Below are 1,153,433 nucleotides of genomic sequence, written 5' to 3' on the forward strand. Positions count from 1 at the left end.
TGGGAAAGGCAAGGGGCTTGCAAAGTGTAGATAATATAAGATAAATTGAGTGAAATTCAGATTTTTGGTGCTTACTCATTGATTAGCATCACTTTTTGTTACTTTACTGCCCTCTGTAAATTGCTGCAGTGTTTAATAAACAATAAAATAAATTCACTGGATACAGTTTTGCTTTTTACAGTTTCTAAACCAATCTGCACCATGTCATGATTTGTGTTCTACGTTCTACAGACACGAGTTCCAATGAAAGGATAGAGGGATGGCTGCTGACAACAGAGATGCAATATCTTGGTATCAGAAGAAAGTGAGTATATTTCCCGTATTTATGAGTGTGTATACACCATACTACCTCCTAATTATTATTTTTATTATTATTGTCAGCTGTTTGCTGACACCACATGTTCCCACACTAATAATGCATGAAGTTTGAAGATAAGTGCTGTGCAAGAAAGCAATCTCCAAGGCCCTGTTTCAGGCCCGCAGAGTCATCTTGCTTCACTGGAAAGGTGCTTCCCTTCCCACCCATACAGAATTGGTAACTCATATGGGCACCACCAGCGGCGGCCGGTCCATAAGAGGCCCAGGGGCATCACTTCCCTAATCTCCATGTGCCGCCCCCTAATCTACATGTGGGGTGCCGGACTCATAGGTTTCTATGAGTTTTTTTTTTTTTTTTAAGCACATGATTAGAGCCTGAGGCTCTACTTGGCTTCAATAAGCACTGCGCCCTGAACCCACCCACTTGTGACGTTAGCGAATCAACATTCGCTATTGTCTTTCGGCTTCTCCTCCTGGCCAATCAGGACAGGGGGCGGATCTTAAGACTGGGTTACCCGGGAGGAAATGCCGGGGGAAACTGCGACCTGGATGGGGGGTTTGTTTGCCACCCGCCCTAAAAATGGAACACCAGCCGCCACTGGGCACCACTCTCAGCTATGAACGTCTTATCTACCAACATAGAGGAGGCCCATTGAAATTTTAAAAAGTATGGGGTGGATGGTTAGATATTCCTGGATTGGTCCCCGTGGAACTGGTCATGGAGAAATTGCTGGGCTAATGTGTTGCTGGTCTTTGCACTTTGTTTGTCGAAATGCTTGTGTGATCCACATGAATGGAATTTTGTATGCTAATTTTTGCAGTTGGTTGATTTACACTTTGGGAGAGAAGTGGGACTTGGAATGGCGGGTATCAACTTTATTAATCTTGGACTGGAATGTAATATTGGTAGAGTGTTTGTAATGTTTTAATCCTTTGTAAGGGAGGTATCTGGATATCTGTTTAGTTCTGGAACTTGTATGTTTGCACAAACCTAATAAAGTTTTTCTGACAAAAAAAGTTTGGTGTCGTGCTGCTCAATATCTATATTAAATACGTTAACTATATAGTGTCCAACAATGCAAAAAACTGTTCAAAAAATATAAATCAAACACAGCATATATCATATATGCTACTACTACTAATAATAATAAATCACTAAGTGAAAAGTTTTGAGTAGTGTCCAAAGTTCTTTTGTTTTTTTTGTTTCTTTTCGACAAATCTGTTCATGAGTGAGCAGGGAGTCATCTCGGGAGTGCTGCGAGTGGCAAATGAGGGTTGGGCAGGTTTTTTTAAGCCGGCCTAAGGGTCGAGCTGCTGGAGCTGAGGAGAAAGCAGCTACTCCATGCGGCGCTGGAACCGTAAGACCCCATTCACAGGGGCAACTTTGGATCCGACTTCAAGTCGCCCCTAGTCGCCTCAAGTCGCGCTACATGAAAAAATCAATGTAAGTGAATGGATCCATCTTAATGCACACTACTGCAGTCGCTCCGACTTCAGAAAAGGTTCCTGTACTACTTCAATCCGACTAGAAGGCGACTTGTACCCATTGATTTCAATGGAAGTTGCCTCCAAGTCTGATCACTGTTCATACTGAGGCAACTTTACAGGAAGCAGAAAGGAAACAGTAATTTACTCCACTAAACAGCCAGCCCCCTCCTTCTCACACACAGCTGATAAGCTCTGATTGGCCACTCGTAAAGTTCCCTGTCCTGGAGGCGACTTCAGGTTGTGTTGTAAGTTGCCCCAAGTTGTGCTGTGATTCATTCTCAAGTCGTGTCCAAGTTGCCTCCCAAAGTCGCGCTGGAAGTCGTGTTGCCCCTGTGTGAATGGGCGCTTAGTGTTTAAACTTATTATATACTCCTGGAGTAAAAATCGAAAACATGTAGTGGGGATGAGGAAGTAAATGGAAGTGAGGGAGTGCACAGAGCAGAGAACTGGTCTGGGGAGGCTAAGCGCTCCTACCTTGCTGGGAAGGAAAGCACTCACCATGTGGTTTGCAGGGCATTTTTCCAGAAGTCCAAGGCAGCAAGCAGACAGAGGGAGCCTGCGTCTCTCAGCCAATACAGCTTGTCAGGGGGCTGGGGCTTTAACAGGCAGGCAGAGCTCAGAGGAAAGCGGAAGTTCAGGTGGATAAATGTCTCTCCCTCGCATTTTCGTTCGTTGACAAAATTTGGAATTGATTTTCGGCATAGTTTTTGTCAGTTGACTTAACTAATAAATATTTTAGTTGACGAAATTAACACTGGTGCCCTCTTCACAAATCGCCAAAGCAGTAGTGATCCTTTTCTGGTTTTCCTCAATCCACTATTTTTCAGATTCTGACCCATTACTAGAGGTCACATAAGGCACAAAGCTCCCACTCCTCTCCTCTCCTCCTTTTTTCTCCAGTGGAGGCAATGTAACTCAAAAGGAAAGAATAATCACTCCATAGCGCAAGATGTATAATCAACCATTTATTGAAACCAATTAGGATACCCTTAAATAACCTTGTGCATTCAGTGGAGCACCCAGGGCAATTTGCATAAACACTAATTCCCTTTTCTCTTTTCCAGTGATCGGCACCATTACGGTAATGTGTCTGATCACATCCTTTCTATGACACCCAGCTTTGCTTTGTGTTGCGTCACGTGTCATGAGACTTCCTCAGGAGATCGGGCTTTCCCGAATGAATGCAGGTTAGAAGGATCAATAGGCACCCCATATAAATATTTGTATAAGTAATACATACTGTAGTATATTTTTGTCTATGATTTTCGCTTTGAGGTCCTCTAAACTTGAGAGGAGGAATGACTGGATTATCTCCAAGTTTTGCCTGCTTATATTTAAGAGATCATTGGAGTCAGCGAGTTCATTTTTCACAAGGGGATTTCTATGCATGGTACTGTAGATGTGTGATATATTCCTTTCACATACCATACTGGAATTGACCATGTGATTTAAAATGATATTAAACTTAGAAATAGTAAAAAAATGCTGACAGACAGGGTTTTAATGGCAGAAGAGAACCTCTCCTGTCTCTCAGCGGTAAACTACACTGAGTTTAGAGTACATTACAGCACCTGCAGGAGTGGCATCAACGTGACCCAGCCAATCAAAAACCTGAACAGAGCGAACCTGGAAAGGAAGACCAGGTGAACATGGACGCGCCCCCGCACTCACTGTGAAGTGCTGGAGGGCTTCTTCTTACTGTTGAGTCTGTCATAATGTGCTAGTATGCAGTGCATACTAGCACATTATGGCATAAAGCTAAAGGGGACCCAGATTTAAAAAAAAATAACAATAATAGTTTACTACCACTTTAAAGGGTAATGCAAGAACTTCTGTCTGGTCACAGACAACATAGATGAAGTATGTTGCCAACACACCTACAAATTGGTTTCAAAGTGCACAGCTCTTTATTCTTGCATGATCACATAGGAAAACAATGTTGTGGGGCCACACAGGGACTCTTCCTCAAGCATTGACATCACATACCTGGCAAAGGGTTCCTGAATGGTCTCGAAACGTTGCTTTTCTATTCGATCATATGAGAAAAAAAAGCTGTGCACTTTGAAACAAACTTGTAGGTGTGCTGGCAACATATATCATCTATGGTTGGTAGACGCAAAAACAAGCATCTTACAGCAAGTGCACCTTTACATTGAGGGTTGATGGCTGTTTTGTACCTTTTTCACAAATAATTATTTCAGGGTTCGATGGATTTTGTAATGTGATTGAACACTGAGCTCATCTAATTTGTTCCACACTATTTGGCAAATGGCATAGGAGTTTGAATGGACACTGATTTATATTTTGGCTAGCGTATTCATACTCTGTGGGCACTGTATTTATTTGTACTTTGTAAGAGATAAGATTTCGAGGGTTTATGTATATCATTTAGGTGAACGCTGTATGTATGTGTATATGCTGTATGTGTGTGTTTGATAACTGTAGTAGCTTGGTGGCTTGTATGATTTTCCAGCAATATGTCTGTGTGTGCTACACCTCAGGGAATAAAACTCACTAATTATGTAAATGTAATTTACTTTTATGGCTCTGATAACAGGAGCATAGATGGTTGGTTAGCACAGAACCTCTCAGTTTGGGACTTTGCTCTCATGAGAAGTAGAAAAACAAACAGACAAAGACCTCCTAACCCATAGTGTGACAGCATGTTGACTGTTAACGTTGTAAAACAATCTCAATAAAAAGAAAAAACTTGGGTAATAATAATGCACACAATGTCCCTAACCCAGCAACTATGATAGATTTTATGGTGTGCTTATAACTAAAGGCTTTTTCTATTTCTTTCGTTTTGGATAGAGAGGAGATGGATTAGAACACCTGTCAGTTTTTATTGCTGTCTGTGCCCCCTTTAGAGAGATTCACCCCCTCTGTTTATCGTTATTGTTAAAAGTGAAAGTAAAAGAAAAAATCCCAAATTTTGGGTTGTCCCAGAAAAGTAATAGAGGGGAAATCTTCTAATGGGGACACTAGTTCTGGTGACCTGGGGGTCTACAAGAGATTCCCTTAATTTAAAGGTGAAGATAAAGGGATTTCGCGCATCAAATCTATCACCTAATAAAAAAAAGTGACTAACACATGGTGTAAGACTAATGCATACGTGTGCAAAGAAATATTAAAGATACTAATAACTAAATTCCAATAAATAAAGTGAAAAAGTTCATGTATGGTGAATTGCATCAGCTGGGATCATATGCATGGGAAAATGTGTAGATAATGATGGTAATCTTCATAAGGAGAGTGCCTGTCTTGATAGGCTCTCAGAACTCTCACCTTAAGAGAAGTATATACAGGCATCGATGGGTTTCTTTTGGTTGATGCTGTGCGTGGTAGCGTAATGGTTATCCAAGTTTAGCATCTAATGATGGCTGAATGTCTTCTCAATTTAAGGATAACCTATTGACAAAAGGAGGTTTCCCACCCAGGCTCCACCAGCCCGGTGGGATAAAGGAAAAGGGAAGAGAGAGAAAAAGCCTCCAAGGTGTAGTATATTAGGTAAAATATTTATTAAAGTCTACAAAGTGGTCTCTTACATTTTAAAATAGTAAAAATAGCATATAACAGAAGGAGCGGCGTCTGAGGCGCCTCCTTACGTGAATTCCGGTTATGTTCCCCAGATGAAGTCACGAGCGGTGACGTAACGCGTAGGGCGTGGCAAAGAGCAGACGTAACCGGAAGTCACGTAAGGAGGCGCCTCAGACGCCGCTCCTTCTGTTATATGCTATTTTTACTATTTTAAAATGTAAGAGACCACTTTTTAGACTTTAATAAATATTTTACCTAATATACTACACCATTTGGAGGCTTTTTCTCTCTCTTCCCTTTTCCTTTATCCCACCGGGCTGGTGGAGCCTGGGTGGGAAACCTCCTTTTGTCAATAGGTTATCCTTAAATTGAGAAGACATTCAGCCATCATTAGATGCTAAACTTGGATAACCATTACACTACCTCGCACAGCATCAACCAAAAGAAACCCATCGATGCCTGTATATACTTCTCTTAAGGTGAGATTTCTGAGAGCCTATCAAGACAGGCACTCTCCTTATGAAGATTACCATCATTATCTACACATTTTCCCATGCATATGATCCCAGCTGATGCAATTCACCATATATGAACTTTTTCACTTTATTTATTGGAATTTAGTTATTAGTATTTTTAATATTTCTTTGCACACGTATGCATTAGTCTTACACCATGTGTTAATCACTTTTTTTTTATTAGGTGATAGATTTGATGCGCGAAATCCCTTTATCTTCACGGTTATTAGAGTGTAATGTGAACACTTTTTGATTTTGCTGCAGTCTATATTAGACATCATCACAGTTAGTCCACGTTTAATTATTGCTGTTGTTTGGTTGTCACCACGCTTCTTTTTCTCACAGTAGCGCGAAGGATACTATCATATATACCTTAATTTAAAGGGATTTCCTCTCACTTCCTGTTTTGGCTATGAGACAGGAAGTGAAGACAAATCTCCCTAATGGGACACAGATGGCAAAAAAAACATACAGGGGTTATACCCTGCCTTACTCTATCCAAAAGGAAAAAAAACGTTTTGCCTATAGTTCTACTTTAAGGTTTGGTTCACACACCACAGGCTACTTTCTGCAGGCAGGGCAGTCCATTTATTTCAGTAGGCTGCCCTACCCACAGAAACGTGGGGTCAAAAAAGACCCTGATCCGTTTTCAAAATCGCCCTACTTGGAACTACATGGTGCAGAGGCACCATACAATTTCACGTGCGTGACAGTTGTTTTGCTGATGCATGGGGGTGCCATTAGGAATTAATGACAACCCCGTGCGTCTGCTGACAAGCAGCGCCTTTCTCTTGCATGTTGGAAAGAGCACAGTTGTGCACGTTTTCCTGACACGCTACAATGTGAACCTAGCCTAAGGACTCATGCACTCTTGAGCTCAAAAATGCTGCTTTTACAGCCATTTAAGGTTTTTTTTCTGTCTCAAACACCCCTCAATGTTAGCCAATGTCTCCATGCACACCGTGGGCGTGTACAGACAGGGGCATTTAGTGGCAGAACCCCCCCCCCCCCCCCCCCCCCCCACCACCACCAAAGTCGCATTCAGGAGTGGAGCTTTTGAGCATAAAAAAATGCTCAAAAGCGCATGAACGTGCGTTAATGTTTTGTGTGCATTAATACATTTTACGGGCCAGAATAGATTAAAATTATGTCCAATAGAATGCATTACCGTCAGATGCCTGTACACACATGCAAAAACATGGCTTTTTACTGTGTTTTTCTGCTGCTAAACTCCTCTAGGAGAAAAGGCATCATAAAGAATACAGTGTGCATATGGCCTTAATGGCAACTCCACTCGTCTGCTAAACAGCAGCACGTTTCCCTTGTGTGTCGGGAACACATGCGATTCTGCACTCATTCCCTACACGCTATAATATGAACCTAGCCTAAGGGGCCTTCCAAGGGATTTTATCATGTCTATATTGCTAGAGAAAGCACTTTAGCAAGCCTTCGGTGGTATCACTGCTTGCTAAATCAGGTCATTTATAATATCTATACATCTTATATTTCTATAAATGCTGTTGAAAGTGATTTAATTTTTTGGCTGTAAAAAGTATAAAACTGCATTAACTGTAATACTTCTTGTGTCTAAACTTGCTAATGCTCCAGTAATCCTATTTATTCCAGATTGGAGCGTATGACCAACAAATATCGGAAAAATTAGTAGAACAGAAGGAGATAAGAGTTAAGGTAAGGCATTATGTCATCTTGTATTAAAGCAAATGTGTAGGCAGATATAAAGCACTCCTTTATATAACCAACAAAAACACCCTAAATATATTTCGGTGTGCCGTTCTTTTAGCCTGTTGTAGTTCCTTGTACAATCAAGCTTTGTTCATTCACCAATACATAAAGAGCTGGTTAAAGCAGTAGTAAACCGCAGTTGTTGAGAAAAAATAAGTTATTTCCCTGCAAGGCAATGTCATAATGTGCTTGTATGTATTGCAAACTAGCACATTATGAGAAACTTACCTTAGAACGAAACCCTCCAGTGCCACGCTGTCACCACTGAGGGGGCTGACATCTTCCCCCGATCTTCCTTCCGGGTTCTCGGCCTTCAGCTACATGAGTGGTCAGGGGCATGATGACGTCACTCTCGTGCATGCATGTGGGAGCCTCTGTTTACGGCACAGGCTCTGAAGGTCTGGCACTGTATGCTGGGCCTTCAGAGCGCATGCACTGTTGATATCATCGGCTGCATTCACTCTGAATATCTCCTAAACAGTGCAAGTTTAGGAAATATTCACAGTACCTAGACGTAAGCTTTAGTATAGGCTTACCTGTAGGTATAAGTGGTGTAACAGAGTTTACTACCTCTTTAACAGGTTAATCTCATTTAGTGTGTTGCTGCTCCTTCATTATCCAATCACAGACTGGGATGATCGTTGTATTCCTTTAACTGCAGTAAAAAAAAGTTAGATTAAAAGTTAACAGTACTGTTTGACAGGGTTTTCTGCCTTTGAAAACTAGCTGAACGTGTAAGATAGTTCACACCAATTCCAGTTATGAATCTAGCTGTTTTCTGCTCTCTTTCTATTTTATTTATTTATTATAACATAAATTAAAACTTGCAATGGGCCAAAGGCAGAGATGCATTGTTTCTTCCAAGTGTTTATTAAAAATGTTATTACTCTGGATATGACAAGTGCATAGTGCAGTCCAGTGGCAGCTGGTGGTTTTTTGTTTGGGGGGGCAGCAAACAACCACCCCCTTCCTGGAGAAAAACTGTACATAGATTGCATTGTGCTGAATATTGGTCTTGACTTAAAATGACCCCCCCTACATTGATGTCAGTGACCGCAATAATGACTTCTTCGTTAATGTCAATGACCACAATAATAACCACCAGTATTGATGTCAATGACCACAATAATAACCACCAGTATTGATGTTAGTGACCACAATAATAACCACCAGTACTGATGTTAGTGACCACAATAATAACCACCAGTACTGATGTTAGTGACCACAATAATAACCACCAGTATTGATGTTAGTGACCACAATAATAACCACCAGTATTGATGTTAGTGACCACAATAATAACCACCAGTACTGATGTTAGTGACCACAATAATAACCACCAGTATTGATGTTAGTGACCACAATAATAACCACCAGTATTGATGTTAGTGACCACAATAATAACCACCAGTATTGATGTTAGTGACCACAATAATAACCACCAGTACTGATGTTAGTGACCACAATAATAACCACCAGTACTGATGTTAGTGACCACAATAATATCCACCAGTATTGATGTTAGTGACCACAATAATAACCACCAGTATTGATGTTAGTGACCCCAATAATATCCACCAGTATTGATGTTAGTGACCACAATAATAACCACCAGTACTGATGTTAGTGACCACAATAATATCCACCAGTATTGATATTAGTGACCACAATAATAACCACCAGTATTGATGTTAGTGACCACAATAATAACCACCAGTATTGATGTTAGTGACTGCAAAAATAACCTCCATCATTAATGTCAGTGACCTCAGTAATAAACCCCAGCATGTGTCACTCTCCACAATAATAACCCTATCATTGGTGCCAGTGAACACGATAATAACAATGTGGTCAATGTTATGCTATTAAATTCCTTCTTCATTGATAATCAGAAGCAATGCTGTTAACCCCTCTTAGACCCTTCTTGCATTAATGGTCAATGGTCCTCTCCTCACATTGCTGGTCAATGTTAAAATACCCCTTCAGTCAGTTCTGCTAACCTGACCAGAGTCCATAGCCCCACCCCTCCACCCTCAAATCGCCTCCCTCCCTTACTGAATCTGGAAGTTCTTCTCCACACAGGCTGTTGTTAGTTTTTTAATTTGACGCAGCTATGCGTGGCTCTACCCCCATACAGCCACTTAATCCATTCACAGAGAACTTTGAATAGAAAGATTACAAATACCATCTGCCACTGCGGCAGAGGGACTTGTAATTGTCAATGGAGCACAATTGCGGTGACATCACCAAACTTGTAGTCCATTGATACTCCTACAAGCTCCATAACCAAAGGTCTATACCTCAGTGCGGACATGTAGCTGGAGGAATAATCTGCATGAGCCTGTGCATTGTACCCAACATGCACTGATCACGGTTGCAATGCTTTGTTGGCTCAAAAATAAATAATGCAGATTTTTTAATCCATGTGGGAGCATTTATTTATTTTTGCAAAAAGTGGAATGTGCCTACTACTTAATGGTCTTGTAAACTTCTTTTAACTAAATGTTTCTTTCTGTGTTTTTCTGCCTCCTTCTAACATCCCTTTTGAGCTCCTGAACCTCTCCTTTTGGAACGAGCAGAGTGGTTGCGGTCGTATGCACTGCTCTACGCACACTACAAATTCTGTAGTTCATAGTACACAGTCCCTAGTCCAACCCAGGAGGAAGCAAGAGAGGGTGACTACGTTCTTACATACATTGGAAGAGGGAAGAACAAATGTAACCACCCTCTAACAGAAAGGCAGATCACAGCAGCAAAAGAGAAAAAAATTTGGAGGAGGCTGAGAGCAATAGAATGTAAAATTTTTGAGTCAAGAATACATACTAGATTCTAATTTTGTTTTGTTTAAACCAGTATAGTATTACTTTAACCACTTCCACCTGGGTGGAGGGCATATGACGTCCTTCAGCTACAATCATTATCCCGGTATCATACGTTACAGCCAGCGATGCAGTGTTCTGTAGAAGTGATTAGAGTGGCTATGCATCCACTCGATCACTTCTATAGGCATGGGAAGGAGTGCACCTCCCGCCGCCTTTCCAGGGCGCTCCCTCCCCATCCCAATAGAGAGAAAGGAAGTGACATTGTACCTTTCTCACTGTGACCCCAGAAACCGGAAGCAACAAGGTTTTTGTCACTTCTGTTTTAGGAGGTTTGTTTACCTGGCCATTAGCGGGCAGGAGAGCAGCCTTTCAGACTGATCTGTGTCTCATCGGCTTCATTGGAGGCCAGAAGAATTATACTATTACCTTTAGACCCCAGAACTCTCCAAAAAGCCAAAAATTTACCCCAAGTAAGCTAAGTAATTTTCTAGCAAAAAATGCTGCTTTTTACATGTAGGAGAGAAGTGTCAGAATTGTCCTAGTAGGGAAGTAGTTAAAGTAGCCCTAAACCCTCATCTTGACCTCCTTTTATGTGCATCGCCCACCAACAGTAGTAAAATGTAAAGGCTGTTCATAAAGATGTACTTTTCTCAAATAATCTTTGTAATATTTTCTCTTCTGGTGTCGGCTACATGGTCAATGGAAAAAATTATCTGGTATGTGATAGTATGATTGTGAGTTTGGTATTTGTAATTGGTCTATAAGCAAACAGTGCAGACCATTGGCGGCCAGTACATAGTGGGTGCACAGGGACGCCACCCCCCCAAAGCTAGTCACAATAAAAAAAAAGGCTCTTTAACCACCTCAATACTGGGCACTTTCACCCCTTCCTCTCCAGGCCATTTTTCAGCTTTCAACGCTGTCACACTTTGAATGAGAATTGCGCGGTCATGCTACACTGTATACATATGACATTTTTATAATTTTATTCACACAAATAGAGCTTTCTTTTGGTGGTATTTAATCACTGATGGGTTTTTATATTTTTTACAAAAAAAAAAAAGACCGGAAATTTTGAAAAAAAAAAAGTTTTTCTTAGTTTCTGTCAGTAAATTTTGTAAAAAAGTAATTTTTCTACATCACTGATGTGTGCTGATGAGGCTGCACTGATGGGCACTGATGGCTGCACTGATTAGGTGACACTGAGGAGGCACTGATAGGTGGCACTGATGAGCACTGAAAGATGGCACTGGTGGGCACTGAAAGATGGCACTGGTGGGCACTGAAAGGTGGCACTGGTGGGCACGGATAGGTGGCACTGATGGGCAGCACTAATGGGCATTGATAGGCAGCACTGAAAGCACTGGTGGGCACTGAATCCTGGCACTGCTGGCGCTTTACTGTAATCAGGGCACTGATCATCAGTGCCCTGATTACCTATCTGGCTGTCCCCTACGAGGAGATGCCGCTGATCGCCTTACCTCGCCACACACTCTGTCAGTGTGAGCGATGAGAGACAACTACTGGCACTTCGGTATTTACATGTGACCGGCTGTGATTGGATACAGCTGATCACATGGTTAAAGAGCCACGTGATCTGCGTTAAAATAGCTGTTGAGCATGATTGTAAGCCCTGAAACAGTGGTGAACATGGTCATTAAAAAGCTAGAAACCCAATAATGATATTACTGGGTGACTGGGGCTGTATACTCTGTCCTGTGGAGCTGGGGCTGCATACTCTGTCCTGTGGAGCTGGGGCTGCATACTCTGTCCTGTGGAGCTGGGGCTGCATACTCTGTCCTGTGGAGCTGGGGCTGCATACTCTGTCCTGTGGAGCTGGGGCTGCATACTCTGTCCTGTGGAGCTGGGGCTGCATACTCTGTCCTGTGGAGCTGGGGCTGTATACTCTGTCCTGTGGAGCTGGGGCTGTATACTCTGTCCTGTGGAGCTGGGGCTGTATACTCTGTCCTGTGGAGCTGGGGCTGTATACTCTGTCCTGTGGAGCTGGGGCTGTATACTCTGTCCTGTGGAGCTGGGGCTGTATACTCTGTCCTGTGGAGCTGGGGCTGTATACTCTGTCCTGTGGAGCTGGGGCTGTATACTCTGTCCTGTGGAGCTGGGGCTGTATACTCTGTCCTGTGGAGCTGGGGCTGTATACTCTGTCCTGTGGAGCTGGGGCTGTATACTCTGTCCTGTGGAGCTGGGGCTGTATACTCTGTCCTGTGGAGCTGGGGCTGTATACTCTGTCCTGTGGAGCTGGGGCTGTATACTCTGTCCTGTGGAGCTGGGGCTGTATACTCTGTCCTGTGGAGCTGGGGCTGTATACTCTGTCCTGTGGAGCTGGGGCTGTATACTCTGTCCTGTGGAGCTGGGGCTGTATACTCTGTCCTGTGGAGCTGGGGCTGTATACTCTGTCCTGTGGAGCTGGGGCTGTATACTCCTGTTTTGGGATTCTGGGGCTGTATACTCTGTCCTGTGATGCTGAGCTAAATACTCTTGACACTATGGGTGGAAGCTAGTGGAATACAGGGGACGGAGTGGGTGGATTCTATAAGGGGTGGCGTTTTTTAAAAATCGGAATGGGTCAAAAAGGTGGGGCGGGGTCTGGCGCCCCCCCATCCTAAAACTTCACCAGCCGCCACTGGTGCAGACACATCTCACATCTTTTTTGCATTGAAATGCATGTTGGCGTGAAGCACTGTATTTTAACAATTATTTTTAATGAATTAGAAGGCTGTCTGAAAGAAAGAAGTGGAAAATCTGGAAATATTTCCTCTGGTCCCTTTTCCTTTTTATTATGGGCTGCAATTCACAAGCAGCACAGGGATCTAGTGGTTAGCACTTTTGCCGAGCAGCACTGGGGTCATCAGTTCAAATCCCAACCACGACTAATTGCATTTCCTCCCACACTCCAAAGACATTTTAGTAGGCAAATTGGCTCCGGCCTAAATTGACCCCGTACATGTGTGTGAGATAACGGTCCTAGATTATAAGCTCTTTGAGATCAGCAACTGATGTGAATGTACATTATATTTAAGGTACTATATAAATACCTACACATATATCAATTCCCTGTTTTTTTTAGGACATTTAGCTGTGGATTGCATGTCATTACATTACAATATGTGTGTATTTGCCTGACTCTTTGTGCTCAGTATATGTTCATGTTTACTAAAACAAAAATCAGCTATTGGATAGAGGAACTTCAGTCAGTCAACAAGTCAGTCAACTATACCATAAAAAGAAATGCTTATGTATTGCATGATCTGTAGACAGTTTTGCAACTTTTCAACAGCCTTTGTGCTTTCTTCCTCCTACAGTTAGTTTGTTTTTATTTTCAAACATCCTGAGGTTGTTAGACAAGAAACCACACTAGATATGTAACCGTGGTTTGTGAGTTGTCCCCATCTCATCCTGCACTGAACTCAGTACCTTATGGTAAACACAGCACTGCGTATGCCATCTCTAGGAAGCATATGCTTTGTGATCACATTCAGATCTCTTTGGGTATTAGAGACACCTGCTGGAAGGAATTAGTAATACACTTCAGCACATTACATAAAGCTGCAGCTGTGCTCATGCAGATTAATTGATTCTTGCTGTAAAAGCATTACATACAGGAGACTACAGATCTCTGCCTTGAAGGTTGTTTTTTTGTTTTTTTTTTAACAATGGAATGGATGCTGTACCCACTACTAATGAACTGCTACAAAATCCCTTAAGTGACATAGCCCTTAAAAATGAATGCAAACAGCTGTTTATTATAAGTAGACTTTCCAACAGCTCTGAATCGCACCAGCTGCTGACCTAAACTAGATGTGTCCAGGAACATCTTACTTACAACAATACACCTCTTCACAATTTGCCAATGCCATCTTCTTTTCAGGCTTCTGGAACACAATGGGCTGTCTACACTACATTATGTTAACGTGTGTAATATATACAGTGTGTGTGTGTATATGTGTGTGTGTGTGTGTGTGTGTGTGTATATATATATATATATATATATATATATATATATATATATATATATATATATATATATATATATATATATATATATATATATATATATATATATATATATATAAATATTATATTAATCCACAGAAAACTTCATTAATTTATCTAAAAAGAAATAGGTAACAGTGACAGATTCTAGCAGCCGTGTTGTTTGTCAAGCTAATTACATCTCATTCACACAGTGTATATATAGGAACAGACAGGAAACGTCATCAGGAACATATGTGAAAATCAATTCCTCCAACTTAAAGGGAATGGAGACTGATCTCAAACACACTAATTAGCAACAATATTCAGTACAAAATAAATGAGATAGCTGAAAAAGAGTAAAACGATTATAAATATCATCATAAATAACTGTACCAAACACCCTATTCACTTTGCATTACATTACATTATACTCAAATAAATTAAAATAAGTCATAATCATGATAAAGTCCTCTTGGTTACACATGCCCAAAGTATTTATACAGAAGTCTTCCAGTGTTCTCAGGAGAAGGACCCTGTCACCTGGAATTTTAAGTGTCCAAGCCCAGTTCCCTGCCTATACTATAGTGAACTTGTAAAGTATTCAGACCCCCTTCACATTTTTCAATGTTGGTATGTTGCAGCCTGATACTACAGTTTTTTTAATTCATTTTTTTCTCCTTAATCTACACTTAGTACCCTATAATGACAAAGTGAAAACAGTAATTTAGAAATGTCTGTGAATTTATTTAAAAAACAAAACAAACAACCCTGAAATATCACATGTACTTAAAGTGGTTGTAAACCCTTACACAGCACTTTTACCTACAGGTATAAACCTGCAGGGTTTAGGAGATATTTACCATATACGCTTGCGCCAATGTCATCGGCGCATGGGCACTTAAGAAAGGGCATGATCGTGCTGTTTCTATAGGGCCCGTGCAGTGACATCATGTGACTCTGGCCAGTCACAGAGCCGGAATCCACAGCCCCGGAAGGAAGAGGGGTGAAGATGGACGCGGCCACCAGCGGGGAGATCGCTGGCTTAGTTTGCAGGTAAGTGCAACATAATTGGCTAGTATGTGATGCATACTAGCCCATTATGCTTTTTGCAGGGGAGTAAAGAGGAAGTAAAACCCACCAGGGTTTACTTCCTCTTTAAAGTAGAACTATAGGCAGAACTTTTTTTTTTTATCTTGGATAGAGCAAGGAAGGGTTATAACCCCTGTCAGATGTTTGCCATTGTGGAGATTTCCCTTCACTTCCTGTCCCATAGCCAAAAAGCTGAGAGGAAATCCCTGCAAATTAAGGGAATTTATTGGGGACCTCCAGATCACCAGAACTAGTGTTCCCATTTGGAATATTTACCCTCCATTACTTTTCTAGGGACAACCCAAAATTTGGGATTTTCTTTTACTTTCACTTTCAATGTTAATGGTAAACAGAGACAACAAGAGAGGGTGAATCTCCTTAAAAGGGAAACAGACCGCAATAAAAACGGACAAACTCTCTACTCTATCAAAAACTAAAAAAATTGTTTTGCTTTTAGCTATACTTTAAGTATTCAGACCCAGTACTTTGTTTGAAGCACTTTTGGCAGCAATTACAGCCGCAAGTCTTTTTGGGTATGACGCGACAAGCTTTGCACACCTGGATTGGGGGATTTTCTGGCATTCCTCTTTGCAAATCCTCTCAAACTCAGTCAGGTTGGATGTGGGCCGTCGGTGGACAGACATTTTCAGGTCTCTCCAGAGATGTTTAATAGGGTTTAACCCATGGTTCTGGCTTGGCCACTTTAGGACATTCACAGAGCTGTTCCTAAACCACTCCTGTGTTGTCTTGGCTGTGTGGTTAGGATCGTTGTTGGAAGGTGAGCCTTTGGCTGAGTCTGAGGTCCTGAGCCCTATGGAACAGGTTTTCTCTAAGGATATCTCTGTACTTTGCTCCATTTAGCTTTCCCTCAACCCTGACCAGTCTTCCAGTCCCTGTTGCTGAAAACACCCCCACAGCATGATGCTGCCATCACCATGCTTCACTATTGGGATGGTATTGGGCAGGTGATGAGCGGTGCCTGGTTTCCTCCAGACATAATGTTTAGAATTGAGGCCAAACAGTTGAATCTTGGTTTAATTAGACCAAAAAATCTTGTTCCTCCAGTCTTCAGGTGCTTTTTTTGCTAACTCCAAGTGGGCTTTCATGTGTTTTTCACTGAGGAGAGGCTTCTACCTAGCCACTCTGCCATAAGCCCAGTTCAGTGGAGGACTGCAGTGATGCTTATCCTTCTGGCACTTTTGTCCCATCCCCACACAGGATCTCTGGAGCTTGGGTTCTTGGTCATCTCTTACTAAGGTCCTTCTCCCCCGATTGCTCAGTTTGGCCGGATGACCAGTCCTGGTTGTGCCTAACATCTTCCATTTGAGATTTATGGAGGGCACTGTGCTCTTGGGAACCTTCAGTGCAGCAGACATTTTTTGTAGCCTTCATCAGATCCGTGCTTTGCAATAATCTTGTCTCTGAGCTGTGCAGGCAGTTCCTTTGATGTCATGGATTTTGATCTGATACAGTATGCATTGTCAGCTGTGAGGCCTTTTATAGAGAGGTGTGTGCCTTTCCAAATCATGTTCAGTAAATTTAATTTACCACAGGTGGACTCCAATCAAGGTGAAGAACATATCAGCAAAAATATCAGATGAAGAGAAATGGGGGGCACCTTAGCTAAATCTCAAATGTAGTTGCAAAAGGCCTGGATACTTATGGCAATGTGATAGTTAATTTTTTTATTTTTCATACATTTGCAAACATTTCTAAAATGTTGTCCTTCAGGGGTACTTAGTGCAGTTTAATGAGAAAAAAAGGACTTTACAAATGTAGTATCAGGCTGCAACATAACAAAATTGAAAAAAGTGAAGGGGGTCTGAATACTTTATGAATGCACTGTATATTATTTATTTATTATAGGTATTTAATTACTGTAGCGTTGTCAATTTATGCAGCACTTTACATACTGGTGCATCATAAAATTAGAATACCATTGAAAAGTTATTTTATTTCAGTAATTCAATTCAAAAAGTGAAACCCATATATTTTATATACTGTAGATGCGTTGCATACAGAGTGATATATTTCAAGCATTTATTTCTTTTAATTTTGATTATTATGGCTCACAGCTAGTGAAAACCCAAAATTCAGTATCTCAGAAAATTTAAATATTACATAAGACCAATAAAAAAAAGGATTTTTAATACAGAGATGTTGGCTTACTGAAAAGGATGTCCATGTGCAGTATAGTATGCACTCAATACTTGGTTGGGGATCCTTTTGCATGAATTACTGCATCAATGTGGCGTGGCATGGGGGCGATCAGGCTATGGCACTGCTGAGATGTTATGGCATCCCAGGTTTCTTTGATAGTGGCCTCCAGCTCATCTGCATTGTTGGGTCTGGTGTCTCTCATCTTCCTCTTGACAATACCCCACAGATTCTCTAATATATATATTAGTTTAAGTATATCATTATGATGTTACATGAAATCAAATATGCTTTAAAGTCATAAAGTCTTTCCTTGTATATCTCTTAGGGTTTTAAGAACAAACCAAAGAAGATGTCTTATATGAAATCTGACTTGATTGATGTGGATCTGGTCAGAGGTAAGTAACATTATAGCACAGCTTATTGACCTAAAAATTTTCAAACATTTGTATACTTTTGGGCAGTTTTAACTACTCCAGCCCCAGAAGGATTTACCCCCTTAATGACCAGAGCACTTTTTACAATTTGGCACTGCGCTGCTTTAACTGGTAATTGCGTGGTCATGCAATGCTGTACCCAAACAAAATTTGCGTCCCTTTTTTCCCACAAATAGAGCTTTCTTTTGGTGGTATTTGATCACCTCTGGGATTTTTATTTTTTGCGATAATATAAACAAATAAGACCGAAAATTTCGAAAAAAAATGATATTTTCTACTTTTTGTTATAAAAAAATGTTGTCGTACATTTAGCACAATATGTATTTAACCACATGTCCACATGTCTTGGGTAAAAAAAAATTAAATACAGTAGGTGACCGCGATATTGTGTCAATCTCGCCGCACTTCTCGGCGAGATTTGACACCTACGAGCCCCGTCGCAGGGGCCAGCGCCGAGATGGCTCACTCATCGGGAAAGGAAAACTTTGTTTTCCTTCCGCGATGAGTGACAGGCAGCGCTGACAGCTGTCTGGTATGAATCCTGAGGCGGGAACACCGCGCCAAATTTTCAATGAAAAAACCGGCGTGGGTTCCCCCCTCGGAGGCATACCAGGCCCTTAGGTCTGGCATGGATTGTAAGGGGAACCCCCTATGCCGAAAAATCGGCGTGGGGGTCCCCCCCAAATCCATACCAGACCCTTATCCGAGCATGCAGCCCGGCCGGCCAGGAAAGGGGGTGGGGACGAGCGAGCGGCCCCCCCCCTCCTGAGCCGTACCAGGCCGCATGCCCTCAACATGGGGGGGTGGGTGCCTTGGGGGAGGGGGGCGCCCTGCGGCCCCCCCACCCCAAAGCACCTTGTCCCCATGTTGATGAGGACAAGGGCCTCTTCCCGACAACCCTGGCCGTTGGTTGTCGGGGTCTGCGGGCGGGGGGCTTATCGGAATCCGGGAGCCCCCCTTAATAAGGGGGCCCCCAGATCCCGGCCCCCCACCCTGTGTGAATGAGTTTGGGGTACATGGTATCCCTACCCATTCACCTAGGGAAAAGTGTCAATGTAAAAAAAAACACACTACACAGGTTTTAAGAATAATTTATTAGTCAGCTCCGGGGGTCTTCTTCCGACTTCGGGGGGTCCCCTTCCGACTTCTCCCGGTGTTCGGCCTCTTCTCCCGGTGTTCGGCCTCTTCTCCCGGGCCCCACCGCTATCTTCTTCCAGCTCTATTGCCAGCGAGGGGCCCGGTCTGCTGCCGCTGTCTTGTCGCCGCTGTCTCGCCGCCGCTGTCTCGCCGCCGCTGTCTTGCCGCTTCTTCTCTTCTTTTCTTCTTCCCCGATGTTGACACGACGCTCTCTCCGACTCGAATGCTGTGTGCGAGCTGCGGAGCCATTTATATAGGCGGTAACCCCGCCCCCTTACGACGTCATGGTCCCAGCATGCGCAGGGACTCTGGGGTCACGCCCCCTTATGACGCCAGAGTCCCTGCGCATGCTGGGACCATGACGTCGTAAGGGGGCGGGGTTACCGCCTATATAAATGGCTCCGCAGCTCGCACACAGCATTCGAGTCGGAGAGAGCGTCGTGTCAACATCGGGGAAGAAGAAAAGAAGAGAAGAAGCGGCAAGACAGCGGCGGCGAGACAGCGGCGGCGAGACAGCGGCGACAAGACAGCGGCAGCAGACCGGGCCCCTCGCTGGCAATAGAGCTGGAAGAAGATAGCGGTGGGGCCCGGGAGAAGAGGCCGAACACCGGGAGAAGAGGCCGAACACCGGGAGAAGTCGGAAGGGGACCCCCCGAAGTCGGAAGAAGACCCCCGGAGCTGACTAATAAATTATTCTTAAAACCTGTGTAGTGTGTTTTTTTTTACATTGACACTTTTCCCTAGGTGAATGGGTAGGGGTACCATGTACCCCAAACTCATTCACACAGGGTGGGGGGCCGGGATCTGGGGGCCCCCTTATTAAGGGGGGCTCCCGGATTCCGATAAGCCCCCCGCCCGCAGACCCCGACAACCAACGGCCAGGGTTGTCGGGAAGAGGCCCTTGTCCTCATCAACATGGGGACAAGGTGCTTTGGGGTGGGGGGGCCGCAGGGCGCCCCCCTCCCCCAAGGCACCCACCCCCCCATGTTGAGGGCATGCGGCCTGGTACGGCTCAGGAGGGGGGGGGCCGCTCGCTCGTCCCCACCCCCTTTCCTGGCCGGCCGGGCTGCATGCTCGGATAAGGGTCTGGTATGGATTTGGGGGGGACCCCCACGCCGATTTTTCGGCATAGGGGGTTCCCCTTACAATCCATGCCAGACCTAAGGGCCTGGTATGCCTCCGAGGGGGGAACCCACGCCGGTTTTTTCATTGAAAATTTGGCGCGGTGTTCCCGCCTCAGGATTCATACCAGACAGCTGTCAGCGCTGCCTGTCACTCATCGCGGAAGGAAAACAAAGTTTTCCTTTCCCGATGAGCGAGCCAGCGCGACATTCACAGTACCCTGTCGCCGAGAACCAGCGCGATGGTATCGCGCTGGAAACACAATCTCGCGGTCAGGTACTGTAAGTGTATATTTATTGGTTTGCGCAAAAGTTATAGCGTCTACAAACCATGGTACATTTACTGGAATTTACGCAGCTTTTAGTTTATGACTGCCTATCTCATTTCTTTCTTTAAATTCATTTCATATTACCCCCTTTTGGAAAGTAGACACCCCAAGGAATTTGCTGGGGAAAGTGATTGAAAAATGACAAAAAAAAATGTATATATTGCTCACACATGTCATCGGTATATGTGTAATTACACCCCAAAATACATTCTGCTGCTTTTCCTGAGTAAAGGGATACCACACGTGTGAGACTTTTTGGGAGCCTAGCAGCGTACAGGGCCCTGAAAACCAATCACCGCCTTCAAGGGTGTAAATCACTACCTATCATAGTTTCGGAGGCTATGAAATGCCAAGATAGCACAAACCCCTCCCAAATGACCCCATTTTGGAAAGTAGATACCCCAAGCTATTTGCTGAGAGGCACGTTGAGTCCATGGAATATTTCATATTTTGCCACAAGTTTCAAAAACAATTTTTTTTTTTTTTTTACACACAAGGTTATCACTAAATGATATATTGCTAAAACATGCCATGGGTATATGTGGAATTACTCCCCAAAATACATTCTGCTGCTTCTCCTGAGTATGGGGATACCACATGTGTGGGACTTTTTGGCAGTCTAACCGCATACAGGACTCTGAAAACATTTGTGTACTTTTGGGCAGTTTTAACCCAGAAAGATTTACCCCCTTAATGACCAGAGCACTTTTTACAGTTTGGCACTGCGCTGCTTTAACTGTAAGGGCGTACTTTTTTGACTTCACTCCTCACTACCTATCACAGTTTCGGAGACCATGAAATGCCAAGATAGCACAACACCCCCCCCTCTCCAAATGACCCAATTTTGGAAAGTAGACACCCCAAGCTATTTGCTGAGAGACATGTTGAGTATTTTGCAGATCTCGCTTTTTGTTACAAAGTTATTTAATTTGAAAAAAATATGTTCTTTCCTTTCTTAATTTTCAAAAACAAATGAGAGCTGCAAAATACTCACAATGCCCCTTAGCAAATACCTTGGGGTGTCTACTTTCCCAAATGGGGTCATTTGGGGGGGGGGGGGTGCTAGTTTGACAATTCAGGGCCTCCGAAACTGTGATAGGTAGTGAGGAGTAAAATCATTTTACGCCCTTAGAGAGCCTGAATGCGGTGATTGGTTTTCGGGGTTCTGTCCACGGCTAGACTCCCAAACAGTCTCACACGTGTGGTATCCCTGTACTCAGGAGAAGCAGCAGAATGTATTTTGGGGTGTAATACCACATACACCTATGCCATGTGTGAGCAATATATCATTTAGTGACAACTTTGTGTGTAAAAAAAAAAAAAAATTAATTTTCCCAAAACGTGTGGCAAAATATAAAATATTCCATGGACTCAACATGCCTCTCAGCTAATAGCTTGGGGTGTCTACTTTCCAAAATGAGGTCATGGATGGGTGCTAGCTTGACATTTCAGGGCCTCCAAAACTGTGATAAGTAATGAGGAGTGAAATCACCATTTTATGCCCTTAGAAAGCCTGAAGGCGGTGATTGGTTTTCGGGGTCCTGTATGCAGCTAGGATCCCAAAAAGTCTCATACATGTGGTATCCCCAAACTCAGGAGAAGCAGCAGAATGTATTTTGGGGTGTAATTTCACATATACCCATGCCATGTTAGAGCAATATATAATTAAGTGACAACTTTGTGTAAAAAAAAAAAAAAAAATTAATATTCCGAAACTTGAGGCAAAATATAAAATATTTCATGGACTCAACATGTGTAATTTCTTCAGTGTTGTCACATGAAAATATGTAATAAAATATTTACAAAAATGTGAGTGGTGTACTCACTTTTGTGAGATACTGTATATGCTCTTTAACTGTGGTGGGGAAATCACCTCCTATAGTGCTGGAGTTGCTGATTTACTTCTTGTGAGGGCAAACCCTGTTGCTGTCAAAATTAAAAAAAATCAGTGCTGGAGCAGAATGGCATACCTGCAAAGCAAACAATGGTTACAATAAATCAGAGTATCAATAAAATATTAACGCTATAAAACAACTTTATTTTATTGCAATCTGTGCCAAAAAAAAAGAGTAAAAAATATATCCTAAGCATAGGGGCAGTTGGCCCCTAAAGTCGACCCCTGCCCCCATGCTTCGGCATATATGCTTTTTTTTTTAACTGTGGTGGAGTCACAGATTTACGTATCGTGAGAGCAAACCCTGTTGCTGTCAAAATAAATAAAACTGTGCTGCAGCTGAATGGCGTACCTGCAAAGCAAATAATGGTTAATTAAAAAAAACCACAGTAACATTACAGTATAACAGTAGGATATACCTGAAAAGCAAACGTGATAAAACACAGTAACAATAAAACATTATAGTTAAACATAAAATACATTAAATAGAGAGAGAATAATAGAAATGTTTTTATGTATTTATTTTTTATGTTTTTTTTACACTTTTATTGTAAATGTTCCAGCTTAGGGTCTCTCAAAATGCAATTGCCATTTTTTTTATGGTTGAACTGGATGGACTTGTGTCTTTTTCAACCTAACTATGAACATCTTTCGAGACCCTGTGTGAAAGTGTGCCCTAGGACTGTGCCATGCTGTACCCTATTGTAATACTCCACTAGTGTGTGGTAGCGACGGAAAGAGTCACCGATGCAGAGACCAGGTTGGTCAGGACAGGAGGGACAATAAAAGCGGGTGTCACGCCTATATCCGCGTTTTCTACAGACCCGACATCTTCTTTGGGGTGTTTATTTAGCAGGGGTACCAGGGAGAACATCCGGAAAATGTCTCTCATGCAGCCGGCTCACTGCATTTGGTTTGGGAAGTTGGGCCGGAGCACCGTCTGGAAAAAGATAGGCTGTGATGATCTCTTCCTGGAATTTTAGGAAGTATCCAGTTCTTCCTGACGATTTGTATAGCGCATAAGCGTTTAGCAGAGCCAATTGGAATAAGTATACAGACACTTTTTTATACCAGCATCTAGCTTTATGGGCAATTAAGTATGGTGCCATCATCTAGTCGTTGAAGTCCACCCCTCCCATGTTAAGGTTGTTTTCGTGGACAGAGAGTGGCTTCTCAACAACACCAGTCACAGTTGTAATTTGGACTGTCATATCTGCGTGAAGGGAGGACTGAACTAAAATATTCTGTGTGTCCCTCCACTTCACTGCAAGCAATTTATTACACTTCAAGCAGGCTCTCTAACCCCGTCTAAGTCAGGAATCTACAAGCCGTTGGGAGAAACCCGTAATCCGTCGTCAGCGCTATCTGTCAGGGTGCCGCTGCTCTCTAATGGTTCGTATACTGAGCCTGAATCTGACAGTTAGGCTTCCCCTTCGTTCTCATCTGTCATGCCACTATATTTATAGATACAGCTTGTGCGACTCAGAGGTAAAAGAGCTCCTGGTTGTCAGCGACTGCTTGAATCGCTAAAAAAAATGAACTGTTAGTGCTAGCAGGGATCAGGCGTGACTCTGCTAACACAGCAGTTTTGTGTACTGTGTTTTGTAAGTGACAGTGATCTATTGATACTGCACTTGTGTGGGCTGGGCTGGGCTGGGCGGAGGGGCTAAACGCAGGTGCTGGCAGGTGTCTGGGCTGAACCTGCTAATGCCACTTTTTTGGAAACACTATATTATTGGGGGCGCTAGTATAGATCTGACCAGATCAAAGATATTGATCCGTTCAAACACTGTTCTAATAAAGTCATATGGTGTGTGCATGTGTGTTAGTGCTACTGGCAATCAAAGGGATACAATCTGATACTGTCAGGGACTGAAGCTAACTGACGCTAACCCATGACACTAATACAGTGATCAGAAAAGAGATCTTTACACTATACTAATGCCACTGTGACAGGGAGTGAAAGGGTTAACTGGGGGTGATCAAGGGGTTAGACCTTTATTAGGGACTATATGGGGGGTACCCTAAACCTATCTGGGTCTACCACTAACTGCCCTAATGCTGCTTAGTGTCACAAGTGACAACAGTACAGTGATCAGTGAAAAATCTAAAAAATGCCCTTGGTGACACTGTGACAGGGAGTGAAAGGATTAACTGGGGTGGGGGGGGGGCGATCAGGGGGCGATTGGGGGGTTAAAGGTGTGCCTATGTGTCCTGGTGTTAGTTTAGTGCTTGGTATACTTACAGAGATGTGTTCTCCTCACTCGCTGGAACCGAAAAGGCTCCACGATGGGAGATGACATAATTTTCTCTGCCTGTGTTTACATTACACAGGCAGAGGAGGCTTTTCATTTGCCAGAACCGATCAGCAGGTCTAGGCCAGAAATTATTGGCCTGGGCCTGTAGATCGATTGGTTCTGTAACGAATCCGATCGCTGTGGGGGCTCGTACACACCCCTTACCTGCGGGCTCAAGGGGCATACAGCTACGGTGATTCGCGTAGCTGAGCCAACCTGCCACAGTATAACTCCGGCAGTCAGTCGGCAACGGGTTAATTAATAGACGAATAAGAGAATCTTTAGCTTTGTTGATTGTTTTAGCAGGACTAAGGCTGGCCATAGACTGTTTAAATTTCGGGCATATTTCTAATGAAATGAACAAAATTTACTTACTGAGTGGCCCTGTCAGCATTCAACATCCTTTTATTGAAAAATCAAGGGAGTCGAGCAGACAATTTATGGCTGAACAGCAGCTTCATCCAGTAAGATGCAATCACTGTGCTGGCTGTCAGAATCCAGTTGCCGCAGTTGAAAATTCACTCATCTGTACTGTATAGTGTGGATAGAGGAATCTGTTATATTTTTACATTCTGTTTTAGATATAGGGCAGTATCTGATGTACCATAAACTCTTTATTGCTAACTAGGACCCTAATAGCAGAGCATTTCTATGCAATTTTCTGCAGTTTACACAGTTAGAAGATAGTTAAAACTGCCTGTTTCTATTTCTTTGGATCCCTGGAAGAAGAGTACCATGGTATTAAAGCATGTAGCATCATCATTTACATATGGCAGGAGCTACCTTTTGCAAAGTGAAAAAAAATTTAAAATAGCCTTACATTTAATACTTGTGCCAACCTACACCTTCACAAATTGAGTATTTTTTTCAACTTTATAAATGGTATGTAGCTATATGTAAAAAAAAATGGCTCAATCATAAGACCAGAAAAGCATTTTCCTACAGATTGATGCTTGTAACAAAAACAGAAAATTCTGCCTTCACTTTCAAGCTTCAGTTCCACCAGTGAAATAATGTGGTGAGGGGTGACTGGCAGATAGAGATGGAAAAACTTTAAAGAACTTTCTTCCAGTGATCTACTTGATTTGAGCATTGTGTCAACTCTCCAGCAGGTTTTTTTGCTGAAAAATAATAATTTACCACTATGGGCTTTTAAATAGCTTACTTTATAGTAGAGAAAATCAAGCCTTTTTTGTGTGCTTGGGCAGATTTTATAGGTGCTCCAGCTTCCTTTCACAGTTACAGTAGATACATTGGCTTCTAATTACTGATGAGAAAACTTGCAAAATACACATTGCCTTTAATCCAGTTGATTTCAATTCAATATCTGTCTGGTTCATTGTTTTTTACTGCAGTAATGGGCCCTAACGTGTTCAAATATAGGGGGTAGGTACAATCCCAGTTAGGTATATACAATACATATATTCCATGGGCTTTCAGATTTATACATTCCTGCTGTTTGGGTAACCAGCCTCAATCAATCCAGCAGTACTCCATGAAGCCCCGACGTTGCCCGGCTGCCAACACACTGTCCAAGAAGAATGGTCAACAAGACAGCATGACAAAACTTGGGGGGTGTTTATTGTAGATTTGAAAACAATCATCAGCATTAATCACATAGAACCATGACATGTTTCGTATAAGCTGTGCTTAGTCATAATTAAGACTAATTTCCACTTTTACAAAATGCGTCAAGGTTCTGTAACACTTTGCATATGATTGTTTTGATTGTTTTAATTTAAATTGTAGAGCACAAATCTATAAATTTATTAAGAAACAAATTATTAATAGGGGAAAGTGTGTTTTCCTGAGTTTTTTTTTTCAGTTTCAATTGTGTTTATTAATTTTTTTACAGTAAAAAAAAAAGCATAATAGCAAAACAATCCCATAACATGCAGTGTAATAGGTGCACATATGAACCATAATGTTGTAACTGGACTGTGCAGTGAAGCCAGTCCAAGTTCAGAAGAGAGTAAAGTACATAAAAATGTAGGAATTGATGAATGTGAGCCCAGTAGCATGGTAGAAAATAGTCCAATCCTTGTGGAGGAGCATCAGCCTATTAATAACCATAACACGATAACATATAGGAAATCGGACAGTGGGGCGGGCTGGCTTCCACCAGCCCATTTATGCAATAGGCCTGCATAGGAGGACCATAGACTATATTCCAGATCTGGCTGCAAGAATATTTAGGGCCCGAAGGGCCGTAGCACCAATAATACACAACATCATCAAAATCGTCTTCAAAATATTAAAGCGCATAACCTGTGTTGTACAGTACCAGAACATATTCCCAACAAAAACCTTAATCATCTATTGGGGTAGATAACCCCTCAACTAGATCAAGGCCACCAAATGAAAAAAGAAGAACTAAAAAGGACAGTGAGAAGTTGAGAAGCAAAGAAAGAAAGAAGATTAAGGTAGAGAGAGTATGTCCAACCAGGAATCCACCACCCACGAACCCAGGAGTCACCTCTGCGCATCCAGAACCTGTAAGTAAGCCAGGGAGTCTAAATCTTTTCAAAGAGATTTTGTTTGTCCCGCAAGACACTCACAATCTTTTCATTGAGCATAATCCAGTTTAACTTGCATTATATCAGGGCTAAATTGATAACCATACTTTTCCAAGCAGTAGCGATAGCGATTTTAGCCTCTAAAAACATAAAGTAAATTAAAGTTTGCGTGTGTGTCAGTATATTTTCAACTGGTTTGTCTAACAAAGCAGTCCAGGCGTCCTTAGTAATATTGACCATGATGACCAAATATATAAGGGAATTATTCCTCATCCAGAAATGTCAAACTTTAGGACAGGTCCACCATATGTGTAGAGCTGTGCCTACATGACCACAACCATGCTGAGGGTTTGTTTTTGCCTAGAAAGAGATAATGATAATAAAAATGTTTCAGGGACGTGTTGGGGCAGCAGCAGTATCAAGTTTACAAAAAGGAAAGATGAAAACATGGATGTCCAGTGATTTATTTTCTTTATTTTTATACAGCTGAAGCATAAGACTTCAGGCACACTGGACATTTTTGCTGCTGCTTTTAGGATGGTGTTTTTTTTTTCTGGCCTCAAATTGCCCCTGCATGTTAGTCTACGTGTCCATGCACATACAGATGCTTAGAGGCATACAACCTCAAAATTTTTTGGTCTGGGGGGCGCAAACAAACTGAAAAATTCTGAAAAAAAAAATCAATTGATCCCTCACTGTGCCCCATCAAATGCAGCCACTGTGCCCCATCAAATGCAGCCATTGTGCCCATCAAATGCAGCCACTGTTCCCATCATATGCAGCTACTGTGCCCATCATTTGCAGCCTCTGTGCCCATCATACAGCATCTGTGCCAATTATATGCAGCCTGTGCCCCATCATACAGCCTCTGTGCCCATCATACAGCCACTGTGCCCATTATATGCAGCCTCTTTGCCCATCATACAGCCACTATGCCCATTATATGCAGCCTGCCCATCATACCGCCACTGTGCCTATTATATGCAGCCACTGTGCCAATCATACAGCCACTGTGCCCATCATATGCAGACTCTGTGCCCATCACATGCAGCCTGTGCCCATATGTGCTGGGGGAACTTGGGGAGGGGGGGGCAGATATGTGCTGAGGGGGTGCTTTGTGAGAGAAGAGGGCCAGTGCAAGGGGGAGGGGGGGTGTAGGATATGTGCTGGAGGGGTGATTTGGGAAGGAAGAGAGAGAGTGCAAGGAGGGGTTGTCAGATTTCAAATCCAATCCACACTTCTAGCATATCTTTCCCCTGCCAAAGCCCCCCAGCACATATCCTCATAACCCCTCCATCACTCCACATATTTTCTACCTTGTCCTCCTTTCCCACTGCTCTCTCCCCCTTCCTCCTCCATCTACGGAGCATAATAAAAACTTTCCACAGACCTGAGATCAGCACATCCCTGCTCCCCCCTCCTCCTCGTGTGTGTACAGAATGGAGCAGGAGGAGGAGGGGAGGAGCTTTGATACACTGACACTATGCTCTGCTGAACCAAGCTGCTGTCAGGAAGAGGGGAGACATGTCACTCTCAGTGTAGTCCGTGTAAATTATGTGTCCAGGTTTGGGGCAGAAGTAAACCCAAACACATCATTCAAAAACCGGACTGTCCGGGAGAGAACCGTACAGGTTGCAACCCTAGAGGAAAGGCATTTGGGAGAGTTAGCAAAAACATCCAGTGTGCATGAGGCCTAAGTATCAGCTTCATCTAACGGTGATATATATATATATATATATATATATATATATATTTTTTTTTTTTTTTTTTTCTTTTTTTCTTTATTGAATTTTATGAGTGGAGAATTTAGAGCACCATACCTAGCAAGTGTAATGCGGTGTTGTTACTGTCTACATAAATTAGCCCTTGAGTTGTTTTAACAGCAGAAAGCAGGCATGGTGGTGGTTCCCTAATTGAATGCATGTAGGACTAAGTCTGTAATCAGTTTTCCTCTGTAATGTGCAGCTCCTTGACAACTACACAGCCTGTGATCTCCAAAATTCAAACTGGGAAATGTTATTCTGATTTGGGTTGCTCAGTTTGAAACCTTGACTCCTTTGCAACCTCATCCTTAAAAGCCAGCAAAGGATGGAATTACAGTGAGATGAAAAGCGCTGACTGAAGCGTTTGCACTATCCTGCTGCTATGTTCATTACTGTGAACCAGGAGAGTAAAGATAGCACTTTGGTAAAATTATGTTTTAAAATAGCTGGATAATAGCTAAAGTAAACTCAGTGAAACATTTTTTTCTAAAAGAAAAAAAATTCTTGGGCAGGTGACCGTTCTTTAATATATTTTACAAATATAAAATATATTTAAAGTAAAAAAGTTTTTTTGTTTTTGATAGAGTGGTGGGGGGGGGGGGGAGGCATTGGAACCACTTTCAGTTTTTTTTTTGCTGTCTTTGCCTCTAGCAGATTCACTCTTTGATAAGGAGAATCTAACATTTGGGTAGTCACCAGAACAGGAATGCATCTTTTACTGGGGACACTTGCTGCGACTGTCTAAGAGGGCATTTACTCTCACTTTCTATTGTGCTTATTTACTTTGAAATTTAGATTTGTATGGAGCTTTAAAACACTTTAGTGTTTTGAGAACGGTATCATTAGCAGTAATCAACATGGATTCATGAAGAATCATTCTTGCCAAACCAATCTATTAACCTTCTATGAGGAGGCGAGCTGCCATCTAGATAAAGGAAGGCCCGTAGACATGGTGTATATGTATTTTGCAAAAGCATTTGACACAGTTCCCCATAAACGTTTACTGTACAAAGTAAGGTCTGTTGGCATGGACCATAGGGTGAGTACATGGATTGAAAACTGGCTACAAGAGGGAGTTCAGAGGGTGGTGATCAATGGGGAGTACTCGGAATGGTTAGGCCACGTAGTGGGGTCCCCCAGGGTTCTGTGCTGGGGCCAACCCTGTTTTAATTTGTTCATAAACGACCTGGACGATTGGATAAACAGTTCAATCTCTGTATTTGCGGACGATACTTAGCTAAGCAGGGCAATAACTTCTCCGCAGGATGTAGAAACCTTGCAAAAAGATCTGAACAAATTAAGGGGGTGGGCAACTACATGGCAAATGAGGTTTAATGTAGAAAAATTTAAAATAATGCATTTGGGTGGCAAAAATATGAATGCAATCTATACACTGGGGGGAGAACCTTTGGGGAATCTAAGATGTAAAAGGACCTGGGGGTCCTAGTAGATGACAGGCTCAGCAATGGCATGCAATGCAAAGCTGTTGCTAACAGAGAAAACAGAATATTGGCATGCATTAAAAAGGGGATCAACTCCAGAGATAAAACGATAATTCTCCTGCTCTACAAGACTCTGGTCCGGCCGCACCTAGAGTATGCTGTCCAGTTCTGGGCACCAGTCCTCAGGAAAGATGTTCTGGAAATGGAGCGAGTACAAAGAAGGGCAACAAAGCTAATAAGCGGTCTGGAGGATATTAGTTATGAGGAAAGGTTGCAAGCACTGAACTTATTCTCTCTGGAGAAGAGACGCTCGAGAGGGGAAATTATTTCAATTTATAAATACTGTACTGGTGACCCCACAATAAGGATAAAACTTTTTTGCTCAAGGGAGTTTAACAAGACATCTGGCCACTCATTAAAGTTAGCAGAAAAGAGGTTTAACTTTACTGTAAGAGCTGCAAGGATGTGAAATTCCCTTCCACAGGCAGTGGTATCAGCGGGGAGCATCGATAGTTTCAAAAAACTATTAGATAAGCACCTGAACGACCACATCATACAGGGATATACAATGTAATACTGACATATAATCACACACATAGGTTGAACTTGATGGACTTGTGTCTTTTTTTCAACCTCACCTACTATGTAACTATGTAACCTTTGTTGCTATTAATTATTTATTTTAATTCACTATTCTGAAAGCTTTTTATGTCATGTGACCGGAACAGCAACAATCAGCTATGTGCAGACACAGATTCATATATCAGCAGATTACTAGAAACTCCTCCCTTAGAACAGGAAAGACCTTGCAAATGTCATGTGACCTCTGAACAGCAATCATTAAATAATGTACTCAGATGATTTTTTTAAATACAGTGGCATGATCTTTATAAATAAATAGAAGGGATGATGGCAATTAAACATTGTATGTTTTAGTATAACTTTAATATCAGCTATTTTTCCCGTCCCTCTCTGTTCAAAGGATTTTTGACAGGGATATATGAATGTGTGGTAAATGGAAATCACCTTGAAGCTAATGATAGTTATCTTTGTTATAACTGCACATTGTCTGCTAACACGTCTATGTGAGCACTTTCAGATATACTGTACGCTCCCCTTTTGGGGTCCTGGTATTCCTTTGCTATTGTTCTGTATTACTGTTATATCTCCTTTTCCTTGAAACTAATAAAAACTATTGAAATAGAAAAAAAGTAGTAATATAAAAAACAGTAATTTGCCTATGGCATGCATGTATTAAAAAAATTTAAAGTCAGCAGCTACAAATACTGTAGCTGCTAACTTTTAATATAAGGACACTTACCTGTCCAGGGAGCCCGCAGTGTCGGGACCCGAAGCCGACCCGCCCATTGGCTTTGGGTGCAGGCGCCGGCATCCTTACTAAGGGAGACACGAAGTGATGCCTTGCTTTCCTACTGTACAGGGAGAAAGAGGAGGGGCCTAAATGATGTAGGTCGCTACCGTGCCCTTACGCGGAAGTGGGAATGAGTACCTGTTTTTGACGGGTATCTGCTCCACCCCGAAAGGTGTCAAATGTGGCACCGGAGTGGGGGAGGAAGATAAGTGGAGATAAGTGGAGCTTCCACTTTTGGGTGGAACGCCGCTTTAAGGAACTTAATTTTACTTGAATCCTTAGTTTGAGTTGTAAAGGTTTTTATGCACTTCTTCAGCTTACGGAATACCTTTTGCTTTTCTTTGTTTTGCAGCACAGTCTATATCCGTATCTTAATTATAAATGCTACATAGTTTTATTTTGGTTCAGGGGAATTCCATACTTTAAAATTCATTTGTATGATAGCAGGTGTTATACAGGTATACCTTGACAAATATGTGTAGTATTATCATAGGAAGTAGAAAACTGTGGATGCTGTCTACTGTACAGAATCCCCTCTGTTTGAAAATATATAGGTTTAAGGGATTTTAATTTATTTTTGTAGTCTGTAGTATGAATTTTATTGGTATGTAAGAAAACAACACCAGCTTGGCTGCCTGGGGCTGAATACGTGAAAATATAAATGTAGCTGTCAAAAATTTAAATCAGCGGGGCTTAGGAACATGGGCTTTGATGTTACATTGTAGTTCTGTACTTCTAATTTATTATGCTTTTATCTATTTCTTATTTTCTTAACACAGTTGCTTCTTTTACTTACTAGGAATTTAAGCAAGTAATGATGCCACAATACCTGGTCTTTAGTCCTTATGTGTAAAAGAATGAAAGGTTTAGCGTGAATTTGAGAGTAAAATAAATGTTTTACCTATTTTAGGATCAACATTTGCCAAAGCTAAACCTGAAAGCCCATGGACATCTCTAACTCGGAAAGGTCTTGTTAGAGTTGTATTATTTCCATTGTTCAGCCGATGGTGGATGGGAGTTACCAGCCCTGGAGTTTTCACTTGGCTGTTGGCGCTTTACATCATGCAAGGTAATGACATCAGAACAGCTGCCTAGTTTAGCTAGCAGCATCAAAGTTTATATATAATTTATTATACATTTTCAATAATATCTCTGTTCACACCTGTTCATGTTTTTTTTTTTTTTTGTCTGTTGTTCACATTTGTGTACATTGATGAAAAGTAACAGTTTTAATAGATTTTAGGGCTCAAGAGTGAAGCTGGCCCTAGATCGATTGTAATTTGTCCAGTTCCGAATTTCGATCTATGTGTGTTCATCCCTGTTCGACAGAAGTTAGCACTACTTCTGTAGAATGGGAATGTTGGAAAATGTTTCTTGATCAGTGGCTGCAGTTGCTAACCAGTGTATGCTAAGTCTCACTGTCAGAATACAATGTCCCAGCAGGTAGGATTCCTCCATCCACCTCACTTGCATGGATGGAGGAATCAATTCGATATTTTCCTGAATGAATGAAAATAAAATGAGTCATCTATGGCCAGCTTAAGGATGTAAATGATAAAATGGCAAATGTATGACAATGATGTTTAGGGTCCATTTACACCACAATGCAGGGTATTTCATCTGTGCATTTAGATGTCTGCCTGAAGGGTGGGGGACCAAATCAGTATTAATGAGGATGCTACTGGTTCCCCTAAGAGACATAAGAAATCAGTGCGCTACAGAGCCCCCCAACACGTATGCGTAAATAAAATAATAGTGGTGGGTGGATTGGACCACCACCAAAAAGGCATGTCAGGGATGAATATATGCATTTTGTACTAAAGCAGTATATGGATATCATGCATGCGAACGTCTTACTGGGTGAATAGTGGTCACGACTAGGGATGGGTCGAACGGACCCCTGTTCGGTTTGCACCAGAACTTTCGAACACCGCAAAAGTTCAGACCTGAATAACGAACCCCATTAAAGTCAGTGGGACCCGAACGTTAAAAATCAAAAGTGCCCATTTTGAAGGCTTATATGCAAGTAATTGGGCATACAATGGCTATAGGGGTCCGGGTCCTGCCCAAAAAAGTTTGTGAAAAACGTCATTTTTAAATGAGCAGTTATTTTTTGATTTTTAAAGTGAAAGCATAAAAATAAAAATTCCTACCAATGTAGTGCCTGGGGGTCCCTTTAGTCTACCTGTAAAGTGGCAGATCTGTACCATGTCTAGAATCTGCTGCAGCAATAATTGCATTTATAAAGCCAAAAAAAAAATGACATTTTCCCTGCAAGCTGCCTTTATTTTGGGTGTCGGTGGTGCCTTCCCACCGTAACCCTATAGAGGTACTCTTGATGAAAGCAAGAATTGGCCTTGCTGTACAAAAATTGCGATGATATGCACCTGTCAAACAGGTGCAAAAAAATTTACTCTTTGGGTGTCGGGGTGCCTTCCCACCGTAAACCAAACAGGTGCTGAAAAATTGGTCTTTGGGTGTTGATTGTGCCCATGAAACCTATACCAAAAACATTCTTCCAGTTGAAATGATTGAACACCCTCAAAGCTAGGCAGCCTCGAAGTCCTGCAGAGATTCCACATCCCAAAGAGACTTAATCAGTGATAATGGCATCAGGGGCTTCATAGCTGGTAATCCAGGATTGATTCATTTATATAAAAGTGAAACGGTCCATGGAGTCTGTGGACAGACGTGTTCTATGATCAGTACGAAACCTCCTGTAGCACCGAATGCCCATTCTGAAAGCACGCTGGATGCAGGGCAGCTCAACAACTCAATAGCATACTGGACAAGTTCTGGCCAGTGGTCTATTCTCATGACCCAGTAAATCAGTGGATCGTCAGCTGGAAAGCTCGCCATCTCTGTTTTGGCCCCAAGGTAATCATCCACCATGTGATGCAGATGCTGCCGATGGGATGTGGAAGCTGACAGCCCTGGGCGGCGAGGACTAAAAAAATTCTGAAATGCCTCACTTAGGCGGACGCCTTCTCCAGCGCTCCTTTCTTGACCAACAGAAGACTCAAAACGATGTTTTCCACCACACTGTAACCTACTGGAGTCAGGAAAAACGTTCAATAAAATCCCCTTTAACATGTCCTCAAGAGATTTTATCTTCTGCACTCTCTGTGGGGAATAGATGAGTTCTGAGACCTTCCCCTTATAATGGTGGTCAAGGAGGTTGCCAACCAGTAATCATCCTTCTCCTTTATGCCACATATGCTTGGGTCCATTTGCAGGCTTTGAAGCATGAAGTTGCCCATGCGCCTCAAATTTGCCAAAGCTTGAGAAGCAGACTCCTCAGGGTCACTCAGGATGACAGCATCTGGAACTTCCTCCTCCCAGCCACGTACTACTCCCAAGGGTCCTGGGGTTGGAAAGCCATCGCTTACAGATTGAAGCATGTCTTTCTCTTCTTCGAAGCCTATGAAAGTGCCAGGATCCTCCTCCTCATCCTTCTCCCTCCTCCTGTGTGTTCTGTGACATAGGAATGAAGGTGTCTGAATAAAGTGGGCCTTGAGAGGAAAGGAAGTCCTCCTCTTCCTCCTGCTGCTCTGCCTCCAGTGCCCTGTTCATAATGCCACACAGAGTCTGCTCCAGCAGGAACACAACAGGGATTGTGTCACTGATGCATGCACTGTCACTGCTCACCATCCTTGTGGCCTCCTCAGATGGTGACAATACAGTGCATGCATCCTTAATGATCAGCCATTGGCGTGGGGAAAAAAAGCAGAGGTGGCCTGAGCTTGTCGTCGTGCCATGCTGGCACAGATACTTGTTGACGGCCCTCTGCTGCATGTATAGCCGTTGCTGCATTCCCAAAGTTGAGTTCCACCTGGTGGGCATGTCACAAATCAGGCAGTTTACAGGCAGGTGGAATTCCCGCTGAATATCAACCAACCGAGCACTGGCAGTGTATGACCACCTGAAATGGCTACAGACTCTTCCGACCTGTTTTAGTTCATCTTGCAACCCTGGGTATGTACTTAGGAAACGCTGCACCACCAAATTGAGGACATGCCATGGCACATGTGTCAACTTTCCCTGTCTAAGGGCGGACAGGTTTGAGCTATTATCGGACACCACCATTCCTGGCTCCAGCTGGCGTGGTGTGAACCACATCTGGGCCTGCCCCTGCAGAGCTGCAAGAATGAAGCACTGCATGGCACCTTTTAGCCTGGCTCTGGGAATAGCCCTTTGAAAGCTTAGGGGGTACCTGATGTTCATAGGATAATTCTGCAGAGGAGGGCATGAAGGTGGCGGAGGAGGAGGAGGTGGGTAGAGCTCACAGGTCTTGCATCATCACCACCAGCTGTATGGAGACGTGGGGGTACAACAAGCTGCAGCACTGAGCCTTGTCCTGCATCCTTTCGAATTGCAAGCAGCATTAGCCAGTGTGCTGTGAACGAAATATATTGTCCCTGCCCATGCTTGCTGGACAACGTGTCAGCAGTAAGGTGGATTTTACGGCTGACTGCCTTGCCCAATGATGCTAGGACATTTCCTTCAACGTGATGGTAGAGGGATGGAACGGCCTTACGTGAAAAGTAGTAGTGACTGGAACCTGCCATTATGCTACAGCACATTGTGCAAATTCACAGAAGGGGGCAGAATCCACCAGACTGAAAGGCAGAAGTTGGAGAGCCAACAGCTTTGACAAGCTTGCATTCAGACGCTGGGCATGTGGGTGGCAGATGGGGCAGAGAAATTTGCCAGCTACAGTCTACAGCTGGTGGTGTGCTGCTGGCAGATGTGCTGCTAGTAACTGGGACACCCTGTGCTATACCATCATGCCTGTCAGTGGAGGCTGCTGAAAGGTAATGTCCGTTTTATTAGTAGTCCAACTTCTGGTCGTATGGCCTCCTTTGCTGACACCAACGTGCCTATATTAGTTTGCTGGGTGACCCCCAGCTCCACCCCTTGCTGACGAAGTCCAATAGGATGCAACGCAGTGTACGGGGGGTGGAGCTTACAACACAGACGTCACCTGCTGCCACCTCTATGCTCTTGATCTGTGGATCATAGCATTGTATTTTTTAACATTGCGCTTGTCAGAGCTGTATGTTGTATCTTTACCTTAATAAACGGAGTACACTTAGATTATACCCTCTGTTTTCTTGGACTATCTTTATCATCATTTATACCCCGTTTGAAAGTCTTCCTCCTTGCCATTGGTTTACACTGCTTGGGATTGAAGATCGCTCTTATGGGAGTCTCATTACATCCCTGTGGGGATATATGCGCTTCTGACCTCCTGTGATGGCGGTCCATCCACTCTGGTAAGCGTATTTGACCTTAATTGGTGAACAACATTGGGGCGACTCTCCTATTTTCCCCACGAGGGATCCTGTCATTCCTTCTGTCCGGTAATTGCTGTTTTTCCATCTGGATTGGACTCTTTTTTTTCTTTTTCTTTTTTATGCGCTGCACTTATCTTTGTTTTATGATTAGAAGTGTGGTGTTGCGCTAATCCTTAAAGCATAAAAATATGTGGAAAAGTATATAAATCAATAAATAAATAGTGTAAGTGTGTCACACTTATGATAATGGTTCTGGTATATTAATAAACAAATCCGTGATTCACCAACATAGGCAACCTGGTGCAAAAATAATCGTAAATAAATAACACATAACGGATGTATCAAAATCAAATGGCAATACCTGGCTAGAAAATTAATAAAAAATAGATGTATATAGTGCAGCCGGATATATTACAAACAAACAAAGATAAAACGTGACTTGTGCTCATAAACACAATACAAGTGACAGTTTAACTGGAGCCTTGTGATATTCAAAAAATAAAGTCAACAAATCCACGTGCATAAAAAGTGATCCACTGAGGGTTAATAAAGTCCAAATAGTGTATATAAACAGTGATCCCTTGGGAATAAATTAAAGTGACTGGTAACAGTTGTGATGTGTATCCTTTCTTCATGCAACACAGCACGCAGTGGTGGGCAGTAGCCCCTTACCTGAAGGTAATGGGGTACTCGCTTTAGCCAATATTGGGCATGGCGACCCTTAGCTAGCAAAACCACAGCATCAACCAATTGTGGGAACGATACTAATTAGATCCTATCCTGGCTTATCTCCTCTGGATGGCATCCGTCTCTCAAGTAGTATCCCAGGGTCACCAAGATAAAGACATCAAGAAGAGAATCCCACAATTGTGTAGTAACGTTTGGCAAACAGTAGATTTTATTAAAACTAAGCAGAGTACTCACATAAAAACAATAGCAATGTGTGGAGATCCGACGAGCGGCAAGCTCGTACCGCTAATCACCATAGATTGCCTGTCCCGTCCCTACGCGTGACGTCACGACCCACGTGACTTCATCAGTATTGTTCCCACGATTGGTTGATGCTGTGGTTTTGCTAGCTAAGGGTCGCCATGCCCAATATTGGCTAAAGCGAGTACCCCATTACCTTCAGGTAAGGGGCTACTGCCCACCACTGCGTGCTGTGTTGCATGCAGAAAGGATACACATCACAACTTTTACCAGTCACTTTAATTTATTCCCAACGGATCACTGTTTATATACACTATTTGGACTTTATTAACCCTCAGTGGATCACTTTTTATGCACGTGGATTTGTGGACTTTATTTTTTGAATATCACAAGGCTCCAGTTAAACTGTCACTTGTATTGTGTTTATGAGCACAAGTCACGTTTTATCTTCGTTTGTTTGTAATATATCCGGCTGCACTATATACATCTATTTTTTATTAATTTTCTAGCCAGGTATTGCCATTTGATTTTGATACATCCGTTATGTGTTATTTATTTACGATTATTTTTGCACCAGGTTGCCTATGTTGGTGAATCACGGATTTGTTTATTAATATACCAGAACCATTATCATAAGTGTGACACACTTACACTATTTATTTATTGATTTATATACTTTTCCACATATTTTTATGCTTTAAGGATTAGCGCAACACCACACTTCTAATCATTCCTTCTATATATAGGGTCAGGTTGCACCCCACCTGGTGTAGGCGACTTTTCCTAGTGGTTCCTTTCCCCGTATATGGTAGCGCAGGAATACTTTATCTATCTTTGTTTTATGCTGAAAGGTAATGACTTGGTATCGCAGGGGCAGACTGAAGTGAGTAAGGAGGAGGGACAGATTTGTGCCCCTTTTGTGTGGCTTTTAGGTGCTCTTGCCAATGGGCTGAGTGGTTGGTTTTTAAATGCCTTGTTAGACATGTGGTACCCAAATGGTTGGTGTTTTTGCCACGTTTGATGTGCCTGAGTCACAGTTTGCAGATAGCAACAGTGCGATCTGCAGCAGATGTGTTGAAAAAGGCAGAGACAGCTGAGCCTTGGTGAGTGGGCCGGGAGATAACAGCTGCAGAATGTGATAGGGTAATAGGGTGGCTGCTCTCTACTCTTGATGTCATCCTCCTTGGGGTTGTGTCGCCTCAACTTCAGTTTCATCCTCTGCTCTATCAGGTACCCAAGTCGCATCAGTGACCTCATCATCATCATCATCATCATCATCATCATCCATCATGTTCATCATTACCACTGGAGACAACATGGCAATACGCTGCAGCTTGGGGAACATGAATGCCAATTTTTCTACCAGTGTTCCTCCCTCTCTCTGGGCTCATGTTCCTGTCATCCTCAACCTCAGAAACAACATCTGAATCCAGTAATGGCTTGGCATCATCAAGGAACAAGTGGACAAGGAGGCAGGTTTATCTACTCTGGCAACTGCAGGGGACTGCACACTTGTCTCTTGCGTGACAGAGGATGAGGAAGGTTTAGTAAGCCAGTCCACCACCTCCTCTGCATACTGTGGCTTGATAACATGGGCAAACTCACTAAACAGAGGAAATGATGCCCTGCCCTGAGGACTGACCACCACGTCCACCTTTGCCTGTGGACACATTTGTTGCTGGCCCCCTTACAGTGCCAAGGGAACATCTTCCTCTCCTTGTTGTCCTCCCAGACATTATTGGGAGGCAGGGGGCAGTGCTTATAAGCAAATGTAAAGAAGAAGTTGAAATCTGTACGTAGATGCAGTTTAATCAATGTAAAGAGGTGTTTGGTGCACTAATTTGAGTACTCACACTACACAGACACACTCCATGTATACACTATAATATACTGCAATATAATGCGCCAAATGTACAGAGACGCACAGAACTATATGGCGTTAAACTGGCAGTAACGCACACTGAACTATATGGCGTTAAACTGGCAGTAACGCACGCAAAACTATATGGTGTTAAACTGGCAGTAGCACACGCAGAACTATATGGCGTTAAACTGGCAGTAGCACACACAGAAATATATGGCGTTAAACTGGCAGTAACGCACAAAACTATATGGCATTAAACTGGCAGTAACACATACAAAACGATATAGCGTTAAACTGGCAGTAACGCACGCAAAACCATATGGCGTTAAACTGGCAGTAACGCACGTAAATGGCGTTAAACTGTCAGTAACGCAATCAAATAGATGGTGTTCAACCGCCGCTATCTGAACTGTCTCTACTCTAGCTGTACACTAATGTCAAGATTACTGACACAGTCTCACTACACTACAGTGAAACTATCTGAGCTGTCCCTACTCTAGCTGTACACTATGCAAAGCTGAATGATGGTCCTCCTCACCACATTCACACTATGCCTAGACTGACACTAAACTAATCTACACTGACAATTAAAGCAAAATAGCACAGTATAGCACACTAACTGAACAGAGCCCTGTTCTGTCTCTTCACGCCAAAATCACACTGAAAATGGCTGCCATTGAAAGCATACTTTTGTACAGTGGAGAGGGAATGAGCCATGATTGGATAAAGTCATGATGACAGTGTCCAATCATGACTCTGACAGTGCTCTGTGCCCTGATTGGCTGAAGCTTTCACTGCTTGAGCCAATCAGGGCTTGCAATGCACTGTTCAGCGCTACAATGCATTGTGGTCGGTTCGGAGGGCCGGACAACCGAACAAAGAAAGTTCGGGCCCAACCGTTCACCCATCCCTAGTCACGGCAATGCAATCATACCAGTTGCAAGCAATTGCAAAAATATGGATACCAATGACAGCTCTGGAGTTTCTACCTTCAAAAATAAGTAAACAATAGCAGTTCCCATATTTCTAAACCGATGAATTTCTTTTAGGTTTCTTTCCCTTTCTGTTTCTCTTTATACTTCTGTAGCGTTTATTTTTATTCCCTCTTATGTGTGAAATCTTTCTTCCATGAAATGACAGAACAAGATGCAGAGAGCGCACAAGAATTCAGCCTGTGTGCAATTACCCTTGTTGACAAGTAGAGGTTTATGTATTTTGTTTCTCGTTCTGAATACGCTCTTAAGTATGCCACTATTATGATTTTTACTGTATTAATAGATTCTTGTCAGAGGAACTAGAAATCTGCTTCTTATTCATTGTAATGGCCTTTTCTATTTTCAGAATAAATCCTGAAGATTTCAATTCGGAAAATTAGCTAATGTGGTTGCTAATTTGATGTCACAAAAACATTAATGGCAAAGATTAAAAATACGCCTTTTTTTTTCCTTTAATATGTTCTCTTTGTAGTCTAAGAGAGGAAAAAAGTTGTGAATCCCAACAGGCCCCCCTATTGTGCAAATTAAAATAAAAAGCAGTAAGGGAAATAATGCTACATATGTCTTGTGACCGAATTAGGTCATGTTCAAGGAATCAGATTTTATCTAATAATATTCACTTGTCTTTGATAAAATGATTGGTATGCATGTGCCTAGGTTTGTAAACCACAGCCTTAAACAAAAAAAACAAATTGGTTTAATAGGTATTTTATAAAAAAGCACACTGGATGATAATACAGTACAAGCTGAAATGCCAAGGGGAAAATAAAATAAAACACCCACAAAGTAGAGGAAGGCAGACAGAGTAAGGCCTCATGTACACTGCTGCTGGTAAACAGACGTTTAGGAGCAGTTGGGCATTTTTCTTAACTGCTCCTGAACTCTGCTCTATGTTATCTTATCTGTCCATGTACACAGGTTCGTTTATAGTCATTTCTAGGCAGTTGCGTTTAGAGGCTTTTTTTGGAACCCAAAAAGATGCATTCAGAAGCTGTGTTTAGAGGCATTTCAAACGCCAAATGCGGTTAAACGTGGTAATTCGCGTTTAGCCGCGTTTCATTTACAGGCGTTTTTCATTTTTGGCTATTTTGAAAAAAAAAATGAAAATTTTTTTCAAACGCTTCTGGACGTAAACGCAGCTAAATGCTACTAAACGTGGCATGTAAACGTGGCTAAACAGCCGTTTTTAGATGCCGGTATCTAGCTGTCAAGTTAAATCGTTCAGGAGAGGTTGAACAACGTCCCGTGTACATCAAGCCTTAAGGACACAAAAGGAACAGGAGAACCAAAATGTGCCGAAAGTGTCAGGGGTACCACAGTATGGACTCTCTTCTATCCCTTTCTATTGGTTAAGCCATGTTTTAGAGGAAAACAGGACATAAAACATAACTAAAACCAACTATTTTTTTTTTTTTTTTTTGCTGTCTGTGTCATATTAAGCAGATTTTTCATTACTTTTTGTCCTGAGACATTAAATTAAGTAAAGGAAATCTCTCCAAAGTAATGAAAATCCTCTCTTATGCAATTTTCTTCACAATACGTGTCCCCATTGGAAGACTTCAAAGTTCACGTCCATTCTCAGTGGGACCCTCTATGATATAACTAATACAAGAAAATAATTTAGATATGTAGGCAGTGTGCTACTAAATTAAGCTTTATCATGTATTTTTTCTGTCTTGTATTACATTGAAATTTCCAAGAGAGGGTTTATTAATATAACCTCAATTCCAAAAAAAATTTGGGTGCTATGTAAAATCTATATAAAAACAGAATGCAATAATTGGAAAATCTCATAAACCCATATTTTATTCACAATAGAAAATATATCAAAGGTTTAAAGTTGAGAAAATGTACCATTTTTAAGGGAAAAAAAGGGTCATTTTGAAATTGATGATAGCAGCACATTTCAACAAAGTTTGGACAGGGCAAAAAAAAAGCTAGCAGAGGAAGTATCTAACTAACAAGGTAGAGCTGAAAGACCATTTTGCAGCTAGGTTAATTGGCAACAGATCAGTGACATTATTGTGTATAAAAAGAGCATCTAAGAGCGTCAAGGTGTCTCAGAAGTAAAAATGGGCTACCAATCTGTGAAAAGCTGCATCTAAAAATTGTTGAGCAATTTCAGAATAACATTCCTCAACCTAAAATTGCAAAGACTTTAAATATGTCATCTACAGTACATACTATCATCAAAAGAATCAGAGAATCTGGAGAAATCTCTGTGCACAAGGCCAAACGCAATATTAGATGCCCGTGAACAGGCATGATCTTGTGATGGACATCGCTGCATGGGCTCAGGAATACTTCCAAAAACCGCCATCTGTAAACACAGTTCTCTCCCTGCTATTCAAAAATGCAAGGTAAAGAAAGCTCTATCATGCAAAGAAGAAGCCATATCTGAATATGATCCAGAAATGACGCTATCTTCTCTGGGCTAAAGCTCATTTAAAATGGTCTGTTCCAAAGTGGAAAACTGTTTTGTGTTCTTTTTGGCAACCATGGGCATTGTATCCTCCAGAATGAAAGGGAGAGGGACCTTCCTGGCTTGTGCTCAGTTCAAAAGCCTGCATCTCTGATGGTATGGGGGTGCATTACTTCCTGGAATGGCAGCTTGTACATCTGGTAAGGCACCATCAATACTGAAAGTCTTTTCCAGGCAAGGCCTTGCATATTTTAGCAGGACAATGCTAAACCACATACTGCTTCTATGAGAACAGCATGGCTTTGTTGCAGAAGTGTTAGCTGGCACATGGGTTAGGAGGATAGGCTGTCCCGGCAAAGGGGTTGGTTTCTCCTTGCAGTATATAATTTATTCCCCATGGCTGATGGAACTGAACATTTAAATCAGAAAAACATGTGGAATAATATAACGTTCAATTTTTTTTCCAAAGAGGTATACTTGTAGATTTAATCAGCAGCCTTGAGCCTGTAAGGTGAAAGTGATCTGAACAGCGGTATAGCTGCCAGATCACATTTACAGGAGTAAACACTTGCCCTTCCCCTCCCACTGTAAACCTCTCCTTCTTGTTTTCTGGGCTTTCCAACTACCTCTGGGAGCCTTGGACCACCATATTTACAGTCAGGATGGCGATCCGATATCCTCTGCAAATTCTGAACCTTGAAGCACTCATGTCAAGACCTGGTTCACCTGCTGGTGGCACTGTGGTTCTCTGGGTGGAAAACTGTAGTTCAAGTGTCCACCAGCAGGTGTTTCCCAGGAGTCAGTAGGTACTTAAGCCTATCTCTACTAACACATCTTGCGTCAGTGTTTTGATTGCCTTTCTTGCTGCTAGATTCTGAATGCCAGTTGCTCCTGCTCTAGCTTGCATGCTGCCTTACTCTAGCTCCCTTTGTACCTGTACCTAGTCCTGATTCCCCCTCTTCTTGCATCCCTGGTACTCCCTGTTGCCTGTGTCCCTCATTTATATATATTTTGTAAATAATATATAGCTAGTTTTTTAGGTTTCTGTTACGTAGACTTTTTGGGTATGGGTCACGTGTTGTTTATGTTCACTATTTGCTGGTGTGTGCATTTCTTATTGCATGCCTTTAATAAATTTACTTCATTATACAGTATCTCATAATAGTGAGTACACCCCTCGCATTTTTGTAAATATTTTATTATATCTTTTCATGTGACAACACTGAAGAAATGACACTTTGCTATAACGTAAAGTAGTGAGTGTACAACTTGTATAACAATGTAAATTTGCTGTCCCCTCAAAATAACTCAACACACAGCCATTAATGTCTACACCCATGGCAATAAAAGCGAGTACACCCCTAAGTGAAAATGTCCAAATTGAGCCCAATTAGCCGTTTTCATTCCACGGTGTCATGTGACTCAGTGTTACAAGGTCTCAGATGTGAATGGGGAGCAGGTGTGTTAAATTTGGTGTTTTCGCTCTCAATCTCTCATACTGGTCACTGGAAGTTCAATGTGGCACCTCATAGCAAAGAACTCTCTGAGGATCTGAAAAAAAGAATCGTTGCTCTACATATAGATGGCCTAGGCTATAAGATTGCCAACACCCTGAAACAGAGCTGCAGCGCGGGGGCCAAGTCCATACAGCGGTTTAACAGGACAGGTTCCACTCGGAACAGGCCTTGCCATGGTCGACCAAAGTAGTTGAGTGCACGTGTTCAGCCTCATATTCAGAGGTTGTCTTTGGGAAATAGACGTTTGAGTGCTGCCAGCATTGCTGCAGAGGTTGAAGGGGTTGGGGGTCAGCCTGTCAGTGCTCAGACTGTATGCTGCACACTGCATCAAATTGGTCTGCATGGCTGTTGTCCCAGAAGGAAGCCTCTTCTAAAGATGATGTACAAGAAAGCCCGCAAACAGTTTGCTGAAGTCAAGCAGACTAAGGACATGGATTACTGGCACCATGTCCTGTGGTCTAATGAGACCAAGATAAACTTACTTGCTTCCGATGGTGTCAAGTGTGTGTGGTGGCAACCAGGTGAGGAGTACAAAGACAAGTGTGTCTTGCCTACAGTCAAGCATGGTGGTGGGAGTGTCATGGTCTGGGGCTGCATGAGTGCTGCCGGAAATGGGGAGCTACAGTTCATTAAGGGAACCATGAAAGCCAACATGTAGTGTGACATACTGAAGCAGAGCATGATCCTCTCCCTACGGAGACTGGGCCACAGGGCAATATTCCAACATGATAAGGACCCCAAACACACCTCCAAGACGACCGCTGCCTAAAGGGTAAAGGTGATGGACTGGCCAAGCATGTCTCCAGACCTAAACCCTATTGAGCATCTGTGGGGCATCCTCAAATGGAAGGTGGAGGAGCGCAAGGTCTCTAAAATCCACCAGCTCCGTGATGTCGTCTCGGAGGAGTGGAAGAGGACTCCAGTGGCAAACTGTGATGCTCTGATGAACCCCATGCCCAAGAGGGTTAATGCAGTGCTGGAAAATAATGTGGCCACACAAAATATTGACACTTTGGGCCCAATTTGGACATTTTCACTTAGGGGTGTACTCACTTTTGTTGCCAGCGGTTTAGACATTAATGGCTGTGTGTTTGAGTTATTTTAAGGGGACAGCAAATTTACACTGTTATACAAGCTGTACACTCACTACTTTACATTGTAGCAAAGTGTCATTTCTTCAGTGTTGTCAATGAAAAGATATAATAAAATATTTACAAAAATGTGAGGGGTGTACTCACTTTTGTGAGATACTGTACATTGCTTGTGTAGCTACATACTGTGTATCCAGTCATCTCCTGTGCAGACTCCTGATATAACACTGACGCCCACTAATGACCAGATCAGCTACACCTGCGAACTGGGAGCCATTTGCTTTGAGTATTTGCTTTCCTTTTTGGCAAAATGCTTTGAGTGCAGGCTATTAGTCATGTGCAACGTGCATTAGGAAATTAAGAATTTTTTTGTCACTCTTTGGCAGGATCTCACTGGTGAGGAACTGTTGGGAAGCATTTTGACAGGATATGCTTTGGTTGATGAGGGCAAGTTTCCACTTAGTGAAATAAAAACTTTGGTTCAGGTCTGTTCTGAATTGTTATTTCCACTTACCTTTCATGGCCATGTTTTCATTCCTCCCTTAAAGACAAGCTTCAGGCTCCCCCCCCCCCCCAAAAAAAAAATAAAAGTCAGCAGCTATAAATACTGTAGCTGCTGACTTTTTAATATTAGGGCACTTACCTGTCTAGGCATCCAGTGGTGTCCTCACCTGAGCCGATTCTTTACTGGGCTTTTGGGTGCTGGTGTCGCCATTTTGACCAAGGGAAACCAGCAGTGAAGCCTTGCGGATTTACACCTGATTTCCTACTGTGCATGTGTGAAACACGCTCCACTTTGTGAATGGGCCGCAGTCTTCTGGGAAGTGTCCCAGAAGGCTGCTGGGGAAGAAAGGAGTGTGAACAAAACCAGGTACCCCCCCTCAAAAGGTGGCAAATGTGGCAGCAGAGGGTGGAGGAGGCAGACAAGCAGAGCTTCCCTTTTAGGTGGAGCTCCGCTTTAAATATGCTTCAGGTTGAATTTCGGGGATGGCTGCTGGAAAATAGTACAGGTTTCTTTCTCCAGCAGTATTCAGCTTTTTCACAACGGGTGCTGTTAGATTGTATTTCTGCTCTGCACTCTTTGGTTGAGCAAGGGAAATGCAAATTGACCTTAGTTTAGCCTCTGCTACAAGCCTGGTCAGAAATACTATCCCCAGGTTCATATGATTCACACCAATGTTCTGCCTCTAAGCATCAAGAATCTTTTCCTTTGTTACCCGTAGCAACCACAGCTGCTACTGGGTGTCCCCTGCCTCCTGTAGATCAGTACCCTGCTATCAGTAACCACAACATTTCCTACATGTAATCCATTAAAGTCTCCCTCTGCTCTAACGTTACCAATAGCAACCTCTGACTTCTTCCTCTACTTCTGTTACTCCTCCCTCTATGCTCTCCAGTACTATTACTATTTTCCCATCAGCAGTGTGCACTCTGGTCAGTACCATGCAACTGCTTGCAGGACTTCAGTTCCTAAACCAAAAAGAAACAGAAGTTTTCTCCTGCTTATTCAATCCTGGCACTGTCCACTGCTGCCTCGACCGTTACCAGTCAGTTCCAGATTCCATGCTACCTGCTGATGGGGTCCAATCCTCCTCCATGCTGCCTGCTGATGGGGTCCAGTCCTTCTCCATGCTTCCTGCTAATGGGGTCCATTCTTCCTCTATGCTACCCGCCGATGTGGTCCATTCTTCCCCCATACTACCTGCCGATGGGGTCCATTCTTCCCCCATACTGCCTGCCGATGGGGTTCAGCCTGCCTCTATGCTACCTGCCGATGGGGTTCAGCCTGCCTCTATGCTGCCTGCCAATGGAGTACAGTCTGCAGCTGGTGCCTTTCTGTCCTCTGCCAAGCCTGCCACTGGTGCCCTGCTATTCTCTGCCAATCTCAGGCTTCTGGATTTCCTTTGTCATGTGACTTGCATGGGTTATCTGTCTGGTTCTGAGTTCCAATTGCTCCCACTCTAGCTTCCATCATGTACCTTGCTGCCTTATTATGCTCCCCTTGTTCCTGTACCCAGTCCTGATTCCCCCCCCTCTTCTTTGCATCCCTGGTATTCCCTGTTCCCTGTGTCCCTTGTTTGTATGTATTATGTAGTTAGTTTGTAAGGTTTCTGTTACTTAGGCTTTTTGGGTGTGGGCCACTTGTTATTCATGTTCACCATTTGCTTGCCATTAATAAATTTACTTCATTATACATTGCTTGGTTCCAGTTTGCTTGTGTAGCTACTAGGGGCATGGAATTTAATTGCAGCATCGATGCATCGCGATTCAGCAGTCCACTATGCGGCATCGATGCTGTGACTGGCATAATCGTTTGTTGGGTAATGACATCATCCGCGCGCTGTGCTGTGCCCTGCCTCTCTCCGAACGGAGCCGTGCCTCTCCTCTTTTCCCACCTCCCAAAGACGTCATCCCCAGCCGCCCGGCGTCACCGTGTGTCCAATCAGTGTTCCGTCTATCATAGGACCCGGTCTAGGAGGCAGGACTCTGTTACAGCGCAACCACTGGAGAAGGAGGAGGTAGAGGAGGACTGGCGCGCTGGGGTATTCAAATCAAAGCTCTGTGACACAGCGGGAGATGCCCACTGTGTCTGATCCATCCATTCACTGGTGAGTCTGCATTGATTGGGCACAGTGAGGCTGATTTATGGGCACAGTGAGGCTGATTGATGATGGGCATAGTAAGGCTGATGATGGGCACAGTGACTCTGCAGTGATGGAGGGCACAGTGAGGCTGATTGATAGGCACAGTGGCTCTGCATTGATGGGCACAGTGAGGCTGATTTATGGGCACAGTGAGGTTGAATTATGGGCACAGTGACTCTGCATTGATAGGCACAGTGAGGCTGATTGTTGGGCACAGTGACTCTGCATCGATGGGCACAGTGACTCTGCATCGATGGGCACAGTGAGGCTGATTGATGGGCACAGTGAGGCAGATTAATGGGCACAGTGAGGCAGATTAATGGGCACAGTGACTCTGCATTGATGGGACAGTGAGGCTGATTGATGGGCTTAGTGAGGCTGATTGATGGGCACAGTGAGTCTGCATTGATGGGCACAGTGACTCTGCATTGATGCGCACAGTGAGGCTGATTGATGGGCACAGTGAGTCTGCATTGATGGGCACAGTGACAATGCATTAATGGGCACAGTGACTCTGCATTGATGGGCACAGTGAGTCTGCAATGATGATGGGCACAGTGAGTCTGCATTCCTGGGCACAGTGAGTCTATGTTCCTGGGCACAGTGAGTTTGCATTGATGGGCACAGTGAGTTTGCATTGATGGGCACAGTGACTCTGCATTGATGGGCACAGTGAGGCTGCATTTATTCACAGGCACAGTGAGGCTGCATTTATTCACAGGCACAGTGAGGCTGCATTTATTCACAGGCACAGTGAGACTGCGTTTGGGCACTGCTGAGGCTGCATTTGATGGGCACAGCCTCATTTGATGTGCACAGTGAGGCTGCGTTTGATAGGCACTGGTGAGGCTGCACTTATGGGTTTTTGATGAAAACCATGGGCAGTAATCATGATGCATTGTGAATCTAATTTGAATCAAATCATTGACATGGCAATCGTAATCAAATCGAAACGGGAGACCAATGAAGATGCGCAGCTCTGAGCTTTCAGGTCCTGAACAGAATATCTAGATAAACAGCTGGTCAAGGGCAGTCTATGTCTCCCACAATCATAAAGAGGACCTATTCCCACCCAATTCAATTCCATAGAGGGCATTTGTGAAATAAAACTTTTTTTAAAAAGAGCAAAAAAGTGTTTTGAAAACTCAAAATGTAATTTAAAAAAAAAGTAAAAAAATTAAAATATGTAAAAGATCCCCGAATGTCAGTGTGAGTGGAATAGTTCTAGTTCATTCATTTACAATTAATTCAAAACTGATGTGTTCTAAAGGTTTTTATTTTTATTTCTTTATAAAATTTGGGTGCCTTATTTTTTTGAAATTTTGTGGCTTCACGTGGCATGACACATGGCTGGAAGGTTCAGATCGAAACTCTCTGCTCCCTCTTCCCTTTTCCTATTCTTGTGGGTCAATTTGCTTTCTTTTGAGCCTGGGACCTCCAGGAGCACACCTTTTAGGAGGGAGAGCAGAAGTCTGCTATCCCTTCTGTATTGAAATACCAAGAAGCTCTATGACCGGAGCCATTCTATGTTTAGGGCCTCTGTTGATAGGCAAATGGGGATTACTTTCAGGTGCATTCAGCCTGCATTTGAGACCAGTCTGAGACGCTGCCGGGATAATTTATAGTTCATTCATAGGTGCATTTGACCTGCAGTTAGCCCCCTTATGACCTGCATTTGACCTTCATTTAAGCTGTAGCAAAATGCTTTTGTATTCTCTTTGACTTGTATGGGGAGAGAAGTAGTTTTGATGCAAACAAAATTTAATCAACATAGGCACTTAGAGTTTCAGTGTGCCAGTGCTCACCACCAACCAACTGCTGATTGACAACTGTTAGAACTTGTATGAGCTGTGACATAAAAAAAATAAAAAAATGAAAGCACACGTAACACACACATCATTTTTACATTTTAGACACATATATAAATACCTACTGCACTGCACATGTTAAGTATCAAATTTTAAGGTAGAGTACTAATTTTAGTTATTTTGTTAGTTATTTTAACTTAGGTGTGGTGCATTGTCTGCATTTTTATGTAAAATACTGCAACCTGCTGCTGATCCAATTATTCTTTCCTCATCCACAAGCACTACAATCTCTTTCCTTCCTCTGTTGTAAGAAGATATGAAAATGGGGGTTTGCCTCATTTAAATGACTAAACTGCATGTCCGTCCCATCCCGAAACAGATTATAGAACAAGATTCCTCAAAAAATGGGACTTTAAATGGACGCCAGGCAGTAATAAGTATAAAAAATACAACATTTATTGTGCAATACATAAATTACAACATGAAACACATGTAACCAATGATAAAAACATATGTAAGGGAAATAGGTAGGGAAACCAGCTGAAGGGAGGGGGCTCGCAAATTAATGTCTGACGCGTTTCAATTGCATATATAGTGCAGTTCTTCCTCAGGGACCATGCCGCCTTCACCACTCCAAATGCTGTGATTCTATAAGGATAACAAAATATGTACCATCAACATCCTGCACAGAGTATAATTGTACATTCAATGGATACAATGTGTATATATACAGCAATTTATAAAAACTTCCTTTGTATGACTGGAAATACTGACTCCAAACATAAAATGATTTCACCAGCAGCTGAAAACGATACTCAAATACTGGGATTGAGGTATCTGTCTGGGCCAGATCAGGAGCGCCACCCCCAATATCCTAGATCAATCTGTGCTCCCAGAATTGCTTGTGGTCATTAGGGGGGATTTAACTAAAAGAGGTAGTGTCCAACACATATGGAGATTGACATTCAAAAACCATGTATTAAAAAAGAAAAGAAATAGAAAGATGTATAAGAGAATATAGTAGTGTTTAGTTTATAGGGGGTATAGTCATACCTTATTCTTGAAAAAATGTATATACATATATCTCATGGAGGGTGTACCCAACCAGAGCAGGGTTCCCGTATTGTATGATGGAACTGTGTCCAAATGAGATCATATAGGGAAAAACCCTGTGATTTTTCATCCTCATGGCCAATTACCTGAAAAAATAGCAATTGTCACCATCCAGAGAGAGAGACTAGAAAAATCCATGAATAGGTAAGTGAATCCCTGCAGACCAGCAACAAAGTGGTCCTGAGTTCATAGCCATATGTATACAAGTATAGTGGTGAAAATAGTGGGTAACTTGCCTTTGTAGAAGAAACAAAAGTGTACGATCTGTCAGCTGCAAAGCCAGAGAGACTGAACAATGGCAAAAATCTACCTTATAACAGTACTGCCATTAGTAATCAGTTGGAATCAGCTGGTCTGTTCCCAATGATCTCATCATGATGGCGCCAAGAGTGGACCTATCAAAAGAAAGCATGTGTCAATGGCGTGGACCATACCCATGGCAATAGTCAAGTCATGTGACATAGTTTAGTCCCGTGATCTATCAGTGTCATCACGTAGGTGTCGTGCTGCGCATAGCCTGTACAGCTAATGCACGGTGCCGGCGCCGCAAGGAACCATGGCAACAGAGTGATGCTCCCTGCGGATCATCTCTGTCATCAAACGGCATAACATCACGCGGCGCGATTGTGTCATCACGCGGCGGCATGCCATAACATATATTGCATACTGGAACGATACTCTATTAGAATGCATGGCCCATGCAAAGATAGAAACTATATCACAAAAATGACAAAAAACAAGGTCAATACCATAAACCTATAGACCTATAAAGAAGTCTAGAGAAATGACCAGACTTATACAGGGGCATATAAAACTATCATCCATGACTGAAGATAAATTAAATCGAGCGTGAGAGCACAGTAGATCCAGAGCCCGAAGTGGAAGCCCCAAAAGTAACCCAGAAGGATACATCTAAAAATACCGAAATTACAAATCCAAACCCCCAAAAAGAGTGGAATAGAGATCAGGTGCTAATCATGGATGTTGACTCTTGTTTCAAACTCGTACGTCATGACGTATTTGATGCCAAATATACCACGAAAAAATATATACCAATGTTATTTAAATCGTAATCAAAAGGCTAAGAGACCCCTGACCATGATGTAAATTTTATTATAACAAAAATACATGGAGATCAACTTATATTTCGGGGGATCATGGTAATTCAGGACCAGCTGAGACAAAACCCTCCAAGAAGGGTTTAATCTGCAATAGAATTTTATTCCAATCCCCCCCCCCCCCTTATTCCTGGGTGCACCCTATCGAGTACAAGAATTTTTATATGGGGGAAGATGCCACCATGAAAGCATGAAGTATGGTGGCCCAGCGGTAAGTCTGGGTTGCATGTCTTCATGCTGGCGATATGCTCTACGCCATAGCTCGTTTTTTGTTTTACTGACGTAGCAGAATTGGCATTCGCATTGTAGTAAGTAAACAACACCCGAAGTTTTGCAATTTGCAAAGTGCTTCGGGGTAAATACTACTTTATTGGGAAGCACATTGCATTTGGTGATGTCCATATACTGACAGTATGGACAACCACCACATTTGAAAGTACCCAGTCTCTTAGATGGGCCCTTTTGATCCACCCTTAAATTCACTAGAGACAAGTTTGTCTCTTAGTGAACTTGCTCTGCGGAAGGTGAAGTTTGGACGTTCTGTTGTGAGAAGAGGGGGAGGGTTCAACACTGTAAGCAGTAGCATGTGATCGCTGTGAGGACCAACCACAGAGATCACATGGTAACCAGCAGCTCAGATCGGCTTGGTACAGTGTCTCTGTGTACATGTCATGCCATGTAATAAAGCTTTGGAGAATGCGACACAACGATTAGCAGGCAGAATAGCCATTATTTTCTACCCGACAGCTGCTGTATTTATCCAGTGCTGTTTTTAAATGGCAATGGATACATAGGGGTCTGCCTTTTAAAAAGGGAAAAGTGGTTAAAGTGTTACTAAACCCACAACAGTAAAATCAGTCTGTATATGCAGCATAGCATGCTTGTTATACTTACTGTGGAACTTAAGGTGTTAATCCTCTGCATTGTGTAAAAAGACTGTTTTATCCTATATGCACAGATCATCCTCCCCCTCCTGCACTGTCTATCTGGGGAAAGCCAGCTAACAAAGGCAGGGTAGCCAACCTGCACATGCTCAGTTATGTCTTTTATTCTGAAGAGAACATTTACTTATTCTCAGATAGCCAGGTCACATGATTTTGGCATCACACATGTGGTCGTATATACAGGCTGCAGTGGAAATCCCCTCCTACTTGAACTCTCAGCACTGGGGAAACTCTGTAGTTTATCACTGACCGTGGTATACAGATCAGCCAAAAAGGTATATAGTGACAATATTTTATGTAAAAAGAAGATTTATTAGCTGTTGGCACTGTGGGGGGGCAGATGAACTATTTTCCTATTACTAGGTTTAGTAACTCTTTAAGTGTACACACCTCAGGGTCTATTTAAAAAAAAAAAGTGCTGTGCAGCTTTCACAAATCACCATAATGTGTCTAATACGTTTATTTGCTATAATCGTCCGCTCCATCTAGTGGTCTTAATGCAGCATTGAACCAATTGAGGCATTTCAGGAAAAACAGTGCATTATGGCCACTAGGCAGAGCTGACAATCATCTTATTTTGTATGTGTACTTACTGACCCAGCAATTTTCAAGTTTTATTGTTGCTCATTGATGTATAACATTTGTAATAAATCTTTGTATATTTACGTTCATCTGTGTTGTGTACATTGGCTATTATGCCTGGTAACTCACAATCATTGTTGTTACCGCTCAGTTACATAACATTTTGAAATGAATAAATTGATTTTGTCTCAGTGTTCATTGTGGACATTGGCTAAACCTCTCTCACCTCATCTAAAGTCCCAGGGCTATTTTTCTTGTTTTTTTGTGCACTATTAGGGATGGAGGTGTCAGAGGGGTCACACCAGACCTTAATCTTCCTTTTTTTAAATGTATGATGAGACAAGGGAATATTTGTAATGGCTGTCCAAACAATTAAGACATTCCTACAGCCAATTTATAACTAGACACCCACATGTTTCGCCTTTCACAGAATAGGCATGCAGTCAGTGCGCATCGACTGCAAGAAAAGGGTACAACAACCAAAACAGATGTGCACAGCAACTGATCTGAAATATTTACAAGCTTTATTGAGATGTCGCATAGACATCTAAAAAAGTTCAATTGCAGGACACGCTGTGCGAGGCAGTGGATTGCCTCACACTGCGTGGGCAAAAAGTACAGCATGCAGTATTATTTCTTCAGTGCATCATGCCCGCACACCACTGCAACGCAGTGTGGAAAGGTATTTTGCCTTGCCAATGTAGTGGGATTTGACTGCAATAGCCACCCAACCCAGACCCTCCTCATGTGGTGTGAACCTAGCCTCAATGCTAAGATATCACAATTTACAAAACAAGAAGGTAGTTTTGTATTTCAAATCATGGATCTACAACACAAAGGTAAAAAGGCTTTGTAGTTTACATATTTATTACACATTTTGTGTTGCCTGTGGTCCCCTTTTAGTATTATATTACACATAAACATAATATTTTTAATACTTGCCTTTTGTGGGTGGTTGACATCTTTTTTTCCAGTTTTCAGCATTACAGTACATCCCACACTCTTGGCTGTCGCTGTCTCCTGTGGGCTGAGATATAATTGCTTCTTTTTTTCAGACTTTATATGCTGCCAAAATTTAAAAAAAGATAACCGATGTACTGTTTTCAAGTGTGTGTGTTTTTTTTTTTTTAAATATATTTCCAGCATCTCTGATTTTACCCTTTATTATTTTATAGTGATCTCAATAGTGCTGTATTGCTTTGTGCCTGTGGCAAGTGTGAGTGAGCAAGCTGGACCAATGTGCCTTATGCTGCTTCTAGGAACGGTTCATTGTCAGATTGTATCTACAAAGAGCAGTAGAGTATCTGGATCAAGCAGAGGAAAAAGACAGAGGTAACAACTTATTCCCATTGGTGACTGATCGGTTTGTTTTTTTGTGCATCATAGAATGATTAAATAATTAACATACCTCTATCCTGTGTGCCATGTAACCAATGGGTGTAGGCGAGCTTAAAGGAGAAGTTTGGAGGTGCAAAAAAATAAACTATTCACCTCTATGCTTCAGCATCAGTGGGATTCTGCAGCTGTCTCATGTTAGCTCTATGACTGACAACTGAGTGCTCACATAACTGCTGATTACTCAGCTCTCTGTCTGCCCAGAGCAGAGAGCTGTCAGTCCCGCCTCTCCGCTCTGCTCCTTCAGTGCTCACTGGAGTGCCAGGCAAAAGAGGATGGGCGCAGCTTGCGAGCCAGCTTTTAATCATGTAGCTGGGGGGGATCCTGACAATATGTTCGGGATCCAACCAGAGCCTGGGGCAGCTCTGTGACATCAGCGTGCTATACCCTGTTGTATAATTCTGAATAATTCTGGGTCAAAGAAGAGAAAAGAAGAGAAAAAGTAAATGCAGTCTTTTGACCCACAAGAAAAGAATGACCAAAAAACCTTTGGCCATACTTCTCTTTTAAACAGGCTCAACTTCCAGGTACCATAATTATGGACATTGCTACCAACAGTCCTGCATTGTAAGTGAGGACACCAAGGGGCTACCTAAATCCTGGTGCATTTAATAGTGGAGAAGAGCGCAGGCTGCCACAGAAACAAGATATACGATCTTTATCCTTATTCTTCAAAATATTCTCCAAATATCCTTGTTCTCCAATGGTCCATACACATCCACTAGTTAATGGCAATCCAATCCAATGGTTCATGTAATCCACTTTTCATCATTTCATACTGTGTTTTTCTGCTTCCCTGTAACATCCTTCAAGCGTTCTTAAACCTCTTCTTTTCCGCCTCACTTCCCTTTGTTTGGAATGAGCTGTGCAAGTTAGTTGTGGTCATGCGTACTGCTCTATTCACACTACAAATCTCGCCCATAGCCTCTAGTCCATCTTAGGAAGGAGCAAGAGAGGGTGGCTACAGTGGTAGCATGGAGAGCGAATGTAGTCACCCTCTACCAGGAAGTTGTATCACAGCAGAAAAAAACAGGAATTTGAAAGAGGCTAAGAGGAATAGAAGGTACTTTTTAGAATTGAGAATACATACTTGAATTATAAAAAAAAATTGTCACATTAAGTATACCTGCTTTTTATGTTTCCGCCATACAAAAAAAGCATTTAACCCTTGCAGTGAGGGGGGACACTTTGAAAATAGAGTAAAATGTTTAAGCTGACTATGAACAGTTGATATGCCATAGTAAGATACACCAAATGGTGTGCTTCTGCTGCATACACCCTAAGTTTTTGGTTACGTCTTAGTGAATATGCATCCTGACAGCCTCCCTAGTGAGTCAGAATTCTGGAGGAGTCACTATGGGATTTATTTACTAAAGTTAGAGAGGGAAAAATTAGTCACAATTCTGCAGAGAAACCAATCAGCTTCTCACCTCAGCTTGTTTGATTAAGTTTTAGAACTAAACGTTTCACCTGGAAGCTGATTGGTTTCTCTGCAAAATTGTGACTAATTTTGCATGGTCTAGCTTTAGTAAATAAACCCCTATGCTACACTAGGGTCAAGAGTGTATTGCATGACTTTTACTTCCCATAATGACTACGTAAATGCTAAAATTCTAAAGTACACAAGAAGGGACGCAGACAGAATCTGGACAAGCTGTTCATGGCAACCAATTACCTTTTAACTTGAGCTTGTCCAGGTAAACTTTGAAAAAGAAAGATGGAAGCTGATTGGTTGCTATGCACATCTGTTTCAGTCTTCGGCTGCTCCAGTTTTGATAATTTTGTTCATCTGATCTTAGATCTAGCTGTGATTATTGAATATACCTTTCTGCAGACGATTTCAGAAATGTCCAAACACGGATGACAAAAAAGAATTCACTAGGCCATTTAAGACACCATCTTCCAGTAATCCACTGAAGTCCCTACTGTCTGATAGGTGAGTGTGCTATGGTTTGCATGTTATTTGCATAGACATTTGTAGATTTACTTGCAGAAAATGACTATTATAACTAGCTTTGTAAAGTTTCATGTTTGTAGCATGGAAGAATTCTTTTTTTTTTTTTTGTTTGTTTTGTTTCATAAACTTTTTATTGAATAAACAAGATAATACAAACAAAAAATTCTATGTACAGCACATACTTTGCAAGGTAGGTATAGAACAGGGATATGCAATTAGCGTAATTCCAGCTGTTGCAAAACTACAAGTCCCATCATGCCTCTGCCTCTGCCTCTGGGTGTCTTGCTTGTGGGTGTCAGAGTCTTGCTATGCCTCATGGGACTTGTAGTTCTGCCACAGCTGGAGGTCCGCTAATTGCATATCCATGATATAAAATGATGGGTCATCACTTAGGGAAGAATTCTTACTAATAGCAACTATGATTTTAAAACAGTAATATGGTTGATATATAAAACTGTCTTGTACACATAAACAATTTACATAGATGTTTGTTATCATTTTTTTGTGTGTTACCTGTAGAATAACAGCTTATTTCTGATTAGTCACTATGGGAAAAACAGTTTTCATATGTTCATAGATGATTCCCTTTATCTAATCTGTAGTTTATCTCTCTCACCTCAAGTACTTCTACTATGTAGTAGTATGGTAACCTACCTTCACTTTACAGTGTGTTGTCTTTTAATCACACTCTGTAAGGGGTCTGGATGAGTATGTTTTGCAAGACCATGGTCATTACCTTGTACACAGTTATTATTCAGGATTATATTTCCCAGCTGACTTAGAAAATATAACAAATATAAAGTAACTTACAATTAGTGAACTGATCTTATTACAATATTGTGTTTATTTGCTTAGAAACTATGTGAAAAAGTGGAAGTTTCATAGTAAGGAAGCCATTTTAAAATATGTGGTCATTAAAAAATCAGATTACCCATCACTGATTTCAGTTTTACGTAGTTTCCTGCAAGTTGCATCATCTTGAGCTACCATCTCTGCAACCCTTTAACTTCATCACTGAACAATCATTGAAGTGGCAGTCAGCAATTTATTCTGGTTTATGCATTTCAAGAAAGTAATGCATGGTTGACAGAAGAGTCATCTCAGGGTTACAGTTGGATCTATACAGGAACCCAATTTGTTTTTCTGCTAAATTTACAGTACATCTGTTTTTTTTCATGGACAACTTCATTTGCCAGTCTCCTATATTGTTTATATGTTAAAATGTTTTAATTTGAGAAGTGGAATTTCGTATGAACGTTCATACAAAAATTCTTGTTAGAAAATCATTTAGACAACTTTATTTAGTTTGAAAGCTCTTACAATCCCATCCATCTTATGCATATTAAACAATTTTTGTTATATTTTGCATGATTTTTCCTAAGTGAAAACCCACATTCAAAGTTAGAATTATGTTATTTCGAGAAAAAATTCACCTCCTCCCATCAACTACAGTAGAAAACTAACATTGATTTGACTAAACTAAGTATTAGAAAGAAAAAAACAAACATTCTAAAAACATAACTTTTTGTATAAAACTCATACTAAAACTTGTATAAAACTAAGTATATGGCCAGCTTTTAGTCCAAGTAACTTTAGAGGAGAGATGTAATATGGTTACAATGGTGCTTTGAGTGGTTTATCTGAATGGTGGAAAGGTAAACAAACATTAGATCAGCAAGCATTTCTTAAAGTGTATGCTCCCCCCCTCCCTAACATCTATACTAACTATTCTGTGTAACATCTTTCTAACCTAATTGCATGCTGCTCCAGTCCGGTGATTGGCTCCCCTGTGTCAGCAAGCAGCAGCTTCAGCGGAGAGAAGGAAACACTTACAGGGGTTGATTTACTAAAGGCAACTAGACTGTGCACTTTGCAAAGTGCAGTTGCACTCTGCAGGTGCAATTGCTCCAGAGCTTAGTAAATCAGGTAAAGTTTCACTTTGCAAAGAACACCCAATCACATGCAAAGGAAAATAAAAAAACAGCATGTTTGCTTGCACGTGATTGGATGATGGAAGTCAGCAGAGCTTCTGCTCATTTACTAAGCTCTGGAGCAACTGCTCTTGTAGAGTACAACTGCACTTTGCAAAGTGCACAGTCAATTTGCCTTTAGTAAATCAACCCCACAATGTCTGGGCCACAGTACACCTATGGGTGAGGTCACTGCTCAAACATTACCAGCCATTGTCGAGCACTCTCACATGCAGCTTGCGCCGCCTGACATAAGGGATTGATCAAGCGTCCACATCAGAGCAGCCAGAAAATAATTAAGTATACAGATCTTTCTTACACAGGTTAGCTAGAATAGGTGTTAGAAGAGAGAAGGGAGCATTTTTAAAGCTGAACTATAGGCAAAACTTTTTTTTTCATTTGGGTAGAGTAAGGATTCACGATACCTCTGAATCCATAACAAGCACAAGCCAGCACCTCGACAGCTTCTCCATAGAAAACTTTATTATAGCAGTAACATCATCCAAAATACTGACGCGTTTCATTATACCGCTGTCCGTTTTTTTTTTTTTGCCATTTGTTTCCCATTGGGGAGATTTACCTTCACTTCCCGTCCCATAACCAAAACAGGAAGTGAGAGGAAACCTTTGCAAATTAAGGGAATCCCTTGAGAACAGCCAGGTCACCCAAACTAGAACCCCCATTGGAAGATATTCTCTCTAATACTTTTCTGTGGACAACCCAGAATTTAGGATTTTCTTTTACTTTCACTTCCAATGGTAATGGTAAACAAGACAAATAGGGTGAATCTCCCTAACAGGGGCACAGACCGCAAAAAAAACTGACAAGGGTTCTAATCCATCTCTACTCTATCCAAAACTAAAGAAAAGTTTTGGCCTTTAGTTATACTTTAAGATTAGTAAGCTGTATCCCAGAATTTTAGTCTAAGTTTGGGGGAAAAAAATGGGTCTAAATAGATTTTCCTGCTTCTAAATGCTCTGAGATAAGAGTATTACCAGGGGTGTTACACATAAGCATACTGGTTAATAAGACACAAAGGTCCATTAGTTGCTAGATAAAAGATTGTTTGGAAGCCAGATTTTATACACCTGACCGGACTGCCAACTACCATCTGTAACCAAGGTATTGTGTAGTGAGGAACATGCATCACTTGAAGGTTTTTATAAGTATGGGTTTTTTGTTTAGTTTATAGTGCAATTTTCTTGTATGGTTTACTGTTTCACATTTTTGTGTGTTCTTTGAAACAAACTTTAACAAACACAATGAAAGGTATGGCATTAATGCAATTAATTTTTCATTGGTAACAGCATATTTCGCATTCTTGGAATTACAAAAATATAAATAATTGTCTGCATCTAAGAGTTGTTTATTCACAAACCCTTGATAAGGGCCTCTGTACTTTCAGAATTCCATGCTTATATAAATAGATTTTATTGCTGCTAGGACATTTTTACAGGCAATTTTTCATGGAAATTTTGCATAATCGTATTTACTGGTTAACTGTGCCTTAGGTAGCATAGATACATGTTCTGATTTGCATGAAGAATCATTTGCTTAAATAGTAAATTTGACTAAGCTTTATTTTCCACATAGAATGCTCCATAAAACCTGTCAATTTACTTCAGTGAAGGTTCTCTGTAATTAATCAAAGATGTTTACAGTAAAACTCCCACGAATAGTATAATTTCTGCATTTTTGGAAATGATATCAGCAGATTAAGTAATGGATTCTAGCTGGCCTGGTATACCACTTGCTTTTCTTTGTCTTCCTTTTACCCAGATTGAGGCACCTCTGTGACTCAACCACAATCTGACCTTCTGTAAAAATGTACTCTTCTCCCCCTAATGATGAGGTTCATTTGATTGTTTGATATCTGTCAGATAAACTTGCTAAGTGAATGAGGAAAAAAATGTTTACACTCTAATTTAAAGCCTGTTACCTTTGTTTTAAAGAACATTTAAACGCATTTGAAGAAATGCAATCTTCTCTGTTCTGTGGGCATGTATGTGGTTGTTCAAAGATAATTGTAACAAGATTGCATTTAAAGGTTTAAAGAAAGCCAGTCACAACTGGAATTTGAGAATTCCCAGATATGCAGGTATGTCTATGAAATATTATCACACTCTTGCTTATTTCTTATTGGGGACCCCATCTCATATCAAAACGCACCATTCCTAAAGGAAAGTTGGTATAAGAAAATGTGCAGGGACTGCCACTGCTGGCCTCTCTTTAGATGCTAGTTTTTTGGCTACTGTGCTGTTCTATTAGTTTTAATACAGTCACCGGCCACTTTATTAGGTACACCTTGCTAGTTCTGGGTTGGACCCCTTTTGCCTTTAGAACCGCCTTAATTCTTCGTAGGATAGATTCAACAAGGTGTTGGAAACATTCCTCAGATATTTTGGTCTATATTGACATGATAGCATCACGCAGTTGCTGCAGATTTGTCGGCTGCACATCCATGATGCAAATCTTCTGTTCCACAACATCCCAAAGGTGCTCTATTGGATTTAAATCTGGTGACTGTGGAGGCCATTGGAGTACAGTGAACTCATTGTCATGTCCAAGAAACCAGTGGTGAGATGATTTGAGCTTTGTGACATGGTGCATTATCCTGCTGGAAGTAGCCATCAGAAGATAAGTACATTGTAGTCATAAAGGGATGGACATGGTCAGCAACAATACTCAGGTAGGCCGTGGTGTTTAAATGATGCTCAGTTGGTACTAAGGGGCCCAAAGTGTGTCAAGAAATAATCCCCCACACCATTACACCACCAGCACCAGCCTGAACCGTTGATACAAGGCAGGATGGATCCATGCTTTCAAGTTGTTTTACGCCAAATTCTATTCCTACAATATAATTGTCACAGCTGAAATCGAGACTCATCAGACCTGGCAACGTTTTTCCAATCTTCTATTGTCCTAATTTGGTGAGCCTGTGCGAATTGTCCTAGCTGATAGGTGTGGCACTGCTGTAGCCCATCTGTTTCAAGGTTTGATATGTTGTGCATTCAGAGATGGTATCCTGCATACCCTGCTTGTAACAAGTGGTTATTTGAATTACTGTTGCCTATCATCTCGAACCAGAGACGCCCATTCTCCTCTGACATCAACAAGGCATTTCCGTCCACACAACTGCCACTCACTGTAAATTTTCCCCCTTTTTCTCTGTAAACCCTAGAAACAGTTGTGCATGAAAATCCCAGTAGATCAGCAGTTTTTGAATTACTCAGACCAGCCCGTCTGACACCAACAACCATGCCATGGTCAAAGTCACTTAAATCCCCTTTCTTCCCCATTCTGATGCTCGGTTTGAACTTCAGCAAGTCTAGATGCCTAAATGCATTGAGTTGCTGCCATGTGATTGGCTGATTAGCAATTTGTGTTAACAAGCAATTAAACAGGTTTATCTAATAAAGTGCCCGGTGAGTGTACTTTTAGGTTATTTCAGGCCATTGTCACCAGGACAGAGAGTGCTGAGAAATTTAAAATGTTATAAATGTCACTGAACAAGAGTTGAGAGGATGTCTTACAACGGGCACTTGTGTATCCATTACAGCTGTTAGTAGATTTTTGATAATTGTAGATTTCTCCTCACTTTTAAGATATTCACTTTTACTTTCTGGCTTTCTTTTGTGTCTCCAGGATAGGAAGTGAAGGGAAATCACACCAATGGGACATAGACGGCAAAAAAAAAGGAAAAAAGGGTTTACCCATGGACTACCCAGGAATGTCAGCTAAGCTCATAAGGCTAGTCTAAGTACCTTAGTCTGAATGAACAGTGGTTTGTAAACTATGGGTAGGGACTAAAAATGGGTCTTGTAACCCTTTAGCATGGGTCACCACTGCCGCTCGCAATACGGGTACAGTATCTCCCAGCACCTTTGCTGCCCCAGCATTAAGTTCCACCACACTCTCAGCATGCAATGACTGAATCTATTGTATATCGTGTGCGATGGGGGGAGTGTGCAGCAGTAATTCATTTTGCAAGAGTCTGCATGCTGTAGAGCCTCAGATGATCCATAGTCAGGGATGGAAGGTTCCACAGCCCCAGCAGCATCCTATGTGAGGTACAAATGAAGTGATTTGCACATTCTCCACTGACAACCCTTGACATGGGTGACTTTTGCAGTGCACATTGGTGGTCAGTGAGTATCCCTTTCTCCACTGACACCGGTGTCGGGGGCACTTGTCCACCTACACCAGTGTAAAGGCTTTTTCTACTGATCCCTGATGGGGATCAATAGGATGCATTAAGGTGAAAAAACACGAAGGTTTACAACTCCTTTAATCCAGGCTCTGACACACTTGCAGAAGCATTATTTTCTCTAACGAGTGAACTGCTGTGTGTACAAGCCCTCATTTTACTAGAGACAGATCTTTTTGTGGTGACTTGGTAAGTTTGTGACTTAATTAATATTAATTACATTTTTATAGTAAAGAAATATCAGATTCTCATAGTAGGCCATGAAGAATTTATTGTAATTAAATGTATTATTTTTCTTTCAGGGTCAACAGAAAAATTCTGCCTAGGAAAACGTACAAGATAAACCAGGATCCGCTATGTGAAAATTTTGGAAGAAGGGGAGCTGATGCTTGTATGTGTGAATCATACTGCTTACTGTGCAGGCCTGTAGTAACAACTGGAAGAAAGATTCAGGTAACAACTGATACAAACTTTCTGATTTCCGCAAATCATGTTGAGAAGCACTTCAGGAACTGCGGAGTCTCCGCATTCCTTTTGTCCCAACACCAGGATAGGTTACTATACTGGCCAATAGGGGTGTGTGCGAGGGGTCTTCTAGTTGAGTAGGTTGTAACTATTGTCAGTTTTGTTTTAATGACAGCAGTCCAATAAAGCCCACCTTTACAACTTTTGTTTTAAATTTTTATGGTCCTAAACCCTACATGTTATGATTTGGGACTTGTCTGTTGCTTCTCTCTCAGTGTGTTTCCTGTTCCACTCTAAAGTGGTCTCTGCTGACAGAGTTGAGTAATAGCCACACCCCTTAGTATAATATTACTCATGTAGGGGTTGATTTACTAAGGGCAAACAGACTGCTCACTTTCCAAAGAAAGTTACATTTTGCCAGGAAATTTGCCCCAGAGCTTAGTGAATGTGGTGAAGTTTCACTTTACAAAGAATACCCAATCACATGCTTAAAAAAAAAAGTATTTTTGCTTGCACATGATTGGATGGCAGAATTCAGCAGAGATTCACTTCATTTACTAAGCTCTTGGTAAAATTCACTAACAAAGTGCAACTTCCCTGCAAAATATACAGCCTGTTTGCCTTAAGTAAATAAACCCCATAGACTTGCATTGTAGAGATGTGGCACCTGACTAGGACCGTGTGGGTCTTTTAGGGTGCTTATTACACTGCACGGTCATATTTAGACCCCTACCACAATCACTGTAACAAGAATATAGAGGTTATGGGAGGTCTGTGAAAATAGAGGTTGTTGGTACAATTTCCCTGCTTATCTATTTCGATGACTTAAAATTTGCTTCAATTACATACCAGTGCTTGCCTTTAAAATGAAAAAGACCTTTACATGCCTGGCCTGCTGAGCACAAGGCATCATCTCAATAAATAGTGTTCTGTATATTGAGATGCTGCCTACACAGCTGTGGCCAAAAGTTTTGCGAATTACACAAATATAAATCTTACAAAGTCTGCTGCCTCAGTTTTTATGATGGCAATATGCATATACTCCAGAATGTTATGAAGAGTGATCAGATGAATTGCAAAGTCCCTCTTTGCCATGAAAATGAACTTAATCCCATAAAAAACATTTCCACTGCATTTGTAATGAAGGCTTCAGGGCGCCCAAGAAAGTTCAACAAGCGCCAGGACCGTCTCCTACATTTGATTCAGCTGCGGGATCAGGGCACCACCAGCGCAGAGCTTGCTCGGGAATGGCAGCAGGTGCGAGTGCATCTGCATGCACAGTGATGCGAAGACTTTTGGAGGATGTCCTGGAGTCAAGAAGGACAGCAAAGAAGCAACTTCTCTCCAGGAAAATCATCAGGGACAGACTGATGTTCTGCAAAAGGTACAGGGATTGGACTGCTGAGGAATGGCGTAAAGTCATTCTCTCTGATAAACCTCCTTTCCGACTGTTTGGGGCATCCAGAAAAAAACCTTGTCCAGAGAAGAAAAGGTGAGCTCTACCATCAGTCTCATGCCAACAGTAAAGCATCCCGAGTCGATTCATGTGTGGGGTTGCTTCCCAGCCAAGGCAGGGGGCTTACTCAACCTTTTCTCATCTTTCGTGAGCAACTTTTTCCAATCATCCAAGAACAGTTTGGGGATGAACAAAGTATTTTCCAGCATGATGGAGCACCTTGCCATAAGGCAAAAGTGGTGATAACTAAGTGACTTGGGAAACAAAACATCAACACTTTGGATCCATGGGCAGGAAACTCCCCAGACCTTAATCCCATTGAGAACTTGTGGTTAATCCTCAAGAGGCGGGTGAACAAAAAAAACCCCACAAATTCTGACAAACTCCAAGCATTTATTATGCAAGAATGGGCTGCCATCAGTCAGGATGTGGCCCAAAAGTTGATTGACAGCATTCCAGGGAGAATTGCAGAGGTCTTAAAAAAGAAGGGTCAACACTACAAATATTGACTCTCTGCATAAACTTCATGTAATTGTCAAGGAGAAAAGATTTTTAGCTGGACACCTGAAGAGCAATTTTGCGCCACATCCCTATTAGGTACTATAACATATGAAAAGGAGTATTTGGGATTTTAAAGGCACAGTAACACAAAAAAGGGTTAAAACCGCCATGCAAAGCGCGGCTGCAGCAGCCCTTTGCTGGCGGGTTTGCAGCGCTGCCCCATTGTTTTCAATGGGAAGGGGCGCTTTAGGAGCGGTGAATATACCGCTCCTATAGCACTGCAAAGATACGGCTTGCAGGACTTTTTTGACCATCCTGCAAGCGCACCGCTCCATTGTGAAAGCCCTCGGGCTTTCACACTTGAGACACAGGAGAGGTGCTTTACAGGCGCTATACAGGCGCTATTTTTAGAGCTGTAGCACCTGTAAAGCGCCTTACTGTGAAAGTAGCCTAATTGTCAATACATGCCTTTGACACTTTTCAGTATACCATAGTAACATCTGACAAAAAGATATAAAAACACTGAAGCAGCAGACTTTGTGAAAATGAATATTTGTGTCATTCTCAAAACTTTTGGCCACGGCTGTATATTCAATCCATATTACAGCTTGCATAGCTATTGAAAATGATGAGCATGACATGCATCCTACACTTTTTTATTTTTAACCTGTGGCCTGGCTTATGCATGCTAACTGGCATATGGATGCAGGAGGGTAAAAACTGAAAAGCTGTTTATGAAAATAACTTTTTATCTGCATTCGACAAGTATCATTTACAATTTTTATTAGGGGGCAATAAGAAATGATAGGGAATTTTATGTAGAATTCAAGGTCTGCTTAACAATTCCGTATAAAATAAGCTTTACTGACAAAGTACAGTACCTTGCAAATGTATTCACCCCCCTTGGCTTTTTACCTATTTTGTTACATTACAGCCTTTACTTCAATGTTTTTTTAATCTGAATAATATGTGATGGATCAGAACACAATAGTCCAAGTTGGTGAAGTAAAATTAGAAAAATATATACATAAAAATTAGAAAAATATATACATAAAACAATTTTTCAGAAATAAAAAACTATTAATTGGCATGTGCATATGTATTCACCCCCTTTGTTATTAAGCCCATAAAAAGCTCTGGTGCTTATCCAAAGCGACTTGGAGCTGTGATAGCCGCAAAAGGTGGCTCCACAAAGTATTGACTTTAGGGGGGTGAATAGTTATGCACATTTACTTTTTCTGTTATTTTGTCCTATTTGTAAGTTTCTTCACAATAAAAAAAAACTTCAAAGTTGTGGGCATGTTCTGTAAATGAAATGATTGAAATCCTCAAACAATCCATGTTAATTCCAGGTTGTGAGGCAACAAAACACTAAAAATGCCAAGGGGGTGAATACTTTTGCAAGGCACTGTAGGTTAAATCCCAAGGCCATTTTCTGTCTTTAATGAAGCAGCTGAACTGTTTATAGTTTTTACTCTCATATAAATACAATTGTATGATTGGATTTTCATAATACGTCAGGGACAGTATATTGATAATGTAAGAAATATACAGTCAGGTTCATAAATATTGGGACATCGACACACTTCTAATCTTTTTGGCTCTATACACCACCACAATGGATCTGAAATGAAACAAACAAGGTTTCCTTTAACTGCAGACTTTCAGCTTTAATTTGAGGGTATTTACATCCAAATCAGGTGAACGGTGTAGGAATTACAACAGCTTGTATATGTGCCTCTCACTTTTTAAGGGACCAAAAGTAACGGGACAGATTAACAATCATCCATCAAACTTTCACTTTTTAATACTTGGTTGCAAATCCTTTGCAGTCAATTACAGCCTGAAGTCTGGAACACATAGACATCACCAGACGCTGGGTTTCATACCTGGTGATGCTCTGCCAGGCCTCTACTGCAATTGTCTTCAGTTCCTGCTTGTTCTTGGGGCATTTTCCCTTCAGTTTTGTCTTCAGCAAGTGAAATGCATGCTCAATCAGATTCAGGTCAGGTGATTGACTTGGCCATTGCATAACATTCCACTTCTTTCCCTTAAAAAAGTTTTTGATTGCTTTCACAGTATGCTTTGGGTCATTGTCCATTTGCACTGTGAAGCGCCGTCCAATGAGTTCTGAAGCATTTTGCTGAATATGAGCAGATAATATTGCCCGAAACACTTCAGAATTCATCCTGCTGCTTTTGTCAGCAGTCACATCATCAATAAATACAAGAGAACCAGTTCCATTGGCAGCCATACATGCCCACGCCATGACACTACCACCACCATGCTTCACTGATGAGGTGGTATGCTTTGGATCATGAGCAGTTCCTTTCCTTCTCCATACTCTTCTCTTCCCATCACTCTGGTACAAGTTGATCTTGGTCTCATCTGTCCATAGGATGTTGTTCCAAAAGGCTGTGAAGGCTTTTTTAGATGTTGTTTGGCAAACTCTAATCTGGCCTTCCTGTTTTTGAGGCTCGCCAATGGTTTACATCTTGTGGTGAACCCTCTGTATTCACTCTTGTGAAGTCTTCTCTTGATTGTTGACTTTGACACACGTACACCTACCTCCTGCAGAGTGTTCTTTATCTGGCCAACTGTTGTGAAACAGTGTTTTCTTCACCAGGGAAAGAATTCTTCGGTCATCCACCACAGTTGTTTTCCGTGGTCTTCCGGGTCTTTTGGTGTTACTGCGCTCACCGGTGCATTCTTTCTTTTTAAGGATGTTCCAAACTGTTGATTTGGCCACCCCTAATGTTTTTGCTATCTCTCTGATGGGTTTGCTTTGTTTTTTCAGCCTAATGATTGCTTGCTTCACTGATAGTGACAGCTCTTTGGATCTCATATTGAGAGTTGACGGCAACAGATTCCAAATGCAAAAAGCACACTTGAAATAAACTCTGGACCTTTTATCTGCTCCTTGTAAATGGGGTAATGAGGGAATAACACACACCTGGCCATGGAACAGCTGAGCAGCCAATTGTCCCATTACTTTTGGTACCTTAAAAAGTGGGAGGCACATGTACAAACTGTTGTAATTCCTACACCGTTCACCTGATTTGGATGTAAATACCCTCAAATTAAAGCTGAAAGTCTGCAGTTAAAGCACATCTTGTTCGTTTCATTTCAAATCCATTGTGGTAGTGTATAGAGCCAAAAAGATTAGAATTGTGTAGATGTCCCGATATTTATGGACCGGACTGTATTTTATTATACAGTTAATGATAGCCTAATATGTCTGTTTTGCTACAAGTATCTTATGCAGATGCAAACTAATGCATGTTAAATAAACAAATGTACTTCTTGCTATTTCTCGTGAAGTATGTATTTCTTTCTCATCCATTGAGGGACATAAGAATTCAGATAATGTTGGCTTATACTGCTGCCTACAGGAGGATTAGACACTGGGAAACATAAAAAATTATGGGACAGCCCAGGATAACCCCTTCTGTATCGAGCATGCCTCTGCTCTGCTGAGAAAAATCTAACAATTTTTTGCTAGCCTTTTCTGCAATTTTTCTTCTATTGACTTTAAATCAAGATGCTTGAGTTGGTCTCTACATGGAAGCTGGATTGGCCTTTCCTCAGCCTGACTGGGGTGCTGTAGCCAGACTCCGCTGGAGTGGCCGTTGCATGGCTAACCTGGAATGTGACCTTCAAGCACTGAGTTTTGCTCATGGCTGTTTTCAGACATCAAGTACTGGTAAAAGGTAGCCTTGGAGCCCTTTTAAGGTCTAGAGCCATGGCATTGCCTCAGCACTTGCCCTGTATCTGGGAGACTCACTCTGTTGAGTAGACCAGTCAAGCTGACCATTGGCAGCTACCTTGTATTTGCACCACTGGGTACTTTTTCAAAATTCCTGTAACCACCCAGTTTACTGTGGAAAGGATTAATGCTGAGCGCTGATATCATCTGCTGAGTGAATTGTTGACAACACGCTCTGCACTCTTTCCTGCCATTCAGCATAGAGAAAGCATTGCCCTGCTTATAATCCTGGATTCCAAAATAGCCATGTGGAACTCTGATCCATTCATACTGTCACTGCCTGGGTTTTTGAATACACAAGGCCTTTCCTTGCACCTTGAGCCTAGTTACGTCACCACCATGCAACATGTCTGTATATAGACATGGTGAGGATGGTCCTCTTGCTGTAGGTGACTCCAGCTCACACTAATGGTTTTTGAGGACATTTACTCTATACCCTCTGAGGCCCACTGTCTGTAACCTGGAATTTAGTACACCTATGGTTTTAAGATCTACCTCTTCAGAGTCTCCTATAGCTGTGTCTGACGAAGCCAAGTCCCATACTTTGATGTCAGGGGCCTTTACTGTAGTTAAACTTTGTGTCCAATTCAACCATTTCCTTGCAGATACTGATTACTAGTCAATTACTGATCTCCCTACAGCCTTGGAGCAGACCAGGCCATCGGTCACAGTGACTTTCTAAGTCATTTTAGACTTAGAGTTCCCACAGTCTCTTTCTGAGGAGAGTGTTTTTGAGAAGTACAGGAGACTGTTTTAGCTCTGATTGATGCAGTACATAATAGTCTACGTCTGGAGGATCAGCTTGATATCTCCAGCCCTGGGTCTTTTGGAGTCTATACAGCTGCAAAGATCTTTTCACTACACCTGCTATTTGAGGTATTCCTGTGTGTGAACTGGAAGCAACCTTGGGTCCTGGTGTGCCCTTTTAGCACCCCTTGCCTCTGGAACTCTTCTAACTGCTCCCACCCTTTCTTCTCTGTGCTACAGAACAGATTAATACACCTTCTTCACTCTCCCTGGGTATCTCTCACCCCAGGGCCCATTGCTCTGATGCCTGTGTCAACTTGACCTCTGGTGCTGTCCTATCAAGTCCAAGTGGTAACTGGTACCCCTCAGTGTTGGGCCTCTCCAGAGGGACTCTACTAGGTAATTGGGACCAGCCTTGTCTGACCTTCACCCCGCTAGGGATCTTGATTCACAGTGTCTCCCATGCACATCTGATGCTTCTCAGAACATTGACTCCTGTGCTTGGCCTAGTATTTTTCCTGACATCCCCATTGGTGGACAAACAACCTCCTGTAAAGAGAGTTTGCATTGTGGATCCTAGTATACAACAACTACCTGAAGGGCTTGCAAGATTTAGCCGGATCTGGCAATGTCAGGTTTTGGAAAGTTGGAAACTGTCATGTATAGGTGAAGGTAACTAACATAGTTTCTCTCTAGAAAGGTCCACAGTATGTTTACTTTCAGGCTTCTCCATCAGACAAGGAGTTAAACCACTGCCCTCCTTTGCAGGAGCATTGGGTGTGTTGAGGGACCTTCCTCCCCAGAGACATCTCCCATTCTGCTATCTCTTCTCGGTCTAGTTTACCCTCTTTCTCCACTGGTGGTGATCTGGTTTCTGAGCTGTCTCTATGAACTAGGTCAGTGTTTCTCAACCTTTTTTCAGTCAAGGCACCCTTTAAAATTATGCACACTCTCAGGGTCGGGAGACCCCATTCTAAAATGCAAGAAACTAACAACTAACAACATCCACACACAGGGCGCCTAACATTAGAGGTGATTTATTCTTCCAAAACAAATACACTTTGCACACTAGTACTTACTAGTATTCCAGCGTTTGTCTTCTACCTCATTTCTTTCCCTTGCTCAGCTAATGTGCCCCCAGTGCTGATGGAGAGAGACAGAGAAGGGGCAAACAAGAATACTATGTAATGGTGCACAATGAAAACTTGTGGCTTTGTGTAACTAAAAGGCAGGCTTGATCCACCCACTGGCTTGTATACAGTTTTGGGGCAACTGTTAGGCATTTTTACAAGGCACCCCTGAAGAAACTTGAAGTCACCCTGGTTGAAAAAGGCTGGATTACTGAAAAAGGCTGGTCCTTACTGTGATCATGAAGTCTGTCAAACAGCTTTTAGGCACCTCAGACCCTGAATTGCAGATAAAGTTGTCGAGGAGGGCTCCATGTCTCTCTGGACTGTTGGAAGTCTGAATACCGCAGGTATACTATGACGGTAACAAGGAATGCCTTAGTGACTGTTGGAGGGCTGTCCATCTGGGGTTAGGTTCTCCTTTCCTGGCTAATTTGAAGCTTTTTGAGGAAGGTACTTCAGGTATTTCCCTTGTTTGACCTTCAATGAGGTAAATATTTTTTTCTGAAATGATTTCTGTTCCTTGCTCCATGGATGTTGATGCTTGACTGAACCTGAGGGATCACAAGCATTCTTAAGAAGTCAGGTAAAGGCAGGATTGTTATTTGGCAGGATCCTTCTGGGGTTCCCCCAGAGGTGCCTTCTGTGTAACAGAGATGATATATTGGCTTTATTTCCCACTGTGTTCCCATTTTAAGACTAGACTAACTTCTATCTCCACCCTTATGAGAGTGCCTTCTATGCACCTTACCCTCGCAGTCATGCTGAGTTCAGGAGACTGAATTCCTGAGTACTCTGGTGAACTTGGGAGGCACTTTGCACTCTTTGTAGATTGTTGCGTAAGTCTCGCATAGCAAGGTAGTTGTCTGGCCAGACAACCTCTATAGGCACAGAGTTTTTGTCCCTTGCTCCTAGGAGGTTGGATGTGTTGGAGCTTAAAGTGTTTGTATAGGTAGACTATTTTTTTAACTGTATGCATTCTGTACCTTAAGGTAAAAAACCTTCTGTGTTCAGCTCCCCCCAAAGCCACCCCTTATACTTACTGTAACTGAGCCCAATCTTGATCCAGCCCTGTGCCTGGAAGCAGCTTCTCTGTTCTCTCTCTCTCTCTCTCTCTCTCTCTCCACAGTGGATATGGAGGCAGCAGCAGGAGCCATTGTCTCCTGCTGCGGTCGATCACAGCCTATGAGGAGAGAACAGGGGTTGGGGCTGAGCCACGCTCTGTCTGTCTATGGACAGACAGAGCACGGCTCAGGATCGAGCCCACACGAGTGCCTTCATAGCAAGTGGAGGAAGGTCGGAGCCAGGAGTCCCAGCGGGGGACCGCAGAAGAGGAGGTTCAGGGCTGCTCTGCGCAAAATCATTGCACAGAGCAAGTATGTTTGACGTGTTTGTTGATTTTATTTTTTTTTTCTTTTTAATTGTTTACAATCACTTTAGCGCCCTTCTATCTAGAACAGCGGGTCTTCCTCGCCAGGACCTGTATTTTTTTTTTCCAGGTTCCTACCAGGACCTCTTCCCTCCAGGGGCTTAGACCCATATTTTGTTGACCACATCAGGTTGTCGGTCTTTTCCTCCCTACATAGGAATTTGTTGTTGTTTACACCTAAAAAATGTCCCAAGATTTGAACATCTCACGGAGCACTGTTCAATCCATCATCTGAAAATGGAAAGAGTATGGCACAACTGCAAACCTACCAAGACATGGCCGCCCACCTAAACTGACAGGTCGGACAAAGAGAGTATTAATCAAAGAAGCAGTCAAGAGGCCCATGGTAACTCTGGAGGAGTTACAGAGATCCACAGCTCAGGTGGGAGAATCTGTCCACAGGACCACTATTAGTCGTGCACTCCACAAATCTGGCCTTTATGGAAGAGTGGCAAGAAGAAAGCCAATGTTGAAAGAAAGCCATAAGAAGTCCCGTTTGCAGTTTGCGAGAAGCCATGTGGGGGGGGGGGACAACATGTGGAAGAAGGTGCTCTGGTCAGATGAGACCAAAATGGAACTTTTGGGCCTAATAGCAAAACGCTATGCGTGGCAGAAAACTAACACTGCACATCATCCCCACCGTGAAACATGGTGGTGGGAGCATCATGTTGTAGGGATGCTTTTCTTCAGCAGGGACAGGGAAGCTGGTCAGAGTTGATGGGAAGATGGATGGAGCCAAATACAGGGCAATTTTAGAAGAAAACCTGTTAGGAGTCTGCAAAAGACTTGAGACTGGGGTGGAGGTTCACCTTCCAGCCAGAGCTACAATGTAATGGTTTAGATCAAAGCATATTAATGTGTTAGAATGGACCAGACAAAGTACAGACCTAAATCCAATTGAGAATTTGTGGCAAGACTTGAAAATTGGAGAAAAGTAAGACCTAAGGCCTGAGTGGGACTTTAAATGAGGCAATACTAACATTTACCTCCATCCCCAGTACGTTTGAGCAAAAAAAAGGAAAAATAATTGGTGGGACTTTGAATGAAGCACATAACTAAGTCAGACGAGCCAATCCATGTAGAACATAATAATTTATTACAAAGGGCATACATACACATATAGGGTAATAAAAGTAATACAATCATAAATAATATTGAATCTCATTGGATAAATAGCATTCCTAGATAGTTCATTATAAAACAAATGTCTCAACATAATGTGCATGGTAATATGGTATTAGGTCTCAGTATGAAAAAACCTGAACAATACATAATATAAAGCACTTGTCTCGACATCTTGTTACATGATAGTAGACTTATGGTATGTAAACTCCAATTGTAATGGTAGCATGTAGGTATAGTAACAATGAAGAATTGGTTCGTTCTTATAGACTTCAATAAGGTAAAAATTTGGCCTAGAAACTGTGACATAGCATCGTAAAAAGCTCTATGCGTTTCGTGGCTACATTACCACTCGTCAGGAGCAGATGCATGATTTTAGAGGTATCTATAATAAAAAATGCCCAAGAAAAAATATAAGAGATAATAATAACAAATAGGGCAAAAAAGAAAGAAAGAGGGAGAGCATAAATGTCCCAAACACTCTCACCTATCTATAACATATGGGTACGACTGGTGATGATATTAATGGTAGAAGGCACTGCAGAAAACGCCGTCCCCGGGAGCTGAGACGGTACCACTGGACGCACGGCTTTGAAACTAACCACCAAGATAGAAAAGGTAGCAGATTCCAACTGTGGTATAGATGATTGATAGTGTGACCGGTTCACAATATAAGTGCTTGCCAGAGCTTATCTGTAAAAAATTATTAGGGTAAGGTGAACTGAGACCACAACTGATGTGTTAGATAGAATGCAACCTAGTGTGTGTATGTAGGGGAAATGTCCATGGGTGTGAGAAAGAGAAAGAATAAATGAAAAAAAAAAAAAGGAAATAGTTTAAAATGACCAAAAGTATGACGTGAGGATGAGGTCTGACTTAGTTATGTGCTTCATTCAAAGTCCCACCAATTATTTTTCCTTTTTTTTACTCGACTTGAAAATTGCTGTTCACAGACTCTCTCAATTCAATCTGACAGAACTTGAGCTATTTAGCAAACAAGAATGGGCAAAAATGTCACTCTCTAGATGTGCAAAGTTGGTAGAGACATCACCAAAAAGATTTGCAGCTGTAATTGCAGCAAAAGGTGGTTCTACAAAGTATTGACTTGGGGGGGCTGAATACAAATGCATACCACCATTTTCAGATATTTATTTGTAAAAAAAAAAAATAGAAAACCATTTATCATTTTCTTTCCACTTCAAAATTATCTGCCACTTTGTGTTGGCATATCACATAAAAAAAAAACATTTACATTTTTGGTTGTAACATGACAAAATGTGGAAAATTTCAAGGGGCATACTTTTTCAAGGCACTGTATTTATTTTTGTGCTCTTGGTAGATGGAGGAGGGGGTTATGCGGGACTGGTCTACATTTTTTTGGTTTGCCTGTGTCCAACCCTGCTGTAGGCTACAGTATAACCCAACAGAATTTGACTCCAAGAAAAGGGTTTCACAGTGACTACAAAAATCACATTTTTTGGCTTAGCAATAACATTTGTTGTCATTCTTAGTTCTTAAAGTGGTTGTAAACCCTACTCATGAAATTTGACCTATCTGTAGTGTTCACTTATCTCTCTCCAAAGTTCTAAGTGGCCTTATCTTTTTGCTGATCTGTTCCTCTGTTATCAGCCACAAGTTCCCTGACACAAGAGTTAACAGCAGCTGAAAATTTGTGACGGGGAGGGAGCTTGGAAGTAGATAAGCAGAGAGCTTGTCTATTCAGAGTACTGAACTGCATGTCCCTTCCTTCCTCAGCCTATGTGGAGTGGGGGTGTGTCTCTTTCCTCTAATCAGCATAAGCCCAGACTCCACTCCCACTGCTGAAAGAGGAAACAAGATTTCGAACACAATCTGCACTTTCCAAAGAATGTAGAAAGGGAAAAACAGCAGATATACAAGTAAAATTTATGTAGGGAGATTGGTTTAATCTCTGTGTATCATCTGGGGCTGTTAATTTCACTGGGTATAGGAGAGGGTTTACCCCTTTAATGAAGAAGATGATTTAACTTTTAGTATTTTTATAGTATATTTATATTATAATTTTACCTGAAGAATCCTCTTTGTAAATAATTTTCACAGGAAACAAATATTTTATGGATGTGATTATACCCTATGTGACAGTTTGAAGGGGAAGGGCAAGAAGACTCAATTTTAGGTTTGGGAATATGTAAACTGCTCTTTAGGCATGCCATAATTCAGTAGGGAAAGCAATATATGTTTTCAGTGCCCTTCTAATATTTACAGTGTAATTATATGTTCACTTTGAGAATAACCATGTTTAAAATATAGGCAAATAGCTCAATACACAGAAAATGCAGATCTGTGAACTGTCTTACCTGCCCCATGATATGTAATTTTGATGAGTGCAGTAGTCTAATACAGAAACCCCTTTCCAAACACTGTGAAAGATTCTTACAGGGCCTCATCATTTACTTTTCACCATTATAGTCAACCTAATGCAGCTTAGTCTAGACTGATTGTATAGTGAAAGAACAATTATTCAATGATGAGGTTATGTCTGTGGTCTCCCATCCAATCAGCAAGCTCCATTTGTCAGTGCAATGCAGCGTAGCCTAATTGACTTCTAGAGCTGACCTTCCTCTGCATTCTAAACACTGATATGCAGAGAATTACAGGAGAGCAGAAAAGCAGTCTTGGATACTATTTGCAATACATTTAAGTATTTTTAAATAAATACATAACTATAATAATAATAAGAATAATTCTAAGTTGCCTACACTTGATTTTTAAAGGTTGAACTTAAGGGAGTTAAAAAAAATATATTTAATGTAGTTATGTGTTCATTAAAAAAAAACTAAATTTTATGTATAATTTGCATAAGTATCTATATTCTGTCTTTGTTTTAACATCATATAATTGTCTCTATCAGAATTAAGAATAGGAGGGGGGAGATTAGCCAATCACGGCTCTGTTGCTTTGATAGGGCTGTCGGGGTACTTTTGATATAATGCTTGCAGGGGAGGAGAGTACAGGGATGATCTTATCCATGTATGTCTGTGCTCCTTCATGATCTATTCAGCAAGCTTGGGGTGAGCCCAGAAACAAGCTTTACTGCTTAACTCTGCTAAAAGTTGAAGACCTGGCTCAGCTCCCTGGAAGGGTACCTGTAACCCAACACAGTTCAGTTCACTTATATAGCATTACATATTGGAGTTCGGTTTTAATAGTCCTTTCAAACATACAGGCACAGAGCAGTGTAGGACATTCAGTTTCATGCACCTTCTTGTCTAATACCTTCTGTAAAATTGTTGAATGTGGACATCAAAGGTGACCAAACCGTTGACAGCATGTGACCACAGCATACATTTAAAGAGAGCCTGTAGTCCTTCCATCTTTAGGAAGCTAGTATTTCAGTATAATGGCAGGCACCCCCAGAAACCTGCTGGTAACTAAACTTTATTTTTGCATAGGTAGGATAGTACATTGCATTAGAAAAAATGATGATGTGCGATTTTAAACATCTTGGGGTGCTTTTACAGCCAATTCCTTTTCAATAGGCTGCCTTAACACAACAAACATTAACCCATGGCATAAGGCATTTTTAACGTGTGTGTCATTGCACCACAGACATGTAAATGGACCATTAATCTCCTTCTAGTCTCCTGCTCGCGAGACCCTGCAGCCATGAGTTTCTCCGTGTATATCACATGATCTGTCATTTAGGTCAGCTCACTGATTTACACACTGTGTTATTTTTCAGGTAACATTTGTTTTATAGAGACTTTTGCTCTTACCTAAAAATCTAATAATACTAATCTATGTCACAACTCTCCCCCCCCCAACATGTACCAACAAGGGTAATCAAGGGTAATTTAAACACTTTACCATGCAGACAATTAGGGTTTGGGGCTATGTACCCGCACCCACACAGATGTCAAATTGGGAGCAGTAGCTTGTCTGACGCAGCAACTGCTTTTAAATTGATATAATTAGGACTGCCTGCATGGAACACCTGTGCATCCCATGCGGGCAAACCACAGCCCTCAAATGGGAGAATGCTTAAGTAAACCCATGTGAATGAGGCCTTATATTCTTGTTTCTAAGTCTAAGTCTATAGGTATCTTATCCATGTGAAAACGAACCTAAAAGATTCAAGTTCACCACACATTTTTCAGCTGGTAGATATGCCAAGGGTTGATTTACACAAGCCAGTGAACTGCATCTCCAGACACAGGTTACTGCCCTGCCCTTATGCTGCAGATAAATGGCCTTTGATGTGACGTTTCTATTCATCTCTGTGGCTGAGTAGACCTGCCATGTACACATCTGGTGTTAATACAGTTGCAAACATCAGTGGATCAATGAAACAGAACTTCAGCCAAAATACCATGAGAAAAAATGAATAGCCCATTAAAAAGATAAAATGCCAAAACCAACTTTTGCGGCACAATTCTTTCTTAATCTAAATATTTCCCTTACAGTATTCTTTTCTGCTACTAGATGTCTTTAGTCTGATGACCACTGTCATTTAAACCCACTTCTCCTTAACTCAGGTTGCCCCGAACCCACCCCAGGCTGTGAAAGCTCTATTTGTGGGAAAAAAACCATATCAATTTTATTTGGGTACAGCGTCACACGACCGCGCAATTTTCAATTAAAGTAACGCAGTGCCATATCGCAAAAAATGGCCTGGTCATGAAGGGGGGTAAACCTTCCAGAGTTGAAGTGGTTAAATTCAGCTACCTTCGCTGCTTGCGTGCATTTAAAATATGTATTAATGATTACAGAGCTGTATTAAAGTGGAGTTCCACCCAAAAGTGGAACTTCCGCTCATCCGATTCCTCCCCCCCTCCGGTGCCACAATTGGCATCTTTCAGGGAGGAGGGGATGCGGTGCAGATACCGGTCTAATACAGGTATTTTCACCCACTTTCGGGAATAGACTCCCGTGGGAGTCACGCCCTTCCCGCACTCCCCCTGCTGTCTCCTGGGAAACACACAGGTCCCAGGAGATAGCGGGGACCAGTTAGAACGCACTCGCGCAATGCTTCACTTCCTGACTCCCTCACCGAGGATGGCGGCGGCAGCGGCCGAGACCCGAGCAAAGGAAAAAGCAGCACAGCGATGAGCTCATCTCACCTTGCTTTCTCCTCCTCTAATCAGCACATAAACTGATTGGCTCCTTGTTCTGCTTTTTCCTCTCACACTCCTGCCCTGCAATAAAAGAGACTGGAAAAATCTGATTTCAGTTGGACACAGCGGGAGCCAATCAGCAAGTTCGGCAGAGAGGCAGAACAGTGGTCTGCCTATGTAAACAAGGCAGATCGCCATTCTATGACAAGGGAAGACAGAGATCCTGTGTTTCTGCTAAGCAGGAACACATATCTCTGTCTTCGTCACAGTACAAGCACCCCCCACACAGTTAAAAAGCACACATTTAACCCTTTGATCGCCCCTGATGTTAACTCCTTCCCTGCCGGTGTCATTAGTATAGTGACAGTGCATATTTTTTAGCACTGATCACTGTATTGGTGTCTCTGGTCCCCAAAAGTTAGTGTCCGATTTGTGCACCGCAATGTCCTAGTCCCACTATAAGTCGCTGATCGCCGCCATTACTAGTAAAAACTACAAAAATGAAAAATCCATAAATATATCCCATTGTTTGTAGACGCTATGACTTTTGCGCAAACCAATCAATATATGCTTACTGGGATTTTTTTTTGCCAAAATAAGTAGAATACATATTGGCCTAAACTGATGAAGAAATTCTGTTTTTTTAAATGTTTTTATTGGGTGTGTGTGTTATAGCAGAAAGTAAAAAATATTGTTTTTTTTTTTCAAAATTGTCGATCAAATCAAATTGGTGATCAAATACAAGCCAAAAGAAAGCTCTATTTGTGGGAAAAAACCATATCAATTTTATTTGGGTACAGCGTCACACGACCGCGCAATTTTCAATTAAAGTAACGCAGTGCCATATCGCAAAAAATGGCCTGGTCATGAAGGGGGGTAAACCTTCCAGAGTTGAAGTGGTTAAATTCAGCTACCTTCGCTGCTTGCGTGCATTTAAAATATGTATTAATGATTACAGAGCTGTATTAAAGTGGAGTTCCACCCAAAAGTGGAACTTCCGCTCATCCGATTCCTCCCCCCCTCCGGTGCCACAATTGGCATCTTTCAGGGAGGAGGGGATGCGGTGCAGATACCGGTCTAATACAGGTATTTTCACCCACTTCCGGGAATAGACTCCCGTGGGAGTCACGCCCTTCCCGCACTCCCCCTGCTGTCTCCTGGGAAACACACAGGTCCCAGGAGATAGCGGGGACCAGTTAGAACGCACTCGCGCAATGCTTCACTTCCTGACTCCCTCACCGAGGATGGCGGCGGCAGCTGCCGAGACCCGAGCAATTGATCGGCTTCGACTGCCGACATCGCTGGTCCCTGGGAAAGGTCTATTTATTAAAAGTCAGCAGCTGCAGTATTTGTAGCTGCTGGCTTTTAATTTTTTTTTTTAGGTGGACTCCCTCTTTGATGTGTTTTTTGTTGCTCTTTCTTTTTTATGCACTTGTGTTTCTTTTGTAGCTGTACCTGAACCATATTTGCCAAAGATAATCTAAATTTCCAAATTACACTTTAGTATTTGTATACCTGTTAAGTTTAGTGTGTACGTTTATGAAATTGTCTGATCTTTTTACATGTAATGTCTTGCTAGGGTGAAATGAGACAAGATGCTAATGGAATTTCAGAAGATTTGTCAAGCGAGGAAGATACAGACACAAGGCATGAATTCTTGTCTCCGCGGAGTGTAGAGGGGGCATCAAGTGATAATGGATGCACTTTAACAAGGAGGAACGTGAATTCATCTGTCAGCAAGAGATCCCAGGTTACTGTTATAACATTGCTTTGCCTAAATACTTCCTAATACCTATTATGTTCTCATGTGTCTATTTCTCTATTTAAAATGTTATTTTCAGATTCCTTTCTCTTTCTCTCTCTCTCTCTCTCTCTCTCTCCCTCTCTCTCTCTCTCTCTCTCTCTCTCTCTCTCACGTTCTTTTTGTTCTCTGTTGCCATATCTCTCTCGTGTCCTTATTTTTAACATTCACACTTGCATACACCTGCTGTCTTTTTTTCATCCTTTTTCATGCCCTCACTCCCCCTCCTGCTTCCATGATATGCTTCTAAACTAAGGCTGGCCACACACTTTTTAGGTGGATGGTGAAATTTCCTCCCACTGGGACATTGTATTCTGACAGTGGCGGGGGGCCACAGCACAGTCAACATTGTATTTTGAATGTGGCCCCCCGCCACTGTCAGAATACACTGATCAATGGCCACAGCTTCTGATTGTCAGAAAACTTTTTAGCAGGGGTGGACTAACAACACTCAGGGCCCCCGAACCAAACAAAGCAAGGGCCCCCTGTCAGGCCCGCCCCTACACTTTGCACAAATGAGAGTCTCTGTTAGAGAGAGACCCCCCTCCAGGTCCCATTAGAGACAACATTCTCTAATGGGACTGCTGTGGGTGGCTGGGTGGCACCCTGGCCCTCCTATGGGTGGCACCCGGTCCCTGGCTCTGCTGTGGGTCACTGTGGGTGGCTGGAATAGCACCCTGCCCTGGCCCTGCTGTGGGTAGCTGGCTGAATGTAAAAAAAAAAATTGCCGGCAAAAAAAAAAAGAAAAAACGGCGTGGGGTCGCCCCCACCCAGGTCCATACCAGGCCCTTCGGGTCTAGTATGGATTTGGAGGGGAACCCCCACACCAATTTTTTTTTTTTAAATGGCGTGGGGTCCCCCTTAAAATCCATACCAGACCCTTAGCTAAGCATGCAGCCCGGCAGATCAGGAAAGGGAGGGCACGAGCGAGCATCTTGCCCCATGTTGATGGGGACAAGGGCCTCTTCCCAACAACCCTGGCTGGTGGTTTCGGGGTCTACGGGCAGGGCGGCTTATCGGAATCTGGAAGCCCCCTTTAACAAGGGGCTTCCCAGATCCCAGCCCCCCTATGTGAATGGGTAGGGGGACACCGTACCCCCTACCCATTCACCCCAAAAAGCAGTGAAATGTTAAAAAAAGAGCTGGTTTTTGACAAGTCCTTTATTAAAAAAATGTCTTTGAGCCATCTTCTCCCACTACCATCTTCTCCTGCTGCTGTTGGTTTCCTCACCGCCGGTTACCCGTTAAAAATTTTTTAAAAAGCCACTCTTCTTCTGGGGCGGTCTTCCTCAGTTGTGTTGTCTCCCACTGTCTGGCATCTCTTATATAGTCATGGGGGGTGGCCATTCGGGGGATGTTATGGGGTGGCCACGCCCCATGGCTATATAAGAGATGCCAGACAGCGGGCGACAACACAATGGAGAAAGACAGGCACAGAAGAAGAGTGGGGTTTTTTTTTGTGGGTAACTGGCAGCGAGGAAGAAGACAGCAGCGTGAGAAGACAGCAGCGGGAGAAGACAGCTCGGATCTATTTTTTTAATAAAGGACTTGTCAAAAAACGGCTCTTGGGTTTTTTTACATTTCACTGCTTTTTGGGGTGAATAGGTAGGGGTACAATGTACCCGATACCAATGCGCACAGGGGGGGCAGGATCTAGGGGACCCCTTGTTAAAGGGGGCTTCCAGATTCCGATGAGCCCCCCGCCCACAGTGTTGTCGGGAAGAGGCCCCATCAAAATGTTGAGGGCATGTGGCCTGGTACGGTTCATGAGGGGGGAGCTCGCTTGTCCCTTTCCTGACCTGCTAGGCTGCATGCTCGGATAAGGGTCTGGTATGGATTTTTGGGGGGGGACCCCCACCATGGCATTTTTTTTTTTTAAATTGGCATGGGGGGGGTGTCCCCTCCGAATACAGTTTTTTGCGATTTATTTTTTTTGTCAGCAATTTTTTTTTTTACTTTCAGCTGTCAGCGGGGAATCCCGCTGATAGCTGATGACTCATCGGCTCATAAATATCCCACATTTTTTATCCCACATTTTTTATAAAAAACAAAAAACAAATTTTTTCCTCAGTTTAGGCCGATATGTATTATTCTACATATTTTTGGTAAAGTAAATCACAATAAGCGTATAATGATTGGTTTGTGCAAAAGCTATAGCGTCTATAAATGAGGGGATAGATTTATGGCATTTTTATTATTATTTTTTTTTTACTAGTAATGGCGGTGATCTGCGATTTTTATTGGGACTGCAACATTATGGCGGACACATCAGACACTTTTGACACATTTTTGAAACCATTGACAATTATACAGCGATCAGTGCTATAAAAATGCACTGATTACTGTGTAAATGTCACTGGCAGGGAAGAGGTTAACACTAGGGGCCATCAAGGGGTTAACTGTGTTCCCTATGTGTGTTTCTAACTGTGGGGGGATGGGACTGTCTAGGAGGAGAGAGAGATCGGTATCCATACTTGGTATGAACACACGATCTGTGTCCTCCCCCCTGAAAGAACCGGGATATGATCTGTGTGTTTACACACACACAGATCTTGGTTCTCGCTCTGTCACGAGCGATCGCGGGAGCCCGGCGGTCATCACTAGTGGCCAAAAGGCGAAGCGACATAACGTCGTTTCGCCCAGCCCTGCCATTCTGCTGCAGTAAAACTGCGATGGCTGGTGGGCAAGCGGATATACAGTGTTTGAATTTCATTTTTTTTTGTAAAAAACGGACGAAAAACTGATGAATACTTCATCCGCTTTGACGTGACTGAACTAATAAAATGAATGGTCCGTATGTGTGCAAGGGGCCTTAGAAGCAGAACTATTTAGAGTTTCAATGCAAATGATGTGGCTTATTAGATATTCAGTCAAATGTAGTGTGTATGCAGAAACTTTCTTTCCTGTATAATCTTCTTTGCGAGAGAGGTTCAATCACCCTTTAAGTAACTGATGAACCAAATGGGAATGTCATGAAAAATTAATGAATTTGTACCCTTAGGAAATTAAAATCTGCAAGTAATGTATTCTTCTGTTTAAATAATGATGGTAGGATAATTACTTTGCAAACAAATATTATGAGTAGGATATCTGCTGGGCCAGTTGCATTTTGGTACATTTTTTTCAGGTTACATTCAGATACATTAACATAAACCGGCCATGTAAAAACAATTACATATTCTTTCCTAGCCATTTCCCAGTTTAAGTCAGAAAAATATCCCAAACCTGACATCACGGTTTGAAAATGTTAAAACCACAAGGCCCAGATCATATTGATGTAATTCAGAGGAGCCAAAATATAAAGATAGAAGGCATTAAAAACTGTTTACGCTTCACTTATCTAATGAGGGCAAGTGCTGACAGTTCTGTCTATGAATTCATTGTTTTACTTTTTAGTCCTCATTGACATTATAATGCCCTGTACACATGGTCGGATTTTCCGATGGAAAATGTGTGATAGGACCTTGTTGTCGGAAATTCTGACCGTGTGTAGGCTCCATCACACATTTTCCATCGGATTTTCCGACACACAAAGTTTGAGAGCAGGATATAAAATTTTCCGACAACAAGATCCGTTGTCGGAAATTCTGATCGTGTGTACGCAAATCCAACGGACAAAATGCCACGCATGCTTAAAATAAAGAGATGAAAGCTATTGGCCACTGCCCCGTTTATAGTCCCGACATACGTGTTTTACGTCACCGCGTTTAGAACGATCAGATTTTCCAACAACTTTGTGTGACCGTGTGTATGCAAGACAAGTTTGAGCCAACATCCGTCAGAAAAAATCCTAGGATTTCGTTGTCGGAATGTCCGAACAAAGTCCGACCGTGTGTACGGGGCATTACAATTAACATCTTTTTCCTGGAAGCAGATTGTGTTTTTTTTTTCATATACATTCATTTTTCAGCTGATCTCCATGCAGATTTAAAAATACTGTTTATTGTAGTTCTGTATTCATTATGCATTAATAAATGCATTTTTTTAAATAAATGCAATCAGTGCATGTACCTGACCTTGACTTGGTAGCATCCTCTTGCAATCTATAAACAGCAGAGCTCAGAGTGGGAGAGGGAGAAACAGCACATTTATCCAGACATTTGTGATGCAGTGCTGATAGGTGGACGGAGTAGAGATGAGCTCATCAGTCTGCTGCTTCTCTAATCACTATCAACTCACAGCCTAGAGGGAGGGACAAGGCCAGTAAATGTTACTTAGCAGCAAATGAGAAAATTCAGGTCTCCAGCCAGACCAGCAGGGGCTGTGTTGTGTGGCAGAGCTGTGTAGATCATAGGACTGGATAGAGAAAAATATACATTCTTCCTGAGACCCCTTTCACACTGAGGCTGTTTTCATGTGTTTTAGCTCTAGAAATGGCCTCTAAATAACGCCTGAAAACCACCTCTCATTCATTTCAGTGTGGCTTTTCACACTGAACATTAGGAAAAGTCCTGCAAGCAGCATCCTTGGGGCAGTTTGGGAGCGCTGTATACAGTGCTCCCAAAATGCCCTGCCCATTGAAATAAAAGCGCTTTAAACCCCTTCTTCGGCCACTAGCAGGGGTTAAAAGCGCCCCGCTAGCGCCGCCAAAGCGATGCAAAAACTGTTTTGTTGTGGTAATTCAGTTTGCGCTGTCATAGCTGCGCTGATATGGATATATATGTGAAGTTTTAAGAATTATTTATTTAAAAAGTTATGAAATAAAATTATATTTATTATTGATGTGTAACCCAAAAATAAAGATCATGGCCAAAGTTTAATCCAAATATATGGTGTTGTTTATTTGCATGTCAAAATAAATAGCTGCTTGCAATCCCATAAAGGTATTACAAAGACAACTAAAAAAGAAATTGTTGAAGACAAATGAAATCAGAGATCTAATCCCAGACTCTTCGCAGGAATAAGTGCAAAATAATATAGCAAAGCCGATATAATTACAGTATAATCGGTTAAGAAACTGAAAACCTAAACCAAAAGAGTTGTGTGCCATTTTAAATACAGGGATGTTTGAAACTTAGTACTAAGGCATAAGAGATCATAGGTGAGTATATGGCACTGCAGCCAGAGTACATTTGACCTAAACACATAAGAGCCATAGTTTACAGTACATTGTATAATGTTTAACAGCTATTATTATATTTTAAATAATTTTTGTATCAAGAAATAGCATAACCATGCATGAAACACTAATGTAACTCAAAATATAGACTTAATTTATCAATAAAACATCATGCATTTTTACTAATTTGCTAAGCTTTTTCCTTTATAATTTTCTTAGGAAATCAACAGAGGAAGGCAGACATCCCAACACACTCAAGAATCAGACAGCTCAGAGGATTCAGAGGAAGAATCTATCTGTAGCCAGGTACATATATGCATATTTAAAAGGTAAATGATCAGTTGTGTGTTTTGATCAATGTAACACACTCTAAAAGAAAATTAGAATAGCGTTTGGTCATTTTATAAATGGATGTTAAGAGCCCGTTTTCTTTCTTTAAAACCTTTATTATACCAATATTTATTTAATATAGGGTGCTTTCATATTATTCTGTTTGCAGTGCATGCTGGGCTTTCAAGTAAGAAAGTCCAGCATTAGCTCTGTTCCTGTTTTCTATTGTCTGAGTTTCTTTCATAAGGGCAACGATGACTCATTTAGTTGTCTCCCGCCCCATCCACAGCCCAGCGCTCGCTAGGAGAGCAGAGAGCCTCCGACTGACAGTTACGGCTCTCTGCGCAGAGCGAAGGGGCAGAATTGAGAGATTAGTGGTGTTTAATCACTCAGTTCTCCAGGTAGAGCAGATGGAGGACAGCTGCAGCTCGGATCCAAGCTGCAGCCATCTAGGTGTAATTTTTTTATTTTATTTTGTTGATTACAATACTTCTCTTTTAAGTTGCTGGAAATAGGCAGTGCACGTTTGCTTGAAAAATTAGACCTCCCTAATATAATATTAATATACTGGTTAGTCAGTCAGTCACTCACTATACATTTTACTTATTAATTGAGTGCAGAGGGCATAGATACTCAGTAATAAATTACCAGTCATGAGCTGGAAATAAATAAATTGCTAACTGACAATTTATGACTAGATGTCTAACCACTCCTAATTACTACATTCTGATATCATGATGTACAGAATACACATATTTGTCATATGAAATAAAATCTATTTTTGCAGCTATATACATATTAATCCATTATATGTTTCCACTTATGGTAGTCTTTTTTGCTCTTGTGACACGTCTATTCATTCAAAACAGTGGTCCATTTTTATCAATGTTGACCTTCCTTAACTTTTTACCTTGGAAGGGCTCTAGGTCTGGTGTAAGCTGCAGTTCCCGCAGTTACATAGTCTCTCATCAGGACTCTGAAAGCACTCGGCAAGGCTCAGAGACAGACGATATGCTTTTGGATGACTTGCTGCATGGCCCCCAGTGTGGATCGTCCTGTGAGAGTGACACTGATGAGGACCTCTCCCAATCCTATGCAGGAGATAATAGGAGCTCTCCATCAAAGGATGTCTTTCAACTGGTGAGCAAAATATCTCATGATTTGCTATATTGCTTTAGAAATGTCAGGATTGTAAAAATTACTGTAGACGATGACTCCCGAGCTGTAAAATTCATGAATATATTTTAAATAAATCTGCTTAGTATATTGTATTGTGTACTCACCATACATTAATTATACATTGTCCATATGCATTGACATGGGTACGTGGTTTTTAGACATGATAGGCTTCATTGTATTTTTGATATTTACTTAAATGGTGAAACACAGGTGAGCTCTCCAAGTGGAGCATGCATAAAGCTGTACCAACATACTCTAATGGGTTGATTTACGGAAGACAAATAGACTGTGCAGTTGTTCCAGAGCTTAGTAAATGAGGGGAAGTTCTGCTGACTTCCATCATCCAGTCATCTGAAAGCAAAAATGCATTTTTTAAATTCTCCTTGCATGTGAATGGGTATTCTTTGTAAAGTAACCTCATTTACTAATCTCTCTCCCCTTGTCCATACATTATCCCTATGACAAAACACCCGGTGTGAGAGAACCCAAGGTAGAATAGAATTTTAACTCATTGTCCATCATTTCCAGGGATACACCTTGGGGAAGATTTACTAAAACTGGTGCACACAGAATTTAGTGCAGCAGTGCATAGTAACCAATTAGCTTCTAACCTCAACTTGTTCAATTAAGTTTTGATAATAAAACATAGAAGCTGACTGGTTACTATGCAGAGCTGCACCAGATTCTGTATGCACCAGTTTTAGTAAATCCCCCCCTATGGGTCTGGTGCAATTTTTCCCACTTTGAGTCTGTATGCATATCCCTGGTTTTCAGGAACTAACCTAACTTAACCTGAAAGCCTTCCTTTTCTGTGTGATAAATTGTATTTGATTCATAGGCTAATTTTCTTAGACATTTGAATCTATTATTCATTGAAAACTAGCAGTTAAAATCCAAAAAGTATTCCAATTATATTTGAACAAACTTGATATAAAGTATATTGTCCCAACATCCCTAAAGGCTATATTTTACAAAACCTGTTTACTTATGTTGACTCATCAGTAATAGATCTTTGGAAAGACTTCTAAAGTTACACTCCCTTCCAAATGAAAGAAAAATAAAATGCAAAGTAAAGATAAAACATTCATCTAACTTGTCTATAACCATCTGCTATAGCGTGTTGCAAGTGTATTTTGTTCTTTTCTTCTTTATTGTCTATAAAGTAGAACTGAACACAAAAAGTGGAGATTTGCTATGTTGTAGGAATCTTCTGGAAATATTAATTATGCCTAAGCAGTACCGTGAGAATTTAACTTTTGTCTGTAATTTTTCCTGAAAACTAGCAGTACATTTTCTGGTATGTGCATGTGCTTCTCTACTTATACAGTATCTCACAAAAGTGAGTACACCCCTCACATTTTTGTAAATATTTTATATCTTTCCATGTGACAATACTGAAGAAATAACACTTTGCTACAATGTAAAGTAGTGAGTGTACAGCTTGTATAACAGTGTAAATTTTCTGTCCCTCAAAATAACTCAACACATGGCTATTAATGTCTAAACCACTGGTAACAGAAGTGAGTACACCCCTAAGTTAAATATGTGCAAATTGGGCCCAAAGTGTCGATTTTGTGTGGCCACCATTATTTCCAGCACTGCCTTAACCCTCTTGGGCAAGAAGTTCGCCAGAGCTTCACAGGTTGCCACTGAAGTCGTCTTCCACTCCTCTATGACAACATCACAGAGCTGGTGGATGTTAGAGACCTTGCGCTCCACCTTCCATTTGAGGATGCCCCACAGACGCTCAATAGGGTTTAGGTCTGGAGACATGCTTGGCCAGTCACCTTTACCCTCAGCTTCTTTAGCAAGGCAGTGGTCGTCTTGGAGGTGTGTTTGGGGTCATTATCATGTTGGAATACTGCCCTGCGGCCCAGTCTCTGAAGGGAGGGGATCATAGTCTGCTTCAGTATGTCACAGTACATGTTGGCATTCATGGTTCACTCAATGAGTTGTAGCTCCCCATTTCCGGCAGCACTCATGAAGCCCCAGAACATGACACCCCCACCACCATGCTTGACATTAGGCGAGACACACTTGTCTTTGTAAGCCTCAGTATGTGGTTGCCGCCACAGACATTTGACACCATTTGAACCAAATAAGTTTATCTTGGTTTCATCGGACCACAGGACATGGTTCCAGTAATCCATGTTTTTAGTCTGCTTGTCTTCAGAAAACTGTTTGCGGGCTTTCTTGTGCATCATCTTTAGAAGAGGCTTCCTTCTGGGACAACAGCCATGCAGACCAATTAGATGCAGTGTGCAACATATGGTCTGAGCACTGACAGGCTGATCCCCCACCCCTTCAACCTCTGCAGCAATGCTGGCAGCACTCCTACGTCTATTAAGTGGAACCTGTCCTGTTAAACCACTGTATGGTCTTAGCCACCATGCTGCAGCTCAGTTTCAGGGTCTTGGCAATCTTCTTATAGCCTAGGCCATCTTTATGTAGAGCAACAATTCTTTTTTTCAGATCCTCAGAGAGTTCTTTGCCATGAGGTGCCATGTTGAACTTCCAGTGACCATTATGAGAGAGTGAGAGTAATAACACCAAATTTGACACCTGCTCCCCATTCACACCGGAGACCTTGTAACACTAATGAGTCACATGACACTGGGGAGGGAAAACGGCTAATTGGGCCCAATTTGGACATTTTCACTTAGAGGTGTACTAACTTTTGTTGCCAACAGTTTAGACATTAATGGCTGTGTGTTGAATTTTTTTGAAGGGACAGCAAATTTACACTGTTATACGCTGTACATTCACTACTTTACATTGTAGCAAAGTGTGATTTCTTCAGTGTTGTCACATGAAAAGATATAATAAAATATTTACATAAGTGTGAGGGGTGCACTCACTTTTGTGAGATACTGTATCTGCAATGTGAAATCCAAGGTACTGCTGGTTTTAGAAGAATTGGAGTAAGATTTAGTGATGTCACTTATCTGCTGAGCACCATTCTTCTTCCTGGAGGCTCTGATGTGAGGAAGCAAAGCTCTTCCTCTACCAAGATGTCTGCCTACACAGAGATACAGTGCAGAACAAGGCATCATAATTAATAGTGGTCCTTTGCCTGTCTTGTTTTCAGCACAGCTTCAAGAGTTCAGTTCTTCTTTAACATACCTCTTCTAAAACAGTACTACCAAGAGAGAGCTTTATTTGTGCCCCCAAAAACAGAATTCATATTACAGTATCATGATTATTGACTGTTGTATGTACATTTGTGGGCACATAGCTGAATATAAAAATTGGTCTGGTCCATAGGAGAACAACTCCTAGTCCTGAAGTGCTTAGAAAACATGAATGTTACCATTATCATTTCAAGTCACTGTTTTTTCTCATTGGAAACTTGCAGTTTGTGATGTCTTCTTTTCTATCTATAGAACCATCTGTTTTGGCTACAAGGTACAAGTCCCAATTCTGAGAGAGTAAGTGCAATCATATGGGAAAAGAATGAGTGTAAGAAAGCTGACATGTCTGTACTGGATATCAGCGGGATCATCATGAAACAAGTGAGTATTTGAAACAATCCCTTTATATTTATTTATGTGGCTTTTTTATGTAGGTTTGAGTGGTCCTAGATAATACTTGTGTCCTTGTATCCGTTAAAGAAAATATTGTATAACAGGCAGAACGGAGAACTTGTATATCAATAACAAACAATGATTTAAAGTAAACCTGTCAAAAAAATTTGCCTGTTTATCTGCCTGCAAAAAATACTTTATTTACAGACCCTGAACAAATATGAAGAATTAGATTAATTAGTGTAAGAAAATTAGAGCTTCTGATTTGAGCACTTACTCTAGGTTCATGATGCAGAATGTAAGGGTCAGAATAACATCCAGGTTTGTTAGCATTTTCCGAAGGAGGTCAGCAATGGCAGCTTCCATGTTCATCTTCTTAGGTTTTCTATTAACGAGATCCTGCCACCACCTTAAAGCAGTTCTTCAGCCTTTTGAGAAAAAAATAAATAATAGTCAGCAGCTACAAATACTGTAGCTGCTGACTCTTAATAAAAGAACACTTACCTGTCCAGGGATCCAGCGTCGTTTTCACCCTAATTTTCACCCTAATTGGGACCCCCAAACATTATATAAAATGGTGGATGTTGTATATTGTTATGTCACACAATATATGCGCAGCGTTTTTTTAAACGCCAATTTTTGGGAAAAGATACACTTTCATTTTTAGGCCTTATGCACACTAGACGTTTTTACAGCTGTTTCTAGGGGCATCTGACGTTTTTTTTTTTTCCTGCCTCTAAACGCCCCTCAATGTTAGCCTATGCGCCCATGCACACACAGGCTTTTAGCAGTGTTTAGTGGCAGGAGCTTTTAGAGGCTGTTAGAAGCAGGTAAAAAAAATGACTGCCAGTGAATTCAGGAGCAGCAGAGTTTGGACAGAAAAAAATGTTTGAAGCAACTAAGAGCTGCTACAAGCTGCTAGCAGCCTCTAAAAGCTTCTGAAAGCTGTTAAACATTGGTGCTTGAGCATTAATTCATTTCAATAGCCAAAATGAATTATTTATTCAGGTCAACGAAACAAATTAGCGCCCAAAAGCTTGATTCCTATAAAAGCTCCTAAAAACTTGTAAAAACTTAAGACACTTTTACAAGCGTCAGGCATTTTTTCTGCTGGCTTCTAGGAGAGTCAAATAAATGTCCTGTGTGCATGATGCCCAATGCACAAAAACACAATATAATACCCATTTTTTCTTTTGTAAAAATAGGATTTTTTAAAACAGCTTACCTGTAAAATCCTTTTCTTTCGAAGGACATCACGGGACACAGAGCCACAGTAATTACTGATGGGTTATATAGGTATCACTGGTGATTGGACACTGGCACACCCTATCAGGAAGTTCAACCCCCTATATAATCCCTCCCCCTTGCAGGGATACCTCAGTTTTGTAGCCAAGCAATATAGTGTATTAGAAGAGGGGCGGGACCTCTGTGTCCCGTGATGTCCTTCGAAAGAAAAGGATTTTACAGGTAAGCTGTTTTAAAAAATCCTATTTTCTTTCTCGAACATCACGGGACACAGAGCCACAGTAATTACTGATGGTATGTCCCAGAGCAATGCTACCTGAGGGGGGGGAACCACGACCAAGTAGGGTGCAATCAGACCTGAGGACCCTGTACCGCTGCCTGCAGCACACTACGCCCAAAGGCGATATCCTCATGCCTTCCCACATCCACCTGATAGAATCTGGTGAATGTATGAACTGAAGACCAGGTTGCGGCCTTGCAGATTTGAGCCATAGAGGCCCGGTGATGCACTGCCCAAGAAGCACCAATAGCCCTTGTGGAATGTGCCCTGATCTGAAATGGAGGAATCTTCTGTTTCAAACCGTAAGCTTGAATGATCAACTGTCGAATCCATTTAGAAATGGTAGCTTTTGACGCTGCCTGTCCTCTATTGGGACCCTCTGGCAGCACAAACAAAACATCCGTCTTGCGGATCTGAGTAGTTGCCCCTAGATAGGCCTTAACTGCTCTTACTACATCCAACGAATGTCTTGGTTTAAATGAAAATCAGAAACCACCTTCGGTAAAAAACTAGGATGAGGGCGTAGTACCACTCTATCCTTGTGTATAATCAAATAAGGCTCCTTACAGGAAAGAGCTGCTAATTCTGATACTCTTCTAGCAGAAGAGATGGCCACCAGAAAAATTAATTTCCTTGTCAACAAGACCAAAGGAATCTGACTTATTGGTTCAAAAGGCTGTTTCTGTAACACAGCCAGGACCAAATTCAAGTCCCAGGGGTTTAGGGGCGCTTTAACCGGAGGATTAAGACGCATCACCCCCTGCATAAAGTTTCGGACCAAAGAATGCGAAGCAAGTGGCCGCTGAAATAATACTGATAAAGCAGAAACCTGGCCCTTGATGGTACTCAAGGCCAGCTTCATCTCTAATCCCATCTGTAGAAAATCAAGGATTCTACCTATGACATATTTCCTGGGATGCCAACCTCTGGATTCACACCAGGTTATATAAGCCTTCCAGACTCTATGATAAATCATCCTGGAAGCTGGCTTCCTTGCATTAATCAAGGTAGATATGACAGGACCTGAGAGCCCACGACTCTTCAGAACGTGGGTCTCAATAGCCAAACCGTCAAATTTAGCGTTTGTAAGGCAGCATGGAACACTGGACCTTGAGATAACAGGTCTGGGCGTACCGGTAGGGTCCACGGGGAACCCACCGTCATCCTTACTATTTCTGCATACCAAGTCCTTCTGGGCCAAGCGGGGGCCACCAGAAGTACCGACTTCCTTTCCTGCCTGATCCTGGGAAGGAGTCGTGGTAGTAGCAGAATAGGCGGGAATGCGTAAATCAGTGAGAACCGATGCCACGGAATCACCAACGCATCCGTCCCGCATGCAAGAGGATCTTTTGTCCTTGCCACAAATCTGTCTATCTTTTTGTTGAATCGGGATGCAAAGAGATCTACATCTGGAACTCCCCATCTTTGGCATATGGCCCAAAAGACGTCGGGATGCAGAGACCATTCCCCTGGAAGTAACTGCTGGCGACTTAGATAGTCCGCCTGCCAATTTTCTATTCCCGGGATGAAAACTGACGATATGCATGGCACATGCATCTCTGCCCAGACTAAGATCTGGTTCACCTCTTTTTGAGCAGCTCGGCTCCGGGTGCCTCCCTGATGATTGACATAAGCCACTGCTGTGGCATTGTCAGACTGGATCCTGACCGGACAACCCTGTAGCCTGATAGTCCAGGCTTTTAGAGCTAGATGTATCGCCCGGATCTCCAGAATGTTGATGGGTAAGGTCCTCTCTGTCTTGGACCATACCCCTTGGACCGCAGCCTGTTCCAGAACTGCTCCCCAACCTGACAGACTGGCATCTGTTGTTACCACCGTCCAGGTAACCGGTAGAAAGGATTTCCCCTTCTGCAGGTTTTCGGGTATGAGCCACCAATTGAGGCTCTGACGCACCGCATGCGACAGGTGCATTGGAAAGTCTAATGCCTGAACCTTCTTGTTCCAGGTCGACAGAATACTGTGTTGCAGCATTCTTGAGTGAAACTGAGCATAGGGAACTGCTTCGAATGAAGACACCATCTTCCCTAGTAGCCTCATACAAAGGCGGACTGAGGGACCCTTCTTGGTCCTTACTGCCAGAATCAGCTCTCTCAAAGCAGTGATCTTTGCCTGGGGTAGAAATATTTTCTCCTGGCTTGTATCTATAATCAGACCTAAATACTCCAGTCTTCTTACTGGTTTTAGGAAAGACTTTTCTAAGTTGAGGATCCAACCCAGGTGTTCTAGATACCTGACCGTGGTCCTCAAGTTTCCATTCAAAGAGGCTACCGACCGGTCTATCAAGAGCAGGTCGTCTAGGTATGCTATGACAGCTATACCCTGAGCCCTTAATCTGGCCAGAGGAGGAGCCAAGATCTTTGTGAACACTCGAGGTGCAGTGGCTATCCTGAAAGGCAGAGCCACAAACTTGAAATGGCGCCCTCCTACCTCGAAGCGCAGAAACTTCTGATGAGCAGGAAAAATGGGCACATGCAGATATGCATCTCTGATGTCTATTGATGCCAGAAATTCTCCTCCCTGCAGGGTGGGAACTACTGTTCGAATTGATTCCATGCGGAAGGATTGAATCCTTAGGAATCGGTTCAGATCCCTTAAGTCCAAAATGGGCCTGACAACCCCATTTGGCTTTTGGACCGTAAAAAGGTTGGAATAGAAGCCTAATCCCTGGTCCTTTGCGGGAACTATCATAATGACCTCCTGCGACAAAAGTCGCTCTAACGCTAGAAGGAGCGACTGCTTCTTCTCTGGGTCTCTGGGAACATTTGATCTGAGGAACCGAGGAGAAGGGAATTCTTGAAACTCTAGCTTGTACCCTAAGGTTACCGTGGAGACTACCCATCTGTCCTGGAAGTCCTCGTGCCAGAGCTCTGAGAACTGTCGCAGTCTTCCCCCCACTCGAGTGAGCGAGGGCGCCCCCTCATGCAGAGGTCTTAGTGTTTTGTCTAGTAGGCTTCTTTCCCCAGGACTTCTTTTGTCCCTGGGGTTGACTCTTGTCTCTGGACCCCGATGGAGGCGGCCGTCGAGACTGCCTGGAGGCTGAAGCCCCCGGCGCTGGGGAAAGAGTCCGTTTGAAAGAGGGACGCTTACTCTTCTTCTTGACAGGTAAGAGAGTGCTTTTCCAACAAGAGATTCTCTTGATATAGTTATCCAAGTCCTCTCCAAACAACCTTGCACCACGAAATGGAAACCCAGCCAGTAGCTTCTTACATGGTGCTTCGGCTGACCAATTTTTCAACCATAGGATTCTACGTATATGAACCAACCCCAGTGAAAGACGGGAGGTTTGCACGATAGAATCTCTAATGGCGTCAACCACAAAGCATAAGGCCGCTGGAAGGTTAGCAAACCCCTGGGCCTGCTGTTCAGGTAATACTTTGATGACCTGCTTAACATGGTCTCTTAAGTATTGACAGACTCCAATCGCTGCTACTGCAGGTTGGGCCACTGATCCTGCTAAGGAGAAAACATCCTTCAATAGGGATTCCATCCTTTTATCTACAAGATCCCTGAGCATCTGAGCATTGTCTACAGGACAAGTCAGGCTATTATTTACGGAGGAAATGGCGGCATCAATAGCCGGTATTCCCCACATTTTAATAAACTTTTCTTCCATCGGATAAAGTGTTGAAAACTTTCTCGGCGGAAAAAAACGTTTGTCTGGGTGATCCCACTCAGAATAAATAAGCTTTTCAAGTAAAGTATGAACAGGAAAAGCATGTGCTGCTTGGAAAGGTTTCAGTGACCCCAAAGCAGAAGAGGATTCTTTAGCAGTTTCAGGTATGGGCAACTTAAATGTGGAGCGGACCAATCCAGTGAGGATCTGCACTAAGACTTTCTCCTCTTGGGAAGTCGCAGAGGGTCCCTCTCCACCTGAATCCTCCGAAGAGGAATCATCCATCCCATCCCGATCCTCTGAAAGGGATTCATCTCCTTTATCCCAGAGCTCCTCTGTCTGAGGGTCTTGGGGAACAGAGGAAAGCCTAGTGCGTTTTCTTCCACTGAGTGAAGACGTAATCACGGCCATTAATCTTTCCTCTAGACCATTAATGGTTGAGGAAAAAACCTCTTGTGTAATATATACAGGGGCTGAAGTGCCAGAAGCAGGTGTAGCCCCTGACCCCGATGGCTCTCCCTGGCTAGCCGTCCCTGGCCCATCTTTAGGGGGGGAGGATGCAGCCGACAGGGGGCCCTCAGAACCTGAACGAGATCCCCTAGTGTCTCTGGTTCCTGGGGTGCTTGAACCTCTTCTACCCATAGTGCAAAGCAACAAGGTGTGAGGTATACAAATGAACACTGCCCGCTGAGCGATGTAGTCTGGCTAAAAGCCTTGCTACCCAATGCTCAGTCTGGTGTTACTTCAGTAAATGCTGCCTAGGAGAATGCCTGTGTCCCACCTTACATGCGACCGTCAGCTCTGTGTCTCTCAGAAGGCTGTGTGCACCTGTACAGAGTGCCTCTAATAGCCTGCAGCTGGCCTGAGTAGGAGTCTAAGCACCTGTGCTGACGTCCCGCCCCCTCCTCTACCGCCCCCCCCCCTCGAGTTTTGAAAAAAACGAGCGCTTCCCGCGCTGCCGACTCTCCTGTCATGCTTCCGGAGAAAGGCTGGGGATGGGGGGGGGGAGGGAGGGAGGCTGGTAACAAGATCTGCCTGAACGGCTATCTTGAGAGATGGTGGCCATTAGGCCGCAGAGCCCGGGTGGTATAACCACTTTCTAGACCCCTGTGGCCCCTCTCTAGCCTGGGGGGGAACATTCAAACATGAGAAATCCCCCTTTCCACCTTACTTGTTTGCAGCCTGCTTGAGACACTGGGACATAAACAGCGATTACAACACCTGAGACAGAGTCAGCATGTGTAGATTTGTGCTCTTGGCAGCCCCCGGTGGTCACAATAGGCATAGCATGCATTTACCTTAAAGGAGAAAAGCCACTAGAACTCAAAAATTCTGTGGAATCTCCTCTTACCTTATCCAGCCGCAGGGTGCTGTTTACACAGACCCAATCTTCACCTCTCACGGTGGGCTCCGTTTGAAAAAACCGTCAGAGACTGGGGCCCCCATCAGTAGGGGGATCCAACAGTTCTGGGACCGTAAAGCACCTCGCCAGAAATTAGGAAGTTTAAAGCCATTTTCTGATCTGCGGGGTCCAGCTCTCTAAAAAGAGAAGCATTACGGGTAAAACCTCGTTTCTTCGGACACGAGGCCCGGGTACCATTCAATTCGGCCATGAAAAGACACTTTGAATGGATCCGGTTCGCCTGGCTTGCCCCAGTATAGGATCTTAGGATATTCCCTTTGGAGCTCAGCACAGGACATCTTTACACGTCCATCACCTAAGACACTGGCGTAAAAACTGAGGTATCCCTGCAAGGGGGAGGGATTATATAGGGGGTTGAACTTCCTGATAGGGTGTGCCAGTGTCCAATCACCAGTGATACCTATATAACCCATCAGTAATTACTGTGGCTCTGTGTCCCGTGATGTTCGAGAAAGAAATAGAAATATATAAGATGATGTTACACCGAGTAAATTGATACCAAACCCGTGGAAGGGCACCAAATGACGGAATCTCTATAGGTGACACTTTAAAAGGCAACCCATAAAAGGTAACCAGTAAAGAGTTATACAGAAGGTCTGAAGCTAGAATTATTGCTCTCACTCTGACATTTGCGGACAAACCTCACATGTGTGGTGTGATTGTCATTTACATATGCGTGCAGGACTGGCGTGTGTTCGCATTTATGCGCAAGCACAGGGGGAGGGGGGGGGCTGGGGCACTTTGAAATAAAAAAAAATATATATTATTTGTTTAATTAAAAAAAAAATTACAACTTTATTGCTATCACAAATGATGACCAACATACTTTGTGATGGCATGGGCTGTGATAGGTCCCTCTCTGTGGAGAGATCTGGGGTCATTTAGGCCCCAGAGCTCTCGTCTGGCCTCCAGTGCAGCCGATCACATACAGATCAATCTGATCGGCTGTTTCACTTGCTGGTAACAGCCAGATAAAAGAACCAAAACTGGAAGCGACAAAATCCTCATCACTTCTGTTTCTGATGTTACACATTGGGAGGAATAACATCAGTCCCTCTCACTGTGTCCCAGGAATCGGATGCCGTCTGTCGCTAGCTGAAAAAAATGATATCTTGGTAATTTCTGCTGCGATGACTGAGATATCGCCCTTCCTATGCAGTGACACACCGGTATGTCACTGGACAGGAAGCGGTTAATCATTGCAGTTATCAACACAAAAAAAGACACTGTGCCTTTGAACTTGATAGTCAATTCTCCTCCCTTCCTGCACACCATAGTCCTCTACTTTTCTGAGAGTGTCTTATTACTTTCTGTGGTGACACTGCTCATCTGCCCCTCCATTTACCTCTCAACATAACCTTTTAGGTATCAATTGGAATAAGAGAGCAGGGGAATGCAATGGAGGTTCTTTTGAGTGACAACTATGAGTCTGCTAGGGCTGCTGACATCTCATCCAAGATGGCGGCTACCATCAGCAATCTTAGGGGTTTTGAAGGTCTGCACAGGGGAGGCTTTTACAGGTAAATAACAACATGCATAAAAATATTTTAAATGAACGTGTAATCCTATGGGAAGATTTTTGCTGAAATAAATGGTCTGGTGGTACAGTTATGTAATGCTTGCATCTATCTATTAAAGGTACTTGCAGTAAAGGCATGGCGCAGTTGCACAGGTATAGAAACCATGGAAAACAGGAGTTTCATTCCTTACAGCAGTACAGGAATGGTAGTAACTGTGTTGCCAACTCATCCATCTTATGAACAAGAAGCATTGTATAATACCCTGAGTTTGAAGCTCTCTTGAGAAGGAGAGTGCAAGCAATCAAACACAGCAATAATCAGGAAAAAAGAAAAAAAATTTAACTAAAAGGAAAGGGTCAGTCCAACTGGTAGTGTACATTCAAGACGTTGTGTTCTAAAGAAAGGGCAATTTACTTCTGACAGGTCATCCATATTTCCATATGAGCATATGAAGTTAGTACAGATAACCGTCTATCCCATCAGTAACCTGTCTAGGGTCAATTGCGGGGGGTGTCAACCAACCAACTCTGCCAGATACTTATACATTTTTTTGGCGATTTCCTATGATGATAGGTATTTTTTTCTAGGATGAGGATGGTATTAACCATTTGGATCCAATGTGCCTCCTTCGGGGCCTCTGCCGAAAGCGAAAGTCGGGCAATCAGCTTCCTAGCTAGGTATAAGAGCCTTGTGAGGGCAATGTACAGCGACGAGGGGTACAATTCCCCATCAAGATTCCCCAACAGGCACATCAACGGGTCCACCGCTAGCTGAACCTTGTATACATCTTTAATTTTGGCGACAATTCTGTTCCAATACCTTATCAGCTTGGGGCATCACCAGAGCATATGGATGAGGTCACCCGGATGTGCCTGACATTTTGGACATATTGAAGTCTCTTGTCTACCCCATTTATGAAGCTGTACTTGTGTATGGTATACTCTGTGCAATATAAACAGGTGTGACAGCCTCTGCGCCATAGACACTGACACTAGCGGTCCCACTCCCAGAATCTGATCCCATTGTTCACCGTCAATGGGGCCAACATCTCGCTCCCATTCCTCCCTGCAGGGTAAAGGGTCAGGGGCTTGTACATGTGATAGTAGGTGAGTATACAGTGCCTTGCAAATGTATTCAGGCTTTTTACCTATTTTGTTACATTACAGCATTTAGTTCAATGTTTTTTTAATCTGAATTATATGTGATGGATCAGAACACAATAGTCTAAGCTGGTGAAGTAAAATTAGAAAAATTTATACATAAAACTATTTTTCAGAAATAAAAAACTGATAATTGGCATGTGCGTATGTATTGACCCCCTTTGTTATGAAGCCCATAAAAAGCTCTGGTGCAACCAATTACCTTCAGAAGTCACATAATTAGTGAAATGATGTCCACCTGTGAGCTATCTAAGTGCCACATGATCTGTCATATTATAAACAAAGAAACATGGCACAATGACAAACCTGCCAAGAGGCGGCCACACACCAAAACTCACGGCCTGAGCAAGGAGGGCATTAATCAGAGAGGCAGCACAGAGACCTAAGGTGACCCTGGAGGAGCTGTAGAGTTTCACAGCAGAGACTGGAGTATCTGCACAAAGTACGACAATAAGCCGTACGCTCCATAGAGTTGGGCTTTATGGCAGAGTGGCTATAAGAAAGCCATTACTTTCAGCAAAAAAAAATGTCATGTTTTAAGTTTGCGAAAAGGCATGTGGGAGACTCCCAAAATGTATGGAGGAAGGTGCTCTGGTCTGATGAGACTAAAATTGAACTTTTTGGGCATCAAAGAAAACGATATGTCTGGCGCAAACCCAACACATTACATCACCCAAAGAACACCATCCCCACAGTGAAACATGGAGGTGGCAGTATCATGCTGTGGGGATGTTTTTCAGCAGTCAGGACTGGGAAACTGGTCAGAGTTGAGGGAAAGATGGATGATGCTAAATACAGGGATATTCTTGCGCAAAACCTGTGTGATTTGAGGCTAGGACGGAGGTTCACCTTCCATCAGGACAATGACCCCAAACACACAGCTAAAGTAACACTTGAGTGGTTTAAGGGGAAACATGTAAATGTGTTAGAATGGCCTAGTCAAAGCCCAGACCTCAATTCAATAGAAAATCTGTGGTCAGACTTAAAGATTGCTGTACACAAGTGCAAACTATGCAACTTGAAGGAGCTGGAGCAGTTTTGCAAGGAGGAATGGGCAAAAATCCCAGTGGTAAGATGTGGCAAGCTCAAAGAGACTTATCCAAAGCGACTTGGAGCTGTGATAGCCACAAAAGGTGGCTTTACAAAGTATTGACTTTAAGGGGGTGAATAGTTCTGCACATAGACTATTTCTGTTATTTTGTCCTATTTGCCCCTTTGCTGCACAATAAAAAAAAAAAAATCTTCAAAATTGTGGGCATGTTCTGCAAATTAAATGATGCAAATCCTCAAACAATCTATGTTAATTTCAGGTTGTAAGACAACAAAACACGAAAAATGCCCTGTAAAAAAGGCACTGTAAATTCTGGAAATTATACCTTTCTTCTCAGGGTCAGTATATATGGATTCCAGGAACACTGAGTTCTCTACCTTCAGTTTAGATTGTCTACACTGGCAACGCATGGCATGCTGTAGCTGTATATTTTGTTAATGGTGACCTTTCAGCCCAGGGAATTCCCGCAAAAGTTGGAGATATGGCTTTAGGACAGAAAACAAATATAGTATAATATAGGAAATAGGCTTACATGAAAGGTTACTATTAGATGAACAAACTGGGAGCCTAGGTGTCCAACCAAACAAAGCTGCAACTGTATGACTATATCCAGGGTTAAGAATCCACACCATGTGTCCTGCAAAAATATGAAGAATATTCCACATATATAGTCTGTAAAACTTAGGGGGGACCAGTTTGGGCTGTCCTAGCCTAAACAAGAGAGAAATTGCTTGCCTGTATATGTTGTCAGATCCCTGTGATGAAAACGGACAACTGGACGGGACCAGTAGGATGACCAAGATGATCTAGTCTGCAAATGGATACAGATAAAATGGAGAAAAAAAAGTTACCCCCCCCGAAGAAAGAACTGGGGAATAGCGCCTCTCTTGGCTAAGCCAAGACATAACATCGGTGTTCTCCCTGGATAGATAAAGTTGTACCTGTATGCAGCTGTGTGGACATCATGGCTCCCAGAGGCTCCAGACGCTTTACCAGTGCCGCATGGAGCTATTTGTACTCCTCCCAAATGCGTCGGGTAGGCGCGACGTGTGATGTCGTGCCGCCCAGATGCAGAACGGATGCTGTCGGATGACGCCGCAGTATTGGGAGGCGGCCACTGCTCCGCCACACTGGAAGCCCGCAGCGCGCACAGGGAACCAGGGAGATGAAAACCCTGCAAAACGACACGCCCACAAGGAGGTGCCAGATGCCACGGCTCTGATCCCCACGTACCCATGCAATGACACCAAGGCTTGACAGAGCAGGGCTGAAACCCAGACGGTGGCGCCACCCAAAAACCGGACCCACAGAGGGTGCCCCCATCTCCACGGGAGCTCAGCATGGCCCCCATTGAAAACGGAACCATGGTGCTGCTGGCCCCTAGACATCCGTGTGGGGATGTGATGGCAGAAAACAGTTAAACGTCCTGGGCAATAAAGGTGGAAAAAACAATATACATGCAATGCAAGTACATGTATAGTAAAAAATCAATGATATACTGAAATGAAAAATAATAAATACAAAAAATGACTAATGTAATGAAATGAAAAAATAAATGAAATAAAAAATAGGGAATAATAAAATGGGGATGAAAATATAATTGATGAAGCAAACTAAAATAAAATGAAAAATGGAAAGCATTCTCATAAAGTACAACGAGAATCCTGCCCTCTGCATGGATGCACCTTTACAATATTACAGTTACTATACATTATATAAAGATATTTATCATTGCAACCAGTTATTTATACGTCTCATAATCCTGCAAACAAATTTCAAAAAGGAGGAAAAAGGGGCTTCATATAAAGAGAAGCCCCAATAGTGGCTAAGTATCAGCCCCATGATAGAAATACAGCGTCAAAGGAAACTGGTGTGGCGAGAGGGGCCACGGAGCAAAGTCCAAACCCAAACCCAACGTTTTGGGATGTGGTCAAGTGGGGTCTACGTGAATGGACCTGATGGTACTATAGAAAGGGCTTGTAGCTAATACCCTCATTCAAGCCTGGGTTTCTAGTTGCCTGTAGAAGGTAAATCAATTTCGCTTCAAGCTGTAGAAGTTGTTTGCCTATATCCCCACCCCTATCATGTTGGTGAACGTGTTCTAAAGCAAAGAAACCAATCGTTAAATTGTGATTATGATATACACCCATATGTCCACTAATGGGAGTTTCCATTTTCTGTTTCGAAATTGCTGAGATATGATCTCTAATCCTACAGAACAGAGGACGTTTTATCTTACCGACATAAAAGGCTCCGCAACGGCACTTCATTATATATACCACCCCCACAGACTGCCAAGTAACTCTGTGTCTGGGTGTCCAAGAAGTGCCGTTGGGGAGACCCACACTGTTGCCTTTCAAAATGAAGCGACAATAGTTGCAATTGCTGCATGGATAGGCACCTGATTTGTCCTTTTGGCTTGGCTTATTCCCAGCATAGTGACTTGCTACCATAGTATCTTCAATGGATTTACATCATTTGAAAGTAATTTCTGGAAATGGCTTTATATACTTATTGATTTTATCACCGGCAGTGAGAAGATACCAGAATTTCTTGTAGAGCTTCTGGACCTTGTCATGTTGTCTATTGTATGTGGTCACTATCCAAGTTGACAATGCTTTTGTTTCTTTTCTTGGTTTATAGATCAATGCATTTCTGTCTTGCGATTTTACCTTATTGTAGGCTCTCCTTAAGCATGTGTTACTATAACCTCTTACAATTAAACGTTCAAAAAAAAAAAAAAGGAGCCGTCTCTCTTTTAAAGTCTTCCTCTAAAGTATAATTGCGTTTCAGTCTAAGATATTGACTATATGGGATACTCCTGATTAACTGCTTCGGATGCGAGCTAGTTGCATGCAATAATGTATTGCCAGACGTTGGCTTTCTATACAATGTTGAACGTAAATTTCTTATTTCATTGATGAAAATTTCTACGTCCAGGAAGGTGATTTTTTTTTTTCCTGGCTGAAGTTATATGTAAATTTTAAATTATAATTATTGACTTGCAATCTCTCGAGAAATGTGTTCAGTTCATCTTTTGATCCTGCCCACACCATAAGGACATCTATGTAACGATGCTAGGTAAGAACATTTGCCGAGGCCTATGGCACTCTCTTCTTGAGAAAATAGATCACACTCACATGGGATAGTCACAAGTGTGTATGTGTGTATGTGTATATATATATATATATATGTATATGTGTGTGTGTGTGTGTGTGTGTGTGTGTGTGTGTATATATATATATATATATATATATATATATATATATATATATATATATATATATATTATTTAGTCTTTAGCAAAAGTTCATTAGAAGCAAGTCCAGGCTTGTAACATATCCAACATCAAAGGCCTTGCTCTCCACAGCTCTTGTAAGCATCTGTCATTCTTGCCATCATCACTTTTCTCTGGTCTTCCTATGGATCAAATTGGAGACAGCCTGTGAAGTGGAAAACAAAGCGGATTATCTGTGCCTTCCAATAATACATAAACAGTAGACCCTGGCCCTTCTGCTACAATTTCTCCTCTAACTGGCTTCTTGCCTGCATCTCTGACCAACACTTTGTCACCTGCCTGTATCCACTTCTGATCCTCCCAAAGAACATAAATAGGGAGGAGAGGCTCCCGAAACTCATCTGCCAATGCAATTATAACTTCAAACCTTCCTGCCAGATTCCCCCTCATTCCTAGATAGGCTTCAGCTTCAGATAGATCAGTCCTGGTTTCTATGTCATAGGAAGCAGTAACATTGTACCTAATAAGCCCTGTTCTTTCAGGATTCTTATGTAAATACTGAACTCTGCACTCCAGCTGTGGAATCTGCACCTCAGCCCCAACCATCCTGTCATATGGTGTGCTCTTGGCTATTGGCCTAGAATTTAACAACACGACTGCCTGTGTGAAGACCCGATCCCACCCCCTTAGGGTATGTGTGGGTGTAAGTTTGCATATCTGGTCCTTCAATAGCCCGTTGTATCTTTCAATCAAACCAGCTGCCTGTGGATGGTATGGGATGTGGCACAACCAGTACACTCCAGAATCTTAGCAAAGCAGTATAGATGATGACTGTCCTTTCCTGTAATGGTCTCTACATGTTGAAGTGCTGTGTAGGCTGCAAACAGGTACTTCTCTAGGGGCGTGTATCTCTTCTGTGACCCTGTCAGTTGCTTGTACCAAAATCCAATGGGTATTGCTCTCTGTCCTTTCTTTTCATTTGGCTGCCACAGACTCCAAGATATGGTACCATCCTGCTCCACTACATCCAGCTGAAATGGTACTCCTTGTCTCACGGGTCCCAATCCCAGGTGCTGCAAAATGGCTCCTTTAGCAGCAAGGAATGCGGTCTTCTACTCTGAACCCCATGAAAACTCAGTCTTTTTTCTGGTGACATTCTATATAGACCTCAGGATTAGTCCAAGATGTGGGATGAACGATCTCCAGAATCCCACAACTCCAAATAACTTCTGTGCCTCCTTTTTTGGTAGTAGGGGGCGACAGTGACTTGATAGTTTGCACAACTGTCTCTGGAATTTTCCTCTGCGGCCCAGTCCACATCATTCCCAGGAATTTCACCTCTGTGGCGGGTCCTTGGCTTTGTCTCTGTTGATGGCCCACCCTCTGTTCTCCAAGTGCTCTATCAGCAGGTGCAGTGCTTCAGTTACATCTTCTTTTGTCCCAGAGATCATGATGTCATCAATGTAGTGAAACACAGTGACTTTAAAATTCAGGGTACTTAAATCTTGGACAATCAGTCCATGACAAATCGTTGGAGAATGAAGATAGCCTTGCGGAAGGACAGTGAAAGTGTACTGACAGCCGTCCCATACCATAGCAAACTGGTCTTGACACTCTGGGTCTATCAAAATTGAAAAAGCATTAGCCAGGTCTATCACAGCATGGTATTTCTCCTGCCTCTTTAGCAATTTTTTCAACAATTGACATCTCATCCGGTACAGCTGACTTCAATGGAGTTGCCACTTTGCTTAGACCTCTGTAATCCCCAGTCATTCTGTATGTCTCATCAGGTTTCTTTACTGGCAACACCGGAGATGAGAACAGACATCCCAAGTCTCCCGGAAGCTGCAGGAGACTCCCGCATTTCACACCCGCAAGCACCTCCTGATCTCCGGGGGAATGATTGGTGCGGAGGGGATCAGTTGTGATCACCGATCTTCTTTGTATAGATTTTTAGCTGACAGCCACTTCTTCTCTCCCTCCCGCGCCTGTCAGCTAAAAAGCTATACAGGGAGATCGGTGATCACAGCTGTCCCTCCAGCCACACCGATCATCCCCAGCTGCTCTGTGTGCTCCTCCCTGGCCCCTCCATGTCCTTATCTGTCCCGTTCTCCTCCAGCCCAATCCATGTCCTATTTTATTTTTTTACACTTCCCCGTTCTCCTCCGGCCCCCTCCATGTACTTCTCTACCCCTGTTCTCCTCCGGCCCCCTCCATGTTCTTCTCCACCTTCATTCTCCTCTGGCCTCCTCCATGTCCTTCTCTGCACCCCCCTTGTTCTCCGGGCCCCCTCGTCCCCTGCAGCTGGCTCCCCTCCTCTCCCGCTGGCTGCGGGGGGAAGTAGTTAATGGACACAGCGAGTGAGATCACTTCTGTGTCCTGTGATAAATGAGCAGAGTACTATGTTTACTCTGCTCAGTTTATGAATGGACAGGAGCCTCTGTCTCCTGTTTATTCATCTTTAGTGCTGAGAAAGGGACTAGGCAATCTGTGTCCTCAGTCCCTTTGTCTAAAAGGGGAGATGTCAGGGGTCTGTTTAGACCCCTGACATCTCACCAAAGCCCCCCAAAAAATATTTTTAAAAATTGCAAAAAAAAAATAAATGAAAAAGTGTAAAAAAATAAAATAAAAAACTACTGACACCACTCTCCCCTGCTCTAACAAAAAAAATCAGTTATTAAAAAAAAAAAAAACTACTGACACCTTCCATATACCACCCACCCCACCCCCTTCCCTAGAAGCACTGCGAAAAAATATTGAAAAAGTGATTTCAATAATATTTTGCTTGGGGGGGTGGCGTTTGCGGGCGCAAAGCACCACCTCCTTGAAATGAGTTTGCCACCTCCCTGAAATTAGATTCTGCAGGTTGGGATGTCTGCGAGAAAGGACTTGCAACAGGTCTAAGGATCCCTACTCTCAGCAGTTCTTGAATACTCTCCCCAATTTCATTATGGCTTCCAGGAAGTCTGTACTGCTTGAGTCAGACTGGCTTCTCTGGTGGAGGAATGTAGACAGGGGTCCATTTTGCATGACCTCTGACCACAGCTTTTCACATTGCCTGACGCAATTGTGGATCATGGGTTAACACTCCCATAGCCACTGCTTCCTTACCTGACAAAAACAACATTGTCCACCCCTCCATCCCACAAGCGTAGGAGCCAACTCAATAGGGGCTCCCCGGACCTTTGTTTGTATTGTTTTGCCAGCTCGTGGAGTTAAGTTTGTGTAAACTCCCGTACTTCTTCAAATTCCACATCTCTGGGGTTGCGATAATGCATCTGCCATATCCTCTCTATCATGTTGCCTTTTCCTATGCTTAATTAATGAGAGGTCTGGCACACTTTTTCTTTCCCATTGGGTGATCATCATCTGAAATATCAAACACTATCTCCTCATCCTCACTATTATTTGAGGAGAGCACATCCTCGCAATCCCAGTTTTGGGATGTGACAATGGCACGTACCCTGGCTTTACTAACAGGTTTACGGACCTTCTTTTTCCTTTAGGCATTAATTGATTTGGTCAAGAGGGCTGCACACCGCTCTTGCAAATCATCAGCCCGACTAGCAGTTGAACAAACACACTCCAAAGCAACTGCTAGCTGGTCATTTAATATCTTAACTTCTGCCTCTGCCTTATCCCTCCTTTGTGATTCGGTATAGAGAGCATGGAGGAAGTACCAACCCACTGTGGACACTGTCCTCTTCTCTGATTTATTCTAATCCAACCCCTCATGGCTAAAACATACAAAATGATCTGAGACCTTATCACCCCAAGTCTTATTCAAGGGAGAAGCATACTTTGCAAATTCTTTAGCAAGAGGCTCCCACTCATTGTCTTTGGCCCAGATAGGTAAGCTGCACACTTCCTTCTGGCCACCAGAAACCTCTGCAGCCTTGCTTTTCCTAAACAGTTAATGCAGCATTTTACCTAGTACAACACACCACAGAAAAACAGGTCTGCTTCAGTTGAATTTTTAACACAAATCCAGGCTACGAGCCCCCAAATGTAATGCTTGCGTCTATCTATTAAAGATTCTTGCAGTAAAACCAAGGAAACTTAGACCTCTGTGGTATATCAATGTGCTTTTACTAAACAAAATATGCTTTACATACAAAACTATTACAATATTAGCAATATAATACAAAGCTGACAGATATACCTATAACAAGAAAAAAAACTACCAACTTCCTAGCAAAACTATGGTCTGTATACAATAAGAATACACGAAAAGGTTACTCATCTCCGCTTATAGAAACGTCACAATCTCCTTGGCAATGAGGACTCTTTGACGATTGCAGAAGATAGGGCAAAAAGCGTCTTCAGATTCTGGCAGAGACTTTCCTTGGTGTCACGTCATTACAAAGTCCTAATCTCAGTTTGTGTTCTTGTCTTTTATTTGGAAAGTTTTAAGAAGACAATCCCATTTGGACATAGCCTCAACACACAGCCATTCATGTCTAAACCTCTGGCAACAAAAGTGAGTACACCCCTAGGTGAAAATGTCCAAGATGGGCCCAAAGTGTCAATATTTTGTGTGGCCACCATTATTTTCCAGCACTGCCTTAACCCTCTTGGGCATGGAGTTCACCAGAGCTTCAGAGGTTGCCACTAGAGTCCTCTTCCACTCCTCCATGATGATATCATGGAGCTGGTGGATGTTAGAGACCTTGCGCTCCTCCACCTTCCATTTGAGGATGCCCCACCGATGTGCAATAGGGTTTAGGTCTGAAGACATGCTTAGCCAGTCTATCACCTTGTGGTTGTGGTCTGACGAGGGGTTCCAGTGGGCTGGATTTGCTGGATGCTTTTGAGTATTTCTCATCTATGCCTAATCCTTAATACCTTCTGGTAAGCAGACTACATTACCACGTGGTGACGAGTGACTCTTTCTACATCTGCACAATATATTTGGTGATTGGATTCCTCCCACTCTTCAATTTCATTTTTGAACTTTTCAGCGCCGCAATAATTTATATGCATGTGACTTTTTGTTTGTTATCTATGAACTTTGCTGGCCGCTTGCTTTTTTCAGTTCAGCGCAAATTTTTACTTGTTTTTTGCCATTATTGTTTTGATATATTTATTTGCTGCTGTTCCTCTATTGCATTACATATTTAATGTAATTAAGGTGATTATTATGGATATCTTTGAGTTTCGTAGCTCTAGATGCATTGATCTTAAAGGTGTTTTTAATGATGCTGCTGATCAACAGAATAATGATTTGGGAGGTCTTTTTATGCGTTTAAAGAACCTCATGGTTGCTGAAATACATGGTAACTGGGATGTTGCCTTTCTAGAAAAATATTTGGTTGATCAAATGGTTCCTAGAAGCCTCAGGTTTGAGGTTTCACCCCATGAAGATGACACTGATATCCCTGGGTGGTATAAATATTTCAACGATGTTGGATTGGATCTCTTACGTTTTTTAATAGGGAGAAAAAGGAGAAAACTTAATAAATTAGACGAAGAGATCAGTGAGGTTAAAACCAAATTAATACCCTATAAGGAACTAGATGAATATAGAAATAAGTCTGACAGTCTTAAAAAAACTTTGGAAAAAGAGGATATTGATCAGAAATTTAAGAAAAAGAAAAAGTATTCCAGAGATCAGGAGGATTACAGAACCAATCAGGTTTTTAAATGGCAAATTAGAAGAGCCGCTATGGCTAATGGAAATAATGAGTCTCTGAATAGACCACACGTTGAATCCACTTCTATGCCTGTGATTCCTTCCCATCATGCTGGCAATTCTCGGGGGAGTAAGCCCGGGAATGGCTGGAAGAAGGTGGGTCCTAGAAAAGGACCTAAACCAAGGCAGCCACGGACTAGGACCCACGATGGAAGGGAAGGTCATACTCAGTATAACCATCCACCTAGGAATAATTCTGCTCATTTTCCTACTAACAATTACTATGAACCCCTTAATAGGGAATACACTGACCACTATGATGGATATGACAATCGAATTATTGTGAATCATCCATCACAACACACTCCCAGGGCTGGTTATTACACCAGGGAACGCTCCAATTGGGATTCTCCTGGTTATTATCCACCTAGAAGTTCTCAATATCCACCTAGAGGTCCTTCACCCCCCCTGGGTCCACCTTCCACCCCTTTTTTTCCGAAGGGTTCCCAAAAGAACAAGAGGGACGGCGAACCAAAAGAGGGTCCAGAGGGGGGAGGAGGCACAGAACGAAAAAGGAGACTGTAAACGATATCGGGATTTTTAATCTCAGCAAGGCCACTTTAAGTGAAAATGAAAAAATTGTACTAAATCATGGGCTTAAATATGCACCTGATAAACCATTGAGTAAATTCAATGCTTTTATTGAGGTACAGAAATATATCAGGAAGATGTGCATAAAAAGACACTTCCTGTCTCCACCCATTGCTAGATCTGAACATACTACTAATGGAATTAGATATTCTGCCCTTGCGAATGCCTCATTATTCAACCCGCCGGGTTTTGTGCCACCATCTATTTCAGTTTTTAAAGATCTAATCTTGAATGATCTGGAAAAATTGAAAATTCGGAGGGATCCAAACAATCAGAAATTTCAGGATGGGATGAAAACCCTTACAGATAGGGATGATATAATCGTTCGCCCTGCTGATAAGGGGGGAGGGATTGTTGTCTTGGACAAGGTTGCCTACATCTCAGAGATGAGGAGAATTCTTTCGGATACTGACACATACCTTCCCCTTCCTCATGATCCTACTGTCAGGTATAAGAGGGAATTGCAGAAACTTATTGAAAAGGGGTTTAACGAACAACTGATTAACAAAAAAGAAAAAGCCTTTTTGGTCCCTATGGCTCCCAGGATTCCGGTAATTTACTTTTTACCAAAAATTCACAAAAGTTTAGTTAACCCACCTGGGAGGCCCATTATCAGCGGGCTAGATTCTGTCACTTCCCGTATTGGGAAATACATAGATGGATTTTTACAACCCCTGGTATCCCAGACCCCTTCTTTTTTGAGGGACTCTTCCCAGGTCTTACAGATACTGGATACCTTGGTGTGGAAGGAGGGTTACATCATGGCTACCGCCGATGTGTCCTCTTTGTATACCATCATATCCCACTCAGATGGTATGCACGCAGTTGAGACCTTCCTTGGTAGAGATGACCAACTGGCCCCCCCACAGAGGGATTTCATCTTACTCCTGCTAAGGTTTGCCATGATGCATAATTACTTCTGGTTTGGGGGTTCCTGCTACCTCCAAACCAGGGGTGTAGCCATGGGCGCAAAATTTGCGCCCAGTATGGCTAATTTGTTCATGGCCAAGTGGGAGGAGGATGTCGTCTATGCTGACAGACGGCCAGAATTGGTGTACTGGGGCAGGTATATAGACGACATCCTCCTCCTATGGGATGGTGATGAAACATCATTGACCAATTACATGCAGGAGCTGAATCAGAACACCCTTGGTATCTCTCTGCAATTCGAAATGAGCAAGGTTGCTATCCATTTTTTGGATTTGAATATACGGATCTGTGACAATAAATTTACAACCACCACTTTTTTCAAGGAGACAGATCGAAATGGCTATATTAGTCAGGGGAGTTGTCACCATCCCTCCTGGTTAAAAGCGGTTCCTAAAAGCCAGTTTATTCGCCTAAGGCGTAATTGTACCTTTAAACACGATTTTTTGATGCAGGCCTCTGACTTAAAAAACAAATTTGTGGAGAAGGGGTACTCTGGTGCAGACTTGGACAAAACCATAAATGAGGTTGCGTGCCTGGATAGGGCCAATATGATAAAGGGCACAGATAGAATCACTAAGAATAATAACATTCATGAGTTCTCTCTAGTGACCACCTATTCTCGACAACATTATGATATAAAGAAAATTCTCAGAAAACATTGGGCCGTGTTAAAAAATGATAAAGTGTTGGGCCCATCCTTACCTGAACGCCCAAAAGTTATCTATAGGGGAGTACCCCCCCTAAAGCTGCAGGTTGCCCCTAATGTTCTTGATGCCCCCAATAGGGTCCCCTTCTTTCAGAACTCAAAAGGTTTTTTCCCATGTCGCAAATGTAAAGTGTGTCGCATAAATGGCGATAAAAATAGGAAAATTTGTCAATTTAAATCTAACTCCACCACAAAGGTCTATGATATAGATACTTTCATCACCTGCACCTCAAAAAATGTTGTGTACTTATTGACTTGTCCATGCGGTTTACAGTATGTAGGCCGCACTATGAGAGCCATGAACGTGCGAATAAAGGAACATATAAAAAACATAAAGAAAGGTTTTCCTAAGCACACGGTCTCACGTCACTATTTAGAATGTCATAACAAAAATCCAGTAGGGACTCTGATTACCGCCATCGATCGCTTCACACCCCATTGGAGAGGTAGTTACACCAAGAGAGAAATCTCGAGGTTAGAAACTCGATGGATACACACCCTCAAATGCTATACGCCATATGGGTTAAACGTAGAGTGGGATGTTAATAGCTTCATTAATAACAGTTAGCATCAATACACTCCTTTACTCGTTTTATTTATTTTTTTTGTTTTCTCTCCTTTATCTATTTGCAAATCTTGTGTCTAGGTCAGTTTTTTTAAAAAATAATATTTTTTTTAAATGATGTTTACAATCATCTGTATTGATTTTAACACATGTATTGATGTATATTACATGCATGTATTTTTATTGAATTGTGTGCGATTAATCGCATTTACAATTTTTATTGAAATATGTGCGATTAATCGCATTTACAATGTTTATTGCTTAGTTGCATGTGAGGCGCTGGTTTGTTAGTGTTTTTCTTCCATGCAGGCACTGTTTTGTTATACAAAGTCTAGCGTTGTTTTCTATGCCTTTGATCTATACTGCATGACAGGCGTTAATTCCATAGCCTATCTGTGCGGGTGTTAATTCCTTTCCATTTTTTAATTTATATATTGAGTTATATGATAGCAGGTTTTTGTCTGATCAATTAAAAATACATTTTTAGTCTTTTTCGTGTCCCTGAGCCGGGCCGCACAGCCGGCGTTTTTTTCTCGTCGCCTGTTCATGCTTATCTGGCTTTTTTTCAATTTTTCTGCTCACTGAGAGATAGGTTAACCAATGAGGTGGCACTGTGTCATCTGTTGCTATCCTCTTTTTGTTCCTATCCTCTCTTTTTTCTGATTGGCCGCTACACGAGACACACATCTTACCCAGCTGTTAGTGATGAGTTTGATCATATCCCCTCTGATCCACCCACTAACCATACCATATATATAGCGTGCGGTTGTAGCTGTAGCCATGCCTCTGAAGACATCTGTTATGATGAAACATGTCAGGCAGGCTGACATCCGTACGCTGATTGCTGCAGCTGTTTGTGCCTATCCTTGATGCATGCTGTTTTAAGCTGCAACTGTAAGTTACTACAATAAACGTTTTTTATTTATCATTACGGGCTTTACTATGGGTCCTTCATTTTCTTTTCTCGGATATATGATGACTACATGCCTGAATGCCTAATTCTGAAGTGACCATTGGGAGAAGTTTATATGTGAAGGAAATCCCACAGATGTTGTGGTCTGACGAGGGGTTCCAGTGGGCTGGATTTGCTGGATGCTTTTGAGTATTTATCATCTATGCCTAATCCTTAATACCTTCTGGTAAGCAGACTACATTACCACGTGGTGACGAGTGACTCTTTCTACATCTGCACAATATATTTGGTGATTGGATTCCTCCCACTCTTCAATTTCATTTTTGAACTTTTCAGCGCCGCAATAATTTATATGCATGAGTCTATCACCTTTACCCTCAGCTTCTTTAGTAAGGCAGTGGTCGTCTTAGAGGTGTGTTTGGGGTCGTTATCATGTTGGAATACTGCTCTGCAGCCCAGTCTTCGAAGGGAGGGGATCATGCTCTGCTTCAGTATGTCACAGTACATGTTGCCATTCATGGTTTCCTCAATGAACTGTAGCTCCCCAGTGCCGGCAGCATTCATGTAGCCCCAGACCATGACACTCCCACCACCATGCTTGACTGTAGGCATGACACACTTGTCTTTGTTTTTTTTTTGTTTTTGTTGTTTTTGCCACTCAGTTTGTTGTGTTGAGAGACCAAAATCAACTTAACCATTCATATATGTCTCTTTTTCATTTTTCACATCACTGTGGCTATTTTTCACAACGGTATAGAAAAAAAGAAGCAGGAAATCACAAGAAAATCCCATGATCAACTTATCAATATCTGACCTTCTCTTTCCTTCTCCCTTATAGAACTAATAAAAATTTCTTCCTTTATTATATTATCTCTCTCAATCGTACCCCGTATAATTTAATCTATTCCCTTTCCCCCTCCACCCCCCCATCCCTTGTGCATTACCCCTTCCTTCAATAACTCAGCTAGATCCTAATTTTCTCTGCATAACTCCAAGATTTTTTTAAACTCTCTCCAACACTTCCATTTGTCTTTTCCCACCTCCCTCTCTTCATCCTTGTTACTGTACGTCCTGTCCATGATATAAGTTTCTTCCACGGCATTTATCCACTCCCATATCTGTGGGCTTTCTTTTGCCAGCCTATTTTTAGGAATTAACTTTTTTGCTGCATTTATTAAGTGTGGTACCAGAGAGGCCTTATATTGTCTCTCATTCCCATCAATGCCGTGGAAGAGCACCGTCCATGGATCTTCTTTTACCTCCGTTTCAGTAATCTCTTTAATAATTGCTAGGATCTTTTCCCAATACTTTTGAATAGTCGGGCACTTCCACCACAGATGTGCCATTGTGCCTACCTCCTTACATCCCCGCCAACAATCTGCTGACTTCCCTTTTTGATATTTGCTGGTCCTGTCTGGTGTTACATACCACCTTACTAGGCATTTATAATTCATCTCAGCTGTCTTTATATCTACTGCCGAGCTATGGGCAAGGTTCAAAATCTTTTTAATCGTGCTTAAATCTTTCTGTGTCCCCAATTCCCTTTCCCATTGTTTAATAAATGTAGGTACCTCTGTTTCTTCCTCTATCAATTATAATTTATATAATTTTGAAATCATATTTTTTGTGTTTTCTGAGGTGCATAATTTTTCTAGCCCCGTCAGTTCCTCTCCTGATCTTATTGGCTGTGGTAGTTTCTTCACAAACCGTTCTAATTGCGTATACCTCCATGCATTAATCACCCAAGTTTCTGTGTTCTGTTTCAGCTCATGTAGTGCCCTAATTTTCCCTTTATTTATAATCTCTCTAAGTTCCACCTTATCTTTTTTTATCCAATTCCCTCCTATACTTGTTTTCCCTGGTGCAAAATACTCATTATCTTTTAATCTTAATAAAGGTGAATTATATGGTTTATTTAGTTGCTTATATGTTATATCCCACATCTTTAGTGCCACCCGTATTAACAAATGTGTTTTTCATCTATCATTCTATGGTGAGGAGGGTTCCAAATGATAACTCCTAGCTGTGCCTTACTGTAAATTTTTTCTATCTTTAGCCATCTTTTTTCTTGATTATCCCTTGCCCATTCTATCGCTCTTGATAGGATTATTGCTTTGTAGTATGTTTGAATATCCGGTATCGCCAGACCCCCTCTATTTTTGTCTTGTTTTAACGTCTTTAAGGGGAAACTCAGCTTTTTATTTCTCCATATGATGTTTGTTAGTATTGTTTTAAGCTTTCTGAGATAGTACTGTGGTAATCTGATGGTAACATTTGGAGTTTGTATGTAATCTTTGGGAGGAGAGTCATTTTTATGGCGTTTATACGCCCCATCCAGGTTATTGGTCTAGTCTGAAGTTTTTTTCCTTCCTTCTTAATTTCATCTAGTAAAGGGATGTAGTTTCTTTTGTATATCTTCTCCAGGGAGTTAGCTAATTTTATTCCCAGATATTTTATCTCTTTTTTCCAAGTAAATTGAAACTCCCTCTTCAACTTTTCCTCTTCTACTTTACTCATGTTTATATTCAGGATTTCAGATTTCCCCATGTTAATTTTAAAGTTTGCTATCTCCCCATATTGCTTAAGCATTCTGATCAGGTTTGGCAATGTGCTCCCGGGGTTATTTATATAAAAGAGCACGTCGTCGGCAAATGCTGACAATTTGTGTTCTTCATCTCCCATCCTGAATCCTTTAATGTCTGGATTGTTACGAATTGTTGCGAGGAGTGGCTCTAGGGTTAAGACGAAGAGCAGAGGGGACAGGGGACACCCTTGTCGCGTCCCCCTCTTCATCTCAAAGGGCTCTGAGAGGGATCCGTTGATCTTAATAACTGCCCTTGGTTGTCTATACAGTTTTTTTATCCGTCTCATCATCTTTGGGCCTATTCCCATTTTATCTAGTGTTTGAAACATGAACCCCCAGTCTACTCTGTCGAATGCCTTTTCAGCATCACTCAACAGAAGTAGACCCGGGGGTCCATCCTCCTTTATCTTCTGGAGCAGAAGTAGGGTTCTCACTCCATGATCTCTCCCTTCCCTTCTTGCTATAAAGCCCACTTGATCCGGATGGACCAGTGTATTTATTAATCCTTTCATCCTCGTCGCTAATATTTTTGCAAAGATCTTTGTATCTGCAATTAGTAGCGATATTGGTCTATAGCTAGAGCATAAGGTCATGTCCTTTCCTTCCTTTGAGATTACCGTAATCATAGCAGATAGCGCCTCCCTGCTCAGATCGAAATCCTCTCCCAGCCCGTTCATATACTGACACATCTTAGGTATCAATATATCCATAAATTTTTTGTAATAATATGAGGTGAACCCGTCTGGCCCTGGGCTTTTCCCTTGTACTGTATCTGATAGTGCTTCCTTTACCTCTTCTTCCGTGATTGATTTCTCTAAGGACTCTCTGGCATTCTCTAGGATCTTAGGTATCCCAGCATTCTTTAAAAATTCACTTATCTTTTTGCTTTTTTCCTTTATCTGACACCCTTTCTGCTCCCCCGCATACAGATCTTTATAGTAGTTTTTAAAAATTTCACCTATTTCTTTTGTCTCATAGACCATCGATCCCTGTTTGGATTGTATCTTACCTATAAAATTAAGTTTTTTTTTCTTTCTAAGCATTCTAGCCAGATGTTTGCCCGCCTTATCCCCCCACTGATATCTTTCTTTTGCTATTTGGAAGAATTTTTCCTTTGTTTCTTGGTCCATAAGCCTTTTTAACTCTTCTCGTTTATTTATCAGCATTTGGTATGTTTCCTTATGGAGGCCTCTCTGTTTTTTATGTTCTTGTTCTATTTTAGATATTTCTTTCATAAGGTTTCCCAGTCTATTTTTCCTTTCTTTTTTTTTCTAGCTCCTTCTTTTATTAATATTCCCCTTATATACGCCTTATGGGCCGCCCATACCACAGACCCCGAGATATCTCCTGTTTCGTTTGTTAAAAAGTAGTGTTTAAGTTCCTCTTTAACTCTTTGAGCCACATCCTCATTTTGTAATAGGTCCTCATTTAATCTCCATAAGGAGGGTTGTCTCTGAGTTTTAGCTAATCGCATTTCCATCTCTATGGGGGAGTGGTCTGACAGTGTGGTGATTCCTATTTTTGAGTCCACTATCCTATCCAGGAGTCCATGTTCTAACAGTATGTAGTCTATCCTAGAGTACGTCCGGTGCACAGGGGAGTAAAACGTATAGTCTTTTGTTTTACCATTCATAATCCTCCAGATATCTACCAATTGATTCTTATAGATCTTCTGTCTTACCCTTCTTAGCTGTCCGTTATTCGTCCCCTGTGCCCCGGACGTACTATCCACCTCTGGCTCTAGACATACGTTAAAATCTCCCATTACAATCAATCCCCCACTCCTAAAGTTTATTAATTTCTCCAATATGCCTATCAGGAATTTTGTTGGATTTTTATTAGGAGCGTATATGTTTGCTATGGTGCATTCTATTTCCCCCAGTAATCCCTTTAGAAAGAGAAATCTCCCCTCTGGGTCCTGCATCCTATCTACTAATTTAAATTGTACGTCTTTCGCCAGTCCTATTGCCACTCCCCTTGATCTCTTGGAGATTGTATCTCCATAATACCAAGTCGGAAAATCCTTCGACCATAATCTGATGTTTGAATCATGTGTCAAGTGCGTCTCTTGCAGGGACACCACTCCTGCACCATATCCCTTCAGTTCTTTTAGTATTTTATGTCTTTTAGAAGGTGAGTTTAGACCCTTCACGTTATATGTCAGAAATTTAAGTGTTGTCATTTTCTTCCGATTCCTGTCTAGTATGCACCTCTAGCTCATAACGAGTTATTCCTGTTTTTTTATTGCACTTGCACCTTATGTCCCCCCCTCCCCTTCTCTCTTCACCCCCCCCCATTTTGGCCCCAAAAGGGCCCCTAGGTCATCAAGGGCCTCCATTTTTCAAAGCCCTTTCTGAATCTCTTTGTCCTAAGGTGGAGTTCCGAGTGTGCCTCTCCACCCCACTCCTCAAGTTGGATGTTGGGGTGGGGTGGCCCAGCCAGCCTCTATATGCGCCTTCTACAACCTCTTATTTATTTTTCTACGTTCTCCTTCCCCCCCCAGCCGAAGGCTATTTTGTTTCACAGTCTTATTGGGGCTACCCCCTTTCTATGGGCCCCTTAATCTTCTGTTGTCCAGCCTGAAATATCAGGAACCTGTAAGTCAAGTCTTTTGCAGAAATCTTCTAGATCTTCCGGGAATCGCAGTCTAGCAGACCTCCCTCCCTTATAACCATTCAAGCATGCCGGGAAACCCCAGTTATATTTAACATTTTGTAATCTCATTATTTCTAATAGAGGTTTAAGTAATCGCCTTTTTGCTAGAGTTTCTTGAGCCAAGTCCGCAAATATCTGGATTTCCACTCCCTCGAACAGCAAAGGTGGTCTTCCTCTCAAGTTCTTCCATATTTCCAATTTATCTTCATAGAATCTAAATCTAACTACTATATCCCTTGGTCGCTCTGTCTTTGAGTCACGGATATGTCCTACTCGATGTACTCTCTCTATCTTTAGGGAGTCCTCCCCTCCTCTATCTATCAGGGGGCTTAGTAGTGTTATGATCATTTTCCTCAGGTCTTCTCCCTCTTTTTCTGGAGCTGAGCGAATCCTGATGTTCTGTCGTCTACTCCTGTTCTCCTGATCTTCCAATCTGTATAGGATTGTTTTCTGGTTTTTTGTGCAATTTTGATTTGCTGTCTAAGGGTTTCTAGCTCTTGTCTTTGTTCTTCTGTTGTTTTTTCAGTATTTTCTACTCTTTCCAATATATTCCCCAGATCTCCTCTCAGGTTTTTGATGTCTGTCTTTATCGAGTTCTCCATTCTCAAGAGCATTTCACTCATCTCTCCTTTTGTTAGTGGGAGGGCCCCTGTTGATCCACCTTCTGCACCACTGAGATCATGTTCCCCCTCTGTTGACAAATCTTCTCTGGAATGTTCTGGGGTCTCTCCTGTTTTTTTGTCTGCCCCCTTTTTTTTTCTACTTTAGTTTGACCTTGTCTCTCAGAGTCCATATTCCTTGGGCTGGCTCCTTGTGTCATATATTGTTTTAACGTACTAACAGCTGGTTTATCTTAGGGGCATTCCCCCTTGTTACTTTAGCTGTACTTTTACTCATTTTGTGACCTGGGGGTCCCCAAGGAATTCTCTTAATTTGCAGGGATTTCTTCTGACTTACTGTTTGGCTATGGGACAGTAAGTGAAGGGAAATCTCTGCAATGGGACACAGATGGTGCAAAAAGAAAAAAAAATCTGACGGGTTATAACCCTCCCTTACTCTATCCAAAATTAGAAAAAAAAATCACCTATAGTTCTACTTTAATGCCGCGTACACACGAGCGGACTTTCCGGCATACTTGGTCCAGCAGACCAGAGTCCGCCAGACAATCCGACCGTGTGTAGGCTCCGGCGGACTTTTTCCCAAAAGTCCGCCGGACCTAGATTTGAAACATGTTTTAAATCTTTCCGTCGGACTCAGTTTCTGGTGGAAAGTCCGCTCGTCTGTGTGCTGGTCTGACGGAAAGCCCCCTCTTCTGTATGCTAGTCCAACGGACCAGATACGACGCAAGGGCAGGGTATTGCATTTCGCGCTCGCTGCAATAGGAAAAACAAATTTTCCTATTGCGGCGAGCGCGGGGCATACCAGTCCTTAGGTCTGGTATGGATTTTAAAGGAAACCCCCTATGCCGAAAAAACGGCGTGGGGTCCCCCCTAGAATCCATACCAGACCCCGATCCGTTGATGAGGACAAGGGCCTCTTCCCGACAACCCTGGACGTTGGTTGTCGAGGTCTGCGGGCGAGGGGGTTATCAGAATCCGGGAGCCCCCTATAATAAGAGGGCCCCCAGATCCCGGGCCCCCCTTCCTATGTGAATGAGTATGGGGTACATGGTACCCCTACCCTTTCACCTAGGGAAAAAGTGTCAATAATAAAACACACTACACAGGTTTTTAAAATAATTTATTAAACAGCTCCGGGGGGGTCTTCCTCCGGCTGCGGGGGTCTTCTTCCGGCTTCGGGGGTCCCTCCGGTTTCTCTTCTCCCGGCGTCCGGTTGGTTCTTCTCCGCTCTCTCTGGCCTCTTCTCCCGGTGTTCCAGTTCTTCTGCTGGCTCCTCCACTGTCTTCATGCCGCTCTTTTGCCACCGGAGGTCCGGACTTCTGGGCTTCTTGTCTTCTTCCCTCTTCTCTTCTCCAGATGTTGACACGACGCTCTCTCCGGCTGGACTGCTCTCTGAGCGCTCCGTTGTGACTTATATAGGTGGAGACCCCGCCCCCTTATGCCGTCACAGTCCCTGGACATACTGGGACTGTGACGTTTTAGGGGGCGTGGTCAACATCACCCGGTGACCACGCCCCCTAAAACAACACAGTCCCAGCATGCCCAGGGACTGTGACGTCATAAGGGGGTGGGGTCTCCGCCTATATAAGTTACAACGGAGCGCTCAGAGAGCAGTCCAGCGGGAGAGAGCGTTGTGTCAACATCTGGAGAAGAGAAGAGGAAAGAAGACAAAAAGCCCAGAAGTCCGGACCTCCGTTGGCAAAAGAGCGGCATGAAGACAGCGGAGGAGCCGGCAGAAGAACTGGAACACCGGGAGAAGAGGCCAGAGAGAGCGGAGAAGAACCAACCGGATGCCTGGAGAAGAGGAACCGGAGGGACCCCCAAAGCTGGAGGAAGACCCCCCCGGAGCTGTTTAATAAATTATTTTAAAAACCTGTGTAGTGTGTTTTATTATTGACACTTTTTCCCTAGGTGAATGGGTAAGGGTACCATGTACCCCATACTCATTCACATAGGGTGGAGGGGCCGGGATCTGGGGGCCCTCTTATTATAGGGGGCTCCCGGATTCCGATAAGCCCCCCGCCCACAGACCCCGACAACCAACGGCCAGGGTTGTCGGGAAGAGGCCCTTGTCCTCATCAACATGGGGACAAGGTGCTTTGGGGTGGGGGGGCCCCGCAGGGCGCCCCCTCCCCCAAAGCACCCACCCCCCCATGTTGAGGGCATGAGGCCTGGTACGGTTCAGGAGGGGGGGGGGGCGCTCGCTCGTTCCCACCCCCTTTCCTGACCGGCCAGGCTGCGTGCTCGGATCGTGGTCTCTATGGATTCTAGGGGGGACCCCACGCCGTTTTTTTCGGTGTAGGGGGTTCCCTTTAAAATCCATATCAGACCTAAGGGCCTGGTATGACCCGCGACGGGGCTCGCAAGGTGTCAATCTCGCCGATAAAAGCGGCAAGATTGACTTCCTTTTCTAGTCCCGTCATACCTGAGTCACGTTCAAAATGAACGGACTTGTCCGTGTGTGGGCAAGTCCGTTCATTCTGAAAGTCCGCTGTAACTCCGGCGAAAGTCCGTCGGAAAGACGGGCGGACCTAGCCCACCGGAAAGTGCGGTCGTGTGTGGGCATGTCCGTCCGTTTTTAAGTCCGGCGCACCTGGTGGACAAAGTCCGTCGGAAAGTCTGCCGGATCAAGTATGCCAGAAAGTCCGATCGTGTGTAATAGTGTAATAGTTGTGGGAATCCAGCTGGAGCAGAGATATAAGAAGGTTAAGTTCAGGCATCTGGTTATATTGGTTATAAAATGTGATAATACATCAGGGCTCTAAGGGCACTGAGGAATTTATACAAATTTCCTAGGAACTACATAATGAAGTGGTAAGCAATATCTAGCTCACAAAATTGCATCAATAAATAGAGTGACTCAAACAAGTTATAGGTGATAAGTTGCTAAACCATCTGCTTTTGTTATATATTTGTCATTTTCATTGTGAAAGTGACCTTCAAATACTCATCGCTGACATTCTACCTGGATGTTTGAAGCACCGATCAGTGTGTAGGCAAAAAAGGTTAAAACAGTAATTATCACATTATTAAAAGGCATGGCATCCCAAATCCCAGGACTTAGCTTCCTTTGTCATGTTGATACCATTACGATTTGTTTTAATTAATCTACACTTCATGTTTAGCAGCTGCTCTTTATAACATTTGTATTTATATTGCAGCTTTAGAAATTACAAAATCATACAGTTATTACGTTGTTTTGAATCTGCAATATACAGAATACAATTACAGCATTATTAAAATAAAAAAATCAATGACTACTTTACTTGCATTTTTAAATGTGTATATTTTTCCTGAAATATGATTGGTGATGTTTTATGTGTACTCATTTTGAACAGTTGATAGTGATCAGGTTTATTACATGGTGAACTGATATATATGCATTAGGTAAGAAAACGCATTCCATATTTCTGAAAGTGCTGTTGGATTGCAGTAGTAATAATCATCATCATCGTTCATCATTGTTATTTGTTTCTCAGATCATGCTGACATAATTATTTCTTATTAAAGCCAAAGTCCAGACAGAACTGTTTTCTTTGTTTTGGATAGATTGGGAAAGGCTTAGAACTTATGAAGGCAACTTTAGATCAAAGTAGTAAATAAAATGTTTTAATCTTCTACTTTGAACTAAAGTTGCCTTTAAAATCCTAACGAGTAGTTTTGGTTGTTTAGATTTAGGTTACAGGGATGGTGCCACATGATGTCACAAATCTATTTTGTAGAACTTTTGGCAGTTTGTTGTCATGATTGGGAAGAATTCCCCTTACTCAATGGCCTAGTGACTTTGGTAGAAGAAATTAGAGACTGGGGGTCACTGTGATGGGGAGTCACAGACATCAATAAAAACATTAGTTAGCTCTTTTATGCTTGTGAAATGTAGCTGGTGGTTTCCCCAGTATACAGAAGGTTGACCTGAAATGTAATGAAAAAAAATGCCATAACCAGCTCCTTCCCCTTCTGCCTTCAATTGTAAATAACTGCTCATGCCATGTTTCAAGTGATGACATTTTTTGACAAAAGTCACTTTACTGTATATTAGTCAAAATAGATGTAACTGTATTATTTTAATTAAATAAATAAGCCAAAAACAAAATGTAGAGTTATTCTGACCAGTTTTATAAATAGACTCTATGTAAAAATTATTTCCCATGAAAAAAAAACTATATCAGTTTTGAATCTTTGTCAATTCCAAAGATTTAGTTTGTTTTGCTTGGTGTGATCTGGTCAGCCAGTGCCAGTGACAAATGCCAATTGATCACATGGTGGATTCAGAAAAAGCAGAACTATTTTATTAATGTACAAAAATTGAAGGACAGAGCAAATGGAAGTGTTCCTTTTATTCCTAAAATGATAGCTGGAATCTGATTGGCTGGACAGCATTCAGACTTTTCCTTTCCTTTGTTTTTAATAAGCAAGAATTTGTAGACAGTTATTTAGTATGTTAATATAAATATATATACATACATACATACATACATACATACATACATACAAAGTGTTGTCGGTAATATGTGTATTAGTAATGATTTATGAAAAAAGTATTTTAGAAGAGCCAGCCATTATGACACTTGCAACATTTAAGCCAACAAAGAAACGTGTACGCTTTATTTGTCCAGAACTATTATAATCTGTTTTGTATAACATCTAGGTGAGATCCTATGAACATGGCGTAGGCTACCAGATGCTGGGAAATGCAGTAACTGTAGCTGTGGCAGTCTTCCCCTTCCTCTTCCACTTATGTCATCAGCGGGACATGGAACAGATCTTTTCAATGACTGGAAAGGAGCTTTTAGCGGTTTTCTGTGGCGCCTCTCCAACCCCACTGCTATTGATTTTATCAACTATTAACCTGGTGCTGCGAATCTGCCTCTCATGGATGTTTTTCTTCTTGATGTGTGTAGCAGAAAGAACGTATAAACAGGTTGGTGTAGATCAATAAGTTTGCATTTGATTAGATTGTTATCTGTATTAGCCATGTGACATTGATACATAATTTTCAGAGAATTACACATCAATATACTTGTTCTGCTCCACTGTAGATCTCTGAAGAATATTTTGCAATCTTTCTTAGATTTTGGTGGTTAATATTAAAGAGGAGCACCAGGCTCCTGCAATTTTTTTTTTAAGCCAGCAGCTACAAATACTGTAGCTGCTGACTTTTAAAATTAGGACACTTACCTGTCCAGAAATCCAGCAGTGTTTTCACCCGAGCCGATTTTTCAATCGTCTATCACGTGCTGCCGCCAACATCTCCACTAAGGGAAACCGGCTGTGAAGCCGTTCCCTGCTGTGCATGCACAAAGCACGCTGCGCTTTCTAATTGGGCCGGCTGCGGAGGAAGGATGGGGGAAGGGCTGAAAACAGGTACCCGCTCCCCCCTACCCCCCAAAAGGTGCCAAATGTGGCAGCGGAGGGGGAAGGAGGCAGATAAGTAGAGTTTTCCCTTTTGGGTGGAGCTTCATTTTAAGGACAGGGCTGTGTGTTCTACTCAGAGGTGTTTCTTAACAAACTATTTTTAAAAAAATTTGCTGCAGCACTTTATTATGAGTGCATCTGCAGTATTCTCTTAGCACCCCTAAAAATCCCACAAATGCATCTTCCTGAGATGGTGTGGCAATAAACTTGCCCTGCTCCTAAATTCAGAACTTTGTTGCCATGCTTATGTAGGCTGCATCTGTTTGCACTACAGTGGGATGAAAATATTGCAGATGGGTGAGGCTATCGGCATTGTCGCTGCTGGTTCATAGGGCTGTAGCTTATCAGGCAGCTGTTGGCCACCTAGTCCTGCCCATTGCTTTCTTGATTGACAACACTGACTCTCTTGCCGAAACACACCTACTGTGAGCTGCAGTGTCTAAGAGGGGAGCATGTGAGACACAAATGACGGAGAATTTGGCTCAGTCAGGGAAGGTAATAGAAGTTTTTATTTACATTAAGAAGCTTGCACATCACTTGTACCTGGGGAGGTCAATTCACTAAGAGTTAAATACTGCATGAATTTAAAATCATTAACATGCAATTCACACAAATATGAATCTTAAATACCGCATGAGTTAAATTTTTTGTTTTGCTGTATTTAACGTGCAAAAACATGTTATTTTAACATAGTCCAGACGTCCAGCTGTAGCGTGAATTAAACATTTGGCATTGGTATTCCTACCAATGCTGTATCTTGGCCTAGGCCAAGAAGGCCCAGGCCTAGGACGGCACTTTGCAGGGGGCAGCAAAAAAGCCGCCCCCCCTCCCCCCGCACAAAAAAACAGCCTCCTCCCGACTCCTGCATGAAAAGAATCCCGCCTGCTTACGTCTTATGGGCCGGGGGGGGGGGGGGGGGCTGATTATTGCACTTATTTGTATAATGACCAGGGACTTCCTAGTCATTATACAAATAACTGAAATAATTATATGATTACAATCAGTGGCAGCAAACACAAGTCCAAATATCTTACAAGATAGGAGTAAACTACTAATCCAGTGACATATTGTGATAGCACATATAGGCAAGCAGGTCCTAGTTTACCTAAAATAAAGTCCCAGCTAATATCTTACATATTAGCTAAGATCAGTAGTATAAATATTTCTTCTCTACAACATACTGTACAATGTATATTATATTATCCATGTCAAAACTCTGTATTATCTCATTGTTAAAGTGATTGTAAAGGATTGTTTTTTTTTTTTTGTAAAATAACAAACATGTCATACTTACCTGCTCTGTGCAAGGGTTTTGCATAGAGCAGCCCCGATCCTCCTCTTCTGGGGTGTCCGGCAGTGCTCCTCCTCTTTATGGGGTGCCTCCACTGAGAGAGACGCTTTCCATGGGAGAACCCGTGCGGGCGCGCTCCCAAGTCTTGCTGCTGCGTTCATTGACACAGACACCAGGACTCGGCCCCATCCTCGGCTCCTGTGTCACTGGATTTGATTGACAGCAGCGGAAGCCAATGGCTCCTCCTGCTATCAATCTATCCAATAAGGACCTGAGACAGCGGCTTGAGCTGTCGGGCTCGTGCTCAGCGCTGGAACGACCTGGTTCAGCTAAGAAAAAGGGGGGCTCTGGGGGGGGGTTTCTGCAGTACATAAGGTTTTTTATCGTAATGCATGGAATGCATTAAGGTATGTAAACACCCGGGAATGTAAACAAACTGGAGCATGTCCAGTTCGGCTCCTGTCACGCCGATCGGTACAGCGTGTGAGAAGAGGAGAGAGCAGGTGCAGCAGCACTGTGGGCTGGATCTGAAGTGCGCACAGTGGTGATCTGTGCTCATCCCTGGCTCCTCCATCCATCCCTGGTTCATCCATGCTCCATCCATCCCTGGCTCATCCATGCTTCATCCATCCCTGGCTCATCCATGCTCCATCCATCCCTGGCTCATCCATGCTCCATCCATCCCTGGCTCATCCATGCTCCATCCATCCCTGGCTCATCCATGCTCCATCCATCCCTGGCTCATCCATGCTCCATCCATCCCTGGCTCATCTATTCCCATCCCTGGCTCATCTATTCCCATCCATGGCTCATCTATCCCCATCCATGGCTCATCTATCCCCACCCATGGCTCATCTATCCCCACCCATGGCTCATCCATCCCCACCCATGGCTCATCCATCCCCACCCTTGGCTCATCCATCCCCACCCATGGCTCCTTCATTCTCATCTAACCCCATCCATGGCTCATTTATGCTCATCCATGCCTCATTCATGCTCACCCATCCATGGCTCATCCGTGCCACATCATTGATCATCTATGCCACATCAGTGATCATCCGTGCCACATTCATGCCACATTCATGCCACATCCCATGATCATCCGTGCCACATCCGTGCTCATCCGTGCCACATCAGTGCTCATCTGTGCCACAAGCATGCCACATCATTGCTCATCCGTGCCACATCAGTTCTCATCCGTGCCACATCAGTTCTCATCCGTGCCACATCAGTGATCATCCATGCCACATCAGTAATCATCCGTGCCACATCAGTGCTCATCCGTGCCACATCAGTGCTCATCCGTGCCACATCAGTGCTCATCCGTGCCAAATCAGTGCTCATCCGTGCCACATCAGTGCTCATCCGTGCCACATCCATGATCATCCATGCTCATCCGTGCCACATCATTGCTCATCCGTGCCACATCAGTTCTCATCCGTGCCACATCAGTGATCATCCATGCCACATCCATGCAACATCCGTGCCACATCAGTAATCTTCCGTGCCACATCAGTTCTCATCCGTGCCACATTAGTGCTCATCTGTGCCACATCAGTGCTCATCCGTGCCACATCAGTGCTCATCCGTGCCACATCAGTGCTCATCCGTGCCACATCAGTGCTCATCCGTCTCACATCAGTGCTCATCCGTCTCACATCAGTGCTCATCCGTGTCACATCAGTGCTCATCCGTGCCACATCCGTGCCACATCAGTGCTCATCCGTGCCTCATCCGTGCCACATCAGTGCTCATCCGTGCCACATCAGTGCTCATCCGTGCCACATCAGTGCTCATCCGTGCCACATCAGTGCTCATCCGTGCCACATCAGTGCTCATCCGTGCCACATCCATGATCATCCATGCTCATCCATGCCACATCATTGCTCATCCGTGCCACATCAGTTCTCATCCGTGCCACATCAGTGATCATCCATGCCACATCCATGCAACATCCGTGCCACATCAGTAATCTTCCGTGCCACATCAGTTCTCATCCGTGCCACATTAGTGCTCATCTGTGCCACATCAGTGCTCATCCGTGCCACATCAGTGCTCATCCGTGCCACATCAGTGCTCATCCGTGCCACATCAGTGCTCATCCGTCTCACATCAGTGCTCATCCGTCTCACATCAGTGCTCATCCGTGTCACATCAGTGCTCATCCGTGCCACATCCGTGCCACATCAGTGCTCATCCGTGCCTCATCCGTGCCACATCAGTGCTCATCCGTGCCACATCAGTGATCATCCGTGCCACATCAGTGCTCACCTGTGCCACATCAGTGCTCATCTGTGCCACATCAGTGCTCATCCGTGCCACATCAGTGCTCATCCGTGCCACATCCATGATCATCCTTGCCACATGCATGCCACATCATTGCTCATCCATGCCACATCATTGCTCATCAGTGCCACATCATTGCTCATCAGTGCCACATCAGTTCTCATCCGTGCCACATCAGTTCTCATCCGTGCCACATCAGTGCCACATCAGTGCTCATCTGTGCCACATCAGTGCTCATCCGTGCCACATCAGTGCTCATCCGTGCCACATCCATGCCACATCAGTGCTCATCCGTGCCACATCAGTGCTCATCCGTGCCACATCAGTGCTCATCCATGCCACATCAGTGATCATCCGTGCTACATACATGCCACAGCAGTGCTCATCCATGCCATATCCATGCCACATAAGTGATCATCCGTGCCACACCAGCACTCATCCGTGCCACATCCATGCCACATCAGTGCTCATCCGTGCCACATGCATGCCACATCATTGCTCATCCGTGCCACATCAGTTCTCATCCGTGCCACATCAGTTCTCATCCGTGCTACATCAGTTCTCATCCGGTAGGTAGACAAGTTAGATTAGAAAAGTATGTCCCTAGAACACCTGCATGTTGGGCCTCTGTATGTGGCCAGGCTGTGTAAAAGCCTCACACATGTAGCCATACTCAGGAGGAGTAGCAGAATATCTTTTGGGGTGTCATTTTTGCTATATACATGATGTGTGTTAGAAATATCTTACAAATAGTCAGCTTTGTGTAAAAAAATAAAAAAAAATGCATTCATTCATTTTCTTTTCACAGTTTCCAAAAACTTATGGGAAAAAAATGACATGTTCAAAAGACTCCTTATGCCTCATAGAATGGGGTGGGGTGATTACTTTCCAAAATAGGGTCATATTTTGGCGTTTCCATTGTCCTGTGCTCCAGGACCTTCAAAAGTGTAAAGCCTCATAAACACGATCGGACTTTGTACAAACTTTCCCGTGGATTTTTTACAAAGGGCGTTGGCCGTAAACTAATTAAGCATACACACAGCAGGAATTTTTCAGCAACAAACACGAACGTAGTGACGTTTCAACGTACTGACGAAACTTCTTCAAAAAGAGGACATTGAATTCTCCGGCGCCACCCTTTGGTCAACTTCTGTATTGTTGTCTGATCTTTTGCATTGGTTCTGAGCATGCGTGTTTGTAGTTTTTACAAAAGTCCGATGGTTTTGTGTACACACAATCGGACTTTGCTCCATCTGACTTTTGTTGGCGGAAAGTTTGTCCGTTCGCACAGCCAAAAGTCCGATGAAAACCGAAAAAGTTTGTCCGATGGATCGTACACACGGTCGGATGTTGCCTTAGAACAGCTAATTTGCATGTTTGTTGTCAAAAAGTCAGATCGTGTGTATGGGCCTTAAGAGGTATGCCCTGTACACATGATAGGATTTTCCGATGGAAAATGTGTGATAGGACCTTGTTGCTGGAAATTTCGACCGTGTGTAGGCTTCATCACACGTTTTCCATAGGAATTTCCGACAAACAAAGTTTGAGAGCTTGCTATAAAATTTTCCGACAACAAAATCCGTTGTCGGAAATTCCGACCGTGTGTACACAAATCCGACAGACAAAGTGCCACGCATGCTCAGAATAAATTAAGAGATGAAGGCTATTGGCTACGGCCCCGTTTATAGTCCTGACGTAGGTGTTTTACGTCACCGCGTTCAGAACGATTGGATTTTCCAACAACTTTGTGTGACCGTGTGTATGCAAGACAAGTTTGAGCCAACATCCATTGGAAAAATCCTAGGATTTTGTTGTCGGAATGTCTGATCAATGTCCGACCGTGTGTACAGGGCATTAGTCTAGAAATGATATGTGTAATTTATGCTCCTAAAACGCCTGATGGTGCTCCCTACATATTGGGCCCCCGTATGTGGCCAGGCTGTGTAAAAGTCTTACACATGTGGTATCGCCATACTCAGGAGGAGTAGCAGAATGTGTTTTGGGGTGTAATTTGTTGTATGCATATGCTGTGTGAGAGAAATAACCTGTTAATATGACAATTTTGTGAAAAAAAGAAAAAAAAAAATCTTCATTTTGCAAAAGAATTGTGGGAAAAGTATACAACTGCAAAAATACCTTGGAGTGTCTACTTTCCAAAAAGGTGTCATTTGGGGATTATTTGTACTTTCCCGGCTTGTTAGTGTCTCAAGAAATGAGTCAGGTATGATCAATTTTCAATGATTGGCACCATAGCTTGTAAGCTCTATAACGTTCACAAAGACCAAATAATTTACACTGATTTTGGTTATTTTTACCAAAGCTATGTAGCGGTATAAATGTTGGCCAACATTTATGAAGAAAACCGTACATTGTTGCATGACTGAGTAATTGTCATTCAAAATGTGAGAGCACCGAAAGCTGAAAATTGGTGTGGTGAGGAAGGGGGTTTAAGTGCCCAGTGGGCAAGTGGTTAAACTTGTTAGATCTTTTTTTAAATTTAAATGGTTGGGTTTACTTATACCTTAGGCCCCATGTACACGGGATGCTGCTAAACGTACGTTCAGAAGCAGTTGGACGCTTTTTTCAACTGCCTCTGAACTCATTTAATGTTATCCTATGTGACCATGTACATAGTCTCGTTTATTGATGTTTTTAGGCAGTTGCATTTAACAGCGTTTCTTCGAAAGCAAAAAAATAGGTTCAGACGCTGAAGATTTCCACGTTTCAGACGCCTTTTTTTTTTTTTTTTTAGAAACGCTTCTAAACGCAAACGCGGTAAAGCGCCGCTAAACGCGGCATTTAAACAAGGCATGTAAACGTGGCAAAACAGACGTTTTAAACGTGGGTTACTATCTGTCAAATTAAATCGTTCAGGAAAGGTTGTAAAAACAAACGTCCCGTGTACATGAAGCCTTAAAGAGATTCTGGCTGAGAACTTTTACATTTGGATATATGAAAGTTTTATTTCCATATTCTTATTAGAGATTTTATTTAGCATTCATTTTAAGAGTTAACATAGGGAAATAGAAGAAGCCTACATCCCCTGACTGCTCAGCTGTAGTATATGATTCAGAAGCAGTGTGAAAGTAGGTCACTTGCTGGATTTCCAGTAGTCATATGTGGCCCTGTATTTTCCTTTACTACATTATACATTTTATTCTATGCATGTTATCCTGAACTCATGTATTTTTGAAATACATAAAATCTAAAGTTCTACTATTTTATAACTGTAGCAGCGTGCTCATCCACATATTATGCTCAGATTCAGCCACATGCCCCCTTATCTCCATTTTCCACAACTCTCTAGTTCCTGAACACATCCAGGATGTATACTTTCCTCTGCGTCCCTCGCTCAACAGCCCAAAGAGGCCACACCTGATGAGACAGATAGCTGGGAAAGTAGTCTGTAGCAAGATAATCAGTCCTCCACTGTCAGAACCTTCTTGCAGGCAGTACTCCAGTTCCAGTGAGGTGTTCAGTTGTCCTTGGGCCTTGTACCCTTCCAGCCATTCATATGCATTAACTACCCTGGACTTCACTGAAAGGGATGCTGTTTATGAGGATGATTGCAAGTGGCTGTGTTCTGTACTGTTTTCTACTGCAGTGACAGTGCGACGATGGAGGGCTTTATTCTAAGGTAAGTATTTCATAATGTGCTAGTATACGATGCATTTTGCATATTATGCCACCATTGTCTTACAGGGTTTTCTTTTTATTATATTTTATATATATATATATATATATATATATATATATATATATATATATATATATATATTTGTGTTCTTAAGTATACATACCCTGGCAGAAGTTATGATTTCTTGGCCATTTTTCAGAGAATATGAATGATAACACAAAAAAAAATATTTCACTCATGGTTAGTGTTTGGCTGAAGCCATTTATTAACAATCAACTGTGTTTACTCTTTTTAAATAATAATGGCAACAGAAACTACCCAAATGACCCTGATCAAAAGTTTACATACCCTGGTGATTTTGGCCTGATAACATGCACACAAGTTGACACAAAGGGGTTTGATTGGCTATTAAAGGTAACCATCCTCACCTGTGATTTGTTTGCTTGTAATTAGTGTGTGTATAAAAGGGTCAATGAGTTTCTGGACTCCTGACAGACCCTTGCATCTTTCATCCAGTGCTGCACTGACGTTTCTGGATTTTGAGTCATGGGGAAAGCAAAAGAATTGTCAAAGGATCTGCAGGAAAAGGTGCTTGAACTGTATAAAACAGGAAAGGGATATGAAATGATGTCCAAGGAATTAAGAATGCCAATCAGCAGTGTTCAAACTCTAATCAAGAAGTGGAAAATGAGGGGTTCTGTTGAAACCAAACCACGGTCCGGTAGACCAACTAAAATTTCAGCCTCAACTGCCAGGAAAATTGTTCGGGATGCAAAGAAAAACCCACAAATAACTTCAGGTGAAATACAGGACTCTTCAAAAACGTGGTGTGGCTGTTTCAAAATGCACAATAAGGAGGCACTTGAAGAAAGATGAGCTGCATGGTTGAGTCGCCAGAAGAAAGCCATTGCTACGCAAATGCCACAAAGTATCGTGCTTATAATACGCCAAACAGCACAGAGACAAGCCTCAAACTTTCTGGCACAAAGTTGGAGTAATGAGTGATGAGACCAAAATTGAGCTTTTTGGCCACAACCATAAACTCTACATTTGAAGAGGAGTCAACAAGGCCTATGATGAAAGGTACATCATTCCTACTGTGAAACACGGAGGTGGATCGCTGATGTTTTGGGGATGTGTGAGCTACAAAGGCACAGGAGATTTGGTCAAAATTGATGGCAAGATGAATGCAGTATGTTGTCAAAAAATACTGGAGGAACATTTGCATTCATCAGCCAGGAAGCTACGCATGGGACTTACTTGGACATTCCAACATGACCATGATCCAAAACACAAGGTCAAGTTGATCTATTATTGGCTACAGCAGGATAAAATGAAGGTTCTGGAGTGGCCATCTCAGTCTCCTGATCTCAGTATCATTGAGCCACTCTGGGGAGATCTCAAACGTGCAGTTCATGCAAGACAGCCCAAGAGTTTACAGGAACTGGAGGCTTTTTGCCAAGAGGAAAGGGCAGCTTTACCATCTGAGAAGATAAAGAGCCTCATCCACAAGTACCACAAAAAACTTCAAGTTGTCATTGATGCTAAAGGGGGCCATGCATAGTATTAAGAACTGGGGTGTGTAAACTTTTGATCAGGGTCATTTGGGTAGTTTCTGTTGCCATTATGATTTAAAAAGGGTAAACACAGTTGATTGATAATAAATGGCTTCAGCCAAACACTAACCATGAGTGAAAGAAAAGTTTTTGTGTTATCACTCATATTCTGTGAAAAATGGCCAAGAAATCATAAATTCTGCCAGGGTATGTAAACTTATGAGCACAACTGTATGTGTATGTACAGTTGCAATGAAAAGTATGTGAACCCCTTTGGAATGATATGGATTTCTGCACAAATTGGTCATAAAATCTGATCTGATCTTCATCTAAGTCACAACAATAGACAATCACATTCTGCTTAAACTAATAACACACACAGAATTAAATGTTACCATGTTTTTATTGAACACACCATGTAAACATTCACAGTACAGGTGGAAAAAGTATGTGAACCCTTGGATTTAATAACTTGTTGAACCTCCTTTGGCAGCAATAACTTCAACCAAACGTTTCCTGTAGTTGCAGATCAGACGTGCACAACGGTCAGGAGTAATTCTTGATCATTCCTCTTTACAGAACTGTTTCAGTTCAGCAGTATTCTTGGGATGTCTGGTGTGAATCGCTTTCTTGAGGTCATGCCACAGCATCTCAATCGGGTTGAGGTCAGGACTCTGACTGGGCCACTCCAGAAGGTGTATTTTCTTCTGTTTAAGTCATTCTGTTGATTTACTTCTATGCTTTGGGTCGTTGTCTTGTTGCAACACTCATCTTCTGTTGAGCTTCAGCTGGTGGACCGATGGCCTTAAGTTCTCCTGCAAAATGTCTTGATAAACTTGGGAATTCATTTTTCTTTTGATAGCAATCCATCCAGGCCCTGAAAGCAGCAAAGCAGCCCCAAACCATGATGCCCCCACCACCATACTTCACAGTTGGGATGAGGTTTTGATGTTGGTGTGCTGTGCCTCTTTTTCTCCACACATAGTGTTGCCTGTTTCTTCCAAACAACTCAACTTTGGTTTCATCTGTCCACAGAATATTTTGCCAGTACTGCTGTGGAACATCCAGGTGCTCTTGTGCAACTGTAAACGTGCAGCAATGTTTTATTTGGACAGCAGTGGCTTCCTCTGTGGTATCCTCCCATGAAATCAATTCTTGTTTAGTGTTTTACGTATCGTAGATTCGCTAACAGGGATGTTAGCATATGCCTCATTGAGCAATCTGCGCTGTGCTCTTGCAGTCATCTTTACAGGACGCCCACTCCTAGGGAGAGTAGCAGCAGTGCTGAACTTTCTCTATTTATAGGCAATTTGTCTTACCATGGACTGATGAACAGCAAGGCTTTTGGAGATACTTTTATAACCCTTTCCAGCTTTTTGCAAGTCAGCAATTCTTAATCGTAGGTCTTCTGAGAGCTCTTTTGTGCAAGGCATCATTCACATCAGGCAATGCTTCTTGTGAAAAGCAAATCCAGAACTGGTGTGTGTTTTTTATAGGGCAGGGCAGCTGTAACCAACACCTGCAATCTCATCTCATTGATTGGTCTCCAGTTGGCTGACACCTCACTCCAATTAGCTCTTGGAGATCTCATTAGTCTGGGGGTTCACATACTTTTTCCACCTGCACTGTGAATGTTTACATGATGTGTTCAATAAAAACATGGTAACATTTAATTCTTCGTGTGTTATTAGTTTAGGCAGACTGTGATTGTCTATTGTTGTGACTTAGATGAAGATCAGATCAGATTTTATGACCAATTTGTGCAGAAATCCATATCATTCCAAAAGGGTTCACATACTTTTTATTGCAACTGTGTGTGTATATATATATATATATATATATATATATATATATATATATATATATATATATATATATATATATATTATATATTAATATCCCTGGAATACTTGCATATTTCTCTCTATTTTATCCCCTTAGTAATGCCACAAGTACCAAAAAATAGCTGTTGATGTACTAGAAATATAGTGCCTCTTTTTCTTTGACATGAGCTCTGAATCCTATGCACGTGGTGTCAGCAGCATCTACTTCATTTCTTATAACTAGCAAAGAACACAGACCTCTCCTCATCTCCTCCCCTGTCATCATCCATCATCTCCACAACCCCTCTACAGCTATTATCTAAATCTACAGCTATTTTTGCACTTATTGAACAGATATGACGAACACAATCAATAGCATACAGTATCTATCAGACCAAAATGGAACGGTAGCATTAACCCCCAAAGGAGCCACTGAACTGTTTTGTGACTTTTCTGCACAGCTGAAGTTGACACACTTCGCTTAACCAGCACTTACTGGCACACCTTGAGGTATTTTAAAGAATATATGAGGCTAAGCATGCCTAAAAGAATGATTAGCAAGTGTACGTATACAGACAATCAATAAGACAATAACGTTACTCTGAGAGATATTGTCAAACACCAGCATTATTCTGATGTAATTAACAGAACTGAACTTACCTAACAACAGTAAAAAAAAAAAAAAAAGTTTGTTATAACAATCTCAGTTTTATCTTCACGGGCCAGTGATTGATGGAAAAAAAAAACATTGGCCAGCAAAGTTGGGGTCCTTGAATAAAGCAAAACAGTTCCCTGCAAACAACAGATTAACTTGTATGATGTTAATCTCTTACCAGTTCCAGGGCACCCTCTTCTGGGACTCCAGACACATGCTCTGATTCAGTAACAGTCAAGTTCAGTGGTTCTCAACTCCTGTCCTCAGGACCTACCAACAGGCCAGATTTTAAGTATAGTAGCAGCGCTACTATCTATTCCACTTATCTTAGGGATTTAAATTCAGATACACATTTGTTATTTATTAAAAAATGGCAGCTATAGTTCATGTCAGACACGTATTTTTTATTTTTTACTTATCCAGAAGCGCAGTGGAGGTATCATGAGGTGTAGGGTGCGATATTTGTGAATCATCAGGTGTAGATTTTAAGTATTACCTTGGGGAAATGCAGACTAGAATACTGCAATCACTGAGCAGCAAATGATATCACCTGTGATGTATTTCAGTTATCTTGCAAATCTGGCCTGTTAGTGGATCCCGAGGACAGGAGTTGAGAACCACTGGTCAAGTTCAAATCAAACAGGGATGGAAGTTGTTGTAATCTCTCTCTTTCAATCCTTCTGAGGCAGTCACATTTTTCCTTCTTTAAAAGTGATAGGAGTGCACTCCAGTACAGTCTTTGTAATCCAAAGGTGCACTGGCTTGTTCCCAAAGAAAGGGGGAGTTAAGGCAACCCTATTGGGGTAAAACTGTTTCAGGGAAGCAGGAAATAAGAAAAGTCAGTGGCCAAGAGGCCTTTCACCGCAGTAGGCACTCTCTGAACTCCAGGCATTTGCATTAAGGTTTGCGAAAGGGTCCTCCCTTGCAAACTAGTGCCCAGCAGTAGTAGCCAGTGGTTCTCTCCTGATCAGGGGTCTACTGATGATCACAGTCACTTGCTGTGTCCAACAAGTGAAACACTGATCCCCAGTGTGGACTATCGGGATCCAGATCCCCTTACTTGTAGCATTGCACAGAGTATGATGGTAGCAGCAGTCTCTAATTAGCACTGTTCTGGGCAGCACAACATCAGATAGCTCCAGCAAACTCTTTACACACCACACCGTTCCCCCATTATACCAACCTTGTGGTGCTCTCTCTCAGCTGCAGACCCCCTCCCCTTGCAATGTTGCATCAGCCAATCATCTGCCTGATCAAATCAGACCTAGTTAAGAAGGCTATTGTAAGCTTTATTACCTTGCATGTGGGCGATTTGAGTGGAGACCAATGGTAAATTAATAAGGATGGAGTATACCCTGTGATATGAGATGCCTAAATAAGTGGATAAGCCATAAGAAGGAGGAAAATCTAAGAGGCCAACCAGAAAATTGATTGTACTCTAAAGGCATAGCTATTAAGTCTATAAGGTGAGGACAAACTTGATTATATGATTTTACATTTTGACCATAGATATGGATTTACTAGCACTATACATCTGCTTTTCCTTTCATGGTCCTGTGGCAGAGTGTAGGTAGGAACCTGTAATAAATGTTAAAGCCCAACTCTGGCCAAAAAAAGGTTTTCCCTTTAGGGCTGTGCCTAGGGGATTGGATAAGGGAGACATACTTACCTAATCCTCCAATCCCCTCTGCAGAAGACCAGTCCCTATGGCTCCTGCCCCCCCCCTTCCCCTGTGGTCTAGCAGTCTTGTGTGGTGGACTGTTTCTGGCTTCATCAAGCCCATAGACCTGCCCTGGATGTGAGAACAGGCCACTGCTGAATCATGGAGGAGCGCCGTTTGCCTGTGGATCGGAGGATCGGTGAGTATAATCTTTCTGGTTGCCCCTGGACAAAACTATCAGTTAACCCATGCAGTGCGGGCACAGCACAAGCAAAGTTGTGCTGTAAACGGCAGAGAAAAAAAGATTATGGCCCCTCCCCTGCTGGACAGGGCTGTGTGCTGTGTACATTTCAGGGCTGGATGGACAGAAAAACAGCTCTTTTGTACTTCTTTTTTTTTTTACTGTATATTTGTACCTTTTTTGGATTCCTATAAATACTGTTTGCAGGGCTGTCATGTTGACAGCCTGTACTGAAAGTACAGTTACAGTTCAAGCAAAAATGTAATGTCTCGTTAATAGTTTTATCAAACCACTCACAGATTTTTATTCTTGCCTGGAGCTTGCACAATGGCAATATTTCCTTCATTGATTTAGTAGTGCTCTGATTTATTTAAGTTGCTGCCTCTTGCACAGTTGCAATTTCCTAGATTGGATTTGCAGTTCACTGATTGATTTTTCAGACTGCCTGAAGTTTCTAATTAGCCCAGTTAGCCTTTGTTCATGCAACTCTCTGAATCCCTGCCGCTCACCTGTCATGCCTTTGTTTTTTTCTGAAGAAAAAGAGAAATAGGAGAGAGGTGAAGGGCAGACAGGGTTTTCTGTTGTCTTTAAGAAATACATTAGTTATACACAAATGTGCTCCATGCCAAAGTGTATGTTTAAGCTGTGAGAACAAACGTTATCCATGTTCCTACTTTGACATCCACTTTTATGGGGCTAGAGGAAAACATGTCTCAAGACACTGTGCAGTTTTGTGGTGTTATAAGTTTCTTGATTGATTTAAAATGTATTTAGCTTTTAAAGTGTATCAGCTCCCAAAAAACAAAACTTTTAGATGGTTTTTAGGGGCTGCATTTGTTTTCTTTTTCTGTTTTTTTTTTTTTTTTTTTTTCCCTTTATTTTCACCTGGTAATCCAGTGAATACTACACTTGCGGTCTTAAGGCAGCTACACTGACTCCTCCTCTCTATGCATTATAATCCGGGCTGTCCTTCATTCTAGGCTACGTGCCCTCCCCCAGCCCCTGAGATCCAACCTCTTGATTAGAGACACTGTGATTGCCTGGAGAGAAATACGGAGACTCCTGGGCCTACCCTTCACAATCTCAAATAACCTTCCCACACTTGGCAACCCAATGTTCCCTTCTTCTATGGATCACAAGCCTTTTACTCAATGGTCATCCTCAGGCATAACAACCATCTCTAAAGTCATTGATCCTGCCCAAGGTACTTTTAGACCCTTTTCGGAACTAACTAAACAGTATTCCCTCACGCCATCGCAGGTGTTTCACTATCATCAGCTAACCAGCTACCTCAGATCCTGCTTCAGGACACGCCAAAACCCTTGTCAATGCACTTTCATTGATGCCCTAATAGATTGGGACCAATACTCCATATCAGATATATACTCCAACCTCATTACTCATCAGGCTACAAAATACCACATTGTTCCCTTCAAACCCTGGATCTCTATTCTGGATGATCAAGATGCACCAGAGAAGATTCTTGCAGGATATCAAAAGATCCGCTCTCTAGTAACATGTGAAACGTGGCTAGAAACCCAGTTTAAAATCGCCCATCGGGTGTATCTTCCGTTTCGCAACAGCAAAAATGACTCCAAGACCATCCCTGTTTCACAGATTATGGACCTGTCAAGCAGTCTCCACCTTTTGGGACCAGGTGTTGGACTATATTGATAGATCCCAGCATTTACGTCTGCCTAAGGACCCACGGATATGCCTCTTCAGCTGCGACATCCCGCAAGCTTCCTTACCAACGCCTACCTGTGCCTCTCTTCCTCAATGGATCCATATCTGCCTTCTGGCAGCCCGCAGGGCAATAATGCAAGCTTGGATCAACCCTTCCCCGCCTCAAATTGCCTTGGTTAAACAAGCACTTTTAACACTATTTCACATTGAAAAATTGGACACCATTACCCAACATTCTACATCTCTGCAATGCTGCAAGATGGTGTCGCTTCATGGAACACTTTTTCTCTCCAGAAGAAATTTCCTCCCATATGACTCCCTTCCGCTACATGGACTGGTACCTGCGGGCAGATCTTGCTAATACACTGAGCAAACTTAGGATCCGGTCACCTCCAAATGCCTTAACTCCACATATCCCCCCCCCCCCAGGCATTCCACCTAATCTACCTGTTTAGGTTGTACATTATTTGATGTGAAATATCTGATATTTCTTCATAATGGTAGTGATCTCTCTACCCCCCATTTTCAGAGTGAATGTTCACACGCTTCCACTCCTTTGGCAGAACCTCCAGTTAGTTTCTCTTGTTAGACCAGATACTGTATTATTCGTTTTCTCGTCAATGTTTAAAGGCTCCAAACCACGCAGTGTTATCCTGCTCACTATGTCATATTATGTTTATTACTTTATTACCTTTTCCTTGTCAAAAGAAGTTTATTGAGTATACAATGTTATAAAGATACATAAAGTAAGTTTACAAGGATCTATAAAGTAAGCTCATTGTTTTACAGTAGGGTTTATATAGGTAAATATCATGAAATTTCAAATATTAAACATTGGGTTCACGTAAACCTAAATTAAAGATATATATCATTTCCTTAGTTACTTTTGTAGGTATTTAAATGATTTATACCTACTATACATATTGTTTACAAGTAGAGTGTATATAGGTCAAATAAATTCTGATAATGAGCTTTAATCGTAAGGTGGAGAAAAGGAAAGAGAAAGAAGAAAAAGGGTTGAAAGGTAGAGGTATGGTCCACAAGGTTGTCCCGCTCGTCAGTTTATTATTCTTTTTAGTTCTCTTTGAAGCCTTAGAATGGGTGTCTCTGTAAGTCATTTAATCTGTTTCCATGGCAACAGGACAGAGTCATTGAAGTTTGACAGGAAAAAGTTTTTCAAATTTTGGAATTTGATTTTGATCGATGGCTACCATCTTAGCATGGGACATTGTATTATTCATTCTGTGAATTGTTTCTGCTAGTACCAATGTAGGAGATTTCCATGCCTTAGCCACTGTTTGTTTTGCAGCCGTTATTAGTTGGATCATAAGTTTGAATTGAGAGAGTGTTAACCATTCCGGTTTTAGATTAAGTAAAGTTAAATATGGATCTGGTTGTATTATTTTTTTAGATATTTTAGATGCAATCACGAAGACTTCCTTCCAGAAGGTTTGGATTACTGGGCACGTCCACCATATGTGTAAATATGTGCCTATTTCTGGGCATCCTCGAAAACAAAGAGCTGAGGTATTAGGTGAATATTTTGCCACTCTAGCGGGTACAAGGTACCAGCGAGTTAGGACTTTATAATTTGTCTCCAGTGCTAAGATGTTGGGTGAAGATGACTTAGATGTGAGCCATATGTTAGACCAGTCCGTGTCTTCTAAAGTTCGTCCCAGGTCCTCCTCCCACCTCTGAACGTAAGAGGGTCTATTAAGATTTGCTACTCCATATAATTGATTATAAAGTGATGAAATTGTACCTTTAGCAAATGGATCTTTTGTACAGATTGATTCAAAAATGGATAATTGGGATAATGGTGTATCCCCCTTTAGGAATGGTGTATAGAAATTTTTGATTTGGAGATATCTAAATATCTCAGAGTTTGGTAGATCATATTTTTCTTTAAGCGATGGGAATGAAAGGAATGATTTAGATGCTATGAAGTCATTTAGTGTCTGAATGCCTGATGTTGTCCAAGCTTTAAAAGAATTTGGGTAGATCCATGCCGGATAAAAGGCCGGATTTCTGATAAAAGAAAGGAGAGGATTGTGTGGAGATTGTAACTGATATTTGGTTTTTAGTTTATCCCAGAGAGATAAGAAGTGTTTAGTTATGGGATTATGAATTTTAAAGCGGTCTTTAGGATCAAGCCATAATAAATTTGATATTAACCACTTGCCGACCGCCGCACGACTATATACGTCGGCAGAATGGCACGGGCAGGCAAAAGGACTTACAGGTACGTCCTTGCCTGCCCGCAGGTGGGGGGTCCGATCGGACCCCCCCCCCGGTGCCTGCGGCGGTCGGCAAATCTCCCCCGGCGATCGGTGGTGAGGGGGAGGCCATCCATTCGTGGCCCCCCCTCGCGATCGCTCCCAGCCAATGGGATTTCCCTGCCTCTGTATTGTACACAGAGGCAGAGGAAATTATGTCATCTCTCCTCGGCTCGGTATTTTCCGTTCCGGGCCGAGGAGAGAAGACTGCAATGTGAGTGCACCAACACACACACACAGTAGAACATGCCAGGCACACAAAACACCCCGATCCCCCCCCCGATCGCCCCCCGATCCCCCCCCAATCACCCCCCCCCTGTCACAAACTGACACCAAGCAGGTTTTTTTTTTTTTTTCTGATTACTGTATTGGTGTCAGTTTGTGACAGTTACAGTGTTAGGGCAGTGAGTGTTAGGCCCCCTTTAGGTCTAGGATACCCCCCTAACCCCCCCTAATAAAGTTTTAACCCCTTGATCACCCCCCGTCACCAGTGTCGCTAAGCGATCATTTTTCTGATCGCTGTATTAGTGTCGCTGGTGACGCTAGTTAGTGAGGTAAATATTTAGGTTCGCCGTCAGCATTTTATAGCGACAGGGACACCCATATACTACCGAATAAATGTTTTAACCCCTTGATTGCCCCCTAGTTAACCCTTTCACCACTGATCACTGTATAACCGTTACGGGTGACGCTGGTTAGTTTGTTTATTTTTTATAGTGTCAGGGCACCCGCCGTTTATTACCGAATAAAGGTTTAGCCCCCTGATCGCCCGGCGGTGATATGCGTCGCCCCAGGCAGCGTCAGATTAGCGCCAGTACCGCTAACACCCACGCACGCAGCATACGCCTCCCTTAGTGGTATAGTATCTGTACAGATCAATATCTGATCAGATCTATACTAGCGTCCCCAGCAGTTTAGGGTTCCCAAAAACACAGTGTTAGCGGGATCAGCCCAGATACCTGCTAGCACCTGCATTTTGCCCCTCCGCCCGGCTCAGCCCAGCCCACCCAAGTGCAGTATCGATCGATCACTGTCACTTACAAAACACTAAACGCATAACTGCAGCGTTCGCAGAGTCAGGCCTGATCCCTGCGATCGCTAACAGTTTTTTTGGTAGCGTTTTGGTGAAATGGCAAGCACCAGCCCCAGGCAGCGTCAGGTTAGTGCCAGTAGCGCTAACACCCACGCACCGTACACCTCCCTTAGTGGTATAGTATCTGAACGCATCAATATCTGATCCGATCAGATCTATACTAGCGTCCCCAGCAGTTTAGGATTCCCAAAAACGCAGTGTTAGCGGGATCAGCCCAGATACCTGCTAGCACCTGCCTTTTGCCCCTCCGCCCGGCCCAGCCCAGCCCACCCAAGTGCAGTAGCGATCGATCACTGTCACTTACAAAACACTAAACGCATAACTTCAGCGTTCGCAGAGTCAGGCCTGATCCCTGCAATCGCTAACAGTTTTTTTGGTAGCGTTTTGGTGAACTGGCAAGCACCAGCCCCAGGCAGCGTCAGGTTAGTGCCAGTAGCGCTAACACCCACGCACGCACCGTACACCTCCCTTAGTGGTATAGTATCTGAACTGATCAATATCTGATCTGATCCGATCAGATCTATACTGGCGTCCCCAGCAGTTTAGGGTTCCCAAAAACGCAGTGTTAGTGGGATCAGCCCAGATACCTGCTAGCACCTGCGTTTTGCCCCTCCGCCCGGCCCAGCCCAGCCCACCCAAGTGCAGTATCGATCGATCACTGTCACTTACAAAACACTAAACGCATAAGTGCAGCGTTCGCAGAGTCAGGCCTGATCCCTGCGATCGTTAACAGTTTTTTTGGTAGCGTTTTGGTGAACTGGCAAGCGCCAGCGGCCTAGTACACCCCGGTCGTAGTCAAACCAGCACTGCAGTAACACTTGGTGACGTGGCGAGTCCCATAAGTGCAGTTCAAGCTGGTGAGGTGGCAAGCACAAATAGTGTCCCGCTGCCACCAAGAAGACAAACACAGGCCCGTCGTGCCCATAATGCCCTTCCTGCTGCATTCGCCAATCCTAATTGGGAACCCACCACTTCTGCAGCGCCCGTACTTCCCCCATTCACATCCCCAACCAAATGCAGTCGGCTGCATGAGAGGCATTTTTATGTCCTCCTGAGTACCCCTACCCAACGAACCCCCCCAAAAAAGATGTTGTGGCGTGACACCCGCTATTATTGTCCCTCCTGTCCTGACAATCCTGGTCTTTGCATTGGTGAATGTTTTGAACGCTACCATTCACTAGTTGAGTATTAGCGTAGGGTACAGCATTGCACAGACTAGGACACACTTTCACAGGGTCTCCCAAGATGCCATCGCATTTTGAGAGACCCGAACCTGGAACCGGTTACAGTTATAAAAGTTACAGTTACAAAAAAAGTGTAAAAAAAAAAAAAAAACACAAACAAAAATATAAAATAAAAAATAATAGTTGTCGTTTTATTGTTCTCTCTCTATTCTCTCTCTCTCTATTCTCTCTATTGTTCTGCTCTTTTTTACTGTATTCTATTCTGCAATGTTTTATTGTTATTATGTTTTATCATGTTTGCTTTTCAGGTTTGCAATTTTTTATACTTTACCGTTTACTGTGCTTTATTGTTAACCATTTTTTTGTCTTCAGGTACAGCATTCACGACTTTGAGTGGTTATACCAGAATGATGCTTGCAGGTTTAGGTATCATCTTGGTATCATTCTTTTCAGCCAGCGGTCGGCTTTCATGTAAAAGCAATCTTAGCGGCTAATTAGCCTCTAGACTGCTTTTACAAGCAGTGGGAGAGAATGCCCCCCCCCACCGTCTTCCGTGTTTTTCTCTGGCTCTCCTGTCTCAACAGGGAACCTGAGAATGCAGCCGGTGATTCAGCCAGCTGACCATAGAGCTGATCAGAGACCAGAGTGGCTCCAAACATCTCTATGGCCTAAGAAACCGGAAGCTACGAGCATTTTATGACTTAGATTTCGCCGGATGTAAATAGCGCCATTGGGAAATTGGGGAAGCATTTTATCACACCGATCTTGGTGTGGTCAGATGCTTTGAGGGCAGAGGAGAAATCTAGGGTCTAATAGACCCCAATTTTTTCAAAAAAGAGTACCTGTCACTACCTATTGCTATCATAGGGGATATTTACATTCCCTGAGATAACAATAAAAATGATTAAAAAAAAAAAAAAATGAAAGGAACAGTTTTAAAATAAGATAAAAAAGCAAAAAAATAATAAAGAGAAAAAAAAAAAAAAAAAAAAAGCACCCCTGCCCCCCCTGCTCTCGCGCTAAGGCGAACGCAAGCGTCGGTCTGGCGTCAAATGTAAACAGCAATTGCACCATGCATGTGAGGTATCACCACGACGGTCAGATCGAGGGCAGTAATTTTAGCAGTAGACCTCCTCTGTAAATCTAAAGTGGTAACCTGTAAAGGCTTTTAAAGGCTTTTAAAAATGTGTTTATTTTGTTGCCACTGCACGTTTGTGCGCAATTGTAAACCATGTCATGTTTGGTATCCATGTACTCGGCCTAAGATCATCTTTTTTATTTCATCAAACATTTGGGCAATATAGTGTGTTTTAGTGCATTAAAATGTAAAAAAGTGTGTTTTTTCCCCAAAAAATGCGTTTGAAAAATCGCTGCGCAAATACTGTGTGAAAAAAAAAAAATTAAACACCCACCATTTTAATCTGTAGGGCATTTGCTTTAAAAAAATATATAATGTGTGGGGGTTCAAAGTAATTTTCTTGCAAAAAAAAAATAATTTTTTCATGTAATCAAAAAGTGTCAGAAAGGGCTTTGTCTTCAAGTGGTTAGAAGAGTGGGTGATGTGTGACATAAGCTTCTAAATGTTGTGCATAAAATGCCAGGACAGTTCAAACCCCCCCCAAATGACCCCATTTTGGAAAGTAGACACCCCAAGCTATTTGCTGAGAGGCATGTCGAGTCCATGGAATATTTTATATTGTGACACAAGTTGTGGGAAAGAGACAAATTTTTTTTTTTTTTTTTTTTGCACAAAGTTGTCACTAAATTATATATTGCTCAAACATGCCATGGGAATATGTGAAATTACACCCCAAAATACATTCTGTTGCTTCTCCTGAGTACGGGGATACCACATGTGTGAGACTTTTTGGGAGCCTAGCCGCGTATGGGACCCCGAAAACCAAGCACCGCCTTCAGGCTTTCTACGGGCGTAAATTTTTGATTTCACTCTTCACTGCCTATCACAGTCTCGGAGGCCATGGAATGCCCAGGTGGCACAAAACCCCCCCAAATGACCCCATTTTGGAAAGTAGACACCCAAAGCTATTTGCTGAGCGGTATAGTGAGTATTTTGCAGACCTCACTTTTTGTCACAAAGTTTTGAAAATTAAAAAAAGAAAAAAAAACATTTTTTTTTTGTCTTTCTTCATTTTCAAAAACAAATGAGAGCTGCAAAATACTCACCATGCCTCTCAGCAAATAGCTTGGGGTGTCTACTTTCCAAAATGGGGTCATTTGGGGGGGGTTTGTGCCACCTGGGCATTCCATGACCTCCGAAACTGTGATAGGCAGTGAAGAGTGAAATCAAAAATGTACACCCTTAGAAATCCTGAAGGCGGTGATTGGTTTTCGGGGTCCTGTACGCGGCTAGGCTCCTAAAAAGTCCCACACATGTGGTATCCCCGTACTCAAGAGAAGCAGCAGAATGTATTTTGGGGTGCAATTCCACATATGCCCATGACCTGTGTGAGCAATATATCATTTAGTGACAACTTTGTGCAAAAAAAAAAAAAATAAATAAATTGTCACTTTCCCGCAACTTGTGTCAAAATATAAAATATTTCATGGACTCAACATGCCTCTCAGCAAATAGCTTGGGGTGTCTACTTTCCAAAATGGGGTCATTTGGGGGGGGGGTTTGTGCCATCTGGGCATTTTATGGCCTTCAAAACTGTGATAGGTAGTGAGGCGTAAAATCAAAAATGTACGCCCTTAGAAATCCTGAAGGCAGTGATTGGTTTTCCGCGCCTCGTATGCGGCTAGGCTCCCAAAAAGTCCCACACATGTGGTATCCCCATACTCAGGAGAAGCAGCTAAATGTATTTTGGGGTGCAATTCCACATATGCCCATGGCCTGTGTGAGCAATATATCATTTAGTGACAACTTTTTGTAATTTTTTTTTTGTCATTATTCAATCACTTGGGACAAAAAAAATGAATATTCAATGGGCTCAACATGCCTCTCAGCAATTTCCTTGGGGTGTCTACTTTCCAAAATGGGGTCATTTGTGGGGGTTTTGTACTGCCCTGCCATTTTAGCACCTCAAGAAACGACATAGGCAGTCATAAATTAAAGGCTGTGTAAATTCCAGAAAATGTACCCTAGTTTGTAGGCGCTATAACTTTTGCGCAAACCAATAAATATACACTTATTGACATTTTTTTTACCAAAGACATGTGGCCAAATACATTTTGGCCTAAATGTATGACTAAAATTGAGTTTATTGGATTTTTTTTAGAACAAAAAGTAGAAAATATCATTTTTTTTCAAAATTTTCGGTCTTTTTCCGTGTATAGCGCAAAAAATAAAAACGGCAGAGGTGATCAAATACCATCAAAAGAAAGCTCTATTTGTGGGAAGAAAAGGACGCAAATTTTGTTTGGTTACAGCATTGCATGCCCGCGCAATTAGCAGTTAAAGCGACGCAGTGCCAAATTGTAAAAAGTGCTCTGGTCAGGAAGGGGGTAAATCCTTCCGGGGCTGAAGTGGTTAATAGAGGGTCATTTTCTGAAGCCTCTATAAATACCCATAATGGGATTTCCTATTTTGCATGGTATTTGGACAGACTGGCCAAATGTGCTGCTCTGTAGTAGTTAGTAAAATTAGGGTATCCCAGGCCTCCTTTATTTTTGGGAAGATGTAGTGTGTGTATAGGTATACGTGGTTTAGAAGAGCCCCATATAAACGAAGTTGCTCTTTTTTGTACTATTCTCAAAAAATAGGAAGGAATTGGAATAGGGAGGACTCTGAATAGATAAAGCAATTTGGGTAGAATAGTCATTTTGATTGCATTAATCTTCCCTATCCAGGATAAAGGAAGTTGCGACCATTGTTTTATTAGATTTGTGATCTGTCTTAATACAGGAGGATAATTGGTTGAGAATAAGTCAGAATGAGATGCTGTTAAATGAATTCCAAGATATGGGATTGATTTTTCTGCCCATGTGAATGGGAGTGCAGCCCTAGCCGGGATCAATTCCATGTTTGTGAGTGAAATATTAAGCACTAGGCATTTCTTAGGATTAATCATAAGGCCGGATAGGGCTGCAAATCCATCAAGAGCTGGTATTAAGTTAGGACCAGAGACCTGTGGTGATGATAGAAAAAGTAATATATCGTCTGCAAATATACATAATTTGTGTGTAATACCTCCTACTTCAATGCCAGTTATAGTTTGGTTTGTTCTGATGTATTGGGCCATGGGTTCGAGTATAAGGGCAAATAATAAGGGAGATAATGGGCAACCCTGTCGGGTACCTCTTTCGATATTAAAGGCTTCAGATTTGTATCCAGCATATTTTATATAGGCTTTGGGTTTATTATATAATGCTTTGATCCATGTTAAAAAGTGGGGTCCAAAACCCCATTTTTGTAATGAATATTGCATATATTGCCAGGATACTGTGTCAAATGCCCTCTTAATATCGAGAGATAGAAAACATAAAGGGATTTTCCGTTTTTTAGCAATATGTGCCAATAACACTGCCCTGCGTATATTATCGCCTGCCTGTCTATTTGGCATGAAGCCTACTTGATCTCTATGTATTAATTTTCCTATAATGCTATTGAGGCGTTTTGCTATTATTTTTGCTAATAATTTAATATCGAGGTTTAACAGAGAGATAGGCCGATAATTCACACAGGAAGTATCATCAGAAAGGGGTTTTGGGATCATAGAAACAATTGCCATTAGTGTTTCTTGCCGAAAAGAATGTCCATCTAGAAGTTTGTTAAAAGTTTCAGTGAGAATGGGAGAGAGTATTTCTGAGAATGTTTTATAGTATAAAGCCGAGTAGCCGTCTGGGCCTGGTCTTTTGTTAAGTTTTAGGTCTTTTATGGCGTTAGCAACTTCATCTATAGTTATAGGCTCATCCAAACTGCTTTTTTGATTCTGAGACAACTCAGGTAAGGTTATTTTTGAGAAGAAGGATTCAGCCTCTGTAGGATTAAATTCATTGTTTGTCTTGTATAAAGTTGCGAGATGTGAGTGAAATTTATGGACTATTTTAACTGGATTACAAGTGTAAACATTTTTTGATAATTTCAAACGTATTGGTTTGAAAGATTTGTTAGTTGAATTTAATGCCCGAGCCAAATATGTACCTGGTTTGTTTGTATTCATGTAGAAATTGTGTTTGGAGCGTTTGAGGGATTTATCAACTGACTCAGTGAGAAATAGATCGTATTCCAATCTAGATTTTTCCAGATGAGATTTTGTACTCTGAGATGGATTATCTTGAAATGATATGTAGGCTGCATTAAAATTGAGTTCTAGTTTTTTTGCTAGATTTTTGCGTTCCCGTCTTTGTATTGTACCACGCAAGACAGGCTTATGAGCTTCCCACAGTGTTATTGGGGAGATGTCTGTTGTATTATTAATTGATATGTATTCCTTTAAAGCTTGTTCAATGGCCATCTGATGTAGTGGGTGTTTGAGCATTATGTCCGGTAAGTACCACGTTGGGTCATGCGCTTTTGGTATACCTGAGGCTATAGTAGTGTATACTGCATTATGGTCAGACCACGGAATCGGAATTATATCTGATGCAATAATTTCTGGTATCATTCCTATTGTTAGAAAAATATGATCTATTCTGGTGAAGGTTTGATGAGGGTGCAAGAAATAAGTGAATTTCTTTTTCATTGGGTTACTTTCTCTCCACGACTCTACCAGATTGTATTTGGAAAGAAGTTGAGAAAAAGGTAATCTAGAGGTTATTTTGGATGGTGTAAAAGGTGATTTATCTAGAAATGGGAGGAGGACCTGGTTCGAATCCCCACACATTATCACTGTTCCTATTTTGTGTGTATTAATAACTTGTAATATATGTGAGAGGAATGGTGTAGGTTGTTTGTTAGGAGCGTAGTAGGAAATCACCGTGATTGCTGTATCCATTATATAACCCATGAGTATCAGGTATCTACCTTCTGGGTCTTTAATTTCTGATGATAAGGTGAATGGTGTGGATCGGTGAAATGCAATTAGAGTTCCCCTTTGCTTGGTACAGGCAGAAGCCGTGTAAATTTGTTGATAAAAAGGAGAAATATATTTTGGAGTAGAATCTTTGGTGAAGTGTGTTTCTTGGAGGCATACTATGTGAGCCTTCTTGTTATGGAAAGTACGGAAGGCTTTGGTCCTTTTTTGAGGGACATTTATTCCCTGAACATTCAGGGAAAGTATATTCAGTGGTGCCATGGCAATAGATAAAATAGTTTTGACTTACTTTTTGTTATGTAGAGCTGACTGCGCAGATCAACCTGTGTGGACTGAAGAGATGAATAGATAGAAAAGAAACCAGTGAATTCTGGAGTAAAGAGTAAACAAAAAACATATGAGATTAGATGATACATTGTATAAATGATTTTTTGCAAGTAATCACAATTTACCCGTGAAAGAGAATAAATATCTCTCTCAGGGAAATAAGTGCCTTCGTCACACTCCCACATAATATGGTTGGGAGAATGAGGAGGGCTAATGGGGGTACACGGATCTTCCGCTTACAGGAGAGAAGTGCTATGTCAAAAGACATCAAAATGATGTTTCATTAATTGGAGTGCAGAATATAGTTTTTGTTGAAATTATTTATTCCAGGGTGGTTGTATATGGTTAGTCTTGCCCTAGGCTAAATAATTCAGTTAGAAAGGTACTGTTAATAACTTTGGTATTGATGAAGATAGTTTGAATTATTTTGGGATTTTAACCATTTTAGAGTAAACAATTACATATTTTATTCATATGTAACTGTTTAGATATGTTAACTCATAAAATTGAGGTTGTATTGCTTCAGATTAGAATAAACAAAAACATAATTCTAGGAACTAGTTAGGTAATAATATATTTGTTTTAAGAAAAGAAAGAAAAAGCTTCCATTACTTCTGGGTTATTGAACATATTTGTCCTAAAAAGTAATAAATCTATTGTTATTACCTGATAATATATAACTGAACAAGAATTTCCTTATTTCACTTATATATTCTAAGGCTATATGAATCAGAAGTAATAAGAAATATAACTGGAATGTAACATGATCCCACACAGTGTGTGACTATCAGAATGCAGTTACATTCAGTTATAAATATAGGTTTTTTATAGAGAACCATCTCTTAGTATAATAAATGAAGAGATATCAGGAATTAGGATGTCAGTCCATTGAATCTTCTTGGTCCATGGATGATGTGGCATAACGGCCTCTTTTGTGAGAATGATGATTCCCATTTTGTTCTGAAATTTTCTGGGTGCTGCCTGAAGGTGAAGATGATGCCATTCTTCTGCGTGTGGGAGTGTTGCTGCTTGTGGGCTCTGTCAGATTTAATTTTAAAAGGGTTTGTTGTAGTTCATCTACTGATCTGCTTCTGTAAATTGTACCTTGGTAGTTAAATCTGACTGAAAAGGGGAAGCCCCATTGATACATAATGTTGTGGCGTTGCAGTTCCATTAGTTGGGGTTTCATGGATCGTCTTTTAGTAATAGTAAGTTGGGATAGGTCAGCAAAAATTTGATAATTGTGTCCTTGAAAATTAAGTTCCTTTTTTTCTCTTGCAGCAATTAGTATTTGTTCTTTCGTTCTGTAATAATGAAATTTTGTGATTATATCACGTGGGGGTCCATCTTTCTTTTTGGCTGTGAGGGCTCTGTGTACTCTGTCCAGTTCTAAACGTTCAATAGGGATATCTGGCTTTAGTTCTTGTAATAGAGCAGTAATAGTAGATTGCAGGTCTGTCACAGTTTCAGGTATTCCCCTTATGCGCAAGTTTGAACGTCTGGCTCTATTTTCGTAATCTTCGAGCTTAGTTTGAAGTATTAAATTCTCTTTTTTTAATTGTTCCAATTCTGTTATATTTTCTTGGGTTGTAATTTCAATTTCATCCATTTTTATTTCTAAGGCTGCGGTGCGGTTTCCCAGCTCTCTTATTTCTTTGGTTAGGCTTTTTGTTATTTGTTCAGAGGTTTGTTTTAAAGCCTTATGAAGCATCTTTTCAAATTGTAATAATATTACTGGGGATGCTGAGGAGTCTTGTGGAGAAGTTTGTGAGAGGATTTGTTCTGTATCTGACTCAAATGGAGAGTCTTGCTGTGACATTTTCTGTCTGTGAGAGCGCCCTGATGCTGTATGTTGTGAGGTGACTGGAGCTGCTTTAGTTGCAGTGAGTGCCTGTGAGCTCTTTGTGAGGTGATTATTATTTCTGCCACGGTTTCCTCCCAGTACCATATTTCCTGCCCAAACTTTCACAGTTTGTTCCCAGGGGCAAAAAGGTTCAAATGGATACCTTTTGAGCCTGCAGGCTCTACTTTGTCCTTCTCTTCTCTCCTCAGCGGTGTGGAGCTCTAACAATGCATGTCTGCTCCGCTAGGCTCCACCTCCTGCCCCCCACTTTATTACCTTTTCTAGCAGGCTACTCCTGCATCAACAAATCTTGTACTTTTATATAAAAACTGAATAAATATATTTAAAAAAAAAAATAATCCAGGCTGGGCTACAAGCATATCTTCCTCTACTTAACTTATCTCTGTTTTATAGGGAGTTCATTTACAGAAGGAAGCTAACATGGTTTGTTCACTCGGTTCAGCTCACAGGAAAGGACACTGCAAATCTGAATTTTTTTAAAAAATCATCACTTTCTTTGCAGATGCCTTCTGCACTGCAAGGGTTAAATACTCTTTTAGGTCTAGGAGAACAAGAAAACAATTTTATTCACCTTATCATCCACCCTTGCAGGCTTACTCCAGGCTGCAAGACCGGTCCCTGCAGTCTCTCATTCCCTCTGTTTGAAGCTGCATAAGAGCTGGGGGAAACAGCAGCACACTAATCTTCCTAGTGAATGGCTGTGCAGGGGGTTGGCGTGGGGGGGTGTGTGTGACAGAACAAGTCTGATCATTGGAGGAGAGCAGGCTGAGTTCCCAGCATAGCTAAAGAACTGATCATGGTGTGTTTTCCTGCTTAGAGTTGCCATTTTTTTTAATGCAAAGCAGAGGGACTGGCAGGAATACCAGGGATTTCACACAAAGGAAGCAATAAAGAGAACAGGATAATTTCTCATACAAGTACATGACACAGCAGGCACATATCGGTAATATGAAGTGTTGGATTTACATACTCACATACATAGAAAGTATAGATAACTGTCCATGTAGATACAGTGCATTGAAAAGGTATTCATACCCCTTGAAATTCTCTGCATTTTGTCATGTTACAACCAAAAACGTAAATGTCTTTTATTGGGATTTTATGTGATAGACAAGCACAAAAGTGCCACATAATTGTGAAGTGGAAGGAAAATGACAAATGGTTTTCATTTTTTTTTTACAAATAAACATGTCAAAAGCATTTGTATTCAGCCCCCTTTACTTTGATACCCCTAACTAAAATCTAGTGGAATCAATTGCCTAATTAGTAAATAGAGTCCACCTGTGTGCAATTTAATCTCAGTATAAATATAGCCATTCTGTGAAGCCCTCAAAGGTTTTTTAGAGAACCTTAGTGAGCAAACAGCATCATGAAGGCCAAGGAACACACCAGACAGGTCAGGGATAAAGTTGTGGAGAAGTTTAACGCAAGGTTAGGTTCATAAAATAATATCCCAAGCTTTGAACAGCTCATGGGGCACTATTTAATTCCATCATCCAAAAATATAAAGAGTATGGCACAATTGCAAACCTACCAAGACATGGCTGTCCATTTAAACTGACAGGCTGGGCAAGAAGAGCATTAATCAGAGAAGCAGCCAAGAGGCCCATGGTAACTCTGGAGGAGCTGCAGAGATCCACAGCTCAGGTGGGAGAATCTGTCCACAGGACAACTATTTGTTGTGCACTCCACAAATCTGGCTTTTATGGAAGAATAGCAAGAAAACCATTGTTGAAAGAAAGCCATAATAAGTCTCATTTGCGAGAAGCCATGTGGGGGACACAGCAAACATTTGGAAGAAGGTGCTCTGGTCAGATGAGACCAAAATGTAACTTTTGGGCCTAAAAGCAAAACTCTTTGTGGCAGAAAACTAACACTGCACATCACCCTGAACACACCATCCACACCCAGAAAAATGGTGGTGGCAGCATCATGTTGTGTGGATACTTTTCTTCAGCAGGGACAGGGAAGCTGGTCAGAGTTGATGGGAAGATGGATGGAGCCAAATACAGGGCAATCTTAGAAGAAAACCTGTTAGAGTCTGCAAAATACTTGAGAATTGGCGGAGGTTCACCTTCCAGCAGGACAACCACCCTAAACATATAGCCAGAGCTACAATGGAATGGTTTAGGTCAAAGCACATTCATGTGTTAGAATGGCCCAGTCAAAGTCCAGACCTAAATCCAATTGAGAATCTGTGGCAAGACTTGAAAATTGCTGTTCAGAGATGCTCTCCATCCAATCTGACAGAGCTTGAGCTATTTTGCAAAGAAGAATGGGCAAACATATCACTCTCTAGATGTGCAAAGCTGGTAGAGACATCCCCAAAAAGACTTGCAGCTGTAATTGCAGTGAAAGGAGGTTCTACAAAATATTGACTCAAGGGGGCTGAATATAAATGCATGCCACACTTTTCACATATTTTTTTGTAAAAAAATTTGAAAACCATTTATCAATTTCCTTCCACTTCACAATTTTGTGCCACTTTGTGTTAGTCTATCACATAAAATTCTAATAAAATAAATTTGTTTTGGGTTGTAAAATGACAAAATGTGGAAAATTTCAAGGGGTATGAATCATTTTTCAAGGCACTGTATAAGGGCTGTTTTACTGTATGTGAAAAACTGAGCAATCTCACAGCGTGAGGAGAGAAGGCCTTGCCTATGTTTCTACATGCAGTGTTCCACTTTAGACAAAGCAAAGTATTCATTTAGGGCCAATTCACACTGTAGCAATGTGGGAACCCTGCAAATCCAGTGCGGGTTCCTGCATAGCATACAACTAACAGGCAATTCACACTGCCATATGCGAACTGCTGGGAGTGTCAAGCTAATGACACCTCCAAATCAGTTTGCATATCGCAGAGGGAACTGCAAATTCGGACAGGAATCGGATCGCATGGGTGTGAATATGTTTACTATAACATAACAAATAATGTGTATATTTTGAAGTACTATAATAATAATAAACAATGCTAGTGGTGAAATCTATACAGCAGTGAACTTTACATTCACCAAACATCCAGTGCAGGTGAATCTTCCTGGTGTACATGTTTTAAATTGCAGTGATTCATTCCTCTGCAGTGAATGTCAAATTTGTATCTTTATAAATCTGACCCTTAAAGCGTTTGTTAACCTAAAAAAAACAGATCCTGTTCCCTTAAAGCAGGGGTCTCAAACTGGCGGCCCTCCAGCTGTTGCAAAACTACAAGTCCCATGAGGCATTGCAAGGCTGACCGTTACAAGCCATCAGTTTGAGACCCCTGCCTTAAATCATGTTATACAGCACAGTGCTTGTGCTGTAAAATTTGGCCCTCTGTAACACCTAAAAAACCTGTCTGATCCTGCCAGTTTCTACCGTCCCCTTTGTAAAAAGACCACGGTTCATAATGGCTGCTGAGCCCTGACACCGTGGTCAGTTTACTTGCCTCCGTCATCTGTTCTTTCCTCTGTCCTCCTCTTTGCTCCTGTGTCCTCATCCCCCTTCCCCTCCCTGCCTGTCTGCCCCTGTGTCAGTGCCCGCCCCCACCCTTCCTGCTGCTCTCATAACAATAATGATCTTCTAGAATGTTGCTTGATTCTTATGCTGGCCATACACTATACAGAAAATCGGCCGAACCCATTTTCGAAAAACGAACGTTCGACCGTGACCGCAAACGATCGTGCCATCATATAATGTCCGATAATCTGTTCAGTGGACATGAATAAATAATTTTGTGTTCGTTTTTTTACATATACCTAGTGCAGGCAGTTCGGACGGGAAACACATTAATCTTGCAATTTATCGTACGTTCGGCAGAAATTTTCCAAACATGCCGTTCGTTTTTTTTCCACAAAAACGTCATAAACGATTATCGATTTGTACCCACTAACTTGCCGAAAAACGAACGAAGTGTCCATACGAACGATTTTTCGGCCGATTTTTCGTATAGTGTATGGCCAGCATTAATGACCGGATGGCTCTCTCCTCCTGGCTGACATCAGCAGGGGAATCTCAGCCCCACCCGCTGCATCTGTCAGCTGGGCAAAGGAGCGAGCCGGTGGGTCACGTGATCATGGGGAACGGCTGTGAAATATGGTAAATAAGGCATTTATTTTTTAAAAGACACAGACAGGAGCTCCTGCCATTAAGAATCAAGCAGCATTATAGAAGAATATATGAGTGGATTAACTACCACTTTAATAAGCAGCCTCTGAATTGAATGATTTCTCTGCTGAGAATATTTGTCCTTTGAAATATTGCATGGTTTTTCATCCTGACTAACCATACCCTAATTTTTTTTTTCCTTCTCACATCTCCTGTATTCATTACAATTGTTGACAATGATTTGAAGAAAAGCAGCATTATAGATGGAGCTTCTCCGGGCATTCCCATTTTCTTTTTACATTTTTCTACTCTTTACCAGATCGATGCAATGATGCCTCAGTGATGCCTCAGTGATGGAGAGGCACCATTTTCCCCTGCTGGAAAATCACAGAAAACAGTGTTCATGGCTTTAGAAATTCCATTTATCCCTTAAAAGTAGGCATGAAAATCTCCATGGAAATTTTAGCTTGGCTACCGTTCTGCTTAAAGGCTATTTAAACTCAAAAGCAAACATGTTATATATTGCAGCCTACCAATTCTTAGATTCTGTCATGTTCTTTTTTTCCCAGCTTTTTTCCCCTTTATTTTTACCTGTTGACTGGCTAGTAAGTCTGTTATTTATCAACTTAATTTAACAGACTAAGCTATTTATCAAAGTGGCAGTTAGAGGGTTGAGAAAAACCATTTAACACTGACAGGGGTGATTACAATGGTCAGCTTTTATTTATTAATGTAAAACCTATATCCCAAATGAAAAAAGAACTGTTGCTGTAGGGGCTCTTTTACACTTGCTTCGAATTCAACGCACATTGAAGCGCCTACCGCTCCAACATGCTTTTTTGATGTGTTTTTGATGCTTCTGTAATGCTTCAATGATGCTTCGGTGGTACTTCGAGGATGCTTTTTTGAAGCATTAATGAAGCTTGGCAGATGCCCTGTGTGTATTGATATCCCATACCTGCATACCTAAAAGCCTCTCAAAAGCTTCAGGTGCTTCAAGCGAGCTTTGCCATACACTTCTATGGAGGCTTTGAAGCACCACTAAACATACATTGGGTATAGATTTTGAAGCAAAGCAAACGCAAGGTGTAAACAGGACTGTAAGCTAACTATTTTGTTTAATGACAGAGAGCTTTCGAAAAGCTTGTCCGAAGCCATGTTTTGAAGCAAGTGTAAACGAGCACTAAATGCTCAAAAGTTCAGCTTTAATTTCAAGTCCATATAAATCTGCTAGTCTAAGATTGAACATGCTTCTGTCCAAAGGTGTTTTCGCCTCTCCTCCATCCAGAGTGGAGACACCCTAAGACAGTAGGCATGTTACTGGCTGGATCACCGGGTGAAAATAAAAGTGAAAAAGCAAGCAAAATAATACAGCTACAACATTTAATAAATTATAAACTTTAGTTACCTGCCCTCTCCCCAAGAGGTCCCCCATGCAACCAGAAGTCAGATACAGTGAAGGCTATGCATCTAGACATAGCTGTAGTATATCAGTCCCTTTTGCCGGTGATCTAAGAATTCCTTTTGCTTTGCAGGAAAAGTATTCCCAAACACACCCACTGTAGGCTCCATTCTGTTTCTCTTATATAGAATACCTAATATTTCAGAGTGTCAATACAAAGTTGTTCCTCAAAGCTACCAATTGGATTCAAACCTGTTTAAAGCAGGCAATAGTTTGTACATTTGGATGAAAATTCTCAGTACATTGGATGACTTAACAATCGTACTGTAGTTCGAAAAAACTAAAAATTTAATTTTAAATTTTCAAGTGAATGTAATTTCCTGAACAGATCACGTTCACTGTTAAAATTTCTTTTGTTTGAGAAAAGTTTTCCATCCTGCTCCTTTGAATTTTCTCATCAATGTGGTCAAAAACAAACATCAATTTGACCCCACTAACGATTAGGAAATCAAATGAGGGCTCTTATGCCCCGTACACATGAGCGAAAATTCCGCCAGCAAAAGTCCGATGAGAGCTTTTGGTCCGAAAATGCGACCGTGTGTATGCTCCATCGGACTTTTGCTGGCAGAATTCCAGCCAGCAAAAGATTGAAAGCATGTTCTCAATTTTTCGGTCGGAAAAAGTTCCGATCTGAAATTCCGATTGTACCAATTCTGACGCGCAAAATTCCTACGCATGCTCGGAAACAATTCGACGTATGCTCGGAAGCATTGAACTTAATTTTCTCGGCTCGTCGTAGTGTTGTACGTCACCGCGTTTTTGACGGTTGAAAGTTCAGTGAACTTTTGTGTGACCGTGTGTATGCAAGCCAAGCTTGAGCGGAATTCCGTCGGAAAAACCATCCAAGAACTTTCTGACGGAAATTCCGCTCCTGTGTAGGCGGCATTACAGTGCCTTGAAAAGTATTTTGTCATGTTACTACCAAAGATGTAAATGTATATTATTGGGATTTTATTTGACAAAGTGGCACATAATTGTGAAATGGAAGGAAAATGATAAATGTTTTTAAAAATGTTTTACAAAATATGTGAAAAGTGTGGCATGCATTTGTATTCAGCCCCTCCTGAGTCAATAGTTTGTAGAACCACCTTTTGCTGCAATTACAGCTCCGAGTCTTTTTGGGGATGTCTCTACCAGCTTGGCACATCTACAGAGTGACATTTTTTGCCAATTCTTCTTTGCAAACTATCTCAAGCTCTGTCAGATTGGATGGAGAGCATCTGTGAACAGCAATTTTCAAGTCTTTCCACAGATTCTCAGTTGGATTTAGGTCTGGACTTTGACTGGGCCATTCTAACACATGAATATGCTTTGATCTAAACCAGGGATATGTAATTAGCGGACCTCCAGCTGTTGCAAAACTACAAGTCCCATCGTGCCTCTGGGTGTCATGCTTGTGGCTGTCAGAGTCTTGCTATGCCTCATGGGACTTGTAGTTCTGCAACAGCTGGAGGTCCGCTAATTGCATATCCCTGATCTAAACCATTCTATTGTACCTCTGGCTATATTTTTGGGGTCATTGTCCTGCTGGAAGGTGAACCTCCATGCCAGTCTCAAGCCTTTTGCAAACTCTAGCAGGTTTTCTTCTGAGTGCCCTGTATTTGGCTCCATCCATCTTCCCATCAACTCTGACCAGCTTTCCTGTCCCTACTGAAGAAAAGCATCCCCACAACATGATGCTGCCACCACCGTGTTTCACAGTGGGGATGGTCCGTTCAGGGTGATGTGCAGTGTTAGTTTTCTGCCACACATAGCGTTTTGCTTTTAGGCCAAAAAGTAAAATGTTGGTCTCATCTCACCAGAGCACCTTCTACCACATGTTTGCTGTGTCCCTCACATGGCTTTTTGCAAACTACAAAAGGGACTTCTGGCTTTCTTTCAACAATGGCTTTCTTTCTGCCACTCTTCCATTAAGGCCAGATTTCTGGAGAGCATGACTAATCCTTGTCCTGTGGACAGATTCTCCCACCTGAGCTGTGGATCTCTGCAGCTCCTCCAGAGTTACCATGGGCCACTTGGCTGCTTCTCTGATTAATGCTCTCCTTGCCCGGCCTGTCAGTTTAGGTGGACGGCCATATCTTGGTAGGTTTGCAGTTGTGCCATACGCTTTCCATTTTCAGGTGATGGATTGAACAGTGCTCTGTGAGATGTTCAAAGCTTGCGATATTTTTTATAACCTAACCCTGCTTTAAACTTCTCCACAACGTTCTCCCTTACCTGTCTGTTGTGTTCTTGTGTTCCTTGGCCTTAATGATGCTGTTTGTTCACTAAGGTTTTTTAACAAACCTCTGAGGGCGTCACAGAACAGCTATATTTATACTGAGATTAAATTACACACAGGTGGACTCTATTTACTAATTGGGTGACCTCTGAAGACAATTGGTTCCACTAGATTTTAGTTAGGGGTATCAGAGTAAAGGGGGTGAATACAAATGCAGGCCACACTTTTCACATATTTATTTGTAAAAAATTTGGAAAACCATTTATAATTTTCCTTCCACTTCACAATTATGTGCCACTTTGTGTTGGTCTATCACATAAAATCCCAATAAAATACATTTACATTTTTGGTAGTAACATGACAAAATGTGGAAAATTTCAAGGCACTGTAAATGAAAAAATTCAAACAAAATTCCGCTAGTGGATGGCCAGCTTAACGAAGTTAACGCTGAACGAGTTAGAGAAGAAGTAGCAGGTATAGTCAGAAAGCAGACTCACGTTTACTACCAACATATACCTCTCCCCCTCCCAAAAAAAGGATAACCTTTATTGTATAGGCATTTGTTCCTACTTTCTCTATTTTGGCCCACAACACTGTTAACTGAATAGCTATCCTATTTGGGTTACCTTTTAAAGCTCTTTACCATTAAGTCATGTGCTCTATACCTTACACTGATGAGAACGAGAAGGAACAAAACAGTTATATTCAGTGGGAATAAATGACTACATACTTAGGGTATTTAAAGAAAATAAATGGTGTGCTTATTCAGTAATCAACCTTCAAATTGATTGATTAAATGATACAAAGCAAATACAACAATTAATATTATGGTGCAAATACTAAATAATTATGGATGTGAATCCATAAAAAGTTCATGACTATGCAAAAAATCCAGAAAAAAAAATCCAAAAATAAATAGTTCAAAGGAAGTGAGCAAAAAGTCCCTCTCACTGAAAAGTGAATTTCAATACATGCTTGAATATAAATTGTAGTCACCACTACCTTTAAGTGAATTGGCCGCTCACCTCAGAATAAGACCCACCCGGGTCTAATCAAGCCTTGTTTTAAACATAGGAAGATCCTCTGCAATCAGGAACGCCAGCTCCAATATCACCCACGCTCTCTTAAGACAGAACGAGTTCTCCAATAGTACTCAAAATATATAAGGACAGATAATTGTGCAATATCATTTAAAACGATTTATTGTATAAAAACATATGGATGTTGTACTCACACTTTCCACATCTTGTAAAATAGCCAAATAGTAACCCAGATTGTGAGCTCCTCGCCTCCTCACCACAATCCAAAATGCACAAGACACAGGAAATGACTTCACCAGCTCCACCTGACACATTGCGTCACTTGTCACGTGACTTCTTAAAGGGAAAGCTAGCCCCTTGAAGATGTCATGTGACAAGTGACGCAACACAATTTATATTCAAGCGCATATTGGAATGTCACTTTTCAGTGAGGGACTTTTTGCTCACTTCTTTTGAACTATTTATTTTTGGATTTTCTTTCTTGATTTTTTGCATATTCATGGATTTATAAAATGCACTTTTTATGGATTCACGTGTTAATTATTTAGTATTTGCACCATAATATTAATTGATGTATTTTCTTTGTATAATTTAATCAATTGTTGATTACTGAATAAGAGCACCATTATTTGCTTTATATATTCTTATGAGTGTAAGGTCACTTTTAGAATGCTAGCAGAATGTTCACAGTAATAGGTTCATTCACATAGCAGCACACAAGTTATTCTATATTATACATAATTAGGGTGCATCTGTACGCACCAGGAGCAGTTACGAGTGTAGAGACCACGCTGTGTCTGTGTCCTCTCTGCATAAGCAGATTGGACACGGACCAGCCATCCGCCTGTTCGGGGGGATCAGCAAACATATTCCTGGCAGAGTCCACCTCGTATGAAAGAGGCCTTAGCTACGTGAAATGGTTTGCATGGCATCACCTACTATCCTGAGGCCTCTTGCACATGGATATAGTAATTCATTGATGTTTATACTCACACAGCCTTAAAAAATGCATTTACAACAGTTTTTCATTTACAGTTCTGAATTCAGTGCTTATAAGTGCGTTTTTTTTATGGCAGTGTGAATATAGCCTTATGCCATAGACCAGTCTTTTTCAACCAGGGGGCCGTCTGGGTTCTTCGGGGGTGCCTTGGCAAAATGCCAAAAAAATTGCCCTAAAATTGTGTACAAGCTAGTGGGTGGATCAAGTCTACTTTGTTACTCAGAGCCACAGGTTTCATTGTGCAGCGTCACAACCTTGGGCGCTGTGTAGGCCAGCTGCCAGTGTCCTAACAACCACTGACATCATTGGTTGATGAGAAGGACATCAGGCACCTAAACAGCATCTTTGTTTGGCCCCCGCCCCCCTCTGTCAGCATTAGGGTCACAGCTGTGAGGGGGAGAAAAAATGAGGAAGAAGGAATGCTGGAATACCAGTCGGACACCCAACCAGTGGTGGCCGAACCATTAGGGCGCCCGCCCCCCCATCCATGCGTCGTCCCCCTAATCTACATGCAGGGCGCCGGACCATAGATTCCAATGTGTGGGGGGGTTTGAAGCAAATTAGAACCAGAGGCTCTAATAGGTTTCAAAAGAGGATGAGCTCGGGGTGCAGAAAAAAATTAATTCGCTATTGCCACACTGATCCTCCTTCTGGCCAATCAGTCTTGAGACTTGTCACCCGATTGGATGAAAGGGCAGTCGATCCTATTGGACACCTAGGAGGGAGGAGGCGTACAGCGAAAGCCATCGTGATGCAGAAGAGCAGGGAAGGACACAGGAGCCGCTGCCCGCCACCTGCCGCTGCTCACACGCAACCTAGATGGGGTAAGTCCTGGGCTGGATGGCCAATCGACCCAAGGAGGGGACCGGCCAACCTACCTAGAGCGGACGGCTGCCACTCCGCCCCTGCACCCAACATAAATCGCCTCTAATGCTGGGTGTCCTACACAAGTGTGGAGATTTCACTATGTACAATTATTAGTTTACATTTTTTACATTTTAGAATGGGGTGCCTCGAGATTGTGTATAATTTTAAAGGGTTCCTTGACTGGAAAAAGGTTGAGAAACATTGCCATAAACAATGCATCTGTGTTCAAATCAGTAAGAAAATGTACTTTTTTTTTTTACTGCCATGTGCAAGAGGCCTAAACTGTATTTCGGATTTGTGAAGAAGGTGAGGATATGTATTAGAAGGTCTACTGTAGTTTGTAATTTCAAAATAATAGGCATTTCATAATTGTGTTTACAGTTCTCAGCAGCCCTCTGGGACAGAATTGAGCTTAACAAGCTTAGTTACACAGTGACACATCTCTGGAAATGAGGTGATATACCCACTTCACCAGGCTCACCCAGAAAATAGTGCAGTGCAGAGTTTACAATGTAAATGTAGGACACTACAGAAATGTCATGTTAGCCTTTTAATAAGGCAAGTGAACGGTGACTTTTAAAAGCCAGGAAAAAATATTCAAATACACTATGGAAAAAGGATTACTGTAGTACGGATGACAAATCACTTGAGCATACCACAAGTGTATAAGGCAGCCAAGCTGAAAAGAACTACAAAACTATACACTCTGATAATAATTCCCTAGTTGGCACCGAAATGAGGCCTGCAATTTCTGAAAACTGAACAAATAATCAGATTGGGATTTTCCATGGATGAAAAATTGGAATGGCTGTAGAGAAGCGACGTCTGTCAGTGACAATCAAATAATCCCATGTGACCTAGCTGAGGAACAATTCCATGGCAGTTCTTGCTTAAGCTCTTAACTAATCCCCAAGAAGCGTTGTGTGCATAAACGTAAAACCCCAGTCAGCACAAAAATGCATTTTAGGTTACTTTTCCCTATTCCCTTACCACAGATTTTTTTTTTTTTTTTTTAGCTGACTTCTATGCCGGTATAATAAATAACCAATGTACTTCCTTTAAAGCTGAAATCCAGGCAAACAGCTGAATAAACCAGTAAAATTATGTGAGAGCTGTTTTACCTGCCAAAGGATATTTCTGTCCTCCAGCTCCAGAGAGTTACACAACCCTGACAATGTAGAGATTCTTCCTAGTGACATAACTTTTCTTTGCTGCACATAAGCATCAAAGCTAGGTCACCTCACTGGCCCCAGCCTGTAATTGGAAAGTGAAGGATCAGTAACAGAATTCTCGGATCATCTCTTCACTCTTCTTCTGTCAGCATGATCCTAGTCATCACATGAGCACTGCAGGGCACCGAGTGGTGCTCTAAAGGAAGAGAGGCTGATGCCAAATTTAAGAGGTCTGTCTATCAAATATTAGCGCATACCGAACACATTTTGGCTATAATTTCTCTAATAAATTAATTCCTCTATGGTCAACTCTTTCTTGTGACGTATAATTTTCTAAAATATCTCAATGAGAAAATATGCTGCATTTTGATGGTGGAGCTGATGATCATAGGAATTACTCTATTAGCGAAATTATGTAAATTAAAATGCAAATGTGTGTGACATTCACCAACAAATGTTTTATAAACCGACCCGCAAGCATTTACACTAGCTTCATTTAAAATTATATTCAATTTTTTAAATGCATAAATGCATTTTTTTTTTCTTTTTTCTTTCTGCCCTTAAAGAGGACGTAAACTCAGAAGAAATATTCCCAGTAATCATATGGCCATTATGTATAGCATTTATAAACTCACCAGGATAAGAATTAGTGTTCTAGGCCAGTGATGGCAAACTTTGGCACCCTAGATGTTTTGGAACTACATTTCCTATGATGCTCGTGCACTTTGCAGTGTAGTTGAGCATCATGGGAAATGTAGTTCCAAAACATCTGGGGTGCCAAGGTTCGCCATCACTGTTCTAGGCTCTTTCTTACTGTTTCTGCAGCTTGGTTTCTTTTTTATCTGTTCCTGCCTAAGCCGGCCCCATGTTTGTGGTTGCCTCCCAATTCCAGCCTCATCTGTACTTCCGCCCTTTCCTCTCTTTTAAAGGCAGAATCTCGGGCATGCCTCGTTTTAGTATACCGAAAAAACGGTTGTGTAGTCAGGAGAACGCAATCTATTAAAATTGTCACAATGGAGGGGAGTGTATCAATATTTAGCAATAATAAATTATTAACACTACACCCATCCAGAGACAGTATACCTAATGCCTATTGATATAAAAATGGATATAGCAATTAAGGCAGGTTCCTCTGAATCCATGCTAATATTTGAAAAAAACAGGGAAAGGGGGAAGAAAGGCTGGAGAGGAAACCCAAAGGGTCGGAAAGGGTTTTTCAGAGAGGAACGCCCATGTAATGGAAAAGTTAAATAGAATTCTTTATTGAAAAACAAAAATAAATACCACAATACCTCCACCACAAAGTCTAAAATTATGATAACATTATCATTAAACAATTGATAACTACGAACAAAACCCCTCATTCATTCATTCATTCATTCTCCTACTAGTAGCCAACTAATAAAACCTGAAGAAAAATAATAAACAATTATCTACTATAAAAATAAGCATGCTAAAGAGTTAATCTTCAGTTGTTGAAAGCAGCCTCAGTTTTTGAACCAGTTTGATTCAGTCCTGCCTTGATACAATGAACAAGGGGGGAACAGACGAAAAATCAATAGACTTCCAGAGCAGTCCTAGATAGTAAAGGATATCCCCTGGTAGTAACACGCATGTGAAGACAAAAATAGCACGCTGCAGCAATACTGTTTAAAGAGTCAGCTTTAAAGAGGCAAAAAAATGAAGGAGTACGTTCCCTTCTCTTACCCGAGACCGTGTGAGTAGGCACCGGTGGAAGCTGACTTCATTTGCTGGCTTCTACATGCACTTGGTTGTAAATATATAAGCAGTGTGACTAATGTCCATAAATTAACATAGAGTAGAAAGTAATTCCGTGGCTGTATCGAGACAGCATCAGTATTAGAAGCTATTAATCCATCCAGTGGTGGTCACAGCCTTCACAGAGATCAGCTCAGAGGACACTTGCAGACCCGCCAGCCGTTCAGCGCTGGAATCAAAGTCCGTGTGATTGGGCTCCAGGTGAAAGCTTAACTCACATCAGTGGTATGCTGCTCAACAGGTGTGTGAGGGCTTAGTAGTCCCTTTCAAGTCTCTATGAGAATAGCTGAGTAGGCGGCAAGTTCATTACCAAGGGCTGAGAATCAGCTCATCCGTAGGGAGTGCTGGCAGGGCAGTTTAGCTGCAGTTGTTTAGGTCCATACAGACATCCGTGTTCTCATTAAATCGCCTGTTCCCCGGGCAGGTATAGGAGGAGAGGGGGAGACAGGTCTGTGGTGGCAACTGTAAATGCAGGGGCTTCTAGCTAACGCGTTTCATTCGGCAAGCAAATTTCATCAGAGCGGTTCATTTTAGTATACCTTTACCATGGCAATGGCGCAGCAAACCAATAAGAGCACACATGCACATATCCTCCCGGTGTTAAACATGAATGTCCTTGTTCACACCCCCTGTGACGTAGCTTGTCACATGGGGTGTTTCAAGAACACCAGGATCTCGTGGGATTGTGATGCCGTGGAGCTATGCTGTCAGAGGCACGGAACATAAATGCATAGACTGACGTCTTGCTGAGTGTGCCATAAATGAGGAACAAAATGTGGCGCGCGAGTAACGTCACTGAAGCAGATATCGGCGATATCTCCTAAACAGCGCAGTTTTTAAAATTTTTAAAGCCACCTACAAGTAAACGATTGCAAATTGGTTTGGATGCGGTAAAGTTGGGAAGGGGAATTTACAACCACGTTAAGTTTATGGCGTTGTCACCTTTTTTCCTGCTGTATTTTTCAGTGGCCATTTTAACCACTTGCATCAATGCCTGTTCCCTGTTTAATTGCAAGTATGTAAACTATTACTTGCCAAAATGGCTTGAGTTGAAGATCCCAGTGCAATAAAATATTCTAACGAATCATGTGTCCTTAAAAGGTTTAGTCACTTTTCACAATAAAGGAAAAGGTAAACTAACACTGTACACCGTCCTCACCCCTCCCCCCCCCCCTCACTGTACTTACCTCTGTGGGTGCCAGGATGGATCAGAGTGATTCTCTGCGCAGGCGCTGTCCAATCAGAATCACTCCGATACATCCTGGAAGTCCTGCAGAAAAAAAGGGGATTTCAAATCACTAGACTGCTACACTGGCTATGTGGACACTGACAGCTCATCACCCATGAAGGTATGTAGAACATGGACTCATTTTTTTCTGTAAAAATTAACTAAATTCGGGCACACATACTGAAAATTAACTGGTTCAGCAGGAATCGGATGACTTTTGGTATGTATGTACCACTCTCTGATCTAACAGCTCCTGTTGAATGGTCTTTCTGGAAAAACAGCATTCAGTCAGCTCATGCTACCAATGGCTGCAAGCACTGATCTGTGTATTCTGGTGGGGTGGGGGTGGGGGGGGTCCCTCTATCAGAATACGATAGAACAGCAGGAGAAATCCCTGCATCACACATTGTTGGATTTGTGAGGTTTTTCTTTTTCATTCAATCTGCTGGTTGAACAACAAAAACTACTCGTATAACACTTTAAGGTAACCCTGTTCTACTTTAGGAGTCTTGAGTCTGTGCGAAAAGTGTTTTGCTCTGGGTGTTTTATTTCTAATGAGATACTTCTCCCATGTGCAACATGCAAAAGAATTCCAGAGGTGCAATATTTAGTACAGCATTGGGACAAAGTGTTGTAGTCTAATTCACTAAAGGATTGAGAATGTTTACTGAATCTGTGTGAATATTCACTTGAATTATCCAATCACAAGAAAAACAAATTATTGTTTATTTCATCTGCACATGATTGGGTATTCAGAGTAAACAGGAATTTGCTCTTCAAATAACTGGGTGATTGAAGAGAATTTTCATACCATTTATTAAGTGAAAATTCTCAACTGCTTTAGTAAAATCAGCCTTCATTGTTCTAAATAATTACAGAGCTCCACATTTAGAAAAATAACATGGGTACAAATTTCAGCAGCTGCAGTACCATGGCATATGATCAGTATCTTAAAAAAAAAGTACAGGTAAATATATTATTTGGCAGCAAAACTCCAGGCTCTCTCACCTGCTCTCCCATTGCAAACAAACATAGAGCCACACATTGCATCATCCCCCACATATAAAGCTTTATTGCACAAGCTGTAATAAAGACTGTCCATCAATTGTTGACACGTTTTGTGCCATAAAGATTCCAATAAGCCCCAGTAAGGTGCAAAATGCAGGAACAGGTAGGGTGTCTTTAGTTTTCTATATCAAGGAAGAAATTGTGTGCAGCTCTATTTTTGTTGCACTAAAGGTAAGAATTTGTATTTAAAATTTGTTAAAATCTTTCTTTTTAATGAGGAATGTCAGAATCTGTTCGGGAGTGCTTATCTGCATACTTGTTCAGAGTTGGTGACCTAAAGCACTGACATCATAGTATCAGCGTGAAAGCCATGCAACTACTGTTTGGAGAATGATAAGTTAACAATGGCAGCCTCTGTTTCATTCAGCAATAGCTTCCATGAAACCGTGGTATGCGAAAAGCACTGAAATGTACCTATGTGTGAAAGTATTTTGGATGGTGAGCTTAGATGATGTTACTGGTCACATGCTCATCTCACATGTACCCATATTCTCACTGTTGGAAAAAATGATGAAACAGATGCTGTATATCATTCTTAAACAACCACAATGATAATGGCAACATCTTCAATGTATGGTGGGCATGCTTAATGTTGAGCCGCTTCTGATCCAAAGTATTTTCCCACTTGCACGCATTATTCAGAATTCACTTCACTAGAGACCCCTAGCTAGCACTCCTACACTTCAACCCTGCAGGTGTCACCAAGAAATAGTTTAAACTCATCCCTTTCCTCCTATTAGCCTTAAAATTAACGATCTCCAGGGTGTTGAAAAAACAATACCCACTTCTGTGAAGTCAAATCCCGAATCAATGAACAGCATCCTCACAATCACAGCAAGTTCCACAATATCTGGAACCCGTGGATCACATATCATCATCCAAATAATCACCATCTAAAGTGGGCTTCTAGTATATCAAGTACTGATGGTTTGTGGAACCCCTGGCATCACGCCTCTCCCTCACCCGCCTCTCTCTCACACTTTTCTCTACTTCCTGCTTTCCCTTTCTTCCCCTTTTCTTCTGTGGTACACTCCATAAGCCACTTTCTACACAATCTCGTCGCTGTATATGTCTCCCCAACCTCTGAACGACCCTCAATATGGAGTACATTGTAGCCAGCTTTTCATGCTCTTTTGTTTGAGCATTTTCATATAACACCACAACTCCATTTGCAGTAGATGTACCATTTATTACACTTTTTGTTTCATCTGCTGACACATATTTGTACAACCTGTCACTATTTATTAACTTTAAATTACCAATAAATACATTGTAATGAAAAAAACACAATGCTAAAAATAACATCTCTTGTCAAACTGTGGTAAAATTACAACCAACATCTAAAAGAGAGCAGTGACCCTGAAAAAATATGGTACATGCAAGGAATTACCAAGGCACTTGTACACCTACTGTATGTATATTTACCATGCTAAGAATTGATATGATGAATGCAAACAACCCAAAAGGATTATATTATATATTAGCAAAGAATTTCATTTAGCTGTACTGAATTCGGTTTTGTCAGTATAGAGAATACCTGGCTGTATTGGATATCTTGTTTTGTTCCATTCCACTGAGAGTTTACTTTTTGTATAACCTATATTCCTTTCTGTCCATCTATATAACTGCAGCCTTTCGCAGGTGTACATTTCTCCATTCACCATTATTGTGTCTTTGTATGCAGAGGTTTCTGATAGCCAAGCTTTTCAGTCACCTGACCTCTGCTAGAAAAGCACTGAAGTCTGAGATCCCTCACTTCCGGCTGAAGAAGGTGCAGAACATTAGGATTTGGCTATCTTTACGGTCCTATCTGAAGGTAAACTTACAGGTTGCTTTAGTCATGTCCCTTCCTATTCTCTCTTCTCTCTGCTTTTTTTTGGTATATACTTATATTTCCCTTTTCTTCTCAATAGAGAAGAGGACCTCAGAGATCTGTAGATGTCATTGTGTCATCAATCTATTTATTAACACTGTCTATTGCCTTTATTTGTTGTGCGCAGGTAAGTACAGATCTCTTCATTTTATCCTTTTGGAATACAGTGTCTCAATAATATACCAACTATGAAGGCTTGATTAGGTTTTTAATTATGTTCAGCTTTCATCCTTTATGATTCAGATAATTGGGCCTAAAAATTTTGCTAAATCACCACTATACACTTCACATTAATAATTGTATGTATTTACAGAATTGTATAATGGATTTATCTGCTACTTTAGATAATGGATGGAATTACACTAGATTTCATCAAGCTTAACCAGTTCAGATCCGCGCTATAGCCAAATGACGGCTACAGCGCGGACCTGCTTTGCCGGTACTACGTCCATTGACAGCGCGCTCTGTGATCAGCCAGTCTATGAGACTCGCTGGATCACAATTTGGAAAAAAGGGTCAATCCCGACCCCTTACCACATGATCAGCTGTCAGCCAATGACAGCTGATCATGTGATGTCAATAGAGCCGGTAATCAGCTATTTTTTCTCCTCGCGCTAGCGGCGTGAGGGGGAAAAAAAAAAAACGATCACCGGCGGCTGTGAGAGGGCAATCAGTCCCGATCACGGCAAGCTGCCGCCAGATTATCAGTGCCCACCTGTGCTCCCTGCCAGTGCCACTTAGCAATAGGCAACAGTGCTGCCTACCAGTGCTCACCAGCGCCCACAGTGCAACCCATCAGTGCCCGCAATCGGTGCCTCAACAACAGTGCTGCACATCAGTGCCCATCAGTGTCATCTACCAGTGCCCATCAGTGCCACCCATCCGGGCCCATCAGTGCCATCTTATCAGTGGTCATCAGTGCCGCCTTATCTGTGCCCATCAGTATCGCCTTATCTGTCCCCATTAGTGCCGCCTTAACTGTGCCCACCAGTGCAGCCTATCAGTGCCCACCAGTCCCGCCTCATCAGCGCATATCAATGAAGGAGAAAAATTACCTGTTTGCAAAATTTTATAACAAACTATTAAACATGTTTTTTTTTTTTTTTCAAAATTTGTCAGCGCTGAAAGCTGAAAATTTGTCTGGGCAGGAAGGGGGTTTAAGTGCCCAGTAAGCAAGTGGTTAAAGCAGCATTTAAAGTATGCTCAAGGCGAGCTAAAGTGACTTCTCAGTCAATATTATCTTGTGTAATCGTAGCATGCTTGTGTAAAAAAAACTTGTTTTTTACCTGCCTAAGCTGTGCAGTGATCATAGTTTCATGGTGTAATTTGTTGTTCTGAATGAACAGCCTAAAGTACAGTAAATCTTCACATTCCTCTGTCAGAAGATTATGTTTGTGTTCAAACATGAGGTGCATGACACTGCACATTTTAATTAATGACTCCGTAGTTTAAGAACTGACACTTCCTGTGGAGAAACTACATGTCCCACAATTCTTGGGTCTCTCAGTCTAGTGCTCCTTATGTGAAAGCTATACAGTAAGGAGCAATCTGACAGATAAAAGCAGGCAGAGAAATTAACAGAGAGACCATCATGCAATCTTTCATCACATTAGCACTCACACATTTGTTATGCAACACAAAAAAGGTGAGGCATTAGTTGTGACCGGACACAAGACATTACCTGTCCCTTTACCGAATAAGCTAGGTGAATAAATACATGGACATAGGAGAATCAAGTGTCCAAAACACTACAAACTGCAGCCACAACACATGAGCCCATCATCACGAGGTAAGGCAAACAAACACAGGGAATATAACTAGCCTAATACCTAGGTAAAATGAGAGGAAGCTCTGCTAACTTCCTTCATCCTATCATGTGGAAGCAAAAATGCTGTTTTATTTTCATTGCATGTGATTGGGTAAAGCTTTTCCTCATTTTCAGAGTGCAACTGCACTTGCAAAAGTACACACCTTCATAACTCTATAGGATTGAGCAATTACCTGCTTTATCCACCTGGCTATGGTGGACTTGGAAGCTGCTTTACCTTTATGGACCCCAGAAAAAAGTACAAATAAAGAATCTGATTTCCTAAAGCTTTTGGTAACCTTTAGGTAGAAGAGAAGAATTCTTCTGACATCTAGGAAAACAAATTATTTTCTTTCTCACCCTTAGGCGAATTGCCAAAGGTTGGTAGCACAATATCCTGGGATCTATGAAAAGAAGTGGCTACCTTTGGTAAAAATCCCGGGTCTCTGTTTAACACCACTCTATCGTCAAAGATCGTGAGGAAAGGTTCCCTAACCTTTCCCTAACCATTCCCTAAGCCTGTAATTCACTGACCCTGTGAGCTGACATAATTACAACCAGGAATAATGTTTTTATCATGAGTAATTTCACTGATACATCCTTCACAGGCTCAAAGGGAAAAACCACTGGAGCTTGTAGAACCAGAGACCGGTCCCATCTGACAACCCATGGTTTGGACCTAGCGATTGACTTAAACAATCTCGCTAGAACAGGTTTTTCCAAAAAAGAACACAGGAGAAAAACACTAATAGCTACAGCCTAAACCTTTAAAGTACTAAGGGACAGACCCTTGTTGGTACCCTCCTGGAAAAATTCCAGAATAGACGGAACATCATGAGAAAATCTTAGATTTTCGGACAACCAAGAGTTACATTTTTTCCAAACCTTGGAGTATATAGCTCTTGTAACAGGCTTCCTGAGATTAACCAGGGTTCTGACAACTTTGTCTGAGAATCCCTGGGAGAATATCTTCTCTTCAGATACCAAGCCGTTAAGTTCAATGATGCCACCTGAGGGTGCGACACCAGAACCTGAGACAACAAGTCCTGTCTCATTGGGTGAATAACTGGAGGCTCTGAAGCTACAGCCTGCAGGATAGAAAACCACGGCCTCTTGGGCCAAAAGGGGTCTATTAAGATGAGATTGGTTCTTTCTAGAGCAAACTTCTGGAGGACTTCTGGGATTAGCCTGATAGGAAGGAAAGCGTAGCAGAGGCTGAATGACCATTCGCAAGAGTGTCAATCCCCAGAGACTGATCCCCTGAATTCAGGAAAAATAATCTGTCTTGCTGTATAATTGGGTTGCAAAAAAATCTACCTCTGGTGATCCCCACTTCCTTACAATTTCTGAAAAAATCTGAGGGACCAATTGTCCCGACACACCTGGTAGCGGCTGAAGTAATCTGCCAAACAGTTTTGAGTACCTTTTAGGAGAATTGCTGAAATGGAGGCCAGATTCACCTCGGCCCATGATAACATTTTCTGGGATATGAGCTATGAGTTGAAGAGTCCAACTTTTCGTACCCCCCCCGCTTGTTGAGGTACGCTACAGTTGTAATCTTGTTGGATCAAATATGCAGATGGTGACTGCTGACCTCTGCATGAAAAGCTTCTAAAGCCCTATGTACTGCCAGAAGCTCCCTCTGATTTGATGAAGCTCTTGCTTCCACATCTTCCCTGCGCCATCCCGTTGTGTGGATGGGCTCCCCATCCATAGGAGCTTGCATCCTAATTCTCTGAGATACTGGAATGAACTGTTCCAGCCCTCTGGTCAGGTAAAGTGGCAACCTCCACCACCACAGGGTTCTCTTTACCTTGGAGAGTATCCATACCCTTAGATCCAAAGAACTTGTGGATGCGTCCCAGTTTCTTAACAGGAACAAATGAAGTGGCCGTTGGTGAAACCTCGCCCATGGTACGGCCGGAAAGCAAGAGGTTATAAGACCTACTGCCCTGGAGACATCTCTGAGCGAAACCCACTGGTTGGTTTGCAAGGAGAAGGAAAAGAGATACGGCTGCACACCACTCTCGATCCAACAACGATTTATTATGTCAACATGGATTGCCACCAGGACCTCTTTTCTGTGTCCTATGTCCTGGTTGCAAACCATGTGGACATAATAGATCGTTGTTGGATCGATGGTGGTGTGCAGCCATATCTCTTTTCCTTCTCCTCATACCACGGTGGTGAGCCAGGGCTAGCACCCAGCCCATTTAATCCAATTGGATCACTATCACCTGGAGCAGCATTTTCTTTCTTTAAATGTTTTGCAAGGCTTCAATCATTAGTCACTTTTGGGTTTTTTTCCTCTGGAAAGAAAACCTTTTGATCCACTGAGGAAATCTCGTACCGAAGATATGTCGCTCTCTGGGCAGGATTCAGAGAAGACTTCTCCTTGCTGACTAGCCAGCCGAGCAACTGAAGAAACTCCTGAACAGTCTGGAGATCCTTCTCTAGTTTCTGACATGACTCCGCCACTATTAGGAGGTCATCCAGGTAGGGGGTAATCGTAATTAATTTTAGTCTTAACGGGGGCCAACGCTTCCCCCAGGACCTTTGTAAAGATGCGTGGGACCAATGACAATCCGAAGGGCAGTGCCGGGAACTGAAAATGACAGATTTCCCATTCCAATTTCACTGCTAGTCTTAAAAATTTTCGGTATGCTGGATGAATAGGAATGTGCAAGTAGGCAGCCCTTAAATCCAGCATTGCCATAAAGCACTTTGGGTAAAGCAGATTTTTTAGCAAAAAAACTGACTCCATGCGTAAGTGTTTGTATCTGATTGAACGATTTAGAAAGCGAAGGTTCAAAATTAGGTGATACTTCCCCGAGTTCTTCTTTATCACAGACATATGGGAGTAAAAGCCCCTGCCCCGATCTGTCCAAGGAACCGAGATAAGGACTTCCTGATCTACCAAGTCTAGAATCTGGAGGCACAAGGCCTTTACACGATCAAGGGGAATTTGGGTGATTAAAAATCTCTCTGGTGGCTGGGAATTAAACTCCAGCCTGTGCCCATTGGTCACTGTGACGGGAGTTGCTTTTGGCGGGGGGCTTTTGAAACCCAGCTTACCTTAGAGAGCTCTGGAAACCCATTTTCCAGCTCCCCGGGCCCTGTTATGTGTAAGTTACCCTGTGTCTACTAGGGGGAACTGGGTGACCAAGAACCCCAGTCAGGTCTGTCCCAACTAGACTCCCAGTACAACCACACCGGACTCAGCATGTCGTTTTATCCCTGTTATTCTGGGTTCTTTCTATGTGTGTGGTTTGTGTTGAAAGTTGAAGGGGCTCTTTTACTTGGGACAGTAATATTTGTGAACAATTCCCCTCAAGAAATATATGAAGATAAATAACTCCACCTTTCAGACTGCTAGAATATTGTAGGAGAGTCTCATAGATCATTGCTAGATAGTTTGAGTTGGAGTGTGATTTGTTATGTGTTTATTGTTAAGTGGCTGTATCCTATTGTTCTATTGTTTCTGTCTGCCTTGGGAGCAAACGATTATGGGATGTATATGCTTATGTGGATTGGCTTGGGGTTTTATGAGATCACTGTGAACTATTGGTTGCTAGAGGGGAGGGGGAATTTCTCCAACAGTCCTGCCTGCTGACAAGACTGTCTACTTATGAAAAGGCTGAACACCTGTATGTCATGTTAATGAATGTAATTTACCCTGCCCTGTGTCAATATGCAAAGAAGGGGGATTGTCCCCAGAGTGTAAATCTCTTTTTGTACCTGTGTTTGAATAACCCTTTCATGACTAAGCCTATTTTTGAAATTTGAAAGTCCGTATTTTTTGCTAGAAAATTACTTAGAGTTCCCAAACATTATATATATATATTTTTTAGCAGAGAATCTAGAGAATAAAATGGCGATTGTTGCAATATTTTTTATCACACGGTATTTGTGCAGCCGTGTTTTAAACGCAAATTTTTGGAAAAGTGACACTTTCATGAATTTTAAAAAATCCAAACAGTAAAGTTACCCCAATTTTTTTGTATAATGTGAAAGATGATGTTACACCGAGTAAATAGATACCAAACATGTCACCGTTTATAATTGCACGCACTCGTGGAATGGCGACAAACTACGGTACCTATGAATTTCCATAGGCGACGCTTTAAAATTTTTTTACGGTTACCAGGTTTGAGTTACAGAGGAGATCTAGGGCTAGAATTATTGCTCTCGCTCTGACGATCGCGGGGATACCTCATATGTGTGATTTGAACACCGTTTACATATGCCGCCACGACTTCCGTATGCGTTTTCTTCGCTGCGCGAGCTCGCGGGGACAGGGGCACTTTAAAAGAACATTTTTTTTTTAATTTATTTATTTTATTACTTTATAAATTGTGTTTAAAAAAAAATTTTTTTTTTTACTTTTATTGCTGTCACAAGGAATGTAAACATCCCTTGTGACAGTAATAGGTGGTGACAGGTACTCTTTATGGAGGGATCCCTCCTCTGCACTTCAAAGTATTCAGATCGCCGAAAACGGCGATTCTGAGTACTGTGTATTTTTTTAAATTCGGCGCCATTGGCAGCCGAGTAAACGGGAAGTGACATCATGACGTCGCTTCCGCGTTTACAATGAGAAGGCCGCCCACAGCTTCGTTCCAGCCCGCCCCCAGCCACCGAAGGCAGACGATTAGACACCGGGCCTCCCGTGCGAACGGGAGGCCCGGTAAGAGCGGCGGGAGGCGGCGGGAGGGGGGGGATGTCCCCTCCCGCTCCTCCGGTATAACAACCGAGCGGCTTTTAGCCGCATCGGTTGTTATACTCGGGTAGCCGATCGCTCGCTGTAAACAACGGTACCGGGATGATGCCTGCAGCCGGAAAGTCGAGTACGCATATCTGCGTACGGTCGGCGGGAAGGGGATAAACAGTTTTATGTTTCTTACCACCCTACACCGATGTCTCGACAAGTGACTGGGTGGGCTAAGGGATCTTGGATCGTGCTGGTACAAGGGAAGCTTATATGGCGGACATACTCCTATTAAGCACAGGTCTGTCACAGTCACCAGATCCAAAATGAATGGGCTTGAGGTGACTACTGCCCACTGTGGGAGGAAGACCCTCAATCTTCCTCCCACTGGGTGGCAGAAGTCATTGTGGTTTGGCGGGTTGTTGAGGGTTAAACAAGGACCCCCCCCCACCTTTGCATTTGTGCCCTGTCCAATGTTTTTTGGGCCTGCCCTCCTTTTCACGCAGACCCTGCTGTCTGCCCCCCTTTTCTGCCAATCTTTTTTTTTTTTTTCTAGAAACCACTTCTTCCTGTCCGCCGTGCGCTTCAGTGCTTCTTGTAATATAGGGATAAACAGATGGTCACCTGACAGGGAAGACCACACAGGCACAGCTTAGAAGAGGCGTCACCTGACTGTGTCTTGAGCCAGAATCTTCTTCTGGCCGAATTGATTAAGGCAGAGGTCCTAGCTGCCATCCTGCCCAACTCAGCAGAGGAATCGGCTAGAAAACCTACTGCAAAAAACAGGAGTGGGAAAGATTTAAGTGTCTGATCTCTCTCAGTTTCTGCAGAGAGGTGAGTTTGTATTTGTGATGACCATAACTCAAGGTTTCTGGCTACACATGTGGATGCTAATCCCAGTTTAAGATTGAAACTCGATGAATCCTAGGCCCTGCATAAAAGGATATCACCTCTCTTATCCATGGGATACCTAAGTGTGCTCATGTCGTCAAACGCCAGGTCCGTATTCTTGTAAATTTTTGAAAGAGGCATGTCCAACTTGGGGTACTTGTTCCAAGGCTACGCCATGTCTTCATCAAAAGGAAACCTCCTGTTCAGGCTGCTTGAAAAAAAATGGTTTCCTCTCTGGATTCTACCATTCTAATTTAATTGTATCTAGAAGGGAGTTGTGCACAGGAAAAACCCTGGCCTTCTTATGTATTCCTTCATACATAAAATCATGCTTTGAGGTTCGCACCTTCTACTCTTTAATTTTGAGTGTCACATAGATGGCTTTTAACAAATCATGGACATCTTCCAGTAATAAACAAAGCAGAGAAGAAGGCGCTTCTAAGTGCAGTAATGAAACACTTTGATGACAAGGAAGGGTAAAAAACACTTACAGTTGCTCCTTCTTTAAACCAAAGACCAGATTGGTTTGAAGAAGGAGTGACTGGGCATGCTCAGAAACATGTCCACTCTGACATCACTACCGGTTGCCTGGATTCCATGCTGGTCCTGACAGCACAGCTCTCCATCTTGGATCAGAGACACAGTGTCGGCTGGAACTTCCACCTGCAGCTGTCTTTACTCCCAGGAGGCATCCCGCTGGACATTATGAATTCATTGATATGCCTGTTTTTCACTTCTATCGTGTGTTTTAACCCTTCCTTGTCATCAAAGTGTTTTATTACTGCACTTAGAAGCACCTTCTTCTCTGCTTTGTATTTCCTATAGAGCAGTAGTTCTCAACTCCTGTCCTCAGGACCCACTAACAGGCCAGATTTTAAGTATTACCTTAGGGAAATGCAGACTAGAATACTGCAATCACTGAGCAGCAAATTATATCACCTGTTATGTATTTCAGTTATCTTGCAAACCTGGCCTGTTAGTGAGTCCTGAGGACAGGAGTTGAGAACCAATGCGAGTGTGCTTCCCTCTTCTGAAGTGTTGCTGTGGTGCATTAATCACATTTCAAGAGCTAGTCATGTACTGTTTGTTAAAGTCTCCTTGTTATTCAGAGTGCCCTATCTTCCACACTCCTTGATCTTCCAGTGATAGTTTGTACCTAGAGCCCCTGACGGATTCCCTATCCTTAGGCTCTTCCTCTGATCCTGATTCTTCCTGGGAAGAATGGGGAGACCTAGTCTCCTCCTCTGGACCTCACTTTCCGCACCCTGTGGCGGAGCGTCAGAAAAAACTGCAGCCCTATCAGAAGACAGACCCTGAGAGGGGTGTCTTGCCATTCATGAATTTGAAAGAGCTAAAAGTAGGGGACAGCTCATCCCTTACAGAAGAAAGCATTTTTCTGGCAAGATACTACTGAGTCATCTTTAACTAAGCTATCTATGCATGTGCGGCAGACCGCTTTACTTCATGAGGAGCTCAATTTGGCTGTGCAGACCGCACATTAACTCTTGGGTGGTTAGGCTTGGGCCTTGTCCTGAGCCTTGGCCTGCAATCAGAAAACAAAAGATCACCAGGTTGAAAATCGGGCCACCCTGGTTTTCCAAAACACAACCCCCAGTGCAGGAGAGAGGAAATGTGCCCCCCTCACCAAGCCTCACTAAGTCTATGGTGGAGGGGAAAAGCCCCACAGGATATGCAAGAGGGGAATAAGATCCCCAGGATTACCTGTAAGGTGCTGGTGTCAGAACCTGCGTCCACTGCCTGAGCAGGAGCTGGAGAGGAATCCATACTGCTCTCCTTGTGCTTCCACAGCCTCTGCTGGGTCTCACATTCCACACCAGCCACCCAGTATTCCCCTGTTCATGCCTTTAAGGAGACTAGAACCAGCCTCTACGGGACTAATGATGTAATTCCGGGTGGAAATTATGGTTCACCACTTCCTCTAGACCAGCGTGGAATGCAGGAGCTCCGGCCCTTCAACCTCCGTGCCCTTCTACCCGGACACGGCCAGCCACGCTGCCAGGAAGGACGCTTTGAACCCGGGCTGCGGGATACCATCCAGCTGAGCCGATCTGGGGTTACTCCCTCCTGCTCCCCCGACATCTCCAGTGGTCGTTGCCCTCCCCAAGCTCTGAAGACAGGGCATTAGCAGCCAGCCCCCCTACCCTCCAGGATGAGGTATCGCTCTGGGCAGGAGAAGGTCTGTAGAGCTTTCCCTACGGAGTACCTATAGGACAGCCCATGAGACCCAGGTTCCAGGACCCCCGTCTGGAGGAAACACGAATACTGAAGGGAAGGCCCAGAGGACCATCTTTTATCTGTTAACGTCCTGTCCTGGTAGGAGGAGCCCTAGGTCTCATGGGCTGTCTTGGAAGATGACTTGAGAAAGGTCTGTTTTAATGCACAACCATCAATAAGATTTTGATGATTCATTTGGATGCTGTGAGGCAAGTCAGTTACTTCTGAAAATGAGGTTGGCTGAGTGCACTGTATTATAGAAAGGAACCTTATCGAGAATACTCGGTTTCATAAAAATTGTGTAAAAGTGATGTATACTACAGAATTTAATTTGATTACAAAATGTACAAAGGTTAGCAAGTTTGTGAACCCTTAGGAGCTTTCTGAGGCTGGGTTCACACTGCTGCAATGTCAGACATTGCATGTGATTCGCACCGCACTGCTGTGCAAATCACATGCGATGTCTGTGCGATACGAATTCAGCCGTACAGATTGTATGGCTGAATTTGCATCGCATTCGGACCAAAGTCGCGCAGGACCCTTTTCACCAGAATCGGATCGCATGGGTGTTCACAACCATGCGATCCAATTACTGTCTGAATTGACAGTTTGCACTGCGATATGCAAACCGATCTGGGGGTGTCATTAACTTTGAATTGACACCCACAACTGTTCGCATAGGGTAGTGTGAACTGCCTGTGAGTTGTATGCGATGCGGGAACCCGTACTGGATTTATACGGGTTCTCGCATCGCAGCAGCGTGAACCGAGCCTGAACGTCAGCAGAAATTAATCCCAAAATGAGCATGCTTAAAGGTTATCTTGTCTTTATCTAAGCTATAGTGATATAGTCAGTTTCATTTAGCAAAGAAAGCATTTCACTTTGCTACATCTTTACTAAACAAATGATTTACGTGATGAAGGTAGCTGATGGAAATGTACTGTAACTAATGGTTCTTGACAGCCTTCTGCTGAACTACAGTATAGCCCGCTCAAGAAAGAAATGTTCTCATCTAAGATTTTACAATACATGGCCCCATCCATTGGCCCTTCAATGCGGCAAAGTCAGTCTGTACCTTTAGCAGAGATACAGCCCCAAAGCATAAGGTTTCCACCTCAATGTTTGACTGTAGGGATGGTGTTCTTAGGGTCATAGTCATCATTTTTCTTCCTCCAAACATGACAAGTCCCCCATATCAAGAAGGCACGTGTACAGATATGCCAATTGACATCTAAATGATTCAGAGAAGGATTGGGAGAAAGTGCTGTGGTCAGATGAGTCTAAAATTGAGCTCTTTGGCATTAACTTGACTTGCTGTGTTTGGAGGAAGAAAAATACTGACTATGACCCTAAGAACACCATCCCTACAATAAAGCACGAAGATGGAATAATGATGCTTTGGGGCTTTTTCTCTGCTAACAGGTACAGGCTGACTTTGCTACATTGAGGGGCCAGTGGACGGGGCTATGTGTTGTAAAATCTTGGATGAGAACTATTTTCCTTCAGCCTGAACACTAAAGGTGGTTGGTGGATGGGTCTTCCAGTATGACACTGTCCCAAAATATATTGCCAAGGCAAAAAAGGAGTGTTTAAAGAAGAAGCACATTAAGGTCATGGAGTGGCCTAGTGAATCTCCAGACCTTAATCCTATAGAAAAAATATGGAGGGAGCTGAAACTTCGAGTTACCAATTGACAGCTAACAAACCTTAAGGATTTAGAGAAGATCTGTAAAGAAGAGTGGACCAAAATCCCTCCTGAGATGTGTGCAAACCTGGCCACCAACCACAAGAAACGTCTTACCTCTGCTTACCAACAAGGGTTTCTCTAATTACTAAGTCATGTTTTGCTTGGGGATCAAATACTTATTTTGCTCACTGAACTGCAACTTAAAGCGAAAGTGGAACTTCCGCTCGTTGTACTCCTCCTCCCCTCCGGTGCCACATTTGGCACCTTTTGGGGGGAGGGGGGACAATACAGGTATCCTATTCCCACTTCTGGGAGCCTCAGCCGCAGGTATTGACATCACCGCCCAGCCTCCCTCCTCCTCCCTCCTCCTTCCCCGGTCCAGTAGGAGAGAGGAACAGAGCCTTGCGCATGCGTGGTAGGGTTCCCAGCATGAAGCCGTAAGGCTTCACTGCCAGGTTCCCTTACTCGCAATGGAGGCGGCATGCACCCGACAGCTGATGGAAACATCAGCTGCGGTGCCGACATCGCTGGACTCCAGGACAGGTAAGTGTTCGATTATTAAAAGTCAGCAGCTACTGGCTTTTAATTTTTGCAGTGGTGGGCGGACCTCTGCTTTAATTTATAGCATTTGTTTTATGTTTTTTTCTGGATTTTTGGTTGATATTCTGTCTCTATCGTTTAAAATACACCTAGGAGAAAAATTATAGACCCTTAATTTCTTTGTAAGTGGGCAAACGTACAAAATCTGCAGGGGATCAAATAATAATTTTCCCCACTGTATATGTAAATGGTCACATAAGGATTTTAAAAGACATGGGCCTTTATCAACCGAAAGGTAGATTGTTTGAAAGAAATTATCTACTGTTGCTGCTTCATCTCTTGCAGTCATTCAGCTACCAATGAATCCCAAGATGTAAGAAATTGTTCAGCACTTTGTCAGGAAGTCCTTTGCCAAGACTCAAAAAAATGTTAATTCATGTTGGTGATGTGAAACACAGGGGCAAATAAAAAAACAAACATGAGGGTTTCTTGTATTGTAGAATCCGGTCTTAAATCCTATTGAAAAGCTGTGTCTTAATTTAGGCAGGCCAATCAAGCAAGACAAAACAAAAATGTGCATGATAGTAAAAATATGAAGCCCTAAGGCTAACGCTGCGCTATAAATAATACTAATACATAAGCTGCTGGCATCAAAAAGTCCAGTGCAGAAACTCCAAATAAAGTGCAGTATCAAAAAGATGCGTAAAATGTGTAAATATAAGTATATGTGAAAAAAAAGAAAAGAAAACTAAAACAAAGTCCCATCACAAGAAAAGTCCATAAATTCTTATATAACAGTGCCCATCCAGATAAACAAAAATAAATTGCAAGAAGAAATTTGTGACAAAGTCTTCAAAGCAAACAAAGTGCATCCAGATCATCACCCAAAGTGTATGAATAACCTGCTTACCAGAAAGCGATGACCGCCACAGCAGTCTCGCCCAGCCTAGGGAAGTAAGGTCTCCCTCAGCCCTTAAGAAATATCCAGAGCTCCCGCTGTTGCTAATGGTACTCAAAAACATAAAGCGAAAGCCCATCCACCATCTCGGAACAAACGGGATGACATCACCGTTAGAGGCTCCACCCTACGTGTTTCGTCAGCAATAGGACATCATCTGGGGATTGGCCAATCCCCAGACGACGTCCTATTGCTGACGAAACGCGTATAGCGAGACTACTGATGATACCGCAACTCTGGCAAATCAAATCTATACCGTTTCTTTGCTGATAGATGACCTATTTCTTGTAAGTGCAAACTTATCTTTTTATTAAACCTTATTTTATCAACTTACTGCACCATAGAAGTCTTTTTCGATTTATGCTTTTGAATACCATTAGCAACAGCGGAGCTCTGGATATTGCTTAAGGGCTGAGGGAGACCTTACTTCCCTAGGCTGGGCGAGACTGCTGCGGCAGTCATCGCTTTCTGGTAAGCAGGTTATTCATACACTTTGGGTGACGATCTGGGTGCACTTCGTTTGCTTTGAAGACTTTGTCACGAATTTCTTCTTGCAATTTATTTCTGTTTATCTGGATGGACAATGTTATATAAGAATTTATGGACTTTTCCTGTGATGGGACTTTGTTTTAGTCCTCTTTTTTTTTTACTTTTCTCACCTTGGTATTTTTTCACATATACTTATATTTACACATTTATCTAAATATGATTTATGAGTTCATATAGCGCTGCATCTTTTTTGATATTTCAAAAAATGTGCATGAACTGAAAGACTTTTGTACATATGAAGGAGCTGAAATATATCTTTATTGTTGCAACTACAGAAGTGTTGAGGCTAGTAGTGACCATTAACTAGGCTTTGCTACTTTTAATAATTTGCTACTAATAATGAGGGTTCTTCTATGACTGTGATCATATTATATGAGCTTTTTGCATAGAAATCCACATGATTCCTAAAGGACAGAAGAATATACAAACTGGAAGATAGTCTAAGGTCATGTTTTTTCAATATGGTCCCTTATGTGTCTGTTCTCACTCCCAATATTGACAGCTGTGATGTGCTGTGAAGAAATGGCCACACACAGCTACAGTAGATATAAAAAGTCTACACACCCCTGTAAAAATGTCAGGTTTCTGCAATGTAAAAAAATGAGACAAAGATAAATAATTTCAGAACTTTGTCCACCTTTAATGTGACCTATAAACCGTACAACTCATTTGAACAACAAACTGAAATCTTATAGGTGGAGGGAAGTAAAAATAAAAAAACAAAATAATATGGTTGCATAAGTGTGCACACCCTTAAACTACTACTTTGTTGAAGCAACTTTTGATAATATTACTGCACTCAGTCTTTTTGGGTATGATTCTATCAGCATGGCACATCTTGACTTGGCAAGATTTGCCCATTCTTCTTTGCAAAAACACTCCAAATCTGTCAGATTGCAAGGGCATCTCCTGTGCACAGCCCTCTTCAGATCTCCTCACAGATTTTCAATCGGATTCGGGTCTGGGCTCTGGCCGGGCCATTCCAAAATGTTTATCTTCTTCTGGTGAAGCCATTCTTTTGTTGATTTGGATGTATGCTTTGGGTTGTTGTCATGCTGAAATATGAAGTTCCTCTTCATGTTCAGCTTTCTAGCAGAAGCCTGAAGGTTTTGTGCCAATATTAACTGGTATTTGGAACTGTTCATAATTTCCTCTACCTTGACTAAGGCCCCTGTTCCAGCTGAAGACAAACAGTCCCAAAGCATGATGCTGCCACCACCATGCTTCACTGTGGGTATGGTGTTTTTTTTCCTGATGTGCAGTGTTGTTTTTTGTGCCAAACATATCTTTTGGAATTATGGCCAAAAAGTTCAAACTTGGTTTCATCAGACCATAACACATTTTCCCACGTGCTTTTGGGAGACTTCAGATGTGTTTTTTGCCACCCAGTCTACCCCATAGCCCAGACATATGAAGAATACAGGAGATTGTTGTCAGATGTACCACACAGCCAGTACTTGCCAGATATTCTTGCAGCTCATTTCATGTTGCTGTAGGCCTCTTGGCAGCCTTCCTGACCAGTTTTCTTTTCGTCTTTTCATCAATTTTGGAGGGTCAAGTTCTTGGTAATGTCACTGTTGTGCCATATTTTCTCCATTTGATGATGTCTGTCTTCACTGTGTTCCATGGTATATCTAATGCCTTGGAAATTCTTTTGTACCTTTCTCCTGACTGATATCTTTTAACAATGAGATCCCTCTGATGCTTTGGAAGCTCTCTGCAGACCATGGCTTTTGCTGTAGGATGCGACTATGAAAATGTCAGGAAAGACCTACTAGAACAGCTGAAATTTATTTGGGGTTAATCTGAGGCATTTTAAATGATGGCAGGTGTGTACTGACTCCTATTTAACATGGTTTTGAATGCAATTGCTTAATTATGAACACAGCTACATCCCCAGCTATAGGAGGGTGTGCACACTTATGCAACCACATTATTTTATTTTTTTATTTTTACTCCCCCCCCCCCCTTAAAAGATTTCAGTTTGTTTCTCAATTGAGTTGTACAGTTTATAGGTCAAAATAAAGGTGAAAAAAGTTCTGATATTATTTATCTTTCTCATTTTTTTTTTTACATCATAGAAACCTGACATTTTACCAGGGGTGTGTATACTTTTTATATCCATTGTACGTACATTTTTTATCTTTGAACGCTAGTATGACTAAGGTCATGCAAAATAAGTGGTTTTTTTTCACAGAAAGGATTCAATGCAGTTCTGAAATCACGCTGATTTTTGTTAAACACACTAATAGAGAATTGAGCAGCATTATTCCCCCCAGCACTTCAAGTGACATTGATTGGAACTACAATTGGCACAGAGAAGCCACGCCATTTGCATTGTCTTGCCTTTGACCAATTGCGCTTGGTTTCTGTAGGTTAATGAAAGCTGTAATTGGGACTCTTGGACAATTACCAGACCACAGGCTACTTCCTAGGGTGTCTAATGGGATAATCTGGCTATAAATAGTGTTTATTGAGTTTCTTTAAATTAATCTCATTGGTTATTGAGCAGTTTGAATTTGGGACAACAATGTGTTTTATCTGAACATGGACAGTTTATTGCAACAATTTATTGCTCAGTCTATGGTAGAGTTATTTTTGACTGTTGTAGGCAATAAGCAGATTTGATAGTTTGAATAAAACAATTATTTATTTGCCCTGTCAAAATAGGTTCTGAATGGACATAAAACCTTTCTAAGCTATCTCTATAACTGGGAGTTCCTGATTTGGGAAGCAGCTTTGCTCATCTTTCTCCTACGTCTAACTTCCCTGGGATCAGAGACCAACAAGAAGTATAGCAATGTCTCTATACTACTGACTGAAGAGGTATGCAGTAATGGTCAAATGTGGAGTCAGAATTTTCCTGTACCAGAATAGGGTCATGGGATTTATGCTAACTCTGAAAAGATGCATACCACAAAACGATATAAGCTGATTAGAAAGCTGATACAATAAGTACACTTTTGTGTTTGAAATGCCCTGGACACAATGCTCCAATCAACAGCTCTGCTCAGGATGCATGTGCAATGTTGATTGGACCAATGTGCAGGGGCATGTCAGACCGATAGATACCCAACTGCTGCACTCTGTATTAAGTAGCTTTGCATATTTCCAGCGAACTAGAAACACAAGACATTTTAACTTTAGCTGCAAAAAATACCCCCACGTCTGTTACTGTTTATGCAGCCTGACTGCATTACAGTAATAAAAACAAAAGCTTCAGTTGGGCTTTAAAATCCTTTTATAATATGTTTCCATCCTGCTCACTTTCAGTAATCCTAAATAATATGTGATCAGTAAAAGGAAACATTACTATTCCATCTGTCAGGTCATTCATAAAGTGACTGAGAAAACTTTGGTTCAGCCCCAATCCCCCCGTGGTACACCACTGCTACCTATACCCCATTTTAATATGCTCCATTTATTAGCCATCTATGCAGTATTTTTTAATAGCCCCTGATTCCTTAGATTCTGTACATGGATGTTATGATGAACAGTATGAAATGATTTTACAAAATCAAAATTTACAGTATCAGCTCATTGGATTTTTTACACCCCAATTTGTACTTGCCTCCTCATAAACATTGATGTTGGACAAAACCTGCCTTTCAGGAATTCACGTAGTTTCCCTATAACGCTGTTATTTTCTATGCATTTTTATATAAAATCTTATATATATTTATTATATACACACACATACATATACAAAGTATTAACATATAAGGCAGGTTACAAGTTTTCAGTCTCCCATTTCTGCATTTTACCCTTTTCTGTTTGTACTAACCCCCACCCCATTTTAGCCTCATTAACTCGCGTAATACCCCATTTGCCACTTATTTTGCCACAACCCCACTCCACCCCCCCCCCCCCCCCCTTTTGAATTTTATATGTTAAGTGGGAAGTGTCCATTAGTTGTAGGTGTGGAGTTGCATAATGTATTTTTTACACTATGGGGGGGGGGGTCTATGTATAAAAAAATGCACTTTGTGAAGGTCTCAGCATTTCAACAAAAGTCGCATAATGTTTGTGTAATGTCAGTTTTTATTTGTTGCTTTTCACTGGGTAAATGTAACAATCCCTAACATTCAAGCGGTTGTAAAGTCTCTCTCTCTTTGCGTTAATTGCTGTCTAGGCACTTGTGCGGAGAGTGCCCGCGCTGCACTAAACGAAAGCTCCCGATCGCTCGTTGCGATGTGGATTTTTCGGACATAATCTTAAACCTCTTAAAGGGCCAGGAGGCGCCAATGCCAAGAGGTTAACATAACAAACTTGATATACTTGCCTATTCTGTTTAGCAGTATTGCACAGAGCAATACTCTACACAGTACTTTTACAGCGGGCCGGCGGCACAGACAGGCTGGACCGCGTAGATGTATGTCATCCAGCCTGCTCCGGGTTAGGGGCGTGCAGTGTGCTGCTTCCATGACCGCTGTATCTACCATAGCCCTTAGATGAGGGAGGAGAGCGGCTGGAGGTTACATGACCGTCCAGAAAAGATTTGAGATAAGGTATGTAGAGGCAGTGTTTTAGAGAAACATTTACACAGTGCAGGATGGCTTGATAGAACAGAGGGGCTGGCAGTAATCTCTATTTTACTTTACTGCCAGCTACTAAAAGTGGCTATAGAGGGGAGGGAGAGCTCTCACACACACAGGAGCTGACATGCAGGGGGGGGGGGTGGGTGAGGGGGAGAGAGAGAGAGCAGTGGGATGACATGATTACCGTGGTCAGCACACTTAGGGGGACATATGAACAGGCATGATCAACCAGGTTTTTTTATAGCATAGAGAGGGGAAGATTAAACAGCACAAGCACTGAGCTGTTTAACTTGCTATATGGGAACCGGCGCTATCACATAGAAAGTGACATATATAAGGTACATTACAAATATCATTTGTCACTTTGTGGGAATGCTGAGACATTCATAGATATGTGGTGTATTCATACTCTGTGTAAATGTTAACATCACTAATCTAATTGTCATTCACTTTTCCATTTGCATGTCGCTGTACTATTGTGTGGGATTTCTGACTTGTGAACATTTACCATTTACACCTTACAGATCAATCTTTATTTGAAAATGGAAAAGAAGCCAAACAAGAAGGAACAGCTCACGATTGTGAATAACGTCCTGAAATTGTCTTCCAAACTCATTAAAGTATGTACAGTATATGAAAACAAAAGTGACAGGATATAGCAGCAGATATTTAGCAAATATTGCATTATATTCTCACCATAGCTGATCCAGTGTCAGTGTGCCATTGCTCTTTGCACATACCTAACAGGAAATAAAGAACACTGGTCTGTATTTCTTGTTTATGTCCCTATAGATGATGATACTGGAGAACTTCATTAATGTGCTAAAATCCTTACAGCCTTACCTGTTGGATATTAGCAATTTAGCAGTTAGTGTGTTTAGTCTAATAGCCGATGTACAATTAGATGGTAAAATGGTATAGGTTATTCTTTGGCATTGCTCTTTGTACTGTGTTAAAAACTAGTTGAAAAATGGGTATATGTACAAAGGATGAAACAAATGCTAGCTGTTCATAAACCACCATTGGACCAGTGGTGGGATTTCGCTGGAGTCTCCAGATTAACCCCTTCATTACCCTCTTTGCATCTGTACACCTAGAAACAGTTGCTGCAAAAGCAGGGAAAATGGTCACCCTATTCTGCTAGCAGGTCAATTCTAGGTGTATGAGCCCAGAATGGGTAATTGTTAAAGCAGAACTATAGGCAACATTTTTTTTTTCATTTTGGATAGAGTAAGGGAGGGTCATAACCCTTGTCAGTTTATTTTTCGACATCTGTGCCCCTTTGGGGAGATTCTCCTTCACTTCCTGTCCCATAGCCAAAACAAGAAGTTAGAGTAAATCCCTGCAAATTAAGGGAATCCCTTGGGGGCCCCCAGGTCACCAGAACTAGCGTCCCTGTTGGAAGATTTCCCCTCTATTACAACCCAAAGTTTGTGATTTTTTTTACTTTCACCTTCAGTGATAACAGTAAACAGGTCAAATAGAGAGGTTTAGAGGCCCTAATGGGGGCACAGACAGACAGGTTTTCTAATCCATCTCCACTTTATCCAAAACAAAATCACAGATCAGCAGGATCTGTAAACACAGGCACAGGAAATGATGTGATCTTCTCCTGGAGCCCTTTTCGGTTCCAGTGTGAGAAGAGAGAGCATCACACAGTGAGTAAAAGCAGCACACAGTCATACAAACACCTAGATAGGCACATTTAACCACCTGATCGCCCCCAGTTAACCCTTCCACTGCCCTGTCCCGGTATCATTAGTATGGTGTACAAATTTTTTTTCTGATCACTGTATTAGTGTCTCGGGTGACGATAGATAGCGTTAGCATCAATCCCAGATAGCGTCAGATTGCCCGCCAAATATTCATGATCACATTTAACACTTCAATTGCCAGTAACACATGCACGATAAACCTCTATTACTCGGATAGTGTTTGAATGGATCAATATCTTTGATTAGATCAGAACTATACTAGCGTCCCCGATAGTATAGTGTCCCCAAAAACACAGTGTTAGCATCAGCCAAGACACCTGCCAGCACCTGCGTTCAGTCCCTTTGCCCCCACAAGTGCAGTGTCAGTAGAACGCTGGCACTTCTGATACACAGTACAAAAAAAAATGCAGCGTTGGCAAGATCAGACATTTTATTTGTAGCAGTTCAAACAGTCCCTGACAGCCAAGTGCTCTTTTGCCTGTGAGTCGCACTAGGTAACTGTAAATTTGGCGTTGGAGGACGCCAACGCCGCGCTAAGCCCCGTCCCCACCTCGCATCGCACCCCCCTCCTTTCTCTTTCAAAAAAAGTGTTTTCCCACGCAAGCACGGGCCTCTGATCCGACGAGACCGGCTTGTGAGTGAGGGAGGGATGGAGTGGAGGAGACCTGGAAGCCGCCACCGAGTAGGGGCGGTGAAAGAAAACATTGCAGATCATTTTTAGTTCTCCCTTATACTCAGCCCCATCAAGAGGGGAAGAGTTCAGCCCAGGTGGGGGTGTCTGGAGGAAGCAAAACCCCCCAAATTTACCGGAGGTCTGCCTGCTAGCCGGAGGAAAAAAAGTTTGCTGCTTCTGTGACACAGCGTGATCTATGAGCAAAGCATGAGAAGGTACGTGCTCCATACAACCCCCAGTGGTGTAGAAGAATACATATCGGCCTAAACTGAGGAAAAAAATTGTTTTTTTATATATTTTTGGGGGATATTTATTATAGTAAAAAGTAAAAAATATTGTTTTTTTTTTAAATTGTCGCTCTTTTTTTGTTTATAGCGCAAAAAATAAAAACCAAAGAGGTGATCAAATACCACCAAAAGCTCTATTTGTGGGCAAAAAAGGACATCAATTTTGTTTGGTTGCAATGTCACACGACCGCGCAATTAGTTAAAGCGATGCAGTGCCGAATCGCAAAAAGTGCTCTGGTCAGGAAGGGGGTAAAATCTTCCAGGGCTGAAGTGATTAATGACCAGGCTTTTTTTTGTGCGATACAGCATTGTGTTACTTTAACTGACAATTGCGTGGTCGTGCAACGCTATACCCAAACAAATTGATGTCCCTTTTTTCCCCCACAAACAGAGCTTTCTTTTGGAGGTATTTACCTCTGCGGTTTTTATTTTTTGCACTATAAACAAAAAAGAGTGACAATTTTGAAAAAAACTATTTTTTACTTTCTACTATAAAACGTATCCAATAATAATATGTAAAAAAATTAGATTTCTTCATCAATTTAGGCCAATATGTATTCTGCTACATATTTTTGGTAAATAAAAATTCCAATTAGCGCATATTGATTGGTTTGCGCAAAAGTTATCACGTCTATGGGATATTTTTATTTTTACTAGTAATGGCGGTGATCAGCGATTTTTAGCGGGACAAGGACATTGCGTCAGACAAATTGGACACTAAGTGAGACTTTTTGGGGACCAGTAACACAAATACAGTTATCAGTGCTAAAACTGCATTGCACTGTTACTGCTCAAATGACACTGGCAGGGAAGAGGTTAACATCAGGGGCGATCAAAGGGTTAAATGTGTCCCTAGTGAGTGGGCTCCTAGGGAATGATTTATAACTGTGGGGGGGATGGACTGACTGGAGGAAGAGAGACATCTGTGTTCTTGATTAGCAGGAATCACAGATGTCTCTCTTCCTCTGTGACAGAATGAAGGTCTGCCTTGTTTACACAGGCAGACCGCCGTTCTGCCTCTCTTATGAACAATCGTGGATGGCCAGCGGCGCACCCCAGACCTAGGAAGAGGAAACAACGTACAGGTACGTTGTTTTGTGCAGCCGGGCCGACCTGCCGCAGTATATGTACAGTGGGCATTTGAAAGCAGTTAAAAAAATAAACACATGTAAAAATAAAATAAATAAATAAGACGAAAATAGTTTTTGTTTTATTAAGTTAATGTTCTGTTTTTACTGTTTTTTTCTTGTTACCGTTTGCTTTGCAGGAACACCATTCAACTGCAGCACTGATCTGTTTATTCTGACAGCAGCAGGGTATGCTTTCAGAATACATACAGCAGTGATTTTAGCGCTGTAGGAGGTTTCTCATCCGCAGTTAAAAAGAAGAACGTATATGCCGAAGCATGGGGCCTGGGGTGGTCAGTGGGCGGATCGCCCCATGCGTCTGCATATATATTTTTTTCACTGTTTTTGCCAGAGATTTCTTCATCCACATTGATCGATGTGAATGGAGGAATCTGTTAGGTTCTCTTTTTTTCGTTCAGCCCACAGGCTGCATGAAAAAAATATACACTGTTTTACCAAAAGTATTGGGACACCTGCCTTTACACGCACATGAACTTTAATGGCATCCCAGTCTTAATCCGTAGGGTTCAATATTTTCGATCATCCATGTCTTGATGAACCTTGCTTTGTGCACTGGTCCAAATCATTTGGTGGAGGGATTATGGTGTAGGGTTGTTTTTCAGGGGTTGGACTTGGCACCTTAGTTCCAGTGAAGGGAACTCTTAGGGCATCAGCATACCAAGACATTTTGGACAATTTCAAGCTCCCAACGTTGTGGGAACAGTTTGTGGATGGCCCTTCCTGTTCCAACATGACTGCGCAACAGTGCAGAAAGCAAGGTGCATAAAGACATGGATGAGTGAGTTTGGGGTGGAGGAGCTTGACTGGCCTGCAGTCCTGACCTCAACCCGATAGAACACCTTTGGGATGAATTAGAGCGGAGACTGCAAGCCAGGCCTTCTTGTCCACATCAGTGCCTGACCTCACAAGTGCGCTTCTGGAAGAATGGTCAAACATTCCCATATACACACTCCTAAACCTAGTGGATAGCCTTCCCAGGAGAATTTAAGCCATTATAGCTGCAAAGGGTGGGCCAACTCGATATTGAACCCTACGGATTAAGACTGGGATGCCATTAAAGTTTGTGTGTAAAGGCAGGCGTCCCAATACTTTTGTTATTATAGTGTATATGCCCAACAAGGACCAGCAATGTACTGGTATGCTGCTGGACTTTGAGTGGTTATACTGGGATGATGCCTGCAGGTGTAGGCATCATCTTGCTATAGTTTTTTTAGCCAGCGGTCGCCTTTTATATAAAAGCAATCCTAGCCGCTAATTAGCTCCTAGATTGCTTTTACAAGCAGTGGGAGGGGACATCCCCCCCTTTTACAAGCAGTGGGAGGGGACATCCCCCCTTTTACAAGCAGAGGGAAGCCCCCCCACATCCTTCTACCCACGCAGCCTTCTATGGTTTTCTCACGCTCTCCTGTTCCACCGGGGAACCAAAGAAGGCAGCTCGTGGTTTGGCCAGCTGACCATAGAGCTGATAGGAGACCGGAATGGCTCCAATCATCTCTGAGAAACCTGAAGCTAGAACCATTTTATCACTTCGGTTTCCATGGACATAAACAGCTCCATTTTTAAATTGGGAAAGCATCTGATCACACTAATCTTGGTGTGGAGAGATGCTTTAAGGGCAGAGGAGAGATCTAGAGTCTAATAGACCTCTGATTTTTCAGAAAAAAGTACCTGTCACTGTCTATTGTTATCACAGGGGATATTTACATTCCCTGTGATAACAATAAAAGTGATAAAATAATTAAATAAAACTAAAGGTACAGTGTAAAAATATAGTAAAAAAATTAAGTAAAAAAACAAGATAAGTAATAAAAAAAAAATTAAATCACCCTGTCCCCTTGTGCTATCGCGCAAAGGTGAAGCATCGGTCTTGTGTCGTATGTAAACAGCAATTACACCATGCACGTGAGGTATCACTGCAAACCTCAGATCAAGGACAGTAATTCTAGCACTAGAACTACTGTGTAAATCTAAAGTGGCAACCTGTAAAGGCTTTCAAATGCTTTTAAAAATGTACGTAGTTTGTCGCCACTACATGGGCATGCGCAATTTTAAAGGATGTCATGTTTGGTATCTATTTACTCGGCATAAGAACATCTTTTATATTTTACCAACCAATTGGGCAAAATGTTGTGTTTTTGTGCATTAAAATTAAAAAAATGTATTTTTTTCAAAAAATTACGCTTGAAAAACCGCTGCGCAAATACTGAGTGACCAAAAAAACACCATTTTATTCTGTAGGGCCTCTGCTTTAAAACATATATATAAGGTTTGGGGGTTCAAGGTAATTTTGGTCACACATGCCATAAAATTGGTCACACATGTGGAATTACACTGCAAAATACATTTTGCTACTTCTCTTGAGTATGGGCATATCACATGTGACAGAATGTTTTGGCAGTCTAGCCACGTACAGAACACCAAAATCAAATAAGCACCTTCAGGCTTTTAAAGGGCGTCATTTCCTCATTTCACTTCCTTACTACCTATCACAGTTTCAGAGACCCTGAAATGCCAAAATAGCACAAAACCCTCCGAAATGACCTCTTTTTGGAAAGTAGACACCCCAAGCCATTTGCTGAGAGGCATGTTGAGCCCATGGAATATTTTATTTTTGGCCACAAGTTCTGGAAAATTACAGATTTTTTTTTTTTTTACAAAGTTGTCACTTAAATGATATATTGCTCACACATGCCATGGGTATATGTAGAATCACACCCCAAAGTACATTCTGATGCTTCTCCTGAGTTTGGAGATACCATATGTGAGAGACTTTTTGGCAGTCTAACAAGATATTTGGGGGGCACACCCTAAAAGATGCATTAAAGATGGTGCGACCATAAAACAGAACAAAATATTACAGCGCACACATGCAAAAAAGACATTTACCTCCTGCAAGGCTATTTAAAACACCTAAATATTTTCAAAAAATATGGGGATTTGGTCACACCATATTGCTATATGGTGCTTAAGCCCACTTACTGCGACAAAGTACCCCATAGTTAGTGGGTAATACACTATCCATAGAATGGGAGATCCTGTTTCCCTGAACCATGGGAGAACTAAAGGACTCCACCTATGACACAGTTGGACACTAATAAGATGGCTGCACCATCTTTAATGCATCTTTTAGGGTGTGCCCCCCAAATATCTTGTTTGTTTATTGTATGGATTCTGACTAAACCCTTTTGGGCAGGAGCACCCCACTCCCTCATCATTGCCTCTCGTTTGTGTCCACCTGTGTCATAGGTGGAGTCCTTTAGTTCTCCCATATAGAGGAGTGTATTTCTCCCATGGTTCAGAGAAGCAGGATCTCCCAGTCTATGGATAGTGTAGGACCCACTAATTATGGGGTACTTTTTCGCAGTAAGTGGGCTTAAGCACCATATAGCAATATGGTGTGACCAAATCCCCATATTTTTTGAAAATGTTTAGGTGTTTTAAATAGCCTTGCAGGAGGTAAATGTCTTTCTTTGCATGTGTGCGCTGTAATATTTTGTTCTTTTGGCTTTCAGGCTTTTAACCACTTGCCGACCGCCTAACGTATATATACGTCGGCAGAATGGCACGGGCAGGCAGAATCACGTACCTGTACGTGATCTGCCTCCCGCGGGCGGGGGGTCCGATCGGACCCCCCCCCGGTGCCAGCGGCGGTCGGCATTTGACTGGGAGCGTCGGGAGGCGAGGGGGAGACCATCCGATCGTGGCCCCCCCCTCGCGATCGCTCCCAGCCAATCGGAATCCTCCCCTGCCTGTGTGTAGTTTCACACAGGCAGAGGATGTGATGTCATCTCTCCTCGGCTTGGCAGTTTCCGTCCCAGCGCCGAGGAGAGAAGACATGTAAGTGCACAACACACACACACACACAGTAGAACATGCCAGGCATACTTTACACCCCCGATCGCCCCCCGACCCCCCCCCAATCACCCCCCCCCCCCGTCACAAACTGACAGCAAGCAGTATTTTTTTTTTTTTTTTTTCTGATTACTGCATGGTGTCAGTTTGTGACAGTTACAGTGTTAGGGCAGTGAGTATTACCCCCCTGTAGGTCTAGGATACCCCCCTAACCCCCCTAATAAAGTTTTAACCCCTTGATCACCCCCTGTCACCAGTGTCACTAAGCGATCATTTTTCTGATCGCTGTATTAGTGTCGCTGGTGACGCTAGTTAGGAACGTAAATATTTAGGTTCGCCGTCAGCGTTTTATAGTGACAGGGACCCCCATATACTATCTAATAAATGTTTTAACCCCTTGATTGCCCCCTAGTTAACCCTTTCACCACTGATCACCGTATAACCGTTACGGGTGACGCTGGTTAGTTCGTTTATTTTTTATAGTGTCAGGGGACCCGCCGTTTATTACCTAATAAAGGTTTAGCCCCTGATCGCCCGGCGGTGATATGCGTCGCCCCAGGCAGCGTCAGATTAGCGCCAGTACCGCTAACACCCACGCACGCAGCATACGCCTCCCTTAGTGGTATAGTATCTGTACGGATCAATATCTGATCCGATCAGATCTATACTAGCGTCCCCAGCAGTTTAGGGTTCCCAAAAACGCAGTGTTAGCGGGATCAGCCCAGATACCCGCTAGCACCTGCGTTCTTCCCCTCCGCCCGGCCCAGCCCAAGTGCAGTATCGATCGATCACTGTCACTTACAAAACACTAAACGCATAACTGCAGCGTTCACAGAGTCAGGCCTGATCCCTGCGATCGCTAACAGTTTTCTTGGTAGCGTTTTGGTGAACTGGCAAGCACCAGCCCCAGGCAGCGTCAGGTTAGCGCCAGTACCGCTAACACCCACGCACGCACCATACACCTCCCTTAGTGGTATAGTATCTGAACGCATCAATATCTGATCTGATCAGATCTATACTAGCGTCCCCAGCAGTTTAGGGTTCCCACAAACGCAGTGTTAGCGGGATCAGCCCAGATACCTGCTAGCACCTACGTTTTGCCCCTCCGCCCGGCCCAGCCCAGCCCACCCAAGTGCAGTATCGATCGATCACTGACACTTACAAAACACTAAACGCATAACTGCAGCGTTCGCAGAGTCAGGCCTGATCCCTGCGATCGCTAACAGTTTTTTTGGTAGCGTTTTGGTGAACTGGCAAGCACCAGCCCCAGGCAGCGTCAGGTTAGCGCCAGTACCGCTAACACCCACGCACGCACCGTACACCTCCCTTAGTGGTATAGTATCTGATCAGATCAATATCTGATCTGATCAGATCTATACTAGCGTCCCCAGCAGTTTAGGGTTCCCACAAACGCAGTGTTAGCGGGATCAGCCCAGATACCTGCTAGCACCTGCGTTTTGCCCCTCTGCCCGGCCCAGCCCAGCCCACCCAAGAGCAGTATCGATCGATCACTGTCACTTACAAAACACTAAATGCATAACTGCAGCGTTCACAGAGTCAGGCCTGATCCCTGCGATCGCTAACAGTTTTCTTGGTAGCGTTTTGGTGAACTGGCAAGCACCAGCCCCAGGCAGCGTCAGGTTAGCGCCAGTACCGCTAACACCCACGCACGCACCATACACCTCCCTTAGTGGTATAGTATCTGATCAGATCAATATCTGATCTGATCAGATCTATACTAGCGTCCCCAGCAGTTTAGGGTTCCCACAAACGCAGTGTTAGCGGGATCAGCCCAGATACCTGCTAGCACCTGCGTTTTGCCCCTCTGCCCGGCCCAGCCCAGCCCACCCAAGAGCAGTATCGATCGATCACTGTCACTTACAAAACACTAAATGCATAACTGCAGCGTTCACAGAGTCAGGCCTGATCCCTGCGATCGCTAACAGTTTTCTTGGTAGCGTTTTGGTGAACTGGCAAGCACCAGCCCCAGGCAGCGTCAGGTTAGCGCCAGTACCGCTAACACCCACGCACGCACCATACACCTCCCTTAGTGGTATAGTATCTGATCAGATCAATATCTGATCTGATCAGATCTATACTAGCGTCCCCAGCAGTTTAGGGTTCCCACAAACGCAGTGTTAGCGGGATCAGCCCAGATACCTGCTAGCACCTGCGTTTTGCCCCTCTGCCCGGCCCAGCCCAGCCCACCCAAGAGCAGTATCGATCGATCACTGTCACTTACAAAACACTAAATGCATAACTGCAGCGTTCTCAGAGTCAGGCCTGATCCCTGCGATCGCTAACAGTTTTTTTGGTAGCGTTTTGGTGAACTGGCAAGCACCAGCAGCCTAGTACACCCCGGTCGTAGTCAAACCAGCACTGCAGTAACACTTGGTGACGTGGCGAGTCCCATAAGTGCAGTTCAAGCTGGTGAGGTGGCAAGCACAAGTAGTGTCCCGCTGCCACCAAGAAGACAAACACAGGCCCGTCGTGTCCATAGTGCCCTTCCTGCTGCATTCGCCAATCCTAATTGGGAACCCACCGCTTCTGCAGCGCCCCTACTTCCCCCATTCACATCCCCAACCAAATGCAGTCGGCTGCATGAGAGGCATTTTCTTTATGTCCTCCCGAGTACCCCTGCCCAGCGAACCCCCCCAAAAAAGATGTTGTGTCTGCAGCAAGCGCGGATATAGGCGTGACACCCGCTATTATTGTCCCTCCTGTCCTGACAATCCTGGTCTTTGCATTGGTGAATGTTTTGAACGCTACCATTCACTAGTTGAGTATTAGCGTAGGGTACAGCATTGCACAGACTAGGCACACTTTCACAGGGTCTCCCAAGATGCCATCGCATTTTGAGAGACCCGAACCTGGAACCGGTTACAGTTATAAAAGTTAGTTACAAAAAAAAGTGTAAAAAAAAAAAAAACACAAACAAAAATATAAAATAAAAAAAAATAGTTGTCGTTTTATTGTTCTCTCTCTCTCTATTCTCTCTCTATTGTTCTGCTCTTTTTTACTGTATTCTATTCTGCAATGTTTTATTGTTGTTATGTTTTACCATGCTTGCTTTTCAGATATGCAATTTTTTATACCTTACCGTTTACTGTGCTTTATTGTTAACCATTTTTTTGTCTTCAGGTACGCCATTCACGACTTTGAGTGGTTATACCAGAATGATGCCTGCAGGTTTAGGTATCATCTTGGTATCATTCTTTTCAGCCAGCGATTGGCTTTCATGTAAAAGCAATCCTAGCAGCTAATTGGCCTCTAGACTGCTTTTACAAGCAGTGGGAGGGAATGCCCCCCCCCCCATGTCTTCCGTGTTTTTCTCTGGCTCTCCTGTCTCAACAGGGAACCTGAGAATGCAGCCGGTGATTCAGCCAGCTGACCATAGAGCTGATCAGAGACCAGAGTGGCTCCAAACATCTCTATGGCCTAAGAAACCGGAAGCTACGAGCATTTTATGACTTAGATTTAGCCGGATGTAAACAGCGCCATTGGGAAATTGGGAAAGCATTTTATCACACCGATCTTGGTGTGGTCAGATGCTTTGAGGGCAGAGGAGAAATCTAGGGTCTAATAGACCCCAATTTTTGCAAAAAAGAGTACCTGTCACTACCTATTGCTATGATAGGGGATATTTACATTCCCTGAGATAACAATAAAAATGATTTAAAAAAAAAAAAAATGAAAGGAACAGTTTAAAAATAAGATAAAAAAATAATAATAATAAAGAAAAAAAAAAAAAAAAAAAAAAAAAAGCACCCCTGTCCCCCCTGCTCTCGCGCTAAGGCGAACGCAAGCGTCGGTCTGGCGTCAAATGTAAACAGCAATTGCACCATGCATGTGAGGTATCACCGCGAATGTCAGATCGAGGGCAGTAATTTTAGCAGTAGACCTCCTCTGTAAATCTAAAGTGGTAACCTGTAAAGGCTTTTAAAGGCTTTTAAAAATGTATTTAGTTTGTCGCCACTGCACGTTTGTGCGCAATTTTAAAGCATGTCATGTTTGGTATCCATGTACTCGGCCTAAGATCATCTTTTTTATTTCATCAAACATTTGGGCAATATAGTGTGTTTTAGTGCATTAAAATTTAAAAAAGTGTGTTTTTTCCCCAAAAAATGCGTTTGAAAAATCGCTGCGCAAATACTGTGTGAAAAAAAAAAATGAAACACCCACCATTTTAATCTGTAGGGCATTTGCTTTAAAAAAATATATAATGTTTGGGGGTTCAAAGTAATTTTCTTGCAAAAAAAAATTATTTTTTTATGTAATCAAAAAGTGTCAGAAAGGGCTTTGTCTTCAAGTGGTTAGAAGAGTGGGTGATGTGTGACATAAGCTTCTAGATGTTGTGCATAAAATGCCAGGACAGTTCAAAACCCCCCCAAATGACCCCATTTTGGAAAGTAGACACCCCAAGCTATTTGCTGAGAGGCATGTCGAGTCCATGGAATATTTTATATTGTGACACAAGTTGCGGGAAAGAGACAATTTTTTATTTTTTTTATTTTTTTTTGCGCAAAGTTGTCACTAAATGATATATTGCTCAAACATGCCATGGGAATATGTGAAATTACACCCCAAAATACATTCTGTTGCTTCTCCTGAGTACGGGGATACCACATGTGTGAGACTTTTTGGGAGCCTAGCCGCGTACGGGACCCCGAAAACCAAGCACCGCCTTCAGGCTTTCTAAGGCCGTAAATTTTTGATTTCACTCTTCACTGCCTATCACAGTCTCGGAGGCCATGGAATGCCCAGGTGGCAAAAAACCCCCCCAAATGACCCCATTTTGGAAAGTAGACACCCCAAGCTATTTGATGAGAGGTATAGTGAGTATTTTGCAGACCTCACTTTTTGTCACAAAGTTTTGAAAATTGAAAAAAGAAAAAAAAAAATTTTTTTTTCTCGTCTTTCTTTATTTTCAAAAACAAATGAGAGCTGCAAAATACTCACCATGCCTCTCAGCAAATAGCTTGGGGTGTCTACTTTCCAAAATGGGGTCATTTGGGGGGGGTTTGTGCCACCTGGGCATTCCATGGCCTCCGAAACTGTGATAGGTAGTGAGGAGTAAAATCAAAAATGTACGCCCTTAGAAATCCTGAAGGCAGTGATTGGTTTTTGGGGCCCCGTACGCGGCTAGGCTCCCAAAAAGTCCCACACATGTGGTATCCCCGTACTCAGGAGAAGCAGCTAAATGTATTTTGGGGTGCAATTCCACATATGCCCATGGCCTGTGTGAGCAATATATCATTTAGTGACAACTTTTTGTAATTTTTTTTTTTTTTTTTTGTAATTATTCAATCACTTGGGACAAAAAAAATGAATATTCAATGGGCTCAACATGCCTCTCAGCAAATTCCTTGGGGTGTCTACTTTCCAAAATGGGGTCATTTGTGGGGGTTTTGTACTGCCCTGCCATTTTAGCACCTCAAGAAACGACATAGGCAGTCATAAATTAAAGGCTGTGTAAATTCCAGAAAATGTACCCTAGTTTGTAGGCGCTATAACTTTTGCGCAAACCAATAAATATACACTTATTGACATTTTTTCTACCAAAGACATGTGGCCGAATACATTTTGGCCTAAATGTATGACTAAAATTGAGTTTATTGGATTTTTTTTAGAACAAAAAGTAGAAAATTTTTGGTCTTTTTCCGTTTATAGCGCAAAAAATAAAAACGGCAGAGGTGATCAAATACCATCAAAAGAAAGCTCTATTTGTGGGAAGAAAAGGACGCAAATTTCGTTTGGGTACAGCATTGCATGACCGCGCAATTAGCAGTTAAAGCGACGCAGTGCCGAATTGTAAAAAGTGCTCTGGTCAGGAAGGGGGTAAAACCTTCCGGGGCTGAAGTGGTTAAAAGGCATTATTTCCTCATTACACTTCCTGACTATCTATTACAGGTTCGGCTGCCCTGAAATACCAGGATAGTACAACCCCCCCCCCCCCCCCAAATAACCTATTTTTGGATAGTAGACACGCCAAGGTATTTGCTAAGAGGCATGGTGAGTATTTTGCAGATCTCATTTGTTGCCACAATTTTTTGGAAATTGAAGAAAGAAAATAAACATTTTCTTTTTCTTTTTTTGATTTTCAAACCTTGGGACAAAAATGAGATCTGCAAAATACCATGCCTCTTATCAAATTCCTTGGGGTGTCTACTTTCAGAAAAGGGGTCATCGAGGAAGGGGGGGGGGGGTTGTGCTATGTTGGCATATCCCCATACTCAGGAGAAGCAGCAGAATGCATTTTGGGGGTGTAATTCCACATATACCCATGGCATGTATAAGCAATATATCATTTCATTGACAAAAATTGTGTAAAAATATTTTTTTTCCAGAAACTTGTGACAAAAAAGAAAATAGCTTGGGTGTCTACTTTCCAAAAAGGTGTCCTAACGGTGTCATTTGGGGAGGGGGGGGGGGTTGTGCTATCTTGGCATTTCAGGGCCTCCAAAACTGTGATAGGTAATGAGGAAGTGAAATGAGAAATTTACGCCCTTTGCAATCCAGAAGGTGGTTATTGGTATTCAGTACCCGTGCGTGGCTAGGCTCCCAAAAAGTCTCACACATGTGGTATCCCCGTACTCAGGAGAAGCAGCAGAATGCATTTGGGGTGTAATTCCACATATACCCATGGCATGTGTGAGCAATTAAATGACAACTTTGTGTAAAAAAAAAAAAAAAAAAAAATGTAATTTTCTAAGAAAACCAAAAAAGAAAAATCATCCATGGGCTCAACATGCCTCGCAGCAAATTTCTTGGGGTGTTTACTTTTTGAAAAAGGGGTAATTATGGAGGGGGGGGGGGGGTGTAAAATGCCCTGGCATTTAGGTAGTCAGAAAGTAAAAGCTGCGTAAATTCCATTATACAGGATCTCATAAAAGTGAGTACACCCCTCACATTTTTGTAAATATTTTATTATATCTTTTCATGTGACAATGCTAAAGAAATGGCACTTTGTTACAATGTAAAGTAGTGAGTGTACAGCTTGTATAACATTGAAAATTTGCTCTCTCCTCAAAATAACTCAACACACAGCCATTAATGGCTAAACCACTGGCAATAAAAGTGAGTACACCCCTAAGTGAAAATGTTCAAATTGGGCCCATTTAGCCATTTTCCCTCCCCGATGTCATGTGATTTGTTAGTGTTACAAGGTCTCAGGTGTGAATGGGGAGCAGATGTGTTGAATTTGGTGTTATCGCTTTCAGTCTCTCATACTGGTCACCGGAAGTTCAACATGGCACCTCATGGCAAAGAACTCTCTGAGGATCTGAAAAAGAGAATTGTTGCTCTACATGAAGATGGCCTAGGCTGTAAGAAGATTGCCAAGACCCTGAAACTGAACTGCAGCACGGTGGCCAAGACCAAACAGCGGTTTAACAGGACAGGTTCCACTCAGAACAGGCCTCGCCATGGTGGACCAAAGAAGTTGAGTGCATGTGCTTAGCATCATATCCAGAGGTTGTCTTTGGGAAATAGGCTTATGAGTGCTGCCAGCATTGCTGCAGAGGTTGAAGGGGTGTGGGGTGGGGGTGGGGGGAGTCAGCCTGTTAGTGCTCAGATCATAGGCCACACACTGCATCAAATAGGTCTGCATGGCTGTCGTCCCAGAAGGAAGCCTCTTCTAAAGATGATGCACAAGAAAGCCTGCAAACAGTTTGCTGAAGACAAGCAGACTAAGGACATGTATTACTGAAGCCATGTCCTGTGGTCTGATGAGACCAAGATAAAACTTATTTGGTTCAGATGGTGTCAATCCTGTGTGGCGGGAACCAGGTGAGGATTACAAAGACAATTGTGTCTTGCCTACAGTCAAACATGGTGGTGGGAGTGTCATGGTCTGGGGCTGCATGAGTGCTGCCGGCACTGGGGAGCTACAGTTTATTGAGGGAACCATGAATGCCAACATGTACTGTGACATACTGAAGCAGAGCATGATCCCCTCTCTTTGGAGACTGGGCTGCAGGGTAGTATTCCAACATGATAATGACCCTATACCTATTGAGCATCTGTGGGGCATTCTCAAACAGAAGGTGGAGGAGTGCAAGGTCTCTAACATCCACCAGCTCCGTGATGTCATCATGGAGGAGTGTAAGAGGACTCCAGTGGCAGCCTGTGAAGCTCTGGTGAACTCCATGCCCAAGAGGGTTAAGGCAATGCTGGAAAATAATGGTGGCCACACAAAATATTGACACTTTGGGCCCAATTTGGACAATTTCACTTAGGGGTGTACTCACTTTTGTTGCCAGCGGTTTAGACATTAATGGCTGTGTGTTGAGTTATTTTGAGGGGCAGCAAATTTACATTGTTATACAAGCTGTACACTCACTACTTTATTGTAGCAAAGTGTAATTTCTTCAGTGTTGTCACATGAAAAGATATAATAAAATATTTACAAAAATGTGAGGGGTGTACTCACTTTTGTGAGATACTGTATATACCATAGTTTGTAGACACTATAAATTTTGCGCAAACCAATCAGTATACCCATATTGGGATTTTTTTAACCAGACACGTAGCTGAATACATTTTGGCCTAAATGTATGACAAAATTTGAGTTTACTGGATATTTTTTTTAGATAAAAGTAGAAAATATATATTTTTTTCAAAATTTTCTCTCTTATTTTGTTTGCTTATATCTCAAAAAATAAAAATCACAGTGGTGATCAAATACCACCAAAAGAAAGCTCTATTTATGATGCATGAATGTGCAATTACCGATTAAAGTAGTGCACTTGCAAATGGTGCACAGTACACTCTTCCACCAACAAAAATGAACACAATGAGCAGGGACACAAACAATGACTGGATTAAATTGGCAGCTAGAACATTCGTGCAGATCCTTTTATTGCACACAGGAATGTATCACTGACAATTGGCAAAGAGATATGTGAATGGTTTTGTGATGCCCCTGGCAGAGCTGACCCCTTAGGCCACAGCCTATGTTGAAAATCAGACATGCAGCCTTGGACAGCAGAATATGGGTTAGAGAATGGGAATGCAGAGGGCTGAATCACTGATGAATCATAAGCATTGATAGCATATTTATGATTGATGTTCAGAGCAGATAGCAGAGTGTTATGCTGCTCAAAAATGCTTTCTGGAACGAAATGTGTAGTCTGTACAGAAAATGCTTTCTGTAAAAATAGGACAAGACAGAATATGAGTCACAGAGCTCAGCTCAAAGGCTACAGGAAAGTAACATTATGTAGTATAATATACACACTGCATTAAATATAAAAATTAGACATCTAAAAATATATATTTTTTACTTGTTGATTTCATCACCTCGTTGCTATAACATAATCAAATGTATATTTAAAGGTGAATTCAAGACAGGTATGAAAATGAGCAGTTAATGCAGTTAGATATTTATAAAACTGCAATTATATTTTCAATTGCAACAGTCTAAAGTAAGTGAATTCATCTTTTTTTCTCCTAAACATCAGCTGAATGAGAAGCTGATGATATACAATTATGAGCCATAACCAAATGTATGCCGATTTATAGAAATAAAAGTTAGGCAGAGGAGAATACAGCTTGCATAGAAAGCTTGCTGGCTAGTGAATAAAGAATATAATAAATTGAAAAGCCATTGTATAAAATTGGAGCAAAACAAGTTACCCACAGATTCAGCTATTATTCTTCATTGCAGGTTACAAAATCCGAATTTGTGGTTTGCAGGAAACACAAACACCTTGCTTTTTTTCCACTCCACATTGAAAATGTGTCTGACCTTTTCTTTATTCAATTGTGTTGTGTTGATCCAAGCAATGCCTTACTAGTACTCATTTTACCTAAACCTTTTGGCACTATGTTAATGATATTTACTTTTTTTGTATTGTGCCCACTGATTGCAGCAGATATTTTTTCTGTTTACAAATCTGGACCAACTTGTTAAGAAGCAGAGAGAATACGAATAAAGTATATTCAGTTACCCATAGAGGGTGATAGTGCACCTATTCATCTAGCACTGTAACTATAGTAGCTGCAATATACATCAACACAAAAGTGCTATCCAAACCTTGAATTTAATTTGCCATATATAGGAGGAGATTATTAAGACATGTTTAGACATAGTTGCCTTACGTTGGCAGAAATGAGATTTTTCTTAAATTTACAGTCGCTGCATAATTCAATGCAGATGAATGTTGCCTAAAATTTCCTTAACAAAAAACAAAATAAACGTCATTCTATTTCCACAACATTCTATTTCATTTATAGTATGTTGTTATTTATGAATGTGGGATTGTTGCATTGGACTACCCCATACAAAATAACCCCCTCTCCCCCCTTCTCTGCTTACAGCTTAACAATTTTCCCTTAGTAACAATAAATGTGCCTGGTTCTGTTTAGGGAAACTGTGCTTTTCTTTAAGATATTGGTATACTGTATTTTTAACTTTTGTTTTTGCAGATGTACAGTGTAAATTCTGCTATGTAACTACCTGCGTTGTGTACTTTTATACCTTTGCCATGCAGATATATTACAAACATAATATTCCCTATACAAGATTTTGCCAAAACAGTGACTTATATGGTTGTAAAACTATAAATAGGCTCTCATGCATATGTGTTCTATTTTCCATGTCCGGATTTATCAACTTTTACACCAGCTGCCCGACAATGAGTGCTGAAACTACTAAATAATAACAATAATGATATTTTATTTTTATTATGGGCAATATTATTTGGATCCAAAGCACACACATCCAGTAAAATGATAATAACAAAGACATATTCCAGTAAGCAATAAATGCTTCTCAGCAGTTATAAGTCCCCTGTCTATCTGAATAATCATTTACGTTTGTGTGTAGTAAGACCTTGGTTCTGTCAGCATCCCCCTTGCAATGTAGCCACTTAACAGTAGACTTTCAGCAAATAATTATTTATTAACCAGTACCTACCTTGTTGTGCTGTTTCACCACTCATCACTAATGTTTGTAATATGACAATATCAAAGCACATGGCAGCTATCCATAGTCTGCCCTTTTTTTCAAATTTCAGTATTCAGGGCAGGCAAACATAAAACATTACTAAAACATATGAACTAACCACTTAAATAAAATTGGTCCCCGTATCTATTTAAAATGAATAATAATTATAAGTAACTACTCATACCAGTTTAAAAATACTTTGACCAGTTGAGCAGTATATAAATGTATACACTTAATGGAAGTTTTCATATTTTTTGTAAAACGTACCTTTCGGAAACCTAGGTCATTTAGCATCCAGCCTGCAGTGATGGTCTTCATTTCATGGGCAGTGTGACTAAGGTGTGTGTCACACCATCGCTGTTGCTCATGTGAATTTGGGATTCCAAACTTTATGCGTGACAAGGTTTCCAGGGTAAATTAAGCTTTTCTATATACGGGAGTAATATGCTAGTATCATACAGTATCTCACAAAAGTGAGTACACCCCCTCACATTTTTGTAAGTATTTTATTATATCTTTTCATGTGACAACACTGAAGAAATGACACTTTGCTACAATATAAAGTAGTGAGTGTACAGCTTGTATAACAGTGTAAATTTGCTGTCCCCTCAAAATAACTCAACACACAGCCATTAATGTCTAAACCGCTGGCAACAAAAGTGAGTACACCCCTAAATGAAAATGTCCAAATTGGGCCCAATTAGCCATTTTCCCTCCCCAGTGTCAGGTGACTTGTTAGTGTTACAAGGTCTCAGGTGTAAATAGGGAACAGGTGTTTTAAATTTGGTGTTATCGCTCTCTCTCTCTCTCTCTCTCTCATACTGTTCACTGGAAGTTCAGCATGGCACCTCATGGCAAAGAACTCTCTGAGGATCTGAAAAAAAGAATTGTTTCTCTAAATAAAGATGGCCTGGGCTATAAGAAGATTGCCAAGACCCTGAAACTGAGCTGCAGCATGGTGGCCAAGACCATACAGCGGTTTAACATGACGGGTTCCACTCAGAACAGGCCTCGCTATGGTTGACCAAAGGAGTTGAGTGCACATGCTCAGCGTCATATCCAGAGGTTGTCTTTTGGAAATAGATGTATGAGTGCTGCCAGCATTGCTGCCTGTCAGTGCTCAGACCATATGCCACACACTGCATTAAATTGGTCTGCATGGCTGTCATCCCAGAAGGAAGCCTCTTCTAAATTCTAAAATGATGCACAAGAAAGCCCGCAGTTTGCTGAAGACAAGAAGACTAAGGACATGGATTACTGGTACCATGTCCTGTGGTCTGATGAGACCAAGATAAACTTATTTGGTTCAGATGGTGTCAATAATGTGTGGCGGCAACCAGGTGAGGATTACAAAGACAAGTGTGCCTTGCCTACAGTCAAGTATGGTGGTGGGAGTGTCATGGTCTGGGGCTGCATGAGTGCTGCCGGCACTGGGAAGCTACAGTTCATTGAGGGAACCATGAATGCCAACATGTACTGTGACATACTGAAGCAGAGCATGATCCCCTCCCTTCAGAGACTGGGCCACAGGGTAGTATTCCAACATGGTAACAACCCCAAACACACCTCCAAGACAACCACTGCCTTGCTAAAGAAGCTAAGGGTAAAGGTGATGGACTGGCCAAGCATGTCTCCAGACCTAAACCCTATTGAGCATTTGTGGGACATCCTCAAACGTAAGGTAGAGGAGCGCAAGGTCTCTAATATCCATCAGTTCCGTGATGTCGTCATGGTGGAGTGGAAGAGGACTCCAATGGCAACCTGTGAAGCTCTGGTGAACTCCATGCCCAAGAGGGTTAAGGCAATGCTGGAAAATAATGGTGGCCACACAAAATATTGACACTTTGGGCCCAATTTGGACAATTTCACTTAGGGGTGTACTCACTTTTGTTGCCAGCGGTTTAGACATTAATGGCTGTGTGTTGATTTATTTTGAGGGGCAGCAAATTTACACTGTTATACAAGCTGTACACTCACTGCTTTACATTGTAGCAAAGTGTCATGTCTTCAGTGTTGTCACATGAAAAGATATAATAAAATATTTACAAAAATGTGAAGGGTGTAGTCACTTTTGTGGGATACTGTATGTAAAAGCCCTAACTTTATATCCTAGGTCTGCTAGTAAGAGAAGCATTAGTAAACGTACAGACTTGGGATTCATGGCAGGGGCCAGTAGTAACATTTAAGCCAGGCTCAGCGGGTCCTTCTACGCCATTAAACATTATGTTTCTATTCATTTCTAATGGGATCCAAAACACATTCATTAATTCAATTATGCACCCTACCCTTTAATGCACCAGAAAACATTGGGGTTGATTTACTAAAGGCAAATCCACTCTGCACTACAAGTGCACTGCAAGTGCACTTGTAAGGGCAGTCGCTGTAGATCCGAGGGGAAGCTCTGAAATTAGGGGATGCTCTGCTGATTTTATCATCCAATCATGTGCAAGAAAAAATGCTGTTTTTTTTTTTTCCCTTGCATGTCCCCCTCAGATCTACAGCGACCGCACTTACAAGTGCACTTGGAGTGCCAAGTGGATTTGCCTTTAGTAAATAAACCCCATTATGTTGCAATGTGCTGGGTAGAAAAAAAAAGAAAAGGGTTGGGTAGCTTTTCTGGTGCATGGATGGACCCATACAAAAAAAAAAAATGGCCTATAGGTGTAACTGGTCACTTTAATTAGTTGTAAACCCTTACATTTACCCAGTGAAGTTACTATCCTCAGGTGATACACAGAGATGAAACATTCTCCTACATAAGTTGTACCCGTTTATCTGCAGCCTTCTTTTCTCTACAGTGGGGACGGAAAGTATTCAGACCCCCTTAAATTTTTCACTCTTTGTTATATTGCAGCCATTTGCTAAAATCATTTAAGTTCATTTTTTTCCTCATTAATGTACACACAGCACCCCATATTGACAGAAAAACACAGAATTGTTGACATTTTTGCAGATTTATTTAAAAAGAAAAACTGAAATATCACATGTTCCTAAGTATTCAGACCCTTTGCTAAGTATTTAGTAGAAGCACCCTTTTGATCTAATACAGCCATGAGTCTTTTTGGAAAAGATGCAACAAGTTTTTCACACCTGGATTTGGGGATCCTCTGCCATTCCTCCTTGCAGATCCTCTCCAGTTTGGTCAGGTTGGATGGTAAACGTTGGTGGACAGCCATTTTTAGGTCTCTCCAGAGATGCTCAATTGAGTTAGGGCTCTGACTGGGCCATTCAAGAACAGTCACGGAGTTGTTGTGAAGCCACTCCTTCGTTATTTTAGCTGTGTGCTTAGGGTCATTGTCTTGTTGGAAGGTAAACCTTCAGCCCAGTCTGAGGTCCTGAGCACTCTGGAGAAGGTTTCCGTCCAGGATATCCCTGTACTTGGCTGCATTCATCTTTCCCTCAATTGCAACCAGTCGTCCTGTCCCTGCAGCTGAAAAACACCCCCACAGCATGATGCTGCCACCACCATGCTTCACTGTTGGGACTGTATTGGACAGGTGATGAGCAGTGCCTGGTTTTCTCCACACATACCGCTTAGAATTAAGGCCAAAAAGTTCTATCTTGGTCTCATCAGACCAAAGAATCTTATTTCTCACCATCTTGGAGTCCTTCAGGTGTTTTTAGCAAACTCCATGCGGGCTTTCATGTGTCTTGCACTAAGGAGAGGCTTCCGTCGGGCCACTCTGCCTTAAAGCGCTGACTGGTGGAGGGCTGCAGTGATGGTTGACTTTCTACAACTTTCTCCCATCTCTGGAGCTCAGCCACAGTGATCTTTGGGTTCTTCTTTACCTCTCTCGCCAAGGCTCTTCTCCCCCGATAGCTCAGTTTGGCCGGACGGCCAGCTCTAGGCAGGATTCTGGTCGTCCCAAACGTCTTCCATTTAAGGATTATGGAGGCCACTTAGGAACCTTAAGTGCAGCAGAATTTTTTTGTAACCTTGGCCAGATCTGTACCTTGCCACAATTCTGTCTCTGAGCTCTTTAGGCAGTTCCTTTGACCTCATGATTCTCATTTGCTCTGACATGCACTGTGAGCTGTAAGGTCTTATATAGACAGGTGTGTGGCTTTCCTAATCAAGTCCAATCAGTATAATCAAACACAGCTGGACTCAAATGAAGGTGTAGAACCATCTCAAGGATGATCAGAAGAAATGGACAGCACCTGAGTTAAATATATGAGTGTCACAGCAAAGGGTCTGAATACTTAGGACCATGTGATATTTCAGTTTTTCTTTTTTAACAAATCTGCAAAAATGTCAACAATTCTGTCTTTTTCTGTCAATATGGGGTGCTGTGTGTACATTAATGAGGAAAAAAATGAACCTAAATGATTTTAGCAAATGGCTGCAATATAACAATGAGTGAAAAATGTAAGGGGGTCTGAATACTTTCTGTCCCCACTGTACATCCATCCAAAGTGCTGAATTTACAAAGTTTGTCTGTGAGGTCAGAAAAAAAGGTGAGGGGAGTCTTTGAGAGTCTGAGAGTCTTCTTCCTGGGAGGTCCGGCAGCGTCCGCTGGACCTTCATCCAGGCATTCAGAGCTCATGTGCCGCTGACATTAGTGGCTGCATGCAAAGGGAATATCTCCTAAACCCTACAGGTTTAGGAGATATTAATTTTACCTACAGGTAAGCCTTATTATAGGCTTACCTGTAGGTAAAAATTACAAATTAAGGTATACAACCATTTTAATTGAGACATGTACACACTATAGAAGGATATGCTTTGTTCATATTCCATGTCAGAGGTTTACAATCACTTTAAGGTGGATTCAAATTAATGTTTTATACTGCAGTGAACCGGGGACCAAACCAAATATATTTGTGACAAATGTGTTTACCATGTAAAGGAGCTTCATTTGCACCAACTCAATGCAGTCCTGTAGGATATACTGTAGGAGCTGATTATACAAATGCTCAGAGAAAATTAAGTAATTTCTGGATACTGACATTTATAGGTAAAAACACCAAAGAATGTTGATCCAGGGAAATCAAATTGCCTTCTGCGGGATCATAAACTAATTTATTTTCCCCTGCTGGAGAAAACTGGATCATGCTTTAAAGGAGTTATTTGCCTTTCTCCGGATTAACTGTGGGTATAGGGCAGTGATGGCAAACCTTGGCACTCCAGGTGTTTTGGAACTACATTTCCCATGATGCTCATGCACTCTGCAGTGTAGTTGAACATCATGGGAAATGTAGTTCCAAAACATCTGGGGTGCCAAGGTTCGCCATCACTGGTAAAGGGTGATGTATATGGAGGTTTTCTATGTGTGTGTTTTTTTTGGTTGATTGAACTGAATGGACAATTTTTTATTTTTTTCCTAATAAACTCGATGGACTATTTTCAACCTGAATGACCATGTAGCTAAGTAATTTGCTAAGAAATCTACTTGCTATGGGTTGTAAAAATATAATTTGCAAGTTGTTGAAAAAAATAATATAGATATTTTTGTTTTTGTTGCAGGAAATTGACACCCCTTTCAGGCTATATGGGCTTGCAATGAATCCTTTAATTTATACTATAACCCGTGTCGTGATTCTTTCTGTGGTATCTGGTGTTATAAGTGACCTTTTAGGATTCAATATCAGAGTGAGTAATTTATAGTACTTATGTTTTGTTCTTTTTTTTTTTACCTTTTCGCTTTGGGTTTTCCTTTAAAATATTTGTGCAAGTATATACTTAAAAAATGTCTAAACCATGAATAAAGCCCAACTAAACTTCCAGTTCAAATCAAAAAATACATTACAGGTGCTCTAAAACAAAAGGTGTACAAAGTCTTACTGTTCATTTTATTTAGAAGGTGGACACAGCCTAAGTAGACAGCATGTCTCCTGACAGCAGGCTGCAGAAAAGCTCCCTTGTTCTCTGTGTGGAAGCAGCGGTCTCTTTGCAGAGGTCTGGCATTCCCTCTGGTAAATCAGTGCTAGAGCTCTGTAATCAGCAAGGAGCATAAGCTTTGCTTGTTGTAAAGCCATAAGTCTAACTTCTCAGAAGAGGGCATGTCAGGCCACTGCTTCTACACAGAAAGCAGGGCTTTTTCACTCAGGCTTTGGCTGCTTTCTAAAGAAAATGTACCGTAAGGGTCGGTTCACACCATGAATCACACATAAACATGCTGTGCGTTTCACATGATCTAGGTGCAATGCGATTTCAGCCCTTTCATTTGAATGAGCTGAAACTGCTCCAGACTGCAGCAAAAGTAGCGCATGCACTACTTTATAAAACACACAGCAACTGGATTGCATGGTACCACCGACACTGCGGTTGCAACATGCATTTGGGGTGTCATTGAGCTAACATTGACAACAGTCAACTGCAGTGTGTTTTGAATGCGTTGAGGGAAACGCATGCAAAACACGGGTTTCCCGCACAACGTTCTGGTGTGCACTAGCCCTATAACTTTGCCTTCACCTTTTGTTTCAATGCACCTGGAATGTTTTAGCTGATTCAAACTGAAAATTCAGTTAGATTTTAAAAACTAAAATAATATTCCCAAATGCACACAAAAAAAACTATGTTAAAAGTTCATTCTGCTCCAAACAAATACTTTTGTTTTAGATGTTAGTAGGAAATATCACTTGCCAGCTTATATATTTTAGCAGCCTCCAAATATAAGATCTTTTTACCCTAGTCCTGTTGCAGCCTTGGCAAAGGAATCTCAAGCTCACAGTTTAGTTTGTCACATTGTGGTGAGGGTAGCAGAGAAAATGATACTCTCTGTCGGAGCAAAACAGAATCCCCTTGCCACACTGTAGGTTGAAAAGTACAGCTGTACCATATCTCATTGCAACCAGGGGACCATTATTACTAAAGTAGTCCTGTGGTGTTTACCTTTTTTTTTCTCAGATACCAAGTTTTAGTTTGCTATTGCTCTGAGATACGATATAGGATAGAATTAATTTCTTAAGAAATAATTTAGGGACCTAAGTAAAACTATTGTGTGACCCCATGGGTCATGACATATAGTCCATACACCTCTGATCTAAAAGGCATGAAGTATACAGTGTTCTGTTTGCTTGTTCTTCAATACAGACTGAATATATTATCATAATGTAGATAAAGATCCCATCATATTTTAGTTATTTGTACAGCAATCCAACATTTCCTAAGGGCTTATAAAATGTTTTTTCACAGCCGAGTTCTCACATAACCTTTTGTTTCAGAATTTCCATTTTTAATCGTTTTGCGTGATTAAACTTAAAGTGTAGGTCGGGGCAAAATTACATCTCTGTAATGCATACACATTTCCCTGTGTGTTATTCCTTTACAAACCCTGCAAGAAAAGAAAAATACTTGTTGATCTGCTAGACATGCACTCAGCTTCTAAATCCTGCTGTGGGCTGACAAAACACAGCATTTTGTGGACTAGTGTTTATGGTGTCAGCCCTGCCTAGTTGTCTTTAGCTAAACCACTCAAACCTTCATACCCTCAGTTCTCTACATCATAGACACTAAATATTCTTTAGACCAAGATAAGAATGTTTTCAATGGTATGTTTAACACAACAAAAGGTAGCAAAAGAGACGTTCAATTTTTAGGGAAATCCAACCAAAAATGCAAACTCACCCATTAAAAATGCCATGTAATTATGTACTATGTGGTTCACCTTATAAGCTGCCATACTTGCTTTTATAGTGAACCTGTTACAAAAGCGAACATATTTTTTTTTATAAAATGGTAGTACTGCATATCTTGTTGCCCCTCTGGGCAAATAATTAATGTATTGCAAATTTGAAGGGAAGAGTTTAATACTCCTCAGTGTGTTAGATTCCTCTCTTTCATGGTACCCTCAGCTACTCCCCCCACAGCTAATAATTCCCTTGTAATTGGCAGCTAAGGCTGAGGCTGTGTGCAGAATAACTGCCCCTAACCACAGCTTTAACAACTGTAAGCAATGGGAGCTGGGACTGTGATCAGACGATGCTCAAACACAAAGTGAGCTGTCATTTTACTTTGTCCTGGCCACACATTAATCTATTTTTCCTTCAACCAGCGGGTTGAAAAAAAAAAAAAAAAGATCCGTTTTCCCAATCCACACATTCGAGGTAGATGGGGGAATCTCTCCCACTGTGGCGTTTTATTCTGACAGAAGGAAGCCTTCCCTGCCGTCAGAAGACTGTGATCAGTGTTGCCGGCTATAACCCGACAGGCTGATTGTACAGAAGTCGATCTGTAGATTGACTTCTGCACAAACAGCCTGTTCATAGATGAATGGACATTCAGCCGGTCCGTGCTCAACGGCCCGAATTTCAGTCTATGTATGGTTGCCTTAAGACTGTCTGCAGAACAACTACTTCCAATCACAGTCTCAGCTCCCTTTGTTCAAGCATAAACTAAAGGCAAATTTTTTTTTTTTTAGTTTTGGATAAAGTGAAGAGGGATTAAAACACCTGATGTGCCCTGTTTACCGTTATCATTGAGAGTGAAAGTAAAACTGTGCTGCCCACTGTGTGGACACCACTGCCCACTGTGGACACCACAGTGGTGTAGTGGTTAGCATTTTCACCTAGCAGCAAAAAGGGTCGCTGATTTGAACCCAACCATGACACTACCTGCCTGGAGTTTGCATGTTTACTCTGTGTCTGTGTGGGTTTCCTCCGGGTACTCCAGTTTCCTCCCACACTCCAAAGACATGCTGGTAAGCTAATTGGATCCTGTCTAAATTGGCCCTGGTATGTGTATGTATGAATGTGAGTTAGGTACCTTAGATTGTAAGCTCTTTGAGGGCAGGGACTGATGTGAATGTACAATGTATATGTAAAGCGCTGCATAAAATTGACGGCGCTATAGAAGTACCTGAAATAATTAAAAAAAAAAGAAAACAAATTTATGGGTTGTTCCAAGAAGAGTAATAGAGGGGAAATCTTCAAAAGGAGACATAAGGGGCCCAAGGGATTCCCTTAATTTGCAGGACTTCCTTTGACTTCCTGGTTTGGCTATGGCACTTAAAGTGAAGGTAAATCTTCCCAATGGGATGCAGATGGCAAATATATAACCCTCCTTTATCTAAAACCAAAAACAGGTTTTGCCTATACTTCTAATTTAACATTTGCTAAGGCTGTGATTAGCAGTAGTTCTCCTGTACACTGCCTCAGGCAAAGTAAAATAATGGCTCACAGCTCCAGATCACAGTCTCAGCTCTCATTGTTTACGTATGGCAAGACTTTTGGTGTTTCTGTGTAGCTCTACTACTCCTCAGCTACAAATTATAGGTGACATAGTACTGGGGAGGAGCTGCAGAAGACAGAAGAAAATAATCTGAAACATCAGACATTGGAAGTGTCTAATTCTTCAAAATGTTCTCCTATTTCTGACTCTGCAATAGGTTAATAAAATAATTGCCCAGAGGTGGCAGTAGGATGTACAAACTAAACACTATTATATTTATAAATTCAGACATTAAGTTTGATTGGGTTTGATTAGGTGACAGGGTCTCCGTAAATAAGACAAAAACATAGTGCTGGAACTGCCTTAATGGTTTTCTCCTATCAGCTGGCGAAGCAGATTGTGCCAGCCTCTAAGCCATTTTTAAACGAGTCCATGATCCTTCTGGCTGCTTATAAATAAATTCTGTGTTACTGGTAACTAGAGCCAAACACTGTTATTGTAGGTGAAAGGCAGAAGCTGTCTGTCTGCTGGTGGTACACTTCTACCGACTGGCATTATCTTCTGCACTCCACCATGTGACCCAAATTCAAGTTATTAAACCACTAAATTACGCTGTAAATAATTGATTATGACATGTTTTTCTATTACTGCCGAATACCTATAACCTGTGCTGTTTAAGGACCCTGGACCCAGCTTTAATTCAACATAGATGTCATTGCAGGAAAAACAACAACAATGATTTTTAACATTTACACATTATTTTTCTTTATTACCACTTCCTCCAATGACTTTTTACTCTTCAATGTGCTGTAGAACAGTGGGCGGCTCTATTATTACTAATTAGCTGGTAATATTGTCTGTGGTGCAGAGAGTTTGTGGTGGTCCCCTTGAGTGAACAGATAGAGATCATGAGATAAAAGAGTCGGCTGTCTTCTTGGCTATTAGTTGATATACTTTTTTTCTTTTCTTTTCATCAAAAAAGCTAGAGAAAAAAAGTCAACAAAACAAATAAAGAAAACAATATAGCATTAAAAGCTTAATACAGTAGTTTAAAGGGTACCTTTCTAAAAATACATAATTTTCAAAGCTGAACGTCAGAATAAGTACGTATTATCTAAACCAGGGGGCTCCAAACTTTCTAAACAAACTGACAGTTTACTGCCCTTTAGACTTTAGGGGGGCCGGACTGTGGCCAGTGGGAGTAGAAAATTATAGTGAAAAGAATAGTTACTCATTACAGTTGTCAGTAGGATGAATAGTTCCTCAGCGCTGGTGTCAGTGGAAGGAACTGTACTATATCTTTAGTGTCAGTGGGAGGAATAGTGCCTCATATCTGTGGGAGAAATGGTGTCCCAAGGGCCAGATAAAGACAAAGAGTCGGATCCAGACAGTGGGACGCAGTTTGGAGACCACTTGTCTAAATGAAAGTGGCATGTGTATTCTTACTTGGTGTACTTTGTGTATTTCCTAAAGATTTGTTCAGGAATCCAATGTGAAATTTTGCCTCTGTACAGGAGATTCCTATACTAAAGACTGGTCGCTGCTGCTCTCTTATTTTCTTGTTCATGGTGACTGGTCTTGTATCCGCCCCCTTCTTTAGTTTTCTGCAGGCAGCCTATAGTGTGAGGGGCCTGCTGGGCCCCTGCCAGAGCTTTGTGATAATATCACTGGTACTTTTTCAAGGTAATAACTGGGTTTACAAAGGCATTGGATGTACACAAACTGCCATAAGTTCAGCTTTAAACATTTTTAAAAACAAAACTCTGTATGGCACAAGCTAATGTAGTATTTAAATCTTCCAAGGGCCCTTTGCCCGTGGAGTGGGAGGCATATTGCAGATGAAGATGGAGGATCGATCTGTTCCAGGTTAAGCTTTATTTGCTAAACATATATGACAGATCGTTCAATCTCATCCACACAGACACTGTAAACTGCATAGAAAGTTATAAATACTGCTCAGCCACCATGCAGCCTGGTCAGTCTGGAACAGGCTTTGCTGGGTTAAAGTGCCTTTATGTAATTTTAGCTTGTCAGTGTACATACTGTATTATGCATGCTTATTCCTTATGTTACAAAGTATTTTATTGGGTTTTTAGTTTTGTAAGATAGGTAGTACAAAACTGACAAATACACATGAAGTTAGCATACAAAGAGTATCAGAGGCAGGAAAAGTAATTGTACTCTATCAAACATATGCTGGCAACACATGGAAGTCACAGTTTTAGACAAGGATACTGACTACATTTTTGAGATATCACCTTGCCCCTACATGGGCAAGGGAAAAAGGGGGAACAGGGAAAAAGAAGGAGGGGAGGGGAAAGGGAGGGTATTCCTGGGGCCTGCAAAGTAGCACCACAGGAGAGGAAAAGTAGGAGGGAACAGAAAGAGCCACCCAGACTCAATGGGAAGCAGAGGAGGAGAAAAGAAAAAGATAATAAAAAAGTTGCCTGGGAGCAGGAGAGAGAACAGGGAGGGTTCCTGTGCGGTCCAGCCCATTATGCAGTGCAGGAATCAAAAGACAAAAAAGCAGCGCTCTATGAGTAGGAGCCAAAATTTTATATATATATATATATATATATATATATATATATATATATATATATATATGTGTGTATATATATATATATGTGTATATATATATATATATATATGTATATGTATATATATATATATATATATGTACCGTATATACTCGAGTATAAGTCGATCCGAGTATAAGTTGAGGCCCTAATTTACCACCAAAAAATGGGAAAACATTATTGACCCAAGTATAAGACGAGGGTGAGAAATGCAGCAGCTACTGTAAGTGGAAAAAGAGGGTCAACAATGCCCATCTGCAGCTGTATACTTCCCTGTGTCCTGTGCATGTGTCATGTGTCCTGTGTATATGTACATGTGTCATGTACCTGTGTCCTGTGTATATGCGCATGTGTCCCGTACCTGTGTCCTGTGTATATGTGCATGTGTCATGTACCTGTGTCCTGTGTATATGTGCATGTGTCCTGTACCTGTGTATATGTGCATGTACCTGTGTCCTGTGTATATGCGCATGTGTCCCGTACCTGTGTCCTGTGTATATGTGCATGTGTCATGTACCTGTGTATATGTGCATGTGTCATGTGTCCTGTACCTGTGTATATGTGCATGTACCTGTGTCCTGTGTATATGCGCATGTGTCCCGTACCTGTGTCCTGTGTATATGTGCATGTGTCATGTACCTGTGTCCTGTGTATATGTGCATGTGTCATGTGTCCTGTACCTGTGTATATGTGCATGTACCTGTGTCCTGTGTATATGTGCATGTACCTGTGTCCTGTGTATATGTGCATGTGTCCTGTACCTGTGTCATGTGTATCTGTACCTGTGTATATGTGCATGTGTCATGTACCTGTGTCCTGTGTATATGTGCCTGTGTCATGTGTCCTGTACCTGTGTCCTGTGTATATGTGCATGTGTCATGTACCTGTGTATATGTGCATGTGTCATGTACCTGTGTCCTGTGTATATGTGCATGTGTCCTGTACCTGTGTCCTGTGTATATGTGCATGTGTCATGTACCTGTGTATATGTGCATGTGTCATGTACCTGTGTCTATGCGCATGTGTCCTGTACCAGTGTCATGTGTATATGTGCATGTGTCATGTGTATATGTACCTGTGTATGTGTCATGTGTATATGGTCCTGTGTATGTGTCTGTGTGCATCCTACCTGTGTCCTGTGCATGCCTCCGTGTGCCACTCTGCACCGATCAGCGTGTGCTATTCCTATTCGGCGGCCATTCACTATTCAAAAGCCACGCCTCCTCGTCGTCCATGATAGGCAGAAAACTCAATTTCCCACCAGTCAGCGGTCAGCCTATCACGGGCATTCTCTCATCCTCATACCACGGACGAGGATGAGAGAATGTCCGTGATAGGCTGTACACTGACTGCCTATCACAGACGAGGAGGCGCGGCTTTTGAATTGTGAGAGCCAAGTGGTATGCAGCACACGCTGGCCGCCGTCTGCCTGTATGACACGCTGATCATGTAGGCAGACGGCAGTGACTCGTGAATAAGTCGAGGGGGGCACTTTCAGCCCCAAAAAAGGAGCTGAAAAATTTGACTTATACACGAGTATATACGGTATGTATTGTGGCAGAGCGAGGCTCTGTCCCTATGAAAATGGGGTTAAAGTGGACACAGAGTCTGCATATCAGCGGATTGCAGAGCTAAAGAGCGTAGATTTGAAATAGAGAAAACTGCTCTTGCAGTTTTCTCCGGATCTTGCTATTTCTGGAAGGGGCTCTGTAGTTTGGAGATCCTTCAGAGTCTTGGGTGGGACGGGATCCCCAACCCTGTGTCCAGGTCTTGTGGATAGTCAGCAGGGTGTGTGCCCAGGTGCATACAGCCCATATAACGAGGGGCTGGTGAGAGCAGAAGAAGAAGGAAGCTGAAGGTGGAGTTGGAGCAGTGGCTGCTAGTGAGTGTCTCTATGTGAGGATAGATGCTGTGTGCACTGAAGGGCTTCAAAGCTGTGTGCGTTGAAGGGCTTCAAAGCTGTGTGTGTCCAAGGAGCCAGAAGCTGTGTGCATTGAGGTGTTTGAAGCTTTAAGAAGCCCAAAGTTGTGTGCACCCAAGACCGTGGGCCTGGAAGATCTGTTGGTTTAAGTTACCAGTACCTATAACAGCAGTGCTGTTAAAGAGTAGCCAGGTGGGCTTGCATTTTCAGTTTTGTTTAAATGACATGTAAACCCCTGCGTGGGATTCCTTAGTGGATTTATGGACTGTTTTGTTTTTTTGTTCATTTAATAAACGTAGGCTACCAGGCCCTTAACTATAAATGCCTGTCTGATGTGGACTCACTACAGAAAAATGCATCTATCACTGAGCTGAACAATCCCCAATGTCACAGTATATATATATTATGTATATGAACCATGGACTGGATTCAAACTTAGTTTATTGCACTGTAGACAGTTACCCAGCAAAATACAAAGGCTGTTGGTGCTGGTACAAAACTGCAGCAGATAACAAAAAGCATATAGTTATGTAACTGTATTATATTGAAATTAAAAATGGTACCACCATGATGTCTGGATGAGAAGGGGTTAAATGCTTTCAGGAGGCTCGCGTTTGTCAAAAAATGCATGCGCGCGAAACATGTAAGCTACAGCAACCTTTTCAGCTTGTGGTCCACCACTACACCCAGGGTTCCTGCTTCCGGAATAGCGCTGATGTCATCTCGCGTGTCCGGCTCCAGTGGCTACGCTCGGGTTCCCCGGCTCCATCTTCCAGCGTTGGCAGGCACACTACATCCTAAACAGTTTGGCACAATGCTGTTGGATTACAGAGTTCAATTTCAGCAATCATCTCAGCCAGCCAGTGTCTCCCTGCTCACACGGTATTCCTCTAGATTCTGACAGTACCTGACCTCACCTCAGAAACAAGAGGCAGTCCATCAACACACTTTCTTCCATCAAGACAAAACTGTTCCCCCCACATGCTTTGGAATGATCTCTCTCCACGTGTGACCAGCGAGCCTCCTGAAAGCATTTAAGCCCCCCTTTTCATCCAGACATCATGGTGGTACCGTTTTTAATTTTAATATAATACAGTTACACACCTATGTGCTCTTTATTATCTGCTGCAGTTTTGTACCAGCACCAACAGTCGTAATTTGCTGGGTAATGGTCTACATTGCACTTAGGTTTGAATCCATTCCATGGTTCATACATATATATATATATATATATATATATATATATATATATATATATATATATATATATATATATATATATATATAATTTTGGCTCCTGCCCATAGAGCGCTGCTTTTTTGTCTTTTGATTCCTGTGCCCCATTTCTCCATTGGTTGGCAGCTGCACTGGGTATTAGTTTTATCCACATATGACTGACAGTTTTTAGCGCTTCAGGAACTTGTTCATTATGCAGTGCAGGAATGGGCCATACCTATGTTCATAAAGAAAGCAAGGAATGATCAGAATTAAAGCGGTCATTGTAAGTTTTGCAAGGGTTCCAAGTCTTCAGGAATTTAGCAAGGGTATCTCGGAGATAAGTCACTGCTTAACTTCTTCAAAATTAAGAAATGGTTCACCAAATATGCATACTATCCCGGACCCCAGTGTGTGGGCCTTCTGAGGTGTGGTAGGCCTCATACATGTGGTTGTGGAAGGACATCTACGGACATTCCATGAACTTAAGGCGGCTTTCCATTAACTTAATTGGATGTTTTTTTAGGTACTTACAGTTTAGACACGCCTATAGTAAGCAGTTCTCCCCTAAGATCACATTGAAATCTGACCCTATTGAGAGACAGCTGACTTCTGGAGTGTTGGATAAGCCCCTGTCATCCTTTTACCTGCGTCTGTACATGGCACATGTTGCTAAGGTGGATAGACTGTATTCTAGATGGCAGGCTGATATACCTGACCTGGCAGAGGATGAATGGGAGGATTGCCTGGATTCCTATACTACACCTTCCGACGCTTAGCAACTATTAGCCCGTCTGTCTCCTCGGAATGCCCAAGATGCCAAACCCTAGGGGCCTTCTTCCTTCATGTGGTGTGGTCTTGTGCATCCCTGCAGGGGTTTTGGTTGCAGGTAGTGTCTGATGTCAACTTGGTGTATGACTTGGCACTCGGACTGGACCCCAAACTCCTTTTATTGAATATTTTTGTTGACTCCCATATGAATAGGTATGTTAAGCTTTTTATTTGTTACGCCTCATTTTATGCACATAGAGAAATACTCCTATGCTGGAAATCCTCACAGCCCCCATCAGTCACCACCTGGCAGGCGGCTGTGAACAAGGTGTTAACTCTGCACAAGCTTACCTACCTAAATCAGCGGTGCCCCTAGAAGTTTGATAAAGTTTGGTCTGCATGGATTGATTCTTGGGGCACAAGGGCAGTTTAATGATGGTGGTCTATTAATACTGTCAATATTGTGTATTACACATATATTCCTAACTAATTACCTCTACCTGTGGAATACTATGCTGGTGCTTCTGTGCACTTACCCTCTGCTCCCTTTGCCTCCTGCCCCCCCCTCCCCCTTTTCTTAATTTATCCTCCATATCCCTTCCCTGTATCTTTTATTTTTCGTGTAAACGTATCCCTCCCCCCTCCCCATGTTCTTCCTCCACTGCTATAAGATGTATTAACCTACAGCCGGATATGGACTCCCTATTGCTCTAATGATTCAAGGCTTGTGTTCATATTTACCGATGTACCCATTTACCCTTTCTGTACTCATGAATTTGATACTTGTACTGCTATGTTTGTGTTTATGTACCTACTATTTATAATAAACATTGTTCTGTTAAAAAAAAAAAAAAAAAAAAGGGGTTGCACCAGGCCTTGGCTTAAGTCTGCCGGGCTGCCAGAAACACAGATCTCACCAGCCTCTTCTGGACCTTGGTTAAAGACAGGATCAGTTTATGTAGCAAGGTCTCCCAAGGGGTCCAAGGGGTTATGTACAAACTAGACCTGCAAGACTGATCCTATCAGTGAGTAGACCTCAGTCCAGAAACATATGGATTTTGGCTTTTTGGCATGGCCACTGGCTATGGAATAGGTTTCCTGACTTTCCGCATCCCTGGAAGCGTGAAAGGCACGTACAAATTTTGCGACCTGCACTGGAGTCATGTACCATTACGCTAATTTTTAGCCATTCTTTTGGGCGAAAATGTTAGCACTTAGATGTAGCTAGTCAGATTTGGTCCAGAGTTCAGCCTAAATCGATTTCCCACTTTGATGCGTAGGCCCATGGCATCTATGAGCAAGGCATTTAGGTCAGATACTAAATGTTTTAGAAGGGGATCTTTACGGCAGCGGTTCTCAATTCGCTTAGGGGAATCGGACTTCCATTTAAAAGCATGAATATAGTGGTGTATTTGTGTATATCGGAAGATCTCATTTGCCAAAAGTTGCCAATGTTCTTATAAGTAATCGAAGGATTTGAAAACCTCAAGTGCCAAATATTCATAAACGTACCTAGTTCCCTTGTCTCGCCACCAGCGCAACGCTATCAGGTTGTCACATGCAGGAAGAAATTGGGAGGTTGGCGAGTCCCAGACACGCTGCGAAGGTTGCAGCATTCGATCCAAAATGATAGGTCTATAATGTGGCAGGGTCCAGATAAGGTTATAGATGGGGAGGGGGCGAACATTCCAAGATCTCCGAATGTACACAGGCATGTCGAGAGTAGCGTGAAGAGAGACAAGGGAGGCGATTTGTGCCATGATGTAATAAGATTTAAGCTTGAGTACCGCCACTCTCTGCCAATATAACACGGAACCAGGTCATTTTAGCCTGTGTCGAAAACAAATCAGGCTAAGTAGCTCACGTTGCTAAGTGTGAAGTATATGATTCGGTATAGGGATTGGCAAGACCCTGAAATAATAAAGGAGTTTTGGGGGATTTATCATGCGAAGAATATGAATCCTGAGATCCCTAAACAAGGAGGGGGTAGTTTGTTTGACATGATTGTCCCTTAAACTTAAACACCAGGCAGGAATAACATGACATCAATTGGTATATTTATGTATTAATTAAAACATGAGGATATGTATTTTTGGCAGCTACAGTGCCTTTCAAAAGTATTCACCCCCTTGGCTTTTTACACATTCTGTTACATTACAGCATTTAGTTCAATGTTTTTTTAATCTGAATTATATGTGATGGATCAGAACACAATAGTCTAAATTGGTGAAAGAAAAATATATACATAAAACTATTTTTCAGAAATAACTGATAATTGGCATGTGCATATGTATTCACTCACCCTTTTGTCATGAAGTCCATAAAAAGCTCTGGTGCAACCAACTACCTTCAGAAGTCACAATTAGTGAAATTATGTCCACCTGTGTGCAATCTAAGTGTCACGTGATCTGTCATTACATATACACACCTTTTTGAAAGGCCCCAGACACTGCAACACCTAAGCAAGAGACAACACTAACCAAATGCTGCCATGAAGACAAAGGAACTCTCCAAACAAGTAAGGGACAATGTTGTTGAGAAGTAGAAGTCAGGGTTAGGTTATAAAAAAAAAAATCCAAATCTTTGATGATCCGTAGGAGCACCATCAAATCCATCATAACCAAATGGAAAAAACATGGCACAGCAGCAAGCCTGCCAAGAGACGGCTGCACACCAAAACTCACGGACCGGGCAAGGAGTTCCACAGCAGAGACTGGAGTATCTGTACATAGGATGACAATAAGCCATATGCTCCATAGATTTGGGCTCTGTGGCAGAGTGGCCAGAAGAAAGCCATTACTTTCAGCAAAACACAAAATGGCGTGTTTTGAGTTTGCGAAAAGGCATGTGGGAGACTCCCAAAATGTATGGAGGAAGGTGCTCTGGTGTGATAAAACTAAAATTTAACTTTTTGGGCATCAAAGACAACGCTAGGTCTGGCGCAAACCCAACACATCAACCAAAGAACACCATCCCCACAGTGAAACATGTTGGTGGCAGCATCATGCTGCGGGGATGTTTTTCAGCAGTCGGACTGGGAAACTGGTCAGAGTTGAGGGAAAGATGGATGGCGCTAAATACAGGGATATTCTTGAGCAAAACCTGTACCACTCTGTGTGATTTGAGGCTAGGACGGAGGTTCACCTTCCAGCAGGACAATGACCCCAAACACACTGCTAAACCAACACTTGAGTGGTTTAAGGGGAAACATGTAAATGTGTTAGAATGACCTTGTCAAAGCCCAGACCTCAATCCAACAGAAAATCTGTGGTAAGACTTAAAGATTGCTGTTCACAAGTGCAAACTATCCAACTTGAAGTAGCTGGAGCAGTTTTGCAAGGAGGAATAGGCAAAAACCCCAGTGGTAAGATGTGGCAAGCTCATAGAGACTTATCCAAAGTGACTTGGAGCTGTGATAGCCGCAAAAGGTGGCTCTACAAAGTATTGACTTTAGGGGGGTGAATAGTTATACACATTCACTTTTTCTGTTATTTTGTCCTATTTGTTGTTTGCTTCACAATAATTAAAAAAAAAAAAATCTTCAAAGTTTTGGGCATGTTCTGTAAATTAAATTATGCAAATCCTCAAAAATCCATGTTAATTCCAGGTTGTGAAGCAACAAAAAACGTAAAAAAGGCCAAGGGGGTGAATACTTTTGCAAGGCATTGTTGTATAAGTTTCTAAATTTAATTTGGCATCAGCCCCCTGTATATCAGTACTTAAGTCGAGATGGGATGGGGCAGCACTAGGAGCCAATCAGATATGCTGCATGCACATGTGCTGACAAAAATGTACTGACAGGAGGAGATAAAAGTGAACTTTCCTGCTCCTTCACTGTTCAGTCACAATTTGGGGACAGAGAGGTCACCTATCTTTATTGCCTCACTGCAGTAGAATGGGTATACTGTTTGGCAGGTAAATCTTACGACTGGATGGACAGGTATACAAACTCTTTGACAAATAAAACTGCTCCTTTACATGTTTTTCATCTGTGTATTTAGAAGTTTGCTGAAAGTTCAGCGTTAATGATTCTCAGAGATCTGTGCTACAATTTGTCTTGCACATACAGCTAGGTCCATATATATTTGGACACAGGCACAATTTTCATACTTTTGGCTCTGTATGACACCAGAATAAAATTAAAACGAAACAATCCAAATAAATTTGAAGTGCAGACTTTTAGCTTTAATTCAAGGGGTTGAACATGAATAACAAGTACAAATTTTAGGAACTGCAACAATTTTTATACACAGTCCCCCCATTTTCAGGGGCTCAAATGTAATTGGACAAATAAATATAATCATAAATAAAAAATAAAATAAAAGTCTGGTTAATGGTTAAGAAATTAATGGTTAATAAATAATAAAGTAGTAGCCCACACCTGGCCATAACCAAAACAGCTTTTGATTCAATTGTCCAATCACTTTTGGCTCCTTGAAAAAGGGGGGGTAGCTATTCTTAAGAGCTGTAATTCCTAAACCCTTCCTTTTATTTGGATGTACATACCTTCAAATAACATCTGAGAGTGTGCATTTTCAGCCCATATCCATTATATAACTATAGCTTGAATATGTTTGGTACATACCTGAAAAAAACTAAAATTGTGCCTGTGTCCAAATATGTATGTACCTAACTGTATCTCATTGACATTAGATTAATATACTATAGTGGCATTGATCAGGTGGGCTGGAAAATTGTTGTGCGACTCCCTCGCTCTTTACTGTCCCAGTAAAATTAAAGCGGAACTAAACTCTCTCAATGATCAATACTTATTTTTAATCCTTATACAGTACTGCTAGTATTGGTTAAGAGATAGGAAGGCATATTATGTTTAATCACTTAAGCCCCGGAAGGATTTGCCCCCTTTAATGACCAGGCCATTTGTTGCATATACGGCACTGTGTCGCGTTAACTGACAATTGCGCGGTCGTGCGACATTGTACCCAAACAAAATTTTTTTCCTTTTTTCCCTACATATAGAGCTTCCTTTTGCCCTGTGGGGGCTAGGGGGACTGGGAAAGGTGCTGGAGCATGTTACACCCTAAATATGGGTGTAACATGCTCTAAAAGATTACATTTTAGCCTTTAGCCTTTTTTTTCATTTTAACATTTCTTCAGTTGCTTCCTGGTTTCTGGTTTAGGCCAAAATTATGTCATACATCCCAGGAGTCTTAAAGGGGTTGTAAACCCTCATGGTTTTTCACCTTAATGCATTCTATGTGTCTCGTGTACTGATTGGATAAATTGATAGCAGCGCACCCATTGGCTCCAGCTGCTGTCAAATCCAATGACCGGGGGGCAGGGCCGAGTCCTGCTTTCTGTGTCAATGGACGCAGAAGCAGGACTCAGGAGCGCGCCCGCACGGGTGTCCGAAGGAGAGCGCTTCTCCGACGTGGGCACTCGATGTGGAGAGGAGCTACTAGCACCACTGAGGGACCCCAGAAGAGGAGGATTGGGGCCACTCTGTGCAAAACGAACTGCACAGTGGAGGTAAGTGTGAAGTGTTTGTTATTTAAAAAAAAAGAAAAAAAACGTGCAGGGTTTAATAACCCTTTAATGGGCTTTTTTTTTTTCATCTGGAGGTGGCAAGGAAGGGCTTTCCCAGCTAAGCACACCCTCCTGCCTGCATGTCTGAGCGAAGGGCAGATGGTTTGCAAGAAGTAAATGCTACAAGAATCACCTGCTCTTACTTAAGATGTCCACGGCTAGAAATGCTAGTGGGGTGTTTTTCAAAGTGATTTCTCAACAAAATAAAGCACGGAGGCATGGATGGATGAGGGAGTTTGCTTTGAATATTTATAATGAATTAAATAGCATTTTTAATTTGTGGGGCTCAGATACAGTTTAGTTCCACTTTGGGCTGATACTGTCCTTTGGGTGGATTGTTTCCTAATGATTGAGTAAATAATGTCGACTAGCCCCATGCTGTTATGAATGCTTGCAAAGATAAAAATCAATTTGCTGTTCAATTCTTTGCATTTTCTCCACTTATTTGATGTATTATGCATTAGAATTTTATTACTGTGTTTATATATATTTTTTTTAATGAAATATATTTGTATCAGTAATATTTTCTGCTATGTTGTGTAGAATACTTTGCAATAACAGTAAACAGTAATTTCTCTCACTTTTGCCCTCTTTTCACAGTTATGGAAAATTAAATCATGACCTTCCACAGTAGAAGAAAATATCTATGCAGGCACACTGAATTTGGTGCTGGAACCCTGGCATTCACAGGCAAGCTTGGGCATCTGTGCTGCATGCTGCAAGCTTTGCATGAACAGGAACCACAGGAATATGTATTCCAGTCTAGAAATTATTTCAAATATGCCAAATTAATTTTTATAGCAGAAATTTAATCTATTTTATGTAAAAAAAAGAAAATTATAAATGTATTTATTGATTTATAAAAAGATGAGTTTTTGAATATTAAGTACTGTATTGCAAAAAGTATCAGGTGCACCTTGGATTAAAATGTACATAATGTCTATTCATTTGTTCAACTGAATGGGATAGAATGAACAGGCAAAACTGCACATATGCCAAAGTGTATTTCTTTCCTTGTCAGATGTAGGCCTTGTGCACACTGGACATTTTTTTACAGCTGCTCCTAGGGGTGTCTGGCAATTTTGTTTTTCCTACCTCTAAACACCCCTGCATGTTAGCCTATATGTCCATGCACACATAGGCTTTTAGCAGCATTTAGTGCCAGGAGAGTTTAGAGACGGGAAAGAAAATCCACTGCCTGTGCATCCAGGAGAAGCAGAGTTCTTGCAGAAAAAACGCTTGATTCTGCTAAATGCACCTAAACACTAGGCACGTTTAGCACTTCAGCATTTATTAATTTCAGTAGCCAGAATAAATAAAAATGTTCCCAAATACAGACCACTGTTAAACTCTGTTTACAATAAACTAGTGTGCATGAGGCCTTAATGTGCTACTTTGATTCACCAGAGAAAATACATTTGGCACGAGAAAGGTATGGGAAAGTAGATGCTTGGTTCTTCTATTGAAGAAGATTTTAGTGTATTTTTGAAAGAAACTGTGAGCAAAGCCAAAAATAAAAAATCCTTATGGTTTTGCTATGTAATTATCCTAAATTGGTATATTTTCCTGTTTGTATTTTCTTTTTATTTTGGTCCCAGATTTTATTTCAAACATGAGTACTGTATGGATTCATTCAACTTCCTGTTGCTTAGGACTGCTGGGAATACTTTGGTTCTTTTTCTGCTTTGCACACAGCTCTCTGCCAGAACTACTGCGGTCGAACTACAGCCAAGGCTTACTTCCAGCATTATGGTTGGATATACACTTTTGAAGGGCATGCTGGACTTTTAGCTTTACAACAGCAGGACATTTACGGATTGTCCATTTTCTGGCTTAGACAAAATGTTAATCAGTCTGTCAGAGAATTTCTGTCAGAAATGGCTGTGAAAACTGCAGTAATAGCCTGTCTACTTAAAAGCACGATGTATTTGTGGTTAGAATCATGTGCCACAGTAAACAGGAGCTTATCAGATCTGTATTCAACTGGAATGTTGAAATTTGCAAGGTACCTTGATTGTATGCCATGTTGAGATGACATGATGCTGGGTGGTGGGCTCTTTGCGTTAATCTTTGAGAGTTGATCATCTCCCCTACCTGATACACCTCTATATCTGTACATCTTTAGTAGGGAGATGGAATTATATACTTTAGTCTCAATGCAAGTGGCAGATGTTATATTAAACTCTAAATTGATCATCTGTTTTCAAGCCCTTTATTTGGTGTGTGACAACTAGAAGTTTGGGTTAAAAGGGTGACTTAAAGAAGAATTCCTTCCTAAGACTATTTTTAAACATTTTCCCATCCTAGTTCTGTTACCCATGTTGTCTAACCTCTATAGAAAAAGATATGTATACTTACCTATTTTTAGTCCACTTCAGTCCCGTCACATGATCCTCTGTGTCAGTCAGCGGCAGCCACAGGGATCGATGACAATGGCTGAAAATTCCAGGAGCCGTGGCTTCACTCATAGGCTTCCATGTCCCAGTTGTTGTTCATGTGCCATCTTCCCCCCTGCAGCTGCTGCCTGACACAGGGGAGCCAGAGCGGTGGATCACACGACCGGTCTAAAATTAGGTAAGTAAACACAACTTTTTTTTTACACAAGATAGGTAGCAGGATGGGAGAAGGAATATTTTTAAACATAATGTTAGACAGGAATTCTGCTTAGGTGTCACTACTGTTGATTTAGAAATAGCGATAGTAGGATAGTACTGGCAACTAGTGTTATACAGGGATTCAGATATATACACAGTGGGGAAAATAATTATTTGATCCCCTGTAGATTTTGTAAGTTTTCCCACTTACAAAGAAATGAAGGGTATATTATTTTTGTCATATTTTGGCATATTTTAAATGATAGAGACAGAGTATCAACCAAAAAAGAAAAGAAAAATGTTATAAATTGAGTTGCAGATCAGTGAGTAAAATAAGTATTTGATCCCCAAGAAAAACATGACTTAGTACTTGGTGGAGAAACCCTTGTTGGCAAGCACAGAGGTGAGACGATCCTTGTAGTTGGTGACCAGGTTTGCATACATCTCAGGAGGGATTTTGGTCCACTCTTCTTTACAGATCTTCTCCAAATCCTTAGAGTTTCTTGGCTGTCGCTTTGCAACTCGAAGTTTCAGCTCCCTCCATTCATTTGCTATAGGATTAAGGTCTGAAAACTCACTAGGCCACTCCATGACCTTAATGTTCTTCTTCTTCAAAAACTCCTTTGTTGCCTTGGCTGTATGTTTCAGGTCAGTGTCATGCTGGAAGCTCTATCCACGACCCATCTTCTGTGTTCTGGCTGAGAGAAGTTTCTCATCCAAGATTTTACAATACATGGCCCCGTCCATTGGAACCTCAATGTGGCAACGTCGGCCTATACCTTTAGCAGAGAAATAGCCTTAAGGCATTATGTTACCACCTCTGTGCTTGACTGTAGGGATGGTGTTCTTAAGGTCATAGTCAGCATTTTTCTCCCTCCAAACACGGTGAATCGAGTTAATGCCAAAGAGCTCAATTTTGGTCTCATCTGACCACAACACTTTCTCCCAATCCTTCTTGGAATCATTTAGATTTTCATTGGCAAACTCCATGTGGGCTTGTACACGTGTGTTCTTGAGGAGGGCTGCAGGATTTAAATTCATGGTGGCATATTGTTTTACCAATGGTCTGTTTGGTGACTGTGGTCCCAACTGTCTTGAGATCATTCACAAGCTCCTACTATGTAGTTTTGGGCTGATCCCTCACTTTTCTCATGATCATCCTTACCCCATGAGGCAAAATCTTGCATGGAGCTCCAGACCGAGGGAAATTAATGGTTATTTTGTATTTCTTCCATTTGCGAATAATCGCTCCAATGGTTGTCCCCATCTAACCAAGGTTCTTGCTGATAGTCTTGTAGCTCATTCCAACCTTGTGCAGGTCTACAATATTGTCCCTGACATCTTTTGACAGCTCTTTTTTCTTGCCCATGGTGGGTTTGAATGGAAGAAAGATTCTGTGGAGAGGTGTATTTTATACATGGAGTTGTCTTTAATAGCACCTTCTTAAATTGACAGGCCTAATCTGTGTACCACATGAGCACATACTGTAGCCAGTCTGTGGGAGCCAGAATAATTGTTGGTTGGTAGAGGATCAAATACTTATTTTACTCACTGAACTGAAATTCAATTTAGAACATTTGTATCATGTGTTTTTTTTCTGGATTTTTGGTTGATAATCTGTATCTATGATTTAAAAAACACATATGATAAAAATTATAGACCCTTCATTTCTTTGTAAGTGGGTAAGCTTACAAAATCTGCAGGGGATCAAATAATTATTTTCCCACTGTATATTCTCAGGTTTTAATCTCTGTCTGTGACAGAAATAAACCAATCTATTGAAAACGAATTAGAAGTAGAAGATACAAAAAGAAACTGTCCAAAATATGCTAAAACCACAATTGAGCAAACAAGGGTAATCTTTTCTGCCTTCCTCCTTTGTAGCATATTGTTTGCCGTGTTTTGTCTTGAAACTTCTTCATTGTGATGGTTATCAATGCTATTATTGTTACTTACCGTTGTAAGGAAAATTCAGTAAAAAAGAAAAAATTGACATAAGAAAAATCCCTCACCAGGGCCATGGAAAAGGCCATCAAAGGTCAGTTGCTTTTTAACAGGCCCTACATGTAGCAAGCGGATTATTTTAGCAATGATTCCATAAGTGTATTTGAAAGATACTCTTTGTTAGTCTCTCCCACACAGGCAAAGGGATTACAGTTGTCATTTGCATTTATTGTAGTAATTCATACATTTTCACAATGCACATTAACACACATTGCGGTGCCATTCATTTTTAAAGGCAAGCCAATGCATTAAGGTGCTATGTATTAGAAAAAAAAAAAAGGGGGGGGGGTCAAGTTTCTTTTTTTTTTTTTTTGTCAGTCCATTCATTTTAATGCGCCACCCTAATCTCAGGCCCAAGAGCCAATGGACCTTGAGGCTCGGTTCACAAATCACAGCAGGGGTCTGGTGCATGCTGGTTCACCGTTTCAGGTCTGATTTCAGCCCGAATTTTGGGCTAAATTTGGACCTGAGACGGACCAAAAGACGCACAGAGTTTTTCTGCAAAACACACCAGACCTGCTGCGGAGATATGTGAACTGACTCCATAGAGAGCCGGTCAAAATCTCCTGCTATTGCGAACTGGATGCGGCAGTCCAATTCGCAATGGTGTGAACCCAGCCTCAGTCTTGCCAGACACAAACAACTGGGGCCAATCAGTATTTGGAAGTAATACATACACTGTGCATGCTGATATGCAGTGTTTGCACAAAGGTATGTCTCTGTGGTTAGTAAAATGTACTGCGGCACTGATGCATTACAGAATACATTTATCATAGAAACAAATTGGCATTAATAAATCTGAAGTTTAATCTGCTTATATTTTGTCTTCCCTGGTTCACCATTTCTACCTCTCATCAATATGCTAGTAACATGTCTAAATAAAACCTTTCCATCTGCATTACATACTTTATTATAGACCCAGTTGCTGGGTCCCTGTGCCTCTCTATGCATTGCAGACAGATCATAGCTAGTGGGAGGGGCCAGCAGGGTACTGTACATCCTGAAAATATCACAGCACCCTACCCCAGTATGCCCCTCAGGAGTTACGAGTCTTGATGCAAGTAAGGGGCTGGCTCTTGGGAGAAGTTATACGAATATCAAAAGGCCTTGATGGGCAGATATCAGTCTGGAGGGTGTTCCTAATCAGACTGTAAATACATGCACGTCACCTAAGGTAATGTCCATATATAATGCCAAGCCTCCATGATTGAAAAAACGAAAATACAAATATAGGGGGTGGGCCAGGGACAGTAAGAAAATGAGGTGGGCTCTGTCTTACTTGCTGCAGCTTCTAATGCACACTGTAAGAAGTCCACTGTATGCATTGAAAGCAGAGTAAGCCATTTCAGTACACGTAAGGAGCCTGTAAAACTGAAAGACTGAACAGAAGGCTTGAGTTCAGCTTTAAGAGAGAGGAGATTTCTTCAGTGTTTCATGTTCCTTAGAAATGCTTAAAGACAGGGTTAAGAACCACTTTTTTAAATAGAATCCTATATTTCCTTTGGCCTCACTATCAAGGTCAAGTCAAGATCACTGCCTGCTGGGGGGCGTGGTTACCGCATGGCGCTGGTCAGACGTGTTTGAGCAGAGCTCCATCCCAGCACAGTCCTGATCACCTCTGGAAATGCCTGCCAAAGCCACCAGATCCTGCACTAACCTTGGCAAAGGATCGGGGAAAGGCACCATGAACTCGATCTCCTCTTCGGGCTCCATAAAGCAGTTCCCAGCCGCGGAGACACACAGCCCCAGCGCGCAGCCTTCACAGGCCAGAGCCTTGAGGTCCTGTGGATCCCACTCCGAGCACGCAGCGTTGCCTCGTGAGAGTTCTCCTGCCTCATTATACGCTTCAGAGCTCATGGAAGATCCCGACCTCCCCCCCGCTGGCTCAGAGATGTCATCACTGGTAAGCGAGATGAAAAGGGAAATGGCGGGGATGTTCCACAGTCTTGAAAAATCTATAAAAAAAGAACTCCCAAGCAGCAGCCATTAAAGAGCTGCAGATTAATGTTAAGAGGCTTGTACTTGCCCACCGCTCCTCTCAATACAAATTGGAAGATTTAGAGAACAGAAATCGCAGGAACAATTTGCGTATCTGCAGGTTGCCAGAAGCAACAAAAGATGGCGACCTTGAACCCACGATTCGCTGAATCTTAAACACTATTCTAGGGAAAATGGTCACTGACCCCTTACGTTTTGACCGGGTCCACAGAGCCCTTCGTCCACGTAATTTACCCACAGATTTGCCCAGGGATGTAGTCTGTCGTTTACACTACTTTGAGGATAAAAACGCCATCATGATCAATCTACAAGGCACCCCAAATATTGACTTTGATGGCACTACACTCAATATATTCCCTGACCTCTCCAAAGAGACACTAGAACGTCGTAGAGCACTCAAGCCGCTCCTTGATCAACTGAGAGGGATTGGAGCCACATACAGATGGGGATTTCCTGCCTGCCTCATCGCTACCAAAGATGGTCGCTCCTCCACCCTGAGATTTCCGGAGGATCTCCCTGCATTCTCCCGCGAGATTGGAATACCTCTGGTAGACCTTACTGGATGGCATGATTTGATACCGGATTTCTCTACCCCTCTCGATCCCATGTGGAGAGACACCCCTCTCAAGAAGAAGCGTAACACCACTCCTGGATCCTCTCAGAAAAATGGGTGAGATACCCCCACTTTCATGACCCATTTAACCCACTAGTTGTGCATTCAGTAATGGCAGTCACTTTCCCCCGTTATTATGTGAATGCCATCACAACTCAACTAAGGGCTGAAAGTAGTTACCTTGTTCTTTTTGGATACCTGACATCCACTGTTGTTCTAATTTTACAATGTTAAGGAACTCTATTTTCCTTTTTATGTAATACTCTGTATTACCCAATGCCAGAGGTTTATACTTTCTTTTATACTGTTCACTTATATGGCCAGGCCTGGACCCAAGGCTCCCAAACCATGTGTGGTTTTGGTTCCCGCCGTATAACCTACGCTCCCCCCCTCTCCTTTTGGGGCTGGTGAGTGGGAGTGGACCCCACGATTTGCTAGATTAATGGGGTCACATGGGTCGCTCGCTCCCCCCGATCCCTACGGGAACACCGCGGTAAGTCGCATGATTCTAAAATGTTCCCACTAGATTTCTAGGAATGCTAAATGTGTTGTATTTACATGCGTACCCTTCTCCTACTACACTTCTCTCTTTCTCTTCTCCCCCCTCTCTGCTTTCCTCTGACTTTCGCTGGTATAGATGGCATCTCGGGCTGGAGGTGCGCATCCCACGCTCACAATGGCTACTCTGAATATCTTCTCATACAACGTTAGGGGCCTGAACCACGCTACCAAACAGCGCCAAGTGCTAAGAGAATTGAAACAAGTCTCTTGCTCCATTGCCTTTCTTCAAGAAACGCACCTTACACATACTACTCCAGTTAGGCTCTTCTCACCTCAATTTCCGAAATGGTATTACAGCCTTTCGGATACGAATAAAGCCAAAGGAGTGGCCATTGGGTTTTTAGTGGTGATGTGTCCTTTCAGCTTGAGGAAATGTTGGCGGATACCCATGGCAGGTTTTTGTCTCTAAGAGGCTCCATAGGCAACACCCAATGCACATTAGCTAATATTTATTGTCCGAGCCATAACCAACCCTTTTTCATGTCTCAAGTTCTAAACAAACTAGCAACTTTCACAAAGGGAATCACTATATTGGCAGGTGACATCAATATGCCACTTGACCCCATCATGGATACTTCCCAAGGTCGATGCAACATATCATTCAAACATTTATCCTTTATTAGGAAAAGACTACACGATCTCCAGTTAATTGATGCATGGCGAACACTGCACCCTAAAGACAAGGACTATTCCCTATACTCCAAAACACACCACTCTTATTTCAGAATAGACAACATTTTCATAGACCATTTTCACCTTCCACTTTTGAGATCGGCCTCAATAGGTACAGCTTCCCTGTCCGACCATGCCCCGGTTTCTATTAGTCTAGCTATCCCCTCGTTGCCCAAATGCACCACAAATTGGAAGCTCAACGACTCTCTCCTCTCCAATCCTGTTGACATTACCCTTCTAGCCACCGCCATAAAACAGTATTTCTTAGAAAACGGGTCAACAGATACGGCCCCCTCCTTACTTTGGGAGGCTCATAAGGCCACGATGAGGGGTAAACTAATGGAGTTGGGTGCTAGAAGACGGAGAGAGCAGGGTCAACAGCTTAATGAATTATTATTACAAGTAGCAGATCTAGAGAAACAACACAAATTGTCCCTGCATAAATCCCACTTAGAAGCACTGTTACAGAAGAGAGGGGAATTGAAAGCTCTTCTCGACTCTAAAACGAAAAGAAAATTTCTAATTTTTTCCCAAAAATTCTATGAATGGGGTGACAAACCCAGTAGACAACTTGCTCGCTCCATCCGAGCAAAGAAATACACCTCCTTCATCTCCAAAGTCAAATCCTCCTGGGGAGAAATGGCATATTCTTCCCCCCAAATCGTCAAAGCGTTTAAAGAATTTTACACTGATCTATATAGCGTCAAAGGGGCCCTAGATAACCGCAAGTGCATTTTATCTTACCTGAAACAGGCGAATTTACCTAGACTCTGCGCAAAACTCTCAAGCAGCTGGAGTCTGACTCCAGAGTTTCAGACAGCGTTGAAATGCACCACATCAGGTAAAGCCCCTGGCCCAGATGGATACACCGCATTATATTACAAGACATTTAGCGACATTCTCTTACCCCAATTAACGTCTTATGCCAATTCCATCTCCAAAACCTAAGGATACCGTCCAGAATCCTTGGTTGCCCATATCACCGTCATCCGCAAACCGGGTAAAGACCCCACCTTCTGTCGCAGCTATCGCCCCATATCCCTTTTAAATATTGACACCAAACTGATTACCAAAGTAATGGCCACTAGCTTGTTACTTCTTTTACCCAAATGGATTTCTGCAGACCAAACAGGTTTCATCCCAGCCAGAGAGGCCAGGGATAATTCTCTATGCACCCGCTCATTGATTCATCGCGTCCGTAGGTGCTCCCAGCCCACCCTCCTCCTATCCACAGATGCTGAAAAAGCTTTTGATAGGGTGGACTGGGACTACCTTAGGATGACTCTCAAATACTTCGGTCTGGGCCCCAAAATGTTTTACCGCATTTCTTCCCTGTATTCTTTCCCAACGGCCTAGATCAGAATTAATGGAACTTTAAGCGATCCACTACATACCTCTACATAAGGGAACTAGACAAGGATGTCCCCTATCCCCCCTATTGTTCGCCATCTCCCTTGAACCCTTTCTAGCACATATTAGACACAATAGCATCAAAGGAATTACAGTGGGCCCCAGAATACACAAATACGCAGCATATGCAGACGATATTCTGTTCTTTACCCAACAACCGCAAATCTCCCTACCAAACCTCATGTCCGCCTTTCAAACTTTCCAAACCTTGTCTAATTTCAAAATAAATTAAACACACCAGTTGAAGCACCACATGGCACCTTTTAGTCTGACTCTGGGAATAGCTCTTTGAACGCTTAGGAGGGACCTGATGTTCATAGGACAATTCTGCAGTGGAGGGCATGGAGGTGGCGAAGGAGAAGGGGGTAGAGCTCACGGGTCTGGCCTCATCACCAACCAGCTGTATGGAGACGTGGGGGCACAACAAGCTGCAGCACTGAGCCCTGTCCTGCATCCTTTCGAGTTGGAAGCAGCGTTACCCATTGTGCTGTGAATGAAATATATCGCCCCTGCCCATGCTTGCTGGACCATGTGTCAGCAGTAAGGTGGATTTTACAGCTGACTGCCTTGCCCAATGATGCCAGAACATTGCCTTCCACGTGATGGTAGAGAGATGGAATGGCCTTACGTGAAAAGTAGTAGCGACTGGGAACCTGCCATTGTGGTACAGTACATTGTGCGAATTCACGGAAGGGGGCAGAATCCACCAGGCTGAAAGGCAAAAGCTGGAGAGCTAACAGCTTTGACAAGCTTGCATTCAGACGCTGGGCATATGGATGGCAGGGACCATATTTTTTTTTTTTCGCTGCAGTAGATGGGGCAGAGAAATTTGCCGGCTACAGTCTACAGCTGGTGATGTGCTGCTGGCAGATGTGCTGCTAGGACCTGGGACACCCTGTGCTATACCATCATCCCTATCAGTGGAGGCTGCTGAGAAGTAATGACTCGGTATCACACGGGCAGACTGAAGTGGGTAAGGAGAAGGAGGAGGGATACATTTGTGACCCTTTTGTGTGGCTTTTAGGTGCGCTTGCCAATGGGTTGAGTGGTTGGATGGTAAATGCCTTGTTAAGCATGTGGTACCCAAATGGTTGATGTTTTTGCCACGTTTGATGTGCCTGTGACACAGTTTGCAGATAGCAACAGTGCAATCTGCTGCAGATGTGCTGAAAAAGGCCCAGACAGCTGAGCTTTGCGGATTGGGCCGGGAAATAACAGCTGCAGAATGTGATGGAATAGGGTGGCTGCTCTCTACTCTTTCTTGATGTTGGCCTCCTTAGGGTTGTGCCGTCTCACCTTCAGTTTCCTCCTCTGCTCTATCTGGCACCCAAGTCACATCAGTGACCTCATCATCATCTCCATCTCCTCCATCTTCATCATTACCACTGGAGACAACTTGGCAATACGCTGCGGCTTCCTCCTTCTCTCTAGGCTCATGTTCCTGTCATCCTCAACCTCAGAACCAACATCTGAATCCAGTAATGGCTGGGAATCATCAAGGAGCAAGCGGCTGATGCTGTGGTCAAATAACTCAGCTGACTCCTCAATGGCTGATGCTGGGGCTATGGCAGGAATAGATGTGGACAAGAAGGCAGGTTTATCCACTCTGGCAACTACACACTTGTCTCTACTTGCGTGACAGAGGAGGAGGATAAGGAAGGTTTAGTAAGCCAGTCCACCACCTCCTCTGCATGCTGTGGCTGGATAGCATGGGCAAACTCACTAAACAGAGGAAATGATGCCTTGCCTGAGGACTGGCCACCACGTCCACCTTTGCCTGTGGACACATTTGTTGCTGGCCCCCTTACAGTGCCAAGGGAATGTCTGCCTCTCCTTGTTGTCCTCCCAGACATTACTGGGAGGGAGCGGCGGTGCTTATAAGCAAATGTAAAGAAGAAGTTGAAATATGTACGTAGATGCACTTTAATCAATTTAAAGAGGTGTTTGGTGCACTTTAATTTGAGTACTCACACTACACAGATACACTATAATGTACTGCAATATAATGCGACAAACGTACAGTGACACACAGAACTATATGGCGTTAAACTGGCAGTAACGCACACAGAACTATATGGCGTTAAACTGGCAGTAACGCACACAGAAGTAAATGGCATTAAACTGGCAGTAACACACACAGAAGTAAATGGTGTTAAACTGGCAGTAACGCACAAAACTATATGGCTTTACACTGACAGTGACGCACACAGAAATAAATGGCATTAAAATGGCAGTAACGCAATCAAATAGATGGTGATCAACCGTCACTACACTGACACTATCTGAACTGTCCCTACTCTAGCTATACACTAATGTAAAGATTACTGACACAGTCTCACTACACTACACTGAATCTATCTGAGCTGTCCCTACTCTAGTTGCACATTATGCAAAGCTGAATGATGGTCCTCCTCACTACACTCACACTATCCCTAGACTGACACTAAACTAATATTCTACACTGACAATTGAAGCAAAATAGCATAGTATAGCACACTTACTAATAGCACTTAACAGAGCCCTGTTCTATCTCTCTCCACGCCAAAATCACACTGAAAATGGCTGGCATTGAAAGAATACTTTTATACTGTGGGGCGGGAATGAGCTATGATTAGATAAAGTCATGATGACAATGTCCAATCATGATTCTGACAGTGCTCTGTGCCCTGATTGGCTGAAGATTTCACTGTTTCAGCCAATCAGGGCTTGCAATGCACTGTTCAGCGCCACAATGCATTGTGGTTGGTTCTGGGGGCGAAACAAACGCTTGAGGGACCAGTTTGTTCAGCTGTTCCCCGAACAACGAAAGTTCGGTCCAAACTTATGCTCGGGCCGAACCGTTCACCCAACGCTAGTTATTACACAGCTTCTGCACAGCTGGTGTGAAAAAAGTGTTTAGCTATGGCTCTAACCCTTGCTTAAACAAAAAAACAAAAAAAGGTGAAAGAAATAGCCCAAGCGAAGTGCTAAATTACTGTTGGTCTCCGAAAGCACAGCTCACTATCAAGATAGGTATTATATAAGATGTAGCCAGATCTACAGGGGTATCATATGGAGTTTGCTTAAAAAGATACATCCACATGCTCTCAAGAAGTAGACTCTGAATCTAAATCAGAGATGGTGATAGGGGCTTAAGGCTTTAAATGTGCCATAGTATATGAATGAACAACTATTTTGTACGCAAATCCAGTGGCTCATTCCCAGGAAGGGACAACTGAACAAATAGCGGGAATGTTTTGGCAAATCTAGGACAATTGGTTAGTAGGTGAATTACGCCTGGGGCACCTGCCTGTCCCAGCATAGTGAGCAGGCTCTAGATTTTCTATCAGTACAGATTTACTTATTACAGGAGTTCTTTATTCAGTTTTATCCTCATTCCAGTAGTTCCCTACTTGCAGCTTTAACCTCCTTCTAGGAGATAGCAGGAGTGCAGAACAGCACACTTCTGCTGGGTCATGGTTTCTTATCTGCTCTGACAGCTGCAATCTAGCAATCTGCTTATACACAGGGTGGAGTTGGGTAGAGTTGGATTCTAGGTTTCCATGTATGACAGGTCACATGACTTCATATTGTGTCTCACTAATGAATTCTAGGCCTCCAAATCATGGTCAAGGAGCCATATAAGGTCATATGTATTGTTTTACCTTACTGATGTAAAGCTTTAGGAAAAGATTGAGGAATGCAGGATGACTGAGCCCACTATCCCCCTTAAAAAGGTGATATCACCATACAAACAACTTTGATTGGTCGTTTACTCACATACTAGCCTGTATCTACCACAACCCAAACTGGAATAGGCTAGTCTCACCCATGAGCTTCATCATGTAACATGCAAGTGCCTGGCCATGCCTTTATAGAGGGACCCGTGGTGGAAACAGCATCTTTAGTTAAGTATTCTTGTCATATTTCCTAATATTATCTGTCATTATCTTTAATAAATGTTATACTTTTAAGTATTTGTGTGATCTCTCTTTGCACATATTGAAAACAACCCCAAAAACGTGACAAAACAAATGTGAAAGTGATTCAGCGCCAAGGATATCAACTAATTAGTGTTGGTGGTGTGACTAACAAATTAGATTGTGAGAGATGACTGCTGCAGTTGTAACATGTAACAGTAAAAATACAACTCAATAAATAATAATAGTCAACCGCTAGTCTAAATACACAAAAATCCACCTGGATTAACTTGGAAAAATTAGCATATAAAGTGCTTAGCAGTTCTACAATAGCATATTACAAAGTACAAAAAGTGATAAAATATTTACCTCACCCTATATTATCAAAAAACAATTAATATCCAATAAAAAATTCCCAAATGGGTGGAAATCCCACTGTGCAGGTGCTCTTCAACATAAATGACTTTAGTGCTTGGTCCACTTTGTGCATATAGTGCCCCACATGGAATTGCACTCACCAGAATCTGTTCACCATCTAATGTAGAGCTTCCTGAAGATGACCAATCAAGTGGAAATGCGTAGGAGCTTGCCTGAGTCATCGTGACGTAACTTTCGCCAGGTGCCAACTTTGAACAGGGACCAGAGCTGCTCGTCCAAGCACAGGAGCACTACGGCAGGTGTCAGGGACATGCTGGCCATAGCACTAATGCTTAAGGGCGGACGCAAATGCGCAGGCACGTTCCCGCAAGTGCCCATCGTGCCAGGCACATGAATGTTTGCATGCTCACACATATTTGCGTACACCAATAAACATTGGCGCCAAGTGCTATATATAAGTGCAGCAGTTGCACTATTGATTTGCTGTCTGATCTGCAGTTGTACCTGTGTTCCTGAAATCTGTTATTCCTGTGTTTGACCCAGCTTGCCTCTGACTCCATTGAATCTCTCCTACCTTGACCCTGGCCTGTATCTGGACTTTGCATCTTGTCTCTTGCTCATCTGCCGTTGCTGATCTCTGCCTGTACCCTGGCTATTCTTTGCTTGCCGTCTATGCCTGCATCTGACCATCTGCTACCAACCAGGGTTGGAAAAAAAGAAAAAGAGCGCGCATACATAGAAAAAAAAATATATATATATGATTAAATCAGTGCTTACAAAATAAAACGAATTCCGTAGTGTAGATAATAGAAATATCACTCAAATGAAAATCCTTCAATATGTGAATAAAAGTATGTAAAAAATTATATTAAACCACAGCCAAATAAAAGTCCATATGTTAATCTCTGAGTAACCAAATTCCAAAGAAACACAAGATCTTCAATTGGTAGGATGTTCCAATATTCTGATATGAGGTATGGTATCACAAACTACTTACCAGATTGGTAGGATCTCACATGATAGAGATCAAGAGCGCTTGTGCATCAGCCTGCCAGTAAAAAAGCAATGCATCTTTCGTCTTCTCACAAGAAGGGATATTTCACCAACTGCAGCCGGACTGCCAAAGGGAAAGCACTGACAACAATATCTATAACAAACTAATTTGCCTGATTAAACTAAAAAGCCAACACCGCATTAAATTATCAGCCCCTGATATTTAATGACAGTTGTAAAAAAAAAAAATCACAAATTTTGACCAAACTGTCAGTAAATTTACTGGCAGTTGGCAACCCTGTTACCAACCTGGCTTGTCTGACCACGCATCCTGCATCTCTACTGCTGCGCATGCACCTGCCTGGTCCCTGCTGCCTGCTACCACCAGCCTTGAATTTGCTGGCCTGCTAATGCCTGCCATTTAACCCTTTGGTCCACCCTGGTGACACATCCACCACACGAAAGACAATCCAGGCACCCATACCTGGGAGTAACTTAATACCTGGGAGTACCTTAACACTTGGGAGTACCTTAACACTTGGGAGTAACTTAACTTAATACCTGGGAGTACCTTAATACCTAGGAGTAAATTAGTACTTGGGAGTACCCTTAACACTGGTAAGTACCTTAACACCTACGAGCAAATTAATACTTGGGAGTAACTTAGTACCCAGGAGTAACTTAATACTTGGGAGTAATTTAACACCTGGGAGTACCTTAATACCTGGTAGTGTAGGATACCAATAGTAAGTCTTTCTTAGTATCCCCACTAGAATAAAGGTTAAAATGTCCAACAGGATTGGTGATGCCACCCAGTGTACATCCTTTTCCATGTATGCGTTCCTTGATGAGCCAGTCGAGGGAGAATACTGCTATGTGAGATGTGAGCGAGTTGGAAGGCCAGATCCTGGTTCTGGAGAATCAGGTGGCAACACTGAGAAGCACTGGCAACCTTGAAAGGAGCTTGGACATTAACCAGCAGGTGCTGGCAGGGGCAAGTGAAGAGGAGGTTGGAGACATGGAGGCACAGGAGCTAGAGGCAGGCTAGACAAGTGCTGGTAGTAGGGGGCTCAATTATTAGGAGAGGGCAATCTGTCAGAAAGACCGTGGTCGCCGAACAGTATGTGGTTTACCGGGCGCTCAGGTTTGGCACATTGCAGATCGGGTGTACAGATTACTGGCTGGGGCTGGGGAGGTCCCAGCGGTCAGGGTACACATTGGCACCAATGACAAAAAGAGAGGTAGGTGGCAAGTCCTAAAAAATGATTTCAGGGACTTAGAGAATAGGTTGAGGAAAAGGACTTCCAAGGTAGTTTTCTCTGAAATACTACTTGTGCCTCAAGCCACACCAAAGAGGCAGCAGAAGCTTAGGGAACTGAACAAGTGGCAGAGGAATTGGTGTAGAAAAGAGGGGTTTCGGGTTCCTGGAAAATTGGGCTGACTTCTCAGTCGGTTACGGGCACTTTAGTAAGAATGGGCTGCACCTTAATGGGGATGGTACAGCCCTATTGGAAAGTAAGATGGCCACAAAGTTGGAGGGGCTTATAAACCAGGTATTGGGGGCGGGGGATCAGAGGAAGCAATAGCAGGCAGTGAGCAAAGGACAGAGGGAAGAAAAATGGGAATGCTTTAGGAGCATATTAAACAAAAGTATTACACAGTGCATTCCAATGGGCAATAAATATAGAAGAGCGAAGGTGAAACCCTAATGTAAAAAGCCTCATTAAAGAGGAAAAAAATGGCCTTTAACCACTTCCATGCCGGGCCTATTCTGGCACTCCTCTCCTACATGTAAAAATCATAATTTTTTTGCTAGAAAATTACTCAGAACCTCAAAACATTGTGTTTTTTTTTAGCAGACACCCTAGGGAATAAAATGGTGGTTGTTGCAACTTTATGTCACGCGGTATTTGCGCAACAATTTTTCAAAAGCCTTTTTTCGTTTCGTGAATAAAAAAAAAATAACGAAACAGTCAAGTTAGCCCAATTTTTTTGTATAATGTGAAAGATGATGTTACAACGAGTAAATAGATACCGAACATGTCACGCTTTAAAATTGCACACACTTGTGGAATGGCGCCAAACTTTGGTACTTAAAAATCTCCATAGGTGATGCTCTAATTTTTTTTACAGGTTACAAGTTTAGAGTTACAGAGGAGGACTAGTACTAGAGTTGGTGCTCTTGTTGTAACACACACACACAGTGATATCCAACATGTGTGGTTTGAAGGGCGTGACTTACGTGTGTGTTCGCTTCTGTGCGTGAGCACACGGGGACGCTTTTTTTTTTATTGCTTATTTTACTTAAATTTTCTTATTTTTATACTTTCTCTTTAAAAAAAAAAAATTGATCACTTTTACTCCTATTACAAGGAATGTAAATACCCCTTGTAATAGGAATGGTGCGTGAACCCACGTCTCTCCTCCAGGCTGGAAAGCATCAGATTAAAAAAAAATATGACCAAACTGATGCTTTCCAGCCGAGATCTCGGCTTTGTCTACATCCGGGGCCTGGATGTGACTTCAAAACACCACGCCCGGGCCTCCGACGGTCATAGAGATGACTGGTGACCATCTGGTCACTGGAAATCTCTATGCTGTTCATGCAGCAACGGCAGATTCTTTCTCTGGGTCCTCGATCGCACGGGAGAGCCGGAAAAAGCACCGGAGGGCAGGGGGAGAGAGGATGTCCCCTCACGCCGCCTATAAGACCGATCAAGCGGCTGAACTGCTGCTATGATTGTTCTTATGGGCTGAAAAAAAAAGATATCTGAATGATGCCTGCAGCTGCAGTACTGTTCGTGACACATCACAGGGCATACCCTTGTGGCTAACAGAGGCCATAGTGAAGGAAAGACTAGATAAACTTACAAATACATCACCAGGATCAGATGACTTACATCCGAGAATCCTCAGAGAACTCAGTCAGGTTATAGCCAGACCACTGTTCTTGATCTTTGTGGACAGCCTACTGACAGGATTTGTACTTGCCAATTGGCTTTTCTCCAATGTGGTACCAATATTCAAAAAAGGACAGACAAATCCCTGGAAACTACAGGCCAGTCAGCCTAACATCAATCGTTGGTAAATTATTGGAGGGATGATATGAGACTATATCCAAAAATTTACTAAAGAAAAAAATATTAGTATTTATCAGCATTACGAAAGGTTGTTCTTGCCAGACCAATCTGTTAACATTCTACGAGGAAGTGAGCTTCCTTCTAGACAGGGGAAGGCCTGTGGATTTAGCGTACCTGGATTTTGCAAAGGCATTTAATACAGTCCCCCATAAACTCTTAATTTACAAGCTGAAGTCCGCAGGCGTGAACCATAAAGTTTGTTCTTGGGTAAAAAAACTAGTAACAGGGGCGTGTCCAAAGTGTAGTGATAAATAACGTGTACTCAGACTGGTCTGGAGCGTTAAGTGGGGTACCCCAAGGTTCTGTCTTGGGACCAATTCTATTCAATTTATTCATACATGATATAGAGGATGGGATAAATAGCTCAATCTCAGTTTTTGCAGAAGACACAAAAATAAGCAGGGCAATAACTTCACATCAGGATATAGAAATTTTACAGAAAGACCTGAACAAAATAATGGAGTGGGCAAATACGTGGCAAATGAGGTTTAATGTGGAAAAATGTAAAGTAATGCACTTGGGGGCAAAAATATACATGCAAACTACTCACTTGGGGGAGAACCACTAGGAAAATCAAGGATGGAGAAAGATCTGGGGGTCCTAGTAGATGGCAGACTGAGCTATAGCATTCAATGTTAAGCTTCATCTACCAAAGCCGGCAGAATATTAGCATGCATAAAAAAGGGGATATACTCCAGAGATAGAATGATAATCCTGCCACGTTATAAAACCCTGGTTAGACCACATCTGGACTATTCTGTCCAGTTCTGGTTGGTCACCAGTCCTCAGAAGGGATGTGCTGGAACTGGAGAGAAACTAATAAGGGGACTGAAGGACCTTGATTACAAGGAACAACTGCAAACGCCAAATCTATTATTGCTGGAGAAACAACGCTTGAGAGGAGATATAATAGCGATTTACAAAAACCTCAATGGCGATCTCAGCATAAGAAAAAAACTATTCAGTCTTAGGGGAGTGTAAGAGGACACAGGGCCATACTATGAGATTGGAGAAGTGGTTTAACCCTACGCTGCGCAGGGGGGGGGGGTTTCACTGTCAGGGCAATAAGGATGTGGAACTCTCTTCCACAATTGGTGGTGGCTGCAGGGAGTATGGCAATTTTTAAGAGACTAGTGGATGTGCATCCTAAAGAACACAACATACGGGGATATGGGAAATAATTATAGACACTAACACATGTGCACCTACACATATATTTATGTGAATATATAGATATATATATATATATATATACACACACACAAAGTGGACCATATTATCATTTTTTTGCAATATGGTATTGTAGAGCTGCTAAGCACTTTGTATGCAAATTTTTTCTAATTAATCCAGGTGGATGTTTGTGTATTTAGACTAGCGTGGTTGACTTTTATTATTCAAAATAGAAGCAAACAAGACAACCCAAGCAATTTTACGCCATTGACCAGTGATCAGATTTTCTCGTAAAGGGATGTATTTGCAGAGAAGCTTCCTAGAATTAATTTTGATGCATATTTATGATCACAATAGCATTAACTGTATGCATACAAGCAGCTAAAAATGTGCAGTGGTAAGCTATGTTGTTTTTTATTACTGTACTCCAAGTTTGCTTGATATGACAGCTGAAAGGTCTGCCCTGAACCACTAATCAGAATTTCGATCGCAGTTGCAAGCTCATTTACACACGTTCGCCCTAAGTGCGTGTTTAACATTGTTAAACAGGGAAATGAGATGCCACTTGATATGGCTTTTTTTAATTTGTGCAGTTTGATACATAGATATGGTGCATCATTATGTGACTCATTAATTTAATTAAGTCATAAAAAGCCAAGTAAATGGCTCTTCAGCTGTAAAAAAAATAAAAAAAAACCTGCAGGGGTTTTTATGCTTCCAGTACAGCAAGCACTGCGGCGCATTTTACGAATACAGAAAAGTCTTAACTCTTCCATCACCTTAAAACATAGTAATACATTGAATGGGTTTATTATAGTAATTTTTAGGTTTTCGGACAAAAAAAATAAATAGAAAAGTTGTATATTTAGCACATATCAAACTCAGTATGCATAGCTGTGGGTGAAGTCAAAAATTGATCTTAGGCATGAGCAAGTCAAAACAAGGTAGCTCAACTGACACTGATATACACAAGAGAAAGAAAATTTTGGCAATGATGTGACCGTATAAGCAGAAAATAATGGGCTACTAAATTAACAAAAGGGTAAAGTGGCTACGTCCTAATGAATCAAGCAAGTAAATAGGCACATTGTTATGTTGTGCTATATGAAAAATTCTTATTTTTATGTATATTTTTCTCATAGAATAAATCCCCCTCTGATTAATACTCCCGAAGAAGCGGTCCCCCGTGAAACATGCTGAGAATATGACTAGAATGACGTAAATTAAATCCCCTTGTCCTCAGCATTAAGGTAAAAACCCTTGTACCTTCAAAACCACTTAAAAATAAAGTTTATGAGCACTTTCTCTTAACTTAGTTAACTGTTCTGCGATTCTCTACCTAGCATTAGCTTGGGGCTCAATAAAGCTTAGGGTAGAGCCAGGTTAGGCATCTGACAGCCCATAGGTAGATAAAGGTCCAGTTTCTTGCCAGATAGGGTCTGAGAAGCAGAGTAGATATGTGACTATTGAGTTCCAGTGTCACACCACTAATGTGGTCGGTAAGAAGCTGCTTCTTAGGCTGATTGAGTGCAGTTTGGAGGATCTCAACACTACCACTGATCCAGTGTTCAGCTCTTTTAAACCACATACCTGCAATCATCTCCCAGGGGCCCCTGCAACTGGACCTTGTTACCACTATCATCTGGAAGGATCTTTGCTATAAATCCAGGCATATGTACAGTATACAACTCCTGTTGAGTTAATTTGCTTATGTTATGTGTTTGCATATTGGATGTATGTACTATTACGAATATTTTATCATATACATTTTCTATACTAGTGTGCATCTGTCTATAAACGTATGGTTATTGTTCTATGTTGGGTGCAGGAGTTCCTCTGCTCCCAATTACTTTGCTTATATTACTTGTTAATTTCCCAGAAAGGGAATCCTATCTACTCACAGATAGAGCTGCACGATTCTGGCCAAATAGAGAATCATGATTTTTTTGCTTAGAATAAAAAGATCACGATTCTCTTACGATTCCCGCAACGTAAAATCTTTCACATTATACAAAAAAAAGGGCTAACTTTACTGGTTAGTTTTTTTTTTTTTTTTTTTTTTTAATTCATTAGTCATTTTTTCCAAAAAAATTGCATTTGAAAGACCACTGCGCAAATACAGTGTGACATAAAATAGGATTTTTAAATACAGCTTACCTGTAAAATCCTTTTCTTGAGAGTACATCACGGGACACAGAGTATTCATTACATAGTGGGTTAGATAGTCACCATTGGGGATTGGACACTGGTTAACCCCAATTAAGGAGAATTCCTCCCCTATATAACCCCTCCCATACGGGGAGGACCTCAGTTTTGTAGCAAAGCAATAGGTAACCACATAAAACCCATAGATGGGCGGGAGCTCTGTGTCCCGTGATGTACTCTCAAGAAAAGGATTTTACAGGTAAGCTGTATTTAAAAATCCTATTTCCTTGATCATACATCACAGGACACAGAGTATTCATTACATAGTGGGATGTCCCAAAGCAATGCTCATTTGAGGGGAGGGAGACACAGATCAGAAAATAGACCGCAAACGGGCCAGAGGAACAAAACTGCAGCCTGCAGTACACTGCGTCCGAAGGCGGTATCCTTTTGCCCTCTTACATCCACCTGATAGAATCTGGTGAATGTATGGACTGAAGACCAAGTTGCAGCCTTACAGATCTGAGCCATGGAGGCCTGGTGATGCACTGCCCAAGAAGCACTAACAGCCTTAGTTGAGTGCGCTTTCACATGAAAAGGAGGAGTCTTCCTCTTTATATCATAAGCCTGAAAAATAACCTGTCTAATCCATCTAGAAAGAGTGGATTTCGACGCTGCTTGGCCTTTCTTATGGCCATCCAGCAGAATAAACAAACAATCAGTTTTCCGTATCTGAGCGGTTGCCTGCAGATAGACACTGACTGCTCTAACCACATCAAGAGTGTGCAAAGATTCTTCCTCCACGGACTGCGGATCTGGAAAAAAGGATGGTAGGATTACATCTTGATTCAAATGGAATCCTGAAACCACCTTAGGTAAGAAGGAACGATTAGGACGCATAACAATCCTGTCCTTGTGAATAATTAAATATGGCTCTTTACAAGAAAAAGCTGTCAATTCTGATACTCTCCTAGCAGAGGATATGGCTATCAAGAAGACTAATTTTTTAGTCAAAAGTGCTAAAGGAGCCAGGTGCAGTGGCTCAAAGGGTTGTCCCTGTAAAGCCAACAACACCAAATTCAAATCCCATGGGCATACTGGAGGTTTGACTGGCGGATTCAACCACAGTGCCCCCTGGATAAAGGCCCGGACAAGGGAATGTGAAGCAATTGGCTTCTGAAAAAATACAGACAAAGCCAAAATTTGGACTTTGATAGTGCTCAAAGCCAATCTCATTTCTAGGCCTGACTGAAGAAAGGTCAAGATTCTGCTAATCATATACCTTTTAGGATGCCATCCCCTGGGTTCACACCAGGAAACATATGCCTTTCAGATTTGTAGTAAATAAGCCTGGAGGCTGGCTTTCTGGCATTGACCAGAGTGGAAAGGACTGACTCCGAGAGCCCACGGTCTTTTAAAATGTGGGTCTCAGCAGCCAAGCCGTCAAATTTAGACTTCGTAAAGCAGGGTGGCAAATCGGACCCTGTGTGAGCAGATCTGGCTGGAATGGGAGGACCCAAGGCCTGCCCACTGCCATCTTTACGATCTCTGTATATCAAGGTCGTCTGGGCCAAGCCGGGGCTACTAAAAGGACCGACTTTGCTTCCCTTTTGACCCTTCCCAGGAACCGCGGAAGAAGTGGGTTCGGAGGGAAGGCATACATAAGACTGTACTGATCCCATGGGATTGTCAGAGCATCTGACCCCTGAGCAAGTACATCCCCTTGTTCTGGACACAAATTTTTCCAGCTTCCTGTTGAATCTGGACACGAATAGATCCACATCTGGTTTTCCCCACCTTTGACATATGGTCTGGAATATGTCGGGGTGTAGGGACCATTCTCCTGGGCATAATTGCCGGCGGCTTAAGAAATCCGCTTGCCAATTTTCCACTCCTGGGATGAATACCGCAGACAGGCAGGGAACATGGCTTTCTGCCCATGCAAGAATGCGATTCACCTCCCTTTGGGCATCCAGACTTCTGGTGCCTCCTTGGTGATTGATGTAAGCCACAGCCGTGGCATTGTTGGATTGTATCCGAATAGGATGACCCTGTAGCCTGTAAGACCAGTCTATGAGGGCCAAGTAAATTGCCCAAATTTTTAGAATATTGATGGGCAAGCGTCTCTCGGTTGCAGACCATCTTCCCTGCGTGCATGTTTCTTCCAGAACTGCTCCCCAGCCTGTCAGACTGGCATCTGAGGTTACGATCTTCCATTGTAGTGGAAGAAAGGCTTTGCCTTTCAAAAGAGTTTTGGTTCGTAACCACCAATTGAGGCTTTTGCATATCCTTGGGGATAGGCACATCGGAAGATCCAAGGCATGAGTCTTTTTGTTCCAAGCTGCGAGAATGTTTCTCTGCAGGGGCCTTGAGTGAAACTGGGCAAATGGAACAGCCTCGAAAGTGGCAACCATCTTTCCTAACAGTCTCATACATAGCCGAATGGATGGACTCTTTTTGCTTAATATTAAGCGGACTAGAGCTCTTACGGCCTTGACCTTTGGCTCTGGTAGAAACACCCTGCCTTGAGCGGTGTCTATGATCATGCTTAGTTACTCCAACCTTGTTGAAGGTTGCAAAGAAGACTTTTCTAGGTTAATTATCCAGCCTAGTCTTTCCAAATGTCTGTCTTGAAGACAGCGCGGTTCAGGTGTGCCACCGATTGCTCTATGAGTAGCAAATCGTCTAGATAAGCTACCACAGTTATGCCCTGAGCTCTTAGATTTGCTAAGAGAGGGTCTAGAATTTTTGTAAAAATTCAAGGAGCTGTAGCGAGACCGAAAGGAAGGGCCACAAACTGGAAATGGCGCTGGTCTACTGCAAACCTTATATCTTTGGTGAGCGGGAAAAATCGGCACATGAAGATATGCATCCTTGCTTGGCAGGCTTTCGTCCCCAAGCCTTTTTCTGCCCTTGGGTGTGACCCTGGGCCTTTCCTCTGAAAGTAGATTGGGAAGGCCGTCGCCACTGCTTAGAGCCTGGTGTTCCAGGGGAAGGGGAAAACGACCGTTTGAATGGTGGACCTTTACTCCTCTTAACTGGTAGGAGTGTAGATTTACCACCTGTAATTTTTTGGATAAAATTGTCTAGGTCATCCCCCAAATAGGCGTTCCCCTTTGAATGGTAAGCCAGCTAAATATCTTTTGCATGAAAGCTCTGCTGCCAAACTTTTAAGCCAAAGGGACCTGCGCATGTGTACCAACAGGAGAGACAAACGAGATGCTTGCTGGGCAGAATCCAGAATGGCATCAATCATAAAACACAGCACCTGTGGAAGGTCTGCATAGTTCTCCACTTCCTCACTGGGAAGGAGGCCAAGCATCTGCTTAACCTGTTCCTTGAGGAATTGACACAAACCCACAGTTGCGACTGTAAGTTGGACTACAGCGCCAGCCATGGAGAAGGAGGCTTTTAATAAAGTTTCCAGCTTTTTATCAGTTGGATCTTTAAACACCTGAGCATTGTCCAAGGGACAGGTCAGGTTTTTATTCACACAAGAGACAGCCGCATCCACAGATGGGACCTCCCACTTCTTGGTGAAGCTTTCCCCCAGAGGATAAAGCATAGAAAACCTTTTAGGAGGAGTAAACAGTTTATCGGGATGTCCCCAGTCCTCATACAACAATTTATCCATTAAAGGATGAATTGGAAAGGAAAATGCAGTCTGTGGGATCCTTCTGACCCCCAGGGAAGAAACAGAGGATGTAACGGCCTCAGCAGAGGGCATTTTAAATGTGGAACACACTAGTTCAGTATAATACTGGACCTGCTTCTTGAGTGCCTGAGAGGAAGAAGCTCTCTCCTCTACCTCTGAATCCTCAGACTGCTCTTGATCCCTATCTCTGGATAGGGATCTCTCCTCATTGTCAGAAGAATCATCTGAAAGAGAAAGTGCAGCAGAGGGAGGGGATCTACCCCTTTTTCTGCTATCTTTTAAGGAAGCTGAAATAAAATTCATAATTCTTCCCTCAAAACCCTCCAATGTAGCCCTAAGGGAATCCTCTGTGACATACGCTGGGGCTGTAACATTAGGAGAGGCTGCAAAACCTGACAGGGGCACTGACTCATCCTGTGAGGCTGGCTCCAGTCTTGCAGGGGGGATGGTAATCTGCAGGCATCTTTAGGACCCCTAGACACAGCCAGTGACTTTCTTGTGCCTTTATTACCTCCCCCCGAGACCCTCTTACGAGGAGACATAGTCCTAAGCTACAAAGCAGAGGTACTAGTACATATGCAATCACTGTTGTGCTAAAAGTCTCACAATATACATATATGCTTAATACTGCACAAACCTGATGCTGAGTAGGTGTCTTAGGTTAGCCTGGATCCGACCACTTTAAGATGCTCACTACGCAGACTCTGTGTTCATCTGTTTACAGAGCTCTGAACGCTCTGGGCTTTTAAATTAGCCACCTGGCGTGCACACCTGCAGTGGAGGAAGGGAATGATTGGACACCAGCTTCACTGAGTGTGTCTGAAAAGCACGCAAGTTTGCTCTTTACTCCCTCTAGTGGTGGAAATCAGGTAAGACATGAACCTATTGAAGAAATTCCACTTGTAATATAAATATATATATAGGATTAACTTCTCTTACCTGTCCCCACCACAGGAACTGCTGATAACAGGCAGTTTACAGCCTTCACCCATCACGGCGGGTAGCGTTGTGCCAACCTTCAGGGTTTTTTGGGTTCCTACTCAGAGAAACCTCTTTACCTGGACCTGTAAAAGACTCTGCCAGAAACTTTCGTGCCACTGTTTTAATAGTACACCAAGCCTGGTTTTCTCAGAGCCCAGTCCTCCAAAGAGAGACTTACAGGCAAAACCTTGTTTCTTCGGATGACGAGGCCCGGGTACCATACCATCTTGGGAGTCAAAATATCGGCCCGAGATAAGGATCCGGTCAGCGTAGCCCTTTAAGCCCCCGCAGGGACCAAACTGGAGCTTTCTTCACAGCACATGTTTTACGTGACCAACCACCTTAGACACTGGTGAAAAAACTGAGGTCCTCCCTGTATGGGAGGGGTTATATAGGGGAGGAATTCTCCTTAATTGGGGTTAACCAGTGTCCAATCACCGATGGTGCCTATCTAACTCACTATGTAATGAATACTCTGTGTCCCGTGATGTATGATCAAGAAAATATTGCAACAACCACCATTTTATTCTCTAGGGTGTCTACTAAAAAAATATATATATATATATATATATATATATATATATATATATATATATATATATTCTAAGTAATTTTCTAGCAAAAAAATAAAAGATTTTAACTTGAAACCAACAACTGTCATAAAAAGGTTTAGTGTTTAAACTTTTTTCACTTACACACAAAGTCTATTCCATTGACAAATTATTACAATGTTTATACTTAAGTTCAACTGATAAAGAATATTTTGATTCTTGGCAGACTGCCCAGTTTTTCTCTTTCTTTCTTTCTTTCTTTTGAGGGCTGTGGCTTCAGAAGGGCAGAGAGAATTCTTTGCATAGAAAGAATTGTGAAACACTTTAGTCAAGATCGCGATAACGATTCTTGATGATTAATTGTGCAGCTCTACTCACAGAGGTCTTGTCCTAGTTGAAGGCAATAACAAATTTACTATCAAACCCACTTTTCCAGGCAAATTGCAGTGAAAGCATTTCTGCTCTCCGTTTACTGTGCACCAGATAGTATACTCCTACTAATGCATTGACTTGCAAGCAGAGGTATTAAGAGCAAGTAAAAGTGAAGATCAGTGGCCTCCAAATTGCGGCCCGTGGAATAGATGTGGCCCTTTGCTTGACTTTACCTGGTGCTTGCGGAACTATTTCTCCCACTGACACCAACAAAGAGGCACCATTCTTTCTGTGGACAGAAATGCTGAGGTATAATTTCTCCCATTGACACCAGCAATGGGGCACTATTCCTCTCACTGACACCAATGACAGGCCATTACTCCTTCTAACAATACCAATAAATTTGGCAGTATTCCTAGTCCTACTGATCACAGATGTAATGTTTTTTCCTACACTAACCACCAAGCGTAAGGCATTTTCTTATCCCACTGTTCAGAGTCTGGTTTACTAAAGTCTGCAAAACTGGCCCTTTGGAAAGTCTGGAGACCCCTGCCTTAAATCAAAATTTCACTATACCGCCCCCACCAACACCCTTCTCCTCACACACACTTAAAATCATTAGCTTAAAAAACAACAACTGTAGAATGTATAAAGTTCTTACTGCAAAAACCAGCTTCTGGCCCATTTGCTTAGGCCCTGGTTCTGTCACTAAACCTTCCCGTAGCCTCCTGGAGATCCCAAATCCCATGATAATATTCTTATCCTTATTCTTACCCTTACATAAAAGGAAAATAACAGAGTTGGGATAAAAGAATATTCAAATGAACGTGAAGCCTGCTCTGTATTATGATCCCCCTTAACAATGTAGGCAAAACGTTTTATTCTAATGGAATGAGGAAGCTTAGCTAACCTCTATTCAGTTTTTACTGCTATCTCTGTCCCCTTTGGGAAGATTATCCTCACTTGCTGTCCAGATGAGAAAACATAAAATAAAGGGAAATCCCTCCAGTGGGGCACTGTCGCAGTTAATATACTGACATACTTTTCCCACTCAAACATTAACTGAAAAGCAAAAGGAAAGTTTGTGTTCCTTGCTGAAAGTGTATTTAAACTGAACAACAATCAATCAGTTACCAGTTCTTACATGTGGTGGCTGCAATTGTTTTTGTCGTCCCCCCCCCCCCCCCCCCCCCATTTATTTTCACCTGGTAATCCTACCAGTAGCACTCACCAAGGAATGCATACTGAGCAAAGAGCCTGCAGTTTTCATGCTTGGGTTTCCTTCCTGCCTGTACTACTCTTTCAAAAAACAAACACACCTATGAACACATAATGTACCCTTAAATGTGTGTCAATACCATTTATACATATTTAGATAAAATGCATTTATTCAAAATGTTGTCCTTTTAAAAGTGGACTTGGGGTTATATATCAAGACTTAAACCCCTATAAGAAAGTTAGGTTGTGATAGAGTTTGATATAACTGACAGTAATGTAGGAACCATGACACAAAATATACTAAAACCCTCATCCTTGGAAGGTCCAAGTACAGAAAAAATATTAAAACACCATTATCTAAAACTATTTGGGTAACAAGTACACTTGCATATGTTCATGCATCTTATCCTACATTTTTAGCCACATTCATACTGCATCTGTTCGACCTGTGCCCCCGAGCTGCCATTTTTAAAATGAACTTCATCATTGGGTGGCTTCCAATATGTTTTTCTGGCCTAATTCCGTATATGCCTCAGCTTGCTCATTTGTACATTCATCTGTTGGAGAAAAAGCCTCCCTTCCAGAGATCTTGCAGTCTAGGTATGAGAGATTAATTCCAAATAGGCATCTGTATAAAGCCTGCCATTCTCTGACAGTTGCAAGATGTTTCCTTGCATGAATTGCTTTTTCAAAATCCCCCTACAAAATTAAAAGTAAGTCAAATAAGGACTTTGACTAGGGCAGACTAAAGCCCTCTAGTTATTATTTTTGAGCCATTTCTTGGTGAATTTGCTGGTGTGTTTCAGATTATCAAGTCACCTGGACCCCAATCACCTCAACGTATGGACAGATGGCCTCACATCCTCATCAAGCACACTTTGATATGATGCTGAAAGTGATTGTAAACCTCAGACATGAAATACGAACAAAGCATAGCCTTCTATACGGTGTACTTGCCTCTATCCAAAGCACTAAATGTGATTTCTCTATTCTGCCTCTTTCCCCTTTATCTGCATGAGTCACGTCTGACAGGTTTTCCCAACACCAAGAGATAAAGAGGTGACTGGGAATGTAAGCTCCAGTACACAGCCCGTGACTGATATCCTCAGCTATGCATGTTCTTCATGTACTGTGTGAAGGAGAGTGTGTCCCTTCCCTCCAATCAGGACTCAGAGTCCCCCTCACTGAGATCTGCACTGCGAGACTTCAGATACACACCCACTGCTGCTGGAGCTGAGAAAAAAATCATTTGATCTGTGTTTTTAGAAAACTCTACAGAAGAAATGGCTGCAAATAGTCAGGTACAACCTATGTAGGAGGATTTGTTTAATCCCTGTGTATCACCTGATGTTTGTCACTTTGTTAGGTGTATGTGAGGTATTTCAACCCCTTGAATGTATAATTGACTCAATGACTGCGAGCTGTGCAAGCCCTGAAGCAGCAAACCTTAAAACATTTCCACCATCATGCTTCACAGTTCATATGTTTTCCTAAAACCCTGTCTTCACCTTGCGGCAAACATTTCTACTGTTACTGTGACCAAATAACTCTCTTCGATTGATCAGTCTTCAGCACATTGTTCCATAAGGCCTGATCCATTTCTATATGTTCAATTGTAAACTGTAATTTTGCTCAAATGTTCTTTTTGAACAGTAAAAGCCTTTTTTAAACACTCCTTTAATGGGGCAAATTGGTGCAATCAGATTATAGATGCATGAACTTTGACCCCAACTGTTGCAAGTTATCTGAACAGAAAGACTGCTTTTAGCATTGAACATGCTCGGGGGCAGAATTTACTGGATTAGCCTAAGGAGGTTCTAATCATTAATACCAATTCTAATGCCATGGATTTGAAGTGGTGGTAAATGTAAGGGTGAACTTAGTTTTTCCAGATGACAAATCTGCATTTGTGTTAATGTATTTCATTAAAATGAATACATCATGTCACTTCTATATGTCAAGCATATCACCTTTATGTGTAGGTACTGTTTGAATTTAGTCAATAATTTCCAAGGGGGGTGTACTTACATTTTCACATGACTGTAAATATCTTGCCTTCAAAGCCAGATGGTCAGTTAAATGTCAAATTTGTGCCCACTAAGATAGCTAATGGATCAAATGAAAAACAGGAATTTTTTGTACTCACCTTAAAATTCTGTTTTTCGAGTGAACTGATGGACGTAACTCTTTCTCATTCTTCACAGTTGGTGTTGCATTCCTGCAGGTGGCAGTATAACCATAATTATGAAGAATAGAGAGAGCGATGTTCATCAACGTAAGAAAGAAAAAGAAAATTAAAATAATAAAAACTTGAAATACAAAAAGAAATTACAATCCTCATATAATCCTTGTCAGTAGGTGTCAAACTCCAATTGATATTTCTCCAAAAAATATATTGTATAGTGTTTTAACCTTATTTAATTAGTGTGCCATTGGGGGAGAATCAATGCATGGAATGTTGCTCCACTGTTTTGTATTCCTGCCATGCACAGAATGGTATGGCCTAATGCATTTCAAAAGATAAATAACACTAGCCAACATAGAACTGAGGAAAGAATACATTTGTACTTAAGGATTTTATTGGGGAGTACAAAAAATGCTATTGTTTTTCTCAATTTTTTATGGACCAGCCTTGACTGATTAAATAAGTCAAATACTCCGTGCAACCTTCAATGGTGAAAGTTACTCAAAATAAACCAAAAAAGTAGTGAAAATATATCTCCAAATAATCAAAATGTTGCTGCAAAATACTACAATGCGTACAAAAATACTACAATGTGTACAAAAAATATCTAGAAAAAGTGCAGCGCAAAATTCATATAGTGAAACATCAATACCTTAAACCAAATAGTTGCTAAACACTTATGAATAACCTAAAACCATAATACGAATATCAGTCATATACCATTAATATGCATATATACTTATATCCAATGCTTGCATTGATCCAATATAGAAAATTATATACCGTATTTATCGGTGTATAACACACACTTTTCCCCCCTTAAAATCAGGGGGAAATCGTGGGTGCGTGTTATACGCTGATCCCCACTGTCTGTGAGCCGAAAAAAAGCGAGCGCCGCCAAAAAAAACGTGCGCCGCCGAAAAAGACCGAGCCGAGTGCTCTGCTCCGCTTGCAGTCACGCTGTCCCGCCTCCCTGCTGTCTCTGAGAGGATGAGGAGCGAGCGTTGCCGAAAAAGATCGAGCCGATTGTACTGTGTACTCTGCTCATAGTCCCACCATTGGACCTGTGCTATGTCCATCATAGGAGCTGGGCGGGACTGCGAGACGAGCCGAGAGGAGCCGAGTACACAGGCTCTGTCTATCTCAGCAGCGGCAAATTTAAACTTTTACATGCTGCAAACTGCACTGGGCAAGGCTGCAAACGGCACTGGGCAAGGCTGCAAACGGCACTGGGCAAGGCTGCAAAGGACACCGGGCAAGGCTGCAAATGACACCATGCAAGGCTGCAAATGACACTGGGCAAAGCTGCAAATGGACACTGATCATTCTGCAATGATGGACAAGGCTGCAGATGGACACTGATAAGGCTGCATTGATGGGCATTTAAATCTAAGTTTTTTTTCCTTAAAGTTCCCTCCTAAAAGTTTTTTTCCTTAAAATGCCCTCCTAAATTCGGGGTTTGTGTTATACGCCGATAAATATGGTGTGTATATATATATATATATATTTTCCATGTGCTAGTGAGAGGGTGTCACCACCACTGTAACATAATTGAGATTGATTGATATATATATATATATATATCAAACAGTAGTATAAAAATAAACAGTTCGAACACTGCATTAAAATACTAAAACAGTGCTAAAATTAAACATGATGAAGTGCAATATCACAGCATGTGGTCTTCCCCACAAATAAATGTCTATAAGCAGTGGAAGGTAAAAAAGACAGTTCAAAAAGCTTTTGAATGTTGAATCAAAGTGGTCCAAACATGCACCTTTCACCAGAGATAGTGAACAAATTCTACCTTGTGCAGCACACTCCCCCAGGGGGTCAAACTCACCAGAAACCTCTTAATGAGTCAGCGTTATGGTAGAATAAACAACAGCCACTCAGATCCTAAGTCCTCATCACCATCAAGATCCACTAGTACAGGGGCTCCAGAGTTATGTCATAAAACACAAGAAAATGGGCACTTGGTGTAATCTCGTTTATTTATAGACAAAACCTCCATATACAAGAGGACCCCTTAATAAAAACTGTGTACATCAAGTTAAAAACCACAAGCGAAAAAGATATGTGACCCAGAGGGCGCGATCACCATGATCAGCCGTCCTGGATGGAGCGAGCGTTTCCTTGCAGATAACCGCAATCACTTCCCCCTAGTGTATATATAATTACACAAACCTAGGGGCAAAGAGTAAACAAAGGAGCAGACCATATAAAGGGATGTACACAAAAGTGCACTCAAGAAGCCTTATAAATCTTAGTCAACTTGAAACAGCTATATCTTCTAACAACACAGAAGCACTAATATAGGTGGTAAAACTCACATAGAGAGAATATATGAGTAGGGACCGCAGGAGAGTACGGGGCATATTAATAGTCGCTAATAAAGCAGTTTATGTCTAGATCAATGTTTAACCCATTGGGTGATAAAAGTGTCAACCAAGAAAATCCAGTGGGTTTCTCGTTTAGAGAGTTCCCTCACTAGATTAGCACCACTCCAAAAGGGTTTCAAATGGTCAATACCCCAAAATTTCAGCCCAGAGGGATCCTGATTATGGCGTATCTTAAAATGTAATTATACATTGTGGTCCTTGAAGCCTATTTTAATATTAGCTATATGTTTTGCAATCTGTGTTATGAGTAATCTTTTTGTGCGACCTATGTAGATTACCACAAGAGCACTGGAGGGCATAGACCACATATGCCGTATTGCAGGTAATAAACTCCTTAATCCTAAACTCCTTATTATTAAAGGTAGAAGTAAACTTATCCAGGGCTCTTATCGGTGTTCTAACATCTTTACATGGAATAAAGACGGGTTTAATGCTTGCAGAAGATGTTACATGCACGACAATTACAGTGGCGAGTTTTGTCATCTGTTGCTGTGAGCACTTGATTGGTTGGCTGGTGGGGTCGAGGATATTTAAGTTTGTTGCTATGTCGTGTGGCCACGCCCTCTGTGGAAGTCCGTAACGACGAAACCGGTCAGGGCGTGACCAACACGACATCCTGGAAGTGATGCTTTGCGCTCCACCGCCTACCCGGAAGTGATTGCGGTTATCTTCAAGGAAACGCTCGCTCCATCCAGGACGGCTGATCATGGTGATAGCGCCCTCTGGGTCACATATCTTTTTCGCTTGTGGTTTTTAACTTGATGTACGCAGTTTTTATTAAGGGGTCCTCTTGTACATGGGGGTTTTGGCTATAAATAAATGAGATTAGCCATGTGTCGATTTTCTTGTGTTTTATGACATAACTCTGGAGCCCCTGTACTAGTGGATCTTGATGGTGATGTGGACTTAGCGTTATGGTAGAATAAACAACAGCCACTCAGATCCTGACTCATTAAGAGGTTTCTGGTGAGTTTGACCCCCTGGGGGAGTGTGCTGCACAAGGTGGAATTTATTCACCATCTCTGGTGAAAGGTGCACGTTTAGACCACTTTGATTCAACATTCAAAACGCTTTTTGAACTGTCCTTTTTACCATCCACTGCCTATAGACTTTTATTTTGTGGGGAAGACCACATGCTGTGATATTGCACTTTATATCATGTTTAATTTTAGCGCTGTTTTAGTATTTTAATAATCCAGTGTTCGAACTGTTTATTTTTATACTACTGTTTGGTATTTTTCCTGTTCTTTTTAACAGCTTCTTAGTACCTTTTAAATATTGTGACAATTATATTTTTTAGATTTTTTTTAGATTTTACTTATTTCAGCTTATAGATTTGTGGGATTGATCTGGTGCTGAGCAGGTGCTCTTTAGGCCTTTTTTGTACACCTCTCCTTTAGAGATTTTATATATATATATATATATATATATATATATATATATATAGATGGAGGGAGAGAGAGACACACACACACACACACACACACACACACACACACACTGCTCAAAATAAAAGGAACACTTTTAATCAGAGTATAGCATCAAGTCAATTAAGCTCCTGGATATTGATTTGGCCAGTTAAGTAGCAGAGGAGGTTGTTAATTAGTTTCAGCTGCTTTGGTGTTAATGAAAATAACAACAGGTGCACTAGATGGGCAACAATGAGACAACCTTCAAACGGGAATGGTTTTACGGGTGGAGGCCACATTCTTTTTCCCTACTCATCTTTTCTGACTGTTTTTCACTAGTTTTGCATTTGGCTAGGGCCAGTGTCACTACTGGTAGCATGAGGCGATACCTGGACCCTATAGAGGTTGCTCAGGCAGTCCAAATCCTCCAGGATTGCACATTAATACGTGCCATTGCCAGAAAGTTTGCTGTGCACAGTCTCAAGAGCATGGAGGAGATTCGAGGAGACTGGCAGTAACTCTAGGAGAGCTGGACAGGGCCATAGAGAGTGCTTAATCCACCAGCAGGACTGGTATCTGCTCCCTTGTGCAAGGAGGAACAGGATGAGCACTGCCAGAGCCCTACAAAATGACCTCCATTAGGCCACTGGTGTGAATGTCTATGACCACTCAGAAACAGACTTCATGAGGTTGGCCTGAGGACCCGATGTCCTCTAGTGAGCCCTGTGCTCACTCTGGCACCGTGGAGCTCAATTGGCATTTGCCATTGAACACTAGCATTGGCAGGTCTACCACTGGGGCCCTGTGCTTTTCACAGATGAGAGGAGGTTCACCCTGTGCACATGTGACAGACGTGAAAGGGCCTGGAGAAGCCATAGAGAATGTTATGCTGCCTGTAACATTGTTTTTTTTTTTTTTTTTTGAAAATCTTTTTATTGAGTATAAGACATACAAACAATTAACAACAATTAAACCTGCCACAGCATTGGGACTAGACCCACGCAGGAGTCAGTGCCAGCCGGCCATTGGGCTGCATCCAGCATTAATATCATACATCTGTAGCATGTCCGAAAGAAAAAAATAATAACAAACAAACCTAGTGCGGTATTGGCTCCTGCTCAATTAAGTATTTCAGGATCAGATTTATCAGCTGAGACCCATGGGACAATATTAGATGTCAATTAAACCCATTTCCGAGATTACATTACCATAAAATCAACCAATGTATCAGTATCACTTTCTCCCGTAGAGTGGTATTATGTACCCGTTCAATCAGTCTGCGGTTGCCGTGGAGGCCTCAGCTAGCCATTTGGCCCACACTCTATCATATTTTTTGGGGCATCCCCTATTTTGATAGGTTTCCTTATAGAGTGGTAGTACTTTATTGACATGTGTTTTCCATAACAATATGGATGGCGGGGCACGTTTTTTCCAGCAGAGAGTAATCATTTTCCTTGCATAAAAGAGCAAGAGCCCTATGAGGGTTCTCTCTGCTATCTTGGGGGCTAATTCTTCCACTAAACCTAGAAGGCAGATCTGCGGGGTTGGGGCTATATCTGTTCTCACCACTTCTTGGATTACAGATATTAGTTCTGACCAGTAGTTTTTAATTGCTGGACAGGACCAGAAAATATGTATAAAATCACCTGGATCCCTAGTACATCTCCAACACTCCGAGGACAGGGAGGTTCTCATCTTATGCAATCTATATGGGGTGAGATATGCCCGATGTAGTATTTTGTATTGTATGAGACGGTCTCGAAGCGAGACCAGGATTTTGAAGGGGAATTCCCACATGTCCTCCCAATCCTCGGAGTCCAGTGTCGGGATATCCTGTGTCCATTGCTGCCGGAGCTTTGACAGATCTGGAGAGGAAACTCTTAGGAGATGTGCATAAAGGACTGAGGTCGGTTTCTTGGTACATTCATATCTTGTGACCCTCTCCAGATCGGATTGCACTATTTGCGTGTCGTTGGCTATTATTTGGGCTTTGAACGCATGAGACAGTTGCATATAGCGAAATAGATGCGAGGGAGGCACATTGTATTGGGATACCAGGTGATTGAAGGGGTGTATGGCGGTGCCGGTGGTGAGGTCAGATATCAGTTTAAGACCGCATTTGGCCCATATTTTAGGGTCTGGTAATGAGTAGAGATGGGGTAGGGTAGGGTTGTTCCAAAGGGGGGTGTGCGGGGAGACTGCATTTCGTGGGAACTTCTCAAGTTCCAGTCCTGCCCTCCAGGCCCTTAGAGTCATGTGCATGGAGGTGGTCAAATCATATGGAGCCTTGGGACCTCGAAGCGGTAAATATGTAAGGGCTTCCACAGAGCGAACCACCGCAGCCTCCAGAACCGCAGCGGGGTTGGACACATCCGGTACTAGCCACCAAACTGCCGTGACCAGCTGGGCTGCCAGAAAATATTTCTGGCAGTCTGGGAATGCCAGCCCCCCCTGCGACACCGGACGCATTAGTGTGGAGAGTTTAAATCTAGGGGGATTTGGACCCCAGAGGAAGGAGGAGAAAATTTGGTTCAATTTCTTGAAAAATGAGCAAGGTATCCATTGTGGGGAATTACGAAATAGGTATGTAAATTTAGGTATGATTTTCATTTTAATTAAGTTAATGCGGCCCAATAGGGATAGAGGAAGGTTCTCCCAAGCTTTGAGTTTGGCCTTGACTACTTGGACCACCGGGTCTAGGTTAAGGGATAAAGCTGGATGCGTCTCTCGAGACGCGTACCCGTAAGTACACCGTTTCGTCCACCCACTGCATCTGCAGATCCTGCGGGGCCAGTCTTTTTGCCTCAGTGTCAATAGCCAGCAACTGGGATTTTGTCCAGTTCACCCTTAATCCTGTTACTTTGGAGAATTCAGTCAATACTTGCAGCGCTCCTCTAAGAGAGGAGTCCGCGTCATTCAGAAAGAGCAGGAGGTCGTCCGCATACAGAGCTAACCTCTCCTCCAGCCAGGCTATTTTTAATCCTTTTATATGGGGTGAGACCCGCAGTGCCTCCGCCACCGGTTCCATAGCTATTGCGAATAATGCCGGAGAGAGGGGGCAGCCCTGCCTGGTACCCCTGGACAGCGGGAAGGGGGGAGAAACATTTCCTCCCAATCTGATTGCTGCCTTCGGGGATTTGTATAAAGTTTGCAGCCAGGCAATAAAAACCAACGGAAATCCCATCCTCCGCAGAGTTTCCCAGAGAAATGGCCATTCGATTGAATCGAATGCCTTTTCGATATCGAAGGAGGCAACCGTTCTAGTGCCCACATTGTCATGTATGGCATGTAAATTGGTGAATAATCTGCGGAGGTTAATATCCGTTGACCTGTGTGCCATGAACCCAGTCTGATCTGTGTCTACAATAGAGGGCAGAAGTGGGTTGAGTCTAACAGTAATTAGTTTAGATAAGATTTTGAAATCAGTGTTAAGAAGTGCAATGGGCCTGTATGAGGCGCACTGTTTGGGATCTTTATTGGGCTTAAGGATTAGAATAATGTGTGCATCTGCCATAGAGGGTGGGAGCGCTCCCTCCCCCAGACATCGGGTATACAGGTCCGCCAACAGGGGGGCCAGTAGATCCGCATGAGACCGATAAAATTCGACGGGTAGACCATCAGGACCCGGTGCCTTCCCAACTGCCAGTGCATTAATGATAGCATGTACCTCCTCCGCAGTGATAGGCCTAACCAGATGGGACCTCTCCTCATCCGAGAGCCACCCCAGAGCCAGGGGGTCCAGGAGAGGCGCCATCTCGCCAGGGGTCACATCCCGAGGGAGTGTGGTACTGTATAGTGCCTGATAAAAGGCCTGAAACTCCTTTAGGATACCTTCTTGGGACGTAATAGATTCACCCGTGGGAGAGATCAGTTCGGGGATCAGAGTTATGGGGGTGTCATGATGGGACATCATTGCCAGTAGTCTGCCATTTCTATCCCCCTGCTCAAAGAATCTTTGTTTGGTGTGGAATACCTCTAAGCGTGTAACCTCAGTGAGATGGAGGTGGAGATCTCTCTTTGCGGGCTGCAGCTGTTCAAAGTTGGAAACCGAGGGGTCAGACCCGTAAGTGGCTGACGCCTCTTCAATCTCCCCCTCCAACCGCCTTGTGTTGGCTTGTTGATTTACTTTCACCGCCTTAATTGCTGACATATAGTGTCCTCTAGTGAACGCCTTGAAGGCGTCCCAAACTATGGGTGGAGAGGATGACCCCGCGTTATGTTCCCAGAATTCGCGCAGTGTTTGTGGAGTCTGCCCTGAAATCTCGTCATGGGAGATCCAGTGGGCCCCAAGGCGCCACATGGAGCCACTGCGTTTGTTTCTGGTCCGCATAGTGATCTTGAGAGGGGAATGATCAGATAGCCCGCTAGGTAGGTATGTTGCCTCCACTATATCATTTAGCATAAGTTGATTTGCAAACGCATAATCAATTCTAGAGGAGGTTTTATATGAGGTAGAAAAACATGAATAAGCTTTAGTCTGGGGGTGTAACCACCTCCATACCTCAGTAACCCCTGCTGAAAGTGTCCACCCCAGCAGCTCCCCAGTAGAGGACTGCGAAGGCGTGGGCCTATCCAGATCAGGGGAGAGGGTATTATTGAAGTCCCCTAGGATTAACAATTTAGCTGGACAGTACGGGGTAATCCTCTCCAAAATAGTGTATAGCACTTCCGGTTTGAAAGGTGGTGGGATATAAACTCCTACTATGATATACCTTTGTTGCCAGGCCGTCGCCTGTAACATTGTTTAGCATGACCAGTTTGGTGGTGGGTCAGTGATGGTCTGGGGAGGCATATCCATGGAGGGACGCACAGACCTCTACAGGCGAGACAATGGCACCCTCACTGCCATTAGGTGTCGGGATGAAATCCTTGAACCCATTGTCAGACTCTATGCTGGTGCAATGGGTCCTGGGTTCCTCCTGGTGCAGGGCAATGCTCAGCCTCATGTGGCAAGAGTATGCAGCCAGATCATAGAGGCTGAAGGAATTGATAACATTGCCCCCCAAGCTCGCCTGACTTAAATCCAATAGAAGACCCCTGGGACATTATGTGTCGGTCCATTCGACGCCGCCAGGTTGCTCCTCAGTCTGTTCAGGAGCTCAGTGATGTCCTGGTCCAGATCTAGGAGGAGATACCCCAAACACCATCCGTCGTCTTATTAGGAGCATGCCCCAAAGTTGTCAGGCATGTATACAAGTATGTGGGGGGGCCATACAAATTACTAAGTACTATGTTGACTTGCTGCAATGAAATTTCAGCAAAAGGGACTAGCCTGCTGCATTATTTTTTCACTTTGATCTTCGGGGTGTCTAAGAATTCAGCCCTCTGTAGGTTGATCATTTAAATTTCCATCAAACGTTGTGGCATCTTTTAGTTCCTAACATATTACCCAGTCCATACCCAGCATATTTTTCCTCATTGAGATCTGATGTGTTTTCAAAGTGTTCCTTAAATTTTTTTTGAGCAGTATATATACAGTATATCTATATACAGTATCTCTCTCTCTCTCTATATATATATATATATATATATATATAGATCTATATACAGTTGTGTGAAAAAGTATTTGCCCCCTTTCTGATTTTTCTTTTTTTTGCATATTTGTCGCACGTAAATGACTCAAATCATCAAACTAATTTTATTATTACACAAAGATAACCCGAGTAAAAACAAAATGCAGTTTTTAAATGACGGTTTCATTTATTAAGGCAAAAAGCTGTCCAAACCTGCCTGGCTTTATGTGAAAAAGTAATTGCCCCTAAACCTAATAACTGGTTGTGCCACCCTTGGCGCAAAACAACTGCAATCAAGCGTTTGCAATAACTGGCAATAAGTCTTTCACATTGCTGTGGAGCAATTTTGGCCCACTTTTCTTTGCAGAATTGTTTTAATTCAGCCACATTGGAGAGTTTTCCAGCATGACCGGCCTGTGTAAGGTCATGATACAGCATCTCAATTGGATTTAAGCCTGGGCTTTGACTAGGCCACTCCAAAACCTAAATTTTGCTTTGTTTGAACCATTTGCAGGTGGACTTGCTGTTGTGTTTCGGATCATCGTCCTGCTGAATAATGCACTTGAGCCTGAGGTCACGAACTGATGGCTGGACATTCTCCTTTAGGATTTTCTGGTAGAGATCAGAATTCATGGTTCCATCAAATATGGTTTATCATCCAGGTCCTGAAGCTGCAAAGCAGCCCCAGACCATCACGCTACCACCATGTCTGACTGCTGGTATGATGTTCTTGTTATGAAATGTTGTATTTGTTTTATGCCAGATGTAACGGGACGCACACCTTCCAAAAAGTCTCATCAGTCCACAGAATATTTGCCTAAAAGTCTTGGGGATAATCTTCTTCTTCTTGGTCAGCAGTGACTTTGGCCTTGGAACTCTCCCATGGATGCCATTTTTTTCCCAGTCTCTTTCTTATTGTTGAATCATGAACACTGATCTTACCCTTGGGGCAAGTGAAGCCTGCAGTTCTTTAGATGTTGTTCTGGGTTCTTTTATGACCTCTTGGATGAGTCATCATGCTCTTGGAGTAATTTTTGTAGGCCAGCCACTCCTGGGAGGTTCACCACTGTTCCAAGTTATCTCCATTTGTTGATAATGGCTCTCCCCATAGTTCACTGGAGTTCCAAAGCCTTAGAAATTACTTTGAAACCCTTCCTAGAACGATACATGTCCATTACTTTATTTCTAATCTGTTCTGGAATTTTTTAAGATTGTGGCATGATGTGTGGCTTTTTTTTTTACCGTGCTTCACTTTGTCAGACAGCTTCTATTTGTGTGATTTCTTGATTCAACAGATCTGGCAGTAATCAGGTGAAATTTAACTCAGCTTTCCAAAAAATTGTGATTAATCACAGTTCATTCATGATTCAGCATGGGAGGGGGCAATTACTTTTTCACATGGGGCCAGGCAGGTTTGAACAGCTGTTATCCCTTAATAAATGAAATAATAATTTAAAAATGGCATCTTGGATTCACTTTGTGTAATATTAAAATTTGTTTGATGATCTGAATCATTTATGTATAAGAAATATGCAAAAAAATAAATAAATCAGGAAGGGGCAAATATTTTTTCACACAACTGTAATATATACAGTACCCTGCAAAAGTATTCACCCCCTTGGCTTTTTACCCATTTTGTTACATTACAGCCTTTAGTTCAATGTTTTTTTTTAATCTGAATATGTGATGGATCAGAACACAATAGTCTAAGTTGGTGAAGTAAAATTAGAAAAATATATACATAAAACTATTTTTCAGAAATAAAAAAATGATAATTGGCATGTGCGTATGTATTCACCCCCTTTGTTATGAAGCGCATAAAAAACCCTGGTGCAACCAGTTACCTTCAGAAGTCACATAATTAGTGAAATGATGTCCACCTGTGTGCAAATTAAGTGTCACATGATCTCTCATTACATTTACACACCTTTTTGAAAGGCCCCAGAGGTTGCAACACCTAAGCAAGAGGCACCATTAACCAAACACTGCCATGAAGACTAAGGAACTCTCCAAACAAGTAAGGGACAATGTTAGGTTATAAAAAAATCAAAATCTTTGATGATCCCTAGGAGCACCATCAAATCTAGCATAACCAAATTGAAAGAACATGGCACAACAGAAAATCTGCCAAGAGACGGTCGCACACCAAAACTAAAACGGACTGGGCAAGGACGGTATTAATCAGAGAAGCAGCACAGAGACCTAAGGTAATCCTGGAGGAGCTGCAGAGTTCCACAGCAGAGACTTAAGTATCTGTACATAGGACGACAATAAGCCGCACGCTCCATAGAGTTGTGCTTTATAGCAGAGTGGCCAGAAGAAAGCCATTATTTTCAGCAAAAAACAAAATGGCACGTTTTGAGTTTGCGAAAAGGCATGTGGGAGACTCCCAAAATGTATGCAGGAAGGTGCTCTGGTCTGATGAGACTAAAATTGAACTTTTTGGCCATCAAAGAAAAGGCTATGTCTGGCACCAAATAACCAAAGAACACCATCCCCACAATGAAACATGGTTGTGGCAGAATCACGCTGTGGGGATGTTTTTCAGCAGTCGGGACTGGGAAACTGGTCTGAGTTAAGGGAAAGATGGACGGTGCTAAATACAGGGATATTCTTGAGCAAAACCTGTACCACTCTGTGTGTGATTTGAGGCTAGGACGGTAGTTGACCTTCCACAGGACAATGACCCCAAACACACTGCTAAAGCAACACTTGAGTGGTTTAAGGGGAAACATGTAAATGTGTTGGAATGGCCTAGTCAAAGCCCAGACCTCAATCCAGTAGAAAATCTGTGGTCAAAGATTGCTGTTCACAAGCGCAAACTATCCAACTTGAAGGAGCTGGAGCAGTTTTGCAAGGAGGAATGGTCAAAAATCCCAGTCGTAAGATGCGGCAAGCTTATAGAGACTTATCCAAAGCGACTTGGAGTTGTGATAGCCGCAAAAGGTGGCTCTACAAAGTACTGACTTTAGGGGGTTGAATAGTTATGCACATTTACTTTTTCTGTTATTTTGTCCTATTTGTTGTTTGCTTCACAATAAAACATCTTCCAAGTTGTGGGCATGTTCTGTAAATTAAATGATGCAAATCCTCAAACAATCTATGTTAATTTCCAGGTTGTGAGGCAACAAAACAAGAAAAATGCCAAGGGGGGTGAATACTTTTGCAAGGCACTGTGTATATATATATATATATATATATATATACACATATACATATACATATACACACACACAGTGGGGACGGAAAGTATTCAGACCCCCTTAAATTTTTCACTTTGTTATATTGCAGCCATTTGCTACAATCATTTAAGTTCATTTTTTCCTCATTAATGTACACACAGCACCCCATATTGACAGAAAAACACAGAATTGTTGACATTTTTGCACATTTAGTAAAAAAGAAAAACTGAAATATCACATGGTCCTAAGTATTCAGACCCTTTGCTCAGTATTTAGTAGACGCACCCTTTTGATCTAATACAGCCATGGGTCTTTTTGGGAAAGGTGCAACAAGTTTTTCACACCTTGATTTGGGGATCCTCTGCCATTCCTCCTTGCATATCCTCTCCCGTTAAGTCAGGTTGGATGGTAAACGTTGGTGGACAGCCATTTTTAGGTCTCTCCAGAGATGCTCAATTGGGTTTAAGTCAGGGCTCTGGCTGGGCCATTCAAGAACAGTCACGGAGTTGTTGTGAAGCCACTCCTTTGTTATTTTAGCTGTGTGCTTAGGGTCATTGTCTTGTTAGAAGGTAAACCTTCGGCCCAGTCTGAGGTCCTGAGCACTCTGGAGAAGGTTTTCATCCAGGATATCCCTGTACTTGGCCGTATTCATCTTTCCCTCGATTGCAACCAGTCGTCCTGTCCTTGCAGCTGAAAAACACCCCCACAGCATATGCTGCCACCACCATGCTTCACAGTTGTGACTGTATTGGACATTTGATGAGCAGTACCTGGTTTTCTTCACACATACCGCTTAGAATTAAGGCCAAAAAGTTCTATCTTGGTCTCATCAGACCAGAGAATCTTATTTCTCACCATCTTGGAGTCCTTCAGGTGTTTTTTAGCAAACTCCATGTGGGCTTTCATGTGTCTTGCACTGAGGAGAGGCTTCTGTCGGGTCACTCTGCCATAAAGCCCTGACTGGTGGAGGGCTGCAGTGATGGTTGACTTTCTACAACTTTCTCACATCTCCTGACTGCATCTCTGGAGCTCAGCCACAGTGATCTTTGGGTTCTTCTTTATCTCTCTCACCAAGGCTCTTCTCCCTCGATAGCTCAGTTTGGCCAGACGGCCAGTACTAGGAAGGGTTCTGGTCGTCCCAAACGTCTTACATTTAAGGATTATGGAGGCCACTGTGCTCTTAGGAACATTAAGTGCAGCAGAAATTTTTTTGTAACCTTGGCCAGATCTGTGCCTTGCCACAATTCTGTCTCTGAGCTCTTCAGGCAGTTCCTTTGACCTCATGATTCTCATTTGCTCTGACATGCACTGTGAGCTGTAAGGTCTTATATAGACAGGTGTGTGGCTTTCCTAATCAAGTCCAATCAGTATAATCAAACACAGCTAGACTCAAATGAAGGTGCAGAACCATCTCAAGGATGATCAGAAGAAATGGACAGCACCTGAGTTAAATATATGAGTGTTACAGCAAAGGATCTGAATACTTAGGACCATGTGATATTTCAGTTTTTCTTTTTTAATAAATCTGCAAAAATGTCAACAATTCTGTGTTTTTCTGTCAATATGGGGTGCTGTGTGTACATTAATGAGGAAAAAAATGAACTTAAATGATTTTAGCAAATGGCTGCAATATAACAAAGAGTGAAAAATTTAAGGGGGTCTGAATACTTTCCGTCCCCACTGTATATACACACACAGTATCTCACAAAAGTGAGTACACCCCTCACATTTTTGTAAATATTTTATTATACCTTTTCATGTGACAACACTGAAAAAATTACACTTTGATACAATGTAAAGTAGTGAGTGTACAGCTTGTATAACAGTGTAAATATGCTGTCCCCTCAAAATAACTCCACACACAGCCATTAATGTCTAGATCGCTGGCAACAAAAGGGGAGTACACCCTTAAGTGAAAATGTCCAAATTGGGCCCAAAGTGTCAATATTTTGTATGGCCACCATTATTTTCTAGCACTGCCTTAACCCTCTTGGGCACGGATTTCACCCGAGCTTCATAGGTTGCCACCGGAGTCCTCTTCCACTCCTCCATGATGGCATCACGGAGCTAGTGGATGTTAGAAACCTTGCACTCCTCCACCTTCCGTTTGAGGATGCCCCACAGATGCTCAATAGGGTTTAGGTCTGGAGACATGCTTGGCCAGTTCATCACCTTTAACCTCAGCTTCTTTAGCAAGGCAGTGGTCATCTTGGAGGAGTGTTTGGTGTCGTTATGTTGGAATACTGCCCTGCTGCCCAGTCTTCTAAGGGAGGGGTTCATGCTCGGCTTCAGTATGTCACAGTAATGTTGGCATTCATGGTTCCCTCAATGAACTGTAGCTCCCCAGTGCCAGCAGCACTCATGCAGCCCCAGACCATGACACTCCCACCACCATGCTCGACTGTAGGCAAGACACACTTGTCTTTGTAATCCTCACCTGGTTGCCGCCACACACTCTTGACATCATTTGAACCAAATACTTTTATCTTGGTCTCATCAGACCACAGGACATGGTTCCTGTAATCCATGTCCTTAATCTGCTTGTCTTCAGCAAACTGTTTGCGGGCTTTCTTGTGCATCATCTTTAGAAGAGGCTTCCTTCTGGGATGACAGCCATGCAGACCAATTTGATGTACTGTGTGGAATATAGTCTGAGCACTGACAGGCTGACCCCCCCCCCTCAACCTCTGCAGCAATGTGCTGGCAGCACTCATACGTCTATTTCCCAAAGACAACCTCTGGAAATGACGCTGAGCACGTGCACTCAACTTCTTTGGTCTACCATGGCGAGGTTTGTTCTGAGTGGAACCTGTCCTGTTAAACCGCTGTATGGTCCTCGCCACCATGCTGCAGCTCAGTTTTAGGGCCTTGCCAATCTTCTTATAGCCTAGGCCATCTTTGTGTAGAGCAACAATTCTTTTTTTCAGACCCTCAGAGAGTTCTTTGTCATGAGGTGCCATGTTGAACTTCCAGTGACCAGTATCAGAGAATGAGAGCTATAACACCAAATTTAACACACCTGCTCCCCATTCACACCTGAGACCTTGTAACACTAACGAGTGGCATGACACCGGGGAGGGAAAATGACTAATTGGGCCCAATTTGGACATTTTCACTTAGGGGTGTACTCACTTTTGTTGCCAACTGTTTAGACATTAATGGCTGTGTGTAGAGTTATTTTGAGGGGACAGCAAATTTACACTGTTATACAAGCTGTACACTCACTACTTTACAGTGTAGCAAAGTGTAATTTCTTCAGTTTTGTCACATGAAAAGATATAATAAAATATTTACAAAAATGTGAAGGGTGTACTCACTTTTGTAAGATACTGTGTATCTAACTGCCCTTTGGGAAACTTGCACTGATATTGTTTCCGGTAGCCATGTGCATTGGTTCTTTTGATCTGTGGTTAGCTCAGGTCGAGTATTATTCATGACTAGTAATGCTTGTTATGATTAAAGCACACTAGTTTAGCCATGTCATAACCCCCCATCCTGTCCATTTCTCCATGGACCAAAGACTTGTAACCTTAGGGATGCAAAGGACAGTAGTTTTCACTTCTAACTCTTTGCAGGCACTCTCTCTCTCAATTTGTCATCTTCACCTTGGGTGCTAGAAAAAAAATGGTCAGTATTGAGGGCAAGGCGAATGGTACCAAATATGGGCAAAAAAAAAGGAAGAGGTCACCATACATGTTTAGGATAGCGGTCTTAAAAGAAGCTTCAGGCTTTATATGGCCTAGTCATAGTCAAGTTGCAAAAAAGATATCTGCCCATTAAGTGCAACCTCCATATTGCTAAAATTCTGTAGCAAGAGAGTTACCTCTATAGCCTTGCAGTTGTACTTGCAGCTAAAGGCAGTCAATGTACAGGCAGTCCCCGGGTTACAAACAAGATGATTTTGTACATAAGTTGGAACGGGTACATTTTTTAAGTGTAACTTCAGACCAAAAAAATATTTTTACTTTTTTTGGATAGCATTGGGAAGGGTTAACACCCCTGAAGAGTTTGTTTTGCCATCTGTGCTCCTGTTCAGAAGATTTCACCTCACTTTCTGTCCCAGTGACAATTGGATTTTGAAAATTTTGGGTTGTCGTGGAAACAAGGATTGGCAATAAAGCTTCAATAGAAACACCTTTTTCCCATGATTACTCTTAGAGGCATGAATTTCCCTTCCTAGAGGTAAAATTTCCTCCCACTTCCTGTTGTCTCCCTCCGTTTGAAAGTATGAGTCGTATGTAACTAGGATGTTTGTAACTTGGGGGCTGTCTGTAGAGAATCCAGGCCAGATCTGATTTATAAAACAATTAGCATTTAAAAAAAATATCAGTTCTAGTAGTTGTTGCTTTTGAATCATCACAGAAAATATATTCTTATGCCCTGTACACACGATAGGATTTTCCGATGGAAAATGTTTGATAGGAGCTTGTTGTCGGAAATTCCGACCGTGTGTAGGCTCCATCGGACATTTTCAATCGGAATTTCCATCACAAAATTTGAGATCTGGATCTCAAATTTTCCGACAACAAAATCTGTTGTCGTAAATTCTGATTGTGTGTACACAATTCCGATGCACAAAGTTTCACACACGCATCAAGCAGAAGTGCCGTACTGGCTATTGAACATTTTTTTCGGCTCGTCGTACGTGTTGTACTGCACCGCGTTCTTGACGTTCGGAATTTCCAATTTGTGTGACCGTGTGTATGCAATACAAGTTTGAGCCAACATCCGTCGGAAAAAAAACATGGATTTTGTCGGAAAATCCTATCGTGTGTACAGGGCATTAGAGTGGATATAAAAAGTCTACACACCCCTGTTAAAATGTCAGGTTTCAGACATGTAAAAAAAAGAGACAAAGATAAATAATTTCAGAACTTTTTCCACCTTTAATGTGATCTATAAACTGTACAACTCAATTGAAAAACAAACTGAAATCTTTTAGGGGATGGAGGGGCGGAGTTAAGAATAAAAACTAAAATAATGTGGTTGCATAAGTGTGCACACCCTCTTATAACTGGTGATGTAGCTGTGTTCAGAATTAACCACTTATACAATACAATACCAGGCACTTTCCCCCCTTCCTGCCCAGGACAATTTTCAGCTTTCGGCGCTGTCGCACTTTGAATGACAATTGCGCGGTCATGCAACACTGTACCCAAATGAAATTTTTATCATTTTTTTCCCACAAATAGAGCTTTCTTTTGGTGGTATTTTATCACATCTGCGGTTATTATTTTTTGCGCTATAAACAAACAAAAAAAGACCGACAATTTTGAAAAAAAAAAAGCTGATGGGCACTGATAGGCGGCACTGGAGAGGAGCTACTGACAGGCATTACTGATGGGGCACTGATTGCCACTTTTATGGGCACTGGCAGGCGTTCTTTCTGGGGCACAGGCTGACAGGTGATGGGCACTTATTGGTAGCTGATGGGCACATCTGATGGGGGCTGCACTAGTAATCAATGTGCTGATTATTAGCGCAGACCCCCCCCTCTGACAGGGAGAGCCGCCGATCGGCTCTCCCTGTACGCGTGAACCGAGGAAAGACGTTTACCGGCACTTCCTGGTTCACGTGATGATCAGCTGTGATTGGTCACAGCTGATCACGTGGTAAGAAGCCTCTGTCAGAGGCTCCATACCACGATCGGAGTTGCAGTTTGTCAGCCTGACACACAGCACCTCCGATCACCACTCTGCGTGCCCCTACAGGCGCACGCCGGCTTGTTGTCCTGATTACGTCATATGACGTCCGACCAGGATAACTAAACCACTTTGCCGCCATCATATTGCTATACGGTGGGCGGCAAGTGGTTAAGCAATCACATTTAAACTCATTTTAAGTAGGAGTCAGTACACACCTGCCATCATCAATTAAAGTGCCTCTGATTAACCCCAAATATAGTTCAGCTTTTCTAGTAGGTCTTACCTGACATTTTCGCATCCTACAGCCATGGTTCACAGAGAGCTTCCAAAGCATTAGAGAGATATCATTGTTAAAAAGTATAAGTCAGGAGAAGAGTACAAAATAATTTCCAAGGCATTAGATATACCATGGAACACAGTGAAAACAGTCATCATCAAGTAGAGAAAATATGGCACAAAAGTGACATTACCAAGAACTAGACGTCCCTCCAAAAGTGATGAAAAGGAAAGAACAAAACTGGTCAGGGAGGCTGACAGCAGGCCTACAGCAACATTAAAAGGAGCTGCAGGAATATCTGGCAAGTGCTGACTGTGTGGTACATGTGACAACAATCTCCCGTATTCTTCATATGTCTGGGCTATGGAGTAGATTGGCAAGATGGAAGCCTTTTCTTACGAAGAAAAACATCCAAGCCCAGGTAAAATTTGCAAAAAACCACATCTGAAGTCTCCTAAAAGCATGTGGGAAATTGTGTTATGCATAGTCTGATGAAACCAAGGTTGAACTTTTTGGCCCTAATTCCAAAAGATATGTTTGGTGCAAAAACAACACTGTACATCACCAAAAGAACACCATACCCAACAGTGAAGCATGGTGGTGGCAGCATCATGCTTTGGGGCTGTTTTTATTCAGCTGGAACAGGGGCCTTAGTCAAGGTAGTGGGAATTATGAACAGTTCCAAATACCAGTCAATATTGTTATTATTATTATATAGGATTTATATAGCGACGACAGTTTACGCAGCGCTTTACAATATTAGGGCAGACAGTACAATTACAATACAATTCAATACAGGGAGGAATCAGAGCCCTGCTCGTTAGAGCTTACAATCTAGGAGGGAGGGTCAAGTTATACAAAAGGGTTATAGCTGTGGGGGATGAGCTAATGGAGAAAATAGTGCAGTTGTTAGATGGAGGCAGGATAGGCTTCTCTGAAGAGGAAGGTTTTCTGGGATCGTCTAAATTTGGAGACCTTCTGACAGATTGGGGTAGCGAATTCCAGAGGATGGACGAGGCTCGGGAGAAGTCCTGGAGGTGGATATGGGAGGAGGTGATGAGGGAGCTAGAGTGCAGGAGGTCTTGGGAGGAACGAAGAGGGCGATTGGGTTGGTATTTTGAGACTAGGCTAGTGATGTAGCTGTGGGCAGAGTTGTGGATGGCTTTGTAACTTATTGTTAGTATTTTGAATTTAATTTGTTGGGCGAGTGGCAGCCAATGGAGGGATTGGCAGAGAGGGGTAGCAGACACTGAGCAGTTTGTAAGGTGGATGAGTCTGACAGCAGCAGTCATGATGGACTGAAAGGGGATAGTCTATTTAAAGGTAAGCCAATGAGGAGGGAGTTGCAGTAGTCAAGGCGAGAGATAACCAGGGAGTGAATCGGGAGCTTTGTGGTTTCATTGGTTAGAAAGGGACATAGTTTAGAGATGTTGCAGAGGTTGACGCGGCATGCTTTGGAAAGTGATTGGATGTGGGGCCGAAAGGAGAGTTCAGAGATAACACTTAGTACGCTGACATGTGGGGATGGGTGTGCCATTACTCTTGACAGAGAAGTCAGGGGAATAGGCACGTGGGGGAGGAAATATTATAAGCTTGGTTTTGGAAAAGTTGGGTTTGAGGAAGTGGTGCGACATCCATACAGATATGTCTGTTAGTAAGTTAGAGATGCGTGAGGAGACTGATGGAGTGAGTTGAAGGGTGGAGAGATAGATTTGTGTGTCGTCCGTGTAGAAATTAGATTGTAAGCTGTGAGAGATCAGCTGACCCAGGGAAGAGGTGTATATTGAAAATAAAAGAGGTCCAAGAACAGAACCTTGGGGGACCCCGACGGAGAAGGGAAGAGGAGTGGAGGAAGTAGAATTGTAAGTGACACTGAAGGTTTGTTGGGATAGGTAGGATGAGAGCCACTGAAGAGCACAGTCACAGAGACAGAGGGAGTAAAATTTTTTGAGGAAGAGGGGGTGGTCAACCGTGTCAAAGGCAGCTGAAAGGTCCAGGAGTAAAAGAGCAGTTTCTGTGGAGTGTTGAAGGCGAAATCCAGATTGAAGGGGATCAAGAAAGTTATTCTTAATAAGGTGGTCACTCGGTTGTAAACTAGGCGTTCAAGGAGTTTAGAGGAAAAGGGAAGCAAGGAGATAGGGCATAGGTTGTTAAGATTGGTAGGGTCCAAGGACGGCTTTTTAAGTATGGGGGTGACCAGTGCATGTTTGAGAGCATTGGGGAAAATGACAGAGGTGAGGGAGAGATTGAAGATGTGGGTTAGAGAGTGTAGGATAGATTCAGAGGGCGACCATAGTATTTGAGAGGGAATAGGGTCCAGGGGACAGGTGGTTAGATGGGCGTTAGAAAGGAGTTTAGCAACTTCACTTGTAGTAGCAGATTTGAATAAGGGGAGTGTCAGTTGTACCTGTTGACATGGGGTCTTAACTGGGGGAGATACCTGTAGAGTGGAGATTTCATCACGGATTGTATCAATCTTGTTTTTGAAGTAATTAGCAATCTCCTGGGCAGTGAGTGAGTCAGTGGGTGGAGGTGGTGGAGGACGAAGTAGAGAGTTGAAGGTAGAGAAGAGTTTACGGGGACTGCATGAGAAGGTGTTAATAAGAGTTGTAAAATAGGTCTGCTTGGCAGTGTGGAGGAAAGAATAGTATTTTTGGAGGGGAGATTTGTATTGGTTGAAGTCTCTGAGAGTACAAGAAAAACAGAAATGGATGGCACGCATGCCTAGTGCATTACTAAAGATAATTTAATAATAAAAATGTTTTATATAAAAGTGGGTACTCACAAAATGCAACTGACAAAAGGCCATAAAAACAATGCATGGATATGCACAGAACATGGGATATAGCTGACACGTTTCGAGGGCGCACCCCCTTCCTCAGAGCTAGGCTGGTCTCATACACCATGGGCAAGCACTTTTATAGGGAATGGTGAAATTGAAAATTGTGTGTCAAAAAGAGCCACGCCCTCAAGGGGGTGGGAAAAGGAGAAAAAAAATTAAATACATATATACATGCATATATATATATATATATATATATATATATATATATATATACACACACACACATACAAATAATTGCACCAATGAAAAAACAGAATCCATATCAAAAACCTATAACCAAAAATCTAAACAAACAAACTCTATCATAAATACACAAATGAATAAATAAATAATGATAATTCGTTTGAATCCATGATATTTTGCACATTCATTTATATTTAGTTAGATGAATACAAGTGTAGGAACACATAAGCAAAAGTGGATGCAGGATTGATAATTGGGTCAATCCATGTCTCACTTCTACATATCTGAAGTGGCTGCGGGGAGAGGGGGGGGGGGATTGGGCACTCAGAGGTGTCCAAAAAAAAAACACACACTAGGATCACCCGATGGGAGGTTTCAGAATTGCCAGGAACGGGGGAAAAAACCCCGACAGACGCTAGCAGGATCATCCCCGCTGTAATGTGCCTATCAGTGTCACACAAGAACCTTACCAGACTCCAGGGAACCAGCTCAATACCAAGGGGAATCCACTTCCTGGAAACTCAGGAAGACTTCTGATGACACGTGACATCACTTCCGGGGCAGGAGCAGTACAACGGTGTCCCCATAGAGATGGATGGGGAAGGATAGATTGAAGAAAAAAAAATAAATAAATGAAATAAATTTTTCAAAAATTTAATAAAAAAAAACAAAAAACAACAAAACATTCTCTAACAAAACTTGACCACTAAGCAATAGTAAATTAATAAAAACAAATAAATAAAAAAACATGATTTATAAAAAAATGTTTTATTGTGTTGAATTTTGCACAGAAAATATTGATTCCCCAATGTATAACAATTAATAAAAAGTGCTGAGCCCTGGAGTATGTGAAAGCCAACCCTACAAAAAAATTCTATAAAAGTTTGTTGCTATAGTAATTGGTAATCAATAGCAGCTAGTCGTTAAGAACAATGGTAAATTCAAGTAAAACTTTTGAATAATAATAATATATAAATATAAAAATAAAGAAAAATTAAAATACAGATAAAAATTTGCACAAATACTTGGATGAAAAAGAAGAAAAGAAACCAAAGAAACAATACATGTTGGTATAATGAGCTGCTGGAAGGACACCCACATGAAGGCAAAAACAGAATAAAAACAAAAGGGGGAAGAGGACAGAGGGGTCACATAAGAGTCTAAACATCCAACCCCACATTCAGGCCCCTAGACGATAAGGCTCCGAAGCAATGTATACAAAAAGTTTCTCTTCTATAAAGTCTCCGAAAGCGCCTGCCAGTATCGGCATCCTCACCCATAACTTCCAAGCCAAGTAGCCTAAGACCAGATGGATTATGATCATGTTTATGCAAAAAATGTAATGGTAGTGAATGGTTGTCGACACTTTTGAGTATATTCCTTTTATGCTCCCCAAACCGTGTGCATAAAGCCCGGATGGTGCGGCCCATGTAAAGAAGGCCAAAGGGGCATATCAGACAATATACTACAAATTGTGAACCACAATTGATGAATTGCAGAATGGCATGAGTTTGGCCATTACTACCTGTAACCTCCTTCTTCCTATGCCACATGTACTGGCATGCCCCACTGCTTGGAGCAATGCGTCCCCTTAAGTTCTTGGGTCTACGGAAAATTACATTCGGCCGTTTTGGAATAACATTGGTCAAACAAGGATCTTGGTGGAGAATACCCCAATATTTTTCTATGATCCACTTAATAGGGAAGGCCTTGTTTGTGTACCGAGTGTTAAAAGTCATATCAGAATGGCTGCAAGTACGAATATTTTCCTTGACTGAGCCATTCCCATCATATTTGGTATGCCCCACTTCATGCTGGGAATTCACCTTCCCAGTGTGCTCAGGGTATTTCAGCCTATATTTGATGTGTGCATCCTCAATGGTGGCAGGATCATAGACCTTTTCCAAAAATCTTTTACTCAGTACACTGCTCTAATCTTTTAGACGAGAGCAAGTCCTTTGGAGCCAGTAAAACTGACCAAGAGGTACGTTTTTGATGCATTGGGGGTGATGATTGCTGCGGGCATGAAGGTATGAATTACCTGCTGATGGTTTGAAATGGGTATGAGAAAAAATAGTTCAAGGTCTAAAAATACCAACTTCTGTCTATCCAGCACATGGGTGAATTCAATCCCAAAGGGATTATTCTGACAATGGGCCAAAGATGCCTCCAACTTGCTATCATCACCATCCCAGATGATCACGATATCATCAATATAGTGAGCATAAAAGGACCAGGTTCGCCCCAAAGGAATTATTGGACCAGATGTGAAACTGCTCCCAATACCCCATAAAGAGATTGGCATAACTTGGGGCGAACCTGGCCCCCATGACTTTGCCCTTGATTTGTCTGTAATACACATCCTAAAACACAAAGTAATTGTGTGTGAGGGTGTATTTGATGGAATGCACGATAAAGGTAGCTTGCCTGGGATGTAAATGATTTTCACGAGCCAAAAAATATTGTACAGCTTGCAGCCCAAATTGGTGCTGTATAGATGTGTACAAGGAGGCCACGTTCAGTGACAGCCAACGATAACCTGTTTGCCAAGGATAGTAGGCCAAAATATCCAACATATGCCCTGAATCACGAACATACGATGGAAGCTGGACCACCAAATCTTGGAGAAAATGATCAATATAGCTTCCCATAGGGCTAGTGAGGCTGTCTATGCCTGAAATGATGGGCCGAGCAGGGGGGTTGGTATTGTCCTTATGGATTTTCGGGATGTGATGCAGAAATGGTGTAAGTGGGTATAGATGAAATAAGAAATGCCTTTCGGACTTTGAAATGACCCCATCATTGTATGCTTCATCCACTAATAATTTTTAGGGCTTCTTTATATGGACCCACCGGATCACCATCCAACTTCTCGTAGGTGCTGCTGGTGTCCCCAAGGTGTCTGGATGCTTCAGCTAAGTAATCAAATCTATCCTGTTTGAAAGACTACCCCCCTTATCTGCTTGTCTAATAATCACTTCATTGTTGTTCTTTAAAGAGTCCAAAGCTCTTTTGTCAGACAAAGACATGGAGGAAGAATAATCCTTTTTGGCCCCATGACAAAGTTGTACTAATTCAGAATAAACCACGTCATAAAAGGTATAAATATGCTTGCTCTTGGCCCAGTGGGGATGGAAAACAGATCTTGGCTTGAAATGAGTATGAGCCATGGGAGCCAAACTGGCATAACTGGATGGAATTTCAGCTACCGACAAGTCAGTACACTGTGCTCCTTCAGACCACAACTCCTCTAGCATTTGCCATGCCTCATAGTCATGGTCAGTGCTGACATACTCTGGAGTGGCAGAAGGATAAGTGGTATTCCCAGGCTCCTTCTTATCCTTTTTGAGAGAAAAAAAAGGTATGAGGGTAAGGTTGCATGTAAATCAATTTAAATCTATAAATAACTCAAACAGGTCCGGGGGATTGGGCGGGGTAAAGTTAAGGCCTTTACGTAGTAACCCAAGTTCTGATTCACTAAAATTTACAGAGGACAAATTAAAGATTTTTATGGTATAAGTTGGATTTTATTTTGTATCTCTATTGAAGTCTTTTAGAGACTTAGTCTTGTGCCACAGACGCTCAAGAGCGCGACTACGTTTTTAGAGGATTTTAGTGTCATCTGTTTGCCAAGGTTGTAGGGGTCAAGGCCTTCTGCGTGTAGTGAGGGGAGCGAGCTTGTCCAGGGTGGAGGACAGGGATTTATTGTAGATGGAAGTGGCTTGGTTGGGGCAGGACAGGGGAGAGATTTTGTCATAGAGGTGGTCAGTAGCAGAATAGAGGAGAGAAGAGTTGAAGTTGCGAAAGTTTCTGTGGGTGATGGTTAGGCGATTGGAAGGAAAGGTGGTGAAGACAGAGGGAGAGAGAAACTAATAAGGTGGTGGTCGGAGAGAGGATAAGGATTGTTTGAGAAGTTGCATGGAGTGCATAGGTAGGAGAATACAAGGTCAAGGGTGTTGCCATCAGAGCAGAAGCCTGTACACATTGCTTCAGGTCAAATGAAGAGGTTAGATTAAGAAGTTTAGAAGTAGCAGGAGTGTTTGTATTAGCAGGGATGTTGAAATCACCCAGAAGGATTGTGAGAATTTCCGAAGAGAGAAAGTAGGGTAGCCAGTCAGAAAACTCATCAAGAAAAGTCGATAATGGTCCAGGGGGCCAGTAGATCACAGCAATTCTTAGGGAAGTTGGAGAGAATAGACGTATACAGTGAGCTTCAAACGATGAGGGGGAAAGAGGGAGGAGAGTGAGTAACCTGGAAGGTTCTCTGGGGGATAGGAGGAATCCCACTCCACCTCCCTTGCGTCCATTAGGCCTAGGGGAGCGAGTCCAGTGAAGGCCACCCTGGGAGAGGGAAGCAAGAGAAGGGGTGTCAGATTCGTGGAGCCAGGTTTCAGTGACAGCAAGTAGATTAAAGGAATTAAAAACAAAGAGGTCATAAACAGCAGTGAGTTTGTTGCAGACAGAGCGGGCGTTCCAGAGGGCACAGGAGAGGGGGAAGCTGGCGTTGGGAAGAAGAGAAATGGAGACTAAATTGCGTAGATTGCGACTACTACCAGAGTGTGTAGAGTGATGGTGATGGGTGTGTTGGGTACAGTTAAATAAGGGAGGTCCAGGGTTTGGGGAAATATCTCCAGCGGTTAGGAGAAGCAGAAGAGTAAGGGAGGTAATATGAGAATACGATTTGTATGAGGAGACATGCTTCAGTATCCTGGGGGTTTGTTAGCAAGTGGGCTTAAAGTTAGAAAGAGGTGATTAGTGCAGTAATAGGGAGAGGGGAGAAGTGAGGGTGATATGTACAGATTGTGGGGTGGAGCAGAGGGGTGAATAAAAGTGAGTTTGAGGAGAGAGGCTGCAATTGTGAAAAGGAGGAGAGAGTCCTGGTTGTTGACACCAGGGATTTCATCAAACTGCTAGGCTAATTAAGGAGAGCATGTAAGTCTATGATTTGGTTAATCGAAAATGCAATTCTTGTTGCACAAGGGGTTATTCAATTTTCAACAATTGCGTTGGCCTCTGTCTGCCAATGTGAAAGAGCACGTCAAGAGCACGTCAAACACATATTGTTATATACTCTGAAGAGGATTGTCTTTTGAAGGACATGGATGGTGCTCTGGTCTTGTTCACTGGTCATCAGTCTTCACTGGGCCTGTTATTTTTCCCACAGAATTTTCCCAGGTCTTAACTAGTTAACTTTCCCTAAATCAGGTGTTTTATATGTTCACCCCTCATGCTGCAAGCAGTCCTTTTTTTATGATTATTGGTCCCACACATATTGCATCTTAAACCAAACATGGAGCATTAAGCCACCACATCAAAACAGCAAGTTTTGCTTTCACCAGTTCACTGATGTCCCAACCTGGGCAAGAGATTGCTGATTCACTATACTAGAAGTAGCGCCTAAGGTACCCATTGACCTGTGGTATCTTTCCCAATTTTGGGTATAGAGCCCCTCACTCCTCCACCACTGCTACCAGCAGTCTGTAAACGTAAATTTCACTACACAGCCTAATGTTGTTTGCCATCACAACTGATGAAATGGCAAGCTGCTGCTTTTCCCAGGGCAGACTATAAACAGATGTCCTGCTCAACTGGACCAAAATAGCACATCCGTAACATTTAAGTTTTCTGCATTTTGCATCTGGACCTTTGCAGACCTGAGTTGGATTTACGGACAGTCAAATGAAAACAGCATGGCATCTGTTTACATCAGGCTGCCTCTGACGCATCACTTTTAAGTCCAGAATTAAAAAAAAAAAAAAAATTTTGCGTAACTGGACGGATTTAGAGGTAAGTGGATGTAAACAGACATACAATCTCAGCTATCAGGAATAATTACCTGAAATTACTTTGTTCTCTTGAAAAGTAGCATTTGGGGGACACTCTTTACAACTGGGTAAGAAGAGATTTAACGTCCACGTGCAGAAAGCCTTTTTCACAGGAAGAGCTTTGAAAATGTGGAATAGACTCCCTCAAGAACTGGTGCTGTCCAGCTCAGTAGATCAGTTAAAAAAAAAAAAAAGAGAGCTAGATGCTTCCCTAAATGCACCAAATGTGACTGGGCATTAAAATGTATAGATAACAAGACCAGAGGCTGGTGGATCACAAAAAAGTTGTTACCCCCACTGAAGCAAATTGCAAGGTTTTCTATGCATTTATTTTACTTTTTGAACCTGACTAACTAGTGGACCTGATCAGAGAGCTCATGTGAAAGGGCCCAAGGAATGTTGCATGATGGCATAAAGGCAAGCAATCTCCAAGATGGAGATTGTAGTATATAACTGATATATATATATATATATATATATATATATATATATATATATATATCTCTCTCTATATATATATATATATATATATATATATATATATATATATATATATATATATAGAGAGAGAGAGAGAGAGAGAGAGAGAGAGAGAGATATATATATATATATATATATAGATATATAATAGATATATCTAATATATATATATATCTCTATATATATATATATATATAGATATATATATATAGATATATAATAGATATATCTAATATATATATATATATATATCTCTATCTATCTATCTATCTATCTATCTATCTATCTATCTATCGATATATATCTATCTATCTATAGATAGATATATATATCTATAAAATCCATATTACATGATATGCCCGTTCAGACATAGGTTTAAAATGTTGCTTCATATTAATAGGTCTAGTTTATTGTGCCATACTATCCAATTAAAATTACTACAACAACAATCAGCTCAAAATCCTGCAAAAGCAGATTTTCATTTCACTGAGTAAAATTTAATGTTGAATTGACATTGTTTACTAAATGTCCTAATTAATGTAATTTACAACCTTATACAATCAAATTCTGCTTCACTGTGAATGGAATATCATGCAGTAATAAATATTTCAATCTTGTTTAATAATGTGTATTGTGCGATTACGGCATGAAAAAAAGACAAAGCACACCATTAATTTATACTTTAGTAAACCTGCTTAGAGTCTTAATAACAAAAGACAAAGTAACTCTGTGTATTCATTTTAATGCAAAATAGTTCTTAATTTTGAAGGATGCTTCAGCTGAACACATACAATATATATAATGCATTATCGGAAAATAAAACAAAATTGTACAGCAATTTGTCTTATAATATTTTACAGTGCAAGAACTGAAGGCCATTGTTCTTATATATCTATACATGTATATCTATATATAAAAAATAATAACTGCTTTACAGATCTATTCTATACTTTGGAAAGATATATGTATATATTTATAGGTGCTGTACATTATTTAGACATTTACAACCAGTAAATCTATTCTTGATTCCCTTAATATTTCAAGGCAACTTTTCATACAGAATCGGAAAAACGTTTCCTTTTTGAAAGATTTACTTCTGGAAAAGTATCACAGTATATGAAGAGAATAGATCTAAATCACAGTAATGAGCTGGGTGCATTGAATATCGCTTAACCCCTTGGTTGCTAGAGAATCTGATCTATTATTACTCCACTCCTTAGCAATGAAAGGGTTAAGCGCAGCAGAACAACATTCACCATAACAAAACTGAAGAACAGAGGTATATAGCAATAAATTGGTACAGAATAACATTCCCAAGGCTTCAGCTGTTTGAGATTTCATAACTCTAATGTGCAGGGCTACAACTAAATAAACAGCTACGCACCAACTGACCCCGTTTCAAACATAAAAGCATTTTGTGTTGTGGGAGGGACAGTGTTCTAGCAAATTCATTGTGGTGTTAAAGTGTATAATTACCTGTTAAACATTATGGTAGTTTCCCACAGCGTGCGGGAACACGAATGCAAACAAAGAAAAGTTTACTTCATAGCAATTTGTATCTGAGAGAAGTCTCCACCAAATGTCCAAAATGTTTTTTTGTTTTTTTTTTAACCAATTAACAGAATTGTGGCCCATTCTGCTTATATTCAGCAACCAATCATAGATCAAACACACATCTAAAAAGGGATTTAAATATCATGTATATCAATATCAATATGATGGTTTCCATACATTATAGGTTAGATATATTTAAGTCTCAACGATTTTTTTTTTAAAATCCTTTGGTGAATCTCACACACGCACAAACCTAAAATCAATTCACATGACATGCAGTTCAAGCAATGAGTTGAACTAAAGCAATTATTTTACTAGTGTTGTGTGGCTTAAATGTGAGACCTGTCTGTTGCCCGAACAAAAACTCTCCATGTTGCTGTCAGTGCAAGTCAGAAAAGGAAAGGCAGACACCAATGGGCTATTTTGGGCAACAAGAATAGCTCACACATAGGCCCTCTGTTATGGATATGCAGCCTGTTCGATCATAAGGAACTAATGCTCTTACTAGACCAATACACAGTGGGCATTTTTCATAACCGTGACCGATTCAAGCATTGCTAAAGGCAATCAAACCATCAGAATGATGAGTCTGACTCTGATCTCAGATTTTGGTAAATAATTTCTAGAAACCTTTGCCTTTACTGCAAAGAACACCACGAAGGGTTGTATTGGAACAATTCTTGTGGTTCGTACTGGGCCACTGCGATCATAGTAAAAATGGGCATACAGGATACTTGACTATCTACAGCCAATCTAGCTGGTTTTAAACTGAATTATGTATGAATTATGCTACCTTGAGTGATGACAACAATGCCCTTTTGTAGGACATGAGGTCCTGGCAAGAGGAGCTAGTGATTATGGGATCACAATGATGTAAACATCTTGTTGAATATTGATGTGAATATTGATGTGCAATGTCAGCTTTTTCAGTAAATTAGCTGCAATGATGATACAGAATGGAATGTTGGATATGTTTTTTGGTTGCAAGTGTATTTTTCTAGATATGCTAGCTAACAAGGTTACAGTTGTGAAAAGAAGTGGTAAAATTCACAGCCATCAACATTCTTCTATCATTTATTGTCAACCTGTAATATTTTATTGTATTGTACCTTCATAAAAGCATCCATTAATAGTCTAATGATGTCAAATGGTGTTTTCATTGTGTACTGAACAGAATGCTACTTTTGCAAATTATAGAAGATGTTTCAAATAGTTACGATCTTTCCTTCACCCAAGCTTTGCTTTCCATTGACCTGAAAAAGCTTTTTCCTCCCATGCAACTATAATTAAGCGATTTAAAATTATCATTTAAAAAGCCCATGAAATACATGCTGTTCAGTTTACTGCATATAACATTTCTTTTGTTCTTTTGTATTCAGTCATGTGTATCATAATAAAACTCATTTTGCAAAGGAACAGACTGGAGCAAAAGTTATTCTTCTGCCCCTTTCTGCAGAAGTACATATATAGGTATTACGATAAGCTCTTATTAAAAGTAGAAAACTAGATGGTAACTTGACCCCAATTTGTTCTTTGTAAAAAAGCTTCCTGTTCTGTATATATGTGTATTGGGAGGCTATTTTTACACAGGAGTAAAATGTCAGTGATTTGTTTATGTCACCATGCCACAGAGTCCTATCTTTGACCATCAATAACTTGTATGTTCTGTTACAGTTTTTACACATGCAACATGCTAGTCAAATATTTCAACCAGGCCTTTTTTCGCTTATGTAAAAGACAAGTTTACACTTTACACGGACATTGGAAATAAACTGAACAGGAAGATAAAATTGGCACAAGTAGTGGAGTCATGATCACATTGGCAAAGGTAAATATGCATGGTTAGGATCTGTACAACACCGTCCCAACGTAATTTGTAGCAGCACAAAGTCCAAAAGTGCGACAGTACACCTTCATAGAGTAACATGGAGCTCAAGCTTGTGGAAGACCATTCATTGCAAGCGAAATCCAAAATATCCTTCATGCAAGTTAAAGTTTTTAAGTCTAAAATACATAAGCTGAACTCAGCTGGCAGCATGTGGAGTAGTTGTCTATATATTCAATTCGTCAGCTTCAACAACTTTATTTGGACTGGGAACTTTCCATGGGCCTGGAGTTATCAGTGATCTCTTTCCTGCTGTCTTTGATGCTCCTTCATCTTTGGTTTTCTCTGTAGCGTCAGCTGTAGGATTCTTGATTTGCGGCTCATGATGAAAAGCAGATTGTTCACTATGAGGGTTTTTTTCTGCTTGCTTAGCTTTTATTACTAGGTTTTGAGTTGATTGTTTAATGTTGGAAGAACCTACTTTTTTCATTGGTTCATTCTCATGTTTCTTCTGCTCAGAATCAGTGATATTTCTTTGCACTTTTTCCTCTGCATTTTTACTTTTCTGGTCTGTGGTTTTCTTGTCATTAACACCATGCAGAATGTCTTCTCGTTTTGACTTCTCATGTCTTTCATCCGGTTTTTTATAATTTTTTGACTCTCGAACATCTGCTTTGGATTTTTCATCCCGATCTTCTCTTTTGGATCCAATGTGTTTTCTGATTTTATCTTCCCTCTCTTCTCGCTTTAGTTTCTCCTCCTGTCCCTCCCCACTAGGTTTCTCTTGCCTTCCTTCTCTTCTGGGTTTCTCTTCTCTATCCTGCCTCCTGTGTTTGTTCTCCCTCCAGTACTTTTCCTCCCTTTCTTCTCTACTGATTTTCTCTTCCCTCTCTTCTTTTCTGTGTCTGTCTTCTCGTCTCTGCTTGTCTTCCCTGTCTACTTTTCGGTGTTTGTCATCTTTCTCCTCTCTTCTAAGTTTTTCTTCCCTGTCCTCTTTCCTGTGTCTTTCCTCTCTCTCTTGCCTTCGGGATTTATCCTCGCTCCTAACTTTATCTTCCCTCTCCTCCCTCTTAAGTTTGTCTTCCCTTGTGTCCTTCTTCGATTCCTCATGTTTTTCAGTTTTTCTACCCTTCTCAATTCCATCTTCTCTAATGGACCTTTTATCCTTAAGTTGATCTGCATTAAGTGCATTTTGCGTTTTTTTTGATGCATCTTCAACTTCGACACTTAGTTTCTCTTTCTCCTCTTTTCTATAAGATTTTTTAGGACTGGCAGATCTTCCCCTGTGTCTGTGTCCCCTGTTCTTGTCTTTATCATTGCCAACATCATATTCAGTGTCTGTTTTATGATGTGATTTTCTGGGGCTCAAAGATCTTTCTCGGACATCTTTGTGTGTGCGTTTCGAATCAGTATGTCGGGAACTCTGCTGTCTTTCAGATATATTACCGTCACTCTTTTTGGGACTTGCTGAACGTCCTATCCTTGTGCTGCTTTCTTTCCCAGATTCAAGTTGTTTATTTTTGGAAGAGTTTTTGGGGCTCACAGACCTTTCCCTTTGCTTGTCCTTGTTGTTAACTAAAGCTGCCAGCAGTTCTGACTTGTTCTCATTGCTGTTAACACTGGGCAAATCTGCAATATCTTTATGTTGCTGAATAAAATTTGCAACATCCATTTTTTCAGTCTCGTGAGCATTGAAAATTTCTTCATCAGGCGCCATTGAATGAAAAACTCCAGGATTTGGATCCACGTATGAGGTTGACAAAAATGCTGAATCGTCATCATATATTACATTTGCAGATGTTGTAGAAGTACTGTCCAGATCATCTAAATAAATAATTAGGACAAATTAGAATCAATAAGCACTTTAACCAAATAAAATTATTTTGAGGAGAAACTTTTGACTTGTAATTAGCCAAATGATTTATCATGCAGGGGAACACAGATAATCTTGTGATACAATATAAATCCTAACAGTCAATGAGACATGCACTTTAAAAAACAACAAACCCCAATATGAGGTAATACAAAGTGATATCTTAAAATGTGGACAGTGAACTGCATTTTTGCATAATCTTTTACATAAACAGTGTATTCTACAGCATGTACAAATATCTACGCCAAATATTGAAATGGTGGACAAATGATAATGGAATGAATGATACAGTGCATGCAACATTCAAGAGGCATTCCAGGATAAATCACAGATTTACCCCAATGTGTAATAACAGAGTAGCACTTCTGGTTGTTAGGACATCAGACTATATTATATTGGCCAGACAATTTTATAGGTGCATGACTATCAGTCCACTCAACAATTGTATCTTAAGGGGGAGGGGGCAGGAGGGTTAGCTGTCAGCAGCTGCCGGGATGCAATTTTAATTCATGTTGGATAACCCCAAAGTGATTTTTTTTTTTCAATACATACATGCGTGCAAGGTTTTGTAATGTCTTTCGTGGAGGCTATTTAACAGTTCGATACAGGTTGAGTGAATTTAAAGTGTCTTTAATTCTATAACCAGTAAAGTCTATGCAAAAGTTGAATGCATGGAATGTCAGCATTTATACAATATAGTTTGCCAGAAGGACAATATATATGTTTATAATTACACACACTCATGCAGTAGGGTGTATTCATGCACATAACCATAACCACAATTAAAGACCTCATAGATTTTGACAAGTATTTGGCATGAAGATAATTCTTATTCTAAAGTCATATGAGGAAGACATTGTACTCCATTTTTTAATTAAAGCGATTTGTAACCTGGTGTATTGCTCCAAGGCTAGCAGCACCTGTACTGCCACTTAAATGTGATTGGTTTAGCCATGCGTGCACATACATATTAATGAGCATAGGCAGTTATAGCAGACAAGACACAGTGAAGACAGAGGAATATGTGAAAAAGCTGAATCAAGAGGCATGCACATTTACCAAATCTTTAAGGAAAAGACCAAGAAAAGCACGAGAAAGCCTTATTGCTGATCAGATTTCACGTAGGAGCAGAGGCTGGAAGGAGCCAAACCTGAGGAGAAGGAAAACAAGCCTGGAACAGAATTCCAACATCACCAAGGCATAGCTAGCAACAGTTCACACTGGGTGTTCATTAGCAATGTGTGGCAGGAATGCTTGCACACAGGTTAGATCACTGTATATGCAAAATCTGCCAAGACATTCACACACAATCATCTTGGCTGCTGCTGTGATATTTAGAAGCTGCCAATAACAGCCAAACAGGAGACAAGATACATAGTATGTTAGCAAAATGAATAAGAACATACTGTGCCTTAATTCTCTTGGTATAGAAAAAAACAAAGCAATTTTCAAAGGTTCAAATCCGAAAAAATAAAAAAAGAAGTGCATTATAATTAAAACTCAGGACTTTCTGTTACAGACATGCATAAATGAATTTACAGCTTTTCAGAACCTGACACTCTACAGGCAGTGAGCAGGCAACATATTGGCTCCTAGCTGCCTGCCAACAGTATACTCTGAAAAGTGATCTACCATGAACCACTTTTCAGAGGGATGGCAAGGACTGCTGCATATCTGAATGAGCCGTTGGAGTTAAGGTAGACAAAGATAAAGACTTTTGCAAAAAGTGGAGTGCGAGAGGTAAACCTGCCTTGATCAAGGCTATGATAAAGGCATTCTAGCCAAAATGAGTTAGCAGTCTTAAATGCCACTGTCGGATGTTTGCTGACATCTATAAATAAAGGCAAAGGCCTCATGCACACTGCTGCTGTTAAACTCACGTTTTTGTGAGTTTAGGCATTTTTTTCTGCCCTTAAACTCCCCTAATGTTATCCTATGTGTCCATGCACACATGAATGTTTTTAGCAGTTTAGTAGCAGGGGAGTTTAGAGGATGTTTTCTAAACACCCTAAAATCATGTTCAGGAGAGGCAATTTTGACCACAAAAACCACTGAACATTGTTAAACGCGCATTGCACTTCAACGTTTATTTATTTAAGAATAAATTTAAAAAACTGTTTTGAAAAAATGCAGTTTAGGCGAGTTTATAACTGATTTTCTCCTGTCAGGATAAACAGCGTTTACAAGAAACCAGTATGCATGAGGCCTAATAAAGACTAACTGGTTCCAGCAGTTTTTGGGACTAGGGCAGACAGAAGTCCAGCTGTTTGAGCCAGCACTCCATGGGCCATATTGAAGGAGGGGGTTGACTTATTTTTCATGTGTTTGTAGAAGGTCTGACAAAAGCTAGAGTTAGAATTTACAGGGAAGGAAGTTATGGAGATAAAAATGTTCATTCACAGATAGCAGTTTCCCTAATATAATAGTTTTGGATTAATATTATTATGATACAAGTGAAATGTCAAATATGTTGACATAATTAAACATGTATTTGTTTTTATGCTTTTGCTCTCGAATGTACCTTTGTGTGATTCTGACAGAATTACAGTTGCAATAAAAAGTATGTTAACCCTTTTGGAATGATATGGATTTCTGCACAAATTGGTCATAAAATCTGATCTGATCTTCATCACAACAATAGACAATCACAGTTTGCTTAAACTAATAACACACAAAGAATTAAATGTTACCATGTTTTTATTGAACACACCATGTAAACATTCACAGTGCAGGTGGAAAAAGTATGTGAACCCTTGGATTTAATAACTGGTTGAACCTCCTTTGGCAGCAATAACTTCAACCAAACATTTCCTGTTTTCTAGATCAGACGTGCACAACGGTCAGGAGTAATTCTTGACCATTCCTCTTTACAGAACTGTTTCAGTTCAGCAATATTCTTGGGATGTCTGGTGTGAATCGCTTTCTTGAGGTCATGCCACAGCATCTCAATCGAGTAGAGGTCAGGACTCTGACTGGGCCACTCCAGAAGGCATATTTTCTTCTGTTTAAGCCGTTCTGTTGTTGATTTACTTCTATGCTTTGGGTCGTTGTCCTGTTGCAACACCCATCTTCTGTTGAGCTTCAGCTTGTGGACAGATGGCCTTAAGTTCTCCTGCAAAATGTCTTGATAAACTTGGGAATTAATTTTTGCTTTGATGATAGCAATCTGTCCAGGCACTGACGCAGCAAAGCAGCCCCAAACCATGATGCCCCCACCACCATACTTCACAGTTGGGATGAGGTTTTGATGTTGGTGTTCTGTGTCTCTTTTTCTCCACACATAGTGTTGTGTGTTTTCTTCCAAACAACGCAACTTTGGTTTCACCTGTCCACAGAATATTTTGCCAGTACTGCTGTGGAACATCCAGATGCTCTTGTGCAAACTGTAAACATGCAGCAATGTTTTTTTTTTTGGACAGCAGTGGCTTCCTCTGTGGTATCCTCCCATGAAATACGTTCTTGTTTAGTGTTTTACATATCGTAGATTCGCTAACAGTGATGTTAGCATTTGCCAGAGACTTTTGTAAGTCTTTAGCTGACACTCTAGGATTCTTCTTCACCTCATTGAGCAGTCTGCGCTGTGCTCTTGCAGTCATCTTTACAGGACGCCCACTCCAAGGGAGAGTAGCAGCAGTGCTGAACTTTCTCCATTTATAGACAATTTGTCTTACCATGAACTGATGAACAGCAAGGCTTTTGGAGATACTTTTATAACCCTTTCCAGCTTATGCAAGTCAACAATTCTTAATCGTAGGTTTTCTGAGAGCTCTTTTGTGCGAGGCATCATTCACATCAGGAAATGCTTCTTGTGAAAAGCAAACCCAGAACTGGTGTGTGTGTTTTTTTATAGGGCAGGGCAGCTGTAACCAACACCTCCAATCTCATCTCATTAACTGGACTCCAGTTGGCTGACACCTCACTCCAATTAGCTCTTGGAGATCTCATTAGTCTAGAGGTTCACATACTTTTTCCACCTGCACTGTGAATGTTTATATGGTGTGTTCAATAAAAACATGGTAACATTTAATTCTTTGTGTGTTATTAGTTTAAGCAGACTGTGATTGTCTATTGTGACTAATGCCGCGTACACACGGTCTGACTTTTCGACCGGACGGGTCAGACAGACTTTCCAGCGTACTTTCGACAGACTTTTAACGGACTTCCGGCGGACTTTCTAACGAACGGACTTGCCTACACACAATCACACCAAAGTCCGACGGATTCGTACGTGATGACGTACACCGGACTAAAATAAGGTTGATAAGTTGATAGCCAGTAGCCAATGGCTGCCCTAGCTTCGGTTTTTGTCCGTCGGACTAGCATACAGACGAGTGGATTTCTGGGTCCGGCGGAGTTACGAAGTAAAGATTTGAAGCAAGTTCCAAATCTAAAGTCCGTCAGATTTACGATGGGAAAAGCCCGCTGAAGGTCCGGTGAAGCCCACACACGATCAGATTGTCCGCTGGATTTGGTCCGTCAAACCAGTCCGGTCGAAAAGTCCGACCGTGTGTACGCGGCATTAGATGAAGATCAGATCACATTTTATGACCAATTTGTGCAGAAATCCATATCATTCCAAAAGGGTTCACATACTTTTTAATGCAACTGTATATCTATGTTTTTTCAATAATTCCCCATGTGTATTAGAAAAAGAGACATTTTAACTTTCCCTTTAACCACTGAAGGTTTCAGCCACTAAGAACAAATGCTGCAGAAAAACTCAAGTGTTTCCTTTATGGGCTAAAGCATTCCAGATTTCTGTACTGTAATGCTGACAGGTCCCTAGCACAAATAGAATGACTACACCCTTAAAAAGACATTCATTTATCATCAGTGTCCACAACCCCACTATACATTGTTCCCTCAGCAATGTACACATCACAACAGACTCTCCATTGCTCGTGGTACACCTTTTACCCCAGTGGCTGCACTAGCCTCTGTCACACAACGCAGGGGAATGCCTACAGGGGTCGCAATTGCAAGCCGCCTTATGCTACATTTGGCGGCCGCAGGAGGAAAATGGAGAGATTTGTTCCTCTATATGGAGCCTTCCTCACGACTCCTCCTATCCAGCATATTTCTGCTGCCCCCCCTGTGCTCTCCAGCCCCCCTGTGATCTCTTCCAGCCCCATGCCCTATCCTGGATCCCCCTCATCCCCCGCAGCGATGCCGCATTTCCCCCTCCCCTCTCCTGTCGACTGCTGCAGGGGATCTGTCAGGATGGAGAGCGGGGAAGAGGCCGGTAAATGTGTAATTTACCAGCACCTTCCTTGTCTGTCAATTCATAACTGAAATATCATAAACTGTGTTTTCTATGCTTCAGTATGTAAATGAATGGGAAGCTCTGTACAGAGCTATTCCTGTCTATTTATTCAGTGTAGCTGAGGCTGCAGAGAAAAAGATTGAAGTGTCCTCAATCTCTTTTTCTGTCTCAAAGGTAAAAGTTTAGACCCCCCTGATAGCTCAACAAAGGCATCTGGGCTCCTACAAAAATTAGTAAAATATGGCAGTGCAGTTGTTATTAGTTGCCTCGAGTGCTGTATTTACAGCCTACGTCAAACCAATTCATGGTGAAATATTTTGCTTTACACACACTCATCATGCAAAGTTAACATACAAATATGTAGTTAAATATACTTGTCACCTACACACAGTGAAGGCAGCTATTTTGTCAGTTAATGTTTTTTGGCTTAGCACAAAAGCTAAAGCAATGTCACAAATTCCTGTGTATTCTTGTTAGCAATAGTTAAACCCACACAGTGGCTGTTACCACTGCATGTTTCTTCATTCTTATAATCCAACAACCTGCTAGAAGAAAAATCAACAAGTGCTGCATTTAAAAATACAATACTCACCATGGTCTGGAATAAGCCCTGTCCCTGGCCTCAGTAACAAAAGAACTTTTGTCCCACCAGCCTGAATCAGCTCGATGGCCCGTGTGTGAGTGATGCCTTGTGTGGGCTCTCCATTAATTTCCACTATCTGGTCACCAACCTGGAACATACATCAGAAACCAAACAAAGGTCAGGGAGAACGTAAGTAGACAAGCAATTTGAAAACTAAAAGCAGACTAAGCTTAGAGTCAGTCACAGCCTATGGGTAAGATTCTCAGTGGGGTCCCATAGGGATATCCTAGTATTTGCAAGGGTTGAATAGGAATACATTTCAATAGACCCTATAACCAAAAAATTACAGGCAAAAGGACAGAAACATCAATTATTTGACATGCTAACTTGCAGTTTTTATTCACCTGCCATATACCTTGAAACTTGCTAGCGAATTTTACTTTTTCAGGAAAAGCAAATTCCCTAGCACAGACCCCCACCCCTCTCCTTGCACATTATAGCCCTCTTCTATTCTGGGAATTTGTTACTACTTGTGTGCTGGTCTAACGTATCAGCCCCCCTATTTACCTCCCTTCATAATCCTTATGTAGCTGCCAGGGAAGGAGCAAAGTGATGTCTGCATAGGGCAGACATCACTAAATGGCGGACCCGCCATTTAGGAGCTGGCTTTAATGCTTAGCCGCCATCACTCCCGTCATCCTCACTGACCCAAAATCGATGGCAGGACAATTCTAGATGGACGGCGGCAGGCACATCAGTCTAGAGCTGACATCAGAAGCAGGACAGTTATCGATAAGGTCAGGAGCTACCAAGTTACCTTTTCAAGTTAACCAGCAGGTGATTGGTTGCTAGTAACTAATCAAAAGCTGGTTACCCGAAAAAGTTGTGCAGCTCCTTCCACAACTGTCCAGCCTCTGATGTCAGCACTAGACTGATGTGCTTCCTGCCTTTCGCCCTGTGTGGGTAGGACATTGAAATGAGCTATGTCACTGCTGTGAAGGATGTGGGGGAAGCTAAGGATGATGTGAAGGGGAGCCGAGGACAGGAATCTGGAGGAGGGGGTGATATGGGGGGGGGGCTGAGGACAGGAATGTAAAGGGGGGCTGAGGACAAGAATGTGAAGGGGGGCTGAGGACAGGAATGTGAAGGGGGGCTGAGGACAGGAATGTGAAGGGGGGCCGAGGACAGGAATCTGAAGGAGCGGGGGGGTGATGTAAGGGCAGGGGGGGTGATGTAAGGACAGGGGTGGCTGAGGACATGCATGACTGCAAAGGAGGGGGCTTAAGCTCAATTCAGGAGTGTGAAGGGGGGTGATGATAGGAATGTGAAGGAGGAGGAGGTGATATAAAGGGGGGCTGAGGAAAGGAATCTGAAGGAGGAGGTGGTGATATAAAATATGGGGGGGATGAGGATAGGAATGTGAAGGAGGAAGGGGGCTTATACAAAGACTGGGGGGGTGTCAACAGGGACATTAGGGGGGCTGAGGACAGTAATGTGAAGGAGGAGGGGGCTGATATAAAGTGGGCAATGTAAGTTAAGGGGAGGTGATTTTAATAGGGGGGAGTGATGTGAAGGGGGCTGAAAACACTGCTGTGAAGGGGGGGGCTGTGATGCAAAGGGGTAATCTTGATGTAAAGGGGAAAGAACTGTGATGTGAAAGGGGGCTGTGATGTAACGGTGGGGTTGTGATGTGCAGGGGGGACTGAGAACACTGTTGTAATGAAGGGATTGTGTTGTGAAGTATCTGAGGCTAGGTTTACATCATTACTACCTCTGTTTTGCATGTAGGCAGCCCATTCATTTCAATGGGCTGTCTTATGTGCAGAAAAAAAGGCCTTGCCCCTTTTTTGTAAATTACGTTGCACGTTTTTGCGCTCACAAAAACGTGCAGCGTTTACCGATGCCTTTATTAATCAAACATGCGATTCGGACCTCTGCTGGAAGAAAATTTTAGTGACTGGACCTCTGAATTTTAATTCAATATCCCTGCTATAGGATGTGTCACTTCAGTATTCTGGGGCTGCTAATATCACATCCAAGATGGTGGTGTGCAGACCTTTAGGAACCCCCTACAGGTAAATTACATTCATAAAATAAGTTAAATGCACGTATAATCATCTGAAGTTTTGAAAATAGGAAGCTCGTTGTTGAAATGAATGGTCTGACAACAGGTTTTCTTTAAGACACAAAACAGTGGCATAAAAACTGTATGCCAATGACTGGGACTTTTTCGTGTCCATCATAGAAATGGTGGGCATAGGTTTCTGTACATTTACATGTTTCTAAATCATGTCCTTTAAATCAGGAATTCACGTTTTAACTAAAAGCCAATGCATGAGTTTATGTTTTTTGATCCTTTCAAGACCTGATCATGCTGCCAATGACACACTAAAGGCTCTGTCCACCCAACGTTGACTTTCAAGTTTTGGTGGATACTACAGAGGTTCATTACCTAACAATTTTTTATATCTCTCTGTAACTTGGTGATCTTAGTGCTTGAGCTCCTAGGTCTGCACCCCACTTGTGGCCAATAGAAGCAGCTCCCTTTCTCCCTGTTAAATCCTTTACATTTTTATTACCAAAAATACAGCAGGAGATCCTGGAACACAAATGAACACACCAAAGTTTACAGGTGGACAGTGAGTAGCTATGGCAAGTCGATCTTACTGTGTCCTAGATACATAGGTGGAGAGTAGGGGACTATGGAAAGGAGATCTCAATACTGAAATATCCTAGATACATAGGAATCCAGGGGATACGAACGTTTACAGGTGGCCAGTTGGGGTCTATGGGAAGGAGATATCACTGTTGCGTATCCTAGATACATAAGAACTCGGGATTACAAAGTTTACAGGTGGACAGTCAGGAACTACAGTAAGAAGATCTCACTGTTAGAGTACCCTAGACATATAAGAATCCAGTGGATACCATTGTGTACAGGCGGACAGCAGAAGATTATGGCAAGAAAATCTCAGCATTGGGATTATTCCAGAATTATAGGATTCCAAGGGATAACAAAGTTTACAGGTAGACCGTTAAGAAACACGGCACGGTGATCTCACTTTTAGAGTATCCTAGATACATAAAAATTCAGAGAATAACAAAGTATATACAATTTTGGACTATGGTAAGAAGATCTCACTGTATATTAGATACATAAGAATCTAGTGGATACCAAAGTTTACAGGTGGACAGCCAGAGATTATGGCAAGGAGAGCTTACTGTTGTGAGCATCCTAGATTCATAGGATAACAAAGTTTATAGGCAGACAGTTGGGTAATATGGCAAAGAGATCTCTAACTCCTGGATACAGAAGAATCCAGGGGATTCAGTTTACAGGTTCATAGTTGTGAATTATGGCAAGGAGATCTCACTGTTTAAATTTGCCAGATACAATAGAATCCAGGGGACAACTCAGCCCACCCTGGTGGATGAGTTAGGCATAACAAAGCTAAAGAACAATGAACTATCTGACTTCATAAGTTTTTCAACAGTTATGGGAAGAATATAACTGTGTTGCCGATACTGGTGCAGTTTAGAAAAATGGACAGCCCGTCTATTTTTCCTTACCATTAGCTTTTATAAATGACACTATGAATCTAATGGGGAATATTATTTTGGTCATTATAACAAGGCAACGTGAATGGCACCAACCAACAGTGTAGTGTGAGTCCAATGCTATTCAGAGCAAGTAAATAAAACTTCATATACTACTATTAAAATCACTGGTATTTCTAGACTGGAAATTGTATTGAGGGAAACAATGGCTGAGTGCATTTCCATTACACATAAACACATTTGTTTCACTGGCTGAGTCTGAAACTACAACCTTTCAGCTCTGCTTAGTCATAATTGCTGTTTCGGCCTTGACAAGCTGCACAATGATGGCAATGGTCGTTTTAGTGATCCTGCTGCAGAAGGATTCATAAGACCTGACTGTATATAAGAAGTCGTACTCTGCAAACAGTACACATCTGTTATCAAACATTTCTGCCTGCAGATTGCTGACCTATGAGATTTTCCAGAGTCCGTTCCTGTCATTTTTCTCTTATTGCTCACACTGACAGTTAAAGCCTGGAGCGTCAATAAAAAAATATTTGAAGGGGGGGGGAAAAAAAAAGCTGTAGGTTTGGCTGGCATTTATTTACTGAACTGTAAGTAGAAAGGCAATGACTCAGCTCACAGTAGTAGGCAATGTGATTGACAAGCAATGTCCTTTATGTTAAATCAATCACTGCTTGTACACCTGTATATAGATACAATGCCTTCTAGATATAGCAACGCAGTACATTATATATACAGGGAAAATACTTAGCTAGATATGTGATGTTTTTAAGAAAAAATAAACATTTACAGAAATAGTGCAGCTCTGGCAAAATATAAAGTTATGTTAAGGGACCAGTCGACATAAAATTAATAAACCAATTTTTTAGATTCAGCGTCATACCATGGCTTGGATTGGCTAATGGCTCAATTTATCTCTCAAATGTTAATAAAGGAATGTTAATGCCCAACCACATGATGTGGACGTTATGTTTTACATTGTAAATGTAAATGTTTTGTAAAAGGAAAAGTGCAACTTCTCATACTGCAGGGAGGGATGGCAGGGAGAGAACTCTGGCAAAGGGGAGTGGTTAAGGGAAAGTATAAACAAGGCTCAACCAAGTGGTTTTACTGCCCCTCCAACTGCTAGTGTAAACGAACCTAGCATCAGATATATATTTTTCATGTGAAGTACAAGCATGCTAAGTAATTTACAGGCGACAATTACAGTTATTTATTACCTTTCTCACAGAGATCACAGCACTGCCTTTAGCAATGCAGTTTTTTTCTCCAAAAGGACTACACTATCTTTGTTTAGGCAATCTACAGGACCAGCATCTACTTTCTGGATTAAGATGCTGACCCAGAGGTGATACAGCATTGTAAACCCTGGGGTCTGTGCAGTCCTTGGCTGTGTTAAAAAAATCTGTAACATTTACCAGTCCCCTTTTGCAGCCTCTCTCCTTCTGACTTGCTACAAACTTACAATGTTGCAATCTGATTACCAGGGAGGGGAGACTGAGGAAATGCGCTAGTATAGGGTTTAAGCAGGCGATGAGGAGGCGATGTGTTTTTTTTTTTACAGGACCTAGGTTCATCGGCCCCTATCTCTAAAGCCTCAACTATGCAGATGAATGAATAGGAAGTGCTCAGAGGTTTGCGGTTTATTCACAAGCTGAAGTATGCTTCAGTGATAAATGAACACAGGAGTGATCGGTACTGATCGCTCACTGTGTTCATTCATGAAAGGAAAGGTCCAGGAAATAATAGGATTTTTATAACAGCTTACCTGTAAAATCCTTTTCTTGGAGTACATCACGGGACACAGAGCCATAGTTATTAACTATATGGGTATATAGGCACCTTCAGGTGATGGACACTGTTACACCCAATATAGGAACTTCACCCCCTATATAACCCCTCCTCCTACCAGGAGTACCTAAGTTTTGTAGCAAAGCAATATACACAAATCCCAAAAGAGGGGAGGGACCTCTGTGTCCCGTGATGTACGCCAAGAAAAGGATTTTAGAGGTAAGCTGTTATAAAAATTCTCTTTTCTTTATCGTACATCACAAGACACAGAGCCATAGTTATTAACTATATGGGACATCCCATAGCAATGCTATTTGAGGGGAGGGAGACACAATCCAGAGGGTACCCCAGACTTGAGGACCTATACTGCTGCCTGCAGCACACTGCGCCCAAAGGAGATAGCCTCATGCCTTTTTACATCCACCTGATAAAACCTGGTGAATGTATGCACTGAAGACCAAGTTGCAGCCTTACAGATCTGAGCCATGGAGGCCTGGTGATGCACTGCCCAAGAAGCACTAATTGCTCTGGTAGAGTGCACCTTGACTTGAAAATGCAGAATTTTACCTTTTAAACCAGAAGCCTAAATTATAACTTGCCAAATCTACTTAGAAATAGTGGATCTCGACGCTGCCTGACCTTTCCTAGGACCCTCTGGCAGCACAAATAGGACATCAGTCTTCCAGATCTGAGCGGTCGTCTCTAAATAGACCTTGACCACTCTCACCACATCAAGACAATGTAGTGACTTCTCTTCACTAGAACATGGTTTTGGGAAAAACGATGATAGGACAATATCTTGGTTCAGGTGAAAACCTGAGACCACTTTAGGCAGAAGACGTGGACGAGGACGCAACACAACCCTGTCCTCAAGAATAATCAAATATGGCTTTTTATAAGAAAGAGCAGCCAATTCCGAAACCCTCCTTGCTGAGGATATAGCCAAGAATGCTAACTTCCTTGTCAGAAGGACTAAGGAAGTATGCTGTATCGGTTCAAAGGGCTGTTTTTGTAACACTGACAAAACTAAGTTCAAGTCCCAAGGATTCAAAGGTGATCTAACTGGCGGATCACCTCCTGCATAAAAACCCAGACCAAAGAATGCGAAGCAAGCGATCTTTGAAATAAGACAGATAAGGCCGAGACTTGGCCCTTAATAGTACACAAGGCCAACTTCATCTCTTTCCCTAATTGTAGAAAGGCAAGAATTCTGCCTATGCTTTATTTCCGAGGGTGCCAACCTTTGGATTCACACCAGGAAACATAAAAAACAACTCTATGATATATGACTCTGGAAGCTGGCTTCCTTACACTAATCAAGGTAGAGATAACTGACCCTAATAGCCCACGTCTCCTCAGAATGTGGGTTTCAATAGCCAAGCCAGTAAATTTAGAGTGTGTAAGGTAGGATGGAATATCTGCCCCTGTGAGAGTAGGCCTGGACGTAGTGGAAGGGACCATGGATCCCCCACCATCATTTTTACGATTTCTGCATACCAGGACCTTCTGGGCCATGCTGGGGCTACAAGAATTACCGGCTTTCTTTCCAGCTTGATCCTGCAAAGAAGTCCTGGCAGCAACTGAATAGGGAGGAATGCATAAATCAGTGAGAACTGATCCCACGGGGTAACTAACACATCTGTTCCGCATGCGAGTGGATCCCTTGTCCTGGACACAAAGTTGACCAATTTCATGTTAAACCTGGACGCCAGAAGATCTATGTCCGGAGTCCCCCATTTTTGGCAAACAGCCAGAAAAATGTAGGGGTGAAACAACCATTCCCCCCGGGAGCAACTGCTGGCGGCTCAAGTAGTCCGTCTGTCAATTCTTTATTCCCGGAATGAACACTGCCGATAGGCATGGAACATTTCCTTCTGCCCAAGTTAGAATATGGTTCACCTCCCTCTGTGCAGTGAGACTCTTGGTGCCTTCTTGGTGATTGATATAAGCCACAGCTGTGGCATGTGGCATTGTCGGATTGGATTCTGACAGGACAACCCCGTAACCTGAATGTCCAGGCCTTCAGAGCCAGACGCGCTGCCCGAATTTTTTGAGATATTGATGGGCAAAGTTCTTTTGGTTCTTGATCACTGTCCCTGGACAGTCTTTTTTTTTTTTAGTACTGCTCCCCAACCTGAAAGGCTGGCATCTGTCATTACCACCTTCCAGATAACTGGTCTGAAGGACTTTCCTTTCAGCAGATTCCGGGTTACCAACCACCAACTGAGGCTCTGGGACACCCTTGGGGACAGCCGTATTGGCAAGTCTAGAGCTTGAATCATTTTGCTCCACGCAGACAGGATACTATTTTGCAACAGTCTCGAATGGAACTGAGCATAGGGAACTGCTTCGAATGAAGCCATTATCTTTCCTAACAACCTCATGCAAAGGCGAATGGAGGGATCTCTTTTTGACCTGACCATCTGCACCAGCTCTCTTATGGCATTGATCTTAGTCTGAGGCAAGAACACCTTTTTCTGGGCTGTGTCTATGATCAGACCCAAGTACTCCAGCCTTTTTGGCGGTTTTATGGAAGACTTCTCTAGGTTGAGAATCCTACCCAGATTTTCCAGGTATTTGGTTGTAATGTGCACGCTTTGCTTCAAACGGACCCCTGACTGGTCTATTAGCAATAGATCATCCAGATACGCCAAGACTGTTATGCCCTGCGCTCTTAACCTGGCTAGAGGTGGAGCCAGAACTTTTGTAAACACCTGGGGTGCTGTAGCCAGCCTGAAGGGCAAGGTTACAAACTGAAAATGACGCTGTTCTACCTCGAACCACAGAAACCTTTGGTGAGCGGGAAATATAGGAACATGCAGATATGCATCCCTGATGTCGATAGATGCCAGAAGTTCTCCTCCTTGTAGGATAGAAACCACCGACCTGATCGACTCCATGCATAAAGAGCGGACCTTCAGGAACTGATTTAGATTCTTTAGATCTAGAATGGGTCTGACATCTCCATTCGGTTTTGGTACTGTAAAGAGGTTTGAATAAAACCCCAACCTTGCTCTTCTGTGGGGATTTGCATGATCACCCACAGCCAGTAATCGGTCCAATGCCCGAAACAGAGATTGCCTTTTCCCTGGATCTTCGGGAATGTTTGACCTCAGAAAACGAGACGGTGGAAATTCCTAAAATTCCAGTTTGTACCCTAGAGTTACCATGGAGATGACCCATCTCTCCTGAATTTCCTCTTGCCAGACTTCTGAGAACTGCAGAAGGCTTCCCCCCACCCTGGCGAGCGGGGGCGCCCCTCCATAAAGAGGCTTTAGAATTCTGTTTTGCAGGTTTCGGCCCCCAGGATTTCTTTTGTGCATGGGCTCGACCCTGAGGCTTTCCTCTAGACTCTGACGGCGGAGGCCATCGTGACTGCCTTTTCCCACTTGAAAACTTTTGGATTTATTTGTCCAAATCATCCCCAAATAGTTGATCCCCATGAAAAGGAAAACCAGTCAGGAGCCTTTTACATGGTGCTTCGGTTGACCAATTTTTTTAACCACAGGATCCTACGCATGTGCACTAGCACAAGACGGGACGCCTAATGAATAGAATCTTTATTGGTGTCTATAGCAAAACATAATGATCTTGGTAGTTCAGCCAAATCCCGGGCTTGTTGTACAGGAACCTCCTTAAGGGCCTGTCTAAACTGGTCCTTTAGTGATTGACAGATTCCTATTGCAGCAACTGCAGGCTGAGTAACTGCACTTGCCAAAGAAAAAGAGGATTTTAACAGGAATTCCAACCTTTTATCCGTTGGATCCTTAAGCATTTGTGCATTGTCTACTGAACAAGTTAGACTTTTATTCACACTGGATATAGCAGCGTCAACTGCTGGTACATTGCATCTTTTGGTGAATTTCTCCTCCTTGGGATAGAGTACTGCACATCTCTTTGGAGGGAGAAAATGCTTATCCGGGTGATCCCATTCAGCATAAATAAGCTGTTCTAGTAATGCATGGACAGGAAACGCATGCACAGCCTGTTGAGGTTTTAAGGAACCCAAAGAAGAAACTGAACTTTCAGCTGACTCCATTAGGGGTAGCGTGAAAGCAGAACAAACCATTTCTGTAAGAGACTGTACCAGCAATTTCTCAGATTGCGAGGCTGAAAAGGGTTCATCCACCGTTGTTTCCTCCACAGAGGAGTCATTGGTTTGTCTTTCCTCCTGGTTGCCTGAGGGTAACACCTCATCTTCTACTCACTGTTCCCTTGGTAAAGAGTCTGAGGTGGGGGAGGGGGATCTACCACGCTTCTTATCCTTTTATATGGAGGATGAGATTAAAGCTGCTAATCTTTCCTCTAGCCTTAACAGGGCGGAGGAAAAGGCATCTTCAGTCACGTATACAGGGGCTGAGATGTGAGAAGCAGCTGCAACACCATTTGGTTCCAATGACTCACCCTGGCTTGCCACTTCTGGTATTTCAAGAGAAGATGACAGTGTGGAGGCATGACTGGAGTTTCCAGTGCCTAGGGGTGATGTTTTTGGTACCTTTTTTGAGGTGCTTGTACCGGCCTTTTTGGGAGGCATAGTTCTAAGCAGAAAGCAGAGGTACTATTTAAATGCACTAATTGCTGAACCATAGTCTGACAATAGAATGCCGCTAATAAAAGTTCAGCCTAGAGCTGGGAAAATACAGTAGGTGACCGCGATATTGTGTCAATCTCGCCTTTGTTATCGGCGAGATTTGACACCTGTGAGCCCCGTTGCGGGACCCAGCGCCGAGCTGGCTCGCTCATCGGGAAAGGAAAAATGTGTTTTTTCCTTTCCCGATGAGCGACACGCATTGCTGACAGGTGTCTGGTATGAATCATGAAGGGGAACGCCGCGCCAAATTTGAAATAAGAAACCGCCATGGGTTCCCCTCCAGGAGCATACCAGGCCCTTCAGTCTGGTATGGATTTTAAAGGAAACCTCCTACACCGAAAAATCGGCGTGGGGGTCCCCCCAAAATCCATACCAGACCCTTATCCGAGCACACAGCCTGGCCGGTCAGGAAAGGGGGTGGGGACGAGCGAGGCCGCATGCCCTCAACATGGGGGGGTGGGTGCTTTGGGGGAGGGCCAACAAAGCACCTTGTCCCCATGTTGATGAGGACAAGGGCCTCTTCCCGACAACCCTGGCCGTTGGTTGTCGGGGTCTGCGGGCGTGGTGCTTATCGGAATCCGGAAGCCCCCTTTAATAAGGGGGCCCCCAGATCCCGGCCCCCCCACCCTATGTAAATGAGTATGGGGTACATCGTACCCCTACCCATTCACCTAGGGAAAAAAAGTGTCAATAAATAAAACACACTACACAGGTTTTTAAAGTAATTTATTAAGCAGCTCTGGGGGTCTTCTTCCGACTTCTCCGCTCTCTCCAGCCTCTTCTTCCGGTGTTCGGCCTCTTCTCCCGGTGTCCGGCCTCTTCTCCCGATGTTCGGCCTCTTCTGCCGGGCTCCTCCGCTATCTTCTGCCGCTCTTTTGCTAGTGGTGGCACGGTCTTCTGCACCGTCTTCTCCCCACTTCTCTTCTTCCGATGTTGACACGACGCTCTCTCCCAATGTAATGCTGTGTGCGAGCTGCGCAATGACTTATATAGGCGGTGACCCCGCCCCTTTATGACGCCACAGTCCCTGCGCACGCCGGGCAGGGATTTGGGGGCCCCCGGATTCCGATAAGCTCTGCGCCCGCAGACCCCGACAACCAACGGCCAGGGTTGTCGGGAAGAGGCCCTTGTCCTCATCAACATGGGGACAAGGTGCTTTGGGGGGGCCGCAGGGCGCCCCCCTCCCCCAAAGCACCCACTTCCCATGTTGAGGGCATGCAGCCTGGTACGGTTCAGGAGGGGGGGTGCTCGCTTGTCCCCACCGCCTTTTCTGACCGGACAGGCTGCGTGCTCGGATAAGGGTCTGGTATGGATTTTGGGAGGACCCCCATGCTGATTTTTCAGCGTAGGGGGTTCCCCTTAAAATCGATACCAGACCGAAGGGCCTGGTATGCTCCTGGAGGGGAACCCATGCCGTTTTTTTTTTTATTTAAAATTTGGTGCGGTGTTCCCCTTCATGATTCATACCAGGCACCTGTCAGCAATGCTTGTCGCTTATCGGGAAAGGAAAAAACACATTTTTACTTTCCCGATGAGCGAGCCAGTGCAAGATACACAGTACCATATCGCCGAGAACCAGTGCGATGGGATCGCGCTGGAAACACAATCTTGCGGTCAGGTACTGTATGTCCTTTCCTCTATTGGGAATGCCCATATGCAGACCTATACGTGCCCCACTGCTCCTGTGTCCCAGGTGATCAGTCAGCTTGCTCTCTTCGCTGCTCTTATGAGGAGAGACTGCTCTTGTAGAAAGTCTTTACCCTGTGCTTGCGCCATGTGTCCTCGTGGATGCTACGTCCCACACACGGCACTGCACCTAGGCCCCCCCCTCCGTACGACACCCACGCCCCCCCCTCCTTTGAATTTGAAAGCGTTCGGGTGGCATTCGGGTCCTGCAGAGCCATCAGGAGGGGAGGGGAGGAGAGGCAGAGCCCAAAATGACTAGCAGAGCGGGGGGAACTTTCAGAGCAAAAAACGGGACCTGCGCACCCCCTGGTGGGGGGGGTATACAAGGGGAGCAGCAACTCCCTAATCCATTTAGTCCCTCCAGAAGGGAGAAATGCGGATGGCAGATCTCTTTACCTCCATGAGGAATCCCCACTGACAAGCTGCTGCTGAATCCACACAGACTGACACTGAGCTGAAGTGAAGACAACACATTAAGGTATGTGCATTTACTCCCTCTAGTGGAGATATAAGGCATGACAACATCTTTTGCCCAAGGAAGAAAAACCATAGGTGGACTTTTCACAGTTCCTAAGCTTCTTCCCTTACCTTATCCTCGCCGCAGGATACTGCTGATGACAGACAGATCCAACTTTCACCCATCACGGTGGGCTGTGTTTAACAAACCTTCAAGGTCCGGGTCCCTTTTTATCGGGGTTCCACTCCCTTGGACATGTATAGCACTCCACCAGGAAAAACTTTAGGTAATGTGAGCATGACCAAAGCACTGGGTCCAGCCCTGCAAGGAGAGGCATTACAGGCAAAACCTTGTTCTTCTTATACGAGGCCCGGGTACCATCCACCTTGGCCTCAGTGGCACTTTGGATGGATCCGGTCAGTAGAGGCTGTTGAAATCCAATAGGGATCCCTTCAGCAGAGCTATACAGAGTACATATTTACCCGTAACCAACACCTTAGACACTGGGGAAAAAACTGAGGCACTCCTGTAGGAGGAGGGGTTATATAGGGAGTAAACTTCCTGTCTTGGGTGTGCCAGTATCCATCACCTGAAGGTGCCTATATACCCATATAGTTAAAACTATTGCTCTGTGTCCCGTGATGTACGATAAAGAAATAAGATTTTTAGGCCCCTTCCACCGCTCTCCATCCTGAACCACTTGTGTGCCCTTGTGTGCTTCCCTGCTCTCCTCACACAGTGGGAGCCCAAACAGGTGGAAAGGGGGCACATAAGGGTCCTGGACAGCAGGGGAGTGGGGGTGTTTAGATGCAAGAAACTCCCACAGCCGGAGGGAGAAAGAGAAGTAGAAGCCAGCAGCACTGCAAGAGGATTGGTTTCAGCAATAAGGCAGTATAGCTGCCCCTTCTGCTCAGCAGGTGCCAAGGCCCAGTACAGGAGGGCCAGCTGTACTGTCTTATGAGCAGCCCTGTGCACACTCACACACGTTTACTAGTTCCATGTGGTCTAGCATTGTGCGCCATCTTGACACGAGATTTTGCACATGCACAGATTCATCTTGAGCTATTGCCAGGTCTATGCAAACTAGCAGAGACCTGTAGCATGCAAAAATACACCATGCGCATACACCACGCGTCTCTGCCAGGTCCCATAGACTAGCAGAGACCTGCTGCGCTCTGTGCATGTGTGGGTCACCTTGTGCATGCGAAGAAACATTGTGGGTCTCTAACAGGGTTTTTAGACCTGTGGCGTGTACAGGATGTATGCAGATACCGTGCTGGATACATCTTCTTCACCTAGGTGAGGATTAAAGTGGAGTTCCACCCACTTTTACAACTCTTCAGCATCTCTCACTAAACTGTGCACTGTAAACGAATTGGATATTTAAAAAAAAAAATTTCTCAGCACCTACTGTATATCTGCTGTATTCATTTTTCACTTCCTCCTCCCTGGCCGTGGCTCATCACATCATTTCCTGTTTGCAATGCCTTCTGGGAAGGGGCGGCAACTTCCTCTGAAACTGCCGTTGCTATGGAAACCCTGACCTGAAACCTATTACACTGCTTGTGCTGCACTGAGCATGTGCGAGATCTGCAAGGATGAGATCCAGGAAGAAATACAGTCTGGCTTCAGATGCCCACACTTAAGCTGGCCACGGCCTGCTGTAAGTTTATAAAATAACAAACTACTGCTATAAACGAACAAAACAGACCTTAGTTTACAGACCAACTTTACTAGAATACATTAAGCTTGAGTATTATATGGGTATTTTTATTTAAAAAGTATAATTTTGTCCGGAACACCATATTAAGGAAGTGAAATATGAAAAACGAAAAAAAAGAAAAGGTATTTATTTGTTGAAAAAAAATCTAGAAGAGTAAGAGGAATTGGGAAGGAGGCAGAAGAGAGCGAGTTAAATTCATGGCTGAAGGTTCACTTTAACACAAGCAAACCTAGACAATAGGATACAGCACAACATAAACAGAACTTTTCCTCATGAAAAATTGTTTAGTTGCAAGAAAATGAATCACTGTAGCACAATATTATACCTCAATACAGCTCAATACCTCAATACAGCTAGCACACCTCCAGGGTGGAGAGTTGGGCAGGCATGGTCTCTACATAACAGCTGCACATGAAGCTTTGGCCTGATTGTTGCTGCTAGTGTGAATGTAGTACATTCTTTTGTGCCAGCTAACTAAATGTAATTTCAATTCACTTTGGCTAATAGCCCATGTTCAAGGAAGACGGCAGTCACACTTGAAAATGTTGAATTTAAACTGACTCGAGGGACACAGCCTAGCGCAAATTTACATACTGGTGCTTGTTTTCTGCAGCTGGATGCACCGGTAGATTCAGTACCTATAACTGTCCGTATCCTCACCCTGAAAGTACCTGAATCTCAGCCTGCCACGATGCAGGAATCTCTATTCTCGGTTTAACCATTGCATTCTCTCCAAGCACAATGCAATCTTGCCCACACAAAGAGGAGGTTGCACAGCAATGAATCACATGATCAAAGTCCCACTCAAAATGCATGTAAGAAGCCTTACGCATATAAATACATGTATACATGTTTAATACTTACACAGAGGTATATGGAGAGGGCTTTCTAGCATGTTTCTAGAAAAGACACAAAGGGGTTAATTTACTTAAGGCAAATAGACTGTGCACTCGGAAGTGCAGTTGCTCCAGAGCTTAGTAAAAGAGGTAAAGCTTCACTTTGTAAAGAATACCCAATCACGTGCAAGGAGCATAAAAAAAAAAAATGCATTTTGCTTGCACATGATTGGATGATGGAAGTCAGCAGAGCTTCTGCTCATTTACTAAGCTCTGGAGCAGCTGCTCTTGCAGAGTGCACAGTCTATTTGCCTTTCTTTCAGTAAATCAACCTGCCTTGGCTAGCTACTTGAAGTTGCCCTTTATAGTGTGTACCCCAAAATCTAAAGTGCCCACACACCTTACAATTTGCACAATTGCATTGTAAGTGTATGGCCAGCTTTAGATCTACCAACAACTATGTAGGGCAAGAAACTGTTGGATTGGTTATAGATTGATTGGCTAGTTTAGCCACTTTAAGACCAGGCCTTTTTCTGACATTTGTTGTGTGCAAGTAAAAATCAGTATTTTTTGCTAGAAAATTACTTAGAATCCCCAAACATTCAATAATTTTTGTTAGCAGAGACCCCAGAGAGTAAAATTACGGTCGTTGCAATATTTTATGTCACCCTGTATTTGCGCAGCAGTCTTTCAAATGTATTTTTTTTGGAAAAAAATACACTTTAAAGCGGAGTTCCAACCAAAAGTGGAACTTCCACTTTAAGTACTTCTTATCCCCTGACAAGCCATATTTAACATGTCATTTTTTTTGGGGGGGGGACCTGGTTTTGACAGGTACATAGCTTCCACTTCCGCTCTAGGCCGCCTAGATAACCCCTCCTCTCCCCTTAGGCAGCCCCTCCCTCCCTGCAATCTTTAGGGACACGTCACATGTCCCAGAAGATTGCACGGCCATTCACAATGCGCAGCACGACTCGCGCATGCACAGTGTGCACCCGGCTGTGAAGCCGCAAGCTGTCACAGTCAGGTTCCCACAGTAATGCCGGCGCCGCAGACAGGTGGGGGGGAGAGGAGCGAGGCTTCTGGTGCCCGCACTGCTGGAACGTGGGACAGGCGAGTGTGTTTATTAACCACTTAAAGACCTGCCACCATCATTTGATGGCGGCACAATGGCTCTCCTGCGTGAATCGCTGTAGGTGTACAGCGACTCGTGCAAGCTCAGTTGCGGGCGGCGCACGCAGGTTGGGAGGACTTGATGTCCTCCGGCGGCCCGCGATTGCATTGTACACAGGCAGAACGGGGAAATACCTATGTAAACAAGGCATTTCCTCGTTCTAACAGGAGACATGACAGGATCTAGTGTTCCCAGTGGTCGGGAACAGTGATCTCTGTCATGTCCCAGTAAGTCCATCTCCCTCACAGTTAGAAGCAGTCATAGGGAACATAGTTAACCCCTTCATCGCCCCCTAGTGTTAACCCCTTCCCTGCCAGTGTCATTTACACAGTAATCAGTTGCTATTTATAGCTCTGTCTGCCGCAATGTCACAGTCACGATAAAAATCGCAGATCACCGCCGTTACTAGTAAAAAAATAAATAATCAAAATGCCATAAATCTATTCCCTATTTTGTAGATGCTATAATTTTTGCGCAAAGCAATCAATATACACTTATTGCGTTTTTTTTTACCAAAAATATGTAAAAGAATATATCAGCCTAAACTGACAAAGAAATTTGTTTTTAAAAAATTAAAACGTGGGATATTTATTATAGCAAAAAGTAAAAAATATTGTTCTTTTTTTTCAAAATTGTTGCTCTTTTTTTGTTTATAGCGCAAAAAACAAAACAAAAAAAAAAACGCAGAGGTGATCAAATGCCACCAAAAGTAAGCTCTATTTGTGGGAAAAAAAGAACATGAATTTTGTTTGGGTACAGCAGTACATGACTGCGCAATTGTCAGTCAAAGCGTCGCAGTGCCGAATCGCAAAAAATGCTCTGGTCATTAAGGGGGTAAAACCTTCCGGGGCTGAAGTGGTTAAAAGTCAGCAGCTACACTTTTGTAGCTGCTGACTTTTAATTAACACAGAACCAGGTGAAACTCCACTATAATTAATTAAAAAATAAATAGGTAAAAACTGTAAAATTAGCCCAATTTTTTTGTATAATGTGAAAGATGATGTTACGCCAAGTAAATACATACCTAACATGTAATGTTGTAAAATTGTGCACGCGCGTGGAATCGCAATACAGTACTTAAAAATCTTCATAGGAGACGCTTTAAAAATGTTTACAAGTTACATGTTTAGAGATACAGAGGAGGTCAGGGTGATAGCTCACATGTGTGGTTTGAACACTGTTTACATATGCAGGTGAAACTTACGTATGCGTTTGCATCTGCGCGCAAACACGGAGGGATGGAGTGCAGTACATCTATTTTTCTTTTCATTTTTTCATTTTTACACTGTCCTTTTAACTTTTTTAATTTGATCACTTTTATTCCTATTACAAGGAATATAAACTTCCATTGTAATAGAAAAAAGCATGACAGGACCTCTTTATTGAGATCTGGGGTCAAAAAGACATTTTGACTTTAAGAAAAAAAAATCCTGTCAATTTGGCCGAGGAGCAGACATGACGTCGGAGGTCGCTCAGTCCTCCAAGGGCATAGAGCTGAGTGGGAGCTATCTTGCCCTCACTCGGCTTCCTGCCTAGCCATAGGTCGCATCAGATAGGCTCCGAACTTACCGACGGCTCAAGTAAACTTTGGATTTGACCCCCCCCCCATAAAAGTAATCACGCTGCAAATCCGCCGCTGGGACCACTTTTCCCCGAAAGTTGGCTGCCTGGCTGAAAAAAAGATATGGTGTTTAACGTTAAAAGTAATGATGTACAATTTTACAGTTAGGCAGTCAGCAAGTGGTTAGAAAGGTATTCAAGTTACATAGCTTTGGTAAATCTGAGGCAAACCATACATGACTAGATTTCCCTTACTCGGCTTTGCAGGCTGAAAAGGAGAAATCACTTGATCCCAACTAGGATGCCCTGAGAATCTATAGCATTTCGTTTTTGGCACATTAATGTAAATTCTTTGTTGCCTAGAATCCATGCATAACTGAGCTCCCGTTCACATCGGAGCGATTTGACATGTCACATTGCATGCCAAATCGCAGCCTATTGCTGGCAATGGCACTGTCCCAATCTTGTTTGCAAAAGTAGTTCCTGCACTAGTTTTGGCGACTTCAGGGGCGATTTCAATAGACATCTGTGCATGAACCCGCACAGATGTCTTTCAAATCGCCCCCGAACTCGCACTGAAATGCGGGTTTGAAATCCTGCGAGTTCAGCTGAACTTGCAGGATTTCAAACCCGCCTTCAGTGTGAATGAGGGATTAGATGTAACAATTAATTTATATGTTATAGGGGCTGCATCCCCATTGCTTGTGAATGCTCCCAGGCACCTACTATGTTATTATCTGTACTGTTTTCTAGTCAGCTCCTTTGTAACTTACTTTAACTTACTATATTTTGCAATAAAATATTTGATTTCCCCAAGCAAGTTAAACAGTGTGGATGGAGGAATATATCTCTATTGTATTAAAACAGTTGCAGAAACCTATGGCTGCCTGATAGGATATAGTTATTGTTTGGCCATTAATTTTCCACCTGGATTCTTCAAGTTTTCAATTAAAGGGTATGTCAAGTCAAAAAGATCCGCACAGAGTGGGGAAGGATGAGAATTCTTATAGGGTTTTTACTGCTATCCGGGGTTAGAGAGATTTATCCTCACTTCCGGTCCTTCCTTTTATCAGACAGGAACTGAGGAAAAATTGCAATGGGGCACACACAGAAACATAATTCTAAAAAGGGGCTCTAGCCTTTTTCAATTCTACAAAATAAAAGCATTTTTATGTGTATTGCTGTTGGAAAGTTGCTCTCATTAACTGTCTGGTAAAATGTGGTCAGCTTGACAGGAAGGGAGGATACATTTTTCCAATTGAGTCCTGGATAGCAGTAAAAAACCAACAGGAGTTCTAATCCATCCCCACACTATGGAAAAGTCGATTTTTTTTTTTTTTTTTACTTGACATACCCATTAACTTTTGGCTAGCTTAAAGCCGATTTTACAGAGATTGAACAGTTAAATTGTGACATGTATGGTGAGCTTAAAGTAAAACTCCAGGTTAAAAAAGTTTCATATAAATAAATAACTCAATAGCCACAAAGAATTTAAGTCTGCTTGCGGGTACTAAATGCCTTTGCAAAGACACTGACCTTGTTAAAGTAGCAGTGACTTAATCATTGTGCTGTACATAACCTGTACAGAGAGCAGAGCTGTAGGAGGGGCCCTGGAGGCCCTTCCACCACAGCCTGCCTTCAAAAACTACAGGAAGGGGCGGAGACAAGACCAGTCACCCTACACAAGGAGAGAGAGCAGCAGTCTTTATTACAGGAAACATTTGAACAGAAGCAAAGTGCAAAGGTTGGGTTTCCTGCACAGATCTGGAAGAGCAACATAAAAAGACATTATGATTCAAGTAAGAATACACATCCCTTTAGAATATGGACAATATTTGATTTCAGTTTTAAAGTGTTACTACATCCACAACAGTAAAATCAGTCTGTATATGCAGTAAAGCATGCTTGTTATACTCACAGTGGAACTTAAGGAGTTAATCCTCTGCATTGTGTAAAAAGGCAGTTTGATCCTGTCTTATCTGTTCCTCCCCTTTTTCCATAGTCTCCAATCTATCTGTTGATAGAGCAGAGGCTAGGGGACAAGCTGCACATGCTCAGTTTGGTGTGTATTGCTAGAGAGTTTTTATTTCTTGGGAAGGTGCATGTGATCAGCACAGGGCCAATCAGCACTGTCCAAATAGAGGGTCAGGGTTCCTGCAGCCTGATAGGACAGTCAGAGCAGAATGAAAATGTCTCCTACAAGCTTTAACCAGACACTGATAGAAGACACAAGACTGCTCTAACTGCTGATGAAAAAAGGTCTTTAGCAGTTTATATTTACTCAAACTATTGCATTTCCATGTTCTGTGTACTGTGGGAGACCAGATATAGTGACTGCAAGGTCCTGGGTTTAGTAACACTTTAAGTCTGTTAACCACTTCCTGCCGGCAGGGCGTACATGGAGGTCCTCTGGTTTCAGTGGCTATACCGGGATTATGCCTGCACCTACAGGCATCATCCCGGTATTGAACTCTACAGATGGCGATTCCCTATCTGGCAGAAGTGATCTGAGTGGCTAATTAGCCGCTCAAACACTTCTACGCGTAGCAGAATTGAGTCCCACCCCACTCCCGCCTCTCCCGGGCTCTCAAACACTTCTACACGTAGCCTCTCCTGGGCTCTCCGGTTCCATCGCGGAGACCTGGAGCAATGCGGCCGCCAGCGATGGCTGCTCTGTACAGAGAGAGAGAGAGAGAGAGAGAGAGAGAGGAACCGATGTCATTCCCCTCACTCTGTAACCCCAGAAACCAGGAGCAGTTTGTCACTTCCGATTTGGGGTCTAGTAGACCCCAAATCTCTACATAAAGAGGACCTATCACAGCTCATGCTATCACAAGGGATACTGTTCATCCCTTGTGCTAGCAATAAAGTTAGTACAAAAGAAAAAAAAAAAGTGTACAAAAAAAAAAAAATTGTGTAAAATAAATAAATAACAATACATTTTTTCTTAAAGCGCCCTCATCTCTACCGTGCTTACGCGCAAATGCATACGCATACATGAATCCCTCACGCATCTGTAAACGGCGATCGAACCACACATGTGAGGTATTGTCGCGAACGTCAGAGCGAGAGCAATAATTCTAGCACCAGACCTCCTGTGCAACTCTAAAGTGGTAACCTGTAAAGGCGTTTAAAGCGTCGCCTATGGAGAATTTTAACCACCGTAGTTTGCTGCCACTCCATGAGCAGACACAATTTTAAAGCGTGACATGTTAGGTATCTAGCTACTTGGCGTATCGTCATCTTTCACATTATACAAGAAAATTGGACTAACTTTAGTATTTTGTTTTCTTTTAATTCATGAAAGTTTGAAAAACCGCTACACAAATACCATGTGACATAAAAAATTTCAACACCCACCATTTTATTCTATAGGATCTCTGCTAAAAAAAAATGTATATAATGTTTGGGGGTTCTAAGTAATTTTTTAGCAAAATAAGTGATAACAGATGGGTTCAATTTCTTGCTAGCTTCCTATAACATATAAGAGCCAGACAGTTTTAGGCACTAGATGCAGTATATAAATTGTGGGCTGGCAGTTTTCAGTAGCACTGGTAAAATCAAAACTATTAACTAGCCACAGCAAAGCTAAAGCTGCCAGGACACAATTTTCAGTCAATATTCTTAGGTCAAAATTAATTTAAAATCATAACAAAAATGTTAAAAAAACAAACATGACGTTTCTTGCACAAACCAACAGCTTACAATCCTTCAAGAATATAGCCATAATGCTTCCACTGGAAATGCAGGCTTACAGGGGCAACAGTTGCCCTGGAGGTTTCTTTGGTGGGCTCCTACGAAACTTTGCAGAATGCACTTTTTTGGGGCATTAAAGATCCACATCCTCTAACTATTTCCATGAAGACGGTGATCAGAGCATGGGTGTCAGTGATCCCTTATGCTAGAAAAGGCTCTCCAAATAATCTTTTATGGTTAAACCCCTCTTTACTGGAGTTCTACTCTATTCCGGACCCCTACATATGTGTCCGTTATTTGTCTCATATTTGCGAGGGTGGTGCATTGCAAAACATTTGACCAACTTAAACATAAGTTTGAACTACCCAACTCCTATTTTTCCAGTTCCTCTAGCTCCATCATGCCTTCACTGCACAATTAGGAACATCTCCACTGCTTCTATATCAAGCTGATATGTAGTTGCTCCTAAAATAAGAGCCCCGCACAAAACCTTTATCCGCAATTTATAAAGCATTACAACCAACTGTGCACCATGGGGTGGACACCCTTCGTTCTTTTTGGGTGGTGGAGCTGGACACAGAGGATTGGGAGGAGCTGTGAGAACTACTCTTCTCTCACCTCATATCCTCCAGAGATCGTTTGATCCAATTTAAAATTCTTCATAAGTATCACTTTATGCCACATAGATTGCAAAAAATATTTTCAAACTGTCCATCGTGTTGGTGATGCCAATCTGTATCGGCCAATTATATACACATTTTTTGGTCCTGCCCTCTCCTGCAGGTATTTTGGTCTGATGTACTCACATTCATTACTGGCCTAACTACTATCCCTATACCTCAGAAGGTTGATGTTTGTATTCTGGGACTGGTAAATGCTCTGGCCCCCTCCAGAGCTGTCTGTACATTACTAGGCCTACTCCTGTTTTATGCTTGGAAGAGCATTATACTCAGGTGGAAACTTTCTTCTGCACATACTCTGAATATGTGGAAGTCACTAGTTAATTTGGCCATTCCCCTATACAAGGAAACCTATTTGCATAGGGGCTGTCCGAAGACATTTAACAAAGTATGGGACATTTGGCTGGAGTCTGATACTACTACTAATGAAGTTAGTATTTAGAATAGAGTAATTATGGCTAACACACTGTACGACCTGTCATATTAGATGAGCTCCTCCCATGTTAATGGCACTGTTGGGACAGTACAGACAGATGGTGTCACTGGTCTGGTCATGTTACCCCAGTGCTTACTTCCTTAGTGTACTTGAGCACTCATTAATCCTCGTCTTTAGCAGCAAGTTTCTTGGGATGTTTAGTTTAAGGTAGTTGTTACTATGTTGTTTTTTTGTTTCTTTCTTTGTACCTCTGTATCTTATTCAAAAATTGAAATAAATAGAATTTATAAAAAAAAAAACAAAAAAAAAAAAACGGGCAACAGTCGACTTTGTTAAGATGTAACAGAACCACAAAGGCCGTGTTGGTTGAAAAGCTATTATCATTTCACTTTTTACTACAATTCAAAGTAAGGCTGCTATGAGCAAGGACAAAAGGATATCCTTGTGCATAGAACCTTTGCTGCAAGTACAAGTAACCATAGCAACACAAAAGAATTTCTGAATAGCACAACAAACATATTTGGATTTAAAGATAATTTACAGGCCTGTCCTGCCCTCATTAGATAAACGAACTTTCTCAAAAGTACAGCGATACCATGCGTTTTGGTGCAGGTGCAAATGCAGGCACATTTGTCAGATGCATGAGGGTACCATTAAAAAATAATGTCATCCACACGCTTCTGCACAAGGCCTACTGTGTGGGAAAATGTACTATTATGCACACAGTCTTGTAATGCACCTGGTGTGAACAAGCCCTTAAAGAATAATTCCAGGCATATCTATATTATACATAGTTTCATTGATCCAGCACTGTACTATGTAACTACCATACCTAGTCAATGCCCCTGGAATCTGGAAATAACTAAAGTAGACACTGCTACTCCAGTGACCTCTGTATGCTTCTGTGTCCCGCACCGAGCTTCTGCTTATGGAGTACAGGAGGTCGGCCACTCAGGAGGAATGCCAGTCTGGACCAATGTAACTATGTATAATATAGACATCCTGGGAAATATTCCTAAAAGATGAAATATAATTTACTTATCTTTTGCTTTCCCTGGTTGCTCCACACAGTCTAATGAAACTATTACAAAAAAAACCTTTCCATTTTCATTACTTATTTATTATTTTATTCCCTGTGACATCATCTCTGTGCTTCTCTTTGCAATGCAGGATGATCATGGATGGTGGGTGATGGCTGGCAAGGTGCTGCTCCCTGCCTCAATAACCCTCAGTCCTGATGCAAGCAGTGCGCTAAATCTTGGGAGGGGTTATACACATATCATAATCGTGAATCTTCCCAGGTAGACTAAATTTGCATGCAGACCGCCATAAGTAATGGCCTCATATGACACTGAGCCTCCATGGTTAAAATAACTGAAATCTAAGGAAGGAAGGGAGCAACTCTAGCACAGTAAGACAGGTGAGGAAAATGCTAGAAGGAGAGGAGCCTGCACAACTGTGCAAGTCTAAAAGTAACACCAGAGTTCAGGTTTAATATAGAAGGGCCGACTTTAGGCTTCCGTTCTTCATAAAATGAATACTGTCTGATTGGTTACTATGAATAACTATATTTCACGTTCTTCATTATACAAAGTCAGCCAAGCGAGGGAATAAATGTAAAATGCTAGTGTTAAATGACACTATAGAGCATTACTTTACTGCTGTGCTGCGCAGTCTGGATGCTGTCAAACCTGCCAACAATGCAGGTATAAAATAGATCCAAACTTGGCTCTGATCCATCTGATTATATTATATAAAGGCCAATGTTACAAATACAATTCAAACTTTATAGTATACCGAGTCACATTTCAATAAGAGTTTCCCTAATGACACTTTTAATTTTGCCTCTGATACATACCAAATAGCAAAAACAGGTATAGTAATGGAATGTTGACATATCAGTAGTTTATTTTTCTTACAGGCTTACATAAAGGGCCATGTGGAAAAATGATAAAACATCGATGAAACAAGGAGCAGTTTGGCTAGATCTTTGCCCCCTGCAGTTATTACTGTTTGAGATTATAGTGGCCTTCTTTTGCATCTATAACCTGGGTCCTTTTTTAGACTCATATTTGAAGTTCATATATATTGCTTTTTGTATGTTTATTTCACTTGTTATTTTTTGATCCTAAACAAATGGGTTTTGTTGGGTCTTTGCTTGTAAATGGCACTTTAGGCAGCACCAGCTTTCGTAAGCATTTACAAAGCATATGGAAAGCTTCAAGCAACTTTCCTGAAGTAGATAAAGTACCCTTCAGCACTTATACAAAGTAAAAACATCTTGCGAGCCAGTATGTGTATTCACAAAGAAAAACCGAGAAAAAGCTGCTAGCACTGTTCACAATCCCATTAAGATGTGCAAAGTGTATCAAACAGTTTTATAATTGAGCCGCACTGTATTTTCCTGTGTAATATATAATAAATAAACCTAAATAAATGATGTATGAAAAATAATGTGTCACCACAAAGTGAAACAGTTCACAAAAGTGACAAAACAATAAATACATGCAATTCCAGTGCATATATAATATGATCATATGTGCAGTCCATATAAATCTTGTGTGATATAGCCCCACTAGCCAGTATTAAAACATAGAACATATAGTGCTTTTTAGCCTCTCCAGGGCTACAATCAGTGCAGTCTGGGTTTCCTCGATCCTCTCCCTTAGTGACGTTGCCTTACAGTATGCCAGTAACATCAGAGTGCATATAAGCAAAGAGAACTCCAATAGTGTGTGCTTATACCATAAAAAAACACTGGCTTCTATTAAAACATAGAAGTAGTAGGTACTCACATTTCCCTGGTGCTTCCAGCGCTCCAGACTATACACACTATGTGCTCTATTTGGTATCTTCGTTCAGTCGCACAAGTCACATAAACCCTGTGGGCAGCTAACTCCATGTTGGGTCCGGGTGCCGTCCCCTTCCTTGTGGACAGGGGAGGGGCAAGGACGGTGATGACACCCAGACCCAACGTGGAGTTAGCTGTCCGCAGGGTTTATGTGACTTGTGCGACTGAACGGAGATACCAAATAGAGCACATAGTGTGTATAGTCTGGTGCGCTGGAAGCACCAGGGAAATGTGAGTACCTACTTCTTCTATGTTTTAATAGAAGCCAGTGTTTTTTTATGGTATAAGCACACACTATTGGAGTTCTCTTTGCTTATATGCACTCTGATGTTACTGGCATACTGTAAGGCAACGTCACTAAGGGAGAGGATCGAGGAAACCCAGGCTGCACTGATTGTAGCTCTAAAGAGGCTAAAAAGCACTATATGACCAAACTTTATTGTGAGGTCACACTGCATAAGGTGAGAATGCACCTAAAGGGGTGAGCACGTTATGGTGGCACATTGTTTGGTTTTGAGCACCATAAGGAGCAGATGGAGAAACATGGACTGCACTGCTTTGATTTAGGTAGTGCTCAGGGTAACTTTATTTAGCAGTAATGTATGTATGGTTAATTACACTTTCATTTTCTGAATGTTTACTTATACCTTTGTAATGCAGCATATTTGAAATCTGAAAAGGTATCTGCTTTTTTCCATCTCTTATCTATGTTATTCTCGTTCTTTGAAATTCACTTGCAGAACCTGAAGATAAACATTGCCAAGCACTACAGGAAGAAATACTGTTGTGAGGGATATACTGCTGATGTAGATATACTGCTGATAGTTCCGTAACTACCTGACACTGATCTGAGCATAGTTTATCCTCTGATAAATGACAGGTATTGACAGAGCTGCCTGAGCAGTCAGTACACGGACACTGCTGGGTGCCGCAGAGAGAACACATGGAGGGCCGTGATTTGTAAGTAATTCCCTTGGAAATGATATAATGTTTCTTTACTTTGGTGATCGGGAACAGCATCTTCTTGGTTAGTGATCTATACATACGTGAATACGTCCATCCTTGATGGCTGGCCCATCTTCTGCAAGGCGGAGAATAAATAGTCCCATATTATACTCTTTTCCTCCACGGAGGCTAAACCCAAAGCCCCTAGGTCCTCGCTCCAGCTCCACAGGATAGCAACCCACATGCTGAAAATATACAATTACACATTTAGAACACAGTTGAATCCCTGCTGATTTAAAAAATGTCTTAACCACCTCAATACTGGGCACTTTCACCCCCTTCCAACCCAGGACACTTTTCAGCTTTCAGCGCTCTCACACTTTGATTGAGAATTACTCAGTCATGCAACACTGCACCCAAATTAATTTTTTATCATCGTTTTCACACAAATAGACCTTTCTTTTAGTGTTTTTTTTGCGCTACAAATAAAAAAAAACGATTTTGTTTCTGTTATAAAATTTTGCAAATAAGTGATTTTCTTCATAAATTTTGACCAAAATGTATACTGCCAAATTTCTTTGGGAAAAATAACCCAAATCAGTTTATATTATTTGGTCTGTGTGTACGCTAGAGTCTACAAACTATGGTACCAATCATTGAAAATTGATAACACCTGACATGTCAAGACAGTACAAATATCCCCAAATTACCCTTTTGAAAAGTAGACAGTCCAAGGTATTTAGTAAGTGGCATGACAAGTTTTTTGAAGTTGTAATTTTTCCCACAATTCTTTGGATAATGAAGAAAATTATTATTATTTTTTTTTTTTGTGTTATTTCTTACACACGGCATAGGCATACTTGCAACTACACCCCAAAACACATTCTGCTACTTGTCCTTTATGGCAATATCATGTGTGAGACTTTTTCACAGCCTGGCCACATAGAGAAGTGCAACATCCAAGGAGCACCATCAGACATTATCCACTTTAAGACCAGAACTTATTCCGACACTTTTTGTAAAGATCTGTATTTTTGCTAGAAAATAGACTTAGAACCCTCAAACATTATATATTTTTGTAGCAGAGGACCTAAAGGATAAAATGGTGGTTTTTGCAAATGTTTAGGTCACACGGTATTTACGCAGCAGTTTTTCGAACACAATTTTACACATTAACGCATAAATACAATTTACTGAATTTCAGAGCACACAGAGACAATATAATACTCAAATATTATGTTGCGCCGGGTCAATAGAAAACAAACATATTACGCTTTAAAATTGCGCACGCTTGTGAAATGGCGACAAACTTCCGAATTTAAAATTCTCCATAGGTGACGCTTTATAAACCTTTATTGGTTACCAGTTTGGAGTTACACAGGAGGTCTGGTGCTAGAATTATTACTCTCCCTCTGACGTCTGTGGCGATACCTCACGTGTGGTGCGATCGCTGTTTACGTATGCGTATGGGACCAACGTGTGTTCGCTTTTGTACGTGAGCTCAGGAGGACGCGGACGCTTTAAATGTTTTATTTATTGGTGGGACACTGGTACACTAACAGATGTTTTTGTGCCTTTGTACACTATAACAGATGTTGATCGTCCACCGGCGGACACTGACAGATGTTGATGTCACAATGAAACACTGTTGCAATATTGCAGATGTTTTTTGCACTGGTAAAGATGTTCATGGGGACACTGACAAATGTTTTGTGCACTGGTACAGATGCTCATGGGGACACTGTGACAGATGTTTTGTGCACTGGTACAGATGTGATGGGACACTGACATGTTTTGTGCACTTGTACATATGCGCTGGGGCACGGTGATAGAGGTATTGTGCACTGGTACAGTTGTTTATGGGGACAGGGACAGTAATGCTTTGTGTACGTGTGTGGGGATCTGTGACAGCTGTGTGTAAAATCATTTCTTACACACAGAGCTGTCACAGAGGTTGCAGATTCCCCTGCCCCCTCCCCCCTGCACTGAGCTCAGTATGGAGAATTGACACAGGGACATGCATCTCTGTTTACACTGTGAAGGCTGTGATTGGACACAGCCAATCACAGTGCCCATAACCCGATCCTGTCTTGGCTGTGTCCTTTGATCACAGCCATCACAGGACCGTGCGGCCACCCATTCTGAAGGACGTACGGGTATGTCCAAGAGCAGGTAATCAGGTGTGTGTGTGTGTGTGTGTGTGTACAGTTGTGCTCATAAGTTTACATAACCTGGAAGAATTTATGATTTATTGGCCATTTTTCAGAGAATATGAATAATAACAAACTTTTTTCACTCATGGTTAGTGTTTGGCTGAAGGCATTTATTATCAATCAACTATGTTTACTCTTTTTAAATCATAATGGCAAAAAAAACTACCCAAATGACCCGGAGCAAAAGTTTACATACCCCAGTTCTTAATACCGCGTATTGCCACCTTTAACATCAATGACAACTTGAAGTCTTTTGTGGTACTTCACTCCACTCCAAATTACTTTGTGCCTGAAGGTTTGAGGCTTGTCTCTGCTGTTTGCGTATTGTAAGCAGGATACTTTGTCGCATTTGCATAGTAATGTGTTTCTTCTGCGACTCAACCATGCAGCCCATCTTTCTTCAAGTCCCTCCTTATTGTGCATCTTGAAACAGCCACACCACATGTTCTCAGAGTCCTGTATTTCACCTGAAGATATTTGTGGGTTTTTCTTTGCATCCCAAACAATTTTCCTGGCAGTTGTGGTTGAAATTTTAGTTGGTCTAAATGACCGTAAATTGGTTTCAACAGAACCCCTCATTTTCCACTTCCTGATTAGAGTTTGAACAACTGCTGATTAGCATTCTCAATTCCTTGGATATCTTTTTATATCCCTTTCCTGTTTTATACAGTTCAACTATCGTTTCCCGCAGATCCTTTGACAATTCTTTTTCTTTCCCCATGAGTCAAATCCAGAAACGTCAGTGCAGCACTGGATGAAAGATTCAAGGGTCTGTCAGGAATCCAGAAACGCATTGACCTTTTATACACACACACTAATTACAAACAGATCACAGGTGAGGATGGTTACCTTTAATAGCCATTCAAACCCCTTTGTGTCAACTTGTGTGCATGTTATCAGGCCAAAATCACCAGGGTATGTAAACTTTTGATCAGGGTCATTTGGGTAGTTTCTGTTGCCATTATGAGTAAACACAGTTGATTGATAATAAATGGCTTCAGCCAAACACTAACCATGATTGAAAGAAATGCTTTTGTGTTATCATTCATAGTCTCTGAAAAATGGCCAAGAAATCAAATTCTGCCAGGGTATGTAAACTTATGAGCACAACTGTGTGTGTGTGTATATATATATATATATATATATATATATATATATATATATATATATAAATAAAAAAAACACACACGAGAACAATGTATGAACACTTGATTTTTTTCAGAAAAATGTAAATGTAATCTCCATTGCTCAACATTTGATGGATTTTTTTGTTGTGGCTATACCACGCTAATAGAACAGTGTTTTTCAAAATAACCAAGGCACTTTAACAAAACTGTATTTTGTAGAAAACACAATGATCAAAATTAGAGAACAGCAATGACTGTAGCACGGAGAAAGATTACAACTAACATTTCTGAAGGTTACAACAATCAACAGTTAGTAGGAAGTGTACAGGCCCTTGCTTTGAATGACTTCAGCACATCTGTGGCCACATTAGTCTCTCACACTGCTCTGGTGTGATTTTGTTCCACTCTCCTTCCAGTTGTTTCCACAGTTTATTGACTGTAGTGGGTTTCTTGGCCATAACTTTGTCGCCAAGGATTTTCCAGAGGTTTTCTGTTGGGTTTAGATCAGGACTCTGGGCTGGCCATTTCATTATTTCAATGTTTTCAGCTTCAAGGAACTGCTTTACCCATTTTACTGTGTGACGGGGGCATTGTCATGCATGAAAATTCATGTAGCTGTATAAGAGGCCCAACTCCTGCTGCAGAAAACCTCCCCGAAACCATGATGGTTCCCCCTCCACCTTTCATTGACTTCTTTACACACTTTGGGTTCAGTCTTTCCCCAGTTGGATGACGAACATAATGTTTCCTATCGGGCACAAATAAATTAAACTTGCTTTCATCACTAAAGTGAACTTTAGACCAGTTCTTCTCTGTCCACACAGCATGCTCCTCAGCAAAAATTAGTCTAGCATTTTGATTCTTTCTGCTAATAGGAGGTTTGGTCACTGCAGAGTGGACTTTCAGTCCAAATTCTCTTTAACGGGGAGACACTGTATGACGAGACAGATCCTTATTCTGTTCAACGCTGAACTGGCAAGCAATCGCAGCTGCAGCGTTGAACTGATTGCCCATTGAGACTCCCTGCACTATCCTGTCCTCTCTTGCATTTGTCTTTCGTGGACGACCAGCCTTCTTGGGGGACTTGAATGAGTTTGTGATGTTGTAAATATGCAATATTCTAGAAATCACAGATTTGGAACGACAAAATACTCTTGCTATGGCTGAAAGGGTCATCCTTTTAGCCTTTATCTGGACAACCTGCTGCCAGAGGATTTCAGTCACTTTAGAATGGATCACCATCTTGCAAAGTCAGTAAAAACTGGAAAGTTAGACTGCCAGTTAACTAGCTATGGACCAGTCGCTGCAGTTGTACTGTGGCAGGTTGGCGCCCCTCCACGAATTGCTGTCGTATGATGGGCGTGTACACGGCGATCGGTGGGTGGGCGCCCATTCGCTAGCGGGGGCGCCAACCAGCGGGTCTGGCGGACTCGATGTCTGTCGGCCACCAGCGATCGCTCCAGAGACAGGAAGAATGAGGATCTGTCAGTGTAAACAAACAGATCCCCATTCTGTCAGGGAAGTAGAGTGAGATCTGCTTTTCCTAGTGATTAGGAACAGTGATCTCTCTCCTCCTCCAGTCAGCCCAGCCCCCATACAGTTAGAAACACCTCCCTAGGGAACACTTAACCCCTTGATCGCCCCCTAGTGTTAACCCCTTCCCTGCCAGTGACATGTATACAGTAATCAGTGGCTATTTTTAGCTCTGATCGCTGTAAAAATGTTAATGGTCCCAAAAAGGTGTCAAATCTGTCCGCCGCAATGACGCAGTGCCACTAAAAATCGCAGATCATCACCATTACTAGTAAAAAAAAAAAAAAAATAGAAATAATGAAAATGCCATAAATCTATTACCTATTTTGTAGACGCAATAACTTTTGTGCAAACCAATCAATATACGCTAATTGTGTTTTTTTTTTACAAAAAATATGTAGCAGAATATATATTGGCCTTAACTGAGGAAGAAATTTGTTTAACATTTTTTTGGGGATATTTTTCATAGCAAAAAAGTAAAAAAATATTGTTTTTTTTTTCAAAATTGCACACCCATAAAAACTTCCCAATTGTTAGTTAAAAAATAGGTAAGATTAGTGTTTCTGGAGATTGAAAGAACTTACTATTCAAGAAAAGCCCACTCCTCTGACCATTTAAGGTAAATCTGATGCATAGGCTACAGAAAATAGAGTAGTCATACAGGTATGTACAATCTACAGATTTTCTACTGATATTTTTTTTGAACAGAGAATGTCATTTTCCAGGTGGTAAAGGTTTGCACAATCACAGAATGAAACAACAAGCATAGGACCCAACAACCTAATATGGAAAAATCTTTCCTATATATGAACTGGTTCTACAGTAAATAAAGTTTTCTATCTAAACCTACCTGTGAGTGCCTGCCTCCTGAAGGCAAGGTATGTACAGCATCAGGTTTGTGATCTGTCCATAAGAACCTATAAGTGGCAGAAGGGTCTCCTTTACTGCTGTCTGCATCCAGGGTGTTTCTGTAAAAAAAAAAAAAACATATATATACTAGTGCTGGGGTATTATTGTTGTTTTTCTATCCCTAACAACAAACACAAGTGGAATTACAGCAGGGGAAAAAAGTATTTGATTCCCTGCTGATTTTGTACGTTTGCCCACTGACAAAGGAATGATCAGTCTATAATTTTAATAGTAGGTTTATTTTAATAGTGAGAGACAGAATAACAAAAATATCCAGAAAAACGCATTTCAAAAAATGTTTTAAAGTGATTTGCATTTTAATGAGTGAAATAGGTATTTGATCCCTTATCAATCAGCAAGATTTCTGGCTCCCAGGTGTCTTCTACACAGGTAACGAGCTGAGATTAGGAGCACTCTCTTAAAGGGAGTGCTCCTAATCTCAGCTTGTTACCTGTATAAAATACACCTGTCCAAAGAAGGAATCAATCAGATTCCAATCTCTCCAACATGGCCAAGACCAAAGAGCTGTCCACGGATGTCAGGGACAAGATTGTAGACCTACACAAGGCTGGAATGGGCTACAAAACCATCGCCAAGTAGCTTGGTTAGAGGGTGACAACAGCTGGTGTGATTATTCGCAAATAGAAGAAACACAAAATAACTGGTAATCTCCCTCAGTCTGGGGCTCCATGCAAGATCTCACCTCGTGGAGTTTCAATGAGAACGGTGAGGAATCAGCCCAGAACTACACGGGAGAATCTTGTCAATGATTTCAAAGCAGCTGGGACCATAGTCACCAAGAAAACAATTGGTAACACACTACACCGTAAAGGACTGAAATCCTGCAGCACTTGCCAGTTTTGTGGTTAGATGAGACCAAAATTGAGCTCTTTGGAATCAACTCAACTCGCCATGTTTGGAGGAGGAGGAATGCTGCCTATGACCCCAAGAACACCATCCCCACCGTCAGACATGGAGGTGGAAACATTATGCTTTGGGGGTGTTTTTCTGTTAAGGGTACAGGACAGCTTTACCACATCAAAGGGACAATGGACCATCAAATCTTGGGTGAGAACCTCCTTACCTCAGCCAGTGCATTGAAAATGGGTCCTGGATGGGTATTCCAGCATGACAATGACCCAAAACACACAGCCAAGGCAACAAAGGAGTGGTTTAAGAAGAAGAAGCCAGTCTCCAGACTTTAATCATATAGAAAATAAGTGGAGGGAGCTAAAGGTTCGAGTTACTAAACATCAGCCTTCGAAAACCCAAAAGACTTGGAGATTATCTGCAAAGAGGAGTGGGACAAAATCCCTCCTGAGATGTGTGAAAACCTGGTGGCCAACTACAAGAAACGTCTGACCTCTGTGATTGCCAACAAGGGTTTTGCCACCAAGTACAAAGTCATGTTTAGTTACGGGGTCAAATACTTATTTCACTCATTAAAATGCAAATCAATTTATAACTTTTTAGAAGTACGTTGGATTTTTTTTTTTGCTGTTATTCTGTCTCTCACTGCTAAAATAAACCTAACATTAAAATTATAGACTGATCATTTCTTTGTCAGTGGGCAAACGTACAAAATCAGCAGGGGATCAAATACTTTTTTCCCTCACTGTACTTAAGATAATAAAAATATCACTGATTTTGCCCAAAGTGTAAGCAATCAGATGTTGGGTTCTGATTACTGAAAGAACTAGTCTATTAAAGTCAACCTTGCACTAAAAAGAGAGATCTGCTTATTTCTTCACTGACCCACTCCATGACAAAAAGCTGCATAAAAAAGTAAAAAAACAAAACAAAACAAACCTTTGGAAAAAGCTGGTACATCTGCTTACCTTATTGTTAGATTAACCACTTTAAGACCAGGCCTTTTTCTGACACTTTTTGTTTTCATGTAAAAATCTGTGTTTTTTGCTAGAAAATTACTTAGAACTCCAAACATTATATATTTTTTAAAGCAATTTCACACGGTATTTTTAAAGCAATTTCACACGGTATTTGAGCAGTGGATTTTCAAATGCAATTTTTCAGAAAAAATACACTTTTTAAAAAAAAATTTAATGCACAAAAACACAAAACAATACTCAATTGTTTGGTAAAATTTAAAAGATGATGTTATGCAGAATACATAGATACCAAACATGTAATGCTTTAAAATTGCACATGCCCGTGCAATGGTGACAAACTATGAAAATTTTACTATCCATAGGTGAGGCTTTTAAAATCCTTCACAGGTTACGACTACAGATGCTAGAATTACTGCCCATGATCTGGCATTCGCGGAAATACCTCACATGTGTAGGACAATCGTGGTTTGCATGCATGAGCCTTTGCGGGGAGCTTTAAATTTTTTTTATTATTTATTTTTACATTGTCGCTTTTAAAACCATTTTTTTTGTGATCACTTTTATTGTTCTTTCGGGGAATATAAATATCTCTTGTGATAGCAATAGTTAGCGGCAGGTACACTTTATGGAGAGATGTGGAGTCTGTTAGACCCCAAGGTCTCTTCTCTGCCCTTAAAAGCATTTGATCACACTAGATTGGTGTGATCAAATGCTTTTCATTTTAAAAAATGGCACCGCTTACATCCGGGGAAACCGGACGTTATGTATGCTCATCACGTCCGATTTCCTATATCATAGATGCGAAGGGAGCCGATCCGCTCTCTGTTTGCCTCTATGATCAACCGGCGGAAGCACTGGCTGGTCGATCAGGAATCAGGGTGGGACGGGAGATCCTAAGAAAGTTGCAGAAGTCGCTGAGGATGTAGAAGCCATCCAGAGGCTTGTTAGCCACTAGGATGGCTTTTATAAGAGAGCCGGTTGTCGGCCCTAAAAAACAATACTGCAGGAGTAATCCCGGTAAAACCACTTGAAGTCCAGAGATGTACCGGTACATCGCTGGTCATCGAATGGTTTAAATATAGTGATTTGAAAATCAGCCACTAGCCCATTTTGCAATCACTCTGCCTTCCTGCGTAAAGTAGAAGGAAATTCTACACAATAACCCACATGTTAAATGTTGCTTCGCCATTGCTGATACTTCCTACATACATGTTCTACTAAATAACCATCTAAATAGCATTTTAAGCGTTTTTCTATGCGGTCTTGTGACCACAAAGCTTCAGCTCAAACCCTTTTCTTTGCGGCAGGTGGGCATGAACTCTTTCCCAGTGGACAATGCTGGCAGGATACATCACTACTCTATGAGACTCAGAACACACAAACTAGCTGCAGAAAATGTACACGGGGAGTTTAACATGCGTGTTATCATGTAGCCTTTCATCTACTTTCATAATTATGAAAATGAGATATCAGCCACACAGGGAGTGCATCATTTTCATGAGTCATCCAACTCAGACTGTGTCATGTAAAGAATCAGATCAAAAAGGCCCAAAAACGGTTTAGTACTCCATAGAAGAAATCAGAGCATGTAAAAGAAATAAGCAAATACATCTGTCCCAAAATACATTGATACTTTACAGGATATAAAGTACATATAAGAATCAACATCAACACACATTGGGTAGATTATTTACAAATTATATATCTATACACACACACACACACACAGTATCTCTCACGAAAATGAGTATACTCCTCACATTTTTGTAAATATTGTATTATATCTTTTTTCATGTGACAACACTGAATAAATGACACTTTGCTACAATGTAAAGTAGTGAGTGTACAGCTTGTATAACAATGTAAATATGTTGTCCCCTCAAAATAACTCAACACACAGCCATTAATGTCCAAACGGCTGGCAACAAAAGTGAGTACACCCCTAAGTGAAAATGTCCAAATTGGGCCCAAAGTGTCAATATTTTGTGTGGCCACCATTATTTTTCAGCACTGCCTTAACCCTCCTGGGCATGGAGTTCACCAGAGCTTCACAGGTTGCCACTGGAGTCCTATTCCACTCCTCCATTACGACATCACGAAGCTGGTGGATGTTAGAGACCTCGTGTTCCTCCACCTTCCATTTGAGGATGCCCCACAGATGCTCAATAGGGTTTAGGTCTGGAGACATGCTTGGCCAGTCCATCACCTTTACCCTCTGCTTCTTTAGCAAGGCAGTGGTTGTCTTGGAAGTGTGTTTGGGGTCGTTATGTTGGAATACTGCTCTGCGGCCCAGTCTCCGAAGGAAGCGGATCATGCTCTACTTCAGTATGTCACCATACATGTTGGCATTCATGGTTCCCTCAATGAACTGTAACTCCCCAGTGCCGGCAGCACTCATGCAGCCACCATGCTTGACTGTAGGCAAGATACACTTGTCTTTGTACTCCTCACCTGGTTGCCGCCACACACACTTGACACCACCTGAACCAAACAAGTTTATCTTGGTCTCATCAGACCACAGGACATGGTTCCAGTAATTCATGTCCTTAGTCTGCTTATCTTCAGCAAACTGTTTGCTGGCTTTCTTGTGCATCATCTTTAGAAGAGGCTTCCTTCAGGGACGACAGCCATGCAGACCAATTTGATGCAGTGTATGGTCTGAGCACTGACAGGCTGACTCCCCACCCCTTCAACCTCTGCAGCAATGCTGGCAGCACTCATATGTCTATTTCCCAAAGACAAACCTCTGGATATGACGCTGAGCACATGCACTCAACTTCTTTGGTCGACTATGGCGAGGCCTGTTCTGAGTGGAACCTGTCCTGTTAAACCACTGTATGGTCTTGGCCACCATGCTGCAACTCAGTTTCAGGGTTTTGGCAAACTTCTTATAACCTAGGCCATCTTTATGTAGAGCAACAATTCTTTTTTTCAGATCCTCAGAGTTCTTTGCCATGAGGTGCCATGTTGAACTTCCAGTGACCAGTATGAGAGAGTGTAAGAGAGATGACACCAAATTTAACACACCTGCTCCCCATTCACACCTGAGACCTTGTAACACTAACGGGTCACATGACACCGAGGAGGGAAAATGGCTAATTGGGCCCAATTTGGACATTTTCACTTAGGGTGTACTCACTTTTGTCGCCAGCGATTTAGACATTAATGGCTGTGTTATTTTGAGGGGACAGCAAATTTACACAGTTATACAAGCTGTACACTCACTACTTTAAATTGTAGCAAAGTGCAATTTCTTCAGTGTTGTCACATGAAAAGATATATAAAATAAATAAATTATATATTTATATACATACACACACACATATACATATGTATATATACACACACATATATATATATATATATATACACACACATACACACACACTATATTGCCAAAAGTATTGGGACACCTGCCTTTACGCACACATGAACTTTAATGGCATCCCAGTCTTAGTTTGTAGGGTTCAATATTGGGTTGGCCCAACCTTTGCAGCTATGACACCTTCAACTCTTCTTGGAAGGCTATCCACAAGGTTTAGAAGTGTGTCTATAGCAGGGATATGCAGCTGTTGCCGAACTACAAGTCTCACGAGGCATAGCAAAACTCTGACAGCCACAAGCATGACACCCAGAGGCAGAGGCATGATAGGACTTGTAGTTTTGCAACAGCTGGAGGTCCGCTAACTGCATATCCCTGGTCTATAGGAATGTATAAAGAATAAAAGTCTGCACTCGGTGATTAAATGAATATACATAAATGACCCAACAACTGCATTCATATGTATGTACACACCATAAAACAGATAAAATAAACGAAAATGTTGCGCTGTCATTATTGTGATAATAAAATCAATTTGCAAATAAATATTTATGTGATCCACAAAACTTAGTAATAATTGAAGTGAAAAAGAAGATCCAAAACACCAAAAAGTCCTGGTTGTGAAAAAAAAAATGGTGATATCCTTCCAAATCAACTGCTGGTGTTGAACCTCGTGCTCCCCAGGAGATAATTAAAGATATCCTCTTACCAAATATCATGACCTTTCAAGGCCAATTTGTGCATCAGTGAGTTGTTACCCCTCATATATCCAGCTCAGGTTTTCCACCTGTTGAAGGGTACGCCAATATTGTGTCTATCGATCTCCCACAGGCCTCAGATCCAATTGAGCCATATGTCAGGAAGAAGAGGAAACTCACCCCATTGCGCAAGAGTTTTATTAAAGTTCTACTTGCAACAAGGATTAGTATACAGGCATATCAGAATATACATCAGTCCTACGCTCTGCTCGTGTACTAGGACCGTCACAGATATTCCTTGCTTCGCCTTCGCAAACTTTTTGGTGTTTTGGATCTACTTTTTCACTTCAATATTACAAAGTTTTGTGGATCACATGAATGGACTTTCATTGTTTATAAATATTTGTTTATTTGCAAATTGATTTTATTATTACAATAATGACAGTGTAACATTGTGTCTATAGGAATGTTTGACTGTTCTTCCAGAAGCGCAGTTGTGAGGTCAGGCACGCATGTTGAACGAGAAGGCCTGGCCCGCAGTCTCCGCTTTAATTCATCCCAAAGGTGTTCTATCGGGTTGAGGTCAGGAATTTGCAGGCCAGTCAAGTGTCTCCACCCCAAACTCGCTCACCCATGTCTTTATGGACCTTGCATTGTGCAATGGTGCGCAGTAATGTTGGAACAGGAATGGGCCATTCTCAAACTGTTCTCACAAAGTTGGGAGCATGAAATTGTCCAAAGTGTCTTGGTATGCTGACATCTTAAGAGTTCCCTTCACTGGAACTAAGGGGCCCAAGCTCAACCCCTGAAAAACAACCCCACACCATATTCCCCCCTTCACCAAACTTTACACTTGGCACAACGCAGTCAGGCAAGTTCCTTTCCCCTGGCAACTGCCAAACCCAGACACATCCATCAGAGAAGCGGGATTCGTCACTCCATAGAACACATCTCCACTGCCCTAGAGTCGAGTGACGGCATGCTTTACACCACTGCATCTGATGCTTTGCATTGCAGTTGGTGATGTAAGGCTTGGGTGCAGCTGCTCAGCAATTAGAAGAGGGAAGATCTGGACAGCCGCACTCCAATAAAAACTTAATTATTGTGCAAAATAACAAAAGTACAAACCACAGCAGGGTACAGGATAAAAAAGCAGACACGTTTCACTCTCAACAGTGCTTAGTCATAGCTATGAGAGTGTGAAACGTGTCATTTTTTTATCCTGTACCCTGCTGTGGTTTGTACATTTGTTATTTTGCACAATAAAGGCGTTTTTATTGGAGTGTGGCTGTCCAGACCTTCCCTCTTCTAATTGCTATATGCTTAGCCTGCACCTGATGCTTCCACCTTGAGGAGAGTGCCATTTCCACACATCCACCTGGAGCGGTGATCCCTTCCACAAATGCAACTGCTCAGCCCTGGAAATCCATTCTATGAAGCTCTCTACGCACTGGTGTGCTATTCTTAAGGCCACACAAATTTTTGGAGGTCTGTAGCTATTGACTCTGCAGACAGTTGGCAACTTCTGCGCACTGTGCACTTCAGCATGCGCTGACCCCACTCTATCATTCACATGGCCTACCACTTTGTGGCTGAGTTGCTGCTGTTCATGGTCATGGTACCATGCTTGAATTCACTGAGAATGACCCATTCTTTCACAAATGTTTGTAGAAGCAGTCTGGAGATGCCTAGGTGCTTGATTTTATATACCTGTGGCCATTAAGGGGATTGGAACACCTGGATCCAATGAGGAGTGTCCTAATACTTTTGGCAATATAGTATATATATATATATATATATATATATATATATATATATATATATACATACATACATACATACATACACACACCCACACATATTATATATATATATATATACACATAAAAAAAAAAAAAAAAAAAAAAAAAAAGAAAGAAAGAGAAACCCCTATTCTTTTAATCTTTTAATATTATAGGGGAGAAATGACTGGTTTTACAATGTTTCATGAGTCACAAAGGAAATGAAATTGACAGAGCATTGAAATCACTAGTCTCCTATATGACAGTAACTCAATCTGAGATACAGACTACGTTTTTCAGAAGGCCATCAGGATTTGAGCTTTGTGAAGTGAGAAAGCTGTGACATTACATATGCATCAGGTCATGTACATTCAACAAGTAGTTGCATTTCTAACATATCTCTTACATTTTTTGATGTAGCGGTTTGCTGCTCTTCAAAAGCAGAACCACAGTCAAGACAAATAGTAAACTTATATATCGGATTATATCGACCTGTTTTTTGTTAAATATATGAGCTCCAAAAGACTGTGTATTGACCTTAATAACTTCAAGACCCAACATCTTGGCTGCTCTACTGAATGCTGAATTTGAAAGAATCTGCTTTTCTACTCAAGGAGTATTATGGTCCTGAAGATACACAGAAATCCCTGATCTTTGGAAATATAGTAACCCAAGAGCTGGTTAGGATCATTAGCTTTTCACCGCATCCAAACAGGAGTTGGGTAAGCAGCATTACTTCTGTATAAAATGCTGAATTCTGTGTTGCCAGTGTATTCTAGCAATACTGTGTCAGCATGGCATTTCCTTACCTGTCTAGAGTGCCATAATTCGGTTGCGCTTGTCCCATGGCACGATGCTGAGGAGCAGGGCTCTGTCTTGCAGAATTTGAGCCAGATGGAGGACCTCTGTGTTCTAATAAAAGAAGACAATATTTGCATTAGTATATACTTTTGCACTGACAATTTTAAAGGAGATAAGTTACTAAGATAAGGAGTACGCAAACATGTAATCAGTCACACTGATTGTAACATGTTTCTCTTGTTCATGAGTCCTCCAAAAGTTGGATTCATTTTATAGCATATTGCTAATATCACTTGGGGTGCAGCACTCTGCTGACAACTGTGAAGTAACAGAAGAGAGCCATACTGCTAGTTGGTCAATGCTGAAAATTATTCAACATCCTTGTGCCCAGAGTTAAAAGTACAAGTCACTAGAACTATCTATCCACTACTGAGAGCCTGGCAATTGCATCATTAAAATAAAGTGGTGTCTCCTCGATGATACAATGATTCTGACCGATACGTTAGACTTGCTGTAATGTAAAATCAAACACATATTGGGCAATATAGAAGAGACACCTGGTACCAAAGGTACAGTGAGGGACCCCTTAGGGACGTTAATAGACAGATCAAACCAAGAGTAAAAAGGTATACATTTTATTACAAATGTCAATAATATACATATAAGAACAAAGCATATGAAGCATAAAAACCATATCTAATACCCTGAATAATACAATTGTATAGACTAATCACCATCCTGATGCTGAGGATTGGCGGTGATCGACAGTGTAAATAACACCTTACATGTTACGAACTAGAGGTCCTTCTTCAGAGGTTTATGTTATTAATTCAGATGGGTATAGATTTTCTACAAAAGAGTATACAAATAAATTCCACATTAATGAAAAATAGTAATAATCCATAAAGATACAGCTAAACAACAAAGCATGCAGTACATTAACATGACATGTAATGATGAACATGAACTGATTTACTCACATGGCAAACAATTCACATTGAACATGTGTCTGAAGGGAGTGACTTGGTCAAAAGTATGCACTGATCATGAAGGCATGCGTCTGCTAAGTCCATCAAGCAGCCAAACCACATGAAGGAAGCGGGGGTTGCTTCGATACGAGGACTCAATTTGGTGGGGCAAAACACAGTCACCACCAATACTGGACCAATACCGCTGTAAATAGTATAAATGGTTTGTATCAGAATCAAATGTTGTAAAAGAATGCCCAAAGAAAGTTAGAAATTGGAGCATTGCTATGCCCTTGCATCACAGAAGAGTATGGATGCAGGGCAATTAGTACTAATGAGGTAAATTTAGATAAACCAACCTGGAGGATGAAATGTGCTGCCTCATAACTGAACACTCCTTCAGCGTCTAAACAGAAGCCTAGAAGACGCTATTAGAGCACCTGTGGGATGGTCGGCATCCAATCGCGATGTTAATCGTGATTGTCGACAGCTGGTGCAGTGGGTGGGAAGGACCGCGCAAAACCATTGCACGATCCTCCTCCCTAGAGTCCCCCCCAGCATAACGGCGCAGGCCCGCCCCCGCGCTGAGACGCGGGATTGCGTCATCTCGCCACTGACACGCAAATGGCAAGTACTGCGCCCTAAGCTGAAACGCAGCACGATGGAGGCCCGGAGGATCCAATATGCCAAAAAAAGTGGGCGTCCAAAGCCGCCCCACCCCAAGGGGTGGAGGGAGCAGTCCGGGACTCCTGCACGCCCGGAGCAAAGCAATTCCGTCCGGGTTCGGCATGAGATGGGTGGCAGAATGCCATGCCAAAACGATCAAACGGATAAAAAACATAATTAGGAGGCACAAATCTTTCTGTTGATGGTATAATAGCCTATACAGATATTCAAAAACATGTAAAGGCATACAGGATGAATAAATCACAGGATAATACAGAAAACAATACATATTCAATATTATGAAATAGATTACAGATGATAGCATTGACGAACGATACAAATAATAGATATGTTCCTCAGACACAGTTTATATGCAGATAAATAAAGAAGCATAATAATAACTAACTGATGTGCAGCAATGGTATCTATGATCAACATTCATAGATAAAAAGGGCCCTATATGGCACATATCTATGTCACAGAAAGAATGTAAATGATACTCATTAATAGACATTTGTAAAAGTGGATAATTCCCGAAAGTATGGGTTAGAGATGTTTTCCTACATATCCAATTCACAGACACCAGACTCAAATCCTGGAAGATAGGGCCTAAAATGAAAGGCCTCAATGAGTCCTGGGGCTATAGTGGCCTTCAGATCAAAAATCCATCTAAGCTCAGTCTGCAGCAATAGTTTGTTGTAATCGCCACCCCGTGATGTGGGCCCAATGTGGTCAAGTGCAAGAAATTACATTTTTGGGCATTTGTCACCATGTATAAGGGTGCTATGCCTGCCTAGAGGTAGGGCTAGATCTTGTTTTTTTTATACTCACTATATGTCGGTAAATATGGTGCTAAAACTCTAATTTGGTCTTGCTGACATAGAAACTGCCGCATTCACAGGTGAGTAGCTATACCACACCTGTGGTGTGGCAGTTAGTGTAGTGTTTAGGTTTAAAATGTTCCCCATTCGGTAAGGTAATATTTTTCCATGTGTCCATATATATGCAGTATCCACAATGACCACATTGAAATGAACCACAGTATTTTCTGATGTTTTGTTTAATACTGAGTTCACTATGTACTAATTTTTCACGAAGTTAGGAAGCCCGTCTAAATGTAATTAAAGGCTGTTCACCCAATAATGGTGCCAAAGTGGCATTAGTATTAAGCAGATGCCAATGTTTTTGTAATATTTTCCTAACTTTTTGATGTTCGGAGGTATATTGAGTGGCTATGCGGATTGAGTTGTCAGTCTCAGCTTTTTTTCTGTGGAAATAGTAGTTCTGATCGTATTTTGTTTTTTACCTTATGATAGGCCTTTAAGACCGAATTTGAATAGCCCCGGGCTGGTAGTCTCGTTCTTAAATAAGCTGCTTCCTGTTCAAAAAGCGCATCAGTGGAACAATTCCGTTTGGCACGTATATATTGGCCATATGGGATGGAATTAAGCAAAGGTGTATGATGGAAGCTGGAGATCATATTTCCTGCGGTGGGTTTACAATATAAACTACTACTTAAAAGTCCATCTGGGTGTTTAATTACATAAAGATCCAAAAATGTTATTGCTTCCATGCCGTGACTCATGGTGAATTTTAAGTTGAATTCGTTCTTACAATTAATATAACATAGAAATTGGTTGAGGAGTGTTACTAAGCTGTCTCAGGTGATAAAAATGTTGTCCATGAATAAATGACGTTCCCACTCCCCCGGGTACAGATTTGCATAGGACGGGGCACACGAGGTGCCCATAGCCATGCCCTGTACCTGGAGGAAGTGGGAATCAAGAAAGGAGAAAAAATTGTGTTTTAATACAAAGGGGGTTATTTACGAAAGGCAAATCCACTTTGCACTGAAAGTGCACTGAAAGTGCATTTGGAAGTGCAGTCGCTCTAAAATGAGTGGAAGCTCTGCTGATTTTATCATCCAATCATGTGCAAGCTAAAATGCTGTTTTTTACTTTCCTTGCATGTCCCCCTCGGATCTACAGCGACTTTACTTCCAAGTGCACTTGCAGTGCAAAGTGGATTTTCCTTTAGTAAATAACCCCCAAAGTCCAAAGCTGACAATACATACTGAATCCTGGCAGGTTCAAATTGGCTTTGACGCCTGAGTATATCATTCAAGGCGGCAAGGCCTCGCTCCTGAGGTATCGAGCTATAAAGGGCCTCAACGTCAATGGCCACCAGAATGTTCTGGCCAGTGACATGGAGGCCGTCGAGTATCTGTAAAAAGTGAATTGTATCCTTAATATAAGAAGGTAACTCATCAACCAATGTTCTTAACTGGTTGTCAATAAATTTACTGAGGTTGTCAGTGAGACTGCCTCTTCCTGAGACAAACGGTCTGCCTGGGGGTTTGCTTGGGTTCTTATGCACCTTCGGAAGGGCATAGAAGGTGGCCACTCTCAGGTGTTTAATTCTAACAAATTCCCAGGTGTTTTTGTCCAATATTCCACAATAAAAGGCCTCATCTACAAGATTGTAAAGTTGGTCAACAAAACTACTAATTGAGGCCTTGAATACTGGACAATACAAGTCACGATTATCCAAGATATCTGTTCACATTTGTATGTAATCACTATTATCCTGGATAATGATGTTTCTGCCTTTATCGGCTGGTTGGATAGTGATGGTAGAATTGCCATCAATGTTTTTAGAGCTTGTGATTCGATCTGGATCAAATTACCTGCTAAATGGGATGCACACCTAATCTCTTGAATATCCTTAGCGACGGCTTTTAAGAAAGTCTGGTTTTTTCCCCACCAAATTGAGTCTTCGTAGCGAAGCAACCCCCGCTTCCTTCATGTGGTTTGGCTGCTTGATGGACTTTGCAGACCCATGCCTTCATGATCAATGAATACTTTTGACCAAGTCACTCCCTTCAGACACATGTTCGATGTGAATTGTTTGCCATGTGAGTAAATCAGTTCATGTTCATCATTACATGTCATGTTGGTTTACTGTATGATTTGTTGTTTAGCTGAATCATTATGGATTATTACTATTTTTCATTAATGTAGAATTTATTTGTATACTCTTTTGTAGAAATGCTATACCCATCTGAATTAATAACATAAACCTCTGAAGAAGGACCTTTAGTCCGTAACATGTAAGGTGTTATATACACTGTGTGTCGATCACTGCCAATCTTCCAGAATCAGGATGGTGATTAGTCTATACAATTGTATTATTCAGGGTATTAGATATGGTTAGGCTTCAAATGCTTTGTTCTTATATGTATATTATTGACATTTTGTAATAAAATGTATACCTTTTTACTCTTGGTTTGATCTGTCTATTAACCACCCTAAGGGGTCCCTCACCGTACCTTTGGTAGCAGGTGTCTCTTCTACTTTCTCAATTATTGGGTCAGACAGACCAAACTTTTTCACACACAGTCCCATCACTCCCACTATATATTGAACAATATGGTTTAAAAGGTCAACTCACCTGAACTTGATATTTTAGTTTTTGGTGGTCATTTTAAAGTTACACTATCTTGCAATTTATTTTATCCTTCAGGACCTTTATTGAGCAGATATCTGCACCTAAATTATTTGGTCTGCACACCTGCTGTGTATATTATGGATAATGCAAGGGTGGTGCTGGAGTACACAAAAGTGTGTGGGAACACCAAAAACTCAGACAGAGGAACAGAATCTGAATTATAGAACACACTGTTGGAGTATCTAAGAAATATAGGAAGCCAGGGGCTGGTTCAGCCTATTAGGCTCCATCTATAGCAAAAAGACCACTTTTGGGTGGACTTAGTCTTCGGACCCTTTAGGGGTTGGGCTAAGGAAATCAATTAACTTAGAATGCCAACTCAAATTAATTGCCAAAAAATATCATGACTTTTTTTTTTTTTTTTTGCAACACCGCCTGGTAATACAGTTATGCGATGAGGGTCCTAGTCTAAATGAATGACACTGCCATGTGTAAACACCCACTTGAGTAAAATGCGATAAAATGCATGTTACTACAATTTATAGGTCAGAAGGGGGCCATTAACAATGTTTTTAATGCATGTACTAGTTCTGCAAGCTTTTGCACTGCCTGAACGTATTTTAAAAGAGATGTTCTGATATATATACACATATACATACATACATACATATATATACACACACATACATATATATATAAAATTTTCACTCTGTTATATTGCAGCCATTTGCTAAAATCATTTACGTTCATTTTTTTCCTCATTAATGTACACACAGCACCCCATATTGACAGAAAAACACCAAATTGTTGACGTTTTTGCAGATTTATTAAAAAAGAAAAACTGAAATATCACATGGTCCCAAGTATTCAGACCCTTTGCTGTGACACTCATATATTTAACTCAGGTGCTGTCCATTTCTTCAGATCATCCTTGAGATGAGTTCTACACCTTCATTTGAATCCAGCTGTGTTTGATTATAGTGATTGGACTTGATTAGGAAAGCCACATACCTGTCTAAGACCTTACAGCTCACAGTGCATGTCAGAGCAAATGAGAATCATGAGGTCAAAGGAACTGCCTGAAGAGCTCAGAGACAGAGTTGTGGCAAGGCACAGATCTGGCCAAGGTTACAAAAAAAATTCTGCTGCACTTAAGGTTCCTAAGAGCACAGTGGCCTCCATAGAGACGTTTGAGATGACCAGAACCCTTCCTAGAGCTGGTCGTCCGGTCAAACTGAGCTATCGGGGGAGAAGAGCCTTGGTGAGAGAGGTAAAGAAGAACCCAAAGATCACTGTGGCTGAGCTCCAGAGATGCAGTCGGGAGATAGGAGAAAGTCAACCATCACTGCAGCCCTCCACCAGTCGGGGCCTTATGGCAGAGTGGCCCAACGGAAGCCTCTCCTCAGTGCAAGACATGAAAGCCAGCATGGAGTTTGCTAAAAAAACACCTGAAGGACTCCAGGAGAAATAAGATTCTTTGGTCTGATGAGACCAAGATAGAACTTTTTGGCCTTAATTCTAAGCGGTATGTTTGGATACAACCAGGCACTGCTCATCACCTATTCAATACAGTTCCAACAGTGAAGCATGGTGGTGGCAGCATTATGCTGTGGGGGTGTTTTTCAGCTGCAGGGACAGGACAGGTTGCAATCGAGGGAAAGATGAATGCAGCCAAATACAGGGATATCCTGGACGAAAACCTTCTCCAGAGTGCTCAGGACCTCAGACTGGGACGAAGGTTTACCTTCCAACAAGACAATGACCGTAAGCACACAGCTAAAATAACAAAGGAGTGGCTTCACAACAACTCCGTGACTGTTCTTGAATGGCCCAGCCAGAGCCCTGACTTAAACCCAATTGAGCATCTCTGGAGAGACCTAAAAATGGCTGTCCACCAACATTTACCATCCAACCTGATAGAACTGGAGAGGATCTGCAAGGAGGAATGGCAGAGGATCCCCAAATCCAGGTGTGAAAAACTTGTTGCATCTTTCCCAAAAAGACTCATGGCTGTATTAAATCAAAAGGGTGATTCTACTAAATACTGAGCAAAGAGTCTGAATACTTAGGACCTTGTGATATTTCAGTTTTGCTTTTTTAATAAATCTGCAAAAATGTCAACAATTCTGTGTTTTTCTGTCAATATGGGGTGCTGTGTGTACATTAATGAGGAAAAAAAATGAACTCAAATGATTTTAGCAAATGGCTGCAATATAACAAAGTGAAAAATTTAAGGGGGTCTGAATACTTTCCGTCCCCACACTGTGTATATATATATATATATATATATATATATATATACACACACACACACACACACACACCTAGGTGGATGAAGGATGCATCTGTGCCCCGCTGCTTCTAAGACTGATAACCAAGCGATCAAAGACCATTGATCACTTGGTTGTAAGTCACCATCTCTCTGCTCTGCCCTTCCAGTTCTCACTGGAGTGCTGGGCTGTGGAATGGGCAGGAGTGGCTGGCTCAGACTCTCAGCGGCTCGCAGGCATCTGAGTGGATCCTGACTGTAAAGTATGGCCAAAATAGCTTTGGGCAGACTTCTTTTTTAAATTTAAAAGAGGAGTAAATACTAGTCCCCTCTTCAGTCTATCTCTCCCATCCTCTGGAACTCACTACCTCTACTGGTCCGGCTATCCCCTACTCTTGCTATCTTCAGGCGATCCCTGAAAACTCATCTCTTCAGGAAAGCCTATTGCCGTGTACACATGAGCAGAATTTCCGTCAGAAAAAAACTTGGATGGTTTTTCCGACGGAATTCCGCTCAAGCTTGCCTTGCATACACACTGTCACACAAAAATTCTCGGAACTTTCGACCGTCAAGAACGCGGTGACGTACAACACTACGACGAGCCGAGAAAATGAAGTTCAATGCTGCCGAGCATGCGTCAAATTGTTTCCGAGCATGCATGATTTTTTTGCGCGTCCGAAATGCATACAGACGAACGCATTTTCGGATAGGAACCGAAAAATAGAGAACCTGGTCTCAATCTTTTGGTGGCTGGAATTCCGTCAGCAAAAGTCCGATAGAGCATACACACGGTCACGTTTTTCGACCAAAACCTCTCATAGGAGTTTTGCTGGCGGCATTTCCGATCGTGTGTACGGGGCATATCACATCTCCAACTAATCTTCTACCACTTCCATCAGCTCATTCCCCACAGTTACAACCTTTTGTACCACCTGCTCCACCCTATTAGATTTTAAGCTCTTCTGAGCAGGGCCCACTTAATCCTCTTGTATTTTATTGTATTGTAACTGTATTGTCTCCTTTTTATATTGTAAAGCACTGCATAAACTGTTGGCGCTATATAAAATCCTGTATAATAATAATAATAATAATAATAATAATAGTAATAATAGTACCAGGGAAAAACTGATGTTTACAGTGGAAAGTCTACAAACACTTGCACTGCATTTGATGCAAATTGTTAGCTCACCAAGTACATTGCAAGAAGAGCTAAAGAAATGTCTCAATAAAGACCAACTATAGCCAAAATTTTAGTGTTGGATAAAATGGGGATGGGTTAAAAGTCTTTTTTTAGGTTTTTAAAGCAGAGCTCCACCCGTTTGCCTGTCTCTCACCCCTAAGTGCCCTAATATTAAAAGTCAGCAGCTGCAGTATTTGTAAACAATTTTTTTTTTTTTTTTTGGGGGGGGGGGGGGTCTTTAATGTGGTATGCAATCCTTACAGTGACAATTTTTTCTTACTTAGGAGAGGGATGGGTGAGGTAGATATGGGACAGCATTAAACACCTGCAGGAGGTTCTAATCCCTTTCCCAGGCTAATAAACAAAAGTGGTTTGGTGCAGTTTCCGGTTTCATCTCTCATGTTGGAGAGATAGCTAAACATGTTGGAAAGAAACTGAGGGGAAAGCTCCTCAATGGGTACAAACATGGCAGTAAAACACCCAAGAAGGGGTCTAAGTGCTCTTTTACACATATTAAAATTGTGGCATTGGAAAAACTTTTTTTAAGCACGCCTGTTCACGCTGTTCATACCCAATGTCACTTTCATGGTGCTTCAATGTGATTCCAAATCCTCCATATAAGTCTATGACAAGGCTCGCTTACAGCACCTGAAGCTTTTGAGGGGCTTTTAATTAGCATTAGCTTTGCTTTGTTTTGGAGGTATTGCAGGTATTAGATACACTAAATTACCAAAAGTATTGTGACACCTGCCTTTACACACACACATGAACTTTATTGGCCTCCCAGTCTTAGTTCGTAGGGTTCATTATTGAGTTGGCCCAACCTTTGCAGCTATAACAGCTTCAACTGTTCTGGGAAGGCTGTCCACAATGTTAAGGAGTGTGTCTATCGGAATGTTTGACCATTCTTCCAGAAGAGCATTTGTGAGGTCAGGCAGTGATGTGAACAAGAAGGCCTGGCTCGCAGTCTCTGCTCCAATTCATCTCAATACTTTTGGTAATATAGTGTATCCCAGGATGCACTGGGGAAACCAGCAAGCGAACCTGAAAGGTGATGTCAGCAGTCATTTGTGGTTCATGTGTATATATTCTGGAAGTGTCTAGTGCAGACCTAACATCTGGTGTGCAGTGGTGTAGCAGCAGGAAGGTGAGCAGGGTCTGGACTGGAGCGGAGCAACTAGCAGACAGCACACATGTTGTGCAACATGGGAATGCTATAGCGAAACGGGAACAGGACTGCAGAGTGAGTACTGGGTGACAGAGAACCAGAAGAGCTGGGGGTTACTACTAAGTGGGGGTTACTACTGAGCAAGGGGATCTGCTATACGAGAGTACTAATAAGCTGGGGATCTGCTGAACAAGGGTACTAATGAACTGGGTTTCTACTGGGTTCCTTAAAAACAAATAGAAAATCAACACACATACCCAGCATTTGCCAAGCTTCATTAAAGCTTCAAAAAAAGCATCACCAAAGCATCACTGAAGTATTACTGAAGCATCAAAAACACATAAAAAAAGCATGTTGGAGCAGTAGTTGTAAGTATAAATGAGCCAATCTTTCCCACTCTCTCCAAAACTAAAGAAATAGTTTTGCCTGGCGTTGGACTTTAGGGCTCATATAGTACTTTTTTTAGCCTCTTCACATCTCTCAAGCTCCTCTAAAGGAAACCAGATCTAGAAGCCACAGTAATACTAGAATTAAAACTATATATACATTTTACAGCACAGATACCCCAAACATAGACTCCAATAGAACATTTTTTTTAATATTGTTATATGTTAATATTCTAGAATCTTGTGTCTTTTAAAAAGAGATTTGTCTAAAAAGCAATGGGTTGCCTTGGAAATCAAAACAATCCACACCACAGTCTCACTTTTATTTCAGTCTGGTGTTGCTGATATCTGATTACTTAAAAACACATTTAGAGTGGGTAGAGGAGGGTTAATCAGTAGGCATCCACAGTACTGATCCACCTAACAACCATACCAAGTCTTGGCCTCCTTCCTCACATCTTTGTGCTGTTCAGTCTGTAGACCAGCTGTGTGCAGAGATAACAACTGAGGAATTGAGGGGCTCAGATATGCAGCCAAGAAGCTAGGAAACCAATGAAACATTTAGCCGCAGTCTGATGCTGCTCTCCCATTCAGTATAGACTCCACTAAGCCCCTCATTTGGAACTGTAGCTGGATGGGCTCAGAGCCAACGGCAGACTGTTCAGCATGCCAATATGATTTAAGCTCTTCTGACTTAGCTTATATAATTATAAGCATCTATGTGTGCAAAATACAAGAGGTCAAAAAAGGAGTTGTGGGACCCTATCGGAACATGCTTTAATTAAAAAAAGTGGTTCTTTTATAAATTGATCCAATTAACAGTCTACTAAACCTAAAACCCAAGTGACTATATATAAGAGTCACTGGCAACAACAAATATGTATGTATTCCACAGGCTAAACATGATTTGAGGTAACTGCTTTTTTTCTGACAATCTAAGCATAACTTCTCAAACACACAACAAAGCCATCGGATGGTAGCAGTAATCCAGAATGAGATTATACTTCTTCCACATAGTTTTTCTCAAGACACAACTATGAGTGAATGAGACTGGCAAATGTTCTTTAATGCGTTTTCAATCTCCAAAATAAAATGGATGTTAAAACTGAGCTCTGGGCACAAAAACATTGACCAGTTCACTACTGCCATAGGTTTTGAAATGTCAGGTGGTGGCCATGTAAATCTGGAGTGCAATTTATTAACGCACTGTAGAGAAAACACACAGGCAGCCAGTGCACCAGTGAATAGCTATGAACTGAGCTGTAAATTAGTTGAGGAAAGTGGGCAAGTGGAGAAATAGCTGGGCATATAAGGTCAGAGGCGTATGGGGGGGCAAAAAAGCTGCCCCCGCACAAAAAAAAGTCCCACCCGTCCTCTCGCGGCCGCCTCCTGCACAATCTAGACCCCAGCGCCACAACACTTCATTAGCAAGTGAGGAGGGAAGCGACAGGCGCCCCAATGGCGGCCAATGAGTTGGCTTTGGCCAGAGTGACCGCCCGTAGCCATAGGGTAACTGGTGGAAGGGGAGCCTAAAGCTCCGCCTACCCTCCTCTGCGCAACTGCTGTCTGCTTCATCTTCTCTTCTCGGGGGTCTCCAGGGTCTGTGTGACGCGCCGTGACGTGGTCGGTGACAGCAGGTACTAGTATAGACAGAACTTGTCACCCATGATCTTGATCATCATGTGCATGCAGCATGTGTACAGTGTACCAGTAACCTGTAACCAGTGGCAACTGCAAAGCAAGCAATCCAATATAGTGCTGAAACTATTTGGATTAAATAAATATGCTTAGCCATAGATATCATAAATAAAGTGTAATAAAGTGATTTGTGCAAGTAGTACCTGCTGTTGCACAAATCACTTTATTACACTTTATTTATTATATCAATGGCTAAGCATATTTATTTAATCCATATTGAGCACTAGATTGATGGCTGCTTGCTTCTGCTTGGGCCTGGCACACACAATCACACATGGTGATGACTTGGACCCCTTTCACACTGAGCCGCCCGGGCTTCAGCGGTAAAGTGGCGCTATTTTTGCGACGCTTTAGCGGCGCTATTCGGCCGCTACCGGGGCGGTTTTAACCCTCTGCTAGGGGCCGAAAAGAGGTTAAATCAGCCCGCAAAACGCTGCTGCAGCGGCGCTTTGCCGGCACTGCCCCATTGATTTCAATGGGCAGAAGCTGTGGAGGAGTGGTGTATTCACTGCTCCTACAGCGCTGCAAAGAAGCTGCTGGCAGGACTTTTTCTAACGCCCTGCCAGCGCAACGCCCCAGCGTGAAAGCACTCAGGCTTTCACACTGGGTTTGCAGCTGAGGCTTTTTTCAAGCGCTATGCAGGCGCTATTTTTAGCGCTGTAGCGCCTGAAAAACGCCTCCAGTGTGAAAGGGGTCTTAAAGTCATCATGTGCGATTCTGCGTGTGTGCCAAGCAGACAGGGCTCGGTGCTACCACTAGGAAGCCTAGAGCACCCGGCCACTGGTGATCCTAATCCCTCTCTACCTTTGTACAGTGTCAAAGGCGCTGGTGCAGCATTTTTGGGTGCTGGTGTTACTGTATTTATGGGTGCTGATGTTACTGCATTTTTGGGTGCTGGTAAGGCTGCATTTATGGGTGCTGATGTTGCTGCATTTATGGGTGCTGATTTACTGCATTTATGGGTGCTGATGTTACTGCATTTATGGGTGCTGATGTTACTGCATTTATGGGTGCTGGTGAGGCCGCATTTATGGGTGCTGATGTTACTGCATTTATGGGTGCTGGTAAGGCCGCATTTATGGGTGCTGATGTTACTGCATTTTTGGGTGCTGGTGTTACTGCATTTTTGGGTGCTGGTGTTACTGCATTTTTGGGTGCTGGTGTTACTGCATTTTTGGGTGCTGGTGTTACTGCATTTATCGGTGCTGATGTTACTGGATTTATGGGTTCTGATGTTACTGCATTTATGGGTGCTGATGTTACTGCATTTATGGGTGCTGATGTTACTGCATTTATGGGTGCTGGTGTTACTGCATTTATGACTGCTGATGTTACTGCATTTTTGGTTTCTGATGTTACTGCATTTTTGGGTGCTGGTGAGGCCACATTTATGGGTGCTGATGTTACTGCATTTTTGGGTGCTGGTGAGGACGTATTTATGGGTGCTGATGTTACTGCATTTATGGGTGCTGGTGAGGACGTATTTATGGGTGCTGATGTTACTGCATTTATGGGTGCTGATGTTACTGCATTTATGGGTGCTGATGTTACTGCATTTTTGGGTGCTGATGTTACTGCATTTATGGGTGCTGATGTTACTGCATTTATGGGTGCTGATGTTACTGCATTTTTGGGTGCTGGTGAGGCCGCATTTATGGGCGCTGATGTTACTGCATTTTTGGGTGCTGATGTTACTACATTTATGGGTGCTGGTAAGGCTGCATTTATGGGTGCTGGTAAGGCTGCATTTATGGGTGCTGATGTTACTGCATTTTTGGGTGCTGATGTTACTGCATTTTTGGGTGCTGATGTTACTGCATTTATGGGTGCTGGTAAGGCCGTATTTATGGGTGTTGATGTTACTAAATTTTTGGGTGCTGGTAAGGCTGCATTTATGGGTGCTGATGTTACTTCATTTATGGGTGCTGGTAAGGCCGCATTTATGGGTGCTGATGTTACTGCATTTATGGGTGCTCATGATACTGCATTTATGGGTGCTCATGTTACTGCATTTATGGGTACTCAAGAGGCCGCATTTATGGGTGCTGACGTTACTGCATTTATGGGTGCTGACGTTACTGCATTTATGGGTGCTCATGTTACTGCATTTATGAGTGCTCACGTTACTGCATTCATGGGTGCTGATGTTACTGCATTCATGGGTGCTCATGTTACTGCATTTATGGGTGCTCATGTTACTGCATTTATGGGTGCTGACGTTACTGCATTTTTGGGTGCTGATGTTACTGCATTCATGGGTGCTGATGTTACTGCATTCATGGGTGCTGATGTTACTGCATTCATGGGTGCTGGTGAGGCCGCATTTATGGGTGCTGATGTTACTGCATTTTTGGGTGCTGGTAAGGCCGCATTTATAGGTGCTGATGTTACTGCATTTTTGGGTGCTGGTGAGGCCGCATTTATGGGTGCTGATGTTAATGCATTTATGGGTGCTGGTGAGGACGCATTTATGGTTGCTGATGTTACTGCATTTTTGGGTGCTGGTAAGGCGGCATTCATGGGTGCTGATGTTACTGCATTTTTGGGTGCTGGTGAAGCTGCATTCATGGGTGATGTTACTGCATTTATGGGTGCTGGTAAGGCCGCATTTATGGGTGCTGATGTTACTGCATTTTTGGGTGCTGGTAACGCCGCATTTATGGGTGCTGATGTTGTAGTTTTGTTAGCTGTTTAGCTGCACAGTTTCAGTGTTTGCCATAGGCGCCATTTTCACTAGATACGCCTCTGTATAAGATTATCCCACTGTTTTTGCTATCTTAAAGTATTTAAGTATTAATGTTACTGTAAATGATCTGGTTCCTGGGCAGGCAGTTTCCACACCACAGAGGATCCTCATCAGTCTCCTTGGCTTGTGGTGTAACACAACAAAAATTGAAACTGAAGCACCACACCATTGCTAAGAGGTCCAGACACAACTTTATTCCAATAAAATTAAAGGGTCAATCCAAAAAGTACCCAATGCTTTTTGGCGCTTTAAGAGTGCCCCCTTTACCAGGGCTTGATTGACAACAATGTGAATAAACTAGAAGTAAACTGGACCTTTAATGTTATGTTTTGTGATGCAAAGGCCTTGTCAGCAGCTGGTTTGGCAGCCAAACCAGCTGTTGAAAAGGCCTGTGTGTATAATTACGAAATGCTTTGGCTACTTTTATCCGAATAAAGTTGTATCTGCACCTCTTAGGAGTGATGCGGCGCTTCAATTTCATCTTTGTTACTGAGCTGTAATTATAAATGGAAAATCAAAAATACCACGCTAACGCTCAGAATTAGTATATAGAGCAGCCAACCCAACAAAAGACAATGGATCATAGAATAATATGCAGCGCTCAAATATACAACCAAATAATAATACAAAACTGTGTGACCAGATGTAAAAAAAAAATAAAATACTATTTAGCCCTATGAAGTGAAAAACTAAAATTAAAAATATTAACCAACAACGTGAAAGTACAAAGTGTTGTAAGTGAATACAAATCAATTGGAAAGAGTCATGTGATATAAAAGTAAACAAAGTCCATATAGGATTCTTGATATAAATGTGCAAAAATCAGCCGATTGACATCACTGGAACCACACTGGAAACATGGTAAGAAAAAGTATTTGTAGATAACCACCACCACCGACTGTGCAAAGGCTTACCAGAATGTATGGACTCAAAGGGGTATACACCTCTTAAGTCATGTAGGCTTGTGGTGTTAATCAGCATATGTATGGAGATGTGACATCTATGATTGCTATCCCAGATCAAGACCGAACACTCCTCATCAACATATTCCCAGTATGATGTGCAGATATATTTTTCATGGATGGAAAGAGAACCACGACGAGTCTCCGTATTCACACGGTGTAACCAAAAAATGAAAAAAGGTTCCACATAGTGTGATATCGTAGATAGAATAATTTATTTTAAAAAAACACTCACATTTCACATGTAGATGAATGCATTTGCAAGGACAATATTGAATGCCGCAATGATGTTGACAGGACTCGACCAGACGTTTCGTCTACAGACGTCATCTGTGTAGACGAAACGTGTTCGGTCGAGTCCTGCCAACATCATTGTGCCATTCCATGTTATCCTTGCAAATGAATTCATCTACATGTGAAATGTGAGTGTTTTTTCTGATTGTATTCCTTTTAAATAAATTCTTTTATCTACGATATCACACTATGTGAAACCTTTTTTAACTTTTTGGTTACACCGTGTGAATACCGAGACTTGTTGTGGTCTTCTTTCCATCCATGAAAAATATATCTGCACATCATACTGGGAATCTTTCGATGAGGAGTGTTCGGGTCTTGATCTGGGATAGCGATCGTAGATGTCACATCTTCAAACATACAGTGATTAACACCACGAGTCTACATGACTTAAGAGGTGTATACCCCTTTAAGTCCATACATTCCGGTAAGCCTTTGCACAGTCCGTAGTGGTGGTGGTCTACAAATACTTGTTCTTACCATGTTTCCAGTGTAGTTCCAGTGATTTCAATCAGCTGATTTTTGCACATTTATATTAAGTATCCTATATGGACTTTGTTTCCTTTTATATCACATGACTCTTTCCAATTGATTTGTATTCACTTACAACACTTTGTACTTTCACGTTGGTGGTTAATATTTTTTAATTTTAATTTTCCCCCTTCATAGGGCTTAATAATCTTTATTTTGTTTTTTTACCTCTGGTCACACAGTTTTGTATTATTATTTGGATGTATATTTGAGCGCTGCATATTATTCTATGATACTGAGCTGTAATTAGACAGCCCAGATCACATGCACTATTGTACAAAACCCAAAACCCTGTTTACATTTGAAAGCCGTCCCCTTTCTCTCACAATGGAGTAAGGAATAATTATCAGTGTATCAGTCAGAAGTCAATGAGTTAAGGGATCATAGGCAGCAGAAGACTCATTGTTGAAGAACCCTTTTACCCCCCCGCTTCATCATTTCAAAAAATTGGGGCAAAAAAGGAGATCGCTTTGTCTACAATTTTAAAAAGGGTCAGTTTGGTGGTGCTCACACTGTCCTGGCATTTTCTGTCTTTTGTCTTTACCCGATTAAAAAAATGATATAAAATATATTTGGGTATAATTTTCAGTTAAACTATCACAGCCCTGAAAACTGAAAAACGGCCTAGTAACGAAAGGGAATGTACAGGCTAGTACCCAACTGGTTAATTTAAATGTACTCCTTAATGATCTGAAGCAAGGGTCTCCAAATATTCGAAAAAAAAGGGCAGTTTATGGTCCTTCAGACTTTAGGGGGCCAGACTGTGCCCAGTGGGAGTAAGCAATTCCTGATCTTTGGTATTAGGGGGAGAAATAGTTGATGTCAGTGGAAGGAATAGTGCCCCATTGTTGGTGTCGGTGGCAGGAATTATACACCATAGTTGACTTCAGTCGCAGAAACAATGCCTCAAGGGCCGGATAAAGGCAAGCAAAGGGCTGCATCTGACCCCAGGGCTGCAGTTTGCAGTCCACTGATCTAAAGGACCAATTGCTCATTTGAGTACAGCGGGGAAGGGATTTGTACAAATTCTTACTTATTCCTTGCTCTTCCAGCAGCAGGCGCTCTCATACATTGTGATTGTCCAATGCTTGGGAATGTGGGTGGGCCCTCACAGTCATACAACGCAGGACTGCTGGTCCAGCCAGCGACCCTACAGAACTGTACACAAAAAAGTAATGATAGTTTATGAATGACATACTCAAGATTGAGCAGTCAGCTATATGTGCAATCAGCTCTGCATCAGACTGATCACAGGATGTAACCACATACATCACACAAACCATTCCACAAATGTCTTCATGTTAGTTGTAAGCAATGGAACCAATATTTAAAATCCATGGATCCAATTTTCATCACTGCAGCTTTATTTGTTTCTCTAATTAAGATGACAGAATCCGCAGAAAAAAAAAATGAAATCAGTCAGTTAAAAATAAGTAATATCTGTACAGAAATACCACTTGAGTTTTCATATACAAACGCGTATCTACCACTGTTCTGTCTAGGTTAATTGTAAAATGAAGGGATCTCTGAAAAGGTCACAATTTTCTAAAATCCGAAGAGTGACATTATAAATTGAAACAAATCATTACTCTCCGAACCAAAAGCCTTTAATGAAAACACTCTGTTTTCATAAATATAAAAAAAGCATATCTTTCTCATTAAATGTTTAAGAACAGGTAAACTGAGCCTTTCATATTTCCCTGCATAAAAGATGACTGAAAAGTCTAATATTTGCACTGAAATGAGAATGTACCCATGTGCTAATCCATCTGCTTTCTGGATTAAGGTACTTATTATTTGGAAACAGGCAAAGCCATCTATCTGGCAAAGAAATTATAACGCTTCTAATTAAACTGCGGACTCATTTTCTTGAATAAATTGCAGGAGTAGGCACAATCAGATGTATGTTTTATTTCTCTGACTTGAGAATAACTCCTTGGAAAAGCAGAAGCATGTGATGGACTTGGAGAAAAAAAATCCATCTAAGAACCGGATTTTAACCTACTGTAGATGAATTTTCTACACTGTCCAGAAACAAAAGCTGCTGATGACCTACTTTACAACTCTGCTCTGGCCAGGATTATACGCTGCTTGTAGAAGCTGCACTTAATTGTAAAAAGCCTAAAGGCAGCAACAAACTAAAGTTAGAAGTAATTGTTGGAAAAAAAAACTGTGACTAAAAGTTAAATAACTAAAAAGTTAAGAATTGCTGCAGGATAAGCAGGGCCTATTAGCCAGGATAGTCTTTGGGGCCCCTGCATTGATTGGGCAAGTTGATACAATCTACAAATACCTTATGAATATGCATGTTCCTAATATGCCAAGGTTGATTACTAGCTGTGGTATGACTGGACTTTGAGTACTGAGGCTGAGTGCATGGTTCCCTGGCTAGATTACCAGGAAAGTAGCTCTGCTACTGGGAATACAAATGTTTTCATTTTGGGCACACTGTACAGCTGTGTGTCGCTATGGATATTTAGATGATTTTATAGCATATGTATTTGTTAGTTAGTATAGCATAGTTATATTTTTGAGACCATGTGTTTTACAAAATCTAAGGCTCCCCCTATTGATATGAAAATGTACCATTTGGACTGGTCTCAGAAGAAGCTCTTTAGAGGAAATGTGATATACAGGAAGTGGGGGGAGGAGCTTCTGATTTTGAAAGAAGCATGTGGTCAGATGTAGAGTGTTTTGGAGGACAAAGAGGCAAGACATGGCAACTTCAAGCTGGAGGACTTTGGAGAAGCTTTGAGTTGGACTTTGACCAAGGAACTATGAGATAACTCCATCAATGGAAGTTGAGTAACTGTTTAGTTTACTTAATGCGTACCTATTGTACATGCTTATATTTTGCCAAAGGATAATTGGCTTGTACATGTTGTAGGCATATTTTGAAAGCATTTATTTGTTTTTTGTGCAGCTTTTCTGTTTGGTAAAGCATTAATACACTACAGAGGTCTAAGTTTCCTTGGCTTCTACCGCAAGAACCTTTAAAAAAGACACAAGCAAAACAGTTAGAATAAGATTTACTGAAGGAGCAGCTTGCAGTGGCAACCAAGTGGAAGACACTGCAAGCAAGGCAAAATATTTAGAATGTAGGGAACTCAAAGTCAAACCTGCAGTGGCTTCGAAGTGTGTGCAAACCACAGCAGGCAGAGCTGAAAATTTGAATGTGTGGTGTGCAGCCCTCATAAGCAAGTCTAACGAGGCCCTAACAAAGGACAAAGGCCCTAAGACTATAAGCAAATGTAAGGAGTGTGCCACTGTTACTTCCCATAAATGGGGAACTGGAAATTCGATCAGCTCAAATAAAGATGGCTGAGTTGAGTCAAATAACAAGAAGGCAAGGCCTATGGTCTCCAGGAGACACATGTAGAGTTACTTAAGGTGGGGATCCCTAGAGAGGAAATCGATGAGATTCCTACACCAGCATTTCTTAAGAAGTGGAAGCAAGTGGTTGGGAATGGTAGATTCAGTCACATTAAGTGTTTTTGTTGTCATAGAAGAGGGGATTTTGCTAGGTAGTGCCATGCTGTGAAGACTGGACAACAGCAGGACAGTGTTCCCAGGACAGCACAGAAAGACTTTCAGGTTTATTCTTTTTTTTTTTTAAATCAAAAAGGTGTTTATTGAACAAATTCACATAGTTTCCAATGTACAAGCATCATACATTAATACATTCTTATGCAAACAATACAGTCTAGTCATCATCTAATACCAAAGTCTTGTCTGCATGCCAAAAGATGTTTACAGTGACCCAATGCTTATCCAACCTCTGATCGTTAATCTTTAAGAAACCTCATAAACCTTCCCCGTGACACTGTAGCAATCTAGACATTACCAATTCCCTGGGACTTAGTCCAGGGGTGTCCAACCATGGTGCCAAATTCTCTCAAATCTATTACAGCTACCCCTATGTTGGTAAATACATTTTTCCATAGTTAAGGTGTTACCCATATGTGTTATCCAGGAAGTCACAGAGGGTGGTGAGACCGACTTCCAGACAATTAGTATAAGTTTACGCGCCTGGAACAGTGCCCTAGTGATTGCTATTCTAGTCATCTCTTCCGGGACAATGTCCTCTAAGACTCCTAATAGACAATGAATTGGATCTAAGGGAATGTTAGTCTGGAACACTTGATTAAGTGTCCCCAGTACCTCGCTCCAGTACCTATGGAGTTTTGGGCATCTCCAGAGTAAGTGAATGAGATCACCTGGATGTCGTTTACATCTATTACACAAAGGGTCTGGCCTTCTACCCATGTTATATAGTTTAAGTGGGGTGTAGTGCACTCTAAGTACTATATATAATTGGGAGACCTTTTGGGCCACATTGAGGGAGCATATATTAATAGATTGCAGAGCTTCCTCCCATTGGTCTCCCGTGAGTGGACCTACATCCTTCTCCCATAGGGACGATGCCTTATTTGGGCAAGCTTTTAAAAGTTGCATCAGTAACATTTGATAACATTGTGAAATAAACCCTTTAGTTTCTGTGCTGGACTGCATTAAATGAAAAATGGGGGTAGTCCCTGCGCGCCCAACGCATGTTTAAGCTGGAGATATGGGTAGTACATGGTAGTTGGTAAATTATACTTGGCTTGTAGTTCTGAAAACGACATCAGCTTGCCATTCCAAAATATATGGGCTAATAAAATAACGCCAAAGGATCGCCATCTGGGTCCCTGTTGCAACTTTGCTAGCTCGACATAGGAGAGATTCCCCCATATCGGGCTATATTCCGTAAAACCTGTCACCTCTTGTAGCTGCCTTCTCTTGTTCCAAATTTTCTGGATCAGGGTGAGAGTGGGCGTCTGTTTGTTGGATCTATGGAACAACTGGGCCTCCAGACCCAACGGAACAGTCTCCGCCCCTGCCCCAATCAGCATCAACCGTGCCGATGAGCTGGTCGGATCCCGGGCCATAGAGCCAATCAAATGCTGCAGTTGAGCTGCTATATAGTACAGCCAAGGGTTGGGTAGTGCCAGCCCTCCTCTGTCCTTAGGGTTCTGTAATTGTTCCTATTTAATTCTAGGGGTGCCCACGTTCCACAGTAGTCTTCTAAAAAGGGTGTTAACCACCCTAAAGATCTTTAAGTGTATCACAACCGGGGAGTTGTGTAGGAAATAAAGTAGTTGCGGCATTAATATCATTTTTATTAAGTTTGCCTTACCTGCCAGTGAAAGTTTAACCACTTCCCGCCCGCCCTATAGCGGATTGACGTCCGGGAAATGGTTCTGTTATCCTGATTGGACGTCATCGCGGCGATCGGTGGAGTGGTGTGTCAGCCTGACACACCGCTCCACCAATCTTGGTAAAGAGCCTCCGGCGGAGGCTCTTTACCACGTGATCAGCCGTGTCCAATCACGGCTGATCACGCTGTCAATGGGAAGAGCCGTTGATCGGCTTTTCCTCACTCGCGTCTGACAGACGCGAGTAGAAGAGAGCCGATCGGCGGTTCTTCTGGCAGGGGGGTCTGCACTGATTGTTTATCAGCGCAGCCCCCCCTCAGATCACCACACTGGACCACCAGGGATTGCCACTAGGACCACCAGGGAAGGGGCAACATGTGGATGGCCAGGTATGTACCCCATGGCCATCCACATGTGCCCAATGTGCCCGATCTGTGCCAATCAGTGCCCACAAATGGGCACTGATTGGCACCATTATGTTCCAGATCTGCCAGCAATGCCCCCAATATATTTTATCAGTGCCACCACCTGTCAGTGCCCATCTGTGCCACCTGTCAGTGCCCATCTGTGCCACACATCAGTGCCACCTACGAGTGCCCATGAGTGCCACCTACGAGTGCCCATCAGTGCCACGAGTGCCCATCAGTGCCACCTATCAGTGCCCATCAGTGCCGCCTATCAGTGCCCATCATCAGTGCCCATCAGTGCCACCTCATTGGTGCCACCTCATCGGTGCCCATCAGTGCCGCTATATCAGTGCCCATCAGTGCAGCCATATCAGTGCCCATCATTGAAGAAAACATACTTATTTACAAAAAATTTTAACAGAAACAAAGAAAAACTTGTTTTTTTTTCGAAATGTTCGGTCTTTTTTTATTTGTTGCGCAAAAAATAAAAACCGCAGAGGTGATCAAATACCACCAAAAGAAAGCTCTATTTGTGGGAACAAAATGATAAAAAATTTGTTTGGCTACAGTGTAGCATGACTGCGCAATTGTCATTCAAATTGCGACAGCGCTGAATGCTGAAAATTGGCCTGGGCGGGAAGGTGTCTAAGTGCCTGGTATTGAAGTGTTTAAGTCTGTTCCATGTATTAATTTTGTCTCTAAATCTGGATAGTAAGGGGTGTATATTTAAATGACAGTATTCCGCAATTTTAGGTGAGATTTGAATGCCCAAGTATGTGAATGAGGACGTCACCGGGACCGGGCAGGGATCCGGCAGATTCGCCACTCCCTCCTCGTCCAACAGCATCAAAGCCGACTTAGACCAGTTAATTGTCAGGCCAGAAAAGAGACCGAAACCTGAGATAATGGTTATCACCTCAGCCAAAGATGTTGTGGTATCTCCCAGGAAAAGCATCATGTCGTCAGCGTACAACATAATCTTTTCGTGGAGGCTCCCGTACTTGAACCCCGTGATCCCCTGACTTGCCCTTACTACAGCTGCCAGTGGCTCAATAGCGATGGCAAAGAGCAGGGGGGACAGGGGACATCCCTGCCTTGTACCCCTGCCCAAAGCAAATGCATGAGACATCCTGTCAGACATCCTGATAGTCGCCTGTGGGGAGGCATACAACAATTTAACCCAAGCTATGAAGCGGTCTCCAAACCCTAACCGGGACAACACCGCCCATAAATATCTCCAGCCCACGCTGTCAAACGCCTTGTTGGTGTCTAGGGACAGCAGAGCCCTATTGCCCTTGTTGTCAGACTGTAGCTGCATATTTAAAAATAGGCACCTGAGGTTGGTGGCCGTGGATTTTTGCGGCATAAAACCTGCCTGATCAGGGTGTATTATGGAAGTAATGATCCGGTTGACCCGTAGCGCCAGGACCTTAGCCAGGATTTTAACATCACTTTGAAGAAGAGATATAGGCCTGTATGAACCTGGGTCAATCGGATCCTTTCCAGGCTTCAGTAATAAAATTATATTAGCTCTAGTCATTGAGGGTGGTAGACTGCCCTCCTCGAGAGAAGCATTAAACACTTCTAGCAAGTGCGGCATTATCCACTCGCCATACTGGGCAAAAATTTCATGGGGATGCCATCCTCTCCCGGCGCTTTGCATGTGGGAAAGGAACATGCCGCAATTTGTAGCTCTTCTGATGTCAGAGGAGACTCCAGCAATTGTCTGGCCTCCTCCAACAGGGAAGGTAGCTCAATCCCCCGACAGATAGGCCTCAAGCTCATTATCTGAGTAGTCATCCCTCGCACCATAGAGATCCTTGTAGAAGGATGCCAGCTCAGACAAAACATGTTCAGGGTCATTGACCACCCTACCACTAGTTGTACAAATCGCTCCAACTGCCGGGGACTGTTGCTGTGACCTGGCTATCTTTGCCAACAGTCGTCCCGTTTTTTCCCCTTCCTCATAAAATGCCAGCTTGTTAAAAAACCTCTTGCGTTCTGCAGCGGAGCATCTCAGACGGTCTAGGGAGTCCTGAGCCAAGATCCATGCCTCCCTTGCAGAATCTGTAGGATCAGTAACATAGGTTTAGTTCCAGCTGACGCACCTGATCCCCAACCTGCTCCAGTAGGGCCGAGGAGTTCCTTTTAACTGCAGCTATCTCAGCAATAAACACCCCCCTAAGGCAGGCCTTAAAGGCTTCCCATTTTTGAATTTTATCTGTAAAATGTTTATGAGATTGAAAGAATCGTTCTATTTGGGATGTTATTCGCTCTGGGGAATTAAACAATTTTAACCAGAAAGCATTAAGCTTCCACGGCGCCTTAGGCAGCAAGGTTAGGGGTTGGGCAATCAACCATAGGGCCATTGGTGAGTGATCAGACACTCCACGCGGGAAGTATTCTATCCTAGATGTGTGATCAAGTATATTAGTTGTACCAATACTAAGGTCAATGCAGGACAAAGAACCGTGGGTCTTGGAGAAGCAGGAAAACTGCTTCACATCTGGATTACGTATGCGCCATATGTCCGTCCAACCCAGCTCCGCAATTAGGCAGCTGAGCGCTATACCCCTGCCACACCCTTGGGGGAAGGGACTGGGGGATGCCTGTCCAATTTGGGATCTAGATAGCAGTTGAAATCTCCCATAATGAGCAGTGGAACGTCAGATTTGCCTGCCAGGTACGTCAGCAACAACTGTAACACTTCCCGTGAAAACGGGGGTGGGATATATATATAAAAGCTATAAGCAATGTCAAGGTATACAGTTTACAATAAATGAATACAAATCTGCCAGAGGCATCCACCAGTGTGTCTAGTTCCTGGTATACTAATGCTTTGTGTATCAGTACACTCACCCCGCGTGAATAAGCAGAATGAGTGGAATGATACGACTTGCCCACCCAGGCATATTGCAAACAGCCCACATTGTCTCCCAGGAAATGAGTCTCCTGAAGGCCAATAATAGCTGGATGGAATTTGCGCAAACCAGAGGAGATCATGGTCCTTTTTAAAGGGTCCTTCACTCCGCGCACATTCCATGATACTATAGGAGTGGAAACCATTGCAAACAGTTAAAAATACATTGAAGGGGGGGTGTTCTTCTAGAGGTCAGACTGTTTCGGATTGTATGATGGCCTAGGTGTATTGGATCATGTAACATCAAAAAACATTCTCTCTGCAAAGAGATTGCACAATGGAAACTTAGCTTTCGAAAAGGATGGACAGTCTCGCGCAACTGCGCGGCAAAACAGTAAAAAACATAGCAAAAATAAAAAATGTTGAAGGCCCTGGATCCGGCCATGATGAAACGCACACAGCCAGTACTGTCCAGGGGCTGTAGGATATGAGGTCTGTTCTGATTATTAACGCCAACGGGGCTTTGAAACAGTAGCCATGTAACCCATGACTTCAAATAGCTTACAAACACCCAACACGGTAACATCACCCGTGAGGGCCGGTGCTTTTAACGAAAGCAACTGGTGTTGAAGAAATAACAAATTTTCTGCGGTAATCACTCGCCGTGTGAATAATAAGTAAGTTCCTCTTCAGAGTGATGAACATAAACGGGGGATTAACGCCCTGCAATTCCCTGCATTACTTCTGCCAGGTCTGGTTTATCCGGCTCCATCATCTCGGCCTTGGCGGCGCAGAGCTTGCTCATTATGATCCAGCCAGGTCACAGCGTCTTGTGCATTTAAAAAAAATTGATTCTGTCCATTTGCCGTCACTCTCAGTTTGGCTGGGAACATCATTGCATAGGATAACTGCAGCCTCTGTAGCCTTTTCTTGATATCTGCAAATTTCGATCGCCTACGTTGTACTTCGGCTGAGAAGTCTGGATAAAATGAGATTTTGGTGCCATTATGCTTGACAGTGCCCTTTTCTCTTGCCAGTCTCAGTATCACCTCTCTGTCCTTATAGTTCAAAAGCCTGGCCAACATCGTTCGTGGGGGGTTCCCAGGCGGAAGGGGTCGCGGGGGCACCCTGTGAGCTCTTTCTACAGTATAAATGGGAGAGAAAGCGTCTTTGCCAAAGACTTCTTGTAGCCATCCTTCAATAAATGTTGTGGGGTCTCGGCCTACCACTTTTTCAGGGAGCCCCACTATGCGTACATTATTGCGTCTTAGACAGTTCTCAATTTCATCAGTTTTACTAAGGGCTTGAAAGGCGTTTTGGGCAGCCGTCCTGACATCTCTATGAAGGGGGGGCAACTGGTCCTCCACGTCGCTCACCCGACCCTCCACTGCTGTGGTTCTCTCTGATCTTTTGGAGATCCTGACGCATAAGGGACACTGTTTCCTTCAGCCCTCCAAATTTCTCCTTCAGATCTTCTATAGAGGCAGTACATTTGTGCACAGCATGCAGGATTTCACTCAGAGAGGGCTGAGCACTGTCTTCTGAGGGGGAGTCAGATGGATCAGACATGAGATCCTGCTGCATGTCTAATGGCACTGTGTCATCTAGCATGTTTGTGTCTTCCCTGTTGTCCAGCTCAGAGGTGTATAAGGGCTGACAGAGACCATGCAGGGGGGATTAGAACGCCCAGCCAGCTTTTGAGTATAATAAAGCATGTCTCTGGATTGCTCTTTGAGTTTAGGATGTTTGCTGGACTTACCCCCCTGCTCGGATTTCTTCTCCAGGCCGCACTGTGCTTTGGGAGGCTGATACTGGCCGGCGCCATCTTGGTCAGCCTGGGATTCCCAGGCCTCGGTCTCCATTCGGTTTCCCCAGGTCATTATCAGCTCAGGACGGATGGCCACCGGCACCGGACGACTCCAGAAGGTATCAGGCAGCTTTTTGAGGCAAAAACGGGCTAAATCAGTTGTGAGGAAAGGATGTTAGACAGGATCATCAGCGGGAGCTCTGTGCAGCAGGTCCGCTCACATGCCTTGTCAGGCCACGCCCCCCAGGTTTATTCTTTCCATTGGAAATGAATGCCTTTCCGTGAAAGTGTTACAAGGCAACAGTGGGCACCCTACAATAGTTTTGCACTGGGGAGATAGAGAAATGTGAGCAGTGAGCTATGTTTTTGACACAGTTGGAAAGAACATTTAATCTGCTTTGTCTCTTACTCTTTTCAGTTACTGAGTATCAAGTGGTGGAGCAGGCAGAGCAGATGACCAGGCCAGATGGGAAAGAATCTTTGGAAGATGCGGATGATTTCCTGATGGTGGTTTAATTGGAGTGGACTTTCATCTGAGCATTTCCTTATGACCAGGAGGAGGACAAGAGACTTTCATCATCTGGATCTTTCTTTCCACAGACTGTCAAGGACATTGTTAACCCAACTCAAAGGAATGTTGCAACCTTCCAGTGACAAAAGTCTGACGGCCCAGAAGATACAGGGGTCGAAAGGGAATTTTTTCCTCCCGTTTACAATAACGAGGGGTTTATTTTGCCCTTTCCTGGACAAAAGCTTTAAGAGCTGTTGAAGCATTATATTTTTTAAATATCATGCTATTGAAATCAAAAAGTGGAATGTCTTGCTATGGATATTTATGTGATTTTATAGCATATGTATTTGCTAGTTAGTATAGCATAGTTAGATTTTTGAGACCATGTGTTTTAAAAACCTAATATTCCCCCTATTAATATGCAAATGTACCAGTTGGACTGGTCTCAGAGAAAGCTCTTTACAGGATGTGATATATAGGAAGTGGGGGGGAGCTTATGCTTTTGCAAGAAGCATGTGGTCAGACGGAGAGTTGGTTTTGAAAGACAAAGAGGCAAGACATGGCTGCTTCTAGCTGGAGGACTTTGGAGAAGTTTTGAGTTGGACTGAGCAAGGAACCGTGAGATGACTCCATCAATGGAAGTTGAGTAACAATTTCATTTACTTAATGGATACATATTGTACATGCTTATTTTGCGAGAAAGGATAATTGGCTTGTGCATGTTGTAGGCATATTTTGTAAGCTATGAATTGTGTTTTGTGCAGTTTCTGTATAGTAAGGGATTGATACACTACAGACATCTAAGCTTCCTTGACTTTTACCGCAAGAACCTTTTTTAAGCACAAAGCAAAAAAAGCTGACCGTAGCCATGTTCCAGGAATCATTGTACAACCCCCGGGTAAAGTCCAGTTGGAGGGAGTTAGTTTTGTGATGTCAGCATGTAGTCTTTGCAGTGGTATGGAGATTAGGGTTGCACTCATACCTGCAGATTCTACTCATTTTAGGATTGTTATTTTTAGTAAAGGTTGGAAATGATTTTACACTATTAATGGCCTATTAATGGCCTTTTAGAGTAAAGTTTTAAATCCAGTTTTCAGAGAAGTACTCTACATTTCTCTGTGCACTGGTGAAGGTTCTTTGGAAAATCTACAGTCGAAGGCTTTTTTTTAATTTTTTATTGTCATTAGTGGAAATGTATACCATCTTTATCAGCTACCTGCTGATCGTGGTAAATAGAGCGTGAAGAGTTCTTTGAATTTTACCAGGAGCAGGCATAGTCAGATATTTAACCAGGCTATCAAAAAGACCACTCAGCAATGCTCCAGAGCCAGGGCAGCCATTAGAAATGTTGGGCCCCCTTACATAGCTTTAGGCCTGTCCCCCCCCCGGCCTGACCACCAACATTCCCCAGGGCTCGGCCAATGGCCATTTCAACGAATCAGACAGCCCCATATATTCAGCAAAGAGACATCCCAATCCAGCAAAGAGACATTCCTATATAGCAAAGAAACATTCCCATATAGCAAAGAGACAGCCCAATCCAGCAGAAAGACATCCCCATCCAGCAAAGAGACAGCCCAACCCAACAAAGACACAGCACAGGCCCACATCCAGCAACGTTATTAATTTACCAAAAATGTAATGTTAACAACTTGTCTTCAGTCCACAGTGAACAGTCAGGCAGGCTACATGCAGCACAGCACTTCCACATGGCTGAGCTGTGACTGGCGCCAAACCAGCATCCAGTCTGCAGGGGGGAGTGGAGTGCAGATGTTATCAGTCCACCTTCCCCTCTCTCAGGCTGCAGTTGCAACTGCACTTACTCTGCAACCGCCCTGCTAAAGCAATAGTATACAGAGAATGTTTCTCCTTCACTGTCTGACAGAGGTGCCGGAACACCGTTCCATTGCGTTCCACCAGAAAAAAAAGCCCTGGCTGGTACTGTACAGAAAGTTAACAACTCGTTGGTCTGGGGGTCTGGGTCCCTACCAACCAGTTGTACTTGTTACTAAACAGCAGCAACAACTCCTTGGTTGGGGCCTGAGCCCCTCGGAACACCTGGGCCCCCTAGATATGTATGGTCTGTCCCCCCCAATGACGGCCCTGTCTAGAGCTGGTGTTACAGCATCAGGTCTTGTTCATTGTTTCAAACCTTTATATCTATATTATGGATAGGATGATCCATTTAGCTTTCAGACTGCCTATACTCATCCCCAGATTTGTTGCTTTGCTCATCTATAAAGGCCAGACATGCCTCCTAATATTGAAAACTTCCCCCTCCATTTCTCTCTGGCTATCTGGGTGCAAAATCATGCATTCTAATAAAATAAAATTACCATCTAAAGAATCTGGTGACAATTTACTTTAAAGAAGAGGCCATCTTGAACTTATAAGGACGGGCTTGTTCAGATCCTAATCCAAACCTGCCAAGAAGCTGTCACTGTACTGGGCCAATCATCTGTTACCTGGGAAATCCCCGCCCTGCAGCCGCAAGTATACAAGAGGCATGTATACGTGAGCTGTAGGGCAAGGAATGCTCAGGCCGCAGATAATTGGCACAGTACAGTGACAGCTTCCTAGCAGGCTTGCTCACGCAGGTTTCCAAATCAGATCAAAACAAGTCCGAGCTACCTACTTATAAGTAAGCTATACTAAGTCAATGAGAAGGAAAACCTACTACAACACTGTTTTATAAATGAAAGAATTGTGAGTCTTACCTTCTTCTGCAATCACTGTTAGGGTGACAGTATTTCCAGCATCCTTTATGAGCTGTACAATGTTATCATGTGAAAGCTCCACAATTGACTGGCCATTAACAGCTGAGATCCTGTCTCCCACTTTCAGCTTCCTGCATCGGTCAGCAGGACTACCTTCTATTACACGTCCAATCTTATGAGGAATAACTGCAAAAACAAAAAAAGACTCACATAGTATTGACCACATCAACTTTCTACATCTAGATCATCAATTTCCAACTGAACACAGCACTCAGTCCGGGATGTTTCTGGAGCAAAGAGCTGGTAAAATTAAAAAAACTGCAGCTTGCACACGGACCACCTAAACCCATTCAACGACCAGGCAGCCAAATTGCAGCTAACACAGTCTGTCTACAGCACAAATGGTTGTTTGCCGCTGTACTCAGAGCCCTTCAGTTGTTACTCCCTCAAAACTCATTATGCAATGAACATCTTTTATTTCTGTGTGTCCAAAAAAACATACAGGTACAGGTAACAAATTCTATTACTCATGTTAGCATAAAATTTAGACCTCAGTCATTGTTGTAGCGCTTGATTATAGTAGAAAACACCTGTAGTAATTCCCGGAGGTGGTGAGTGGTTAATGCACAGGCTTGTAGTGTCCTCCTAGCTCTCGAACAAACATGTAAATAAAGGAAATCCGGCAGCTTGATCTTCGGCAATGAATAAATTTACTAATCCAGGTGTGGTACAAAATTAATACAGGGCTTACGCGTTTTGGCGTGTAGCCTAATGGCCGTACACACGTTCCGAATGTCGTACTACAGATCGTACGACTTTGTTTATCCAGTTCCCGACCGGCACACGCCGATGTACGTCGGCAGAATGGCAGGGCTGGGCAAATGGGCGTACCTGTACGTTCCTTTAAATTTGCCACCGTGCCATTGCGTGTGCGCGCCGGCTGGGAGCTCCGTGAGTCGGGTCGTGTGTCCCGCAGGGATACCCGCGATTGCCTCACAGAGAGGAAGAACAGGGAGATGCTAATGTAAACAAGCATCTCCCTGTTCTGCCTAGTGACAGTGTCACTGATCTCCGCTCCCTGTGATCGGGAGCAGAGATCAGTGACGTGTCACACGTAGCCACGCCCCCCCACAGTTAGAATCACTCCCCAGGACATACTTAACCCCTTCACTGCCAGTGTCATTTACACAGGAATCAGTGCATTTGTATAGCACCGATTGCTGTATAAATAACAACGGTCCCAAAAATGTGTAAAAAATGTCCAACGTGTCCGCCATAATGTCGCAGTCATGATAAAAAAAAAATGCTGATTGCCGCCATTACTAGTAAAAAAAAAAAAAAATAATAAAAATGCCATAAAACTATCCCCTATTTTGTAAACGCTATAACTTTTGCACAAACCAATCAATAAACGCTTATTGCGATTTTTTTTTTTACCAAAAATATGTAGAAGTATAAGTATCGGCCTAAACTGAGGAAAAAAAATGTTTTTTTATATATTTTTGGGGGATATTTATTATAGCAAAATGTAAAAAATAATGCGTTTTTTTCAAAATTGTCGCTCTTTTTTTGTTTATAGCGCAAAAATAAAAACTGCAGGGGTGATCAAATACCACCAAATGAAAGCTCTATTTGTGGGAAAAAAAGGACATCAATTTTGTTTGGGAACCATGTCGCACGACTGCGCAATTGTCAGTTAAAGCGACGCAGTGCCGAATCGCAAAAAGTGCTCTGGTCTTTGGCTAGCAAAATGGTCCGGGGCTTAAATGGTTAATAGTCGCAAGTAGAAATTGAATAGATAACTAAAGTCACGAAAATTCTCGCACGACAGAAAAAAAAAAAATTGAAAGTGATGTCATGTGTTGTAATGTATTTGTATTGTATTGTATTCTCGGACGACAACTATACTGACTAAACGAAAATCGTGCGAGGAAAATTTTCATGCATGTCCGATTGAATAATATCGAATTAAAATTAACTGTCGTGATCGGCCCTCGCAAGTAGTGTACACACGATCCAAAAATCATACGATTCTTCCTCGGACGACAGTTTTCGTACAATATTCAGATGGTGTGTACGGCCATTAGTCATAGCTGTTGTAGTGCATTGTGAGTTCTGAGCATGGTGCACTAGGACAATGAAAAATTTGTCACTGGTAACATTTGAACAAAACACTGACGTGACCCAATCAACTGGGACATTTGTACTATTTCCCTATGCAGCTCTCAAGTGATAATTAGAACATTTCATGTTTGCATCAACTAGATGCAAAGTATTCAATATACAGAGGCAGAGGTATCATGGTTGCACGTTATTCATAGCAAATAGAAACAACCCTTTGGTTGAATGATAAAATGACTCATGCTTGGCCAGTCTTAGACAGGAAGACTCCACTGCAAGAGTGTTTTTTCTGTAATTTCTGGAGTTCATCTTTAAAGGAATAAAGCACAAATGTATTGCAGAGATGTACTGCATATTTTATTTTTCTATTTTTTCCTGACATACGCTTCAACTGACTGATATTCACTTGCAGTAAACAAGCATATTCAGGAAACAAGACATGTCCTACGGTTTTTTGCATAATATTCACATTAAACCTTTGAATACACTACCCTCCCTCCCTCAATAGGGTTCACTGAACTCTGCATGCAGCGCTGTCCGATTATTATCTTGCAAGTCATCACAACATAGCTGCAAACGGAATGCCTGTATCCACAAATTTCTCTGATGTACAAGTTCAATGTAAAGATATGGAATATAATTAGAGCACAAAAAAAAAAAAAAAAAATATCCAGGCTGTGTATGTAGGGGAGGGATATTGCTAAAATCATCAGCTCATAAATGCCCCAGAATAGCTGAACCTGAAAAATCTGCCAGGCATTTCAAAATTGAACAAAGTACTATACACCAGAACTAGATACTTCCTACAGTTTTACATTAAATAATGCTGACGTTGCTTTCTCCTTGCCCTAATTGATACAAATGCTAATTTAAACAGTTGCTGAGCAGATATTTTACCTTTAGCACTGTCGAAGAAGGAAACACCATGTTATATATAGAAAGAAAACTCGTTGAAATACATGACTGGGCAATCAACAGATCCTCCTGTAAAAATAGGCTATGCTAATAGTGCTGCACCTTTACACAACATTAATATTCAGGCAGATTTCTGGATTGTGAACTAATTGACTCGTGTTCCTGTATGCCTGTACGTCTCTCAGCACTGCAAGGTATTGTTAATGCACGCAACATCTGTTTGAACACATTAAGTATGGACCACTGTGAAGGATAAAGCATAGCAGCACTGGATTTTTTTTTAAGCCAGCCAGGTGGATTTGCATCAGAAAAACAACCTATATGCTAATAATGTTTACATAGATTTTTCAACGATGTGCTGGCATCACTCTGACGCCAACTCTTGCAATGCATAACTATAGAATGTGTCATTTATGTACGATCATAATTAACAGCTAAGGAAATGTCTCAGAATTGGCATCTGGGCCCAAAGGAGTTTAGCTACAGTCATGAATCTGCTTCAACAGCCTTTACAAATTTCAAACCCCAGCAGAAGCCGTTATTATGAAACTGGTGGTCATGGCTTTTAAAAGGATAAATATACTTTTAAAACATTCACATTTTATTTTTCCAGGAAAAAAAGCCCCTCTGCAAATATGAACTCTTGCCTCTGTGTTTTCTTTCTTTTTTTTTTTTTTTTTTTTGCTTAAAAAGCTGTAATCATGGCTCCAGGTCAGTGTAAGCAGTGCTTTGTTGTCAACTTGTCTACAGGCTATCCTGTACAGTGCAAAAACAACATGGCTGCAAGTCTGGCATGATACCATAGAGCAATGGTCATCAACCCTGTCCTCAGGGCCCACTAACAGGCCAGGTTTTATGTATTACCTTGGGGAGATGCAGACTAGAATACTGCAATCACTGCACAGCAAATGATATCACCTGTGATGTATTTCAGTTATCTTGCAAACCTGGCCTGTTAGTGGGCCCTGAGGACAGGGTTGATGACCACTGCCATAGAGGACTTCAGAGATCCTCACAAACATACATTCTTCTTTCTACAGTTGGCTGTCACATGAGATGGAGGAATGGGCAGGCTTACCTATGGATTGCCTTCTTTCTGCAGTTTTGTTTCTCCGGTGATTTCATAAGTGCAGTGCAAAACAGAGGACACCACTTATTACTGCCCATACTGAAGACACTGAACCAAATGGCTTGCCTCTTGTTTTCACTGCTGGTTTGAAGTCAGGTTGTTTTCTACATAGTACACTGCAGACTTAATAGAAGCTGAATCTAAACAAATATGTATTTACCCTGGCCTGAATTCTTATGCCGCGTACACATGATCGCACATTCCGACAACAAAATCCATGTTTTTTTTCTGACGGATGTTGGCTCAAACTTGTCTTGCATACACACGGTCACAAAATCTTGTTGGAAATTCCGAATGTCAAGAACGCGGTGACGTACAACACGTGCGACGAGCCAAGAAAAATGAAGTTCAATAGCCAGCGCGGCTCTTCTGCTTGATTCTGAGCATGCGTGGAACTTTGTGCGTACGATCAGAATTTACAACAATTGATTTTTTTTGTCGGAAAATTTGAGATCCAGATTTCAAATTTTGTTTGTTGGAAATTCCGACGGAAAATGTCCGATGTAGTCTACACACGGTCGGAATTTCCTATCGAACATTTCCCGTCTGAAAATCCAACCGTGTGTATGCGGAATTAGGCTACTTTCACACTGAGTTGCTTTACAGGTGTTTTACAGGTGTTTAGTGCTAAAAATAGCACCTGCAAAGCGCCTCTCCAGTGTGAGAGCCCGAGTGCTTTCACACTGGAGTGGTGTAAAAAGTCCTGCAAGCAGCATCTTTGGGGGGGGTTTAGGAGCCAAATGCTCCTGCCTATTGAAATGAATGGGCACCGCTTCTGAAGCGCCTGCAAAGCGTTTCGGCAGCTGCACTTTGCGGGCGCTATTAACCCCTTCTTCGGCCACAAAAGTGCCTCGCTAGCGGCCTAAAAGTGCCGCTAAAACCAGCGGCTGACGCTCTCACTGCCCCAGTGTGAAAGTGCCCTTAAAGCCTACACTTCTCTAAAAAAAAAAAAAAAAAAAAAAAAAACACCAGCACAAGGAACATGACTTACCTCCAGTGAGATGTGTCTCTTGTGCTGCCATGTCCTCCTTTCACCGAAACCTTCCTCCGATTCCCCTCCTATCCGCCGCTGTAATCTTCTGAGGGGAATTGGAGAAGGAGGATTTCAGTGAAAGGAGGACATGGCAGCACAAGGGATACATCTCACTGAAGGCAAGTCTTATCCCTTGTGCTGATTTTATTTTTTGTTTTGGGTGAACTTAGGCTTTAAAATACAGGGAAAAAGAAAGAGGTAGGAAGTTGTCCGTAGAAAGTTTTATCTAAAGAATATTGTTAAAAAAGTAGAGTTATCCTTTAGATATAGTTTAGTTTTTTTTTTTTTTTTTGTCCATGGCATGCTGTAAGACTGGATAATATAGAGATTACTGCAAACCCACTTGCCATTAGATCAGGTTACCACTTCATTCATCTTCAGTTTCTGCAAATCACACCTTATCGTTGCTCTTTCCCTTTATTTAATGAATAAGACCAAAAGTCACATGCCAGACTTTCTTACCTCCTGGAGGGGGCTTGTTTTTGGAAGTCAGGATGACAAACCCAAAGCCTTCATTTTCTTTGCGCTGTAAGACAATGTCATAAGCCTCTGCTGGTGTCTTTGGAGTTGCAGATACCTCAATGCGATTGAGCCTGGGAGAGCCATTAAGTGCAGGAGCTGTATGCTGTGGCTCCTCCTCCTCTTGCGCTTTATCTGAAATTTGCATAGAGAGTGTAATAAGTGCTTTCACCTAGATATCAGATCACTTGAATTAGATAAACGCATTACCAAAATATTACTTATAATTATATATTAACCTATAGTAGTTTCTAAAGTGGAATTGAACTTCAAAAAAATGCTGACGGGTTTTTATGACAGAAAAGACCCTTTTTGGTCTCATCTGTCACAATTATTCTACCTGCCCGTTAAAGGTAATATACACTGAGCCCCACATGCAGCATACATTAATGACACTCTTCTGTGCCTTAATTAAGCGACTCCTGTGCGCAAGCACAGGAGTGACATCTTTGAAGCTTGGCCGTTCAAGAGGTCGAACAGAGGAAGGAAGGAATATCGTGAGAAGATGGAAGCATGTGTGACCAGCAGAAGCGCTGACAGTACAGCGCTGAAGGCGATTGTTTGACAGGTATGTCAGCCATAATGTGCTAATATACTGTGCACACTAGTAGATTATGACATAAAGCTCCTATGGACCTATTTAATAATAAAGAAAATGATAAAATAGGATCCTGCTTTAAATTATATATTATCACCATCCTAAAAGAGATCAGTGGACAGATTATCTACACCTCATTTTTCATCCACCACACCCACCAGGAGCATACAAAGTGGACAAATGGGCATGGCATGTGGACAAACATGGCACTCACTACAGGTAATGACAGGTAATTGACAGGTCTTCAATGGTCCAACATGCATGCAGATGACGAAAAAACATACTGCCATGGTCCATCTCTTTCATGGGGAAGATTACTGCTCTTGTTGCATCCTACCATACAGCACACAAATTCACATTACAAGTGATGATACTACCACACAACATCTTAATCCATTTGTGTTGCTGGTTCAGAGTTCTCACATCCTGTCCGATAAAACATAAATGTCTCTAACAGAACACTGGATAGCAGTAAAAATCAGGCAGGGGATTTATTCCTTCTCCGCGCTATTCAAAACTAAGATTTTGGCTGGACATACACTTTGAGCAATTTAAAATGAAATTTTTTATTATTATTTATTAAGTTGACCAAGTTTGATTTTCAGTATGTCATATTAATGATGGTCATTAATAACCTGAATGTGCCCCCAGAAACAGCTAACTGATGCCTTTACTGCCTCTTGTCAATGGCCGGATGGGAGAATGACCAATGTGGGAGGACCTACGCATATGTCCTCCCACATCGGCTGCTGCTGAACACTCTCTGGAGCGTGCAATCTCTGACCACTGTGTCCACTGAACACAGCAGATCATAAATCAGGGTACAGGGCCGCTGTGATTGATCCCAGTACCAGTGTACCTAACCACCAACCACACCAGTCATAGTGTCCCTTTCTTACTGTCACATCAATCACAGTGACCCTGATCACTGCCACACAGTTACAGTGGCCCCGATCACTGCCACATCAGTTACAGTGGCTCTGATCATTACCACACCAGTCCCAGTGTTCCTGATCACCGCCACACCAGTCCCAGTGTCCCCGTTTACCTTTACACCAGTCAGTGTGTCACCAAAAGGCCTTTGGTGACACACTGACTTCACATCTCTTTAGAGAGCATTTGACAGTGACGTGGTGCTGTATTCCCTCCTTACCACCTGCTTTAAATCCTTGGGCCCTGCACAAGCACCCCCATTCACTTGAATGGGTCACAATTGACTGGAGTTCATGGGGTATAACTCCTTCCACAGCTGCAAAGCGTAAGCCCTCAGCTGCCATCTCTGCAGCTAAAAGGGGTAGTGGTTGAGAGGCAGTAAAACTGTGGCTCAACAATTGGGTTTTACGCATTTCACCATTTATAATCTGATGATCACATCATTCTGGTTGAAGTTGGACGTTATTTTCACTAGGAGCAGAAAATTCTTGGTTGGGAGTGCTTGTCCTCGGAAAGGCCGGTGCTTGGTAGGGAAGGTTGGGGACCGCTGTGGTACATAATCAGTCCAAACTGTGAATAAGCCTCACATGTGGTATTGCCATACTGAGGTGGAGGGGTAGAATGTGTATTGGGTTGTAATTCTAAGTAAGCCCAAGTTGCGTGTGAGAAAAATCTTATTAAATGTATAACTTTGTAAAAAAAAAAAAAAAAAGGCACATTTCATTTTCTTTTCGCATTTTCCAAAAACTTTTCCAAAAAAATTAAGTCTTTAAAAGAATCACCATGCCTCTTGAAAAAACACCTTGAGGTATTTCTTCTCCAAAATGTGGTCATTTCGTGGGTGTTTCTACTGTCCTGGTGCTCCAAGGCATTCAAAAATATGATAGCCAATCAGGAAATTAGATGAGTAATTTATGCCCCTAAAAAGTCTGAAGGTGCTCCTTTGATTTTGGGCCTCTCAGTGTGGTTAGGCTGTAAAAAAAAAGTCTCACATGTGGTATTGTCACACTCAGGAGTAGCAGAATGTGTTTTGGGGTGTAGTTCTAAATATGTCTGTGCTGTGTGTTCAATATATCTAATTGACAACTTTGTACAAAGAAACACATTTTAATTCTGCATATTCCAAAAACTAGGTAAAAAAGTAAGTCTTCAAAAGACTCACTATGTCTTTCAGAAACTACCTTGCAGTGTTTGCTTTGCAAAAAGGGCTATTTTGTGGGTGTTTCTCTTGTCCTGGCACTTTAGGGACTAAAGAAATATGATGGGTAGTCAGAAAATTAGATGAATCATTTATGCTCCTTAAAAGCCCAAAGGTGCCCCTTATATTTTGGGCTCCTCTATGCATCCAGGCTGTGAAAAAGTCCCACACATGTGGTATCCCCACATTCGGAGTATAACAGAATGTGTTTTGAGGTGTAATTCTAAGTTTGCCAATGCTGCGAGAAATAACATGTTCAATGAAAAAAAAAAAACACCCATTTTGATTAAATTTTCCAAAAAATGTGACAAAAAAAAATTACAAAAAAAATTACAACTTCAAAAAACTCACTATGCCACTTAATACCTTGGACCGTCCATTTTCCAAAAAAGGGTCATTTGGTCAAATGTACTGTCCTGGCATTTTAGGGCCTCAAGAAATGCGATAGGAAGTCAGTACATCAGGATTGATCAATTTTCAAATATATGCATACAATAGTTGGTAAACTCTATAACTTTCACACAGAGTAAAAAAATATACACTCATTTGGGTTATTTTGACCAAAGAAATGCAACAGAATACATGTCAGCGTAACTTTATGAAGAAATATTACCGTATTTGCAAAATTTTATAACAAAAACTAAGAAAAAAAAAAACATACGTTTGTTTTTTTTCAAAATGTTTGGTGTTTTTTCCTTTATATAGCCAAAAAATAAAAAACCCAGTAGTGATTAAACACCATCAAAAGAAATCTCTGTCTGAAAACATGATATAAAAATAATTTGGGTACAGTGTTGCGTGACTGAGAAATTGTCATTTAATGTGCGATAGCACTGAAAACTGAAAAATGGCCTGGACTGGAAGGGGGTGAAACAGTGTGGACTTGAAGTGGTTAATATAGTCTGTATCAAGCTTACTAATGTGCTGCTGCTTCTTTTCCAAAATGTCCACTATCCAGATATTCCTTTTGTTTATGTTATGATAGTAACCAACTTTCCGTCAGTCCATTGATCTGCATTGCACACAACCTTTCATGTTTGCCGTTAGGTCAGCAACATGAGTTTTCATTCTCACCTCCCTGCCTGCCAGCTTTGGTCAAATGAAGGAGATCAGCAGAAAAAACCTCTATCATAGAAGGTTCCGATTTATCTCATCTGTGGCATCTCAGTAGCCTGCTCTTTCCCTCTTTGCCTGTCCCAATAGTTTTACAGAGCTGCACTGAATGTGTGCATTTTTGTTTGTGTCTTTAAAGTGAAGCTTCGGAAAATTATTGTGAGCAACAAACTGACAGAGAGCTTGCTTAATCTGGGACCCTGAATCAAGCAGAGTACCACTGATTCCATACCTCCCAACAGTCCTGGATTCTGTGGGACTGTCCCGAAATTCGAATACAGTCCCAGTGTCCCACAGATCCAGGCGGTGTCCCGCTGCCACATAAGGTAGCACGTGTACCTTTAAAGCACTGTCAGCATGGTGCCACGATTGGAAGCCACACTCTCTGCCTTGCCCATGGCTTTGCTGCAAAGTCCCACCCACTCCCTCACTATTGGAAGCCTGTAAGTACGTTCAGTGCAGTGCCCACAGCTTTGTGGCTAAGCCCCGCCCACTCCTGAATTCCAGTGTAAGCAGTGAACTCAGTGCAGCAGGGGAAAGGGGAGGTAATCGCTCTCCAGGAAGAGACTGGCTATAAAGGTAATGGCTGCTGCACATGACAAACAGGTGCTGGTCCTGATGTCAGTCCTGTGCAATCTGGCCAGAGTTTTCTTTTTTTAATGTATACTGCTTTCTGCTTCTAAATTCTTTATTGCTCAGCAGCATAGTGTCTTCTCTAAAGCTTTCGATAACAAATTTTACTACATGGAGATGTTTTCTCATAGCATAATTTTTTTTTTGGCTTGTTTAGATCACAATCCCCAGTTCAGTGTGCAGTTCCATTTGTAATGAGTTTGCAATGTGCTTTTGTCATGTTGGCATTGCATTTTTCCTGTATTTGCAGCCCATTGGTCTGATAGAAAAGTGGATTTTTGCTTCTGTTAGTTACTTCTTTATGTAAATTAAATGGATCGTGTCTAGAACATCAGTTGATGTGTTTTCTGCCAGGAAAATGGGTTTTGATGGAACTTGATCATTTAGTTCTTCATTCACAGGGCACCAAGCCCATACAGCATGACAGAGCCATTTACATGTTTGGAGGTGCCTGGAAATGCGTGCAGGTAGTCTATGTTAGTAAATAGACATGCAGCGGCTGTACGGACACACCTGTACATCTGAGTTTAATAGGCGTACAGGGGTGGGTGCATGGTCCCAAACACAAAGTGTGTTCAGAGCCGTGCACCCCCTCTTGGACTTTTAGTTTTCACGGAGTTCAGCTTTAACCTCCTCAGGAGACAACTTGGTCATAAGACAAGAGAGCTCCACTTTCAGTTACAGCAGCTTTGCACTTTTTAAGTGGACATGGAAGTGTTGCTTCAATCTGTGCTTTTTGTAATCCATGTTGTAAATGGCATCCCACTGACTGCTGTACTGTATTTTATGTTATATAGTCTCAATGGCTTCCCTCTCTAAGCTGTGCTGTACAGTACATACTTCTGGCCCATTTGTTTATTGTCCTATTTGCTACGTAGTCCCTATTTTAATGAAGCTCTTTTTCAAGGTAGAATCAGGCAAAATGTTCGCTGCCTGCCTTTATTTTGTGCAAAGAAAGGCATGTGTAATCATTTTAGTTAAAAAAGGACTATCCTCTGAGGAGGATGAGAGATATACATGTCTGTACAACTCTCATTTGTGCCACTGTAAGAAGAAGGTAAGAAGTTCTTTGTGAATACAGGAAATGGAACATATGCATATGTGGTAAATACTGCTTGCAGGTTCAGATTCTATTAAGTCACACGCCATACTTAAGTGTACCTTAGGTTGCTTTGACATGTGTTTTTCCTGCATTTTTACTTTGCTAAAAACACAAGAAAAATGTTTCCCTTTAAATCCTATAGGACTCTTCACATCACTGCACTGCAGGCTTGGTAAGTTTTGAATAGTCCTGCATGCTGCATCTTTTGTGCAGTTTTTAAAACCGCACCTCCCCATTGAACTGAATTAAAAATGCAGCAAAAACACACCAAGTTTGTGTTTTTAATGCCCTTTTTTTTTTTTAAAATCACAGGTGCAGGCAACCAGAAAATGCAGGAAATGCATCCAGAATGCAGCAAAAACACATATGTGTTTATACTGCGTTTTGGCTACGAAGCAGTGTGAAAGCAGCCTTAATCACGCCCACTTATCGCCACAGCGCGCGTAGCATGCTGTATGTTTTTTTTTCCCCCTCATGTGTTACTCATTTTCAAGTCTGAAAGTAGGGAGGCATGTGATTCTATAAAATTAATGAATAAAAGGCTGGGAGTAGGTTGTCAACCTTTGGAGTAGTTGTCAACCTTGTGAGATTGGGCCTAATAATTTTCTTCCAAAACTTTCTATACTCAAACAGTAAGGGGATATTTTCTACTCTGGAGTGTGTTAATGCTCAATTTGTTGCAATGTGTTGGGTTGGGTTAAGGCAGCCCACCTATAACGCAAAAAAAGTATGGGAGTGTATATTTTGCATTACCATACTTTATATTCATACATAAAACCAATAAAGGAATGCAAAACATATTCCTATACTTTTTTTTTTGCATAAGTATCACATTTTTTTCACCTGGCTAGTGCTTGCTAGGTTTGCCTGTTTATCTGCCTTCATGGCTGCTCATACATATACTGTTTCATTTTCCCAAGCCTTGATGAAGAAGGTGGGAAAGTGACATCCCCTGAGACATGTTAAAGTAGTTGTATACCCTTTTTTATATTTTTATCTACAGATAAGCCTATAATAAGGCTTACCTGTAGGTAAAATGAATATCTCCTAAACCGTACATATTCACTTTGCATGCAGCCGCTGACATCAGCGGCGCATGCGCTATGAAGGTCTGGCAGACGCTGCCGGACCTTGCTGGAAAGAAGTCTCCCGCGCACATGCGCGGGAGTGACGACATCACGGCTCTGGCCACTCACAGCACCGGAGTTGCGAACCCGGAAGACACGCCGAGGGGAAATGTCAACGCCCTTGGTGGTGACCGGGATCAGCTGCCGACACCTCATTCTAAGGTAAGTATTTCATAATGAGCTAGTATGTGGTGCATACTAGCTCATTATGCCTTTGCCTTACAGGTTTTTTTCTTTTTTTGTGTGTGGGTATACAACCGTTTTAACTTTGTGAACATTTTACCAATGGAATAAACGTGTTAGAATTTGAATATTATGGTGTGGCTCTTCAAACCCGGATTACTCATCCCTACCACAACCCTAGGTGACAGTGAAGGTGTGTACAAGCAGCCAGCCTAAAATTTTCATACTCTACATTTACACCATTACCGCAATATTTGATAATAACAAGGATATAAGTAATCATACAAAGAATCCTAAAGATCCCAGCACCTCTGATCCACTTTTCTAAGGGACATACACAGCAGGCTCTAACAGTATGTAATTCCGTGTAGGTCGCCCCCCCTCATTCATGCACCTGTCGACTTCCCAGGTCTCTGTGCTTGTCCCTTAAACCATGAGATTGCTCCATTGCCGCAGGTGGAAAGTGGCCACTGGTTCCTCCTGACAGTCCACAACCCAGCTTCCGAGACACTGCGAGTGTGTGCCCTCAACTTAAGAGTTCACTCCTGCACCCCTTTTTCAAACACTGTTCTCATCTGCAAACCTTTTCCAACACTGCTCACTTGTGCATCCACTGCCACCATCTTTAAACACTACTTACCTCTGCATCACCTGCCACTATCTTCCAACTGTGCTCAGCTTTGCATCCCTAGCTACTGTTTTTCAACACTGCTCACCTCTGCATCCCCTGCCACCCTCTTACAGCATTGCTCATCATTACATCCCCTGCCACCCTCTTACAGCATTGCTCATCATTACATCCCCTGCCACCCTCTTACAGCATTGCTCATCATTACATCCCCTGCCACCCTCTTCCAACATAGCTCACCTCTGCATCTGCTGCCATCCTCTGAAAACACTGCTCACCTACACATCCTCTGCCACTCCTTTCACCTCTACATCCCCTTCCACGCTCTTCCAACACTGATCACCTCTCCATCCCCTTCCACTCTGTTCCAACATTACTTACCTCAGCTGGGTAAGCACTCAAACCTACACAAAAGGTAATTTTGATGGCCCGGCATTAGAGAAGAAAAAAGTTTAAACAAGAACAACATGTCTGAAAGAGCAAACGCACAACAAAAATGAGCTGGCAAAAAAATATTGTTATTAGAAAAATTCATAAGTAAACCTTGACTTTCCAAAAGTAACACCTGAGGTCTGCTAACCTTAAGAGAAATTGAACTCTAGAAGCTGCCTCTATAAAAAAAAAAAAAAAAAAACACAGGCAGAGGGCACTAGTCACCAGTACGGTCTCCCTGCAGCTGATCTTACCCCATTATTGACTTACCATGCCTTGTTCTGCACTTTTGCTCTTTGTTTTGAGGCAGCCATTTTGGTAGAAGCAAGGCTTTGCTTCTTCATGACAGAGCCTCCAGCAAAGAGAATAACAAGCAGCATAGTAGTGACATTACTAAAACTCACTCCAATTTGTCTGAGACTAGCAGCCTAAAATTGCACGCTGCAGATACATAGCTATGAGGCTATAGGCATAGGACTGACTAAGCACCCTCACAAGTACACTGACATTTTTCAGGAGGAATTTCGGGCAAAAAGTATTTCTAAATGTTCTTTATAACATAGCAAATCTTCACTTTTTGAGTTCAGGCCTGCTTTACTATTTTAAGAAAAAATGTTCAGTGTAAGAATTACATCTCTGAAGGGGTCATGCACATAGAGCATTTGCAGGCGTTGACTATAAAGCATAAAATCTGCCTGTATTTCCACATATAAACACCGGCACTTGCGTTTACATGTGCAAGCATATGGGCATATATTACCAAATGCACAAGGCCTGCATTTGGGAGAATACGTGCAAATGCGTGAATGCAAGTACTGGCCTTACACAACTATATCCATGTACAGAGTAGTAATTCATTTCTATTGGCAGGAATAAGCTGCAGCTGTGGCTCCCAGAATTCACAAATGTAGGCAAATGTTACGCAGTACGCCTACAACGCCTGTCAAAGCGCAAATTACACAGAACATGTTATATAAAAAATAACGTTACTGTCATGTAATGTCACCGGCTACCATGAGGGGACATGGTGTAAGGAGGATGCTTGCCATGTGGGGCAGCCATGTAGCAGGCACAGCAGCAGCTGCAAAACACATTTCATGAGGGAAACAGCACTCACCGCTGTGTGGAGAGGCCGCAACCTTATCCGGTTCCCGAGCTCCGCCCAAGCTGACATCACTTCCAGTATCGGTGCATTTTCACGAGTACCGGTACCCCCGAAAATGCCAAGTATCGGCACCGATACCGATATCGGTGCATCCCTACCTGCAAATATATCCCTATACATGAGCCATAAACAATCTAACAGACCTAAGGCTACTTGTATTGCTTTTATTTTGTAAAATATGTAGATCACATCTATAAAGACAAAAAAAAAGATACAATCTACAGTTTACAGTGTGGCCTTTGAGCTTGGATTTTTAGATTACATTGGGGCAATTTTTCAGCACAAACTTACTTACTGAATGTAATCGGGCAGAAAAATGTAAAAAATTTGCTTACAACCACAAGATGTATGTTTCCTAATAAACAGAAGACAATTTCTTTGGTAATGCATCCCATTTGTTTATGGGAGATAATTACTTTGATGTTTTGTAAAATGTTCCATCTTCTGAAAAGTAGCGTAGACGACACCTTAAGGGTCCCACTGGGCAAAATCATTTCTCATCAGCAGACATACTTCTCAGAATATGAGGTTTGGAAAATTCGCTACATTGATTTAATCTGCGAGGCACTAAAACATCTACCAGCCAAGAACAATGCATCACAATTCCTTTTATTGAGCAGATCACCGAAGGTCTCTAAGCAGCTTGCTGCAGTGAGCAATGCAGAAAGGTCACAAGGAGAGCTTTTCCACAGAACAGAGAAAAAAAGGCAGCCTTGGATGAAAAGATGTTGTGAGCCATAAAAGGAAACAATAAAACAGTATAAAATATAGGACCAGTCAAGGTTCAAAGCATACCTATCCTGGATATGCAGAAAAGCAAAGTGCATTTAAAAAATGAATTTGATAAGTTTTTAATCAATTGCCAAAAGTAATTCTTTATCATCCACTCTGGAGTCACAAAAGGGATCTGAAATACCCCTATTTCAAGTTAACTGCTGCAGCTGATAAGTTACCAATATACCAGCTTCCACTTGAAGCAATTCACCCAAAATGGACAGCAACAGTGTTTTCTTTCAATGGGAGATTTCAGTTATGTGAAAACAAGGTGACCATTATAAGCATCCCTGGCAGAGTTCTAGTTTGGCCCAGTCCCTGCCACTTTTGTTGGCCAGCTTTGTCTACATGTAAATATGAACAAATATAAAAAAAAGGGAGGTTAAATGAAATACTGTATAATATCATGACACATATTAACCATGTAACGGCATCAGAATAGAATATTTTATATTAGAACTTGATTTGCATGATATGTTCTCATAGACCACTATAACGTCGCTTCCTTATGAGAACATTTTTTAGTGAACTAACCCATCTCAAATCAAGTAAACTGCAGTTGAACTACTTTCCACTTATTGTTTAGTCTATGACAGTTTGCATGAGACAGAAAGAAAAAAGGGAGGGCACACTACATGGGGGAACATTACATTGGGCACACAGCAGGGCATATTACACTGGGTTTCCTTCATATGCATAGCACTGCAAGGAAGCGGCTGTGATGGGTCGCCTTCTGGCATGCTGTTCCCTGCTGACCCTTCGCCACCTCCTGTCTATCTCAGGTGATGTCACACACAAGCACCTGAGATGGACAGAAGGGACCGGCGGGAATATGGTGACACATCTAGTACTATTACAGCCGATTACCTGCCTAGCTCTGCATGTGTTGGCAGAGGGGATGCTATCTTCCTGTCAGCTGCCTGTGACTGACAGGTAGATTGCTGCAGAACCCATGAGGACTTCTTGCAGAACCCTAGGGTTAGGTCGAACCCCGGTTGAGAAACCCTGGACTAGAGTTGAGACTGCACTATGCAGAGGGGCTTTAATGAGGTAGTGTTGCTTCTACATATATTTGCAAACGCTGTGCAACTAAAACTTCTGTTTTTAGTAGAAATTGTTAGCTAGCGTAATCCTTTTTTTTGCTGGCTAGCTGAAAAATACATTATGTTTTGTTTTATCGAACACAAAACACCCCTGAGAACTCTCATTATTGGCCATTTCTCACCACTTTGAACAATATTCCTTATTTAGTGTACTCTTAAAAACGTCAACACTGTTTGGATGACATTTATCCTGTGAAAGCGCCATGTATCATATGCAGTGCTATGGTTTTTATTTTAGTTTTCAACTTTTTTTTAATTCATCATATTGCAACTGATTTCTATTCAGCCTCTTTCAGCCACTTCCTGTCTACAAGCACTCGCTTCAATGAAGCAGCATGGCATGTTTCAGGGTGGGTTTCCAGATAGTAACAATGGACCATTCCTGCACAAAAGAAATTATCATGGCTGCCTTTAGTCTCCCTGGAAGACATGTGACAGGGCAAAGCATTGTCACCCTATAAAAGGAGGATCTTCATGGTAGGATCACCAAGAATTATTTTAATAAAAACTGCAAATGTAAAGATAATATAAAGTAAGTTTTGCAATTACATTTACATGCTAAAGTATAACTAAAGGAGACATTTTTTTACATTTTGGACAGAGTTGAGGGGGATTAGAACACCAGTCAGATTTTTTTGCTGTCTGTGCCCCCGCTAGAAAGATTCACCCTCTATTTGTCCTGTTTACCATTATCATTGAAAGTAAAAGTAAGGGTACTTTCATACTGAGGCAGTTTTCAGGTGTTTTAGTGCTAAAAATAGGGTCTATGGGCACAAAAAAAAAAAAAAAATCACACTGCATCGCACCAAAGTAGCACAAGACCCCTCCCCAAACTCACATCGCAGTTGTGCTGCACCGATATGAATGGCCACCATTGGCTGGAGCCCCTGCGGGGATATCAATGGGGAGGCACACAAGGCTGGCATTTTTTATTTAATTTTTAATTATATTTTTTACTGTTTTACTTCACATAGGACAGCTCATTTTGCTGCTACAGGCTACTGATCCCGCCCAGGTACCTTTCAAACCAAGCACTCCAATGTGCCTGGATATGTTTCTAATATTCACACTTTTTCATATTTTCACTTTTCCATTAGGGATTGCTTTTTTAGACATCTCATATCTGCAGTCTTGTACACACTCTTCCCTGGCCTCATTATCTGCCTTATTGCAACAGGTTGGTTTATACACGCATTCCATGATCATTTTGCTAATTTAGCAATGTTTGTTCATACACCTATTATACTTTAGTTGACACCTGAACGGATTATCTAGGGACGGAGTCCACTGGAGACCTTGTGGGGTTATAAATGGGAGAGGACACATGACTGGGATTTTTCATTTCACTCTTTCACCTCGCATGGGACAGCTCATTTTGCTGCAGCAAGCCATTGATCCTACACAGGTACACATCTTTATCCTCCACATTGAGCACTTCTCTGTGCTTGTTCATGTTTTTTTAATGTTTCTTATATTCACACTCTTTCACGTTTTCTCCTTTTCCTTTTAGGGATTGCCTTTTCCATCATCCCTTTTCACATATCTGCAGTATTGCACACATTTCTCCTTGGCCTTATCCGTCTTACCATTGCAACAGGTTAGTTTATACATGCATTCTATTATATACTCTGTTACTATTTTGCTAATTTAGCAATGTTTAATTATATACATATCACATTTTATTTTAGCCGACACCTGAACGGATTTATTTAGGATCTCCAAGGTCACTCATTTCTACCCATGCCATGTCCGCCTTCCCATTGTTCCTTGGCTGGGTTTTTTGGTTGGCACCGCTTCCTCAGCTCCCTTCCCAAGCATTGCTGCCATCCTCGGTGAACATAGCCACAGGCACCTAGGCTTTGCCGATTGGTGAGTATGGGGAGTTTTTTTCTGTGAGGCCCCTCTTACAATTTGTCCATCATTTATTCATGTGTTACATTACTTTTTGATCATTCATTTTCAAATATATCCCATATGCATCCACCCCTGAAGAGCGAGCCACATCTTGCGAAACGCATCGGTGTTATAGATGTCATGTATACTCATGTAATTTAAATGCAATGCAATCTTTAACTATGTGCAATATTGTATCGGCTTTGCCTTTGTTTATGTTACTTTTTAATGTGTGACTTTCGGTAATAAATATTTTACTGTATTTACATTTGTCAATTTTATCGGCCAATTGTGCACACCTCATTTAAAGTCCCAAGGGCGCATCCATGTTTCTATACCATTGAAAACAATGCTATTTCCATTCACGTTGCATCATAAATCACACTAGCGTGAACCAGGCCATAATGCATGGAGCCTCTGATGGTGAGTGCAACGCACCTGGTCCAATACTCACCTTCATCCTCGATCCAGTAATCTTCACTGTGTGGCACCCACCTTGCTTCTGAGAACATCTTTCCCGGGTCCTCTTCAGCTTGTGCATGCATGGGGTGGCCCCATTCATTCCCAAGACAAAAGTCATACTCTGTAGGATCACTGAAAGCTGCTATGAGTACAGCTCTCACAGGAAAGAAGAGGAGGACCTGTCAAGGACATTTTCAGAAGATTTTGAAATGATGGGGCAGCACAGTGAAGATTGCTGGATCTGACCAGGTGGCCTGCACTAACTGGGAAGCTGGGGGCTGCATTCATTAAAGTTAATGATAATTTAGTTATTGAGTTTAGATCTACTTTAATCTTGATGGAGAAAATGTCTTTACCCATCTATAATCTCTTTATTGCTTTTTAAAACATATAACCCCTGGCAAAAATTATGGAATCACCAGTCCCTGAGGATGTTCCTTCAGTTCTTTATTGTTGTAGAAAAAAAGCAGATCACAGACATGGCCAAAAACTAAAGGCATTTCAAATGGCAACTTTCTGGCTTTAAGAAACACTAAAAGAAATCAAGAAAAATTATTGTGGTGGCCAGTAACAGTTAGATTTATAGAACAAGCACAGGGAATAAATTATGGAATCACTCAATTCTGAGGAAAAAATTATGGAATCGCCCTGTAAATTTTCATTACAAACACTAACACCTGCATCAGATTAAATCTGCTTGTTAGTATGTAGGTAAAGAGGGTAAATCATCACGCAGTGTTGCACAAGATGTTGGTTGTTCACAGTCGGCTGTGTCTAAAACATGGACCAAATACAAACAACATGGGAAGGTGGTTAAGTGCAAGCATACTGGTAGACCAAGGAAGACATCAAAGCCTCAAGACAGAAAACTTAAAGCAATATGCCTTGAAAACAGAAAATGTACAACAAAACAAATGAGGAACAAATGGGAGGAAACTGGAGTCAACATCTGTGAGCGAACTGTAAGAAACCGCCTAAAGGAAATGGGATTTACATACAGAAAAGCTAAAAGAAAGCCATCTCTAACACCTAAACACAAAAAAACAAGGTTACAATGGGCTAAGGAAAGGCAATCGTGGACTGTGGATGATTGGATGAAAGTCATATTCAGTGATGAATCTCGAATCTGCATTGGGCAAGGTGATTATGCTGGAACTTTTGTTTGGTGCCGTTCCAATGAGATTTATGCAGACCACTGTCTGAAGAAAACATGCAAATTTCCACAGTCAATTATGATATGGGGCTGCATGTCAGGTAAAGGCACTGGGGAGATGGCTGTCATTAAATCTTCAATAAATGCACAGGTTTACATAGAAATTTTGGACACTTTTCTTATCCCATCTATTGAAAGGATGTTTGGGGATGATGAAATCATTTATCAAGATGATAATGCATCTTGCCATAGAGCAAAAACTGTGAAAAAATTCCTTGAAGAAAGACACATAAGGTCAATGTCATGGCCTGCAAACAGTCCGGATCTCAATCCAATTGAAAATCTGTGGTGGAAGTTAAAGAAAATGGGCCATGACAAGGCTCCAACCTGCAAAGATGATTTGGCAACAGCAATCAGAGAAGGCTGGAGCCAGATTAATGAAGAGTACTGTTTATCACTCATTAAGTCAATGCCTCAGAGACTGCAAGCAGTTATAAAAGCCAGAGGTGGTGCAACAAAGTACTAGTGATGTGTTGGAGTGTTATTTTGTTTGGTTGTTTTTCATGATTCCATAATTTTTTCCTCAGAATTGAGTGATTCCATAATTTATTCCCTGTGCTTGTTCTATAAATCTGTTACTAGCCACCACAATTATTTTTCTTGATTTCTTTTAGTGTTTCTTAAAGCCAGAAAGTTGCCATTTGAAATGCCTTTAGTTTTTGGCCATGTCTGTGATCTGTTTTTTTTCTACAACAATAAACAACTGAAGCAACATCCTCAGGGCCTGGTGATTCCATAATTTTTGCCAGCGGTTGTAGAAGACACCAAGTATCCTGTGGATGTCTTACAAAACCACACTGAAATGCATGACTTTTGTTTTGGTGACTTCTTTGCTCAGTAATTTGTGATACCTATATAAACTACATAAAAGTGGGGCTAATCATTTCGTAAGCTTCACCACTACTGATGAGATAACATTCAGAAAGCGCACACAACAGAAATTAAATAAGCCATAATGTTTGCAAATAGTCTTCACACTGAACAGTATACCAAGAGTCTAACCTGAGTAGAAGATCTGTCTTCTCACGGTAAGCAACACGTGACCATTACGAGCAGCATTTGTCATTAAATCCAGGACCTGCTTGTGGGACTTTCCCTTCACAGGCACACCATCAATACAGATTAGCTCGTCTGCAGCACGAAGTCGTCCATCTTTTTCTGCCGCTCCTAAAGGAATAATGGCTCCGATATAAATCTGCAAACAGAGAAGGAGGAGACCAATGGTCACAACCTTAACTGAAATACCACATGGGTTAGTATCAAAGGGGTAGGTAACTTTGCACTCCAGCTGTGGTGAACCCACAAATCCCATCATGTATCTGAGAGTCATGTCTGTGGCTATCAGAGTATTGCAATGTCTTATGGGATTTGTAGCTTCACATAAGCTGGAGTGTCGAAGTTGCCAACCCCTGGTATACATAATAGTATGAGAAACATTGAAATACACAAAAGAAAAACAAAAGAAAGTGACCAGTCGCATAACTAAATATCAATGGCATGCTTCCATCCCGTGTTCATATATAAAAGAAAAAAAGAGGGGAAGTGGGACTTTAAATGAAGCATGTCAATTGAAAGTATAATAATGAATACATGTGAGTAGGTAAAATGATTGGATTTAATTTATAGTCAAGTCCATGATTTTGATGCATACAGTACCAATAAAGTAGTATAGATACAGACATAGTCGCATGAATTGATATATAAGCATATTTAGCAGTAACAAACATTGAAGACTCAGTAGTGTAAACAAATCAATGGACATACATATATGCAATTCATAACAGAAATACATGAATTAAAATCGCCAATCAAAATCACAAAATCGCATGAAATGAGAAAACTCGATAAAAAATTGATAAATGTCAGGGATATGATTTAGGCTTGATAGGGCATCCTTAGTTTGCGAACCCGACGCGTTTCTTGGCTTCTTGCCAGTCATCAGGGGTGGGATGCATAATTTAACTGAGAAAAACAAAGGAATATCATAAATATTGATACATGTGGAACCTCCGGCTAATAGAGAAAATCGTATCAGAAATACACCCTTTTCTAACAAAAAGTTAAAGCCGAAGAAAGTGTGGACCATGTCTGTTTCACAGTAAAGACCAATATAATAAACTTCCTTTAAAGAAAAAAACTAAATAGATGCAAACTCTTATAAAGCTGAACTTTACACAAAGTATTGAATGTAGATTGCAATATAAAGCTGAAAATTATTTTGCTTATATTCTGCTTTTGCTACCCCACCCCCACTTTTGTCATCATAAAGAAATTGTTATATAGAATCTGTTTTCATTACACACCTTATCTTACATCACTGGGTCTCTGTGCTTCCCTATGCAATGCAGATGGTGGTTATTGGGAGGGCCTAGAACAGTGCTGTACAGAACTTCCTGAAAACATCACAGCACCCTGACTCTGCATACCTTTCAAGAGCCCTCGGCCTTGATGCAAGCAAACAGGCTGTCTCTTGGGAGGAGTAATGCAAATATCATAATACCTTAATGAGCGGATGTCAGTCTGTTCCCACATGTGCTGCTGAGCCTATGACTGAACAAACTGAAAGCTAGTGAATGAAAGGGCTGGGGCAAGTCAGGCTGAGGAAATGGGTAAATGAACCCGGATGTCTTCAAGCCAGGAAATGAGGCAGGTTTTATGAGAAGCTCAGAGAGTGCAATAAAATCAGAGTAAGAAATCTTCAGTAAAGTAAAGAAGCCTATATAATTGTGCAAGACTGAAGTTAAGGCCAGAGTTCAGCTTTAAAGCTTAACTCCAGACAGATTAAAATAACACATATGAACGTATTTAAATCTATATACTATATATAAATCTATATACTAACAAGGAACAAGCTGACAGGTGGAGAGAGCTAAATTCATCAGTCTGTTGCTCCTTCACTGTCCAATCACAGGCTGGGATAGGAAGATGACCTAGCTGTATTGCATGATTGTGATGACAGCAACTGCAGCCTGGCATATTTTATATACATATATATATATATATATATATATATATATATATATATATATATATATATAAAATATAATTTTCATGTGACAACACTGAAGAAATTACACTTTGCTACAATGTAAAGTAGTGAGTGTACAGCTTGTATAACAGTGTAAATTTGCTGTCCCCTCAATGTCTAACCCGCTGCCAACAAAAGCGTGTACACTCCTAAGTGAAAATGTCCAAATTTGGCCCAATTAGCCATTTTCTCTCCCTGGTACCATGTGACTTGTTAGTGTTACAAGGTCTCAGGTGTGAATTGGGAGCAGGTGTGTTAAATTTGGTGTTATTGTTCTCACTCTCTAATACTGGTCACTGGAAATTCAACATGGCACCTCATGGCAAAGAACTCTCTGAGGATCTGAAAAAAAGAATTGTTGCTCTACATAAAGATGGCCAAGGCTATATGATTGCCAAGACCCTGAAACTGATCTGTAGCACAAGACCATACAGCGGTTTAACAGGACAGTTTCTACTCAGAACAGGCCTCGCCATGGTCAACCAAAGGAACTGAGTGCACATGCTCAGCGTCATATCCAGAGGTTGTCTTTGGGAAATAGATGCATGAGTGCTGCCAGCATTGCTGCAGAGGTTGGGGAGTCAGCCTGTCAATGCTCAGACCATACACCGCACACTGCATCAATCAAATTGGTCTGGATGGCTGTCATCCCAGAAGGACGCCTCTTCTAAAGATGATGCACAAGAAAGCCTGCAAACAGTTTACTTAATGATAAGCTGACTAAGGACATGAATTACTGGAACCATGTCCTGTGGTCTGATGAGACCAAGATAAACTTATTTGGTTCAGATGGTGTCAAGCGTGTGTGGTGGCAACCAGGTGAGGAGTGCAAAGACAAGTGTCTTTTGAGTAAAAAAGACAAGTGTGTCTTGCCTACAGTCAAGCATGGTGGTGGGAGTGTCATGGTCTGGGGTTGCATGAGTGCTGCCGCCACTGGGGAGCTACAGTTCATTGAGGGCATCATGAATGCCAACATGTACTATAACATACGGAAGCAGAGCATGACACCCCCCTTCAGAGACTGGGCAGCAGGGCAGTATTCCAACATGATAATGACCCCAAATACAACTCCAAGGTAACCACTGCCTTGCTAAAGAAGCTGAGGGTAAAGGTGATGGACTGGCCAAGCATGTCTCCAGACCCCTATTGTGCACCTGCGGGGCGTCCTCAAATAGAAGGTGGAGGAGCCCAAGGTCTCCAACATCCATCAGCTCCATGATGTCGTCATGGAGGAGTGGAAGAGTACTCCAGTGGCAACCTGAGAAGCTCTGGTGAACTTCATGCCCAAGAGGGTTAAAGTGATTGTAAGGGTTAGTTTTTTTGTTTTTTTAAAATAACAAACACATCATACTTACCTCCACTGTGCAGCTTGTTTTGCACAGAGTGGCCCCGAACCTCGTCTTCTGGGGTCCCCCCGGCGGCTCTCGCAGCTCCTCCCCACATCAGATAACTCCCTAGGAGAAGAACCCCCCCTCTACCGGGGGGTTACCTTGCGGGCACGCTCCCAAGTCCTTCATTCGGCTTCTTTGGCCACCGAATGTATGACTTGGCCCCGCCCCCGCGTCATAGGATTTGATTGACAGCATCGAGAGCCAATGGCTGCGCTGCTATCAATCTATCCAATCAGGACACGAGACACCGGCCGGAGCTGTTGCGCAAATTTTGAGGCTCAGGTAAGTATAAGGGGGGCTCGGGGGCGCTGCTGCATTAAAAAATGTTTTTCACCTTAATGCATAGAATTCATTAAGGTGAAAAACGGCAAGGGTTTACTTTTTTTTTTTTTAATCTTTATTTAGATTTTTCACAAGGCCATACAAAGCGTGAGAGAGTAGCCAAAAAAAAATAGACAAAAACATTCAATTATCCCAACATCATCTCTCAGAAACCTCCCCACTACCCACCCTCCCCTCCCCGTACCCCTCCCCCCTTCTCCCCCGCAGACATCTGTTGCTGTTTCCTTTACTAGGGTGAAACTACTGGATTACCCCTTGGGGTCAGATTACTTCATCGTCAGTTCGGCATAAGAGAGCGAATTCCTAAAGGTCGTCCAAATTGCCCATCTTCCTCCCCTCGACGCATCATCATTAAATAACCCGTCTTTCTCCCCTTTCTCTAGAATATGTATTTCCTGTATTTTGAGCAACCAGTCCCTGACCTTGGGGCCTTCAGTATTCTGCCAATTCTTGGGAATTTCACTTTTTGCTATATTTAATAGTACTGGGATTATAGACATATTGTACTCCCGATTGCCTCCTTCCGAGCTGTGGAACAAACATATCCATGGGTCATATGGTATTGATTTACCCGTTATCATCTTAATTATTTGAATTACTTTCTCCCAAAACTTTTTGACCACTGGGCAGCTCCACCAAATATGAGCCATGGATCCCGGCATCTCACATCCCCTCCAACAATTAGGCGACCTCTCTGGTTGGTATTTATTGATCTTTACGGGCGTGGCGTACCATCTGGATAGGCATTTATAGTTTGACTCTATCGTTTTTATGTCAGTTGCCGTGCTGTGTGTAGCTGTTAATATGTTGCCCTTTGCATTTTCTTCTAATGGTACCCCTAAGTCCTTCTCCCATTTCTTAATGAATGGCGGCGTTTCCAACTCCTCCCTTATCGATAATATTTTATATATGGCCGACATATATCCTTTCAGCTTATTGCTGTTAAATATCTTCTCTATTGGTAATAGATTGTTTTCTTCCCTTATCGGAGCCGGGAGACTTTTAACAAAGTGCGAGAGTTGGGCGTATCGCCATCCATTGAGTCTCATTAGCTCTCTACGTGAGTCGAAGTGCTCGTAAGTGCCTATTTTCCCTTTCTTCATAATATCTTTAACTTGTGTTTTGTTGTTTAAAATCCAGTTACCCCCCACTTCCTCCATCCCCGGGGGGAACAGCTCGTTGTTTTTAAAAAAATCAATGGTGAATTGTACTCCCACCCATTTAATGTGTGCATCCAATCCCAAATTTTAAAAGTGTGTTGTGTAATAGTGTGTGTGTTTGGACCTAGTGTTCTACAACGAGGGGGATTCCAAAGTACATTGTTCAAACGTGCTCCACTTAAACCTATCTCCAGGTTGACCTACCTTTTGGTGGTCTCTCCCTTGACCCAATCAACTGCCCGTGCGATTACTATTGCGTTATGATATTTTTTGAAGTCGGGGAGGGCCAGCCCCCCTTGTGCTTTCCCTCTACATAATTCTTTGTGTGCAACTCTAGATTTCTTATTCTTCCAGATAAATCCCTTTATTATTTGTGTTAACTTTTTAAAGTAAATTTGAGGCAATGGGATAGGCAACATTTGCATCTTATAAAATACTTTTGGGGCCAGCACCATTTTCACTGAATTGATTCGCCCTATCCATGAGATCGGGCAGTGACCCATCCTCTTAGCTTCTGTTCGGACTTCGTCCAGCAGAGGCACAAAGTTCAGGGCGTATGTCCTCTGCACAGAGTTCGACAACTTAACCCCCAAGTATTGGATATTGTCCCTTACTGGAAAGTGTCCCTAATCCAGATCTCGTCCTTCTTTTCCATGTTGACATTCAAAGCTTCAGATTTTCCCAGGTTGATCTTATAATTTGATAACTCACTATATTTCTTAACAACCGATAATACATTAGGGATCAAAATCCTCGGGTTTGTGATGTATAAGAAGACATCGTCGGCATATGCAGCCAGTTTGTGTTCCTCTTTCCCTACTGTACACCCCTTAATGTCCGGATTTTTTCGGAGGGTAGCTAGCAAAGGCTCTAATGTCAACACAAATAAGAGGGGGGACAACGGACAGCCCTGTCTAGTGCCGTTTTTCATTTAAAACTGAGCTGAGGGGGTGTTGTTAACTTTAACAAAAGCGGAGGGGTGGTCGTATAGAGCTTTAATCCATTTTAACATTTTTTCTCCCACCCCCATCGCTTCCAACGTTTTGAACATGAAACCCCAGTCTACCCTGTCAAAGGCCTTTTCGGCATCAATTGACAGGAATAGACCTGGGGTTCAGTTGCTCTTAAAGGCCTCTACCAGGAGCAAGGACCGCACCCCATTATCTCTGCTCTCTCTCCCGGGGACAAAGCCCACCTGGTCCGGGTTGACCAGATGCGCCATTCTCCCCTTAAATCTGGATGCGAGCACTTTTGCGTACAGTTTAATGTCTGCATTTATAAGCGCTATAGGTCTATAACTGGAGCAGAAGGTGCGGTCCTTGCCCTCCTTAGGGATCGGGGTCACTGCCGCCAGCAGGGCACCTTCACTCATCTCGCCCTGGGATCCAAGCTCATTCCAAAGCCTACACATCCTCGGGATCAGCGTTTCTCCAAATGTTTTGAAGAAGGCAGCTGTAAAGCCGTCTGGGCCTGGGCTTCTCCCAGAGGGAGTAGATCTCAGGGCGAGACGAATTTCTTCCTCTGTTATGGGTCTGTCCAGGTCTTTTGAGTCCATTTCGGACAGTTTATTAAGCCCTGCCTCTGTAAGGAAGGCCTCTGCTCTTTTATTACTCCCTCTGCTGCAACCTGTTTTACTCACTGAGTATAGGGATGTGAAGTAATGCCTAAATTCTTCTCCAATTTCTCCCGAGGCGTATTTCAATACTCCATTTTTATTTTGAATCTTATCTATAAAATTTATGTCCCGTTTTTTCCTCAAAATTTTGGCCAGGTGTTTTCCTACTTTATTACCCCACTTGAATTTTTCTCTTGTATATCTGTTCGTTATGTGTTGCGTCTCCTGTTCCATTAAGTCCCTTAATTCGTCTCTCTTGGTGGTTAGTTGCATCAGTAGTGTCTTATCTAGGCCTCTATAGGCTTTGTGTAACTGCTCTATCCTAAAAATTTCTGCAATGAGAGCTTTTTTTCTTTTTATTCTTTCTTTTTTCTGCCCTGCGCCTATCGAGATCAGTATCCCTCTTATGTACGCCTTAAAGGTTTCCCATACCATCGTCCCCCGTGTTTCACCCGTATCATTGGTTAGGAAAAAATCATCTATATCCTGCTGGATTCTTTCTACGTTTTTGGGGTCTTTAATTAGGTTCTCATTTAGGCGCCAAGTAAACGGAGGTTTATGCACTTCTTTTAGTTTTAATTTCATCGTAACGGGGGCGTGGTCTGACAGTGATCGGATCCCGATCTTGGTCTCTACTACTGAATCCACCAATCGATGATCCACCAGGAGATAGTCCAATCTGGAATGTGTGTTATGCACGGGGGAGAAAAAGGAATAATCCCTGACCCCCGCATGCTGAATCCTCCACATGTCTAATAACTGACATTCATGCAGTTTTTTCCCAACTCTTCGCAGGGTGTCTTTACTCATCCCCCGTGCATTTGATGAGCTATCTAGTGGTGGGTCAAAACAGAAATTGAAGTCCCCTGCTGCGATCACCTCCCCTTCTCTAAATTCCAGTAACTCATTCAGGACCCTCATCAAAAATTTTGATGGGTCTCTGTTCGGGCAGTAGATGTTGGCAAGGGTGAGGATTCTCACTCCTATCCTGATTTTCAAAAACAGGAATCGCCCCTCAGGGTCACTCTTCCTATCTATCAAGCGGAAATTAACATTTTTCCCGAAACCAATTGCCACCCCCTTTGCTCGCTTTGTTGGAGAATCACTGTAGAACCAAGATGGGAGGTATTTAGAATAGAGTTTTATATTTGCATCCCACGAAAAATGGGTTTCCTGTAAAAAAACTACCTCTGCTCTGTGATGGTACAGCTCTCTTAGTAGTTTATGTCTCTTGTTAGGGGAGTTTAGGCCCCTAACATTGTATGTTAAACATAAAAAGTCCATTTGACCAAAACCTTGTGCCTTATTTGCAACTTTGTGGAAAAAAAGCGAGCTCTATGAGTATTCTGTCTGCACAGGGCGACACCCCCCCTAGCCCCCCCTCCTCCCCCCAACCCCCCCTCCTGTCCCCACCTCCCCATCCCCCCTCCACATCTCCCTCCCTCCCCCCCACCCCCCCTCCCGCCCCCCGCCATTACTAGGCAAATGGATCGCAGGGCGGCCATCTCTGAGCGCCCACTCTGCGACCGATGTGCCCTGGGGTGGGTCCCGGTGAAAGGCGGCTGCAGTGACTACTCAAACCTTTATAACTTGCGCCTGTTTCCTCCCTCTTTTTCCCTCCCCCGCCCCCCCAGCCAAACCCCCCACACTCACCACCTCCCCCTCCCCCCCCAAGTACACTACGGGAAGACACTTTCAGGAATGATAGGGACCCCAATTTCTAGTTTCTCACAGAAGTCCTGTAAGTCCTCCATTTGTCTCAAATTACAAGTCCTGCCCTCTTTTGCTACGTTCAGGGACAACGGGAACCCCCATCTATACTTTAGGTTTGCATCTCTTAGTAAGTCCAGCAGTGGCTTCAGCTGTCTCCTTCTTGCCAATGTACCGGCGGATAAATCAGAAAAAATCTGTATCTCTTGATTGTTGAATTTGACCGGCCGGGCCCCTCTTCGTTTACTCCAGATATTGGCTTTGTCCTCAAATTGATGAAATTTCACAATGATATCTCTGGGTGCATCTCCTCTTAGGTTATGAGGTTTCCTGATCCTGTGGACACGGTCGATTTTCAGTTCACTATCCGGGTTTCTTCCCAAGAGGGGATTGAAAAGCTCTTTACAGACTAAAAACAGGTCCTCATCTCTGTGCTCAGGCAGTGATCTAATTCTTAAATTTTGTCGTCTGTTTTGGTTTTCTTGTTCTTCCATCTTATAAAGCAGCTCTCTGTGTCCCCTCTGTAGTGTTTTTACTTGTTTTTTTAACATGGCTATTTCTCCACCTTGCTGTTCCACCCCCCTCTCCATCTCCTCCACTCTTGCTAGGAGGTGTCCCATGTCAGTTCTTACATTCAAGATTTCTGCTTTAATTACTTTTTCTAGCTTTTCAAACATATCTTGAATCTCCATTTTTGTGGGGAGCGCCTCTCTTGTCGGATCTACCTCCATATTTAAAGCTGGAAATCCTTCCGCAAATGTCCCAGTGGTAGCTGCACCCCCCTGGGCTCCTTTGCTTTTGGTAACAGCCTTTTTTCTATCTTTAGCTTCCTTTGGCTCTTGTTGTTTATTATCCGTGCTTGGGCTTTTCAGAAACATTTGAATAGTACTCGAGTTCAGACTGTCTCTTGATTTATTGGGGTCCGTCGATCTTTGGGGGCGCCCTCTCATGTTCAACCCCGCTCCCCCCTGGCCGCCTGAGCCTTGATTGACCTAGTTAGGTCCCACCACCTGTTGTTACAGTCTGGCTCAAGGCTCCGCTTCTACCCGTGCAGGGACTTTAACACAGGGGTGGATACCCAACCCGGAGGCCCTCACTTTAGAGAGGGCACGATAGTGCACCCAACGTGTTGTTCAGATTAAATTAACTGATCTAACCCGGCTTTTAACAATGCTCTATCGTTGGGGCGGGAGCCCAAACGTCTCCGACCGCGGTCTCCCTTAGACCCAACTTAGGTCCACCTTTGAGAGAAATGCAAAAATATTATGTCCTTGGGGGGTGCTTATGATTTAGAGTCGCTCGGGCTAACCGAGCACCTTCTTAGCGATATCAGGTAAGTAGCATACCCCCACTTTAATTACAGAATGTCCACTCTAATCACAGCAATGGTATAATGTTTACACCTCTTCTTGTACCCTTTGCAATGTTTTAGTTGGCTTTTCTTCCACACATAATTTTAATATAGCCGTTAGACCAGTTCATGTGGCATTGATGTCAGCCAGGCTGATCCTACCTGACTCCAGGTGGGCTCCAGAGGACCTCTTGCAGGGACGATATCCACGTGCCGGGGAGGGACCTTTACCAACGCCAATGCCGTGTTCAGCGTAGAGGAGTAGAAAAGGGGGGGGGGGAGGCGGGGGTGAATCCTCTCCCCGCACTGTCAGATTGCCAGGCAGTCCTGTCTGCGCTGTCGTAGTCCCTCAGATTATCACAGCGCGAGTAATGCAGAGGAGGAGCGGATTCCGAGGAGTCCTGTGGTGACAACCTCGGGGGGGGGGGGGGGAGACCAGAGGCGCTGGAGGTTGGTGAGGTATGTCTCCCTTCCGTCTGCTGAGCCAGCCGCACAAAGGACGGCACCGATCCCCGGTGTTCGTCGGGCGGCTTCCCCCGCTCACTCTGGTCAGCCGGCCGACGAGCCCGCCTATGGCTGGGGGGGAGGAGGAGGGGGAAAAGCGATTGACGGCCACAGTCTCTCACCCCGGGCTTTTAGGACGCTGACCTCCAGAGCGTGCAGCTCTCACGGCTCTCATCGCCCCTGACACCGAGCCCCGCCCCCAGATCACAGCACGTTATGTCATGTCTCCCTGCACATGCTCAGTTCCTGCAAGGGTTTACAACCCCTTTAAGGCAGTGCTGGAAAATAATGGTGGCCACACAAAATATTGAAACTTTGAGCCCAATTTGGACATTTTCACTCAGGGGTGTACACACTTTTCTTGCCAGCGGTTTAGACATTAATGGCTGTGTGTAGTTATTTTAAGGGGACAGCAAATTTACATTTTATACAAGCTGTACACTTACTACTTTACATTATATCAAAGTGTCATTTCTTCAGTGTTGTCACATGAAAAGATATAATATGTGAGGGTAAAAAAAAAAAAAAATTAGTGTACTAGTTTAGTTACACATACATACACACACTTTAACCACTTGCCGACCGAGCCATAGCCAAAAGATGGCTACAGCGCGGTCGGCTTATTCTGGGTGGACGTCATTCCAGAATGTTGCACCCGCGCGCCCCCTGGGCTGCGCACCTGGAAACATCCGTGTCCGGAGGACCGGCGCATCACGGATCACGGTAAATAGCCGCTGATCGTGGCCGCTTACCACGTGATCGTTCCGTCAAATGACGGAGCGATCACTTGTAAACAAACTGGCGCCACGTCATGATGCCGGTTCCTCCCTCCCCTCAGTGTTCCAATCGGTACAGTGCGAGGGGAGAGGGGGAGAGATTGCAGCAGCGCTGTGGGCTGGATGTTTAGTGCCCACAGTGCTTCTCACTGCCAATAATCTGCACAATAACTGCACAAATAATATTTGTGCAATATTCTGCCAAAACACTGCAAAACTCTGCCAATACTCGCATTTATTTCCAAGTAACATGCTGTAAGGGGTCAGGGTGTGACAAGCCGGATCAGACAATTCAGTCAACTTAAAAGGCTTTAGTCAGTAAAAAGCAACAGAAATTTGACAAGCTTTGTCTTTATAGGCAGTTCAAACAACACAAAACTCTTGTTAGCAGTATAAGAAAGTCTGTTTAACCACTTCCCTACCCAGCCATAGTAATATGACGTCCACAGATGGGATCTCCCATCCTGGGTGGACGTCATATGACGGCCTGGGATTTCCGGCCGTCTAGGGGGCGGGGGCGCGCGCCCTCCGCGTTGCTCGGGACCCGGTGCGTGTGCCCGGCGGCCGCGATGTCCGCCGGGCACCCGCGATTGCCCGTTAACCGGGCCGGACCGTGGATCTGTGTGTGTAAACACACAGATCCACGTCCTGTCAGTTGTGAGGAGAGAGATCTGTGTTCCTAGTACAGCGGAACACTGATCGGTCTCCTCCCCTTGTACATCCCCGCCCCCTACAGTTAGAAACACTCCCTTAGGAAACATATTTAACCCCTTGTGTCCCCCTAGTGGTTAACCCCTTCACTGCCTGTCACATTTACACAGTAATCAATGCAATTTTATAGCATTGATCGCTGTATAAATGTGAATGGTCCCAAAAATGTGTCAAAAGTGTCCGATGTGTCCGCCATAATGTGGCAGTCATGAAAAAAAATCGCGATCGCCGCTATTACTAGTAAAAAAAATAAATAAATAATTTTTTTTTAAAAATGCCAAAAAATCTATCTCGTATTTTGTAGACGCTATAACTTTTGTGCAAACCAATCAATATACGCTTATTGCGATTTTTTTGACCAAAAATATGTAGAAGAATACGTATCAGCCGAAACTGAGGAAAAAATTTGTTTTTTTTTTTAAAAATTGGGATATTTATTATAGCAAAAAGTAAAAAATATTGTGTTTTTTTCAAAATTGTCGCTCTTCTTTTGTTTATAGCACAAAAAATGAAAACCGCAGAGGTGATCAAATACCACCAAAAGAAAGCTCTATTTGTGGGGAAAAAAGGACGTCAATTTTTTTTGGGTACAACGTCGCATGACCGCGCAATTGTCGTTTAAAGTGCAACAGCGCTGAAAACTAAAAATTGGCCTGGGAAGGAAGGGGGTGAAAATGCCCTGTATTGAACCGGATAAATAATGCTCAGCCTCCCAGCCACAGCATATAACATAGCAAAGTCCCAGTTCAGGCAAGCTGATCCAGCAGGATCCAGTCATAGGTAACAGGGGTCCTTCCAGCTTCAAGCTCCTCTCAGCTTTGATAGCTCAACAGCCATCTCTCTTGTTCAATATGTTTATTGAATTTACAATAAAAGGAAGAATATAACATTATATTGACATGTACATAAGATTCGGAAATTAAGAAACATTGTCATACAATTGATGATACCATCTCATTTAGATAATACAAGAAAGGGCTTAAATATATGTAAAAGAAGTTGAAAAAGAATCAAGAACAAACGCGATCCTAATATTAGAATTAGTATAAGACTCTAAGACAGGGGTCTCAAACTGGCGGCCCTCCAGCTGTTGCTAAACTACAAGTCCCATTATGCCTCTGCCTGTGGGAGTCATGCTTGTAACTTTCAGCCTTGCAATGCCTCATGGGACTTGTGGTTTTGCAACAGCTGGAGGGCCACTAGTTTGAGACCCCTGCTCTAAGAAGTATAAAAATAAAAATGAAGAAAAAAAAATGAATAAAATTCCTTCAGTTATCTGCACATCAGTTGAGTCATGCCTCCAGACCACCCCAAATGGGATCAAACTGTGGACGAATGGGGGCATGATCTTAAGATAATGAATTATCAATTTACAGAATAGAGGGAATGTTTGACGAATCTTAGAGTGATCAAGGTAAATAAACAATAACTCGTGTTTTCTTCACGTATAGAGTAAATATAGTCTATACACAAAAAAAAGGTGATATTATAAGAAAAATGAACAATGTATGACTGAAGTATCAATACTGGTAAATGATCTCATGTATGAGGATAATAGGATGGAAAGAAAAAAGAAGAAAAAAAAGGAAAGGAGAAACAAGGGAAAGATACTATTAATAGAACCAAAATTGAGCAACACAAGCTTTAATCTACATATGAGAAAAAAATGTAAAGTAAGTATCATTCACCTCTAATTTAATGTCAGTAAGTCAATATGGGGAGGGAGGGAGAGGGAGAGGGAGAGGGAGAGGGAGAGGGAGAGGGAGAGGGAGAGGGAGAGAGAGAGAGAGAGAGAGAGAGAGAGAGAGAGAGAGAGAGAGGGAGGGAGGGAGAGGGAGAGGGAGAGAGAGAGAGAGAGAGAGAGAGAAATTCTCTCGTGGTGGTGGTGTGGCCCCCACCCGGGCAGTGCATATGTCTAATGACATGGAATGGAAGGAAGAAGAGTAAACTTAGCAAGGTAATAGTAAGGATTGGTCAAAGTCAGTTGGTAAGTAATATTTGACCCAAGGTTGCCAAATCTTGCAAAATGTATTTATATTATTATTTTCTATAGCCGTCATTTTGGCAAAGATAAGGGCTCTGTTCATTCTATGTTTAGCCTTAGCCACTACCAAAGTTTGGGATTTCCATGCTTTGGCTATAGTTTGTTTAACTGCAATGGCAAGGTGAATGAATAATTTGAATTGAGTTTGCGTTAGGTCCGATGGTTTGAGATTCAAAAGAGCCATTGCAGGGTCTGGAAGAATAGGAGGTGCCCAGAGCTTTGGAGGCCATCTCAAATATTTTCTTCCAAAATTCTTGGGCTATCGGCTAGCCACCAGATATGAAAGTGTGTACCAGGCGTTGGACATCCCCGGAAACATGAATCTGAATAGGATGGAACAAATTTTGCTATTCTAGCCGGTACTAAATACCAACATGCCAAAACTTTAAAGTTGGTTTCTAATGCAAAGCAATTCGGGGAAGAAGTTGTAGTAGCTAACCAGATATTAGACCACTCTTCTATGTCAAAAGTGTGATCCATATCTTGCGACCATTTGACAGTATTTGAGGGTAGTGTTTCATTAGAGGCAATATTAATGTGTCGATATAGGAGTGAAATCAGGCGCTCTTACAAATGCGCTCAAACGGCGACATCTGGTTGAGTGGAGAACCTATCCTAATGAAGGGTGTATAAAAATTTTTAATTTGTAGGTATCAAAATAGTTCAGTTCTGGGAAGTCCAAAGGTTTCACATAATTCGGAAAATGTGTATAATGATTTGTTAGAAACTAAATTATGCAATCTGATTAAGTTAGTAGAGGACCAAGCTGTGAGTGACATCGGGAATTTCCAAGCTGGGTAGAAAGCTGGGTTTTTAATGAAGGAAAGGAGGGGGTAATGTGAGGACTAAAGATTGTGCAAACTTTTAAATTTGTCCCAGATAGCCAAACAATGCTTGGTAATAGGATTAGATATATGTACTCTATTCTTAGGCTGGAGCCATAACATGTTAGCCACACAGATGGGGTAAATATCAACAGATTCGACAGCAACCCATAGAGGAGTTTCCATATTGGTATTTAGGCAATTGGGATAGTTGTGCTGCGTAATAGTAGGAAGAAAAATTTGGTAACCCTAATCCGCCCTTCAATTTAGTTAGGAACAATGTAGATTTAGGGATACGGGGTTTATTGGTGCCCCAAATAAATGACATAATTCTGCACTGTGTAAGACATAAGAAGTATGAAGATATTGGAATGGGGAGTACCCTAAATGGGTAAAAGAATTTCGGTAGAATTGACATCCTAATGGCATTAATCCGCCCAAACCAAGACAAGGAAAGAGAAGACCATTGCTTCAATAAACCGGTAATTGATTTTAGAAGCGGTAAGTAGTTGGTTGAAAAAAGATCTGTAAATGAGTTTGTGATTTGTATTCCCAAATATGGAAGATGGTGCGATACTCAGTTGAATGGTAATGAGGACTTAGCTTGGAGAAATTCCGCTTGTGTTAAAGAAACGTTTAGCGCGTTAGATTTGTTATGATTAACAAAAAGTCCAGAGACTACTGCAAATTTATCTAATAGGTCTATTAAGTTAGGGGCTGACACATGTGGAGACAGCCATCTCTCTAAACACACTTCTCCTCCCTGACATTTTCAACTCAGCTGGCAGTAAGCAGGTCTGAATGGGAAGTACCTGCCCTCTTCAATGAACCCCTTCTTAACCCTGCCCCAGGCTGACTCTCCACAATGCCTATAGTAGTAGTTAAAAGTACGCTAAACTAATTTGTTTTCAATTAAAAGAATTAGGTAGGAGAAATAAGCAGAACCATGCTTGGATGGAAATATTTCGGGCCTGAGGCCAAATACAATATTGAATCTCTGCTCTAGAACTATATGTAGATGTAAAGATTTAATTTCCCAGAAAGGGAGAAGAATGTTTTTTACATTTCAACTCTAGCAAGAGCTTTTGCTTAAAAAATGTTTAAACCCAACATTTCGTATTCCTGATATGTGCCTGCTGTACCATGTACTTGTATGAAATTGTATCTTGTTCTCTTTGTATTGCTTCCCTCATGTGAAATCCCTGGTTTTCCTGCCAGTGACCACACTTAAGCGTGAAAGCACAGTTGCCTAGCTGTGCTGGGAACTCAGCCTGCTCTACTCCAATGATCAGACTTGCCCTGACACCGCACAGCCAATCACTTGAAGGACCAGTGTGTTGCTGTTTCTCCTTACCTAGCTCATATGCATCTGAGAGAAGAGAGGGATATGATCGTGTATATAAAAAAAAAAGGAAGGTATTTATAATGTTTTTATATTATATATATATATATATATATATATATATATATATATATATATATATATATATATATATATATATATATATATATATATATATATATACACACATATACACACAGTCCCTGACAAAAGTCTTGTCGCTTCTCTATTTTGTAGAAACTCCTGCTATTAACCTGACTTTTAATTAATCAATTTGTGTTAGAAATAGCTCATATGAAAAGCTAAAGCCCTCCCAAATGATGTTTAATGCACTGAAATAAATTAGTTTCACTAAAAAAAGATTTATCATTTAATCAAGACAGACAGGTCAAATTTTGGCAAGACAAAAGTTTTGTCGCCTATACAGAAATTGAACAACTTTACTGAAAAACCAAAAATATGTCAGCAAATTAAGTAGCGGTGCTGTGAGATCCAAATTTAATATCTTGTATGACTTCCATGAGCTTGAAGGACAGCATCCATGCGGTTTGGCAAGGATTAATACAATTTATTGATGAAGTCATCAGGAATAGCAAAGAAAACAGTCTTGCATGCCTCCCAGAGTTCATCAATATTCTTTGGTTTCGTCTTCCATGCTTCATCTTTCATCCTACACCACATATGCTCAATGATGTTCATGTCTGGTGACTGGGCTGGCCAATCCGGGAGCATCTTGATCTTCTTTGCCTTAAGGAACTTTGATGTGGAGATGGAAGTATGCGATGGAGCACCATCCTGCTGCAAAATTTGGCCTTTTTTATTGGGAATATAAGAGGTAGCTAAGATTTCTTGGTATTTTAAACTATTGATGTTGCCTTCCACCCTGCAGATCCCTCGCACACCCCCATACTGGATGTAACCCCAGACCATGATTTTGCCTCCACCAAACTTCACTGTTTTCTGGGTAAATCTCGGCTCCATGCGAGTTCCAGTAGGTCTCCTGCAATATTTGCGGCGACTGTGGTGTAATTCAACAGAAGATTCATCTGAAAAATGCACCTTCTGCCACTTTTCCAGAGTCCATCCTTTTAGCAGGCTGTGGCCCTTGCCAAATGCCACACGGTTTTTCAATTGTCTTTTGTTTAGTGCTGGCTTATGGGCACTGATTTGACCATGGAGGCCATTTCGAGACAGAATCCGACAGACTGTTCTGGTTGACACAGGGACCTCAGGTGACCAGGTCTCGTGGAGCTCTGCTGCAGCGGAAAATGGGCTGGCCTTGGATTTTCAAGCCAACAAACGGTCCTCTCGAGCAGTTGTCTTGCGGGGTCGGCCTGACCTGGCCTTGTCCAAAACGTCTCCAGTCTCTTCAAATCTTTTTTTTATCCTCTGAACTTGACGCATTGAAGGTGTCTGCCACATCAGCAGTGGATCTGGTCTTCAGCCTCTTGATAATCAACACTTTAGTCTCCGGGTGAATCTTAGGCATGTTTGCAGAGGTCTAGTTGCAGTTGAGAAGGTCTAGTGTACTGGTGTTCTTTTTATACACACCTGAGACCTAATTGATCCATTATTAGTCACAGGTGAAGCTCATATAACAAGGCGACAACACTTATGTCTTGGTAAAAATTGACTCAATGGGCTTTACCAAGCTGTGAATATTAGAATACTTTTTGTCAGTTTCGTTTTGCACTGAAACATTATTACAAAAGCTGTTGGGATTAAAATGACCCATTTCTTGTAACAAAATCTTGATTAGAAATATATTTTAGCGGCACTTCAGGTCAATTTGTACACAAGCGACAAGACTTTTGTCAGGGACTGTATATATATATATATATATATATATATATATATATATATATATATATATACATACACACACACACAAATGCTTTGCCTTTCATTTCTATTTTAAACTGAATGGGTTGTATTACAAGGTGATCATTTACACATACTTTAAGATTAAAGTGATTGTAAAGTCTAGTTTTTTTCCACTATAAAAATAACAAACATGTTATACTTACCTGCTCTGTGCAGTGGATTTGCACAGAGCAGCCCGGATCCTCCTCTTCTCGGGTCCCTCTTTGGCTCTCCTGGCTCCTCCCTCCTGTTGAGTACCCCCACAGCAAGCAGCTTGCTATGGGGGCACCTGAGCCGAGCCACAGCACCCTGTGTCCATTCAGACACAGAGTCGTGGCCCGGCCCCATCCCCATCCCCTCTCTCTCCTGATTGGCTAGCTGACTTTGATTGTCAGTAGTGGGAGCCAATGGTGCTGCCGCTGTGTCTCAGCCTATCAGGAGAGAGAGTCTTGGACAGTCGAGACACTCATGGACATCGCTGGACAGAGATGGGGCTCAGGTAAGTATTAGGGGGGTTGAGAGGGGCTGTTGCACACAGAAGGTTTTTTATCTTAATGAATTTAAATTCATTAAGATAAAAAACCTGACTCTACAAGCCCTTTAAAGGGGTTGCAAAGGTTTGTTTTTTTTAACAACTTCACGCAAAACGACGTACCCGTACGTCAGTACTTTGATGCTAAATACCGGGGTTATGGCAGCAGTCGGCTGCCATAACCCCGGTATTTTCGGGAACGCTGTGTGTTCCTCTTTAAGATAAAAAAGGTCTCCGCGGCAGATTCGCCACAAGATCACTTTTATCGACGTCGGGAGAGGTGCCCATCCCCCTCTCGCTGCGCTCTGGTCGTCCCCGCTGGTAGCAGCAGAGATAATCGCGTCCTCCCCCATGGATGAAGATGGCCCCCCACTCGGCTCCATAGCATGGGAGGGCGGAAGCGACGTCAAACGTCACTTCCGCCCATAGCTCTTAAAGGAGAATTTTTTTTTTTTTTCAAGTGACTTTCTTTTTTTTTTTTTTTTATTGCATTTTAGTATAAATATGAGATCTGATGTCTTTTTGACCTTGTCTTTTTGAGGTCCTGTCATGTTTTTTTTTCCATTACAAGGGACGTTTACATCCCTTGTAATAGGAATAAAAGTGACCTAAATTATTATTATTTTTTTTTAAAGACAGTGTCAAAATAAAAAATTAACAGTGAAATAAATGAGAAAAAAAAAATAAAATTTTTAAAGCGCCCTGTCCCAGCGAGCTTGCACGCATTAGCGAACGCATACGTGAGTAGTGCCTGTATATGAAAACGATGTTCAAACCACACGATCATTAGAGCAAGAGCAATAATTCTAGCCCTAGACCTCTTCTGTAACTCAAAACCGGTAACCCGTAGAAATTTTTAAACATCGCCTATGGTGATCTTTAAGGGTAAAAGGTTGTCACCATTCCACGAGCGGGTGCAATTTTGAAGCGTGACATGTTGGGTATCAATTTACTCGGCGTAAAATAATTTCATTTGGAAACAATGCAAAAAAATATTTTTTTTTAAATCATCCACGAGGATTGGCAACCCGTTGATCACAATCTACCCGTCGACCACAGATGGGTGGCGGATAGATCACGAACACGTCCCTGCATTGCTGACTCTGGGCTTTCCCCCCACAGTTGCAGAGTGGTGCAAGCGCACACTCAGCCAATCCTACGCTGTAGAGGCAGCTCCTGCCCCTTGCATACATGCGGCTGCAGGGCAGGAAAGCTTCCAAAATAGCTTGGGCAGGTTTGGGCTCTTGTTCAAGCACCACAAGCTCTTCCACTGAGTGCAGTGCGTGCTTTCCCACCAACCCTCCTCTCTGATCCAAGGCAATTGCAAGTGATATCATGTGAGAAGAGGACTGGCAGGGATCAGCGCCAGAACTTGCAGCTCTACTATGGCAGCTTCCCTGCACCAGTCTGCATAAGGAAAGCCTTCCTGACCCCCCAGCCCCCCCTGTTCCGTGTCCTCCTGACCACCCAACACCATACCCTCCTAAACCCCCAGTACAATACCCTTCTGACCCCTGCACCATACCATCCTGACTGCCTCAGCAATGTGCCCTCCTAACTCCCATAGTACCGTGCCCTCCTGACCCCCCTATACACCATACCCCTCTTGACCCCCCTGAACCGTACCTTCCTGATCCCTCAGTACTGTTACTGTGCCCTCCTGATCCCCTGTTCTTTGCCCTGTTAACTGCTGACCTGCTCACCCCTGTCCTCTGCTCTTCTGATCCCTATACACTGCTCTTCATACTACTGACCTTTGTACGCTACCCTACCTACTACTGACCTCTGTACATTGCCCTAAATCCCACTGACCTCTGTACATTGCCCTACATACTACCGACCTCTGTACTCTACCCTAAACACTACTGACCTCTGTACACTGCTCTACATACTACTTACACTGGCCAGAATTCACAGCAGATAGCCAGGCCTGAAACTAATCAAACAAATCAGCCTGCAGTACCAGATGTTCTGCTTTCATGATGAACTCCAGCATCAGCCTTGTGGGGATGACGAAGTACTCCCCAGAAATGAAAGAAATTGTGAATGAAAGTGAATGCTGAGTTTCTCACCAAAGCTAAATTTTAAGGTAGGCTAAGTTTATATTTCCACAGTGACATTACGTTTTTTAAGATTTTTATTAGTTTTCTTCATGCAGTCTTTACTTTTTATTGGGGGCTTACTAAGTGAATTCTTTGAAAAAAAAAAAAAAAAAAGGTCGCCACACCCTGGTGATCTTTGATCTCTTCCATGTTGTCCAGGTAGATCTCCACCACTCAAAGGTTGCCTACCCCTGATCCACAGGATCTTAATCTGCCCCCAAAGGTATAAACACACCACAGTAATGAGCCAATAGAGCACTGGAGCAGGAAGTGAGGCTGGTATATACCCTGGAAGTTTATTAGTTAAGCTAAGCTGGCATGCAGGTGCCTAGAGCTGTCTGCTGTGTAGTAATGGTGGCACGTAAAGTCTCCATGTCATGAGAGATGTATGGGGCTGCCACCGATGGTCTACGTGTGGAAACGCTAGTTGATCAACTGAGGCTGGCTTTAAACCTTTTGGGGCAGATACACAGAACATTCACATGAGTGCCAGAATTCCTCTTCCTTATACCTGTCTGTGGATAGTGAAACTGAAAGCACTGAAGCCAAAGCAGCAACATGACAGCCAGCTGTGAAGAATGGTGGTGGAAATGTTATGGGTTTGGAGCTGTTTGCTGCTTCAAGGCCTGGGCAGCTTGCAGTTGCTGAGTCAACTCTGGTTTAAAAGAAACAAATGATATTCAAGGTTGTAGTCTTTACTCCAAAGTACCTTCTATTGCTATCAGTCTCCCCCATATAACTCTTTTTGCAGCTGTGATCTGACTTCCAGTTATAGGATGGCTACATTCATTTTCCATGGTTCCACTGTATGTAGGAACGTAGCCACTCTCTCTTGCTCACTGCCAAGACGGATTATGATATTTGTAGTGTGCACAGAGGCAAGTAACCTGCACTGCTCATTCCAAACAAATGGAATCATCATTAATGTGCAATTTTCTCAAGAGGATGGTGATGCAAAAAAGAAAAGAAAAAAACAAACAAACAAACCTTTACATTTAAGTTTTGGACCGACTATCAGGGGGCAATATATGCAGGGGAGGGGGCCAGAACAGTTAATGGGGACCTTGGATTGCATTGCAAGGTCTGCTTTAAATGTATGCTTTTTTTTTTTAATGCAGGCAGTGCAAGTACCCAAATTTGCCTTGATATCATACTGTTGTAGTTTCCGTACAGCAGTGCTCAGATGTGGGAGACGCAGCACAAGGTTGTGCCACAATGTCCATGTGCTAGCAAGAAGCATGCTGATAGGAAGAAAAACAGAGATATGACATTGTCAGGCTGTCACTTTTCCTTTCACAGGCTGGGAAAGGTACAAGACCTGTAAGTGTTACTTAACTGTTACTTATCTTCCCTGCCAAACAGCTCCATTGTGTGGCAGAGCTGTGAACCTGAAGAGGAACTTCACCCCCCCCCCCCGACACCTCTCTATTTGCCTTTCCCTATACCTCTTTTGATTGGTAGTCCACAAAACATGCATGTTCAGTGATCTAGTGGTGTTCTGATGGGATCTGCTGCGCCGCTGCTGTGTACCAGGTCCCATGTCGCCATCTTCATCTGTGATGTCATTAGGAGGCCAGCTGTCCTCCTTCTGGGTTCATGTAACTGGGCCCCCAATGATGCCCATGCACTGCATCATTAGGCTGCTGGAGGCAGATATTAAGATGATGTGCCACAGCTTTTGCATAATAGGATATTTTGGGTCTTCCTGGGATGCGTTGTTAATTAGGTATCCTAGATGATAACGCCCTTCACACAGAGAACACCTCCACCGCGCCACTGACACCCCAATAGAACCTCAAAATTGCTGATTAATGCAACCACTACAAAAAAATATATATATGTGAATAATAAATAGTGTCGAGCTGCCCCTTTAAAATAAATGTGCATCAACTAATAATTTAATCCTAAATGTCGGTACGTAACCAAAAAACGGTAGACAGACACGTAGGATAAATAAGAGGCGCTCAAAGGCAACTGAAATACAACCTAATAGTATACAATAGCGGTGGTACCCTCCATTAGTAATCTTAACACCTTAGTGCAATACCCTCATTAAAGTGACAGTGGATTAATATATATATATATATATATATATATATATATATATATATATATATATATGACAAAAATAGTGAAAATAGATGTGTATAAATATTTCACTCCATGCTGTAAAAATCAACACTTCACATAAAAGTCCATAAACTTGAAGACAGCCTCCAAACGAGCTGTGTGTGATAACATAAAATTGGTGACGAACCATAAATCAAGTGTCCCAAACAAAAATCTTCTCAGTGATTGATGGCCACTAATGAGTGTCCCCGTGTGTCTTCCACCTCACCACCGTGTTGGTGAATCACACCCTCCAGACATACACTCACCGATTTATATTGCCAGCATTCTCATGCAAGGCAAAAAACGCTTTCTTTACCACACTCCAGGGTAAATAAAACATACGATATCCACGGTGATAGTATTCAATGGATCCGCATAAAAGAAAATAAATGCTCCAATAGTGTGAACCAGCAAACACAATTTATTAAAATCACTGCAATTCACGGCGGACCCGAGGTGCAGTTGCTGGGCTATATTCTCACCCCTCCTTCGGTAAACCTCCGCTCCTCCGTGTGCTCGTATTCCTATCTTCCTGTGTGGCTGACAGCATTCACGTCACGTCTCACAGCCACGCCCCCGACATGTTTCGTCATAGGTAGACTTATTCATGGAATATAGCCCAGCAACTGCACACCTCGGGTCCGCCGTGACCACTGGTTATATGGTTTCATCTACAGAGTTGAAGTTTGCTGTGAATTGCACGATTTCTGCTGGTTTATTTTTTAAAGAATGTGAGTGCATTATGTGAGAATTGCAGTGATTTTAATAAATTGTGTTTGCATTATGTGTGGCTTCTTAATGCGTTTCGGAGCATGCAAGGCTCCTTCGTAGGTCTGACGAAGGAGCCACACATGCTCCAAAATGCGTTACCACCCCCTTCTCTACACTGACACCATCAGCCTTGTGTGTCCCGCAGTGAATACAGGCTTTCCTGCTGCCTCCTCTTTCCAACACGCATGAGAAAGCTTTACAGCTGCTGGACGGCTCTACACTGCTCTCTACCACCATGCTGAGGATGGACACATGCCACAGATGAGGACTCCTGATTTTATCATGTCTTTTAACACTCAACAATCTCGTAAGTGCTTTCAACCCCCTTTGTGCACTTTATTAAATTTTGCATACTGCACTTAGAGGCGCCTTTCTTTTCTTTTTTTATATCTTCGAAGGAGAAAAGGGTGAATATCCTTGCATGGCCTAGTTAGAGCCCATTGAAAATCTGTGGAATGACTTGAAGATTGTAGTCCACAAACGGTCACCATCAAATTTAACTGAACTTGAGCAGTTCTGCAAAGAAAAGTGGGCAAATATTGAAAAGTCTAGATGTGTAAAGTTAGTAGAAACATATCCCAACAGACTAAAGGCTGTAATTAAAGCAAAAGGTGCTTCAACAAAATACTGCACAAGGGGGTGATCCTTTTTCAAACTCAGTAATTTGGTGTTTGAATTTTTTCTGACATGATGTTGGTGTTAAATCTTTCACTTGGGTGTTATAAGTTGTACTGAGTAAATACAGATGGATAAAACATAAGCTGTGTCTGTCTTCACTGCAGGCTGCAAAGCAACAAAATGTGATTTTAAAGAGGGGTGATTATTTTCTATATCCACTGTATATGTTTTGCTTGGAATAAAGAGTGATCAAGTTAAACTTTCAGGTCATTTTTTTTCTCTGCAAGAACCACAGGTGGCAACAGTACATTTGGCACACACTAGACCTCTACATGACATTAGATAAGAAAGGACAAAAGACTTCTTATATTTTCAGCAGGAGATTTAAATCAGGCCATGTCCTTTGCACTAAGATGAGACACAATGATTCTTAAACTATTCTGTCTGGCCAGAGATGACAGTGAATAAACTGTATGTGCTTTGTTTCTGTAGTTTCCTGTCTTTTTCAATTATATGAAATTATTGGACATGCACAGTGGAAAAGCAATCCATAACACAGTGTGCAGACTCTGCAGGTACCTGGAATCACTTACTGCCAGAACACAAGGCCTGTTAATTATTTATCCCTGCTATTTGATTACAGTCTTCTCAGAAATCGTTTTTAATGCTTTGCTCTTCCTCAAATACAGTAAAGCACAACATTAATTACCGTATATAGTGTTGCATTTATCAGAGTGATAAATCAAATACATTCTATACAGCTTTCTTTCCTGATCACCAGCTCAAAGCCCAAATAGTCACCTTCTTCCACACACACAGTCATACTGGCTTACCTAAAATATATTTAAAGCCAAAACTTTTTTTTCAGCTGTGGATATTTAAAGCCCATTTTTATGCCATATGTGTCCCACTGGGAAGATTTCCTTCATTTCTGTCTGAATAAGAAATCTCTGTAAAGTAAAGGAAATCCTCTACTAGACAGCTGTCTCTGGAATAAGCTTCTTCACTGGAAGAATACCCCTCTATTCATGCTTTGGTGACAACACAAAATTTTAGATTTCCCATCACTTCTATACTCAGAGGCAATGGTCACCAGAAAATACAAGGTAAACCCCCTCAACAGGGACAAAGGCAGCAATAAAAACCTGACAGTGGTTTCAATGTTTCCCTTTTCTATCCAAATGGGAGATGTGAAAATGGGTTTGTATACACCCGTAAGTTCACCTTTTGGAACATGCTACATGTTCCACCAATATTTAGGTTGGAACCTGTCACATGTTCCATCAGCTGCAGCCTCTCCCCCTCAGTGACAGCAGGCGGGCATCTTCTCTAGGCGCCTGCTGTCACGGCTTGAAAAAATACGCCCGCCTCCACCCGCCCGGCCACGTCATTCATGCAGTGTGAATGGGAAACTACAAGTCAGCTTGTAGCTTCAATTAACTACCATGTCGCTGTTGAATGCTCTGGTAGTTCATTCATTCTTCCTGTCAGTGTGCATCTGTCTGCCTGTACCAGATACGAGCAGACAGATGCACTGAGAATTCTGCAGGAGTCCTGCATGGCACCATGCATTTTTTTTTACCTGCAAATAGATGTGCATTTATAATTTTAAAAAAAAAAAAAAAAAGTGAAATTAACTTTTAAAGAGGACGTAAACCCTGATGGGTCTCACTTCGTCTTTATGCATCGCATACTAGCACCTTATGTGGCACTTACCTGCAAATGAAGCCCGCGATGCCCCCGCAGGTGGCCACGTCCATCTTTACCCCTCTTCCTTCCAGGGCGTGTGGACTTCAGCTCTGTTACTCAGTCACGTGCATGCACACAGGAGCCGACAGTCACGGCAGGGGCCCTATAGAAACAGCCCGATCATGCCCTTCTTTTTAGTGCCCATGCGTCAATGACGTTGGCGCAAACGTATATGGTAAATATCTCCTAAACCGTGCAGGTTTAGGAGATATTTCCAGTACCTACAAGTAAACCTTATTATAGGCTTTTCTGTAGGTAAAATTGGTGTGTAAGGGTTTACAACCACTTTAAGGCAAAGACTTAAGCTGGCCATAGACTTTTTTTTTTTTATTCAGCCAGAGGGCAAACAAGCAAACTTAATCTGAATAGATGTATGAGTTAGTGTACTTTGTTCAACAGGCTGCTCTTTGCATGAATTTGCTTAATTAAAATCTAAATCTAGCCATAAACATTATTTTCCAACAGATTCCTCCATCCATGCTAACCAGTGTGGATAGAGGAATCTGCACAGCCAACTATTGCATTCAGGCAGCTGGCACCTACGGCTGTCAGGCTACTTGAACAGTGACTAAAAATGATTGAATGCAGTCACTGATCGTCCAGCCAATTTTTCAATCAAAGTTTGTCGAGCCCCGTGGTATAGATAAGGCCAACCACAACTCGAATTTCAACAGGAATCAGCCAAAATTGAAAATGTATATGGCTAGGTTAATAGAACTTTTCATTGCTTATAGAAAAATGAACAGAGGAAAATGATATACTGTAACAGTTATTATATGCTGAAAATGTATAAGTTACACAACGATTTACATAAAAACATCACATTTGTCTATTTCATTCACAATCATTAGCGAAGCACTACATGATAACTTTACTGGAATCGCTAAGTAACAGTACTCACTGCCTGGTCTGGCCCATCTCCCCCGAGAACCCGAAATCCAAAGCCAGATTCTTGCTTACGTAAGAAAACATCCAAGTCCTTTGTATTTGGAGCTATAAATGAAAAAACGAGAAACACATTACCATTAAAAAAGATAGGTCAGATTACTAAAATGCTGTCACTACAAACCATTAGCAATGCATTGAATCTGCCATTATGTTTAGCCAGTTAATACTGCCACAACTGCCAAACAGCAGGCGACATAAATACCTATAAATGATGCTGGAGGGGGAAATGTCATTGCTCTGATATTGAACCCAGTCACTCTTTGCATTTAGCGTGTGACTGCTCTTCCCTGTCCTGGGTTTAAATATCACATTTTCAGGGATCAGAGATATGTGAAATCACCTTATGGCTCCTGCTATTTGCCGGTTGCCTCCAAATAGCCATACTTAACAGAATGACCAATATGCTATAAGATTTATATGCACTGTAAAATAAACTGCAATGTCAGCCAGTTTCATAGTGTTATAACCTAAGCGATCAACTGAAAAGAAATTCTGTTGCTTAGTGTTCTAAGGTGTTCAATTTTAGGCCTCCTCTGCGATAGGAACTTGTTGAGATACTCCCAAAGAGTTATATACTTCTAAAGGGATGCAGACCCTGCAGCTTTTCTCATTGGAACACTGACAGGGCACCAGCTAATTATAATGAACCAGTCCCTCTCAATTAGAATTAGTCTGCAAAAGGACATGGTGAAACAAACAGCTATTTCTTCTTCAGCTATTTCTTCAGATAGTGCCTCACCCCCAGCACTAAAGCCAAAAGCCTCGGAGTTGTCTTTGACTCAAATATGACGATGGATGCACAAATAGGATCAGTAGTCAGTGGATCCCACTACCTTCTTCGCCTATTTTAGACTTATCCTATTCATCCCGGAAGGAGATACAGCAGCAGTAGTTGGAACAATCATCAATTCCCGACCGACTATGCAAATTCCCTCTACCTAGGACTTCCAAGATACCAAATTTCATATCTACAAATCATTCAGAACACAGCAGCCAGACTGGTAACTGGAAAAAAAACCCTGGGAATCAATCACCTCGTCCCTGAGGACCCTCCATTGGCTAGCCATGAAGGACCGGGTTACATTTAAGACCCTCTGCCTCACTCACAAATGTGCACAAGGAAAAGCCCTCTGCGACAAAATAAAGCACTACACCCCAGGTCGCCCTCTCTGGTCAATTAACCAGAACCTCCTCTACATCCCCAAGACCCGTTATAAATTAAAAGGCTAACGAAGGTTCGCAGTCCAAGGACCACGGCTATGAAACGCTCTACCCGCGGACATCTGCTCAGAAGAAAACCATCTGGCCTTCCGGAAGAAGCTCAAGACCCATCTCTTCTGAAGACCCAGATGGACACTGGCGGCAAAAGCGCCTTGAGGCGGTTTAGCTCACATATATTGAGCTATACAAGTGATTCATTCATTCAGATCAGCAAAAGGTAGGAATCGGACACTAAGTTTGGTAAAATCCATTTAATGTGCATTGATTAGCCAGAAGGGGTTGTTTTTTACTTAACAAAAGTGGCGTTAGTCTTTAATTGATAGGTTTGACAGGCACTGGGTGCCCTGGGTGCTGGATGACCTTGTCCTGGCACTGGCTACACTTTTTTTTTTAACTCCTTAATGTCTACAATGTCAGAGTCATGAAATAATACAATAGAGAAGTGGCCCCATGGGATCGTGACCCCTAACACCCATTTGTTTTATAAATACATTTTAATATTTATAGAGGGCTATGATAATTGTTAAGTACATGGCTCTCTATGGCTGCTTTGCTGGTTCTTTCTGTTTTGTGTTTCAGATGACAAGCTGCCAGCTACAGTTGTGTGAAAAATTATTTGCCCCTTCCTGATTTTTTTATTTTTTATTTTTTTGCATATTTCTCACACTTAAATGATTCAGATCATCAAACAAATTATAATATTACACAAAGATAACCCGAGTAAATCCAAGATGCAGTTTAATTATTATTTCATTTTTTAAGGGAAAAAAATCTGTTTAAACCTGCCTGGTCCCATGTGACAAAGTAATTGCCCCCTCCCATGCTGAATCATGAAAGAACGGTGATTAACCACCATTTTTTTGAAAGCTTAAGTTTCACTTGCCACACCCAGGCCTGATTACTGCCAGACTTGTTGAATCAAGAAATCACAAAAATAGAAGCTGTTTGACAAAGTGAAACAAGCTAACAGATCACAAAAAGCCTCACATCATGCCACAATCTAAAACAAATTCAAGAACAGATTAGAAACAAAGTAATGTACATGTATCGGTCTAGGAAGGGTTTCAAAGCCATTTGTAAGGCTTTGGAACTCCAGTGAACCACGGGGAGAGCCATTATCCACAAATGGAGATAACTTGGAACAGTGGTTAACCTTCCCAGGAGTGGCTGGCCTACAAAAACGACTCCAAGAGCATGACGACGACTCATCCAGGAGGTCTTAAAGGAACCCAGAACATCTAAAAAAATTCAGGCCTCACTTGCCTCAAGTTAGATCGGTGTTCATGATTCAACAATAAGAAAGAGACTGGGCAAAAATGGCATTCATGGGAGAGTTCTAAGGCAAAGCCACTGCTGACCAAAAAAAACACAAAGGCTCATCTCACATTTACCAAAAAACATCTTGGTTATCCCCAAGACTTTTAGGCAAATATTCTGTGGACCGATAAGAAAAAAATTTACTTTCTGGAAGGTGTGCGTCCCGTTACATCTGGCATAAAGTGAATACAGCATTCCATAACAAGAACATCATACCAACAGTCAGACATGGTGGTGGTAGCGTCATGGTCTGGGGCTGCTCTGCAGCTTCAGGATCTGGACGACTTACCATAATTGATGGAATCATGAATTCTGAGCTCTACCAGAAAATCCTAAAGGAAAATGTCCGGCGTTCAGTTTGTGACCTCAAGCTCAAGTGCACTTGGGTTATGCAGCAGGACAATGATCCGAAACACAACAGCAAGTCCACCTCCAAATGGTTCAAACAAAGCAAAATTTAGGTTTTGGAGTGGCCTAGTCTAAGCCCGGACTTAAATCCAACTGAGATGCTGTATCATGACCTTACACTGGCCGGTCATGCTGGAAAACCCTCCAATGTGGCTGAATTAAAACAATTCTGCAAAGAAGAGTGGGCCAAAATTGCTCCACAGCAATGTGAAAGACTCATTGCCAGTTATCGCAAATGCTTGATTGCAATTGTTGCCGCCAAGGGTGGCACAACCAGTTATTAGGTTTAGGAGGCAATTACTTTTTCACTTTTGCCTTAATAAATGAAACCATAATTTAAAACTGCATTTTGTATTTACTCGGGTTATCTTTGTGTAATAATAACATTTGTTTGATGATCTGAGTCATTTAAGCGTGACAAATATGCCAAAAAAAAAAATCAGAAAGGGGGCAAATACTTTTTCACACAACTGTATTGTATGATCCAATATAAATTGGTACATAGAGCATATATCACGCCACATAGACTTAAGAAGATAAATTATGCATGCTCTTCAGAGTGTTGGCGATGTGGAGCAATTCAGGGGGATTTTACACACATTTTCTGGACTTGCCCATATATAGTTATTTTTTGGGTGGAAGTGGTGGATTTATGGAACTCTATCACTTTTGCTCCTTTACCGGTTTCAATGTCTGTCTGTTTACTGGGTTTGGTAGAGACTATTCTTCCTACAGTACCTGAGCGAGTGTTTGCTAATATAACATTATTCTACGCAAGAAAAGCTATTGCGTTGCATTGGAAGAAACCTCGGTCCCCTACGCTCTCATATTGGAAACAATTGGTAAATAATAATCTTCCATTGTATAGAGATACTTACATAAATAGGGGTTGCCCTAGTAAGTTATAAGTTGATAAAGAGTGGGCAAAGTGGCTGGACAAACCTTATACAGCATTGAATGCCCATGGGGGCCATTATTTATAACATGTGCGTTCCCATATGAGAAATGTTTGGGGTCATTGGGGAAAGAAGGAATTAATGTTTACTTTATTTTTCCCCTCTCTTTTTTTTTTTCTTTTTCCCTTCCCCTTGTGATTAATAATTGTTATATTGGATTTTTAAACCATATTATTATATTTTTGGTGTATCTGTCTTGCTGTGTTTTGTTTTGTTTAGAAATGTAATAAAAAGATTTGTAAAAAACAAAAAAAAGAAAGAAAGATGACAGTACACAGTTTAAAAAAATAAAAATAAACAAACGTGTATATGCTATAATAAGAAACCTGAGCAGGGAATTTATTAAAACATTCTACCAAATCAAACCCTTTGTAAAAAAAAAAAACGTAATGTAATGTAAAAATATTTAGGAGGAAAGTTGGTCATAGAGTTATTGTCAAGTCAACTCATTTATATTGATGCCACTAAATTTGGTCTGGAGATCTAGGCATTGCTGACCTCTGGTCACTGAAGAGCTTAAACAATTACATTAAATCTGTAAGATTGAAGTGAAACCTGTCATAGAATTACTTTATTAAACCAAAAACAAAAGCTTAAAAGCAGGAAGCAAAAAAATGTCTCCTTCACATGACTGTCTAACTGTTAAAATGATGACAGTAAGCAATTTGTTTTATAGCAGCAAATTGCTGTACCAGCTGACTAGCTGGAATAAAGTAATATTTGAATGCATTTTCTTCTCCATCTGTAGTTGTTTCGATAATTGTAGTGCAAATCTTGAGAACAGCCGCTTTTTTTTATCATTTTCTTGGCGCAGTGCCTGACAATAACATGGATAGGTCAACGTTTTGTCTCATGGAGTTCCCGTATCATACTCTTTATTAAAAAGGTAGACTGTGACTGTTAAGTTATAGTAAAGTATCAGGAAAGCCTAATTTCTAACTACCACCCAATTTACAGTAGCAGCAGGGACCAGCTATAAAGCAGTTTTGTCCTTGGAATCATTTCTAGAGCAGCTATGTCGTCATAAATTAAGTAATAATTTAATGGTGCTAGGATACTTTGAAGAATGCCTGGAGATTAAATGATAAGTTAAAATTTTTGAAAAAAAAAAAAAAAATGCATATTTTTTTGCAGGTACAAAGCCTGTAAAGCACTGCACCTGTGATCAGCAGATAGCTGAGGGGGGGGGGGTGGGGGTGGGGGGTGAGAGGATCCCCACTAGCTGTCAGATCGGGGAGGTACGGGGGTCGTCCGTTCGCAACATGCTACACCCTGAATATGGGTGTAACATGTTACGAAAGGTGAACTTATCCTTTAAATTAAATGTATAGGCAAAACTATCCACTTTTGAATAGAGTAGGAAAGAACTGACCGTTGTTACCAAAACAGAAAGGGAACCCAAAATTTTAGAGTTGTCACCAAAATAGGAGTTGGGGGTAACTCTTTCAAAGACGGCGACAACAAAGAGGAATATTCCCCTCATTGTGTAGAGATTTCTCCTCACTTCGTGTTGATTCACCAGAACAGAAAGTGATAGGAAATCTCCCCCAAAGAACATAGAACATACAAACTAAAATTGTATCTTTTCCTTTCTCTAAAACTAAAGTTCTGGCTATACATAAACATATTCCAAGTTATGAATAAAAAGTGGAATTGTTAAAAGCCCTGTCAACTTTTTTTTTTTGTTTCTGTGTCCCAGTTGGGATATTTCCCTTCATTTGTGGAGTCATGGAGCTCATTGTTGGGGAGTCATGACAATAAATCTTTTTATCATTAGGAAACATCTCCCCTAGGACAGAAATCACTGGAACAGGTGTCCCCATTGGAAGATTTTCCTTTAATTCTGCAATTGTAAAAGGTTTGATTTCAAATTATTATCTGTCTTGGTGACCATGGCCATTTGCAAAAAGAAAATTTGGCCTTTAAGGGTACCCATAAATTATCTTTTTTTCCCCCCAAATATTACAATGTATTTTATGAAGTAATTTAAATCTTTCAGAATATCTTTCATAAATGATAATTTTTATAAAACCAGCCCTTTATTAAATATCATAAATTGTTAAAATGATATAAGAATATAAAAATATTTGGCTCAATAGCATATTGCTTTCTTTTCTCCACCCACTTAACCCTCGAACCACCACATACCACAGGGTGCATATTACTTTCTCTTCTACACCTCCACCTACTTAACCCTCGAAGCACCACATACCACAGGGTGCATATTACTTTCTCTTCTACACCTCCACCTACTTAACCCTCAAACCACCACATACCACAGGGTGCATATTACTTTCTGTTCTACACCTCCACCTACTTATCCCTCGAACCACCACATACCACAGGGTGCATATTACTTTCTTTTCTACACCTCCACCTACTTAACCCTTGAGCAAGTACACACCACATGGTATGCTACTGTTAAAGCCTGCATGTTCTTTTTGCTAATAATTCATGTTCATTTTAGAATGAGATACCATTAATAGCCACAAACCCTTTAGGAATTTAGTCAGTAACAGTAGTCACCAGAACAAATAGTGAGGGTGACTTTACCCAGAAGGGACACATTAATAAAACCCCTTGTTCCTGTAATATAAAAAGCGAGACAGTGAGGCTTGATTCAAATTTGTGCAACTTTGGACATCAAAGTTGCAAGACAAGTCAGTCCCCATGTTTTCTAATGATAACCATTCATATCATTCGTAAAGTTGTAGCAACTTCAGAGTAGTTCTTGCACTACTTCGGTCCGACTTTCATGCAACTTGAGGGCCATAGATTTCAATGTTAACCCTCAGAAGTTGCATGAAAGTCATACCTGAATGTTATACAATGCAACTTGTGTGCAACAGTTGTCCATTATCACTGGTCAAAGTCAAATCCAAGTTGCACCAAAGTTGCACTCCAAAGTCGGCGCAACTTTGGAGTCATAGAAGTGTAAATGGAGCCTTTAAAATTTTGGTTTTAGATATACGTTATGCTGCAAGCACTGATCCAGTGCACCTTTATGCCTACTGCCTGTGTCTAAAATCCAACAATGTAACAACTTGAATTAAGGTTTCAAATGGCTTTTTGTATTGTAAAAGCAAATATTTCTAAAGAGGAATAAAATAAAAGAATTTAAATGTGAAATCAATACAAATGGATCTGCTAAGAAAACAAACATTTTTTCATTATGTTCTGGGGTTTTATCTTAATATTTATTTTACTTTTATGAAACCAATGCCAAACATCTGCAGAGAAGTCTAATATGTGTAGAAGACGACTTGGAGGACGGGCAGCCAAAATGTCACAACAGCAAGATTACACAGCGAAGCAGAACACACATGAGATTTCCTCTCAGGCTGATGTATCAAAGGAATGTACCTCCCTTTCTTGTTTTAAGAAATGCACCTACCCAAGTGCAACCAGATTATTAAACACTAACACAGAAAATTTGCAGTTCTTTAAAGAATATATGATGCGCTTAGGCTATAAATAAAGAATAATGGTTATTTTTAGAGCTCTATGCTGGACATTCACATTTCCTGACAGCTTGCCTTAAGAATGAGCAACTCACATGATAAAGAAAAGCAACAAGAGTTCTTAACAGCAGCCGTTCAGAAAGAGTATCGGTTAATCCCAATTATTTGCACTGCTGTACCATCAACTACAGCTAAAAAGGTACAGTAAATCTTTTACTAAGACTGCTGCAAAAATTCCAGGTACCACTGTGGTAACCAAAGGTTCCAGATGTTTTCTTGCTTTTTTGAAACTGTGCCTAAAATCTGGTATACGACCATTAGTTATGGGTTAATTATTTTCGTATTCTCATCTGTTGTCAAGGACGCTGTGGTCGGCTTCCCAGCCCGCTCCTTAGCGGCTAACCCAATGCGATAAATTACTGCATTAAAAAATGCAGTAATTACCGCTCAAACTAACACCACTGATAGGCTGGGCAAGGAGAGCATTAATCAGAGAAGCAGCCAAGAGGCCCATGGTAACTCTGGAGGAGCTGCAGAGATCCACAGCTCAGGTGGGAGAATCTGTCCACAGGACAACTATTAGTCATGCACTCTACAAATCTGGCCTTTATAGAAGAGTGGTAAGAAGAAAGACATTGTTGAAAGAAAGCCATAAGAAATCCTCTTTGCAGTTTTGCGAGAAGCCATGTGGGGGACACGGAAAACATGTGGAAAAAGGTGCTCTGCTCAGATGAGACAAAATTGAACTTTTTGGCCTAAAAGCGAAATGCTTTGTGTCGTGGAAAACTAACACTGCACATCACCCTGAACACATCATCCCCACCGTGAAACATGGTGGTGGCAGCATCATGTTTAGGAATGCTTTTCTTCAGCGGGGACAGGGAAGCTGGTCAGAGTTGATGGGAAGATGGTTGGAGCCAAATACAGGGCAAACTTAGAAGAAAACCTGTTAGAGTTTGCTAAAGATTTGAGACTGGGGTGAAGATTCACAATCCAGCAGGACAACAACCTTAAACATACAGCCAGAGCTACAATGAAATGGTTTAGATCAAAGCACATTCATGTGTTAGCATGACAGAGTCAAAGTCCAGACCTAGATCCAATTAAGAATCTGTGGCAAGACTTGAAAAATTGCTGTTCACAGATGCTCTCCATCCAATCTGACAGAGCTTGTGCTATTTTGCAAAGAAGAATGGGCAAAAATGTCACTCTTTAGATGTGCAAAGCTGGTAGAGACATCACCAAAAAGACTTGCAGCTGTAATTGCAGCGAAAGGTGGTTCTACAAAGTATTGAATTGGGGGGATGAATACAAATGCTTGCCACATTTTATTTATGAAAAAATTGCAAAACCATTTATCATTTTCCTTCCACTTGACAATTATGTGCCACTTTATGTTGGTCTATCACATAAAATTCCAATAAAACACATTTACATTTCTGGTTGTAACATGTCAAAATGTGGAACATTTCAAGTTGTATGAATACTTTTTCAAGGCACTGTAGATGTCCTTGACTGAAAAATTAAAGTCAACAACAACAGTTGTTGAATGAATAAAAGCTGACCATTGTCAGCACCCCTGTAGGTGTTGAATGGTTTGTCCTAATCCTTTTTGCCACTTTTGCTGGACAGCTAGGTCTAGAAAAGGAGTTTGAAAAATAACAACAGGTGAAAAGAATGAAAAAAAGCCTAAAAATGAAATTGAATTCAGCCACCACATATAATAGTTGGTAAGCTGCAATATATTACATTTTTGTTTTGGGGTTTAATACTGCTTTAAACCCCTGACTAACCCCAATACAGAGCCTCTAATGTAATGGAAAAAGTAAACAAAGTTACAGTATGAATAAAAAATATCACATAAAGCACTTCAAAACGTTCTGCTAGAGATGTACCGGGCTAGGGTAATGTATCCTGAGGTGCTATTACCATTTTAAAAGGGAACCCAAAGTACAGATTAGCATAAAAATACTGGGAATGTAACAGATTCATCTCTGTGCCCAAGTCTCTGCAGTCTATGCATCTAGAAAATATGGCACCAAACTGGTCTTCCTCTAGGTTTCCCAACCAATATTAGCCTGAATTTATGTGCATCAAGCAGGCTGTCCTCGCTAGGCTTTGGTGCTGGTTCACACAACAAAAACGCAGATCCGTTTTGGATGTGTTTTTGTATGCATGTTTTTGGTGCATTGCCAGATAAATTCCAGATTTTTTTTTTCTCCACTGTACTGGGGTCTGGTGCATTTTGGATGCATTTTATTGCATTCCAGTACAGTCCAGTGCAGGAAAAATGCAGCATGTTCTACTTTTTTTCTAGAACTGGAAAGCCATGGAAGTGACTGCATTGGTGTGAACTGGTCCTTGTACTTGATGACGTCCTGGAGGAGTGGCGAAATGCGTTGACACATTTCCAGTTTCACGAACCAGTGACGGAACTTCTGCCTTTGGTGGAACACATGCCGTCCAGTGGCGAACCTGGAACATACACTGATGCCTGTTTTACAGAGTTGTCTCATGAGTGGCGTTGTTTGATTGCACAGCACATTTAGTACCAGAAGTACTTCACCATGGGATTTTTTCTGTTTTCCCACTATGATTGATCAACCTCGGTCCATCCACGTGAATACCTGTATGGAAGTTTCTCTGAGAGTCCATTTCACATACACCAGATCTTTTAGATCACAGCTTTATTGACCCCAGACTGCAAAGTTAAGGGTCCATTAACTCTGGTGTGTGGGGTCACAAGAGGGGAGTGTGGCACTTGAAACACTTTCAACCTGAACCACGAAGCACTTTAGCCGCTTTCCGCCCGCTGGCTGTCATTTGATGGCCAGGCGGCGCAGCTCTCGTTCTGGGAGGGTGTCATATTACGCCCTCAGCTTCCCGGCCCACCGGGGGGGGGCGCACGCCGTGTCACTCAGGACCCGATGCATGTGCCCGGCGGTGGCAATGTCCGCCGGCACCTGCGATTACCTAGTAACACAGCAGGACCGTGGATCTGTGTGTAAACACACAGATCCACGTCCTGTCAGAGGAGAGGAGAGGAGACCGATGGTGTGTTTCCAGTACAGAGGAACACCGACCGGTCACCTCCCCTTGTGAGTCCCCTCCCCCTACAGTTATAAACACTCCCTAGGAAACATAATTAACCCCTCAATCACCCCCTAGTGTTAACCCCTTCCCTGCCAGTCACATTTATACAGTAATCAGTGCATTTTTATAGCACGGATCACTGTATAAATGTGAATGGTCCCAAAAATGTGTTAAAAGTGTCTGATATGTCCGTCGCAATATCGCAGTCACGATAAAAATCGCAGATCGCCGCCATTACTAGTAAAAAAAAAAAAAAATGCTATAAATCTATCCCCTATTTTGTAGACGCTATCACTTTTGCGAAAACCAACTAATATACGCTTATTGCGATTTTTTTACCAAAAATATGTAGAAGAATGCATATCGGCCTAAACTGAGGAAAAAATTTGTTTAAAAAAAAAAAATGGATATTATAGCAAAAAGTAAAAAATAATATGTTTTTTTCAAACTTGTCACTCTTCTTTTGTTTATAGCGCAAAAAACTGCAGAGGTGATCAAATACCACCAAAAGAAAGCTCTATTTGTGGGGAAAAAAATGATAACAATTTCATTTGGGGACAGTGTTGCATGACCGCGCAATTGTCATTCAAACTGTGACAGCGCTGAAAGCTGAAAAATGGCTTGGGCAGGAAGGGGGTGAAAGTGCACTGTATTGAGGTGGTTAATTCGGAGCACTTTATCTATTATATATGTATATATTTTAATAATATTGTCACGGTCAATATTTTCTGAGCACATCATCAAGTTGTTGAATATTCTGCTAGCGCTGTTAATTTGTGTATTCATTTTTTGAGGTTTTAGCAACTTTTGTAATAGCTACTGCCGTTTATTTATTTATTGTTTATTCACTTATTATTCCATTTAGCATGAGTTTTATTTAGTATATACACCTTTTACTGAGAATCTGGTGACACACTGTGTAGAAAGCAAACCAAAGGTAGACTTAGGACAGGGGTTCTTAAATGGGGGTTGTCAATACCTCTTGTGGATATTGGATCCAAATGATGGGGGTATAGGATGAATCTCTGAACAATTAAATAAAAATTGAAACAGGATTCTCTGTATTTTTAAACAAGGAATCTAAGTGAGAATTCTTGTTAATATCAGATGATATGATATTTGGGTAACATTGTTAGTAACTGCATCTTGATTTCTTGCTTTGCACAAAAACAACAAAAATCTTACTACTTGTAAGAAGCTTCTGTGTTTTTAATTTGAAATAAAGTCCAATTTTATTTCAGCTGTTTTGTCTCTAATTGTCCATATGTACAGTAAAACCACTCTATTGACATCTTGTGAAGTCCTACCTTTGATGACTGGTGATGATAGTAAAACATGGAGGGTTAAGAACCCTTAGGCCCCATTCATATACCGCATAGTGGGAACGAGCGTTCTAAATACACAATTTCCAAAACGCGATTGTAACACGATAGAGCCAGCCCATTCAAGTGCTCTGTAAGCATTTGTTGCCCGAAAAGACACTCCTGCTCCTTTTTGGGTGTTACACTTCATGCGGTTTTTAAAGAGCCATTTGCATGATCATGTTGTGCAACAAGTGCGCCAGAATCACATGGAATTTGGGGTGCCATTGAAGGATAATAGCACCCAAATGTGTTTTGTTTGTTTTGCAGCGATTGCCATGCAGAAATCGCAAAGTGTGAATAGAGCCTAAATGTAGAAAGGCTAAAAGTAGGACCTAAAAGTGAACCTGTGCACATGCTATGAACACTAAAGTATTTACATATCCCAAAACAAGCAGTAAAAGCATTTTCATGTATTTTATGTATTTCACCATACCTCTACTTCAGGATCATCTTTGGTCTACTAACTATGTTTTTCTGAAATCACATTGGTCAGTTTTTTTTTTTTACTAGTCTAAATGCTTTATATCTAAAACCAATAAAACTTTTCTTTAGAGTCTTTGCTGTGTTCTTAGAAAAAAAATAACTTTACATGCACTTAGAAAGGTCAGTGAGGGTTTAATTAAAGGTTTTTTTTTTATTGCTTGCTAACAGTACAGAAATACTTTAATGTCCATAGTCTGGGCACAGGTGAACTTTTCCATCAATATATAGTGGGAATAGCGCAGTATTAATTAAGATGTATTTCTCTACTGCTATACTACCCTTTTATTTTTTCTTCTAAACCTGATTTCTCTCCTAGGATTTCTTTAATGCTATTATACAAAATTTTATCCTGCTACCTCCCATCTCCTGCTACAACCTGCAAGGCATTATGTAAACATGATGTTAATGTTAATTACAATGTATTAATTACTTTTGTTTACAAAAAAAGCATTATAAATGCTGCCACTATACACGAGCGCCCAAGAAATTGCAAGTTTTATTAACCTTGGTGTGATATCTGCTAATTAAAAGGAATTACTTACGCTTATCCTCAAAGATGTTCTTTGATTTCTTGTACACTTCTGAAGGGTCAAGCTTTGGAGAATTAGATCGTGCAAGGTTTGGTGGGAAGGGTAAAGGCTGTGGTAAAGGTTCAGTTGTGCCAATTGTTTCAACACTACCAGTCAGCTCTGGTTTGTCAGTCTTCTGGGAAAAAAGACAGGTATTGCATTTACAAATGAGTACACGATATTAAATTTGAGGCTAATAACTAACATACAAGAAGAGCATGTATCCTGGCAAATGATTGTGCCACATGACCCCTTGTTAAATTCTTAAAAAAACTGCCTCCCTCCTTTTTTTTTTTTTTTAAATCCTGCTTGGTCCAATCATGTCATCCAGCAGTTCTGGATCCCCTAGGTCAGAGAGTGGCTGCTGCCGGGGAGAGAAGGGAGAAGCGATAATGAATGGGCAAGTTGGTGGGCGATGTCATGGCTCCGGGAATGCACAGCCATCGTCGAGCACTCACTTACTCAGGGGAAATAAACCTGCTGAATCATATGACTGCACTGGACAGGATTTAAAAAAATAAATAATTAAAAAAAAAAAAAAAATTTTTTACGAATAAGTGTTATTAGCATTTACTGACACTTTAAATACAAAGTTTATATATCCAAAAAGTTTTTTTTTCAAAAACGTGATAAACATTCATATATTTTATACCCTAGGTCAATTCACAAAGTGCTGAGAGTTTCAGAATGCTATTTAATCCCTGTATGGTTTTCGTTAACCAATTTTATATATATTCAATTTGTAGTACTTTTCTTTTCTTGGCAATCAAGGTGTGCACTGTGTGTAACCAATTTTTTTTATATATTCAATTTGTAGTACTTTACTTTTCTTAGCAATCAACGTGTGCACTGTGTGTAAGAAATGTTCTTTGATCTTCTAGTAATTTAGCTCCTCTTGGGATAAAACTTACACATAGTTAGAGGAAGCTCACCCTGCTGCTTCGGGTATCCCAGCACATTGAGGCGTATTGAATACAGTGTTAATTTTGAATTTTGTCAAATTTCAATTTAGTTTTAGGCTCCTTTCACACATGTTGTCCGTTTGTCCGTTTTTCATCCATCCGTTGACGAATGAAAAACGGACATCAATGCATCTCTATGGAAAATTGGATGTAAATGGACGATGACCATGACCGACTTGATGGAAACTCACCACTTTTGTTACTTTGGTTGGTGATGGAGGACCTGCAAGAAAAGAAAACAGTTATCACAGAGCAAAGAATGGAGTGAAACATCTTTCTGAGACACAAGATGGTATGCTGAAACATTGATTCAGCAGAGAGCTATAGGTTTATGTACATAAACTATCTGAATGTAACAACATACCCACCCACACAGTGCCACATACATTTCAGACCAATAACCTCAAATGGGCGATTGGTAACGAAGATAATCAATACAGCCATCACAACATGCACTTAAATAAACTTACATGCACGTCACTCTCTGCCGGCTACACAACAAGCTAGACGGGAGGTATACCTCCCTCCCCCGTCAACTTTTCTATCGTTTCTCAATTATTACCAGGTTCCTTCACCTGACACACACTTCAGGACCCAGCTTGCTTCGGAGGAATATTGTGTTTTTTTCTCTCCCTTGCAAGCCTTATATACGCCTAGCACTCTGTGATTTTTCCACTCTATACATCCCGTTTTTGAGTGAATCTTTCCAATTATCACCGTGGATGTGATCACTGAATAATATTGATTCTACTGATTAATGTCTTTAGAAAAGACTCCTCTCACTCATCATTTTTGTATATCTCTGCAAACAATTTTTGAGGCCCATCCCTGAAGGGAAGCAACCCATAGGATATACATTTAATTGATTTCAATCCTAAGTGACACATGCTTTGATTACCAGTTGGTTTAATATGATGCCACATGAAAAGTCTCCTGAAGAAGCTCCAATGAGCGAAACATGTTGAGAAAAGTGGTATTTCTTGTGATAGCTCACTGAATTTTATGAATTGTTGTACCAAATCATGTCTTGTGATTTTTTAACATTGTTTAAATAAATAAATTTTGTTTTACCTAGATTTTTGATGATTTGATATTTAAGATACAAACATCATTAAAGTCCAGAGGTTGGTTACCTCAAAGCCCATTTTCTTAATTTGTCCAAATATTTGGGATGTGGTGTTTTTATATCTGGTCCCTCCTTTCCTAATCTTCATTTTGTAATGCACTTAAAAGTATATACCTACATTATCATAATTTACAACCAACATTTCAGGGCTTTACAAGACTCCTTTTTTATATATACTACCTTAAAAAGGGGGTTCTTTGTGATGAATGGGCATGCCCATCTGAGCATATAAACCTTTAAATTTGATAAGGGAGTGCTTGCTTTAATGATCATAAAACTATCTGAAAATGCATTTATAAGTTTCCAGGATCTAGACAGAACACCTTCCCTTTTTTGGAGGGATAATATGTTTTACTTAAATTAGAGGGTCATTTCCAAATTCAAGCTATAGTTATATAATGGATATGGGCTGAAAGTGCACACTGTCAGGTTTAATTTGAGGGTATGTACATCCAAATCGGAGGAAGGGTTTAGTGATTACAGCTCTTAAGAATAGCCATCCCCCTTTTTCAAGAGGCCAAAAGTAATTGTAATTGAATCAAAAGCAGTTTCATGGCCAGGTGTGGGCTACACCTTCCTTATTTCTCCATCAATTAAGCAGGTAAAAGGTCTGGAGTTGATTCTAAGTGTGTTATTTGCATTTGGAATCTATTGCTGTGAACCTACATTGTACGTTCAAAGGAGCTGTCCATGCAAATGAAACAGGCCAATGTAAGGCTTCAAAAACAAAACAAATCCATCAGAGCGAAAGCAGCAACATTAAGAATGGCCAAATCAACAGCTTGGTACATTCTGAGGACAGAAGAACGCACTGGTAAACTCTCTAGGGATCCTCTCTATGGTAAAGAAAAACCCATTCACAACATCCAGACAAGTGAAGGACACTCTCCAGGAAGTGGGCGTATCATTGTCAAAGGCTACAATCAACAGAAGACTTCACGAGAGCAAATACATAGGGGTTCATCACAAGGTGCATACCATTCATAAACCTGAAGAATAGAAAAGCTAGATTCGACTTTGCCAAAAAAACATCTAAAAAAGCCAGACCAGTTCTGGAAAAGCATTCTTTGAAAAGCATTCTTTGAAAAGCATTCTTTGAAACCAAGATTAATCTGTACCAGAATGACGGGAAAAAAAAGTGTGGAGATGGCTTGGAACAGATCATGATCCAAAGTATACAACATCATCTGTAAAACATGGTGGAGGCAGTGTGATGACATGGGCACGCATGTCTTTCAGTGGCACTTGGTCACTGGTGTTTATTGATGACATGACAGAAGCAGCCGGATGAATTCTGGAGTGTTTGGAGATATACTGTCAGCCCAGATTCAGCCACATGCAGCAAAGTTGATTGGACTGCGCTTCACGGTACAGATGGACAGTGATCCAAAAACACACTGCAAAAGCAACCCAGAAGCTTTTGAAGGACGAGAAGTGGAATATTCTGCAGTTGCTGAGTCAATCACCTGATCTCAACCCAATTGAGCATGCATTTCACTTGCTGAAGGCAAAACTAAAGACAGAAAGACCCACAAAGAACAACTGACTACACAGTCATGATGGGCGAAATTGTTGGCACCCCAGAATTTTTTCCATAAAATCAAATATTTCTCATAGAAAAGTACTGCAGTAACACATTTTGCTATGCACATGTTTATTCCCTTTGAGTGTATTGGAACACAACAAAAAAAGGGAGGAAAAAAGCAAATTGGACATAACTCTAAAAATGGGCTGGTCAAAATTCTTGGCACCCTTAACTTAATATTTGGCTGCAAACCCTTTGGAAAAAATAACTGAAACCAGTCGCTTCCTATAACCATCAATAAGCTTCTTACACTTCTCACCCGGAATTTTGGACCACTCTTCCTTTGCAAACTGCTCCAGGTCTCTCTTATTGGAAGGGCGCCTTTTCCCAACAGCAGTTTTAAGATCTCTCCACAGGTGTTCAATGGGATTTAGATCTGGACTCATTGCTGCCCACTTTAGAACTCTCCAGCACTTTGTTGCCATCCGTTTCTGGGTGTTTTTTGACGTATGTTTGGGGTCATTGTTCTGCTGGAAGACCCAAGATCTCGGACACAAACCCAGCTTTCTGACACTGGGCTCTACCATGCGACGCAAAATCCTTTGGTGATCCTCAGATTTCATGATGCCTTGCATACATTCAAGGCACCCAGTGCCAGAGGCAGCAAAACAACCCCAAAACATCTTTGAACCTCCACCATATTTCACTGTAGGTACTGTGTTCTTTTCTTTGTAGGGCTCATTCCGTTTTCGGTAAACAGTAGAATGATGTGCTTTACCAAAAAGCTCTATCTTGGTCTCATCTGTCCACAAGACGTTTTACCAGAAGGATTTTGGCTTACTCAAGTGCATTTTGGTAAACTGTAGTCTTGCTTTTTTATGTCTCTGTGTCAGCAGTGGGGTCCTCCTGGGTCTCCTGCCATAGTGTTTCATTTCATTTAAATGTCGACGGATAGTTCGCGCTGACACTGATGCTGCCTGAGCCTGCAGGACAGCTTGAACTTGTTTGGGACTGCTTATCCACCATCCGGACTATCCTGCGTTGTAACCTTTCATCAATTTTTCTCTTCCGTCCACACCCAGAGAGATTAGCTACAGTGCCATGGGTTGCAAACGTCTTGATAATGTTGCGCACTGTGGACAAAGGCAAATCTAGATCTCTGAAGATGGACTTGTAACCTTGAGATTGTTGATATTTTTCCACAATTTTGGTTCTCAAGTCCTCAGACAGTTCTCTTCTCCTCTTTCTGTTGTCCATGCTTAGCGTGGCACACACAGACATACAATGCAAAGACTAAGTGAACTTCTCTTCCTTTTATCTGCTTTCAGGTGTGATTTTTATATTGCCCACACCTGTTACTTGCCCCAGGTGAGTTTAAAGGAGCATCACATGCTTGAAACAATCTTATTTATCCACAATTTTGAAAGGGTGCCAAGAATTTTGACCAGATCATTTTTGGAATTTTATGTGACATTATGTCCAATTTGCTTTTTTTCCTCCATTTTTTTGTTTTGTTCCAATACACACAAAGGGAATAAACATGTGTATAGCAAAACATGTGTTACTGCAATACTTTTTTGTGAGAAATACTTGATTTTCTGGAAAAATTTCTGGGGTGCCAACAATTTCGGCCATGACTGTATATATTACACATACATACACATACAATGTAATTTATGGAAAGGTATTATCTTAAAGGTTTACTAGAAATGGCCATAAGGCAGGTTGTCAGCACAGCACCTTGTAGTAAATTGGCATTGCTCTGGCATGGCACCATTCAGCTTGCATGGCATTATCTGGTAATGTAGCATTAGGGATATAATAGTAGCATGATATCACTCTTGCAACAAGGCTCTACCTTGGCTTTAGTAATATTATTCTGCCCTCTTGTAGTCCTGGTATTAATACGGTCTTTGAGAACGTGCCAGTGATTTTAGTTTTGCTAGGGTTTTTCCCCTGAAACACACCCTGGGGATTATTATACACAAATATTCTTAGAATATCATATCTTAGAATTAAGCCACATCAATAAAATGGGAATGTTGTAAGCATCCTGGGCAGTGTGGGCATAGGCTGTCACAACCCCTGCCATTGTCACTTTTGCTTTACCTCTTCCTCTACATGTAATTTTGTAGGAAAATATAATTCATTAAATACATGGTAAAGGAGGTATTAACATATTGCCATCACTACATATATTTTCCTAATATATTACTATTATTACAGTTGACATCAGCAGTGGTCCTTTAAGGGAGAATCAGGTGTGATTTCCCTTCTTTAATTGAAATAATGGCTATAATTCACTTCAACGGGGAAACAGTTTGGTAGCTCTCCGCTTTCACGTGATCTATAGGTTCTGTGACATTTCTGTATATTTGAAATGTTATCACTGTGACTACAGCCCTTAAAGGGGTGAACAATTTAAGGCTGGTCATCGTTACATTTTAAGCAAGAACAACATTACTTCTGACCACTAAAGGATGGATTGCATAACAGAAAATTCAATCAATTAGAAGCTGCAATTTTGCAACCCACCTTAATGCAGTGGACCACAAGATCACACTTGTATTGGTAAAAATACCTAAAATGATTTGAGGAACCAACAAAGCAGCCTAGCTGCAATATCTGGAGGACAGAGCTAGGATCCCTAGAGTAAGACCTTTATACCGAGTCTCAAGCCAGCAGACACTCATTTGTGCCAGCATCCACTCAAAATAAAAATGGAACATTGTATTGTCATTCCTCAAAAGCAGTCCATATACATTTCTGAAACAATATTACAATGGCTGCCCCTTTTATTATTAATTAAACTCTACCCCAGATTAAAATTAATTACCATTAATGATCTTACTCTGTACAGCAACAAGGGATTAAAAAATTAAAAAAAAAAAAAAACTGAAGTTGGAAGCAGTACATAACAGGCTCTCCTAATCCTGGCTTCCATTTTATATAACATTTTATTTTTTCGTTTTACAGACGCGAAGTCAATTAAGTCAATGAATGTAACACATGAATGAGCCTTGATAAGGCCACTCGGATTCAATCACTGGAAATAAAACAGCTCTTAAAAGGGCAGCGTCTGAGCCATTACAGTAGACATAGAGACGCATCTTTAACTGGCAGCTATCAGGAACCGTATTATGTGCAAGTATAAGCTAATTAGTATGGAATGGAAATGGAGTCAGTGTAATTGCTATTAACCATATCCATTCTGCAGCAGGAATGTATCTGCATATTCCATCTAATGCACATCTATATGGATTTGTGCTGCTTATGAATACAAACTTGCAAAGCTGCTCATTTGGATTCTGAGTACTGTTTGTTAATAGCAGTCTTTCCATGTGCCTTTCGGGCTACTCCATCATTTTAAATTAAAGCCACTGGTCATTTAGCTAATGATGGAAGCATCGCTTTAATGATGAGCTCCAATCAACCAGGTACAATTCACTGCACAGCGATATAGGCCGGAATAAAGTAAGCACTTTAATCAGCACATTATGCCCTCTAAAATCAATTGTGTGCATACTTTTAGCATTAACTTGAAATAAATACACAATTTTATAATGGTAAAGAACATTGGTCAGTATTAAACTGCAAATACAATCAATGCATATATAAACCCTAACAATGAACTTCTTTTACTTTTTACATTTTGATCTGTTAAATACTGTATACTATTATTATTCAGGATTTATAAAGTGCCAACTGTTTGCACAGCTCTTTACAACATGAGGGCAGACAGTACAGTTAACCAGCTCAGCCCCGGAGGTTTTTACACCTTCCTGACCAGATCACTTTTTGCGATTCGGCACTGCGTCGCTTTAACTGACAATTGCGCAGTCATGCGACGTTGTATCCAAACAAAATTGACGTCCTTTTTTTCCAACAGATAGAACTTTCTTTTGGTGGTATTTAATTGCCTCTGTGGTTTTTATTTTTTGCGCTATAAACAAAAAAAGAGCGTCCATTTTGAAAAAAAAAAAAAAAAAAAAACACAATATTTTTTACTTTTTGCTATAATAAATATCCCCCAAAAATATATAAAATATATATATATTGATTGGTTTGCGCAAAATGTATAGCATCTACAAGATAGGGGATAGTTTTATGGCATTTTTAATTTTTATTTTAGTAGTAATGGCGGCGATCTGCGATTTTTATCAGGACTGCGACATTATCGGACATTTTTTACAATATTTTGGGACCATTTTCATTTATAAAGTGATCAATGCTATAAAAATGCATTGATTACTGTGTAAATGACACTGGCAGTGAAGGGGTTAACCACTAGGGGGCAGTGAATGGGTTACGTGTGTCCTAGGGAGTGATTCTAACTGTTAGGGGGCTGGTCTTCAACACAAAGGACAGTGATCACTACTCTCGATGACAAAGAGCAGTTATCTCTGTCCTGTCACTAGGCAGAACGGGGAAATGCTTTGTTTACAAAAGCATCTCCCCGAGACACGATCGTGGGGCACCTGGTGGACATTGAGCCTGCGGGACCCGTGGTCATGGAGACCGCAGCGGGCACGTGCGCGCCGCCGGCACACCCGCGACACCACTTCTTAAAGGGGACGTCCCTGTACACCCTTTTGCCTACCAACGCCATTCTGCCGACGTACATCGGTGTGCGCTGGTTGGCAAGCAGTTAAAATACAATTCAATACAGGAGATCAGAGAGCCCTGCTCATTAGAACTTACAATCTAAAAGGGAGGGTCAGGCAATACAAAAGGTTATAACTGGGGAATGATAAAATATCAGTACAGCTGTTAGGTGGAGACAAGATAGTCTTCTCTGAAGTGAAGGATTTTCAGAGATCACCTAAAAGTGGACAGAGTAGGAGATAGTCGAACAGATTGGAATAGGGAGTTTCGGAGGACAGGAGAGACTTGGAAGAAGTCCTGGCGACAAGCATAGGAGGAGGTGACAAGGGAGCTAGAGAGCAGGAGGTCTTAGGAGGAATGAAAAGAACAATTTGTTTGGTATTTTGAGACAAGGTTAGTGATATAGCTGTGGGCAGAGTTGTGGATGGCTTTGTAAGTTGTTAGTATTTTGTTTTTTATTTGTTGGGTGAGTGGAAGCCATTGGAGGGGCATTGGATGGACTGGCAGTGAGGGGGCAGACACTGAATGGTTGGTAAGGTATATGAGTTTGTGGGAATCCACTACAGTTTCCACTACAGTTACCAACTCATATGCAGGGTATACACAATATATGCCTATTTGGAAACACCCACAATTACCAGAACTGGCAAAACTTGAAGGGCTTGACTTTTAGAAAAGAGCTGGAATTATAAGAGCTCCACCAGTTGCATTGTATGTTGTTTTACTTCCTTTTAAAGCAATGGCAGAGAGCTACCAGATAACCAACAGGCTATTCTTTCAGTATCTTCAGCTGCGTCATGCTCTACAGAGCTATGCAGCAGCATTCCTGCGAACTGCAATCAATGTTAATCTTCAAGCCCATTATATCTCTGTGAATTACAGAAAACCTTCCTCTATGCCAGGGGTCTCCAAACTTTTCAAACAAAGGGCCAGTTTATTTTCCTTCAGACTTGAGGAGGGCCAGATTGTGGCCAGCAGGGGTAGAAAATGTCACAGGCCAGGCATGAATGAGAATAAATATGGCCTTAGGGTTGATGGTCAATAGGAGTAGTGTCCCTATTAGTAAGAGGAATAGAGTATCCCATCACTGGTATTGGTGATAGAAATAGTGCCCCATTGTTGGTGTCACTGGCAGGAATAGTGCCCCAAGGGCCGCATAAAGGCTAGCAAAGGGTCACGTCTGGCCCTCGGGCCACAGTTTGGAGACCCCTGCTCTATGCCAATGAGATGAGGAAAGAGGGGGGTGTCCTAACAATTTTACTGTCCTACTATGACAGCAATTTTCCCATAGATACAGTACGGAGGATGAATGTTGTCACCCTTAGACAGGAAGAATGTTACTGGCAGGATCACCAAGTAAAAATAGTTGGGGAAAAAAAAACAAAACTAATGCAGCCACCAAATCTAAGGACGGGTATGTTTGAATATTGTATATTAAAATTGTGTTCTTGGGTTTACATATACTTAATTTTAAACCTGAAATTCTATATACCTCCCTAATCAACGGATGGTGGTTCAGGAACATGACCTTACCCCTTCCTATCTACCAAGCATCACCACTGACAGTAATGTTGGCTTGACAGTTGACAGTAATAATGGGCTTAGCAGACTGGAAGGCTTGAAATTAGTCTTCTGACAGATTGATCCAATAAGTAACTGTATATCAGAGCACTGCGGGCTTTCTAGATAAATTAAGTATTTATACTCAGAAAGCACTATTGTAGTCCTTGTTATGAGCAGAAGCTGACACATTGTGTTCTAATCAGGCTCCAGTTTTTGCTACAAGCCCCAAAACACTAAAGTAATAATTATTCAAACTGTATATTTAAAGTACAAGTAAAGGTAAAAACTTTTTTTTTTAGTTTTGGGTAGAGTGGAAATGGATTAGAACCCCTGTCAGCTTTTTATTGCAGTCTGTGCCCCCGTTAGGTAGATTTACCCTCTCTATTTGTCCTGTTTACCATTATCATTGAAAGTGAAAGTAAAAGAAAAACATTTAGGTTGTCCCCAGAAAAGAGGGGAAATCTTCTAATAGGGACAGTAGTTCTGGTGACCTGGGGATCCCCTAGGGCAGGGATATGCAATTAGCAGATCTCCAGCTGTTGCAAAACTACAAGTCCCATCATGTCTCTGCCTCTCTGTGTCAAGCTTGTGGCTGTCAGTCTTGCTATGCCTCATGGGACTTGTAGTTCTGCAACAACTGGATGTCCGCTAATTGCATATCCCTGCCCTAGGGATTCCCATAAGTTGCAGGGATTTCCTCTCACTTTCTGTTTTGGCAATGGGACCTGAAGTGAAGGGAAATCTCCCCAATGGCACACATATGAGAAAAAAATAAACTGACAGGGGTTATAAACCTCCCTAATTTTATCCAAAATGAAAAAAAAGAAGTTTTGCCTATGGTTCTACTTTAATTATGTGTTTGTAGTGTCCTCTCTTTGGAAGAAAAGGGGAATTCTTCATTTTATGTATCAGAAAGATACCATACAACTAGTGGATCACTTACAGTGGGGACGGAAAGTATTCAGACCCCCTTTAATTTTTCACTCTTTGTTCTATTGCAGCCATTTGCTAAAATCATTTAAGTTCATTTTTTTCCTCATTAATGTACACACAGCACCCCATATTGACAGAAAAACACAGAATTGTTGACATTTTTGCAGATTTATTAAAAAAGAAAAACTGAAATATCACATGGTCCTAAGTATTCAGACCCTTTGCTCAGTATTTAGTAGAAGCACCCTTTTGATCTAATACAGCCATGAGTCTTTTTGGGAAAGATGCAACAAGTTTTTCACACCTGGATTTGGGGATCCTCTGCCATTCCTCCTTGCAGATCCTCTCCAGTTCTGTCAGGTTGGATGGTAAACGTTGGTGGACAGCCATTTTTAGGTCTCTCCAGAGATGCTCAATTGGGTTTAAGTCAGGACTCTGGCTGGGTCATTCAAGAACAGTCACAGAGTTGTTGTGAAGTCACTCCTTCGCTATTTTAGCGGTGTGCTTAGGGTCATTGTCTTGTTGGAAGGTAAACCTTCGGCCCAGTCTGAGGTCCTGAGCACTCTGGAGAAGGTTTTCGTCCTGGATATCCCTGTACTTGGCCGCATTCATCTTTCCCTTGATTGTAACCAGCAATCCTGTCCCTGCAGCTGAAAAACACCCCCACAGCATGATGCTGCCACCACCATGCTTCACTGTTGAGACTGTATTGGACAGGTGATGAGCAGTGCCTGGTTTTCTCCACACATACCGCTTAGAATTAAGGCCAAAAAGTTCTATCTTGGTCTCATCAGACCCGAGAATTTTATTTCTTGGAGTCCTTCAGGTGTTTTTTCGCAAACTCCATGCGGGCTTTCACGTGTCTTGCACTGAGGAGAGGCTTCCGTTGGGCCACTCTGCCATAAAGCCCCGACTGGTGGAGGGCTGCAGTGATGGTTGACTTTCTACAACTTTCTCCCATCTCCCGACTGCATCTCTGGAGCTCAGCCACAGTAATCTTTGGGTTCTTCTTTACCTCTCTCACCAAGGCTCTTCTCCCCCGATAGCTCACTTTGGCCAGACAGACAACTTTAGGAAGGGTTCTGATTGTCCCAAACGTCTTCCATTTAAGGATTATGGAGGCCACTGTGCTCTTAGGAATGCAGCAGAATGTTTTTGTAACCTTTCTCCAGGCCTATGCCTTGCCACAATTCTGTCTCTGAGCTCTTCAGGCAGTTCCTTTGACCTCATGATTCTCATTTGCTCTGACATTCACTGTGAGCTGTAAGGTCTTATATAGACAGGTGTGTGGCTTTCCTAATCAAGTCCAATCAGTATAATCAAACACAGCTGGACTCAAATGAAGGTGTAGAACCATCTCAAGGATGATCAGAAGAAATGGACAGCACCTGAGTTAAATTTATGAGTGTCACAGCAAAGGGTCTGAATACTTAGGACCATGTGATAGTTCAGTTTTTCTTTTTTAATAAATCTGCAAAAATTTCAACAATTCTGTGTTTTTCTGTCAATATGGGGTGCTGTGTGTAATGAGGAAAAAAAATGAACTTAAATGATTTTAGCAAATGGCTGCAATATAACAAAGAGTGAAAAATTTAAGGGGGTCTGAATACCTTCCGTCCCCACTGTACATTTATGGTTTTGAGCAACGACATGGTCCTTTGCAGTTTGAAGAAAACTCATGCACACAGAGATATGGGAGCTGCCATGATTGACTAGGATTTAAAGTGCAGGTTTGAAGCTGGATTTACTGCCTTGCGAGTTGCCGATTTGGAACAGGCATGTAGCCAATGAAGGCTGAAAATATCTTTGCTCCTATCCTGCATACTTGTTCAAGGTCAGTCAATGTGCAGTAAAGGATGACTAAACATGACAGTCCAGGAGTCTGCAGCTTTAAAACAAGTCAAAGTCCCACAATTTAAGCTGCCACTGCTGACTTGCTTTTAAAGATGAAAGTTCTGCTGCTATTGTGATTATCCTTAACTATTTATCTTTCAAGTCAGAACAAGCATGTGCATATCAGTTCTCCTGACACCTGATATCCAAAGTACTTGTTATGGTTCAATAACTCACAAAGAAGATAAAAGAAGGGTAACAATGACATTTCGAGAGCATGCATCTTTAAAAACAAGGCAGCAATGGCAGTTCCCATACTTCTGTTCTCACAGGCTCCCATTAGAGGGAGTGCCTACTGGGTATTATTGCAAGGCAACTAGTGCCAGACAGCCTCCATTATTAACAAACAGCAGAAATGTCCTAAATTAGTCAAAACGAGCTGCCTTTAAGGAATTATCCATGCAGTGAAAACCACATAATTAGCTGACTGAATAACAGCAATTATCATCACCACTGCAGTCCACAAAGCCAAAAAAAAATATAGCAACAGTGCCAAGAATTGTTCAAATGAACTGAGAAACTGTCAAAAGCATGCAACAGCCGAGGATACAACAGTGTCTAAAAGACCAACCGATAAGGGCAAATGACATAGTTGTATACAGTTTTAATACATACAAAGGGAAACCAGCCATTATAAAAGCACCTGTATTCAGCGGAACCCATGGAAAAGTGTGAAAAAGCTTCCAAAATGATATAACATTGACACTTTGGACAGGTGCAATCTTCTTGCAATGAAACTTTCTGATAATCTTAGAAATTTATTGTTATATAATTGATGCTTACTTAAGCAGCCCATAGATTAGTCATATTGTTTTTTTCTTTTATTCAACTAGTGGGTAGAATTAAAAAAATGACCTGATTCCCCCCATCCACCTTGCCTCCCTGCTGAGCCTTTGTATTCTGACAGCAGGGAGACTTCCCCCCTGTCACAATACACTGGTCAATGCTAATGGCTAAAGCCTGCGGTGCTGGTCAAGTGGAAAAACATTGACAGGCTGGCTGTACAGAAGTTGATCAGTGGATCAACTTCTGTACAACCAGCCTGCCCATACATGCATCAAAAGTTGTCTGGTCCCTGCTGAACCAGTCAAATTTAGATCCATGCATGGCTGACTTAAGACTTCAGCTAGGTATACATGTAGAGTTTTTTTTTCATACTACCAGCGGGTTAAAAGAAAAAAAAACTCAGAGATCCTTGCATCTACGCAAGCGATGTGGATGCAGTGATCTCTCCTGTGGTGCCATTGAATTTTGACAGCAGGGAGTTAGTGGTTGTCACACTTTTGCCTGGCAGCACCCGGGTTGCTGATTCAAATCCTAACAATGGCACTACCTGCATGGAATTTGCATGTTCTCCCTGTGCCTGCTTGGGTTTCCTCCCACACTCAAAAGACATACTAGTAGGTTAATTGGCTCCTGTCTAAATTGGCCCTAATACGTAGGAATGTAAGATAGGGACTGTGTAAGCTCCTTGAGGGCAGAACAGATGTGAATGTGCAATACATATGTAAAGCGCTGCGTGAATTGATGGCGCTGTATAAGTACATGAAATAAATACTGTAAATCTCCAAAGCAATAATGCTTTTCTGAAAGCACAAACCCTGTAGAATAAAATGATGGGAGTTTATGTTGTACAATATTTTCACATCTGTTGATCAAACCTATATTTTCAGTAAACATAAACTAATTTTAGTGTACACAAACCAATTAAAATCTCTACATTTTTTGTAAAATATAAAAGATCAAACAGAGTCAAGTGAATAGATACCAAAAGGTGTCAAGATGACAACACCCTGACTAACTGTAATACCCAAAATTGTCCATAGGTGATGCTCTAAGAGCTTTCACATGTCATCAACCTAGTGTTAGCAATAAGTGATAGCATGCTTCTGCCATGTCTGTGACTTTGTACTAAAGCTGTTAGATCAGTATGACAGTCAGGCAACTAGCATTGTTGGAGGGAGGCAACAGCAGGATACCCAATTCTCCAAGCATAGATTTTCCTTCAGCACACCATCACACATTACACAAAAAGTTCTCACAATGGTGTTGCATTGGGATAGAATTAATTATTTTGTTATCCATATTCAATAAAGTCTCTCTCTCTCTCTTTTTTTTTTTTTTTTATAATTTTAGGATTATAGAATCTAATTTAGTCTGTATTCACACTATAAAACTCTGCATACATCAAAAAGTTCTACCATTTGCCTGCATCTTGTTAATAAAATTGAACAAAATCTCAGGACTTCAAACCTAACTTAATTTTTTTATGTTTAGATAACTTTTTAGTATCAGTTTCTTACTTTTGTTTCTGATTCCGTAAGAGGGATTTTCCCTACATTAATGTAACACCCATACAAGAAATCGGGGTCTGGTTGTCACCTGGACATGAAGGGACATACATTATTAAAAACACTGCAAGGAATATTTTCCTCACTTTACTAAAATGAGATTTTGGTCTGTGTACATGGAGAACTTCTCATCAGTTCCCATCCTGACCAGAAATTAAGGGAAATTTAAAACTCCAAACCTGCCAAGCTCTATCCAAAATATTTTTTTGCTGAAGTTGAGCTTTAATTATCTAACGTTAGATTGAAACATGTTGATGTTACTGACCTCCTCTTAAGACAAGTAATGGCACTTCAGCTCCCACTGGAAACTGCTTCAAGACTTCAACAACTTGTATGTGCGTCAGGCTTTGCACATTCTGATGACAGATTTCTTTTATTACGTCCCCCTTCTGAAGTCCTGGACACCATTGGCTATCTAAAATCATTTTAACTTTTTGTCCCATTGCACTATCAGCGATGGCAAACCCAAAACCTTTGGGGCCTTTCAATAAGGGAACAGTTACTAGCTCAGGCAGTGATGTCCCGGATGATGCCATAGATGTCCTTTGATCTTGTAAATCCTGTGAAGGTCCATTCAGTCGACCATTGACCAACACATGGCCTGGTTTCCCATTATGGTCCAAAACAACCACTCCAGACTTTAAATCCTGACTTCCCATATTTTCTCCTTGTGTAGTCAATTGCCCATTTATTAAGGGTGGAGCATTAACAAGATCAGCCACAGGATCATCACTATCTTCAGGCAGAGGATAGCCCCGACATAAGGTCATATTCACATACTGGTTAATGGGAATAAGTTGGAACATCTGAACAACTTCCGCATGTGTATGGCCAAGAACACAGGTTCCATTTATGTCTACAATCACATCACCTGGAAAAAGAAAAAAGTAGAATGTTAGTATGTTAAATATAGATATAATTTTTTATCCGGCATACACACGTTTTCATGGGGAAATCAAATTGATGCCTGAAAAATGCAACATAAAAATAAAGTGGAAATGCCTTACAGATATAAAATACTGTATCTACTGCTGTAAATCAAAAGAGATCAAAAGATCAGCATATGGTTAGTAATACACTGTAAGTTCTTAACTAAACTCCCCTTAAAAAATTAAACCCTGCAAGCAATAGTTCTTTTTGCTTGCTGTAATGTTTCCAAAAGCATGGGAAAAGTACCAAGTTCTTGGGCAGTGAACATGAGATGACAGATGTGTCTGTAGGTGTGGAAACATGAGTGATATGTTTTACATTTGACAGTCCTATCCATGGCTTATTTCATTTTGGTCTAGAGTTGTTTCTCCTTTTGCTTACTCTTTTTAAAAGAGAAGCAAGATATTTCAAAATAACAAACGTACATCACCTAGGTGGATGCAGCATTGATCTGATGCTGCATCTGTACTAGAGGTGCGCATCTTCACTGGACTCACGTTTCGATTTGATTATGATTATCCTGTCAACGATTCAATTTGATTCAATTCCGTTATGCATCACGATTACTGCCCATCAAGAAAATTCAAGCAGTCAGAAGAACTAATTTTTTTATTTTATCTGTTCTTTAAAAAAAAAGACAACACTTTCTGCATGTAGCAAAGTCTGAACACAGCAGACAACTTAAAGAGGAGCTCCAGGACTGCAGACATAGTACCGGAGAAGGTCAGAGACTGTAGACATACTACAGGAGATGGTCAGAGACTGCAGACATAATACAGGAGATGATCAGAGACTGCAGACATAGTACAGGAGATGGTCAAAGACTGCAGACATAGTACAGGAGATGGTCAGAGACTGTAGACATAGTACAGGAGATGGTCAGAGACTGCATAGTACAGGAGATGGTCAGAGACTGCAGACATGATACAGGAGATGGTCAGAGACTGCATACATGATACAGGAGATGGTCAGAGACTGCAGGCATACTACAGGAGATGGTCAGAGACTGCAGACATACTACAGGAGATGGTCAGAGACTGCAGACATACTACAGGAGATGGTCAGAGACCGCAGACATAGTACAGCAGATGGTCAGAGACTGCAGACATAGTACAGGAGATGGTCAGAGACTGCAGACATAGTACAGGAGATGGTCAGACTGCAGACATAGTACAGGAGATGGTCAGAGACTGCAGACATACTACAGGAGACGGTCAGCAGGTAAGTATGATGTCTTTTTTAATTAAAAAAAAAAATAGAAAATACCCTTTTTTTTGTGCAACTGAATTATGTTAATAGTATATTGGTACATAGGGAAGCTGGAAATTGGAGCTGTAAAAAAAAAGTGTAAACTGGAGCTGTCAAAAAAAAAAAAGCAGCCGGGCAAGGTTTATCAACAACATTGCTCAGCTGCTGAAACAGAAAGGGAAAAAGAACCATTGGGGTTGATTTACTAAAGGTAAATAGTCTGTGCACTGCAAGTGCAACTGCTCAAGTTCTGAAGGGAACATGCAAGGAAAATAAAAAAAGAGTATTTTTGTTTGCACATGATTGGATGATAGAAATCAGCAGAGCTTCCCCTCAGATCAGATCTAGCAACTGCACTTGCAGTGCAAAGACCATTTATCTTTAGTAAATCAACCCCACTGTTTCTTCTTGTATTTTTCGGTTTATCTACAGATCAAAGGGATGAACTTTGATCTGCAGATGAAGTCAGTTTAAAGCAGGTGTAGGCAACCTTGGAGAGATGGAGATTTACTTGAACAACAATGATGAAGTCAAAGCTCACCGGGCACAGCGTCCTATTGTTAGGGCTGGTTCACACCAGAACATGATGCCAGAAAGGCATGTTCCATGTGTGTTTCCTGCATAGTGTTCAAAACACACTGCCTTTGTGGTCTACTGTGGGTGATGATACATTGTTAACCCCAAAATAGAACGGAAATGCAGTGGACACAAAAAAACATTACAAGAGAGTGCAGGGTTTAGGAGTGTGTTACGCTCCGAATGCAGGCATCAGGAGTGTGTTACGCTCCGAATGCAGGCATCAGGAGTGCGTTACGCTCCGAATGCAGGCATCAGGAGTGCGTTACGCTCCGAATGCAGGCATCAGGAGTGCGTTACGCTCCGAATGCAGGCATCAGGAGTGCGTTACGCTCCGAATGCAGGCATCAGGAGTGCGTTACGCTCCGAATGCAGGCATCAGGAGTGCGTTACGCTCCGAATGCAGGCATCAGGAGTGCGTTACGCTCCGAATGCAGGCATCAGGAGTGCATTACGCTCCGAATGCAGGCATCAGGAGTGCATTACGCTCCGAATGCAGGCATCAGGAGTGCATTACGCTCCGAAAGCAGGCATCAGGAGTGCGTTACGCTCCGAATGCAGGCATCAGGAGTGCGTTACGCTCCGAATGCAGGCATCAGGAGTGCGTTACGCTCCGAATGCAGGCATCAGGAGTGCGTTACGCTCCGAATGCAGGCATCAGGAGTGCGTTACGCTCCGAATGCAGGCATCAGGAGTGCGTTACGCTCCGAATGCAGGCATCAGGAGTGCGTTACGCTCCGAATGCAGGCATCAGGAGTGCGTTACGCTCCAAATGCAGGCATAAGGAGTGCATTACGCTCCAAATGCAGGCATAAGGAGTGCGTTACGCTCCAAATGCAGGGATCAGGAGTGCGTTATGCTCAGAATGCAGTGATCAGGGATGTGTTATGTTCAAAATACAGGGATCAGGAGTGTGTTACGCTCAGAATACAGGGATTGGGGGGGGGGGGAGTGATGTGAAGTGTGGTAGAGGACACTGCTATGGGGGTGGCCCTGCCCACAGCAGTGTCCACTGCCCCCCTTCACATCACTCCCCCCCCCAATCAGCTTCCCCTCAGATCTAGAGCAACTGCACTTGCAGTGCAAAGACCATTTATCTTTAGTAAATCAACCCCATTGTTTCTTCTTGTATTTTTCTGTTTATCTACAGATCAAAGGGATGAACTTTGATCTGCAGATGAAGTCAGTTTAAAGCAGGGATAGGCAACCTTGGAGAGATGGAGATTTACTTGAACAACAATGATGAAGTCAAAGCTAACCGGGCACAGTGTCCTATTGTTAGGGCTGATTCACACCAGAACGTGATGCCAGAAAGGCATGTTCCATGTGTGTTTTCTGCATAGTGTTCAAAACACGCTGCCTTTGTGGTCTACTGTGGGTGATGATACATTGTTAACCCCAAAATAAAACCCAAACGCAGTGGAAACAAAAAAAATTACAAGATAGTGCAGGGTTTAGGAGTGCGTTACGCTCTAAAAGCAGGCATCAGGAGTGCGTTACGCTCCGAATGTAGGCATCAGGAGTGCGTTACGCTCTGAATGCAGGCATCAGGAGTGCGTTACGCTCCGAATGCAGGCATCAGGAGTGCGTTACGCTCCGAATGCAGGCATCAGGAGTGCGTTACGCTCCGAATGCAGGCATCAGGAGTGCGTTACACTCCGATCCCATGTTTCAGTTCAAAGAGGAGTTACACTCACTTATTGAAAGGGGGAAACATGGGAGTCCTTAGTCCCAAAGAAGCATCTTATTTAGATCCATCATCCTGTCGCACTCCGATAATATACTTTTTGCCAAAAATTCATAAGAATAGTACCAATCCACCAGGCTGACCAATAGTCAATGGGATCGATTCAGTCTCGTCGAGACTTGGTCAGTACATTGACTTCTTTCTCCAACCAATGATTTCAAATACTCGATCTTTTTTGAAGGACACTAAACACATCATCCAGATTCTTGAAGATCTTCCTAGTCTGTCCTCTTGTTTTCTGATAACAGCAGACGTTAGTTCATTGTATACGATTATCAGCCATGAGGACGCCCTGACGTCTGTACAGTGGGCATTCAGAACATCTAATTTAACCAGAAGACATAAGAACTTCATTTTGGATTGTCTGAAGTATTGCCTATCAAAAAACTTTTGGTATAACAGTCAGTTTTACCTCCAGACCAGAGGTGTAGCAATGGGGGCCCGGTTTGCTCCCAGTGTTGCCAACCTATTTATGGCACACTGGGAGGAAGAGGTTATCTTTAAAAACACCCCCCCGAACTTGTCTGTTACCAAAGATACATTGACGATATCATTATGATTTGGAAGGGTGACAGGCCTAATCTGGATCTATTCATGCGGAAATTAGACAGAAATAATAGGAATATCGTTTTGTCCTGGAATGTGAGTAATGAGCAGATAATCTTTCTTGATTTGGATATTTCTGTGGAGGGTAATCAGCTAAAGCTGATGAATCATTTCAAACTCACTGATCGCAATGCGTTCATTCCCCTAGGAAGTTGCCACCACACTCAGTGGTTGTGCAACATTCCGAAGGGACAATTTGTACGCATTAGGCGAAATTGTACACAGGAAAGCGACTATCTTGCACAGTCACAGGTCCTGTCGGCCCGTTTTTTGCAAAAAGGCTATGACAAATCTAGTATAGACAGAGATATTGAGAGTGTCCGGATGCTTGATAGAGCAACATTGGTGTCCAATCCCCCTAAGGATCAACAGGATATATCTGGGAACATCAAAATGATCCTGGATTTCAATGTACAATAAAAAAAATTTGAACGGATTGTTCGTAAACATTGGCCTATCCTCAAACAGGATAGAGTACTTGGTCTAGTCTTGTCTGAATATCCCCAGTTTGTCTACAAGAAGGCTCCCTCCTTGAGAGATAAATTGGCCCCTGGGGTTATTGATCCACCTGTGGTATTTGAGAACAGGATATTCAATGTATTGACAGGTTTTCATGCCTTCGGCCATTGCCCACCATGCAAACAGGCTAAGGGTAATGTTAAAAAAAATTTGTTGCCACGGCAACCAAGAAAGTTTATCAAATCAGAGACTTCATTACATGTTCTACATCAGGGGTAGTATACATTATGGAGTGTGAATGTGGCCTCCAATATGTGGGGAGAACATTCCAAACATTTCAGATTGTTCCATGCCCGTAGCCCCGCTAAATTAAAATTTTGGGGGGTCGAGAAAGTAACCCCTTATTGGAGGGGAGTGAATTATATTTGACAATTGAGCGTCGAAGTGAGTCTTTCTGTGTCTATGAGACCCGAGTGGGGGTACCCACGAGGCTCAATGTCGAATTTGATTTAAATTGTTTCATTTCAGATCGCTAAATATTTGTTTTTCCTTTTTGGTAATATTCATGCTCCCTTAATTAGATTGGGAATATATGCTATTTAACTGAATGGTGTTTACACTTTTAATATTGTCAAAAGGAGGCTGCAGTGATGTCGCTTTTCTAATATGCAGGCATATCCCTACTTTTTTTACATTTTATATGATTGGATATTCCATTATTAATTACTTCTTATTTTTTAATTGTGAATCTTCTTTTTTAAGGCCATTACCAACTTTGTTTGGATATTTAACTTTTCAGTCAGTAGACTGGCCGGGGGTTTTTAATTTGAGCTACTTTAGAGCTAATAAAGTTTGCACAATGCTGTGTACCATTCCACGGAGCAGTCCGTGAGAGGGCTGTCTCAGGCTGTATAGGTTGATGACCATAGTAACGTTTCTCATTGGATGGCGGGTTACCAAGGGTGGAGCTAGCTTTCCCCTGTATGCGTTCCAGATTAGCTGTTAGGACGTGCTCTGGGTCACCTGACCGGGCGACGTGCTGTCGACGACGTCACAGCCGCCACGGTAACCCAGCAATGTAAATAGGAAGTGTCTCCCTGCACGATAGATCATGTGACTGAGCGTCATGCCGTCGATGATGCTGTGGTCGCCATGGTCACCTAGGGTTACAGACAGGAAGTCATTCGTTTGACCCCGGAGTGGTCCGCTCTGATTTACTAAGAAGAAGGTGTACTAATGTGGAGAAAAATACTTTTTTGGAGATGCCGATGGCTCAAAGTGTCAAAGAAGTGTTGGAAACCAAAACATTAGAACCTCTTTGTTCTAATGTAAGAGGTTCTAATGTTTTGGTTTCCAACACTTTTTTGACACTTTGAGCCATCGGCATCTCCAAAAAAGTATTTTTCTCCACATTAAGAGATGCTTAAACTGGGTGGGCCATTTAAGATGAAAGCAGTCATTAGAAGAATTTTTGGCATTAAACGTATTATTCAAACTGTTTGGATGCACATGCATGCACATATGCATGTGTGCATGCATGTGTGCGTGCCTGTATGCGCATGGATGCATGCACGCTCACCTTCCTCTGATATGTATTACAGAGGGGATGTTTCTATGGTGGGTAGACCACTCCACTAAGCTATTTTTCAACTGTGTAGATGCACACATGTGCATCTGTTAGACATGCACGTATGCATGTTTGTGTGCATGCACCTATCTGGATGTACGCGCACCTTCCTTCATGTGTATGCAAACTTTTTACAGTGGGTGGTCTCCTGTGAGTGTGTGGGGGGAGTTTACAACTCTAGCAATCCATTTAATACCTGTCCTTTCTTTGTCCCTCTCCCCCTTTTTTTTTTTTCTTCAGTTAGGGATACATTTCGGAGGGCCAGCCTGGTTTGTCCTTTGTTTGGGACTCTGCCCATGTTTCCCCTCGTGCCACCATTGGACCAATCTATATGCGTTGGTGCATTTACTCACCCCGTCGGGCTTTGGGCCCCACAGGCTGACAGCTGCAACATTTAAACTGCTTTTAAACATCAAAATCTGGACAGAAAATCCACTCTAGTACTACACAGTTCATGCGGTCAGTGTCTAAACACACTAAAACACAAAGTACAATGTGATCACACACGTACCAATTAGCTTGTGTTTAATCAATATTACGTATCTAATATGTGTGTATTTTGTTTAAATTGCAGACGGTTGTAGGTTCTGCGATAAAATCGCATACACCCCTCATGAAGAAATAGCATTTTCGAAACGCGCTGGGTCTTTTCTGTTGTGCTCACCTCCAACATAACAGATCTTTGCGATTTACTAGCCGTCTTTTTTTGTAATGTTATTATATGATTAGTCCTGTCCAGTATTCATTCATGATATTTTGTGATATGTATAGTGTATATATGTGCTCATTATTTTAAACCTATGTTTCTTAATAAAAATTTATATACTTTTTACACTACTCTCATACCTCATTGCACTATTTATCCCTTTCCAAATATCCCACCTAGAGGAAATTCTATTTTTTCAATGTCTAAGAAGAATTTTGAAACTACTGTATCTAATAATGTATGGTAGTTAATACAAGTGCTTGAAAGACAAACCACCGCCATAAAAACAATGATAAGATTGTTCATTAAAAATGGTATCACTGTGCTACACCTTACACCCATTTAATGTGCCTACAGACAGAATATGCTCAGACTGTAGATCCTACTTAATGGCATCATTTTCTCTCTTCAGATGGGACCAGTTTTTCGATTTTTAGCAGGCAATCAATATTTTTTTCCTTGGGACCAGTTAGATCTTTACCAGGCAATCGCAATTTTTTTCCCAAATAAGAGAGGCCACCACTGGGGCTGTCTGCACCGTGATCACTCTTCCCCCTCCACAGGCACAGCACAGTGGAAACATGCATTCTAGTACCATTATCTGACATTATACCAATCAGCAGCAGGATGAATGCATACTGGGCTGGGCCCTACTAAAATTCTGTAGGTAGCTTGATAAATACCATATAACTTTCCAACCTTTTCAATTTTCTTCCAGTTTATTTTGATTTTGTTGCAAAATATACAGTATTTATCTGCACCTAACAAGCACTTTTTTCCCCTGAAAATAGGGACCAAATCATGGGTGCGTGTTATACCTCAGAGGGGAAGGAGGGGACGAGTGCCACTGGAATTCACAGAGCCGTCATCTCCCGTTTACTCGGCTCTTACCCGCCTCCACCACCGGCATTGGTCCAGTGTTCTGTCAATCACAGGAGCTAGCCCAATGCCGATGACGGAGGCAGGACTGTGTGTGTGTGTGTGACTGCCGAGTGAGAGCCGAGTAAACAGGAAATGACGGCTCAGTGATTTCTTGCACTGTTCAGGCTGCATTGATAAAAGATGGTGAGGCTGGAGATGAGCATTGAGGCTAAAAATGGGCATTAATCAGGCTGCATTGATGAGATGGGCTGCAGATGGGCATTTTTTGGCTGCATTGATGAGATGGGCTGCAGATGGGCATTGATCAGGCTGCATTGAAGCTGCAGATGGGCATTGATCAGGCTGCATTGATGGGAGACGAGGAGGCTGCAGATGGGCACTAATCAGGCTGCATTGATGGGCACTGACCCTTATTTTAATTCAAAGTTGTTTATTTAAAAAATACTTTTTTTCCAGAAACTTCCCTCTTAAAATGAAGGTGTGCGTTATACACCAATAAATACTGTATTTAACGGTCATGGAAATGCATTCAGCTGCTAATTTTGCATTTCACAAGTTTAAATCTCGTTTTTATTTTTTTTTTAAAGAATAAAACTTTATTGGACATTTTTCATGAGATACACTATTTTTACCCATTTATATCGAATGTGCAGGTTCCAAAACATGCAAAGACATTTAAGCTGTTTTTCATTTATGTTCAAAAACAGTACCTATTCTTTTTGCCATATACAGTAAAAGCAAGATATCTTACTCATCTGGTCTCTCTTCTCCAATAATGGTGAATCCAAATCCAACTAATCCAAGATGGTTCACCCAACCACTGTTCAGAAAAAATACTCACAAATCTACAGACACCATTTATGTTCATACTATACAGTATAAAACAGGTTTCAGTAATAAAAACTTTTATGCTACATCATTTGGTGGCTGTGAAGTTTCCGCAGTTTGGGAAATGGGCTTTCTGATGCATAGATGCACATGCACAGCTTGGAAGTCAGTGTTCCATGAAACCAGGCTCTTTCTAAATGGCAATTCATTTTTTACAATTTTGTACATTTCTACACCGAAACCCATTCCCTGTGCTCATTGTATGTTTGGTCTGTTTATTCATTACTGTTAATAATAACAGAAAATGGTTTATGGGTGGATGTTATGCCCGTCTCTTGATGGATGAGCATATGTTTTACTGCAGATATGGTTTATTTATGGGGTTGAACTCAATGCTTTAAGATTTTTTTTTTACTGAAGGCAGTTATAAGCTGGATGATGAAATGGTTAATATTTAAACGAGAATGAAATCATCACAAAATGTTTAGGGAAATTTGCAGGCTGAAATTGCTGCCAGGCTGTCTCTGGCTTTAAGTCATTAACCTGGAGCACGTATGCTGCAAGTGATATGAGAACTCCAGATCTGTAGCCAAGTCAGTGGATCAAAAAGTATTAAATACAGAAAGCCAGATAACCAGCATATTCAGAAGGTCAATAATGGCAGTCTACATAATTTTCTCTCTTTATGGAATTCCTTTAAAACTCAATTCCAACACTGAATTAAAGCACCAAATTAAAGCAAATGGAATTCCCTCCGAGCACATAGTGCAGTTTTTGTTTTTACAAATGACTTCTTTACTTATCTGAAAAATTTTTTCCAAATGGTGAACTTCACAACCACCAAAATTCACACATGGATCATAGGCATAACTGGCAGACTGTCTGTTTAAACAGATTGGTAGCCACGTGATAATAGAAACGTAGATCTGTTAAATGGTGCATGAAAGACGTGATATTTTTGTATGCTCCTCAACATGATGCAACAAACCAGAACAGTTAAAGAAGCAAACTTCCTTCTCTCCTCAATTTCTATTTGAAAACTAAAGCAGTTTTAGTTTAAAGCATCTAAAATAGGACCTTTTATTTTTTGTGCTGAACACCAGAAGGCATAATACCCCCTCTAAACTGACAATATTAAGCCCAGTTAAATCAGGACATCAAGCAACCTGCAAACATATTGCATCAATATACTGCATAACTTAAACAATGTTTATGTTTTTCTTCTTCCCTGTGAGATAGTTTGTTTGGTGTAATTATACCTGGAGCTATCTTCCCGTCTTGTGCAGCTGGGCCATCTTTAAGAACATTTTTCACCTGCAAAAACTCATCTGGTCTGTCACCTCCAATAATGGTGAATCCAAATCCCATGGCACTTTTCTTTAGAGCTGTGCGCAATGTTGCTCCCTTTAGCATTGCTGGATCTCTGGTGAATGGGGACTTGTCGGGCTCTGAAGGAGGCACAAATTGAACCAATGGGACAAAAAAGAGATGAGCTTAGAATTAACAGTGCTTAATTGCAGTATATACAGTATATCATACTGCTACAAATGAATATTGTAAATACTCTTACCAGGAATTATCATTCCTTCAAGCTGAGGGAGACCAAGCTGCTTCTTTCTTTTAGCTTCAAGAACTGGATTTTCAAATTGCGTTTTCTGGTTAATGTGGCTATAATGAAAGAAAAGAAAAAGCTAGTCCAAAATACAAGTATAAATTATAAAACGCTAGAAGTAAACGCACCCATGGCATATTGCAATAATTTAACACTTTATTTGACAATTTGGCAACCAGCAGTCGGAAACTCCTATGTACACTTGTGATTTTCATACTAAATTCTATATGCAGAAGAGTTTTTATTTTTTACACAGGCTGTTCACCCCTGGCTGACATATTTTATCCTTTAAAAATGTAACTGTACCCACAACTGCTGCTGTGGTGCACTCAACCACCCATCCTATTTCGTCTTATATTAGTGGTGCTCAACTTAACAAAAATATGGCGATTCAAGGGTGTCCCCTGAAATCATCAGTCGGCAGCACATATTTACTGCATATATTTTTACAGAATTGTAGTCAGAGATTTTAGACACGCAACTGAAAATGATCAGAGACTAAGGGCATGCGACAAGAGATTGTCGGAGACTAGGAACAAATTTCAAGAGACAGTTATAGAATAATGTCACACAAGACTGCTTTGAGATCTCTGCTATTTTTGTGCCTGTCTGGGTTTCCTCCCGCACTCCAAAGACATGCTGGTAGGTTAATTGGCTTCTGTCTAAAACGGCCCTACTAAGTATGAATGTGAGTTAGGGCTGCGTAAATTGACAGCGCTATACAGGTACCATAAATAATAATAATAATAATTGCCTCTTTACAAATCAATGCTCCCACATTATTGTTCACTACAACACCCTTACAAATCACTTGCATCACATTTTATAATTTTCTTAGCAAGATACATTATAAAAGATCACAGGGAGAAAAAAAAATATAAAGTGTATTGGGATATAGAGCAAATAAACTAATCAATTAAAGAAAAGGTGTCAGACTCAATATCATTGTAGGCTGCATCAGCATTATGGTTCTCCTCAAAGGGCCGGATGAATCATTAAGAATATATTATTTAATGCAGGGCTTGTTTTCTCTGCAAATATGTGCAGGAACTCAACCACACCCCCAACCAAACCGCACTGAATGGTGAGTGTGGCCAAATTGCACAGTGGAATGATCCTAAAGGGTCAATAATTACCAGGAGTGCATTATGCGTGGAGTTCAGGGGTGTGTTACATACAGAGTTCAGGAGTGCGTTACGTACAGAGTGCAGGGTTCAGAGGTGTGCTACATACAGAGTGCAGAGTTTAGGGGTTTGCTATGCATAGTGTGCAAGAATAATCTCTCTTTCACAGGCTTCCCACATTTTCATTCCACCCACCCCCCTGGGTGTGAAGACCACATAAAATTGCCTGGAGGCCTTGTGTTTGACACATGTGATTTAAAAGGTAACTCCACTCGAGGAGGAAAAAAAAAATAGCAAATGAAGATAAAATAATATAGCGTACACATTTGTGACACAAGTCATATTGTAATTGAATGCTATCAAAAAAATCACCTTTCCTTTTCAATATGCAGCTCTGCAATTTTCTGAAAATACAATGCAATATGGCTACTTGGAGGTGTTCTGTACACAGAATGTGTACAGAATGCCCCCCAGAAACATAATTTCTTCCTTGTGTGATTGTCTCACTGATTTTCCCAGAAGTTTGCCCTAAGATACAAGCCAGATTTCGGCTTTACAGCACCCCAACAGTCACAACTGGATCTGAATGGGAGAGATGTCAGTGTTTTGACATCTGTGCTGTTCAGTTTGCGTCCTCAAACACCACAAACTTGTGTCCATTTACATCAGGCTACCTCTGTTCTGTCACATTTAGGTCTGGAAAAATAAAAAAGGAAGAAAAGGATGTTCTTTTCCATTTTTTTTTTTTTTTAACTGAATAGACACGGAGGTAGGCGGATCTAAACGCACACAAGTCAATTCATATCTGGACTCCTGTAGACCTGCATGAAGCTTTCAATCAGGTCCGCATGAAAAACTGACAGGCTGACCTGATTGCAAAGCTTGGATGAAAAATTTTCAAAGGGGAGTGGTTTTGGGGGTGGTAAAAATGCAGCTTGGCTGTGTGTTTTTACTGTCCCTCCCCATCACATGTGTAAAGTAGCATGTCGCTGTGTGCTCATGGTCATCATCATTTTGATGATCACAGCACAGCAGGTGCTCTATGGCTCTGTCAGTGTAACATGCTGTTTGGTGCAGACTTTGTTATGTCTGTGCTGTGTTATAGTCTGTAACACACATTACAGCCATATATTAAGAAAGTCAGCACCCAACAGCCATGATATACTGACAAAGCCATAGAGCACCTGCTGTGATCATGATAATGATGATGACTATGAGCACACAATGGGGAGTCTGGGGACTGCACCTTGGCCTCAGCCTGCGTGATGTGTCACGGTGTGTGTGCAGGGGGAATGCTTGCCTGTGGACCGCCGCCGGGATTACTCTTTCTGCACTACTATCTCAGCCTCCTCCGTAATCAGTCTCTCAGGCTGCAGCACGGCATATACTGAGGGAAGGGAGCCACATTACAATTGAATCCATCTGCCAGGGAAAGCATACAGTGAGCGGTCGGAACTTTAGTTTGTTACAAGGTACACTGGTGCAGAGCGCCCGAAAATGGAGAAAAAAGTTCCTCTTCTGCACTCACCTCCTGGGCCCCTCTGTTAACCTGATGGGGCCCAGGAAGGTACCATATACCTTGCTAATCAAGTAGGTGTGAGTTAATAAAGTTATTGAGCCAATTTGTTTTTTTAGCTAGAAATTAACTACAAAGCTGCTTGCCCCCCCCCCTGCTGACCGGGCCCGGTACAACAGGGCTGGTTGCACTGCCCTATCTGCGGCCCTGGGCCCATGGGCCACAGGTTGGGTAACAAGGTCTTATATGCACTGTATGCTCAACTTGTTAGCTAACCCCTAATTCTTGGCGGTGTCCATGTCTACTATGGACCTTTGGGTGCTCCTCGTGTTGCATTCTCCAAAACATAAATTACAATTCCCTTGTAATCGCAGCAGCAGGAATTACACCCAATATATTATTTTACTCAATGATGGAAGAAGAGAATCTCAGGAAGATTCAGTCTAAGAGTACTCATACAGAGTACTTAGCCAACATACACTTACTTCCCAGCTGGAAGTGGAGCAGTGAGGTAGGGGGAGCTTGAACATTCTATTTAGCTGATTGTTGTCTGAGAACCCAACACAAGAGATCCATTTGAGAAAAATATATAGGTTTCTAAAGTGTGACACAAGATAAAAAAAGAAAAGATAAAAATGCCCAAAGACTTGGTGCAGGAGTTTCTAAAAATGTGCATGAAATAGAAAAAAAATCTGTTTAATGTAAAGTACAGGGACTCGACTTCATATCAAGGTTAAATGCTGCCCTGTCTTGAATCAAATGAAGAGCCTCCACAGAACACAAAGGCTTTGGTATTTCATATTTAAATAAGAAAAACAAGGTTTAGAATTGGGAAGGCGAGGATTAAAATACTATACATCCAAAACCAAATTTTTTCTTTCGTTGTCTTTGTCCCATTGGGGGAATTATCTGTCACTCCTGAGAGAAGTGAGAGAAAATCTTTCTAAAGCGAACAAAGACATCAATTAAAAAAAAACTGACATAGTTTAAGCCCAGGTTCACATTGATGCGACTTGGCATGCAATCTGACATGTCAAATTGCATGCCAAATCAGCGGTTATTGCCGGAAATAGCACCATCCCAATTGGTGTTATGCCGACTTTGCGGCGACGCACTGATTCCTAAAAGTAGTTTTTGTATTACTTTTGGTGACTTCAGGTGCGATTTCAATAGACATCTGTGCAGAATCCCGAACAGATGTCTCTGAAATCGCCCCCGAATTCGGTACTGACATGCAGGAATGAAATTGTGCGAGTTCAGCTGAACTCGCACAAGTTCCAATCCCACAGCAGTGTGAATCTAAGCTTAAGTGTGTTTTAAAGGCAGAAGGTTTTTTTTTTTACCTTACTGCAGTCTAAAACCTTCTGCATTCAGCTTTCCCCACAGCCCCCCTAAATACATAGCTGAGCCCAATTTCGATCCAGCATTGCGCAGGAGAGCAGAGGCACTATCCCTCCTCACTGGCTCAGATACAGCAGCAGGAGCCATTTGCTCCTGCTGCTGTCAATCAGGAGCGGTGGGTAGAGCCGAGTCATGCTTTGTATGTGGGGGCTTGGGAGCGAGTACGCATAAGTGCCCCCATAGCAAGTGCCCTGCAATGGTGTACTCAGCCGGGGGTAGTAGCCAGGAGTGCAGGCGAACCTACCAAGAGGGGTAGGGTTCAGGGCTGCTCTGTGCAAGGCAATTATACATAGCAGGTAAGTATGAAAAAAAAAAAGCCTAGACCTAAGATAAATTATCACCAGATAAAAGGAAGTGGTCTAAAGACAATGCAAGCACTACAAGGTTCCAAAAAATGTACAGGTTATATTAGTTTTTACCCTCTGGTGGACAAAATGGAATGATTTTAAAAAACACTGATGTAAGGAATGGTCCAATTAACTGCTAAAACACAATAGAAAATATACTGTGGTTATTAAGCGGTACTATGAAGAAAATGGGAAACAGGCCTAAACATTCATCTGGTTACCAATATCTGATTGTTTTTTCCAGTCCCCCAACAATTAAATGGAGATGTGCCATGAGAAACCATCATTTAGCATGCACCAGGTGCACCCTCATTCATCACTAAATGCAGAAAAAGATAAATACTAATTACACACAATATGCAATTAGGTAGTCTTGTGCAGGACATAAATCATTTAACCTTAGCATCAAAAGACCACGTACGACAAAATTACATTTATGTTACCAGATACTGCACACACATACACTCACATCACACTGTTACATTAAGAAGTTCTAGTTGTTGGCTAATTACAGCAGCTTTTTTTCTGACATGTCACCAAATACAGAAAAACAGTGAGTTAATCTAGCGTGCTAGGTTGCTCTGATTCTGAGGATCTCCTCTCACAAAGCTGTCACTATGACTCGCACTTTCAAATTAAGAAGCCTCCCCAGATATTTCTACAAGCAAATGACTGCAGCAATTACACATTTAGCAGTTCTTGAGCAATGTTTTACCTTTCTTGAGAAAGAACATTAACCATTTCTTTAAAAATTACCATCAGCAAACATGCGTTAGCTGAAACGATAAACTGAAAAATCAGTGGATTAAAGACTGTCAACAGATTGAATAGGTAAAAATGGATGACAGAAATGGTCAGATGGCAAATAAGCACATATGTAGCTACCAGCCAAATACCCACAAATCAGTTCTAGGTCATTTATATAGTACACATACAGGAAAGTTAAGGTGCAGTTGTTGCCCAATACCCTGAATCTGATTACTCTGCTGTCATTCAGGTGGCTCCAGAAAGTGCTCCTTACGCTTGCTGTCTGATCAAGATTGAGCTTCTGCAACGTAATGCAATTTGTTCAGAGCCTGAACGTTTCTTAATTCATTAAAATATTTAACATTGTTGAAGTGAACCTGACCTTCCCTAAAACATTCAAAAACAACTGCGCTGATAGAACTTTGTGGTGCCTATAAGTACCTGTGTTAAGCCGGCCCTAGATGGATAGAATCTCAGTTGGTTCAGCAGGGGCTGGTCGATATTCGATCCATATATGGGCAAACTCATTTACATGACTGTACCCAAGTCAATCCATCGATGGCTATAGCCGCTAGCAGTAATCACTGTTGTGTTCTCCAGACAGGGATGGCTCCCTGCAGCCCCCCCCCCCCCGCCCCCTGCTGGGAGAACACAATAGCTTGGTAGGAAAGAGAACTAAGAAATCTTCTTTCCTGCAATCCGTGGTTACAGAAAAGAGATTTTGCATAATCTATGGCACACTTTAGTATTAATATCTTCATCAGCTTTCAAAGTCTTCCTTATACCTATTCTGGGTCAATTAGGACAGTCAAAGCTCTGACCCTTCCAAGTTGTGTGGGAACTTGCCGCTAAACCCCAACCCTACAAATTCTCACTTGTTCAGCAGTATGATCGGCAGCCTTACTGATGAATAACAAAATGCAAGAAGAAGATAAGGGCAGAGAAGCTTCGACTCTATAAGGGTAGAACCTGTGTTGGTGAATCGGATCCAGTGAAGGTGGTGGAACTTTGGATGCTTGTTTCAAGTGCTGAGTGACCACTCTTTGTTTAGAGGGTCAGTACCCTTTGGTAAGACGCCATGGGGCCAATCCTCAGACGACATCCTATCGTGACGAAACGCGTAGGGAGGAGCCTACGATGGTGACGTCATCACGTTCTCGGAAGGGCTTTGCAGTACAGGAAGTGAATCGCGGTACACTGAGACACCGCCGCTGTGTTTAATACCTTTCATGCTATATTTTTTCTACTAAATTGTAAGTGCAATTCCTTTATTCTATAAAAACCTTTTATCATACGTTATTGCGCTATGGATGTGTTTTGCTTTCTATTTCCGGTTATGATGGATTGCTAAAGCTACTGGTCCCGCTCTATACCTTTGGTTTTGGGAGACCATAATCCCTATGCTGGGCGAGACTGCCGTAACAGCAGTCATCGCCGTCCGGTAAGCAGACTCTACTCATACACTCCTTGGTGGATTATCTACTAACACTCCATATCACATCTTTCCTGGATGGGGGTTTTTTTATTTTTATGGACTCAATATAATTCCATGGTTCTTTCTGGACTCTTTCTTATATTTTTTCACATGCATCTGTGATCTAAGTTCCTTGTCCATTATTGATTGATTTTGTCTATTTATATCTACTGATTGATGTTATGTCACTTGGTGGGACCTTATCTCTTTTTATGCCACATATATATTTTCCTTGTATATTATTGATTGATTTTGTTCATTTATATCTACTGAATGATGTTATGTCACTTGGACTTTATTTCTTTTTATGTCATATACTTATAGCGCTGCACTTTGCTTGTTTACCATACTTTAGGAGTCAGATACTGGACTTTTCCTAGGTGCTGGCAGCTTTTTTCTCCCACATTAGTTTTTTGTTTTTTATATCTGAGCGCAGCTTTGACCCTAGTTTAGGTTTCTATATATATAAGACACTATGTATGCTTATTGTCTGTGGGAGACAGAAGTCACCAAGTCTGTTTTTCTGAGCACTTTAAGAGGTAGCACAGATACTTTTTGTGGACTCTTTTCAGATGGTTATATTTTTACTTTTATTTATTTTATTTGTTTACATATTTATTTTTAAAGCGTTGCACTTTATCTTATATGTATAGGGTTGAAGTTTTGCTTGTTAGGTGGGCCAGATACTGACAAAAAGGTGACCAGGAACTCTAACGCAAATGAACCAAATAAAAAATCCTTCAGCAGATCAGATAATTCACATACATGTATTTCAACAGTGTATAAGGCTTCTTGGTTGCACAGTAATTTTAAGACTTCTGATTCAAATACTGTATACAATTGACAAACCCAGTCTGTTTGGCTAGATTGGTTGATGAGCTGTCAGGGATACTGACTGCAGGCATTCAGCAGCAGGGATGACCAGGTCTGTGTAGCTACACTTAGGAAACTGAAACCAGACTGTACATGATTAGCCACTTGCTGCTCAAGCCTATTCTGGCACTCCTCTCCCACATGTAAAAATCATAATTTTCTAGAAAATAACTCAAAACCCCCAAACATGATATATGTTTTCTTTAGCAGAGACCCTAGGGAATAAAATGGTGGTTGTTATGTCACACGGTATTTGCGCAGAAATTTTTCTAACTTTTTTTTTGGGAAAAAAAAAAAAAGGTTTCATGAATAAAGAAAAAAAAACAAAACAGTAAATTTAGCCCAATTATTTTGTATAATGTGAAAAACGATGTTACGCCAAGTATATAGATACCTAACACGTCACGCTTTAAAATTGCACACACTTGTGGAATGGCGCCAATCTTTGGTACATAAAAATCTCCATAGGTGATGGTTTAAATTTTTTTACAGGTTACCTGTTTAGCGTTACAGGAGGTCTTGGGCTAGAATCGTTGCTCTCACTCTGACGTCCTCCGCGATACCCCACATGTGTGGTTTGAACGCCGTTTACATATGTGGCACGACGCATGTACATTTATTTTTTATTGTTTATTTTATTTGAATTTGTTTATTTTTACACTTTCCCTTTAACTTTTTTTTTGATAACTTTTATTCCTATTACAAGGAATGTAAACATCTCTTATAAACAGAAATAGTGTATGACAGGTCCTCTTTATGAAGAGATGTGGGGTCTATAAGACCCCACATCTCTCCTCTAGGCAGGAAAGACCGAGAAAAAAAAAAAAAAGAGATGATCATGGCCCTTCCAGCCGAGTGCTCGGCAGTATTTACTTCCGCTGGGCAGGACGTGATGACATAACGTCTCACCCGGGCCTCTGAAGGTCATAAAGTCTGCCGGGGACCATCTGGACAGTGGAAATCTCTATGGCAAACTTCCGGCGCCAGTGGATTTCTTCTCTGGCTCGCCGATAGCAAGGGTGAGCTATCATGGGAGGGCGGCGGGGGAACATCTCCTTCCGCCGCCTGTAAATAGGATCAAGCGGCTGAACAGAAAAAAATGATATCTGGATGATGCCTGTAGCTGCAAGTATCATTCAGGTATCACCACTTAAACCTTAGGACTTCATATGATGTACCTTGGGTGGTAAGAGGTTAAAATAAGTTTATTAATAGTTTATTAATAGTGAAACATAATCCAACCAAACACCAGGGCCAACAAACAGAATACACTGCAAAAGTGACGAAATACATGAACAATAAACCAAGTGACAAATTACCAAACAGCCTAACTAATCAAGTGACAGAAATTCTAACTAGCAAACTAACTATAATACAATATATGCAATATGGGGAGCACAGATAAACAGGGTAAAACAGGAGCTGCAAGGTACAATCAGGAAGGGGAAATCAGGACTGAGATCAGGAGCAAGGGGTGCAGCTATGAGGTAGCAGGGTACAGGATACAGGTACAAGGCAGGGACAGGATCTAGGCTCAGGATAAATCAGCAAACATTTTGTGTGGCTAGCAGGCAAAACACTAACGCAAGAGAGGCAATAGTAGAGGAGAGACTAAATACCCTCCCTGCAGCCAGCATCAGATGGAGACGAATTGCTGGGATCTGCTGGGGGACACCCACTGGTGGACACCGGAACTCCAACCTTCCACAGTACCATCAGTAGTTGATCCAGGTTCTGACATGATCACTATGCCATTGTGCATTTTGGGAGCTCCTTCCAACCAATCCTTTTTAGTAAGCAGTTAACCAGGCATAAATTGCCCAACAATTTGTCTCATTAAGATATAAAAAAAAAAAATCAGGAGAGCCTAAAAATGTTGTGCACACTGCACTATAATGTTGCATTTTAGGTATCAAAAAATTACCAGAAATGATCAGGTACCAGACACTGCTTGTGTACCCAACATTTAGAATATGACTACAGTCTGTTTTGGTTTAGTAAAAGTTACATAAATACAGTTTATAGTCATTTGGATTTTAAAATTAACATAAAGGGGAACAGTAACATTTAAAACATTCATATGAACTACTTTTTATATTGTGGAAGATATTAACAAGTACAGAGAACAGAATCCAAGACAAGCCTTTGTTGGTGAGCCATTGCATTGTTCTGCATGAAAGCAAATCTACTTGTGAGGGTCAATCACTGAACCCATTTCATTATTTGTTCTCATTGCAATAAATCCTGTACATTTAATTCCTATCCCAGGTGTCTGAAAAAGCAGCAGGAAATTACGGCTTCTCATTGCACTGTCTGCTCCGAGCTTCTCCTCTCAGAGGTAGTTAAATATTCATAGACAGGCTACAGAGACAACCCGATCAAACACTTCAGCCAATTCAGTATTAGTCCGACAACCAAGCCACAGGCAACATGTAGCACACGGCTGAATTTTAAGCTTTTCTCTTTTTTTTTTTGGGTTCACTTTTACGTGCCAAGCTTTCTCATCCATCTGCAATGAAACCTTTGCATCCCCAAGATGCTCAAGCAAAGCAACAACAGAAAGACATAAACAAAAGTCGGTTATAGTGTTTGGCCAATTGTGCCTTTCCATTTCATGGCTACAATTACATTTCAGTAAATGACATTCTAAGTTTGTGATATGAGCATGCTCTTTAAAGTGTGCATAATGAAAGGATAAGTGTGATTTTAATTAAAAAAAAATTAAATATTTCCCCCTGGCCCTTTTCCTAAAAGCAATAAAAGATAAAAATGCGGTCTGAGATCTATTTAGCTCAAACGACACAATGTTCGGGTATCCATAGCAACGAGCAGCCTAGGCGGAGTCATGTAGAATGGATGGCCATTATACACCAGACTAGACTGTGGTGTGTGTTACTGCCTGGGCAAAAAAATGTAAATGATTGTAAGGTCCATTTCTCTTTTAATACTCCCAGGAAGAGAATTTTTTTTACCTTTAAATCATAGTTACTTACTAAAGCATATTTACATTATTTATTTAGTTTTTAGGACAAAGGAAGGGCTCCAGTTGGGTTTTCATTGCTGTGTTGCCCCTGGGTAAACCCCCCTTATATATATATATAAATAAACGTGAGAAATATCGCTAGGACTGAAAGTAAGGCAAAATCCAAAATTGAAAAGTGGAAGACAGAAAATATTCCAGTTAAGAAATCAGTTCCAGTGACAACTGTGTAGGATTTCTTTTACGTTAGAGAAATTTATGCTCACTTCCCCCTTTGTTTTCAATATAGAAAATGAAGAAAAAAAATGAAAAAGGAGTTTTATCCATTCTTCACTTTATCCATAACTAACTAAACTGATACATTTACTTTAGACGTTTGTGATGATATTTTTTATTTTATATTAGCGCCAGATCTAGGTGGAAGACAAATTTTAAGAGAAAGTTATGGCACTGGAAGGAATGTTTTTCTCACCTAAAGTCTCTGAATGATATTGTTCTCATAAACTGAAAGGCCCATTTCTCTTTAAAACATGGGGCTTCCTGGCTTCATGGAGCACCAGGGGAAGAAGTGAGCTCCTTTACACAACCCACACTTATCTATTGATCATTCAATTGACTTTTGTCGAAGGAGCCTGTCAAAAAATGTTCATGCAAACAGCACCTTCATTTAATTACAAGCAGGCACTGTTATGGGTATTCGGCATGGATAGAGGAATTTGTTAGATCAAGCCACTTTCATGTAAGTGCATCTGTATGTGTTACATTTTATTAAAGTGTTTTTTTTTCTGCATGCATATTTTGGCATTTGGCGAGCAAAGGTTTTCTGAGTTGTCTGACACAAGTGAAGTGTGGTACATCTGAAGATCACATCATAATTTTAGTGTATGATCAGCCTAAAGAGGAACTTCACTCTCTTCAACATTAACCATTTTTAATCCTTATACTGCTATAATTAGTAAATAGATAGGAAAGTATATCATATTTACTTGTTTTAATTTTTTTTTTTTTTCCATTTCTTCAGTTGCTTCCTGGTTTTCATGCCTAGGCAACTGATGGCATACATCCCAGGAATGTTCAGGAGGGGTGTCAGGTCACCTGTATCCAGGTGACAGATGTACCCCGTTGGGGTCAGGAGTGCACCGCTATGATAGTGGACCCTAAGGCTGACTGCTGCGGATGGAACTCGGGGTGGTTCAGGAAGGCAGGTCCCCTGGAGCACCAACACAGATCCCACAGTGAGTTAGAGCATAGATTCCCCAGGGCGCGGAGTCTAAGAGCCAGCAGGTGTTCACCAGAGCCTCTAGTGGTGAGGATGGACTGGGCTGCAACTGGCTCCAGGTCGCAGCCCCCAGGGTCTCCCAGCTCACGCTCACGGTAGGCTACAGGAGGATGGAGAGGAAACAGCAGCCCAGGACAGCAAGGGATAGTAAGGAGGTAGCCAAATGTCGGGGCGACTAGCAGACCAGGATAACAGAGAACACGCCAAAAGTCAGGGTCACAGGCAAACAGGGATAGTCGAGAACGCGCCAAAGGTCAGGGTCACAAGCAGACAGGGATAGTCGGGAACACGCCAAGATCGGTAACGGAGACAGAGATAAACTCAGAGCACACGGCAAACAGGAAGCCAAACACACAATATTGCACGGCAAGGCAGGCTTGGAGAATACGGTGTTAAAGAGTGGTTCCTGTTGAGGCTAGGGTGGAGCCACACAGAGGGAAGATTACTTAATGTAGGCAGGTGTGAGAGTACAAGCCTCAAGGCTGATACACAGACCAGGTAAGAGACAGACAGGTCATGAATGTATTACTGCAAGGTCATGACAAGGGGTTTTCTCAGCTAAGCACATCCTCCTCCAAGTAATTTCTCAGAAAAATAAAGCATGGAGACATGGATGAATGGATGAGTTTTCTTTGAATACTAGAAATTAATTAAATCATGCTTTTGGTTTAAGGTGCTCAGATGCAATATAATTCTGCTTTAAGACAGGCCACTGCTGTACCTTCTTCAGGACTCTTTGCGAGGTGGGAGGTGTGCCCGCCATTAGGAGATTTCTGTGGTTGTTCTGCAATTTGATTTTTGTCCATATAGTGAAGGAGTTTTCATTGTTGTTTTCATTTGTTCTGTAGAGCAAACTAAATAGCTCCACAATTTTTAGCAAAACCAGGTATTCGGTTATATACTCACTCTAGTGAAATATGAACAGTTTGCATTTTTATGGACAAGACACTGAGGCTGATTTACTATAGGATTTGAGAAAATGTGAAAATTCATTCCTATATCCAATCAAATGAAAAGAAAATTCATGTTTACTTATTTTGTCTGCAAATAATTGGATAATTTAAGTGAACATTCACGCAATTTATTGTGCTCAAATCCTTTAGTAAATTAGCCTCTCTGTCTACCTTTGTTGTGGTTCTTATTTGAATCCTTCCTCTGTATCTGGCAGCCTTCTAGATGTTTCCATATAGTTTTTGGCAGCTATTATGCTCTCCTGGGTATTAACGTGAGGGAAAAAAGTATTTGATCCCTTGCTGATTTTGTACATTTGTCCACTGACAAAGAAATAATCAGTCTATAATTTTAATGGTAGTTTTGTGAGTGAGACAGAATAACACAAAAAAATCCAGAAAAAAAAACATTTCAAAAAAGCTATAAATTGATTTGCATTTTAATGAGCAAAACATGACTTAGTACTTGGTGGCAAAACCCTTGTTGGCAATCACAGAGGTCAGATGTTTCTTGTAGTTGGCCACCAGGTTTGCACACATCTCAGGAGGGATTTTGTCCCACTCCTCTTTGCAGATCCTCTCCAAGTCATTAAGGTTTTGAGGCTGACGTTTTGAAACTCAAACCTTCAGCTACCTCCACATATATTCTATGAGATTAAGGTCTGGAGACTGGCTAGGCCACTCCAGGACCTTAATATGCTTCTTCTTGAGCCACTCCTTTGTTGCCTTGGCTGTGAGTTTTGGGTCATTGTCATGCTGGAATGCCCATCCACGACCCATTTTCAATGCCTTGGCTGAGATAAAGAGGTTCTCACCCAAGATTTGACAGTACATGGCCCCGTCCAGCATTCCTTTGATGCAGTGAAGTTGTCCTGTCCCCTTAGCAGAAAAATCCCCCCAAAGCATGGTGGGGATGGTGTTTTTGAGGTAATAGGCAGCATTCCTCCTTCTCTACACATGGCGAGTTGAGTTGATGCCAAAGAGCTAGATTTTGGTCTCATCTGACCACAACACTTTCACAAAGGACTTCTCTGAATCATTAAGATGTTCATTGGCAAACTTCAGACAGGCCTGTACATGCGCTTTCTTGAGCAGGGGGACCTTGCGGGCACTGCAGAATTTCTGTCCTTCGCGGCATAGTGTGTTACCAATTGTTTTCTTGGTGACTATGGTCCTAGCTGCCTTGAGATCATTGTCAAATTTCTCCTGTGTAGTTCTGGGCTGATTCTTCACCGTTCCCATGATCATTTGAAAGGCCACAAGGTGAGATCTTGCATGGAGCCCCAGACCGAGGGAAAATTTCAGTTATTTTGTGTTTCTTCCATTTGCGAATAATCACACCAACTGTTGTCACCCTCTCATCAAGCTGCTTGGCCATGGTCTTGTAGCCCATTCCAGCCTTGTGTAGGTCTACAATCTTGCTCCTGACATCCTTGGACAGCTCTTTGATCTTGGTGATGGTGGAGAGATTGATTGATTGATTGCTTGCTTCTCTGGACTGGTGTCTTTTATACAGGTAACAAGCTAGGATTAGGAGGACTCCCTTTAAGATAGTGCTCCTAATCACAGCTTGTTACCTGTATAGAAGACACCTGGGAGCCAGAAATCTTGCTGATTAAAAGGGGATCAAATACTTATTCCACTCATTAAAATGCAAATCAATTTATAACTTTTTGAAATGCGTTTTTCTGAATAATTTTCTTATCATGTCTCTCATTGTTAAAATAAACCTACCAAAATCAGCAGGGGATCAAATACTTTTTTTACTCTCACCGTATAGGCTAAAATAATTATATCATGCAAGGTGCATAACTATGGATCATAGGGCCTCATAGCAAACATTTGATGTGGCCCCCCAGGGGCCTTCCTACTGTAATTTATCTTAAAGTAGAACTATAGACAAACATCATTTTTTTTCATTTTGGATAGAGCAAGGGAGGGTTATAACCCCTGTTAGATTTTTTTTTTGTCATCTGTGCCCCATTTTGGAGATTTCCCTTCACTTCCTGTCCTATAGCCAAACAGCAAGTGAGCGGAAACCCCTGCAAATTAGGGGAATCCCTTTGGGGACCACCAGGTCACCAGAATTAGTGTCCCAATTAGAAGATTTCCCCTCTATTACTTTTCTGGGGACAATCCAAAATTTGGGATTTTCTTTACATTCACTTTCAATGATAACGGTAATCAGGACAAATAGAGAGGGTGAATATCCTTAATAGGGCAACAGAGAGCAATAAAAGCTAACAGGGGTTCGAATCCCTCTCCACTATATCCAAAAAAAAAGTTGCCTTTAGTTATACTTTAATATTATATTCTAGTATTCTTAATACTATGCACTCCTGGAGGAAAGTAAACACATTATTTAACATTAATAAATCAATTTGTAAATGTTAACCAGCAGCTGCTTAATTGAAATACATTCAGTTCATCTGCAGAGTAAAGTGAAACCACTTCCACAGTGCTTAGCCTGAAAACAGTATAACAGAGGTGCCTCCACCTCCCAGTGATAAGAGTGCATGCAAACAATCTAAATAATCAATCCACTAGTAATTGACAGGCCTTATAATAGTCTATAAATCCTTGCTTGCAGTAAACTTCAAATCACCACTAGTGAAGTAATGGGTTCACTCCCTGCATGCCACCTCACTTACCGCTAGTTATTGTCTCTCATTTCTGATTAGCAAAACTCGCATAATACTCCAATCTCAGCTCCGATCAGCATGCTCTTTCCCGGGTATCGCTGGAAGTGAAAGCAAAGAGGAAACAAGAGACCCTCATAGTATAATTCTGTTTAACACTCTTTATTACTCTATTTCCGCCGCCGGCCCACGATCGCCTAATACAGAAGTAGAAGGGGGAACTTTTTTGTAAACAAGGAGATTCCCCGTTCTGACAGATGGCACGACGGGGATCTACTGTTCCCAGTGATCGGGAACAGTAATCTCTGTCATGTCCCTGGCAGCCCCCCCCCACAGTTGGAACACACCTAGGGAACATATTTAACACCTTGATCGCCTCCTAGTGTTAGCCTCTTCCCTGCCAGTGACATTTGCACAGTAATCAATGGCTATTTATAGCACTGATCGATGTATAAATGTCAAAAGTGTACGATCTGTCCGCCGCAATGTCACAGTCCCGCTAAACATCGCAGATCGCCGCCATTACCAGTAAAGAGAATAAAAATGCCAATGTAAATCTATCCCCTATTTTGTAGATGCTATAACTTTTGCGCAAACCAATCAATATACGCCTATTAAAAAAAGAATTGTTGCTCTATATAAAGATGGCCTAGGCTATAAAAAGACCCTGGAACTGAGGGGCAGCACAGTGGCCAAGACCATACAGCGGTTTAACAGGATAGGTTCCACTCAGAACAGGTCTCGCCATAGTTGCCCAAAGCAGTTGAGTGCACGTGCTCAGCGTCATATCCAGAGGTTGTCTTTGGAAAATAGACGTATGAATGCTGCCAGCATTGCTGCAGAGGTTGAAGAGGTGGGGGGGTCAGCCTGTCAGTGCTCAGACCATATGCTGCACACTGCATCAAATTGGTCTGCATGGCTGTCGTCCCAGAAGGAAGCCTCTTCTAAAGATGATGCACAAGAAAGCCCACAAACAGTTTGCTGAATACAAGCAGACTAAGGACATGGATTACTGAAACCATGTCCTGTGGTCTGATGAGACCAAGATAAACTTATTTGGTTCAGATGGTGTCAAGCTTGTGTGGCGGCAACCAGGTGGGGAGTACAAAGACACAAAGACAAGCGTGTCTTGCCTATAGTCAAGCATGGTGGTGGGAATGTCATGGTTCTGGGGCTGCTGGCACTGGGGAGCTACAGTTCATTGAGGGAACAATGAAAGCCAACATGTACTGTGACATACTGAAGCAGAGCATGATCCCCTCCCTTCAGAGATTGGGCCGCAGGGCAGTATTCCAACGTAACAACCCCAAACACACCTCCAAGATGACCACTGCCTTGCTAAAGAAGCTTTGGGTAAAGGTGATGGACTGGCCAAGCATGTCTCCAGATCTAAACCCTATTAATCATCTGCGGGGAATCCTCAAATGGAAGGTGGAGGAGCGCAAGGTCTCTAACATCCACCAGCTCCGTGATGTCATCATGGAGGAGTGGAAGAGGACTCCAGTGGCAACCTGTGAAGCTCTCGTGAATTCCATGCCCAAGAGGAATAAGGCAGTGCTGGAAAAAAATGGTGACCACAAAAAATGTTGACACTTTGAGCCCAATTTGGACATTTTCCCTTAGGGGTGTACTCGCTTTTGTTGCCAGCAGTTAAGACATTAATGGCTGTGTGTTGAGTTATTTTGAGGGGACAGCAAATTTACACAATTATACAAGCAGTACACTCATTACTTTACATTGGAGCAAAGTGTAATTTCTTCAGTGTTGTCACATGAAAAATTGAATAAAATATTTACTAAAATGTGAGGGGTGTACTCACTTTTGTGAGATACTGTTATTTCATATATATATATATATATATATATATATATATATATATATATATATATACATACATATATATATATACACATACACACACACACAGTGGGGACGGAAAGTATTCAGACCCCCTTAAATTTTTCACTCTTTGTTATATTGCAGCCATTTGCTAAAATCATTTAAGCTCATTTTTTTCCTCATTAATGTACACACAGCACCCCATATTGACAGAAAAACACAGGATTGTTGACATTTTTGCAGATTTATTAAAAAAGAAAAACTGAAATATCACATGGTCCTAAGTATTCAGACCCTTTGCTGTGACACTCATATATTTAACTCAGGTGCTGTCCATTTCTTCTGATCATCCTTGAGATGGTTCTACACCTTCATTTGAGTCCACCTGTGTTTGATTATACTGATTGGACTTGAATAGGAAAGCCACACACCTGTCTATATAAGACCTTACAGCTCACAGTGCATGTCAGAGCAAATGAGAATCATGAGGTCAAATGAACTGTCTGAAGAGCTCAGAGACAGAATTGTGGCAAGGAAGGTTACAAAAAAATTTCGGCTGCACTTAAGGTTCTTAAGAGCACAGTGGCCTCCATAATCCTTAAATGGAAGACGTTTGGGATGACCAGAACCCTTCCTAGAGCTGGCCATCCGGCCAAACTGAGCTATCGGGGGAGAAGAGCCTTGGTGAGAGAGGTAAAGAAGAACCCAAAGATCACTGTGGCTGAGCTCCAGAGATGCAGTCGGGAGATGGGAGAAAGTTGTAGAAAGTCAACCATCACTGCAGCCCTCCACCAGTCGGGGCTTTATGGCAGAGTGGCCCAACAGAAGCCTCTCCTCAGTGCAAGACACGTGAAAGCCCGCATGGAGTTTGCTAAAAAAACACCTGAAGGACTCCAAGAAATAAAATTCTCGGGTCTGATGAGACCAAGATAGAACTTTTTGGCCTTAGTTCTAAGCGGTACGTGTGGAGAAAACCAGGCACTGCTCATCACCTGTCCAATACAGTCCCAACAGTGAAGCATGGTGGTGGCAGCATCATGTTGTGGGGGTGTTTTTCAGCGGCAGGAACAGGATGACTGGTTGCAATCGAGGGAAAGATAAATGTGGCAAGTACAGGGATATCCTGGATGAAAACCTTCTCCAGAGTGCTCAGGACCTCAGACTGGGCCGAAGGTTTACCTTCCAACAAGACAATGACCCTAAGCACACAGCTAAAATAACGAAGCAGTGGCTTCACTACAACTCCGTGACTGTTCTTGAATGGCCCAGCCAGAGCCCTGACTTAAACCCAATTGAGCATCTCTGGAGAGACCTAAAAATGGCTGTCCACCAACGTTTACCATCCAACCTGACAGAACTGGAGAGGATCTGCAAGGAGGAATGGCAGAAGATCCCCAAATCCAGGTGTGAAAAACTTGTTGCATCTTTCCCAAAAAGACTCATGGCTGTATTAGATCAAAAGGGTGCTTCTACTAAATACTGAGCAAAGGGTCTGATTACTTAGGACCATGTGATATTTCAGTTTTTCTTTTTTAATAAATCTGCAAAAATGTCAACAATTCTGTGTTTTTCCGTCAATATGGGGTGCTGTGTGTACATTAATGAGGAAAAAAATGAACTTAAATGATTTTAGCAAATGGCTGCAATATAACAAAGAGTTATCTGATAGCTCTTCAAGGCATAACAATGTAATGTATAATGTGCTACTGTACAGTTACGAGCACACCATGCTCCTTATCAGGCTTTGTGCAATAATCTACTAACAACCTCATATTTTTATACCAACACCACAGGGTGTAGCCTCACAGGACTCATAGAGACTCATTGGTACGGTCGGAGTATAGGCCAAGGAAACATGAAGTAAAAACAACATTTTTGGGCAAAAAAAGAAAGGGTTGCTTTCCCTGCCTGAACTGTATCCAGTGCAATTTATTAATGAAAGGTGATCACTATACACATCCTGGCAATGGTGACAGAGTCATGGTGAAAGGTTTTCACACGTCAGTCCTTCTATGTAATTTACATTTTAACATGTCCTTTTGACTTAATATACATTGGAGAGACCACTCAAAAAATTAAAGACAGGATTGCCCAGCACCGTAGCACTATTAGACACAAACAACCAGGTTTGTCAGTTTCCGGGCATTTTCTTGAACAGGGTCACAAGGATTTGGATCTGAGATTCATGGTTTTAGAGGAAATACTCAGAGATCGGAGAGGGGGCGACAGGATTTTAAAATTGAAACAAAGAGAAATATGATGGATAAATAAATTAAGGTCCCTGCACCCTTAGGGAATGAATAGGGATTACGATTTATACCTTTTTTTTATGAAGATTGTGAAAGGTAAATTTCATGCTTCTTTACAGGTTGAATGGAACCACACTGGACAGGAAATATGGAGTGTATTTGGAGATGGATTATGGCTGACAGACAGCCTAGAAATAGAGATTTGGTTTTCTTTTGTTTTTTTCTGTTTTTCTTTTGATCTTTCTATGATGATTGACTAATCTGTAGTGTAAATATGTATAGGAACTGATTCTTCCTCCTGCACCAGGAATTGAAGAATTAGATGAGTAATGGGCATGCACTAGTAATGTTGAGATTTAGTTTGTGTTAGGATTCAAGTTTGGGGAGAGTTAAATTTAGAATTGGAGTGATAATGGAATTAATGGGAACCACCTGTAAGGCTACACCCTGTGGTGTTGGTATAAAAATATGAGGTTGTTAGTAGATTATTGCACAAAGCCTGATGAAGAGCGTGGTATGCTTGTAACTGTACAGTAGCATGTTATGCATTACATTGTTATGCCGAACTATCAGATAAAAATAAATTTTTGCATTGGAGAACGCGTCCTGTTGTTTTTTCTATTGGATACTGGTGGAAAATTGGGAGCCCTCCCTGACACTGAACTCCTGAAAAATAGAGGAATAGAGGAAGTAACCCAGCCTATTTTTGGGAGATATATATATATATATATATATATATATATATATATATATATATATATATATATATTTAAATGATACATAGTTTTTTTACATAGCTTTTTAGTCTTCATTTTCCAAAAAAAATTGACATAACATTTCAACTTAAAAAAACCTATTACTAAATTCCTCAGACTGTCTACTTTCCAGAACAGTGTCATTTGGGGCATTTTTCTGTACTGCCCTGGCATTTTGGGGCCTCAAGAAATGAGATAGGCCATCAGGATTGAGCAATTGTCAAACATACATACCATAGTTTGTAGATGATATAACGTTCACATAAACTATTTCATATACACTTATGGGAATTTAGCAGAATACATTTTGGCCAAAAATTATGAAGAAATTTGATTTCATTGGATATGTTTTATAATAGAAAGTATAAAATTTTTTTTTTTTTTTTAAACATTTTTGTTTTTTTTCCTTTATATAATAAAACATAAAAACCCAGTGGTGAACACATACCATCAAAAGACAGCTCTATTTGTAAGAAAAAAAAATTATAAATTTAATTTGGGTACAGTGTTGCATGACTGCGCAATTGCCAGTTAAAGTAGTTGCTGAATAGCAAAAAAAATGCTCTGGTCATAAAGCGGGTAGAACCTTCTGGAGCGAAGTAAACTACAGTAAACTAAGCAAAAATTCACCTGGAGCTCTAACAACTCCAAACAAGTAAAAACAAAAAGAAAAAAATATAACTTCTAGACCCAAAACTGCAGAAATCTATGATACTTAAAATGGTAAACAAAACAAACAAAGCTTCTAGATAATAATTTATCACAATTATTATTGTCATCATCAAGTGTTACCTTAAAACCAGCAAAAGATAGAGGCATATGCAGTGCCTTGAAAAAGTATTCATACCCCTTGACATTTTCCACATTTTGTCATGTTACGGCCAAAAACGTAAAATGTATTTTATTGGGATTTTATGTTATAGACCAACACAAAGTGGCACATAATTGTGAAGTGGAAGGGAAATGATGTTCAACAGTTTTTACAAATAAATATAGTTAGTCAGGTTGAAAAAAGACACAATTCCATCCAGTTCAACCTTAAAAACAATAAATAAATAAAATAAAAAATATCGTACAATCCAATATACCAAATTTCATACCCTCAGTTGATCCAGAGGAGGGTAAAAAAAAAACAGCAAAGCATGCTCCAATTTGCTACAGCAGGGGAAAAAATTCCTTCCTGATCCCCCAAGAGACAATTGGATTTTCCCTGGATCAACTTTACCTATAAATGTTAGTACCAAGTTATATTATGTACATTTAGGAAAGAATCTATGCCTTTCTTAAAGCAATCTACTGAGCTGGCCAGAACCACCTTTGGAGAGAGTCTATTCCACATTTTCCCAGCTCTTACTGTGACAAAACCTTTCCGTATTTGGAGATGAAATCTCTTTTTCTCTAGACATAAAGAGTGCCCCTGTGTCTTCTGGGTTGACAGTAAAGAGAATAACAACACCAAGTTCACTATATGGACCCCTTATATATTTGAACATGTTGATCGTGTGGGGAATTGTGTCGAACGCTTTTGCAAAATCCAAGTATACCACGTCCACAGCCACCCCTCTGTCCAAGGTTTTACTTACCTCTTCATAAAAAGAAATCAGGTTTGTCTGACAACGTCTGTCTTTCATGAATCCATGCTGTCTGTTGCTTAAAATGTTTTTTTTTCCAGCAAGAACTCATCTATGTGGTCTTTTATTAAACTCTCCAGTATCTTCCCGACTATAGAAGTTAAACTAACAGGTCTATAGTTACTTGGTAAAGACTTTGATCCCTTTTTAACCACTTCAATACAGGGCACTTATACACCTTTCTGCCCAGACCAATTTTCAGCTTTCAGTGCTGCCGCAGTTTGTATGACAATTGCGTGGGCATCCATCACTGTACCCAAACTAAATTTTTCTCATTTTGTTCCCACAAATAGAGCTTTCTTTTGGTGGTATTTAATCACCTCTGCAGTTTTTATTTTTTGCTAAACAAATAAAAAAAGACCGAAAATTTTGAAAAAAACAAAAGTTTTGCTTTTGTTTCTGTTATAAAATTTTGTAAATAAGCAAGTTTTCTCTTTCACTGATGGGCACTGATAAGGTGGCACCGATGAGGTGGCACCAATGAGCGGGCACTGACGATGGGCATTGATAGGCGGCACTGATATGCAGCACTGATGGGCATTGATAGGCGGCACTGATGGGCACTCATGGGTGGCACTGGTGGGCACTGATAGGCGACACTGATGGGCACTAAAAGGCTGCAAAGATGGGTTCTTATGGGTGGCACTGATAGGCGGCACTGCTGGGCACTGATAGGCGGCACTGATGGGCATTGATACGTGGCACTGATAGGCATCCCTGGTGGCACTGGCAGGCATTGTGAGTGGGAACTAATTGGCAGTTGCCTGGGCACAGATTGGCAGTTGCCTGGGGGTCTAGGGGGGCATACCTGGTGGTCCAGTGTGGATGGCCATCCTGGTGGTCCTGGGCGGCATGATGGTGGTCCTGGGCGGCATGATGGTGGTCCTGGGCAGGATCCGAGGGGGGGGGCTGTGCTGATAAACGAACAGCACAGACCCCCCCCTGTCAGGAGAGCAGCGATCGGCTCTCCTCTACTCGGGTCTGTCAGAAGCGAGTGAGGAAAAGCTGATCTCCGGCTCTTCCTATTTACATCGTGATCAGCCATGACACGGCTGATCATGTGGTAAAGAGTCTCCGTCAGAGACTCTTTACCTACATCGGAGTTGCAGTGTGTCAGACCGACACACCGCAACAACTATCGCTGCGATCGCTGCGTTGGGCGCCCCCTCCGGGGGCGCGCAGCGGCTTAATATCCTGATCACGTCATATGACGTCCGGTCAGGATATTGAAACCACTTTGCCGCTATTGTTCTGCTATATGGCGGGCAGCAAGTGGTTAAATATAGGCACCACGTTCACCCTGCGCCAATCCAGTGGTAGTATTCCCGTCATTAATGAGTCCCTAAAAATTTGATACAATGGCTTTGAAATTACAGAGCTCAATTCTTTTAGGATCTGTGGGTGGATGCCATCAGGTCCAGGTGCTTTATTCACCTTTATTCTGTCTAAATATTTCTGGACCATATCACTTTTGAGCCATTGTGGATCATTCGGGGCTGTGTCACTACCACCCCCATATGTGAATAGCATGGCGTGCATTTGTATTCAGCCCCTGAGTCAATACTTTGTAGAACCACCTTTCGCTGCAATTACAGCTGCATAACATTTTGAGAATGTCTCTACCAGCTTGGCACATCTAGAAAGAGTGAATTTTTGCCCATTCTTCTTTGCAAAATAGCTCAAGCTCTGTCAGATTGGATGGAGAGCGTCTGTGAACAGCAATTTGCCACAGATTCTCAATTGGATTTAGGTCTGGACTTTGACTGGGCCATCCTAATACATGAATATGCTTTGATCTAAATCATTCTATTTTAGCTCTGACTCTATGTTTAGGGTCATTGTCCTTCTGGAAGGTGAACCTCCGCCACAGTCTCAAGTCGTTTGCAGACTTTAACAGGTTTTCTTCTAAGATTGCCCTTTATTTGGCTCCATCCATCTTCCCTGTCCCTGCTGAAGAAAAGCATCCCCACAACATGATGCTGCCACCACCATGTTTCACGGTGGGGATTGTGTGTTCAGGGTGATGTGCAGTGTTAGTTTTCCGCCACACATAGAGTTTTGCTTTTTAGACCAAAAAGTTCAATTATGGTCTCATCTGACCAGAGCACCTTCTTCCACATGTTTGCTGGGTCCCCCACATGGGTTCTTGCAACTGCAAACAGGACTTCTTATGGCTTTCTTTCAACAATGGCTTTCTTCTTGCCACTTTCCCATAAAAGCCAGATTTGTGGAGTGCACGACTAATAGTTGTCCTGTGGACAGATTTTCCCATCTGAGCTGTGGATCTCTGCAGCTCCTCCAGAGTTACCATTGGCCTCTTGGCTGCTTCTCTGATTAATGCTATCCTTGCCCGGCCTGTCAGTTTAGGTAAACGGCCATGTGTTGTTAGGTTTGCATTTGTGCCATACTCTTTCCTCTTTTTTGGATGATGGATTGAACAGTGCTCCGTGAGATGTTCAGAGCTTGGGATATTTTTTTTATAACCTATCCCTGCTTTAAACTTTGCCACAACTTTATCCTTGACCTGTCTGGTGTGTTCCTTGGCCTTCATGATGCTGTTTGTTCACTAAGGTTCTCTAACAGACCTCTGAGGGCTTCACAGAACAGCTGTATTTATATTGACATTAAATTACAAACAGGTGCACTCTATTTACTAATTAGGTAACTTCTGAATGCAATTAATTCCACTCCATTTTATTTAGGGGTATTAGAGTGAAGCAGGCTGAATACAAATGCATGCCACTCTTTTCACATATTTATTTGTAAAAAATGTTGAAAACCATTTATCATTTTGCTTCCACTTCACAATTATGTGCCACTTTGTGTTGGTCTGTCACATAAAACCCCAATAAAATACATTTACATTTTTGGTTGTAACTTGACAAAATGTGGAAAATTTCAAGGGGTATGAATACTTTTTCAAGGCACTGTAGGTTTATTTAGGTTCCATTCACACCTGAACATATTGATTTACTTGCTTTTTCTGGCATTTTTTTCAAAGCGTTTTAAAAGCATATTACAAGTGTTTTACAGCTTCAGGCATTTTTGTTTAGCCAACAGAAAGCACTAGGGAGAGGACAGAGAGAGGAAATTAGGGGTGGAGAGCTGCTATTTGAGCAGAAAATGCTTGTAAAATGCTCAATGTTTAAGGATGTAAACATCCTTGTGACAGCAATAGGGACACGACAGGTACTCTTTATGGAGGGATCTGGGGTCTATAAGACCCCAAATTCCTCCTTTGCACTTAGAAAAAATGCCAAGATTGCCATTTTTGAATGCTTTAAATTTTATAAAAAAATGGTGCCGTTAACATGCCAGTAAACTGGAAGTGCTGTCATGTCATCGCTTCTGGGTTACCATAGTGGAGACCCGATCAAAGCCAACTCCGCATTTAAGGCCTCCGACTAGCCAGCGGACGTGCTGGCTAGTAGCTTGGGTCTCCCGGTGGGACGGGAGATCCCAAACAAGCTGTGGAAGGTGGCAGGAGATGTCCCCTCCCGCTGCTTGCAATAACAGAGTGGCCGGTTAGCTGCTCTGGTTGTTATTACAAGAGAGCTGACCGTCGGCTTTAAAAAACGGTACCGGGGTGATTCCGGTACAACCACTTGAAGTACACAATGATGTACCAGGTAGGTGATTTGGCGGCAAGTGGTTATACAAACCTAAAAGAAAATGAGAAAAATGTACAAGAAAGCAGTGCATCAGTGCCTAAAAGTTTATTATAATGGTATTGAAAAACAAGTCAGATGGAAACAATGGGGAAGATTCCAAAAAATGCGCAAGCATACTGTATGGCTATATGTTCCTGAGAAACAGCATTAAAGTGTTACTATAGTAATTAAAAAAAAAATTAAACAACAAACATGTTATACTCATCTGCTCTGTCCAGTGGTATTGCACAGAGCGGCCCCCGAGTCTCCTCTTCTCCGGTCCCCTGGTGGCAATCCTGGCTCCTCCTCTTCTTCACACACTCCACACTCTGTAGACTTACACAGTGGGTCTTATCCCTTTCCTCCACTTCCTCCTCACTGCATTTGATTAACAGCAGCAGGAGCCAATGGCTTCTGCTGCTGCTCGAGTGCTGTGTTTAGAGGAAGAGAGGGGAGAAGAGATGCAGCCGTGCACAGCGCTGGATCAATTCTCCTCTCTCTTTCCCTTCACACAGTTGAGAGGAGGCAGAGTAACAGAATATTTTTTTTTTTACTTTAATGGAAGGAATGCATTAAGGTAAAAACATTTTTTAGTTTTAGCATCACTTTAACTGAACCAGTACTATATTCCATTTTACTTTGGATTCTTAACTAGTCTCCTCATTTTTGGTCATAGTAAAAAAGATATTCAGGTGTGACCTAGACTCTGAAGTTTGCACTGATTTATTAAATCTTCTATGTGGTAACTTTTCCTTGTTAAATTTGTTTACTGAAGTTTAGGCAAAGCCGAAATATGCTCAAACACAGTAAAAGACATACAGGTGCATCTTGTCAATAAAATACAATGCCAGACAACAGAGAAAAGGGAGTTGACAAAATTCACATAGATTCAAAGAAAAATACCATACTATATGCCAAATGAAAATATATGAATACACACATAACCTCTAGTCTCAGCAATGATAGAAATAGATTGTGATGGAATGCAATCGATCATAAAACAGCGCTTATCAGTTATCATATAACAGCTGTAGGTGGAGGTTAATATGACTGTGAGAAGAGGACCTAGTAAGTGACATGGCTTTTTAGGTTCGGACGATCAAGGGAGTGCAATCTGTAAGGTCTGGTCTTAATTAGTACAATTACTGCAGTCTGACCTAAGAGAAAAAAGGAGATAATAAAAGAGAAAGGAGGAAAGAAAAAAGAAAAAAAAAAAGTGTGTGTGTGTGTTGGATAAGGGGAGAGAAGAGGAAGCAGTAAGGAGTGGAGGAAAGGACAGGTCCCCAGGAGATGACTTAACTCCAAAATGCATGAAGTTTAGGTAAGGTACACATCAACTGAGAGGGCCTACCAAGGCGGCAGTAATGATTCATCGAAGTTAGGGGCTAAATAATGTGTCACCCAAGGACGCCAACGTTTTGTATATTTACCAGCTCTATCCTGGTGGATAGCTTCCATTTTATAACATGGATCGTGGCTTGATTCTATTTTTGGTTTTGGCTAACATGAGGTCCAGGGATATCCAGGCTTTAGCAATGGTTTGTTTAAATAATAATTTAAATTGGTGCCGCAAAAGACTTGTGGGTCTAGAGTTAAGAAGACCTATAAATGGATCTGGAGGTATAGTGATATCAAATAGCCTTAAGATTATATCAAAAATAGCCTACTGGTACCTAGATCACTACAGCCCCGGAAACAAAATGCAGAATAGTTGGGAACATACTTTGCAATCCTGGCAGGGACCTATTTGGTAACTCTTACCCATTTATTCTGTTTTAACAGGATCTTTACAGAGAGCAAGACATACAATTATCAAAAGTCCACCTCAACAGCATTGTAGCTAAGTATTTAGTGCTCTTGCTTTGAAGTTTTGGAGTCCTGTGGTTATTTTTACCAAGTTCCCTTCTGTTGCTCTGGTCACTTCCAGCAACCCAAGACTAAATTGGTAAATTAGTCTTAGAGATCAGACAAGAGAAACAATACCATTCAGACAGAAAATCATTGCGGTAAATAGTCTCGAAGTCTGAGCTAGATGCATGTCTAACAGACAGGTCCCTAGGCTGCCATAAACCTTTCCATGCAAACCGGTATTTTTTTTTCTCAGTGAAAGAGCCAGAATGCTGGAAATCATCCCCAGCTCCAATGGATAGTGGCATATAAGTAAGTGTTTATGTACACACAAGACACAATGTGGGAACCCACAATGACAAACTTGCCCCCACCTTTTCTATCCAACCAAAAATACACGTGGCCAAAAAGAAAAGTTCACATGACATCTTAGTTCTGTTTATTTCAGGTGAAATGTCCTCTACATTAAACTGCTCAAGGGGTCTGTGGAGAGAGGTGTTGCTATGACAACTCGGCTTTTCTACAAAATGCCATGGCTGGTAATGCCTTTAGTGTCTTGAGCACACCATGAAACACACAGGGTTAAAAGCCATAAGCAACCTGTGTGCGAAGATGCAATGTTTTAATGGGTATGACACTCTTCACAAATCAAAGTCTTTATTGAGAAAGAACTGTACACATTCATAATTTATTTGTATGTGACCATCAATGTATGCAATGCTTTTCAAGGTTAAAACAAACAAGAGCTTAAAGGAAACCGGTCATAAAGGAAAGCGTGTAAAAGGCAATCAAAATAAATGCAGGTATTGCAAAATGTCTGCAAATATTTCCAGTATGCTCAAAATGTATTTCCTCATCTCCTTTGACAAAGCCACCATGCCAGCAAAACTGGAGATGATAGCTCGGTGGTAATGTTGGGAATCCCCATTTCATAGCTTTAAAGGGGTTGTAAATCCTTGTTTTTTGTTTACATAAAAATAAAAAACATGCCTATACTTACCTGCTCTGTGCAATCGTTTTGCACAGAGCAGCTCGGATCCCCTTTTTCTGAGGTGCCCCGACGGCGCTCCTGGCCCCTCCTCTTCATCGGGAGAGCTGCAGCACAGGAGGTTTTTCACTTTCATGCATAGAATGCATGAAGGTGAAAAACCTTGAGGCTTTACAACCAATTTAAATGTTTTCTGTACACTGATGATGATTCATCTATCTGAATTATGCACGTTATAGATCTGCTTTCTTGCTCACTGCTTTGTAGATGCATATAAAAGCTTAAATTTCCTTAAACTATTTTGGGGTCACCTTCCAATGATTGAAAATGAGCTTTATGGTTGCTCCATTAGTTTGTTCCGCACCCTGAGGCATGAACAAGTGGAGTGGCCACAGTGGGTTTCCAGCTACTTTTATTCTGATACCTAATAGGTTTGTAAAATTCATATAGTCACACACAACATTTAAAGTGGAGGTCCGCCGAAAAAAAAAATATTAAAAGCCAGCAGCTACAAATACTGCAGCTGCTGACGTTTAATATATGGACACTTACCTGTCCAGGGAGCCCGCGATGTCGGCAGCCGATCTGTCCGTCGGCTTTTGGCTGCTGCCGCCATCCTCGGTAAGGGAATCAGGAAGCAAAGCCCTGCGGCTTCACTTCCTGGTTCCCTACTGCGCATGCGCTAGTCGAGCTGCACGTCCTCACTGGTCCCTGCTGTCTCGTCTCCCAGAAGACAGCAGGGGAGGACAGAGTAGGCGCCGGAAGTGGCATAGGTCAACTCGAACGCTGCGGTGATCTATGCCAGGAAGTGGGAGCGAATACCTGTATTAGACAGGTATCTGCCCCCCCCCCCCCCCCCTGAAAGGTGCCAAATGTGACACCAGAGAGGGGGAGGATTCCAAGAAGTGGAAGTTCCATTTTTGTGTAGAACTAAACTTTAAAGCTAGGCATATATAGAGCTCAAATAACTTCAGGCTTACTCCCTTCCAGCTTATTGCTGCAACCTGTGACAAGACTAAGGCAGTGAATACAGTGTATTTTTAGATATTGTTAGCCTGGTATCTAACAGACACAAAGTCATGTACAGCTTGCATCACTAAAGCTAGGCATACACACCTACTATACATACCATTATGATAGTCAACCTAATATTGAGTAGGTTCCACTTTTACCTCCAAAACCACCCTGACCCTTCAAGCTATGGACAATGGACATCACTAGACCTCTGAAGGTATGCTGTGCCATCATACATGAAGCTGTCAGTAGCAGATCCTTTAAGTTTTGAGAGCTGGGGCATCCATGGATTGGACTTGTTTTTCTAGCACATCCCACAGATACTAAATTGGACTGAAATCTGGAGAATTCAGAGACCAAGCCAATGCTTCTAATGTGTTGTTGTGTTCTTCAAACCATTCTTGAACCATTTTTGCAGTGTTGCAGGGCGCATTACCCTGCTGAAAGAGGCCATTGCCATCAATAAATACCAATTCTATGAACAGCTGTACTTAATCAGCAACAATGTTTGGATAGTTGGTAAGTGTCAAGTAATATCCACATGATTAGCAGGACCCAAGGCCTCCCAGCAGAACATTGATCAAAGAGTCACACTGCCTCCTCTGGCTTGCTTTTCTCCCATACCACATCTCTTCCCCAGGTAAGCGATGCACATGCAATCAACCATGCACATGATGTAAAAGAAAAGGTGATTCATCAGACCAGGCCCCCTTAACCCATTGTTCTGTGGTCCCGTTCTGATGCTCACATGCCCATTGTAGGGGCTTTTGGCTGTGGACATGGGTTAGCATGGGTACCCTGACCGGTCTTCGGCTACTCAGCTCCATACACAACAAACTGTAATGCTCTTTTTTTCTCCTTTCAACACATCAACTTAAGGGACAACATATTTACTTGCTGCCTAATATAGCCCACCGACTTTCAGAGGCCACTGTAATGAGATAATCAATGTTGTGACCCTGGGTTTTGCTTATGGGCCCTGCTCCGGCTACCAAAGTCCTGTGAGGTGGATGCTGCAGTTTATTGTGGGTGCAAGCTAGGGATGAGTCCGTCTTGACTCAAAGCACACAGAGAAGATGAAGAGAAGTGTCCTGGCCGTGACACACCCGTATAGTTAGATAAAAGCAGCCTCAACTCAATCCATCAAGGCCATGCCCTTAAAGTGTTGCGCCATGCCCCCAGGGCTTAATCGTGGATAATTAATGTTATTCACTTTACCCGTCAATGATCCTAATATTATGGCTGATCAGTGTATATTTGCCAGAGCTCAGCTGATTTACAGACTTCGTTGACTGCACCCTGAGACATGACTAAGGGTTTCCAGGTATGGTTATGCTAGTACCCAACAGACTCATACAGTCACATAAAGCATTTGCATCACTAAAGCTAGGCATATATGTCTGCAAGTAGTAGTACTAAGTTGGTCTGAGACCTATTCTGAAACTTTTGGACATACAAGTTTTTTTATAATTATAATACATCATTTTAATGGTACGTTTATTTCCACAGTGAGACAGAACAAACACAAAAAAATCCAGAAAAACGCATTTTAAAAAAAGTTATAAATTGATTTGCATCTTAATTAGTGAAGTAAGTATTTGACCCCTTCGCAAAACATATGCTTCTTCTTGAACCACTCATTTGTTGCCCTGGCCGTGTGTTTTGGGTCATTGTCATGCTGGAATACCCAGCCACAACATATTTTCAATGCCCTGGCTGAGGGAAGGAGGTTCTCACCCAAGATTTGATGTTACATTGCCCTGTCCATCGTTCCTTTAATGCAGTGAAGTTGTCCTGTCCCCTTAGCACAGGCATCCTCAAACTACGGCCCACGGGCTGAATCCGGCCCTCCAGCGTTTTTTATCCGACCCGCGGACTGCCCCTTTAACATCGCAGCACTCCCCCTGCCCTCTGCTACTTTTATCACACAGGACGGGAAACATGACAGGTCTGGACAAAGGACCTTTTGTGTTAAGAAGCAGGTGATTGGTTACTAGGCATCGGGGCGGTCCCAGGAATCAATCACCTGCCTTTCACTTGCAAAGTCCCACTCTTTGTCCGGACCTACCATGCTTCGTGTCTTGTGTGATACAGGTAACAGAGGGGAGTGGGAGTGCTGTGATATTATAGAAGGGGCGGCAGTGTAATATCGATGAGGGGAGTCTGTGATGGGGGGGCATCTGTGATAGGAGGCAGTCTGATATGGGGGGGGGACTGTGATATGGGGGGCTCTGTGATGGCGGAGTCTGTGATGGGGGCGATCTGTGATATGGGGGGATCTGTGATATGGGGGGATCTGTGATGGGGGGAGTCTGATATGGGGGGGATCTTTGATGGGGGGATCTGTGATGGGGGAGTCTGTGATATGGGGGGATCTGTGATGGGGGAGTTCTGTGATATGGGGGGGATCTGTGATATGGGGGCTCTGTTATATGGGGGAGTCTGTGATGGGGATCTGTGATATGGGGGGATCTGTGATGGGGGCTCTGTTATATGGGGGGGATCTGTGATATGGGGGGGATCTGTGATGGTGGAGTCTGTTATGGAGAAAGTCTGTGATGGGGCGTCTGTTATGGGGGTATCTGTGATCGGGGAAGTATGTGATATGGGGGAGTCTGTTATGGGGGGAATCTGTTATGTGGGGCTTTGTGATGGAGAGGAGTTTGTGTTGGGGGGGCTTTGTGATAGGGGGTCTGTCATGGGGGGCTTTGTTATGGGGTGAGTCTGTGATGGGGAGGGGGGGGTCTGTGATTTGGAGTGGTTCTGTAATGAGGGGAGTCTCTGAAATACTGATAAGTTCATATTGATTAGAATTGTTCTTTATTTTAAATATTATACTGTTTTTTCATGTTTTTTTTTTTGCACTACAAATAAGATATGTGCATAGGAATTAGTTCATATTTTTTTAAACTATAGTGCGGCCCCCCAACAGTCTGAGGGACTGTGAACTGGCCCCCTGTCTAAAAAGTTTGAGGACCCCTGCCTTAGCAGAAAAACACCCCCAAAGCATAATCTTTCCAACTTCATGTTTGACGGTGGGAATGGTGTTTTTGGGGTCATAGGCAGCATTTCTCTTCCTCCAAACACGGTGAGTTGAGTTGATGCCAAAGAGCTTGATTTTGGTCTCATCTGACCACAACACTTTCACCCAGTGCTTCTCTGAACCATTCAGATGTTCATTAGCAAACTTCAGACAGGCATTTACATGTGCTTTCTTGAGCAGGGGGACATTGCAGGCGCTGCAGGATTTCTGTCCTTCAAGGCGTAGTGTGTTACCAATTGTTTTCTTGGTGACTATGGTCCCAGCTGCCTTGAGCTCATTGACCAGATTCTCTCGTGTAGTTCTGGGCTGATTTCTCACCGTTCTTATGATCATTGAAACTCAATGAGGTGAGATCTTGCATGGAGCCCCAGACTGAGGGAGATTGACAGTTATTTTGTGTTTCTTCTATTTGCGAATAATCGCACCAGCTGTTGTCACCCTCTCACCTAGCTGCTTTGTGATGGTCTTGTAGCCTATTCCAGCCTTGTGTAGGTCTACAATCCTGTCCTGACATCCTTGGACAGCTCTTTGGTCTTGGCCATGGTGGAGAGATTGGAATCTGATTGCTTCTGTGGACAGGTGTCCTTTATACAGGTAACAAGCGGAGATTAGGAGCACTCCCCTTGAGAGTGCTCCTAATCTCAGCTTGTTACCAGTATAGAAGACACCTGGGAGCCAAAAATCTTGCTGATTGATAGAGGATCAAATACTTATTTCACTCATTAAAATGCAAATCAATTTATAACTTTTTTGAAATGCGTTTTTCTGGATATTTTTGTTATTCTGTTTCTCACTGTTAAAATAAACCTACCATTAAAATTATAGACTGATCATTTCTTTGTCAGTGGGCAAATGTACAAAATCAGTAGGGGATCAAATACTTTTTTCCCCTCACTGTAAAAGGGGATTCATTATATAAATTTTAACTTTTATTCCTTAAACAAACACAGTTTCACATTGTATTATATACCCGAACCTGGGTTAATGAGCATTCCATGTTTCCTATATATATTTCTATAGGAAAAAAGTCTTATTTTATTGGGATGCATTTTTAGAATATCAGAAATGAGTGCCTCTTTTTTGGTTTGATGTACAGTACATTTAACTCAATAAATTATTTAATTTTTTGAATGTTACTAAATTCTAAAGCAATCAGATGGTGTTTTAGGATGCAGTACATCCTTTCCTCTAAAATGATTTACCTGAGTGACCACATGTCCTCAACATACAAGCTGCCCTTTACAGAATGAAGTCAGAGCTTAGGCTTGTACAGTGCACCAAGGGGCATTTATGTATTGGGGAGGGGCAGACATACCAGGACGCCGACCCACACTTGAAGCCACCATTGGCATAGGATGGGTTTTCCCAAATTCAGGCTACGGCATTTAAAGAATACTTTGCATAGAATCAGGGTCCAAGATACTTTTTTTTTTGCTTCAAATGGTTAATGGTTTTCAGATTTTATTTAGTGTTTATTTGGGCAGTGGTGGGAACCCAGATACGTGGCCTTGCATTTTCATGACATGTCCACTTTAAAGTTCTAATTTTTAGAGAGGGATAAAAGGATTTCCTATCAAAAGAACTGAAATGCTGAAAGACATGCAGATGCACTAAAAGCAACAAGCTTCAAAATGTTTAATTATATTGCTGCTCGCATTTGCCTTCCTTACAAGTCTCCCTGGATACTCGAGAACACAAGAATAATAATTTAAAACTTGTACATTCTATCACTAGAGACTATATTTCAATGAAGCAGAAATTTAGAGAAATATGGGCTTCTGTATATTTTTTATAAATTGATTTATGTGGGTGTTTAATAAGATCTTTGGATAAATATGCAAACATTTCCAAAGCTTATAGGAAGAAAAGATAAATAAAAGGAAGTCTACAGAGGAGTTATTTTCCAGAGCAGTTTTCCTGTCCGGTAGTTCCACAACTACAGCTGCCGATACAGTCATTGGTCAACTTCAAAGTAGATCTATACTCTAATTAAATGATATGAACAGCTGCATTATTTATTTTTTGTAAGAAAATACTGTTTATACCTTCTTTTAGCATTTTTTTTTTAAATTTTAGTGCTGCTGATCTCCAGCCTCCGTGCAGCCACTTCTTGCAGTCCAGTGGTGGCTACATGTCAATGCGGTTTTCTTGATGGAGACAACAGCAGAACATACCTGCACAATGAGTGTCGGCATGGTTGCTTAAAGTGATTGTAAAGTCTTGTTTTTTTTCTGTAATAAAAATAACAAACATGTTATACTTACCTGCTCTCTTGCAGTGAATTTGCACAGAGTAGCCCAGATCCTCCTTCTCGGGTGCCTCTTTGGTGCTCCTGGCCCCTCCCTCCTCTAGAGTGCCCCCACAGCAAACAGCTTGCTATGGGGGCACCCAAGCCATGCCACTGCTCTGTATGTCTATTCAGACACGGAGCTGCGGTTGGGCCCAACCTTGGCCTTTCTCTCCTGATTGGCTATCTGACTTTGATTTACAGCAGCAGGAGCCAATGACGCAGCTGCTGTGTCTCAGCCAATCAGGAGGAAGAGTCCCGGATGGCAGAGACACTCGTGGACATCTCTGGACAAAGATGGGGCTCAGGTAAGTATTAGGGGGGCAGAGGGAGGCTGCTGTACACAGAAGGCTTTTGATCTTATTGCATTAAGATAGAAAACCTTTTGACTTTACAGCCCCTTTAAAGCCTTTACTGGAAGCATATGTGACAACATAGGAGTGCAATTGAGAGACAGGGACAAAGTGTTGTTACCCTATGAAAGAAAGTGTCTGAACAAGGAGCTTCATAGCAGGATTACCAGGTAATATTTCAATGAAAGCTATAGATTTAAAACACAGAAAATGACTTGTATAATTACATTAACATGTGAAAGATCACATGGTATGTCAGTAATTGGTTTTTAGAAGTACTTTAAGCATTGCTTAGCCTAAGGCCCCTTTCACACAACCGTTTCGATCAAGTACGCCTGACAATTTTTCACATGAACCAGTAGGTGTAAACGGACTTGTGTCAATTTACACCTGCCCATCTTTGATCCGGTCCACTAAAACAAAAGGGGATCCATCCTTCTCTGTGTAGGCAGATCGGGTCGGAGTTAGTCAGGTGTAAATAGACAGCAGAGTCAGTTTATACCCAACCCCCCATAGAGCAGAGCGGGGTTTGTCCATGTCGGTTCTACATAATCTGAGCAGACATGGACCTCTCTTCCGCCCGCTCTGCTCTGATTAGCAGGGGATCTGTGAGCGGATCCCCCTGCTGATCGGAACAGAGTCTGCCCCGTGTGAAAGGGGCCTTAAATAGCTGTAGCATTGCACAATAAACCTCCACAGCATTTAGCAACTCTGTTGAAGTAGCTTCTTTTAAGTTTACAGAATTTCAGAGAAAGGCAAAAATCAGTAAAACTTCTGTGTAATATTAGTACTGTGAAGCAGCTGAAAGTGTTTCCAGCGTATCTGATATTGCAAGCAAGGGAGCAATAACAAGCAGACATTTGTATAGATTTTTTATAAAATTCCAAATCATGTATAGCCAATAAAAGTTTATGTATTACAAATATAAACCTAATTAAAGCCGAACTTCAAGCCAATATGAAGAACAATTAAATGCAATCATGTATTCCAGGGGTAGGCAACCTTTTCGAGCACAGTGTGTCAAAAAATGTTTTCAAAGAAAAAGAAAAATGATTTTTTTATAAAGTAAATGCTGTAAACAACTTTAGTAGTGAGAAATTAAAATCCTGCACTCTCGCCTCAGATCAGCCCCAATTCCTGCACCTTCACATCTCAGATGAGCCCCAATTCCTGCACCTTCACACCTCAGATCACTGTCCCCCCTGTAAATCCGTTTCACCACTGTACCCCCCTGCACATCTGCCCCACCACTGTAACCCCCTGTACAGCTGCCCCACCACTGTACCACCCTGCTCATCTGCCCCACCAATGTACCCCCTTATCTGCCCCACCACTGTAAACCCCTGCACATCTGCCCCACCACTGTACCCCCCCTGCACATCTGTCCCACCACTGTACCCCCTGCACATCTGTCCCACCACTGTACCCCCTGCACATCTGTCCCACCACTGTACCCCCTGCACATCTGCCCCACCACTGTACCCCCTTTCTCATCTGCCCAACCAATGTACCCCCTTTCTCATCTGCCCCACCACTGTAAACCCCTGAACATCTGCCTCACCACTGTACCTCCTGCTCCTCTGCCCCACCACTGTACCCCCCTGCTCCTCTGTCCCACCACTGTACCCCCCTGCTCATCAGCCCCACCACTGTAACCTCCTGTACAACTGCCCCACCACTGTAACACCCTTCTCATCTGTCCCACCAATGTACCCCCTTTCTCATCTGCCCCACCACTGTAAAGCCCTGCACATCTGCCCCACCACTGTACTACCCTGCACATCTAGCGCTGAGGAAGAGGGTGCACCCCCGAAATTCGTTAGCTGTACCCCGTGTTCTGTGCATGTCCATGCACTGTGTTTATGGCCTTTTGTCAGTTGCAATTTGTGAGTACCCACTTTTATACAAAAATGTCTTATTATTAAATTATCTCTGGTAATGCACTAGGTGTGCGCGCATTCCATTTCTGTTTTTCTTGTACCCTGCACATCTGCCCCCACCTCTGTACCCCCTGCTCATCTGTCCCACCACTGTAACCCCCTGTACATCTGCCCCACCACTGTACCACCCTGCTCTTCTGTCCCACCACTATAAACCCCTGCTCATCTGCCCCACCACTGTACCTCCATGCACATCTGCTCCACCACTGAACCATCTTCTTACCTGTCCTATCACTAAACTTATCTGCTCATCAGCCCCACCACTGTAACCCCCTTTCTCATCTGCCCCACGACTGTACCTCCTGCACATCTGTCCCACCACTGTAACCACCTTTCTCATCTGCCCCACGACTGTACCTCCTGCACATCTGTCAAACCTCTGTAACCCCCCGCTTTTCTGTTTCACCGCTGAACCCCGTTCTCATCCCTCCCACCACTGTACCTCCTGCACATCTGCTCCACTGCTGTATCTCCATGCTCTTCTGTCTCACTACTGAATCATCTTCTCATCTGTCCTAACATTGAACCCATCTGCTCATCTGCCACACCACTGTAACCCGCTTTCTCATCTGCCCTGCCAATGTACCTCTTGCACATATGTCTCACCTCTGTACCCCCCTGCTCTTCCGCTCCACCTCTGTTCCCCCTGCTTTCCTGCCCCACCTCTGTTCCCCCTGCTTTCCTGCCCCACCACTGTTCCCCCTGCTTTCCTGCCCCACCACTGTTCCCCCTGCTTTCCTGCCCCACCACTGTTCCCCCTGCTTTCCTGGCCCACCACTGTTCCCCCTGCTTTCCTGCCCCACCACTGTTCCCCCTGCTTTCCTGCCCCACCACTGTTCCCCTTGCTCTCCTGCCCCACCACTGTTCCCCCTGCTCTCCTGCCTCACCACTATTCCCCCTGCTCTCTTGCCCCAATACTGTAATCCCCTGCTCATCTGCCCCACTGCTCTATCCCCCTGCTCTCTGCCCCAACACTGAACACCCTGCTCATCTGGCCCAACACTGAACCCCCTGCACATCTGCCCCACCGCTGTACTCTCCTGCTCTTCTGTTCCACCTCTGAACCCCTCCTGCTCATTTTCCCCACCGCTGTACCCCCCTGCTGTAATCTTTTTTCATCTATGATATGCAGAGTGGTGAAAGGAAGCAGAGATGACACACATCTACCTGTCCTGGCACACTCATCCTGCTGATCCAGCTCTCACATCCAGCCCATGTGCTTGTATGTGATGTCACATACCAGCATATAGAATGGATGCACAATGATAAGCTCAGGTCAGGGGTATTTTCTGAAAGCAGTGGGCCTGTGTGCATGATCCTAAGTTGGGCCCCCGCAGCTGAGAAAAAGTGGTTGGGTGTGATTTTCATTGCGCTGAATACTGGGTGTGGCTTAAAGGGACACAGAGTGCAGGGGTTCAGTAGTAAGTGACGCAAAGGTTCAGGAATAATTTCAACAAAGTTCCCAGAAGCTCAACAGTAATTCCACAAACTGTCACCTGATTGTGGTTTTCTCAATCACAGTGAAATCCCTTCTTTCTGACATTGGTAGTGGCAACCAAGTGAGTCATCTTCCTCCAAATGGTGGACAGGGCTAGCAGGACTGTGATTGGCTAAAGCAGTGGTCAATTACAGTCATCCTCCTTCTGGAAACAGGGACCACCCCCCCTAGCAGAACTGCACCCAATCTCTTCCTCATCACAAAAGCTGACAATCACAGCTACAGCAAAGTTAGAAAACCAAACAATGTTTCCCATCTTTTACAATGTGTGTGGGCACAGTGCCCCCCCCCCTCAGTGCAGGTGCGGTGTGGGGACTTCTGAAATTGGAATGCATTAGTGTCTCACTGACACTTCCCTGCACTGCTCTGCTGATGGGGAGGGAGTCCAGTGCTGGCAAAAGAGGCTTTGCATGCCACTTGCGGCACCAATGCCAGGGGTTGCCTACCCCTGATGTGTTCCTTTACAAATAATGAAACCTTGTTTTCCTTTGTTGTGTAGGGATGGATTAGAACCCCTTTCAAATGTTTTTATTGCTTCCTGTGTCCCTACTTGTTAGATTATGTTTGTTCTAGGGACCACTGTCATTACGACAGGAAGTAAAAATCTCCCCAATGGGACACTAAAAAAATAAACTAAAAAAGTAGTGGTTTATATACACATCCACTGAAGGGTGAACAATTGTGTTAAGAATCAAACGAACAGACTTCCACATCAAGCAAGCTCCATACTCACTGCTCCCATACAAAGAATCAAAGGATGTGTAGTCCAAGTTCTTTAAATGCTCTTGAGATATGAACGAATTCAGCTAGACAAAGAACGTGGTGTTGCTGTACTGGCTAAAATGGGATTTTCATACTTGCATTTGGATCTAAAAGTAAAAGAGCATTTGGGGAAATTGTTGTACTACACGTCCTTTGATTCTTTATACAGTATGTGTACATATATTTAAATGACTGTACACAGACACACTTTAAGGGCTCCTTTACACTAGCTTTGGTCTCCAAAGAACGATCCGTGTTTGGATTGATCTTCAAAGAGCATTGCCTCCTCACTGCCTGATTTAACTCTTTGAAGCACGCGGTTGCTGGGTGCTTGCATAGCGACCCCATTAACTTGAATGGGTTGTGCTTGTAGTATCTTGTCATGTCATGCCATTTTTGTGTTGTTGGGCTCTGCGCAGCTGACCTTTCTCCCATCACCCTGGTTTAGATGTCAACAGGGGGTATAATTCTTGCTGTGGCATGTGTACACCCCCAGCAGCTGTCTGTGCAGCTAAAGGTGGCAGCAGCTGGAGTGCAGAAGAAGCACGATTTGGGGTTTTACCGCCACCTAACCACTAGTATATGAAGGAGCCCTCAATGTACATTTAAAGAAATCATCATGAGTACCCAAAACTGTCTGATATCAGCTTATTTAAACTGTCTTACAGCAACACTCAGACTGGGAGAGGTAGGGCAGTACTAGGCCAACACAAAAATGAATTTCATTCTTTTTGTGTATGCTGTAGGTGACCATAGAGCATCACTCCCCATTGGTTAGTAAGTGGGCAAATTATCGCAGATATAGTCTGATTACATTGAAACCCCTCTTTTTAAACGTTTGGTTTAGTACTGGGCTAATCAGGATCTGCTTAGAACATATTGCTAAGAGGACTGAGCATGATTGATAATTTAGCAGTGCATTGTATCTCTTTCATTTTCCAACCAGTAGGTTGTGGGTGGGTACACATTTAACTCTAAGAAAGCAATGCCACTAATGACTGTGCTGTCAAATGTGTCTGGACAATACTACTCATCCTCTGGCATATAAGACAGTTCACAGATGTGTATTTCTGGACATCTGCCAGTTACAGTTACACTTTAATTCCAGTGCTTTACATTATGCTGATGAAAACAATAAAAAGCATTTGAAGCAGGTGTGTTGTGCAGTTTGAAAACGGTTTCCCAAAAGTATTCTGAAAATTATGTAGATTAAAAAAGCCCAATTTACACTATATTACCAAAAGTATTGGGACGCTTGCCTTTACACGCACATGGACTTTAATGGCATCCCAGTCTTAGTCCGTAGGGTTCAATATTAAGTTGGCCCACCCTTTGCGGCTATAACAGCTTCAACTCTTTTGGGAAAGCTGTTCACAAGGTTTAGGAGTGTGTCTATGGGAATGTTTGACCATTCTTCCAGAAGCGCATTTGTGAGGTCAGGCACTGACGTTGAAAAGAAGGCCTGGCTCGCAGTCTCTGCTCTAATTCATCTCAATGGAGTTCTATCGGGTTGAGGTCAGGACTCTGTGCAGGCCAGTCAAGTTCCTCCACCCCAAACTCGCTCATCCATCTCTTTATGGACCTTGCTTTGTGCAATGGTCCAAATTATTTGGTGGAGGGGGGATTATGGTGTGGGGTTGTTCTTCAGGGGTTGGACTTGGCCCCTTAGTTCCAATAAAGGGAACTCTTCAGGCATCAGCATACCAAGATATTTTGGACAATTTCATGCTCCCAACTTTGTGGGAACAGTTTGGGGATGGCCCCTTCCTGTTACCACATGACTGCACACCAGTGGACAAAGTAAAGTCCATAAAGACATGGATGAGTGAGTTTGGGGTGGAGGAACTTGACTGGCCTGCACAGAGTCCTGACCTCAACCCAATAGATCACATTTGGGATGAATTAGAGTGGAAACTGCAAGTAAGGCCTTCTCATCCAACATCAGTGCCTGACCTCACAAATGCGCTTCTGGAAGAATGGTCAAACATTCCCATAGACACACTCCTAAACCTTGTGGACAGCCTTCCCAGAAGAGTTGAAGCTGTTATAGCTGTAAAGGGTGGGCCAACTCAATATTGAACCCTACGGACTAAGACTGGGATGCCATTAAAGTTCATGTGCGTGTAAAGGCAGGAGTCCCAATACTTTTGATAATATAGTGGATTTATTCTTGAAGTATGCAACCAAAATATATTAGTACAAACTTTAGCCATTATAGCGTTTTTAGAATTACTTAAGGGTGCATAAAATGTTTGCCTATTATTCATTTTAAAATAAAAGAAAAAAAGTCCTATCCAAATAATTGTCTTTGCCTTGGATATATATTGAAGCAAAATAAATAACTTCCAAAATTGGCATTGCAAACACATCTTTGATCCTTAGTAAAAAGCCCAGACTATCTGGGGATGTTTTTACTCTCTGCAGCAGCGAATAATAATCTACCAGGAGACAAGTAAGTATGGAACAAGTTAAAAGTAGCTACGGCCAGCATATCCCAGGGGTGGGGCTTCACTTATGGTACACTTGCTTTGTATGCTGGAGCTCTGCTTTGCTGAGCCTAACGCCATCACCCTCCCCAAAGATTATATTGTCAGCTAGTCTGCAGTTATCTTAGTTCTTACGCTGTCATGATTGCAAGCTGCCAACAAAACTCCGGAGGGGAACAAGGGCTTTTGCTAAGCTGTCATAAACACACACGTAACAAAGGACAGCACTCATTCAGTTAGACAACCCAGTCCCTGCACACGCAGTTTGCAATGCACTGAGCCTCTCTCTCTCATGTAAAGCCAAGTGTACTAAATTTCAGGCAGGCAACTTGTCCAAACTTCGAGACAGCCAGTGAACCAGACCACAATGTTTCGAGTGACTTACTGTGGTATTAAGACCTTAAAATGTCAATGGAAGCATTCATGAATATTAATATTCTTCTACTATATTAACATGAATACCCCTGCTATCAAAATGTAATACAAATACCACAATAGTTTTGGGTTGGCAGGCACATCACAGCAGTTTAATGTAAAAATGCCCACTTATGAGCAGTCATCTTATTTTTTATTTTCCTATTTTATTACAGTGCTGTACCTTGTCTTTGAAAACAATACTTGCTAGCGACCTTGAACGCAGCTATTAAAGACTTCAAGGACAGACTTTTTAATATCTATACTAAGGCCTATAAAATCTTATAGATATAAAAAATGTATCTGGTGATAGAATTATAATGTACACTTTTTACAGTTTTTGAACTCCGGGCAGGTATAAAAGACAATTTGATTTGGTATCAGCCATTTGTAATCCTCTGAATAACATCGGGCGACGTGGCTGCTCGGACGTTGGCACCTCCTCCCTTCCTATGCACGCTCAGCGTGGCGTTTGGGGGTGTGGGCCGTGTACACCCTTATAGGCTCTATCTGGGGTGGCAGATCCGTCCTGTTGGCGTTTCCAGATCATTCTCACTACATTTCTTCATGATTCCCCAGGTTCCAGCACTTGGTATCTTACCATTCATAGCCTCATATTGCACATTGATATAGGTTCTAAATGGGTTCCCATTCACATAGTTCTTATTGGTGGGTTTTTTTACCTATTATTGTCACATTGTTCCACTCCCCAATCCTCCCGGTTTGGGATTCACCAACACCACCATGGTTACATTCATTTTTTCTGTCCTTAAACGGACAGGGTCTTGTTATACATGTTAATACACATATTCATATATATATATATATATATATATATATATATATATATATATATATTTTTTTTTTTTTTGGCAGTCCCTCAAGACAATCATAGGAAACATTCAAGGTCGCGCCGAGGAAATTGTCCTGCCGGGATTTCTACATCCCTGGATATCACCTTGCATGGGCTATGCAAAATGTTCACGCAACCACAGCTCCCAGAAAAGATGCCCCTCTCTATGGTTTCCAGTCATTGGTGTTGCACTTTCCATACACAGCAATTTTGTGAGTACTCTATTTCTAATGGGGGTTTTTCCTCCCATTTTGGCTTTTTCCTTTTAAAAGACAATTATCTAAGGATTTTTATATGTTTTTTACAGATGTATACATGTTTGCTCCTGAAAAGTGAATAAAATTCCATGAAATGCGTGGAGCTTTTGTACTTATGTTTAAATCGATCATGTGTTTTTTATTATCTTATATCAGAATCATGTACCTGTTTAATTATATATGAATTTTTTGTAAGTTATGGTGTTTATTCCTAATAATGATGGGAAGTCAAGAGGTGTTAAACCCACAATCTTTCCACATGGATGTGTGTCATTCATGCTTATATATGTATGTATCCAGATGAAATATTGCAATAATCAGTATCATGTATTATTGTTTATATCTGACACATATGAATACCAATTTTTGACCTTTTCATATTGACTGCGTGACTCATTCAAAGTCCCATTTTCTTCTTCTCTTTCCCACATAGATGGGGGTATGACTAGGTCCCTGCCTCATTTAAAGTCCCAACAAATCTCCTCCCTCTGAATAACAGCACTGAGAAGAAAGAGGGGCACTGGAATCCAATCAGTTGTGCTGCATGAAAATGCGCTGACAAGAAAAAAACTGCCAGGGAGAGAGAGCAGAGAGATGGCCTCATCAGTCTCCTGCTGCTCCTTCTTTGTCTAATCAGCAGAAGAGAGGAGAACCCCACTACATTCCTAACTGTAATATAGAAAGTGATGCCATCCATCTGGCTCTATGCCAGGGCTGTGTAAAACTTAGAACTGAATTGTGTTGATTTGGAAATTATTTACAGGGTAAAACAGCTTCCTTGTGCATTTCAACACACACCTGGAGTTCAGCATAGTAAAGGTACAACAGCAAACTATATTGCAACAATAATTCCAGTATAGTTTTCCTGATTTCATAACTTGTTGACCCAGGTCTTTATCTATATAAAACATGATTACACTTTACAAAATACCAAGGAGCAGCACTATCATATAATTAACCATATCCAAGGCAAAGAATTGCTGTTTGGTATTTGTAATGTTGATGTTATTTATTAGCAGTGCAAAGACCAAAAATGTGTGAAAAGTTATTTGTATATGTAATGCTGGCTTCATTTATAAGCAGTGAGTTTAAATGTACAAATAAATAATCCCCGCGCTAGTCACCAGCACTTTAAATAAGCAAATTCTATTTGTAGGGAGCTGCTGCCTCTAATATGTGTAGTCACAGCACATTCAAATTTGCTGCACATAGGAAAGTTTGAAATGTATAAGGCCTGATGAAGGGATGAAAGGAATCCCAAAAGCTTGCATAATAACCCAACAAGCTGAAGTGATGCATCCCGGAAGCCCCGCTTTGCACTTCATCAGCAGCGCCCAAAGTCACCAGGAGCAGCCTTCTGATGACGTCAGGCGCTGTTGATAAAATGGGCAGGGCGGGCCTTATGGAATACATCAAATTCCGCTTGTTGGAACACAGGTGGAGCACAAATCGGCGTTTCCATCCTGTAATACATGTCTGATTGCCTTTTTTTTTGTAAGTGCAATTTAATGTGTTTTGTTTCATTAAAAAAAATTACTACACTATGGGAGCTTTTTCCCATCTCTTTCTGTACATATCTGGCTAACCATCAAGCTCCCTTGAGGCACAGGAACACTTACAGGCGCAGTGATGCACATCTATCCATGTGTACAAGATGTATGAAGAGATTGATCCAAGAATGTTTGGAATGTATTAACCGTCTATGTGAATTCACCAGTTAATGAGACCAAGCGCACTTGACTTCCTTTTTAATTAAAGAGGTCAATAGCTTCCGGTGAGTACAGTAGGCAAACACTTTGGTGAAGAAGAGCACATTATTGGTGTCAGAAATTGGTCAGAGTAATTTTTGATGGACTATTTATATCACTGAGCACTTTATTCATGTTGTATCATATGATATTATATGGGCATTTTATTTTGTTGATGATGAAGTATTTGAATACATAGTAATGTATTTAGGTGATAAAGGGCACGGTCAGGATCCTCAGGTTTTTAACCTTTGGGACTTTGTGATTTGGACTTGGTTTGGACTTTGTTAAGTCTGATGAAAGTCTTTTTTTTTTTTTTTGCAGGCAGGGGTGGGTTCCACTTTTTTCAAGTCTTTGCAACTGTAAATGTGCTTATTTGGCTCTATTGTATTTAAGATTGATATATATATCTAGATATATATATATATATCTAGATATATATATCAATTTGTTCTCTATAGAGACACCCACACATAAAAAAAACTCTGAAGTACACTCCTGAAGGAGCAGTCTCACCGCAAAACATGTAGAGGTTGAACTGGCAAGGGACGAATATCTGATCCCCTTCACGGATGGATACACGTTAAATCTTTACAGTTCTTTTCAGAGATTCAATTCATCATGTGTAATGTATTTTTCCTTTAACGGCTATTTTAACTATGTTATGTCCTAATAAATTTATAATTTTTTTTATATCCGTTTTTTTGTGAGTCTTTACCGTACCATGAAAGTCCAAAGTTGCCTCAAATTTGCTGCCTTTTGTTTCTTAAACTGATAGGACGACGGTACACTATTATATACCTATTTGATGAGTAGTGATCATTTATTTTGTTGATGATTTGAAGTATTTGAATACATAGTAATGTATTTAGTTGATAAAGGGCGCGGTCAGGATCCTCAGGTTTTTAACCTTTGGGACTTTGTGATTTGGACTTGGTTTGGACATTTCTGATGAAAATCTTTTAATTTTTTTTTTCCAGTTGTTTTCACAATTTGTTGTATATTTATTAAATTTGTTGCGCGGGTGTAGGTACACAGTTTTAAAAACCCAACTTACTGCAAACTTGCTGCATTTATTGATGGCTAACATATTACAATAATCTTCTTCTACTTTAAACGCAGAGCAAAGACCAATAATGATGTAAAAAGTTCAGTAGGCCAACCAACTGGAGCTTTCCCTTGACTGGTTCAGCAAAGTAAGAATGAGAAATGTTTGCTGATTGGTTGTTTGAAAGTATGGCACTTTGGCTTATGGAATAAGTGATCATTTCTGCCAGTGCCATCCCTTAATATTCCAAACATACACACATTCACACAAACATATACTTATAACTAAGAAGTTCATGGTACAGAAAATCTAATTTTGTCTCATCTGTTGGGTTGTTTTTTTTTTTCCTTTTTGGGGGGTTGTATTATTTATATGTTTCTGGGATTTGTAATTATGTAAGGGATTTATTTGTTTGTATATATATGATTGAAAATAAAGTTTATTTAAAAAAAAAAAAAAAAAAAAAGAAAATCTGATATTTTATTTGGTAAAATAGATACATATAAAACTGAGTGCACCACAAACATGTACATCCAGTGTGCATATATCATCTCCGATTCCAGTTTTCCTTTACCCAGAGGATACAGCTAAACCTGAATTTATAAAGGGAACAGCCTGTGACCTTTAAATATGCCACAACTGTCTCTTAATTTCAGAGCACTGCAAAAAAGACAAAGCCTAAGGTAAAACTAATGCTAATGGACTCTCAAAGTGCATTAACAGAAAATCCCACTTAATGTTTGCCTGGAACGATTTAGAACTTCATTCTCTTCAAAGCAGAGATATTTGCACTTTTTTATTTCAATGTAATCCTAGCTGACGGAGAGAAGGAGTTAATGTACATTTACAGTCTGCCATGGCTAAATGGTAATACAGATGATAAATGAATGAACTCAGTGGCATCTAAGTCGATAGCTTTATTAGATAATTTAGTGAGATACTAGAGTTTCGGCCCTCTTCCCTTGTCAAAGTAAAACATTTGTACTACAGAACAAACCAGTAAATTAACAGATTGGAGATAGTATTTATTAAGTTCTCTATACTCTTGTATTATTGAGCTTCTTCTTTACAAATTAATATCACTGTATATCAATGTTGTATCCACAAAGAGCAGTCATGAACTTGCCGAGAAATCTCTGTATATCATGTTTAAATTATTTATCATACCTATTGCAAGTGCTACAACTATAATGCACTTCATTTAATGGAAAGACATGATAATTTTAGAAGTAACTAGCTGACAAGTTACATGAGAAATTTATGTCAGCAAAGAATTCATGGTTGGGTATGACTGTTTAATTTGAAGCAGTCATAAGTGAGTCAGTCATGAATGAATTTAGGTGAGAATCGGAATATTCAGCATTAAATTAAAATAATTGTGCAGGTGTACTTCTGGAAAATTTACATTAGTCTTATTTGGCATTATTTTTTACTTTGCTTGTGTCTGACACTTCAGCATTGAATTAGGAGAAAGAGATCCAGAAGTCTTTTAGGTCAGTCAACTGTCTGACCTAACACACTGGGGGTCATTAATTAAAAAAAATGTATTTTGTGGTTGTTAATCTGTTGCTTCTTCACTTTTTACAGTGGAACTTTAGGCTCCACAATAAAAACGGGCCAACAGGCAAGATTTTTAATGCAGAGGAGACCTGCTTTGTCTGTTCTGCATTAAAGCTTACCTGCCTGTCCCCCTCTGTACAGTAAGCTGTGCAAGCGCAGCTCACTGCACAGATTTGGCAATGCTGACTCTGATGGAACTCCTAAGCGTGTACGGGAGTGATGCCATCTCAGGCTGGCCATTGACAGTGGCCAGCGATCAAGACCCGAAAGTCGGCTGGCTGGATGTCAGCGCCTGGCGGTAAGTTCTGGGGAAGGCGCATCACTGGATTCTAAGTGAGTATTCTTCCGCTGTAAATATATTTAAGGGGCAGTTTAATTTTTTTTTTTAATTTGTGACAGTTCAAGAGATCCTCTGCTGCTCAAGGTCAAATGGAACGGATCTCACATCTGCCCAGTGGACACGGCAGACCCCTGTAAGCTCTACAAGCAGCCAGATATGACCACACTCTGCTGGCTGTTTACATCAGGCTACCTCCGATCCAGTCCACAAAAAAATGGAAAAATGGAAGAGAATGCAGTTGTTTTCTGCTTCTTTTTTCTGGACCTGGACAGACCTGGAGGTAGGCAGGTGTAAATGGACACAAGTCAGTTTACATTTGCCTTTCCATAGAGCTCCATGGACCTTAAGGCCTGATTCACACCTATGCTTTTTTTAGTGCTTTTTGCATTTTGCAGATTTGCACTACAGTCCATTTAACATGGTTTCCTATGGAACGCGTTCTGTAGGGCAAATCTGCAAAATTCAAAAAGCACTAAAAATGGATAGGTGTGAATCAGGCCTAAGATCAGGTCCGCCTGAAAACTGACAGGTGAACCTGATCGGAATGCCTGAAACTGTAATTTTGGTCCTAAAACAAACCAACACATTCATTTTAACATATGTGCATGCAAAACGCCTCAGACTTAACATTCTAGTTCTTGCATATACCTGGTCATGATTGGCTTTCTTTAGAAAAAGTAAGATGATGTAATTTGAATTGAAAATGATTATATTATTTATATGATTTTTATTATATCATTATTTATATGATTTTTTTGCCCTACACAATTTGTGGACACTTAGTATTGCAGGTGTGTGTTTATATAGCACACATTAAGTTTACTTCCAGCCCACCCTGCAGCATTATTGCTATAAGACCATAAGATGGCAGATTCCGTATCAGTTGGTATCCTCGGTAAACTGTTCTATTGCTTGGATCAATACAAGTTCCAGCTCACTCTAAAATCCCAATCTAAACTGCAATCCACCAGAACCCTCACCCACCTTAACCACTTTCAGCATCTGAAGTCTGGGAAAATCCCTTCTTTCTCTCCCCCTACCCTCTTGCCTACCTCATCTTAGTTCCCTTTACCTCTACCTATCCACCCCCCCCCTCCACCGCCTCATTTACCTACCCCATCTAAATACAGCAGAATAGCAGAATTAAGTTAATGTTGCAGTTATATACTGTACATTGGAGACAAGCAAAATCTCTTAAATGTTCTCTTAAACTCTATCTTGCAATGTATGCACATTATGAAAATGTATACAGTATATGCAAATCTTGACTTTCCCTATATATTATTAATTTTCTATGTAGACATCTTTTGCTATTATATCGTTAAAAACTCTCAATACAACTTTAATTATAAAGAGCATGCTTGCATGCAGAGGATGATCCTATTCGTAAGGGTAAAGCCAAAATTTAGTATAACCCAAAATATTGGTTCAACAAGAAACAATGAATTAACTTTACATGGGTAACAGATAATGCGATATAAAACTAAAGGACTGGAATGTTTAATGATGGTAGATGAATACATGCATGCAAATGCTTTGTACTTACTCAACAAAATAGACCCCATATTGTGGATCCTCTATCTTCTCCCAACCATATGGAAGTTCTGCAATTAAGGAAACATATGTGCTCCGATTAGAAGGATCAATAACATAACTTTAATCTTCTCTTTCCAAAGTGATATTTTATAGGTTGTCATGATAACAAAGATTTTTTTTGGAAAGGGAACTAGGCTACCAGAATATTAATAAAAACCTTTAACAGGATATGACAACAAATAAGGAAACACATTCAGATATGTGCTAAGGCTAATAACTGTAAAAAGAGCTACACATCATCCTTTTTAGTACTATAGCATATATCAGTTTTCACATTGGTCTCTCTTTTTTTTCTTTTTTTTTTTTTAAGAATTTTTTAAGAATTTTTTTTTAAGAATGTAATTTGTATTCAAATTCTATGTGCACCTAAAAGCTTAAAGGAGGTGTTCACTTTTGGAGCAGGTTGAACGTTACACCCATATTTAAGATGTAACATGCTTCCAGCACATGTTCTCCTCACCCCCGATGCTCCCCCTTCAATGACAGTGGGTAGGGGTTCAATCATGCTATAGGAATGTCATTGTAAACTGACTATATGGATAAGCCAGCCCACTAATCTCCTTTCAGGAATGTGCTACCTTCCTTATATGGGGTGGGTTTCCCATTTCTTTACATTTGAGTCCTATATATACTACAGCAAAAACTTGGACTAACTGTCACACCTCAGAGCTGCCATCATGCATGCATCCGGTTCTGATCCATTGTGCCAAACCATAATGCAGGGACCCATGGTGAAACAGCATCATTTAGTTAAAGTGATACTAAAGTCTATTTTTTTTTGTTGTTAAAAATAGCAAACATGTTATACTTGCCTGCTCCATGCAGTGGTTTTGCACAGAGCAGCCTGGATCCTCCTCTTCTTGGGTCCCTCTTTGGCACCCCCTGGCCCCTCCCTCCTGTTCAGTGCCCTCACAGCAACCAGCTTGCTGTAGGGGTGCCCGAGCCACAGCTCTGTGTGTCCATTCAGACGTGGAGCTGCGGCCCCGCCCTCTCTCTCCTCATTGGCTGACTGACTTTGATTGACAGCAGCAGGAGCCAATGGCGCTGTGATGCTGTCTTAGCCAATTTATCATTGGATCTAGATGGACCTCAGGTAAGTATTAGGGGGGCTTAGGGGAGCTGCTGCACACAGAAGGCTTTTTATCTTAATGCATTAAAGTAGTTGTTAACCCACTGTACTAACATAGTCTTATCCCCTCTGTATCATAATGACATTTGTCCCTGTGTCTGTGTAATGTTAAAAATCTGCCGATATGTACCTGTATAAGCTGCACTCTGAGCACTCAGCTGACATGTCAGCCCCCTTGTTTCTCCAGCTCAGAGCTGAAGTGGGCGGGGCCGAGCCGTCCTGCTGACATCAGCCAGTGGAGGAGGGGGAGATAGGAGAGAGAGCCGACAATCAGCTGAGCGGCTGGAACCATTTATACAGGTACAGATCGGCTGAGTTTTTACGCTACACAGGCCCAGGGACAGATGTTCGAATGCCACAGAGGGAATAAGAAGATTTATTATCAGATACGAAGAGAGGAGCAGGAGCGGGAGGGGGGAGGCACAGCTACAAGCAGGGAGGGGAGGGTGGAGGAAGACAGGACACAGGGAGAGCTGCAGACACAATCACGCAAATAGACCATGATGTCAGAGGCTCAGCAGCCATGATTATCATGGTCTGTTTGCAGCGGGGAGGGTATAGCCAGGCAGGATTAGACAGGTTTTTTAGGGTATGCAGAGCGCCAAATGACACAGCACAAGGGCTGTGCTGTATAACATGCTTTAAAGGAACAGGATCAGGTTTTTCATTTTTTGGGTTAACAAACGCTTTAAGATAAAAAAAACCTTCTGCCTTTACAACCACTTTAAGCATTCTTGTTATATTTTCTAATATTATTACATTTGTTATCTGTATCTGTCATTGCTTAATTAAAAGTTATACTCATAAGTAGGGTTGCATCGATACCGTTTTTTTACTCAGCGAGTACGAGTACCGATGCTTTTGGTCATTTACGTGTCGATACCAAGTACCAATGCTTTGCGGTGTGATTTGCATCAATACAAAAAAAATTGGCTCAAATTTGGCTCAAAGAATGGCATGAGATTTCCGTGTGTGTGTGTGTAAAGGGATTAAAGTGCGACCTAGTCAGTTTAAATGATGTTAAAACTCACAGTACATATCTGGTAGAAAATCAGGGCCGCTGGAGGTGCTCACAGGGCTGGAGGAGAAGTTCCGGGACCCCCGGATACAACCCCACAAAGGTAAACCATCACGTATATGTGATAAATAAGAGGTACAAGCAGAAAGCTGTAAGACTTGTCTGCAGGAGCCTGACATTGCACCCATGTGTCAGTCTAGGTGAAAATGTTTTATTCCACCAAAATCCTTTGATAAAGGATGTGAAAACCTGTGCACTGTAGGTGGCAATAAATGAACTTGTTCTTACTATACTGATTTACTTAACTGATTAAGCCATCTCTACCCCCCACCCCCAAAAAAAAAAAAAAAAAATATATATATATATATTTTATTTAGGTAATTTATGCTCCATTTGTTAATAGCCGGTAACCTACTTCCTGTTCTAGGGTGACAACGCCCCCTCCTGCACTTTGTCTATGGAAGAGCAGCATTGTTACACTAGACTATAATCCTGATTTGGATTACAAACACATCCTGCTCTTCTCATCTCCATTACATGGAGGGGTGATGCTTTGTAGTTCACAGAAGATAGCTGGGAAAGCTGATAACATCATTGAGGGCCCCTCTTTCACACATGCTGTCCGTTTTTCATCCATCCGTTGACAGATGAAAAATGGACATCAATGCATCTCTATGGAAAAACAGATGTAAATGGATGATCATCCATTTACATCAGTTTACATCCGCAATCATACGTTTTTTTAAACTGATCAAAGCTCTATTTTTCTTTCGTTAAAAAAAACGGATAGGACGAAAAATGGATTTAAACTGACAAATGGTCAGTTATTCATGTTTTTGCGTTGGTAATGGATGTAAAAAAAAAAACCAAAACAGATGAGCATGGATGAAAAACTGATGACCACTGATGAAAAATTGATGAATACTTCATCCGTTTTGATGTGACTGAACTGATGAAATGAACGGTCCGCATGTATGAAAGGGGCCTTAGGGCCGGTTCACACTGCTGCGTGGTGCGAGATTGCATGTGATTCGCACCACACTGCAGTGCAAATCACATTCAATGTCTGTGTGATGCAATTTCAGCCATACAGATAGTATGGCTGAAATCGCATTGCATTCGGACCTAACTCGCACAATACTTTTTTTTTGGCCCGCACCAGAATCGGATTGCATGGGTGTGTCCGAACTGCCGGTTTGCTGTGTGATATGCGAGCTGAAATGGGGGTGTCATTAACATTGTATTGACACTCCCCACAGTTCGCATATGGAAGTGTGAACTGCTGGGCGAGGCGGGTGTGATGCGGGGAACCCGCAGTGGATTTGCAGGGTTCTCGCATCGTACCAATGTGAACCGCCACTTCGTGTTCTCTTCAGTTCACAGAAATTCTATCAGGATCAACCACGATTTTCGTGCACTTGCAAAAATGTAATTGCCCTAAAAGAAGAAAAACGACTGCTAACATATTTAAGCACGTAAGCTGCAATACATTACATTTCATCGATTTATATCCTGCAGATACTGTATATTACATATGAAGAATAATAACAGGGAAAATTAGGCATGAGTTTGAAGTGACCTTTTGTTAAGTAGTTCATATGAAGTAGCCATCTGCGCTAACAGCATCAATGAAAAATCAGTGCTAAAAATATCAGTGAATTATGGGCAGGTAAATTTATGCAGCATAAATTTCGCATTAAGGCAGTGTGCCATGTTAAGTGACTAGTAAACAGCTTGTTTGCGGTGTATGGCACTGCAGTTTTTAGTGTCGGCTAGCCTGCTACTAATTATTAAATACAGATAAGCCGAACGTGACACATAGCCTGCTGGCTGAGCACACTGAATCATCATGTTCTACAGTGCTTTGAAGATTCGTCTCTCAATGCCTTAGGTCGTCTTTACTTAAACGTACATGATGTTCTAGCACAGCTGGGTGGGAATGCTAATTCTGGCTGGGAAATTACATCAGCTTTTGACTAGCAGTAGGTTGTACAGCTGTGTTATCACCTCACATTGTTTGTGGATGTAAATGGGCCAATTCCACAGGGATGCGCAATCCAATCCTAATTATTTAAGGGTGTTTATTACACAGAGAAATGCACAACGAGGTACAAATTGACAAGTGTGCAGTCTATTACATGACTTTAATAAAGAAAATACACAACAGTGTGAGATGTCACTGAAGAATTTATTTCACAGAATTCAAATGCGTTTCATTCCCCCCTGCCTCCCTATTTCATTCCCCTGACACTTCAGCACCAACAGCTTGCAGGGTCACATCAGGGGAATGTTGCAGTGAAAAAACTGAATGAGGCCAGAGAAGTAAGAAAAGATTACAGGCAGCCCCCGGGTTACAAACAAGATAGGGTCTGTAGGTTTGTTCTCAAGTTGAATCTGTTTGTAAGTCGGAACAGGTAAATTTTTTAAGTGTAGCTCCAGCCAAGACAACGATTTTTAAGCTTTTTGGATAGCTTAGGGAATTGTTAACAGCCCTGTAAGGCTTGTTTTGCTGTCTGTGCCCCTGTTCATAAAATTTCACCTCACTTTCTGTCCCTATGACAATTGGATTTTGAAAATTTTGGGTTGTTGTGGAAACAAGGATTGGTGATAAAGCATCAGTGGAGACACCTTTTTCTCATGATAACTCTTACAGGAGAGAATTTCCCTTCCTAGGGGTAGATTTCCTCTCACTTCCTGTTGTCTCCCTCCGTTTGTAAGTAGGAGTTGTTTGTAAGTCAGATGTTTGTAACTAGGGGACTGCCTGTACTCTGACGGTTAAAAGCCACTGCACATGATGGAAAAAAAAAATATAGTTAGTAAATAAAGGAAGCCAGGTATAGGCATAACTAGAAATTACAGGGCCCATGGCTTCATTTTTAAATAGGCCCCCTAACAGCATGTGGTCAGTAGGGGGAAAAATGCCTCAGCAGTGGTCAGTAGAGGGAAAAATGCCTCAGCAGTGGTCAGTAGGGGGAAAAATGCCTCAATAGGGGTCAGTAGGGGGAAAAAAATGCCTCAATAGTGGTCAGTAGGGTGAAAAAAATGCCTCAATAGGGGTTCAGTAGGGGGAAAGAAATGCCTCAATAGGGGTCAGTAGGGGGAAAAATGCCTCAATAGGGGTCAGTAGGGGGAAAAATGCCTCAGCAGTGGTCAGTAGGAAGAAAAGATGTTCTGGAGTCGGTGGTATGTGAAAGGATAAAATACTCTGGTGTCAGTGGACAATAGGAGGAGTAAAATATGCACCAGTATTGGTGATCAGTAGCAAGAAATGTCCCAATACTGGTGTAAGTAGGAGAAACAATAATAGAGGCTCTGCAAGGGGATGGAGAGCACTTTGGAGTGGAGGACTATAAGGCTTTGTGCCTGGAGAAAAGCCATGGGACAATATCTGGGGCAGAAGATTCTGCAGAAGGCTATTGGGGCACTTTGGGGCTGGGGGGCTCTGAGGAGAAAAAGGACATGGGGAGTAAACAGTATAGCAGTCGGGACTATGTAAGATACAACATGCCCAACACAGAGTAACAGTCAGCGATGAAGACTCAGTCTGTCAAAGCAGCTGTCAGATGTCCAGGACGCTGTGGCCAGAACACCTTTCAGAGGCCAAACCACGCCTCCTTCATGCACCTTCCGATGGGCCACAGCATCCTGGACATCTAACAGCTTCTGTTGACACACTGAATCTTCCTTGGCATCTCCCCATGGCTTGCCTGGATTCCTGCTTCAGCTTCACAGCACTTTCTCCAGTGATTCTAGTGAGGACTTAACTTTGGACTTGGGGCTCCACACTGAGCATGTTTTGTGCCTGTCACCAGTGATGTCTGAGGGCAATACTGTTTCATTTTAACCCTTTTATTGAATAAACATTGCTACACTATTGGCGGCTTGGTGCCTCTATGGCATTGCAAAGTTATCGGTTTTAGGTATCGGAGCATTTTCATGAGTACAAGTACTTATGCAAATGCTTGGTATCGGCACTGGTGTAACTCTACTGATTGCCAGCCTATGGGAAGCACACTGTCTGCCAGAGTAAGGGAAGCAGAGAGACTACCAACATAAGGGAAGCGCATTGACCACCAGCTTAAGGGGGCATGCTGACCACCAGTGTAATGAGACATGCTGACCACTGATTACCAATTAAGGGAATGCACTGAGCACTGACCATCATAATAAAGGGACATGCTGAGAATCGACCACCATAATAAGAGAGGCACTTCTCTCTTGCAGTGTGGGAAACTGCATGTGATTTCGAATAGGAATCGAATCGCATTTCAGATCAAATCACATGCGATTCTTTGCAGTGTGATTGATATTGGTGAGTACTTGAGCACAAGTATCGGTACTTGTACTTGCCGGTAAAAAACATGTATCAGTGATCCCTAGCAATCAGTGTGCTTCCATTACACTGGCGGTCAATGTGCTTCCCCTTCGCTGGCAGTCAGTGTGCTTCCTCTACAATGGTGATCAGCATGCCTCCATAAACTGGTAGTCCGCATGGCCCCTTACACTGGTAATTAGCATGCCCCCATTATACTGACCATCAGTGCTCATTGTGCCCCCCTTACATCATTGGTGGTCACTTCTCAGCGTGCCTCTTAATACTGATGGTCATGCTAAGTATGTGCCCTCACACAGGTGCTCAGTGTATCCTCTTATATCTGTAGTCAGTTGTCAATGTGCCCCCTGCTGGTCAGAGTGCTCTCTTAGGTAGTGCACATCATTTTTAATTTCGTAGATGAAAACATTTTTGGCCACTAAGTTAACACTGGTACTGGAGATTTTAGTAGACTAAAATATGACTAAAACAACAATTCAGATGACTAAAATACGACAAACTATGATGCCATTTTAGTCAAAAGTATTGACTAAACCTAAATTTGACATCAAAATTAACACTGGTCTGCTGGCCTTTTCTAAGGTCAGTAACACAATTCCATAACTAGTCTATAATAATAGCACACTCAAATTTAAACATGTATTGCACTAGCACATAAGAATAAGTAGGGTATCTAGGAAGATGCTGAAAAAAAAAAAATTCTTAATATCGGTAATAAATTCAGGTAATACAGTATGTGCAATGGCATTAGAGCCAATCGAGTTTACAGTTGCTTTGTTTTTTTTTTAACATTTTAATGTTGCACTTCTGTTTGTGAAAAAAACAATATTTTTGTTTATGAAACTTGGTTTTATTTATTAAGATGTTATATATCACAATTGCTAAATCTGTGTCTGTAATGCATGTTCAAACCTTAATACCATAAATAATAACATGTTATTATGAGTTTGGCAATTCTAGGGAAATAACACATTACATTTTAACTAAACCCATTCGATTTTAGTCGAGTAAAATGTACTGAAAATTTTAGTCAACTAAAACAATTCAGATGACTAAAATACAACTAAAACTAAAATGGCATTTTAGGCAAAAGACTATGAATAAAACAAAATTAAAATTTGAAAATTTTAAAAATGAACACTGGTGTATATATGAAAGAAGTGCGGCACTTTCAATTAAAATAATTGCATAGAAAAATGTACATTAAAGGAAAAGTTCTCCAAAAAAGGGAGTGCCTACAAATATATAGATGAAACCACCTGAAGAGTGCTCAATAGATCATGATGTGATAATCAAGAAAGCTCCTTCCACCTTGAGGCTGGGTTCACACTGTCTTCGGATGCAGCTTACAGCATGGGGTCTGGTGCGTCCCTGTTTCAGGGACAAATCAGGTCTGGATTTTTGCCTGAATTCGGACCTGAAATGGAGCCAAAAGACGCACAGGACTCCTATGCAATCTGCTCGGTGGCCGCTACAGAGATGTGTGAACCGGCTCCATAGAGAGACGGTCACAATCTCCTATCATGCGAATGGGATGTGGAGAAGCCCACATCCAATTCGCATCAGTGTGAACCCAGCCTCAACAAGCACACACAGCCTCTTACCATCAGATGTTGACTGAGGCTTGTTGAAGGTGGAAGGAGCTTTGTTAATATCACATCATGATCTATTGAGCACTCTTCAGGTGGTTGCATCAATAGATTTGTGGATACTGCCTATGGACTTTTTATTTATTTATTTTTTTTTTTGGAGGACGTTTCCTTTATGTACATTTGTCTATGCAATTATTTTAACTGAAAGCACTGCACCTCTTTCATATATAAATATTTTTTGCTGCCTACAAACTGTGCTAGCTGTTTTTTTAATGATTTTTTACCTAAGCACAAGTGGATGTGTTTATTTTCTCTTACAAGGTGCTTAGTGTGCACCCTTGCACTGGCGGCCAGTGTGCTTTCCATTCAGTACTGAGTACCCGCGGTCACTCTGCAGAGTGTCCTGGATCCTAGGACTTAGGGGAGCACTTAGGGGAACTTCCTTCAGTTCACCTCTCCTTATTTCATCCTGTACACAGGGTAACAATGCTGCAGTGATTTTACTGCTTAACAAATAACACGGTCACCATATTACCAGAAGTTTTTTTATTAACGGATTGGCTTTCACAATCACTGCTAATGAAACTACAGTAAAACCTTGGTTTGAGAGCGTTTTGCAAGACAAGCAAAACATTTTTAATACATTTTGACTTAACATACAAGCCATGTCTTGATATACAAGTAGCCTCATGTCACAACTAAGTATAAAAGATGCCTCTAAGTGTAGCAATATGGTTAATGAAGGTACAACATTTAGAAAGTCACATGGCTGATGATTAAAACAGACATCTAAGTATGCAGGCATCCGGGGTAAAGCTGTCCACATAGACCATCCTCCGCACTGCTTTCAACATCATCCCTTTCACTCTGTGCTCCATAAGCGCTTCAAGCCTCACTTTCAGATCGCTCTACTGCAGGGTAGTCTTCCCGGTCACGATTGCAGACTGACAGTGGTGAGAGCCGGTGGTGCGGGGGATAGTCTATATGAACAGCTTTACCCCGGATGCCTGCATACTTAGATTTGCCTCTTTTAATTATCAACCATGTGAGTTGCTAAATGTCATACCTTCATTAAATGTAACCATATTGCTACACTTAGAAGCGCCTCTCTTCTCTTTTATACTCTGTAGCTCCTGCTGGATTTTGCTTCTAATCCCCTTGTGCAGGCTTCCATTTGTGGATGGAAATTTTATGGTTACACAACCTATCACATTGCTATAATCTTTTTTATATGGACTATAAACTGAAGGATTTATGAATGGTTGTGGAACTAATAATCTAAGTTTCAATTATTTCTTGTGGGGAAATTTGCTTTGATATAGAAGTGCTTTGGATTACAAGCATGTTTTCGGGACGAATTATGCTCACAATCCAAGGTTTTACTGTATATTACAGGGAGGACTTGGAAAAACAAAATCCACTGTGTTATTGACAGACTGCGTCATATATCTCATTTTGCCCATAGTGCTACAATTACATAATCTTGCATATAATTATTATTATTAAAGGTACTTATAGAGCGCAGTCAATTTACGCAGCGCTTCACATATACATCGTACATTCACATCAGTCCCTACCCTCAAGGAGCTTACAATCTAAGGTCCCTAACTCACATTCATATACTAGGGCCAATTAACCTTCCAACATGTCTTTGGAGTGTGGAGGAAACCGGAGTACCCAGAGGAAACCCACGCAGGCACAGGGAGAACATGCAAACTCCAGGCAGGTAGTATCGTGGTTGGGATTCGAACCAGCGACCCTTTTTACTACTAGGTGAGAGTGCTACCCACTACACCACTGTGCCACCTGATGCGTCTATTGTGCCAGATCCCATTCATAAATCTGTGCCATTCCTCCTACATTTCATATAAAACAACTTTAATATCGGTGTAAAAAAACGGTCTACTATGATATCCGTAAAAAATAGAAAAAACTCTCCTGGGTCTACTACGTATACTGAAATTATTTTAAAGAAACCATTTTAGGTTCATACCTCCTTTTGTTCTGGAGATATTAAAGGTGCTATTTTTTTCCAAAATGAAAACTAGTTGGGAGTTTCTTCAAGGAGAGGGAGGTCACTGCAGGTCTTGTCAATCAGTGTAACAAAGCAGCTACATGTCTATTTTTCTCTGACTCATATCTAATATGCCTAGCACATGCAGCGGGAGGGGGAGCATCTTTATGGAGACTTGTTTCAGGGATTTTAGTTAGCAGACGGCTTCTAATGCAGTAATAAGTGCTTTTTAAAAGCTGGGAGAAACCTTGATTTATAGCTGTACAAGAACATTCTAGCAAAAGTAAACAGTAAGTTTGATGATTTATTCATATGCCCATTTCAAAATCTATTTTTTTTTTATAAAGTAGAGTTATTCTTTAATTGTGCATTATTTTAGCCTTAAGACATAACATTGGAGACTGTAAAAGGAAAGACATCTTTCTACTAAATTCAAGACGTTTGTGATAAATAGGCTTTGTAACGTAGTTTGCAAACTGTGGTATGGAAATACATATTTAAGAAGTCTCATACTTAACTAAATAGTAAAAGTACACCATAAAGTATCTGTTTATTTCCTTAAAGCTCTACTCCAATTAAACGTAAGTAATGGATACATGGTTAAAACCTCTGTCAGATTATACATGCTTTCTGGGTTCCATTAAGGTGATTTTCCATTTTAATCACTTGCCTACTGGCACTTTTACCCCCTTCCTGCCCAGGCCAATTGTCCACTTTCAGCACTGTCATACTGCGAATGACAATTGCATGCAACACTGTACCCATATAAAATTTGTATCATTTTTTTCACATAAATAGAGCTTTCTTTTGGTGGTAATTAATTGCCACTTGATTATTTTATTGTTTACACTAAACAAACAAAAAGACTGAAAATGAAAAAAAAGTAAAAGAAAAATAAATGTATAGTTTGTTATAAAATTTTGCAAACAAATAACTTTTCTCCTTCACTGATGTGCGTTGATGAGGCTGCACTGAAGGGCACTGGATAGGCAGCACTGATAGTTGACACTGATGAAGAGGCACTGATTGGCGGCACTGTTGGGACTGCACTGATAATTTGTGCCCTGATTATCAGTGCTGATGTCCCTTTAACACAAGCCGGATATCGGCTTTCTTTTTTCTCTCCTCGCGCTGTCAGCGTGAAGAAACAAAAAAAGCCGGTAACCGACTTGTGTTTACTTCTGTGATCAGCTGTCATTGGACACAGCTGATCACGTGGTAAAGGGCTGCTGTGATTGGCCCTTTACCCCGATCTGTGATCAGCTGAGTCACAGAGCGCGTCGCACAGGCAGCGCGATCACAGGAGGACTTCCATGTACACCCTCCCGTCTTTTGGCTATAGCACGGACAGAAAGGGGTTAAATACTTTGTGTGTCCCCATTAGAAATAATGTCCTAGTTTAGTAAATATAAAATATTGTTTATGAATTTGCTGTATTTTCACATACAGCCAGCATGTAGAGCTGTGGACTGCTTTTCACATGCTCTTCCTACCTCCTGTAGAAAAAAATCATATAACTTACAGAGCTCAAAAACTTTAGGTTGAAATATATATATATATACACACAAATAAAAATGAGTCAGAGCAGTGACTTTTACCTCTTGTTTCCCCTCTCTTCAGATACTTCTGGAGGGGGTTTGTCGGAAAGGAAACAACCTCTGCATTCAATGATTGCTTTTTTGAAAATCTATCAGGGGTCTCCAAACTTTCTAAACAAAGGGCCAGTATACTGTCCTTCAGACTGCAGGGGGAGCAGACTGAAGCCAGTGGGCGTAGAAATTGTCTTGGTGTCAGCAGAACTAAACAAACAATGCCCCATTGTTGGTGTCAATGGTAGGAAAACTGTCCTTGGTGTCACTAGGAATAATTGTGCCCCTTCACTGGTGTCAATGGGAGGACATATGCCCAATTGTTGGTGTCAGTGAGAGGAATAGTGCCCCATCGTTGGTGTCATTGGAAGGAATTGTACCCCTTCATTGATGGCAGTGGGAGGACATGTGCCCAATTGTTGGTGTCAATGGGAGAACACAAGTTCAATTGTTGGTGTCAATGGGAGGACACTGTCAGTTTGGAGAACACTGATCTGTATAATGCCTCTAAAAAATCCTGTGACAATGGTGCACACTGCATTATAGCCTATATGTATGCAAGTTTAAAAAGGAATATGCGTTAAAAAAATAACTGGCCACAAACCATGGTAGTTTCTCTAAAGTATCACCTGCAACTACATATGAGCAATACACTCTGACAACGGATATGTAATGGAAACCACTGAACATTCATAAAAAAAATTTGTACTAAAGTCAATATAAAACATTAAAACTAGAGGCTTACAAAGGGTTGTGAAATAGTTTGATTCTGCGATCCCTCTCTGGAAAAAGCCTAGTTTTTCCTTTATAGTGTTTATGGACAATGAAGAAACTGCCCACAGAGTTCAGCAAACACTTACCACCATCATCACAGTCTTCTGGAGCTTTCGCTTTTTTGCACAGACGAGGATCCAGCCAGGTCGTTGTTTTTGTGTTATGGCTAGGAAAGAAAAATGGCAACAATATGTTATTCTTGTATCAGATGCAATAGTTTACCTTACATGCTTATTTCCTAGGAATGTCAAAGATGATGATGTAATTTTTTTTTAAAATGGCGGTGCAGGATACAGGAGTAGGAGGATTTGCACATTAGGCATACAGTAAAGGAGGACGCAAGCCATTTTCATTATATGTATTACTATATTTACAGAGTAGGAATGATGCTCATAAGAGATCAGGGGTAGGTGGGGAATGTCTGCCTTAAGATGACCACCATCATAAACTATAGCATATAGTAGGACATATATTGAAGGATACAGATTCCATTCATTGCACACCATAATGGAGTTTGAGCAACACAGTTAACGTAAAATTCCAGGCTATACCTAATTCAAGTGGAAGTCCATGCAAAAACTAAAATCCCTGCATCTATAGAGACCACCGATCTAACACTAACCTCTCTATCCCTGTAAAGAAAAAATGAGTATACATACCTTTTTTGAACCCGATTTCCACCGGTGGAAAATCTGCAGAGGACACAGCCTACAATGGCTGTGAAATGAATGGGAAGTGACGTCACCCACAGACCTACTATGGGGCTTCCATTGTCGAACATGTCTTCTGCATTCGCCTCCCACAGAGAAGCCGTGGCTGACAGCTCAGCATGAGATCCGGTCAGATCGTTTTGGAGCAGCTTCAAAAAAGTTATGTATACTCACTTTTTCTTTACAGGGCTAGATAGGTAAGCGTTAGATCGGTGGTATAGACATAGATGCAGGAATTTTAACAAATGTGTAAGAAAGATGTACCTCTCCGGCCTGGTCTTCTCTGTCAGCCAAAAGCAGGTGAAGGGGAGAGGAGGGAGCACATGAGAATGGATGGGCCACAGGGGTCTATGTGTGACATCACCACTCCCAGGCATTACCACCTGTTGTCGAGCGCTCTCTCTCCTCTCCCCTACAGCTCCTGCTGCTGGCTGACACAGGGGAGATCAGGTGACTGGACCAGAGCAGCCTAAAAATAGCTAAGTATATATATATATATATATATATATATATATATATATATATATATATATATATATACACACACACACACACACACACACACACATACATATATAATTCTAACACAGGTTAGTCTATAAATGTGTTAGGAGCGGGAGAAAGTATTTTTAAGATCAATAAAGTATAGCCTGGAATTCCACCAGTTCCTGTCCGGCCTACAATCAAATGACTTCTGGGAGGGATCTTCATCGTAACGAGTGGATGTCATATGACGTCCTCCCAGAACGAGCTGCGCTATGGCGAGATCTGTCACCGGCTGTGTTCACCGGACACAGCTGATGACAGATCACTGTACTGGGTCGCTGCTGGTACCATGTGATCGCTGTGCCCACTCACAACAGATCACACGACAATTGTAAACATTGGATGGCTTCCTTTCATGCCATTCATTGTGTACAATTGTGTTGCTAGCTGTGATTGGGTAAAGTGATTACATGGTACAGACAGGGCCAATCACAGCCCATCTGTACCATGTGATTAGCTGTGCCAATCACAGCTAATTACAACAATACACACTGAATTGATCAATTTAATTCAGTAAAAATTGTTACTTTCACTGGTATAAGCAATCATAATGTATTTTACATACTGTCACCAGTCAGTGTCCCTGATCATCATCACACCAGTTATATGATGATGCTGTACTGCACTGGTGACAGTATGTAAAAAAAAAGAAAAAAAAGTGAAAAAGACAGTTTTTATTTATTTTTTTAATTCCTCCATCTTTCCAAAAATTGTGACAAAAAATTACAACTTCAAAAAAACTTGCATGCCTCTTACTAAATACCTTGGACAGTCTACTTTCTAAAAAGGGGTAATTTGGGGGTATTTGTACTGTCCTGGTGTTTTCAGGCCTCAAGAAATGAGATGAGGCATCAGGATTGATCAATTTTCAGATATGTACCATAGTTTGTGAACTCTATAACTTTCCTATAGACTAAATAATAAACACTGATTTGGGTTATTTTCACCAAAGAAATGTAGCAGAATACAGTTTGGCCTAAATTTACGAAAAAGATTTATTTGCAAAATTTTATAACAAAAACTTAGAAAAACATGTTTGTTTGTTTTTTCAAACTTTTCACTCTTCTTTGGTTTTATTTAGCAAAGAATTTAAAACCCAGTGGTGATTAAATACCACCAAAAGAAAGCTGTATTTGTTAAAAAAAAAAAAATGATAAAAAATGTCATATGGGTACAGTGTTGCATGGCCGTGCAATTGTCATTCAAAATATGACAGCACTGAAAGCTGAAAATTCGTCTGGGCAGGAAGGGGGTGAAAGTTTCCTGTATTGAGGTGGTTAAAGAAGGCAACATCAAACCTCAAAATATAAAACTTTTGACAATGATATCCTTGGTTTGTTCCTGGCCACCTCTGGTCACTTGTGGTTAAATTTAATAGGATAACAGTAAGGGAAAATGGTACAGGGGATGTTGAGGTGAGATAGAAGGCTCGTTAGTGTTCAGGAAACATAAAAAACAATCTTTCCTTTCTCTTGCAGGTTTAACTGTACTGTGTATATATATATATATATATATATATATATATATATATATATATATATATATATATATATATATATATATAAAAAGGCATAACCACTTGGGTGCGTCTAGGGCAGCCTATGGCCTTGCTCTTACTACAATAGCAAACGCATTATCAGCATGTGCTTAATAATAGAAGATTTCATACATGCATTTGTGTGTAAAGCAGGGGTAAGTCTTAATGAGATATCGTGGTGTCTTGGTTCACATCTTACTATGTAGTTCAGTAGAGTCAGGCTATGGCCCTCCCTACAGAAGATGGTTTATTGCATTCCCTTAACAAAATATACAAGCACAGCTCAAAGCAGTGCCTGAATACATAAATCCATTCTTCACAGGAAAAAAGTTTCTAGCACAAATATGAAACAAAACAAAACAAAATGTTGGGATGTAACTAAAATAGTCACATTAACTTACTCTATGAAGTAGATCATGCCTGCTTCTGTGTAGGCCATTTCCCAGTTTTTTGGAAGGGGTTCCAGGTTTTCACTTTGAGTTAAATAATTCCTGAAGTCCATAGAACTGTTGGTCTGGTTATAGCTAGGGACAGTTTTTCCCCACTCTGCAGATTCCTGCCTATGCTCTGAAAAAAAAAATAATGAAACAGACGGCTCATATGTTGATACCAAATCCATCTTGTCAAGAAGAAGCTCTTGCTAGACATATTAGTGGGAAATGATTAATAATATGGAACAAAAATAACCAAAGGTGGTAAAAGGACCCATTTTCTTTTAATATCCTTTTATGGGACTGGTAAACTTAACTACAAGGTACCTTTTAAAAAAAAAGTAGCTTAGCCTGCTATGAATTGGATACTCATACATGAAAATAAGAATTGTCCGATCCAAACAGCAATAAATCCTGTTGGCTGTCTTTCTCTTGTGATTGCACTTTCCCCATTCTAAACAAGAGAATCTGGCTAAGCTGAGCAAGCATATTCATTAACATAACTGTTTAGGAAAAATGGAAGCTGGATTGTGTTTGCATTTCTCTCTAATGTTAATGGACAGCTTTGCGGTGAATACTTAAAGAAAGGATGGACAAAGATCTACAGATTGCTACATGTACAATATCTGATCAAAGCATCGCCTGCAATAACCAGCCCCGTTGTGACCTTCCAAAAATAGTAAAAAGCATCTTTATCTGTCAGAAGCATTTCTGGCCATCAAATCTATGTACAATTAAGGCGTAATATATATTACATTTTTGTTCTTGGGTTTAGATACACTTTAAATAATTGAATCCGCTACATCTGACTTTGAGACCCAAAGTCGCAGGACATGTGAAATATCACGTATCTCTATGAGGGCTGTTATAATTGACACTACTGCACCTTCACAAACACTGCACTCCAGTTCCTGTGCATAGCTGAGTCGCTTAGCCTTGTTTCCTCATCAGAGGCGTGGCTTTTTTGGCCACAATTTTTCTATGACGACCACTTCTGGCCAGACTTCTACAGACAGTAGATGGGTGATCCTGGGTCCCACTAGTTTCCGCCAGTCCCTTGTTGATGGCACTGCTGGACATCTTCCAATGTCAAAGAAAAGTAAGCAGGAAGCGCTGCATTAAGTTTTCTTGGCCGACCACTGCGTCTACGGTACTCAACGTTGCCCGTTTGTTTGTGCAGAACATCTTGAAGCCCACTCTGCTTTGGGATCTTTCCCTGGAAGAGATCTTGCTGATGTAGTATAACTGCCTTGTGTCTTGTTGCTGTGCTCAGTCTTGCCATAGTGTATGACCTGTGACATGAAACGGTCTTCCACAACCTCAACTTAGTAGCAGAATTTGGCTGCTCATTACCCAGTTTTAAACCTTCTACAAAGCCATTTCTGTTTCAGTTAATGATTGACTTTGAACCTACATATGAAATTGATGATCATTAGCCCCTGCTTGGTATAACTGGTTAATCATACACCAGATTCTAATTCTAAAAAGTCCCTGACTTTGTGCAAGTGTACAACTATAGGAATTGATGCGGGTTTGAAGCCAAAGGGTAGTCACACCAAACAATGATTTAATTTAGATTATTCTTCTGTTTGCCCACTTTGCATTTGGTAAATTGCAAAAACCAATCAAAATATTGACATTTTTTAAAGCATTATTACTTTACAACCTGTTTTTGCACCCGACAAAAACTTTTGACAGTACTATATAACCTGACAAGCTGCATGATTATTTTCTATTTCTCCTATAATATGAAACAGTTAAGAGGGCCTACTGTTTCCAAACACAATTTAATCCTCACCTGTACTTCCACTGCTGCCATTGACAGCCTCTCTATCCTCATCCTCCTCCTCTTCAGGGAGAGAAGAGTCTGTGCGCTGCATTTTACTGACAGATGTGGTTCTCTTCCTCGTGACCTCTGTGTCAAAGTCTGCATCAAATAGGGCTCCATCCACAGGATCAGGCTGGAAGGGACTAGGCTCAGCTGGTGGTTTAGGAGTGCCATAGAAATTACCTGCCAACAAAATGCAAAGTGTTTAACACTGCACAAACAAAACAATGGAGAATGGTGAATCATGAATACATGAATCATATAATATATATCAAAAATACAACTGAAAGGTGTCCATTGAAAGGTAGGTCACATATTGCTCATACAGTACAATAATAATAATTTTTTTATTGTATCCTTTCGGGCTGTTTAGTGGTAGTTTTCCTATAGATTAACATAAAGTACAATAACGTTTAACGTGCCAATATTTTCAGGTTTATAGGACTGGTTAATAACCAGCAAAGATGATGCAGGCTGTAGCTGGCTGAGAAATGTTCTGAGTAATCCTTTCCATGAGCCATTTGTAAGGAGCTAGGATACCATGTGACCACCTTCTTGCTCTCCAAGATTCTCTACCATAATAACCCTACTAACAGACTTACATCCTGCACATCTTTCAGAGCTTAGTTGTAGAAAAGGTGAACAAATCATTGCTGAGAATGAATGTAATGCAGTAAACACTACAGCTTGCCTTTGCACACAACTACAGTCAGGTCCATAAATATTGGGACATCGACATAATTTTAATCTTTTTGGCTCTATACACCACCACGATGGATTTGAAATGCTTGTTCTTGGGGAATTTGAAATTCCCCAAGAACAAGCAGGAACTGAAACCCAGCGTCTGGTGATGTCTATGCGTTCCAGACTTCAGGCTGTAATTGACTGCAAAGGATTTGCAACCAAGTATTAAAAAGTGAAAGTTTGATGGATGATTGTTAATCTGTCCCATTACTTTTGGTCCCTTAAAAAGTGGGAAGCACATATACAAACTGTTGTAATTCCTACACCGTTCACCTGATTTGGATGTAAATACCCTCAAATTAAAGCTGAAGGTCTGCAGTTAAAGCACATCTTGTTTGATTCATTTCAAATCCATTGTGGTGATGTATAGAGCCAAAAAGGTTAGAATTGTGTCGATGTCCCAATATTTATGGACCTGACTGTATGTATTTAACCACTTGGTATCCGCCAACAATAGATTTACTGCTGGTGGGCAGCTCCCCCAGGTACCGCATCGTACCAATACATCACAGTGAACCCTCTTTAGAGGCATGCATGCACGCGTCACCTGCTGACCTGTGCTGTGATTAGGCAGCTTGAGTTTGTCAGCAGGTTACGGTCAATTATTTTTCTGTATACCTGCTGATCGGCTGTGGCCAATCACAGCATACAGATCTGTGTGTTTGTAAACACAACACACAGATTCTGGATAGATTTCTCTCTGCTATCAGTTATCATTCAGAACTGAAAGCAAGGAGAGACTTCTGACAGAATTGTAAGTAAAAGCAGCACACATTTACTTGCATACAGTTGTTAGGCACACAGTTAACCCCTTGATTGCCCTCCTGACACTCCTGTTACCCTGCCAGTGTCATTAGAACAGTGTACAGTATTATCACTGATCACTGTATTAATGTTACTAGTAATGTCAGTGTCAGTTAGTGTTCCTCCCATATAGTGTCAGGGCCAGATTGCCCACCATAGTCACAATATGCCGCTGATCACCGGCATTGCTAGTATCGTGTCTATACGAATCAGTATCCTGATCACGATCAGAGCTATACTAGTGTCCCCAAAAAGGCAGTTTGGTTTTACCAAAGACATGTAGAAGAATACAATATATGTTTAATATTATGTATAAATATACAGTATATGTTTAATAACAGAAAGAAGAAAATATTTTTTTTTTTACAAAATCTTTGATATTTTTTAGTTTATAAAATAAAGGATAAAGCGCCCAGTGGTGATCAAATACCGCCAAAAGAGAACTCTATTTGTGCGAAAAAATGATTTCATTTTCAATTGGGTACAGTGTTGCATGCTTGCTCAATTGCCAGGTAAAGCAGCATAATGCTGTACAGTAAAACATGCTCTGGTAACGAAGGGGGTAAAACCGTCTGGTGGTCAAGTGGTTAAAAGAGAGGGTGAATCTCCCTATCGGGGCACAGACAACAAAACGTAATATGTGTTCTAATACCTCTCAACTCTATGTTGAAAATGTTTTGCATTATTGCCTGTTTCCTCTTTTGAAGTTTTTACCTTCACTCCCTGACCTGCTGACCACTGTTAAAAAAAATTAAAAAATGTCAGATGTCCTTACCCTCCTGATTTTACTAAAAATGGATTTAATTAATGTTGGTGTGAATGTTCATATTGAAGAGATTTTAGAGACACGGCAATAAAATCCCAGGCAGGTTTTAACTCATCCCCCTGTAAACTGTTTACCTTTTATCTAAAATAACACAAATTATTTCTAAAAAAATGATCAATGTAGAAAAAAGAAAAAGAATCTCGTAATGGTTTTTGATTATAGGATTGCACAAAAAAAATATTATTTTTGCAAGACAAAATCATGAAAAGAAAGCCTCATTTGTCCTAACAAAGACAACAATAATGTCAGGATTTACCAGATGCCTAATAGGCAGCTGGCTCAGCCACCCAAGGTCCAAACACATAATCTATATATATATAAATACAACTTTTGAGGCAATCGTATGATAATCTTATCGTTAGTACACAGCTTTAGAGAGCCGATCATGACAATTCATGCAAAATTAGACAAGCATGAAAATTTTTCTCATACGATACCAGAATGTACAAATGTTTAATCAGTACAGTTGTCATTCAAAAATACAATACAAATACAATACATTACATCACTTCTGAATTTTTATTCTGTCATACGAGAATTTTCGTAACTTTAGTAAACTCTTCATTTTTTATATGAGTCTAGCATGTTAAAAAAAAAAACAAAAAAAGATGATCATTCGCCCAAAAATATCATCATGTGTACCAGCCATTAGTGTGCCACTGAGAGCCTGAGCCAGGCGCTCCCACCAGTGAGTGCTGGAGGGGCAGAGCAGAGAGACAGTGACTGACAGCTCTCTTAAAACAGAGAACTGAGTGGTCTCAGAGGTCTTTGATTGCTCAGTTCTTGGTCTAGAGCTGGCAGACTGATGCAGCCATCTAGGTGAGTATGAATGTTTTTTTTTTTTTTGTAAACCCGCACTTCTCTTTTAAAGTATAACTAAAGGCATTTTTTTTTTTAGTTTTGATAGAGTTGAGAGGTATTAGAACACATATTACGTTTCGTTGTCTGTGCCCCGATAGGGAGATTCACCCTCTCTGTTTCTCCTGTTTACCATTATCATTGAAAGTGAAAGTAAAGAAAATCCCAAATTTTGGGTTGTCCCCAGAAAAGTAATAGAGGGGAAATCTTCCAATGGGGACACTAGTTATGGTGACCAGGGGAGCCCCAAGGCATTTCCCTAATTTTTAGGGATTTCCTCTTACTTCCTGTTTTGGCTATGGGATAATAATTAGGAAGGAATTTTTTCCCCTGCTGTAGCAAATTGGATCCTGCTTTTCTGGGGGTTTTTTTTGCCTTCCTCTGGATCAACTGTGGTTATAGGATTGGGTATATGGGATTGTATGATATTTTTTATTTATTTTTTTATGGTTGAACTAGATGGACTTGTGTCTTTTTTCAACCTGACTAACTATGTAACTATGTAACTCTATCCAAAATAAAAAAAATAAAAAAGTTTTTCCTATAGTTCTATGATAAGTAATATAACAAAGCTATTGACAAATAAACAGGGCACCAGCAGAAATGTAAAAATAGCAGTGGTCCATTGTTGGTGTACAAGCGTGAGAGCAGAAGTAGTTAAAACCAAAACGCACATCTGTGCCTTTCCTGGGTCTGCGTGTCATGGTGACTGACAGCATATTCAGGAAAAGCATGCATATTTATGTTAGTTTGCTTGAGTTTTTGGTGTTTACAATAAAATATTTGACACCAGCAATTTCAGTTACAGCGTTTAAAGATTAGATGCAAGCTTTCATCAGATTATTTTACATTCTGCGTCAACATCATGTGCTTCATACAACACTACTGACAGAAAACATGCTAGATCTGATTGCAGTTTTGCCAAAAAGGATTATTAAATGATGCATTGTGCGGCTTTTCTCCCCTCACATGTTACAGATATAAACATACCCTCTGTGGTTGTGCTAGGGGACAGAAAATCCCACTTCTGCCTGTGCTTTGTATAGATATTGCAAACAGATCATCTCGCCATCTGTGACCAGATATAACAATCACGTTTGACCATAACCTCTACATATAAATAGCTGCATTTCATTTTATGTGCCATGATTACAATGATGTGTACGACAGGTTGCAAAACTGCACAAAATAATATTTGGCTTCCTATGGCACTATAATAAATATTGTTTGTCCCTAAGTAATGTATTATCATAGTGCGCACAGTGTATTAATGCTTGTTTACCAGGAACAGATTATGTTAGCAAACAGAGGCGAATAGAAAGATAAGGCTTTTCAGTTCAGTCGGTTTGCTAATGTCACTTGACTGCAAAGATTCCGTGGTATATCTGAAAGCAGGTTTCATTGCAAGCACGCCATTAGATCCTTAAAGCATGTTTCCATTTTTGTACTTAAACTTGAGAAAACCCCACCATACTGTATGTATTTATGTGTTCCCATTCACAGTGTATAGTATAGCTTAAAAAAAAAAAAAATCTAACACTTTATATGCTTCTCAGGAGAAGGCCTCATGGCTGACTGCAAAGATTTCTGAACAATGTCAGAGTCACTCTGTCCCAATAGGAAGTCTAAAGCTGGCCACAGATGGATCGAACATGTTGATCCATGTATGGTGGTTTCTGCTTGAGAGAAGTCAATCTAATGCCGCGTACACACGGTCGGACTTTTCGTCTACAAAAGTCCAACGGACGCTGACGGACTAAAGCTGGCTGGTAATCCGATCGTGTGTGGGCTTCTCCGGACTTTCAACGGACTTTTTTAGCCTCAAATCCGACGGACTTTAGATTTGAAGCATGCTTCAAATCTTTACGTCGTAACTACGACGGACCCCGAAGTCCGCTCGTCTGTATGCTAGTCCGACGGACAAAAAAACGACGCATGCTCATAAGCAAAAACTAAACGGAAGCACTCGGTCTAGTAAAACTAGTGTTCGTATTGTAGGTAGCACATTCATCACGCTGCAAAATCTGTGATCGTTGAATGCAGCGCATTTTATTTCTTCTTTACGAATGCTCTAAAGAACGAAGGTGTTTTGCTGTTCATAATCAGAGTTCTCCCAAACTGATTTCTGGATTCTTTTTCTCTTTGATCTCATGAATGATATAGTATGCATTTTAAAAACAATGTTTCCATACTAATAATACTTTTTCCCCTTTTTTATTTTTTTTTTTAGGTTTGTAAAGTTACCACAAAGAACCCATTATTCTGTTTTTTTTTTTATAGTGATTATTTTTTAGTTTTTAGATAAAGTTAACCCAAAGCACCGTTTTTGGTTATGTAAATTTTTTTATTTTCAAGACTTACCACTTGAACATTATTAACATTAGTAATGTATTTTTGGTGTGTTTTTTCAAAACTCAATGAGATTGTTGTCCCTTGTTAATTTAACATTGTGTGTAAAATCAATGATTTCAAAGAAAACACATAAAGTCTTTTGCTAAACTCAAAAAAGATCCATTTATTCATGGTCAAAATAAAATAAAGAGGAAGTCAACGCTGGAAAAAGTCGGTGTACCAGAAAATTGGGATCTTGCGGAGTCCATATAAGAGGGAGCACAATCTGGTCCAAGAATCCCAGAGATCAACAGCACCAGCAGATGATCTAGATGTCCCCAGACTGTGGTCCTACAACAGCCTGCGTCTTCTGTCAGACCAGACTGAACCCAGGTCATCACTTTCTTCTCTTCCCTGCAGCCTTTCCTCCACGCTGCCCTGCAGCCTTCTTTTGAGGCTGTGGCTCTGGTGTTTCAGTTGTGGCAGGAGGAGGAGGAGGAGGAGGGGGGGCTGCCTCATGTAGTTGGGTGTTTTGTGTTAGCGTGCCCTGCAGCCCCTTATGGATTGTTTCCCCAAATAGGCGCTCACAAATGAGGCGCTGCTCCCAATCCATCTGAAGAAGCCTGCTGGCTAAGTAGCAGCCATAGGATTCTTCCGCTTCGGGGGGGCTCCTTAAAAAACGGGTGGCCTCTTGCATGAGGCGCAGGGATGCGTCCTGTGTGACCATCCCCTTCCTGGCCCTTTTTTTGGGAAGGTGGAGGGGAGGCACTTGGGATTCGGTCAGGCTCCTACTGGGCCCAGCCACCTCACTTGGCCCAGCCACCTCACTTGGCCCAGCCACCTCACTTGGCCCAGCCACCTCACTGGGAGCAGCCACCTCACTGGGAGCAGCCACCTCCTGCCTGACACTGGGCCCAGCCTCCTCCAGGATGATGGTGAATCCGGCCTCCTCCAGGCTGTCCATGGGCCTGGTCTCCTCCTGCCTGCCACTTTCCCCACATTCCTCCTGGATGGACTCATCCTGTGTATAAAAAAAGGACAATAGTTTGAGTATATTTTTTTGGGTTCATCAATGACACACAGTTTGCTTCTCATGAATAGCAAATTCAATGTGAATACTTCTCTTTAATAAAAGAGTCTAATCAGACACCATAATTATTTCAAGCAGGTGCCAAACATATTTAGCCACTACTGTCAATTGATATGTATACACAATTTTGAGTGCCAAATTATTTTAGACAATTATAACATCCAGTTAACATCATTAATATTAGTACAGTAAATATTTGTTAAAATAATTTACCTGACTCCAGATGGTCATATCTGGTTCATCCAGGATGGAAGACCCAGCTTGCTCCTCATCAGCCTCTGCTGGGGTGGAGGGAAGGGTTGAAAGTGATGGCCTGGCTTCATTCTGGTCATCCAGAAATGGAGTTGATTGTAGTACCACAGCCTGGGTACATAAACATCATCTGCTGATGCTCCTGATCTCCTTGATTCCTGGATCTTCTTATGCTCCCTCTTATACATGTTCCTCAAGACCCCAATTTTCTTGAGCAATGTCTCCATTGTTGCTTCCGGGATGGTCGCCTGGACAAAGGCCAGAAGTCTCTCCAGCGTTGACTTCCTCACATGCTTTGCATAATACTGAGGGTTGTTTCACCTCCCACAAATTCCTCATCTCTCGATATTTCGAAATAAAAGCTGTAAGGAACTCTGGATCCTTAAATAAGGGATTCATTATATCTGGAAAAGATGAAGTCACAAGACAAAAAACACTTTTATTATAGGTTTCTGCTAACCCCTCATCATCTTCTCCCTATGTAGGCCTCATCAATCTATCAAGCCATATAGGCCGCTTGCTACAAAGTCATGACCATAAAACCCCAAAAATATATATATAAAATTACCTTCGTTTTGTAACGTCCTGGTCCACTATCACCTACCACAAAACGTACGTACGACACGTGCGCAAGGCTCTTTATACACTACGCATGTGTGAAACTCCGCCTGCGTCGCCCGCCCCTGACGTTCGAAATTAACTCATGTTCTCCGCCCCCTAATTCGACGCACAGAACGTACGTACGACACGTGCGCAAGGCCCCTCTTTATACACTACGCATGTGTGGAAACTCCGCCTGCGTCGCCCGCCTCTGACGTTCGATTTTAACTCATGTTCTCCGCCCATTTTTTGTTACGGCGCGTAGTGGAGTTAAAGAATGGCGGAGACACCTGAAATGTTGACGACCTCAGGTAGTGGAGACAGCCCGGAGGCTGGAACGTCAACGAAATCTATGAGGCCTAGATTTAAGGCCTCTAATATGAGTTTTAAAGAGATGGTGGAGATGGTGGCCATTCTTCACAAAGACGACTATGATGGCAATTATGGGCCGTACGCACGGCCAAATTTGCGCAAGGCCAAAATAATGGCGAAGGTCGTGGAGACTTTGCAGGCATCTTTTGGGGTCCAGCGCTCCAAAGATCAACTGAGAAAAAGATGGTCTGACCTGAAACTCAGGGAGCCGGATCAATACCGACGTATCCGGAAAGTTCTTAAAAAAAGTTAGTACTTGTCATGTTTTTCTCTTGTGTTTATTACCTTGTATACTGCTCCATGTGCTTTTCCTTCCTATACGATTTTTTGTTCATCGTTTTAAACGATCTTTTAATAAACCTCGTTACATATCTATAGATAGATATATATAGAGATATATCTATCTATCTATCTATCTACCTATCTCTATATTTCTCTCTATCTATATCTATATCTATATCTATATCTATATCTCTCTCTCTATATCTATATCTCTATATATATATATATATATATATATATATATATATATCTCTATATATATATATATATATATCTCTATATATATATATATATCTCTATATATATATATCTCTATATATATATCTCTATCTATATATATATATATATATATAGATAGAGATATATATATAGAGATATATATATATAGATATATATATATATATATATATATATATATATATATAGATAGAGATTATATATATATATATATATAGAGATTATATATATATAGATATATATATATATATATATATATATATATTCTCTATATATATATATATAGATAGAGATTATATATATATATATATATAGAGATTTTATATATATATATATATATATATATATATATATATATATATATATATATATAGAGAGAGAGAGAGAGAGAGAGAGATTATATAGATAGAGATTATATAGATATAGATATAGATATAGATATAGAGAGAGAGAGAGAGAGAGAGAAATATAGAGATAGGTAGGTAGATAGATAGATATAGAAATGTAAAACATTCTTTTTGAATATTTGAAGTTATCTTAATTTTTTTACTTTACATTTAGTTAGATATTTAGAGATTTTGTTCCAGATATAGAGAGAGATCAAAAGATTATTAACTATATTTTGAGATATTGATATCTATCTATCCGATATGTCTTTATAATTTTAAATATTGAGGTAAAATAGGAACTCTACACAAACCACTTGACTACAAATGTTGGAAAATTACTATGTACTAAAATATCTGTGTGCTAATTAGATTAATAATTTTTTGTTTCACATAGGGGAAAAATCACTCAGCCAACAACAAGAAGACAGTCCACCCCAAGCAAAACATGATTGGGAAATCAGCCCAAGTCCCATTGAGGATGTGGAGGAAGGAGAGGTGGGCGACATGGGCACCCCACCAGGTGAGTGTCTGACACACCAGTTTACGTTAATCTATGCATGGCTGCCTTTTGTTTAATGTAATTTGTCTACTCTATTTTAGGGGATCTGGTTGTGCTTCATTCAAGCAACAGTGCCACCCCCGAGGATGTGGAGGAATTAGGCTACATGGGCACCCCACCAGGTCAGTGTCTGAGACAACAGCTTTATTTATGGTAAGGTAAACTATGTATGTGTGCATATTTCTAAAGACATTTTTTGGTTTCATTCCACTTTAGGTACAACAACAAGAAGTGACTATTTCACCTCTGAAAGTGCCCAACGGCTAATTGGTCAAATAATGGCCTGGAATAAAGACATGGATGAAATGCGTAATCGGCTGGATCGTATGCAGCAGGAAATGAAGGACATGATTGATGTTTTGGGTCGAATCTAAATGCCCTTTTTTAAACCCCAAAACATCAATCATGTCCTTCATTTCCTGTTTTGCTGACCCCATTCTGGGCCTTCTCTTTCTTTTTTTTGGCAGAACATAAATGGCTGTTTAACCTAATGTCAAAAAGGAGGGCTGTTTCTCGTATATACCTCAAAAATCCACAAAAAAATAAAACTTGATTTTCTAAAAAACCCAAAAAAAAAAAAAAAAAAATTGATTTTAAAAAACCCAAAAAAAAAAAAAATTGATTTTAAAAAACCCAAAAAAAAAAAAAAAAATTGATTTTAAAAAACCCCAAAAAAAAAAAAATTGATTTTAAAAAACCCAAAAAAAAAAAAAAAATTGGGGGCGTGGCTTGGCGCGCGGCGAGGATGGTCGCACACTAACTGAGCTCCGCAGCACACACAGCCGTCCGCAACCTAATACCCGAACCAGAGCCACCAGATGCCGGGTAAGAAGCTGTACTACACACCTAAATCCCGCCCGAGACGTGGATCGGTGCCTCACTCGGCTACTACGATTCCGGACATCTTTAAAGCTAAGCAGCTCTCTGGCGGTGATACGAGATCCAAGATGGCGCCGGCTCACAACGAGGAGGAATACAGCGAAGACTCCCAGTCGGCTCCGGAGGATTCAGGCAGGGGTAAGCATAAACCGGATCACCCCCTGACGTTCGCCGACATGTCCCTGATAGCCGCAGACATCAAAGCCACTTTCTCCGCTGCCATCACAGACCTAAAGACCAGCATGCTGGTTATCAATGAGAAAATGGCGGCGGCAGAGGCCGCGGGAAGACACAGAGATAAGGCCATAGGCAGGCTTGAAAAGGCCTCACTGACGCAATCCCAGCACCTAATAAACATGAACAGACATATAGAAGACCTCGATAACAGGGGCAGAAGGTGCAATGTCAGGGTGAGAGGGATTCCTGAATCAGTGGAACAGGCCCAAATAGCTCCAGCACTTCAGAGGGTGTTCAACAGTTTATTAGAGAGACCTGAGGACATGGAGATTGACTTTGTCAGAGCTCACAGAGCCCTTAGACCGAAAGGCCCGGACACAGCTCCTCCAAGGGATATTATATGCTGCCTGCAAAGCTTTGTGCTAAAAGATGAAATAATGCGGAAAGCAAGGAGAAATGAGAGAATTGTTTTCAATGGTGCAACGATCATGCTATTTCAAGACCTGTCTCAGATCACTTTGCAAAATAGACGCGCTTTGCGCCCTCTGCTGGAGAAAATAAGGGAAAAAGATCTCAGATACTCCTGGCGATTCCCTTTTGCTCTGATGGTCTCATACAATGGTCACCAACACACCCTGCGCACCCCTGCTGACCTCCCTGAATTTTGCCGCGCTCTAGATATGGATCAGATAGACCTACCAGAGTGGTACGCTGATTTCATCCGGACACCTATTGAAAGAAGTCCACCGAGCTCACCCCTCTCCTCGCCTGACAAGAGACTGCCCAAGAAATCCAAATACAGCAGATCTGGAAACGCCAAAATGGGAACCCCGAGAAGATCCGCAGAAGAAGCCAGATTCCAGGAGGATGAATGATATGACGCTCGTATCCCAATTTGCTGTTAGTGTACATTAACGTTTGCACAGTTTTGTTGTTCACGGGTGCTTTGCAGAAACTTCAAGCATGATAACTCTCGTTTACATTTGCTTTGAACACACCCAATCTCCTCCCACATTCTTAAATCTCAAGATTCCCTGCACGGATGTGCGACTTCACAGTTTTGCAGCTGTTCTTATTCCACAGGTTCATCTTAAGTTACAATTGAAGGCGAGCTGTTCTCACAGGACGGAAACATGGATCTCCCAAAGAGGACGATAATACCCTTAACAACCCATTTGATCTCTCTTTATTCGTCCACAGAGAACTTTAGCCTTAGTTCTGAATTTGATGTTGGGTCTCAGCCCTGACCCTATAAGACATTCCACCACTTCAACCCGAATTTTTGATTAATACCTGGGTTGGGTATACAATGGTTCAGTTTTTTTTTCTTTTTTGTAATTTAGCTAATCTTCTTAAGGCTGTGTGTGACTCGATAGAGTTCTCACTCAAACTTAATTTTACACATTTACTTACTTAGTTGGTGTGCCCCCGCTTGGTCGTTGACGACTCCCTCTTCCCCCACAAAGTAGCCCAGTGACCTGACTGCAGGTTTCAGGGTTCACTATTATACCCAGTGGGCTCCCCCTCTGGGGCGGTAGGAGCACGCCCTAGTGAGGGACCCCCCAGTATCTTATTTGCTCCCTCAATCTACTCTTCCCCTTTTTTTTTATCTACTTCATCTACCTTTTCCCTTTTTCTACCCTCCACCCCCCCCTTTTTTTTTTTTTTTCTAACCTACTCAGACCTACCCCAATTGGGATTAAGATCGAGAGTCTGTAATAATAATAAAGTGTATAACCAGGTTTCTGTAGTTGTCTCCTTGCAGATTGTCCTCGAAACCACCTCCTCCTGACCTCCCACCATGGCCTACTCATCGCTGGGGAAAAACCCTCTGATCATCTCACACAACGTAAGAGGACTGAATGTCCCTGAGAAACGCACCTCCCTTCTAAGGGAACTCCAAAAAGGTAAGCCGCAAATTGTTTACCTGCAGGAAACTCATTTTAGGACACATCATGTCCCTAAACTTACGAATTCCCACTTTACAAGGGCATTCCATGCTACAAATAACGACTCCAGATCCAAGGGAGTGTCAATTTTACTAAGCAAAAACACACCTTTTGAACTAACTGAACAACTCTCTGACCCCGAAGGTAGGTTTATTTTTTTAAAGGGATCTCTAGGAGGCACCCCAGTAACTCTGGCAAACGTGTACTTCCCGAATAAGGCACATGTCACGTTCTGCCAACGAATGGTAAAGGAGTTGCAGGGATTTGCCTCCGGCTGTCTGATTCTGGGAGGGGATTTTAATGTCCCGCTCAACCCTCTAGCAGACACGTCCAATGGGAAAACATGCATCACCTACAGAATACTCAAAAAACTAAAGGCACTGCTACAATCCCTCCAGTTGGTTGATGCATGGCGCTTTCTACATCCTGAGGATAGAGATTTTACCTTTTTTTCTATCCCACATGCTAGATATGCGAGACTAGACTACCTGTTTATTTCACAGAGAGATCTCCAGTTAGTAGAGGGGGCACACATAGGACACCAAACGATTTCTGACCATGCACCTATTTCCCTGTCACTGGACTTATTAAACCCTCCACAGAAACAACCGACTTGGAGATTAAATACATCGCTCTTGACAGACCCGTCGCTTCTTCCTACCCTGACTTCTACACTGACCGAGTTTTTTAAATTAAACAACACCCCAGATGTAGATCCTCTTATGATATGGGAGGCCCACAAATGCACGATTAGGGGTGAGTTGATAAGAATGGGATCCAAACGTAAAAGAGAAAAGGAACTTAATATTAAAAAACTGATCACACAAATTAACACCTTAGAGACCTTGCACAAACAGTCTTTATCTACAACCACAGCCACACAACTACTAGAAGCTAGGAAGACTCTACAACAAATATTGGATTCTAGAGCTAAAAGAACGCTATTCTTCAGAAAGAAATTATACTACGAGGCGGGAAATAAAACGGGAAAACTGTTAGCAAGAGCGATAAGGGAACACACAACCTCTAATAACATCCCCGGCATCAGAGGGGCACAAGGTAAAATTGACGTAACAACAGAAGCGATAGCTGATCATTTCCAGAAATATTACACAAAACTCTATAATCTCCCACCACAACACAGAGAACATAATGTGACTGACGACAGAACCCAAATCATAAGAGACTACATACTCAGGAGCGGTCTCCCAGCTCTTCAGGAGTCGGACTCTGCCCTGCTAGAGGACCCAATCACGCCACTAGAAATCACCCAGGCCATTAAACATCTAAAAAATGGCAAGAGTCCGGGACCGGACGGTTATTCAGCCATTTATTATAAAACTTTCTTGAACATCCTGAAGAACCCCCTGGCGGCTGCCCTGAACTCCTTGTCCTCACCTAGAGAGGTGACCCCAGATTTTCTTTCGGCCCACATCACGGTGATACCGAAACCAGGAAAAGACCCGTTAGAATGTCCTAGTTATAGACCCATTTCCCTGCTAAATCTGGATGTTAAGCTGTTCGCTAAGATACTCGCTACAAGATTGAGCCCACTACTCCCAGAGCTGATTGACCTGGAACAGGTGGGCTTTGTCCCTGGAAGAGACGCTAAGGATAACGTCACTAAAGCGCTCCTTCTTATACATGCAGCAAGAACGAGAGATATTGAGGGTCTTCTCCTGTCCACGGATGCGGAGAAGGCCTTCGATAGAGTGGCATGGGATTTCATGAGGGCAGTTTGTCAACATGTAGGACTGGGCACGCACATGCTCTCCTGGATATCAGCTTTATACCAAAACCCCAAGGCGCAATTAAAAATTAATGGTACCCTCTCTAAACCTGTACATATAGCGAATGGGACTAGGCAGGGGTGCCCGTTATCACCCCTGCTGTTTATACTAACCTTAGAACCCTTCATAAGAACGATTAAGCAAAATACCGCAATAACCGGATTCCGGATTGGGGACGGGGAGTTCAAGGTGGCAGCCTATGCAGATGACCTTTTATTTTTTCTCACGAACCCTACTATCTCCATACCTAACCTACTGAAAGAATTTAATACATACAACTACATTTCAAATTTAAAGATAAATTATTCAAAATCGGAAGCCCTTAACATTACTTTACCAGATAATCTGCTCCGACTGACCACTTCCAATTCTCAGTTTAGATGGGTCCCCAATGCACTTAAATATCTGGGAGTCTGGCTTACCCCCCGACTCCAGAACACATTTGAAAAGAATTTCCCTCCACTCCTGAAGAGCTGTGAAAAGAATCTTAAAGACTGGCACCTGGACTTTCTATCCTGGTTCGGACGGGCCGCCATTATAAAAATGATTATTTTACCTAGGTTTCTATATCTAATGCGCACCCTACCAGTCAGAATACCTCATGCCTTTTTTCGTGCACTGAACTCTATAATTTTGAGATTCCTTTGGAACCAAAAAAAACCTAGGATTAGGCTACCCTGGCTGACAAGACCCAAAGATTCAGGGGGGATTAACCTACCTAACTTTAAGCATTACTATTACGCTTCACACTTAACCAGAGTGATAGATTGGCACTGCCATGGCTGCATGAAAGACTGGGTACCCCTGGAGGGAGAGTTGAACGCCCTAACATTGCAATACTGCCCATGGATCCCCTGGGCTAAATACCCGCTGAATGTTCGCAAACACCCTATAACTGGCGTCACACTAGAGATTATACACCTACTTGCCAATCGTCAATTGATTACTTCTGACGTAAGCCCACTGACCCCACTAACAGATAATCCAGACTTTGCCCCTGGACTCGGGAACAAACTGTTCAAGCCCATAACCCAGGACGCATTTCCGTTACTTACGGGGGACTGTTTTACGGATGACAAAGTTAAAGATTGGATAGTACTGAAGGCTGAAAATAATCTGCCACATCTAAGGCAATGGTCTTATTTTCAATTAAGAAGCTACCTAACCAGCCATAACCATAAAGGGGATTTCCTTAGGCCTCTCACGGATCTGGAGTCAGTTTGCCATAGTAGGACCCCTTTAAACAGAGCCATTTCATTTGCATATGCGTTGCTGCAACACCCCAAGAGCGTTGATGATGACGGTCATAGGAGGAGGTGGTCAGAGGAGCTGGGAGAGGACATCTCGGGTGAACAATGGAGGTATGCATGTATTTTTGCCCATAAAGGTTCTATAAACACTAATTCACAAGAGACGAGCTATAAACTACTAATGCATTGGTACAACACACCAGACAAATTGCATAAATGGAATTCTCAGAAGTCAGAATTATGTTGGAGGTGTCAGGGTGAGTTGGGTACATTGGCCCACATATGGTGGCATTGTCCTCCTATCGCAAGTTTCTGGTCTACAATAAGAAATCTGATTAAAAAAATTACTGAAACAAGAATAAATCTCACGGCAGCTTGCTGCCTTTTACACATAACGAACTTTTCATTCAAACGGTACAAGCACTCTCTGACTAAGCACCTTCTAAACGCGGCTAAATCTCTGATCCCGCTATATTGGAACTCAATGAGAATTCCCTCTACAAAAGAATGGCTGAATAAGGTGGATGAGATTTGCGAGATGGAGGACATGCTAGCGCAGGACAGGGGCCACATTGAACGATTTCATAGAACTTGGCAACCTTGGTTCACCTTTAAGTACTCACAAGATTTCACTGCAGTCTTGGCACAAAGCCTGATATGACTTCTCTTTCACCTCCCATTCCCACCCTTTTTTTTTTTTTTTTTTTTTTTCTCCTATTTTCTTTCTCCTTTCTTCCCCTTCTCCTCATCTCTCTATTTTTATAATAGTTAATATTAAGAAGAAGATAATGTTTACATAAGATGATAAACCAATTGTACACTGTGGATTACTGCAATGTATGTTGTTTAATCACAAAAAGGAGGTAACTACCCCCTCTTAGGATATAGAAGGGGTTTATAAGTTTACCCCATAACTAACATACAGATTGATGAAACTCAGTTAACTTTCAATTTGGTTCCTTAGACTATATTACATAAGTAACGGTATACTGATGATAATTACACAAAAATCACTCTGGTGCCTTAAATATCTACCTAATATTGTAACGTATCTGTCAAGTAATTGATCTCTGTTGCTTTGTATGCTTATACTTTTATTTTTCAATAAAACAAAATGTAAAAAAAAAAAAAAAAAAAAATTGATTTTAAAAAACCCAAAAAAAAAAAAAAATTTGATTTTAAAAAACCCCAAAAAAAAAAAAAAATTGATTTTAAAAAACCAAAAAAATAAAAAACTTGATTAAAAAACCAAAAATAAATAAAAAAAACTTGATTTGCAAAAACCAAAAAAAAAAAAATAAAAAAACTTGATTAAAAAAAAAAATAAATAAAAAAAAAAATTGCTTTTAAAAAATAAAAAAAAAAACAAAACTTGATTTTCCAAAAAAAAAAAAAAAAAAGCCTGTTTGCGAAAATCAAAAAGCCAAAAATATTTTTTTGTGGATTAGGTAGAAATATTTAAATATAATTATATTTTGCTACATTATTAAGATATCATTATATTTTTGTCTATGAACATTTTATACTAAATGCAGAACTGAATGCATAACAACCATGAATAAAAACATCTCCTTATAGGATTTTAAAAAATGTGTGGTTTGTTATTTCAAGGCTCAGTATCAGTTTGGTTATAATTGTAAAAAAGTTGTTTACAGTGGCAATGGAGCTTATTTAGACATTTTTAAAATTCAAATACAGTTGGCACTACAACTGCTCGACCATAACCTAGGAGACAGCCCAAAAGAAAGGCAAGCAATAAATATAATGCCAGATTTCCGCAATATTTTTTTTATTGTAAAAAATTATATATCCTGGCCCATTGCAATGGCCCCCCTACCCATAAAATAATTAACATATTGCTGTCTAACTTGACGGGCACTTTGGGGGGCCAAGCCAATACGGACAGTATCCAGGCCAGTAAGGTTGGCTTCTATTTGTCCGGCCTCAGGCCCAACCGTGCCTATATAATTGGTAGAATGCTTGTTTAAAAAGTTGTGCAGAATGCAGCATGATAAAATGATAAAATTAAGTTTGTATTCCGCCAAATTAATGGCTGTTTGAAACAGGCGGAACCGGCTGGCCAGAATTCCAAACGCATTCTCAACCACTCTTCTAGCTCTGGCCAGCCGGTAATTAAAAACCCTCCTCTCCGGGGTGAGGGTTCTTTGGGGGAATGGCCTCATGAGGTGCTTGCTGAGAGCGAAGGCTTCATCGGCAATGAAGACAAAGGGGAGTCCTTCCACGTTATCCTCATCAGGTGGCAATCCCAGGCCACCACTCTGGAGACGCTGGCAGAACTCCGTCTGGGCAAATACTCCTCCATCCGACATCCGGCCATTCTTCCCCACGTCCACATATAAAAAATCATAGTGTGCCGACACCACCGCCATTAAAACAATACTGTGGAACCCCTTATAATTAAAATAATATGACCCCGAATGGGGTGGTGGCACAATGTGGACATGTTTCCCATCTATAGCCCCTCCACAATTGGGAAAGTCCCAACGGCTGGCAAAATGGGATGCCACAGTCTGCCATTCCTGTGGCGTTGAAGGAAACTGGGGAATCAAACAAGAAAACCAAAATCAATTAATTTGGAAGCTAACATTGCAAGAAAATTAGACAATTAAAAACATTATTCCCCAGCATCAGTATAACATTCAATAATTTCATTCTTCTGGAATAACTAATATGGAAAGGCACACTTATCAGATTGCTCACCCCCTCTGATGGAACCTTGATTACATTTTAGGGGGTTGTGAAATCCCTAAAAAAAATTACTTTTAGGACACGCAGGAATTTAGGGACTAAAAAGGCTACAAGACTGCAGTTGTCGCACTCTGCAGGTGCAGTTGCTAACCAGCTTACAGTAAATGAGGTAATGTAAAAAGGCATTCATGTTGCAAGGAGTACACAATCACAGGCAAGGGCAATTAATGAAAACACTTTGAGGCTTGCATATGATTTGATGATGGAAATCAGCAGAGCTTCTGCTCATTTACTAAAGCACTGGAACAAATGCACTTGTAGAGTGCACATGCATTTTGCAAACTGCAACATATATTTGCTTTAGACAAATCAACACCACAGAACATTCAAGCAAATTTTAACGAAGGTGGGGGTGGGGGGGTTGTGAAATCTAGATAATTGCTCATTAGCAGCACACTATTTGGAGTGAGTTTAGGTGGGGGGGGGTGTGAAATCTAGATAATTGCTCATTAGCAGCACACTATTTGGAGTGAGTTTAGGTGGGGGGGGTGGGGGGGTTGTGAAATCTAGATAATTGCTCATTAGCAGCACACTAAATACACTCAAACAAAATACATTCAAAATGTGTAGACTAGGTGGATATGTTCCCATCACTTCATGCTGGGGAGGTTATTGAAGGAAAATATACATGCATGACAAAAAATAACAGGAAAAAATTCCAGCATGTGTGAGGATAAAAAGGGGACATTCACACTATATTGCAATGATGGTAAGTAGTGTTTGAAGCAAGAAATACATTACATTATCAAAGATTACATAAAAGAACATGTGATGCTAATAAAAGAAAAATATCTTACCTTAATATAGTCCTTCTGCAGGACCTGTATGATGGCAGAACAGGTCTCTGGGATAATGATCCCCAGAGCCTGAGGGGAGATGCCTGTCGAGAACTTAAGGTCCTGCAGGCTTCTCCCTGTGGCCAAATACCGCAAGGTAGCGACCAGCCTCTGCTCCGGAGTGATGGCTTGCCTCATGCAGGTATCCTGCCTGCTGATATAGGGGGTCAGCAAAGCCAACAAACGGTCAAAAACGGGGTCCGTCATCCGGAGAAAGTTCCTGAAATCCTCAGGATTATTCTCACGGATCTCACGGAGCAAAGGCATGTGACAGAACTGGTCACGCTGAAGCAACCAATTCTTGGTCCATGAACTCCTCCTCGCCCTGTTCATGGACTGGTCTTGGGCTGAAGAATAAACTACAGCACCAAGCACATACAATGCACGAGCTCTACGACGAGTACGTACAGGTAACATGGCTTCAAAACGGTCGGCTGGTCAGAACGCACTAAACAGAACGCACTGAAGAACAGCAAGGCCTGTGAAGAACGACCTGAAAATCAGGAACGAGCGGCCAATAAAACAAAGATTTCTCAATGCCAACTGACCAAACGCACTGAAAAGCAGATACAAACCTCACAAGCACAGACTGAACAACAGTTAAAACGAACTGAAAAATACGAGTCTCACAAGCGCGAATCGTCTCTCACCAAACTTCTACTAACACGAGATAAACACGAGATTAGCAGAAGGAGCCCAAAGGGTGTCGTACGGGCTATTGAACTTCCGTTTTATAGTCTCGTCGGACTTGGTGTACGTCACCGCGTACTAGGCTGTCGTACTTTTGTGTGGTCGTGTGTAGGCAAGTCCGTTCGTAAGAAAGTCTGCCGCTAGTCCGCCGAAGGTACGTCGGAAGTATGTCGGACAGGCTGTCGGACTTTTGTAGGTGAAAAGTCCGACCGTGTGTACGCGGCATAAGGAACAGGAATGCTGGAAACGTGTCATTTGATCAACACTTGGGCTGCATTCACACCTGAGCATAGGGTCTTTGAGCGTTTTTTGCATGTTTTATGAGCGATTTTGGTGCATTTGTATGCGTGACTTGCGTGCGTTTTTGAGCTTTGGCATTTTTTTTATTAGCCAATAGAGAAGACTATTATCTGTTGTATCATTTTTAGCTAGGTATTTCAGCTTTTATTTCTTTTTTAATTAGTAATATTCATTTATTACATTTTTTTTGTTAGGGTAAGGGGTTAGAGTTAAGGTTAGGTTAAGGTTAGGATTAGGAGTTAGGGTTAGGATTGGAGTTGGGGTTAGGGTTAGGGTTAGGAGTTGGGGTTAGGGTTAGGATTAGAGGTTATTTATTTACTATTACTTAGTATTGTACGTGTGTCACCGGTATAAACAATAAGTGTAAATGAATCAGCTACAGTGCTTCACGGCACAGTGAAAATATAAAATTCAATGCTATTAGTGGATAGCTGTGCTCAAGAAACATATATATATATATATATATATATATATATATATATAGATATAGATATATATTCCACAAGTGCAAAAAAAATGCAAAAATGTTTGCACTTGTGGATTATGTATATATAAATTTGTTTGCACATAGGTTGTATTTGTTCGTTTGTTTGCTTATAAGGGGGATATATATCTATATATCTCTTTATCTATATATAGATAGATATATAAATATATCTATCTATATATCTATAGATATATATCTATATATCTATAGATAGGTATCTATATCTATCTATCTATATATATATATATATATATATATATATATATATATATATATATATATATATATATATATATATATAGATATATATAGATATCTATCTATAGATAGATAGATATCTATATATAGAGATATCTATATATAGATATCTATCTATATATAGATATCTCTATATATAGATAGATATCTATCTATATATAGATAGATATCTATAGATATAGATCTATAGATCTATAGATATATATATATGTTTCTTGAGCACAGCTTTCCACGAATAGCGCTGCAGTATTCATTTATTGAATTGATTTATTGTTTATGATTATTTTTATGTGTGTATTTATTTTACACTCATTTATTCATTAATTATAATTATTATTCATAGTAGTAACACCTTAACCCTAAAAAAAATAAATAAATAACATGTCAGGAAGCTAATTCAGCTATTACTAATTCTCATACAGCTAATGCTAATTTTTCTGCAGCTACTGCTCTTTCTCTAATACTAAATTCTCATGAGCAGTAGCTGCAGAAGAATTAGCGTTAACTGCAGAAAAATTTGCATTAGCTGCATGACAATTCATTTTAGCAAATGAGCATTAGGGGATGAGCAGTAGCTATAGAAGTATTTGCATTAGCTGCATGAGAATTAGTATTCGCTGAACTATCTTCCTGACATAGCGTTATTTAATTGCGTTAGGGTTAAGATGTTAATCCTACTATTACTAATAATAATAATTAATGAATAAATGTAAAATAAATACACAAATAAATAAAAATAATCATAAATAAATAAATTCAATAAACGAATATTAAGTAAAAATTAAATTAAATTAAATAACCAAAACACCCTATCACAAAATAAATATATAAATTACTATTATTATAATCAATATTTTTTTTGTTTGGGGTTTGGGTGTTTATTAATATTATTTTTAATAATGTATTTAATATTTTAAGGTTATGGGTTAATTATCATTTAATTTTATTTATTTATGTATTATGTATTTATATTATTATGTATTTATGTATTATTACATATTATTAATTTTAATTATTTATGATGTTTTTTAGTTATTTATGAATTTAATTAACATTGAATTATTCCTATAGGTTTGCTATTTTATGTTCTACAATTTTTAGTTTGAGCAGAAAATCACAAGCACGCACGTGACAAAACGAGGGAATGGCACGTTTCTATTCATTTCTATGGTAATAAAAACACGCCAAAAACACTCAAATCTGCCTGATTCGAGCTACAAAAAAAGCTCCATAACTTTGAGCTTCAGGTAGATTTTTTTCTCCTCCGGCGTTTTGGAGCTTCAAGCTCCAAAATGCTGAGGTGTGAATGGGACCCTACAGCCATTAGAATACAATAGGAAAGTGGGGATGATTCCTCCAACCACCTTGTATTGTGTGAATGGGGGAATCTGTTCATTTTTTTTTTTTTTTTGATCAGCCCACTGGATTTTTGCCAAATGCATTGATACCTACAAATACAACGTTGTAGGCGGTGCTCACTGAAAAGGCACTATTCTTTGCCTTTAAGAATAGAGGAAAAAGAGCTTTTCATGCTTTAAGCCAAACTTCACCCAATAGGGGAAGATCCACTTGACTGCAACACCCCCCCCCCCCCTTTAAATAATTGCTACTTTTTTGAGGGACGTGAAGAACAGATACCTGGTTTTGACAGGTACCCGCTCATAACTCCAGTCAGATCTCCTCAGAAATCCGAATGGATTTTCAGCCCCCCCTTCTAGGACACATCACAGGTCCCAGAAGACTGCAGGACTATTCACAAAGCGCAGTATGGCTTTAAAGCACACGGCTTCACTGCCAGTTTCCCTTAGTTAAGATGCCTGTGCCTGGACCTGAAGCCAATGAAGAATAAGTGTTCTAATAATAAAAGTCAACAGCTACAGTATTTGTAGCTGATGACTTTACATTTTTCGGGGGGAGACTGGAGCTCCTATTTAGGTTAAAGCTGAACTGCATATACAGTGGAGCAAAAAAGTACTGTATTTATCAGCGTATAACACGCATTTTTTTCCCCCTGAAAATCGGGGCAAATCAGGGGTGTGTTGTTATACACCGACATCGTACCTCACTGAGCCGTCATGTCCTCTCCACTCGGCTCCTCGGCTCTCCCTGTCACACACACACAGTCCCGCCTCCGCCACCGGCATTGGACCAGTGTTCTGCCTATCACATGAGCAGATGGCAGAGGCGGGACTGTGTGTGTGTAACGTGAGAGCCGAGTGAAAGCCGAGGAGCCGAGTGGAGAGGATGTGACGGCTTGGCTATTTCCTGATTTCAGGCTGCTGGAGAGGGAGATAGTGAGGCTGCAAAAGAATGCATTTTAATATTGGCATAAGGCATTTTAAAGGAAGGCAGTTTAATATTGAAGGCATTTTAAAGGAAGGCAGTTTAAATAAAGGCATTTTTCATGCTGCATTGAGGACAATAATCAGGCTGTATTGATTTGTTTAGGCTGCATTGAGGACTTTATTTAGTGTGCAGATGGGCATTAATCAGGCTGCAGATGGACATTGATGGGCACTAACCCTTCATTTGCTTCAAAGTTGTTAATTTTAAAAACATGTTTTTTTCCTGAAACTTCCTTCTTAAAATTAGGGTGCATGTTACACGCCGATAAATACAGTAATAAGTCAGCCACCAATTGTGCAAGTTCTCCCACTTAACAAGATGAGAGAGGCCTGTAATTGTCATCATAGGTATACCTCAACTAAGAGAGACAAAATGTAGAAACAAATCCAGAAAAACACATTGTCTGATTTTTGAAAGAATTTATTTGCAAATTATGGTGGAAAATAAGTATTTGGTCAATATCAAAAGTTCATCTCAATACTTTGTTATATATCCTTTGTTGGCAATGACAGAGGTCAAACATTTTCTGTAAGTCTTCACAAGGTTGTCACACACTGTTGCTGGTATGTTGGCCCATTCCTCCATGCAGATCTCCTCTAGAGCAGTGATGTTTTGGGGCTGTCGCTGGACAACACGGACTTTCAACTCCCTCCAAAGGTTTTCTATGGGGTTGAGATCTGGAGACTGGCTAGGCCACTCCAGGACCTTGAAATGCTTCTTACGAAGCCACCCCTTCATTGCCGGGCAGTGTGTTTGGGATCATTGTCATGCTGAAAGATCCAGCCACGTTTCATCTTCAATGCCCTTGCTGATGGGAGGAGGTTTGCACTCAAAATCTCACGATACGTGGCCCCATTCATTCTTTCATGTACACGGATCTGTCATCCTGTTCCCTTTGCAGAGAAACAGCCCAAAGCATGATGTTGCCACCCCCATGCTTTACAGTAGGTATGGTGTTCTTTGGTTGCAACTCAGCATTCTCTCTCCTCCAAACATGACGAGTTGTGTTTCTACCAAACTGTTCTACTTTGGTTTCATCTAACTATATAACATTCTCCCAATCCTCTTCTGGATCATCCAAATGCTCTCTAGCAAACCTCAGACGGGCCCAGACATGTACTGGCTTAAGCAGGGGGACACGTTTGGCACTGCAGGATCTGAGTCGCTGGCGGCATAGTGTGTTACTGATGGTAGCCTTTGTTACGTTGGTCCCAGCTCTCTGCAGGTCATTCACTAGGTCCCCGTGTGGTTCTGGGATTTTTGCTCACCGTTTTTGTGATCATTTTGACCCCACGGGGTGAGATCTTGCGTGGAGCCCCAGATCAAGGGAGATTATCAGTGGTCTTGTATGTCTTCCATTTTCTAACTATTGCTCCCACAGTTGATTTCTTCACACCAAGCTGCTTGCCTATTGCAGATTCAGTCTTCCCAGCCTGGTGCAGGTCTACAATTTTGTTTCTGGTGTCCTTCGACAGCTCTTTGGTCTTCACCATAGTGGAGTTTGGAGTGTGACTGTTTGAGGTTGTGGACAGGTGTCTTTTATACTGATAACAAGTTCAAACAGGTGCCATTATTACAGGTAATGAGTGGCGGACAGAGGAGCCTCTTAAAGAAGAAGATACAGGTCTGTGAGAGCCAGAAATCTTGCTTGTTTGTAGGTGACCAAATACTTATTTTCCACCATAATTTGCAAATAAATTCTTTCAAAAATCAGACAATGTGATTGTCTGGATTTGTTTCCACATTTTGTCTCTCATAGTTGAGGTATACCTATGATGAAAATTACAGGCCTCTCTCATGTTTTTAAGTGGGAGAACTTGCACAATCGGTGGCTGACTAAATACTTTTTTGCCCCACTGTAAATACCTAAAAAATCAAAAAGGCATCTTGTCAGCCAGGCTGGATATATTTGATAGTGCTGATTGGTTGCTAGTGACTTAAACTGCCTCATCTTTATTTTGCTTTATTTCAACCTATTTTATGTTAAAACAAAAGTTCTGGCTAAAATCTAAAACTAAGATGTTTAACAATAAGCACACTAGCATTCTACACTGATCAGCCATAACATTATAACCACCCACCATAACCAGTCAAGGCATGGACTAGTACGCTAAAGGTACTTTATGTTGTGGTATATGGCACCAAGCTGTCAGAAGCAGATCCTTTAAGTCCTGTAAGTTGGTGGAGGTATTGTCAATATTGATTGGTCTTGTTTTCTAGCACATCCCATACAGTAGATGATCAACTGGATTAACACCTGGAGAATTTGGAGGCCAAGTCAACACCTCAAACTCGTTATTTTCCTCAAACCATTCTTGATATCATCAGACCAGGCCACCTTACTCCATTGCTTCGTGGTCCAGGTCTGATGCTTACATGCTCATGGTGGGCACTTCTGGCTTTGGACACAGGTCAGCATGGCCTGCCTGACTGGTCTGTGGCAGGCCCATATGCAGCAAAATGTGATGCACTGTGTGTTCTGACACCTGTCGGAACCAGCATTAAAGCCAGTGAAGTGAACAGCCTCAGATGAAAACGCACGCATCACCTCCTGGGTTCGGACACTCTGTCTTTGTTGGATGTTTATTGCTATTTTTTGGAATAAAATCATTGGAACGTTCCTGTAGTGTGCAGCCGTTCTTTTCTTCCTAGCCTCAGTTGATACATGGAGATGAAACCAATCTCCCTACAGAAGTTTTACATGTATATCTGCTGTCTTCTGCTTGCTATATTCTTTAGAATTCTTACATTGGGTTAGAATTTCACTTTCTCATTCAGCATCAGGTGGGGATTCTTGGCTTACACTGGGAGACAGCTGATTGGAGGAAAGGCACACCCCCCCCCCCATCATAGGTAGAAGAATGAAGATACTTCCAGAGCTGTGCTGTGACAAGACAAACTCTCTGTTAATATATTTATAGCAACCTCCCACCGCACAAATTTCCAGCTGCTTTCATCTCCCGTCTCTGAGAACTTGTCAGAAGTTATCATGCTGATAACAGAAAAACGGAGCAGCATAAAGACACAGGACTTGGAGAAAGATGAGAAAACACTATAGATATATGCGCCTAGGTCAAATTTCATTAATCAAGTTTACATCCACTTTAACTTTTTCAGCAATTTGAGCTACAGTAGCTCTTCTACACGGGCCAGGCTTTACTCCCCATGTGCATCAATGCCCTTGGCTGCCCATGACCCTGGCATCAGTTTGCTGGTTTTCCGCTTATGGTAGGTCCGTACCACTGCAGACCGGGAGGGAACATCCAACAAGAGCTGCAGTTTTGGAGTTGCTCTGACGCAGTCGTCTAATCATTACAATTTGGCCCCTGTGAAAGCTGCTCAAATCCTTACGCGTGCCCATTTTTTCTGCTTTCAACGCATCAACTTCAGGGACAACATTTTCACTTGCTGCCTAATATATCTCACCCATTTTCAGGGGCTATTGTAATGCAATTTTATTCACTTTACTTGTCAGTGGTCATAATGTTATGGCTAATCAGTGTACGTGAAAGCTACAAACAGAAGTTACATTTATGTGGCCTTTGACCTGTGCAAATGTTGGTATTTTTAAAATTACAGGGTCATTTAATGTACAATAGTACCCTGTAGAGGATTATTAGAGGATAATGACCATTTACAAAATTGCCTAAATGCTGTTCCTGGTTGGTTAGCATAAAGTACAAGGAAAGCAATTAAACTTCTCAGTAAATTACATGAGACCAGCAAACTTTATAACATTGACACTCAGATTCAATCCATCTGACAGCCTTTTGTGAAACCCCAGCTTGCCTAGCTGACAACTTTCGGCTCAAAAAGATGGTCCACTTAACTGTGTGCCTAAAATTAGGTGGTGTTTGATCAAAGATTATGCAACATGTGTTAACGAGTATCACACAAAAAACAAAAAAAAAACATTAAGAAGGTTAAACCTTGACTATACAGAAAAAAATAGTGTTGCGCTACTCAATATATAATATACAGTATAACACTAGATCTGTCACAATAGATCTCCAGCAGGTAACAAATGAGTCCTGTAAAATTGAAATAATCAAACTGATAAACCTATATGAAGTCTCAATGCTCCAGAATATACATCCATCCTGTGAAAAACATATTTTCAATCCATGCTCCACCTCAAATAAAAGAGCTCCATGTGACGGGAGACACTTTGGGTGGGGGGCCCATGGAACCCAGCTTACCTTAGAGAGGTCGGGAAACTCCTTGTTCAGCTCACAAAGCCCCTCCTATGTGTAAGTAACCCTGTGCCAATTAGGGACATAGGGTGACAGAGAATCCCAGTTGGGTCTGCACTAACCAGACTCCAGTACTACCACACCAGGCTCAGCATTTAGTGTTACACCAGTTATCCTGAGGCTTATATATGTGGTTTGTATTGAAAGAATCAAGGGGTTCTTTCACTTGGGACAATAATATGTATGAACAATCTCCCTCAGGAAATATATGAAGATAAATAATTCCACCTTTCAGACTGCTAGAATATTGTAGGAGTCTCATAGACCATTGCTAGATAGAGGCAGGGTGGGGGTTTGTTAGGTGTTTATTGTCAAGTGGCTGTATTCCATTGTTCTATTGTTTCTGTCTGCCTTGGGAGCAACCTATTATGGGATGTTTACGTGTATGTGGATTAGCTGTTAGAGGGGAGGGGGGATTTTTCCTGCAGCCCTTCCTAAAGGATATGACGGCGGCAGGTCCCCTTTAAATTCACGGCAAATGTACTCCCCAACTGGTTGGCTACACAATCTCACCCAAGGGAAACACAAGGAAGCTTCCAATCATGTATTACATTTTTTTTTTTAAATAAAAATAAAACCAAAAGGCAGCCTTGCATATTAAAATTGATATCCCCAGCAAACAATGAAACAACTCCCAGTATCGCGCCCCTGAACTGGAAGTGACGTCATAGAATGCATTAAGGTAAAAAACCTTGAGCCTTTATAACCACTTTAAACTAAACAAAAGACTCACAAGTCACAGCATTTTTCAACTTAATAAAAGTAATAACATGCACTTTGTGGAACTAGCTCTTAGGCAAGCTGACACACTTACTTTAGCAATGGTACTGTTGAATCAAAATGCCACACTGGACAGACCTGGGTGCTTTAACCACATGCCGCCCACCCACCGTCAAATGACAGAGGGACAGTGTGGCTCTCATTCTAGGTGGACGTTACATGACGGTGCACCTGAATGGCCGTTCCTGAACGCCCAGGGGGACGGGCTCTTTAATCATGTGATCGGCTGTGTCCAATCACAGCTGGTCACATGTAAACAAGGAAGTGACGGTGTTTCATCGGATTCGACAACCTGTCAGAATTTGTAACGGAATTGACGTTCTGTCGCCGCCATCTTGGTACACCCCCCATTCGTCCACAGTAAGGATACAGTGAGAATGTGGCAAGCGGACATCTTGTTACACCCACCGGAGTCTGGCATTTCACACTTATTTTAACCACTAAACGGGGCTTATATAGTGACAGTGTTTTTAAATCGGTCTGACTGTTTTGATGTTGAATTGTAAAAGCAGCGGCAAGCCTGTTGATCTCACAGGTTTGCTGATCTGACAGAACAAGGCTGATTTTACAATTCAACAACAAAGCAGTCATACGGATTTCTCAATACTGTATTTCACTATATAAGCTCCGTTTAGTGGTAAAAACAAGTGTGAAATGCCAGGCTCCAGTGGGTGTAACCTTGCCACCGTCTCACTGTATCCTGAGTGCGGGGTGTAGCAAGATGGTGGCAACGGAACGTCACTTCCGTTTCAAAATCTGACGGGTCGCCTAATCTGATGAAACGCCAATAATCGGCGGTGGTCTGAGCGCCAGAAGTGCCAGCAATCAGTGCCCACAATCAGTGCCCATTAGTGATGCCAGTCAGTGCTGGCTTTCAGTGCCCATCAGTGCCACCAATCAATGCCCATTAGTGTCGCCCATCAGTGCCCATTATCAAAATTTGTCAGGCTATTTGAGGTAAATAATTTTAGTTTTTCAATAGCAAGTACATGGCCCATTGCAGTAATAGCTTTCTACATGCCTGGGGTTGTACTAAAAAGTGGTATTTAGTTCTGATCCTTAGCGCGAAACAACTATATTAATAACCTACTAGGCTGTAACATGTGAAAGTGATGATTATTGTATGTACATTTTAGTAAATCATTTTATCCATGCAAGTTAATGTGATAAAAATATTGTTTCCATGTTAAGATTGTAATTCCATACTGGACATACATCGGGTGTTTACATTTGGGCATTACATATCAGTACCAGATCATTTATTATTATAACAATCATATAATAAAACACAGAGACAGCCCTGATCAGGCTCTGCCTTACGGTTCTTCTTTTCTGTTCTTTTTATTGACTGTCTTTAATGACATCAAATACCCAAAAAGCTCCAGGCAGCCACAGACAATGTGATCTAGGGTGTCTAGCTGTGGGTCACATGAGGGAGTTTAGGAGCAGCATTTTTTTATTCATGGTGCAGAAAGATTTGTTTACAAAAAATAATTATGTGGTTTGGTAATTCAGACATTGATTCACGTGAACCGTGAATTTCATTTAAGAATACTAATTACTGTTTGTACACCTCTGAGTCAGTAAAGAGAACTGAAAAATAAGCACTGGTAAAGGGTGTTGAGAATTGATGTGGAGCAATAGTAAGACACATTGCTCAAGATAGCTTGTTAGGTGTCTTCTTCCCACCAAAGCCTGACAACAACCCTCCTGCCTAAAGTGATTGTAAAGCTTTTTTTTTTTTTTTTTTTTTTTTTTAAATAACAAACATGTTATACTTACCTCCTCTGTACAAGAATTATGCACAGAGCGGCCACGACCGTCCTTTTCTGGGGTCCCCCCCCCGTGGCTCTTTTCAAGTGCCCCCACGGAGAGCCACTTTCCCTCGGGGCACTCATGCAGGTGCGCTCCAGAGTCCTGCTGCTGTGTCAATTGACACCAGGACTCGGCCCTGCCCCCCAGCTACCGTGTCACTGGATTTGATTGACAGCAGCGGGAGCCATATTCAATGAGAACCCTAGACAGTGGCTGGAGCTGCTGTGCTCGTCCCCGTCGATGGAACAACCAGGCTCAGGTAAGAAAATCGGAGGGGGGGGGGGTTGGGGGCAGCTGCAGCACAAAAGCACAAAACCCGTGAGGGTTTACAGCACCTTTAATGTCAAACACTACAATTCATAACCATTTGCCTGTGAAACCCCTACACGAAGGGTCTTCAAACTATGGCCCTCCAATTGTTCAGGAACTACAATTACCATCATGCCTAGTCATGTCTGTGAACGTCAGAATTTTATAATGCCTCATGGGATGTGTAGTTCTGCAACAACTGGAGGACCGTAGTTTGAAGATCCCTGGTCTACACTAAATATCTGTTCCTTTGGAGTTATGTGCAATGACCAATGAAATACGAAACTTACAATGTCACTGGTGTTATACTACCACTGTAATGCAGCTCCCGTTATTTTGACTTTGTAAAGTACTGTCCATGGTACTGAAATACGCTAACTACAGCACCACTCCTACACTGTCAAGGGAGCTATGCTATTTTACCTATTTTACCATTTTTAAGAACTGGAATTCCTACAAAAAACAGTTAAAAATAGATAACGTGCCACCACCTTTACAGGGCACCCATCAATCAGCTAAAGAATAATTAGGAGTTTTTCCTTTTCATTTCAGTATTACTGGTCTGTGGGATCACAGGGGTTTGCCATGGTTCAGTTCTAATGTTGTGAACAGAAAACCAAAGTGAAAGACTTGCAAATCTGAGAAACATACCTAGTGGTGAAAAGCCCAGGGGGCACGGACTGAACAAGTCGTGTAAGCCTACCAGAGGAAAAAGGATTTCTATTCTTTAAGATGTAAGCCTTAGTGATAACCTATTTAATCTAGAGATGTTTGAACAAGATGCAGGACAGCCCGCAGGCAGAACAGCGAATCTGAGGTTTGAATGGATGTAGTGGTCAAGAGATGAATTTGCACTGCGTGTACTACATCTAAATAATGTAGAGAAATCTCTTTGTGGTGCTGGGGAGCGGGGCAAAGAGAAGACAGGACAATGTCCTAATTAGAGTGGAAGAAGGAAACCACCTTAGGAAGAAATGAGACTCAAAACCTTAAAACCACCTTGTCTTTATGAAGAACAAGCAAGGGATCTTTACAGGTCACCAATTCTGAGATCTGTCTTGCTGACATAATGGCAACAAGAAAAAAACCTTACAATTAAAGTTGGTCAAGGGAATATCACAAACAGGCTGAAAGAGAGGCATCTGTAAAGCTTGACAGAGCAAAAAAAGTCCCAAGGCGAGACAGGTGTACGAACAGGGGAAGCAATGTGGGCCACCTCTTGAACAGGGGTCTTTACCAGGTAATGAGTGACCTTGCACCTTGCAAAGTAAGCCTTCCAAGTGTGATGAGAGGACAATTTCCGAGCTTTAGGCAGAGATGAAAAATGGAATCAGACAAACCCCATTCTCTCAGGACTTGGGTTTCAACAGCCAAGGTGCCAAAGCCAGTGACCATGAAGCAGGATGGTAGAATGGTCCTTGAGACCGCATGTGTGGTCAGTGTGTAAGTGATCCAAGAGTTGGAGAATGTCTAGGTACCAAGTCCTTCTTGGCCAATTTGGTACTACCAAGATCATGGACATGCCCTCCATCTTGATCCTGTGAAGCAGCCAAGGAGGAATCTGTCGAGGAGAAAGTCATATTCAGCTCAAACTGCTCCTGGCCTTAAACCCGTCCACCTCTTTATTGAAGCCAGTGGATCTATGGGCTTCCCCCAGCAGTGACAAATGCCTTGGACTAGTTTGGGGAGAAGAGAGAATCCCCCCACATCCAGGTGCTGACAAAAGATCATCTGGTGAATGTGGATTTTAAACTTGAGATACTTAGGAGAAGCCCAGCCAAAGGAGCTCGGGCTGGACTTCTAATTTAAGGGTCACCGGAGTGCAATTTCGTTTTGCACTTCTGTGACCCGTTTTCAGAAGAGATCGGTCTGAAATCCGCTGTCTGCTGACGTCACACAGATCAGTCCAGGCACCACGTCATCCCGACTCTGGGAGTCTGGATCCGCCAGGTGCCTAGACTGATTGCCATCTCAGCGAGCCACTGAAACAGCCGCTCCCCGCCCCTTGACAGCTCAGCACTCCAGTGAGCATGGAGGAGCAGAGCAGGAGAGCTGCTGATTGACAGGCAGCAGCTCTCTGCTCAGTGAGCTGAGAGAACCAAGCCATCGGCGGTGTTCGATGGCTCGGTTCTCGGTGCAGACACGGCGGGGGACAGATGCAGCATCGGTTCAATTATTTGATTATTATGATTATGGGAAAAAATTCCCATACTTCCCTTTTAAGGCAGATTCTTCAGGTAGTAAAATCATCACTACCCCGGTAACTTTAAACATCACAAATTACTTAGAATCTTCACAATTTTAAAACTGCAGTAATGACTGGAACGCTAGATTCACTTAACTTTGAGGTTTAAGGCTGATGTAAAAAAATGCTAGAGCACTTTTTGAAGATCTGAGCTTATGTGCAAAGTCTTGTAACACACTTTAGGTCCCATTTACTTCTTTTTGGTACATTAACATGTATATGTCATGCATTAACATGCGTTATGTTAAGGCAACCCATTGAAACCAAATAGGCAACTCATTAAAACCAAAAAGGAAGCCAATATACCCCCAACATTAAAATTGTACAGCAGCCTTTTGGGAATCTAAGACACGGCAACGCATTACCTCTGATTGTGGGTTCTTTACCTTTGTGCTTTGGGTTGCCTTTAAAAAAAAAATGGACTGCTACATATGTCACATACGTTTTAAGTATTGATCTAGCATTAAAGTATATATTAAATTAAAAATACTTTTTACTTCTGGGAAGGATTAGAACTCCATTCAGGTTACATAGTTACTCAGGTTGAAAAAAAGACACCTCTCTAGTTCAAGCAATAGATTTACATTTAATAGGTTTTTACTGCTGTCCAGGGATCTTTTAGTGAGATTTACCCTGCTATTCTGCCTGACAGCAAGTGAGTGAAAATACTGTACGGAACAAGGACACAGACAGACAGGTTGTTACGCTTCCCCGGCTTTACCAAAAAAGATATATATACACCTTTCAGTCATTGTTGCCATTGAAGAGTTACCTTCACTTTTGTCTGTAAAATATCAGCAGGGCAGTAAGTTAGGATACATTTCCCTAACAGCCCCAAAAAAAGTAGGAAAAGCTTGACAGGGCTGGACCTTTTAGTATAATTACTCAATGACATAGGTATAACAGTTTGAAAAAGCATTATACCCACACATTACACATATCATCTGACTTCTGTTGTCTGTGTAGGCTGGTTTCCTTCAGATGATTTGGAATATCACCACTGAGTTTAATGATGCCGAGGTTACAGCAACTGTTAATAGTATAGCATTTCAACAACATTAAGAAGGATGACAGAGACCCTTTCAAGTCATTTATTCTTCATGCTTTGCCTCTTCAGGGCTACTCCTTTCTTAGTAACATACTGTACTTAGAACGCAACACGAAAACCTTTGATTATGCTGCAGCACTGCTCTTTCCAGAGAAATTCAGTACATGCATGTACAAGGCTAAAGTGTGGTTGCGAAAGGGTTAAACTTTCTGTGAAATTTTCACAAGTTGCTTGGAAACCGATTGTTGACTCATATAAATATAGGTTGAGTTATATTAACAGTTTAAAACCTAAAATCAGTACAAGGGACCTCTGTTCTCAGCTGTATACAGTGAGGAAAATAATCATTTGATCCCCTGCAGATTTCGTACGTTTGCCCACTTACAAAGAAATGAAGGGTCTATAATTTTTATCATAGGTGTATTTTAAATGCTAGAAACAAAATATCAACCAAAAATCCAGAAAAAAAAACACATTATACAAATGTTATAAATTTGACTTCAGCGAGTAAAAAAGTATTTGATCCCCAAGCAAAAAATGACTTAGTACTTGGTGGAGATAGAAACCCTTGTTGGCAAGCACAGAGGTAAGACATTTCTTGTAATTGGTGACTGGCTTTGCACACATCTCAGGAGGGATTTTGGGTCCACTCTTTTTTACAGATCTTCTCTAAATCCTTAAGGTTTCGTAGCTGTCGCTTGACAACTCGAAGTTTCAGCTCCCTCCATAAATTTTCTATAGGATTAAGAACTGGATGCTGGCTAGACCACTCCATGACCTTAACCACTTGCTTACCAGGCCAATTCTGACATTTCTCTCCTACATGTAAAAATCATCTTTTTTTGCTGGAAAATTACATAGAACCCCCAAACATTATATATGTTTTTTTTTTTAGCAAAAACCCTAGAGAATACAATGGCGGTCATTGCAACTTTTTATCTCACACGGTATTTGCACAGCAATTTTTCAAATACTTTTTTTTGGAGAAAAAAAAGTTTTCTGCTTAAAAAAAACCCAAAACAGTAAAGTTAGCCCAGTGTTTATGCATAATGTGAAAGATGAAGTTAAGCCAAGTAAAGAGATACCTAACATGTCACGCTTTAAAATTGTGCGCACTCATGGAATGGCGCCAAACTTCGGTACTTAAAAATCTCCATAGGCGACGCTTTGAAAATTTTTACAGGTTACCAGTTTAGAGTTACAGAGGAGGTCTAGGGCTAGAATTATTGCTCTCGCTCTAACGCACGCAGCGATACCTCACATGTGTGGTTTGAACGACGTTTACATATGTGGGCGGGGCATACATGTGTGTTCGCTTCTGAGCGCGAGCTACCGGAGACAGAGGCATTTTTTTTTTTAAATTGTATTTATTTTTTATTTTTTAATTTTTTTACACTTTGTTTACATTAAAATTTCTTTGATAACTTTTATTCCTATTACAAGGAATGTAAACATCCCTTGTAATAGGAATCTATCATGACAGGTCCTCTTTATGGAGAGATGCTGGGTCAATAAGACCCCACATCTCTCCTCCAGGCTGTAAAGCATAAGATCGGAAAAAAAAAAATTCCACGATCTCATGCTGACAGCCGCGATCGCAGCTTTGTTTACAATGCGGGGTCTGGGTGTGACGTCATAACATCTCGCCCGGGCCTCCGACGGTCATAGAGATGACTGGTGACCATCTGGTCACCAGAAATCTCTATCGTCCTCATCCGGCGCCGGACGATTTATTCTCCAGGCTCCCAATGGCATGGGAGAGCCCGGAGGCGTCCCCTCCCGTCGCCTATAAGAACGATCAATCGGTGGAAGTGCCGCTATGATCATTCTTATCGTGCACAGAATCGCCTGCTAAAAAGAATGATATCTGAATGATGCCTGTAGCTACAGGCATCTTTCAGATATCCCCCCCAAAGTGAGGACATCATTTTACTATGGCCCAGTAGCCAAGTGGATAATGTGCTTCTTCATGAGCCACTCCTTTGTTGCCTTGGTGGTATGTTTTGGGTCATTGTCATGCTGAAAGACCCATCCATGACCCATCTTCAGTGTTCTGGCTGAGGGAAGAAGGTTCTTATCCAAGATTTTACAATACATGGCCCCATCCATTGCCCCTAAATGCAGCAAAGCCGGTCTGTACCTTTAGCAGAGAAACAGTCCCAAAGCATATTGTTTCCACCTCCATGCTTGACTGTAAGGATGATGTTCTTAGGGTCATAGTCAGCATTTTTCTTCCTCCAAACAAGGTAAATCCCCCCTCCTCAAGAAGGCACATATACAGTCATGCCAATTAACATCTAAATGATTCAGAGAAGGATTTAGAGAAAGTGCTGTGGTCAGATAAGACCAAAATTGAGCTCTTTGGCATTAACTCGACTCGCCATGTTTGGAGGAAGAAAAATGCCTACAGTCAAGCACGGAGGTGGACACATGATGCTTTGGGGCTGTTTCTTTGCTGAAGGTGCAGGCCAACTTTTCCGCATTGAGGGGGCAATGGACGAGGCCTTGTATTGTAAAATCTTGGATTAGAACCTTCTTCCCTCAGCCACAACACTGAAGATGGGTTGTGGATTGTTCTTCCAGCATGACAATGACCCAAAACATACCGCCAAGGCAACAAAGGAGAGGTCCATTAGGAAGCACATTAAGGTCATGGAGTGGCCTAGTCAGTCTCCAGACCTTAATCCTATAGCAAATTTATGGAGGGAGCTGAAACGTCGAGTTGCCAAGAAACAGGCAAGAAACCTTAAGGATTTAAAGAAGATCCGTAAAGAAGAGTGGACCGAAATCCCTCCTGAGATGTGTGCAAGCCTGGTCACCAACTACAAGATACATCTTACTTCTGTGCTTGCCAACAAGTGTTTCTCCACCAAGCACTAAGTCACGTTTTGCTTGGGGATCAAATACTTATTTTACTCACTTAACTGTAATTTATAGCATTTATTTTGTGTGTTTTTTCTGGATTTTTGGTTGATATTCTGGCTCTATCATTTAAAATACACCTATGTTAAAAATTATAGACCCTTAATTTCTTTTTTCAAGTGGGCAAACTTACAAAATTTGCAAGGGATCAAATTATTTTCCCCACTGTAAGTGGCTTAAAAAGCTGGAGGCGGAGGAGACTGCAGAGGGGCGTGTCAGCAAGAGGCAGAGAAACAGCAATACACAGATCTTCCCAGTGATTAGCTGTGCAGAGGGGCAGGAGTGTGGGGGTAGTGGGTGTTATCAGCACAAGTCAGACAATTGGGATACAGGCAGGATGTGTTCCCAATTAAAATGCAAAAGAAGAAAACTGACCACGCTGGGATAGATGTGCTTCCATCTCCTAGAGAAGTCAGTTTAAAATAGGAAAGCAGGGGGAATCACAGGATCACCAGGCATTTCACACAAAAGGTAGAAATTACAGAAAAGAGGATGTTTTTTTAAAGAAATGCATGGTACCATAGACACATAGCAGGGATATGAAATGTTGGGACAATATACTTTAAATTACAAGAAAGAGGAAACTTGTCTTACTCCAGGTAACAATATATACAAATAAACAACATATTAAACCCATCATCACCACAAAAACAAAGAAACAAGCACGTCAGAAAATAAAAGCAATGCATCAGTTATAGAATGTTCATAATTCAACCATCTCTCAAGAATTCTTGCAGATCTAAAAATAAAATAAATCAATCATTTCCATAACTCTAATGACACATAATTTACACATTAAAATAAAGATCATAATCTTTATGCAGTTCTTTTGGGTATAGTGATGATAATCTATGAATTCACCAAACCTTTTTTTTTTTAAACTCAACACGATCACCATCTCTTTCCTTTCAATGTGAGAGGTCACCCTAAGTAGGCGAAGGAACCTCCTCTTTTTTGTTCTAAAAAACGCTGGTTTCTGCACCACCACTTGTACAAAATTCCGATCACACCACGTAAGAAACGATTATGTTTAAAGGCTTAGATGCCTCTGATCTGATTAAATTCAGATATATTAGCATATCTCTCAGATAACAGCCTCCAGTGCTTTTAATTATCCCAAAAATGTGTTTGCTATACGAGCTGAATGGAAAGATGAATAGGTGATAATCTGAATTCATTTGGGTCTAATTTTCTTGTGAGTGCCTTTTTTTCTCTGTCAGCTCAATCCTTCTGCATTTTTTTTTTGTCAGTTCAGTCCTTCTGTGGACGGCCTGGACGTCTCTGTGAGATGGATGCAGTTCCATCTTTGTTAAAGGGTTACTAAACCATCGTGTTTTTTTTTTTTTTAAATAACAAATGTTATACTTACCTCCACTGTGCAGTTAGTTTTGCACAGAGTGGCCCCGATCCACCTCTTCTGGGGTCCCCCAGCAGCGCTAGTAGCTCCTCCCCGCATCAGGAAACCACCTAGGAGAAGCACTCTCCTTGGGGGTACTCATGCGGGCATGCTCCCGAGTCCAGCTTTTGCGTCCATAGACAAAGAATGCCGGACTCGGCCCCGCCCCCAGCATCACTGTATTTATCCAATTAAAAGCCAAAACACCGGCCAGAGAGGGTGTGCGCGTCTCCGGCGTGGCAACGAACAGGCTCAGGTGAGTAAAACGGGGGGGCTGCCCAGTGACAGAAGTTTTTTCACCTTAATGCATAGGATGCATTAAGGTGAAAAAACATTAGGGTTTACAACCCCTTTAAATTTTTGTATAACTTTTGCTACAGTATTCTGACTGATAAGTAAAGCTTTGTTGATCTTCTTGTGGGCTTTACCTTCCTTGTGAAAATAAATTCTTTTCTTTCTCAGGCCTTTTCTCATTTCTCTTCCATGTGGTGCCATTGCTGATAACAAAGAAAACCCCTTCCCATTTCATGCTAAGTAACGCCCTTTTATAATCAACTGTCTGCTGGACAGACACCTGTTTAATGAATAGTTAGTCTCACCTGTAGTTGAATTCTTGTTAATTAGGATTTTGTCATCTAAAATTTAGCTTTGTCCCTAAGGCTCGGTTCACACAGGGGCGACTTGTCAGGCGACCTAGTCGCCTGACAAGTCGCCTCCCGTTCTGTGCTACGGAACCGTTCTAATAGGAGCGACGCAAGTCGCTCCGACTTAGAAAAAGGTTCCTGTACTACTTTGGGGGCGACTTGAGGCGACTTGCATAGACTTCTATACAGAAGTCGTTTTGCAAGTCGCCTCGGAAGTCGTTTGCAGGTCGCCTCGCTGAGGCGACCTGCAAGTCGTGCCGCCCCTGTGTGAACCGGCACTTAGACTTTCATTGGGGTGTATTCATTTTTCCAACATGGTCTTGAATGAATTAGTTAGGAAAAATACTTTTTCGTGAGTGCAAATTAACAAATCTTGTTTGCAATCAATGGCGCCCGCTTTTGTGGGAGTAATTTTGTTTCTGAAAGGAAAGTAGAGGTTTTCTTACAAATCTGTTGGGGTGTACTAATTTATGCCAAGCACTGTATATCTTAACTGTGTTTCTACTGGTATAGTTGGAGTTCAGCTTTGAATAAAGCCCACTACATGAAAAGCCGTGCATCATCATTTCCTGGTTAGAGGGTTTTATCCTATTGAATACATCTGATTGGCAGTGACTGACATAAACTGACACAGTCTGACATACACTCATATTACAATCTGGTTGCCATAGGATCCAAAGCTTTATAATGCAACACTTGCAGGCTACTTTGGCTGTCTGTTAGTTTTGAGTCTTCAATCCATTAGGCCGTCCTTTTATGCTAGCACAGCTATTTCCAATAATTTTCCCCTGAATGTAAACTGTACATCTTTTTTAGGAACACAATCAACATGTACTGTTGAGGACAAATTATCTAATTGTGGAAATTGTTTTCACTCACTAGGAGCCTAACCTGGGCTGCTCCAGTCCCATTTGCCAGTCAGCCATTTCTTTAATATTTTGGTTGCCAAGCACCCATCTGCTATACCATGGCAACTTATGGCAGTCATAAGCTTATTTTAAATGTAATCTGGCAGCTTTTTGTCTTTCTAGCAGAGTGGTAAATTTCTAACCAATAGGAAATATACAGGAATTAAAAACACACAAACAAATTTAAAAAAAATGCATACAAACACAACATGCACATATCTATGTCGTTAAAGCCCACAAACCTATATTAACAGCGCTATACAGTTAGGACATCTCAACAAATGCTGGTGTGGTAAAGGTTTTAAACCGTTTACCTATTTACAGTTTTGCATGTTTTCATTTTCTACCATTTTGTAGGTGCTCACAATTTTAATCTTAGATGGATCTGTCATATACTGTATTAAAGCGTTTGTTACCCCAACACTTCATATTCCTGATACACGCCTGCTGTACCATGTACTTGTATGGAAAAGTATCCTATGCTCTTTGTATTGCTTTCTTTGTGTTAAATTCCTGGTGTTCCTGCCAGTCCCTCTGCTCTCCTTTTTGGATTCAATAATTTTATTAGTTTTTGGGAAAAGTACCAACTACAGTCTTAAAATATTTGACCACCCCCCCTCCAAAAAACAAAATGGCCGCCATGCCCACCCCCTGTCCCCTCCCTTCTAAACTCCCTTCTCTTCTTAATCTTCCCCAACTAGTCGATTCTCTGCATGCTCAGGGTATTAATATTCCCTTGTATTCTCATTCTCCTATATCACATATTTCCATATACTTCCTTGAATTCTTTAAATCCAGCCATTTTCCCCAGATATCGTTGCATCCCTCTGTTAGGTCTTCCCCTGCATGTATTATCTCTTCAAAGGAGCATATCTGACCAATTTTTAATATCTATTCTTTCACACTTGAAGTTTTTAGTGTTCACCAATACCTGGGAATCAAGCCTTTAGCTTCATTTAACAGGTGTGGTACCAAAGATCTCTTATATTGTGCTATAGGTTTATCAGTTTTATGAAATAAACATCTCCAGGGTTCGGCCTGTATGTGCTCCCCAGTTATTACCTGAATAACCTCAATGATCTCCCTCCAGAAGGCCTGTATCTTAGTGCATTCCCACCATAGGTGCACAAAGGTCCCTGGCGAACCACACTCCATTCAACATAGAGGGGATTGGTCCACCCCAAAGCTCCGCGCCCTTGACGGGGGTCAGATATCATCTAGCCAAAAGTTTAAAGCTCATTTTGATTGTCTTATCATTCCTTGAGGAAAAACATGCTAGTTTTAATACTCTCCTTTTCTGGGGCTTATTTAATCTTACCCACAGTTCTTGCTCCCATTTCCCGAGATAAGGCGGGAACTTGGGTTCTATTTCTTTCACTAATACCTTATATATTTTTTAAGTACTCTGCTGGACACTACACAGGGAGGTGAGCAGTTTTTATATTAGCTTAAGTCTATCCTTTCCAGAAGGGGGCACTCAGCAGAAGGGAGGGGCCAGGAGCACCAAAGAGGGAACCGAGAAGAGGAGAATCCGGGCTGCTCTGTCCAAATCCACTGCAACAGAGCAGGTAAGTATACAATGTTTGTTATTTTTATATAAAAAAAAAAAAAACAAGACTTTACAATCACTTTAAGCCTGGTTTATTGGTGATAGCACCGTGAGATCTGACCTGTTGTGTGTCACATATTGGTTACAGATGAGGATCCAAGCTACTCTGTGCAAAACCACTGCACAAAGCAGGTAAGTATAACATGTTTATTATTTTTTAAAAATAAAAAACGAGACTTTAGTATTACTTAGTTTTAAGCTTTTGTGCTTTTCAAAGTGTTATGTAAAAATGTTTTTTACCTTAATGCATTGTTTGCAGTAAGGTAAAAAAACGTTTTCAATTTCCCTGTGCTTGTGTTTGTTTTTTTTAAATCTGACTTTAGTAACACTGTAAGACAACCAATATATACAAGAAAATCATTAAAATGTAACTTTTTTTTTAACCATGACTTCAGGATCACAAGTATCTAACAATCTGATTAAACAACTACTGTAAAGAGTGGAACCAAACTCCATCTAGATACATAATCTTGTTACTGAGAATGTTTCTACATTTTCCCTTTTCATTATCTCTTTTTTCTAACTGAACATATACCAATGTCAACTGTATCATTCATATGTTAAGGTCAATGTCTTCTACAATACCTTTCAATGACTTCTATTTTTTTGTATGCTGTTTTTTATCTTTCTTATAACAGTAAAAATGTAATGTTAGAAAACTGACATAACAGTCAAGTTGTCTGAGTTTCTAGAAATTTCTAATGTATAAATTACTAAACATAAGTTCCAGCAGGCTTCTCCAGCAGTCAATTGGGGGCGAGTCTTTAACCATCAGAATATCCTCTCACCCTAGATCACTGACACAAACCCTTAATTCTACTTGACTGTAAGTATACCACCTGATTCGTTTCTGCATTTTCTCAACTACTTGTATAGTTGCAGGAAAATTGTAAAATACAAAATAGATTAAAAAAATTACAGAAACTACCAATCTAGGGGGTGATTTTTATGCTGTGGGTCAAACATCGCACTTTATTGGAATAATGAAAGGTGGAATCTTACTGGTCATTATGGTAACAAGAAAGTTTCTATATGAATATATAGGCAGGAGACTTGAGTCAGGCACGTAGGCAGATTATGCAGTTGGTCTAGCATACTATGTGGAAAGTTGGTATTGTTCAGAAGGAAATGTTGGTTTGGCCACATTTTTCAGCAACCACCCAGTAATGTCTATCTTCTTATTAAATGTTTGTCAATCATTAATATTGGTATTATGTTGTATATATTCTTTATTGTTAGAAAACTCAATCCTCGCAAATTTTCTTCTGAAGAAGTGGGCTACCGCGAAATATCTCGAATTTGACTGACTACATGCACATCTTTTTCTTGGACAAACATCTTTGGTTCAAGTGTTATCCACTGTGTGGGTGTAGTACAGCTGTATAGAGGATTAACTTAATTTCTTGTGTTTTATTGAAGATGTTCTGTAATAACAATTTGTAATAAAATATTTTTGTGATTTTAATCGATTGTGAGGTCTCAAGACTGTACCAAAAAAATTCTGTTGCCCCACCCTCCCTTTTGTTCCAATACATGATAATATAGGATGCGAGTACATGTACATTTGACTCTACACACCCATTTTTCCTGAACTCTTGATTACAACCACCTTGAGAATAGATCAGTGCAAATGTCACTTGTGTTTTCTCCTTTGCTCTGGATCTACAAAACCATGATTTTTACACACCACCTTGGGGAACTGCAAACAATGGTAATTTAGTCCTGATGACTGCACCATTATATTTGAGATGCGCACTGGAATTCACGGTGATTACTTACCATGTAATGCGATTTAAACTGTTATTATTACTCCGAAAAAAAAGAAATCTGAATTCAAAATGATACTCTTATAATCTGGTATATAAAATGCTTTAAAAAATAGAAATACAAAAACTTGTTAAATTGCAGGAACAGAAGGGATAGCCGGCAACTCCAGATAATCCTTACGAAGATTTTACTTAAACATGATATTGAGTAAGATACGCAAAGGCTCATGCGTTTCGGCTAGACGCCTTGATCACATTGATTGTTAAATTGCTATTGACTATTTACACATCATACACATGTGAATGCACACAAATATTTGGACAGAGGGCAAAAGAAATGCTTGAAGAGTATAGATGTGGGCAACAAGATAAATGAAGCATATGAAGAACATTGGTTCTCAGAGAAAGTTATTAAGCTTAAAGATGTTTACATTAGAAATGTAAATGACTAAAGGCAAAAAGATTTACATAATAAATATACAAAACCTAAATATAAAGAACTCTTGGGGATGCTAAATATATCATGACAAAGATTGATCCAGCAAGCAGTACCATTTACATATTTATGGCAAGGACAGTACATGAATAAAAACAAAATTACTCCAGGTCACACAATCACAGCCATTCTGGGCAGAATTTGCAGTGATTAATAGGCTCTGTTTTCCTGAAAAAAATTTTACTAGAAGTTTTAGGACACTAAATCAGCATTTTAAGGGAAAAATGCATTGGTTAAAAATCTAATACACATGATATAGAATCAATAAAAACACAAAAAGTGCAGCGCTTAATGATACTTATACTATACTAACTATATCGCGCAAAAAAGTTATCTGTGCTGAAAATACAAATACAACAATATAACGTGTGAACACACAAATTATTGCTGATGATGTCACTTATGACGAAACATGGAGGGTGGAGCAACACATGCTACTGTTTGTGAAAAAGACCCGCATTTGAATTGTTTGGAATACCCGCCTAAACTTCATGTATTGTAGGTACAATTTGACCAAAATACTTCTTTTAAATTGATCTACACTATGGAGAGTTTTCTTTTCCTTGCATGATAACATTGCTATATGGAGTGTTATTGCCCAATATATGCTGTGATACACAGAGGTACACACCACTTTGCCACGATTACAGTGAGCAGATCGGAGGTCCTAAGGAGCCAGTATATAGCTATAAATGCCTTTATGACTGCTTTTTAATGAGGGTCACTACAATCTGGTAAGCCCCCACCTTATATTCACTGGGGTATTTTGCATAGTGGCACTAAGACCTGGAATTTGGAAGCCTCCCTCTTTTTTTGGGATACACCTCCACATCGCATCATATATAAATCACCAGTCACTTGGGGATATTTCCTCATTTCCACATGGGATTTTACACTTAATTTGTGTAGTAACGCAGGGCTCGACAAACCCCGGGCGCCAGGTCGCATTTGCGACTAGAATTAGCAACCTGGCGCCTGGGGCGGCACAGCTGGGGTATCCTGTGTCCGTTTGACACCCCCCCTCCCGGTGCGATCGCGTTGGGCCACGCCGGTAATTGAGGCCCCGGCTTTGCGGCCTACTGCAGTCCTATGGTTCCTTCTGCAATCAGGCGCCCTCTGGTGGTGGCCGTTGGTATGACAAGACATCCACCAATGCTAATGGAGCTTTCCCTACCTGTTTTCACTGCCTGCTCATCTCCTTCCCTTTACTTAGAACCCCCAAACATTATATATATTTCTTATTCTAACACCCTAGAGAATAAAATGGTGGTCATTAAAATACTTTATGTCACACCGTATTTGCGCAGCGGACTTACAAGCGCACTTTTTTGGGAAAAAATACTTTTTTAAATTAAAAAATAAGAAAACAGTAAAGTTAGCCCAATTTTTTTTATATTGTGAAACATTATGTTACGCCGAGTAAATTGATTCCCAACATGTCACGCTTCAAAATTTCGTCCGCTCGTGGAATGGCGACAAACTTTTACCCTTTAAAATCTCCATAGGCGTCGTTTAAAAAATTCTACAGGTTGCATGTTTTGAGTTACAGAGGAGGTCTAAGGCTAGAATTATTGCTCTCACTCTACCGATCGTGGCGATACCTCACATGTTTGGTTTGAACACCGCTTTCATATGCGGGTGCTACTCACATATGCGTTTGCTTCTGCAAGCGAGCTCGGCGGGACGGGGCGCATTTATTTTTACACTGTTTTTAAAAAAAAATAAAAATGGTGTCACTTTTATTTCTATTACAAGGGATGGGGCATATTTAATTTTTTTTTCTTATTTATTTTAACTTTTTTTTTTTTTTTTTTAAAAGAACAGTGAAAAAATAAAAGTCACTTTTATTCCTATTACAAGGAATGTAAAAATCCCTTGTAATAGAAAAAAAGCATGACAGGTCCTCTTAAATATGAGATCTGGGGTCAAAAAGACCTCAGATCTCATATTTACACTAAAATGCATTAAAAAAAAAAAAAAAAAAAATTGTCATTTGAAAAAAAAATAATAAAATGTCCCTTCAAGAGCTATGGGTGGAAGTGACGATTTGACGTCGCTTCCGCCCTGCAATGACTTGGAGATGGGCTGGGGGGCCCATCTTCCTCTCACTGGTCTCCATGTCAGGCCAGGGACAGATCCGGATCGCCTCCGCCGTTACCGACGGCCACGGTAAGCGGTGAAGGGCACCGGAGAGCGGCGGTAGGGGGGGCCCTCTCCTGCCGCCGATAAAAGTGATCTCGCTGCGAATCTGCTGCAGAGACCACTTTTATACCAGGGTTATGGTAGCTAGCTGCTACCATAACAACGGTATTTCTCTTCAAAGACAGGACGTATATAGTCGTCCTGCGGGAAGGAAGTGGTTAATTAAAATGAATTTATTATTTGTCATCTCCCTGCTTGTCCCCTTTCACACGGGCTGTCTGATCAGGTTCGCCTGTCAGTTTTTCAGGCGGACCTGATTGGATCCTTAGCGGGAATATGGTGGTCTTGTGTCCCTGCATGGCAGGAAATAAAAGCAGTCACATTCGTTCTAGTAGTCTCTGTGTAAATTTAAGATTGGTTAATTTTTATATTGAAAATAAAGCTTTGTCGGTCGTTTAAAAAGAAAAAAAAAAAAAAAACCTGGCTCCTAACTTTTTTAGCTGGCTCTGAGATTCCAAGCAAATTTGTCAAGCCCTGTAGTAACGTATTATATTGTTTTATTTTTTTCAGCATGGATAACTTTTTTTGCATCATATAGTAGGTATAGTATATGTAATTCATTAAGCGTTGCACTTTTTGTGTTTATTTATATGTATGCCTTGTATTATGGTATTGTGACAGCAGCTATTTTTCACATATATGATTTTTTTCTTTGCATCCAGTGCGATTTTTCTCTTGTTGTTAGATGATATATAATCATTTTTATAGGATGTGTGAGTTTGAAATGAAGTCAAAAATAGAATAATGTGTTTCACAAAAACAATCCATTTTTATTTACAGTAACTTTTAATACATTTTCTCAACTACTCGTATAGTTGCAGGAAAATTGTAAAATACTAAATAGATTAGATAAATTACAGAAACTACCAATCTAGGGGGTGATTTTTATGCTGTGGGTCAAACATCGCACTTTATTGGAATAATGAAAGGTGGAATCTTACTGGTCGTTATGGTAACAAGAAAGTTTCTATATGAATCTATAGGCAGGAGACCATTAAATGGCTGGTGTCATAACTGATCAAGTGTGCAGCAACATGTGCAGCAACAGCTGAAGATTAGATTAGTTGAAGATTAGATGACCGCTTCCTTGGCTGAAAACAATAGGTTTAGTACTGCTTTAATACATAAAAGAAAATCAATGTTTTGCCTATTCTTAGCTAACTCCGGTCCGTCACAAGAGCCAGCTCCGGTCTGTCACAAGAGCCAGCTCCCTAATGTCAGCCAGTGGCAGGGGAGAAGAAGCGCCGACAACGACTGAGACATCATGGCTTCCAGGCATTCTGAGCTGTTGTCGCGAGCTCTCACCTCTTCCTTGTAGGTGCCCACTGGCTGACACAGGGGATCACTTGACTGGATCAGAGTTGGATGAAAATCGGTAAGTATATACATCTTTTTTACATAGGTTAGTTGCCATGGATGTTAGAAGGGGGAAAGGGACATTTTAAAGACTAGTTAGGGTTAAACTGGAATTCTACCTTAATGCCCTATACACACGATCGGAAATGCCACCAGCAAAACTCAGAGGTTTTGGTCGGAAAATGCAACCATGTGTATGCTCCATCTGACTTTTGCTGGCGGAATTCCAGCCAGCAAAAGATTGAGAGCAGGTTCTTTATTTTTCCGTTGGAAAAAGTTCCTATCCGAAAATGCGTTTGTATGCAATTCGGAAACGCAAAAAATCACGCATGCTCGGAAACAATTCAACACATGCTCAGAAGCATTGAACTTCATTTTCTCGGCTCGTCGTAGTGTTGTACGTCACTGCGTTCTTGACGGTCAAAAGTTCAGAGAACTTTTGTGTGATCGTGTGTATACAAGGCAAGCTTGAGCGGAATCTCATCGGAAAAGCCATCATACCTTTTTCCGACCAAAATTCCGATCGTGTGTACACGGCATAACCCTCTGTCAGCCCAAAACTTTATTGGCTTTCTTTTTGAATTTTGTATTAGTGACTTGTGGCACGAACAAACTATGCTTCTGCTTCAGATCATGGAAAGATAACCCAGACATTCAAATTTTGTTTTGGAGAATTTGTGGCTCTCCAAAACTGACCAGGTATGGAAATACCAAAGCATTCCCTATCCCTTACACTATATCAACAACGTTTGCAAACCAGACGTAAAACAACACAAAAAAAATGGTCTCATCTGTCCTAAGAGTTTTCTCCCAGTGAAGTTGGAGATAATGAGAGTTCAGTGTTAGCTGTGGCTTTCACATTACTGCTCTGTGATAAATGTTGTTTATTACCACTTTTCTTACCAATGACTCTCTTGCTGTAGCAAGAGAAGCCTGCAGTTCTTATGCTGTTTTATAGGTCGATTGTATCTTTTGGATATTTTACGTCCCTCCACATAAAAAAGTTTAGCAGGATAAGCTGCCACAAATTTTTTGGGTTTCTTGTTTTTGTACTGATTGAGGACAATGGTGAAAACTGGCATTAATTGTAGAAATCAGGGAGGACACCTACCTTGTTACAAATAAATTGAATAATCTGAAAGCATCATTTGGACAAAGTGTATCCATTGCTACTCAGTATAATACAGAAAATAAAGACACTTACTGCAATCTTCAATTTGCATTGTATAATACATGCTTAACATGATTTCCATGTATCAGGCTGGGAAATAATACTTTTAAGGCATATTATTTTGCAACTGATAATTACCATCATATACAGTATATGCGTTACTCAAACTCTCAGTCTTACCTACACCATATTCCTTCAACAGCATGAATAAATCCCAAAATAAAGCTTTCTAAAAATTAGAAAGATGTCTTTCACCATATTATAGAGGGGCGGTTTGGTGCTTCAGCCAGTATGCTGTAAGCTGTAAACAAGCCTTACCACATTTATGTAAAATTATCATGCATAAATGTATTTAAGCCTCTCCAGATATTTATGCTCAGAAATAGTTTGCAACACACAAATGTGCAGTTTCCAATCGATCTAGCTGGCACAAAATGTAGTTTGTCATCAGGTTTTTAATTTTCTAAACATACCAGCGTTTAGAGGGAAAAAAAAGAAAAAAATCCCCTATAAAAGCTATAATATAAAGTGGTGTTGCTATAAAAATGAATGTTAAGCAGATGCAATATAAAGACTTGGCATTCAAAGCAGGATATGTTTCCTGTAGGAATTAAGTAATTGTAAACATGAACACAGATTTCAGGATAGAGTGGGTGGAGATCAATTTAGAAATCTTCGATATTGTAATTTGTTCTTCTCCTCCATTAAAATTAACCAGTAAACAAATTCATAATCTTCATTTTGGTTATTCATTCTAAAGAATATCTGGCGAGCCCTCAAGAGGATATCTCTCCTTGATTACTTTATGAAACATATCCTAAACTTTATGAGAGTGTTGTGCCAAAGGACAGGCTTACTCTATCAGAGCCCTTTTCAGAAAGAATTTGTCCCAGTTATACTATATGGAAGTCACATGACGACAATTTAGGACTGACTTATTTATTCTTTGGGTAGTTCATGCAGTCTCCATTCACAAATCTATGCATGGGTTCAAGACTTGCTTAATGCAAATAGGCAGACACCCTTAATACTCAGTCTGTCTGTTTTACATGCTGTTTCTTGGGAAGTTTGCCAGTGCACTAAGCTTCAATTATAAATACTGCAGGATTCAAGCTGTATACACAGGGGTTTAGCATAAATATTGAATGGAAGACATTAGATGTGCCCCAGGACTATGTTGCTTGGTAATTTAACGATCAACTCAAATGATCAAATGAGTATACTGCATTAAATGTGTACTACAGAGTACCATGAATCTACTGTATGTGCTACCCCAAGCAAAACAACAGATCTATAGTCTAGAACTGAAATGAGTAACGCAACCTACCTCCTGTATTCTACTGTATACACACCTCTTCCACAGCTGTAAAAGCCACATGCACTCAGCCACTTTTTTTTCTGTTAACTGTATTAAGATCTCAGATGTAATGGTCTCAAGCCATTGGGACACCATCTATGATTAGATGCTATTCTGGTTACTCAGAGGAAGAGGAGCAACAGCACATTACCAAGTCAAAGTTGAAGCCTGGATGGTTTCTAAATTCTTATCCTCTTTTGGGGCCTTGCCACAATTTGGATGGCTGCTAACCTCCTTTTTTTTTTCTTAAGCGGTCTTAAGGGCAACCTTGTTGTTTTAAAATTCGCAAGCAATAAAAAAAACAAAAAAAAAAAAAAAACACAGCATCCACATAATCGGTCGGTGACCCCCCCCCTCCCAAAACATAACCCCAGGAATGCATCTCTGCAGCCATTAATGAACATATCTTAAAAGATTAATAAACTGATGTCACCAGCACTAAGAAAGGGTATTTCTTAAAGGATAAGATCACTTTTTAGAAAAATAAATGCACATTCAGCTAAGCTGAATCGTGGATCTCTCCTTTCCTTCAGTGTGACACTGCCCCACACAGTTAGTAAGCACCTCCCTAGGGAACATTTAACCCTTTGATCACCCCTGGTGTTGACCTCTTCCCTGCCAGTGCCATTTATACAGTAATCAGAGCCTTTTTATAGCACTGATCACTGTATTGGTGTCACTGGTCCCCAAAAAATGTCACTCAGTGTCAGATTTGTCTGTTGCAATCCTGCTAAAAATCGCAGATTGCCGCCATTACCAGTAAAAAAAAATATATAAAAGTCCCTAAATCTATCCCATAGTTTGTAGACGCTATAACTTGCACAAACCAATCAATATACGCTTATTGGGATTTTTTTTTACCAAAAATATGTAGAAGAATATATATTGGCCTAAACTGATAAAGAAATTTGTTGTTTTACATTTTTGTTTGGATATGTATTATAGCAGAAAGTAAAAAAAAGTTGTTTTTTTTTCAAAATTGTCGTGCCGTATCGCAAAAAATTATCTGGTCAGGAAGTGGATAAAACCTTTCCGGAGCTGAAGTGGTTAATGCTGTGTAATATGTTGTTTGCCTGAATGTATAATATGGCAATGCATATAATATGCATATAATCAGAACACTGACTCATGAATCATGTGAGAGTCTGCTGGATTATTATAAATAATTTCAGTACCCCTATACCTTTATCCTTGTAATTGGTTGAGGGGAGGGCTCAGTGACACTCTCTAGAAGGTCCGCAAAAAAGCTGCTGTATCAGTAGTCTGGAGCTCACTTTTGCCATCAAGTAAGGAACATCTGCCCAGATTCTTATTTCTTAAGAGCCAAGACTCAGATCAGTTTTATGCCCATAGACTGAACTTTGCTGAAACCCAAACAACAATGGACTTTAAAGTGAGAGTAAATGCCCTTGGTTGATTTTTGCCTATTGGTAAGCCTTATTATAGGTAAATATCTCCTAAACATGCATTGTTTAAGAAATATTTAGTTGCGAAGCCCCCAGTGACGTCACCGACACATACCTTCAGAGTCCTGTGCCATGAACAGTGGCTCCCGTGACGTATTGCGGCTCGTCCAATCAAAGGACCAGGGCCCGCCAACCCTGAAGGAAGACCGGGTGAAGATGGAAGCCCTATCATCGGTGACAGCGTGCCACTGGAGGGCTTCATTTTAAGGCAAGTTTCTCATAATGTGCTAGTATGTGATTCATACTAGCACATTATAACTTTGCCTTGCAGGTTTAAAAAAAAAAAACGCATCATTTTTAAATTTTTTTTAATAAACCAATATTTTAAAAATTGCTAAAATGGCCTTTAATGCATTAAGCCAAAACTTAAGAATCCCTATCTCTTTCAAGAGCATAACCATGTCGTAAATCTCTTAAAAATTCCTGCCCTGTTGTGACAATTGGGGAGATTTGCTAGTGCAGTCAGAATGCGGTGCAGCTGTGCATGGTAGCCAATCATCTTCTAATTGATAATAAAGCCTGGAAGTTGATTGGTTTCTATGTAGAGATGCACCAGATTTTGCACTCTTCATTTTTGGCAAATCTCCCCCACTGTGTATATTACAGATGTTTCTTAAACGTCATTATTGCCATGCATTGGTGATAGCACAGTGAGCTTTGACCTGCTGTGTGTCACATGTTGGTTGCAGTGGCTGGGTACAATCACCAATAAACCAGGCTTAGTGTTTGTTGCCTTAAAAAAAAAAAAAAAATAGATCCTGTTCCCTTAAAGTGGATGTAAACCCGCCACTCACCCAGTACAAACTAATGGCACAGTATTAATGTATATATACATGCAAGCCTCCCGCACGTATCCCTACCTTGCAAATGTCACCCCCTTCATCAGTAGAGCCCCACAAAACTCTGAAATCGGTGGGGGGGTGTCTTTGCCAGAGCTCGGTGGGGGGAATCATGATGTCACAAGTTTCCCTGCCCACCTCTACACTCTCCTACTCTTCCTGCTGGCTCTGGGAGCTGACTGCACCATGAATATCCTCCTCAGTCACACTGATCCCCATTAAGAGTTACGTCCAGTCAAAACTCAGGAAAGGCACCACATGACTTCAGCATGCCCAATCATGGTGAGGTGTGAAGCAGCCAATCCTGGGAGAGCTGGAGAAGAAAGGAGGAGGGCTGTGAAGCTGGAATCATAACACTTTCTCTGCTCGTTCATGAGAGAAAGAAATCAGATGTCAGTCACAGCAGTAGGGGAAGTGGTGACACAAACTTATCCGTGTGTCATTTTTTATTTTACTAAAAAAACACAAGAGGATTACTCGGAGATGGATTAACTCTTCATGGCAAGACTGGGCACAGATGAATTGGCATCCTCTACTGTACCAGGTCGAAGTCTTTATTAAACATTTTTTTTCAGGTTTTCCACTTTAAAGCATTAATAACAGCACAGTGCTTGTGCTGTGTCATTTGCCCCCCTGTGTAATCTAAAAATCCTGGCTGATCCTGCCTGGTTCTGCCCTTCCCCCTGTAAACTGACCATGGTTTATCATGGCTGCTGAGCCCTGACAACGCGGTCAGTTTACATGCCTCCGTCATCCACAGCTCTGCTCTCCCCCGTCCTCTCCCCCTCCCTCCCTGCCTGCCCCTCTGCTCCTGCTGCTATAAAAAACTATATTATATTTGTACCATCCCATCCGTTATATAACGATGTGTGTCCAAGTGCCTGTTCTGTATAAAAACAATGCTGATTTCTACCTTATCTCAGAGCGTCTCCCGGCACTCACGTGACCGCTCGTCTCTCTCCTCCCCTCCTCCCAGCCGAAGTCAGCAGGAATTCTCGGCCCCTTTCGCTGTAGTTGTCAGCTGGGGAGAGAGCCAAGGAGTCACGTGAGCGCCGTGAGACGCTCTGAGATGAGGTATAAATCGGCACAGTTTTTATAACTGGCACTGGGACACATATTGTTATATAACAGATTGGATGGTACAAATATAATATAGTGGCTTAACAACCACAGTTACCATCATTTAGTTCTAGCTAAAAACCTAACAACCTAATCCAACCTAACCTATCGTAAAAATAGGTTCCCACTAAATGTTACTAATTTAATAATATAGAGAGAGGAACTTATAGTTCTTGTCAATTAAAAAGTTTTTGAAAAATATTACATATAAAAGATCCCTTACATTCACCTCACATCACACACTCAAGATCTTATTTATGCCAATACAACAGAGCCATCTAATTTCCAAACAAATGCCTCAAACCTTGGCCCTTATCTAAACTCCAACAAAAGCAGAAACATTTGTAGTGGAAACCCTAGCATCCTATTTAATACACATCTGTTGTCACATTGCGTTTAAACAATATGCAACAGTAATAAATCCAACTTTCATTACTCCTTCGTCTGACTCTCCTTTTTCTTGTTCATTAGTCATAGGCAATGGCTGATTACTTTACAGGTAAAGAGAGCTTTTCATAAAGAAACTAATGACCTTCCGGCTTGATTTTGTGCTTATACTGCTTAAATTACTGAGCCAGTCATCAATGGACATTTGTAATAATCAAATCCACAGTTTTAAAAATAGTGCAACCTTAAAGCCTAATAGAACCAAGCTTTGGCTGCTTTCTAAAGAAAATTAAGACTTTGCACACCTTTTATTTTGATTCAACAGGAATGTGTTCAGCTGATTTAAACTAGAGGTTTAGTTGTGCTTTAACAAAAGTGAACTCTGGAAGCTGTGCCCAAAAAAATAGGTGGGCAGAGGACAAAAGACTAGTCGCCAGTATTTAATATAAGTTTCAGCACTGTGAGAGAGACTTTTCAGATACCAGAGTGTATGTCTATAATCAAAAGACCGTCATAAATACCTTGTAATCCTGGGAGTCAACCCTTTAATACATGAAGAAACTGTGCAAAAAGTGCCAAAGTGTATGTGAGCTCTACTGTTAGGTGAGTGTGCACCGTCTGAATGTTTGGTGGTGGTTGGTGTTCATCACACACTAAGACTTCTTACACAGACTTCTTCATTTATTGAAGGGTTGACTCCTAGGACTGGACAATTTATGATGGTTTAATGAGATATGTACACTCTGGCATCTTAAATGTCTTTTACAGCACTGCGATTTGTAGCTTTCTTTATGGCTAGTTGCTTTTATGTATTAGCACAGATTGGTTTGTTTTATATATAGTCACCAATATTTCAGGCCCTTTCACATGGACAGACCGATCGGGTCAGTTTTTCAGGTGAACTTAAAGTGGAGTTCCACCCACTTTTACAACTCTTCAGCATCCCTCACGAAACTGTGCACTGTAAACGAATTGGATATTTTTAAATTTTTTTTCTCAGCACTTGTATATATCTGCTGTATTCATTTTTCACTTCCTCCTCCCTGGCCGCGGCCCATCGCATCATTTCCTGTTTGCAATGCCTTCTGGGAAGGGGCGGCAACTTCCTCTGAAACTGCCGTTGCTATGGAAACCTGACCTGAAACCTATTACACTGCTTGTGCTGCACTGAGCATGTGCGAGATCTGCAAGGATGAGATCCAGGAAGAAATGCAGTTTGGCTTCAGATGCCCAGACTTAAGATGGCCACGGCCTGCTGTAAGTTTATAAAATAACAAACTACTGCTATAAACTAACAAAACAGACCTTAGTTTACAGACTAACTTTACTAGAATACATTAAGCTTGTGTATTATAGGGGTATTTTTATTTAAAAAGTATAATTTTGGCCGGAACACCACTTTAATCTAACCCTCCAGTTTCCTCAATGTAGCAGCGTGTGTCAACGGACATGTGTCTGTTGATACCTGCCGACGTTTGATCCGGACTACTAAAAACAGACGTCTGGAAGATTGGATCAGATGACAATGGAGTATAAACAGACAGATCGTTCATTTACATCTGACCGCCCAAGCGGAGCAGAAAAGGATCAGCCATCCACCTGCTCAGCGGGTATCAGCGGACAGATTCCCTGCTGAGCAGGCAGACTCCAACGGAGCCCACCCCGTGTGTAATGGGCCTTACCTGTGGTCTCTCTTCAGCTGATCCTTAACCCATTTATAACTTTCCATGACTTGGTTTTCACTGTCTCTCTGTCTGGAGGGGACTATTTTGGTAGAGGCAGGGTTTTGTTGTCTCATGTCAGAGCCCTCAATAATATGTTACCTCAACATTTCATATCCCCGATATGTGCCTGTTGTACCAAATGCTTGTATTAAAAAGTATCCTATTCTCTTTGTACTGTTTACTTTGTGCTAAATACCTGGTGTTCCTGTCAATCCCCCTGCTTTCCTGTTTTAAACTGACGCACTAGGCATAGAAGCACATCCTTCCCAGTGTGGTTTTCTGGCTGTGCTGGGAAGACAGCCTGCCTGTCCTCCAATGGCCAAGCCTTTTGCTGCACCCACCCATCCCTCTGCACAGTTATTCACTGGGATGATTAGTGTGCTGCTGTTTCTCCACCCATAGCTCTCTAAGCCCCTTATGCAATTGAGAACAGAGATGATAGTATTTATAATATATAGATATACAGTATGTCACAAAAGTGAGTACACCCCTCACATTTTTGTAAATATTTTATTATATCTTTTCATGTGACAACACTGAAGAAATTACACTTTGCTGCAATGTAAAGCAGTGAGTGTACAGCTTGTATAACAGTGTAAATTTGCTGTCCTCTCAAAATAACTCAACACACAGCCATTAACCCTTTCCCGCCGACCGTACGCAGATATGCGTACTCGGCTTTCCGGTGTTATACCGGGATGATACCCGCAGCTGCAGGCATCATCCCGGTACCGTTGTTTACAGCGGGCGATCGGCTACCCGTGTATAACAACAGATGCGGCTATACCGCCGCTGTTACCGGGCCTCCCGTGCGATCGGGAGGCCCGGTGTCCAATCGGGTACCTTCGGCGGCTGGGGGCGGGCTGGAACGAAGCTGTGAGCGGCTTCGTTCCAGCCTTCTCGTTGTAAACGCGGAAGTGACGTCATGACGTCACTTCCCGTTTACTCGGCTGCCGATGGCGCCGAATTTAAAAAGTACACAGTATTCAGAATCACCGTTTTCGGCGATCTGAATACTTTGAAGTGTAAAGGAGGGATGGGGGGTCTTTTAGACCCCCCATCCCTCCATAAAGAGTACCTGTCACCACCTATTACTGTCACAAGGGATGTGACCCGCGACCCGACTCACGGAGAGGACGGCCGGCACGCACGCAATGGCACGGCGGCAAATTCAAAGGGACGTACGGGTACACCCATTTGCCCAGCCGTGCCATTCTGCCGACGTACATCGGCGTGCGCCGGTCAGGAAGGGGTTAATGCTAGAATTCTCTGCCAGACATGGACTATTGTCGGTCTATATTGCCTCCACCGGCATCGCTGCAGCTATTGAACCAAATAACAACCAAGATCGCAGAATTTGCCTTAGACCATGTTGTACTGCTAGGTGACTTTAATATGGCTCCTGATCCAGGCATGGACAGACTAGCAACCGCTGGCCTCCACTACGCTGGCTTGGCGACATGGGCTGAGACTTATGGTCTGACGGTCCTATGCTCTGGAGATGGAGACACCCTCAATCTCGGGCCTACACTTGCCACTCTGCATCACACAAATCCTTTTCCCGTATTAATCTAATTTTTGCCAGGAGATCTGTCCTCTCTAGGGTCCAAGAGGTTAAGATACTGCCCAGAGGCATATCGGACCACGCACCTCTGCTCTTGAGCTTAGGTGCTCCGGTCTCCCCCACAGACAAACTATGGAGGCTATCTAGATCCTGGGTTTCTGACCCAGAGGTAGACACACAATTTAGAAGAGAGTTGGAGGGATACTGAGCGGCCAACCGGGGCTCTGCGGAGACCACAGTAGTGTGGGATGCCTTTAAGGCGTTCACGAGAGGGCAAAAGCAGACCATAATTGCTATGATTAGGAAAGGGAGGAGGGCTGCCTTGGTTAGAGCTGAATCTGAAGCTGGCACACAGGAGGCACTCTATGTTAGATCTTGAGATCCCCAACACTATGTCAGACTGCAGTCTCTGACCAGGGAGGTCCTCTCCCTCCGTACCTCTCTTACCCAGCAGAAGTTACTAGCACAATCCCAATGCATATTTGAGCAGGGGGAAAGATCGGTGAAGCTTCTGGCCTGGCTCTCCAGGGAACAATCAGGTGGAATTAGCATTCCCCATATCCACGGCCCTAGTGGAGACCTCCTTTATACCCCTGAAGATATAAAACGCTGCTTCGCCACATACTATCAATCACTGTACACTTCTAGAGTGACCTATAGGGAGGACAAACTGACATCCTATTTAGAGGACATAGATATCCCAGTTCTGACTTCTACCTTTAGGAACAGACTAGATGGGCTCATCACGGTAGAGGAAATACTCAAGGCACTCAAAACACTGCAGTCGGGCAAAACTCCTGGCCCTGATGGTATTCTAGTAGAGCTTTAAAAACAATATGCAGACGTCCTTGCCACTAGATTTCGCGCTATGATGGTCAAATCAGCGTAGTCGAAGACACTTTCCCAATCCATTGGAAAGGCGGTCATAGTAGTGATCCCTAAGCCGGGGACCCTTCCCTGTGCTGCTCATATCGGCCTATTTCCCTATTAAATGTGGACACGAAACTACTAGCCAAAATATTAGCCAACAGACTAAACACAGTTATAACAGCTCTTGTCCACCCCGACCAAACGGGATTCATGCCGGGTAGAGGCACAGATATCAACATCAGGAGACTCTTCACCCACATTGCCAGCGCAGGTCGGGAAGGCAAGGGGCTGGTGGACTTTTGGTGGCAGGCCGAGAAGGCTTTTAGCTCCGTTGAGTGGAAATATCTTTGGGCAGTTCTCGCTATATTTGGCTTCGGCCCTAAATTCATGTCATGGGTAAAGATGCTGTATGCTAAACCGAAAGCTAGGGTCCACACAAACGGGTGTCTATCAGAAACATTTCCGCTGAACGAGACAGGAATATCCCCTATCTCCAGGGCTGTTTGGCCTGGCGTTGGAACCCCTGGCTGCCCTCATTCAAGCGGACAGGGAAGTGAGGGGTACACAGGTTGGGTCCATTGAATAAAAGCTAGCCCTTTACGCGGCTGAGGCTCTGCTTTATCTAGAGGATGCATGCACATCCCTTCAAAAAGCGCTATCCCTATTTGATCAGTTTAGTGGCTACTCAGGCATCCGCATCAACTGGGATAAGTCTGTACTTTTCTTGCCGCATCCCTCATCCACTAGACCCGATACCCAGACACAGCTTAAATGGGTGAAAGAGTTTAAATATTTGGGCATTAAGGTCACTAGTGAGATAGGAGCAACTAGTGAGCAACATACAGCCCCTTATGTCACAGGTCACCACCAAATGTGCAGCATAGCGCCCCACACCCCACAGAGACTAGCCCGCATATACCCTCAACGGAATCCATTGTGCCCCAGATGTAGACGGGAGGAAGGCTCATTCTGGCACATGGTCTGGTCATGCCCCAAACTCCGACTTTATTGGGAGGCAGTCGCTGATAACTTGAGCAAGGTGTGTGGGACACAGATCCCGTTAGACCCCCTGACCCTCCTACTGAGCCACTTAGACGAGCTGCAGGGAGACAGGTATACTAAGCTATGCATGACATTCTCCCTGTTCTATGCTAGAAGGGAAATACTACTGAGATGGAAGTCGGCAGAGCCACCCACAAGAGACTCTTGGTGTCTTTCCATAAACTCGGTACTACCCCTCTACAGACTCACATATAAGAGACTAGGCAGTGCCCAGCAAAATTCGACAAAGTCTGGTCGGGGTGGATAGACACCAATGGCTAAGAGACTAAGAGACGACCTGAAGGATTACATGGGAAAGAGGTCATCTCATTTGAACACCATTTTTACTCCCCCCCCCCCCCCCCCCCCGCCCGGAAATATTTCACTTTTCAATTACACAGGCTTTATGTCTGGGCATAGGATGTGGAAAGATTAGGCTGGTGGAAAACCCTGGTTTTCGAGGAATAACTCGATAACTACCTAAAAGGTACTCAATTGGTCTGGGGATTAGATCCCTAGACTGCTACAGACTTCATCCTGTTTTCTATCTGTGTATGGTTGTATCTCTACTGATGATGACATTGTAATGCCGATTTGTTTTTTTACAATAAACATCTCTGGTAAAAAAAACAAAAAAAAAAAAGGGTTAACTTTTTAAAAAGAAAGTAATCAGTGACTACTAAGCCATGTTTTTGGTGTTTAAAATGATTGACCAGTAGATAATGAGGTGCTGCTTACATCTCCATTGCTTGGATCTGCAGATCTGGTGGCTCAGATATCTGTTATTTCCTGCATCTATTATCAGACCGCTACACGTACTTACCATCATATGTTCCACTCTCCAGCAAAACTCCGCTGTCTTCTAATGCTTTGAACTGTTCTACAGTAATGAAATTATAATCAACACCGGGGACTTCGCCATCTCTTGGTGATCGCGTTGTACCTAAAGTGAAACAAATACCATGAGTGTACAGGCTTAGATTGCTGAGTTAGGATTACTAAACCAATGATAAAAAAAAAAAAAAAAAAAAGAATACACTTCAGATGAAGAACTGGACCCTTGGGGACTATGTAGAGGCCAGAATGCAAATCCAAATACAATTTGGATAAAAAAAAAGTTCAAGAAGTTTAAGAGCTCTTTGGTATGAAACTAGGGCAATGAATAATGTAGGAAGAGGGAGCGCAAAGAACAGACAAGTTTTTGTGAAGTCTGGGAGGCATGGCAAAGACTGAAGGGGAACATGGTTTGTTTTCCATGAACTAAACACTGAATACATTTAAAAAATGTGGAATCAAGATTGCAGTACTAGAATGACATTGGAATTGTTTTTGCAAACTTCTCTGCTCCCTCTTTTGCACAAAAGGATATGTCCAAATGGGCCATACATAAATTGCATGCTGTCCTAGGTACAGTATCTCACAAAACTGAGTAAACCCCTCACATTTTTGTAAATATTTTACTATATCTTTTCACGCAACAACACTGAAGAAATGACACTTTGCTACAATGTGAGTGTACAGCTTGTATAAGAGTATAAATTTGCTGTCCCCTCAAAATAACGCAACACACAACCATTAGGCCCCTTTCACACTGGGGCGGTGGGGGGCGTCGGCGGTAAAACAGCGCTATTTTTAGCGATGTTTTACCGTCGTTTTTGCGGCTGTATTCGGCCGCTAGCGGTGCGGTTTTAACCCCCGCTGTCGGCCGAAAAAGGGTTAAAACCGCTCGTACAGCGCGGCTATAGCCGCGGTATTGCTGCGGTATAGCCGCGCTGTCCCACTGATTTCAATGGGCAGGAGCGGTTTAGGAGCGGTGAACACACCGCTCCTTCACCGCTCCAAAGATGCGGCTCGCAGGACTTTTTTTACCGTCCTGCCAGCGCACTGCTTCAATGTGAAAGCCCTCGGGCTTTCACGCTGAACAAACAGCAGAGGCTGTTTAGGGGCGATTTGCAGGCGGTATTTTTAGCGCAATAACGCCTGCAAACCGCCCCAGTGTGAAAGGGGCCTTAATGTCCAAACCGCTGGCAACAAAAGTGAGTACACCCCAAGTGAAAATATGTCCAAACTGGACCCAAAGTGTCAATCTTTTGTGTGGTCACCATTATTTTCCAGCACTGCTTTAACCCTCTTGGGCATGGAGTTCACCAGAGCTTTGCAGGTTGCAACTGAAGTCCTCTTCCACTCCTCCATGACGACGTCACAGATGCTCAATAGGGTTTAGGTCTGGAGACATGCTTGGCCAGTCCATCACCTTTATCCTCAGCTTCTTTAGCAAGGCAATGGCCGTCTTGGAGGTGTGTTGTTCGGGGTTGTTATGTTGGAATACTGCCCTGCGGCCCAGTCTCCGAAGGGAGGGGATCAAGCTCTGCTTCAGTATGTTACAGTACATGTTGCCATTCATGGTTTCCGTAATGAACTGTAGCTTGCCAGTGCCGGCAGCACTCATGCACCCCAGACCATGACACTCCCACTTGTCTTTATACTCCTCACCTGGTTGCCGCCACACACGCTTGACACCACCTGAACCAAATAAGTTTATCTTGGTCTCATCAGACCACAGGACATGGTTCCAGTAATCCATGTCTTTAGTCTACTTGTCTTCAGCAAACTGTTTGCGGGCTTTCTTGTGCATCATCTTTAGATGAGGAAGGCTTCTTCTGGGATGACAGCCATGCAGACCAATTTGTTGCAGTGTGCGGCATATGGTCTGAGCACTGACAGACTGACCCTCACCCCTTCAACCTCTGCAGCAATGCTGGCAGCACTCGTACGCCTATTTCCCAAAGACAACCTCTGAATATGACGCTGAGCACGTGCACTTAACTTCTTTGGCCGACCATGGCGAGGCCTGTTCTGAGTGGAACCTGTCCTGTTAAACCGCTGTATGGTCTTGGCACCGTGTTGCAGCTCAGTTTTAGGGCCTTGGCCAGCTTCTTATAGCCTAGGCCATCTTTATGTAGAACAATTCTTTTTTTCAAATCCTCGGTGAGTTCTTTGCCTTAAGGGGCCATTTTGAACTTCCAGTGACCAGTATGAGAGAGTAAGAGCGAAAACACCAAATTTAAAACACCTGCTCCCCATTCACACATGTGACCTTGTAACACTAACGAGTCACATGACACCGGGGAGTGAAAATGGCTAATTGGGCCCAATTTGGCATTTTCACTTAGGGGTGTACTCACTTTTGTAGCCATGGTTTAGATATTAATGGCTGTGTGTTGTTATTTTGAGGGGACAGCAAATTTACACTCTTATGTTATTACTGTAATTTCTTCAGTGTTGTCACATGAAAAGATATAATAAAATATTTACAAACATGTGAGGGGTGTACTCACTTTTGTGAGCTACTGTACATATGTGTATTATGAAGCACCTTGTACAGGTGCCACCATTTTTTTTAGCCTATAAACATATTACACGGGAATAATGTTACTGTAGTCAGCATGCTGTCCGATTTATCTGCACACCTTTCATTGGTCTGTGCAGTCGATAAATCGACCTACAAAGAAAGTCACACATAGGATGTCTTGCTAAAATCAATGAAACGCTACATATCTGTTCTTCCTTGAACTTTCTAGGACTTTATTTTAAGTGGTCCTAAACTCAAAATGTTTTTATAACTTAATGCATTATCTGCATTAAGGTACAAACTCCATGCTACCTAATCTAACAACCCCCCACCCATGAACATCTACCTGACAAAGTCACCGATCCAGTGCTATCCCAGATGAAGCACTGCTCTCCTTTCTTCCTGGTCTCACAGGAGACCATGAGGGCAGCAAAAGCCATAATCTACTGCTGCTGTAAGTCAAATTCCTGTGAGGTGGAAGTGGGGGCGTGGTTTAATGGCACTGTGTTTGTCTATAGGCGTACACAGCCTGGCTTGGGAGAACACGCCCACACAGGTGCCCCCCTTGGTACAACGGTTGCTGAGTGGGCACCTGGTGGAAGGAAAACAGGACAATACCGACGAGGGACTGAATAAGAGGACAGGCTCTGTGCAATATCGTAAGTACAAAATCTTATTTTAGTTAAAGAAAATAAACCTTTACCATACCTCCCAACTTTTTGAGAAGGGAACAAGGGACACCTACTAGCTAAAGTATGTAGGCATAGGACAAACCCCATGCCACGCCCCCCTTAAGGAAGAATTCTACAAAAAAATATATTAGTTAAACCCACAAGTGCTTATTTTTACCACTACTATTTCTTTATATTGGCTTTTGGAATTTACAAATGCAGCAATTTAGAAATTGAATGAAAGGTTTATCCGTGAGGAACACTTTTTGAAAGATAAAAAGTGCATTTTATATACAACTATATAGATCAGACCAAAATGAGGGACAAATGAGGAGGAAAGAGGGACAGAGGGAGTTTGTTCGAAATCAGGGACAGTTGGGAGTTATGCCTTTACTATCACTTTAGTCTTGGATAAAGACCATGCTAGTGCACAAACAAATTGCATTTGCTTTTTTCTGAATAAATATCTTAGGATAATTTACAGCAACATATAAAAAAAAACCTCTGTGTACAGTAATTACCATGTCCAACAAGTGAATTTATAAAGAATCTGGCCAGATATTGTACATGTACATCTACCCAGAGCAGATATCCTTTAACCACACAGAGACCTGGGAGTTTGCTCAAAGGACCCTGTACCCCATTCCCCTCAGTTTTGATGTTCTACTGAGAAATGTCTAAATGTTCTCAGACAAACCAAAACGTATAGGAAAAGTAGTGACTGCAAACTATACAGGTAAAAGCCAGTAAATTAGAATATTTTGAAAAACTTGATTTATTTCAGTAATTGCATTCAAAAGGTGTAACTTGTACATTATATTTATTCATTGCACACAGACTGATGCATTCAAATGTTTATTTCATTTAATTTTGATGATTTGAAGTGGCAACAAATGAAAATCCAAAATTCCGTGTGTCACAAAATTAGAATATTACTTAAGGCTAATACAAAAAAGGGATTTTTTAGAAATGTTGGCCAACTGAAAAGTATGAAAATGAAAAATATGAGCATGTACAATACTCAATACTTGGTTGGAGCTCCTTTTGCCTCAATTACTGCATTAATGCGGCGTGGCATGGAGTCGATGAGTTTCTGGCACTGCTCAGGTGTTATGAGAGCCCAGGTTGCTCTGATAGTGGCCTTCAACTCTTCTGCGTTGTTGGGTCTGGCATTCTGCATCTTCCTTTTCACAATACCCCACAGATTTTCTATGGGGCTAAGGTCAGGGGAGTTGGCTGGCCAATTTAGAACAGAAATACCATGGTCCGTAAACCAGGCACGGGTAGATTTTGCGCTGTGTGCAGGCGCCAAGTCCTGTTGGAACCTGAAATCTCCACCTCCATAGAGCAGGTCAGCAGCAGGAAGCATGAAGTGCTCTAAAACTTGCTGGTAGACGGCTGCGTTGACCCTGGATCTCAGGAAACAGAGTGGACCGACACCAGCAGATGACATGGCACCCCAAACCATCACTGATGGTGGAAACTTTACACTAGACTTCAGGCAACGTGGATCCTGTGCCTCTCCTGTCTTCCTCCAGACTCTGGGACCTCGATTTCCAAAGGAAATGCAAAATTTGCTTTCGTCAGAAAACATGACTTTGGACCACTCAGCAGCAGTCCAGCTCTTTTTTTCCTTAGCCCAGGTGAGACGGTTTTCGCGCTGTTTCTTGGTCAACAGTGGCTTGACACGAGGTATGCGGCAGTTGAAACCCATGTCTTTCAAGCGTCTCTTGGTGGTGGATCTTGAAGCACTGACTCCAGCAGCTGTCCACTCCTTGTGAATCTCCCCCACATTTTTGAATGGGTTTTTTTTCACAATCTTGACTAGGGCGCGGTGATCCCTATCGCTTGTACACTTTTTCTGACCACAGTTTTTCCTTCCCTTTGCCTCTCTATTAATGTGTTTGGACCCAGAGCTCTGAGAACAGCCAGCCTCTTCAGCAATAACCTTTTGTGTCTTTCCCTCCTTGTGCAATGTGTCGATGGTCGCCTTTTGGACAGCTGTCAAATCTGAAGTCTTCCCCATGTTTGTGTAGGCTTCAGAACTGGACTGAGAGACCATTTAAAGCCCTTTGCAGGTGTTTTGAGTTAATCAGCTGATTAGTTTGTGGCACCAGGTGTCTTCAAAATTTAACCCTTACACAATATTCTAATTTTGTGACACACGGAATTTTGGATTTTCATTTGTTGCCACTTCAAATCATCAAAATTAAATGAAATAAACATTTGAAAGCATCAGTCTGTGTGCAATGAATAAATATAATGTACAAGTTACACCTTTTGAATGCAATTACTGAAATAAATCAAGTTTTTCAAAATATTCTAATTTACTGGCTTTTACCTGTATGTTGTACCTCTCCTTAATATCTGGTGTGCTCATCAACCAGTAAGAGATTACTATTAAGTTGGTGAAGATTTACAGCTTCCTCAAATATTGCAAAAAATAAACAAAATAAAATGTATGTATGTATGTATGTATGTATGTATGTATGTGTATATATATATATATATATATATATATATATATATATATATATATATATATATATATATATATATATGTGTATGTGTATATATATATATATATATATATATATATATATATATATATATATATATACATACATATACATATATACCCCTGTCTATACCTCTACAAATATGATGATTTAAGGAACCTGACATGTCTAATTATTACTGTATTCATAAACATTTATCATCCTAAACACAATTAGACTGGGATAGGACTGGATCAATTCAGGACATCTGCCATCTATTCCAGAGCGCCACCAAAAGTCCTGGACAAAAGATAATAAATATTGCAATCCAGCTTTCTAGACACTGCCAGAACAATTATCAGAAAGACAAGTGGGTAGATGTTTTAAATGTGATTAATGAATTTAAAGTCTTCAAATCTCATATCAACTTTCCTTCAGTATAAACACATTAAAGAGTATTTAGTAACAAATAGTTTGGCAGCACATAAACCTTAAACACACCCTAAAAGAAAAAAAAAAAAAAATAAGCTTGCACTGTTAAATTGTGTTGCGCTAACCAGTGACAAGATTCCTTGTGTTCTAGGCAAAATAGATGTTAGTTATCATTTCAGCCTTATTTATTACAGATCAGGCATATGGCTACTTTGGACTACAGCACTGAATATCAATTAGTTGTTTTTTTAAGGGGGGGGATCTTCAATGTTTCTCATAGATAATTGTAAGATAGGTAAGGGTTGTCTAAATCCACAGAAAATCTCATTGGAAATGGTGGTCGAAATATGGGTACATTTTTAATGAGATAAATATTTATGCTGTCAATCTAGAATTCTGAAAACGTTAATCCCTGGTCATCATTCTAATGTTTTGGCCTCCAAGCTTTTAGAAAGCAGCACCTTAACTTGGAAGGCATAAAGAGACTTTATAAAAAAATTGATGGAAGTGTAAATAGTAGTCACCTGCGAAAACCTGCGTTTATGACAAATCCTCAATTTGTTCTAAATAGCAAAGCTTTAACTTCCTGTTAGCGACAAAATTAATAGCCAGTGAGGCATCAAATCACAGTTATTAGCCAGTAGTAATTTGTGTGGGAGGGAGGTGGCGGAATGCTTCGTCTTTACCCAGAAATGTTGGAGCTTTGCCTGATATTCCTCACAACACCGCGGTCCAAGAAGCTGTGGCAGGTACATGCAGGCCTGTATTTTATATCTGAATCCTTTTTCTGTCATTAATTATAAAGTCTATTTAACCTAAGAGGACCTTCAATCATTTTTTCAACTTCCCATCTATTAAATCTTCTGCCCTTGTTGTTTTCACTTTGGATAGTAAAAAAAAAAAATAATTCTGCCAGTAAATACCCTATACATCCCACTTCCTATTTCTTGTCTGGTCATTAGCCTAGGCTTATAACATCATGCACAGCTCTCTCTCTCACTCCTGTGAGAGTGTGCCAGGAATGGAGGGGGGATAAGTCATAAGAGGGCCAATGAAAGCTGCAGAGCTGGAGGTGTGCCTCTGTGTGTCTGTAAATCCAGGAAGTGAACAGGCAGCAGTTTCAGCTGCCCACAGTTAAAATGGCTGCAGTCAGACTTAGTGGAGTGAGATTTATGCAACATATTTGGCAAGTACAGAATCAGAGTACTGTATGTAAAAAATAATATGCAATGAAGTCAGTTTAAAGCAACCTGTCAAGTAAAAATGTTTTTTTATTAAATGCTCCTCTGCTTAATCCCTTTATTAACACTTAATTTACTTAATTAACTCCTTATTCTCCTTCTCCATTTAAATGTGTTCCTGACAATTTTTTTTGGCTCCCTTCTATTTTTTATAAACTATTAATGATCAAAACATTTGTTTGCTTTGTTCATTAATATTTTTATACCTTTAACATATAATTACACGTTTCACATTGAAAAAAGCACAACATTGAAAATAAATAAATGTATTCCATTTGTAAATAACTTTTCAATGCTTTGTACCATTGCTGACAGCTGAAGTGTAAACAAAACAGTTGCAGTAAGTATCGGTAATTGGTATTAGCGAGTACGAAGTGTAAAAAAAAAAAAAAAAAAAAAGTATCTGTACTCTTACAAAAATATGGTATTAGTGCATCCCTATATATTTTTATATGCAGTATTTTCTAATACAAAATGCTGTACAAACCACAGGACTTAACAATGGAAATAATTAACAGAAAAGCAGAAATATCCATTAAAATACAACTATACCCGAAATTACAAAATATACAGTGCAAACACATACTGCACTTAACCACTTAAGGACCAGCCTCGTTTTGGATTTTAGGTGTTTACATGTTTAAAACAGGTTTTTTTGCTAGAAAATTACTTAGAACCCCCAAACATTATATATGTTTTTTTTTTCAACCTAGAGAATAAAAAGGAGGTTGTTGCAATACTTTTTTTGCACCGTATTTGCGCATCGGTCTTATAAGCGAACTTTTTTTGGAAAAAATTCACTTTTTTGAATAAAAAAATAAGACAACAGTAAAGTTAGCCCAATTTTTTTATATTGTGAAATATAATGTTACGCCAAGTAAATTGATACCAAACATGTCACGCTTCAAAATTGCGCCACTCGTGGAATGGCGTCAAACTTTTACCCTCAAAAATCTCCATAGGCGACGTTTAAAAAATTGTACAGGTTGCATGTTTTGCGTTACAGAGGAGGTCTAGGGCTAGAATTATTGCTCTCGCTCTACCGGTCGCGGCGATACCTCACATGTTTGGTTTGACCACCGTTTTCATATGCGGGCGCTACTCACGTATGCGTTCGCTTCTGCGCGCGAGCTCATCGGGACGGGGTTTTTTTTTTTTTTAAATGCTTATTTTTATTATTTATTTTACATTATTTTATTTTTTTTTACACTGTTTTTCAAAAAAAAAAAAAAAATTGTGTCACTTTTATTCTTATTACAAGGAATGTAAACATCCCTTGTAATAGAAAAAAGCATGGCAGGACCTCTTAAATATGAGATCTGTGGTCAAAAAGACCTCAGATCTCATATTTGCACTAAAATGCAATTAAAAAAAAAAAAAAAAGTCATTTAAAAAAATGACATTGAAAAAAATATGCCTTTAAGAGGCGTGGGCGGAAGTGACGTTTTGACCTCGCTTCCGCCCAGCAGTGTCATGGAGACGAGTGAGCGCCATCTTAGCCTCACTCGTCTCCAGGCACAGGACGGAGACTGACGCGATCGCCTTCGCCGCTACCGACGGCTCCGGTAAGCGCTGGAGGGCACCGGATTGTGGTGGGGGGGGTCCTCTCCTGCCACCGATAAAAGTGATCTCGCTGCGAATCCGCCGCAGGGACCACTTTTATCAGAAAGCCGGCCGCCGCACGAAAACGGAAATAACAGGTTATGGCAGCTAGCTGCTGCCATGACAACGGTATCCCCCTTCAAAGTTTGGACGTACATTGTCATGCGGCGGTCCGGAAGTGGTTAAAGTGTTACTAAACCCACAACAGTAAAATCAGTGTGTATATGCAGTAAAGCAAGTTACACTCATTGTGGAACCTAAGGGGTTAATGCTATGCATTGTCTATAAAGGCTGTTTGATCCTGTCTCTCTGATCCTCTTCTTCCACTGTCTCCAAAAAATAACCTGATATTTACAGAGCCAGGAGACAGCTGCACATACTCAGTTTGGTGTGTATTGCTAGAGAGTTTTTTTTTTTTCTTGGGAGGGTGCATGTGATCAGCACAGGGCCAATCAGCACTGTCCAGACAGAGGATCATGAAAACTCCTCCTACAAGCTTACTAGGAACTGATAGAAGTCACAAGACTGCTATATACCGCTGATGAGAAAAGGTATTTACCAGTTTATATTTACTAAAATAATTGCATTTTCGTGTTCTGTGTACTGTGAGAGACCAGATATATTGAATGCAGGGTCCTGGGTTTAGTACCACTTAAAGAGTTTATAATTAATGAACATATTTATAAACCCAGTTATCCTGCCACGGACTCCTCCTACAGATTGAAAATGCTATTTTACCTTTAGTGAATTCACTGCAGTATTGTGAGTCTAACATGCACTGAGAGGGACGGTTATCAGCATTCTCATTGGGATGTGCAACATACTGAGATTTCAACCAACTGCACTCTGTTGTATGCATCACACCACTGAATCATCATAAATTCATTGTCATATGGTAAATCAACTTTCTGCAGAACAGTACAGTTGTTCCAGTCACTTGAACCTTTTCATGGCACTAAAAACAGACACTGTAAGAGCTGGAAGGTGGGTTCCCCGAGGATGCTCTGCATCACTTTCTCCAGATGCAGGGCAGCCTTTTGCACTTCTCCTCCCAGTTCTAGTGAACAGAAGAAACCAGCTTCTGTGATGATGTCAGAGGCAAAGGAGAAGATTACAGAGCTTCTGAAGTAAGATAAGTAATAAATTAAAAACATGTAATGCAGCTACAGGGGAAGGGGGTGGACAAAAACGTATTTTAATCATAAAATAACATATTTTAATAACTTACAAACGCAAAAAATACTATATACATGCTTCAAGAATATGTTATGCACTCCTACCCCTGAAGGGGCCGTTGGTATTAACGGGTTCTTACCTAAAAGTACAGAGGCTGCCCACCACCGCAAGCACCAGTCCAGTCAAATTTTTTGTCTTGTGAGCAACTTTAAATACCTAGCATGTCTACTATTTAAGTTTTAATAAGTGCTACTCTAACAGCTAAACACTCTATTACATTCCCGTGTGTGCTTTGCTATAATTAACCACTTGAGGTCCGGGCCATAGCCGAATGATGGCCACAGCGTGGACCTCAATTTCCGGGAGGCCGTCATGGGACGTCCTCCCCTGTGCACGCACACTGCGCGCAGCCTGCAGGGCGCGGTGTGCGTGCTGTGATCACCGAGTCACGGAGACTCGGATGATCACAGATCCGAGTAAAGGGCCGGTCCCGGCCCCTTACCATGTGATCAGCTGTCAGCCAATGACAGCTGATCACATGATATAAACAAAAGCTCGGTGATCGGTTTTGTCTTCTCCTCACGCTAACAGCGTGAGGAGGAAAAAAAAGCCGATCACCGGCTTATGTCAAAGGTCCCGAAGAGGAAGGAGGCACATATGCCTCATCTGTACCTGCAAGTGCCATCTGTCATTGCCACTTGCCAGTGCCCACAGTGCCCAGCAGTCCACCTATCAATGCCCACAAGTGCCACCTATCAATGCCCACCAGTGGTGCCAATCAGTGCCACCTAGCAGTGCCGCCTCATCAGCGTACATCAACAAAGGAGAAAAATTACCTGTTTGCAAAATTTTATAACAAAATATAAAAAAAATATATATTTTTTTTAAATTCTGTATTTTTCAGTTTTTTTTTAAAAAACTAAAAACCGCAGAGGTGATCAAATGCCACTAAAAGAAAGCTCTATTTGTGGAAAAAAAATGATAAAAATTTAATTTGGGTACAGTGTTTTATGACCACGCAATTGTCATTCAAAGTGTGACAGCGCTAAAAGCTGAAAATTGGTCTGGACAGGAGGGGGGTTTAAGTGCCAGGTAAGCAAGTGGTTAATCAATAAAAGAGTGCAGCACTTGGTGTACAATCAATATAACATAATATGTCCAATTCCTTTAAAATTGGAATCACATATAAAGTCTCTTGCTTCAACAATCGTTCAAATATGCTTCCAAATAAAGTCTGTGAAAAAACAATCTATTTGTAATTATTCAATATCTTGTGCATTTCCACCACTGCACTCTGTTTTTTCTTTGTGACCACCACCGGTTGTGCTTTCACCTGGACTTGATGACCTTACATGTTATGTAGGGTCAACTGTGCTTTTGTCCTTCTCTGTGGACCATTTTATATCCTCGTAAATTCATTAGTGTGTTACTCAATTTCTTCTTTTGGGGGGGCGTCAGGGGCTGGGTGACGTCACAATGAACATTGAAATATCAGTAGCAACTATCTACAAAGATCATAGTGGCTGGAGTTTCTATTCCTGTACTCATACTAGATAAATTGCTGCATGCTAGCTGGCTATACTTGGTTCAGTTTGATCACCTTATAAATGAGAGTGCATTGGGTTTATCTTTGTGAAGCGATTAATGGTTTCAAAAGATAAAGCACTATGTAGTTTCTCTTTCTAATCCATACATCACTGAGTGGGAAGAGAGAACTGGAGAGTGCTTATAAAGGGCTGTAGATCTTTACTGTATAGAATTGAAGGTGGCTGTTTCTCAATATACTTAAAGAAGAAATACAGTAACACACTAATGGATCTATGAGGATATAAAATAGTCTACAGGAGGACAAAATCGCTATTGACCCTACAGAACATCTAAGGTCATCAAGTCCAGGTGAAAGCACATGTGGTGATGGTCACAAGGAATAAATAGAGCATAGTGCTGGAAATACACAAGATATTAAATAATCACAAATAGACTGGCTTTTCACAGACTTTATTTGGAAGCATATTTGGAAGATTGTTGAAGCAAGAGAGACTTTATTTGTGATTCCAATTTTAAAAGTATTGGCCATATTATGTTATTTAAAATATATTCAAATTTTAAAACTGGATTCCAATTCGACACGGCTGATCACGTGGTAAAGCGTCTCCACCAGAGACTCTTTACCTAGATCGGAGTTTCAGTGTGTCAGACTGACACACCGCAACAACGATCGCCGCGCTGCACGCTGGCTTGATATCCTGCTGGATGTCATATGATGCCCGGTCAGGATATTGAAACCACTTTGCCGACGTCATATTGCTATATGGCGGGTGGCAAGTGGTTAAAAATATTGAAAACTAGAACTGTTCATCTCTTCAGTCCACACAGGTTGATCTGCGCAGTCAGCTCTGCATAACAAAAAGTAAGTCAAAACTATTTGATCTATTGCCATGGCACCACTGAATATACTTTCCCTGAATGTTCAGGGAATAAATGTCCCTCAAAAAAGGACCAAAGCCTTCCGTACTTTCCATAACAAGAAGGCTCACATAGTATGCCTCCAAGAAACACACTTCACCAAAGATTCTACTCCAAAATATATTTCTCCTTTTTATCAACAAATTTACACGGCTTCTGCCTGTACCAAGCAAAGGGGAACTCTAATTGCATTTCACCGATCCACACCATTCACCTTATCATCAGAAATTAAAGACCCAGAAGGTAGATACCTGATACTCATGGGTTATATAATGGATACAGCAATCACGGTGATTTCCTACTACGCTCCTAACAAACAACCTACACCATTCCTCTCACATATATTACAAGTGATTAATACACACAAAATAGGAACAGTGATAATGTGTGGGGATTCGAACCAGGTCCTCCTCCCATTTCTAGATAAATCACCTTTTACACCATCCAAAATAACCTCTAGATTACCTTTTTCTCAACTTCTTTCCAAATACAATCTGGTAGATTCATGGAGAGAAAGTAACCCAATGAAAAAGAAATTCACTTATTTCTCGCACCCTCATCAAACCTTCACCAGAATAGATCATATTTTTCTAACAATAGGAATGATACCAGAAATTATTGCATCAGATATAATTCCGATTCCGTGGTCTGACCATAATGCAGTATACACTACTATAGCCTCAGCCATACCAAAAGCGCATGACCCAATGTGGTACTTACCAGACATAATGCTCAAACACCCACTACATCAGATGGCCATTGAACAAGCTTTAAAGGAATACATATCAATTAATAATACAACAGACATCTCCCCAATAACACTGTGGGAAGCTCATAAGCCTGTCTTGCGTGGTACAATACAAAGACAAATGGCACTATTTAAACGGGAACGCAAAAATCTAGCAAAAAAACTAGAACTCAATTTTAATGCAGCCTACATATCATTTCAAGATAATCCATCTCAGAGTACAAAATCTCATCTGGAAAAATCTAGATTGGAATACGATCTATTTCTCACTGAGTCAGTTGATAAATCCCTCAAACGCTCCAAACACAATTTCTACATGAATACAAACAAACCAGGTACATATTTGGCTCGGGCATTAAATTCAACTAACAAATCTTTCAAACCAATACGTTTGAAATTATCAAAAAATGTTTACACTTGTAATCCAGTTAAAATAGTCCATAAATTTCACTCACATCTCACAACTTTATACAAGACAAACAATGAATTTAATCCTACAGAAGCTGAATCCTTCTTCTCAAAAATAACCTTACCTGAGTTATCTCAGAATCAAAAAAGCAGTTTGGATGAGCCTATAACTATAGATGAAGTTGCTAACGCCATAAAAGACCTAAAACTTAACAAAAGACCAGGCCCAGACGGCTACTCGGCTTTATACTATAAAACATTCTCAGAAATACTCTCTCCCATTCTCACTGAAACTTTTAACAAACTTCTAGATGGACATTCTTTTCGGCAAGAAACACTAATGGCAATTGTTTGTATGATCCCAAAACCCCTTTCTGATGATACTTCCTGTGTGAATTATCGGCCTATCTCTCTGTTAAACCTCGATATTAAATTATTAGCAAAAATAATAGCAAAACGCCTCAATAGCATTATAGGAAAATTAATACATAGAGATCAAGTAGGCTTCATGCCAAATAGACAGGCAGGCGATAATATACGCAGGGCAGTGTGATTGGCACATATTGCTAAAAAACGGAAAATCCCTTTATGTTTTCTATCTCTCGATATTAAGAGGGCATTTGACACAGTATCCTGGCAATATATGCAATATTCATTACAAAAATGGGGTTTTGGACCCCACTTTTTAAAACATACTCGGCTTTATACTATAAAACATTCTCAGAAATACTCTCTCCCATTCTCACTGAAACTTTTAACAAACTTCTAGATGGACATTCTTTTCGGCAAGAAACACTAATGGCAATTGTTTGTATGATCCCAAAACCCCTTTCTGATGATACTTCCTGTGTGAATTATCGGCCTATCTCTCTGTTAAACCTCGATATTAAATTATTAGCAAAAATAATAGCAAAACGCCTCAATAGCATTATAGGAATATTAATACATAGAGATCAAGTAGGCTTCATGCCAAATAGACAGGCAGGCGATAATATACGCAGGGCAGTGTTATTGGCACATATTGCTAAAAAACGGAAAATCCCTTTATGTTTTCTATCTCTCGATATTAAGAGGGCATTTGACACAGTATCCTGGCAATATATGCAATATTCATTACAAAAATGGGGTTTTGGACCCCACTTTTTAACATGGATCAAAGCATTATATAATAAACCCAAAGCCTATATAAAATATGCTGGATACAAATCTGAAGCCTTTAATATCGAAAGAGGTACCCGACAGGGTTGCCCATTATCTCCCTTATTATTTGCCCTTATACTCGAACCCATGGCCCAATACATCAGAACAAACCAAACTATAACTGGCATTGAAGTAGGAGGTATTACACACAAATTATGTATATTTGCAGACGATATATTACTTTTTCTATCATCACCACAGGTCTCTGGTCCTAACTTAATACCAGCTCTTGATGGATTTGCAGCCCTATCCGGCCTTATGATTAATCCTAAGAAATGCCTAGTGCTTAATATTTCACTCACAAACATGGAATTGATCCCGGCTAGGGCTGCACTCCCATTCACATGGGCAGAAAAATCAATCCCATATCTTGGAATTCATTTAACAGCATCTCATTCTGACTTATTCTCAACCAATTATCCTCCTGTATTAAGACAGATCACAAATCTAATAAAACAATGGTCGCAACTTCCTTTATCCTGGATAGGGAAGATTAATGCAATCAAAATGACTATTCTACCCAAATTGCTTTATCTATTCAGAGTCCTCCCTATTCCAATTCCTTCCTATTTTTTGAGAATAGTACAAAAAAGAGCAACTTCGTTTATATGGGGCTCTTCTAAACCACGTATACCTATACACACACTACATCTTCCCAAAAATAAAGGAGGCCTGGGATACCCTAATTTTACTAACTACTACAGAGCAGCACATTTGGCCAGTCTGTCCAAATACCATGCAAAACAGGAAATCCCATTATGGGTATTTATAGAGGCTTCAGAAAATGACCCTCTATTAATATCAAATTTATTATGGCTTGATCCTAAAGACCGCTTTAAAATTCATAATCCCATAACTAAACACTTCTTATCTCTCTGGGATAAACTAAAAACCAAATATCAGTTACAATCTCCACACAATCCTCTCCTTTCTTTTATCAGAAATCCGGCCTTTTATCCGGCATGGATCTACCCAAATTCTTTTAAAGCTTGGACAACATCAGGCATTCAGACACTAAATGACTTCATAGCATCTAAATCATTCCTTTCATTCCCATCGCTTAGAGAAAAATATGATCTACCAAACTCTGAGATATTTAGATATCTCCAAATCAAAAATTTCTATACACCATTCCTAAAGGGGGATACACCATTATCCCAATTATCCATTTTTGAATCAATCTGTACAAAAGATCCATTTGCTAAAGGTACAATTTCATCACTTTATAATCAATTATATGGAGTAGCAAATCTTAATAGACCCTCTTACGTTCAGAGGTGGGAGGAGGACCTGGGACGAACTTTAGAAGACACGGACTGGTCTAATATATGGCTCACATCTAAGTCATCTTCACCCAACATCTTGGCACTGGAGACAAATTATAAAGTCCTAACTCGCTGGTACCTTGTACCCGCTAGAGTGGCAAAATATTCACCTAATACCTCAACTCTTTGTTTTCGAGGATGCCCAGAAATAGGCACATATTTACACATATGGTGGACGTGCCCAGTAATCCAAACCTTCTGGAAGGAAGTCTTCGTGATTGCATCTAAAATATTTAAAAAAATAATACAACCAGATCCATATTTAACTTTACTTAATCTAAAACCGGAATGGTTAACACTCTCTCAATTCAAACTTATGATCCAACTAATAACGGCTGCAAAACAAACAGTGGCCAAGGCATGGAAATCTCCTACATTGGTACTAGCAGAAACAATTCACAGAATGAATAATACAATGTCCCATGCTAAGATGGTAGCCATCGATCAAAATCAAATTCCAAAATTTGAAAAACTTTGGCATCCTTGGATAAAACAACAGTTCCTGTCAAATTTCAATGACTCTGTCCTGTTGCCATGGTAACAGATTAAATGACTTACAGAGACACCCATTCTAAGGCTTCAAAGAGAACTAAAAAGAATAATAAACTGACGAGCGGGACAACCTTGTGGACCATACCTCTACCTTTCAACCCTTTTTCTTCTTTCTCTTTCCTTTTCTCCACCTTACAATTAAAGCTCATTATCAGAATTTATTTGACCTATATACACTCTACTTGTAAACAATATGTATAGTAGGTATAAATCATTTAAATACCTACAAAAGTAACTAAGGAAATGATATATATCTTTAATTTAGGTTTACGTGAACCCAATGTTTAATATTTGAAATTTCATGATATTTACCTATATAAACCCTACTGTAAAACAATGAGCTTACTTTATAGATCCTTGTAAACTTACTTTATGTATCTTTATGTATCTTTATAACATTGTATACTCAATAAACTTCTTTTGACAAGGAAAACTAGAACTGAGCGTGTAAGGCAGCCACTATGCATTCAAACAGTTCGAAGTAGGAAGGTTAAAAGTAGAAATCCGCTCAGTATGGATAAAGGTTAACCACTGTCCACTGAAAGACTCACCCAGACTCTGCATCCGCCACCCAGAGGGAAGAGTAAATACTCTTACCGGAATGCGTGGACTCTATTGCCAGTGGCAAAGAGTCAAACAAACATGAAGATGGATCTGTGTATTGATGCTCTGAGGAACAGTCACTGGAGATCCGTCACCACAGTATACCACAGTTTCGCACCACTGAGTTGAATCTTGGGCTCCTGTCCAACAGCCCTCAAAACATATTTCAAACCTGACAGAGAAATCTTTTCAGCAGGCAAAAGCCATTTAAAACTTCAAACATTCTAAGCCTTCCCCATGCTTGCTTTCTTTGCAGTCAGTGCCTTGTTTTCTTTGAGTTTCTGACCTCCACTTTCTGTAGTGTTCCTTGCACTGGACTTCCATGGAAGTCTGATGTGATGACTGTGCCCAGCTTCTTCTCACCTGACACTTGCTCATGGTTAGCAACTCAGAAACAGAAATTGGAGCCCAAGATTCAACTCAGTGGTGAGAAGCTGTGGTATACTGTGGTGACCGATCGCCAGTGACTGTTCCTCAGAGCATCAATACAGTTTCATCTTCATGCTTGTTTGACTCTTTGCTGCTGGCAATAGAGTCCACGCATTCCGGTAAGAGTATTTACTCTCCCCTCTGGGTGGCGGATGCAGAGTCCCAGGTGACTCCTTCAGTGGTTAACCTTTTTCCATACTGAGTGGATTTCTACTTTTAACCTTCCTACTTCGAACTGTTTGAATACACAGTGGCTGCCATACACTCTCAATTCTAGTTTTCATATGTGGACTTTTCAATATTTATTTTTAATGATTTTTTCATAGCACTATGCACTTTATTATTATTGGTAATTGGTAACATTACCTCATATATTTGAGCTCACATCGATTTGCATATTTGCACATTGCATGTTATGCTTGTTTTGCATATTTAATATGATATATGTTCATATTTGCACATTAGCGCATGGTTATTGTTTTTGCTTGTTTTGCACATGCAATATGGTTTATGTTTAGCGTTGCACTTTTTGTATTTATCACTTGCACAGATTTAAGTTACCCCTCCATGATTTGCATTGAGTTATAAAGACTGATTTAATTTCTGTGAGCACTGTACAAAAAAATGATACATTAGGTTTTGAAATACAGTATAGGCAAAGCATTTTAACATAGCAAGACAAAACTGTGATCAGACAGAAGGCAGATAAAACGCATATTAAACAATGCTGTAAATGGAAATTACTAATAAAACAAAAGTTACAAAAAAATGTAACCTGTCCAAATACATTACAACTGCTGTCAATTCAACAGTCTCATCCCTACAGGACATATAACTCACTAATTCACTGGAGTTGCAGAGGCAAAGGGCATTTTTCACACTGGCTAAAAGAGAATATATTAATATAGCAAGATTTATGCTGGCAGCATAAAAAGATGAAATAAGAAAGGATGTTATAAATGATGAAATCTGCCTTGGGGATCAATACAGAGAGGAAGCAAATGTAAATCATAAAAAATATCAGATTAAATGTGGCCAGGGCTGTGCAGCATATTGAAAATTCCACCAACTGCACTCTGTTGTACATATCACAACACTGAATCATCATAAATCCATTGTCCTATGGAAAATAAACTTTCTGCAGAACAGTATAGTTGTTCTTGTCACTCAAACCTTTCCTTTGCATTGTTTACAGAAGCCGCTGCCAAATATGAATTCAGCTTATAAGCAACTCATTGATGTGTAATAAGTGAAAAGACTCTGCTGATCTGTCCCGAAATCTCCTGTCCCTCCACTGGGTGCCACCCAACTTGCCTTTCACATATTATAGAGGGGGTAAAACCAGTTTGGCAATCGCAGCCCAGATATCAGGGACATATTTGGCCTCCTCCAACAGTCATAACTCACTGCCCTCTAATTACATTAGCTACCAAGGGAGTGGTTAGAAATGGAGTAGGAGGCTTAGCTGGTAACTTTTGATTACAAAAAGCTTATCAGTAACAGGCAAGTTTAGTCTGTGTTTTGGGGGTTAAGAAAGTTTCTGAACATTTATGAAGCAGGTTATGAAGGTGCCACTTGCTGTTCTGGAAAAAAAAAATAAATAGAACAACCGAAAAAAGGAACATGTGTTGTGGAAATAAAAATGATAGGAAAAGCTCAGCAAAATACTGTTATCTCAACCCTCCCCACCCACTATCAGGTGTCACCTGCAAAGGTTCTACTGTGACTTTAAAGTCCAACTCTGAGCAAAATATTTTAACTAGAATAGGCTTGTTAAGGAGATCTTTACCCTAGCTTCATAGTAGTAAGCTACTGCCTTACTTCTGTCCATTATTAAAGTGAAATCTTGGTCCTGCTGGGTTGTACAGCTACCAATGAACTTTTGATTCACTGCGGAAATCACTGCTCCAGATCAGTAAGACACTGGCACTAGTATCAGGTCTCAGTACCCAGCAACAACGCCCCCTCCCCGGGTAATAAAATAAAGTTGCTCAAGGCTGTATTGAAGGACTACTTCAGCAAATATGAGCTTTACTTGATGTTATATACAGTATCTCACAAAAGTGAGTACACCCCTCAAATTGTGACAACACTGAAGAAATTACACTTTGCTATAATGTAAAGTACTGAGTTTATAGCTTGTATAACAGTGTAAAATTTGCTTTCACCTCAAAATAACACAGCCATTAATGTATAAACTGCTGCCAACAAAAGTGAGTACACCCCTAAGTGAAAATGTCCAAATTGGGCCCAATTAGCCATTTTCCCTCCCTGGTGTCATGTGACTCGTTAGTGTTACAAGGTCTCAGGTGTGAATGGGGAGCAGGTGTGTTAAATTTGGCATTATCGCTCTCAATCTCTCATACTGGTCACTGGAAGTTCAACATGGCACCTCATGGCAAAGAACTCTCTGATGATCTGAAAAAAAAGAATTGTTGCTCTACGTAAAGATGGCCTAGGTTATAAGAAGATTGCCAAGACCCTGAAACTGAGCTGTAGCACGTTGGCCAAGACCATTCAGCGGTTTAACAGGGCAGGTTCCACTCAGGACAGGCCTCGCCAACCAAAGAAGTTGAGTGCACTTGCTCAGCATCATATCCAGAGGTTGCCCTTGGGAAATAGAAGTATGAGTGCTGCCAGTCTTGCTGCAGAGGTTGAAGGGGTGTGGGGGGGTCAGCCTGTCAGTGCTCAGGCCATACACCGCACACTGCATCAAATTGGTCTACATGGCTGTCGTCCCAGAAGGAAGCCTCTTCTAAAGATGATCCACAAGAGAGCCCGCAAACAGTTTGCTGAAGTCACGCAGACTAAGGACATGGATTATAACTATGTTCTGTGGTCGGATGAGACCAAGATAAACTTATTTGGTTCAGATGGTGTCAAGCGTGTGTGGCGGCAACCAGGTGAAGAGTACAAAGACAAGTGTGTCTTGCCTACAATCAAGCATGGTGGTGGGAGTGTCATGGTCTGGGGCTGCATGAGTGCTGCCAGGACTGGGGAGCTACAGTTCATTGAGGGAACCATGAATACCAACATGTACTGTGACATACTGAAGCAGAGCATCCCCTCCCTTCGGAGACTGGGCCGCAGGGTAGTATATTCCAACATGATAACGACCCCAAACACACCTCCAAGACGACCACTGCCTTGCTAAAGAAGCTGAGGGTAAAGGTGATGGACTGGCCAAGCATGTCTCCAGACCTAAACCCTATGGAGCATTTGTGAGGCATTCTCAAATGGAAGGTGGAAGAGCACAGTGAAGTCGTCATGGAGGAGTGGAAGAGGACTACAGTAGCAACCTGTGAAGCTCTGGTGAACTCCATGCCCAAGAGGGTTAAGGCAGTGTTGGAAAATAATAGTGGCCACTCAAAATATTGACACTTTGGTCCCAATTTTGGACATTTTCACCCCCTTTTGTTGCCAAAGATGAGAAGTCTGAGGGATTATTTTGACAAAGGAGGAGGGAGCACCATCTGAGAATTTCCTAATAACTAAGGATGAGTTCCCGCTTGTTCGCACAGCCCACATGCAGAGCCCGCCAGGAAGTCTGCACTGCGTTGCGCTAATCACAGGCAGTGAGACGTTTCCCGATCTCTGCAAACGCACATCGGGAAATGTCTCACTGCCTGTGATTAGCGCAGCGCCGACTTCCTGGTGGGCTCTGCACGTGGGCTGTGCGAACACGCCGGAGCTCATCTTTACTTATAACAGACCGAATTTAAGGCCATATTGCTGGTGGATTTGATGCTGAATTTAAATCAACCTAGTCAAATATTATAGTCTTTTTTTGTGTTCCCACGCATCCATATAAAGTTGATTTTAAGTAGAGAATCTTAAAAGCAGTGAAACTAGTAACAATGTCCATGAAGAATTTGAGCAAATTAGGAAAATAAGTGTGAATGACCATGTTAGAAATTCCCAATACATATTGAAAATTATTAAATCCACAAAAAAAAAAAAAAAAAAAAAGCTAAATAGTTACACCATCGAGTTTGGAAGAGAACTGTATACAGAAGGAACAGAAGGGATATTATTAAAGTGGTTGTAAAGTCACTCTATGTAATTAGTAGAATCCCCTCTGTTACCGTATATGCAGCGACGTTGCACAGTGCCTTTGTTATATAAAAATTATGCAGTGCAATACCTTAAATCACAGTGCCGCTGTGAATTAACAGCTGACAGGCAGGGAGGGAGGAGAGGAGAAGACTGCAGGATGGCTCTCACAGTGGGCAAACTGACAGCTCCTCTCGCCACTCCAGCTGGATAAACTATCTTTGGACAGACATCCGATTACCGGACACATCATCACGGCCATTCATGGCAGCCCCCTGCACGGATCCTAGGCTCAACTCGCTCCTTCTAACAGTCTGCTTTCTTCCGACTTATACTTGGACTACCCATCCACCGCAAACTCATTTGCCCCCCCCCCCCCCCCCACCCACTTGTGAGTGCTATTTTTGTTTACATTTGATTTTTCTCCTTAACAAATTGTGCTACACTATGCCGACTTGGTGCTTTTTTCCCTTCCCCTGTGACAGAGACAGGTAAACTGACCATGGTATGAAGGCTCAGCAGCCATGATTACTGTGGTCAGCACAGACAGGGTGACACAGCAACAGGCAGGATCAATAAGTTTTTTTTTACAGCACAGAGAGGGATAAATGACTCTGCACAAGCACTATGCTGTATAACAAGTTTTAAAGGAACAGGAATTTTTTTTTTAGGTTTTACAACCACTTTAACTGTATGCCATGGCTCTGTCGTGGGTACCTAAATATGAGTGAAAATGAAAAACACCACTTAACTGTGCTGCAATAAAAAATGCCTAAAAAAACACTGCTGGTGAAGTGTAACTAATAAAATAAAAAAATAAAGTTCAAATGGACTACCCTAAAAGTAAACATGGTTAGCTGTGCTCTCTCTTTACAATTCCTTCTTACTTTGCGAACCCCATGTCATGAGCACATCCTATGTTAAACTTTTATTTAAAAAAAGAAAGATATCATATTATTAGTAAAAAAAATGAATAACAAAAAAGATATAAAAAGATAAAACATTTTCATCAAGAATACAATAAAACAGACCTAAAAACGACATAGTTCCTTTTCACCAGCTATTCCTAAATTGTATGGACAGCTTAGTGATCAGAATGGTACCAGCTGATCTGAGTAAAGCCAACGGTGGTACCGATATTTAAAAAAGAGCAGCAACATAAACTGTACCTGGAAACTACAGACTAGTCAGCCTAACATTGAAAGTATATAAACTATTGTAGGGGATGGTAAGGGAATATATCCACAAATTTGCTGATGAAAATAGTATCACTAGTAGTGATCAGCATGGATTTATGAAAGACAGTTCTTGCCAGACCAATTTGTTAACATTCTAACATTTAAACAAAGGAAGGCCCGTGGATGTGGTGTTCCTGGATGTTGGAAAAGCATTTCATACAGTTCCCAATAAACACTTAAATTTACAAATAGAGGTCTGTTGGCATGGACCTTCGAGTATGTACCTGGATAGAAAACTGGTTACAGGGGTGTATCCAAAGGGCAGTAATAAATAGCGTGTGCTCAGAATGATCTGGAGTGGTAAGTGGGGTCCCCGCAGGCTCTGCCCTGGGATAATTTCTGTTTAATTTATTCATAACTGAAATAGGAGTAGGCATAAATAGCTCAATCTCAGTGTTTGCTGGCAATACAAAGCTAAGCAGGGCAATAACTATTTTACAACAGGATATAGAAGCTTTACAGTGGACAGCTACATGGTAAATGAGGTTTAATGTTGAAAAATGTCAAGTAATGCACTTGGGGGCTAAAAATATGAATGCAAGTTACTTGGCAGGGTGAGAACCTTTGGAAGAATCCAGGATGGAAAAAGATCTGGTAGTCCTAGTAGATCACAGGCTCAGCAAAGGCATGCAATGCAAAGCTTCAGCAAGCAAAGCAAAGCAGAATATTAGCATGCATTTAAAAGGGTATTTGCTTAAGAGATAAATCTAAAATTCTACCACTTTACAAAACTCTGATCCGGCAGCATCTTGAGTATGTCGTCCAGTTCTGGTCAGCAGTCCTCAGAAAGGATATGTTGGAACTGGACAGAGTCCAAAGGGCAACAAAACTAGTAAGGAGACTGGAGGACCTCAGTTACGAGGAATGACTACAAGCATTAAACGTATTCTCTCTGGAGGAGAGATGCTTGAGAGAAGATATGATAGTGATATACAAATACAGTAACTCAATGGTGATTGTAGCATAAGGAAAATCTATTCAGTTTCAGGTAGCTTAAGACACACGGCCACTCTTGGGAGAGAAGTGGTTTAACCTTAAACTGCATAGGGGGTTCTTTACTGTCAGAGCAGTAAGGCTGTGGAACTCAGCAGTGTCAGCAGAAAGTGTTGATAGTTTCAAAAAAAACTCTTAGAAGGGGATTTTAGGGTGTACTATACATGGATAAGGGAAATGGTATTGACATAAACACACACATACACTCCCACACAGGTTGAATTGGATGGACCAATGTCTTTATGCAACCTTATTAACTATGTAACGTTGAATTACTAGCATTGCATTTAGCTTTTTCTAAATGTAATGTATCTGGCCATGAAGTCCCCCACTCTACATCACTGTGTCTCTGCATTAAGATTTTTATAGCATGCATCATCAGTTACTTTTTTGGAGTAAGGGTGGAGATTGCCTATAGTATTTTAGCCAATAATCTATTGTGTAATAACCCTGTGTAGTACGAATCTAAGTGTTGGGACCGCAAGTTATTATGGATGTGTTGATCCTAGATATTTATTCTAGGTCAGATGAAGAAAATAGGTTTTGTGGTCAGATAGTTTTATAATACTAAACTTCTGTCTAGCATTTGTAGTTTTTATTGGGCCAACTCAAGACCCACAGTACAACTGCCTCCAAAGTATGATGGTATTGGACACATTTAAAGTGGAGTTCCACCAACTTTTACAACTCTTCAGCATCCCTCACTAAACTGTGCACTGTAAACAAATTGGATATTTTAAAAAATGTTTTCTCAGTACCTACTGTATATCTGTTGTATTCATTTTTCACTTCCTCCTCCCTGGCCGTGGCCCATTGCATCATTTCCTGTTTGCAATGCCTTCTGGGAAGAGGTGGCAACTTCCTCTGACACTGCCGTTGCTATGGAAACCTGACCTGAAACCTATTACACTGCTTGTGCTGCACTGAGCATGTGCGAGATCTGCAAGGATGAGATCCAGGAAGAAATACAGTCTGGCTTCAGATGCCCACACTTAAGATGGCCATGGCCTGCTGTAAGTTTATAAAATAACAAACTACTGCTATAAACTAACAAAATAGACCTTAGTTTACAGACTAACTTTACTAGAATACATTAAACTTGTGTATTATAGGGGTATTTTTATTTAAAAAGTATAATTTCGACCGGAACACCACTTTAACTTTAAACAGTTTTCATCTAAACACATTCTACCATAAAGTCCTGTCTCTAACCTTGGTGGAAACTATTCAGTGCATTGTGCACTTATGGCTGTGGCTTCATTTGATGAGCTACATTGTACAATATTGCATAAAGGAAGGCAAAGCCATTATACTAATGGAAATGAGTCGTTCAAAAAACATCCTGAAATGTGTCACTGTTTGAAAAATCTGATCATGTACTAACTCAGTGTGAGAAAATCAGCTTAAGCACTGTTGAAAGGGAACATTAGAGGTAATCAGGAAATGTCATTCACACTTGTAATGATTTCTAGATTATGTTATGAAGTACCAGCTTAATACTGGCTCTTTTATTTCACATATTTAAAGGTGCAAAACAGAACAAGGTCATTACTACATCGCATAATTAAAAATAATTTGCATTTCAATGACAAACCCGGGGAGGGGTTCCACAGTACTGGCATCGCTATAGTACAGTAATAAAAATTGTATATGAAATGTATGAATTCAGAGCTATGATATATTATATATCTTCAGAACATACATGTTCTGAATTTAATAAATGTCATTGTAGAACTTTTCACACAAATGTGATGCTAGAATGACCACAATCCATACTTCATCAACACATATTGTACATGCACCAGGCTGATAACGAATTGTATTTATTACAGGTACTTATATAGCGCCGCCAATTACGCAGAACTTTATATATTTATTTTGTTAATAAACCAGTAAGGCTTGAGCCACACTAGAGGTCGACCGCTATATCGGCCGGCCGATATATCAGCCGGTCGATATATCAGCTGATATTTGGCCTTTTTTAAGAAATCAGCATCGGACGATTATTATGCTAATTAGGCCTATTACCACAGCGGTACGGCTGCTACACTATACCCGGCCTGCGATCGTTCTGGCCCTGAGACTCCTGACTGTCCTCTGTTTTATAATAAAAAAAATCAGCAATACAGCCCTGACCTCATAAGAGCGGCACTCGGGCCATCTCTCTGTACCCTCCTCCTCCACAGCCACCTCTCTGTACCCTCCTCCTCCACAGCCACCTCTCTGTACCCTCCTCCTCCACAGCCACCTCTCTGTAGTGCACCCCCTCTCCTCCACAGCCACCTCTCTGTACCCTCCTCCTCCACAGCCACCTCTCTGTAGTGCACCCCCTCTCCTCCACAGCCACCTCTCTGTACCCTCCTCCTCCACAGCCACCTCTCTGTACCCTCCTCCTCCACAGCCACCTCTCTGTACCCTCCTCCTCCACAGCCACCTCTCTGTAGTGCACCCCCTCTCCTCCACAGCCACCTCTCTGTACCCTCCTCCTCCACAGCCACCTCTCTGTACCCTCCTCCTCCACAGCCACCTCTCTGTAGTGCACCCCCTCTCCTCCACAGCCACCTCTCTGTACCCTCCTCCTCCACAGCCACCTCTCTGTACCCTCCTCCTCCACAGCCACCTCTCTGTAGTGCACCCCCTCTCCTCCACAGCCACCTCTCTGTACCCTCCTCCTCCACAGCCACCTCTCTGTACCCTCCTCCTCCACAGCCACCTCTCTGTACCCTCCTCCTCCACAGCCACCTCTCTGTACCCTCCTCCTCCACAGCCACCTCTCTGTAGTGCACCCCCTCTCCTCCACAGCCACCTCTCTGTACCCTCCTCCTCCACAGCCACCTCTCTGTACCCTCCTCCTCCACAGCCACCTCTCTGTAGTGCACCCCCTCTCCTCCACAGCCACCTCTCTGTACCCTCCTCCTCCACAGCCACCTCTCTGTACCCTCCTCCTCCACAGCCACCTCTCTGTACCCTCCTCCTCCACAGCCACCTCTCTGTACCCTCCTCCTCCACAGCCACCTCTCTGTAGTGCACCCCCTCTCCTCCACAGCCACCTCTCTGTACCCTCCTCCTCCACAGCCACCTCTCTGTACCCTCCTCCTCCACAGCCACCTCTCTGTACCCTCCTCCTCCACAGCCACCTCTCTGTACCCTCCTCCTCCACAGCCACCTCTCTGTAGTGCACCCCCTCTCCTCCACAGCCACCTCTCTGTACCCCCTCCTTCACAAAGCCACCTCTCTGTACCCCCTCTCCTCCACAGCCACCTGCGGGTGAAGAAGAGAATCAGGGACCGGAACTGAAGTTAAAGCCTTAAACTAAAGATAATGTGCACTTTTCTATTGCTTACAAACGTACCTCAGTAATGGCCATTATCTATTACTGTTGATTACTTTTAAAAGTTTTGATTACCCCACCTGTTTTTGTGTATTTTTAAGATACATGGTTGTTTTTTTATCTAAATTACATACAAGTGCACTGATTAGAGGCTTGTTGTGTACTTCTGTTGTTTAATAAATGCTTAATTTAAGCAATTTTCTGTATCCCTTCTTTATTATTTAACTTAACTGTTAGATTTTATGAGATGAAGGGGAAAAAAAAAAAAAAGAAAAAAGAAAAAAGAAAAAAAAAATCGGCCTAAAATATCAGCCGCAAAAATTGGCATCATATAATCGGCCGCCCCGATTTCTAAATATCGGCATCGGCAACTTTGATGAGATTTAAAGTGCGACTTTGAATATTCTATGGGGCCAGGTTACAGTGTAAATCGCACCAAAGAAGTGCAGGAACCTTTTCCAATATCTCAGCATTCTGAGTCGCATTGATAAGAACAGGCACCACTAAGAACAATGAGATTTCCCTTTCCATGTCATTCCGCACAACTCAAGTTGCATCAGAAGTCACACTAGTGTGAACCAGGCCTTATAGTGCCTTGCAAAAGTATTCACCCCCCTTGGCTTTTTACCTATTTTGATACATTACAGCCTTTAGTGCAATGTTTTTTTTAATCTGAATTATATGTGATGGATCAGAACACAATAGTTAAGTTGGTGAAGTAAAATTAGAAAAATATATGCATAAATACATATTTTTCAGAAATAAAAAACTGATAATTAGCATGTCCGTATGTATTCACCCCCTTTGTTATGCCCATAAAAAGCTCTGGTGCAACCAATTACCTTCAGAAGTCGCATAATTAGTGAAATGATGTACACCAGTGTGCAATCTAAGTGTCACATGATCTGTCATTACATATACACACCTTTTTGAAAGGCCCCAGAGGCTGCAACACCTAAGCAAGAGGCACGACTAACCAAACACTGCCATGAAGACCAAGGAACTCTCCAAACAAGTAAGGGACAATGTTGTTGAGAAGTACAAGTCAGGGTTAGGTTATAAAAAAATACCCAAATCTTTGATGATCCCTAGGAGCACCATCAAATCTATCATAACCAAATGCAAAGAACATGGCACAACAGCAAACCTGCCAAGAGACGGCCACACACCAAAACTCATGGACCGGCAAGGAGGGCATTAATACCTGGTGGTGACTAGTGGTGGGCATCCCTGCTGGCGTCCCTGGTGGTCCAGTGTGGGCATGCGCGGGGTGGGCTGCTGCTGATAATCAATCAGCACAGACCCGCCCCGTCAGAAGAGCAGACGATCGACTCTCCTCTACTCGCATCTGACAGATGCGAGTGAGGAAAAGCCGATCATGGCTCTTCCTGTTTACATCGTGATCAGCCATGATTGGACATGGCTGATTACGTGGTAAAGAGTCTCCGTCAGAGACTCTTTATCTAGATCAGAGTTGCAGTGTGTCAAATTGACACACCACAACAACGATCGCCGTGATGCGAGCCCCCGGGGGCGCGCATCGGCTTGTTATCCTGAAAGACGTCATACGACGTCTGGTCAGGATAACACAACCACTTTGCCAACGTCATTTTGCTATATGGCGGGCGGCAAGTGGTTAAAAGGGATGTGTGGCAGAGCGTGAGATCATTAAAAATTCAATCATTTGCAAGAGATACTGTAGTGCCATTTCCACATTTACAAACAAAAGAAAAGAGTTTTCTACTTAAAAATAACAAACATGTTATACTTGTCTGCTCTGTGAAGTGGATTTGCACAGAGCAGCCCAGATTCACCTCTTCTTGGTTCCCTCTTTGGCACTCCTGGCCCCTCCTTCCTGTTGAGTGCCCCCACGGCAAGCAGCTTGCTATGGGGGCACCTGAGCCGAGCCACAACTCCCTGTGTCCATTCAAATACGGAGCCGTGACCTGGCCCCATCCCTTTAATCTCCTCATTGGCTGACTGACTTTGATGTCTCAACCATTTAGGAGGGGAGTCCCGGGAAGCCGAGACAATCCTGCAACATTGCTGGATCTAGAGGGACCTCAGGTAAGTATTAGGGGGCTGATGCACACAGAAGGCTTTTTATCAATGCATAGAATGCATTAAGATAAAAAAAACCTTCTGCCTTTACAATCACTTTAAGGTTCCCAGTTATATACAAAACAACTAATTTGCCAGATTAGGCCATTTTACTACTCGAATACCACTTTGACAGTCAACTGATTGACATTGATTGGGTACTGAGCAGACATGAATAGAAAATTCAGTTGTACAAGGACTGTTTCTACTAGCATTATGCAGTCAATATAAGATGATGACCACTGTCTGCCATGTAATGAGGACGATCTGCTAGTTGGATATTTTTGATTAAAGTCATAAAGCTGCTCATTTGGTATTTAAGTAAAGGAACACATTCAGCAGGTTCATAAAAAATTGGCGGATAGTTATAGTAATTGTAAAACTAGCTATCGATATAATGACAAAAAGCCAATTTACCACATCTTTTATAGGTATGCAAAGTTCATATTGTTTTGTGGATTGTTTGGTTGGATGCTATCACTCTAAACAAGCTGCTAGCAGGCTTCTTTAGGCCTCATGCAGACTGAACATTTTACTAACACTCCTTTCCTCCTAGCAGCAAACTTTTAGCAGAAAAAAACGCTTGAGGCTTGTAAACTTGTGTATCGCGTTTAGGCACCTCAGGTGCCTGGGCTTAATTCATTTCATTGGACAGAATAAGCATTTATTCTGGGCATTGAAATGAATTAATGCTCAAGCGCTAAATTCACCTAGGCACGTTAAGGTGTGAGTTTTTTCTGCCAAATCTCTGCTGTTCCTGTAGGGTTTTTTTCAGCTACTAAGCACCCCTGCCTCTAAACTCCTCAAAATGCCTGTGTGTGCATGGACACTTAGCCTAACATGGGAGTTTAGGGGCAGGACAAAAAAAGCCAAATGCCCCTAGGAGCAGCAGAAAAAATGTCCAGTGGGCATGAGGCCTTAAGCATCACGTGGTGCTGAAGCTTACTGAAACCTGCTAGAAAGGACAATACTACTCCTGTTAAGATCTGTGTTTAGCATTCCCAAACTGCTGCTAAATGGTACATTAAAGGCTTCAACAAAGCTTCTGAAAACCGTATGAATGCTTAACAAAAGATTGCTGTACATACACTCTTCTCTATTACAAGCTAAACACCATGTGAACAAGGACTTGGGGTGGAAATCCAGATACTTTTGTGATGAAGCTTGTGGAAGCGTACTACATTTATTTCATCATTTGATTTTACAGCCACCCCAGTATATCTATGCCAGAACCAGCTTACGGGTATATATCTTACTTAAACAAAACTAACTATCATTCCTTTTCCAATTCCAGGAGGCATCACTGCTGCAGCTATCTACTAGAAATCAATCAAATAATTAATGAGCATTTTAGTGAGCACCACAAAAAGTACTTACATGGTATTGTTCTTAAGTAGAGGTTATCTCTGATAACTTGTTGTAGTTTGTGATCTATGGATCCCTTCTGGAACTGAAGGCTAAGATAGTGCCGAAGGTCTTTATTGATAACTTTACCTGCAACACAGAAAACAATGACCATCAGACAATTTTTTCAGCAATTTTAAAATTAAATTTAATGTGCTACACAGCATTCTATGCATTTAAAATGTATGTATATGCTTTTTTAGTTGTTTTAAAATATAGACATTTATTATTGGCGCTCTGTGTCCTATTGGTGAGGTTTTCCTTGACTTCCTGCCCTGGAGATGCATTGGTTAGCATGATGAAATTTGCCCATAGGGAGGAGAGTTACCCCTGTAAACAGTAGTTACCTTAAGAAATATCCCCATTAAAAGATATTAACTCCACTACTATTCCAGTGGCAAGTGTAACATTTTTGATTTCCCATCAGTTTGTTTTGGTGACAATGGTCAAAAGAGCAAACAGAAGAGCCAATCTTCTCAGTGGAGACACAGACAGCAGTAAAAAAAAAATAGAACAGGTCTTACCCTAACCCTTCCATACTCTATTCCAAGTTATGGTTATACATAACACTTAAAACCTTTCCCACCGGCCACACGCATCTATGCGGCCTCTCCACGGGTGGGCACTAGCACTGAGAGGCCGCATATATGAGGCCCTATGTAAACACAAAACTGTGCTGAGACCAAGCGCCCTGCGCCCTCCCTGCACAGTCACTGGAGGGGACCGAAAAGCCTCCGATGCATATTTGCGATCAAGAGCTTTTCAATCATGTGATTCACATGACCCGAATGCCCGCCTCCCAGTATCTCGAAGTTGTTAAAAGGCCGGGAGGTGGCAGCGGGAAGGGGTTAAGGCCATAAACCGTTGCAAATCAAATGTACAGTAGGTGACCGTGATATTGTGTCAATCTTGCCGCTGTTATCGTCGAAATTTGACACCTGCGAGCCCCGTCGCGGGAGCCAGCGCCGAGTTGGCTCGCTCATCGCGAAAGGAAAACTGTTTTTTCCTTTCACGATGAGCGACAGGCATTGCTGACAGGTGTCTGGTATGAATCATGAGGGGGAATGCCGTGCCAAATTTTAAATAAAAAAACGGCATGGGTTCCCCCTCCAGGGGCATACCAGGCCCTTAGGTCTGGTATAGGGCTGGGCTGGGAGATTTTCCAAAAAAAATAAATAAATAAATAAAAATCTGCGATTTTCTTAAAAAAAAAAAAAACTTGATTCGAATCGAGTTTGTTTTTTTTGGACACCGCACCGGTCCTGAGGAGCTGTGGGCAGGAGTTTTTAGGCAAGGCCACGGGGGCCTCCCGCCCCCCACCCTATGTGAATGAGTATGGGGTACATCGTACCCCTACCCATTCAACTGGGGGAAGAAAAGTGTCAATAAAAAAGCACTAGACAGGTTTTTAAAGTAATTTATTAGGCAGCTCTGGGGGTCTTCTTCCAACTTTGGGGATCTTCTTCTGACTTAGAGCACAGAGCTGAGTGCAATCTGAGAGCTGATAGGAGGAAAGTAACCGCCCCCCCTCCATTTAAAAGCTTAGAGAAACAGAGCTGTGTGCTAGAGAGGGGGCAGGCAAGCTCCCAGGAGACTGAGGTATCAACCTAATCTATTAGGATTGAGTCATGCAGATAGCAGAGAGGAACCAGACTTGGTGCTTTGGATTCAGGTTAGTACACACTATAGTGAGATGTATTTTGTTCAGTTTTCATGTCTGAGGTTTACAACCACTTTAGGTATTTGAGAAAACAAGAACATACCAATCCTGTAGTCTGCTCTGTCCTGTCTAGGGCAATATAACTGGATAACTTATTAGTTGGGTTTTGCAGTGTGGAAAACCAGAACGCTCATATTTCACCAATTTAAATATCAGTATAATAAAAGGGAAAATACATTAAAACAGACACTGGCAAATCAAATTTCCAGAAGTTACGGTATGCGATTTATAGCACTAAACACACACCTTAAAGCTCCAGACTAGCTGGACAATCCACAGTCAATGCTCATTGTGGCCATTGTCTGATTTCCCAATCCAATGTCAGCATACAGTACACCAAGAATTTACAGACAGTTTTATTCAAACAATACCTATCTCTGAAAACAATTGACCTGTAAACTACGAAATAATAATGAAAAATAAAATATAAAAAATAAAGAGGGGCAAATATAATATGACAACAAAGACAGACAGTCTGATTAAGCTGAAAATAGCTTTTCCGTTTTATAAATCTTTTGTCTGCATTTTAATTGGCAAGTCATAACTTATCTATGAAAAGGTCTCTCTATGGAGTTTAAATGGCTTCTTATCCAAGGTCGGTTGAGAAAAAAAAAAAAATGTTTTGTGCATGCAATTGGCAAATGGATGACGCATATAACTCATCAGCGCCTGAGCACTGCTGCATTGCATAACTTCCTATATACCCAAGGCCCACTTCACGTCCATGCATTGTACTAATGTGCAGTAATACTTAAGTTGTACTGCAAATAAACACAATGCATGGTAAAGCATGCCACTCTGTGCAGTGTGTTGCTGTGCCATCCATTAGAATATCACCTCAAAGCACAGATACAGAAGGTGCTCATGGAGTCATGCTGCAGTACACCAAAAGTCATATACCAAGCTGCATAGAAATTTGGTTCAGATCTGGTTTTGCTCTACTGGTGCAATTCAAATGTCAAAGTGTGACACAACTTGCTATGAGGCAATGCCACGGTGTGATGGAGGACTTAATGTAACCTACAACTCAAGTATCGCCATATCTGTAAGCCCTGCCCCTCAAGGGACATCAAGAATATTTGCTATTCCAATAACACAGGACAGACGTTTGGTATGCCAGTGCACTAGGCACTGACGAGTTTGCCTGATCTATGCGATACGATTTTACAGAACAGAATAATTTTGTTACAATAACCAGGGTTATGGCCCGTACACACGATCCGAAAATATCAATTTTGGCGCGATCATACGATAATCGGATTGTTAGTACAGAGCTTTCGCAAGCCGATCACGACCGTTCATCCGATAATATTCAATCGGACAAGCACAAAAATTTTCCTTGTACAATATCAGATCGCACGATTTTCGTTTAGTCAGTACAGTTGTCGTCCAAAAATACAATACAAATACATTACAACACATTACATAACTCTCGATTTTTTTTTCTGTCGTACGAGAAATTTTGTGACCTATTCAATTTCTACTTGCGACTAGTAAGCAAAAAAAGTTGGCCGATCTGCAGTTCGATTTTCTGATAGTGTGTATGGGGCATAAGGGGAAATAGTCAAAATGAAGTGCAAAAAAGGAAAACAAATAATACGGTATAAACACGAAATGTATGACTGAACCACAAAGTTTAATATTGTCAGAGGTTGAAATATATAAATACATACAAAAAAAATGGTCTGCTGTCCTTTTAGATCTGGCAGGAATTTGGGGTTCCTAGCACCTATTGGCCCTGAGATACGTGGCCCCAAAATCGGTTCAGAAAATGTCAAGCACTTTTCTGCAGCAGAGAATTACATTTTCCGAACCGATTTTGGGGCCCTGTATCTCGGGGCCACTTAGTGCTAGGAACCTTAGCTTTGGATATCTTGTGGTACCAGTTCCACTGGGTTTGCACACCAAATTTGGGGTTCCTAGCACAAAGTGGCCCTGAGATACGGGGCCCCAAATTCGGTTCGGAAAATGAATTTTTTTTCTGCAGAAAAGTGCTTGACTCGAGTATAAGTCGAGGGGGGCACTTTCAGCACAAAAAAATGTGCTGAAAAACTCGACTTATACTCGAGTATATACGGTAAGTGAGTGTACTGGAAAGTACCATTACAGAACATATCCCTAGATCAGAAAAAATAAATGTTTTCTGCAGTGTCTTCATTAACGTATTGGTCATATTTGCTTTACAAAACCACTAGTCCAGCCAAGATTGTAGTTCAATGCGCTTCTATTAAACCGTTACCAGCAGTTAGAAGAATCTAGTCACAGACAGCCACGGCTTTCCATGCAACCATATGAAGCCACAATTATTATCTCTGTGGGAGAAAAAAAAATAGTAGACCAACTTATACACGTTTATTCACTCAGTACAGGCATGACACCTTCTTGGACCCTGCTTGGACTTCTCCAAAGTAAAAGCCTCTGCTGACAGTTCTTCTCATTGCAACTACAAGAGAAATGTAGTGTTTTGTAATATCTTCTTTGCATTTTTTACGTTTTTCATTCTATTCAGATTCTACGCTTGAATTACGTATAGGCCAAACAAATATCATTAACCTCTGAAACTTCTACACGTATTGAAATAGTATTTATGCTACGCTTATTAAAAGGAAAAAATTAAAAAAAAACAACCATAATCAGAAAGACAAATATATTATATCAGTGTTTCTCAACCTTTTTTTGGTCCAGGCACCCTTTAAAAATTATGGACAGTCTCGAGGCACACTATAAAAATTATGGACAGTCTCGAAGCACCCCATTCTAAAATGTAAAAAACAATTCTAATAGTTTTACATAAAGCAGCGACATCCGCACATGTAGGACACCCAAGATTAGATGATTTGTTCTTCCAAAGCAAATACACTTTTGCAAACTGGTACTGACTAGTATTCCAATATTTCTCTTCGCCATCACTCAGCTAATGTGACCCCAATGCCAATACCATTGTACCATTGGTCAATAGAACGCCAACAGCTAGAAGGTTGTAATGTTTCACAAGAAAATCTGTGGCTTTGTGTAACTAAAAGGTAGGCTTCATCCAAATGCTGCCTTGTATACACTTTTTGGGCAATTTTTAGGCATTTTGCCAAGGCACCTCTGAAGAAACCTCAAGGCACCCTGGTTGAAAAAGGCTGCATTAAATAAAGCCCATTCCTGGTCATCACTGACCTCTATAGCTGCAGGTACTGAGGAGCAATTCATCCTCAAATTTCAAAACAGAGATACTCAGTTTGGATTGTAGCTCAGAGCACCTGCTTTTTGTTTACATAATAAAAGTCAACACAGAGAGAAGCTGAAGCCTCAGTGACTCTGCCCTGACCTTTAAGTGCAGGTTCAAACTTGTGCTATGTCGGACATTGCATGTGATTTGCACCGCACTGGTGTGCAGATCACATGCGATGTCTGTGTGATGCAAAATCGCATCGCATTCAGACCAAAATCGCGCAGGACCCTTTATTTTGTCTGCACCAGAATCGGATCGCATGGGTGCGGACACCCATGCAATTTGATTCCTGTCCGAATTCATAGTTCGCACTGCAATATGCGAACCGATCTGGGGGTGTCATTAACTTAAAGCTGAACTTCAGGATAGTTTTTATTTGGAGCATCACTTCATAATGTACATAAACAATGGGGTATCAAAGAACTGCCAACATCACTTCCCCTCACTGCTCAGTGCTGCTGGAACAAACTACAATTCCCATCATGCATCGGGAATTGTAGTGATCAAAGAGTGTGAATGTGGGTGCAATTGTGTTCAGGTGAATAGCAGTGATAGACAGGAATCTCCTGGCCTGTCAATCATGCTGTTGTGTTATGGTGGGAGGTACAGACCAGGAGTGTCCTGGCTAATCAATCAAATACAGCTGTGTTAGTGGGCAGGGCAGACAGGAGACTAAGGCTGGCCATACATGGTCGAATTTCGAAAGAGTTTTCTTTTGAAAAATCAGAAAATTTGTGCGTTTTGTGATCCGATCGTGCCACCATTGATTTCGAAATTCAGCCAACCAAGCCTTCAATTTCACCTCCTGTTGCTATAGATAATAATTTTCACGACTGGGAATCTTCTTTTCTTTCCGGGAATTTTATTTTCTTGCACATGCGCATTTCTTTTTCGATTACATTTCTCGCACGATTTTCCCATCATTGATTAGAATATCCAACATGTCCGATTACTCAAATTTGATTGCCGCACGAAAATCGGCTGTTGCTGCAGCCCACTAATGGTGTGATATACGAAGGGAGATTCATAGATACGATTTTCGAAAGAAAATTCTTTTTCGAAATTCGACCCATGTATGGCCTGCCCAAGCCACACAGTGACCCTATATTCAGTGTCTCTTTTACTACGTTGCCACTGGTGAAAACAGAAATACAAATTAATTTAATGAATTACACCAGAGTCCCTGCAACTACAGAGGTCAGTGAGGTTAGAAGATCATTTTACTGTTTGGCAAGAATATGTAAATGGTTGAATGCCCAAACCTAGTCACAGATTTACTTTAATTAATCAATGCACAGGGATATGTATTATATGGTGTTTCAGGTGGACAAAGATCTCACAGCATACATACAGATTGTTATGAACAACATTGAAGGAGCAGATAGATGCAGTCCACATGAAGGGGCAGTTAAGTCACTACAAAATGTCAACTGTACTACAATGAAGTGCTCATAAGTGTGGACCAAGCCCCAGAAAAGCTAATTTAGGGAGAACCTGTTGGGTGGACAAAATAAATTGCTGCAGATATAATGTTCAGTCTCCTAGAGGTGCCTACACATAATAGCACCCCCAAAACCTTCTTTCTACGTGCAATTAGGTTGGACTTGATGGACTTGTGTCTTTTTTCAACCTCACCTACAATGTAACTATGCAATTCTCAGGACATTCCCATAGGCAAAAATTGAGTACCTCCTAATGTCTGGTGCTGACCCTATTTCCTGCACATTTCCACTGGCCAGAGAGCCTGCTCATCTCTTGAAGTGTCCTAACTTTGCCCATCATAGCCATAGCCTGAGTTTCAGACATTTTAAGAAGATTTTAAAAGCCACTGCAGGTATGAATAGGCACCACTAGGTTCCTGCAGCAGTCCTGTCTTTCTGACTTCTATAGCAAGCTTGGATTTTCTTCCATGTCCACCCATTATCTTTGCCACTGCCATGTCTAATAGCTTAAGAAACATGTCTGCTTCCAGCTGCAGCCAATAATCTTATTACAGCAGGTCTGCACCACACGAAAGACCCGCTTTTTTTTATTGCTCCACTAAGCCAGCCCCCCAAGTTCACGTGCCAAGAATAAGAATCCTCACTCACAAGAGTAACAAAAACCAATGCAGAGACTGAGCACAGAACTCTTAGGCTCCATGCTAACTAGCTTAAAAAAATTTGCTTCTACAGTAATTTTGTGTTCTGCCTGTAGAAGCAGCTCAGTGTTATCCTGTCTCCATGCACATTAGGACGTTTACAGGCATATTTTGAGTTTAATGTTTAGAGTCAGGAAAAAAAAAAAAAAACCTTCTGGTTTGCGGTTCTGATTGGAGCTCGCTGGCAAAAAAAACGTAAAACTCTTCTAAACTCGTCTAGACTTTGTACAAAAAATGTTCTATATGAGCGTTTTTTACTCCCAAGAGAACAGAAGATTTTTTTTAAGCCCACTGTGCATGGAGCCTAAGAAATAAAACATGGCAGGTCTGCCCTCACCTACCAAAACAGGTGCCCCCACATATACATTAATGCTATTATGTTGAATACACCATTGTCAAATACACTACATTTCTTTACACATCGACTGCATAACATTTTGATATAGATTACATCATGGACACGTCCACGCCTATTTTTCATTAATCTGAGACAGTATGAATTTGTATATATCGCACTGACTCCGCCGTCAATAACACAAATGTGTGTATACCCTTAACCACTTACGGACCACCCGCCGTCGTTATACGTCGGTACTTTGAAGGGGGATATCGTTATGGCAGCAGCTAGCTGCCAAAACCCCGGTATCCTCTTCTTCAGCGGGCGGTCCACTTTCAGATAAAAGTCGTCTCTGCGGCAGATTTTCCGCAAGATCACTTTTATCTTCAGCGGGAGAGTGGGCCCCCCCCTCCCGCCGTCCTCCGTTGCCCTCTGCCGCTTAACGGAGCTGTCGGTAGCAGCGGAGGCGATCAGGTTCTTCTCCCGTTAGGTATACCATTGCAGGGCGGAAGCGATATCAAAGCGTCACTTGCACCCATAGCTCTTAAAGGGACATTTTTTTTTTTTTTTTTATTAAATTACATTTTTATTTTATGTTTTTATTGCATTTTAGTGTATCTGAGGTCTTTTTTGACCCCAGATCTCATATTTAAGAAGTCCTGTCATGCTTTTTTTCCTATTACAAGGTATGTTTACATTCCTTGTAATAGGAATAAAAGTGACATAATTTTTTTATTTTTTTTTTTAAAGAACAGTGTAAAAATAAAAAATAAAAGGTAAAAAAAATAAGAAAAAAAAATTTAAACAGGCCCGCGTGCAGAAGCGAACGCATACGTAAGTATCGCCTGCATGTGAAAACTGTGTTCAAATCACACATGAGGTATCGCCACGATTGTTAGAGTGAGAGCAATAATTCTAGCCCTAGACCTCCTCTGTAACTCAAAACATGCAACCTGTACAATTTTTTTAAATGTTGCGCATGGAGATTTTTAAGGGTAAAAGTTTGTCGCCATTCCACGAGCGGGCGCAATTTTGAAGCGTATCAATTGGGTATCAATTTACTCAGAAAGAGGCTCGGTCCTTAAGTGGTTAATATCCAGACTTCACGCTATGAAAGTTACAAAGGCGGGTGAGGTGTTACATTCACCTAAAGCATAAGAAAATCAGCTGCTCTGTGTGATAAAGTCATGACAAATAATAATGTTAAAATGCCAGACAATCTTCACATAAGCACAAAACAGCAGGACTGCAAGGTTATTCACTTTTTTTTTTTTTTTTTTTTTTAAAAAGGTAATTTAGCCATTTTCAAGTTTTCTTTTATATGTGATGTTGCCCTGCTTCCCTCTTCAGAGATTTAATGCAGAATCTTCCTATTGTATAAAATAAAGCCTCAAATCGTTTGCACTGAATACAGCTCAGCTGAAGCTTTGTATATGGACCTATTTCTGGAACACAGGACTCCCAATGGGCTCCATTTGTTAGATAAGGTCAAGCAACTGAACATATGACAAACTTGCTGATAGCTGAATCATTGCTGAGTCTTTTGATGGTGGTCGTGAAAAAAAGATTTGAAAGGCATACCGAGAACCCAGATTATTTTGGAAGGTCTTTGCCCAATCTAGGAAGTCTGCAAAATCTGCAAATTTATATATATATATATATATATATATATATATATATATATATATATATATATAAAAAAAGTTGAAAAATACATTCCAAATTCCTGTTTTCAATAGTAGCAGTGCTTAATCTGAGCATGAACTAGTAATAAAAAAAAGGTCACGCCTGTAAAAGGGGATTAGTGCTTTTTTTTTTTTAACCCTTTAGTGACCCAAAAGGTCATGAATGCATAGATGCCCAGGCGTTAGTTAACCCAGGGCTTGACAAATTTGCTTTAAATCTAGGAGCCAGCTAAAAAAGGAGCCAGTTTTTTTTGTTTTTTTTTTAAACAAAGCTTACGGGTAGAACATGTAACATGTTCCCGAAGGTGAACTTATCCTTTAACCCTTTCACAGCCAGAGCAGTTTTTTGCATTTTTTTCACACGTTTAAGGCTGGGTTGACACTATTGTGAATTGGATGCGGCTTTCACCGCATCCAATTTGTATGTCAGGAGCCTGTGACTGGCTCTCAATGGAGCCAGTTTACACAGCTCCAGGACGGCTGCAGAGCGAATTGCACAAGAGTCCGCACCGGACCCCTGCTGTGAGCTGCTCCGCATGGTAGCACGGCTCTTGTGGCTCCTCCCTGCATTAGATAACCCCCTTGGAGAAGCGCTCTCCCGAAGGGGTTACCTTACAGGCTCGCTCCTGAGTCCAGCATTCGGTGTCCATAGAGGCCGAATGCAGGACTCTGCCCTGCCCCCCGGGTCATTGGAATTGATTGACAGCAGCGGGAGCCAATGGCTGTGCTGCCATCAATCTATCCAATCAAGAGCTGGGAACCCATGGATAGAGGGATGGCAGGGACTTGCAGATGGAAATTTGAGGCTCAGGTAAGTAAAACGGGGGGCTGGGGGGGCCGGTGACTGCCAGATGTTTTTTTACCTTAATGCATAAGATGCATTAAAGCAGGGTTCCGCTTAACAAAAAAAAATTTTAGTCAGCAGCTACAAATACTGCAGCTGCTGACTTTTAATAATCAGACACTTACCTGTCCCATGGTCCAGTGATGAAGGGGAATGAAGCCCTGCTCATCTCCCCCTCCTCTCTGCTGCGCGGGCATAGTCACTGTGGGCGCCCAGCTGTGGCTTCACAGCCGGGCATGCATTGCGCATGAGCGAGCCGCCTGGAGCGCATTGACTGGCGTGTCCCAGATGATTGCCGAGAGGGAGGGGGGAGATGTGATCTCCCTTGCGGTGCGCCGGGAGGAAGTGGGAGCTGGAACCCTCTAAAAAGAGGGTATCCGCTCCCCCCCCCCCCAAATGTGGCATGTCAGGGGGTCACCTTCCCTTAAAGTGGAAGTTCCATTTTTGGGTGGAACTCCGCTTTAAGGTGAAAAACACGTACCTTTACAACCCCTTTAATCTATTAATTTATCAATTGGTATTTATGAGTCCAATAGTCATGTTAACAAGATTATATCTATTTAATATTTATTTTAAAAGGTTCACAAATAATCATTGGTCTAGGCACAGATACAAGGATTCATTTAATTATTTATATGTGTGGTGAGGCCAGCGCTGTTTAGCCAATTTTCTACCATTTATCTGTCCTCTTTCCAAGGTGGATAGTAAGCACAGCAGTGGCCCAAAATAATCAACCCACGTCACCAAGGCGCGCGTGTCACAATCTACATTGTGTCACACGATATTACCACAAAGGTCTAGAAAACTCAAACTTCCAGTAAAAAGACACATTAAAAGCTCATTTTAGAGGGCACAAAAATGACCCAATTTTTTGGTCAAATTTAAAAGTCGAGGTTGCACCGAGTAAACAGAGACCCATCATGTCAAACCCTAATCTTGCGTGTGTGAAATGATGATAAATGGTGTGCAGCATTCGGGCAGCAGCCCCGGCCCCAAGAAGCAAATTTTTGTCGCTATTGCAACCTGGCAACTAAGGGTTGCCGAGTTAAACTGACAATAACGTGGACAATTTGCATACTTAAAAATGAGGACATACTGTATAAACTTTTTAACTTGGCATATTGTTTTTAAAAAAAGTTTAATTTTTTTCTATTGTAGGGGGAAAACTGTGCTAAGAAAAAAAAAATCTTCAATGCCATCTCATTGAACCCTTCATCCTGCATGAGGTCACTATGCCATACCTAATATAATGATCCCATGATTGGAACCAATCTTATTACGGTAATTCAAAATGATCAACGGAGACTAGTGCTGTCAATGGCAGCCGAGATCGAGAGCCACCATTTGAGCAAAAGTGTTGGCTGGTGGCTTTCAATGGAAAGAGGTTTAGTAACTCAAGCCCAGCAAAGGGCATTGTGCTGTATGTTGTTACTATACAGACTGTTGGTGTCAAAGGGTTAAATGAGTGAGACAGCCATAATTAGTTTGTCATTTTACAAGATTAAAGTCTAGCTACAATCCAATTTTTTTTTTTTAATGTTTGCTAAAGCAGGAAAGTTTTAGATTCCTGTTCTGTGTGACAGCTGCCATCTGGGGGGAAACCTGCCCAATGGAAACACAGAAAAAATAAATATTGACAGAGGTTCTAACTTTTGCCCATTCCTTGTCTTTATTGGAAGTTTCCGTAGGCCTTAGACAACTGACTTCAGGTAACAGTATACTGGGAATGTAGAAAATCAAATGAACACTAACATTTAGGCATCACTATAATTAACCACTTAAGGACCGAGCCTCTTTTTGAGATGTGTTATTTACAAGTTAAAAACAGTTTTTTTTTCTAGAAAATTACTTAGAACCCCCAAACATTATACATTTTTTTTCTAACACCCTAGAGAATAAAATGGCAGTCATTGCAATACTTTCTGTCACACCATATTTGCACAGCGGTCTTAAAAGCAAACTTTTTTGGGAAAAAAAACACTTTTTTGAATTAAAAAATAAGACAACAGTAAAGTTAGCTCAATTTTGTTTTTATATTGTGAACGATAATGTTACGCCGAGTAAATTGATACCCAACATGTCAAGCTTCAAAATTGCGCCCGCTCGTGGAATGGCAACAAACTTTTACCCTTAAAAATCTCCATAGGCGACATTTAAAAAATTCTACAGGTTGCATGTTTTAAGTTACAGAGGAGGTCTAGGGCTAGAATTGTTGCTCTCGCTCTACCAATCGCGGCGATACCTCACATGTGTGGTTTGAACACTGTTTTTTATATGCAGGCGCTACTCACATATGCTTTCGCTTCTGCACACAAGCTCGGTGGGATGGGGCGCGTTTAAAAAAAAAAAACCCTTGTAAAAGATAAAAAGCATGACGGGACCTCTTAAATATGAGATCTGGGGTCAAAAAGACCTCAGATCTCATATTTACACTTAAATGCAATTAAAAAAAAAAAAAAATTGTCTTTTAAAAAAATAATTTAAAAAAAGGGCCCTTTAAGAGCTGACGTTTTGACGTTGCTTCCGCCTTCCCCTCACTCGTCTCCATGCCCAGCCAGGGTGAAGATCCATTTGCCTCCGTCGCTGCCGATGGATTCGGTAAGCGGCGGAGGGCACAGGAGCGCGGCGGGAGAGGAATCCGCCGCAGAGACCACTCTTATCAGGAACCGGACCACCGGCCGAACACGAGGATACCGGGGTTATGGCAGCTGCCGTAACAACGTTATCTCCCGTCAAAGTTAGGGCGTATATCGGCATGTGGTGGTCCGGAAGTAGTTAAGTTGTTAAAGTAACATTTATATATATAAAAAAAAAATAATGCATAGAGTGAATCATTAACAGTGGATGACTATAAAATATCAAACACCCCATCCACTGTTATTACAAAGTCTGTTCCACCCTAAAACAAAGTACATAAATGAGAATCACATGACTAGGTGATTCATTTGAGCTCACTTGTCTGCCAAATTCTGATAGAGGTATCATTGTTAGGAACCAGAGCTGACAAAATACCATAATTACAAGTAACTAACAACATTTCATTTCCTCTGGTGGAGGACTCCAATAAGGCACCTATCATCACCAACAAGATTTTGCACCAGCAAAATAAAAAGGCAGATTTTTCTAAAAACAGGAAACAATCACAATCCTATTGGTGAAAGAGGTCTTAGATTTATTTAGGCCCCAAAACACGTGGTCAAGTCAAGAAGTTACTTGGAATCCAAATAAAAATAAATAAATACAATAGAATGAAAGCAGTAGTAAACTGCATCCAAAAAAACAGGCCCCGGGCAGTTTAAGTCATACTGTGCTAGTATGCCTCACATACTAGCACATTATGGCAGATTTACCTGAAAACGAAGCCCTCCAGCTGTCACTGCTGAAGGCACTTCCATCTTCACCCGGTCTTCTTTCCGAGTTCGCAGGCTTTAGCTATCTGCTTGGCCGAGCTGGTGATGACGTATGCCCTCGGGAGTCTCTGTGTAAGGCACGGCTTTTAAAGAATGGTGTGGTTATGATGCTCCTTCAAAGCGCATGCGCCAGGGACGTCACCAGCTGCATCTAAAGTCATTGTCTCCTAAACAGTGCACATTTAGGAGATATTTACAGTACCTATAGGTAAGCTTAACTATAGGCTTACCTATAGGTAAACATCATACATGGGAGTTTACTTCCACCTTAACCACTTGCTTACTGGGCACTTAAACCCCCTTCCTGCCCAGACCAATTTTCAGCTTTCTGCGCTGTCACTTTTTTCACACAGATAGAGCTTTCTTTGAGTGGTATTTAATTGCTGCTGGGTTTTTTATTTTTTGCTAAATAAAACAAAAAGGGACAGAAATTTTGAAAAAAAACAAAAACAAAACTGTTTCATAGTTATATAATTTTGAACAAGTAATTTTTCTCTTTCACTGATAAAGCTTCACTGATGGGCACTTATAGGCACTGATAAGTACTGATGAGGTGACACTGATAGGTGTCACTGAGAGGTGGCATTGATGGGTGGCACTGATAGGTGACACTGATGGGTGACACTCATCTGTGGCACTGATTACACACTGATGGGCATTGATTGGCAGCACTGGTGGGCATTGATGGGTGTCACTGTGGGCACTGACAGGTGGCACAGCCACAGCTTTCTGTGTGAGGGACCGATGTCCCTCTGACAGAAGTCATTGATCTGCTTTTTTTTCCCCTCACGCTGACTGCGTGAGGAAAAAAAAATACCAATTGCTGAGCTTCTGTTTACATCACGTGATCAGCCGTCATTGGCTGACAGCTGATCACGTGTTAAGGGGCTGAGATCGACCCCTTACTCTGATTTGTGATCAGCCGAGTCTCATAAAGTCAGCGATCACAGAGAGGGTCACACAGACAGCGATTGCTCGGGAGGCAATGAAGGCCCATGCTGCAGCCGTCTTTCGGCTATAGCACGGGTGGCAAGTAATTAAACTATATTACATACTGTGGTCAGAAAAAAAAACGGACAAATGTTTGATATAATTACAAAATTGGGGGCAAATAATTCTTTGCTGTTATTACAATCCTATTTATTAAAGTGTAAATAAAACCTCTAACAATGAAAGATGCTTATTTACTTATTTTTGGTCTGTTAAATATGCAATTAAAAGTATTTTATTATATTTGTTCAATAAGTGCAAAAAATCAGAAGATCCTGAGAGAAAGGTGAGCTGATAAGGCTGGGTTCACACCCAATATGGATGCGGCTCACAGGAGGGATCTGGTGTGTCCCTGTTCTTCCGTTTCAGGCCCAAATTTTTGCCTGAATTCGGACCAGAAATGGAGCCAAAGACGCACAGGACTCTTGTCCAATCCGCTTTGCAGCTGCCACGGAGATGTGTGAACCAGCTCCATTGAGAGTCGTTCACAATCTTTAGTCATGCAAATTGGACGCAGGAAAGCCCGCATCCAATTCGCACTAGTGTAAACCCAGCCTTACTCTGTGCTCTCTACCTCTGCTGCTAGGTTATCAGTTCATGTTGAGCTCTCTCTGTGTACTACATAACCCTTCCCCCCTTATGTCATGGTAATGAGCAAGGAAGTTGGTTTGTAGTCCTACCACACTTTGTGTCCTAGGGTGACAATGCAGCTTCCCCTAAGATACAGTATACTACAGTGAGTTATCCCAACAAAAAGAAGTGCAGCAAAATTAGCAGATAGGAAAAATAGCTGAAAAAAAAAAAGAAAATGAATGCAGCTACCACCACTCATAAGCAGCAACATATTACATTTTTCTTCTTGGGTTTAGAATACACTTTTCAGTGCCTGTCTTTCATTTGACATTGAAACAACTCAAATTGAAACTATCACATTTCACTGCGGTATATTGTTTTCAAGCCTGGGAGACCTTGTGTAATGGGTCTGAAATAAGATCAAAACTTATAGAATAAAACCTTTATAAGCCGTATATAAATATGGCTACCTGCTTAGTACATATACACTATATTAACTATACACAGAAACAAGGCTTTTAATACATTAACACACTAAGCATGGCTCCCATTGGAGACTGGCTTGAATGGGGGCAGTCTGCCATAACCAGAAATAAAAGGATTATGGTATACGTAAACTAGACCCACAACAAAGTGCTAAAAGCAGTGTAGTAGCAGTGACAGAGTGCTCACAGGAGTCTTTATCTTTAGCCTGTTATAAAGGTGGGAGATTTTGTGGTGGTGTTGGAGTTGCATTTAAAGAAAAAAAAATATTAAAATGGAAGTATGGTCAAAGCTTTTTTTGGCCAAACTTCCCCTGTGGGTCACAGGAGTGCACTTACTTGTGTCCACTTTTAGCCCAGAATTAGATGACAGTGGGCTAAAGTCTGCTGTTGGGTGATGTCACAGAGACACTCCAGGTTCTGGAAGGATCCCAATCATATTGTTGGGATCCACCCAGATGCCTGATCGGCTGCTGGCTCAGACTCTCAGTGCTTTACTGAAAGGCTTAGCCAACTGTGCCCTCCCCCTCAATCCCAGATGCCTGATTGGCAGCTGGCTCATGCTCTCAGTGCCCCGTTGAGAGCCCGAGCTAGCTGCACCCCCCCCCCCCCCCCAGTCAGGGGCTCCAGTGGGCGCTGGAGGGGAAGAGCAGAGAGCGGTTACTGACAGTCACCATTCTCTGCTCTCCTTTAATAAAAAAAACTTTCACTTTTTCTCTAAAATCAACAGAGCTACAATTAGGCTTTAGATTGGATTCACACCTTTGCATTCCGGTAATGTGATTGCTCATGACTGCAGTGCCATTTAATGACAGTCCAACGCACCTTGCTAATGGCCAGTAACACATTACTATGCCTTGTGGTGCATGGTTTCGGAAAAAAAATAGTACATACGCCTTTTTGATGTGTTTTGCACTGCTTTTATGCAGTGCATGTGAACGGTGTGAAAAAACACAATGGTGTAAACCCAGCTTTAAAGAGGAGTACCCATTAAAAAAAAAAAAGGTAAAAGTCAGCAGCTACAAATACTGCAGCTGCTGACTTTTAATTGGACACTTACCTGTCCCAGGGTCCAGCGATGCGGGGGATAGAAGCCCCGCTCGTGCCCCCTCCGTTCGGCGGCGCCGGCATTGCAACTGTGGGCGCCGGGCTGTGCGCCGTGATTGGCCGCTTGGTCATCTGGGACCTGTAATGGGTCCCAGATGATTGACAAGAGGGAGGGAGCAGAGCTGAGCCCTTCCTGTGCCGAGGGGAAGTGATGTCACCAGCCCAGGCACTGAGAGGCAGACTATGAGGGACCCCCTAGCAACAGGCATTTAGAGATGAGTAAAAAAAAAAAAAAACTTCCAAATTTTTTTTTTTTATTTTTTTTTTAGGCACATTCATGTATTTTTTTCTTTTTTTTGGGTGGAACACCACTTTAAGATAACAAAGCATTGAATGTTCTGTGTCTTATACCATTTGTCATTCTGGCAAAATCATATAATATGTCTGTATCATGTATGGAGTGATTCCAGGAGACCAAGGGTGGGCGCAAAGCTGAATAAGCCATGCCATACCTAACAAGCCGATTAAGCCATACCTAAATTAGCTTAGTTCTTCATTATACCAAAAAACAAAAAAGCACCAAAGGTTCAAAGTGAATGTAAACACTAAAGTTATACCCTTAGCATGCATTAATGGACTAGGACCTCTTTCCACAACTTATATAAGGTTCACATTACCAAATGTAATCCAACAGCAAAGATCTTTAGAACTCAACAAGACAGATAAGGCTCCTGAGGAAAGTGTGCTTCTAACATTAAGAGCTGGGGTGTCATTTGTATTCATTTGAGGTGACATGTTGTACCATTCGAAAAATAAATAGCTTTATGTAGAAAGAGCTTAATACAGCAAAAAAAGATGAAACAACTGTTTTGATCTTAAGACTCTTAAGATGGCTCCCATGACAATAACAAATGCCTTCAAAAAAGTACTTTGAACATTAGGTTTTCATACCATATAGCTATATGGAAGAAGTTATGCCATTTGCTACAACAGTGCACAAGATGACACGGAACACTTCATCTCAAGAGATTCTCCAAGTTATTAAAGTCCTTTCATTTGGAAATGAAACACAGCAGCATTATAAGAACAACCAAATGGAACCAACTTATCAATGTAATTGGCTCCTGTAGGTGGCTTTATTTATCCAACAAGAAAAATGACTTGGATGTATCCAGAGATTTAAATTAGTTTATAGACATCAAACAAAAAATGGTAGCACTTGAATAACTTGTTGGGTACTTTGAGATACGATGCGCACATCCGCTACGGCCAGTATTGATTCTTGATTTAGACAGCGGGTTACTTTAAAGTATTCTAATACACGAAGTATAAAAGGAAATGAGTTATGTTTACGAGAAATATTACATTTAAGCTACAAACTGAACGGAGGCAGAGAAATAACAGCTCAAACGTCTTTAAAAGCACCTTTTATTTTTGAGCTGCAGTGTGCATGAGCCCTAAGAAAAAACAGCATTAGCACACAATAATATACATGAGCGCAAAATGCATCATTTACATTGTATATGCTCTCTCAACTACTCCAACAATCCCTCGGGAAGACAGCAACGCAACATAACTAGTCCAAGCCTTTAACCCATAAAATATAATTCTACTCTGGAGCACAGCCAAATAAGCATAATATACGTGCCAGGCCTCACTGTCATACATCTGAGCATAACTCAACATGCTCTTGCTTTTAAATGAAAGTAAATCACAGCCTAAATGGTCTAGCAAAGGGAAAGACAACTTCAAAACTTTTGCTTTTGAAATGATATGCTTGACATCCATCTGCTAGTGATATCTCCTGCAATATGAAGTTGGTTCCTGAGTTAGTTACATGGTTATAAATTTTCTCTCTACTGTTATTCTGTAAGCTATAGAAATGCACAGCTTATCTGTTTACCCACTGGAACCTGGAGTTCAAATCATGTGTATGCTGCTTTGTGTCAGGTGGTGTTGGAGATTACACAGAGTAACTGACCAGATACAGTTCTAATCAAGAGGAACCAGCTGAGCTCCAAAGCATGTATGGGCTATGTATCGATAAAGTTGGGTACAACCAGCCTGACGGATTTTACAAGTGATTATTGCTTAGCAGCTGTTGTGCATGAAGGTAAAAAACCTTCTGTGTACAGCAGAGCCCCTAGCCTCCCTAAAACTTACCTGAGCCCCATCTCGATCCAGCTATGTGCACAAGAGCCTCGGCTTTCCCCCTTACTGGCTGAGATAGCAGCGGTAGCCACTGGCTCCCACTTCTGTCAATCACAGCCAGTGAGCCAATGAAGAGAGAGCATTGAGGTGGGGCCAAGTCCATTCACACATGGAGCTGCAGCTCAGAAGCAAGCCTGCTCAGGTGCCCCTATAGCAAGTTGCTTGCTATGGGGGCACTCGGCAGGAGGGAAGGACATGGAGCGCCGGTGGAGGACCCAAGAGGAGGATTGAGGCTGCTCTGTGCAAAACCACTGCACAGAGCAGATAAGTATAGCATGAAAAAAAACCTTTAATATCACTTTACTATCCACAGTTTTGCATAACATATTGAACGCCTACTTAAAAAAAAATATGGCAGACAATTACTGAAAGTGCCCGACAGGGATACGAATTTACTCGGTGTAATTTGATGAAGAGACACAAACTGATCAGTAGACATTTTTCAATCCATCCAACCAATTCGAAAACTTGCACCAACCATCTAGCTACTCTACAGAACTGTGAAAGACTGCTTTACCTACCATATTTTGTGCTTCTGGGTATGTGATCTGTCTGTTCTATCTTTATCGGCTTAGAAAGTTAATGAGAGCAAATCCCATTCTTCTTGAAGATGTGGCTGCTCTGATGAAATACATAACTTCAATTTGCAGGACTCACTGAACCCTGTTTAATGTGCTTTCTGGGAAAATGACAGGGGCACAATAGATCGCTTTGTGCTGTTCTGTCAGATGGATGCAGTGGTGATACAATGTCTTGGCTATTTGTGGGCTTGAGGGCCACAGTGGATCTGCTGATATGACAGTTTTGCTAATGATATCTGACAGGAGTGTCACAAAGCAAAGATTGTGAAGGACCTCACTGTAAAATAAGATTGTTACTAAAATATTTTCTTTTTAGATCACAGAAGAAAAAAAGCCACAATCATTTCATTGTGTCTTACCGAACACACCCGGTCTTCCAATCATTAAAAAGATGTGGTTAACATATTTTGCTGATGTGCTGGGTATAAAAGCACAATCGTTTTGCTCAACTATGAATCAAACAATTAGATAATAAATGTATCGCTCATGTGTGTTTAGTAACAGCACAAGTCTTTTGTTTTTGGGGCACCATTTACAACCATTATTAATGAAGATCATGATCAGGAGGAACATATCAACCATGCTAGACTTTTTGGTTGATAACCTACCCTTCTACAGTCTGAACAATTCCAAATATGCTACAGCCACTGTTAAAGAAGGTTAATATGAGTAAGGAAGTTAAAACGGAGCTACACTTGAGCACCACAAACCAGAAATGCAATTTCATTAATTTTTAATATTTATATTAAACTTACCCATTCATGTCTCCATGTTCTATTTTGCTGAGAAATCACTCTGAAAAACACCCCCTAGCATTTTTGGCCTTGGCCATCTTGAATAAGGGTTGATGATTCATGTAGCAATTACTTCCTGGAATCCATGTACTCTTATCTCAGGCATTAAGGCAGGAGGGTGTGCTTAGCTGAGAAAACCAATTGTCCCCTCCTGAAGACTTTTGGAATGTATGACATCATTGGCCTAGGCCAGGAAACCAGGAAGTAACTGAAGAAATGTAACGCAAAAAAAAAATCAGGGTTGATTGAGAAAGTGAAGTTCCACTTTAAAGACCAAATCCACCTTTCCGGGGCCCTAGAGCTCCTTATGATTTAACGACCTCTGTGCTTACTACTCTTAGGGCCTGGAAGGTGGGACTTGCCTGGGACCATTATCCATGATCTGCGATTTCCCCAAACTCCCCTTTATGGAATAACTCCATGCTACCACACCGGCACCGGTTTAAGCTTCCTGAATCTACAGCTTGGACCAATTCAATATCAGGCTATTGAGAGATGTCACCTTGGATCTCTCACTACAACCCTTTGATTACTTTCTCACTAATCACAATATTCCCACTATGTACCTTTTTCGACAGTTATCCAATGTTTTTAGGAGTTAATTCCCAGCTGGGGAGGTTCAGATGGTGTCCTCAGATCTTAAAAGAATTTCAAGTTATGAATATTTGGAGAAACCCACCTCTACCCTCTATGCGCATCTCCTCAGGGTATCCTCTCCAGAGCCATCGGTGCATTGCCAACCCTGGTCCACTAATGCTCCTGAGTTGGATCCCCGAGGACTGGGAGGTTATATGGGACCTCCCGTTCAAAATTCTAGTTTCTTTGTGAGATCATCTCATTCAGTTTAAGACTGTACATAGAGCTCATCTCATCTCCTATAAATTACACAAGATGGGGCCTGCCCACTTTTCGGCATGTTGGCGATGTGACCATCCCAGGGGGGACTTTATTCATATTTTCTGGTCCTGTCCTGCAATAAATACATACTGGACACAAGTAATCTCAGAAATTAACTCACTGACCAGCACCCCCATTGCTCCCTCCCCAAAGTGTGTGCCTGCTAGGCCTGATAAAAGGAACTATTCCCTAAGCTGGTGGAGGGAACAATAATTGGTCTCCTACTGTTTTATGCCAGAAATGCTATTACGCTCTGCTGGAAAAAAACAAACCCCTCCCCTTATATCTTTTTAGAAAATGCAAGTTAGCAATGCCTTGCCCTACTATAAAGATACGCATTTTCACAGAGGTGGACAGAGTCTGGGCCAAATGGCTAGTGGAACCTTCCACGGTGGTGGATAAATACCTGCACATGCTACCCAATGATTGAGGTCTTTTTGTTCAGTTGGTGCATTAGGATCTCTTGGGCTCCTGAAATTGACATAGCCAGGATGATCTATGGTACACCGGTCTTAGTATTTGTGTTATAAGTTACTAGTCTTTAAGGCACTCTAAGACCCCTTTCACACTGGGGCGGTTTGCAGGCGGTATTGCGCTAAAAATACCGCCTGCAAACCGCCCCTAAACAGCCTCTGCTGTTTGACCAGTGTGAAAGCCCGAGGGCTTCCACACTGAAGCGGTGCGCTGGCAGGACGGTGAAAAAAGTCCTGCAAACCGCTTCTTTGGAGCGGTGAAGGAGCAGTGTATTCACCGCTCTAAACCGCTCCTGCCCATTGAAATCAATGGGACAGCGCGGCTATACCGCGGCAATACCGCGGCTATAGCCGCGCTGTACAAGGAATTTTAACCCTTTTTCGGACGCCAGCGGGGGTTAAAACCGCACCGCTAGCGGCCGAATACCGCTGCAAGAACGACGGTACAGCAGCGCTAAAAATAGCGCTGTTGTACCGCCGACGCCCCCACCGCCCCAGTGTGAAAGGGGCCTTATACTGAATCCATTGTTTTTTTTGCTTTATTGACTTCTGCGCCCCTGAGTGGGCTAAAAGCCTGAGTATGTTTTGTTTTTGTTGTATGTACTTTTGTACGTTTTGTACCGCATGGAAAATAATTCAATAAAAAGAGAAAAAAAAGGAAAAGACCAAATCCATGTTTTTTTTAACCTGCACTCCCCAGTATGAGTTAAATAAAACAGTTAAGTTATATAAATACAAGTATCTTCCACAAGTAGGAATGACAAGTGGGTTTTTTCTTTTGCTATCTCTAAAGAGAATGGCACCCATGTTAGGATGTCATAGCTGTCCCATGCACAACTGTACTGTGAGCTCAGACCAATGTGATAATGCACCATTGGAGGAATTAATGGAGTTTCCATGACACCCTGAACTCACAGGAAATGGGTTAAGCTGGGAGAGGCAGCAAGATGTGAAAGCTTAGCATCTTCAGGAGACAATGATGGGGAGAAGGTATGGTATACAAGTGCAGGGCAAATTAATTTAAAAATCCCCTATAGAAGGAGTTTCATTTTTTTTTAAATAAAAAGTAACAGCTTTTACAAAATTGTAGTGATGCAAGCCAGACGGGTTGCATTTGACTGAGCAAAATCTACATTGTTTGTTTCCAAATCAGACATCCATCTGGGACCTAGAACCAGAGTCCTGTACAGGTGCTAGGTACATTTATGCTGCATTTATTGACCTATACAACGGCCAAACGCCTAGCTCATTAATGAAAGCAGGCTTAATCATTTAGATCTGCTTTAAGGAAGGAGTCAGAATACAGCAAGCTTTGTATTATACTTGTAAGTGTCTCAGAAGCTATTGGCAGCATATCAAGAGGCGATGCGACAAAGTGAACATGCGGAACTATGTATTATAAATATAGTTATAATCATCACTGGCAGATGTAGCAATGTTTTCATCATGCAAGACATCCAAGAACACATATTCTTAGGGGAATAGCAATCAACTATATTAGATCCAAATCCTATTGTCTCCTTAAGATAGACTGGAACCAGGAATGCCAAGCTGCTCTTAAAACTCTCTGCACCATTATGCATGTTCACTTAGGCAATCCAATCAAGAGGGTTATGCAAATATATATAGAACAAAAAACTTCTATTGGTTTAAGCATGTCTGCATGTCCAATCTCCCTATACCGTATACAGCCGCCTAAAAAAAAAAGCGTCAGCTCAGGAGAGAAAGAAAAATGAGTTAACTGCTAAAATGGACTGCTACTACAGCTCTAAACTATTGTAGTAGGATGACATTTTGCAGGATGCTACTACGACTATATTCTTTACAATATCCATGACCAAGGAGAGAGGTACATCGCTATGCTTAAGTAACAATTTCCACAAGGCATTTAGTGACCTCCCATGGTTGGTGTTCTGAATTTGCAAGAATAAATGTACTGGCCACCTTGTGTTCTCCTTTATTCTTTTATTATACAAAAGCAACTCCATATTTCAGTTGCAGATGTCCCTTGGGCTATATTCAGTTCATGGGCTCCCTTTGCCAAGAAAATGAACTAAGAATCTGAAGTGGTAGGTACATTGGTTTACCCACTTGCTGACCGCCTTCCGCATATTTACTGTGGCAGGTTGGCTCTATTGCACAAAATCATGTACCTGTACGTCATTTCATGCAATAGCCACTAGGTGGCATGTGCATGCCGCCGAAAGGTATTTGTAAAATGTGGTACAGCGCTGCGCTAAAAGCAAACTAAAGAAGCAGCCAACACACCCGTAGACTCAGGGACAAAAATAACAACAGAAAATTCGAAGTGTGGCGCTAAGTATAAGCAATATAAAAAACTAAGCATTAAATAACATCACAACATTACAATGTGAACCAAAAAAATGCCACGTGAGCACATGTGACAGTGACTGGTAAGCAAAATGATAATCATTTTGCTTACCAGTCACTGTCACATGTGCTCACATGGCATTTTTTTGGTTCACATTGTAATGTTGTGATGTTATTTAATGCTTAGTTTTTTATATTGCTTATACTTAGCGCCACACTTCGAATTTTCTGATGCCGCCGAAAGGTGCCATCACGCGCTGATTGGACACAGGGGATGCCAATCAGTGTGTCTGGCAGACCTGATGTAAACAAAGCAGATCGCGGTTCTGACAGGAAAGATGGAGATCTTGTGTTCCTGCTTTTTTATTGGATATGTTTTATAGCACAAAGTAAAAAATATAGTTTTTTTTTCAAAATTGTCACTCATTTTGTTTATAGTGCAAAAAAAAAAAAATACAAACCGCAGAGGGAATCAAATACCACCAAAAGAAAGCTCTATTTGTGGGGAAAAAAAGGACATCAATTTTATTTGGATACAGTGTCGCACGACAGCGCAATTGTCAGTTAAAATAACACAGTGCCATAAATGGCCTGGTCATTAAGGGGGTAAAACCTTCCGGGGCTGAAGTGGTTAAAGGAACAACAGTTCCTAAGGGCTTGTTTATACCAGAACGCGATGTGGGAACGATTTTACAGCCCCACGTTTAAAATGCACTGGGTGTGCGATATGCTGCGAGTGGCAATGTGATCCTAAGGATACCACCAAACACAGATCACAAACACAGTGCATTTGTCTGCACCAGATTGCATGCTACTGCAGTACCATGCGATCCAGTGCAGTGCAGTGCATGCGCTACTTTTCAAAAATGCACTGCACTGGATTGCAATCTGTTACAGGCAAATGCAGTGTGTTTGTGATCTGCATTTGGGGTGTAATTAGGAATACACCAACACCCGTAGCAGATCGCACACCCAGTGAATCACTCTTGATGAATTTCTCCAACCCCTCTGACAAAAGCACACCTGCTCACATACTCATGTTCCTTCTTGATCCAGCAATCTTTGCTGTGTTACCCTGCCTTGCTCAGCTTATCATCTCGCAAAAAGATCCCTTGCTGGGTCTTTCTCTTAGTATACATGCGTGCCTGGGCCCCATTGATTTCTGTGAGTGAGCTGTAGTCATTGTGGCCTCCGATGATTCAGCTAACCCAAAGACATGAATGAAACACTGGGTAAGTCAAAACTTCTCAGTAGGTCCTAAAGTGAGTTGTTCTCAAAAGGAGACACAGTTATGAATAATTCCTTAAAGTGGATGTAAACCCCCCAATTTTTTTTTAATCATACTGTAGAGTATAAGATTTCCTATCATTTGAGCCCAGTCTTGCCACACAGAGTTAATCCATCTCTGAGCAATCCTCTTTTATTGTTCAGCGAGATAAATCTTGACAAACTGAGAAAAACTTTGTCAAATCCTCCCCCTTGCTGTGAGTGACAGGTGATTTACATCTTGTGCATAAGCCTAAGACATGTATTATTTTTTAATTCCCTCCCACTCCTTTCTTCAGCAGCTCTGCAAGGATTGGCTGTTCCACACCTCAGCATGATTTGGCATGCTGAAGTCATGTGGTTACTTTCCTGTCTTTTCACTGGATGTTAGAGATCATAGCAGAAGTTCAGTGTTAGAAATACACAGGGGAGTGTAGAGGTGGGCGGGGAGTCTACTGACATCATGACTCCACCCACCGAGCTCCAGACAACAGACCCACCCACAGAATATAACAGACAGAGGGGAGACATTTGACAGGTAAAGATACATACAGGAGGCATGTATATCCTTATAGATAACCCCTATGGCAGTAGTTTAGAAAGGATGACATTGGGTTTACATCCACTTTAAGTTAAGTGAAGACTAATCAGAACCCCTGTCAAGTTTTTATATCTGTCTGTGTATCCATTGATAGGAGGTTTCCCCTTCATTTCTACCCCAGTGACACCAAACAGGAAAAAAGAACAGCTAAAAAAACACAAACAAAAAACAAAATAAAAACCATAGCAGAGGATCCAATCTTTCCCTACTCTATCCACAGCAAAAGAGGTATACTGTGAGAATCTCATTTATAGGCCATCACCATTGTACCTTTAAAATCCATACACTCTAAGAACTAATCTGTAAAATTATATAGAAAAACAGGATAGATCGGTAATTATTTACACTTTTTTTTGGCAGCGATGGAATCACAGATATTTATAACCGTCTCTATCTACAGGCCCAAAACAAACCAGAACAAGATGCCTTGGCAGCCTCACAAAACATATATTGTTCTTCCGTAATCCTCTAGATGAAAATTCAAACAGGAAAGAGTTTGTTTGTCTACCACAAAAAAATGCTCTTGCATTATTTGATGTACTACAATCATGCAAATAGAAACCTTGTCATAGAAAACTCTACCCATTTAAAATGACACATCATAATACTTGTTTCATACACACATTTGTTTTTTTGATATAAAAAGTAGCAGTTGCTCTATAGGATCCTAATCACTCACTGTACACTTACATAATTGTATATTCAAAACACACTACGTCAATGGCATAGGTCAGAAAGACAAAGACGGCCTAATACAGGGCCATCTTGATAAATATGTATCTATGGAAAAAAAAGAGGATTTCTACAGACAAACACAATGCTCATCTTAGTCAGTGATAAACTTTCATTCTTCTGTTGTAAACACATAAAATACAAATCAACAAAGCCTCATATTTTTTTAACAGAATGCCCTACTGTGTAGAGATAGTCCACATACTCGTAAAAAAAAATTTGAAGCAAAAACATTGGCATGAAGACAGCCTCCCAATATGAATAGAACTAAAATTATTTCCCTATATACTCACTAATGTACAGCTTTCTAACCAAATATTTGCAAGAGTTTGAATGAGTTCTAGACTTGTAGAGTAAAGAATGAATAAGGTGTTGGATGAAAACACCCAATTCCAGGAATTTAGCCAATTTGTAAAAACTGCAGGAATACCAAGTCCAACAAGGTGCCTGCTGCCTTGTAGACATATCTCTATTATTCACATCTGACAGGTTTACTGTGTTCCAGGAAGATAACTTCTGGAGCTCCAGTACTGCTTCACTGTGGTCTCAGTTCCTTCCAGATTCGCTGGAACTGCTATGCCCCCCCCACGCCTCCTTCTGCCCATTCACAGAAGCCTTTGTATTATGTGAACTCATTCACAAATTACAAAGGCTTCTGTGAAGAGGAATTAGAGAGGAGGGGCGGGCATTGCTGCTGTGTGTGCTTCTCTCCTCTGACAGCCGGAGTGCAATAAACCTGTCACATATAAGTAATAGAGATAAGTCGCACAGGTGACATGCGCCTAATTAGACTTAACTCATGAGACTGCACTTTTTGCAAAGTTGCTGAATTCAGCTTTATATAAAACAGTGGTGGCAGATTTACAGGCTTGAGCACTTCAGTACAGAAATGTCAGTGGAATTGCCAAAGAGAATAAAAAATGGTTAAATGGCTCATCTCCAAGGAATGTACCAGAATCTTAAATATAAGTTTTTGAGCAGGCAGTCCCATTTACACAGCTGCCTGCAGGAACAAATATGTGTCAAACAAAACTTAGGGGCTCTCTAATACAGGGCTTAACAAATTTGCTTTGAATCTGGGAGCCAGTTAAAAAAATCTAGGAGCAGGTTTTTCTCTACTAACAGGGCTTTCATTTCGAAGATGGAGATGGCAGACCTTGAATTTGCACATGGAGGGGACTGGAGCAGGGCATGCTGCTGGGTGGGATGGCTTTCGGGGTGTGGGGATTTGACACTTGAGGGTTGTTGGGGCTGAGGTTTTTGATGTGTGTGTGTTGTGGTATGCTGTGTGGGCTGGACTCTGCATCCCTCCCTGCTTGTCTACAGCGCTGCGCATGGGGACTGGAGGGGTGGGCCATGGTGCGCACAGATTGGCTGGTGCCGAGGGAGGTGGGGGTGTGGAAAGAAAGAGATAAACGTTGTCTCTGCTTCTTTTTTTTGGTGTTGGAGCTGGATCGGCTGCTCAGTGCCTGCAGCTGCATGTCCATGGTGCCGGGCAATGGGAGTTGCTCAGGCCTGGTGCCGGCAGTAAGTGGGCTGGCAGAACCTCAGGCTCCAGGACGTGGTTTCTGTTTGCCATGTGACCTGGTGCCTGGGATTTGTCAAGCCCTGCTCTGATATATTATTTTTATGAACAAAACACCAACACATTAGGTGTGTACATGGGTTAGAACCAAATTATCCCACAGTCCTGTCAACTGTTATTCTTTCAAACTGCTTTACTGCTTTAGAAGCCGTAAAAAGGGATTTACAATTCAGTGTGCATCACCTTCAATCTATAGCAAAATGACAGGGAATAGGGTTGTACCAATCAGGCATTTGTCCCTTTTGGCACCACAACTCTTGGGCCCTTTTTCTGAAACCTCCGATCAGTAGAAGCCCTATGTATGTATGTATGTATGTATGTATGGCTTACCCCCTTTGTGCTCTTAGCAATGAAATTACTGTATTTTTCCATGGCAACATCACTGTTCTAAGGGCTTGCATCCTGTCTCAAATTACTGCGCTAAGAATTCATGATCCGTATATCAAAGTTCAAACACAACATCTACTGTATTAGATATCATCACCATCAGGCCTGCAGAAATGTACAACAGATCCATTGAAAAAGAAATTATGCCTAAATCTATGCAGCTGGGCCTTACGGTTAAAAAAATTTATAGCGTACAATTTCACATTTGGAATATTTAGCCAACCAGGAAGAAAACAGACCATGGGGCATATTCACAACCAGCATTAAACGTAAATGTAAGGAAAGTGTGGTTTGATAAGCTAACAAAAAGGTTTCAAGCTTACCTGATCAGCTCAGAGTTCAAACATCCCTGTATGGACTAGGATATATAAATTAGTTTACGATGTAAGACTTCTCCGCTGGGGTCATGGTGTGATTTATGTAAAGAGGCAACACAAAGGTCTTAAGTCTAAGTTCTCTGTAGACTCATAGAAGGTCTTTGAAGCTGAGAAAACTCAACATTTTAATTCAACATATCTCATAGCCTGCAGCTAAAGCATGATTTCAGTTTTTTGTTTTTTTTTTCTAAAAAATTGCTTTTTTGCTATGCAACTGATTCTCAGCCCAAAAGCAATTCTATGCGAGGCATTTCAGTGACTGCAATATAACTCTCTTTAAAAAATGTTACATATAGATAAGTATAGCGTATAGTACATTCAAAGCATAGTTTTTGTATCATAGCTTTTATCACTAATCCAAAAGCAAAAGGGGGGTTGATTTTCTGAAACTGGAGAGGGCAAAATCTGGTGCAGCTCTGCATAGGAACCAATCAGCTTGCAGGTATTTTTGGTCAAACCCAATGGTGCATTGAAATTAAAATTCTGGGATCCGCCCAGATCTGCACCCAGCTCAGCCTCTCAGCAAGACACTGAGAACCTGAGGCGGCCGCTCCCACCCCCTCTACAACCCAGCGCTCCACTAAGCAGGCGGGTGGGGGGGGTCAGAGCAGAGAGCGGTGACTGGCAGACAGTTCACAGTGTTAGAGCTGGCGGGGACTGATGCTGTATCCACCTAGGTAAGTATGATTCAACCAACAACAACAAAAAAGTTCCCATACATCTCTTTTAATGTGCACTAAAGTCAATGGGACACAATTTTGCATTGAAGTCAACAGAGGAGCGTTTTTGCATTGAAGTCACAGGAACGCAAATTTGCAGTAAAGTCAATAACCCTATTTTTGGCCGATAATTTTTGGCGGCCAATATATCGGTGCGTCCTTAGTCAAGGCTTAATTGAACAAGCTGCAGTTAGAAGCCAATTGGCTACCATGCACAGCTGCACCAGATTTTGCACTCTCCAGTTTTAGTAAATCAACCCCAGTGTGTCTTCTTCATTTTTTATGCCCTTGTCGGCTGACGTCACTCCACCCAGATGCCTAGACCGGCAGCTGGCTAAGCCTTATAGCTGCACCAATGGGAGACAGCCGCTTCCTCCCCTCCCCAGTACAGTGCTCCAGGGAGCACTGGAGGGGCAGAGCAGAGAGTCAGTGACTGACAGTCATGGCTCTCTGCTCAGAGTGGAGGGGAGAACTGAGCAATCAGTGGTGTTTGATCACTTGGTTCTCAGTGCAGAGGTGGCTGGGGACAGATGTAGTATCTGATCGATGCTGCATGTACCTAGGGGAGTATAGTTTTTTTTTTTTTTGTACCCTATACTTCTCTGAACAAAAAAAAAACAGCCTTCCTTTTACCTCAGAGGAACCCCTAAAATAATTTTCAAGTCTAATGGAACTCTTACGAAAACCAACTCATTGGGATCAATGGCAAAAATGCCCCTTACATTGGTGGTGAGTAGGAAAAAGATCATTGATGTCCTGCTGCTGGCTTTGTACAGTGGTGTTGGTCCTGAAACTATACAAGCACCATCAAATGGGAGGTTAATTAGCCAGAGCTCAATGAACCCCTAGTAACCTATGGAGGATGTCTAGGGTTTCTAGGGTTCCACAGCCCTGGTTGAGAATGGCTGCTCTAAGTCCTCCATTAGAGGACTTAGCATAGCTTAAAGTGGAGCTCCACCCAAAAGTGGAAGCTTCGCATGTTCGCACCCTCCCCTCTCCACTGCCACATTTGGCACATTTTGGCACTGTCAAAACCAGGTACTCGCTCCCATTTCTGGGTAAGATTGCACACACAACGATGATGTGCTCTACAAAATTTCCGGCCCTGCCTCCTTTCCCCTGCTGCCTTCTGGGGGGACACACAGGTCCCAGAAGACAGCAGGACCATTTAGAAAGTGCAGCGCGACTTGCGCAGTAGGAAACAGGCTGTGAAGTCGCAAGGCTTCACTTCCTGTTTCCCATAGTAACAATGACAAATCGGCTAGGGGTGCTGACATTGCGGGATATCTGGACAGGTAAGTGTCCTTATATTAAAAATCAGCAGCTACAATATTTGAAGCTGCTGACTTTTGATTTTTTTTTTTTTTTTAATACAAGCTGGATCTCCGCTTTAAGAAAGTCACTTCCATAGCACCAGCCTACCTGAAGGTGTATCTTGGCACTGTGTAGGTATCAAGATAACTGTACATTGTCCACTGGATTACACAGGCTTCATGCTGCCAATAGACTCTCAGAGAGCACAGCTCCTAAAGCTAAATCAAAGTGAATTGCCATGACCCAGAAAAACAGTATCTCACATACAAGTCACTGATGGCCACTTATAAAAAGCAAGTACGTTGTCCACTTTCACTTGCTCTATGATTCTGTCAACTGCCCTTTAATGTCCCAAGAAATAAATAAAAAGTTTTTTTATATCCAGAGCCCTTAGGTGCCAAATACGTAGGGTTGTAAGGATGCTCTTCTAGACCCTGCCATTTAGCATCTGCCAGTTAGAAATGAGCTTGGGTGTCCTCCAAACTCATGCCAATTTTTTATCCCAATGGGCTGCGGACCAGATCACTCCTGTCCCATAGAAGGACAACCAAGCTCCACTCTACTGCCAGTACAGATAATCGGCCAATTCTTTACATAAAATAGAAACATCAGATACAATACTAAAAACACATCTTCCATAAGATATTCAAGGCTCAGACAAAGTTATTAAATGCATATATTATACATGCAAACTTACACCTCCATTTTTATTTGCCTCTCTAAATATTTTTCCTTTCCTGTTCCCATTTAAATTTCAGCAAGCAGCTTTGTTTTATTTGTTTTTTTGCAAATAGAAAAGAGGAACTACTTAGAAAGCCAGTGACAAAGCACTCCCACCGGTCTGAGACAGGCAGGGAAATATTGCAGGGCAGTGGATGTGCCATTAAGAGGGAAATAGGCCGGTGAGCAGCAGAGGCCACGGAGCTCTGGGGAGATAATTAGGCCTGTATAATACAGTCCTGCTTTTTATCAAGATCCACCATTAACCACTGCAGGCTCTCCATCATTGCTGTGTGCCTTTTCTATGAATACGTTTGTATGTGAATCGTTTTTGAAACATGGAAGACAACACAAAAATCAATTCAATGAATGTCTCAAAGCTTATAAGACCCACATTATTCCAAATCTCTGTATTTAGAGATTTCTTATTTAGAATAGCCCAGTAGGTGGCCTAGTGGCAGTTTACTAGGTACCCAATGGGGCTATTTGTTTTTTTATTTTTAAATACTACCTCAACGGAATTTGAAATATCAGCAGGATGTGGAAGGATGGGTTTTTTTATTTTTTAAATGCGAATTACATGCTATTGCTATTTTTTTTTTAAATGTATTGTCTATTCTTGCTCAGGTAACTGTGCCCTGGCCACGCTGGTAAACTTCAGGTATGTGGGGTCCCCTCTGTGCCCGCTGGAGCCTATGGAGTCCCGCTGGAGACTCCAGATTGTGAGTGCTCTTGCTTAGAACTAAATTCTCACATGCAGCCATCCCCAGCATCAGAGTAAGAGGGACTCAGAGCCAAAGCCACGCTGACTCAGGAGCTGCTGTCAATCTCTACTACAGAGCAGAGCTGCACAATAAATTGTTAAAAAAAAATGAAAAGAAAGAAAAAACGCAATCTCGATTTGACCCCCCCCTCACGATCTTAATCCGGCATTTTCACGATACATGTAACAAATGCAGAGCCGTTCTCTGCTCACAGCTTTAAAAAAAAAAAAAAAAAAAAGCAAAGTTTATTCCAACATTGCTCAGCACTGAGAGATAAAAAGAAACAATGTATCATTTGGTTCTTTTAGATCAAAAGAATGAACTTCAGTCTGCAAATGAGGTCAGTTTAACCACAAGACTAAACCTTTTTCTGACACTTGTTGCTTACAAGTTAAAATCAGTATTTTTTGCTAGAAAATTACTTAGAACCCCCAAACACTATATATATATATATATATATATATATATATATATATATATATATATATATATATTTATTTATTTATTTTTTTTTTTTTTTATTTATTTATTTTTAGCAGAGGCCCTAGAAAATAAAATGGTGATCGTTGCAATATTTTATGTCAAACTGTATTTGCGCAGCAGTCTTTCAAAAGCAATTTTTTGGGAAAAAATACACTTTAATGATTTACAAAAACAAAACTAAACAGTAAAGTTAGCCCAATGTTTTTGTATAAAGTGAAAGATGATGTTACGCTGAGAATCATGATCTTTATTCTAAGCAAAAAAATTGTGATTTTCATTATAACCAGAATTGTGCGGCTCTACTACAGAGGAAGAGGTTTTGGTTCTGCATTTCAACAGAAGAGTACACAAACTCCATAGGTTCCAGCGGGCACACCCACACACTTGAAGTCTTCCAGCATTACTGGGTCACAGTTAGAGCAATACCAGAGGACAAATAGGATAAATTGTTGTGCTAAACAATCAAGCTGATGCAAATTATAAGGATCATAAAGAAAGTGCCCATGTACAAAAACAGCTAATGCTGTTCTCCAAAGAAGAAACGGTGATTGTGAACAAAGTCTCCTGGTAAGTGTCCAATATAGGTGAGCAGGTAATTAGTGGGAACCTATCTCGCAAGTACACCTCCACCGTAGATCATATAAAATGCTAGAAACCTAGGACTCCAAATTATAAGAGTCTAGATACACATTGGTGGTATACACAGAAGATCAGATCAATTTCCTCTATTTAGTCTGAAGGTGATGGTGTCATGGCTGACAGTAAGGATCATTCTATATAACAACAGTTATGCAAAGACCAGGGGTTGAAGAAAAAGCACACCAGTGCCCTACAGGGTGACTGTACTTCCTGTTTTGAGCCACTTCCTGTGTGATAACAGAGGATACATTTTTAAAAAAGAATAGCAAAAGTACGTAAGTTCTTCTATAAGAATTTCACTAAAAAAATGCTTTAGGACCGCTTTCGCCTGCGCATTCCCATGAGTTCCAGTTTTGACATTTTTTTTAATGAGCTGCAAGACATACTGGTATGTGGAAAAAGTAGTGCAAGCACTACTTTTTCAGATTGCACTGCACAAAACCACATGGTGTTGCAGGACGATGCGATTTGGTGACTGCAGAACGTGCTGCATTTGTTAGATGCGTTTGGGGGGCCATTAACAACTGGCACCCACATGTCTTGCAAGAGCAGTGTGGGAAACCCGCATGAAACGTTCCTGCGTTTTGTTGTGAACAGGCCCTTAAAGCGGAGTTCCACCCAAAAGTGGAACTTCCACTCATTGTACTCCTCCCCCCCTCCGCTGCCACATTTGGCACCTTTTGGGGGAGAGGAGGGGACAGGATACTTGTTTAATACAGGTATCCTATTCCCACTTCCGGGAGCCTCAGCCACGGGTATTGACGTCACCTCCCAGGCTACCTCCTCCTTCCTCCTCCTTCCCCGACTGCTGGGCCAGTAGGAGAGAGGAGCGGAGCCTCGGGCATGCACAATAGGGTTCTCAGCGTGAAGCCTTAATGCTTCACTCCCGGGCTCCCTTACTCACAATGGGGTCGGCATGCACCCGACAGCTGATGGAAACATCAGCTGCGGTGCAGACATCGCTGGACAGGTAAGTGTCAGATTATTAAAAGTTACCAGCAGCAGTATGTGCAGCTGCTGGCTTTTTATTTTTGCAGCGGCGGGCGGACCTTTGCTTTAAGGTCACTTTAATCACTTCCGGACCGCTGCACGCCGATAAACATCCTAACTTTGAAGAGGAATATCGTTAGCTAGCTAGCTGCCATAACCCCGGTATCCTCTTTTTCGGCCGACGGTCCGGTTTCCAATAATAGTGGTCTCTGCGGCGCATTTGCCGCAAGATAACTTTTATCGGTGGCGGGAGAGGGCCCCCCTCCTGCCGCGTTCTGGTGCCCTCTGCCGCTTACCAGAGCCGTCGGCAGTGGCGGAGGCGATCAGATCCTCTCATGTCACTGGCTTGGAGACGAGTGAGGGGAAGATGGCCCCCACCCGTCTTCATACCATTGCAGGGCGGAAGCGACGTCAAAACGTCACTTCTGCCCATAGCTCTTAAAGGGCCATTTTTTTTTTTTAAACCCTGGTGGGTTTTACTTCCTCTGTTTCCATGCAAAGGTAAAGCATAATGGGCTACTATGCATCGCAGCTTGCATCCATTCTTCACCCCTCTTCCTTCTGGGGCCGCAAACGCTGGCTCTGTGACTGGCCGGAGTCGCGTGATATCACTCCCGCGCATGCGGGAGCCGCCAGTCACAGTATGACCCCAGCTTGAAACGGCACAGCATCAGCGCATGCGCAGAAGACGGCATCGTTCGGGGAAATAGTAAATATCTCCTAAACCGTGTATGTTTAGGAGATATTTCAAGCACCTACAGGTAAGCCTTAATCTAGGCTTACCTGTAGGTGAAAGTGGTCTGTAAGGGTTTACAACCACTTTAAGTGGTTAATGATAAACACTAGAGGTCGACCGATATATCAGCCAATATTTAGTGTTTTTTACTTAATCGGCATCGGCCGATTGTGCTGATAAAAAAAGGCCGATATAAGCGCCAACTTGCAAATGACTTCTGTAATAGAAGTCAATACAAGTTGCCTGTATTATAATGTGAAGCGACTTCTCCCCTCTCTGGGCAGCCTGCCAAATCTGATAAAAAGAACCTGCAGGATACAATGTTTACACTTATGAATGAACTGAGCTCCCTGTGTAGAAGCTCTCAGTTTAACCATTTAAAGACTAAATCTTTTCTGACACTTGTTGCTTACATGTAAAAATCCTGTATTTTCTGCTAGAAAATCACTTGGAACCCCCAAACATTATATATATATTTTTTTTAGCAGAGACCCTAGGGAATAAAATAGTGGTTGTTGCAATATTTTATGTCACACGGTATTTGCGCAGCGGTCTTTCAAACGCAATTTTTTTTTTTTTTTTTTTTAAATACACTAATAAAATTTAAAAAAAAAACTAAGCAGTAAAGTTAGCCCATTTTTTTTTTCGTCCAAAAGTTTTGATTACCTGTTTTTGTGTATTTATTTTCAAGATATAGTTTTTTTTTTTTTAATCTAAATTATACATACAAGTGAACTGCTTGGAGGTTTGTTTTGTTTAATAAATGTTTAAATGTAAAAAAAATTCTGTATCACTTAAGGTTGCTTTCACACTGCAGTGGGCATACGTTGACGGTAAAACGCTGCTAGTTTTAGCGGCGCTTTACCGTCATTTTAGCGGCGCTATTCGGCTGCTAGCGGGGCGCTTATAACCCAGCTAGCAGCCGAGGAAGGGGTTAAATGCGCCCCTGAAGCACCGCTGCTGAAACGCTTTGCAGGCGCTTTGGCAGCGGTGCGCATTCATTTCAATGGGCAGGAGTGGTGGTATACACCGCTCCAAAGATGCTGCTTGCAGGACTTTTTTTTAACATCCTACCAGCGCATCGCCTCAGTGTGAAAGCACTCGGGATATCACACTGACACTGCAGGGGAGCCGTTTTACAGGCACTTTACAGGCGCTATTTTTAGCCCAAAAGTGCCTGAAAAACGCCCGAGTGTGGAAGGGGTCTAACTGTTAAATTTTATGAGATGAAGGAAAAAAAAAAAAAAAAAAATCAGCCTAATATATCGGCCCAAAAAAATTGGCATCACATATCGGCCATCGGCCACCGCGATTTCTAAATATCGGCATCGGCCAGAGAAAAACCCATATCGGTCGACCTCTAATAAACAGTACTCTTCATAAAAAATTGCTAGTGATTTAATGGAGTGACTGAGCCACTTCAAAATTACTCTTGTAACACCAGCCAAAAAAGGATTCCACTCCTTTCTCTCTTTTTGTATAAACAGAACTGCATGGTTTAGGAATTCACAAACTACAGACAAGCTGGCAAGCAGCGATGTTTTGTTTTTTTTTTTTTTTTTTTACTCGGAAACCAAGCATGCTTTGTAGATAGAGGGGCTGATTTACTAAAACTGGAGAGTGTAAAATCTGGTTCAGCTTTGCATAGAAACCTTAACCAATCAGCTTCCAGGTTTTTTTTTTTGTCAAAACTTACTTGAGCAAGCTCAAATCAGAAGCTGATTGGCTACAATGTACAGTTGCACCAGATTTTGCATTCTTCCGTTTTAGTAAATCAACCCCATAGTGTCACAGATGCTTGTTTTAAAAATTTATAAAAATAAAATGTTTAACAAAAAAAAAACCCTAAAAAAATATTGTTATATGTTTGCTCCTGTAATATCAAGTTTTTCTATGTCCAGTATGAAGAGATACTTGGAGAGTCACAGTAAACAATACTGTGACTCTCCAAGTATCTCTTCATACTGGACATAGAAAAACTTGATATTACAGGAGCAAACATATTTCTACCCAGCTCCTTTTTTACTACACAATTCTAATCTCTCTATAAAACAATTCAAAATTTCTTTGACAATGCAGCTAATAAATGGTGCCAAGGCTTTGATTCTGAGGCATCTTTGACTTCACCAACTATACAAGATTAGTTTCATAAAGTGGATTTGATCTATAGGATGGAGGAAGCTAGAGCCACAGCCACAGACTCTACTACTTTCTTCCTACAGACTTGGACCACTAGGATCCTATTCTTACACACACAGGGGCATCTTGCTGAACACAGTGTGCAGTCTAGTGGTTTAGCGTGCCCAGGAGGCACAGGCGCAGTGATTACCACTTGTTACAGTATTTAGACCTGTTCAGCCAAGTGCGATCCTAACAGCATCATGCACTGGAGCCCCTATCAGGCTGCATCACAGTGCCCCCATACATTGGGTTTCCCTATCACAGTGCCCCCATACATCAGGTGTTCCCAACGCAGCGCCCCCATGCATTAGGTTTCCCTATCACAGTGCCCCCATACATCAGGTGTTCCCAACGCAGCGCCCCCATGCATTAGGTTTCCCTATCACAGTGCCCCCATACATCAGGTGTCGCCCCGATCACAGCATCCCCATCCAACAGGTGTCCCCATACATCTGGTGTCTCCATCATCAGGTGCCACCACAGTGTCCCCATACATCTGGTGTCCCCATCACAGTGCCTCCATACAACTCTTGTACCCACAGATCACAAATGCTGTTCCCACGTGTAACAAAGGCAGTTCCTCTCCCATGCCGAGACTGATGTAAGTTATTAGTCTCAGTACCAGATCTCTTTGGCCCCCTGCAAGAGGGAGGAGAAAGCTAAATTGTGTCTCCAGCAGAAGCCAGCCACTGCTCCTTCTGACAGGAGTGGCATTGCAGTTACTCCCATCACCAAGGAGTGGCACGAATGGCCAAATCGCCAGTGTACCGCCTGCCAACACAGCACCCAGGCCCCACCTTTTCCTGGCCTTGATCATGGGGCCCCTGGGCAATGCTCAGGTGTGCCCATGCATTAAGACGTCCCTGGTTCAGCCGCAGCCTACCACAGACTTTAACAAGCAGAGCTGGGTGCTGCACCTGTGCATCTTGGGCACACTAAAACGCTGACTTGTACTCTGTTTAGTTAGATGCCCCCTGCATGAAAGGGGCCTTAAAATCAATTCAGCCATCAGCATCCATATACACCATAACAGAGAAATTCCAATTAAAAAAAAGATTTGGCCATCACATTCAAATTTAAAACAAAATTTGCCCATCTGTGCATTAAAAATAAATGCCATGAAATGCAGATGGACACATGCCATGCAAACATTCTCTGGGTGTATTGCACAACTAATCTTTTATAAATAGACCCCTTAAAAATGTTATTAGCTATGGTCTTTATCATTCAGTAGCTATGCTAATGAGAAAAAGTGCTGACATTATTTTGCCTTGCAGATGGAGAATGCTGCAGGCCCCTCAGTCCCTTTCTGCTTTAAAATTTACTAACATGAGAAGGCCACGCTTTTCCCCATCAAAGTCCTGCGAGAAATCTTTTTATACTGGTCAGCTTACCATGATGCTGAACCCATTACTGAGAACTAACTATCTCAAGTGTGTAGATGCATTTTGCTTAATCCTTCTAATTAATTTTTTCACTTCAAGTACGCACCATAAAAGAAAGTTCCAGTGAATATTCATGCTTTTTAGGAGACCTACAGCATTTGCTTTTCATTTTCAACCCCAAAAAAGGCTAACAAATAAACATAATACAAATCAGTGCATGCTTATACATATTCATTAGCTTAAGTCTGAGGTTTGCTTCTCTGACTCCATATTCCTTCCGTAAAAAACCACATGGTATGGATTTCATAATTAATAGGCAATTTTAATATCTACCAAGAGGATTAAAATAGAAAAGGCGTAATGACACCAACAACGCCAATTGCGTGATCCATCTACATAAACTTGTAGGCTTGAAAGCTAGTTTGCCTGGTGGGTTTGTCAGATTATACCCGAATGTCCTACAAATCATTTACTTTGAAAACTGAACTCCAGGCCGTTATAACAGAAACATATTACCGCAGCTCCGCATTCATTTACAATACAATGTATTTTATTAGATCAAGCAGTGCAAGTATTTGAATTTGTCAACCGCTCATCACCCCCTGTACAACAAAGCTAGCCAGTAGTGCCGCAATGCCCATCTGGTATAAAGAAACATGCAGATAGACTGTGCACTTTGCAAGTACAGTTTCTCCAGCGATTAGTAAATGAGCTAAAGCTTCACTTCGCAAAGAACACCCAATCACAATGCAAGGGAAAAAATAAAAATAAAATTAACCACTTCCCGCCCGGCCTATAGCAAAATGACAGCCGGGCGGTGGTTCCGTTATCCTGACTATGACGTCCTTCAGGATAACAGCCGCCGCGCACCCGTGGGGACGTGCATTGCGGCGATCGGTGGATCGGTGTGTCAGTCTCTTTACCACGTGATCAGCTGTGTCCAATCACGGCTGAGCACGATGTAAATAGGAAGAGCCGTTTATCAGCTTTTCCTCACTCGCGTCTGACAGATGCAAGCAGAGAAGAGCCGATTGGCGGCTCTCCTGACGGGGGGGGGTGTCTGCACTGATTGTTTATCAGAGCAGCCCCCCTCAGATGACCATACTGGACCACCAGGGATCGCCACTAGGACCACCAGGGAAGGGGGCAACATGTGGATGGGCAGGTATGTACCCCATGGCCATCCACATGTGCAAATTATGCCCGATCTGTGCCAATCAGTGCCCACAAATGGGCACTGATAGGCACCAGTATGTACTAACAGGCATCAGTGATGCCCAGCAATGCCACCCATTAGTATCATCAGTGCCACCCATCAGTGACATCAGTGCAACCCGTCAGTGCCCATCTATGCCCATTAGTGCCCACCCGTGCCACCTATCAGTGCCGCCTACAAGTGCCCATCAGTGCCGCCTACAATTGCCCATCAGTGCCTCCTATGAGTGCCCCCCATCAGTGCCGCCTATGAGTGCCCATCAGTGCCGCCTATGAGTGCCCATCAGTGCCGCCTATGAGTGCCCATCAGTGCCGCCTATGAGTGCCCATCAGTGCCGCCTATGAGTGCCACCTAGCAGTGCCACCTATCAGTGCCCATCAGTGCCACCTCATCGGTGCCACCTTATCAGTGCCCGTCAGTGCAGCCATATCAGTGCCCATCATTGAAGGAGAAAACTTACTTATTTACAAAAATTTTTAACAGAAACGAAGAAAAACTTGTTTTTTTTCAAAATTTTCGGTCTTTTTTTATTTGTTGCGCAAAAAATAAAAACCCCAGAGGTGATCAAATACCACCAAAAGAAAGCTCTATTTGTGGGAACAAAATTATAAAAATTTAGATTGGGTACAGTGTAGCATGACCGCGCAATTGTCATCCAAATTGCGACAGCGCTGAAAATTGGCCTGGGCAGAAAGGTGTCTAAGTGCCTGGTATTTAAGTGGTGAAACAAAAACAAAAAAACAAAAAAAAAACAAAACAAAACAGCATTTTCCTTGGTTTCCAACCATCTTGTTGAATTATGCAGCAAGTAATGCTCCTAAAGAAGGCTTGAATTTCGATTTGCTACAGTACATAAATAGAAAGGGCATATCATCTATTGGGGAGGTAGGCACAATGAAATCAAAAATTGCTTCACTATCACACTTGGCATATTGTGCCATATTTTGTTTCAGCAATCTTTTATGGTAGATTTTTTTTTTTGTTTTTTCAAAAGAGAATTGTTAAATGATTGAACAATAGATGTTAAAGTGGTATTAAACCCAAAACCTAAAGATGTCATATACTGCAGCTTACAAATCATTAGATGTGGTGGCTGCATTCGTTTTCTTATTTAGGCCAACCCCATCTGTTTTCACCTGCCAATCCAGCCAGTAACACACCTTCTGTATTAGCCTGCCTACACTCTGGATGAAGGAGCACATTTGGACACCAGCATTGTCAGCCTGAGGGGGAGGAGAGCACCAAATGCACTCATGGATTTAGATATTGAAGCTAAACTTCAGCCCACCCCGCAGTTACAGAGACTATTTTTCTTTCCATAAGGAAAAAAGGTCTTGCATAATTAAAAGTTGATCCTTGTAAGCACCCCTGTCAGTGGTAAATGGTTTGTCTCAACACTCTTAACTGATACATTTGCAGGAGAACTTGTTCTTTTGAAAAACAACTGACTTAGTGACTGGACCACCAGGTGAAAATAAAAGAAAGAAAGCCTATAAATAAATGAATGCAGCCACCACATCTAAGAATTGGTAAACTGCAATATAATAAATGTTTGCTTTTGGATTTATTATCACTTTAAAACCACTACAAATGAAAGGAAAAAAGCCATGAATTGGTAGCGGTTACCTGAAGCACACATACTAGTTATTCAGAGCTCCCTAAAGGCCTTTGCATGGCTTAAGGGAAACTTCATAACTAGCTAAAAGATCTCCCAGCAGACTTTGATTTCAGTTATTCTGCACATGAATCTCATATTGGTATTTGCTACTGTGCTCCCATAGGATTAAGAGTCAATGTAATCTAGGAGCAAAAAGCTTGGCTATTATGTTAGTACCTGAATTATATGCAAGCTTCAAATGTGCTTCAGGTTGAATGCAAAGCAAAAGTAGAAAATCACTACAAATGTCCAGAACCCTACCTAGTCACAAGTACCCGTCAGAATGGTTCCTTGTGTGCTATTATAGAGGGGTGGCTGCAAAGTGCTCTTAATCTGAGCAACATTTGTGACAAGCAGCTACAAAATGTTCACACGCTGCCAATATTATTACAAAGAATTTAAAGCAGAGGTTTCGTTTTTCAATGGTGTTATAGTGTGTATTTTATTACCTGTAGGCAGCTAGTTTTGGTAAAAAAATGTCCCTGCACTGCCTCCTTCATAGCGGCCAAATACTGACTTGTGTAGCTCTTTTGGGGAAGTGAGAGTTAACAGAAGATGCTGCTACTGAGTAAAGTTGCGCTTCTCATCCACCTCATTCTGGCCTCTCCACCATTCATATTGCTCATATTCACACAATAGAGCATGTTCTGTGAATGGGCGGGGGAGATCCTGTCATTCAACTGCTACTCAACTGCTATGTACACACGATAGGATTTTCCGACAACAAAACCGTGGATTTTTTTTCCGAAGGATGTTGGCTCAAACTTGTTTTGCATACACACAGTCACACAAATGTTATCGGAAATTCCGAACATCAAGAACTCGGTGACGTACAACACGTACGATGAGCCAAGAAAAATTAAAGTTCAATAGCCAGTGCGGCTCTTCTGCTTGATTCCGAGCATGCGTGGACTTTTGTGTGTCGGAATTGTGTACGCGCACTCGGAATTTCCCACAACAATTCTTGTTGTTGGAAAATTTGAGAACCTGCTCTCAAACATTTGTCGACGGAAATTCCGACAACAAATGTTCTATGGAGCATACACACGGTCGGACTTTCCGACAACAAGCTCACATCCAACATTTGTTGTCGGAAAATCCTATCGTGTGTACGGCTCATAAGTGTATTAATCAGTGGAGGTCGGTCCATAAGGGGCACCCCCCCCCCCCCCCGTTTGCAGGACTAATGCCTTTCTATGAGGTCTGTCTATATATTTCTTTTCAAGCATATGATTAGAGCCAACCCTCCCTCTTGTGGTACTAGTGAATCAATATTCGCTAACAGTTTCTGGCCTCTATTCTGGGCCAATCAGGACAGGAGGTGGATCTAAAGAAGACCAGGTTAGCCAGGGAAGCCACGGTGCCATGACCACAGGACGGGTAAATGCAGACCTTGGGGGGGTTGGGGGGTTTGTTTGCCGCCCCCCCCCCCCCAAAAAAAAATGTTTAGCACCAGCCGCCACTGGTATTAATACGAGCAATAGGAATGGTGGGAAGGGCAGAAGGGGCGGGCGAGTGGCACAACTTTTCTCAGTAGTGTCTGCTGCTGACCTTTACTGTGCTGAAAGATAATCTCTCTGGACAGTATCAGTCGGCTCTGAGGAGATAAAACAGGTAATGGGATATACACCATTACATATAACTAGAGTAAATGGTGCTGTATCCAAAAAAAGGGTTAGGCTCCATGCACACTGGCTTAACCACTTGCCGACCGACACGCCAATGAACGTCCTAAGTTTGGCGGCGGATATCTTTGTTATGGCAGCAGCTAGCTGCCATAACCCCGGTGTCCCCGTTTTCGAGCGGCGGTCGGCTTTCAGATAAAAGTGGTCTCTGCGGCAGATTCGCCGCAAGATCACTTTTATCGGTGGCGGGGGCGGGCCCCCCCCCCACTCGATCCGGTGCCCTCTGCCACATACCGGAGCCGTCAGTAGCGGAGGAGGCGAAAGCGTCTGTCCCCTTGTTGTGCCTGGAGACGAGTGAGGGGAAGATGGCGCCCACTCGTCTCCATGACACTGCAGGGCGGAAGCGACGTCAAAACGTCACTTCCGTCCATACGTCATAAAGGCACATCTTTTTCAATGTCATTTTTTAATGATTTTTTTTTTTTTTTAATTGCATTTTAGTGCAAATATGAGATCTGAGGTCTTTTTGACCCCAGATCTCATATTTAAGAGGTCCTGTCATGCTTTTTTCTATTACAAGGGATGTTTACATTCCTTGTAATAGGAATAAAAGTGACACAATTTTTTTTAAAAAAACAGCGTAAAAATAAATAAAATCATGTAAAATAAATAAGAAAAAAAAATTTTTAAAAACCCCCTGTCCCGACGAGCTTGCGTGCAGAAGCGAACGCATACGTGAGTAGCGCCCGCATATGAAAACGGTGGTCAAACGACACATGTGAGGTATCGCCGCAATCATTAGAGCGAGAGCAATAATTCTAGCCCTAGACCTCCTCTGTAACGCAAAACATTCAACCTGTAGAATTTTTTAAACGTCGCCTATGGAGATTTTTGAGGGTAAAAGTTTGACGCCATTCCACGAGCGGGTGCAATTTTGAAGCGTGACATGTTGGGTATCAATTTACTCGGCGTAACATTATCTTTCACAATACAAAAAAAAATTGGGCTAACTTTACTGCTGTATTATTTTTTTATTCAAAAAGTGAATTTTTTCCAAAAAAAAAGAGTGCTTGTAAGACCGCTGCGCTAAACACCTAAATTCCAAAACGAAGCTGGTCCTTAAGTGGTTAAAAAACTCTGCTTCTACAGGAGTTTTGTGTTTTGCCTGTAGAAGCAGCTCAATGTTATCTTATGTCCATGCATGTTAGGACATCAAAAGACATATTTTGAAAAAAATATTTAAAAGGTAATGGGATACACATCATTACATATAACTAGAGTAAATGGTGCTGTATCCAAAAAAAGGGTTAGGCTCAGGGGCGGACTGACCATTGAGCTACTGGGGCACCGCCCGAGGGCCCTGGGCCACTAGGGGGCCCCCCCATCAGGGTTGCCAGCCTCAGTAAAACCAGGGACAGTATGTATAAATCTGTGTTTTTTTTACATCTGTCTGTGTATACATGTATGTGTATACTGTGTGATTGTTTACTGTGTGGCCCCATAATCTCTGACTGTCTGGGGGCCCCATAATCTCCTATTGCCCGGGGGCCCCATGAGTTATCAGTCCGCCCCTGGTTAGGCTCCATTCACACTGGCTTAAAAAACGTTGCTTTTACAGGAGTTTTGTGTTCTGCCTGTAGAAGCAGCTCAATGTTATCCTATGTCCATGCATGTTAGGACATCAAGAGGCATATTTTGAAAAAAGTATTAAAAAAAAAAAAAAAAAAACCTTCTAGTTCACGTTTCTGATTAGAGCTAGAGTTTTTCTCAGCTAAGCACACCCTCCCGCCTGCATGCCTCTGCTAGGGGCAGATGAATTCCAGGAAGTAAATGCTACATTGATCATTAATTAATGGCCACAGCCAGAAATGTTGGGGGGGGGGTTTGGAGGCAGAAAAAAAACGTAAAATTCTCCTAAACTCATCTAAACTTTGTACAAAATATGCTCCATATGAGTGTTTTTTTCTGACACACAAAGTTTGAGAGCAGGCTATAAAATTTTCCGACAACAAAATCCGTTGTCCGAAATTCCGATCGTGTGTACACAAATCCGTTGGACAAAGTGCCACGCATGCTCAGAATAAATAAAGAGATGAAAGCTATTGGCCACTGCCCCGTTTATAGTCCCGACGTAGGTGTTTTACGTCACCGCGTTCAGAACGATCGGATTTTCCGACAACTTTGTGTGACCGTGTGTATGCAAGACAAGTTTGAGCCAACATCCGTCGGAAAAAATCCTAGGATTTTGTTGTCGGAATGTTCGAACAAAGTCCGACCGTGTGTACAAGGCATTAATGTCTTCATAGGTAGTTAACGTTTATGAAATTGTAATTCTTTATAATGAACAGTTATATTAAAATGGACCACACAGTAAAATTCTAATTTCTTGTGAATCAACAGAGCTTCCTTGCCATAAATAGAAAACTATTCTTCACGTGACCCTAAACCAAGATTACATATTCTCTGGCTATTAGAATCCTTGTGGGCATTTGATATAATTAGAGACTATAAAGAATCTAAGGTCTTTCTAATCAGGAGGATCCTGTCGGGAAGACTTGCAGTAAGATTGAAAGACAAAACCAGAAAGCAGGGCCTCCATATGTAATGACAATTATAAACCCTTGTACACATATAATTGAACGCTACAAGCAGAAACAATATTTGTAAAACATCAACAGACACTGACCAAATCATTTCCATTAAGATGATCTCATTTTCACATCTGATAACATTAAAAAGACAAAAATTCCTTTTTTTAATTTGGTAAAAACGTTGCAACAGCCTTTTCTTGTAGTATCACTAAACTAAGATCTGACATCTCTCCATCTGCAAAACCACATAACAAATATTGCGTGGGACGGCATATATATCTCTGCCTGTATATCGTGTACTGTATGTGTTTCAAATAACGATTGAACATTAGTACAAGTTTTCCATATATGGTTAGAATTAGTGAAACACATGCCAGCATTCCTATGAGAAGCTATTCCAGGCCCAAAACATAAAGTCTTCCAATGTCATGCAACCACAAGTATATGTAATTATCTGTTACATGCTTCCAAAAGACGGTCACCATGAACCCCAAAGCTGCTAATGACTTAGATCTTAAAGAACTTTCTTTTCTAAGAACTTTGACATAACGTTGCAGTGCCATGTGTATGTGAACTGCCACACCCCATAGTGTTTAAAGCAGAACTGCACTGCATCTGAGCACCACAAACCAAAATCATTATTTCATTTATTTTTATTATTCAAAGCAAACCTCCCACCATCTATTCAAGTCTTCGTGTTTTATTCTTCTGAGAAATCCCCCCCAACATTTCTGGCTGTGGCCATCTTGAGTATGGGCAGATGATTAGTGTAACCCTTACTTCCTGGAATTCATCTGCCCCTAGCTGGGGCATGCAGGGAGGAGGGTGTGCTTAGCTTAGAAAACCCCCTCCTGAAGACTACTGAGAAGTATGTCAATTGTCTAGGCCTGGAAACCAGGAAGTGAAGAAAAAAAAAAGAAAAAAGTATAAAAGAAGAAAATATGATATTCTTTTCTATCTATTTTACTAATGCTAGCAGCATGAGAATTAAAAATGGTCAATGTTGATTGAGAGAGTGAAGTTCCACTTTTACTATTTGTTAGGTTAGCCATTAAAGTGTTTGATCAGTATTAACCATTTGCCGACCACGCCATAGCAGTTTTACTGCTACAGGGAGGCCACAATGCGCAGGATCACGTATATATACACACGTGATCCTGCACTTCCGGGTAGCAGGTACAACTGTGGCTCACTCCCGCTGTGATTCTACACAGTGGGAGCCAATCAGCTGGTCCCGCAAGCTCGATGTCCCCGGGCACCCATTGATCATCGGTACACAGGCAGTAAACAAGGCAGATTGCAGTTCTGTCAGTAAGAAAGGCACGGACCCCGTGTTCCTGCGAAGCAGAAACATGGATCCATGCCTTCTCCTAGTAAAACTACCTCCCACACTACACTAAAAAACTAGCTAGCCACACAGTAAACCCTTTGATCGCTCCTGATGTTAACCCCTTCCCAGTCAGTGTCATTAGTACAGTGCATATTTTTGCATATTTTTAGCACTGATCACGGTCACTGGTCTCCAAAAAGTGTCAAAAGTGTCAATGTCCGATTGACAGTCCTGCTATAAAAATCGCTTTTTTACTAGTAAAAAAAATTAAAATAAGTAAAAATTCCATAAATCTATCCCATAGTTTGGAGACGCTATAACTTTTGCGCAAACCAATCAATATATGCTTATTGGGATTTTTTTCCAAAAACACATAGCAGAATATATATTGGCCTAAACTGATGAAGAAATTTGATTTTTTACATTTTTTTTTTGGATGTGTTTTATGGCGGAAAGTAAAAAATATATTTTTATTTATTTATTTTTTAATTGTTGATCATTTTTTGTTTACAGTGCAAAAAATAAAAAAACACAGAGGTGACATACATTTTATTTGGTTACACTGTCACACGATCGTGCAATTGTCAGGTAAAGTGGTTGTAACCCACTATACATCACTTTTACAGCTTACTTTTTAAGGCTTACCTGTAGGTACCGTGAATATCTCCTAAACTTGCACCATCTAGGAGATAGTCACTGTATCAGCATGATGCCGATGTCATCAGCACATGCGCACTGAAGAAACGTCTCGCTCGTGCCGTTTCTTTAGCTGCTGTTATCGGCGGCTCCCGTGCACATGCGCGGGAATGACATGATCGCGGCTCCGGACAATCACAGCACCGGAGCCCGCGATACCAGGCTATAAATCCAGGAGACACGTCACCAGCCACAGCGGTGTGTCGGGACCGCTGTGGGGGCTTCGATCTTAGGTATTTCATTATGTCTTTGTCTTGCAGATTTATTTATTTATTTTCGTGGGTTTACAACCACTTTAAAATAACAGTGTTGTATCGCAAAAAAATGGCCTGGTCATGAAGAGGGATAAATCTTCCGGAGCTGAAGTGGTTAAGGAGGGAGGGTCAGTGCCAATAACCTTGGCAGTAGGTCATCAGTTGTAGCTCAGAACACTTTTGTAGTTTCTGGGTTGCTGAATCATCTGCCCTTACTCAAGATGGCCACAGCCAGAAATGCTAGGGGGTGATTTCTCAGCAGAAAAAAGTATGGAGTCATGGATGGATGAGTTTGCTTTGAATGTGTTTTTGGTTTGTGGTGTTCAGATGTAGTATACTTCCGCTTATAGAAGAGGTTGGGAGTGGGCCGGAGCCAACGACCATGGAAACAGGTTACTATTTGCATATCAAACCTCTTCGTTTTTAGGGTACCCAGAAATGTGCATCTAACATGGGACCATCTGAAAAGCCAGCTCTTGAATATTTTTAGGCCCACAGATTTGCTTTTTCTAAAGGGAATATGTTCTTTTGGCCATTGACAGCAAAGTGACAAGTTAATACGCATCTCCCCCTCAGCCTGCTGCTCTTTTTGCCTAAGGGAACTCTAAATCAGAAACCCTGTGTAACTTCTGTGTCGATCAGTGTTGGAGCACAAACCGGTATTTGCCATTTCCCCCGTGTACATGCCTGATAATAAGTCACCCAGGATCCCCTATAAGCAGAAACACTGGGTCCTTCTCAGTGCTTATCAGACTAATGAAGTGTCAGAGGAACGTGGCAAAGGAGATCATCAGTGGGTGGTGGAGGTCCTATCACGAGAACCTGTCAATTTACTTAAATGGGTATCGCCAAACATACTTTATATCATGTATAGGAGTGTAAAAAACATACATTAAAAATTACAGGTTACAATATTAAACTCAATAATAGCTAAATATGTACAGTCACTGCAAGAAAAACGAAAGCATCTGTTAGCGTATAAACATGCTTTAGGCAGGTCTTGTAATAAGACTACTTGCCAAAGAATGCATGCATTGGTATGCTAGAGCATGAGGAAAACACAAACATTTCGAGACATATGGCCTCTGGCTTTTGGATTTTCTTCCTTAATGAACAGCATGCACAAGGTGATAGACAGGTACACCGTCGCCGCAACACCAGCTAAGCATAACAAACAAAAAAAAAGGCCTAATAAATAACCCAAACCAAGAGTTTGACTGCTATACACAAACACCTTTTGCTTGCAAAGTAAAGTCTATATCCTAATTATAGCTGAAATGTCCACGTTGCTTGTAAGCCAGGGCTTTTAGCAGCAAAAAATACAATTAGGAGAGGCAGAAAACCGTGGAGACTTAGAGTATGCTTGCATTACCTAGAACATGAAAATCCTTTTCTGAAACACAAAAATGTTAGCATTTAATTAAAAATTTAATACCAGCGTATCAAAGAACAAGTTTAAAGCAACTGATCTCTGTCCTTTTCTCCAAAGTGCAATTTCGCTGAAGTGAGTACAAATTCTTGTCACTACGCTAGACCTGTTTGTCACCATTACAGGGCCAGCCCGTAGATTTCAGATCCATAATTTCATAAGGTAGCAGTTACTTCTGGGGAATACTGTAGTGGCGTAATGCTGTTCTGCAGAAATGTATGCTAAATCCAACCGGTCCTACAATGTCATGCGCACGCTGTTCTCCTATTACTTACACTAACTAAACCACCACAGTGTAATTATTCTGCTGGCTACAAAGTACTGATCCCTTTGATAAAGTATAGTATGTGGAAGAAAAATAATTTTCATCTTTTTGTGGTGTAACTTTGGAATAGACCCCTGCAGTTTAAGTATTAAAGTGCATCTCCAGGCAAAAAAAAAAAAAATAAGAAAAATCTGTTTAGCAAAATAACCCTAATAGTTGCACAATTAAAGATTTTACTTATCTGTATATAAAAGCAACAAATTACCTAGTGATCATGCCATTTACATACTTGTGTCAATCTGGCTGTCTGTAGTTCCACCTCCTATCCTACAATGTTATGTAGCCACAACACAAAAGCCTTTTCCTCCCAGCATTGTCAGGACCCAAAAGTGTGCCGCATTAATGTCCCTTCTAGAGCTATCTTTGCATTGCATGATTTCTTCATAGTGCATGCTTAGGAAAAGTCAGACTGAGCTCTGGGAAAGTTCAGGGCTCATTTTCAACTGCAGCCACGCTAAATGCATGGCCACTGATGTATGCCGATAGGAACAGTGTTGATGGGCTAATTCAGGTACATCACACTGTTTGTTTAATTAACATTTTTTTTACGAACTTGATTGAAACGTCACAAAGTGACACTTCATTAGGGCTCATTTACACTTGCTTCAAAACATGGCTTCGGACACGCTTTGTTAAAGCTCTCTGAATGCTAGTCAAAGCCCCTATCACTAAATAAAATGGTTAGCTTACAGTCCTATTTACACCTTGTGTTTGCTTTGCTTCAAAAATTTTACCCCATGTAACTTTAGTGGTGCTTCAAAGCATTTTCAAAGCCTCCACAGAAGTCTATGGCAAAGCTTGCTTGAAGCCCCACCAAAGCCCCATCGAAGCCCCACCAAAGCCTCATCGAAGCCCTGCCAAAGCCCCATCGAAGCCCCGCCAAAGCCCCATCGAAGCCCCGCCAAAGCCCCATCGAAGCCCCGCCAAAGCCACATCGAAGCCCCGCCAAAGCCCCATCGAAGCCCCGCCAAAGCCCCATCGAAGCCCCGCCAAAGCCCCATCGAAGCCCCGCCAAAGCCACATCGAAGCCCCGCCAAAGCCACATCGAAGCCCCGCCAAAGCCACATCGAAGCCCCGCCAAAGCCACATCGAAGCCCCGCCAAAGCCACATCGAAGCCCCGCCAAAGCCACATCGAAGCCCCGCCAAAGCCCCATCGAAGCTCCACCAAAGCCTCATCAAAGCTCCACCAAAGCCTCATCGAAGCTCCACCAAAGCCTCATCGAAGCCCCACAAAAGTTCAACTGAAGCTCCACCAAAGCCTCATCGAAGCGCCACCAAAGCCTCATCGAAGCGCCACCAAAGCCTCATCGAAGCGCCACAAAAGTTCCATTGAAGCTCCACCAAAGCCTCATCGAAGCCCCGCGAAAGTTCCACTGAAGCTCCACCAAAGCCTCATAGAAGCCCCACGAAAGTCCCATTGAAGCTCCACCAAAGCCTCATCGAAGCCCCCCGAACCCCCATTGAAGCCCCACCAAAGCCCCATCGAAGCCCCGCCAAAGCCCCATCGAAGCCCCATCGAAGCCCCGCCAAAGTCCCATCGAAGCCCCATCGAAGCCCCGCCAAAGCCCCATCGAAGCCCCGCCAAAGCCCCATCGAAGCTCCACCAAAGCCCCATCGAAGCTCCACCAAAGCCCCATCGAAGCTCCACCAAAGCCCCATCGAAGCTCCACCAAAGCCCCATCGAAGCCCCAAGCAAAGGCAAGGTGTACACAGGACTGTAAGCTAACCATTTTACTCAGTGACAGGAGCTTTGACAAGCGTTCAGAGAGCTTTAACAAAGCGTGTCTGAAGCCATGTTTTAAAACAAGTGTAAACTAGCCCGTAAAGTGACTGTAAACGATCACCTGGTAAAACAACCCATTCAGTTTAAAATAGAAACGAAAGGCAAAACATTTGTACATTATACATTATTAATACCTTTTTTTTTTTTTAGAAGTGATCACCTTCCATCTGTTCTCAGCTGAATAAGAGCAGGGGGGGAGGAGAAGCAGCAGCACACTGAGCTTCCCTGTGAATGGCTGTGCATTGGGCGTGTCAGGACAAGTATGATCAGTGGAGGATTGCACACAGAGTTCCCAGCATAGCTAGATAACTGACCAAAGTGTGTGCTCCTGCTTAGTGTGGTCAGTTTTTATTGGAAAGCAGAGGGACTGGCAGGAACACCAGGGATTTCACATAAAGGAATCAATACAAAGAACAGGATACTATCCCATACTAGTACATTGTACAGCAGGCACATATCAGGAATAAGACTTTTGGGGTAACAAACGCTTTAAGTTCTACAGGTCGCAGCACAGTGCGATGCAGTTGATTGTGTTGTTCTATGTTGCACCAAAAAAAGAATTGCATGCCTTACATTTTTCAGTGCACACCAACACAACACAGTGGTGTGAACTTGCATAGTAAGGAATGTGGCAGTTTACTTCGTCTTGCGTTGGGACTGAACTGGGCAATGCTGCCCAGAGCAGTCCCAATGCACCTAGTGTAAATGGGCCCTAGGAGAAGCGAAGTACGCAGTGTCCACTACGCTTCTGGTCATTGCGTCATTCATCTTGGCCGCCCTCTGCTCTCAGTGCGTCATAAAGAGATGCAGGAAGGAGGGTAAACTGCCATGAGACTGCAAATAAACACAACCAAAGAAGGTATTCATCAATTGATTTATTGACTAGTAGCATCATTCATAGTGTAATTAATCAGTATTAAAGGTGCCATTTGGGCTCATAGGTTGACTTCCATTTACTTTAAATGATCGATAAGCATGAGGAATGGAATGGTCATGTACAACATGAACTTTGCATGCACTGTGTCTAATTCAGTGATCGCTTCAAGTAAGGACTGAGCTTTCCCAACAGTGCAAAAACAAGCCCTTCTGAACACCGGGAACGCTTACCACACATTTTCCAGCTTGCCAGAAAATCTGTGTGTGATAAGGGTCCAACCGTCCTCATCACCAAAAAAATTGAGTTTTTATCAGTTCGGTAATGATCTCAAAGTTAAAGGGGTTGTAAATCCCTGTGTTTTTTCATCTTAATGCATCCTATGCATTAAGATGAAAAAACTTCTGACATTGACCAGCCCCCTTAGCTCCCTCACTTTACTCCCATGAACCCGTTTGTTCCCTCGGCGGAGACGCGCTCTTCCTTTCTGCCTGTTGTTTCGGCTCTTGATTGGATAGATTGATAGAAGCATAGCCATTGGCTCCCACTGCTGTCAATCAAATCCAATGACGTGGGCGCCTGGGGCGAGTCCTGCATTCTGTGTGAATGTACACAGATGCAGGACTCGGGGGCGCACCCGCACGGGTGTCCACCTTAGGAGAGCCTTCTCCAACGTGGACACTCGATGCGGGGAGGAGCCACCGGGGGACCCCAGAAGTCGAGGATCGGGGCCACTCTGTGCAAAACAAACTGCTCAGTGGAGGTTAGTTTGGCATTCTATTTATTTTTTTAAACAACAAACAAGCGTTTACAACCCCTTTAAGCTGGCCGTGGACTGTTGGAATCTCGAGAGTTCAGCTGGAAACGGCCGAGATTCGAATGGTGTATGGGCAGGTTAAAAATGTAAAAAAAATGTAATTTAAAAAAGTTAATCAAGCAATCAACTTGGGTCCAACCAGCCTGCCAGACGTGTTACATGTGATTATCCCTAGAGGAAGTTATAGCTGCTAGCAATAATCACTGTGTTCTCCCAGTAGGGACGACTTCCCCCGCCGGGAGAACACAATGGCTCCCATGGGAGTGATCCCCCCCATCAAACATTGCCTGTGTTGATGGAGGAATCAAGCAAAATACACTCCGTCTATTGCCAGCCTTAGGCAGATGTCTCACCAAAAATGGATAGGGGGGAAAAGACATCCTGTTGTCCAGGGACAGCCACAGGCAGACATTCCTATATACAGAGAGACATGGAAGGAATTAAAATGTGGTTTAGGTTTTATTGCGCTTTTAGGGTGAAATATGTAATCTCTTTATTTCAAAAGACATGTACAGGAATGAGGCTGACTGTATAATTACAATCCTTATCCACTGGTTCAGTGCAAACATCTAATCAGTGTGTCTGTACCATCACACGTTCACTGTACCACTAATCCCATATACTCTGCTTAACCAACCATATGCTTTGCTTTCACACTTGCAGGGCTTCAAGCCTAATCTTTCATTTGTTTTTAATTATTTTAGTGTTATTAGGACTGATGTAACCAAGATAACAAATTTAAATTAGAGCCAAGTGGAGCATTACCGGGATCCTTAGCAGATCTGCACAAGCAAGAAAATTGATGAGATGATTCTAAATTCAAACGCATTGTGGTGTTAAAGAAACATAATTAGGAACTTTGCAGGCGGATGGTCACATGGGCTTTAGGTAAAGTGCCTGCAAGCCCAGGGAATATAATAATTAGGAAGTGAAACAGTTCGGAGTTAATAAATGGCTAATTCCTGCCTTGCATATAATACTGAACCTCAACACAGAAGGTATTAGTGTTACAGTAATGCCCTGTACACACGGTCGGATTTTCCGATAGTGTGATAAGACCTTGTTGTCGGAAATTCCGACCGCGTGTAGGCTCCATCACACATTTTCCATTGGAATTTCGGACACACAAAGTTTGAGAGCAGGCTATAAAATTTTCTGACAACAAAATCCGTTGTCGGAAATTCCGATCGTGTGTACACAAATCCGACGCACAAAGTGCCACGCATGCTCAGAATAAATTAAGAGACAAAAACTATTGGCTACTGCCCCGTTTATAGTCCCGACGTACGTGTTTTACGTCACCGCGTTCAGAATGATCGGATTTTCCGAAAACTTTGTGAGACCGTGTGTATGCAAGACAAGTTTGAGCCAACATCCGTCGGAAAAAATCCTAGGATTTTGTTGTCGGAATGTCTGATCAATGTCTGACCGTGTGTACGGGGCATAAGACCCCTTTCACCCTTATACAGTTTTCAGGCGTTTTAGCGCTAGAAATACCCTCTAAATAATGCCTAAAAACCACCTCCCATTCATTTCAGTGTGACCTTTCATAATGGGCAGTGCGCTTGCAGGAAGTTAGGAAAAGTCCTGCGAGGAGCATCTTTGCGGTGGTTTGGGAGCGCTGTATACAGCGCTCCCAAAATGCCCTGCTCATTGAAATGAATGGGCAGCGCTTCCAAAGCACCTGAAGCATCGGAAGCGCAGCAACGCAGGCGTTTTTAACCCCTTCTTCGGCTGCTAGCAGAGGTTAAAAGCACCCACTAGCGGCCAAAAAGCGCCACTTAAACAGAGCTAAAGCGGCGCTCGTTTTAGCAGTGCTTTAGCGCTGTTTAAGCGGTGCTTTTTGGCCGCTAGCGGGCGCTTTTAGCATCCGCTAGCAGCCGAAGAAGGGGTTAAAAACACCCGTGTTGTGGCTATTCCGAAGCGCTTTTCAGGAGCTTCGGAAGCGCTGCCCAACGCGGACGGGGCTCAGTGTGAAAGGGTTCTAAGACCTCTTCCGATTTCCAGGGGCAGGAACTGGAATATTCATTCCTAGAATTGTTATAGTTCATCAATGTTTACTAAAAACATTCCTTTATGTAAATGTGGCCCCATCTACCATCTGTATATTGAGGGTGCCTTGTCCTGCTTACTGCATCTTTCAATTTTAATGGTAGCGCATGTAAAAGTGTCTAAAGAGCAAAACATGCATACAATGCACCAGACCTAAAATATAGAAAATGTGAACAAAGCCTTAGATTCTGTTATTTTTTTTTTTGTGGCAAAAATAAAAATGTACAACAGTAAAAGCAAATTAATTTAAAGGCAGCATACAGTATTTTTGTTTATATTTTCGGTAGTGGGGCGTTGTACAGTGCTAGCCACTGATTAACGCTTTTAAATTATTTTATTGGCTAACTTAAATTATTAAAGCTGAACTTCACTCTTTCAATCAACTCTATTTTTAATCCTTAGGCTGCTAGCATCAGTAAACAGATATGAAATATATCATATTTACAGGTTTAAACTTTTTACATTTCTTCAGTTACTTCGTAGTTTCCAGGCAAATGATGTCATAAATCCCAGGAGTCTTCAGGAGGGAAGGAAGGGCTTTCATAGCTAAGCACACCCTCCTGCCTGCATGCCTCAGCTAAGGGCAGATGGATTCCAGGAAGTAAATGCTACATGAATCATCTGCCCTTACTTAAGATGGCCACGGCCATAAATACTAGAAATACTGTTCTTCAAAGTGATTTATCAGCAAAATAAAGCATGGACATGTGGATGGATGGATGAGTTTGCTTTAAATGAATTAAATAACGTTTTTGGTTTTGTTGTGTTTAGATGTAAGCTTTCAGGAGAACTTAGATTCCTTGTTGGGGTTTTACCTAGGGTCCTTTCACACGGGGAGGGATCCGAGATGATCTGCCCTGTGAACATCCGCTTGCTCAGCAGGGATCGCTCCGTGGATCCACGCTAAGCAGGCAGATGACAGGTCCGTCGCTGTACAGTGTGCAGCGACGGACCTGTCACAGTGCCGCTCTCCCCTATGGGGGATCGGATGACGACGGACCGTGGAGTCCGTCGCCACACAATCCGATCCGAAAACGGATGGAAAAGTAGGTTTTTCCTCCGTTACACTTTTTCTGAGCGAGTCGGATGTCAGAGAACATGTCACCGCTGACATCCGACACTCCATAGAGGTCTATGGAGGGTCCGTTCAGGTCCGCCTAAAAAACTGACAGGCGGACCTGAACGGATCGTTCATGTGAAAGAGGCCTTAAGGAGTATCACTTAAAACTCACTCCATATATTTTCATTATTATGCTATTATGTTTAGGACTTAAAAATGTTATTACTCAGATAAATAAGACAAATTGCATATACAGATTTCATATATACTGTATCCAGCCAGAAGGTGGAGCTCTAGGTTTCTTTTCACACACTTGCCAGGCTAGCCTTTACTATTTTGCTAAAAAAAACAAAAAGGGTTACAGAGCTAAACAACAACTGAAGCTCAAATTACATGCATAGCTAAATAAATTACAGTTGCAGTGTGTCCCAATCTACTGCACTTTTTGTTTGGCACTTGTAAGATATAAAATAATAAAATATATAATACATTGACCTAAAATCATAATAGCCTTCCTTTAAAGCGGTAGTGAAGTCACAAAAAAAAGCACCGTTCCCCTGCAAGTTAATAGCTTAATGTGCTAGTTTATAGCGCATACTAGCACAATAATACAGACTTACCCATAAAACCAATCCCTCCAGTAGCATACTGTCACTGCTGCCAGGGCTTCCATCTTCACCCGGTCTTCCTTCTGGGTTCGCGGGCTCCAGCCGTTTGAATGGCCGAGCTATGATGATGTCGCTCCCACGCACAGAAGTCGCAATCACGGCACATCGCTGTGGATGGACGGCACATTTCCTTTGCCCTCAATTTGGAGTGCAATGCACATCCGCTGTTGACACCACCTGCAGAACTTGTGAGTACCTCCTAAGCGGTGCACGTTAGGAGATATTCATTGTAGTTAAAGAAAGGCTTACCTGTAGGTACAAGCGACCAGGTGGTGTTTACTACCGCTTTAAGCATAGGTGCACACAGACAAAATAAAATGAATGATCAACTATGCACGATCTTGCAGGCAGAGGCTAGCATAAAATAAAAACATAAAAAAGATCACAAAGTACTTATGTTTACCTACGTATGCAGATTTTTCTGTTTTGATGTTATGGATCTGAATGCACTGCATGGGACCATAGAAAACAATAGAACTGAGCTCAGACCCATAAAAAAAAAAAAAAAAAAACACAGTACTGATAAAAATGCAGCTTTTTTTTGCAGCCGCATACATGAACCCTGAATTCACTTGGGAGCTTAAGCATCCAGGCATTTGGATAGGCTGACCATACGCATCCCCTACTGTGCTGAATAAGTTTCAACCCTGAATTCTCTATAAGGATTTCTGAAATAATCCATTTAGTGATAACAGAATTCAGCCTCAAACTGAAAATAATACTAACAGCGAACTAGGCATTGTAATTTAGACCTTATCTGCTTTTTAGATAGTAAGCTCTAATGAGCGGGGCCCTCTGATCCTTCTTGTACCAAATTATAATGCAACTGTAATGTCTGCCTTTAGTTTGTTGGAGCTATATAAAACCTGTATAATAATAATAATCTGCTGAAAACTGACCTATGTCTAAGGTTTTTACCAATATCATAGAAAATGAAATATTAAAGCAAAAACATAAACAATTAGCAGTTAATCACTTAAGAACCGAGCCTATATTTTTTTTACACTTGGTGTTTACAAGTTAAAATCAGGATTTTTTGCTAGAAAATTACTTAGAACCCCCAAAACATTATTATATATATATATATATATATATATATATATATATATATATACACCGCTCCTAAAACGCCCCAAAGAAGCTGCTTGCAGGACTTTGTTTAATGTCCTGCCAGCGCACCGATCCAGTGTGAAAGCACTCGGGCTTTCACACCAGAGTGACAGGAGAGGCGCCTTACAAGTGCTATTTTTAGCGCTATAGAGCCTGTAAAGTGCCTCAGTGTGAAAGTAGCCTTACATTTACCTGAGCCCCCTCTCTGTCCAGCGATGTCCAGGAGTCCCTCGGCCGTCCGGGACTCTCCTCCTGATTGGCTGGGACACAGCAGTGATGTCACTGGCTAACGCCGCTGTCAATCAAAGTCAGTTAGCAAATCAGGGGAGAGAGGGGGCTGGGCAGCTCCATGTCTGAATGGATACACAGAGCTGCAGCTCGGGTGCCCCCATAGCAATCTGCTTGCTGTGGGGGCACTCAACAGGAGTGAGGGGCCAGGAGCAGCAGAGAGGGACCCGAGAAGAGGAGGATCCAGGCTGCCCGAAACCAACTGCACATAGGAGGCAAGTATAAGTTTTTTTTTTTTTAAACTAGACTTTACAATCACTTTAAAGTACAGAATTTACACAGGATCTCTGAGCTCTGAAAAGCAGGGGGCGGAGAGCTGAAGTTACATCAGTGAGGAAAGCTCTAAAAGCCGATTGGAGGGAAGGAACACACCCTCCTCCACACTGCACACAGGAACAGAGCAGAGGCTGTCAATCACAGGCTTTGCCCTCCCCCGTCACCATTCTTCTCTTGGTGGCAGAAAAACTTGTCAGGAGTGACTCATTCTGATAGCAGAGGAACAAGGAAGTAGACAGAAATTATACTTAATGCTCTGGATTGAGACAATTACACATCATAGAGGGATATGCTTTATTCAGATTTCATGTCTGAGGTTTACAACCACTTTAAGCTGTTTTTATCATAATTCAGCTGCAAATGGAAATAGATTGTAGTGTTACCTCTAGAGGAAAACAAGCCTTATTCTGCAAAAGCGATCTCAATGAATTTCCACTTTAGATGCATTCTTCCTATTTGGTCATAACCCCAGCTAGTGAAATTTGAAAAAGCGGAATAAATACTAAAACATAGTGATTTACTATGCACACCACTGCTTGCTTATAAATTGACTTCAGCTTATACAGAAAATAGCAAAAGCAGAAGACAGATCCCACAATTGCTTGTGGAAGAGGGAGACCCGTTCCATAAATACCAAAAGAGGTTTTCAAGGCTGGGAAATGCGAGTGAAATAGGAAAATCCCCCTTATAAAACAGACTTTTAGTCTCTGCTTAGGACTACCATAGCGGCTAACCACATGAGTAAATGCTAACACTGGTCGTGTAATCTAAGCCAAAGGGGCTTGGCACTGATTGGGCTCTGCATTTATGGCATTCCCGAAACCTTTGTGGCTGAGATCACACAACAAAACTGCAGCATCTGATCACACTTGGCACCAGATAGAGATAGAGTAGCTGTATCCTTATGATATAGACATCACGCGCTCTGCTAATCTTGATTTCCCCCAAGTAAGACTGCTAACCGACATTAAAACTACTGGCCTGTTAGGACTTGCACACAAATGAAAAAAGCATTGCAGCTGCAGAAATAAACATATCCAACTTGCAGGGTGCACTGAAGGGTTGGGTCCCCGGCAGGAAAAAGATCTATGATCCTTTATGAATGATATCAGGTAATTTATCATAGCCTGTTGAACAATAGTAAGTGGCGACCTGCACTGTGTAGAGGACAACCATTAAAGTGGTACTAAACACTGGGCATTTTCCCCTAACTAAAGGCCAACTTTGGAAAACAAAGTTGCAGAGGGGTTGCCCCCACATCTCAAGGGTTAACTACTGGTCTCTGTCTACGGGATGGAAAAACACTTCTAATACTGATCCTCTGCTCCGGCAGTGGACTGTCCCTCAAAGTCCTCACATCCAAAGCCGGGCTATGGGCGCTGCAATGAATTTAACCGCTTTTACTGCGGCAGGGCAGCCCGGCTGTGCGAAACAACGTACCTGTACGTTAGAGCTGCACGATTCTGGCCAAAATGAGAATCACTATTTTTTGCTTACAATAAGAGCCCTTGCACACTGGGGCGGGGGGGCGGCGTCGGCGGTAAAACGCCGCTATTATTAGCGCCGTTTTACCGTCGGTATGCGGCCGCTAGCGGGGCGGTTTTACCTCCCGCTAGCGGCCGAGAAAGGGTTAAATACCACTGCAAAGCGCCCCCGCAGAGGCGCTTTGCCGGCGGTATAGCCGTGCCGTCCCATTGATTTCAATGGGCAGGAGCGGTAAGGGAGCGGTATACACACCGCTCCTTCACCGCTCCGAAGATGCTGCTGGCAGGACTTTTTTTACCGTCCTGCCAGCGCATCGCTCCAGTGTGCAAGCCCTCGGGGCTTGCACACTGGATACACAGCAGCGGCACTTTCGGGGCGGTTTGCAGGTGCAAACCGCCCCAGTGTGCAAGGGCTCTGATAATCACAATTCTCTAACATTCTCACAGCGTAACATCATCTTTCATATTATTCCAAAAAATTTGGCTAACTTTACTGTTTAAGTTTTTTTTTTTTTAATTCATTAAAGTGTATTTTTTTTTCAAAAAAATTGCATTTGAAAGACCGCAGATACAGTGTGACATAAAATATTGGAACAACAACCATTTTATTCTCTAGGGTCTCTGTAAAAAATAAATACATACATATATATATATATATATATATATATATATATATATATATATATATAAGTATGGAAATCAAAAAAGTAAAACTGCTGTATCCAATCCCCTTAGACATAAATTAGTAGTTAACCTGCTGCAAGATAGGACTTTTTCGTTTTCCTAGAGCTCAACTTTAATGCATTCTCTGTATTAAGATAAAAAATGCCCCAGTATCTTTCTACGCCCCCTATCCTGGGGCTTAATATCACATAATATAAATTTACTAGCGAAGGAGAAATATAACAGTAGTTTAACACTCATTCATATATCACCTTTGTTCTTATTGTTTTGTGGCCATTTTATATATAATGCTTATAAACTGTGTTCTATCAATAAAATACAGAGAGGTGACCAAAATAAAAAAAGGTAAACCTTGTTCATCACCAGTGGCCACTAGAGGGAGCATTACCGAGAACTAGGTGCCCAACTCAAGCAAAGCCACTGAGCAAAAACACAGTTTGCACGTGAAATAGCCTTCACAAAGGTCTGTAATAGACTTATCAAAAACAGGTGTAAATGGAGGTCATTAAAAAGGAAAAAACAGTACAAACTAACATTTATTTATCCACATTGGAAGCGTGGATCTCCCATGTCTCCCGCTGTGTCTAACTGCATCTTTCGCTGGCCTCTACATACACTACTGTGTCCTGTAGTGACGTGAAGGTTGTAGGTATGAATCATTTACCACCGCAGGAGACATGGGGGATTGACACTTCACGAAGTGTCGTTTTCAGAAGAGGAGAAAATTCACCCAGAAATTGCTCTGCAGAGAAGTAATAATCAGAGGTATGGGCAGAAGAAGAGTTAAGTATCCCTATGCTGTGTTTGCAGGTGTGCCATTTTTAAAAAAAACTCTAAAGTGTAAGTCCACCCTAAAACTAAATTCCCTGCATCTATAGACATCTATGATCTAACACTCACCCATCTATCCATATAAAGAAGAAATCAGTATACATACCTTTTTTTGAAGCCGATCCGGTCTCCAGCAGCGGAAGTTCTGCAGAGGACACAGCCGACAATGGTTGTGAAATGAATGGGGAGTGACACCCCCCATAGACTTACTATAGGGCTTCCGTTGTCGGCTGCCTCCTCTGCACCCATCTCCACAGCAAAGCCGTAACTGACAGCTCAGCGTAGGATCGGGTCAGATCGGCTTCAAAAAAGGTATGTATAGCGATTTCTTCTTTACAGGGTTAGTGTTAGATCATGGATATCTGTAGATGCAGAGATTTTAGTGTTAAGGTGGACTTCTACTTTAAGTGACAGAATCACTTTAATTCAAGCAATGTAAGTACCTAAATGTAACTCGGTATCAGCCTCTTGCAATCCCTGTACACCAGAGATCAGTGTGGTAGAAACAGAGGATACACAGGGAGCCAATGAGTTTATATGCATACAAGCAGCATTCTGATAGGAAGAGAGCACCTAGGCAGAGAGATGAGCGCATCACTGTGCTGCTTCTCCTTCACTGTCCAGTCACAGGCTGGGGGTGGCTCTGGCTCAGATAAAGTAGGATGACATCTAGTGGGGGGAATACTGCAGGAGACCATCTCCAGGCTGAAGGGGAGTATTGCAGTAAAAGCTGCTTTTTATTCATTTAATGGGCTACATTTTTTTCTGACTAAAGCTCTGCTTTAAACATAGGTGGTCAAACATGCCAATCACTGAAAACGTGAATAGCTACAGGCAAGGACATGTCAGCTTTATACAACAGTATAAAATATACTTTTTTTATTCTGGAGTAGTGGGAAGACTACAACGATCTTGGCAGTATGCTGGGGGTGATGCAAGCAGATAAAACTTTCTATTAACTGAAATGGAGACAGAGCAGACTGCTGCTCTAAAGATCTTAGTGCTCCTAGCAGGCAATTATCCTACACACATTGTAAAAAAAACAAAAAAACCTGCACCTTTATTTTGCAAGCATTGCTCCCCCACATAAGCCAGACACACAGTGATCATTGTATTGGAGCTTTGCCTTGCCAGAGAGCGGTGACAGGAGAAGAAAGTGGAAGGAGTGGGATTAGCAGACTGACAGTTCTCCTTTCCACCTCCAGTAAACTATACATTATTTAAAAGAGCGCTGCTCGATTCTGAACAGGCATGAAAGAGACTTGTCATCGGTTCTGTTCCTTGTGGAGATGGGAGACAATACAATTACCTGCTACGTTCTACCCGTCTGACTTTAAAATGCAGGAACATGTGGGGAGCGCCTAAGCTAAATTGCAGATAAAAAGGACCGGAGTGCCAATAATACCACATAGTTGGGCACTATGTCATCCATGCAACAAAGCATTGGTGGTATTTTATAGGATTTTGACACTTTTTTAGCTGAACATTACGATATAGTGATCTTGTTAAACACCTTTGAAAAAAGGGTCTATATGTTATTTGGGTTTCCCGTGAGTGCCCCCTAGTGTCTATGAGTGTGATGTGAATACTGCAGAGTCAGCTGCTTTCTGGGACAAGGACTGACAGATATAACTACTCTGTATAGTGCTGCATAGTATGAATCCTTTGTGAAATTCTGCAGAATGTACCATGTACTTTCATTACAAGCCTCTTCTAACACTGGCTGCATGAGTGTAAGAACAGAAAAGGATTCACTTAGTGTTGAAAAGGTCGAGAAAGACTGCTCTAAGGAACCCTTAAAATACCATTCCGGTCTCAGGGAACCCTGCCAAAATGATTATATCTACAACTCATAATACCTTAGTGTGATGGTCAGTGGGAAGAATGCTCCTGACACTTGTGGTCATTGAGAAGAATTACCCCCTTACAGATAGCTAAAAAGATCAATGGTGTCAGCGGGAACTTATTTAGGAGGCAGAAGTTACTCATTGCTCAAGGAATCCCTTGCAACCTCTGGCAGAACCCTATGGTTTCATGGAAGCTGGTTAAGAAACCCTGAGATTGTACAGTGGTGTAGCATTCAACATAGAACTAGAACCTAAAGGCAACTACAGGGGATTGCCTCTGGAGGAACTCTAGGGTTTCATGGCACCCTGGTTGGGAAACACTGAGAGGGTACAGTGGTGTAGGATTCAACATAGGACTAGTACCTGAAGACAACTACAGGGGTTTGAGAAGGGGCAGTGAGTCAGTCCTACATGGTTATTCAGTCATTAAAAATACCTAAATGTAATTAAAAGTGACTAGCATAATGACTTGGCATCAGCCTCTTCTACTCAGACCTAGGGGAAGAGGCAGCATCAGAGGCCAATCAGACTCTGCCGCATGCACATCTGCTAACAAAAAAAAGTGATTAGCTCCTCAGCTTGTTACTACTTCTTCCCTGCCCTGTCACAGGCATAGGGGCAAAGAGAAGTCCAAACTGTCCTGCATAAATGCAGAGGAGAAAAGTGAGGTCACCAATCTAGCTTGGGGGGGGGTTACGTAAAAGTGTTTTTAATTAAAGTATCACTAAACCCGCATCATAAAAAACTATCAATATCAATAAATGGTGTATTACATTCTTTTCATACTATAAGATTTGTTTTCTGTATTTTGCAAAAAAACCTGGTTAATCCTGCTGCTCTTTATCGCCTTCTGCTCATGTCCCCAATTCATCTAGGGATTTTGCAGCTGTGGTGGCAACTCTGCACATGCTCATTTTTTAGTGAGTTTCTATGCTGAGCATTTCCTCCCTATCACATCTGAGCAGCCCATGTGACTATAAAGTCACACATGTGAGTGTATGCACAGTGGTAAATGGCATCCCACTCCCTCCCTCCTCCATGCCCACTAACCAGCTAAACACAATGGGGGTGGGGTATAACATGTAGATTAATGGTGGCTTCACCTCCCTCTTATTCGAAGACACAGGCAGGAGGGGTGTGACAGCCTGTGACTTGCAGAAATCTGTCCACACCGTTATTTCCAAAAATAATAAAGATTTGATCACAAATATATATTTGTATGACAATTTAAAACACTTTATTGATTATTTAATTTTTACTCTGTATTCCAAATGGAGTTTTTTTTAACACATGACCAGCAGCAGAGGACTAGAAGCTGCTCCTGCTTATGTTTCCCTACAGACAGGCTGGGAAAGAGCTGGGTCATGGGGCAGCTGTATATTGATTAGGAAAAAGGTACTTAGATATATTTTCTTTTTATTAAAATAATTACAGTGCCATCCACATACAGAACTAAAAGGGGCAATGTAAATTAAAACAGTGTGTGTTTAGTATCACTTTAATAGCAGCTCCAGGCTTTTAGTGCTGAAAGCTAGTACTTCTAAGCAGCAGTTCAGTTTTTTTTTTTTTTTTCCCCACAGCTAGATCTGCATACCACTGTGGGTCTTTAGCGCCGCTATCTTTGATATGGGAGCCGGCTGGCTGTGGATTCCTGGGGATTCTCTGCAGCACTCTGTGAATGGTCCTGCACATCTGCGACATGTCCCAGGAGACTGCTGGTGAGGAGGAGGCGACAAAAGCAGCATCATCCTTGCCTAGGTGAGGATTACGGAAGTTGGAACAGTAAAAACTGATACTCCTTCCCGCCCTCCCCCGAAAAAAAATGAACCGATTTGCGTAGGGCGAGGGAGCCAACCATTAATCCTAGGCTTAATGTACACGGGACATTTTTACAACCTCTCCTGAATGATTTAACTTGACAGATAGTAATCCACATTTAAAACATCAGTTTTGCCATGTTTACATGATGCGTTTAGTGGCGTTTTGCTATGTTTGCGTTTAGAAGCATTTAAATAGCCAAAAATGAAAAACGCCTGTAAACGAAACGCGGCTAAACGCGAGTTACTGAGTCTAGAAGGGTTTAGCGCTTGAAATGCCATTAAACAGCGTTTTTTTGCTTTCCAAAAAAGGCCACTAAACTCAACTGCCTAGAAACGACCCTGTGTACATGTACTGATAAGATAACATAGCAGAGAGTTCAGGAGCAGTTGAAAAAAATGCCCCACTGCTCCTAAGTCCGTTTAGCAGCAGCAGCATACATGAGGCCTACTTCTTGAAGTTGCTCAAAAAGTAGTAAAGGGAAACAGTTATGACCCCTGACTTTTTTTTTTTGCTGGTTGTCCCTGTTGAGAAGACCTTCCCCAACTTCCTAGGAGGAGAAGGAGGAGGAGATCTCTCCAAAGCAAGGGAAGGCCCCTCTTGGACAGACATAAGCAGACCAGGCATCCCCATTGATAGGTTTCCCCTAATTCCCATGACACCTCCAAAATGTTGGTTTGTCTATAATTTCCTGTGTCAGAGACAATAGTCATCAGGACCAATGGAGAGAGTGAATCCCCCTAATGGCGAGAGTGATAGCGGGGACACAGACAGCAAAGAAGCCTGACAGAAGTTCTAATCCCGCGCCAATTTATCCAAAACTAAAATAAAATATTATGACTTTACATCCATTTTTTTTTTTTTTTTTTCTTAGAAAAGAACACTAGAGGAATTTCTGCCTAACAAGGTTGATAATAGACATTTGCTTCAGCAGCTTCTGCTGTCAGGTAGAACTTTTACTTTTAAAGCTATAAAAGAGCAGATAGATTAGCTTTAAATATCACGTTGAGTTTAAGTTAAACTTTCAAGTTTCTGGAAGGTAAGATAAAAGTCAGACAAGTGAGTAGCACCTAGACTTTGATGAGGGCACGTCTAATCAGGAAGGACATCATTACGGCAAAATTCTCCTTTAATAAACTGTGTAACAGGACTCAGGCTTCAATGAAGATCTTTCCTGATCACAGAAAAAGAGCACAAAATAAATTTCATGTAGTGGCTGTGCAACTATTCCCAGAATACTCCATGATGGGACAATTATCAGAGTAGATCTGCAGTATCGTATTTGCGCTGCAGCACAGCCAAAGTTATTTAGTGAAAATGAGAACACATCACAGGAATATAAAGTGAAGGAGAAAACCAACAATTTAATGCACTGCTGAGCAAAGAGAAATACCTTGCCGCTATCATGCGAGGAGATCTGCATGCTGATTGGGCAGCCTGCTTCCTTCATATTCGCTGCCACTACACAGGGATAATGCAAAAAATCATTATTATACCTCAATAGATATTGAAACATTTAGTACTCGGCCCTATAGAAAAAAGAAAAAATTTAGACCACCCGTGCATGGAAAGGCTACAGTCGGCCTCAAACCCAGTACAGCCAACCTTTTATACTAGTTGAGTGATGCTTTAAGGCTGGCTTCACATCTATTTATTGTATTAACACACAAGGTGCGTTGGCGTGCATGCTCAGATTTCTAAAATGTAGACATTAAAAGTTGCAGCAGTGGCATATCCTCACACCATATTGTGATTATGAGATAACAGAATAAAGCTTAAAAAAAAAAAAAAAATTTAGTAGGAAGGGTAATATGGTAATCCCCTTCATTAAACTGCAACCATGAAAAATAACAGTCCATAGTTAATTTGAGATGGCTAGAGAACTACCTAGGTATCCACTTAATATACAATAGAAAATACATGAGTATTCTCTTTGCTGCCTATCCCATTGTAGAAGCCAAGAGTTAGGATAGGCCATTTTGAACCATTGCCAGACCAAGTAGGTAGGCTGGAACAATGTACTAAACACAGGGATGTCAGAGGAAGAAATGGAAAGATCAGCTTTACCTGTAAAAGTTTATCTTGGCCCATCCCACCCAACTCCAAAACCTTCAGTGGGAGCAAACAATGCCCCATCACTGGTATTAGAGGGGATAATAATGCTCTATCATTGCCATCACTGGGAGATGTAGTGCCCCATCACTGGTGTCAGTGGGAGGAATAGTGCCCTATCAATAGTGTCAATGGGAGGAAGAGTGCCCCATCGTTGGCATCAATAGGAGAAAGATTGCCTCATCATTGTTATCAATGGGAAGAATGTCGCTCCGTCTTTGGTATCAATGGGAAGAATAATGCCCCACTGTTGGTGTCAGTGTCAGGAACCATGCCCCACTGTTGCTGATGGCGGGTGGGGGATAATGCCCTAAGGGCCATATAAAAGCAAGCAAAGCATTGATTTCAATGGGCAAGGGCACTTTAGGAGTGGTGTATACACCACTCCTACAGTGCCTCAGATGCTGCTTGTAGGACTTTTTTGAGCGTCCTGCCAGCGCACCGCTCCAGTGTGAAAGCCCTCAGGCTTTCACACTGGAGTGAGAGGAGAGGTGCTTTACAGGCGCTATTTTTAGCGCTATAGCGCCTGTAAAGCACCATAGTGTGAAAGGGGTCTTAAGGTAACTTTCTTTTACTCAATTCTAATTGCCCAGATTTGTTGCAGTTCGTTTTAAGCTCTTCATTTACTTATACATACTGTAACATACCATACTATTTGTAACTATATAATGATCCAAATAATGGATCGTTTTTTTATAGGGACACTTTTTGCATACATTTTTCTTTAATTGTTTATTAAAAATAAGCAAGAAATAAAAATGTTTGCTAAAAGTTACGTTTTTTATTGGGTGGTCAATGAGTTAATCAGGATGACCTTTCCTGGATAGGCTAGAAGTAATTACAGGAAAACCTTAATAAAATACTCCTGGTTTATGAACTCATAGATAAATATTCAATCGACTTTTCGGCAAAACTAACGCATTTTAATCTAAAAAGACCAGTTCTCTGAGGCGGAACATCGATTGATTTGCTCATCTGATGGTTAATACAACCGGAGCGATTTGTTTTAATATTTCAGGATGCACTGTTATACTGACATTCACTTAAATTGGAACAAAGTTTCTTCTAGAAGCAACTCTCAGAATCGCCTTTTCTTTATAAATCTGCACTACAAACACAAAATTACCATTTTACTTAAGAGCTTTCTGCTATTAGAACTTTATTACTTTACACTGTACTTGTTTTTACAAAATCCACGGAGTGATCCCTGCTGAGCAAGCGGATGTTCACGGGGCGGATCATCACGGATCCGCCCCGTGTGAAAGGACCCTTAGTATAATATTTTATATAGTCTTGACTTCATATTTTATTGGAACCAGATGATGGTGCAACAGTCAGGCATGGCTACTCGGTGCTACCCACAATTGTAACTTATTCAAAATAATACAAACTGGTGCCACAGCATCAACCCAATTAACTATTGTTTTTTAGGATAACTAGGTTACGCATAGCAAAGTGGTAAGGGTTAGTTACGCTTAGTGTCAGGAGTTTCGGGGTTACCAGGTTAAAGGTTATAATTGAGTAAAAAGAAAAGGAGCACCTGCAGTAAAAAATCTTTACTCTAGCACAGTGGTCATCAACCCTGTCCTCAGGGCCCACTAACAGGCCAGGTTTTATGTATTACCTTGGGGAGATGCAGACTAGAATACTGCAATCACTGAGCAGCAAATGATATCACCTGTGATGTACTTCAGTTATCTTGCAAACCTGGCCTGTTAGTGGGCCCTGAGGACAGGGTTGATGACCACTGCTCTAGCATGTTCACCTTTTCCACCTCATAACCATGAAAAAGAAATACAGGATTCATTAAAAAAAAATAAAGAAATTATACTCACTTAGGTGGACCAATGCTGCGTCTGTCCCCTGCTGGTTACAAGACCGAGAACTGAGCAATCAAATACCGCTGATCACTCAGCTTTTGGTCTTCAGCATGCAGAGAACCGGTGACTGCCAGTCACGGCTCTCTGCTCTGCCCCTCCAGTGCTCACTGGAGCGTTGAGCTGTGGAGGGGGTGGGAGCAGCTGGCTCAGGCTCGCCGAGAAGCTGTGCCATCTGTGGTTCCAGGCATCTGGGTGGACACCGACCATATGAGCCTGAACCAGCCCTGTGATGTCAGCCGACAATGGGTCACAGGAGTGCAGAACGAACTGCACTCCTGCGATCTATAGGAGAAGTATGGCCATTCTAAACACAATCACTTACATTTCATGTAATATAAAAAGTTGTTTTTAATCTTATTACATCTGCAGTTTTTATTAAAATAATATCTGGCGATCCTTCCATGAAGGTACTTTGTTCAGGCACTTCCTGTCATAAGGTGAAACCTGTCTGCCCATTGTGTTTCTGGGTTGGCACATGCATCCTGGTCACAGCTACAAAAGGGCATGCCAATACACATAGGTCTGGTGTGGTCTACTGTTAAAGCACAACATTAAAGTATGGCTTGATTTTGTTTCTTTAAAACTGAAATCTGGTATAAAAGTCAAATTCCTCCATAAGTGGCATAATATATGTATAGAAGAAAGCTGCAAATCATTTACAATCCAACTTTTTATATGCATGCATCATACATACTAGGGGGGAGTACAACTGGGGGAATCCATAGTGGAGAAGGATCTGGGGGTTTTGGTAGATCATAAGCACAAAAATAGCATGCAATGCCAAGCTGCGGTTTACAAAGTGAGCAAAGTCCTTTCTTGTATTAAGAGAGGTATGGACTCCAGAGAGAGAGATATCATTTTGCCCCTGTACAAATCATTAGTAAGAACTCATCTGGAATATGCAGTTCAGTTTTGGGAACCAGTTCCAAAAAAGCATATCAGGGAACTGGAGAAAGTACAGAGAAGGACAACAAAACTGATAAGAGGCTTGGAGGAGCTCAGCTATGAGGAAAGATTAGAGGAACTTGGTGTTGAGTTATTCACTTTAAGGTCATCACACAGGACAAGGGTCATGCTTTACTTCTAGAGGAAGAAAGATTTCATCTCCAAATACGGAAAGGTTTCTTCACAGTAAGAGCTGTGAAAATGTGGAAGAGACTCCCATCAGAGGTGGTTTTGGCCAGCTCAGTAGATTGCTTTAAAAAAGGACTGGATTCTTTCCGTAATGTACATAATATAACTGGGTACTAACATTTATAGGTAAAGTTGATCCAGGGACTATGAGACTATGCCTCTCGGGGGATCAGGAAGGAATTTTTTCCCCTGCTGTAGCAAATTGGAGCAGCTTTGCTGGGATTTTCCGCCTTCCTCTGGATCAACTGTGGGTGAAGGATTGTGTATATGGGATTGTATGATTTTATTTTTTAATTTTTTTTTTTATTGGTTGAACTGGATGGACTTGTGTCCTTTTTTAAACCTGGCCAACTATGTAACTAACTATGTAACTTTAGCATTTAGCAGATAAGTACCTAGTAAAAATGAGTGATGTCATCTCCCCCAATCAGAAAAATATGCAATGGCCAGGCACCCATGGGAAGTATCCTGGAAATGGATACATCACATTACAACAAAAATTGGGTGTAAGGTGGCAGGACTAGAGGTGTGTATATATTCGCAGGCAAGGGTAACCATGATAGAGACCAGGTGATTCCCTGGCCTGTTAGTCAAAGTGTGAGGTCATGGAAGGCAGGACAGATCTCCTGACCTGTCAATCAAACAAAGCATTTCCAATTAGTGATTCAAACTAGGAGTCTGAGACTCCTGAGTCCTCCCACTACAGCGAGTGTCAACATAATTACAATGTGATACTCACTGCAACAATAGCTACACAGGAAAGGTTACAAGACCAGTGGCTATGGGAATAGAGGGTAACGGGTAAGTGAGAATGATGAGCGTCCTCGTTGATCATTGATCTTCCTGCTCCCAGGCAACGGTCTGCCCATATAGGAGGTACGGGCAGACAGCTATCCAGGGAGTGTGCAGGAGCCAGAAATTGCACCCATGATCTGCTGATCACGGGTTCAATGATCAGCAGGCTCCTTAGAAAAAGAAAAACTCACAAGCACATTTTTTTTTGTTTGTTTTTTTACCTGCAAAAAAAATGTGCATTTATTTTTATTTTTTTCAAAAGGTGAACTTGGCCTTTAAGTGGACACACGCCTTTGAACAGAAATCTTGGTTTCTCTGTGCATGTAAACCTGTACATACAATCAAGCAGTAAATATTTAAAGGTAAGAAATCACCTTAAGGTCACTTGCATACGAGCAAATAAAAAAAACAAGCCACTGTTTTACGTATCAGTACATAGGTGCATTGTTGACTATAGAACAGTGCAGAATTGTATAAAGATCAGTAATGTAGCAATGAGATCAAAGTCAAAAAATAAAAATAGAAAATTTGAAAGTGGAATGAAGCAGTGTATATATACCCCAAGTATAACCAAGCATATATGCGTAAATTGCAAGACTGGCAACTAGAATAGGATAAAGAATAATTTTACGCGTGTGTACGCATACGCACACATAATTTACAGAACATAACAGAACAGACTCTTTCTACCAGCAAGATCCTGAATAAGTCAGTGTACAAAGAGCCTTTAAAAGATGAAATACATTTTTTTCCTGCAATTCAGCTTTAATTATATTTTATTTGAGCTTTAAAATTATCCACGTTATCTACAGGTTCACCTACCCAGCAATCACTGGAATTGTTTCTAAAGATTTCAGGTACACCCTCTATTTGAACAAAATCCTTCCAATAAGCCAGTTTTCAGCTTAATTAACAGAATAGAAAAAGATGGAGGTACACTTCAATCCTTTAGGCTCATATTCCCTGTAGTGAGCAAAGGAGAAGCAGAGTATAATAAAAGTTATGCAAATGACTTTCAATGATTTTTAACATCAATATCTAATCTAATTCATCATTAAAGAATGTTTTAGGCTGCTCAAGTGTAATCAATACATCTGTTTAACTAGGCATTCTCATGGCCAAACTCCTTGCATAGTGAAATTACATTTACAACCAGAAAAGAAAAACTGGTTTGCATTTATTTTACTAATATTTCTACAAGAAAGTCTGTACTCTGGGCTGTACTTATTAACCTCACTTTCTGAAATGCAAGTTAGCTGGCTGTCATATTGAGTCATCAACCTCAAATACTATCAGTCCCTGACCCGGAAACAGTATGCAGATCAGGAGTTCTAAGGGCCCTTTCACACAGGCTGTCCGATCAGGTCCGCCTGTAAGTATTTCAGGCGGACCTGATCGGACCCTCCAGTCTCCTCTATGGACCGGTGGATGTCAGTGGTGACATGTCCACTAACATCCACCACTATCTGATCTGCAAAATCCAGATGGAGGGTGGTCCTATTTTCCATCCATCTGGCAGATCAGATCAGATAAGATTGGATGAAACCGAACTGGTGGTCCGTTTTCACCTGATTTCCCCATTGAGGAGAGCGGGACTGGGTCCGTCACCGCTCTGCAAGAGTAAGAAGAGATGGACCTGTCATCCGCCTGCTTGGTGGGGATCAGTGAAGCTTCATTTACAGGTCCTTTGCTGTATGATTGTTCCAGATCTAGGACTCTGAACATGCTAGTGGTCTCTCAAACTGATCTCTGCCGTCCATGCCATGCCTCTCTCAGTAGAGGTTCCCTTTCTCTTATTTAAAAATCCCATTTCTCTGGCTGTCATGCTGAGCCAATATTTCTATGTTTTCTAAAGCCTGGTGTACACACTAGTCTTTTTTGTTCAACCCAGCGGGTTGAACAAAAAAAAAAAACTGACAGCTTAGGTCAGAGCCGCTGTACTAACAATCCAATGATGGTACAGATATCTCCCGTGCTTTGCTATTCAGTTCTGACAGGGAGACACTTTCCCGCCAGAACGCTCCGGTCAGCTCTGTGCAGTTGGAAGCCGGCTGTGAAGCCGCAAGGCTTCACTGCCAGCTTCCTTAAGTCAAGATGGCGGCGCTAGCACCCGACAGCCACTGGATTCCTGGACAGGACAACCGCTGGCTTCCTGCACAGGACAACCGCTGGCTTCCTGCACAGGACAACCGCTGGCTTCCTGGACAGGACAACCGCTGGCTTCCTGGACAGGACAACCGCTGGCTTCCTGGACAGGACAACCGCTGGCTTCCTGGACAGGACAACCGCTGGCTTCCTGGACAGGACAACCGCTGGCTTCCTGGACAGGACAACCGCTGGCTTCCTGGACAGGACAACCGCTGGCTTCCTGGACAGGACAACCGCTGGCTTCCTGGACAGGACAACCGCTGGCTTCCTGGACAGGACAACCGCTGGATTCCTGGACAGGACAACCGCTGGATTCCTGGACAGGACAACCGCTGGATTCCTGGACAGGACAACCGCTGGCTTCCTGCACAGGACAACCGCTGGCTTCCTGCACAGGACAACCGCTGGATTCCTGGACAGGACAACCGCTGGATTCCTGCACAAGACAACCGCTGGATTCCTGCACAAGACAACCGCTGGATTCCTGCACAAGACAACCGCTGGATTCCTGCACAAGAGTATTTACCGACACTCTTTATGACTTCCAGGGAATGTATTCAGACAAGCTTCCTGACCTCCAGATAAACACAAGTCTATTTTTCTATAAATTCTAATCTTCCAAGAACAGAATAAAAGCATATGTCAAATAACTTTTGCTGAATTACAATACTAAAATCAGGTATCACCTAAAAGGAAAAAGGACCGCAACACCCTAATAAGTTAACCTTCACAATGCCCGATTGTGCATTTACTGTATCAGTAAGGTCTGTAACAAAAGTAATGCTGACACCGAGCCACGGGACAGAACAGTCGTCTAAAGGGAAAAAAAGACACCATCAGCCAAAATGTAACCTTTCAAAGACAATACACAATGTTCCCGTTCCTACTTTTGTTACAAAATAAAAAAAAATTTAAAATTTAAAAAAAAGGAGAGAGAGAGACAGAGACAGAACAGCTACTAGTTAAGCAATTAAACACAGCACATCTATTTAATTGAACCAAAGTCAGCTCAAGCCCAGCGAACAGGCACATATCTTTAAATCATGATAGAATAAAAATATCAGCGCTGCCAATGCGGACTTGTTTATGAGGATTCAAGCTGCAGGGTTGTCTTTTTCTTCTTCTCACTAAGTGGTAAATAACCAACCTGAAAGAAGCATGTAGCCAGTAATGCGTTGAGTCAGATCACTGAATCAACATAAGGATGACAGTCCCTTGAATATACCAAAAAATAAAAATTGCAGTATCCACATTTTTAACCTTGCAGTCTACCCTTTAAAATGTCTGAAGCTTTCTATTTCATTAGCCACCTTGCCCCGGCATTACACAATTCACGGAAAATGCCACAGAAGTCAGAGAAGCCGTCTTTGCCATTGTAGGATGCTTGCGGAAGCCAAAACAATTTGAAATTTGAGGATTTCAGGAAATGTGCATACTATAACATGTAAAAGAATCTTTGACCTGTGCCCAGACCATGGACGTTAAAGTGATTGCAAACCTTCTTTTTAAAAAAAATAAACATGTCATACTTACCTGCTCTGTGCAATGGTTTTGCTTTAACATGGTTGTAAACCCTTACATAAACCTAGTGAAGTGACTATCCTCAAGTTATACACAGAGATGAAACAAATCCTCAAAACATAAGTTGTACCTGTCTATCTGCAGTCTTCACTTCACTACAGCCATTCAAAATCCAGAATTTATAAAGCTGATCTGAGCCGTCAACAAACAGGGGGCGGAGAGCTGAAATTACACTGTGCAGAGCTCAGAGAAGAGAGCTGCAAGAGCTGATTGGAGGAAAGGGATACACACCCCCCTCACACAGGAACAGAGCTGACGCTGTCAATCAGCTGAAGCTCCCTCCCGTCATCTTTTTTCTTAGTGTCAGGAAAACTTGTCAGAAGCGAATCATGCTGATAGCAGAGGGACAAAGCATCAGACAGAAATGACTTTAGTACTCCTAATTGAGACAAGTACACACTATAGAGGGATTTGCTTTGTTCATATTTCATGTCGGAGGTACTACGGCAGCCCTCAAAAATTCCACTCGCCTGCTTGCATTTTGCGAGTGGAATTTAGCAGGGGGCAAGTAAGGAGCAGGTGCCGACCAGGCTGACAGTTTTCTGGCTGATCGCTTCTGGCTGAAGCGGTGCAGCCATCAGCGCGGCCCGGACTGGGGGTGGTTCCCTGCCTTCCGGGCCTCTCTGATGCCCTGTAAAATAGCCCATTCTGTCAGAAGCGATCAGCCAGGAAATGGTCAGAAGGATCGTGCATCCGGAGGACACAGAGCGGGGATCTCCCGCTGAGACGCAGCTTTTATATGAATAGCCGGCCGATGTCAATCAATGTCCCACCCCGGACCGGCATTGGACCAGTATGCTCTCTATTAGATTCCAGGAGGCGGGACTTAATTTGACAGCGCGGTTATTCATATACAAGCTGGGTCTGAGCGGGAGATCCCGCTCTGTGTGATCCAGCCACCCGATACTCACAATTCCTCCCTGGTGCATTGCTGGGCACTAATGAGGCTCCACTTTTGGGCAATGATAGGCTGCATGATACGCTGCACTGGTGGGCAATGCTATACTGCACTGGTGGGCACCGATAGGTTGCACTAATGGGCACTGGTGGGCACCGATAGGTTGCACTAATAGGCACTGGTATACTGCACTGGTGGGAAATGGTATGCTGCACTGATAGGCTGCACTGATAGGCATGGATACGCTGCACTGATGGGCACGGATACGCTGCACTGATGGGCGCGGATACGCTGCACTGATGGGCGCGGATACGCTGCACTGATGGGCGCGGATACGCTGCACTGATGGGCGCGGATACGCTGCACTGATGGGCGCGGATACGCTGCACTGATGGGCGCGGATACGCTCCACTGATGGGCGCGGATACGCTGCACTGATGGGCGCGGATACGCTGCACTGATGGGCACGGATACGCTGCACTGATGGGCACGGATACGCTGCACTGATGGGCATGGATACGCTGCACTGATAAGGCTACACTCAGGGCTCGACAAACCCCGGGCGCCAGGTCGCATTTGCGACTAGAATTAGCGACCTGGCGCCTGGGGCGGCACAGCTGGGGTATCCTGTGTCCGTTCGACACCCCCCCCCTCCCGGCGCGATAGCGTTGGGCCACGCCGGTAATTGAGGCCCCGGCTTTGCGGCCTACTGCAGTCCTTGTCCTATGGTTCCTTCTGCAATCGGGTGCCCTCTGGTGGTGGCCGTTGGTATGACAAGACATCCACCAATGCTAATGGAGCTTTCCCTACCTGTTTTCACTGCCTGCTCATCTCCTTCCCTTTACTTAGAACCCCAAAACATTATATATATTTTTTATTCTAACACCCTAGAGAATAAAATGGCGGTCATTGCAATACTTTCTGTCACACCGTATTTGCGCAGCGGACTTACAAGCGCACTTTTTTGGGAAAAAATACTTTTTTTAATGAAAAAATAAGAAAACAGTAAAGTTAGCCCAATTTTTTTTATATTGTGAAAGATAATGTTACGCCGAGTAAATTGATTCCCAACATGTCACGCTTCAAAATTTCGTCCGCTCGTGGAATGGCGACAAACTTTTACCCTTTAAAATCTCCATAGGCCACGTTTAAAAAATTCTACAGGTTGCATGTTTTGAGTTACAGAGGAGGTCTAGGGCTAGAATTATTGCTCTCGCTCTAACGATCGTGGCGATACCTCACATGTGTGGTTTGAACACTTTTATTTCTATTACAAGGGATGGGGCACATTTAATTTTTTTTTTTTTCTTATTATTTTTTCATTTTAACGTTTATTTTTTCACTGTTCTTTTAGAAAAAAAAAAAAGGTCACTTTTATTCCTATTACAAGGAATGTAAAAATCACTTGTAATAGAAAAAAAGCATGACAGGACCTCTTAAATATGAGATCTGGGGTCAAAAAGACCTCAGATCTCATATTTACACTAAAATGCATTAAAAAAGAAAAAAAAAAAAAAAAAGCCTGCCGCCGATAAAAGTGATCTCGCTGCGAATCTACTGCAGAGACCACTTTTATCTGAAAGAGAACCGCCGGCTCTTGAAGAAGATACTGGGGTTATGGTAGCTAGCTGCTATCATAACAACGGTATTTCTCTTCAAAGACAGGACGTATATAGTCGTCCTGCGGGAAGGAAGTGGTTAATTAAAATGAATTTATTATTTGTCATCTCCCTGCTTGGCCCCTTTCACACGGGCTGTCTGATCAGGTTCGCCTGTCAGTTTTTCAGGCGGACCTGATTGGACCCTTAGCGGGGATATGGCGGTCTTGTGTCCCTGCATGGCAGGAAATAAAAGCAGTCACATTCGTTCTAGTCGTCTCTGTGTAAATTTAAGATAGCTTTATTTTCAATATAAAAATTAACCATTGTCGGTCGTTTAAAAAAAAAAAAAAAAAACCTGGCTCCTAACTTTTTTAGCTGGCTCCTAGATTCCAAGCAAATTTGTCAAGCCCTGGCTACACTGATATGCTTTATGTTAATATTGTTAAAGAAGTTGTAAATATTTATTTTATTTTTAGAACTTAATTCTGCATAAAACATTTAACAGTGTAATTTCATGGGATAATTTATGAGGTCGTGTTTAGGGTCAGACTTAGGGGCAGGGCAGGGTAGGGGTTTGGAGGGACAACTGGTGGCGAGTAACTCTTAAGGCCTGGCTAGTGGCTCAGGACTTGAAATTTTGTGCCCTGTACTACGGTACTTGAAAATCTCCATAGGCGACACTTTAAATATTTCTACAGGTTACCAGTATAGACTAACAGAGAAGGTCAAATGCTAGAATTATTGTTCTCACTCTGACGTTTACGGGGATACCTCACAGGTGTGGTGCGAACACCGTTTACATATGTAGGCGTGACCTACTTATGCATACATCACTGCGCATGAGCACGCGGGGATGGAGGTGCTTTAAAAAAATATATATATATATATATTTATTTCATTACATCTTTTAATTTTTACACTGTCCCTTTAGGCCCCTTTCACACACGTGGAACGTTTATTTCATCAGTTCAGCCACGTCCAAACGGATGAAAAACAGATGAAAAACTGATACTTCATCCATTTGGACGTGACTGAACTGATGAAATGAACGTTCTGCATGTGTGAAAGGGACCTAAAGCAACAGTGTAAAAATTAAAAATTGTAATAAAATAAATTAAAAAATGTTTGTTTTTTGTTTTTTTTTTACATACACTACCAACGAAAAAACGGATGAAAAACAGACCATTTGTCCGTTTACATCAGTTTTTTGTCCAATCCATTTTTTAACGGATGGAAAATAGGGCTTTCATCCGTTCAAAAGATGTTGACGGAAGCGGATAAGAACTGTTGAAAACAGATGATCATCCGTTGTCATCTGTTTTTCCATAGGAATGCATTGATGTCCATTTTTCATCCGTCAACGGACAGACGAACGGGTGGATGACCAGTCCGCAAGTGTGAAAGGGGCCAAACAATCTGTTTTTATTACTTGTATCGCTATCACAAGGAATGTAAACATCCCTTGTGATAAGATTACAGCATGATAGGTTGTAATGATGTATTTTCCCAGTCAGGCGGTCGGCAAGTGGACAAGCTTTAAAATGTTAGGGTAATTTCAAAAGTATTTCTCAATATCATTAGATTTGCGGTTTTATTGGTGATCTTGTCATTAAAGTCCGCTGATAATCCCCAATGAAATGTATGTCTACAAGGGCTGCCTGCCTGCCATCCACACCAGTATAGCTCAGTCAACATTCAATAAATATTGAATTACTTCCATGGTATTGGCATATGGATAGTAAAATTGTCATACAAATTTAATAAAACATCTAAAAGATAAACAGGCTGTGTTGCGCATTAGGTTATATTTATTTTCCCATGATTTCTGTAGAATCAATTATGACTGGATACTTTCTTATACTTCTGTAGTGGTCACATGTATTACAATAACCCTGAAAAAAGTAAATGCTTAAAAAGGACTCATTGTTAAACAGATGAAAAAAAAAAAAAAACACACAATTTAGTCACTAACCTACCATGGGAAAAAAAAGCCTGATTTATACCCAAGAACAAACACCACAATTAATTCTAACCACAACACAACAATGACTTTAGTTGGAGATGTTCTTTCATCTTCGCAAAAAGGCAGCCACACCTAAAACTGGAACTTGCATGTGAATGTGCCTTGTCTACAGTAATTCACATAAATTAAATACTAAAATACTTGTAGTCTAGTAATTGCTTTCAAGAGATTTTTTTTTTAACCGGGAACACCATTTCCTTCTGTTTTCTGTCCACCACTGGGCTAGACAATGACATCCACACAGTGTTAAATTTTGACATCAAATTTCAATTTTGTTGTCTCTTGTCATAGTCTTTTGACTAAAATGCCATTTTAGTTTTAGTTGTATTTTAGTCATCTGAAATGTTTTAGTCATATTTTAGTCGACTAAAATCTGCAGTACATTACAGTCGACTAAAATCTGCAGTACATTACAGTCGACTAAAATCTCCAGTACATAAAATCTCCAGTACGTTATAGTCGACTAAAATCTCCAGTACATTAGTCGACTAAAATCTCCAGTACATTATAGTTGACTAATATCACCAGGACATTTTAGTCGACTAAAATCGAATAGGTTTAGTTAAATTGTAATGCATTATTTAAGCATTTCTCTAGAATTATCAAACTCTTTATATACTCCTGGAATAAAAATCTAATAATGTTATTATTAATGGTATTAAAGTGGTTGTAAAGGCACACGGTTTTTTACCTTCATGCAGTCTAAGACTTACTTGAGCCCCCTCTTGATTGGCTCCCAATGTTATCAATCACAGCCAGTGAGCCAACCAGGAGACGGAGAGGGCTGGGCCGAGTTGCAGCTCTGTGTGTGTGAATGGACACACAGAGCCGCGGGTCAGGAGCGTGCCTGCTTGGGTGCCCCCATAGCAAGCTGCTTGTGGGGGCACCCGGCAGAAGGGAGAAGCCAGGAGCGCCAGTGGGGGACTCAAGAAGAGGAGGATCCGGGCTGCTCTGTGGAAAACCACTGCACAGAGCAGGTAAAGTATAATATGTTTGTTATTAAAAAAAAAAAAAAAACAAACAAGGCTTTACTATCGCTTTAATGTTTGAACATGCACTACAGACACAGATTTAGCCATTGTGATATAGAACGTCTTTATAAATAAAACCAAAGTTTTAAATAAAAAGAATATTGTTTTTTTTTTTTTTTTTTTTATCAAAGTGAAGTGAAACTTTAAAATATTAAAAAAAAAAAAAAAAAACTGTAAACTCTATTGGCTGTAATGCCATTGCACATATAGTATTACCTGAATAAATTACCATCATTAAATATTAGGAAAAAAATAAATAAGAAAAGCCTTTTTTTTCTTTCAGCAGCATACTGGATCTATTTATTCTTCATGTGGGAGTGCAGTGTTAATTTTGATGTCAAATTTTGATTTAGTTTTAGTCATAGTCTTCTGACTAAAATGCCATTTTAGTTTTAGTCATCTGAATTGTTTTAGTTTTAGTCGTATTTTAATCCTCTGAATTTTTTTTGTTGTATTTTAGTCTAAAATATTTTCATCTACGAAATTAACACTGTTTCCATGTGGCATGGCCACACATGCTGCTGAAATTAGGCTGAAACAACCATATTCCCTTTCTACTCTTGCAAACCCTAAAATGACAAAAGTTCCATCAGCTGCAAAATTAGATACATTTACCATGAATAAAATTCAGCTACTTATTCCACTCTTTCCCAACTAAATTCACAAATTTAAAATACCACATATATTTACAGTATTTTTCACACTAAATAATGAGGAGGGACCAATTATATTTTGCAAATATAGCTGCTGCTATAAAAAAAAACTGCTCATGTTACTAAATTGGAAGTCAACGCAAGAAAATGGCTCCTCTTTTGAACGTGCAAATATTGATTTTCTTTTTGCCTCTAAACGCCTGTAAATGCCTAGGTGTGCATGGAGATGTAGGCTCACATAGGGGCACAATTAGAGGCAAAAAAAAAAAAAAAAAAATCAAAGGCCTCTAAAAAGCGCCATTCTTGACGCCCTGTGTGCATGAGACCTTACAAAGCAAATCATCTCCCAGTGTCATGTGACTGCAGCGACTCTTCCTATTAGGCTGCATCTATTGAAATAGGAAGCGGAACAGCGGGACCATGATTTTGGAAGACTTTATGGTACTTGACAGGATATTTAAAGCGCATGCATCTTATTATTTTTTTTTTAAAAGCACTTGCCCTTAGTGAGCAACTATGCGCATGCAACTGCTGTGGGACCAAGAGATGTCTGCCTGCACACTAATTTATGCACGCAGCAATAGCGTTGGGCAAATTTATTTCTATTAGTATCTTGGGAACCTCTACATAATTTCTATGAAAGTACTGTAATTAGTATTCTGGATTACCAGATTAGCTTGCCATTAAAAAAGAGAAGTATGGCCACAACTCTTTTTTTTGGCCATACTTCTCTTGTGCGTCACAGAAGTGCATTTAGTTTTGCTCTCCTGTGATCCAGAATCAGCTGACAGCAGGCTATAGCTATAGTGACAGAGCCACTCTAGGCTCAGTAAAGATCCCAACAATTTTGTCGGGATCTAGCTAGCTGTCCGAATGACAGCTGACTCCAACTTCCAGGACATGTCTGAGAGCCAGAGCCAGCTGCGCCTACCCCCTTTCCTGCTTGGCGCCCCAGTGAGCACAGTAGGAGCAGGGAGGAGTGCCAAGACTGACTGTCATTGCTCTCTACTTGCAGCAGACTGAGAACTGAGCAATCAGCAGTCATGTGATAGCTCAGTTTTCAGGCTTAGAATTAATGTGGGGCAGCATAGAGATGAGTATATATTTTTACTTTTTTTCGCAAAGCGCCAAACGTCTCCTTTGTATAGAAATAGATGGACAAGAGGGGTCCTTAATGGTTTTGCTATGGGGCCCCATTATACATAGTTATTATCTTATCCAATAGCCTCCCCTAGCATCCCTAAAGCCAAGTACTCAAATAACCACACAATGTTGAGATCCTCTGTTGAGATTTTTTGCTGTGTGGCCAGCACGTGTGTGGGAAAAGCAGGATCCAATGGAGAGGATCTTTTGGCAGGGTAGAGATATGAGAGGAGTATGTGGTTTGTCAGGATAGCTGGGGGAAGGCCTCTGGACCCAATAGGCATTAGGGCAATAAAGGTAACCTTACCCTTTTAACCACTTATCAACTGTGCTATAGCAAAATGATGGCTACCGCACGGTTTAGTCAGTCCTGGGAGGGCGCCATATGAGGTCCTCCCGTAATCGCGCACCCGGCGTGCTCTGTGATCAGCTGTGTCCTTTGGACACAGCTGATCACAGATCGGGGTAAAGAGCCAATCATAGCAGCTCTTTACTACCTGATTAGCTGTGTCCAATCACAACTGATAACAATGTAGACACACTTGCCGGTTATCGGCATTCCTGTCTTCACGCTGCCTATCAGTGTCAATCAGTGCTCCCCATCAGTGCTGCCAATCAGTGCCTCCAATCAGTTCCCATCAGTGCCGCATATCAATGCTTCCTCATCCGTGCCCACTGGTGCCAGCTATCAGTGCCCATCAGTAGAAAAATTGTACCTGTGCAAAATTTTATAACAGAAATTAAGAAAAAGGTTTTTGGGATTTTTTTGGTCTTTTCTCGTTTGTTTAGCAATAAATAAACAATCCTGTGGCGATTAAATACCACCAAAAGCTCTACGTGTGTGAAAAAATGATAAAAATTTCATATGGGTACAGTGCTGCATGACCACGCAATTGTCATTCAAAGTGCGACAGCGCTGAAAGCTAAAAATTTGCCTGGGCAGGAAGGGGGTAAAAGCGCCCAATAGGCAAGAGGTTCATTGTAACATGTAAAAAAGGTTAAAATGATGTCTTCAATATCTACTTCCAGAGTCTTAAAAAAAATGTTATTTTTTATGACTGACAATGTGAAAACCCAAGGGAATATGACAAATCAATTGCAAATAAGCAGATCCTTGATTTTTTTTTTCAGGTTTTAAACATTAATACAAGTTCTTTGCTAATGCAAGGACACGTGCAATTTGCACTTAGGAGTTGGAGTCTAAAATATTTTATTTTTTATTATAATTTTTTAATAATATGTGATTTTTAGCAAAAGAGATAAAGCAAGTAGGAAGCTACAAAAGAAAGTAGATACAGTTGATTTCCGAAATAGCTATGCTAACAGCCAGAAGCAACAGACAACAGCCATGGGCAACGTCTGTACAGCTGACATATGCTACTGAGAGCATCTATAGAGAAAATACCTTGGCATAAATGTACACTAATGTAATGGAACATATTCCATATAATATGGCAAAGCAGGAGCACATCCTAATCCACTCTGTAGGATCTTTAATACCATAATAATAAGGCTGCTTATACATGTAGAAGACAAACTAAAATCTGCTAGGAGCTATTAAACGGTGGGAATCAAGAGGCAATTCAGTTACAGCAGGGTAATTGCTATGTACCACTGGATTCTTCAATACAATTCATTTGTAACTAAATTCAGCAAAAACAAACACACCATAAAGCACCAATTACCGTGACCTTATCTCAAGTCCTCCATCCAAACCTAGAAACAGGGTTTTATTGTTCCCAAGGCAATGTCGGAAGGGAGAAAAACTGACACATCACTAAATGATCATTGTGGACTTTAATTAATGTGAGCACAAACGGGAAATCAGATCTAATATGCAGCAAAATTCTCATTAAAATGTCATCTAACATAGAGCTTTATATTGTAATGCTATTACTCATTAAAAGCTTCCCTTGTCACATACACAACAAGCCTCATTAATCGATAAATAATTAAACAAAAACACAACGGAAAGAAAAAATAAAAAAATGTAAGGGTCAATTAAAAAGTTCACACCCACACATACTCTTTATAGGGCTCATTCACACATCTCATTTGAGCTGCATTGATCACAGGCTTAACGCAGGGGAACATACAGAATTCTTTTCTTTGTGCCCTATTCATATCATAACATTGTGCTCAAGTGCATTGTAGATTGCTGCTGTCAGAAATGCAGCACGTCTGCATTTTAAAGTGGTAGTAAACTCCCCTCTGCGTTTTTTTTTACCTACAGGTAAGCTTATAATAAAGCCTACCTGTAGGTAAAATAAATATTAGCTTTATTAGCTTGTTTGGTAGCCGGTGACATCACTGGCGCATGCGCTCTGAAGGAATGGCATACTCCAGAAGTGGAGTGAACTCGGTGGAGGTGGCGGTGAGGAGTCCTAGGCGTGCCCCCGACACCTCCTGTCTCTGTACCCTGCAGTACGGCCCCTGTGGCATTCCAGGATCCGTACCTTATGGCATATGAATATACTTGATATCAGAGTATAGAAACCCTGGACCCAGAGGAGGACCATGAAGGGAATTATCTAAAGAGTATTGTCATCTTTGGAATAAGTATGAGTGTTATTTGCTCTTTTATGAGTTGAGCAGGTTTTTCACCTATTTGGGTGGAGGCATGCAGGACACTTGATGAAGATTGAACATAGAGGGTCAATAATTGCACAGTGAAGTTTTTTTTTTTTTTTTAATAATATTATGGACTTTATCTATATAATTCTATTATTCATATTACATTGTTGCGCTACACTAATTTTGGATTATTTGGTTTATTAGGAAGGTGTTGTGGAAACACCTGCACAGTGTTTGAGCAAGCAACACATTTTTTAGTATTGAATTTTATTTGTTTTTTAATTAATTATTATTTTAGTGGTTGCTCTGAATGAATTTGGATATAAATTTTACATTACAGTCTGAGTTCCTACCTAACTGCAGATGATTTGAATGGATATTTTAGGTAGACACTCACTCAGCACAAGTATTTGGTAAATGTTGTTGAATTGGTTGACTAAGGCCTGCCATACATGTTTCAAATCTCGGCCAGTTCAGCAGGAACTGGCCAAGACTTAAACCAATAATGGGAAGGCTGAAAGTACCAAAGTGATCGATCAACTTGGGTACAACCAGCCTGCCGCATTCGCTTCCGAATTTTGGAAGGCTGCTATAGTCGCTAGTGATAATCACTATCTACTCCCTGTGGGGATGACTTTCCCTGCCAAAACCCCTAACCCCCTGCCCTCGGGGGCAGACAATTGCTCGGCAGAAGGGATTCCCCTGTCAACACTGTCTGAAGTGTAGGCAGTCTATTGACTGCCTAAAGCTGCGTATACATGTATCGAAGTTCAGCCAGTTCAGCAGAAATAGTAGGAATTTCACTACATGTGTACCGCTCTCTGTTCAACAGAAGTCGTTAAACTGGCTTCTATCGAACGGTCCCATCAGAAAACCAGCATTCGATTAGCCACTGTGCCCAATGGCTGCAGTGTAAGTCTGTTTATTCTAACATTGGAGGGTGCGGAAGTCCTCGCTGTCAGAATACAACAACGTAGTGGAGATCCCTTCATCCACATCACTTGTGTGGATGCAGGAATCTATGTAGTTTTTTCTTTCCATGATGAAAAAAAAAACCTCCCCGTCTGTACCCAGTTTTTATCTAAGGCAAGCCGGACATGCTTTGGATATTGTTATCAAACAGCAACCGCTGTCAGAAGATGTCTGCATCTGATAGGACAACAATTTTCTACCTGGCTTTTTCCTATTGGAGCCAAGTAGGGCAGGGCCACCTATAGCTGGATTTTCAGACAATTGAGCAGGAATCTAATGAAATTGGAGCATTGTGTGTGGGTCTGCATGCAGGTGAGTATCCCCAAGCTGCCTGTCCCTCCTGGACCTTTTGCGCCTTCATCACATTTCCTAAAGGCTTTTAGCCCCTACCTTTGTGTTATATAGCATAAGCTTGGGGTGGACCATTGTACTCTTCCGTCTGGTTCTTTATGTACAAGATACGCCGCATGAATTTGCATACAAACAAACACATGATTTGAATTGATTTTATCTTCTGTTGGCAACAATGTAATAGGAAAAAAGATGGTGTTTATCAGTACGGATTTAGATGAACAGTCCCCCTAACTCCCCATCCATTTTCTCAGCTGCTTTACTTCCCATTCTAATTTCGTCTACATGAAACATTCATAATGAATTGAATTGTTCTGATCTCTCCTGCCTTGTACTACTGACTATTATAGTCCCTGGAAATTGCTTGTGAGTTTCTCTGCACAGCAAGTGTTTATGCTATATAAATGTAGAGCTAGAACGGTGTAATAATTCTCCACGTGTTTTTGCATACAGTGCATTATTACTTTCTAAAGTAGAACCAAGTGAAATCAACACAAATCTAGTTTTATTAGGGTAGCATAACTGAAATCATATACACAATGATTTACTGCAATATACAAGACAAAACACGGGATAGTTATACAGTAACTAAACAGAATTCTCTCCCCAACTCCTACATCAAAATTTTAAAGTGTATCTGTGTCCAAACTATGAACACTGATGTGTTAACATACTACTACTACTAACAAGTCGTAAAAGCCCTCCCCTCACTATCTGTTTCTACTGTGAAATATGTTATTCTCAAAGAAGTTGAAAATGTGTTTCCCCACAATGCTGTAGCTACAGAGATGTGTGAAGGATTGTTCTAATGTGCTTTTACTGTTTGCTCAGAATAGGTAAACACTTTAGTGCGGATAGGCTGGGCATGAGTTCATTTTAAGAACACCATTCAGCACTTTATGAATCCAATAAGCACAAAAAAACATAACTTTCCAACTTCCCTTGCAAATGTGAACAGCCTATTTGCCTTTGGTAAATCAGCTCCCATGAGCCCTCTTTCACAACAATGGGACCGAACATGTGATTTTAAAAGACAACACCTCCAACTCATCATCATTATGGTAATGCAATGGTTTGTATAAACAGCTACCGAATATAAGCAAGTACAAATCTGCCACGAGGGGCTGCCAAAATCCTTTGGATTTTATGAAATTTGACCTGGTAGGGATTATCCTTCCTTTTTCAGAAAAAGTAAGGCTCTCTTTTAAAATGGTAATCTTTTTAAATGGACCAAGGCTCTCTGCAGGACAAAAATGCAGAGAGATGGGTTTAATATGTAACTAATTTGCATAAAATGTGTACTTCTTCCTGTAGCAGTTACATTTCGGCATTTTGCTTCTGTAGACTATAGACTGATAAATGTGCAGAATTTGAGGCCAAAGCGCAATCTTAATGTAATGACCCATACAAGGTCATAGCAGGGGCTCCTACTCTGAAGTCCATAATGGCTGCTCTTAATGTTTCCTCACATGGAATCCATTATGAGTGACAGAACATAATGCAAGTCATAGGAAACTGTTCAGCAGAATAATTAAGAGCAGTTCTAAATGTGCACAATGGATTGAACTCAAAATATGCCTCAGATCTTTGTAAGAACAGAGAATATGCGATTTGGCTGACGTTCAAAGGAACACTTCAATATAAATCATAACACAGAGGCACCATCATAAATACTTTGCAAACTCATTAGAGTTTCTGAAATTAGCCTTCTAAATGACTTTATGACATGCTCACTCAATTTTCTATCTTTTTTTCCCTTTGCACAAAGTCAAGCAGGGTAAAAATTTTATCATCAGTCTGCAAGAAACGCACTTTCAGCCATACTTTATTTAAAAGGATTTAAGCTAGCATTATTTAAGAGCTAGGCTGTTGAAATCATAATTCTGCACAAAATGGTAGGTCTCAAAATAGGTCAAGTGCAGAACTACATTTCCAATCCAGAAAAAAACTTATATATATATATATATACACACACACACACACACACACACACACACACACGAGGGGTCTTCAAAAAGTTTCTGCACTTATATTTTCGGTGAGGGTCGGAGAAGTAGTAATTGGTTGTGTCATGTGATTAGTCTGGCAAGCTAGCTGACCTTGCAGCTTAGTATAAGAGTTGTCAAGATGTGGTGAAGATGGCTGTGAAACTTAAAAAAAAGTGTGGAAACTTTATAAAGAACATACATACATATATATATATATTTTTTTTTTTTTTTTTTCCACGCTATACTGTCAAGAGTACTGGGAGATGAACGTTAATGACCTCACAAAATGCTCTTCTGGAAGAATGGTCAAAGATTCCCATAAACACACTCCTAAACCTTGTGGACAGCCTTCCCAGAAGAGCTGAAGCTGTTATAGCTGTAAAGGGTGGAGCAACTCAATATTGAACCCTACGAACTAAGACTGGACTGCCATTAAAGTTCATGTGCGTGTAAAGGCAAGCATCCCAATACTTTTGACAATATAGTGTGTGTGTGTGTGTGTGTGTGTGTGTGTGTGTGTGTGTGTGTGTGTGTGTGTGTGTATATATATATATATATTAACCTGGGGTATCTCTGTAATAACCTCCAGCCAGTTTATTGAAAGCAAACAGCATATATTTCAATCAAAACTAAACAAAACAGCAGCTTACATCAGCCATAGTAAATAACAGTCCAATATCCCGGTATTGGTAATTTAAGCAGGCTCACCGCTAGTTTTTCTTTGGTCCCATACAGGGGTCACTGCTTCTCCAGAGCAAGGGTGCCAGGTAGGTCAGCCAGAGGGGGTCAGCAGCCGGTGTCTCCGTAGGTCAAAGAGCTCACACTGGCTGCACATTTTGTGAGACTCTCTCTCTCACTTCCTTGACACAGGTGCATATTTCCCTCTGATGCCTTTCAAGTCTCCCTCCCCTGGGATTAAACCCTGCCAGTACCAAAGTCCTAGTGATCAGGGTTTTGAACACTCTGCAACTGCCTTTAAAAGGGACCACGACTCAAATATTGAGGGAATGTACCTGCCATCCAGGACACATTCCCGGTGACCTGTACATTATATATATATATATATATATATATATATATATATATACACATACATACATACACACACACACACACAGTATAATATATGGTGGTCCCAGATCTAACATGGTGGAAAGATAACATTTGACCACAGCAAATCTCTTTCCACAGCTGTGCGGAGACTTGCCCAATTGTGTCATAGGAGCATTTATATTTTATCTAATAGGCTGATTTGAAAAAAATATCCAACCATTGGTGCTCAAATCCAAAAACAGCAATGTATTAAAGTATAACTAAAATTTGTTTTTGTTTTTTTAGTTTTGGATGGAGTGAAGATGGATTAAAACACCTGTCAGTTTTTATTGCGGTCTGTGTCCCTTTTAGGGAGATTCACCCTCTCTATTTGTCCTGTTTACCATCATAATTGAATGTAAAAGTAAAATAAAACATTTTGGGTTGTCCCCAGAAAAGTAATTAGAGGGGAAATCTTCCATAGGGGACATTAGTTATGGTGACCTGGGGGTCCCCAAGGGATTCCCTATCACTTCCTGTTTGGAATTGCAGGAAGTGAAGGGAAATCTCTCAATGTGACACAGATGCCAAACAAATAAACTGACAGGGGTTATGACCCTCCCTTACTCTATCCAAAATGAAGAAAAAATAATTGTCTATAGTTCTACTTTAAAGAAACTGCACACCTCTTGAAATGTGAAATTCTGATGATTTTGAGGGGGTCAACGTACAAATTTCTGACTGTCGAACTAACAGCAAAGGGAAAAATGCAAAAATAATTGATGAAAAAACATCTGCAGTTTCACTGTCTGCATATGTGGTGTATGATATTTTAGATTTTGGTATGGCAGGTGATTACACAGCACCAAGAGTTTGAGTAAAGTTCAGATATGAGCCAGGAAGCAGAGTGGAGGCTTCTTATAGTAGCAAAGCCAATGGTGCGGATACAAGACTGGATCTCTGGATTCGGCAAAGTATGATTTCATTGATTTCTAATAAAAAATGGATTTCAAAATGGCTGGGCTAGATTTCATAGATTAGCTTTGGTGTAAACAGATCACAGCTGACCCTAGCTTGGTGATAAGGTCATTGAACATTTTGACTCCCTTACAACTACATACTGAAGGTCCTTGAAACTAGATGCCTTGCATTACTGGGCCTGAAATTAAAAAAAAAAAAAAAAAAATTGAGACCAACTTAATATGTCAGATGAAATGCAAGCACCATTTCCAAGTAAATAGATTCAATGTTTTGCACACAAACAAGAAACAAAAATTGCACTAGATGTACCTAGTTTGTGTAATTGAGACTTACCGTTTTTACATAAATATGAAAAAATCCTTACAATTCTCTTTAAGCTTTTTTGTTTCTAGCTATCCACATGCTGTTGACATACTGGTACCGATGAGAATTTCAAAACGCTCATCAGCTTAAAAAGGGTAGACAAGAGTCAATTACACCCTATTGGCCTGCAGCTTGAATGCACCAAGATGAAATGGAGGCGTTTCTATGGAAACCCAATCTCCGACTTTCTGGGCTGCATAAAGCAGCTTCTGCGTCAAAAGGCGAGTATTTCTGATTAAAATTAGAGGGAGGGTCAGGAAAAAAAACAAAAACAAACACACTTTTGTTTGTTTTTTTGTTTTTTTTAGAGGCAACATTGCACTTTTTCTTTAACCTGTTTCACGCTGCCTCCTTTTGGACCTTTAAAATGGGCTTCAAACTAGGGAGACGTAGTGGCTTCTCAATTAAATGACGAATGTAATGTATTCTACCCAGATCCATAGTGTCATTGAAGACTCACTCCTCTAACTCAGTGGTTCTCAACCTCAGTCCTCAAGTGCCCTCATCGGGCCATGTTTTCAGGTTTTCCTTTACTTTGCACATCTGCTTTAAAACAATATTAAATGTCATGGTATTGAAAAGAGCAATTTTATCTAAGGGAATTTCCCAAAACATGGCCCGTTGGGGGGTGCTTGAGGACTGAGGTTGAGAACCACTGCTCTAACCATGCACAAACAATTAGGGTGCCAGCTCCCATAGCCCATCTTCACTCCCCATCAAAGGATAACAGCCATGCTCAATCTTAGCTCTTCTTGCTGTATCTGACTATCAGCAAAGTGACTGCATACATTATGTTTGTACCCAAAAATCAGCCTTCCCTCCAAGGTTGGTTTTTGGGTAGTGACGTGTGCAGTCACTTTGCTGACAAATAAACATAGCAAGGAGAGTTAAGACTGGAAAGCGGCTGTTGTCTTTACATTTTGATGCAATTTACTATCACACTGGTCACATGATCGGGAGTCAGTGGGGTGGGCTCCCGATCATGTGACCTTCGTGAGAGCCAATCAGAAGCCGTAACTAAAAGCTATCAGTGACAGCTTGGTCAGTGTGCTGGGAACCAACTCTCAGCACACAACCTCAGAACACCGTAAATGCATATGTGTGACAGCTGGGCGTTAAGGCGCACTCTACCTGCTGCTGCATATATGCGTTCTCACGTCGGTTAAAGGTTGAAGACTGTCAACATTCTATGCCTTACCAGAGAAACATATTGAGTAAAGGTACCCAGCTGCTCCCTCTCCCTGACTGTGATGTTTTGGCAGCATCCAGAGAAAACTAGTGTGATCCACGTTGACAGTCTTTTTAGGCCACAAAAGCCTTCCTTGGCCACTGCCAGGACCTTGGCTAATGCCAATGGCATGAAGCAGGAACAGCTGGGTCTTTTTGGAGCACGTAGCTTCAGTTACACACCAACAAAGTGTCTGAGGTGCTTGACAGTATAACGTCTACTGTATTTCTAACATATTGGAAGAGTAAAATTGAAAAATAAAGTCAACCTGACTTATGGGTATTTAAATACTTCTACATGGGGTGGTAACAGGGTCTCTAAGTATAATTTTTTAAATACATGACTTAATTAAATGGGTGTCATTTATTTCTGCCCACACTTACACTTTACATAAACTGACACGTACCGAATTTGCAATCTTTGGTTTCGTCACAGAGGTTTCAACTATCCCTCTAAATAAAGGTGTTAAAGCTCACAAGCTACACATATCAATATTCTGCATAACTATTCCTAAACCTTGTTAGAGAAGGTCTCGTCGCTCATAGTTTGCCTACAGTAATTCATGAACTGAGCGACTGCAGCCTCAGATGAGATTACATTATGACAGGTATTTGACATGGACCATTCTATAATCAGGAACAATAAAAGAAGCCGACACACTCAGAAGGATTTAGGCAAGGAAAATAAGTATAGCGCATTTAAAAATTTAAAAAGCCTGAAATGCTTGCACTGGCATAATCAAACTAGACTTTTCAGTCGTTTTCTGAAAATCCAGACATAAAAAGCTTCACATAAAGGAGGATAAAGTTTCTTTATCCAGACAATTGTCTTGTTTGAGCAGTTCTGACACTTGGGGACTTTATTTAAACTAAATTAAACAATAAGAAAATGCACTGCAATCCAGAGCAAAATTCGATCATGCGTAAACAATGCAAATTTAATCATCCAATCAAAAATCCTTCAAGTGCTTGCCTCTAATTATGCCGCAGTACATTGTTGAGAGTTAAGTTATGATTTTTTCTCATGAGGCCCATCTTTTACAGGTAAAAAAAATAGTAAAATAATTTCCTTTTAAATCCATTATATATGCAAATGACGGCATGTCTAGTCATTATAAAAAAATTTTTTGCAGTAAAGTTAAAGTGGAATGGCAAGAAAAACACACATTTTACCATAAGCACAAGTAAAAAGTATACCTCTAATGCCGATTATCCTATTGCTGGTTGGCTGCTGGTTTCTGTACAACTCTTAGTTCTTATAGCCTAGATACTACAGGCTGGGCTCTTCTTCAGGCACTGCAACTGACAGTTCAAGAGCTCATACAGTAAAGGTTCGTGTTGTTCACTTATATGTTCACAATAAATGTCGGGATTCACCCAGATGCCTGACTGGCAGTTGACTCGGCCTCTCAATGGGCCGCAAAGCGCTTGAGCCAGCTGCTCCCACCCCCTTCACAACCCAGGGCTCCAGTGAGCGATAGAGGGGCAGCGCAGAGAGACGCTCTCTGATCAGTGAAGTGCTGAAGCCATATAGATACTGTGTGTATGCTTATTTTTTTTTGCTATCTCACACTTTTCCTTTCATTAAAAAAAAAAAAAAAGCTCCAAAGAAGTATAACTTCCCCGTTTATATTTTCTCCTTCAAAAAACGTATAACCTACCCAAAACATTTTCCTTTTTAATTAGATCAGAGATCAGATCACATTTTAAGAACCAAGCAAAAAAGTAGATTCACATATTTGAACTTACAACTGTACAGAAAATAAATGTGCAAAAATAAACACAAGAAGATGTGCTGATCAAATACATTCACGGTAAATTCTACTACAGTAAAATCAATAGTTCAGTAAGCAAAATAAATATAACTGCATCTAAGGCTGTGCTTTAATCTAATCATGTAATCTTGAGGTCTAGAATTCAATAAATTCCAATACAATAAGCCAGTAGGTTTAATACGCAGCCAATAACAACGGCTGAACCCTGCAAGCACAGAACAGATAGGTACATGAGGCCGCACATGAAATGTAATTATATAGTGTCAGTTACTGATACCGAGAAACATCATATCTGTCTTCAGTTCCTCACAGAGCAGGGAGAGGGATCAGGCTTAACATTCCACGTCAACCCTTGCAGTTATCAGAGCGCTTCTGTCTATTATACCACACTTCGGCTCAAGAAAAACCTGAGTGATAATGTTCCCTTTCAAATATTTCTGACAAAGGCCAGCAACCTTGAACAAGTTACTTTGGGGCAATTTTTTCAAATTGTAGACAGAACCAAAGAAAAAAAAAAAACATTAAACAAACAGAGTAGAAAAAATTGCTCAAAACCAGTAGGATGGAGGTTTTGAAATAAATATTTTTCTGTGTATTTACTGCTGCAATGTTCTACAACAAGAACGATGTATAGTTTATAGCAGGGGGTCCCAAAAGTTTCTCAAAAAGGGCCAGTTTACTGTCTGTCAGACTTCAGGGGGAGCAGTCTGTGGCTATGGTCAAGGCTTTAGCCACTATGTGATGTTTGTACCTCAGTTGTTAGAGTGGGATCTCAGGAGAAAGCTTGCGTCACTATCCAAGGTCTACAAAACGAGCTTCACCTAAAACTAGAGCTTCGGAAAGATAAATCGCATCCAAGAAATAGCTGAGCAAGATACAAAAACAGCTGAGTTTAGCTACTGCTACTCTTTCCTGGCTCCTTCTCTGGAACAGGATAACCAAGACTGGTCATTCAAAGTCTCTGGGCAAGGAGAACACCTGAAAAATCAATGAGACCAGGAAGGTTTATATAACAAAGAAACATTATTCCCATGTCATCCAGACAGACAAATCTACATACAAGCCCAATGATATAGTGAAGTTTTGACTGGTGTCACTTGACCACAATTTCCACATTTTAAATAAGTATGAAAAAAATCTTGCTGCAGGAACCTTATCGCTTCCTGGATGGGTGGTCCCTAAGTCCGCAAGGGAGATCTCCGGGGGATGTAAAGGCCCTGGCTGGGTTTGAAAGCAATAAGCATCACATGACCTTCTATGATAGGAGGTCTGTGTAAGCTGGTAAGCGAGCACTTTATCTATGGTGGAGGTGTCATCTGAACAATCTCATACTATATGGTGGCGGATGGTGTGGATATCGTGCCTCACATTTGGATTTATTTGATCACTGGTGTTTGGAGCGTTCAGTTTACTTTTTTAACTACAGCGCAACTCCTCATTTGAACATTTTCTTTGGGACTGTGCCATATTTCACAGAAGAGTTGTTCTTTGTACTTATGTTGACATGGCTTTTTCTTCTGTTTTTGATCACTGGGAGTAAGCAGTGCCCCATCTTTGGTATTAGGGGAGGAATGGAGCCCAATCATGGGTGTCAGTGAGAGGATATAGCGTCCCATTGTTGGTATCAGTGGCCAGAATAGTGACCCATTGGGTAGGATAAAGGCAAGCAAAAACTGCAGTCTGGAGACCACTGGTTTATAGGACAATGTTTTAATGTACAATAAATATTGGTTGTAACAGAAAAAAAAACTAACAGGTTTCTCCATCCACCACCCCTGTCGGTACATTGTATTCTGATAGTGGGACTAGCCACTCTCAGAATACGCTGCAGCCACTGATCAACAAAAGTTTTCCAACATGGTCTTCAAACAATCAACTTCTGTCGTTCAAGGACAGACAGGCACTGATCGAAATGCAGCTGGTCCCTGCTGAACTGGATGAACTTTAATCCCTCTATGGCCACCTTTAGTTTGGTATTTCTGGCAAATCAACAGATATTTTTCTGTAACCGCAGCATCCTTAAAGTGGAGCTTCACCCAAAAGTGGAAGCTCCACTTGTTCGCTTCTTCCTCCCTTCTGTTGCCTCCCTTCTGGTACCCACTACGACTTCCGGGTAAGATCGTCGCAATCGTTGTGCAGCGATCTACAAAATTTCTGGCTTCTACTCCCTTGTCCCCAGCTGCCTTCTGGGAAGCAAACAGGTCGCAAAAGACAGCGGGAAAATTCAGAAAGCGCAGCCCGACTCCCGCATGCGCAGAAGGAGACAGGCTGTGAAACTGCAAAGCTTCACTTCTTGTTTCCCTTAGTGAAGATGCTGGCACCTTCACCCGGGGCCAATGGATGGATCGACTTTGGGTGCCGACATCGTGGGATACCTGGACAGGCAAGTGTCCTTATATTAAAAGTCAGCATCTACAGTATTTGTAGCTGCTGACTTTTCGTCCTTTTTTGTACAGTCTGGAACTCTGCTTTGTGGCTAAAGCTGGCCACAAATGGATTAAAATTAGGCCAGTTCAGCAGGGACCAGACAAATTTCAATTCATGAGTGGCTGTAATGTGAAAGATGATGTTACGCCGAGAATCGTGATCTTTATTCTAAGCAAAAAAAAAATCGTGATTCTCATTTTATCCAGAATCATGCAGCTCTATTTGACAGATGTTGATCGTGAATGTTGAAAAAAAAAATTCTCACAGGAGTGGCTGCAGCGTATTCTGACAGCAGTCCTGCTTATAAAATACAATATCCTGGCATTGGGGTTTCCTCCATCTACATCCCTTACGTGGATAGAGGAATACATTCATTTTTTTTTTTTTTTTTGGTTTGTTTTTTTCTTGGTTCAGTCTGCTGATCAAAAAAAGTCATTTATGGCCAGCTTAACTCCTACTGTGAAACCTTCATAATCTTTTTAGAGAACTATTTTGCAATAATGCCAATACATCTGCCTGAAATCTATCATATTATCATTCTGCAATCCTCTGCACAGAGAGAAAAAAATATAAAAATAAATTAGAAGATCGTTAAAGGACAGAGCCCTAACCTTGTAGATTGCTATATGCAGGTATAAGGTCTTCCTACAGAGCTAACATGGTAAACCGGTACTTACCTTTTCGGCTTATGTGGCCTCCTATAAAGCAATCCTGTGTTTGGTTAAAATGAGCAAGGTGCCAGTTCACTTCTTCTCATGGGAGTTAAGTTAAACGAAAAAAAAAAAACAAAAACAGGGATTTAGCAATGGCTAATACCGTCATTATTGAACATCAGTGATCCTAATCCAAAGTATTAAAACGACAACAGACATCTCAAGTCTCTCGTGACTTGCGGGATACTTGACCGCGGGCTCATGGACACCCGCAAATGCGGCACGATCTCTCAGCTGAGCCTGTACTGCCACTCAGCCTGGAGCAGGGCCAGAGTGGCCTACCGGAACACCAAGAAATTTCCCGGTAGGCCGCCTGCCCCCAGGCTGCTTTGAGCTGCGGCTGCTTTGAGCTGCGGCTGCAGCGGTGGCCAGGGCCGATCTAAATGCAGAGTCCTCCCTCCCTCCGTTTGTGTAATCACAAACAGCAGGTGTCTCCCGCTGTGTCATGCAGCTGCAGTCTTAACTGTTCGGCGGCCATCCACTGTAACAAAGCCCCGCCTCCTCATCCGTGATAGACGGAACACTGATTCAATTTCCCAGCATTGTATCAGTGTTCAGTTGACCATCTATCACGGGTGAGGAGGCAGGGCTTTGTTACAGTGGACGGCCGCTGAACAGTTAAGACTGCAGCTGCATGACACAGCGGGAGACACCTGTGTGTAATCAAGGTACTGGCGAGGCTGCAGATGCGCACTGATGAGGATACAGATTGGCACAGCGAGGCTGCATTGTTGGCACAGTGAAGCTGCAGATGGCCACTGATGAGGATACAGATGGGCACAGAGAGGCTGCATTGTTGACACTAATGAGGCTGCAGATGGTCACAGTGAGGCTGCATTGATGAACACTGACGAGGCTGCATTGTTGGCACAGTGAGGCTGCAGTGTTGGCACTGATGAGGCTGCAAATGGGCGGAGTGAGGCTGCATTGATGGGCGGAGTGAGGCTGCATTGATGGGCACAGTGAGGCTGCATTGATGGGCACAGTGAGGCTGCATTGATGGGCATAGTGAGGCTGCATTGATGGGCACTGACAAGGCTGCAGATGGGCACTGATGAGGCTGCAGATGGGCACAATGGGCACAGTGTGACACAACATTATCTTTTAAATTATTATTTTATTATGGCATTAGATTATCATCTTTAAAGCATTATTTTATTATAGTATTTTACTATGAATGGGGGGGTTGTCAGCACAGAGCGTGACCTCCCTGAAATGAGCTTGCCACCTCCCTAAAATGGGTTTTTGCAGGTTGGGATGTCTGCGACAGCATGTGAGTTTTTCTGGAATCCCTAAGTAAGAACGACAGACTATACACCGTCGGGCCTTGAAGGGGGAAAACAGGACGGACCTGCATTATGTTAATACTCATATACAGCCTAACGGAGGGAACAGAGGTGTCATCATCTGCAGTGCGTTAAAACAGATCACCTCCCCAACTGAAAAATCATATCAGCATGCAGCTCATGTAACATTAAAAACTATTAATTACATTTTTATGTTTTATACTTCCTGGTATTCATAGGCACTGGTGACGTGGCCCTGGCGTCACAGCTGCCCCCTGGAAGGCTCAAGTGGGAGAAAAAAAAATGAATGTACAATTTCCTAGATTTTGCAGGATTTTGCTAAATATTGCAAGATGTCTGGAAAAAATATTTTCTTTTTCCTGCTGGAACATGGGAAACTGAATGAAGCAGGGCGCCCCAGATGAGTAAAAGAATGTGACAACTACATTTTATTCAATATCCATTTACATGGAAGAAACCTGTGAACCGCTCCGAGGTCGGTGTGGCGTGCACAGCATCAAGCTTGATAAAAGAGGCGGGGCCTCGGAAACGCATTGCAGCCCGCCCTTTCTGTCATTCACCTTTCCCTGTTATGATCTCCTGTTGGCGGGAGTGAGGCGAGACACGCCGCAGTTTGTCTTCCACGAGCAAGTCCTCATCTATGCCTTGCAGCTGCTGCCGGTTCATCCAGACCAGAGAGAGCTGTCCTTGTGCAAGCCACACTGACTTCGGAGCGGTTTACAAATTTCTTCCATGTAAATGGATACTGAATAAAATGTAGTTGTCACATTCTTTTACTCATCTGACGCCCTGCTTCATTCGGTTTTCCATGTTCCATAAGGACATGCCCATGTCTTTTGGTGAGGAGCCGCTGATGCTTACACATGCTGCACACATGATGTAGATGTCATTGATTGGACAGCCCAGAAAATTCAGAAGAAGAAGCCAGCCACTGATTACATTGATTAAAGTGGTGGTGTAGGATTTCCAGCCGGGGGTAGACAGGAATTCCAGCAATGGGAATGTGGGAAAATAAACATAAATCAGGCAATATGAATTATTTTGTAGTTCCTATATTCATTGCATTAACTAGTGGCAGCTAGTCCATTAGGGGCGCCGCCCCCCCCCCCCCCCCCCAATCCATGTGTCTGGCCCCTTGCAGGATGAATGAATTCCAATGGGGGGGGGTTGAAGCACCTGATTAGAGTCAGAGGCTCTAATAGGCTTCAAAATAGGGTGGGCTCGGGGCGCAGACCACCCATGTATGTTACAATAGCGAATGAATATTCGCTATTGAAACACTGATCCTCCTCCCGGTCAATCAGGAATCCCGATTAGCCAAAAGGAGAAGCGTCCCGATTGGCCGGGAGGAGAAAATGGAAGCCACGATACGCGCAGAGCGCAGGGGAAGGGGAAGCCACTGCCATGATGCCCATGGAGAGAAGGGGGAAGGGGAAGCCGCCGCCGTGATGACCATGGAGAGCAGGAGGAAGGGAAAGCCGCCGCCGTGATGCCTGTGGAGAGCAGGTGAAGCCGCGGAGAAGCGCTGCCCTCCATAGATAGGGTAAGTGCTCCAGACCGTCCAACCGACCGGACAAGGGGGGGGGGGGCTGCCCCACTGGTATTAACAAAAAATAAATAAGCAAGATTGTCATAACCCACATTGTCCCACACACATAAGCAAACATAAATGCATGCCCAGGTTGCATACACATATGTAAACTGCGGTTGTACCGTGCATGTGACACATCGCCGAGAATGTCAGAGTGAGAACAATAATTTTAAACAGCTCCTGTTTAAATGTGTTTTCAGTTCAGTGTTAAAGTGTCACCTATGGAGATTTTTGGGTACCATAGTTTTTTTTTATATTGCAATATCACGAGCGCAAGCAATTTTTAAGACTTGACATGTTTGGTACATATTCACTCGGCGTAACCTTATCTTTTATATTCTACCAAAAAATGGGCAGTACATTATGTGTGCTTGCACTAAAAATGATTTTATTATATTTTTTCTGAAAATTTGCCTTTAACATACTGTTGCTCAAATATCACGTGACATAAAAAATTGCAACCACCATCATTTTATTCTACAGGCTTTCAAATAATGTTCTGGGAGTTTAAGTAATTTTATTGCAAAGAATTAAGATTTTTAATCGTGTGCAAAAATTTGCTCAAGAGCCGAACTGTTTTAAAAAGTACAATGTTCCGAAGTGACTAAAATCCGAAATGTAACCCCTTCACTCCGACTGTGCGCAAATATGCGGCCTTGGCTTTAAGGGGTTGTACCGGGGTGATTCATGCAGCTGCACGTATCACTTTGGTGCCGCCTTTTTTTAGAGCCAGCAGTCGGCTTACTTATGAGAACCGATGCAGCCGAGAAGCCGCCTCGGCTGTTATCCTAAGCAGCAGGAGGGGACGTTCACCCTCCCTCCCGCCACCTTCCGCGGCTCTACTGGGCTCTCCTGTCCCACTGGGAGGCCCAAGCGACAAGCCGGCACGTCCGCCAGCTGGCCAGAGACCCGTACAAAGCCGGAATCGGCTTCGACTGGGTCTCGGATCTAGTAACCCAGAAGTGATGTTATGACATCACTTCCAGTTTACAGTTTTTAAAAAATTACAGCATTCAAAACAGCCAAACTTGGCATTTTGAATGCTTTTATGTGCAAAGGAGGGATTTGGGGTCTTATAGACCCCAAATCCCTCCATAAAGAGTACCTGTCACTAGGGATGTTTACATTTCTTGTGACAGCAATAAAAATGACAGTGGAAAAAAAAAAAAAATAAGAAAAAAAAAAAAAATTCAATCTTAAAGCACCTCATCCCCCCATGCTTGCGCGCAGAAGCGAATGTATATGTAAGTTGCGCCCGCAAATGTGAACAGTGCTCAAACCACACCGCCGCGATCGTTTGAGCAAGAGCAATAATTCTAGCACAAAACCTTCTTTATACCTCTAAACGGGTAACTTGTAGAAATTTTTAAAACGTCACCTATGGACATTTTTTAAGTATTGTAGTTTGCCGCCATTCCACGAGCGTGCGCAATTTTAAAGCATTACATGTTAGGTATCTATTTACTCAGCATATCATCATCTTTCACATACAAAAAAAAAATCAGGCTAACTTTACTGTTTTTTTTTTTTTTTTATTTTTAATTCATAAAAGTGTATTTCTTCCAAAAAAAATATTGCAACGATCTCCATTCTATTCTTTAGGGTCTCTGCGATAAAAAAAAATAAAAATCTGTCTATATCTTGAGATAGATATAGATATATATCTATATCTATATCTATAGATAGAGAGATAGATATATATCTATATCTATCGATAGAGAGAGGTAGATAGATATATAGATAGATAGATAGATAGATATAGATATATCTATCTATCGATCGATATAGATATAGATATATCTATACATAATGTTTGGGGGTTCTAAGTAACTTATTAGCAAAAATACGGATTTTTAAATTGTAAGCAGCGAATGGCAGAAAAAGGTTTGGGCATAAATGGGGTTAAGCATGCAGGAAAATCGCTAAATGACACTTGCAGCACAACCAATATCGGAAGCAGAATGGTCATAAATAAACAGCTATTTAGTACAGCTCATGTTAAGATTCTGCACCCACATAAAAGACAGGAATCCAAAGAGACAAATGTAATCCAAGTTAGCAAGTGGCAAATAAAGAAAGCCCCAGTCTTTACCAGCTGTCCTTACAAAGACAAAGCGGGTTACATATGCGCCCCTTCCTTTTCCAGTGCTGTACTACATTCAGAACGAGTGACTGCGCGCACACACACACACGCGCGCGCGCACAGACACACACAAAGTGCTTTCAAACCCAGGCTTCGACTCATCCCCTATTTTTTATATAGAAGAATACCAGGCCAAGTAAATGGTTTTCTTATTATTGCAGCACTCAATGATGTGGCTTCTTGTTCTCTCGTCTCTATATGTCAGATACAACAATGCGCTTTCTCAGGGAAGGTTGTGAGTGATTTTCCCAGAACACATTCCTGTATAGCCTTTAGAAATATTAAGTATATGCAGTGCACAACAAATACATTACTATAAGACAAAGTGATAGTGAAGGTCAATAACGTATTCATAATTTTGTAACTACTGCAACACAATATATTGAAGAAAACTGTTAATTAGCACACTTTAATGGGCGATTTTGTTTTTAAAACGAGAGTGACTATCATTATTTGCTCTCCGATAGACACGACAGCAATAACCCCACAAAGAGTACATTCTACAAGTCATTCAGAAATGTAGACCATGGCGTGCCACCAGTGTTCATTTTGTAGACAAAATGAACAATATTTTAATCTACTAAAACAATTCAGATGACTAAAGCAGGCCATACATGGTCGAATTTCGAACTAATTTTCTTTTCAAAATCAGAAAGTTCCTTTTTTTGTGATCCGATGCTACCACCATTGCCGACCAAGCCTTCAATTTCACCTCATGTTGCTACAGAAAAGAATTTGTGGCTGGGAATCTTCTTTTCTCTCTGTAAATGTTCTTTTCTTATTACATTTCTGGCACGATTCTTCCATCATTGATTAGAAAATTGTTCGTTTTTCTAAAAATTTCCATGTCCGATTCCTCAAATTTGATTGCTGCACAAAAATCGGCCATTGCTGCAGCCCACTAATGGTGTGAAATTCGTACGAAAATTCTTAAATACTATTTTCGAAATTCGAACTGTGTACGGCCGGCATTAGGCTGCATTCATACGTTTTCAGCTCATAAAACGCCCAAAAAAATGTCCAACAAGCATTTCATTTCAATGACACCTGTTCACATCTGAGTGTTTTGTCACCTAAGGCAAAACGCCTGAAAAATGCCCTAAGCTCAAAAAAGAATATGAGCTTCTTTGGGGCTGATTACAGGCGTTTTTCTGCCTTTTACATTGGTCACCTGAACAAAATTGGGGCAAAAACGCACCAAAATCGCGGTAAAAACGCACAATGTGAATGCAGCCTCAGTTCCAACTAAAACTAAAATGGCATTTTGGCTAAAAGACTAGGACTAAAACTAAATTGAAGTTTGCCATCAAAATTAACACTGGTTATATATCACAACGGCTAAATCTATGTCTGGAGTGCATGTTCAATCCTTAATACTATAAATAATAACATTATTCGATTTTTATTCCAGGAGTATATAATGAGTTTGAAAATTCTAGAGAAATGCTTGAATAATGCATTACAATTTAACCAAACCCATTAGATTTCAGTGGACTAAAATGTACTGGAGATTTTAGTAGACTAAAATACGACTAAAACTAAAATGGCATTTTAGTTAAGAGACTATGACAAACTAAATCAAAATTGACATCAAAATTAACACTGCGTGCCACTGAGTATTCTATTCATACAGTGTAAAAAAATAAAAATAAATCATGCTAATACAATAAAAGTATGGGAACACAAAATATGCACAGAAATGCAGGAAGACTCTGGATGTGTCACTGTCGGGGGGGGGAGGTGAAGGGGGTTTGGGGACTCTACTACAGATTTGATGGCCCATAAGGGGATTCTGGAGGGAGCTGGGTTCTCTGGAGGGGGCTGGGGGTCTTCGCAGGAGGCTGGGGGCTTTCCAGAGGCATTGTGTTTAGAGGTCGACTGATATGGGTTTTTCTCTGGCCGATGCCGATATTTAGAAATTGGGGCGGCCGATGGCCGATATATGATGCCGATTTTTGTGGCAGATATTTTAGGCCGATTTAAAAAAAAAAAAAAAAAACCTCACCCACTCCACTCCTCCCTGCTTGCTCCTGTCACTCTACCACACACTTGATGTCCTCAGTACAGATGGCACTGGCTGTGGCAGGTGGCACTGGCTGGCACTGGCAGGTGGCACTGATTAGCAGTAGCACTGGTTGGCACTGGTTTGGAACTGACATGGCACTGGTTGGCACTGGCAGGTGGCACTGTTTGGCACTGGCAGGTTGCGCTGGCACGTGGCACTGATTGGCAGGTGGCACTGGAAGGTGGCACTGGAAGGTGGCACTGGTTGGCACTGGCAGGTGGCACTGGTTGGCACTGGCAGGCGTGGCACTGGCAGGTGGCACTGATTGGCGGTGGCACTGGTTGGCGGTGGCACTGACAGATGGCACTGGCACGTGGCACTGGCTGGCACTGACAGAAGGCACTGGCACGTGGCACTGGCTGGCACTGACAGAAGGCACTGGAAGGTGGCACTGGTTTGGAACTGACATGGCACTGGTTGGCACTGGCAGGTGGCACTGGTTGGCACTGGCAGGTGGCGCTGGCACGTGGCACTGTTTGGCAGGTGGCACTGATTGGCAGTGGCACTGGAAGGTGGCACTGGCAGGTGGCACTGGTTTGGAACTGGCAGGTGGCACTGCTTGGCATGGCACTGGTTGGAGGTGGCACTGGCAGGCACTGGTTGGCACTGGCAGGTAGCACTGATTGGCGGTGGCACTGGCAGGCACTGGTTGTCACTGGTAGGTGGCACACTAAGCCGAGTAACTGTGTGTGAAACTGACAACAGAGAGATGTCAGAATTGAGATTAATGTCGGGGAGGGCGGGAAACAGCCGGGGTGGGCGGGAACCAGCAGCTAGCAAACAGCAGCCAATGATTGGGCTGCTTAAGAAAAGGGGCAGGGCCACATACACATAGCGGCCCACCCAGATCCCATCCCATTGGCTAGTGTTTGATAGCGGCTGGGTCCCGCCCACCCCCGACATCAACCTCCATTCTGACAGATCCCTCTCTCTCTCCTCTCTGTTACGTACCAGCTTCACACACTCAGCGGCTCTGGGAAGCATCAAGTGCCGCGCTGAGTGTGGAGAAGGGAGGAGGAACGGCGGTTAATGTTAAATATGGGCCTAATTTTGATAATAATCGGCCGATGACGATTTATCAAAAATGGCCAAATATCGGCCGATATATCGGTCGACCTCTAATTGTGACAGTGCTCCTAGCTTGCTCTGCAGCAAGCCAGGGGCATGCGGGGGGCTGGGGAACACTGTGGGGGCTGAGGGCCTCTATGGGAGGTTGATCACTATGGAAGGTGGGGAGCACTGTGAGAGATTTTTTTTTTTTTTTTGAAAGCCCATGGCGTGTGAAGCACACTCAAAAATTTCACCCGGTGCCAAAAAAATGTGCACACACATAAGGAGTGAAACACAAAAAAGTGCAACAGGTTCACAAGCCCTCTAATATCAGGGGGCCTTGCCCTGAATCCCCAGGGGCGTTAGGCTCCTGACGGGGACAAGGGTACTTACACTTGGTCCATCTAGCCGAAACCAGATGGACCCCCTTCCTCTGTAGGGCCTGCCGAAACAGACCCACCCAAGTACTCGGTGTGGCTCCCCTGAAGGGAGACCCCATGAGAGAGGGCGAAGCCAAAAGGTCATGTCCACCCCCTCCCAAGACTTTCAGAGCAGGCCCGAGGACCTGCAACCCTACTAATCACACAGTGCAACAAACTGCGTACAACACAAAAATACAAAAGGTGTCACACAAAGGAAATAAAAAGAAAGTGGGGGAGAAGGAAGTAGAGGAGAGTGAAAAAGTGGGTCGACATATTGCCAAAGAGCTCAATTTTGGTCTCGTCTGACCACAGCACTTTCTCCAATTCCTTCTCTGAATCATTTAGATGTTCATAGGTATGACTGTACATGTGCCTTCTTGAGGAGGGGGACTCGCTGTGTTTGGAGGAAGAAAAATGCTGAACATGACCCTAAGAACACCATCCCTACAGTCAAGCACAGAGGTGGAAACATTATGCTTTGGGGCCATTTCTCTGCTAAAGGCAGAGACCGACTTTGCCGCATAAGATTTATGGAGGGAGCTGAAACTTTGAGTTGCCAAGAAACGAACTAAAAAACCTTAAGGATTTAGAGAAGATCTGTAAAGAGTAGTGGACCAAAATCCCTCCTGAGAAGTGTGCAAACCTGGTAACCAACTACAAGAAACGTTTACCCTCTGTGCTTGTCAACAAGGGTTTCTCCACCAAGTATTAAGTCTTGTTTTGCTTGGGGATCAAATACTTATTTTATTCACTGAACTGCAACTCAATTTATAGCATTTATTTTAGGTGTTTTTTACTGGATTTTTGGTTGATGTTCTGTGTCTATCATTTAAAATACACATATGATAAAAAAAAATATAGACCCTTAATTTCTTGGGCAAACTTACAAAATCTGCAGGGGATCAAATAATTATTTTCCCCACTGTATACTTTAACCACTTCATTACTGGCGTATAGTAAAATGACGTCCACAGATGGGATCTCCCATCCTGGGTGGACGTCATATAACGGCCTGGGCTTCCCAGCCGTCTAGGGGGCGCGCGCGCGCCCGCCGTGTTGCTTGGGACCCAGTGTGTGTGCCCGGCGGCCGCGATGTCCGCTGGGCACCTACGATTGCTGGTTAACCGGGCAGGACCGTGGATCTGTGTGTGTAAACACACAGATCCACGTCCTGTCAGTTGAGAGGAGACCGATCTGTGTTCCCAGTACAGAGGAACACCGATCAGTCTCCTCCCCTTGTGCGTCCCCTTCCCCTACAGTTAGAATCACTCCCTTAGGAAACATAATTAACCCCTCGTGTCCCCCTAGTGGTTAACCCCTTCACTGCCTGTCACATTTTTCACAGTAATCAATGCAATTTTATAGCATTGATCGCAGTATAAATGTGAATGGTGCCAAAAATGTGTCAAAAGTGTCCGATGTGTCCGCCATAATGTCGCAGTCACGAAAAAAAATCGAGATCGCCGCCATTACTAGTAAAAAAAAATAAATAATTTTTTTTTTAAATGCCATAAATCTATCCACGTATCGGCCGAAACTGAGGAAAAAAATATTTATTTTTTTTTTAAATTGGGATATTTATTATAGCAAAAAGTAAAAAATATTGTGTTTTTTTTTTTTAAATTGTCGCTCTTTTGTTTATAGCGCAAAATATAAAAACCGCAGAGGTGATCAAATACCACCAAAAGAATGCTATATTTGTGGGGAAAAAAGGACTTCAATTTTGTTTGGGTACAACATCGCATAAATGCGCAATTGTCGTTTAAAGTGCGACAGCGCTGAAAACTAAAAATTGGTCTGGGAAGGAAGGGGGTGAAAATGCCCTGTATTGAACCGGTTAAAGCTATTTGCCTAATAAATACATCTAATGAGGCTTTGCTGCCCTTAAGCATTGGGTGAAAAAATTAACATGGCTAACCAGGACTGTTGAGTAAAAAAAACAGGGCACACGGAAACCCTTTCTATGCACTGCCTGCTAATTACTGTATGGATGAGAGGCTTGCAAGGGGAAAAAAAACTGTTAAATTATGGTCAGGGAAATAAATATTTTTTAACGATGCAAGCAAGACTGTAGATTTCAATCTGTGAGGTGCAATGAGCGCAAACACAAGTCATTATACAATAATTGGAGAAGCACTGTTTTCAACCACGTTTCATACTGAGCAGCCGAGTCTGATGGATCTCATTTCGACCCCAACTACGATCAGTTTAACTGAAACATCTTTGAAAATACTACTTAAAATTAAATCTGTGTAAGCCCTGTGTTACATTATCAGCTTTTCACAAGATGTCAACATTTCAAGAACAAAACAAGAAGCATCAGTTACAGCATCTGCAGAGGTTGCTTTACATGAAAACAAAATAGACATGTTCAACCTAATCATCTGAAAGAAAGAGAGCTGGAAACAAGCCTCCCTACTCACACCTGGTTATAAAAAATAACTTCATTGTGCATTAGGTTGAGAAGACTGATAAATGTGATCAAGCAATTCAGGTGTCTCTGATAAACAGAAATATGAAGTAATGTGATTGCCTAGAGATGTTCTCAACCTTTCTACCCCAGATGAACCCCTAAAATTATTTTCACTCCCGCATGTCAGTCCGCATTTCAGAGATATCTGCGCAGGTTTCTGCACAGATGTCAATGTAAATCGCAGCCTGAAAATCGCAAATAGTAGTACAGAAACTATTTTTTGAAATCGGTGCGGCGTCGCAAATGCAGCGTTGCACCGATTAGGACGGTGCCATTGCCAGCAACTGCCGCCATTTTATTTCAATAATGCAATTCAAAAAGTGAAATCCATACAGTATTTTAATATAGATGTGTTACACACAGAGTTATATATTTCAAGCATTTATTTCTCTCAATTTTAAGGATTATGGCTTACAGCTAGTGAAAACCCAAAATTCAGTATCTCAGAAAAAAAAAAATAACCATACATAAGACCAATAAAATAAAAAGGATTTTTAATACAGAAATATTGGCTTACTGAAAAGAATATCCATGTACAGTAAAGTATAGTATGCACTCTACTTGGTCGGGGCTCCTTTTGAATTAATTACGGCATCAATGTGGCGTGGCATGGAGGCGAACAGTCTGTGGCCCTGCTGTGTTATGAAAGCCCAGGTTGCTTTGATAGTGGCCTCCAGCTCATTTGCATTGTTGGGTCTGGTGTCTCTCATCTTCCTCCTGACAATACCCCATAGGTTCTCTATGGGGTTTAGGTCATGCAAGTTTGCTGGCCAATCAAGCACAGTGATACCACGATCACTAAACCAGGTATTGGTACTGTTGGCAATGTGGGCAGGTGCCAAGACCTGCTGGAAAATTAAATCAGCATCTCCATAAAGCTGGTCAGCCGAGGGAAGAATAAAGTGCTCTAGAATTTCCTGGTAGAGGGCTGCACTGACTTTGGACTTTATAAAACACAGTGGACCAGCACCAGCAAATTACACGGCTCCCCAAATCATCACTGACTGTCCATTATTCCAAAGTCCATTTCAGGAGTAAGGATAAGAGAAAGGTTACGTTCCTACATACAGTAGGACCATGGAGAACAAACATAGCCACCTTCTAACAGGAAGGCAAAAAAGGGAGGGATTTGGAGATTAAGAGGAGGCCGAGAGCAATAGGATGTACTTTTTTAAGTTAAAAATGCAAACAGTACGTGAATAGAATTTTTTTTTTTTTTTTTTAAACCAAAGTTTAGTGTCACTTTGTGACAGATTCTCTTTAAAACTTTATAGCCTTGAATATAAAATAATACTTAGCCATTATCATCCCTTTCAGGCAAGTTAAAATAGCAGTGTCTCTTACCTTGGCAATCTTGACAAGAATTCAGGTTTTGAGGTAATTAGTCATTTGAAATGAGAAATGTTAATATTGTAAAAATTGAAGAATGTTTTTTCTTCTCCAATGTTCAATTCTTGATGAAAAAAGTTAATATAAATCGGTAATGTAATATTACAATCACCTGCATTACCAGAACTTTACATTTGTTATCACACAAGCACAGATTTAACCCTTTTGCCAGTTTTCTCCTTTCGCCAAGTGCAAATTGTTTAATGTGAATGAACATATAAGACCTATATTATATTGTGTCCAAGCATTATCATGTTCATACAAACAAAATAACTTCTGTCCTCTCAACTCTATTGCGAATTTTAATTGCAAAGCAATTACACAGCCATCATTACTCTCACACGTAAACACAATTAACGGTGATGCACAAATTCGTTATGGCGTTATGGGGGAAAGCTACATCCATTTTTCACTGGAACTGAAGAAAAATGGTTGCTGGAAGCATAATTAAGCCTCAGTAGGAAACACTGTATTATTTATATTTCATTAATAACTTTGATTTGTCTAATAGAAGGTGAAATGTTCATTCAAATTAAAGGCTCGTGTTTTTTCACCTCAATGCATCCTATGAAAAAACACCTGGCAGTCACCGGATGCCTACCCCCCCCGTTTTACTTACCTAAGGCCAGAATTTCCATCGGCGTGTCCCCGCCGTCCTTCTCTCCACAAGTTCCCGGGTCTTGATTGGAAAGATTGATAGCAGTGCAGCTATTGGCTCCCGCAATCAAATCCAATGACGCAGGTGCCGGGGGGCGACGCCGAATGCTGGACTCGGGAGCACGCTTCTGGAAGAGGTTATTTAATGTGGGGAGGAGCCACAAGAGCCGCAGAGGGACCGGGGAGAGGAAGATCGGGGCCACTCTGTGCAAAAAGGGCATGCACAGTGGAGGTATGACATGTCTGTTATTTAAAAAAAAATAAAAACGATCCTGCGGACCAGTGCACAAAGCAAGGTCCATAGAAATGGATGAGCGAGTTTGGGGTGGAGGAACTTGACAGGCCTGACCTCAACCCAATAGAACATCTTTGGGTTTGTAAATTATAGCAGAGACTGCGAGCCAGGCCTTCTCGTCCAACATCAGTGCCTGAACTCAGAAATGCTCTTTTGGAAGAATGGTCAAAAACATTCCCATAGACAAACTCCTAAACCTTGTGGACAGCCTTCCCAGAAGAGTTGAAGCTGTTATAGCTGCAAAGGGTGGACCAACTCAATATTGAACCCTACGGACGAAGACTGGGATGCCATTAAAATTCATCTGCGTGTAAAGGCAGGCGTCCGTCCCAATACTTTTGGTAATATATAGTGTATATTTGCAAATGTTGTGCAACTAAAACCTCTATTTTTAACACAAATTGTTTGATTGTGTAATGTGTTTTTTTTTTGCTGGCTAACTGGCAAGTGCACTTGGAAATACATTTTATGTTGTTTGCTCTGCTCCTAAAGCCCCATACACACTAAGTTTTTCTGCAGATTTTTGTCTACCAAAACCATATAATATGAGGTCAAACCTTAAGAGTTTTGATTTGTATGCAATCAGGCAGGCCCTTGCACTACATGGTTTTGGTAAATCTGAAGACAAAAACCTGCAGAAAATCTAATAGTGTGTATGGGGTCTTACTTAAAAAGCTAGTTATAAGTTGAACGTCTATTGGAGACAGATGACAGCCAGATTACTAGCATTTTCAGAAGGAGGTCTGCAATGGCCGCCTACATATTTTCTTAGGGACGCACACAAACAAACATATATGTATCTAACAATCTAATAATAAGCTACACATGGCAAAAAAAAAACAATCACCATTTCCCAGCCTGTGGTTCGCTTCTCTTGCACATGGGGAATACAAACTTATTTTTAGAACCTAACCAAATAATTTATGGTAAATGCCGCTGTAATCTGTATCCTAGTCAAAGGGAAGAAATGCTGGCTGCTTGGAAAATCATTGTGCGCAGATCAAACTTTCCAATTACAGTGGTTGCACACAGACTAATGCACGGAGCAGCATCTGGCCACCTACGGAGTCAGTGATCATTCTGTTATGATAACCAATTGAATCTGACAGTAACAAATATATAAATGCATTCTTCCCAAAGCACATACAGTCAAATAGCACGTCAAGAGAGAAACATATGAATTATACTAATGGAAGAACCAACCCGTCAAGAAAGAGCAGCTGATTCAAATTGGCAGGGATTTTGTTTCTGTGGCTAAGAGAGAAGCTGTCCTATTTTCCCAATCCCCAGATTCTTTAATGTATATTTTTTCCAGCAGAAGAGGGAGTGTGGAGGGAGAGTAAAGGCAGGGAAGGAATAGAGAGGGAAGAAGAGAGGAGGGGGAGATAAAAGCACATACTGACTTACGGTGTGATGAGAAATAGGACTGTCAGTGAGAACTACAAGGGAGAGAACGTTGGGAGGCAGCAACGTGGGAAACGTATAACACTGTTAAACAATGTATATTGAGATGAAAAAAAAAAAATGCAGTCCTAAAGTCATTAAATATACACCCCTCCAAGCTTCATATCACAATCACACCACTATGATTGTTACCAAATATCAAAGAAATGAGAGGAGTTCTATTGCGTTATAATCATTTGAAGGCTGTATAGGTAAAGCACTCAACTAGACAGATGGGGCCCTTTAACACGCTATTTGGCCAAAAGTATGTTTGCATTTCAGGCAGTTCTAAGTTCCAGTCTCTCAACCAGAGGAACCCTTGAAAAAATTTTCGGGTCTCAAGGTACCCCTTCTAAAGTCGGTTCATTCTGGTCAATGGGAATAATGCTCCTTATACTGGCAGTCAGTGGGAAAAATGTCTCCCCTGAATTGGTGGTCAGTGGGAAGAATGTGCATCTTACAGTGGTGGTCAGAATTCCCCTTTATGGTGGAGGCCAGCATACCAACCTTACATGCAGCTAAACAAATCATTGGTGCCATGAGGTCGGCTCTGCCAAGTAGCATTAGATTCAATATTATGTAGGTAACATTAGATTGGAGTTCAGTTGGTCATAGCACAAGGATACCCTAACAACTTTTGGATGAACACTAGGGTTCCATGGACCCTTGGTTGAGAATGGTTGTTTTAGACAATCGTGGGCTTTCAGCCTTGTAGCAACAGGTAGTGGCAAGTCCAGTTCTGTTTCAGGATGACTTTGCCCTTGCGTGCAAAGTTATTCCCGTAAAGACATGTTTTTTGGGTTTTTTTACGTTAGTAAGGAAAAAGGCCAGTGGCCCGCACAGAGCCCTGACCTCAAGCCTACTGACCACCTTGGGAATGAATTGAAACCCTGAATGAAAGCACAGTTTCTCATCCAACATTAGTACCTGACCTCATAAATACTTTTTGACTGAGAGAACACAATTTCCCACACTACAAAATCTTGTACAAAGCAGCCTTCCCAGAAGAGTGGAGGCCACCCACGGTGCCCACAAGCTGCCAAAGACCATGGTAAAAAAAAAAAAGAAAGAAAAAGGTACAAGTAATGCGCAGTTTATAGAAAGTATAACAAACATGTGAGCACCACTGATATCTATATATTTCTATGTAACTGCAGAAAAAAAACAAAAAATAAAGCACATTGAAATGACAAATACTTTTGTGAAACAGCATGTAATCTGGATTGCTGGAAAAGTTTCCGATCTATAGTTCAGCATGGTGAACCAGATTTTTTAACCACTTGCTGACCGCTGCATGCCGATATACGTCGGCACAAAGGCAGCGGTGGGCAAATGGGCGTACCCGGGAAAGCAGGCGTGCGCGCAGTGTACAGCGTGACCGTGCCCGCGGGATCGGCGGACTCGATGTCTGCCGGTCTCCTGGTGATCATAGTACGGGGCCTCAGAACAGGGAAGTGCCTATGTAAACAAGGCATTTCCCCATACTGGCTTGTGTCATGGCAGAGATCACCACTCCTTGTCATCGGGAGCGGTGATTGCGGTCATGTAACTTGAAGCCCATCCCCTCACAGTTAGCATCACTCCCTAGGACACACTTAACCCCTTCATAGCCCCCTAGTGGTTAACCCCTTCAACTGCCAATTTAATTTACACAGCAATCAGTGCATTTTTATAGCACTGATCGCTGTATAAATGATAATGGTCCCAAAATAGTGTCAAAATTGTCCGATGTGTCCGCCATAATGTCGCAGTCCCGATAAAAATCGCAGATTGCCGCCATTACTAATAAAAAAAATAAAAATAAAAATGCCATAAAACTATCCCCTATTTTGTAGACGCTATAACTTTTGCGCAAACCAATCAATATACGCTTACTGCGATTGTTTTTACCTAAAACATGTAGAAGAATACATATCAGCCTAAACTGAGGAAAAAAATTGTTTTTTTTATATATTTTTGGGGGATATTTATTATAGCAAAAAGTAAAAAATAATGTTTTTTTTTTCAAAATTGATGCTTTTTTTTTGTTTATAGCGCAAAAAATAAAAAACGCAGAGGTGATCAAATACCACCAAAAGAAAGCTCTATGTGTGGGAAAAAAAAGACGTCAATTTTGTTTGGGTGCAACTTCGCACGAGCAAACAATTGTCAGTTAAAGCGACGCAGTGCCGAATTGCAAAAAGTGCTCTGGTCAGGAAGGGGGTAAAATCTTCTGGGGCTGAAGTGGTTAAAGCTCAGTCACTGAAACAATCATTTCTACAGACAGAGGTTTATGAAAAGCCATGACACAATTAGGCTTATGCAGGAATTTGACTATTCAGTCTTAAAGCTGAAGTTAAGCTTAAAGAAAAAAAAAAAATCCATACAGCTTTAGTCACATCACTTACCTGTAATGAAGTACATTCCACGCTGTGGTGGAAGCTCAATCCTGGAGAAATATTTACTACAGAAATTGGGTCTTTCAGAAGAAAAGCATTACAGATGATCCGACGAGGATTTATACTCCTCCTTTCTCCACTAAAAGTTCTTTCATTCCTTGCACTGCTTCTAACACAATCTATGAATGGGGGGGCGATCTGAGTAGTCACAGAACTTTCTCCCCCCATTCTCAGCATCTGTCACTAAAATAAAATCTGTATAATAAATGGCTCTATGCAAAAAAGTTATGGCATATTCACTTCTTCTGTTGCCCGTGCCACTGATATTTACAGTATTGAGAAAAACTGCCGGCTGAAGATCCTGCAAAATGCAAGCACTACTGAGAGCGCAAGCTGCTGGGCACTGTGGCTCTTCCCCCAGTCCCTACTTCACTACAGGAAATTTTATTTAAATACTGGCTGGTGGATTCATGTGGTTGTAAACCCTTACATCTACCCAGTGAAGTGACTGGCCTCAGGAGATAAACAGAGACTAAACAAATCCTCCTACATAAATTGCACCTGTTTATTTGCAGTCTTCTCTACATCTGTTCAAAGTCCAGAATTTATAAAGCTTGTGCAAGCTTTCAGAAAACATGGCGCAGAGAGCTGAAATTAAACTGCAGAGCTCAGTTAGGAAAGCTCTGACCGCTGATTGGAGGTAAGAGCAGGGCAGGGCCGGGCCCAGCAGGACTGGGCTGGGCAGGGCCACAGTGAAGTGTCCCATTACATTGGCGATCAGTGCAGAAGGATCCCCTTAGGTTGTATGTGGAGGAAAGACCTATTTATATTGGTGGTCAGTGAAGTAAATTGGTGGTCAGTGAGAAGAATGCTTTATACATTGGTGGTCAGTGAAGAAGGACCCCATTACACTGGTGGTTGGTGAGATAAATGCTTCATACACTGGAGTTCAGCAGGAAGAATGCCCCTTATAGAAAGCTGAAAAGGTCACTGGTGTCAGTAATAACTTCTCTAAAAGGCAGAAAAGGATCGCTGCTCAAGCATCCCCTAGCAACCTCTAGAGGAACCTTAAGGTTCCACTGAACATTGGTTGAGAAAGGCTGCTCCTGTATCTCCGCAGTCTCGGACATTGTCTAGAATTACATTACAAATACAGAACATTGAGATTTGTGCAGCCCTTTGTTGATGTCAAGGGTCTCTATACCTCATAAATTGACAAACACTTAAAGTGGAGTTCCACCCACTTTTACAACTCTTCAGCATCCCTCACTAAACTGTGCACTGTAAACAAATTGGATATTTTTTTTATTTTTTTTCTCAGCACTTACTGTATATCTGCTGTATTCATTTTTCACTTCCTCCTCCCTGGCCGCGGCCCATCGCATCATTTCCTGTTCGCAATGCCTTCTGGGAAGGGGCGGCAACTTCCTCTGACACTGTCGTTGCTATGGAAACCCGACCTGAAACCTATTACACTGCTTGTGCTGCACTGAGCATGTGCGAGATCTGCAAGGATGAGATCCAGGAAGAAATACAGTCTGGCTTCAGATGCCCACACTTAAGATGGCCACGGTCTGCTGTAATTTTATAAAATAACAAACTACTGCTATAAATTAACAAAACAGACCTTAGTTTACAGACTAACTTTACTAGAATACATTAAGCTTGTGTATTATAGGGGTATTTTTATTTAAAAAGTATAATTTTGGCCAAAACACCACTTTAAGCCTTGTACACACAATAAAAATATCGGACAAATGACTGCCTGTTTTTTGTTTTCTTTACATGCTAAACATTGCTAGTCTGATATTGGAAACCAATAGGTTGCTAAGGTTACAAAAACTCTTGTATGGCAGAATACAACTTCAGAAGTGATGTAATGTATTGTATTATAATGTATTCTTTCATTTCCAAGCATGTGTGGTGTTGGTCACACTATTTTTTTCATACAAATACCACACTAATTACATGAAAATTGTTCGTTCTATTATCGCATGAGAATATTTTTTGTGCTTGTCCCTTCGGATATTTTCGCATGAACAGTCGTGATCGGCTCGTCCGATTTTCTCATTGTGTGTACTAGGCATAAGTATAGTCTGTATTCAAAACAGGATAACAAAATGTACACTGACTTTAAAGATTAGTAGAATCCAAGTAACTAACCCTCGTGCAGCTATATTTATTTTAACCAAAATGAATGTAATAGAAAAACTGAATAAAGTTAACGAGGAAAGAGATGAAAAGGGATGTAAAGAAGGAAGCAAATAAAAGTAGAACTAAAAGCAATCCCTCTTCAGAAATCTGGGTCATCGAAACAAATTACAAAACCATGGCAACCCATGGCTGTGCAAACAGGAGAGGGTTCAGGTAGTGTTTTACAAAACAATCTGTATTTAAATCATTCTGTCTCCAGCAGAAAGCCCTTGACAGCAGCCATGCTATCAGCTATCATTTCTGTGCCACAAACAAAATGAAGATACACATTGGACTGTATAATTAGAGGGTGATCAGATGAGAGGAACCTGCCCTGCTGTCATCCCAGCTCCGTCACACCTATATTTCATAATGTTCACTAGGAGGGGGGACAGGTCTAATCAAAACGCCGCACACTGAAGCTGATGAAACACGAATATCAAATCTATCATCACAAATTCATGTGTTATCTTAGAACGCACAAAAGTCCAAAGAAAAATGGAAAGCATCCATGCCTAACCATAAAAAAAGAATGAGCGAGAATGAGATGAAATTATTCTGTACAGAAGCTTTTTCTTAGTTTCACCATATTCAGACTACTGACTGACAAAAGAATATGAAGAACAAAGATCTTCAGTCTAGAGTCCTGGAGCAGGTTGGTACCCGTAGGTTAAACAACATGTGGAGTAGGCCATCCTAAGGGGAACAGGTTGGAAAATAGGTTTTCTTTTCTTCTTTATCTAACTTATTACATCTCTCATTCATTAATCGTCTTATTTCAGCCTTATACAATGTGACCTTTTCATTTCTTTATAGTTTGCAATTTTTTTAACCATACAAAGTAGAGTGCAGTGAGTAAAGTGCCTTAAGTGTTTGACCCACTGCCTCAATCCTCAGATATCTGTGCCTCATGTCTCGGCTAAAGTGGGAGTCTTCTTCATGACTATTATATATGAAATACTCTAACATTCAATAATATAATGCCCACGTGGTAAACTCAGCTGATGCATGTGATGAAACCTTTAGGGAATCAAAAAACAGGATTTTTTGTAGTCACTGTAGAATACGTTTCTCTGCATTCATTAGATGACGCAGCTTTGCTTTAGCTCAGGAGTCTCCAAACTTTCTAAATGAAGGGCCAGTTTACTGTCCTTCAGACTTTGAGGGAGCCAGACTATATAGCTAGCGCGAGTAGAAAATGCCCTGGCATCAATGGAAGTAAAAAGTGTCCCATCATTGGTATTAGTGTAAGGAATAGTGCCCTATTGCTGGTATCAGGGAAAGGAATAGTGCCCCATCGTAGGTGTCAGTGGGAGGAATAGTGCCCCATCGTAGATGTCAGTGGGAGCAATAGTGCCCCATCGTAGGTGTTAGTGGGAGCAATAGTGCCCCATCGTAGGTGTCAGTGGGAGCAATAGTGCCCCATCGTAGGTGTCAGTGGGAGCAATAGTGCCCCATCGTAGGTGTCAGTGGGAGCAATAGTGCCCCATCGTAGGTGTCAGTGGGAGCAATAGTGCCCCATCGTAGGTGTCAGTGGGAGCAATAGTGCCCCATCGTAGGTGTCAGTGGGAGGAATAGTGCCCCATCATAGGTGTCAGTGGGAGGAATAGTGCCCCATCGTAGGTGTCAGTGGGAGGAATAGTGCCCCATTGTATGTGTCAGTGGGAGGAATAGTGCTCCATCGTATGTCAGTGGGAGAAATAATGCCCCAATCGTAGGTGTCAGTGGGAGGACTAGTGCCCCATCGTAGGTGTCAGTGGGAGGACTAGTGCCCCATCGTAGGTGTCAGTGGGAGGAATAGTGCCCCATCGTAGGTGTCAGTGGGAGGAATAGTGCCCCATTGTATGTGTCAGCGGGAGGAATAGTGCTCCATCGTATGTCAGTGGGAGAAATAATGCCCCAATCGTAGGTGTCAGTGGGAGGACTAGTGCCCCATCGTAGGTGTCAGTGGGAGGAATAGTGCCCCATTGTAGGTGTCAGTGGGAGGAATAGTGCCCCATCGAAATTTGTGCGTGTGAGCAATAGTGCCCCATCGTATGCATCAGTGGAAGAAATAGTGCCCCATCATTGGTGTCAGTGGAAGGAATAATGCCCTATTGCTGTTATTGGGAGGAATAGAGCCCCAAAGGCCAAATAAAGGCAAATCAAAGGGCCACATCTGGCCCCTGGGCTGCAGTTTGCAGACCACTGCTTTAGCTAATCACTAAATGGGTATATCACCACCTGCAGTGATTTTCTAAAGAGAGCTATGTTCTCCAATGAATGAAAGAGAAAATAGGATTTTCTTGTACTCATCATAAAATAATTTTCTCTACATTAACTGGAGGGCACCTCTCTGTTCTAGGTAACCACCAACTCCTGCAGGTGGCAATATACCCAGTTGGTAATTATCTAGAGCAGCGATTTATCCTCCAATGAACAAACGAGAAATCAATATATTTTGATCATAAAAATCAGCAAACAATGTGTGGTAATGAGAATACCATGTCATTTATGCTTTAGTGAATTGACGGCAATTACTGTTTTACTGCTCCTTTCAATCACGTCTATGGTTTGACAGATTGAAAACAATACTCTCTCTAATTGGCAAGGCAATTCAAAGATGCTAATTACATTCCATTATATACACATGAGAATTACAGGCAACATTTGCACATTTCTATATGTAATACAATACGCAAGTATAAGTTAAAACAGGCCAGCCTGTACTTTTGATATGACTGGCATACTTTTTTCCGAACCTACCCTTGGCATTCTCCATCAGATTGACCTCTTTATCATGACTATAAGGCCTTGTGCACATTGGCGGCCTGTGCATCCCCGTGCAGACAAACGAGGCCCTCTCACGGGAGGAGTACACTTAAGTGCACCCGTGTGAACGAGGCCTTAATTTATCATCAATTATAATATTTTCAATATGATATGCAATAGCCCAGGCTGTCACATAAAAAAAGTTAAATACTAAAAGTTAAAGGACATAGAACTAATGAACCTGCAGCCACCCCAAGCTAAACAAGACCGTCTAGATTAGAACAACCAGTGAATACTGCCCTGGACAGACAATATGCATTTATTCACAAATCCAAACATGTGTTAAAGCAGAACTCCACAGCCAAAAACAGCATAAAAATAAACTCATTAAAAGAAAAAAAAAAAACAAAACCTACTTTTGCTTCAAAATACACTTTCAGACTTGGTTTCACACTGGTGCAATGCCAGACACTGCATGTGATTCACACCGCATGCCTGTGCATATCACATGCGATGTCTGTGCAGTGCAAATTCAGCCATACAATTTGTATGGCTGAAATCGCATCGCATTCTCACAAAAAAATGGTGCAGGAGCATTTTTTTATCCGCACTGGAATCTAATTGCATTGCGAGTTCGCGCTGCATTCTGTAAACCGATATGGGGGTGTCAATAACTTTATATTGACATCCGCAGCGGTTTGCAGAGAGCCGTGTGAACTGCCTGCGATTCAGATGTGATGCGGGTACCCGCATAAGAATCTATGTGGTTCCTGCATCGCACCAGTGTGAACCCAGCTTTAACCTAAAGATCTCCTCCATAGTACTTTTTTTTCTGCCACCGAATGTCCTCAGTCTGATGGCCAGCATCATTTAACCTTATTTAGAGCCCAGGGTGTCTTGAACATGCCCCAGCCTGCAACTGGACAGAGAAAGGAGAAGCAGCACAGTGCTGAGCTCATTTCTTTGTCACTCTACTTTCCCCTCCCAGCAGCATGCTTCTTGTAAGTGCATGGGCTGATTGGCTCCTTGTGCTGCTTCTTCCTCTGCTGTACAGGAACTACAAGGTTCCCAGGTCAGGTCAAATTTATGTAATTACATTGCTTTTATTTGAAAAATACATTAAACATTGTATTAATAATACCAATCTGCATTCATTTATGTCTATAATATCTGCCTAGAGTTCACCTTTAAAGTTTAAGGAAGGCTTCTGCACTGAACCGTATAGAAGTTGTTTGGAAGTTATTAGCAGGTGTAAAAGCCAGCAGGCAAATGCCATTTTTAATCAAGTAACAGCTCACAGAAAAAACACATGGTATACATATTGTTCTATCATATTGCTTCTGGGGTCAGAGTTCTCTAATTAAAATGTTGACACAATTTTCTTGAACCATCTTTACCAATCAAATACTAAATGTTTTTTTTTTCTCATCATTACAAAGTGCGCAGCTGGTTGGCATACCTGACATTAGTTTCAAGATAACCAGCTTTGGAAAGGAATAAAAGACACATATATAATAAAAAGTACAGATCTGCAACGTTCACAGGCAAAGTACACAAGCATATCCATGACATTCATATTAAAGCGGTTGTAAACCACTATTTTTTATTTCCAGACATGCAAGGTAAAGGCATAATGTGCTAGTATGCAGTGCATACTAGCACATTATGTGAAACTTACCCGAAAAAAGCCATCGCTGGAGGGAGCGTCCATCTTCACCCGTCTTCCTTTTGGGTCTGCGGACTCTGGCTGTGTGACTGGCAGGAGCCACAATGACATCACTCCCACGCATATCGACATTGCGGCAGACAAATCTGACACTAAGTGACAGTTTTTGGGGACCAGTGACATCAATACAGTGATCAGTGCTAAAAAAAAATGCACGGTCACTGTACAAATGACACTGGCAGGGAAGGGGTTAACACGAGGGGCGCTCAAGAGGTTAAGTGTGCTCTTAGGGAATGCTTTCTAACTGTGGGGGGAATGGATGCACTGGACAAAAAGAGATCCATGTTTCAGCTTAGCTGAAACACAAGATCTCCCTTTTACGCCCTGACAGAACAGCAGTCTGCCTTGTTCTGCCTTACCTCCAAACAAGCGGCAGATCCTGGCTGCCATTGCCGCTGTCGGACCCGCTGATTGAACACAGCGAGAGCAAATCACAGAGCGAGCGGCACATGCACAAAATCACGTACATTCCAAAAGCGGTTAAACGTTCAGTTTCAGTCAGCTAAATACATTCCAGGTATAAAACTGACCCTTTCCCTCCTTCTCTAAAGCAAGGGTCTCTGTAGGAGGTCCAACACAACCCCTGATGAGACAGATATGTGAATGCAGAGCTCCAACTCCAAGACAGAAGAAGACATATTGGACCATTGCAGATAAACCATGGTTTCCACACAGACAGCATGGGCATGCTGGCAGTGGACATGTTTTTCTACTTAGGGTTTCTAAGGAAAACAAACCGTAAGGCCCAAGTCACACTATTGAGGACACTGTTTTGCTTGGAAAATGGCTTCTCATGGTCCTCTTCTTTCATTCCTATAGATGAGATATACGCCACTGGAAAGCTGGAGGCCGACAAGAGTACAGCTAATCCAAACAGAGTCGTGATGCATGCCTAAGAAGGCAAAGAGGGGGTATTTTCTGAGAAAGTAAACAAATAAAATGCATACATGCTCAACCTCATTGCTCTATTGTTTACTATAAGGGAAGCACTTGTGCAGGAAAAAATTCAGTTCCTTCCCACTTCAAGTAAAACAGTAAGTCCTGCACCCCAATCCAAGTTCCAGTCCTCTATTTTACATGACAGAACAGTTAAAAAAAAAAATGACACAGTACCCTCAAACGTTTAAGTTACAGAGGTCCTTAATCATAGTTATGATTAAGGCCCTTTGTGGCTAAAACACGTAAATGGACTATGTGTAGTTTTTAGCTGTTTGCCCGTGTACAATAGAGAATTGGAACTCAGTACAGGTGCTGGTTAACACAGGGGCGACCTGTCAGGCGACTTAGCTGCCTGACAAGTCACGCTCCATGCATTGCAATGAAACAGTTCTACTAGGAGGGACTCAAGTCACTCCGACTTAGAAAAAGGTTCCTGTGACTTCATAGTGGCTTGCATTGACTTCTATACAGAAGTCGTTTTTCAAGCCGAGCTGAAGTCGCGCTGTACGGGGCGGCTTTAGAGTCGGACAACTTTGAAGCCGCAACTGTGTGAACTGGCAATTTCTGCTTTAGGTTTTAGAGCAAGGACTGTACGATGTTAGGCAGGGCCGCACAGTGAACATCACTGAGAGGGGAGTAAGGTACAAAAGGTACAGTTGTCCTTTAACTTGGCAGAGAATAAGTCAGGGCACCAATTTAGCTCTGCTGCTCAAATCTACTGAACATTTTCCTTTCCTTTAGGAGGTCAATCAGCTCATACAGTATATACTAGTATAGATATATTTGCAAGGGTTAACTTTTTTAGATGGATATGCCGATTTCACAGTTTAGCATCTGTCAAATTTCCTGCACTGTCTACAAAAGAAATGCAACCTCATCCTTTTCTTGGAGAATACCATACAAAAGTGATAAAATAAAAATCAAACTCCCCAACCATGTATCAAAGAAAACATAAAACTCAATACAACTAGTGAAAGCTTGCTAACAACACTAGTAATATCTTCCGACGCAGTGAGAAATCATAAAACATTAATCAGTGTAGCGCTATCAATCCAAATAAACAAAAAAAATAATCATAAATAAAAGTGCAATCAATATATCTGGCGTAAAATATAAAGTCCCAAATCCCCTCCTGGGATCATATAATGATTATTATCTCCTCCACAGAACTCCCACAGGTAAAGCAGTTCTCAAGGGTGCCTCATCCACTCAGAAGTCACATGAAAAATAAAGCCGCTTATAGTGTCCACTACAGTTTTTATTAAAGGAATCAGTCTTTGAGGCCCTTAAAGTTACAAGCTTTTATTGAACATAAAGAGTGATGGAGCTGAGACAGACCTAGTAATGAATTAAGCCCAGCAAGTTGTGATTTTTATTTATTCATGCTTTTAAAGAATTGATGCATGTGACTATTTATGTACCACACGTGAATGTTTATGTACCCAATTCCTTTAATAAAAACTGTCAGTGAGCACTATAAGAGGCTTTATTTTTCAGCACCCCTGAGAGCCGCTTTCCTTGTTGGAGTTCTGTGGAGATCATCATCATTTCTTCATCCCAGGAGGGAATACATGCGTTTGCTCACCTCTGTGTAACTTTGAGGTCAACAACACAAGGTAAACCGTTCAGAGTGATATGGGACAGGAGTGTACCACCTGAGGATTGTTTTGCTCACGAGAAGATTGTAGCCACATAAACTGCACATTGAAATTTATTATTGAGTGCTTACACGGATTGCATAGTGATTTTATAGTACGGTCACACGGAATGCAGAGGACTATACTATATGTTCACATTGACGCACAGACATGTAGATGTATACTCACCAAAAGTGTATGATCCTTTTTTACAGGTAGGTCAAACAATGCTTTTTCCAACTCTCAAGGGTGCTTTCCACTTTAAAGCGAAGCTCCATTCAAAAGGGTTTTCGCACCCTCCACTGCCAAACTTGGCACTTTTTGGGGGGAAGTGGGTGTACCTGGCTTTGACACTTCCACTTCTGGGTAAGATCGCCGATCTGCGACATTTCTGGCCCCTCCTCCTTCCCCCCGCTGCCTTCTGGGACACGCACAGGTCCCAGAAGATGGCGGGACCATTCAGAAAGTGCAGCGCGACTCGCACATGCACAGTAGGAAACTGTTGAGCCTGAAGGTTTTACTGCCGGTTTCCCTTACTAACAATGCCGGCGCCTGCACCCGTAGCCGACTGACGAATCAGCTCAGGGTGCCGACATCACAGGATCCCTGGACAGTTGTCCTTATATTAAAAGTCAGCAGCCATAGTATTTGTAGCTGCTGACTTTTAATTTTTCTTTAAACAGACTGGAGCTCCTTTTTAAGGTAATCCCCAGATCCCCCTTCAATATGTTGCCAATTCACTCATAAGGTAACAAAAACGGGATGCCAAATGACAGTAACAAAGTGTAGTATTTATTGGTAAAAGGAAGACATCCAATAAAAGCAGTATATACAGCCAATGTTGTTAGTATCATCCCGCCATACCACTCTCACTGGATGGTGTGCGCTCCAAGCCTCGTGTCTAGGCTGGATGTGACGTCATACGGGACCAGCAAGCGACAGTCCTTGCACTTCAACGTACGTTTTACCAGAGCGTCATCATCAAGAAGTGAGGTTTATTCTTAAGTTGAATTTGTATGTAAATTGCAATGGGCACATTTTTAACTCCAGCCATAAAAAGGTTTTTGGATAGCATAGGGAAGGGGTAAATCCCCTGTAACATTTGTTTTGCAGTCTGTGCCCCTCTTCAGAAGATTTCACCTCACTTTCTGTCCCTGTGACAACAGGATTTTAAAAACTTTGGGTTGTCAGGGATAAAAGGATTGGTGATAAAGCATCGGTGGAGACACCTTTTTCTCATGATCACTCTAATGCCCCGTACACACGATCGGACTTTCTGCCAACAAAACCGTGGATTTTTGTTCGAAGGTTGTTGGCTCCAACCTGTCTTGCATACACACAGTCACACAAATGTTGGCCAACAATTACGGACGTGGGAACATGGTGACGTACAAGACGTACGACAAGCCGAGAAAAAAGAAGTTTACTAGCCAGTGAGGCTCCGTCTGCTTGATTCTGAGCATGCGTGAACTTTTGTGCATCAGACTTGTATACACACGATCAGAAATTCCGACAACAAAGTTTTGTTGGTGGAAAATTTGAGAACCTGCTAGCCAACATTTGTTGACGGAAAGTCCGACAGCAAATGTTCGATGGAGCATACATACTGTCAGACTTCCCGACAACAAGCTCACATCCAACATTTCCCGTCGGAGAATCCAACCGTGTGTACGCGGCATTACAGGAGCGAGTTTCTCTTCCTAGGAGTAGATTTCCTCTCACTTCCTGTGGTCTCCTGTTTGTAAGTATGAGTCGTAGGTTTGTGACTCAGGGACTGCTTATATATATTTACACTGGATATACTGATTGCACTTTTATATACGATTGTCTGTTTTTTGTATATTTGGGTTGATCACGCTACACTGAATGACTTATGACCACTCAAAAGTGCCCACCAAGCTCATGAAGAGGTCTTCTCAAGTATTTTATGGTCCAAGTAGCCAAAATTATACATATAAATTTGCCAACTTTAATACATACTTTACTTAAATATGAATTTTAATTCTGGCAAGCCCCCTTTAAATCCACTGAAGCGGACAGAAGTTTGTGTTTCATTACACCTTACAGGTCCCATGATACCGCTGTGCTGGAGAACAGTACTGACAGCTTTTAAATACACCTTCACAGGTTTTTTACTGCTTTATCTAACATCTGGCTCCAAAAAGCTCTCAGTGCCCCCCCCCTTTGACAAGGTCGCTATCTTAACTCTCTAGCAAAGCAATTACGTTTATTTTATTATTAATGCTCTGACTGCATTATCTGTTACTAGTTTGCATTACCTGGAATTCAGGAAGGAATAATTTGAGAAAATGACATGTTCTTCTTCCACTGGCATTTCTTGCAATCACTGAACAGCATGAAGTCTGGGCCGTGATGGCTAAATCCCTACCCAGTACAAAAGCCTGTATATTCCAAGACTGTCTTCATTCCTCCAACCACCAGTTATGTAACACAGATTTCATCTCCTACAATTATTGCTCAGTATTTTAGCACATGCATACCACGTGAACTGCACAAATTTATATACAAAAAAAAAAAAAATACGTTTTTGTTTTTTTTCACTACCACAATTGGGAAAAAGGAACACGTTGCTGTCTGCATAATTGGCAACAATTTAAAATCATTCCTAGGAACCCTTTGATGCTAAATTTATATTTTCTGTTCCAACCCCTTGCATTGTTGTCTCAGAGGGCCATGTAGTGCTATATACCCGTGTACAACCTTGTTAGAAAATGAATATATAAACTTTATGTATTAAAAAGCTGAACTCTAGGCAAACCGCTAAATACATGGATGAAATGCATATAAAAAGGGAGTTATATATTTTCAATACAGTTATTTTTCATTTGGGGCATAACTGTACTTTTTGTATAAATACCTGACTTCTATCCATCTATCTAAAACCAAACCGAGCAAGTCAGCTTTGAGCAAAAAGATCTCACAAAGGCTTCATCCACACATTACAGGCCATCACCAGAGCGTGGGATCTGGGTACAGCTCCCAAGGTTTTGCTGAGGTTGCACCAATCAGGGTGCACTGCTTCTATTGTGGTATAAAAACAGTGTTTCTCAACTGGGGTGCCGTGAGGAGTCCATTGGAGTGCCACGGCAGCAGCTCGTTTTGAGCGATTCTCTGTTAGCTCCAGTGCTACAAGACGGAGAGAGCACTTTAAACTCCCGTGTACAGAGGAGGAGGAGAGCTGAGCCCTCACCTCAACCCCCCCCCCCCCCGCTCTCTGCTCCTCTCTGTACTCTTTCCATAAAAACATAAAGCTGAGTTGGCCATCTGACCACGTCCCACCAACCCATGATGTCTTTGGTTGCAAAGGACTTGCCGGCAAGAGTACAGGGAGGTGCAGAAAGCAGGGGAGGTGCAGGCTGAGTGCTTTGCCTACTCTGTACAAAGGAGTTATTAGTGCTCTCCCCCTCCTGTAGCACAGGAATGAACAGTTGATAGAGCATCACTCAAATCTGAATGTACAGGAAGTTAAGGAACTGGGGGGTGGCAGCCCTCAGACTGGTGTGCCCTGGGATTGTGTGCAATTCTAAAGGGTGCCTTGACTAAAAAAAGGATGAAAAACACTGTAATAGAAGAAAGTAGAGTTGATCGAAGAATCCAAACTTTAAGTAATTCGCTAGTTAAGCTAAGAATGATTTCTTCATAAGGAAGAAGAGGTCCATCATCTTAGGACACCAGCAAAAAACTGGGGACTTAGAGTGGGAAAGGGTTATAGGGGGACACCCAGGGGGCAAGTCCTCCAAAGCTATGCCAGTGTCCAAACACCGGAATATATTAGCCTGTAACCCAGGGTCTTTAAATGGTTGTGGTGTGGAAAATGTTATACAGCATTTTGTGGTTGGTAGGCAGTGCCGCTTGTCAAAAATACCCAATTTAACTCAATGAGACGAATGGGAAATCTAAGCCACACAGTTGCGCTGCAGCCTGGTTGGATTTCAATGTAAAACTTCCATTGGGGATCAATAAAAAAGGCTTCTCTGATTGACTATTCTTTATTGATGTACCACCTTTTAATATTCACACTTTCTTACTTTATCCTGTATTACTACACTTTGTAAGGTCTTTATTAAAACCAAAAAATATTTCTAAAAAAAAAAACTACAAAAAAAACGGCATCTAGAAGGCGGCATATCCCCACCTGAATGCATTTCAGCTGGCTCCAAACTGCCTCTGGAAAGTGGTCCAGTCCACTTCTCATATGTGTTTACAAATCTGCTGCATGGAGGAAACACATTTTTAAAGCCCTCAACCACAAGTCTAGACGAGCCCTAAAGCTGAAGTTTTGGGACTTCCCCTGCCTCTCTACCTTATCCAATCAGATAACACTTTGCATTCGTTGAGAAAATGCTGTTCTTGAATGGCGTCCGTGCCTAAAAGAGTGACCTTCTATGCTCAGTAAGCAGCAGGGAAGCTGCTTGGCACAAGACCCTGAAGCTATCAGTAATCACAGTAGTACTACCACACTGTAGTGCCTACTATAGAGAATGCCAACTTCCACAGGGATCGGCCTGGTATGACACATACATACTTACAGTGGTCCAAGCTAGACCAACGTAACTATGAAAAAACGTCCATACCTAAACTTCAGCTTTAGAGCCCCATGCACACTGAAAGTCTTTTCTTCTCACAGGAGAAAAGCAGGGTTAAAAACATGCCTAAAGCCGCGTTTTGCAAACGTATTTAGGTGTGCTCAGGCCTCCATTTGTTTCATTGGCCACAATATATAGATTTATTCTGGCCACTGAAATAAATTAATACTCAAGCACCAAATACACCTACTCTTCAGCGTTTTGTTCTCCAGGCCACATGAGCTAACATGCAGGGGCATTTTAATGGCAAAAAAAAAATAAAATGTCAAACGCTCTTAAAGTGGCGTTTTTGTAGTTCAGTGTGCTATGCAGAGCAGACACGGACACAGTTCCTTTATGGAGCAATTGGATGGAAACGGACCGCCTGCCCCTTTCCATCCAATCCGATAGATGGATTGGGGAATAGGACCACCATCCATCGGTTTTTGGCGGACAGCTTTAGATCGGATGGCAGTGTCAGCAGATGTGTGTCCGGTGACATCAGCCACTCCATAGAATAGGCCGGAGGGTCCGATCAGGTCCCCCTGAAAAACTGACAGGCGGATCTAATTGGATCGCCCGTGTGAAAGGGGCCTTAGTGTTTTCTAGGCTGTATAGTTTTGTACTTTGAGTTATCTGTGTTGCAGTGTCCATTACCCCGAACAGGAAAAGTATAAAGGGAAGCAGATGCTTGGTGATTAAAGTGCCCAGCTGCAAACTAACAAAATGAATCTAATGGCGATTACTTGACAATTCCTTGGCAGTAGGAAGGTATGAGTAAAATCGTAACTGCTACACTAGGAGATCTGCAAGTAAAAAAAAAAAAAAAAAAAAAAAGATTTTCCTAATATCAGGTACTGGCAGTATGGAGACAGGCAGTTGTAATAAAAATGCATTGATCATTTTCTTGCGAGTCCCGGCAAGGTCTGATGGATACTTAGAAACTAAGACACAGAGCACTCTCTTCAGTAGACCTCAGATGTTTTCATCTTCCACAAAAGATAAGCTCGCAAATGTGGTTGATAACAGAGATAGAGGTATAAATAAATTGATATGAATTTAAAGTGGAATAGTAGACAGAAAATGAAAATTGTGTTTTGAAGCAGTTTCAGAATCTACCGTCTAGAAAATAACAAATTCCTCAACATTTAGTCCTAAGATCTACCAGTGACCCCCATGCTAGAGATCCTAAAGACTAAAGCTGGCAATACACTAGTAGACTTTTGTTCAAAATCTTTTCTAATTAAATTCTAATTTGCTTATGGAAGTGTGGTCAAATTGATCATCAATTTACTTTAGATGCAGCCAAAGACGTCACTGATGCATGCGCTCTGAAGGAATGGCATGCCTGTGCCTTTTAGTCAGAGCAGTGCCGTAAATAGCCGAAGCCTGCAAACACGGTAAGAAGACCAGGTGAAGATGGAAGCGTCTTCAGCGATGACAGTGTGCCGCTGGAGGGCTTCGTTTTTAGGCAAGTCTGTCATGATGTGCTAGTATGCGATGCATACTGGCATATTATGACTTAAAGTTTTGTTGACTCAAATTTTTAAAACAATGCCAGCCCCTCTATTTGAAGCTGGTATACCACACTATGCAAGTCATTTCTAAAAATGAAATGACGTCAGCTCATGTGGAGATCATGTGGCCTCCCACAGAAGCCATGTATTGGAGCTGTAAAGCAACCGCGAATCACGTGACCGGCCTGAAGATAGTTCTAAAGAGGTATTTACAATGCTCGTTTTTAGAAACTACTTACATAGTGTGGTATGCCAATCTCTAATAGAGGGGCTGGCAGTGACTATTGTAGGTATTAAACTTTTAATAATAGCGGCGGGGGGGACAGAGACACAGAGATGGAGCTGACAGGCAAGGAGGGGGTGAGGGGGAGAGTGGCCAATTGGAGTATAAAATGCCCTGGCATCAATAGGCATGAACACTGCCCCATCATTGGTTATAATGAGAGGAAGAAGGCCCAAGTGTTAGTATTAATGGGAAGAATAGTGCCATTGATGGTGTCAGTGGGAGGAATGGTATCCCATCATTGGTGTCAGTTGATGGAATAGTGCCCCAAGGACCAGCTAAAAGGCAAGCAAAGGGCCACATCTGGCCCCTAGATCGCAGTTTGGAGACCACTGACATAGGTCATTTATGTAGCTCCTAAAGCCTGAGTGGAATGCTCCCAGGACGTGGTTAAGAGAGGTCTAGTCATTATTGGTCACCTACACCATCACAAAAGTGAGTTTTTTTTCTGATTCAAACCCCCTCACATGCACGCTCTTTCACCCGATGCAGTAGCTCTGAGCTCAGCAGTTAAGAGCTCACTCCTGTGATGGTGGAGGTGAGCAGTAATGACTAGGCCTCTCTTAGCCACGCCCTAGAGATGTCCTGAGAATACTGCAGTCACGCTTCAGGAAGTACATAAATAGCCTACACCTATAGCAAGGGCATTATTCAACTTTTGTCAAAGCTGCACAGTTTGTTTATAATCACAGATGCCCCTTATCTGCATAGGCAGTTTTTTGGTAAAGATGAACTAACCCTTTAAATGAAGCTTCCTACTGTGGGTGTAATGCATAAAGATGTGTGATATTCACAATTAGCATTGATTCTGGGTTTGTTTTTTTTGTTTCATATGAAATGACAAAAGCATGACTAGGATACAACAAAGGGTGGGCTGTGCTCACCAAAAAAAAAATTAAAGCTAAAAAAAAGTGAATTCAACTGGTGATATTTATTTTAGGTCACCTGACTTCATTTACTGCATTCTTAGACATGCAAGAAGAAGACATCAAGGTATGTATTAAAAAAAAAAAAAGATGTTATTTGTTCTGTAAAACTGCAAATGGCTTTAATACTACATTATGGCCGCTAGATTAGGTAAATGGAGCCCACAGTCATATTAACCACTTGCCTACTGGGCACACTTACCCCCTTCCTGCCCAGGCCAATTTTCAGCGCCGTCACACTATGAATGACAATTGCGTGGTCTCGCAACACTGTACCCATATGAATAATGTATCATTTTTTTCACACAAATAGAGCTTTCTTTTAGTGGTATTTAATCACCACTGGGTTTTTTTTTTTTTGCTAAACAAACAAAAAAAAGGACAAAAAAAATTGAGGGGGGGGGGGGACATTTTTCAGTTTGTTATTTTCAATTTAAATTTTAATAATTTTTCTCCTTCACTGATGTGCGCTGATGAGGCTGCACTGATGGGTACTGATAGATGCCACTGATTGACAGCACTGATGGGCAGCACTGGTGAGCACTGCTGGGACTGCACTGATAATCAGTGCTCTAATATCTGTATAGATGTCCCTTTAACAGAAGCCAGTTATCGGCTCTCTTCTCCTCCCACTGACAGTGTGAGGAAAGGAGCGTCGATAACTGGCTTCTGTTTACATCATGATCAGCTGTCAATGGACACAGCTGATTACGTGGTAAAGGGCCACTGTGATTGGCCCTTTACCCTGATCTGTGATCCACGGAGTCTGAAGGAGTCAGCGATCACAGAGTGAGTGTGCAGCCCGCGCACCGCAGAGTGTGAAGCCCACGCCGTAGCCGTTATTCGGCTATAGCATGGGTGGGAAGTGACTGAAGCGGCAAAGAACTGCATAACAAGGGAAATTACATTGTTTTCAATGGTGCCTGTTCACATCAATGGGACTTAGTGCAGTGCAATTTTGGAAAAGGTTCCTGTGCTACTTTGGTTCAATTTCAGCAATTTGGCTCCAGCAGGGCCCTCTCCTCTGATTCCTACTGTATTAAAGTGTATTGCATTTGTACTGTCTACCCTCAAGTTGTAAAGTGCTTCGTAAACTGTCAGCGCTATATAAATCCTGCATAATAACAGAATATGCCAACCACACCTACAAGCTGCACTTCATAAATCACACTGAAAATCACATTGCAGTAGTGTGAACCGAGCCTTGATGTCAGTATGATATTTTGTTTCAACTCAGTCAGTCAAGGAAAATTGCTTTCCTGTCAGCTCACGATACCCCATCGCAGTAAACGTCAGACTCGTTTTTGCAAACAGTTATTGTGGACCAACTGTGTTTGTGATATAAACATTTCAGTGAAGCATATGGAGCCCCAAAACAGATCCCCAAATACATTTTTTTACAAGCTGAGAGACACATCAATCTGAAAAAAAAAACAAAAACATACAAGTCAAATAGACATGAGGTGGCCAACATCCAGAGGTGCAGGAATAAGGTAGACCTTATTGGTGCAGAACTAAAAAAACAAGAAAGTCCAGCCATCCCCAGGCCAAGAGAACATGCTGGCACTTGTAGTTCTTCATCAGAAGGGGAGCAGAAAGTTGTCTACCAATATTTTCATCATCTAGCATTATTTACTTGGACTCGATTTCTCACCAGAATGAGGAAACATAAGGTGCTAATTATTCAAAAAAATAAAATAAATAAAATTCTGTCATGCCAATAAATTGCTCCTAAATAGAACTTGTCACCAGACCATTCATTAGCTAGAATTTTAAAGTGATACCAAACACACACTGTTTCATTTAATTTACCCCTTCTATTTCTGTATGTGGATGATGGCACTAATTAGTTTAATTCAAGGAAAACAAAAAACATCTAAGTTCCTTTTTCCTAATTGATATAAAGCTGTCACATGATTCAGACCTTTCCCAGCCTGTCTGTAGGGAAACCTAAGCAGGAGGAGCTTCTAGGCCTCTGCTGCTGGTCACATGTTAAAAAAAAATAAACAGCCTCTGGAATACACAGAGTACTGTAAAAATAAATAAAGTAATAAATTGTTTTAAATCGACAAACATATATATTTGAAATCAAATCTTTATTATATTTTGGCAAGAGAAAGGTGTGGGCGGATTTCTGCTAGTCACACCCCTTCAGCCTGCGTCTTAGAATGAGGAGGCGGTGAAGCCTCCACCAATCTACATACAATATTCTGCCCCCATTGTGGTTAGCCAGCTAGTGGGCATGGAGGAGGAGGAAGGAAAGAGTGAGTGGGCTGTCATTTACCCCTGTGTATGCACCCACATGTGTGACTCTATATTCACATGGGCTGCTAAGATGTGATCGGGAGGAAATGCTCAGCATAGAAACTCATTGAAAACTGAGCATGTGCAGATTTGCCAACACTGCTCTGCAAAATCCCTAGCTGAATGGGGACATGAGATTGAGGTGGAGATAGAGAGCAGCAGGATCAACCAAGTTTTTTTTTTGCAGAATACAGAAAACGAATCTTATAGTGACTGAGTGAATATGAACAGCATGTAATACACCATTTGTTGATAGTTTTTTTATGACGTGGGTTTAGTGACACTTTAAGTGCCAACCACTCAGCCACCGTGCTGCTACAGTAGCCAAGTGGTTAGCACTTCTGCCTGGCAGCACTCGGGTAGTAACACTATCTGCCTGTAGTTTGCATGTTCTTTCTGTGCCAGCGTGGGTTTCCTCTGGGTACTCGGGTTTCTTTCCAGACTCCAAAAACATGCTGGTAGGTTAATTGACTTCTGTCTACATTGGCCCTAATATGTGTCAATACGAGTTAGGGACCTTAGATTGTAAGCTCCTTGAGGCTAGAGGCTGATGTACAATATATATGTAAAGCATTGTATAAATTGATGGCGCTATAGAAGTACCTCAGATAAATACATTTTAAAAGCAATGTTTCCAGAAAATGATTTGAGCATTTAATGCACTGTATGCATATTATTTACCAGTAAAGGCCTCACTTGTGTAGACATACAAAAGCCCTGAGGCTGCTGCTGGTAGCTGCCATCTTTGATTTGATGTTGGCAGCCCCAGAGCTGTCACTCAGTTGTGTTCCTCTTTGCTCCTCCACCGGCAGCTACATAAAAAGGTTATGTAGGGAGGTGAGGGGAGGGCCAGACAATAATTAGAAGACAAGGCAATATGGTGCAAGGAGGGAAGAGGCTGTGCTAAGGAATTTACTTGTTCATTTTTCTACCAAGTTCAGACACATGGCAAGTGAATAAAAAAAAAATGTACGGAACAAAACAATGCAAACAGCAATGCAAAAGAAAGCATGTAAAATACTTGATTTTTCTTCAATTATTTTTATTAAACCTGAACTCCAGGCAAATATTTTTTTACCAGCACAGTCTGGCTGTGCCTGCACTGCATGGGTTAACTGCTTGTTTTTGTCTAGGGGGTCGAGGAGCCAAGATCTACTCACCTAATCCTCCCAGTGCAAGACCAATCCCTGCAGCTCCTATCCCCCCACGGTCTAGTGGCCTTGAGCGGTGGACTGTTCCTGATGTCACAATGCCCATAGACCGGCTATGGACATGAATATGTCAGGAACAGTCCACCACTGGATGTGGGGAAGAACCATTTCCTGGAGGATAAAAAGATTGGGTGAGTATAGGCTCTGTGTTCACTGCTAGACAAAACAAGCAGTCAACCCACGCAGTGCGGGCACAGCTCCACTGCAGGGGGGAAAAAAAATTAAATAAATGTGCCCAAAGTTGGGCTTTACATTTCCTGAACATATTGTAAAAGTATAGTGTACAGGCTTGAACTCTATACCTATTGTAATTCATGGTGGTTAACAATAAAGATAAAGGTTAATACACTACACCAGTGTTTCTCAACTCCGGTCCTCAAGGCGCCCCAACAGGTCATGTTTTCAGGATCTCCCTCAGATGAAACAGCTGTGGTAATTACTAAGGCAGTGAAACTGATCAAATCACCTGTGCAAAATAATGGAAAGCCTGAAAACATGACCTGTTGGGGCGCCTTGAGGACTGGAGTTGAGAAACACTGCACTACACAATGGGGTTGATTTACTAAAATTGGAGAGTGCAAAAATCTGGTGCAGCTCTCCATTGCACCCAATCAGCTTCCACGTTTTTATTGTAAAAGCTAAATTGAACAAGATGAAGTTAGAAGCTGATTGGCTACAAAGCGCAGCTGCATCAGATATTGCACTCTCCAGTTTTAGTAAATCAACCCCAATGTCTAAGGTATATTTTGTATAAAATGCATACCATTGACCCCAGAATACAGAGCTAAAGATATTCAAAATCAAGAGCAGGGGAGTCAAAGTGCACTATGCGCTACTCTTCATCATCTCCATGAGGAAGCTTAAAGCCGAACTCCAGGTAAATATAAAAATTATCCCTTGCAGATCGATCCTTCGCTCCTCCCTGCAGCTAGAGCGCTTCCCTCAGCTTCTGCACCCTCGCACTCTAGGGCTCTGACATCATCAAGACCAGAACAGGGTCCATAGCCCTGTTCTGGGTATGGGGATGCTAAGGGACAGTCCACTGCTGAATTGCGCAGGAGTGCTGTCTGCCATGGGAGCGGAGGATCGGGCAAGTAGAACGGTTTCTCCTCACCCCTGGACAAAACAAGATATAAACCCTTGCAATGCAGGCACAGGTCAAATGTACAATTTTGGCATGTGCTGAGATAGATTTATTTATTTCAGGCACTTATATAGCGCCATTAATATATGCAGCGCTTTACATATACACTGTACAATCACATCAGTCCCTGCCCTCAAGGAGCTTACAATCTAAGGTCCCTAACTCACATACATACATGTAGTACACATACTAGTGCCAATTTAGAGAGGATCCAATTACCCTACCAGCATGTCTTTGGAGTGTGGGACGAAACCGGAGTACCCGGAGGAAACCCACACAGGGAGAACATGCAAACTCCAGGCAGCATGAACTCCCAAACATTCATGGGAGTGAGGTTATCACGGCCAGGCCAATCAAAATGGATAAAAATCAGAATCCAGAAGCAGACCGTCCACAAAGGTCAGTGGCCAGTGAGAGAGCACCAGGACATTGCAGTGGAGGAAAGTATAGTTATGTTTTAAGGACTTAAAACTATGTTCCTCCGGTACAATTGAGTGCATTGAACGGTACGTGTTCGCCATTGCATTCTGTCAATTCAACCTCAGCTCACAGGACCTTGATGTCCTTCAGATCTGTTTGGAAGGTAGACTACCAAGTCGCTGGTGGTCTCCCTTATTTCAACTTTTAGGTGGTGGCTTTCAATGCATTGCGATTTTGAGTATGTGAGGATCAGGTCTGGCCAGCCAAAGCCTCTAATCGGTGACCATATCTTCTAGCTTCTGCATACAAAAAAAATTCTCGTATGTAATACGATCTGTGTATGAGATTGCCCCTTATTTTTGATAGGCATCATTGGTAAAAATTAGTAGTTTTTTTAGCAATTTTTGTTTGTGATCTTGGTGTGGGGATAATTTCTGGGGTTTTGGCTAGTGTGGGGATAATAATTGCATGTATAGGCTCTCCTTTGCTGTGGCAAGTGAAGGTGTAGAACAGATTAGATTTAATTTTATTAGTGAAGAACGATCTCACCTATACAAATTTTCCAAGCATATGCTATAGTTTTCTTAGTTGCTATCAGGATATGGCTATTTTTTTTAAGTTAGTAGTAGAGTCTCTAAGAAAAAAATGGCCAGACAGTTATCAGTTGTCTATGGGTACCTTTAAAAAGGCATGTTGATAATATTCTCCAATGTTGTCAAGTTTTTTTTCCGCCTTGGAAAAGAGCACATTTTCTGGTAAACACCACAATCTGCTCCTCTCACTTTATACTAATCTGCCAGCTGCAGTCAACAAGAATCCAGGTTTCAGTAATTATTAACCACATTTTATTTAGTCACTCCATTATGGCAGAAGAAACACAGACTAATAAATATGCTCATTTTGTTATAGAGCCGATCTAATGCTCTGATCTTTATCCCATCATAGATGCAGCCGACACAAAGTTGCAAGTCTAACCAACCATATTTAAAGAAGAAATCTAGGATAAACCTAATGAATTTTAAAAATGCTCTCTCCCACTGCTTAACACCTACAGCGACTAACCTGTGTAAGAAAGATCTGTATACTTACCCATTTTCAAGGTATTCAGTAAAGCATGTGATATGGCTGCCCTGTGTCAGTCAGCAGTGGCTGCAGGGGAGAAGAGGGGGTACTGACAACGTATGGCCAATAGTAAGCTCATTGGTGACTTCACTGCTCCCAGGCATTGCCAGCCAGTGTTGAGGTAGCCGATGCAAGCTGACACAGAGGAGAAATCAGGGGAAAGTCGCAGGTGCGTGTTATACGCCGATCCCCTGAGCTGCACAACTCAAAAATCGCCGACCGCGATTTGAAAATGGCGCCGCCGGCGCCGAAATACACAGAGCCGGTCCTTGGCTCTTTCCGGCGGCTCTCATTCATTTTCTCATTCATTTTCGGCTCCACTCGTAGTCCCGAGCGGAGCTATCCGAACCTAGCCATTCTGTACTTTGAATGGCTGTAGAAAGGAGAGGGCTGCAGATAAACAGGTCAAATTTACGCAGCACTTTACATAACTACAGCAGGGAGATGTTGCCACTGAAGTTCCACAAAGATGTAAAAAGCTAATGGAAGCGCACTGGTACACACTCAAACCCAATAGCCGATGTAATTGCACTTTTCACAGTATATTGTTTTCTGTCAGTTTGAATGCTTACCTTTTAATCACATGCGTACCATATTTTTGCTTGCATCAACTTTGCTAAAAGGAATGTACTGTACAGAACAGCAGCTACTTTTATCTTAAAAAGGTACATTTTCTGAAGGCAGAGCTGCTTTTGAACATTTACTGCCAGTGCAAATGCAGTGTAACATTAGTATCAATACACAGACCTTAAAATCAAGCAAATACAGCAAATGCTAACTACACAATAAATTTAAGAAACAATAAAAAAAAAAAAAAAAAAAAAAGAGATGAAAGAAGTGGTCAAGCAGTTCTGTTAATACTATGAAAAAATAGTACCACACGGCACCGCCTATGGGATTTATTATAATTAGAAGCAAGGGTTATGGCTCTAGCTCTGCAGAGATTCAGAAAGGGCATGGGCGGTCTGCTGTACAGCGGCTACAGATATACTGTAAACGGTGGCTGCTCTTCGGAAATGTTCTGATTATTGAAAAATCCTTTGTATGATGAGCTACTGTATTTTCTCATCATAATCCACTCCAAAGACTCTGGACCTATCTTTAAAGTGGTATTAAACCCAAAAGCAACAAAGTATTATATTGTAGATTAGCAAGAGTGGTGGCTGCACAGGTAGTCCCATTCATGCTTCCAATTGGACATTGATGTCGGTGCGGTTGTGCGTCCCCAAACGCAGACAGTGTAGGTTAGTGACACGCAACACCTACATGGATGTCAAATTGGGAGCAGCAGCTGTCTCCATGCAGCTGCTTCTTCTCAGCTGACATAATTGGGACAGCCAGCTCACCATGAGCGGGCAAACACAGCCCTTCGCACAAGTGTACGCTTAAAGTGATACTAAAAGCACACTTCTCTTTCTGTATGTGGATGATGGCACGGTTAATTTATTTTAATTGAAAAAGAAAATCTAAGTACCTTCTTTCCTAATTACCGTATTTATCGGCATATAACACGCACTTTGTTCCCCTGAAAATCAGGGGAAAATCGTTGGTGTGTGTTATAGGCCGATCCCCGCCGATTTCTGTGTCATCGGAGCAGTCGCGGCAATTGCCGCGGTCGCCGCCGACATACACAGCCGTGGGAAGATTTAAATATGGCGCCGAGACTGCAGGGAGCCGAGATACACATACCCGAGTGTTCTCTGCTTTTTTCGGCGCCGCCGTCACGCCCAGTCCCGCCCCTGGACCTGTGTTATGTCCATCATAGGGCGGGACTGGGCGTGAATGTGAGCGGCGCCGAAAAAAGCAGAGAACACTCGGGTATGTGTATCTCGGCTCTTGTCGGAGCCGAGATACACATACCCGAGTGTTCTCGGCTTTGTTCGGCGCCGCTCACAGTCACGCCCAGTCCCGCCCTATGATGGACATAACACAGGTCCAGGGGCGGGACTGGGCGTGACGGCGGCGCCGAAAAAAGCCGAGAACACTCGGGTATGTGTATCTCGGCTCCCTGCAGTCTCGGCGCCATATTTAAATCTATACCGAGTGCACAAAGCTGCACTGACATGGCTGGACTGGGGCAAACCTGCACTAACAAAGCTGCACTGGGGCAAGGCTGCACCTGCACTGGGGCAAAGCTGCACTGACAAGGCTGCACTGACACTGAAAAGGCTGCAGATGGACAGATAAGGCTGCATTGATGGGCATTTTAATGTAAGTTTTTTTTCCTTAAACTTCCCTCCTAAACTTGGGGTGCGTGTTATACGCCGATAAATACGGTAATATACAGCTGTCATATGACCCAGCTCTTTCCCAGCCTGTCTGCAGGGAAACAGTGTCAGGAGGAACTTCTAGTCCTAAAAGTAAAAATAAATAATTAACATCAATAAACTGTTGTAAATTGTCATAAAAAATATATATGTGAAATCAATTATTTATTATTTATTGAGAATAACTTGTTGTGGGTGGATTTCTGCCAATTACAGGCTGTGTCACTCCCCTTCAGCCTGTGTCTTAACCACTTGCAGACTGCCTCCCCCCACCATGTACTGCAGATGGGTGGCCCATGCAGGCAAAGAACACACAATGATTATTGCCTAGCGGCAATAATCAAGTGAAAAATCTGACATGCTGCTTGTACCCAAGTAGATTGATGGATAGACTTGGGTTCAATCAGCCCATACATGGTTTGCATCTTGGATGGTCCCTGATGACCCAGCCAAGATTAGAACCGCTTACAACCGGCTTTAGAATAACAGGGAGGTGAAGCATCCATCAATCAAGATGTAATATCCCACCCCCATTGTATTTAGCTGTTAGTGGGCATTCAGGAGGAGGGAAGGAGCGGGCTCTCATTTATCACTGTAAATATGCCCACGTGTGTGACTCTATAGTCACATGGGCTGCTCAGATGTGATATAGAGGAAACGCTCAGGGTAGAAATACACTGAAAACTGAGCATGTGCACTAGCTGCCAATACTGCTCTGCAAAATCAAGATTGCAGTGGGGACAGAAGGGGGAAGACAGAAAACAGCAGGAACAGCCAGGTTTTTTGCAGAATACCGAAAATGAATCCCATAGTGACTATGAACAGCATTTATTGATAGTTTTTAATGATGTGGGCTTATTGTCACCAAGTATGTCCGTTTGAACAAGGCCTAATTCCTAATTCCTGTCATGGAGATGTATCAAAAAGTGAGGGGACAAAGTGAAGGGAACTCCCATTTTCAACATTTGTCACTGTCCCCACTGGATGACTCTACCTCATCTCTCGATCTGGTTACATGTTTTAAATTTAGATTCTCTGTCACCCTCTGTCTTGGACACGGGGCCCCCAGGGCAAGTATAGTTAGCGAATCTATGTATCCAGGACACAAGGACACAGACAGCAATAAAAACTCATCAGGGGTTCTACAGTATCTTTTCTCTATCCCAGTGTGTCTCAACCTTTTTTTAGTCAACGCACCCTCCAATTTTGGACAATCTTGAGGAACACTCAAAATTATGGACAGTCTTGAGGTGTCCCATTCTAAAATTTAAAAACTATTGTGATAGTTTTACATAATGCAGCAACATCCATACATGGACACCCACTGTTAAAGGTGATTTATTCTCCAAAGCAAACTGGTACGATTATTCCAATATTTCTCTTGTCCCTCAGTTTTTCTCCATGACTTAGCTAATGAGACCCCAAAGCTGATTGAGAGTGGCAAGGGCGAGTCAAACAAGGATGGTATGCAGGCAACCGACATCCTCATCAACTGAAGATGTCATTGGCCGTTAGGAGGTTGGCATCTAGAAGGTTGTAATGGTGTACAATGAAAACCAGTGGCTTTGTGTAACTAAAAAGGCAGATTATCCACCCAATGGCATGTATACAATTTTGGGGCAATTTTTAGGCATTTTGTCAAGGCACCCCTGAGGAAACATCAAGGCACCCCTGAGGAAACATCAAGGCACTCCTGAGGAAACATTAAGGCACCCTGGTTGAAAGACTGCTCCATCCAAAACTAACAAAAACAGATTTTGCTCTACATACACTATAAAATTTTTGTAAGGTCTACTTGCTGCAGACTGCCATTTTATTTCCACATGAACTCCATGCCTGACATTAGGAAAAAACAAGCAAACAGAACAAAAGAGCTACATGTGCTTCTTTGCATTCCTGGGAAAGTCATTTGGGAATACACATCCCTTCTCATATCTTCTTGCTGTTCCACCCATGCATGTTGAATTACAATTATCTCGGCATCAGTAATATATGGCTATATAAAAACTTTTGACATGCCCATCTGACACTATTGCCAAATTAATACTCTGCAATTATACACATTGTACTTTCAAATGTGTTGCTCTATGGAAGAGTCGGTGTCACAAGTTTTATATGACAGCCAAGAGAAGACAGTCAGAGAATAGGTAACGTCAGGTGAAATGATAAATCCAAACACAATGCCTCTGTTACACAATGCAAATGAGGTCAGTTTATCAGCTTTCACTCACACGTTTATCGCTGATGATGTCTTCTGATATGCCCAGCAATACAGGGAAAAGACGACTTGCCATTACATATCTGCTTTGTGTATCTGTCGGGATGACAGATCCTACCATCGGGTATACATTGACAGCTTTTTTGGAATGCTGAATATACAAGACGTGCAAGATACCAAGAAGCAGCCTTTACCCTTCCTCCCACCATACGGACTGAGTCAATTATGATTCAGCTTTGTAAATGCAAATTTGCACATTTATGTTGTTAACCAAATCCACAGTCATCCAAACCCACATATTGTTTTATTAAAGCATCATTTAAATGCCCCGTTTATGTCAGTGGCATCACATGCTGGGAAAAAATTGCTTGGTTAAAAACAAAGCTCATGTAATTGAAACTTGTAAGAGAATAAAATGGTCGATTTAATGGCATGTGACCTTTAATTTATATCAAAAATGAGAAGTGATGTGAGTACTAAGGTTAAGTTCACACTTCTGTGTGTGACTGCGGGTGTGGAAATCGCAGCGATTCCCGCACCTGCAACCACCCACAGTGAAAACGCACTGCTTTGCGAAAACGCGCGGGGTTGCCCATTCATTCTTAATGGCCCACTCACGCATGTAAAACTGCAGTGTATGTGCAGGAACCGCAGGGAAATTGCAGGGAATCGCAGCCCATTGTACGGGCTGCCGCGCCCGTGCAAAGCGCAGCCCACAAAAACGCATAGGTGTGAACCTAGTGTAATCATTATAATATGACTTAATCTCAGCTGGATTTTACTCTTATTTAACCTTTAATTCAGGTGGAAAAAATCTCCTCTCCAACATGACAACGCCTTTAAGCACTTTTTACATTTTTGCACACATTAAAATTTTTTTTGGTAGAAAATGTCATTAAACCACCACGTACAGTACATTCACAGTGCCTCATGCACACCGGATGTTTGGCCATCTCTCCTAGATGCCTTTCTTCCTGGCAGCCATGTTTTGGCAGAAAAAAACCCTAAGCACGTGTAACGCTTTTAACCACTTAAGGACCCATTTCTCAGACTCAGTGTTTACAAGTTAAAATCATTTTTTTTTTTGTCAGAAAATTACTTAGAACCCCCCAAACATTTTTTTCAGACAACCTAGAGACTAAAATGGCGGTCGTTGCAATACTTTATGTCACACCGTATTAGCGCACCTGGATCGGTTTTATGTCCATCATAGGAGCCAAGCCAAGGGACGGGACTGGGCGTGACTGCAAGCCGAGCCGAGTACACAGGAGATCCGGCTCTGTCTATTCCGGCAATGGCAAGGCTGCAATGATGGACAAGTCTACAGATGGGCTACGATTAGGCTGCAATGATAGGCAAGGCTGCAGGAGGGCACTGATTAGGCTGCAATGATGGGCAAGGCTGCAGATGGGCAGTGATCAGGCTGCAATGATGGGCAAGGCTGCAGATGGGCAGTGATCAGCCTGCAATGATGGGCAAGGCTGCAGATGGGCAGTGATCAGCCTGCAATGATGGGCAATGGTGAGGCTTCATTAATAGGCAATGGTGAGGCTGCAGATGGGCACTGACCCTTATTTTGCTTCAAAATTCTTTATTTAGAATTTAAGTTTTTTCCTGAAACTTCCCTCTTAAAATTAAGGTGCGTGTTATATGCCGATAAATACGTTAGGCATGTCAAGCACTTGGGCATTCATTTCATTGGCCAGAATAACAATTTATTCTGGTCATTAAAATGAATTTAAGTGGTAGTAAAGCCCCCATTGTTTTCTTGCAAAATAAGGCTTACCTGTAGTTGCACTAAATATCTCCTAAACGAGCACCGATTAGGTGATATTTACTATAGTAAAAGCCGGTGATGTCACCTGGCACATGCCTACTGCGTTCTCAATAGACAGTGAGCTGTCCATTGAGAGAGCCGTGCCGCGGGTGTGAAGTCATCGTGGCTTGGACAATAAAACAGCCGAAGCCCGCAATCCCTGAAGGAAGACCAGGTGAAAAGCGCACTGCTGCATGGCTCTGTTCCAAGGTAAGTCTTTCATAATGTGCTAGTATGCAATACAAACTAGCACATTATGCTAATATCCTGCAGGGGACTATTTTTTGGGAACTTTTTGTTTGTGGTTTACTACCACTTTAATGCTCAAGTGCTAAACGTGCATATACACGCAATTAGCTGTTTTTCTGTCAAAATGCTGCTCCTCCTGGACGCGCAGGCAGTGGGTTTTTTTTTTCTACTTCTAAAAATTCCTACCTCTAAACACCTATGTGCGCTCGCACACATATTTTAACATGCAGGGGCGTTTAAAGCCAGAAATAAAAAAAATACCAGATGCCCCTTACAGCAGCGTTAAAAACGTCCAGTGTGCATGAGGCGTGAAAGTGATTGGGCAGCTCTACAGCTGCATGGTAAACTTTTACATGAAAAGTCAATGACCAACTAAAAAAAAAAAAAAAAATCATACCAAGCTCAAGCTTGTTTTAGCCAAGAGATTTATATGCCTGATAAAGAGGTTGTCCTGCACTGTGAAGTGATCACATTGATTAAACATCGTTTGTTATTGTTTAAGTTCCACGGTGTACTGGAGATAAATGCTCAGATTTGGTAGACAAGAGGTTAAGGCTTGTGTCAATGGGTTTTATTTGCTTCAAGCACATATTGAATCCCCATACAAGTCTATGCACAACTCACTGGAAGCAGGTAAAATGCAAGTCAGAAGGAAGCAGGGTGGATTTGATTTAAATCAAGTCGATTTAAATCACAAGTAAAAAGGCTTCATTTAAATCAACTCGATTTAAATCATCATTTAAATCAATTTAAAGAGCAACTGTCATTTCTGTCCTGCATCGGCTCCTCCTCTGACCCACTGTTGGCTCACCGACAGTCCCATTCACTTTAATAGGACGGCTGGTGATGCGGCAGTGATACAACAAGGTGAGGGATGTGGCGGCAGCAGGTGAATGGATGTCCGCTAACAGGCCCTGCCAAGTTGGATCTGAAATGACAGGTGATCTTTAATTGTAAGGACTTATTCTTGCTGGTAGTTAGAATCTTTAATATTTGCAAACAAAATGAAGGTTTCCTATTAGAATAATAAGCTGTCAGGTTAGTAAAACAGCAAAAATCAGAACCGATTTTAGGTTAATAGGTTTATCACAGGTAGTTGGAGAACTACTCAAATTCTTTTATTTCATTAAAACAATAACATTGCCAGTGCATGTTATCTCAGCTTGCAGAGCTTGGATTCATTGATTGAGTTTACCAAAAATGTAAATATTGCAGAATATACAGCCTCATGCTACATAACTAAGCTCCATTTCGTGCTGAAAAAACTAAAATTATTAATGTAGCTTAAATAGAAAACTATCTTTAGATAGATTTTTACTCTAAAAGCATTTTATTAAAATACATTTGATTAAAAAAAAAAATCAGATTTACATTGTGGAAAAAAAAAAAAAATCAGATTTTTTTTATTTATTTATTTATTTTTTAAATCATCAATTTTTATCCACCCTGCAAGGAAGTCAATTGCACTTGTCATCGAATTCTGAATGATCTCAGAAGTGTCTCAAACTGATATCAAACTGGAGCCAATAGCCAGCCCATCAATGCAGGCCCTTATTATGTTTGTGATAAAATATTCTCAAAACATCTGACCTTTATTGCTTATAATATAAGGCTACAATAATATCCATCTAAATACAAGAGGCCTGTGGATTCTTACTTACATTTTGGCAAGCGTTGCGTATTTCTTCCAGATCGGGGAAGTAATGCCTCTGTGCAGGCGTTTTCTGTGATCGCTACAAGTCAGGTGAAGCGAAGCATCGTGGCAGCGGCATTTAAACACCCTCATCTGATGCCTATTGGAGCTTAAGGGGGAGCGATTGGCGGGCAGTAAAAACGCAGTTTGACCGTGCATTTTTGCTGGCCCCAACTGCAAGTCTAAACAAAGCCTTGCTAGATAATATTTGGGCCTGTAAGGGCACTTGGTGCTCATAAAGTCGATACGTATCCTTTGTGACTATTAGGGAAATATACTTTATTGAAAATGTTTGTGCCCAGAGTTCAGCTTTAAGCAAGGCAGAAAATAAAAAAAGAAGTATAAACCCGGAATGGTCAAGGGGTTTATTACTTTTAGATTTTCATAATGTTTAATCAGAACTTTGGGTGTGATGACAGAAAGATGCCTCCCGTAGACCCTACTACATAATATTTCAATTAGACTTAAACTCTCTCCACCCAGTTGCATAACCCTGTGACACTGGGTGTAGTCTGTAAATCTAATGATTCTGTCATGTGGACATTACGGGTCACTAATCTGTATTTATGCACTTAGCTGGCCATGCATTACTAATCGTCATTGTGTATTACTTTTAAAGTCCTGAAAATAACCAAGCATCCCAGCTGCATACAAGAACTCCTTATGACTTGCATGGAAGGGCCGTATCTTTGGCTAAAAAAAAGCACGTTTTATGTTTCTTCATATGGCAATGAGACTGTGACATGAATTATCGGTTTTATTTACATATGTCATAAAAGGAGTATGTTTACAGTAATATGCTTGTCCAATGACGCCTTTTGCTTTAGCTTCAGTTGACTCCCAGCATTTTGAGAACAACAAAAAATATGGATGTTCAGAATTTTGTTTCATCATGGACTTCTTTCGTAACCTTATGAAGGGCACTCTAGCTACATACAGCAATTTGGGCAGCAAAGTGGCTGAGTGGTTAGCCCTTCCCCTAGCAGCACTGGGTGGGGTCATCAGTTCAAATCCCAACTATTTGCCTGGAGTTTGCATGTTCTCCTTGTGCCTGTGTCGATTTCCTCTGGGTACTCCGGTTTCCTCCTATCCTCCAAACACATGCTGGTAGATGAATTGGTTCCAGTCTAAAGTGGCTCTAGTATGTGTATGTATGAATGTGAGTTCGGGACTTTAGATTGTAAGCTCCTCGAGGGTAGGGACTGATGTGAATGTACAATATATATGTAAAAAGCTGCGTAAATTGACAGCACTATATAAGTGCCTGTAATAAATACATTTATTATGGGACTATCAAAAGTGTTTTATTAATGGTTGAAATCCCCCCCCCCCCCAAAAAAAAGGGAGGTACAGTATGTATTTAAGATCCATTTTAGATAAACATTAGCAGTATAAAGTTTATTATGTACAGCACAGTGTACAAGGAACAGTGGTATGGTACATAACATACAAAGTGGAATAGAGTGGTGTGATGTGGTAGTAGCATGGGGAAAGATACCTTTGAAAATGTTTTTGTTGGTGTCTTTGTTTCACAGTGAAAACTCGCAAATGGGGTAATGGGCAAGAATAAAAAAATGCCAGCCTGGAACATAAAGGTTCCCTGACTCTAATGCCCCGTACACACGGTCGAACATTGATCGGACATTCCGACAACAAAATCCTAGGATTTTTTCAGACGGATGTTGGCTCAAACTTGTCTTGCATACACACGGTCACACAAAGTTGTCGGAAAATCCAATCGTTCTAAACGCGGTGACGTAAAACACGTACATCGGGACTATAAACGGGGCAGTGGCCAATAGCTTTCATCTCTTTATTTATTCTGAGCATGCGTGGCACTTTGTGCGTCGGATTTGTGTACACACGATCGGAATTTCCGACAACAGATTTTGTTGTCGGAAAATTTTATATCCTGCTCTCAAACTTTGTGTGTCGGAAAATCCGATGGAAAATGTGTGATGGAGCCTACACACGGTTGGAATTTCCGACAACAAGGTCCTATCACACATTTTCCGTCGGAAAATCCGACCGTGTGTACAGGGCATTACTGTAGTTCCACAGGAATAAACAGCAAGTAGGCAGGTTTTTATTGCAGAAGAACATCTCAAACCGCTCTTTGATTAGGTTGTGTGCTGGCAGACTAAAACACAAGTGGAAGATCCCTCTGGCTTTTTGTATCTTCACAGTACTAGGGCAAGCACAAGAGAATAAAAGCACAACATTCTGAATTTATAAAGCATGCTTTTATTTGTAAAACAAGAAAGCTGCAAATACATAAAAACTACCTCTATTATTCAAGGCTATGTTACATCATATAAGCCACTACAAGGACATGGTTCATCTATACTGTCTTTTACTTTGCAGTAAATGAAAAGCTTAGACCTCAATATATATGAATATATAATATACTGTATACAAATTTATGTAATTCACAAGATACCTGCTCTCCATGTTTCGTGAGTTTCAGACACCAGGACTGCAGCCTCCCAGCAGTACATGTGATGACGGTTCTCTCATCCTTTAAATACTACTTGCATTAAAATACAATGGGTATAGAAAATAATTGCCCCCTTTAAAATAATCACAGTGTGTTGCTTTGCAGCCTGAAATGAAGACAGACACAGTTTTTGTGTTATCCAGCTGTATTTACTCAATGCAAGTTATAACATCCAAGCGAAAGATAGAACGTCAACATGTCAGAATAAAAAAAATCAAAATCAGAATCACTGAGTTGCAAAAAGGATCACCCCCTTGTGTCAGTATTTTGTTGAACCACCTTTTGCTTTAACTACAGCCTTTAGTCTGTGGGGATATGTCTCTACTAACTTTGCACATCTAGACTTTGCAACATTTGCCTGCTCTTCTTTGCGCTTTGCTCTTCTTCAAGTTCAGTTAAATTTGATGGCGACTGTTTGTGGACTGCAATCTTCAAGTCATTCCACAGATTTTCAATGGGGTTTAAAGTCTGGGCTCTGACTAGGCCAGGCAAGGACATACACCTTTTTCTCCTTCAACCACCGTGTGGTCATTTTTGTTGTGTGCTTTGGGTCAGTGTCATGTTGGAAGGTAAACATTCTTCCCAATGACAACTTTCTGGCAGAGAGCAGCAGTTTTTCCTCAACATGTGATGGTATTTTGCACCATCCATTTTTCCTCCTATCCTGACAAGTGCTCCAGTCCCTGCTGCAGAGAAACACCCCCATAACAGGATATTACCACCTCCATACTGTAGGAATCGTGTTATTTGGATGGTGAGCTGTATTGGATTTCCGCCAGACATATCGTTTGGTGTTGAGGGCAGATAATTAAATTTTAGTCTCATCTGACTATAACAACTTTTTCCATGTGGCCTCAGAATTTTCAAAATGCGTTTTGTAAAGCTCAGTCCTGACTGCATCTGGCCTTTCTTGAGGAGCGATTTTTTTCTTGTAACCCCCCCATACAAGCCATATTTGTGGAGAATTTGTGATATTGTTGTCACATACACACAATGACCACTCTTTGTCATAAATTCCTGCAACTGATTCAAAGTTGCTGTAGGCCTCTTGGTAGCCTCTCTGACCAGTTTCCTCCTGACTCTTTCATCTAGTTTGGAGTGATTACATAATTCAGAGAGGGTCTGTGTTATACCAAATACCTTCCACTTCTTAATAATAGACTTCACTGTGCTTCTAGGCATAGGTAAAGGCTTTGAAAAAATGTTGTATCCATCTCCTGACTTGTGCATGTCCACAACTTTATATCTTTTACATCTTTAGATCTTTTGACAGTGCCTTGCCACCCATAGCTGATCGTTTGCTTCAGATGCACTACTAGGGCCCGAAATGCTCCAGGAAAGCTCTTTTCATGCTGAACTAAATCAAAATGAGTTGACCACAGCTGATCACAATTGAACGTCAAATGGCTTTGTGTGCCATTGAGAAGGTGATCAGCTACACCTGATTGAGTTTACAAGTCATTTTTAAGATGGGGGGATCCTTTTTCCAACCCAATGTTTGTTTTTGAAATGTTGGTGTTATATCTTTCACTTGGATGTTACAAGTTAAATAAAGCTGGATAAAACAAAAATGGTCTGCCTTCATTTCAGGCTGCAAAGCAACAAAATGTCTATGTAACTCCCACATCATATTTATATATATATATATATCTTAAGAAGCAGAAGTTGTCGTGAAAAAATGCTTGTCAAGTCAAGCTGCAGATATATGAGCAGCTGAAGGTACATGCAAATATACTGTAAAAGAGAGTGTGGCCCCACATCCAATTCGCATGACAGGAGATTGTGACCGGCTCTCTATGGAGCTGGTTCACATATCTCCGTTGCGGCTGCGGAGTGGCTTGCACAAAGGTCCTGTGCGTGTTTTTGCTCGGTTTCAGGGCTGAATTCAGTCAAAACTTTGGCCCTAATTCATCCCTGAAACGGACAACAGGGACGCACCAGATCCCTGCTGCGAGCCACATACGGCATCAGTGTGAACCCAGCCTTAGAAGCCTTGAATAGTCAGGATGTAATAGAGAGGGAAGCAGGTCCAAGCTTGACTTTTAGAAAAATCAAGGTTAGCATACCCAGATCAGAGCACAAACTGCACGTCAGTAGGTATATAAATCTTGACTTCTCCAGTAAAAGTTTAGCTTAGTCTTTCCTCCTTATATCTCCCAAGCACCACTATTGGTCAAGGAGACTGTCAGTTACATTATACATCCCAAGAGGAAGGTCTAAGACTAAAAGGGTTAGGCCAGGGTCAACATGTACATGAAAAATTAGGACTGCATATAACTCCAGCAACCTATACCCTCGATTAATCATTTTGCAATCAGTTTGTTTCTTCCGCTTTTTTCAGTTGAACAAGTTGATTGGTTGCCATGTACTGCTGCTCCAGTTTTGGTTCCCTGTATTATACCATCCTCAGCAGTCTAAAGTTTCTAAAGTGTATCCTATTATTAATCATAAGGATTGAGCATGGATAAATTTATGGCAAAAGCAAAAACCCTTTACTGTTGTTTTTTTTTGTTTTGTTTTTTTTTTTTTTATGAAGGCACTTGAACAGCATTATATCTGCACAATATAAGCAGGCCTAATGTGATACAAGTACCCAAATGTGTAAAGGCTGCTTTGATGATGGTCTTTAGTAAACAGATATTGCGATACTTGAAAGTGCAACATAATAGATAACGAGAGTGCTTTTAAAAAAATGCATTTATAATAAAAAAAAAAAAAATGTTATTTGAACAAAACAGAAAATACCCAGACTTGTGATTTGTGGTAGAATGGTTACTGAGTAACACAGTTGTCTAGTTAGATTTGATGTGTGCCATTTCACGCCAGGTCTAGGACACAAGCAGGTGTCTGCACACACAGATTGCTGTTTTTCTGCCACTTAATTATCATTCCAGTTAAACCATGAAGAGCTCAGGAGTGGGCCTGACGGAACAGATGTGATCTGCTTATCCTGAGCATATTGATGAGAGGCTCAGTCTTCCCATATCAAGCAATCAAGAGTACCTTTCCTATAATCCCTTGTATGATACGATGGTATTGCCATTGAATTCTTTCATTTTCTATAGGTTCTAATCCAAGCGATGTATGAATTAATCTTTAAACAGAATTCTAAACAAATGTATCTTTGCTTCTAAAATTTGGAGGCCTACTAGAATCTTCGTTAGTTGGCCCCCTAAACCAACCGTCTCTGCTTTGGGGCACATTAACATTAGTTTGCGAGTCAATTATTTATTTATTTATTTTTACACATAGACATTCATTGTGTTAAATGACTCCATTGATTTTTTTGAGTCCTTAAAGTGTCACTAAACCCACATCATAAAAAAACTATCAATAAATGGTGTATTACACGATGTTTATACTGACTCAGTCACTATGAGATTCATTTTCTGTATTCTGCAAAAAAAACTAGTTGATCCTACTGCTCTCTATCTCCACCTTCTGTCCATGTCCCCAATTCAACTAGGGATTTTGCAGCCATGATGGCAACTCTGCACATGCTCAGTTGTCAGTGAGTTTCTACTGCTGAGAATTTCCTGCCCATCACATCTGAGCCGCTCATGTGACTATAGTCACACATGTGAGCGTATACAGAGTGGTAAATGACAGCCCACTCCCTCCCTCCTGCCCACTAACCAGCTAAAACAATGGTGGCGGGATATTACATGTAGAGTAATGGTGGCTTCACCTCCCTCTTATTCTAAGACACACACTGGAGGGGTGTGACACAGCCTATAACTGATAGAAATCTGCTCACATTATGTAATTGCCAAGAATACTAAAGATACGATTTCAAATATATATTTGTATGATGATTTAAAAGCGTTAATAATAAAAAAATGTATACTCTGTATCCCAAAGGCTGTTTTTTTTTTTTTTTTTTTTTTTTAACATGTGACCAGCAGCAGAGGACTAGAAGCTCTTCCTGCTTATGCTGTAGACAGACTGGGAAAGATCTGGGTCATGTGACAGCTGTACATCGATTAGGAAAAAATGTACTTAGATGTTTTTGTTAAATTAATTAAAATGCCATCATCCACATATAGAAATAGTAAGGACAATGTAAGTGAAACAGTGTGTGTTTAGTATGACTTTAATGGGCGCCTATTGACTGAGAATGGACCTTATTTATTTTGCAGAGGGTCAGGTGTGTGTGTACATTGGATGCCATCAAAAATAAATGGGCACACACTCCACAGAGCATATACCGCACGGTATTGTTCTACACGGGAACACTATAACACAATAAGCCTGTTTGTACTTAGTGGTGCTACACAAAGCTGAGGGGCAAAGCCTTAGTTGGTACTCAGTATTATTGGGAATGCCGATGAGAAAGAGTAACTCATCCAGTGGGAAGTGGGAAGTGAGAATTAAAGAAACTGATGATCCTGGTTAGGATGTGTGTATATGAAAGCATCAGTCAACACTGCTCCTCAGACCACCCCCGCTGGCACATTTCACCCTGTCCACCGGGGCTTAATCATAGGGGCCTTTGTGATTAAGCCCTGCTGAATTGGGCAAAATGCGGTGGGGGAGTGTCGTCTGAGGAACACTATAACACATGTGTCCAAGTGCCAACGCTGGAGTCATGGGCAGTCATGCTGTGTTTGTGCATGCATTACCCACTGTCCCCATCATAGGCAGGTACCAATTATAAGAGAGAAATGTTAAAGTGCAAAAATGTATAAACATGGAAACTAAACTGAAGACCTAAAATTACCGCATGTATACATTCGTAATAATAAAAATAACAAGCATACCTGTGTAGTGATATAGATTTATGTAGGATATTCTATATACAGTGGGGCAAAAAAGTATTTAGTCAGCCACCAATTGTGCAAGTTCTCCCACTTAAAAAGATGAGAGAGGCCTGTAATTGTCACCATAGGTATACCTCAACTATGAGAGACAAAATGTGGAAACAAATCCAGACAGACAATCACATTGTCTGATTTTTGAAAGAAATTATTTGCAAATTATGGTGGAAAATAAGTATTTGGTCACCTACAAACAAGATTTCTGACTATCACAGACCTGTATCTTCTTCTTTAAGAGGCTCCTCTGTCCTCCACTCATTACCTGTATTAATGGCACCTGTTTGAACTTGTTATCAATATAAAAGACACCTGTCCACAACCTCAAACAGTCACACTCCAAACTCCACTATGGTGAAGACCAAAGAGCTGTCGAAGGACACCAGAAACCAAATTGTAGACCTGCACCAGGTTGGGAAGACTGAATCTGCAATAGGCAAGCAGCTTGGTGTGAAGAAATCGACTGTGGGAGCAATAATTCGAAAATGGAAGGCATACAAGACCACTGATAATCTCCCTCGATCTGGGGCTCCACACAAGATCTCACCCCGTGGGGTCAAAATGATCACAAAAACGGTGAGCAAAAATCATAAAAACCACATGGGGGACTTAGTGAATGACCTGCAGAGAGCTGGGACCAACGTAACAAAGGCTACCATCAGTAACACACTATGTGTGTTACTGATGGTAACACAAAAAAAAAAACACCATCTTCCCCAACCAAAAACAAATAAGTGCTTAGTCCTGGTTTAGGACCTTAGGGCCCATTTACATTGAAGTGTGATCATGTGTTTACCCATTCATTTCCTAAAAACCCTTAGCAAGCGTTAATGCACCAAAAAGTTACTTAAACCATTTCTGGCCAAAGCAGCTCACCACAAGGCTTATATATTCTCATCCATGCCTTGTGATGTTTTGAAGGGTCGGGTGTACGGTTTAATGAACTGACATGGGTTGGGGGAATGTACGACAAGCCCTCCCAAAGTCTGTACAGTAATTCAGGTAATGACCAGCTTTAGAAGTCACAAAAACCCCAGTAACATAGTACTAGAGCCATGTGGTGTGCCTTAATACATTTCATGGTAGATGTTAAGATAAAAGGTATTATGCAAGACAAACTTTCACATGCAATCTTGCAGATGCCTTTCACTTAATTGGGAGCTGCAGAAGGCATTTGAACACAACGTTCCTCACAGATGAGTGCTAGCTCTTAATTACAGCAATCTAGGGTATGGAGGAAGGCAGGGGATCAGAGTTGACTTAAACAACATTGTACATAATAGCTAGATAGACTCATGACTGCACAGATTCATATCGCACTTCTATTTCATTTTCAACCACAGGCGCCAAATATCATTATGTTATAATATAGTAATAATACATTCATAATGTTATAACAACACCCTATTAGATTGTAAGCTCTTCTGAGCAGGGCCCTCTTAATCCTCTTGTATCTTATTGTATTATAACTGTATTGCCCCCCTTTTATATTGTAAAGCGCTGTGTAAACTGTTGGCACTATATAAATCCTGTATAATAATAATAACAACCATAATAACTGCTGCAAAAATGTCTGTACAAAGACATACAAAAAAAATTATAGAAAAGCCTGCAAAAAAAAGATATTTATAATAAAATATAATTGAAGGGGTTTTTTTTTTTTTTTTTTTTAAATCATCGCAAAGACAAAACTTAAACTTCATGAAGTAAAATCGATGGCAATAAAATTACAATCCACCTTTTATATCTACGAACAAAAACTGTACCCAATATACTAATTTTTCATACATAGCTTTGCATCTTAAGCTTCCTCAAAACATTGTATATTCTAAATTTAAAAAACAATCCAGACTTAAGCCAGCCATGCAAAGTCTGCTTTACAGCCTCTGTGTACTCCTTATATTATAATCATTCTTATTTTTCACATTTGCGGTACATTTTTTTTTCCTGTTTTGAAGCAGATTATGATAAGAATAAGCTACTTAATCTTATAAATTGCATAAAAAAAAAAAAAAAGAAAAGAAAATTAAACCTGTCAGGTGGTGGAAAAACTCCAAACTCAAATTACTTCTGCCCACTCAAAGGCCTGGATTGCTACACAATTTAGCAGGATAGTGTTAACTGTACAACAAGCAATTGGATGAGCATGAGGTATAAACAATTTAAAGTGGTTGTAAACCTTTACATATACCCAGTGAAGAGACTGGCCTCAGGTGATACAAGGAGATTAAACAAATCTTCTCACATAAATGGTAATGTTTATTTGCAGTCTTCTCTTCAGCCATTCAAAGTCCAGAATTTATAAGCCATGTCTGAACTGTCAGAATAAAGGGGGCGGAGAGCTGAAACTACTCTGCAGAGCTCAGTGAGGAGAGCTCTTACAGCTGATTGGAGGGAAGAGACCCCCCCCCCCCCAAACCAGAGCTGAGGCTGTCAATCTGCTGGAGGTCGCTCCCCTGTCACCTTTTTTTCTCTTGGTGTCAGGAAAACTTGTCAGACGCGATTCATGCGGATAGCAGGGGAGCAAAGCTGCAGACAGAAATTAAACTTATTGCTCTTGAGACAAGCACAAACTAGAGGGATATGCTTTGTTCATATTTCACGTGTGAGGTTTACAACCACTTTACCCAGTGACATTTTTGTGACATTTGTCGTTTACAAGTTTAAATTAGTATTTTTTGCTAGACAATTACTTAGAACCCACAAACATTTATAAATATATATATATATATATATATATATATATATATATATATATATATATATATATATATATATATATATATACACAGGATTTATATAGCGCCAACAGTTTACGTAGAGCTTTTTATATAATATAATATAAAAAGCGCTACGTAAACTGTTGGCGCTATATAAATCCTGTATAATAATAATAATAATAAATATAAATATATATATATATATATATATAAATAAATGTTTGGGGGTTCTAAGTAATTGTCTAGCAAAAAATACTAATTTAAACTTGTAAACAACAAATGTCAGAAAAATGTCACTGGTTAAAGTGGTTGTAAACCTCACACGTAAAATATGAGCAAAGCATATCTATATATATTTAGCAAGGACCCTAGAGAATAAAATGGCGAAAAATGAATTTAAAAAAAAAAAAACAGTAAAGTTAGCACAATTTTTTTTTTTTATGTTGTGAAAGATGTTACGCTGAAAAAATAGATACCGAACATGTCAAGCTTCAAAACTGCACATGCTCGTGGAATGGCGACAAATTTTGGTACTTAAAAATATCTATAGGCGACGCTTTAAAAAATTTCTACAGGTTACCCGTTTAGAGTTACAGAGGAGGTCTAATGCTAGAAATGTTGCTCTTGCTCTAATGATCACAGCGATACCTCACATGTGTGGTTTGAACGCCATTTAAACATGTGGGAGTAACTTACGTATGCACTCGCTTCTTTACGAGAGCTAAGAGGGATGCTTTAAAATGTTTTTCTTTTTTCTTATTTATTTTACTTTTTTATTTTTACACTGCCTCTTTTTTTGATGACTTTTATTCCTATTACAAGGAATGTAAACATCCCTTGTAATAGAAATAAGCATGACAGGTTCTCTTCATTGCGAGATCTGGGGTCAAAAAGACCTCAGATCTCACATTTACACTTAAAAGCGATTAAAAAAAAAAAACAAATTTTACGTTTACTGAGAAAAAAAAAAATTGTCCCTTTAAGGCATTAGGTGGAAGTGATGTCAGACGTCGCTCCGGTTCTCCACCATCTTGCCCTTGCTCGACTTCCTACCCATCGCTCCACAAGATCGTATCGTTTTTGCCCCTACCAACGGCTCCAGTAAGCGAGGGGAAACAACCGGGAAGTGGTGGGAGGGATCCTCTCCCGCTGCCTATCCGCCACAGGGACCACTTATGTGAAAGAGGATTGCCCACTTTTTTAAAAAATACCAGGATTATGGCAGCTAGCTCAACACAGTCACCCCTAAGTGAAAATATCCAAATTGTGCCCAATTAGCCATTTTCCCTCCCCGATGTCATGTGACCCGTTAGTGAAAAAAAGGAGATTAAGGTCTGGTGTGACCCCTCTGACACCTCCATCCCTAATAGTGCGCAAAAAAACAAGAGAAAAAGCCCTGGGATTTTAGATGAGGTGAAGAGGTTTAGCCAATGTTCACAGCAAAGACTGAGAAATAAAAACAAAATCAATATATTTGTTTCAAAATGTTATGTAACGGAGTGGCAACAACAATGATTGTGAGTTACCCGGCATAATAGCCAATGCACACAACACAGATGAAAGTAAATATACAGAGATTTATTACAAGTGTTATAGATCAATGAGCAACAATAAAACTTGAAAGTTGCCAGGTCAGTAAATACACATACACAAAAATCTAAAGTTCCAGGGCTATTTCTCTTGTTTTTTTGTGCACTATTAGGGATGGAGGTGTCAGAGGGGTGACACCAGACCTTAATCTCCTTTTTTTGATTGAACCCAGGTGGAAGACACCCATTCAGCCCACACACTGGTCTGTTGTTACCATTAGCCGTTGTCCATATTACATCTAGTGTGTTATCACCCATTGGCCAGTTATATTTGCATACTGCGCCCAGGGGGCCTTTCTGGGCTGAGCTGTGTCCTCTTTCGCCATTTGTCTTTCATGGCGGTGGTTTTCATCCAGCTAGGGGGCTGCGATGTGCATAGGGGAGTTCTGTTCCTGATCTCTTGCTGTCCTCCCGTCTGTTGACGGGGGTGGCCACCTGCACATCAGCGCCATGTTTTCTACGCCCATACACTGACGTCTCCCTGACGTAACAGAGGTGTGGGCTGTGTGGGTCATCCTGGACGGTTGGGTGGTTGTTGAATTTGTGCACCCCCTTTGATGGTGGATGTCTTAAGGACGCCCATGCGTCACAGCCCGTACATGACGCTGGGGGAGTAGCCTTTGGGCCCTTCTGTGTATATCTGGACGTTCAGCACGGCTGGGATTCTGATTCACAACTGGATAGAGCGGTCACATCTCTAAGAACAAACTGACAACCATTGGATATTTTTCACTCCACTGAGGTACAACTTTTTTGCTTTCTTGACACCTATTGGGTTTGTTACATTGTCTTTATACACATGTAATACTTATATCATTTCTATATTACCCCGTAGTCTCTCTGCCCATACCAGCTTTATAACCATGTTGGTCTACATTCATGTATTTACCATATTCCATATCTCAGATAGTCGTTCATATCAATATACTCTAAAAAGCTTAATTCATTTATTTACATCTTTGTGTATATATAAATTAAATTTTAGAACCCTATACATTAAACTCATTTTGCAATTATTATGCCCTCTGATATATGTGCATCCTTGCAGACATTTTCTAGACATGATTTTTAAATGGCCAAGTGGAGACTGCAGTGAGAAATACCCCTATCCAGACCGTGCTGATCCTCCGGATGTTCCACTGTTGTGGCTTTTGTTTGTTCCGCCTCCTCAGCTACTGAGCTGGATGCACTACATGACCGCCATCTTGATATCCAGCGTTTGGTGATTTATCTAAGCCATTCGGTAAGTATGAGGTCTCTGTTTCAGACCTCTCTTGCCAATAATTCCACCTGCTCCCATTCATCAACAATATACATCTATTGATCTTATCACTTACATTGCAGATACAACATTCATGCATCCGCCCCTGAAGAAGCGAGCAGGGTTTTGCGAAATGCATAGGGCTTTATTGATGCTTGTTTTATGCCGGTCCATGCTGGGTATTATTGATGTCTGCATTATGTCTACATACTTTATTGTCCATATGTATGTACATTTTATTTTTGAGTTTGTGTATTTACTGACCTGGCAACTTTCAAGTTTTATTGTTGCTCATTGATGTATAACACTTGTAATAAATATCTGTATATTTACTTTCATCTGTGTTGTGTGCATTGGCTATTATGCCGGGTAACTCACAATCATTGTTGTTGCCACTCCGTTACATAACATTTTGAAACAAATACATTGATTTTGTCTCAGTGTTCAAGATCTCAGGTGTGAATGGGGAGCAGGTGTGTTACATTCGGTGTAAATCGCTCTCACTCTCTTATTACTGGTCACTGGAAGTTCAACATGGCACCTCATGGCAAAGAACTCTCTAAGAATGTGAAAAAAAGAAATGTTGCTCTACATAATGATGGCCTAAGCTATAAAAAGATTGCCAAGATCCTGGAACTGAGCTGCACCACGGTGGCCAAGACCATACAGCGGTTTAACAGGACACGTTCCACTCAGAACAGGCCAAAAAAGTTGAGTGCGCGTGCTCAGCGTCATATCCAGAGGTTGTCTTTGGGAAATAGACGTATGAGTGCTGCCAGCATTGCTGCAGAGGTTGAAGGGGTGGGGCGGTCAACCTGTCAGTGCTCAGACAATGCGCCACACATTGCATCAAATTGGTCTGCATGGCTGTCATCCCAGAAGGAAGCCTCTTCTAAAGATGATGCACAAGAAAGCCTGCAAACAGTTTGCTGAAGACAAGCAGACTAAGGACATGGATTACTGGAACCATGTCCTGTGGTCTGATGAGACCAAGATAAACTTATTTGGTTCAGATGGTGTCAAGCATGTGTGGCAGCAACCAGGTGAGGTGTAAAAAGACAAGTGTGTCTTGCCTACAGTCAAGCATGGTGGTGGGAGTGTCATGGTCTGGGGCTGCATGAGTGCTGCCGTCACTGGGAAGCTACAGTTCATTGAGGGAACCACAAATGCCAACATGTACTGTGACATACTGAAGCAGAGCATGATCCCCTCCCTTCGGAGACTGGGCCACAGGGCAGTATTCCAACATGATAACCATCCCAAACACACCTCCAAGACGACCACTGCCTTGCTAAAGAAGCTGAGGGTAAAGGTGATGGATTGGCCAAGCATGTCTCCAGACCTAAATTCTATTGAGCATCTGTAGGGCATCCTCAAACAGAAGGTGGAAGAGCACAAGGTCTCTAACATGATGTCGTCATGGAGCAGTGGAAGAGGGCTCCAGTGGCAACCTGTGAAGCTCTGGTGAACTCCATGCCCAAGAGGGTTAAGGCAGTGCTGGAAAATAATGGTGGCCACACAAAATATTGACACTTTGGACCCAATTTGGACATTTTCACTTAAGGGTGTACTCACTTTTGTTGCCAGAGGTTTAGACATTAATGGCTGTGTGATGAGTTATGTTGAGGGGACAGCAAATTTACACTGTAAGGCCTTTTTTACATAGGCGGCTGTTCTACCACTGTTAAAAGCATGTTTAGTTATTTTGAAATTCCAAGACTACAGGCACAGCGATTACTTGCAGTTGTACAATGGGATTAGCAGCGTTTACATGCGGCTGCATTTAGCTGCGGTGGAACATTCTTGCAATTTCTTATGTGTTTTCTCTTGTTTTTCTTTCCTCGTTGTCGCTATCCGCCGGTGAAATAGTACACTCGATTACCTGTGGTTATGTGCAGATAGCTGCGCTAAATCGGTCCTGGGCGCAGTCAAATTTCTTTTTTTTAACTGCACAAAACCCCATGTACTGAAACCATCGCTAAACGCAGTGTGTGAATGGGGCCATAGGAAAGCATTGTGTGAGTTTAGGTGCGGTAGATAACTTCATCTATCTGCAGCTAAAAGCTGAATTCTATCCGCCTTATACAAGTTGTACACTCACTACTTTACATTGTAGCAAACTGTCATTTCTTCAGTGTTTTCACATAAAAAGATATAATAAAATATTTACAAAAACGTGAGGGGTGTACTCACTTTTGTGAGTTACTGTATATATATATATATATATATATATATATATATATATATATATATATATATATATATATATATATATACACACACACACACACACACACACAGTGGGCAGTCCTAAAGAAACAACTGCAAGATGTGTAAATTATTTTGGATTGTACAGTGGGAATGTGAAGCTGGCATTGAAAAATGTTGTTCTTTCTAAAGGGCTAAAACAAGGATGAGTATATCATCTGGTAAAGTCAAGCTTGCTCAGATGTCACAATGGCTATGAATAAAAACAAGACTTTACAATGACAACATCCATACATATTTGCAGTTACTGTGATTTATTGTCTTCATGTAAGGATGAGCTCCGGCGTGTTCGCACACTCCACGAGCAGAGCCCGCAAGGAAGTCGGCATGGCATTGCGCTAATCACAGGCAGTGAGATTAGCGCAGCGCAGTGTCGACTGCCTGGCGGGCTCTGCACGTGGAGTGTGCGAACACGCCGGAGCTCATCTTTACTTGCACATACACAGTTTTGGCTTGGGTGCCGACTGATTTGGTCTCATAGATGTGTCCAAAAATGCTGTACAAGGAAAAGAAGGAAAAAAGGAAAGACAGGTCTAAATCCCATTTCCAAATTTCCAAGATTTTGTGACCTAATCTATTTCCCACACTCCTCCTATCTAACCTAAACTACTGAATCAAACCCCTCTCCTACCCTATTTTATAGTGAAGCTGGGTAGTCTCTGGACCCTGTACAGTGGTACCGAAAGTGCTACCAAATGGTTGCTTAGGCAGAGGCCGCCAATCTGCTGCTGTACACAGGTCCCACCACTACATCAGACTATAAAAAGGCAAAAAAGGAATCCTACATTCTTGGTTAGTGAACCATAGAGGTAAACTGACCCATCGATTCGCCCTTAGGGCTGTATATCTCCCAGAAAGCGTGCAGCCTAGGACATAAAGGGGGGGGGGGTTAAAAGGTAACCCTAAGAAACAATCAAGGGAGATCAGCCACGGTATATGAATTAATAAAAGCTTTATTGGTGAAGTACAAAATTATTGACAGTGTTCCAATCCAGGCGGAACAACCCTACCCTGGTTGGATAATGTTCATGCAATTTGCAAAAAATTCATGAATTACTAATAAAATCACATTGTAATAAGACAATAGTGTCACAAATTAAAAAGCGCTAATACATAAGCCCTACTATATCAAGACTAATACCAAAGACCAGGAGCAAAAATGGACTTGAAAAAAGAAATGAGTTTCCCAAGGGTGACACCAAAGGTAATTGAAGGAAAGGTGTCTCCAGCTTTCAATTAACTGCAGAGATCTGCTGTTTTCTGTAGTTGACCGGTATATATATCATTGAATATGCATTAGTTGAAGATTAACATCCTATTGGCTGATCCAGTCAAATTTGAAGCTGGATCAAGGGAAACAATGTAAACACCCAAAAGGTAAAAATTTCCGTTTGTGTTGTGTCAAATGTCCATAGTATAGGTGTTTATCAAACTGTATACGGTCTCATGTAGATGACAATTAGACTGATATCACTACAGCAGTGGAGGAATCATCAATAGCAGAATATGTAGCACTTGGCTCATCTGTTGGCTCCACTGTATGAATCGTATCCACCGATAAACAAAGTCTTAAACCTGCTGCATACATTAAAACGGGAATGTAATTGAACAATATTGGCCCGTGTATGGGCGTCTTACCCCGATTGTATCGCAGTTACAGGTCTCTGTATGTCAAGGATGGATTTCCAGATTCAATCTGCTGAAATGTCCTTTGGACCAGTTGATGATTTTGGGCTGTAGTTTTGATTCGGTTAGTGTCCGCAATTGTAGCTGTTGTATCATAAAAAGATAATGCCTAAAACTTCTGGTTTTTAGGGAGAGGATTCAATCATCCCAGGCATAGTGCAGGACACATGCAGAGATAGTGTCTGTGGAGTACGGCTTGGATAGTCCAAATAGCCTCCAGGTGGATATCAAGTGAATGTCAGATGAGCCGTTTAATCAGTCCAAACCTCCAGCGTGAATGGTAGGCAATTCTGCCTTATCGCTCGGACTTGGGGGTCGTCGAGATATGTGGGGGTATGTTAGCGCTACCCACCACTACATCAGCAAAGTTCTGGACGTAACACCAAACCTTAAAGTGGGATTTAACTTACACCTCTTGCTGGTGCCAACATCTCTGCCCAGTCTTCTTCTGGGTTCACTATCTTGGGCCATATTGACTAGCTGGACTGGAATGATGCAACGCCCACAGAATTCATTCATTCCAGTACAGAGGAGTGCCAAGAATATACACGCAGCATGTCTCTTTTGCAATAGTACAAACAAAGTGTGTGTGTTGGGATTTTAGCAGTTAATGAGCTCAAGCATCTTTGCACATTCTTCCGAATCCACGTGGCCAGGCTTGCCAGGAAGCGGTCACATTTAATGAGTTCCATGTCCTGCAGCCACAAGCATACAAGCCCCCTGTGTAAGTGTGTGCCAGGACCTGGGTCTGAATGTGCGACCTGTGTTGTTAGGCAGTGTCTCTTCTTTCTGAGCCACCCAGGATACTGGACAGCTCCCTGGAATATTTCTTGAATGATCCTGCCATGAACCTGGTTTCTCTTGAACCTTAAACCCTTTGCTCCTCCTATTACCTTCCTATTTTAGTCATGCCTTTGCACTTCCTGTATGCCATATTATTGTGCTCTCCAGCCAATATCTCACTGCTGTTTCTGTATGTATCGTCGATATCACTCATTACTGACCTTTGTATTGTTCCTTGACTACGCTCCTGCCTGATCCCAACCTGCAATCACTTGATACGGACCTTTGGCTTGTTTACTGACTATGCTTCTGCTTGACCCCTACCTGCTATATCTGCTGCTGAACCACAGTTTGCTCACCTCCTGCTGGGGCGATCCTGAAGACCATAACCTGGAACTAAGAAGCAACAAAACCAGTCTCCACCATCAGAAGCTCTGGTGAGCACCAGTTAGAGCTTAGACTACATACCTCGAGTGAGCCCATGTCAACTGTCAGGGTGACCCGCTTCTGTGCTTATCCAGCTGGTTGGGGGGAGGGACTTCTCTAACGCTATAGCTACGGGTCTCCAAACTTGACCCCTGCAGATGATTGGTCCTTTACAGCTAACAACTTCCTGGCAGGCTCAGCCAGGTGGGTTCGAAGGAGTGGCCATGTGTGTTCTCATCCCTTTTTTAGCAGATAAGGTTAGATCGGAGAATAAGGGTGGAAAATAGACTGAGCCACACAATTATTTTTTTATTTTCTTTAAAAAGGTCAGATAAAAAAGAATTCTGTTTTTGGAAGATGGTAGGTTGAAGCACCTTCCATCTGTTTAATTAATGCTATAATTAAAGATCACCTGTAATAGTGCAAAAGCTGTTCAGGCAACTCTTGAATTTTCTGTTCATCTTTCTCTATACCTTTATTGTCACCTTTGTAGAATCAATTAGATGAATTAACAAAAACAAACCAACATTTCCCCCCCAACTGCTTTCTTTTTCAGGAACTCATGAGATCAGAATTCACACACCAGCTGCTGCTATAATGAAGGTGTTTCATTCATCCAGTGTGAAAAAAAAGTGCTCTAAATTATCAAAAATACAGAACGAGGCCTGGGACTGAGTTTTGAGACTTAGGCCTCATTCACACTGCCACGGTCAATCCTGCATTTATATGCATCTAGAGGACATTTCTAAGCACATACTGTATAAATGCATGTAATGATTTTTTTAATGGTGCCATTCAGAGTTTACGTTTACCTATGTTTAAGTGCGGTCAGTTTAGCTGCGTTTAGAGAAAATACAATTCCGAGTGTCCAGTACCTGATTTGTTACCCTAAACATGACTAAATACACGTAAATGCGTCCAAGAGCAGAAAGTTGTTTATTCTAAGGCCTCATTCTCACTGGCACGGTCAAACCAATGTTTATATGTGCTTAGAGGACATTTCCTAAGGCATGTAAATGTGTCCCTGGGTGCACAGGGCCCTAAACACTGGTACCACTCAGTACATTGTGAATCTCCATCCGGCCGCACCTGCAAGAAGTCTGAAGGTGTATGACCAGTTGTCGGTATAATGCACAAAGAAAAAAAGCTAGTAAAACATACTGAAACAAATCCCAGTTTTATAAACCTCCCATAATAGAAAACATGAAAATTAAATGGTCAAAATGTCAAAAAGCCATGATCTAGATTAAAGTCCGAATCACTCAAGCAATTTTGTCATACTGATTACAATTGTATAGTACCAGCCTAAGTATTTTATTTCTCTGGCAACAGCTAGCACACCAACAATCACTATAAACACAAGCCACACAATGCCCCAGTAATAAAATCTGTCAACATCCCCAGCACCTTGAATTGCACAACTCAAGAGCCAATCTATACTAGATATCAGGAATAACAGAAGCAGACTATTTTAAGGCTGCATTCACACTTGTCTGTTTTTAGACACGTGTTTTTCATTGAAATCTGTGGAAGCCATGAAATTGTGCAATGGCATGTGCTTTAAAGCTCAACTCCAGCCTTCCCTTTAGCCTCCTGTACACAGGACGTTTGGCAATCTCTCCTAGATGTCTATTCTCCGGGCAGCAGCGTTTTAAAAAAAAAGACGACGAAACTTGTAAACGGGTGTAATGCGTTTAGACACGTTGAGTGCTTGAGAGTTAGTTATTCTTGCCATTGAAATTAATAAACACTCAAGAGTTGGACTGTTGGAAAATTTGTGTTTGATCAGTGAATGCACACAATCAGCTGCAGCGCTGATTAATGTATTCTGACGGCGAAGGAGTCCGGCTATCAGAATACAATAGCGCAGTAGGGAGGATTCCTTTATCCACCTCGAATGTGTGGATGGGGTAATCCTTGTTTTTTTCTTGCATCAGCGGTTAGCTGATCATTGTATGGCCAGCTTTACTTTCATTCCTGGTGACAACTGGAGAGTGTTCATCTCCCTATCGGGGATCTAACAGTGGTTAGGTTAATAGTAATAGAGCGGCAAGAATCTGCAAGAATCGTTATCGCAATTTTTTCCCCGTTGCGATCTTGACTAAAGTGTTTTGCGATTCTTGCTATGCAAAGAATTCTCTCTGCTCTTCTGAAGCCACAGCAGTCAAAAGAAAGGAAGAGAAAAATGGAGCAGTCTGCCAAGAATCATAACAATCTTTATCAGTTGAACTTAAGTATAAACATTGTGACAATTTGTCAATGGAATAGACTTTGTGTGTAAGTGAAAAAAGTTTAACCACTTAAAGTGGTTGTAAACCCTTACAGACCACTTTAACCTACACGGTCTAGGAGATATTTGCAAATCGCCGTAAGGCGATTTCTTCTGCACATGTGCCGGAGTTAGAAAGGGCACGCTGTGCCCTTTCTAGCTTGGGATGCTGTGACTGTAAGGCTGTCCAAAAGGTTTAGGAGTGTGTCTATGGGAATGTTTGACCATTCTCTCTGCTGATCCCCACTGAGCAGGCGGATGACAGGTCTGTGTCCACGAACACCGTTCTGTTCTATTGGGCAATTGGATGGAAATGGACTGCCTGCCCGTTTCCATCTGATCTACCGGATGGACAGGGAATAGGTCCACCATCCGTCTGTTTTTATCGATTCGGATGGCAGCTGGAGGGTCCGATCAGGTCCACCTGAAAAACTGACAGGTGGACCTGATTAGACAGCCTGTGTGAAAGGGGCCAGTGAGGTGAGGGCAGTGGCCATTTGTGTTGTTACAATACTCACCTTCTTTCTAATGCTGTCCTCTCAGACTCACCACTAGTCCACTTTTGGGTTAAATGTCACCCACTGCTATTCTTGCAGTAAAAAAAGAATAGGTGATTTTAGAAAGACAATGATCTCCAAGTCATTGATGGACTGCTTTACAGTCCCCAGAGCTCTGTGGGTGGATATCTAACATACAGCTAACACAAGACAACCAAAGAATATTTCTTCACTAGATGTGTATGTGAAGGAAGTAAGGATGAAAGGATTGTTAGCTGACTACAGGAAACATTTGGAGGCTGTAATTACTGCCATAGTACTGACTGACAAGTTCCCGAATTTCTGCACATACCACCTTTTGTTCTGCAGCCCAATAAATTTAACAAGTTAAAAATACAAGTTGTATTAAAATATGCAGAAACAGCTTTCTGACATTCTTGGCTATCTTCCATGCAGAGGTTGTTTTAACGCCTTCTCTTGTCATTTGACCAGAGGTGACCCAACTTTTTAGTGAGACTTTATCATAACTTAGGACAAGAAATAACATATTAATGTTAATAGTACATGACAGGTTCACTTTAAAATTTTCATGCTAGAGCATAGTGCCAATAAATATTTTAGGTCATATTTCAGCCAAATAGAAATACTTTGGCTGTGATATCCTAGGAGTAGCCTGTTACGAGTTTGCTCGCTGTTGTAATAAAAGGTGAGTAAAGTGAAACTCGCTGTGCTTGTTGGCCTGTTAGTAAAGTAAGATGTATATCGGTCACACGCTGAGTGGACTTGTCAGACTGCTCAGACTGGTTTCTATGCAAGTATCATGGTTTACCTACGCACACATGAAACCTAACAGGGTGGATGGGATTTTGCATGTGCTTATATCACAGATAAAAATCTCTTTGTCTGGTTACATTGTAGTCTTTGACATGCCAGTATGTGATTGCTAGATATTATTAAGGATATGGTAAAGAACAACTAAAGGTCTGTTAAATAAGTTAATTATACAGGAAACGGATACACTACCATATCACTTAAAGGAAATGTACAGTCTTTTGTATGTTTTTAAATATATATATTAGTCAAAAGTATTGTGACACCTGCCTTTCGACGAAAAAATTATTAGACCACCGCGCTTATGGTGAAAATGAAAAATGAGGAGCTGCAGCCTCTATCAATAAATTCACCCTAAGGTAAATCTGGAAGAAATGTGAAAAAGAGGGGATAGGTATGGTGCTGATCTTTTTAAGAGGTGACCTACAACCTCTAAATACTTGAGGGGTGTGTGTCACGGGTGCATTTAGTGCAAAAAGTGACAATAAAAGTGCAGAAAATAAATATTTGTATATTCACAAAAAAAATCCTACTGTGTAAACTTCCTAACCGCTTATATATATAATACATATTGTTATGTTCAAACGAAAATAAAATAAACACAATCCTGTGCAAAACCTGCAAATCCCAAAGTGACATTTCTGTGCAAAAAAATCCAACATATATGACTGGTGTATATTGTTGCTGTGAAACTGGGTTCAGAAATATGCATATACCGTCCTTAAACCCTGGTGTATAAAAAAGTAGAGGTCGACTGATATGGGTTTTTTTCTGGCCGATGCCAAAGCCGATATTTAGAAATCGCGGTGGCCGATGGCCGATATATGATGCCGATTTTTTAGGGCCGATATATTAGGCCGATTTTTTTTTTTTTTTTCCCCTTCATCTCATAAAATCTAATAGTTAGACCCCTTTCACACTGGGGCGTTTTTCAGGCGCTTTTGGGCTAAAAATAGCGCCTGTAAAACGGCTCCCCTGCAGTCTGTGTGAAAGCTCGAGTGCTTTCACACTGAGGCGATGCGCTGGCAAAATGTTAAAAAAAAGTCCTGCAAGCGGCATCTTTGGAGCGGTGTATACCACTCCTCCACCACTCCTGCCCATTGAAATGAATGTGCAACGCTGCCGAAGCGCCTGCAAAGCGTTTCGGCAGCAGCGCTTCAGGGGCGCATTTAACCCCTTCTTCAGCCGCTAGCTGGGTTATAAGCGCCCCGCTAGCAGCTGAATAGCGCCGCTAAAATGACGGTAAAGCGCCGCTAAAATTAACAGCATTTTACCGTCAACGCATGCCCGCTCCAGTGTGAAAGCAGCCTTAAGTAATAAGTGATACAGAAAATTTTTTATATTTAAACATTTATTAAACAAAACAAACCTCCAATCAGTTCACTTGTATGTAGAATTTAGATTTGAAAAAAATAACTATATCTTAAATATTAAATACACAAAAACAGGTAATCAAAACTTTTGGACGAAAAAAAATGGGCTTACTTTACTGCTTTTTTTTTTTTTTTAATTTCATTAGTGTATTTTTTTTTTAAAAATTGCGTTTGAAAGACCGCTGAGCAAATACCGTGTGACATAAAATATTGCAACAACCGCTATTTTATTCCCTAGGGTCTCTGCTAAAAAAATATATATATATAATGTTTGGGGGTTCTAAGTGATTTTATAGCAGAAAATACAGGATTTTTACTAGTAAGCAACAAGTGTCAGAAAAGATTTAGTCTTTAAATGGTTAAACTGAAAACTTCTCCAGGAGTTCAGTCTATTGATAAAAGAACCTGAAAGAGATACAATGTATCTTCTTATCAGACTTAGCAGGCTGCCCAGAGGAGGAGAGAAGATAACTTCAGACAACTTGCAATTGACTTCAATTACAGAAGTCATTTGCAAATCCCGCTGAATCGGCTTTTTTTATCAGCACAATTGGCCGATGCCGATTAAGTAAAAAAAGCCAAGTATCGGCCGATATATCGGTCGACCTCTATAAAAAAGTCCAATAAAGTGACAATGTGCCCGTTTCAAATTGTTCTGTGCTTCTTGGAAAACAGTGCCCCATAAGAATCGCACTCACTGCTATTATTCACCCCACAAGGAGGTATTTCACCTTCACATTATGAGCTGCACATGCTCAGTTTCTATGCTGGGCATGTCCTCCCTATCACACCTGAGCAGCCCATGTGACTATAGAGTCACACACGTGGCCGTATACACAGTGGTAAAAATGACAGCCCACTACCTCGCTCCTCCTCCTTGCTCACTAACCAGCTAAATGCAATAGGGGTGGGATATTACATTTAGATTAATGATGGCTTCACCTCCCTCTTATTCTAAGACACAGGCTGGAGGGGTATGACACAGCTTGTGGCTGGCAGAAATACACCCACACCATGTTATTTCCACAAAATAATAAAGGATTTGATTTCAAATATATATAATTGTATGCCAATTTAAAACAGTTTATTGATATTATCTATTTATTTTTTACTCTGTAGAGTAAAGGCTGTTTTTTAAATTTTGAACATGTGACCAGCAGCAGAGGACTAGAGGCTCCTTCTGCTTATGTTTCTCTGCAGATAGGCTGTGAGAGCGCTGGGTCAAGTGACAGTTGTATACCAATTGGGAAAAACGTACTGGGATTTATTTTCTTTTTATTAAAATAATTACAGTGCCATCATACACATACAGAAATAGAAGGGAGAATATAAATTAAACTGTGTGTTTAGTATCACTTTAAATCCTCCTACATAAGTTGTACCCGTTTATCTGCAGCCTCTCCTCTACAGCCTCCTAAAGCACACATTTTACACAGCATTTCTGAGCTCAAGAAGGCAGGGGGTGGGATGTGATGTCACACACTGCACAGCATAGAACAGGGAGCTGAGTGTAATCTGCACTGTCTCATAGGAAATCATGCACAGCTGAGACTGTTGATCAAAGGCTGTGTGCTGGAGCTCCGCTCCCCTCCCCCTGGATCTCTTGTATAAAGAAATTATGCATGCAGATAGAAGTGTAAGGATAGCACAAATCACACTAGATGGTTGAGGCAAATACACACCATAGAAGGATATGCTTTGTTTGTTTTTCATTTCAGAGGTTCACAATCACAAACTTACAGACAGCAGTACACAGGGACCAAAAGTCAACCGGTTCCTGTTTTCTGTAAATATCCAGCTTTAACCCTTACATATACCCAGTGAAGTAACTAGCCTCAGGTGATACACAGAGATAAGTTGTATCCATTTATCTGCAGTCTTCTCTACATCCATTCAAAGTCCAGTATTGTCTGGGAGTTCAGAAAAAGGGGGTGGAGAGCTGAAGTTTACACTCTGCAGAGCTGAGTGGGGAGAGCTCTAGGAGCTGATTGGAGGGAAGAGACACCCCACCCTCCCTCACAAAGCACACAGCAAAGGAGCTGAGGCTGTCAATCAGCTGGAGATCCCTCCGGTGTCATCTTTTTTTTCTTGGTGTCAGGAAAACTCATCAGAAGAGGAACGAGACAGCTGACATGGATTGAGACAAGTACACACTATAGAGGGATAGACTTTGTTCATATTTCATGTCTGAGGTTTACAACCACTTTTAGCCTCATTGTTAGTGCAGATAGTGGGAGGGGTGACAGGGTAATTGTCCGCATGTAGTGAAATGAAAGTCACCATACACAGGCCAGAAGGTAAAAGACAAATGCAACGTTGCATAGAGAGCTTTTTCCAAATGCTGGAGACTCACTGAGATCGACTAAAAGCTATAATTGGTATACATTCCAAATATAGTGGCCTCGAAGCCCAGAGTAATCAGAGTAGGCCAACGATGGAGGACATTTGGGTTGTCTTTCAGTCAGCGGTTCTATAAAGATGCACACTCAGCCCACCTATGTGTAAATACTTGTTATGAGGAGAGAAGGAGGAGGTTCTGCCAAACGCATTACGTTCATGCTTATCAAGGGGAAACAACAGCAATGTTTGTCAATGGCGATTCTCCAAGATCAGTCAGCAGGAGGGATCTGGCACATCTCGAAGATGTGAGATGTTGACTGAAGCAAGCGCTAACGGCATGCCTCTTATATTATGTCTATGAATGGAGTTCAGACTATATGGCTGTTTTATTTGACTCCCTAACAATTATTTTATCTGACAGCAAAACCTTTCACCCAAAATAATTTTAATAATGTGCAGAGGACTTACAGTATAAAAATCTGGAAGTTCCAGACAGAGTCTATGTGTATTTAGCTGCTGCTCTTATGCAGTATTCACCATCAACGGAAAAAAAAAAAAAAAAGGCCTCAACATTAAAAAGCCAAAGACTCCGAGGGGTGACGGAGCAATCAAAAGTTCTCCTATTATATTTCCCCATGTTATGTATTTCACGTCTCAACAAGAAGCATACCGCATTGTGTTCCTGTACAATAGCCTGTTTTATGAATGCAAATGAGTGTTTTAAGAATACCTATTAGCCAATTTCATTTGGCAAAAGCTTTAGATCTGAATATCGGCTTTTAGTAAACTATTACCTAATGGAAGCAAGAAAGGCACCAGCATGAAAGCTATTGTGGTCAAATGTGAGGTCTGTATTCTCATGAGTCAATTACCATCTAATGCTTCCGTGCCAGAGTTACGAATCCCTGCATTCAAAATATTCTGCGCAAACTACTACTTTGTTGTAACCAGCAGTCTTTCTGTCTGAATGCCTGAGCTATTAGTAGCTTATGCAGCAGCAATGGGCTGTAATGGCAAGGTCAGAGGGGACCAAAATGGCTAAACCATATCCCAAAATCTCAGCATGTAAATAATGCATACATAAACACACAAGTAAATAAATGTTTAAAGGTATTGCAGTTGAAATTAAAAAATAAAGAGATGCATGCAGAAGACACAGCCTGTCTACTTAAAGTGGAACTTTACCCATAACAGTTCTTTTAGCAAGCAGCACACATTCCACATTAATAATTATGCTACCAAAATTAGTGTGTGCTGTATATTTCTTCCAGCATTGCTCCTGTTCCTTCTTGCTGGAGGCTGCCATTTTGCTGAAGGCCAGAGCCGCCGAGCAGCAGTAAATCTTTAGGCTGTCAGCAGATCGGCCTCTGCATTTTAGGCACAGTGCCAACAAACAGAGCGCAACTGAACATGTGCAGAGTGGGTTAGACAAAGTATTACTGGATTTTAAATACAGGCACTTATCTTTAATGTTTTATATAAGCTGCAAAAGGGGCCAGACTGAAGAGATCTAGCAGGACTTAATTTTCTGACTAAAGTTTCACTTTAATAATCAGTTTTTTTTTTTTTCCAGACATCAAGAAACTGCACCAGCCCACCCTAGTTATTCCCAAATACACCCACTGCAGGCTCCTTGCTGTCTTTTACATGCAGACAACCAGATAAAAAAACATGGCAATATTAGGAAGTTTTTCACAACCATCAATCAGATTTTAAATTTGCCTTGGACTTTTAGATGTGACTGGTGGTAGGGAAAGTGAAAAGTTTCACAGCAAAGGCATCAGGAAGTATACTCCCAGCAACCGTGTAAACTGCCCTATGGAATCTAGCTATAGAGAAGTACATCTAAACTCAGTTACTAAAATCCCATTTACCTGTACCATCTGATTTCCAAAGTCATTTTTAATATTTTGAATCAAGCACCTTTCATTAAAATAATATCTTATGATCAACAATGGTCCCTGCCATCCTATAACAGAAAGTGGCTAAAAAACACTCTGTGCCTGTCTCCAAAATATGCTCTAGGGCTGTCACATGGGCCTTCCATAGAAAGTACAAGTGACCCCTTTAGTGAACCTTATGCTGACATGGCTCAATGCGGTCACCATCAAAAAAGTACCGAATAATACAAAGGAACCATAGTTTAGGCAGATACATGTTGAAAAGTGCTGCAAAATGGCTGTAGGAGATCAGCAGCCCTGAGATGCAACACAAGTAAGGGTACATTTTCAATGGGTTCCTCTAGTCTAATGCAACATGTTATATTATTGTACAAAGAAGTAAACGGTCCCCTAAACTCCAATCTAAGCTTTCCACTTTAAAACTGAACACATGTAAAAACATACTCTTAGGCTAATTTAATGCCGGTAAAGCAATGAGTGAATCCAACTACCAAGTTAATAATCTCCAGAACCTGCATAGTTCTTAAAGTGGAACAAAAACCCACCAATTTAACAGTTTCCCAAAATGGTTACATTTAGGCCATGCTTTGAAATAGAACAGTTACATTAACAAGCATGCTTTTATTAGCTCTCAAGCAATCTAATGGCTGCTGTCATACTTGATCACATGTGTAGCACCATGGCAACTTCTGATCAAACAGAAGCTAAGATGGCAGCTTCCTTGACTAACAAATAGGAGGGTTTAGTTCCACTTTAAAAGAGAAGTGCAGACTTAAAAAAAAAAAAAAATCATACTTCCTCAGTACGATGCTGTATTTGTCCCTCGTCGCCTCCAAGACCTAGAACGGAGCGATCAGCAGTCTTTGATCACTTGGTTCTCGGTCTTCGGTGAGCAGAGAGCTAGTGACTGTTAGTCACTGGCTCTTTGCTTTGCCCCTCCAGCACTCACTGGAGCCCCAGGCTGTGCAGGGAGCTGCTGGCTCAGGCTCTCATTGGCGTACTGAAAGGCTGAGCCAGCTGCCAGCCAGGCATCTGGGCATATCCAGACATTATTTCGGGATCCCTGCAGAGCCTGGACCGGCTCTCCAACATCATCCGTCAGTGGACTTTAGACAAATCTGGGTCACAGGAGTGCAGAACTAAATGCACTCCTGTGACTTGCAGAAGTATGGCCAGAGCTTTGGCCATACTTCTCCTTTACGTGGATGAGGGGGCATCCATTTCCACAAGCGATCACTAATAAACCTCACAGTAACCAAGCATATAAGCAAGAAAAAAAATAAAAAATGATCACATTAGAATTTTAAACCAATCACAGTAATTCTTGCTCTATAGTTTGTATCCATGCTTAGTATTGGAGCACTGCAGTCCCAGCAATTCTGGGGTTTCATTAAAAACTCCCAGTGCAGACAGCAATATAACTTTTTAGGACAGACTGGTTCTGGACATCTATTTGCAACAACAGTGTAAACCCTCAAACTCTGAAGCAAAAAAAAAAAAAAATAGGACGTAAAAAAACAAAACAAACAAAAAAATAAATAAATAAACACAAAAACACAGACACACACACACACACACACACACACAAATACAAACACAAACACACACACAGTTTAAGTAACAAAGAAACAAAAAGACAATTTGTCTCAATTACCAAGTAACTTTGCAGCTGCCAAAGCCCAGACCCAGAATGAGTTCCAATCTTGTTCCGCAGGGCTCAGTGCATATAGCATCAGACAAACACTGGAAATAAAGAGCAGATAGAGAGGACTGGTGCTTGAGATGTCCAGCTGCATTACATGCTTGGCTCCTAAATCCTTGAAATTTTTACAGCAAGTTACTGGATATTAATATTAGCCAGTGGTAACTGTTCACAGACTACACTTGATAGCCAAAGACAACACTGCTTCAAACAAAGAACTAGATCAATAATCCATGAGCTATCACACAGCTAATGGCAAACATATTAGCAAACTATGTATGTCAGTAAGCTCCCATGCACATGGGTATAATAAAATATACAGGATCTTGTTGCCAGAAGCTGGGTAAAAAAGTTCACTGTACGCTGTATGCATGCAAACGTTTTTGTAATATTGACATGCGTCTAAGTGTATAGAGCAATTATGCACTATAGCCGGCTAGAACTCTAGGTGGCTAAAGCAGCCTGCATCTTAGCAACAAAAGGAGCTAAGTGGCTTAAGCTGTCTGCATCCTAGCGATGATGTTGGAGCGGAGCTAGTGCACCTTGTATACATCGGGTGCTGTGGTTCCCAAAAAGTTAGTTCTGATTGCCAAGGGAGAAGTCCTTTCTGGCACAAGAGCATGGGCAGCACAGTGGCTAAGTGGTTAGCACTTCCACCTAGCAGCACTAGCACTAGTTGGAATCCCAACCATGGTACTACCTGCCTGGAGTTTGCATGTTCTCCCCGTGCCTGCGTTGGTTTTCTCTGGGTATTCCAGTTTCCTCCCACACCCCAAAAACATGCTGGTAGGTTAATTGTCTCCTGGATAAATTGTCCCTAGTATCACATGTCGTACATTGCAATCACATGTCGTACAGAGTCATCTCATGCAGTGATATACAGTCCCCGTCATCCCCATCCCCTGTACTCCTATACAATCCCATGATCCCCATCCCCTGTACTCCTATACAATCCAATCATTACCATCCGCTATACTCCTATACAATCCCATCATCCCCATCCCCTGTACTCCTATACAGTCCCATCATCCCCATACGGCATGTAATGGCACTGTACGGCATGGTATCCTGTAATACCCTATTTACAATGAAGGGAACATTACTGCTATAGGGGTACTAGGTAATACACCAATTATGGGGGAGCAAAGCTCTGTCCATGTCTGAGGAGCTTTGGACTTCAGTATGTAAATGTAGAGATTTACATTCACAGCACTATCAGTAACTTCTCCTTGCTTAGTCACTGACTGAAGTGCTCTTATCTTTGCTGGATTTGTGATCGGAACATGCTGCAAAGGAAAGGGGGGGGGGAGCAGCTACACTCTGTGAAGTCTCGGGAACGAGCAGATAGCCAACATCAATCAAGAAAGATGACAGATGACAGGAAAGTGGGTGAATCCAGACTCCAGAGCCAGACCATTGTCGGTATTACACTGTATGAAAGTCTGTAGACTAGAATGGGGGCACTTCTGAGAGGGCTGGAAAGATTTATTGATATAAGCAGCTCACATAGAATAGATGTAAGCAAAAAAAAGGAAACCCATACTTCTCTTTTAATGCATTCCTTACATTAAAATGTTTGTTACCCTATAAAAAAAAATAAAAAATAAAATATGGACCCTGTTCCTTTAATGTTAAAAAGCACAGTACTTGTGCCGTGTTAATTTGGCCCCCTGTATAACCTGAAATACCTGGCTGATCCTGCCTGGTTCTGCCCTCCCCCCTGTAAACTGACCACACTTTATCATGGCTGCTGAGCCCTGACACCGTGGTCAGTTTACATGCCCCCCTCCCCCGTCATCCGCAGCCCTGCTCTGTCCTCTCTCCCCCGACCTCTCCCCCCTCCCCTTTCTGCCTGTCAGCTCTGTCCACTCCATGATCCTACCCTCCTGCTGCTCACATAATACAATAACCTTGCAACAATCCCCTCTGCTATGTTAAATGTCCCTAGTACATTTGTTTGTTTTTTTTTTACATGCCACTGTGTACACGATTTCAGAGCACCGATTTGCGCTCACGTGACCGGCTCTCTCCTCTCCTCCTCCTAGCTGATGTCAGTAGGGGATTCTTAGCCCAGCCTACTTTGCTGTCAGTTTGAGAGAGGAGAGAGGGGAGGTAAAATAATAGGAAGATAGTACTGACTTACACGAATGTAATGTTTCATACAGGAAAAGGATGCATACCAAGCAAGTCCTATAATCAGCACTTGAATTTAATTTAACCACTTCAGCCTCGGAAGGATTTACCCCTTAATGACCATTTTTTGCGATACAGCACTGCATCGATTTAACTGACAATTGCGCGATTGTGCGACGTTGTACCCAAACAAAATTTATGTCCTTTTTTCCCCACAAATAGAGCTTTCTTTTGGTGGTATTTGATCAGCTGTGGTTTTTATTTTTTGTGCTATAAACAAAAAAAGACCGACCATTTTGAAAAAAAAAAAAAAAAAAACACTATTTTTTACTTTCTGCTATAATACATATCAAAAAAAAAAATTATTAAAAAAATAATAATAATTCTTCATGAATTTAGGCCAATATGTATTCCTCTACATATTTTTGGTAAAAAAAAATCCCACTAAGCGTATATTGATTGGTTTGCACAAAAGTTATAGCGTCTACAAAATAGAGGATAGATTTAGGGACTTTATTGTTTTTACTGGTAATGGAGGCAATATGCGATTTTTAGCAGGACTGCGACGTTGCGATGGGACAAATCTGACCCCAAGTGACACCAATATAGTGATCAGTGCTAAAAAAAAATGCACTGATTAATGTATAAATGACACTGGCAGGGGAGGGGTTAACATTATGGAACAATCAAAGGGTTAACTGTTTCCTGGGGGTGTTCTGTGTGGGGGTGGGCTCGCTGGGACAATACAGAGATCCATTAATACAGAGACCTGCATGCGCTCCCCCCGGCGTGCAGCGGGCGCGCCCACAGTATCTCATGCATGAAACGACGCACAGGTACGTCGTTTCGCACAGCCGGGCTGCCCTGCCGCAGTATATGTGCGGTGGGCGGTCCGGAAGTGGTAGAAAAAAAAAAAGAAAAAAAAAAAGAGGGAGGCTTTAATATAATTTTAACAAATTGTTTTGTGTTCTTTGCCCACACAACTTATGGCCTTGGCCAACTTTTTTGTACAGCACATTTTTGACTTATCAAAGAGATGACCCTGTGTTCATGTAGCCAGTTAGAAAGACCATCTTGAGCTGCCAATAACAAAACTTTACTGCACAGCTTTACAGACCAGAACTTCCATTTGTTGAATCGCCGTTTTGAGCAACTGCCAGCTTCAAGCAAAGCACGCACAATTTCATTTTTCGACTCTCTTCAAAGATACTTTTATAGATATTATTTCAGTCTGGTCCTCAGCTGGCGAAATACTATTTTACTTCTTGGCAACCCTAACAGGTACTCAAATAATGACTTTATTACATATAGTGCTTTACAATTACTGTATGGCGCTATATTGGAAATTTCCGTCCCCCGCACTGATGAGCTTACGATGGATGCTGTAGTGCCTGAAGCAAAGTGGGATAAAGGTTACTTGTTCAAGGTTACAGTTTCCACAGTAAATCTATATTCATTTGAACTACCTATAGCCCAACAGAAACAAAGAACAATAGATTTTTTTTTTAAATGCATTAAAAAAATTCAGCGTAATAATTCTTTGAAACCATTGATGTTCGCTTTCACAGAAGGAAAAAAAAAAAAAAGCAAACCTGGCCACTTTGTGCGTTTTGAATACCATACCTTGTCCAATTATTACGCACATCTGGTAAAGCTCTGCATAGAAACCAATCAGCTTCCAGGTTTTATTGTTGAAAATTAATTAAACAAGCTGAAGTTAGAAGCTGATTGGTTACCATGCACAGCTGCACCAGATTCTGGAGTCCTTCAGTTTTAGTAAATCTCCCCCAATGGGTGACTTTTCGCTCCACATTCCACCTATAGCTGAAAATACCAGTTCTTGGTGGACTGCCTCTTTAAATCCTGGCCTTTTACCACATGGGATTTCTACACAGAGTAATAAAAAATCCTGGGATGTAGATTATTTATATTTGGACCATAGCTTGCCCTAGATAATCTGCTTTACAAATGAAAAATATGTACTCTAGTTATGTTCAGCTTAATTTCCTTCATATTTCCAGACCAAGCCATCTGCTTAGCCTGTGTATCACATGCTTTGTATTATAGCTACAATTACCCAGGCATGCCAGCATGAGGCTCCTGCATAATATTTGAAGTCGGCAATTAAAATGTTAGAAGTCAGTTTTGCTTGACAGATCTACTGATCTGTGACAGCTCAGAGATGGTTTTCTCAACTTTGTGTTGCTCGATTTAAATGTTATTGTAGCATATTTGCAAAGCTGTTAGCATCCTGGACAGACGAATGAAAACAACACATGGAGGGGTATTTTTTTAAACTGTCACATGCGAGGTGTTGCAGATTTACAAATTAAAGATTTTCTTCTCTGCAGTCACGGCAACAGTGTAAAGTGCTACATTACAGCACCACAGTATATGTCAAATCCAAAAAGAGACGTGTAGGCAGGTGCAGTCTACTGTCTTCACTGCAGGTGGCGCTCAACCACAGCGGCAATGCAGAGGGGTGAGGGACACACGGTTCCTCTATGGCAGGGATCCTCAAACTACAGCCCTCCAGCTGTTGCTGAACTTCACATCCCATGAGGCATTGTAAAACTAACATTCACAGACATGGCTAGGCATGATGGGAATTGTAGTTCTTGAACAACTGGAGGGACGTAGTTTAAAGACCCCTGCTCTATGGTGTCCTGCAGTCAATGGGGCAGCAATCCGATTGGATTCTGGCTGCCATGGGACTCTGACAGCCATATTAGGTGTGGCAGAAGTCTATTTAAAACCCTGGCCCCTGGGTTTGGCACGCTCTTTGTGAGTGGGTAGCGCAGAGAAAGGTCACTGCAAAAGTCCAAATCTAGAAAGATGATGCCTTGCACCAGAAGCAACGCTTGTCTAACAGCGCTCAACCACTCATGGATAGTCGTAAAAAAATGATTTTGGGGATGAATTGACAATGTTGACGTAACATACAATAAACAATGGTAACAACCAAAAGAAAAGGGGGGGGGGGGGCATTGAGCTGGTAGCCCTATAACCAGACATAGGAAACAGACTAGGGATGCCGCTGCGAGAAGGAGGGTTTTCAACTGTGAAAACAAATAAGGGGGGGGGAGACAGTGCAACAATTTATTAAAGTGGATTAAAAAATGTATACTCACAAAGGTAAATAAAAGCACACATATGGAAACAGGGAGAGGATAAGCCACATGCAGCTGGATGGATGAGCTGCTAAAGACAGAGTCTGGATTCCTGTGCCGCTGTCTGTTGGATGGGGAACTACTCGGACTGCCCAGCTTGCACGCTGTGCCTCTGCTTCCTCACTCCCAAAATCAATGGCCAACGAATGGTGTTGTCCACCTGGCGTCCAGGGTCACAGGATGCGTTTCAAGGGACCTTCCTCTTGCCTCAGGGGTCAGTTGAGGGAGAGGAAGGTCCCTAGAAACACGTCCTGTGACCCTGGACGCCAGGTGGACAACACCATTCATTGGCCATTGACTTTGGGAGTGAGGAAGGCAAGGGTATCTAGCAGCACAGCGATCCAGACTGTCTATAGATGCTTATCCATCCAGGCTTATCTTCCCCCGGTTTCCATATGTGTCATCTGATTAACCTTTGTGAGTATACACTTTATCCATTTTAATAAATCTTTTGGAACTTCCTACACTAGAGTGGTTGCGCTGGCTGTCTCTCCCCCCTCCCTTTTTAGAGTAGGGAAAGGTATCGGTTAGGGACAGTACTAGCGATAGGGAAAGGTTCCTGACCAGGAGGGAAAGCACATGGTCGTACCTATCTGGATACTTTCCTGATTGGGCACGAGACGGCCAGGACGCATTCTGTCCTCTTTAAACAGACACCGTCAGATCAGCTGGAAGCTACTTCGTGTTATGTGGCGGGGATGGATGGGGGGTGGACATAAACAGGAACTTCAGTTACATTTATTTGGTTTACTAAGATTTTTTATAACTACTGTATTTTAATTAGATTGTGGGGATAGGGTGACAGAGTAATATTCCATGCATTCCAAACCTTACGGTGCGGAACAACATATGAAATGGCCTTTTTTCCTCTGGAGGAAACCTCAAAATAATTGAGGTCTCTGGGAACCTCTGCTAAAAATTATTATAAAACACATTTTATGGTAAAAATAGCATTATCAGTAAGCTGTTGAAAGTTTTAAATAAAAAAATAAAGAATATGGCATACTTAGGCTATTGGACATTATCATGAAAATAGTAGCGTCCAGTAGCGTTCCCTTATATCAGCCAAAGGAAAAAAGTGTGCCCCTTACAATGGTGGTCAGTGGAGAAATTCCCCCTTACACTGGGGGTCAGTGCAGAAAAGTTCCCTCTAATTGTGGTCAGAGAAGAAAAAGCCCCTCACATTTGTGGTCAGTGGAGAAGTGTCTCCTCACATTGATGGTCTGTGTAGAAATGTCCCCTCACATTGGTGGTCAGTGAGGAAATGCCCCCACATTGGTGGTCAGTGAGGAAATGCCCCCACCCACATTGGTGGTCAGTGAGGAAATTTCCCCACCCACATTGGTGGTCAGTGAGGAAATGCCCCCACCCACATTGGTGGTCAGTGAGGAAATGCCCCCACCCACATTGGTGGTCAGTGAGGAAATGCCCCCACCCACATTGGTGGTCAGTGAGGAAATGCCCCCACCCACATTGGTAGTCATTGTGGGTGGGAGACTAATCTGTTGGTACTCGAGGAACCCTAGTTAAGAATTTTTTATATAAAAATATACAAAAATAAAAAGGTTTATTTAGTAACATCATGAAAGTCTTCTATGAAATGAGTAAAAAAGATATCCAAGAAATGACAATGATATTGCAGATAAAGTAATGGAATTTAACAAAAACGCACATAAAAAAATATGACTCTTGGTAAAAGTGAGCTTTCAAGGCTTCGGACAATGAGAAAGAAGCAGTTTTGTACTGTACTGTCAAGAAAAGCTATGAGAAATGCTTTGGATAGGAACACATGGATGGGCTGACCTCTTGCTGAGAACATCAGGTGGTGAGAAGTCTGCATGACTTTTTTATCATCTCTGTACAAACAAGCCCACTACAGCTTTTCTGTCAGATGAGGCTGATAGGACTTACAGTAGTAAGTATTTTCTTCCCTTCTCTATAGAAAAAAAAAAAAAAAAACTTTTGGGATTGCTAAATGGCTACAAATGTTTTACATACCAGAAAATCTCTGCTTGAAAATCAAGCATCTAATGATACAAGTGCGCATAATCTCCTTCTAATTAACTTTTACATGGCTAAACCATATCAAACTGCTCTAAAAGGTATTGCACTGTCTATGGTCCCTTTTAGTTCCAAAAAAGGATGTTCTTTTTCGGTGTTATATTTAGGGCTGCAACTAACGATTATTTTCATAATCGATTAGTTGGCCGATTATTGTTTCGATTAATCGGTTAATAACCTTAAAAAAAAAAAAAAAAAAAGTGTGGTGTATAATTTAGTTAATATGTAAAGTTTTAAAAAATGGCAATTTATTCTTAAATATCAATAACCAACTATATGGTTAGAGAGCAAATTATCTAATCCACTCTGAGAATAACAGACAGAAGAGATATACTGTATATACTATTAAAAGAGATCTACTGTATATACTATTAGAGGAGATCTACTGTATATACTATTAGAAGAGATCTGCTGTATATACTATTAGAAGAGATCTACTGTATATACTATTAGAAGAGATCTACTGTATATACTATTAGAGGAGATCTACTGTATATACTATTAGAAAAGATCTACTGTATATACTGTTAGAAGAGGTCTACTGTATATACTATTAGAGGAGATCTACTGTATATACTATTAGAGGAGATATACTGTATATACTATTAGAGGTTGAATCTGGTGAATATCATCAGACTCAGAGATCTTTTTTTTTAAAAAAAAAAAGACTGTTAAAGACTGTTTTGCAGATTTTTAAACAGAACTGTAATATATTATAAGCTGGCCATACAAAAACAATGTCTTCCTTCAAAAAAAAAAAATGTAATTTTAAGTACATTTGTTCGTTTGATTTTGGAATCCTTAGTGGGGTCAAATCGACGTTCGTTTTCAACCACATTGACAGGAAAATTTAGAAAAAACTTCTTGGTCAAAGGAATTTTCAGGGTTTTCATTCAGAAATTACATTCATTTTAAAACAGAATGTTATAAGCAAGTGAAAATTTCAAACAACATTCTTTCATTCAGCGAATGTACAAAGATTTTTCGTCTGAATATTCTCGTCTGAAAACTGATCCGTGTGGCCAGCATAAGGCTCGGTACACACCTATGCAGTTTGCTTTTGATCTGTTTCTACACTGCTTTTTGCTGTGCGTTAAGTACAGTATAGAGTGCGCCAATAGAAAGGTAAAGAAAACTTCTGCCTTTAGAACCACTCACTTCCTGCCCGGGACTACATGTCCCATAAGGCATTGCTCCTCATTCACAAGTTCTCAGGTACTTACTGACATGTATGGAAGCTGTATGTGTGCTGCACTGTATTTCCTGATATGTAAACAAATAATGCATTCTGTATGCAGGCCAACCAATCGGCTGGCCGATTAATCGATTATGAAAATAGTAAATAGTAATAGTCCTTCAGATTTTAGGGGTGGGGGGGCAGACTGTGGCCAATGGTAGTAGAAAAGGTCCCTATGGCAGTGGTAAAAAAACAATGCCCCATCTTTGGTGTCAGTGAGAGGAACTGTGCCCCATAGTTGGTGTATTTTTGAGGAACTACCGGTGCCCCATCATTGGTGTGAGTGGGCCTTATTGTTGGTGTCATTGCAAGGAATTGTGCCCCATCATTGCACTCATTGCGGGGAATTGTGTTCCATCATTGGTGTCATTGGGAGGACTTGTGCCCCATCATTGGTGTCATTGGGAGGAATTGTGCCCCATCATTGGTGTCATTGGGAGGAATTGTGTCTCATCAGGAATGTGAGGAATGTGAGGAATGTGATTGGGCCCCATTGTTGGTGTTATGGGGAGAAAGTGTGCCCCATGATTGGTGTCACTGGGAGGAATTGGACCCCATCATTGGTGTCATTGGGTGCAGAGTCTTCAGTGCCCATTAGTGCAGCGGAAAAAAACTACTTTTTTTGCTAAATTTTAGAACCGAAACGAAAAACTTTTTGGTCTTTTTGTTTGTTTAGCAAAAAATAAAAAACCCAGTGGTGATTACCACCAAAAGAAAGCTCTCTCTGTCTCAAAAAATGATAAAAAATTGCATATGGGTACAGTGTTGCATGACCATGCAATTCAAAGTGTGACAGTGCCGAAAGCTAAAAATTAGCCCGGGCTGGAAGGGGGTGAAAGTGCCTGGTACTGAAGGGGTTAAAGTGATTGTAAAGTTTCGCTTTTTTTTTTTTTTAAATAAAATAACATGTCATACTTACCTGTTCTGGGTAGTGGTTTTGCACAGGGCAGCCCGATCCTCCTCTTCTTGGGTCCCTGACTGGAGCCCTTGGCCCCTCCCTCCTGTTGAGTGCCCCCATAGCAAGCAGCTTGCTTTGGGGGCACCTGAGCCGAGCTGCAGCTGTGTGTGTCCATTCAGACATGAAGCTGCAGTTCGGTTCTGCCCCCCCTCCCCTCTATGGCTAAGTGTGTTTGATTGACAGCAGTGCGAGCCAATGGCGCCGCTGCTGTGTCTCAGCCAATCAGGAGGGAGAGTCCCGGGTGGCCGAGGCAAATTGTGGACATCGCTGGATCGAGAGGGGGCTCAGGTAAGTATTAGGGGGCTCCTGTGGACAGTAGATATTTTATCTTAAACCATTAAGATAAAAAATACCTTCTGACTTTACAATCACTAAGCGTTAACAAAAAAAAAAACTGGCAGCCGATTGGCTTTTATGCAGAACTGCACCTAATTTTTCACTCTCCAGTTTTAGTAATTAGTGCTTACCCTTAGTGTCATAAGCACAGGTCTTATGACAGCAGGGGATTGGCTGAATTAGCTGTAGAAGTGTCAAACTAAACATCAGAAAGGCGTAAAGGGTTAATTCCGCTCAGAACTGCGCAGAATGCCAGAGTGACAAGGAGGGTTATGTTGACATTGCACACAAAGCCGGAATGCAGTCTGGCAAGCAGGTTTCTGAGGCAGAGGCACTACCAAGATTTTGTTTTGATTGTACATAGAGTAAGGAGGAGATTAGAAGAGGTCATACAGACCAAGAACCATAAAGACTTGCTGTGGGCTACGTACTAAGACCAGCAAGCAGAAACGTCAGATGCAGCAGAACAAATGAAAGTTCATTCAAGGATGATGAGCAGGGCACAGATTACATCTCATTTACTTTAGGGAAATTTGTCCCGAAACAAAACACCTGTGTGCATAGGCCTTGATCGAAGTGAATATAACTTAGCGCATATGCCCCATACTAGTCTTTAAAGAAGTGAAGCGCTACCTATTCAACTTGAAGGACTGGTACACTTTAAAATGACAGCCTGGTAATGGATACGCTCACATACATGTGCACAGTCCTCTCACAGACCCATAAGTAGGGGGTTTGCCTGATTCCATTAAAGCAGAACTCAGGCCAGACACTATTTTGGCCATTTGCCCTGTAAAAATAAATGAATACCAATGAAGTGTATGCAGCTGCACTGCTGTATTATGTAATACTCCTAGGCCTCACTCACACTGGCATTGTCAATCCTGCTTTTATTTGTATTTAAGCCTTGGTTCACATTGATACGATTTGACATGTCAAATATTGCCCGCAATGGAACCATCCAAACTGGTGTGACGCCGACTTTGCGGTGCCGCACTAATTCCCAAAAGTAATTTCTGTACTACTTTTGGCGATTTCAGGTGTGATTTCAATAGACATCTGTGCAGGAAACCGCACAGATGTCTCTGAAAGCGTCAGACTGACATGCGGGAATGAAATTGTGCGAGTTCATCTGAACTCACACGATTTCAATCACGCAGCAGTGTCAACCTGGGCTCAAGGACATTTCTAAACACATATAAAACACATATAAATGCATGGAATGATTTTTCAATAGTGCCATTCACACTGTGCATTTACCTGTGTTTAGGTATGGTCAATTAAGAGAACATAAAATTCTGTGCGTCTAGGAGCTGATTAGAAATGTTTAAAGCAGTTAAATGCAGATAAACGCACGTAAACACAACTAAACATGGCTAAAAGCAGAAAAATCTGAATCCAGGGAAAAGTAAATTGGGGCGCTTAACCCCTTGGAGCAGCTGGTGCCCCTTTACCCACCCCTTTAACGTTTAGGATGCCGGGAGGCGGGGCAGGGTTTATGATCATGTGACCGACATGATTGGCTCTCACAGCGGTGACATGATTGGCTGTCACAGCGGTCACATGATTGGAAAGTTCCCGATCACAAGCAGCGATCGGGTGCTTTCCATTAGCCGCGAGTAACTGTTGCTGGGAGTGTGCAGGGCATAGTTGCACTAATGCACACAAATATGTGGCCGATTGGCGCCAAGGCCCAACCGCCAAAAGGCTGCATATTTGCGTGTGGCCGGCGGGAAGAGATTAAAAGATTCTTCCCAGATAACGTATCCTGCATTTAGAAATTAAAGAAAGGTTGACATGTTGTAAAGCGGCGTGCAAACGGTTGTCGCTATATAAATCCTGTATAATAGTAATAAAAAAAAGGATATAATTTTCATTTGCGTACAGTGTTGCATGGTCACGCAATTATCAGTTAAAGTAGCACAGTGCTGAAAAGCAAAAAAAATGGCCTGGTTCACACATGAGAGTGTGACCAGCTCTCAATGAAGCAGGTTAACATACAGTATGTCACAAAAGTGAGTACACCCCTCACATTTTTGTGAATATTTTATTATATCTTTTCATGTGACAACACTGAAGAAATGACACTTTGCTACAATGTAAAGAAGTGAGTGTACAGCTTGTATAACAGTGTAAATTTGCTGTCCCCTCAAAATAACTCAACACACAGCCATTTAATGTCTAAACCGCTGGCAACAAAAGTGAGTACACCCCTAAGTGAAAATGTCCAAATTGGGCCAAATTAGCCATTTCCCCTCCTCGGTGTCATGTGACTCGTTAGTGTTACAAGGTCTCAGGTGTGAATGGGGAGCAGGTGTGTTAAATTTGGTGTTATCGCTCTCCCTCTCTCATACTGGTCACCGGAAGTTCAACATGGCACCTCATGGCAAAGAACTCTGAGGATCTGAAAAAAAGAATTGTTGCTCTACATAAAGATGGCCTAGGCTATAAGAAGATTGCCAAGACCCTGAAACTGAGCTGCAGCACTGTGGCCAAGACCACACAGCGGTTTAACAGGACAGGTTCCACTCAGAACAGGCCTCACCATGGTTCACCAAAAAAGTTAAGTGCACATGCTCAGCGTCATATCCAGAGGTTGTCTTTGGGAAATAGACATATGAGTGCTGCCAGCATTGCTGCAGGGGTTGAAGGGGTGGAGGGTCAGCCTGTCAGTGCTCAGACAATACGCCGCATACTGCATCAAATTGGCCTGCATGGCTGTCATTCCAGAAGGGAGCCTCTTCTAAAGATGATGCACAAGAAAGCCCGCAAACAGTTTGCTGAAGACAAGCAAACCAAGGGCATGGATTATTGGAAATATCCTGTGGTCTGATGAGACCAAGATAAACTTATTTGGTTTAGATGGTGTCAAGCATGTGTGGCGGCAACCAGGTGAGGAGTACAAAGACAAGTGTATCTTGCCTACAATCAAGAATGGTGGTGGGAGTGTCATGGTCTGGGGCTGCATGAGTGCTGCCGGCACTGGGGAACGACAGTTCATTGAGGGAACCATGAATGCCAACATGTACTATGACATACTAAAGCAGAGAATGATGCCTTCCCTTCGGAGACTGGGCCACAGGGCAGTATTCCAACATGATAACTACCCCAAACACACCTCCAAGACAACCACTGCCTTGCTAAAGAAGCTAAGGGTAAAAGGTGATGGACTGGCCAAGCATGTCTCCATACCTAAACCCTATTGAGCATCTGTGGGGCATACTCCAACGGAAGGTGGAGGAGCGCAAGGTCGAGGAGCGCAAGGTCTCTAACATCCACCAGCTCCGTGATCATCATGGAGGAGTGGAAGAGGACTCCAGTGGCAACCTGTGAAGCTCTGGTGAACTCCATGCCCAAGAGGGTTAAGGCAGTGCTGGAAAACAATGGTGGCCACACAAAATATTGACACTTTGGGCCCAATTTGGACATTTTCACTTAGGGGTGTACTCACTTTTGTTGCCAGCGGTTTAGACATTAAATGGCTGTGTGTTGAGTTATTTTGAGGGGACAGCAAGTTTACACTGTTATACAAGCTGTACACTCACTCACCTTTGTGAGATACTGTATGTCCAGGGTGGCAGCGGTCCAGATTAAAAAAGGGTCCTGTGCGTGTTTGGGTCCGATTTATGACCTGAATCACACCTGAACTGGTGAACAGACACAAACCGGATCCCAGGCACGAACCCCTCGGCCGCACCTATGTGAACCCAGTCTCAACTTGGGTTTTATACAATGCATAGCACTGCAAATTCAGCTGCCTTTTCCCAGTACCTCTGTGTAGCACTGCTGTCTTTGGTCATCCCTATCTGTGCTGACCAAGTAATTTCTCCATTATAGAGACTGGTCCATGAAACCTGAAAACACCTGGCTTGCATTTTTACAACCTCAAATTCCTGGTAATTCAGATAATAAAGGATTCCAGCAAATTAAATATTTACAGGTCCCTTCTCCCACTCTCTACCCTGAAACATCACCCGCAGCAGCCGACGGGAAAAGGAGAGGAGGGAAGCGGGCAGCACTGCAGGGAAAAGACAGGGGGCACAAGAAATAGCGGTAATTGGCACTGCACAGGGTGATTAGGGTGTGCTCAGGCACATCCGGCAGACCCTGTATGCACACCTATGATTATTACTTTTCTGGTGATCTTCCCATTACTGTCTAAAAGAATTTTATCAGCAGAGTTCAGTATAACTTTGGAAACTCCTACTGATTTCTAGTGACATGGAAGCTGTTTTCCCAAAGTCTGTTGATATGACCCCCACCCCTTCCCCGATTAAGCTTTAAAAGCAAGCTCCAGCTAAAGGTCCGCACCTCGTTATGGACCTGCGACTAGAAGAATAGTCTGCAGAGCACTGCACCCATAAACTACTCATCACAGTTGCAATGCAAAAAAGGAAACACGAATGCAAAAATAAAATAAATGCATATTTTTATTTTTTTTGTTTTGTTTTTGTTTTTTTTGGAATATGTGTTTTCTATTTTTTTTTTTTAATTCTCCTCTTTAAAGAGAAACTTTAAAAGACCTTTACAGACAAGGCAATTGCTTATACGCAAAATAAAAAACATATGATAGCATATGAAAGTACTGATTCAAACGAATTCTTTTGAAGGCCGAGATGATATTCAAATCTAAATTTAGGCAAAAACAAAACCAAAGCAACGCAGTTTGATTATGTAACAGGCTGCAAAGAATTTAATTTCCTTTTTGTCAGACAGACACAGATCCTTATAGACTAATAAATGATAAAAAAAAAAAAAAAAAACACTAGAAAATCTAGTCTCACATACCAATATTTTTTGGGGAAAGAGGTAAACAATTTAGGCTATTAATAACGCACAATGTCTTCTGCTGCAAAGCTATACTTCAACTCAAACAGGAAGATGGATCTCCATACACTATATAACATATTTTATTCGACCACTGCACTACCTGCCTGGAGTTTGCATGTTCTCCCTGTGCCTGCGTGGGTTTCCTCCGGGTACTCCGGTTTCCTCCCACACTCCAAAGACATGCTGGTAGGTTCACTGGCTCCTGGATAAATTTGCCCCAGTATGTGTATGTATGAATGTGAGATAGGGACCTTAGTTTGTAAGCTCCATGAGGGCAGGGTCTGATGTGAATATATAATTTTTATATATATATATATAGCGCTGCGTAAATGAATGGCGCTATATAAGTACCTTAAATAAATAATTCTAGAGGAAGTACAATAACAGAGGTTAACCAGGGTAAATTTTAGACCAGAATCTAGGAGGACCTGCAATGTACTTTTTCACCATCTTTAATCTACTATATTCTAGGAATCTTTTTATAACGACTTCCTTTGCTGAGAATTTCTTCGCGTGCACATTAGGACAGAATATTGCTCCTAGCAGATGGTCAGTCTAAAAATACAGGTTAGATAGTACAAAAAAAAAAAATAAAAAAGTTCTTCCTCCAATTGTGCAGAATGAAGCAATTCGCAGCATGTTGTGAAGTCATCCATTCTAACACTTGTGGGACACAATGAGAACAATTTCCTGAAAGAAGGAGGCTACTTTGGTCCTATATATTAAGCTCCAGTGTGTTTAGTCAAGTCAGGGGAGCAGTACACAACACCACACATAGAATTAACAGAGGTGTAAGCCATATTTATGGTCCTGGTACAAAATCTGAACACGGGAACCATCAAATCAGCCTTAAGTGCCCCGCGTTTATATTAACCGCATGCCGACCAGCCGCTGCAGTTTTACTGCGGCAGAATGGCACGGCTGGGTGGAACGGCGTTATGTTACGTCGCTTCCCCTTTTGGCCACTAGAGGCGCACGCCCACAGCGTGTGCCCAACCCCGATGTGAGTGCCAGGCAGGCACGATGACTGCCGGGCTCCCGCGATTGCTCATGACAGAGCAAGAACCAAGATCTGTGTTTGTAAACACACAAATCCCGGTTCTTTCTGGCGAGAGGAGATAGATCGTGTGTTCATACTAAGTATGAACACCGATCTCTCTCTACTCCTACACAGTCCCATCCCCCCACAGTTAGAAACACACATAGGGAACACAGTTAACCTCTTGATCGCCCCCTAGTGTTAACCCCTTCTCTGCCAGTAACATTTACACAGTAATCTGTGCATTTTTATAGCACTGATCGCTGTATAATTGTCAATTGTTTCAAAAATGTGTCAAAAGTGTCCGACATAATGTCGCAGTCCCGATTAAAAATGCCATAAATCTATCCCCTATTTTGTACACACTATAACTTTAGCACAAACCAATCAATATACGCTTATTGCGATTTTTTTTTACCAAAAATATGTAGAAGAATATGTATCGGCCTAAACTGAAGAAAAAATTATTTTTTTTGATAAAAAATGTGGGATATTTATTATAGCAAAAAGTAAAAGATATTGTGTTTTTTTTCGAAATTGTCGCTCTTTTGCTTAAAGCGCAAAGAATAAAAACCTCAGAGGTGATCAAATACCACCAAAAGAAAGCTCTATTTGTGGGGAAAAAAAGTACATCAATTTTGTTTGGGTACAGCGTCACATGACCGCGCAATTGTCAGTTAAACAACGCAGTGCCGAATCACAAAAAATGGCCTGGTCATCGAGCAGCCAAATCTTCCAGTGCTGAAGCGGTTAAAGGGAAATTACACAATTTCCATATTCTTCAAAAATATTCCATACACTTTCACTACTTAATGGCCCTGCAAAATATTTTTCATAAAATCGGATCTTAATTTTCTGCCGCCTTGGAATATCCTCCGTGAGCTCCTGAGCTTCACCCTTTGGAACAAGCAGTGCACGTTAGTTACAGTCATGTACACTGCTCTATGCGCACTACAAATCCCATAGTCCCTAGTCCATCTCGGGAGTAAGCAAGAGAGGGTGGCTACATTGCTACATACAATGGAATTATGGATAATGAACGTAGCCACCCTCTAACAGGAAGTCAGATAACAGCAGCAAAAAATAAAGGAATTTGGAAATATGGAGAAGGCTGGGAACAAAAGAATGGACTTGCATGCTGTCAGTAAAACCTTTTTAAGTGGTATTTTCAGGTCTCTGCTTTAAACATTTAATTTATGGGACATACAGACCTGGCGGGTCTACATGTTCCATAAATACCGGCGTGTGCATTATTAATTCGCACATGTGATGAAATAGGTTTCTACTGAACTGTCAAAAAAATCTAACAAAGGACAGTAGACAATTGGACATTGAAGGAAAGAATACAGTTTTGGCCAAGAAAGTAATATGAGCAGACAGCTTGTAAACAAAGACAAAGTATTTGCTTTTTATGCTTTCGGTGACCCTGGGGCAACTGCACCCAAAAGTTATACCACAAAATATGGGTTACAATTCAGTAATAGAATCTATCCATTGAACATAATATGTCATATGTACACAATATTTATATCCTTTTTTTTTTTAACAGCTGCATTCCAGAACAAGCAAATATTGTCTTGCTTGATTCTTGGAGTTCTTTCTGTATTTCTTCCAGATCGGTGCAGTAACCCTGTGTGAAACTTTGTGTGCAGAAGCTTCCTGTAATAAAGTCACTGCTGCTTTCTCTCCTTGTGCAGGGTGACTGGTCTAGCCTCTGTCTGCCCACTTCCATACTTGCCAACTGTCCCGGATTTCCCAGGACATTCCCGGGATTTGAGCCCAATTCCCGAATTTCTGGTGTCCTGGGAAATGTCCCAAGAAATCCTGTTCCGCCGCCGCTAGAGGTCCGCGGCCGGCGGAGACAATGTCTCCGCTGGCCGCCATTTTGATGAAGTTCAGGAAGACGACTGGGTGGGGCTAAACGGAGCTCCTGCGTCGCCGCCCCGCAGGAGCTCCGTCTAGCCCCCCCCCCAGCCGTCTTCCTGTCTGATGCTAGCCATGCTGCGGACACGTGACTACCAGGACACCTCTGAGGTGGGGGGGGGGGGCGCACCGCTGTGGGACACCTGGTGTGAGGGGGGGCTCCGCCGGGGACTCCTGGTGTGAGGGGGGGCTCCGCCGGGGACTCCTGGTGTGAGGGGGGGCTCCGCCGGGGACTCCTGGTGTGAGGGGGGGCTCCGCCGGGGACTCCTGGTGTGAGGGGGGGCTCCGCCGGGGACTCCTGGTGTGAGGGGGGGCTCCGCCGGGGACTCCTGGTGTGAGGGGGGGCTCCGCCGGGGGCACCTGATGCAAGGACGGACTCTGCTGGGACATCTGACGCAAGGACGGATGGCTGGTGGCAGGCGAAGTGGCTAGTGACATGCTCAGGGATGCCACTGATTCTGCATTATGGTGAGTTGAATGATTTCATTTTATATTACAATGTAATAATAGAAATAATGCACTTCAATCATCCTGACACCATAACAACCATGGTGCCGGGATGATTGAAGTGCTAACACCAGGTGTTTGGAGTATCTTTATCTGCTGATTGTTAAACTTTCTAGAATACACATATTTTTATTGTGTAGGATCTGGGGCTGCTGTCCTGTCATTTTCCTCTCCCCCTCTAATCCCCCTCCCCCTCTAATCCCTCTCCATCCCTCATTCATCTCAGACTCTAACCACACCCTCTTGAGCCAGGCCCATTTAAGCCACGCCCACTATGTCGCGTAAACCACGTCCATGCTTCATGCGCCGCACTTGTATTTGTACCCTAAGCCACGCCTACAAACGAATGCCCCGTCCCCTAATTATTGTACGGCTCCGCCTACAGCCACAAAAGTGTCCCACATTTTTTTTTACAATGTTGGCAACTATGCACTTCTGTAGTTATCTCTATGTAGCTTGTAGTGGGTGGAGCTGCTAGTCCCTCCCAAAGCGCTCTCTCTCTATCTATATCTATACATATACATACACACACACACACACACACACACACACACACACACACACACATACACATACATACATACATACACAGTGCTCAGCATAAATGAGGACACCCCAACAGATTTGTCATAAAACCTTTACTTTCCTTTCAGAATCAACATTTTCTATGGAAGGCTATACTACAAAATACTCCCACAAATGCCATTGACTGCAATCAAGATTTGTTCAAAAGTATTTTTCCTAAAAAATGTATTCAAGACCATATTGGAAAAATGAATACACCACCCCAATGAAAGTCTTATGCAGCGTACACATGAGCGGACTTTTCGACCGGACTGGTCTGACGGACTGAGTCCGGCGGACAATCCGATCGTGTGTGGGCTTCATCGGACCTTCAGCGGACTTTTCCAGTCGAAAATCTGACAGACTTTAGATTTGAAACATGCTTCAAATCTTTCCGACGGACTCGCGTCCGGTCGAAAATTTTGGTCGTCTGTATGCTAGTCCAACGGACGAAAACCCATGCTAGGGCAGCTATTGGCTACTGGCTATCAACTTCCTTATTTTAGTCCGGTGTACGTCATCACGTACGAATCCGTCGGACTTTGGTGTAATCGTGGGTAGGCAAGTCCGTTCGTTCAAAAGTCCGTCGGAAGTCCGTCAAAAGTCCGCTGGACTTTTGTTGCCAAAAAGTCCGCTCGTGTGTACGCGGCCTTCGGAACAAAAGCTAAATTTTAGACAACAAAATCCTAATTAACAAGAATTCGACTACAAGTGAGTCTAACTATTCATTAAACTGGTGTCTGTCCAGCAGACAGTTGATTATAAAAAGGTGTTACTTAACAAAGAAAACCCCTTCCCATTCCATGCTGTCAGCAATGGCACCACATGGAAGAGAAATGTCACAAGGCCTGGGAAAGAAAAGAATTTCTTTACAAAAGAAAGGTGAAGGCTACAAGAAGTTCAGCAAAGCTTTACTTATCCCTCAGAATACTGCATCAAAAGTGATACAAAAATGTAACAAAGATTTAACAAAGATGGAACTGCAACCATCTCACAGAGAGGCGGCCATCCACAGAAGTTAACACCTCGACAGGAGTGTCTTCTGATGAGAAAAGTTGAAGAAAATCGCCATTCAAGTACACTGCAGCTAGCTAAAGTAGAAAGCCAAAACTGGGGTGATTGTTTCCCGTGACACAATACAGTGTACACTGCAGAGGAATGGCATGCATGGGTGTCTTCCACAAAGGAAGTCTCTCCTAAAGCCCATGCACAAAAAAGGCCAACTAAGAATTTGCCAGGGCCCATGCTGAAAAAGAAGAAGACTACTGGGACTCTATACTAGATAAATGCTTTTGGAACTGATGGCTTCAAAACTGTATGGTGTCGCAAAGGTGAGGAGTACAAAGAAAAATACATGGTGCCTACAGTAAATCATGGTGGTGGCAGTGTCCTCCTGTGGGGCTGCATGATTGCTGCTAGTATCAGGGAGCTGCATTTCATTGATGGTATCATGATTTCACAGATGTACTGCTCTATATTGAAAGAAGATGCTACAATCACTCCCTGCCCTTGGCCTCTAGCACTTTTCCAACATGACAATGATCCAAAACACACATATTCTATAAAACTCAACTTTGTCAAAATTTTGGAAATTGTTCTGGTGTTCATTGAGATATTGATTACAATCTTACTTTTCAAATAGGGGTGTACTCCTTTATGGGGAGCACTAGGTCCATGTAGTATGTTCACGCTTTTCTGTTCAATATTACTATATAGTTTAAATCCGTGACACTGCTCTCATTTTTCACCAAAAATAAAAAATTTTAAATCTACACCCACAAAGAGTTAACACAGCTGACAAATGTATTTTTGCACATAATCCCAAGGAGTGCTGCTGCTGGAGTAACACTATTTGAAGTGGTTTGGAGGGACAAGGGTAGGTAATGATTATGGTACCAGCTGTTGCTAAAGTTTCACTTTCATCTAGGTTCCCAGCCCCATCCTCCTGAATAACTTCATGTTCTGTCAAAAAATCTAAACCTGTAAAGTGGATGTCAGTGATTTGGATGAAGAAAATGTCAACTGATCCAGCCCTCAAGCTGCAAAAATATACATATATCATATATATATATATATATATATATATATATATATATATATATATATATATATATATATATATATATATATATATTTTTTTTTTTTTTTTTTTTCTCATGAAGCCATTTATCATCACATAGTTTTTTTTGGATCCTTTTTAAATCATAACAGAAATCACCCAAATGGCCCTGATAAAAAAGTTTACATACCCTGAAATGTTTGGCCTTGGTACAGACACAGAAGGTGGCACACACAGGTTAAAATGGCAACTTAAAGTGGGTGTAAACCAATATCATCCTTTCTAAACTACTGCCATAGGGGTTATCTATAAGGATATACATGCCTCCTGCATTCATCTTTACCTGTCAAATGTCTCCCCTCTGTCTGTAATTAGACCTGAAAAACTGCATATTCTGTGGGTGGGTCTGTTGTCTGGAGCTCGGTGGGTGGAGTCGTGATGTCAGTAGACTCCCTGCCCACCTCTGCAATCCCCTTGTCAATGTGCATTTTCTCCTGTGTATTTCTTACACTGAACTTCTGCTATGATCTCTAACATCCAGTGAAAAGACAGGAAAGTAACCACATGACTTCAGCATGCCAAATCATGCTGAGGTGTGGAACAGCCAATCCTGGAAGAAAGGTGTGGGAGGGAATTAAAAAATAATACATGTCTTAGGCTAGTGCACGAGATATGTAAATCACCTGTCACTCACAGCAAGGGGGAGGATTTGACAAAGTTTTTCTCAGTTTGTCAAGATTTATCTCACTGAACAATAAAAGAGGATTGCTCAGAGATGGATTAACTCTGTGTGGCAAGACTGGGCTCAAATGATAGGAAATCTTATACTCTACATTATGACATCAACAAAAAAATAATAATTCGGGTTTACATCCACTTTAAAGGTTACTTTCCCACATTTGTGGCTTTTTAAATCACAATTAGTGTCTGTGTATAAATAGTCAATGAGTTTGTTAGCTCTCACATGGATGCACTAAGCAGGCTAGACATTGAGCCATGAGGAGGTAGAAAAGAAAAAACAGAACAGTCAAAACAGAACAGTCAAAAAGACCTGCGTAACAAGGTAATGAAACTTTACAAAGATGGAATAGGATATAAAAAGTTATCCAAAGCCTTGAATATGCCAGTCAGAACTGTTTAATCACTTATTAAGAAGTGGGAAATTAGGGGCTCTTTTGATACCAAGCCCAGGTCACACAGACCAAGAAAAATTGCAGCCACAACTGGCAGAAGAATTGCTCAGGCTACAAAGAAAAACCCACACGTAACCGCAGGAGAAATACAGGCTGCTGCCTTAACCACCTCAGGAACGTCCAGCCTTTTCTGTTATCCCACATATATATGGAGACTACATTATTGGGCAGCCCAGGATTCAACAGCATTCACAGGCATGCTTTTTGACTGAACTTAAATGTGAGGTCACATGCTCTAAAAGGTGAGCGTTCATTACCTGAGGGGGAGCTTCACACCAACACGTGGATCCCCACAAAAGAAATCAACTATCTATGGACTTTATGAGTTTGTTACAGTGTTTGATGTGATATATTAACGGGACATCACATATATGCACTACAGCACTTTATTTTTTCTATATGTCACTGTATTAATGTTATGTAAATTGTGATTCTATCATACTAACTTGATCCACGTGAATAGCACTTTTATTGCACTAATGTCACTTTATTTACTCCAGTGTATGGTAGACGTGATTTATTTTTACTAGTCTGATTCACGTGATTACCACTCTATTGCACTATTGTCACTCTAATCAGTCATTATTATATACGTTTGTTTTTATTTAAAGGCAGCGCAGCGTTTTTTAAACGTTTACCAGGATTGTGGCTGAAGCAGTCAGTAATAACCTCAGATTTTTGTTTTTTTTCAGCCGGTGATTCTCTTTCTCAATAAAAGTGATTAGGGCTGCTGATTAGCTGCTGGATTGCTTTAAGAAGCAGCAGGAGGATTCGCCTCCTCCTGCTGCTCGCCAGTGTTTCTCAGGCTTATTGCTCTTACGGCAAAGCCTGGGAAACAATCCGGGGGGTTCACACGGCTAGCCACAGAGGTGAGGGGAGACCAGATCGTATCTCCTCACCTCTATGATCCAGGAGGACTGGAGCAACGTCATGAAATCACTTCTGGTCTAGGGCGGATGTAAACCATTTTTTTTTTTTAAAGCATAAGATAAATGTTTTTTGATATTTTTCGATCTGATTTTTTTGATATATGGGGTTTTATAGACCCCAGATGTGTCCATAAAAAGGACCTGTCATCGCCAATTTCTATCACAAGGGATGTTTAAATTTTTGTGATAGGAATAAAAGTGATCAAAAAAAAAAAAAGGGACAGTGTAAAATTTTAAAAAATTAAATAAAATAAATAATATTATTAATAAAAAATGTCTAAAGCGCCCCCATCCCTTTGTGCACACATGTGTAAACGGTGTTCACACCACACATGTATGGTATCTTAACGAACATTGAGCAATCATTTTAGCACTAGACCTCCTCTAACTCTAAACTGGTAACCTGTATAAATTTTAAAACATCACCTATGGAAATTTTTATGCATCGTAGTTTGTCACCATTCCACCAGAATTTTAAAGTGTCACATGTTAGGTATCTATGTACGCAGCATAACATCTTTTATATTTTACCAATTGGGTTATATAATGTGTTTTTTTTCCATTAAAATTGTGTTTGAAAAACTGCTGCACAAATACTGTGCGACATAAAAAATTGCAACAATCACCATTTTATCCTCTAGGGTCTCTGCTAAAAAAAACGTCAGAAAAGGCCTGGTCCTTGAGTGCATATACTATTGCATCATTGGAGTGGGTATTTTTATTCCTAGTTTGGACATACGCAGCACCCACAAAAAGAAGGAAATATGCATTTGTCATTTTCCAAATGGCAGCAACTAAACAGACCACCCCTAGTATCTACTACCAACTGTATCATATGTCCATGGCTGACCTTGATTCTTAATAAGACTATATATATACACACACCGTATATAAAACTAATTTACAAGGCACCCAAGTCCTCTGGAATGTCTGCCCTCGGGAGGTGGTAGCTGCATCATACAGGCAAAGGGTCAGATCTACATGACTCTCAGACCATAAAAATGTTTATGTACAAAACAGGAATCTTATGCTTACAGGGTGCAAAGGTTCCTTCACAAATCCATAACCATAATTGAGGTTAAAGATTACTGCAAAGGAAGTGCATGTTTGTAAGAGTCAAGGCAGCTGGCCGACAAGCAATGTCACATTCAAAGCATTCCACACACAAGGTACAGAGGCAGAGGACACAAGACCAAAGGCACTGTCCGGTTGTCACCACTACATATGTTCCATAATATTAACTGTCACATCTATTTAAATGCAAAATCTTTTTATGAAAGACAAATACTGAAACATAAAAAAAATGTACTTCCAATCCCAGGGTCCATAAACACCAATGCACTGCTGTACTTTATTGCACTATGCACTTTATTGTGAATGACTCCAACACTCATGTGCACTGCAAAGCAGTGCAGCACACTGCAGTGTCCTGTGTGTACACTGCGATAAAATTCAGCCTGTCCCATTTTCAAATGTGTTGCTTTGCGATTCAGCCAGTTCATTTTAAATGGCCTGTTTAATGCCCTGCAAAGTGTGCCTTGCAGAGCACAGCGTTGTGGTGTGAATGGGCCCATAATCACCAGTGTAATTACAATCACTTACATATTTTTTTTTCTTGACACCTCATGAACTCATCTTACTTTACAAATGACAATTTTATGTAGCCCTGGGAGTACAGCTATCACTATGCTCCCGACACTCTGACAGGAGAGAAGTTGCTTTCTCACACAGCACCCGCTCTGCCCACCCTTCCCCTCCACTGTCCATTAGAGCTGCACAATTAACCTAAAAAAAAAAAATTAAAAGAATAAAAATCGCAATCTTGATTCAACCCCCCTTTATGATCTTAATCCAGCATGTCCATGATACATATAACAAGTGCACAACATTGCTCAGTGCTGAGATAAAAAGAAACATAGGGTGTTATTTACGAAAATGTAAATCCACTTTGCACTACAAGTGCAATCGCTGTAAAACTTGGAAATTCAGTCTCTTTAGATCTGAGGGGTAGATCTGAAATGAGGGGAAGCTCTGCTGATTTTATCATCCAATCATGTGCAAGCTAAAATGCTGTTTTTTATTTTCCTTGCATGCCCCCCTCGGATCTACAGCAACTGCACTTTCAAGTGCACTTTCAGTGCAATTTCAAGTGCACTTTTCACTTGTAGTTTGTACTTGTAGTGCGAAGTGGATTTGCCTTTCGTAAATAACCCCCATTGCATCATTTGGTTATTTAGATCAAAGGGATGAACTTCGGTCTGCAAATGAGGTCAGTTTAACCACTTAAAGACTAAGCCTTTTTCTGACACTTGTTGTTTACAAGTTAAAATCAGTATTTTTTGCTAGAAAATGACTTAGAACCCCCAAACATTATATATATATTTTTTAGCAGAGACCCTAGAGAATAAAATGGCGGTCATTGCAATATTTTATGTCACACTGTATTTGCGCAACGGTCTTTCAAAAGCAATTTTTGGGGAAAAAAAAAACAACACACTTCAATGAATTAAAAATAAATAAAACAGTAAAGTTAGCCCAATTTTTTGTAGCATGTGAAAGATGATGTTACACCAAGAATGGTCAGAGAATTGTGAATTTTATTCTAAGCCAAAAAATTGTGATTCTCATTTTATCCAGAATCGTGCAGCTCTACTGTCCATTCACAGAAAGCTTTGCATTTTGTGAATAGGTTCACGTAATACAAAGCGCTCTGCGAATGGGCAGCAGGAGGAGAGAGGCTGGCAGAGCAGCTGCATTCAAGTCTGCAGCTTCTGGAAGTGAGACCAGAAGTTCAAGCTTTGGAGTGCCTGAATATTACTAACTGTACTCCCGACACGCAATAAAAATGTCAATTGTAAATAGGAGAGATAAGTCCAGGAGGAGGCTGGTACGCACCTCGTCAGAATTAACCCATCGCAATCTGGCACATTTTACAAAGTGGCTGAATTCCTAATGTTCAGCTTTAAATGAGAACTCCAAACAAAATGCCAATAAGAAATGTAAGCACACCAGCTGTGCTAAAATCAGAATTTTTTTTTCCTAAATCAGATTTTGTTTAACAGAATTTGAAATCACACACAAACAAAGCACACCACGCAGGACGGCAAAACAAAAAGCAAGAAGAAAAAAAAAAGAATGTACCCAAGGAGTGTACCTAAATATCACCATAACCATAAATAAACGCATGACAATAAATCAGCCTGCAAGAGTCAGAATACACAATGAGAACCCACTTTTAGCAGGATAAATGGCACAGCTATGCCTAATGCCGCGTACACACGGTCGGACTTTTCGTCTACAAAAGTCCAACGGACGCTGACGGACTAAAGCTGGCTGGTAATCCGATCGTGTGTGGGCTTCTCCGGACTTTCAACGGACTTTTTTAGCCTCAAATCCGACGGACTTTAGATTTGAAACATGCTTCAAATCTTTACGTCGTAAGTACGACGGACCCCGAAATCCGCTCGTCTGTGTGCTAGTCCGACGGACAAAAACCCATGCTAGGGCAGCTATTGGCTACTGGCTATGAACTTCCTTATTTTAGTCCGGTGTACGTCATCACGTACGAATCCGTCGGACTTTTGTGTGGTCGTGTGTAGGCAAGTCCGTTCGTAAGAAAGTCTGCCGCAAGTCCGCCGAAGGTACGTCGGAAGTCTGTCGGACAGGCTGTCGGACTTTTGTAGACGAAAAGTCCGACCGTGTGTACGCGGCATAAGAAAAATGGGGCTTAGGTTAATAACACAGTCTCATACGGTTGAGCCAGTGATCAGATTGCATCAAACCTTTTTAATTAATTTCTAAGAAAAAAAAAATGTATATCTTTTGTAAGAAATGCACTTAAGATCAAATATCCAGCCAGACAGGGTCGTAGGATGTGGGGAGGTCCACTTAAAGGAGTTGTAAACCCTCGTGTTTTTTCACCTTAATGCATTCATGCTTATCCATGCCACATCAGTTATCATCTATGCCACAGTGCCTCACAAAAGTGTAATAGGTAGTCAAATTAGATTTGAAACTTATGCCCCTTAGAACACCTGACGGTGCTCCCTGCATGTTGGTCCTCTGTATGTGGTCATGCTGTGGAAAAGTCTCACACATGTGGTATCTCCATACTCAGGAGTAGGAGAAGCTATTTTGGGGTGTCATTTTTTAGTATGTACATGCTATGTGTTAGAAACATTGTGTAAATGGACAACGTTGTGTTAAAAAAAAAAAAAAAAATTTGTTTTAATTTTCTTTACACATTTTCCAAAAACTTGTAGAAAAAAAATGACATGTTCAAAAGACTTGATATGCCTCATAGATTATACATTGGGGTGTTTTCTTTCCAAAATGGGGTCATTTTTGGGGCGTTTTTATTGTCCTGGTGCTCCAGGGCCTTCAAAAGTGTAAGAGGTAGTCAAGAAATGATATGTATAATTTATGCTCCAAGAACACCTGATGGCGCTCCCTGCATGTTGGGCCTCTGTATGTGGCCACACTGTGTAAAAGTCTCACACATGTGGTATCGCCATACTCAGGAGAAATAGTAGAATGTGTTTTGGGGTGTAATTTGTGCTATGCATATGCTGTGTGCGAGAAATAACCTGCTAATATAACAATTTTGTGAAAAAAAAAGACAAAAAAAAAATACCTTGATTTTGCAAGGAATTGTGGGAAAAAATTACAACGTCAAAAAACTCACCATGCTTCTAACTAAATACCTTGGAATGTCTACTTTCCAAAAAGGGGTCATTTGGGGGGTATTTGTACTTTCCTGGCTTGTTAGGGTCTCAAAAAATGGGATAGGCCGTCAGTGCATCAGGTGTGATTTTAAGAGATTGGCACCATAGCTTGTGGACTCTAACTTTCACAAAGACCAAATAATATACACCGATTTGGGTTATTTTTACCAAAGATATGTAGCAGTATAAATTTTGGCCAAAATATATGAAGAAAAATTACTAAGATTTGCAAAATTTTATAACAAACGAAGAAAAATTCATTTTTTTTTTTACAGAATTTGCAGCCTTTTTTCTTTTATAGCACAAAATTTTTTTAAAAAACAGCGGTGATTAAATACCACCAAAAGAAAGCTCTATATGTGTGAAAAAAAATACAAAAATGTCATATGGGTACAGTGTTGCATGACTAATTGTCATTCAAAATGTGAGAGCACCAAAAGCTGAAAATTGGTCTGGTTAGGAAGAGGGTTTAAGTGCCCAGTGGGTAAGTGATTAAACAGTATAGACACTAATTTGTAATGTTTTACATAGCTATACCTGCAAAAGGGACCAACCTGAAGTGATCTAGCAGGACTCAATTCTCTGAATAAAAGTTCTGCTTTAATAACGCATAAACCGCTAAAGGTAGTGTCACCATAATAGCCAGGCAACCAGCAGTTTTAAAAGAAGGTTGTGTAGAGCAAGGTCACTCATGACAGGTTTATTTTTTATCTGGCTTCATGGTTGTTCATCTGAGGTGTAAAACTATGTCAAATCCAGATTAAAACCTCACAAAAATTAAACGGGTTTACAAAATGTACACATAAAGCATGTCATGAAGCATGACTGAACTGCAAACAGGAGAAGTTGCTTCCACTAAGGTCAGGTGTCAGAAAACATCCATCACTCATTCAGTGGTAATAGGTACAAGTGGGACACTTCGAAAAGATTAAGAGCCTGGATGCGGAGTAAACACAGTCTTCAGCAATTCTCCAAAGTATACTGCCGTTGTTCAAAAGACTATACAAATATAATAATCCATGCTAAAATTATTTCTACAGACAAAAAATAAAGAAACCACACCACTTCTTTTGATACCAGTTCAGCATAAAGCTGGAAGATCACTGAGATCACGCTGAGCTCCTACAAAAGCATGTTAACAAGGATTCTCAGCACATAACCCATGAATCATTTGTGACCATACACATTCTAGCCACAGGACATCGCAGGACCGGGGTAATGGGGCTTGTTCACGCTAGCGGTCGCTGGTGTGTGCTGTTAAGAGAGCAGCATTGATGCGTCGTAAATGGCGTATAACAGTTTCTTTTTTTTCAACTCTATTGAAAGGCCACAAACAGACAGAAGCATAGGTGTCCTCCAAACTCAACCCTATCCAAACAGCAAATTGGCGCTCTGTTGCAGTCCAATCAGCTGCGGGCTTTGTCATGCACAGCTCCACAGCACACGTATAACAAAGGGGGTGGGATGCTGGTGATATACTTGGCCTTACATTGACACATGCTCATGCTTTGTGAAGTTTGACTACATATGCCCACATGTCCACCTAAGGGCACTGGTGCCACCAGCATCCCACCTCTTTGTTGGACAAGTTCAGACGATGCCCAGGCTCATCTCCAGTCACAAGGGACATTTCATTCATCTTTTCTTTTCAATCTTAGTTTATTTCAAGATAAAAGTATAACAGAGGAATAAAGTACTTTACAGTATAATATTACATATATTATACATAGAATAATGAAGTGAACCTTTACTATAGATGAACAGGTGTAAACATTTTGACATATAGTCTCTGGTGAAACAATTAAATATCACATTGTATATAAAAGCCTTTGATATAAGAATAACATGCATGTGGGGTCGAACACATATTTACCCTTATGGTTTTGCGTGTTAGTATTATCAGAAGGATCCTCCTATTCAGGCTGAGACGCTGTAGGAATCATTTATTTACTTATTATAGATATTCAAGTAATTGAACTATTCTGGGTATATGATCTTTATTTATATGTTTGGGTGATTGGTTCAGTACAGAAGAAAAGTAAGCAAAGAGAAAGAAGAGAATGATAGCGTGTAAAGAAATAAGAGATGATAACGAGGGTGGAAAGCACCCCAGCATGGCTAAATCGGTGGATGAGGATGGGGCATCCCTGACCCATACAGAGAAGTCAACGGAGTATCGAAACATTGACCACGAGGTCCAGGTGGTGGAGAGCTGCTCCTCTTTCCCTGCTTCCTGCGCCAGCAGGCGCTCCACATCTCTTATCTGATCCACTTTGACAGCCCAATCACCCAAGGAAGGCACATCCGCTGTTCTTCAATGTCGGGGGATCACTGTCCTAACTGCAGCCAGAAAGTGGCGCAGTATATCTTTTTTAATCGACTTGAGGGGGCCCGGGAGCATATAGCAGGGCTATCTCTGGTGTGGGCTTAATTGAGGTCGCCATCAGCCTGCCGTATAGATCAAAGACTTTTTGCCAAAGTTTCTTAATTGGAGGGCAAGCCCACCAAATGTGGAGCATTGTCCCTCTAGAGGACAGGCATCGCCAACAAGTATCTGACAAAGAGGGGTTAAACTGTTGGATAGTTGCTAGGCATCTGTACCACCTCGTTAATAGCTTAAACCCTTTTTCTTGAGTCTTAGTTGCCAAAGAAATCCTATGCGTCAGAATAAAGCTTTTTTGCCAATCAGCAGGGGAGATAGAGTGTTGTAGGTCTGTTTCCCATTTCTGCATGTATGTTGGAAGGTCAGGGGCAGATCCGTTCAGTAGTAGGGAATACAACAGTGATACTACATGTGTTGGCAGGTCTGGTTGCAAGAGCAGCTCGTCAAAGTCTGATGGGTCATCTAGGATCTCTGAAATGGAGGAGAAAGAACGTATGTATGACATTAATTGACCCCTTTGTAACCACATTGTTGGGGGCCCCAGGTCCGTCTCGGGGGGTATGTCCGTTCTCAAAGATGGGTCGGCGCGTAAAACCTGTGCTAAGCGTCTGTGACTTTCCCTATTCCAGGGAAAGTTTTTGGAGTCCCAAAGAGAGCGGTCATTGGGCCCTGAGGTTTAGATAATTTACTAGTTAAGATCAGGCGGTCCCAAATCTGAAGAGTTTGACGAGTAAGAGCAGTAGAGAGTGTACTATCCTTACGCTGAGCCGTAGGGGTCCACGGCAGGGAGCAAAGATCAATCTCATTGAGATGTCTCTCCAATTGAACCCAGAGCTTGGAGGAAGGGTGGTGAAATGCACGATACATATGGTATGTAAAGGCATCTGGGACCCCCGCTCCCCCCCGGGCCTTCGGGAGGATCATTGTGTCGTATTTTATCCTGGGGCGGTTCCCCTTCGATATGAATTTAGAGAAAATCTGACAAAGCCTTTTGAAGAACGAGGTGGGAATATGGATAGGAATGGTTTGAAAAAGATATAGGATTCGAGGGAGAACATCCATCTTCAACGCATTCACCCTACCCAACCAAGGGAGCTGTCTAGATGCGTATGTGGCCAGATCCGCTTGCGTTCTAAGAAGTAGAAGGGTAAAGTTGCTGGAGAATAGTTGGGATGCGTTTGTTGGGATATGAATTCCTAGATAGCGAATAGATGTGGAGCTTGTCTTAAAAGGGAAAGAGGATGAGAGCTGTTGGAGAGCCACTTCTGGGAGTGAAATGTTGAGGATTTCTGACTTACTATGATTAACTTTAAAGTTACTAACATCTCCATATCTCTGAAACTCCTGTATAATAGAGGGCAGGGAAACATGCGGTTGGGTTACAAACATGAGTAAGTCATCTGCAAATAGGGCAATTTTAGTATGTATAGGGCCTATTTTAATACCATGAATAGCCGGGTTGTTCCTAAGGGCGATGGCTAGGTGTTCCATAACAAGAACATAGAGAATGGGCGACAAGGGGCACCCCTGCCGCGTTCCATTGTGGATAGTAAATTTGGGAGATAGGGAACCGTTTAGTCTGATCCTAGCGGAGGGCGATGTATAGAGGGACATTATTCTGGAGATCATGCTTTGGCCTAGACCTAGTTGTTGCAGTGATAGGCGAAGAAATTGCCAGTTGACGCGGTCGAAGGCCTTCTCCGCGTCGACCGTGAGAAGGCACAATGGGACATTGTGGGTCCGAGCGTAATCCGCAATGAGAAGTGTTTTCAGGGTGTTATCCCGCGCCTCTCTTCCACTCACAAAGCCAACCTGATCTAGGTGTATTAAGCGGGGTAACAATGGTTGTATTCTATTACCTAGCACCTTCGCATACACCTTTAGATCTACCCCTATCAGCGAAATGGGTTGGTAGTTAGCACATATAGTCAGGTCTTTGTCTGGTTTTGGGATAAGGGTGATATGTGCCTCTAGTGTTTGCGGCGGGAATACTGATCGCTCAGAGATGGAGTTAAATACTTTTGTTAAGAAGGGGGTAAGGAGGGGAGCAAATTGTTTATAAAATTTTGGAGTGAAGCCATCAGGACCCGGACTTTTACCAGATGGGGGTAGATGCAATGGTGCGGGCAACCTCATCTTCCGAAATCAGAGCCTCAAGGTCCTCTATCGTTTCGTCATCTAGTTATTCATCTTTTTTCACCATGGACACATGTCCACCCAAGGGACATATGGACATATGTCCATCTAAGGGGACTGACGCCACCAGCATCTCACCCCTTTGTTGGACGAGTTCAGACGATGCCCAGGCTCATCTCCAATTCCGAGGGACATTTTATTCATATTTTTTTCACCATGGAGGGTTGAGACTTGGGTGTACTGCGTTGCAACACACTGTGCTGAAAATATATCCTACCTTTTTGCAGCACAGTGGTGTGAACTAAACTGATAGACAAAGCAATTTGTCTTTTAGCCTATGTGTTGGGACTGTTGGACAAGGCTCCCCCCCCCACACAAAACTCAATGCATATGATGTGAATGAGCCCTAAAATACTGATTAATTAGAAGGTCCAACTCAAACAGATCACTCTGCTCACTGAGGCAGCCAGCACTCTGAACTCTTTCCAGTTGGTCGCCAATTTGTATTGTAAAAGATGATAAAAAGTCATCAAGCTATCCACAAATCAACCCAACCAAAGATTTAACGCATTTTAAGGTAATTATGCATTTTAAGGTAAGTGCGTATCAAGTCAAAAAATGTTTTCTACCTTTACATACAGTGAGACAATATTAGAATCAGAAGACAGGAAGTACGGAAAAATCTGCAACAAGGAAACAGAGCTGAATTCCAGGAATTTAGCAACTTTGCAAAAAATGCAGGCATGCTATGAGTTAAGTCCAATTAGGTGCATGTCATCTCTAGAACTTATCTCTATTACTTATATGTGACAGGTTTATTGAGCCAGGACACACTCCGGCTGTAGGAGGAAAGAAGCACACAGAGCAGTTATATCTGTCCCATCCCTCTGCTGCCTATTCACAGAAGCCTTTCTATTTTATGAAAGAGTTCACATAATACAAAGGCTTCTGTGAATGGGCAGATGAAGGGGAGCGGTGGGCATAGCAGTTCCAACAACTCTGCTCTTGAAGGAACAGAGACCACAGTGAGCTCTATCTTCCTGGAGTGCAATAAACCTGTCAGATGTGAATAATAGAGATGTGTACAAGGTGGTGGGCACCTTGCCAGACCTAAAGTGGTTGTAAACCCTTACAGACTACTTTGACCTATCTCCTAAGCCATGTAGGTTTAGGAGATATTTGCAAAAAGACAGGCACAACTGTCTATGGCGCATGCGCCGTAGACAGTGGTGCGCAGGCGCGCTGAGCATGCCAGCTGGCTCGCATGCGCGGGCGCGGGAGTGACGTCATCGCGGCTCCGGCCAATCACAGCGCTGGAGCCACGATACCTGGAAAGATGATGGACGCTCCGTAGCAGAGGGGACAGCGGTGACATCGCAGTCTCCTGTGTTAGGTAAGTGACACATAATGGGCTACTTTGCAATGCATAGTAACCCATTATGCTTTACCTTTGCAGGGAAACAAAGAGGAATCAAACCCATCAGGGTTTACTTCCTCTTTAAGGTTTTTGTTACCCCAGCCTTTCATGTTCCTGATATATGCCTGCTATACCATGTACTTGTATGGAAAAGTATCCTTTTCTATTTATATTGCTTCCTTTGTGTGAAATTCCTGGTGTTCCTATCAGCCCCACTGCTTTCCTATTAGCAACTGACCACTCTAAGCAGGAGAGCACACCATGGTCAGTACTCTAGCTATGCTGGGAACTCAGCCTGCTCTCCACCAATGATCAGACTAGTCCTGACAAGTCCCCCCTGCACAGCCATTCACTGGGAACGGAAGCTCAGTGTGCTGCTGCTTCTCCTCAGCTCTTATGCAGCTGAGAACAGAGATTATGTGATCACTTCTAAAAACAAATAAAAAAAAAAAAAAATGTATAATTTTTTTTTTTTATATCTATACACAAATGTTTTGCCTTTCATTTCAGCTTTAAACTGAATGGGTTGTTTGACACGGTGATCATTTACAATCACTTTAACTACTTGTATGCCTGCAGGTTTTACAAAGTAGCTGGATTCCTGGAATTCAACTTAAAAAAAAAAAAAACATCTGACAAGGGTTCTACTCTTCTATACTATACTAAAGATATCCTTTTTATTTCTGTCTGTGTTGATGTTGGAGAGTTTCTTCACATCTGATCTGGTAAAAATGTTGCTGGCAGGACAGGAAGTGAGAACATTTCTGGCAGGTCCAAATCGCATGACAAGTCAAATCCCATTGTCGGCAATGGAACCGTTCATGTCGCAGCAATTATGAAAAAGGTTCCTGCACTGCTTTTTACCGATTTCATTGCAACTTGCATAGACTTCTGTTAAATGAAGTCGCAAGCTGCAATGAAATCAGCAGTGCAAACCGCACAGCTTTGAAATCACACTGAAGAAACGCAATTTCATAGCTGCACCGGTGTGAACGGGGTAAGGGTGCATGTAAAAATGCTGTGTTGAGACTAGAGGTCGACCGATATGGGTTTTTCTCTGGTCGATGCCGATATTTAGAAATCGCGGTGGCCGATTGCCGATATACGATGCCGATTTTTTTGGGCCGATATATTAGGCCGATTTTTTTTCTTTTTTTTTTTTTCCTTCATCTCATAAAATCTAACAGTTAGACCCCTTTTACACTGGGGTGTTTTTCAGGCACTTTTGGGCTAAAAATAGCGCCTGTAAAGTGCCTGTAAAACGGCTCCCTTGCAGTCTCAGTGTGCTTTCACACTGAGGAGATGCGATGGCAGGATGTTAAAAAAAAGTCCTGCAAGCAGTATCTTTGGAGCGATGTATAACACCACTCCTGCCCATTGAAATGAATGCGCACCGCTGCCAAAGCACCTGCAAAGCGTTTCGGCAGCAGCGCTTCATGGGCGCATTTAACCCCTTCCTCGGCCGCTAGCTGGGTTATAAGCGCCCCGCTAGCAGCCGAATAGCGCCGCTAAAATGACGGTAAAGCGCCGCTAAAACTAACAGTGTTTTACCGTTAACGCATGCCCGCTCCAGTGTGAAGGCAACCTTAAGTAATAAGTGATACAGAAATTTTTTTATATTTAAACATTTATTAAACAAAACAAACCTCCAATCAGTTCACTTGTATGTATAATTTAGATTATAAAAAAAAAAAAAACTATATCTTAAATATTAAATACACAAAAACAGGTAATCAAAACTTTTGGACGAAAAAAAATGGGCTTACTTTACTGCTTTTTTTTTTTTTATTTCATTAATTTTTTTTTTTTTAAATTGCGTTTGAAAGACCGCTGCGCAAATACCTTGTGACATAAAATATTGCAACAACCGCTATTTTATTCCCTAGGGTCTCTGCTAAAAAAAATATATATATATAATGTTTGGGGGTTCCAAGTGATTTTCTAGCAGAAAATACAGGATTTTTACTAGTAAGCAACAAGTGTCAGAAAAGATTGAGTCTTTAAATGGTTAAACTGAGAACTTCTACACACAGAGTTCAGTCTATTGATAAAAGAACTTGAAAAGATTCAGGTGTCCTTTTATGAAACTGAGATCAGCAGCGATCCCAAGTCTCACCGCTGATCTCAGCTCATTACCAGTTTATGAAACTGAGATAATCAGTGGAGAACATGTTCTCAGCTGATTATCTCAGAACAGTGAGAATTTGTAACTGACTTCACAGAAACGGCCAGTTTATGAAGGTGCGATCTCAGCTGGCGATCTGTGACAGAATTCTCACTTTCTGATTCACCATTTCAGAAGTGGAGAATCAGAGTGAGAAGCCTGAAACTGGCTGATATTCTGGAGAAAGTACACTCCCCAAAACCAGCAGGATAGGAATTTATAGTGTGTATTATGTATATTATATATATATATATATCAATAAATATCTATTTATCTATATATAGATACATCTATTATATATATTTTTACACATAGAGATATATATATATATATATATATATATATATATATATATATCTCTCTATCTATCTCTATCTATATCTCTATCTATATCTCTATCTATATCTCTATCTATATCTCTATCTATCTATATATATATGTATATATTTTTTTTTAGATGTTCACGTCTCTGGCTGGGTTCACACTTGTGCAATGCGTGAACCAGCGTGATTCCTAAGTGGGTTTTCACATCGCACCTACATTGACATCTGCGCACCACTGCGGGTGTCAATGTAAAGTTAATGACACCCCCAGATTATTTCACAGATCGCAGTGCGAACTATGTAATGGTGCAGGAATTGGATCGCATGGGTGTTCACACCCATGCGATCCGATTCCAGTGCGGACCAAATAAAGGGTCCTGTACCATTTTGGTGCAAATGCAATATGATTTAGGGCCAGTTCCCACTGCTGCGGTGTCAGAGATCGGATGTGATTCGCACCGCACTGCAGTGCAAAATCACATCCGATCTCTGTGCAATGCGATTTCAGCCATACAGATAGTATTGCTAAATTTGCATTGCACTCGGACCAAACTCTTACAGGACCCTTTTTTTGGTCCACAGCAGAATCGGATCGCATGGGTGTTCACACCCATGCGATTCGATTACTGTCCGAGTTTGCAGATCGCACTGCGATATGCGAACTGATTTGGGGGTGTTAACTTTTAGGCCCAGTTCACACTTGTGCGATGCCGGACATCGCACAGGCATCGCATGTAATTCGCAGCACACTGCCATTCACATTACATGCGATGTCTGTGCGTTGCGATATCAGCTGTACAGGTAGTATGGCTGATATCGCACCGCATTCGGTGCAAACACGCACAGGACCCTTTTTTCTGTTCGGACCAGAATCGGATCGCATGTGTGTTCACACATATGCGATCCGATTCATGTCCGGACTGTCAGTTCGCAGTGCGATATGCAAGCTGAACTGGGGGTGTCGTTAACAATGTATTGACACTCCCCAGCATATGGCAGTGTGAACTGACATGCGAGTCGTTGCGATGCGGGAACCCGCAGTGGATTCGCAGTGGTCTCGCATTGCACAAGTTTATCAATTTTTATGTTTATCAATTATGAAATATATTTTATTTTAATTTATTAATAAATATTTATACTTGTATACTTTATTAAAATTATTTTTTTAATGATTATAAATGTATTTTGCATTTATATGAATGGTGTATAGCTGCATTACATATGTGGATTACATTCATTTACTATACACCATTCACATTTAAATAGGGACATGTATGATCTTTAAATATTGATAAAAACAATGTTTTTTTTATAATTAGGTTAATGTATATTGTGTAGGGGGAATTTAACTTTATTATTTTATTAATATGTTGGGGAATAATGTGTGCTGATTTGTGTTAAACTTTTGTATTTTATGGTTCCTCATACTGTAATCCCGCTATATCACACGAGATTACAGTGAGAGGAGCCATTCTCAGGAGTTCCCGGCGTTTGTAGATTGCTCCTCAACTCAACATGAGAAGCGATCTACACACTTTCATAAACAGGCACTCAGAGGAGAGCGATCTCCTCTGAGAATGCCTGAGAACTAAAAAGCGGTATTTTACCGCACTTTCATAAAAGGACACCACAATGTATCTTCTTATCAGACTTGGCAGGCTGCCCAGAGGAGGAGAGAATCCTCTCCACAGATAACTCCAGAAAACTTGCATTGACTTCTATTACAGAAGTCATTTGCAAGTCCCGCTGAAGTTATAATCAGCTTTTTTTATCAGCACAATCGGCCGATGCCGATTAAAGTAAAAAAAGCCAAATATCGGCCAATATATCGGTCGACCTCTAGTTGAGACCCATAAATCGCAGAGTTTTAACCACTTACCAACCGGCCCATAGCCGAATGACAGCTGCAGGGCGGTTGGATAACTCTGGGAGGACGTACTATGACGTCCTCCCAGAATTCCCCTCTCGCGCGCCCCCTGGGGCGCGCCCCCGAACACATCCGTGACCGCCAGGTCCAGAGGACCCGGCGCATCACGGATCCCGGTAAATGGCCGCTGATCGCGGCCGTTTACCATGTGATCGCGCCGTCAAATGACGGCGCGATCACATGTAAACAGACCGGCGTCATCTGATGATGCCGGTTCCTCTCCTCCCCTCCTGTGTACCGATCGGTACACTGTGGAGGAGAGGGAGATGGATGGATGTCTGCAGCGCTGTGGGCTGTATGTGTAGTGCCCACAGCGCTGCACAGAGACATCCAGACATCCATCCATCCATGCTCAGCCATCCCTACTACTATGCAATGCTGTGCAATACTCTGCAATACCCCCACCATACTCCGCAATGCTGTGCAATACTCTGCAATGCCCCCGCAATACTCTGCAATGCCCCCGCAATACTCTGCAATGCCCCCGCAATACTCTGCAATGCCCCCGCAATACTCTGCAATGCCCCCGCAATACTCTGCAATGCCCCCGCAATACTCTGCAATGCCCCCGCAATACTCTGCAATGCCCCCGCAATACTCTGCAATGCTGTGCAAAACTCTGCAATGCCCCCACAATACTCTGCAATGCTGTGCAATACTCTGCAATGCCCCCACAATACTCTGCAATGCCCCACAATACTCTGCAATGCCCCACAATACTCTGCAATGCCCCACAATACTCTGCAATGCCCCCACAATACTCTGCAATGCCCCCACAATACTCTGCAATGCCCCCACAATACTCTGCAATGCTGTGCAATACTCTGCAATGCCCCCACAATACTCTGCAATGCTGTGCAATACTCTGCAATGCTGTGCAATACTCTGCAATGCTGTGCAATACTCTGCAATGCCCCCACAATACTCTGCAATGCCCCCACAATACTCTGCAATGCCCCCACAATACTCTGCAATGCTGTGCAATACTCTGCAATGCCCCCACAATACTCTGCAATGCCCCCCACAATACTCTGCAATGCCCCCCACAATACTCTGCCATGCCCCCGCCATACTCTGCCATGCCCCCGCCATACTCTGCCATGCCCCCGCCATGCCCCCGCCATACCCCTCCATACTCTGCAATACCCCGCAATACCCCGCCATGCTGAGCCATGCTCGGAAGTAGTCGGCCTCTGTATGTGGCCAGGCTGTGGAAGTCTCACACATGTGGTATCGCCGTACTCAGGAGGAGCAGGAGAATCTATTTTGGGGTGTCGTTTTTGGTATGTACATGTTATGTGGTAGAAATATTGTATAAATGGACAACTTTGTGTTAAAAAAAAAAAAAAAAAAGCGTTTTAACCACTTCCTGCCCGCCGGCCGTCATACAACGTCCTTGACTTTGTGCGGGGATATCTGAATGATGGTTGCAGCTACAGGCATCATTCAGATATCAGCTTTTTCAGCCGGCGATTCCCTACACCATGAGAACGATCATAGCAGCTGTTCCACTGCTTGATCGTTCTTACGGGAGGTGAGAGGGGATGTCCCCCCCTCCCGCGCTTCTACCGACTTACCGCTACGATCGAAGTCAGGATCGTTTTTTTTTTTTTTTTTTTTTTTATTTCAGGCTTCCCAGCCTAGAGGTGAGATGTGGGGTCTTATTGACCCCATATCTCACTGTAAAGAGGACCTGTCATGCCATATTCCTATTACAAGGATGTTTATATTCCTTGTAATAGGAATAAAAGTGGTCCAAAATTTTTTTTTTTGGAAAAAAGCATCAAACTAAAATAAATAAAGTAAAATAAACAATAAAAAAAAAAAAAAATTTTTTTAAAGCGCCCCTGTCCCTGTGTGCTCGCATGCAGAAGCCCCGCCCACATATGAAAACGGTGTTCAAACCACACATGTGAGGTATCGCTGCGATCGGTAGAGCGAGAGCAATAATTTTGGCCCTAGACCTCCTCTGTAACTCAAAACATGTAACCAGTAAAAAATTTTAAAGCGTCGCCTATGGGGATTTTTGAGTAGCAAAGTTTGGCGCCATTCCACAAGCGCGTGCAATTTTGAAAGGTGACATGTTGGGTATCTATTTACTCGGCGTAACTTCATCTTTCACATTATGCAAAAACATTAGGCTAACTTTACTGTTTTGGTTTTTGTAAAGCACAAAACAGTTTTTTTTCCAAAAAAAACGCGTTAAAAAAATTGCTGCGCAAATACCGTGCGAGATAAAAAGTTGCAACGACCGCCATTGTATTCTCTAGGGTCTTTGCTAAAAAACATATATAATGTTTTGGGGTTCTATGTAATTTTCTAGCTAATAAATGATGATTTTTACATGTAGGAGAGAAATGTCAGAATTGGCCTGGGTGCTCCAGAACGCCTGAAGGTGCTCCCCTGCATGTTGGGCCTCTGTATGTGGCCACGCTGTGTATAAGTCTCACACATGTGGTATCGCCATACTCAGGAGTAATAGCAGAATGTGTTTTGGGGTGTAATTTGTGGTATGCATAGGCTGTGTGTGAGAAATAACCTGTTAATATGACAATTTTGTGGGAAAAAAAAAAAGTAAAAAAAAAAAACCTTGATTTTGCAAAGAATTGTGGGAAAAAATGACAACTTCAAAAAACTCACCATGCATCTTTCTAAATACCTTGGAATGTCTTCTTTCCAAAAAGGGGTCATTTGGGGGGTATTTGTACTTTTCTGGCATGTTAGGGTCTCAAGAAATTAGATAGGCCGTCAGTACTTCAGGTGTGATCAATTTTCAGATGTTCGCACCATAGCTTTTGGACTCTATAACTTTCACAAAGACCAAATAATATCCACCGATTTGGGTTAATTTTACCAAAGATATGTAGCGGTATAAATTTTGGCCAAAATATATGAAGAAAAATTACTAATTTTCAAAATATTATAACAGAAATGAAGAAAAATGTATTTTTTTTACAGATTTTTCGGTCTTTTTTCTTTTACGGCGCAAAAAATAAAGAACCCAGCGGTGATTAAATACCACCAAAAGAAAGCTCCATTTGTGTGAAAAAAAGGACAAAAATTTCATATAGATACAGTGTTGCATGACTGAGTAATTGTCATTCAAAATGTGAGAGCACCAAAAGCTGAAAATTGGTCTGGTTAGGAAGGGGGTTTAAGTGCCCAGTTGTCAAGTGGTTAATAGATATGAAGGTAGGATTTCTGTATGCTATGGGCCCATGTACACAGCTGCTTTTATATGAGTTAAAGTGTGCTGTGCAAAGATCTGTAAAATCAAAATAGAAAAATTGCACCAGTGTTCAGTAATTTATACCTGTAAGCATTTAAACCAATGCACATGTGCAAATTTATCCTAGGGGAATTGAAGCAACATTTTGTGACTATGTTTATGGAAGCACTTTACTGACCACTGGTGCAAGTTCACAACAGGAGATGCACAGGAAAGCCCTCAGTGTTTCTTTGAATTGGATGAAATCGCACTAGATCGCACCAAATGTACTGTATACACTTTTTTTTTTTTTTTTTAAATCCTCTTTATTGACAAGTTTTGCTGTAGGAGGTACAAAACAGGGCCATTGGGGCGTACCCCGGCCAACTGGCGCACATAGCCACGTGCAGAACAACTCAGTTTGCTCTAAAACTTTACTCAACCCTCAACAGGGCCAGGTAACTATAGAGGATATCTTGCCAGGTCAATCCCCTAAGGTTTCACTTTCCAAAGAATACCCAATCACATCCCAACCACGACACTACCTGCCTGGAGTTTGCATGTTCTCCCTGTGTCTGCGTGGGTTTCCTCCGGGTACTCCGGTTTCCTCCCACACTCCAAAGACATGCTGATAGGCTAATTGGATCTAAATTGTCCCTAGTATGTATGAATGTGAGTTAGGGACCTTAGATTGTAAGCTCCTTGAGGGTTAGGGACTGATGTGAATGTACAATGTATATGTAAATTGACGGCGCTATATAAGTACCTTAAAGGGGTTGTAAAGTTAATTTTTTTTTTTTTTTTTAAATAACAAACATGTTATACTTACCTTCACTGTGCAGCTCGTTCTGCACAGAGTGGCCCCGAACCTGGTCTTCTGGGGTCCCTCGGCGGCTGTTTCAGCTCCTCCCCGCAAGCATTTACCACCTTAATGCGAGCTCCCTCGCACGGTGGTGAGTGCTTGCGGGCGCGCTCCCGTGATACAGCCGGCGGCTATAGCCGCTCGCTGTATCACTCGGCCCCGCCCCCCGGCGCGCCGCGTCATCGGATGTGATTGACAGCAGCGCGAGCCAATGGCTGCGTTGCTTTCAATCCATCCACTGCAGCCAATCAGCGACCAGGCTGAGCTGCAATGAAGATGACGAGGACGAGCAGCGAAGATTCGAGGCGTCAGGTAAGTAAAACGGGGGGCCTGGGGGCGGTGGTACTGTCAAAAGTTTTTTCACCTTAATGCATAGAATGCATTAAGGTGAAAACATTTTTACCTTTAAAACCCCTTTAAATAAATAAATAAAATAAAAATAGAATGCATGGAAAAAAAAAAAAAAAGACACACAACAGCATTTTTGCTTGCACATGATTGGATGATGAAAGTCAGCAGAGTACCCGCTCATTTACTAAGCTCTGGAGCAAGTGCACAGTCGATCAACCCCATTGTCTCCTATAGTCATAGAAAACAATTATTTTCAATGTAAGACAGAATTAAAAAAAAAAAAAAAATCTACTTCATACAGGCAACGCTAATAATATCACATCCCACCAGCAATGAATCTCTTCCAAAGAACAAGCACTTAAAGTCTCTGCTTCATATGGTACAAAATAAACAACGCAGATTGTGAAATAGTAAAGTACTAATAACTCCCATCTATGAATATAACATTTGACAGACATGAGTACTGAGCTGCTGATCAACACAGGAGCAGAGATATCACATCCAGCTCAATCTCCACAATTTTCATGCCATTATCTGCTGCAGCTGTTCCAAGGTAAATTCATTTCTGAAGTGAACTTTTGGCCCCAATTCGATCTAGGGGCCACGGAGGTTCACAAGCTGCCGCTACGGTAAGGTAAGGGGAGCTGATAGATATATGGTGTTCTGAGAACAGAGGCATCCAGCGATATCCTATGGCACTGTAAATGGTATCGCTTAACCCTTTTTGTCTTTCAGGGCCTATTTGCTTACAGAATGCGGTAGGATGACAGCGATGCCTTTGCACTGATCCCCGTGCATTGCACGGCTTGCTATTTTTTTTTTTTTTTTAAAGTAAACTTAAACTTAAAGTGACATTTCATTACATTAGAGGCATGCCGTACCTTTATTCAGCACACACCACTGCAATGGAGAGGTGAGAATAGGCCCGATCTTAAGAGCTTGCAGATCTTTTTGCCTTGTTTTGCAGTGGGATTGTGCCGAGCAAAACTGCCCAGTGCACTACCACCGCAATAATGGTCTAAGCAGGTCCTAAGGACTAATTCCATCCAAATTTAGGCTACAATTACACCTGTGCATTGGGGTTTAAACCAACAACCCTACTGCCAGGCAGAAGGCTTACCACTTGAACTACTTGCGGACCGCCCACCTGCAATGTACTGTGGATGGGCGGCCTGAGCAGGCAAATCAACATACATGTACGCCGCTGCCTGCTTCCGAGTTTTTGGCGCGCAAGTCCTGGCCAATGATCTCTGTACACGCACATGAACTTTAATGGCATCCCAGTCTTAGTTCGTAGGGTTCAATATTGAGTTGGCCCACCCTTTGCAGCTATACCAGCTTCAACTCTTCTGGGAAGGCTGTCCACAAGGTTTAGGAGTGTGTCTGACAGTGTGTTTGACCATTCTTCCAGAAGCGCATTTGTGAGGTCAGGCACTCATGTTGGACGAGAAGGCCTGGCTCGTAGTCTCCACTCTAATTTATTCCAAAGGTGTTCTATTGGGCTGAGGTCAGGACTCTGCGCAGGCCAGTCAAGTTCCTCCAGCCCAAACTCGCTTATCCATGTCTTTATGGACCTTGTTTGTGCACTGATGCGCAGTCATGTTGTAACAGGAAGGGGCCATCCCCAAACTGTTCCCACAAAGTTGGGAGGATGAAATTGTCCAAAATGTCTTGGTATGCTGACGCCTTAAGTGTTCCCTTCACTGGAACTAAGGGGCCAAGAACAACCCCTGGAAAAACGACCCCACACCATAATCCCCCTAATGCGAAGGTGACGTCACTGGAACAAAGGGGCCAAGCTCAACCCCTGAAAAACGACCCCACACCATAATCTTCCTAAGGCGAAGGTGACGTCACTGGAACTAAGGGGCCAAGCTCAACCCCTGAAAAACAATCCCACACTATAATCCCCCATCACTAAATGATTTGGCACAGTGCACAAAGCAAGGTGCATAAAGACACAGATGAGCGAGTTTGGGGTGGAAGAACTTGACTGGCCTGACCTCAACTTGATAGCTAAGCTTTAACTCTCCTGGGAAGGCTGTCCACTAGGTTTAGGAGTGTGTCCATGGGAATGTTTGACCATTCTTTCAGAAGCACATTTGTGAGGTCAGGCATTGATGTTGGACGAGAAGGCCTGACTCGCAGCTCACAAAAAGCTCCCAATTGCTTCTCACGATGATATGAATGTACAATATAGATGTAAAGCACTGCATAAATTGACAGTGTTATACAAGTACCTGTAATAAATAAATATATATCAGTAACTTCAGCTATGCAATACATTAAACACTAGGCCTAGGTTATTGCAGTGTTGGAATATATCCGTTCAATACCATCCACCTCTCGGAAATTCTACAGGCCAGCTCCCTGGGCACCATGTCTGATACACTTTTCAATAGACGTTTCTCTGTGAATATTTTACAAGGTAGGTTCGCCAGGTCTTTCCTCAACCTACCCTAATTGCTCAACTGGAGACCAGCATGCAGAATATGATAACACATGTACACAGCCACATTCGAGGGCCAATTCAGACCGGAGCCGATTAACCTCCCAGCATGTTTTTGGAGTGTGGGAGGAAGTCAGAGCATTCCAGTGTATATACATATACACACACACCATAGGTTTCAAACTGGAATTTCATCCATGGGCTGATTTCACAAAGGCAGGCTAATCAGCGATGGCAATGCGTCACTCATGAGCGATGGTTGGATCTCTGTACACTGTAGTTAGAGCAGTAAATGATGAAATCTGATTTACTGCTATAGGACGTTGCCCTCTGATCTTTGCCTTGTTTAGTTAATCACATTTTACAATACCTGTATTATTACAGGCAGAATTGTACAAAACTGCTGTGAAGGGAAAAAAAACTTTTGACTATAAGAAACGTATACCTGTCATATGAAATAACTAGCACGTACTAGATCAAGCACGCCATGGTGAAAACTTAAAAAAAAAAAAAAAAAAATCAAGCATTTGAAGAAGAATGTAGCTTGTGCACACCTTATACCTCAGCTTCTGGTGCACTTGCCTAGGCGAAGGTGACGTCACCAGGCCTTCTCGGGGGAAGCTGAAGATAGCAAATCCTGCCAGAGTGCACTCCTGCACAAGAGACTTGAGATTGACAGCTTTCCCAAGATCCTGCAATGTGACCCACTAACGTCACCTACAGAATGAGGCCAGAAACCAGGGTTAGTTTATTTATATTTTTTACCATTTTTTTAACAATTTGCAATCACTGACATATGTTGGCAGCTGCACTGACATGTGAACCAACTCCTTGTTGCTATAGCATTGTTAGTTTACTCTTCTCTGTAGGCTTTCTATGAAAACGATGATATTAGGTATCACTGTGCATACCAGAGTGAGAGTAATAATTCTAGGGACATCATTCACTGCCAACTCTAATGAGATAAGCTGTAAAGGCTTTTAGGGCTTGATCACGCATGTGGCCAGGGGTGGTACTAATAGACAACTGAGCTGCAGTTTGACTGCCTTAACCTAAACACAGCAGTCAGACAGGGCTGTACACATGCTGTGGTTGTGATGCCTGCGAAAAAAACATATACCTTCTGTAGTGTTTGGCGGGCAGTACCACCACTGAAGGCAACCCACCATGTGGTTGTAATACAGTGTTGTAGGCTTTTCAAGGTTAAAAACAGGCAGCCACCAGTCAACCGCCCTGTGAAAAGCAATCCACTGCAGATTATTTCATCAGATGGGCAGCAAAGGCTGCTGCCAGCGTTAAAAAGGTGTCAAAGTGGTTGCAAACCCTTATCCAGTGATGAAACAAATCCTTCAACATAAGTTGTACCCATTTACCTGCAGTTTACTCACCTCTACATTCATTCAAAGTGCAGAATTTACACAAAATCTCTCAACATTGAAAAGCAGGGAGCGGGGAGCTGAAGTTACACTCTGCATAGCTCAGTGAAAGCTGATTGGATGGAAAAGACACCCCACTCCTTCACATGGGACATAGGAACAGAGCTGAGTCTGTCAATCAGCTAGAGGTCCCCTTGTTAGAAGGGACTCATGCTGATAACAGAAGATAGAAGCAGCAGACAGAGATGCACTTACTGCTTGCTCTGGACTGAGACAAGTACACATTATAGAGGGATATGATGTGTCCATATTTCATGTCTGAAGTTTACAACCATGTTTGCATTGCCTGAGAACAATCTTGTGTACTGTAGTTCTTTGCCATTTCATGCAATTTAAATTCTTGACATATTTGGTATGTATTTACTCAACGTAACCTCATCTTTATATTTCCCCCCCAAAAAATTGTAATATGTTGTGTTTGTGAGCACTAAAATTATCTGCAGTATTTTTTGGTTTTAGCGAAATGTGGGTTTGATAAACAGTTGCACTATAGATGACATAGAAAAAAAAATTGCAACTACCACTATTTTATTCTTCAGGGTCCCTGCTTATAGAAAATATACACAGCAGAAAATATATAAAGCAGATGTCCAGACTTACCAATCTGTTGTACACTTGTAGTTGAAGGGCAGTAAAAACACACAGACTGAGCTGTGTTTTTACTACCCATTCCCCGAGGCCTTGTTCACATTAGAGTGATGCATTTTTTTTTTAAACATGTTTTTGGAGTGGCACCATTCTTTTGAATGGTCCTCCCTCCACTCCAAAACCACGCCAAAGAAGCTCATGTACCAAATTTTGCATTGAGCTGCGCGCGTTTTATCGTGCAGAACATGCGTGACTGCTACCTGCGTTTTTGGGGTGCCATTAAGAAAGGATGTTACTGTAAGCGCATTGCGCATTTTTCGCACATTTGCGGAAATGCAGGCAGAGACCTGCATTTCTGCTACGCCCAGATGCGAATGGAGCCTAAGCTGAAAAGGCAGTTGTATGGAGGTACACACATACCGTTGCCCCATCGCAACTTCCTTGCACGTGGTTGTGGCAGAGTGTCATGGGCTTTCAGCCCTCGTTTACATTGGAGTGACAGGTCAAATCTCATGACAAGTCACGCCCTATTGTCAGCACTCGCACTGCTCAAATCAATGCAATACCGACTTTGTGGTGAAGTCACACAATTTCAAAGCCGTAGTCAATGTGAATGAGGGCTTCGAAGTTTAAGGCTGGGTTTACACTGAAGAACGGAGCAGTTCACAGCAGGAGTCGGGTGCGTCCCCGTTCACCGTTTTACGTCTGATTTCAGTCCGACTTTTTGGCTGAATTCAAACCTGAAATGCACCAAAAGACGCACAGGGCCCCTGTGCAATTCGCACCGGAGCCGCTGCGGAGATACGTGAACTGGCTCCATAGAGAGCTGGTCACAATCTCCTGCTGTGCGAATTGGATGTGGCGGAAATACACATCCAATTCGCACTAGTGTGAATCCAGCCTAATACAGGCAATGAGGAGGCAGCATAATGCCACATCACCTCCTGTCAAACACCCTTTAAAAAGTGACCCACAGTGGATCGCTCTATAAAGCGCAATGCTAGTGTAAATAAGCCCTTAAGCGTTGAAAAGGGAAGCTAGAAGCTGATTGGTGGCTATGCACAGCTTATCCAAATACTGTCTCCTCCACTCTTAGTAAATTCCCATCATAATATTTTAAATTTTTGGGAGGGGGGGGGGGGGGGTCTGTGATCTTCAGGCCTAAAATGTTCATTCAAACATGTATGCAAAAAAACGAAAAACAAAAAAACAACACTCTGGTAGCAAAAGTGCGATAGAACACGCATTTTATTATGTTGCATTAAGGCAGCTGATTCATTTAAATGGAAAACGGAAAAGCTGTGCGGTACATCTTTGGCAGCACACCGCAACAAACACCCAGTGGCATGGCGCCAACGCATGCATTGTCACAGTGCAATAGTGTGAATGAGCCCTACAGGTTTTATTCTTTCCTAGTTTTACTGCGTTTTTTATTAAGCGAGTGGGGGGCCAGCAATATCAGTAGCCCTCGCATTTTGACGCAACATCTGTTTTAATAAAAGAAAAATATGCTAACGAAACGCCAACACATATACAGTACTTTATACCCCAGCGTTGTCTAAGGCAGAACGAGTTGTAAAAACGCGCTTACCAGGCTTGACGGTCTTTAGACGGATGGGCTCCCTGAAGTGTCTGATCACGGCCAGCGTATCTCGATGCGTAAGTCCGCTGACCGGCGTGCCATTCACCTCCAACAGTACATCTCCTTGGTTGGGCACCTTGCCGGCGATGTAGCTGGCCGCATCCTCCCGTAGGCGGCCCAAATAAGGGAACTCTCCGTGTTCAGCGCCCCCGCGGATCTCCAGAAGCACGCTGGGGTCGCCCCCCAATCCAGACAAGCCGCATTCCTGCACTTTACTCAGCCAGTGCTTCTTCTTTTTCAGGGTCTTGGACATGGTGCCTCATACGGGAAAACCAGGACTGAGCCTCCCAACGACAGAACAGGGACACCGACTATTAAAAAAAAAAGAAAAAAAAAAAACTTCCAGCCAATGACAAATCAAATATCCAAAAAAAGTGACTCAATGAGAGGAATGCTCCAATCAGTGACAGCGCTCGGATTGGGTACACATAAGGCGTAATCTATGACAGGCAGCTGTCACAACATCTTGATCATGTAAACAAATCACAATACAAATGTAGCAGCAAAAAGCAAAAGATCTGAAAGACGTGAGATCAAACCAGCTGTAACCGATCAATGTCTGCGCTGACAGCGATAAAACGCCAATCCAATCAATGCATCCCAATTGGAGGGATCTGATGGAGAATGACACATGGGTCATCCAAAGCTGAGGACTACTCCTAGGACAGATGTGCAGGTAAACAAGGCAATCTATACACACATCTCCATAGATGGTCCAGGGAGGGGGGTACTCAGCATGAACACACCACCAACACACCACATTTCACCTTCTAAGACACAACTGTCACATCTCTAGGAACTTATACAACGGATCTCCCACATTCCAGCCATAGGGATCAGATGACAGGCTGCTGGTCATGCACCAATCATACAAGTCAGTGGGATCGTGCTGGTCCGAAGAGCTGACAATCAGTTCTATAGAATGGCACAGTCATGGGGTGTCCTCCCGGCTGTCACACCGCAAAGTTGTACAGGAGAAGTTAGCCAGGGATGTTATTGGGGGGGGAGTGTGCCAGGAAGCAGCTCTAGACCCGAGCACATGGAGTCCTGGGATATCAGAGGAGCGGAGGAGAAGTAGATATTCTCTCGGAATCCCCGGCTCTGCTGCGATCCTACCACCGCCCGCTGCAATTCCTGCCCGGATGGTGCCTCTACGGCGACTAACAAGAGACTGCGAGCTACGGAGAGTGCGCAACCCACAACCGGCCAAGCCACACCCTCCTCCCGGCTAGCCCCGCCCCGCCGCCTGGAACGTTTATGTTTTTCTTGTTCTAACCGCGCCCCCTCCTCCCGCCCACATTCTTTGTCCCGACACGCCCACTTCTCGGGCGCTCGTACACTTCCCATCTTCCCTTAATGACGTCAGGGGCTGTGCAAGGTCGCCAGGTAGTGAGATATTGTTAAACGATGGGGGGCGGGGCCGGGGACTCACACTTACCGTCTCCAAGGTTTAGCGTTCTAACCACGCCCCTCTATTCCTATTATTTTTTCCCGATGGGTGGGAACCTTTGGCGTGACGTCAAGGAGCCGGTTCCGCCTACGTGGAGAAGTCCGAGGAGTGTTTGCTTTGTGGTTTTTGTCGGCGGTGTAGTGACTGAGGCGCCTCAACAGGCTGCACTGGCTTCTTCACGGGGTCCCAAGTAGACTAGGGAATGGGCCTTGGTTCCAGCTGTATTGTTACATGGCTGCCCAGGTCTGGGGGAAGGAAGAGGTTAATATGTCTTACCTCATCACCTTCTCAGGCTTTTTCTGGGGTCCAGCCTCCCCCCCCCCCGATATAAAAGAGAAAGCGGGCAGCTTGCTGAGACCTGTGCTCCACCTCAGGAGCGACAACTTTTCGGGACACATGACCATGGACATCTCTACTCAAGTTCTTCTCATATTCCCTTTAAATAGACTATCCCCCCTTCAGTCCATCACGAATGCTGCTGCCAGACTCATCCACCTTACAAACTGCTCAGTGTCTGCTACACCTCTCTGCCAATCCCTCCATTGGCTACCACTCGCCCAACAAATTAAATTCAAAATACTAACAATAAGTTACAAAGCCATCCACAACTCTGCCCCCAGCTACATCACTAACCTAGTCTCAAAATACCAACCTAATCACCCTCTTTGTTCCTCCCAAGACCTCCTGCTCTCTAGCTCCCTCATCACCTCCTCCCATATCCGTCCCCGGACTTCTCCCGAGCCTCGCCCATACTCTGGAATTCCCTACCTCAATCTGTCAGACTGTCTCCAAATGTATCCACTTTTAGGCGATCCCTGAAAACTTTCCTCTTCAGAGAAGCCTATCCTGCCTCCATCTAACAACTGCACTATTTTCTCCAATAGCTCATCCCCCACAGTTATTACACTTTTGTATAACTTGACCCTCCCTACTAGATTGTAAGCTCTAACGAGCAGAGCCCTCTGATTCCTCCTGTATTGTTGTAAAGCACTGCGTAAACTGTCGACGCTATATAAATCCTGTATAATAATATTGGACTTTTCCCACAAGGACTTCACCTTTGTACATACATCGGGGGGGGGGGGGGGCAGCCACAGTTAGGTGTAGTTAGGAAAAAGACCCTTAACCACTTGCCCACAGGGCACTTTCACCCCTTTCTGCCCGGGACAATTTTCATCTTTCAGAGCTATTGCACTTTGAATGACAATTGAGCCGTCGTGCAACGCTGTACCCATATGACATTTTTATACATTTTTTTGAGACAGACAGAGCTTTCTTTTGGTGGTAGACTTAAGGACCAGAAGATTTTCCCCCTTAATGACCAGGCCAGGTATGGCACTGCGTCACTTTAACTGACAACTGTGCAGTTGGGTGACGCTGTACCCAAATAAAATTGATGTCCTTTTTTCCCCACAAATAGAGCTTTCTTTTGGTGGTATTTGATCATCTCTGCGGTTTTTATTTTTTGTGCTATAAGAAAACCAAAAAACGTACATTTTGGAAATAAAGCAATATTTTTTACTTTTTGTCCAAAAAAAAAAATTAAAAATGTCTTCATTAGTTTAGGCCGATATGTATTCTTCTACATATTTTTGGTAAACAAATCGCAATAAGTGTATATTGATTGGTTTGCACAAAAGTTATAGCGTCTACAAAATAGGGGATAGATTTATCCACATTTTTATCATTATTTTTTTACTAGTAATGGCGGTGACCAGCGATTTTTAGCATGACTGCGACATTGCGATGTGACAGATCGGACACTTTTTTGGGACCAGTGACATTTATACAGCGATCAGTGCTATAAAAATGCACTGATTACTGTATAAATTACACTGGCAGGGAAGGGGTTAACACTAGTGGTAAGCAAGGGGTTAAATGTGTTGCCTAGGGAGGTGTTTCTAACTGTGGGGGGATGGGACTGACTGGGAGTATAGAGAGATCGCTGTTCCTAATCACTAGGAACAGACGATCAATCTGTACTTCCTTGACAGAACAAGGATCTGTTTGTTTACATTGATAGATCCTGGTTCTGGATCTCTGTGGAGTGATCGTGGTTGGCTGGCGGACATCGCGACCGCCGGCCATGTGCATCAGCTCCTGTTATAGCTTTAAAACGGACCGACATACAGCTACGGTGAATCGCGGGAACAAGCCGACCTGTCACAAGTATAATGACAGTGGCTGGTCTGCAAGTGGTTAATCACCGCTGTTTTTTTTTCTTTTTTTTGCAAAATAAATAAAAAAAGACCAAAACTTTTGAAAGTTGATAGTTTCAGCTATATCATTTTGTAAATAAGTCCTTCACTGATGGGCACTGATGAGGGTGCACTAATATGCAGCACTGATGGGCGGTGTGACGGGAGTCACTTTGGGCGGATTGGTTTGTGGAACCCAGCTTACCTTAGAGAGCTCTGGAAACTCCTTGTCCAGCTCCCCCGGCCCCTCCTATGTGTAAGTCATCTGTGTCTATTAGGGGCACAGGGTGACCGAGTACACCAGTCAGGTCTGTTTATCTCAACTCATCGTATAACCACACCAGACTCAAATGTTTGTGTTACCCCTGTTATCCAGGGTCTTATATGTGTGGTTTGTGTTGAAAGAATGAAGGGGCTCTTTCACTTTGGACAGTAATATTTCTGAACAATGTCCCTCAAGAAATATATGAAGATTAATGAATTCCACCTTTCCGACTGCTGGAATATTGTATGAGCTTGGTCTCATAAACTGTTCTAAAATTTTTACCAAATTGTTTGAGGTGTGGCTTTATCCCATTGTTCTATTGTTTCTGTCTGCCTTGGGAGCAACCTATTATGGGATGTATATGTGTTTCTAGCATGTAGACCGGGGCAGGGTGGAGGGAGGGGGGAATTCATCCCAACAGCCCTCCCTGCTGATAAGACGGTCTTCTGATGAGAAGTTTGAATACACCTGTGTCTCTTGTTACTGAATCCTGTGTCATTATGCAAAGAAGGGGGGATGGTCCTCTGAGTGTATATCTCTTTGCCTGTGTTTGAATAAACAGTCTTATATTTTCCACCCTACATTGCTGTCTTAACAGGAGACTGGGTGGGCTAGGGGACCTTGGATCGTGCTGGTACCGGACAAAGGAAGCATATACGGTGGACAAACTCTTCTTGAGTACGGGGGTTCGTTACAGGTGGCACTGATGAGCAGGCACTGATTGGCATCACAAAAAAAACAACACACTACTGCGCTAGAGTCAGCTGACTGTGTAGTGTCACAGTTGCCTGGTAAAATTGTGGATAATCTCTTAAGCTTTTCTGATATATCAAATACTTATGTTATGCAATGAAATGCAAATTATTTACTTAAAAATCATACAATGTGATTTTCTGGATTTTGGTTTTAGATTCTGTCACAGTTGAAGAGTACCTATGATAAAAATTACAGACCTCTACATGCTTTGTAAGTAGGAAAACCTGCAAAATCGGCAGTGTATCAAATACTTGTTCTCACTACTGTACATGCCCCTGTCCTCCTCCGTGATTTCCATAGACGTTTTCCCCTCAAGCCTGATGGTCATCCAAGGAGGAGGGGTCATTGCGGAGAGGGTAATGTCAGGGCTGGGCTCAGCCCCTCCTTCCTCTGAGCTGGCCGCTCAGCTGTCGGCTAATTGCCAGCTCCTATCTCTCCACAGTGACTCACCTGTTGATAATATCCTGCTCGTCCGGTCCTGCCTACTTAAGCCGTCCAGCCCAGATGATCTCTGCCTTCGCCTTGGTCAACATCACCGAGACTATCTCCTGCATTCTTGTTAAAGACTTGCTTGGCTGACCTTCCTTCTGTCCCCAGATCCTGCTTGACACTATGGTGATCTCTAAATTCCTGTCTTTCTGGCTTGTCTGACTACCCGTTCCGGTTACCGAACTTTGGCTATGTTTTGAATATGTTTTTTCTATTTACTTTGATTATTAAACAAGTGTGATTTAACTGTACTTCTGTCTCGCTCTGATTAATGGTTTCTGACAGTATAATGCTTTGGGTAACAGGCTGGAATTAGCTCTCGGTCTACTGTAATGGTTTGGGGGGCAGGAGGTACTGTTTGGCAAAAGGAAGCACCTAATCGGGGTGTCAAGTGGTTCTGTCACACTCTTGTACTTCCTGGCCAGTGAACATGGCATTCCTGGGGACAGCCACATATCAGTAGGCTTGGCTTACAGGAACTGGGACTGCTATAGGTGACACTACACTATGCTATATTCCCTGTCCAATTGTATAGAGATAATCGTTTAACCATTGCCGCCCCCCATATAGCAATATGACGTTGGCAAAGTGGATGTGTTATCCTGACTGGACATCATATGACATCTTTCAGAATAACAAGCCGCCGCTCTCCCCCGGGGGCGTGCATCACGGCGATCGTTGTTGCAGTGTGTCAGTCTGACACACCGCAACACCAATCTAGGTAAAGAGTCTCTGACAGAGACTCTTCACCACGTCATTAGCCGTGTCCAATCATGGCTGATCACAGTGTAAACAGGAAGAGCCGTTGATCGGCTTTTCCTCACTCGCGTCAGTCAGACGCGAGTGGAGGAGAGCTTATCAGCTGCTCCTCTGACAGGGGGGGTCTGTGCTGATTATCAGCGCAGGCCCCCCCGAGAATGCCCACACTGGACCACCAGGGACGCCACCAGGACCACCAGGGATGCCCACCACTAGTCATTACTAGGGATGAGCCGAACACCCCCCGGTTCGGTTCGCACCAGAACCTGCGAACGGACCGAAAGTTCGCACGAACGTTAGAACCCCATTGACGTCTATGGGACTCGAACGTTCGAAATCAAAAGTGCTCATTTTAAAAACTAATTTGCATGGTATTGTCCTAAAAAGGGTTTGGGGACCCGGGTCCTACCCCAGGGGACATGTATCAATGCAAAAAAAACTTTTAAAAACGGCCGTTTTTTCGGGAGCAGTGATTTTAATGATGCTTAAAGTAAAAAAAAAAAAAGTTAAATATTCCTTTAAATATCGTACCTGAGGGGTGTCTATAGTATGCCTGTAAAGTGACGCGTGTTTCCCGTGTTTAGAACAGTCCCTGCACCAAATGTCATTTTTAAAGGAAAAAATCTCATTTAAAACTGCTTGCGGGTTTAACCACTTGAGCCCCGGACCATTATGCTGCCTAAGGACCAGAGGTCTTTTTCCAATTTGGCACTGCGTCGCTTTAACTGCTAATTGCGCGGTCATGCAATGCTGTACCCAAACGAAATTTGCGTCCTTTTCTTCCCACAAATAGAGCTTTCTTTTGATGGTATTTGATCACCTCTGCAGTTTTTATTTTTTGCGCTATAAACAGAAAAAGACCGAAAATTTTGAAAAAAAATTATATTTTCTACTTTTTGTTATAAAAAAAATCCAATAAACTAAATTTTAGTCATACATTTAGGCCAAAATGTATTCGGCCACATGTCTTTGGTAAAAAAAATGTCAATAAGCATATATTTATTGGTTTGCGCAAAAGTTATAGCGTCTACAAACTAGGGTACATTTTCTGTAATTTACACAGCTTTTAGTTTATGACTGCCTATGTCATTTCTTGAGGTGCTAAAATGGCAGGGCAGTACAAAACCCCCCAAATGACCCCATTTTGGAAAGTAGACACCCCAAGGAAATTGCTGAGAGGCATGTTGAACCCATTGAATATTTTTTTTTTTTGTCCCAAGTGATTGAATAATGACAAAAAAAAAAAAAAATATTTACAAAAAGTTGTCACTAAATGATATATTGCTCACACAGGCCATGGGCCTATGTGGAATTGCACCCCAAAATACATTCAGCTGCTTCTCCTGAGTATGGGGATACCACATGTGTGGGACTTTTTGGGAGCTTAGCCGCGTACGGGGCCCCGAAAACCAAGCACCGCCTTCAGGATTTCTAAGGGTGTAAATTTTTGATTTCACTCTTCACTGCCTATCACAGTTTCGGAGGCCATGGAATGCCCAGGTGGCACAAAACCCCCCCAAATGACCCCATTTTGGAAAGTAGACACCCCAAGCTATTTGCTGAGAGGCATGGTGAGTATTTTGCAGCTCTCATTTGTTTTTGAAAATGAAGAAAGACAAGAAAAAACTTTTTTTTTTTTCTTTTTTCAATTTTCAAAACTTTGTGACAAAAAGTGAGGTCTGCAAAATACTCACTATACCTCTCAGCAAATAGCTTTGGGTGTCTACTTTCCAAAATGGGGTCATTTGGGGGGGTTTTGTGCCACCTGGGCTTTCCATGGCCTCCGAAACTGTGATAGGCATTACTACCTCACATGCATGGTGCAATTGCTGTTTACGTTTGACGACAGACCGCCGCTTGCGTTCGCCTTAGCGCGAGAGCAGGGGGCGACAGGGGTGCTTTTTTTTTTTTTTCTTTATTATTTTTTTGCTTTTTTATCTTATTTTTAAACTGTTCCTTTCATTTTTTTTTTTTTTTAATCATTTTTATTGTTATCTCGGGGAATGTAAATATCCCCTATGATAGCAATAGGTAGTGACAGGTACTCTTTTTTGAAAAAATTGGGGTCTATTAGACCCTAGATCTCTCCTCTGCCCTCAAAGCATCTGATAACACCAAGATTGGTGTGATAAAATGCTTCCCCAATTTCCCAATGGCGCTATTTACATCCGGCGAAATCTAAGTCATAAAATGCTCGTAGCTTCCGGTTTCTTAGGCCATAGAGATGTTTGGAGCCACTCTGGTCTCTAATCAGCTCTATGGTCAGCTGGCTGAATCACCGGCTGCATTCTCAGGTTCCCTGTTGAGACAGGAGAGCCAGAGAAAAACACGGAAGACGGTGGGGGGGGAGGGGGGCTTTCCCTCCCACGGCTTGTAAAAGCAGTCTAGAGGCTAATTAGCCACTAGGATTGCTTTTACATGAAAGCCGACCGCTGGCTGAAAAGAATGATACCAAGATGATACCTAAACCTGCAGGCATCATTCTGGTATAACCATTCAAAGTCGTGAATGGCGTACCTGAAGACAAAAAAATGGTTAACAATAAAGCACAGTAAACGGTAAAGTATAAAAAATTGCATACCTGAAAAGCAAACATGATAAAACATAATAACAATAAAACATTGCAGAATAGAATACAGTAAAAAAGAGCAGAACAAGAGAGAGAGAATAGAGAGAGAGAGAACAATAAAACGACAACTATTTTTTTTTATTTTATATATATTTTTTTTTTTTTACACTTTTTTTGTAACTAACTTTTATAACTGTAACCGGTTCCAGGTTTGGGTCTCTCAAAATGCGATGGCATCTTGGGAGATCCTGTGAAAGTGTGCCTAGTCTGTGCAATGCTGTACCCTACGCTAATACTCAACTAATGAATGGTAGCGTTCAAAACATTCACCAATGCAAAGACCAGGATTGTCAGGACAGGAGGGACAATAATAGCGGGTGTCACGCCTATATTCGCGCTTGCTGCAGACACGACATCTTTTTTGGGGGTTCGTTGGGTAGGGGTACTCGGGAGGACATAAAGAAAATGCCTCTCATGCAGCCGACTGCATTTGGTTGGGGATGTGAATGGGGGAAGTACGGGCGCTGCAGAAGTGGTGGGTTCCCAATTAGGATTGGCGAATGCAGCAGGAAGGGCACTATGGGCACGACGGGCCTGTGTTTGTCTTCTTGGTGGCAGCGGGACACTACTTGTGCTTGCCACCTCACCAGCTTGAACTGCACTTATGGGACTCGCCACGTCACCAAGTGTTACTGCAGTGCTGGTTTGACTACGACCGGGGTGTACTAGGCCGCTGGCGCTTGCCAGTTCAATAAAAAGCTACCAAAAAAACTGTTAGCGATCGCAGGGATCAGGCCTGACTCTGCGAACGCTGCAGTTATGCGTTAAGTGTTTTGTAAGTGACAGTGATCGATCGATACTGCACTTGGGTGGGCTGGGCCGGGCGGAGGGGCAAAATGCAGGTGCTAGCAGGTATCTGGGCTGATCCCGCTAACACTGCGTTTTTGGGAACCCTAAACTGCTGGGGACACCAGTATAGATCTGATCGGATCAGATATTGATCCGTTCAGATACTATACCACTAAGGCTCCATTCACACTAGCGCGTTTTTTGATGCATTTTGCATTTTGCAGAAATGCATGGGAATTTTTTAACATGGGTTCCTATGGAACATGTTCACATCAATGCTTTTTTGTATCTCTGCGTTTTTGGAAAGGGTCGGGGACTTTTTTTCATGCAAAAAGCAGCGTTTTGCATGTAATGGATTTCAATGGACAAGCATCAAAAACGCAAGTGCACCGTTTTTGCAGCGTTTTTGCAGCGTTTTTGGTGCGTTTTTGGTGCGTTTTTGCCGTTTTTTTTTTTTTATTTATTTTTTTTTGTAATTTTTTTTTAAGACTGTAAAAAAAAATGAAAAAAAAAAAACGCAAAACGCAAATCGCGGCAAAAACGCGGCAAAAACGCCGCAAAAACGCTACAAAAACGCTGCTCAAAAACGTGCCAAGCATGAAAAAAAAACCTCCAAAAACGCTCAAAAGCAACATGCATAGGTGTGAATCGAGCCTAAGGGAGGTGTACGGTGCGTGCGTGGGTGTTAGTGGTACTGGCGCTAATCTGACGCTGCTTGGGGCTGGTGCTTGCCAGTTCACCAAAATACTACCAAAAAAACTGTTAGCGATCGCAGGGATCAGGCCTGACTCTGCGAACGCTGCAGTTATGCATTTAGTGTTTTGTAAGTGTTAGTGATCGATCGATACTGCACTTGGGTGGGCTGGGCTGGGCTGGGCCGGGCGGAGGGGCAAAACGCAGGTGCTAGCAGGTATCTGGGCTGATCCCGCTAACACTGCGTTTTTGGGAACCCTAAACTGCTGGGGACGCCAGTATAGATCTGATCGGATCAGATATTGATCCGATCAGATACTATACCACTAAGGGAGCTGTACGGTGCGTGCGTGGGTGTTAGCGCTACTGGCGCTAACCTGACGCTGCCTGGGGCTGGTGCTTGCCAGTTCACCAAAATGCTACCAAAAAAACTGTTAGCGATCGCAGGGATCAGGCCTGACTCTGCGAACGCTGCAGTTATGCGTTTAGTGTTTTGTAAGTGACAGTGATCGATCGATACTGCACTTGGGTGGGCTGGGCGGAGGGGCAAAACGCAGGTGCTAGCAGGTATCTGGGCTGATCCCGCTAACACTGCGTTTTTGGGAACCCTAAACTGCTGGGGACGCTAGTATAGATCTGATCGGATCAGATATTGATCCGTACAGATACTATACCACTAAGGGAGGCGTATGCTGCGTGCGTGGGTGTTAGCGGTACTGGCGCTAATCTGACGCTGCCTGGGGCGACGCATATCACCGCCGGGCGATCAGGGGGCTAAACCTTTATTCGGTAATAAACGGCGGGTGCCCTGACACTATAAAAAATAAACAAACTAACCAGCGTCACCCGTAACGGTTATACGGTGATCAGTGGTGAAAGGGTTAACTAGGGGGCAATCAAGGGGTTAAAACATTTATTCGGTAGTATATGGGGGTCCCTGTCGCTATAAAACGCTGACGGCGAACCTAAATATTTAGGTCCCTAACTAGCGTCACCAGCGACACTAATACAGCGATCAGAAAAATGATCGCTTAGCGACACTGGTGACAGGGGGTGATCAAGGGGTTAAAACTTTATTAGGGGGGGTTAGGGGGGTATCCTAGACCTACAGGGGGGTAATACTAACTGTCCCAACACTGTATCTGTCACAAACTGACACCAATGCAGTAATCAGAAAAAAAAAAAAAACTGCTGGTGTCAGTTTGTGACGGGGGGGGGGGGGGTGATTGGGGGGGGATCGGGGTGTTTAGTGTGCTGTGCCTGGCATGTTCTACTGTGTGTGTGTAGTGTTGTGCACTCACATACCTGTCTTCTCTCCTCGGGCCGGAACGGAAATTACCGAGCCGAGGAGAGATGACATCATTTCCTTTGCTGCTGTTTAGCATACAGCAGCAAAGGAATGATGTGATTGGCCGGCGGCGATCGCGAGGGGGGGGCCACGAACGGATGGCCTCCTACTCACCTCTGATCGCCGCTGGACAAAAGACGACCGCCTCGGGCACCGGGGGGGGGTCCGATCGGACCCCCCACCCGCGGAAGGCGAATCACGTATATGTACGTGATTTTGCCTGTCCGTGCCACCTTGCCGACGTAAATCGGCGTGAGGCGGTCGTCAAGTGGTTAATGTAATGTCGGGTCCTGGCAATATGGATGAAAATCAGTGAGACAAACGGCATGGGTACCCCCCAGTCCATTACCAGGCCCTTTGGGTCTTGTATGGATATTAAGGGGAACCCCACACCCAAATTAAAATAAGGAAAGGTGTGGGGCCACCACGCCCTATATACTCTGAACAGCAGTATACAGGTGGTGCAAACAAGACAGGGACTGTAGGTTTGTTGTTAAGTAGAATCTCTTTGTAATTTTGAACGGGTACATTTTTAACGTGTTTAGCTCCAGCCAAAAAATCTTTTTTAAGCTTTTTGGAAAACATAGGGAAGGGTTATCACCCCTGTGACATTTGTTTTGCTGTCTTTCCTCCTCTTCAGAAGATTTCACCTCACTTTTTGTCCCAATGGATTGGAAAGCATCAGTGGAAAGGAGAAATGTTTTTCCCATATTAACTCTTACAGGAGAGAATTTCCCTTCCTAGGGGTAGATTTCATCTCACTTCCTGTTGTCTCCTTCCGTTTGCAAGTAGCAGTCGTTTGTAAGTTAGTTGTTTGAAAGTAGGGTCCTGCCCTATATACTCAGCAGAAATTTGGGCCTTAGGTGTTGCTGTGGCCACAACACTGTAAGCCCTCACAGGGCCCTGCTATGAAATATTAGATCAAGAATTGTAATTACATGCCCCTGTTGAACAGGAGCTGAAAAATTAGGCCTTAGGCACTGGTGCTGGTGCCACAACACTGCAACCCCTCACAGACACTCTAGTTGGAATGCAGGAACGAGCCCTGCTGCAAAGTATTGCATCAAAAATTGTAATTACACGCCCCTGTTAAACAAGGGCTGAAAAATTGGGCCTTAGGCACTGGTGCTGGTGCCACAACACTGCAACCCCTCACAGACACTCTAATTGGAACGCAGGAACGAGCCCTGCTGCAAAGTATTGCATCAAAAATTGTAATTACACGCCCCTGTTAAACAGGGGCAGAAAAAATGGGCCTTAGGCACTGGTGCTGGTGCCACAACACTGCAACCCCTCACAGACACTCTAGTTGGAACGCAGGAACGAGCCCTGCTGCAAAGTATTGCATCAAAAATTGTAATTACACGCCCCTGTTAAACAGGGGCAGAAAAAATGGGCCTTAGGCACTGGTGCTGGTGCCACAACACTGCAACCCCTCACAGACACTCTAGTTGGAACGCAGGAACGAGCCCTACTGCAAAGTATTGCATCAAAAATTGTAATTACACGCCCCTGTTAAACAGGGGCAGAAAAAATGGGCCTTAGGCACTGGTGCTGGTGCCACAACACTGCAACCCCTCACAGACATTCTAGTTGGAATGCAGGAACGAGCCCTGCTGCAAAGTATTACATCAAAAATTGTAATTACACGCCCCTGGGGCTGAAAAATTGTGCCTTAGGCACTGGTGGTGGCGCCCAGAACCAAAAATGTTCTTACAAGCTATCAGCGTGATGATTGAGGAGGAAGAGGATAATTACTCAGGGATAGTCACTCAGCATCAGCATAGGCAGTCTTTGAAGGGATCTGAGATTTCAAAAAAAATTATTCGGTTACATCAGCATCAGGTGCTTGGTAGCTGGTGGTGATCCAAGACTGATTCATTTCTATGAAGGTCAGTCGATCGACCGAGTCAGTGGACAGACGCACCCTGTGATCGGTTACCACGCCTCCAGCAGCACTGAATGTGCGTTCCGAAAGAACGCTGGATGCAGGACAGGCCAGTAGCTCAATTGCATACTGTGCAAGCTCTGGCCAGTGATCCATCCTCAAGACCCAGTAACCCAGAGGATTTTCGGTGGGAAAGGTGTCCAAGTCTGATCTTGCCCCTAGGTATTCCTGCACCATGTAAAACAGACGCTGGCGATGGTTGCTGGAACCGATCATACCTTGGGGCTGCGGACCAAAAAATTGTCTGAACGCATCGGTCAGACAGCCACCTTCTCCACCGCTCCTTCTTTGACTGACCGAAGCCTCAGCAACACGTTGTCCAGAAACAGGAGTTTGTAACCTCCCAGTCTCTGGGAACGCGTTGCACAGACCTTTCTGCAAGGCCTCCCGAAGATGTTTCATCCTCTGCTCCCTCTGCGATGGCAAGATAAGGTCCGCAACCTTACCCTTGTAACGTGGATCAAGGAGGGTTGCCAGCCAGTATTGGTCCTTCTCCTTGATACCACGAATACGAGGATCCTTACGCAGGCTTTGCAGGATCAGGGAGGCCATGCAGCGTAGGTTTGCTGAGGCATTCGGTCCGGAGTCCTCTGGGTCACTAAGGACGACATGGTCCCCAGCCACCTCCTCCCAGCCATGTACAAGTCCATGTGTTTCTTGGGACTGATCCCTTAAAGACTGCTGCTGATGCTGAGTGCCAGGCTCCACCTCCATACTGACACAATCTTCCTCCTCCTCCTCCTCCTCCTCCTCCTCCTCTTCCTGTGTGATCGGCGGGCACGCAGGAACACTGTCTGGATAAAGGGGGCCTTGAGAGCTAAGGAAGTCCTCCTCATCCTGCCTCTGTTCTGCCTCAAGTGCCCTGTCCATTATTCCACGCAGCGTGTGCTCCAACAGGTGGACAAGGGGGACAGTGTCACTGATGCATGCACTGTCACTGCTCACCATCCTCGTGGCCTCCTCAAATGGTGACAGGACAGTGCATGCATCCCTGATCATGGCCCACTGGCGTGGGGAAAAAAAACCAAGCTCCCCTGACCCTGTCCTGGTGCCATAGTCGCATAGGTACTCATTGATGGCCCTCTGCTGCGTGTGCAGCCGCTGCAGCATGGCCAACGTTGAGTTCCACCTGGTGGGCATGTCACAGATTAGGCGGTTCTTGGGCAGGTTAAACTCCTTTTGGAGGTCCGTCAGCCGAGCACTGGCATTATATGACCGGCGGAAATGCACACAGACTTTCCTGGCCTGCCTCAGGACATCCTGTAAGCCCGGGTACCTGCCCAATAACCGCTGCACCACCAAGTTAAGGAAGTGAGCCAAACAGGGCACATGGGTCATTTGTCCCTGTCGGAGGGCAGAGAGGAGGTTGGTGCCATTGTCGCAAACCACCATTCCTGCCTTAAGTTGGCGTGGCGTCAACCACCTCTGAACCTGCCCCTGCAGAGCTGACAGAACCTCTGCCCCAGTGTGGCTCCTGTCCCCCAAGCACACCAGCTCAAGCACCGCATGGCATCTTTTGGCCTGCGTACTTGCGTAGCCCCTTGAACCTCTACGGAGCACCGCTGGTTCCGAGGAAGAGGCCATGGAGGAAGAAGAAGAGGAGGGGGTGGAGGAGAGAGGTGTGTCACAATCATTAGCATTTTGGAGGCGTGGTGGCGGAACAACCTCCAACACTACTGCACCTTGTCCTGCATCCTTCCCAGCTGCCAGCAGAGTCACCCAATGCGCCGTGAAACTTAGGTAACGTCCCTGTCCATGCCTGCTGGACCATGAGTCAGCGGTAATTTGCACCTTACCGCTGACCGCCCTGTCCAGCGAGGCATGGACATTGCCTTCCACATGCTGGTAGAGAGCCGGAATCACCTTCCGTGAGAAAAAGTGGCGTTTGGGTACCTGCCACTGAGGAACCGCACATTCCACAAACTCACGGAAGGGGGCAGAGTCTACCAACTGAAAAGGCAGCAGTTGAAGTGCTAGCAATTTTGCCAAGCTAGCATTCAACCGCTGGGCATGTGGATGGCTGGGAGCAAACTTCTTTCGGCGGTGCAGCAGCTGGGGCAGGGAAATTTGCCTGGTACAATCTGACGTCGGTGTACCAAAATCAGATTGCCCACAAGTACTTGGCTGTGACACACCTAATTCTACACCTTCATTCCTCTCAGTGCAGGTCTTAGAGAGAGGACTGAAGGTCTAGTGGGGTTGGAAATCTCAGCTGATGAGGAGCAAGGAGAGGTCCTCTTTGTTCTTTGGTGTGGGTCTTTTAGATACGCTTGCCAACGAACTGCATGGCAGGTCAACATATGTCTGGTCAAGCATGTGGTACCCAAGCGGGAGATGTTTTGGCCACGCGAGATACGCTTGAGACATATGTTGCAAATAGCAGCGGTGCGATCTGATGCACTCGTCTCAAAAAAGGCCCACACCAAAGAACTTTTTGAATAACGCGCAGAGACTGCAGCGCCCTGCACATGTGGAGCTTTGGGGTGTGATGCAGTCAATGTGCTGCCCTTAGGCTGGCCCCTGGAGGGCATCCTGCCTCGTTGGTGATGTGCCGCCTCCTCCTCCTCTCTCCTATCAGGCACCCACGTTGAGTCAGTGACCTCATAATCCCCTCCCTCCTCATCACTGGAGCAAACCTGGCAGTATGCTGCAGCAGGGGGAGCATGACTGCCAGATTGCTGTCCTTCTTGGGCACCCCCTCTGTCCGTGCTCATGTTACTGCCTTCATCGAGCTCAGTATCATCATCAGAGCCTTCCAAACGCTGGGCATCCTCCTGGAGCATGTACCCAACACTGTGGTCAAACAGTTCGAGGGACTCCTCAGGAGGACATGGTGGGGCTAGGGAAGGAGTCACTGATGACATTGAGCCGAGGGAAGAGGCCGCTGCTTTGCCAGACAAAGTACCCTGGGCATGGGTGAGAGAGGATGAGGAGGATGAGGACGGCTTGGTCATCCACTCGACCAAGTCTTCCGCATGTTGCAGCTCAACATGGCCAGCTGCCGAAAAAAAGGCCAAGCGTGTCCCATGGCCACGTGCTGATGAGGATGCACCGTCTCCACGACCAGCACTAGACACAGAGCCTGCTTGCCCTCTCTTATTGGCTTGTGACTGTCTGCCTCTCCTTCTTGGCCTTCCAGACATACTAATGGCCTGTAGCTGCACTAAGCTGGGATATAAATATATATATATATGTACTGATACTGCAGCTAGCAAAATCAACTGCCTACCTGTAGTATGAGAACACCACCAACCTTCTACAGGTAGCTTTAGCTGAACACTGTGAGGTGGATGCACCCCACTAACTTGTAGGTTTAGCTGAACACTGTGAGCAGGACGCACTGCACTAACTGTAAATAGTCTAGCTGCCTGACTGTGGTACTAATAGGATCAAAAGAACACCAGCAATTTTCTTCAGGTAGCTGTATTTACTGTAACAAGACAAGCCTGCCTGTCAGTAAGAAGATAACAGAAACGGATCTAGCTGAACACTGTGAGCAGGACGCACCCCACTAGCTTGTAGGTTTAGCTGAACACTGTGAGGTGGACGCACCCCACTAACTTGTAGGTTTAGCTGAACACTGTGAGCAGGACGCACCCCACTAACTTGTAGGTTTAGCAGAACACTGTGAGCAGGACGCACTGCACTAACTGTAAATAGTCTAGCTGCCTGACTGTGGTACTAATAGGATCAAAAGAACACCAGCAATTTTCTTCAGGTAGCTGTATTTACTGTAACAAGACAAGCCTGCCTGTCAGTAAGAAGATAACAGAAACGGATCTAGCTGAACACTGTGAGCAGGACGCACCCCACTAGCTTGTAGGTTTAGCTGAACACTGTGAGGTGGACGCACCCCACTAACTTGTAGGTTTAGCTGAACACTGTGAGCAGGACGCACCCCACTAACTTGTAGGTTTAGCAGAACACTGTGAGCAGGACGCACTGCACTAACTGTAAATAGTCTAGCTGCCTGACTGTGGTACTAATAGGATCAAAAGAACACCAGCAATTTTCTTCAGGTAGCTGTATTTACTGTAACAAGACCAGCCTGCCTGTCAGTAAGAAGATAACAGAAACGGATCTAGCTGAACACTGTGAGCAGGACGCACCCCACTAGCTTGTAGGTTTAGCTGAACACTGTGAGGTGGACGCACCCCACTAACTTGTAGGTTTAGCTGAACACTGTGAGCAGGACGCACCCCACTAACTTGTAGGTTTAGCAGAACACTGTGAGCAGGACGCACTGCACTAACTGTAAATAGTCTAGCTGCCTGACTGTGGTACTAATAGGATCAAAAGAACACAAGCAATTTTGTTCAGGTAGCTGTATTTACTGTAACAAGACAAGCCTGCCTGTCAGTAAGAAGATAACAGAAACGGATCTAGCTGAACACTGTGAGCAGGACGCACCCCACTAGCTTGTAGGTTTAGCTGAACACTGTGAGGTGACGCACCCCACTAACTTGTAGGTTTAGCTGAACACTGTGAGCAGGACGCACCCCACTAACTTGTAGGTTTAGCAGAACACTGTGAGCAGGACGCACTGCACTAACTGTAAATAGTCTAGCTGCCTGACTGTGGTACTAATAGGATCAAAAGAACACAAGCAATTTTCTTCAGGTAGCTGTATTTACTGTAACAAGACAAGCCTGCCTGTCAGTAAGAAGATAACAGAAACGGATCTAGCTGAACACTGTGAGCAGGACGCACCCCACTAACTTGTAGGTTTAGCAGAACACTGTGAGCAGGACGCTCTGCACTAAATGTAAATAGTCTAGCTGCCTGACTGTGGTACTAATAGGATCAAAAGAACACCAGTAATTTTCTTCAGGTAGCTTTATATACTGTAACAAGACAAGCCTGCCTGTCAGTAAGAAGAGAACAGGAACGGATCTAGCTGAACACTGTGAGCAGGACGCACTGCACTAAATGTAAATAGTCTAGCTGCCTGACTGTGGTACTAATAGGATCAAAAGAACACCAGTAATTTTCTTCAAAATACTGTAACAAGACAAGCCTGCCTGTCAGTAAGAAGATAACAGGAACGGATCTAGCTGAACACTGTGAGCAGGACGCACTGCACTAAATGTAAATAGTCTAGCTGCCTGACTGTGGTACTAATAGGATCAAAAGAACACCAGTAATTTTCTTCAAAATACTGTAACAAGACAAGCCTGCCTGTCAGTAAGAAGATAACAGGAACGGATCTAGCTGAACACTGTGAGCAGGACGCACTGCACTAAATGTAAATAGTCTAGAAGATAACAGGAACGGATCTAGCTAAACTGAATACAGTGTATATATATATATATATATATATATATATATATATATATATATATGCAACACCTGGGATGCATATATATAGACAATACACTTTAAGTGCAGCTAACTGACTGACTGTCCTGCCTAATCTAGCTAACTCAAATGAAATGACACTGTCTCTCTCTCTCTATTTCTCAGCACACCGGAACACACTGCACAGGGCCACCGTGCAGGCGGCCTTATATAGTGTGGGGCGTGTACTAAATCCCCTGAGCCATAATTAGCCAAAGCCTCCTTGGCTTTGGCCAATTACGGCTCTCGGTTAAGGCGGCGCTGTGATTGGCCAAGCATGCGGGTCATAGTGCATGCTTGGCCAATCATCAGCAAGCAATGCACTGCGATGCCGCAGTGAATTATGGGCCGTGACACGCCACACGAATTTGGCGCGAACGGCCCATATCGTTCGCAATTCGACGAACGATCGAACAGCCGATGTTCGAGTCGAACATGGGTTCGACTCGAACACGAAGCTCATCCCTAGTCACTACCAAGTATGCCACCCATGGCCACCAGAGATTACAATCAGTGCCCACGATGGATACCAATCAGTGCCCACAATGGATGCCAGTGCCCACAATGGATGCCTGCCCATCAGTGATGCCCATCAGTACCACCCATTAGTGTACATCAGTGCCACCTATCAGTGCCCATCCATGCCCAGATGTGCCACCTATCAGTGCCCATCCGTGCCGCCTTTCAGTGCCCCCTTTTAGTGCCGCCTTTCAGTGCCACCTATGTGTACCCATCAGTGCCACTTATCAGTGCCGAATATTAGTGCCCATCATCAGTGCCACCTCATCAGTGCTGCCTTCTCAGTGCCCATCAGTGCAGCCCCATCAGTGCCCATTAGTGAAGGAGAAAACTTACTTATTTACAAAGTTTTGTAACAGAAACAAAAAAAAACGTTCTTTTTCACAATTTTCGGTCTTTTTTTTATTTGTTTAGCAGAAAATAAAAATCCCGGAGGTGATCAAATGCCACCAAAAGAAAGCTCTATTTGTGGGAACAAAATGCTAAAAATTTAATTTGGGTACAGTGTAGCATGACTGCGCAATTGTCATTCAAAGTGCGACAGCGCTGAAAGCTGAAAATTGGTCTGGGCAGGAAGGTGTATAAGTGCCCTGTATTGAAGTGGTTAAGCAGAGCTCAAAATTTCAAGTCCTGAGCTACTAGCCAGGCTTTATGTGTTACTCGCCACCAGTTGCGTCACAAAATCCCTACCCTGCACCGCCTCTAATTCTGCCCCTAAACACGCCCTCATAAATTATCCCATGAAATGACAGTTAAATGTTTTATGCAGAATTACGTTACAAAAACAAATATTAACAACAACTTTATCAGTGTCCATCAGTGCAGCCTCACCAGTGCCCATCAATGCAGCCTCACCAGTGCTCATCAGCACAGCCTCATCAGTGCCCATCAATGCAGGCTCACCTGTATCCATCAATGCAGCCTCGTCAGTGCCCATCAATGCAGCGTGACCTGTGCTCATTATTGCAGCGTGACCTGTGCCCACCAATGCAGCGTAACCTGTGTCCATCATTGCAGTGTGACTTGTGCCCACCAATGCAGCCTCACCTGTGCCCATCATTGCAGCCTCACCTGTGCCCACCATTGCAGCGTGACCTGTGCCCATCATTGCAGCGTGACTTGTGCCCACCATTGCAGCGTGACCTGTGCCCACCATTGCAGCCTCACCTGTACCCACCATTGCAGCCTCAACTGTTCCCACTATTGCAGCCTCAACTGTGCCCACCATTGCAGCCTCACCTGTGCCGAGGAAGAGAGAGGGTGGCCGGATCATCACAGGAGAACAAAGAGTGGAGGAAGAGGAGAGCAGGTGGATCACAGAGTGCGGATATAGCCCGCTATAACAGCTTACGTTAGAATTGCAGTCTGCTCGTGGTTACACACAGCCCCGCCAACTAACCTGCGCCTGTGATAGACAGAAGGCATCCCAGGATTGAACCGGCGTTCTGTCTGTCACAGGCGCAGGTCAGGAGGTGGGCTGTGTGTAACCACGAGCAGACGGCAATTCTAATGTAAGCTGTTACAGTGGGCTATATCCGTGCTCTGTGATCTGGTGGCTCTAATCTTCCTCCACCCTTTCTTTCCCCGGGGCGATCACTAGGAGAATGGCTCCCTGACGGCAGTGCTCGCCCCCTCTCTCTCAGGCAGCCCACGCTCGCAAGCCCTCATTTTCCACTCGCAAAATGCGAGTAGGCGAGTGAAAAATTTTAGGGCTGGTTTAAGTACATTCTGATACAATTGGTTGATTTGTTTGATGCACAAGGTAAAATGTTCAGTTTATAATCAGTGTAAATATTGGAAATGTCTCAGGAGGAGGAGTAGAATGTGTTTTAGGTTGTAATTCTAAGTATTCCCATACTGTGTGTGAGAAATATCTTAATAAATTAACAACTGTGTAAAAAATAATTTTCTTTCTGCATTTTTCAAAAATGTGGCAAAAACATGAAGTCTTCAAAAGACACACTACACTTCTTAGAAAAGTATTGCTTTTCTTTCCAAAATGTGGTAATTTTATGGGTCTTTCCACTGTCTTGGTGCCCTAGGGCCTCCAAAAATGTGATAAGTAGTCAGGGAATTAGATGCACAGCCCTCAGTGAAATCATGAAAAAGTCTTCCATACTTGGAAGAAGTAGCAGAAAGTGTTTTGGGGTGTAATTCTAAGTATGCCTATGCTGTGTTACAGATATATCTTTATAATTGACAACTTTGTGTAAAAAAATCATTTTAATTTTCTTCCCTGCATTTTTCAAAAACTTGTGACAATCGATGACTTTTTTAAAAGACTCATTATGCCTCTTAGAAATACCTTGGAGTGTTTGCTTTCCAAAATTGAATTGTTTTGTGGGTGTTTAGACTGTCCTGATGCTCCAGGGCCACCAACAATGTGATAAGTAGATAGAAAATTAGATGCGTAATTTATGTGTAATATATGCTTCTTGAAAGCCTAAAGAACAATAGGTAAAAATGTGTTAGGCATGCATACAAGTGTACCAGGAAGCGCTGCTGGTGATCCAGGTGTTCCACCTGACTGGAAATGACGTAACTGGAACTCAGCTTTATTTAGCTTCCTCGTATTCAAAAAAATTGTGACAAAAAATTACAACTTCAAAAAACTCACCATGCCTCTCAATAAACACCTTTGACTGTCTACTTTTCAAAAACTGGTTATTTGGGGATATTTGTACTGTCCTGGTATTTTAAATATACTGTGTCTTCCATAGTTTTTTGATGCTATAGCGCTGACTAGATGATATACACTGATCCAGGTTATTTTTACCTAAGAAATGAAGCAGAATACATTTTGGCCTAAATTTATGAGGAAAGAGTATTTATTGGCAAAATTTTGTAACAGAAACTAAGAAATATATTTAGCAAAATAAACCCCAGTGGCGATTAAATACCACTAAAAGCATGCATGGGAGTGATGTAATTGTGGTCTGGCCATTCAAGTGCCAGAACAGAGCGAACCCAGAAGGAAGATCAGGAGAAGATGGAAGCACCTGTGACCACCAGGAGCCCTAATTGTGCATCACTGAAGGGCACTGTGAATGGGTTCACATAATACAAAGTGTTCTTTGATTGGGCAGAAGGAGGGGAGGGACAGTTAGCATATGACTCTGCAGCTGTAGGTGATGACACCAGAGGGTCCAGCATTGGAGCGCCAGAAGTATAGTGATAGCTATGCTCCCAGAGACTTAAAGAGGTAAGTCCATAAGGTGGCATGTAACTTGTTGAACATAAACACTATTAACCCAGTGCATTTTAAAGAGTGGCTGAATTCCAGCAGGTCAGCTTTAAAGCCGAACTCCAGCTAACACTTTTTTGTCAAATTATTTTTATTGTTTTTGCCAACTTATACATACAAAACTAAATGTATTACTGTACATAAAAACATTCAAAACAAAAAAAACATTTACCACAAGGCTAGCTAACAATACAAGTTCTGTGACCAAGTATAGCAAGACCCCTATCCCTGAGTACAAAACAAGATGTTCAATATTACACCCCACACTGTATATTTCAACCCTATAATTTTCAAATTAGGCAAACATAAAAGAGATGACTCCACTTAAGATCATCCACAGAAAAGTCGGTACCAGGATTACATGTGTCAAACATCATATTAGGGTAAGGGGTAACATTCAGGGCCAATGCTTAAACCAGTGAGCATTAAAACAGAACACTCAATATACAGGGAGCATTAATCAGAGGCAGTTGATGTAGAGGAGATCAATTTACCCCAGACACTGTCAAATTTAAAAGGTGCACCCCTGTTAGAATAGGTGGCTTTAATGAGAGGGAGAGCTTTGTTCACTATCAATTTCCAGGCTGTTAACATTGGCACTGTGGTTTTTTTCCAAGACAGGATAATCAGCTTTCTTGCATAGAATAACAATAAGGTAAGTATAGTGCAGATGGCATTTGTAGGAGCTAGGGAGTCAACTAAGCTTAGAAGGCAAACCTTAATAGAAGGGATTATGGGTATAGTATAGGAAGTGATGCAAGACAGGACCTCTTTCCAATATAACTGTATAGCTGCATATTTCCAGACAATTTCTGGAAAATTGGCATACTTGGATGACCAACCCATAGCGCGGTTCTTTTAAATTGTTTTACTTATTTGATTCTTCTACCTGAGAATTAGAACTGCAGCTTGGGGGTGTAGGGAAGCGCAGTAATTTTTTATTTTTCTTTGGTTCATATACATGTAGGGGGCCCGGCTTTCCCCCTGAGGGGTCCGCTGGCCCTGTCCATTCAGAGCTGCCCACTCAGCTGTGTTTTAAGTAACAGGGGGGAGAACTTAGCTCCTCCACATGACCTACAGATTACAGAGCCACTTTCACTCAGATAAGACATGGGGCGGAGCAGAGGCGGGGTTGCGGTCCAAAGCTCCCGATTCCAATGCCATTCAAAGGACATGGTTGATGGAGCTACAGCGTCCTCCTTGGATGGGGCTCCTGTGCGTGTGGGGGCGCAGCGTCTCTTCACAAAGATGCAGTCTCAGCAGTGTGAACGCATATGCACGGGTGCACCCATCAGGGAGAGGAACCAGAAGTGAGGAAAACAAGCCCCAAAAAACTCCATATAGAAACAAAACAAATAAAAAGGTTAGTGTATCTCTTTTACACTGTTGTTCAGGAACATAATTAGGTAAAAGTAAAAAAGTTGTATTGCTCTCCATTCCCTCTTCCTTACTCATTTCCTCATGTACACATAGATAATTATTTACAAATTCATTTTAGATGTACCGCTACCTCCTGCACCCTCTTAGCGCCATGCGCTTGGCTTCCTGTGAGCCCTAGGTGGAGTACACGCTGCTTCTATGATAATGACAGCCAGGAAACAGCTCTGAATTTTTAATCCTGATTTTGCTCTGGTTGATATTTAACCCCTCCACCCATAAGGTATGACACCTACTGATCAGCTAATAATAGTATGGATGTGACACAATGTGATTATGTAAACATTCTAATACTATAAGGTTTTCAATCCAGATGTCCTCATCCCCCTGAGGAAGATTCTGATTATTGCAATTGAAACGCGTTGGGGTTGTTTCTTGAGCAGATGTACTGTTTTGGAAATTCCCACAAAAAAGTCTGTTACCTGCGATTTGTTTATAGGCTTTCTTTTTCTGTATTTGGGGTATACCAGAGCTCATATTTTAAACAGTATGTGGATTTGAATTTCAATGTTTGTACAAATAAAAACTATTATATTACATTTTTCTGTGTATTATTTTGGCCTCTTTTTACTGCATAAGAGCCCTCGCGAGGAACTTTATTGTATATATAGGAATGCCTCTTTGCTGGATTGCACTAAAGCCACCCTGCTGGTGCTGCTTTTCTGCGGTTTTGTCCTTGGTGTATTGTTTTTAGGGGTAACGCTGTAGTGTAACGGTCACAGCCAAATAATCAGACCAGTGGTGATGTGCAATCTCTATTTTACTTAACAGTGAACTTCAACATAAATTGTACCAGAAATCGTGTGAAACTGGGTATACAGTACAGAACATTAATATGAACCGTAAAGGAAGAGGATATAACAATTTCACTGCCTTTCAACTAATGTCCACAAGGTGGCAGCAGCGTGTTCTGTGTCCAATCTACAGATAGAAATGAAAACTTAAGAATCTCACGTGTTCCAACATAGTAATCGTTCATTCCACAGACTGTGAGCTGACACAAACTTCACGCTGGTACTGCTTTCTACTTGCTTTGGTCAGGGGGTTCTGGTGGCTGGAGATAGGGCCAACTCACTTCATGGACAGCTTCCACCAATGGACTGTAACAGAGTCCTCTTCAGTGACTGGGGCTTGGAAAGATACTGCGTGCTCTTGTGCTCACTGCTGGTGGCCCGCACACCAGACTTAACAGGGGAGGACCCAGCACCTGGGAACAGCTCACTTGCCCAGTCACTGCTGTCCCATCAGCCAAGATCTCTCTGAGCACAGGAAGCTGGGTGAAGCTGACTTTTATATCCCCCGGGCTCAGAGGATTGTGGGAAGTTGAGTTAAAGGGACCTGCACCAGAATCTGGACAAAAGGGCATCCCACTACAGCACCATTGTTACCCCTTTTTGTATGCTGCAGTCCCAGGCTCACTCCCCGCCATCACCTGCTGGTTGGAACCCTAGCTGTCTCCTGAGGAATTTGGCACTGTCCCACGAAACGCAAAGAGATTACAGCTCCTTCGAACTGGGAATCAAATGCCTGTACATATATGTTGAAATACTAGTATTAATAAGTCCCCGTTTCCACTAGTGCGACTTTTTGTGGAAAACTTGACAAATGTGAAGTTGCATGACAAGTCAAAATCCATGTATTTAAATTGTCTGCGTCCTAATTGGTGCGATTCAATTCACAGCAACTCCAAAATAGGTTTTTGCACTAACATGTACATACACTGTTGATATGTTTTATATATATTGATACAACCAATACTGCACTCTGTCTGTTTTTATATATTATGAAATAAATTTTGTACTTTTTTAATACATTGTCAATTACTTTTTTTGGTATCACTCAGTAAAGTCCCATGGGTAAAAATGTATTTTGGTTTTACTGAATATTGGGGACCGAGTGCTGCCTCAGTCTGAACATAAGTGGGCTTTCCTTTTTTGTTTGTGTGATGGACCCCGATACTCCAGAGGAGTATGTCTGCTGTATAAGCTTCCCTTGCCCGGTACCAGCACGATCCAAGATCCCTTAGCCCACCCAGTCACTAGTCAGTACTCAGTGTAGAGGGGATAAATGAATAAAACTTTTATTGAACAACAGACACAAGTATACATCCCTGGAGACAATCCCCCCTCCTTGTGGGAGGAGACACATAGAGACACAGGGCGGGGTAAACTTTACATCCAATAACAGGAGACATAGGTACATTCAAACTTTTCAACACGTTATAAACAAAAACTAGGCATGCAGCCAACTTTGTCAGTGGGAAGGACACTTGAGGAAACTTTCCCCTTTCTTACTTTACCTCTGGTCTTCATGCTTGGAACATGCATAATACACACAGTAAAGAGGGTGGGGTAACGTTAGTGACCAGAATAAACCCCATAGGCCAGGCTGGAAGAAGTGCGGCTTCTCAGCCACCCTGTGCCCCTAATAGACACAGGTTAACTTACACATAAGAGGTGCCTGGGGAGCTGAACAAGGAGTTTCCTGACCTCTATAAGGTAAACTAGGTTCCACAGAGCCCCCCACCCCCCCCACACCCAAAGTGACTCTCATCACAGTTTGTATATCTTTGCTGGATTGGTCTGTCTCTTTGCTGGCTATATGGAGTTGTCTCTTTGCTATGTTGGGCCATCTCTTTGCTGAATATATGGGCCTGTCTGTTTGCTGCTCTTTAGCCAAAATATAGATCCTTACTGTTAAATCTTAAAAGCATTGATGACTTGGAATACACTTTTCATTTTCATATATTAAGCTGTAAGAGTGTTAAAATAAAAGTGGGTGCACTGAAGGGCTCAGTGGGATGGCCAGAGGGCTGACCTTGGGGAATGTTGATGGTTAGACCCAGGGGAGCCCAAGCCTAAAGCTGTGTAAGGGGTCCCAAAATTTTTCATGGCTGCCTTGACTGTGGTTAGGGATAGATAAACTCCCCTGGACTGGATGCATCCAGGCTCAAACAACTGTCGTTAATCCCAGGTGACTGCTGGTTGTGCAGATACATGTAAACAACGATGGCTCCTCTCACTGCTCTTTACAGACTGAGTGGCGGCCACTCTTCACATAAACCTGTGGGCAGGGCCTACTGCGCCAGTGCACGTGGAGTGTGTCCATCAATGCTCAGGACCAGGCGGAGATTGTGATCATGTGAAGAATCTAATTTTAAAGCATTTCCCTGACTTAGAGATGAACTTTCATTGTGTGTATTAATAAACTTCAGCGTTCCTCTGAAAAGTGACTTGTCCCATGTCATTACACGCTGTACTTGTATGTTTATTTTAGGAGAGCTTGCTGAGCCTGTGCCCACTCCACCTGTCCAGCGTTCTTCTGTTACCTCACTCCTAGTAACAGAATAGGGTCCCACTGATCACCTAGCTTAGACCTCATGCATGCTCTCACTTAATTCTGTCCTTCCCCCACCACATGACCAGGCCATGGATGTCCGTAATGTTAGCCTGCTCCCGGTTACCATGGAAGATGGACTGCTAGGGAGGGAGCCAAAACATCAAACCCCCTCGCTATTGGAGGACCTGTTACCTTACCAGGTAGCACGCTTAACGACTATAGCTTGTTCTTTCACTTGGTTGCCCATAGTAACTACACTTCTCTTCCTTGTAATCCGAGTTAACCTTTCATAGCACTGTTACTTCATATCCCATAGTGCAATTACAGATCCAGGTTCTTTAGAATACATCAGAACCAACATGCACCCCTTTGTATAACTTCAGACCAGGCTAAGAATGGTTGATATACCTTTACTAGTGGCAGGACTCTACAGAAGTCTCTGAAGAGTAAGTGCTACCAAAATGACTCCTCTATGGCTCTCCGATCTTAGCAGTCCTCCCTTTTACTGTATATTACATGGGTTGGCAAGATCAAAAAGCCCAGGAACAAGGCCAAAAATGCTTAATCTTTTCCCCAGCCTGGGCCAGCTGCTGAAAACTAACTATATACATTTCATATTGCCTACATCCACTCTCCCTTTTTCACATGCCATCCCAGCTGCGACCATTGCAATAAGTTACACATAAATAGGAGCAGTACAACTAAAGTGCAAACAGGCAGTGCCACCAATAGACACCAATAGTATAAAACCTTACAAACAATAGAACAAGTTTCCAGTATCAAACATAGAAATTAGGATCTGGGAGCCAGACTCTCTCTCCCATAACTGAGTGTCTCTCAGAGACCTAATGCACCATAGGATAGGCATAGTCCGGTTTGATTAGTTCTACACTGTCCATGTAGATATACCTTCACATTCTTTGTAAATTTGGTGCAATCCAGCTTCTATGTATTCATTCTGATGCCGAAACTCTTGAAGGTGCCGTGGAACATGGAGCTTCTGCTAAATAGCTCTGCTATAGGCCATTCTTCGAGCTGTCAGCAGATATCTTCAGGCACACAGGGAAATGAGTGCCCGTATTTGTCAAATACTGTGGTTTTCAAAATATCTCTGAAGCCGAGATACTCAGGTTAGCTTTTGGCCCATGGGATCTATCCCTTGCGGGAGATATGCGTTATTGAGGCGGTGAGGGCGCTGTGGGGGCTGGTCTTTCTTGGAGGCAGATAGGGCCGCTGCTTCCTCAGGTACCCAGGAAAATGACAGCCTTGAATGAGGATGGACACTCCTCCTCATTACTATTAAATGACAGGGTACTCCAAGAGATCTGTACCAACTTCTCTGGTCCATGACTTGGATGCCAGCCTTGGCTCCCACTTTCTTCACGTCTTTTCCCAGCTTGGCAGCGGGGCTCTTCAGCAGTCTCTGAAGAGCAAGTGCCACTACAATTACTCCTCTGTGACTCTCCGATCTTAGCGGTTCTTCTCCTATATAACACAGGTGGGCCAGGCCAAAATCAAAGAGCCAGGGAACTAGGCCAAAAATGCTTAATCCTTTCCTCAGCCTGGGCCAGCTGCTGGAAACTAACTGCATACATTTCAACCTGCTTACACACCTGTCATCCCAGCCAAAGAATTATCTGCTTCTTGCCGCTGGTATTTGGTGTATGCACATAATCACACCTTGGGAGTTTATTTATAAATGTATTAACTTGAGATTCACACAACTTTAATCTAAAGCTGTCTATACTCAAATTTTGACTGGTTCCTATTGAACCGAAATTCACTCCATGGGTGGCCCTGTCAACATCCTCTTGCTCAACATCCTTCAATTGATAAATCAAAGAATCCAGATGGTAATTTTGATTGAACAGTGCTTTCATCCAATCAGATGGAGCCACTGTTCAGGGGCAGGGTGGAATACTGACTGACTGATTCACACCATTGTCTAAATATGGTCACTAATGCCTTGCTGGCACTTAGGCAACTCTGATCAAGGACACAACATCCTCGTTCACTGCTTTACCAACTTAAACTGACAGCTCTGAAAGTGAATGTGCTTATAGCTGAGAACTTCCAGGCTCATTCCTCATAGGAGAGATGGAGGAATATTTGCAATCTCCTTGCTTGCTATTTTAAAGTGTTAATTTTTCGATTATGGGCTACCAGGAAAAACAAGTAAGCCTGGGCCATGCTAAGCAGTACTGTAGAAGCAAATGTGTGACTATATAGTCTCCAGATCACTTCTAAAATATAGCTGGCAGCCTGCTTTTAAAAAGTAAATTATTTCTCGGCTGTTTTTGGACCCATGAGTTTGTTTGCTGTAGGAGTGTTTTGTCACGTTTTTGGGGTTGTGTTTGATATGTTCAAAGAGAGATCACACAAATACTTAAAAGTATAGCATTTATTAATAAGATAATGACAGATACAGATAAAGAAAATACTGTATAACCATAATACTTAACTAAAGATGCTGTTTCCACCACTGGTCCCTCCACTATATGGCATGGTGCACAGGTGACCACAGACGCATGCATAATTGCAAGCTCTGGAGACAGGACTAACTTATTAGGCTGTGTGGTATTTAGACTTGTGTATAAGAAATAGACCCCTCAAGGACTTGGTCAGTTAACAATAACATTCCTTTGGTATAGTAAAAGATGTTAAGCAGACATCAGAAGTTGTGCTGTGCATTTAGCAAATATCAACAAGAATGAGTGAGTGGGCCTTAGGCCAAAAGAAGTGTGACACAATATGGTGGAGTTTCTCCAAAGAACAGGTAGGTAGCTATCTCGTCTAAGAAGAAGTAGGGTGGCTCTGGAATCAGCATAGTGGGAACTGACAACCAAAAAGGGACCCTTATCAGACTCAAGTACTGTGATAGAAAGAGTTGATCATTAGGGGAGTCAAAAGATATAAGAAGGGGCTGACTCAGTCCACCAGACAATACCCTAGATAATCACTTTATTTGCTGGACTGATGCTTTAAAGAACAGTGACCAATCTATGAGAAACTGAGATCATTTACATATTCTTAACAAGCAAAATATGAGCTTTAAAGTAGACCTGAGCTCAAAATTGATTATTTGCCAAGTTAAAGGAAACATCTAGAAATCTGAATTGTCCCTAAGCTGTACCCTGTATCCTTTAATATGGAATTCCTTCTGAAACATATCAGTACACTTCCTGGTATATGAGTGTGCCTAGTCGGTCCTGTGCCTAGAGCATCATAGCTGTATATCTGCAGTGTGAGATCCAATTCACTTCTGATTCCAACTGCTATTATCAAGAAATTTGAAGTGAAGGATGTCACTGTTCTAACTGAAGGGTCTGACAAAAGGAAGCAAAGCCCTGACTCTACCAGAATGGTCGCCTCCACACAGACACAGTGTAGAACAAGCCATGATAAGATCAGCTGCATGGAGACCATAAGCAATACTGTAAACTATTTCTATACCCTTTGCCTGCCTTTTTTTGGTTACAGCTTCCTGAGTTCAGTTTTAAAGCCCAACTCCAGGCGCAAGAAAAAAAAACTACCCTTTCAGTGCCCCCTCTCCCATTCCCCACAATACAGGGGTTAAATTCTTGCTTTTGCCCAGGGTTAGGGAAATAATGTGTAATGAGTATTTAACTCTTGCAGTGCAGGGGGCCCACTTTTTCTTAGACTTTAAAGTAAGTTCCTAAAACGTTTTTTCATCATTCAATCCTAAAAGTTAAAACACATGTGGAATATGATTTTTTGTATTGTCACTTTAAGAAAATCTGATAACATGGCCACTATTTGTCAACCAACAACAATATTAATTTGACAGAGATCGGTATAGGGGAACTTGTAAGGGGGGGGAGGAGCCAGGAGTGCCCACGGGGGGGGGGCGGAAGAGAAGGATCAGGGCTGCTCTATGCAAAATCATTGCACGGAGCAGGTAAGTATAACATGTCTGTTATTTTAAAAATAGTTAAAATCCCTTACAATCATTTTAACTAGTGCTGCTACCTTGTGTGTTAGGTATCGTAAAAATAAACCCTGTTTTCTACTCCAAGCGCACTGATAAAAATTACTAGCATGTAGCAGCAAACGCTGGCAATTAGTAAATGCACTGAGTGTTGCAGTGATAAATGATAACAACATTACAGAAGTGAGTGGGAGCTGCCCCTAATGCAATGTAACTGTGATTGATAATGGCACTGAATGGTGTATTTTTGCAATATATTGAGATTACATTTAACACGTTAATTTAGTTGACAGTTCCCGATTTTTTTTTTCTTCAGTTAAGTAACAAAAATTTTAATTACTATGGGCTATCAAAGTAATATTTAGATTCAGGGAATTGAGATTAATGTGAATGGGGGTAAGGAAGTAATTTATTTTTCCTGTGGAAAAATGTTCAACTGTTGTCCATGGAGTTTTTGCTTGGCCTTCCTTTGGGCCAAAATGCATGGGTTGAGAACATGTGGTCCTATTGCTTTTAACACTAGAAGAAGATGTTTCTGCACTCTAGAGCTGTTGTGTCCTTTTGTCTTCGGTTCAAGCGCTTACCGGTGGGACAGCAGATGAGCACTTTCACACTGAGCAGTGGTCTCCAAACTTACGCCCAGGGGCTGGATGCAGCCCTATGCTTACCTTTATTTGGTCCTTGGGGTACTATTCTCCCACTGATACAAGACACTATTCTGCCAAGTGGCACTAACAGTGGGGCACTATTCCTCCCAATGACGCCATTGATTAGGCACTATTCGTCCACCTTATACCATATGTGGTGATGTTTACTCCCACTGATACCAGGAACATTTCCACTCCCGCTGGCCACAGTCCGGCCCCCCTAAAGCCTGAAGGACAATAAACTGGCCCTTTGTTTAGAAAGTTTGGAGACCCTTGACCTAGAGCTACAAACTTTATTCTTTAGGTAAAAGAGTATAAAGTATACTGCTCTAGGTGAATCAAGTTCTCACAACCACTATGCGTACCAGGGGTTGTGAGAGCCTGAATTTGATAAACATCAGTGTCAAGTGTCAACAGCCACAATTTAGTTTTTTTGTTTTTTTTTTTATCAATATGTTTATTGAGTTTTTACAAAGTAATAATTACACTTGACAATAAAATGGTATTTTAAAAATGCCTTACATATCCTGAGATTTAGCAGAAGAGAATAAAGACATAAAATGGTATCAGTACTATTGACAATTTAACAAAGATAGCAACAAAGACAAAGTGCTACAGAAGGGTGTAGATTACCCACAAAGCACTATATGGGGAACAATAAAGATTATTTAAAAAGTTGTACAAGTTACCGTAATGGACCTATTGCAACAGAAAAAATTTACCCATAAAATGATTGAGTTTACATAGTTAACATAGTTAATCTGGGTGAAAAAAAGACAATCCAGTTCAACCAACAGAGAGTCTGCTTTTTTCTGCTCTTTTTTATTCATCATCTTTTTCTGCTCTTATTAAATAGTTAGTCATGTTAAAAAAAAGACACAAATCCATCTAGTTCAACCTATAGAAAAAAAAATAAAAATGTACAATTCCATATACACAAAGCTATACCCACAGTTGATCCAGAGGAAAGTGAAAAACCCCAGCAAAGCATGATCCAATTTGCTACAGCAGGGGAAAAATTCCTTCCTGATCCCCCGAGAGGCAATCAGATTTTACCTGGATCAATCCCTGGATGGGTTTGAAGGCTTCTCTGATTGTCTCATTGTGCTGATCACTAGTTTCAATTAAAGATACTGTATTTGCATGGAGCTCATTTCATTAGCATGTATTAACAATACCACATCATTTGTATGATGTATGGTGTAGGTTTTTTAAAAAAAAAATCTTTATGAACTAAGGCTGGCCATACATTATACAAGCCTTTTTAAACCAGGGTGCCTTGAGGTTTGTGCAGGGGTGCCCTGGCAAAATGCCTAAAAATTGCTTAAAAATGTATACAAGCCAGCAGGTGGATCAAAGCCTGCCTTTTAGTTACACAAAGCCACAGATTTTTATTGTGCACCATTTCAACCTTTCAGCCACCCGCATCCTAACAACCAGTGATGTCATCAGTGTTGATAAGAAGGGTGTCGATCGCCCTTATTTAACCCTTCCCTGCTCCTCTCCGTCAACACTGGGGTCACATTAGCTGAGTGATGAAGAAAAACTGAGGGAGAGGAGAAACACTGGAATACTAGTCAGTACCAGTGTGCAAAGGCGTATTTCTTTGGAAGAATAAATCGCCTCTAACATTGGGTGTCCTACGTGTGTCGATGCTCCCGCATTATGTAAAACTATTAGAATAGTTTTTTACATTTTAGAATGGGGTGCCTTGAGACTGTCCATAATTTTAAAGAGTTCCTTGAGACTGTTCATAATTTAAAAGGTACCTTGAGACTGTCCATAATTTTAAAGAGTACCTTGATATTTTCCATAATTTTAAAGGGTGCCTTGTACAATTTTCCTTTAGATTTACCAAAACTATATAATATGAGGTCAAACCAAACAACTTTCAATTTGTATAAGAAAGAAAATAGGAAAATTGTATAATGTATAGGGAGCTTAAAAATGGCAGCATCCAGCAGCACCCAGATTCATGTGTAAAACTGCCAGGATCCAAACATTTCTTGCTGTGAATGACTGATCTCTCTGGAGACACCAGTTGTAAATACTGACTGACGCTTCGATGAATCCTGATTGAACCCTAGTTGTTGTAATAAATGACCAAGATGCACTCAATGTTTAGTGTCAATCTTCTTTATTCAACAAGGCAGTGCAAAAAGCAATTGTAATCTACAATAGCTAATTTGATTTCAGTTTTCTGTACCGATTTTTCAGCTCAGTAAAGATATTATTTCTGTTTAGTTGTTATGGGCTGCTGCTTGCCCTGTCTTAAAAACTTCAGCTCCGGAAGGCTTTACCCTCTTCATAACCAGGCTATTTTTTGCTATTTAGCACTTCGCCCCTTGAACTGATAATTGTGCAGTCATGCAACGCTGTACCCAAACAAAATTTGTATAATTTTTTCACATAAATAGAGCTTTCTTTTGGTGATATTTGATCATCACTGCGTTTTTTATTTTATATTATATAAATGCAAAAAGACAGAAAATGTTGAAATAAACAACATGTTTTACTTTCTGCTATAAAATATATCCAATAAGAAAAGTAAAAAAATCTAATTTCTTCATAAATTTAGGCCAAAATGTATTCTGCTACATGTGACTAACTACCTGACAATTATATCACCAGTGACACTAATACAGTGATTAGTGATAATACTATACACTGTCACCGTACTAATGAAACTGGCTGGGAAGGGTTTAACATCTCATGGTAATCAAGGGGTTAAGTATGTACCTAACAAGTGTTAATGTGTTTATAGAACATTGCCTTTGTACAGAGCCCTGTTCTGTTTGTGAACATTGGGCTCTGTGAATCATTGACCAGGACCTGCTGACAAAATCCTGTTGTGTCCAATCACAGCGGGAATTGGTGGGTGGGGGCCCATGCACACCCTGTACCAGGAAGAGGCCAGAGGCATACGAGTATGTCACTGTGTCTGTAGGAGCTGCCTGTCCACAGTACAATGCAAGCCGGCAGTCCAAAAGAGGTTAATGTGGTTGTAAAGGCCAGACGCCTTTTTTACCTTAATGCATTTTCTGCATTAAGGTAAAAACCTTTTTAGGTGAAGCTCCCCCTCCCCCAGCCCCTCTAAATACTCATCTAAGCCCGATCTCGATCCAGTGCTGTGCCCAAGAGCAGTGGCACTGCTCTCTCTCTCACCCCTTACTGGACTCAGTGAGAGCAGCGAGGGCCATTGGCTCCTGCTGATGTCAATCAAATCCAGTGACTGGATTTGATTGACACACAGTGCATACACTGCAGCTCAGGATCAAGCCTGCATGACTACGAGTACAATCAGCTTGCTGGGGGGGGACTTGGAAGACAGAAGGAGCCAGGAGCGCCGACGGGGGACCTCAGAAGAGGAGGATCAGAGATCACAACCATTGCACAGAGCAGGTAAGTATAACATGTTTGCTATTAAAAAATAAACAAAAAAAGTAAAGATCCTTTACAATGACTTTAAGCTGTCCACACACTTCTTATTGTTCAGCCAGATTCTTTGCTAAGAAGCTCAACTGAGTGGATGAATGCATTTCCCTTGCCACTTATTATATTCTGAAATCTGGCTCCAGGGGCTGTCAGATTATCCGAACTGTCCTGTCATATGATTGGGTACCAGCGCTGTTCAGCCAGCAATTTTCCATCCATCTTCTTCAGCAATTTGATTGTCCAATTGACTTTTGCTGAGCTGTGTTGTACAGACAGGGGCACCCATGGCTCACATTTCAGCCAATTCAGCATGACTTGACCAAAATGTGAGCCATGTATGATTGTCTTTACTGAAGAGACATAAAGGAGTATTAATGCACCACTTTCACATCTTTTTTTTCCACTTCCATTTTTATCTTTTCCAAAAGGCAGGGTGTCCACACCCCAGTTACTATAGCTTTTAAAAATGACTTCACTCACTCCCACAAGGCCTAATGAGACACTAGTAGGGCAAAGAGCGAGGAGACAAAGGCCACCAGAGGGTGTTTGGAGCCTAAAGACCTAGAAGACAAACATTGGTTACATTAGTAACACATGCATGTATAGACCCAGATTAAAGTTAGGTCTGAAAGTTCAGTTAGTACCTATTCAAAGCGGGCGTGATGGTTTAAAAAGTTGGAGCACAGTGACTGTACTGTACTTGGGTTGGCATGGTAAACTTTTACTATGTATAAAAATATGTAGACTTTTGCTGATGCTGAATTTGGACATCATTCTACTTTGACTCAGTTTACAAAAGGGTATGGCAGTTCTTCTTCCATCTATTCATGTGAGACAGAAAATATAGCATATCTTCTCAGCAAGCAACGTATAGAAACACATCAGCATGCTGCACCCTGCATGTTATTTTTTTTTAAAAAGGTAAGAAAAAACAAAATGCTCATATAAAAGCCTATGATCTGAACACATCTAAAGAGAAATCTGATGTCCAAAAATATTTTCAAAGATTCTTTTATCTTGGTTCCCTGCTGAACAAACTGGCGGCCTGACACCTCCATGTTCTTTTATAGAAACTATTTTGCTCTGCACACAACATTATTTAAAATCCTGGGTGTTCTATTAGGGAACAGTGACCGGATATTTACTAATTGCTTTATATTCCACCTGTTTTGCTGCCCTCTACTCATTATTGGTTAGTTAGGATGTCCATTAGATCTGGTTTCACTTTTTCCCTAATACTGTGGTTAACTAAGGCCCAAAGAGAGCCTGTTAATGGTCTATCAATATTTATAAATTATGTTTAAGAAGTAAATAAGCTGTAAAAGAAGTCTTCACACACCTCTATAGCTGCAGGCATTTTTGAGCAATTTATTCTCAAAGCCCATAACAGAGATACCATTACCTGGTTCTAGTTGGTATCTCAGCAGCTTTACCTCAACCTGCTTGTGCTCTGTGCTTATAATAGAAAGCTAATAAGTTACTGCTCCGAAAAGGAACAGGGTGAGCTAAAGCTGCTGAGAAACTGACTAGCACACATTTACATTTCCTCTGGTATGAAGTGTAGGGATGAATTGCTCTACAATGCCTCCAGCTATTTAGGTCAGCAAGGGCTAGTTTTTAAGTCCTGGTGCCCAACCTGTGGCCTGAGGCTGCATGTTACTGAGGTCAGTGTAGCGGAAAGATTTTTTAGACTGGGTTTTTTTCTCTGATCTTTTATAATGGATCTTGCTGAGAGAGAAATAGCAAAAGTAACTTTAAAGGGGATTTAGGGAGCACATATGTGGAAGCAGTGATTTGTAAAGAAAAAAACACAATAATTGTTGCGCTAAGGTGTTCCAACAGGCAAAGCTGTGTCATCCAGGGTGATGAGAGGATTATTAAGGTGTCAGGATACTGAAAACATAATCCAAGTCCTAACCAATGGGGAGCAGAGAGTCACTATTGGAATAGTGTTAGTATGGTGGGGCATAGGATTGTAAAAGGAAGTCCATAGCCTGGGTAATTACCACAGGGAGTGTAGCTGACACAGGGAGGTAGAAGAGTAGAAGAAACTCTGGGAGAAATGCAAAAAGAAACAGACAAGCAACGCAAATCTAAGTGTAGCAATATTAGTAACACATTTAATTCAGTAGTAATGCACTCACTGAAAGGGGGATAAAAGCAGGCATGTCTTTATGGATCTCATATAATCATCAGGGATGCAGAGCGATATCCAGTCAGCGCTGTGGGGTGGTTTCCGGTGTCCAGGGCTAGACGTACAGGGCGCAGGAGGAAGCCGTCATACAGGAGGTCCCTGGTCTCTGTGAGAGGAAGCTGTGACGTGCACGCGTTCAGAGCATGTGTGCTCCTTCATCAGGCATAATCCTCGGCCTTCTTAGGTGTGGTATATAGGGCTGGCAGGGTGGGCGGGCCAATCAGATTACAGGACCGTCCCCCTTTCAGTGACTACACAACCCAGGGAAGCCGAGGGACGGGAGTTGGGCATAGTATTATACAGAACATTTAAAACTTTATGTGTAAAAGAACGGTACATATGCACACAGATGCAACACAAACAGAACATACAGAAAAACCATAGAAAACAGAGCTCACAGATAATGGATGAAGATGAGATTGATGATAATCAATCAGTCAATTAGAAAAATCGTTAGTTAATGAATTGGGAAAGGTTTAGGGGGCACAATATGACATAAAGTTATTAAAAAGATTAAAACATAAGAAAAATCTATATATATATATATATATATATATCATTGTCCTGGACCATGCTTTTATAATCAATGTACTTACTTGGGCTGTTTCTATGTGGGGGATTTGTATAGTGTCTTAAGACTATAATGATCCTGTGAAAGAATATAATGGGAAGTGATTAGCAAGCAATAATCATAATACTTAAAGGAGGACAAATAGAATGAGAACAGTTGGGAATAACTACAATGTTAATGACATTATTAAAAAGAGAATGCACTGTGGTAATGTTGTGTTTCTCAATGAATATCCTCCAAAATCCCCCCTAGGGGCTTATGAATTAAGTCCAGGGGTTCCTTCCTCTCCCCCCGAGTTCCAAACAGAATGGGAGCATATTTTAGAATTTTGCTCCCAAAAATGGATCAGCATTATCATACAACAAAGAGAATCCAAAACTTCCATACTCCTAGATACATTAAAACAACTAATTGCTACCCTTATCAGCCAGACATCACAGCTCCCCATCACATGGCTTGATATACTAAAAAGGAAGTAAAAGCAGATGAGGATAGAGGCGTTAGACCTAAACTCCAAAAAATGGGAAGAGATTTGGATGATTATAATAACAAAAAAGTCTTCCAGTGGAAATCCAAAAACCCCACACTCATGCCTCTGATGCAAATCCCCGTCTTTCCCACATTTCATGGACGATTTCACCCACCTTCACATCCACAGAACCCATTGCCTCATAATGCTCAGAATCGTCGACCCTTTGGGCCCCCATCCATTAACCACTCTCATTTGCCCCCCCCCCCCAATAATCACCCTTATTCTTTACAGCCAAAGCCATCAGATAAATCACACTGTACCTCCAGAACCCAAGTCCATTGTCTCCACACCCACCACGATACCAACAGACATTTCCAACACCAACATTCTTCTTCAAGACACAGTGAGTACACAACCTTCTATTGAACCTTCGCCATCCCAGTCACTCCAATTCTCCAATACCCTCATTCCTGGCATAATAGGTTTTGGGTAGTGAAAAAATGAATACAGGCACCACATCCCTAGAAACAGAAAATTTCAAGGATACAGGGAGTGAGACTTTTAAGGTGCCAATTAAATAAACAACATTTTTTAATATATAAAATAATATATTAAATATATACATTTTATTGGATTAACAATATGTTTTTAAAAAAATACATTCCGTAATCAATTGTATTAATTTCATACACCATTGCAGCATGTTTCGCTCTAAAGGAGCTTCTTCAGGAGTTTTTATAGTGCTGCATGAAGTTTAATACTGCAAACAGAATACATGGTATTAACATCATTGATAACAATAAAATTGTTGCAATATATTTACAGTAATTCATTTACATTTCAAAGCATAAAAGTTATTACCAGGCTGAGAGGAAAACCTACCAATCAATCTAAAATCAATTCTTGAGACAATCAAATAAATCTTCCAAAATATGGATTAAGACCAAATGTTGCAACCATAGGGAGAGAAGACTTCTTTTAAAACTATATGAAGGAATTATTTTAAAGGAATTATTTCAAATACCGTTAGGTACACTAACACTGATATCTAATATATTCATATCTAATTCATCCAAATGTAAGAAATTACCTTAATCATCTGGATATATCAAATCCGTGAAAAATAGGAAAAAAAATTGCGCTAAGTTAAATATTAAATGGGGCTATATCCAAAGCACGGCCCCCAAAAAGCTGCAACTCGTATACCCAGAGGACGGGTTGTCTGCTCGTGCTCCAGCCGGCTGAGCAGACTTCAGGCTCGATTTTAACTGCAACATTGTGAGTGTTTTTCCTTTTGTTTTTATGCTCTAATAAATGAAGGTTTTATCCTATGGAGTCTTTATATATATATCTTTCATGCATCATGGGAGTTCCACCGTGATCTGATTGGTCGGGAGGGGATCGCCCGGTATTGAGGCTTTCTGGTTTCCTGAAGTCATCCAGTATTTTTATACATGCACTCCTAGATCCTCTGTTGTGGGGGATCATGGAACTCTGGTAAGAGCCCATTTCTGATGACATTCAGCTGGCATCTTATGAACTTTTTATTTTATAAACTCTGCACGGGTGTTTAGATGTTTATCATCAATTTTATTAATATTTATTTTTTATAAATTTACGGGACTTTACATGAACAGTCAATTTATATCTGTGTACCACAATTTTTCTGTAAAGCATATATTTTGGTTTACTAATTTATATATGCACATGTAGACGTTTGAGTTTTCATTTCAAATGCACTCTCGGCATTCATTATTAATGGATGTATGCACGTGATTTACTTTGAGTATTTATTTTGAATATTGATATCACATTTTGTTAGCGCGATTCTGTTTTTTTCTGATATATCAAATCCGACCAATGAGTTTCCTCATTTCAAAAGAAATGAAGTCAAAGATACTGGAATTCATGGGAGCCAATCAGCAGTTGTATTTTTCTTGAATTACAGGAAGCTGCCCGCAATAAGAGGGAAAGGTATCCAGCAGTGGAAAATCTCACTGTTGTGTAAATTTAGAGGCTCACAGATAACCTTTCAGCGAATCAGTCCTACGAAGGAAAAGTATCTATGAAACCCAGGAACACTACCCAATGGACGTATATTTAAACCAGGCATGTCCAAAGTCCAGCCCGCGGGTTCCGGTTTCGGAACCCCCCCAATGAATCCCTGAGCGCCGGGGGCCACAAAAGATGTACATGCTGGCTGCCTCGGAGGGGACAGGGAGGGGGCGGGATAAGTGCCGTACATACAGGAGTGTTTCCTGTTTACACGGCGGCCTCTGTAAAAGCAAGTCCCGTCTCCTGCGCTGTCATTGGACAACTGTTCTGTCCATCATAGGTGGCGGGACTTTCTATTAAAGAGATGACAGCAGTTTCTCCTGTATGTCTGTTGGTGCTCGTCCCGCCCCCTCCCTGTCCCCTCCGAGGCTGCAGATGGCCATTAACCAGTCTGCTCTGATGGCAATGGTGAGTCTGCATTAATGTCAATGGGGGTGCTGCATTCAGGACAATGTGAGTGCTGCATTTATGACAATGTGGGTGCTGCATTCATGACAATGGGTGTGCTGCATTCATGACAATGGAGGGGCTGCATTCATGACAATTGGGGTGCTGCATTCAGGACAATGTGGGTGCTGCATTCAGGACAATATGAGTGCTGCATTCATGACAATGGGGGTGCTGCGTTCATGAAAATGGGGGTGCTGCATTCGGGACAATATGGATGCTGCATTCATGACAATGGGGGTGCTGCATTCAGGACAATGTGGGTGCTGCATTTATGACAATGGGGGTGCTGCATTCAGGACAATGGGGGTGCTGCATTCATGACAATGGGGGTGCTGTATTCATGACAATTGGGGTGCTGCATTCATGACAACGGGGGTGCTGCATTCAGGACAACGGGGGTGCTGCATTCAGGACAATGGGGTGCTCTGCATTCAGGACAACGTGGTGCTCTGCATTCAGGATAACGGGGGTGCTCTGCATTCAGGACAACGGGGGGTGCTGCATTCATGACAACGGGGGTGCTGCATTCAGGACAACGGGGGTGCATCTGAATCCTTGTTGGGCAGTGTATTAGTGCTCGGATGAACACACTTAGACCGAATTTGAATGGTTCAAAGAATGTCAGGCAAAATGGTCTGCCCTCGCGCATGTTCACTTCATCAAATCTGGCCCTCTTTGAAAAAAATTTGGACACCCCTGATTGAAACCTAAATTTTCAGCTAATTGTCAATCCATAGGAGTGGTGTACATTATGCTATGCGACTGTGGAGCATTTTATGTGTGAAAGACGAAAAGGCAATTTTTCCATCGTATACGTGACCATGTTTGGTTGGTTTCTAAATAAAAAATGGAGACACCCATTAGTAGACATATGGGTTTATTCCATAAATTTGATTAGTCTAAAAAGCACTTATTTGCGCTGGAATATTTGCCACTAAATGAAAGAGGAGCGGACAATGACAGGCTGTTGCTCGCTGGATTCACAGTCTGTCAGCTTTGAAACCCCCAGATTTAAATTATGCCTTTAGTTATAAGCCATTTTTAAAAATTACTTAGCCCTCTACACTTCACATCTGCTTGCCTTGCTCAATTCATACCAATAGATAGCGAAATTAGCCTAGATGGATAAAGATCCATCAAAACAATTGGTGCTATTCTAAATAAGATTTCAATGTCTATTGACTCCTGTACTGCTTTTAATTACATTTTTTGTACATTTCAGGCCAGACGAAAATTCCTTCCTTTAAAAAATTGGGGTTTGGACCCTGTATGGAGCCCCATCTAGCTATATAAAAAGGATATGTAAAGTGAGTCTACAGTATGGAGTTTTGACTTTAGCAACCATACGGACGCCCCGGGCACTTCACAGGGTGCTTGGCCAATCACCTCTGTTAGAACCTAGACGTCATTTGGCACTTGCTTATGGGGAAATACCACAACTGTGACGATTGGATTGTAATCTACACTCCGTATTGTTTCCTTCCCCTCCTGCCCTATGACGCTGAGAGGCGGGCTGGAGTTAGTCCGATCCATCCCCCATTGTGTCATATGGGCAGAGGATCTTCCAAGATGGTGGTGTGCATTTCCACGTCAAGCGTATGACGTCACATCCGCCGTCTTGGATCCACGCTTGCACAGTGACACCGCCAATACGTCCGCGCCCCTCTGATGACGTCAGACGCAGGTGGGACAGGGAGAGATAAAACACATGGCGTTTCACAATTACTTCTGATGGAGGTTTTTGGGAGAGAAAGGTTGTCAGCCTCTTCTCTCCCTCCTGATTACTCCTTGGGACGATTTTCTGCTTCTAATCCTTGACTCGATAGTATAGAATAATTGACCATTTAGCTATAGGAACTAAACCATGGACAATCGAGCCACTGTTGTCAGACTGAGGGGACTACACTAGCCAGCACCGGACAGGTTCCTTGCTGTTCCTGGGGAAGGTTGCAGTGTATGTTTGGCCCTTCTTTACGTCACATCCAGCGTCTTGGATCCACGCTTGCGCAGTGACACCACCAATACGTCCGCGCCCCTCTGATGACGTCAGACGCAGGTGGGAGAGGGAGAGATAAAACACATGGCGTTTCACAATTACTTCTGACGAAGGTTTTTGTGAGAGAGAGGTTGTCAGCCTCTTCTCTCCCTCCTGATTACTCCTTGGGACAATTTTCTGCTTCTAATCCTTGACACAATAGTATAGAATAATTGACCGTTTAGCTATAGGAACTATACCATGGACAATCGAACCAATGTTGTCAGACCGAGGGGACTACACTAGCCAGCACCGGACAGGTTCCTTGCTGTTCCTGGGGGAGGTTGCAGTGTATGTTTGGCCCTTCTTTCTGATTAATTTGTGGTTTACTTGTGCCTTATGAATTAATCACTTATATAATATAAGCACCATATACAACTCTATTTCTGCTTTTCCTTTGTAGGACTGATTCGCTGGAAGGTTATCGGTGAGCCTCTAAATATACACAACAGTGATAAATTTATTGGTCGGATTTGATATATCCAGATGATTAAGGTAATTTCTTACTTTTGGATGAATTAGATATGTATATAATAGATATCAGTGTTACTGTACCTTCTGAGGCCTTCTCTCCCTATGGTTGCAACGTTTGGTCTTAACCCAGATTTTGGAAGATTTATTTGATCGTCTCAAGAATTAATTTTAGATTGATTGGTAGGTTTTCCTCTTGGCCTGGTAATAACTTCTATGCTTTGAAATGTAAATGAACTACTGTAATTATATTGCAACAATTTTATTGTTACCAATGATGTTAATATCATGTATTCTCTTTGCAGTATTAAACTTCATGCAGCACTATAAAAACTCCTGAAGAAGTTCCTTTAGAGCGAAACATGTTGAGTACAAGTGGCTACATTGGTGTATGAAATGTATACAATTGTTAATTGAATGTATTTAAAAAAAACATATTGTTAATCCAATAAAATTTATATTTAAAAAAAATAAATAAAAAAAATATTATTTATTTAATTGGCACCTTAAAAGTCCCACTTCCTGTATCCTTGAAATTCTCATTCCTGGCATTGTGAGTATACAATCCTCCATCGAGCCCTCACCATCCCAGCAATCTGAACTTCCCAACCCCTTTGGTCTCATACCTCAGGATGAGCCATCGACTTCTTAACCTAACCCATCGATAGAACCTTACACCACTAGTCCAAACAAGCCACTCATCACCAGTTTTGATCCGTCTTTTTTAGTCCTGACCCCCAACCTGTCCTCAAAAGAAAACTAGAAGAGGCAGACGAGGGGGGAGAAGAATCAGAAACAAAACCAAAAGAGAACATGGCCAAACTGTAAAAATTGTCAATCTTTCTTCCCATTTTGGGAAGAAAGATTTTGGGAAGAAAGGTTTACATTTTACACCAACCACGCAACCTAATCCTTTTACTCTTTTTGTGGACCTCAACAAATTTGTATGAAATCTGACGGTAAAAACGTTTCTTCAATATCAAAACTAACAAAAATAAGCTTATTGTGAGTCCAGAGATAGTTGATAATACAAAAGAATGTAGAAAAAATGAGAGGAAGATCAACAAAAGGACCTGCAAATCCACCCAGAACAAGTGCAAGCCCGGGAACCATCAGAAAATATATGATGAATGAAAGTAACAAAGAAAGTAATTCAACAGGTGCAAAGAATAAAACGCCAGATCGAACGGCTAAAATGGGTACAAGAAAACAAATGGCGGAGATGGATTCAAGACCCCCCAGTAACGAGGTAGAAGTAGAAACTGCAGAAGAAATCCAGCAGGCAAACCAGCTCCCTACCAAGGGAGAAATCGCTGAAATGTTTGCGAAACTGGAGGCCTCAATCAGAGGTGAGATCAGCGCTGTAAATGAGAACATGAGCCACCTATTAACCAGAGTGGAGGAAGTTGAAACAACAGTGGACAAACAAGGAGAAGAAATAAGAAACTTGAGACAGCAGATAGAAGTGCTGCAGAAGGAACAGAGGTATATAAGGTACAAAATGGAAGACCAAGAAAATCGCAGCAGAAGAAAAAACCTCCGGATTAGAGGCCTCCCGGAAGCGCATGGTGAAAAAGAAAACCTACAGGAAAAAATGGAGGAAATTTTCAAAGATTTGAAGAGCCCTTGCAATATCAGCGGTAATTTAAACCTAGACAGAGTCCATCGAATTAGGAAACCAGCCGAAATTAGGGGAGACACTCCGCGGGATGTAATAGTGCGATTCCATAGCTTCCGGGACAAAGAACAGATTAGCATGAATTTAAGGAGAAACCCACAGGTGAAGTACGGTGAAACAAATTTACACATCTTCCAGGACCTAGCCGCAGAAACTCTAAGCAGAAGAAGAATTTTGAAGCCATTACTAGCTGCCTTAAAGGCGAACGAGGTCCAATACTCCTGGGGCTTCCCTGCCAATCTTACTGGACGTAAGGACGGCCGAAAGGCGGTGCTGAGATTTCCGGAGGAGACCCAGAATTTCTGCGATTGACTTGGAATCCCAGTAATGGAGATCCCGGGGTGGTGGGAGAAAAGCAGAAGTCAGGAACACTTAGGGGACCCTGTCACTTGGAAACCAATACTAATGACAAAAGAACACAGGGACTGAAAGAGGCCTCGAATGTTAAAAGTGATTGAAAATGGATTTGTCTTTCTCTCTCTCTCTCTCTCTCTTCCCTCTTTGTTTCTCTCTCTATACGATCTATTGTCGGTGGGGGCGGGGGGGGGTGGGGTGGGTGGAGGGTGTGTGGGAGGGATGGCTGGGATTACACCCAGGGGGAAGCTCTTGGCCGGACTAGACCCTCCTCTGAGCTCAACCTCTGGGGAGTAAACCGTGTGGCCAGGTGGAGTGGGTAGGCCAGGGTTTCTTTTTTCTTCATTCAGGGGGCTCATGTGGCACCCCAATACTCCCCCCAACTTGATGGGAAAGGGGAAAAGGCGAGGGGCTGGGCGGGAGGGATTTGGGGGGAGGGAGGTGGGTGGGCAGGAGGAGGGGGGGGGATGGGGGGGGGGGGGGTACACGGGTGGAGAGGGAGGAGGGGGGTTGAGGGAGGGGGGGTGGGGGGGTTAAGGGTAGGACGAGACCAATCCAATCCTTGGTGGATCCGACTATTCAGCCAGGAGGGGCTACGTAAAGGTGTAAATGGGGCTAAAATAACAGGATGGCTGGGATAAATATAGTCACATATAATGTGAGGGGCATCAACTCCCCCATAAAATGTGCGAACATAATGGGAGAATTGAGATCCCTGAAAGCAGAGGTGGTCCTCCTTCAGGAGACCCACCTATACCTAGGCAAAAGCAAGAGAATAGCTACAAGCGAGTTTCCGTACTGGATCTATGGAGACTCCCCGATAAGAGGGGCAAAAGGAGTGGCGATTGGTTTTGCAAAGGGAGTTGGGTTCACAATAGAGGAGAGAGTAATTGACCCGGAGGGTCGCTTCTTGTTCATAAGAGATAGCTTGAAAGGGATGGAATGTTCCCTGGCAAATATCTACTGCCCAAATAATAACCAAGCAAGGTTCCTAGTGGGAATCTTGGCAAAGTTTGAATCCTTTAAGAGAGGTAGGGCCATTATCGCAGGAGACTTCAATATATGTTTAGAGCCAGGTAAAGACAGTACGTCGCGTGCTCGGGGGTCCGAAGGCAAGTGGATGAAAAAACTCAGGAAAAAACTGCGTCATCAGCAGCTGGTAGATATATGGAGGATGCAACATCAGAACATAAGAGATTATACCTTCTATTCCCCCGTTCACGCGACATACTCTAGGCTGGACTTATTCTTCGTGGAGCATCGCTATGTGGAAGAGGTTGAGGGTACAAGCATAGGGCCAATGACGTTCTCGGACCACGCCCCGGTTAGCCTACAAATAAAATTAAGCAAGCATGAAACACGGAGCAGTAGCTGGATACTAAATGAGGACCTCCTACATGATGAAAAGATAGACAAACTTATTAAAGAAGAACTAGAATTTTACTTTAAAGTTAATACCGCTGAGGAAACATCAGAAACTATGGTCTGGGAGGCCCATAAAGCCTATATCAGAGGGATCATGATTAAGGCGGGGGCAGAGAAAAAGAGAAGCCAGGGAGAGACCTTTCGCGTGCTTCAGGAGGAAATCATTAAATTAGAGCAACATCATAAGAAAAAGGGGGATAGCGAAACACTGGCAAAACAATTTAGGAGCAGGGAGGCTATACGGCAGTTAATTGAACAGGAAAATAGGAAGAAGTATAACCTTGTTAAAAAAGAAAGGTATGTAGGCAGTAACCGACCTGGTAGACTCCTGGCAAAGATATTAAGTAAAAAAAAAAATAACAAATATATCGACAAGATAAGATCTAGAACAAACGAGATCCAATATAGGGATCCAGATATTGCAAGGACGTTCCAAGAATTCTACAGTGAGCTTTATTCCATAAATAGAAATGTAACAACTAAGGAGAGGGAACAAAAACAAGCGAAGATCAAAAATTACCTAAGTGAAGTGGGAATGACTAAATTATCGGAAAATGAGCATACCACACTGGAGTCCCCTATTACAGAGATTGAAGTTAGAAAGGCAATTAGAGAAACACAAGTAGGTAAGAGCCCAGGACCGGATGGGTTGACAGTGCTTTATTATAAAAAATACCAAGACTATCTAATCCCTAAACTGTGTGCCTATATGAACGACATAGGAGACAAGGGGGAAATGAGCAGAGAAGCCCTGGCAGCCAATATTACGGTTATTCAAAAAGAGGATAAGGATGCGACAGTTTGTTCAAACTATAGGCCTGTTTCCCTGCTAAATGTGGATACTAAATTATTCGCAAAAGTGATTGCGAGCAGAATGAAGCAGGTAATAGAGAAGATCATACATCCGGACCAGGTGGGGTTTATTAGAGGTAGACAGGGACGGGATAACAGCATCAAAACCCTCCTAGTAGCCCAGGAAATCAAAAAGAGCGGAGTCCCAGGTCTACTTCTATCCATAGACGCTGAAAAAGCGTTTGATAGAGTAGACTGGGACTTCATGATGAGTACGCTCGAGGAGGTAGGCTGTGGGGAGAGGATGTGTAAATGGATTAGGGCCTTATACTCAAGACCATCGGCAAGAGTGAAAATAAATGGGACCTTCTCGGACCCAATCGACATGTACAATGGTGCAAGGCAGGGGTGTCCAATCTCCCCCATGCTCTTCCTGTTGACGTTAGAACCCCTTCTATTAAGGATAAGACAGAATAGGGATATTAGTGGGGTCGTAATAGGGAATATGGAATACAAACTGGCCGCCTTTGCAGATGACATCCTGCTGTATATAACCCAGCCAAGGATATCCCTACCAAATATCATGGCTAACCTAGTAGAATACGGAAAGTTATCAAATTTCAAAGTAAACCCAACTAAATCTGAAGCACTTGAGATAAACCACTTCAAGGAGAGTGACCACTCCTACCAAAAACACTTCCCCTTTGTGTGGGGGAAAAAAGAACTGAATTATCTGGGGGTCAAAATCACTACATCAACCGAAACGCTATACCAAGCGAACTTTATAGCACTGTTAAACGAGGTAAAAGCTGAATTGAGTAGAATTCATCTGGGTCAACTATCCTGGGCGGGAAGAATCAACATATATAAAGTGGTTATACTGCCGAAAATAACTTATAAAATGCAAATGATACCAATAACACTCCCACATACATACCTCAGAAGGCTACACTTAATGTTTTCAAAATTTATTTGGAGGGGAAAGTCACCTAGATTAAAATTCTCACAATTGATTAATACTAAAGGTAAAGGGGGATGGGGAGCACCAGATATAAGGAAATATTACGAAGCTATCGCTATAGCCAGAGTGACTGAATGGGTCAAAAACATAGAAAAACAATGGGTAGTAATAGAAAATAAAATTAGTGACACTAAACTGGATAAGATTATATGGATTTCGCCTCAACAGAGAAAGTACAGCACTGAAACGCATGCAATCACTAAACACGCACTTAAGATATGGGACACCCTTCACAGAAAGTAGGGGGTGGGAGGGGGGGATGGGTAAAAGGGAAGCATTAGCTATCGTTGGGATAATTATGTATCCTCTTTTGTTTTGTAATATACTAAATTGGAGTACCAAGCAAATGTAAAGCCACGATGATGTGACGATAAGATGGGAAAGAAATTTGAATTTTAATATTTGAAAAATCTTTTCCCGGGAGAAACCTTCAAGCTGAAGTGGCAAAAAAAAAAAAAAAAAAAGAAGAACAAAAAAAAAAAAAAAAAAATACAAAAGAATGCACACCTGACAACAGTTCAGATGCAACTTGCCTAGCTATTCTAGAAGAGCTCTACAATGACGATGATGAAGCCTCATACACCTCCTACCTTACGCAACATCTCTCCACTTCCCCCCCATACAACACACTCCTTTTCGACCAAAATCTGTATTCAATCCCAGTCATGTAAAAGGTCCCTTCATACATAGCTTCTATCAAGTAGTAAATTCGGACATTAAACTCATCTGTAAATCCACCCCCCTTACCATTTCAAGAAGTGTCCTCTCTTAATAACTTAAGCAAACATACCTCCATCAATATAAAATCAGCTGATAAAGGAGACGGTATTGTTATACAAAACTGGGATACATATCTTAATGACACAGACTTATCTGACACCAATACGTGTACATGCCTTCATGGTGACCCCTCAGTTCTCTATAGAGGTTAAACTATTATGCCTCGTACACACGGTCGGACTTTGTTCGGACATTCCGACAACAAAATCCTAGGATTTTTTCTGACGGATGTTGGCTCAAAACTTGTCTTGCATACACATGGTCACACAAAATTGTCGGAAAATCCGATCGTTCTAAACGCGGTGACGTAAAACACGTACGTCGGGACTATAAACGAGGCAGTGGCCAATAGCTTTCATCTCTTTATTTATTCTGAGCATGCGTGGCACTTTGTCCGCCGGATTTGTGTACACACGATCGGAATTTCCGCCAACGGATTTTGTTGTCAGAAAATTTTATATCCTGCTCTCAAACTTTGTGTGTCGGAAAATCCGATGGAAAATGTGTGATGGAGCCTACACACGGTCAGAATTCCTGACAACAAGGTCCTATTACACATTTTCCAGCGGAAAATCCAACCGTATGTATGGGGCATTAGTCAAACGCGCTCTTAATGACAACATCATCAGAAAGCTCCTTTCTATCCAGAGTCTATTATAATACTCCTTATTTTTACCCCCTCCCAAAAAATCACAAAGATTCCGCCAACCCTCCAGAACGCCCCATTGTAGCTGCAATGGAGAGTGTCACAAGCTTTTTTTCCGTTTACATCAACCTTTTTTTACAGCCCCTAGCACAAAACGTACCCACCTATATACGTGATGGAACCCATCTCCTAGATACTCTAAAAGCCTACACCTGGAAACCCATATACCAGTGGGTGTCCCTAGATGTAAACTCTTTATATACATCCATCCCTTATAACGTTGGTTTGAGAGCTGTACAACATTTTCTAACACAAGATCCACTCATCAATCCCAAACAGGCCAACTTCATTCTAGACTCCACAAAATTCTGTTTGACACATAATTGTTTTTCTTTTGACAAAAAATTCTATCTACAAACCCAAGGTACGGCTATGGGTACAAATTTTGTGCCCAGTTACGCCAAATTGGCCATGGGATTATGGGAACATCTGTCCATCTGGAATGACAACCCTTTCTCAAAGTACATTGTTTTCATTGGAAGTACAAAGATGACATCATTGTCATCTGGGATGGGACCAGACCACCTGTAGAACAATTTGTCTACCACTGTAACTCCAATGATTTAGGGCTTTCCTTCTCTTTCGTTTGCAGCCCTGACAGCCTGGCATTTCTGGACTTGGAGCTGTGTCATACCAACAATGCTATTTATGCCAAAACTACATAAAATCCACATCAGGAAATTCATACTTGCACTACTAAAGCTGCCATCACCCTAGATGGAAAGCCAATATCCCAAAAAGCCAGTTTAACCATCTTAAACGAAACTGTACTCACAACTCAGATATGTCATACAAGGTAACCTTCTCAAAACCAAATTTGAAGACAAAGGGTACCCCTCACCCTTGGTAGAAGAAGCCTTTGCCAAATTTTTAGATGGTGAACCCTCAACTATCCACCCCAAAGCTCCTTTACATACTGAACCAATATCCTCTACTTAATCGCACACAACAAGGTTCATAACTCAATTTCATTCCCCGTACAAAAAGATGGAGAGAATCTTTCGAAACACTGGGGGATATTATTGGAGGATCCCTCACTACAGACATGCCTCTTAAGTGCACCTAGGATCACATAACGGAAGGCCAGAAACATAAACAGTCGTATAGCATCGGGCAAATTAAAATCTACCTACCAAAAATCCACACCATCCCTTACTTTTCTATCTATCAAAGGCATGTACATAACAAAACAGTGATGCGCTTCCTAAATAACTACCAATAAATCCTTAAAGAGAATAAATGATTAACTTGCAATAGGGCAAGATGCTGAGTGCACAATCAAATATTCGTGTTCCCTGACTGGTAATAGTGAACAATACACAATAATGAAATATACGTGTTCCCTATATGGGATGAATGAACAATAAACAATAAAGATCCACACACTCAAAAAAAGAAAAAGAATTGAATAAAAATATCCAAAATCCAAATGCACAAAAATAATTCTCAGAGTCTTTTGCACAAAAATGCACAGCACACCACTAGCACATAAACGTTGAAAATGCAAGTGCTCTCCTCCACCTCACTATCCTAGCTGCTCACCTCACGTTCTGACCCCTGTTTCACTAGGAGGTCAGAAAAATCAGGTTCCCTCTGAGGGATATAAACGAATCAGCTGGTCATGGAGCTCCTATTCTGTCCGTGTTGATTAGATGGATACCAGCCAGTGCAAATTCCCTCAATGGGGTCCGGTGCACATAGGACCAGAAAAGGCAAAATCTAGTGCTCTCTGTATATCAAAACGGTTTATTTCATCATAAAAGCATTAAAACGTTACTCACAAACGCAGCACTTGAGCAGTGCAGGCTCAGGATGCATAGAAACGACAAGATGCTTGCGAGATGACGTTGCCACTGCGACTGCTTCCCCCTATACGCGTTACGTCAAATGGGCTACTACACCACTGTGACTTCTTCAGTAAGGGTTGAAGACTGGATGTCTCACTGCTGTTTAAATAGACTAATAATCTCTGTTGCATCATCACTTCCTGGTCCGGCCCACCTTGCTGAACCAGGCCTCATGGCACACCCATCCGGGCTGACACAGGAAACAGGAAGTATGGTCAAGATGCTTACAGGATGGTTTGCCAGCAGTAGGTTTAATAATGGTCACTTACACAATAGTTTTTTCTATTAAAAAACCTGACTTGGGAAGAATTGATTTTCAGCTTGTCAGATGTCCCCATGTGTATGGGTGCTGGTTTCACCACTTCCCCCACTTCAGGTTTATACCCTGGATGCCCTCGCGCCTGGGGGTCTAAACATATAGATAAAGATATAGAAGTTTGTTCTGTTATCTAACCTATGCCATCCTATTCCTCTTGTCCATACTCCTTTCCCCTTCCTTTTTTCTTCCCCTTCCCCCGTCCCCCCGTTCCCCTCCCATCACCATTATAATTGTCCAAATTTTCATCATCCTTCAAAATATAGATTTCATTTGCTCATGTGGGGATGTGTGTCTACATTGGGTGTGTGTATGTGCTCATGCGCACCCGCATCCCAACCTGGGCTGTGCGTGTTTCCCTTTGCGCAAATGTGCACATTCTTCACACACCTTATATGGAAAAATAACAAAACATTACCACAGTGGGTTCTCTTTTTAATAATGTAATTTACATTATAGTTTTGAAAGGTTATTCCCAACTGTTCTAATTCTATTTATCCTCCTTTAAGTATTATGAGTATTGCTTGCTAATCAATTCCCATTATATTCTTTTACAGGATCATTATAGTCTTAAGACACTATATAAATCCCCCACATAGAAACAGCCCAAGTAAGTACATTGATTATAAAAAGCATGGTCCAGGACAGTGATAATATATATATACTGTATATATATATATATATATATATGATTTTTTTTAATGTTTTAATCTTTTTAATCGTTTTAATAACCTTAATTATGTCATATTGCGTACCCTAAACCTTTCCCAATTCATTAACTAACGATTTTTCTAATTGACTGATCGATTATCAGCAATCTCATCTTCATCCATTATCCTGTCAGCTCTGTTTTCTATGGTTTTTCTGTGTGTTCTGTTTGTGTTGCGTCTGTGTGCAAATGTACACATAAAGTTTTAAATGTTTTGTATAATGATGTGCTCAACTCCCGCTTCCCTGGGTTGAGTAGTCACTGAAAGGGGGATGGTCCTGTAATCTGATTGGCCGGCCCACCCTGCCAGCCCTATATACCACACCTAAGATGGCTGAGGATTATGCCTGATGAAGGAGCATGCATGCTCCAAATGTGTGCGCGTCACAGCTTCCTCTCACAGAGACCAGGGACCTCCTGTATGACGGCTTCCTTCTGTGCCCTGCACGTCTAGCCCGGGACACTGGAAACCACCGGTGCCGCAGATCAAGACCCCACAGCACTGCCTGCATATATTGCTCTGGATCCCTGATGCTCATCCGAGACCCATAAAGACATACCTGCTTTCATCCTACTTTAAGTGAGTGTATGACTACTGAATTAAATGTGTTACTAATATTGCTACACTTATATTGGCGATGCTTGTCTGTTTGTGAATTGTAAAGGGGCTATAATAACTAGGGGTGAGCTTAGGTTCAGTTTGAAATGGGTTTGGTCCGAAACCCAGATGGTAACTATCAGTGCCAGGCCAATGAGATTCCCTGCTCTGCAGCTGTGTGTACATAAAGGAGTGGGGATGCTTATGACATTGATCTAATATGGCCACATGGCCATATCAATGACATTGACCTAATACATGTAGCACCCTCTAGTGTGCTACTAGTGTTAGTGTAAATTTATTTTGGTATGACTGAATGGCTTTTGGTTAGGCTGAATGGCTTTACATGCATGTCTCTGGTACCTCCCCCTGGATCTAGAAGTTTGGATAAGCTTCTGGAAGTTAGTGGGTGGAGGCCAGGAGGTCCTGATCTGCATTCTTGAGGGGATGTGGCCAATCCCAGGGCAGAGGGCCTGGCAAGGTTGCTGGGTCAGCCCTTAAATATGGTGGAGTCTTACCAGCAGGGGTGTTGGGTGGAAGATGGAGTGCTGAGGAGGCTGTTGGTAGCCTAGGAGGAGACTCCCAGGTCTAGGGTAGGGCTCTGCCTCCAGGCTAGGGATCGAGCTGGCTTGGAAGAATCCTTTCAGCAATCGGTTTGAGAAGGAATCTTGCCTAAGAGCAGCAGGGAGCAAGGAGGTCAGAGTGAGTACATCAACACACCCAGGGATTCACAAGGGGAGGGACCGCCACATGTAGCAAGCTTTCAAGGGACAGAGTGGTGCTTAACTCTTTTATCTCTAGTCCTGGGAGATCTTCAGAGCAGCCAGATGGGCTGGTAGACAAGCAGCCAAGAGGGCTGGTGGTACATGTAGGCAGTGGAGTTGGGAGCAGTTCTACAAGAGGAGAGGAGATCTTCCGGTATGCAGTTTTGCAACATTTTGTGCTATTGTCCAAAGGGGCTAAGAGCTCCTGATCCGTAAGGGACTTTGCCATTGATCCAAGAGACTGGGTGTTTCTAGTAAGAAGAGCAGTCCAGGATCTTTTCTCTATACGTAGGAAGGAAGTTGTCCTCATCTTTTGTTCTTCAAGTCAAGTTGGGCATCCCATAATCCCTATACCCTATACAAATTGTTTTCCCCCAATAAAAACACATTCATGGACTGATTTCTTTTGTCTGGATGCAAGTTGGAAATGCATATTGCCTGACTGTGCAGGAATAGGGGGAACCAGTGACTCCTGCGGGGGTAGCGAAACATACAGTATGTCCATGTGGCCATATAAGGGCAATGATGTTGTGAGCATCTTCTCCCTTTTGTGTACATGAAGCTGAGGGATGGGGAATCCCTAGTTTGCAGCTCATTGGCTCAGCACTGACAGTTACCTTTTGGGTCTGGACTGCACCCAAGCTCCTCCCTAGTAATAGAAGTAATTATTACAGTCTCATTTATCAAAACTGGAGCAGACAAAATTTGGACCAGCTGTGCATAATAACCAATCAGCTTCCAGTCTCAGCTCGTTCAGTTAAGCTTTGAAAATAAAAGATAGAAGGTGATTTCCTGCCAGGAACAGGTGCTTCAGATTCTGGCTGCTCTCGTTTTGATCAATTCCCCAATATGACTGTCTCTTGAAGCATGTCCCCAGTCCCCAACAACTACTATAGCATGTCTCACAGTCTTTGACCATCTTCTGTAGCAGTCTATGATGATCTCTTGTAGCATTGCCATAGTCTTTAATCATTTTCTGTTGCATGTCTGCAGTTTTCTTCTTCATAACTCCCCCCCTCCATGCAAAAAGTTGACATCCACTGTTATCCTATTTATTGCTTATATGTAAATATATATATATTCTTTCACAGGATAATTATAGTCTTAAGACACTGTATAAATCCCCCACATAGAAACAGCCCAAGTAAGTACATTGATTATAAAAAGCATGGTCCAGGACAATGATGATATATATATACTGTATATATATATATATATATATATATATATATATATATATATATGATTTTTTTTTATGTTTTAATCTTTTTAATCGTTTTAATAACCTTAATTATGTCATATTGCGTCCCCTAAACCTTTCCCAATTCATTAACTAACGATTTTTCTAATTGACTGATCGATTATCAGCAATCTCATCTTCATCCATTATCCTGTCAGCTCTGTTTTCTATGGTTTTTCTGTGTGTTCTGTTTGTGTTGCGTCTGTGTGCAAACGTACACATAAAGTTTTAAATGTTTTGTATAATGATGTGCTCAACTCCCGCTTCCCTGGGTTGAGTATATATACACAGTATTTCACAAAAGTGGGTACACCCCTCACATTTTTGTAAATAGTTTATTATCTTTTTATCTTTTCATGTGACAACACTGAAGAAATTACACTTTGCTACAATGTAAAGTACTGAGTGTACAGCTTTTATAACAGTCTAAATTTGTGGCCCCCTTAAAAATAACTCAACACATAGCCATTAATGTCTAAACAGCTGTCAACAAAAGTGAGTACACCCCTAAGTGAAAATGTCCAAATTGGGCCCAAGTGTCATTATTTTGTGTGGCCACCATTATTTTCCAACACTGCCTTAAGCCTCTTGGGCATGGAGTCCACCAGAGCTTAACAGGTTGCCACTGGAGTCCTCTTCTCTCCATGATAACATCACGGAGCCGGTGGATGTTAGAGATCTTGCGCTCCTCCACCTTCCGTTTGAGGATGCCTCATAGATGTGCAATAGGGTTTAGATTTGGAGACATGCTTGGCCAGTACATCACCTTTACCCTCAGCTTCTTTAGCAAGGCAGTGGTCGTCTTAGAGGTGTGTTTGAGGTCATTATCATGTTGGAATATTGCCCTGCGGCCCAGTCTCCAAAGGGAGGGGATCATGCTCTGCTTCAGTATGTCACAGTACATGCTGGCATTCATGGTTCCCTCAATGAACTGTAGCTCCCCAGTGCCGGCAGCACTCATGCAGCCCCAGACCATGACACTCCCACCACTATGCTTGACTGTAGGCAAGACACACTTGTCTTGTAATCTTTGTACTTGACACCATCTGAACCAAATAAGTTTATCTTGGTCTCATCAGACCACAGGACATGGTTCCAGTAATCCATGTCCTTCGTCTGCTTGTCTTCAGCAAACTGTTTGCAGGCTTTCTTGTGCATCATCTTTAGAAGAGTCTTCCTTCTGGGACGACAGCCATGCAGACCAATCTGATGCAGTGTGCGGAGTATGGTCTGAGCACTGACAGGCTGACCCCCCCACCCCTTCAACCTCTGCAGTAATGCTGGCAGCACTCATACGTCTATTTGCCAAAGCCAACCTCTGGATATTACGCTAAGCACGTGCACTCAACTTCTTTAGTCGACCATGGCGAGGCCTGTTCTAAGTGGAACCTGTCCTCTTAAACTGTATGGTGTTGGCCACCATGCTGCAGCTCAGTTTCAGGGTCTTGGCAATCTTCTTATAGCCTAGGCCATCCTTATGTAGAGCAACAATTCTTTTTTTCAGATCCTCAGAGAGTTCTTTGCCATGAGGTGTCATGTTGAACTTCCAGTGACCAGTATGATAGAATGAGAGCGATAACACCAAATGTAACACACCTGCTCCCCATTCACACCTGAGACACTAAAGAGTCACATGACACCGGGAAGGGGAAAAAGGCTAATTGGGCCCAATTTGGACATTTTCACTTATACTTTTATACAAGCTGTACACTCACTACTTTACATTGAAGCAAAGTGTCATTTCTTCAGTGTTGTCACATAAAAAGATATAATAAAATATTTTCAAAAATGTAAGGGGTGTACTCACTTTTGTGAGATACTGTATATATATACATATAACACGCACAGATGTATAACACGCACATTCATTTTAAGAGGGAAGTTTCAGGAAAAAAACTTAAATTTTTAATAAGGAACTTTGAATAAGGGTCAGTGCCCATCTGCTGCCTCACCATTGCCATCAATGCAGCCTGATCAATACCCATCTGCAGCCTCACAAGTGCAATCAATGCAGCCTCATTAGTCCACATCAGTGCAGCCCCACCATTGCCATCAATGCAGCAACCTTGCCATTGCCATTAATGCAGCAGCCTCACCATTGCCATCAATGCAGCAGCCTCACCACTGCCATCAATGCAGCAGCCTCACCACTGCCATCAGTGCAGCCTGATCGATGCCCATCTGCAGCCTAGAGGGGACAGGGATGGGGGCGGAACGAGCCCCGACAGATTACATACAGTGAGAATCTCCTATGATAGACAGAACAGTGGTCCAATGGCAGCCCAGGAGACGGGACTCTCTATTACAGAGGCCGCCTAGTGAACAGGAGATTCTCACTGTATGTAATCTGACGGCACTCGTCCCGCCCCCCTCCCTGTCCCCTCCGAGGCAGCTAAAATTGAAGTATTGGCGTATAACACGCACACGCTATTTGCACCCGATTTTCATGGTGAAAAAGTGAGTGTTATACGCCAATAAATACAGTATATATATATATATATATATATATATATATATATATATATATATATATATATATATATTGATCGGCCCCCCTCCTTTCCCACACAACCTTCTGGGACACATCACAAGTCCCATAAGACTGTGGGACAATTCACAAAGTGTGCACAGTGGGAATCAGCTGTGAAGCCACAAGGCTTCACTGCCATTTTTTCTTACTTAAGATGAAGGCTCCTGGACATGAGAGTGATTGAAGAATTGGCTCGGGTGAGGACAACACTGGATCCATGGACAGGTAAGTGTCCTTTATTAAAATTCAGAAGCTACAGTGTTTTTCAGGGGATACTGGAGCTCCTCTTTACCTTCCCTGAATTATGGGCTAAACCCTACCTACTGTATGCACCCGATCCAAAAGGAGTGATCTTAATGGCCACTGAGGTGCTCTTTTTTGGACAATGTGATATCAGTTAGGCATTGCTTAGCTGAAAATTCCAAGAACTTGAGACCTAGTTACAATGGGAAAAAAATCATAGAGGTGCATACAGGAAAGTATTCTGGCTAATAAATGCGAAAGCAGACATATATAGTTTCAAATGTTAAAAATGACAGATGTGCTTTAGGCATAAATTTACACAGTATGTGCTATACAGGACTGTGAAAGTATCTTGCAGGTATTTATCATTCTCTTAAAAATAATGTATGAAAAGAAGAAGAAAATTATTAAAAATAATGTGGGCAACACAAAAAAAACGCAGTTGTATTCAGAGCACAAAGCAGCAGAAAAGGCACATCTGTTAAGCGTGAGACTGCAGAAAAAAAAGATATTTATACTGATCTTTTGCCATCTGGGATCCACAAATGTAATCAGCTATGAATTGTGTAGCTCTTTCTAGCCATTGTCACCTTTAATAATCACAGAGCTTTTCGGTTATCACAAATAATGACTGCTATTCTTACAGTGACGTCAAAAAAGAAGATCAGTGCGGTTATTTGTGCAGCTACCTACATCATGGGGTCTTTGTTATATGCGCTTGTGTTTCTTTATACATAACAGGTTCATTGTTGCTGAATATTCTTCAACAGATTAAAGGGGTTCCTGTCTGGATATGAATATGGGGGCTGCTATTGACAACTTATTTTAAAGGTAAATTTTCAACAGTTATATTTAATCTAGTTTCACTAATTCACAAGTCACTAAGCCAAAACAAACATGTGCATGCCAAGGGGTGAAACTGCATGTGCATACCGCATTACACCACTAGATCCATACCCTCCTTCAGGACTCCTCTAGAACCTCTCCCATCTTCTGGAACGTCCTACCTCAGTATGTCCTGTTAGCTCCTACCCTGTCCACTTTTAGGCGATCCTTAAAAAGTCAGTTATTCGGGGAAGTCTACCCCACCTCCACCTAAAAACTGCACTTCCACCACCTCCATCAGATCACCCCCTGCAACTTTTATCTTTTATAGCACCCCCCGATCTCTTTAGATTGTAAGCTCCATGAGCAGGATCCCTCTATTCCTTCTGTATTGAACTGTATTATAATTGTACTGTCTCCCTTTATACCGTGCTGCACAAACTGTGTATACAAATACAAATATACAGATCCTGAGTAATAATAATAATAATTTTCCTGATTCAATTTACTCTGTAGAAATAGATTACATTTGACCTGGACAAAAAATAGATTACAATAATAATAACTTTTTATTATTTTACTTTTGGCCTTATAAATATATATTTATCATATATATAAATGTACAGGCAATTTCCCAGGATGAATAGCTCTACTATTTTTTTTTAAAAACACCCCCAAGATTTCTTAAAGTGATACTAATGTCTCATTTTTTTTTTGTTAGAAATAACAAACATGTTGTACTTACCTGCTCTGTGCAGTGGTTGTGCACAGAGCAGCCCAGATCCTCCTTTTCTCGGTTCCCTCTTTGGCTCTCCTGGCCCCTCCCTCCTGTTGAGTGACCCCACTTCAAGCACCTTGCTATGGAGGCACCCGAGCCGAGCCACAGCTCTCTGTGTCCATTTAGATACAAAGCCGCTTCCCGGCCCAGCCCCGCCCCTTCTCTCTCCTTATTGGCTCACTGACTTTGATTGACAGCCAATGGCGCTTCTCTGCTGTCTCGCCAATGAGGAAGGAGAGTCCCAGACAGCTGAGTCTCTCGTGCAACATCGCTGGATCGAGATGGGGCTCAGGTAAGTATTAGGGGGCTAAGGGGGGCTGCTGCACACTGAAGGCTTTTTATTCTAATGCATAGAATGCATTAAGATAACAAAAGCTTCCGCCTTTACAAACACTATAATCCTAATACCTGATATTTAAAAGCTTATACCAGATCAAACAGAAACAATAGAGATGAAGGTTGTTGAAAAGTGAAACAATCCAGTGAAGAATGTGAAAGGTTAACATTGCTGCCATATTTAAATTGTGTTGGAGTATTGGTATTCGCACAGTTGTGCCTGTAATTCTTTAGGAAGGAGGCAATGACATAAGTGGCCTTATTCAATAAGGACTTTTTATTCTTAAGTACCAATTCTTAACTAGGGATGAGGTTCAGGATCAGGTCAAGAATATTTTCAAGACAAACCCAACCCGTTCATGGTTTGGGGAAACAGTGAACCAATGAAGGTGTTTACTGCAATAGCATATAACTACCAATAATGCACTTCCTGCACTTTGAACTAGGGTCAGGTGGCTTTGAATAATAATAAAGCCAATAATGGGGTTTTTTATATGTCATCTCTCTCTCTATAAAAGGAAGCTTTCCCAGCAGCCATATCAACAGTGTGCTTAGCTGCGATGGGGAAAGCATAGGGGACTTTGCTAATAAAGTGCATAGAGGCAAATTAGTGTAGGGTTTGTATGCAGTGGTTAATGGAATTAGATGTAAAGCCTTCACCGAATGTCCTTTAAGTAGGAAAATGCTGTATATATTGGGGGGTTTGGAGGTAGGGGGAAAGTATTAGGGGTGGGGGGAAAGTATTTTTACATCTTAATGTTGCTCATGTGTGTCTTGAAGCTTCTTTACAGTCTCTCCACATGCACTTCAGCCACAACAGGCTGCACATGTTTTTTTGCTTCTTTTGCTATCTGCAATTGTTTTTTTTACAGCCTGTCCCTGTCAAAATGCAGAGCAGTTATAGCAGGAGGCATGTGTTTTTTTCCTATTTCTTGCTGGCAGCAACTTTTATTTTTCACAGCCTGTCCCTATCCACATGTTCTTCAGTGATAACCAGCTACATGTGTTTTTTCACAGTGCATATTTCCTAATTGTTGTTGGGTTTAATTTTTAATGGCATTTTCTTTTAAGATTAAAACAAATTTAATATTCCTGGATAATGTGTTAATGTGCTAATATTCCTAAGTGTCTGTGCTAATGTGCATTAGCACAGACAGAGGTGTATCTAGAAAACATATGCAGTGAAAGTATCTAGAAAACATATGCAGTGAAATTGCATGTACATGTTTTCTGTGTGAATGTGGGCTAAATTAAATGCTAAGAGAGTAGACAGGGGCAGACTGCTGTCACCCTATACCACAAAGTTACCAAACAAGACTCTTTGTATCAGTATCACCAGCTGTTAAAGCTTATGTCATATTTTTTATATCACATTTTGGTGGTTGTATTTATATCTATTTTAAAAAAATATGCTTGAGTTGGCGGTGTCCTGCAAGTGTGCACAAATCTGTACACCCAAAAGTCATTTTAAGCACTAATATCAGTCCACAACATTTGATTGATAGTGCTCGTAAAGAAGTCAGGAAGTTACCAAATGTATTCGGCAAAGTCAGTGACGTCATCACGTACACTGAACTTGCTCACTCTCAAGAAGAACAGGAGAGGAGGAGGGCACTGAATGTATTAGCAGCTGCTGGTTGCAGCACTATAGATTGTATGTGCAAGTTTATCATTAATTTTAGTTTAAAATTAATATGGGTACAGTGTTGCATGACCACACAATTTTCCTTCAAAGTGCAACAGCGCTGAAAGCTGAAAATTGGCCTGGGCAGGAAGGGGGTGAAAGTGCCCGATATTGAAGTGGTTAAAGGTCAATAAAATCTGTTCAGTTAACTTGGTCAAATAAAGCACTAAGAGAGTGTGGTTTATCTTCAGCATGAGGTATCGGATCTACGATGCACATTACTGGCTGCTACTGGTTACAGCAGTTGGATGTTATCACTTATAGTATGTAGCAAGGCTAGTAATTCTGCTGCTGCTACTGCTGGGCCATGTGTGTAGCCCAAGTAAGCTCTGTCTTTCACCAGGACACAGAGGAAGAGGATAATGGTTGCTGTGCCTCGTAGGAGTGCCACATGCTTGATGGGAGGAACTGGGGCTGATGGGAGATGTAGTTTCCACATTGTGACAGAAGGAGCAGCAGGAACTACATTTCCCGTAGTACCTAAAGAGGGCAGGCAGAGCAAGAAGGAAAAAAAAGAGAAATGAGAGCCCAGGTGGAGAGACACAGGCTGTAGGCACAGGTGCTGCAGACTGAAGCAAGAAGCAGAGAAGAATTTCTGACTACCTGCTTCTGGGGAGAAAGGTCACTGAACAAATGCATAGGGCTTCAGACTGCATGCCTGCCTGTGTGAACCAAACTACTACAGGGAGACCAGCTTTCCAATCGATCTAGTGTGTGTTGCTATACTGAAAAAACAGTGCCCTGATAATCAGTGTAAACAATGTACTCACTGTGCCCTGTCAGATTTGCCAGTTATCGGCTCTCCTATCCTCATGTGGAGACAGCGTGCGAAGAAAGGAATGGCAATACCGGCAAGTTTGTTTACATGTAACCAGCTATGATTGGACACAGCTGATCACATGGTAAAGGGCCGCTGAGATTTTCCCTTTACCACGATCTGTGATCAGCTGTGTCCAAGTTGCTCCACTCAGTTTTTCCCTGCAAGGCTTTTGCCTGTTCAATAAAGTCCATTTAAAGCCAGAAGTGTGTCAGAGAGTGTGCTGCTTCTTTCAGTCATGGGCACAGAGAACAAGGACTTGAGAAAACAGTGCTTCCTTCGCAGGTGAGAGCTACATTTATTATAGACTACAGATTGCACTTATTGAACTCAAATTTTTCAAGTGTGGTAGAGTATTTTTATAATACCAGGAAACACTAATTACAAGTAAATTGCTATTAAGTTAGGGGTATTTTATACATATGTGATTTTACTTAATTTTGCATATAAGAAGTTTTTATTCACTATCACAGTGGTAATGATACAGTGCACAAGATGATTATTTAGGTATTATTTTATTAAGTCAGCTGGTTATTTAATAATTCACGATTTTATTGTTGGGCTGATTTCAGACTGCTTTTACATTTTTTTTTTAATTGTTTATTGTTATATATTAGCACTGTGCCTTAATATTATTTTAGCAGTTCTATTTATGATATAGCCCAGCAGCTATAGACTATTAGTTAGTACTAAGCGCAGAGTGTTTTGTAAATTTATACATCGGTTAAGCCTATTATCCCTGATTAAAATGGTCCTGTTGCTTGCCAATTTTACACCACTGCATGCTGCTAATTTTGAAACTTTTGTATGTAATTATTAATAGACAAATGAAAATAGTCACTATGACTTAACAGTACAGGATGGAAAATTATATAACTATTTAAAAATCGTTCACAAAACATTATGCTATTCAATAGTTGCCTATACAAACGTAAGCCTTACGGAATGAGATGCATAAACAGGTGACAAAACAGGTGACATTTTTTTTATACTTTTACACAAGCAAAAATATGATTCTGCCATAAGCATTGGATTGTTTTACTTACTTGAGCTTGGGAATGTTTTACCCCCTTCATGACCAGAGCATTTTTTGCTATTAAGCACTGGGCTACTTTAACAGGCAATTCTGAAACACTGTACGGAAATAAAAATGTATTTTTTTTTTCCACAAATAGAGTTTTCTTTTGGTGGCTTTTAATCACCACTGGGTTATTTTTTTTTGCGATGTAAATGAAAAAAAGACTGAACATTTTGAAAATAAACAACATTTTCTACTTTCTGTAAAATAAGAAAGTCGCGCTTAAAATGTGAAAAAGGCCAGAATCGAATGTCTCTAGCCTAGAGGGATATATGCACATAAGTGATAATCACTGTGCCTAAAAATTAAAATAGTGAAACACAAGAATTACTCCTATGTCTACACAAAATGTGAATACATGAACAGTGTTGGGATGTGATAAAGTGACAAATACATGCCTCAAAAAACTCTAACGAAAGTATGACAAACTGGCGTCACTGTGACACATAGATATCTAAAAAAAAAAAACATAAAAAAAAAAAAAAAAAAAATTGTGAGTTGAGAAAACAAATCTTCAAAGTGCAAATAATGTCCTGTTGTGACGAAACGACGTAGGGAGGAGGAGCCACGCCCCGACGACACCGCGATTTGAATACCCGGAAAGAACGGGTTGTTTTGGAGCCGGCCGGCTTTTCCTGTACACGCTCATTTACCACTGACGTCTGTAAGTGCATCTCTGATCTTGCTATCTAATAAATGTAAGGTTTTACGCTATGTGGAGCTGTTTATTTCTTTTTTGGTGACCTATCCCAACCATCCTGGTGCGGCCGGCTGAGGGGGTTTTTTTGCAGACCGGATGACATCTAGTGCCTGTCACACAGATCCCGGGCTGGGGTTACAGCCATCCGCCCAGTAAGGTCTCCTATCATCTAGAGACCAACATCTTTTGGTAAGAGGCAGCAGTTTTTGAAGGTGGAGGTTCATCAACGCACCCTATTCACTGCAGCAAGATTACTAATATTCACCTGTCACTTGGGGACATACTTTTTCTTATTCAGCCTTTTGGACTATTACCAATTTTGCTATATGTATTGTTATTAGGGACATTATTTGCACTTTGAAGATTTGTTTTCTCAACTCACAATTTTTTTTTTTTTTTATGTTTTTTTTTGAGATATCTATGTGTCACAGTGACGCCAGTTTGTCATACTTTCGTTAGAGTTTTTTTGAGGCATGTATTTGTCACTTTATCACGTCCCAACACTGTTCATGTATTCACATTTTGTGTAGACATAGGAGTAATTCTTGTGTTTCACTATTTTAATTTTTAGGCACAGTGATTATCACTTATGTGCATATATCCCTCTAGGCTAGAGACATTCGATTCTGGCCTTTTTCACATTTTAAGCGCGACTTTCTTATTTTACAGATTATGTGGTTTACCACTTTTTAGTCGCAGCTCAAGCAGGTTTTTGTTAAGCGCAGTATTTTATTTCACATTTTCTACTTTCTGTTATAAAACATATCCAATAATAATAATAAAAAAAAAACAATTATACATCTTCATAAATTTAGGCCAAAATATATTTTGCTACATGTCTTTGATAAAAACAAATCCCAATAAGTGTATATTAATTGGTTTGTGCAAAAGTTATAGCGTCTACAAACTATGTATGTATGTATTCACAACGCTTCACTTTTTCCACATTTTGTAATGTTACAGCCTTATTCCATAATGGATTAAATGAATTATTTTCCTCAAAATTCTACAAACAATACCCCATAATGACAATGTGAAAGAAGTTTGTTTGAAATCTTTGCAAATTTTTTAAAAATAAAAAATGAAAAAAATCCCATGTACATAAGTATTCACAGCTTTTGCCATGGCACTGTGAATGCGCAGGCTCATCCTGTTTCAACTGGTCATCCTTGAGATGTTTCTACAACTTGATTGGAGTTCACTTGTGGTACATTCAGTTGATTGGACACGATTTGGAAAGGCACACACCTGTCTATATAAGGTCCCACATTTCACAGTGCATTTCAGAGTACAAACCAAGCCATGAAGTCCAAGGAATTGCCTGTAAGACTTCCAAGACTGGATTGTTTTGAGGCACAGCTCTGGGGAAGGGTACAGAAAAATGTCTGCAGGTCCCAATGAGCACAGTGGCCTCCATCATCCATAAATGGAAGAAGTTTGGAACCACCAGGACTCTTCCTAGAGCCGGCTGCCCGGCCACACTGAGTGATCGGGGAGAAGGACCCTAGTCAGGGAGGTGACCAAGAATCCAATGGTCACTCTGACAGAGCTCCAGCATTTCTCTGTGGAGAGAGGAGAACCTTTCAGAAGAACAATCATTTGCAGCACTCCACCAATCAGGCATGTATGGTAGAGTGGCCAGACAGGAAACATTCCTCAGTAAAAGTCCGATGACAGCCCACCTGGAGTTTGCCAAAAGGCACCTGAAGGACTTTCAGACCATGAGAAAGAATTGAACTCTTTGGCCTGAATGACAAGCGTCATGTCTGGAGAAAACCAGACACCACTCATCAATTGGCCAATATCATCCCTACAGTGAAGCATGGTGGTGGCAGCATCATGCTGTGGGGATGTTTTTCAGCAGAGGGAACTGGGAGACTAGTCAGGATCGAGGGAAAGATGAATGCAGCAATGTACAGAGACATTCTTGATGACAACCTGCTCCAGAAAGCTTTAGACCTCAGACTGAGACAAGGGTTCATCTTCCAACAGGACAACGACCCTAAGCACACAACCAAGATAACAAAGGAGTGGCTATGGGACAACTCTGTGAATGTTCTTAAGTGCCCCAGCCAGAGCCCAGACTTGAACCTGATTAAACATCTCTGGAGAGATCTAATATAAAATAAAATAGCTGTGCACCGACGCTCCCCATCCAACCTGCGGGAGTTTGAGAGGTCCTGCAAAGAAGAATGGGAGAAACTGCCCAAAAATAGGTATGCCAAGCTTGTTGCATCATACTCAAAAAGACTTGAGGCTGTAATTGGTGCCAAAGGTGCTTCAACAAATTATTGAGCAAAGGCTGTAAATACTTATACTTATATACAAGTGATTTTTTTTTTCATAAATTTGCAAAGATTTCAAACAAACTTTCTTTCACATTGTCATTATGGGGTATTGTTTGTAGAATTTTGAGGAAAATAATGAATTCATTCCATTTTGGAATACGGCTGTAACATAACAAAATGTGGAAAAAGTGAAGTGAATACTTTCCAGATGCACTGTATACTGGTATGTACGCAGCTACTGTATGACACTATACTGGCAATGATGGTGATCAGCGACTTATAATGGGACTATGAAAGTGTGACAGGCAATCTGGATCTAGCTGATTCTGGCTGGGAGGTACACTAGTTGACTAACTGACACCAATAGTGACACTAATATAGTGATGAGTGCTAATACTATAGACTTTCACTGTACTAATAACACTGGCTGGGAAAGGGTATACAGCTAGAAGCAATCAAAGGGTTAACTAACTGTGTGTCTAACAGTGTGTAATGTGTGAAATATGTGATGCTTTTACTTTACTATCTGCTTGTTTTTTTTCTCTCTACTTTGCAGGGAGAAGAAACAGACAGATTGCTGTTCACAGAACACAGAGTTCTGTGTTTTTGTGAACACAGAACTCTGTGTGTGATTGGCCACAGCCGCCTTTAGCCAAAATTATTGGCTGAAATCAGCTGCCAAACTGGTGCTATGTCCAATCACAGCATGGGTTGGTAGGGGGGAGTGTGCACATGTGCCCCGAGCCTGAAAGAAAGGCAACAACGTGCAGGTACGTCACCCAGCCTGGAGCTACCGCCCACTCGCAGTAAAACTACTGTGGGTGGGCAGCAAGAGGTTAAGTAAAGCTAGCTGATGCATTTGCATCAAACTTTTCATCTTTGTCAAGCATGTCTGCTTTGGCAAAGAGACTGCTTTTAAAAGCTTTAATCTGCTTGGCCACCATGCGATTGTCACAACAAAATAAGTTGGATAGAAGACCTTTGCTTTGGCATTTTGCATCAATGCTCTTTAAATCAGGAAGTCCATTTGGTCCAGTGGAATATCTTTGTTACCGATGCAGAACCATAACAAGATCATTCCATTGACATACTGTATGTGTTTGTGCCAACAGAAGCAATATGTTGGCTGTACATCTCCTGTGGATCACAGGAGTGCAGATCGTTCTGTACCGCTGTGACCCATTTTCAGCAAATAGTGGGCTGAAGCCCGCTGTAGGCTGACATCAAAGAGCCGGTCCAGGCTTGGGAAAGATCGTGACCCTATAGTCGGGATCCACACAGGAACCTGGCTGAGGCTCTCAGCAAGCTGCTGAGAGGCTGAGCCAGCCGGTCCCGCCCCCTCCACAGCCCAGCACTCCAGTGGGGGGGGGGGCAGAGCAGAGAGCCAGTGACTGACAGAGCAGCTCTCTGCTCATGGAGCACTGAGAACTAAGCGATCAGCAGTCTTTGATCCCTCGGTTTTCAGTCTTAGAGCCGGCAGGGGACAGATGCAGCATCGAACCGATGCTGCATTCACCTAGATTAGTATTATTGTTAAAAATAAATTATTTTTATTTAAGTATATGTTTACCCTTACCTTATAAAACAACCAATTCAGTTTAAAATAGCAATATAGAAATGAAAGGCAAAACATTTGTGTAAATATATTAAATACATTTATTAAATAATATTTCTATTAAATCACATAATCTTTGCTTAAAAAGCTCAGAGAGCTAGGGGAGGAGAAACAGTATCAAACCGAACTTCCCAGTAGATGGCTGTGTAGTGGGAGTGCGTTTCAGCAGAAGTTTGATCATTGGAGGACAGGCAGGCTGTGCTCTTAGGAACATTAGGTATTTCACACAAAGGAAGCAATACAAGGAGAACACATACCGTTTAAACACAGGTACATGCTACTACAGGTACATATCAGGAATATAAAATGTTGGTTAACATATTATTTCATTCAGGAGCTCTCCACAGTGGAAAACAAATGGGGGTGGCAGAGCGCCTCTCTTTTACTTCTGTAGTAAAATCAAAGTGTCCAATGTTTCCTCTTTCTTAAACTACAACAAACACGCTGTTTTCATGCAGAGGACCAATAATTAGATGCATGCAGAGTCTGCATGCCTTGTGCCACTCCAATCATTACTTTTACAATCCTGTGAAAATTCAAAGGACTAATATCAGACAGTGCCCAGACTCTCCCAGCATAAAAAAGGAACCAACAAATGTACCATAGGAGCAGATTTTTCAGAAAAATATGTAAAGAAGTTCCAATATTTCCGATTCCTCATTCTGTAGCATCCAAACTTTATGATATTCTGCTGTCCTTACAATGACTTGCTCTTCTGAGTCAGTTCCTACAAAAATTCCTTCAACAAGACTTTCTTGCCCTGGACTTCAGTGCACAGAAGTGGCCGCCTGCTGCTTAACTCTTTCATTTCTATTTGTAACATTTTTATACTCAGAATCTGAATCCTCACAACCAACAGCAGTTCCCAATACAGTTGTCAGAGAATTAAACAGCATCTCCAGCTATGTCAGACGTTCATCTACTAGCAGTTACTTAATTTCAACAGTGAAGTCATCAACCAAAGAATTTTTTTCTGGATTTTGTTCCCTTTGTCTTTAGGTAGGTTTAAGTCTACCATGCAAGCCTGGATCATATTTTCTCTAGTTATCTTCTAGACTAGATAAAGTCGAGGAAGAAGAAGAGACAACCTTCACGGCCTTCAGAAGATCATCAGCCACACAAATATATTTGTTTTTTTCCCTATTCTCACAAAATTAATGTACATGGACTTTCACTGAGTGAATTGCTATGCATTTTTTTAAATATACCTCCCTAGTGTGTTCCTGGTCCATAGGTGGGACAGTAATGCTATACCTAGGCACTGAGCCCCATCTTGAAACAAATAAGTGTCATTTTACTAAACTGCTTTAATAAGAGATTACAAAATTGGAAATTACCACAAAACCACTGCTATAAGGTTAAAATACAGCTTTATTCCATTAACAGTCAGGGGCACAATCCAAATAGTAATCATTGTGTGGCGATTAAATTTCCATTTTTGTTACATTACACTACAAGCCAAAGAGACTGTGGAGATCCTGTGGGATATAGAAGTCACCTACCTTCGAACCAGATTATTTACATCAAAATGAATATTTAAAAATAGCTAAACCAATAAGATAACCTTATCAATCGAATGCTATTTTTCCACTTTCATCAACTATCCATTAGAGGATAATCAACCCAGAAAACAATTAATGGAAATTTTCAAACAACTCCTCAGACTTTGTCTGTAAATCAGAAATTACCATAAAGTTTCACAGCACCAATATAACTCACAGAAAAATAACTAGTATGAAGAGGTTAATTGATACCACTGTTACTTTGCACTAATGAATGTATTTAGTGGTTATTGATTTACCATGTTTGTGGTTATTGATGAGCTACAGTTTAGCAGGAATTCTATGATTACATGGAGAAATAACATATTCAAGTTTCTAATCCCACTGCTTTCTACCAAACAGATAACATAACATAGAACTCCAATAACATCAGATGTGTATGCTGAAAATAAGGCATACTAAACCCCCCAAAAATGTAATATTCAGTACCTCAGTACTTTGAATCACTGGCCTGGAGTAAGTATGCAGGTCAGCAATTCTGACTTTACTTGCTTCATACTCGTTGCAGGTCAGTGGCTCAGAAAGTTTTCAAGCCATTAATAGCTAGGCAGAGAGAACTGACAAAAGAAAGGTTGGAAAAGGCAGCCCACATATTTGTCTAATGATAGGTTTCCTTTACCATAAAATTATCACACAACACAGAAGCAATAGTGTTTTTTTAGCTGGCTGGAGATCTGCTATTAAATCTGGTTCAAGCATATCCAAACAAAAATGCAAAAATATTCTAGTTTGCCAGTCCTTAGAAGCGGTGGCTGCATTTGTTATTCTTTTTCAGGCTAAGAACATTCTGAGCAGGAACAGAAAATACTTGTAGTTCTTGCCAGAAATGCAGTTTCCTTGTTACTTCCTGGAAAATGAAAAGAAAGCACAAATTAAAAAATACTAATCCCATTATTCAACCATATAATGATATGAACAAAGACAAACGTGTTTGAAGTCCAGTCCGTATGGCTACCATAGCTTCCTCCATAGATACAGTGGAGAAAAATGCGTAGACCTAAAAGGACAGGAAGTATATTGTTCACTGTATTACCGGGTGAATTTAACAGAAAACAATATGAAAAAGAAAAGTAATGCATCCACTATATCTAAGGAATGGTAAGCTGCAATATATTTTATTTTTGTTTTTGAATGTAGATGGTTTAGATACACTTCCAGTCACCAGGCTGTGTTATAAGCAGTTGTTGCTAACAAGCAGAGGTAATAAAAATACATATTGATCATTTTTGTTTCAAATAGGAATGACCCTCAGCAAAAAAAATGTAAAATGCAAAAATAAATGACCTTTAAATGGCAAATATCTGTTCTATTAGGAAAAAAACAAGAAGCTAGCTCGAAAAAAGAAAATGCGATGGTGATATTATGGAAATGCACAATAAAACACATGCTTTACATTCCTCCTGTTATCTCTCAGGGAAAATGATTTGAAAATACCATTCATATGGCTAGAAACCAATACTACAGCTTATGTTTGCTAAAGGTGTTTGGCAGTGTTTAAGTGAGAGCTTTAAGTGTGCATGTCAACATTTCCAAGTGAGTGCTTTAACCTCTTGCTTTTGTTGCAGTATTGTGTATTTGACGAGTTATATATCAGACCATAAAAATTTATAATACTGAGATATGTATAGTGTGCATAGAAATTAAGCAGTTGAAATATAAAGGTAGGAGTCACGGCTAGATGCAGCTGTGATGGGACCCCAGAGAATGTGACCTGCTTTTCTTATGCCACATCAGAGCTGACCCATTATTATTATTATTATTATTCATAATTTATATAGCGCCAACAGTTTATGCAGCGCTTTACAATGTAGAGGGGGGACAGCACAATTACAGTACAATACAGAAGGGACAGGGGGGCCTGCTCGTAGAGCTTACATTCTAAAGGAAGGGGGTGGTTGTACAAAAGGTAATAGATGCGGGGAATGATTTGATGGGATTGTTAGGTGGGTGTGGGATAGGCTTCCCCTAATAAGTGAGTTTTCATGGATCTTCTAAAGGTGGACAGGTTAGGGGCTGATCGAACATACCGGGGCAGGGAATTCCAGAGGATGGGAGAGGCTCTGGAGAAGTCCTGAAGGTGAGCATGAGAGGAGGTAACAAGGGAGCTAGAGAGCAGGAGGTCCTGGGAGGAGCGGAGGGGATGATTTGGGCGATATCTGCAGATGAGGTTGGCGATGTAGCTGGGAGCGATGTTGTGCATGGCCTTGCATGTTGTTGTTATTATTTTGAATTTTACACGGTGGGGTAGGAGAAGCCAGTGAAGGGATTGGCAGAGAGGAGCAGCAGTCACAGATCAGTTAGTGCGGTGTATTAGTCTAGCAGCAGCATTCATAGTAGACTGAATGAGGGATAGCCTACATAAGGGTAGGTCATTAAGGAGAGAGTTGCAGTAGTCAAGGCGGGAAATAATCAAGGAGTGCATACGTTGCTTTGTGGTGTCATTAGGAAGGGTCAAATTCTGGAGATGTTGTGGAGGTTAAGGTGGCAGGATTTAGCCAGTGATTGGATGTGGGGGCTGAAGGAGTGATCAGAGTCAAGGATTGCACCCAGCACCCTGGCATGTGTGGAGGGACCAATGGTTGTGCTGTTGATCTTAATGGTAAAGTCATGGGAGGGGGACCGGGAAGGAGGAAATATTACAAGCTCAGTTTTAGAAAGATTGAGTTTGAGAAAGTGGTGTGACATCCATACCGAGACCCATGGATGCATATAGGGATTTTGTTTTTGCTGGAATTTACCTTTAAAGGATTAATTAGTGCAAGCCCAAGCTGGAAATCTGACAAATTTGGCAGATGCCAGAATGAGCTGTTATGCCAGAAAGTAACTCTGGGCAAAGAACTACTGTGAGCCACACAAGTTCATTTAGCCTTTTTTTAAACAGAAACTGAACTCTGCAAGCTGTGTCCAAAAAAAGGCAGAGAAAGGGCAAAGGACATGTAACCAATGTAATAAATGAACCGCACCACCACTTGTTGTTCTTAAAAATCTTCCTTTTATTCAGCACTCCACAGTGTACAAATCTTTAATACAGCCAGTTGATGCGTTTCAGCCTCAACTTGTCTACATATTCTTTAAGTGCAACTTAAAGAATATGTAGGCAAAAAAATATGCAATAAATCTGCATTATTATCCACTTAAAGACTCTGCAAGTATTTAAAAAATACCTGTTGATCGATCAGAAATGTTTTCAGCTCCTGTTGTGGTCTGACACACAGCATTTTTGTGGATTGAATACCTTGCCCGCAGTCTTTTGCTAAACTCCTCAACCACTCCAACTTTCAGATCACAAATCTCTAATTCTGTATAGTCTATGATAAGAACTAGAAGGGCTTTAGAGAAACGTTGTGAATACAAAGGAATTGTTGGTATATTTAACAGAGCAAAAGGGAGCAAATAAGAAATGTTCATTGTTAGGGTTTATTTACACTTTATTACACAGTAAAAGGAACATGCACTATTTTTATTAAAGCAGCACACTACAACACACAAAAAGGTTTGCATTGTTCTGGACTGCCTAGGTGGGTTGGCTTGGCATTTGGAATGAACAGCAATACAATGCACCTCTCTGCATGTAATGTGTGCAGTAATGCAAAAACTGAAGGGAAATAATATGAATATGATTGAAGGCTGAAGGGAAATAATAAGGACATTTTTAGTGGAGTGGGGTAGGGTTGAAACCTATTTGATGTTTTTATAGCTGTGTGTGCCTTCCAATGCTGGTGACCTTTGTCCCTCTCATTTCTTGTGTAAAGCCAGCCATAGGCTGTTCGTGCTCAACCGGCCGAGGTTTGAATCATATATGGGCAGGCTGAATGTACCCAAGTTGATTGATTGATCAACTTGGGTACAACCAGCCTGTCAGATTTAACATGTGATTATTGCTAGCAGCTGTTATAATCACTGTGTTACGCCAGTGGGGACAGCTTCCCCCGCTCCCCCCTGCCGGGAGAACACAATGGCTTCAGAGAAGGGATTCCTCCATCAGCACTGACTGTTGATGGGGAATCAAACAATTTTCTTGCCTGCAACCCATGGTTGCAGGCAAGAAAATCACTCTAGCTATAGCTGGCCTAATGAGTGTGTTTTTTAAAAACTCACTGAGCTATTTGTCCTGCAAAACTGCATGTACATTTGCTCTGTGCGAATGCTGGCAAAATTGAATATTGCTAGGCTTTTTTTGCTCTCCATGTCAAATATCTTTCATTCGTAAGAATAACGTGAATCAGGAATATACTACACATTTATAACTCTTCCCCACTTTGTTTAAAACTAAATAAAAAAGTTTGTCTAGAGTTGAACCTTCGGATATGTTAATTTTAGTAACACCGGGTAACTAGAAAAGACATGTGATTGTATCTTCTTGCCCCAAACTAGTGGATGGACAACAAAGGTCATGGCTTAGGGTGGCAGAAACATGAGGGTGATTTTAAGATATACTTTTTGAAGAGCTTGGAGACTTATTTATATAAATGTACTAAGTGGGCTATAGCTAGGATAGGGCTGACATATATGAAGTTATACATATATATATATATATATATATATATATATATATGTGTATGTATAACTTCATATATGTCAGCCCTATCCTAGCTATAGCCCACTTAGTACATTTATATAAATTAAGTCTCCAAGCTCTTCAAAACTCCTGGAGCAGAGGAGCAGGAGAAGCTGTCGGAATGCATGGTCCGGGAAAGTTCCTCATCAAGGACTGGAAGGTTGGAAGGTCGGTGAGTGTTACCACAGTGGATGGCTGGAGGATGTGCCAGGGATTCTGTAAGGGAACTCTGCTTCTACATGGTCACTAGCAGAGTCTTTATCAGGCATAAGGTGGATGGTGAAGAGTAATGGATCAGAGAAGAGACTGTGGGGATGTGTGTGTCAAGTCAGTGTGGCCGGGGAACACATAATTTGCAAGTTGGACTGGCTGGGAGCAGTAGTCCATTTCCTAAAACATAGACTTTAACCTACTAGGCCTCCGGGGAGAGGTTCTGCAGGCCTCAGGCCTAGTAGCAGCGAGTCACTAGAGCCAGTAGAGGGGCTTATTCAGAGTGAGTTCTTCATACCCATTAGAAGAGGATGTGTTATACCCTAATGTAATTACAGGTTGTGCAGGAGGAAACCAAAAGTGCAAGGAGAAGCAAGTTTGGGCAGGTGGCGAAGAGAACTAAGACCATTAATTTTATACGGTCAAAAGTGATGTTTCTGTCCCTCACACGGTGATGGATGGAGAAATCTTAGTAACAGCAGTCTGCATGGAGATGCAGGGAGCAATAGTCTGCATAGGAGATGCAGAGGGAGTAACAGTCTGCAGGGAGCTGCAGGAGAACATTTCTACTTAGTCAAGTGTTCACATTCAATCTTCAGGCTCCAAATATGATCAAAGTATATTGAAATCTGTAAATATGATGGCAATGATTAATTCTATGGGCATCTCATATCCCAATCCCTATCCAAGTTGTACCCCCCCCCAATAAAACAACAAAAACAAAGCTTGCAAATGACTGTTCATTGTCTCTGGATAAGATTCATGAAGTCTGGCAATAGGGTGATTTGGCGGATTGTTTGTCAGTAGTGCTAACACCATGGCTACATATATATATATATATATATATATATATATATATATATATATATATATATATATACAGCATCTCAGAAAAGTGAGTGCACCCCTCACGTTTTTGTAAATATTTTATTATATCTATTCATTTGTAAATTTGCTGTCCCCTCAAAATAACTCAACACACAGCCTTTAATGTCTAAACCACTGGCAACAAAAGTGAGTACACCCCTAAGTGAAAATGTCCAAATTGGGACCAATTAGCCATTTTTCCTCCCTGGTATCATGTGACTCGTGTTACAAGGTCTCAGGTGTGAATGGGGAGCAGGTGTGTTAAATTCGCTGTTATCGATCTCACTCTCTACTGGTCAGTGGAAGTTCAACATGGCACCGCATGGTAAAGACCTTTCTGAGGATCTGAAAAAAAAGAATTTTTGCTCTACATAAGGATGGCCTAGGCTATACGAAGATTGCCGAGACCCTGAAACTGAGCTGCAGCACAGTGGCCAAGACCATACAGCAGTTTAACAGGACAGGTTCCAATCAGAACAGGCCTCCCAATGGTCGACAAACGAAGATAAGTGCATGATCTCAGCGTCATATTCAGAGGTTGTCTTTGGGAAATAGATGTATGGGTGCTGCCAGCATTGCTGCAGAGGTTGAAGGGGTGGGGGGTCAGCCTGTCAGTGTTCAGACCATACCCCACACACTGCATCGAATTGGTCCGCATGGCTGTTGTCTCAGAAGGAAGCCTCTTCTAAAGATGATGCACAAGAAAGCCTGCAAACAGTTTGCTGAAGACAAGCAGACTAAGGACATGGATTACTGGAACCATGTCCTGTGGTCTAATGAGACAAGATAAACTTACTTGGTTCAGATGGTGTCAAGCATGTGCAGCGGCAACCAGGTGAGGAGTACAAAGACAAGTGTGTCTTGCCTACAGCTAAGCATAGTGGTGGGAGTGTCATGGACTGGGGCTGCATGAGTGCTGTCAGTACTGGGGAGCTACAGTTCATTGAGGGATCCATGATTGCCAACATGTACTATAACATACTGAATCAGAGCATGATCCCCCCCCTTGGGAGACTGGGCCGCAGGGCAGTATTCCAACATGATATTGACCCTACACTCACCTCCAAGACAACCACTGCCTTGCTAAAGAAGCTGAGGGTAAAGGTGATGGACTGGCCAAGCATGTATCCAGACCTAAACCCTATTGAGCATCTGTGGGGCATCCTCAAACAGAAGGTGGAGGAGTGCAAGCTCTCTAACATCCACCAGCTCCGTGATGTTGTCATGGAGGAGTGGAAGAGGACTCCAGTGGCAACCTGTGAAGCTCTGGTGAACTCCATGCCCAAGAGGGTTAAGGCAGTGCTGGAAATAATGGGGGCCACACAAAATATTTACCCTTTGGGCCCAATTTGGACAATTTCACTTAGGGGTGTACGCACATTTGTTGCCAGCGGTTTAGACATTAATGGCTGTGTGTTGAGTTATTTTGAGGGGACAGCAAATTTACATTGTTATACAAGCTGTATATTCACTACTTTACATTGTAGCAAAGTGCCATTTCTTCAGTGTTGTCACATGAAAAGATATAATAAAATATTTACAAAATGTGAGGGGTGTACTCACTTTTGTGAGATACACACATATATATATATATATATATATATATATATATATATATATATATATATATATATATCTATCCTTAATGGGTTAAGTTTCAGTTAGTATAGGTATCACAGAATTGAGAGAGTGTCAACATGTCAGAAGGACTCAAACACAGTATATGTAACTTTTATGCCTTATGACACACTGGAAGGTGCAGAGTATACAGCAGTATTTGCTCAAGGTGTTGTTTAAACAAATCCAATACACTATCAGGAAGGAGGATAGTACATATGTGACCCTGGCATGACTTACGCAAATGTAAATATCCCGATGGATAAAATGTAAGTATGTATTGAACAAAGTGAGGGAAAGTACCAAATGTTACTTTTCTAAGCTCGGTCTATCTGGTGAATTTATGAGTTGCTAGAATCTTCCTATAGTTCCTCATTAAATGTTTGTTTTTGGTTTTAATACTGCTTTAAAGCTGAACCACAAAAAAGAGTGTATCCCTCATTGGAACCTGGGACTTTAATGGCAAACATGACACCAACACATAAATGTAAAAAGTATACATCTATTTAAACATCTTAAAATGGTTTGGTAGAAACGCACACATATACACATAATAAAAAAACTGCTAGTTTATTCAGACATCTCAGTGCTTTGACAAACGTTAGAAGAATGCTTTCTCCATTCTCCCAGACACGTTTCAGGTATATAATTTTTCCTCAGGGGTTTTATGAAGGAGACATTCAATGATTTCACCTCAGATGTATGGCGGGATATAGCCATGTAGTTTAGTGCAGAGGATACACTGTCATATCTGCCTGGGTGGGATGAAACGGCGAGCGTGCCACTGATGCAGAACCTAGACAACCTTCCCTACTGAGGTTCCTCCAAACTGGTCGGGCTGCTACTGTTCAAATACCAAAAACTGGATACATGCTTTGTCTTAGAGAAGTATGTGCTTGCTAAATGATTGAAACAACATAGATTGGGATATCCTGTTCTTGGAATTATATCCAGAAGTGGACCTATTCCTTCCGTAGCAATATCTAAGTGTGTTTCTCCCAGGCTCTGCATTGAAACTTTGTCTAAAGCTGAACCATGGGAATCCATCCATTTTGATAAATGTTCAGACACACTATGAAATAAGTCTAGTTACCTTTAGATGCATTCCACCTGTAGACTTTTCTTTCTAATTTATATCTAACAGTTTTATGGTGCTCCCAGAGGTTATCTATGGCTACACTCGGGTTCTGAGAAGATAGACACTATGTTCCCACACACACGGCATCTCTGCCTGCACTCTCCTCTGCTGCACATTCAGAGAAACTTTTGAATTCTTTTAATAAGTTCACAAAATACAAAGGTTTCTGTGAATGGCCAGCCGAGGGAATATGTGGGCACTGCAGCTGCATGCAACGCTGCAGGTGAAGAAGCTGAGATTAGAAGGTCTAGCATCCGAGTTCCAGCACTGTAGCAATAGCGATCCATCTTGAGCACTATACAATATAATTATATAATATATATATATATATATATATATATATATATATAAATATATATAATATAATATAAATTATTGTATTTCTGCACATTTATCAAAGTAGCTGAATTCCTGGGGTTATCACTTTTGCATATGTGTTTTGCTACATGTTAACATGTATAGAAGTGTAAATTGACCCTTCAAAGTTTCCTTCCTGCACTTTTTTATAAATCTTTAACAGTTAGGTCGTGCATGCAATATGAACAGATAACATGACAACATCAAAGTAGAACGAGAAGTTGATCAGCACGGTTGAAGTCTTCCTTTGATTACTCATTTTCTCTCATCCTGAGTGCAGAAAAAAAGCTTGGCACTGCATTCAAAGTCTAGATTCAAAATTTATGATATCTCAAACACAGTAGAATTACACAGGGCACACGATTGTTTGATTCTATCCTAATTAATATCTTCCTAGCTTTTTTCTTTGGATGAATTAAGTCCAAGTATGGTACTACGCTTCTGTCAGGGACATGCTGGACATAGTGCAGCCAAAGCTCCTAGGCAGAGGCAGATATGCATGTGCAGACATGCTCCTGCAGGTGCCTGTCTTGCCAGGCTAACACGCAAAGGTAAAGGCGTATGCGCATTTGCGCAAATATGCACGCCTGTTAACCACTAATGCTGGCACCAAATGGCCTATAAAAGGACAGCAGCTGCACTAGTGCATTGCTGTCTGATCTGCAGCTTTACCCATATACCTGTTCCTGTGATCTATACTTGCTTCCTATGTTTGACCTGGCATATTCTGACCAAGCTTGCTCTCCACCTATCCTGACCTCAGCTTGCCTTAAAGACTTTGTTATATCTTCCATCTTCCTGATATCCTGTTGCCAGCCTCTGCCTGCATCTTGACCATTCTCTGCCTGCTGTTTATGGTTATACCTGATCCTTTATTGCTAACTTGGCTTGTCTGACCCTGCATCCAGTTATCTGTCTGTCCTGCTCTGCATAGTGCCTGGTGACGCTGGTCCTACATCTGCTGTATGCCTGCATCTGCTGTTCCTGCTGCAATCTGCTGCTTCAGCCATCCAGCCCAGCTAAGGTGACGCACCTGCCACACACTTCTGCAACCAACGGAAGATCTTACAGGCACTCTTACCTCACCGCACTCTCGTGGCCACTGTCACAACACCAGTGACCCTTGAGCTGGGGCTGTATAGGAGGTCTCCCTCTACACATCAAGCTCGGTCACAAGGTACGTGACAGCTTCTGTACTGATGTTGTTCACAATGGTCTTTCAGAATATCAGAGCAATACTTATGTTGTCTGAAAAATTTGTGCATTGTACATTTTATATAAGCCCTAAACATATCGAAAGTTTATCTTATGTGTTTTTTATTAAAATGTCATGGGAAACATGAACCCTCACCATCGCCACCAGGCATAGTTATGAGCTAACCTGAGGCATGGAGTAAAGGAAGTGTTTGATACACACCAGGAATCTCTGCAATAGGAATACATTTTGCTTTATGTGTTAGCTGACTTTGTACTAGGGATAGCTGATGCTGCAGACAAGCTAACAAAGCAAAGTACCTAGGGAGAAATGAAGTCTGTATAACAATCACATCCCAGGCAGGTGCCATTCAAATTCCTGGGACAGGTAGAAATCAGGGTTGATGGAAAAAGAAATACAATAGTTATGACACATGGCAGACAGATGTATTCCAAAAGATAAGCTAGGGAGATGGAATCTGATGCAGATATAAAATTACAACAGTACGACCTCAATAGACTACTATCAGGAATCACATTTTGTTCAGGCACTGCGCCAATGCCTATTATGGTTTGTGTGGACTACTTGTGTAACAATTGGTAGGTATGGCCTCCACTAGGACCCTTGTGAAGAGGATTGAATTTTTTTCCATGGCACTCTTATGTCACAAGTATTTCCTAGACAAAAGGGCAAGGCAAATGACAGAGGTATAAATAGCAAGAAGCAGAGGACGGACATGGGTTAAAACCATATTAGTAGTCAGATTCATTGCGCAAGTACTCATGTGGACCAACAGGAATTGCCCTTGACCTGTCTGTGGACCCTACTCTGCCCGTTGTGAACTCTGCCTGTGTTTTGGACTCTGCTTTCTGCCTTCTGATTTGGTTCCTCGCTTCCCAGCTTTTAACTGACCTTGGCCTGCATCCTGACACTGCTTCTGCTTTATGTTCCTGCCACCTTGATACCCAGCTGTTGCTGACCTTGGCCTGTATCCTTACACTGTCCCTCCCTTCTGCTTCAGAACCTTGCTACCCAGCTGTTTATGACTTTCTGCTTGTGTCTAGCCTAGTCTCCTGGCATCTGGGTGCTACTGTGTTCTTGCATCTAGTTCTTACCCGGTTGTCAATTGACTCTAACATCTGACAGCCAATGCTGCATGCAATAGTGGGCTTTTCGCCACATCCCTTGTCATGGCTACCAGAGCTGTTTCACAAGAGGTGCAAGAGAGGCCCCTATGCATCTTGCTATCTGTTAGGTATGTGATAAACTTTTTATGCGTTAGAATGCCTAATAGAGACTGGAAAACTGGAGCATCTACTTTTACAAGTCAGACAGAATCCATGTTTAATTTCCTCAGTATTGGAATGCAAAATAAAACAAGACTGGCATCTGTGGATACCTGCCCCATGTTTTCTATAATTCCTGTATTAGGGCTAATTCACACCAGCCGCTGCATTACAATGTAGAAGCTGGTGTGTGGTGCGGTCAGGTGGGATTGCTACATAGCTGATAGGTCTATCTCTGCGCATGCCACTGTTCCTTTTTTTTTTTTTTTAATGAACTTTATTGAACTGCCACAAAAACTTTTTTTTATTTAAGTGGATGTAAACCCTCACATATACCCAGTGAAGTGAACAGCCTCAGATGATACACAGGGATGAAACAAATCTCCCTACATAAGTTTTACATGTACAGTATATCTGCTGTCTTCAGCTTTATATATTCTTTAGAAAGTTCAGATGTGTTAGGAGATTTTCTCTTCCTGTTTAGCACTGCAGTGAAGTCTGGGCATACAGCCAAGACAGCTGATTGGAGGAAAGGCACACACCCCCTCTCCTCATAGGTAGAGACTTTAAGAGCTGTTGGTTGAATCATTCAGCTGCTAATATTTTTATAGCATCCTCCTCAACACAAAATTCAGGCTGCTTTTGATGGAGAACTTGTCAGAAGTTATCAGACTGATAACAGAAGAACAGAGCAGGAGAAAGCTACATAGGGCATATGACTTTGAAGAGAGATAAGAAAACACTGCAGATATATGTGCCCAGCACAAATTTCATGAATCGGGTTAACATCCACTTTAAGTTTAATTGCCAGCGGCTTGGTGCAAGGCAGTGGATTGCTGTGCACTGCTCTGAAATAAGTACTGCCGGTAGTACTCTATTTCAATTTATACTACCTGCACACCACCGCAACGCAGTGGTAAGAACCGGGCACACAGGTGACAAGGCATTTAGCCTGGCACTATGCTGGAAAAGCCACCCAACACAGTCCCACTGCATCTGGTGTAAATAAACCCTAAAGGTACAGAAACCTGAATATAAATCCTTTATACAGGTTCCAGACATAAAAAAAAATTGAAAAAGAGGAAAAAATATATATATTTAATGTTCTCAATTAACAGCTGCTTTAGAGATTTCCCGCAGGATTTAGCCTCTTTTGGTTTCGCTAATGCGAATGCTATCCCCTTATTTCAGTACAATTGTTAAGAAAGCTCTACATCTGAACAAAAAGCCCCATGCAGATATTCCCACAGTACACTGTGCAAACAGGAAGCTGTGGCAGCATATCTGGTCCACAGAAGAGATAATCATTGAATGAGAACCACCCATTGCTAGAGAATGAATATAAAGCTTTTACACATTAATTCCCTAGAGTATACTTAAGCCATTAATGATTCCAATAAAGAAAACACGCACACCTTTCAATGGCTGATAACAATACATAATACATTGTTTTTCCTGATATGTTGCAATTTAAATTTACTATAAATACAATTTCCTGACTAATAAGGGTGTCTCATTTACAAACAATCATTTTCTAATCATCACAGCATAATGGTAGTAGTAAATACTCATTAAAAAATAGAAAATATAGAAATAAAGCTATAAGTATTGCTGGCGTGTCAAATTATCAAGCTGTGATCTGCTTTACCAAGACAGTAGCTTAAAAAAGAAATTGCTATGACAGAAATATTGCAACTGACAATTTTTAAACCTGTACATTCCTGGGCTGTCAACTTCGAACCTTTGGCTTCACTGCTAGTGAGTAACTGGCCCAAACAAGTATGCAGGTCAGGACTAAGAACTTCATTGATTGCATACGTTTTCTTAGTCAATAACTCACTAAGCAGTAAGTATGAAAAGTTGGATGTGTTAATGCTGTCACCACAGGGTGGCACTGTGGACAGCACAATTAATGATACACTATGCCATGTCCTAAATTGTCATGAAGATGCAAGGATTGGAAGGAATGGACTTATTAGGCATGTTTATTAGAAATCATTGATAAGAAAGACTAGGACAAAGATAATTTTTTTTTTTTACATAAGTGAATGTGATTTTAAACATGTCTCAGTGACCAACCATACAGTCCAGAGTCCAAATTCCAAATTGATACTCAATGGACTGGGTTGGTAGGCTACAAAGGTTCCCTAGGCTTGGCAGTGACTCCAATAGGTAGCATATGTATGTATATATGAGATGACCTAAACACTTGTCATACTACAATCATATATGGAGGGGTTAATAAAGCCAAACCAGAGTCAATCAATTCTGCTTAATGTTCAAGAAGTACATTCAAACATGCTCGACTAGCTTCACGCTCTAGATGCGCTTCTTCTGAGGCTATATGAATCTAAATAAATATAAAAAAAGGCAGAATGACTATATGCTGTAAATAAACAACTTATTCATTTTTGCCCAGAAAAAAAGAGACATATATTGCACATAGGAAATAACATGACATAAAATGACGTAAGATAAAACCAATGACCCATACAATGATTCATCTACTTACATGTATACAATGATGCAAAATGTATTTGTCACTGAGGTAGGGCAGATAGGTAAACAGGAACTCCACGAGGGGACACCAGGTCATATAAGGCAACTTTGGGGATGCGGTACATGAGAGAACACTAATCAAACTCTGAATCAATCAAATGTGCATTATAGGTCTCTTTTTTTCTGGACAAAAATGAATAAGTTGTTTATTTACAGCATATAGTCATTTTGCCTTTTTTTTTATATTTCATTAGATTCATATAGCTCCAGGAGAAGCACATCCAGAGTGCAAAACTAGTCGAGCATGTTTGAATGTACTTCTTGAACATTAAGCAGAATTGATTGACTCTGGTTTGGCTTTATTAATCCCTCCATAGATGATTGTAGTATGACAAGTGTTTAGGTCAGCTCATATATACATACATATGCAACCTATTGGGGTCACTGTCAAGCCTAGAGAACTTTTGTAGCCTACCAACCCAGTCCATTGAGGTTCATTTTGAACTCTGGACTGTATGGTTGGTCATTGGGACATGTTTTAAATCACATTCACTTATGTAAATGTTTTTCTTATCAATGATTTGTAATAAATAAATATTGTTCTTTTATAAAAGAAAAACATGCCTGAAAAGTCCTTTTGTTCCAAACCTTACATCTTCATCGCTAAGCTGTAAAGCTTAAAACTGAAAAAAGAGAATGAAAGCCTTGCTACTTGAAAGTTTTTAGACAAGTTGTCATTTTTAAACAATTTTTTAAACAGATTGGCATTTTTAGACTAGTTAGATTTTGCAAAGAATTTTACTTTAAAGGTTTAAAACAAAAAGGCAATGACAGCTCTCATGTTTCTGTAATGACAGATTCATTTTAAGTTGTAATATCTATTTAGACCCACTTCTATTTAATTGTTTTTCTAACTTTCTTTAGACTAGCTTTATATTAAATACTGCACGTATTCTATTTGCATATCTTTGTGAAAGTACACTCTACAGTGCCTTGAAAAAGTATTCATACCCCTTGACATTTTCCACATTTTATGTGATAGATCAACACAAAATGGAAAGAAAGAGATAAATGGCTTTCAAATTTATTTACAAATAAATATCTGAAAAGTGTGGCGTGCATTTGTATTCAGCCCCTCAATTCAATACTTTGTAGAACCACTTTTTGCTGCAATTACATATGCAAGTCTTTTTGGGTATGTCTCTACCAGCTTTGCACATCTAGAGAGTGAAATATTTACCCACTGATTATCAGTGCCCTGATTACATGCCTAGATGTCCTCTGTGAGGAGATGCCACTGATCGGCTCTCCTTGCCTCACACTCTGTCAGTGTAAGGCGAGGAGAGCCGATTACCGGCATCTCCGTGTTTACACGTGACCAGCTGTGAATGGCAACATCCGATCACATGGTTAAAGAGCCACGGCTCTGTACAGAGATCGGGGTCGCGCCGTTCTAGCAACACAGTGTGGCCGCGATCGCCGCGCTGCATGCCCCCGGGGGCACGCGAAAGCGGCTGTTCCGGGAGCCGTCATATGACGTCCAATCAGAATGAGAGCCGCACCGCCCCGTTATCATTTGACGGTGGATGGGGGTGGCAAGTGATTAATGCTCTCCTTGCCCGACCTGTCAGTTTAGGTGGACGGCCATGTCTAGGTAGATTTGCAGTTGTGCCATACTCTTTCCATTTTCGGATCATGGGTTGAACAGTGCTCCGTGAGTTCAAAGCTTTGCATATTTTTTTTATAACCTAACCCTGCTTTAAACTTCTCTACAATTGTATCCCTGACATGTCTGGTGTGTTCCTTGGCCTTTATGATGTATGTTTACTAAGGTTCTCTAACAAACCTCTGAGGGCTTCACAGAACAGCTTATTTATATTGAGATTAAATTATACACAGGTGGAGTCTATTTACTAATTAGGTGACTTCTGAAGGCAATCAGTGCCACTAGATTTTAGTTAGGGGTATCAGAATAAAGGGGGCTGAATACAAATGCACGCCACACTTTTCAGATATTTATTTGTAAAAGAAAATTGAAAAGCATTTATCATTTTTCTTCCACTTCACAATTATGTGCCACTTTGTGTTGGTCTGTCACATAAAATCCTAATAAAATACATTTACGTTTTTGGTTGTTAAATGACAAAATGTGGAAAATTTCAAGGGGTGTAAATACTTTTTCAAGGCACTGTATATCCCACTAAATTATTCTATCAAATCCTGCAGATTTTGGTCATGGACACCATAACCTTGTTTTGTGACATTAGGCTTAAAGTGATACTAAAGTCCCATTTTTCATTTTAAAATAACAAACATGTTATACCTAACCGCTTTGTGTAGTGGTTTTGTTCAGAGCAGCCCAGATCCTCCTCTTCTCGGGTCCCTCTTCGGTGCTCCTGGCCCCTCCCTCCTGCCGAGTGCCCCCACAGCAAGTAGCTTGCTATGGGGCACCTGAGCCAAAGCTCTGTGTCTACATTCAGACACAGAGCCGTGGTTCAACTCCACCCCTCTCTCTCCTCATTGGCTCTTTGACTTTGATTGACTGTAGCAAGAGCCAGTGGCGCCACGCTGATGTCTCAGCCAATGAGGAGGTAGAGTGCTGGGCAGCTGAGTCTCTCCTGCAACATTGCTGAATCTAGATGGGGCTCAGGTAAGTAGGGGGGCTGAGGGGGGCTGAGGGGGGCTGCTGCAAACAGAAGGTTTTTTACAGTATCTCACAAAAGTGAGTACAACCCTCACATTTTTGTAAATATTTTATTATATCTTTTTCATGTGACAACACTGAAGAAATTACACTTTGCTACAATGTAAAGTACAGAGTGTACAGCTTGTATAACAGTGTAAATTTGATGTCCCCTCAAAATAATTCAACACACAGCCATTAATGTCTAAACTGCTGGTAACAAAAGTGAGTACATCCCTAAGTGAAACTGTACAAATTGGGCCCAATTAGCCATTTTCCCTCATGTCATGTGACTCATTAGTGTTACAAGGTCTCAGGTGTGAATGGGGAGCAGGTTTGTTAAATTTGGCGTTATCGCTCTTACACTGGTCACTGGAAGTTCAGCATGGTACCTCATGGCAAAGAACTCTCCGAGGATCTGAAAAAAAGAATTGTTGCTCTACATAAAGATGGTCTAGGCTACAGGAAGAAGTAAAAAGGCCAAGAAACTGAGCTGCAGCCCGGTGGCCAAGACCATACAGAGGTTTAACAGGACAGGTTCCACTCAGAACAGGCCTCGCCATGGTTGACTAAAGAAGTTGAGTGAACGTGCTCAGCATCATATCCAGAGGTCGTCCTTGGGAAATAGACTTATGAGTGCTGCCAGCATTGCTGCAGAGGTTGAAGGGGTGGGGGGTCAGCCTGTCAGTGCTCAGATCATTCACCGCACACTGCATCAATTTGGTCTCATGGCTGTTGTCCCAGAAGGAAGCCTCTTCTAAAGATGATGCACATGTAAGCCCACAAACAGTTTGCTGAAGACAAGCAGACTAAGGACATGGATTACTGGAACCATATCCTGTGGTGTGACCAAAATAAACTTATTTGGTTCAGATGGTGTCAAGCGTGTGTGGCCGCAACCAGGTGAGGATACAAAGACAAGTGTGCCAACATGTACTGTGACATACTGAAGCAGAGCATGATCCCCATGCTCTGCAGGGCAGTATTCCAAAATAACAACAATCCCAAACACACCTCCAAGATGACCATTGCCTTGCTAAAGAAGCTGATGGTAAAGGTGATGGACTGGCCAAGCATGTCTCCAGACCTAAACCCTATTGAGCATCTGTGGGGCATTCTCAAATGGAAGGTGGAGGAGTGCAAGGTCTCTAACATCCACCAGCTTTGTGATGTCGTCATGGAGGAGTTCAAGAGGACTCCAGTGGCAACCCGTGAAGCTCTGGTGAACTCCATGCCCAAGAGGGTTAAGGCAGTACTGGAAAATAATGGTGGCCACACAAAATATTGACACTTTGTGCCCAATTTGGACATTTTCACTTAGGGGTGTACTTACTTTTGTTGCCAGCGATTTAGACATTAATGGCTGTGTGTTGAGTTATTTTGAGCACAAAACAGATTACAGAGCACACATACAAAAATTACATTTATCCTGCAAGGCTAGTTAAAAACACCTGAACATATTGAAAAATACGGGAGTTTGGTCACACTATATAGTCATATAATGTTAAGCCCACTTACTGCGACAAAGTACCCCGAATTAGTGGGTCATACCCTAGTAATAGAATGAAAGTACCTGTGTCTCAACCATGGGAGATAAACTCCTCTATGTGGGAGAACTGAAGGGATTCCTCCTATGCAATGGTGGCCACTAATAAGAGATAATGAAGAGGGGACAGCAAATTTACACTGTTATACAAGCTGTACACTCACTACTTTACATTGTAACAAAGTGTAATTTCTTCAGTGTTATCACATGAAAAGATAGGATAAAATATTTACAAAAATGTGAGGGGTGTACTCACTTTATGAGATACTGTATTTTAATGCATAGAATGCTTTAAGATAAAAAAGTGTAGCACCCTCTACCAGAAGGTAGGTGCTAGTAAGGGTTATTTTACTAGGTTGTTCAGCACAGGCAAATTTAGGCAGGCCTATGCTGCAAGCTAGGCCTGTCTGTTTTGATCTGAGGGCTGGGAGTGGTCAGAGTAGCAGTGGGTGTGATCACCTGTACTTCACTTCTGAGGCGCCTCCCCCCGCTTCCAGGGAGAATGTTCTGGAAGAGGAGGCTGAGCCTAGAGCTGGAGTGGCAGGCAACTCATGTGGGAGCCCTGACCAATCCCTAACTGGTGTTGGCAGGGGGCGGGCCTCCTATATAAGTTGAGGTCACATGCAGCTGGGGAGAAGTAGTTGGCTGGGTGATGTGAGGAATGGAGTGCTACCCATCCGCAGGTGTACACCCCCATCTGGGGGGGTGTAGCGATTGCAGGAGGAGGCACAGGGAGAACTGTGAGGGAACATTGCCTGTATACGGTCATTGGCAATGTCTCTATCATCACACGGTCTGTGGCAGGGAACTCCTGGACCAGAGGAACAGGAGACGCTATCGGAACGCATGGTCCGGACAAGTTCCTCATCAAGGACTCAGGGCTGGAAGGTCAGTGAGTGTTACCACAGTGGATGGCTGGAGGTGCCAGGGAATCTGTGAGGGAACTCTGCTTCTACACGGTCACTAGCAGAGTGTTTATCATGCACACGGTGGATGGTGAAGAGTCCTGGATCAGTGAAGAGACTGTGGAGATGTGTGTCAAATCAGTGTGGCCAGCTGGCACATGGTTTGCAAGTTGGACTGGCTGGGAGCAGTAGTCCATTTCCTAGAAGATAGACTTTTTTTTGGTCTTTATTTGAGAAAGTATAAAATGTAGTACATTATTAATCTCGAAAATAGCATGTCAGATATACAGATAAATAGACAACATGCATGCAGTAATCAACAAATAAGATAAACTCACATTGAATTATCACATACATATGTCTCCAAGAGCAGGGGGGAGGAGGAATCATCAATTACAGAAGAAGGAGAAAAATGGGGGGGGGCAAATCCCACTTCCATCAAAATGCATTATATACCATCCAAACAGGTTTAGAATATCCATAAGGTGGGATTTCAGATGGGGTCAGTCCACGGTTGCCAGACCCGCGCATATTTCTGGGGACAGCCTCTACTTATATAGGTTAGTTTGTACATAGGCAGGATGGCATTAATCGAGTTTTCCCATGCCCTCAATGTAGGAGGCCAGTGAGATGTCCACTTTAGTAGAATCTCTTTTTTGGCATAAAAAAGTAGCAGCGATAGTAGCAATTTAGGTCTCTGTTTATCGTCCTGTATACCTAATAAGGCCAACTCAGCCGACAAGGATATCTCCAATTGGAGGCAAACATTAATGAACTCCTCTATGTCAGTCCAATAGTGGGAGAGTCTAGGACAGGCCCAAAACATGTGAATATAGTTATCATCTGGTGATTGACAGCGTGAGCAATTCCGGGACTTCTGTGGATATGTTCTGTGCAGTCTCTGAGGCGTAAAATATACTCTGTGTAGGAACTTGGCTTGGATTAATTTATCCCTAGAGGATTTCACTAGTTGGGAACTATTTTCAAAGCACTCCTCCCAGGATTCCCTGTCCAAAGCCGGTATATCTGACTTCCACTTATTCCATAATACCTCCATTTTTGGTGAGTCTTTTTGAAGTAATGTCAGGTACAGCGCAGAAAGGGGTTTACGCAGAGATTCTTGAGCTAGTAGCTCCTCGACCGCATCCACCCGAAGGGCAGGTGGGGTCGGGAACTGTGCACGTGCATGTCGCAACTGATAGTAGCGAAACAACATCCACACAGGGAGATTATGTCTACTTGCAAGGTCTCGAAAGGCAATAAGGGACCCCGACGAAACGACATCCTTCAATACTTTAATGCCACACCGGGCCCACACCTGCGGGTCCGGAATGGTCCTAAAGTGCGGGAGGGCCGAATTCCCCACAACGGACAGTATGAAGACCATTGGTTTGGAGATAAAAATCTTTGTCTAGCCACCCCCCAAACACGTAAAGTAGCTTTGGTAGGAGTAGGTAAAAATGGGTATGACGAGGCTCCACGATATGCCAGGTTGCTTAGTTCCATGAGGGAGCCCACGATAGCTGCCTCCAGGCAGACCACCGTATTAGCCAAGGACTGTTTAAACCACCACCTAATCGTGACCAACACGGCCACCCAATAGTACACTAGCAGGTTAGGTAAGGCTAGACCCTCATAACTCACAGGGAGTTGAAGAGTCGATCTTGCTATACGAGGAGAGGATCCTCGCCACAGGAAGGAGCTAATACAGGTGTCTAAGTCTCTAAAGAAAGCCTGAGGTATCCATATAGGGCAATTTCTAAAGATATAGTTGAGCTTGGGTAAGTAAATCATTTTTAAGAGATTAATTTGCCCCAGAAGGTTAAGGGGTAGATTGGCCCAGCGAGAACAATGGTCTTTCAGTTGCGCATAGTTATGGGTAAAAAGTTAAGGCGTTGGAAGGCCTGGGGATCTCTCGTAATCTTTATACCAAGATACGTGAATTCTTCCACCCACGGCAACGCAGTTTGGGGCGCCAAGTCTTTCGCCCGTGCGTCTAGAGGAAATAGGACAGACTTAGACCAATTAATTCGGATCCCGGAGAACCATCCGAATTCATCGAAGGCCTCAAGGGCAGCCTCCAGCAAAGAGTTGGCATCATGCAAATATTGCAGGGTGTCGTCCTGCGTATAAGGATATTTTCTCCTCCAGAGGGCCGACCCGAAGTCCCCCAATGCGACTAGATTCCCTGACTAAAACCACCAGGGGCTCCAGGGCCAACTCAAATAAGCTGGGGGATAGTGGACAGCCCTGTCGGGTCCCCCTCTGAAGGAGAAAAAAATCCGAAAAGGTATCATTCCCCTGGATCCTTGCCCTAGGAGCCCTGTATAAAAGACTGAGCCAGTGAAGAAATCTAGGTCCTACCCCAAACTTCTGCAACACCGCCCACAAGTATTCCCATTCAACAGAGTCAAAAGCCTTCTCCGCGTCCAGAAAGGCTATGACCCTAGTACCGCCGTTATCATTGGTGGCGGCCAGATAAAGGAATAAACGACGGATATTGATATCAGTGCCTTTCCCCGGCATAAACCCGGTCTGATCAACGTGGACAGAATCCTCTATCACTTTACCAAGCCTAATGGCCAGTATTTTAGCTAATAATTTAGCATCAGCATTGATAAGAGAAATAGGCCAGTAAGAGCCGCATTCCTCAGGATCTTTGCCAGGTTTGGGCACTAAAACCACGATCGCATCAGATAACGAATCCAGTAGAGAGCCTAGTTCGGAAAACTGCTGCAATAAGGATAAACCTAGGTGCTAGAAATTCTTGATATACAGCGTGGAATTCGATGGGGCTCACATTTATCAAAGTTTGCCCTAGAGGAATACAGGTTCTGATAGAACTCAAGAAATATTGCATTAATATCCGCTGGAGCTGTCAACAATCAGCCATCCAGTGCCTTTAACCTACCAATGTGAGTCACAGTATGCCGCTCCTTGGCAAGCCAAGCCAACAGCCTACCGTTCTTATCCCCGAATTTGAAAACCCTCTGCGCGCTGTCGAGCATAGATTTTTGTGTAAGGTCAACCCTAAGTAGAGACAGGTCTCTCAGAGAATCCTGCCAGGGCACATAGTGAGCCTGGTCAGGAGTCCGCACATATTCAGCTTCTATCAACCTTGCTTGTTCCTCCAGGTGCCTTAGAGACTGCGCAGATCTCCTTTTTTTACTAGCTATGCAAGCCATGTATTCACCTCTGAGCCAAGATTTAAATGCATCCCACATCACCAGAGGCCCAGCGGAGTCAGCATTGTTTATCCAGAAGTTACATATCGTCTCCGGTAGCTCTTCCTGGATCTCAGGGTCTACGATCCAGTATTTTGACAAATGCCACATCCTTTCGCCCTCCACATGAGAGAGAGTCGGATAGTAACAGATACCGGGGAATGCCTCGTGAGAGGATCTCAGCAGAGTCCACCCTGCGAAGCAGAGCAGGGGAGGCAAAGGCCAGGTCAATGTGGGAAATGGTCCGGTATGTTGTAGAAAAACATGTATATGCTTTATCCGAGGGGTGGTAATGTCGCCAGATATCTGTCACATGGAAGGCGGAGGCCCAGTGGGAGAGTCCATGTTGGGGTGGACCCGAGGCATGCAGTCTATCAATATCTCTAGATGGAGCCATATTAAAAAACCCCCATAAATAGTACATTGTCAACATTATATAATGTAACCTTTTGCATTAGCTCATGAAGTACATCGACATCGGCAGGGGGTGGCAGATATACCCCCACTATCACGAAGGGGATCTCTGAGATCAGAGCACGAAGGAGAATGAACCTCCAAGATTTGGAATGGCAGGGATTTATGCACCAAAATGCTAATGCCCCTGGCATAGTTAGAATATGGTGCGTGGTGGTGCACACCAACCCAGGCCCTTTTCAGACTGAGAACGCGGGAGCCCACAAGATGTGTCTCCTGAAGGAGACATACCTGTGGGCAGAGCCTCCATAGGTAGGCAAGCACCAGCGATCGTTTGACAGCCGAATTAAGTCCTCTTACATTCCACGATACCACCACACATTTAGCCATTAGAGGGGTGCAATATTAAAATTAGGAGTACAAATAGTATTAATGCCTGAGATCAGTATTTCCAAACATGGGTAGCCACAGGTAACCTTCCCCCCCCAGTACACCTTGGAACAGTGAGGAGCACCTGAGTCCCAAAAAACCCATAGTTCAAAAACCAGTAACCTGAGTTGGGGTAGTGTAGCTGGACAGAAGCATCACATCACCCCCAGTTAATTTGGGGTTTAGGCGTAACTGTGACTAGTCCCATCCTGGAGCTAGTGGAGTGATAAGAAAGATAAAAATAAAAAGGGGAAAAGAGTTCTTACACCTGTCTAAGCAGGAGCACAATCTTCATGGTCTGTTTCAAGAAATAGCACAAAATAAAAGGAGAAACAAATTAAACAGACCCAAAGGTAATCCTGGATGTAAAAAAAAAAATTAAGAGGGTCTGTAGGTAGGTTGTATAACTGTAAGCTGCACGGCTGGATACAATGTTTAGGGCATCCCGAAGCACCGGGCAGTAGCCGATTGGAGAATGTAAAGTCTTATGCCGCGTACACACGGTCGGACTTTTCGTCTACAAAAGTCCAACGGACGCTGACGGACTAAAGCTGGCTGGTAATCCGATCGTGTGTGGGCTTCTCCGGACTTTCAACGGACTTTTTTAGCCTCAAATCCGACGGACTTTAGATTTGAAGCATGCTTCAAATCTTTACGTCGTAACTACGACGGACCCCGAAGTCCGCTCGTCTGTATGCTAGTCCGACGGACAAAAAAACGACGCATGCTCATAAGCAAAAACTAAACGGAAGCACTCGGTCTAGTAAAACTAGTGTTCGTATTGTAGGTAGCACATTCATCACGCTGCAAAATCTGTGATCGTTGAATGCAGCGCATTTTATTTCTTCTTTACGAAGGCTCTAAAGAACGAAGGTGTTTTGCTGTTCATAATCAGAGTTCTCCCAAACTGATTTCTGGATTCTTTTTCTCTTTGATCTCATGAATGATATAGTATGCATTTTAAAAACAATGTTTCCATACTAATAATACTTTTTCCCCTTTTTTTTTTTTTTTTTTTTTTTAGTTTGTAAAGTTACCACAAAGAACCCATTATTCTGATTTTTTTTTATAGTGATTATTTTTTAGTTTTTAGATAAAGTTAACCCAAAGCACCGTTTTTGTTTATGTTAATTTTTTATTTTCAAGACTTACCACTTGAACATTATTTAACATTAGTAATGTATTTTTGGTGTGTTTTTTCCAAACTCAATGAGATTGTTGTCCCTTGTTAATTTAACATTGTCTGTAAAATCAATGATTTAAAAGAAAACACATAGTCTTTTGATAAACTCAAAAAAGATCCATTTATTCATGGTCAAAATAAAATAAAGAGGAAGTCAACGCTGGAAAAAGTAGGTGTACCAGAAAATTGGGATCTTGCGGAGTCCATATAAGAGGGAGCACAATCTGGTCCAAGAATCCCAGAGATCAACAGCACCAGCAGATGATCTAGATGTCCCCAGACTGTGGTCCTACAACAGCCTGCGTCTTCTGTCAGACCAGACTGAACCCAGGTCATCACTTTCTTCTCTTCCCTGCAGCCTTTCCTCCACGCTGCCCTGCAGCCTTCCCTGTAGCCTTCTTTTGAGGCTGTGGCTCTGGTGTTTCAGTTGTGGCAGGAGGAGGAGGAGGAGGAGGAGGAGGAGGAGGGGGGGGGGCTGCCTCATGTAGTTGGGTGTTTTGTGTTAGCGTGCCCTGCAGCCCCTTATGGATTGTTTCCCCAAATAGGCGCTCACAAATGAGGCGCTGCTCCCAATCCATCTGAAGAAGCCTGCTGGCTAAGTAGCAGCCATAGGATTCTTCCGCTTCGGGGGGGCTCCTTAAAAAACGGGTGGCCTCTTGCATGAGGCGCAGGGATGCGTCCTGTGTGACCATCCCCTTCCTGGCCCTTTTTTTGGGAAGGTGGAGGGGAGGCACTTGGGATTCGGTCAGGCTCCTACTGGGCCCAGCCACCTCACTTGGCCCAGCCACCTCACTGGGAGCAGCCACCTCACTGGGAGCAGCCACCTCACTGGGAGCAGCCACCTCCTGCCTGACACTGGGCCCAGCCTCCTCCAGGATGATGGTGAATCCGGCCTCCTCCAGGCTGTCCATGGGCCCGGTCTCCTCCTGCCTGCCACTTTCCCCACATTCCTCCTGGATGGACTCATCCTGTGTATAAAAAAAGGACAATAGTTTGAGTATATTTTTTTTGGTTCATCAATGACACACAGTTTGCTTCTCATGACTAGCAAATTCAATGTGAATACATCTCTTTAATAAAAGAGTCTAATCAGACACCCTAATTATTTCAAGCAGGTGCCAAACATATTTAGCCACTACTGTCAATTGATATGTATACACAATTTTGAGTGCCAAATTATTTTAGACAATTATAACATCCAGTTAACATCATTAATATTAGTACAGTAATATTTGTTTAAATAATTTACCTGACTCCAGATGGTCATATCTGGTTCATCCAGGATGGAAGACCCAGCTTGCTCCTCATCAGCCTCTGCTGGGGTGGAGGGAAGGGTGGAGGGAAGGGTGGAGGGAAGGGTTGAAAGTGATAGCCTGGCTTCATTCTGGTCATCCAGAAAACGGAGTTGATTGTAGTACCACAGCCTGGGTACATAAACATCATCTGCTGATGCTCCTGATCTCCTTGATTCCTGGATCTTCTTATGCTCCCTCTTATACATGTTCCTCAAGACCCCAATTTTCTTGAGCAATGTCTCCATTGTTGCTTCCGGGATGGTCGCCTGGACAAAGGACAGAAGTCTCTCCAGCGTTGACTTCCTCACATGCTTTGCATAATACTGAGGGTGTTTCACCTCCCACAAATTCCTCATCTCTCGATATTTAGAAATAAAAGCTGTAAGGAACTCTGGATCCTTAAATAGGGGATTCATTATATCTGGAAAAGATGAAGTCACAAGACAAAAAACACTTTTATTATAGGTTTCTGCTAACCCCTCATCATCTTCTCCCTATGTAGGCCTCATCAATCTATCAAGCCATATAGGCCGCTTGCTACAAAGTCATGACCATAAAACCCAAAAAATATATATCTAAAATTACCTTCGTTTTGTAACGTCCCGGTCCACTATCACCTACCACAGAACGTACGTACGACACGTGCGCAAGGGCCCTCTTTATACACTACGCATGTGTGAAACTCCGCCTGCGTCGCCCGCCCCTGACGTTCGAAATTAACTCATGTTCTCCGCCCCCTAATTCGACGCACAGAACGTACGTACGACACGTGCGCAAGGCCCCTCTTTATACACTACGCATGTGTGAAACTCCGCCTGCGTCGCCCGCCCCTGACGTTCGATTTTAACTCATGTTCTCCGCCCATTTTTTGTTACGGCGCGTAGTGGAGTTAAAGAATGGCGGAGACACCTGAAATGTTGACGACCTCAGGTAGTGGAGACAGCCCGGAGGCTGGAACGTCAACGAAATCTATGAGGCCTAGATTTAAGGCCTCTAATATGAGTTTTAAAGAGATGGTGGAGATGGTGGCCATTCTTCACAAAGACGACTATGATGGCAATTATGGGCCGTACGCACGGCCAAATTTGCGCAAGGCCAAAATAATGGGGAAGGTCGTGGAGACTTTGAAGGCATCTTTTGGGGTCCAGCGCTCCAAAGATCAATTGAGAAAAAGATGGTCTGACCTGAAACTCAGGGAGCCGGATCAATACCGACGTATCCGGAAAGTTCTTAAAAAAAGTAAGTACTTGTCGTGTTTTTCTCTTGTGTTTATTACCTTGTATACTGCTCCATGTGCTTTTCCTTCCTATACGATTTTTTGTTCATCGTTTTAAACGATGTTTTAATAAACCTCGTTACATATCTATATATATATATATATCTATATATATAGATATATATATATATATATCTATATATATAGATATATATATATATATATCTATATATATAGATATATATATATATATATAGAGATATATAGAGATATATATATATATAGAGATATATAGAGATATATAGAGATATATAGAGATATAGAGATATAGATATAGATATAGATATAGAGAGAGAGAGAGAGAGAGAAATATATAGAGAGAGAGAAATATAGAGATAGGTAGATAGATAGATATAGAAATGTAAAACATTCTTTTTGAATATTTTAAGTTATCTTAATTTTTTTTATTTACATTTAGTTAGATATTTAGAGATTTTGTTCCAGATATAGAGAGAGAGAGATCAAAAGATTATTAACTATATTTTGAGATATTGATATCTATCTATCCGATATGTCTTTATAATTTTAAATATTGAGGTAAAATAGGAACTCTACACAAACCACTTCACTACAAATGTTGGAAAATTACTATGTACTAAAATATCTGTGTGCTAATTAGATTAATAATTTTTTGTTTCACATAGGGGAAAAATCACTCAGCCAACAACAAGAAGACAGTCCACCCCAAGCAAAACATGATTGGGAAATCAGCCCAAGTCCCATTGAGGATGTGGAGGAAGGAGAGGTGGGCGACATGGGCACCCCACCAGGTGAGTGTCTGACACACCAGCTTACGTTAATCTATGCATGGCTGCCTTTTGTTTAATGTAATTTGTCTACTCTATTTTAGGGGATCTGGTTGTGCTTCATTCAAGCAACAGTGCCACCCCCGAGGATGTGGAGGAATTAGGCTACATGGGCACCCCACCAGGTCAGTGTCTGAGACAACAGCTTTATTTATGGTAAGGTAAAAACTATGTATGTGTGCATATTTCTAAAGACATTTTTTGGTTTCATTCCACTTTAGGTACAACAACAAGAAGTGACTATTTCACCTCTGAAAGTGCCCAACGGCTAATTGGTCAAATAATGGCTTGGAATAAAGACATTGATGAAATGCGGAATCGGCTGGATCGTATGCAGCAGGAAATGAAGGACATGATTGATGTTTTGGGTCGAATCTAAATGCCCTTTTTTAAACCCCAAAACATCAATCATGTCCTTCATTTCCTGTTTTGCTGACCCCATTCTGGGCCTTCTCTTTTTTTTTTTGGCAGAACATAAATGGCTGTTTAACCTAATGTAAAAAAGGAGGGCTGTTTCTCGTAAATCCTTCAAAAATCCACAAAAAAATAAAAAAATTGATTTTCAAAAACCAAAAAAAAAATAAAAAAAATTGATTTTCAAAAACCAAAAAAATAAAAAAATTGATTTTCAAAAACCAAAAAAAAATAAAAAACTTGATTTTAAAAAACCAAAAAAAACTAAAAAACTTGATTTTAAAAAACCAAAAAAATAAAAAACTTGATTTTCAAAAACAAAAAAAAAATAAAAAACTTGATTTTAAAAAACCAAAAAAATAAAAAACTTGATTTTCAAAAACCAAAAAAAAAATAAAAAACTTGATTTTAAAAAACCAAAAAAAACTAAAAAACTTGATTTTAAAAAACCAAAAAAATAAAAAACTTGATTTTCAAAAACAAAAAAAAAAAAAAACTTGATTTTAAAAAACCAAAAAAATAAAAAACTTGATTTTCAAAAACAAAAAAAAAATAAAAAACTTGATTTTAAAAAACCAAAAAAAACTAAAAAACTTGATTTTAAAAAACCAAAAAAAAAAAAAAAAACTTGATTTGCAAAAACCAAAAAATAAAAAAAAACTTGATTTTAAAAAACCAAAAAAAAAAAAAAAACTTGATTAAAAAAAATTAAAAAATAAAAAAAAATTGCTTTAAAAAAACAAAAAAAAAAAAAAACAATTGATTTGCCAAAAAAAAAAAATAAAAGCCTGTTTGCGAAAATCAAAAAGCCAAAATTATTTTTTTGTGGATTAGGTAGAAATATTTTAATATAATTATATTTTGCTACATTATTAAGATATCATTATATTTTTGTCTATGAACATTTTATACTAAATGCAGAACTGAATGCATAACAACCATTAATAAAAACATCTCCTTATAGGAATTAAATAAATGTGTGGTTTGTTATTTCAAGGCTCAGTATCAGTTTGGTTATAATTGTAAAAAAGTTGTTTACAGTGGCAATGGAGCTTATTTAGACATTTAAAATTAAAATACAGTTGGCACTACAACTGCTCGACCATAACCTAGGAGACAGCCCAAAAGAAAGGCAAGCAATAAATATAATGCAAGATTTCCTCAATATTTTTTTTATTGTCAAAAATTATATATCCTGGCCCATTGCAATGGCCCCCCTACCCATAAAATAATTAACATATTGCTGTCTAACTTGACGGGCACTTTGGGGGGCCAAGCCAGTACGGACAGTATCCAGGCCTGTAAGGTTGGCTTCTATTTGTCCGGCCTCAGGCCCAACTGTGCCTATATAATTGGGAGAATGCTTGTTTAAAAAGTTGTGCAGAATGCAGCACGATAAAATGATAAAATTAAGTTTGTATTCAGCCAAATTAATGGCTGTTTGAAACAGGCGGAACCGGCTGGCCAGAATTCCAAACGCATTCTCAACCACTCTTCTAGCTCTGGCCAGCCGGTAATTAAAAACCCTCCTCTCCGGGGTGAGGGTTCTTTGGGGGAATGGCCTCATGAGGTGCTTGCTGAGAGCGAAGGCTTCATCGGCAATGAAGACAAAGGGGAGTCCTTCCACGTTATCCTCATCAGGTGGCAATCCCAGGCCACCACTCTGGAGACGCTGGCAGAACTCCGTCTGGGCAAATACTCCTCCATCCGACATCCGGCCATTCTTCCCCACGTCCACATATAAAAAATCATAGTGTGCCGACACCACCGCCATTAAAACAATACTGTGGAACCCCTTATAATTAAAATAATATGACCCCGAATGGGGTGGTGGCACAATGTGGACATGTTTCCCATCTATAGCCCCTCCACAATTGGGAAAGTCCCAACGGCTGGCAAAATGGGATGCCACAGTCTGCCATTCCTGTGGCGTTGAAGGAAACTGGGGAATCAAACAAGAAAACCAAAATCAATTAATTTGGAAGCTAACATTGCAAGAAAATTAGACAATTAAAAACATTATTCCCCAGCATCAGTATAACATTCAATAATTTAATTCTTCTGGAATAACTAATATGGAAAGGCACACTTATCAGATTGCTCACCCCCCTCTGATGGAACATTGATTACATTTTAGGGGGTTGTGAAATCCCTAAAAAAAATTACTTTTAGGACACGCAGGAATTTAGGGACTAAAAAGGCTACAAGACTGCAGTTGTCGCACTCTGCAGGTGCAGTTGCTAACCAGCTTACAGTAAATGAGGTAATGTAAAAAGGCATTCATGTTGCAAGGAGTACACAATCACATGCAAGAGCAATTAATGAAAACACTTTGAGGCTTGCATATGATTTGATGATGGAAATCAGCAGAGCTTCTGCTCATTTACTAAAGCACTGGAACAAATGCACTTGTAGAGTGCACATGCATTTTGCAAACTGCAACATATATTTGCTTTAGACAAATCAACACCACAGAACATTCAAGCAAATTTGAACGAGGGTGGGGGTGGGGGGGGTTGTGAAATCTAGATAATTGCTCATTAGCAGCACACTATTTGGAGTGAGTTTAGGTGGGGGGGGGGTTGTGAAATCTAGATAATTGCTCATTAGCAGCACACTATTTGGAGTGAGTTTAGGTGGGGGGGGGGTGGGGGGGTTGTGAAATCTAGATAATTGCTCATTAGCAGCACACTATTTGGAGTGAGTTTAGGTGGGGGGGGGGGGTTGTGAAATCTAGATAATTGCTCATTAGCAGCACACTATTTGGAGTGAGTTTAGGTGGGGGGGGGTGGGGGGGTTGTGAAATCTAGATAATTGCTCATTGGCAGCACACTATTTGGAGTGAGTTTAGGTGGGGGGGTGGGGGAGTTGTGAAATCTAGATAATTGCTAATTATAAGCACACTAAATACACTCAAACAAAATACATTCAAAATGAGTAGACTAGGTGGATATGTTCCCATCACTTCATGCTGGGAAGGTTATTGAAGGAAAATATACATGCATGACAAAAAAAAACAGGAAAAAATTCCAGCATGTGTGAGGATATTCACACTATATTGCAATGATGGTAAGTAGTGTTTGAAGCAAGAAATACATCACATTATCAAAGATTACATAAAAGAACATGTGATGCTAATAAAAGAAAAATATCTTACCTTAATATAGTCCTTCTGCAGGACCTGTATGATGGCAGAACAGGTCTCTGGGATAATGATCCCCAGAGCCTGGGGGGAGATGCCTGTCGAGAACTTAAGGTCCTGCAGGCTTCTCCCTGTGGCCAAATACCGCAAGGTAGCGACCAGCCTCTGCTCCGGAGTGATGGCTTGCCTCATGCAGGTATCCTGCCTGCTGATATAGGGGGTCAGCAAAGCCAACAAACGGTCAAAAACGGGGTCCGTCATCCGGAGAAAGTTCCTGAAATCCTCAGGATTATTCTCACGGATCTCACGGAGCAACGGCATGTGACAGAACTGGTCACGCTGAAGCAACCAATTCTTGGTCCATGAACTCCTCCTCGCCCTGTTCATGGACTGGTCTTGGGCTGAAGAATAAACTACAGCACCAAGCACATACAATGCACGAGCTCTACGACGAGTACGTACAGGTAACATGGCTTCAAAACGGTCGGCTGGTCAGAACGCACTTAACAGAACGCACTGAAGAACAGCAAGGCCTGTGAAGAACGACCTGAAAATCAGGAACGAGCGGCCAATAAAACAAAGATTTCTCAATGCCAACTGACCAAACGCACTGAAAAGCAGATACAAACCTCACAAGCACAGACTGAACAACAGTTAAAACGAACTGAAAAATACGAGTCTCACAAGCGCGAATCGTCTCTCACCAAACTTCTACTAACACGAGATAAACACGAGATTAGCAGAAGGAGCCCAAAGGGTGTCGTACGGGCTATTGAACTTCCGTTTTATAGTCTCGTCGGACTTGGTGTACGTCACCGCGTACTAGGCTGTCGTACTTTTGTGTGGTCGTGTGTGTGCAAGTCCGTTCGTAAGAAAGTCTGCCGCAAGTCCGCCGAAGGTACGTCGGAAGTATGTCGGACAGGCTGTCGGACTTTTGTAGACGAAAAGTCCGACCGTGTGTACGCGGCATTATTCTAGCACAGTCTGCACCATCTGCGGCTATAACAATTATGCTCGAGGACCTGGTAGAATAGCAGGACCCAAAGCAGGGGGACCCGGCTCCAGCTATGTAAAAAAAGCAGTCCTGCCATACTGGCAAACAACACAGGATGTATAGCGCAGTCTTCCTATGGGGGCAGAGTCTCCAACCAGGCAGACACATCTCTGCGTTGGTAAAGAAGCGTGCCTTCTCCCCATCTATAACACGCAGCTTAGCTGGAAACAGGATACTATAATTGATTCCTTTCCTCCGCAGGGCAGATTTCACAGCATCAAAGGAACGACGTTGTCGCTGTGTTGCCATGGTTTAATCTGGGAACACTAGGAGCTTGGTATTCTGGAAAGGTAAGTCACCAGCATCGCGGGAGGCTCTAAGTAACTCATCTCGATCACGAAAATTTAGCAGCCTGAGAGTTCGAGGAGGGGCCCCTTCAGGGCCGGGTCTAGGCGGAACCCGATGGGCCCTGTCCATCGCAAGGTATGGGGAGAGCTGAGCAGCCGGTAATAAGGAGCGCAGTAAACCTTCTGTAAACTGGGATGGGGAACGGCCCTCAGCTCCCTCCGGAAGCCCCACGATCCTTAAGTTGTTTCTTTGGCTCCGGTTCTCAGCATCTTCTGCCCAGTATTCAAGAGCCTTGACCTTCGTTTGAAGCATACAGATAGAAGCAGCATGGTCGGACACTGTATCTTCCACCGTTCCTACCCGGCTTTCTGCCTCCATCACCCTGGAGCGGATCCTGTCCAGGTCCTGCCGAATCAGGCCCACGTCCATTTGTACCTCTTCCATTTTAGATGCCAAGGTAGACTGGCACGAGGTAATTGCAGTTTGGCAGGAGATAATAGCCGCCATGATCTCTGGCGGCCCCGGAGACACTGGAGCAGGGTCCGCCTCGTGGTCTGTTTGCGACGCCATATTGCTATGGCGCGCAGGAGATCTTAAGGAGCAGGAGATTGGGCTAGTCTCCACCGGGATATCTGGGGGGGAATTTCAATTTCTTACCCCTCTTCTGGTTGCCGGAGTTTTTGGAAGGCATCCAGGGATCACAGAGTCTCTTTAGTAGGTATTTTTGCTAGGTGCGGATAAGATTACCGGATCACACTCCAGGAGAGCTCCGGAACACGTCTGTTCAGTCCGCCATCCCGGCCATGCAGGAACATAGACTTTAACCTACTAGGCCTCCGGGGAGAGGTTCTGCAGGCCTCAGGCCTAGTAGCAGTGAGTCACCAGAGCCAGTAGAGGGGCTTATTCAGAGTGAGTTCATACTACCTAATAGAAGAGGATGTGTCATACTTTAATTAGCAACTACAAGTTTGTGCAGGAGGAATCAAGTTTGTACAAGAGGAAGCAAGTTTGGGCAGGAGGTGAAGAGATCTAAAACCATTGCTTTTACACAGTCAAAAGTGATGTTTCTGTCCCCTACACAGTGACGGATGAAGAACTCTTAGGAACTGTAGTCTGCATGGAGATGCAGGGAGCAACAGTCTGCATGGAGATGCAGAGGGAGTAACAGTCTGCAGGTTGCTGCAGGAGAAGATTTATACCTAGTCAAATATGCACATTCAATCTTCAGGCTCTAACTTTGTTCAAAGTATATTGAATTCTGTAAATATGATGGCAATGATTAATTCCATGGGCATCCCATATCCCAATCCCCATTCAAGTCGTACCCCCCAATAAAACAACAAAAACAAAGCTTGCAAAAGACTGTTCAATGTCTCTGGAAAGGATGTATGAAGTCTAGCAGTGGGGTGATTTGGCGGATCGTTTGTCAGTAGTGCTAACACCATGGCTACAAATGCTTCTGACTTTACAACCACTTCTTGTGATTTGTAAGTCATTTTCTGTAATTTTCATAAATCAACAAGACTTAAATTCTTCTTTATGTCTTGATGTGATCCATGTTTTCATCCTTGCAAGGTTTTAGACCCCACAATATGCTTCCAAGAAAAATAAATGAGACCTTTCAGAGCTTGAGATCTACCTGGACAATATGGAGGAAATCAAAGAATCAAAGATCGCATGACCCCCCCCCCCCCAACTATAGTGTCCTCTGCTCCCCCTCTCATAGTTGTGTCTTCTGCCCCTTCACTTAACCCCCCCCACTGTAGTGTCCTCTGTGCCCCCCATAACAGTATTCTGTGCCTCTCCCGAATTAGTTTCCTGTGCCCTCCTTCACATCACCCTCCCGTAGGGTCCTCTGCCCCCTTTACAACCCCCCATGTAGTGTCCTCTGCCCCCCCCATAGCAATGTCCTGTGCCCCCATAAAGCAGTGTCCTCTGCCCCCCCTCCAGATAAGCCCCCACTGTAGTGTCCTCTGCCTGCCCCTCCCCCTATAGCACTGTTCTGTGCCCCCCAAAGCAGTGTCCTCTGCCCCACTCATAAGAGTGCCCTGTGCCCTCCCAGAGCAGTGTCCTGTACCCCCTTCACATCACCTCCGTAGTGTCCTCTGCCCCTTTTACAACCCCCCATGTAGTGTCCTCTGCCTGCTTCTCCCCCTATAGCAGTGTCCTGTGCTCCCCAGAGCAGTGTCCTCTGCCCTCCCCATAACAGTGTCCTGTGCCCTCCCAAATAAGTGTCATGTGCCCCCTTCACATCAACCCCGTAATGTCCTCTGCCCCCCTTTACAACCCTCATGTAGTGTCCTCCCCCCCCCCATAGCAGTGTCCTGTGCCCCCCTCCCTGTAGTTTCCTCTGTCCCCCCCCCATCACCCCCCCCACACACACACACAGAGTAGGTAGCAGTCTCCTACCTTACACTGGTGTATACTGTGCAGCAGAGCAGAAAGCGAAAGGTGTCACAGTACTGGATGGAGGGCAGGAGCTGCCAGAGTTAACTTTTCGCATAAACTAGCTGGTGATTGGTTGCTAGGACCACCCAGCTTTCTAGCAACCAATCACCTTCTGGTAAATGTGAACAGTTAACTCTGGCAGCTCCTGTACTATGATATGTCCCGTTCCCTGCTCTACAGTGAGAGGGGGGAGGCGGAGGCTAAAGGAGTGGAAGGACCAGGAAGGTAGGGGAAGGATCGGCAATTCAGGGCTGTGATCTGATCTAACTGTTGGTTGCCCGCAGTTGACTGGTAAATCGGGATCAACGGCTTGCCGAGTCCCGCTAGACTCACCAGCCACTCTAGCATCAGTTGTCATTTTTGTAAGCTAAATGGGAACCTCTGCATTAAGTCATTGTAATTTTATGGCACCACAACCTTATATTGGAGTGCTAGGGTGATTGCCTGATGATATGACATTTGCCTTTGCAATCCCTTTAAGTTAGTTGTGCATTTGTTAAATTAAGTTATGTGCATTTAGGACATAGTTGAGGAGTAGCTTACACCTCATCTGACCTTACTGGCCCTGAGCTGGCTACATGGATAGTGTATATGGTAGTTATACCATGGTTTTTGTATGATAGGGCTAAAGTGTATATTGATTATTACCAAGCACAGCTGGTAATGGGTCCTAATGCTACCTAATACCATACTGTTACAGTGTCTATTAGGGGCGCCACCCCCCCTAAGCCATGTGCCCAGCCCCTAATCTACATGCAGGGTGCCAGACGCATGGATTCCAATGTTTTTTTTTTTTTTAAGCACGTGATCAATTGGCTTAAAAAAATAGTGGGCTTGGGGTGCAGAGCACTGAGCCCTGAGCCCACCCACTTGTGTGACAACAGTGAATTAATATTCACTACTGTCTTCCTGCTTCTCCTTCGGGCCAATCAGGAAGCGGGTCCTGATGAGACCCGATTGGCCAAGAGGAGAAGCAACCGCATTGGCTGGGCAGGAGGGAGGATGTATGGGGAGATAAGGGAGATGGGCGCTGTCATTGGAGCAATCTCTACATCAGTACCAACACAGAGCCCGACCACATGAGTACCACCCGCGAAGGGGGGGGGGGGTGGACAGGTGGTGAGATTGGCCACTGTACTGTTATCTGGATAGAGCTGCACCTACAAATTAAGCTTCGCCAAGCAGGAAAACATGGAGGGACAAGCACGGTATGCAGAGTATTAGAATGTATATATCAAACAATTATCATTTCTGTGACAGTGTTATGAAGTGACTAACTTTAGGTTATTTGTTCTTTCAGGTTTATGAACTATATACATATGTTATACAACTTTAATAGTAGGTGGGGTACATCCTTAAATGTTTTGTGTGACAGGAGATGTTAATGAAATCTTTTAACACATCACAGTGACAAATGAGTGATACATAAATCTACAGTACAACCTCTCGTGTTTCAGATCTATTTTATTGCTGATCTGTTTTATTTCTTTAGCACTGCAAATTTAGATTAAACAGTTTATTGAGCATTGTATAAACTTTTGGCATCGGATGACCATATAAACTTTAGGGCCAGCAAAGTAGATTTTTTCTATTGACACTGATACTTTTTTCCCAGTAGACACTGATACTTAAAAAATGCCTGCATTTGAGGACCTACACTCACACGCAGTGGTGGCTGATGTTTTTTTTTTTTGGGGGGGTGCCACTCGGGGGGGGGGGGGGGGTAGTTGTTTGGCACAGCGAGCAGCACCCACTCCCCTCGCTGTTTGCCCGTCAGTCCGGCACTTACCCCATCGGCAGCGCCGGGAGGCAGGCAGCAGGCAGCGTGGTGCAGCAGCTCATGTAAAATATGAAAGCTAGCTGGCTCTACAGGAAAATATATCAGCTGCAAGCACATCCATTGTGTATATTCAAAATGTGTCATTTAGTGCTGCACTATCAACCACAATAATATACAAACAAAACTTTAAATAATATAATATATCATGTGGATGGGGACAAGGGCCTCTTCCTGACAACCCTGGGCAGTGCTTGTGTGGGTCTGCAGGCAGGAGGCTTATCAGACTCCGGAAGCCCCTCTAACAAGGAGGCCCCCAGATCCTGCCCCCCCCATGTGAACAAGAGCGGGGTGGCGTGGGGGTTCCCCTTAAAATCCATAAGAGATGATGGGGGGGACCCCACATCATTTTTATTTCTTATTTTGGAGACTCAATAGACTCAAATGGCCTGGTATGGATCTGGGTGGGGGGGGGGGGTCTGACTCAATTTTTTTTCTTCAATTTCTGGGTGGGGTTCCCCCTCAAGATCATCAGAGCACAAGTTGCATGCCACAACTCGGATCAGTTAAGATGATGATCCGACTTGGATGCGACTTACATTCAAATCAATGGGTTAAAATGACCAAAGTAGTGCAGGAAGCATTTTTAAATTCGGACCAGTTAAAACGGCTCTCATAGGGAACTCTTGATTTTAACATTGTCATGAGACTTGTGCTCTGGTAGTCAGAGCACATGTTGGACCAGTGTGAACCAGACCTTAATCTGAAGTGAAGTACACAGGAAACAAAACAAGGCAAACTTTCCTAAGTACATTTAGTTTTTAATCCAGTTTTTCAATGTATTTTACTGTTGTCATTGTTTGTTTTGTAATACTCCTCTGCTGCTGTCAATTAAATCTAGTGAGGAGGGAGGGAGGAGTGGGGATGAGGCGTGCTGTGTGTGTTAAGAGAGTGCTTCCATAGCAAGCTGCTTGCTTTGCTGACACTTGGAAGTGAAGAAGACCCAGGAACGCCGATGGGGGACCCCAGAAGAACAGGTTCAGGGCTGCTCTGTGCAAAACCATTTGAAATGTTTGTTGCTTAAAAAAAAATGTATCTTTACAACTACTTTAAGCAGAATCTCGAATGCTATTGCTAGAAATTAAAGAAACCTTGCCTCTGTCAGGGCTAACATATTTTAACCACTTGCCGCAAAATCACGTACCTGTACGTCATTCTGCTTCAAGTAGTTGTACCTGGGTGATGCCTGCAGCTTCAGGCGTCACCCCGGTACCATTGTTTAGAACCGACGGTTGGCTTTCTTGTGATGACAAGCGATGCAGCTAAGCACCCGCTTGATTGTTATCACATGCAGCAGGAGGGGGAGTCCCCTTCCGCCGCTCCACCCGGGCTCTCTCATCCCACCGGGAAGCCCGAGCGACCAGCCGCCATGTCCGCCAGCTGGTGGGAGACCCGAACAAAGCCGGAATCGCTTTGATCTGGTCTTGGATCTAGGAAACTGGAAGTGACGTCATGACATCACTTTTGGTTTACTGAAACCTTAAAGGTGTCAGATTAAAAAAAAAAGTTAGTATTCAAAACAGACAAACTTGGCATTTTATATGATTTTAAGTGCAAAGAAGAGATTTGGGGTCTTATAGACCCCAGATCCCTTCAAAAAAATACCTGACACGTGACTATTGCTGTCACAAGGGATGTTTACATTCATTGTAACAGCAATAAAAGTGATACAGTTTTTTTTTTAAAGGGACAGTGCAAAAATAAAAAAAATAAAAAATCTGCTGGTGGCGCTGTGGTTCTCAGGGCTGCTAGCTACAATTCCAGTGTCCACCAGCAGGTGTCTCCCAGAAGCCGGTTTCAGTGATCAGCTCCACCTGGTTCGAGCTACTAGGTGGCTATATAATGCTTCTCCCACTAGCACATGGCGCCTCAGTGTTTTGGCTGCTCCTGCTTTGTACCTTGTTTGCTGTGCTGCTGCCTGACTCTGTAGCCATTTACTCTTGATCTTGCCATTGCCCTGTATCCAGTATCCTGCTGCCTTGTTCCCTTCCCAGTTTTGTTTTCCCCCTTCCCATCTAGGGTTGCCAGCTCATCCCTTTAAACCCAAACACATATTGTTTACACAGGTTCTGTGGCTTATTAAGGTGGTAATTAAACTAATTTAGTGCATTATCTGCATTAAATTACCCCACTTTTAAGTGCACAATGGGGTTTATTTACTAAAGCTAGAAAGTGCAAAATCAGGCTCACTTCTGCATAGAAACCAATCAGCTTCCAGGTTTTATTACTAAAGCTTAATTGAAAAAGCTGAGGTTAGAAGCTCATTGGTTTCTATGCAGAAGTGAGCCTGATTTTGCCCGTTCCAACTTTAGTAAATAAACCTCATTGTGTACTTAAAAGTGGGGCATGCCTGTAATTTTGCTTTTCATGCATTATCATGTTTACTGCTTGCTGATGTGTGATTATCTTTCATTCAGTGTAAATAAATCTCACTTTAAATATATATATATATATATATATATATATATATATATATATATATATATATATATATATATATATATAGTCTGGTCCCAGTTTCTTGGTGTAGCTACATATATCTGGTCTCCCAGCTGCTGATTTCTGACATAACATTGAGGCCCACTAACAACCAGATGAGCTACAAGTGGGAACTGGGAGCCATTTGCTTGAAGTATTTACTTCCCTTTTTGTCAAGATGCTTCGAGAGATGGTTATTTGTTGTGTGCAATCTGTAATAGGAAATTAAGACTTTTGTTGCTCATTTTGGCAGGGTCTCTCTGATAAAGACTATTGGGAAGATTCTGACAGCACATTCTTTAGTTGATGAGGGCAGATTCTCGGTTAGTGAAATACGGCCTTTGGTTTGGGTCTTTTCTGAATTGTTATTTTCGTTTACCTCTCCGGGCCATGGCGTTTTCACTCCTCTTTTTACTATGTTTCAGGCTGGATTTTTGGGATGGCTGCTGAAACATTGTACAGGTTGTATTTTATTACTGCTGTACACTCTTTAATTGAGCTATTTGAGCAAAAGAACGACGAACTGACCTTAGATCACCCTCTGCTACAAGCCTGGTCAGAAATACTATCCCCAGTGTTAGATGATTCACACAAAGTTAGATCTGCCGCTAAACATCAGGAATATCTTCCTTTGTTACCCTTAGCAACCACAGATGAGTGTTATTTACCTCCTGTAGATCAGTTCCCTGCTATCAGCAACCACGCTTCCTCTGCATGTAATCCATTGAAGACTCCCCCTGCAGTACCGTTCCCCATAGCCACCTCTCAGACCTCTCCCTGTGCTTTTGTTATTCTTCCCTCTATGCTCCCTAGTACTGTTACTACATTTCCATCAGCAGTACCTCTGGTCAACACCATGCAATTACTTACAGGACTCCCGTATCTAAGCCAAAAAAGAAACTATTATTATTTTCCTTGCATATGATTGGGTATTCTTTGTAAAGTGAAACTTTACCTCATTTACTAAGATTTTGAGCAACTGCACTTGCTGAGTCTATTTCCTTTTAGTAAATCAACCCTTGCGTGCATTCCCCCAGTCCCCACATGCATAGATGTGAACTTAGCCATAGTGTTTAGCTTATGTGGTGAGTTTACACGTTTGATTGTACAGTGTTTGGATAACACAGCGTTAAATAGAATGGTCATAAAATAACGCCACATTACCTGGACATACAGAGTGCCTGTGGGTTGGATATTATATCTCTTATAACAGGAGGTTGTTCTCTTTCAGCAGTACCATTGTATTATTTATTGTTTTATCTATTAGTAGATGAGTGTAGTAGTACTTCTCAACCCCTGACTCCCACCAGCTGGCATCACCCCCAAGCCACTTCATACATACAACTGACAGACATCACTTTGAGCTACTTCCTACTCCCCATCTGAAAAAAAATATTCCATGGTCACTTTCCATTCTTTACATTCCCAACATCCCAACAGACACTGTCATTGAAAGAAATCCCTCCTCAACTGACTTATCCTCACCAACTGACCCCCCCCCCCCCAACAGGGGGATTGGGAGTGGATAGAGTGGTGGATCACTGCAGCAGGTGAGGGGGATAACTAGACCAATCTTTTGTGGCTCACTGCAGCAGCTGAAAGCCAACATCTCCTGCTCCAGCTGCTGCAGTTTGCCACAAAATATTGGTTCCAGTTATTTCCCCCATCTGCTGCACTGATCTGGATTTCTCTCACTGCCTGGACCCCCACCCCTGCAACGCTGCCAGCTTCCCTCCTTTCATTTCACAACAGCAGCAGTTGCGGGCACACAGGGAGATCCTCTGGACGGAGAGTGGGAAAAGGGCCAGTAAATATGGCATTTACCAGCCCCTTCCGTATCTAGGTGAACACAGTGAATGATCAATACTGATCACCCACTGTATTCATTTATAACTGAGCATAGTAAACCGTGTTTACTATGTTTCAGTTTATGAATGGACAGGAGCCTCTGTCTCCTGTTCATTCATCTGCAGTGCAGCTGGTGGTACAGAGAACGGGATTGGAGAATGTGTCCTCAGTCCTTTTCCCTGTCTCAAAAGTGAGACTTGAAGAGGTCTGTTTACACCCCTGATATCCCACCAAAGCCCCCAACAGCGTTGTGAAAATTAAAAAAAAAAATTATTAAATGAAAATGAATTAAAAAAAAATTTGCAAAAAAATCAGACTTAAGGTTCTAATCAGACTAAAAAGCCACTCCCAATATGTGGCATTATTTAGCCACACCCACTGTGTGCCACAGTGCGCTATGCGCGTCGCAGGCCACCATCTCCCTGGTAGGGGCCCAAGGGCAATACTTTGCCCAGGGCCCCATGATCCTGTTAAGGTGGTACTGCCCATGAGAGGCTCCTGGTACCTTTACTGGGTCACCAGCTTTCCTTTAAGCCTCCTGCCACTCTGCATGTCGCCGAGCTAGGTGCCCCTCCATGCGGGCCTGCCGCATTAATGTTGCATCAGAAAGATGGCTGCAATGGGGTGGCCATCTTTAAATCTAGGGGCCCCATGACCCCCTAGTGCCCAGGGGCACTAAGTTGTCAGTCCGCCCCTGTTTAAGAGATAAATACAGAATTTAAGAGATACCTTTAAGAGATAAAGACTCTTGGTAGTATGTTTTGCAGACATTTTATGTGGTAGTTTATTATGAAAATGTTTTAGTAAAGCAATAAAATTAGGGTGATCAGTTTGCTTGTGCGTTCTGTTGAGAGATCTTTCCACAAGCATTCACGGATATATTAGCTAAGCAGGAGGACATTCCTGGCACTTCTTGGGAGAAAAACACACAACATGGTTATTTTTCAGTTTGTTTATAACTGGCATCTTATGTCTATGGGCACTGTTAAAAGAAATCTGGGCTGAGAGGGGCATATACAGTAGGCAACCATTGATTCAAAAAGCAGTTGTACCCTCTACACCTCCTCAGATATCTAGGGTAAAGAAACTGAATAATAGGTTTATATCAAATTTCCCCATGTACTTGTAGAATCATGCTACAAGGTGGACACTAATCTTTTGTTCTCCAATACCATTTCTTTTTCTCAAATGTACGATTACACAACACAAGGTAAACTGTACAATTCAAGTGCTTTTTTGATAACATTTTGTATTCAAGTCAAAAGCACTCTATATGTGTTATACATAATAGTATCCTAACTCTGACTAAGGTCTTTTATTGTACACTGGCAGAACCTGACTGAACTGAGTCTCTTTAATCTGTCCATATCAAAGTAAGACTTGCCTTGGCAGAGCATGTTAGCGTAAAGTAGAACTATATGTCAAACAAAAAAAAAAAATCCCATTGCTCTAGTCAGAGTAAAGGATCAATTAAGTAGTTAGGGATACACATACCTTTTATGAATGTAGCAAGGTCCCGGACCTCCAAAGGTCCAATGGTGACCTCCACAGCCAGGGACAGCTGACATCTGACACTTTTTGAATGCAAAACAGATTTATTGTCTCTTAACAGAACTGTGAGAGAGGGTTAGGGCCAGGTCACCCTAAATTAGATGCAGTGGTAATTGGCAGACTCTGAGACTTCTATAAGTAGACAGCTATACAGTGGAAGACTTCAGCCAGACACCACTTCTGTATAGGTAGGACCGCTGTCTCCTCTGGCAACAATTCTTGTAACAGTCACTAAGGGTAGTTGTATTTAACTATTGGTAACACAGATAGTTCTCCTCGCGCTCTACAGTCTCTCACTGTAGGTCTTCACTCTCTGAGCTCCCAGTCTCTCACTAGACTCTCAGACCCAATCGCCACTATATCCCCTGAGCTCTTCCACTTCCATAACCTGGTATCTTCCTCAAGCATCACCCCCCGCTTCCCTGCTGGGTCCCTGGCTTGGCACTCACAGATACTCCTTAAGCGTCACCCCTGCTGACCCGCTAGGTCCCTGGTTTGGCACTTACTGATGCTCCTCAAGCGTCACCTCTGCGGCCCTGCTGGGTCCCTGGCTTGGCACTTGCTGAAGTTTTCTCACTTCTTCGCCGTCCCCAGCTGGTGAGAAGTCTGCTCTGGTACTGGCTCCAGCTTACTCATAGTGGTCTCCGGTAACATGGTGGATGGTCCCTTATCGGCGACAGTTTCCCCTCTACCTCCGACCACAACTGTTTCCCCGTTAGGCTGAACCGTTACTCTCGGTTGGACTCCAATCCTGCAATCCCAACCCTGTGCTGCTTCTCCTGTTTTTGGATAGGCCCTCAGACAGCCTAGCAGCCAGATGTCCCTGGGATAGGCCTCAGGCTTTAGGCCTAGCAGCCCGGGGCAGCATAACACACGTCCACCCAGACAGCCGTCCATATGGCACAGAACTCAGATCACCAGACTCCACCCAAATAAACAGGCTCTCCCAGCAGGCCAAGGGACTAAAGAAACCCCCACCAATTGACTGAGACACCCCATTCATTCATAACTCGACCTTGCTAAGCCCTTGTCTATCTAATGTCACCAGCATAGCGCCACCTAGCGACAGAAGAGAGCAGGTGCAGCAAGTACAGAACTATAGAGGAATCAGTGGATCTACTAACAATTAACCAGGGCAACTACCGCCTGGCAAACTAAATTTACTAGCAACCTTGACTAAACACCAGGGTGCTACATGAAAAATACCATCCTGTGTTTTAAATGCTGTAACATGACTTGTTCAAATTAAAAATCTGTGATGCATGCTGGAAATGTTCTGTGCCCATGAGATACTGTATGTAACTTTTCTCAGCTTTGTGCAAAGTAATGTGATCACCTGACCAATGCTATTTCCTTCATATATACCTTCACAAGTCCAGCAAGGGCGGGGTAATACATCATATGTCATAGAGTTACAGCAAGGGGATGGACTTGGGTCTTTAGGGGTACAGGAACATAAATCAAATTAGCCACCAAATACAGATAATACACTGAAATCTGTTAACTCTTATGGAAACTAACCCTGAAATCCAATAAAGGACCACTTTCCTGATAAATATTGTATTGCGATCATTGTATAAGGCTGATCTATCCAGGCGGTGCCCGAGTTACATACAGTATCTCACAAAAGTGAGTACACCCCTCACATTTTTGTAAATATTTTATTATATCTTTTCATGTGACAACACTGAAGAAATTACACTTTGCTACAATATAAAGTAGTGAGTGTACAGCTTGTATAACTTTAAATTTGCTGTCCCCTCAAAATAACTCAACACACAGCTATTCATGTCTAAACCATTGGCAACAAAAGTGAGAACACCCCAAAGTGAAAATGTCCAAATTGGGCCCAATTAGCCATTTTCCCTCCCCGGTGTGATATGGCTCGTTAGTGTTAGGTCTCAGGTGTGAATTGGGAGCAGGTGTGTTAAATTTGGTGTTATCGCTCTCACTCTTTCATGCTGGTCACTGGAAGTTCAACATGGCACCTCATGGCAAAGAACTATCTGAGGATCTGAAAAAAAAAAATTGTTGCTCTACATAAAGATGACCTAGGCCAGGGGTCTCAAACTGACGGCCCTCCAGCTGTTGCGAAACTACAAGTCCCATAAGGCATTGCAAGGCTGACAGTTACAAGCATGACTCCCACAAGCACAGGCATGATGGGACTTATAGTTTCACAACAGCTGGAGGGCCACCAGTTTGAGACCGCTGACCTAGGCTATAAGAAGATTGCCAAGACCCTGAAACTGAGCTTCAGCATGGTGGCCAAGACCATACAGCGGTTTAACAGGACAGGCTCTACTCAGAACAGGCCTCGCCATGGTCGACTAAAGAAGTTGAGTGCACATGCTCAGTATCATATCCAGAGGTTGTCTTTGGGAAATAGACATACGAGTGTTGCCAGCATTGCTGCAGAGGCTTTTTTTCAGGGGGAACTTGGTGGAACTCAGTTCCACCACCTCTGGCTCAGACCCTTTGGTGCCTGCTCACCACAATCACTTGTAAACACAGAAGTCTGGTTTCTGTGTTTACAAGTGACAGCTCTGCACTCTGTATGTAATGCAATCCTGGTATTTAATGCCCCTTTAAGACCCTCCTACTGTTTTCGTGAAATTTGACTGAACACACCCACTATTTGATGTGATTTGGAGGGTGTGTGTAGAGGGAAGGGTTTTGTGGGGCCGTGGTTCAGTTCCAGCACCTATTGTTTAAGAAAAAAAAGCCCTGGCTCAGACCATACGCCACACACTGCATCAAATTGGTCTGCATGGCTGTCGTCCCAGAAGGAAGCCTCTTCTAAAGATGATGCACAAGATAGCCCGCAAACAGTTTGCTGAAGACAAGCAGACTAAGTACATAGATTACTGGAACCATGTCCTATGGTCTGATGAGACCAAGATAAACTTATTTGGTTCAGATGGTGTCAAGCGTATGTGGCAGAAGGGGCGGACTGACCATTTGGCCACTCGGCACTGCCCGAGGGCCCCGGGCCACTAGGGGGCCCCATCAGGGTTGCCAGCCTCAGTAAAATCAGGGACAGTATGTAAAAATCTGTTTTTTTACATCTGTCTCTGAAATATCTCTTACTGACATCTTTTTGGTTCTAAAAATCCCAAGATTTTAGCTGCCACACTTCTCCAGTACCTTCTCAGCTAATAGAAACATGTCTGTGTATACTGTGTGTACATGTATGTGTATACTGTGTGATTGTATACTGTGTGTGTGTGTGTGTGTGTGTGTGTGTGTGTGTGTGTATATATACTGTTTGGCCCCATAAACTCTGATTGCCTGGCGGCCCCATAATCTCCTATTGCCCGGGGGCCCCATGAATTGTCAGTCCACCCCTGTGTGACAGCAACCAGGTGAGGAGTACAAAGACAAGTGTCTTGCCTACAGTCAAGCATGATGGTGGGAGTGTCATGGTCTGGGGCTGCATGAGTGCTGCCGGCAATGGGGAGCTACAGTTCATTGAGGGAACCATGAATGCCAACATGTACTGTGACATACTGAAGCAGAGAATGATCCCCTCCCTTGGGAGACTGGGCTGCAGGACAGTATTCCCACATAACGACCCCAAACACACCTCCAAGACGACCACTGCCTTGCTAAAGAAGCTGAGGGTAAAGGTGAAGGACTGGCCAAGCATGTCTCCAGACCTAAACCCTATTGAGTATCTGTGGGGCATCCTCAAACGGAAGGTGGAGGAGCGCAAGGTCTCTAACATCCATCAGCTCTGTGATGTCATCATGGAGGAGTGGAAGAGGACTCCAGTGGCTACCTGTGAGCAGGGGAACATTGCGGGCGCTGCAGAATTTCAGTCCTTCAAGGCGTAGTGTGTTTCCAATTGTTTTCTTGGCGACTATGGTCCCAGCTGCATTGAGCTCATTGACTAGATTCTCCCATGTAGTTCTGGGCTGATTCCTCACTGTTCTCTTGATCATTGAAACTCCATGGGGTGAAAGCTTGTATGGAGCCCCAGACCGAGGGAGATTGATAGTTATTTTGTGTTTCTTTAATTTGCGAGTAATTGCACCAACTGTGGTCATCCTCTCACCAAGCTGCTTGTCAATTGTCTTGTAGCCCATTCCAGCCTTGTGTAGGTCTACAATCTTGTCCTTGACATCCTTGGACAGCTGTTTGGTCTTGGCCATGGTGGAGAGATTGGAATCCGATTGATTGATTGATTGCTTCTGTGGACAGGTGTCTTTTATACAGGTAACAAGCTGAGATTATGAGCACTCCCTTTAAGAGAGTGCTCCTAATCTCAGCTCATTACCTGTATAAAAGGCACCTGGGAGCCAGAAATCTTGTTGATTGATAGGGAATCAAATATTTATTTCACTCATTAAAATGCAAATCAATATATAACTTTTTTGAAATGCGTTTTTTCTGGAAATTTTTGTTGTTGTTCTGTCTCTCACAGTTAAAATAAACCTATCATTAAAATTATAGACTGATTATTTTTTTGTCAGCAGGCAAAAGTACAAAATGAGGGTTCAAATACTTTTTCCCTCACTGTATATTGTCCTTTCTTTTAGCAGGTAGGCTTTTAGATACAATTGATCCTTGTGCTGACAGGGTCACTTTAATAGAGCAATAAATAAATGCCAATGATCAGACATGTGTCACGGCTTCCCTACTGTGCATTTGTTGAGGTTAGGGGGTCTTAATATGCAATAACAAGTTCTTCTATTCACAGTACTGCAGCTCTTGTCAGCATAAAGAAAACTTGTCACTGGAGAATCACATGTAGGCAGGCTGCTCTTTACCATACCCTTTACCATACCCTTGACCAGCACATGCAGGTATTTTCTCCTCTGATACAGTATTAAGGCCAGGACTTTGCTTTTTAGCTTCGCTGAAAACTTTATTTAACTTTCGGTAATAGACAAGTTACAGCTGTCCACAGATTGGAATTTCTTTAGTGCACGTTCATAGGTACAGTCTGGAACATTTGGTATTAAAAAGGTAGAAATATGTCATCCACATCTTGGAACACTCAGTGGTCAATTCACACTTTGACATGTTCAGATATTTTTCCAGGAGTGGTGCTGTGGTATTACTCACTGTTCAGGGCACAGTGCTTTTCTGCCCCCTTAGGCCAGAGGCCTCCACTGGTCTTTCCTGGCTTCCCCCATGTCACAGGGAGCGCCATCCTACAAAGAGGAAAAACCCTTCACCTTCTCACACTGCCGACATTCACAAAAAGACCTGCCGAGATTCCTCCCAATCCGTAAATAGGCAGAATGCGAGGCCCAACCAGTGAATATAGCAAAACAGGTAAGTGTCCAAAAATTCAATGAGCGCTCAAAGTTGACCCTTGCCTACACACGGAAGCTGTCATTACTGACTTAAAGCAGAACTAAAGTCTTATTTTTAAACATTGTGGGCAGACAGGCTGTTAGGTCATCCAGTGCTGGCCAGTCAAGATGGCCAAAGGCTGACACCCAGAAGAAGCTGGGGAGAATGTGCTGGTGCCTGGTGATGGACCTCGTGGGCATTGGACTGTTGGAGCTGAGGTAAGTATTGCGGACCCATAACAACTTGATAAGAAATAATGTTTTTTTTTAGCAAGGAACATACATTCCACATTAATAATTGTGCTACCAAAATTAGTGTGTGCTGTAAATTGCCTCCATCATTGCTCCAGTTTCTTCTTACTGAAGGCTTCCATTTTGCTGAAGCCCAGAGCCCCCGAACAGCAGTAAGCCATAAAGCTTAACTAAACCCATCGATTTAACGGTTTCAAAAAACAGTTACATTCATGGAATGCTGAAATTGCTAACTGTCACATTTGCTTGTTTCCCCAACCAAATTGTCAAAATATGAAATGGCTGATGTCATAACTGATCATATGTGCAGCACCATGGCAGTTGCACATCAAACAGAAGCAGCTTCCTTGGGTTTAAAGGATAGGAGGGTTTAATTCCGCTTTAAGACCTTCAGCATATTAGCCTCTACAAACTCGTCACTGCCTAAAAATAGAGAGCAATTGAGCATGTGCAGGGTGAGACCGGGTATTACTGGATTTTAAATAGTATAGACACTTATTTTTAATGATTTACATATCTATACCTGTAACAGGGGCCAACCTGAAATGATTTGGCGGGACTTCATTTTCTGACTAAAATTTCACTTTAAGGTTTAATGCAAAAGGCTAAAACAAAAAAGAGACAGTTATTTTTAGATGCCTCTGATAAAATTTAAAGATTACAGTCCATGGATGGTGTTAAAGACCCCTTTCACACTGGAGGCGCTTTAGCGCTAAAAATAGCACCTGTAAAGCGCCTGAAAAATGCCTCGTCTGCAGTCCCAGTGTGAAAGCCCCAGTGCTTTCACACTAGGGTGCTGCGCTGGCAGGACGTTAAAAAAAGTCTTTGGGGCACTTTAGGATGTATACACTGCTCCTAAAGCGCCCCTGCCCATTGAAATCAAGCTTTTGACCCTTTATTCGCCCGCTAGCGGGGGTTTAAAGCGTCCTGCTAGCGGCCGAAATGCACCTCTAAGATGACAGTAAAGTGCCGCTAAAACTAGAGACGCTTTACCGCTACCGCAGCCGTGCTGCCAGTGTGAAAGGGCTCAAATAGAGGCTGGTGTTAAAGTTTGTAGATTTAGCATTTAGTCTAAAAATTTTAGTTGCCTGGCAGTCTTGCTGAACTTTTTGTCTTAATCCAAGCTAACACATCAAGATACGAATGTCTATTTTAAAAAAGAGACAGTTATTTTCAGCTGGCTAAATTAGATGGTTGTATCCTTGTGTTAAAGCTTTGTGAGATGAACCTTTTGAGTTACTGACCTGGAATAAATAAAGGGGTTAAATTAAAAGGGTTGTAAACCCTCGTGTTTTTTCACTTTAATGTATCCTATGCATTAAGGTGAAAAAACACCTGGCAGTCACCGGCCCCCCAGCCCCCCCATTTTACTTACCTGAGCCCCTTCATCTCTTCGGCTGGGATGCGCTGTCCCTCTCTCCATAGGGTCCCGGCTCTTGATTGGATAGATTGATAGCAGCACAGCCATTGGCTCCCGTTGCTGTCAATCACATTCAATGCTGTGAGCGCCTTGGGGGGGGGCGAGTCCGGCATTCGTGTCTGTGGACGCAAATGCTGGACTCGGAAGCATGCCCGCAAGGTGACCCCCTCAGGAGAGCGCTTCTCCTAGGGGATTATCTGATGCGGGGGAGGAGCCGTGAGAGCCGCTGAGGGACCCCAGAAGAGGATGTTCGGGGCCACTCTGCAAAATGAGCTGCATAGTTGAGGTAAGTATGACATGTTTGTTATTTTAAAAAAATAAAAAAAATGATCCTTTACAATCACTTTAGGGCAAAATAGGTCCTAGATAATGTACCAGCTATGACCCCCTCTATATCTTTAATTGACATTGAAAAATATTACACCTGCATTGCCTGTATTGGGAAAGCCCCTTGTGAGATGACCCATGGTTTACTTCAAGAGCATGAAGGTTGTAGCTGCCCCCTTGATCGTCCACATGACTCCAAAAGTCTAAATGCAAATAAGGACTATTGACTTTACTTTGACTTTCTTGATTTGCATACGTTTTCCAAGTCACTGAGAAGATATTGGATCTGTTGGTTTAACACAAGATCCATGCAACTAACAAGATCCAATTCTGTATCCCAGTGCTCACAAACCATATACTTCCATCTTTCTGAGAATAGGGTCACTCTACTTGGCAAGACACAAATCTGGCATCTTTTGCTTGAGGACAGTCACACTTGATGGACATATGTGTTTTTCTGAACACAACCAGCTGTAGAGTTATGTACGAGACCTTCATATCCCCAAAGGCTACCACATACATTGATTAATAATTTGTATCAACATTTACAATTTCCTTTATTGAGATTAATCCCACGCTAAAATTGTCCCACAACCTTTAACTCATGGTTATTTTTGGTTTTGCTCAGGCAACATGAATGTTTCCTTTATAAAGCTTTCAAGTGTCCTTAGGTGACATGAATCTCAAATGAAGCTGTACTTTTATATAGCTAGATGATCTACTGCGTTTATCATTTGACCTTTGCTGTCAGTATATGCTATATGCAGCAGCTGTATGCCTATTGAAGTGCTCCAGGCTAAATCCTTGTCTGCCTTATCAGATCCGCTGTATATAGAAAAGGTTTCCCACAAAGATTTACCTGATTTCTCTCAGTCATGCAACAATGCTCACTTTGTTATCTTTAAAGGACATTAATTAATATATATTTTCTGAATGTTTAACTGAAAAAACAGTTTGTTAAATTAAAGCATCAATAATATTTTCCAAGTCAATATGGATGAAAGAGAGTTCAGTCTCAGTAGTAATAGTATGAGCATGTTGAAACTAAACTAAGTTGTCTCATCTACCCTAAGAGGTATTCAATAAAGCTATATTGATACATTTATGGTGGTAGATTCCTTAAGGACTACCTTCACCTAATTCAGATTAGGCATGTAAGGGGTAGGGTGTGCATTGTGATAGGAGATCACATCTCCTCCATATGTTCCCCATTCACTCATTAGGCGCCTAATATAAGTCACACAGGAGGCCTCCTCGGGTGGGTTCTTCTGCCAGGTGGCAAGTAGGGTCAGTTGTTATAACACAGGAATTATACCTTGCCCAAAGTTGTGCTCATCAATCCCGGGACCTCCGTCCAGACAGTGTCCCGTATTCTACACACTTGAACAGGCGTTTGTGTTGCATTAGGAGGGACATGCAGAGCCCATGCCCACTCCAGCAGTCAGCATACCTCTGCTACCTCACTCCTGTTAACAGAATGGGGTTCCACGGAGCATGCAGCATGGGCCTCATACATGCTCACTTAACTCTTGTTCCTCTGTACCTAGTGATCAGGCCATAACTCTCCATAATGCTAATATGCTCCTTGGGACTGATGGAGATGGACTGCTGGGAAGGGAGATGTAACACAAGGCTGAGCTGCATTGTAAAAAGTGAAGGCACACTATGAGTTAAGTCTAGCGATGTGCATGCCATCTCCTGGGCTTCTCTCTCTTATTCATATCTGACAGGTTTATAGTACTCCAGGAAGACAGCTATTGCTGTATTTCCAGGAGCCTGATTCTAATCCTTCTAATCTCTGAATCTTCAACAGTATCTTCTATGCCCACCCCTCCCCTCCCCTCCTCCAGCCCAATCACAGAAGCTTTGGTATTCTGTGAACACATTCACAAAATACAAAGACTTTTGTGAATGGGGGGAGGAGGTGGGCATCTAATAGTTTCTCTCTCCCGCAGACCAATAAACCTCTCAGGTAACAATAATAGAGATACATTAAGGAGATGTCACGCACCTCGTTGAACTTAACTCATAGTGTGCCTTCACTTTTTACATAGTGGCTGATTTCCTGAAATTCAGCTTTAACCACTTATATATACTGTGGCAGGGTGGCTCTATTGCATGAAACAACGTACCTGTACGTTGTTTCATGCAATAGATAGTGTGTCTGTCGGCCACCTGCAATCGCTTCACAGAGAGGAAGAACGGGGATCTGCCTATGTAAACAAGGCAGATCCCCGTTCTGACAGTGGAGAACATGGAGATTGTCTGTTTCTAGTAATCAGGAACAGTGATCTCTGTGTTTTTCCTGTCAGTACTTCCCCCACACATTTAGAAACACACTGAGGGAACACATTTAACCCTTTGATTGCCCATGATGTTAACCCCTTCCTTGCCAGTGTCATTTATACAGTGATCAGTGCATTTTTTTAGCACTGATCACTTTATTGGTGTCACTTATGCCCCGTACACACAAGCGGACTTTACGGCAGACTTTGCCCGGCGGACGGGATTTCGTCGGACAATTCAATCGTGTGTGGGCTCCAGCGGACTTAGTTTTCTCAAAAGTTGGACGGACTTAGATTTGAAACATGTTTTAAATCAATCCGTCGAACTCGAGTCCGGTCGAAAAGTCCGCTCGTCTGTATGCTAGTTCGACGGACAAAAAGCCACGCTAGGGCAGCTATTGGCTACTGGCTATGAACTTCCTTGTTTTAGTCCGGTCGTACTTCATCACGTACGAATTCGACGGACTTTGGTGGATTGTGTGTAGGCAAGTCCGTTCATTCAGAAAGTCCATCATAAAGTCTGTCGAAAAGTCCGCCGGGCAAAGTCTGCCGTAAAGTCCGCTCGTGTGTACGCGGCATGAGGGTCAGATTTGTCCATCGCAATGTGGCAATCCCGGTAAACATCGCTGATCACCGCCATTACCAGTAAAACAATAAAAAAATTAAAAGTCCATAAGTCTATCCTGTAGTTTGTAAACGCTATAACTTTTTTTTACCAAAAATATGTAGCATTTTTTTGGATATGTATTATAGCAGAAAGTAAAAAAAATGTTTTGTTTTTTTTTCAAAATTGTTGGGCTTCTTTTGTTTATAGCGCAAAAAATAAAAAACACAGAGGTGAGCAAATACCACCAAAAGAAAGCTCTACTTGTGGGAAAAAAAGGACATCAATTTTATTTGGGTACAGCGTCGTATGCCTGCGCAATTTTCAGTTAAAATAAAACTTGTCAGTTAAAGTAACGCTGCGCCGTATCACAAAAAAAAGCCTGGTCATGAAGGGGGTAAATCCTTCCAGGGCTGAAGTGGTTAGGAATCCGTTGCTTTGGCTGTGATAGATTCTTGAAGATTGATTGGCAGATTAGTAAGCTTGCGATTATTTAGACAAACTTTGAGCTGGTGTACAGAGGTACAGCAGTGGTCAGAATGGGGCATGTGTGTGCTGGGAAGCTATGATGAATGTGACAGCTTCCTGCACAGTTCTGTATACCTGGCCCCATTCAAACTGTTAGCCAGGAGATTCCCTGGCTGAAAGCTAAATGGTAACAAAGGGACCGGGGACACAGGTGATGTTATTACCCAAATATGGGGGTTATATAATACTTGTTACTTGAACGGATGTAATTTTTTAGCTGCAAGCAGTGTATGTGCCCAAATATGAACTTTGCTAGCTTACTGCAGTCTACTGTACAGCAGATCCCAGAAAGGGGGAGAGAGAAGTAGCATAAAGAACCAGTCAGGTGGCTGCAGTGCAAAAATCTATGCGGATGGGTGGAGAGAGCAGAGGGAAAAAGAGAAGCACCCGTCATTGCACTGCTTCTCATTGTCCAGTCATTGGGTAGGGGTAAGTCATTGGGTAAGTGAAAATAAAAATGCAGCAGAGACAAATCAGGTCCCCTCCCCTGCTAGACTGTGCTGTTGGGTAGCTCAGTGTGAAACTTAGGACTGGATTGACAAGAATACAAATCCTTTGGCAGGAAAACCAGCTCTCATGGATGTATTTGATTCCAAATTTTGAGTTGTCACCAAAACAGTAATAGAGGGTAAACCTTCCAATTGGGGGGGGGCACTAGTTCTGGTGACCCTGGTAACTACCAGGGATTCCCTCACTTTAGAGGCATTTGGGTGGTTATGGGACAGGAAGTGAAGGGAAATCTCCCCAATGGGGCTATAACCTTCCTTTACTCTACCCAAAATGTACGTTTAGTTCTTCTTCAATTATGTGATTAATTTCTGTCATTTTATACCAGCGTGTGAGCATTATTTCTAATAATTTTCAAGCTAAGCTGTCTCTGAGTTAAAGGAGTTGTAAACCCTTTGAGGTTTTTCACCTTAATGCATCCTATGCATTAAGGTGAAAAACCTCCTGTGCTGCAGCTGCGCCCCAGAACCCCCCTTTTTCTTACCTGAACCCGATCGTTCCTGCGACGGGGACGAGCACAGCAGCTCCAGCCACCATCTCGGCTCCTCATTGGATAGATTGATAGCAGCAGGAGCTGTTGTCAATCAAATCCAATGATGCGGGAGCCAGGGGACAGGGCCGAGCCCTGCTGTCTGTGTCAATGGACACAGCAGCAGGACTCAGGAGCGCATCCGCACAAGTGCCCCCATGGAAAGCAGCTCTCGGTGGGGGCACTCAAGAAGAGGAGGAGCCAAGAGCGCCGCAGGGGATCAGGGCTGCTCTGTGCAAAACCCTTGCACAGAGCAGGTAAGATTAACATGTTTGTTATATAACCGGTCCCCGACCGACTCACGCAGATTTACTGTGGCACAATGGCTCTCCTGGGCGAAATCCCGTATATATGGGTTTCCCTTTACGGGCACGGCGGGGGACCCAATGTGCGTGGCCGGGGCACAATCGCATGCACGAGTGCCAGCACAGGGATTTGTGTGTGTAAACACACAAATCCCTGTGCTGTCAGGGCAGAGGAGACATGCTGTTTGTTCCTACTAAGTAGGAATAACGATATGTCTCCTCCCCTAGTAAGTCACATCCCCATAAAGTTAGAACACACTGAGGGAACACACATTTAACCCCTTGATCGCCCCTAGTGTTAACCCCTTCCCTGCCAGTGACATTTACACAGTAATCAGTGCATTTTTATAGCACCGATTGCTGTATTAATGTCAATGGTCCCAAAAATGTGTCAAAAGTGTCCGATCCGTTCGTCGCAATACCACTAAAAATCGCAAATCACTGCCATTACTAGTTAAAAAAAATAAAAATAATAAAAATGCCATAAAAATGCCATAAATCTTTCCTATAGTTTGTAGACACAATAACTTTTGCACAAACCAATCAATATACGCTTTTTACAATTTTTTACCCCAAAAATATGTAGAAGAATATATATCGGCCTAAACTGATGAAAAAATTAGTTTTTTTAAAAAAATGTGGGGATATTTATTATAGCAAAAAGTAAAAAATATAGTTTATTTTCAAAATTGTCGCTTGATTTTTTGTTTATAGCGCAAAAAAATAAAAACCGCAGAGGTGATCAAATACCACCAAAAGAAAGCTCTATTTGTGAGAAAAAAAGGACACAAATTTCGTTTGGGTACAGCATTGCATGACCACGCAGTTGTCAGTTAAACAGACGTAGTGCCAAATTGTAAAAAGTGCTTTGGTCAGGAAGGGGGTAAAATTTCCTGGGGCTGAAGTGGTTAAAAAAAAAAAAAAAGAAAAACACACCTTTACAATCACTTTAAGCATTTTAGACTATTCATGAACAGGCTTGCATTGCAGTTAAAGTAGAACTACAGGCAAAATTTTTTTTAAAATTTTGGATAGAGTAAGGGAGAGTTATTCACTTCTTGTCCCACAGCCAAACAGGAAGTGAGATAAAATCCCTACAAATTAAGGGAATTCGTTGGTCACCAGAACTATTGTCTCCATTAGAAAATTTCCCCTATGATACTTTTCTGATGACAACCCAAAATTTGGGGTTTTGTTTTACCTTCATTTTAAATGATAATGGCAAACAGGACAACTAGTGAGAGTGAATCTCCTTAATGGGGGCACAGACAGCAATAGTACTGGCAGGTGTTCTAATCCCTCTCTATTCAACCCAAAACTAAAAAAGAAAGTTTTGCCTTTAGTTATACTTTAAAAGAACATGATCATTTTGTACATTTTTCCTTTTACTCCATTACATTAAACTATACAGACATGCACTTCCAAACATTCCAAATTCATATAGTTTTATACAGCAAGCTTACATAAGACATGTCATTTTACAAAGGTCAGCCTTCTTCCTGCAATTTTGTCATGAGAAAACCTGTATACACAAAGGATATAAAGGCTACTGAACAAACATTGGAATTTACAGTATATGACAGTGTCATATCTGGGCCAGCATCTGAGTTTAGCAGTTAGATATTGATCCGTGAATGGGGCCTGATCAAAAATGCCACCAGTCCCATAAGTATAAAGGGCACTGGCAGAAGCATTATTTTGTGCAACATGTCATTTTTAAACGTATACATCAGTTAGCAAACACGTACTCTGTGGTGTACTTAGGGGTATGCAGTCCTCACTGGGTACTGACTCGCTGGGGATGCTGTGGCCGCCCAATATTTTCATTTGTGTAGTACGGTGCTGCAGTGCAGCGTCACTTCTGCTCCCTTAATGAGGCTGTTCAGAGCCTGGGAAGGCTTCTTCTTTGCTCTGGTCATATGACATAGCTGAGGGGAGATCTTCCCTTACTCTAAATTGCTGCTGTATTTGGTGAGTGAGTCCAAGGGAAGGGGGATATCTATACTGAGGGGTCTGTGTTAGACTGTTGATCTGTGCTGAGGATTCTGTGCTGGGGGGTTTGGTTTGTACTAAGGGGTTTGTGCTGAATCAGGGGACTTTACTGAGAGCTCTGTGTGAATGGGAGGTTTTTACTGAGTGGTCTGTGTGGGGTGGGGGTCTGTACTGAGGAGTCTGTGCTGGGAGAAAGGCTGTACTGAGGAGTTTGTGCCAGGAGGGTTCTTTACTGGGGGGGGGGGGGGGGTGTTGAACCCTGCATTCTGTGCAATATACACTCGTGATCACTGCATTCTTTGTGGTATCCACTTCCTGACTCTATCACTCTTCGCGATACATAGTTACATAGTTACATAGTAGGTGAGGTTGAAAAAAGACACAAGTCCATCAAGTCCAACCTATGTGTGTGATTATATGTCAGTATTACATTGTATATCCCGTATGTTGCAGTCATTCAGGTACTTATCTAATAGCTTTTTGAAACTATCGATGCCCCCCGCTGAGACCACCGCCTGTGGAAGGGAATTCCACATCCTTGCCGCTCTTACAGTAAAGAACCCTCTACGTAGTTTAAGGTTAAACCTCTTTTCTTCTAATTTTAATGAGGGGCCACAAGTCTTGTTAAACTCCCTTCTGCGAAAAAGTTTTATCCCTATTGTGGGGTCACCAGTATGGTATTTGTATATTGAAATCATATCCCCTCTCAAGCGTCTCTTCTCCAGAGAGAATAAGTTCAGTGCTCGCAACCTTTCCTTATAACTAATATCCTCCAGACCCCTTATTAGCTTTGTTGCCCGTCTTTGTACTCACTCCATTTCCAGTACATCCTTCCTGAGGACCGGTGCCCAGAACTGGACAGCATACTCTAGGTGCGGCTGGACCAGAGCCTTGTAGAGCGGGAGAATTATCGTTTTATCTCAAGAGTTGATCTCCTTTTTAATGCATGCCAATATTCTGTTTGCTTTGCTTGCAGTAGCTTGGCATTGCATGCCATTGCTGAGCCTATCATCTACCACGACCCCCAGGTCCTTTTCCAACCTAGATTCCCTTAGGAGGTTCTCCCCCTAATGAGTAGATTGCATTCATATTTTTGCCACCCAAATGCATTATTTAAATTTTTTTTCTACATTAAACCTCATTTGCCGGGGGGCGTGGCCTGACGATGCATGTTTGCAGACCTGCTGCACGGAGCTCCTGCTGATGATCCTGAATCTCATCCTTTCCTCGCACCAGATTCTGCCCATTTTTGCCTAACAAAGCTGCCTGCAGCCTCCTGGAATCGACCGTACCGCTGGATATCCGATCCGAGCTGATGATGACCCTGGGGAATCGAGTGCAGGCCGTGGCCTTGGAGCCCCAAGCTGGCCAAGATGGCGCCGGACAGCCTCAGCTTCCAAAACACAGCGCGGCCTGGAGAAGAACACTGAGCGGCCCCATATGCACCTCTGAGCTGGATAGCAGGGAGGATACAAGCATGCTGGATGACACAGTGCCATTAGACATGCAGCATGATCTCATGTCTGACCCATCTGACTCCCTTTCAGAGGATAGTGTTCAACCCTCTCTTAGTGAGTTCCTACATGCTGTGCATAAGTGCACTGCCTCTGCGGAGGACTTGAAGGAGAAATTTGGAGGGCTGAGGGAAACAGTATCTCTCATGCGTCAAGATCTCCAAAAGATCAGGGAGAGAACCACGGCGGTGGAGGGAAGGGTGAGCGACGTGGAGGACCAGTTGCCCCTCCCCCCTTCACAGGGATGTCAGAAAGGCCACTCAAAATGCCTTCCAAGCTCTCAGTAAAACAGGCGACATCGAGAACCATCTGAGACGCAACAATGTGCGTACAGTGGGGCTCTCTGAAAAAGTGGAAGGCCGGGATCCCACAACATTTATTGAAGGATAGCTGCAGGAAGTTTTCGGCAAAGAAGCTTTTTCCCCTATTTACACTGTGGAGAGAGCCCACAGAGTGCCCCCGCGATCCCCTTCCGCCTGGCAACCCCCCACGATCGATACTGGTCAGACTCCTGAATTATAAGGATAGGGAGGTGGTGCTACGTCTGGCTAGAGAAAAGGGCACTGTCACACATAATGGTACCATAATCTCATTTTATCCGGACTTCTCCACGGAAGTGCAACGCAGACGATCGAAATTTGCTGATGTCAAGAAAAGGTTACAAAGGCTGCAGCTCCAATAGGCAATGATGTTCCCAGCCAAGCTAAGGGTGACGGCCGGAGGACAGAACCAATTCTTTGAAAATGCACAAGACGCAGCGGCCTGGCTGGATCGCAATGAGCAGGATCTTTGTCGCCAAGGCCGAGAAAATGGAGCAGGATAAACCCTGTTTGGCAGTGGAAATGCTGGGAAGTATAGGGCGCTAAATTCCTTTCTTTGTTCATCATTCTGAAGAGGAACTATACATTAGTCACAGCGAGTGACTAATGCAAAAAATATCTTTTTTTTTTTTAAATTACTCACTATCTTCACCACTAGCAACGGCCCGAAAGGGTGATGCTACCGTGTCGGGTGCATGTGAGTTATGTGAAGTCATGGGTTACATGGCTAATGTTTCTATTGCCCAGTTGACATAAACGGACAGAATGGATCGCATCCCCTACAGCCCCCGGAAGGTTCTGGCTATGTGCGTTTAATCATGGCTAGCTCCAGGGCATTCATCTATCTCAGTTTATGTTTTGTTTTCTACTGTTCTGCCGTGCAGTTGCGCAAGACTTTCCATCTTTTACGAACACTGTGTTTCCAATGCACAGCCCCCCTGCAGGGCAAATGCTTTTTGATGCAATATGTTCCACTACACCCGGGTCATCGTGCAGTCCAAGTCAACCTGATCTCTAATGCCGCGTACACACGGTCGGACTTTTCGTCTACAAAAGTCCAACGGACGCTGACGGACTAAAGCTGGCTGGTAATCCGATCGTGTGTGGGCTTCTCCGGACTTTCAACGGACTTTTTCAGCCTCAAATCCGACGGACTTTAGATTTGAAACATGCTTCAAATCTTTCCGACGGACTCGAGTCCGGTCGAAAAATCCGCTCGTCTGTATGCTAGTCTGATGGACAAAAACCCACGCTAGGGCAGCTATTGGCTACTGGCTATCAACTTCCTTATTTTAGTCCGGTGTACGTCATCACGTAAGAATTCGACGGACTTTTGTGTGATCGTGTGTAGGCAAGTCTGTTCGTTAGAAAGTCCGCCGCAAGTCCGCCGCAAGTCCGTCGAAAGTCTGTCGGACAGGCTGTCGGACTTTTGTAGCTGAAAAGTCCGACCGTGTGTACGCGGCATTAGAGTCAGATGGCTCACAAAGGGTCCCTTTTTAACATATTTCTAACTGTATGCAATGTTGTCCACACCTATAGTATCGTGGAATGTCCAAGGAGTGAATGATCCATGATCTCCTCATGTTTGTGCAAATTCCACCCCGCCATCATTGGCCTTCAGGAGACTCATCTCCTGAGAGACAATGTGGGGTGTTTGCAATACGCCTGGGTTGGTAAGTCATATCACTCCACTCACTCCGCGTATTCACGTGGGGTGAGTGTATTGATACACAAAGCATTGGTATACCAGGAACTTGATTCGATGGTGGATGCTTCTGGTAGATTTGTCTTTATTTACTGTAAACTGTATACTTTTACATTGCTGCTAGCTTTTATATATATCCCACCCCCGTTCTCACGGGACGTGTTACAGTTGTTGCTGACGTACCTGGCCGGTAAGCCTGATGTCCCAGTGCTGATTATGGGGGATTTCAATTGCTATCTAGACCCTAAATTGGATAGACACCCCCCGGTCCCTCACCCTAGGGGTACTGACGGAGATGGGCTAGACGGACATATGGAGCATAGGTAATCCGGGCGCGAAGCAATTTTCATGTTTTTCCAAAACCCACGGCTCATTGTCACGTATTGACCTCAGTATAGGCACGCCCAATATAGTTGATCACACATCCAGGGTGGAGTATTTTCCTTGTGGAGTGTCTGATAACTCGCCAGTGATCCTCTGGCTGATTACCCAACCCCCCACCTCGTTGCCCAAGGTGCCTTGGAAGCTTAATGCATTTTGGCTCAAACTGTTCACCTCCCCTGAGCGAATAGCAACCCAAATGGATCGATTCTTTCAATCTCATAGTCACTTTATGGATAAGATCCAAAAATGGGAAACTTTCAAGGCCTACCTCAGGGGGGTGTTTATTGCACAGATAGCTACAGTTAAAAGAAACTCCTCAGCCCTACTGGAACAGGTGGGGGACCGGGTGCGTCAGCTGGAACTGTCTTATGTCATGGATCCTACGGACTCTGCAAGGGAGGCATGGATTCGGCCCAGGATTCTCTGGACCGTTGAGATCCTCCACTGCAGAACGCAAGCGATTCTTCACCAAGTTGGCATTTTATGAGGAAGGGGAGAAAACCGGATGCCTACTGGCAAGGATAGCTAGGTCGCAGCAACAGTCCCCGGCAGTTGGAGCGATCCGCGCCGCCAATGGCAGGGTGGTTAATGACCCAGAACACATTATATTTGAGCTGGCATCCTTCTACAAAGACCTCTACAGGGTGAGGGATGGCTACTCAGATGCTGATCTTGAAACCTATCTGTCGGGGATTGAGTTGCCCTCTCTGTCGGAGGAGGCCAGGCAGCAGCTGGAGGCCCCTCTGACCTTGGAGGAGCTACAAAGTGCGGCATGGTCCTTTCCCACGTGTAAAGCGCCAGGGGAGGATGGCATACCCATGGAGGTCCTTAATCAAAATGATAAACAGATAATGCCACACTTACTAGAAGTATTTAATGCCTCCCTCGAGGAGGGACGTCTACCGCCCCTCAATGACTAGAGCAAACATAATCCTGCTGCTGAAACCCGGGAAGGATCCAGTTGACCCAGGTTCCTACAGGCCTATATCTCTCCTTCAGAGCGATGTTAAAATCCTAGCTAAGGTCCTGGCACTGCGGGTCAACCAGATCATAGCATCTATAATACACCCTGACCAGGCAGGCTTTATGCCGCAAAAATCCACAGCCACTAATCTCAGGCGCCTGTTTCTAAACATGCAGCTGCAAGCAGACAATGGGGGGAAACAGGGCTCTGTTGTCCCTAGACGCCAATAAGGCATTTGACAGTGTTGACTGGCGATACCTATGGGCGGTGCTGTCCAGGTTTGGATTTGGAGACCGATTCATAGCCTGGGTTAACCTGTTATATGCCTCCCCGCAGGCGACTATCAGGATGTCCGGCAGGATGTCTCATGCGTTCGCTTTGGGCAGGGGCACAAGGCAGGGCTGTCCCCCCTGCTCTTTGCCATCGCTATTGAGCCACTGGCAGCTGTAGTGAGGGCAAGTCAGGGGATTACAGGGTTTAGGTTTGGTGACCTTCACGAGAAGATTGTGTTATATGCCGACGACATGATACTTTTCCTGGGGGACACCACCGCTTCTTTGGCTGAGGCGATCACCATTATTTCAGGATGCGGGCACTTTTCTGGCCTGACAATCAACTGGTCCAAGTCGGCCCTGATGGTGCTAGATGAGGAACGAACGGTGGATCTGCCGGATTCCTGCCCAATCCCGGTGGTGACCTCATTCAAATACCTGGGAATACTAATATCACCTAAACTTGCGGACTATTGCATTTAAATATACACCCCTTACTGTCTAGATCCTGGGCCATGGAACCAATCAGATGCTGCCCAAATGCAGCATCTGATTGGTTCCATGGCCCAGGATCCGGCTGGCTCATCGGCACGGCTGCTGACGATTGGATCTGGAGCAGAGACTATTCCAATGGGCTTGGAGGCTCAGATGTTCCACAAATCTAACAAACAGACACCCACCTTCACTTTAATCCAGAAAATCTGGAATAAGGGTAGACAACAACAAGAGGTGACTGGCTTTATGGAATATAGTCCGATATGGGGGAACCTCTCCTATGTCGAACTAGCAAAACTACAACAGGGACCCAGATGGCGCCCCTTTGGTGTGACTTTACTATCGCACATATTTCAGAACGGCAAGTTACTGTCATTCCCTGAACTATAAGCCAGGTTTAATCTACCTACTACTATGAACTACCCTTATCTCCAGCTCCGACATGCGGTGGGTGTGCGCAGGGAGACGCTACCCACTGGGCTATGTCGAGCACCCCCATTTTCCATTTATTGCAGACCAGCGTGGAAACTAAATGGATTATCTCACATTGCTACCAAATACTATTGACGCATCACCATCCCTATGGGAGAAAGATGTAGGTCCACTCACTTGAGACCAATGGGAGGAAGTCCTGCAATCAATCAATATATGCTCTCTCAATGTGGCTCAAAAGATCTCCCAGTTATATATAGTAATTAGAGTACACTACACCCCACTTAGATTATATAAAATGGGTAGGCGGGCGGATTCTCTATGTAGCAGATGCGGGCAAAATCAAGGCGATCTCATCCATTTACTCTGGAGATGCCCAAAAATCCATAGGTACTGGAGTGAGGTGCTTGGGACGCTTAACCAAGTGTTCTGGACTACCGTCCCCTTAGATCCAATTCACCTCCAGGGGTCCTGGAGGAAGTTGTCCCGGAGGAGCTGACTAGAATAGCACTCTCTAGGGCATTGTTCCAGGCATGCAAAATTATTCTGATTGGCTGGAAATCGGTCTCCTCACCTTCAGTGGCATCCTGGATAGCACATATGGGAAATACCTTGGTTATGGAAAAATATATTTATCAACATAGGGGTATCCCTGGCAGATTCGAAAAAATTTTGGCACCATGGTTGGACACTCCTGGACTAAGTCCCAGGGAATTGGTAATGGTAATGTCTAGATTGTTGCAATGCCCTGCAGGAGGACCATAAAGGGTTATCGATGCCAGATGTATGATATGTATTAGGCCCCTTTCACACGATCGGACCGTTCAGGTCCGCCTGTCAGTTTTGACGGCGGACCTGAATGGGCGCTCCATGTTAGCCTATGGAGCGACGGATGTCAGCGGAGACATGTCCGCTGACATCCGACCCGGTCCGATCCGCTGAAAGCCGACGGATGGCCCTACGTCCGGATCCGTCGCTGACGGATCGGGTGAGATCTGATGAAAACGGACATGCTGTCTGTTTTCGTCCGATCTCTCCATAGGCAGCAGCGGCGCTGGACAAGCCCCTCCCCGCTCAGTGAGCAGAGAGGGACCTGTCATCCGCCGGCTCAGCGGAGATCAACGGAGAGATCTCCCGCTGAGCCGGCGGACTGAGGCGGACTCCGTGGAAGCGGAGTCCGCCTTGTGTGAAAGGGGCCTTAGTATGTTGTTAACATCTTAGGTTTAAAGACTAGATAAATTTGATGGACCCTGGGAGGAATGTACTTTTTGCATGAAAGTGTATTAGTACGTGTTGCTTGTGCATTGGAAACTGTGTGAAATTGTTCAATAAACACCTTTTTGATTAAAAAAAAAAAACCTCATTTGCCATGTAGTTGCCCACCCCATTAATTTGCTCAGATCTTTTTGCAAGGTTTCCACATCCTACGGAGAAGTGCGCAAATACAGAGATTAAACTGTTTACCCCATCCTCCAGGTCATTTATGAACAAATTAAATAGGATTGGTCCCAGCACAGAACCCTGGGGAACCCCACTACCCACCCCTGACCATTCTGAGTACTCCCCATTTATCACCACCCTCTGAACTTGCCCTTGTAGCCAGTTTTCAATCCCTGTACTCACCCTATGGTCCATGCCAACGGACCTTATTTTGTACAGTATACATTTATGGGGAACTGTGTCAAATGCTTTTGCAAAATCCAGATACACCACATCTACCGGCCTTCTCGTATCTAGATGGCAGCTTACCTCCTCATAGAAGGTTAATAGATTGGTTTGGCAAGAACAATTCTTCATGAATCCATGCTGATTACTGCTAATGATACTGTTCTCATTACTAAAATCTTGTATAAAATCTTGTATGTAGTCCCTTATCATACCAACTCCTAAGTTCTGAACTCTCAGCATAATGCACTTCTGACCTCTGCACTCAGTGCTATATGAACTCCTGAGCCCTGCACTCATTGCATTATGCAATACTGACCCATTCACTCTGTGCCTTACTCACTCTTGAGCCATGCACTATAGACAGTAAGTTATACATTTCATACTCCTGAATGCTACACTCTTTACTCTAGGCTGTATATTACAAACTCCTGACCACTGCATTCTAAGTACATTATATACTCCTGAAGTTCTTGTTTAGGGTAGGCTGTGTGTAGGAAAGCATATGTAATGAAGGCGTTACTTTAAAAAAAAAAAAAAAAGATTGTGTTGAAGTTTGTATGTGTCTGTTACATTCCTGCTAGTGACACAGCTATTGAAAAATATTTTGTGGATAAAAGGACTGTGGCATATATGTGTTGAGTATAGGGGGAGTAGGCTCAGGTTTTATTTAACCATGTCCCTTTAACCACTTCAGCCCTGAACCATTTGGCTGGCCGAAGACCGGGCTTTTTTTTGTGATTCGGCACTGCATCGCTTTAACTGACAATTGCATGGTCGTGTGATGTGGCTCCCAAACAAATTTGACGTCCTTTTTTCCCCACAAATAGAGCTTTCTTTTGGTGGTATTTGATCACCTCTGCATTTTTTATTTTTTGCGCTATAAAAAAAAGCGATAATTTTGAAAAAAAAAAAAAAAACGCAATATTTTCGACTTTTTGCTAAAATATCTCCAAAAAATATATAAAAAAACATTTTTTTCCTCAGTTTAGGCTGATACGTATTCTTTTACATATTTTTGGTAAAAAAACCCAAAAAAAACAAAAAAAAAAAACGCAATAACCGTTTATTGATGGGTTTGCGCAAAAGTTATAGTGTCTACAAAATAGGGGATAGTTTTATGGCATTTTTATTAATATTTTTTTTAAACTAGTAATGGCGGCAATCTGCGATTATTATTGTGACTGCGACATTATGGCGGACAGATCAGACACTTTTGGCGCTATTTTGGGACCATTCACATTTATACAGCAATCAGTGCGATTAAAAATGTACTGATTACTATGTAAATGTGACTGGCAATGAAGGGGTTAACCACTAGGGGGCGCTGCAGGGGTTAAGTTTGTCCTAGGGAGTGATTCTAACTGTGGGGGGATGGGCTACGCGTGACACGACACTGATCACAGGGAGCTGTGATCAGTGTCCTGTCACTAGGAAGAATAGGGAAAAGCTTGTTTACATCAGCATTTCCCCGTTCTTCCTCTCCGTGAGACATCGAGTCCGTGGGACCCACGTTCACACTCATGGAACTCGCGGCGGGCGCGTGCGCCGACAATGCAGGTACAGGTACGTTAATATGCCTGTATGTGCCCTTCTGCTGATGTATATCAGCATGAGCCGTTCGGCAAGGGGTTAAAGCCCCCGCACTGTTAGCAAAATTTGGCCACACCCACAAATGAGCAAGCTGCCTTGTTACTTTCAATGTGTGTGTGGCGGTGGTGTTAAAAATATGATTTGCCCCATGTATGGTAGGTATGCCATTGTACATACTTAAAGTTATTGTAAACTCTTACATATACCCAGTGAAGTGACAATCCTCAGGTGATACACAAAGCTGAAAAAAATCCTCCTACAAAAGTTGTACCTGCAGTATCTCTTCTATACATCTGTTCAAACTTCAGAACTTATAGAGCTTGTCTGAGCTGTCAGAAAAAAAGGGGCTGGAGAGCTGAAGTTACCTCCTGCAGAGACCAGTGAGGAGAGCTCTGAAAGATTATTAGAAGGGACCCCCCCCCCCCCCTTCACACAGCACAGAGGAACAGAGCTGAGTCTGTCAATCAGCTGTAGCTCCCTCCCCTGTCACTTTTTTTCCCTCTTGATGTCAGGAAAACTTGTCAGAACTGACTCAAGCTGATAGCAGGGGAAAAAAAAAATAAAAAAATCGGCAGGCATAAATGCCATGTAGGGCTGCGGTTTACAACCATTTTAAAGCCCAATTATCTAACTGTCCCCCTGCCACCCCCTGCATACCTTTCCATGGGTCTTCAGTCCTGACTCCAAAATGCTGCAGAGAATGCTACCCGATAATGACTTGGCCCCATTCCCTGTAACATACTCCTTTCAACCCAAAGTGTCTTGAGGACAAACACTAGCTGGTTGGTCCTTGAAACCATGGACATCCGGGAAATGGGTTAAATGAATATGTGAATACACCAGGGTATAGCTGTTAGTCAAACCCAAAGTCTTGGCCCCATCTAGTGGCTATATAACCATGCATGGGATAGATATCATAGTATAGTTATAAATGGGGTACACTGAAACTAAGGCCAATCACTAATAGTAGTAAGTTACAACGCTTTGTTCTGGGCAGCTGTTCTATTTACTGTTTGTAAGTGACATAACTAAAGATTTTGTGGGTAAGGCATGCCTTTTTGTTGACGGCACAAAGGTGTGTCATTTCATTGATATTCCTGGTTATGTTTGTTTCAAAATGAAAAAGAATGCACTGAGGAAAAATATCCCCCTCATAAAGTACAATATTTAAGGTAAAGTGCTAGCCAAGACTACAGAGGAAAAAGATTTGGGGGTGCTCATTCAGATGACTGAGTGGAAATAAGCAAAGAGTAAGCCTAGGCAGCAAGGAAAGCAAATGGAGTTCTAGAGGGCATCATTAAAGGGATCATCAGAAGGAAAGAGGCCCTGATTCCACCATATAGTGCTTTAGCTAGACCGAATATAGACCTGCAGGGCAACGCTGGCCATTCATTTCTTTTTTATTCAGCCAACAGGCTGATTAAGAAAAAAACTGTACGGACTCCTCCATCCACATAAGCAAGTTGAATTGAGGAATCCTCTCTCTAGACATTGCATTCTAAAAGGCTCTCCGCTTTCAGAATCCACTGAATGCTGACTGCAGCCCATTGGCTGCAGCCGTTGATCAAAAAAATGCCCAACAAGCTTGTTCAACAGAAGTCAGTCATTAGATCCACTGTTGAGCAGAAACAGCCGTATATGGATAAAAATTTGGGCGGTCCCTGCTGAACTGTTTGAATTTCGATCCATCTATGACCAGCTTTAGAGCAGTAGCATACATAAAACACTATGGAGGAACAAAAAGTCAGTGTACATCTTCCATTGGTTGGAACATCAGGGCTCAGCTTTTTTGGTTCCCAAACTTATACCGGAGAACAGTTAGGCTGGCCATACATTATACAAATGTATTTTTCTATTTCCTTTAGATTTATGTTCAACTATGTAGTGCAAGGGCCTGTCTGATTGCATACAAACTGAAAGTGTTTAGGTTTGACCACCTATTATATGGTTTTGATAAATTTAAAAGGAAAATTTTATAATGTATGGCCAGCCTTAGTTGGCAGCACATAGTTTAGAGAATTGTCCATTAATCACCACTCCTCTAGAGCTGTCAGTGGTGGGTGATATGATGGTGTCGTGTCACATCTTGATAGATTTTCAGGTCCATAGCCAGAACAAATGACCTTCAGGTAGACAAAGCAGATGCTCTATTGTCCCCATGGATGATGTACTCTCTGACCTACAGTATGTCTACCCCAATAAAATTTCTTCTGTGCATTCTGGACTGCTCAAAAATAATCTGGTACTCCAATCCCTCATTTTCACTTGTCATACAGTAGATGTTTTGTAGACCCTCCCTGTTCAAACAGATCTTCTGTCCCAAAGCCAGAATCTCCATTCTGCTACCTAGTCACTGGCTTTAAAGGCTTTGATTTTTAAGGCCAGGTTTTAAAAGAGTGGAGTCTACCAAAAGAGGTCATCTTCACTATACTACACCCCCATTAGAGCTTGACTCCTTGCACATGGCTCCTTGGACAATAGGTAGAGCATGTATCCATGTTAAAATTGATGAAAGTTGTTTTTTTCCCCTATTATTCAAAAATCCCCAAATAACAAAATATACCACAAAAAGGTAAACAAGTTACAAGTGTTTTAAAATGTTTTCACTTTTTTGTATTTTTTTTAAATTGCAACATGCACGATTAGTGATTGTGATCGCACATGATGTGATTAAAAAAACCCCATATTAAAGCGGAGGTTCACACAAAAATTGAACCTCCGCTTTTCGGAACCCTCCCCCCCTCCGATGTCACATTTGGCACCTTTCAGGGGGGAGGGGGGTGCAGATACCTGTCTAAGACAGGTATTTGCACCCACTTCCGGCATAGACTCCCACGGGAGTCTATGCCGCTTCCCGTCCCCACGTGCTGTCTGCTGGGACACACGGGTCCCAGAGACAGTGGGGACCAGTTAGGAAGCGCAGCGCGACTCGCGCATGCACAGTAGGGAACCGGGAAGTGAAGCCGCAGTGCTTCACTTCCTGATTCCCTTACAGAGAATGGCGGCGGCAGCACCAGAGGACCAAGGGACAATTCGGTCTCGGGTGCCGACATCGCTGGACCCTGGGACAGGTGAGTGTCCTTATTTTAAAAGTCGGCAGCTGCAGTATTTGTATTTGACTTTTAAAATTTTTTTTTTTTCGTGGGACTCCCTCTTTAAACAGATTCTTCTCCTTGTATGTATTCTCTTATTTTTGTGTATTTTTGTTATTTGTTTTTTTAGTCAACATAAAAAGGAATGAATACAGCAGTTTGAAAAATGTTAAGACATAATCATGTACCCAGTTTAAAAATGTTTCAGGCTGGGTTCACATTGCCGTGTGGAGCGGCTCACAGCAGGGGTCTGGTGCGTCCCTGTTCACCGTTTCAGGCAGGGCTGATCCTGGCGGGTGCGCGGTGTGCACCACACCCAGGCGCCGCAGAGGTGGGGGGTGCCGAAGTGCCAGAATGCTCTCCTCCCTGATATGCATAACGGCCGGCGGTCGCCCGCCCATAATTTTTTTTTCGGAGGAAGTTGGGTCAGGGCAGGAGAAGGGGCACCGAAGCTCAAGTGGCACTCACTTATGTAGCGGGGGCTGCTCTGTCACTCGTGGCCCAGCATCTCCTGCTGGTCATGCTCACACTAATCCACTGACAGTGGAGTGAGAGCCAGCCTGTTAGCTCCTGTGGAGGATTTCCCCCTCCCTCTCCTCCGAACACTGCAGCATGTGCGAGCTCCGCTCGCAGAGCCCGGCCGCCCACTCCATTCCCTCCCCTGCTTCCTCATTGGTAGGGGGAGGGAGCCCATCAGCCAGGCCTCCAGCTGCTACAAAGCATAGTGGGACATGTAGTCCCTATCGCCAGCGGCCCAGTATAAATCCCTTAAGGCAGAAACTCCCCAGCATGCCCACTGGAGGAGGATGGACGAGAGGCTGTGGGGGAGTGGACTGTCACTCCATGAGGCAAGAGGGCAGAGCAGAGATAATGCAAGTTTTTTGGTGAATGTGTTTTTTTTTTATTAAAAAGAAAGGTCTTACACTATGAAAATTTCTCTCTTCCTTCTCATTGTTTCATGCTGGGAGGTGATATTATTAACCCCTTCGTGCCTAAACCTTTTTTACTTTGTAAACAACAAATGTCAAGAAATCAATTTTTGTTAGAAAATTACTTAGAACCCCCAAATATATATATATATATATATATATATATATATATATATATATTTATATTAGCAGAGACCCTGGAGAGTAAAATGGCGATTGTTGCAATATTTTATGTCAGACTGTATTTGCGCTGCGGTTTTTCAAATGTAATTTTTTTGGAAGAAATACACTTTCATTAATGAAAAAAAAAACAACACTAAAGTTAGCCCAATTTTTTTGTATAATGTGAAAGATGATATTATGCAGTAAATAGATACCCAACATGTCATGCTTTAAAGTTCGTGGAATGGCAACAAACTACGGTACTTAACCTCTTGTCACCTGCGCTATAGCTGATTCAGAGAGAAGGGTGCAGAGGAGGCTCTTAAGTTGGAGTGAGCTGTAAAGGAGGCCTCGGAATGGGAGAGGAATGCAGAGGAGGCCATTGACTAGGAAATGGTGGTTGGTGTGGCAAAGGCCCCCTGGATGGGGGGGGGATACAAGGGAGATATTGGACTAGGTGAGAAGGTGCCTGGAGGTCACAGATTAGGAGAGGGGGTGTCTAGAGGACCTGGACTAGAGCAGCAGATGTCTGGAGGCCCTGGACTATGAGAGGGGGATTGTGGAGGCCCTCTGGACTTGGAAAGCGGGTGCATTAAGGACCTTCCAGCTTCAGGGAGAAAGAGCCTGGATTTAAAACCTGGGCTGAAGAAGAGCCTGCCTGGGCCCTGGAGGGTGAGTTCACAACATAAATGGGGACATGTATCAATTGTTGCAAGTAATGCCAAACAGGAGCAGAGAGACAGGTCATGTGATCGATTAATTAAGGGAGAAGTACAGCCAAAGCTTGTTTGGTTATACTTCTCCTGCTGATCACATCAATGCAGATTGTTTTGCTCTCCTGTGACCCATTTTCAGCTGACAGCGGGATTAAGCCCTCTCTTGTCTGATGTCACAGAGTCTGTCCAGGATGGGGAAAGATTGCACCCATATAGTTAGGATCTGCTCACATGCCTGGACCGGCACCCAGCTCAGGCTGCTAAGAGCCTGAGCCGGCCACTCCCACCCCCTCCCCAGCCCACTGTTTTGGTGAGCACCGGGGGGAGGGGGCAGAGCCAGAGACTGACAGCCACCAGCTCTCTGCTCAGGGAGCGCTGAGAACTGAGTAATCGGCGGTGTTTGATTACTCGGTTCTCAGCCTTAGACATGGCAGGGGACAGATGCATCATCTGCATAGGCAAGTATGATTCATAAAATTCCGATACTTCTCTTTTAATTACCTGACATCTCCTCTTTCCTGCTATCTGGCCCACATGACAATTAGGCCTCATTCACATGGAGCATAGGCGTCCATGTCTAGTGTGATGGCAGTGTACCGCGTGGGAATGCATGCTATTCTGTGCATCCCTGTGCAGGCAGTCCAGTTATTACGGGTTATTATGCTTGCCTAAGTCACCTTTTGCGGTGCATTTTATTTGTTCAATTGACTGAAATTACTATTACTATCTGGAGGATCGTAGTCAGTGAGCTGTGCCCTTGATCTCCTATTGGTCAACAAAAGGAGAAGACTGAGTACCTCGCCCTTGGAGCTCAATCCCTGTCTACCGTACCCCTATGGTGAGTTGTGTCTTGGATTTTCCATTGGCCAACAGAGGAGAAGGCTGAACACCTCACCCTTGGAGCCCAATTCTACGCTTCCGGTTTATGCCTGATTGATTCACCACTGTTGGCGAGTGGGTCCACCATTTTGGGTAAGAGTACCCCATCCCCCTATCCCCAGAAGGTGGAGGCACTATCCCGGGTGTAGCTACAACTGCTGACCATGTGTATTTGAGAGACCGTCAGATATTTACTTGAAATAGAAAATATCACTCCTTTACATCACTCTGTATGCCTGTTATGGTGTCATAATCCCATGGACCCACATTGGTTCAGCTACATACGTGTAGTGTATTGATATTGTTGATTTCTTATTCTCAGTGGTGCACTCTTAACTGTAATAATAATTGTATCTTAATATGAACTTTATCTTTTAGACTACGTCCATATAGTCTTATAGAGGTTTGTTTTATCAATCACTATAATTGTACACTGTGTTGATATTGATTATCTGTTAACACTGGACTATTCACGTCACAACTGTTCTTTTTTTCAATATTTTAGTCAATGCGATTTTTTTGTGATTCCAAATCGCATCTGGTTTCTTTACTTGTATTTATACACTCACTTTTTCAGATATTTTTTATATGCACTTTTTCTCATGAGAGACATATCATTGTATTTTTAGATCTTTTAGCCTCCAAACTGATATTTTTGGTAGGCCTTTGCGATTAATATACATCATTAGTGCTACACGTTTACCTTACACAGTCCAGTCAAAGTCAATTTGGATGGAAGGGATGCATGTATCTGAACACACAGTGTCTGCATTCAGATCTGTGCACCCACTTCTATAGGTGAAGCTCTCTGGTGAATGCAGTTGTGGCTCAGCATACATGACCTGTCTCAGCACCTGTCTGAATGATCCCTTAGGGGAATTTATCAAAACTAGAGCAGACAGAATTTGGAACAGCTATGCATGGCAACCAATCAGCTCATAGGTTACATTTTTAAAAGCTGAACAAGCTAAAGATAGAAGCTGATTGGTTACCATCCACAGCTGTTCCAAATTCTGACTGCACCAGTTTTGATAAATTTCCCTCACTCCTGAGTACTGCATTCTAAGTACAGCACATTCTTTGTTAAAGTGGTTGCAAAGGCATAAGATTTTTAATCTTCATGCATTCTATGCATGAAGGTAAAAAACCTTCTGTGTGCAGCAGCCCCCCTAGCCCCAACATAATTCTTACCTGAGCCCCCTCTCGATCCAACGATGTTCATGAGAGCCTTGGCTGTCTGGGGACTTGCACTCCTGATTGGCTATTGGCAGTAGCGGGAGCCACTGGCTCAATCAGAAGATGGAAGGAGTGGAGTCGAGCCATGGCTCTGTGTGTGAATGGACACACAGAGCCGTGGCTCGAGAGCGCACCTGCTTTGGTGCCCCATGGCAAGCTGCTTGCTGTGGGGGCACCTAGAAATAGGGTAGGGCCAGGGGTGCCGGCGAGGGACCCAAGAAGAGAAGGATTCAAGCTGCTCTGTGCAAAACCACTACACAGAGCAGGTAAGTATAACCACTACACAGAGCAGGTAAGTATAACATGTACATTGTTTAGAAAAAAAACGAAAGACAAGACTTCAATATCACTTTAAGGGTAGCTGTGTGTAGTAAATGATATGCAATAGAACAGTTTTATTTTATTGGGTGGCACAGTGGTGTAGTGGGTAGCACTCTCACCTAGCAGTAAGAAGGGCCGCTGGTTCGAATCCCGACCACGACACTACCTGCCTGGAGTTTGCATGTTCTCCCTGTGTCTGCATGGGTTTCCTCCAGGTACTCCGGTTTCCTCCCACACTCCAAAGACATGCTGGTAGGTTAATTGGATCCTGTCTAAATTGGCCCTAGTAAGTATGAATGTGAGTTAGGGACCTTAGATTGTAAGCTCCTTGAGGGTAGGGACTGATGTGAATGTATAATGTATATGTAAAGCACTGCGTAAATTGATGGCGCTATATAAGTACCTGATATAAATAAATTAATACAATTTTATTAAAATGAGTGAACTGAGGTTTGTACCATTTGCTACATACTCGCTTATGGCACAGTCTTTAAAGCATATGGCCCTTTAAGCCTCTCCCACTGTTGATGCAATCTGACCACACTCACGTTTTGGCGTGGTGCCACTACATTGCCACATACCATTTTTCTTGGGGGGGGGGGTGCAAGAAAATGTCCAGACCTGGATGTCAGATGCGCTAGTTACGCCACTGCCAGTGACCCCTGTATCTCTCATTTCTTGGTGGCTTAGTATTAAAGAAGTGACATTAAAATACAAGTGCACTCCAAGGACAGGTTAAAAACAGAGATGGATGGGCATGATATCATCTGTTGTGGCACTTCTTACCCTCTCTGTAGTACCATCTTCTGATCATGGATATTTGTAAAGAAGGATAAATACTAATCCAAACCTATTCATTATTTAATTTGGAATTCACACCATTATTTATCTATAAACCGTTTCAATAAATAAAAAGAGAACACTTCTTCTGTTTGGTCAGTTTAGTTGTTGTGGCATAGAGCAAGACTATAATTTTTATTCTTTAAAGGACGTAGGAGTGTGGGCAGGCACCAAGACTTTATAGGCACAATAAAGATACTTGTATCATTAAAAATCTAGTTTTATTTTATTTCAAAAAATGATGTATTAAAAGCGGGGAAAGACAAAGACAGGATAAAACCTTATGTAATAAACATCATTTACAGAATATGCACTCCATACAAAATAAATCAAGAGACAACGAAGCTATTGGATCAATAAGGGATACAGACAACCTATTGATCTATATAGTTACAGTATATATCGTTGAATCAGCGCCATGTGGTGATGGTAGCCAAGATTCTGTAAAAGATTATGGGCTCGACATGTTGCGCGCTCTCGCGCTTCTTCAGGAGCAAACAATACGATAACTGTAATGGATAGTATATTATTAACAGCCTTCCCAAATTATTTTTGTATATATATTGTTAATATAAATACTTTCATACGGGTCAACAGATAATACATGGGGACCGTTAAGAACAGGGACACCAGGAGGACAGCAACACTGTAAGCATATCAAGCCGGAAAAGGGGCAATGTGGGGACAGATGTAACATAGTGTAGATGTGTAGTAAGGGATAAAAAGGATATAAAGGTAAAATGAGATAAAACATATATAGGGTAGGGGGGAGAAGGGAGGGGAAAAACAAAAAACAGAAGTGGACAAGGGGAGGAAGAAAGGAGACATCAAGAGGGGGAGGAGCAGAGAAAGAAGGGGGAAAGGGGGAAGAAAAGAAGAAAAAAGGGGGGAAAAAGGAGGAAGGGAGGGGGGGGGGGGAAGGGGAAAGGAGGGGGGGGGAAAAGGGGGAGGGGGAAAGGGGGGAGGGGGAAAGGGGGGGGGGGAAGGGAAAAGGGAGAGACAAGGAGAGGGGAGGGGGGGACAGGACAGGGGGCAGGGAAAGGAAGAAAAGGGATAATACGGGGAAGGAATGGAGGGAGGGGAGGGGGAGGGGAGGGAGAGGATTAGGGAAAAGAGGGGAAAGGAAAAAGAGTATTAATGATTGGAGATAGTGGTAACGGATAAGCTATGCGGTATATGTATGGTTATTAATGTATATATGTATATATATGAATTTAGTAAATATAAGTAATTCCCAATAATGGTGGTATAACTCACATGTCCATAGATAAATAGTTTAATTGGAATGAAATATAGTACATTGAGACTTACCCTAGTTAATGTAAGGCTATGTTTAGAGGCGGGAGGGGGCAGAAATAACCAACCCTCAGCTGTTTCTCTGTTGGATAGAGGTAGTTCCCAGCAAATAGGTAAAACAGGGGAGAAACAGTTGTTGGTCATAAACTGACTTATATGGTTCATCTACATATAAGAACATAATAGTTCCCAGCGATTTATATCCCCAATCTTGCTGAGTCTGTTAAGGTGGGTAAAAACAAATGATAAGATAAAGTAGCATCTGAATTAGGTGGGAATAAAGGAGAGGGAAAGAGATAAGAGCATTATAAGCTTACCTAATTGTAGGGAATGTAGGTATGATAGTTGATACCTACATTCCCTACAATTAGGTAAGCTTATAATGCTCTTATCTCTTTCCCTCTCCTTTATTCCCACCTAATTCAGATGCTACTTTATCTTATCATTTGTTTTTACCCACCTTAACAGACTCAGCAAGATTGGGGATATAAATCGCTGGGAACTATTATGTTCTTATATGTAGATGAACCATATAAGTCAGTTTATGACCAACAACTGTTTCTCCCCTGTTTTACCTATTTGCTGGGAACTACCTCTATCCAACAGAGAAACAGCTGAGGGTTGGTTATTTCTGCCCCCTCCCGCCTCTAAACATAGCCTTACATTAACTAGGGTAAGTCTCAATGTACTATATTTCATTCCAATTAAACTATTTATCTATGGACATGTGAGTTATACCACCATTATTGGGAATTACTTATATTTACTAAATTCATATATATACATATATACATTAATAACCATACATATACCGCATAGCTTATCCGTTACCACTATCTCCAATCATTAATACTCTTTTTCCTTTCCCCTCTTTTCCCTAATCCTCTCCCTCCCCTCCCCCTCCCCTCCCTCCATTCCTTCCCCGTATTATCCCTTTTCTTCCTTTCCCTGCCCCCTGTCCTGTCCCCCCCTCCCCTCTCCTTGTCTCTCCCCTTTCCCTTCCCCCCCCCCCCTTTCCCCCTCCCCCTTTCCCCCCCCCCTCCTTTCCCCTTCCCCCCCCCCCCTCCCTTCCTCCTTTTTCCCCCCTTTTTTCTTCTTTTCTTCCCCCTTCTTTCTCTGCTCCTCCCCCTCTTGATGTCTCCCTTCTTCCACACCTTTCTTCCTCCCCTTGTCCACTTCTGTTTTTTGTTTTTCCCCTCCCTTCTCCCCCCTACCCTATATATGTTTTATCTCATTTTACCTTTATATCCTTTTTATCCCTTACTACACATCTACACTATGTTACATCTGTCCCCACATTGCCCCTTTTCCGGCTTGATATGCTTACAGTGTTGCTGTCCTCCTGGTGTCCCTGTTCTTAACGGTCCCCATGTATTATCTGTTGACCCGTATGAAAGTATTTATATTAACAATATATATACAAAAATAATTTGGGAAGGCTGTTAATAATATACTATCCATTACAGTTATCGTATTGTTTGCTCCTGAAGAAGCGCGAGAGCGCGCAACATGTCGAGCCCATAATCTTTTACAGAATCTTGGCTACCATCACCACATGGCGCTGATTCAACCATATATACTGTAACTATATAGATCAATAGGTTGTCTGTATCCCTTATTGATCCAATAGCTTCGTTGTCTCTTGATTTATTTTGTATGGAGTGCATATTCTGTAAATGATGTTTATTACATAAGGTTTTATCCTGTCTTTGTCTTTCCCCACTTTTAATACATCATTTTTTGAAATAAAATAAAACTAGATTTTTAATGATACAAGTATCTTTATTGTGCCTATAAAGTCTTGGTGCCTGCCCACACTCCTACGTCCTTTAAAAAATTCATATTAGACGTGGCACACATACTTACCCTGTATCCGCATGACCACTGTGCGATGATACGTCCCTTATTTATATAATTTTTATTCTGACTTCTAGCATCATGCAGAAACTGCAGTTGACTCTCCAACCATTATTAATCATTCCACATAAACCTTTGAGAATTTCTTCAAAGAACTACAGGATCTGTTTGGAGCACAACAACCTATTCATGTTTTGACCCTGTCAATATCATCTGTTTCTAGAAAGGTATTTATCCTTCTTCACAGTCTTCAACCCTGAGGGGAAATCACAGAGGTAGAGAGCACCTAAGGGTGCAATTCAAAGGATGCACAGACAACCACCTGTGCACTGTGACTATTCAGTAAACCAGACATCAATGGCTCAGAATGTAGCGTGAGCCATGTTGTAGATCTGTAGTGTTATAACTCCCTTTATCACTCAAGGCTGTGTCAGCTTGCTGTATAGTTTCTATTAAACTTATATTTTATTAATAGGCTATGTGACAGTGCAGAAGGTACTCACCCCTCTTTACTTTTCTGCAATAAATAGTGCTGTTAGTTAAAGAAAAAAGATGTATCCAAAATAACCATTAATATCTAATGGATTTATTTTTTTTGTTTTTTACTTAAAGGGACTGACAACGCCTATGTTAAAGCTGAAGCTTTATCCTCTTATGCAGCGTACACATGGGCGGACTTTTCAACCGGACTGGTCCGACGGACTTCCGACAGACTTTCCCAATGAACGGACTTGCCTATACACGATCACACCAAAGTCCGACGGATTCGTACGTGATGACGTACGACCGGACTAAAATAAGGAAGTTGATAGCCAGTAGCCAATAGCTGCCCTAGCGTCGTTATTTGTCCGTCGGACTAGCATACAGACGAGCGGACTTTTCGACTGGACTCGAGTCCGTCGGAAAGATTTGAAACATGTTCCAAATCTAAAGTCCGTCAGATTTTCGACCGAAAAAGTCAGCTGCAGGTCCGATGAAGCCCACACACGGTCAAATTGTCCGTCGGACCAGTCCGGTCGAAAAGTCCGCTCCTGTGTACGCGGCCTTAGATTTTTTTCTTCCATGTTCCCCCTTATCAACATGCTAATCCATTTTCATTGTTTAGCCCTCTTTTGTGGAGTTATGAGAAATGGGCTGCCCCAAACAGGATGTTGTGTTAAACCTTTAGGTAAATAAGAGAGACAGAACTTTCACTAATAGTAAGAGAAAATATAATAAAGATAATTTGGTATTGGGTAGTGCCTCCACCCAGGACAGGACCTCTGTGAACAGATTCCCTTCCTGGAAAATTAACCAGTAATCTGAACAAAGTATGGGAGCAGAAGAACTACTGCATCCAGAATATAACATTAACCGTAAGTATATTGACGCTCACCAGTATAGGAACAATACAAGCTATATATAAGAGATTATACATTGGATATACGTACTATTAATAAAGAGATATTATCAACAAAGGGCCAGATAGGAGTCCTGGTAGAATTGTGCACATATACCCGAGTATATATAGTTATTAACATCCAAATAACTACACTAACAAAGTGAGCATGTGCAGCAGTACTACCCTCACTGTGTTTTATCTGGCCTTGCCAAGAGAGACCCTGCAGAAGGGGGATGATCTATCCATACAGGATCTAAGAGCCTTTTTACACAATACAGAGGATTGACTCCTTAAGTTCCACAGTAATTATAACAAACATCCTTTACTGCATATAGAGACTGATTTTACCGTTGTGTATTTAGTAACATTTTAACCATACGTGCAGCTACAAACTTGTAAACACTGCCGTCTACTGGCTGATGTAGTTGTTGCACAAAATATGTGAACAATGTATTCCAACAAATATTAAAATGTCTTTGGTCAGCCTAAGAAAGTCTACATTTGCATACAGAACACTCTAAGTATTGTCCACATGGGATTCTAAGCCTCCATGATTGAAAGAACTAAAATTTAATGAATGAAAGGATCGAGCCAGGGTCAGTTAGGCTAAGGATGTACAGCAAGTGCTAGGTGATGCAAGACATGCTCCATCCAGGTAATGAGGCTATAATTGAGAGGAATCTGTACAACTGCTAGAGTGGTGGTAAAAATATTATCATAAAAAAAGTCCATAAAAAAAAAAAAAATGTAAAAACAAAACAAAAAGTCTCAAATACCCTATTCTTAGTCTGTAATAAAATGATGTATATACTTCCCCAGTAGGCGTTTGGTTGTCCCCAGTGGCATATGGGTCCCTTCAATTTTTGCTGGTAGTATTACATTTGGTATTAGTAAAAGGCATATCATACAATATAACATACCAGTACCATACATACAGTGCCTTGAAAAAGTATTCATACCGCTTGAAATTTTCCACATTTTGTCATGTCACAACCAAAAACATAAAAGTATTTTATTGAGATTTTTTGTGATAGACCAATGCAAAGTGGCATATAATTGTGAAGTGGAAGGAAAATGATAAATAATTTTCAAACTTTTTTACAAATAAATCTGTGAAAAGTGTGGCGTGCATTTGTATTCAGCCCCCTTTACTCTGATACCCCAAACTAAAATCTTCTTATAGCCTAGGCCATCTTGTTCTTTGCCATGAGGTGCCATGTTGAACTTCCAGTGACCAGTATGAGAGAGTGAGAGCGATAACACCAAATTTAACACACCTGCTCCCCATTCACACCTGAGACCTTTCAACACTAATGAGTCAAATGACGCTGGGGAGGGAAAATGGCTAATGGCACAATTTGGACATTATCACTTAGGGGTGTACTCACTTTTGTTGCCAGCGGTTTAGACATTAATGGCTGTGTGTTGAGTTATTTTGAGAGGACAGCAAATTTACACTGTTATACAAGCTGTACACTCGCTACTTTATATTGTAGCAAAGTTTTATTTCTTCAGTGTTGTCACGTGAAAAAATATATTAAAAAATGTAAAAAATGTGAGGGGTGTACTCACTTTTGTGAGATACTGTATATGGAGGAACGCTTATGATGCACGTGACAGGAGATAAGAACACATGTTTCGGGTGGTGATCAATTATTTACAACTTCACACATAATTGGGCAATTCTTATGGTGGAGGACAACATGGCAATATATGAATAACTGATGTTCACATAAGAAGATATTTGGGGAGTTTTTGAGTTGATATTGGGACACTTGAGGTATACTGTATATCATTTTTCATATATATTTAATGTATATTAAATTCACTTATATATGAATTAGACACACCAGTATTTATTATTTTAATTTAATTTGATGTATTTTCTGCATATTTGAGTAGTATTAGATTGGCTGCACTGCTGTGTTTTTTTTTTTTTTTTAACTTATTTAAGGATTTATCCACATGAATGGTTTAAGGCTTAAAATCTGCCCTAGAAGTGAACAGCTGTATTTAGTTACATGCCAATGCTTTTGCGCATTGACGTGGACGTTCTACTTTACTTCTATGACTGACCGTGCTACCTGTGACTCCCCAGGTGGGCTAATATGATGGAATTTTATACTAGGGACAATTTTAAGCCTCAAAGTCCATGTGCATGAGGTGTAAGTCCTGGCCTTTTAGTACCAACCACATTTAAGAAAAGCAAAATATATAAAACCTTATAAATTATCAGGAAATATAATTAATGCAGCAAATAGGACTAATGCAAAAGCTTGTCCAGCCCTCTGATGATGCAAATGATATGACCCCCTGCAGAGAAAGCAACCTACTGTTCTCTCAGTACTGTACGTGTGCCAAAAAACATTTCTAATTACCTCACCCCAACATTCAGAAGTTCCTGATTCAACATTTACAAACTGTTGGGAGTGACAAACACTGTGCACAAATGCACAGCATAGATTGTGTTTTGAAGACTGGGAGGCAGAAAAATAACAAAAGTGCTTATTTAACAAGTTCAGGCAACCGTCATCTTCATGCATACAACAGAGCATGACTTCCACAGAGCCTAGAGGGTACATTGCTTATACATATACAGTATCTCACAAAAGTAAACCCCCTTACATTTTTGTACATATTTTATTATATCTTTTCATGTGACAACACTGAAGAAATTACACTTTTCTACACTGTAAAGTAGTGAGTGTACAGCTTGTATAACAGTGTAAATTTGCTGTCCCCTCAAAATAACTCAATACACAGTCATTAATGTCTAAACCGCTGACAACAAAAGTGAGTACACCCCTAAGTGAAAATGTTCAAATTGGGCCCAAAGTGTCAATATTTTGTGTGGCCACCATTATTTTCCAGCACTGCCTTAACCTTCTTGGGCATGGAGTTTACCAGAGCTTCACAGGCTGCCACTGGAGTCCTCTTCCACTCCTCCATGATGATATCACGGAGCTGGTGGATGTTAGAGACCTTGAGCTCCTCCACCTTCCGTTTGAGGATGCCCCAAAGATGCTCAATAGGGTTTTGGTCTGGAGACATGCTTGGCCAGTCCATCACCTTTATCCTCAGCTTCTTTAGCAAGCCAGTGGTCATCTTGGAGGTGTGTTTGGGGTTGTTATGTTGGAATACTGCCCTGCGGCCCAGTCTCAGAAGGGAGGGGGATCATGCTCTGCTTCAGTATGTCACAGTACATGTTGGCATTCATGGTTCCCTCAATGAACTGTAGCTCCCCAGTGGAAGCAGCACTCATGCAGCCCCAGTCTATGTCACTCTCACCACCATGCTTGACTGTAGGCAAGACACACTTGTCACCTGGTTGCTGCCACGCATGCTTGACACCATCTGAACCAAATAAGTTTATCTTGGTCTCATCAGACCACATGACATGGTTCCAGTAATCCATGTGCTTAGACTGCTTGTCTTAAGCAAACTGTTTTGCAGGCTTTCTTGTGCATCATCTTTAGAAGGGGCTTCCTTCTGGGATGACAGCCATGCAGACCAATTTGATGCAATGTGCGGCGTATGGTATTAGCACTGACAGGCTGACCCCCCACCCCTTCAAACTCTGCAGCAATGCTGGCAGCACTCATACATCTATTTCCCAAAGACAACCTCTGGATATGATGCTGAGCACGTGCCCGCAACTTCTTTGGTCGACAATAGAGTGGCCTGTTCTGAGTGGAACCTGTCCTGTTAAACTGCTGTATGATCTTGGCCCCCCGTGCTGCAGCTTAGTTTCAGGGTCTTGGCAATCTTCTTATAGCCTAAGTCATCCTTATATAGAGCAACAATTCTTTTTTTCAAATCCTCAGAGTTCTTTGTCATGAGGTGCCATGTTGAACTTCCAGTGACCAGTATAAGAGATTGAGAGCGATAACACCAAATTTAACACACCTCCTCACACATTCACACCTGAGACCTTGTGACACTAATGAGTCACATAACACCGGGGAGGGAAAATGGCTAATTGGGCTTAATTTTAACATTTTCACTTAGGGGGGTACTTACTTTTGTTGCCAGCGGTTTAGACATTAATGGCTGTGTGTTGAGTTATTTTGAGGGAACAGCAAATTTACATTGTTATACAAGCTAAACACTCACTACTTTACTTGTGTCATTTCTGTCATTTCTTCAGTGTTGTCACATGAAAAGATAGAATAAAATGTTTACAAAAAATGTGAGGGGTGTACTCACTTTTGTGAGATACTGTAGCTGGTATATACAGTATATTGAGATTCATAGACCGATATGAACACCATAGAATCCTATCATAATAAAAAAAAAAATATATATGTTCCTAAATATAGAAAAATGCAAATAGACAACAATCTACAGACTAATATCACAAACAGTACTAGTGAAAATTTCTATTGTTCCTCTTTGAAAAAGATGGATTTCTTTACACTAAAAATAGATCCATGCTGAAAATGTACTTTTCTCACACAGGCAGTGTACTGTATGCTGTAGTTTGTCACAGTCTTGGGCTCTCTTCATTACCAGGCAAATGTAAGCTTTAGGCCTGGTTCACACCTATGCATTTTTTAGTGTGTTTTCAGTTTTGCAGAAACATTCCATTTAACATGGTTTGCTATGGGTTACGTTTACATCTGTGTATTTTGTGGAAAGGGCCAGGGACCAGCAGGTTGAGTTTTTGGTTCCATAGACTTCAATAGATCAAAAACGTGTGTTGAAAAACACAAAATAACCCTGGAATAAGCATCAACTGCAACCTGCATAGGTGTGAACCAGGCCTTAACCACTTGCCGCCCACCCACCGTCAAATGGAGGCGGGACGGTGCGGCTCTCGTTCTGGGTGGACGTCACATGATGGCGCCCAGAACGGCCGCTCTTGTTGCTAGGACACGGCGCAAACCTGATCTCTGTCCAATCACAGCCGGTCACATGTAAACATGGAGATGCCGGTAATCGGCTCTCCTCGCCTCGCACTGACAGAGTGTGAGGCGAGGAGAGCCGATCAGTGGCATCTCCTCACAGACGACATCTAGGCATGTAATCAGGGCACTGATAATCAGAGCCCTGATTACAATAAAGCTCCTACAGCGCCAGAGGTGAGTGTCCACAAGTGCCAGCAGTGAGTGCCCAACAATGCTAGCAAACAGTGTCCACAAGTGCCAGCAATCAGTACCCATTAGTGATGACAGTCAGTGCTGGCTATCACTGCTGCCCATCAATGCCACCCAACAATGCCCATTAATGCTGCCCATCAGTGCCACCTATTGGTGCCCACCAGTGCCCAAAAGTGTGGCATATTCGTACCTCCTCAGTGCCTATAAGTGCTGTCTCATCAATACCCATCAGTGCAGCCTATCAGTGCCCATTAGTGCCGCCTCATCAGCGCCCAGTGAATGAGAAAGATTACTTATTTACAAAATTTACCGACAGAAACTAAGAAAAACTTATTTTTTTCAAAATTTTCTTTTTTTTAATTTTTCCTAAAAAAAAAAAAAAAACAGAATGATTAAATACCACCAAGAGAAAGCTCTATTTGTGTGAAGAAAATGATAAAAATTTCACATGGTTACAGTGTAGCATGTCCGTGCAATTGTCATTCAAAGTGTGACAGCACTGAAAGTTGAAAAATGGCTTGGGCAGGAAGGGGGTGTAAGTACCCTGTATTGAAGTAGTTAAAGACTACAGAATCATAAATTCTAAGGGGCCAACTGGTGTTCACCAGAACACCCTACATGTGAAGGGCCTTGGTATGGATGATTCCCAGGTTGAGATTAGGGAGCTGAACACCCCCTGGTTCGGTTCACACCAGAACATCCGAACATGCAAAAAAAGTTAGTTCGAACACGCAAACACCGTTAAAGTCTATGGGACACGAGCATGAAAAATCAAAAGTGCCAATTTTAAAGGCTTGTGTGCAAGTTTTTCCCCTAAAAAGTGTTTGGGGACCCGGGTCTTGCCCCATGTATCAATGCAAAAAATTTTTTTTAAAAACTGACATTTTTCGTGAGCAGTGATTTTAAGAATGCTTAAAGTGAATCAATAAAAATTAAATATTCCTTTAAATATCGTGCCTCGGGGGGTTGTCTATAGCATGCCTGTAAAGTGGTGCAGTTTTCCCGTGTTTAGAACAATACCACAGCAAAATGACATTTCTAAAAGGAAAAAAAAAGTAATTTATCACTGCTTGCGGTTAATGTATTGTCGGGTCCCCCTCCCAGCCCATTACCAGGCTCTTTGGGTCTGGTATTGATATTAAGGGGAACCCCGCACCCAAATTTTATATACACACACTATACGGCCTGTCCTATATACTCTTCAGAAAATTAGGCCTTAGGTGTTGGTGGTGCCAGAACATTGTAACTCCTCACAATTACTCTTCGTGGGCACAGGAACAGGCCCTGCTGTGAAATATTAGATCAAGAATTGTAATTACATGCCCCTGTTAAACAGGGGCAGAAAAATTGGACCTTGGGTGGTGGCGGTGGTGCCACAACACTGTAACCCCTCACAGATACTCTTGTTGGGTGCAGGAATGGGCCCTGCTGTGAAATAAAATATTAAATCAAAAATAGTAATTACAATAAAGTGCAGCCGTGGTGAAGTTGCTACTCCTTTTCTGGTGGTGTACACAGTACACAATACAGTGCAGCCATAGCGCAGTTGCTACTACTTTTCTGGTGGTGTACACAGTACACAATACAGTGTAGGCGTTGCAAAACAAAATATACATCATGTCCAGAAGGCCTCCAAGGAGAAGCAGACGCTCACAGGCCACTAAAAGAGGGCAAGCAGGCTCTGTGTCTACAGTCAACAGTGCTGGTCGTGGACATGGTGCATCCTCTGCAGGTGGCCGTGGGGCACGCTTGTCCTATTTCTCTGCTGCTGGCCATGTTATTGAGCCAGAACATGCAGAAGAGTTGGTGGAATGGATAAAGCCGTCCTCATCCTCCTCATCCTCTGTCACCCAGGCTCAGAGTAGTTTGCCTTCCTATGCAGCTGCCAAAGCGGCCTAATCCACTGGCTCCTTGTCCACAGCCCCACCATCATGCACGGAGGAGTCCCCCAAACTATTCGACCACAGTGCCGGGTACATGCTGCTGGAGGATGCGCAGAAATTTGAAGGTTCCGATGTTAGATTCAAGGTTGAGTAAGGGAGTAACATGAGCCTAGAGAGAGGGGGTGCCCAAGAAGGACAAGAAACTGGCAGTCATGCTCCCCCTGCTGCAGCATAGTGCTAAGTTTGCTCCAGTGACGAGGAGTGAGGATGATGAGGTCACTGACTCTACTTGGGTGCCTGATAGAATAGAGGAGGAGGCACAACTCCAACGAGGCAGGATGTCCTCTAGAGGGCAGCTACCCTACTGCATCACACCGCAGAGCTCCGCAGGTGCAGGGCGCTGCTGACTCCCTGCTGATTTTGAAAAGTTCCGTGGTGTGGGCCTTTTTTGACACGTGTGCAGAAGATTGCACCTTTGCTGTTTGCAACCTATGTCTGAAGCGGATCAAGCATGGCCAGAACAGCAGCCGATTGGGCACCACATGCTTGACCAGACATATGATGACCTCCCATGCAGTCTGTTTCCCTTATACTATATTTCAGATTTATTATCTCTCAGATATAATTTAAGTTAAATGAGAGTTCTTTGACCACTAGTGAAACCTTTAAACACAATAGCAACATTTATTGGTGAGTAGTTGAAAGTCTATCTATAGTCTACACCAAGGAAGAAAATGTTAGGTTAAAATAAGAGAATTACATTAAGGAATACAGAGAATATTCCTTAAAACATTAAATCTACAAACATATTTAGTTACAAGTAAAATACAGACCTTTCCCATAATTACCCTTTGCACTAAGGTCCATTCTGATGCTTGCTCTCCCATAAAAGCATGTTTCCCTCCCATCTAGTCTGTGTATATCATTACAGGCTGATGCCTCATTGGTTGGCATAGCGTGGCTCTGATTGGTGAGCTTCCCTATTCCTGGTTAAGGACTGGCTACATCTCCAATCCCTATACTTTGCATAAGTCAGCCCCCTTTAATGCAAATTCTTGTGACTATTCTGAGCATGAGATTAACTTGAAGTTTCCCAGGAAGTTAAGTATTGATTACGGTTGGCCCCCCTTCATTGCATATCCCAGCATGGGATCCTTTGAAGTGAGTATGTGTAAAACAATGAGGTTTGGATCCCATTGTTTGTAATGAAGGTATAGCAATAGGTGTCCCAAGTACTTGCAGCCAATCTGCTAGCAGTACACCACCATCTGATTTTAGCAGGCAAATGTTCCTACCCCAGTTGTTAAACCGTACAAAGAAATTCGGTCCCAGCCATCCACATAATCAGCGTCTGAATGCTAGCTTGGCCAAATTGCTAGCACTGAAACTGCTGCCTTTTCATCTGGTAGACTCTGCCCCCTTTCGTAAATTTGTGAAATGTGCTGTAACTCAGTGGCAGTTTCCGAAACGCCATTCCGACTCTCTACCGGCATATGGAAGGCAATGTTTTGGCCTCGTTGGACAGGGCGGTCAGCAGTAAGGTGCATATTACAGCTGACTCATGGTCTAGCAGGCATGGACAGGGACGTTACCTTTCCTTCATGGCACACTGGGTAACTGCTGGCAGCTGGGAAAATGCTAGTGGCGATTCTGCCACAGCTCTCTCCTCTACCCCCTCCTCCTCTTCTTCCTCTATGGCCTCTTCTGCAGATTTGTCCTCTGAACCAGCGGTGCTCCGTAAGCATTCGAGGGGCTACGCAAGCACTCAGAAAAAAAAGATGCCATGCGGTGCTTGAGTTGGTCTGCTTAGGGGACAGGAGCCACACTGGGGCAGAGATTCTGTCAGCTCTGCAGGGGCAGGCTCAGAGGTGGTTGATGCCATGCCAGCTTCAGCCAGAAATGGTTCTATGCGACAATGGCACCAACCTTCTCTCCGCCCTCCGACAGGGACACTTGACCCATGTTCCATGTTTGGCACACGTCCTAAATTTGGTGGTGCAGCAGTTCTTGACCAGGTACCCAGGCTTACAAGAGCTCCTGAGGCAGGCCGGTCACACAATGCCAGTGCTTGGCTGACACCAACCGCCTCATTTGTGACATGTCCACCAGGTGGGACTCATATTGGCAATGCTGCAGCGACTGCACACGCAGTAGAGGGCCATCAATGAGTACCTGTGCGAGTATGGCACCAGGACAGGGTCAGGGGAGCTTGGCTTTTTTGCCACGCCAGTGGCTACTGCTCAAGGATGCATGCACTGTCCTGTCACGCTTTGAGGAGGCCACGAGGATGATGAGCAGCGACAATGCATGCATCAGTGATACTGTCCCTCTTGTCTTCCTGTTGGAGCACACGCTTCATGCAATAATGGACAGGGCACTTGAGGCAGAATAGCAGGAGGAAGAGGAGGACTTCCTTACCTCTCAAGGCCCCCTTTATCCAGATAGTATTCCTGTGGGCCTGCCAAACACACAGGAAGAAGAGGAAGAGGATTGTGTCAGCATGGACATGGAGGATAACACTCAGCAGCAGTCTTCAAGGGATGGTTTTCAGTCCCCAGAAACCCAAGGAGTTGTACGTGGCTGGGAGGAAGTTGTTACTGATCATGTGATCCTTAGTGACCCAGAGGACTCAGAATTGAATGCCTCTGCAAACTTATGCTGCATGGCCTCCCTGATTCTGCAAAGCCTCGAAAGGACCCTAGGATTCATGGTATCAAAGAGAGGGATCATTACTGGCTGGCAACTAGGGATGAGCTTCAAGTCGAACTCATGTTGAACTCAAACATCGGCTGTTCACCAGTTCGCCGAACAATTTGGGGTGCAAATTCGAAAGCCGCGGAACACCCTTTAAAAGTCTATGGGAGAAATCAAAAGTGCTAATTTTAAAGGCTTATAGGCATGGTATTGTCATAAAAAGTGTTTGGGGACCTGGGTCCTGCCCCAGGGGACATGGATCAATGCAAAAAAAAAAAAAAGTTTTAAAAACGGCCGTTTTTTCGGGAGCAGTGATTTTAATAATGCTTAAAGTGAAACAATAAAAGTGAAATATTCCTTTAAATTTCGTACCTGGACTTTGAACTTTTATGTGTATTGTCGTACCGACAATTCATTAATAGCCGCAAGTAGTTTTAAATGACTTTTTTTCCCTTTGAAATGTCATTTTGCTGTCAGACTGTTCTAAACACAGGAAACATGCGCCCCTTTACAGGCATACTATAGACACCCCCCAGGTATGAAATTTAAAGGAATATTACACTTTTATTGTTTCACTTTAAGCATTATTAAAATCACTGCACCCGAAAAAAACGGCCGTTTTTAAAACTTTCTTGCATTGATCCATGTCCCCTGGGGCAGGACCCAGGTCCCCAAACACTTTTTATGACAATAACTTGCATATAAGCCTTTAAAATTAGCACTTTTGATTATTCATGTTAGAGTCCCATAGACTTTAATGGTGTTTAAACAAATGTTTTGCCTGTTCGCATGTTCTGGTGCGAACTGAACTGAACAGGGGGGGGGGGGGGGGGGGTGTACTGCTCATCCCTACTGGCAACACTTCTTGATCCACGTTACAAGGGTAAGGTTGCAAAACTCATCCTGCCTTCACAGAGGGAGCAGAGGATGAAACATTTTCAGGAGGCCTTGAAAAGTTTCCAGACCCTGGGAGGCTGCCATTTCCTGGTGCTGGACAAAGTGCTTCTGAGGCTTTGTTCGGTCAGAGGAAGAGAAGTGGAATAGGTGGCCAGCTGACCCATTACTTTAAACAATTTTTCAGTTCTCAGTGCCAAGGTCTGATAGATTCAAGCAACCATCACCAGCGTCTACATTATATGGTGCAGGAATATAGAGACAAGATCAGACTTGGAGACCTTTCCAACAGAGCATCCACTGGGTTACTAGGTCTTGAAGTTGGTCCACTGGCCAGAACTTGCTCAATATGCAACTGAGCTACTGGCATATCCTGCATCCAGCATACTTTTTTAACGCACATTCAGTGCTGATGGAGCGTTTGTAATGGATCAAAGAGTGCGCCTGTCCACAGACTCCGTTGATAGGATCACATTTATAAAAAAATAATCAGTCCTGGATCAGCAGCTATCAAGCACCTGGTGCTGATGGAACTGATTGAATTTGCTATAGATCTGGGATCCCTTGAAGACTGCCTATCCTATTCCTTCTCAATCATGATGATGCTAGCTTCAAACAATATTTTTTATTTAGGGCACCACCGGCACCCAAGGCCTATTTTTTGGCCCCTGTCTAACAGGGGCATGCAATTACAATTTTTGAAATAATATTTCACAGCAGGGCCTGTTCCTGCACCCAACAAGAGTATCTGTGAGGGGTTACAGTGTTGTGGCACCACCAAAGGCCCAATTTGTCTGCCCCAGCAGCAGAAAAAAAGGACATGCGTGCCCCTCAGCCTCCTGCAGAGGATGCACCATGTCCATGGCCAGCACTGTTGACTGTAGACTCAGAGCCTGCTTGCCCTCTTTTAGTGGCCTGTGAACATCTGCCTCTCCTTGGTGGCCTTCCGGACATGATGGGGATTTTGTTTTGCAACACCACACTAGGCTATTGTGTACACCGCCATAAAAGTAGTAGCAACTGCACTACGGCTGCACTGTATTGTGTACTGTGTACACCACCAGAAAAAGGAGTAGAAACAGTACACCACGGAATGCACTGTAGATATAGGCTACACTGGATGCTGCAGAGATAGATAGATATATATTTTAAATTAGACTGTCTGTATATACAGTGGGGACGGAAAGTATTCAGACCCCCTTACATTTTTCACTCTTTATTATATTGCAGCCATTTGCTAAAATCGTTTAAGTTCATTTTTTTCCTCATTAATGTACAGACAGCACCCCATATTGATATAAAAACACAGAATTGTTGACATTTTTTGCAGATTTATTAAAAAAGAAAAAACTGAAATATCACATGGTCCTAAGTATTCAGACCCTTTGCTGTGACACTCATATTTAACTCAGGTACTGTCCATTTCTTCTGATCATCCTTGAGATGGTTCTACACCTTCATTTGAGTCCAGCTGTGATTGATTATACTGATTGGACTTGATTAGGAAAGCAACACACCTGTCTATATAAGACCTTACAGCTCACAATGCATGTCAGAGTAAATGGGAATCACGAGGTCAAAGGAACTGCCTGAAGAGCTCAGAGACAGAATTGTGGCAAGGCACAGATCTGGCCAAGGTTACAAAAACATTCTGCTGCACTTAAGGTTCCTAAGAGCACAGTGGCTTCCATAATCCTTAAATGGAAGACGTTTGGGACAACCAGAACCCTTCCTAGAGTTGGCTGTCTGGCCAAACTGAGCTATCGGGGGAGAAGAGCCTTGGTGAGAGCGGTAAAGAAGAACCCAAAGATCACTGTGGTTGAGCTCCAGAGATGCAGTCGGGAGATGGGAGAAAGGTGTAAAAAGTCAACCATCACTGCAGCCCTCCACCAGTTGGGGCTTTATGGCAGAGTGGCCCGACGGAAGCCTCTCCTCAGTGCAAGACACATGAAAGCCCGCATGGAGTTTGCTAAAAAACACCTGAAGGACTCCAAGATGGTGAGAAACAAGATTCTCTGGTCTGATGAGACCAAGATAGAATTTTTGGCCTTAATTCTAAGCGGTATGTGTGGAGAAAACCAGGCACTGCTCATCACCTGTCCAATGGGAAAGATGCAACAAGTTTTTTACAGCTGGATTTGGGGATCCTCTGCCATTCTTCCTTGCAGATCCTCTCCAGTTCTGTCAGGTTGGATGGTAAAAATGTTGGTGGACAGCCATTTTTAAGTCTCTCCAGAGATGCTCAATTGGGTTTAAGTCAGGGCTCTGGCTGGACCAGTCAAGAACAGTCATGGAGTTGTTGTGAAGCCACTCCTTCGTTATTTTAGCTGTGTGCTTAGGGTCATTGTCTTGTTGGAAGGTAAGCCTTCGGCCCAGTCTGAGGTTCTGAGCACTCTGGAGAAGGTTTTTGTCCAGGATATCCCTGTACTTGGCCGCATTAATCTTTCCCTCGATTGCAACCAGTCGTCCTGTCCCTGCAGCTGAAAAACACCCCCACAGCATGATGCTGCCACTACCATGCTTCACTGTTGGGACTGTATTGGACAGGTGATGAGCAGTGCCTGGTTTTCTCCACACATACCGCTTAGAATAAAGGCTACAAAAAAAATTCTATCTTGGTCTCATCAGACCAGAGAATCTTATTTCTCACCATCTTGGAGTCTTTCAGGTGTTTTTTAGCAAACTCCATGCGGGGTTTCATGTGTCTTGCACTGAGGAGAGGCTTCCGTCGGGTCACTCTGCCATAAAGCCCCGACTGGTGGAGGGCTGCAGTGATGGTTGACTTTCTACAACTTTCTCCCATCTCTACTGCATCTCTGGAGCTCAGCCACAGTGATCTTTGGGTTCTTCTTTACCTCTCACCAAGGCTCTTCTCCCCCCGATAGCTCAGTTTGGCCGGACGGACAGCTCTAGGAAGGGTTCTGGTCGTCCCAAACGTCTTCCATTTAAGGATTATGGAGGACACTGTGCTCTTAGGAACCTTAAGTGCAGCAGAATTTTTTTTGTAACCTTGGCCAGATCTGTGCCTTGCCACAATTCCGTCTGAGCTCTTCATGCAGTTCCTTTGACCTCATGATTCTCATTTGCTCTGACATGCACTGTGAGCTGTAAGGTCTTATATAGACAGGTGTGTGGCTTTCCTAATCAAGTCCAATCAGTGTACTCAAATGAAGGTGTAGAACCATCACAAGGATGATCAGAAGAAATGGACAGCACCTGATAAATATAACTATATAAGTGTCACAGCAAAGGGTCTGAATACTTAGGACCATGTGATATTTCAGTTTTTCTTTTTTAATAAATCTGCAAAAATGTCAACAATTCTGTGTTTTTCTGTCAATATGGGGTGCTGTGTGTACATTAATGAGGAAAAAAAAAAATGAACTTAAATGATTTTAGCAAATGGCTGCATTATAACAAAGAGTGAAAAATGTAAAAATTAATACTTTGTCCCAACTGTGTGTGTATATATATATATATATATACACACATATACACATATATATACACACACACACACACACACACTAGACTGTCTGTCTGTTTGATTGAGATAGAGATATATATATATCATTCAAATACACTGCCTGAAGTGGATTATACATAGCACACCACGAAATGCACTGTAGAATGCAGATCTAGGCTTCACTGATTGGATGTTGCAGAGTCAGGGCCGTCTTTAACGCAGGGCAAAAGGGGCAGCTGCCCTGGGCCCTGTCATTGCTGTGGGGCCCAAAGCAGCTGCCACTTAAGCCCTGCGCTGCCCGCAGTTTTTCTGGAGTAGCGGGGGGTGCCGATCTCCCCTGCTCTCCCAAGCGGCGGCCACATTAATTATACAGGAGAACGGGACAGCTGCGGGCTTCATGTGTTTAGGCCCTCTCGTCCCGCTTCTCCCTCTGTCAGGAGCTGCGGACCGGAGTCAATGACAGACCGAGAGTGGCGCTCCGTGTTCCTCCTACCCCCTCCTGGCAGACCTGTAGCACATAGCCGAGTGAAGTTTTCTGGCTGTGTGCTGGGTCTGATAGGCTGGGACTGTGTTGCACCGCCGTGTGATCAGGTAAGAAAGAACAAGGTGGAGAGAAGGGGAAGAGGATTCATATGTGCAGACTGCGGAGAATTGCTGGTACAGAGGTGGACAGGAGGGGGGGGTAAAGAAGTGAGAAGACATGGGGGGTACAGAGGTGGACATGGGTGGAGCGGGTACAGAGGTGGACATGGGGGGGTACAGAGGTGAACACAGGTGAACACAGAGGTGGACGGGGGGAACAGAGGTGGACGGAAGGATATAGAGGTGAACGTGGATGGGGGAGATACGGAGGTGGATGGGGATACAGAGGTGTACACAGTGGTGGAGGGGGGGTACAAAAGGTGGACATGAGGGGGTACAGAGGTGAACACAGGTGGACGGGGCATACAGAGGTGGACATGGGGGGTACAGAGATGAACCCAGAGGTGGACGGGGGTACAAAGGTGGACGTACAGAGGGGGACATGGGGGGCTACAGAGGTGGACGGAAGGATATAGAGATGAACGTGGATGGGGGGACACTGAGGTGGATGGGGGATACAGAAGTGAGCTGTGGATGGGGGGGATGCAGAGGTGAACATGGATGGGGGGTACTACAGAGGTGGATGGGGGGGTACAAAGGTGGACATGGGGGGAGGGTTACAAAGGTGGACATGGGGGGGTGGTAGAGAGGTGGACAGAAAGATATAGAAGTGAATGTGACTGGGGGGTACAGAGGTGAATACAGAGGTGGATGGGGGGGTACAAAGGTGGACGGAAAGATATAGAGGTGGACATGGGGGGGTACAGAGGTGGATGGGGGATACAGAATTGAGCTGGGATTAGAGGGGTACAGAGGTGAGCTGTGGATAGAGGGGTACAGAGGTGAGCTGTGTATGGGGGGGGGGGGGGGAGAGGTAGACAGGGAATACAGAAGTGAGCTGTGGATGAGGGAGCAGAGGTAAACAAAGTGATGTGCAGAGGTGACCAATAGATAGTTACTTTGCAGGAGGGAGGAGGATATGCAAGTACTGCCCCTTGTGCTGATTTTTTTCTGTGCCCTGTATGATACAAACACCTCAAAGTACACACCCCCAATCCCTGTGTGTCATCCTGGACTCCTATCTCCCCCCTTCCCCCCATCATCTTGAACTCCCCCATCTCTGCCCCCCCCTCAATCATCCTGGACTCCCATATATCCCCCCCCCCACCCATCATCCTGGACTTCTCTATCTCTTCCCCCCATCATTATTATTATTATTATTATACAGGATTTATATAGCGCCAACAGTTTGTGCAGCGACAACATTAGGGCAGACAGTACAGTTACAATACAATATATAAGTTTACATGTGTGTTTTGTTTTTTCGAATGTTGGGGTGGAGAGGCAATTTGCATGGAGGGGGGGCCCAAGAATTTTTTTTGTCCAGGGCCCAATCAATAGTAAAGACGGCCCTGTGCAGAATATATATATATATATATATATATATATATATATATATATATATATATATATATATATATATATATATATATATATATATAGTGAGGTTTGGGGGTTGTTTAGCTCAAGTGTAGCAACCGCTAGCGAGAACAGTCCACACAGATAATTCCTTTTCAGGGCTTTTTGGCCCACTTTTATTAAAGCAAAACAAAGTTCCAGCAAAAGTGGTTTCCCTCGCAGGGGTTTTTTACCGCCAGCAACAAATAAAAGGATATTCAGCCTCCTGGCTTACACATGCAGCATTGCAAAAAAAAAAAAAAAAAAAAATACAGAGCCACCTGGCTCTCTTCAGCAGCAGACACACCACTGCTCAGGCTCCCACATGAAGCTCTCCTGACTACGGTCAGCAACCTCAGGTCTATGGCTTTTACCTTACAGCCTGCACTCTCTGGCTACTTCACACCTGCACTCTCTGGGTTCTTCAGTGCACACCTGCACTCTCTAGTTACTTCCTTGCAAGCCTGGACTCCTGGAGACCTCCTGTCTCTCTGGGTGGATCCCAGAATCATGGTCCTGACTCTGCTATCAGGCCCACACACACCTGAGCAATCAGAGTGCCAGTGAGTCCCAAAACCTGGACCCAGGACTGGGGATTTCATCCCACCCGGATCTCTTAGAAATCCCCAGGCTCCAGATCCCAAAAACGGATTTTAGTAAATAATGAGGAAACTGAAAAGCCAGTTTCCTCCCAAATAAGAAAATAAACTGGAGCCCCTCAAACTGCCTGGTTGAGAATCCTGCACTCAAACACTGGTGGGGTACTACTCCACCACATATCCCCCCCCCTTGTTTCGACCCAGAGGGCAGAACACACAAGTTTCTTTTGGCACCTCTGTGCCAGCTACCACTTTCAGGAGTCCAATCCTGTCCGACCTCACTTCTCCTAAAGGGGAACTCTACCCAATGCCTCCCTCTAAGCCTCACTGTCACTCTGCTATGAGCTTTGATGCGACCTGCCCAACTTTTCTTCCGAGTGCATTTCCATAAGCACTTCCTCTCCTGAAATTTTAACAGGGTACCCCTGGTCTTTCTACCAACCCTTCTGCCTCCACGCTTCAAGTTTCCTGGTTTCCCAAAACCTCTCTCAGCATTACTGTTCTGAGACTGTAGGGGGCCTATTTCTATGGTGTTTATAATGGGACCCCTCCTCTTATTTCTGGAACCTGACTCAGCAGTCACTAATTGTTTACCAGGTTTACCTGTACCTTTGGATACAACATCATCATGTACCATTAACACATTACTTGGTTCGTCGCTGACAGACATATTAAAACCAACATTAGACCTCTCAATGTTGCACATGTCACCAATGCTTTTTTTTCCAGCATTTGCTAGGGCAGAGTCTGCAGAGGGCACACATACTGGAGGGCCATCACCCACGGGAACCTCACAGGACGTCACCTCCCCTGGGTTCACCCACTCTGCAGACAGCTGTCCTACCACTTGACCTTTAATACCACCTGGATTTCTATCCAAAACCAGAACAGGCGAGCTCTCGTCTGATCTGTGTACCAACCTTATTGCACTTTTTACCCATTTCCCTGTCTCAGGGACCATATCAGGTTTGTCACATAAACCTATTATTGGACTGGTGACCCCAGTCTCTTTAACCACCTCCGTCTGAGCCCCGGTCAGGATTTCTGCTGTTTTCTGGTCCATGCTCGGCTCTTCCATCTCACATGGTTTGTCCACTGGTGCAGTATACGCGCCTTTCACTGACAACTGACCAGCACCACCCTGGACCATAGCAGCAGAAATGCTTCCCATTGGGCTGTTAGGAGGTGAAACTTCAGACATTTTGGACTTTTTAAGTTTCTCCAAAGCATCTCCCATATACTATTTTTTTTAGGAAATAACCCAGCAGCATACCCAGAAGCAACTTTTAACAAGAGTAATAAATTCAGGAATAAACCATTCCTGTCTTGTTCTCCTTTGTTCTGTACAGCCTGCCATTTAGTGCTCAACCTAGTGGTACTCCGCAGTACCAGACCGTCAGGCTGTGGAGGAGACACCCCAGGATAGATTGGTTGTACATCCCAAAGTTAAGGCATCTCTTTTAATGCTTTGGTTATAAACCAGGCCCTTGACTCTAGACCTAAGTCCTTCCTGTGGACTTTCATGACACTGGGGATGCAGAGAGACTCAATTGTTGAGATTTGAAAAGTTGCAACGGTTAACGGAACCTCCTCCCAGCTGGAGGTAAACACAGCCTGGTGCTCCACCAGAGTGCTGCCAGGTGCTGGACTCATACCCAACTTCTCAGGCTCAGCATCAGTGAACTGCTCCAGGGCCGTCTTTACTATTGATTGGGCCCTGGACAAAAAAAAATTCTTGGGCCCCCCTCCATGCAAATTGTCTCTCCACCCCAACATTCGAAAAAACAAAACACACATGTAAACTTATATATTGTATTGTAACTGTACTGTCTGCCCTAATGTTGTCGCTGCACAAACTGTTGGCGCTATATAAATCCTGTATAATAATAATAATAATAATAATAATGATGGGGGGAAGAGATAGAGAAGTCCAGGATGATGGGTGGGGGGGGATATATGGGAGTCCAGGATGATTGAGGGGGGGGCAGAGATGGGGGAGTTCAAGATGATGGGGGGGAAGGGGGGAGATAGGAGTCCAGGATGACACACAGGGATTGGGGGTGTGTACTTTGAGGTGTTTGTATCATACAGGGCACAGAAAAAAAATCAGCACAAGGGGCAGTACTTGCATATCCTCCTCCCTCCTGCAAAGTAACTATCTATTGGTCACCTCTGCACATCACTTTGCTTACCTCTGCTCCCTCATCCACAGCTCACTTTTGTATTCCCTGTCTACCTCTTCCCCCCCCCCCCATACACAGCTCACCTCTGTACCCCTCTATCCACAGCTCACCTCTGTACCCCTCTATCCACAGCTCACCTCTGTACCCCTCTATCCACAGCTCACCTCTGTACCCCTCTAATCCCAGCTCAATTCTGTATCCCCCATCCACCTCTGTACCCCCCCATGTCCACCTCTATATCTTTCCGTCCACCTTTGTACCCCCCATCCACCTCTGTATTCACCTCTGTACCCCCCAGTCACATTCACTTCTATATCTTTCTGTCCACCTCTCTACCACCCTCCCATGTCCACCTTTGTAACCCTCCCCCCATGTCCACCTTTGTACCCCCCCATCCACCTCTGTAGTACCCCCCATCCATGTTCACCTCTGCATCCCCCCCATCCACAGCTCACTTCTGTATCCCCCATCCACCTCAGTGTCCCCCCCATCCACGTTCATCTCTATATCCTTCCGTCCACCTCTGTAGCCCCCCATGTCCCCCTCTGTACATCCCCATGTCCACCTTTGTACCCCCGTCCACCTCTGGGTTCATCTCTGTACCCCCCCATGTCCACCTCTGTACCCCCCCCATGTCCACCTTTGTTCACCTCTGTACCCCCTCATGTCCACCTTTGTACCCCCCCTCCACCACTGTGTACACCTCTGTACCCCCCTTCCACTTCTGTATCCCCATCCACCTCTGTATCTCCCCCATCCACGTTCACCTCTATATCCTTCCGTCCACCTCTGTACCCCCGTCCACCTCTGTTCCCCCCGTCCACCTGTGTTCACCACTGTACCCCACGTGTCCACCTCTGTACCCCATGTCCACCTCTGTACCCCCCCCATGTACTCCCCCCCCCCCCCCATGTCCACCTCTGTACCCCCCATGTCTTCTCACTTCTGTACCCCCCCTCCTGTCCACCTCTGTACCAGCAATTCTCCGCAGTCTGCACATATGAATCCTCTTCCCCTTCTCTCCACCTTGTTCTTTCTTACCTGATTACACAGCGGTGCAACACAGTCCCAGCCTATCAGACCCAGCACACAGCCAGAAAACTTCACTCGGCTATGTGCTACAGGTCTGCCAGGCGGGGGTAGGAGGAACACGGAGCGCCGCTCTCGGTCTGTCATTGACTCCGGTCCGCAGCTCCTGACAGAGGGAGAAGCGGGACGAGAAGGCTTAAACACATGAAGCCCGCAGCTGTCCCGTTCTCCTGTATAATTAAATGTGGCCGCCGCTTGGGAGAGCAGGGGAGATCGGCTCCACCCGCTACTCCAGAAAAACTGCGGGCAGCGCAGGGCTTAAGTGGCAGCTGCTTTGGGCCCCACAGCAATGACAGGGCCCAAGGCAGCTGCCCCTTTTGCCCTGCGTTAAAGACGGCCCTGAACTGCTCTAGAACATTACCACTGACAACGTCACTTTGACACTATGTCAACCTCAGTTTTGTGCATCACGGACAATGTCTCTGCTGTGCACTCGCCCTTATTTGGTTCATCCTGCTCATGAGGGTTAACCCCTGCAGCAGCCATTGTGCCCTCAGGTATAAGCTGTTCTGCAGTCCCTCATGCTGGCACAGCAGAGACCGTGTCCACCTTATTTTTGTGCATAAAAGCCTTATCTATCAGGGAGATAAGATTTTTACCCCGACTATCCCAATCCATTGCAGCTGTGCTCCATTCACCGGCGCTCCTCAGCACTGGTCCATCCGCCCAAGGAGACACATTAGAATAGACAGGCTTAGTTGCAGATTCATTACCCAAATTACAAATCATGTCAGATTGTGGTAACACAGGTTTTAACACAGCAGGTTGCAATACACCATATTCACCACCTTGCTCGGCTGGTGCTTCATAAACCTCACACACCTTTGCATTTTTCACAGGTTGGGTTAACCCACTGTTTACCTGCACATTTTTAGTACTAGCTGCTTGTACTAACACATTACATGGTACAATTCCACTCTGTCCCACCTGAGTGACATCGCAGTTGTCCAGGGCAACCTCCGACTCCAATACATGAAGTTCCCTGGAGATTTCTGGCGACAACTGTGCTGTCTTACCACCAGTTGCTACCGGAAACAGCCCATTTGTGATAACTTTGGCTCTGAAAGAACCTGGGGTTTTCCCAACAGCAGCAAACTTTTTATTAACAGTAACACTTATAGCATTTTTAGCTCTTGCAGGCTGTCCTAGCCCACTGCCAACTTGAGACTGACAGTCATTAGACACAACACATTTAGTCATCAACACAGGTTCTGTTTGGACTTTAACCCCTGCATTCCCACTGGGTAGGGAAAAGTCATTTTCAAGCACACATTCAGTGGCCCCACTAACTGGGATCACTCTGACATCATGGACAGTCTCGTGACCAGTCCTTTTATACATTAAATCAGCAGTTCCAGCCATCATTTCATTAAAGACACCCACTGCAGTAGTTGGGGTCACCATCTTCATTTGAGTACGTTGTCTTATGAACCAATCCTCTGCTGCACTTTTACTGGCCAACTCCCCCTGGTGGCCACGGGATGAAACTACAACAGGAATCTCCCACTGTTTAGCAGCCCCTGCAGGCACAACAGGACACTCCTTGTTGCTAGGGGTGACTGAAAACATATTTGCATAGGAATCTGGGCCTGCAGGCAAAACCTTTTGCTCGGCAACATTGTCTCCAACCTTATTCCATAACCTAGGGCAAGAAAATATGCCATGCCCCAGCTGGTCACATTCCAGACATGGTACTGGACGATTTTTTTCCAAAGCGCTTCTCTCCTGGTGATTCCCAGCTAGCTGGAATGCACAGGCCTCTTGGTGGGGACGCTGAGCAATATCTCCACTGCAGCTCCTCCTTTCTGGCGCTGCTTTCACTCTTGTTGTCATGGGAGACCGCACTTTCCCGTTAGAACTTTGTTGGCTCTCTCCAACATGCTGTATCAGCTCCTGCTTAAGCCACTTGCCACGATCCTTATTAGACATAGCCCATGGTACACAGACCACCCGACTAGCTTCCTCTGCATTGCTATGGGCAACCACTCTCAGTCTTTGATCAGCCTCTATTCTGGCACATAACACAGGCTTCCCTCCGCTGGACCCTGTCTCAAGCTGTGTCACTTTCACTCTTTTCGCAACAGCTGCTGGTTTAATTGCAGCAGCGTTGCCAGGGGCAACAACACCCAACTCCCAGGTATGGACATCCGGCAGCTTTCTCTTTGTATAGAAGGTTGGCTTGCCTTCCACTTTAGCTTGGTCCATTCCTGCCAGGTGCTGATGCACCAATTCACTGCAGATTCAAACGCTGGTGGACTCTCCATACCAGCAGTCACCTGTGCACTCATTGCACCAGTGTTGCTAGGGACAACCCCAGCCCTTTTTCTTCTTGGTAAACTATGATCAGGGATGTATGGGGCTAGTTCGGGCGGTAACAACCCCTCCAGCCACAGAGCTCTGTCTCTCATCTCTGCAAACCTTGCTTCTTTTAGGAGCTTTGATTGCCCCATACTTAGTCACTCCAGAACAACTTTGCACAGTCCAGGAAAAATTAAGCACTGTCTCTTTAAAGCTTTTCTCAGCTGCACACACAGATTTTTGCTGTCTCATTCACACAAACACAGTTCATATAAAACAGATGAACTCACTTTTTTCAGGGACCTCCAGTTCTGCCTGCTTCGAACACCACTTGTGAGGTTTGGGGGTTGTTTAGCTCAAGTGTAGCACCCGCTAGCGAGAACAGTCCACACAGATAATTCCTTTTCAGGGCTTTTTAGCCCACTTTTATTAAAGAAAAACAGAGTTCCAGCAAAAGTGGTTTCCCTCGCAGGGGTTTTTTACCGCCAGCAACAAATAAAAGGATATTCAGCCTCCTGGATTACACATCCAGCATTGCAAAAAAAAAAAAATACCAATCCACATGGCTCTCTTCAGCAGCAGACACACCACTGCTCAGGCTCCCACATTGAGCTCTCCTGACTACTGTCAGCAACCTCAGACTCAGGTCTCTGGCTTTTACCTTGCAAGCCTGGACTCCTAGAGACCTCCTGTCTCTCTGGGTGGAGCACAGAATCATGGTCCTGACTCTGCTATCAGGCCCACACACACCTGAGCAATCAGAGTGCCAGTGGACCCAGGACTGGGGATTTCATCCCACCCGGATCTCTAAGAAATCCCCAGGCTCCAGATCCCAAAACGGATTTTAGTAAATAATGAGGAAACTGAAAAGCCAGTTTCCTCCCAAATAAGAAAATAAACTGGAGCCCCTCAACCTGCCTGGTTGAGAATCCTGCATCCAAACACTGGTGGGGTACCACTCCACCACAATATATATATATATATATATATATATATATATATATATATATATATATATATACTAGACTGACTGTATATATATATCAAATACACTGCCTGAAGTAGATTAGAAATAGTACACCACGGAATGCACTGTAGAATGTAGATATAGTCTACAGTGACTGCTGGATGCAGAGTTTATATAGATTGACTATATATATGTACCAAATATACTGCCACTAACCGAATAACCTGCCTGCTTAATCTAAATCAAGCTATCTCTCTGTACACGCTAACAACACTACACAGGGCTGCCGTGGGGTGTGGACTTGAGCCATGATTGGCCAAAGGCACCTCGCCTTTGGCCAATTATGGCTCTCTTAGCAGAGGACGCTGGTATTGGCCAAAGCATGCAGGTAAGGTGCATGCTTTGGCCAATCATCATACAGTAATGCACTGCGATCTCGCGGCGTTCCGCGGGCGCTCAAAATTCCTGCGAATACCCCATAATGTTTGTTCTTCGGCGAATGGGCAAATACCCGATGTTCAAGTTGAACTCATGTTCGACCCGAACATCAAGCTCATCCATAGTTGAGATACACTTGGAATGGCAACAGCTGGCAGCTGGTTAAAAAAAGGTTTAAAAAGCAGATAATTTTTTTTACCACCTTTGTGCCACATCCAAAATGTTGTATAACCTCAACATAAAAAAATATATTAATGCAGATTTTTCTGGTACAAATGAGATTATGCTCTGATTTTTAAAATAATATACAAATCTTTATTACATCATTAACCACTTGACCTCTGGGTGATATTACCCCCCTTCACGACCAGGCCTTTGTTTGCTATTTGGCACTGTGCTACTTTAATGATCAGAGACTTATTAGCTGGACTCTGATCGTATGGCATGCACTCTGACACTGACTGACGCCGGTGGAAACTGATTAACTGACACCGACATCACCAGTGACACTAATACAGTGATCAGTGCTAATCATATACACTGATACTGTACCAATGACACTGGCTGGGAAAGGTTTAACATCTGGGGCAAGTTGCGAAACAAATTGCACATGTCTAGTTACGATGTGCTTGATGACCAGCAAGGTTTTAGGAGCACACTGCGGGCACTTCACCTGTGCCCCTCCTTCCTCCAAGAAATTGGGCCGCCCAGGGCATCCACCCCTTCCGCCCCTGCCTTGTATTGGCCCTGCTGAGTATAGCTCTATATTTGTCCCAATTATGTTTGAGACTACTTATCAACATCAACTACCCTTTCAGTAAAATCATACTTTCTATGATTAGTTTTGAACTTTCCTCTAGTTAGTTTGAGGTTGTGTCCCTGTGTTCCTGATCTTGGTTTCATATTGAAAATACTGCACCCTTGAACCTTATTCACCCCCTTGATGTATTTCAAGGTTTCATTCATGTTTCCCCATTTCCTTCTTTCCTCCAGACATATTAGGTTTCTGAAGTCTTGAAGTCTCTCTTGATAAGTTTTATCCCTCAGACCTTTCACCATTTTTGTTACCTGGACACGTTATCTTATCAATATCTTTTTGTAAGTGAGGTCTCCAGAACTGGACACTATTCTAAATGAGGTCTCACTAAAGATCTACATAGGGGAATCAGGACCTCCTTCCTCCTGCTGGTGACCCCTCTAGTGATCCATCCTAGAATTCTATCAGCTTTCCTGACTGCCTGGCCACACTGTTTGTTAATTTTGCAATATATATATATGAAATAAGTATCCCCAAATTGCTTTACCAAAAGTAAATGTTTTATCTGAGGTTGCAAACCAGGCAAGTGTTGTGGATAAGGAGAAGTCATTTTCTTGTTGGTGATTCAATTGTAAGAGGTGTTTCTTTAGGAAGTCATGTGGAAATGTCAAAGAAAGTTAGGTGTTTGCTTGGTGTTACTGTTATGCCGCGTACACACGGTCGGACTTTTCGTCTACAAAAGTCCGACAGCCTGTCCGACAGACTTCCTGCGGACTTTCGGCGGACTTGCAGCAGACTTTCTAACGAACGGACTTGCCTACACACGACCACACAAAAGTCCGACGGATTCGTACGTGATGACGTACACCGGACTAAAATAAGGAAGTTCATAGCCAGTAGCCAATAGCTGCCCTAGCATGGGTTTTTGTCCGTCGGACTAGCACACAGACGAGCGGATTTCGGGGTCCGTCGTAGTTACGACGTAAAGATTTGAAGCATGTTTCAAATCTAAAGTCCGTCGGATTTGAGGCTGAAAAAGTCTGCTGAAAGTCCGGAGAAGCCCACACACGATCGGATTACCAGCCAGCTTTAGTCCGTCGGCGTCCGTTGGACTTTTGTAGACGAAAAGTCCGACCGTGTGTACGCGGCATTAGAAGAGATAAAAGACGCATTTTAAAAATTGCCAAAAAACCTAGTGAAGAGTGCAGTGTTGATGTTGTTGTGCACCTTGGCACAAATTATTTGCCCCAAGTTGATGTGCCTTATGATGTGTCTGCTACATACAGTATGAATATTTGTCTTCCTTCTAATTGTTCAGCGGGTAACTTGCTCATAGTTGCATGTTGAGTTGCTCTGTAGACATGCAAGAGCTCCATAGTAAAATGTTTTCCTGTAAGATTTGCAGTCTGAATCTTGAAGATGTTCTTTTTTTAATGTTATTCATGGCTAATTCATGAAATATGGAGTTTTAGGCATGCCTAAAATAATTTGCAAGAGAAGCTTAACAGTAGCCATTAGAACATAGGCATTTAGGACAGTGCAAATCTAATTCTTCACTAAGAAAAGTCCCAAAAAACAATATTGCGTGATATATTTTTCCAGCATCCTGAATTGAGTTTTTTTCAAATATCAGTACAAGCATCAAAGGGGCAACAGACCATTTTAAGTAATTTGGTTCAGCTGTATCAAGCTTCATTGAACAGCTTTAAAATGCTCCATAGTGCATCGGTGTCAGAATATAATTGTAGTTTGATTGTTTCTAAATAAATTAGCTCTTGCAGTATATGTGTGCTTTCAAGACTTAAGGCTCCATTAGGCAGAAACTGCATGGCTTCATGTAGCCTCAAAGAAGCTTTAGAATAGGACAGTATCAACCAAGTAATTAAAAATAAATGTTTACCTAGAATACTAAATCTTGACCTAGAAATTAGTCCTAAATCTTCCACCAGTTCTTAAAGCTAGGTAAATTACTATGTGGCTCACTTAAGCAGCAATTGTAAAGTTGTGCACTCCAAAAAGTTAGTGGATGTGATCTAACAGGCACATATGTAGGATGGCCTCTCACAGTGTTCTGTGGTGGCCTGTTCCATGACATAGTGGTGATTATGGTGATAGTCAATCCTGCTTGTTGTAAATATGATGGCCATTTTCAGGCTAAAATAAATGTTGTGACCATTTCATTGCTGTAGCAGTGTTAATGAAGTGGTTATTTCCTGACTATTGTGGTCCTTGCTTTTTGTTTTTTTTTTGGTGGTGGCCAGTTTCTGGTTCTTTGCTGATTGTAGCAGTGGTCAGTCACAGTGATAGTCTCAACTACATTTGTCCAATGGTGGACAAAGCCCATGAGTCCTGTGTTCATTGGTGGTGTTTAGCATACCTCCCAACTGTCCCAGAATAGGTGCGCCCCCCGGACTATGCCCCCCCCCGCGATGCAGCTGGCTTCTTCTCCTTTCTCTCCTGCTGGCTGGATTGCAGGGGGATCAGTTCCAGTATCTGCACCACCCACCACTCTGAATACCACCCACTCTTCTTGTTGCTCCAATCCCCCTGTGTGCCCCCCCTCGCAGCATTGCTGGCTCTCATCCTTGCTCTCCTGCCAGCCTCAGCTACTGTGGTGCACAGGAGGATTGGGTTCAGGATGGAGTCATATTTACCGGCCCCTTCCTTCCTGAATGAACATAGTGAGCAATTGATACCGATCGCTCCAGCGTTCATTTACAACTGGAGCATAGTAAACTGTATTTACAATGCTTTAGTTTGTGAATGAACAGAAAGCTGCTCTGTACACTACATTGTGTAATGTACACTACATTTTACATTATGGACTCCTGCACGATACAGTATATACTATATTGTATATTACCAACTCTTGCACTATATACACTAGATGTGCAGAACGGAAACATTTGTTTTGTTTCGTTTGGATTGATTTGTTATGTTACTAATTTGTTTCGTTATGGAATTTGTTTAGTTTGGTTTCAGAATTTGTTTTGTTTACGTTAATTTTTATTTTGTTTATTCATTTTCTAACAAATTCCAACTTTTTAGAATGATTAGAATTCGGATCGGTCGAAAAACGATTGACCAATTCGAATTCTGTGTAAAGAATAGCTGGTTGTTAAGCAGCAGGCCGGAAAGCTGGCTGCCCGCGTCCTTAACTCAACAACCATGACTCATCATCTGTCAGCTGGCTTCCCCACTGACAGATGAATGTGAAGAAAAGAATACCGGCAATAGATTTTTTTTTTTTAAACTGCGTCGGGTCCCCCCTGAAATCGATACCAGAACCTTATCGAAGCATGCAGCCCGGCAGGTCAGAAAAGGGTGGGACGTGCGAGTAAGCAGGTCAGAAAAGGGGGTGGAATGATACCAGGCCACATGCCCCCCCACCCCAAAGCACCTTGTCCCCATGTGGATGGGGACAAGGGCCTCATCCTCACAACCATGGGGGTCTACGGGTAGATCCCCCCAGATCCCGGACCCGGAGCGGGTAACTAGTTTTGATAGGTACCCGCTCCCACTTCTGGCTCAGTTTGCAGTGGCAAGCTGAGCCGGAAGTTGCAAGGCTTCACTGACGGTTTCTCTTGGTCAAGAATTGGCTTGGGTGAGGACAATGCTGGATGCCTGGACAGGTAAGTGCCCTAATATTAAAGTCAATAGCTACAGTATTTATAGCTGCTGACTTTTATTTTTATGGGGCTAGCCTGAAGCTCCTCTTTAACATTTAAAGGAGAAGAACCATATTGTGAATTGTCCCTTGGGATCCCAAAGAACTTAGGTATCTGATTTTATTTTCTAGCTATAAGTTCTTTGAGTCTCTTCATCTCTAGAATGCTAATCTTTAGATCTTATTCGGTTTGGGACACAGCCCAATCCCAATCTCAAAGGGATTTGGCATCTGTCAGCTAAAACTTTCTTTCCACTCCTCTTCTTTCCATGCCTGATCACAAAATAGTGTTCCAGGCCTGCAGAAATTGAGATTCCTCCAGTCAGAGTATAATATCATATATGATCTGGTATGGGGAAAAGTGTAAAGGAGAGGGTCAATTGCAGCACTGGAGGTCTAATACTGTGGTCACTAAACAAAAGGAATCAAATGACATGGCAGACTTGACAACAGGTCAAATTTATTGACAACAGGACATTTATTGAGCTCTGGACATAATAATTTAAGGGTGACAGACACATCTACTGTACATCATAATAAAGCAGTTCTGGTGTAAAAAAAATGTATTATCTGAGTACTATCATTGCTGTAAGCAGCATTAATACCTAACCTGCATCTAGCTAAAACCTTTTCCTGAATAACATGTTAGAAGGAAAGAAGATGGCAGGAAAGTGATAAACTAACCGACAACTCAACATTTAGGAGCTTTTTGCTGTATGTTAAAGCTAGCTGTGCGGTAAAGTGAGGAAGGGATCTTATCCAAGATCAGTGGAGGTATATAAAACAGAAGGTCATTAAGCAAAATCTGTAAATTTGCTCATCGCTGTCATAAATAATGAATACATGCATTCACCATTAAAAATCACAATTAGACGGAAGTGGCAGGAGCACAATTAAAGGACTATGGAATAAACATTGCTATAAACCTTGACATTATGTGGAGTGTATGCAGTCATTTAGAGAAAAAAACATTCACAAAGAGCTGTGACTTCAGCCTATGAAACATATAAATCTCTGGAGATATTTCATACTGCCAGAGTCAGTAGTGTAGAATTGAAATAAATGAACAAGGTCACAATGCATGACTATATGAAAAGGCAGCCGGTGAGCTTGAAATTGTTTCAGAGAGGCAGGGTGGAGGTGAGTAAGTTTAAGCAGTATAATAGTTTGTATACATATACAGTGCCTTGAAAAGGTAATCATACCCCTTGAAATTTTCCACATTTTGTCATGTTACAACCAAAAATATAAATGTATTTTATTGGGAGTTTATGTGATAGACCAACACAAAGTGGCACATAATTGTGAAGTGGTAGGAAAACGATAAATCCATTTTTTTTTTACAAATAAATATCTAAAAAGTATGGCATGCATTTGTATTCAGCCCCCTTTACTCTGATACCCCTAACTAAAATCTAGTGGAACCAATTGCTTTCAGAAGTCACCTAGTTAGTAAATAGAGTTCACCTGTGTGTAATTTAATCTCAGTATAAATACAGATGTTCTGTGAAGCCCGAGAACCTTAGTGAACAAACAGCATCATGAAGGCCAAGGAATATACCAGACAGATCAGGGATAAAGTTGTGGAGAAGTTTAAAGCAGAGTTAGGTTATAAAAAACATCCCAAGCTTTGAACATCTCATGGAGCACTGTTCAATCCATCATCCTTAAATGGAAAGAGTATGGTACAACTGTAAACCTACCAAGACATGGCCGTTCACCTAAACTGACAGGCTGGGCAAGCAGAGCATTCATCAGAGAAGCAGCCAAGAGTTCCATGGTAACTCTGGAGTAGCTGCAGAGATTCACAGCTCAGGTGGGAGAATCTGTCCACAGGACAACTATTAGCTGAACACTTCACAAATCTGGCCTTTGTGGAAGAGTGGTAAGGAGAAAAGCCATTGTTGAAAGAAAGCCATAAGAAGTGCTATTTGCAGTTTCCGATAAGCCACATGGGGGACACAGCAAACATGTGGAAGAAGGTGCTCTGGTCAGATGAGACCAAAATTGAACTTTTTGGCCTAAAAGCAAAACGCTACGTGTGGTGGAAAACGAACACTGCACATCACCCTGAAGACACCATTCCCACCGTGAAACATGGTGGTAGCAGGATCATGTTGTAGGGATGCTTTTTTTCAGCAGGGACAGGAAAGCTGGTCAGAGTTGATGGGAAGATGGATGACGCCAAATACAGGGCAATCTTAGAAGAAAACCTGTTAGAGTCTGCAAAAGACTTGAGACTGGGGCGGTGGGTTCACCTTCCAGCGGGACAATGGCCCTAAACATAAAGCCAGAGCTACACTAGAATAGTTTCGATCAAAATATATTCACGTGTTACAATGGCCTAGTCAAAGTCCAGACCTAAATCCAAATGAGAATATGGGGCAAGACTTGAAAATTGCTGTTCACAGACGCTCTCCATCCAATCTGACAGAGCTTGAGCTATTTTGCAAAGAAGAATGGGCTAAAATGTCACTCACTAGATGTGCAAAGCTGGTAGAGACATACCCAAAAAGACCTGCAGCTATAATTGCAGTGAAAGGTGGTTCTACAAAGTATTGACTCATACTTAGTATATTTAGAGTATATTTGTTTGTAAAAAGTTTTGAAAACCATTTATCATTTTTCTTCCACTTCACAATTATGTGCCATTTTGTGTTGGTCTATCACATAAAATCCCAATAAAATATATTTACGTTTTTGGCTGCTCTTTATTTGTTGCTGTTACTAAGCAATTGTCCCTCAGCACTCGGCATATATATATATTTTTTTGTTTCTATAGGGTTTATACATTATTTTCACTTCTGGCTAATAAAATACACACACTTTCTTTTTGAGCTAAACTAGCGTGGCTTCACCTGACGAAGGTTGCCTTAGAAATGTAGCACTACTCTCGTAGGAGCCGCAGAAATCACTTGTCCAGATCTTTCCAACTTCAGCCCCACAGGCAAACACACAACAGGCTCATTCACTCTTTCTATTAAGACCATTTTAAGGGATGTTGTGTTTTTTGCTTTTATTTTTGTGGAACTTGGAAAAGGATGAAGGAAGTGGTGGGACAGTCCAAAGATAAGAACTATGGACTTGGTTTTCCTTCCTAAGCAAGGTTTAGTGATGTCCAGGCTTGTAACAAACAGTAGACTTCAGCCTAAGTAGTAGTAGATGCAGTAGTAGATCCACTAGAGCAAAGTCATATTTTTAAGTGGGCAGACAAATCTATAGCAGGCAGTTCCCCTCAGTCAGCTTCTTTCAAGCACCTGGGTCTCAGCATTCCTCCCTCAGGTCACCCACCTGAGGCCTCCTCAGCAGCCTGTGCCTGAGAGGGCAGCATGCCCTCCTCAGGCTGGACTCCTCCACTCTTGGACAAGACCCAGAGCTCTGTGTGCTCTCAGAATAAATACAGTCTCCCAGCATGCCATCAGAGCCTGCCGCTCTGGGATGGGCTGTGGCTGTGTCAATATTCATACTACCATCTGCATAGCTCCATACCTTTTTTCCAATCACAGCTCACTTGATACAGTGAGCCAAACTGATTTTACCTTAACCAGCAATTTAAGGCCACAATGCCTACAGTGTGGCAACTAAATTTACCTATCAAAAGCACATTCTAACAATTATCTAACTATTCTGGGACCTACCTAGGAGGGTGCTACAGAAATAATTTGCTAGCCCAAATTTAAATTGAACCTGTGCTCAGACTATGTACACTGAAGTATTTACATATTCTGAGCAAGCAATAAAAGCACTTTAAAACAAGCCCTTATTCATCCCTATATCAATTTAAATTGTGGAGAAATTAGTCTTCAAAATTCAAAACAGAGGCACAGAAATCTTAACTCTTTTCATGCTACTTTCTACTTCTGCAGAATCTTGGAAACCTGACAGCCCTCTAATATAAACACACAGCAGGAGATTCTAAGCTGCTGCAAAGCAACTGAAACCCGAGTTTAGAGTGTTTGTTGGGATCTTTGAGAATCTGTTAGGATAAATTACTTTGCAGTACATTCAGCCAGAGGTCAGGGATGGCTTGTTTTCGAGATCTTTTTCTGCATGACTCTCCTGGGCGAAACCCCTTATGGGTATGTCCTACCCTTTTTCGGCCACCAGAGGGCTCGCATGCCCCGTGCACGGTGGGGGACCTACTGCACATGGCCGACAGGCATGATCGCTGCTGGTCACACGCGATCGCATACACGAGGGCCAACATGGGGATTTGTGTGTGTAAACACACAAATCCCTGTGTTGTCAGAGGAGAGGAGCCATATCGTTTGTTCCTACTAAGTAGGAAAAACAATATGTCTCCTCTCCTAGCCACTCCCATCCCCACACAGTTAGAACACACTGAGGGAACACACATTTAACCCCTTGATCACCCCCTAGTGTTAACCCCTTCCCTGACAGTGACATTTACACAGTAATAAGTGCACTTTTATAGCACTGATTGCTGTATAATTGTCAATGGTCCCAAAAAAGTGTCAAAAGTGTCCGATCTGTCCGTCACAATACCGCTAAAAATCGCAGATCCCCGCCATTACTAGTAAAAAAAATAATACAAATGCCTTAAAAATGCCATAAATCTTTCTAATAGTTTGTAGATGCTATAACTTTTGCATAAACCAATCAATATACGCTTATTGCGATTTTTTTTTACCAAAAATATGTAGAAGAATATATATTGGCCTAAACTGATGAAGAAACGTGTTTTTTTTAAATTGGGGCATATTTATTATAGCAAAAAGTAAAAAATATTGTTTTTTTTTCAAAATTGTCACTCTTTTTTTGTTTATAGCGCAAAAAATAAAAACCACAGAGGTGATCAAATACCACCAAAAGAAAGCTCTATTTGTGGGAAAAAAAGGACACAAATTTTGTTTGGGTACAGCGTCGCACGACCGCGCAATTGTCAGTTAAAGTAACGCAGTGTCAAATTGTAAAAAGTGCTCTGGTCAGGAAAGGGTAAAATCTTTCGGGGCTGAAGTGGTTAATGTCCATAGTCTGGGCACAAGTGCAATTTAAATGAAACCTGCATTGCGAAAACAGTCTGGAGGCTGCCTTTGCTGACATTCTTTTTAAAATACTGGTTCCCTGGCTTCTCTGGATTCAAAACTATCAGAGCGACTAACATACTGAATACATCTATGTGCTAAAATATATATATTTATTAACTAAAAATTTAGCGTAAAATAATATCAATTATAATTGGTGATAATACAAAAAATATATAACTTTAAATAGCAAACATATGGGTAATACAGATGATGAAAAATTTTACCACAAGCTCTTGTTACAAAATACCATGTCTACATTTAATGACGGCTTATTCTGTGGGTTTACAGACTTATGAAAACAAACTAGGTGTTGAATTTAACACATGTGATTTCTTCTCAAAACAAAGACCTTCAAGCTTAAACCTCTTTTACAGTATATGGACAATTTTCTTAACCATATACAAACTTGGTAATTTAACCAAGACTTATTTTAAATAAAGATAAATGTAGGATGAATCTATGGTTCAACACATACTATAACTCAACCAATTCTAAGACTTTGAAGTCAGTTTTGTTGAGATATAACAAGATATATATCTCTTTGATTTAAAATGAAACAAATTCGTACCGCAGTTAGAATTCAATTCACTTCAAAACTTACACTACCAACGCTGATTGGGTTAGTTAAGCATATGCTTAAACAACTTCAATTACCAAAAAGGTAAAAGTATAAATGAATACTTTACCAGAGATTAAGACTCTTTTGTTTTGAGAGATATCGGCTGGGTGTCCCAAAGGATATCTTTTACTTATTCCTACATCTCTCTGCTCTGTTTTTCTCCTCTCGTCTCCCCGTCTCAAGATCCTCTTCGGCTATATGTCTTCAATCTATATCCCCTCCAGGAATGGGTGTGGAAATGCCTTTCATGTTTAGGGGCAATATCGAACCTTTATTCACAGTGACCAATAGGTGGCGGTATTGTATAGAAAATTGACTTTATTTAATTCTGGAATAACCTTTGACTTAGGCTTAACAGAAAACTATAAAATATCTAGAGCTGTCAAAATTATGTCAGACTCTCCAGACTTTGCGTCTAAAGCTCAGATATATAACTTTTTCAGAATGTGCAGCCCACATAAATTACCTTTTCCTTTAAATTCCTTAAGTTAAGTGAGGTGGTACTTAAAAACCTCATGTATTATTTCAGGAGAATTCCTCCCAGAAACTCCATACATTTAAAAATATTGACAATGTTATAAACATGCTATATTCATTATTACTATATTCACGATTAGGGATGAGCTGAACACCCCCCGGTTCGGTTCACACCAGAATATCCAAACATGCAAAAAAGTTTGTTCAAACACGCAAACACCGTTAAAGTCTATGAGACACGAACGAGTAAAATCAAAAGTGCTAATTTTAAAGGCTTATATGCAAGTTTTTGCTCTAAAAAGTGTTTGGGGACCCAGGTCCTGCCCCAGGGGACATGTATAAATGCAAAAAAAAGTTTTAAAAACGGGCATTTCGGGAGCAGTGCTTTTAGGAATGCTTAAAGTGAAACAATAAAAATGAAATATTTCTTTAAATATCGTGCCTGGGGGTGTCTATAGTATGCCTGTAAAGTGGCACAGTTTTCCCGTGTTTAGAACAATACCACATGCACTATATACTCTGAACAAAAGTATATATACTATACGGCCTACCCTATATACTCTGCAGAAAATTGGGCCTTAGGTGTTGGTGGTGCCAGAACACTGTAACCCCTCACAGTTACTCTTGTTGGGTGCAGGAACAGGCCCTTCTGTTAAATATTATTTCAAAAATTGTAATTACATGTCCGTGTTAAACAGGGGCAGAAAAATTTGGCCTTTGGTGGTGGTGGTGATGCCACAACACTGTAAGCCCTCACAGTTACTCTTGGTGGGCGCAGGAACGGGCCCTGCTGTTAAATATTATATCAAAAATTGTAATTACATGCCCCTGTTAAATAGGGGCAGAAAAATTGGGCCTTGTGTGGTGGTGGTGGTGCCACAACACTGTAACCCCTCACAGATACTCTTGTTGGGTGCCTGCTGTGAAATATTAGATCAAAAATTGTAATTACAATACAGTGCAGCCGTAGTGCAGTTGCTACTACATTTCTGGTGGATTACATAGTACACAATACAGTGCAGCCGTAGTGCAGTTGCTACTACTTTTCTGGTGGTGTACACAGTACACAATACAGTGTAGTGTGGTGTTGCAAAACAAAATATACATCATGTCCGGAAGGCCACCAAGGAGAGGCAGACACACACAGGCCACTAAAAGAGGGCAAGCAGGCTCTGTGTCTACAGTCAACAGTGCTGGTCGTGGACATGGTGCAGCCTCTGCAGGTGGCCATGGGGCACGCTTGTCCTAATTCTCTGCTACTGTCCCTGTTATTGAGCCAGAACATGCAGAAGAGTTGGTGGAGTGGATAACAAAGCCATCCTCATCCTCCTCATCCTCTGTCACCCAGGCTCAGAGTAGTTTGCCTTCCTATGCAGCTGTCAAAGTGGCCTATTCCACCAGCTCCTTGTCCACAGTCACTCCTTCCGTAGCCCCACCATCATGCACAGAGGAGTCCCCGAACTATTTGACCACAGTGTCGGGTACATGCTGCTGGAGGATGCACAATGATTTGAAGGATCTGATGTTGGCTCCCAGGTTGAGGAAGGGAGTAACGTGAGTCTAGAGAGAGGGGGTGCCCAAGAAGGAGTCTCTACGGCACACATGCAGGAAAAAGACTGTGGGCCCCTTCTTCATTCTATGTGGGTTATGTCCGAGGACGTTTTAACTTCTATATGGAGAAGATGTCCCTGTGAAAGAACCACTAGGATTCCATCTTCAGTTCGCCTTTGGGGCTCCCCTAGTATTGCCAGTTGGCAATTCAAGCCTGTTTAACTCACACAGTATATGCTTTGTGGGTCCCAACTCTCTGGTAAGCCTCCATTCACTCGGGTGGTGGTATTCACACTATCTTATGTTTATACACACTGGATCCCCTTGAAGGCCTCCAAGATTGCATATGTGTTTCAAAGTGCTGTCAAGTTTGTTTGACCCATATGGTATACATCAATTTTGGGTCCATTATCTCTGGAACACCTTCATCCACTTTTGGGACATTATTGCCAGTAATTTAGTTGTTTTGTCACGTGGTGATCACAACGGTTCATACAAAGATGGACTTTCAATTAATTAATTATCTAATATGGACATGTATCAAATGTTTAAAGATATTTGTTAATATCATATCATATTTCCATTTCACCTTTTTTCATTTTTTGCATCACTTTAGCGCTAACTTGTTTTTATATATATGGTTTATTAGCAAAATTTCTATTTGCGTTGTTAGCTGCTTGCAATTGTGAGTAAGTGCATGATTTTTTGTTTTTTAGTAAACGCATTACACAAACCTTTCTGCAAGGCCTCCCGAAGATGTTTCATCCTCTGCTCCCTCTGCAAAGGCTGGATAAGTTCTGCAACCTTGTGACGTGGATCAAGAAGGGTTGCCAGCCAGTAATGATCCCTCTCCTTGATACCACGAATTATAGGGTCCTTTTGCAGGCTTTGCAGGATTAGGGAGGCCATGCAGCGTAAGTTTGCAGAGGCATTCGACCCTGAGTCCTCTGGGTCACTAAGGATCACATGATCCTCAACCACCTCCTCCCAGCTACGTACAACTCCATGGGTTTCTATGGACTGAAAACAATCCCTTGAAGACTGCTGCTGATGCTGAGTGTTATCCTCCACCTCCATGCTGACACAATCCTCCTCCTCTTCTTCTTCTTGTGTGATCGGCGGGCCGCAGGAATACTATCTGGATAAAGGGGGCTTCAAGAGGTAAGGAAGTCCTCCTCTTCCTCCCGCTGTTCTGCCTCAAGTGCCCTGTCCATTTTTCCACGAAGCATGTGCTCCATCAGGACGACAAGAGGGACAGTATCACTGATGCATGCACTGTCACTGCTCACCATCCTCGTGGCCTCCTCAAATGGTGACAGGACAGTGCATGCATCCTTGATCAGTAGCCACTGGCATGGCAAAAAAAGCCAAGCTCCCCTGACCCTGTCCTGGTGACATACTCACACAGGTACTCATTGATGGCCCTCTGCTGCATGTGCAGCCGCTGCAGCATTGCCAACATTGAGTTCCACCTGGTGGGCATGTCACAAATGAGGCGGTTCTTGGGCAGGTTGCATTCTCTTTGAATGTCAGCCAGCTGAGCACTGGTATTATATGACCGGTGGAAATGACCACAGACTTTCCTGGCCTGCCTTAGGAGATCCTGTAAGCCCGGGTACCTACTGAAGAACCGCTGCACCACCAAATTCAGGAAGTGAGCCAAACAGGGAAGGGGTCAAGTGTCCCTGTCAGAGGGCGGAGATGAGGTTGGTGTCATTGTCGCATACAACCATTCCTGTCTGAAGCTGGCGTGGCGTCAACCACCTCTGAGCCTGCCCCTGCAGAGCTGCCAGAATCTCTGCCCCAGTGTGGCTCCGGTCCCCTAAGCAGACCAACTCAAGCATCTCGCATGGCATCTTTTTGCCTGAGTGCTTGCGTAGCCCCTTGAATGCCTACAGAGCACCACTGGTTCAGAGGACAAATCTGCAGAGGAAGAGGACATAGAGGAAGAAAAAGAGGAGGGGGTGGAGGAGAGAGCTGTGTCAGAATCACCACTACTACCATTTTGGAGGCATGGTGGCAGAACAAGCTCCAACAATACTGAACCCTGTCCTGCATCCTTCCCAGCTGCCAGCAGAGTTACCCAGTGCGCCGTGAAAGAAAGGTAACATCCCTGTCCATGCCTGCTGGACCATGAGTCAGTGGTAATATGCACCTTACTGCTGACCGCCCTGTCCAACGAGGCCAAGACATTGCCTTCCACATGCTGGTATGTCCGAGTGGTCCCGAATGGCCTTCCGTGAAAAGAACTGGCATTTGGGAACCTGCCACTGAGGTACCGCACATTCCACAAATTCACGAAAGGAGACAGAGTCTACCAGTTGAAAAGGCAGCAGTTGCAGTGCTAGCAATTTGGCCAAGCTAGCATTCAGATGATGAGCATGTGGGTGGCTGGGCCCGAATTTCTTTCGACGGTTTGGAAACTGGGGTAAAGAAATTTGCCTGCTAAAATCGGATGTTGGTGTACCACTAGCAGATTGGCCTCAAGTACTTGGAACACCTATTTTTATACCTTCATTCCTCTCAGTGCAGGTTTCTGAGAGGACTGGAGGTATAGTGGGGTTGGAGACCCCAGCTGATGAGGAGCAAGGAGAGGTCCGCCTTGTTCTTTGATGTGGGTCTTTTAAGTGCTGTTGCCAACGGACTGCATGGGAGGTCGTCATATGTCTGTGTACACCGCCTGAAGTATATTAGAAAAAGTACACCAGGAATGTTCTGCAGTCAGATATAGGCTTGGCTACACTGGATGCAGTGTGTATATATATATATATATATATATATAGATAGATAGATAGATAGATAGATAGATAGATAGATAGATAGATAGATAGATAGATAGATAGATAGATATGAGACTGGCTGTATATATATATTAAATATGCTGCAGCTAACTGAATAACCTGCCTGCCTAAAGTATATTAGAAAAAGTATACCAGGAATGGCCTGCAGTCAGATATAGCTAAACTGGATGCAGTGGATATAGATATATACAAGACTGTCTGTATATATAAATTAAATACACTGTAGCTTACTGAATAACGTGCCTGCCTGAAGTATATTAGAAAAAGTACACCAGCAATGGCCTGCAGTCAGATATAGCTAAACTGGATGCAGTGGATATATACATATATATATAGATATATCTATATATATATATCTATATAGATAGATATATATCTATATGTATATAGATTTATATCTATATCTATATATATATATACAAGACTGGCTGTATATATATATATTAACTGCTTGCCGACTGCTGGCTGTCATATGACGTGCAGGCAGCGTGGCTCTCGTTGTTGGAGGGCCTCATATGATGGCCTCCCATTTAAGCAGGGAATGCGCGCGATCGTGCCTACGTAGTCTACACCAAATCCATGGAAAGCTCCACCCCCTTCCTAAAATTCATAGAAGAAGTTGTCACGTCCCTCATCTATCACCAAAACCCCCCCCCCCAGAAAACCTTCGCTCTGAGGCTGTTTGCCGACTTCATGAACGCCACTTCCCCTTCAGCATTCCACCATCTGAAGCAGGCCGAAGATGCCAAAAAAAATGTTGCGTGTGCACCAAAAGAGCATTATGAAAAGATACCAGCTATCATTGTCTCCAGTGTCCCTCCCAACCTGTTCCTTGCATTGGTGAATGCTTCCAACTTTATCATACATCCCTAAAATATTAGCCCATATTTTTAACCATTTCCCCATTTTCATCATCTGTGCTGACCATTTTCCATTCTTCCCCAAATAACCATGCCACTGCCTTCCACGTGAACTGACCCTGGCCTGTTTTTTGACTATGCATCTGCCTACTGTTTGGACTGCTTCCACGTGAACTGACCCTGGCCTGTTTTGTGACTATGCCTCTGCCTACCGTTTGGACTGCTTCCATGTGAACTGACCCTGGCCTGTTTTATGGATTATGCTTTTGCCTACCGCTTGGACTGATCTGTTGCCCTGCTACTCTAGTACACAGGGGTCTTACATATGTGACGGGGTTCAGAATTGTTTTTCCGGATGGAGAAAATAATTTTTTTTTGTTTTCTCCGGGTTTCAGAATTTCCGGATTAGGGTCTGGAGTCTAGAGGCTTCATAGAGGTTTGGGTGGGTCGAAGCCTCTATCCCTGTGCCTCTGTGCACAGGTCTTACCTGATTGCGGCCCTCAGCCTGCTGCTGACTTACTGACACCATGCCTCTGCCTGCCGCATGAACGGACCACACCACTACCTGGACTATGCAAATAATTAGCTGTAGCAAGAGGCAGTATGTTTATGAAGGGCTGGAGAGCGGTACAATAATGAGTGTCTGCAGGTAACAGTGTACCAGGTCCAATATTATGGCTGTGTTGGCTGTCTCTGCCTGGACAATTTCTATGGACTGTGCTGTGCTGACAATATCCTTGTACTGACTATAGATAATATTCCTGCCTGCTGCCTGGATAATTACTATTGCTGTCGCTAAGCACATCCCTGCCTGCTGCCTGAACCAGTGCTCTCCTCTGTGAACACTACTAAAAGCACAGGTAATGCTTTTTTTTACCCTTTCCGCAATAGAATTTATTTTGGATTGTAAGATTTGGTATGTACATGCTATGTGTTAGAAATATGAAGGACTTTCAAAAATGATAGGTTGCCAGGAAATTATATATGTTATTTATGCTCCTAGAACGCCTGATGGTGCTACTTGGATGTTGGGCCTCTGTATGTGGCCAGGCTGTGTAAAAGTCTCACACATGTGGTATTGCCATACTCAGGAGGAGTAGTAGAATGTATTTTGGGGTGTCACCTTTGCTATGTACATGCTATGTGTTGGAAATATCTGATAAATGGACAACTTTGTGTAAAAAAAAATGCGTTTTAATTTTTTTCCACATTTTCCAAAAACTTCTGGAAAAAAATGAACCATTCAATAGACTCATAATGCCTCATAGATTATACGCTGGGGTGTTTGCTTTCCAAAATGGGGGCAATTCCATTGTCCTGGTGCTCCAGGGCCTTCAAAAGTGTAATAGGTGGTTGAGAAATGAGATGTGTCATTTATGCTCGTAGAACGCCTGAAGATGCTACTTAAATGTTGGGCCTTTGTATGTGGCCAGGCTGTGTAAAAGTTGGTATCACCATACTCGGGAAGAGTAGCAGAATGTATTTTGGGGTGTAATTTGTTGTATGCATATGCACTGAGAGAGAAATAACCTGTTAATATGACTATTTTGTAAAAAAAAAATCTTCATTTTGCAAAGAATTGTGGGAAAAAATTACAACTTAAAAAAATTCACCATGGTACTTACTTAATACCTTGGAATATCTACTTTCTAAAAAGGGGTCATTTAGGGGGTATTTGTACTTTCCTGACTTGTTAGTGTCCCAAGAAATGAGATAGGCCGTCAGTACATCAGGTGTGATCAGATGTGATCAATTTTCAGTGATTGGCACCATAGTTTGTATAACTTTCACAAAGACCAAATAATTTACACTAATTTGGGTTATTTTTTACCAAAGAGATGTAGCAGTATAAATTTTGGCCAAAATTTATGAAGAAAAATTACTAATTTGCAAAATTTTATGACAGAAGCAAAGAAAAAGGCATTTTTTTCACAAAATTTACGGTCTTTTTTATTTATAGCACAAAAAAATAAAAAAACCCACTAATGATTAAATACCACCAAAAGAAAGCTCTATTTGTGTGAAAAAAGGACACAAATTTCATATGGGTACAGGGTTGCATGAGTAATTGTCATTCAAAGTGTGAGAGCGCTGAAAGCTGAAAATTGGTCTGGTCAGGAAGGGGGTGTAAGTGCACTGTATTGAAGTGGTAAAATACACTGCAGCTAACTAAATAACCTGCCTGCCTGAAGTATATTAGAAAAAGTACACCAGGAATGGCCTGCAGTCAAATATAGCTAAACTGGATGCAGTGGATATATACTGTATATTGCAATACTGTCTGTGTATATATATATATATATATATATATATATATATATATATATATATATTAAATACAAATATAGCTAAACTGGATGCAGTGGATATATACTGTATATTGCAATACTGTCTGTGTATATATATATATATATATATATATATATATATATATATATATATATATATATATATATTAAATATATATATATATATATATATATATATATATTAAATACACTGCAGCTAACTGAATAACCTGCCTGCCTGCTCAATCTAAATGACACTCTCTCTCCGTCCACGCCAACAACACACTACATGGGGCTGCCGTGCAGGCAGCATTATATAGTGTGGGGTGTGGACTTAGTCCCCCTGAGCCATGATTAGCCAAAGGCACCCTGCCTTTGGCCAATTATGGCTCTCTTAGCAGAGGGTGCTGGGATTGGCCAAAGCATGCAGGTCAGGTGCATGCTTTGGCCAATCATCATACAGCAATGCACTGCATTATAGGGCGTTACGCGGCACTCAAATTTGGCGCGAACGCCCCATAATGTTCGGTTTTTGACGTACAGGTGAACAGTCAATGTCCAAGTTGAACTCATGTTCGACCTGAACATAAAGCTCATCCCTAGTGGCCAGAACAGCAGCCGCTTGGGCACCACATGCTTGACCAGACATATGATGACCTCCCATGCAGTCTGTTTTCCGTACACTATATTTGAGATTTAATATCTCTCAGATATGATTTGGGTTAAATGAGAGTTCTTTGACCATGAGTGAAGCTTTAACACAATAACAACATTTATTGGTGAGTAGTTGAAAGTCTAATACACAATTATCTATCTATAGTCTACACTAAGGAAGAAAATATTAGGTTAAAATAAGAGAATTACATGAAGGAATACAGAGTATATTCCTTAAGACATTAATCTACAAACACATTTAGATAAAAGTAAAATGCAGACCTTTCCCATAATTACCCCTTGCACCAAGGTTCTATTCTGATGGCTGCTCTCCCCTAAAAGTGTGTGTTTCCCTCCCATCTAGTCTGTGTATATCATTACAGGCTGATGCTTCATTGGTTGGCATAGTGTGGCTCTGATTGGTGAGCTTCCCTATTCCTGGTTAAGGACTTGCTACATTTCCAATCCCTAGACTTTGCATAAGTCAGCCCCCTTTAATGCAAATTCTTGTGACTATTCTGAGCAGGAGATTAACTTGAATTTTCCTGGGAAGTTAAGTATTGATTACAGGTTGGCCTACCTTCATTACATATCCCAGCATGGGATCCTTTGAAGTGAGTATGTGTAAAACAATGAGGTTTGGATCCCATTGTTTGTATACACAAGCCTAGGCACCGACTTGTCTGGTCTACCAGAGATATCTGTGAAGACAATATGTTCTGCCCTACATAGATACAAGCTAAATGAAATATATAATTACAATATTTTACAGCTATTAATGGAGATTTCACATAAACTTATAAGGCAACAAGTCCGTTGGCAACAGCACTTGAAAGATCCACATCAAAGAAAAAGGCAGACTTCTCCTTGCTCCTCATCTGGGATCTCCAACCCTACTATACCTCCAGTCCTCTTAAAAACCTGCACTAAGAGGAATTAAGGTATAACAATAGGTGTCCCAAGTACTTGCAGCCAATCTGCTAGCAGTACACCACTATTTGATTTTAGCAGGCAAATTTCCCTACCCCAGTTGCTAAACCGTAAAAAGAAATTAGGTTCCAGCCATCCACATGATCAGCATCTGAATGCTAGCTTGGTCAAATTGCTAGCACTGCAACTACTGCCTTTTCAGCTGGTAGACTCTGCCCCCTTTTGTGAATTTGTGGAATGTGCTGTAGCTCAGTTGCAGGTTCCAAAACGCCATTTCTTTTCACGGAAGGCCATTACGGCTCTCTACCAGCATGTGAAAGGCAATGTTTTTATCTTCTATGACAGGGAGGTCAGCAGTAAGGTGTATATTACCGCTGACTCATAGTCTAGCAGGCATGGGCAGGGATGTTACCTCTCCTTCACGGTGCACTGGGTAACTCTGCTGGCAGCTGGGAAGGATGCAGGACAGGATTCAGTATTGTTGGAGCTTGTTCCACCACCACGCCTCCAAAATGCTAGTGGTGATTCTGCCACAGCTCTCTCCTCCACCCCCTCCTCTTCTTCTTCCTTTATGGCCTCTTCTGCAGATTTGTCCTCTGAACCAGTGGTGCTCTATAAGCATTCAAGGGGCTACGCAAGCACTCAGGCAAAAAGATGCCATGCGGTGCATGAGTTACATAGTTACATAGTAGGTGAGGTTGAAAAAAGACACAAGTCCTTCAAATCCAACCTATGTGTGTGATTATATGTCAGTATTACATTGTATATCACTGTATGTTGCGGTTGTTCAGGTGCTTACATAACAGTTTCTTGAAACTATCGATGCCCCCTGCTGAGACCACCGCCTGTGGAAGGGAATTCCACATCTTTGCCGCTCTTAGTTTAAGGTTAAACTACTGCTTAGGGGACAGGAGCCACACTGGGGCAGAGATTCTGTCAGCTCTGCAGGGGTAGGCTCAGAGGTAGTTGACGCCACGTCAGCTTCAGCCAGGAATGGTTGTGTGCAACAATGGCACCAACCTTCTCTCAGCCCTCCGACAGGGACACTTGACCAATGTTCCATGTTTGGCAGTGGCACACATCCTGAATTTGGTGGTGCAGATACCCAGGCTTACAAGAGCTCCTGAGGCAGGCAAGAAAAGTCTGTGGTCATTTCCGCCAGTCATACAATGCCAGTGCTTAGCTGGCTGACATTCAAAAGGAATGCAACCTGCCCACCAACCGCCTCATTTGTGACATGTCCACCAGGTGGAACTCAATGTTGGCAATGCTGCAGCGGCTGCTATCAATGAGTACCTGTGTGATTATGGCACCAGGACAGGGTCAGGGGAGCTTGTCTTCTTTTCGCCACACCATTGGCTACTGATCAAGGATGCATGCACTGTCCTGTCACCATTTGAGGAGGCCATGAGGATGGTGAGCATTGACAATACATGCATCAGTGATACTGTCCCTCTTGTCTTCCTGTTGGAGCACATGCTTCATGGAATAATGGACAGGGCACTTGAGGCAGAACAGCGGGACCGCTCAAGGCCCCCTTTATCCAGATATTATTCCTGCGGGCCCACCAAACACACAGGAAAAAGAGGAGGAGGAGGATTGTGTCAGCATGAATGTGGTGGATAACATTTAGCAGCAGTCTTCAAGGGATGGTTTTCAGTCCCCAGAAACCCAAGGAGTTGTACGTGGCTGGGAGGAAGTGGTTACGGTTAATGTGATCCTTAGTGACCCAGAGGACTCAGAATCAAATTCCTCTGCAAACTTTCGCAGGCTTTACAGAATCAGGGAGGCCATGCAGCGTAAGGACCATAGGAGTCGTGGTATCATAGAGAGGGATCATTACTGGCTGGCAACCCTTCTTGATCCACATTATAAGGGTAAGGTTGCAGAACTCATCCTGCCTTTGCAGAGGGAGAAAAGGATGAAACATCTTCAGGAGGCCTTGAAGAAAGGTTTGTGCAATGCATTTCCAGACCCTGGGAGGTTACAATTTCCTGGTGCTGGACAACGTGTTGCTGAGGCTTTGTTCAGTCAGAGGAAGAGTGGTGGAGAAGGTGGCCAGCTGACCGATGCCTTTAGACAATTTTTCAGTCCTCAGCGCCAAGGTCTGATCGGTTCAAGCAACCATTGCCAGTGTCTGCATTGTATGGTGCAGGAATATCTAGGGGCAAGAGCAGACTTGGAGACCTTTCCAACAGAGCATCCACTGGGTTACTGGGTTTTGAGGATGGACCACTGGTCAGAACTTGCTCAATATGCAATTGAGCTACTGGCCTGTCCTGCATCCAGCATGCTTTCTGAATGCACATTCAGTGCTGCTGAAGGGTTTGTAATGGATCAAAGAGTGCGCCTGTCCACAGACTCTGTTGATAGGCTCACATTCATAAAAATGAATCAGTCTTGGATCAGCAGCTATCGAGCACCTGATGCTGATGTAACTGATTGAATTTGCTTTTGATCTGGGATCCCTTGAAGACTGCCTATGCTGACTATCCTATTCGTCCTCAATCTTGATGATGCTAGCTTTCAACAATATTTTTGGTTTAGGGCACCACCACCACTGCCTAAGGCCCAATTTTTCTGTCCCTGTTTAACAGGGGCATGTAATTACAATTTTTGAAATAATATTTCACAGCAGGGCCCATTCCTGCGCCCAACAAGAGTATCTGTGAGGGGTTACAGTGTTGTGGCACCCCCACCATCAAAGGCCTAATTTCTCTGCCCCTGTCCCAGCAGCAGAAAAAAAGGTCAAGTGTGCCCCAAGGCCACCTGCAGAGGATGCACCATGTCCATGACTAGCACTGTTGACTGTAGACACAGAGCCTGCTTGCCCTCTTTTAGTGGCCTATGAGCGTCTGACTCTCCTTGGTGGCCTTTGCTTGGTGGCCTTCCGGACATGATGGACATTTTGTTTTGCAACACCACACTACACTGTATTGTGTACTGTGTCCACCACCATAAAAGTAGTGGAAATAGTACACCATAGAATACACTGTAGATATAGGCTACACTGGTTGCTGCAGAGTTTATATGTATATATACACTAGACTGTCTATATATATCAAATACACTGCCTGAAGTAGATTAGAAGTAGTACCCCATGGAATGCACTGTAGAATGCAGATCTAGGCTACACTGACTGGATGCCCCAGATGCAGAGTATATATATATATATATATATATATATATATATATATATATATATATATATATATACCTCCTCTCGCAGTGCATTATAGGGCATTCAGTGGGCGCTAGAATTTTCTGCGAACGCCCCATAATGTTCGTTCTTCGGTGAATGGGAGAACACCCGATGTTCGAATTGAACTCATGTTTGACCCGAACATCAAGCTCATCCCTAGTTGAGATACACTTGGAATGGCAACAGCTGGCAGCTGGTTAAAAAAGGTTTAAAAAGCAGATCATTTTTTATATAAATATTATAAAAAAATATTTGTGAAAATTGCAATACATTTTAGGTACAGCTTGTTTTGTAAAATATTTTTTGATTGAGCCCCATTCCCTTCTCTCATTTAAGAAAAAAATACATATGTCAGCTCATTTGAAATATGTGTTTCTAGTCTAAACACTTTCCATGGGCCTTCTTCCTATCTCTTCTGGCTGACAGAAATAGTATTTACGATCTAAGAGAACTTAAAATAAGACACTTAAAAACTTCTTGTGAGGGTTTCTTTGTTTTAAAGACAATGAACTTAAGTTAACCTCTTTTATGATATAGCGATTGGTTAATTATCTTTTAAATAACTAAAATCATCAATGATCTTATGATGATAGTATTCTGCCATGATTGGCAGGATCAATACTAATGCGTAGAAGTAGAAGATATGAAGATCTGTAAGTTAGGAGAGAATATCACAATCCCAAATCATTACATTTACATTCTCTTGAGAGACTTAAAAATCTCTTCCTATACATTACTTTCCAGCATTTTTAGTTGGAACCTAGGATGACAAGCATGCATTTAAATACTTCATCATACCCAAACATGATCTCAGTTCACTGATATTGGTAGGTGTTTTTGATTTAATCACAGCCTCCACTTCTTCTTTTGGGGATTTAGGCCTTCAGAAATAGCCTCATGTCCCAGGAAATTAACCTTGGAACAACACCATTGGCTTTCTGTAATACAATTTTAACACCTGCCTCTCTCAACTGGTTAAGAACATGTCTAATCTCTTGGATATGCTTTACAAATGTTATGATTTTCAACTAAACATCAGCCACATATGTTACATTTCTTCTTTCAGTTACATCAGGCATAGCCTGATGTAAAAACAAAAAAAAAAGAAACAAAAATCAAATTCATAACTTAAATTTATATAACCAAATAGCATTGTGTTCCAGTTGTACTATTCCTTACCAAATTTAAATGACGGCTTGTAGTGGTCTTCGGGACTTACCTGAACAGTCCAACATCATTGAGCATTACCTAGTGTGGTAAAGTACTTAGCGCCTTCCATTTTTATATTAAGCATTGGTCCATATACTATATGGCATGGGCTAGCCGGGCATATATACTCGTTTATTTAGCTGTCTAAGATCAGCACATTGACCATTTAGTTTAGGAATACCAAGTATAGGATTATCATAAGAACTGTGCACCGATCTTACAACATTCCTTTCCTTGAGATTCTTAATAATTTCCGCTAGCAAATCGTAACAAGCTAGGGAAAGACGGTAATGCTTGATATAAACAGGACATCTGGATATGTCTGTATCCTGGCAATGTGTATGTCTTTTAAACTACAATCATAGGAATCTTTTAGCAAAAATATTCTGGAACTCCATGAAAACTTATATTTATCATGGGTGTATGATTACTGAAATTCCTATTTGTTGCATTCTGTCTGAGAGGCATATTAATACATCAGGATTCTTTATTTTGGACCTTTTTGTACCTGGCTGGGTAACAGATAATTAATAGATAATTAATAGCACCTGGAGGAATAATATGGCAGTAACTAAGATGATTTGAGGGATTCATGTTCATTTATGAAACTACATGGGTTTTCTTTTAATCTGGACCACAATGTAGAATTTACCAGATCCATGTGTATAGCAAAACAATGTAATATATCGTTGCCAAGAGCAAAAGAAGTTCCCCTAGCGGACTTTAAAGGCACATTTTTTAAGTAAATATTTTAAAAAAAGGTATGTAAAGTAGATAACAGTTTATTAGTTACAAAAAATAATCAAGTGAATCACATAGTTATAAAGTTAAAAACAAGGAATGCATTTCCATAAATATAGAAGTTGATACCAATACATGTGCACCCGACGCGTTTCGGAGTTACTTATGCCTCCTTCTTCAGGGGTGATTGTAGGGTTTGCAACAAGAATTTTCTATATGGGAAATAATATGTATAACATAGACATGATGAGTGCACAATAAAGGAACGTAAATACAAAATCTATAGTTGTATAAGTCTGTATACATACACATTCATTTCTCTGTTTACACTTACATTGGTATCTACGGATATAGGTTGTGCATTCCAGGACGAATTAAAAGAAACATAGATATGTTGACGTACTGCCCATCGGACACGCTCCCTGGTCGTGGTGTGTAGAACTTTAGTGAAGTATAACAGGAGTATTCACATAGCCACTGTCAAGGTGGAAGTAGAGACGTATAAATATATAGGGTGGTTTTATTCTTCCTTCCAGTAGGAAGAAAGGCCCAAGGTTAGCGGGCATATGACAGTTTAGATCTGAGGTCACACTGGGGCCAAATGTGTATCCTGTAAATCATGAAGATATATATATATGTAAGGATGTGCATACATATGAATAATTAAAGTAGTACATGGAGAATCCAAAAGCTGTATCCTACCTGGTCCGCCTACAATAATGGGGGGCAGTGACTGGTGGTAAATATGGATCAGATGTAGTTCAGAAAGCTGGAGAATCAACATAGAAATGGGAAGTATATTAAAACCCTGGTTGGTGAGAGGGAGGGGGGGAGGGGGGAAAGGGGGGAAGAGAAAAGGGGGGGGGGGGGAGGGGGGGCGGGGGGAAGGGGAAGGGGAGGGGGGGGAAAGAGAAAAGGGGAGGGGGGGGGGGGGAAAGAGGAGGGGGAGGGGGAGGAAGAGAAAGGAAAGGAAAAGGAAGGAAGGCAAGGAGCAGAAAGTAGAAGAGGGGGAGGGGGGGGGGGGCAGTTCGGAAAGGAGGGGGAGGGGAAAGAAGAAAGAGGGGGGAGGAAAGCAAGAGGAGGGAGGGGAAAGGGAAAAAGAGAGAGAGAAAATATAGTGGGTGAGAAAGCAGAAAAGAAAGATGTATGACATCTAGATAGCATAAATGACTAGTGATTTCAATGAGGAAGGATGGATCACCAAGCATATCATAAGAGAAGGGAAAGCCCCAGAACATAGTAGATAGCAGGTGAAGCAAATATAGTATGATAGGCAACAGACAGGGTTTACAACCAGTGACTTCAACATAGGGATCCATGTCAATAGGTAGGGGATAAGTTACTAACCAAGTGTCACAGCACCTCACACCAAGAGCGTCCTGTCTGCAGCAGATGACGCCTGGTGTGGGCTGGAGCCGACTATATAAAGCCCTCCCCACCTATCAGCTGTTGATGGAGGAGATACAACAGCTGATTGTGGTGAGGGAGGGACGGATACACTAGGACTGGCCCCCCGGGTGGAGCGCGCGCCGCCAGGCATCCACAGCGCATGCGGACGCAGACGTCGTGAGGCGTGGCCACGCCCACTGCACCCGCCGGCACGTCTGGCTTCCCCAACGGACTGCGCATGTCCGTTGGGGTCGCAAGATGGAGGACAGATGATTCTGTACCTCACACAGCGCCACCATGAGTCCAAACTTCGCTCAGGCGGCTCTTTTCGTGCCGGGCGGATCACAGATCATAATGTGAAGCTAATAAGTAATAAGTCAAAGCATAAATTAATGCAACTGAACAGGGGAAAAATAGTATCACATCTTTTGCTATCACAGGGAAGCAGGGCCGATAGGCAGTGCGATACGGGTTGGGAGTGAAACCCGATGGAGGAAAACATTTCAAACATGACAAAGTAGTAATTATGTACAGATATTAAAAGTACAATTCGAGGGCAAGTTATACAGATAGAATGATATCAGGTTATATGCATATAGTCCAGAAATCAATAACCTAGAGTATCATACAATATACATAATAGAAAACAACATTACAATACATGACCTAGAGTGGCATACTGTATAATATAGAGACTGTATGTCCCATAGTATAATTAGGATTGCCCCTATATGCGGGTCAAGGGGGGGGCCCCAATATATAATAGTCGGGCTCGATTACTGTAACGAATGTTGGGTATGGGGTCTTTTTTCTTTTTTTCTTTTTTTTCTATTAGTGGGTATGGAAAGCAGATATATGGGGGGGTATCTCAAAACATATAGGGGGGCCCTATAGCCAATAATCGGGTCCCCTATGTTTGAGGGCAGTGATAGATGGAATAGATGTAGTCGGCTGGTCTCTAGGGTCACCCCAAGCATATAGTTGTCTGTGGGGTGGTCCTCCCTATTGTTCTCTGCCGCCGGAGGAAAAGCCTTCGAGGAAGGGTTTAAACCAAATGGTTTCGTTTAGGCCTGGGGGTTCAGTAGCCCTTAGGTTATATATCCATCGAGACTCTAATTGCAGCAATGTCTTGTTCCAGTCCCCTCCCCTTGACTCTGGATGTACCCGATCCAGGATGAGAAATTTGATTTTTGGGCATATGCCATTATGTACTGTTAGGGTGTGTCTCCCCAGTGGGAGGTCCGGATCCCCAGTTTCCATGCTTACTAGATGTCTATATGCCCTCTTCCAAAATTCTGTCTTGGTTTTTCCTACATAAAAGCAGGTACATTCACACAGGAGTAAGTAGACAACCCCAAAAGTCCTGCAATTGGCAAAATGTTTGGGGTGGAAAGATTGACCATTTGGAAGGGTCGGGTTTCTAGTTGTGAGCATGTATTTACAGTATCTACATTTGCCACACATAAATGTCCCCTTATATTTACAGTGTATCTTATTATTCTCTGCCTTGAATTCACTGGCTGTGATTTTGTCTCCCAGGGAGGTGGTTCTTTTAAATGTAAAGAGGGGTCTCTGTGGGACCAGTGGTCCTAAGGTTGGATCGCATTGTAGCATGTGCCAATATTTTGTCACAATGTTCCTCACCTGTCTGTGTTGATTATTGAATTTGGTAATGATTCTAAGAGTACCAATGTCATTCTTGTCAGACTTGTTGGCTTTTTGAGAATATAGTAATTCCTCTCTTGGCTGCAGGAGGGCTTTTTTGAAAGAGCGTTTCAAAGACGCATGGGAATACCCCCTTAGTAATAGCCTATCGCGTAGCCTATTCGCCTCCAGTTTGAAGGTGTCACTATCTGAGCAGTTTCGTTTTGCTCTCAGGTACTGGCTGTATGGAATAGAGTTGAGGAGGGGTTTAGGGTGGAAACTGCTTGCATGTAATATGGCATTGCTTGCGGTTGATTTCCTATACAGTTTGCTAATGACACTACCTTCCTCACCTCTGCAGACCTCTACATCAAGAAACGTGATACACTGTTTATCAAATGACATAGTGAAGTTTAGGTTGAAATCATTGCGGTTCATCCTCAATAGACACTCCCTGAGGAGGTCGATCGACCCGTCCCAGACGATGAAGAGGTCGTCGATGTACCGGTACCAACATAATATGTGGTCCGTGTACATCGACAAGCCCTCATCACCTAGGAACATGGCCTCCCACTCCCCCAGGTACAGGTTGGCATACGATGGGGCACAACATGTCCCCATCGCAACCCCCTGCACCTGGAGGTAGTGGGAGCCGTTGAAGGTGAATACATTATGGCTGAGGATATGTTCCAAAAGTGAAGTAATGAATTCACTATATGTAGGGTCCAGATCTTGTGTTGTGCGTAGAACATGTTTTATGGCTGCTACGCCCTTCTCATGGGGGATAGAGCTATAGAGAGATTCAACGTCAATTGTGACAAACATGGCATGTTCGGGGATTTTTAGTTGGTCAATAATTTGTAGAAAGTGTACTGTGTCCTTTACAAAAGAGGGGAGAGCATGAACAAATGGTTTAAGTACTTCATCTATCAGCCTGCTCGCATTTTCACTAATGGCCCCTATGCCGGAGATGATCGGTCTGCCGGGGGGATTTTTAATGTCTTTATGGACTTTGGGCAGTGCATAGAACACTGGTGTACGTGGGAAGTCATTTCTGATAAACTGCCATAAGGATTTGTTGATAGTAGAATTAGAGTATGCCATATCTATCAGTGTGTAGAAATCTTTATTATATTTCTTAACCAGACTCGCTGGTATGGGACGGTACCACTCTCGATTATCCAGTATTCTATTGCACATTTTGATGTAATCCTTATTGTCAAATACTACAATGTTCCCACCCTTATCTGCATTTTTAATCGTAATATTGTCATTTTTTGACAGTGATTTGAGCGCTGCCTTCTCATTTTTAGTGAGATTTTCAGGGAATTTGTTGTAAATTCTCATTTTGTCTAGTTCTTTGCCAACTAGCCTTAAAAAGGCTGCTGCGTTTGGATGAGTACTTGGCGCGGGGCAGAAGTCAGACTTCTTTTTGAGTGTGGGGATATTTCCCCTCGGGGGTTCATTTGATTTTTCGATGGACTCTAGAATTTGAGATAAATTAATTTCATCTATAAGATCAGTTGGGTTATTATCATCCAGAAGGGATACTAAGTGCTCTAGTGCTTGGTGTTCCTGTGGCGTCAAGTTGGTGGGTCCTTCCTGTTTGTGGTAAAGTTTTTTTAATATAAGTTTGCGTATAAACAGTTGGAGGTCCTTATAGATCTCGAACTTGTCCAGATTTTGGTTAGGACAAAAATTTAGGCCTTTTTGCAGGACATTGGTTTCATCATGGGAAAGTATGTGCGATGAGAGATTAATAACATTGAGACTGTTGAGTCTCAATTCTTGATCAATATCAGGGATAGTTAAAGTGCTATTTGAGTGTACGTATTGGGGTTGGATTGCGTGGGTTGTACGCCCATCAGGATTTTCTCTAAAAAAGATGGATCATTTGAGATTGTGTCCAATGTTGTGACTGTCGAGGGGTTTGATTGGGAATTCATATCCCTTATTGGAGTGTGTGTATTGCTCTGTGCGTATGTTTTAGAGGTTGGTTCCTGTGTTGCTGTGGGGGGATGCGTTTTTTTAGGGATATCAAGAGTTAGTTTCTTCGCTTGTTGCCCCTCATTGGGGTCACCCCGAAATGTGCGTTTGGTGCTGTGTCCCGTGTTGGGTTTCTGGAGTGTTTGGGTGTGAGTTTGGGGTGGATTAGGGGTGGTTTGTGAAGGATTGGTTTGGTATCCCTGGTATTGATAGTTTCTATTCTGATTAGTCCTATTTTGAGTCCATCTATAGGCCCTTCCATCTTTAAACGCATTCCTATCACGGATGAGTTTCTGTCTTTTTTTAATGAGTACATCTTTATTGAATGTTTCTAGGTGCGTTTTCAGTCTATCTTCTTTGTTAGTAAGTGGTCTCTGCGTTTTTAATTGCTGTAACTTATTGCAGAGGATTACAATGTCTGAGTCTAGGATATTAGATCTCTTTTTATATTCCTCGACAAGAATTTCCATTAGCCTTTGCGAGCATGCCCGCAATGCATGTTCCCATTTGCTTTTGAACTCCGAGTCCAGACCTTCTAATGTCGGGAAGATCTGGACTCGCAGTCCTGCAGGGTTGATGTCCTCTTTAATGTAGTCCTGAAATGATTTGACATGCCAGTAGAAAAGAGATTTGTGGGTGTATGATTACTGAAATTCCTATTTGTTGCATTCTGTCTGAGAGGCATATTAATACATCAGGATTCTTTATTTTGGACCTTTTTGTACCTGGCTGGGTAACAGATAATTAATAGATAATTAATAGCACCTGGAGGAATAATATGGCAGTAACTAAGATGATTTGAGGGATTCATGTTCATTTATGAAACTACATGGGTTTTCTTTTAATCTGGACCACAATGTAGAATTTACCAGATCCATGTGTATAGCAAAACAATGTAATATATCGTTGCCAACGTGAACATGACATTTTGGGTCCTTGATTACCAGGAGTAAATGATTGGCTGCTTTTTTTTCCATAGAAATGGATATATGCATTTAGCAATTATATTATGACTATTAGAGTCATTATCCAGATCATGGATCCAATTATCCTGAGGGTTTGAATACCTAATTACGTTAGGATTGACCACTTATTCTAGTAGATATACTACTAATGTAATATTTTCCTGGAGAAAATCCATTTTAACCTTTTTAATAATTCCCAGGTCATTAACCTTTAAGGAAAAGAACACCTTACCATTCACCTTTTCATTCCCTGCTAGGAATTGAGTATACTTAGTGAACCCACTAGTGTCAGTATTTTCAGTGTGGAGGTGAATATTGAGAACATGACCTTCTAAGCAAACCTCTTAACCTTTTTCAGGGGACATACATATGGTATTATCCTCCTGTCCACCATCTATAGTCAAAGTTGGAGTTGCCTGTAAAAAGGAGCCATCTAGAATTTAACTATTCCTTGAGATGGATCTCAATAGAGTTCAGTCTTTCCTCATCACATGGCAGTTGCGCTGATTGTGATAGGACTGGGAAGGTTCATATTTAATGGGCCTTATTACTTGAGACCATATAACCTTTTTAATAAAATCACAATGGGATTTAATCTTTTATGGAGATCAATACCAATAATTAATCAATCGTAGGGCAAGTCAACTATAAGTGTGGGAATGAAAATTACTTTATTCTCTAAGGTGAATAAGTTGAAGTTCAACTAGGCCTTTCCTATGACTTCAGGGCAGTGCCTAAAATATTTACAAGGTCAGCGGTGAAATGTTTTCAGCTGAAGCTTTTCAGAAAATAAATTCTATATTTATTGGAAATATTTCTGAGGCAAAATAGTTGCTACTATGTTATGTGTCCAATAACATAGTTATGTGTCCAATTACTTCATTTTGTATGATTAATCTTCATGGAATCCTAATTCCTGTAAGGAACAAAAAAAATTAGAAATACTTGGAATGACATGTAAAATTTGTCTTCTTGCCTGCTGCTTGAAACTTACGCACCCACGAAAAGGTTAGCTCCCATTCCCTTTTTACACAGGCACATTCCTAAGACTGCTTGTCAGATTCTGCACAGTTGAAAGTTTTGGCTGCAAGATAAGATCATAAACAGTTCCCCCCCTCTTGCCATCTGGCAGTGGAGGGGTTAATTTTTGTTTTTTCAGGCATACAGACATTTGAGCTGCTTTGCTCATTTTTGCTGACTGGTGAATTACAGGTATTTGCATTATTTAACACTTCAGTCAGCTTTTCACCTTTTTATTTTTTTATTTTTTTTTAACTGGGTTTTGGCTAGGAGTCCCTTCTTCTTTAAAAGGATTTTTGGGTTGTACAGTGAGAAAATTTGATAATTTTTCCATCTGTTCTGTCAATATCTCAAACTGAGACTGCATCTGATCCAACCTGTTACGTAAAGTACTTCTATTTTTCCAATGAACCCTTATGGGTGTTTTTTGGAAATTAGAAGCCTGAGGCTTTTCAGAATCACTTTGAACTTTTGTCTGATCAAGCTGATTATCTCTGTAATAATTTCTCAGATTTTCCCCATAATGAGTAGACCGCCATTTTACAAACTGTTTCTTTTTAATCAAGTTCTAAGAAACAAGTTGTATCTTTTTATTACCTGGATTTGGTCTAGCTTTCCCCTGATTGGGAGGACCGGAGTTTTTAACAACTCCATCATAACTACTTTTTGGAGCCTCAAATTGTCCCTGCTTCTTTTTAAACTGAGCCTCTGCTATTATCTGAGCCGGCTTTTTAAATTTACCACTGTTCTGTAGAACAGCAAAAAGAGTGGTGCTCTCTGTTATTAGCCAATCCATATTATTTTTGGGATGGTAATCCCTGGCCAAAATAACTTTTATTTTATTTGGCAAAGCCTATAGTTGGGTGAATTCTTGGCATTCAAAATCGGGGTTTTTCTCAGCAAGCTATAGGCATTCTTGAGATCTGATGAAAATTCTTTGGGACTTTGATTTGGTCTACATTTCAAAGTATAAATGGCCCTTCTGGCAGCAATAGCTGACTTCTACGGACCAAGTTCTGTTTTTATTTCCCATTCACTGATGTACTTTGTAATTTCCATTTTTTCTTTGACATAAGATATCACCTGATATTTTACCAATTCTCAGTTTTTTCTGTGATGCAGATCAATTTCCTTTTCTGCATCAGCAGGACCGGCTACACTAGAAATATCTTTAGTGTCAGTAATATTGCAACCAATAATAGCAATATCACCAAAAAAAAAATATATTATTTTATATTTTATTTCTATTTTTTCAACAAAATATTACAATAAAATATATATAATTTGCACAATTATATTCCTTGTTTCAAACTTTGACAGATCTCAGCAGTGTCTCCGTAATATGTCAGATGTTTATACTGAAATATTAAAACAGTATTATATTTATGGAATTATGCAAAAATCTATGGTTTAGGGGATTATATGTCTTTCCACACATCAAACAAATTAATTCAAATTAGTTTATCCATGCTAGTTTGAAGACAAGAATGAATACATTGATGTGCTAAAATATATATATTTATTAACTAAAAATTTTGGGTAAAATAATATCAATTATAATTGGTGATAATACAAAAATATATAACTTCAAATATTAACTATATGGGTGATACAGATGATGAAAAATGTTACCACAAATTTACCAGAAATGTCTACATTTCATGATGGCTTATTCCGTGACTTTACAGACTTATGAAAACAAACTAGATGTTGAATTTAACACATGTGATTTCTTCTCAAAACAAAGACCTTCAAGCTTAAACTTCTTTTACACAACCATGGATAGAACATTTTTTGCCCACTGATATAGACAAACGCCTCTTAGAACCCTAGGATAGCTCTAATAACCACCTATGATTTTTGAAATTACACCTGTGCCCATGCGACCTGACTGACCCACCCCCCTCACTCAGCTATTCCTCACTTCTTCCTTTCTGTTCTCCTCTACTCTGCTCTCTTTTCTCCCCCTCTATTTCCCCCTTTACTTACCTTCGATAACTATTGGTGTTGTACTCTGTTTTTTTTTTTTAGATGGTCTCGGCTGCTTTGATGCCCGACTCCAAAAGAATAACCTCCAGCAGCACACTGTAACTAAATTAGGGACCTTGCTCCCTCTTAATGATAGTATTTTCGGTTATTACTGGACCCTGAATTACTTGACAGAGTATCCATTGTTTATAAGCTTTCTTTTTCCTTATACCATCGTTATATTGTTTTGTCAAGATGCGCATTGTTTAATATGTACGCAATACCTTGTACTGAAATGCTTGTAACAGATGCTTGTTAACTACTAATAAAAATATTTGGAAAGAAAACCTCTTTTACAGTATATGGACAATTTTGTTAACCATATACAAACTTTGTAATTTAACCAAGACTTATTTTAAATAAAGATAAATGTAGGATGAATCTATGGTTCAACATATACTATAACGTATCCAATTCTAAGACTTCGAAGTCAGTTTTGTTGAGATATAACAAGATATGTATCTCTTTGTTTAAAAATGAAACACATTCGTACTGCAGTTAGAATTCAATTCACTTCAAAACTGACACTATCAACGTTGATTGGGTTAGTTAAGCATATGCTCAAACAACTTCAATTACCAAAAAGGTAAAAATATAAATTAATACTTTACCAAAGATTAAGATTCTTTTGTTTTGAGAGATATGGGCTGGGTGTCCCAAAGGATATCTTTTGCTCATTCCTACATCTCTCTGCTCTGTTTTTCTCCTCTTGTCTCCCCGTCTCAAGATCCCCTTTGGCTATGTATCTCCAATCTATATCCCCCCAGGAATGGGTGAGGAAATGCCTTTCATGTCGTAAATGACACCAAACACATGTCATTTCCTGCCCAAAAATCTATAGGGGCAATATTGAACCTTTATTCACAGTGCCCAATAGGTTGCTATATTGTATAGACACACAGGTTACTCTGCTCAATTATTACAGGACACAGGAGCGATTCGTAACAAATGCTCTAAATGTCCAATTCAGACAAGGAAGGGGCCGGAAATTTGACATATTTACCGGCCTCTTCGTCCGCACTCCATCCTGACAGATCACCCAAAAGCTGGAGGGAGAGGAAGGATCTGGCTGTGGCGGGGCGAGGGGGGTGGAGGAGGAAAACACAGTGGGCCTGAGGAGAATGGGGGGAGCAGAGAAGGAGGAGAACCGAGGAGTGAAGAAGGAGGAGAACGGGGGAGGGGAGAAGGAGGATACAGCGGGCTAGGAGAGAGCACAGGGAGCGGAGGAGGACATGGAGAACAGCCCGGGAGGTTTGGTGCGGCGGGAGGGACAGCTGTAATTACTGATAGCTGCAGGAGAGAGAGAGGGGGAGAAGCGGCTGTCATGCAAGGAAATCGGTGCTTACAGCTGTCCATCCCACCGCACCGATCATCCCCGGCTGTGAACCAAGGGAAGATCATCCATGTGTGCAGGGTGGGTCACAGTGGGCTCCCCTTTCGGAGGCCCGTGTGCAGTGGATACCCTGCACACATGGATGATATGCTAATGATCAGTGGCAATGCTAGGGGGGAGATAGGATTAGTGGCAGTGCTGGGTGGGGGGATAAGATGAGTAGCAGTGCTGAGAGGCATGGGATCAGTGACAATGCTGGGTGGGGTGATGGATGGGATTAGCGGCACTCACTTGCTCTCAGTGTGGATTCCCAATTCCATGCTTGCTGTGTCTCCAGCTCCCTCCAGGCTTCACATGTCTCCTCACACAGTGGAGACCTCCTCTGCCCCTCCCCCTTAACTCTACTGGATCAGGTGGCTCTTCCAGTCCCCCGGACGCCATGCCCCTTCTTCTTGCTGCTGTAAATTCAATGAGTGGAGCCACGGAGAGGTTGGGTTGTCTGCAGCAGTTACTTGGAACCAAGGAGTCATGGGGAGCTGGGAGGGGGAGCCAGCAGTTCTAGTAGCCAATGGCTGCCGGAAACATATAGCACCAGGCTGGATGAGAGGGGCAGCGGGGCAGCATATAGACCAACCAATGCTCTACATTTTCCTCCATGCAGCCCCTGAATGCTTGCTTCTCCTCCTCTTCCTCCTGCAGGCATTCAACGGCCGCATGGAGGAAAATGCAGAGCATCGGTTGTTCTGTATGCCATCTCACTGCCCTTCTTATTCAGGTGTAGACAAATATGACACAGGAGCCGCACAGCCACTGGAAACATGGGGCCAGGTCCCAAATGCGACCCTTATAGTTACGCTTCTGCCTGCACACTTCGGTACACTGAATGGCACTGGCGTCCATGGTGATTAGGGTGTGCCCAGGCACACCCAGCACCACCGCCGTGCACACCTATGGCTACTAACCTGGAGCAAGCCTACGGGCAGTAAAGTCAGAACAAAGTCAGTTTTTCTGATCTGCATCATATTATAGTTCAGTCACTTGAAAAGTATTAAATATATTGAATCAATATGTCAGCCAGGAAACCAGCTTTTTGAAAGAAGGGGTCATCAAAGCTGGTTTCCATATTTCTGTGCACTGTGGCACATATGGCAAGGTATGATTATTTGTTATGTTGTGTTAAAGTAGCTAATTTCATTTAAATTGGTTGCTAATGCACCCTAATGCATATTTTAACAGACAGGCAGCTTTTTGTTATCTTTTATCTTTTAACAATGCAGCACACCACAATACAGAGATGGCTCAGATCTGCTGTTTGCGATGTACTGAAATGTAATTTACAATTGTGCTTTCTAGGTGCTGTGGCACACCATTCAAAATGAATGGCACCACAATGCACCACACTTTGTTTTGTATGTTACTGTGAGCTGCAGTAATGTGTGGTAAAATGCACACAACAGTGTTGTATTAGCATTCCAATACTAAATATTAAATGATTCAGATGTAGGGTCCATTCACACCTGTGCATTTTAGCACAGGTCACTGCATCTACAGATTTTACTCATTCATGGTACACCCCTCACATTTTTGTAAATATGTTATTATATCTTCTCATGTGACAACACAGAAGAAATTACACTTTGCTACAATGTAAAGTAGTGAGTGTACAGCTTGTATGACAGTGTAAATTTGCTGTCCCCTCAAAATAACTCAACACACAGCCATTAATGTCTAAACTGCTGGCAACAAAAGTGAGTTCACCCCTAAGTGAAAATGTCAAAATTGGGCCCAAAGTGTCAATATTGTGTGTGTCCACCATTATTTTCCAGCACTGCCTTAACCCCCTTGGGCATGGAGTTCACCAGAGCTTCACAGGTTGCCACTGGAGTCCTCTTCCACTCCTCAATGACGACATCACGGAGTTGGAGGATGTTAGAGAACTTATGCTCCTCCACCTTCCATTTGAGGATGCCCCACAGATGCTCAGTAGGGTTTAGGTCTGGAGATTTGCTTGGCCAGTCCATCACCTTTACCCTCTGCTTCTTTAGCAAGGCAGTGGTAGTCTTGGAGGTGTGTTAGGGGTTGTTATCATGTTGGAATACTGCCCTGCGGCCCAGTTTCCAAAAGGGGGGGGTCATGTCCTGCTTCAGTATCTCACAGTATATATTGGCATTCATGGTTCCTTCAATGAACTGTAGCTCTCCAGTGCCAGCAGCATTAATGCAGACCCAGACCATGACACTCACACCACCATGCATTACTGTAGGCAAGACACACTTGTCTTCGTACTCCTCACCTGGTTGCCGCCACACACGCTTGACACCATCTGAACCAAAAAGGTTTATCTTGGTCTCATCAGACCACAGAACATGGTTCCAGTAATCCATGTCCTTGGTCTGCTTGTTTTCAGCAAACTGCGTGCTTTCTTGTGCATCATCTTTAGAAGAGGGTTTCTTCTGGGGCGACAGCCATGCAGACCAATTTGATGCAGTGTGCGGTGTATGGTCTGAGCACTGACAGGCTGACTCCCCCACCCCTTCAACCTCTGCAGCAATGCCGGCAGCACTCATACGTCTATTTCCCAAAGAAAACCTCTGGATAAGACGCTGAGCACATGCACTCAACTTCTTTGGTCGATCATGGCTGTTCTGAGTGGAACCTGTCCTGTTAAACCGCTGTATGGTCTTGGCCACCATGCTGCAGCTCGGTTCAGGGTCTTGGCAATCTTATTATAGCCTAAGCCATCTTTATGTAGAGCAACAATTCTTTTTTTCAGATCCTCAGAGAGTTCTTTGTCATGAGGTGCCATGTTGAACTTCCAGTGACTAGTATAAGAGATTGAGAGCGATAAGACCAAATTTAACACACCTCCTCACTCATTCACACCTGAGACCTTGTAACACGAAGGAGTCACATGACACCGGGGGAAGGAAACTGGCTAATTGGGCCCAATTTGGACATTTTTACTTAGGGGTGTACTCACTTTTGTTGCCAGCGGTTTAGACATTAATGGCTGTGTGTTGAGTTATTTTGAGGGGACAGCAAATTTACACTGTTATACAAGCTGTACACTCACTACTTTACATTGTAGCAAAGTGTAATTTCTTCAGTGTTGTCACATGAAAAGATATAATAAAATATTTACAAAAATGTGAGGGGTGTAGTAACTTTTGTGAGATACTGTAGATCTATACTTTAGATATACACCTGTATATATCTATAGATATATACAAGAAAGTTAACAAAAACAAAAGAAAAAATATAATATAGTGAAAATAGCTGCCAGCACTGTAGACCTTGATACTAACCCAAAATCAGATAATTATTAAAAAGTGTAGCGCTCAAAAATAAACTACAAACAAATTCATATAAACATAATTACATAAAATAATATAAAAAAATAAATTCTCATGTGAAAAAATGATTATATCCATACAGTAAACAAAATTAATCGCAAAAAGCCACCTCCACAAATGTGAAAAAATATATAGCATAAGTTTATATACAGTATGTGATGACTCCACACAAATAAATAGTAAAAAGTTCAAAAAAAATAGTGAATCCTCTGAGACAAAATCCCCTTTGGCAAGCGAAGTGGTGATAGAAAAACCTCCACCACAAAAAGTGCTCTTGTGAATAAATGCACCTTGCCGAAGGTAAAACCACCTATGACGGATGGTCAAACTTGCTCTGTGTATACTCCATATGGCAAGGCAATCACCAAACCTCTGAGAAAGACCCTCCTTATATCGCTCAAATGCATTAGTCAAAGGTTAGGAGAAATGGAAATAAACTCTCATGGTGTAGCATTTAGATAAACCAATTTAATAAAAATGATTAAAACAACTCACAAAGCCAATGTCGAAACATGCAACATCGTATGTTGCAATGTACAAGCATTCGAACTCTCTGCTCGTGCTATACGTCCACTTCTGGATCCTGGCTGGTGTGAACCCGTCACTTTCATTGACCATGCACTTTTTAATAATTACTTTTCTATGTTTCTTTGATTCATTGGGGCGCTTGTTAACTCCTTTCCGCCAGCCCCTCCCGATCTTTTAAGAGGTTTCAGATGCTGGGAGGCAGAGTGGGGTTTATGATCACGTGACCGCCATGTTTGGCTGCTACAGTGGTCACATAATGGGGAGTTTTCCGTTAGCTATCAGTGATTGTGCCGGAAACGTGCAGGGATAGGCTCTTGGCAAAACTGTATCTGCAAATCCGTACGCAAATATGCGGCCTGTCGATGGATGGGCCATGGCGCCGAGAGGTTGCTTATTTGCATTGCATCGCCGCCTAGGGGTTATTAGGTAATGTACAGGATACCAGTGATGGGTCCTGGAAAACAGGTGTATATCACTGCTGTTTCGTTTGTGGCCCCTTTAAGGGGGGAAACAAGAGACATTTTGGGAGTTCTAATGGATTATCACCCATATAGAGTTAGGGGTTCTGGAGTGATCTAGAAAAAGAGCAAAAATAACTTGCAGTTCTCCCGGGATTATTAATTACTCATATGGAACCTAGAATTTGGAGGCTTGGAGAGATTTTGGGTGGAAAAGAACCTCCAGCCCTTATTATGGGTACTTTGATCCTGAGTTGTTTAATGCATCTGCAAGAGAGAAAAAGGGCAGAAAGCAGTCAGCAGATGTCTGTGAGGCGTTGAGAGGCACAAGACACAGTTGTGTGAAGGCTATGAGCTGTCTGATTGAGACACAGCTAAACTCAGGTGATCTTTTCAGCGGACCCCAAAGCAGGACTTTGAAACCCTGTTAAGGGACATATGTTACAGATAGTGAGCCGAATCTTTATTTTGTGGGCCAGGTGTGGACTGTTTTGTTTATTTTTCCATGTTGAAATAAACTGTTTTCATTTATCCTCTTGGAAAATAGACTTTTGCTTTTACCAACACAGCTGGCTGGTGATCCTGGGCTCCCCCATATTATAGTGTTCATTCATTGTAGATTAAAGTTCTTGTTGTTTCATGTGCTGCCAACGCAGTTACAAAAAACAACCAAAAATACATTATAACATAAGCACATAGGTATAGTGATAGCCTAAATGTTAAAGAATGCACTTATGAAAATTTACTTATAGAAATTTGGCAAAACCGTCTTTCACTGAATTACTGCCATACTGCCGAGGATTTGCAGCCAGTTCAACAGAAACTGTAGAAACCCTAAAAATAGGACACTAAAAAATGTATTTGGTGGCACTAACTAATATGGGCTGCAGAATTCCATTTTTTTAGATCACTTCTATTCCAGGTAGTAGCTCATGCAGGTGAGTACCCACCTGTTTTTGGGGGAGCTGTTGAGGCTGCTACTTGAATTCTAGTACCAGATGCTGATTCGCTCTCAATTTGCATTCAAAGTGGAGTTTCAACTTGTTTTATTATAATTTTTTTAAAACACCGCTACAATGGTCGCAACTAATCCAATACATTATGGAATTAAAGAATAATAGTTTTCTGATTCATTTTCTTTTTTTAAAACTCACTCTGCTCTCCCCATCAGATGGGCTCCCATCTTTAGTGTGGGCATCTGAAGCCCACTCCTTGCTCCTTTGGGGATATGGTGCTGCTGGATACCCAGAATACAAAGCGCAGCACACTCATTGAAGTGGAGGATGCCCATTGACTCCTGGGATTGACACTTACATCCCAGGAGTCAATGGACGGGCAGAAATGAGGTACCTCGCTGTGGCAAGGTACAGCGGAAGCAGAACCTTCAGTTTCAAAAATAATGTAAAAAGGTTAAAGAAAAAAAAGAGTTGGATGAGTCATTTATATGTGATCCTGAATGCAGGGGTGCAAACATTAACCACTTGCCAACTGGCTCACGCCGATATATGTCGGCAAAGTGGCGCGGGTGTGCAAAACCACGTACCCGTACGTTGCTCGCGGCTGCGGGCCAGGGGTGCTTGAATCGGATTAGTTGCAGAACCACTCAGTCTTCAGGTCCAGGCCAATGATTTCTGGCCTGGACCTGCTGATCGGTTCTGGCAAAGGAAAATGTTTCCCCTGACTGTATGCGTAAACACAGGCAGGGGAAGTAATGTCATCTTTCTCTCTGTAATTCTTTTCCATTCCAGAGAGAGGAGAGAGGACGTCTTACAGTGAGTTGCACCAACACTACACTGACACAGTACATGTAGGCACACTTGTCACCTCCCCGATCACCCCCGATTGCCCCCCACCTCAGTTAACCCCTTCACTCCCTGTCACTGTGTCACCAATTGCAGTTTTCAGATTTTTCACTGATCACTGTATTGGTGTCATTTGTGACTCTAATTAGTGTTAAGGCAGTTAGTAGTAGGCCCAGGTAGGTCTAGGGTACCCCCTAAACCCCCCTAAATCCCCTATGAAGGTTTAACCCCGTGTTAACCCTTTCACCCCCTGTCACCAGTGTCACTAGTAGATCTTTTTTTTGATCGCCGTATTAGTGTCATGGGTGAGGCTAGTTAGCCAGTTAGTTGATTTGTTTCACCGTCAGATTTTTATATACCCCCATATATTACCTATTAAAGGTTTTAACCCCCTGATTGCCCCCTAGTTAACCCTTTCACCCCCTGTCACCAGTGACCACCGTATTAGTGTCACGGGTGACGCTGGTTAGTTAGTTTGTTTTTTATAGCATCAGGGTACCCCCTTTATATTACCTAATAAAGGTTTAACCTCCTGATCACCCATCATGCTAGCACCTGTGTTTAGCCCCTCCGCTCAGCCTCAGCCACCAAGAAGACAAACACAGGACCGTCAAGCCCATAGTGCCCTTCCTGCTGCATTTCCAATCCTAATTGGGAGCCCACCACTTCTGCAGCACCCGTACTTTCCCCATTCACTGGCCAACCCGGAATTCAGGTGGAAACAGTTGATTTTACGTCACTTGATTTTTATTCACTGTTTTTCACGGAAGATCTCTTGTGGACCAAAGCAATTTGTATGCTGGTCAATTCATCGCCACTAATCCTCCACAAAATTTGGCCCCTCATAAACCACTTCAACCAACAGTTTGCAGCCTTGTTTACTCCCGATCAAGTTGTCTGTGTTGATGAGTCCCTGATTACGTTTTCTGGCTGCTTGTCATTCAAACAGTATCTTCCCAGCAAGCGTGCCAGATATGGGGTCAAGATGTATAAGCTCTGTGACAGGGCAACAGGCTATACATATAGTTTTATGGTTTATGAGGGAAAAGATAGTCACGTGGAGCCGAAGAACTGCCCAAACTACATAGGGAGCGCTGGTAAGATTGCGTGGGACTTGGTGTCACCCTTATTCAGAAAGGGGTACCACTTGTATGTGGACAATTATTACAGGAGTGTGCCACTTTTTAGACACTGTTTGATCATGGAATTGGCGCATGTGGCACCGCGCGATCTAATCGCCGGGCCTTACCCCAGTGGGTTGTAGATTCCCGTCTTAGGCTGGGGGAGAGAGCCTGCTTGAGAAGTAATAATTTGCTCGCAGTGAAGTGGAGGGATTCACGGAATGTTTTCGTTCTATCCTCCCTTCCCGCAGATATGACAGTCCAAATTCCTATGACGACTGGTGTTGTGCAGAAACCCCTCTATGTCCACAAATACAACCTTAATATGGGAGGGGTGGACCACAACGACCAGTTGATGGCACCATACTTCATTGCCTGTAAGGCCAGATGCTGGTACAAAAAAGCATCTGTATACTTATTCCAATTGGCTCTGCTGAACACTTATGTGCTATACAAAATGTCAGGATGAACTGGATCCTTCCTTAAATTCCAGGAAGAGATCGTCGCAGCCCTTCTGTTTCCAGACGGTGCTGTGCCCCACCTTCCCAATGCAAATGCAGTTAGCTGGCTGCAAGAGAGGCATTTTCCTGGTACCCCTACTCACCCCAAAGAAGATGTCGTGTCTGTAGCAAGCACGGATATAGCCGTGACACCTGCTATTATTGTCCCTCCTGTCCTGATCACATTGGTGAATGTTTCGAATGCTACCACACACTAGTGGAGTAAGAGCATAGGGTACAGCACGGCACAGTCTAGGGTACACTTTAACAGGGTCTCTAAAGATGCCATTGCATTTTGAGAGACCCGAACCTGGAACCGTTACAGTTACAGTTACAAATAGAGGTGTAAAAAAAAAAAAAAACACCAAAAAATACAATAGAAAAAAACAAAAATAGCTCTCTATCTATTCTCTCTCTATTGTTCTCTCTCTATTTTTCTGCTCTTTTTACTATGTTTCATCATGTTTGCTTTTCATGTATGCAATTCTTTTGTACTTTACTGTTTACTGTGTTTTATTGTTAACCATTATTTTATTTTCAGGTACTCCATTCAGCTGCAGCACTGATTTATTTATCTTGACACAATTAGCATTTACTCTCACAATACCTTAATCAGCAACTCCAGCGCTGTAGGAGGCGATTTCCTCTTAATCCTCTTGTATTTTATTGTATTATAACTGTATTGTCTTCCTTTTATATTGTAAAGCGCTGCGTAAACTGTTGGCGCTATATAAATCCTGTATAATAATAATAATAATCTTGGTATCATTCTTTTCAGCTATTGGTTGGCTTTCATGTAAAGGCAATCCTAGCGGCTAATTAGCCCCTAGACTGCTTTTACAAGCAGTGGGAGAGAATGACCCCCCTCCCGTCGTCTTCCTTAGTTTTCTCGGGCTCTCCTGTCCCACCGGGGAATCTGATAATGAAGCTGGTCGCTCCGCCAGCTGACCATAGAGCTGATCGAAGATCAGAACAGCTCCAATCAACTCTATGGCCTAAGAAACCAGAAGCTACGAGCATTTCATGACTTCGGTTTCATTGGATATAAACAGCGCCATTGGGAAAGCATCTTATCACACAGATCTTGATGTAGTCAAATGATTTGAGGGCAGAGGAGAGATGTAGAGTCTAATAGACCCAATTTTTTTTTAAATGAGTACCTATCACTAACTATTGCTATCATAGGGAATATTTACATTCTCTGTGATAACAATAAAAATGATTAAAAAAAATGAATGGAACACTGTAAAAATAAAATAAAAAAAGCAAAATAAATACTAATAAAAAAAGCACCCCTGTCCCCCCGTGCTCGCGCACAAAGGCAAACGCAAGCGTCGGTCTCGTGTCATTTGTAAACAGCAATTGCACCATGCATGTGAGGTATCACTATGAACGTTAGATTGAGGGCAGTAATTTTAGCAGTAGACCTCCTCTGTAAATCTAGTGGTAACCTGTAAAGGCTTTTAAAGGCATTTAAAAATGTATGTAGCTTGTTGCCGCTGCATGGTTGTACGCAATTTTAAAGCATGTCGTGTTTGGCATCTATGTACTCGGCATAAGATCATCTTTTAGATTTTATAAAACATTTTGGCAATATAGTGTGTTATAGTGCATTAAAATTCAAAAAAGTGTTATGTTTCCAAAAAAATTGCGTTTGAAAAATCGTTACGCAAATACTGTGTGAAAAAAAAAATTGCAACACCCACCATTTTAATCTGTAGGGCCTTTGCTTTAAAAATATATATAATGTTTAGGGGTTCAGAGTAATTTTCTAGCAAAAAAAAAATATTTTTCCATGTAAACAAAAAGTGTCAGAAAGGACTTTGTCTTCAAATGGTTAGAAGAGTGGGTGATGTGTGGCATGAGCTTTTAATGTTGTGCATAAAATACCAGCACAGGTCAAACCCCCCAGAAATGACCCCTTTTTGGAAAGTAGACACCCCAATCTATTTGCTGATAGGCATGTTGAGTCCATGGAATATTTTATATTTTGCCACAAGTTTTGGCAAAATGACAATAATTTTATTTTAATTTTTTTCACAAAGTTGTCACTAAATGATATATCGCTCAAACATGCCATAGGCATATGTGAAATTACATCCCAAAATACATTTTGCTGCTTCTCCTGAGTATGGGAATGCCACATGTGTAGGACTTTTTGGCAGTCTAGCCGTGTACAGGACCCCGAAAACCAATCACCGTCTTCAGGATTTCTAAGGGTATACATTTCTGATTTCACTCCTCACTACCTATAACAGTTTTGGAGGCCATGAAATGCCCAGATAGCAGAACCCCCCCCCCCCCAATTTACCCCATTTTAGAAAGTAGATACCCAAAGCTATTTGCTGAGAGGCATGTTGAGTCCTTGGAAAATTTTATATTTTGCCACAAGTTTCGGGAATTTTTTTTTTTTCAGAAAGTAGTCAATAAATGATATATTGCTCAAACATGTCATGGGCATATGTGAAATGACACCCCAAAATACATTCTGCTGCTTCTCCATGTGTGGGACTTTTTGGCAGTCTAGTCGTGTACAGGACCCCGAAAACCAAGCACTGCCTTCAGGCTTTCTAAGGGTGTAAATTCTTTATTTGACTCCTCACTAAATATCACAGTTTTGGAGGCCATAGGGTGTAATTTCACATATGCCCATGGCATGTTTGAGCAATATATCATTTCAGTGACAACTTTGTGTAAATTGTTTTATTTTTTTGGTCATTTTTCAATCACTTGTGACAAAAAATAAAATATTCAATGTGCTCAACAAGCCTCTCAGCAAATTCTTTGGGGTGTCTACTTTCCAAAATGGGGTCATTGGGGGGGGGGGGGGGTATTGTACTGCCCTGCCATTTTAGCACCTAAAGAAATGAGGTAGGCAGTCATAATCTAAAAGCTGCGTAAATTCCAGAAAATGTACCCTAGTTTGTAGACACTATAACTTTTGCGCAAACCAATAAATATACACTTATTGAATTTTTTTTTCCCCACTCATGTAGCTGAATGCTTTTTAGCCTAAATGTATGACTAAAATTGAGTTTATTGTATTTTTTTTAATAGCAAAAATTAAAAAATATTATTTTTTTCAAAATGTTCGGTCTTTTTTCATTTATATTGCAAAAAATAAAAATCGCAGAGGTGACCAAATACCACCAAAATAAAGTTCTATTTGTGGGAAAAAAGACACACATTTTGTTTGGGTACAGCATTGCATGCCTGCGCAATTACCAGTTAAAGCAGCGCAGTGCCAAATTGTAAAAAGTGCTCTGGTCAGGATGGGGGTAAATCCTTCCGGGGCTGAAGTGGTTAAAAAGTGGGTGGAACTCCGCTTTAAGTTGAAGCATTTTTAGGCTTCAGTTGTGCAGCACTAAAAGAGTTTGGACCCCTTTTTCAGAACAAAGAAATAAAAACCTACTTTTGGGATTTAGTTCTGCTGTAATTTAACAAGAATGTGCTGCTTTGTGAAATTCATCACACTGAATTATTCCAGTGTCTCACTTACCCAGATAATTCCACCTTTTCTCTATTACATGGAATGCTGCTCGCAGTACTTGAGATTATTTTATTTCAGAAAAGGAAGAAAATCAGGCGTTGAAATATAATAGTATCTGGAAACGCTATTCAATAGATTTCCTATGCAAAGCAGAAAGCTCTTAGCACAGAAATAGTAAAGGTCAGGACTTATACATACAGTGGGAGAAATGTCAATGAAAAACTCTTGAGGCTGGAGCAATAACTTTTTAAAGCCTGACAAACCACCAAGGTGCTCAGTATTTATGTCTTGGGCCACAGCTCATCTCAGGTGTCATTTACAAGCACTGATCATTAGAGCTCAGTGGTACAGATCTCCAATCGTACAGTATAAAGAAATGAAATTATAGCGGGTGTCATAAGGTCAGACACATGCATTTAAAACACACAAGGTGACCTTGTGTCCACGTGTCAATTAACCCGAGATAAAAATGACTTCACCCAGCTGTGAATAAAGCACAGCATAGACAGGCTTTTCTTGATAAAAATGATGGAAACCACTACATGAATAAAACAGACATATCTGCCAGAAAATTATGATAATGATTCAGGAGTACATTTAAAATGTAAAGATTTCATACTAGTCCCTCGTGTTTAAAGTGTATTTCCACTTTTGCTGTCACAGTTGAGAAAACCCCCAGTGGCCCCATATGTTTGTTACCTGTTCCCATACACACAAAGCATACCTAAAAATAAGTAAGAAAATATTTCTTATATTTCTAGCTGTTTGTTTGGAGCAGGCCCTGGGCAGACTGCAAGCTACTCTGAATAATTTGAAATGAGAATAAACTTAACTGTACTTTTCTTTATGCTAAAAAATATTGTTTTCTTGACCCAGGCAATGCCCTCTAAACCCCTGATAAAATGGATTATTACCTAAAGCTTGTGGTGGTGTAACCACAAGAAAGTTGAAGAAAGTTTTAAAGTGGTTAGAAAGGCAAAAGGTTTTTCATTCTCTGCATTCTCTGTAAACTATCACTGTGTAAAACAATCCATTCAGTTTAAAATAGAAATGAAAGGTAAAACATTTTTGTATAGATATAAAAAAAAAACCAAAAAACATTATAAATATTTTCCCCCCTTTTTTATATACAGTATCTCACAAAAGTGAGTACACGCCTCACATTTTAGTACATATTTTATTACATCTTTTCATGTGACAACACTGAAGAAATAACACTTTGCTACAATATAACGTAGTGAATGTACAGCTTGTATAACAGTGTAAATTTGCTCTCCCCTCAAAAAACTCAACACACAGCCATTAATGTCTAAACCACTAGCAACAAAAGTGAGTACACCCCTAAGTGATAATGTCCAAATTGGGCCCAATCAGCCATTTTCCCTCCCCGGCATCATGTGACTCGCTAGTGTTACAAGGTGTCAGGTGTGAATGGGGAGCAGGTGTGTTAAATTTGGTGTTATCGTTCTCACTCCCTCATACTGGTCACTGGAAGTTCAACATGGCACCTAATGGCAAAGAACTCTCTGAGGATCTGAAAAATAGAAGATGGCCTAGGCTATAAGATTGCCAAGACCCGGAAACTGAGCTACAGCACGGTGGCCAAGACCATACAATGGTTTAACAGGACAGGTTCCACTCAGAACAGGACTCGCCATGGTCGACCAAAGAAGTTGAGTGCACATGCTATTCAGAGGTTGTGTTTGGGAAATAGACCTATGAGTGCTGCCAGCATTGCTGCAGAGGTTGAAGGGTTGGGGGTCAGCCTGTCAGTGCTCAGTGCATACGGCGCATGCTGTATCAAATTGGTCTGCACGGCTGTCGTCCCACGAGGAAGCCTCTTCTAAAGATGATTCACAAGAAAGCCTGCAAACAGTTTGCTGAAGACAAGCAGACTAAGGACATGGATTACTGGAACCATGCCCTGTGATCTGATGAGACCAAGATAAACTTATTTGGTTCAAATGGTGACAAGCGTGTGTGGCGGCAACCAGGTGAGGAGTACAGACAAGTGTGTCTTGCCTACAGTTAAGCATGGTGGTGGGAGTGTCATGGTCTGGGGCTACATGAGTGCTGCCGCCACTGGGGAGCTACAGTTCATTGAGGGATCCATGAATGCCAACATGTACTGTGGCATAGCAGTAGTGAAGCAGAGCATGATTCCCTCCCTTTGGAGACTGGGCCGCAGGGCAGTATTCCAACATGATTACGACCCCAAACGCACCTCCAAGATGACCGCTGCCTTGCTAAAGAAGCTGAGGGTAAAGGTGATGGACTGGCCAAACATGTCTACAGACCTAAACCCTATTGAGCATTTGTGGGGCATCCTCAAATGGAAGGTGGAGGAGTGCAAGGTCTCTAAGATCCACCAGCTTTGTGATGTCGTCATGGAGGAGTGGAAGAGGACTCCAGTGGCAACCTGTGAAGCTCCGGTGAACTCCATACCCAAGAGGGTTAAGACAATGCTGGAAAATAATGGTGGCCACACAAAATATTAACACTTTGGGCTCAGTTTGGACATTTTCACTCTAGGGGTGTTCTCACTTTTGTTGCCAGCAGTTTAGACATTAATGGCTGTGTGTTGAGTTTGTTTTGAGGGGACAGCAAATTTACACTGTTATACAAGCTGTACACTCACTACTTTACATTGTAGCAAAGTGTAATTTCTTCAGTGTTGTCACATGAAAAGATATAATAAAATATTTACAAAAATGTGAGGGGTGTACTCACTTTTGTGAGATACTGTAAGTGTAAGTGACTGATTACACTGTAGGTTAATGGCAACTTGCCCCCTTCCATGGGTGGTCGGTGTAGGTGCCAGTACTAGGTGGGAAATCAATCCATTATTGGTCACTGTATCCTTGTGTTCCATCATACCCTGGTTGGGTCTTAATTGTAGCATAACATTGCAAGAGTGGGGGCTCCTTTATAAAAATGTTTGGCTTGTTTTCATAAATTAGCTCCAGAAATTCCTCTGTATAATCCAACTTCAATGCTTCAGAGTAATTCCTTACTGATCTGTTATTACAAGTAGAAAATTGGCTTTATGTGTTCCAGCTAAACTGAAAATTATGCTAGTTTCTCATGAATAACTTTGGATGATTCAAATAGTTTTTTTATAAAGACTGTATCTAGTATTTGAATAACTGTGTTGTATGAAGCAAGCATGAAAAGTTTTTTTGTACACATGAAAGTTTATCAGGTCAGATGAGCCCAAAAGCAATGACTGATTTTTTTTTTTTATGTAGTTCTTCAGTTTGACAAATAATCACATTGGATCTTATGTACGACTTGTTTTGGTTTAATAGAAATTGACTATTTACCCTTCAAAATTTACCTTCTATCCTGAGGGTCCGTATACTAAACTTTGAATTCTCACGAACTGAGAGAGCTTGTCTTCACTGAAACAAGGATGCTCTGTTGAGACAGAGTCAGGCTGACAAGAATGTACATCGTGATGCATGGAGGACACATGTTACAAGCCATGGGACACAGTTTCAGTATAACTTTTATTAGATCTGCTTTTCACATATATAAGAAATTGTACCTGATGTTCCATTCTTTATTTCAAATTGTTAAGTAGTGATCCTTTAGAACATCCAGCGAACACCCTGCCCTTTCTACAAAACATGGTTTAACCTTCCTCTAATCCTGGTTACTTCTAAAGAGGTTATAGCACACATGACTAGTGTTTCAGTTCCGTGAAGATTAATCACAAAGCAATCATTTCTTCTTTGATTAGCCCTCCTTTTTAAACATAATGTGAATTGCTAATTGCATTGATTTTATGTATGTTTCATTTGCAATTACAATGATTCATAGGTGCTTTTGTTGTCTGTTGATTAGGTGGATACTAAAATAATGGTTTGCCATTTGTTCTGTTTCCATATATGCTCCTTGGCCTGTGAACTCTTTTCTTATATAGTAAATGCAGTTTTAAATGTCAGCTGCCCAATTCCCACCAAAAAGCAAGGTGGCTCGGAAAGACTGGAAACAATCACTGAAAAAGTGAAAAGCTTTCAGCCAAGTAGGTACAAGACCTTGGACTATCCTTATTAAATAATCAGTGTTTCTGCACTAGTCAAATAGGCACTTGTTCACATTACATTAAAAAGGCTAAATCCCCTTTTTGAAAAAAAAAAGAAACACAAGCAAACAAAAACAACAATATATTCACATATATTGGCAGAAAAAAATGTGTATTTATTATTATTGCTTTTGCCAATAAGTCTGCAAAGCATTGTAACTATGATCTAGACCAAAACTAGTAAATAATTAGAAAACCACCATATACACAATCCTATACCCACAGTTAATCAAGAGTAAGGCAAAAGAAACCCTACAAAGAATGATACAATTTGCAAAAATAAGCAATGCTTCAGATTGCTGGACGAACTTGGATGCCAGTTAAAAGGGCACCAAACCATGTGAGTTTGCACTTTTTATCTTTTAGTTTTTAAACATAATAAACATGTTGCATAATGATGGCTGTTTTTCTGGCTTTTTGAAATTATACCAAGTAGCAAGATGAGTACGAGAGAGAACCACTTGTTGGGACTGGTTGAGGAATATTATAAGCGATATAGACCCCATTGAAGTATATCACACAAGTCATATGGCACCGATATTTGATGGTGGACTGATATTATTGTAGTACATTTGAATGGACACTTTAATGGGCTTGTTAATGTTGTGATTTTTTGGGGTATTTATATAAGTAGCGCTGCTCCTTTATCTTTATTTAGGGACAGCGTTGTGACCCAGTTTCAGGTAGTGCCTGAACAAGGACCTTCATGGCATGATCACCAGTCATTATTTTTATGAAAGCTGCAAAATTGAAAATGTAGTTTCTTGGGCTGATAAATAAAGGTCAATAGTTAAACCGATCAGACTGATCAGTTAGCCTTTTTTAAGTCATGTGAAAATATGATAGCAATACAGACATTCATAATATTTCTTAGATGGAACATATGTACCCTTTGATTGCAAGCTCAAAAGACACATCTTAAATAGTATCTTAAGTAACAGGAAACATCTCCATTGGTTTGTAGTTAATCCTTTTACATGACTGAAACTTTGGCATTAGCATAACATAACCAGTCATGCATATCTAAATATGCATGTTTACATGGCTGAACATAAAGATACCTAACCTCTTGTAAAGCTTTGTGTGTTGTGCCTATGGTGCTCTAGAAAAGTAAATGTCATTCACTTGGGGTTTACCTCTACTTTAAGCAAATAGAATTGACATAGAGATAATTCTATTCTTGAACAGTTTAAAGCAGTTGTATTTTTTCCTAAAATTACAAGCATGTACTACTTACCCATTCGGTGCAATGGTATTGCACAGGGCAGCCCCAAATGTGGGGTCCCTGTCAATGCTGTCTGCTCCACTTCTTCTCCGTATGCCCCAAAAGCAAGCCATTTGCTTTGAGGGCAGATGTCCAGATGTGTTCCCGAACCGGGCTGTGTGTATTTATAGATACACACAGTGTGAGATAAGACCTAAGCTTTTACGGTGGTGGGGGGCCATATAACAACTGGTAACAACTGGAAAATTTTTCACCTTAATGCAGGGAATGCATTAAAGTGGAGGGCCACCCTAAAATAAAAAATAGCATGAAAAATCTTTACGAAATTTAAAAAAAAACATTTGAAAAAAAAAAAAATTCAACTTACCTGAACCCTTGTTGCTAGGCAGTCTTCCTAATCTGCCTCTTCCTATTCTGCGGCGTGTCCTGCTCCTCGGTGAGCGGCCCCATTGCCTTCTGGGAACTGTGTGTGTTCCCAGAAAACCACAGGGCCATTCACAGAGCACCGCGCCGCTCGCGCGTGCGCAGTAGGAAACTGGCAGTGGAGCCGCAAGGCTCCACTGCCTGTTTCCCTTAGTTAGGATGGCGGTGCTGGGACCCGAGAGCCGAGGGATGGGTCGGCCACGGGCGGCCGACATCGCGGGCACCCAGGGCAGGTAAGTGTACTTATTTAAAGTCAGCAGCAACAGTGTTTGTAGCTGCTGACTTTTAAGAAAAAAATTTCCTGGCCGGAATCCCACTTTAAGTTAAAAAATGTATTGCCTTTACAACCATTTTAAGTTAACAAGGTGTTTCTGGTATGACTCTCTAATGGCAAAAATGGTGTTAGGGTACATCATTGGGCAGATGGTGTTGGAACAGATTTGCAGTTGTACAAATATCAGTACCTGGTAACATCCAATGTAAAATTAAACACAATTACACAGTTTAGGCTGGCTTAACACCTATGTGCTGTGCACTCTACCACACTATGCGTGCCTTTTGAATGGTACTCCAACGCACTAAAGCAAAATATTTGCATTGCAGTGCACTGCAAAGCTCAGTAACACACTACTGTGCATTGCTGTGGGTTGCGGTCCCAAAAAAGGGTTAAGTGCTGCCCATTCAAAATGAATTTTGCCTTAATGCAACACATGTTAAGGCATGGTAACATGTGTACATTAAAGTGGTTGTAAACCCTTATGCCCCGTACACACGGTCGGAATTTTCGACAGAAAAAGTCCGATGGGAGCTTTTCATTGTATATTCCGACCATGTGTATGCCCCATCGGACTTTTTACGTCGAAAATTCAGACGGACTTAAAAAGAGAACATGTTCTATATTTTTCCGACAGAACAAATTCCTATCAGGAAAACCACTTGTCTGTATGCTGTTCCGACGTACCAAAAATGACGCATGCTCTGAAGCAAGACGTTGTACGTGTTGTCCCGTCATACGTGTTGTACGTCACCGCGTCCTTGACGGTCAGAATTTGGTGTGACCATGTGTATACAAGACAGCTTGAGCGGTATTCCTTCGGAAAAACCTTCAGAGTTTATTCCGACGGCAAAACCGATCGTGTGTACAGGGCATTACATACTCTATACCCAGTGAAGAAACTAGCCTTAGGTGATACACAGAGATGAAACAAATCCTCCTACATAAGTTGTCTATCTGCAGTCTTCTCTTCTCTGCATCCGTTCAAAGTGCTGAATTTTATAAATCTTGTCTGCGAGTTCAGAAAAAAGGGGGTGGAGAGCTAAAGTTACACTCTGCAGAGCTCAGTGAGAAGAGCTTTGAGAGATGATTGGAGGGAAGAGACACCCCCCCTCCACACAGCTCAAAGCAACAGAGCTGAGGCTGTCAATCTGCTGGAAGTTTCTCTGCTGTCACCATTTTTCTCTTGGTGTCAGGAAAACTTGTCAGCAGTGATTCATGCTGATAGCAGAGAAACAAAGCATCAGACATAAATGACATTTAGTGCTTTTAATTCAGACAAGTACACAATATAGCCCAGATAGCAAGCCATTGAGCTACAAGTTTGAAAATGACTTGATAAGCTATTGCTAGATTTGCCAGGCTTCACAAATTTGTCCGCATTGCATGACTCCAGATCAACTTTCTATGCATACATTCTGCAAGTCTGCTGCAATTTCTGGTTCAGTTATGTTGCGCAATAATCCCACCATAGGGGTCACTGTGGCTGAATTTGGAAAAGTGTTAACTAGAACCTGTGCTTCAAGTGCTCTGCAAGTGTACAACTTGCCAGTGAAAATGTGCAGCAAGTTAACAAGGCTTACAATTCAACATTGCCACAAATTTGTGCCAAGTTATCCTTGCTATCTGGGAGAGGGATATGCTTTATTCATATTTCATGTCTGAGATTTACAACCACTTTAACACACTGCACAGATGTGGACCCTACTTTAACCACTTCCAGCCCAAGGACGTCATTTGACGTTTTGACTTTCAGTGGGGATATCTGAATGATGCCTGCAGCTACAGGCATCATTCAGGTATTCAGGTATTACCTTTTAGAGCCGGCACCGTGCACCATAAGAACGATTATAGGGGCAGTTCCGCCGCTTGATCACTCTTACAGGCGACAGGAGGTGACACCCCCCCTCCTGCCGCCCTCCAGTGCTTCTCCGGGCTCTCCCATTCCACCGGGGAACCGGAGAAAGAATCCGCCGCCACCGGATGACGAGCATAGAGATTTCCGGTGACCAATCATCTCTATGATCATCGGAGGCCTGGGTGCGACATTATGACGTCATGTTCATGCCGCGGTTGTAAACAAAGCCGAGATCGTGGCTGGAAAGCATGGGATCGATATTTTTTTTTATCTCATGCTTTCCAGCCTGGAGGAGAGATGTGGGGACTTATAGACCCCACATCTCTCCATAAAGAGAGGAATGTTTACATTCCTTGTAATAGGAATAAAAGTGATAAAAAAAAAAATAAAGTAAAATAAACAATAATAAAAAAAAAAATTAAAGCGCCTCCGTCCCTGTGTGCTTGCACACAGAAGTGAACGCACACGTAAGTCCCGCCCACATATGTGAACAGGCCAGTGTGAGAATTAAAACAAAGGTGAGCTATGAATAATTATTCTTTTTCCAGCTAAGCCCAGTAGGAGGTTCTTAGCTGCTGGTGCATTCTGGGAAGGGGTATTTATTTGGGTGGACCATGTACTCTCTCTCTCTTACCTTGGACCCTCCTGGTCTGAGGATGTGCTGCGGAGGTGAGCTCTGCAAGTTGACCCAGAAGCCTTTCTGGGGCCTACTACTCCTGAGGGTGACCTTAGGCTGTCTTGCCCAGCGGGGAAGAAGCCAATCCAATCTGAGAAGATCTGGGGAGGACCCTCGCTGGGGAGAGCCAGGATGAGGGCTGGTCCCTCAGGAGGGCCTGGTGACTCATTTGGAGGATGCACCTAAACCTAGACTGCGCGTACAGTGTTGCTGGGTCGGCTTAAAGGTTCTGAAGCTGTAAAGCTGGATTTTGTTCTACAAATCTAACCCTATTTGCAGTATCACCGGGTCGGGTTCTGATACCATCAAGCTGTTCTACAATCTAAAATGTGTTAAATAGCTACTGGCTGCTAGGTCTGTGAGAGAGACCTATCCAAGAGTTCTACTGGCTGCTAGGTCTGTGAGAGAGGCCTATCCAGGTCTTCAAGATCCCAAAGCGAGAAAGCTGTTCTTTTTCTGGATCCAAGGAATATGTAAATGATCTGCATTTGGTATCTGACACCCCTAACCCTCTCTCCTACTACCTCTTTTCAAGTTCTACATTAAAGCATTGAAAATAGCTAAAGTGACTGGTGCCCAATTTCTGTTCTAAACTCCCCAATATAACCATGGACTCAGCCCTGGAGTAAATGCTGGCTTCCCCCCTGCTTCTGGAGGTCTCTCCTTGCCCCCAGTAGACCCAGGGGGGCGCTACACAACTTAAAGCAAGAATTGTACTTGCTTGTCAACCAGTAGATTGTGGGTCAAAAATAAGTAACAAAGAAGATGGTTGACCTCTCATGCCCCGTACACACGGTCGGATTTTCCGATGGACATTGTCCGATCGGAGCGTGTTGTCGGAAATTCTGACCGTGTGTGGGCTCCATCGGACATTTTCCATCGGATTTTCCGATATACAAAGTTGGACAGCAGGAGATAAAATTTTCCGACAACAAAATCCGATCGCGTCAATTCCGACCATGTGTGGCCTGTTCCGACGCACAAAGTGCCACGCATGCTCAGAAGAAATTCCGACACGGGACAGCTCGTTCTGGTAAACTTAGCGTTCGTAATGGATACAGCACTTTCGTCACGCTGCAATGTTCAAAATGGTTTAATACAGCGCACTCTCTTCTTCTTTATAATGTGACAAGAATTAAGTAGTTTTGCTGCTCATATTCACACACACTTCTCACAAACTTCTTTCGTTACTATTTATCGGGATTCCCTCAATATATTTTGATTTCTCACATCTGACAACATATTTTTTTTATTTTTTTGACTTTAATGTAGAATCTTTTTTTGTGTTTCTCTTTTTTAATTTTTTTTTTTTTGGTGATTTTGATTTGTACTCCCGAAAATGTTTGTGTGTTTTTTGTGACAAGTTCCCACAACACCATTGATATGTTGTTCTATTTAATCTGTAGGAGATTGTTTGTTGTTGTTGTCTCTTGTTAATTTCACATTTTATGTTAGAAATGTACCTGAATCGTCACCAACAAACTGTCCTTTTTGGATGAAAACACACACAGGAGAGTAGAATTTACCTAAAAATATTTTATTAAGGGGTCACAACTATAAACAAAGAGGGAGGCAACGCTGGAGAAACTGCAGAAGTGGGCGAAGCCTTGGACCCCCAGGGCAGACATCAATTATTTAAAAGCAAAATTGGTGGCCTGAGGAGTCCATATCTAAGGGAGGGCAGTCTGGTCCAGAAGTCCCAGAGATCCGGAAAGCAGCAGATGACATCTGTGTCCCCAGGCTGTGGTCATACGAGAGACTGCAGCTTTTGTCAGACCAGACTGAACCCAGGGCAATCACTCTTTGGTCTTCATTCCACGCTTCCTTACAGCCTTTGGCTGTGGTGGTGGAGTTGTGGCAGCAGGAGGAGGAGGAGCATCTTCGATCTCAATGACATCCGTCTTGTGTGTCAGTTCCCCACTCTCTCCCTTACGTAGGACTTTATAAATCCGGTCCTCAGAGATCTTGCGTTGGTCCTCCTGCATGCCCTGCAATTTGGTGGCAGCCATGCAGGCAAAGGCCTCTTCAGGACTGGGGAAGGCTCTGAGGGACGCAGAAGCCTCCTGGATCAGCCTGTATGCTGAATCCTGCACAGGACTGGGAGTGGCCTTCCTGGCCCTTTTGTATGGCAGGTGGAGGGGAGGAACCTGAGACTCAGTCAGGCTGCGACTTGTCCCAGGCTTCTCTTGGCTGACACTTAGCCCCGCCTCCTCCTGGCTGCCACTAATCCCCGCCTCCTCCTGGCTGACACTAATCCCCGCCTCCTCCTGACTGCCACATTCCACAGCTTCCTCCTGGCTGAGGTCTTCCTGTGTATGAAAAAGGGACATAGTTTTAGTTTTTTTTCAATCACACACAATTTTCACCTCCTGACTGCTGCAAATTGAATGTTAACAAATATAACAGACTATCCTTCTGAGCCCAGCATTTTTCATTCTTGTCCCAATTTTGGGTGCCCACTACTGTCTATTGATATGTAAAACACTTTTTTTAATCAGCAATTAATGATCAATAATAACATCTATAGTAAACATCATTTCTTTATTGGCCAGAAATCTGTAGAAGAATGCTATACCTGACTCCAGCTGGGCTCTGTAACGATATCAAGTACAGGACATGACAAGCTGTAGCTAGCTGCCATCTTGTGTGGAAGTAGCCATGACAGTTTGGCTCCTCATGTAACCTCACAGAGAACTCTGAACTCCGTCTTCCCCACCTTAGGAATTCAAAGCTTTTTAAGTTCAACAGAAAAGGTTATCTCAACAGAGAAAACAGAAAGGTTAGGTCAGTAGAAAAACATTTGTTGTAAGGGCAGTGTTCAGGCCTGTCGTAAAACTGTCACCCTCCCCATTCAGAGACATAACAGGTCTAGGTCGTAAAGTCTTCTGAATACACCTCACTAGAATAAGTATGAAATTTCAGCATGTTTCATAACTTCTGATTTAGTAATAGCACAGACATAATCTGGACATATTTAGCTTCCTCAGGTAATATGGAACGTTTCAAGTCCAGACACCCCTATGTCAGGTCATATGGGAAACCCCTGGGACCACTTATTCCTCCAAAGCAGGCTATACGTTATAGATATGGCATGTTTAGACTTGTTTTGAAGGAAATCTCAAGTTGAATAAGAATATGGATATTTGGAGTCTGTAAACACTACAGATGCAGATATATGAGTATGTATTACAAAGTCACCTGGGACGTGGTCATGAGTGTAGACACCTCCCAGCAACCAACCCCTAAAACCAGCTGATCAGATGATTGGTTACTGGTCGCTGTCAACACCCCCTTTGATTTGACAGAAAAGAGGAGATGCCAAGACAATGGGCAGTTCTCCTTTTACCATCCAAGAAGAAACATCTGCCAAGTCGAGAACCGATTACCTAGCTCATCGATCGAACTCTGATCAACCCTCGGACATTAATTGCAAGTATTCCTTCTTCCCAATTCTACCTTATTGCTTTGTGGCTGTATATTGTCTTTATCTTTTGAAACATCTTTTTTCTGTAAATATTTTATTTGCATCAACTTTGACCTTTTCATAATAAACCCTTATGTTGAAAAGTGTTAACCTTGTCTCTAAAGCTCCTAATGCAAGCTATAAACGAACCTGCCTCTTGAAGGGCGCTACTGTTGTAGAGTAAGACTCTGAGCAGACCTGTCTGTGGTGACAGTGTGTGTGGCAGACGCTTATTCTAAAATTATAATTGGTATTGCAAAATTACGAGTCTCCCCCGGCTCGGTCTTTTAAACGGGGGTGGTGGCAGTTAAAGGGTTAATTGTGTAATTAGCCCAGTGACAATCGCTCTCAGGCTGCTCGCACCTAGATTGTGGTCCCGCAAGCTGGAAAATCTTTGTGCTGGGCGCAGCTGAGAGTGGCATTGTTACGTAAGTGACAGCGTGGTGTGAGGTTGGCTGGTCCTTTGTCGCGAGTTAGCGAGGAGGGCAGGGATCTGACACCCGCGTTCGTCACAGGCTCCTCCACTTCTTCCTGGCTGGAAGGCCCAGGTTGGACATCAGAAGCCTCAGCTGGGATGGAAGGAAGAGTGGAAGGAAGAGTAGAGAGGGATTCCCTGACTTCAGTGTGGTCTGACAGAAATCGCAGTCTCTCGTAGTACCACAGCCTGGGGACATAAACGTCATCTGCTGCAGCTCCGGATCTCTGGGAATCTGTGACCTTCTTGCGCTCCCTAAGATATGTGCTCCTCAGGCCACCAATTTTAGCTTTTAAATAAGGAATGGTTGCTGTGGGGACCACCGGCTTCACCAACTCCAGCAGTTTCTCCAGCGCTGCCTGCCTCTTTTGTTTGTGGTTATAGTGGGGGTGTCTCACCTGCCACAGACAGGGCAGCTCCCTGTACTTGTCTATGACCAGGGGCAGGAAATTGTGGTCGTTGAACCCATCCATTTTCTCTGCAAGACACAACACAAGACAAACCCTAATGTCAGGCCAAACTCCCCTAATCTTGTTACAATATAGGCTTCAATTTCGAAGCAGTATAGGCCCAAGTTTAGATCCTACCTTCGTTAGCACGATCGGCGTCTCCGATGCTCCTTCCTCCGCTCACAGATTGTACGTAAGACGCGCGCGCTACGATTTATACACACTGCGCATGCGTATAACTCCGCCCGCCCCTGACGTTCTTTCTATTCTATTCCCCGCCCCTTTTCGTTCGGCGCAGTGGAGGAAGAGCACATGGCGGATAGACAGCAGGATCGTGCTAAGTACAGCAACGAGGAGGAGGAGGAGGAAAGGCCGGAGCCTGAAACGTCCCAATCCAGAAGGAGATTAAAGGACTCAAATATGTCCTTTGGGGAGATGTTGGAGATGGTGGACATCCTGAAGAAGGCTGACTATGATGGAAAGTATGGGCCTTACCCCAACCTCAATGTCCGAAAGGCCAAGATCATGGCGAAAGTGGTCAGGAGTCTGCACCGGAAATTCAGGGTACGACGATCGAAAGATCAGCTCAGGAAGCGGTGGTCGGACCTGAAATTACGAGAACATGAGCAGTACAGAAAGATCCGGACAGTGCTGCAAAAAAGTAAGTAGTTGTGCTGTGTTCCTATTGTTCTTGTGTTTATTACGTTCGTGCTGCTCCATGTGCTTTTAGGAACTGTTGTACAGTTTAAAATGGCAACTTTCATGTTCATGGGCACATTATTCGTTCGGATCACACATTTTTATTTCGGACTATAAAATACCATTGTTTAGGCCATGTGCATTTGGCCACCATTTTGAGGCCCTATACTTGTCTTCAAAGAATTGGGTTGTGTAGATGGCTTTGTTACTAGAATGAAATGCAAACTAGATTCTGTGTAAGGAGAGGACACTGAGCAGCTGTTTTCACATCTGGACACTGGAGCACTAGTGTGGGACACAAGAACACCATTTTTATTAGGGGGCCACACAGGTGCTCCAGTGTATACTATAGGGGGGGTCTACATCTGTGAAGCTTGTACCAAACAGGTAAAGTATCGCAGATTGACAAAGGACACTAAAAATGCTACATCTTGGAACTCTGCTAAAATAGATCATTGTACCCCACTTCCAAGCAATGTTTCATCTTTATAGTTCTGCCATCAAATATCTGTGTGCTAATTATACCATTTTTGTTTTACATAGGGGAGAAAAGACTCGGAGGACACCCCTCATCCGAGGAGACCAGAGACCCCCCCCCTCTGGAAGAAGGGGAAATCCACCCAACACAAGATGAGCAGGAGGAAGAAGACGTGGTGGAACTAGTCACCACAATAGGTGAGTGTCTGCGACCACAGGCTCCGATAAGAGATGGATGGCGGCATATTTTTTAGACCTAATTTATTTTGGGTTCCTCTCTTTTTAGGTGATCGTGAGGTTGTGGATGAAGATCCATTCACATCAGAAAGTGCACAGATCCTGATCGGGGAGATCATGGGGTGTAATTTACAATTGGAAATCATCAAGCAAAACATCAATGATGTTATTCCAAAATATAAAAACATCATTGATGTTTTGGGGCGAGTTTAAAGCCCCTCCAAATCACTTTCTTCTTTTGTCTGCTACAATGTGCGAAATGTTTTTGTGATTTTTCCCAAAGCCAAATTTGGAGTATGCACACAGTGTGTCAACATGTGCTATCTGCCATCACGGGAGATCAATGGACGCGTTTTGGGGGTGCAACCCCTTCCTCAATAATAAAGTAGCGGTGAGGAAGGGCTTTCTCCCCCAAAACACGTCCCTTGATCCCCCGTGATGGCAGCTAGCACATGTTGACATTGTGAAATTTGTGTGCATCTTCCAAATTTGGCTTTTCCAGGGGTGATTTCCCCCCATCTGAACGCAATATCAAACACAGTTCCTAAATACTCATGTCTGATATTGCCTTCAAGTTCTACCAAATGTGAACTTTGTAAGATCAAGATTTGTGTCTTTCTTGTGGGTTTTACACAGGCCTGTTTTCTATAAAATGCACATTTTGATTTTGGATAATGCCACCACAAAAATTGTTATACAACAAACATGTTGGTTTGTCAGAAAAACCTTTGGTAAATGCACATGTGATTGTGCAGGTATTAAAAAGATTGCTCATCAAGAATGTGTGGATTATTGTCTCAACGCTACAACACTTTTGGGGTGATGTAATTGTTGTTTTCTGAGAAAATGGGGGTAATTTCCTAAGGGCAAATCCTCTTTGCACTACAAGTGCAGTTTCAGTGCAGTTGCAAGTGCACTTGTAGTGAAAAGTGTCTTTGCATTTAGTAAATAACAGCCAACAGTGCTTTGTATAAGGTTACACAATCACGACATTTTCTGGACTCCACACATTTCTGTCAGGGTCAGCTTAAACAAACACAAGCAGTAAATGTCCACAAAGAAGAGCCTGGGGGGAGATGCCTGTCGAGAACTTGAGGTCCTGCAGGCTTCTCCCTGTGGCCAAATACTGCAGGGTAGCGACCAACCTCTGCTTCGGAGTGATGTCTTGCCTCATGCAGGTATCCTGCCTGCTAATATAAGGGGTCAGCGAAGCCAACAAACGGTGAAACACGGGGTCCGTCATCCTGAGAAAGTTCCTGAAATCATCAGGATTATTCTCACGGATCTCACGGAGCAAAGGCATATGACAGAACTGGTCACGCTGAAGCAACCAATTCTTGGTCCATGAACTCCTCCCCACCCTGTTCATGGACTGGACTTGTGTCAAGGTCAGGACCCCAACACCAAGCCCCCGCACAGCACGAACTCTACGAGGAGTACGCATAGGAAACATGGCTAGAAAACGGTCGGCTGCTCAGAACGAAGTAACAGAACGCACTGAAGAACAGCAAGGCCTGTGAAGAGCGACCTGAAAAACAGCAACGAGCGGGCAAGATCGCACAGAAAACTCCGATACGAACTGACTGCACGCACTGAAGAGCAGATACAAACCCACAAGCACAAACTGAACAGCAGAAAACGATCTGAAAGCCACGAGTCTGAAAAAGCGTGAATCGTCTCTCACCAAACTTTTACTAACACGAGATTAGCAAAAGGAGCCCAAAGGGTGCCGCGCTTGGTTCTGAACCGGCCTTTTCTAGTCTCGTCGTACGTGGTGTACGTCACCGCGTTGTTGGCGATCGGAAATTCCGACAACTTTGTGCGACCGTATGTAGGCAAAACAAGTTTGAGCCAACATCCGTCGGAAAAAATCCTAGGATTTTGTTGTCGGAATGTCCGAACAAAGTCCGACCGTGTGTACGGGGCATCAGAGTGCAAGCAATGGTCAAGAAATTGGTTGAACGGGAGAAATATCCCAGCATGTATAGGAACTCTATATTGGTGATGAACAAAATCGCTCATTGAGGAAAAAACAAACAAACTCAATTTTGACTTTGAATTGCCCTAAAGCAAATGGGGGACCTGATAGACTAGGTATTGTCACCCAAGTAGCATGGGAAGATCGCCACCAAGTATTTTGTGTGTAGTTTGTTCTTACTGGTGTTGCAGACAATAGATGGAAAAATGTGTCAAAATAGCACCTTGTAAGTAGACCTTAACTGGTATTTTTGTTGGTGCATTTTACAGTTATTTGATGTTTAATTTCTTTAACATATAACAGTAAAATACACAAAAAAGCAAAGCAAAAAAGATTTGTTGTACTGTCACATGCAATATTTTATATTTACCCAATTTTAATCCATATAGGACATTGTAAAAGGAGTGAAAAATGCATCTCTGTTTTCCACTCCCTGCTACTAACTCACGTTGAAACAGCTGAATTATTCTTTTAAGCAGTAGTAAAGCTCACTTTGTTATTTTTACCCACAGGTAAGCCTAAAATAAGGCTTACCTGTAGGTAAAATGAATATCTCCTAAACGTTCACTGTTCACTGTGATGCATACTAGCACATTATGAAATTGCCTTACAGGTGTTTTTTTTTCCTGCATAATGGAGTTGTATGCAGAAAAATAAAAGGTGCAAGTCTGTTCCTTTATGCATTGAGGTGTGCTGATAGCTCATTCAAAATGAATAAGCTGCCCTAATGCAGCATGTTAAAGTGGTGCTTACCTTACCATTTTTTCCACTTTCCATCTATTACATTTTCTGTCCTTGTTGTTTTAACTTTGGATAGTAAAACATTTTTTTTTTTCTGCCAGTAAATACCTTATACAGCCCACTTCCCTTTTTTGTGTGGTCATTAGCCTAGGCTTATGACATCATGCACAGCTCTCTATCTCACTCTTGTAAGAGTTTGCCAGGAAGGGAGGGGGGATGAGTCATAAGAGGGCTAATGAAATCTGCAGAGCTGCAGAGCTGGAGGTGTGCCTCTGTGTGTCTGTGTAAATTTGGGCAGTGAACAGGCAGCAACTTCAGCTGCCCACAGATAAAATGGATGCAGCCAGACTTAGTGGAGGGAGATTTCTGCAGCATAGCTGGCAAGTACAGAATCACAGTATATAAGAATTAATATGCAAAGCGGTTGGAGGGAAGCTTCAGAATGGCAAAGATGTTTATATTACAAATTATGTGAGCACTGAGCAGACTGCAGTTTCTCTTTAAATGTTACATTTTGCCCTACAGGTAAGCTTATAGTAAGTCTCTAGGTTGCAACGTTTAGTAGATATTCCCATCGGTGACAGCTGATGCCGTCACTGTGCATGCACAGCACACTCTGCATTTGGGGCACACTGAGTGACATGTGCAAGGGTGACCTCATTGTGGTCCAGTCATTCAAGCGGCTGGAGAGCGTGAACCCAGAAGAAAGTCTGTATGAAGATGGAATCGCTAGGAACGGTGACAGCTCAGCACCACCAGAGGGCTCCGTTTGCAAGGCAAGTCTGTCATAATGTGCTAGTATGGGGTGCATACTAGCACATGATGGCATTAACCTGCAGGGGGGCTATTAAAAATAAATGGGAAGAGTTTAATACCATTTTGAATGTATTACTGGAATGTATAGTATAAATCCAGCCCAAATCCTGAAACTTAACAGAAGACAACATTAATGGCAGTCATCAAGCTATTTGACTCCATGAGTGCTTCTTAACTATCAGTTAATATGACATTTTGACTTACTCAGCAACTCCAGGATTTTTTATGAACCTGTCTGGAGCATATAAACTGATATTTAAAATAAAATATACTAAAATTGGTGTGCTATAAATCCTAATATTGAAAGCACAGCGCAGCAAGTCCCCTTTCTTCTCTGTACATTTAAGAACATGGTGCTGCATTTGAAACAGATCAGACATCAACTTTTTAACTTAAAAATACATGTTTAGGCTTTTATAACACAGAAATATTTGTATCTGTGGGCTAATCATATGCTAGTGTATTGTGAATTTTAGATGTTTCTCAGGCATCAGTGCCTAAGAGCATTTTAAACCTGGAGTGCATTCAAATCAACTTTAACAATTCATGTCTTGTTCATGGGTATCAGTTAAAAAAATCTCTTTCTATGAAGTGCATTTCTGTCTGTCAGGAATAAAATTATAAAAGCTAAAGAGTTTCCAGTGAATAGCCATGAAATATTTAAAGTTTACTTACATTTTTTTTAACAGTACAAGGGACAGTAATTACATTGAATGATAAGAGTCCGTTGTGCTGGTGGTTGCTCTTAGTTGACATTTCCCATCCTCTGCCTCACCCCGCATACTCCATCAGCAGTAATCATCCAAGAGTGCCAACATTTGACAATACATAGAATGACTGCTTTCTGTCCCCAAATTCTAAGTGATACAAAAACCTATGATTTACCCTTGGTACTTTTAAATGCAGACAATAAATTCTTCCATCATTGTTAAATAAAATTGTATTACACCTTTATTGGTATGCAATAAAGGTACACAACTAAAACATTACACTTTAAAAACAAGTTCAAGCCCTGGTGTATACCCCAATCTATACACTTGTACCCCTATCCAAGGCAGACACACAATACTGGTCTTATTCTCTAATAAAATATCCTGCCAATGAAAATACCCCTATGCATTTTAATTACTTCAGTCAAAATCTTCTTCAGTGGGTGAAAAAGAGGTATCTAAGTGATTAGGAAACATTTACACTATATTACCAAAAGTATTGGGACACCTGCCTTTACATGCACATGGACTTTAATGGCATCCCACTCTTTGTCCATAGGGTTCAATATTGAGTTGGCCCACCCTTTGCAGCTATAACAGCTTCAATTCCTCTGGGAAGGCTGTCCACAAGGTTTAGGAGTGTGTCTCTGGGAATATTTGACCATTCTTCCAGAAGCACATTTGTGAGGTCAGGCACTGATCTGGACGAGAAGTCCTGTTTCTCAGTCTCTGCTCCAATTCATCCCAAAGGTGTTCTATCGAGTTGAGGTCAGGACTCTGTGCAGGCCAGTCAAGTTCTTTCCCCCCTAAACTTACTCATCTATGTCTTTATGGACCTTGCTTTGTGCACTGATGCGCAGTGATGTTGGAACAGGAAGGGGCCATCCCCAAACTGTCCCCACAAAGTTGGGAACATGAAATTGTCCAACATTTCTTGGTATGCACTACTAAAGTGGAAGCTAGGAATTCCAGACGGTTTCTAAGGAACCAGTATGCAGTTGGCTGACAAGACTGAGTCTTGTTTTATTCAGCCAAGTACATCAGACATGTCTCCAGCAAGTTCTAGTCAAGCTGAGGCCATGAAAGAAGAAGTCCCTTCTGTGACAAGCCACACAAGCCCTGGATGAATGGGACATTCCTGAGACTCACAAGAGGCAGATAATTATAGAGAGCCTAAGGGGCCCTGCCTAAGAAGCTATCTGCAATCTGAAGATCAGTAAGAAAGATTGAGTCATTCAAGACTACCTGAACATTCTGCAGGATGTGTTTGGGTGCACTGAAAAAGCTTCCGACCTCATGTACCAGTTTGTGCATACTTACCAGAACACAGGGGAAAGTTATCCGACTATGTGAGGCGTTTGGATAAGATACTGCATCAAATCCTACTGATGAAGGGTTTAGATTACCAGAAAGCAGATGAGGTCCGTGCACAGCAAGTCTTGGGGTGCCCAGCCTTCGGACCCCATCACCATTCTGCTGAGAACCAGGCAAGATGGTGGCATCCTGAAGTATTCAGATCTGATCAGGATTGTGTGGGAAGAAGAGGCCATGCTGGAGAAGAAGAAGAAGGTGGTGACAACTCTGAGGTCAAACTTCTCAAGACTCAGGTGTCACAGCTGATAGAGATGATGACCGAACCGTTGGATCTCAAGTCTGAGATAGCAGTACTGAAGATGCAGGTAGCACAGATGATGGAAATGATGAACCGGTTGGCAGCAAAACATACTGGGTTATCCGACGATGGTGCCACAGGGCAGAATGTGTCCGGCAAGAGGCCAGTGAATCCAAACGTCTGCCTAAACTGTGGAGGTGTAGGTCTTTACCAGCGAGAATGTCCTAGTCCACCTAGGAGGACAGAAGACTCTGAGAGGTGACCCAAGGATGGAGAGAAGACCTGGGCCCTCAAGAAGAACTTTCTCTGACCCTGCAAGGGAACAATGGAGAACACCTGCAGTTTATGCCGTTTCAGTGAGGAATGCCTTCAGCCTTCAAAACAACGTCAGAAACGGCCTTCCCAATGCCAGAAGCTGAAGGAAGCATGAGTCCAGTCATGCCCACCTACTGTGCATGCACTATCTTTGCGTGATGCTGTGCAATTTGAGCGCATTCAAAATGAATGGGCTCAAATCACACAGCACTGAATTGCATGTGAATTGCACAGGAATGCAGTGCACATTCTTGTGCAATTCATAGGCAATTCATAGTGGGAACTTAGCTTTAATGCAAACACCCAGGCTACCTCTCAATTCTCAACCTAACTTTGTCTTTGACCTAACACAAAGGACACTCACTCTGATGGCAACACCTTTGACGTTGTATTTCTCTGTGTTTCTGCTGGTATGGTCCCGCACCTAATTCATGAAAGTCTTTCAACATTTTTTTAAGAGTTCAGATACATGTAACAGATTCAGATAGTTCCTATTTGTGCCACTTTCATAAAGGGTCACTATTTCTGTGTATTTCTGTGACAAATTAAAAAAAAAATATCTCCAGTCTGTAGAACTAGTGGTAATTATGACCAATTCTATATTGGCTTATAGAAACAGGCCAGAAACTCTAGAGTGGGGCAGCAGCAGCTATACATCCCTACCTCCCACCTGTTACTGGTTGCTAGGACACTGTCTGCCACACAGCATCGTCGGTTGCTAGGCAGCTGTTGACTACACAGCATCGCTGTTAGGATGCTATTTAGATACAAAGTTGACATTGTCCTAGCAACCAGTGAGGCTGTGTAGCTGACACATTCCTGGCAACCAATGATGCTGTGTGGAGTGGGGGCTGAACATGTACTAAGGACAGAGTGTCTTCAGTATGGATAGTCTGGCCTCGATGTTGCCACTCACCATGCCTCCATGAGATAAATAAAAGCAGACCTTCGGTTATTTTTTCATCTTTACATCTATTAAATTTTCTGCCCTTGTTGTTTTAACTTTGGATAGTAAAATATTTTTTTTTCTGCCAGTAAATACCTTTTACAGCCCACTTCTTCTTTCTTGTCTGGTAATTAGCCTAGGCTAATGACATCATGCACAGCTCTCTCACTCTTGTGAGAGTTTGCCAGCAAGGGGGGGGGCAGGAGAGTGGAGGAGGGATGAGTCATTGGAGAGCCAAGGAGAGCTGTAAAGCTGGAGGGGGCTAGATGAGGGCAGAGATAACAGGAGACTGCAGAGATCCATGTGTATTCATTGAGAGAGGAGAAATGTGCAGGCAAGAAATGGCTGCCCACAGTTAAAATGGCTGCAGCCAGACTCAGTGGAGGGAGATTTCTTTAGCATATTTGGCAAGTACAGAATTACAGTATATATAAAATAATATGTGGGAGCGAAGATTCAGAATGGCAAATATGTTTTTATTACAAATTATGTGAGCAGACTGCAGTCCTTTTTAATGTAACATCTTTTGACTGTTTCATAAATCTTTTGCAGGCACCGATATTTGTCATGCGGGGGACATGATACAATTGTAAAGAGTGTTAGCAACAGTCTTTTATGAATTTTGGGAATTGTGTTTACAATGTACAAAGATCTACCTTTTTATTACTTTTGTAGGAGCTATTTAAAGTGCACAAGCATTGATATCAAATTGCTCCATATTATTTTTTTGAGTTAAAAATGACTAGTTCTCAAAGTGTGTCCAGCTAAAATACATTCAAAACTATCATGTCCACTTGTGTACTTGTATGTAATTTAAACTTAGCTTTTTTGTGCATTTTCAATAAAACTTTAATCACACCGATTTGGTACAATTTTACAAAGGCAGTATGAAGGTACAGCTGTAGTAACCATTTCAATAGGGATGAGTGAGGTTCAGTAAAATAGATTTGTACATTGTCTGGCTGATCTGCAAAGTCTCTGGCTGATAGTTGCAATTCTGTTACAAAGTGTTCAAGTGGTTTGCATTCACACATACTTTTTTTTTCATAGAATCTGCACCTTGCAACAATGAAGGCTGCTTTTGGGATCACATAACCATTAGATCTTTTGTAGCAAGCCTTTCTCTCCAACCACAATGGCTTTTTTTAGCTTCAAGTAGACCTTTGATGATGAGATTGGCATATAATTTAAACATTTAACTTTGTATTCTGCCATGCAGATTAAAATTTACCATGCAGATTGAACCACTAGCTTTATCTAAGGTAAAATCAACATACTCATTTCTTTTGCATTTTAGAGGTGTTGTTCCGAAAAAATATTCTGTCAAATAAAATGTATTACTATTAAAAATGCAAAATCTTTGACTGGTAGTTGTAGGTCTGTAGCTGTCACATTCCATGACTGAGGTTATACATACTATGTTTGAGTGCGTGTGCTCAGGATTCCATGCAGGTGCAATAGAAATGTCTTAATACAGTATATTGTCTAATATATTTTATGATCTGCACACCTGTGTTTTGTAAAAAAAATGGTGCTAATTTGCTGGCTTAGTACAGCCTTGCTTTATGACTTCTAAGACCAGGCCCATTATTAAAGCATTGATATGAACCTGCACCCAATCAGGATTTACTCTTTCTTAATTACTGGGTACTTTAAGGCTCGGTCCACATTGGTGCGATGCGTAAACCCTGTGAATTCACTGTGGGTTCCCACATCGCACCCAACTCGCAGGCAGTTCACACTGCCATATTTAGACTACTAGGAGTGTCCATGCGATCCGATTCTGGTGCAGACCAAAGAAAGGGTCCTATGCGACTTTGGTCCGAATGCGATGGGAATTCGCATCACACAGACATCAGATGTGATTTGCACTGCAGTGCGGTGCGAACTGCACCGCACTGCAGTGCAAATCACATCTGATGTGATTTGCACTGCAGTGCGGTGCGAATCACATCTGATGTTGGACAGCGCACCAGTATGAACTGAGCCTAAGATACACTTTAAATGTCCCTGCATTGAGGACAGCAGACAGAGACACTAATTGTCATCCATCAAAGGATAACTTCAATGCTATCTGGCCAATTTTATTAAAATGATTTTTAAGATGATACTTTTTTTAAATAGTGTTTTATAAGAAGTTATTTAGACCTCATTCACACGAGCGCTTACACCACAGACTGTGGGTGTAAGCACCCGTGTGACCAAGACCAAATCGTGTCTCAAAAGTCATCTTTTTAAACTAGCATACTCTGTCTGACTTCCTTGTTTTGTTTTTGTAATTTAATGGTTATGTAATTTTATTTTATTTATTGACTTTTTTGCTTTGTTGTTATCTTTGTAAGGTGACCTTGGGTGTTCTAAAAGGCGCCTATTAACAAAATGTATTATTATTGTTATTAGCATACTCTTTCACTCTTGAGTAAATTGAAACGTTGTGTAGTCCCATTTGAACAGGAAGGTAGAGGGTGGAAGAATGAGTCACTCCTTTGATTATTCAGTTGTGTGTGTAAATTTCATCTTGAGCTATGGGGCTCTGTAAGCCCAAGACTTTTGTTTAGCACAGCAAATAATGAGAGACAGGAATGCATGTATAAAGAATCCTGGGGCTTCACCTCCTGGCTGGAAATGTATAAAATGTTTCTGAACACATTTTCATATGCTATGTTTAATTTACCTGCCTGAAAACATTTGTTTACATTTCATATTTTAAACTTTATGATAAGAAATAAATAAAGGAAGAAAATACAAGAAAGTAAAGTTATATAATATGTAACAAAACATACAAAAAAATCAGATAGTCTTCACAATATATTTAAATGCATATAATATACAGTACATGTACATTCATCATACAGCAATGTTTTGATGGCCTTTCTACAATTATTTAAACCTTTGTTTTGCTGTTTTATAAGCAATCGTGATTTTAAAGAAGAACTACATTTTTTATATTGCCAACGCTTTGAAAGGACAAGTCTACTTGCAAGACTATAACCCCGTACACACGATTGGATTTTCTGCAGACAAAACCTCAGACTTTTGTGCCTGGATTTTGTCTTGCATACAAATGGTACACAGTTGTCGGCCAACAAACACGAATGTAGTGACGTACTAGACGTACTATGAGCCGAAAAAGAGGAAGTTCAATTGTCAAGCGCCACCCTTTGTGCTCCTTCTGCTAATTTTGTGTTAGTAGAAGTTTGGTGAGTGTTGATTCAAGCTTTTCATTTTGCACTTTTCATTTCTCATTTCTCTTTTCAGTTTGTTTCTGAACGGCCGTTCATCAACCAGACATGTTGCGGAATCAGAGGAGATAACATGTTATTTATTATTGGCCTTGGAGTTATTACTTTAACCCAAGTCCAGTCCAGGAACAGGAGGAGGGGGATTTCTTGGACCAAAAATTGGTTGCTTTATTAATCCTGACCAATTATGTCATATGCCTTTGCTGCGGGAGCTCCAGGAGAATAATCCAGATGATTTTCGGAATTATATCTGGATGACGGACCCCTGCTTCCACCAACTCTTGGCATTGTTGACCCCCTATATTAAGAAGCAGGACACATGCATGAGACTTTTATTTTATTTTTTATCCAATAATGATTGGATTTGGTATATTTTCTACATTTTTGGATGCATAGAATGCACTTTTTGGTTAAGTTCTAGTGGCAGATATCATGTCTAATTTTATTTGTTTTCTTTTTTTAAAGCACAATAACAAAAATTGTGGAGAATAATACTTGGCTATGTGTTTTACTTCAAATGACAGTTTGGGAGTAGGCAGTTACATTTTAAAAAATACAATGTAAAATTAACAAGATACACCAACATAGTTGTATCTTTGATCTTAAAAAATACAGGATAATGGTGTTGTGATAATAATATTATTCTTGATATCACTAGAAAAAAAAAGACTTTGAAAATTAGTTTGCAATAACTCCATCAGTATCACCAGCAAAGCAGCTTCATTATTATCCCATTAAAGAAGAAGAGAATGTGCGCTGCATTTCGAGATTTCATAATTTGCCACGTCACGAATGTTAATTTTCCATTACGAATGCTAGTTTACAAGACTGACCGCTTCTGGCTCGTCCTTGCTTCCGAGCATGCGTGTTTGTACTTTGGACTTTTGTCCGACGGACTTGTGTACACATGCTCGGAAAATCAGACAACAGACATTTGTCAACGGAAAATTTTAAAGCCTGCCATCCAACATTTGTCCGTGGAAAATCCGACAATTGTCTGATGGAGCATACAAACAGTCGGATTTTCCGCCAACAGCCCGTCATCACAAAATTCCCATCAGAAAATCCGATCGTGCGTATGTGGCTTTAGGGGTTGATTTACTAAAGGCAAATAGACTGTGCACTTTGAAAGTGCAGTTGCACACATTTTCCCCAGGGCTTGGTGAATGTGGTGAAGCTTCACTTTGTAAAGAATATCCAATCAGGTGCAAATAAAATAAATAAAAAACAAAATAAAAAACCCTGAATTTTGCTTGCAGATCGGACGATGGAAATCGGTAGAGCTTCACCACATTCATTAAGCTCTGGGGAAAATAAGTGCAACTACACCTGAAAAGTGCACAGTCTATTTACCTTTAGTGAATTTACCATTATGTGTCTTGTGACTTATTCCGAAGGTTGTCCAGCTAGTGTGCAGGACCTGGGATTCTCTATGACCTATTTGCTTCAGCTCTATTGGCTCAATAGCGCAGAGGTCCCTCTAATATTGATGAACAGACTTGGCAAAATGGTATGTGGATAATGTATTTTTTTTACAAAAAATATAGAATTTAGTTCTGTCTAGATACATATATTGTATATTATAGCTACACCATTTCAAATACTATTGTAAGAATGATCTTGTTTATACTGTAGTTGTGCGTTGATAATGGACTTGGCCACCAGGATAGAGGCTGAAAGCACAAATATAGCTACAAAAGGGTTAAATGGTAGATAGACAATACAGCTGAAGTTTTTTTCATCAAAATGGACATGACAAGATATATGTTGTACCTTTGAACTGCAATATTGAGTGTACTAAGACTGCTGATGAAAGCTTGTTTGAGAATTTCTTGGGAGGGAAGCCACAGAGGTATCTGAAAATCATTTCAGCACTTAACTAGGAAGTAATTACCTAATCCCTAAGTCATTTATTAATTCACTTCATCTAATTTCCTGATTAAGAAGAATTGCTCCATTAGCATCAACAAATCAAGCCTTAATAAAAAGAAGTCATGCTTCATTCACAGAATTCATACATTTATGTAAATAATTTGTAAAGGGACCAGTTGACTAAATCTTACAGTAGATATTGAATACTGAGCATGAGTTCATAGACTGCATGGGGGTAAATATTACCAACTGTGATAAAAACATACCCCATATGTTATTTATTCAGTACATAGTCTCAAAGCTTTATTACTATAAGATATCTGTCATCAGAAACAATCTTGAAATGTGTCAAATGTAAAGGAAGTTTGTGGATGGGTAACAAACAGGATGCAAGGGGGGCAGAATTTTTAACAAGTAAGCCTTAACCATTTGCTTACTGGGTACTTACACCCCCCTCCTACCCAGACCATTTTTCAGCTTTCTGCGCTGTCACACTTTGAATGATAACTGCGCGGTCATGCTACACTGTACCCAAATTAAATTTTTATAATTTTTTTCACATAAATAGAGCTTTCTTTTGGCGGCATTTAATCACTGCTGGGATTTATATTTTTTGCTAAACAAACAAAAAAAGGACAAAAAATTTTGAAAAAAAAAGTTTTCATAGTTTGTTACAAAATTTTGCAAACAGGTAATTTTTCTCCTTCATTGATATGCACTGATGAGGCTGCATTGAAAGGTGGTATTGATGGGTAGCACTGATGGGTAGTACTGATGGGTAGCACCGATGGGCGGCACTGATAGGTGTAACTGATAGGTAGCACTGATAGATGGGCACTGTTAGGTGACACTGATAGGTAACACTGATAGGCAGCACTGGTGATAAAGCACTGATTGGCACTGATAGGTGGCATTGATAGGTGGCACTGTGGGCACTAATAAGTGGAACTGTGGGAGATAATAGGTGGCACAGTGGGCACTGGTAGGTGGCACCATGGGCACTGGTAGGCGGCACTCAGGGCACTGGTAGGTGGCACTGGCAGGTGGCACAGGTGGGCACAGGTAAGCTGGCAGCTGCTTTTCGCGATCGGGACCTATTGCAAATCAGCTTCATGTTGAGGAAGAGAAGGTTGCTCACGGTCTAACAGTAATGGATGCACAGACTCTTGTTCACACGTAACAAATTTCACTGAGTGACAACCTCACTTCCTATAAAGTCCTCCTATCCCCCTTTGAGGTGATTTTTATCTTGAAATTTGTTACGTATTTAGGATGTGGATGTGAGGAGTTGTCCCTAGAACTGGCAATGTTGAATACAATAGATCTTGTTCACACGTGTTATATTTGTGAGCAGTACTCCTGTATCTGTGTGCAGCTACACATTAAAAAAACAGCAAGCATAAAACTGCTGTACTTCAGCCGAACATGGTGTAACCCATCTTTGGAACAAACGATTGGATGGCTGACATGTTTCGGGGGCAGGCCTCCTTCTTGCTGGTAGTAGGATCACCAGATGAAAATAAAAGAAAGAATGCTTATAAAAGATAATGAACACAGCCACAACATCTAAGAATTGGTGAGTTGCAATATAATAAATGTTTGTTTTTTGAGTTTGAGGTGGTATAAAAGGTAATAAAAAAAATAAATAACAAATGTCATACTTACCTGCTCTGTGGGATGGTTTTATAAGCAGCTTGCTGTGGGGGCACCCAAGCAGGCTCACTCACGACCCACTGCTGTGTGTGTCCATTCACACACAGAGCCATGGCTCGGCCCCGCCCCCTCTCTCTACTATTTGACTCACAGGCTCCTGCTGCTGTCTCAGCTAATGAGAAGGAAGAGTCCCGGAGAGCCGAATAAAGAAAAAATAAAGAAAAATAGCCCATAGTTTGTAGAAGTATAACTTTTGTTCAAACCATTCAATATACTCTTATAGCAGAATACATTGTGGCCTAAATTGATGAAGAAATTTTTTTTTTTTAATTTTTTTTATTGGATATGTTTTATAGCAGAAAGTAAAAATTATTGTTTTTTTTTCAAAATTGCCTGTCTTCTTTTTGTGATCAAATACCACCAAAAGAAAGCTCTATTTGTGGGGGAAAAGGACATCAACTTGATTTGGATACAGTATTGGATACAGTATTGCACGACAGTGCAATTGTCAGTTAAAGTAACGCTGTGCCGTATCGCAAAAAATGGCCTGGTCATGAAGGGGGGGTAAACCTTCCAGAGCTGAAGTGGTTAAAGTAGTTGTAAACTTCAGACATGAAATATACACAAAGCATATCCCTCTATAGTGTGTACAAGAATTACTTCTGACAAGTTTTCCTGACACCAAGAGAAAAAAGGTGACAGGGGAGGGATCTCCAGCTGATTGACAGCCTTGGCTCTGTTTCTGTGTGCTGTGTGAAGGGTAGTGTGTCCTTTTCCTCCATGCAGTGTGTAATTTCAACTTTCTGCCCCCTTTTCTGACACCTTTTCTGACAGCTCAGACAAGCTTTATAAACTCTGGCCAGTCATTTTACCTGGTATATGTAAGGGTTTATAATCTTTTTACACAACTGGTATATCTTAGTCTTCTTTCATGCTTGCAGTAAGCTTACCACCTTTTGAAAAAGTGATTCACAGTGATTCGATTTCCAGAGGGTTGTACAGCCACATCTGCCACTTTTTGACATCTGTCTTTTTAAAATTTTTTTTAACTTTTTTTAAAATTGCCAAATGGCAGTTCTTCATTGCAGGGACACGCCACATTTGCATGCCAAGCATTTGGCTTGTGGCTGCGATGTGCCCCATCAACCTCCATAGGCAAGCTTGACAGGCACTGCTGCCTGTCACTCTGCCTAATGCCGTGTACATACGGTCGGATTTTCCGACGGATATGTTCGATGTGAGCTTGTTGTCGGAAAGTCCGACCATGTGTCTGCTTCTTTGAACATTTGCTGTGGGAATTTCCGCACACAAATGTTTGAGAGCAGTTTCTCAAATTTTCCGACAACAAGTCCGATCGTGTGTACACAAGTCCGTCGCACAAAAGTCCATGCATGCTCTGAATCAAGCAGAAGGAGCCGCACTGGCTATTAAACTTGTTTTTTCTCGGCTCGTCGTACATCTTATACGTCACTGCGTTCTCACGTTTGGAATTTTGGGCCAATATTTGTGTGACCGTGTGTGACCGTGTGTATGCAAGGCAAGTTTGAGCCAACATCCTTCGGAAAAAAAATTCACAGTTTTGTTGTCGGAAAGTCTGATCATGTGTATGTGGCATAAGTTAAAAATGCAGAGACTGCGAATCAAAGCATTGCCGCAGCATCATATGTACAGCCCTGTCAGGCTGTAATGTTAGGATTTGGGTGGGTCAGCTGTCTGTTTTTACAACTCCCCTGCCAACTTTGTGAAAGAGCCCTTAGGGTAATTCTCCCCATAGACAGAAAAAAACCTGATATAAAATTTTACTTGCCTCCACTCTATCCAAAACTATACGATTTGGCTAGTTAGTTTGCACTCATTGTGAATAATGTGTATTTTCATTGTGAATAATATGTATATGTGCATTGGCATATTTATAAAGCAATATATAAAAATTTTTTGCGCCAACTCTTATAAAGTGAAGCAGCCAACACAACAACCTGACCCGTGTAAATGTGTGAAAAAATAATAAAGTGTGGTGCTAAAAACAGGTAAAAGAGCACAGTACTCAGATATGTGCAAAGAGTGTTAGTACTAATTTTGTAAGGTGAAGTTGAGAGATAGTTGTCTCCATAAATGTATACTAGATACACTAGTGATGAACCTAGGGGTGTAAGAGGGGATAATAGCCTTCCCACCCAAAATATCACATAAATAGAATCAACTATAAAGTTACATGTGCAGTGGTATAACTACATCCATATATCAAAATAAGTGAAAGTAGTGAGGTGATATCCAATGTATCAATGTTGGGTGAAAACAAATCAACTGATGCCTGAAGGTTCAACTGCAAAGTATAAACATGGAAGAAACACACAAAAATATATGGAGTGATTAGAAATGACGCAGTGATGTGTATTAAATAACCTGCGACCCTAAAAATAGACCAAAATGTGAAATTAAAAGTCCATCAAGGTAGGGATGTTTATAGTCCACCACCATACGATGGGATGATTCTGGATCATTTCATATCAGTCTAGGTGTAGACAGTCCTTTTAGGTATAATGGAGTAGGAGCAGTTGGACGTATCCCTGCGCATAGGGCAATACTTCCCTTAATATGGTGATATAAACCCAAACAAAATAGATGTGCAATGCCCTTACCAGGCAAGGTGGACTCACAGGCCCTTGGCGGTGAGTCAAACGAGCTTGTACCGTCAAGCGGTGTATGGCTGTATACCCGTAAGGTGGTCCCGGAAAGGATCTCCACTGGTGTTGCTGAATGGCACGTCTCTAGCCCAATAGAGCTCGACGGATGTCATCTGATGGTGTATCCTCAGCAAGGCTCAGCCAGAATCCAGGGTCGGTCTCAGTCATCAAACGGGGGAAAAAAGAGTTTCCTCAGCAACCGTTACCATATAGTGTTTCTTCCATGTTTATACTTTGCAGTTGAACCTTCAGGCATCAGTTGATTTGTTTTCACCCAACATTGATACATTGGATATCACCTCACTTCTTTCACTTATTTTGATATATGGATGTAGTTATACCACTGCACATGTAACTTTATAGTTGATTCTATTTATGTGATATTTTGTGTGGGAAGGCTATTATCCCCTCTTACACCCCTAGGTTCATCACTAGTGTATCTAGTATACATTTATGGAGACAACTATCTCTCAACTTCACCTTACAATATTTATAAAGCAGCAAATGTGACATTCACTAAATATTCACTGCAGTTAAATCTTCCTGGGGTATGTGTTTTAAATTACATGGAATGAACAATCACTTGTGAATGTTTGGTGAATGTCACATTCACAGATTTAAAAATAATTATTGGGCAAGAGATATATCTGTAATTCATAATTGATTCATTTTGCTCAGATAACCCCCTTAAAAAAGCTTTATGGTATATGGCCTCACACACTTAAAGTGACATTAAAGATTATTTAAAAAAAAAAATATTCGTGTCAAACTTACCTGCTCTGTGCAATGGTTTTGTACAGAGCAGTGCTGATCCTCTTCTTGGGTCCCCCACTAGCACTCCAGGCCCCTCCCCCCTGCCTAGTGCTCCCATAGCAAGCAGCTTGCTATGGGGGCTCTGCTTTATGTGTCCATTCACACAGGAAGTGTAGCTCGGCCCCACCTCCGCTCTCCCCTCATTGGCTCACTGGCCATGATTGACAGTGGCTACTGCTGCTGCCTCAGCTAATAAGATGGGAGAGACCCAGGAGACCCGAGGTTCTTGTGCACATTGCTGGATTAAGATGGGATTCCAGTAAATTTTAGGGGGTACTGGGGGCGCCGCTGTACATAGAAGATTTTTTACCTTCATGCATATGAAGGTAAAAATCCTTCAGCCTTTACAACCACTTTAGGCACATACATTTGCTTTGTTCTTCCTATATTAGCATTGGGTTTCTTTGGGGTGCTCTAGTTACTGTCCACAATCCAAAAATATACTAATATGATTAAATAAACGGTACCTGAAATTAGCTTTGTTGAATGAGTCTGTGGGAGCAATTGACTGAAAGCTTCACCAGGACAAGACTGAGGTACTTTGTAAAATTCTGAAAAATGTGTCAGGACATTATATTTTAACAAAATAAAAAAATCTTCCACACTGATATTATCTTCCATGCTGATAATATTCAAACAATAAGTAAAGTTTACACATTATTCTTAAAAAATAATTTGACATTCATGCTCACATTAAAAAGACATCTTCACATCTGAAATATTCAATCACAATGAAGCAACAGAGCTACTGTATGCGATTTCATTGATGTCATGGCTACCGACTCTAAAGAAGCTTTGTTGTTCTCCCTCTGCAAACCTGAATAAAATATCTCAATTCCTCCTGTGTTTTGTGATTTATGACAAATACCTTCCCATGTGATGCCAGCTTCTGTTTATTGCAGTTATAGAGTGCCTTACAATGACATTAAAAATGTGCATTATTATCAGGTGTACAACATTCATTGCTCCCAACTTTAATTTTATAGGTGAATATAATTGAATTGGCACCCTATTGTCTACTTATTTATTTAAACTAGCAAATTAAATTAAAATGTATCAAAAAGATTATCAAGCCACAACCTGGTGTCATAACTGTTGGAATCCTGGCTGCTGTTCTAATGCCCCGTACACACGGTCGGATTTTCCGATGGAAAATGTGTGATAGGACCTTGTTGTCGGAAATTCCGACCGTGTGTTGGCTCCATCACACATTTTCCATCGGATTTTCCGACACACAAAGTTTGAGAGCAGGCTATAAAATTTTCCGACAACAAAATCCGTTGTCGGAATTTCCGATAGTGTGTAGACAAATTCGACGCACAAAGTGCCACGCATGCTCAGAATAAATAAAGAGATGAAAGCTATTGGCTACTGCCCCGTTTATAGTCCCGACGTACGTGTTTTACGTCACCGCGTTCAGAATGATCGAATTTTCCGACAACTTTGTGTGACCGTGTGTATGCAAGACAAGTTTGAGCCAACATCCGTCGGAAAAAATCCTAGGATTTTGTTGTCAGAATGTCCGAACAAAGTCCGACCGTGTGTACGCCCTATAATAATGAAGCTGCCCAGTGCCCACCCAATGGCTAGTGATCTAATGGCTGGTGGGGAAATATTCAAGAAGCTGCACAAGAAGTGTAAAAAGCACATATCCAGGGAGTGAATGAAGAAAAAGCAGAGAAATCCTTGCACTGAAGGTCTCACACCAAATCCCATGACACTAGAAGTCAGCCAGTGCCATAGATGATCCCGCACTTCAAATATATAGCTATACAGGAGTATCTATACAGGAAGCATGCTGATATTTTTTCAGGAGAAATTCAAGACAAAAGATAATAGATGGTAACACCATTTTAACATCTAATGTAGTGTATAAATCAGACTATTTAGGATCTGAGCCATCATATTTTCATTTCACTGCATGGTGCAGGTTGGTAACTATAAGCCCTGGTTCACATTAGTACGATTTGACATGCGATTTGCAAATCGCATGTCAAATCAGTGGCAATTGCCAGCAAAGGCACCGTCCGAATCGGTGCAACGCTGCATTTGCAGCGCCACACTGATTTCAAAAAGTCATTTCTGTACCACTTTTTGGGCTGCGATTTACATTTACATCTGTGCAGAAACCTGCACAGATGTCTCTGAAATTGTGGGCGAAATCTAGACTGACATGCATGAGTGAAATTGTGCGAGTTCAGCTGAAATCGCACAGCTTCTCTCCCGCAGCTCAGTGTGAACCTGGGCTAAAGGGCAGGGATGCCTGAAGTTGCTATATTATTGGCTATATGTGTATACCTACTGTGCCATAAGCGCAGCAAGGTCCATAAAGACATGTATGAGCGTGTTTGGGGTGGAGGAATTTGACTGGCTTGCGCTGAGTCTTGACCTCAATGCATTAGGGATAAATTAGAGCACAGACTGCGAGCCAGGCCTTCTCGTTCGACATCAGTGTCTGACCTCACAAATGCGCTTCTGGAAGAATGGTCAAACATTCCCATAGACACACTCCTAAACCTTGTGGACAGCCTTCCCAGAAGAGTTGAAGCTGTTAAAGCTGCAAAGGGTGGGCCAATTCAATATTGAACCCTACAGACTTATGCCCCGTACACACGGTCGGATTTTCCGATGGACATTGTCCGATCGGAGCGTGTTGTCGGAAATTCCGACCGTGTGTGGGCTCCATCGGACATTTTCCATCGGATTTTCCGACATACAAAGTTGGAGAGCAGGAGATAAAATTTTCCGACAACAAAATCCGATCGCGTCAATTCCGATCGTGTGTGGCCTGTTCCGACGCACAAAGTGCCACGCATGCTCAGAAGAAATTCCGACACGGGACAGCTCGTTCTGGTAAACTTAGCGTTCGTAATGGATACAGCACTTTCGTCACGCTGCAATGTTCAAAATGGTTTAATACAGCGCACTCTCTTCTTCTTTATAATGTGACAAGAATTAAGTCGTTTTGATGCTCATATTCACACACACTTCTCACAAACTTCTTTCGTTACTATTTATCGGGATTCCCTCAATATATTTTGATTTCTCACATCTGACAACATATTTTTTTTTTTTTACTTTAATGTAGAATCTTTTTTTGTGTTTCCCTTTTTTTTTTTTTTGGTGATTTTGATTTGTACTCCTGAAAATGTTTGTGTGTTTTTTGTGACAAGTTCCCACAACACCATTGATATGTTGTTCTATTTAATCTGTAGGAGATTGTTTGGTGTTGTTGTCCCTTGTTAATTTCACATTGTACTTTAAGGGGTCACAACTATAAACAAAGAGGGAGGCAACGCTGGAGAAACTGCAGAAGTGGGCGAAGCCTGGGACCCCCAGGGCAGACATCAATTATTTAAAAGTAAAATTGGTGGCCTGAGGAGTCCATATCTAAGGGAGGGCAGTCTGATCCAGAAGTCCCAGAGATCCTGAAAGCAGCAGATGACATCTGTGTCCCCAGGCTGTGGTCATACAAGAGACTGCATCTTCTGTCAGACCAGACTGAACCCAGGGCAATCACTCTTTGGTCTTCCTTCCACGCTTCCTTCCAGCCTTTGGCTGTGGTGGTGGAGTTGTGGCAGCAGGAGGAGGAGGAGGATCGTCGATCTCAATGACATCCGTCTTGTGTGTCAGTTCCCCACTCTCCCCCTTACGTAGGACTTTATAAATCAGGTCCTCAGAGATCTTGCGTTGGCCCTCCTGCATGCCCTGTAATTTGGTGGCAGCCATGCAGGCAAAGGCCTCTTCAGGACTGGGGAAGGCTCTGAGGGACGCCGAAGCCTCCTGGATCAGCCTGTATGCTGAATCCTGCACAGGACTGGGAATGGCCTTCCTGGCGATTTTGTATGGAAGGCGGAGGGGAGGAACCTGAGACTCAGTCAGGCTGCGACTTGTCCCAGGCTTCTCTTGGCTGACACTTAGCCCCGCCTCCTCCTGGCTGCAACTAATCCCCGCCTCCTCCTGACTGACACTAATCCCCACCTCCTCCTGGCTGCCACATTCCACAGCCTCCTCCTGGCTGAGGTCTTCCTGTGTATGAAAAAGGGACATAGTTTTAGTATTGTTTTCATCAATCACACACAATTTTCACCTCCTGACTGCTGCAAATTCAATGTTAACAAAAATAACAGACTATCCTTCTGAGCCCAGCATTTTGCATTCTTGTCCCAATTTTGGGTGCCCACTACTGTCTATTGATATGTAAAACACTTTCAAGCAGCAATTAGTGATCAATAATAACATCTAGTAAACATCATTTATTTATTGCACAGAAATCAGTAGAACAATGCTATACCTGACTCCAGCTGGGCTCCTCCACTTCTTCCTGGCTGGAAGGCCCAATTTGGACATCAGAAGCCTCAGCTGGTATGGAAGGAAGAGTGGAAGGAAGAGTGGAGAGGGATTCCCTGACTTCAGTGTGGTCTGACAGAAATCGCAGTCTCTCATAGTACCACAACCTGGGGACATAAACGTCATCTGCTGCAGCTCCGGACCTCTGGGAATCTGTGACCTTCTTGCGCTCCCTAAGATAAGTGCTCCTCAGGCCACCAATTTTAGCTTTTAAATAGGGGATGGTTGCTGTGGGGACCACCGGCTTCACCAACTCCAGCAGTTTCTCCAGCGCTGCCTGCCTCTTCTGTTTATGGTTATAGTGGGGGTGTCTCACTTGCCACAGACAGGGCAGCTCTCTGTACTTGTCAATAAACAGGGGCAGGAAATTGTGGTCATTGAACCCATCCGTTTTCTCTGCAAGACACAACACAAGACAAACCCTAATGTCAGGCCAAACTCCCCTAATCTTGTTACAATATAGGCTTCAATTTCGAAGCAGTATAGGCCCAAGTTTAGATCCTACCTTCGTTAGCACGATCTGCGTCTCCGATGCTCCTTCCTCCGCTCACAGATCATACGTAAGACGCACGCGTTACGATTTATACACACTGCGCATGCGTATAACTCCGCCCGCCCCTGACGTTCTTTCTATTCTATTCCCCGCCCCTTTTCGTTCGGCGCAGTGGAGGAAGAGCACATGGCGGATAGACAGCAGGATCGTGCTAATTACAGCAACGAGGAGGAGGAGGAGGAGGGAAGGCCGGAGCCTGAAACGTCCCAATCCAGAAGGAGATTAAAGGACTCAAATATGTCCTTTGGGGAGATGTTGGAAATGGTGGACATCCTGAAGAAGGCCGACTATGATGGAAAGTATGGGCCTTACCCCAACCACAATGTCCGAAAGGCCAAGATCATGGCGAAAGTGGTCAGGAGTCTGCACCGGAAATTCGGGGTACGACGATCGAAAGATCAGCTCAGGAAGCGGTGGTCGGACCTGAAATTCCGAGAACAAGAGCAGTACAGAAAGATCCGGAGAGTGCTGCAAAAAAGTACGTAGTTGTGCTGTGTTCCTATTGTTCTTGTGTTTATTACGTTCGTGCTGCTCCATGTGCTTTTAGGAACTGTTGTACAGTTTAAAATGGCAACTTTCATGTTCATGGGCACATTATTCGTTTGGATCACACATTTTTTTTTCGGACTATAAAATACCATTGTTTAGGCCATATGCATTTGGCCACCATTTTGAGGCCCTATACTTGTCTTCAAAGAATTGGGTTGTGTAGATGGCTTTGTTACTAGAATGAAATGCAAACTAGATTTTGTGTAAGGAGAGGACACTGAGCAGCTGTTTTCACATCTGGACACTGGAGCACTAGTGTGGGACCCCAGAACACCATTTTTATTAGGGGGGGCACACAGGTGCTCCAGTGTATACTATAGGGGGGGCTACATCTGTGAAGCTTGTACCAAACAGGTAAAGTATTGAAGCTTGACAAAGGACACTAAAAAAGCTACATCTTGGAACTCGGCTAAAATAGATAATTGTACCCCACTTCCAAGCAATGTTTCATCTTTATAGTTCTGCCATCAAATATCTGTGTGCTAATTATACCATTTTTGTTTTACATAGGGGAGAAAAGACTTGGAGGACACCCCTCATCCGAGGAGACCAGAGCCCCCCCCCTCTGGAAGAAGGGGAAATCCCCCCAACACAAGATGAGCAGGAGGAAGAAGACGTGGTGGAACTAGTCACCACAACAGGTGAGTGTCTGCAACCACAGGCTCCGATAAGAGATGGATGGCGGCATTTTTTTTAGACCTAATTTCTTTTGGGTTTCCTCTCTTTTTAGGTGATCGTGAGGTTGTGGATGAAGATCCTTTCACATCCGAAAGTGCCCAGATCCTGATCGGGGAGATCATGGGGTGTAATTTACAATTGGAAAACATCAAGCAAAACATCAATGATGTTATTCCAAAATATAAAAACATCATTGATGTTTTGGGGTGAGTTTAAAGCCCCTCAAAATCACTTTCTTCTTTTGTGTGCTACAATGTGCGAAATGTTTTTGTGATTTTTCCCAAAGCCAAATTTGGAGGATGCACACAGTGTGTCAACATGTGCTATCTGCCATCACAGGAGATCAATGGACGCGTTTTGGGGGTGCAACCCCTTCCTCAATAATAAAGTAGCGGTGAGGAAGGGCTTTCTCCCCCAAAACACGTCCCTTGATCCCCCGTGATGGCAGCTAGCACATGTTGACATTGTGAAATTTGTGTGCATCTTCCAAATTTGGCTTTTCCAGGGGTGATTTCCCCCCATATGAACGCAATATCAAACACAGTTCCTAAATACTCATGTCTGATATTGCCTTCCAGTTCTACCAAATGTGAACTTTGTAAGATTAAGATTTGTGTCTTTCTTGTGGGTTTTACACAGGCCTGTTTTCTATAAAATGCACATTTTGATTTTGGATAATGACACCACAAAAATTGTTATACAACAAACATGTTGGTTTGTCAGCAAAACCTTTGGTTAATGCACATGTGATTGTGCAGGTATTAAAAAGATTGTTCATCAAGAATGTGTGGATTATTGTCTCAACACTACAACACTTTTGGGGTGATGTAATTGTTGTTTTATGAGAAAATGGGGGTTATTTCCTAAGGGCAAATCCACTTTGCACTACAAGTGCAGTTTCAGTGCAGTTGCAAGTGCACTTGTAGTGAAAAGTGTCTTTGCATTTAGTAAATAACAGCCAACAGTGCTTTGTATAAGGTTACACAATCACGACATTTTCTGCACTCCACACATTTCTGTCAGGGTCAGCTAAAACAAGCACAAGCAGTAAATGTCCACAAAGAAGAGCCTGGGGGGAGATGCCTGTCGAGAACTTGAGGTCCGGCAGACTTCTCCCTGTGGCCAAATACCGCAGGGTAGCGACCAACCTCTGCTCCGGAGTGATGGCTTGCCTCATGCAGGTATCCTGCCTGCTGATATATGGGGTCAGCGAAGCTAACAAATGGTGAAATACGGGGTCCGTCATCCGGAGAAAGTTCCTGAAATCATCAGGATTATTCTCACAGATCTCACGGAGCAAAGGCATATGACAGAACTGGTCACGCTGAAGCAACCAATTCTTGGTCCATGAACTCCTCCTCACCCTGTTCATGGACTGGACTTGTGTCAAGGTCAGGACCCCAACACCAAGCCCCCGCACAGCACGAACTGTACGAGGAGTACGCATACGAAACATGGCTAGAAAACGGTCGGCTGCTCAGAATGAAGTAACAGAACGCACTGAAGAACAGCAAGGCCTGTGAAGAGCGACCTGAAAAACAGCAACGAGCGGGCAAGATCGCACAGAAAACTCCGATACGAACTAACTGCACGCACTAAAGAGCAGATACAAACCCACAAGCACAAACTGAACGGCAGAAAACGATCTGAAAGCCACGAGTCTGAAAAAGCGCGAATCGTCTCTCACCAAACTTTTACTAACACGAGATTAGCAAAAGGAGCCCAAAGGGTGCCGCGCTTGGTTCTGAACCGGGCTTTTCTAGTCTCGTCGTACGTGGTGTACGTCACCGCGTTGTTGGCGATCGGAAATTCCGTCAACTTTGTGCGACCGTGTGTATGCAAGACAAGTTTGAGCCAACATCCGTCGGAAAAAATCCTAGGATTTTGTTGTCGGAATGTCCGAACAAAGTCCGACCGTGTGTACGGGGCATTAGACTAGGATGCTATTAAAGTTCATGTGCGTGTAAAAGCAGGTGTCCCAATTCTTTTGGTAATATAGTGTGTGAGTATATATATGTAGCGCCTACCCTGATTTTCCGGGAGCCTGATGGTGACTACCGGGGGTAGGGATGACTGACATACATTCTCAGGGTGCAGGTTTGTGGGCATGGTGGTTGATGAACAAGAAAGAACATTGGGCGCCAGTCATTTTTTATGCTTTAAACAGAGTGAACTTTCTTTCTTCAACAGGAAAAATATGGAAGAGGGGATCGGGCACAGGATACCCTTAAAAACGATCAGCAACAGGCAGATTGGCAGACACCTTAGACAAAAATAGGTGAGATAAGGTAGACAGCAGTACAGGAAAAAGAGCCTTTAAGCTGAACTAGCACATCTGAACTTTGTAGGACAGGCTGTCTCCTATATTAACTAAACTTTACTCATAGCTTCACACACTGATTCCCTTGGATAAGTTTTCTCTTGCAGTCCTCCCTGCCACTTCATAGCCTCCAGCTCACGAAGATGTCCCCTCTGGTGCTTCCTCAAACTCCATCCCTCTAGAATCACTTCAGGATCTTTGGCAGGCTTTCCTCTGCATAAACTTGAACACCCGGATAGGCCTTGTACAGGCCTAGCAGCCGGAAGCCACCTGGATAGGCCTCAGGCTTCAGGCCTAGCAGCCAGGAACTGTACACACATTCACCCAGGCAGAAGCCCTGGGCAGAAAGACTGAACTTGATCACCTGACCTCTTTCCATTAAATAGCTTTTCCCAGCATGCTTAGCCGCAAATATGATTGGCTGAGAAAAGTATGTTTTTCCATAACTTGAATATACTGTAGCTCATCATACTAATGTCAAAGGCAACAGTGCCTCTTACTGACAAAAGGGAAAAGCCACAATTTAATGGAGTTAAACATAAATCAGTTAACCACTAAACACTACAAATTAGCCAGTCTGGCTACCATCCAGCAAAACTAAAATTACCTGTAGCCCTATTTTTAGGACGAGGGTGCTATGTTCACCCCCTGCCAAGGAATCTACGTCCTCAGAGTCTGCAAAAAAAAAAACATTTGCTCTCAAGCCTGAGAGTGGATGTCCTGGCAAAAAGTGGATGGGAAGGGGTAAAAGAAAGATTAAACTTTGGCGTTCCACACGAGAACAGGTGAAAAATGTAATAAAGCAATGACATTACATAGTGACATTACATCCTGTCTATCTATCTCAGGGATATGCAATTAGTGGACCTCCAGCTGTTGCAAAACTACAAGTCCCATCATATTCTGCCTCTGGGTGTCATGCCTGTGGCTGTCAGAGTCTTGCTATGCCTCATGGGACCTGTAGTTCTGCAACAGATGGAGGTCCGCTAATTGCATATCCCTGATCTATCTAATATACTATACGATAAGTAATAGAAAATATTGGTGTTGAACCAATTTAAGGCACTGTCCCTCCTCAGCTGAGGAAGATGCAAGTATAGAAAACACATACAGTATCTCACAAAAGTAAGTACACCCCTCACATTTTTGTAAATATTTTCTTCTATCTTTTTATGTGACAACATTGAAGAAATTACACTTTGCTACAATGTAAAGTAGTGAGTGTACAGCTTGCATAACAGTGTAAATCTGCTGTTCCCTCAAAATAACTCAACACACAGCCATTAATGTCTAAACCGCTGGCAACAAAAATGAGTACACCCCTAAGTGGAAATGTCCAAATTGGGCCCAAAGTGTTCATATTTTGTGTGGCCACCATTATTTTCCAGCACTGCCATAACCCTCTTGGGCATGGAGTTCGCCAGAGCTTCACAGGTTGCCACTGGAGTCCTCTTCCACTCCTCCATGACAACATCACAGAGCTGGTGGATGTTAGAGACCTTGCGCTCCTCCACCCTCCATTTGAGGATGCCACACAGATGCTCAATAGGGTTTAGGTCTGGAGACATACTTGGCCAGTCCATCACCTTTACCCTCAGCTTCTTTAGCAAGGCAGTGGTCATCTTGGAGGTTTGTTTGGGGTCCTTATGATGTTGGAATACTGCCCTGCGGCCCAGTCTCCAAAGGGAGGGGATCATGCTCTGCTTCAGTATGTCACAGTACATGTTGGCATTCATGGTTCCCTCAATGAATTGTAGCTCCCCAGTGCTGGCAGCACTCATGTAGCCCCAGACCATGACACTCCCACCATCATGCTTGACTGTAGGCAAGACACACTTGTCTTTGTACTCCTCATCTGGTTGCTGCCACACACGCTTGACACCATCTGAACCAAATAAGTTTATCTTGGTCTCATCAGACCACAGGACATGGTTCCAGTAATCCGTGTCCTTAGTCTGCTTGTCTTCAGCAAACTGGGGGCTTTCTTGTGCATCATCTTTAGAAGAGGCTTCCTTCTGGGACGACAGCCATGCAGACCAATTTGATGCAGTGTGCGGCGTATGGTCTGAGCACTGAAAAGCTGACCCCCCACCCCTTCAACCTCTGCAGCAATGCTGGCAGCACTCATACATTTATTTCCCAAATACAACCTCTGGATATGACAATGAGCACATGCACTCAACTTCTTTGGTGGACCGTGGCGAGGCCTGTTCTGAGTGGAACCTGTCCTGTTAAACCGCTGTATAGTCTTGGCCACCATGCTGCAGCTTAGTTTCAGGGACTTGGCAATCTTCTTATTGCCTAGGCCATCTATATGTAGAGCAACAATTCTTTTTTTCAGTTCCTCAGAGAGTTCTTTGTCATGAGGCGCCATGTTGAACGTCCAGTGACTAGTATGAGAGAGTGAGAGCGATAACACCAAATTTAACACACCAGCTCCCCATTCACACCTAAGACCTTGTTACACTGACGAGTCACATAATTCACATCTAATTGGGCCCAATTTGGACATTTTCACTTAGGAGTGTACTCACTTTTGTTGCCAGCAGTTTAGACATTAACCACTTAACAACCGGCCCATAGCCGAATGACGGCTACAGTGCGGTTGCTTAACTCCGGGAGGGCGTACTATGACATCCTGCCAGAATTCCGCTCTCGCGCGCCCCCTGGGGCGCGCACCCGAGAACATTCGTGACCGCCGAGGACCCGGCGCATCACGGATCGCGGTAAATGGCCGCTGATCGTGGGCGTTTACCATGTGATCGCTCCGTCAAAGTACAGTATCGGATGGTACAGAGGGGGAGGGATCGGATGGCAGCAGCGCTGTGGGCTGCATCTGTAGTGCCCACAGCGCTGCTCTGTGACACAGAGCCACAATCCATCCATCCATGCTCAGCCATCCCTCCATGCTTAGAAATACCCTGCAATACTCTGCAATACCCTATGAAATACTCTGCAATACCCTGTGCAATACCCTGTGAAATACTCTGCAATACCCTGTGCAATACCCTGTGGAATACTCTGCAATACCCTGTGCAATACCCTGTGCAATACCCTGTGAAATACTCTGCAATACCCTGTGCAATACTCTGCAATACCCTGTGCAATACTCTGCAATACCCTGTGCAATACTCTACCCTGTGCAATAACCCGTGCAATACTCTGCAATACCCTGTGCAATACTCTGCAATACCCTGTGCAATATTCGGTGATACCCTGTGCAATACTCTGCAATACCCTGTGCAATACCCTGCAATACCCTGCAATGCTCTGCAATACCCCGCAATACTCTGCAATACTCTGCAATACCCCGCAATACTCTGCAATAGCTTGAAATACCCTGCAATACTCTGAAATACCCTGCAATACTCTCCAATACTGTGTAATAGTCTGCAATACCCCGCAATACTCTGCAATACTTTGCAATACTCTGCAATACCCCGCAATACCCTGTAATAGCCTGCAATACCCTGCAATACTCTGCAATACCCCACAATACTCTGCCATACCCAGCCATACTCTGTCATACCCAGCCATACTCTGCCATACCCAGCCATACTCTGCCATACCCAGTCATACTCGGCAATACCCTGCAATACCCTGCCATACTCAGCCATACCCAGAGATGCGCAGCCATGCTCAGCCATACTCGGCTGTACTCTGACTCTGTATGTGGCCAGGCTGTGGAAGTCTCACATATGTGGTATCGCCATACTCAGAAGGAGTAGGAGAATCTATTTTGGGGTGTCATTTTTGGTATGTACATGCTATGTGTTAGAAATATTGTATAAATGGACAACTTTGTGTTAAAAAAAAAAAATGCGTTTTAACCACTTCCCGCCCGCCGTCATATGACGTCCTTGACTTTGTGCGGGGATATCTGAATGATGCCTGCAGCTACAGGCATCATTCAGATATCAGCTTTTTCAGCCAGCGATTCCCTACACCATAAGAATGATCATAGCAGCTGTTCCACTGCTTGATCGTTCTTACGGGAGGCGAGAGGGGACGTCCCCCCTATCCCGCCACCCTCCGGTACTTCTACCGACTCACCGCTACGATCGAAGCCAGGATCGTTTTTTTTTTTATTATTTCAGGCTCCCCAGCCTAGAGGTGAGATGTGGGGTCTTATTGACCCTATATCTCACTGTAAAGAAGACCTGTCATGCCATATTCCTATTACAAGGGATGTTTACATTCCTTGTAATAGGAATAAAAGTGATCAAAAAATGTATTTTTTGGAAAAAAGTGTCAAACTAAAATAAAGCAAAATGAGCAATAAAAAAAATAAAATTTTAAAGCGTCCCTGTCCCCATATGCTTGCATGCAGAAGCGAACGCATACATAAGTCCCGCCCACATATGAAAACGGTGTTCAAGCCACACATGTGAGGTATCGCTGCGAACGTTAGAGCAAGAGTAATAATTTTTACCCTAGACCTCCTCTGTAACTCAAAACATGTAACCAGTAAAAAATTTTAAAGCGTCGCCTATGGGGATTTTTAAGTAGCGAAGTTTGGCGCCATTCCAGGAGCGTGGGAATTTTGAAGGGTGACATGTTAGGTATCTATTTACTCAGCGTAACTTCATCTTTCACATTATGCAAAATCATCAGGCTACCTGTACTGTTTTTTTTTTTTTAAGCACAAAACTGTTTTTTTTCCAAAAAAAATGAGTTCGAAAAATTACTGCGCAAATACCGTGCGAGATAAAAAGTTGCAACGACCGCCATTGTATTTTCTAGGGTCTTTGCTTTTTTGTTTTGGGGTTCTATGTAATTTTCTAGCAAATAAATGATGATTTTTACATGTAGGAGAGAAATGTCAGAATTGGCCTGGGTGCTCCAGAACGCCTGAAGGTGCTCTCTGCATGTTGGGCCTTTGTATGTGGCCACACTGTGTAAAAGTCTCACACATGTGATATCGCCGTACTCGGGAGTAATAGCAGAATGTGTTTTGGGGTGTAATTTGTTGTATGCATATGCGGTGTGTGAGAAATAACCTAATATGACAATTTTGTGAAAAAAAAGAAAAAAAAATCTTGATTTTGCAAAGAATTGTGGGAAAAAATTACAACTTAAAAAAAAACTCACCATGCATCTTTCTAAATACCTTGGAATGTCTTCTTTCCAAAAAGGGGTCATTTGGGGGTTATTTGTACTTTTCTGGCATGTTAGGGTCTCAAGTAATTAGATAGGCCATCAGTAATTCAGGTGTGATCAATTTTCAGATATTGGCACCATAGCTTTTGGACTCTATAACTTTCACAAAGACCAAATAATATACACCAATTTGTACTTATTTTTACCAAAGATATTTAGCAGTATAAATTTTGGCCAAAATTTATGAAGAAAAATTACTAATTTGCTAAATTTTATAGCAGAAACAAAGAAAAATTCATTTTGTTACAGAATTTTCAGTCTTTTTTCTTTTCTAGCGCAAAAAATAAAAAATCCAGCGGTGATTAAATACCACCAAAAGAAAGCTCTATTTAGGTGAAAAAAGGACAAAAATTTCATATAGGTACAATGTTGCATGACTGTGTAATTGTCATTCAAAATGTGAGAGCACTGAAAGCTGAAAATTGGTCTGGTTATTAAGGGGGTTTAAGTGCCCAGTGGTCAAGTGGTTAATGGCTGTGTGTTGGGTTATTTTGAGGGGGCAGCAAATTTACACTGTTATACAAGCTGTACACTCACTATTTTACATTGTAGCAAAGTGTCATTTCTTCAGTGTTGTCACATGAAAAGATAGAAGAAAATAGTTACAAAAATGTGAGGGGTGTACTCATTTTTGTGAGATACTGTATAGACTATTTAATGTTAATAGAAATAAGCATTACTGTACAAAATTAGAGATATTGGGGGTTATTTACAAAAGGCAAATCCACTTTGCACTACACATGCAAACTACAAGTGAAAAGTGCACTTGAATTTGCACTGAAAGTGCACTTGGAAGTGCAGTCGCTGTAAATCTGAGGGGGTAGATCTGAAATGAGGGGAAGCTCTGCTGATTTTATTATCCAATCATGTGCAAGCTAAAATGCTGTTTTTTTTATTCTCCTTGCATGTCCCCCTCGGATGATTTTCAGTGCAATTTCAAGTGCACTTTGCACTTGTAGTTTGCACTTGTAGTGCAAAGTGGATTTGCCTTTAGTAAATAACCCCCATAGTCTCTCCTTAACCAAGGAAGACACTGTGTATATATATTTTTGCAACACACTAGACTATATCTACCATTATAATAGTAATATCTATACTAAAGCAAACATTTGTGGATACATTTGAAATGTTGTCTGTCCTCAGCCAAAGAAGACAAGTATTATCACTATACATAACACTAAAGAAAAACGTATCAATACATACCTATTTGGAACATTGTCTACTCTCAGCCAAGCAAGACAAGAGTTTATAATTGTATATAAACTCACATTTGTATATTTTCACATACTCTACAGTCCTAGCAATTAACTGTACACAAAAATATCAACAGTATGGAGCAGGCCCCACTCCCTAGAGAGTAACACCTTCTTCCAAGAAGTATGTACACATTCTATCAATACTTAAAGCATTCAATTTCAAAACATTGTTCTATGAAGATAAAGAATTTATTGTATACTCAAATTGGTTCCTTTACTGACATCTAGTGACAGTAAAACAAAAAGTAATTTGAATACTTTGCTGTCCATGTAGTATAGGTTTCAGATCTAGGTTAGCCCAAGTCACCAAAGCACAGCCTACCTGACTACCTAACTAGAATATCACATTGTCTCTGTAGCTTCAGAGTCCAATGGGCATGAAAACATTTTTTTTTTTCAAGTGCACCAACACAAAGTCATCTCTTTGAAGAATCATACTGCCTCTGTATCCCTAAAGTTCAGTAGGTACAAACATTAGTGTGAACATTCTTGCTGGCTCTGTCACACCAAAGTCCAACAGGTACTTTCTTTAGGTTTTGAAGTAACACTATAGAGTTCCTATATAGAATAACAGCAACCTTGTTGTCCCCAGTCACTGATTTCAGGGACTAAAGGCTTAAAATGTAGTGTTGCAAACTTTCACACAGGCAACGCAGAAACTTGAACATGACTCAGCCTTTTCCAGGAGCCTGAGGCTATTTTCTTTGCACATGGAGGACAAGGACATGCTGAATTTTCAAAGCAACAAATCAGCATATCACTTTGCATAGTGAGGTATATTTGGAAATTCCAAAGCAACAGGACAATACATCACTTTTAGGGCACTCCCTGTAACTGCTGGTATCAGGAGCACAGTCCAGCAGCAAACAGCACAGGCAGGAGCGTCCCCACAGCAGGATTTTCTTTCTCTGTGAAGAAGTAATTCCTGTTGAACAAACACAGCTAAACTGAGAAACAGAGCTGTGTTCTATGTTGATGCAATGGTGGTGATGTAGTTCCGTAAGTCAGATTGATTAGGCCTTCTGATAACAACACAGTCTGGGTAAATGTGGCAACCATAGTCCCAGGTTTGCAAGATAGTAGTGTATCTCCCTGCATTTCTGGGTGACAAGTTCTTTACATCACAAACAGCAGAAATGTAATTAGAGAGAGATGGTTGGGCTATGTCAGGAAAACATCTCAGACAATTTTTCCCATCCCTGGTTAAAGTATAGCTTATAAAGAGAGGAAGGGGGGGGGGGGGGGGAGAATAGGGAGAAAATGGGAAAACCCCCTCCTCAAATAATTGGGACTTTAGAGGAAAAAACTGAGTCTAGTAGGTGAGAATCAGACAAGCTTGATAAAATTTAACAATATTTATTGAAATATAATAAAAAATAGTATTGTCAATACATATACAAACATATGACCATCCAGTAGTAAAATCCAGAATTCATACGTGACTAAAGCCGACATGTTTTGCAAAAGAATTTTCGCTTCATCAGGGCTAGACACGATGTCATTGATTCATTTAAACTGTATAAATAATGAACAGTCTCAGAGTATATAGTGGTCATACATAACATCAGATCATAACAATGAAAGAACATCAATTATATGAAATTATTGCTCACCTACTGTTAAAATTTCAAAGGAATAAGGCTATTACCACCATTCACCAGACATCAACCGCTGAACCAACCAGCACGGACTGTCCCTGGGTGCCAGATCCCAGGCAGACAATACCGGTAGGAGGCCTGGACCACACACTTAGGGCAATATAGACTGGTAACCCATACTGAAACAAAGACGGGAAACCTATAAATTCCACTGATTCAAAATAAATCATAGATAGTACTAACAACGACCATTGATGGTCAAACAAATAAGAAAATTTAATATGACGCCCACATAGATACATTATTCATAGGGTGTATTAAACCATATATAATATTTTAGAAAATCCAAAAAATATATGATTATTTAAAGTGTGGGATAAAGCCCACCAATGAGTTGCTTGGGATATCTATATCTTTATTTTAGGGGGAACATTTTCCATTTGTAATACATGGCCAATGAAGATGTCATACCTGTATCCATAATAAACAGGTATAGCTAAGCCTGTAATGCTAGTAGTGCAGGGACCCTGTGAAGTAATCCCTTAGGTTATGACAGAAGGTCCCCCAGTTAAAAACATGTCCAAGCGGAGCAAAGCAAAAACGTCCAAATTAGTCTCAACTTACCCCTAAGTGTAGAAACAGAAGGAGAGGGGCTGTAATAGCTCCTAATCACAAGATTGGGCGTCTGCCCGTTTACGATGGATGGCCGCAGGATGCGTCTAAAAGACAGGACCAGCGCCTCCATCTTTTAAGCGGTGCGGTCCCACCAGAAGCAATCAGGTCAGAATTGACCTCCGGCATTGCTTCCGGTCCGGACGTCCCTGCCAGGATGCGCGTTCCACCCCCCAAGATGCGCACACATTGCCCATACTTCGCCATTGAAGGGCAAATAGGGGCGGAAGAGAGAAGAACTCCGCCCCCTAGGCAGGGACGTCCGAGTCCCCCCACCACAACAGGCAACCGTTACTAGCAGGCAGCGGGAGCGATCCAGGGGAATGGCAGAGAGCATACATACAGGTCCAACATGGACCAGATACCTTGAGTTTGATACAAAAACATTTGTACAACAACAACAGAATACAATATAGAAATCATTAATGCATGGTTCCCTATATGATCGTCCAATCTAATCCATCATAATTTAAGTGAAGCAAAAAAGGGAACAAAAAGAAAGAAAACAAAAAGAAAAATACAAAAAAGAAAGAAAAAACAAAGCAAAGCAGAGGGGGGGGGTGGTTTGTGTCGGGGCCAGTCAGCCTCTATTTCCATCAACACAAATGGGGATTAGCACCATCTAGTGGGTGTTAGTAATACTATACAACTGAAGGTGGGTGAGGGCCTGCCTGCAGTATCATATGAATATCATATATGGCAAATATAAACATGTAATAGATTCTACCTATAATTTCAGTTGTTTATTAATAACATGATCATTTGCTGCAGGATAAAACACATATAAGGAATAGCCCCATCTAGTGAATGTTAGTAATATTATACAACTGAAAGTGGGTGAAGGTCTGCCTGCAGTATCAAATGGCAGGTATAGACATGTAATAGATTCTACCTGTAATTTCAGTTGTTTATTAATAACATAATCGTTTGCTGCAAGGAAAAAAGCATCACAGAAAGGGGTTGAATGAGAGTGCAGTGTTGAGGCCAGGCGGACAAGTCGCCCGTTGGTTATATATCCACCTGGCCTCACGCTGCAATATTATTTTGTCCACATTCCCACCCCTCTCTAAGTCAGGTATAACCTCCAAAGCAAAGAAGGACACATAGTTGGGGTCGAAGCTATGTCGTAGACCAATATGTTTACAGATGGGGGTGTAAAGTAACCCTGCGTCTAAGTAATATAAATGGTCCTGAATTCTTCTAGCGAATGGACGCTTAGTTTTGCCTATATAAAATGCACCACAACGGCACATAGCTAAATACACAATGCCCGTTGTGGTGCAGTCGGCATATCCTTTAAGTTTGTGAAAACCTCCTCTTGGAAGAGGGCACCCACTCCCTTCTTTTATCCATGGACAGAATTGGCAATGTCCACATTTGAAGGTGCCATTCCCACCCTCTGCCCCTGCTAAAGGTGTTAGAGGTTGCAGGTGACTATGAACTAGGGCATCTCTGATGGACCGTGATTTCCTGTAAGTAATTTGTGGCACATTGGCCACATATTTTGAGATGACTGGATCCTCAGATAGAAAGTGCCAATTGTTACTAATCAAATTTCGAATTTCCTGTTGATGCGCTGTGAATGTTGTGGTTAATTTTGTAGTAGGATGTGGGTCACGTACTTTGTGTTTGAAGATGAGAGTGTCACGTAAATTTTGTTTGGCCAGCTGGTAGGCCCTCTTTAGAACTTTTTTACTGTAATCTCGGCTGAGCAGTCGGTCATAAAGTGCTCTGGCTTCTCTTTCGAAATCCTCATCTCTAGCACAATTCCGTCGTAGTCGGAGGTACTGACTATAGGGTATACTGTGTATTAATGTACGAGGATGGGAGCTGGAAAAATGCAGGATAGTATTCCCAGCCGTCTCCTTTCTGTACAATGTACTGGAAATTGTGCCATCCTTGCTCAGAACAAGTCATAAATCCAAGAACGGGATAGTCGTTGTATCGAATTGAATGGTGAACTTGAGATTGAATTTGTTGTGAGAGAGAAGTTCCATAAAACTGTTAAGTAGCTCCGCTGACCCCGTCCAGATGAGGAGGACATCATCGATGTACCTCCGCCATAGGAGGATATGGCGTCCGGACCGGAAGCAATGCCGGAGGTCAATTCTGACCTGATTGCTTCTGGTGGGACCGCACCGCTTAAAAGATGGAGGCGCCGGTGCTGTCTGTTAGACGCATCCTGCGGCCATCCATCGTAAACGGGCAGACGCCCAATCTTGTGATTAGGAGCTATCACAGCCCCTCTCCTTCTGTTTCTACACTTAGGGGTAAGTTGAGACTAATTTGGACGTTTTTGCTTTGCTCCGCTTGGACATGTTTTTAACTGGGGGACCTTCTGTCATAACCTAAGGGATTACTTCACAGGGTCCCTGCACTACTAGCATTACAGGCTTAGCTATACCTGTTTATTATGGATACAGGTATGACATCTTCATTGGCCATGTATTACAAATGGAAAATAAAGATATAGATATCCCAAGCAACTCATTGGTGGGCTTTGTCCCACACTTTAAATAATCATATATTTTTTAGATTTTCTAAAATATTATATATGGTTTAATACACCCTATGAATAATGTATCTATGTGGGCGTCATATTAAATTTTCTTATTTGTTTGACCATAAATGGTCGTTGTTAGTACTATCTATGATTTATTTTGAATCAGTGGAATTTATGGGTTTCCCGTCTTTGTTTCAGTACGGGTTACCAGTCTATATTGCCCTAAGTGTGTGGTCCAGGCCTCCTACCGGTATTGTCTGCCTGGGATCTGGCACCCAGGGACAGTCCGTGCTGGTTGGTTCAGCGGTTGATGTCTGGTGAATGGTGGTAATAGCCTTATTCCTTTGAAATTTTAACAGTAGGTGAGCAATAATTTCATATAATTGATGTTCTTTCATTGTTATGATCTGATGTTATGTATGACCACTATATAATCTGAGACTGTTCATTATTTATACAGTTTAAATGAATCAATGACATTGTGTCTAGCCCTGATGAAGCGAAAATTCTTTTGCGAAACATGTTGGCTTTAGTCACGTATGAATTCTGGATTTTACTACTGGATGGTCATATGTTTGTATATGTATTGACAATACTATTTTTTATTATATTTCAATAAATATTGTTAAATTTTATCAAGCTTGTCTGATTCTCACCTACTAGACTCAGTTTTTTCCTCTAAAGTCCCAATTATTTGAGGAGGGGGTTTTCCCATTTTCTCCCTATTCTCCCCCCCCCCTCTTCCTCTCTTTATAAGCAGAAATGTTAAAATAAGCTCTGATGGCGGTGTCAATCCACTGTGTTCATCTACATTGGATTTCAGCAACCAGAGTCTCTGGTACATATGGGTACAGGTAATATTCCTCAGCCACTTTTTTCATCACAATGCACTGTAGTTTGGATAACTTTGGTAGAAGCTTAGGGTCTCCACAGCCAGGTAACACTGGAGTATCTCGAGCACACTTAACAGAGTAACCTGCAATTGTATTAGGTTTTTCAGAAATGTTTGTAAATGAAGATATTACTCGCACAGCAGCATTTGTGGTTTTAGCACAATGAGTCCACCACTCCTCTTCTGTAGAACTTGCCAGACAGAGAACAGGAGATGTGGAGGTGGACAGTACAGGCTTATTACTTGAGTTATGGGTAAATAAGAGAACATCCTCATCTACAGGCTCAAACTGCTGATCAGGATCACTATCAGTCCATCTCTCTCCAAAGGACACAGTGTCAGAGAATAACTCAGAAATTCTATCTGACAAGAGTTCTCGCTTGAAGTCCTCCCAACCACTTCATAGCTTCCAGCTCATGAAGATGTCCCCTGTGGTGCTCCATCCCTCTAGAATTGTTTCTGGATCTTTGGCAGGCTTTCCTCTGCATAAACTTGAACACCCGGATAGGCCTCGGACAGGCCTAGTAGCCGGAAGCCACCTGGATAGGCCTCAGGCTTCAGGCTTAGCAGCCAGGAACTGTACAGACATCCACCCAGGCCGAAGCCATGGGCGGGAAGACTGAACTTGTATATATATATATATATATATATATATCAGAGCGATGCCCCACCAGAGAGTGATGTTAACCCAGAATTCTAAACCAGGCAGGTTGAGGGGCTCCAGGGGGTTTGCTTAATTTGGAGGAAACTGGATTTTCAGTTTCCTTATTGTTTAGAAAAATCCATTTTGGGAGATTTCCAGGTGTGCAAGGGAGAAGCCAGAGAGTACATGTGTGCACTGGGAAAGCCAGAGACTCAAGCCTGAGGGTCAGAGCAGCGAGGGGATGCTATCTATGTGGACAGTGTTGGCAAAATAAATGGTCTGTGGGAGACAGACCAGGGTCTAAAGTTGAAGGCCTGAGCAGCACTGCAGTATGTGTAAGCCAGGAGTGTTGCATGCAGGGCTTTTTTTCAGCGGGAGCGCGGGGGAACGCCGTTCCGGCACTACTTGGACTGACTGTATGTAATGGCAAGGGGTGCTGGGGTGTGCTGCAGGGTATTAATGCTCACTGCTGGGGATATATTTTTGCAAGGGGGGTCTATTGTTGCTGGGGAGGTCTATTGTTGCTGGCGGGGGACCTATTGTTGCTGGGGGGGTCAGTTGTTGCTGAAAGAGATCTGCTGTTGGGGGAGGGGTCTAAAAGGGACAGTACTGGGAGGTGGGTAGGGGCGGAGAAAAGGGGTGACTCAGAAAGGGGAGTTCCTGCACCTATTGTCTGAGAAAAAAAGCCCTGGTTGCATATATATATATATATGTATAAGCCTGGAGGCTGAAAGTATATTTTCTTTGGATGGAAAAGCTGAAAACTCCTGTAAGAGGGAAAGTCACAGATTTTTCATTTCTGGAAGTTTAGTGAACTTTTCTTAAACCACTTTCCTACAGGGCGCTTGTTCCCCCTTCCAATTTTCAGCTTTCAGCACTGTAACACTTTGAATGACAATTGTGCGGTCATGCAACGCTGTACCCATATCTGATGTAACTACCCTTTGACTTTAAACCAGCATCAATTCTTACACTTGCACACTTTGTACACTTGCACAGAGTCATGGATTTTGTAGAGAGTCAGGTGCATGTGATCAGTTATACAAAGCAGATGCTAATGATCACCAATTTCATATGCAGGTTGAAACACAGTCAATAACTGAAAAAAAAAAAACAGCTGTGTAGGGGGCTTACAACTGGATGAGGAACAGCCAAACTCGGCTATTAAGGTGAGGTTGTGGAAAACAGTTTCATGTCACAGATCATACACCATAGCAAGACTCAGCACAGCAACAAGACACAAGGTAGTTATACTGAATCAGCAAGGTTTCTCCCAGGCAAACATTTCAAAGCAGACTGAGGTTTCAAGATGTGCTGTTCAAGCACTTTTGAAGAAGCACAATGAAATGGGCAATGTTGAGCTCCATACACAGTGGTCAGCCAAGGAAACTTAAAGCAGCAGATGAAAGATACATCATTTGAACATCAGAAGATATCCTGAAGTGCAATCGGCACAGAACTGGTGGAAACCAGAAGGACCCATGTACACCACTACTGTCTGAAAAAGTCTGGCCAGAAGTGGTCTTCATGGAAGAATTGCAGCCAAAAAGCCATACATCCGATGTGGAAACAAAGCTAAGCGACTCAACTATGCACGAAAACATGAGAACTGGGGAGCAGAAAAATGGCAGCGGGTGCTCTGGACCGATGAGTCAAAATTTGAAATATTTGGCTGTAGCAGGAGCCAGTTAGTTTGCTGAAGGGCTGGCAAGAGGTACAAAAATTAATATCTGCAGGCAACAGTGAAGCATGGTGGAGGTTCCTTTTAAGTTTGGGGCTGCATTTCTGCAATTAGAGTTGGAGATTTAGTCAGGATCAATGGTGTCCTCATTGCTGAGAAATACAGGCAGATATTTATTCATCATGCCATACCATCCGGGGGGGTGTGTGATCAGGCCCAAATTTTTTTCTGCAGCAAGACAACTACCCCTAGGCAATTTAAAACTATCTTCAGCGAAAAAAAGAACATGGAGTGGAAGTGATGGCTTGATCCCCATAGAGCCATGATCTCAACTTCATCGAGTCTGTCTGGAATAACATGAGGAGACAGAAGGATTTGAGGCAGCCTACATCCACAAAGAATCTGTGGTTAGTTCTCTGAGATGTCTGGAACAACCTACCTGCCAAGATCCTTCGAAAACTGTGTGCAAGTGTACCTAGAAGAATCGATGCTGACTTGAAGGCAAAGGGTGGTTACACCAAATATTGATTTGATTTGGATTTCTCTTCTGTTCATTTACTTTCCATTTTTTAATTGATCAAAAAATCTATTAACACTTCTATTTTTGAAAGCATTCTTATTTACTGCATTTTTTAAACAAGGACAGCCATCTTTGTACTTATTTTATCTTTTTGCTTTGCAGTGCTTTACAATAATTATACTTTATTATTTATTTTTTCAAATGCAAAGTTCATTCAAAAAAGGTGCATTCACTTTAATTATCCAATCACGTAGAAGCAAAACCCTATTAAACTCACTACACACATTACAGTTTGACCCAGTCTAATTTAGATCTTCCATTAATGTGCAGGGCATGTGGATTGTTTAGGTAGGTCCTCATTTTACATCTATGTAAATTTAAAGGAGATTGTGCATAGATTTTACAGCCAGACTGTAATGTGCAAGGTGAGCTTAACACAGCTTTACTTTGTTCTCTAAACTAAGTGACCTTTCATTTTACAAGGTGAACATTTAGGCTAAGGATACATGGAAGATTTATGTATCCTACTTGTTGGCAGTTATCTCATTTGCTGTGACTCTAATGAGCTAAATGTCAGTAAGCCAGTAATCACCAGTGTAGCCCTAGCCTTACTTTGTACATTAAACATTACCATTTTTTTTCATTTACAAAAACCTATAGGATATTTGATTGATTAAATACATTTCCTATGTTGCTGATATCTTTTCTCAACAGTGTTGAAAAAAAGTTTAGTGGTTATGTACATATTTTCTTTCTTTATTATGATCAGGACCAAAATAAAAATCCCTTTTTTAGTAAGGTAAATATAACATGTATTATCATTATGTATTAGCAGGTGGGGTAATCAGGTCCTTTTTTCATGTTTACAGACTCTCCTGTCGTGAACAGCTTCATGCTCTAGGGATGGGCGAATGGTTCGGCCCGAGCATAAGTTTGAGCTGAACTTTTGCTGTCCGGACGTTCACCAAGCAGCCGAACAAACGGGTTGTTCGACAGTTTGTTCACCCCCCTGAACTGACCATAATGCATTGTGGCCCTGAACAGTGCATTGCAAGCCCTAATTGTCTGAAGCAGTGAAAGCTTCAGCCAATCAGGGCACAGAGCACTGTCAGAGTCATGATTGGACACTGTCATCATGACTTTATCCAATCATGGCTCATTCCCGCCCCACAGTATAAAAGTATTTTTTCAATGGCAGCCATTTTCAATGTGATTTCGGCGTGGAGAGAGATAGAACAGGGCTCTGTTTAGTGCGATTAGTTAGTTAGTGTTCTATACTGCGCTATTTTGCTTCAATTGTCAGTGTAGAATAATAGTTTAGTGTCAGTCTAGGGATAGTGTGAGTGTAGTGAGGAGGACCATTATTCAGCTTTGCATAATGTGCAGCTAGAGTAGGGACAGCTCAGACAGTTTCACTGTAATGTAGTGAGACCGTGTCATTCATACATACATTAGTGTAGAGTAGGGACAGCTCAGATAGTTTCAGTGTAGTGTAATGAGACCGTGTCAGTAATCTTTACATTAGTATTTAGCTAGAGTAGGGACAGTTCAGATAGCATCAGTGTAGTGACGGTTGAAGACTGATTGCGTGACTGCCAGGTTAACGTCATTTACTTCTGTGTGCATTACTGCCAGTTTAACGCCATATAGTTTTGTGCGTTACTGCCAGTTTAACGCCATATAGTTTTGTGTGCGTTACTGCCAAGTTTAACACCATATAGTTCTGTGTGCGTTACTGCCAGTTTAACGCCATATAGTTTTGTGCGTTACTGCCAGTTTAGCGCCATATAGTTTTGTGTGCGTTACTGCCAAGTTTAACACCATATAGTTCTGCGTGCGTTACTGCCAGTTTAACGCCATATAGTTTTGTGCGTTACTGCCAGTTTAACGCCATTTACTTCTGTGTGCATTACTGCCAGTTAAATGCCATACAGCTCTGTGTGCGTTACTGCCAGTTTAACGCCATATAGTTTTGTGTGCATTACTGCCAGTTTAACGCCATATAGTTCTGTGTGCATTACTGCCAGTTTAGTGCCATATAGTTTTGTGCATTACTGCCAGTTTAACGCCATTTACTTATGTGTGTGTTATGCCAGTTTAAAGCCATATAGTTTTGTGTGCGTTACTGCCAGTTTAATGCCATATAGTTTTGTGCGTTACTGCCATTTTAACGCCATATAGTTCTGTGTGCGTTACTGCCAGTTTAAAGCCTTTTACTTCTGTGTGCATTACTGCCAGTTTAACGCCATATAGTTCTGTGTGCGTTACTACCAATTTAACGCCATATAATTCTGTGTGCATTACTGTCAGTTTAACGCCATTTACTTCCATGTGCATTACTGTCAGTTTAATGCCATATAGTTCTGTGTGCGTTACTGCCAGTTTAATGCCATTTACTTCTGTGTGCGTTACTGCCAGTTTAACTCCATATAGTTCTGTGTGCATTACTGCCAGTTTAATACCATAGAGTTCTGTGTGCGTTACTGCCAGTTTAACGCCATATAGGTTTGTGTGCATCACTGCCAGTTTAACGCTATATAGTTTTCTGCGTTACCTCCAGTTTAACACCATTTAATTCTGTGTGCATTAGTGCCAGTTTAAAACCGTATAGTTTTGTGTGCGTTACTGCCAGTTTAATGCCATATAGTTTTGTGTGCGTTAATGCTAGTTTAACGCCATATAGTTGTGTGCGTTACTGCCAGTTTAACACCATATAGTTCTGTGTGCATTACTGCCAGTTTAATATGGCATGACGACAAGCTCAGGCCGCCTCTGCTTTTTTTCCCCACGCCAATGGCTGATCATTAAGGATGCATGCACTGTATTGTCACCATTTGAGGAGGCCACAAGGATGGTGAGCCGTGACAGTGAATGCATCAGTGACACAATCCCTGTTGTGTTCCTGCTGGAGCAGACTCTGCATGGCATTATGAACAGGGCACTGGAGGCAGAGCAGCAGGAGGAAGAGGAGGACTTCCTTTCCTCCCAAGGCACACTTTATCTAGACACCATCATTCCTATGTCACAGAACACACAGGAGGAGAGAGGGGAGGAGGAGGATGAGGAGGAGGATTCTGGCATTTCATAGGCTTTGAAGAAGAGGAAGAAATGCGTCAATCTGTAAGCGATGGCTTTCCAACCCGAGGTCCCTTGGGAGTAGTAGGTGGCTGGGAGGAGGAAGTTCCAGATACTGTCATCCTGAGTGACCCTGAGGAGTCTGCTTCTCAAGCCTCTGCAAATTTGAGGAGCAGGGCAACCTCATGCTTCAAAGCCTACGAAAGGACCCAAGAATACGTGGCATAAAGGTGAAGGATGATTACTGGTTGGCAACCCTCCTTGACCACCATTATAAGGGGAAGGTCTCAGAACTCATCCTATCCCCACAGAGAGTGCAGAAGATAAAATCTCTTGAGAATACGTTAAAGAGGATTTTATTGAACGTTTTCCCTGACTCTAGTAGGTCACAGTGTCGTGGAAAACGTCGTTTTGAGTCTTCTGTTGGTCAAGAGAGGAGCGTTGGAGAAGGCATCTGCCTAAGTGAGGCATTTTCGGAATTTTTTTAGTCCTGGGCTGTCAGCTTCCACATCCCATTGGCAGCATCTGCATCACATGGTGGACAATTACCTCGGGGCCAAAACAGAGATGGAGAGCTTTCCAGCTAACGATCCACTGACTTACTGGGTCATGAGAATAGATCACTGGCCTGAACTTGCCCAGTATGCTATTGAGTTGTTGGGCTGCCCTGCATCCAGTGTGCTTTCAGAACAGGCATTCAGTGCTGCAAGAGGTTTCGTTACTGATCATAGAGCACGTCTGTCCACAGACTCCGTGGACCATTTGACTTTTAGAAAAATGAATCAGTCCTGGATTACCAGCTATGAAGCCCCTGATGCCGATGTCACTGATTAAGTCTTTTTGGGATGTGGAATCTCTGCAGGACTTCGAGGCTGCCTAGTTTGAGGTGTTCAATCCTTTCATTTGGAAGAATGTTTTTGGTTTAGGTTTCATGGGCATGATTAACACCCAAAGTCAATTTTGCAGCATTTGGCAGGTGCATATAATTGCAATTTTTTTTGCCTTCATCAAGAGTACCTCTATAGGGTTACGGTGGGAAGGAGCCGTCGACACCCAAAGACCAATTTTTCTGCACCTGGTTGACAGGTGCATATCATTGGAATTTTTTACAGCAAGACCAATTCTTGCTTTCATCAAGATTACCTCTATAGTGTTACGGTGGGAAGGCGCAACTGACAAAGTCAAAGTGACACCAGAATGTATACAAAAAATCTCTAATCTTGTTCTCAGTGCACTACATTGTGGCCTCAACATACGCACTGGCTCCCCAGCTATTGCTGGGCAAAATAAAGGCAGCTTGCAGGGAAAATGTCATTTTGTTGGCTTTGTAAATGCAATTATTGCTGTAGCAGATTCTAGACGTGGTACAGATTTGCCACTTTACAGGTAGACTAAGGGGACCCCCAGGCACTATATTAGAAGGAATTTTTCATTGTTAGGCTTTCACTTTAAAAATCAAAAAAATCACTGCTCATTTAAAAATGATGTTTTTCACAAACTTTTTTTTTTATTGATACATGCCCCCCAGGGCAAGACCCAGGCCCTTCACTGTATTGTTCATTTAAGCACAAGAGACTCCATTTTGTTCGCACTGTTGAAATGTGTTCTGTAACCTTCACCTAACACACAGACACAACTTTTGCTAGTTCTCTCTCTGTCTCTACCCCCCCCCTCAAGGTTTTACTTTTGCAATTGTTCTATTCTCTAGCTTTTAATAACATTTTTCTGTTTGTTAGTTTTTAATAACATATTTCTATTTGTTAGTTTTTAATAACATCTCAAACTACCCCTTTCTTATCTATGTATAAAATAATATGTAATAATACATTTTGCCACTGAACGGACATTTTAAACACAGTGATTGCGTCCTGTGAATCTGTTCCTGCAGCTGCAGTTTTAACTTCTGTTTTTAGAGTCCCAATCAGAAATAATTCCATAACAGTTTGGCAAGTCATATCAGGAGTTTGGCGGAGTCTCCAGAAGGAACCGCGCTTTTATTGGGATCATCGGGAATGCAGACCTCTAAATGCCGGCTAGGTAAGCTGTCCTTAAGCTTGCTATATTTCTGCCTTTCCTATATATATCCTATCTGTCAGTTCTCAAGGAAACCAGACCACTCTCGGACCTTTCTGGTTGGGTAACGTGTGTGTGTGTGTGTGAATGTGTTTGTGTCCCCCTTCATGGGTTAGACTGTGAGTGGATAGGGAGAATCCTCTGCAGTTCTCTGCATTGACTGCTTGTGGGTGACCTGGGTCAGAGGTTCATGGTAGGGTCAGATAATACCCCCAGAGAAGAGACGAGGAGAGTCTCTTAATGAATGTTTTGTCATAAACCCCTTCTATCCATGTAGATAAGTGAAGACTATTCTTGTAAATCTGAAGATTTGCTGTACTATTTGTTTTAGAGACAAGAGGCTATAGGCACAAGTAGAGAAGACTGGTCAGTCATTATGGGCATTAAATTAAATAAGGGAATGAAGGGTGAGAGGCCTTCAGAAAATGCCCAGCGTAAAATGAGCACTAGAGAATATATGAAGCGAAGGTACGGTTCCGCCTATACTGAGTGATAAGGTGATTTTTACCTACCTCACTGTCATGACCTTGCAGTGATACTTTCATGACCTGTCTGTCTCTTACCTGGTCTGTGTATTAGCCTTGAGGCTTGTACTCTTACACCTGCATGCTTAAGTAATCTTCCCGCAGTGTGGCTCCACCCTAGCCTCAACAGAAACCACTATTTAACACTGTATTCTCCAAGCCTGCCTTGCCGTGCAATATTATGTGTTTGGCTTCCTGTTTCCTGCTTGCCGTGTGCTCTACGTTTGTCTCTGTTACTGAGCATGAGTGAGCGTGAGCATGAGCTGGGAGACCCTGGGGGCCGTGACCTGGAGCCAGTTGCAGCCTAGTCCATCCTCACCACTAGAGGCTCTGGTGAACACCTGCTGGCTCCGCGCCCTGGGGAATCTGTGCTCTAGCTCCCTGTGGGATCCATGTTGGTGCTCCAAGGGACCTGCCTTCCTGAACCACCCCGAGTTCCATCGCCAGCAGTCAGCCTTAGGGTCCACTACCTTAGCGTTACACTCCTGACCCCAATGGGGTGCATCTGTCACCTGGTCTCAGGTGACCTGACACTCACTTATATGCTTAAAGATACATAACATAAGTGATTAAAACCTTTTATCTATATATGAATCAACCATTGTGGTTGCAGCTATAACCCATGAAATCAATAACGAATGATAATGGTGCTAAAATACAAAGATCTAATTTATTTATACAGAAACAAACATTAGAATAATCAGAGATTACCAAATATAGTATAGTGATGTTACAAATGCAGTGTTGCCAGTCTACAAAGATAATTAATGCAAAAAGGAGATATGGTTACAATTGACATACACATGCTATCAAGGAATCCTAGGATAGAAAAAAGTTTAGAGAAAAGAAAAGAGACATAAGATAAAGATAATACAGGTACTCTACCTAACCTAAACAGCCCTTATGTTACCATTCTTCCAAGGGGGGGGGTCACACACCGAGAGGAAGAGAGCTTGAGTAGCTCTCTGTATTGCTTTTTTACCCTATCTCTGCCCCAATCCAGGTTCTACCCACCCTGGAACCTTGTCATTGGTCCAGAGTTGCATCAGATACTGATTGGCTGTAATTTCAAGTCCAGTTAGACATCATGCTTAAACATTAGACTCTCTCTGGTGCCTCTATGTCTGCCTTAACCACTTCAGCCCCGGAAGGACTTACCCCCTTCCTGACCAGAGCACTTTTTACAGTTTGGCACTGCGTCGCTTTAACTGCTAATTGCGCGGTCATGCCCCAAGGAAATTGCTGAGAGGCATGTTAAGCCCATTGAATATTAATTTTTTTGTCCCAAGTGATTGAATAATGACAAAAAAAAAAAAAATTACAAAAAGTTGTCACTAAATGATATATTGCTCACACAGGCCATGGGCTGTGTGGAATTGCACCCCAAAATACATTTAGCTGCTTCTCCTGAGTATGGGGATACCACATGTGTGGGACTTTTTGGGAGCCTAGCCGCGTACGGGGCCCCGAAAACCAATCACCGCCTTCAGGATTTCTAAGGGTGTAAATTTTTTATTTCACTCTTCACTGCCTATCACAGTTTCGGAGGCCATGGAATTCCCAGGTGGCACAAACCCCCCCAAATGACCGCATTTTGGAAAGTAGACACCCCAAACTATTTGCTGAGAGGCATGGTGAGTATTTTGCAGCTCTCACTTGTTTTTGAAAATGAAGAAAGACAAGAAAAAACATTTTTTTTTTCTTTTTTCAATTTTCAAAACTTTGTGACAAAAAGTGAGGTCTGCAAAATACTCACTATACCTCTCAGCAAATAGCTTGGGGTGTCTACTTTCCAAAATGGGGTAATTTGGGGGGGGGGGTTGTGCCACCTGGGCTTTCCATGGCCTCCGAAACTGTGATAGGCAGTGAAGAGTGAAATCAAAAATGTACGCCCTTAGAAAGCCTGAAGGCAGTGCTTGGTTTTCGGGGTCCCGTTCGCGGCTAGGCTCCCAAAAAGTCTCACACATGTGGTATCCCCGTACTCAGGAGAAGCAACAGAATGTATTTTGGGGTGTAATTTCACACATTCCCATGGCATGTTTGAGCAATATATCATTTAGTGACAACTTTGTGCAAAAAAAAAAATTTGTCTCTTTCCCGCAACTTGTGTCACAATATAAAATATTCCATGGACTCGACATGCCTCTCAGCAAATAGCTTGGGGTGTCTACTTTCCAAAATGGGGTCATTTGGGGGGGTTTTGAACCGTCCTGGCATTTTATGCACAACATTTAGAAGCCTATGTCACACATCACCCACTCTTCTAACCACTTGAAGACAAAGCCCTTTCTGACACTTTTTGTTTACATGAAAAAAATATTTTTTTTTGCAAGAAAATTATTTTGAACCCCCCAAACATTATATATTTTTTTAAAGCAAATGCCCTACAGATTAAAATGGTGGGTGTTTCATTTTTTTTTTCACACAGTATTTGCGCAGCGATTTTTCAAACGCGTTTTTTGGGGAAAAAACACACTTTTTAAAATTTTAATGCACTAAAACACACTATATTGCCCAAATGTTTGATGATATAAAAAAGATGATCTTAGGCCGAGTACATGGATACCAAACATGACATGCTTTACAATTGCGCACAAACGTGCAGTGGCAACAAATTAAATACATTTTTAAAAGCCTTTAAAAGCCTTTACAGGTTACCATTTTAGATTTACAGAGGAGGTCTACTGCTAAAATTACTGCCCTCGATCTGACCTTCGCGGTGATACCTCACATGCATGGTGCAATTGCTGTTTACATTTGACGACAGACCGACGCTTGCGTTCGCCTTAGCGCGAGAGCAGGGGGCGACAGGGGTACTTTATTTATTTATTTTTTTCTTTATTTTTTTTTGCTTTTTTATCTTATTTTTAAACTGTTCCTTTCATTTTTTTATCATTTTTATTGTTATCTCAGGGAATGTAAATATCCCCTATGATAGCAATAGGTAGTGACAGGTAGTCTTTTTAGAAAAAATTGGGGTCTATTAGACCCTAGATCTCTCCTCTGCCCTCAAAGCATCTGACCACACCAAGATCGGTGTAATAAAATGCTTTCCCAATTTCCCAATGGCGCTGTTTACATCCAGCGAAATCTAAGTCATGAAATGCTCGTAGCTTCCGGTTTCTTAGGCCATAGAGATGTTTGGAGCCACTCTGGTCTCTGATCAGCTCTATGGTCAGCTGGCTGAATCACCGGCTGCATTCTCAGGTTCCCTGTTGAGACAGGAGAGCCAGAGAAAAACACGGAAGATGGTGTGGGGGGGGGGGCATTCCCTCCCACTGCTTGTAAAAGCAGTCTAGAGTCTAATTAGCTGCTAGGATTGCTTTTACATGAAAGCCGACCGCTGGCTGAAAAGAATGATACCAAGATGATACCTAAACCTGCAGGCATCATTCTGTTATAACCACTCAAAGTCGTGAATGGCGTACCTGAAGACAAAAAAATGGTTAACAATAAAACACAGTAAACGGTAAAGTATAAAAAATTGCATACCAGAAAAGCAAACATGATAAAACATAATAACAATAAAACATTGCAGAATAGAATACAGAAAAAAGAGCAGAACAATAGAGAGAGAATAGAGAGAGAGAGAACAATAAAACGACAACTATTTTTTAAAATTTTTTTATTTATTTATTTTTTTACACTTTTTTTTGTAACTAACTTTTATAACTGTAACCGGTTCCAGGTTCGGGTCACTCAAAATGCGATGGCATCTTGGGAGACCCTGTGAAAGTGTGCCTAGTCTGTGCAATGCTGTACCCTATGCTAATACTCAACTAGTAAACGGTAGCGTTCAAAACATTCACCAATGCAAAGACCAGGATTGTCAGGACAGGAGGGACAATAATAGCGGGTGTCACGCCTATATCCGCGCTTGCTGCAGACACAACATCTTTTTTGGGGGGGTTCCTTGGGTAGGGGTACTCAGGAGTACTCAGGAGGACATAAAAATGCCTCTCATGCAGCCGACTGCATTTGGTTGGGGATGTGAATGGGGGAAGTACGGGTGCTGCAGAAGTGGTGGGTTCCCAATTAGGATTGGCGAATGCAGCAGGAAGGGCATTATGGGCACGACGGGCCTGTGTTTGTCTTCTTCTTGGTGGCAGCGGGACACTACTTGTGCTTGCCACCTCACCAGCTTGAACTGCAATTATGGGACTCGCCACATCACCAAGTGTTACTGCAGTGCTGGTTTGACTACGACCGGGGTGTACTAGGCCGCTGGTGCTTGCCAGTTCACCAAAACGCTACCAAAAAAACTGTTAGCGATCGCAGGGATCAGGCCTGACTCTGCGAATGCTGCAGTTATGCGTTTAGTGTTTTGTAAGTGACAGTGATCGATCGATACTGCACTTGGGTGGGCTGGGCTGGGCTGAGCTGGGCGGAGGGGCAAAACGCAGGTGCTAGCAGATATCTGGGCTGATCCCGCTAACACTGCATTTTTGGGAACCCTAAACTGCTGGGGACGCTAGTATAGATCTGATCGGATCAGATATTGATCTGTTCAGATACTATACCACTAAGGGAGGTGTACGGTGCGTGCGTGGGTGTTAGCGGTACTTGTGCTAACCTGATGCTGCCTGGGGCTGGTTCTTGCCAGTTCACCAAAACGCTACCAAAAAAACTGTTAGCGATCGCAGGGATCAGGCCTGACTCTGCGAACGCTGCAGTTATGTGTTTAGTGTTTTGTAAGTGACAGTGATCGATTGATACTGCACTTGGGTGGGCTGGGCTGGGCCGGGCGGAGGGGCAAAACGCAGGTGCTAGCAGGTATCTGGGCTGATTCCGCTAACACTGCGTTTTTGGGAACCCTAAACTGCTGGGGACGCTAGTATAGATCTGATCGGATCAGATATTGATCCGATCAGATACTATACCACTAAGGGAGGTGTACGGTGCGTGCCTGGGTGTTAGCGGTACTGGCGCTAACCTGACGCTGCCTGGGGCTGGTGCTTGCCAGTTCACCAAAACGCTTCCAAAAAACTGTTAGCGATCGCAGGGATCAGGCCTGACTCTGCGAACGCTGCAATTATGTGTTTAGTGTTTTGTAAGTGACAGTGATTGATCGATACTGCACTTGGGTGGGCTGGGCTGGGCCGGGCGGAGAGGCAAAACGCAGGTGCTAGCAGGTATCTGGGCTGATCCCGCTAACACTGCGTTTTTGGGAACCCTAAACTGCTGGGGACGCTAGTATAGATCTGATCGGATCAGATATTGATCCGTTCAGACACTATACCACTAAGGGAGGCGTATGGTGCGTGTGTGGGTGTTAGCGGTACTGGCGCTAATCTGACGCTGCCTGGGGCGATACATATCACCGTCGGGCGATCAGGGGGCTAAACCTTTATTTGGTAATAAACGGCGGGTGCCCAGACACTATAAAAAATTAACAAACTAACCAGCGTCACCCGTAACGGTTATACGGTGATCAGTGGTGAAAGGGTTAACTAGGGGGCAATCAAGGGGTTAAAACATTTATTAGGTAGTATATGGGGGTCCCTGTCGCTGTAAAACGCTGACGGCGAACCTAAATATTTACCTCCCTAACTGGCGTCACCAGTGACACTAATACAGCGATCAGAAAAATGATCGCTTAGTGACACTGGCGACGGGGGTTGATCAAGGGGTTAAAACTTTATTAGGGGGGGTTAGGGGGGTACCCTAGACCTAAAGAGGGCTAACCCTAACTGCCCTAACACACTAACTGTCACAACTGACACCATGCAGTAATCAGAAGAAAAAAAAAAAAAACGGCTTGGTGTCAGTGTGACGGGGGGGGGGGGGGGTTAGGGGTGATTGGGGGGTGATCGGGGGGGTGATCGGGGGTAAGGGGGGTGTTTTGTGTGCCTGGCATGTTCTACTGTGTGTGTGTTTTACACTCACAGTGATGTCTTCTCTCCTCGGCATCGGAACAGAAAATACCGAGCCGAGGAGAGATGACATCATTTCCTTTGCTGCTGTTTAGCATACAGCAGCATAGGAATGATTCGATTGGCCGGCGGCGATCGCGAGGGGGGGCCACGAATGGATGGCCTCCCCCTCACCTCCGATCGCCGCTGGACAAAAGCTGACCGCCTCGGGCACCGGGGGGGGGGTCCGATCGGCCCACCTGCCCGCGGGAGGCAGATCACGTACAGGTACGTGATTCTGCCTGCCCGTGCCATTCTGCCGACGTATATCGTCGTGAGGCGGTCGGCAAGTGGTTAAAACAGGTAGCCCTCTTTGATCTTAATATAACCAGTTCCGAAATTAGCATATCAAGCCTCCAAGACCAAGTGGAGACACAGCGTCTGATAGGGCCATTTCTACAAACAATAGGGTAACTTAGTTATCAACTGACCATTGAAGACATCAAACAGCTATTGAGAGGCAGTGAAAAGAAGTAAGCTGGGCCATAAAATATTAAGTACACACGTTCCTATATGCATATATATACCTATACATACACACACATATATACACACATACCTTAATATATGTAGAAACATTAATTTAGTTGCAGAACCGGGCCCCTGATGAAGAGAAGAATAAGTGGATCAAATGTAATGCTACCCAAGATCAGCAGGGCCTGTGGAGCGCTGACAACAGGTGGTGGCTACTCAAGGAGTTTGTACCCAGTTTTAGCACAACTGGCACATGGCATCAGTCATCTTGCTAAGGGCGCGATGGTGGCACTTACTGACTGCTATTGGATAGCACCTGGATTTAGTGCATTTGCAGCCAGGTTTTGTGCTTCATGTCTCATTTGTGCTCTGTACAATGCAGGGAGGCATGTTCCCCAAAGGCATTCTCCTAAGCCAGATTTCCCTTTCCAAAGAATTCAGATAGACTACATTCTACATAGATGCCCAGAATAGGCACCTATGAGTATGCTCTAGTGTGTGTTGACATGTTTCAGGTTGGCCTGAGTGCTGGCCGGTAGCTAAAGCAAATGCAAAAACAACAGCAAAGAAAATTTTGAATTAAATAGTTTGTAGATATGGAGTTCCTGAAACTATTGAGAGTGACAGAGGAACCCATTTTACTGGGAAGTAATGAAAGAGGTAATCGAAGCCCTTCACATACAGCAAGCTTTCCATACACCTTATCATCCACAAAGTAGTGGTAAAGTTGAGAGACTTAATGGAATTTTGAAAAACAGATGTGCAAAAATTAAAGTAGATACAGGAAAAGGATGGGTGGAAGCTTTGCCATTAGCCCTATATTCTAAACGAACTACTACTAAACAACCACGTGGGCTGTCCCCCTATGAGATTTTGTTTGGAGGGCCACCCAAAACAGGGCTATATTTTCCCCAACAGTTGCAGGCTTCTCACTCTAGTCTGTTAGAATATGATCAGATTGTACAAAGAACATTGAATAAAATACATGAAGGTGTTTATAAATATATCCCCAACCCAGATTCTGTTTCAGGTATTCACAGAATCCAACCAGGTGACTGGGTAGTGGTCAAGCGACAGGTCAGAAAGTGGCTAGAACCAAAATTTGATGGACCACATTTGGTGCTTTTGACAACCAGTTCAGCTGTCAAGTTGGAAGGAAAGCCCACCTAGATTCATGCCAGTCACTGCAAGAAAATCCTGAAGTGATGATATCATTTGAAAAGAATATGATGATGTTTCTTTTCTTTTTGTTGTTTGTGAGAACCGAGACATGGAAAAATAACCCTTTCATCCAAATGTTAAAATTGTATGCAACCCATAGCAACGCTAGTAACTGCTGGGTGTGTTCTCACTTACAGTACATCCCCAAACAGGAACAATACCCATGATAGCAATGCCTCTCAACTTCACTGATCTAAACAGGACCAGAATAAATGGCTTATACATAGTCTCCACAGCTAATGAGCACAGATCAGTAACTTTGATGGTCTCCTAAACTGATAGACACTCCACAGATTTGTTTAAACATTACATGACCGTTTAACACTAAATGTACACGGTTGGGCAATTCAGATTGCACCGGAGCAAAGATTACAGTTTATGGAGGAAACTATGGTCAATATTATTATATCCCAGATCCAGAACTAAATAGAACCCTTTATAGTACAAATTGCTCCCAGTTCCCAATATGTGAAACTATTGGTTACCCGAGATTCCATGATATTGCTTCCAGTTTTTTAGGAGCAGGTATACCATCCATACGTAGAGGGTTATATTATATATGTGGAAATAAAGCTTACGCCTGGCTTCCTACTAATGTTACAGGTACATGTTATATTGGGAAGTTAGCACCTGCTTTGGCTGTTCGCAAAGATACAGTGCGACCAGATCAAAGTCCAGAATACCCTTTAGTGTTCAAAAGAGAGCTGTTCACTGAAGGTGACATGGCATGGTCATGGTTCCCTTCCTGCACAGGATGGGGAATTGAAGCAATGAAAAGAATAAATAATTACACTAGAATTGTAGATGAGATTTTTAACCTTACTACCACTGATATAGGTTTATTAAGTGAAGAAATGGCTCAGCTAAAAAAAGTAGTATTAGAGCACAGATTAACGCTAAATTATCTCACTGCGGCTCAAGGTGGGATGTGTAAGGTATTTCACACTGACTGTTGTATATACATTTCTGATAATGAGGACATTATTAAAGGGCATTTTGCTAAGATAAGAGAACTACTAAATAAGGCCAGAGATATTGCTAAAGATGGATGGAACCCCTTTAAGGGTTTAGGAGGTTTTGGTGACTTTTTATATGGCATAGCAACATGGTTATAGAAACTAGGTGCTTACATTGTCATGTTCCTATTTCCCATATTTGTTATTTACTTCCTCATCAGGCTATGCCTCTGTGTGACTACCTGCTGTACCAACAAATGATCCACCAGCCCTGATGAACCCATTATTGTGAGAAAACTAGGAGAGAGCTGAACAGGATGCCATCTCTCTGTGCCAATGTAACAGGAGTTACCAGCAATCGGCTGAATGTAACGGGGCAAAGAATGGTGTCAAATAAACAAAAGAAGGGAAATTACATGGACATTCACTGTATTGTTCATTTAAGCACAAGAGACTCCATTTTGTTCGCACTGTTGAAATGTGTTCTGTGAATCTGTTCCTGCAGCTGCAGTTTTAACTTCTGTTTTTAGAGTCCCAATCAGAAATAATTCCATAACACTTGCATATAAGCCTTCACAATGGGCACTTTTGATTTTTGATGTTCGTGTCCCATTGACTTTAATGGGGTTCGTTATTCGCGTCCGAACTAGAGATGAGCCGAACACCCCCCCCCCCGGTTCAGGTCGCAGCAGAACATGCGAATAGGCAAAAAATTAGTTTGAACACGTGAACACCATTAAAAGTCTACGGGACACGAACCTGAAGAATCAAAAGTGCTAATTTTAACGGCTTATATGGAGCAGTGATTTTAATAATGCTTAAAGTGAAACAATAAAAATTTATTTTTCCTTTAAATATCATGCCTGGGGGGTGTCTGTAGTATGCCTGTAAAGTGGCACAGTTTTCCTGTGTTTGGAACAATACCACAGCAAAATGATATTTCTAAAGGAAAAAAGTCATTTTTTTTCAGCTCGCGGCTGTAATGTATTGTCAGGTCCCAACAATATAGATGAAAACCATTGAAAAAAATGGCATGGGTCCCCCCCCCCCCCTTGGGTCTGGTATAGATATTAAGGGGAACCCCGCACCCAAATTTAAAAAATAAAATGGCATGGGTGTCCCCCAGGCCCCCTGGCACTATATACTCTGAACAGCAGTATATATACTATATGGCCTGCCCTATATACTCTGCAGAAAGTTGGGCCTTAGGTGTTGGTGGTACCAGAACACTGTAAGCCCTCACAGTTACTCTTGGTGAGTGCAGGAACAGGCCCTGCTGTGAAATACTATATTTAGTTAAACAGGGGTAGAAAAATAGGGCCTTTGGTGGTGGTAGTGGTTGTACCATTGTAAGCCCTCACAGTTAATCTTGTTGGGCACAGGAATGGGCCCTGCTAGGAAATATTATATCAAGATTTGGAATAACATGCCCCCATTAAACAGGGGCAGAAAAACTGGGCCTTTGGTGGTGGTGGTGACACAACACTGTAAGCCCTCAGTTACACTTGTAGGGCGCAGGAACGAACCCTGCTATGAAATATTATATCAAGAATTGTAATTACATGCCCCTGTTAAACAGGGGCAGAAAAATTGGGCCTTGGGTGGTGGTAGTGGTACCACAACACTGTAACCCCCCACAGATACACTTGTTGCGCTCAGGAACAGGCTCTGCATTGAAATATTATATCAAAAAATTGTATTTATATGCTCCTGTTAAACAAAAAAAAATTGAGCCTTGGGTGGTGGTGGTGGTGCCCTAAATCAAAAATATTGTTGGAAGCTAGCATCATCAAGATTGAGGAGGAATAGGATAGTCACTCAGCATATTGCATATTGCATATTGAGCAAGTTCTGGCCAGTGGTCCATCCTCAAGACCCGGTAACCAAGTGGGTGCTCTGTTGGAAAGGTCTCCAAGTGTGCTCTTGCCCCTAGATATTCCTGCACCATGTAATGCAGACGCTGGCAATGGTTGCTTGAACTGATCAGACCTTGGCGTTGAGGACTGAAAAATTGTTTAAAGGTCAGCCTGCCACCTTTTCCACTGCTCTTCCTCTGACTGAACAAAGGCTCACCAACCCATTGTCAAGCACCAGGAAATTGTAACCTCCCTTGTGTATTGCACAAACCTTTCTTCAAGGCCTCCTGGAGATATTTCATCCTCTGCTCACTCTGCGAAGGCAGGATGAGTTCTGCAACGTTACCCTTGTAACGTGGATCAAGAAGGGTTTCCTTTCGCAGGCTTTGCAGAAGCAGGGAGGCCATGCAGCGTAAGTTCACAGAGGCATTCGATTCTGAGTCCTCTGGGTCACTAAGGATCACATGATCCGTAAAAACGTCCTCTCAGCCACGTACAACTGCTTAGGTTTCTGGGGACTGAAAACCATCCCTTGAAGACTGCTGCTGATTGTTATCCTCCACGTCCATGCTGACACAATCCTCCTCCTCTTCTTCCTGTGTTTGGCAGGCCCGCTGAAATACTATCTGGATAAAGTGGGCCTTGAGAGGTAAGGAAGTCCACCACTTCCTCCCGCTGTTCTGCTTCAAGTGCCCTGTCCATTATTCCACGAAGCGTGTGCTCCAACAGGACGACAAGAGGGACAGTGTAACTGATGCATGCATTGTCACTGATCACCATCCTCGTGACCTCCTCAAATGGTGACAGGACAGTGCTTGCATCCTTGATCAGTAGCCACTGGTGTGGCGAAAAGAAGACAAGCTCCCCTGACCCTGTCCTGGTGCCATACTCGCATAGGTACTCATTGATGTCCCTCTGCTGCATGTGCAGCTGCTGCAGCATAGCCAACGTTGAGTTCCACCTGGTGGGCAGGTTGCATTCCCTTTGAATGTCAGCTAGTCGAGCACTGGCATTGTATGACCGGCAGAAATTACCACAGACTTTTCTGGTCTGCCTCAGGAGATCCTGTAAGCCTGGGTACCTGCTCAAGAACCACTGCACCACCAAATTCAGGACGTGTGCCAAACATGGAACATGGGTCAAGTGTCCCTGTCGGAAGGCGGAGAGAGGGTTGGTGCCATTGTCACATACAGCCATTCCTGGCTGAAACTGGCACAGCGTCAACCACCTCTGAGCCTGCCCCTGCAGAGCTATCAGAATCTCTTCCCCAGTGTGGCTCCTGTCCCCTATGCAGACCAACTCAGGCATCGCATGGCATCTTTTTGCTTGCGTGCTTGCATAGCTTGAGTGCTTGCATAGCCCCTTGAATGCTTACGGAGCACCGCTGGTTCAGAGGACAAATCTGCAGATGATGCCATAGAGGAAGAAGAAGAGGAGGGGTGGAGGAGAGATCTGTGGCAGAATCACCACTATCATTTTGGAGGCATGGTGGGGAACAAGCTCCAACAATACTGAACCCTGTCTTGCGTCCTTCCCAGCTGCCAGCAGAATTACCCAGTGCGCCGTGAAGGAAAGGTAACGTCCCTACCCATGCCTGCTGGATCATGAGTCAGCGGTGATATGCACCTTACTGCTGACCATCCTGTCCAATGAGGCCAAAACATTGCCTTCCACATGCCGGTAGAGAGCCGGAATGGCCTTCCGTGAAAAGAAATGGCGTTTTGGAACCTGCCACTGAGGTACAGCACATTACACAAATTCACAAAAGGGGGGAGAGTCTACCAGCTAAAAAGGCAGCAGTTGCAGTTCTAGCAATTTGGCCAGACTAGCTGTCATGGTTATGCAGTAATGTGTGTCTGTCAGCTCACTTTTCCTTCTGTGTTCACCTTTAGAGGCCAGCCACCCTCACCTGACTGTTTAAATAATCTTCCCTCAGCATAGCTACACCCTGGTCTCTAATTAGGAACACTATATTAACCTGGGCATTGCAAGTCAACCTTGCCGATCAACTATTGTGTATTCATTGTGTGTTTGGCTTCCTGTTTCCTGTGCTCTTCGTTTGTCTCTGTTACCGTCCTTGGCGTGTTCTTGACTATTCCTGTCTACTCATGACCCTGACCTTTTGGTGTGTCCCCAACTATCCCTGTTTGCCTGTGACCCTGAACCTTTGGCGTGTACTCTGTTGTTTCTGTCTGCTAGTCGCCCTGATCTCTGCCTTATCCCTTTACTATCATTGTTGTTCCAGCCTGCTGCTTTCTTCTCCTGTAGTCTACCGTGAGCATGAGCTGTGAGACCCTAGGGGCCGCGACCTGGAGCCAGCCTGCAGCGCAGTCCATCCTCACCACTAGAGGCTCTGGTGAACACCTGCTGACTCTTAGACTCCATGTCCTGGGGAATCTATGCTCTAGCCCCCACTGGGATCTGTGTTAGTGATCCAGTAGACCTGCTTCCTGAACCTCCCAGGGTTCAATCCACAGCAGTCTGTCCTAGGTTCTACTATCTTAGAGGTGCACTTCCAACTCTTACGGAGTGCATCTGTCACCTGGTCTCAGGTGATCTGACGGTTTGATCAGCCATGGACACGGCTGACGTGCAGGTTCCTGCAGATGATTCATTACAGGGCATAGTCCGCAGACTTGAGACCCAGGAATCGCATCAGACCCAGGTGATGCAATTTCTTCAGGATTTGGCCTCTCGTTCAACAACCTCAACCTCTATCTGCTGCTGCACTTATCGCACCAGTCACAGCCACACATTCATTACAACTGCCAGCTCCGGCCCTTTTCTCTGGGGACTCCAAGGCCTGCAGGGGGTTCTTTAGCCAGTGCACAATACATTTTAAACTTCAGCCCCAAAACTTCCTGTCCGATCGGGCAAAGGTAGCCTATATTATATCCCTCCTGTCCGGCGACGTGTTAGCCTGGGCTGCCCCTCTCTGGGAACTGAATGATCCAGTGGTTTCTTAGCCTGTCTGATTTCTTGAAACTTTTTCGGACTATCTTCGAGGAACCGGGTCGTGTCTCCTCAGCGGCCAGCGCCCTTTTACGTCTCCATCAAGAGTCCGATTCTGTGGGACAGTACGCTCTTTATTTTCATACTTTGACTGCTGAGCTGAGCTGGAATAATGAGGCCCTGGTTGCAACCTTTTTACATGGCCTCTCTGATAGAGAGAAGGCTGAATTAGCAGGAAGATCCATCCCTGCTGATCTGGACGGTGTCATCACCTTGTGTAACCAGATCAATATTCGCTTTCCGAGGAGCAACTCCTGCCTGCTGAGGAACCTATACAGCTGGGCCGGACCAAGTTATCTCAGAACGTGCCAAGCGCAGAACTCTGGGCCTGTGCCTATTCTGTGGTGTCAAAGGTCATTTTCGTGATACTTCTTCTCTTCGTCCGGAAAAACACTCGGGGGGTAATACATCTGGAAGGTGGAGTATTGGACCCTGAAATATCACCTTCACCTTCTCATCTTCTCCTTTCTGTGTTCCTTCATGTTGGCGCTTCCCCTCGTTCGGTCTCGGCATATCTGGATTCCGGAGCCGCTGGCAATTTCATGGACTGGGGAACTGCATCTTCCATGAGACTTACCCTTTTGCTCCTCACAACGCCATTGGTGGTATTGGCGATTGATGGCACTGTTCTTCCAGGGGGTCCTATCAGCTTCCATACCCTCCCTGTCCTTCCTTGTCTTACCTAAGGCTTCATCTCCTATCATATTAGGTCTTCCTTGGTTACGGCTCTATTCTCCACATGTTGACTGGACTGCTTGACAGATTTTGACTTGGGGTTCCTCCTGTTCCTCCTCCTGCCTACTCAAGGTTACCCCAAAAGAGAAACTTCCTGTTGCCACCATCCCAGTATCTTCTGCTCTTTCCGCTGCATATAGCAATTTCTGAAATGTCTCCTGCAATAGTCGGGTTGAGGCGCTCTCTGGGTCGTGTGGCACTCTGGATGAGGAGACCACCTGTGAGCCTGAGCTGATCATTCACTCCAGTTTGCATGGTAATTTACCTTTGCTTGTCCCTGGACCCCCTTGGACATACACCCAGGCTGACTCGTCCACCAGTTCCACAGTCGCTACGCCCTGTGATGTGGTTCTGGTGGTTGCTGCACCTGACGATGCTGTTCAGTCGGCCTCTGCACCAGTCCAGCCTATACTCAGTGAGCTTCCTGCTTCTTGTTCAGGACCTTCTGTAACTTGGCCTCAACCTACTGCTACTATATTTGTTCAAACCTGTTTAAGAGGCTCAATCCATCTTTTGGATAGACTGCCTCATTCGGCCAGGTGGGGTTTTCAATCTTTTTTTTCAGGGCTCTCTGCATTCTGTTTGTGTTTCAGCTATCCAGCTTGACTCTTGTGACAAATCCCCTTCTAACCAACCTGACCTCAGGAATCCACTGACCTCTGCCCAGTCTGATGGTCCTGTGTTGGATGTCCAGCTCATCTTTAAGGGTCTGGGGGACCCTGCTCAGACTCCTGATGGTCTTCTCATGCCCTTACCCATTCCTAAAAAGCCTTTAGTCCTCAATAAGTCCTCTCGTCCTCTCCCTGCCTCGGTTCCGATCTCTGAGGATAATCTAAACTACGTGGTTAGTCAAGTTTTGTATTCCCGGCTCCGTAAAGGCATTCTTCAGTACCTCGTACATTGGAAAGGGTTTGGTCCTGAGGAAAGGTCTGGGCCCAGGCGGGGGAGGGGGGGTACTGTCATGGTTATGCAGTAATGTGTGTCTGTCAGCTCACCTTTCCTTCTGTGTTCACCTTTAGAGGCCAGCCGCCCTCCCCTGACTGTTTAAATAATCTTCCCTCAGCATAGCTCCACCCTGGTCTCTAATTAGGAACACTATATTAACCTGGGCATTGCAAGCCAACCTTGCTGATCAACCATTGTGTATTCTTTGTGTGTTTGGCTTCCTGTTTCCTGCTTGCCGTTTGCTCTTCGTTTGTTTCTATTACCATCCTTGGCGTGTTCTCGACTATTCCTGTCTGCTCGTGACCCTGACCTTTTGGCGTGTCCCCGACTGGTCTCAGGTGACCTGACACTAGCATTCAGACACTGAGCATGTGGATGGCTGGGACCAAATTTCTTTTTACGATTCAGCAACTGGGGTAGGGAAATTTGCCTGCTAAAATCAGATGGTGGTCTACTGCTAGCAGATTGGCTGCAAGTACTTGGGACACCTATTGCTATACCTTCATTCCTCTCAGTGCAGGTTTTTGAGAGGACTAGAGGTATAGTGGGGTTGGAGATCCCAGATGAGGAGCAAGGAGAAGTCTGCCTTTTTCTTTGATGTGGGTCTTTCAAGTGCTGTTGCCAATGGACTGCATGGCAGGTTGTCATATGTCTGGTCAAGCATGTGGTGTCCAAGCGGCTGCTGTGCTGGCCACACTTGATCTGCTTCAGACATAGGTTGCAAACAGCAACGGTGCAATCTGCTGCACACGTGTCGAAAAAGGCCCACACCAAGGAACTTTTAAAAGTCAGCAGGGAGTCAGCAGCACCCTGCACCTGCGGAGCTCTGCTGTGTGATGCATTAGGGTGGCTGCCCCCTAGAGGACATCGTGCCTTGTTGGAGTTGTGCCTTCTCCTTCTCCTCCTCTCTTCACTCAGGCACCCAAGTACAGTCAGTGACCTCATCATCCCCCCCTCCTCATCACTGGAGCAAACTTGGCAGTATGCTGCAGCTGGGGGAACATGACTGCCAGTTTCTTGTCCTTCTTGGGCACCCCCTCTCTCTAGGCTCACCTTACTCCCTTCCTCAACCTGGGAACCAACATCAGAGCCTTCAAATCTCTGCGCATCCTCCAGCAGCATGTACCCGACACTGTGGTCGATTAGTTCTGGGGACTCCTCCGTGCATGATGTTGGGGCTATGGAAGGAGTGACTGTGGACAAGGAGCCAGTGGAATAGGTTACTTTGGCAGCTGCATTGGCAGGCAAACTATTCTGAGCCTGGGTGACAGAGGATGAGGACGGCTTTGTTATCCACTCCACCAACTCTTCTGCATGTTCTGGCTCAATAACACGGCCAGCAGTAGAAAAAAAGGACAAGGGTACCCCACGGCCACCTGCAGAGGATGCACCATGTCTACGACCAGCACTGTTGACTGTAGACACAGAGGCTGCTTGCCCTCTTTTAGTGGCCTGTGAGCATCTTCCTCTTCTTGGTGGCTTTCCGGACATGATGTATATTTGGTTATGCAACACCACACTACACTGTATTAGTTTCAGGGCTGGGCTCCGCCCTTCCTTCTCTGAGCTGGCTGCTCAGCTGTCGGCTAATTGCCAGCTCCTATCTCTCCACAGTTACTCAGCTGTTGATGATATCCTGCTCGTCAGTCCTGCCTACTTAAGCCGTCCAGTCCAGCGGAGCTCTGCCTACGCCTTAGTCAACATCACAGAAATTATCTCCTGCGATCCTGTTCAAAACTTGCTTTGCTGACATCCCTTCTGGCTCCAGATCCTGCTTGCTGTTCCACTACATTGATCCCTTACGTTTGGCTTGTCTGACTATCCGTTCCGGTTACTGAACCCTGGCTATGTTTTGACTACGTTTGTTCTTTTTACTTTTATTATTTACCTGTACTTCTGTCTCGGCCTAATTCCATGGTTTCTGACATTATGCGAAGGCCATGAATTCAGAAGATGCAGTCAATCCACTTTTTGGTAATATTTTTTGCAGATTGGATGAACTGGATCACCGCATGGATCAGCTTTCCATGGCGTTACAAATGCTCCTGAGTCGCACGGCACACCTGGAATTTCCCACTGTGGCCGCCCCGGTACAACCCATGTTGCAGGCTGACCCTGCTGCTGCTCCAGTCTCTGTGCAGGCACCCGCCTCTAGTATTACTTCTATAAGCGGTATGTCTGGTTCCGCTCCACTTCCCCAGCGATTTGGGGGCGATCCAGTCCAATGCAGAGGGTTTCTCAACCAGGTTGAGATATACTTTGAGATGCTGCCCCAGGCTTTTTCCACGGACAGAAGCAAAGTAGGTTTTGTAATATCTTTGCTTTCTGAGAGAGCCTTGGCCTGGGCAAACCCTCTATGGGAGATGCAAAAACCTGTTGTCTTAAGCTACCCTGAGTTTGTGTCTTTGTTTAAAAGGGTATTTGACGTTCCTGCATGCTCTGCTTCTGCTACCAACTGCCTCATGCCCATCGAACATAGTACAAGAACTGTTGCCAACTACACCATTGAATTCCGTACTCTGGCAGCAGAGGTTGCGTGAAACAATGAGGCCCTTGTGGCTGCTTTTTCTCATGGTCTCTCGGATACCATCAAGGATGAGATAGCAGCCCAAGATATACCCACTGAGCTGGAGAAGTTGAACACGTTTGCCATCCTCATTGACTCCAGACTCAGAGAAAGACTCTTTTAAGGAGCGCTTGCGTAACCCTTATGTATGTTTATCTCCTTATTAAAACCTTTGGTCTGCAACCGCTTTACCACCTCTGTGCCACGTCCTCACCATGTACAGGTTGAGAACCATGAGGAGTATGAAGTACAGTCCATTGCTGACTCCCGTAGGTTCCATAGGCGCATACAGTACCTAGTGCATTGGAAAGGGTACGGTCCGGAGGAACGCTCTTGGGTCTTATCCTCAGACGTACATGCCTCCTGCGATCCTGTTCAAGACTTGCTTTTCTGACATTCCTTCTGGCTCCAGATCCTGCTTACTGTTCCACTACATTGATCCCTGGCGTTTGGCTTGTCTGACTATCCGTTCCAGTTACTGAACTCTGGCTATGTTTTGACTACGTTTGTTCTTTTTACTTTTATTATTAAACAAGTGTGATTTAACTATACTTCTGTCTCGGTCTGATTTCATGGTTTCTGACAATTAGATATTGTGTACACTACCAGAAGTGTAGTAGAAACTGTACACACTGTATTAGATACTGTGTACACCGCCTGCACTGTATTAACAACTGTATTATAGCTGCACTGCATTGTGTACACCACCAGGAGTGTAGTAGAAACTGTACACACTGTATTAAATACTGTGTACACCGCCTGCACTGTATTAACAACTGTATTACAGCTGCACTGTATTGTGTACTGTGTACATCACCAGAAGTGTAGCAGAAGCTGTACCCACTGTATTAGATACTGTGTACACCACCAGAAATGTAGTAGAAACTGTGCTATGGCTGCTCTGTATTGTGTACTGTGTACACCACCAGAGGTGTAGTAGAAACTGTACACACTGTATTAGATACTGTATACACCGCCTGCGCTGTATTAACAACTGTACTATGGGCGCACTGTATTATGTACTGTGTACACAACCAAAAGTGTAGTAGAAACTGTACACACTGTATTAGATACTGTGTACAACGTCTGAAGTGTATTAGAAACAGTGCACCACAGAATACACTGTAGAGATAGACTACACTGGATGCAGAGTATATATATATATATATATATATATATATATATATATATACACATATACACTCTGCATCCAGTGTAGCCTATATCTGCATTCCGTGGTGACTATATATAGTTTATATATAGTTTTTTTATATTAAGAACCATTACAAGTGATCTGTTACAAACGAGGTGCATGAGTGACCTCTAATTGGCTTAGTGTACTTCAGTGTAAGGTGTATGCTTGGCCTCTTCCCCATAAACCCTTATGCCGCGTACACACGATTGGAATTATCATCGGAAAAGAATTACGCTTAAGTTTGTCTTGCATACACACGGTCACTCCAAAGTCCGACCGTCCAGAACGCGGTGACGTACAACACGTACGCCGGGACTAGAAAAGGGAAGTTCAATAGCCAGCGCGCCACCCTTTGGGCTCCTTCTGCTAATCTCGTGTTTATCTCATGTTAGTAGAAGTTTGGTGAGAGACGATTCGCGCTTTTCAGACTCCTGCTTTTTCAGATCGTTTTACTGCTGTTCAGTTTGTGCTTGTGGGTTTGTATCTGGTTTTCAGTGCGTGAAGTCAGTTCGTATCTGTTTTTTAGTGTGTTCTTGTCCGCTCGTTACTGATTTTCAGCTCGCTCTTCACAGCCCTTGCTGCTCTTCAGTGCGTTCTGTTTAGTTCGTTCTGACCAGCTGACCATTTAGGCGCCATGTTGCGGGTACGTGCTCATCGTAGAGTTCGTGCTGTGCTGGGGCTTGGTGTAATAATCCTAATTATGTTGCCTCAGCTGGGCCTGAGGCCAGACTTTCAGAAACTCCAATGACAGCCCTGGAAGCTGGCCGTCCTGGCTTGCCCCCCCAAAGTGCCCGTGAAGTGCGAGAAAAATATGTAGAATATTTTACGGGTAGGGGGGCCATTGCTATGCCAGCACATTTTGAATAAATTTTCTTTTTTATCAGATCAAATCTTGATTTTCATTTACTGCTTGAGTTTATTTTAGCTGTCTCCTAGGTTCTCCTAGTGCACTTGTAGTGCCAAGTGGTTTTTCCATTATTAAATAACACCCATTGTCACTGTAAACACCAATTAACACAAAAAATGGTATTGATCATTGAAAGAAGAAGCTACACATTGTTGAGTATAAAACCTTTTACTACATGCACATTCACATGTGCGTTTTATAAAACATTTGGCGGTAAAAAAACACTTATACAGCAACAGGCATGTTTACAAACATAACATACACAACTCTGGAACTTACAAAGTTCAACATTGCAAAAAAGAAGGCAATATCAGACATTTTATAGTGTGAAAAAGGTCTTGATATTGCCTTCATCAGATGAGGTGAAGTCACCCCTGTAAAAGCCAAATTTAGAAGATGCACACAAATTGTGAGTCAAAATGGGGATTTCCTTTCTGATCCCATACCCAATGTGAACATTTGCTATTTCCCATCATGGGGGATCAATGCATGTCTTTTGGGGGTGTAACCACTTCCTCTTACCTACTAGAGTTGGGAGGAAGGGGTTGCACCCACAAAATGCGTACATTGAAATCCCCTGATGGCAGATAGCACATGTTGACACACTGTGTGCATCTTCCAAATTTGGCTTTTAAACTGTATTAAAACTTTAGATAAAATTATTGTAAAAAAAATAAAATAATCCAGGAATCTTTTTAGGATTTACATTCTCCCTAGTACATAAATCATGTTCTTCAGTCTTTGTTCAATCTCCTTGGTTTTTTCTTTGATAATGTCCAAATCCTGACTACAAAACATGATTTCCTGGATCATCCATTGTGCACTGTCACTGGTGAAATTACTGGATTTTGGTACCACAACCCGAATATCACCTAAAATAAAAATACACACCATGTATTATAAATATGCAGGCGTATATCTATTACCTGAATCTGTGGTGTCCGACACTGACCTGTTGTGGTGACAATCTCCACCACATCTCCTTCCTCCACATCCTCAGGTTGTGTCCTTTGTTCCCCTTCTTCAGGAGGTGGGGGGTCCCTGGTGTCCTCATATTTTCCGAGTCTTTGCTCCCCTATGAGAATGAAACAAAAGGTATATTTAGCACACAGATATTTGAGTCCAGAAATAGGAATATAAACATTGCTTGGAAGTGGGGTACAATTGTCTGTTTTGGCAGAGTTCAAAGCTGAAGACATGATTTTTTCCCTTACCAAAGCTACTTCCCTTTTTTGGACAATTTTCACACATGTAGACATCCCAAGTATCCACTGGAGCACCTGTGTGGGGCACCCTAAAATGTTTGTTCTTGTGTCCCACACTAGTGCTCCAGAGTCCAGATGTGTAAACAGCTGCTGAGTGTCCTCTCCTTACATTACACTGAATCAAGTTTGCAATTCATTCTAGTTTAAAACATATCTAGACAACAATGTCCTAAACTTCTTTGAATACAAATTATCATGATCAAATGTAGGTAACCCTGTATCTGGCAAAAACAGCGTATTTATTTGCAAACAAACGATGTTTACTACGACTGAGTACTGTGCCCACGAACATGAAAGTAGCCATTTTAAACTGTCCAACAGTAAAGAAAAGCACATGGCGCAGCATGCAAGAAATAATAAGTATAGGAACACACGACAGCTACTTACTTTTTAGAAGCACTTTCTTGATCCTTCTGTACTGATCCTGCTCCCTTAATTTGAGGTCTGAACAGTATTTCCTCAGTTGCCCCTTGGATTGTCGTACCCCAAAATTCCAGTGCAGACTCTTCACAACTTTAGTCATGATCTTGGCCTTTCTCACATTTGGGTTTAGGTGCGGTCCATACTTCCCATCATAGTCATCCCTCTTCAATATGTCCACCATCTCCACCATCTCTTCAAAGGACATATTTGAAGCCTTAAATCTTCTCCTCTTGGATTGGGACGTTTTTTGCTCCGGGCTTTCCTCCTCATTACTGCTATTAAGCGCCTGCTGTGTCTCCGGCATGTTCCTCTCCCACTGCGACGAAAGAGACGGGGCGGGGAATATTCTATACGATCTGTGACCGGAGGAAGGTGTAGTGGAAGCGCCGATCGTTATAACGAAGGTACAATTTTAAGTTGGTGCATTAGTGGCCTATACTGCTTATTGATTGAGGCCTATATTGGGTCAAGATTAGGAGAGTTTCGCCTGACACTAGGGTTTGTCTTGTGTTGTGTCTTGCAGAGAAAATGGATCTATTCAATGACGAGGACTTTATGCCCATATTCATTGATATGTATAGGGAGCTGCCCTGTCTGTGGCAGGTAAACCACCCCTATTATAACAATCAAAAAAAGAGGAAGGCAGCGCTGGATCAATTGGTGGAATTTGTGAAGCCGGTGATCCCCACGGCAGACATGCCCTATTTGAAGGCCCTAATTGGTGGCATGAGGAGCACTTATAACAGGGAGCTCAAGAAGGTCCAGGATTCTCTGAGATCAGGTGCTGCAGCAGATGACATTTATGTCCCCAGGCTGTGGTCCTATGACAGACTGCATTTTCTGGCAGGCCAGAATGAACCCAGGTCAGCACTCTCCAGTCTTCCTTCCACACTTCCTTCCCCCCAGCTGAGACTTCTGACATCCAACCTGGGCCTTCCAGGCAGCAACATGTGGAGGAGCCCAGCTTGAGCCAGGTATAGCTTTCTTCAAAATATTTCTGGTTGTCAAATTAATGATGTTAAATATATGCTAATTTTGATCACTAATTTCTGATTTCACAAAGTGGTTTACATATCAACAGACAGTAGCGGCCACAAATGATTGGGACAAGAATGAAAAATGCTGGGGTCAGAATGATAGTCTTTTCTATTTATCAACATTAAATTTACAACAGTCATAAGTTGAAAATTGTGTGTGATTGATGAACCAAAAACTAAAACGAAGGCTACTGCGGCCCTCAGAACCCCCCACAGTGTTCAAGAGGACTTTGCATACATTACAGCCTGCAAAATGCTGGAAATGGAGGAGGGCCAACGGCTCTTATGTGAGGAAGTGATGTTACAAGCCCTAAACAAGGGCTTGAGGGGCCAACTCAAAAGTCAAAGCCACATTTGTGAGTTGAACCATGGTCCTCCTCCTCCTCCTCCAGGTCCTCCTCCTCTACCTCCTGCCACACCGCCAACACCACAGCCACAGCCTGGAAGGAAGCGTCTAAGGAAGACTAGAGAGTGATGGCTTGGGTTCAGTCTGGTCTGGCAAAAGATGCAGGCTGTGGTATGACCACAGCCTGGGGACAGATATGTCATCTGCTGCTGTTCCTGATCTCTTGTAGTCCTGGACCGGATTGTGCTCACTATTATAAGGACTCCTCAGGCCACCAATTTTGACTGTAAAATTATTGATGTCTGCCCTGGGGTACAAAGGCAACTTTCACCATTTTCTGCAGCGTTGCCTTCCTCTTTATTTTGTTATGACCCAGAATAAATGGATATTTTGTTTTTAGAAATACTTACCTATGTGTTTTACTTCAAAAAGGACAGTTTTTTTTGAGTAGGCAGGTACATTTAAATAATACAATGTCAAATTAACAAGGGACACCAACCAACCTCATTGAGATTACAAAGACAAGATAATAATGGTGTTGTGGAAACGTGACATACAAAAAAAAATGGAGATCACTATAAAATAATTAAAAAAAACAAAACAAATGGAGATCACTATAAATAATTAAAAAAAAACAACAGGAGATCTTGATTCCAAAAAAAATAAAAAAAATGACTATAAAAATTAATTGTAAACATTATTAGGGAGATCTGGCTTTAAAAACCAAAAAGATTATTCAGGAGATCGCAAGAAATAATAAAGAAATGTGTTTGTAGAAGTCTGTGTGAACACGAGCAGCAAAACAACTTCATTCTTCTAGCATTATAAAGAAGAAGAGAATGCGCTGCATTGAAAGATTTAAAAATTTGCAGTGTGACGAATGTGCCATCTCCATTACGAACGGTCGTTTTACCAGACTGAGCAGCTCCGTCTCGTACTTGATTCTGAGCATGTGTTTTTTTTGCGCTTCGGAATTGCATACACACGAACGGAATTTCCGATAGAAACTTTTTCCGTCGGGAAAATTGAGAACATGCTCTCAGTCTTTTGCTGTTGGAAATTCAGCCAGCAAAAGTCCGATGGAGCATACACATGGTCACATTTTCCGACCAAAAGCTCTCATCTGTCTTTTGCTGGCCGAATTTCTGATCGTCTGTACGCGGCATTAGACGCTGTCAGTTTACAGGCTAGTTGCAGGCATGAAAGTAAACGGCTTATTATTAGGCTGTATGGAAAAAAAGCTACACATGTGCTGTTTATTACTTCATATTTTGTGCATTTGGTATGTTCACCTGTTTCTCCCCTCCGGTTTTGCTGCTGGTTACTAGAGCCTTAGCTAGACACTTCCCATGCTGCTAAGTTAGTTTTGTTTTCTGCTTTGAGTCAGGCTTAGGAAATCATCTTTTTTATGCTTCAAAAGACTGCATAAACATTCTTTTAATGTGCTAAGCTGATATAAAAAGACACTGAATTCAACTCCTGTGTCTTTTTGGAGAGGTAACCAGCCTGTGGATCCTGTCAAATCAGCAAGTTGCTACACTGTTCATACAGACTGGGTCTCATGAGGTATGCCTTTTGCATATATTTGAAACAGAACACCTCCTGTCACAAACATTTATGCTGATTATTTTTGCTTTGTGTAGCCGCTAAGCCAATTTTAGGTCACCCATGCAAATTGGTTGCAACAGATCACTTATAATTGTGCTCTGTCCCTTACGGTTATCACAAAGCAAGAAAATAAAAACTATTAATAGAGCACTATTGCTGTGATCTGTTGCTTTCATTCTGAGCTTTACCTTTCTGCTACGTGAAGTAAAATCAATATGTTATGTAATGAATTGTTAACTTGAGGACTTTGTCAATAATATTTTTATAAAATATTGGGGTCTTTGCAAATTATGTAAAAATCACATTGTTCTAATTTGCAATTTCCAATGTGAAACCTAAGAATAAATATAAGTATCCACATTAACAACCAAATTAAAAACTTCAACCCCCCCCCCCCCCCCCTGCATCTCCCTGCTTTGTTGCATCAACCAACGTCCCCCAGGATCGATCCAGACCCAAACAAGATGGCTGCCCCTGCATTAGAGAAACTACATATACGAGCATTGCAAAATGTTCTCCTTAATGATGGCTGCTGCACTTCTGCATTATTGCAAATTCAGTTTAAAGCTGTTCACACTGCAGAAGGATAGTACAACAGCAACAAAGTAAGAAGTTCCAAGGCGGTTATCAGTCATAGTCCAGGTTACACTAATAAGGAATTTTCCATAATGTCACTATAGTCAGTCTCTATTGAGGGAAATTTTTAAGCTTTAACGAACCATCACCATTTAGCCCAAGGGCTTTTTTGGTGGTAGAGGATAGTGTTGCATCAAAGTATCAGCAGCAGGTTGGTTGATGAGTCATAAATCCCTACTTTCCTCTTCAAAAACAGACTTACATTTTTAATAGTGCAAATAAAATATTAATGTAACTTCAATCAGGATGGTGTGATTGCTGTAGCTAGGTAACAGTTTCAGAAGGTATTGTGGACATTGTTGGTTTAAGTTATGCACACGGTCTATTTTTTTCTCCAAAAGTGGAGGTGATTTTGACTAGTAACAGCAATTATGATGCTGATAATGGTGTAGTGCTTACCCCTGGAGGGGCCACTGGAAATAGACAAGTTCTCCGAAGTACTACAGAAGCTGCCAGTCACATGAGCACAGTCCCATGCACACCAAAACTGTAGGCTTAGTCCAGGGGGTGTCTTTTTAGTATTGATTGCTAAAGAACTCAACAGGAGAGGGGTTTAGGGTCACAGGCCTCAAGCCTGGGTCAAGGAACTGGATTTGATGTCACCAAAAGTTAACGCCCAATGTTTCGACATTAAAATGTGATGTCTTCCTGAGGATGCCACGTTTTGGAGGAATCTTGGAGGAGGCATTGCATGTGTACAAGGCTATTGATACTGTTTATTGTTTTTATGGTTTAATAAATGGTGCTTTCACTATATATACTGTGTGTGTATAAATATATATATATATATATATATATATATATATATATATATATATATATATATATATATTTATGGTTGAAGCCCTCAACTGGGATGGATGTGAACCACATAAACATGCCATAAAACTTACAACATGAAATGGACTTGAAAAAGGGGGCATATCCAAAATAAGTAATAGATGTTTGTGGAGAGAAAATGAATTTGAGCAATGCCCTGAAAAAAGGGGATGGGAGGGAGGGTATCGTGGACAGGAACCGACAAAGACCACAGATGAGTGGGCTGCTTAAATACCCCCCAGACTCCTCCCATAAATTCAAGCCACCATACTGGCCTTCTTATTTATGGTCAAAGCCCTTCAACTGGGATGGATGTGAACCACATAAACACGCCATAAGACTTACAACATGAAATGGACCTGAAGTGTGCCCTGGTCTGCTGGTCGGTATACCAAAGAAGGGTGCAAAAACATTCAGGTAGGGTTGAAAGCTCCTTATTGATTTAGTGTTATTCACTGAGCAAGTTTGGTAAATGCTTGCGACATTTCTACCTGAGGATTCGGGATGTACCAGCAAAACAGGCAGATTTCCACCTGTCTAATCTTTTGTTGATATGGTCTGGAACCCCGCAGTGCTGGGACAAGGCCATCTGGTGCCCAGGGCGAAGATGGCAAACTGCGCCCCCCCCCGGGTATAAAGAAAGAGTCAGTGTCCTTTCAAAACCAGAAAACACATAAAACAATACAACAATACAATACTGTAGCTGCAGCCCCGTCGCAGTATATGTACTGCGGCGGGTCGGCAAATGGTTAAATTGTAAGTTCACCGCACCTCTGGACCCCTTTACATTACGCAGCACCCTACACCTCTGGACCCATTTACATTACACAGCAACCTGCATCTCTGGACCCATTTACATTACACAGCACCCTGCACCTCTGGACCCCTTTACATTACACAGCACCCTGCACCTCTGGACCCCTTTACATTACACAGCACCCTGTACCTCTGGACCCCTTTACATTACACAGCACCCTGCACCTCTGGACTCCTTTACATTACACAGCACCCTGCACCTCTGGACTCCTTTATATTACACAGCACCCTGAACCCCTGGACTCCTTTACATTACACAACTCCTTGCACCTCTGGACCCCTTTACATTACACAGCACCCTGCACCTCTGGACTCCTTTGCATTACACAACTCCCTGCACCTCTGGACCCCTTTACATTACACAGCACCCTGCAATTCTGGACCACTTTACATTACACAGCACCCTGCACCTCTGGACCCATTTACATTACACAGCACCCTGCACCTCTGGACCCATTTACATTACACAGCACCCTGCACCTCTGGACCCATTTACATTACACAGCACCCTGCACCTCTGGACCCCTTTACATTACACAGCACCCTGCACCTCTGGACCCCTTTACATTACACAGCACCCTGCACCTCTGGACCCCTTTACATTACACAGCACCCACCTCTGGACTCCTTTACATTACACAGCACCCTGCACCTCTGGACTCCGTTACATTACACAACTCCCTGCACCTCTGGACTTCTTTACATTACACAGCACCCTGAAGCCTTTGGGTTCACACTGGTGTTCTGGAGTTTGTCGCAGTGCAAGCGTATACACAGTTTTTTTGCATTTTATCCCCATTTTTAGCTGCAGTCCCACAGAATTCTATTAGCTTGTGTAATTTTACTATGTTTTCTGAAAGCACACCAAAGATTCAGCATCTGAAGATTTGTTGCGCTTTCAGAAAATGTTGCAAAAATGTGTAACCTAATAGAAGTCTGTGGGACTGTAGTGGAAATTGAGGTAAATGCAGGAAAACTGTGTATACACCAGCACTGCAACTGAACCACAGGGCATCAGTGTGAACCCACTTGAATCCTGGTTAAGGATGAGCTCCGGCATGTTCGCATGCTGCACACGCCGAGCCCGCCAGGAAGTCGGCACTGCACAGCGCTAATCACAAGCAGTGAGACATTTCCTGATGTGTGGCTGCAGAGATCAGGAAATGTCTCACTGCCTGTGATTAGCGCAGCGCATTGCCGACTTCCTGGCGGGCTCGGCACGTGCAGCATGCAACACGCCGGAGATCCTCCTTAGTCCTGGTTCACATATATGCGATGCTGGAATCAGAGCGATTCCAGTGCAGATTCCTGCATTGCATGTTGCTTGTCGGCCGTCCACGTTGCCCTTTGCAAACTGCTACCAGTGTCAATGTAAAATTAATGACACCCCCAGATCAGTTTGCAGATTGCAGTGAGAACTGTAAAATGGTGCAGGAATCGGATTGCATAGGTGTAAACACCCATCCAATCCGATTCCAGTGTAGACCAAAAAAAGGGTCCTGCACAGTTTTGTTGCAAATGCGATTTCAGCCATACAGTTTGTATGGCTGAATTCACATTGCACAGATATCGCATGTGATTTGTACAGCAATGCGGTGCGAATCACATGCAATGTCTATGATCACACTAGTGAAAACCCTGGCTAAAGGAACATGATGGGGCCAACTATTAGCAGAGAGTTAATGAAAGACTCTGCTAGAGGACAACAGAGGAAAGAGGGGGAGTGAAAGATTTGGGAGAGAGAGAGCAGAGTCTGGACACAGTGACAGTGCTGATAACTCACCTGGATGTTCCCAGGTTGCTCACACTAGTTCCATCGGGCGGCTACTTGTTTAAATGTTCCCGCACCCCCCCACATTCCTTTCAGAGGCAGCACACAGGCTGCATGGAGCATGGACGGGACACAGAAACAGAGGGGAGGGAGGGGGCAGAGCCGATGCAGCCTCTTCCATCTCTGTGGGGGGGGTGGAGTTGTACTCACTGGGCTATTAGAATTTAACAGAGAGTGAGACACACAGCATTGTGACAATGGGTCAGTCTGTCTGAGCTCTCCCAGCGCTGTCAGCATGTCACATCACCACTACACAACCAAGCCTGTCCCGCTCTCACTGTTTCATATAGGGGAAGATGAGGGAGCCACCTGACACCCCCCCTAGTTAGTACGCCACTGCTGCGCCCCCCTTCCTGCAACCCCTTGTACCGGCCCTGGAACCCCGTGTTGGGATGCTCCAATTCGGAACAAGTGTCCAGAGTACTGACTTGGGTCAAGGCCTAGGTTGCGCAGGAGGATCCTGACCTGCTTGATGAACTGGCAGCCACTCAAGGGGTTGGTCGGGAAGGGTAGTAGGGAACTAGAGTTCAATTGCCTTGGTAGGAGTGACAGTAGGCGCTCGAGTATCGCTACTGGGCACCAGATATTGTTTGTCTTGAAAAGATGGAAAGAAGGCCAAATGGGGGACGAGAGAGGATGGTCGACATGTCTCTGAAGATGGTACTCGTGATGGGCAGGTGTTTGGAGTTGGCTATGGGCTGTTGCTTCTGAATGCCATGCAGTATGGCTCGGATTGCGAACAAGGATGGCTTTGCGGGATCCTGTAAGGCCAGGAAGTGTTGGATGCTGGCTAAGTATAGTCTAATGGTGTTGTGTGATAGAGCCAATTGATTGTGGCAATATGAAATGAAAGCTAGTATGTGCTTGGTGTCTGTTGACGTTGCCGCGGGGCAGGATGCCAGAAACTTGCAGAAGGTGTTCCAAGCTGTGTGGTAGGCCTTGAGTGTGTTGCGGGATAAGGATTGATTGATGAGCTAGGTCGAGCTGTGAAGGTGCTGCTTTAATCCAATGTCAGCTGAGACCAAGGTGGGATAAGAGATGATGTTGGGTAGGCTCCGGGTTTCTGCTGGAAAAATGAAATTAAGTTAAAACGGGACAGTGCATCTGCTGCGACGTTACACTTGCCCAGAATGAATGTGCAGTGGACATTGAACTAATGCTGCAGGGATAATTGTACTGGCCTGAATAGGAAGGACATAATAGGGAGCGACTTGGACCTGCCCTTATTAATGATATCGGCCGCGGCCTGGTTGTCGGTGGCGAAGGCCACCGTTTGTCCGGTCCAAGTATGGCCCCAGACATGAGCGGCTGCCACGATCGGGAATAGTTCGAACAATGAGGCAGACCGGATAAACCCTGGGATTAGGACTATCTCTAGAGCCCATGGTCCTGCGAACCAATGATGGCCAAAAATTGCAGCAAAGCTTGTGGAGGCTGCAGCATATGTTTACTACTTGTGGTGATAGAGACGATACTGACGGTATGAACATGGATATGCCATTCCAACTAGTAAGGAACTCATTCCACATAGACAAATACACTACTGCTGCTGTGTCTAACCTAAGGATTTGATCAAGTCCTGTGTATGAGAGAGGAAAACCAAGAGGCGTGAAATGAAAGATCGCCCCTGGGGAATGACTCTCATTGCAAAGTTGAGCATACCTAAGAGGGATTGAAGCTGCTTCTTAGTACACCCCTGTGCATGGGTAAAGTCATGAAGAACCGACCTGATGCAGGTCAGTTTGTTGGAGGGAAGGCTGGCCTGCATGGAGTGAGTGTCCAGGTTGACCCAGAGGAAGGTGATAGTGCACTGGGACTTCCACTTTGTGTTCTGCAATGGGCACATTGAGATTCCCAAACATCACTCTTAACCTATCTAGGTCTACTGGGGGCACGCCGGGCTGTTCGATTAGCAGGAAGTCATCCAGGTATTGAATGACCCTCTGGCACTGGGCTTGGGAAGACAGGACCCAGGTGAGGGACTGTGCAAAGGTGTCAAAGAGCCACGGGCTACTTTTAGAGCCAAAGGTCAGTTTGGTGTCGAAGTAATATGACTCTTTTCCATTTAATGCCGTGCCAGCAGCATAGGGAAGGTTGGATGGGTAGAAGCTTAACTGCGTCTGATTTGTTGGCTTTAGAGAGCCAGGCATCTGTGCCTACTTTGATAATGGCCTGAATCGCCATGTCTACTGAAGCATATTTCACAGAGAATTCCTCTGAATTCCTCTGAAGGAATTAGGGAATTCAAACTCGGGATGTGGGAGGAATGAGGCGCAGACAGGTTGTACACCAAGCAAATTTTATTCGAAAACTTGCCCTTGACAAGCCCTCAATAGGGCTAACTCTCCAGATGTTGAAAGGGGGTGGAGCGAAGGGGCCGAGGATGAAGCCTCAGTCAAGTTTGGCCTGTAACAGCTGGTCTATGGCCTGTTCATCGGTGACCGCTAAGTGGAGGTTCCTTGCATGGACCAGGAATCCATGGAGAGCCTGTTAAAGCATCAAGACAGCCTCATCCAGGGAATTCCTGCACATTCTTGTGAGTTCCTTTTCCAGTTGCTATAAGAGACAGCTGTTGCAACAAAAGTACAGATTGCTGGTTCCAGCTTAAAGGCTATTTTTCTGTATTGCTGTCTACCTTTCTTCTTTTTGTCTAATGCCCCGTACACAGGGTCGGACTTTGTTCGGACATTCCGACAACAAAATCCTAGGATTTTTTCCGACGGATGTTGGCTCAAACTTGTCTTGCATACACACGGTCACACAAAGTTGTCGGAAAATCTGATTGTTCTAAACGCGGTGACATAAAACACGTACGTCGGGACTATAAACGGGGCAGTGGCCAATAGCTTTCATCTCTTTATTTATTCAGAGCATGCGTGGCACTTTGTCCTTCGGATTTGTGTACACACGATCGGAATTTCCGACAACGGATTTTGTTGTCGGAAAATTTTATCTCGTGCTCTCCAACTTTGTGTGTCGGAAAATCCGATGGAAAATGTCCGATGGAGCCCACACACGGTCGGAATTTCCAACAACACGCTCCGATCAGACATTTTACATTGGAAAATCCGACCGTGTGTACGGGGCATAAGGAGTATGCTGGTATGCTAGTCTGCAGTTTAATTTGACTAAGGGTGTCCTGTGCCTTACCCCTCTCTCCCACGTTTTTCCTGTTGTGAGAAATAAACTAATTTTCCTTCAAAGCATAAAAGTGATTGGTGCCCATCTTTTTTACCTTGTACACCATGACTAGCAACCTGACCCTGAGGTGAAATGTCAGCCCCCTCTGTCTCTGGGGGTCACCACCATGCCTCTGGAGGTCAGGGGGGGTCTACACACATGTATCACCTTCTGCAAGCAACTGTTTGTGGTTGAGCCTGGGGTCTTTGGCCTTGAGGACCACTGATATGTTCCCCCAGGCATAAGATGTATTCTCTGCCAGATTGTGAACTGAAACGAGGAGGGAAGCAAGGTTGACATCCTTGCCATCCAAAATGTCCTTCCTGATGCTGGCTGGGACCAAGTGGGCTGGGAAGATAGTAGAACTCTTCCCTGTCATACCTGCAGGAGGGGGTGTCTGGACCAGGACTGTGACCGAGTCAGGGATGGCCGTAGCCGGGCGTCCCTCCAAGACTGTCACTCTAGCTTGAACGTCAGTGACTGCGGTGGACAATGACGACACCATGGTGTGAAGCTGAGAAATGGCCTAGGATATAGACTGAAGAGACACCTGCTGGGTGCTGGGCCCATCTGTCGCTGGCAGCGGGAAAAGGAGCCTGAAGAGGTTGGCTTTCCAGGCTGTAGTGTGGAAGGGCACGCCCATGCGCCTTAGCTCCGCTGTTAACTTGGGGATGGTCTATCCCCTGTGGGACTGCACGCTGCTGCTCTCTGAAATTGGAGGGGGTGACAGAGGGGCAGATGTGAGGTCTTCACTGCTGGCCTGTGACATGGCTCTGGCTGACTTGTGCCCTAGTTGCGAAGTCCTGGTCTTTGACGTTGAAAACTCAGTTGATGGAACCTGTAGTGGGGGTGACATGAAGTCCAGTTTTTTCTTTTTTTTGTGTCTTGTGTATATATATATATATATATATATATATATATATATATATATATATATAGATAGATAGATATATAGATAGATAGATATAGATATCTATATCTATCTATCTATCTATCTATATATATATATATATATATATATATATAAGGTTCCCCTTGCAGTTGCACCCCCCGGTTAAACGTTATTCCCCAGGTAAAAAAAAAAAAAGTTCTATATATGTGTTGATGTGCATAGTAAATCGAAAAGTAGTGAACACTGTGGGTCTGAGAGCCACAGGGATATTCTCATATGTATGCCTGGATAATAGCCCAGTATAAGAACTGAGTATCTCCATTGCTGGAGAAATTATAATGTGTAGGTCCCCAAAGGTTACCTATGGTACTGCAACCCACACCTCCTAACCAAACCCAGATAGTACCTAGTAAAACTTGGAATGAGGATCATGGGTAGGGAGAGAAAACAAATATGGTCACAAACATGATAAAACTGGGGAAGCTACCACTGGAAACCAATTGATTGACATTATTGTCAATAGGAGAATCTAAACCTATATGTATAATAATCTAAACTTATATATATAATATTAATCATGAATACCACACACATAAGCATGCATATGCCCGGATACACATCCAAGGGTGAACATAAGTGCAATGGTGGACAATGGGAATCATCAACAGGTCCCATGTGGTCTACCTAGGTACTGCATACTGCAGCTCGTGGACAAACCCAGATATTACCCAGTAAACCTTAAACAGTTCATAAGAAAAGCCCATTCCAGTCAGATTAGGTACCAGTACTTAAGAATAAGTCACAGTCCTTGTGTTAAAGGGGGGGGGTTGTGGTCTAAAATCAGCCCCCTACAATCAAACAAGAAATGTACATAAAGAGGGGAATTAGTAAAAGGGACTAGGATAGGCCTCAAATCTTAGGCAGATGTTGATGTACATAGTAGATCTGGGGTAATAAGCGCTGTGGGTCTAAGAGCCACAGGGGTATACTCATATATATGCCTGGATATTAGCCCAGTATGAAAACTAAGTATCTCCATTGTTGGAGAGATTATAATGTGTAGGTCCCCAGTGGTTGCCTATGGTACTGCAACTCACACCTCCTGACCAAACCCAGATACTACCTAGTAAAACTTGGTGTGAAGATCATGGGTAGGGAAAGAGAGCAAATCGAAGGGTACACATGCCCCCTATTATAGAAGGTTAAGGGTTGGCTGTAAAGCAGTTCAAATCTATATCTAGATTGAGCTCTTTGGGGGCAAGTGATCCTAGCTGGTATATCCAGCTGGTTTCATTCCTGGAGATTAAGGTTTGCTTATTTCCCCCTCTCCAGTGGCCTTCAACAAGATCAATACCATAGAATATGAGTTCACTCGGATCCCTTTGGTGTACTTCATCGAAGTGTCTGGATAGATTGTGCTTTGGAAATCCATTTCTGATATTTTTAATGTGCTCCCTTATGCGGACAAACAGAGGCTGAGTTGTTCAACCCACATACTGGAGATGGTATGGACATTCAATGACGTATGTAACATGGGTACTATGGCATGTGATTAGGTGCTTTATCTGGTACTCTCTATGATCAGTGAGTGACCTGAAAGATTCCTTCTTCCTCGGCTGTTTTTTGCTAGCTTTACAGGGTAAACATCTTTGACATCTGTCAACACCTTCATGTCAGGGAAGATTTTCACCGGTTTGGGAGGGTTGATAACATTATGCACTAGATGGTTCCTCAGGGTAGGTACTTTTCTATACACAAATATTGGTTTGTTAGGCAGGATGTTAGATAACACTCGATCCTCTTTCAGGATGGGCCAGTATTTTTTCATAATACGTTCAAAGGCCTTCTATTGACTGTTAAACCCAGTAATGAAAGTTATATCCCTTTGGCTGTCTTTATTGTTATTTTTTTTTCTGGAGTAGTTTATTTCTATCCATTTTCATAATTTCCAGTTTTAGCTTCACAAGGTTATTAAGTACATATCCTTTTTCGTGAAATCTTTGTATGAGGATATCAGCCTGTGCATCAAAGTCTCCCATTGAGTTACAGTTCCTACGTATCCTTAATAGTTGCCCCTTAGAAATATTACACTTCCACTTAGGATGGTGACAACTGGATGTGGGAATGTATCCATTTCGGTCAGTTGTTTTAAGAAAAGTTCGGGTGCATAAGGTGTCCTCCACTTTGAAAATCTCTAGATCCAGACAGTCGATTTTCTGATAATCCCATTTGCCTGTAAGGGTGATCCCGTATTTGTTGGCATTTAGATCTCCAAGGAATGTTTCAAAACTGTCCGGTGTGCCATCCCACATAATGATCAGATCATCTATATACCTTCTGCACATTTTAATTTGGGGAATGTGTTGGGTATACACGTACTCCTCCTCCCACATATTCATGAATAGATTTGCTACACTGGGAGCGTAGCGAGCTCCCATAGCGACCCCCTTAGTTTGTACAAAATACTCCTTGTTGTACCAGAAGTAGTTACACTCCATAGCCAATTTCAGGCCTTCTAGGATGTAATCTATCTGTTCTTGTTTCATACCTGTGTTCTCATGTACTGCTTTTTCTACTCCAAGCAGACCATCTTTTTTAATTTCTCCAGCAATGGAGATACTCAGTTCTTATACTGGGCTATTATCCAGGAATACATATGAGAATATCCCTGTGGCTCTCAGACCCACAGTGTTCACCACTTTTTGATTTACTATGCACTTCAATTTCACTTTATATGTACATCTCTTGTTTTGATGGAGGGGGCTGTTTCTAAATTACAAACCCCCCCTTCTAACACAAGTAGGGTGACTCAGTTATTAGTATTGGTACATAATCTGACCATAATGTTTTTTTCCTGATGAACTGTTTTTCCTAAGGTTTACTGGGTAATATCTGGGTTTGTTCATGAGCCGTAGTATGTAGCACCTAGGACGACCACATGGGACTTGTTTATGATCCCCTTTGTTCACTATTGCACTTATGTTTACCCTTGGATGTTATATATGTGTTATTCATGATTGTATACCTCCATTGCATTTATGTCTGGTATATTTACTATAAGACGAGAGCAGATGCAGAGGGACAGTTTTTTCTATACAACTTGTTTTTTTTGATTGGAGGGACTATGGCACCAGTGCGCGCGCATTGTGCTTCCCCATAGAGGTTCTCACACACCTTTTTTCCATCTGGTTAATGTTTGCTGTTATTGGTTACTTTTTGTGGGAGGGGGAGGAGCCCCGCATGTCCGCTCGCATTATTAGACGTGACAACTAGTATGCTGGCACCGCCTTTGATAACGTCCATTGACGAAACGTGTAAGGCGTGGCTACGCTACTACGTAATTTCTAGAATGGAAGTAGGGGGCTGGAACGCAGGTGGAGCGCAAGCTGCGGACCAGTGCCCTTACATATTGCCTGTTTCATTGTGCTTATAGGTTTCCCTGCACTTTTTGTTTTTGCTTTTAATTTTTAATAAATACTACTTTTTTAAATACTACACAATGGAAGCCCTATCTCTTTCTATGAGGATCTAAATCTAACTATGAACAGCTGACGAATTAACTTTGGGAAAAGTGACCAGGAAGACTCTCTTGGATACCCTTACTGGGTGGAGTGAGCTGCTGAGGCCCTACAGACCACAGATACCACATGCGGACTACGAGGAGAGATACCAGGAACTACCCCAGACTATCTATACATGCCCATTACCCGTGAAGGGGTGCAGGGAGCTGGTGAGTAGGGACCCATCAGGGGGAGCACAGAAGTCACTTGATTCTCTGAGCACATTTTATAATGTATATACATTTTCTATTTTTTGGACAATAGGTTTTTGATGGTATATGGACCCCATGAGGTTTTTTTCTTAATGCTATTCTTATGCACGCATATATATGTGAGGTTTATTGGGATCCACTTAATATTTATTTTTATTTGTGTATTGTATAATTTTTTCCATTTTTCCTTTCTTGCATGCATTGGTATGGATGCACAGAGCCTGCATTATCAGGGCAACTAACCCTCCCGTACATGCAGTCACCACTGGCATGCACATTGCCACTATATTTATCCTTATATGTTAGCCAGTAGGTAGCGCCACCAAACCCACACCTGCACATCATTAAAAATGCACAAATGATCCGACGTGAAGGACTGCTGAACCTAAGGAGAACATGACAGACAACATATGAAATAATAGCACTGAATGATTGAATTGATGGTGACACGAATCGGGGTGCTGTAACTGTGACTAACAGTGAACCGAACTGTGGAATACGGGATGAAATGAGGGCAAAATATAATCAATGAAATTAAGCCATCACGAATCAGAGTGCTGCTAAAGCCACTGGACTCAGAACGGCATGTGGGGTATATGAAATGAAAAGAGCGAAATGATTGCCATGACAGATGCACGAATCATTGTGTCGTGAACAGGAAATAATGGCTAACACGAGTTGACGTGAATTAGTGTGTCGCAGATGTGACTGAATTTGAATCGTGGTGAAGGGTATGCAAAATGTAATGAATGAAATGTTTGCCATGATAGTGGCACGAATCGGTGTGCCGCTATTGTGACTGACAACGAACCGGACTGTGGAACATGGAATGAAATGAGATGAAATGACTAGAATGAGCTGGCACAAATCGGTGCGTCGCAGATGCGACTGGATTCGAATCGGAGTGAAGGATATGCAAAATGTAACAAATTAAATGATTTGCCATGACAGAGGCACCAATTGGTATCCCGCAATTTGCAACTGATAAGGAACTGGACTTTGGAGCGTGGAATGCATGAGACGGAATGATTAGCACGAGTCGACATGAATCGGTGTGTCACAGATGCAACTGGATTCAAATCGGAGTGAAGGGTATGCGAAATGTAACAAATGAAATGACTTGCCAAGACGGAGGCACAAATCAGTGTGCCGCAGTTTGCGACTGACAACGAACTGGACTGTGGAGCATGGCATGAAATGAGATGACAAAACTAGCCGGGACGAACCGGTGAGTCGCTGATGAGACTAGATTTGGACCCGAGGGTAATGCAAACTAAATTAACTGAAAAAAAAACAGTGTGTTTTTTAAGTGAAATGGGCCGACTATGTGGCATATGATAAGGTACAAGAATGTATGAAAAATGGCTCGGTGTTTGTGCTCACAAACTGAGCCACAATTTCGTGGTTTTGCATGAGGCTAAATAAGACTATATAACGAGGCTTAACAATCGTAAGTTCGGTATCGGTGTTTCGTGATTCGGGGTACCTGGCAAACAATGATGCGTGAAAGGAAGAAATGATATACAAATCCTACCTGCGACAGTTGAGCAAGACTATGAAAAACCACGAACGGAGAACAGAAAGCCTCTGGAAGTTCGGACATGCAACTCACGAACACCGAATCAGTTGGAAGAGCCGGCCTAGTGACGTAACGAATTGCGCACCGGAACCGACAAAGACCACAGACGAATGGGCTGCTTAAATACCCCCTGGACGCCTCCCATAAATTCAGGCAACCATACTGGCCTTTATATCTATATATATCTATATCTACATATATATAGATATAGATATATATCTATATATATAGATATATATCTATATATATTCAGATCTATATATACATATAGATATATATATTCAGATCATACACTACCAGTGTGGAGGTTGTGGAGGCTATTTAAAGAGGAGGAGAGCTGCAGAGAAGCAGGAGTGGATGTATAAAGAGCTGTTGTTGACTAACAAGGAGTCAATATGATCCAGTGAGTACAGTGTGTTACTTTTACTATTTTGTTTTTTTGGGGGGGATTTTTCCTCTGCTTGGATCCATCCGGCTTGGGAGCTCTTCACACTATGAGCCCAGAAAAGAGAGAGAACTTTTATGAACACTGAGCACATACAAGTGTGGATTATCTCATATTATGAACTTTGGTTTTTGGATTACTTATTACACCACATTTCGTTCACTGTTTATTAGTTTGGGAAGCTCTGTCATCCCTTATATCTAGGGGATATATGGTTCGTAGTCTATTAGATGATTCTTCACTAGTGGGCAGCAGCTACCAGTATTGATTTTTAATAACATTTTTTTGTTTTGGCATTTGAGATATTTGTATCACCATCAGCACGGGTACATATTAAGAGTAGGAATTAAGCTGGCCATCATTGTAAATTTTCTCTCTTTCATGAATGAGAGAGATCACTGGAATTCCCCATTCATGCTAAACAATGTTGATAGATCCATGCTGAGCAGTCTGATTTAATGTAACTGCTGTTTAGCTGAGAATTTTCTGTCCTGCTCCTTTGATTTTCAGATCGAAGGATCTTAGGTGCGAGGATACAAAATGGGCCATCCATTGCTCAAATTCTGGCCAGTTCATTATGAACTGGTTGAAGTTTGTCCTGGGTATGAACTGCTTAAAGAAATCTATGGTCACAGCATACACTTTTATTTTATAACACCAGCATTGCAATAGCAATAAAAACAATTATTATTTTTTATAGTCAAATAAAAACTTGCTTTAAAACCTTCTTCAATGTTGTGAGCTCTGCCTGTCAGCTGGCAAACTCTTTCCGCAACTTCCAGGATTTCCTGCTTTATAGCTTCTCCTCTGTTGTTTGCTTACAA

The 1,153,433-nt window shown here is 42.1% G+C and overlaps 2 protein-coding genes and 1 long non-coding RNA gene across 5 annotated transcripts; 2 read left to right on the plus strand and 1 right to left on the minus strand.

Moving 5' to 3' along the window:
* Window positions 1-231: 231 nt before the first annotated feature.
* Window positions 232-230,835, plus strand: PHTF1 (putative homeodomain transcription factor 1; the record flags this gene model as incomplete). Its single annotated transcript, XM_073615712.1, is given in 19 exon segments — window positions 232-304; window positions 7,488-7,550; window positions 17,994-18,063; window positions 32,884-33,042; window positions 55,475-55,631; window positions 57,529-57,630; window positions 63,267-63,371; window positions 64,131-64,281; window positions 81,114-81,284; window positions 86,614-86,700; window positions 87,643-87,864; window positions 91,287-91,415; window positions 124,883-125,155; window positions 170,772-170,903; window positions 171,001-171,087; window positions 187,006-187,161; window positions 189,398-189,493; window positions 212,964-213,089; window positions 229,242-230,835. Coding segments are annotated over 19 exon segments (2,352 nt in total). The 3' UTR covers window positions 229,263-230,835.
* Window positions 230,836-287,667: 56,832 nt separating this feature from the next.
* Window positions 287,668-835,709, minus strand: MAGI3 (membrane associated guanylate kinase, WW and PDZ domain containing 3). Of its 3 annotated transcripts, XM_073615715.1 has the most exons (22): window positions 834,470-835,709; window positions 612,041-612,157; window positions 581,069-581,188; window positions 521,854-522,066; window positions 520,026-520,191; window positions 516,918-516,997; window positions 504,333-504,390; window positions 454,852-454,949; window positions 454,541-454,729; window positions 443,938-444,543; window positions 429,868-429,899; window positions 428,688-428,850; window positions 415,796-415,887; window positions 389,352-389,544; window positions 373,736-373,927; window positions 368,076-368,261; window positions 338,272-338,374; window positions 329,753-329,870; window positions 324,131-324,274; window positions 298,049-298,187; window positions 293,253-293,343; window positions 292,087-292,144 (listed from the first exon to the last, which is right to left on the minus strand). In XM_073615715.1, exons 1-21 carry the CDS (start codon window positions 834,771-834,773, stop codon window positions 293,294-293,296), a joined length of 3,363 nt encoding a protein of 1,120 aa, XP_073471816.1. In that variant the 5' UTR covers window positions 834,774-835,709; the 3' UTR covers window positions 292,087-292,144; window positions 293,253-293,293. The 3 variants fall into 3 exon arrangements, with proteins under 3 accessions (XP_073471815.1, XP_073471814.1, XP_073471816.1); XM_073615714.1 differs by lacking the exon at window positions 293,253-293,343 and having other exon boundaries at window positions 287,668-292,144; window positions 428,688-428,847; window positions 834,470-835,702; XM_073615713.1 differs by lacking the exon at window positions 293,253-293,343 and having other exon boundaries at window positions 287,668-292,144; window positions 834,470-835,702.
* A 116-nt stretch (window positions 835,710-835,825) lies between these two features.
* LOC141129978 (uncharacterized) lies at window positions 835,826-839,929 on the plus strand. The gene is made up of 2 exons (XR_012241931.1): window positions 835,826-835,906; window positions 839,344-839,929. It is a non-coding gene; the product is annotated as an uncharacterized lncRNA (long non-coding RNA).
* Window positions 839,930-1,153,433: the final 313,504 nt, after the last annotated feature.

This window comes from Aquarana catesbeiana, linkage group LG02 (genome assembly GCF_042186555.1).
Source record: "Aquarana catesbeiana isolate 2022-GZ linkage group LG02, ASM4218655v1, whole genome shotgun sequence".
NCBI classification, from domain to species: domain Eukaryota; kingdom Metazoa; phylum Chordata; class Amphibia; order Anura; family Ranidae; genus Aquarana; species Aquarana catesbeiana.

Coding starts and splice junctions, on each gene's coding strand:
- MAGI3 (XM_073615713.1), bottom strand. CDS start 834,773: ATGTCCAAGACCCTGAAAAAGAAGAAGCACTGGCTGAGTAAAGTGCAG. Junction 522,067..581,068: donor GGAGAGTGGAACATATGATG/GTAAGTACGTGT, acceptor TTTTGTTGGCAG/GTAATTTCTATGGCACTCCT. Junction 329,871..338,271: donor AATTATGGCACTCTAGACAG/GTAAGGAAATGC, acceptor TTTTTTTTACAG/AAACACCCTGGATGCAGACA.